We start from the raw sequence: 843,680 nt of genomic DNA, 5'->3' as shown, positions 1-843,680 counted from the left end.
CTAAGACTAAATATAAAATCAATTAGTCTTACCTTAGATTAAAGCTTAGTAATATTAATCCTAAGGCTAGCTTAAAGTATATAAAATATACTTATTAATACTTTCTTATATAATAGCTACCTTAGTTATTAATATAACTTAGTTATAATTAATACCCTTAAGTATATTATTAGATATAATTTATATCTTTTATTTAAGATAATATTAATAACCTCTTATTAATATAAACCTAATATAACTAATTTATCCCTTAGGAAAGATATAATTATTATATATTAATAACTCTTATTTAATAAATTACTTATATTACCTTAAATAATATTAAATATAATAATTACTTAAGCTATTCTTATTAATAATTATTAATACATTTTATTTATTAATTATTTATCTATGTCTATTATATTTATCTTAGCTAACTAAGATAAGGATATAAATAATATAAATAATTTTAATAATAAGAAAATAAAATAGCTTTATATTTAAATTATTAATATAGTTAATAAGTAAGTAGGTCAAATAAATAAGTAAGTCAAAAATCCCTTAACCTATACCATTTCTATTTAATTAATTAATTCCCTACCAAAAAAGATATTAAGCTTAAATACTAAGGCTAGAATCCTTCTTGCCCTTTAGGCCCTTTAAAATGACCTAAAACTAAGCCTCCGATGTATAGTAACTATATACTAAGTCCCCTTCGAGACCTTATATCGCCGCTACTATAGTATTTAATCGCGATATAATACTATTCTAAAGTCACGAAGACTATCTAATCTAGAGGAATAGATAATAATCTAATTTATTCTAGACTTAGATTTATAAGGATTTCCCTCGCGACTATATTTTATGGAAGAAATAGCTAATTCTCTACTAGCTAACCGCGATATATTACCTATCGGTAAGCGCTAAGCTTATAACTTCATAAAGTAATAATTAGAGCTAAAGATATATTTATTTTATAAATATAACTACTAGAGAGCTAAATGCAAAGATCTATTTATTATTTATAGCTAATTTAGGCTAATATAAAGCATAATCGCGAAGTATAGTATCTAATTAAATAATATCTAGAACTTTAATAAGACTAGCTTTATAATAAGTATTATAATAACTAGAATAATTATTATAGGTTTAAAAAGGCATAGAAAACTAAAATTAATATAGCCTAGAAATTAGAAATAGATTATAGTTATTTAGATAATTAATATTAAAGGTTAATTAATTATGCTATTTATTATTAATATAAGCTAATATTATCTTATAAATTAATACTAAGATTATAACCTCCCAGGTAATTAGGTTATTATAACTAGCTAAAATAAATAAATAAATAACCAGCTAGGTCTCGAGTAGCTAAAGCACTTTAATTAGTCTATAACTAACTAATTAATTAGTCCTTATTATTTTCTAATCCTTAATAATTATAAAAGCTATTACTTCGCTAATTTTAAGAAATATTATAAAGAAAATAAAATTATTACTCTTTATATACCGGCTTATATATTTTATTTACTTTAGCTTCTTAATATTAGGTACTTTTTAATACTTAAAAAGGTATATAATTAATAAATAAAGTATCTAATTAGATACTCTATAACTTATATTTTAAAGATTAAGTTCTTTTCTATATTTTATATCGCTTTTAAGGCTATATTTACTAAAAGTAATATCTAGGGAGGGTTTAAAGGCGCTAGGCTTACTCCTTTTAACTTAGAAAATATAATCTCGAAGCTTAATATATAGCTATAAACTCCGATGCCTCCCGAGGAGGTTACTAAACCCTTAACCCCTTAGACTTTAAAGACCCCAAAGATATTGCTTAAGGCTTAATCTTAATTTAAATACCTCGAAAAGCAAATTAAAAGGTATAAAAGTAGCTCCTTAGAATTAATTATTATAGCTTTAAGGTCTAATATTAAAGTAATAAAGATAATTATATATAAGGTTATCTTATTAAGGAATAAGGTCTAAAACCTTCGGGAAGTAAATAAGATATTAAGCTAGCGCTAAAGAGCAAAAAGGTCTAAATTATAGAAAGGAGGGATAATAATTATATAAGAAGTATTATAAGTAATTAATTAGATAGATATTAATATATAAATAATAGTAGAATTATTAAGAAGTAATAATTAAAGAAGGTTAATTAGACTAACGTATATGCATAGCGAGTGAGCCACTTAAGCGAGTGAGCTACTTTTAAAACTCTTAGTATTTTTACCTAATTTTAAAAATACTTTAAAAAATTCTAATTAATTTAATTTAAATTATATATAACTTAAAATTTTAAAATATACTATTTATATTATTTAGAATCTTATATAATTCCTTAGAATTTTTAAAAAAATCACTTATATAGTAGTTTAAGAAAAAGTAAATTCGCACTATATACTTAGCTATTTCTCTATAAAGGGATTTTTTCAAAAGTATTAAAAAAATATATATAGTTTATTTAAGAGTTAATTAGCTAAAAATATTATTTTTAGATCTCTAGCTATTTTATTATAGTTTTTATTATACTTAGAAATTTAAGCTTTTAGTGCATAGTATAGGTGGCTCACTCGCTTGCCTGGCTCACTCGCTTATCAAGTACATTAGGCATTTAATATTATAATATATATAATAAGCCTAAGTATAATATAAGAATATATTAAGTAATAATTAAGATATCTAAGAAAAAATATAATAAATAATTTTAATTAATTAAATAATTTATAATATTTTTATTATAATTTTAATCTAAGAGGTTAAGATTTTTAATTTACTTACTTATTTAACCTACTTACTTATTAATTATATTATTATAAATACTAAGATAAATAGGCTTTATAAACTTATTAAGAAAATAAATAAATCTTAATATATTTAGAATATATAATATTTAAATAATATTTAAGATATTAATAATATAACTATTATTATTATAAAGGGAAAAAATATAAGAAAAGTCTTAAAGCTAAACTTATTAGAAATATTTAATAAGATTATATATAAGCTATTAACCTTTCTTATATAGCTATAGGCTTTTATAACCTATTACTTAACTTAGTTTATTTTAACCTTTAATAAAGTCTAATATATTATAAGAAGACTTAAAAATTATATTATTATATAATTTAAATTAATTATAAGAAAATACCTTATTATTTTATTTATTAAACTCTTATTATAAATTAATAATTCTTACTTAGACTATAAAGTCTTTAATAAAATACTTTAATAAGCTTTTAAAATTATTAATAAAAAGATATAAGCTAAAAAAGAAATTAAGACGCTTTAATAAACCTAGTCTATTTTAAAATATAAGATAAAATACCTTTAATTTATCTTTAAACTTAACTAAGATTAAAAGCCTTTAATATTATTTTTTTTTAATAAACTTAAGAAAAAAATATAAGTAAAACTTTATAAAAAAATACTATAATAACCTTATTAATTATATTAATAAGGTAATTAAGATTAATAATTAATAATTCTCTTAGAAAAAGCTTTAAAACCCTAGGATTAATAATAATAAAATTAATAATTTTTATTTTAACTTAAACTAAGGTAAGAAATAATAGTATAATATTTTATATAATATATAAATAGGCCTAATAAAACTAAGAGCTATATTATAAAAATAAAAATATATTAAGTATTATTATTATTATAAATAAGGCTAACGTACTTAATAAGTGAGCTGTACAGTCAAGTGAGCGAGACAAAGGTATTTATATATTAAAAAGAGAAATAAAAAAAGCCCTTAAAATTCTAAAAATAGCTTAAAATATCTATAAACCTATAATTATATTTATTATATTATATATTATTTATATATATTTTTTAAAAAAATCTTATAAGGCTTTTTATAAGGTAGTTTAAAGAATAAGCTATTCGCACTGTATACTTGGCCTTTTCTCTATAAAGGCATTTTTTAAAAAATATAAGAAAATCATTTTTAAACTTTATAAAGGATTAGAATTATAAAAATACTCTTTTTAAGCTTATAGCTATTTTATAGAAAGAGTTAGAGGGTCTAGGGTAGGCTATTTCTAGGTGCACAGTATGCTGTCTCGTTCACTTGTCTGTACAGCTCACTTATCAAGTACGTTATAAGGTAAATAAAAATAAGAAGAAATAATAAGATATTAAGGAAAAATATTATTAGCTAAAGCTATAATAATCTTTTTTAAAAGGTAAGAAATAGCTAAATACTATTAATTAAAACTATAAATTATAAATAGTTATTTATATTACTAAGATATTTAAAATATTATAAAGTAAATATAATATTATAATAAATAAAAAAAAAACTATTATAAACTTAAATTAAATAATAAAATAATTTATAAATAAGTAAAATATATAATAAAAATATAAAAAGATAATAAAAATATATAATAATAATTACTTCTTAAGCTAATAATATAAATAAACCCTAGACTAAGTAATATAAGCTAATAAATAATTACTATTATAATAATTAAAAAGTTTATATAAAAAGAAATAAAAGTATAAATAAAATAGAAATAATAATTACTCTTAATATTAATAAAATAAATAGACTTTAAAAAAGCTATTATAAAAGGTTTTAATTATAAAAAATAAGTTATAAGATATAATATAATACCTCCTTATATATCTTTTATTAAATATAAAAGAAATTATTAATAAGATAACTCTATATAATATAACATACTTAATAAGCGAGTAAACCATCCAAGCGAGTGAACCACTTTTCCCTCTTACACCTAACTTTCACTTAATCAATTGATTTATTAACCACCAAGCATGTCAGACCCAAATTATAAAGCTAGAATGCTTCTTGCACTTCAAGCTATTCAAAATAACCCTAAATTAAGCCTCCGACGCGCTGCGGATATATATAAGGTCAATTGCATAACCTTACGTCGCCGGCAGCAAGGCATCCAATCTCGACGCGATGCTATCCTAAATTCGCGCCGACTATCTAATCTAGAGGAACAGATCATAGTTCAATTCATTATCGACCTAGATTCGCGAGGATTTCCCCCTCGATTGCGTATAGTTAAAGAAATGGCCAATTGATTGCTCGCTGACCGCGACGCATTACCCGTCGGCAAGCGCTAAGCTTATAACTTCATTAGGCGATAAGAAAAGCTAAAGACGCGTTTTTTTCATAAATATGACTACTAGAGGGCCAAGTGCGAAGATCTAACCGTTATTTATGATTGGTTTTAGCTTATAGCGAACGTGATCGCGAAATATAGCATCTAATCAGATGATATCTATAACTTTGATGAGATTGGCTTCCTTATGGGCATGATTGTAAGCGGAATAGTTATCATAGGTTTAGAAAGACGTGGACGACCAAAATTAGTGCAGCTTAAAAACCGGGAATGGATCACGGTGATTCAGGCGATCAATGCAGAAGGCTAGGCGGTCCAGCCGTTCATCATAGGCGCGGGTCAATATCACCTCGCCAACTGGTACCGAGGTAGCAACCTCCCGGGCGATTAGGCAATTATAACCTCTCAAAATGGCTAGACCGATAACGAGATAGGCTTTAAATAGCTAAAGCACTTTAATCGATATATAGCTAAGCGATCAGTTAATCGCTATCGTCTCCTAATCCTCGATGGGCATAAAAGTCACTACTCCGTCGACTTTAAGAGATATTATAAAGAGAACTAGATTATTACGCTCTATATGCCGCCTCATTCGTCTCATCTACTTTAGCCTCTTAATATCAGATACTTTAGCCTACTAAAGAAGGCATATAGTCGAGAAATAGAGTATTTGATTAGATGCTTTATTACCCATATTTCAAAGACTAAGTTCTTCCCGGCCTTTTATGCTGCTTATTAAGCTACTATGACAGAATAAAACATTAGGTCATCTTTTAGAGGGGCCAGGCTCATCCCTCTTGACCCAGAAAGTATGGTCTTAAAGCTTGATATATAGTTATGGACCCTAACGCTGGTTGAGGAGGAGGCCGGGCCCTCGACCCCTTGGGCTTCAAAGACCCCAAAGATAGTGCTCGAGGCTGGTTCTCAGTCTAAATACCTCGAGCGACGAATCAGAAGGCATCAAAGTAGCTCCCCAGAGTTAATTCTAGGTGCTCTTAAGTCTCTAACCAAGGGAATATTAAGTATATTATATAAGAATGCCTTATTAAAGGCTAAGGTATAGGATCTTCGATAGGCGAATGAGATACTAAGCCGGCGCTGGAGGGCAAAAAGAAGCCGGCTATAGAAAAGAGGGGTAATAATAGTAGAGGAAGGAAGGCAAGTAATTAATTAGATGGATATTGATGCGTAGGTAGCTATGGAATCGTCGAGAAGTAGTGGTCGAGGAAGGTCGGTTGGACTAGGCGTTTAGCGCTATAGAATATATAGTAAGCCCGGATATAATGCAAGAATATATCAGGTAGTGATTAAGACCTCTAGAGAAGAGTATAGCGAGTAGTTTTAATTAATTAATTAATTTATTATGTTTTTATTATAGTTTAGAGTTATAAGGGCTAGGAAAAGTGGTTTACTCGCTTGGATGGTTTACTTGCTTATTAAGTATGTTAATTATAACTTATACTTATAATATTAACTTAAAGTATTATAAAAATATAATAAAATATATAAATAATAAAAAAAGAAATATTATAAATTAAAATATATAAATTAGGTCTCTAAAAGGGATATTAAAGGCTTAGTTTAAATTAATTTTAAATATAATATAATATAGCTATAAAAGGAATTTTAATAGAATTAAAAAAAATAATAATAAGAAAAAAAAATTAATATATATATATAGCATATATAATAAATAAGTATATATAATAAAATCCCTTAACTTATATTATCTCTATTTAATTAATTAATTCTTAATTACCTAGTATATTATAATCTAATAATAAGACTAGAATCCTTCTTGCCCTTTAGGCCTTTTAAAATAATTTAAAATTAAAGGTCTAATAAGCTATAGAGATTTATAATATTAGTTATATAAAGCTTTAATGCTAGTAATAAGGTATTTAATTATAACTTAATTAGATACTTAAATTATATAAGCTTATTAACCTAGAGGAAGAGATCTTTATTTATTTTATTCTTAACTTAGATTTATAAGGATTTTCCTACTAGCTATATAGTATTAAAAATATAGCTAATTAATTACTTACTAACCGCGATATAATATTAATTAATATATATTAAGCTTATAATTTTATTAAGTAATACCTAGATATTAAAATATATTTTTTTTATAAATATAATTACTAGAGAGCTAAGTATAAAGATTTAATTATTATTTATAATTAATTTTAGCTTAATATACTTAATAAGTAAGTAAGCTAAAAATCCTAACCTTCTTACTAGAGATCGCAATAAAAATAATATAAATTATTTAATTAATTAAAACTACTTATTATACTCTTCCCTAGATATCTTAATTACTACCTAATAAGTCCTTATATTATGCCCGGGCTTATTATAGATATTATAGCGCTAAATACTTAATCTAATTAACCTTTCTTAACCACTACTCCTCGATAATTCAGGTATTACCTACGCATCTATATCTATTTAATTAATTACTTACCTTCCCTCCTCTACTATTATAACCCCTCTTTTCTATAGTTTAGTCCTTTTTGCCCCCTAGCGCCGGCTTAGTATCTTATTTGCCTCTTAAAGGTCTTTAACCTTAGCCCTTAATAATATAATCTTATATATATTTCCTTTTATTACCTTTATAAGAGACTTTATAGCCTCTATAATTAACTCTAAGGAGCTATTATAATGCCTTTTAATTTATCTTTCGAGGTATTTAGACTAAGATCTAGCCTTAAGCATAGTCTTTAGGGTCCTTAAGACCCAAGGGGTAAAGGGTTTAACCCCCTCCTCGGTAGGCATTAGAGTCTATAGCTATATATTAAGCTTTAAGACTATAGCTTTTAGGTTAAGGGGAATAAGACTAGCTCCTTTAAAAGCCCCCTTAATATTTCTTTTTATTATAATAGACTTATATATTATATAGAAGGCTAAAAAGAACTTAGTCTTTAAAATATAAGTTATAGAATATTTAATTAATTATTTTATTTCTTAATTATAAGCTTATTTTAATATATTAAAGTACCTAATATTAAGGGGCTAGAGTAAATAAGAGAAATAAGGTAATATATAAAGCTAAATAATCTTTTTTTTTTTATAATATCTCTTAAATTTAATAGATTAGTAATTTTTATATTTATTAAGAATTAAGAGATAATAGGAACTAATTAATTAATTAGTTATATACTAGTTAAAGTGCTTAAGCTACTTAAGGCTAATTTTATTATTGGTCTAGTTATTTTAAGTTATTATAATAGCCTAATCGCCTAGGAGGTTATTATTCTAGTATTAGTTAGTAAGGTAATATTAGCCTATACTAATAATAAATAGCTAAATCGCCTAGCTTTTTATATTAATCGCTTAAATAATTATAATCTATTCTTAGTTTCTAGGCTATATTAATTTTAGCTTTAAATACCTTTCTAAGCCTATAATAACTATTTCGCTTATAATTATACTTATAAAAAAGCTAATCTTATTAAAGTTATAGATATTATTTAATTAAATATTATACTTCGCGATTATATTTGCTATAAGCTAAAACTAATCATAGATAATAATTAAATCTTTATACTTAGTTCTTTAGTAATTATATTTATAAAAGAAATATATCTTAAGCTCTAGGTATTACTTAATAAAGTTTAAAGCCTAATATATATTAATTAATAGCGCATCGCGATTAATAAGTAATTAATTAGTTATTTCTTTAATATTATAAAGCCAGGGGGGAAATCCTTATAAATCTAGATTAAAAATAAAATAAATAAGGATCTCTTCCTCTAGATTAGATAGCTAATATAATTTCTAGATAGTATTACGCTAAGACTAGATACCCTTTTGCCGGCGACCTAGAGTATAATAATTAATTATATATATCTCTATAGCGCGTCGGATATATAGGTTTAGGTTATTTTAAAGGGCCTAAAGGGCAAGGAGCATTCTAGCTTTATAATTAAATTATTATATACTAGTTAGTTAAGAATTAATTAATTAAATAGAGATAATATAGGTTAAGGGATTTTTAGCTTACTTATTTATCTAGCTTACTTGCTTATTAAGTATGTTATAATAAATATAATTATAAAATATAATATTAATATATAAGATATTTATAATTTTAATAAAACTAGCTTTTTTATAAGTATAATTATAAGTAGAATAGTTATTATAGGCTTAGAAAGATATTTAAAGCTAAAATTAATATAGCTTAAAAATTAAAAATAAATTATAATTATTTAAGTAATTAATATAAAAGGCTAAGTAATCTAGTTATTTATTATTAATATAAGCTAATATTATTTTATTAATTAATATTAAGAAAATAACCTTTTAGGTAATTAAGTTATTATAATAACTTAAAATAGCTAGATTAATAATAAGACTTATCTTAAATAGCTTAAGTATTTTAATTAATATATAATTAATTAATGAATTAATTTTTATTATTTCTTAATTCTTAATAATTATAAAAGTTATTAATTTATTAGCTTTAAGAAATATTATAAAAAAAAATATTTAGCTTTATATATTATTTTATTTCTTTTATTTATTTTAATACCTTAATATTAGGTATTTTAATATATTAAAATAAGCTTATAATTAAAAAATAAAATATCTAATTAAATACTTTATAAAATATATTTTAAAAACTAAGTTCTTTTTAGCCTTTTATATAATATATAAGGCTATTATAATAAAAAGAAATATTAAGGGGGCTTTTAAAAAAGCTAATATTATTCCTCTTAATCTAGAAATTATAGTCTTAAAGCTTAATATATAACTATAAACTCTAATACTTATTAAGGAGAGGGCTAAACCCTTTACCCCTTAGGTCTTAAGGACCTTAAAGATTATACTTAAGGCTAGATCTTAGTCTAAATACCTTAAAAAATAAATTAAAAGGTATTATAATAGCTCCCTAGAGTTAATTATAGGGTCTATAAAGTCTTTTATATAGGCAATAAAGGGAAATATATATAAGATTATATTATTAAGGGCTAAGGTTAAAGACCTTCGAGAGGTAAATAAGATATTAAATTAGCGCTAAAGGGCAAAAAGGACTAAATTATAAAAAAAAAGGGTTATAATAATAAAAGAAGGAAGATAAGTAATTAAATAATAATATACTTAATAAGTAAGTAATATAATTAAGTAAATAATATATTTTTTTTTAATTATTTTTATAATAATTATAATAAAAATACTTTAAATTATTTAATTAATTAAGACTACTTATTATATTTTTTCCTAAATATCTTAATTATTACTTAATAAGTCCTTATATTATGCCTAGGCTTATTATAAATATTATAATATAAAATACCTAGTCTAATTAACCTTCTTTAATTATTACTCTTTAATAATTTAGCTATTACCTATATATTAATATTAATTTAATATATATAATAAGCGAGTATTATAAATAGGCAAGTATTATAAAAATCCCTTACCTTATATCTTCTTTATTTAATTAATTAATTCTTAACTACTAAGCATATTAGGGCCTAATACTAAGGCTAGAATCCTTCTAGCTCTTTAAACCCTCTAAAGTAACCTAAAACTAAGTATCTAATACGCTGCAATAATATATATAGTTTATTATTATACCTTATATCGCCGGTAGTAAGGCATCTAGTCTTAATGCGATATTATCCCTAATTTATATAAGCTATTTAATCTAAAAGAAGATATCCTTATTTATTTTATTCTTAACTTAGATTCGCGAGGATTCTCCTTATAGCTATATAATATAAAAGAAATAGCTAATTAATTACTTATTAACCGCGATATATTATTAATTAGTATATATTAGGCTTATAACTTCGTTAAGTAATACTTAGACCTTAAGATATATTTCTTTTATAAATATAATTACTAGAGAGCTAAATATAAAGACTTAATATTTATTTATAATTAGTTTTAGCTTATAGTAAATATAATTACGAAATATAATATCTAATTAAATAATATTTATAATTTTAATAAGATTAGCTTTCTTATAGGTATAATTATAAATAGAATAATTATTATAAGTATAAAAAGGTATTTAAAGCTAAAATTAATATAGCTTAGAAATTAAAAATAAATTATAATTATTTAAGTAATTAATATAAAAGGCTAGGCGATCTAGTTATTTATTATTAATATAAGTTAATATTACCTCGCTAATTAATATTAAAAAAATAACCTCTTAGGTAATTAAGCTATTATAATAACCTAAAATAGCTAGATTAATAATAAGATTAATTTTAAGTAACTTAAATATTTTAATTAATATATAATTAATTAATTAATTAATTCTTATTATTTCTTAATCCTTAAGAATTATAAAAGTTATTATTTTATTAAATTTAAGAAATATTATAAAAAGAAAAAAAATTATTTAGCTTTATATATTATTTTATTTATTATATTTATTTTAGCCCCTTAATATTAAATACTTTAATATACTAAAATAAGCTTATAATTAAGAAATAAAATAATTAATTAAATATTTTATAATATATATTTTAAAAACTAAGTTTTTTTTAGCTTTTTATATTATATATAAGGCTATTATAATAAAAAGAAATATTAAGGGGGCTTTTAAAAAAGCTAGCCTTATTTCTTTTAACCTAGAAACTATAGTCTTAAAGCTTAATATTTAGCTATAAATATTAATATTAGTTAAGGAGGTAATTAAATTATTAACCCCTTAGGCTTTAAAGACCCTAAAGATTATACTTAAGGCCTAATCTTAGTCTAAATACCTTAAAAAATAGATTAAAAGGCACTAAAATAGCTCTCTAGAGTTAATTCTTAAAGTATTAAAGTTTCTTATAAAGGGAATAAAGGTAATTATATATAAGATAGCTCTTATAAAGGCAAAGGTCTAAGACCTTTAATAAGTAAATAAGATACTAAGCTAATACTAAAAGGCAAAAAGGATTAAATTATAGAAAAGAGGAGTAATAATAATAAAGGAAGGAAAATAAGTAATTAATTAAATAGATATAAATATATAAGTAATAGCTAAATTATTAAGGAGTAATAATTAAGGGAGGTTAATTAGATTAGGTATTTAGCGCTATAGTATTTATAATAAGCCTAGGTATAATATAAGGACCTATTAGGTAGTAATTAAGATATCTAGGGAAAAATATAAAAAATAATTTTAATTAATTAAATAATTTATAATATTTTTATTATAATATTCCTAAGGAGGGTTAAGATTTTTATAATACTTATTTATTTATAATACTTATTTATTATATATATTATAATAATTATTTTACTTATAATTATATTTATAAAAAAGCTAATTTTATTAAAGTTATAAATATTATTTAATTAGATATTATATTTTATAATTATATTTACTATAAGCTAAAACTAATTATAAATAATTATTAAGTTTTTATATTTAGCTTTATAATAATTATATTTATAAAAGAAATATATCTTAAGGTTAAGTTATTACTTAATAAAGTTATAAGCTTAATATATACTAATTAATAATATATTATAATTAATAAGTAATTAATTAGTTATTTCTTTTATATTATATAGCTATAAGAGAAATCCTTATAAATCTAAGTTAAAAATAAAATAAATAAAAATATCTTTTTTTAAATTTAATAATTTATATAATTTAGGGATAGTATTAAGTTAAGCTTAAATATTATTTTATTACTAATATAGCCTTAGCTTAAAGACTTAGTAAATCTTCATAGTTTTTTAAATACTTAGATTTAGATTATTTTAAAAAGCTTAAAGGGTAAGAAGGGTTTTAGCCTTAATATTTAATTATAATATATTTTATAATTAGGAATTAATTAATTAAATAAAAAGTTAAATATAAGAGGGAAAAGTATATTATTTACTTAACTATATCGCTTGCTTATTAAGTATATTATATCTAAATAGTATAAAAATATATAAATATAATATATATATAAGAAATCTATTTCTAAGTTTATTATAAGAAATTAATTAAAAACCTATAATATAGAAAAATATTATTTAACCCCTAAGATAATATAAAAATATATATTATATATAAGAAGTATTTTTATATTTTATAGATATTATCTTAATATTATTAATATAAAAAATATAAAAAATAGAAATATATATAAAATGATTTTTTTATTATCTTATTAGCCTAGCTAAATAATAAACCCTATATATAATATAAAATAAAAAGATATTATATATTTTATAAATATAACTTTATTAGTATTATATATATATAATACTATAAGGACTTATATTAGGCTATTTAAAAATATAAATAAATACTCTATAAGATTAAAGATTAATAAAAAGAATTAATTAAAAAAAAAAAAACTAAGTAATACTTAATATAAAGAAGATAAGAAAATAAAAGAAAGCTATTAATAATAATAAAATAATTTAAAACATAATTATAATTATAAAATATATATAAATAATAAATATAAATTTAATTACCTTAGCTATATTATTAAAAAGTTAAAAAACTAAATACCTTATTTAATAAAGGGTAGTAGGTAGATAAATATAAGGATATATTATCCTAAAAGGCCTTTTATATTATAAATAAAGTATATAAGTAATAATACTTAAAACTAAAAGTATAAATTAAGGGGAAGTAATTAAATACTTTAGTAAATAATAAAGCTAAGTAAAATTACTTTAATTTAATAATAATAAATAGGCTTAAGCTATTATAAAGATATAAATAAATACCTTATTTAATTATTAATTTAAAAAGAATTTTTTTTAATTATAATAATAGTATTATTAATAATAAGATTAATTATCTTAAAGTTTTTATTAAAAAAAAAACTAAGAGATATTATTTAATATTATATTAAATAAATAATATAATCTTATATTTAGGTACCTATAGTTATAATACTATAACTTATGTTTAATTAGAGAATTAGCTAAGTGCCTTTTTTTAATAATAAGATACCCTTTATAATAAATAATAACTTAAAATATAATATAAGATCTTAAACTTTTATTAGAAAAGTAAAAAAAAAATAAATATAAAATACCTCTTTACCTAGAGGGATATAATATAAATATTATAATAAATAAAAATAATAAAATTAATAAATAATTATATATATTATAAGGTAATTTTATAAATTAAAAAAAAACCTAAAATAAATTAAAGAGATATTAAAAGAAAAATAACTTAAAAATATTTTATTATAATATTATATCTATAAGAAACTCTTTATAAAAGAACTTAAAATAAAATTACTTAAATATATATATTATAACTTAGAAATTAAATTTATAAATAAAAAATAACTTAGCTTTAATAAATTTTACTTATTTAATAAAATATAATTATTAATATTAAAGATATATTATAAAAAGAATATATTAAAAAAAATATATCTTTTATTAAATATCTTATTATATTTATTTTAAAAAAAGATAATAAGCTTTAATTTTATATTAATTTTAAAATACTTAATATTCTTATAATTAAAGATTATATATTATTATTACTTATTAATAAATTAAAGAATTAATTATTTAAAATAAAATATTTTATTATACTTAACCTTAAGGGAGCTTATAACCTTAATTATATTAAGAAAAAATATAAATATATAATTATTTTTTATATTAAATATAAACTTTTTAAGTATTTTATTATATATTTTAGATTAATTAATATATTTATTATATTTTAATAAATAGTTAATAATATATTATAAAAATATCTAAATATATTTATTATATATTACTTAGATAATATTTTTATTTTCTTTAAAATAAAAGAAAAATATATAAAATATATCTATAAGGTATTATAAATATTATAAGATATTAAGTTATTAATAAAACCTAAGGAAAATAAAATTTATACCTTAGAAATAGAATTTCTTAGACATATTATCTCTTATAATAAGATATATATAAACCCTAAGAAAGTCTAAATATTTAAAAAATAAAAAAAAATTAATAAATATTAAAGAAATATAAGCTTTTCTTAGTTTTATTAATTATTACTATAAGTTCCTTAAGTAATTTAAAAAGATTATTATATTATTAATTAATCTTATAAAAAAAATAAATTATTTATATTTAAGACTAAGGCTAAGAAAATATTATAGCCTAATATATACCTATTATATATATAAGCAAACCCCTATAATTCTTTACTAATTAAATAAGTAATTACTCTTAACACTATATAATTATAATAATTATATACCTAATTACTCTAATTACTTATATAATTACCTTAATTAAAACCTATAACTATAGTAATTATTATTAATACACAAAGTATATAAATATACTTATTATACTTTCTTATATAATAGCTACCTTAGCTATTAATATAACTTAATTATACTTAATACCTTTAAGTATATTACTAGATATAATACCCCCTTTATTTAAGCATAGCGCGATTAATCCCCTTGCTAATATAAACCTAATACGACTAGTTTATCCCTTAGAAAAATACCCTCTTATTATATATTAATAGCTCTTATTTAGAGGATTACTTATATTACCTTAAATAATATTAAATATAATAACTACTCAGGCTACTCCTAGTAATAACCACCAGCAAGGCCCACCGGCCAACCATCCACCTACGCCTATTACCCCCGCCCCTATTAACCTAGATAAAGAAATAAATAATATAAATAATTCTAATAATAAAGAAATTAAGTAACTCTATGCCTAAATTACTACTATAAGTACTAAGATAAATAAGTTATATAAACTTATTAAAAAAATAAGTAAATCCTAGTATACTTAGAATATATAATACTTAAATAATATTTAAGATATTAATAATATAATTACCGCCGCTATAAAGGAAAAAGATATAAGAAAAGTCCTAAAGCTAAACCTATTAGAGATATTTAATAAGACTATATATAAACTACTAACCTTTCTTATATAGCTATAGGCCTTTATAACCTACTACCTAACCTAATTTATACTAACTTCTAGTAAGGTCTAATATACTATAAGAAGACTTAAAAACTATACCGCCGCATAATTTAAACTAATTATAAGAAAATACCTTACTACCTTATTTACTAAACTCTTACTATAAACTAATAACCTCTATTTAGACTATAAAGCCTTTAAAATAATACTTTAATAGGCCTTTAAGACTATTAATAAAAAAGCATAAGCTAAAAGAGAGATTAAAGCACTCTAATAAACCTAATCCGCCTTAGAATATAAAATAAAGTATTTTTAACTTACCTTAAAACTTAATTAAGATTAATAACCCCTAATATCTTTCTTTTTTAATAAACTTAAGAAAGAAATATAAGCTAAGCTCTATAAGGAGGAATAACCTAATAACCTTATTAATTATATTAATAAAGTAATTAAAATTAATAATTAATAATTCTCCTAAAAGAAACTATAAAACCCTAAGTTTAATAATAAAAATAATAACCCTCGCTTTAATACTAACTAAGGCAAAAAAAGGCAAAATAATACCTTATATAATATTAACCTAGGACTTATAGAGCTTAAAGTAACCTAATAAGGACCTAAAAATATTAAATATTATTATTACTATAAGAAAGGCTATAAAGCTAATAAATATAAAAAGAAATAATAAGATATCTAAGAAAGGCATTATAAACCCTATAAGTAATAACTACTTTTAAAAGATAAAAAATAAATAAATTTTATTTACTAAGTAAATATTAAACCCTAGATAGCTATCTATATTACTAAGATACTTAAGATAGTATAATAAGGCTATAATAAGACTAGACTCTAGCTAAGAGAAGTTACTATGCCCTATTAAAATACCTACCTAATAAAAAAATAAGTAAAAGGTAATTATATAATTAATAATATTATAAAGAAATAACTTTATAACCTAATTAAGCCCCTAAAGGCTTATTAATTTAACCTTATAACTAAAGATATATAAAAGCCACTCCCTAAACTAATAATATAAGAAATAACTAGATTAAATAATATAAATTAATAAATAATTATTATTATAATAACTAAAAGGCTTAAATAAAAAGAGGCTAAAGTACTAGCTAGATAAAAGCAATAACTACCCCTAATAATAGTAAAATAAATAGACTTTAAGGAAGCTATTATAAAAAGGTTTAATTATAAAAAGTAAATTATAAAATATAATATAATACCTCCTTATATACCCTTTATTATATATAAAAGGGATTATTAATAAGATAATCCTATATAATATAACTATAATTTATACCTATAATACTAACCTAAAGTATTATAAGAATATAATAAAATATATAAATAATAAGATAAGAAATGCTATAAACCATATTATAGGGACTAAATCTCTAAAAAAGATACTAGAGACCTAACTTAAATTAACTTTAATTATAATATAATAAAATTATAAAAAGAACTTTAGTAAACCTAGAAAGAATAATAATAAAAAAAATAAAAAATTAATAAAAAGCTATAAGAAAAAAACCCTTCCTTATAACTCTATAATAGAAATAAGAACTAGTACTAAAATAATAAGTATAAATAATATATCTAAATAGCATAAGAATATATAAATATAATATATATATAAGAAATCTATCTCTAAGCCTATTATAAGGAATTAGCTAAGAACTTATAATATAAAAAAAATACTATTTAACCCCTAAGATAATATATAAATATACCTTATATATAAAAAATATCCTAATATCTTATAATATAACGTACTTGATAAGCAAGCGCCGCAGTCATGTAAGCGCCGCACTTTTTTTAACCCCCTCTATAGTTATCGCGATAAAAACACCATAAACCATGTAATCAATTAAAACTACTCACTATACTCTTCCCCAGACGTCTCAATCACTACCTGATAGGTCCTTGCATTATGGCCGGGCTTACCGCAGACACCACAACGCCGAATACCTGGTCGCGCTGACCTTCCTTGACCACCACTCCTCGACGATTCCGCCACCACCTGCGCATCTATATCCATTTGATCAATTGCTTGCCTTCCTTCCTCTACCGTCATTACTCCTCTTTTCTGCAGTCTAGTCCTTTTTTGCCCTCCGGCGCCGGCTTAGTATCTCATTTGCCTGTCGAAGGTCTTGGACCTCTGCCCTCATGAGAGCCATCTCATGCATAACTGCCTTTGTTCCCTTCGCAAGAGACTTTAATGCTTCAAGAATTGACTCTGGAGAGCTACTTTGATGCCTTCTAATCCGTCTTTCAAGGTATTCAGACTGAGATTGGGCCTCAAGCACAGTCTTTGGGGTCTTTGAAGCCCAAAGGGGTCGATGGTTCAGCTGCCTCCTCAACCGGCGTTGGCGTCCGCAGCTGAACATCAAGCTTTGAGACCACAGTTTCTGGGTCAAGAGGAATAAGGCCAGCTCCTTTAAAAGCCCCCCCTGATATTTGTTTCCGTCATAGTGGCCTCGTGTGCTGCGTGGAAGGCCGGAAAGAACTCGGTCTTTGAAACGTGGGTTATAGAGCATCTGATCAATCGCTCTATTTCTCGACCATAAGCTTGCTTTAGCACGCTAAAGCACCCGACGTCAAGGGGCTGGAGTAGATGAGAGGAATGAGGTGGCATACAAAGCCGGATGATCTTATTCTCCTCACAATATCTCTCGAATTCGATAGAGTGGTGACTTTCGTGGCCATCAAGGATCAGAAGACGATAGCGACTATTTGATCGTTTGGCTGTGCATCGGTTAAAGTGTTTTAGCCACTCTAGACCGGTCTCATTATCGGTCCAGCCATTTTGGGTCGTCGCAATAGCCCAATCGCCCGGGAGGTTGCTTTCTCGGTACCAGTTGGCGAGGTGATATTGGCCCGCACCGATGATAAACGGCTGGATCGCCCAGCCTTCCGCATTAATCGCTTGAATGACCGTAATCCATTCCCGGTTTCCAGGCTGCACTGATTTTTGGCTTTGAACGCCTTTCTGCACCTGTGACAACCATTCCGCTTGCAATCATGCCCATAAGAAAGCCAGTCTCATCAAAGTTATAGATATCATCTGATCGGATGCCGTACTTCGCGATTGTATTCGCCATAAGCCGAAACCAATCGCGGATAATGGTTGGATCTTCGCACTTGGCTCTCTGGTAATCGTATTTACGAAAAGAAACGCGTCTTAAGGTCTGGGTGCCGCTTCACGAAGTTATGAGCCCAACGCGTGCCAACTGGTGGCGCGTCGCGGTCGGCAAGCAATTGATCAGCCATTTCTTTCACACCACGTAGCCGTGGGGGAAATCCTCGCGAATCTAGATCGAGAATAAAGTGAATAAGGATCTGTTCCTCTAGATCAGATAGCCGACGTGATTTCTGGATGGTATCGCGTCGAGACTGGATGCCTTGCTGGCGGCGACGTAGTCGTCGCTCATCGACTATATAGGTGCTTGCGGCGCGTCGGATGCTTAGTTTTGGGTTATTTTGAAGGGCCTGAAGGGCAAGAAGGGTTCTAGCTTCAATAGTAATAGCTGGCATATTAGGTTGTTGAGAATCGATTGATCAAATGAAAAGTTAGGTGTAAGGTAGAAAAGTGCGGCGCTTACATGACTGCGGCGCTTGCTTATCAAGTACGTTAAGCTTAATTTAATATTATCCCTAAATTATATAAATTATTAAATCTAAAGAAATAAATCCTTATTTATTTTATTTTTAATTTAGATTTATAAGGATTTCTCTTATAGCTATATAATATAAAAGAAATAGCTAATTAATTACTTATTAATTATAATATATTATTTATTAATATATATTAGGCTTATAATTTTATTAAATAATACTTAGACCTTAAGATATATTTCTTTTAGAAATATAATTACTAAATAGCTAAGTATAAAAATCTTATTATTATTTATAATTAATTTTAGCTTATAATAAATATAATTATAAAATATAATATTTAATTAAATAATATTTATAACTTTAATAAGATTAGCTTTCTTATAGGTATAATTATAAATAAAATAATTATTATAAATATAAAAAGGTATTTAAAGCTAAAATTAATATAGCTTAGAAATTAAGAATAGATTATAATTATTTAAGTAATTAATATAAAAGACTAAGTAATTTAGTTATTTATTATTAATATAAGTTAATATTACCTTATTAATTAATACTAAGAAAATAACTTCTTAGGTAATTAAGCTATTATAATAACTTAAAATAATTAAACTAATAATAAGACTAGTCTTAAGTAGCTTAAGTATTTTAATTAATATATAATTAATTAATTAATTAAGTTTTATTATTTCTTAATTCTTAATAATTATAAAAGTTATTATATTATTAAATTTAAGAAATATTATAAAAAAAAATTATTTAATTTTATATATTATCTTATTTCTCTTAACGTACATGTATAGCGAGCCGGACAGCAAGCGAACCGGACACTTTTTTTTAACCTTTAAGATAGAAATCACTATAAAAACACAACAAACCATTTAATCAATTGAAATTACTCGCTATACTCTTCCCCAGATGTCTCAATCACTACCTGACATGTTCTTGCATTATGACCGGGCTTGCCGCAGACACCACAATGCCGAACCCCCCGGTCGCGCTGACCTCCCTTGATTACCACTTCTCGACGATTCTGCCACTACCTGCGCATCTATATCCATCTGATCAATTGCTTGCCTTCCTTCCTCTACTGTCATTACCCCTTTTTTCTGTAGTCGGGTCCTTTTTTGCCCTCCGGCGCCGGCTTAGTATCTCATTTGCCTGTTCAAGTTCTTTAACCCTAGCCTCAAGTAAGGCAACCTTATGCATAACTATCTTTGTTCCCTTAGAAGAAGACCGTATAGCTTCTAGAATTGACTCTGGGGAGCTACTTTTTGTGCCTTATAACTCGTCTCTCGAGGTAATCTGACTGAGATTGAGCCTCAAGCACGGTCTTTGGGGTCTTTGAAACCCAAGGGGTCGACGGTTTAGCCACCTCCTCAGCCGGTGTTGGAGTCCGTAGCTGCACATCAAGTTTCGAGACCACACTTTCCGGGTCAAGAGGAACAAGCCCGGCCCCTCTGAAGGCTGACTTAATATTCTTTTCCGTCATGGTGGCCTGAAATGCGGCGTAGAAGGCCGGAAAGAACTCAGTCTTTGAAACGTGAGTTATAGAGCATCTGATCAGATGCTCTATTTCTTGGCCGTAAGCGTTCTTAAGCACGCTAAAGCACCCGACGTCAAGGGGCTGCAGTATATGAGATGAATGAGGTGGCATATAAAGCCTGATGATCTTCTTCTCCTCACAATATCTCTCGAATTCGATTGAGTGGTGACTTTCGTGGCCATCAAGGATTAGAAGACGATAGCGACTATTTGATCGCTTGGCTGTGCACCGGTCAAAGTGCTTGAGCCACTCGAGACCGGTCTCGTTATCGGTCCAGCCATTTTGGGTCGTTGCAATAGCCCAATCGCCCGGGAGGTTACTATCCCGGTACCAGTTGGCGAGGTGATATTGGCCCGCACCGATGATGAACGGCGAGATCGCTTGGCCATCCGCATTGATCGCCTGAATGACCGTAATCCATTCCCGGTTTCCGGGCTGCACTGATTTTGGCTTTCCACGCCTATCTGTGCCTGTGACGACCATTCCGCTCTGAATTATGCCCATCATAAAAGCCAGTCTCATCAACGTTGTAGAAATCATCTGATCGGATGCCGTACTTCGCGATTGTATTCGCCACAAGCGTAAACCAATTACGGATAATAGCTGGATCTTCGCACTTGGCTCTCTGGTAGTCGTACTTCCGAAAAAAACGCGTCTTGAGGTCTGGGTGTCGCCTGACGAAGTTTGAAGCCCAGCGCGCGCCAACTGGTGGCGCGTCGCGGTCGGCAAGTAATTGATCAGCCATTTCCTTCACACCACGAAGCCGGGGGGAAATCCTCGCGAATCTAGGTCGAGAATAAAGTGAATAAGGATCTGTTCCTCTAGATCAGATAGTCGGCGTGAATTAGGAATAGTATTGACTCGGGCTTGGATGCCATTATATCGGTCAAATAGTGTTGAATGCTTGACTTGGTAGAGCTTTGCGGCACCTCTAAGACTTAGTTTTGGTGTATTTTGATGGGCTTGAAGTGCAAGAAGGATTCTAGCCTCTTTATTAGACTGTGACATGCTGGGTGGTTAAGAATCAATTGATCAAATAGAGATAATGTAGGTTGAGGGATTTTTTGTCCGGTTCGCTTGCTGTCCGGCTCGCTATACATGTACGTTATTAATTTTAGCTCCTTAATATTAAATATTTTAATATATTAAAATAAACTTATAATTAAGAAATAAAATAATTAATTAAATACTTTATAACTTATATTTTAAAAGCTAAGTTCTTTTTAGCCTTTTATATTATATATAAGGCTATTATAATAAAAAGAAATATTAAGGAGGCTTTTAAAAAAACTAATTTTATTTCCTTTAACTTAAAAACTATAGTCTTAAAGCTTAATATTTAGCTATAGATATTAATATTAATTAAGGATATAACTAAATTATTAACCCCTTAGGCTTTAAAAACCTTAAAGATTATACTTAAGGCCTAATCTTAGTCTAAATACCTTAAAAGATAAATTAAAAAGTATTAAAATAGCTCTTTAGAGTTAATTCTTAAAGTATTAAAGCCTCTTATAAAAGAAATAAAGGCAATTATATATAAGATAGCTCTTATAAGGGCAGAGGTCTAAGACCTTTAGTAAGTAAATAAGATACTAAGTTAGCGCTAGAGGGTAAAAAGAACTAGATTAAAGAAAAAAGGGTAATAATAATAAAAAAAAGAAAATAAGTAATTAATTAAATAAATATAGATATATAGGTAATAGTAAAATTATTAAGGAGTAATAATTAAGGAAGGTTAATTAGGCTAAGTATTTAGTAATATAATATTTATAATAAGCCTAGGTATAATATAAGGGCTTATTAGGTAATAATTAAGATATCTAAGAAAAAATATAATTAATAATTTTAATTAATTAAATAATTTATAGTTTTTTTATTATAATTATTATAAAAGAGATTAAAAAAAGTATATTATTTACTTAATTATATTACTTACTTATTAAGTATATTAATATTAAAGAAATATAAGCCTTTTTAGGGTTTATTAATTATTATTATAAATTCCTTAAAGTATTTAGTTGTAAAAGTCCATATTATAAAGGTCTTTTATAAATATAATTCTAGAAAAATAGGCTTATAAGATATAAGCCTAGGATTTTATAGTCCTATATTATCGCTTATGCGCTATAGTTTGCTTACCTAAGCTATATATGCTTATATAAGCAAGATATCAAGGAGTTACAATAATGCCCCTTTTAGGTAATATTACCCTTATAGGAAGGGTCACGTGACTTCGGACTTAGGGCTCTTATAGAGCCCGATAAAGCCGATAAAGCCGTGCCCTTCTATAGGGTATTTCCTATCCGGTTTTAAATCTCTTAGTTTAAAACCTTTAAGGGTTTCAGCTTCTTCTAACTATAGCCCGGCTTCTAGTTATCCGTGTCTAGTAAAACTAATAGGGTTTTAAAGCACGGAACTAGAGCTATCCGACGGTATAACTTTTATCCGAATCGGGCTAATAGATTCCGATTAATTAGCTATATAAGCTATAAACCCTCTCTTAGAAATAGCTTCCCAGATCTTTAACTAATAAAAGCAATAAGAACACCAATCAGAAGCTGGTCTTCTCTATTTTAACCTTATCTATTTATTTCCCCACTTTTATTACTCTATGATATCTTATTTAGCCAATCAGCTTTTTATAAGGACTGATTCCACTGCTTATTCACCTCCTATCTCAATTACCTACCCTATAGTCTTTGAAGACTATATATCCTCTATTTTACAGTCCTTTACACGAGATAACCCTCAAACCCCGATATCAAGGAACCAATTTCGCTAGGATAATATAAATACACCCCCTCTACTTATACGCACAATTAAACGCTATTCTAAGTATATTCAGATGCGGTTAGAAGTCTCTATAACCTCTAATATCGCTATCACGCTGTTAGTCAGTCACGTATATAATAAATTGCAGAAGGCACACGTGATACTCTCACTCAACGGCATCGCGGCCACGCGGGAGCTATAGCGATTTAAAGATAAGGTATTAAGATGATTAACCCTCTCAGAAGAGATATCGCTTATATATAAATACGGGCTAATTCGCGTCGGCGATGCGAGACTATGAGTCGCCCGTGACGAATATAATCGACGAGCATCTCAGCAAGAGGAACAAAGGCGCCTACTAAAGAAGGATGCCCTTGACGAAGTGAAATTCGTTAGACGATGGATAGTAGAAGTCTGGTTACGTATACGCCGCAGCGTCATAGAAGTCAGGATCAACGAGATATACGGTTATAAGGATAGATATTAGAAACCCCTTTTATAGTGGAAGAAGCGGTATGACTGGTGGTCTAAGGCTAACTGCCGCCGGCACCTAGATTCAGCGGTATTTCTTAGTTAATGGTACGCTCTTTATCGTCAGTTATACTTACATGAGAAGCTTATACCGGACTGGGAGCCTGCTGTGCCGTGGCCTTGCTCCTATGATAATGAGGTTATTATAGAAGCTTTAAAGTTCATCGTCTTAGATGAATAGGAACGTCAAGCAAAGAAATCCCTACTTTCTTTTGAGGTAAATAGAATAGAGATAGTTCAGGAGATTAAGGGTAATAGCGACATTGAACCATTCATCGTCGTTAAGGGCGAAGAAGAGGAATAGGAAGTATAGTTATCCCTCCTTTCGTAACCCTAATTGCTTCTTATTATGACCTCCTAATTTAGTGTTAAACTTATGACTTGGTGATGTTCAAAAAAGCGTTAAATATTGGTTATAGATAGGTTAGAAATACGCTTATAATTAATAAGGTATTGTTCCAAATGAATATACTTTCATACACATACTAATTTGGCTGTGGACCGATGTATCTTTCTTTTCCGAATCAACGGTCCTTTTCCTAATCAGCGACCCCCCCGTCAGTCGTTCCTCCTGACGGGGACGGCCGATTTTGAGGCCCCACCAAGTATGACCGTTTGCGCCGTGGCTGGCGCCAAGTCAGCGTGATCACTCAGCAAGCCATAGACCGTCTGTCTGTTGGATTGCAGCCCGACTGTGTCTGGTGTTAGGGCAGTATCCCAATTGCCGTCGCGCATCCTGGCCGATGTCCAAGTGTCGCGATTGGGTAGGCATCGATCCGTTCCTGCTGTATCACGGCGGTTGGTTTCAGCTCGCCTGGTAGGGCGGTAACCATCACGGTCTGCCTTGCAGCGGCTGAAGCGGCGCCTTCGCCCGTCCCCCACCCCGTAATCAGGCAAAGGCCTGAGGCGCCTGCTTAGGGTCTTTGCAGCGACATTGCCTCTGTGTCGATTCCCTACCATAGACGGTGTCCTTCTCTACCTACAACATCGGATGGCTCATTACGACCACAGCGATGCCCGGTCACGATATTCGACTTCTCGCCCTCGACGGCGGCGGTGTTCGCGGCCTGTCGTCTCTGATGATTCTGCAAAACCTCATGTCTGCCATCGACCCTGACGCCCCGCCCAAGCCATGCGATTACTTCGACATGATCGCTGGCACCAGCACCGGCGGCTTGATCGCCGTCATGCTAGGCCGGCTCCGAATGACTGTCGACGAGTGCATCGCTGCCTACACGTCGCTATCCAACAAGGTGTTTGAGAAGAAGAGCCACAGAGTCAAGATTAATGGCCAACTGCAGGGGAGGTTCGACAGCGCGGCGCTCGAGCAGGCCGTCAGACAGACCCTGGCGGACATCGGCCACAGCAAGGACGCCCTTCTCAAAGATTCCTCCGACGGTGCCTGCAAGGTGTATGCTTACAGTACCCTTCCAATTAATGTTCCAGCACGGCTAACCACACCAAAGCCTCGTGTGCGCAACGAGCAAGGAGACGGGAGACACGGTGTGCCTGACAAGCTACCGCCCCGCCCGCGGGGTTGCTCATCTGTACGACTCCACCACGATCTGGCAAGCCTGCCGGGCGACGTCTGCCGCCACCACTTTCTTCGATCCGATTGCCATCGGGCCCTACCAAGAGCAGTTCGTCGACGGCGCCCTGGGAGCCAACAACCCTGTCTACACGCTCTGGACCCAAGCCCAGGACGTTTGGGGCGACGACCAGTTGCGGAGCCGTCTTCGGTGCCTGGTGTCAATCGGGACGGGCGTACCCGCGCTCAAGCCCGTGCGCGATGACGTCCTGGGCATCGGGGCCACGCTGACAAGCCTCGCGACGGAAACAGAGAAGACGGCGGAGCAGTTTCGTCGCGACAAGTCCAGCCTCGACGACGAAGGCCGCTACTACCGCTTCAACGTCTCTCGCGGTCTCGACGATGTCGGCTTGGCGGAGTCAAGGAAGCAGCGCGAGATTGCGGCGGCGACTGGACGGTATGTCGCGTCGCAGGATGTGTTTAGACAGATGAAGGCGTGCGCCAACGGCCTTGCGCGAAAGCAATGTTAGTCACCCCTAGTAATACGGACTAATATACAACGTTCCGGTCTGCCCATCGTAAGCATCACTAACCAACCGTTCCAAGACTTTGGCCCCTTCAGGACACCCTTCAGCCTGGACGGCGTCCCCGCATCGGATAAGTTCGTCGCTAGGCCGTCTGACACGGCTGAACTGGAGAAGTGCCTTCTCCCGCAGCGATCACATGCCCGACAGACGGGTAGGAAAATATTCGTCCTTTTCGGACTCGGCGGTGTGGGAAAGACGCAGCTGTCCATTGATTTCGCCCGACGCCACCAGGCCGCGTTCAGCTCGGTCTTCTGGCTCGACGGCAGATCAGAGGACCAACTCAAGCGAAGCATCGCCGGCTGCATCGCCAAGATCCCCGAAGGCCAGGTTCCCGGAACTAGCCGACGCTGGGCCGATAGTCACGCCCACAGCCAGGACGAACTCGACGACGCCGTGACGAATGTGATGAAGTGGCTTGGGCGGCCCGACAACCGCGACTGGCTGTTGATCTTTGACAACGTCGACCAAGATTGGATCGGTCAAGAAGCTGGAACGGGCGCCTACGATCCGAGGCGGTACCTACCGGGCGATCATGGGTCGGTGCTGATCACGACGCGACTTGCCCGTCTGGAACAGCTCGGCAAGTCTCGAAAGTTAGGTCAAGTCAACACGGCCTTAGGCAAGGCCATACTCGAAAAGTGGTTTGGCGGCGAACTTGGTGAGTGTTTACCACCCGCTTCTTTGCAACTTCAATACGATCGTAGCTAAGTCTTACGTTGTCGCAGGCTCAGGTTGCGACGACCTCCTAGAACTGCTACACGGGCTACCCCTGGCGCTGGCGCAGGCCGGCTCATATCTAAGGGAAACGGGTGTTGACGTCGCAACATATGTGCGGATCTACAGTGAGCAGTGGGCCGAGCTGATGGGCCCTTGCGACGCATCGAGCCGTCCACTCGTCGACTACAATCAAGGAAGCATCAGGACAACGTGGACCATTTCGTTCAAGGAGATTGAGCGTCAGAGCACTAACGCTGCCAATCTACTGCGGCTCTGGGCCTTCCTCGACAATAAGCAGCTATGGCATGGCCTGCTGGCAGTGACGGCGGACGGCGGGGGACTGCAAGACTGGTGGCCTGACTGGCTCAGCGAGATGGGTAGCAACGTGGTGCGATTCCTTGACGCAGTCCGGGTGCTGCTGCGGTACTCGATGATTGAAACTGAGGAAGGATCGAAGGACAGCTACTCGATGCACCCAGTAGTCCACCGATGGGCATCATGCCTGGACGGGCAGCTGCAGGAGAACGAATGGCCAAGGCTGGCGCTCGCGGTGGTGGGGCAGTCGGTGCCGATGCATGAAACGAGGGAGTATTGGGTGGTGCAGCGGAAACTGATTCCACACGCCGAAATAGTGCGGAGATGGATACAAAAGGCAGTGAGCAGGTGGTATATCGGAGATAAGTTGGTGATAGACTCACTACATATGCTAGGACTTCTCTACGCGGACCAGGGCAAGCTCCCAGAAGCAGAGGCGATGTACAAGCGAGCGCTAGAAGGGAAGGAGAAGGCGCTTGGACGGGATCACATATCAACTCTCGAGACAGTCAATAACTTGGGAGCTCTCTACGCGGACCAGGGCAAGCTTCCAGAAGCGGAGGCGATGTACAAGCGAGCGCTAGAAGGGCGCGAGAAGGCGCTTGGATGGGATCACACATCAACTCTCGACACGGTCAACAACTTGGGAAATCTCTACGCGGACCAGGGCAAGCTTCCAGAAGCGGAGGCGATGTACAAGCGAGCGCTAGAAGGGAAGGAGAAGGCGCTTGGACGGGATCACACATCAACTCTCGGCACGGTCAATAACTTGGGAAATCTCTACGCGGGCCAGGGCAAGCTCTCAGAAGCGGAGGCGATGTACAAGCGAGCGCTAGAAGGGCGTGAGAAGGCGCTTGGACGGGATCACACATCAACTCTCGGCACGGTCAATAACTTGGGAAATCTCTACGCGAACCAGGGCAAGCTTCCAGAAGCGGAGGTAATGTACAAGCGAGCGCTAGAAGGGAAGGAGAAGGCGCTTGGACGGGATCACACATCAACTCTCGACACGGTCAACAACTTGGGAGCTCTCTACGCGAACCAGGGCAAGCTTCCAGAAGCGGAGGCGATGTACAAGCGAGCGCTAGAAGGGTTTGAGAAGGCCCTTGGGCCAACTCATACCAAGACATACACTGTTACAAGCAACTTGCGACATTTGAACTCCAGCCGAGGTATGTGGCCAATCAACCATAATTTTCTGCTTATAAATGCCTAATGGCAATAGTAAATGCGCCAACCAGGCCTGGAAAGAATGACCCAGTTAGTAGAACACGGGTTCCCAGAAGACTATCGACTAAACTTCGTGACATCTTCCCGTTCCGCAAGAGGGCACAACAGTAACAAGAGACAATTCTGGGCACACAAGACGCCATTCTATACATGACCAAAGTTGGTCACTCTGGAAATTCGGAGGGAGATGGCCTGTTGTTTTATTAATACCTTAATACTTATAAACAAAATCTCCTATCACTCCGAACTAGGAAGGAATTTGAGTTTAGTCGAGTACCGGACTTGGATCGTGCCCTGAGAACGGTGTGGAAGAGCGCACTGAATCTCGGCCCAAGAATCGCCGTTTTGTCTCATCTTGCGCACAATATCGTCTTCCTCTAATGTCCACTTTCCACCGGATGATCTTGTAGCTAAAAGCGAAGCCTTAGGTGGTTCCCTGCTCTTCCTGGGTAGTGGCTCGGATCTGTCAGCATGTCGCTGGCATGAATCAGGTGAACCAGGGATCCATTCAAACTGAATTTGAAAGGTTTTCTTGTCGCCCTCAGTGACGCACTTTAATGAAGCATTTCCAAGAGGCCATTCCTCGAATCGACGCTCAGAGACAGTTGGTCTTGCCTGTAATGACGGGGGGCTGTCCATGCCGCATGCAGGCCTTCGATGTCCTCTCAACAACGCTGCAGTACGTCTTGTCCGTCGTCTTTGGGGGGCGCTCCGGGTGTGAGCGGATCGAGATACCCTGCGACGTTTGCAGCCATGCCGTTCTTCGTCATCGGAATCGTCTCCGGAGCTGGGTCCCTGAGCTATTGAGTGCCGAGGGCAGTAGTCCTCGTCATGCACACTCCGTGGATCGTCGAGGCCATCCTCACTGTTGGAGCCTTCAGTAACTGCGTCACTGTCCTCCTCTTGCGCCGTTGCATGCGCATATGGGGATCTGCGACGAGAACGGCGCGGGGACGGCAACTGGGGAAACGCCTGGGCCCCAAACGGTGATTCGGGTCCACCATCCACGGCCTCAGACTCGGCACCGCTGGACCCGCAGCTTGCGTCGTCCAAGTCTTGTCCTCGATGCGGGTCGAGCGACATCCTTGCTGTCAGAGATGAATTGCAGGCTCCAGGGATGGCATCATTGGGCGACGTGCCCGCACGCGCTTCGCTACCGCGTAAGGGCGCCTGGGCCATCTCCCCGGGAGTGGCGGTGACAGTGCTGTGCGTGCTCATTGACGCAGGAGTGCTCCGTCCCTCACGATAGGAAGCTTCCTCCGAGAGGGTATCGATCGTCGTGATGCCCGGCTCGCTGGCGGGCTCGGTGAATTCGGTGACAAGCTGTTATTGGTCTGACACAGCCAGATATGGCTGATTTTCGGGGCTGGCAGGCGACAGGTCGAGGCTAGCATCAATAGAAGCAGAAAATCTGCTAACTGACGAGCGATTTGACTGGCAAGGAAGTTGCTGATTCGTTCTAGGATCAGCCGCGGGGTCTATATTTGAGTTGTCTTCTACCTAGGCCGGAGATACTGCTGGTAAAGCATCCGTACTAACGGTAGCATCCGACCCTGGTGGAGTCTGTTTGACGCTCGTGGTATCTGCAGAAGCTGTTAGGCCTTATACCGAGTAGAAGAAGTAAGCGCGCAAGAAACTTACTAGAATGGCTCATGATGGTAGTCGCCGTAGTTATGGATGATTACGAGTTATTAATAACTTGACCCTCTTCGTCCTCGTCATCTGTGTCAGAGTCGGAGAAAATCCAAATAGTGTCGACCTTGGATTTGCTTAGAGCCGAGTGTGCTTCGTCATCGCACAGCGATATAGTGGCTACTTGAGAACGAGGGGGACTCAAGCTCTGCCGCGACTTCTGTTGCTCGGCATCAGAAAATGTCGATGTCATGCTGGTCATGCTGGAGTTGCCGTGTGTTTGGGAAGAGACAAAGGTTTGTTCTGGCAGTGCGATGAAGCGGAAGATGGGCGGGCATTGTATGGCTTATATGCTCGCAGCTGAGCCACATGAGTCTCCTGGCCTGCAGGAGCCCAGCCCGGTGCCTTCCTGCTGTCTCCCCTTGTTCTCTGAGACCAGGGCGAGTCGGGCGGAGGAGGCAGACACGTAACCGCTTCTTCTTTGCGCCAATCACTCCACTGCCGGGCCACACCGTGCAGCTGTGCTGGACAAGTGATTCCCTCCTCGCCTCATCTTCTCGTACGTTATCAGGGATACACGCCACTCGCTGGTAAGGCAGAGTCCTCGGAGATGCCAGATGAGCCAGGTCGTGATGGCTGTTGGGCTGATGACGCACGGCGTGCCGCATCTAGTTGGTCAGACAGCATCGGATAGGGAGTTTCCGGCAGCATCAGCTCTCCCGTCTGACCCTGATGGAGCCCGACGCCGCGGTCGTATATATTGATCGTCTATATATGAACTTCTTGAACCATTCAGAGGACTCAAGGAGCTCTAGACGCTGTCATAAACGCCTCATGATCCCACAACTGTGAGACAGCCGAGATTGGCATGCGTGCAACACCAATAACTCGCCGGAGTGCGCCGGTTCCTGTCTCCTCCCTTTGACCCGGTCATCCCTTTCGACATATTGCCTTCGCCCGTCTGGAGACTTGCCAAGCCCTCATGAGCGGCATAGAAACGGGTGAACCGAGGACCAGCACGCAGTAACCGAGGGAATATCCAGTTCCCCCTCTCCGCCCCCCTTCCTCCCTCCCAAAGTATCGGGTGGTCTCGGCAGCCCCTGAACAGGGAAATGGCGCACTCGGGCCTCGGGCGTATCGTGGTTATGCACCTCGTCCGCACTGGAACTAATCCGGGAGCCAGGCTTATGCCGAAGTGCTTGGGGACACTCCTTGCCGGTTTCAGGAGTTGCGTCCGAGGAGTGGCATTATCCACCCTATCATGCCCTCGGTAACGGGTAGCTAGGGAGCCACTGCGGCATTTCTGCTATTGGCTAGGCGTCTGATGGAGGCCTCATAAGGATGAATACCGCCGTGAGATACTCTGCTATTGCCTGAGAAGTAGTGCTGTGAGGCGGCCCGACCTGGGGATAGTCTCTACGCTATTGGCGTTGTTAGATAGCGCGAAAAGAGGACGGGAAGGGAAGCCGTATGAGATGCAGGGTAGAGCTGGTAATAGTATTAGAGGGTAGTATGGAATATGAATCGTAGACTGGTGATTACTGGCGTTGGGGACGATGTAAAGTATCGCGATGGCTAGTTAATCCCAACGAGAATAGAGCTTTATGCTGATGTAGAATAATGACGCGGCAGGATGGGGGGAGGCGTTGGGCTGAAGATAGTAATGCTTGCAAAGGAGATGAGATAGTGGATATGAATGGGCGGAGCATAGGAGAAGAGAGAGGTTAAAGATATATATTCATGGGGCCAGAGGAGGTTGCTGTCTTATATACAGAGTGTCACGTGATGCGTGGTCGGGTTAGTGAGCGGCGGGCGCACCTTGCCAGAATAGGCGGTGCCGCTAAACCGGAGGCAGCAGCAGCGACTCCGCGATTACTTTATATAATATATAAAAATAAAATATAATTAAGTATAAAAGTCTTTTATTATTTCTTTATTTAATCTAGGCGCTTAGTATAAAACCTAAATATTTATTTTAAGTTTAATTTATTATAATAAATTAAATATCTTAAGTATTAATTTACTTAAGATAGGTTTCTTAATTTATTTAAAGGCTTACTTATTATTTTTATTATAAAAATTTTATTTTTTTTATAAGTTTTATTAAAGATATTATTATTTTACTAATGTAAAGGACTGTAAAATAGAGGATATATAGTCTTCAAAGACTATAGGGTAGGTAATTGAGATAGGAGGTGAATAAGCAGTGGAATCAGTCCTTATAAAAAGCTGATTGGCTAAATAAGATATCATAGAGTAATAAAAGTGGGGAAATAAATAGATAAGGTTAAAATAGAGAAGACCAGCTTCTGATTGGTGTTCTTATTGCTTTTATTAGTTAAAGATCTGGGAAGCTATTTCTAAGAGAGGGTTTATAGCTTATATAGCTAATTAATCGGAATCTATTAGCCCGATTCGGATAAAAGTTATACCGTCGGATAGCTCTAGTTCCGTGCTTTAAAACCCTATTAGTTTTACTAGACACGGATAACTAGAAGCCGGGCTATAGTTAGAAGAAGCTGAAACCCTTAAAGGTTTTAAACTAAGAGATTTAAAACCGGATAGGAAATACCCTATAGAAGGGCACGGCTTTATCGGCTTTATCGGGCTCTATAAGAGCCCTAAGTCCGAAGTCACGTGACCCTTCCTATAAGGGTAATATTACCTAAAAGGGGCATTATTGTAACTCCTTGATATCTTGCTTATATAAGCATATATAGCTTAGGTAAGCAAACTATAGCGCATAAGCGATAATATAGGACTATAAAATCCTAGGCTTATATCTTATAAGCCTATTTTTCTAGAATTATATTTATAAAAGACCTTTATAATATGGACTTTTACATCTCGGCGCCGTGAAGATTGAGGGGATTCCGAAGAGTTGTCTGACGAAGATAACCCTTCTGAAATGTAGCCGGGCAAAGTCTCCGCCGCCACTTCCTCTGTGAGGGATAACAGCGGGTCTTTAAGGCGGTCTAGGATAATCGAGGGATTATGAGGAAATAGACCGCATTTCGCCTAGGCGCTAAGGATCATAGACTTCTTAAAAGTCCTCTATCTGATCTCTTAAAAGTAGAAGAGAAAGTCGACTTTTCCAAAGTTAACAGCGCCGTCAGCGATCTCTCGATATAGCACATATTAATGCTAATACTTATATATGCCAAATACACCAATATCAAGAGGTTAAAGGAAATATATAAGGTGCAGAGGTAAAGGAAAAAGCATAATGTTATATTAGTGGCAGAAGAAAAAGATTTCCTCTATAAAGTGACTCTCACAACCGTCCATAAGAAGCAACCTGACATCGCTGGGAACAGCAGGTCTCGTAAGACGCTCGAAGTAACGAATCCACTCGTATGCGAGAATATCCGTGATATAACCCATTGGACTAGTCGTGATAGTTGCCTCTTCATCAAGGTTATTCTTGAACCATCAGACCGGAAGGTTAATACCAGGGAGGATAAGAAACGGAGCAATAACTTTGCCAGCAGTAGATATCGCCTTAACCCATGTGATAGAGACTAGGTCGTGTGAATCGGTTAAGATAGCCTCCTCAATAACCTCAAAAGTCCATATAAAAGTCCCCTTTTTAAGGTATCCAATATGAAAGCCAGTCTCATCGAAGTTCCAGGTGTTTTCGAGCTTCACGCCGGTGTCGATAATTATATCCTTCCAGCCTTCATAGAAGCCGATAATGTGACTACGGTCTTGCATCGATTTCCGCCTTGCATCACGAGTGTTGCTCTTGGTTCTTTTAAATATATCTCTATGATGTCTCATAAAGCGCTTAGCCCAATATCTCAAAGAAGTCTCATCGCCACGACCCGTAGCTTTGAGTATTATATTGGCTTGATGTCGCATTGCACGAAGTTGTATGTGATGACCCTGTGTGATGCGGCGATGTGCCTAAGTAAGTATTACGTTCTCTTCTGACGTCGATAAAAGCGTATGATTACTGCCATTTTCGGTGCGCGGATGAGCTCCTTAAAGACGCGACTATAGTCTCTTATATGGGACCCGCAGCTCTTATGTAGCCTTCGTGATAGTGTGATAAAAGCCGACCTTATGTAGGTGGGCAGCTGCGACGATGCGAGCCTTAAGGTTGCCTTCAGAAAAGCGCGAAAAGTTAGGCTTCCCGGTATGCGGATTGATCTATCTTCGGATGGCATGCTCTCTGCTCATCGGCGCATCTAACGATATACTTATATCGCGAATAGCTTCAAAATTGCAAATGTTGTGGGCGGGTTATATTGTGAGGTTATTAGTGATGATATCGCTAAGTCGTGATAGCTTTATAGCCGGGAGGGGTTGAAAGCGGGGTTATGCAGTAGATCAATTATAGTATAAGGGATATTTATTAAAAGAGAGGTACTTCTATTTCTATGGGGGGCTCTATATAAATTAAGGTATCTTTTTTCTTTTCCGAATCAATGGTCCTTTTCCTAATCAGCGACCCCCCCGTCAGGAGGAACGACTGACGGGGACGGCCGATTTTGAGGCCCCACCAAGTAGCCGTCACACCTCCCAAAGCCCAGGGAAACATCTGTGCAGCGCCTCGGTGTTATGTGGAGGTGTCGGAGCCCGTCGATGTGGGTGGAGAAGGCGTTGGCTGAGATGTTGGTCATGTTGGTCGAGCAGTTGTTTCGGATGCAGGCGGAGACGGTGTCGGGGAGGGTGGTGAAGGAGCCTAGGTGTGTTCTTGGGGGGCGGCATGCAATAACCTTCTGGCCTTTGGATTTCGCTTTCTCAAACAAGCCAGGTGCCATCTTCACTGAGAGGCCCACCTTGGCCTTCTTGTACGATATGATGGTATCAGCGAGATGGCTTCTCCGATCGATGAGTCGGGACGGCGATGGATTGCCATCACTGACGAGGAGGGACAATGCAACATCTTTACAGGATTTGCATGCGGGGAGGCCTCAGCAGCTGAAAAGAACCCCTGTAGCTAGGCGCAGCTCGTGAGGCCAATAGGGCTGCTAAGTGATGGGGTGTGCAGCTGCACCAGGTCAATCGCAGGGCTTTGTTGTGTTGGGAGTGGAAAGTGCAAAGCCAAGCAGGTGAGGGGAGGCAAGACCAGGCTGGCACCATTTGACCTTGTGTGCATAGCTGGTTGTCAGATCAGGCCGGGTGGGTAGCTTACCCTAGACCCCTCCACAAGAGTATTGCATGAATAAGTGAAATTGATTCCGCCCAGGAGGACCGACCTCACAGGGCCAAGTATACTAGGCTATTTACAGTTCCAAGCTCTTCTGCTCGCGTCTCCTAGAAGAAGTCCCGCAGTTGCGAGTCGTAAATGCGGGCTCACTAGTTATCTTGGCGTCGATGCCCATAATTGGCCGCCTCTCCACACCTTTGATATGGGGGCAGTGAGCATTATGGATCTCTTTGAGTGCGCGAAGGCTCCCAACGCGTACCAGACAGGGGTTTAATCTAATCAAAATGGAGCTTACGAGAGGTACTTCTTTTCCCACCTAAATTCTATAGTGATATAAGTCAAAGCAGTACAATGAGTTATATAGTGCAATATTGCAAAGCTCATAGCCGTACCTTAATTTAGGCACCTTCTTTTTCCCCCTATTCCCATCAATCTCCCTCAATACCTTCTCTTTTACTTATGACCTCATAATACTATAGCGATAGCCCTAATAGGCGTGATAGGCAAAGCGCTTAGTGCGGCCTCGATAGCTAAGCTTATGGCCCGGGTGATTAAGGTCTTTGTTATTAGCCTTATATCTCTTCCTTTTATAAAAATCAGGACTAAAGGTCGCAATGAGGGCATCTATAAGGCAGCCTCGCTATGCCTCTTATGACTTATATCTCTTCTAATTTGGGCTACCGTGAAGTTGAAAAAGATAGCTATTAATAAGGGTAATATTAAATAAGAAGGTCTAGGCTAGAGCTTACTAAGGGCCCCGATGAACACGGTAATTATAGCCTAGCGATGCCCTTAATTGGTCTCCTCGGTCTATATGATTCATTTCGTTGTTATAAGTAATAGCAATAAAAGGAATCTTAAATTGCTTTATAGCTTCCTTATTAAAAAAACGCTATATTAGCTATACCTGGGCTTCTATTATATTTAGCCTCTTCCTCTTTTAATTAATATATTTATTGCCCTTAAATATAGAAGTTAGGAAAAGCATAAGGGCATTATCCTTCTACGCGATTTAGTTAACTTGCTAAGCTAAGGGATAAATTAATAAGAGAAATATAGCTAAATTTATCTAAATTCCTTGCCTTGTGATTAACTATTAGGGCTATTTAAAGCTCGCTAAACCGAAAAAGGTTATAGCCAGTAGTGTTATTAACTTTGAGCTATATAAAGGGCTTAAAGATACTATAGTTGCGGCGGGCTATGCCTATGGCCCCGTGACCTAGCTATTAAAGATATATAAAGAGATTTACTAATAAGAAGAGGTTATTAATAAAGACGTGATATCTAGCTTTTGGTAGCTTATTGACTAAGGCAATAACTATGCTTTAAGTTAGATTAAGAGGTATATATAGGTCCTTTCGTCTTTGAATGCGTAGTTAATAAGAAAACTAATTCTTTTTCCTTAGTTGCCGGCGTGGCTTCTTAGGGAGACTAATAGGTCTATATCTCTTCTTCAGTTAGTGCTAAATCTATCATAGGAAGAAGCCCTTCTGGGCTATAACCTAGGTCTTAAAGCTAAGGGGCATAGGTTTATTTAGGACCTTTGTTATCTCGTATGACCTCCTTATAAAGCGGGTTATATATTTATCCATAGTGATATTTATGCCTAGGCTCTATAGCTCGAGAGATGCTACTTATAGGTACTTAGACTAGTTATCTATGGCCTTAAAGACCTTTAGAAGGCCTATATCAGCGAGGTTAAATAAATTAAAAACTCGTAGGTGCCGTTAAAGAAGCTAGAACCTATTGAATATTATATATTAAATAATCGAGTAGTTAAGGCCTTAATGCCCTTAATAAGAAGTCTCTTAATAGGCGTGGAGCCTTAGTTCCTTATAAATTCTTATATAAATTAGGATAGTAAGCTATATATATACCTTGGCGATAGAGGTATTATATTAGCCTCTAAGCCAGGCTACTAGGCGTAACTAATGGTCTCGGAGTAGGCTTATAACCTAGCTATTAGTATACTAGACCTATCTTTTAACTAGGCTTCGCGTAGCTAGTATCCCACTTGGTATAATTAGTACCCCTAAAGTAAATACCTATGGCTCGTGAGCCTAAGATGCCAAAGCTGGCTTGCCTCGCTAAATTTATATATAATTAAGTAGCCTTTTATTATATAGCTACCTTATATTAGTTAACTGAGGTTATTATTAAAGTTAGCGAGTAAGGAGTAAGGGCATTGCGATTATATAATCGCACCTTTTATCGCCCGCGATAAAGTCACTTTATAGCTAATACTTTCTTACCTTTAAGGAGGCAAAGGAGGCTATTAACGCTATCGCTAAAGACCTCAGGATAGCCCTTATTCTTTATTAAAAAAAGCCTAACGCTATTAACCTTACTTATATTATATTATAATACTCTAAAGGGTATACCTTTATTTTAGCTATAAAGTATATTTATAAGAGTAAATGCTAAGGAATAAGTACTTAGATAACTAGCTACTTATATCGCATTAGTATTAAATCTATCCCGGCCGGCTAGGTGCTTAATTATATAAATAGCGATAGAGCTAATATATATAATTATTAATTTCTTAAGCCTAGGGCCTTTTTTAGTTATCGCATTAAGGCTATCGCTAAGAGGAAGGATAAGATTATCTCGTGGTAGAATTTAGGCTTTTAATTTATTTAGATTCTCGCTAAGTTAAGAAGTAATAGCGACCCCGATATTAAATAAATCACTAAGGATAATCTTAATAACCTCCTTCGCTATTATCGCTATAAGGAGCTTCGCGGCTAGACTCTAATTAAATAGCTCTATAATAAGCTTAAGGAAGATAACTTTTTTTTCTTTAAAAACTCTCGCGACTCTTAAGGTTATATATCTTGCCTCTTTATTGCGCTAAAGATTAATATATTTCTTTTTTAGTAATATCCTAATATTATTCTTTGTGATAATACCTATAAGATTAATTAGTTTAATATACTACTATTTAATATCTATAATATAATATTAATAAATAAGATTTTCTAAGTTATAGCTATTTTCCTTAATAGTAAGACTAAGGCCTAATATAATTAGGTTATTATAATATTATATTATTTTTTTTTTAAAAATAAAATCTTAATATTAAAGATTATTATTATTAATTAAGATCTCGCCCTTATAAATATTTTCTCTTATTACTTAATCCTTAATAAAGTTTTCTATATTTTTTGCTATTAGTATATTAATATAAATATACTTATTAAAATAAAATAATATTTCCTTAAGGCTAGCTATAATGCCTATATAAGGAAGACTATATATTATATTAAGTTCTAAGACTTCCTAAAGGCTTAGAATAATATTATATATAATCCTATAGTTTATAATTATAAGAAGTAATTAAAGTAATTTAAGCGCCTTAGTGCTTATCCTAATGCTATAGTTTTATATTATCTTAATACCTAGCTTATCCCTTAGAAAGAGAAAGTTATTTATTATTATATAAATTAATATTATTACTTTAGGTTTATAATAACCTCGGTAGTTAAATCTCTTTACTTAAGTATAAAGCGGTAGCTCTATATAAGCACTAGGGATCTTATAACTATCTTTTAATAACTTTGCGTCTTCTAATAATACTAAGATACCTTTATCGCCACATAGTAACTCTAAGGCAGGAATAAAATACTAATAATTATAATATAGCTCCTATATATCCTTATCTAAGACCAGATTAGCCTAATAGCCCTTTGCCTTATCGCTAAAGAGCACGCCGAGCTTAATTATAACCTCTTAAAGTCGCCTAAAAGCACTTATTATCCCTGCCTGATCGTTACTATATATAGGCTGCTATATAAGCATATGATTTAGCGCTAGCTATATTAGAAGGAGCTTATCCCGCTAGATAAGGTCGATTAATATTAGTATTAGGATCGTGACTATAATATATAGTAGGTAAAATAGCTAGAGGTGCCTTTAGAGCCTTATATTATAAAGGGAAAAGGTAGACCAAAGGGTGCTATCGCCACCGAGAAGACTATAGCCCCTGGAAGCACCTATCGCGACCTTAGTTTCTTTAAATGCGTAGAGGCCCTCGAGACCGCCGAAGCGAGGGCATTATAAGCGCCTCCTTTTATAGCCCTAGCTGCTATATAAGCTACGGCTTCCTTTTCGTTATCTATACTATTTAATATAACTCTTGGGCTTCGTCAGGTTACTAATAATAACTTATATAAGCCTGGCATATAGATATAACGCTTATACCAATGAGTCTTCTAATATCTTAAAGATATAGACAATATAGGCGCCTTATTTAACGCCTTGATTTACCTTAATAATAATGCCCCTCGAGAACTTATATAGAATATAGCGGCCGGCATCGCGATAGTGGCCCTCGCGGCTTTAGAAGGGATTAGACTTAATAGGGGTAAACCTAAAGACCTAAATCTTAAAGCCATAATATATTTTAAGGGGCGACTTAATTAGAAGGCACTAGAAGTTAATTAGGAATAAATAGATAAGTTTAATAGCTAAGGATTTAATTATAATATTAAGAAATTAGGTTAATAATAATTATAATATCTTTATATATATATTTAAGTATATAATTAAGTAAATTATAAATAAAATAATTAAATATAATAACTTTTATTAATTATATATTAATTTAGGTAAGTAGCTAGGATTAGAGCGTATACTATAGTCGCGTTATTAATCCCTATTTTTAGGGTATTAGTTATACCGAGTGGGATATTAGCTATGCGAAGCCTTTAACTAAGGAATAAGGTAGGAAGAGCTAAAAGAGCTATAGGGGTATATAGGGTAGTAGCTTAACCTTAAAGTCGCGTAAAGGTATCTCTATTAGAAGGAAGTAAGCCCTATAAGTTATGGCCGGGCTAAAGATTAGCTAGCACGTGATATTATTAGGCTACTCGCAATGGCTATTTTTCTCTATAATATAGCTACTTAAATTAGAGGTATTAAGTGTCTTACTAGGAATTAATTAAAAAATTATAGGTTTCTTTAAAATGATTTCTATAGTATTTTGGCTATAATTCCTTTCTAAGAGACCTTCCTATACCTCGCTTATACCCTCGTCATTACGTGAGAAAAAGTGGGTCCGGTACGCGTTAGGAGCCTTCGCGTACTCAAAGAGATAGGTTACTAATTTAGGAGGTTAGGTATAATCTTAGCAGACCACAGGGAAGGCGTGAAGCTATTGGTCGGCTAAAAATATAAATAAGAGCTGATTAAGGGGAGAAAATGATGCAAAAAGTTAGCCCATAATGGTCATCGGAAGAACAAATGGCGCGCTGGCCTCTAATACCAGAGTTAGAGATGCTACTTAAAGAAAAGCGAACCTAGGCAGGACATTGCCTCAGCGGTGGGGTATTAGAGGCATAGCGTCGCTATAGCAAATAATGATATTTTAATAATTAGGGAAGCTAGTTCGAAGGTGGCTTAGCTTGTGGGCTAATAGCCCGAGACGAGAGGGAGGGCTCTGTTAACGGGTACTATGGTGAATGCCTTGCTAGGCTATTATATGGCAAAGATAGGCTAAGGTATCCACTGAGCATCGCATGCATATCGTAATAATTAGTCCGTCGCAGCATATTATATTGGGAGGCAGGTAATGGCTGATGGTAAGAAAAGAGTATAATGATATGCTTCATGTTTCGTGAAGCGCGTTTACTCCTAGCTATATCCGCGGCAAGAGCATGACCCCTCAAGGTCATTGGACAAGTATGCGCCAGCACAACCAGCCTGCGGGTACTGTGTTATCTCTTTGAGTGCGCGAAGGCTCCCAACGCATACCGGACCCACTTTTTCTTATGTAATAACGAGGGTATGGGCGGGGTATAAGAAGGTCTCTTAGAAAGGAATTATAGCTAAAATATTATAGAAATTATTTTAAAGAGACCTATGACTTCTTAATTAATTCCTAGTAAGGCACTTAATGCCTTTGATTTAAGTAGCTATATTATAGAGGAAAATAGCCGCTACAAGTAGCCTAATGATATTATATGCTAGCTAGTCTTTAGCCTAGCTATAACCTATAGGGCTTACTTTTTTCTTAATAGAGATACTTTTACGCGACTTTAAGGTTAAGCTATTACCTTATATGCCCCTATAGCTCTTTTAGCTCTTCTTACCTTATTTCTTAGTTAAAGGCTTTGCGTAGCTAATATCTTACTTAGTATAATTAATACCCTAAAGGTAAGGATTAATAGCGTGATTATAGTATATGCTCTAATCCTAGCTACTTACCTAAATTAATATATAATTAATAGAGGTTATTATATTTAATTATTTTATTTATAATTTACTTAATTATATATTTAAATATATATATAAAGATATCATAATTATTATTAACCTAGCTTTTTAGTATTATAATTAAATCCTTAGTTATTAAACTTATTTATCTACTTTTAATTGACTTTTAATGCCTTTTAATTAAGTTACCCCTTAAAATATATTATAGCTTTAAGGTTTAGGTCTTTAAGTTTACTTTTATTAAGTCTAATCCCTTTTAAAGCCGCGAGGGCCGCTATCGCGATACTAGCCGCTATATTTTATATAAGTTCTTAAAGGGCGTTATTATTAAGGCAAATTAAGGCATTAAATAAGGCGCCTATATTGTTTATATCTTCGAGATATTAAAAGACTTATTAATATAAGTATTATATTTATATACCGGGCTTATATAAGTTATTATTAATAACTTAACGAAGCCTAAGAGTTATATTAGATAATATAAATAACGAAGAGGAAGCTATAGCTTATATAGTAGCTAGGGCTATAAAAGGAGGCGCTCGTAATGCCCTTACTTCAGCGGTCTCGAGGGCCTCTATGCATTTAAAGAGACTAGGGTCGCGATAGGTGCTTCCGGGGGCTATAGTCTTCTCGGTAATAATAGCGCCCTTTAGTCTGCCTTTTCCCTTTATAATATAAGGCTCTAAAGGCACCTCTGGCTATTTTACTTACTATATATTATAGTTATAATCTTAATATTAGTATTAATTAACCTTATCTAGCGGGATAGGCTCCTTTTAATATAGCTGGCGCTAAATTATATATTTATATAATAGCTTATATATGGTAATGATTAGGTAAGGATAATAGGTGCCTTTAGGCGACTTCGAGAGGTTATGATTGAGCTTGGTGTGCTTTTTAGCGATAAGGCGGAGGGCTATTAAGTTAATCTGGTCTCGGATGAGGATATATAAGAGCTATATTATAATTATTAGTATCTTATTCTTACCTTAGAGTTGCTATATAGCGATAGAGGTATCTTAGTATTATTAGAAAATATAAAGTCGCTAAAAGATAGTTATAAGATCCTTAGTGCTTATATAAAGCTATTGCTTTATACTTAAGTAAAGAAACTTAATTACTAAGGTTATTATAAACCTAAAGTAATAATATTAATTTATATAATAATAAATACCTTTTTTTTTTTAAGGGATAAGCTAGGTATTAAGATAATATAGAATTATAATATTAGGATAAGCGCTAGGGCGCTTAAATTATTTTAATGGCTTTTTATAATTATAAACTATAGGATTATATATAATATTATTCTAAGCCTTTAGGAAGTCTTAGAACTTAATATAATATATAGTCTTTCTTATATAGGCGTTATAGCTAGCCTTAAGGAAATATTGCTTTATTTTAGTAAGTATATTTATATTAATATACTAATAATAGAAAATATATAAGACTTTATTAAGGACTAAGTAATAAGAAAAAGTATTTATAAGGGCGAGATCTTAGTTAATAATAATAATTTTTAGTATTAGGATTTTATTCTTAAGAAAAAAATAATATAATATTATAATAACCTAGTTATATTAAGCCTCGGTCTCGCTACTAAGAAAGATAGCTATAATTTAAAAGATCTTATTTATTAATATTATATTATAGATATTAAATAGCGGCATATTAAACCAGTTAGTCTTATAAGTATTATTATAAAGAATAATATTAGGATATTACTAAAGAAAAGATATATTAGTCTTTAGTATAATAAAAAGGCGAGATATATAACCTTAAGAGTTATAAAAGTCTTTAAAAAAAAAAAATTTATTTTTCTTAAGCTTATTATAAAGTTATTTAATTAAAATCTAACCGCGAAGCTCCTTATAATAATAATAATAAAGGAGGTTATTAAGATTATCCTTAATAACTTATTTAATATCGGGGTTATTATTACTCCTTAACTTAGCGAGAATTTAAGTAAATTAAGAGCCTAAATTCTACTATGAGATAACTTTATCCTTTCTCTTAGCAATAGCCTTAATATAATAGCTAGAGAAGGCCTTAGGCTCGAGAAATTAATAATTATATATATTAGCTCTATCGCTATTTATATAATTAAGCACCTAACTAGCCGGGGTAGATTTAATATTAACGCGATATAGGCAGCTAGTTATCTAAGTACTTATTCCTTAGTGTTTATTCTTATAAGTATACTTCGTAGCTAAAATAAAAATATGCCCTTTAAAGTATTATAATATAATATAAGTAGGGTTAGCGGTATTAGGTTTTTTTTAATAAAGAATAAGGGCTATCCCGAGGTCTTTAGCGATAGCATTAAGAGCCTCTTTTACTTCCTCGAAGGTAAGAAAATATTAGCTATAGAGTAACTCTATTATAAGCGGCAAAAGGTATAATTATATAGTCGCGATGCCCTTACTCCTCACTCGCTAATTTTAATAATAACCTTAGTTAATTAATATAAGGTAGTTATATAATAAAAGGCTATTTAGTTATATATAAATTTAGCGAGGCGAGCTAGCTTTAGCGTCTTAGGCTTATAAGCCATAGGTATTTACTTTAAGGGTATTAATTACACCGAGTAAGATATTAGCTACGCGAAGCCTAATTAAAAGATAAGTCTAATATACTAATAGCTAGGTTATAAGCCTACTCCGAGACTATTAGTTACGCCTAGCAGCCTAGCTTAGAGGCTAGTATAATACCTCTGTCGCCGAGGTATATATATAGCTTATTATCCTAATTTATATAAGAATTTATAAGGAACTAAGGCTTTGCGCCTATTAGGAGACTTTTTATTAAGGGCATTAAGGCCCTAATTATTTAATTATTTAATATATAATATTTAATAAGTTTTAGCTTTTTTAATAGCACCTATGAGTCTTTAACCTATTTAACCTCGCTAATATAGGCCTTCCGAAGGTCTTTAAGGCTATAAATAACTAGTTTAAGCACCTATAAGTAGCGTCTCTTAAGCTATAGAGCCTAGGCATAAATATTACTATAGATAAATATATAACCCGCTTTATAGGGAGGTTATATAAGATAACGAAGGTCTTAAATAAACCCACGCCTCTTGGCTTTAAGACCTAGGTTATAGCCTAGAAGGGCTTTTTCTTATAGTAGATTTAGCACTAGCTAAAGAAGAGATATAGACCTATTAGTCTCCCTAAGAAGCCGCGCTAATAGCTAAGGAAAAAGAATTAGTTTTCTCGTTAACTATATATTTAGAGATAAAAGGACTTATATATACCTCTTAATCCGACTTAAAGCGTGGTTATTGCCTTAGTTAATAAGCTACTAAAAGCTAGATATTATATCTTTATTAATAACCTCTTCTTATTAATAAATCTCTTTATATATCTTCGATAGCTAGGTCACGGGGCTATAGGCATAGCCCGCTGTAACTATAGTATCTTTAAGCCCTTTATATAGCTTAAAGTTAATAATACTACTAGCTATAACCTTCTTTAGTTTAGCAAGCTTTAAATAGCCCTAATAGTTAATCATAAGGCAAAGAATTTAGATAGATTTAGCTATATTTCCCTTACTAATTTATCCCTTAGCTTAGCAGGTTAATTAAATCGCGTAGAAGAATAATGCCCTCGTGCTCTTCTTAATTTCTATATTTAAGGGTAATAAATATATTAATTAAAAGAAGAAGAGACTAAATATAATAAAAGCCTAGGCATAATTAATATAGTATTTTTTTAATAAGGAAGCTATAAAGTAATTTAAGATTCCTTTTATTACTACTACTTATAATAATAAAATAAATCATATAGACCGAGGAGACTAACTAAGGGCATCGCTAGGCTATAATCACCGCATTTATCGGGGCCCTTAGTAGGCTTTAGCCTAGACCTTTTTATTTAATATTACCCTTATTAATAGCTATCTTCTTTAACTTCATAATAGCCTAAATTAGAAGAGATATAAGTCGTAAGAGGCGTAGCGAGGCTACCTTATAGATACCCTTATCGCGACCTTTAGTCCCGATTTTTATAGAAAGAAGAGATATAGGGCCAGCAACGAAGACCTCAATCACCCGGGCCATAAGCTCAGTTATCGAGGCCGCACTAAGCGCTTTGCCTATCACGCCTATTAGGGCCATCGCTATAGTATTATAAGGTCATAAGTAAAAGAGAAGGCATTGAGGGAGATTAATAGGAATAGGGGGAAAAGGAAGGTGCCCAAATTAAGGTACGGCTATAAGCTTTGCAATATTATACTATATAACTCATCGTACTGCTTTGACTTATATCACCATAGAATTTAGGTAGGAAAAGAAGTACCTCTCGTAAGCTCTATTTTAATTAGATTAAACCCCTGTCTGGTACGCGTTGGGAGCCTTCACGCACTCAAAGAGATGCGCCATCCCGTATCGGCCACTAATACCCGCTGAGCCGACCGCCGTCGTATCGGCCGCTGCTCTTATCGGCCAACCCCGCATTGGTCGCCATATGCACCAACACCCTGATTCCGCAAATCGCATGCGGAAAGCAGTGGCGCAAGAGTTCCATGACCTTCCTTCTTCTTCCTTAATCACGTAAAGGGAAGGAAGCTACTTTGAGACTCTGTAGCCAAAATGGCATTCAACGGTCGAAGCGCGCTCTGAATGTTTGTTATGCCCCATTTCGCAAGCGCTCTTCACAGTGCAAAACAAATAGCTCGGCTCAGGGACGACCAAGCCCCCTGGAAGGCAAGTGATGATAGATATCCTTCAAGGCCTTGTTCCCGCAACTTGACGGTCAAACACCCTAAAGGAAATGAATTTCCTCAGCTACTCTCTAACCTATCCACAAATAGTTCCTCCTCTCTACTCGCAACATTAGATGGCTAATTACGATCACAGCAATGCCCGGTCACGATATTCAACTTCTCGCCCTCGATAGTGGTCAGGCTTGCTAATCAATCAACGGCTTTCAATATTAATACAATATTATTAAATCAATTCAATTCAATGCAATTCAATCCTGAATTTCAGATTACATAAGTCAATATAATATAATTTAATATAGGTGCCCGTTAATTAATTCCGGTTGATTTATTACTATATACCTAGTTTTAGTCTAGGGTAAGTGAGCGTCCGGGAGGATCAGCCAATCTAGAGGCCCTTATAAGATAAATGCGGCCTCTAAATGGCTCGTCTAAGAGACCTGCCCCGCCTTAATAGCAGCAGAGACGATTATTTACCTTCTTTATTTACTATCTACATAAGATATCCAAATATCTGCCTATGTGCCTTCTGATAATTAGTTATTAGCCTCGTCCCTTTCTATTATTATAATATATCCTCTAGCCCTTTCTAAGTTATAGCGACCATTAGGCCATAGTAGTAATATGCCTATTAATAATATGCCGCCCCTACTATATAATAATATATATATAGGGCTCGATTAGGGTCGCATACCTAGCTATATTTAACTAAATAATATATTAAATCGATAAGGCTAATACTAGGAGTATAGCTTTGAGGTCTAAAAGGGGATAGATAAGAAGAATCGCTTCTAATTATATAAGAGCTACTATTAAAAGAAGCCATATAAGTTATACTTATTTACTTCTAGGGGTATTAAGAATATTAAGAATTATATACTTAAATATTACTACCTTAATAAGGATAATAAGCTAATAATAAAGCGGCCTAGGCATGCTTTTTTTAAGCCTATTAGCCTTAACGCGAATAATCTATGCGATCAGCGGATTATAAATTACTATAACTTAGCTTTTGAGCTAGACTAATAGAAAAAGCATCTTTTTTGCTAGGTTATTTATAATTAAATTCCATTTTATAAGCTTAAAAGCGAATATTTCTAAGATCTCTATTAATATGCTAACCCCCTAATAGCTTTAAATTATTACCTCCTATACTATATAATAATCTAGGCATAGATAATTAAGGAGTATGCGAGTAATAAAAGAATTATTATAGAGTTACTTTATATAGCTTAGATAAAGATTTATATAGCGTTTAACCTCTAGATAAATAAGTTTATAAAATACTTTATAGGTAATTATATATTTTATATCTTAGCCTCTGAGATATTTTATCTATAAGATTATCTTAGAATATAAAGATTAATCCATATTATAATAAGAAGCTAATATATAATAGGGCTTATTATATATTTTATTAACGCTAATAATATATTCCGCATATTCTTACTTAATCTACCTAAGCAATCTACCAGCCATACTAGTATTAAGATTATAAAATAAGTAAAAGCAGTCCTCATAGAGTTTATAATCACTAAGGACTAAATTAGATATTTTATTATAAATAATATAATAAAGAATAATATATATCTTAAGGACTTATTTACTAACTTTAACTTTAATAAAATATAGCGCTATCTTTATTATATAGGCTATATAATTAATCTTATCACATAGGCGCTTCTTTTTAGCAAAGATCCTAATAGCTTTGCCGAGGATATAAAGGAGATTACTAATAATCTTCTAAGGAAGATAAAGCAATAGCGCAAGGCAGGCCTAGTTAAAAAGCTTCATAATATCATAATATAGCTAAGGAGCTCTAATAAGAGACTTAAATAATTATATGCCCACTAACGCGCTGTATATATCACTACTAGCGATCTAGATATAGAAAAGAAGCTTATATATAATCTAGTTCTCGCTAATAATACCCGCTAAAACTTTAATAAAGCTAAGATAGAGCGGGGACTACTACTCCGGAAACCTATTAATATTATAATCAGCATAGAGGTCTAAGCCTAGTAGTAATACTAGAATAAGATTATATATAATAGCACCTAAGAACCTCTAGCGAGGCGACGGGAGAAGCCTCATATTATAGATAATATACTTAATAATAATAATTAGTATACTCTTATAATCTATCTTAAAATCCTTAAACCCTTTAAAGAGGCTATAACCTATATATAAGGCAATCTTAGTACTATATTAAGGAGTTAAATATAAAATATACTCCCTATATATAAGTTCCTATTTTAATATCTAAAAGAATTTAAGACGCGATATAAAGATTATAAGGAATAATACTTCTATTATAATATCAACTAGGCCTAAATAAAGCTTAATAAGTATTATAGATTAATAAATAATTCGCCTATATATATAGTAGCTATTATATTATATCCTCGCATAAAATAGAGCTTTATTAATAAGTTCTAGAATAATAGGCTAGACTAGCATAATAAGGCTAGGCGCGATATTAGATAGCTATGGGAAGCTAAATATAAGTATTATATTATTCTTATTTAACTAAAGCGACCTCCAGAGCAGCGCAGAATTATAATAGCATTAGGCCTTAATAACTTCCTTAATAATTTAATATATCCTATGGCCTAACTAAAAGAAGACCGGGATAAATATAATTACTATCTTATATAGATAGATAATCCAAAGGATTTAGCTTATATAGATCTAATTATATATTAGATTAATAAGCGTAATATATAGCCTTATCTCTTATAGATAGCCCTTAATATCCTATTAATACCTTATATATTAGATAAACTAGAACGAATTTTTAGCTTTATAGGGCTCCTAACGCCGGCGCACCGTATGAGGCTAGGAAGCGATATAATTAGAGCATCTTTATGCCTTACGGATTAGGATAGGCGAGGGATAATAGATTTATTAAAGTAATAATAAGTTAGCTCCCCCGTAATATATATCACTACGCTTAGTAACTAATAGGCAATCAGCGCTAAAGGTTTCTATTTAGTAATAACATTATCTATTAATTAATTATAATTAATATCAATCGACCCCTAAATTAATCAATAGTAATCAATATCAATCTACTCCTCCGCAGAGCCGCATTAATCAACTACAATTTAGCCAGAATTGAATTGAATTGATTAATTAGCAAGCCTGATGGTGGTGGTGTTCGTGGCCGTTAAGTAGACCCTAGTAGACAGCGGTCACAGCAAGGACGCCCTGTGGGGTGTTTCCCTATACTTCCACTCGTGCTTCATCACAACATGTTAATAGTCGCGTGCTTCAGCCGAGGTGTCGCTACTGTGCGCAGAGTCTCGTTGGGGAGCATCTGGTCACCCTTCATTGCCTGGGCTAACTGGGCTTAGAATAGCCACAATACTTCGCCACAGGCCGATAAGATTACGATAAGATACGGCCAGTGTCTAAAATCGTAAAGTCATCCATCATTGGACAGTGAAAAATGGGTAGAGGATCACGAGTCCGTATTCTTAGGCTTGTCCAAGCTTGGGCTCTCTATGGCACGAGGCGGAGAGGATCTACGTGAAGATTATGCAAGAGCGCCCTATGCTCTTCTACCATGAGAACCAAAAGCAGGAAACGCCTATTAATGGAGAACACGCTCAGTTGCGGAAGAATAATAGCCCTATAACGTCCAGATATAGGGCAAGCTCATAAAACTTGTCGATGAAGGATTCGACTGGGAAATTATATCTCACGCGCTACTAGAGAGGACTTTGGGCGATCCTAAAGCGGGAAACATAGCAATCTGGGCTTCTTGTGGATAAATAATTTAGTTGCCCGGGACTAATATACATGGATCTTGGTAATATGTCTCGTCTTAAGCCGGGCTTTGTCGACATCCTCGAACAGACCCAGTTGGCGACATTTCCTAGGCTAGGTTTTGTCGATAGTTTCGATTTATCGCTTTTCTAGTGCCCAATTTAGGTCCCTGAGGTCGGGCAGGGCCTTGACGAGGTTATCAACCTGAGGCTCTAGCTCCCAAACAGGGCCACTGAGCCCAGTTTTGGGTCGCTTTCTATTTTTAAAGATATATTCTGATTAGGAAGAACTGTGAGGCGAAGGACCAGAAAGTGGTCCCGGCAGTTACCTTATACGGAAAGGGCCTGGAACATGGCGATGCTCTATTACATAATGAGGTACAGTGCCGACCACCTCCAGAGGCCGCCCAGCTTTCTACGTAAAGTCTTTGAGCACGGACCTCGGCATGGCTGCTGTGCGCCATGCGTTATCAGAACTGTTGGTAATCTACGGTGCACGAGGACTCCGTAGGTAGGGATGCGGACGGGAGCTCCGCTACCAAGCCGGTGCTCCCAATCCTCTTTGAGCTGGACAAGCGCCCTGACAGGGGTGTTTTACCATGGGTGCTCGAAACAGACCCCTTGGTTCCGAACGCCGCTAGCTGCGGGGGCTCCCGATTTAATACTGTCATATTCATCGCCTTACCTGCCGCTGCCTCTTGGGCTGCGGGCCCGCAATGTCTTGTTTCGGCCCCTGGCAGCTGAGAAAGAAAACAAACCCCACAACAGGCAACCTCTAAGTATACTTCGGTCAAGCTAATTTCCAACCACATTGATAACTAGAGCACAGAATCGCGTTGTTGATAGCCTCTGTCGTCCTTCTCATTAAGCAAAAGACTCTATAGTTTTCACAATGGGACCTGGGCTTTGCGGCCCCTCTCAATTTAGTGCGCCACCAGTGCTGCGAACGGCAACACTCTTCTTAATATAGCATGTCCGTGTTTGTGGAGTTAGGGCTGGAGTTGGTTGTCAGCGACCCAGCACCAAGTGCCATGGTACTGTTTCAGGCACCAGAGCTAAAACGGTTCTCGCGGAACTAGGTTCCTCTGAACAGAGGTCGATTTTAACCCCCTGGTATGCCAATAGCGTAAGAAGGATTCTGGGGTGCCGAATTCATGCCTATGACGTGTCTACCCCACCGCAACACTCAGAAGAAGCTTTTATAGCCAATCCCTCAGAACCGTGCGCATCCCCGTCGTATCTTCTGCAGTATATTGGCTCTTCTATTGTGAAATTGACGATTTATTTCTTCGGACTCCTACCGCAACTTTCAGACCTACGACTTAGGTTTGAGGATCGCGATGGCCATGGAAGATTTCCAGCGCTCTGCTCAGCTCCATACTTCCCCAGACTGGAGGTGCTGACTCTCGATTCGGTCCGCTGCACTGGCATAGATTTGGCACTTTCTTGCTTCGACATCACGAAACGCTCCGAGACATATCACTTAGCTCTGTCGATTTGAGTGACGGCATCAAGGCATGGTGCCGGCTAGTTGAGATGACCCGCGACTTCCCGGATGTCTCTTCTTCTTCTATACTGGATAGTTTGGGCGGTGCCATCCGAACATACTGCCGACATAATTGTTAACTTAGGTGTACAGGGACATCCCAGACATAACCACCAGATGTCCTAGATTACGAGCCGAAGCACCAAGCGATCTCTACCAACCCCTTGTTCTGGTCACGCATGTGTTTCTAGGCTATCAGGTCTCGATCAGTATGATATTAGACGAAAATACCTATGAAAGGATTGATGAAGGAATAAACAAGTGCCAGGACCGTGGAGGGATAGCCAGTTTATTCGGACTATCAGTAGGACCACGATCCACCGACTCAATGGTCGGCTTCGATCAGATCCAACGGGATCCCTCCCTTAATAGGATAGATATACCTCCCAGGGATAACTCACAGCTCATGATAATTGGGTTGATGGGAATGGAACTTCCTGTACCGAAACAAACCGAAATACCTGCTGATCTATAGGCATACTTAGTATTCCTGTATATAGATTTCAATGCCATCGTCGCTAATTATATTATATCTTCCACGTTGTGGTCGTTATGCTCGGATGGTGTCAAAGGTAGCTCGTCCAGCGACCAAGCCAGTAATTCCTCAATGGACTGCTCAGATTGAGTAAGTCCATCAGGTTGCTTGCTGGCGTTGGTAGCACCGAGCGAAAGGCCCTCTTGAATGACCAGCTAGACTTTGGCATATCTAGTGTTGGTATAAAACGCTTTGAATCCCAAACCGAAGTGTGTCGAGCAAGGAGTGAGTTCAAGACAATGCTGGGTACCCAGGTATGGAGACGAGCTGCAAGCCTGCCCTACAACTGATTTCTCTTAACCTAGATATGCTGACGCCCAAGCCACTGCCCAAGGGCCAATTTCTTCCCCAATTTCTCTATCTTATGCTCGATTCCCTCCTATGAAATTATGACATGCGGCTCAACAATGTGCGCCCTAAGCGCCAGCCTAACTGCCAAGACAACCCAATGGCCATTGACAACTCCAGTGGCGTTTGTTCGCGCTTATCCCGCGAGCTAACAAGATCAGGCCACTAATAGTACATCGCGAAACCCAATAAAGCCCACGTCAACTTACGTATGTTGCATCTCAGCTGTCCTTGGCATGGGCTCGACTTGTGGTGTTAAAAGGCGCACCTTCCCGCGGCCTGGTTGCGTCAGCGGTATTTCTCATCCCAAATAGAACTTGTCATCAACGATGGAAGACATGGCTCGTCTACTTCGTGAGACCCGAGGCGCTCAGAATTATGATATCGAGCTTTAAGAGCGCCCATAGGCACCTCCAGTCACACGCCTAGCTTTAAGACCTAGGAGCACTAAGAAATCGAAACGGGTCTGGATTCCAATGCTTCTTTTTTATCTTCTCGGTGTGTCACCTTAAGCTTGCCCAACAAACAAACACTCATATCCATAGCCTGCACCTTTTTTCTCAGCCATCTCTTGTTCTTCTAGTTTTATCTCGACGGCAAGCCAGCTAAGAAAACGATAAGCCAGAGCCTATAGGCTACAATGGCAAATATATTTGCTCTTTTTGTGGATATTTGCCTACTTGGAAGCCTCGGAATTGCCTATAACTAGATTCTTTGGAGGCTCCTTCGCAAGAAGCCGTTCCAAGCCCAGGTGATCGACAAGCTGGTTTATCTCCCAGGGAGTCCATGGGACTTGGTATATTTTAAAATACTGCGTCGATCCACCTACTTTAAGAGGGTTTGGGTAACTACCCTGCTCTGCGTAATGATCCCCTTTGTATTAATCTTCCCCCCTGGTTGCGTGGAAACCAAGTTTCTGAACAAGCTCGAAACTACGCTCCATGATGTCAAGACAATGAACATCAGTGACTATGGGAACGGCACGGTTCATCAGTTCATAGAGCACTTACTTTTTGAGATGCTTGGCGATGTGGACTATATTCCGTAAGAACGGCCGCTGAATAAAAGTCCCAATAGGATGTTGACTTGTAATAGGATGTTGGCTAGACCTAAACTTAAAGCCATAGCTACCTAGGTCTTGACCTCAGGAGAACCCGTTAAGTTTGATTCACCCTGTGGCGCCTCGTGCGTCTATAACATTTCCCTCGAGGGGCCTAGTTTTCACTGTGAGGAATCTAAATAGAAACCCACATTATGTGATAGCATATATGAAGCCAAGGACATGATCAAGTTTGAGGGGCATGGCGACCTATATTCGATATCAAACAACGCCTTCTAGATAACTTGGGACCCAAAGCCTAAGCCTATGCCTTCTAACTGTGACATTGAGTCTCGCAAGAGCCTTATCTGTCGCATGAAATTATCAACCTATACGCTCGAAATTGAACACTCGTCCGATGCCTCACGGTCCATCAAAGCCCAAGTCGATAACCACAGGGATGTATGGACCGAATAGGACGGGATTTAGGCGAGTTTTTATTATTACTTTTTCAACGCCACATCAGGATTTCTAGACCTAGCTCTAGCGGATGAACTCGACACCAATTTTACAAAATCCCAAGCCTTTGCAATTCGATAGGCAGCAATATATTCTCTCCTAGGCATAGTACAGCTATGTAAGCTAAGTGACTGCCTCAAGTACTCTGAAAATACTCACCATGACCAGCAATCGCGACTGACATCTTATCAATCCATGGAGACGCATTATAGGTCGTTGGTAGCCCGTACATCGGCCTCGACGATAAGTTTAACGCCCGGTTTAATATCTCTGCAGAGAACATAGAGCGCTTTCTCCGAGATGTCGTCATCTCGACGATTTCCATTGGCGCGTCAACGCATAATGGGGATATCGAGGCCCTTGTCGGAACCGAGGTGTATGTCTTTGGCGAAAAGTTGCAATTCTATATTCCTTACTGGATGTGTTTCTTCGTTACTTTCGTTATTAATCTTTATGGTGTCTGGTGCTGGCGCCAGAACGGGTCGTCTGCTGGGAATAGCTTCCTCTAGTTCGCTACGATAACGGGTTCAAGCAAGACGTTAAATAAGCTCGCGGCGCTGTGCCCCGGAGGAGATGATCATGTACCAAAGGAGCTGAAGGAAATTGAGCTGCAGTTTGTGGACGGCAGGTTCCGCACCAGAAGCCAAGGATCAAACTGCCAGTAGAACCAATAGCAGCTTTGTTATAGCCTGTTGATAATTCTCCGAAGTCCATAAATTGCCGTACTCATAAAGCTGTAACATTCGTGAATCTACCTATAGGTCCTTCTCCAGTCCAATTTCAGGCTGTCGACGTTCGTAGTCAAAGCAATCCTCCTAATATCCGAGCCCGGATTACCATCGCAAATTCTAACCTTTGTACCCTTGATTATCTGCAACCTATCAGAGCCACTCATCCTGCTTCCTTTTTGAGGAACTTTGATGTATTCGGAGTCTCTAGTGAGACTAGCCACGCCTTCCAAGAAGTCAGGTGCCTTGATGACGCAGCGGACGACCACGTTGACGAGCGAGAGATAAAATAGCACCAATGTCGATGCGAGCGAGACAGAGAACCATGCTTTGTGCATGATATATCTGCTCTTGATAAACTCTGTCTAAGTTGCCGTAGTGTTATGCCATATCCTGCTGCGGTCTTTTAAACTGATGCTATTACCTCCTGTCAAGACACTGAAATTGTAAGTGGCCATGATAGCCGTGTTCAGTATAGTAGCTATCCTCGATCCAAATACGTCCAGGGACATATTTGAAAAACAACCCGGTGCGTTCCTGAATGTTTCTGGAGTCCGGCTGAAGATATAGGAAGGGTCGTGAAGATAGGTTTCTAATCCACTGGCTTCATATAGATGCTCGTTTGCTGTTATGAAAGGCAACTCCCAAACGATTCTAGTCGATGCGCGCTAACACGAAAGGGCGGTTAGATTTCCTGCAATGGGAATCCTAGGAGTATTGCGAATTTGTGCAGCCTGACAGGTCAAATCATCCGAAGGGCTGGGCCTCGTGCATGCGACTTGAATGTCCACATAGGAAGTGCTAATGTCGCATACTTGAAGTGTCCAATTAGCGGTCCCGGGCTCGTCGCTGGCGCATTGTCCCGCAACGACCAGCTCAAGTTTAGACGCCGGTTCAAAGTCCACATTAGCATGTTGAAGCGTGGCCAAATGTTCGTGGGTCCCTGTATTGTTGACAATATCCAGTATTAAGTTAGGGTTTGCTCCCCTGCCGCTGCCCTTGTACCTCTCTAACGGCAGCTCTAAGTATGAAGCGTTATTATACAAGAGCTTTCTAGAACCGTCCCTAAACCAATCTATCGCGTTAGATTTGCGCTCGTAAGAAAGGGTTTGGTAGCGAGTTCGGAGTGTTAGTGTTGAGTTTCCGGCTCGGCTAAACGAGCCACCACGGATGGGAAGACCAATAAGCGAGGCATACGGAACCAGCATGTCAGTTGGGACTGGCACCTAAGACGAGGGATCATTAGGGTTATAATCTGGAAGTAACTCCATGAATGGAATACGCACGTTACGCCATAAGTCTCGTTGTCCTAATCGAGTAGCCTGTAACTTTCCTCTAAGTGCGGCGATAGCAGAGTCAAACCCATCAGTTGAGCCATTGGCGTGAGAGATGAGTGTATTAGGCATGTAGAATAATGTGACGATGGCGCTTTGAAACATGGAGATGAGGGAGCTTTGAGTCGAGCCTCCGCTAAACACCGCAGCATCGACACTCCCATTGTAGAAGAAATTCAAATCCGATATGTTGCTTCCCAAGTAGTATAGGGCAGGAACTTCTGTGACTGTCGAGATCGGTTGTAGGTGCAAGGACCTGACGGCGGCTTGGCCTCCAAGAGGACTGAGATACCACACGAATGCAATACCTATGGACCATGCAGTAATGTGCTGTACCGTAAAGACATTCTTGAAAGCAGCCACGGTAGTCTGGCTGGTCAAGAGAAAATCGAGAGATCCTATAGATGAGCCCTGTTCGGTGCGGTAGAGGGCAAGAGTCTTGAGACACGGCCCGGCTATAGCGGCGAAGGAGATGGGCCATAGCGTTGAGGCAATTTGCAAAACTTCAAGTATATCGTCTCCAAGGGGACTTTGTTCCTTGTCGTTGAAATACGCAACCATAGCGACCAATACTGTCTCCAAGTCAGTTGTGATTGAACCAAAATGAGATGTCTACTTACTGATGTATGCAACGGGGATGGTTATCAATAGGATTGAAACGCTAACTCTCCAAAACCATGAAGGCGCCCACTCCTTTAACGTACGAGGGATTTTCCGGGGATCCTCTCCGCGGTCGGATATATCCGTCGCTGTTGCCACCTGGCCACGATCTTTGGAAGGGATCAAGCCGTAGCGAGGCATAGTAAACAATAATTTCAAGTCGAGGATGATGACTAGGGGGGGAGTCTGAAACCAGCTTGAGGGGTTCGTATCTTTCTATTTTAACCACCGAAAGTGCAGTTTTATAACAGTCCGGCATAGCCTCCATGACCTGAATGTAGCGGGGCTAGCTGAGTAGGTCTATAGGGATCTCTGGTGGCGGAAGTAATCAGATACCTATACCCAGAATTGCTTCTGTGCGGTTGTGTTAGTGTTAAGCCTGACAGGTGGTGCTGTGATATTGATATAAGGGGCCAAGCCTGATGCGCCAAGCCAGGCCAGGCTCTGAATCCGCAGAGCTGCGAAACAAGAATAATCGGCCAGGACTCTTGGAAGCATGGCCCTACCCGATGGAAATTTGCTAGGGGGATATATTTAATGTGATAGTGAGTGGCTCCTTCTATCTAGTTGTCACATGTTGAAGAGGTTTCTCTTCGTGGGCAGGTAGTCGTATAGTGCAAGTCCACCCACGACTCGCGCCTGACCCAAGTCGCCGGGTCCTTCTTCTCGCCTGATGGGAATCTTTCACGTCGTCAAACCAAGCCTTTTCATCATCAATTCCAGAAAGCATCCATCGAATCCAGAAAGCATCAAAATTCCACAGTCTATCAATATCGTCAACATCGTTAATATCGCTCCTATGGACGCCGAAGCTCCCAAGATTCCCCACACCCCTCTCACCTTCCCCCTTTTGCCCCCCGAGAATCCACGAGCAAATTATAACGGAGGCCGCACAACACTCTCCCCGGGGTCACCTTGCGGCAGTTTCCAAGGAATGGCAACTTCTCATCGAGAAGAAGACGTTTGCGTCCCTCGTCGTCGACAAAGACCAGCTATTCTTGCTTGGTGAGTATATGACAGGAAAGAGAGAGCGCCTGGTCAAGCGTATTTGTCTCAGCGTTAAACTTTCACCGTACAACTGCAGATACTGCCTGGGTGAGAGGGATTGGGACTACCATTTTTAAGCGACCGGATCTTTAACAGCTCTTTAATAGAGCTCTTTCGCCAGCTGAGGTGGTGGAGAGAGGGCAGCCTGACGTTAGAGATCAACGCATACTCGCCGAGCGATTCGGAACACTTTTTCAAGGGCTACTACGTTGGAGATTTAGATGAAGACGAAGCTTTCGGCGACCCTCGTATATTCGACGACGATAGACACGGCTTCTCACCCGACGGCTAAGAGGCTCCTCAGGAACGGGATACGAGAGAAGTTTATGCCTTGATGACTAGATCCATACACTATGTTCATCCAGTAAGAGTGGTCAAAAGATTGCTCATTCGTCGACAATGCCGCCGCCAAGTCGCCCCTAGCTTCTTGTCTCTGTTCTTTGCAGCGTTGCCTGCACTCAAACACATCCATTACGAGCCCTGGAGGATGAGTGATGAGGAGTTCCAGGATGACAAATGGTATCCAGGTAAGAATACGCGTCCCTAATTGATGCCATCTCTACGGGGCTGACATGCAGACTGCAGGTTTCAGCGCCGTCATCTCTGGGCCGCTTCGGCAACTCCCACAGAATCTCAAGACCCTGATACTTTTCGAGGACTTCAACCCAGTCTTTTTCCCAGATGCGCCTGCTTCGACGAGAATACCAAACGTGCAATTTGCCCAGGCACTTGTGAAGGCAAGCCTGAAGCTTGGGCATCTCTAGGCTTCTTTCATGGTTGATGCGCAGGACTTTTTCAATGCCGACCAAGCTTATCGTCATCCACGCAAGTAGAAAAATCTGGAGTTCCTTGCGCTGACATCGCACTTAGTCGACCCAGAAGACAAGGACCTTGGACTCACGAATCTCTTGGAGGAGGCGGGAAGATTTGCGCTTGGAACACCTCGGCTACGCACCATGATTCTATGGTACGGGAACAAGAACAAGGCTTACGCCTTCATCTACAAAAGGGACGAGACCTCAATCACTTGGCACGGAACCCGGGAGTTCGACATGAATCAACAACGTATAACCGAGATCTAGCAACGGGTTGTCGACAGACATGACGCTCGGGTACCTTTGTCGATCAGAACAAGAGTGGTGACGGATGAGATCAAGTCTCATGGAGATGCCATTCATTACCGTGGTCTGCCTGCTGGCGCCGTGGTTGATGCTCTATCCTTGAGATAGATCCGCGTGGAAAGCAGAATCCGCTATTGAAGATGAGCGTGTGACGCTATGTTCAAGTCTGCAGTGACGGTATTGAATCGGTTTCCTCTTCATGGTAGCGTAGCAGGCTGTACAGTATGAGACTGAAAGTATTCATAGCGATGTAGCGATGGTTGTCGTCCCTAATATACTTTTGAACACGTGCCAGGCTAGTACCATCCAGGTGAAGGCGTCTAGAGTCCGGTCGTGCCAAGGCCGGTTGTTGTGATAGCTTTCCCCGCGTTGATCCTCGGCAGTCTCCAGCTCCCCCGCAAATTGAACCATTGCCACCAAACTTTATCCATTCCCACGGATTCGATTGAAACAGGCAAGATACGGACGTGTTTCGGACATTGGATCGGCAGAAGCAGGGGTATTGTGTGCTCCACGCGGCTCCCGATCACGCAATATAACGCCATCGCCGCTTGACCATTCGGAGCCGGGCCCCGGTTATCATCTCCCGGCCTCCCTCTCGCCGATTCCCGTCCTCCCTCTCGCCGATTCCCGTCCTTCCCCGTTTCCTCCGTCAAGAAACAAACAAAGATGCCGCCTTCTTCAGCAATCAGTCCGTCTTTCCGCGCGACGCCCTCGTTTAATCTCCGGGCCCCAGTCTTCTCCAACATTGAGAGTTCCGCCAGTCTCAATGAGTAGCCTACGAGCCCGGATGTTGCTGACGACGCGCCTCAAGGGTCTGGGAAGCGGAGGAGACTTACTACGAGTGATTTCACCAGGAGGAAACGTGCTGTTACAGCTTGTCAGTTTTGTCGGATGCGCAAGACAAAGTGTGACAATGTTCGTCTAAAGTGTGGGTACTGCGTGCGATAGAGAGCTAAGTGTGTCTATGGAGATACGGATGAGACTGAGGCTGATGGGGAGGATGTTGCGGTTTCTAATCGCCAGTTGATGGAACAACTGGTGGAAATCAAGGAGATGCTTCAGAGGAATGGAGGCCATGGACACTCGGATACTGACCCTTCGTTGGAGACCTCAGGCGTTAGCCTTACCCCAGGCTACAAGTAGCCAGAGGATGACAGGTAAGGCTTGCTTACTAAGTGGTAAGGCCGGTAGACTACTTGTAGCTACCTAGTAGCCGATAATGGGATCGTCCAGTGGCCTGGGCTACTAGCATGCATCACCGGCCGCCTTTTGGCTGCTCTTTCTAGCACCGTCAGCATCGTCGGAGGATCTGGCTAAAGTTCCACGAACATGCTGGGCCTGAAATGCGATGCCGGCTCCCAGGTTTCCCCGGCTGTTGTTTGGAGGGCTGGTGGGGGTGATGGCCTCAGGCAGCAGTCCTAAAATAGCCTTTTCTGACGCTGCTTGGGCTGCTATTTTGGACAAAGCATGTAGGCTTCTGGCGGCTGCTGGGGCTGAGACATCACAGGGCGTCGTACAAGGGGCTAGAACAACACACGGCAAAGTTTTCTCATTATTCATTAACGACCGGCCTATGTCTACTCTCTATTGTACTAGCTTGCACTGTTTCCTGACCATTTGGCGGCTCCTTTCCTTGCGATCAGCTAGGGCTAACGGCCTATTCCTTGCCTGCTGATCTGGGGATGGGCCTTAGCGGCGCTAAGGGGCTTTGACCACGAACATGGATAGGAGCAAGCGAAGCGCCCTCGTGGAGATTGATCTTATACTTGTCCTTTATTACTAACGGCTATTGCTTATCTCCCGGGTATAGTGAGGTGCTGTGACGGATCGATTATTACGAAATGCACAAAGCGCATTTACCTCCTTGGCAGGAATCCAGTCGTGACTCCGCCCCGCCACAGCCTCGTTAGGCATTTGCTGTGGTACCTATCGATAGATCCCCCTCCCTCCTTAATACTTTCGTCTTAGGCTATTAATTCGAAAGCTCGACTATATTAAAAGCACTACTCGACCGTTAGAATATTATCGCTTGCCATGGCTAAGGCGGTAGGCCTCGCCGCAAGCGTTATTGCTATTATTGACCTATCCGCGAAGGTCACGAAGCTTTATTCCGACTACTCTACCGCCGTCGGAAACGCTAGGGCTAACATCATACGCCTCCAGAGTCAGCTAGGCAGCCTAAGGGAATACCTCTAAGGAGCTTAGCGTCTTCTCAATGACCTGAATAATTAATCGCTTATAATATCGCGGAAATTAGTTGACTCTATTAATAGCTGTAGGTCAGAGTTGGCCTAGGTATAGAATAGGCTGGATCTGGGTAAGGCCCGCAAGGCGATGCGCTATTTCGGACTTCGTGCCCTTAGGTGGCCGTTTAATAGCAAGGAGGTTAGCGGGATCGTCTTTAACCTGGAGCGCTATAACTAAACTATTATGTGGTGCCTATAAATCGACTAGACGTGAGTGGATGCTTAATCTAGAGGCCTCGGCAAAACCAGCTAATACCATCGCAGCATAATCTTGCTTAATATATAGCAGAGGTTTATAGGCATCTCGCTTTAACTACGCAGAGATAAATTAATTGCTCGCAAACCCCCTTTCTGCGTCCCGTTTGACTAAGACCCCGACTTCGTCGATCGGCCGGATATTCTTACATAGCTAAGGGAGCAATATATAGGCTCCGCTAGTCGCATAGCCCTCGTAGGCATAGGCGGGTTTAGGTATAGGCCACCGCATAAATACCTTTTAAGGGCCGCCTTTGCGCTAACTAACCAAAATAAATCATAGGTTACTATCTAATTCGCGTATCATATCTACGACGAATCACCGCAAACCAGCATCTTCTAAGTTCACGCGAGTTTAAAGCCGAGATTTAAAGAGGCCTACCGGTCTATTACATAAAGGCTAAAATTGCCGAGGCGAAATAATCCCGATATCAATATTCTTAGGCTTATCCATGACTAGCTATAGACCGAGGAAGCTAGCTCATAGTTAATAGTCTTAGATAATATTAATAATATTAACCTCTTTCATCCCAGCACTAATACCAGAGGGCACAAGGCAGCAAACCAACTAACAGACGAGAATACTATTATAAAGAGCGATTAGCGGCTACTCGCGGTATACCTACCGAAGTGCTATAGTAGAATAATCCTCGTCATATTACGTAGTATAGACGCTATTAAAAAGCTAATAAGTAGCTAGAAGGCTATCTACTGGATCTTAACTATAGATAATACTTAAGGCCTTTAGCTTTTCCGGAATAAGCTTAATAGAGACTTTAATAAGAATACCGCTATTAATCTTCTCTGGGCTCTAGATTATATCCCGCTAGCTATCACCTAAGCAGTAGCGTATATTAACCGTCGCGCCCCCCGTGCATTAGTAAAAATATATCTCGATGCCTTCTGGGAGAGCAATAAGAAAAAGGGCAGTCTCCTTAATAGAGACGCGGGGGATCTTCGACGAGACAAGATTATCTTTAACTCCGTGGTTACGATATGGCAAGTCACGTTTAAATAAATACGCCGCGAGAGACTATCTGCGGCGAAACTATTTTCTTTTATGAGTTTCTTTAATCCATAGGGTATTCCTAAGTTTATACTTTATGACTATAATACCGATCTAACGGATAATATAGATAGAGATGCAGAGAGTGATGACTTTGAAGATAATCTTAATGTCCTCCATGGCTACTCGCTCATCTCTATAATAGCAGCATAAGATATATGTGAGGTATATTCCCTAGTATAGTTTTATATACGAGCTTAGATATCCATAGCAGACAATATGGAATAATAGAGGCAGGTATTTTTGCGGTCTATATCCAAATATTTCCCAAGTGGTGCCTTTAAGATATAGCCAACTTGCTAGTTATTGCTTCCTCACATCGAGTCTATATTAGAAGATAAGCCGCCAGATAAGGACCTACAGAACTAGGCCTATTTGCTGGCAAGTTGTGCTTATTATATGTTGACTGTCGGCAACTACACAGCGGCAGAAAAATTAGGCAGAAAAGCAGTCGAAACAAAGGCCAAGGTGCTAGGGGAGGAGCATCCCTCAACGCTGGCGAGCATGAACAACCTGGCGTTGACATTCTCGAACCAAGGTCGATGGAAGGAGGCGGAAGAGCTAGAGGTGGGAGTGATGGAGACGAGGAAGAGAGAGAGAGAGAGAGAGATGTATTTAACGCCAAGGGAGCGCAAGGCGCTCCAGCCTCCCAGGGGGCATGTGGCGTGCAAGAGACTATCTAGCTATTCCAGCTACCAGTATATACAGGGCAGGTGCGCTTTCAGAGAGGCTGGTTCAACAGCAGCCTACATTCCTCCACCCCAACTGTGCTATAGTCCACTAAATGCCTTTAAACACTAGATATCTTGCACATCGAGCCTCCTTACTGGAAAAACCCTCCAGGGATGAAAAACCAGCAAGTACAAGCGGCAGAAAGTTCAAGTACGTTACCCTCCTTCGTTCGAGGGATCAGTAGTTCGCGTACGGCTGCTGATGCCTTCCCGAGCCATCCGAAGATGATCCGTTAGTGCGCATTGCGATATTGTCAGGTGCCAAGGCCCAGAGGCTAAGGCAGAGGCCAAGGTAAGATACTATGGCGAAGGTCGAAGCCCAAAGGCTCTGGTCGTAGCTGTAGCCGAAGCCTTGGCTGGGGCCTTGGCTGCAACTGTAGTCCGCCTAGATTGCAGCTGGTGTTATGACTGCTGTTGGTTGCAGTAGCTGTATCCGTCGCCTCTGAACTCGTCAGACACTTGATACAAGGGTTACAGCGGTGTCGATGGCTGCCGCAAGCCGTGCTGCCCCTGCTGCTATTGCCGCCTAGCTGATCAGGACAGCAGACTACAATCATAGCCGGAGCTATCAGACTGCAGCCATGGCCGTAGCCGCAATACAGAATGAGGTCAACTCTCTTAACCCCTCATCTGCTGCTGTTAGTGCCCTGATAGGCGCTAGTAGCTATTGCGGCCTTTTGTGGCCTGTGAAAAATTTTCCCCTACCCTAGTGCTAACAGCCGCTAGTCAGGAAAATTTTTTTTTACAGGAGAGAGTTGAGAGACGAGGGAGAGAGTGCTAGGAGAGGAGAGGAGCATCCCGATACGCTGACGAGCATGCACAACCTGGCCATTACCTGGAAAGGCCAAGACCGTACCAGAGATGCTTTAGCCCTGATGCGAAGCTGTGTCGTCCTACGAGAGCGAGTGCTTGGTACAGACCATCCTCATACAGCGTCATCGGTGGCAGTTCTCGCTGAGTGGGAGAACATGAGCGACTTATCTGGAGAGGAATAATTTTTGAATTGACAGCATTGGGCCTTGGGGCTTGGGTGGGTACCACCGCTTCCGTGACCCATCTAATAGTTCGGTGGTTGCAGTGGATGTTAGGATGCATAGGGCCAAGAATTAGCGTCGCACGACCTAACCTGGCCACCCGGTAATAGCATTAGCCTCACAAGTTGAGTAGAGCTGCAGAGCTATATATATATATATGTTTTCTCTAGCTCATAACACCTCCCTGTGCAGGAATGCAAGCCGGTCAAGGATCCAGTCGCAGGTACCGATGAGCCTCTTCTAGAGGGAGTCGTGGTAGCGCTCGCTTGGGGAGCAGCGATGGGCCAGGAATGGAGTTCCCGTCGCATCTCGGCTCCGCGGCGTGAGCTCGGGGCTAGGAAGGCTGGGTGAAGTACCTTACCTCGAATCTCCCGCTCGACCCGAACTAGGATTCGCCGTATCTCGACAGGCCACGCGTGACCTGGAGGATTTCAATGAAAATGTGTATTTTCTTGTCCTCGAGTCAATCGTGCGACCCAGCGACCACGATGGTGCCGACATGTGAGTCGGAGTAGATGTTGAGGTATGTGGCGATCTGGTTGTCGAGGTCGGCACGGTTGGCGGGCCGAGACCGTTTCCGGAGCCATGTCCACATGCCCGCATGCCCACAGCGTTTAGACTGTAGACCTGAGGTCCATTCACTAAAGGGAAATGTTTGTCTCTCAACATGACAGCCTGGGCAGGAGCAGCTTCTAGATATATGACACATGGCATGCTGAAGTGGCCACTCTGTTCTATACAAAGCCTCGGCCTACTATTGATGTTCGTTGTCATTTGCCATGCCTTCCCTCAAAGGATCGCCGTGTGCCATACAGGCCCTCGTAGTATCTCTTGCAAGCGCGCTGCGAGGATTTCCCTGGATGTATTTTCAGTGAGGCTGCGTGGCAGTCATGCCTGCGGCTGAGGAAGAAGCATGGGACCACATGGGACGAATCATGGCTCAGCAGCACGAGCAAATTAGAATGACAGCAGGTCGAGAACGCGGCCTCATCCAAAACACCAGCAGCAGGGATATGCATGGCAATCTCCAATATCACTTTGGTATATGCTACAGGTAGAAGGAACTAAAACAACGACACTGCTGAGGGCCCAAGATACAACTTTGAGAGCCGCATTTTGCAACGGCCAAAGGTTCCGCGTATCAAAAGTATCCGAGTGCTCGTCGGACAAGGCTCGATAGAAGAGAGATCCTCTGGCAATCTGAGTAAATAGCGAGGTTTAGCCCCTACTCTTGGAAGAGGCGAGCGAGGAGCGAGCAGCACGTGGGGAGGCTGTCATTAACGCCAAGCGCCTAAGCATTGGCTAGGCTTAAGCAGAGACTGCTCTAGTAACGCCACGTTATCAAGACCTGGCGATCTCACTCGTCGCGGCGTTGATTAAGTCAATGTGGCGGCTAGAGCTGGGGATGGATAGCACACCACCAAGACTCCTGAGGTCTAAGACCGTGCAGAAGAAGCGAAGCCATGCGCTGGCGTGAGCGGAGAGGCCGCCTATTCGTTGCTTTCCGCTCCTCCGTGGCGGCGCCATGGCAATTAAAGAGGGGGTTTAAGCGCAATTCTATGCTGAGGAACTTGCTGTCAACAAATCACTCGATGAGTTGTCGCCTCACTATACCATGCCGCGGGAGTTGCCAGAGCCTAGACCATATTATCCAGGCCTTGCACAGGCCTGTGGCGTCCTTCAGCTTGACAGGAGAGGAATAGCCGTTGACAAAAGGAGAAAAATAAAATAAAATAAAATAAAATATAAGAAAAGAAAAGAAAAGAAAAAAAAAAAAGAGGTCATATCCCTGTCCAGCTGAGGCCGTCGTGTCCAAATAAAGGCCGGCGATGCCTCTCCAGAGACCTCCTGTCGACGGGCGTGCTGTCTATCCACCCTCATATTACACAGCACGGCGAACACCCTCTGCCGATGGCGGCCATGCATACCTACACAGGCCAAGCCTACGACCCGTTTCTGCCCGGCAATGCCTCGTCCCCGGCACGGCCACGGCCCCGGCGGTCGCTAAGTCGAAGCCTTGGTCTCGTTCGCATTATCCTACTCTTGTTAGGCACCCTCGTCATTCTCGCCGTCGTTGGCTTCTTGAGCTTCCTCTGGCGAGGCGCCAGTGAGGCCGTCGGCCAAGGCGACCGGCCCGTCTTCGAGGTCCTCCGGGTTTGGCGGCGCATCCTCGACTCAGGATGGCTTCTCAGGCTCGTCACCATGTCTTCGCTCCTCTACCGCGTAGTGGCCGCCGCACAGGCGGCCGTCGCCACGGAGATGCTCGCGTCCCTTATCCTCGAGAGTGGCGGCTGCCTTCTCCCCGACCTCGCACGCCTGTCGCTGACGCGCTGCCAGACCGCCGGACCGTTTCAGCTGGCCTTGGCCATGCCTCAACAGCTCCGCGGCGCGGCGAATCTCGCCACGGCCGGGTTGCTGGCCGTGCTGCTGATAGTCACGGCTGCGACGCAGTTTACCTCTACCATCCTACTGACCGACTTTGGTGCCGCTCGCGTTGTCGGCGGCCCAGCCACCTTCAACGTTAACTTCGGCTTTACCTACACTATTAACCACCCGAGCAGCGATGAGTCCTCCAACCTCTTTAGCCCTTACGCGGGTGTTGACTACTGGACGAGCCGCCCGCCGGCCTATCTCCGCTTCGCCGAGGTGTCGACGCCGCCCGTCGAGGAGGACGGCGTTTACGATACGGGGTTCACGGCCCGCGCCTTTCTCCCCTTTGTCAACTCGACCCAGCGCGTCACCGTACGCACCTACGAAGGGCCAGCGACCGTTGTCGACGCCCGCGTCGTGTGCATCCGTCCGCGACTGAGCACCCTTTCGGTCAATCTAACAGGCGGCAGCACGCTCTCCCTCGCCGGAACCGTCGCATTGGGTGGCACGTACAAAGGCCTAGAGACGATGTCATTGGAGACCTCGGACTTCTCGTGCCCCGTCGCTATGGGTAGGGCCAACGACAGACCTCCACAGCGCAAGATCTCCCTGTGTCCCGTGGCTTCCAGCCCCGCCCTCATGCAGGGCGGCGTTCGGCCAGACTTGTCAACGTATACTTCGGCCTACCTGCTCATCAACTCGACCGCCACCCCCGAGGCTTGGCGAGTCAGCAGCCTCATCGGCACCAGGCGCCTGACCATATCGGACCTCACCGAGGCAAGCCAGTCCCAGGGAACCTGGCAGTCCCTCCGTGTCAAGGGCAACCCGGCCGTCGGCATCGACGCGACCCTGTGCTTCATCAACCCCATCCCATGGGACTATAAGATCTTTGCTACCGGCTCCCGGGACGGCTCCGAGCCTACCCTGCGCTGGAATATCTCCACGGGCGCCTACAGCAGCGATGCCGCGCGCTCCCTCCTTGGCGCCGTCCTGGCCCCCGCCGCCCCCGAGGACCGTGGCCTGCTCCGCCTCGCGGCACCGGCCGACTGGAGCACCAGCAACGCCACCGATGCCTTCGACACCCCGAAGACGATCAATTATATCTGGACAGCCCTAAGGGCCAACGCCCAGAACGTTAGCCTGAGCCTTTCCCAGCGGGAGAACAAGGACGGCGAGCCGCTGCTGGTTCCGCACCGCGCGCACATCGGGCTATTCCAGGACGTCCTAGCGCATACTGGGGGCAATGCGGCGCTGGCACTGCAGGCACTCTTCTTCACGATGCTCCAGATGGCGTACACCGACTACGCCGCCGAGTTTGACGTTGCGGCCGAGGCGGCGGCGCTCTTCTCGCACGAGGCTATCATGCCAATGCGGTGGCGCGGGTTCATGGGCTTCTGTGCCGTCACGGGCACGCACATTGCGTTAGTCTTCGCCGTGGCCGTCGTGTTCTTCGTCCAGACGAGGGTCAGCATGCTGGGGAACGCGTGGCATGCCATGGGGCAGGTTGTCGAGCTGGCGGGCGGCGAGACGGTGCACGCCGCTGCGCAGAGGACGGACAAGGAGGTAAGGGAAGACCTATACGCTGCCGGGCGGGCTGAGAGGCGGGTGGAGTTAAGGCTCGCTGCATAAGGGAGGGAGCGGAGTCAGGTGCTGAGAGAGCCAGCCATCCCTGGGTCAACAGGAGGCAATAGCCCCATGCCTAAGATTTATATCTTCGTTGGAATAATATCATGTTCTTTCACTACAGGTGCCCACTTGCCTATTGTAAATTATAATTAAGGGTTAACTAACCTATGGTTTATTTATGTACGTATTGAGCGCGGTGCTATTAAGACAAGGGCTTAAGAAATTTATTTTCTTAATAGTATAAAAAATTATATTTCATATTTAAGATTTGTCTAATTTTCAAGATATTAACTTAAGCTTGAGATTTAAGCTTAATTTAAGGTTAGTCTAAGGTTTGTTCATCAGCCACCGCCCAGATCACCGACGCCGCTCACACCACTCCTTTCCTTGATGTAGTCTATTCCGGCTCGTGAAGGGACTTTGGCTCTGGTCGTTCTATCTCTAGGTTCTATCCTACTATGGGCGCTTTCCCCTGGCCATCTGGCGGCGCCTTACCTTGCGCTGTCGCCTCTGCCTCACTTGCTCTGACGTCCGCAGCGTAACACCATGGACTTCCTGAACATGACGCCGGAAGTGGTCGATATGTTGAAATTTGACGTCTCGACACTTGGGATGCTCGCACCGTATCTTCTCACCGCTCCGCTTAGCTTGCTCGCGTCTGATCAGATGCTGGTTATCGAAATAGTCGTTTATGATAGTCGGGCGGCAGTATATAAAGGTATGCTCTTCGCGAGAGAGTCGCTTATCGCCGATATAATCGGGGCATTGCGCAGCATGCAGGAGCAGAGGGAATCGATTAGGGCTGGGCAATGTTTCGTGTTTTATTTCGGGAGGCTCAGTCTTTATAGATAGGCAGGCTTTGGCGCTCTATCGAGCATGGGAGCGCCTAACCGTTTCTCTTTTGCCACAGAGAGCCACCATAAGATCGATGGACTCGATCCTTCGTTGGGCGATCTGGTCTTTGGTTAAGTCGTCGGGCTAGTGATAGAGGATCTCTGCCAGCTTCTCGCGTTCTGATATAGTGACATCGATAATAGGCTCCTCGTACTCCTCCTCCTCCTCCTCCCCTCGTGCCTGCCATTTAATATCCCAGGTAGGACGGTGATAGAAGTAGTCCTTATGGTATTTTTTGATGACTTGCTTAACACGCTGTGCCTACTTCACGCGAATTTTATTAGTGAGCTTCTGGATTCGTTTCTTATGCTTATGGCCTTCGATGCGGTATTTGCCTTGCTTGAGCTGTGTACGCTGCTCTTTGAGCTCGGTGATCTCTGGGTCGGGCGCTAAGTTTGCCTAGACTTCGTCGGGCACCATGTCCGCCGTGGCTCGAGGATCACGCGTGAGGCTGACATGGGCGAATAACCGGAATAACTGGCTCTTCTTCTCCTCTTCTAGGAAGGCGTTCTAGAGGTCGAAGTTGGCATTCTCGTTTAGGTAGGCGCTTTGGAAGGTTATGAACCGAGGGTCTTGGCGTATTATCTGGTCGCGGATTAAGTCGGGTGCGTCCCTTATGAATAAGTGTGGTTAGTATAGTGTTAGAGTGGCGGAGTGACGGCGAGATGAGACTCGCGTCTATATCGACGTGGGGATACATAGATATATACTATTAGTAGTATTCCCGGCGCCTCTCCTAATAAACCGAGGCGTTTATTTCTTCTTATATCCCGAGTCGAGGCTCTATTAGCTAATATTATCTCTGAGCTTAGAGGATAGTATGGCCTCACTAGAGAGCTTTGCGCTATGGTATTAGCGGAAGACCGGAGTTAGTAATATCTCTTTTTTTTATCGCAGGGGGGTATAATACTTAAAGCGTGGCGGCTTTGCTTTTAATATAATAGCAGCGTTTATTAAACTCGAGGTATTAAATACCTTATTATATAGGGCGAGGGCGAGGATTATAGAAACTATGTAAAAGAGAAGTTTCTAGGCGAGGGTAAAGTAAAAGATAGTACTATAAGAATTATTAGTAAGCTAAATATTAAGAATAATTACTATTTAGGACGAAAAGGATGATAAATATATAGCTTAGGCCTATTATTAGCGCCCTTATAATAGATAAACTTAATAGCTATAGCTAGTATATATCATCCGGTGATTAGGTATTAAATGATTATTATTATGATATCTTCGTAATAGAGGGCCTTAGGACGCCTGCGTCCTATATTCTCCTAGGAGAAAAGGCCATGAAGTAGCTCGGAATATTAGTCCGCCGGAGCGTCTTGCTCTTCGCCGTTGCCGGAGGAAGATAACTAGACGGCATTCTGGCTAAAGAGCTCTTAGATAGAACTATCCTTTAGCTTCCGCCGCTCGCTATCTATAAGCTCGGCCGGCCATGCGCCTATATAGCATAGGAGCTAATAGCAGCTAGCCAGACTAATGTGATATTATTCGCTGGGGAAGATATTCTAATCATACACGATATTAAATATTAAGATAATATATAAGTTATCAATATTAAGCACTGGCTTATTATCTATATTCGGCGCGTGGTATTTGAAGCGGGGGATAAATATAGTGCGATAATATTGCTACGTTTTAGTAGAGCTTATACTAGGCGGGACTAACGTGCTTGCCAGGACTCCTTAACACATATCTTATATACCTCCTTAGTGTCATTCCGGTCTATATACTAGCTATTCACCGTGGTATATAGCTATTAGAACTAATAAATATACTCGTGGCCGCTGCCTTATAATATAATCTTAGAGCTTTTATAGATATAAAATAAAAAATCTTATGTTATTCCGCGGTTAAGGTTTTTAATTATCGCTTTTTAATCGCTGACCTTTATTTTAGCGTAATATCTATATAAGATAGAGTTAGTAAGTAAAGAGCTTATAGAAAGAGTTATAGGGGTAAATAACTTTATATATCGCTTTTACTTATTAAAGATATCGCTAATATTAATCTCTATTTAATCAGAGTATTTAGGCTTAATAAAGCGCATATTGCCCAGCTGCGCCCAGTAAGTAGTATATTCTTTAATAGAGAGCATAGGTTATTGCCTCGCGGCTTGGTTCTATGCTTACCGGGCATAGAAGCGTTTAAGGAAAGACGCATAGTTCTCGTAGATACCACCTTTGGTGGCAGTCGCAATGGTGGCTATAGAGCTGGTAGCTATTTAGCGAGGATAAAGGACGTGGGCGGGCTAGCGATCGATGATGGCCGTGAGAGAAAGAGAGCGTGAGGGTTAAAGAACGAGGTGAATGAGCGGGAGACCAAGGTCATCCAGAGCGGGCCATTACTATTATTTATAGTTAGAGTAAGCTATAATGGTTTGCGTAGGCCGGCCCCGAGCGGCAAACAATGGATTTATCCTGAGCAGTAGGAAACGCAAAGGGTATATAGGTAGGGTGCTGAAATTAGACGCGTGCTCGCTAATGGAGGGGGGACTGAAATATGGCCTTATCCGTTGGCACGTGCGGGGGACCTAGGCGCGGGACCAGCGCAGGTATATAGTACCTGCCCCGCGACCTCTTATCGCTAGACTCCCCGCACTGCTTATGCCTGCTAAAACGGCGATACTTTCTGCCTGATTTGGCGGCCTTAGCAGCGCTTTCTCGGTTTATAGAGTAAAACTTAATTACCTTATTTATAATAAAGAATTCTTTATAATTATTAATACTTTTAAAAAATCTTAATATTACTTACTTAGAAATAAATACTAAATTAAAATATATATAAATTATAAGAATATTACTTATTTTATAAAAACCTAAGAACTTAATAAATAATAATTATAATATATTAAATATTTTTTTAAATTTAAATATATTATTATTTATATTAAAAAAATTAAAAATAATAAAGCTAATATTATTAATTAATAACCTAACTTAAATATTAAAAAAATTAAAATAAAAAAATAATTCTTATAATTTATATAAAAGAATATTTAAAATAATAAATAATTATTTATACTAAGTAATAAATATTACCTTATTACTTAATTAATAAATAAAAAAAATAAAATTATTTTAAATATTACTTTTAAGGAACTTAAAAGACTTATAATAAGGTAAGCTAATTAGATAAGAAGCTAATAAGAAATAATTATATATTAAAAATATATCTTTATATTATAAAAATATATAAAAGAATTTATTAAATATTATTATTAAATTATAAAATATAATAAGAAACTTAATAATAGAGATTTCTAAGAAATTATATATTAATACTTTAGCTAAGAAAACTTCAATATAAGATAAAGTAATTATATATATTATAAGACTTATTAAGAAAATTAATAGCTAGGTTAAAGAAAAATAATTACTAAAACTAAGCAAACTAATAAATTAATAACTTATAAATAATTTAAAATTATAAAAACCTTAATATATATAATAAGCATGCGACATATCTAAGTATATAATATACTTTTCCCTCCTATACCTAACTTTTTAATTAATTAATTAATTTTTCTACTACTAAATATATTAGACCTAAATACTAAGGATAAACCCTTCTTGCCCTTTAAGCCCTTTAAAATAACCTAAAACTAAGCGTCTAATGCGCTGCAAAGATCTATAAGGTCTCTAAGCTAAGGCTACATCGTCGTAGATAGGGAATCTAATCGCGATGCAATTAGATTCTAAAATTACGCTAATTATCTAATCTAGAGGAATAAATTATAATTTAGTTTATTCTCGACCTAGATTCGCGAGGATTCCCCCCCTAATTACGTGCTATTAAAGAAATAGCTAATTAATTACTCGCCGATCGCGATATATTACCCATCGGTAAGCGCTAGGCTTATAACTTTATTAGGCGATATAAAGAGATTAAGATATATTTTTTTTCGTAAATATAACTATTAGAGAGCTAAATATAAAGATCTAATTATTATTTGCGATTAATTTAGGCTTATAAAGAATATAATCGCGAAATATAATATTAACCTCACTAATATCTATAACTTTAATAAGACTAGCTTTATAATAGGTCTAATTATAAGCGGAATAGTTATTATAGGCATAGATAGGTATAGAAAGCTAAAATTAATATAGCCTAGAAACTAGGAATAGATTATAGTAATCTAAGTAATTAATATAGAAGGCTAGGCAATCCCGCTATTTATTATCGGTGCGGGCTAATATTACCTCGCTAACTAGTATTAAGAAAGTAACCTCCCAGGCGATTAGGCTATTGCGATAACCTAAAATAGCTAGACTAATAATAAGATTAGTCTTAAGTAGCTAAAATACTTTAATTAGTATATAAATAATTAATTAATTAATTCTTATTATTTTTTAATCTTAGATAGCTATAAAAATTATTATTTTATTAACTTTAAGAAATATTATAAAGAAAATAAGATTATTATATTTTATATACTATCTTATTTATTTTATCTATTTTAGCCTCTTAATATTAGGTACTTTAACCTACTTAAGTAGGCTTATAGTCGAGAAATAGAGTATCTAATTAGATACTCTATAACTTATATTTTAAAAACTAAGTTCTTTCTAGCCTTTTACGCCGCATATTAGGCTATTATAACAGAAAGAAATATTAAGGCGGCTTTTAGAGGAGCCAGGCTTATTTCTCTTGACCTAAAAAGTATAGTCTCGAAGCTTAATATATAGCTATGGACTCTAATACCTACCGAGGAGGTAGCTAAACCCTTGACCCCTTGGGCATTAAAGACTCTAAAGACCGTCCTTAAGGCCTAATCTTAGTCTAAATACCTTAATAAATAAATTAAAAGGCATTAAAATAGCTCCCTAGAGTTAATTTTAGGAGCTCTTAAGTCGCTTATTAAGGGGACTAAGGCAATAATATATAAGAATGCCTTATTAAGGTCTAAGAATAAAGACCTTTAAGAGGCAAATAAGATACTAAGCCGGCGCTAGAGGGCAAAAAGGACTAGATTATAGAAAAGAGGGGTAATAATAATAGAGGAGGGAAGATAAATAATTAATTAGATAGATATTAATATATAGGTAGTGGCGGAATTATCGAGAAGTAATAGTTAAGGAAGGTTAGCGCGACTGGGGGTTTAGTATTATAGTATTTATAGCAAGCCTAGTTATAATATAAGAACCTATTAGGTAATAATTAAGATATCTAAGGAAAAGTATAATAAGTAGTTTTAATTAATTAATTAATTTATTATATTTTATCTTAGTTTATAGTAATAAGGTTTAAGAAAAGTATATTATATACTTAGATATATTATATACTTATTATATATATTATACTAAATTAAGAAAGCTATTTATATAATAAAATAAAGTAATTTATTTTTAAAGTAAATCTAGTAATATAATAAATAACTCTTAGATAATAAGAAAATAAATAAATAATAAGTCTTAGATAAATTATAAAATAATCTTATTTATAAAATCTATAGCTATTAACTATATAGCTATTAAAAAATTAATAAAACCTTAGAATAAATTAAGATAATATTTACTTTTCTTAATATAAAAAAAATATTTTAATAATTATTATTTAATATAACCTCTATATAAAAACTAAGCCATAATATTATAAACCCTATATAAATTATAATTACTCTTAATTACTAAATAACTATAAGATTTAATTATTATAGATTTTATTATTAAGTTACTGCTATTAAAAGACCTAGTTATTAAAAACTTTTATAATAATATTTTTATTATTATAAATAAATTTATAAGATTTTCTTATTTTATATCTTATAAAGAATTAATAATAATTAAAAAATTTATTTATTTTTTTTATTTTTATATTACTAAGATATATATTTTATTATTTAAGATTATTATAAATTAAGGATTATTATTTATTTTAAATTTCTAATAAAGCCTTATAAGATACTTAAGAATTAATTATAAACTCTTTATAATATATTATAAAAAAATAAATAATTAGACTAAATATATAAATTAAATATTAAAATAATACCTTTAATATTATATTAATTATAAATAAATTAATTAAGTTAAAAAGCTATTAGCTACTTAGTTAGCTTATAATATAGCTATAAATAAAAATATAAAAATTATATTAGCTTATATTAATTTTAAATTTATATTAAAAGTATATTATTAAATATAAAATATTATTATTAATCTTAAAGTAATCTTTATTAATAATTAATTAAAAAACTTATATAAAAAATATAAATAAAACTTAAGTTTATTAAAAATAAAATAATAAATTATATTAATAAAAAAAATTAAAGTATTAATTTTCTTAAAAAGAGATATAATTTATTTTATAATAAAAAATATTTAAATAAAATATTAAAATAAAAAACTTAATTATAAATATATTAAATTATATAAAATTAAATAAAAAATCTTAAAATATAATTATAAATTAGACTTATTACCTAAGGTTAAGCTTTATTTAATTTTTTATATTTTATTACTTAAATTAATATAAAATATTATCTAAGTAAAAATAAGTAATAAACCTAATATAGAAATTAATAAACTAAAAGAATATATTATAAAATCTATCCTTAATATAAATATAATTAATAATAAAATAATATACCTTATTAAATAAAAAAACTACTTAGACTTAAAAAATATATAAAAACTCCTAAAATACCTTACTAATGTATAATACTTCTTAAAAAAAATTTATTAATAATACTAAGTATAGGCTTATTAAGGCTAATAGTATTTTAATTAATTAAATTAATAGCCCTAAAAGAATATACCTCTATAATAATAAATAATTCCTTATAGAGCTTATTTAATTCTTCTAAGATATATAAGCTATACTTAAAGGTCTTATTACTATATGCTTTAAATAACCTCTTTTATTTCTAAATATAAGTAAATTTAGCTATTATTTTCTCTAAGGTAGCCTTTACTTTAGCCTCCTTATCCTTTAGATATTTATATTCTTATATATTTTTTATAATTATAAAAAGATTAGCTAATAAGCTATAAAAAGTATTAATATATACTTATAAAAAAAAGGTATATTAGTCCTATTATATATAACTTTTATATTAATATAATTAAAATAATAATTAAATAATTAGAAATTACCTTATTAAATAAGCCCTAATAAAAATAATAAATATAAAATATAATTTTAAAACTAAAAGTATTAATATAAGTAAAAAGACCTTATATTTTAAAAAGCTTTTATAAAGAAATATACTTAGAAACTCGGCCTAATATTATATTAATAAAAAAAAGATTTTTATAAGTTAGATTTACTTATTAATAATACTTAGTTACTAAAACTAGTCTTAAAGATAAGACTAATAAAAAGAAAACCTTATATTATAACTATAATAAGGGCTAGGCAGGGAAATATAATAAAAATACTTTAATTAAGTAAAGACTAAAGGGATTAAATATTATTTATATTAATTTAAGGACTAAATATTAAAAATATTAATTTTACCTTAGATTAAACTAAGAGAATATTAGTCTAAGAGTTAACTATAAGTAATATAATTAATAAGTAAATAGGTTAAATAAGTAAATAAATTAAAAATCTTAATCTCTTAGATTAAAACTATAATAAAAATATTATAAATTATTTAATTAATTAAAATTACTTACTATATTCTTTCTTAGATATCTTAATTATTACTTAATATATTCTTATATTATGCCTAGGCTTATTATATATATTATAATATTAAATGCCTAGTTTAATTAACCTTTCTTAATTATTACTTCTTAATAATTCTACTACTATTTATATATTAATATCTATTTAATTAATTACTTATAATACTTCTTATATAATTATTATCCCTCCTTTCTATAATTTAGACCTTTTTACCCTTTAGTATTAGCTTAGTATCTTATTTACTTCCTAAAGGTTTTAGATCTTACTCCTTAATAAGATAACCTTATATATAATTATCTTTATTATTTTAATATTAGACCTTAAAGCTATAATAATCAACTCTAGGGAGCTACTTTTATACCTTCTAATTTACTTTTCGAGGTATTTAGATTAAGATTAGGCCTTAAGTAATATCTTTAGGGTCTTTAAAGTCTAAGGGGTCGAGGGTTTAGTAATCTCCTCGGGAGGCATCAGAGTCCATAGCTATATATTAAGCTTTGAGATTATATTTTCTAGGTTAAAGGGAGTAAGCCTGGCGCCTTTAAATCCTCCTTAGATATTACTTTTAGTAAATATAGCCTTAAAAGTGGTATAAAATATAAAAAAGAACTTAATCTTTAAAATATAAGTTATAGAGTATTTAATTAGATACTTTATTTATTAATTATATACCTTTTTAAGTATTAAAAAGTATCTAATATTAAGAGGCTAGAGTAAGTAAGATATATAAGCTAGTATATAAAGAGTAATAATCTTATTCTCCTTATAATATCTCTTAAAATTAGCGGAGTAGTAGCTTTTATAACTATTAAGGATTAAAAGATAATAAGGACTAGTTAATCAATTAGTTATAGACTGATTAAAGTACTTTGTTAGAGAAACAGAACACACTATACTATATAGCTAGATCTTCGCGTTTCCCTTTTGTGACCTTTTTAAAAGAGGGATCTCACGCACTGTCTCGTGATCTCAATAACATAGAAAATAATAAGGGCAAATAATCAATTAATAGTAATGATGATTACGCCGAGGAAGAAAGCCTAAAGCTCCCCTTTCTTGTTATGACTAATGAAGGAGGTAATAATAATCAGAGGCCACGGCCTCTAACCTTTTTCTATATATAAGAAATTGCCCAACGGCCCAAAACGGCTTAGTACTCATTTTCCCCAACTCATTATTATATATGTTATATCTATATTTATTTAATTAATTACTTACCTTCCTTTCTTTATTATTATTACTTCTCTTTTTTATAATTTAATTCTTTTTACTTTTTAGCGCTAGCTTAGTATTTTATTTACTTATTAAAGGTCTTAGATCTTTAGCCTTATAAGAGCTATCTTATATATAATTACCTTTATTCCTTTTATAAGAGACTTTAATACTTTAAGAATTAACTCTAGAGAATTACTTTAGTGCTTTTTAATCTATTTTTTAAAATAATATATATCATAAGTAAGTGAAATATATAAGCAAGTAAAATAAAAATCCCTTAACCTATACCTTCTCTATTTAATTAATTAATTCTTAATCACCTAGCATATTATAATTAAATTATAAGGCTAGAATACTTTTTGCCTTTTAGGCCCTTTAAAATAACCTAACCTTAAAGCTCCGATGTATTATAATAATCTATATAGTTAACTTAATAATACTTTAGCGTCGGCAAAAAGGTATCTAATCTTAATGCGATATTACCCTAAAATTATATTAATTATTTAATCTAAAGGAATAGATCCTTAAATACTTTATTTTTAACCTAGATTCGCGAGGATTTCCCCCTTAGCTATATAGTATAAAAGTAATAGCTAATTAATTACTTACCGACCGCGATATACCACTAGTTAGTATAAATTAGGCCTTAAACTTTATTAGGCGATACTTAGACCTTAAGATATATTTTTTTTATAAATATAACTACTAAAGAGCTAAATATAAAGATCTAATTATTATCTATAACTAGTTTATACTTATAGTGAATATAATCGCGAAGTATAATATCTAATTAAAAAATATCTATAACTTTAATAAGATTAGCTTTCTTATAGGTATAATTATAAATAGAATAGTTATTATAGGCTTAGAAAGGTATTTAAAGCTAAAATTAATATAGCTTAGAAATTAGGAATAGATTATAATAATCTAAGTAATTAATATAAAAGGCTAGTTAATCCCGCTATTTATTATCGATATAGGTTAATATTACCTTACTAATTAATATTAAGAAAGTAACCTCCTAGGCGATTAGGCTATTATAATAACCTAAAATAGCTAGACTAATAATAAGACTAGTCTTAAGTAGCTTAAGCACTTTAATTAATATATAACTAATTAATTAATTAGTTCTTATTATTTCTTAATCCTTAATAGCTATAAAAATTATTACTTTATTAAATTTAAGAGATATTATAAGGAGAATAAAATTATCTAGCTTTATATACTACCTTATTTATCTTATTTACTCTAGCCCCTTGATATTAGGTACTTTAATATATTAAAGAAGGCATATAGTTAAGAAATAGAGTATTTAATTAGATACTCTATAATATATATTTTAAAGACTAAGTTCTTTTTAGCCTTTTATATAATATATAAGACTACTATAATAAAAAAAAATATTAAGGTATTATTTAAAGGGGCTAAGCTTATTCCTCTTAATTTAGAAAGTATAGTCTCAAAGCTTAATATGTAGCTATAGACGCTAACGCTGGTTAAGGAGGTATTTAATTAATTAACCTCTTAGGCATTAAGGACCTTAAAGACTATACTTAAGGCCTAATCTTAGTTTAAATACCTTAAGAGACGAATTAGAAGGTACTAAAATAGCTCTCTAGAGTTAATTCTTAAAGCATTAAAGTCTCTTGCAAAGGGAACAAAGGCGGTTATATATAAGATGGCTCTTATTTAGGCAAAGGTTTAAGACCTTTGATAGGCAAATGAGATACTAAGCCGGCGCTGGAGAGTAAAAAGGACCTAGCTATAGAAAAGAGGGGTAATAACGGTAGAGGAAAGAAGGTAAGTAATTAATTAAATAAATACTAATGCGCGAGTAATAGCTAAATTATCACGGAGTAGTAGTTAAGGGAGGTTAGCGCGATTAGGTATTTAATATTATAATATCTATGGTAAGCCTAGCTATAATATAAAAACCTATTAAGTAGTAATTAAGATATCTAGAGAAGAGTATAGTAAGTAATTTTAATTAATTAAATAGTTTATAGTATTTTTATTATGATTTTTATAAAAGAGGTTAGGATTTTTATTTTACTTACTTATATGTTTTACTTACTTATGATATATGTTATTTAGACTAAGATTAGGCCTTAAGTATAATCTTTAAGGTTTTTAAAGCCTAAGGGGTTAATAATTTAATTATTTCTTTAATTAGTATTAATATTTATAGCTAAATATTAAACTTTAAGATTATAGTTTCTAGGTTAAAAGAAATAAAACTAGTTTTTTTAAAAACTCCCTTAATATTTCTTTTTATTATAATAGCTTTATATATAATATAAAAAGCTAAAAAAAACTTAGTCTTTAAAATATAAGTTATAAAATATTTAATTAATTATTTTATTTTTTAATTATAAGCTTACTTTAATATATTAAAGTATTTAATATTAAGGGGCTAAAATAAATAAGATAAATAAAATAATATATAAAGCTAAATAATTTTTTTCTCCTTATAATATCTCTTAAATTTAATAAAGTAATAACTTTTATAGCTATTAAGAATTAAGAGATAATAAAAACTAATTAATTAATTAGCTATATATTAGTTAAAATACTTAAGCTATTTAAGACTAGTTTTATTATTAATTTAGCTATTTTAGGTTATTATAATAACCTAATCGCCTAAGAGGTTATTTTCTTAATATTAATTAATAAAATAATATTAACTTATATTAATAATAAATAGCTAGATTACCTAGCCTTTTATATTAATTACTTAAATAATTATAATTTATTTCTAGTTTTTAAGCTATATTAATTTTAGCTTTAAATACTTTTTTATATCTATAATAATTATTCTATTTATAATTATATTTATAAAAAAGCTAATCTTATTAAAGTTATAGATATTATTTAATTAGATATTATATTTTGTGATTATATTTATTATAAGCTAAAATTAATTATAAATAATAGCTAGGTCTTTATATTTAGCTCTTTAGTAATTATATTTATAAAAGAAATATATCTTAAGGTCTAGGTATTACTTAATAAAATTATAAGCCTAATATATATTAATTAGTAATATATTATAATTAATAAGTAATTAATTAGCTATCTTTTTTATATTATATAACTATAAGGGGAATCCTTATAAATCTAAGTTAAAAATAAAATAAATAAGAATATTTTTTTTTAGATTAAATATCTTATATAAATTAGGGATAATATTATATTAAGATTAGATACTTTGCTGCTGGTGATATAAGGTATAATAATAAATTATATATATTATTGCGGCGTATTAAATACTTAGTTTTAGGTTATTTTAAAGGGTTTAAAAAGCTAGAAGGATTTTAGCCTTAGTATTAGGCCCTAATATAATTAGTAATTAAGAATTAATTAATTAAATAAAAAAGATATAAGATAAGGGATTTTTATAATACTTACTTATTTATAATACTTGCTTATTATATATATTATAATAATATATAATCTTAATATAATATTATCTTAAAATTATATAAATTATTAAATTTAAAGAAATAGATTATTATTTAATTTATTTTTAATTTAAATTTATAAGAATTTCCCCCTTAGCTATATAATATAAAAAAAATAGCTAATTAATTACTTATTAACTATAATATAATATATATAATAAGCATACGTCGCAGGTAAGTATGCATCGCACTTTTCCCTTTTATATCTAACTTTTTATTTAATCAATTAATTCTTTAACTATTAAATATATTAGACCTAAATATTAAAGCTAAAACTCTTCTTGCTTTTTAAGCCCTTCAGAATAACCTAAAACTAAGCATCCGACGCGCTACAAACCTCTATAGGATCTCTGAGCATAGGCTACGTCGCCGGCAGAATGGCATTCAATCGCGACACAATTGGATCCCCTAATCGCGTCGACTATCTAATCTTGAGGAATAGATCATTATTTAGTTTATTCTCGACCTAGACTCACGAGGATTCCCCCCCCGACTGCGTGGTATAAAAGAAATAGCTAATTAATTGCTTATTGACCGCGACGCGCTACTAGTCGGCACGCATTGGGCTTTAAACTTCGTTAAGCGATACTTAGACCTTAAGACGCGTTTTTTTCGGAAATATAATTACTAGAGAGCTAAGTGCGAAGATCTAGTTATTATCCGTAACTAGTTTATGCTTATGGCGAATATAATCGCGAAGTATGGCATCTGATTAGATGATATCTATAATATTGACGAGACTAGCTTTATGATGGGTATGATTTAGAGCGGAATGGTTATTATAGGCATAGATAGGCGTAGAAAGCTAAAATCAGTATAGCCTAGAAACCGGGAATAGATTATGGTTATTTAGGCGATTAATGCGGATGGCTAAGCGATCCCACTATTTATCATCGGTGCGGGCTAATATCACCTCGCCAATTGGTACCGAGAAAGTAACCTCCCGGGCGATTAGGCTATTACGACGACCCAAAATGGCTAGACCGATAACGAGATTGGTCTCGAGTGGCTTAAGCACTTTGATCGGTGCACAGCCAAGCGATTAAATAGTCGCTATCGTCTTCTAATCCTCGATGGCTATGAAAGTCACCACTTGATTGAATTCGAGAGATATTATGAGGAGAATAAGATTATTAGGCTTTGTATTCTACCTCATTCGTCTCATTTACTTTAGCCCCTTGACGTCAGGTACTTTAGCGTGCTCAAGAACGCTTATGGCCGAGAAATAGAGCTTTTGATTAGATGCTCTATAACCCACGTTTCGAAGACCGAGTTCTTCCCGGCCTTCTACGCCGCATTTCAGGCCACCATGACGGAAAAGAATATCAAGTCAGCCTTCAGAGGGGCCGGGCTTATTCCTCTTGACCCAGAAAGTGTGGTCTTGAAGCTTAATATGCAGCTATGGACTCCAACGCCTGCCGAGGAGGAGGCTGAACCGTCGACCCCTTGGGTCTCAAAAACCCCAAAGACCATGCTTGAGGCTCAATCTCAGTCAGAATACATCGAGACACGCGTTAAAAGGCACAAAAGTAGCTCCCCAGAGTTAATTCTAGAAGCTATATGGTCTTCTTCTAAGGGAACAAAGATAGTTATGCATGAGGTTGCCTTATTAAAGGCTAGGGTCAAAGACCTTAAATAGGCGAATGAGATACTAAGTCGGCGCCGGAGGGCAAAAAGAACCCGATTATAGAAAAGAGGGGTAATATTAGTAAAGGAAGGAAGGTAAGTAATTAATTAAATGGATATTAATATGTAGGTAATGGCGGAATCGTCGAGAAGTGGTAGTTAAGGAAGGTCGGCGCGACCGGGGGTTTGGCATTATAATATCTGCGGTAAGCCTAGTTATAATATAAGAATATATTAGGTAGTAATTGAGATATCTAGGGAAGAGTATAGCGAGTAATTTTAATTAATTAAATAGTTTATTATATTTTTATTATGATTTATATCTTAAAGGTATAAGAAAAGTGCGACGCATACTTGCCTGCGATGCATGCTTATTATATATGTTATTATTAATTAGTATATATTAAGCTTTAAACTTTATTAAGTAATACCTAGACCTTAATATATATTTTTTTTATAAATATAATTACTAAAGAGCTAAGTATAAAAATTTAATTATTATTTATAATTAGTTTTAGCTTATAATAAATATAATTATAAAGTATAATATTTAATTAAATAATATTTATAATATTTATAAGATTAGCTTTCTTATAGGTATAATTATAAATAAAATAGTTATTATAAGTATAGAAAGATATAAAAAGCTAAAATAATATAGCTTAAAAACTAATAATAAATTATAATTATTTAAGTAATTATTATAAAAAGCTAGCTAATCTTATTATTTATTCTTAATATAGGCTAATATTATCTTATTAATTAATACTAAGAAAATAACCTCTTAGGCAATTAAGCTATTATAATAACCTAAAATAGCTAGAGTAATAATAAGATTAGTCTTAAGTAGCTTAAGTACTTTAATTAATATATAATTAATTAATTAATTAATATCTATTATTTCTTAATTCTTATTAGCTATAAAAGTTATTACTTTATTAAATTTAAGAGATATTATAAAGAGAATAAGATTATTAAGCTTTATATATTATTTTATTCTTTTTATTTATTTTAGCCCCTTAATATTAGGTATTTTAATATACTTAAGAATACTTATAATTAAGAAATAAAATATCTAATTAGATATTTTATAACTTATATTTTAAAAACTAACTTCTTTTTAGTTTTTTATATTATATTTTAAGTTATTATAATAAAATAAAATATTAAGGGGGCTTTTAAAGAAGCTAAGTTTATTCTTTTTAATATAGAAAATATAATCTTAAAGCTTAATATATAACATATATGCATAGCAAGTGTCTTAGTCAAGCAAGTGTCTCAAATTACCCTATAGTAAGATTTCTACTATTTTTAAAATTACTTTAAGAAATTCTAAAAAATCCAAATTAAGACATATAATACTTAAAGCTTATATATAAGCTCATTATAAGGTCTAAACCCTATTCTAATTTTTTAAAATTTTTAGAAAAATTCCTTATATAGTAGTTTAGAAAAAAGTATATTCACACTGTATAAATAGCTATTTCTGTATAATAGAATTTTTTTAAAAATCTAAAAAAAATATTTCTATATTTTATAAAGAGTTAGATTTACAGTAATACTCTTTTTATCTTTATAGCTACCCTATAGCACTTTTTAGAAAATTCAAACTTGCTATTTTTAAGTGCACAGTATGCTGAGATACTTACTTGTCTGAGACACTTGCTATGCATATACGTTAGCTATATATATTAATATTAGTTAAGGAGGTAGCTAAATTATTAACCTTTTAGGCCTTAAGGACCTTAAAGATTATACTTAAGGCTAGATCTTAGTCTAAATACCTTAAAAGATAAATTAAAAGGTATTAAAATAGCTCCTTAGAGTTAATTTTAGAAGCTCTATAGTTTTTTATAAAGGGAATAAAGGTAATTATATATTAGGTTATCTTATTAATTACTAAGAATAAAGACCTTTAAGAGGTAAATAAGATATTAAGCTAGTACTAAAGAGTAAAAAAAACCTAATTATAGAAAAGAGAAGTAATAATAATAAAAAAAGAAAAATAAGTAATTAATTAGATAGATATTAATATATAGGTAATAGCTAAATTATCGCAGAGTAATAATTAAGGGAGGTTAATATAAGCGGGAGTTTAATATTATAATATTTATAGTAAGCCTAATTCTAATATAAAGACCTATTAAGTAATAATTAAAATATCTAGGGAAGAATATAATAAGTAGTTTTAATTAATTAAATAATTTATAGTATTTTTATAATAATTTTTACCTTTAAGGTAGAGATTTTTAATATACTTACTTATTTAATATACTTGCTTATTATATAACGTACTTGATAAGCAAGCGCCGCAGTCATGTAAGCGCCGCACTTTTCTACCTTACACCTAACTTTTCATTTGATCAATCGATTCTCAACAACCTAATATGCCAGCTATTACTATTGAAGCTAGAACCCTTCTTGCCCTTCAGGCCCTTCAAAATAACCCAAAACTAAGCATCCGACGCGCCGCAAGCACCTATATAGTCGATGAGCGACGACTACGTCGCCGCCAGCAAGGCATCCAGTCTCGACGCGATACCATCCAGAAATCACGTCGGCTATCTGATCTAGAGGAACAGATCCTTATTCACTTTATTCTCGATCTAGATTCGCGAGGATTTCCCCCACGGCTACGTGGTGTGAAAGAAATGGCTGATCAATTGCTTGCCGACCGCGACGCGCCACCAGTTGGCACGCGTTGGGCTCATAACTTCGTGAAGCGGCACCCAGACCTTAAGACGCGTTTCTTTCGTAAATACGATTACCAGAGAGCCAAGTGCGAAGATCCAACCATTATCCGCGATTGGTTTCGGCTTATGGCGAATACAATCGCGAAGTACGGCATCCGATCAGATGATATCTATAACTTTGATGAGACTGGCTTTCTTATGGGCATGATTGCAAGCGGAATGGTTGTCACAGGTGCAGAAAGGCGTTCAAAGCCAAAATCAGTGCAGCCTGGAAACCGGGAATGGATTACGGTCATTCAAGCGATTAATGCGGAAGGCTGGGCGATCCAGCCGTTTATCATCGGTGCGGGCCAATATCACCTCGCCAACTGGTACCGAGAAAGCAACCTCCCGGGCGATTGGGCTATTGCGACGACCCAAAATGGCTGGACCGATAATGAGACCGGTCTAGAGTGGCTAAAACACTTTAACCGATGCACAGCCAAACGATCAAATAGTCGCTATCGTCTTCTGATCCTTGATGGCCACGAAAGTCACCACTCTATCGAATTCGAGAGATATTGTGAGGAGAATAAGATCATCCGGCTTTGTATGCCACCTCATTCCTCTCATCTACTCCAGCCCCTTGACGTCGGGTGCTTTAGCGTGCTAAAGCAAGCTTATGGTCGAGAAATAGAGCGATTGATCAGATGCTCTATAACCCACGTTTCAAAGACCGAGTTCTTTCCGGCCTTCCACGCAGCACACGAGGCCACTATGACGGAAACAAATATCAGGGGGGGCTTTTAAAGGAGCTGGCCTTATTCCTCTTGACCCAGAAACTGTGGTCTCAAAGCTTGATGTTCAGCTGCGGACGCCAACGCCGGTTGAGGAGGCAGCTGAACCATCGACCCCTTGGGCTTCAAAGACCCCAAAGACTGTGCTTGAGGCCCAATCTCAGTCTGAATACCTTGAAAGACGGATTAGAAGGCATCAAAGTAGCTCTCCAGAGTCAATTCTTGAAGCATTAAAGTCTCTTGCAGAAGGGAACAAAGGCAGTTATGCATGAGATGGCTCTCATGAGGGCAGAGGTCCAAGACCTTCGACAGGCAAATGAGATACTAAGCCGGCGCCGGAGGGCAAAAAGGACTAGACTGCAGAAAAGAGGAGTAATGACGGTAGAGGAAGGAAGGCAAGCAATTGATCAAATGGATATAGATGCGCAGGTGGTGGCGGAATCGTCGAGGAGTGGTGGTCAAGGAAGGTCAGCGCGACCAGGTATTCGGCGTTGTGGTGTCTGCGGTAAGCCCGGCCATAATGCAAGGACCTATCAGGTAGTGATTGAGACGTCTGGGGAAGAGTATAGTGAGTAGTTTTAATTGATTACATGGTTTATGGTGTTTTTATCGCGATAACTATAGAGGGGGTTAAAAAAAGTGCGGCGCTTACATGACTGCGGCGCTTGCTTATCAAGTACGTTAAATACTATTTTATTACTAATATAGCCTTAGCTTAAAGACTTAGTAAGTCTTTATAGTCTTTTAAATACTTAGATTTAAATTATTTTAAAAGGCTTAAAGGGTAAGAAGGGTTTTAGCTTTAACATACATATATAGCTTGCGTAACAAACAAGCATGCGTGACAAAAATCCCTCAACCTACATCATCTCTATTTAATCAATTAATTCTTAACCACCCAGCATGTCACAGTCTAATGATAAGGCTAAAGTCCTTCTTGCCCTTCGGGCCCTTCAAAATAACCCAAAACTAAAGCTCCGACGCGCTACAGAGATATATAATATTAATCATATAAAGCTATAGCGCCGGCAGCAAGGCATTCAATCCCGACTTAATTGGATCCCTAAATCACGCAAGCTCTTAGACCTAGAGGAAGAGATCCTTATTCACTTTATTCTTAACCTAGATTCACGAGGATTTCCCCCCCGGCTTCGTGGTATCAAAGAAATAGCTAATCAATTGCTTACCGACCGCGATGCGCCACCCATTAGCACGCATTAGGCTCATAACTTCGTCAAGCAATACCTAAAGCTTAAGACATATTTTTTTCAAAAATATAACTACTAAAAAGCCAAATGCGAAGATCTAACTATTATCCGCGATTAGTTTTAGCTTATAGCAAATACAATCGCGAAGTATAGCATCCGATCAAATAATATCTATAACTTTAATGAGATTAGCTTCCTTATGGGCATAATTATAAGCGGAATAATCGTCATGGGCTCAAAAAGGCATTTAAAGCCAAAATCAATATAGCCTAGAAACCGGGAATGGATTACGGTCATCTAAGCGATCAATGCAGATGGTCAATTAATCCCGCTGTTTATCATCAGTGCAGGCCAATATCACCTCGCTAATTAGTACCGAGAAAGCAACCTCCTGGGCGATTAGGCTATTGCGATGACCTAAAATGGCTAGACCGATAACGAGACTGGTCTCGAGTGGCTAAAGCATTTTGACCGGCATATAGCTAAGCGATCAAATAGTCGCTATCGTCTCTTAATCCTCGATAGCCACGAAAGTCACTACTCTATCGAATTTGAGAGATATTGCGATGAGAAGAAGATTATCTGGCTTTATATGCCACCTCATTCGTCTTACCTACTTCAGCCCCTTGATATTGTATGCTTTAGCGTGCTTAAGAAGGCTTATGGTTAAGAAATAAAGCATTTAATCAAATGCTCTATAACATATGTTTCGAAGACTAAGTTCTTCCCCGCCTTTTACGCTACATTTCAGACCACTATGACGGAAAATAATATCAAGGCATCCTTCAAAGGGGCTAGGCTTATTCCTCTTGACCCAGAAAGTATGGTCTCGAAGCTTGATGTGCAGCTACGGACGCCAACGCCGGTTGAGGAGGAGGCTAGCCCCTCGACCCCTTGGGCCTTAAGGACCCCAAAGATTATGCTTGAGGCCCAATCTCAATCTAAATACCTTGAGAGACGGATTAGAAGGCACCAAAGCAGCTCTCTAGAGTCAATTCTTAAAGCATTAAAGTCTCTTGCGAAGGGAACAAAGGTAGTTATGCATGAGATGGCTCTCGTGAGGGCAAAGGTCCAAGACCTTCGATAGGCAAATGAGACACTAAGCCGGCGCCGGAGGGCAAAAAGGACCCGGCTACAGAAAAGAGGGGTTATGATAATAGAAGAAGAAAAGGAAGCAATTAATCAGATGGATATTAATGCGTAGGTAGTGGCCGAATCGTCGCGGAGTGGTGGTTAAGGGAGGTCGGCGCGACTGGGTATTTAGCGTTGTGGTATTTGCGGCAAGCCCGGCCATAATATAAGGACTTGTTAGGTAGTGATTGAGATGTCTGGGGAGGAATATAATAAGTAATTTTAATTAATTAAATAGTTTATGGTATTTTTATTATAATTCTAGTCTTAGAGGTTAGAATTTTTATTATACATACTTATTTATTACGCAAGCTATATATATATATTAATATTTAATTATAATATATTTTATAATTAAGAATTAATTAATTTAATAAAAAGTTAAATATAAGAAAGAAAAGTATATTACTTCTTAATTATATTACTTACTTATTAAGTATATTAATTAGTTTTTTTTTATTTTTTAATTATTAAAAGTTTCTTTAGGTATATATATATCTTATTATATAAGATTATATATCTAAGGAATTTTATTTCTAAGATATAAAACTTACTTTTCTTAAGTTTTATTAATAACTTAGTATTTTATAATATTTATAATATCTTATAAATATATTTTATATATTTCTTTTTTATATTAAAAAACATAAAAATAATATTTAAGTAATATATAATAAATATATCTAGATATTTTTATAATATAACATACTTAATAAGCGAGTATCTTAAATAAGCAAGTATCTTAAATAAGTAAGTATCTTAGATAAGCAAGTATCTTAAAAATCCCTTAACCTATATTATTCCTACTTAATTAATTAATTCATAACCACCTAGTATATTATAGACGAATTATAAGGCTAGAATACTTCTTGCCCTTTAGGCCCTTTAGAATAACCTAAGGTTAAGTCTCTGATATGCCGCATTAATATATATAGTCTCTTAGAAGACCTTAGGTCGCTAATAAAAAGGCATTCTTTCTATATAAGAAACTATTATAAAATCACATAAGCTATTAGATATAAAGGAATAGATCTTTATTTACTTTATTCTTAACTTAGATTCACGAGGATTTCCCCCCTAGCTTTATAATATAAAAGAAATAGCTAATTAATTACTTATCGACCGCGATATATTACTTATTAATATATATTAGGCTTATAACTTTATTAAGTGATACTTAGAGCTTAAGATATGTTTTTTTTAAAAATATAATTACTAGAGAGCTAAATATAAAGACTTAATAATTATCTATAATTAATTTTAGCTTATAGGGAATATAATCGCAAAGTATAATATCTAATTAAATAATCTATATAATTTTAATAAGATTAGCTTTCTTATAGATATAATTATAAGTAAAATAGTTATTATAGGTTTAAAAAGGTATTTAAAGCTAAAATTAATATAGCCTAGAAACTAAGAATAAATTATAATTATTTAGGTAATTAATATAAAAGGCTAAGCGATCTAGTTATTTATTATTAGCGTGGGCTAATATTACCTCGCTAATTAGTATTAAGATAATAACCTCCTGGGCGATTAGGCTATTATAATAACTTAAAATAGCTAAATTAATAATAAGATTAATCTAAAGTAGCTAAAATACTTTAATTAATATATAGCTAAGTAATTAAATAATTATTATTATCTTTTAATTCTTAATAATTATAAAAGTTATTACTTTATTAAATTTAAGAGATATTATAAAGAAAAAAAAATTATCTAGCTTTATATATTACCTTATTTATTTTATTTACTCTAGCCCCTTAATATTAAGTACTTTAAGCCACTAAAGAAGGCTTATAATTAAGAAATAAAATATCTAATTAAATGCTCTATTACCTATATTTTAAAGACTAAGTTCTTTTTAGCTTTCTATATAATATATAAGGCTACTATAATAAAAAGAAATATTAGGGGGGCTTTTAAAGGAGCTAGCCTTATTCCTCTTAACCTAGAGAATATAGTCTTAAAGCTTAATATATAGCTATAGACTCTAATATTTATTAAGGAGGAGGCTAAACCCTTTACCCCTTAGGTCTTAAGGACCCCAAAGACTATACTTAAGGCTAGATCTTAATCTAAATACCTCGAAAAATAAATTAAAAGGCATAAAAGTAGCTCCTTAGAGTTAATTATAGAGGCTATAAAGTCTCTTATAAAAGTAATAAAGGGAAATATATATAAGATTATATTATTAAGGGCTAAGGTTAAAGACCTTCGAGAGGTAAATAAGATACTAAGCTAGCGCTAGAGGGCAAAAAGGATTAGATTATAGAAAAGAGGAGTAATAATAATAAAAGAAGGAAGGTAAGTAATTAATTAAATAAATATTAATATATAAGTAATACCTAAATCGTTGCGATATAGTAATTAAGGAAGGTTAGCGCGACTAGGGGTTTAATATTATAATATCTATAGCTAGCCTAGCTATAATATAAGGACCTATTAGATAATAATTAAGATATCTAAGGAAAAGTATAATAAGTAGTTTTAATTAATTAAATAATTAATAATAGTTTTTTAATAATTTTTATTATAAGAATTAAGATTTCTTAAAATACTTACTTATCTAAGATACTTACTTATTAAGTATATTATTTCTAATTATTTATTAAAATATAATAAGTATATTAATAAGTCTAAAAGGTATAATAAGATATTTAAATAGTTTATATTTAATATAAAAAGTTATTTTTTATTTATATTTTTTTTTAATTTAAATAAAATTATTATTTTTTTAAAATTAAATATAATAAAATAATTATTTTTAAAAAATTAATTTTTTAATTTATTAATAAGATATAATAATATTTAATTTTTAATTATAATAATATTAAATATTTAAAAGCTAATATAAGGTTTAAATTTATTATTTTTTTATAAAATAAATATAATAAAATAATATATATAATAAATATACGCTATATCTAAGTATGTGCTATACTTTTCCCTCCTATACCTAACCTTCTACTTAATTAATTAATTCTATAACTACTAATTATATTAGACCTAAATATAGAGGCTAGAACCCTTTAGGCCCTTTAGGCCCTTTAGGCTTTTTAAAATAACCTAAAGCTAAGTGTTTAATATACTATAAGGATTTATAAAGTTAATAAGTAATAGCTATATTATTATAAATAAGGGATTTAATTATAATATGATTAGATCCTAAAGTCTCGCTAACTATCTAATCTAAAGGAATAGATTATAATTTAATTTATTCTTAACCTAGATTTATAAAGATTTCCCTTATAATTATATTTTATTAAAGAAATAACTAACTAATTACTCGCTAATTATAATATATTACCTATTAGTAAGCGCTAGGCTTATAACTTTATCATATAATACTATAAGGTTAAGATATATTTTTTTTATAAATATAACTATTAAAGAGCTAAAAATAAAAATTTAATTATTATTTATAATTAGTTTTAGCTTATAATAAATATAATTATAAAATATAATATTTAATTAGATAATATCTATAACTTTAATAAGACTAGCTTTCTTATAGATATAATTATAAGCGAAATAGTTATTATAGGCTTAGAAAGGTATTTAAAGCTAAAATTAATATAGCCTAGAAACTAGAAATAGATTATAGTTATTTAAGTAATTAATATAAAAGGCTAGGCGATTTAGCTATTTATTATTAATATAAGCTAATATTACCTCGCTAATTAATACTAAGAAAGTAACCTCCCGGGCAATTAGGTAATTATAATAACTTAAAATAGCTAGATTAATAATAAGACTAGTCTTAAGTAATTAAAGTACTTTAATTAATATATAATTAATTAATTAATTAATTTTTATTATTTTTTAATTCTTAATAATTATAAAAGTTATTATTTTATTAATTTTAAAAGATATTATAAAAAAAAATAAAATTATTATACTTTATATATTAGCTTATTTATCTTATTTTCTCTAGTCCCTTAATATTAAGTATTTTAGTTTACTTAAAAAGGCCTATAATTAAAAAATAAAATATTTAATTAGATATTTTATAACCTATATTTTAAAAACTAAGTTTTTTCTAGCCTTTTATACTATATATTAAGCTATTATAATAAAAAGAAATATTAGATTAGCCTTTAGAGGAGCTAGGCTTATTCTTCTTAACTTAGAAAATATAGTCTTAAAGCTTAATATATAGCTATAGACTTTAATGCCTACCGAGGAGGTTATTAGCCCTATAACCCCTTAGGTCTTAAAGACCCTAAAGAATATACTTAAGGCTAGTTCTTAATCTAAATACCTCGAGAGATAAATTAAGAGATATAATAATAGCTCCCTAAAGTTAATCTTAGGAGCTCTTAAGTCTCTTACTAAGGGTATAATAATAATAATATATAAGTATATATTATTAAGGGCCGAGGTTAAAGACCTTAAAGAGGCGAATAAGATACTTAGTTAGCGCAAGAGGGCAAAAAGAACCTAATTATAGAAAAGAGGGGTAATAACTATAAAGGAGGGTAAGTAAATAATTAATTAAATAGATATTAATATATAAGTAATTATGGAATTATTAAGAAGTAGTAGTTAAGGAAGGTTAGTTAGGCTAGGTATTTAATAATATAATATATATAATAAGCCTAGGTATAATATAAAAATATACTAAGTAGTAATTAAGATAACATACATAATAAGCATGCGACGCATCCAAGTATGCGACGCACTTTTCCCTCCTACACCTAACTTTTTAATTAATCAATTGATTTTTCCACCACTAAATATATCAGACCTAAATACTGAGGCTAAAACCCTTCTTACCCTTCAAGCCCTTCAAAATGACCTAAAACTAAGCGTCCGACGCGCTGCAAAGATCTATAAGGTCTCCGAGCCAAGGCTACGTCGTCGCAGACAGGGAATCCAATCGCGATGCGATTGGATTCCAAAATCACGCCGACTATCTGATCTAGAGGAACAAATCATAGTTTAGTTTATTCTCGACCTAGATTCGCGAGGATTCCCCCCCTGACTGCGTGCTATTGAAGAAATGGCTAACCGACTGCTCGCCGACTGCGACGCGTTACCCGTCGGTAAGCGCTGGGCTTATAACTTCGTTAGGCGATACGAAGAGGTTAAGACGCGTTTTTTTCGTAAATATGACTACCAGAGAGCCAAATGCGAAGATCTAACTATTATTCGCGATTAGTTTAGGCTCGTGGAGAGCATAATCGCGAAATATAGTATCGACCTCGCTGATATCTATAACTTTGATGAAACTAGCTTTATGATGGGTCTAATTATAAGCGGAATGGTCGTCATAGGCATAGATAGGCGTGGAAAGCCAAAATCAGTGTAGCCTAGAAACCGGGAATGGATTATAGTGATCTAAGCGATTAATGCGGAAGGCTGGGCGATCCCGCCGTTTATTATTGGTGCGGGCTAATATCACCTCGCCAACTGGTACCGAGAAAGTAACCTCCCGGGCGATTGGGCTATTACGACGACCCAAAATGGCTGGACTAATAATAAGATCGGTCTCGAGTGGCTAAAATACTTTGACCGGTGTATAAGCAATCGATTAATTGGTTCCTATTGTCTTCTGATCCTAGATGGCCATGAAAGTCACTACTCCGTCGACTTTGAGAGATATTGCGAGGAAAATAAGATCATCACGCTTTGTATGCCACCTCATTTGTCTTATCTACTTTAGCCTCTTGATATCGGGTACTTTAACCTGCTTAAGCAGGCTTACGGTCGAGAAATAGAGCATCTGATTAGATGCTTTATAACCCATGTTTTAAAGACTGAGTTCTTTCCGGCCTTCTACGCCGCATATTAGGCCACTATGACGGAAAGAAATATTAAGGCGGCTTTTAGAGGAGCCGGGCTTGTTCCTCTTGACGCGGAAAGTGTGGTCTCGAAGCTTGATGTGTAGCTACGGACTCTAATACCTGCCGAGGAGGTAGCTAGCCCTTCGACCCCTTGGGCGTTAAAGACTCCAAAGACCGTCCTTGAGGCCTAATCTCAGTCTGAATACCTCGATAGACGAATCAGAAGGCATCAAAGTAGCTCCCTAGAGTCAATTTTAGGAGCTCTTAAGTTACTTACTAAGGGGACTAAGGCAATGATGCATGAGAATGCCTTATTGAGGTCTGAGAATAAAGACCTTCGAGAGGTAAATAAGATACTAAGCCGGCGCCGGAGGGCAAAAAGGATTAGACTATAGAAAAGAGGGGTAATGACAGTAGAGGAGGGAAGGTAAGTAATTAATTAGATGGATATTAATGCGCAGGTAGTGGCGGAATTATCGAGAAGTGGTGGTTAAGGAAGGTCGGCGCGACCGGGGGTTCGGCATTATGGTGTCTGCGGCAAGCCCGGTCATAATGTAAGGACCTGTCAAGTAGTGATTGAGACGTCTGGGGAAGAGTATAGTGAGTAGTTTTAATTGATTAATTGATTTATTGTGTTTTTATCTTAGTTTATAGTAATAAGGTTTAAGAAAAGTGCGTCGCATACTTAGATGCGTCGCATGCTTATCATGTATGTTATCTAAGAAAGAGTATAATAAGTAATTTTAATTAATTAATTAATTTATTATATTTTTATAGTAATTTTTATATTAAGGGTATAAGAAAACTATAGTATATACTTAGATATAGTATATACTTATTATATATATTATATTATTTAATTAAATATTATATTTTATAATTATATTTCTTATAAGCTAAAATTAGTTATAAATAATTATTAAGTCTTTATATTTAGCTTTTTAATAATTATATTTTTAAAAAAAATATATCTTAAGGGCTAGGTATTACTTAATAAAGTTTAAAGCCTAATATATATTAACTAGTAATATACTTAATAAGCAAACAAGACAAATAAGCGAGTAAGATACTTTTCCCTCTTATATCTAACTTTTTATTTAATTAATTAATTCTTAACCACTAAATATATTATAATTAAATATTAAGACTAGAACCCTTCTTGCCCTTTAGGCCCTTTAAAATGACCCAAAGCTAAGCCTCCGACGCGCTATAAGGACCTATTAGGTCCCTATGCCTAGGCTATATCGCCGCCAGCAAGGCATTTAGTCTCGAGTTAATATTATCCCTAAATTACGCAAACTATTAGATCTAGAGGAATAGATCCTTATTTACTTTATTCTCGACCTAGATTCGCGAGGATTCCCCCCCTAGCTCTATAGTATAAAAGAAATAGCTAATTAATTACTTACCGACCGCGATGCGCTATTAGTTAGCATGCATTAGGCTTATAACTTTATTAAGTAATACCTAGACCTTAAGACGCGTTTCTTTTATAAATATAACTACTAGAGAGCTAAGTGCAAAGATTTAATAATTATCCGCGATTAATTTTAGCTTATAATAAATATAATCGCGAAGTATAGTATCTAATTAGATAATATCTATAACTTTAATAAGATTAGCTTTCTTATAGGTATAATTATAAGCGGAATAGTTATTATAGGTATAAAAAGGTATTTAAAGCTAAAATTAATATAGCTTAGAAACTAGGAATAAATTATAATTATTTAAGTAATTAATATAAAAGGCTAGGTAATCTAGTTATTTATTATTAGCGCGGGCTAATATTACCTCGCTAATTAGTATTAAGAAAGTAACCTCCTAGGCGATTAGGCTATTATAACTACTTAAAATAGCTAGACTAATAATAAAACTAGTCTTAAGTAGCTTAAGTACTTTAATTAATATATAATTAATTAATTAATTAATTTTTATTATCTCTTAATCCTTAATAACTATAAAAGTTATTACTTTATTAAGTTTAAGAGATATTATAAAAAAAAGAAAATTATTTAGCTTTATATATTACCTTATTCCTCTTATCTACTCTAGCCCCTTAATATTAGGTACTTTAATATATTAAAATAAGCTTATAATTAAGAAATAAAATAATTAATTAGATACTTTATAACTTATATTTTAAAGACTAAGTTCTTTTTAGCTTTTTATATAATATATAAGGCTATTATAATAAAAAGAAATACTAAGGGGGCTTTTAAAAGAGCTAATCTTATTCCTCTTAACCTAGAAATTATAGTCTTAAAGCTTAATATATAGCTATAGACGCTAATACCTACTAAGAAAGGGGCTAAACCTTTTACCCCTTAGGTCTTAAAGACCCTAAAGATTATACTTAAGGCCTAATCTTAATTTAAATATCTTAAAAAATAAATTAAAAAGCACTAAAGTAGCTCTCTAGAGTTAATTCTTAAAGTATTAAAGTCTCTTGCAAAGGGAATAAAAGTAATTATATATAAGATAGCTCTCGTGAGGGCAAAGGTCTAAGACCTTTAATAAGTAAATAAGATACTAAGCTAGCGCTAAAAGGTAAAAAGGACTAGATTATAGAAAAGAGGAGTAATAATAGTAAAAGAAGGAAAGTAAGTAATTAATTAAATAGATATAGATACGCAGGTAGTGGCCAAATCGTCGAGGAGTAGTAATTAAGGGAGAGAAGTTAAATTAGGTATTCGGCGCTATAATATCTATAGTAAGTCTAAGTATAATATAAGGACTTATTAGGTAATAATTAAGATATCTAGGGAAAAATATAATAAATAGTTTTAATTAATTAAATAGTTTATAATATTTTTAAAATAATTTTTAATCTTAGAGGTAGGGAAAAGTATCTCGCTTATTTATTTATTTTATTTATTTATTAAGTATATTAATATATTATAATTAATAAGTAATTAATTAATTATATCTTTAATACTATATAGCTAGGGGGGAAATCCTTATAAATCTAGGTTAAGAATAAAATACAAAAAGATTTATTTTTTTAATATATATATATAGCGAGTGTCTTAGTTAACTAAGTGTCTTAGCTAGATTGTATACTAAAAGTAGGATTTTTAAACTTTAATAAAAACTTAAATAAAATAGCTAGATACTTAAAAAAAAATAACTTTTAGCTATTTAACTTATAAATAAGCTAAATCTGATTTTTATAATTTTTTTAACAAATCCCTTTATAAAGAAAAGCTATTTATATAATATAAATTTTCTTTTTTAAACTACCTTATAAGAGATTTTTTTAAATATTTTATAAAAATATATATTATTTATACTAATATTAATAAGCTAACTTTAAAGTCTTAGCTATTTTTAGCCTTAATTAAAATTTCTAAAATTTTTTAAGAGAATTCTCTTTAAAAAGGAAATCCTACTATAGGGTATTTTAAGACACTTAGCTAACTGAGACACTCGCTATATATATATATTAGATTAAATAACTTATATAAATTCGGGATAGTATTATATCGAGACTAGATGCCCTTTTGCTAGCGATATAAGGTATAGTAATAAATACTATATATCTTTGCGGCGTATTAGATACTTAGCTTAGGGTTATTTTAAAGGGCCTAAAGAGCAATAAATATTCTAGCCTTATTATTAATAAATAATATACTAAGTAGTTAGGAATTAATTAATTAAATAAAAAAGATATAAATTAAGGGATTTTTATAATACTTGCTTATTTATAATACTCGCTTATTATATATATTATAATTAATATATTTTTATAAAACCTAGTCTATAAGTCTATAGTCTCTTCTAAGGTATTATTAAATATCTTTATATTATTTTTTATTAATATTATTTTATTTATAAATTATAAAATTAAATTCTTTTTTATTATATATTTTATATAATTATAAGTTATTAACAATTCTTATTTATATTATAAGTATATCTTTTTATAATATAATATAACTTTTATATTTAAATAATTTCTATTTAGTATTTCTTTTTATTTTATTATTATTTATTATATTATAATAATAATTTATTATTTTAAGCTAATAAGTCTTTTTTTATAATATAAAATTATAAAATAATAATATTAAGTTTTTTATATTATTTTTTTACCTTATATTAAAAGGTTTTATAAACTAAGTAAGGTTTAATATTAGGTTATAATAATAAGATTAATATATATAATAAGCAAGTAAATTAAATAAGTAAATAAATTAAAAATCCTTACCCTCTTAATTAAAATTTTTATAAAAACATAAAAAATTATCTTATTAACTCAAATTAATTAATATATTCTTCTTTAAATATTACTATAATTATCTAATATATTCTTATATTATATCTTATCTTTCCGCATCCTCCATAGCGCCTTTCCCTCCGTCGCATTAACCCTCTTTAACCACTACTTCTCGACGATTTGCCCTCTACCTACCTATCTATACTTATCTAATTAATTACTTCCCTTACTTCCCCTATTATCATTATTCCTCCTTTCTATAATCTAGTCCTTTTTGCCCTCTAGCGTCGGCTTAATAGGTTATTTACTTATCAAAAGTCATAATTCTCTGCCTTTAATAAGGCATTCTTATGCATTATTGCTTTTATTCCCTTAGAAAAATACTTTAATACTTCTAGAATTAACTCTAGAGAGCTACTTTAATACCTTTTAATTTATCTATTAAGGTATTTAGACTAAGATTTAGCCTTAAGGATAATCTTTAGCGTCTTTAAAACCCAAGTAATAAAAGGGCTAGTCTCCTCCTTGACTAGGATTAGCATATATAGCTATATATTAAGCTTTAATACCATGCTTTCCAGGTTAAGCGGAATAAGCCTGGCCCCTCTAAAGGCTAACTTAATATTTTTCTCTATTATAATAGCCTAAAACGCTATATAGAAGGCAAGAAAAAACTTAATCTTAGAAATATAAGTTATCGAGTATTAGATTAGATACTTAATTTCTTGCTTATAAGCCTTTTTTAATAAGCTAAAATACCTAATATTAAGAGGCTAAAGCAGATAAGATAAATAAGGCAATATATAAAGCATAATAATCTTATTTACCTAGTAATATTTCTTAAACTTAAGAAAGTAATAATTTTTATAACCATTAAGAATTAAAAGCTAATAGCAGCTAACTAATCACGCGTTTATATACTAGTCAAAGTACTTTAGCCACTTAAGACCTAGCTCATTATCAATCCAGCCATTAGGAGATATTACAATAGCCTAGTCATCCAGGAGGTTACTATCTCGGTACTAGTTAGCAAGGTAATACTAGCCCGCACTAATAATAAACAGCGGGATCGCCTAGCCTTCCGCATTAATCGCCTAGATAATAATAATCCATTCCCAGTTTCTAGGCTACACTAATTTCGGTCTTACACGCCTTTCTAAGCCTATAACGACCATTCCGCTTATAATAACACCTATCATAAAGCCAACCTCATCAAAGTTATAAATATTAGCCAAGTCGATACCATATTTTGCGATTATATTCTCTATAAGCCTAAACTAATTATAAATAATAATTAGATCTTCGCATTTAGCCCTCTAGTAGTTATATCTATAAAAAAAACGCGTCTTAAGCTCTTTATATCACTTAATAAAGTTAGAAGCTTAGCGCTTACCGATAAGTAGTGCGTCTTAGTTAGCGAGTAATTAGTTAGCTATTTCTTCTATACCACAAAGTCGCGGAGGAAATCCTCTTAAATCTAGGTCGAGAATAAATCAAACTATAATCTACTCTTCTAGATTGGATAGCTTGCGCAAGTTTAGGATAATATCGCGTCGAGATTATATACCCCTATGCCAGCGCCATAGTATACTATAACTAACTTTATAAGACTTTGCAGCGCATTTAAGACCTAATTTAGGGTTATTTTGATAGGCATAAAGTATAAAAAGAATTCTAGCCTCGTAATTTAGCTATAATATTCTAGGTGATAGAGAATTAATTAATTAAATAATAAGGATATAAGATAAGGGATTTTTAATCTACTCGCTTATCTAATCTACTCGCTTATTATATATATTAAAAAGTAATTATATTATTATTTATTTATAAGATATATATTATAATAATAATTCTTATATAATACTTATATAATTTCTTTATAATATAAGTATATAGATATTATATATAAGTTATCTCGCAGGTTATATTAAGGTCCTAGCTATTATAGGTTTATAACTAGTTTTTTATAATATACTTATATATAAGTATTTTTTATATTATTTATATTTTATTATTTCTTAATTAATTAGATATATTAAGTAAATAACATACATAATAAGCATATATACCAAACAAGTATATATACTACTTTTCCTATACCCATAAGATAGAAGCCGCAATAAAAATATCATAAATTATTTAATTAATTAAAACTACTTATTATACTCTTCCCTAAACATCTCAATCACTACCTAACACATTCTTATATTATAACCGGGCTTGCCGCAGATACCATAATACCAAACCCCCGGTCGCGCCGACCTTCCTTAACTACCATATCTCGACGATTTTGCCACTACCTATGCATTAATATCTATTTAATTAATTATTTACCTTCCTTCCTCTACTATTATTACCCCTCTTCTCCGTAGTCTAATCCTTTTTGCCCTCTAGCGCCGGCTTAATATCTCATTTGCCTATTCAAGGTCTTTGACCCTAGCCTCGAGTAAGGCAAGCTTATGCATGACTATCTTTATTCCCTTAGAAGAAGACCATATAGCTTCTAGAATTAACTCTAGGGAGCTGCTTTTGTGTATTATAACTCGTCTCTCGAGGTAATCTGACTGAGATTAAGCCTCAAGCACGGTCTTTGGGGTCTTTGAGACCCAAGGCATCAAGGGTTCAGCCACCTCCTCAGGCGGCGTTAGAGTCCGTAGCTGCACATCAAGCTTCAAGACGACACTTTCCGCGTCAAGAGGAATAAGACCGGCTCCTCTGAAGGCTGATCTGATATTTCTTTCTGTCATAGTGGCCTAAAATGCGGCGTAGAAGGCCGGAAAGAACTCGGTCTTTAAAACGTGGGTTATAGAGCATCTGATCAGATGCTCAATTTCTCGACCGTAAGCATTCTTAAGCACGCTAAAGCACCCGACGTCAAGGGGCTAAAGTAGATGAGATAAATGAGGCGGCATACAGAGCGTAATAATATTATTATCCTAGCAATATCTCTCAAAATCGATAGAATGATGACTTTCATAGCCATCGAGGATCAAGAGACGATAGACACCAATTGATCGATTAGTTATGCACCGGTCAAAGTGCTTGAGCCACTCGAGACCAGTCTCGTTATCAGTCCAGCCATTTTGGGTCATCGCAATAGCCCAATCGCCCGGGAGGTTACTTTCTCGGTACCAGTTAGCGAGGTGATATTGGCCCGCGCCGATGATAAACAACGGGATCGCCCAGCCTTCGGCATTAATCGCTTAAATGACTATAATCCATTCCCGGTTTCCAGGCTACACTGATTTTAGCTTTCCACGCCTATCTATGCCTATAACGACTATTCCGCTTTAAATTATACCTATCATAAAGCTAATCTCATCAAAGTTATAAATATCTTCTAATTAGATGCCATACTTCGCGATTATATTCGCCATAACCGTAAATTAGTTATAAATAATAGCTAGATCTTTATATTTAGCTCTCTAGTAATTATACTTCCGAAAAAAACGCGTCTTAAGGTCTAGGTGTCGCTTAATGAAGTTAGAAGCCTAGCGCTTACCGACGGGTAATGCGTCGCGGTCGGCGAGCAATCAATTAGCCATTTCTTTAATACTACGTAATCGCGGGGGAAATCCTCGCGAATCTAGGTCGAGAATAAACTAAATAATAATCTATTCCTCTAGATTAAATAGTTTGCGTGATTTAGGAATCCAATCGCGTCGAGATTAAATGCCATTATGCCGGCGACGCAAGGCCCAATAGTTAACTTAGTATAGCCTAGTAGCGCCTCGGAGACTTAAATTTAGGTTATTTTAAAGCGCTTAAAGCATAAGAAGGATTTAATATTTAGAATAGGGTTAAGGCATGATTTTTAGTTAATAATTAATTAATTAAATAGCATTAGTGATAATTAAGGGATTTTTAGTGCACATACTTATTTAGTGCATATGCTTATTATATATATTATACTTAATTAATAATATTTTTTAGTTTTTCTTTTTAATTAGAATTATATAATTACTTTTTTATAATCTAATATATTAATTATATTATTATTAGCAGGCTTATATAATATTTTATTTTTATTTTATCTAAGCTCTTATAAAATATTTAATTTAATTAATAAGTTTATAATATTATTTTAGCCTAATTATAATAATAATTTATTATTTATTAATTATATTTTACTTTTTATTACTTAGTTTTAATAAGGGGTTTTAAGTATCTAAGTTAATAAGATATAATTAATAAATTTTTAAGGGTTTAATTAATTTATAAAATTATTATTTTATAATATTATTTATTATATAATTACTTTTAGCTTAGTTTTTTATTAAATAAGCTACTTAGTAAAATATAATAACTTTTCTTAATTTAAGACTTATTTAATTATATTCTTAATATATTATTCTTAGAGTTTTATTAATATAAGTAATTATTTAAGGGTTATTACTTTAATTAATTAAGTTTAAATATTTCTTACCTTTTAGAAAATTTAATTAAGACTTTAATTAATAATATCTTTTCTTAATATCTTATTATTTTTTCTTATACTTATTAGCCTTATAGCCCTTCTTATTATAATAATAATATTTAATATTTTTTTTATTTTTACTAAGTAGCTCTTAGCTTTATAAGTCTTAGGTTAATCTTATAAGAGGTATTATTTTATTATCTCTTACCTTAGTTAATATTTAAGTAAGGAGTATTAATTTTATTATTATTAAACCTAGGGTTTTATAGTCTTTTCTAAAAGAATTATTAATTATTAATTTTTATAGCTTTTCTAATATAATTAACTAGTTTATTTAATTATTTTTTTTTATATAATTTTACTTAGATATTTTTTTTAATTTATTAAAAATAAATAATATTAAAAGCTATTAATCTTATCTAAGTTTTATTATAAACTAGAGATATTTTATCTTATAGTCTAAGATAAATTAGGTTTACCTAAGAGTCTTTATTTCCCTTTTAATTTATATTTTCTTATTTATAATATTAAAAGCCTATTAAAAAGTACCTTTAAAGGCTTTATAATTTAAGTAAAGGTTAATAATTCTTAGATATAATTTTATAAATAAGGTTATAAGATATTCTTATATTACTAGTTTAAATTATATTATAGCTAGTCCTATAAGTTATCTTATTATATATTAAATATAGCTAAATATAAGGGTAAATTATATTAAGTAATAAGTTATAAATACCTATAATTATATTAAAATAATTAATAATTTATTTAGGGCTTTATTAAATATCTCTAATAGGGTTAATTTTAGGATTTCTTTTATATCTTTTCCTCTTATAATAATAATAGCTATATTATTAATATCTTAGATATTATTTAAATATTAGGCATTCTAGTTATATTATATCTTACTTATTTTTTTAATAAGCTTATAAAATTTATTTATTTTAATACTTATAGCTATAATCTAAGCTTAGAGTTATTTAATTTTTTTATTATTAGGGCTTTTTATATTATTTATATCTTTATCTTATATATTAATTATAATAGGTATAAGTAGGTAATTAATAAGTAAAGGCTATTAATAATTATTAATAAGAATAGCCTAAGTAATTATTATATTTAATAGTATTTAAGGTAATATAAATAATTTATTAAATAAAAGTAATTAGTATATAATAATTATATATTTCTTAAGGGATAAATTAGTTATATTAGGTTTATATTAATAAAGGGTTATTAATATTATTTTAAATAGAGGTAATAAATTATATTTAATAATATACTTAAAGGTATTAAGTATAACTAAGTTATATTAATATATATAATAAGCTTATATCTTAGATAAGTATATATCTTAAAAATCCCTTAATCTTTCTCTTTTCTATTTAATTAATTAATTCTTAATTACTAAATATATTTAAATTTAATAATAAGGGTAATATACTTCTTACCCTTTAAGTATTTTAAAATAACCTAAAATTATATATCTAATATGCTATATTAATTTATAATATTTACCCTAAAAAGCTAAGTTACTGCTAAAAAGGCATATAATCTTAATATAATTAGATTCCTAAATTATATAAACTATTTAATCTAGAGGAATAAATTATTATTTAGTTTATTCTTAACCTAGATTCGCGAGGATTTCCCCTGCGACTATATAATATTAAAAAAATAGCTAATTAATTACTTACTAATCGCGATATATTACTTATTAATAAGCTCTAAGCTTCTAACTTTATTAAGCGGTACTTAGACCTTTAGATATATTTTTTTTTAAAATATAATTACTAGAGAGCTAAATATAAAGATCTAATTATTATTTATAATTAATTTATATTTATAATAAATATAATCGCAAAGTATAATATTTAATTAAAAAATATTTATAATTTTAATAAGATTAGTTTTATAATAAGTATAATTTAAAATAAAATAATTATTATAAATAACATATATGCATAGCAAGTGTCTCAGTCAAGCAAGTGTCTCAAAAATCTTAACCTTTTTTATAAAAATCGCAATAAAAATATAATAAATTATTTAATTAATTAAAATTACTCGCTATACTCTTCCCCAGATATCTTAATCACTACCTGATAGGTCCTTGCATTATGGCCGGGCTTACCGTAGACACCACAACGCCGAATACCCGGTCGCGCCGACCTCCCTTGACCACCGCTCCGCGACGATTCGGCCACTACCTGCGCATCAGCATCCATTTGATCAATTGCCTGCCTTCCTTCCTCTACTATTATAACCCCTCTCTTCTATAGCCGTGTTCTTTTTGCCCTCCGGCGCCGACTAAGTATCTCATTTGCCTCCCGAAGGTCTTTGTTCTTAGCAGCTAGTAAGGCAACCCGATGCATAACTGCCTTTGTCCCCTTCTCAAGAGACCTCAGGGCTTCAAGGATTGACTCTGGGGAGCTACTTTGATGCCTCCTAATTCGTCTTTCCAGGTATTCAGACTGAGATTGGGCCTCAAGCATAGTCTTTGGGGTCCTTGACGCCCAAGAGGTCAATTGATCAGATGCCTCCTCAACCGGCGTTGGCGTCCGTAGCTGCACATTAAGCTTCGAGACCACACTTTCTGGGTCAAGGGGAATAAGGCCAGCTCCTTTGAAAGCCCCCCTAATATTTTTTTCCGTCATAGTAGCCTCGTGTGCTGCGTGGAAGGCCGGAAAGAACTCGGTCTTTGAAACGTGGGTAATAGAGCATCTGATCAAATGCTCTATTTCTCGACTATAAGCCTTCTTTAGCACGCTAAAGCACCCAACATCAAGGGGCTGGAGTAGATGAGACGAATGAGGTGGCATATAAAGCCGGATGATCTTCTTTTCCTCATAATATCTCTTAAAGTCGATAGATTAGTGACTTTCGTGGCCATCGAGGATCAAGAGACGATAGGAACCAATTGATCGATTAGTTGTGCACCGGTCAAAGTGCTTAAGCCACTCGAGACCGGTCTTATTATCGGTCTAGCTATTTTGAGTCGTTGCAATCGCCTAATCGCCCGGGAGGTTGCTATCTTAGTACTAATTGGCGAGGTGATATTGGCCCGCACCGATGATAAATGGCTGGATCGCCTAGCCTTCCGCATTGATCGCTTGAATGACCGTAATCCATTCCTGGTTTCTAGGCTGCACTAATTTTGGCTTTGAATGCCTTTCTGAGCCCGTGACGACCATTCCGCTTGTAATCATGCCCATAAGGAAGCCAGTCTCATCAAAGTTATAGATATCATCTGATCGGATGCTATACTTCGCGATTGTGTTCGCTATAAGCCGAAACCAATCGCGGATAATGGTTGGATCTTTGCACTTAGCTCTCTGGTAGTCGTATTTCCGAAAAAAACGCGTCTTAAGCTCTGGGTATCGCCTGACGAAGTTATGAGCCCAACGCGTGCTAACTAGTGATGCGTCGCGGTCGGCAAGCAATTGATTAGCCATTTCTTTGATACCACGAAGCCGGGGGGGAAATCCTCGCGAATCTAGGTCGAGAATAAAGTGAATAAGGATCTGTTCCTCTAGATTAGATAGCCGACGTGATTTCTGGATCGTATCGCGTCGAGATTGGATGCCCTTCTGCCGGCGGCCAAGGGTCTTCTAAGAGACTATATAGATATTAGCGGCGCGTCGAAGACTTAATCTAGGGTTATTTTGAAGGGCCTGAAGCGCAAGAAGTATTCTAGCCTCGTAATTAGTTTGTGATATGCTGGGCAGTGAGGAATTAATTGATTAAATGAAGATAATGTAGGTTGAGGGATTTTTGAGACACTTGCTTGACTGAGACACTTGCTATGCATATACGTTATAAATAAATATAAAAAGCTAAAATTAATATAGCTTAGAAACTAAAAATAAATTATAATTATCTAAGTAATTAATATAAAAGGCTAAGTAATCTTATTATTTATTATTAATATAAGCTAATATTACTTTATTAATTAATATTAAGAAAATAACCTCTTAAGTAATTAAGTTATTATAATAACCTAAAATAGCTAAATAAATAATAAGATTAATCTAAAATAATTAAAATACTTTAATTAATATATAATTAATTAATTAATTAATTTTTATTATTTTTTAATTATTAATAATTATAAAAGTTATTATTTTATTAATTTTAAAAAATATTATTAAGATAATAATATTATTATATTTTATATATTACCTTATTTATTTTATTTATTTTAGCCCTATAATATTAAATACTTTAATATACTTAAGAGTATTTATAATTAAGAAATAAAATAATATAATTAATAAATAAATAAGTTAAATAAATAAATAAGTTAAAAATCTTAACCTCTTAGATTAAAACTATAATAAAAATACTATAAATTATTTAATTAATTAAAACTACTTATTATATTCTTCCTTAGATATCTTAATTACTACTTAATATATTCTTATATTATATCTAGGCTTATTATATATATTATAGTATTAAACGCCTAGTCTAATTAACCTTCCTTAATTATTATTTCTTAATAATTCCGCTATTATTTATATATTAATATCTATTTAATTAATTACTTATAATACTTTTTATATAATTATTATCCCTCCTTTTTATAATCTAAACCTTTTTGCCCTTTAGCGCTAGCTTAATATCTTATTTATTTCCCAAAGGTTTTAGACCTTACTCCTTAATAAGATAATCTTATATATAATTATTTTTATTACTTTAATATTAAACCTTAAAGCTATAATAATTAACTCTAAGGAGCTACTTTTATGCCTTTTAATTTGCTTTTTGAGGTATTTAGATTAAGATTAGGCCTTAAGTAATATCTTTAGGGTCTTTAAAGTCCAAGGGGTCGAGGGTTTAGTAACCTCCTCGGGAGGCATTAGAGTCCATAGCTATATATTAAGCTTTGAGATTATATTTTCCGGGTTAAAAGGAGTAAGCCTAGCGCCTTTAAACCCTCCCTAGATATTACTTTTAGTAAATATAGCCTTAAAAGCGATATAAAATATAGAAAAGAACTTAATCTTTGAAATATAAGTTATAGAGTATCTAATTAGATATTTTATTTATTAATTATATATCTTTTTAAGTATTATAAAGCACTTAATATTAAGAGGCTAAAATAGATAAGATATATAAGTTAGTATATAAAAAGTAATAATCTTATTCTTTTTATAATATCTCTTAAAATTAATAAAGTAATAGCTTTTATAATTATTAAGGATTAGAAAATAATAAGGACTAATTAATTAGTTAATTATAGATTAATTAAAGTACTTTAGCTACTTAAGACCTAGCTAGTTATTTATTTATTTATTTTAGCTAGTTATAATAACCTAATTACCTAAGAGGTTATAATCTTAGTACTAATTTATAAGGTAATATTAGCCTATATTAATAATAAATAGCATAATTAATTAACCTTTAATATTAATTACTTAAATAATTATAATTTATTCCTAATTTCTAAGCTATATTAATTTTAGTCTTTTATACCTTTCTAAACCTATAATAACTATTCTAGCTATTATAATACCTATTATAAAGCTAGTCTTATTAAAGTTCTAAATATTATCTAATTAGATATTATACTTCGTGATTATATTTTATATTAGCCTAAATTAGCTATAAATAATAAATAAATCTTTATATTTAATTCTCTAGTAATTATATTTACGAAATAAATATATCTTTAGCTCTAATTATCACTTCACGAAGTTATAAGTCTAGCGCTTACTAATAGGTAATATATTATAATTAGCTAGTAGAGAATTAGCTATTTCTTTTATAAAATATAATCGCGAGGGAAATCCTTATAAATCTAGGTCTAGAATAAATTAAACTATTATCTATTCCTCTAGATTAAATAATCTTTATAACTTTAGAATAGTATTATATCGCGATTAAATGCTATAGTAGCGGCGATATAAGGTCTCAAAGGGGACTTAGTATATAGTTACTATACGTCGGAGGCTTAGTTTTAGGTTATTTTAAAGGGCCTAAAGGGCAAGAAGGATTCTAGCCTTAATATTTAAGCTTGATATCTTTTTCGGTAACATATATGCATAGCAAGTGTCTTAGTCAAGCAAGTGTCTCAAATTACCCTATAGTAAGATTTCTACTATTTTTAAAATTACTTTAAGAAATTCTAAAAAATCCAAATTAAGACATATAATACTTAAAGCTTATATATAAGCTCATTATAAGGTCTAAACCCTATTCTAATTTTTTAAAATTTTTAGAAAAATTCCTTATATAGTAGTTTAGAAAAAAGTATATTCACACTGTATAAATAGCTATTTCTGTATAATAGAATTTTTTTAAAAATCTAAAAAAAATATTTCTATATTTTATAAAGAGTTAGATTTACAGTAATACTCTTTTTATCTTTATAGCTACCCTATAGCACTTTTTAGAAAATTCAAACTTGCTATTTTTAAGTGCACAGTATGCTGAGACACTTACTTGTCTGAGACACTTGCTATGCATATACGTTAGGGAATTAATTAATTAAATAGAAATAGTATAGGTTAAGGGATTTTTAACTTACTTACTTATCTAACCTACTCACTTATTAACTATATTATATAAAATATATTTATTATATTTTCTTATATACTAGCTACCTTAATTATTAATATAACTTAGTTATACTTAATACCTTTAAGTATATTATTAGATATAACTTATTCCCTTTATTTAAGATAATACTAATAACCCTCTGCTAATATAAACCTAGTATGACTAGTTTATCCCTTATAAAATATATAATTATTATAATAATAATATAGGCTAATATACTATGCTAGCTTCTAACTGCGGGTTAGGTTATAAACTAGGTAAAGGTATTTAGATTTGGAACTTATCCTAAGATCCTACTCTGCAAACTAAAGAAAGGGACCCTATAATATGACTTAGAATAACCGGTGAACTCAGTAGTATCTGGATCGCGGGTGGTGAGACCTGGTTATTAAGGGCCGGCCTGGGACGACTTACCATAGCTAAGTTTAGCCGTGAAACTTTGGTCGAATGGCTCGGCATCGTGGGCAAGGGAACGCTTTGGTAGCGACGATGACTGGGCAAGAGATCCCGTGTCTGCAGCTGCTATGTGGTGCTAGGTTCGGCATCATTCGCCGGCATGGCGGTGCCCTCTGAATGCACCGTGGGGCTTGGCGATAGCTGCTGGGGGTTTCCAACGTCTGCTTCCCCCCTTTCGACAACATTCCTAATCTCTGTTATCACAGGAGATGAGGCATGTTCTGTTTGGGGAGGATATCTAACCAAGGTTTTGTCGATACGAAAAGTGAAACGATTTGGACGCGTCAGCTTCGAAGGCTTGCGCTTGAGAATCGTCTGCGGTGTCGTGGAACAATTCGGGATGAAGTTATCCAAAAGGGGGATATTATCTAAGAAAATCAAAAATGTAATACTAGTATTCTTGCATTTCTCTGAGCGTTCTTTAATTCCTTGCTTTCTATATTTGTCTAGTTCTACTTCGTAGTTTTTCCGAGGGAAATTTTAAGCTCTAGTAGTTATTATTAGCGATATTAATAATATAATTCTTAAGAAATATTAATTCTATTGCTATTAAATTAGTAGCGATAAGTGTCCCTTCTTCTTAGTTTAGAATAAACATATTAGAGGTAAAACCTTTAAGTATTTATTTTTTAAAGTCCTTAAGATTTAAGATAATATTATAATCTTCTAGATACTATAGGAATATTATCACTATCCCGCTATTACCTTTCTATTTTATCTAGTATCTATAGAGCTTCTATTTTATATAGCATAGCCTAATAGGATTAAAAATACTTAACCTACTAAGCGCGAGGATATATATCTATAAGTACTTATTTTTTACTTTAATATATTTTTAGTTAAAGAACTCCTAGGGTAAGCAGGCCTAGGTATTAAGATTATCTAAAATTAATAAATTAATTATAATAAGAAGGTCTAATATACATATATAGCGAGCTAGACAGTAAGCAAACCAGATAAAAAATCCCTTAACTTATATTATCTCTATTTAATTAATTAATTCTTAACCACCTAGTATATCATAGTCTAATAAAGAGGCTAAAATCCTTTTTATACTTTAAGCCTATTAAAATATATAAAAACTAAGTCTTAGAGGTATCGCAAAGCTCTACTAAGTTAAGTATTTAATACTATTTAACTAATATAATAATATCTAAGCCTAAGTTAATATTATTCCTAATTCACGCTAATTATTTAATCTAGAGGAATAGATCTTTATTTACTTTATTCTTAACCTAGATTCGCGAGGATTTCCCCCTTAGCTTTATAATATAAAGGAAATAGCTAATTAATTACTTACTAACTACGATGCGCTACTAATTAACGCGCGCTAGGCTTTAAACTTTATTAAGTAATACTTAGACCTTAAAATATATTTTTTTAAAAACTATAATTATTAAAGAGTTAAGTATAAAAATCTAGTTATTATCTATAATTAGTTTATACTTATAGTAAATATAATCGCGAAATATAATATCTAATTAAATAATTTTTATAATATTAATAAGACTAATTTTATAATAGGTATAATTTAAAATAAAATAATTATTATAGGTATAAATAGATATAAAAAGCTAAAATTAATATAACTTAGAAACTAGGAATAAATTATAATTATTTAAGCGATTAATATAAATAGCTAAGCAATCTTATTATTTATTATTAATATAAGTTAATATTACTTTACTAATTAATACTAAGATAATAACCTCTTAGGTAATTAAGCTATTATAATAACCTAAAATAGCTAAATTAATAATAAGACTAATCTTAAGTAATTTAAATATTTTAATTAATATATAGCTAAGTAATTAAATAATTATTATTATTTTCTAATTCTTTATAGTTATAAAAGTTATTACTTAATTAAATTTAAGAGATATTATAAAAAAAAGAAAATTATTAAGCTTTATATATTATCTTATTTATTTTATATATTTTAGCCTCTTAATATTAAATATTTTAATATATTTAAAAATACTTATAGCTAAGAAATAAAATATCTAATTAAATACTTTATAACTTATATTTTAAAGACTAAGTTCTTTTTAGCCTTTTATATTATATTTTAGGTTAATATAATAAAAAAGAATATTAAGTTAGCCTTTAGAGGGGCTAGGCTTATTTCTCTTAACCTAAAAAGTATAATCTTAAAACTTAATATATAGCTATAGACTCTAATACTAGCTAAGGAAGTAACTAAACTATTAACCCCTTAGGTTTTAAAGACCCTAAAGATTATACTTAAGGCTTAATCTTAGTTAAATTACCTCGAGAGATAAGTTATAAGGCATAAAAATAGCTCCCTAAAATTAATTCTAAAAGCTATATAATCTTCTTCTAAGGAAATAAAAATAATTATATATAAAGTTACCTTACTTAAGGCTAAGGTTAAAGAACTTAAATAAATAAATAAAATACTAAGCTAATATTAGAGAGTAAAAAAGACTTAATTATAGAAAAAAGGGGTAATAATAATAAAGAAAAGAAAATAAGTAATTAATTAAATAGATATAAATATATAGGTAATAATAAAATTATTAAGAAATAGTAATTAAGGGAGATTAATATAACTAGGGGTTTAATATTATAATATTTATAATAAGTCTAATTATAATATAAGAATATATTAAGTAGTAATTAAGATATCTAAAGAAAAGTATAATAAGTAATTTTAATTAATTAAATAATTTATTATATTTTTATAATAATTTTTATCTTAAAAGTTAAAAAAAGTATCTAGTTTGCTTACTATCTAGCTCGCTATATATATATATTATTTTATATTTCTTAATTTTTTAATTTTTTTTAAGGGGTTTAAATATATAATTAAATAGATTTATAATAAATATAATATATATAGTATATATAGTTATTAAGGGAGTAATTATTATAAGAGTAATTATTAGTAGGGGAATTATTAAGAGAGTAATTATTAGGGGGGTAATTATTAAAAGAGTAATTACTATAAAAGTAATTATTAAAGGAGTAATTATATTACATACCTTAGTCACAGAGGTCCCCTATATAATAAATCTAGCTCTATAATTATAGAATCTAATAGCTTATAGATAGGAATTAACTTAGATTAGATTACTTCTTATATACCTTTTTTATATTATAACTTATATTTATTTTAACCTTCTAGCTACTAGAACTAGCTTTTATCCCTTTGCTTTTAGCGATATATAGGCCTCTTACTAAGCTAAGAGACTTATAATAATTAGTAATAACTAATACTTTATTTAACTCAACTTATATTTTATTTAATAAAATTAATATTAAAAATAAATAAAGTATTAAAAAAAAGCCTTAATATATTTTCTTTTTTTAAAAAATTATATATCTTATATTTTTATCCCCTTTAATAAACTAAATAAATTTAATAATCTCTATAATAGCCCTAGGCTTATTAAGGTAAGACCTTTTTAAATAAATATTATATTAAATTATTATAAGAGCCTTAGTAAAAGTAAAGCTTATAGAGGTAGATTTTAGTTATTTATAATAAATATAAGTATTTCTCTTATAAAATCTAATATTTAAATATATACAATAAACTCTCGCTAAATTAATAATACTTAAGGATCTTATTAAATTATCTTACTAAAGAATAAATAAGTTTAATACTTTCTATAAAAATATAGCCCTAATTACTAAATTATTATTATATTATTAAAATATTATAAATCCCTATTTTATTAAAATAAACTAAGAAATAATTAAAAAAATTATTAAAAAAGCTAAAATTAAAAGTACTTTATAATTAAATAATAAACTCTTAGTCTAATATATATATATAGCAAGCCAGATAGTAAGTAAATTAGATATTTTTTTTTAACCTTTAAGATAAAAATTACTATAAAAATATAATAAATTATTTAATTAATTAAAATTACTTATTATACTTTTCCCTAGATATCTTAATTACTACTTAATATATTTTTATATTATAACTAGGCTTATTATAGATATTATAATATTAAACCCCTAATTACGCTAACCTCCCTTAATTATTACTTCTTAATAATTCTATTACTATTTATATATCTATATCTATCTAATTAATTACTTATTTTTTTTTTTTTATTATTATTACCCCTTTTTTTTATAATTAGGTCTTTTTTGCCCTCTAGCGTTAACTTAATATCTTATTTATCTATTTAAGTTCTTTAACCTTAGCCTTAAGTAAGGTAACCTTATATATAATTATCTTTATTCCCTTAAAAGAAAACTATATAGCTTCTAGAATTAACTCTAGGGAGCTATTTTTATATCTTATAACTTATCTCTTAAGGTAATCTAACTAAGATTAAGCCTTAAGTATAGTCTTTAGGGTCTTTAAAACCTAAGGGGTCGACGGTTTAGCCACCTCCTTAGCTAGTATTAGAGTCTATAGCTATATATTAAGTTTTAAGACTATACTTTCCGGGTTAAGAGAAATAAGCCTAGCCCCTCTAAAGGCTAATTTAATATTCTTTTCTATTATAGTAGCTTAAAATATAATATAAAAGACTAGAAAAAACTTAACCTTTAAAATATAAGTTATAAAATATTTAATTAAATATTTTATTTCTTAGCTATAAGTATTCTTAAGTATATTAAAATACTTAATATTAAGGGGCTATAATATATAAGATAAATAAGGTAATATATAAAGCCTAATAATCTTTTTCTCCTTATAATATCTCTTAAATTTAATTAAATAATAACTTTTATAGCTATTAAGAATTAAAAAATAATAGTGATTATTTAATTACTTAGCTATATATTAATTAAAGTACTTAAGCTACTTAAGATTAGTTTTATTATTAATCTAGCTATTTTAAGTTATTATAATAGCCTAATTACCCGGGAGGTTATTATCCTAGTACTAGTTAGCGAGGTAATATTAGCCCGCACTAATAATAAATAGTAAGATTACTTAGTTATTTATATTAATTACTTAAATAATTATAATTTATTTTTAGTTTTTAAGCTATATTAATTTTAGCTTTTTATACCTATCTATACTTATAATAACTATTCCGCTCTAAATTATACCTATTATAAAGCTAATCTTATTAATATTATAAAAATTATCTAATTAGATATTATACTTCGCGATTATATTTATTATAAGCATAAACTAATTATAAATAATAACTAGATCTTTATACTTAGCTCTCTAATAGTTATACTTTTAAAAAAAATATATCTTAAGGTCTAAGTATTACCTAACAAAGTTTAAAGCTTAGCGCGCGTTAATTAGTAGTATATCATAGTTAATAAATAATTAATTAGTTATTTCCTTTATATTATAAAGCTAGGGGGGAAATCCTCGCGAATCTAGGTTAAGAATAAAATAAATAAGAATCTATTCCTCTAGATTAAATAATTAGCGTAAATTAGGAATAATATTAACTCGGGCTTAGATACTATTATATTAGTTAAATAATATTAAATACTTAACTTAATAGAGCTTTATAGTACCTCTAAGACTTAGTTTTAATATATTTTAATAGGCTTAAAATATAAAAAGGATTTTAGCCTCTTTATTAAACTATAATATACTAGGTAGTTAAGAATTAATTAATTAAATAGAGATAATATAGGTTAAGGGATTTTTTATCTAGTTCGCTTGCTATCTGGCTCGCTATATATATATATTATACTTTATTAATAAATATAACTCTTAGGCTTTTAAAACTAATAATAAAATTATTAAATTTAATATTTTTATAAAAAAAAAATTTAAGAAATTAATAATATTATTAACTATAAGGAAATAAAAAACCCCTAATTAGCTAGTATTATTAAACCTAATATAAAGCTATAGTCTTAATACTCTTAATACTAAATATTTTATTACTAAAAATATATTAGCTTTTTATTTCTTACTAAACCTAATATTATAATAATAAAACTAGCCTAATACTTACTAATTATATAAATAACTAACATATATAATAAGCAAGTAGATCAGACAAGCGAGTAAATTAAAAATCCCTCATCTTATATCCTTATTATTTAATTAATTAATTCTCTACCACCTAGAATATCACAGCCAAATTATAAGGCTAGAATTCTTCTTATACTTCATGCCTATCAAAATAACCCTAAGTTAGGTCTTAAACGCGCTGCAAAGTCCTATAAAGTCAGTTATAGTATATTATAGCGCCGGCATAGGGGCATATAGTCTCGACGCGATACTATCCCAAACTCGCGCAAGCTATCCGATTTAGAAGAGCAGATCATAATTCGATTCATTCTCGACCTAGATTTAAGAGGATTTCCTCCGCGACTTCATAATATAGAAGAAATAGCTAACTAACTACTCGCTAACCAAGACGCACCACCCGTCAGCAAGCACTAAGCTTCTAACTTTATTAAGCGATATAAAAAGCTTAAAATATATTTTTTTTATAGATATAACTACCAGAGGGCCAAATGCGAAGATCTAACTATTATTCGTAATTAATTTAAGCTCATAGAGAACATAATCGCGAAATATAGTATTAACCTAGCTAATATCTATAACTTTAATAAGGTTAGCTTTATAATAGGCATTATTATAAGCGGAATAGTTATTATAGGCTTAGAAAGGCATATAAGACTAAAATTAATATAGCCTAGAAACCGGGAATAGATTATTATTATCTAGGCGATTAATATAAAAGGCTAGGCGATCCCGCTATTTATTATTAGTGCGGGCTAATATTACCTTACTAACTAATACTAAGACAATAACCTCCCAGACGACTAGGCTATTATAATATCTCCTAATAGCTAGACCAATAATGAGCTAGGTCTTAAGTAGCTAAAGTACTTCGACCGGTGCACAAACGCGCGATTAGTTAGCCGCTATTAGCTTCTAATCCTCGACGGTCACGAAAGTCATCACTCTCTCGAGTTTAAGAAATATTACTAGGCAAATAAGATTATTACGCTCTATATGCCGCCTCATTTATCTTATCTGCTTTAGCCTCTTAATATTAAGTATTTTAGCCTATTAAAGAAGGCTTATAGGCAAGAAATCAAGTATCTAATCTAATACTCGATAACCTATATTTCTAAGACTAAGTTCTTTCTCGCCTTCTATATAGCGTTTTAGGCCACTATGACAAAGAAAAATATCAAGTTAGCCTTTAGAGGGGCTAGGCTTATTCTACTTAACCCGGAAAGCATAATATCAAAGCTTAATATATAGCTATATATACTAACGCCGGTCAAGGAGGAGACCAGCCCCTCTACTACTTAGGTTTCAAAGATACCAAAGACTATCCTTAAGGCCAAATCTTAGTCTAAATACCTTAATAAATAAATTAAAAAGTATTAAAATAGCTCTCTAGAGTTAATTCTAGAAGTATTAAAATATCTTTCTAAGGGAATAAAAACAATAATGCATAAGAATACCTTATTAAAGGCAAAAAACTATAACCTTCGATAAATAAATAACCTACTAAGCCGACGCCAAAGGGCAAAAAGGATTAGATTATAGAAAAGAGGAGTAATAATAATAGGGGAAGTAAGGGAAGTAATTAATTAGATAAGTATAAATAAGTAGGTAAAAGGCGAATCGTCGAGAAGTAGTAGTTAAGGAGGGTTAATATGATGAAAGGAAAGGCGCTATAGAGAATATAGAAAGATAAGATATAATATAAGAATATATCAAATAGTTATAGTAATATCTAAAGAAAAATATATTAATTAATTTAAGTTAATAAGATAATCTTTTATGCTTTTATAAAAATTTTAATTAAGAGGGTAAGGATTTCTAATCTACTTGCTTATTTAATTTACTCGCTTATTATATATATTAAAGGCATAATAAAATCTAAACTTAATAATTATATATATAATACTTATTATAAATTTATTATATTTATATCTTAGGGGCTATATAGCCTAATTTTAATTAGGAGTAATAAATTAAATAAGGTTAAGGTTATAAAGATCTTATAATATAATTAAATAAACCCTAATTTTAAATAAAAATAAGGCGAGAAATAAAGGCTTATTAATATTCCTTAACTACTAAGTAGATACTTAAGCTACTTAAGTAAAGCTATAAACTTAAGCTAAAGAGTATAGAAACTACTAGTCTATAAGTAAACCTAATTATAATATAACCCTAGCTAGCCTTTCTATAGCTAGTATAAAATATATTACCTTAATTATAAATACTAGGTCCTCTAGAGAAAATATAATATTTAGCACTATTACTATTAATACCACTATAATTTAATAATTAAAAATAATAATAAAAATAAAATAAGCCTTATATATAGGTAATACACTTAATATCTTAAATAATATAATTACCTAAGTTATAATATATTCTATATATAATAATTATTTTAATATTACTTTACTAAGGACCGCTATAAAAAAAATACCTCTCGCTATAGCTAGCCCTAACTAAATAGCCCTAGGTAGCGGCACCTTTATAAGAATAATTAACTTTATTTATATTAAGACTAACTTTAATAAAAATAATATACCTAAGCTAGGGATAATAAGAAAATAAGAGAAATAATAATATTAGCTTTAAGCTTATAGATATTAGCGTCTTCTAGCTAGATATATTATTAAAAGGTAAATCTAAAGACCCCTTAGCTAAAATATTTTATAATAAGATTATTACTATTTTTATTAATACTTACTTATAAGTAAATTTAATTTAATCTTATATTAAAAGAAATAACTTATAATAAGTTATATTTATTAAGAAGAATATATAAAGGCTTATTAAAAGTAATATATTAATAAAATAATAAAGGTTATTTAATAATAAAAAAAGGTAAAGCTATATTATATTTATTAATACCTTTCTTAATATAATAAAAACTAAATTTAATATAAAATTTTAAAAAATATTAAAATAATTAAATTAAGCCTATTTTAATTTAAAAAATATTAAAAGTAATTAATTACTATAGGATTTCTTTATAAGGGTATTTAATATATCTAGAGTTATAAGAAAAGCTATTAACCTTAAATTACTTACTTATTTTTATATTAAATTATACCTTAAATTATATTAATTCTATAGGCTATTAAATAAAACTAATAAGAGATTATAATATATTAATATAATAAATAATAAAAAAAAGACCTTATATAAAAAACTAAAAGTATTATACCTTAGGAAAGGTAAGACTAGGGGAAAAAGGTCTTAAATTAATAAAAAACATATTTATATTACTAAAGAAAGAAAGAAAAAAAACTTAACTAAGAAAACTTAGTACCATAAGGTAATAATTACTTATAGAACTAAGGCTATAAAGACTAAAATTACTTATTATATAGCTAAAGACTATAAGAAATTAATAATAATATATACAATAACTAGCTTTAATTATAATAATTAAATAACCTAAATTAATAATAAAAAGTATAAAATTAATAAATTAATTAAAGATAAAAAAATAATTAAGAACTTTTAAAAAAAATACTAAGAAGGGTCCTTAGAGGCGAAATTAAAATAATAAAAAGAAACTCTACCTTAAGAGAAAAAAAGCTAAGAGTAAAGAGGACTTAGTTAAAAAAAAACCTAATTTAAGCTATTAATTACCCCGAAGTACTAGCTAAGATAAATAATATTAAAGTTATAAGGACTAGAATTAAGATAGACTTAAAAAAGTATATTATATAAAAAATAATTCTTAAAGCAAGGAAAAACTAAAAGAAAGTAAAAAAAGTATAACTTATTATGCTAAAGTTATAGATTATAATAAAGAAACCTACTTAATAATAAAGCTAAAGCTTAAAAGCTATATTATAATATAAAAGTATTAATTATTATAATTAATAAAAAATAATTTATAAAATATAATAAAAAAATAATATAAAAAAATTAAAAATTAAAAATACTTAATAAAATTAATAAGGCTAACATACTTAATAAGCAAGCACCACAATCAAGCAAGCACTATACTTTTTTTAAGCTCCTTTATAGGAATCGCAATAAAAACACTATAAACTATTTAATTAATTAAAACTACTCACTATACTCTTCCCTAGATATCTCAATCACTACCTAATAGGTCCTTGCATTATGCCCGGGCTTATCGCATATACCACACCGCCGAATACCCGGTCTAACCGACCTTCCTTAACCACTACTCCTCGACGATTCGGCCACTACCTGCGCGTCTATATCCATTTGATTAATTACTTGCCTTCCTTCCTCTACTATTATTACTCCTCTTTTCTGCAGTCTAGTCCTTTTTGCCCTCCAGCGCCAGCTTAGTATCTTATTTGCCTATCGAAGGTCTTAGACCTCTGCCCTCACGAGAGCTATCTCATGCATAACTACCTTTATTCCCTTCGCAAGAGACTTTAATGCTTTAAGAATTGACTCTAGAGAGCTACTTTAGTGCTTTTTAATCCATCTTTCAAGGTATTCAGACTGAGATTGGGCCTCAAGCACAGTCTTTGGGGTCTTTAAAGCCCAAGGGGTCAATAGTTCAGCTGCCTCCTCAACCAGCGTTAGCGTCCGCAGCTACATATCAAGCTTCGAGACCATAGCTTCTAGGTCAAGGGGAATAAGGCTAGCACTTTAAAAGCCCCCTTAATATTTCTTTCCGTCATAGTAGCCTTATATACTGCGTGGAAGGCTAAAAAGAACTCGGTCTTTGAAACGTGGGTTATAGAGCATCTGATCAATTGCTCTATTTCTTGACCATAGGCTTGCTTTAGCACGCTAAAGCACCCGACGTTAAGGGGCTAGAGTAAATAAGAGGAATAAGGTGGCATATAAAGCCGGATAATCTTCTTTTCCTCACAATATCTCTCGAATTCGATAAAGTAGTGACTTTCATGGCCATTAAGGATTAAGAGACGATAGGAACTAATTAATCGATTAGTTATGTATCGGTCAAAGTGCTTAAGCCACTCGAGACTAGTCTCGTTATTAATCCAGCCATTTTGGGTCGTGGCAATAGCCTAATCGCCCGGGAGGTTACTTTCTCGGTACTAGTTAGCGAGGTAATATTAGCCCGCACCGATAATAAATAGCTAGATCGCCTAGCCTTCCGCATTAATCGCCTAAATAACCATAATCCATTCCCGGTTTCTAGGCTACACTAATTTCGGCTTTAAATACCTTTCTAAGCCCGTGACGACCATTCCGCTTATAATCATGCCCATAAGGAAGCCAGTCTCGTCAAAGTTATAGATATCATCTGATTAGATGCCATACTTCGCGATTATATTCGCCATAAGCCGAAACTAATCGCGAATAATAATTAGATCTTCGCACTTGGCTCTCTGGTAGTTATACTTCCGAAAAAAATATATCTTAAGCTCTTAGTATCGCTTAACGAAGTTATAAGCCCAACGCATGCTAATTGGTGGCGCGTTGCGGTCAGCAAGCAATTAATCAGCTATTTCTTTCATACCACGTAGCCGGGGGGGAAATCCTCGCGAATCTAGGTCGAGAATAAAGTAAATAAGGATTTATTCCTCTAGATCAGATAGCCGACGTGATTTCTAGATAATATTACATCGAGATTAGATGCCTTATTGGCGGCGATGTAGTTGTCGCTTATTGATTATATAGATGCTTGCGGCGCGTCGGATGCTTAGTTTTAGGTTATTTTAAAGGGCCTAAAGGGCAAGAAGGGTTCTAGCCTTAGTATTTAAGTCTGATATATTTAGTGGTTAGGAATCAATTGATCAAATGGAAAGTTAGGTATAAGATAAAAAAGTGCAGCGCTTGCTTAACTGCGGCGCTTGCTTATCAAGTATGTTATAAATATTATAAAATTTATTACTTTTAACTTTTACTTCTCTAGAATTATATAAAATATAAAAGTTAATATACTTAATAAGTAAGTATCTTAAATAAATAAATATCTTAAGAAATCTTAACCCTTATAATAGAAATTATTAAAAAACCACTATTAATTATTTAATTAATTAAAACTACTTATTATATTTTTCCCTAGATATCTTAATTATTATTTAATAAGTCCTTATATTATAGCTAGGCTAGCTATAAATACTATAATATTAAACCCCTAGTCGCACTAACCTTCCTTAATTACTATATCGCAATAATTTAGCTATTACCTATATATTAGTATCTATTTAATTAATTACTTACCTTCCTTTTTTTATTATTATTACTCCTCTTTTCTATAATCTAATCCTTTTTGCCCTCTAGCGCCAGCTTAATATCTTATTTACCTCTCGAAGGTCTTTAATCTTAGCCCTTAATAATATAATCTTATATATATTTCCCTTTATTGCCTTTATAAGAGACTTTATAGCCTCTATAATTAACTCTAGGGAGCTACTTTTATGCCTTTTAATTTATCTTTCGAGGTATTTAGACTAAGATCTAGCCTTAAGTATAGTCTTTGGGGTCCTTAAGACCTAAGGGGTAGAGGGTTTAGCCTCCTCCTCGGTAGGCATTGGAGTCTATAGCTATATATTAAGTTTTGAGATTATATTTTCTAGGTTAAGAGGAATAAGATTAGCTTCTTTAAAAGCCCTTTTAATATTTCTTTTTATTATAATAGCCTTATATATTATATAGAAGGCTAGAAAGAACTTAGTCTTTAAAATATAGGTAATAGAGTATTTAATTAGATATTTTATTTCTTAATTATAGGCCTTTTTTAGCGGCCTAAAGTACCTAATATTAAGGGGCTAAAATAGATAAGATAAATAAGGTAGTATATAAAGCTAGATAATTTTCTTCTTTTTATAATATCTCTTAAATTTAATAAAATAATAACTTTTATAGCTATTAAGGATTAAAAGATAATAATAATTATTTAATTATTTAGCTATATATTAATTAAAGTATTTTAGCTATTTTAGACCAGTCTTATTATTAGTTTAGCTATTTTAAGTTATTATAGTAACTTAATCACCCAGGAGGTTATTATCTTAATACTAATTAGCGAGGTAATATTAGCCCACGCTAATAATAAATAGCTAGATTGCTTAGCCTTTTATATTAATTACTTAAATAATTATAATTTATTTTTAGTTTTTAGGCTATATTAATTTTAGCTTTAAATACCTTTCTAAACCTATAATAACTATTTTACTTATAATTATATCTATAAGAAAGCTAATCTTATTAAAATTATATAAATTATTTAATTAGATATTATATTTCGCGATTATATTCCCTATAAGCTAAAACTAATTATAGATAATTATTAAATCTTTATATTTAGCTCTCTAGTAATTATATTTTTAAAAAAAATATATCTTAAGCTCTAAGTATCGCTTAATAAAATTATAAGCCTAATGCATATTAATAAGTAATATATCGCGGTCAATAAGTAATTGATTAGCTATTTCTTTTATATTATAAAGCTAGGGGGGAAATCCTCGCGAATCTAAGTCGAGAATAAAGTAAATAAGGATCTATTCCTCTAGATCTAATAGCTTACGTGATTTCATAATGGTTTCTTATATAGAAAGAATGCCCTTTTATCGGCGACCTAGGGTTTTCTAAGAGACTATATATATCGATGCGGCGCATCAGAGACTTAACCTTAGGTTATTCTAAAGGGCCTAAAGGGTAAGAAGCATTCTAGCCTTATAATTCGTCTGTGATATACTAGGTGGTTATAAATCAATTGATTAAGTAGGAATAATATAGGTTAAGGGATTTTTGAGATACTCGCTTATCTAAGACACTCGCTTATTAAGTATGTTAAAGCCTATTTTACTATTATAATTAATATCATTAATTAACTTACCCCTTATATGTTATTAAGAACTAAATTCTTATATAAATATAAGGCAAAGGTTAATTTTATTAACCTAAGTATCTTATTTAGATCTATATATAATATAATTATTTAAAAAGAAATTTTTAAGAAAAAAGTCTTATTTTTTATTAAAACTATTAGAAGCGCCTATATAATAATTATAAAGAAAAGTAAAAATACTTATAAAAATCTCTTTAAAATATATAGATTAAAGAGAAGTAATAAGGCTTTTTATTTCTAAGGGAAAAATAAGTACTTTTTTAATAATATAATTAATAAAAGTACCCTAAGAATAGCTATTTTTTATAATCCTAGTATAAAGGATATTTAGATTTATTAAAAGTAACTTATTAGCTATATCTAAAATTATAAAAGTAATAAAAGTATTAATTTTATTATTAGTCTTTCTAAATTAATAGATTTTTATAATATAATTAATAAAGACTTCTAGCTAAGAGTAAAAATTAAGAACTTATTAATAACTAAGATACTATTAAAATAATTACTTAAAGCCCTAAGAGAAGTAACTAAAAATAACTTAAAGTATATTAATATTAAATTTCTAAATTATAGTATTAATTACCTTAAAGATATTTCTTTAATAAAAAATAAATTTAATATTAAAATAGCTAAGCTTAAAGAGAAATAAATAATAAAGCTTCTTAAGCTAATTAAGAAATATAATATCTATAGAGATAAAAATATTATCTTTATACCTAAAGAGAAAAAAATAAGGATTAACCTAATAAATAGTTAATAAAATTAAAAAAGGATTATTAGAGCTTACCCTATAGGGATTAAAGATTAATAATTCCTAGATAAAGTTTATAGAAAGCTATATATCGCCGAAAATGTTACGCAAAAGAGAATATAGGCCCTGATAGCCTATACCTCTAGGCCAAATAGGCCAAAAGGTCCGCCGCGCCCGTCTTAGTTAACGGATCACAGCGTAATCAGGCCCTATAGGGCTATAAGCCACAGGGGCCTAACAGGGAGGTTAATATAACTAGGTATTTAGTATTATTATATCTATAATAAGCCTAGGTATAATATAAGGACCTATTAAGTAATAATTAAGATATCTAAGGAAGAGTATAATAAATAATTTTAATTAATTAATTAATTTTAGTAGCCTTAAGGGCTAGAAATAAGATAAAGTAGGCTTCTTATAATAAAATATAAATTAGGTATAATCTTAATTTTTAAGCCCTTATAAGGATTAGGTATAATTTATATTTTATTATAATAAAAAGAGATAGAGATTTTACTTAAGAACTTAAGGGTAAGCTAAAAAGAGGAGGGAATATAGAGATAATAATAAAAAATAAATATATAAAAGGGTAAAAGGGCTAATATAACTAGGGGTTTAGCGCTATAATATATATAATAAGCCTAGTTATAATATAAGGGCCTATTAAGTAATAATTAAGATAGCTAAGTAAGAGTATAATAAATAATTTTAATTAATTAAATAGTTTATTATATTTTTATTATAATTTAAATCTTAGAGGTTAGGAATTTTAAGATATTTATTTATTTAAGATACTTACTTATTAAGTATATTTGTTTTTAAGCCTTTTTATAATATATTAGATTTTATTAAAAGCTAAAATAAACTAAGTTAAATAATAAGTTATAAAAGCCTATAGCTATATAAGAAAAATTAATAGCTTATATATAATTTTATTAAATATTTCTACTAGGTTTAGCTTTAGGATTTTTCTTATATTTTTTCCCCTTATAGTAATAATAGCTATATTATTAATATTTTAAATATTATTTAGGTATTATATATTCTAAATATATTAAGATTTATTTACTTTTTTAATAAGTTTATAGAGTTTATTTATCTTAGTACTTATAATAATAATTTAGGCATAAAGCTACTTAATTTCCTTATTTTTAAAATTATTTATATTATTTATATCCTTATCTTAGTTAATTAAAATAAGTATAATAAATATAAGTAAATAATTAATAAGTAAAACTTATTAATAATTATTAATAAAAATAGCCTAAGTAGCTATTATATTTAATATTATTTAAGGTAATATAAGTAATTCTCTAAATAAAAGCTATTAATATATAATAATTATATCTTTCTTAAGGGATAAATTAATTATATTAAATTTATATTAATAAGAGGTTATTAGTATTATTTTAAATAAGGGGGTAAGTTATATCTAGTAATATACTTAAAGGTATTAAATATAACTAAATTATATTAATAGCTAAAATAGCTAATATATAAAAGAGTTTTAATAAATATATTTTATATACTTTAAGCTAGCCTTAGGACTAATATTACTAAGCTTTAGTCTAAGGTAAGACTAATTAATTTTATATTTAGTCCTAGGACTAATAAGAATAAAGTTTAGTCCCTTTAGTCCCTTACTTAGTTAAGTAATTCTACTAGGTTTCCCCGCCTAGCATATATTATAGCTATAATACTATAGGGGTAGTAAAAAAGCTATTTATATATTTTATTAGATTTATTATTTATTAATTTAATATCTTAAATAAATAATTATATAGGTCTAGTATTAGAGGTTTCTTACTTAGTTAGTATAATATAGACTTATTATAAAATTAATATAAACTTTAAGATAATCTTAACTAGGGGGATATATTAGTAACTAATAATAAGATATTATATATTTATTTCTAATTTTATTAAAGTAAGGGTTAAGTAAGCTATATATAATAAATAAGCTAATATCTATGAGGTTATTTATTATAGGGTTATTTTATTTTTATTTATTACCAGGGGCCGAAACTAGAACTACTAGCCTATATTTCTTTATTAGCTTACCCGAGCTCACTACCGGCTTAGGTTAAAGCAGCGACTACTTAGGATCATAGGCGAGAAAGGAAGCAGTGCAAGTCGATATTCGCATTGCGTATTAGACTGTTTTAAAAATCTCAAGATAGCTCTTCAGACACGGTGAATTTGAAAACTAAAAGTATATGTTGGGGCGTCTCTGCTCGAGGCTCTTCGCCTTGCTCATGGTGGTATCGGATGAACCTTCCCAGGTGGTATCCAACAGACTCTCGCTGCCCATGTCCTGTAAAGGCGACGTCGCCCTTTCAGAGCTTTGAGGATCTGTGATGGATGCCGAGAGCTCAGGGGTAGCTACCGTTCTCTGTATGGGCAAGCTGAGTTCCGTCTGGGCAACTCTCAACGGTGCTGCCATGGAGTTGCCGGGCTCTGACTTGCTCTGAAACCAGGTCTTGATATCATCCAGGGACTTGAGCGGCAAAGTATCCCACTCTCTTATCCGGTCAGCTTTCCGCTGTGAGGGGGGTTTGAGAGAAAGCTGGGCATTTTCTGGGTTGTTTTCAAGTGACTGGAGAACTTGAAAGAGGGCCTCTTCCGTCTCGGCAAGACGAGCTTCTAGCCGGGTGATGAATCCAATAGGAATGCCTCTATTGAGTGTAATTAGCCTTGCCAGCTCTCACTTGCGGTTGAGTTGTACCTCTTGTTTTGTTCAGGGTAGTGACAGTTGGAGGGATCATGACTACATTGTAGGCAGTGTGGTCTAGGATGATTCACAGTGTTAGCAACAGTGCCCAATGCTAGAGTAACAGCACTTACAGTTGTCGGTCACACTGGGATAATCATCGTTAGCAGAGTTGAGGTCGAGGTGTTGGGTGTTGGATCTCACCTTGCGCTTCCTCTGCCGACAGTGGCCACAGGCAATGGGATTCAGTGGCCTCTCAGCCTCTCCACCCGTAGCGTCACTATCGGTCATATGCAATCGCGCAATAGGTGATGCTCTTTATCCGGATTCTATGGTGAGTGGTGGTTTAGTTGACGGAGGTGACCCCACAACGAAGCACCTTCTTGACCCCGCCTCGGAGGTTTCTTTGTCCGACGAAGCGCTAGCACTTTGGCCTCTCACAACCTTGAACCTTGTTCAACCTCACTTGTTACATCTCTCTTCATACTTGGAAGTTGGAAGCGATTAATTCAAGGATTCGGAATGGATCCGTCTTGACCTGGGGCAATGGCTTCCCAGCAGTCACCTCACAACACCTCCGAGACAGCCTCTTGCTCAACCCCAGGATATCCCATCGAGCCACGGAAACGAAAGCGATCTGCCTCAGAATCACAGCTAGCCCGCGAACATGGATTGATGCGAGATACGGGAGAGCACGACGCTGCTCGCTTCGTCGGTAGTGGAAGCGGCATACACTACATTCGCGCGGTGCACCTGAGACTTGCCAGGAGATCTGCGTCCAGGATGAACGACTCATCGGTGATCACCACTCTTATTCCCGGCGAAGACGACCAGCTTCGACAAGCATCTTCGGCAAGAAGACATCGCGAGCAAGTTCTGTGGAAGAGCAACGAAGTCTCTGCGAACCCCGAGAACGCTTCACCATGTTTTGAGGACTTTGTTGAATGGTCAAAGAGCTATTTCGAATCATGGCACCCAGTTCTTCCCTTTCTCCACGGCCCGGAGATTCTTCGACTGTTCGAAGAGGCCTCGAAGAGTGGAATCTCATCAATAAACTCCATGGGTCAGGTCATTCTCAAGTCTGTTCTCTCCATATCCTTGGCCGATAGCCGCCAAGGCGCCCCGGTCCATAAGCCGATTCCAAAGCAGCTCGTCTTTGAAAGCGTCGACGATGCAGTGGCAAGCTCACAGTTTGCCTTAAGTCAGCCAGCGTCAATCCGCTCGACCCAAGCAGCTTTGGCCATTCAACTATTTCTCACTTCCATGCTCTGTCTCAATGCCGCCTCTCGCCTAGGGGGGCTGATCGTTCGCATGGCTTTTCACATGGGCCTTCATCGCTGTCCGATAAGGTTTCCCTTCTTCACCGCCGAGGAAGCTTCTGTTCGGCGCCGCGTTTTCTGGTGCATATACAGTCTTGAAAGACTTCTTTGCCAGTCCCTCGGATTACCTCTTGATATCCAGGATGATGACCTGGACGTCTGCTACCCAGGCGAGGAACGACATCCTACGACAGGTTCAACTGAAGATGCAGGAAAGCTGCAATTGCTCACATTTGTTGCCAAACACGCACGAATACGGGGCCTTATTCTTGAACTCCGTAACAAATCCATTATGCAGCGGCAAGAAACGGCAGATCGAACGGCGTTTGTGCAAACTGAGCTTGCAAAGTGGTCCAACGAGATACAAGATGCTGTGGAAGAGGATGAGATAGCCGATCATGCCTCGGATGTGGGAGAGGCCTCGCCAGCCATCTCTTCAACCCACAAGCTGATGCTCCTCATCCTAAAGCATGAGGCGGCAATCTGTCTGAACCGGCCAGGTCTGGCATCAGAATATCCATCTTCATCTTACTCCTCTGCCTTTCAAGCATGCATCTCTGCAGCCAAATCTATCTTCATACTCTTGAAGAAGCACGGAAACCGCAATCGCCTAGCAACAGACTCGACCGGCCGGAGACTACAAACTCCGCTTCTCTGGCCCTCGTTCACCTGGGCTGTGTGGATCAGTGCCTTTGTTCTCATACATGCGGCATTTGAGAACCAGGTTCCGTTAGACAGCGCAATGAGGTAGTGGACCTTATCCTCGTTCTTGTTATTACTATGTTGACTTGCATCTGCAGACATGTCGTGGCTGGAAAAGGCATTCTCAGCCATCTAGCGGCAAGAGACACATCATGGCCAGAGTATTGTCTCGGTGCCATTGATGAACTCATCTCTGCAGTACAAGAACTTTCCCAAGCTCGAGTTCCACCTCTCGAATCTCCTACCGATGACTCTGTCACCTCGCACTCTCGAACACTTGCGGCTCGACAACAGGACGAAAACACTTTTGCGCGTACGAGACGAAGAGAAACAGTCACAGGGTGGGAACAATCAGCGACTGGTAGGTCCAACGACCCCAGTGGCAACGTATCAAGAGACTTGTCTACACTACCGGAACATGAGGCAAACCTTGATACCGCATCACAGCATTATCCCGCAGGTTCGTCCGGAGCTCCTTTGCAGGGACACATGCCTTGGCAACAGAGGCACCCACAGCCACATCACTTGGCGCATGTCAACGCGCAAAATGGGTCCGACTCGCAACTAGGTGCACCAGGTGTTTCACGTATGAATAATGGCCACGATGGACCCTCTTTCGCGGCCTCTCTAGGTCAAGCCGACTCCAATCTGGACACGGTGCCAGTCGAAGGCCAGGAGTCAATCATGTGGTATGACCAGCTGTTTGCGAGTTCTTTCAGCGCCATTGATAATCCGTTCCTTGTGGCTGCCGAGTTTGATGCGTCGATTGATCCAACTTGGAACTATCTGAGGTAGTCATGGAAGTTCAAGGGTGTACTCTAGTAACTATCGTAATGTGTAAATTAGTTTCCGTACCAAGAGGTATAGCTTGCATAGCTGTGCCTACGAAACCGAGTAGGTAAAAAAGTAGCTCAGGTTTATCGTCCTACCAGCAGTAACTCTCGGCGTCACCGCGAATGAACAAGGTTTCGACAGGATCAACACTGGGAGTAACAAACCTTGTGGACTTTGCCAAGTATCTTGGCAAGATAACCAAGAACTATAAATCACTTCTTGGCAGGTTATAGCTCAGGCGGCAAATGATTCAACGAGGAGCACGAAACCAGGCATCTCTCGCCCAGAGTTTCAGGTCAGAAGAGGATTTTCATTTTATACTTCTGACTGATTACTTTGCCGCTAGAGGAGCGTAATATTCACAAACCCACCAGCTTTCTTCACCCAAAACTTGCGACTAACTATTCATAACTCTTACAAACCGAAGTAAACCATCCAAGCTATCAAATTTCCTAACTTCAGCTCTTCCCTTCATCCTTAATAGGCATACCTTGTTGCGTCCACGTTACCATCCCGATCAAGCTTCTTGTTGGTGCGAACAAGCCAAGTCCTCATGACCCAAGTCGAAGCAATGCACATGACTGCAAAAGCAGCGTTGCTCGCCATACCAGTAAGATAACGAGGGCCGTCGCTCTTGGGGTAAAGGTACGCCGTGTAGATGTAGGAAGCGTTCGCGATGACGTTGACGATGGACAAGCTCACGGACTTTTTCTCTGGAGTTGAACCGAGAGTTGCGGATACCCATCCTAGGATCATGGAGTTGACGGCGTACGCGCCGCTGGCGAACAGGAAGCAGGCGATGTAGCGGGCTGGGGTGTTGAGGGTTGCGCAGGAGATGATGTAACCAACAAGAGCGATGCCCATGCAAACCGTGATGTGCCAGGTTCGCTCATTGTATCTTCCAGAAGAGAGACCAGCCAAGTAACCGAAGAAACCGGAAACGAGGTACGGAGGGCAAGTAAGAACCAGAGTGATGGTGCTGTTGAAACCAAGAGATCCAACGACGGTGGGGAAGAAGTTGTTGAACGAACAAGCAGAAAGATGCATGTTCTGGATGAAGCAGAACAGCCACAGACGAGGATCTCGGATGGCCTGGGAGAAGCCGGCTCGAGCTCCCTTGCTCTCTTCGAATCCAACAGTATCGCGAACCATTCTATCATGAGCAAGCTGTCGCTCCTCGGGCTTCAACCATCGTGTAGTCAGAGGACTATCAGCGAGGGTAAAAATACCGATGATGCCAACCGCAAAGGTCAAAACGCCCTCGATAATGAAAAGCCACTGCCATCCCTTGAGTCCATGGTGCCCGTCGATAGTGCTAAAAGTAGCAGCGGCAATAAGACCAGAGAAAGAAGTAGCAAAGATATTTCCCGAGTATAGAATCGATAGTCTCGTGGCAATCTCCTTTCGAGTGTAAAAGATTGAGAGAAGATACAGAGCACCAGGATAGAAGGGGGCTTCTGCGACGCCGAGGAAGAATCGGAGGAGCACGAGGCCGGTGTAGTTCTTTGCGAGGGCGGTGCAGGCGGATACGATGGCCCAGCCCATCATGCAGATGGACATGTAGATGGAGGGTCGGACGCGTTTCGACGAGATTAACATGTTGGAGGGGATTTGCATGAGCAGGTAGCTATTGGAAGTTAGTAGAGGAAGAGAGGGGGTTGGTTGTGCTGACTTACCCGACGAACAGGATGGAGATACACGTGTTGTACTGAGTTCCCCTGAGGCCAAGATCATCCTCCAATCCGTTCAACCTTGCCTGAGCTATGGCATTGCGATCCAACTGCACCCTTCCGTCAGCAGAATTAACAACCATCTCGAGCATCAAACTCACGTAGTTGAGAAAGTACATGGCCCACAGAGTAGGCATGATGCGATAGTCAAGCTTCCTAACGAGACGAATCTCTGCAGGATCAGTCTTCTTGACAGCACCAGAGTAATCAGCCTCTGCGTCACCAAGAACACCGCCTTTCTCGACGGGAGACATCTCGACAAAGTTATCTTCAGGCTTGCGCTCGATGCTCTCACGCTTTGAATCAGCCGTCATGATGAAAAGAGATGAGTTGAAGTTGAATAAGAGGTTTTGTAAAGTGAAGAAGCCTGCTGTCTGATCAACTTTTCCATCGTGGCCAAGACCGGCGTCTTATATCAAAGAGATCCAACCCCCCCTGCTCTAAAACCATCCCCTTGGGGCCCCAGGTTTTCCTTCCCCCAGATCACCGCCCTTAGACCGAAGCCTAGGCCCTCGTGGTCTGAACCTTTTTTTTTTCTTTGCTAGCGGCGGACATTGAATTGGCCGCTTATTTGGAGCGGAAAACGATGCGGGGATGGCCGCGGAGAGGAGGGTGGTAATGGGAAGGGCGTCGATCTTTTTGGTGTCGTTAGTTTGCGGGGTTACAAAGGTCTCGGTCTGGAGGCTGGGGGAGCAGGCGATGAGGACTTTATTGAGATTAGAAGAGTTTATTCGGGTCTACTGAATTATTATTTGAGAGGAGTCAGGCATCTTGTGTGTACTATAGTATCTATGTATCGCCCATTGTTGGGAATAGTGGCAGAGTCTACTTCACCTCCTTCACCTCAACCACATCCCTATCTCTATTCAAAACAACCTGCACATGCTTCTTCTCCCCATCCCCAAAGAAACTCTCACCCTGCAAACGCTCAAGGAACAGCTCATAAGCCGGCATGTAACCCCGCACAAACTGCGTCACCTGCTCATCCGTCATGCCAGTCTTGTGCCTCCTCAGCGCCTTCTCCTGATCCAGCCTCCACTCGTAAACATGAACAAGTTTATCCGTGCTCAGGTGCAGAAACCCGTCAAAGTGCTGTGGTCCGGTGAAGGAGTCGCAGTATCTTGAGAGGTTTTCGTTGATAAGGAGGAGGTGGGAGAGGTCGTGGTCCGCGAGCGTGTTGGTGAGTGAAGAGTCGGGAGATGCCTTGGCTTGCTCCCATTTTTGGGTTGTTTCTTCTTTGGTTAGGGGCTTGAAGCCGAGACACCAGCCTTCGAAGATGAGAACGTCGAGGCCTTGGTCCAGGGGTACTCTCTCCCACTGCTCCACAGGAACCCTCCCTCCCTGGCCACTATGAAGACTCTTGTCATATGCAGGCCAAGCAACAGAGCCTCCATTATTAGTGTTAAAGTCCCCAAGCTTGGTAAAGAATTCCTTGGCCAAGATCTCATCGTGAGTCCCAGGTTGTCCTCGACTCTGAAGAAGCCCATTATGCGGGTTCGCCTCTCGGATAGCCACGAGCTCGGCATGGTCGAGGTAGAGATCATCCAGTGATACGATCCTGGTCTTGAGGTTGTGCTGAGTGGTCAGGGCCTGGGAGAGAGCCCCAGCCCATGTCGACTTGCCACTCCCCTGCAGACCAGACAGGCCCAGGACGAACGGCTTTGGGGTCTTTTGCCGGTGTGCGTGGATCAGGGGGAGGAAGATGGCGAGGACAGTCTCGATTGCTTTGGCGTCAATCATGTTTGCGAAGGTTGAGTCAAGAGTTGTGAGTTGCAGTCTTTGGAAGTCAGCTGGTCAAAATGCTACAGACTTGTAATGTGAAGCACTGATGTCAAAACAGAGTTGAGTCACTGCGTTATCTTGTCTACTACCGAGGTTGTGAACAAGTGCCTCACTCCTCCAACTTTTTGGCTCACATCTCAGATCTTTCCCCGCATCATGGGATAAAATACCGGTAAGCAAGGTTTATTGCTCATGAGTCGTGGGGAAATATTCATGCGGACATTTCTTTGTCCGCGGGTCCTTGATGGTCCGCTCCACTTGATGCAGCACCTCCTCCACAACCAACTGATGCGCAGCATGAATCGACCGATACAAGTCCGCGCTCGGAGAAGAGATGCAGCTACAAAAGAGATCATCTTGAAGCTTCAAAGTGCCTTGCTTTATCATCATCTCAGATCAATCCAGTCAGAGTAACACATCATGTCTCCCAGCGCCGTCGCCGCCAAAAAGGCTTACAGCATCGCCTCCATCCCCGCTGATGGCATCGGCCCCGAGGTCATCGAGGCTGGCATTGAGGCATTGAACGCCCTTGCCGATGCTCTTCAGACTTTTGAGCTCAACTTTACTCACTACGATTGGAGCTCCGACACTTACAAGAAGACGGGGAAGTATATCCCAGATGGTGGTCTGGAGCAACTCAAGAACCATGACGCCATTCTCTTTGGTGCCGTAGGAGCGCCTGGTAAGTTTACATCACTTCTTCACATGAACTAAGCTTACATGTCTCAGATGTTCCTGATCACATCTCTCTTTGGGGTCTCCGTCTCGCCATTTGCCAGCCCTTCCAGCAGTACGCCAACGTGCGACCAACGCGAGTCCTCAAGGGCACCCAGTCCCCTCTGCGCAACTGCAAGACGGGTGATCTCGACTGGGTCATCATCCGCGAGAACAGCGAAGGCGAGTACGCCGGCCAAGGTGGCCGCTCTCACCGCGGTCAGCCCTGGGAGACTGCCACTGAAGTCGCCATCTTTACCCGACACGGCGTGTCGAGACTGATGCGCTTCGCCTTTGAGACGGCGCAGAAGAGACCTCGCAAGCTTTTGACTGTTGTCACTAAGAGCAATGCTCAGAGGAATGGTATGGTTCTGTGGGATGAGGTTGCTGCTGATGTCGGAAAGGAGTTTCCTGATGTCACAGTGGACAAGATGCTGGTGGATGCCATGACGACGAGGATGGTGTTGAAGCCCGAGAGCTTGGATACAATTGTAGCATCCAACCTGGTAAGCACATCCCTATGATGCATTCTCACATACGGAACTGACAGCATCCAGCACGCCGATATCCTCTCAGATCTGGCCGCCGCCCTCGCTGGCTCAATCGGCATCGCCCCAACCAGCAACCTCGACCCAACCCGTCAAAACCCCTCCATGTTCGAGCCCATCCACGGCTCCGCCTTTGACATTACTGGTAAGGGCGTCGCCAACCCCGTAGCAACCTTCTGGACGGCCGCCGAGATGCTGGCCTGGCTCGGCGAGGAGGAGGCGTCTACCAAGTTGATGGAGGTTGTCGAGACGGTGTGCGCCTCGGGAGTCGTCACACAGGATCTTGGTGGAAAGTCGACTACCAAGGAGGTTACGGAGGCTGTGGTGGCAGAGATTAAGAAGAGCCTGGGTAAGGCGTCCAAGTAGTGGATGAGTACCTGTGTGAAAATAGACTATCGCTTGCTTTTGGATGTATCCGAGGTGCTCGAATAAGGAGCCCTTTAGAGGAATAAACTATGGGTAACATATCTACACTGCAATGGTTCACTGATCAATTCGTACATGGTGGTGGTCAACGGTCCGCAACTGCTTCAATGTCGCGAGTTGTTGATGAAGCTAACTCCGTAGGCAGCGTACCACGGAGACAGCCACTCCAGAATCACCAGAAGGGTAGATTAATCATTGAAATTATGTTCTAAACAATGCTTCTTTGTCCATTTACAGCATTCCCACCTCTTCATATACAATACGTCATTGTGTTCTGTGTATTTATACATTGCCCTCCTTTGTCTTCATCCACACTCTGAACAAAACATACCAAAGATCAAAGACTTTTGTTCAAACCATGTAATTATATAGCAACCCATATCCTCATCTCATCATATCCCAGGTAAATCACCCACAACAATTACTAACAAACAATCACAATGTGTTAAGTCACCATCTACAGCTGTCGCCACGCCGACTGCCCCCTCTTCACAACCGCCCACATCATCTACTGCGAGGGTGCCCGGAGCAAGCGCACCTTCACACGCGGCCTCAAGGAGCGCGTCACCAGGTTCGACCAGAGGGAGGGCATCTTTCTTCCTGCCAGCGAGGGATGTACTGGGCTCGAGATTAACCCTTACGCTGGCGTAAAGGGGGTCTGCACTATTCACGTCATGGGCTAGTCAAGTGTTTGAGGGAATATGTCGGGAGTTCATTCCCTTGAGGTTAAGTCTTAAAGTCGCTATTCTTTCTAGATCAATCAACATAACACAAAATACATAGGCTCTGGTTATCCTTAATATCGTTTTCTTTTGTTCATAACTTCGTAGAGAGTTCACCTCCTACTTCTCGCGTGACTACTACCATCAAGGGCATCAACAAGCCCATCCCTCTCCAAGTCCACCTCCAACAAACAACACATAGGGCATCAACTCATTGCGCAATCCTCCGTCTGATACCCCAAAGCCTCTCACCAACCAAAAGCCACCTATTCTGCCTCCACTCCAAAGCCTCCTGCGCAGCCCTCACAGCCTCATCGTTCGGCTGGGGCAACCTCCTTGCATCTCTCACCCCATGAATCGCAATCTCCAAGAGGCGGTTGTTGCGCAGGACGAAGGCCTCCCAGTGCGGTCGTGGCTATATACAAATGATCAGCTTACCTATTACCCCACAGTCTTTCTAGGTAGAGATTGCCAACTGTGACTCGAGGGCCGCGGTAGTAGGGCGTTCCATACCCAGGCAAGGTCCGCGCCCACTGTTGTATCCTCTCCGCGCGGCCCAACGCCTCAGCCTGAGCAAATCTCCAGTCCCAGAAGGGATACGCTTGATGCTGTGCAAAATCCACAAGAGGACCTACATCTTCCCTGTTCCTAAAAATATCCCACCGTTGGCGCTCCCTCGGCACATGAAGATGCTGCCCTTCCGGTATGTACGCCTCGTGTAAGAGGTCAGCAACGTCCTCCATCCTCGCATATACATGGCCGTGGTCAGGCGGAGGCAATTCGTCAAAATTGACCACATCGCGGAGTCTCACGATCCGTTCTTCTTGTGGGTGCTGCTCTGGTGCATCCAGAGCCGGGGGCGGTAGGTCCAGGTCAGGCATCGGCTCAGGCTCGGCCAGCTCTGGCTGAGGTCTTTCATACACCTGAGCCCAACGGTCCTGCCAAAGGTTCTGCCTATAAAAAGGACCTGCCTGATTTTCCTCTCTTTCTCGATGTTGGTGATGCCGTTCATAGGGAGGACCCGCTTCCTCGTCGTCTCTCTCTCGATGTCGGCGATGATGAGGTCTATGAGCAGGACCAGCCTCTTCGTCCTCTCGAGCTCGGTGTTGACGAAGTTCTCTATGAGCAGGACCCGCTTCCTGCTCTCTTTCTCGGTGTCCACGGTGCGGTCTAAAAGCAGGACCAGCCTCCTCTTCTTCTCGACGCCCATGATGTCGACGGTGATGTCCATAGGCAGGACCCGCGTCCTCACCATCTCTCCCCCGACGCTCATATCCTCGCATGGGAAGTCTCTGCAGACGTCTCGTCTGCCTTCTCACCTCCGTAACTCTCGGGCCACGATCCTCCTCTCCATGTCGAGGCCGCAACTGGGGAATCCTTAGGCCAGGCTCAACGGCTTCCACATTTCGTGGAGCTCGACGATACCGGTCCGGCTTTCGACCAGGCCGACTTCGCATCGGCACCATGTGGTTATGTCCTCCGTATAGTTCGCAGTCGCACGTCTTCCAACGCTCACCACAAATGAGACAGAACTCTGCTCGGCAGGTAACACACCTACTCTCAGTTAGCGAAACAAGACCAAGGCGTACGCAGGGGAAAATACTTGCGTTATGTGGTTGCAGGCTTCAGCCAGCTGAACCATGATCCCGCAACCAGGACAGTTGACGATACGTCTCCGATCCATCATCTCCCACACATCCTCCAGAATCTCCCCCTCATCACATCTCCGTCTACCATGATCTCGCCCTCCGCACCGCTGGCAAGTCAACTGCTCGCATATAAGACACTCCCCGTCACAGTCCAGGGGAATAAATGCTGCGCAGTGAGGGTCGTGGCAGTATAATCGGTCTGGCAGGGGGACTTCGCTCTCCTCCTGCAGTTGCCGGAACAAGTGTACAAGGGCTGGACGCTGCGCAAGTCGGATTGTTTCCTCTCTAAAATGCACACAGCATCTTGGAGGAAACTCGGTAAGACCAGTGAGACCTCGTCGAATCAACTCGCGGAGACAAGGGTAGCAGTATACGCAGTTACAAGGGGCTCTGACATGTCCCCCTTCACCGCAGATGATGCACTCTCCAAGGTTACCACCCCGTCGCTCAACCTGTCTGTCAGGTTCAGGTGTCGCCCGAAGCGCTGCCAGTCTCTCTGCCTCATCGAGCGTAATCCGGTGATCGAGATTGCGAAAGTCTCCCTCTGCAAGTCGCTCAGCTGCTAACTCCTCCTCGGGGATAATCCTCGATACCAACTCAGCCTGCTCAAACTCATTCGCCATTTGAATAGCCAGATATATACTTCGAGCCATGGCGTCCTCAGAGGGGGGGTTTATAGGCGGGTCGATACCGACTCGGAACATGAGATCGACAAAGTCCGGGTGGACACGATCAAAAGCGTCGCCGTCGCGGTGGTTCATGACGGGCGACTATTCTCGATATCTAGCTGTCGTCGTGATATTGATTCAGTAAGATCCAAAACTAAAGACAAGGGAATAAAAGGGGGAATAAGTAAGAGACTTTGGTGTCTACGCGGGCCGGTACCCTGATAACAAAACCGTTATGAAAGGGGCGATGCTGGCCTCTTTTGCAGAAGGATCTGGATGCTGTATAAAGTTAAAGCCTCTCCAGCATCACAAAGAAGAAAAGAACCCATCTTTATAGTTGAACTGCAAAGGGCTCTTCTTCACAGAGTCATGACGATGGCAGTGATGATAGATCAAAAACCTCATGAGATGGCCTCCTTTAGTGACTCAACAGGTCAATAAACCCTTTTGAGTGACCCTCATGTCCTGCAGCGTGCGGCCATACATGAGTCTAATGCTTCACAGACAAGAGTCAGGCCTCATGCCCAGTGACCAACAACAAAGAAACATCACAGCACCTCCCACCTTCACTTGACACATCACATTCACTATGCAATCGCTTGTATTTTGACAGGTAATCAGACCGAATAATCCACTGTCTTGTCTGTAACCCAAGAGTCCGTGGCCATGCGCCGTCACCTCCCCGCGCTTCTCTCGACAATTAGTCGCTGCCCACAGGGTATCCGGGCTCCCATCCCATTCATCGACGGCATAACCCCTAAAAAACGATAGTAACCCGAAAGCCGAATAGGCGAGTTTGGTATCCAACCCCCTTTGCCCAAGTTCCCATGTTCCTTGACTGACCCTGAACCCCAGCTGGGGGTGATATAAATCCCATAAGTTGAAAAAAGACACAAATGACAAAAAGAAACAAGTAGGCAGACACATAAAAGACACGTGAACCCCGCATAACTCCACCTCGTCGAACTCCATCGCTGATTCCCTATGTGACGTTGAGAGGACGAAAGACACGTAATATAACCAGACAAACAACTCCGACCGACACACACTGAGTAAGCCTAGTAGCTAAAGTCGACGTTGGCCATGGCCATGGCCGGCGGTCCCTTGTTCTGCCCGTCGTCGTTGCGTGATGTGTTGGTGTTGTTGTTCACCGTTATTGAAGATGTGTCACCGTCGCCGAGCGTTGTGTCCGCGCTCGAGGCGGTCGTCGTCACTTGTAGTTCGTGATCAGCGGGCGGTTGAGCGCTTGGAGACCAGCCGTCGTTGAGCATCTGCTGGAAGCTCCAGCTTGGCTCGAACGACTTGCTGTTCCACGCGTGATTAACCCGCTCATACATTTCGTCGATCTGTTCCAGGCTGATTTTGCTCGTCTCGTATACCATGCACCACACAAAGAAGACGGCGATGATGCAAAAGGCGCCCCAAATGAAAAAGATCTTGGGGCCAAAGGCGGCGTTGCCTGGGCCAGTGCCAACCATGAAAGGAGCGCTATACGCAATGCCGAAGTTGAGAATCCAGTTCGAAGCTGTCGATACAGACATGGCCTTGGCTCGTACTTTGAGGGGGTATATCTCGGAGGTGACGACCCAGACGACTGGACCCCAGGACGCGGCGAAGAAGGCGATGTTGACGGCGCAAAAGGTAACCAGGATGGTCTGTGATGCCTTTTCAAAGTTGGGCCCTGTGGCGGTATTGAAAGAGGCCATGAGGAGTTGGCAAGCAGCCATACCGATGGCCCCGATCATCAAAAGTTTCCGCCGACCCCAGTGCTCAATGACTAATAGGCCTGGGATAGTCGATACGACGTTGATAATGTTGATGATTAGTGACTTGGTGTACGGGCTTTCGACACCAGCACCGCCAAAGAAGGTGGTGCTGTAATACATAATAAAGTTGATGCCAGTGAGCTGCTGTAGCATCTGCAGGCCACAGCCGGTAAGAGTGCGTCGTCCAAGATGTGGCGATCCAACAAAGATATCCTTATAGGTGTCAGGGCCTAATGTCAGCTCGTATTGGTGGTTGGCAACGATTTCCTGGAGTTCGTCAACCAGTGCTGGATGGGTAATGTCAAGTCGTCGAAGTCGACTGAGTGAAAGACCAGCGGCATCGATGAGACCCTTCTTGACTAGGAAGCGTGGGGTCTCTGGTAATAGTAATAGGCCGACGGTGAGGATGACAGCGGGTACGATTTGGAGGCCGAGGGGAATACGGTAAGCTGATGCGTCTTTGAGACGTGAGGTGAGAATGTTGACAATGGAAGCGGCAAGAAGGCCGCAAGTGATGGAGAGTTGATATGCGCAAACGAGAGTACCTCGTATCCATTTGGGAGCCATTTCGGACTGATACAAAGGAACAAGGACAGAGATGGCTCCTACGCCGACGCCGGCAAGAAATCTGATATGTCAGCAATATAATTCTCGCAGCCGAGGAACGACCGCATACCTTCCAGCCAGCAGCATATCAATATCCTGAGCGCAAACCTGAAAGATGGAGCCGAGGCAGAAGATGCCAACGGCAACCATCAGAGTCTTTCGGCGTCCGAGGGAGTCGCCTGTGGGCGCAGCAATCAGAGCACCCAGGGCGGTTCCGGCGCTGAGGATGGCGACGATGATGGAAGAGTCTTTGGTGCATATATCAATGTTTCCGTCATCGTCTGTACAATTTGTGTGTTTTCCGAACTGCTGTTTGAACTCTGTCATGGCAAGAATGCCGTTTATGGCCCTGTAGGACAAGAGTGGTCAGTCTCTTGGACTTCAAACGGGTGAGGTGACGCGATGGGATGGTTTTGGCATGGATGAGGCGAGGGCGAATTCGGAGAATAAATCGATCGACAACGGTTCGTATGCGGTCGGCGCTTGTATCCAACATGTCTCCCTGTTGTTTCGACAATCCTCAACTCTTTCAACATTTTTTTCCCTTCGTGATCCCTTCAGCGGTGGATGTGGTGATGGAGGCGTCGTCATCGTCGTCACACCAGGCTCCGCCGCACTCTCGCATCGTCGGAAAAATAGAATCGTAGCAGTCGTCCCTTCATCCAAGCGCATCCTCCTCATTCCTCCTCAGTCACCGTCGTCGTCGTCGATGCCGTGTCGCGTCGTGTGGTGATGATCGTGGTCCCGTGATGCATCCATGTCCAAAGGCCATCCCGCGAGAAAATGGTGGTCTTACCCAGTATCGTAGCCGAACAGCAACCCGCCCGAGGCCACAAACAGGCCGACCATGATGGCCGGCGCCGACGAGCCCGCGACATTGTCGGGTTTCTGCCAGCCCATGGCAATGGCCATGGTGTCGGTGTTGAAGACGTCAATCCAGGGCCAGAGGGAGTCGAGAGCAAAAGGCTCCGGGTCGGCGAGATTTTGGTGGAGGTTGAAGGGGTTGAGATCAACGGGGGGGCATTGGGCGATTCCGTGTGGATAATATGGATGGATTGGGGGAGGGACGGGCGGGCGCTGGCTGGCCGCTGGCTTGCCCCAGGCGCCTGGGTGCGTTTGTCTTGTTCGCACTGTACCACTAAGGTAACTGTACCTGGCCAGGAACGGTACAGTGGATGGGAGGGCACAGGCTGGTGGAAGTCAGTGCTTCGCTAGTCCTCAACAGGAGAAAGAGGACCACGTCGCACAGGTCCAGAGCAGAGTGTTTGATGAGTAGCACAAGCGGTCTCTATGAGGTATTATACATTCAACACGTATCCAAATGAACAAGCCGTCAAGGCAAAGACGCAAAGCCAAGAGACGGCTCGAGTTAAAGAGAGAGAAGCGCGAGAGAGGGGCGAGCAAATGGTGAGAGTGACGAGGCAAAAGAGGCAGGGATCGTCGCCGGGGGTGGTCGCTAGCCCACTTTTGATGACGCGCCCCCATTGGACGGATGCAGCCACTAAAACCTGGACAAGTCCAGGGAGCCTTTAGCGGGTTTCCGTCTGTGCTAGAGCCCCGCTAGAAGTTGAGGGCACCAAGAGGGGACTGGCTGAGCTAAGCGAGGCACAGTGCGTACAGTGCTTTTACTAGGTCTCAAGATGGACAACTCGATCAATGCGATGCCATCAACTCATTTCCTCCTCCAAGATGCACCGCCGTCATTGCACAAAGCAATCTCCCCACGGATTTCCACATCGCTCACATGCCACGGCAGACAGCCCCCCGTCGAGGATTATTCGACGGAGCCTCGAGCGTCTGAGCGCCCCGAATCTGAAACTGAGTCACCTCGACACGGCCCCCATCCGACAGACAGAGTAAAAGAAAGACACGGAAAACCTCTCAGACAAAAACCACCGCTCAGACCGGTCCGCAAAAAAAAAAAAGAGCCCACATTTTGAAAGATGCTCCCTGGGTTGTTGGTATCTGTCAAGGAACTGAACTCCCCCAAAGAGAAGGTGATCTTCACAAGGCCGAAACTCGACGGACCCAAGGGAGAGGATCAAAAGTCGGCAGATGTCGCGGGTCGAGAGATATGAGACTGCATTACCCAAGAACCCGGGAAATCGGATATACAGGGGCGACGTCTCCGATGTCTTTCAAAGGCAGGCAAGATCCAAGGTATCACGCAACTGTTTTTGGTGACATTGAACGGTTTTCGTTTAAACAATTGCATTGCATTGCTTCTCATCAGGGAAAAAAAAAAAGGCTGCTAGCCACAGCACCGCCAAGAGACAACAGTCCGAACACTGTATGCCGCACTCAGCCCAGACCAAGCCCGCAACGGTGCCTCCGTCCTTGCAGCGGGTATGCCGGGGTACCGGCCCTGCTACAGTGCATCATGCCGGCACACGGCCCATTCGCAAGTCGTTCTTGGCTGCGGCTGAGGCGGGAGGAATACCTGGTCCAAAGGGTGCGGGCTTTGCATTTCCCGCACAGTCCCCAGGGCCTCCCCCAGACAAATGACCTGCCAGGGAGTGGAGGGAGAGCAGGCATCCTTCGGTACTGGTACTTGCAGCCCATGATTTGATTTTGGTGATCTGACAAGAGGGAAAAAAGAGAAGAGTCTGAAACTATGGAATATGACAAGTGACATGACCCAAGGAGGGTGAGGCAACTGATCTGGCCGTCATTCCTGCTAGTGAGCTACCTACATTACGGCTCAAGGGAAACCATCACCAGCTTTGCTGCAAGCCTCTTCGCTTCTTGACACGCATTAGCAGCGTCCGTTTTCTTTGTTACTTGCTGCAAGATGAACAAGACCTGGACTAGCTTCAAAGGCCACTTTGCCTTTGCCAAAGCCATCGTCAAAAGCCACTCAGGCCATTTCATCAAAAGAGACATGAGCTGAGAGTGAGCCCGCTTAGTGAGCAGCGCATCACTTTACGCAATACGCTCTGGCCTACTGTTTGCGCGCTCGGGACCCGAAAAAAATGGATGTCATGGTACGCTCCTTGGGAAAACCCCATTTCCAAGGGCACGTTGGAGACTCCACAAAGATGTTGGCTGTCAAAGAGAAATATCACGAGGATCCATGTCATTAAAAAGGGCCTTGGCATAACTCATAAATCATTCACTACCAAAAACGAACAGGAACTTTGTCCCGTTCGAAGGAATCAGTTGTTCTGTCATGCGACAAAACGAAGGGCGCGCTGCGTTTTTCCTTGGCTGGGGGCAGACAGAGTTCCCAAAACCGGAAGGCCTCACAGTGCGAGCAGCTACCTACCTATTCCAAAACCGCATTTGCGGGGTGCATCAAGCCAGGGTTGTCTTTACTGAGTGTACAGTTACTTTGAGTGTGCCGTTGGTTTCGAGGAAACTTGACAGCTAACGAACGGAGGAAACGGGACTTCAAGATCCCGACCCGGCAAGGTGGGCATCAAGAGCAGCCCACAACAACACGCCAACTGAGACCCTGCCTCTCTTGTGACTGTTGGTTCTGTCTCATGTTGCTTTTTTGCTCGTTTCCTTTCTTCTTTGTCTTCTTGTCTTTTTTAGCTTTCATGCGTCTTGACGTAGCCATTCATGCCATGCCCCCGTGTCAACAATAGCCTTGAAGCCCAAAACTCTAGACTAACACATCAGACCATGATAGCCACGGCAATATACCGAACCTCCTTCACCCGCGCATTCCTCCTCCACCGGGCGGTTTAGCACCAAGACACACATGTCTCACAGCTTCTCCCCAGTTCGAGACTCTCAGCCCAACCGTATTTGCAGGGCTATTCCCGCCTCGTCCAAGAACCACATCAACTCGTCATCCCAAGGGCATGGAATGAATTGCAATAGTGGCCATAGGATTAAGGGTTATACGCAACCACAAATTAGACTCTTTTGCTGTAATAACTAACCGAGGCACGCATATTGCGGCATCGTCAGCTATCACATCGAGGACCGAGCCCGTCAAGCTGTCGTCAATGGCGATGCCCGCAATCTTGCGAGCTTGGATCGATCGAGTCCGGCTCCTCGTCGCGCGCTTTCTTTTGCTCCCTCAACTCCAGCCGCGTTTTGCCATAGTACGCACTAGATGTCAATGGTTCCCAGCCATGAAGGTCACTGTGCTCCAGACATATCCCTCCGTCTTTTTTCCCCTCGTCGTTTTCCTTCTTGCCGTGCTCTTAGTAACTCTCATGGTGGGCAAGGCCATCACCGTCTCTTGTACAGTCAGATAAATGACAAGCCCAGAAGAAACCATCAACGGATCGACCCTGCCACCCATGCTTTGCAACAGGTTGAAACACTTTTGATAAAGACTCGACGCCATCTCGATCATCAGAACACAATTGACACGCTTGCAGCTCAGGGTCCAGGAGACGCCGGCTGAAGTGACACAGGCGCATCCACAGCCCTCATCATAGTGCACCGTGCCGAGATGAGATGATGCGATCAATAGACAACTCATTGCTTGCCGAGGACAAAGCTCAAGGCAATCCACTCCCCTTCAGACTATCATCCTCCATCATCTCTTTACTTCTGGAAGCCCCATAACTTCCTCCTGTCCTACCGTCCGTAATGTCCTACCGTCTGTAACTCGTACCACATACAGCTCCGCCTTGTCCACGTCAAAGCCACTCTCCCATAGCCCGACATGTAATTATACATCTCCCCGATTGTTCCACTCGTGACACCAAGCCAAAGCATCGAAAAGGTATGCGCCCAGCCACGAACGACTCCTTCATTCACATTGCCAAGTCACCATCACCACGTGCACGAGACCAAGTGTTCAAATCTAAATGGTGTCTTCATAAATAGTATCAAAGTAGATTGCAACAAATCTGCATGAATCCCGCCATATCAATACAAAATCCTTGACGCCTAATGCCATAGCCCCTTTTCAGCATGAGCTACAGACTCTCGCACAGAACTCAAGTCATTACGGCTGCTTGCCGCGTCACCATAGTTACACAGGGTAATCACCTCTCTCTCAAGGCTCCAGAGTCACGTCCTGGCCCTTGACGCGGCCAATCACCTGCTGAGGAGCGTACTTGGGGATCACCTCGTCGTCGTGCAGCATCTCAAACTCCTCGGTGGCATCGCGACCCATAAAGTTCAGGATAGCCTGGACGCCGCCGGGGTGCTCCTCGAGCCAGTCGCTGAGGTCCATCACGACTCCCTTGACAACAACCCACACGCTCTCCTTGGTGTTGTGCTTGGCAATCTCCTCCATAGTGAACTCCTTCTCAGGGACCTTGAACGACTTGGGGTCGTTGGGCTTAGATGCCTTGGCACCATCCTCCTTGACGGGAGCGGGGCCGGCAGCAGCCGTAGCCTGCTCGGCGATTGCCGAGGGTGCACCGGAGCCGGAAGGAGCAGCACCGCCAGCGCCCCACGAGACTGTGACCTGGTTGGGGACCGAAGGGTCAAGGTGCAGCGAGATCTGGCCGACACGCTGAGCGGCGCCGGCACTGCCCTGGAGAGCCTTTCGGAAGAGGTAGTTGCTAGCAGTGTCACCAGCGACACGGCCGTACACGACACAGCCGAGAAGAGACGAGCCACCCAGACGGTTGGCACCGTGGACACCACCAGCCAGCTCACCACAGGCGTAGAGACCCTCGAAGGGCTGCTTGTCCTGGTTCAGGACCTCGGCCTTGTCATTGATCTCGATACCACCCATGGTGAAGTGCAGAACGGGCTCCATGACGGCAACGTGGAAGTCGTCATCAATGTCGAGGGGCAGGTTGTGGAAGAACCTCTTACCCCAGGGGTCCTTCTGCTTGCCATCGGCAATGGAGTTGTAGGTCTTGAAGGTCTTCTGGAGGTGGTCAGGGGTGCAGCCAATCTCCTTGGCGAGCTCCTTGCCGGTCATCTTCTTCATGAGGCCACGGCCAGAGTAGTGGCGGGTGTGGAAGTCAAGGACCTTGGAGGCCTTGGAGTTGAGCACAAGTCGGATGGGGAACTTGTTCTTGTCCTTCTCCTCCCACATCTTGCCAGAGACGTAGTCACGGTGGCCGAGCTCATCGCAGAATCGGTCACCGTCGGCGTTCAGGAGCAGACCACCCTCACCACGGAGAGCCTCAGCGGCAAGGAACTTCCACTTGGAGCCAGGGTCCTTGGGGTCAACGAGACCAGTGGGGTGGACCTGGACCTTGTCCATGTCGATACCGTTACCGCCAATGGCCATGACCATCTTCTGACCGTCACCAGTAGCGTGTGTGCCGTTGGTGGTGGCAAGGCCATAGGTATCGGGGCGGTGCTTCTTCAGCAGGGAGGAATCGGAGAAATCGGCAGCATAACCACCGGTAGCAAGGACGACGGGGCCGTCAATGGAGATGATCTCGCCATCATGCTCGTACTTGACACCAGTGACGTGGTTGCCCTCCTTGTTCAGCTCGGTGACACGGGCCTTCTTGATGATCTGGACACGCTCGGGCTCGTTCTCGGCAAGCTCCTCGAGGCGCTGCATGAGGGCGTAGGTGATGGCCATACCGGGGAACTTGGCATCGTGTCCTCGGTGGGTTCGGGGCTGGGAGTGACCACTGTAACAATTGTCAGATCCAACTCTCAAATGGCAGCGCATGGGAATTGAACTTACCCCAGACGAGAGACGAGGGTGAGGTCGAGGTTGAACTCATCCTGAAGCCACTCGACGGCAGCGGCGGACTTGTAGGTGAGGACCTTGATCAGGTCGGGACGGGCCTTGTCACGGGCTGACTTGAGGGTATCATCGTAGAACTGCTTGACGCTGTCGGGAATACCGGCCTCGACCTGTGTCCGGGTGAGGGCACCGTTGATACCGGAAGTAGCCTTGGTAGAGTTGCCGCCGAAGAAGCCTGCGCGGGGAAGCACATGTCAGCAGAGGTCACACGGGAGCGAGCGCAAGTGCCAAGTGGTGGAGGGAATAGTCCAGGTCAAGGCGCGCAGAATGCGCCAAGAGCCTGCAGTGTGAGATCATGTGAAAGCGACTTACTCTGCTTGTCAAGGACAACGACGTTGCCGCCAGCCAGGTAAATGGTGTGCGCAGCAGACAGACCAGAAACTGAGAATCAAGTTAGCCAGGGAACTATCAGAGTCGCGAATGGCGACTCAGGACAATGCGCAAGAACTTACGGCCGCCGCCCACGACAATTACTCTAGGAGCCATTGTTGTGTGTGTATGTGGTGGTGATGGGGGATGAGGATGTCGGTGATGACGTGATGGGGAATAGGGATGAAAGCAACAAAGCAGTCGCACGTCAAGCAAGAGGAAAAGGAAGGGTGAGGATGGAGAAGTAAAAAAGAAGTCAAAGTTTGGACGAGAGGATCAAGGTCGAGTCTTAAGTCTCTGCCGGAATGGGGTGCGACGCCAACAAGGCCGAGGAGGCGAAGTGAGCGAGCCGAGGTCGAGGGATGGGGGAAGGTACGAGTGTGAGTGTGAGCGTGTGCGCGCGACAGACACCGGCCTGGCAACTGCGACAGCGGTAAACACCTGGAAGGCGCGGACCACCCTTGGGTTTATGGGGAAACTGCGTCAACGACCAGGAGTGGGCCTGGGCTGGGCTGTTCAAGGTTCGAAGGTTATACCAGAGGTACAGTTACGTCGGAGACCCTAGAGAAGCGTGTGCTTTGAAGACAGCACAAGTATCTATACCCTGTTCTTGACAAAGGACAAACACGTTAGCCAATGTCCTCCTCATGAACTTCTGTAGCAAAGCCTGATGTCACGGCGCAAAGAAAGACATCCCCAGGATGGGCCGTCTCCGTAACGTTCGTTTGCGGGGAGTCGCAAATCAGCTGCCGGCGTTTTCTCAGCAGCCCAGGCTTGGTCCCCGGAAGCGGATGTTCTGCCCGCTGGAGCTCTAGCGTCTCAGGTCCGCCAGTATCCGACCCCGCCACTACCCAATTTTGGGGGAACAGCCAAGTTGGAGGATCTCGAAACTCACCTTGAATTGGATGGGATAGGATGTGATGCACGCAAGAACAGGTTGGTTGGAGGAGGTTGAACCATTAAAGGGTCAAGACTACGGAGAATACAAATACAAGCTCTCCGACTGGATCACCAACCTTCTCTCTTTCCCTCCGATCCTCTCGCCGCAAGCTACGCCGAAAGGCCGTACTCCCTCTCTCCGGCCACCGTTCTGCGCCGGGCAACCCACCGATGACCTCTTCCTCCGCTGTTCGCTGCGACCCTCGACTCCCCTGACTGGCCACACGGTCCGCTCTCTCTCGCGTGCGGTATGCCGAGGTCCCCGCTTTTGGCGACGAGGAGAAGGAGATGGGGGATTGGAAATTGTGGGGGGAGCTAAGGATATCCCTGGTTTGGAGGCCCAGCTCGCTGTTCTCATTCCCGAGCTTGGGGGAGCTGTTTGAAGTGAGACGAGGTTGATTGTGAGAGTTGCACGTGGTGTGTGTTGTTGTCGACCATGGTAAGTTCATCTCTTCTACTCTCCAATTTCCACGTCAAAGCATGTGAAAAGAGTCTCTCCACGTTCATCTCCTCATGCAGCTCTCCATCTTCTCTCGACTGACATCCAAAAACTTTGGCCAATGATGGTCGCCTCCCCCAAACCCCACAAGCCCCGGACTTGTCACCGAGGCCTCGGCCATGTGACCGGACCGCAACGGTCCGCACTGGAGGACTTGCTCCAACTGGTCACATGACTACAGTCCAGCCGCAAACCCGAAGGACTCAAGTTGCTGACCATTCTCCGCGCTTTCACTCGACTTTCACATGCCAATGGCTCTCCAACAAGAGGCACATGAGTCGTTGGAACTCGTCCCCAAGCCTCGATCAACGCTTATCCATGACGCCCATGACCCATTCAGCCCTTCGGTGCATTAGGGTCCTCATCCCGTTTGTTCCTGACGTTGTTGGATCGTCTTCTCATTCGTTACGCCTGGATGGAAGGCCTTTCGAGCCGCCGCCATTCCCACGCCCACGAGTAAGGTAGCATGGTGAGGCTTGCGACAAGTTGATCATCTGGCCCTTGAAACTTTGCACGTCGAAGGTTCAAAAAAGCACGTGAAAGTGCTCTTCCGCCGTCTGGGGCACCAAGCGAGACAGTTGACTTTCCCCAGATTCTGCACGTGCATCATCTGACCCCGGAAATGAGACTGAGCCTCCGCCACTGAGGTCGTCCGTTTGTCCAGATTGCCATCGCTTACCTCCGTTGCCGTGAGCTGATTGCCTCCTCTCCGCAGAGTGCCAAGTCTGGGGATGCTGACTCAGCTGTCACTTTCACGTGTCTGAGACGGGACTTCACTTGGTGTGCCGAGTCAGGGAAGCGAGCAGGTTTGTTCAAGGAGAATCGAATGAGTGAAATGGATGGACAAGCCAGGGGGGTGATGTTGTAATGAGGCCGTTGCTTGATCCTTGCCATCACCATCATGAGGACATTTGCAGCATCCAGCTCGTAGTTGGCTACCCTAGACAGTCCAGTTTCAACCTCAGCAACAACTTGTTCCCCAGAGCCACTGCCCTGAAGCCCAAAAGAGCTGAATGGGACCTGCTTTAAAGCAGACGGTTGCCCGTTTGAGACGCCTCGTCACTCCTTTGCTTTCTTGATCAGGCAGTCTTTCCTTATCGTGCTGGTTTCTGGCTAAGACGCCTTGAACTTTATGTTGAACACCCGACAATGGACTAATGGAGTGCCATCACTGAGCCCAATCACTCTTAACGGTAGCCAAAAAGGAGTTAAAACACTCGGTGATGATTTAGAGAACAGGGCGTTATAATACTGTTGTCCTATACAACTAACGGTGTTCCCGAGTGCGGAACTTGGGTGGATATGATGAGATTTTCTTCGCTGGAGAGACTTGGCCAAAAGAATCGGTCTTCGTAGCACACTCTGACGTATGGTGACGATGTTGAGTTATGAAAAAGGCCATCTGCTCTCCTAGTTGATACGGAATGCTCTAGCCACATCAACCTCAGTTAACAACTACCCGACAATGGACGGAAGCTTAGCCCCTTCCTACCCAGATGCCACTATAGGAGTTTGAACAAATCGTGTTATTCTATTGGCTATTCCTCCATCACCACGGGACCCGTTCAGGCCTCCCTCTTGTCAAGCGCCCCTGTGCCCTCTTGCTCGGGCTACAGCAGCAACATGGTCAACAAATAACACAATCGCCGATTACACTAGCCAAACCTCGCCAAGTGACGAAGAGTCCCATAATATGGCGGGGTTTAAAATTTGTGACCAGAGTATAGAACCGGATTATCGACAGAACTTGTCTAGGATGTCTTGAGTTACTTGGACTGGTCAACACAGTGAGGAACTCAAACGTATTCAAGCAATACAGTTCTACTAAGCCCGAGGACATAAATTGACAGAGATGCTAGCGTATGGATCACTATTTGCCAAAGCACTCACCTTTTCCGTCTTCCTCAGTTTCTACGTGCACAACAAGTCTTTCTTCTCGTGATAGTGACACTCGTCAACCTTGCAGCCTTGCAGTCCACTTTCTCATTTTCACAACCCCTGCTGACTTAGCTCAGAAGCGGAAAAGTCAAATATGCATTGATAGCCCCTATTGGACTTTGGTGTTTCAAATAGAAAAGAGCCAGACCTTCTCCATGACTGCCTACAGGGTGGGCGACTCAAACCAAGAAGAGAGCTCACATCAATAAAGCTACCAGGCTGGTTCTACTTGACTACCATAGGCATGGCTAAACAGTATGGCAATTATGAAAGCTGACCATATTTCACCTCATCGAGAACAGAAGAGTTCCTTGGGTTGAAGGGATGGTCAGGTGTAAATTCCACGTCCCGTGATTAGTCACGTTACCCCCTCCTCAAATCCCGCTCCTTCCCAACCCGCATCATGACGTACCACCCGCAGCAACCATCACCAAAGTCCAACCATCACCATGAAACCTCTCCTCGCGTTATCAACCCTCCTCACCCTCTCCACATCCTCCCAAGTCCCTCTCGGCGACGTCAAACCCGACCTTCACCGTCTGCACCTGCCCGTCATGCCCGCAGCGCCGCTCAACCAGCCCTCGATCGCCCTGGCCGACATCCTGGGCACTCAGCGCTCGCTGACATCGTTTTCTTCGTTTGCGCGGATGGATCCTGCGACTGAAGAGCGGCTCTCCGACCTTGGGACAAATACTACTGTTCTTGCGCCGCTCAACTCGGCTGTGGACGCGCTCCCGCGGAAGCCATGGGAGCAGCCGGGGGATTACGCTGCGCTGGGGGCGGATGCGTATGAGGGTGACAAGGGGCAGGATCGCGCGCGGACGAATATGAGGAAGTTTGTGGAGGCGCATCTTGTGCCGGAGAGCCCGTGGGGGGAGAATGACAAGGTCAAGACTGTTGGGGGTAAGGAGGTTTGGTGGGTTGAGAAGGATGGCAAGAGGGTGGTTATGCCGGATGAGATCGAGGTTGAGCATGTGGTCGGCCAGGTCGGTAATGGAGAACTGGTAAGTTGCACATGTCGATGCTGGTGATGAACATACTAACGACGAGTAGTGGATTCTCAAGGGAGTATTGAACTACGCCTAACTTTTCGCACTCGAAGGCAACAGGATACACGAATAATGACACTTGATGATTTTGCGCACATGATTTGCTAGACACTACACTGCTTTCAATCACTATCTCAGTCTTGTTCACCCAGTATATAGAATTGACTTGATAAACGTGTTCACGTCGCCGGTATCATCTATGAACTCCAGATCAAAAGAAACCCGGTCAGAAAAAGGAATAAAACAACAAAAACACCATTGTCGAACCCTTAGAGTGGTGATTCCCACGTCTCTCATAACATAAAGTTGTAACCATTGTCCGCCCCAAGCCTACCGTCCAGCAGAAAACCCCAGAGACAAAGTCAGGGCTACAAACCCAAAGGTATAAAAAGAATTGAAAATGTCAAGAAGTGAACTTGAAAGGTTACCCGTCTGTGAAGAACGCCTCCCAATGTGTCAAGAAAAAAGTGCCGCAAGTAAGAAAAGGACGGCGATGCATCTGATGGATGATGCGAAAAGTAAGAAAAAGGCCGGGAATGTTGGCATGATACTCATAACGAGATTAAATGCATGGTCCACGCTATCATGAATGACACGCAGAGTCCAGCCCATTATGTCGTTGATCGTGGAATACATCAATAAGAACTTTTGAATGGTGAAGAATCGGGCAAGAATCAAGAGTCAAGTAGTCGAAATCACTCAACCTTGAGCCTTTTAGGGTCCGTCGACTCCTCTGCCTCACTCTGGGCTGTGGCACCCAACTCGGGCGTTTTACGCTTCGTTGCCGTTGAATTGCTTGTATTGACATGCAAACTCGAATTGTAGGTGCCGTTGGAGGTGGATGTAGCGTTATTCGAGTTGCTATTGATGCTGGAATTCAAGTTGTCATCTCTTAGGAAGCTGGGCCCTGATCCGACTACAGGAGTAGCAAAGTTGAGCGGGCTGGGAAGCGTATTGCTGTCGCCTCCCCTGAAGTTCCAATCTGGGTAGAAACTACTTGGGCTTGGCAACAACTCATTTGTCAGGAATCGAGACGGTAGTGCTGATACTGGAGTGTCTCCGTTCACGTTCTGCTGAGGCGGCGGCCGAGCAAAGGGATTTGGTGGCCCGGTGGCGCCGGCTGACAGCAATGTTTGGGCAGAAGGTGATGGAGGCGGTAAGACGAGCGATGACTGAGAGTTGTGGCGTTGAGGCGCCTGCGTTGTGCTCTCAGTAGGATTCCGTGGTGAATTAGAGTCAGCTGTGCGCGCGCTGCCACCAGCCTCTGAACCGCCATCGGGAATCTGCACCGTCAAACGGGGCCCCCTAGGCCGCGCTCCGCCGGGACCACCGCCAACCTTGACGCTGTTGGACCGTGAGGGCGGCGTCAATGTGGTCTCTGGTATTGATGACAATGAGACAGTTCGGGACTTGTCATCAGCTTGTGTGCTGGCGCGCTGTGGCAAGTGAGGCGATTTTGAGGTGTCACCCACTCGGTTGAGCGCACCCACATCTACCGACTGCGACCGATTGGCGGCACTGGCCGCATTAGCTGCCGCTGCTGCAGCCGCTGATTCCGATTTCATGGGCTCATTTGCGAAAGAGGCAAGATGCTGGGACAGAATAGAACGGTTCTCCTCAATGGGCGTAAAGATGCTGTGAGATTTCCGCTGGGGCAGTTTCTTGATGGCTGTATCCGTGTTGAGCAGGGGCGGCTGAGGGCGTTCTTGGGATTCCGTCTTGGGTTCCACGGGAGGAGGTGGTGGAGGGTCCTGCAGACGACGCTCGACCTGCTGCGGCTGAGGTGGAGGCGGCGAGATTTGCGGTATAGGGTTCGGTGGCAGTTGCTGGTGGTTTGGCTGAGGAGACGGGGTTGGACGCGCCGGAGCCTGGAGCCCTTGCGAAGGCGGTTGCGACGAGTAGGCAGGAGGCATAGGCGATGGCATGGGGGATCTTCGGTCGTCCATGTAGGGACTGTGCTGCGGCATTGGACTTGGCTGTGGGTGGTAGGTGGCATACTGAGGGGTAGGCCCCTGCTGGGGCATCAAACCAGAGGGATGAGGAGGGTTGTAGATGGGAGGCGTAGGCATATAGCTAATCCCGGCATGCGGAGGTCCGGTAGGAGGCGGAGGTTGAGAGACCATGGCGGGGCCCATCCGGCGGATGTCATTTCGAGATCCCGGCCGTGAGCCGATCGAAGGCTGTGGGGTATGCGTGCGCTGAATAGGATGGCCCGGGTGTCCTTGGAAAGGGCCGTTGCCAATGGGCGGCGATGCTGAAGGCGTGTGGTGTCGGATCTGGGGGAACGGGGGCTGGGCCTGGCCGTGAAAATGGGGAGGCATCATCTGGTTCTCGACACCTTCGGGCGCGTGGGGAGGAGTGCCATCGCCCTCCTCTTCCTCCTCCTCGTCGTTACCGCCGTTGAAATCGGATGGGCCTTTGTGTTCGTTGGGACCGCCATGCTGTAGTCCAGTTAGCATGCCATGACGCGCCGAGGTTGCGACCGCAGATGCTGATGCTGTATCATATGCGCCTACGGGCGGGGAGACACTCACATATTGGTATCGTGTGATGAGCTGTCGCATATCTGAAGATGAATATTCGTAGAGCTTCTTATTATTGCCAAAAATGAATACGGCGACATCGACGGAGCACAGGACGGAGAGCTCGTGTGCCTTCTTGAAAAGGCCGCCCTTTCGCTTCAGGAAGGTGCTGTTCGCGACAGTCAGTCGCAAGCTTCGAGGGGCACCTCGGATCGGATTCCTGCGCCAGTGGTGCAAGAATCTGGGAAAACTTACACAGAGCGATTCCTGTCATCCTTGATCGCTTTGATTTCAATCTTTCTTCGTCCCATCTTGATCAGTTGTGTGTCTGAGCTGGAGGGAAATGGATCGCGTTTCCACGCGGGGCGATCGAACGTTGGTGGCGGAGGAACGCGGCGTGATGGTCGTCAGTAGCGCCAGAGCCGTCGAGTCGATCGCAATACGTGACGATGGCGCGTCGATGATCGTGAATAAGAGAAGTCGGGGAGTTGAAGCTCAAAAAGTCGTGCCACCAGAGTCGAATCGAGTCGGGCCAAGGTCAAGTGGGTGGTGGTAAGCGAGAATAAAGGGTCGTTATGGCGTCGAGCAGGAAGGGTATCGAAGAATGCTTCGGAACGAACGAAATGCCACGAAGAAGATGGAGAGAAAAGGTGACAGAAAGTGAACCGAAGAGAGATGTAGAGAGAGAAAAGACGCTGGTGAGATGACGGAGGCGGCTGTGAAATGGCCGTCGAGAGTTGAAGGACGGATAAGAGAAGAAAGTGTGGAGCGGGAGGATTTGGGAAGGGAAATGTGAACGAAGGGGATGGGAATAGCCGATAAATGAGGACCCCGAGGCCGTTGCGACCTTTGTAGCTTAGTGGGCGCGAACTGGTGATGGGGTACCTGTGCAGTAGCGCGTGGGCGGTATCTGTGTCGACAGAGCCAAGCTCGGCTGGGTACCTTTTTTAGCTCTGAGGGGATGGAGAAGGGTCCGTGGGAGAGCGTTGATTGATGACGACGGCATGCGATTCGCGATAATCTCTTTGTATCTGGGAGCAAGTTCACAGGGACAATATGTGCGATGGGGAGCGACAGAGGATGGTTGTCGCAAGTGCGCAGCGCGACGCGAAGAGAGTCAGAGAGAGGGGACAGCTTCAGAAGTGAACAGAGTGCGCTCTCGCTTCCCTTGGAGGCGATGCGATGCGCCAGAATGCGACGATTCGACCAGGGACAATGCGACAGACAAGCGACGCACCCGCTGCGGTAAAGGCCTTGTCGACAGCGGTCGAGGATCGATAGACGTTTCGATGGGGCTGAATCTGGCGTTTGTGGATGTGGTTGGGATGGCTTCTAATAATAGACGGATCGTGTTCACTCGGGGGGCCGCGGGATGATGGGAGAAAAAAGAAGGCAGCATGGAAGGCGGGAAAAAAAATGATGCCTGCTTAGCTAAGGCGGACGTGAGTGGACGGACCTCACCGACGGGGTGGATGTGGACGCGGTTTGGGATCCGGGTGGAGATTCACGGCACTGTAGAAGGGGTCCGGGTGCCCTAGGACTCTTCTTGTCTGGCAGGGGTGATGTGATCCCCTAGAAACGGGCGTCAACCTTCAGGGCCGTCGGCTGTCCCAGCCACCAACCTCATCACACATCTTGGACCTCCTCTCTTCATCTTGATGAGCCGTACCACGTTTCATTCTGCGCAGAATCGAGCTGCTCCGCCTAGCCACCGGGATGTTTCTCTTGGCGCGCGCTGTGACAACGCAAACTACGACAGGGAGTGTCCCTGGAACCGACGGTTCTTGGTGCCTGGTTGCGTCACTCTGGTGCTGTCTTTCTGCAGGCGAGTTGGGGGATAGATGGGGTTTCAGCAGAGCATGCATCTTTGTATGCTCGTATTCCGTCGACAACATGATGCGTGAACCTCTTGTCATGCATCTGATATGGGCATTGCAAATGAGTTCAGATCTGAAACGCGCACTTGGAAATTCAAGCTTCCAAGCGCAAAAAACGTTCCGAGAGCGAGGGCCAATTCCTGGCACTTCCCCTCTAACCGACGCTATCACCTCTCCGAGCTAGGGCGTCGTCCATCATCACCAACGACGGGATTGACAGCACAGCACACACAACTTTGACGGCGCGCCCCGTGACGATTCACCCTGCATACCCTAAAACCTGCCCGTTCCTGCTGATCACTTTGCTGTCTATGTTTCAAAACGGACAACTAAACTGCCCCACGACAGCTGAGCCTCCCTCCCACCCTTCTCTGCTGCATCGACTTTCGTATTCACCATGCGCGCTCTTCTGTAGCTTGGCTTCTTTCCTGTTTATCCGGGGATACCGTTCCCGTGCCGTGCCGTGTGTTTGCTAATTCGGTTTCTGATGCACGCACTCTCTCTCAAGGTTCGCAGCTTTTGTTGTGTTTCTGCGTTTCTGACTCCATCACTTAATCCTCTCCCCGGAACACATGATCCTAGAGAGTAAAAAAGTCAATGACTTGCTACTTCATGATAATCAGCTATCAGATAGACACCCCGCCGCAGAAGCTGCTCAGCCTCCTTCCCAAGCCCCCAAGCCCAATCCCAACCTCTCACGTCCACGTTCTCTCATTCAACTCCCGCCTCCCCGGCCGAGTGAGTGCAGTGCCGCACGCAATGGGATCTCATGTCCCATCCAAACCGGGTCCGGTGCGCTTCTAAAAATACAATTATGCATGGCAGCCTCACGCGGGTTCCAGGTCATGCAAGACCCGACCAACTTTCCAGACCAATTAGCCCGTTTTCACCAGCTTTTCTGTGGAGACGCAACGGGGCTAATTTGGTGGGCTACGCTTGACAGGAGAGACTTCTCGATGCTGAGAGGTCCGAGGATCGATGCAGATGCCTTTGCACCACCAACTTGTTGGCTGTTTGCGTCTTCACCGCATCGAGATTCTCACATCACCTCACTTCACTTTGGGGGCACAGCCTCTTTCTCCAACCTCTCAACCGAAGGGCTTGTAGACAGTGCTATCAACGCTCCGAGGTGCTGTCAGTCCCCTCCCCCAGTCAATGATCAGCTTCCGGCTCAACTCGGACACACAGGTTTAAGGCCCAGAGAACAGCATTGCAAGATATTAAAAGTTTTAATTGACGACCGCAATCACAGTCTCATAGTCCGCTTGTAAGGCCTGTCCTGCCTGGCCTTCCCTCATGGCCCTTTTCCTCTCGAGCAGCAAGTATCGTATCCCCAACTCCAGTAAATGCAGTAAACCATCGCAGTCGGCAATCTCGATGCCTTGATGTGCTTTTCGCAAAAAGAAATGAAAAACCCGTACCCTTCCATACCCTCCGTCCGAGTAACCCAAAAATTTTGAGGACTGCATGTCTCTCCCTGAGCACCTCCACCGAGTGACTCGTTTCTCACTCTCAACATCTGACTCTTGTCGGTCCAGTCATTTCGCTCGTTGTCGCAGTCGCGTTGCTTACAAAGACCAACCAGGACGTTCGTGCGTCATCTTTATCTCTGTTCGCTCGAGAATTGGGCCAATTGTGGCCGGCAAAGCAAAGCGGTGCTAACTTGGTGACCCAGCAGTGCCCGTTGGGGCGTTGTAGTTACCAAAGCCTCCATGCTCGGCAGCACCGTTGTCCGCCTTCATCGTACCGTTGAGCAGAGGACATAACCTTGAGCCACAAGTTAGTAAAAGGTTTTGCGAAGATGTCTCAAATACAAAAGAAATGAGAAATGCAGTCAAGATGTCGCAGGTTGTCGCCAGAGTCGAGCCGAGTCAGCGCCAGCCTGTCCCAGATCGCCATCTGGGCATCGCCCGTTCCCGTTGGATGCGTTTTAGCTCCCGCCGGTCACGATCCAGTTGCTGTGCCCGAGCTTTCTGCTCTCGGGCCTGTCGTTGTAGCTCTTCTTTGAGCTTTTTTTGCGCTGTTCTCTCCTCTTGTAGCCGCTTGGCTTCGGCTTTTCGACGCTCCAGCTCTTCCTGCTTCTTCGCGGCTTTGTCGATCTTTTCTTGTTGGCGGGCAGCGAGCTTGTCTCGTCGGGCCTTCAACTCCGCGGTTCTGCTTGCCTCCCGATCGCACTTTTCCATCAAGATCTGGAGGCGAGGCTTGCGCTTGGACTTGGCTCGATGGGAAGATCCCCACCCATCAAACGGCGATGGGGAAGGGGATGAAACTGGGGGTGTAATTGGGGGAGTCATACTTCTTATTGGTCTTGATGTGACCGACCTGGCCACAATTGGCACACTTGCGAGTTGTTCCAGTGGGGATCTTATCCCCATTAACGCTCGGTGATGCGGCATCACCAGCGCTGGCTTTCTGGTGCAGCTCCTTCTGCTGCTCTCGAGCTTGTCGTCGGGCCTTGTTCTTCTCGAGTCGCTCAAGTTCCTTCTTGATTCTAATCATGGTTAGTGAGACCGCTCCCTCTTCACTGCCAGAACAACATACCTAATGCCTGCAAGACGGTCATGGTCGGCATTGCCCGTAGGCCTTGAACTGTAGATGCTGTTGAAAGATATACGTAAGCCGCTGCACGAAACGAAAGTCCAACAATATCCCTCTGCGAGCCAGGGATGCCGACTCCGTATGATCGTTTTGGCTTGGTCGACAAGTGTCCCCTGCATGGCCTTCTCTGGATTGCGTTGTTGAAAATGGGTGTGGGCACGTACTCTCTCATTTCAAGGTCCGCCTCAGTTCGTCGCTTCATATATTGCGAAATCACAACCGGATCGTGAACAACTTCGGTTCGCTGTTGGATGGTGCCATCGGGCATCCGGACGTCTCGTGTAATGCGGATTGCGCGTCGTGGGTGTCGGCTGGATGAAGTCAAACCACTAATTTGGCTGGTACCGTCGTCGAACTGCGCTGGGGTCATCGCAGACTGCACGTTAAATCTGTCATCCTCATCTTCTGTCACTGCAACATCTTTGTCGTCATGTTCCTGAGCATCTGAGAGTGTCGCCTTCTGCTTCTCCCAGATCTCACGGATGCCCTCCTCATACATGGCCTGCTGCTTCTTGACGTTGTAAGCGTGCCCACCGTTTGCTCGCTTCTCCCGTTCCATGGCATCTGCCGACGTGGCAAGGGGTCCTTGGACGGCTTCGATATAACCACCCTTCATAGACGTACGAATGAAACTGAAACCGAGACCATGGCCTGTCGGGTCGCCTTCGCCGTGGAGTTGCAGCATGGCCTTTTGAGCGCATGCATCGATAAAGGCTTTTGTCGTCTTCCAAGGCGCCATCTTGTCGGCGAGGGTCTCTTCTTGCTTCTCTGGCTGTTTCTTCGTGCCCTTGGCCACTCTGCTACCATCCTCATCAGCATCTTCATCGTCTCCGTCTGCGTCTTGCATCTGAACATCGTCCTCGATAGTAGCGTTTCGAGGGTCGTAGCCGGCATCTTCCAGCTCCTTGATGCCGAGTTGCATTGCATCAAGCAAACAAACCTCCTCAGGCTTGATCATGGACCGGATCGCGCTCTCATCTGGTAGAATCTCTCCAGGCTTCAGACGCCACATGCCCTTTTCACCACTCTCTCGGTCATACTGAAGGAATTCCTTGAGCTTTTGACGGTTCTGAGTATCGGTTGACTCGGCGATGTGTTTAGTGATGTCAGACAGCTGGCAATTGTCCGTATCGCTATGCCTAATCATACGGAAAGCCAGCATCTTCATCCGGTTCTTGGAAGCATTCGTAACCTTGCGACTGTGAGGTCCCGGAACCTCCACCGAAGGGAATTGTTGGCCAACGACGTAGAGATGGTCAATCTTGTGCAGGAACCATTTGGACCCGTGCTCTCCAGTGGTGCTGCGAACAACGAGAAAATCGCTGCCTCGGGGGTTGTGCTTGAAAACGGGAGCGCGATACATTTCGTTGTGCAAGGTGGGAACTGTCTCACCAGCGTCAACAGTGCCGAAGAGGGAGAATGGTGATCGATCTTCAGGAAGAAGCATGCGGTACTCGCCGAGTTCTTGCTTGGGCAGCTGTTCGTCATCATTGTTGTCCTTTCGTCGATAATAGTTGATGAGACGGTTACCCATGCCAAAGTTGCTAAGAACTCGGGGGCGTTGTTCGCAGTATTCGTAAAGAACGGCGACGGAGTTGTCGTTGATGCTCAGGTCCTTGGACTTCAAAAAGACTTCGTGTGCCTTGCCCTTCATCTGCTTTCGCTTGTGGTGGTTGGGCTTGTCAAATTTGATGGTATGGCCAGCAAACTTCTTGTACCTGAAGCGAGGGCGATGATACTCATCAGTCGTACCACTGAGCTTAACCTTGTAGTAAGGCCACAACAGCTTGATGGCAGGCATACTGTGTTCGACAGAGATGTTGCCGAGAGTTGCGCGGACCTTGCTTTGGTGGTTCTCCTTGAGCGCCTCGTATGCCTCGTCGTTGGAAATGTTGAATCGCTGGGAGACATCGCGGCCGAGATTGCCATTGGCCATGCGCTTGAGTTTGTTGTCTTGGCGTGGTCGCTTTGCGCTTCTCTGGAGGTCTTGGGTGTCGAGAAGGAGATAAGGGTCGCCCATGTCGAGATGAACGCGCTTAGCGCCTCGGCGCGTTGTGTCTTCAAAGTTGTCAAACGATGGAGCCGAGTATCGGGGAATCTCAGGCAGGCCAAGCTGGACGGTCTTGCGCTTCTTGGGACGTTGTGGCGCATCATCTCCAAGGTCCATCAAAAATTCGGCATCCCACTCATCATCCTGCTCCTCAAATGCGCGTTTCCGTGCTTGCTGCTGTTCCTGCTCGGCGACTTGCTTCGCCTTAAAATTCGCCTCCACAGTGTTAATGTGGACACTCCAGTCCTCGCAGGCAAGTTCGATGTCGCGGAGGGTAAAGCCGGCAACGGTTTCCGAGTCGGATTCTTGGTCAAGGTCGAATTGCACAGTATCGTCGGCTCGGTTCGCATCGTCTTGACCACACACCACGAGGCCCCTTTCTTCATTCTGCTTCGCCTTACGAGTAATGGTTGCAGTGCCGGGGATGCGGAAGAGCTTTTCCTGGTCGGGGGCGAGATCCAATGTGAGTTTGCTGGTGACAAGAGGCTTCGGCTTCTTGACAGGCTTCTTCTCCTTCCATGTAGCCTTCTTGGCCGGAAGGAGTTCACTCCAGGTCAGAATATGTCCCTTCTTGAAAGCAGGCCAGGTAGCCTTGAGGAGATCTTCAACGGTTTCGGCCGGGGCAGGGATGTCGGGGTCTTGGTTCGCGCCGTTGAGATGGGGTTCGGGGTCGAAGTTGATGCCTGGGAAGCTGAGACCAGCATCCATAGGCTGAGTATCGTCACCAGTGTCTGCATCGCGAACGTGAGGCGCGGGGGAGGAAGGGCCGAGAATCGGATCGGGTGAGGATGGTCCTTCGCCAAACAGGTCGTCGGCATCATTACTAGTTCCGCCATCATCTGTCAGACCGGGCATCTCCATGGAAACGCCAGCGCTTGGCTCCTCCTCCTCTGGTAGATCATCGTCGCTGATGTCCTCAAAGTCCTCGGCGTCCTCGGCCTTGCCGGTTTGATCGAAGGGTGTATCGTCGAGCTTGAGGCCGCCATTACCGCCCTCCTGGCTCTGCTCGAGCAGCTTCGCAATCTCTCGGTCGTCGGCAGCATTCTGGGCCTTCCAGGCACTCTCATCAAATGACGAGAACTCGGTATCGGCAGCCATGGTCGCGGCGTCGCAATCTCCCCTCTCGACAGCGTGGAAGCCGCAGCAAGATGGCGGCGCTTATACCATGCTTCTCGCGCGAAACTTATGCTGGCGCGCTGATCGATCGACGGTGGGCGGCGCGTAGGAATGTCGTTTTCGTGCGAAAAGTCGTTGATTTGAGTTCGGTGGTTCACGTTGTTCACGATCACGGTTGGAGCTGGGGCGAGATGAACGAGGGCCTGAATGCTGAGTCAGCCAATAGAATTCGCGACAGGATGGAAGGGGGGAGAATGGTCCGTGCACGGCGGGGCCGCAATTAGAAGTGGCGTTTCTCGTCTTCAACACCAAAACAGGGACAATAGGAGCATCAATCAACTCACCTCGGTATTGTTCTCTGCAAAGCTCGGTACAAAACGGGCTATTTTTGGCTGCACGCTATTGGTGCTCTTGGTGGAAATTTCCCTTTCTAGGCCGCTGACGATTGACGCGACACGCAGGGGATTGTTGCAAGGGTCTGTGATGTCGTCAAAGAACCCGGATGATGATAGTATCAACCCGATCCAGGTTTGTGGACTGGTTCAGGACGCATTCACAAAATGATACAAGTTGGTTGTTGGTTTTCGAAAGGGGAGATGAGGATTGTTATATACACAGAGGGGCATGATTCACGGTCGTGCTCATGACTCTGAGCAATGCTGGCTGAGGTTAGGCTACCGTACCTAGGTAAACATTCAACACTCAATAGGGTCAAGGATGAAATCATGCAAGGTAATTTATGTGCTCTTGAACCATTAGACCATTCTTGAATGGATTCCCTCATTGCCTTGATCCTTCAATTGCCCTCTGGTTCAAGTTCCGATCGTGCCATTCACAAGTCTAATTCCTCGTTGCAATGAATTAAACAATCGCGCCTCACAATAGCGATTCTCCTAGGCAATCAATCGCACTTTTAGATTCTCCCAATGTTAATATATTATCCGATTTCAACCCGTGCTTACAGGCTATCCCTCCGTTCCCATCATTTGAATACCTCAACCCTCCCATGCTGGGTACCGGGTAGCGGCCATGCCAACAGTGAGAGAGTATTGGAAGTCACTACTTTTCTGTTGGCGGACAAGGTCAATTCTCATATTGAGACAGTGACATGCTTAATCACACCTCGGGGTGGCTTCGGTGCATGAAAGCTTTCGTCCAAACGAAGGGCTCACCTAACACTCAAACCAGAAAACCGCAGTTGGAAGCACAAACGCCTTGACTTTCCTGAGCAAACGAAATATCTGGCCGTATCCTAGGTTTTGTAATGCAGTTCTATTCATCCTTATCTGATGTAGAAAAATGTTTCAGGCCCGGGGCATGAGGTATGATGGAGGTTGTTCAACCAAATGACTTACACTTGGACAACCGTTAATGGTTCCATGGTCCGCCAGCCAGGCATATCGCATAATGAAGTCAGATCTGGACTAGACACCAGGATGTGTTGTCTCCAGCGCTGACATGGCTTAGCTCCGTTGTAAGCGGACGAATCCTCCACCGACCAAAGCCTCTCCCTCAAAGCATGAGGCCTCACCGCCAACTTACGGAGATGCAATCAATATTGTCAATTCTCATCTTGAAGCGGCCCGTACATCCATTTCTTCAATAGTTCGGGCGTCTGTAACCGAGCAAGACCTCATATGACGCAGTGGGCGCAGTCCTTCGGCCAGTTCCTGTTTGGGTCTCAAGCCATGCGAGAGAGCGTATCGGAAAATGTGACCTCAGCATCTGTTGATCCCTGGCGTATTGCTGTCTGCCCCGTTGCGTATCCTGGTTGGGGAGTCCGTGGCACCATACGAGTGTCAAAGCCAGTGTGCCTTGGTTCTAGACCGGTGATTTGCATTGATTAAGTTGTGACTTGGAGATGGTGGGCGGTTAGTATTATGCCTTGGGGGATTTACAACCTTGTGCTCGAAGGGGAATACGCCGCGAGGAAATTGAAGTCGGCTCGGGTGTAAATGAGTCGGGAATTGGCCGAGCTGATGTAAATGACAGCCATTATGTCTGCGCCGTGTTGTGATACACAGCCTGCGATTGTGCATGAGTCTGTATGTCGGTGATGTTGGAAATGTCACACTTGAGTTTGTAACCACACTTCATCAGAAATAGGTAGTTGTATTCAATGCAAATTCGACAAGGCCTTGGTAATTTTGTAGCACTGAGCCGCCGTTCTAGGTAAAAACGCCAGCAGAAGATGTGAGGATAGCCTCTAAACCCATCCTCATCAACGCCATCATCCCAACGCCGTAGAACATAACAATCCATCAATCCTGGCTGGCTTTGTTTCCAGCCATCCCAAGAAGTCGTGAACAGGTCATTAAATCAGAAAAGACAGAATATGTACGTAGAAAGGAGTAGACGGAAACTAGACGAGGAAGACGGTCGCAGCGACTGCGGCCACGGCGGGCCAGTAGCCGAGGGCCTCGATCATGCCCCTCATGCCAAGGCCTGCGGGACTGTCCTGCTCGGGGACGGTGGTGCCGTTGGGGAGGGTTCCGTTGATGAGGATGGTGATGTTTCCCTTGTACTCGGCGACGGTGACGATGGACTTGTTGAGAGCCTCCCAGCTGCCGTTGCCGATGAGCTGGTCATAGTAGGCGGTATCGTTGTTGTCGTCGCATCCGCAAACCTCGTATCGGCCGCATCCGCAAATAACGTCGCGGACTTCATCCTCGTCGCTCGTGTCGTTGTGGAAGTGGTACTGGTGGGTGTAGGGGTACATGTATGCGCCATACAGCCAGACGCCGGGCCAGAAGGCGAGGGCGCTGCCTACCAGGACGAAGGGGAGGATGCCGGCGCCGGGGCTTCGGTTTCCGGATCGGTAGGGAGCGACGGCACCGCCGGGGTAGTATCGACCGCCGGCGAAGTTGGGCTGGGGGCCGGAGCCGCCTCGGGAGGCACCGCCTACATTCGAAGTTCGGGAGCTGCAGGTGAAGGGTTAGTGAGGATTGGACAAAGGATGTTTGGGGGTACTCACGATCCGCCGTTGTTCTTAACGCTGCTGCTTGAACCTGAACGATATGAGCTTCTAGAACTTCCTGAACGGCTGCTTCCGCTTCCAGAGCTCGAACCTCCAGAGCGACTGCTGCCACTGCCACTGCTGCTACTACCTCCTGAGCTTGATCCGGATCGACTGCCGCCGGAGCTTGAGCTTCCGCCGGAGCTGCTGCTTCCACCTCGGCTTCCACCAGAGCTGCTGCTACCGCCACCACCACCGCGTCCTCCGCCGCCGCCTCCGCCACGACGCTTGAACAGCTCGTGCTCGTTGGCGCTGGGTTCGGACTCGATGCGCTTGATGCGACGGGGCGGGTCAATGACGGATGCGGCCGCTGATGTGACCAGGGTGAGGTACAGGAAAGCCAAGTCGAATCTCATTGCGAATAGGTCTTTGTAGGACGAAGGATGGGTAGGTAGGTAAAGGTGCGCGTGATGTCGCAAGAATCAATGCAAGAAGCGCGTGTAACAAAGAAACGCGAAACAGTAGCTGATGTTGATTCTAGATTTGCCGATAGCAGGTTCTGGAGTTTCGGGGGAGGTTGCAGGCCCTTTTAATATGGGAAGGGTCGTTTGATGTGACGCTAGGTGCGTTGCTGACGGGCCGGGACCCTTTGTTCCACTAAGGCACAAAGCAAAGTGCTGGGGTGCCCTAGACGGTGTGGGTGGTGTGCAAGTGTGCCTTTGGATGATCGGACCGTGAGATGATCTCAGAGCGAGAGGCGATAAAACAGTGATGATGTCGTGGAGTCGGTAAGGGTTGTGATCGACCACTAGCAGCAGGGTCGAGCTGTGGCTATGAGGTCACGGAGCTGTGCGTTTTGATGCTCTGATGGAACAGGAATTGATCGCTGTTGAGTGCTCGTGTAATGATGATGGGAAGAGCAGGGTCAAGTTCTTTGTTTCAAGAAAATATGCACGATGGCTTCTTTTTAAAAGGGAGAGAGGTCTAGGCATCTGGTGGCTGAATGAGCTGAAAGGCATCCAATTTCTCACAAAAACAAAGCTAATCTCCAAATGACCTCTTTTTTACACTCTCGGACCACAGGGAGCGAGCTAAAGTCGGCGTCGGGTCGTTTCTGGCAGTGCAACAGTGAGAAAAAAGCACACTAACGAAGCGGCCGCCTGTGGCGTAGAGACGCTCATTTCTTGCAGGACATGTCGCTCGCATTCAGCGTGTTGACCCGTGGAAATGGACCTGGCTTCTGTTGGCTGTCATAACACACATGCCATTGGTTCAGTTTGTTTCTGTGCTTTCGATTTCTTCCAGGCCCTGGCTGCCTTTCGAAAAGACCCCGGTTGCCTTGTGATGAAATTGCATGGGTTCCGTTTTTGTGGCACAAGACAAGCTTGTTGGTATTAAGCTTGCAGGGAAAATGCAGCGAGTGCATCATCCTGGGCTTGTGATTGGTTGTTGCTATGGCTCGTGCGACAAGGCTTTTTCTAGGCTGACTTGCAAATCCCTGCAGTAACAAACGCCAAACACCGCCATGTTGGGCTTGGTGGCTGAAGGAGTTGATCTTTTTGGGGTTTGGAGAGGCGTTTGTTGCCCGGGATCTGGTTGCCTTGCCGTCGTAGGGCTGGCCGGCCGGCTGCCTCATCTTGGCTTTTGGAGATGGACATGACAATTGCAATAGAGGTGGCCGCAGCAAGAGGAAGCACAGCAGCACAGCAGCACAGTAAGTTCTTACTCTGCACTGCAGTGCCTGTTCCGCATAACAACCAACACGTGTAAGGTCGGTCACCTTGCAGGATGCAAGCCAGTGTAGCAGGTTTACTCCAATGGATGACCTCCCTCAAGGTTCTGGCCTGCTGCGTGGGCTGCCTCTACTGCTGTCAAAAAGAATGCCCGTCTTGCAGAAGCGAGATGGTCAAGTGACTGCCTTGCCCCTCTTGTCGGGCAAAAAGACCTCCCATAGCCACAAACTAACTCCCCAATAGGCATCTCGCGAATTCCGAGGAGATGGCAGCAGAGCATCTGGAGGCAGTGCTGGGGGACCACCTTCTAGAAGCATAGACTAGCAGTTCGGCCTGTTCCCATCATGGATGTCAAAATGTCTGGGCTTGGCCACAATCATGCAGCCATGGTCCCCGCCCAGGAGCTTGGCATCGACCCCGTCGATCCGATGAAGGGCATGTGGGCTGACGAAACGATCTTCACTAACAATTAACGTTTGAATTCGGGATAGCGTCACTGATCTGCCAAAATCTCTCAGCCTTGCTGCAGATGAATCCTTCTACTGTCATGGGGCAAATAACCTTGATTGAAGTAGGATTTAATTCTCAAGCTACAGTAGATCAATGCATGGTTGCTTTGGCTGCCTCCTTGTGTCAACTAGTGGTATTGCATCAATTTGTAGTAGATCATGCTGAAACTAGGCGTCAAACACGAGATACCAGACAAAATCTGCCTCGAACAAGGCTCATCTTGTAAGAGTCTAAGCATCTTGAAACCCATTCTGTGTAGCAGGCAGAATCCAAACTAAGCATGGGTGCACAGTAGACTATTGACATCATGTTTAGGTTAGCCTACATGAAAATATTCGCTGGTGTCTTGATGTATGCAACGCCCAGCCAGACGATCAAGATTGCATGATGGATATCACACGTCTGGCAACATGGTGCGCTCCACTTCAAGACTGTTTGTGTATCATCACATTCAACGAATGATCTGCTTGAACTCCGGTGACTTATAGCGATTATAGCGTGATGCAGTAATTAATACAAGAGAAAAGGGCACTGCCACTGAAAGACAAGATTTGTCCAACGGAAGACCAACTAGGAATGTATCTGAAAGGCCGAGCACGACAGGTACTTGAAGGCCGGGGCAGGCCCGTGGATTGTCGGGCCGTAGGGAGCCCCGTTGAGGCCAAGGGTGAAGACGATTGCAGGTGCCCCCATTGAAGTCGATGCGGTGTGCCATGGCGTACTTGGCCGGTGTGATGTAGCACCTTGCCGTGACCAATCCCTTTATGGACTGGGTGATTGAGAAAACGCCTTGTGTGCCGATGTAGCCCTTGCTGCAGGACGGGATGGTATGGTCAGAAGAGTGCTTGGCGCAAATGTGATTGCAGACAGGGTAATGCCTACCAGAAGCGGTGAGCTTCACGTTTTCCTTAAAAGTGAAGCGGTTTAGGGTCTAAGGAGCGCTGCCGTACCCGCTGTTGAGCTTGTCTCCGAAGCCAGAGTTGATAGCCAACCCAGTGTACGCAGGGGGTGCCTCGCTTGTTGCGGTGGAGGCAACTGTGGTGGAAGAGATGTCGTTGACGATTCAGCCGTAGACGTTGCAGTAACGAGATACAGATCAACAGACGCGTAAAGAAACGAAACGTAAAAGCTTAGACCGACGTCTTCCACATACAAGGACGAATGGTCGGTTCGTAATGTCGGACCTAGCCCAACGGTATGAAAGGCGGTACAGTCCGGGGCAGTTGGCCGAATTGAAGCCAAGGACGCCACAGAGCACCATGGCGTTACAACAGAACTAGTCAAGCCATTGATTCAGCCTACAGTGGCGTTGTATAAAGGCTAATAGTCGCGCCTAAATCCCTTGTAGACTGCACGTTCCGCGCCCAGCGCTGTCAGACTGCATTGCTTTTTGCTGTCAGCGTATCCAAACCAGACTTCAATGCCGATTGAATCTTTGAGTTCATGTCTAATGCCAGCGGATTGTGTGGCGTTGATAGCTCCACAAGGCTGGACTTTGGCTCCTTGGGTAGCTGACTGGAGCCCCGTTGAGTTTCGTAATCAGCTTCAACACCGACTACAAGATTTCTGTTTCCTGGCCACGTTCTACAGCAGACAGCTCTGCTAGAATGATTATACCGTCCCCATTGGGATCCATCACTAAGCTGTAATTTGGATGGAGATATCGGAGACGGAGGAGGTATCCTCGACTCTTTTACGAAAGTTGCATGTTGGAAGGCTAGAGTCGAAACTCACAAAGGATTATGAAACGTTGTGGGTCTTTGGCATATGAAATCCCTGTCACCTCTCAAGGAATATCATTGCCAATTTCTTGAGCACTGTTTGTGCGAACATGAACGAGTGATCGGTGAGCGAACACACACGCGTTGTTCTTGTCCAGATATTGTTTTTGGCTGATCTCTCAACTGCAATACTGTGGACACCATGACATAGAAGACCATAGTTATATCTAGTATCTCTTGCCTAATTTGAGCGAGTCGTGAGAGGGCAAATATACAAGCCGTATTCTCGTCCAGGCTTGTTCCTAACTGATCTATCGATCCCAATACTTCTCACTCTACGTGACACAGGAGACCATGATTATGCCCGATATCACTTACCTGACTTGAAGAGCGCAATGCTTGAACAGAAACCCCAGGAGGGCAGCACCATAAGCATATATAAGGTGAGATGGTTTCGTCTCTGTTCCAGCTATTTCCACACCACACGCTTACTCTGACGAGTTGACAACCTGCCTTCTTCTGATCAAGCAAGACCTGTCACCCTCCCAAGTGAGATATACGACCTGACTTATCACATACACTCATCACAGACATCCCGCAAGATGTCGGAAGACGCTCAAGCCCCTGCGCTGGACTTTTCCCAAGACACAGATGCCGTTCCGCGCCGTCGTGCAAGGAAGGTCATTTACTCGCCTAGTGACCTCACAGCAGCTGAGAAAACTGCGCTCCTCGATCTGGTGCAGGCTGAAGTTGATGTGCGGACCGGAGAACGAGTGGCAGTCACCCGTGCCGATTTTGACAACTTGATGTCGCTTGTTTTCAGCAACGACTGGAACACAAGCATCGAGATTAGCAACCTCGCCGACTTCCCCCCGAGGGGGTTCAAAGGCGAGACCATCCAGGTAGGGACATTCTCGCGAACTCAGCATGAGCCTAGAAGCGCGGAGGAAACCCCCCTAGAGCGACGCGAGGGCGCCCCGGTCTTTCTCCATATTAAACCCAGATTCACACGACAAGATTTCTGGTTTTCCTTCGTCGATGCTGCCAAGAAGAAGGTTAGCGAACGCTACGTTGACCTGCGCCCTGGGGCAACACTGACGGACCTCAAGGCTGAGCTTATCCAGCATCTTGATGGTCGCGAGTCGGAGCGAGTGCGATCGTTCAACTCGGCCTCCCTCCTCATCATTGGGCGACGAAGAATCGCCAGATTTGCAAGAGTGGGGACTTTCAACCCCCCTAATGTCCTTGCCAGAGATCTTCCTAAGCGGCTTGTTAGGGTGACGCGCACACAGGAACACATTGCAGCCATCGGGGACTCTTGCAAGAACGAGGCAAAGTTTGAAAGCGGGGAGGAGGTTGAGACTGAGGAGGAGGAGGAGGTACCAGTGGAGCCGCTGGCGAAACTGATCGTGTCTGAAGAGCTGTGAGATCGTTAAGCTTGCGTTGGCTTTCCCAAAGAGTTCGGTAAGTCATGAATGGTTGGGCAGCATTGGGTTTTAATGCTGCCGTGTGTCTCTTTGCGTGTTCTTTGACCTTATGAACGACCGAGACGTAATTGAAAAAGAAGAATGAATGGTTGAGAACGTATTGATATCACTAGTCTAGAATAGTTTCTTTATTGATTTTTCTTTGAATATGCTTTGTTCTGACGTGTAATGTGAAATCCCTACCTACAAGTAGTTCGTACCTCTGAGGATGAACAAATGAATACCCCTTTCTAAGCATCTACACAGCCAACTCCATTCAAGTCCAGCAACTCCTCGTCCATGTTCCGACATGCCCACTTGGCATCCTTGCCACTAGGAGGTGTGACCGTGACATTCTCAGCCCGGATATTGTCGCAGGACTAGCTTGATTAGTGCATGTACAGGTGAGTGTGAGAACAGAAACTTACATCTTCAGAACTGCAGATGAGAGATCCGACTACAGGGTCATTCTTCTTTGATACTGTGCCCCAAAAGTCCTTGAACAAAATATCTGTGAGAATCACCTTTGATGGATCGGCTTCGCATTCAGCGGCGCTTACGGCACCGTAACATTGGTCAATCTTGATTGCGCCGTCGTTGTTGTCGTTGAAGAAACGCTCGTAAGTGACGTTTCGTACACGGCCTTCACCACCACCACCAATCCATCCTTCGGGCTTCTGGACATCAGCACCGGGCCAGACTTTGAGACGAGCACCGTCTGTTGCGTTGCTCATAGAAATGTTGTAGATGTACAGGTTCTCGATATTGTCAAAAACTCCTGGGTACTGTCCAAGAGAGCCTACAGAGATACCGTGAGATGAGTTGCAAACAAGCCCTTGGATGATGATGTTGGTGCTGTTGGGCTTGAATGATACGCAATCATCATCGTGGTCAATGTAGGAATTCTGGATGACGATGTTGTCTGATCTATAGGTATCCCAGCCGTCGAGGTTTTTGGCAAAATTCTTTGATGTTGAACGTGAGAAAATATCAATGTCGGAGATGAGAATGTCTGAGCTATTGGCGATGAGGTTGTGCCACTGGCCAAACATTAGTACATCATCTTGTAAAGGTAAAAAATCAACTCACATTGGGAGACTGCCGAAGCTTGAGACCAGTGATGGAGCCTCCCTTCCAACCGTCTGTTACAAAAAGAAGCGGACGTTTGACTTTGCTGTCTGCGGCATGGGCATCGTACCAAGCCTGGCCGTTGCCGTCGATGGTTCCTGTGCCAGCTCCATAGAGGTTGATGTCCTCACCACCGAACAGCCACCATGAAGAGCCATCTTGGAATGGAAACTGAAAAGTCCTGGGAAGCCAACGTTCAACGTCGTCACAGAATCTGACAGTTCCAGTCAAAGCAATATCAACATGCTTGAGGAACCTCAAGTCCAGCTGAGTGCAGATGGTGTACTCCTGGTCAAGGACTACAGTACCACCGTTGTTGCACTTCTTAAAGGCACGCAAGATCTTGGATGCATCGTCACCGCCCTTCTTGCCAGGCTTGACAAAGCACGTCTTTCTGCGAGGGGATGAGGTTGGGAACGCCTTGTATGGTTGGAGGGGAGTTGGCTCGTAGTGGGGACGCTTTGGGGCGTGGCCAGCGTCGATGAGTTCGGCCAACGCCAGAAAGGCGAGCACGATTGTAGGTCTCAGCAGCATATCAAGTATAATTTCTTGTGACGGGTCAGATGATCTTGGCTTTCGGTACAGTTCTTCACCGAGCTGTTTGCGTAAACGTCCCAAGCTCTTATAATAGCACGCTCGTTGGTGACCTTCGGGATAGTTTCCCCCGTCGAACACGGTCTGACTTCAGCCGATAACATTATCAGAAACACAATCTCTCGGCAGTCCCACTCTCCTCCACAAAGTCGGCCCATCTCCATGCCATCCCCGTATTCCCCAGGTGCTTAATGAGGAGCTTCAAGCTTCCCCGCGTCCAGTGTCGATCCCCCAACGCGCGGCTGGGCAAAACTCAGTAGAGTTGTTCCACCAATAGTCTGCGAAACTCGCTTACATCCGAGGCCAAGGTGAGTATCATTGCCGGTTTGTAACTCGGAAGATGTCCATGATTCGTGGCATAAGCAGGCCTGGCTGGACAACAGCAAGGTAATATGGAAGGATTCAGGCTAAACTTGACTGATTATCACCATCTTAACCTTAAGGTTGCATGTGATCTTTGTGCGGGGGAATCAATTATGCTTATTGACTGATTGATGGAGGATCTCGAGATGAAGAGAATGAGCCGATCTGGGCAGCCTGCAGCCCGGGTAATTCCCGTGCCAGTAAAACCAAGACCCGCCGGCAAAGGCATTCCGCGCGCCAAGAGGAGCCATGACTGGGGTCCGAGTCCTCAAATGTCGTATTGGGCGTCATGTTGAACGACATCGGAGCTCCTCTGTCTAAACACCATTGGTGGCTGACCTTGGCTCATGTACCCCCCCTGCGAGAGCCGTCGACCCGAGCCTGGACTCTGCTAGCGAAGTCGCAGATCTGTGGATAAAAGGGTCCATGCTTAATGGGCTTTGTCCACTTTTCAAAGTGGTCTTATCAATCTCGACTTCTCAGGGTTCTCCCCATTCTTTTTTTTTTCTCATCTGCACTGATCAGGAGATCTCCCTTTGCTGCAGAGGACGGACAAGTGAGCTTCTAATCAAAGATGGCTTCGAAAAAGCTGTACAACTGGTGGGCCATAGCTTGACGGCTTCTAAATGACGATGGCTGACTCGGGAAATTAGGTATTGTGCCATGGTGGCGGCACTTTGCATGGTGCTTTACGGTAAGAGCATTTATCCTTCTGCGTCTCGTCAAGATTCATACTGAGCATGGCGCATAGGGTACGATGCTTCAGTTTTCAACTCTCTCCAGGGTTCAGATAACTGGTTCGAGTGGGTTGACATGGACCCGGTGGAGGATACTTATATGCTTGGGTTGAGTAAGTTCACGCCCCAAACCGCTGGCGACGTCTGGAGATTACATAGCTAACAGTCTGCTTTCAAGTCAACACAAGCTACACAATCGGAGCCATCATCTCTGGCTTCTTCATGGGCGGTCCGCTCGCAGACTACATGGGACGTCGCTGGGGCATGTTCATCGGCTGCTTCATCACCATAATAGCGACTTTTATGCAGACCTTTACTCCACACCACAAGATTGGAGTCTTTATTGCTGGCCGCGTTCTCATTGGCATTGGTCAGGGTCTCGCTCTTACTGCGGCACCTGTCTACATCGGAGAAGTTGCTCCGGCCAACATTCGAGGAAAGGTCATGACGATCTGGCAGATGAACTACTCAGTTGGGTCCTTCATTGCTTACTGGATCAACTATGCGTGTTCCAACAACCGTGAGAATATGGGCCAGTGGGATTGGAAGATGGTTGTCATCTTCCAGATTCTCGTCCCTGCCATTGTCTGCCTTTCTGTCCTCTGGATCCCTGAGACTCCCCGATGGCATATCCAGAAGAATGGCAACGTGGAGGCTGCCAGAGCTGCACTGACAAGAATTCGAGAGACTGAGCAAGAGGTTGAGGAGGAGCTGCTTGCTATTCGTGGTGCTATCGAGTACGAGAAGGAGGCCATCAGCGGAGTCTCGTATTCCGCTCTGTTCCGGGACCCCTCAGTCCGAAAGCGAATCATCCTCGCCTTTCTCCTCAACATTGGTCAGCAACTTTCTGGACAAGGCACTCTCAACTCGTACTCTACGACCATTTACAAGAACGTGTGGTCAGACAAGAAGAAGATCAACCTCATCAACGCCCTCAACGCCACCTTTGGAATCATCTTCACCCTCAACGCCATGTGGACTTCTGACCGTTATGGCCGCCGCTGGCTGCTCATGGTTGGTGCCGTGGGCATGGGAGTCTGCATGCTCATCGTCGCGGTCGTGGGTTTGGAAACACCGACATTCGAGGGCAACGTCAAGTCAGAGTCTGTGGGCATCGCTATCGTCTTCCTTTTCTTCCTTTTCGCCTTCTTCTACAAGCCTTCTTGGGGAGCGACAGTTTGGATGTGGACTGCCGAGGTGTTTTCCATGAACATTCGAGCACAAGCTGTGGGCATGTGTTCTCAGATGCAGAACGTGGCCAACACCATCTTCCAGCAGTTTTTCCCTACCTTTTTCCGAAGAGAGGGCCTCAAGTGCCTCTTCTTCTTCATGGCCATCAACTTCTGCCTCGCGGCTTACGTCTATTTCTTCATCCCCGAGACGAAGCAGGTCCCTCTGGAGGAGATAGATACTCTGTTTGGTGGTGCTTCTCATGCTGCCAAGGGTGGCGATATGCTGGAGGAAAAGGCTGCTGTTGAAAGCACGGCTCAGCCATCTGGCCTCGAGATTGAGAATACTTCTCAAGCAAAGCAGGCCAACACCAAGGAGCAGACTGTCTAATATTGAAGCCAGTGGACAAGGGGACTGGACTGAGCTGGATCAGGTAAGAACTAGGAAATTAGTATACTACTGGTCCTAGGTGCCAGCTGTTACAGCCTTTCGAGCACTAAGGAGCTAAAGGTAGCTCTCATATGCATTATCCTGAGCCGCCTGACTATCTGGGTCCCGCACAAGGTCAAATGTCTGCGTGATAGCGGTTTCGAAGAGTAGGCAAGACAGTCTCTTTTTGATGGAGGATGATGCTGGGCTGGCCAGATGGGGTGAGAAAAAGGACTACCGTAAGCGATGCAGGATCCTAGTCAGGGTGAAATAATTAGAGAGAGAAAATATGCAAGATATGCCCCCGTAAATTATTTGCCCTTCATAAAACACTGTATATGGCAAACTCGGCACATGCCCATAACTAAAATGATCCATTCGACTGACTGTTATGACCACCTAAACTCCCTCTTTAGCCTCCTATTTGTAGACACAGGTTGCCTCTATCGCAACTTAAGCCATTCCAGACCGGATGGGCTATCCTGTATCGACTTTTCCGGGTCCAGATCAACAACAAACACGGTTCCCACAAAGGTATAGTGATCTCCCAGTTTGCGGAGTAACACAGGCTGGTCGTAGTCCTTGAGCACGCAGAGTAGGTCGCCTTCCCGTACATCTAGGGGTCCTCGTCCAAGGTATCCCCTCTTAGTCTCAAAAATTGAACGACCCACCATCCTCTCACACATGAGCGCTGCATATTGACTAATTTCTTCTGCCTGAGACTCTTTATCTGCCAGTGGATTCTCACTGAGCCCTAGTTGTGTTAGATCTGTGTCTGGGAAGGCCCGCCGGTAAAGCTGGGTCTCCCAACCGTTGGGAAAAAGGAAAGAGTCTGAGGAATCCCAGCCGCCCAAGTTGTCAGGTTCGTGAGCTTTCCCGTAAGTACTTGCCATGGTACCTAGTGCAAGAAGTGTACAGACCATGGCCCTTGTTACAGTTGCTGAAACCTTCTTGAAGAGTAGGCGAGCAATAGCTTGCCAAGATGTGATGCCGGAGATGTAGTGTGGATGCCGGGATGAGTAGTAGCGAAAATATTTTCCAATCTTAAAGGTTTCCTCGGCAAGAGTATCTTGACCGACGAAACCGAAAACGTGGGAAACTGGTTCGATCTCAGCTCCCACAACGACAAGGCTTCCAGTGTTTCTGTCTAGATGCGGATACCTGCTTGGATCCTCTTGAAATAGACTCCGGAAAGCCGGAAGGTGCAAGATCCTTGTTGAGTTCTGTAGAGCATTCTGGGGGAAATTCGGAGCCCAGCTTGGAAAGTCGTCCGAGGATCCAAAATACCCAACACCCGCGAGCGACAAGAAGCCAAGGGGTAGGATCGGTGACTGTGCAAGTAGTATGATTGACTTACCCCTAGCTTCCAAGGAAGCCTCTATCCAGCGCTCGACGAACTCGGTATACACTTCAGTGACGCTTTTGGTGTAGTCTGGCTTCATAGGGATTTTAGAGATTGCCAGAAGCCCATAGATGTAGTCCCTTGGATCTGTGGCGACAAGCCGTGTCGCAGCGATTGATTCCTTCCAACTGGGGTAAACAAGGGATTTTGCCAAAGATCCTCTCCTTGCTTTCACGGCATCATTGTTTGCTGTGATGTACCTGGCATTACGGATTGCGTCGATCCCATGATGGGGCGGAAACCGAATAAGACCATCCCAGACGGTTTGGCAAAGAAATTCCGGCCTTTGCACCTCACCCTTATCAACTTTGGACTCGAGCTCAAGGTCTGTATAACTTTGTGCAAACATAAAAAGGTCTTGCCGAGTTAGAGTCGTGCCACCTAAGCTGAATAGACGGAGTTGACGAGCAAGCACGACTTCTTGGTAGATCCATACTCGCTTCCAGTATTGGTCCAGAAAGAGATCCATGACGGAGTTCCATGCATCATTTTTGAAGGGAAACTCGGCGTCCGATGTCTCATCACAAAGACTGGGGTATCGTTGAAGCCACTCGAGCTTGAATGGGGGCATATCGAAGATACCATATATGTCCTGTTCATCACGGTCGTCAGGGAGGGGGCCACTCGGATAATGCCGAGCCGCCTCATCGGCGAGTGTCTTGATGGTTTGAAACGCCAACGAGTAATCTTTCTGGCCAACCCATGCGTAGACAGCTTCAGCGCATATGAATATGTGGTGCATGAGCTGGACTTGTTTCGAACGCTCCTCGTTGTCTTCCTGGTTGATGCAGATGGCATCTGCCCATAGATATTTAATGGGAGTGGAACTTCTTCCAAGGTTCCCACTCCGGATGCGAGACAAGGCAGAGGCCAGGTTTGGAGTGACCTCTACGTCTTGACCCTGGAGGATAATCTTCTCGAGATTTTTCTTCTCGCCCCAGACGTACGAGAGCGCAAAGTATTTCGGGTTGTTGTCAAGCGAGACTGTGATGAGTCCCCAGTCCTCGGAGCCATCTGAGGGAACCTCCAAGAGCCGAATTTCGGAGATGCTTGGATCGAGACGTCTGTAGAGAAGGGGGGCTGCTGTCTCCATGGTGAATGAATGTTTGATGGAGAATGCGAGAGCTGAGTGCCGGTGCAAGGGTGATGGTAATCAGGATTGTTTGGGGAAAGGATGATAATGGAGGAGGACGTGGTTGTGGGACAGAAATTCAAGAGGAAAAGCACGCAACTCAAACTAGGTGTGAGTGACCAACCGCCTTATTGCTTATCCAGATGGCATAGGTAGTTTCATTGGTTGTAAGATACATGCAGAGATGCATGGCTACGTGTACGTGGGTACGAGGTTGCCGTTGATAGGCCGAACCCGCATGATGACTGCCTCTCGTCAGCCGCGGCTGAGTATAGTCACTCATCAGAAGTCTCCATTGGGGGCTCCCGGATGAATTCTTTGACTGGATCTTCGATTGGATCATAATTGTTCTCGCCGGGTGAGAATAGTTGCTCGTTTAGTTGTGTCACTGTTAGACTTGACAATCAAATTGCACCTGACCGTTCCTTGTCAGTAGTATTTTCAGTAGTGAAGGCTCGGAGCATCGACAATGCCAGATTGGAACAAAATGAATAGTTTGAACTCAGTTGTGTAAATATACAATTTGCCTCACTATGTAAACTTTATAGGACCCCCTGCTCTGATGCGCGGCACTCATAGCTTGTAACAATGATCCAACCTCTTTTGAAGATCCCCCTTGGCCTGTGCAACCTCCCCTTCAAGGTCAAAATTCGCAATAATACCGTTTCTCTCGTTGATCTCACTCTCAATCTTGGCCATGTCGCTACCAATACCGTCTGCCAGCCACTCATAACAGTCTCCAATCCATCTGCTGCTCTGCACAAGCCACTGTGACCGCTCCCGGCGACACTCGTCGAATGTTTCGAACACGGAGGGAAGATCTCGGGAGCTGTCGACGCTGGAGAGTAGCTCTGCTAGGAATGCGCTGTCTTCGATGCAGAATCCTGCTCCGGCGCCGTGATGGGGTGATGTTGCGTGGGCGGCGTCTCCAGCGATGCAGACTCGACCCTTGTGGAAGGTCGGGGCCGGGTGGTCTCCGAGGTCAAAGATGGCCCACTGATAAACTGGTAAGTATATGCTCAAGACAAGCATTATAAAAGTACTTACAACTTTGAGTTGTTCTTCAGTCAAGCTTAGCAGCCCAGTGACGGCTGACCCGTAGCCGGCAAAGTCCTTCAGGGCATCTTGGCGGCTTGCAACACTGGTTGTTCTGCTGTAGTCTTCCCAGTCTGTTGGTGATGTGCGAAAGGCTACGATGTTGAGCTTTCGGCCATGGTCGACAGGAAATGTGAGGACATGGCCACCTTTGCCCATCTGAAGAGGTTAGTCTTTGTGCTGGCGCATGAGAGGGCTTGCAACACTTACGTGGATTGTGGCATTGCGTGCCTTTTCCTCCCCGACGGCTTCAACTGCCTTTTCCATAGGCACCATGCCTCGGTAAGCGTACTTGTAAGAGTACGTTGGGTGTGCTGAAGGGTGATCAAGGCCGACGACCAATTGTCGTACACGAGACTTGATTCCATCACAGCCAATAACGGCATCAGCAGAGGCGGTTGTCCCGTCTGCGAATGACATTGTCACCTTTCCATCGCTCTCAGTGATACTGTCTAAGCATTTGCCAAACACAGCTTGGTCTTCTGGGAATAGCTTGGCCAACTCGTCGAGGTAATGAGCCCTGTGGACGCCATTCTGCCCCAGACTGCTGTTGATGGTAAATCCGGCGCCTTCATCCTTGGTGCCATCGACAAAGTCGAACCAGACTTTCTGCTTTGACGGCCAGCTGTTGCGCGTGCAGACCTTCTCGAAAGCTTCGTGTACGCCAGGGTGGCAGAACTCCATGGCCCGGACTGCATTTGGCGTGAATGATACACCAGCTCCAATCTCTTCAAATTTTGATGCTCTTTCGTACAATTTCACTGGGATGCCGCGATGGTGCAGAGCGATGGCGAGGGTTAGGCCGGCGATGCCGCCGCCGACCACTGCGATGTTGAAGTCTTTTGTTGGAGCCATTGTGTATGTGAGTGTTGCTGAATGCTGCCTTGGAAGGACTTAGCTCAAGCCAAGGACTGATGTCTAATTATAAACCCAACTGGATGGCCCTGTGGAGCGCGGGGAATGCCATCGGTTAAGGTGACGTTCATCCGGAATTGTTCTTATGAAATGGAGATCCCCCATCCTGTTAGTCCCCGGGAATGCCGTCATAACCGAGAGTTACGGGGAAGAGGTGTTGTTGTCGCAGGGCGAGTTATCGGAATTCCCGAAGGCCCCTCAGGAGGTTAGTGTAAGTCCGTTCATCTCCCCGACGCCACCCTGCCGAGCCTTACTGCCGCATCATGGCATGCCGAGTCCCGATGCATTCGAGTAAAGCTCCTGGATAAATCATGGGCAGACCGGCGACCTCCAGATTGACTGATCGTACGACTGGGTCACTGCGAACTGTTGTCCGTGACTATAAGAGCCACCCCGACCCCTCCGGTCTAGTATACGGAGATAACTTGACACAACGACAGGGGAAATGCCTAGCATACCGTCAATGGCCTACAGCCTTTACCATCTCAACATATTGCATGCCATGCTACCGGTGGACAATTCTATGAACGGATAAAGTCCGACGAGGCGATTTTACACCCTTTACAACCGATACATGTCTACATGGGATGGCTCTCGGTCTGCGTCCGGGCGTGAGGCTTGAGCAATGGCGTCTCAATAACAAACATTCTACAAAGGCCTGGACTCAATGCCAGCTGAATTCACATGACGCAGAACTCGCATCGTCTTGATACATGGTGTTCTGGCCCATGCTGGTCTTGGCACTATGGCTTGCTTCCTCGGAGTCTTGTTCCTCGGAGCTGACCCCTGGCGCGGGCATGTTTTCGGCAAGTATGTCAGCCAATGCGGTTTCACAGCAAACCCCCAACATGCAGTCACATCATGCTTAAAAAGTTGGAGATAACCGAGACACAAGCCGGACTCGTCTCGGGGTCCGAGAGTTGAGGGGAAGTTGGAGGGCATGTCTCGAATCTTGGAGGAGCGTCGTCATTGACGATGGAACTATGTGGCGAGCATTGCACAATATGTCTTGGATTTCTCTTATGTGTGATGATAGATCGACTGTCTCTCTCAGTAGTTAGCAGTTCGCTAAGCCAAAGCGGCCAGGTCCTACAAACGTCAGTCAACTGTGAATGTCTATCATTTGTCAAACTCACAATAAAGACCTGATAAGAATCCCACTTGTATCCCCACTCAGACTCGACCGGAGTTAGATGTCCTCTCGAGGAAAAGACAAGAGTCCTGGTTTGTCCGTCCAGCAACCCTAGATCTACGGACCCGTGAATCTCGACCTGGTCGGGGTTGTTACCGTATGGGGATGCGTCACGTATCGTGTGCTTACGCCACGAAATAGTCGCCCACAGGGCTTCCATTGCAGAAGTTATTTCTTCCCTGGTTAGCCATTTGTCCGTAGATCCTGCTTCAAGAAGAATACTCACCTGCTGTCCCCTTGCACGGCTGCGAGTCTAGGATAAAAGCCGCATCCTCGGTGAACATGTTGACGTATTCCGTGGTACGTTCCCGGATATCGGACAACTTGAAGTACTCGTCCAAAAATCGATTCACCCCATCATCAAGCTTGGCCTCTGTAGATCTCTGTGGCTCCATGGTTGCGTCAAAAAGGGAGGGTATTGGAAGCTATTGGTGGCACAAGGAAAAGCAGGCTGGGCTGGAATCTGCGCTGTTGAAACCCCTCATTCATGACTCCACACGGCTTGCAGTGGCAACGCCTTATTCACGCAGTTATGCTTGATCATGTCTTATCATACTTGTGCATTATTGAGAGAGATTGAGGCATAGTCTGTTAAGCTTCTACCACGGAAATTGGAGTCCACTAGTAGCTTGAACGCCTTTGACGCGATCCAAACGTTGGCTCAACGACCAGACTCGTCACCCCGTACCCGACCCCCTTCGGCAACCGGGTCTCAGACAAGGGCCACACCAAAAGGGGACTACTTTGCAATGCAGGCCATGCAATTGGATAAGCTTATCTCTTGGGTCCAGGGCTCACACGGTGCGAAGGATCTCGGGGAGAGACTGTTGGCCAGCTCGGCTGCTTGTGAACCAATAGCTCCGCACCAAACCTTGATTCTTTGCGGTCTGGATGCAACCCCACGGGGGAGTCTAGCCAAAGCCAGACCTTGCTTTTCCCCGCTTCCCCAGATCCTTACTCGGACCCCCGGGGAATCCGGGGTTTGAAGGATAAAGGGATGCCGTGGGTGGATGCCGACATGGATGCTCCGAGGAGCAAGGTGTTGGAGGAGAAAAGGTTTATATCTGTCGTGGTCTTCCTTGGAACGAGTCAAGATCATCAGGGCTCTTGCTTGATTCATACTCACCCACCGCTCTTGAACTTCACTCACCATGAAGCCGTCTACGGAGCATCGCGATACCATTGAAGCACACAATGACTCGGCTCTGCAGCATGCTGCTGAGAAGGGTCAGGTTGCTACCGACAAGTACGCGTCCTTCTCAGCCTCACGTCTTCATCTCTGACGCGTCCCAGATATGGCCAACCTCTAGTCGAATATGACCCCGCCGCGGAGCGTCGTCTGTGCCTCAAAATCGACCTTCATATCGTCCCTACAGTTGCAATTCTTTACCTGTTTTGCTTCATCGATCGAGCCAATATTGGTGAGTAAAATCAAGCCATGAAAAAGACGTCGGCCTGACATCTTCTAGGCAATGCGAAGATTGCCGGCTTCGAGAAGGACCTTGGAATGACAGGATACGACTACAACATCCTCATCACCACCTTTTACATCTCCTACATCGTCTTCGAGATCCCCTCCAACATCCTCTGCAAGTGGCTCGGCCCCGGTTGGTTCCTCCCCATCATCACGCTGCTCTTCGGCGTCGCATCTCTGGGTACGGCATTTGTCAACAACATGTCCCAGGCCGCTGTTGTGCGCTTCCTGTTGGGCATTTTCGAAGCGGGAATGATGCCCGGTATCGCTTACTATCTTTCTCGATGGTATCGTCGTGCTGAGCTTGTTTTCCGTCTTTCGCTGTACATCGTCATGGCACCACTTGCTGGAGCTTTTGGCGGTCTTTTGGCTTCGGCGATCCTCAGTCTCGATCATTTTGCCGGTCTTCATCGATGGAGAATGATTTTCGCCATTGAAGGAATCATCACGATCGGTCTCGCTGTGATCGGTTTCCTAACCCTTACTGATCGCCCAGCCACGGCTCGTTGGCTGACACAGGAAGAAAAGGACCTTGCGATTGCCAGAGTCAAGTCTGAACGCGTTGGAAGCACGGCGGTTCTCGACAAGATAGACAAGACCAAGCTTCATCGTGGACTTTGGTCTCCCATCACGCTCAGCACTTCCATCATCTTTCTGTTCACCAATATTACGGTTCAGGGCCTTTCGTTCTTTCTGCCAACGATTATCAAGACAATCTACGAGGACAAGACGACGATTCAACAGCAACTTTATACCGTTCCCCCGTATGCTGTCGGTGCATTCTTCACGCTTTTCTTCCCCTACCTGAGCTGGAGGATGGATAAGCGACAAATCTTCTTCATCATTACTGCTCCGATATGCATGGTCGGCTATGCCATGTTTCTGGGATCAAAGGACCAGATGGTCCGCTACGGCGCAACCTTCCTCATCGCTTCATCCGTCTTCTCGCATGGAGCCCTTAGCAACGCTCAAGTTTCGGCAAACGTGGTCAGCGATACAGCCCGCAGCGCAGCCATTGGTATGAACGTCATGTTGGGTAATGTGGGTGGCTTGGTTTCCAGCTGGTCATTCCTCCCCTGGGATGCACCCGATTTCCACATCGGAAACGGCCTGAACCTGGCCACCTCTGGTACTATTCTTGTCCTTAGCACTGCGACTCTTTGGTGGATGATGAGGGATAATAAGAAGAGAGAGGGGTGGAACATTGAGGAGGAACTTCAGGGCTTGTCTCAGGAGGAGATTGAGGACTTGGACTGGAAGCACCCTGCATTCCGCTGGAGGCCTTAAGCTTCGCTTTTAACATGTGCTACATGATAGTACTTTTCTTTCTGGCTGTTTCTAACCAGCCCATCGATTCGTTGGAGGCTGGTTCTGAAGTTCAGATGCCAACGCAATACGACTCCCTTACAGTATCCCTCATGCATGATAACGCCTGTGACTATTATATTCATGTTGGTTACAAATGCCTGACCTGGACGATTCAATCACTTGAAAGACCGATTGCATCAAATCGTGATCGCGTGCCACTGAAGTCGCTGTCTGGAAACTGACGGGGCCAATCCATCCTGGCCTTCCCAAGAACGAGCTCTGGTTAGTTCTGCACAAGACAATCCTCGACCAGGGCGGAGACTACTGCTCTATGTGGATACTTAATATCGGTCTAAGGACCAACCCGTGGTGTTAAAAGTCAGCGAACTGCAACCTTTCACTCGATCACATATCCTCCTCCCGAGGAGCAGGAAAGCCATATACGATCGCATATGAGCAGATAACTTGCAACACTGAGATCATCAAGCTCGAATTAACTTTCCGAGATCTTTTTGAGAGCGCGTGGGATTCCCAAGGAGCACTCTGCCAATAGGTACCATATTTCGCGCTTGGGCTAGGACCAGCCGGAGAGTATCGTTGTCTCTGTCACCTCTACCCAAGCTGCGTATTATGGCGTTATCAATCTAAGGATGGTCGTTTGAGCTTGTAGCTATACCGGTAAGGAAGGCCGAACGAAGAGGGTAAAGTCGGAACAGCAAGTCTTGATAACTGAAACTGGCACCGAGGTTCTGTCCAATTTTTGTGCAAGCACGCGTTTCTCAACTGAGACAGCTCTTGGGCCAAAGACTGCATATCTTAACTGCTTTCAATATGTTTGGCTGCTTGGTAATATTAGTAAGTGGCTGGTGGCATCAACGTAATGCGACTGATTCGATATCATGGCCTCTTTGTAGGCCACCCCTTGGTAGACATGGGGCTTGAAAGTGGCTGTAAGTAGACTGCCCGAGTAACCAACACTTCCATTCGCTCCAATACAATGCTCATGCGGCCAAAAATCCGCCTCCAAAGTGGAATCGGTGTACATGATAGTTATGATTGGGTCAGAAGAATTCCTACTTGGGAATGCCGAAATAGCCAAGCGAGACTGGGCTCAGGCTTCGAGGATATCCCCCGCCAGCTGTACGCTCTTGCCAAGATCAGGCTGCGAGGAAATCCAATATCACAGGCTCCCTGACGCCGCTTCCAACCACAACCCCCGGCCGTGTGATAACATTGCAGTTCAGCTTCTGCACAAAGGCGGGGAAATACGATGAACAATCCAATTGCAAACATCAAAAGAACAGAGAAAGCGAGTTGTCAAATTCGTGATGGTAACGTGGCGGGCTGAACTGTCTGATGGCGAGACCGGTCAGCCATCTAATAAGACGGTCTGGGTCGCAATCCCGTGAGAGTTGCTTCTCTGCTTGCAGATTCGACACAGTCCAGGCAACTAAGATCTTTTTTTCACCCATCACTATTTATCACGCACTTTTTGGCCCTATCATTGGGCGCGACCTGAATACCATGGCAGAAGAAACGACCCCTGTCAAGGAAGCTCCGGACGAGTCCACCCTCGAGACAAGCCCGTTGGGCATCGACAAGCCGGCTTCAGAGGTGCCTTCCGATGAGCCACCCCTTGATGATCCCGTCGAGGCCGAGAATACGGAAGGCGAGAGACCCTTGCATGAGCTGCTTTTGACAATGGCCAAAGATGATGAAGAGCCCAAGAAAAAGACCGATCTTGACAAGCTCAGCCACTTGTTGGAAGTCGTGGCTCAAGTCGATGCCAAAGACGCCGACGGTGGAACGGCCTTGCATCTTGCAGCCGCGAAGGGGCTTGTTGAGGCAGCTACGAAACTCATCGATGCCAAGGCGAACCTCTCGGAACTAGACAACGAGCGTCGACAACCTCTACACCAAGCCTGTTCGGAGGGGCATCTCGACGTTGTCAATCTACTTCTCGAAAATGGCGCCGACACCCAGATCACCGAGGAAGACGGTTGGTCTCCTCTGCACTTGGCAAGTGGGTACGGCCACACAAAAGTAATTCAAGCTCTTCTTGAGAAAAACAACAAAAACATCAACGACACTGAGTCGCTGGCAGGCTGGACCGCGCTGAATGCGGCTATCTACCATGGACACGGTGATGCTGTTGTTGCTCTGCTGGGGAAAAAGGCGGATGCTGGCAAACAAGACAACGACGGCTGGACACCATTAATGACAGCAATAAAACAGAAACATGAAGAAATTGTGAAAAAGCTGCTCGGTCTGGGAGGAGACCCTCAACTGGAGAAACGCGACGAGTTAGGACACACGCCTCTCCTGGCGGCAAGCATCAATGGTTTCTCGGCTGGTGCGAGTCTGCTGATCAAGGCGGGCGCAAACTGCAACGTTCAGTCAACCAATTCCAAATGCACGCCTCTGATAACTGCGAGTGACTGGGGTCATAGCGGTGTAGTCAAAGTTCTCCTTGGGGCCAGCCTGACAAACGTCAACGCTCAGGATAAGGATATGTGGACTGCTCTGCACGAGGCTAGCAACAAGGGTAACAGCAAGGTCGTTGAGATTCTTCTACAGCACCAGGCCGATGTCGACATTAGAAACGATGTCGACCAGACAGCCTTGCATTTGGCAAGTGAGAAGGGAAACGAGAACATTGTCAAGCAGCTTCTGAAGGCCAAAGCGAAAGTGAATGCAGAAGACAAGGACGGCAAGACAGCGTTGCATTTCGCTAGTGGTGCCGGACCTGAGGATTACAGCAAGCAGAAAGATGAGCTAGGGCCTGATGACCTCAGTCCTGACGAGAAAGGGATGATGGAGTTCCGCTCCGGCCAGCATGCTGCCGTAGTTAAGCTTCTTTTGAATCACGGGGCGAGGCCAGAGGCCAGAGGCCAAAACCAACAAGAAGGAGACGGCGCTGCATCTTGCCGCAGCCCGTGGCGACCCAGCCAGGCTGGGACTTATCCTCGACAATATGGAGCAAAAGCTCATGGCGACCAAAAACGACCAGGGCAGGACCGCTCTCTACATGGCTTGTACTGGAGACAGCCCGGAAATGGCGGTGGAATGCCTTCTCAAATCAGACAAGTTGAGGAACGCAGAGTTTGGGAGAAGGGACGGGGAGGATGACGAAATCAAGTGGGCTGCAAACTATCCGGAAACTCATGAAATCGCAAAATGGCTCATGGAGGAAAGGTCAAAGAGAAAAGAGACGGCCCAGCCTGCAGGATCTGACAAATGGAATATGATCGAGTGGGCGGCATACAGTCAACTCCCCGAGGTACTCTCATCACTCATTGGCCAATCTCCTGGGAGCTCAGATACTCAAGCCGCGCTGAAATCCGCACTGAAGTCGAAGCTGGAGTCGGCCTTGCAGTCTGCACATGAGCTCAGAGAGGACGCAGAGCAGAGCAAGTTCCGCAAAGTACTCAAGCTGCTCATCGACGACGTTCTTCCAACGCCTAATCTCAAGACAGCGCTGAAATTCGTGCTAGATGTGACCTTGGATTTGACCCTAGGGACAAGGGCAAACCAGGGGGCGGGGCATAAGCAGCTTCTCCAGGTACTGTCGCTGCTCACCGACTCTTTCCCTAAGACTCCTGAGATTAGGGAAACACTGAAGTCGGCTTTGAAGTCGGCGAAGAAGGCAGAGAACCAGCCACAGGACCCCGGGCAGGGATCGATACCACACAAAATGTCCAAAGATGAGGCCGGAACATCTTCGCAAAAAGGCAAGGAGAAGGGTCCAGAGAAGACCGAGAAAAGGCGCGAGAAAACCGCACAGACCGCACTGCCAGCCAAGGAGCTCGAAACAGACTACCTTCTTGCCCTCGTGGATATCCTACGAGACCCTACCTTCTCGCAAACGCACAAAGACGTCAGAATTGACGGGCCGCCAAAGCACAACCCCAGACTGTCGGAGATACTGAGAAACCTAGAAGCCACCATCGTGCAGTTCTACAAGGGCGAGGGCGAGTCAGGAACATTTCGACGATATCGATCGTTGAAAGAAGTCATTTATGACCACGGACCAGGAAGTATCATGGAAAAGACCATCTCAGACCTAAGGAAGGTCCTTGGGGAGAGATCGAAGGTTCCAGACTCTCTCACATATCTCGAGACTAAGCCCAAGTTTACGTGGGTTCATCTACCGGCAACAAACGTGAGTGACCCCCGGCCGGTAGACGCTTTAGTGAGTTGTCGCTGAATTTTGAAACAGATGGTTTGGATGAATGTGAGAAACCTTGGGTGAACAGCTGGCGTCTTTGACACGGCTCCGCGAAAATGAAAGGGTACAATATTTGCTGACCAACGACGCAGGACATCTTGATGAGGATCATGAATGATGAGGGATGTGAAGCCCGACAGTATCACGAACTCAAGACATTTTTCCGAGACAGTTGGACTCAGGTGCCGGATAGGACATCTTCATCGAGGAGCATGAGGCCGCGCACTGTGGAAAGGCGTCAACAGAAACGGGTCAGCAGGAAAGATGGAAACATCAAGAAGGAAGAAGAGGAGAAAAGCGACAAGGGAAACAAAGAGGCGAGGAAGGAAGAGGAGGAGGATAGAAGAGAAGAGTCTGGCAAAGCGAAGAATGAGACAAATTCCAAGGAGGATCGACGAGAGAAGAGCAAGCCTGATTTTGGAGCCGCATCAGCCACTTACGTGAGTTTTGAACGGCACCACTTTTGTTTGTCGGTTCTAATCCATGATGGCAGATGCCTTACTTTTGCTTCTCAACCTACTACCCGGACGGTGCCAGCTTGTGCGAAAAGCAGACGAAGTTCAAAGATATGAAAACGGCCTACGAGGACCTGAAGGGTGCTCAAAGCCCCGTCATTCATGAATCGCCAACCCTCGATGAATGGTACTATCAATTTGCAACTGATAATGAGTCCCAGGAAGACCGGCGTCGTCGCAACAAATCACAGGTTGTTACCAAGGCCATAGAAGGGAATAAGAGCACCAAGGACGGTGACAAGACCCCGAAGAAAAGAGATGAAAACACAGAGGAAGATGAAGAGAATGAGGCCAGAAAACGGACATTGGTCCGAGTCAATCAGCTATGGGCGTGGACGATTGCAAACAGTACGTTGTATCCCCTTCTAGTTTATCCTTGTCCTACTAGCTTAAAAAAAATCGAACCTATAGAATGGCTCATAACCGCCACCTCTTGCTTGTTCGACGATAGCAACGGTACGCTGGTGGAAGGAATTCTTGAGCAACTGGGCAAAGAGGCTGAGGCTGGGGGGAGCGCGTCCCAGCCAGAGTCGGCAGCTGATATGTGCAGAATTATCGTCGACTACTGCATCGGGACTTATGAGAGACCCCCGAAGCTTGAGGAGCCAAATTTTGAGCAGTCGAAGTCCGAGAAGGTGAGGCCTCAGGAGCCAAAGCCTCAAGGTCAAGGTTCTATCCGGCAACTATTTTCCAAGACCACCAACCAAATTGTTCGTCATGGCCCATGAGTGTAGTAGTTGGCAACTAACGAGTTGACAGGGAAGAGCTGAAGCAACCCTGTTCGAGAAATTCAGAAAACAAACGGAAAATTGGCGTCCAAGTGAACCAGAGAAAACAACAGAAGATGCTTCCTCCCTGGGGGACAAAACCTTGCGTCTTAGCTCACTCAAAGGCTCATCCAGAGGCTCATCCACCAAAACATCCGAAACATCATCCCGGAACTCAGTATACAACGATACCAGAAAGTCTATCATAGAAGCAGAGGAGATGTGTTGCGACATCAAAGACATCCGTGATGAGCTCGACATTCTCCAATCAGCCGCCCAGCACCAAAAGACTGTTGAAGAGGGGTTGAAGAGAGGGTTGAAGAAGGGGTCCCAGGGTGTAGATCTCGCAGCGGCGTACATTTTGAAAGATCTCGAAGAGATGGATACTAGTGCCACGAGGATACAGTCTGCTGTAAGTCTGCCCCTGGTTCCCTTGATTAATGACGTAAGTGCGTACTGATCTTTGCGGGAATAGATCAACACGACCCTTTCGCTTCTTCAAAGCGAGAGTGCGAACCTCCAGGCCACCCTTTCTCTAAAGCAAAGTGAGACTTCCAATCGCCTGGCGGACCTGGCGACAGAACAGGGCAAGAAGGCTGTAGAACAGGGCATTGAAGCAAGGAAACAGGGAAAGGTCCTCATGGTCTTCACTGTTGTCACGATTCTCTTTGTGAGTCGCACTCCACGTCAAAGAATATTGTTCGCTCGTATGCTGACAAGGCTGTCCAGCTCCAACTATCCTTTCTCTCCTTCCTATTCGCCTTGGACGTTGCCTCCTTTCAGCAGGCTCCTGGCTGGGCCTTTGTTGTGATTTGTGAGTTTCCATGAACGCTGCGCTGCATCTCCACCTGGGTACCTATTATTAACCATGGGCACTGAAGTTGTTGTATCCTTTGCATTTTCTTTATTTACGGCATTGGTTGCTCAGAGCTGGGAGAAAATCAGTCCACATCTCAAAAAGCTCGGTCGGTCTGTTGGCTCAGTTATCCCATTCAGGACCAGGCTTCAACTGCTCAAAACGCTCATCTCTAAAGATGAGAAGTCTACGAAGACCAAGTCAAAGCCTCTCAAGGAGGAGAGCGTCAACAAAACCGAGGACAAGGGCACTGAGGATAGAGGCCCCAAACTAAGCAGTGGACCGGCGACTGGAGACACTGACAGTTACTATCAGCTATTTTTTAATTACCTCAGGAGTCAGTTTCGGAAAAAGGAACCGGATCCAGAAGCGCCGGGAGGAGAAGGAATTACTGATAGAGGATGAGATGATTTTCTTGATATCTTATGTGGCCCTTGCAAATTGCCCTAGTTAGTCTACCACCGTCCGTCGGGTGTCATCCTTCGGATGAGGGGTAGTCATAAAGTTAGTTTGCTGACAGCCGTTAAAATCGCCTTACTATTCTTCAAAACACGTCGACTGTTCCCCCTTTAACAAGGAAGCAGACATTGAAATAAGAGCGTCTTGTTTAATAATTCCTGAAGCCGGGAATGGTTACCCTGGAGCTCCACGGCCTCCAGGTTTCGGCGTTCACCCGAGGACCAAGCTAATGCAGCCAAAATGCGGGGGCGACATCCATCGGATCCGGGGTAGTCATAAAGTCGGATTGCCGACAGCTTTAAAAAGTTCAGGTCCGCTCCTCTTCAAAACACGCCAACTATTGCCCCTTCGTCATGGAAGCAGAAACCCCGACGCTGGTATTGCCAACGACACCTCCAAGAAGTCAGAGAGGCTCAAAGAGGGTTCAAAGAAGACGTCGGAGAATACAGACGGCTTGCAAGAGCTGTCAGGATCGCAAGACGAGATGTGACGGGAGTCGGCCGGCTTGTTCGGCTTGTCACAGACGAGGCGTCGCGGTCGAGTGTATCTATGAGAATTCGCCTGCTTCTGCAAGGTATTTCTGATTTACTGTCTTTCCTACCCCGCTAACCTGTTCCCAGCTATCTCTCTGCCCTGGAGCAGCGGCTGCAGAGGCTTGAACAGCGACAGGATGTTGAGTCGAGACCGCCGCAGCCAGGTCCGCAGTCCGTCTCTGGATGAGTTTCCAGTATTGACCTTATTCTAGCTGAACGCAGAGTCTCTCGCAATGATTCTATTCCTGAGGCCAGTATAGCTTCTCGAGAAATACAGGCCTCCCCGGCAACGCAAGGCCCATACTCACCAAACACATCTCGCTACGCCAGCAACGTGGATGGATTAGCCACGGTATCGACAACCACCGGGAGTGAATGCATGTACGGTCCGTCATCTACAATTGCATTCGTACAGTTTTGCAACGAGGCGAATAGACAAGGGTCACTCCCGGAGTCGGACCAACAGATTGATGAACCACCATCCGCAGCCGTTCCAGAGGCCATTCGTGAGAAGGATTCTTTTGCTGCCGTGTACCCGCCGCGGAGGACCGCTGACGACTTTGTTCGATGCTTCTGGGAGTTTGTGCACCCCGTCTTTCCGGTACTTCACAAGACGAGCTTTATGAACAGATACAACCTCCTCTGGTCGGCAGAGGAGAACGAGGCAAACAACGATAATATTTCAGAGATGGATGAAGTAATCTTCTCTTCCACGCTTAACATCGTTTTTGCCATCGGATGCCGGTTCAGCGAGTCTGTGCCGGCTGCAAGCAGAGCGACACTCGCCCAAACCTTTTATCAACGATCTAGGTCCATATACCGCTTCGAGATCCTCGACTCCATGTCTCTTTCAGCTGTTCAGATGCTGCTTTTGACAGGAGTTTATCTACAGTCCACCCAGCAAGCAACCCGTTGCTGGAATGCTGTGGGTCTGGCAATCAGAGCTGCGCAATCCTTGGGATTGCACGTCGAGTCACCGAATCAGCCTCGGAGCCAGTTAAGCAGAGAGATGAGGCGGAGAGTATGGCATACTTGTTTGGTGTTGGATAAGTAAGATCGAAGCTATTAAGCCTCCTACAACTAGCGAACGGTGACCTAACACTGCTAGACTTCTGAGCATGACTTTTGGGAGACCTGCCATGATATCGACGAGCTGGCACGTCCCGCTGCCATCACTGATTGATGACGAATACTTATCCGCCGATGGTCAAGGAGAGCAGCCTCAGGACAGGCCTTCAAGACTGGGATTACTTATCTGGTCGTCAAAATTATTTCTCATCTTGGATGAAATCCTTCTCAGCTTCTACGCTCCACATCCACAAAAGAGCGTCGACACCATGTCTGAGGGCGACTTGAACGTTCAGCAAATTATCTCGGACGTTATGGTACTCAACAGGCGTATCGAAGAGTTCTTTGATTCGATTCCTAAATATCTTCGTCTTGAGACCGGGTCGGATATTGTACCCGAGCAGCAGGAAGTGAGCGTTACAATTCAAAAGCAGATCCTGAATTGCCGGTAAGATTATTCCTTCCTATTCAAAGGTATAGCTTCCTCATTCTCCGGGCAGATATCTGTACACCAGAGTCCTTTTACTGAGGCCATTACTTCTCCTGACGACAAAATTCCCATCAAAATTCCCATCCTCAACTCGGTCCACAGAAACCGTGGATATGAGCATAGTGAGGAGATTTTGCAGCTTATGCGTCACCACAGCTTTTCAACTGATTGAAAACATTCATCACAATCTCGACACCAGCTATAGAAGCTCCGCATGGCACTCGGTATACTGTGAGTCTCCTTACTGTGTCGAAGCCCTGGCTGGTTGCTAAAGCTTTTCTAGTTACGTTTGCTTCCGCCATCACTCTTCTTGCCGCTCGAACCTGCCCTGCTGTGGACGCTGAAACTCTGGCTTCGTTCGAGCTCGCCTGGAGCCACTGTCTTGTAATCTTGGAGTATTACAAGGAACACATTCAAGCAGCAAGGCGTGGCATATCAACACTTCAAGAGCTGAGAAGTCGCATGGACTTGTCACGCAGTCAAGGTACGCTGGTCATCTTACCAAGTAACAGATACTCAGTCCCTGACTCTGAACGCAGGCTTCTCCGATTCCTCGCAAATAGAAGCGCCGGCCGGAGCAGAAAACCAGCAGATGAATTCATTCGATCTGTCACAATTTGACGCAATGGGGATTGACTCGGCACTTGGACTGTGGCTAAGCCAGGATATGGACAGCTTGGGCTGGTTAGAGTTCCAATAACGCTGCGTCTCTATTGTCATATTGCAGGGTAGTTCCCTAAGAATTACAGTCCTCGTCGATATCTCAAGTGCCTGGTTTAGGCAATGTTCATCCATCCCGCTTCCCAGCACCCGTCGGGCCGTCCAACCCGTATTTACGGATAAACTGGTGAAAAGCGACCATGTCATATGTCCCAACACACTGAAGATAGGGCGAGCTCTTCCCCTCCTCAGTCCCACCCACCTCTATGATCCTCTTAGATATGGTAGCCACTTCAGGAGAGTATCTCGAAACACCTAGCCACTTCCTGTCATCAACGGGGATTTGTTGCATGGCTGCATCCCAGATTGGGGTCCACCGATTTAACGCCCTGAGAAGGATGTTGGAGGAACTAGCTGGTAGCATGGATGTGCGGTGGTTGAAAATCAAAGACTGGAAGCCTGTCCTCCATCGTATCAGTATCTATCGACCCCAGGTTAGTTGGGATACTTACCTAGCATGATGTGATGGAGGTTAGAAGGACCCAGCTGTTGAAAGGAGGCGGCGATGGAATATGTCCACTCTTCACTGAGAAGGGCCGACACAGCATTGCTGAAAGAGGAAGGGGAGGCGGGGTTGGCTTGGATGCCGCCCTGTAGCTCTTCAAAGGCAGTTTGAGATGTCGCCTCCCAGAGTTCGTTCGGACAGGGGAGACTCCCGCACATCTCCTTGACGGTTATAGATGGAGGATGACTACAGAACAATGTGAGCAGGGAGTCGTTGATAAACGCCCACGTCACGAGCCTGATGCGAGTTTCATGTTCAATAAACTGAGCCCAAGTGGCTTTCGAGGGTGGCACGTCGTGTCTGAAGCCGACTAGCCTTCCCCTTCTTATCATGGCCGCGATCACCGGACTTCGCAAAGTGGCGGTCCTCTCCCGGGCCCCTCCTTGGTGGGTGCTCTGCAATGATACGATGAGAACAGCGGCTTGGCAGATCTCGACCCCTTGGCTCGAGGTGGTCAAGTCGGTACTTGAATCCACCATCTTTTGCAACTCGTCAAAGATGTACATCTCGGATAACTCGAGCAGCGCCGCCGAGAGAGTAAATGTCGAACCGACACGGTAGTGCAAGTACGAGGTCCCAACTAGCGACACGGCTAGTAAGAGGTGAGGCATGACCTTGTCAGGGCTGAAGGTCGGCCAGTGGATAAATGTGGCATAATAATGCCGCCGACGGATGTAGGCATCCAGCGTGTTTTGGAAATGGTCGGGGCTGAAGAAGCCTCTCATGCAGCATTGATCGAATTCGTCTTTGAGACGTGGCTTCGTTGCTGCCAGAGCGTGCAGCTCAGCCGCAATGGAGCCCACTCTAGCTGCAAAGACATCGGCTGAAACACTGGGGCTGAGGTCGAGGGGTTTTTTGATCGTGTCGTCATACGTGACTTGAGAGCCTGGGGCATCATAAAGAAGTATGCTGGAAAAGTCTAATAGGAGGAATCTCGGATCAATGGTCCCAGAGAGGCAGTCGGTGGTAGGTAGATCTCGTCTCCACTCCGTGGATGATGCCAGGTCTCTTTCAAGATCAGCAGCGACCGTATCAAACATGGAGTCCCTGCTGGGATCGGTAGACCGAAGGAGAAAAGAGAGACTCAGGCGGTCATCTCGGACAGGTTCTACCTCGTTATTGGCTTGTGCCTGGGGTCGATGTGACGGGTCGTGGCAGAGGGAGCTGTATCTGCAAGCAATGCCGCGAGAGGAGCACCGCGCGCACGGCAGCTCGGAGTCGCACGAGGCCTTTAGCCGGGAGCAGCTATCACAGGCCCGAAGCTTCCTCCCGCGCCGGGCCTTGGGCGGCAGAGGTCGGTCCCCCCGAGCAGGACAGGTCCGGGCATGACGGCGGGCGACGTCGACTCTGCCAAAGGTCCGCTCACAGAAGGGACAGGCGTGTTGCCGGGCCGAGCGGGAATCAGCCACAGGCCGCTGACAGACTGGACAATTGGACGGCATCTGATTTGCGGAAAGAGATTAAGGAGAGAGGTTGCAAAAGTGGCATGTGTGAATTCTCCGACACCTTTACCTCAAAAGTGGGTCTATGTGGTTATTTCCCGGCCGGCGACCGCGGACCCGATACGGAACCCGAAGATATATAATCAGAAGCGGAATGTTGTGGCCCCGAGCTCGAGCGTTCTTCTTTCCTTCTATTTTAGCCTTGTGAAGCTTCTGGGAGTGCAATTGGCCCATCATGGTTCGATTACAGGTAGCAAGATGTGAGTGACTGACCTGACTGTGTTCTACACTGACTTACACGATGAACTACAGCTGCCCTTCGGCCATTGGCCTCGACGACCTCATTGATCGGTTCCCGGCGACCGCTACAACTGCAGTCAGCTTCGATTAGCCTCCCAATTGACCAGAAGCGAAGGACCTCCAACAAGGACAGCTCCCACCCCCACCCTGCCGCCTTGACTGCAGACGTGAAGCCGAGAGATGTCATGGAATATGCCTTGTTCGTACTCAATGCCGCCGCTTTATCTCATCCCTGTCTAACAAGCTCCCCTCTGCAGGACAACCCTGGACAAGATCGCTGCCTGGGCTCGCAATGGCTCCTTCTGGCCATTGACCTTTGGCCTGGCTTGCTGCGGCATCGAGATGATGCACGTCTCGATGCCAAGGTACGACCAAGATCGCCTGGGCATTATCTTCCGAGCCTCCCCTCGACAATCCGACGTCATGATCGTCGCTGGCACAGTCACCAACAAGATGGCGACGGCCGTCCGACTCTGCTACGACCAGATGCCGGAACCCCGTTGGGTCATCAGCATGGGGTCATGCGCCAACGGCGGAGGATACTATCACTACAGCTACAGCGTCCTCAGAGGCGTCGATAGGATCCTTCCAGTCGACATCTACGTTCCGGGGTGCCCGCCGACTGCTGAGGCGTTGATGTATGGCGTGTTTCAGTTGCAGAGGAAGATTCGGAACACGAGGCAGTCGCGTATCTGGTACCGGAAGAGGTGAGCGATGAGGCCTTCGTGCAGGGAATTAGTATAGAAGGGTGCATGTAGTTATGTATGCATACAAATCATTTACAGATCTAAGAAGAAAGACTCTGGAGAACAAGATAAGTGAAGAATGCAAATGTTCCTCAAGGCACTACCCGGAACAAACCGCGAACTGTGCCAATTGAGTGCTCCAGATGTCTTGCTAATGGCTATGAACCTGTTCATACTCTAGAAATGCTGAGCTAGCCATGCACCAGGGGCACGGGGCCAACATCGTCCTGGCTTGGCAGACCCGACCCTCACAGCAGCACTTGGTCCTTCTTTCGCATGGCCTTGACGTAGGCGTTCTTCCAGAACACGATCGAAATGAACGATATGGGTATGATGCAGACAGAAGTGGTGAGCATCAGGCGTTGCGTATTGCTGTACGCAAGGTCAATGTACACTTGCTTGGGTGAAAATGTAGGCAAAAAGATGCAAAAAGGACCATAAAAAATCACCTTCATCTTCAATAGCAAAGTTGCTAACGTATCTAGACCAAACTTATCAGACGTTCCCATCTCCTGATCCCTGCCTCGACTTGTAAGTGGGCTTCGGGAGTGGGGCATTCCCAAAGCCCACCTCCAAAAGAATATCTTCTCCATAAAAAGCCTCAACACCACAGCTCAAGGCTCGACTCCCCAACGGCCTCCCCACTCCATGCCCCGCTTCTCTTAACGGCCATGGCTACAGCCCCCAAAGCCCCCATCTGCACCATCTGCGGTGTAAAACTCGGGCACACCTCCCTCGAGTCAGAAGATACCACCCCAGGCTGGTATCCCAAAATATCGGCACAAGGCTCAGTGCTTCTTTCTGGCCCCCATTGGCCCTACTACGGCCATGGACCCATATCGTTAAAGATACCAGACAGTACAGTTGTTCGACATGCTGCTGATCTGACCGATCCACCCCCAAAGATGCGGATTCTCTCCACTGACGAGTCACTGTTTCCACAAGAGGAGATGGACGTTATTGAGGCAGATCGGCGTTATCCATCTGCAAGCCAGATATTGTATGTTGGGATACACACTTCCTGCGAGGACATGGCAAACCGGGCCATGCGATCCTCGCCGAAATGCGAGATTCGATCTGTTGGCGATCTCTGGATGACACTTGAACGCCGATGTACAAGAACAATACAAAGCAGGCGTCTCACTCTGAGCTTCCTGCCAATCATTCTCAAGAATCGTGCGTGGCAAGGCCTGGAGCTGGGTCTTGAGCGCTATTTCATTCCTCCTGAGTTCTTTGACCAGTCTGAAGAGAGTTGCCCTGTCGCTGAACAAGAATGGGTGCGTACTCCAGTTTAAGATTTGGACGTTTACTCATTTCATAGTGGGAGGCTGATCCCATCTCCATTCCCGGGTTGACGGTTGACTTGATGTCTAATCTGCGACCGGCTCTCCAAACCAACCCCTTTCCCCGGTTCACGAGGCATTTCGCGGCCTTGCCACAAGAAATCAGGGATAACATCATGTCGTTTCTTCTCGTCGAGTCTGTCGCTCTAGATTGCAACTACCTGGCCCCGCAATCGTACTGGAAGCAGCTGTTTCTCAACATTCCATTTCTATGGGACCTTGACTTGACAGTCATTGATCAAAAGCCATCTCCCATTGAGAAAGGAGTCGGTTGGGATTGGGAAAGGCTCACACGCCAGGTGCTGGCTCCCGTGCGAGTTGCGTTTGTGGAGGAAGGGAAGGACGCCCACACAGCCTGGGATTATCACCAAGTTGGGCTTGTCGTTCCTCCTGGACTCAAGAATCGTCGGAGGATCTGGCAAATCTTGGAGGAGATGTTCCCAGACGACGTGGAGGTGTATCATTCTAAAGATGATCCTGGTGATTTGGATTCTTCAGACTATTAATGGGACATAGCATGGCCTCTCTGCTTCTTACCGCCAAGACAAATAGAACGCAATCATGTGGACGCACCCTGGCAACTGCCGTGTTATGGGTGCAGGCCAAACCAGCTTGGAAGCAGTCATCCGGTGCGTGATACCCGTCGAAGAAACGATAGCAGGTGCGAACCGTCAACTGTCAATCTTATCGTTTGCTCCTCTTTTCTTCCTGAGACATCAGTCTTCAATGATTGACCAGATACGCACCATCCAACATCAACTCTCCGCAACATCAACTCTCCAGACCATCATCTTTCTCGCATCACTATCACGGTACGATACCTTCGTCCCTTTTTTTTGCGTCTACTAACAACAATTCAGATGTCTGCCTACGCTCGCGATGGTGGCGATGCTCTCGCCGCTATCGCCTCCCAAGCACATGCACGAATCGACAGTTTTGCACGCCAATACCTCGAGTTGCATCCAAACTAGGAGAAACTGCCAGCGCGTCAATCCAAAGCGATCTTATCCAGCTTCATGGACCTGGCTCGCCGAGGCTGGGACGGAGAAACCCTGGGCCATCCTCCTACTCTTGCCTACCACAACCCAGTAGAGAAGGCTGCAGTCATTGGTGTCTTTTCTGCCAGTCATCCAGACAAGGATGTGCGCGGTAAAGAGGCTCTACTCGGGATCCAGTCCTTTGACCCCCAGCGACACAGGATCTACTGGGCGTGGATGAACGATCAGGGCACGTACCAACCGCAATCAACTGTCGAATTTCGTGATGCGCATACCCTGGCAACGGCGCGCAAAGCCGCGGCGGCGGCCTACGACAAGGCCGAGCACGAAGTAGTCCGACAACACAACATCAATGTGCTCTTTTATCTGGCCAGAAGAGAGTTGCTGGTTGCGGAGGTCAAACTTCATCCAATGGACTATGGCTCCCCGCTTGTGACGGAGATTTATGTATCGTGGATGCTCTCGTTGGGTGAGGACTTTTTGACGCACATCACGGCAAGGTCCAGTGAGTAACTTGGGTGATTGTTTATCCTTGTTCAAGACGAGGTTGCGTTGGGTTTTGGCATCGAGGGCTATTCACGGGATGGATATGGCGCACTCTGGGCGGGTTTCAAAGGAGTTGATAGGTATCTTGAACAACACAGAATAGAGACTATTGACCTTCAAGTATCTCAGTCTTGGCCGGTCTTGAACAAGTAACCGTTCTGTTATCAATCGAAACAAGCAATGTGATCAGAACATGGCCGGGAAAAGAAACCGGTCAAAATCAGAGTAATCCAGACTTGACAAGTCACCCGCTAAACTATTCAGCCACCTCATGTCGTCCATCTGCTGCGGCGGCAACTCGGCCTGTGCCTCTTGAAGCGGAGCGACAGGGAAAAGCTTGAGAATGTCATTGAGGTCTGAGGCGCACTTTTCCTTGCGCTTCTGATGCATGAGTATGAGGAGCGACGCCGTGTTGAGCGCTTCTCTCGTCGCATCCGTGTTGTAGACTGTCGCTACATTGCTGAGACACTGCATTGCGTCTTTGAGTTGGGATATTGAGGAGACGGTGTCGATGGCTAAGAGGACGCAGACGACTTGGAAGGGTACGTTGGCCATGTGGTGCCATGGCGAGCGGGCGTTGAGAATGGTTTGGGCGGCTTCTATACCTTTGGCGGTGATGGAGAGGATCTGATCAAGCATGGTGCCTGTGAAGGAGGTGTTCATGGATTGTAGTCGACGACAGAGACATAGCGTGAGGTTGCACTGGGCGAGGATCGACGGAGGGACTGAGTGAACACGGCTCAATACAGCTGTTAAAGAGGATTCCAGATCAGAGGCCGCCGGTGCCTTTTGAGGATCAAGGTCTGCGGACAGAGGAAGTAGCTCCATCAGCTCGACAGTAAAGTCACCTGGCCTCACAGACGGCATCTCCATGGTCGCGTTGCAGAGCGCCACTCTTGACCTTCCCATATCGTATGAGATCCAGATGTTGAGGTGCTGCGCGACGGCCAGTAACCTTCTTCGAAGTTCGGCGTCGACTTCCGGCGCTGGTGATGGGAGGACCGATTCGTCTGAGGGATCCCAGTGTAGACCTGCTGCTTCAGCGAGGTGCATGAGGGTGCAGCTAGCCATCCAGGCTGTGTGGGGGGTTCCCACTGCGCGGAGGTACACAACGCGGAGGATCCACGCTGTGACGTCGATCGCGGACGGGATGTCGGACATTGTCTGCTCGAGTAGGAACCTTGCTGACTCTACCAGGTCGAGCTCCACGGGCATGGGGTCTACTTGGGAGTGAAGACAGCCGAGAGCAGCCATGCCGCAGAGGACAGCATCATAAGACTGACCCTCACCGACGGTCCATCTGCTCTCAATATGTTGCTGTATATCCTGACGGTCGATGAAGCCATAGATCGTGTCCACCTTTTCATAGTAGACGGCCGCCAAGCTCTGCATGTCCGCCTGGGATAGCATGTCGGTGATTGGCCGACAAACAGGAGGAACCCCCGTCTTTCGAGCCCCGAGAAAGGCATTCCAAGCGAACGTGTGCATCCGAGGTGCATTCTTGGGATCCAACCTCAGAGCCAACCTCCGCAAGAACGCGGCCCCCGAGTTTGCCTCTAGCGACCGGAGATGATTAGGTGACGAGGTTGTGTGCGGGCTACGCAAAGGCTGAACCTCTTGAGCCGGCGAAGACTGCACCAGGTCGTGACTCTGCTCTGTCCTCCTCTTCCTAGGTCCCTTGTATACGCACTCATACTCGAAGCGCACACAGGCCGCACACGGCTGGGCACCATCGCACTTGCGTTTGAGATCCCTACACGTTTCGCACGCGAGCTTTGAGCGTTTGCGACCCTGCAGCGGAGGCATTGTTTTTTTGCCGGGTAGTTGGAGAAAGGTTGAAGTGACGTTTGCTTAGGGGGGCTGGGTTGCTGACCAAGGGCGGGTATGTCGGGAATAACGGGTATCACGGGAATAGAGGCGTCATCGGCAGAAACGGGATAGACGCTCCGAGGCCAAGAGTGACGAAGGGCGTGGATGACTTATAAGAAGAGGGGAAGCCGATCTGATCTTTTTCTATTCGTTAGTTTAATTGATACAATATCATTCACCATGAGACGTCAAGAAAAGGAGCCTTCATCTGGTGATGACTTCTCAACCGACCTCGAGCAGTCCCTCCAAGACACAACCCCAACTCCCGATCCTAATCCTCCTCCCGACGGAGGCTTTAAAGCGTGGCTACACGCAGGGCTTTTACATATTGCCTTCTTCAACACATGGGGCGTCGCGAATGGCTACGGCATCTTTCAGCAATACTACTCCCAGACACTCAATGAATCTGCGTCGTCCATCTCATGGATTGGCGGTCTACAGATCTTCCTGCTATTCTCTGTCGGAGTCATTACAGGCCGTTTGACCGATGCAGGATACTTTCGTCCTATCTTCGCCTTAGGCGTATTTCTACAGGTGCTGGCCCTGTTCATGACCTCGCTTTGTACCACGTACTGGCAGATCTTCTTGGCGCAGTCTGTATGTTTAGGTCTGGGAAACGGTTGCACATTTTGTCCAGCTCTGGCTATTCTATCTCAATATTTCAAAAAGTACCGAGCCTTTGCTGTCGGTCTCGCTGCAGCTGGCGCTGCAGTTGGCGGCCTCGTCTACCCCGTCCTAATCAACTGGCTCATCTTTTACGACAATGTCGGATTTCCCTGGACTCTACGAACCATGGGCTTCGTCATGCTTGCAACATATATACCTTGCCTGATCTGGTTTGAACCTCGCCTGCCACCTCGCAAAAGCGGACCATGGATTGACAAGTCGGCTTTTACTGAGTTGCCCTTCATCTTCTTCTCCATGAGCATGTTTTTCAACTTTTGGGGGCTTTACTTTGCATTCTTCTACCTTGGAACATATGCTCGGGATCAGGTTGGCATCTCGGAGCCCATCTATCTGCTGATGATTCTCAACGGCGTTGGCATCTTTGGGCGCATCGCGCCAAGTCTTATTGCCGATAAGTGGACAGGAATGCTCAATGCACTCATTCCATTGAGCTTCTGCTCGAGTTTACTCGTGTACTGCTGGGCCGCAGTAAAATCTACCGGTGGGCTGTACGTGTTTGCAGTCATCTACGGCTTCATCGCCGCGGCTCTCCAGGCACTCTTCCCAGCTGTAGCCACAACCATGACGCCAGATCCGAGCAGAACAGGAACGCGAGTGGGAATGATTCTGGGGATTGTTAGTTTTGCGAATCTCACCGGTCCCGCTATCTGCGGTGCGATCATAAACAAGTCAAGTGGGAGGTATCTGGAGGCTGAGATGTTTGCTGCCTCTTCTATTCTTCTCGGCGCTTTTATGGCGTTGGCGGCGAGGATTTCAAAGACGGGCTTCGTGTTGAAAGTAAAAGTTTAAAAGTTGATTGAAAGCAAATAGACTCAAATTATTATAGAAACAATTCAATGTTATTTGCATTCTTCTCACTGTTACGAACTATCCCGGTGGTCTGGAAAAGAGGCCTCGTCGTTATGACAGACAGTGAGGCAACTCTAGTCTCTCGCGCCAATCAAGCGCTGGCTTGGACTGGTAAAGAGTCATAATGAACTTTGGTCTGTGGCTGCATGCGATTACTATTTTAATCGTCAATTGACGTCAGCGTAAGCGCAACATGTTTCTTCACTGGGATGGGGTATCTCGTATTCACCCCTGCAATCACCAAGTTTCAGGCTAACAAGGCAACAGAATATTCGGCTGACTTCAAGTCCAGTCTATGGAGATGTAGCTATTTGTAGGATAACCAGGCTCATATTAGCCCTGCTATCAGTGGGTATAAGTATTACCTGCAGGAGTTGGGCCTCGGAGCACAACACGCCCTATTGTCACGTCCACGTCCAAGCGAGGGAAAGGAAGTTCTACTGAGTTCAACGCGAGGTCAACGTCTCTTCGCATCCCGAAATGGCTTGGTCCAAAAGCGAAATTGCGTGCATGGTGCTCGCAGGCCCCATCATCGGCCCCATCTATGTCGTTTGTTGGATTGCCATGAGATCCAAGGATCTTGCAGAGGCGACTTTAACTTACCTCTTCTATTCAGCCTGGGGAGACCTCATTCACTTCATCGCCACATTTTGGATTCGGGTTGGTCCTCAGAGGAAATCGAGCAACGAGATCCTTCGGAAGCAAAATGCTGAGGTATTCGCACCTCTGTTCCCGGGTGAGACAAGACTGTTGAAACTATTCCCTCGTCAACATTGGCCAGACTCGGGTATTCACTGCGAGCTAGTCTCAGTACCGAGACGAGAGCTCCAGTACGAAGTCCTTTCTTATGACTCCCGAGACAAGGAGTTGTGTCGCACTATCAAGGTCGACGGCCATCATGTCATGGTCACAGATCATCTCTACATGGCCTTGCAACACCTCCAGACCAACGACACACGCAACCTATGGATCGAAGACTTATCCACTGATAGGCTTATTATTACAAGAAAAAGCAATGAACAGCATAGGGAGTCTATCCTCAGAGAGGCCTTCCAAGTCGTTATTTGGCTCGGCGCCGCGCCGAGGAAACTAAAACGCCTTATCCCCCTATTCGACGAGTCACCCGGCGTCTCTTTCGAAGATGACTCGGGATCTACGGCACACATCTTTTCAGAACTCCTCACACGTCCTTGGTGGAATCGCCTATGGTCAGTGCAAGAACTCGCCTTGCCACCAAAGGTCATTGTCCAGTGTGGCCGACATCGCATCCCCTGGGCCAACTTTGCCCAAACGATCGAGCTCTCATATATCGATTCCAATCACTCGACTGAAACTTCCCGCGCGAAGACCATGGCTCTTGCACGCACCAAGTACCAGTCAGAAATCACTTACGAATATGGCCTTTTAAACCTGGCTTGGGAATTTCGCAACAGCCGGGTGGACGACAATCGAGATAAACTCTTTGCTTTGCTGGGGCTATTACCCGAAGAGGAGCAAATTATCAAAGTCGATTATTCCAAGAACTTCAATCAAGTTTACATAGAATTTGCTCAGGCTTGGATTAATCATTACGGGAGTCTGTTGATCCTTAACCTAACCCAGCGACAACTGAGAGGACAACACTCCACATGGTATCCAAGATGGTCTGAGCCCTTCGGAGACTACCCTCAGTTCTTTTGCGGCTCCACTTTCAGTTTACACTCTCATAATTTCTGGGAAGGCAAATTCTCTGCTGATGGAGGTCGCCGCGCTCCTAACTGCATTCATCCCAAGAGTGGACGCTTGCTACGGCTGCAAGGATTTTCTCATGATACCATCGCTGCGGTAGCACCCTCTGCGTATGAGCCTCAAGGCGGAACTCATACGGACTGGGAGGATTGCAGAAGGTCATGGCGGGAGTTTACTAAAACTTGGTCACCGGATGACCGAGAAGGAATCAGTCAAGAGTTCTGGCTTGCTATAACGGCCGGTCTGGTTGATTCAGAATCTGGCACTATCAACTATGAATCAGTCCAGCGGGCAACTTGCGAGCAACGGCGGCTCTTTATGACGCAGAACGGTCAACTCGGCGTTGGTCCAAGTGCGGTGACTCCAGGAGATAGGGTCTGCGTCGTCTTTGGATCGCCAGTCCCTTTTGTACTTTCCGAGTGCGCGACCTGCAACGACGACACAGGCGACAATCATGGCTTGGGCCTCGTGTCTTCTCAAACCTGGCGATATGTGGGCGATGCATATGTGCATAGCATTATGCACTATGCGGGAGATGTCGACGATGATGTTAAAGCGGGAAGGCTATATGTTGAAGATTTCTTGTTGTGTGGATAATGAGTAGACCCGGAGCACAAATATTTACATGTCAATTTGGAGGTTCGACTATCATAATCACAAGACCTAATTAATAATAATGAGCAACGCCTCGCTATGCAATGTTCTTGCCTCAATCTAACCATAAGAATGAGCGGTGTTTCGCATGCAACTTGAAGGCGTTGGTAACTGGGCAATTGCTAGACCCATCGTATATGATCTGGGCTACCCATGATCAACGAGCTGTTAAAGTGTAGAGACGACGAAGAGCGATAACAACCCGAGCATATCCCAAATAGATTATAGCTTCTCACTTGGTCACATGCATCCTTGACTGCAGCATATCGTCCAATACTTTCCCAATAGCCAGGACCTTCTCCTCATCCAAGTTCCGTCCCACCAGCTGAACGCCGATAGGGAGTTCCTTCTCGGCCATGTCTTGCTTATTCTCCTCCCAAATCTTGGCATTCCACTCGTCCATCTCGTTCCTCGGCGCATGATCCCAAGCCGCTTTGCAGTCTTCCGCTTTAACCTTGCCAGCGGGAATCACCAAAGCAGTGTAGTCGACAAAGTTCCACACTTTAGTGTATCCCACCCACCTCGTCGCTCGGTGAGGAACTGCGGGGTGCGGCATTGGGGGCATGAGGAGCACGTCGACAGGTTGCCCGGTTCGAGGAGAGAGGATACTGTTCCACTTTTCAAGGTATGCTTGTTGCAGGGCTCGCTTCCGCTTGTTGAGCTGCCAGTATTCAAAGACCGAAATGGGTTTGCCGCGGTTGATCAGCTTGTCGACATGTGGGATGAAGGGCTCTCCGCCTGCTTCCACCTCTCGACGGATGTCCTCTCCTCCATCGGCAGTATAGAAGAGATCCATAACTTCGATACACTCTGCGTGAAGCTTGTCGTTCCATTCTATCACCTCGTGGCCCTCTGCAGTCAAGGCAGCTACAGTTTCTTCGAGGACTCGTGAAATAGGTGGATGGGGCTTTACGACCCCGTCATCGTACAAGACGCCAATGGTTAGCTTTCGCTGTGACGCGCTTTCGTAGACATCCTGTCGCCATGGAATTGGTGTGCATCGGCTATCTTTAGTCCAAGGCTCCTTATTGATTGTTTCTTTCATCATATGATGGATAGATGAGAGGGAACGAGCAAGAGGGCCGATGGACGAGGGTACATGCTCCTGGCCTTCGGTAGAGACTGGTACTCCTGTGTAAGGGAGGCGAGAACTCTAAACATTTTTAGTCAAGCTTCATCAACAAGAGCTCACTTACGCTTGGCTTGAATCCATAAAGTCCCATCATATGAGCAGGAATACGAATGCTACCGCCGATATCGGTTCCGAGCCCTATCATACTTCCATGCATGTAAAGCAGAGCGGACTCGCCGCCTGTAGAGCCTCCTGGCGTGTATCCAGGCATCATAGGGTTGGTCGTCAAGCCCCAGAGCGGGTTCTCAGTCTCACACCACTGCAGAACGTCAGTATTGTGCTGAAGCTGACAATCCCTTCAACTGACCATTATGCTTTGTGGAAGGTTGGTCTTAGCGATTATGATGGCACCGAGTTGCTTCAACATGCTGACTAGTATGGCATCTTCAGAAGCAGGTTTAAGGGCTCGGCTGGTGTATCCCAGTGTCGTGTCATGACCTTTGACGTTGAACTGGTCTTTGAGAGTGACCGGAATGCCATGCAAGGGTCCTACTGTCTTGCCTTCTTTGGCATAAAAGTCATCGAGCTTCTTTGCCTGTTCCAAGGCTTCTTGGAACAAAACTTCGGTAAGACTGGATGATGTCAGTATTCTTCCAGCTAGCTTTTAAGGCAACATGGCTTGCCAATTTGTCTATCATCATATCAGCTAGCTGTCTTTTGTGTTGCAAGTCGTCTTACCATCTTGTGTGCTTCAATCGCGCTAATATGAGTCAGCGCCAATGCCTTGTCCTCACATATGGGAAGCATACCGTGCAATGTAGGCGCTCGTCACAGCCTCACTCGTAACCTCACCACGGGCAATCTTGCCAGTCAGAGTCGCTGCATCGCTGATATCCGTAATCGAGTGAAATCCATTCTGCCCATTCACGGCGTGCTCAGGACTAGATCCCTTCATAGGCACTTGCGTTCCCGCCGTGGCAATGGCCTCGGATTGCTGAAGTCGCTTCTCAGCAACAATCGCTTTCCAATCGCGCGTCGACATGGTAATAAACAAGTTGAAGAATTCTAGAAGGTAGTAGTTATTTGTCGCAGACTTGGAAGCCAGCGGAGAATCTGTGAAGATGTTAAAGACTGAAACGGCACAAGTACATGCCAGCCCGAAGGTTTTGCTGTCAGTCGGCGTATCAAGGCCGAGTTAACCCCGCTCAGTTGGTTCCTCTTATCATGCTTCGGCCATTTGTCTCCTACATCGGCTTGCTTGGCCGACAAAGATGGGGGATCTGGCCAAAGGTGGGGGGCAGCGGTTGGAATCGGGACTTGAGATGACACTCCTATATATCTTTCTACCAGTCCCCCAGGCTCCAGATAGAAACAAAGTTACCTGATTCATGGACTTCAAGCTTCATTAGTGCGTTTGCATTATGATGGAGTTAGAGGCATGGCCCCAAGCAGATCCGCTCCGGCTCAAAGGGTCCATCTAACTGGACAGGCCTGTCGGCTGCGTACAAAAGATTAGATGCCCGGGAAGACCTTTTCGACTTGAGCGGACCCATACTTTCAGACCAGAATTCGATAAGGCCCTATTTTACAACCTTTCCCCATTATCATTGACAAGCGTTCGCAGCGAAGATGGGGTTGCTGGACCAATCAAGGGTGGGGGTCAACGTTGCGATATCTAGAGTTCTAGACAAAGCGAAGCGCATTTTCAACCGCTTGGCTAATACAAGGTGGTACATGTCAAACTCAGAAACTGAGAAGAGCCACGGCTAGGTGTGTCGAGACCAGTGGCCCATGCCTACCCCTTATACGCATGCTCATTACAACCCTTGTGCCAGGGATCGAGGACACTCAGGCATGAAACACGGAAGCATTCATGAAGCCATCCAGACAGTCTCCCAAGCACATACGACCATACCCACTGGAAAATACGGGATCCCGTCCGCTCTCCCATAGTCAAGCCAGTGAGGGGCGGATTAGTAGTTGAGTCGGTGACGATCAGCGAATCCCCGCTGTTGTATGTTTTTTTTGTCTTTTGCTCTTATTTCTAGTCAGAATCGTTTGTCAGATTTACTCCTCTAATGTGCTCGTGTTGGGAACTCTTTGGTAGAAAAGCGGTCTTGAGCCATTGACCTGGTAGGTGGACATAAGTTTACTGTCCGATCTGGTGCATTTCCAAGAGTTTAACATGAGCTAATTACTCAGTAGCAACGGCGATTATATAGCCGCTATATTTTAATGTGTCTTGTATAATCCCAAGTCGTCTCGGTTACAAAACGCGCAGTCGAGTGGCTGGTAACAAGGGTTATTGAGTCACCTCTCTGGACCCATGACATTCTCTGTAAGCTTCGGAGGAATGTTGTAAACGCATGCAGCTATCAAGCTGTAATTCATGAGCTGTCTATGATGTCATTGGCTCTCTCTGCCGCGTGGCTTTGTGGGAATTTCCCCTTTACGTCTAGCTGGGCGCCGTCTTACACCGTGACGAAGCCGATTATCCGACAATGTCACCTCACCGGCTTCAATATTATTGGCATCTTTGCCCGCTTCACTCGATCAGATGCGTAGTTCTGAATACAATTCAAGACCTCTTTCTACGATAATCCCCAAAACTGCTTTGATTTTAGACAGTAATACACCTATACCCTCCATCAAGAAACACCACCCAGCATGGCTCCCCTCAGAGTCCTCATATGTGGTGGTGGCTGCGCCGGACCTGCTCTAGCCTTTTGGCTCGCCCGCGACGGCCATCATGTCACCGTCGTGGAGAGATTTCCCGCACTCAGAGCAACAGGTGCACAAATCGACCTTCGCGAACAAGGCATCGAGGTCGTCAAGCGCATGGGCCTCCTTGATGCCGTCCGGTCAAGATTGGTTGATGAAGCCGGTGTGTCATTCGTTGACTCGAACGGCAAAGTCATCGGGACAATCATGGCGAACACATCGGGGAAGGGTGCTCAGTCTCTGACATCAGAGTACGAGATTATGCGAGGGGATCTTGTTCGGTTATTGTACGACGAAACGAAGGACAAGGTCAACTACGTGTTTAACAAGACCGTCGAGAGTTTCGAGCAGGATGAGAAGCAAGTCCTTGCCCACTTCTCCGACGGCACATCCGACACTTTCGATCTCTTGGTTGGAGCTGACGGCCAAGGGTCAAGAATCCGGAAGGCAATTCACCCTGGAGTGCAAGATCCCTACCGTCACCTAGGCCTTCACATGGCTTACTACTTCATCCCGCGTGAGGAGGCAGACAACAATATTCGCAGGACATATCTTGCGGCTGGAGGCCGAATGATCATGCGCAGAAGTCACAATCCCACAGAAACCCAAGTCTACTTCGTGCTCAAAGACAATACTCCTGAAACATCCAGTATACACAGGGCATCAGCTGAGCAACAAAAAGAGTTCTGGGCGCAAAAGTTCCGCGGTTGCGGTTGGCAGTCGGATCGGTTTCTTGAAGGCATGAAGACGACAGACAACTTTTACAGCCAAGAGGTGGTTCAGGTCTGTGTTGACACATGGCACAAAGGCCGGGTGGTATTATTAGGAGACGCAGCACATTGTCCATCCCCCTTCAGCGGCATGGGAACTACGGGCAGCTTTGTTGGAGCATACGTGCTGGCGGGTGAACTGAGTCGAAACCCAGACGACCTGTCCCTGGCCTTGGCAAACTACGACAAAACACTGCGCCCATTCGTCAATGAGATCCAGAACGTGAACGCAACTGCTATCCGAATGACAATCCCCGACTCGCACTGGGGCGTTGCTATTATTCACTGGGTTGCCTGGTTGGTTTGTCTTCTTCGCATTCCTGCATTGTTCTCGAGGTTTTCGAGCGAGGAGAAGGGCGGCTGGCCATTGCCGGATTACCCAGAGCTCAAATACAACCAGTAGGTCTTTTGCCAGATTTCAGCAGGATTTATAGGCCAGGTTACATCAGGTGCTTTCAGACGGCGGTTGGGTATAGTATGAACACTCCACTTAATACAGAACAGTTTAAGCGAGGAACTCTGGGGGTTCCTTCATGAACGACGTTTTTGTGCCATTCGAATTTCTCGTTAGATCATCTAGTTGTTGTAATACGACTATCTATTCGCTCGTTATCCCATCAAGGGCCGAGCTTAAACTATATTAAAAACACCGTTTCTATTGCATGCATCAGAAGACATATACCTAGCTGCATCATCAAAGGTTATAATTATTATCTGCATTAATGATATCTTGTCATCATTGCAGATAGTAATAATGACATCTTATGATGCAGCTAGGTATAATTCTTCTAATGGATGCAATAGAAAAGACTAAAAAGAAGCCCCTATGAGAGGTTATTTATATATGACAGCTCTACTCAGCCAAGCTTTTACTGCGGGACGACAACATCCTTGCTGGTATCAAGCTCCTCCAGTCTCCTGAGGTCCATGGGCTTCTCCAACAGGGGAATGACGTAAGGATCAAAGGTCTTCCAGTAGGGGTTCTCGAGGTGATATTTCTGGCTCTGAATCGCTCCAAGTCAGTAATCACACTAGAAGCTTGCCACAGTAAGATACGCACGCTCTCTTGCTCATATCGCTCAACAATTGTGAAGGCACGGGGATCCTTGATGTCCTGCATCACAAACCAGGAAATGGTTTCCTGATCCTTGGAGTAGACCCGGCTAGCCTCGATGAGCTTGGCCGAAAGCTTATCGATGCACTCCTGGTCATCCTTGGCGTAGAGGTGAACGACGATTGTGTAGACCATGATGGATAAATTGCTGAGATATGAGTTCTGCAGTGGATCGTGTGAGCTTCTTGTGTTGATATCTTCTGCAAGGTGTCTCACAAGTTGTTGATGGGGCAATATCACTCGGTGGATCTTGTTGAATTGTTGTTGAGAATGGATACTTGAGAGGAGGGGTTTGCATCTCCCTTGGTGGTTTTATTTGTCCATCTTAAGTCATGTGATCACCCCACCCATCGTCCGATGCCAGCGAGCACGCAGGGTTGAGTTGTCCGTTTCACCGCAACATCTGCGCATCATCTCAGTGAGATCCATACAACCGAAACAAGAGCACGGACTTTTACTTCAGAGGCCTCGGCTACGAAGAGTCGTATGGTTGAGGAGTTTCTATTGAGCAGGTTCACGGCTAGTTGCCTTCTATCCGTGATGTCATCAGTGGATAATCCAACTATACATAGAGCTCGTGGCGATAGAAAGGCCTCTATATATTCAACTTCCACTTATAGTTACGCCAATTGCTTGGGCGAAGCTCTAACAGAGACACGCTGTTATAATTAACTCTGATTCCGCTGTATGTTACTGTTATTCTAGCCTACCTAAGCTCCATTAAGCATGATATTCTCATCGCGGATCTAACTTTCATTCCTTTGAGTTCACCATGTCCGAGAAGACCCAAGTCTACGCTTCATAATCAAATGTTGGTCTACACAGAGGCTTTTCGAAACAAGCATCCACCGTATATAGAAGAATTCTTGAGAAGTAGGATTTTGCCAAATGTTGAGTCTCAGAGGTGTGAGGCTCGTGAGCGTGTGTAGTATTTAGTTGGACCGAGAGTCCGTACTACCACGGAAACATCGCATGAACGCAACCAAACCGAACGACCAGTTGATTGAAGAATATTCAAACCCCTAGAAGGTTAGATTGAGAAGAATCAAGCACTGTCCCAATATCTCCCGTTGAAGAGTGCTCAATCCAGGGTAGTTGCCGATTGCGGAAGTACATCTACAAGTGGGTCTGCTGCACGGACCAAGAATGCAGCATCCAACGGCTTTCCCTTCACGACATCACAATCAGAAATATCGCTGTCAAGATATCATAGGGTAGAAGAAATCAGACAAAACAATAATGGCAAAAAGAAAATGCAAAAAACACCCGTGCGCGGACTCGAACCACGAACTTTCAGATTAAAAGTCTGACACGCTAACCAATTGCGTCACACGGGTTTGAGTGAGACGTGCCAATTTTCATCTTACCACGTGAGTATGCCTCAATCTTTCAGGCTCTTATTCAGGTATCTGGTACAAGCACTTACTATGCAATGGAAGCCGTTCAACCACTTTCACTGACCTACACGTCCGCCTACTCCTCAGAGCACCGTTCCCACTTCAAGAGCGAGTTATGGGTCAGAGATTTGAACGCCATTGATTTTTTTGGGGGATTGTACATGTAGGTGGAATTCACGAGCAAGAAGCCTCCGAAGTAGTGTTGAGGCCATCACGACTTTATTTCTCCTCTCTCTTTCCCATCCTTCAAGGCTATCGCGGCGTAATTTATTGCGGTTGCAAATTATCTTGACTTGTCATCGTGTCATTGAAACTCGGGCATAGGCTTCAGCCCTGTGGTATTTCTGTCGAGTTGCCCTGAGGCCAACGCCCCTGAAGGTGAAGCAGACAGCCAAGAAGCATCTCGGCTCCGTCCATTGGCGTAAGAACGCGCTTATTCCCCTAGAGGCGATGCTCTAGGATGCAATCGCCATTGAGTTTCTTCCGTCACTGCCCACGTTGGCCAAAAAAATACAGCATTTTTGGCTCATCGTTTCCGAACGACGACTGGCTAAGACTTTGGGATCAACCTCGAGACACTACCATTTGCCGGCTATGAGAGATTTTGGTCAACTTAAACACGAACAACGCTCTCACCAAGCCATCAAGTACGTTCCGAAGACCGAAAAGTCTATACCTATGTTAACTCAGTGTTAAGCGCGATAGCTGTGATACGAGCACCAGTCGTGATTCGTGGATTGACAATAGCAGCATGTCCTGCGATTTCGGTCCTCACCATCGAATGCGCTGATGGCATCATTGCCTATAGCACCGAAACCTCTCGCCTGTATTGGCTATCTACCCCGAGAACTCGGCGCGCGTGGGGAATAGGCGGGGATTACGGATGGCGTGCTCGAGATAGCATCGCAGTGCAACCTGCGTCTTCGGCTCCGGGTTTGTAATACACCGACCGTTATCATATAGATATTCAAACTCGCCATATTCTCCTACTTCTGGAGTCTTGACATGCTGACCGGCAAAGAGGAACAGAGTTGACTACAAGCACACTCATCATGGCCACCTCAACCAACACCGGCGAGCAAGCCGCGTCTACATCTCCCAAGCTCGAGATCGCTATCGCCGGAGGAGGAATTGCCGGGCTTATTACCGCAATTGCCCTCCTCAAGCATCCTCAAGTCAGCGTCCAGATCTACGAGCGCGCCCCAGAGTTCAAGGAGATTGGCGCCAGCATTGCCCTGGGTCCTAACGGCCTGAGGACTCTGGAGAAGCTCGGGGTTGAGAATGCCCTCGCCGAGGGTGTGTCTCAGCGGCAAAAGTCAGACTACCCCATGATCTACCGACACTGGAAGACTGAGGAAGTCATCGACCGTGATGTGCACAAGACGGTCACCACCAAGAAGCATTTTACCGCGCGTTTCCACCGAGCCCATCTTCACCAAGCTCTGCTCGAGAATCTCCCACAAGAGATCATTCACTTGAATAAGACGACAGTCGACGTCAAGGCTGATCCCGATACTGGTGCCACGCTCTACTTTGAGGATGGCTCAACTGCCAAGGCAGATATTGTCATTGGAGCGGATGGCATTCGTTCGGTGCGTGAAGCCTCAATAATAACTGCCCCATTACTGACAGAGATACAGGCTGTACGTAAGTCGTTTGTTCCAAACCATGAGCTGCACTGGAGTGGCTGGGTTGCGCTCCGCGCAAGCTTTGAAGCCTCTCGTTTGGGAGACCTCGATTTCCCTCAGGATGCAACGCATTGGGTAAGTGCTTGACGTTTCTCAGCCAGCCCCGAGTTTCAAGCTCATCATTTTGCCCAACTGTTTGATCAGTTAACTGACTGCTGAATTAGATTGGCCACGGCAACACCTTCTTCCACTCGCACCTGGGTAAGATAACACTCCATACCTGCCGTACCTCCACTCATGTTCATACCTCTAAGCAAGGGCCTTTTCACCACTGTCGGAGGATTCCACGCAGATCCCTCCGATCCGAATGCTCCAGGAAAGGACGCAAAATGGGATGAGCTCGGAAGCCTTGAGCAGTTTAAGGACATATACAAGGTGGGCAAAGTGCTATCTTCTGACTGTAGCCTTCACTAATTATACCCCAGGACTGGAACCCAACTATCCGCGCCTTTATCGATGCAGCTCCATATGTCAGACTGTTCCCAAACTATGCAGGCGCTGCCCTTGATACGTGGTCATTTGCCAACCGAGTGACGCTTGTCGGCGATGCTGCGCATACCCATGGAGGTGCCTTTGCAGCTGGAGGCTCCCTAGCCATCGACGATGCCTACGCCCTTTCCAGCGCTCTCAGCCACGTCTGGCCAGCATCTTCTACTCACGCCGAAAAGCCCACCAAGGCAGAGATTGCCGAGATCTTCAGGATATACGAGGCCACCCGCCAGCCCCACGTCAATAGGCTTTTGGGTGTCGTCCACAAGAACCTAGCTGGGCAAAAGGCCAACATCGAGCGGGCCAAGACCGAGACGGATGAGCAGCTTCGACAGCGGGTATCTCAGAGGATGGATCCTTCGTGGATCAGCGAGCATGATGTTGAAAAGGCATTTAAGCAGGTGGTTGAGAAGGAGGAACCACGGGCAAGATTGTGATTTGAGAGATGGATACTTAGAACGCATAGACAAGAAGAGCTGAAGACGGCACTTGGGCGCACAAGGTGTTGCGACAAAGGCTAGCCAATTTGGGAGAAGGACAGATAGATATTCGAAAGAGCATTTCAGAGGTATTGATACAATACCATGATATCCTCTATCCTCCTAGATGAGCATCTACGTCTGTAATTTTTGTTATTTCATCCTCCGTTCAGTCTCTATCGAACCATTTCTTCAGCTCGGAACACGGCATCTCACGGCCCACCGGATAAACGCCTCAAAAGGTCAATGAGTCACCCCGACTGGCTCAAGTTTGAGTTTAACGGTCAATGGATGATGCATAAGAACTCATTACAGCTCTTTTCTTAGCTCCCCACTTCTTCTATTTCTAGTTACCACTATCCCAGACCATAGCAATCATGATGGAGCAACAAGTGTCGCCTCTTCCCAACCTACAACCCGCCAACCTGGCCTCCCTCCCCATAGACATTCTCGTCCAAATTCTGGATTACTTCCGAAATGATGAGTTTGTAGATGAAGATCGTGTCCAGTGGGTGAACTGGTGGGGTCAAAGTCCGGACCAAACTATTTGCAATTTGCGCTTGACGTGCCGTCGCTTACACGATCTGGCTTCACCACTTCTTTTCCCGGTCGTGGACATTGAGCTTGAAGGAAAATCGCTACGCCGTGTTGAAGAACTGTTGAGCAATCGACACATCGCCAGCGGAGTCCTCGGCCTCCGCGTCACTCTCGAGTATCGCCCCGCAGAGCTTGCCGCCGACTTGGCCAAGTTCGTCAAGATCAAAGATGACGCCTTGGTTGGCATTCTCGAGAGTCCAGGTCGCCTAGATGGACTAGCTATGTGTTTTGGATACGGCTCGCCTGATTTCGAAAGAGCCTCTGCCGAGCAGATGCACAACCGAACGGCCATGAGACGAGCGTGGGATAATGTCATCGAAGGTGAAGATGGCGATGAGCCGGATGAGCAAGTCCTGGCTTATCAGAAGATTTTACTCGAAAGCCACAGAGAATACGCCAGACTGCACGAGGAGCAGCTTCAACTGATAGAGAAGGGGACGTTTGTCAACACCCTTGCATCCTTACTGCCTAAAGGCCAGCAGCCGCTCTCCCTGAGTATCCAAGGTACCAGATGCGACGATGAGAATGATTACATTGACAATTACTGGGAGGTCTTCGAGGACACACATGGACTTTGCGATTTTCTGACAGATCCACACGCCTGGGCCTCGCTGGATCATTTGGACGGCGAGGTCAGCCTCCCGCAGGCCAAGATCATCTCCGAACTCCCCGTCGCCTTGCACAAAGCAGGTGTGTCACTCAGGTACTTTCATCTCTCCTGCCTCCCGGTCCGGAGCAACTTTTCAGACATCTGTCCTGGCCTTGACGTCTCGCCAGACGCTGTTGCGTGGCATGACCTACAGGCGGCGTGCCAGCAGTTGAAGGGGTTTGAGCTCGTGGGCGTGGGGTGGGAGTACCACAAGAAAGCCCAGACGGTTTGTATACCATCCGAAGGCAGAACTTTTATCGAGGCCTACCTCAGCGCCGTTCTCTCCGGCCAGTGCCTCGATAGCGTCGAGGTTGACCTGAGCGGCTTCGGTCTGGTAGACAGGCATAGCGGATGGACAGAGCCCTGTCACCTAACTGGCGCCTTTGCATCAATCAGCTGGCCGTGTATCAAGTACCTTGACATCAAAGGCATGGTCTTCGCTCAGGAGGAGCTGGAACGTTTCTGTCTCGATCTAAGCCCGTCGTTGGGTGACTTTTTCCTAGACATGATCAACCTGTGGGACGGAAGCTGGGTTCGCACGCTAGACATACTCCGTGAAAAGGCCGTCGCCAACTCCGAGCTTCTGATTCTGCTGGGAGACTGGAGGGGAGGGGAGCTCGGCCAGAAGACCAAAGTATCCAGGGACACTAGCTCGCGGCAGTGGGAACTGAGAGATGAAGGACTGGTTGAGAAGTTTAGACAATATGTGCAAGGAAAAGAAGGGATGGAAAACCCAGCGAAGGCTTGAAGTGCTCTTTGTCTAGCTGGTTTGATGTATACCAATAAGATGGGCTGGGGGCGAGGGAGACCGAAGGTTGGGCAGCTATGCCATGACAAGGATAGATGCAGAATAGGTTTCGTGACGACGACTGAGTGCAGTAAAAGGAATGGGCTGCTTCATCTTGTGCATGGGTGCACCAAGACTGAAGCGAGCTTGAATGTTGCCGACACCAAATTAGCCAAGGTAGAAAGGGGCGCAGCCATCGCCAAGGCCCTCGCCTCCTGCAATGATTGCCCATCTTCTTGGCTAATCCCACGTCTCAATGTGCCATAGAGGTAGAAAATATTCGCGCGGATACAGAAGCGAGTGTTGACGCAAGGGACAAGAGTTCGGTGAAGCGGACTAGGAAACCGTCCTGGGCCAACACCGAGTCTTTTCCGAGCGTCCGAGAGCATAGACGAGGGCATCGAGTGTGAACCGGAGTCCGGAGTCCATCGCCGTCTTCAAACAGGTACTGATAGAAGTTGCCCTTGTTGTATTGATTAACCCACAGTGGTGTCTGGCTTAGCATGTCCTGGGAGGCCAGGCTTGATGACGAGATGGTGGCCAACCCCATCACACCAATGCTGCTGCCTAGCGTAACCCCGACTCAGAAACAAAAGGGGCAGCGAGGTCATTGTTGGAGACAGAGCCAATGACGCCCGGGCGGTGACCAAAACCGATGGTGGTGTGCTGTACAGTCGCGGAGTGTCATGCCGTCAACGCTAGCAAAGTGATTCTAGAAGCCTGTTGCGTGCTCACCAGTTTTACTGCTTCAAGTTAGCTGCATAAGCTTCAGCGGCGCCCTCCTTGTGTGTGGCCAACCGCGCACATGATTGTCGCCTTGCTTGACTTGAGGCGAGGTCAGCTCTGTACATGTCATCTCTTGCTGATATCAGGATGCTATTCATCGCCCAAGGGATGCGGTCTAAACAGGGGATGTTTCGACACCTGCTGATTTGGGTAATGACGCTTACGCGGTGACAGGGGATGTCTGCGGAGAATCGGTTTCAATGCCGATCACGTGGTCTGGATTCTTATCAGCCAAGAGAACATTCAACATGTATCGTTATACTAGCATGCCAAATCGCTTTTACCTTGATGGCATTGAATCAATGGTTTCTTGTTTTCAATCGTTAGGTTGACTTTGGCGGATAGTCCAGAGGTCGATCGTCATCATGATCTTTCGACATCCCGTCATTAGCCTGCGACAAGAATGACATGACCATCTTGCAAGCTTGGAAATCGCGATATGTATGTTGAGTTGTCTCGGAGCTGAAGAGACCTCCCTTGGTCGTTGTGAGCGCTTAAGCTAACCATGGCTGAACAGGAATTAGCCAGGGGCAGCGCTGGTTCGAGCCACCTCGTTGGTGATGATCGAGCCCTCCCGAGGTCCTAGCTTCATATGTCAGTAGTAGGCGATCGAGTACTTCTGATCGATCTAGCTCTCCTTTATAGCAGAGGGAGATGGATATCCGGCACTGGCAGGCACTATGTGAACTGCGAAAGCGATTCGAGTCCGGACAATATGATGACGCCGTAGAGGTAGTGAAGGCGGCCTGGGTGACGGAGAAATTGAAGCCTGAGATGCAGAGTAGTTTCCAAAGAACCATGCAACTCATGCTCTGCCCCCGAAAAACTGCACAACTTGTGTGCCGCAAGCTACAACTTGGGCTCTCAAAGTATACACTTTGAAATCAGGGTGAGAGTCAAAGGCAAATTCTGGGCGAGGCGAAGAAGCTGACATCTGAAGAAGGTCAGATTCGCAAACCTCCATATTGCCTCTAAAATAGGCCTTCCAAGCCCATCCAAGATTTTTTTGCATCTATGCACCTTGGAATGATACGGCCTCGCATCAAACGGAGCCTTGGTGTTGTTCCGCATTATTCGGCCGCTCAATATCCCAAAAGTCATCAGAGGGCATCACCAGAAACAGCTCAAATCTCGCGTAGTGATCTTCGTATCTTGAAATCTTGGCTGAATCCAGATTCTTGGCATCTTCCGACACTCGACCCAGACCGTCGGTGATCCTGATCAGCCGACTGCGGCAATAGCAAAGGTGGCCAGAACCCCACGAACCACCGGGGATGCTGCCAATAGAAACTAGGATATTGTGTATCTCGGCTATTGTTGCTTACCCTTCCCAGGGTCTCGTTATCGTCACCGCATGATCACCTTGGCCCCTGCTCTGCCCCCCTTTTGATAGCTTCGGTTGCAAAGGATAGGTAGCTTGAACTCCCCGTACCTAGGTATATGGGTGGGCTGGAAGATGATGGTCTGGAGTTTTAGTAGAGGTTGACAAATATGGTGCTTCTCGTAGGCTACTGCAAAGCATACATAATTGTTGGCAGCCTTGGCAGATTAGCTTCGGGGCTAGGCTACGATAATACGTTGCCGCAGCCAGTAGAAGGCTCCGCGGGGATCCTTTTTCGAGCCCGGGTAACGCGGTAAGTGGTCCTGCTTACTGACTTGTCCGGTTGTACGGGAGAGCCTCGTCTACGGGGAAGCTTATTTATGCTTCGGGTTCGAAACCCGAGGAGCCAGTCAACGGGCTAGAGGCTCATTTGTGGCGTTTGCCCGCAGAACGGCCCAGCAGGGAGGCCCATGCAGCTGAACTAGAACCATGGGGGGCTGATTGGAGAAAGGTGGAGGGATTGCGGCTAGGCTGCGGAGATTCCGTGAGGAGGAGGAGGAGGGATGGTGCGGAGGCAAGGGCCAACAGGTTACAGTACGTCTCACTAGAGAGGGCAGGGATCGGTATCTGACTCCGAGGGCCAGGTATTGTTTAGTGGGATCAGCACGGTCTTGAATCAGAGGTATCAAGGAGGAGGTGGATCGTACGTAGATAAGGACTTTGATATCAGATATGGCTCGGGACTTGCTCGGAGAGTCTCCAAATCGCGTAGAATCCTGAGAAGCCAGTGGCGTCTCCGTCGATGTTTTCTGTGGCGAGCTGTGTGTGTGTCCCAACGGTGTCGTTGGGCCTGCAAGGTATTCCCACGGGACTCTTCTTCCCTTGCATGGGTGCCATCACATGTAACCCGCCAAGGCCTGCTTTCGGAGAAGCCCTTCAGCTCGACCTCCCCCAACTTCCCCGGATTCCCATAGCGTCGGGCTAACGAGGGCTGATGGCTGAAGACTAGGCCTGAAGGAGGCATGATTGCCTGACCATGTGGCGATGGGAATGGCTCGAGGTTTTGGAGTCGGGCAAAGGTGGTACCCGTACGAGACCCTCCATCTCTGACTGGGGACATCGGCTTCCCCAGACTGTCGCTTCCCCAGAGAACAACCCTAGTCCCGTCGGTGGAACCGAACAAAGTAAAGAGTCTGGGGAAAGAAAGGCGTACATCTGTCAGACTTGAAGGTCATGGAGATGCTAATGCACCAGATCGTGTTCAAGGCCTGGAACCACCCTAGGCAAAAAGTGTCCGGCAGGCGTTTCCCCATCCATCGCTAGCAGCGCGGGGGGATGGTCGCTATCTCTTGGGAGGGTGCAATCATGGGTTCGAGATAAGCAGGGCAAGGGTTCAGCTCAACGCCAATTGAGTGCGACGTTGGCCAGGATTTTTGGAGTTTGCTATCTCTGAGAACCTGGTCTATTTAATGGCCTTGTGTTCCTGTCTATCCTCTCCTTTTTTCCCGCCTCTCTGTCCCTCACAAACTCCCCCTCTCCAATTGTCTCTTTTCCCTCCATCTACTCGCAGCCATGAACGCAGACGAGGAGAAGCACCCCAAGGCCGACTTTGCCGACGTCGGCAGCCTTCAGCATGGCGACACGGACAACATGGGCCATCTCCACCGGCGCCTTAACAACCGTCAGATCCAGCTCATTGCCGCCGGTGGTTCCATCGGCACGGCCCTCTTCATCTCCATCGGAGGCGGCCTAGCCAAGGGCGGCCCCGGCAGCCTCTTGATCGCCTATACCCTCTACTCGCTCGTCCTCGCCCTCGTCAATAACTCGGTCGCTGAGATGAACACATACATGCCCGTCGCGGGTGGCTTTGTCCGCCTGGCGGGATACTGGGTCGATGATGCCCTGGGCTTCGTCGCTGGCTGGAACTTCTTCCTCTACGAGGCTCTGCTTATTCCGTTTGAGATTACTGCATTGACCTTTGTCATTTCTTTCTGGAGCACAAATGTCACGAACCCTGGACCTACGGCTGGCATTTGCGCCGCAGTCATTGTGTGCTACGGGTAAGTTTGCTCTCATGGTAGTCGCATCCAGTTACTGACATTTGTCGACAGACTTCTCAACATCCTCGCTGTTCGCTTCTATGGCGAGGCTGAATTTTGGCTCTCGGGAGGCAAACTCATCCTCATCTTTATCCTCTTTGCCTTCACCTTTGTCACCATGTGCGGAGGCAACCCGCAGCATGATGCTTGTAAGTGCCGGCATCTTTCTACTTTACTGACGATTGCTGACGACCACGTAGACGGCTTTAGGCATTTCTCAAATCCCGGGTCGTTTGCAACGTATTTAAGTGGAGGCGACAAAGGCCGGTTCGAAGGCTTCCTCGCCGCCCTCTGGAGCGCTTCCTTCACCGTCGTCGGTCCCGAGTATATCTCCATGGTCGCTGCCGAGGCCCAGCGCCCTACCTACTACATCAAGTCGGCCTTCAAGACCGTGTACTACCGATTCTGCATCTTCTTCATTGTCGGTGCCCTGGCCATCGGAGTCGTGTGCGCGTACAACGACCCTGCTCTCGTCGAGATCTACTTTGGAAGCGGTGGCTCTGGTAACGCGGCTGCGTCCCCCTATGTCATTGCCATGACCAACCTTGGTGTCAAGGGTCTGCCTCACCTGGTCAACTTCCTAATCCTCACCTCCATCTTCTCCGCCGGAAACACCTACACCTACTGTGCCACTCGAGCGCTCTACTCGTTGGCTCTTGAAGGCCGTGCCCCTCGATTCCTCCGATACTGCAACAAGGCCGGTGTCCCTGTCTACTGCTTCTTCATCGTCATGTGCTTCCCATTCCTCTCGTTCCTCCAGGTTGGCAGCGACTCTGCCAAGGTTCTGGGCTGGTTCGTGAGCATCATCACCGGTGGTGGTCTGATCACCTTCGTCATCATGTCCATCACCTACATCAACTACCACAAGGCCTGTGTTGCCCAGGGCGTCGACCGAAAGACGGAGCGACCCTACTATGGATATTTCCAGCCTTACGGAGCCTACATCGCCCTGGCCATCCAGTTTGTCATCCTCCTCACATACGGATACTACGCCTTCAGACCCAAGTTTGACGTCGAGGTCTTTTTCCAGAACTACTCGATGCAAATCCTTGCTGTTCTTCTTTATGCGGGATGGAAGCTCTTTAAGCGCACGCGTTATATTAAGCCCAGCGAGGTTGACCTGGTCTGGGAGCGACCCCAGATTGAGGCTTACGAGAACACCTTCACTGAGCCACCGGTTGGCTTCTGGACCGAGATGATCCAGATTGTGGGTTTCCGAAGGAATAAGAAGACTTCTGAAGCTTGAGCATAGAGTTAGATACAGGTAGAGCGGGCTAGAGATAGTCACGCTAGATTCTTGGCAATATTACTGTTGATACCATCAAGCCTCCCACAGCTGTCTCAAATTCGGCGAATCCCCCCAGCTTTAACAGCAACTGCGTACTAGTCCCTGCGACCACCGTCGAGGTCATGATCGGTGACGTCGTCTAGAATAGCCTCGTTGTTGCGTTTGGCCTCTAGTCTTGCACGTTTGTGCCTGCGGGTATCTCGCTCAGTCTGCCGGGTAACCCACCACGTGTAGCTGTTGGTAAGGCCACAAGCAGCGATGAGAGACATGGCTAGGGCAAAAGGTAATCGGTATCGTGGCTCGTACTTGTCTTGGAACATCTGCGGTCCGACGGCGTCGCCAATCTGCCCATAGCTATTGACAAAGCCAATGGCAAACGCGGAGCCGGTAGCGCCGCTAACGGTCTGAGAACGCCACGACCACATCATCTTTAAGATTAGGGTTAGGAGTGATGTCTAGTACTGAGCATAGGTACTCGGGATAGACTTACCGGGAACCAGGCAATGCTGAAGCTGTTTCCGATCAACATTCCTACGCTTCGTTAGTATCCAAGGTACAAGGCGACAAGCTAACATAGACTTATATCTAGGTTACATACCGATATAGACGGCAATGTCGTTAGGATATGCGACTAGGATGCCGTAGGAAGCGATGACGATGATGGTACTAGTGATGGGGAAGAGTGGCAGCGGGAACTTGGCTCTGTCTGAGACATAGCCAGCGGTCACGATGATGATAATGGTCAACACGGACATGGGGATATTGAGGATCTGGGCGGTTGCGATGCTGCTGAAGCCCATATTGGCGATGATGGACGGCTGGTAGAACTTGACGCCGCTGGCACCACAAGTCTGGAGCGCCCAGCTGAGGGTGAAGAGCCAGAGCCTCTTGTCGCGGAGCGTCTTGATAACCTCCCTCATATCAAAGTCCTTCTCGGAAGATCTAGGTGAAGCCACGGGCAGGCGCGCCTGGAGAAAGGCGCGCTCTTTGGGAGTGAGCCACTCCGACGTGCCGGGAACTTGATGCATGGTCAGCTTTGGATGGCTCCGACCTGTGCCGGGGCAGTTCATCACAACTTACAATCAGGCAGGCGGAACCAGATGACGAATGCAAGCAGGATAGTGACAATGCCCTCAATGATGAAAAGCCTGCCGAAGGATTGCATGTCAGCAACTGCTTTCAGGGTGTTTATTCCAGGGAAGCAAGCAGCATTACCATCGCCAACCGGATATACCCGCAACGCCCGACATTTCATGGAATCCGTAGGCAAGAAGACCGCTGATGATGCCGCTAATATTGCCAATGGTAACTAAGGGTATTGTGTTAGTGGCAGGGTAAATCGCCCGTACGGATCCGGGCACCCACAGATCCAGACGAGCCTGACCGCAATCTCGTCAGGGCGGTACCAGTACGTTAGATGGAGGATGACGCCCGGGAACATTCCAGCTTCGGTCAAGCCCAACATGAAGCGCACGGCGTACAAGCCGCCAAGATTCGAGACTGCAGCCGTGCAGGCCGTCACAATGCCCCTGTATAATAAGAACGTCGCGTCAGTGATGTTTCTGCTCTAGCCGGCTCAATAGACAGGCGACTAAAATACCCGTGCCATCTTTCTCCACAGAGGAAACCTACCAGCTGATCATGATTCGGGATTGCCAACGGGAGGGCCTGATCCACTTCAGGACCAAGTTTGACGGAACTTCAGCCAGGATATAAGGAACCTGTGACGCGGTGTTGAGCAGATGATGTACGGAGACACTGATAGAATACTCACAGTATACAGGATAGTAATTAGACTGTACTGGTCACTGGTAATACCTAGCTCGGTCAATATGTTCGCATCGGTGCCTTTGTTCATAATCCGGGCGTTCGAGGCCTACGTAGTTGGTCAAGGTAACGCGTTAGTCATTGACCCCAAGGGTGCATGTTGCAGAGATCAAGTGAGCCTACGTTGTTCTCGTCAATCTTTTTCATAAGATAGAGCAAGCAGAGGAGGGGAACTAGCCGCCAGTCGACCCTGCGGATGAGACGCTTCTCCTCCTCGGCGGTCAGCGCGGTGAGCGCCGTCTCACGGTCAGCCTCGTAGTCGACCATGGGAGCAGCGTCGAGGATCTCATGGTGCTTGCCACCTCGCTTGACGGTCTTGAAGTTGAATTGCGAGGATGGCTCCTCCACAGACATGGCGATCACCTCGTTGTCCCTGGTTTGTGTCATGATGGATGGGATAAACGACTGGTTTCAGGGCCAGAAGAGTAGGGGATAAAGACTATTCCGGTGAGTTGCTTTATAATAGTGTATCGGGGAATCCAAACTTATAACTCCACCACTATCTCAATGACGTGCTCACGTTCATCGTCCCCCGGTTCATCGTTGCAGTGCAGAAGGATCAGGGACCTAGTTCTTTAGGCGCCGAACGCGAAGGCGCCATCGCTGGCAGAAAGCACAAATTCGGCCCTTGTATAAGCTATTAGGATGAACCAGCCCTTAATGCCTATGTTATAATGCTACACTGTCATTTATCCGGGCGTGGCCCAGTATGACAATCTTCTATTTTGTGTCTTGGGGTGAATGTCGTGATTGATATCGTGGGGATCTGTGGATTTAAGTCCCTGGTAAGCGCCAGGGCTGCGCCCCTGCACTATCTACTTGGGCTAATTAGGTGTCGACAAAGTCAAGGTCGCTTCAGTCTGAGCCTTGAACAAAATGAAGCAAATCCTTCCTTTCACTGCCCTCGGCTGGCTTTGATCGCTGCAGCCCCCGTGCCAATAACATCTCCCTATGACAAGAACCAAAGGAATAGCAAGAGGGGCCCCAGGAGTCGTGCAACTCAACAACAGGGAAATTATATACAACTATCTCATGCCTGAAACAACTTGCTGGCAGATGTGTGGATACAGCTCTGCTGGTTAGACACTCGCTTAGATCTCAGACCAGACGTCAGAGGCCACCCTAGTAAACCAGGTATGATCTATCATAGTTTTCCTATTATCGAAACGGGTAAGTTGAACCGCATCCCGGTGCAAGCTGCAGTGCCAGGAGCAATTGGGTCTCACCGGCAAGCATGGACTGATCCAGCTCACCAGGGTCTTTAAGTATCAAGTCATCAGCAGCTATTGATTGGTAAAGAGGCTTTGTAGAGTGTCATCGTGCTGGAGCATTTGGTCACCAATCTCCACGTTGTTGAGAGTCCCAACTGGCGACTAATTCAAACCCCTCCAAGGTCGATTTAGAGAGCGGATATCGAGGATACGGAAGGCATCTCTGAATTGTTGCGAGTATTTTCTATTTTATTACCTGACCGTAATCCTAAACATAAAAAAGTAGCGTGGGATAGAGCCTTCTAAGTTGTTCCTATGTGCAGCCCTCTACCATGAACTCGACCCTCTTTCCAATGCCATATTACATGAATCCTCTAGGCACACGCTACGTTGATTCTATTTCAAGAATCCAATTCTTTACTGCGTTCCCCCTGTCAACCGCTCTTGACAGGTTCAGGCATCGCATGTCTCCAAGGGACCTTTCCTCGCATCGGCTCTTCGCACGGGACATAATCCAATACGAGCGACTCACGCATCCCTCTTGCTCCAAGAATGTTGATCAAAAGGTGTTCAACCAGCGGCGACGACATGATATACCTCGACAGGAGATAGTACTTCGTGTTCTCCCATGCATGCATGCGCGTCATGCCAGCTGAACGAGACGCGTCGGACTGAAGCGCCTGTGTCCGAACCTTTTGATACTCGTCGAATATCTCGGTCAGAACACTCTGGCTTGGTCCATCGGAGCTATCACACACGGCCTTCCGCAAGCCGTTGCATAGCATCACCACGTCCTGGATACCGTTGTTCAAGCCCAGGCCAGCGTTGGGAGTAAACTTGTGGCACGCATCACCCACAAGCACGATCCGATTCCAACTCCAATGCTCCGCAACTCCTTCTTCCAGATTGGCCATGCCAGCTGTGAGCCTCTTGTCCCACAGATCCTTGACCTTGAGCGTCCCGGTCAGTGGAAAATCCATGAACCCCTCAGAGAACTTCTCAATGTCCTTCTGAGAGTATGAGGCCCTGTTGGTCGTTGGCTCCGGCAGCTTTTCGTAAAGAAAGATCCAGCTTCGCTCGCGACCTGATATGTACATGGCACTCTTGTTTTGATGTTGGGTGTCGTAATTCTGACCGCCTTCCTCCGAGGGTCGCATGAAACTTGCCCACATGCACTTGTAAGAGGAAGCAAACGGCTCCTCGGGTTCCCAGTCTCGAGAAGGGTCGTCTTTCAAGGCAAGTTGACGCATCAGATGGCGAGTTTTGCTGTGTACGCCATCAGCTCCGATCACAACGGAGCCCTCGTACACGCTGCCATCAGCGCAGGAAACAGTCACACCACTTTCATTGGGCTCGATGCTGGTGAGCTTTTTCCCGAGGTGGACCTTTTCTTTGGCCTCTGTGGGGAGGCGATCATAGAGAACCTGGATAAGCTGAGCTCGATGAAAGGCAACAGGACAAGAGCCGTGGCTACAAGTCAAAGGGTTAGTGTTGGCAGTTCACAGATCTTCAAGAACAACTCACTTTTTGCGCAAAAGCTGAACCTTGGTGCTGTTCTTGAATTCCCGCCCTTCCAAATCAAATGACTTGCCAAACTCAACCTCTCTCCCGATGGCCAATAGCTCTTCAAGGATACCGAATTGGTGCATGACTCGTAGGCTTGGCGGTGCCAAAACAAGACTCGCTCCGACGTCCTCGACAACGTTTTCCCTCCTCTCTAGCACGACAAAGTCGATGCCGGCTAGGTGTAGGGCGTGAGCCGCAGTTAAGCCAGACGGCCCGCCCCCAACAACGATGACTTTGAATGTGCTAGCGCTCATATCGTAGGATGCGGATCTGAGGTGATTCAATGGAGTATTTCGTGAAAAGAGTAGTTTTGAATGTTATTGAAGCTTGAGATGATTGTCAAAGTGACGTGGTGATATCTGGTGACATATATAGTACTCTTGATCGGCGAACGGGCTTCATGGAACCGACCGAGCTTGATCAACCTCAGCCTCGGAGGTGACGAATGAAATGGGGCTAATGTTTGATATCATTTCCCGAAATCTTGGTAGGGAATTAAACGACAACGCTCAAAACCAAGGGTCCCTATCATTTCCCGGCAAAGTGTTTTTACCTTGGGTGTTGAGCCTGTCTTCAAAACACCGAAGTGCCGCTTAGTCACCGGCAGAGGCAGCAAACAAAGTTTAACACAGGCAGGGATTGCAATGTCTATCCAATAAGATCAATGATATGAGCCTCATGTATCTCAGCATGACGGAGGTCGGAGGTGTAGCGCGCCGACGACGGAACTTCCATATACCGAGATAGCATAGCGTCACAATTAGAATAAAGACTAGTTAGAATCCTAGGGGTTCACTATCTGAATATAGTTTTCGAAGATGGAAACAACCCGGACAGACCTGGATGTTCTCTCCCCTTTCACAGCCAGCTGTTAAACAACGGAGTGACGGACATGCGCAACAGCCTAGTAATAGTTGAACGCTTAGTCGCTAACCAATGCTGTCCCTGGCCACCAACATGAATAGTCATATCTGCCAGACTTGTGAAAAGATCCCAAGTTCCTTGATATTTATTCATTTGCAGGGCCATCTTAGATTCTGAGGAGAAGCGTGAAAATGTGACCAAGTTGACTCGGGCCATCCACAATTGATGGGACTTTGCTAGTGTGAGAGCTTTGATGTGGCTTGGCCTGGAGTATGCAGCTACCGTATAGCCATGATCGTACTCATCGAGAAGGCTGCAACATTCAGAGAGCACCAGCCATAAACCCCTACTATTCATATCCCCCATCGATCTCATGTTTTCCTCAACTATAGAAGGTCCTCGGCATATCTCTCACAATCCTCCTTGGTGACGCCGCATCTCTTCATGTTCTCCTCGTTTTCACACCAAAATGAGGGCTATACCCAAGATTAGTAAACGGTCTGCTCACTCCGGGTCAAATCTACTTACTCCCCAAGTACAAGGGTCAGCACCAAGAAGTGGCAGCTGAGAAGAAACACACCTTAGCAGTGTCATTGAAATAGATACGAGTTGTGACTTACGACAACGTCATGTGATGAGGCCTCAGCAAGGTTGATTGCTGAAAACAACGCGACGGCAAACAATGCGGAGATGGTATTAAGGCCAAACATATTGGTGACGATGATTGGAGAATATATGAAGTGAAGGGAGAAGGGCGTTGAAAAAATGATAACATGGGATGGATGGCTCTTGTGATCTTATCCTTTCTGGCTTCCTCCAAGTGGCAAATTTAAGCGTCATCCGATCGTATACGGATGAACTAACCCGACAACAAGAAAGACTAACAAAGGCCCAGTTGACAGTGGAGAAAGTACGGGATTGCAGTCCCGAAGCTACAAGGAGTGTTCCCACTGGCTACTTCGTATTTCTACCACACAGCCACTTGTATCGAATGTAGCGACACGGTCACATTACATTCGCAGTTAGCTTTTCTAGGCTGTCTACACTTTGGCGAAAAGACCCAGCGTTCTTCAGCATAGCCACGGTCGAGACTTTGTCAAGACGGCTGAGCCTTGAGCCAACTTAATCCCAGTTCTATTTGTAGAGTCAAGGGCTTGCTTCAATGATGCTTGGCAAAGCCTCTATGATAATCCTTCGTGAAGATTGATCAGTCAAGAGACCGATAGGCAAACCAGCCACAAAGGAACTCCACTTCACCTATTTCATCCTCTCACTGGCATCTGTCCTCCAGTCGCTCAGGAGCGTGCAGAACGAACACTTGGTTTAGAGTGGAACAATCACGGCAAAAGTTCACAAACCTCGACAAAGGTAATATTAAGAGACAAGCATCCACAGAGGGTAATTAGAAGTAGTCTTGACGGACTACGTGAAGAAAGTTTCAATACCGTCTGTTTGATCTTCTAGCTAAACTCTTGAGCAAGAGAAAGGATTCATTACATGAGTGTGTTTGCATCTAGGACTAATGCAGATGTATTGCCCTTCTTGTCTTGTTTTCCAATGACGTCTCCGTCGGGCACAATATAAAAGAACACGCTGATAAAATGCAATCCCATACAAAATGCCCCGATGATCTCCTCCACTTGCCTTGTTGTGAGACGTAGTCGACGACCTTAGCGAATCCCACCTTGGGCGGATTTCAGTTCTCGTTAGGCCTCAACACATAGAACATCTTGGTAGAGTTAAGGTTGGACTGCTGCATCTCGGGCGGCTCAGGAGCGTAGGTCATGACTGACTTGGGGTCTCGAACGCCCAGCGGCACTGCACCCTGCCCCTCCGCCTTGATATCAGAGATCGGGGGCCTTCAATGGCAAATTCGTGCTTGAGGCCCAGGAAGTGACCAAGCTCGTGTGTCAAGATCTCCCACATGTAGGGTTTCCAGTCCGGTGGGGAGGCACCCGAGAAGACAACGTGGAGTTCAGGTCGGCCGAGTTGGGGAAGAAGGACATAGCCGGGGTACGGCCGCCTTTGCCAGCACGGGAGAGGAGAAAGGTGGCATCTGTAGCTAGGTGCACCCACTCAAAGGTGACGCCGACTTCAACTTTGTTCCACACCTCGGCCACGATGGCGAGCTCCATTGTTGTTGTTATCAATGACGTCTCCGTCGGGCACAATATCAAAGAACACAATAATAAACACATGACAGCATTGAAACTCAATGCGTTGTCACACTGCAGCTTAGATAAAATTAAGCTTACACGGCTGCATTACTGAAGTATCAAAATCAATAGTTGCTGAGGCCAAGAAGCTGAGCGGCAGCCATTTCTGTCCACTCCCTGTGATTGCAGACAGAACTGTGTGTGTGATTGGCCCCGGAACTCGCCACAACTCGTATCACACCATGACACTCAAGCCTCAAAAATCCCACAGCTGAGGAGTTCCCATCTAGACCGCAGTCGATGCTCTATAAAGAACAAGTGGTGGGCCCGTAGCTAGCCATGTTTTCATCTCAAGAACGAATCGAGGTAATAAAAGCCGCCAATGTCTCAGCCATAAAGCAGCTTCCTGCAGACAGAGGAAAGCTGCCAAGCTGCTAGTGTCGCGCTGTGGCTAGCTGTGTAAGGGTTCTGGCCAAAGTGTAAACTCGGTAGTTGGCCAACCAATGGGGGCGAAGGATCACGGATTCAGTCATAGCACAACCTATCACACATGGTAGCGTGATATGTGTTTTTGCACCGAGATTGGCATGGGCATTCTGTAGTGGCTAGCTGGATATTTGGTCTCGGTCTGCTGTTGACCAGATGATCCCTGCAAAGTCGAAATCGGTGGGCGGCGAGGCGACAACTACATACCCATGATTGGCCCCTCTAGGCACGAGATAACAGTGGCTTGCGAGGGTCAGGGGGGCATCGGCCTGCGCATTTGTTGACCAGTCACACAATACATTCGCTCGTGAAGAGTCTAGACGCAAATGGATCCGCCAAGCTCAATAGACCGATGCTTTGCATAGTACCGAGGACTGTTTGCGCAGGCTTTACAAGAAGAGGGCATTCGAGGGTTGCAGCAGTTGAGGCGGAGCTCAATATCAAGTCTATAATTATGAGAGCATTCTCTGTCAATATTGCTCTGACTCAAAAAAACACTCAGTCATCTCTAAGCTCAATCACCCCATAGTCAACATGGTCAAGGCTTCTATCGATTATCTTTTCACTGACGAGAGGTCTACCAAACCCACGCGGGACTGGGCAGAGTTGCTACGGGCCAGCAAAGACAAATATACCAACTGCCGTGTCGTGTCCCTTACACGCGTCAAAGATCTGAACTCAACGTGGAAACACGAGTATGTCCAGTTCGTCGTGGAAGAGACCGGCAGCAAAGAGCGCGCAAGAGTCTACGCTGAGCGGGGCAACGAGAAGGACCTTGACTGGGTCACCTTTGGTCCAGTCGCCTTGGCAGCAAGCACGGTGACGACTTGCCTCTTCCCCTGACCTCGCTGATCTTTGGAGGCGAGTCCGGGGAGGATGTCAACAAGAGACCAACTGTACTGGAGATCGCCGAAATCTTGGCCGCTACTACTCTTATCGGTGGCGCGTATTCGAAACTCGGTCACCACTGCTTTTGGTACGCATACACTGCCTACGATGCTACAAAGAGGCAGTTTGGTCAATTGGCCAAGGAGAAGAGGTGGCGATGGGGCGACATTGGAGGTGCCGGAAACGCTGGCATCAAGGATGCCATCGGCTTGGGATGGTCCACCCTCTTCAGGTTTTTATATGTCGTACGTCTTCCACTGATGGGTATTGAAAGCCAGCTAAACTCGAAAAGGGCGACGCCGAGAAGTTCAAGGAGGAGAGGGAGACAGGCATGGTCTTGTTCGGGGATATGCGCCCCATCATCGACGACTTGTACCTGGTCGAGCAGGTTACGTCCTTTTTGGAGCAGCCCGGGAACCAAGATGAGTTCATCTCGGCGATGAAGGCCGAGGGCTTCGAGTTGACCGAGGCCGAGGTAAGATTTCCCACCGTTTCATGGATCTCCAAAGACAATACTGATGGTCGATTGCACAGATCAAGGAACGTCTGCAGACGAGCCACAGCCTCGCGGAGCAACATGCTGAAAGTGACGCAAACTGGACAAATGAGGTTAGTATTCTTGTTCTTCTCACGTCTCACCTGTCGATGAACATGAAAAATGGCTGACAAGACTCGATCTCATCAGCTTTACGAACTCAACAAGGACTTGGTTGAACGTACCAACAATGATGCCGATGCTCAGAAGTATCTGGAGCTATATCAGAGCTTCGAGGTGCCCTTTGATATGAATGAAGTGACGGCAGAAGGCGCGGGGAACTATGAGACCAAGAAGGCTCTTGAGATTGCTGTGGGACACATTTTGGAGGAGGCTCTGAAGCACCAGTAGCATCTTGCCATATCACATTCTTATGTTAGTACATCACATTAGTTAAGGACCAAAGACACCTCATTCGCTTCTATGCCATCAAATCCTTGAGTGTTCAGGGGCCCTCTCGAGATAGTCGTCAAGCTATCTCACCAATACCAACCTACAGGGCTCGGTTCAGGGTGAGAGGAGAAGCAAGTAGTAGAGTACAAGATCTACAAGTGCTCCGCCAGCGTATCTACTCTCTCTTGAATCTTAGATTGCCGAGACAAGGCCACGGGTTTAGAGTTAGGCATGGGTACTGCACTTGCACTTTGCTCCGGTATCCCTTGACTTCCAGATATAGCATCTGTTCACAGTAGACCACGCTTGGGGATTATATACTCTCATTATATGAGACGCGGAACGTGATGCCGTTCTCGCCATTGTATTTTCTCTATTATTATGCGCGCCTCCTATGTGTCACCGCAAGGTAACAAGTTGCCACCCGAGACAACAGTCTATTCCCAGTCTACTTTTCCCCATCTATCCCGTCAACATTATCCAGCCATTCTATTCTATTCCCTCTTCGCCTTTTTGTTCTTCGGAACCCTAGCAAGCCAATAAATGCCCAACGCCGCCGCAATGTTGAAAATGCAATAACCCCACATGATGCCAAAGTTCCTCCACCGATGATCAAAACTCATGCTCATGCCCTCCAAGAACGTGTTTGTGTCAGAAATGGTGCAGTACTCGCAAGCAGCACCGTTTCCTGCCTGAGGATTTGTAACGTAGCCGCCCACGTCCGAGAGATATGACTTCAAGTAGTCGCCGCACGTGGTGCCGTTGGGGGCGTCAAACTTGATCAGCTCATTTGGCTCGCAGCTTGCTTCTGCGTTGGCCATTGACGTTCCCATGAGGCCTTCCACTACGTAGGTGAAGGGTGAAAGTCGGTACATGAAGATCCAGAAACCTGGGAGGTCATCTGGTGATGCCAAAATACTATTGGGAGTTAGTAACTATCCAATTCTTGAACAGCAAGGACACATACCCGCAGAAAGAGAAAATCATGATCATGATCAGAGTCACAAGTCCACCTGCCACCTCTGCAGTCTCGAAACCCGCAATGATCATGTGCGCAAAGGTGCTCGTAAACATGAAGAACATCCAGACGTGCAGAAACATGGTAACATTTCGAGCATCAACCGCATCAGTCGCGTAACCATTGCGATACATCCCAGTTGGGAAGTACCAACAAACGAATGAAAGCACAGCCATCAACTACTCTCGGTCAGAACTTGTAACTTGAATGGAAGGGACTATTTCTTACCGAGTTCCAAGCAGCTTCCACCAGGATGGTCGACACCAAGAAAGCCTTCCAAGAATAGGTCTTTGAAGGACGCTCACGAGCTTCGTACATTGTACGCTGAGCCACAAAATCAGGCAGCATCTGCTGGACAATCTGGGTAAAGATGGTGAGGAAGATCATGACGCCAAACATTTGGTTCTGAAGCCCACGCTCCGTGTTCTTGCCGTTCAGGAACGACAGTCCAATGAAGAGAGACTAGAGAGGGTTAGTCTGTTGCAGCAGACAAAATCGTGAGTCGGGAATACTTACTGCACCAGCTGACAAGATGACCTTGGAGTAGATGTACCCAGGGCTGCGCCAGTACTGCTGGAACAGCCTCTTGGTGACCTCGAGGTACTGCACCTTGGAAGGCGCAGCAAACTCGTTGTACTCTGTTACATCCTGAGCCGCGCTTCTAAGAACGTGCGAGCTTCCTTCAGAGACAAGGCGCCCGAGCTCCTCCTGAACCTGCATATGCTCTGGCGAGTTCCTCCAAACCTCAGGCCAGTCAATATCCGTGTGAGCTCCTGGCGCAGCACCAATGACCTCGAGCATGTACTCGGCCGGATTCGCTCCAGCTGGACACTTCGGTCCTCCGTTGCGGACAAAGTAGTCGACAAGGACTTTGGAATTTCTTCCAACGTCTCCAAAGTAGATGGTCTTTCCACGAGACAGAAGCAGCAAGCGGTCGAACCGTTGGAAAAGCATAGCCGACGGCTGATGGATCGTACACAAGATGGCCTGGCCGTTCTTGGTCAACTTTTCCATCAGGTTACAGATAGACCACGACGTCTGACTATCGAGACCAGAAGTCGGTTCGTCCAGGAACAAGAGCAACTGTGGTCGTGCAGCTAGCTCGACTCCAATAGTAAGTCTCTTGCGCTGTTCAACATTGAGACCCTCGCCCGGCACGCCGATGATGGCATCTGAGTACTCTTGCATATCGAGGAGGTTAATGACGGTGTCCACATAGTCTAGCTTCTCCTGTCGGGTGTACTTCGCGGGTTGACGAAGAAGAGCACTGAAATTGAGGGCTTCCCTGACGGTCTGGGTGTGGACATGAAGATCTTGCTGCTGGACGTAACCCGTCTTGCGTTGAAACGATTCATCGCGAAGCTTTCCGTCAACGAGCATGTCTCCAGTGACGACACCCATTGTGACTCGACTAGCGAGAACATCGAGCAGAGTGGTTTTGCCGGCTCCTGAAGCTCCCTGTCATGTCGTGTCAGTTAAAGCAACCTTAAATTCAGCTCATCACTTACCATTAGAGCAGTCAGGGTCCCGGGCTTGACCCAACCATCAACGTGATCCAGAATCCTCCGTGGTTCGCCCTTGATCTTGATATCGTAGCACACATCCCTCCAGTGAAAGACGGACGTCTGCTTCTCGACATCTGTAACCTCCCCAGAGTCGTCGTTGTGGTTCTGCTGCGGCTTTCCATGGCTGCCTGCTTCCTCGTCTTCACAAATCTTGGGAGAGTGCTTCTTGATCCCCTTTCGCGTAAACACCAGGACCTCGCCCTTGGATCTCTCCGAGGCAATCGTCTCCGTGGCCAGCAGATGAAGACCCATGAATAGGACGGTAAAAGCAATGACAACTGCAAAGTTGCGCCACTTGTGAGAGTCATTGTAGCCATATGTCGAGGAGATGTAATCAGATCCACGAACAAAGCTCTCTCCTGGTACCGATCCTTGGACATTACAGGCACGCGACAGTGGTGAAACATCCCCATACTCCGGTCCATCTGGCACAAAGTTTGAACAAGGATACTCTCTTCCGCCGTACTCGTTGATGAAGAGGCTCTCGAGACCGTAAAAGGTCGGATTCACCCAGCGAATCCATCCGATCCAAACCGGCATGTACTGCGGTGGGATAGCAAATCCAGTGTACAGAGCAATAACCAGGAGTAGGATAGAAGCTCGAGCCAGTGCCGCAGCGATTGTCTTTGTGAGAGACGCAATAAGTCGAAACAGCATCGAGAAACTCATCGTGATGGTAAAGGAGAACAAGAGAAAGAAGAAGAAATGTCCCGGATCCCGACGAAGGTTACCCATGAAGTACATGGTCGTGTTCATCATGATGGTGTTGAAGATCTTATACGGCAAATCCACCACCATGGACGAAAGAGCCTCGGCGCTTGGGTGGTACAGGGCGTAGCGGGCGTGTTTTTCAACAATGTTTCTCTTTGCGTAGAGAGTCATGATCTCGAGGATGTTGTTGTACGCGTTCATCAAGAGAATAAAGAAAATGAGCAGTCCACGCTTGAAAAATGCCCCCGTGTTCTCAGGAAGGTTGTAAAAGATGCTGGAAATGACAAGAGACTCAACCAGGTTGCAGCACAGAAGCGTTATCGTCACACTGGGATCTGCCTTGAGCATCACCCAGCTACGACCAAGCGTGAGGCGCATCTGCTCCATGTATGACAGCGTAAAGGGCGACTTGAGCCGCTGAGCCTTGGACTGGTCCATCTTGCGGGACATGACAAACTTTTCGTAGTGCTCGCCTCCAAAGGGGTGCTGCTCGAGATAGTCGTCCATCTCGGCCAGAAGACGCCGTCTGTGGGTGCTGTTCTTCCAAGCTTGGGCAAATTCGTCGGGTGATCGTGGGGCTTTTCCTTCCCAGCCGGGTCGGATGACTCGTTCTTGATGGCTTGTCATCGAGGTCAAGAAATCGGCTGTGGTTTGCTGTTCGGGACAGACAAAGCCCAGGCCTTCAAAGTAGGCCTTTGCTTCAGTCGTCCTTCCAAAGAAGATTTGCCGTCCCTGATACAAGACGAGAACCTTATCAAAGACCTAGCACATCCGTTAGCCAAGAAACAAGACCAGCAGATCTGTTAACTCACATCATAAGCATCCTGAGACGCCTGATAGATAGCAACGGCAGAAGTGCACCCAATCACATCAGCCTGCGTTCTCAAAGTCCGACAAAACTCGAGTGCATTAGCACTATCAAGTCCTCTCGTGCTGTTGTCCCAGCATTGAAGTGGTGAGTAGCTCAGTGCCGCCTCGGCGATGGTCACGCGCTTCCTCTCGCCGCCGCTGACGCCCCTGACAAAGTCGTCGCCCACCCGCGTGTTCTTGGTGTGCGAGATGCCAAACATGGCCATGGTGACGTCTCGTAGGTGCTCGGCGTATTCGTTGCGTGTGATTCCTTCGGGGATGTTCTTGGGACATCGGGCTCGGGCAGCAAAGTAGAGCGTGTCGCCAACAGTCAGATGCGCAAAGTGATGGTCGACTTCGGCCGTGTAGATGGCTTCACCTCGGAAAGCCGACCTCATCTCTTCCGGCCGGATACCAGAATAGTTAATCTCAGAACCATCGTCGATATGGAAACCGTGAGTGTCGCCAGCAATCGTCTTGAGGAAGGTCGAACAGCCAGAACCAGGGGGTCCCAACACAGCAAGCATCTCACCACTATGCAGCAACCCCTCCAGATCCTGCAAGATATCCACCCGCCTCTGCTTGTCGTGTAGAAGCTTCTTGGCTATCGTACCAGCTTCGAGAAAGATGTTGCCCACGCTCTTTTGAAAATCCGTATCCGTGCCAAACCCAAACACATTCAGGTTCCTAAACGCCACACCAGTCGTTCTTGGTGGGTTTCCCTCTGAAGTGTCGGTCCGCAGCTCGTAGAACGCTTTCGCCCATTTCTTTGCGTTAAAAGCTGGGCTCTTAGGGTTGAGCGGTCCGTCCAATTGAGGGAAGAGAGTTCCAGGAGCTGCTTGAGACTGGGTGGTGAGGCGACGCGCTAGCTCCAGCATTTCTTCGTTGATATTTTCTTCCAGATCTTCGTTTTCAGTGTCAGAGGTTGTCTTTTCGTTGCAAACTTCGGTGCATGCTGATGTCGAGTCATCGTGAGAGGCGCGGATAGGGGAGTTCATGGGACCGACCCCGTGTTCCAATTGGGCACCGGATCCCATGGCGGTTGGTGTTTGGAGTTGTCAATGGACCAAGATTAGAAGTGGTGATTAGATTGAAGATAAGATTTGATGCAATTGAGGAAGTCTCTTATATATAGTCAAATGAAGCAATATCAATTGCGTAAACTACACAACTAAGTGGATTTGTCAACCGTAGCCCCTTCGAATAAACTCAATTGATTACTCTAGCGAAATATGAAAATTCTCAAGACAAAATCCACAATACCCCATGTCAAGATTTACCACGGGACGTTCTTGTGGATATGGTGGATACAAGTGAGGGTATTCGGACATTCAAAGACCGAATGTCCGGGCCAACATGCCACCCTCCAGCCGGACTTTCGGACTTTGCCAAGACTTTGGCCTCTCGACGAATTACCCGATCGAGTAGTAACCCGAGCAGGCTTGCTGCTAGTGGCGTCGATGGCTTCTCCCACGTATCCATAGAGTCATACCTTGGATCCCCAAACTCCTTCATCAACCCCCAGAACCGCCCGCGGCCAACCTCCATCTCCATTCGTGACTGTGCTCATCTCTCGGCGCCGCCCTTTGAGATTTGTTTGCCGCCTGTAAGCCAGTGAAAACCTCGTATTTAGACCTGCCCTGCCGTACATACCTACAGTACCGGCCGCCTGCGGGAATTTCCCGACGCCGAATCTCCGGTTCGTCATCGTCTCGTCCGTCACCCGCCAAGGTCCATTGTTCTCCCCGTCTCTTATCAGATCGGTAGATCTCAAATGTCAAACTCAGCCATGGCGGGCCCGGACGAGCTCAACCGTCTTTCGGTGAGCTGCTCCCCTAGGATCATCCCCTGATGACTCCCCTCCCCCGCATTCGGACTATTCGCTGACCTAGCCTCCGAGTGTATGAGATGCAAAGAACGCAAGGTCCGCTGTAATCGTGTTATGCCCCAGTGTGGTCGGTGCAGTTTACAGGACTTGGAATGCGTCTACCCTGTCCGGGCCAAAAGGAGGACCACGCGTTGTCTAATTGACCCTGCCTTGTAAGTATCTCATCTTGCACATCCAATTACTCGTTGTTGATGTTTCTGTATCCCCAAGATCACCCAGTTCTGGTCCTGCATTGACCGCCATCCTCGACCGTCTGCAGCGCCTTGAAGCCCAGAATGCCTCCTCAACTTCAGCCATCAATCCCTGTACACCAGCATCAATTCCTGGGAATGCCTCGTCAAGCTCGTCGCCATGTGCGTCCACCACCATCAATGGTCGCGACTCATGCGTCACAACGCCTCATAACCCTCGTCAGGAGATGGATGCCATGACCGTCTTGAAGGATGCTGTCGATCAGGTCCAGGAAAGGCGAAGACGGGCCTTTGGGTCGGCTGTAATCACAGATTCCATCGCCATCCCAACAGACCTGGCCAAGACCTGGGTTGAGAGTAGGTGACCTTGCACCAACTACCTGCTTATCGCTAACACTTGCAGATTACTTTGAACATATGCCGGCATGCATGTTCCTCGGCTTATTCGAGCGACGGGTGATTCAGATGATACCCGACATTATCGACCTCCCCCATATCCATGTCGACCCCGTCATCCTTGTCATCTACTACACCGTCATGTACCATGGCTGCAGTCTAAAAGCCAGTAACATCTCCTCAGTCGTCGGCATTGACTACATGAACGCCAGCTACCTAGGATGTCTTCGCGCCATCCCCCTTTGGGAGCGAGAAGCGTCAGGGTCAATAACTGACCTACTCGCAGCCCTCTGTGTGGTAAGCTACCTATTTTCACCATCACTCCTAATGTTCTAACCGTATAGACCCGTGTGGCTGCCGAATTCTTCGATTACGATCTGGCTTGGAGAATGTTCAAGCACGCTTGCGAGTCATGCCAGGCTCTTAACTTGCACAACCTTGACGGCGACGATGCCGACGCCACTTTTCTCGGGGACAAATGTGACGATGAAAGAAGAGGTTTCTGGGAGGTGATCCAGATCGACCTATTCTTCCGGCTAGTCCTCAACACACCGCCTGCCATTACAAACAATCCCTGGAAGGTCAACTTGCCATGGCTGGATGCTGATTCGGGGCCTCCTCTCCAAGGGATACAGTCCACAGCATTCCTCGCTAGCTCTCGGGTCAGTCTGGTTATTGCTCGATTCTTTGCCATGCTGGATGACCCAAAGAATACCACCAAGTCCGAGATAATGGCCAAGACGGAGGAGCTCTGTCTTGAAATGCAGCAGATCTTCGACGAGTGGCAACTAGTAAGCTCACAGCCAGTTCTCATAGCTACCAGTAACTAATATTGTGATAGAATGAATGGATGGCAGATGCGCCTGAAAAGGAACAGGACATATGGGTGGTGGTCGATGTCCTCTTCACAGGGTACACCTCCATCATCTACATGTTCCGCAAGATGTCCCTCCTCGACTCAACATCCCCAAGGCCACCAACAACAGACTTAGATATCCCCGAATCACCCATAGTCGAAGACGCCTGCCGACACATTATCAACCTCCTAAGCCAGCTACTAGTCATATACCCCTACGTGGAAACGATGACAACCCTCTTCGGGGCGTACCGATGCTTCGTCGCCTACGCCTATCTCGCAAACAGTATCCTACAAGCCGAGGATCCTCAAAGCTACATGAAAGATGCCGAGTCACTAGAGCGGTTAGGAAACCAGTCGGCCTTATTGGCCAGGGGACAGAAGGATATTGTGCCTTTGGTCCGGGCAATGCAGACGATTAATGAAGAGATACGAAAAAAGATAGGGAAATAGCCTTGAGAAAATAAATACCCACGCCAAGGAAACAGTAATCTTTAATACCTCTGTACGATTTCTATCAGGCTGGTGCTTGGTTTAGCTTGTTCCCAGAGCTGCTTAACAGTGAGTGAAAACACATTTGCATGCATCCTGAAAGGTGAGGATGGAAACGATCAAGTTGACTTCCTTTCATCTATTCAGACCTAAAAGCTTTTGCCAAAAGGCCTGGCTGGATGGTCTAGAATGGATGAAACCATGAATTTCAAACATTCCAAGTACAAAACAACTGTTAGGAACCCCCAGTCAATGTGCCCATGAACCCAAGAGGCAGCGAGAGCAAGCACGGATCAAACTCATCACTATCACATTACTCGTTAGATGGATGATAGCTGGTGACATTCTCACGGAAAATAGAGGATAGTAGTTGATGTATTGGACAGCGTGCCCCTAAAACCTTGTGAGTCAACAGTCGCAACTAGTTCGATGGCCTCAACTCACATATCAGCCGAATTTTGTCTCATCACATTGCTCTTTCTCGCATTCGTGCCTCGTAGCAAACCTGCACAGGCATCCTAAGAGCCTGGGTCACGAGAAACCCTCCCAAGTCTCGCGTGTCACTCAAAGTACCCCATATTCGCCCGATCCTTGGCAACCTGATACGCCGCCCTCTGCAGATCCTTCCACGCAGGCAGCTCGTCCGAGACCCCGTATCCCTCATCCTGCAGATCTTTGCATCTGTCGCATAGGCGACCCTGGCAGTAGACCCATTCCTTGCGGACCTGCTGGATCTGGACGCAGTTTAGGTGGTACCTGTGTCGGCGGTCGTGGCATGGGTCCTTGAGCTGCACCAGGAAGCAGCCGCAGTTGAAGAGGAAGATATCCCACTTGCACATCTTGCTGTAGTTTGGTTTGCTGGGTGTTGGGAAGGCTCTTCTGGGTAATGAAGCTGAGGATTCTTGAGACTCGTCGAAGGCGGGGGGGGTTGGACGAAGAGATTTGGTCTGTCCGTTTCAAGTTTGTCGACCTGGATTTGTTCAGCTCTTTTATAGATTTCTGAGTATTAAAATCCTATGAATCACTCACTTCTTGTGTATTTCATAAGAACACCGGAAGAGATTTACCCTTTGCCAGGGTAAGATGTAAGTGAATCAGTGTCGGCAGGCGCTACGTAATCCGTTGATAGTGTGAGCTCTTGGGCACAAATTTACAGGGCTTGACCTATCATCTGATCCTGGTTGTGTTTGTGTAACGTGAAGTGAATTACAGGGCATTTGTATTGGCTGTGATTCACAGCCTGCTGAAGGTCTGTTGAGCAGTTGAGCTCCCTGAGCATTATGGACGGTACCTAAAGAAAGATAAGGTCTCATTCACAGGACCGCGGATAAATGAGACGGCGCTCTCTTAACTCTTCTAGTATTATCTCAATGAGTAGCAACTCTAGATTAGGTTGGGCTTCAAAATACAAAGAACACCTTCAAGCTCTATCTCACTAGACATCGCGGCCTCGTCGATTCACTTCTCCAGGGTAGCCAAGACAGTCTAAAAATGAACATCACAGCTCTCCACACTGTCCAAACTAGCGCACGCGCGGCAACTCGTGAACGAGTGACAGGCCCCCTAACTCAGCTTTGCTTTCAGGGGTTCCCGCCCGCTAAACCCCCTGCAGCCCGCCCACTACCCCATCCATGCCTCGGATCCCTTTTTCTGCCCGTGCAGCCTCAACACCATCCCCCCCCGCGAAGGCCACGACATCGTCTTTTCCCTTCGAATAAGCAGCTCCTTTTTGCCCTCCATTGCCTCGCCGCCTCTCCTTTTGCATATACTCTTTATCCTGCAGCTTCTCGCATTCGCTTTCTTCTCTTCTTGCTCCTCGAAACCGCCATGAGCTGAACCCTCGGATCGCATTCAACAGAACCGCCACCATGGCTCTCCTATCATTCATCCGAAGCGTCTATGACCACGACACCCTAGACACTCGCTTTCTCACCCCGTCGTCCACTCCCTACCAGACCGTTATCGATGCGCGAAGCGATCCTACCTTGAAAAAAGACCTCGCCTCAAAGGAACGAAGCCGCGCGCAGCCCTCGAAATGGAAGACTCCCGAGTTCTTTCTATACTATCTCGTCATTATCGTGGCCCTTCCATACATGTTCTGGATCGCATACGATGTTTCGAAGCGTACGCAATTTCCCTTGCGATTATTCTAGCCGTATTGACCTTCTACTAGCAACCGACCCTCGATATCCCAAGTTTAGCAGGTTCCTGTCCCCTGGCTGGATCCCTGGGCGACAAATCGACGTCTCCGATGCGCAATACCACGTCTTCCGAACGAACCTCCCGTACATGGGCGCTCTCCTACTGTTCCACCCGTTGTTGAGGAAGCTCTGGAACAAGATAAACCCTCTGCCGGAGCGAAGCCAGGGTGGGCGCAGTAGATTGGACCAGCGAGCGTCGTTCGATTTCACATTCGCAATCTTCTTCCTTTTCGTTCTTCACGGACTTTCAGCGTTCAAGATCTTCTTCATCCTCTGGATCAACTATCAGCTGGCCACCAAGCTTCCCCGAAAATATGTTCCTGCCGCGACATGGATCTTTAATGTCGGAATCCTCTTTGCAAACGAGTTGACCCAGGGCTACCGGCTTAGAATTCTGGCCAGCTTCATTTCACCTCCTACCATGGGCGTTGTGGGGAACAGGGTGAGACCGATCGACTCGGATTTGATGAGCCTCGGAGCCAGCATCGATAATACGTTTAGGGGCCTTTTGGCGAGATGGGAGGTTCTCTTCAACTTGACAATCTTGCGTCTTATCAGTTTCAACCTGGACTACTACTGGAGTGTCGATCGCAGCAACTCTAATGCTCTCGAGGTGAGTGACCACACTGTTTTTCAGTTGGAGCTGGAATCTGATCTCGTTCTGATGCTTGAAGAAGAAGCAATTGGACCCAGCAAACCTTTCAGAGAGAGACCGTGTCTCCATCTCGGCCGATCCCAGAGACTTTAGTTTCCGAAACTACGTCGGCTATGCGATTTATGCGCCGCTATATCTGACAGGACCTATTGTGACTTTTAACGACTTTATTTGTCAGTCCAAGTACCGCGCTGCTAGCATCGAGACGAACCGGACGATTCGATATGGTATCCGCTTCCTGCTCGTGCTGCTTTCGATGGAGGTGATTTTGCATTACGACTACGTTGGTGCTATCAGCAAGGGAAGGCCGGAATGGGGCTCATACACGGCTGCTCAGTTGAGCTTGCTGTCATTCTTCAACCTACACATCATCTGGCTGAAGCTTCTTATTCCTTGGCGAATGTTCCGACTCTGGGCGCTCATTGATGGAATCGATCCTCCCGAGAACATGGTTCGCTGCGTGAGCAACAACTACAGTACGCAACGTTTCTGGCGAGCATGGCACCGCTCGTACAACCGATGGCTGATCCGGTACATCTACGTGCCCCTGGGTGGTTCCTCATTCCGCACCTGGCAGAGCACGGCTCGTTCTATTATGACATACCTCCTCTCTTTCACCTTTGTGGCACTGTGGCACGATATCCAGCTACGGCTGCTGATCTGGGGATGGTTGATTGTGCTGTTCATGCTCCCCGAATGGATCGCCGCCTATTTCTTCCCGCCGCGCAAATGGGAGAACAGACCGACAGAGTATCGTATGCTATGCTGTGTGGGAAGCGTGGGCAACGTACTTATGATGATCTCGGCGAACCTGGTGGGCTTCGCTGTCGGTGTGGAAGGCTTGCAGAGCATCATCCAGAGCATATTGCATGACTGGTCAGGTACGTGAAATCGAGTTCCGACTAGTTGACAAGCATTACTAACTCGAACAGGTCTTTTGTTCCTCCTTACGGCATGCTCATGCCTTTTCGTGGGCATCCAAATCATGTTTGAGATTCGAGAGTCTGAGAAGAGACGAGGAGTCTTGTTGAAATGCTAGACGAGGCGTAGATATACAAGGTGCCGTGATTTCGTTAGAAGGGATATTGTACATGTATTGTAACTGTAATACCGACGGAGCTCTGGTGGGTTAAACATGGGACGACAATGAACGACACGGAGGAATATGCTTCTATTCCGGGACACAGCATGCACAGGTGTAACTATTCAATTGTCGAGTGAGATTTTCATTATTAGAGATTATCCAATACTTGTCAGCCTCGTTGCTGTCTAATGTCAAACAAAGGGGTATCCTTGACCATCACATAGCCCAAAACCAGGAGAGGCCTGTATACATTCGTCGAGGCTCACGCCAGCCCAAGGCACAACGCCGTCGCATATCAATCAACACCATAAATGAAACACCCGTGGCAAGGGTAATAAATCAGTACATCCTATCCGGCGCCTCGGGAGCGCTGCCAATTGCATACTTGTTGGCGGCAGACGTCATCTCGATATCGTCGTGGTTGTCGGGCTGCTTGGCGAACTTGCCGTCCTTGCCCAGCTTGGTCTCGGTCACCCAGCGCCGGAGCCAGATGATACACCAGACGATGCAGAAGATGACGACGATGCCGACAGCGATGCCAATGATGTACGCGGCGACAATGCCCCTTCCGCCAACGTCGTTGTGGTCGAGGAAGCTGTAGACGTAGAAGCCCTCGGTGGCCTGGGTGATGTACGCCAGCGCGAGGTACAGGGCGAGGATCAGGATCAGCCAGGGAATGTTCACCCACTCGGGGGGGTTCGTTCGGGGGATAAAGATCTCGAAGAGTGCAAACAAGCTGTTGAGGCCATGCTGGCTGACGTTGGACCACGCGCTAAAGGTAACCGTGAACCAGTCACCCTTGTACAGAACAACCCAGTACACGATGGTGACGAGGAACGGGTATGTGACAATGGTCGTGTAGAAGAGCGTGTGCAGCGCTTGAAGAGGACGAGGAAGAGTATCGAGTAGTGGCCTGCCGCGCAGCGCGTAGGTGAATGTGTGTATAGCGGCGACAGCAAAGTAGAAGGCGATGCCCCAGTACGTGAGGATGGTGAAGTAGCTAAACGAGTGTCGAACCTCTTCGCAGCCGCCGACCGAGCTATGGGTGCATGTCCATCCGATGATGAAGAAGCGCGTGACAAAGGCGTAGATGGAGATGAGGGCGCGAAAGGCGAAGAGAAGCCACGGGTTCAGCAGCCAAGACGTCTCGAAGCGGTTCGAAGGATCCCAGAGGCCGTCGCCGAACCGGAAGGGGTTCTTGGGCGCCATTTCGCTGGTGCTTTTCGTGTATAGTTGTGGTGTTGAAGTTGACAGAAAGGCAAAAAAAGCTGGGGGGTTTAATTTCCCAACCCCAGAGCGGAGGCGGTCCCTTAAACAGAAGCGCCAACCCCAAACTACTGGATCGTGGGCGTTTTTATTTTTGGGGTTTGGCGTTTTTCAACGGAGGGCTGAGCTCAGATGATGATGACGGTTTCCCCCCCGCCAGATCTTGGTCAAAACTTCCAATGAAGGACATCGACGTGGCTATTATAGATGCACAAAGCAAGGTTGTTTTCAGGGTTTTGCGGGCATTGGAATCAAGGTTGGGTGCAAGCGTCTGACCTTGGATGCGGCAGTTCTCAAAAAGGCAACTCTATGGATCATGAAGATGACGCCGCAGGGCTGACGCGTGGCTGAGCCAACAGCCAAGAGAACGAGCGTTTGCGGCTTGTTGATAATCGCCGAAGAACAACAATGCGGAACAGTTCTAGCTTTATCAGTATCCGGATAGAAGGACACCATTCATCTAGAATATTTCCTTTTGCAAGCCGTCTGGTATCGGGCTTGATCCACTCGGCCGCCGCGAATCTCTTGATACCCTTGGAGACGCCAAGAACCACCTCAACCCAGGCCGAGGAAATAGCGGGAGAAGCAATAAATCAGCTTCGACAAGCCCAGAACAACACGTGCTCGTACTCAGCGCCAATGCTGCACGGCACAGGAAAGCCGTGGCGCAGAATCTAGGCCGTGCCCTCCCAAGACTGGCCCAACACTATCGAAATGACTATCAACACTGGTTGTAGAGCCATCCTTTGTGTGACTGTTATCAACTTCAAGCCTGGCTATTTCCCTCTGGCAACGAGGACAACTCACCAGAAGGTTCAGCCCAACAGAGAGTTTTCGGAAGCTCCCGCAGGATCAACGGCCTTGACAAACTTGGCGCCACCGAAACGTCGCTACTGAACCTTACTGGCGGTCCTGAAAGATGACCTGTAAATTGCAGTCAATAAACCGGCAAGCCCCTGAGTGGTCGAGCTACGCAGCTCGTCAACAAGGCAGGCTGCCGTCGCAAGAGAGGCGATACAGAGTGTCGGTCAGGGCCCCAGCAACACGCGACATCTTCATCAATCCCAAGCATGAGTTTTGGATACAGACGGCGGCAGAACAAAATAAGCAGGATCAACCCGACACCACGGACCACGGAGGACCCCCTGGAGGTGTCTGGGTCCTCCCGACTGCTGGTCGGTCGACGGAATGAACAGTGCGTCAGCTCCCTGCTGTCAGCTGGGACCCATGACACTTTGCTGGGCGAGGGCAATTCTTCGCGGCTCTTGTTGTCGAGAGGCGTCTGCCGTACCCGTCGATAGCTGCAGGTATCAACGATTCGCAGGACCCAGACGCAGGCTGAAATGACAGCTCCCAAGTCCCGATCTGATCGCAAGCCCCCTTTTGGCACGACCCAAGCGGGATCCTTTCGAATCCATCCTGGGCTACTGCTTTGTTCGGAAGACTCGAGCGCTGGGCATTGGCTGGAGCAGTGCCTGCAGTCCAGCGTGCCATGGGACATGGGGCCTCTTGATTGTTTGTGCACCACCAGATGCGTCCCCCTGAGCTAGGCCGCGCCAGATGTCGTGAGAATAATTTCGTCGGGCGCTTGCTCGTCGATAGACAAGAAATTAGCTTGGATCGGCATGGAGACGATGCGGGATGGCGACATGCCGACGGTGCGAAGCGCGGTAAGCCATGGGATATTCGGATGGCAAGCTGTCCACCTCGAGGGTGGGATTGGTGTTTGACGTGAACTAGCAGACTCTTGGGCATCGAGAGGGTCTGTCCATGATTGGCTTGCAATTGGCGTTGAACCGCCACCAGTTGAAAGGGCCTCTCCACCATTGAGGGACTTGATTTGAACCCAGCCGTGAATTGCATCGAGAACCCAGAGCCTCGGCAGATCTAGAACCATTGATCGCCGATTACTCGGGACTGCTGGAGGCCAGGCTTTGTTGACTCGTGCCCAATCAAGGACTGATACCTGCTCTCGGTTATCAAAGGCAGTCGTCCTCATTCCACCCACATATCTGGGCATCCATCCATATTGCAATCATCTGGAGTGCTTTGCCGTGTGGTGGCATTAAGCATTTGCTAGGCTGCGGTTGGGCCCGCCAAGCCTCGTCAACCACCCATTTAACCGACACAAGCTGCAATTTCCTTTCATTCTTGTTGTTGAACCTCAGGGGCCTCATTCATTGGGCACGAGATAGATGGAACTGCATTAGCAGGATGTAATCCATCACGCATCGTAACCCGTTGGATGGCGAAGAAATCGAAGACTCAGCTCCACCATCGGGGAGCTGCAGTGAATGAGTGGACTGCCCTGGCGGTGGGGGCGTGCGTCCAAGCCAAGGGGCCCTCTCAGGGGCACTGGAGCACTGGGGCCTCAAGGGGCATCCAGATGGTACCTGCGTTTAGCGGCTGTTAGTGGTTGCGCCGCCCGCCAAGACCGCCGTTGGTGGATGGCCACTTGCCGGCGTGGTTCAGGCTCAGGGGATGAACGAGAAGAGTGCGAGAACGAGAGAGAAGAACGCACACTCTAGCACCTGGAGCCCAGCCCAGCCCATCCCATCCATCCCAGCCCAGTCCAGTCCAGTCCAGTCCAGTCCAGCCCGTGATTAAGGTGCATGACTGAGTGACTGACGGGCAAGAACAACGGGCAAGCAAAAGAAGGAAGGAGGCGAAGCCCCCGGGCATGGGCGTGTACGCGTCAAGGATTCAAGGGAAAGAGCAACCAACCAACCTTGCTTGCCAGTATCAATTCATCACTTCCATCCCATCCCGACTCTCGTGCTTCTCCTTTTTTTTTTCTTCCTCTTCACCAGCTGCTTGGAACCTTCATCCTTGCCCCTCGGCCTGCGCGTCTTTTCCTTACAAACCCTACTTCTTTTTAAGGGTTCGTATTTTCACGCTGCGAATTAGCAGGCGGATCCTTCATTTTCTTGCCTTTTTGTGGGCTGCGGCTACCCCGGATTGTCGACCCGAACCCCTCGACAGCCAAACAGTTGCTTGCTTGGTTGCTTGGCTTGGGCGGCCTGCCGACCTACGTACCTATTTGTGGCCTCTTGGGTCCCTGATCAGCTGATGATCCATCCCCTTTGCAGACCAACGCTACAGATAGAGCTGCGACCTCTTCCCAGCTTCCCACGTTCCCGCCGATCTCTCCCAAGCTTTTGCGCCTCAACGAACGTCGACTTTTTGGATAACCTCGCACCGCGCACCCGTTGCTGAAACCGACCCGTCTCTTGCCGTGCTCTACTCCCGTTGTACCATGGCTCTCTCCGTTGCTTGAATCTTGGCTCCCGGCGGCGCTTTCACGATGCGATAGACTCCCCCTCCTTTGTCTCCAACTGCTTCCACTCGTTCGCTCGATACGCTGTACGACGCCGCCTCAGCACAAAGATTCGCCCGACGCTCTGCACAACATCGGCACAAGCGTTTCCGTTGCCGCTTCGAAAACGCCTTTGTGTTGCCGGATTTAACGGCTAGACGGCTTCCTGCAGTTTCTCGATTTCACATACCCTCGACGCAGCCACTCCCCGCGCCGACCCCATGATGTCCTCGGCCGTCAGGCCCGCTTCAGAAGTGTCTATCTCGGCCGTCGGCACCGCCACCATGGCTCCCACTACGCTGCCGCCGTTGACATTCAATGACCCTGGCGACCTTCGAATCGTCCTCGTACCAACCTCTGACGATGGTGACACCGTTTCAGAACACCCACCTTCGGTGGTTAACCACCGATTTTCGACCGATAGCTACAGGTCCTACAAGGCACCAAACCAAGACATCCCGACACACCCCGTCCCGGCCATGCAAGAAGCCTTCGCCGAGTCTTTGGACGAAGTCACCAGTGGTGGCGATGGGCCCGGTAAACCCAAACTAAGAGACCTCGACGCAAAGGGGCGTCGAGCGAGGCTACTTGAGCAAGACGCCGAGGATGAGCCTTACGACACGACATGGCGTTATCGGCCAGGCCAGCAGCAGCACGAAATGTACAAGCTCATTTCGCAAATCACGTTTGGCGTCTACCTCCTTCTCAACAGCCTGGCTGCCGACAATGGACAGGTCGTGACGATTCTTCAGGGGCATATCGATGAGGTGGACGAGTTTCTTGAGGTGATGCTCGAGGACTTTGCCCAGGCCCACAAGGATCTCACAGAGCGTATTGCCCATCTTCAACTCCCCATGGCCAACAGGCAGGCTTTTGAGGGTATGCTCGAGGATCGCAACTTTCGAGCCCAGATTCTGTCAGGGAACGAGAAGATTGACCACATTCTTGCCCGGACCAATGCCGCCATGAAGCAGTGGGACGACGATATCGATGCTGGCCTCCGATCGAGCGAGGCATTCATGGAATGGCTCAATGAGCAGAAGGACACCAAGTGGCCAGACTCTGAACCAGATCTGAACAGCATTTTTCTAGCCATGAAGGGCAATGCCGACGGCTGGCTCAACGCCTTTGACGAATTGAACAATCAAGCGCAGGATCTAAACGGCTTGATCATTAAGCTCATGACCATTGTGGCCGAGATGGAAAAGACGGCCGGCGAGGTCAGCCGTAAAACTTGGGTATGTTGATCGTTGACATTGGCCAGCACCAAAGCTAACAATCTACAGGCAGCCATTCCACCCTTTTCCTTGCCCGTGAATGCACCTCGCGAATCAACAGCAAGCTCCTCCTCACCGTCGATCAAGTCGGATCCCAAGTCCACGCCTGTGGCTAGCATTCGCAGCTCCAAGTCGACTACAACCCTCCCAGCTGCCAGCCTCAAACCTAAAGACCCCGAAGTCAATACTCTTAACGACGTCAGCACTCTTAGCGATTTCCCTCTGCCAGGGGCAGCTCCTTTGCTGCCACCAACTCGGTTCACCCCTCGTCCGTCACCGAACCTCAGTGCCTCATCCTCATCTTCTGGGCCCAATCTCAGCGCTTCGTCACCCGCATCGTCTGGTGCTACCACCCCTAAGGCGTCTGTCACGGAGGAAAAGCAGGAGGAACCTGAAGCCGGTGATGATCTTGGCGGACTTGACGGTGGACCGTTGTTCATCCTTCAGCCACGAACCTACACGCCGCAACCGCCTGCCTCACCCGTGGCTAAGAGCCCTGAATCACCCAAAATCGAAGAACAAATCCAAAGGCACACTCTTACACAATCTGTCCGAGAATCAGTAGGATTGGAGAAGAGGACATCTTTGCGGCAGCGTGTGTCTCAGAAAACAACACCGCCCGTGTCTATCCAAATTCCTCCAAGGAACACTATCGAGATACAGTCGTCGCTGCGGCCATCTCCTGGAGGCATAACGCCACGTACCTCGAAATCGCAAGCTCCCGACTACTCACATGCCTCAGATCTTGAAGCTTACCAGCCTCATCGTCTTCCTCGAGCCACCTCACACGCAGACTTCGGGGCTCCTGTGCGTCCTCTCATGCCCTCGCCTCATTCTGAACACCACCAATTTTATCATAATACGATTCCTGTCCGTGCATCACCCCACTCTCCCCTGCAGCAGAGGCCGCATACTGCAGGTCCGGCCGACCAGTACCATCAATCGGGATATTTCCCTGGCCACCAACGCAACCAGCCATCTCGAATGGGCGCCATGAGCACGCTAAGCAGCGTGACAACGGCGACTTATGACGATGCTGCTACCGTGACATCGCGGGCTACAACCCAAGCTGGAGGCAAGCGGGTTAAGAAGAAGAAGAGTGCCTTTGGGTGGCTCAAGAAGGCGTTTAGCATGGACGAGGACGAAAAGGCAGAGTATGAGGCACGCAGAGCCATGCAGTACCGCGACAACTACTACGATGGGCACAGCCCCAAGTTCTTGGACGGAAAGAGAATTCGATAACTCGCTGGGAGCGAGTGTCTGTTGGAAACCTACCTATACTTACCTACCTACCTATTGGGCCTAACATGCCGCCCGTTTCACGCAAAGTCGTTTTTGCGAATTGATACCCGGCGACAGCCATCGCCTGATTTTGCAACATCAGCCATCATCTCATTATTATCATCATCTTGGATCTACTCTCCATCACATTTACAAATCACATCTCAACATGCCTAACGGCATAGGATACTTGGCCTTCTTAGGCATTCACTCATGGATGCCACGAGTTCTGGGAACAGTCATTGTTCTTCCTTCCCCATCTACCTAGCATATCATCTTGGTCAGCTGGCACTGGAGGCGTTTCTGGCTTGGGTTCTGTGGTAGCCGACGTTGTTAATCTACTATGGCAATCTTGTTTGTATGGACTGGATTAGCTGAATACTCTTTGGATTGGACACTGGGGGCGATGCTGGACAGTAGGCAGCTATGTAGTGAAGCCCCAACATGGGGAAATTATGACATTGAATGCAGGGAATGCCTGCGAAAGTATGTAATGAGTGCGACCATGACGGCGTGGCCATGGCTGGAAAGAGTGATATCCGATGTCTAAAGATGCACCCGGCTTGCTTCATTTCTGTCGTCTTGTAAGTGCGATTGAGGATGGAAATATGTACATGAAATGCACGCCTTGAATATAGACCAACGGACATGATATACAAGGCAAGGCATGTATGCCATCACTCGCTGAATCCATAGCTCTTAACCCGGCTAAAGAAGAAGGGCTTATCATTCTTCAAGCCAAACTCTCCCCAATCATCCGTCAACTTGTTATAACTGTAGAAACCGCGCCAGATGAGCTTGTTGTTGCGGGCGCCTTTACCGGCGCTCCGCATCGACAAGTCCATGCGGTACATGTACTTGGAGCCAACACCCTCGGTCTCGACAAAGACGTCGCCCTCCGGGTCGCGGTCCCGATCATGCGGGCCGGCGGCGATCGTGGGGCGATCCATGACGGAGGGGTCGTCCCGGTCCGCGGCGGAGGACAAACGCCACCGGCCGCGCAAGGCAAGGGCCATGACGGCCGAGGGGAGGTGGGGGTGCGCGACGTCGCGGTGCAGGTGCAGGTCCTCACGGGTGAGGTGGTGGACGACGTCAGAGGGCTCGGCAGTGGTGAGCAGGCTGATGAGGGTGCCGTCGCGGAAGAAGCGGAGGTAGCGGTAGTAGGTGACGATGTGGATGGGACTGCCCCAGTATGTCTGGTTGGTAGAAATTTGACCGGTACGGACGTAGTTGACGGTGCTGATGTAGCAGCCGTTGAAGCGGATGCGCGGTCGTGAGCGGAAGAGATTCTTCCAGGTTGGGTAGACAGAGGGTGTGAGGGACTCTGTCAAGGCGAGGTTGTCGGCATGTCGCCGTTGAGCTATCTCGGCAGGACTTATGACAACGCCGTCGACAATCTCAATGTCGTCTTGCTCCTCTTCTGGGAGGTCATCCCATTCAATACCCCTTTCGAAGCGGTACAACATGGCGCTGAAGCCAACCTCCGAACCCATAGCAACTCGACGCCAGATGCGCTGCTCAGTTGCTACGAGGTAAGCCAGCCGTTTGCAGACCCTAGATAAGCGGGCAAAGTCGCCAACGTCGGCGATGGCTACATCACGGAGGATGTGGACAAGAATCTCATCAGGGAGATCAGCCAGGGGGCATGGCGGCTGGGGCATGCCCTCAACAGGGGGCGGCTGAGGCTCGATCTTGAGGCTGGAGAAGCTGGCGATGAGCTCGCCGATGGGCAATGGCTTTACTTCTTCGGCTTCATCGGCCTTGGGTTGTGATGTGGTGGCGGTAGCTGCCCTGGTGGCTGTTGGTGAAGTTGGCCTTGGCGCCGCCTTTTGTGGGAAGTGCTTCTCTCGATATCTCCGATCAACACCATTGTCAAGCTATAAAAGTCAGCATTAATTTATATCATGAGAAAAAGAGACAAACCCGGTAAGCCTTGCGGTACAGCTTCAAACTATCACCCATGTTGCCCTGAGCCTCCTTGTGCATAGCTTCCTCATAATGATCAAGAGCCGAAACGAGCTTCTTCCCCGAGCGTCCATGATGCACTTCACCAACAGGACGGCTGCTCAAAGTCGGCGACTCAGGCGCAGGCTCATCAAAAGATTGGCCCTGCAGGTAATCATCGTCGTTATCGTCAGCCCCCGCAGGAGGAGGAACATGCCTGTGCGACACAGGAGGTCCGTGGTGAGGCCGTCGCGAGGATCCAGCCGTAGACTGCTGCTCATCGTGGTGGTCCTCGTTTCTGGTCCTGAGATCAGAGATCCACTGCTGGCGGAACGACTCTAGCTCCGAGTTGAGCTCTTGATCGTTGGAGGAAGTCATGATTGTGTGTGTCTTGTTTGTCCGATATGTCCGAAAGGTGATTTGCAAAGCGGTGTCTACAGAGGATTCATGATTACGTATACAACTTATAAATGAAGAACTTCAAGCGGTGAAGCGTTTAATTTCTTTTCAGTACGAGTTGCCGCTTGACTCAGAAGGGGAGGAATCAATTGAATGCAGGGGGTAAGAAGAGAGCAATTGCTTAGGTGTGATAACGTCTAGACGTGATGGATGATGCAAAGAGTATCGGATCCAGAGGATTGGTCAGGAGGATGAGCAGGGATCTTGGCCGGAAGCAGTTCGCCGCAAGAGTCATCAATTGATGGTGGACGGATTGGGACTAGGTCAAGTTGGAACGGAGCGGAAAAACGTGGTCCGTTGGAAACGTGTTGAACGGTACAACAGTCACCTCGAGGGGGGTTAAATTTGCAGTGAAGGGAGAGAGGTGTGCAGAAGGGGTTGGGGTTTTAATCGGTTCACATCAGCCTCTCGTGCGCAATTGGCGTACCCATGAGCTTGATTTTGGATCCTACTTATGGAAAATAAGTAGAATACATATTACCATAGTCTAACATAGGAATTTAGCCCGAAAGGATGCCGAGATACTAGATAATATTTCTGATTATGGTGCAGTTAGCATTTTAGTATGGTGCGAATAGTAAGACTCCCCAAGATATGGCAAATCAATGTCTCAATCACCTCGAGGGGGGTTAAATTTGCAGTGAAGGCGGCGCTAATGGCTTATGACGCAGCCTCATCTTGAAGGATGGCGAACCATCCTGGCGAACCAGTACCACAATCGTTTCGAGGGGGCCTCAAGTTGTGTGCAGGCGAACGACGAGCGAACCACTTGGCCAATGTACCTACGCAATGAAAGTGGTGCTGAAAGGTACAAATGACTGCCTTGTTACACAGGGCCTCGTCGTCGTCTTGAAGGGGGTTAAAGTTGCAGTGAAGGTAAAAAAATCGCTATATAAGTCCTCAGAACCCCCCTTCTGTCGGTTGGCAACCCCCAGCCTTCCACGGATAGTAAGAGTGACCGCCCGCGTAAATGTTGACATCCACATGACTGATGTCCACTGAGTGAGCCATCTGGAGCCATAGTTGGCAAAGGAGTGAAGGATAGACCCCGCAACAGTCTGTAATTTTGCCATGCCTTGTTAATTATCTCTATGGTGTTTGCATTCCACAATATCTCTGCAAGGAACAAGACTGGCATCGCGCATTGCTCGACTACACGGGCATGAGATGGGCTTTGCCGCTTTCTCGCGAACATGACACCAGTTGAGAACTAGATAGTATAGCTTTGTCTGGGCTGGCGACCTTATGAAGCCATCTGCTCAAAGTGCTTGGGTATCATGTCATGGTTCCAGACAGCGGCGGGGCCAATTTCTCCTCCAGAAACCGATGTCGTGAACATCTAGACCATCTCCATTAAGCAGCCCCCACACGGAGTTGGCCATGATATTAGTGGCATGATGGCCTTGCCCTCGCGACGATAATCTGAGCGCACGGCTCCAGTCATCTGGGGCGATTGTCCACCCTAATACGATGACCCATGAAGGGGATGGACAAAGGAAGCGTGGGGTGTTGATTTCCCCTTGTGGTTTCACTCTGCTTTCAACTCCAAAGCCCTGAAGGAGGATAACCCTCAGCTACCCTAACAGGTTATAGTAACTCGTCGGTCATTTGGGCATGAATGCAGACTACCACTCCAACAAGTCCCAAAATCCGGGAGCTATGTACTACTGTTATTGTCCAGTGGGTGTTCCAGCAAGCCACAGAGGGGAAGAGTGATTGGACAACTGGGGAGAGGAGATGAGCTGAGCCATCTGGACTGATTATCTTATCCATCAAACAGCTCGGCGACCCTTTTGACCTCTGGACCCGACGTGGGCCTCGCCAAGCCAATCAGATTGCAAAGTGACATCATGCCGGAAACCCGCGGCTCTTTGTCCAAGCGGCAGCTCAAGAAGCAGCTGGCATCGATTGGATCCAATGGAGCTCTGGCGGGCAATCGCAAGAGGGCGCGTCCACTAACTCCGTCGGTAGACGTTCACACTGTACGTACCTACGTGTGTTTTGAGGTGGAAAATGTCCATCGATTCGTCGCCGAGGCTCCGAACCCCGGCGCGTGCAAAAAGCCGGGGGGCGATGTCGCAGTTTTTTTTCCCTCGTCGTCATTAATAAACAAAGAAGGAAAAAGAAACGGTAGAAAATCGCGACAATTTTTTACGGAAACAGAAGAGAAGCCAATGCGTAGATTATCTCCACCTTGAAGCTGTTCGACTTATTAGTTGGGGCATTTGCTCAAGAGACGATACTAGCCGACAGCCCGACCGATTCTCCTCCGACCGGCCTCGGGGATTTCCTCCGGATATTGGAGTCTTTTTTTTTTCTCCTCACTTTTACCCCTTGAGCTCTGGCGTTCCAGGCAGAGACAAAAAGGTGACGGAAGAGGCTTCTTTTCTTCCGGCTGCAGTAATTAACGGCTGGGAACTTCGGTCCTGTTCCACCGATCGATGCCTTCGAAGCCCTTGGATCGATCGCCACATGCTACTAAGACAAGACCTCTCCACCAAAAAAGCACTACTCAACCGAGTCATCGTCATCGACGCCTCAGGTCTTTACTCTAAACTTGCTCCTTCAACTATCCATCTGATTTCTTGAACCTCTGTCTTTTTTCATCATATTCCGGCAAACCATGAACCAGACCTTCTAAGCCTGATCAAGAGACACCCCCGGCTTCCCACAATGGCCCCTGTCGGAGCAAATCGTTCCGGCGGTTTCGACCACCACCACGATAACCAGCACCACCACCACCATCAGAGCCCGCTCCAGGCCGACGACGACTTTTCCCTCGCACACATGATTGATACGGAGCCCAACGGCCCCGACAATGGGGGCTCGCCGTCTGCTGTTGGCGCTGGCGCTCGAGGTCCTGGCAATAACGATGTCGTCGACATTACGGCTGGGCAAAAGATGGTGTCGGCCATGTCGGGAAGCCTTCTAACTTCGCTACTCGGTAGGCCTCACTGTCGACAGATACAATCAACAGCGATCTAACAAGTTCCAGTTACCCCCCTCGACGTCGTCCGCGTGCGCCTCCAATCCCAAAAAGCCCCCGTCTCGACCGTCGACTTCTCCAAGCTCGCCATTACCACCTCGTCCCTCACGCCCGCCCAGACCGCCGAGCTCGGAATCACATCCTGCTGCCGCGAGGTCTTCTTCTCGGGCGGCAACGCCGAGTTTTGCCTCGCCGCCCCGCGCATCGAGGGCATCACCGCCGCTCCCCCAGCCGCAGAGTGCGCCGTCGAGGAGGTTCAGCGCCGAACTTTCAGCACAACTTTTGACGGCTTGCGCAAGATCGCCCGTAATGAGGGCTTCACTACTCTGTGGAGGGGCTTGTCGCCTACGCTCGTTATGGCCATTCCCTCGAATATCATCTACTTTACTGGTTACGATTGGTTGCGGTACAACCATAGTAGTCCATTTTCGCGATTCTCGGATGCGACCGCTCCCCTCACAGCTGGATCAGCAGCCCGTGTGCTTGCGGCGACAGCTGTCGGCCCCATCGAGCTGATACGCACGCGAATGCAGGCTGCTTCTGGAACTGGCACGACAAATCATCTGGTAGAGACTTTCCAAGGCGTCAAGGAGATGGTGGGCACACATGGATATACTTCGCTGTGGAGGGGTCTTACCTTGACCCTCTGGCGAGACGTTCCTTTTTCAGGATTATACTGGTTTGGATACGAATCTATTCGGTCGAGGTTGACTGACCTTCGGGAACAACGTCATGGCCATGCGCTGTCGCTCGAGGATGATTTGTCCGAGGCGCGGAGGATATCGCAGAGTCACGAGAACCACACCGAGACGTTTGTCGATGCCTTTGCAGCTGGCGCCATGTCTGGAGCTTTCGCCTCGTTTGTGACGACGCCTTTCGACGTTGGCAAGACACGGACACAGATCTACCAGGACATCTCCCGCAACGCCGCCAAGAGCAGCACAGCAGCCCAAGCCCCAGAGGAGCGCAATATGGTGCGCTTCCTGTGGCACATCTTCAAGACCGAAGGCGCCTCTGGTCTCTGGAAGGGATGGATCCCGCGAACGCTCAAGGTAGCCCCCGCATGCGCCATCATGATCAGCAGCTACGAGGTGGGCAAGCGAGCATTCCGGGGTGTCAACGAACGAGCGCAACTTCAGAAGGAAGCAGGCCGTTCGTAAAGATGAAAAAGGAGATTTGTATAGATGATTGTTTTTGGCGTTTGGAGGCGGCAGGCGATTAAAAGGGGGGGGGATGGACACTCTTCTCCTGAATGCGCTTTTTCGGCTTTTTATGAGCGGCAATGATTTAGACGACGGAGTATCATGGCTATTAAATACCTCGGAGAGTTAAAGTAGATTAATTGTAAGAGTATAAGAGACATGTATTACATATAGTCCCATGGACCAGAGTGATCCAACCCTATAGCGCAACGTCGAGTGCATCAACTTGTGTATATTGGCAGACATGACGTCGGCAACTTGTGGTACAAAAGGTATTTGGCATAGCTTATTCTCTTTGGCATACGTGAATATATGTAGCGGGTTTATAGATGGATGAATTGTAAGTAATCATTCTGGCGATCAAAATGATTGTTCAACCATTGCCAATTTGTGCGTGATATTCAGTTAACGAGGTCGTGATAGTTCTTGGGCGGAAAAGTGGGACTTGAAGACTTTCACCTCGAGTATTTTGAAGCGATAGAACTGGGAGTTTAACAGATATCGATTGACGAGATATTGAAGGCAAGTCACAAATCTTTACAGTTTACAGCAAAGGCAGTGAGAAGGCCGTGTCTAGCGCCCCTTCTCTATACCCCATTCACTGGCTCACTCGCCCAACCTCAACTCATCCTCATCTTACTTACACTCTTCACAGACACCATGTACTCCCTCACCTGCGCCGACGGCCTCTCCTTTGGCTCCGACGTCTATGTCCTAGACATCCATCGCACCTCTGCCGGTCTCGCCTCCATCGCCTCGGACCAGCACCTCTCCCTGCTGGATCCCACCCGCCTCTCTGCTGGACCTCTCCGCCGTCTGCCAACTGAGCACGGTAACTTGAACTGTCTCCGCGTGTTTGATGCCAGTGCTTCCCTGGTTTGCACGGCTGGTGAGAATGGAACTGTGGGTGTGTGGGATCTGAGGCAGGGTGCGAGAGTGGCTCAGTTCCAAGGCAAGTCTATGAGTTTTGAGAGAGTGTAGATTCTGACCTTGCTCTCAGCGAGTCAAACTCCCATCCTGTCCATGGCATGTAGCCAAGACACAAAGACAATCGCCGTAGGAACCGAATTACAAAACCACACTGCCTCAATCCACCTCTGGTACATCTCCCTTCATCTCAAGTCCACCCGCAAAGCTAACACACCTCAGGGACGTCCGTTCAACCCCATCACAAAAAGCCCACTACCAAGAAGTCCACAGCGACGACGTGACAGACCTATCATTCAACCCGTCAAACCCGGCAATCCTCCTCTCCGGCTCCACAGACGGCCTCGTCAACGTCTACGACACGCGCATCGCGGAAGAAGAGGACCTCACGCTGCAGACGTGCAACGCTGACGCTTCGGTGCACCGTGCTGCGTGGCTGTCGGCTACAGAGGTTGCGGCTCTGTCGCATGATGAGCGTTGTGCGTTGTATGATGTGAGCGAGGAGCGCACGAATGGTGATGCTGTGCAGGATTTTGGGGATATGAGAACTGTTCTTGGGTGTCAGTACGTCGCTGATATTACGCCCAAGATGGATGGAAGCGGTGCCATCCTCGGCGCTGGAGCTCAGGAGTAAGTCATCCACTACCCCCTTTAAACGATGAGTGCTAACGTGGTCCAGTAAGCAAGCATTCGAGCTTGTCTTCCTCGCCAAGAACCCAAGCGGCGAGGGCTGGGCTTTGGACCGGGATAACAGCGTTGGTCTTCCTGGCGCTCACGGCGACGAGATTGTGCGATCGTTCTGCTTCTTTGATGAGGAGCATGTGGTGTACACGGCTGGTGAAGATGGCAATGTCAAGGCGTGGAGACCGGGAAATTGATAGAATGCGCAAGATGAAATCTTGGTAAAATAAAAATAAAAAGGCTGGTTTGGTATTGTTGCGAGTATTGTGTTTTATGTACCTCAACACCAAAAATTCCCCATGGTGCATGCATCGCCAGCTTCACACCCCGCCACCAACCACCAACCCCAACACCACCCCCAACACCACCATCAAGCCTCGCAAAAATACAAAAAGATACCGCGTAAGGTCTACAATAACATGGCCATCCGGCAAAATGGCAAAAAGGTATGTTGGCCAGGGCCGCCCCCAATGGGCCCAGGGGGACGGATGGACTCGAACATACCCCCCACCAGTCATTGGAAAACCGGCGGTCTGTAGCTGCAGCTACCGCCATACCGCAAAACCTCTTGGCAGTTTACATTAGATGCGTTTGGTATTGGGGGGTATAAGGCTTTGGTCGGGAGGTGGCTAGCGGGCAGTGCCAGAGGACCGTCAGCTTTTTTTCCAGAGCAGTGCCAGGCGGCAGACTCACCCAATCCCCAGCAGCATAGCTCTTGAAAGGCCAATCACCTGCTTTAGACTCTTCTGCAGTCTCCTTACACCTTCTCAGCCAAACTTGTCATGCTTGCTCTTCACCTTCAACTCCAACAGCCGCTCATGATAATCACCCTCCCTCCTCGCCCTCTTCAGCTTCCGCACCTCATCCTCATCCAACCTCCTCCCAGCCGCCTCCTCCAGCTCCCGCCGGCTGATCTTGGCGAGCGCCTTCTCCTCCTTTGACGCGCGCAGCTTGGGCTTGAAGCGCGCCTGCATTCTTATCCGGAAGGTCGTGTTGAACGAGATGACGTCGGCGTCTCCGCGGACCTCGGCAGCTGCAGCTTTGCCAGACTTGGATGGCTTGGTGCTGGGTTTTATGGTCAGGAGGGTATCTCGAAGCGTCTGGAGTTGAAATGTTCCTGGTGTGTCTGCCGTTGGGATGACGTTGAAGGACTCGAGGGGTGATACTGCTTCTGATGTCGCCGAGAGCAATCCGATCTTGTCGCAAGAGAGATACCTATCACGCCGTGTAAGTAAAGCGCCTTCTTTGTACACTGGTAACAATAACTCACTTCCCATGATGCCCCTTGAACCGAAAGCTCTCGGTCCCAGAAACGCGATTCGCGACCCAGACTTGTCGCACATCATGAGGCTCAGCCGTCGACGGGTTCCCATCGACAATATTCTCGATCGGTAGCGTAAAAACCGTCCCCGAAGGATCGCAAGCCAGTGCAGAAGGCGTATCCGTCGGAAGAACAATCATGACAGGCCCCACGACGTCCCCCGTGGCCTCGGCCGACACCCAGCTATCATCGCCCTCTACCTCGTCCTCAGTCTTCCTTTGTATATCCGACGGTCCGGCCTCGGTGTCGTCGCGAGCGGCCTTTTCTGCGTCTGTTCGCTTGCGCTTCTTTGGCTTCTTGTCGCCCTTGAAGGTCAATGGCTTGACCATGATGAGATAACAATGTCGTACTCGGCGGTTGGCGTCGGGGGGTTGACTTGGGTGGTGAGGCTCTGCGATATGATGCTAGACGCGCGCTCGGGAGGCGGCGAGCTCCACACGGAGGATGGTCGCTTTGGGAAGGTGAATTTTTACGTAAGCCCACCTCCCCGCAACTTTGCATCTGCCGGTGATTGCTTGGAGCAGGTATATATAGAAACTGGGGTATCGACATGTAAATTGATTCTCAATTATATCTCATATTGGTTTTGAGTTGAAAGTTGAATATCTTCTCGTCCATCATGGCTTCTCAGGCAAAAGCTGTCACTGTTTCACTCCAGGATCTCAAGGACGGTACGGACCCCTCCAACTCATGATGGCTCTTATCCGCCCTCATGATAAAACTGACAGGAGTAAAAGGCAACATCCCCTTTGAGACCCTACAACAAGCCTTTGGCCCAGACTCTCTGGGAATCCTCGTCGTCAAGGATGTTCCCCAAGAATTCCCCGAACTTAGACACCAGGCCCTCTCTTACGCCTCATATCTCGGCAACCTCCCCAAGGATGAGCTCGGTAAGATAAGAACCACAGCTCTTCAACCCATTCTAATTCTTCATAGAAAAGCTTGAGAACTCCCGCTCAAAGTATCTGACCGGTTGGTCCCTCGGGAAGGAGACCCTCAAGAACGGCCAAGTCGACACCTTCAAGGGCTCCTACTATGCCAACTGCGCCTTCTACGTCGACCCTACCCTCGAGTGCGCCGTCCCAACCTCCGAGTTCTCCATCGACACCTTTCCCGAATATCTTGCCCCTAATGTCTGGCCTCGAGAGGAGATCCTTCCGGGATTCAAGCCCTCCGTGACAACCCTGTGCCGTCTCATCATTGATGTTGCTGTTCTTGTCGCTCGTGCCTGTGATCGCTTTGCCCAGCAGGACATCCCCGGATATCCCAAGGGCTATCTAGAGCATGTTGTGAGCACTTCAAGCACCACCAAGGCCCGTCTGCTGCATTACTACCCCCAGGAGGCTGATCCCGCTGCCAATGAAGGCGACGAGGATGATTGGTGTGCCACGCACCTCGACCACGGCTGTTTGACCGGTCTTACATCTGCCATGTTCATCGACGAGCAAAAGACCAGTCCTGCTGTACCTGAGGGGACGAGCCTAAACGGCGCCTCCCTGCCTCCCCTCGAGGAACTCCCCTCATCCCCTGACCCCTCCGCTGGACTGTACATCAAGTCACGTACTGGCGAGACCGTCCATGTCAAGATCCCGCGCGACTGCATCGCATTCCAGACGGGTGAGGCCCTTGAGCGCATCACCGCCGGTCGCTTCAAGGCCGTGCCGCACTTTGTTAGGGGTGTGAGGCCTAGTGTGAGCGACGGAAAGGTGGCGCGAAACACCCTGGCCGTCTTTACCCAGCCCAACTTGGGTGAGGAGGTGGACATTGAGCAGCACCTCACTTTTGGAGAGTTTGCTAGAGGTATTGTGAGCAAGAATACCGTGTCATAGAGATGCAGTTGAAAGGAAAGAAGAGAAAAGAAAAGAGAAAACAGGCAAAACTGATTGGTCTTGGATTTAGTTTGCATTGTCTGTACGCTAGTCACTCACTGTTGGAACACCACTGTTCAGAGTATCCTCGTCGCACACCATGGACTCGGGATGAATGTAAAGATCGTGTTTCTAGCTATATAGATATCTATCTATAAGTGCCAAGTTAAATCGTATAAAGGGGCAGTACAGTGACTGCACTAGAAGTGAACAGTGGCATATGAAATGCCAGGGTCTTCCGGGCATGTATCAGGCTGAGCAGTGCCTCATCTGTTGATGAAAGGGCTTAAAATAAACGCGAAAAACATAGGTCGACTAGAGCTATATCCCGACAAATTGGGGGAAATAACTCAGACTCGAAAGAAAGTAACCATCTTTCCCACCACATACAACCGGTCAACAACCTGACGCATAGAGTCCACCCGCCTTGCGAAGTTGGCTGGGAAGGCGTGCGAACTACTAGCATGCAAAGGTGTTGAGTAGGGCACCCCTTAAGCCCAAGCGCCGACGAGACTCATAAAGAAAGCCCCGAAGAACACGAGCAGGCAGGCATAGACACGCTTGCGGCCACGCAGGAAGCGCCAGCTCTCATCGCTGAGGAAATCCTCGGAAAGCAGCTCGACAAGGGACGCAAACGTGAGCAGTCCAGCCGAGATGGCATTCATGACACCGACAACAATGAGACCAACCTCGGAGTCAGGGCTGTACAGCATGTGGGTAGCAAGACCAATGGCCTGTCCGAGGGGAGTAGTGCATCCATATGCAAGCGCCATGAACCAAGGCTGCAGTTTGCCCTCAGGCCACTTGATGGCTGCAATTCGAGATCCGAGAGCTAGACCCTCAAAAGTCTGGTGAAATACAATGGCGATAAGCAGAATGATGAACTCGTTTCCAATCGACACACTGAGGGCCATGCCGATAAAGACGCTGTGGAAGAGGATACCAAGTTCGAGCAGCACGCACTGGAGAAGCTCCTTGCGTTGCTGCTGCTCTGGGGACAGAGCAGGCACCTGTAGGGACTCGAGGCTCGTCTCCTCGAGATGTTTTCTTCCTGACTGAGCGTTGTCGTCGTCTTCACAAGCCTCTTCTTCGAGGTTTTGCATCTGCACTCTCTCATCTCTGCTGTTGAGAACAGACAGGCCTTGTCCGATGCTTGAGGATCGTCCGCGGAGGGGCCCCATATCACGGATAGGAAGCATGCCTACGCTTCCCATGCACCCACGACCGGTTTGCGCCTGCTGGCTGTTGCAGTTGGTAGACGTAATTTCAACAGGAGCAACATGTCGTGAAGGGTGAAAGACCATTTCAATCACAGTGACAAGGAAGATGGCCGCAAGAGCGATGGCGCCTGGCATAGCAGGGTAGTCCTGGTTCCAGAAGCTGCTGAGGCAAGGGTCCCCGAGAGAGATGAAGGCCGTGGGAAGCAGATGAACGAAAGCTGTAGCGATGAGAACGCCGGTACCAAAGTGGCGCACGGCAAAGAAGAAGCGGCTTGGGATTCTTAGGCCCGGGAACTTGGTGGCCAGAACAGGAAACGCACAGCCCAACGTCGAGACAAACAGGATGATGAAGAGAGCTCCGACGTGAAGAGGAAGGTTGTAGTCTTCCTTGTCAACGCCTCCCTTGGCGCAAGTGTTTCGCTTGCGGAGGGTCGAGAAGTGATCGACAACCAGTGACTCCTGAGGCTTGGGCGAGGGGGCTTTGGCGACGGGCGACGGCGAGGGCGAGTTCCAGGACGAGAGAATCGTAGAGACAACAAGGACAGAGAGGACCCAGATGGTCCAGCTCCAAATGTGCGAGGCACATGACGAGAGAGCGCCTCGAGGAAGACGGCTGTGGTCATCACCACCAGCGACCGTCTTTAGACGCGAGGACAGTCCTGGGCTTGTCAATATACATGACAAGAGGTAGGTGGATCGAGGCTTGATGGTGTTGAAGGGAGGGACAAGGAAAAGAACTACGTACCCGAGATACGGGACAGTCGTCCCGCATCGTTGGGAGAGCCCTTCTCGGGCTCGGAAGCTTGATTCCCAGATTGATTACTGTCATCACATGCACCCAAGAGTGACCCATTACTGCCACCGCTCCCATCATCCTGGTCAGCATCGACATGCTCGCGCAGGTTGGAGATGCCATTGAGGTCCTGGCGCGTGGTGTGGGATGAGGCCAGAGGCGAAGGGCTCTGGTTCCAGGTGAGGTGTCGGTAGAACGACTCGTCCGCTTTGGAGAGGCAGATCATGGTGAACGCTTGTTTAAGTTATGATGCCGCCGTAGTGGAGATGTCGTCCAGTCAGGGAGAGAAGAACTCGCCGGCCTGTGCTACTTGACAAGCGGTCCACGTTCAGAATCAGAATTGAGCAGGTCGAGATAGTTCAATGCCTATGATGAAAATAAATTGAGGGGGAGGAAAAGGTTGTAGATAAAAGACAAACAGATCTAGCCGTTGGATCAAGCTTAAAAGACAAAAGGGTTGCGGAGGAAAAGTTAAAAACGCCGGCTTATGAGTGGGCGAGCAATCATGAACCTTGCAGTTACGGGCTAGCGAAACCCGGGGGGCAGGGCGTCACCACCGCCGGCCGTAGCGTACCTGCCCTTGCGCCTTGGAAGCTGGGCAGATGGGGGCTATGAAACTAGAGGCAATCGGAAGCTGCGACCCCGGTTTTGCCCGCGTGATGATGGAGCCCACCACATGGCTCAGGGGTACACGACACGAAGTACCTGTTCTTAACTTACCTAAGGTGAACCTGGTTGGTTCGCCGCCGGCGCACTCTCTGCCCACGGGTATATACGGGAGATGGTACGAGCTGTCTTTGTACCGCCACAGTTGACCCCCTCCTCCGTAACCTGTCCTCCCCCCGTAAACACCCCGTCGGCTCCCGGCGGCCGGTGGTCGTCCGGGTCGAGGCACAGTCAAGGGCCCGGGCGGCGTTGGTCTCGGAGGACCTCCGTGGCTAACTCCATAAATAAACCATGTTTTTTTTACGCCCCTAGTATTTGATCACTTGATGAAAAGATAAAAATTTTGATGGTGGATCTGACGTCTTACGTATGAAACAAGGAGGACTCATCTAGATGCGTTCTCCCCAGCCGGGGGGAAAGGTCACGTTGACAAGATTCCATCGACCGAACTGAGACGGAGGGGCCACATTCCGTATCTCGTGCGGGGGAAAATACGCCAGTCGACCTTGATTGTCTTGGCTCAGCGTGTTCGGTGAGCCGAGGTGAGGCCACAGCCAAGGGTCAATCGACCACATCTGCGCTGCGTTGCTGCAGCATTGATGCATCCGGCGCTTTGCATGCAACATATGCAGGAAGGCGAACTTCGGAACGCAGTTCTGTCGGTGACGATAATTCCACAATTGTTATCTCGTTGATAGACTTGAAGGTCCAGTCGATAACTCTACTCCGGTCACTCGTTGATGGCTGCCGTGATCGGCGAGCATGTCATCCAGGCACCGCGCGGACATTGCCAACTGCCGCATCTCACACACCTTGATTTTGTATTCATATTTAGCAGAAATCTTGTGTTCCATGCTTAAATAGAGTGCCAATGAGATAGGCAGTGCTGAGACAATGCCCATATCCATGAGTAAAGACTGACTGGCGCTGACTAAGGCGCCTTATCAGCTTCGTGATCACATCGAGCTCTGACATCATGTCCTCTCATTGACCTGAATATAACCTCAGCGACACCTCCAGAATCAACACCTCACACAAGTAAACTCTCTCAAGTCTGACAAAGATGGCCCTCCCTCCCAAGTTCGCCGGGCACAAGCTCCAATTCGCGGCCCCTCCTTCGGCCCCCTCTGCCGTAGCTCACACGACTCACACGCTCGAGTTCTACCTCGACTACTGCTGCCCCTTCTCCGCCAAGATCTTCCGCACCCTTCGGTCCGCCGTCATCCCGGCCATCGAGGCCAACCCGGCCTGGGCGTCGAGCCTGGTCTTTATCTTCCGCCAGCAGATCCAGCCTTGGCACCCGTCCTCGACGCTCATGCACGAGGCCGGTCTCGCCGTGCAGCGCCTGGCCCCCGAGCGCTTCTGGGACTTCAGCGCCGCCCTGTTCGACGAGCAGACCTCCTTCTTCGACGTCAACGTGGTCAACGAGACGCGCAATGCCACCTACCGCCGTCTCGCCAAGGTGGCTGCCAAGGTGGGCGTGGACGAGGAGCAGGTGTACAAGCTGCTCGAGATCCCCTCGCAGCCGGGCGAGGACGGAGCGCTGAATGCGGGCAACCAGGTCACAAACGACCTCAAGGTCATCACCAAGATGAACCGTCTGATTGGCGTGCACGTCACACCGACTGCCGTGTATGACGGCGTGGTGCAGGACGTCAGCTCGGGATGGACCAAGGAGCAGTGGGTTGAGTGGCTGGAGAAGAATGTTGTTTGACTACTAGAGGAGAGGAGCAAGCTCTGATGATATTAATGAATTCGCTGATCATGAACAATGAATGCATTTTGAATGTCTCACGAATCACCATGTGTGTGGTGTCAATATTCAATCGCCATGTGCCAATATGTCGTAGCCCCATCACGTCCCGAGCCGCGTCTTTCCCAACCGGGATCTTTTCGACTTCATCCGCATGAGCCTCTCATCCGGCAAAAACACCAATCACACGGTCAATCACCATGATACAGCTAAGAGCAGCGCTACCAAGGCTACGGCCAAGCCAATTGACACCTTTATCACGCCAAATAACACCCTTCCAGCCCATCTCTCTCACCCGTTCCCTCCGCCGATCACTGCAGAAATCTCTACAACAATCTCAACGGCGGTGCTACGCCAAGCCTGCCACCCCAGCTCAAAAGACCAGCCGGATAGAGGATGAGCTTAAACGCCAGGCCAGAGCAGCTTCAAAGAGTAACAAGGAATTTGGTGCGTAAAACCGAATGAGCAGTGTCGAGAAGTGTGCTGACGCCCAAATTAGAGCTTCCGGAGAAGCTCATCATCTACCATGCCGGCACAGGACGCACAACATTTTTGGCCATGGTCAAGATCACGACCCTATTTCTCGGAGCATTCTTTTGTTTCATAGTTGCACCGAGCTACATCAAAGCAGACAAGCCCGAGTGGGAGACTGCGAGTGGTATGTCACTCACTCCTCGTCTCATATTACCAGCCATGAGATACCACATGTATCACGAGACTAACACAAACTAGTCGTGCTCTGCGGCATCATCCCCATCTTCTTTGTTGCCTATACAACATCCCCATTTGTCACTCATATCCATATCCATCTCCCCCCATACGCCCGTGCCTCGCGCACCATCCTTGAGCGCTTCGTCCGCGCCCTCCCACCCTCGACGCCTCTCACCCTCACCACCATGAGCGCCATCTCCAAGCCCCGCTACAGCAGCATCCAGGCAGGCGATCTATCCCCCGTGCGCCGCCGCTTCGGCCTCGTCAACTACGTCCGCGACACGACCGAAGAGAACGCCAAGCGTAGCTGGTACATGTTCCGAGCTGTCAGCAAGTTCTACATCCAGGACAAGCGGCAGAGGAAGGTGAGGTATGAGAAGAAGACGGACAAGGTCGATGGGTGGATTTGGGATGCTATCAAGGAGAGGATTGACAAGAGAGCGAACAAGGTCTAAACAAGACCCCCCTTTGTACTTCTTCACCTGTTTTGTACAGCCCTGCCTCATGTATCACCACCTCGACATATCACGTCGTGTATCTAAGACGTCACAACACCATACCAGACCATCCCCATTGCACCACCAGTCACGATAGCAACCGGTGGACTCACTCCCAGCCACATGCTCCCAAAGAAGCTCGTCGCCGTCGTCACAACCCACCAAGGCTCAACCGCCAGACTGGTCCCGCTGCGATAGCCCTCATCAATGTATCCAATCTGCCACAACCTATACACAGCCGTGTAAATGAGACCGACCGCGGCTGCGTTCACGCCTCGAACCGCAGCCTTGACCCATCGCCATTGTCGGATCGTGCTCCAGAGACCCATAGTCCCGTGGACGAGCACCAGCCCTGGGAAAAAGATCCCCACGAACCCAATGAGAGCACCAGCCACAGAGCTATACCCGCCGTTAATGGCCGTCAGACTTCCGAGGTAGACGGCAAAGTTGAAGTTGGGACCCGGAAACGCCTGGATCAGCGCAAGGCCGATGAGGAAATCCCTAGGACTCACCCAACCCTCAGCAACGACATACTCACGCAGCAGCGGGATGACAACAGGGCCACCGCCAAAGATGATGGTGCCTGCGAGGTACATGTTGGCAAAGAGGCTGTAGAGAAGCGGCATGTCAGGGACGGTGCCGCGCAGGACCATGACGACGATGAAGCTGGTGAAGAAGAGGCCGATGATGAATAGACCTAGCTTCCACGACATGTTGAGGATTCGGCCTTGAGGAATGATCCGTGGCTCTTCAGCGGTAGACAGCATAGACGCCTCCTGAGATGTGCGTTGGTCTCTGGCAGAAGCGTTGCTCCGTCGCGAAGTAGCTGGTTCTCCCGCCTCTGTTGATGTTCCTTGATCGATACGAACAGGCTCGCTATTTGGCATCTCGATAGCCGCCTCCTCTTCTCTTCTTCTCTGTCTCTTAATCAGGGAAACAACCTTCTTCACAGGGCCATGCAACCATCGATAATCATGAACAATGGTTGCAACTCCGCAAAGCACCATAAGCACGGGAAAATACCATAGCGCATTGTATAGCATGCCCGCCGAGGCACTCAAGAAGACGACAACACGCGTCATGCGGTCCGTGATGGCCTTCTGCGACAGCTGCACCGCCGCGAGCACGATAATGCCGACGGTTGCGGCGTTGAGACCGGAGAGAAGAGCATAGACTTGACGGGGCAGGGATTCGCCAATGTTGGAGACGCCGATAGAGAGGGCATACATGCCGATAGCTCCGGGGAGACTGTAGCAAAGAGTGAGCTTGTTGTCTCGTTTCGAGCAACAAAGAGTGCAAGTGTAGAGCAAGCATACCTCCAGATGAAGAAGCCTAGTATCGCAGACCAGAATCCATCATGAATCAAATTGATACAATAATGCATCTTTGTGCTCGCCGGCCCGGAAAGGGCCTGGCACACGCTGAAAAGCTCCTGATACTGTCCAACTCTGTCAACATCCACGACGCTATACAAGACATGGTAAATCAACTCACCACCTGTTCATCCAGCCACTGCAGCTTCACCGTGAACTTGTCATAGAACTACCCAACCAAATCAGCAACTCCCTCACCCTCGATCCAAAGGATTGACCCACAATCTTAAAGTGCACAGGCGGACCCCCGAACGAGGTGAACCCCATGTGCCAGTTCTGCCGCACCGTGCCCCCAAGCCTCTCCACAGGCACGCACCCACGATCTTGATTCGTCATGGTGTTGTAGTTTGTCGACAAAAGATGTAGCTACCGTCTTCAACGCATGAAAGGTTGATAAATTGCGCAGAGGCTGCCAGACTTGGGGCAGGCGAGGTTATAGGGGACGAGATGGACGGGGGCTATTGCGTGCTCGCCAAGACTGGCTTGAGGCTTGGTGGGAATAGGCCGCTAGTATCATCACTATGACTCTTATTTCAACTCCTCCATTGCAAGCGAGGGGAGGGTCAAGCACGTCAAAATCACAATACGAGAAAATCTAACAAAGTCTAGGCACCCTGTTGTGCCACCCTCTTATTTCTCAAGATCAAAGGATAAGGAAGCCCATGGCGGGAACACATAATACCGAGCAATGTTTCGCAGCTATTCTGGCGTCTTTCTTCCATACCACCTCACATCTCGCGCGGGGTTTAGCGGCTCCTTGGCAGCCCTTGAATGAGTTTAATTCAACGCCATCCAGACGCCATGTCACGAGAACAAGAGCCTGACAATCACACCTCACTTGGTGTTGCTCAGCTCTCGTGTCTTAGTCACTGTACCTGTGAGGCCTCGAATATCTTCATCTCTACTAACGACTCTACCATCATCCGCAGTTGGCAAATACATTCAACTTTTCATTTACACTACAGACTCTGAATCAACACTGTCTTAATGTTTTCTTACATACATTCACCAAGCTCACACTCTGCGGAATGGCCGCTGATTACACGCAACTTTGGTATTCGTGTTGCAACCGATAATGTCAAGTCCATTGCTCCCGAGACCTTTTCCCTGCCGTCCAAGTTCTCCTCGAGATTCCCCCCTTCACCAAAAAGACAGGTATTAATACATTGATGTTGCGTATCCGGCCGGAAAAAAGAGCTCCCTTTTTGTTCTCGCCCATCAGGTCATCATGGTGGGTTCGAAAATCAAACGCCCCCATCATAGCTCGTTAATGCCCCCCATCAAATCCAAACCAGCACAACTATTCACAAGTCTTTCACAATCCCAGATACAGACGCCATCTTCCACTTCTGACTCGGTACCATCCATCATCATCATACAAAAAGACACGTGTTCAGGGACGTCTCCCAAAAGGAATGTGCTGGGGAGGTTTGAAACCCTCCCCCACTCCAACGCCAACAAAAGAAAACTGGCGGCCATGCCAGCAAGCCCTGGTCCGCGCAATGCTCCAACGTCAGGTCGCAAGAGGGATTATTCGCCCAGTCAGGTCCAGCCTCATGGGGATATCGCCTCCGTGTGTGTGTGTGTGTGTGGCTTAATCAGTAGCCCTAATCTTTCCTCTTTCAATGTCGCTTCAATACTGGACCGTCGTAGTCCCAGGGACGCTTGTTTATCCCTCCCTCGTAAACCGAAGCAACAGACTCCTGCCACATGGCCGGTGTGACGAAATTCGGCACAGGGGCAGTCGAATATTGTGACGGTGACAATTGCTGCGATCCACTTGGTAGAGAAGCCTGGACCGCATGGATATCCTGAATGGTAGGGACTTCCGTAGCACCTGAGGACGAAGCGTTAAGAGGGCTGGTCTGAGGTGGGGTGGTAGTGGTCTGTGAATGAGTAGGCGTACCAAAAGTCGTGTTCCATTGTCTGGGACTTGTTAGCACAATCTGTACACCGGCAGATCTTCTGCCAGGGCGTTGATAACCTACTCAAAAATTCTTGATGGATTCCATCCGGGCTGATCCGTGAGCGGCATGCTTTGGGGCATGCCAGGAGCCTGGGTTCCTTGCGACATCATGACGAGCGACTGTACAGCTGGAGAGTCACTTTTGCTGTCCACAGGGCCCGCGGAAATGGGAGGTGTGATGGGATGGCTGGTATAACTGACTTGTTGGGCACCGTGCGTATCCAGGTGCTGATCTATGGATCCTGATCGATGGATGACTGGCCGGTAGGGTTCCGAGGCTCGCGGTGGACTAGAGTGGCTGGACGGGTGAGGGCTCCCGTACGGAAACGTTGGCTTAAGCACAAACGGCTTCCGGACATCTGCAGAGAATGCCTCCCGCAGGGCATTGATCTGCTTCTCCAGCTCCGGCATAGACCATGCCTCCATTACCTTCTCCAAGACTCTCATGTGTCTTGTGAAGAATTCACGCGCATCCGTGTTGAAATCGGGGTCGGGTGACACAATCGCAACCTGTCAAGATGAGTCAGTATACAGCCTGGTGCCAGTCTAGAGCTTCCATACCAGATGAATGACGATGCACGATAGACCGCTGTAGAGAGAAAAGCTGAAGCCTCTTTGCATGCACTGAAGACCAGTGAGTCCAAAGGTATTGAGGGTAGCCTCCTGCAGCCGGCAGAGAGCCTTTGCTGAGCTGTAGCAAATCATCATGTGGTGTTTCCACTGTCCATCTGGCGAGTTGGGGTCGAGGAACGACAGGATGGGTCGATGGAAAAGAATCAGTGCGAGGTAGTAGTAGGCATGCATGTTTCCAATGAAGTGCGACGGGATCCAAGGCGGCGATCCATCCCGGGGAAACGACACAGCCAGCTCTGCAGGCAATTCCGCTAGCCATGTGTTGAAGCTTTGACCCAGCTGCTGGAATTCGGGGTCGATGCCCCATTCTTTGCGCCTCCGGAGTCTCTGGTAGACCTTGCTCATTGTGGCTATGGTCCGTACTACTTGGGCGAAGTAGGTGAAATTGCGCGACACATGATACTCCGAGTCATCACAGCCAGGGATTGGCCTGGTAGGAGACAAGTCCACCGAGTCAACACTGACGGCGTGATCATGTCGGCCTGAAGAGCTTGTTAGCCGTCATTCTGGCGCTTCGAATTCACCGATACTCACCCTGAGGGGCTCCGACCATCACCTCGCAAACAAAGACAACCTGCCAAATGCGAGTTCGAAGCTGACACTCTGCCGGGCCGAAATCGCAAGAGTGGCCCGCCTGATGATCTTCATAGTGTTCGTCAAGACCCAGGTCCTTGCCCATCTGCACACACTGCACAACCGTCATCCAAGAGCGGTAGTAGTATCCTCGTTTGGGGGCGGCTTCGCGAGCTTTGAGAATCATCAGCAGAGCTTGGAGCGTGCTCAATCTAGGCACATCCATGAAAGAATCCGCATGTCCTAAGAGGTGTAAGCTCGTATCCATCGTTCAGAATAAGCAGGGAACGGAATCGCTTACGAGAGGCCAATGCCAGCCATTGCTGGCCTTCAGTCGGCTCCTCAGCCAATCGTCCACCAATCGCAAAGATGGCTTCGAGTATCAACGGTGATATCGCTTCTCGATCCGTGTTCCACTGCTGATAAAATATGGTCTTGCACAACACAGGCACGTATGGATGTACATGGCTGAAGTAGAGGTCGAAGTAGTGCAGTGCTGTCTCCTCATCCGGCATCAACTCAGGAGGGATGCGAATCTTGAGGCCTGGCGCAGGCATCAACGGTGGTAGGGCACTAGTATAATCTTCAGAATCTTCAATGGCAGGTTGCTCTTCTCGCCGGAATGATGCCTTGTTCCTGAGATATGGTGCTGCGTAATGCTGTTAGGGACATCCCGGTATGTCATCCTCTCGAGATAAGCAATTCTCACCTGTTCCCGTCTCATTGACCTTGAGTGTCCCAAGTAGATCTGCGAGATCATGATGCTGATACTCTCCTGGGGAATATGCCTCCGGTGATGGCTGCTGTTGAGCCTGCTGCGGTTGCATCGGTGGCGTAGGAAACACGTTCTGGCTCGCATATGGCTGTTCCATCATAGGGGCCGGGGGCGGAACGGCTGCATAATGTAGGCTTCCCGGTTGCTGTTCGTACGGAACGGCCTGGTAGGGAGCGGCGCTTGCATCGGGATAGGCCGATTGAGTTGCGTACATGGGCTTGGGGCCTGGGTTTAACACCTGTTGCTGCATAGACATTTGCTGATACTGATCAGATGGGTTCATGGGCGTCGTGTCGTAAGTCGTCGAGTCGTTAGCACCGTCGAAACCGTTCGGGCGCACACAATGAAGCTTCAGCCTAATGCAGGCAGAGCATGGCCAAGTATTCGTCGTCGCGGCATCGCATTTGATCTTTCGTCTCCGGCAACCTTCGCAAGCTCTCATAACTACAACCAATGTTTTAGCATTCACAGAAAGACATGGGAATGCCTGAGGGTGCGTGGGATGCTGTTTACCTTTCAACCGCTTGTGGCGGTTGTGCTCGTCTACAAAGACATAGTCTGTACGCAAATGTTAGGATATCCCATGCAATAGCGTCTTTCAAGTCAAGAATCGCAACGCACTCTTTTGAGTCTCGCGCTGCGTATACTGCTGAGGCGCAAACGAAAAGGAATTCATCTGGGAGTTTTGTGGTAGAATGCGGCGGACGGAGGGGTCGTTGTCGGACATGGCAGACGGCGCGGTTCTGAGGTCACGGCCTCGAAGAACGTCAAATCGTAGTGGCAATAGCGGCCAACATGAAATCGGCGCGCAATGCGAAAAAAGAGAAAAGCGACGGCGTCGTAAAACGAGGATCGATCAAGTGGTAGGTACTCTTTCAAGGTCGCGCGCAATGAATGGTAGAGTCGAGAGTATGAGCACGGCGGGGTGGAGAGGCTCGTGGGACGGACCAGTCGTGACAGTGGGTGGGCGACAAAAGCAACGGTAAGCGTAAAATGTCGGGGTCAGCTCGACGATGAAACTGCAGCCAGTCCTTGCAGAGGACACACTGGAGATGTTGAGCGCAACGATGCGAGATGCGCTGAGCGAGGATGCTGTACAGATGTGCCAAAGGTGGAAGAGAGGGAGACGTATTATCGGGCGGCCGGGGCGTGTCGGGGCAGCGAGCTGGGCGTCTTTAACTGAACCGCAGAGTCGGGTGTTTTGGGACGCCGTGTGTGGCTTTTACTTTTGACTTTGTCCGGAGCAGGGCGGCAGAGTGCGCATGGATGGGAGGTCGCTGGGGGTCGTGACCCTGGAGCTTGGAGCTTGGCCTTTTGAGACTGAGAGAGCCTTGACCTGGCTAGGTAGCTAGCAGGTCGAACACTTACCTGACCGTCAGTCCTCTAGGCTGGGAGGAGAACAGATGGTGGATGGTCTCTGGGCTGGGGTTGCTTGGGATCACGACAGGGCGACCAGCAGGGCTTGGACAGGGGCGAGACAGGGGAGGGAGATGCAGGTAAAGGAAAGCGGCGTGCGGGTGTGGGATGAAGGCCCAGAACCAACGTGGATGGTGATGGGGCGGCGAATGTCCCAGAGCCAAAGCCCCCAGGGCCGGTTGTGGGCACCGGTCCGAGTGAGCGTAGCCTAGGTGTCGCAGGCAACCTGACCCAGGGCAAGACAAGACCAGGCAAGACAAGACAAGACGTGAAATGTGGGCGGTGGGTTCCTCTGGCGCTTCCGGGTCCTGGGCTGTGGATTGTGGAGGGCGGCGGCGTGGTGGTGGTTTAATTGTTGAGCAGAGAGACAAGACCAAGAGCCGGGGAGACTTTCGCGGAATCCACGGAGCGTAGGCTGGGTCCATGTAGTTTAAGCAGACGATGACATTCGCACTGGCCCAGCAAAAGGCACGAGATGACGAATCGAGCTCTACGGGCGCACGACGGCGACGGCGTGGGTTCCCAAGTGATGATGACACAAGTAGCACTGTCCGCCGTAATTATGGCGAGCCCGACTGAGTAGTTCGCACCGTCAGTCCAACCCAGCCAGCGCACAAAAGCAAAAGTATTGTCCGGACGGAAGAGTCGCGTGTGTATTCCGTTACGACGGCATTTGGGCTCGGGAGGGGAGCTCCCTTCCAACTCTGGATGAAACGGGTGTCCGAGACTCTGACCAAGGGGTGTGAAGGACCGTCTATCGAGACTCGATCCAAGCCGGGGTTGGACGTAACGGACTGATCGCGTTGAGCGCAAGACCCATCAGGCTCGGAAGTTTGGGAGGTTGCAGGAGGGGGAGGGGGATCATCCCGTCTGGTGTGGATGTGGGTGCGTGACAGGCATTGGCAGACAGGTACTTCCTTTGAGAGCTAGAGCTAGCTATCCAAGGCCGTTTTGGCGCGACGGTGCATGTTGCCCCTCTCTCGCACTGTCGCAATGTCAATGATGATGAATGATGGTGGTTGTATGGAGATTGTGTCTTGTGGTACGCTCTCTGGATACACCAGAGAATTGTTTCCTTCCTAATTCGGCGGCATGCCTTCCAAGGCCCTGCCTCTCTCCGCGCCTGCCCAGACCAGCTTCCTTGTGGCCGTCCAAGCATCTACCGCGTCGCTTCGCACCTTCCCGTCCTTTCCAGTCACCTTTCACGATAGGCGGACCAAAGGCAAAAGGCATGCGGATGCCGCATGGCTGGTTGCAGCATGCACCTCACCACTTGGAGAAGTTGCAATTAGGGCTGAGGGGCGGCGGCATTTTACTGACACTGTCCGGGGGTGCTCCCGTCTTCCCCTTGGGCTTGGCCTTGTGTGTACTGCATGTATGTAGGTAGTTCCGCGTCTGGGTCCTACCCGTTCATCTGGATGAATGTTGTTTGGCCTGGCCCAGGCTGTCAACGCGAGCGAGTTGCGGCGGCCGGCAGAAACCCTAACCTCCCGTCGAGTCAAGATGCGGACCGACTCCGCCATCGAGTTCCGGGTTCGCCGTTGTGTGCGCCCCCAGCCGTATCAGGTATCTATTGGCGCCCCCATCTCGACGACGTGGTCAATTCAAGGTGAGTGAATGAATACGCGGTAAGGCTGGCGTCTGTGCCCTGATACTGTATTCTACATACAGATTGTTGCTAAACTGCATTCGTCCATCTCTACAACACTCCCTGCTATTCCATTTAAAGTACTTTTTGATCCTGACTGGCCGGTCAGGTTCTCCCAGCTTCAAACCTAGGAAATAGCCTTGAAACCATCGTCACCGGATGGACAATTGGTGAGGCCCACAGCAGGCCTCGCAATCTACAGCACAGCTGGTGCAGCAGCGCAGCGCAGCGTGCATGGTCACCAGGTAGGGCAGTGATGCATGCAGGGCAGCCCGGGGTGTATCCGGCCTGAGCTCGGGCTCTTCCGCCTGCCAGAAGGGAAGAGAAGAGAGGAGGGGGTCCTTGGCATGGAGCTTTGAATCAGGGTGATGGGTCTGTCGAGTTTGGTGGGCGAAGGGTTTCGTGCTGTGTCGGAGAATACATCTAGGACCGCTCCACCAGGGCTTGAAATGGAAGCCCTGTTAAATGACGAATGCCGTTCGTATCTCTTGGGACCCATTTGGCATATATGAATAGACGCATGATCGTCATAACAGGCGGATATGAACTTCCATGATTGTTCCGTCTATTGTACTCCAGGGGAATAATAAATGCTCCATTAGAGAAACAGCCATTATTAGAAACTACATCCCTGGCATTAGGACGTTGTGCCTCGGCTCTTTTTTGCTGAATAATGCTGATTGCTGGGTCTGGGTTGTTGCTGTGCTCCGGAAGGAGGTATCCCGGCACCTCAATTTGGCCTGCCTGTGGCGATTGTTGACCAACTCCAGCTTCACCTTGGACATCCATGCCTTCAAACTCTGCACCAACACTCAGCATCACCATCAGCCAGCGTCTAAACTCCGGGCCCAGAGAGCTCTCTAGATTCGCACCTGCGACGTCACCAGCTTCACCGAACCCCCCCTCCCTCCCCTCATCGACATGGGAGCATGCCAACAAGGGTCCTACCAGCCCCTGGTCAGTCAATCATCTGCCTCTTTGGGAGTGCCCAGGGATTTCTGTTCGCCCTCTCTCCATCTTCGCACTTTCATGTCGAGATGTCCCGCCATCTTAGCCGGCAGAGCCCTGCCCCAGTTACCGACACCACGGCCAAACTAGCTCCACTCCATCCAGACGTCTTCTTCTCCTTGCTGATCTTCTTGTGCGGTCCAGTGGCCACCCTGGTTGCCTCCCCATGACCCAAGACGATGCTAACGGTTCTTATCCAGACCTGCAGTAGCTCGATCCAAACGCAGTGTCAACAATCATGTCTCTTGCTGGATCAATCCATATCCATGAGATCCCCAACGACACCAGGTCTTGGCGCAAGGGGCCTTCCGTGGCCTGCATTTGGGGCACATCTCATGGATGGATTGTCGAATGATTCTCGCCAAGCCGTTCCATTCCCGCCACTTCTCCAGGCCAGGTGGGCTGCATGATCATGGTTGAGACTTGACAAAATGAGATGTCAATCTCACTTTCTTGTCGTCTTGCAGAATGGCCGCGTGGAGATCTAGCGTGCAGGTCTTGATTTCCGCCGCAACGGTCTCACGCACCAACCACCATTGTTCTCCTCCCTCGATGCGAGCTGACCAGGTCAAGTTGAGAACATGGTTGTTTGCAGTTGTCAAGGAGCAATCCACACCCTGTAACTCCAAAAACTTGATCAGTTTCATTGATGGCAACTGCTACATTCCAATCCAGCTGCCAAGTCACCAAGCTTCCAGTCGGTGAGCATACCCCAGACTCAACTCACTTACACGGCAATGCCCACAATTAACGGCTCACACTAATGCCCAATCAAGTTCCAGCCAAGCTTTGCGACTGACCCGAGAACGGGAGTTTGCGGCCCTCTCCGCCTTCCCAGGAGAAATCATGGCGAACTCCAGAGTCTTGATTGTGGGCTTACCTCCTTTCATCTTCCTCTCCACACCAATCAGATTGTGTCTGGCTCCAGGACTCACAACGGAGCCCAGGACCAGCAGCCAGCCTCAACATCGGTGGCTTCCGGCATCTGTATCGAAATACGGCTGGGCAGAGCCCTGACCTGAGTGGCTCAGGTACCCAGGCAGAGCGACGATCGATCCCTGAACCACCCCTCCCGCTCAGACCTTTCTCTGGTTAGCGGGCTTTCTGACGGTCGGTTAAGCAAGAAAGCTTTGGATGTGGCGACGGTCAGGAGCCGGCGCACTCTAACCAATCTCTAGTCCTGGAACGGAACGGAAGGGCAGGCAAGCAAGCAACCAAATCAATCTCGTGTGCCGCCCGCAACATTGAAGCGAAATGGGCCAGGGGAGTGAGTGCAGATACTTGCGCGGCTAAAACCACCTAGGTCGATGTCACATGCCACACCTGTCAGAGTTGGCGCGACATGGATGTGGAAATGTGCCGAGGCTCAAGTTCCCCGACGTGTGTGTGGCCGGGCCGACAACGATTCGCCGCTCGAATCAATTGCAGTAACCAAGATGTCGTTCACACAATGGTGGTTTCAGTGGCCTGGCGCGCGGGTGCGCCTGGGCCTGGGCCTGACAGACAGAGAGACAGAGACAGACGTGAGGATGAAGCGACACTCCACCTGCCCCTTCTCTACTGCATACAGAGCGATGAAGCCTCGCCTCCGCGGCGGCTACTTGTGTCGGTGAAGCATTACCCCGACCGCGTCTCACTCGATCAGCGTCGCCTATGTAGGCAAATGGGGAATGCTCGGCAACCATATCGCTTCAGCTTGTCATTGGTGAGCGACAACCCGTCGCTGGCTTCACCCTGTCGTTGCTAGACAGTGCGCATGAGAAAGAACTCACAATTGAGCCTCGGGGACCACTCAGAGCCGCCCTTCTATATCTCGCCATCCATACGAACCAATATTTACCCCATTGCGTTTGTCATTTCTCAATACGTAATGTGAGGAAAGAATCGATCCTTCGAGGGCGTCGCCAGCGGGCATCAAAGTCAATCTGGCACGTTTTCTCGTGCCCACTCGAATCGGGCCGTGGAGCATCCGGCAGAGTCCATGATCGTCGTATCGGCACTTGGGACGCACTGCGGCAAAACATGCTTCGGGATGCATCCGGCGTAAATCCAACAGTCGTAGATTTGTCCCGTTTGAGAAGTGTCCCCGAGGTCGCTTGCGATGGATCGCACGCCATGGTCAACCGCCACGCGTGGTGCGCCGCCCTGTCGCAACAAAGATGGGCTTCCACGCGGCTTCGGGGCGCGTTCCATGCAAGGGTGTCGGCACTCTCTTCAGCCCTTCGACGGAGATTCCAGAAGCCTTCTCGGCCGGGACACCCAACAAGGGATGATCCAAATATTGCACGAACCACCCCGCCGTCTGGTTTTGCCCCTAGAGAACGCGGCTGGACGAAGCCTACTACTACTAGCTATTAGTTCCTCCAGCCAATCTAGCTCACCAATACCCAAGCGATCATTTAGAAGTCGGGAACATTGATCAACCCGAACCCGCGCATAGTTCGAAGTTAGCGGTCGTCACATCACATACATTCCAGTAGCAGTCACCATTCGGATCACGGTTCATGCATGCTTCGACCGTTGGATATCGCTGATGGAACGTAAAAAGTTACTATCTCTCGATGACATCCTGGGCTACAATCCTTGGAACACGAGGCATTGCCCCTGAATGCATGGCATGGCATCCATTCTTGGGACCCAACGACATGATGTTCATGGGACGCTCACAGTTCTCGCAACTTGATTGGTTGCTAGCAATTGTTGGAGAAGACCTGACCCTTGGTCCGTGCTGCGCCTCAGGCCGCTGGCTGATCAAATGTGGCGTCACCAGATCAAATCTCCCCCTCTCTGAACTTCGCTCTCCAATCCCCTTACCCATCCACATCAACGACCCTTGTCCGTCATCAACCAGATCATCAAGGCTTCAGCTAGCATCCCACGCTGCTGTCATCATCTCCACTACCTCATCTCTTCTAGACTCAGCCAGCACACCCTCTTTCGGGACCATCACGTATCCTTACCGAGTCAGTTTGTGGCCCCTGCCCTAACCATCGCGATGGCGACCTTGGACAATGCGAACCCAACCATTCTGAGCGCCTCCCAGCTCCCTACCCGTCAGAAGAAAGCTGAGCCACGTCGGGGTCCGGAATCCAAGTACGACGAGCTCATTTTTGCCAAGCCATCATATCTATCAAGCCCTTTCTGTGGTCAAGGGTTGGCGACATGGCCTCGTGGGAATGACTGGCAGGATGAGTTTGCGCCTGAGGCTATCGATGAGCAAGAGATTTATGGCAAGTCTTGAACCCTAGCCCTTTGCTTGTTTGTGTATCAACAATCGACCCTCAATCAGGCGGTGTCTCTACCCCACTCCGACAGGGGGTAACTCGTTGGGCTGTTTGAGACATGGCAGTTCAGATGACCCTCTCCTGGTTGTTTCATTGCCTTGAATATGGAGTCTGCATATAGCGAACCAAAGCTAATACTCCACAGACCTGATTTCAACAATCTCGGATCCAGAGCACCCCGTTTCCCTGGGTCAGCTGTCGGTCATCAACCTGTCTGACATTCACATCACTCCTTCTCCTTCCTTGGGTGTTCCTGATGCCAACACCATCGTCCAAGTGGCCGTTGAAATCACACCCACAATCACACACTGTTCGTTGGCCACGGTCATCGGCCTCGGAGTGCGGGTACGACTTGAGCAGGCACTGCCGCCCAACTACCGAGTTGACGTAACCTGCAAGGAGAACAGTCATAACCAGGATGATCAAGTGAACAAGCAGCTGGGCGATAAGGAGCGAGTTGCCGCAGCTTTGGAGAACGATACGTTGAAGGGTGTTCTGGACAAGATGTTGGAAACCTGCGCTTGAGCCAAGGAACTCTCTGTTGCCATCGCAGACTGGAATGGGTGTAGAGTCGGTCATATTCCGCTGCCTGCCATTGCTGCCACTCAGCCTATGTTGTCATTGACTGAACTGGCATTTCAAAGGTGGCTAAACAAGCGCGCGGAATGCTATATCGAGTCGGATGCGGCTGGTAAGAAGCCGGAATACTACCTTGTCTCGAATGTCGGTAGCGAACATGGAGTAGTCTATTGCGATGCGAGACCGAACCGTTGCACTGGGAGTGATGCGAAGGTCGATTGGACTGCGGGGGATCAAAGTACTTGATTGGAGGATGGGCAGATCCGCAAGGGGTCCCCAAGGATGGCTTTCATCTAATTAAGGTTCGGCCATGGACAAGCCACGCTCCTCGGTACGAGTCTTGATCCGAAGTCCACCCTACGGAGTATGCTCTGTTCCTCGGAAGCCAAACCAACGTCGAGTATCGCATCTTGAGAGTATCACGAGCATACGTTGGTTGGTGGTTGCTCGGGTGCGACACGGGTCTATCTCGCCACCACTGGTCGACGGCGGTGGTCTATGGATCTGTCAGCTCAGGATAGCCATCGATACTTCGGCTTTTGTCGTTAATTCCAGCACTCAGTCACATTCACCCGTCTTCGAGATTCGTGGCTGGCTGGCTACCTGCCATGCCCTTCAGACCGTTGTACTCCACCAACCATGCACGAGACGTCTCCGACCAGATTCCGCGATTTCATTTCCGTTTTGGGGTCCCCTGTTGTATCATAACACGCCCTATATCACCCGCTCCAACGTCCCCCACTTCCGTCGCCGCAATTCCAAACAGCCCGGCCTCGAATCTGGCCCCATGGTTCACCCAGCCTTTGTCGACAGGCACGGAAGTTGCCGTCAGGAGACGTCATGCCCATCGCGTCGGCCCTTTTCAGGAGCTCCATCAGGATCCCAGGGTCGCCTTGGCATGGGACCCTGGGGAGCGTAGGGCACTGGAGCCGTGTGCTTGTGCGCTTCCCGCCCATCTGGGTCAACAGCAGACGAGGACTGTTTGGCATGTCCCGCCAAGACGAGTAGCGCCCGTGTGGTAGGCCAGAGGCCACTGGGGATTTAAACTCGCCGCCACAGATTATCATATCATGGCACTGCGTGACTCGACCCTCCTACGTAGGCGCCTGCAGACCAAGAAGCCGTCTTTCGATGTCGACGCACACCAACCGTTCTCTCACCTTGCCCCTGGCACCAGGGCTGTTTGTTGTTGAGGCTATTGTCCCCTGACCCCACTCCCCCAATGGGATGGGATGGATGGTATGGGCTGTTGGTTGTTCTGGACACCCGGGGATCATTCTCGCAGATGCCGCTCGACCGTGTCGAATGCTTGGGAAGACGCAACCTTGCTTCTGCGTGACGATCCCCCGATCTTTGCAACTCCCGCGATGCGCCCCCGACGATAGGCAACTCTGGATTGGTGCGCACCCAGCAGGCTCTGCAGGGCGCGAGTTGCAGAGACTCAAAGCCATGCGTGCGTGTCGATCAGTCATTCCAAGGAACGGGCTCGGTTGTCATTGTCCGCGCAATCTTGGCGAGGGGGGATGAGTTTTCCAGGTCTTATTGCTCTGGTCCTATAGCTCAAGTCTGTCTTGTCTTTGCTATGGTGATCTTGATGACTCGTCACATGGCAACAGGGGATGTCTAATTCCCCCGGCTCTCGTCAGCAGAGAGACGAATGTTACGTCCTCAGGTCGCCGTTCTGCTTGCTCACCGAATAGTCAGTCTGGTCTGTACTACGTACCGACCGCCCTCATGAGCCCATGGCATAGCCAGGCCTTCCGATACCCTGGCAAACCTTACTTCCCGTCAACTGCCCCTGTTGACTAGCCCATATGCTTATAAACTTCTTCGTCATTCACCCACAAGCCACGAGGATCAGGCTCGGGGCTAATCGTCTCCTCACCGAGGGCCATCAAGATCACCAGCCATGGTTCAGTCAAGGTTTCGACGATGGAGGGCATTAGGGCCATGCCTCTCTGCTAGGCCCTCCTCTATTACACCTTCCTGTCCTTTGCTGCCTTCCTAATCGGTTCACTGTTGCAATTGGCGAAGAGACCAAGACGTTGAAAGCTCTCGGAGGATGCCCGAGAGGGTCACATATTGCACATTTGGATTGCTTTGCTTTCGTTCTTCTTTTTCATGCTCACGACTTTGTATCCGATTGCATGTGTAGAGACCGCGCGGGAATAGGGCTCTCACCTCGCGATAGCCCCATGCTACGTCGCCGTTGCCCCCAAGGAGCCCTGTCATGAGCAAGGCTCTAGGTCACGTCTTACAGGGGAGGCGGCACCAGCCGCGACCGCGTCAGAAGGCGGAACAAGAGAGACGACGGACATTCGTCATGGCAGATGAGAAGAGCACACGGAAGTCGGGGGCCCTCTGAAGATACTGGGCCTGATTCTTCTTTGACAGCACCTGGGTAGGCAACCCCCCTGTGCTTGTGCTGCGGCCTGGCCTCGCCGAAACCTTCTATCGTTCTCTTGGCCCCTAATATTCCTTGCAATCCAATCCTCGTCTCTAGAGCGGCCCTCTTTACTTTGATCTGGTCCTTGCTATTTGCTACATTCATCCATGTACATGTAGCCCTTGCCCTGTCCACCGTCCATCGACCATGTAAAGGTTCAAGAACTTGTGTCAACTTGAACAGAATACCCCAATTATCCCGCGTACCTCCCCTCCCCCCTCTTCGAACTGGAACCCATGTCTCGTCATACCCCAGTTTACTCGTCTCAAGCCACCTGCTGGCTTGCTCACATCTCCCCCAGCATCCCACTCTCCATGAGATTCTGGTAAAACTCCGGCTCGAGGAAGGTTTTGACGCTGACGTCCTCACTGAGGCCCTTGCGGCGGCGTGTCTTGAGGACAAAGTCACGGGCTGTGGCCTGTGCAGTGGCGGGCTGAAGTGGGCGGATGATCTGTTCGCGATCGAGAGGATCGCCGGGGACGATGCTCCAGCTGTCAAAGACGAGACTCACCATGGAGCTGCCCTGGGTCTTGATGCGCAGGTCAGTCTCGAAGCCGAAGCTGTCAATGACGGGTAGCAGGCCGTTGACGCGGTACAACGGCGTGCCGGCGACGGGACCGTCCGACAGCACGTGGCCGCGGCGCCGTGATAGCACGTTGTACACCTCCATGTACGAGTCCTCAGGCCCAGTCACAGAGACCGAGTAGACAGGCTCCATGAGGCGGGGCGATGCCATGAGGAAAGAGGAGTAGCAGGCTCGTCGGGAGGTGGGGATGATTTGGCCGCCTCCTCGGAAGATGGCCTCGTTGGCCAGAAGCACGTCGGTCACCTTGAATTTGGTGTTTCGGATTGCTGCGTCCATCACGTCAGTTTCTTTTCTTTTGGTCGATCACTGCATTTCTCCCTGGATGACATGTCTCTCTCTCTCTCTGCCACGGGTTACATCCATCCTGCCAGGGCCAAGTCCTGCCCAGGGATATCTGCCGCCATGGGGGAAAGGATCTCCAGGCAGTTGAGACAGTCGTTTGCTGTACCCGAGCGGTGTGGCGGCTCTGGCCGTAGTGCCACGAACAGGTCGCAACCCCCAACCCAGCGGTGGAACCCTTCTCGTCGCGGGTGGTACGGTATCATTGACATGACCAAACGTTTACCCACGCCCAAGCTAAGTCTCTTGCCGGCGGCGGCGCGACAAGCAGGATTGCGGGCTGCATGAGAGCGGGTAACGGATGGTGCAATCAACGAGTGGAGAGACGGTTCGTCCAAACCCCCACAGGGAGCCTGGGAGGACGACCCCTGTTGAGAGATCCACTGCCCAATGAAGGGGTATGGCACGCCAGGAGAGGTTGGCAGCAGGGCTTCACTTGAAGTTGACGTGCTCTACCTTGACAGCCTTCTCTTGGCTTGAACGTGATGGGGACGGGAATACGAAGAAGTAAGACGAAACAAACTTACGTTCTTCACACAAGGGTCCCTCGCGGGTTGCCCAGCTAAATCCTTGTCGAATAGACTCCTTGACTGTGGTGAGGAGCTTCTTGTCCACCTGAGATTTTGTTGTCAGTATCAGTCACTAGACAGCAGACGAAATAGGCATATGCTTACCTCGGTGGGGAGAGTATCATCCTGGAGGATATTCGGGCCCGTCTCGTCGGGGCCGAATGCCCAGATACTACGAGCAGCCAGCTTATCCCAGCCGTGCTTCTCCTCGAAGAACTTGGCCACCTTGCGGATGGGATCGCGAATTCGGACCGCACCGCTCTCGATATCGTTTGAGATGCCCTTTTCGAGCTGCTCAGCAACCATGGTGATCTTGTTCTTCTTGTTGGGTGTGATAGCGTAGCACTTAGTCGCCGACGTCTCGACAACAGTCTCGCAGAATCGGGTGACGGGATCCGAGACCTTGATGTCCATGTCGGCGTACAGGCGTCGCAAGTCGTGCAGCACGCAGTCCATATACAGCTCGCCAGTGCCGAGGATGACATGCTCGCCAGACTCCTCGACCTTGGTGTTGATGAGGGGATATGACTTCTGGATCCTCCGCAGGCCGTCAAGCATCTTGGGTAGCTCTGAGGGGTTGATGGGCTCGGCGGCCACCTTGAGGACCGACTCAGTAAAGTGCGTGATGGGTCGGAAGATGTAAGCGTCCTCGTCATCCTCGAGCTTGGGCGGGAGGATAGTGGCGGACTTGACAATGGAGTTGTCAACGCCACTTAGCAGCACCAAGTTACCAGCGGGCACACCATCAGTGGGAATGTTGTATCTTGTCTCGCCGATAAACACTTCGCCGATGGAGGCCATGGCCATGTCCTCTTCATCGTCGAGGGAGTAGCCCTCGCCCAGGACACGGACCTGCATACCCGGCCGAACTGTGCCGCTTAGCACTCGGCCGAAAGAGTGGAAGCTCTTTGCGTCTGCTGTGTTGAAGAGTTTGGTGACGTGGACAACTAAGGGGCCGTCCTGGTCGCAGGTCTTCATCGAAGTAGCAACCTTGGTATCCGTAGGTCCAGTGTAGTATCTTTCAAGCAGTCGCTCAGCGGTCTCAATCGGGGAAGGGATGTGTTGGGTGATCATATCCACGAAGCCGGTTGAGGGACCAAAGAACTGCTCACAAACAAGCTTCAGCAGCACCTTTGCATCAGCCTTGTACTGGGAAGGCTTGAGCTCGATGCCCAGCGAAGCCAGAACCGGCCGTAATTGCTCGGGGCTGTCGCTGATGGAGTGGGTAAAGAGCTTGTAAATGGGCTCAAGGACGAAATGAACGAATGACCGCGCCGACCGCTCATCAATGGGTTTTCGCGAGAAGGTTCGCTTCTTGGGGTTATAATAGACATCACCCCATAACCGCTTCGCAAACTCCTCTGTGTTGATGTCACCAAACGTGTCGGTGTACATCTTTGCGAAGCTCGGCAGGGTGAAGCACCAGCCCATATCTGTGCAAGAGAAGAGTACGTTGCCCTTTTCGGGACTTATCCGCTTCGATGCCGCCTTTGTGGGTGCTGTGTTTGTGATGACTGTGTTGACCTCCTCGACAACGTGCTTGAGCTTGAAGTAGGCATCCTTGGGGGGGAGCTTCAGCTCGAGGATAAGACGGTCCATTTTGTTGATAATGAGCGTCAGGGGTATGTCTTCCAGAACGGCGTGCTTGATGATCTGCTCCGTGTTGATCTGGACACCTTCCACGACATCCACCACTAGACAGACGCCGTCGACCAGCCGGAATGATGCTGCGACCTCATCGACAAAGTTGACGTGACCGGGGGTATCAATAAGGTTGACGAGATGCGACTTGCCCTTGGTGCTGGGCAACACCAAGCTCATCGGCGCCGCCTTGATAGAAAGTCCCCTCTCCCTCTCCAGAACATGGACGTCGGTATATCTCAATTGCTCGTCGCGGTTCTTGCCGACCCTCCGCTCCAGGCGATCTGTGATGTCATGCGTCTCCAGGACGAGCATGTCCATGAAGGCCGTCTTTCCGTGGTGCAGGTGTCCAGCCAGCGCAACGTTGCGCGTCTGCTCGGGGAAGTTCATCAGGTCTGTCATGAACTCGCGGTCGAAAAAGACGGGCGGTAGGTCGGCCTCCTCGATGTTGAACTTCTTCTGCTCGACGGGCGCGATGATGGGCTGCGTCAGGGGTTGCGCATCCTCCTCCTCGACGCGGGTCTCGACATCGGCTCCGTACACCTGCTCGGCTGTTGGGTAGTATTGCTTGTCTTCGTGGAGAATAATGGCGTTGGACGGCCCATCTGCGAGTCGCAAGGTTAGCATCAAGGGCCATTGAGTAGGATCATGGGAGCTCATACCATCAATCTCCATTAGCTCCTGGCCTGTCACACCAGGCGCCTCCTCTGGTTCATCGTCGTAAACATAGTCGCCAGCCTCGACACCCGCCTCGGACGCCTCCTCGGACCCGGCCTCCTCGCCAATGAAGTTACCGAACCTATTCGCGACAAGTCAGCGCGCCGCAACTGGAGATCGCGACAGGAAGGAAACAAGATACGTACTCATCATAGAGATCATCCATCTTGCCCGTTCCAGATAAGTGAAGCGCAAGATGCTAAAACAATGTGCAGAGAGTGGAGGGGTTGGCGACGCGGAAATGCAGCTTCTCCAATCGTCAATCCTGTCACTGTCTCCCAGAGCTTCAGCTTCGTCCCTGCCTTGCGCGCGTCGCCAACTTTTTCGATGGGCCCGGACGAGGCTGCGTCACGTGCGCTACTGCAAGGCTGCGGTCCACTAAGCCACTAGGCCCTCATTGGCCGGAGATCGGAGGCAGGTACCGGTGGGGGTCGCGTGCGAAAACGACAGGGGACCACCTTCAGATGCCGAGTGCGGCGTATTCGCAAAAGCCGGTGCCCCTCCATTTTCCGTGCTGCCCTTGCCGTTTTTGATGGCGACCGCAGGCTGGGAGGTTTTCATCCCACCTGGAAGGAGGGGCACGATAATACCTGTACGTACTGTAACTCTCTAGGTAGGTTAGTAACTGCCCGGCCTGCACCGCACCGCGCCGCGCCTACCTTAGCCTATTTCATTAAGCAGTAGCAACCTCTTTCGCTTCCTTCCTCAACAAATTTCCCGCCGATTTCCGCTCCGCTCCCGTCCTCCTCTCCTTTATCAATCTATAAACCTCCGTCCTGAACCTTCAGTCTCTCGGCAACTCCAAGACTCGCTCTAGAAACCCTTCGCCAAAATGTCTAACCTTCCCCCCGTCTACATCGTCTCTGCGGCTCGTACGCCCGTTGGCTCGTTCCTCGGGTAGGTACAACGAGAGAAATATTCGCAAGAGCGGTATTTGAGTCGGAGAGTTCATGATGCTGACAATTGTAGCTCTTTGTCGAGCTTGACCGCCGTTCAGCTGGGTTCTACCGCCATCAAGGGTATGTTGAACCTCTCAATGGCCATAAACTGGAGTTAACTCTCTATAGGCGCCGTCGAGCGAGCTGGTATCAAGCCTGAGGCTGTCGACGAGGTCTTCTTTGGCAATGTCCTCTCTGCTGGGTAAGCTCCGTCCCCCCCTTCAGCCCAACTTCAGCTTGAGCAATGGACCGAAACTTCTGCTCATGTCCTATGTAACTCGAGCTAACTTTGACAGTCTCGGTCAGGGTCCTGCTCGCCAGTGTGCCATTGGCGCCGGCCTCCCCCAGACCGTCATTGCCACGACCGTGAACAAGGTCTGCGCCTCCTCTCTCAAGGCCATCATCCTTGGTGCTCAGAACATTATGCTGGGTACCTCCGATATCGTCGTCGCTGGCGGAACCGAGTCCATGTCCAACACCCCTCACTACCTTCCCAACCTCCGAACCGGCGCCAAGTACGGCGACCAGACCCTCGTCGATGGCGTCCTCAAGGACGGTCTGACCGACTCGTACAAGAAGGAGCACATGGGTCTCGCTGGCGAGCTCTGTGCCCAGGACTACGAGCTCACCCGTGAGGCTCAGGACGAGTACGCCATCAACTCGTACAAGAAGGCTCAGGCTGCCACTGAGGCTGGTCTCTTCACCGAGATTGTTCCCGTCGAGGTCAGCGGTGGCCGTGGCAAGCCCCCCGTCAAGATCGAGCGTGATGACGAGGTCAAGAACCTGAACGTCGACAAGCTCAAGGTCATGCGCCCTGCCTTTAAGCCCGACGGAACCGTCACTGCCCCCAACGCCGCCCCCATCAACGATGGTGCCGCTGCCGTTGTCCTTGTCTCCGAGGCCAAGCTCAAGGAGCTCGGTCTCAAGCCCATTGCCAAGATCCTTGGTTGGGGTGATGCCGAGCGCGAGCCCGAGCGCTTCACCGTTGCTCCCTCGCTGGCCATCCCCAAGGCCATCAAGCACGCTGGCCTGACCCCCGAGCAGATCGAGTTCTACGAGATCAACGAGGCCTTCTCCGTTGTTGCTCTCGCCAACATCAAGATCCTCGGACTCAACCCCGACAAGGTCAACGTCTATGGTGGCTCCGTCGCCATCGGCCACCCTCTTGGCTGCTCTGGTGCCCGTATCGTCACCACCCTCACCTCCGTCCTGAAGGAGAAGAAGGCCAAGATTGGCTGCGTCGGTATCTGCAACGGTGGTGGCGGTGCCTCTGCTCTCGTTATTGAGAACCTGCAATAGAAGGGGGCGTATTGGGAAATGTGATGATTTGGAATGACATGACGAACCGCGAATTATGCGGACCGAGTAGAAAAAAGTTAGCATATATCTAATATACCTCGGCATTGGATGCCCTTACCCCTGGCAACAGCCTAGTTTCAGTTCAGGTCCTTCTTGGGGTGTCTTATCATCCGATACCCATCCGCAGTGTAAGTCAGCCTCCATGGGGTGGGTGGGATCTGAGTTGTATTGTGATTTTAACGATCCTAACACCTTGTGTACTATCACGAATCCAAATAGGTCGGTGACGCATAGCAAGTATTTAATTTCTTGTTAAACGGACAAGATGTCCGTGCTACCTAATTCGTTGAAGGTCTAAATGTTGCCACCTGAGAAATTGCAACCGATACCGTCTCTAAAGCCGTCCCCAGCTCCTTGGTATAGTAACCTGGGACGGAAGGCTTCCTCTCTATGAACTAAATTGATCGCCCTTATCTAGCACATCGATACATATCAAGGTACGTCGTCACGCTTCACACTCGGTGATGCTAATCTCGCTTGCCGCTTTGACAGCGACTCCTAATTACTCGTCTGGGAGAGGACAGAGTCAGTATTCAGCGGGTGACAAGTTTGGGGGCTAGCAACAAACCTCTAGATTCTTTTGGCCAAAATCCGTTTCGGAACTCCCCCAGATTGGCCCCAAAGGCTGAAGGCCGCTTTCGTCCTTGGTCGCCTGAGACCATGCTGGGGTGAGACTCGTGTGCGTACGGTCCAGCCCCTGTATCATGGACAAGAAGTCATGCGACTGGTCGCGAACGCGGGTGAGATCATTTTCAACTATGAACTTCACCAGCTCATAGGCAAGTTCAACTGCGCATGATTAGTTGCCAGGAAGCAATATCAATTAGTGTAGAACCCTACCCGTAATGCCCAGCCAGCTTGCTTGCTTGGCGGGCCGCCAGGTCACGGTGATACAAGTCTCGGAGTGTATGGGCATGATCCTCGTAATGCTGGCTAAATATATAGAAACAGTCGACGGACCCCGTCGCGAGATGCCTGCTCTCGGTATAGAGTATGGCAGCACGGTAAGCATAGCAAGCCTCTTGAGAGGATGAACATCTCTTGAGCAACTGATTATCATCCGCCAAATTCGGTGACCTGCACTTCTTCCACAGGCGGTTCGTCAAAGCTGATGTGGTCGGCAGCGACGATTCTGCTTGAATGCAGCGAATGTACGGCTTTCGTAGTCTCATGGACCTATGCTTGTTCTCGCGCTCCTTCACCAGGCTGTGGAATTTCTCGACGTCCGATGATGCCAAGAACGAGTTCCTCAGTGCCCGTTCAGTTCCTGGTAAATGCATTCCCCGGTGTCCCTTAAGAGCTTTTGCTCTGAGAGGGGGAGCAAGAGTCACCTGCTTTGAGCGATAGATTGTTCTACCCCTGCTTGGCTCATTAGGTGGATACAGCCGTGATATGGATAGCTGCACGGCATCCATTCGCCGAAGATGCTGTTGACATTGCGGCTGGCAGAGCTTGAGTGGTAGTGATTTACCAACGGTTGTACCCTCCCGCGAGGTTTCTCATCGTTAGAGGAGCTTCACAGCGAGCTCTAGTATCTTCAACAAGAAACCAACGACCGAAAGGGTTCACTCGGGACAAGAAACAGAAAGGTAGGAAATATTAATAGCATGGCCCAAAGTGCCAATAGATCATGAAGGAGGGGAGGATTTGTGGTATTTCTTGAGCTGCTGAACGTGGGTTTAGCTGCGCGCGAAGGTGACAGTAATTACGGTTACACAAGCTGAAATCTTGGGAATATTTGCTAGTCCGAGTGTCGGTCCTGTTTACCAATCAGTCACCTGCTAACTGAAAACACAGCCCGACAAGCCTACCTAGCGAAAGGACAATCATAACCTAATGATAACCAAACTATGAGATTAAATTATAAAAAGAATTCTACTCAGTTAATCCTAAAAGTATCTGATCTTTTTTAGGCAAGAATCTAATCTTCTATTGTGCCGGTAACTAGGTAGGTAGGCAGGTAGAAAGGGTTGTTGGCTTTATGTTTCACGGACAGGTGCTCGACCATCCTTTTTCCGCTATTCTCACTCACAGAGTTCTAACCCAGCCATAAAGTATATTCTTAGCCACTAGGTAGGAAAACATTGCTCTCAGTCAAACAGACTGGCAACTTCGGAAGAAAAAGCTCAACCTTCACTTTGCGCAATGCACCACAGGACTAGTCAAGTTACCAATCTGTGGGGTGAGTAATCTGCCTCCTGCTATTCTTCGGTCAACCCGCCGGGTGAATCTGTGACTGTGATAAAAATGGATCATAGGCCGAAGTACGGACCTGGGGTAACGCAGTCATTGGACGTGAGTCATGGATCCCTCCTGCAGATGGACCACACAGTCGATGCGGTGAGCCAGATACACACTGTACACATAGGTAGTTGGAAGTATCTCTGCGAGCGGAAATAGACTGCCAGAGACGAGCATGCAAAACGTCACACAGTGTGTAGTGAAAAACAACCCTTAGCCTATCCCGTCCAAAGTTTTTTTTTTCCTGTCCCCCCCTCCCCCTCCATCCGACGCACAATTCCCACTAACGTAGGTATATGTGTTAGTCCCCTTCCTCTCTTCTTCACTTCTATCTTCATCAAACAAACAATCGATCTCCTACTCCAATTGACTCGAATTCCGCCAGACCAAATATCCCATCATGTGTCCCGAGCCCGAATCCGCCCCTGCCAATGGCAACCCCAACCGTGGTGGTCACCACTCGGGATCGCCTTACCAGTCTGTCGGTGACTTCCTCTCCAACACGAACCGGTTCCAAATCATCGAGAGTACACTCCGAGAAGGCGAGCAATTCGCCAATGCCTTCTTCGACAGGGAGGCCAAGATCAAGATGTTAGCCAAGCAGAAACTCTGATTTCATCCCGCCTTGACTAATGGCTCTCCTACAGCGCCACTGCTCTCTCCGACTTTGGTGTCGAGTACATCGAACTCACCTCTCCCGCTGCCTCGCAGTCCTCGCGCGAGGACTGCGAGGCCATCTGCAAGCTTGGCCTCAAGGTCAGTTCCCCATTAACTTCTTAACATGTGACTTTTGCAGAATGCTGACAACCTTTACAGTCCAAGATCCTGACCCGTGAGTCCCGCGCCCACATCGGCGCCGTCCCCGCTTCCGATTAACTAATAGGCTAACGACTTGCAGATGTGCGGTGTAACATGGAAGTGAGTTGGATCAGCAAGTTTTGTTCCGGGAACATGATTTTTTAACAGACCATATAGGATGCCAAGCTTGCTTGCGACACAGGAGTCGACGGTGTCGACGTCGTCATTGGCACCTCCAAGCAGCTTCGGGAGCACTCTCATGGCAAGGACATGGACTACATCAAGAAGACTGCCCTCGAGGTTATCGCTTACATCAAGAGGTATGTGACCGACCCATTGGGGGAAAGACACTGTTTTGCACAGACCATCGAGGGGGCGTCAGAGTTCTCTGAGACAAGAAAGCTGACCAAACTCGCAGCCGCGGCGTCGAGGTTCGCTTCTCAAGTGAAGACAGTTTCAGAAGTCAGTATTCCTTCTTCGGTTCATTGTTCTTCCGCCTCCTTGGCTCTTTCTCTGGCCTCCATCGAAGCAATTGGGTTGTATCTGGTAGCCCTGATTAGCACGATATACTCGCCCCCGCCATTCGCAGCTGTCACGGTTTGGGCCGACTCTAACACTTCGGTCATGATATGGGACTCCCGCTTCATCCTCGCCCTTCGGTTATTGAACTTGATATGCACCAACGATATTATTTATACCTACACCGCCAATATCGGCTGGTTCGCATCACGCCTTTCAAACCCAGCAGCTGGTACATGCATATCGCGCTCAGACGCCGGAGGAAGAGGGTTCAATGTCCCTTATCATGACTGAAAGAAGAGAGCCGGGCCCAAAATCATGACAGCCCCCTGAGGCCAGTTGGGGAGGATTTCAATTGCACCAGATGGCGGCCAGCAGGATTCTCTCGCACTACATTCATCCCGTCGTCATTCTACAACACAACTAACAAATTACTCTAGGCGACCTGGTGGACCTCCTTGATCTTTACCGTGCTGTCGATCGGGCTGGCGTCAACCGCGTGGGTGTTGCAGACACTGTGGGATGTGCCACGCCCCGTCAAGTCTATGATCTCGTGCGCACTCTCCGAGGTCAGTCCATCCTCTGAACTCGAGGTATTCTGCTGTATACTAACTCGATAACAGGTGTCGTCGGCTGTGATATCGAGACTCATTTGTATGTAGTCGGATTATCCTTGGTCGCGGCGACCTTGAAGGACTTGTGATTTTCAGGACTAACGTTTCAATTAATAGCCATAACGACACCATGTGTGCCGTCGCAAACGCCCATGCCGCTCTCGAGGCGGGTGCCACACGTAAGTCGAGAACTCAAGATTCGAGGGATGAGCTCTAACAGGTCCACCACAGACATCGACACCAGTGTTCTCGGTATCGGTGAGAGAAACGGCATTACTGTATGTGTACCACGCCACCGACACATCCCTGACCTTTCTAACACCGTGATAGCCCCTGGGTGGTCTCCTCGCCCGCATGATCGTTGGCAGCCACGACTACGTTACCTCCAGGTATAAGCTGCACAAGCTCCTGGCACTGGAAGACCTCGTTGCGGACCATGTCCAAATTGTAAGATTGAGGAAGCCATGACCGTCACGGCGACAATGCGGGCTAACAATGAGGACAGAACATCCCCTTCAACAACCCTGTGACTGGTGAGTTTTTTGCCCAGCGTTTGCCCGTTTTCCCTGGCGTTTTGGCGCGAATTCCAAGTGAATGAGCCAATAAGTGGATCGAAGTGGAAGAGATTGTGTCACGTGACCACCCTGAGGCCTTCCCGCGTCCTACCACTATCTTGCCACTGCGCTTTAACGACACATCAACGCCTCTTGAGCACGAATTGACTTGTTAAACAGGATTTTGCGCATTTTCTCACAAGGCCGGCATACACTCAAAGGCCATTCTCAACTGTACGTCGCCATTTTCGCCTACTTTGTCTTAGCTGGACGCGATTCCCCGTCTTGATCTGCCCCGAAAACTTCGGCTCTGCGGGGAGAAGAGGGGCAACCGTGGCAGCAATCACACCTCGATCACTGCTAACTTCAGCCAGCGCCTTCAACATACGAGATCATCGACCCGGCCGATTTCGGCATGAGCCGATACGTCCACTTTGCCTCAAGACTCACTGGCTGGAACGCCATCAAGAGCCGTGTCGAACAGCTTGGCCTGACCATGACTGACGATCAGATCAAGGAAGTGTAAGGTCCCCTCGTACCTAGTGGACTTGTGAACCCCTTGTTAACTTGGATTCTAGGACACAAAAGATCAAGGCCTTGGCCGACATTCGTCCTCTTGCCGTCGACGATGCCGACTCCATCATTCGATCCTACCACCTCGAACTCCAATCCTAAGTGGAAGAGAACTGGGGAAAGTGAAAGTGACACAGAGAGTGGACGGACAGGGATTATTACAGATGGCTTTAAGAATAATGAGCCCTTGGAAAAGCATATGAGATGAACAAGAAAAAAAATGAGAAAAGATATCAAATACGTTGAGATATTTCACTTGCCCTTTTCGCGTGTGGCCTTTCATGTGGCGTAATAATCACCACTTACAGCTGGGGTTCTGAGTGAACTCAAGCTCTGGACTTAACGGCTACCTGCTGCACAGTGACGACAGCAAAAATGGACCAATCAGACAAGCTATCAAATGAGACACAGTCTGTAAAATAGAATAAAAGACGTATATGAATCATGAATATGCAGTGGCTATTTAGTTCTAGAGTACAGGCCAGAGAGGGCTTCTTGTCCTCATAGTTTACCCTCTCCCGTCAGGAGAAGCGCAAACAAGGCGGGATATTGAGACGCAACTATTCTCCTACAGTCAGTCAGGTCCATGTCTTGATTAAGGAGACAGGGAACTGCAAAACGAAAAAAACATTGCATGGAATGAACCAAAAAAATAAAAAAAATAACACGAAATGAACGCTGGTGAAATACCCGAACCTTCCTTTCTTCCTTGAATCATGCATGCCAGGCCTCACCCTCACCCTCTCTATGACCTCCCTGCGAACCACCAGCCATATCCCGTATATGTACGACCGACCGAGCCGGGAGGGCATTTTTTTTGTCTGGCCATGCTTATTTTTTCCCATAACTTGAATCAATCCTTTCTTAACCGCCCTCTCTCACTCACGGTCGATGATGGTATCTCCATCTAGGTCGTCATCAACCCACCCACCGACGTGTCCCTCAGACGTCTCAGCCACTGACTGTTCCGAGGCAGAGCGCTACTCCATGTCCACGTCCTCAGCAGCACTGGGAGGCACAACGCCTTCGTCCATCCACCGGCGGAAGTTCTTATTCTGCTCCTGCACCTCCTCGGGGCTGAGGTCCTTTGTCCACGACGGGTTGTGCACCCACTTCTCGAGCAGCTTGCTCTCGCGGTACCCCGTCAACGCACGGAGGAACTTGTCTCGGCGCTCGCGCTGTTCCCGCGTCTTGGGAGCCTGATCATAGACAACGTACTCGGATGTGCCTGGGGCCCACGCCATCTTGGAACTCTTGAGGCAAATGCTGATGGTCAAGTTCTCGCTGTAGGAAACAGGCTTGGGAATGGCGTCCTCGTCTGCGTCGGCGTCGCCAGAGGGGAGATTCCGTGTGAGGACCACCTTCTGAAGCTTGGACCTAGGTACTCCTTCGGTGGGCTCGACTCGGATAAATGATGAGATGTAATACTGCCAACGCTCGCGGAGTTGCATCTCGTCCATGTAGAATGTTGTCTCCTCCCGTTGGAGCCATCGCACAGAAGCCTCAGCCTTGGCGGGGAACTAATCATCGTGTTAGAAAGGACCAACCTCGGCCGTTCAAGATAGTTCAACTTACCCAGCAAATGACAAAAATGTCTCCGTCCTTAACGCACTTCTCGGCAAATTTCCTAGCGCTGATCTCGGTTTGGTAACTAGTCTCTTCCTTCTCGCGGCTAGCAATGTACTGCTGAATCAGATCAGGAGTCTTTTCTTTCGCATCGGTGCTGCTGCATGTGAGGGCGAGCCGGCACAGAGTCTTGAGGAGGTCCTGGATCGTGTACACCTTCCACCCTGCCTTGAGGTAGTAGTGTCGCATCACGTCCTGGTACCGCGTCTCGTCGACGTCGCCTGTGATGTACTCCTCAATGAGCTCCAGGGTCTTGGGCCAGTAGGTATCGGGGTCGTCGTTCCTGTCGAAGAACTTCATATGGTTCTCAGTGAAGCCAATGTCTCTAGCAGGCTTCGGTTTACTGAGACGGTCAACCTCCTTGGCCACGGCTGCCTTGCTGTCCTTGAGGTCCTGGAGTCGCTTATATAGAGTCTGGAAGATGCTGAAGAAGACAAACAGCGTCTGGTTGCAGAAGAAGTTGTACCACGGCCGTGCAAAGAACCCATCAGCCTTCAGCTCGCCGTCCGTGCTCAAGAGAGCATCGCTCTGCCCAACCATGAACGGCTTGGGGATGCTGGGCATCCATCGCTCATTAGAAACATCTGGGTGGGCCGTATCTTCAGAGGCATCGGGCATCTCCTCTTCGTTGGCCGAAGTGACATCGGGGGTAGTCTCTTTGCTGCCAGAGGTGCTGTCGTCCTTATCCTTGTCCTTGTCCTTGTCTTTGTGTCCCCGCGACTTACTACCGTTACGACCGGGATCGAGAACCCCTCTAAGAAGATCTCCCTTCCTGCCGTTACGGCGGCTGCGGCCGTTGGTCAGCTCAGCAGGCGTGTGGTCTTCCACTTCCTCCTCGCCAGAATCTGGAGGAATCTTAGGGAGCTTATCCTGGATGGCTTCCTCAGGGATGTCAAAGAAGGCGGGGATGAACATCTCGAAGAACTCGAGAATGCGCTCCTTCTCCTGGCTGCTGTGCTGTCCGTTGTGCAAGCTGTACAGCATCATCAGTCGAAGGAGGTCAATGACCGTGTTCTTGTCGGCAAAGTCCCAGACGAACTGGTGGCGAGGCGCCTTGCCGTTCAATGATCGCTCACGGCGCTGCTCCTCGTGTTTTGTCTTGATCACATCGACAAGGTGCTTAGCCGTCAGATTCCTCTTGTCATTCTGCCTCACAAGAATGCCCATGTGATCAAGACTCTTGAGGTGCATGCTCTGGGTCTGGGCGTGCCAGACCTTCTCCCACTCGCGTTGGGAGAATCGCCATTCCTCATCCTTCTGCTTCATGCGCGCCAACAAGACCGGCACAACGTCAAAGGGGTGCGTGTACATGTCGTTGACGACATCGATGCCGCGATCGCCATAGATCTTCTTGCAGATACGCTTGAAGATGGATGTGCTCTGGCCAGCAAGAGCAGCAGGCATCTGGAATGTCTCCCTCTCGGCGGGAGACATGGCGAGCATCTGCTGCGCAATGGGCTCGAGGAGCTGGATGCACTTGAGGTTAGCCTCGATGTTGAAGTCATAGTCGTGGCGCTCCTCCTCGATACGGTGAAGACCCTCCTCGAACTGATTCTTTCTGTGAGCCACAAATCCACTATCCTCAGACGCCCAAGTGGGATGCGACGCCCACTCGTCATTGAGCACCGAGTTACATAGCTCATCTCGCCCACTGCAGGGCTTGAGGCGCTCTCGCTTTGGAAGCAATCGATAGCTGGGACCGTAGCCACGGCAGTTACTGAGAGACACCTTATCCGTTGGCGGTGCCGGCCGGTTGTCAATGATGACATCCTGAGTCTCTACTCCCACGAAGCTCTTCCAAAAGTTCATCAGATCAGGGTTCGCGCCAATGAAGAGGGCTCCTTTGTGAAACAATGTATTTCGGTCGATGATGTTCTGGCTGAAGAGGTTGCAGAGCTTCAGGAACTCGTTCATCGAAGATCGGTTGCTAAGGAACTTCTTGACGCGCTCAAAGAAGGCAATCTCATCCTGGTTGGACGTTGACGAGGATCGTGGCGGATAGGGCTCTGGCATGACAGGGGTGAGCGTTGGCTCTACTGCGGAGCCCTCGCCAGACGCCCTGGCGTGGTTGAGCTTGGGTCGTTTGTTCCCATTCACAGCAGCAGGGACCAGTCGAGCTGCCGCCGTGACCTCAGCGAGGACAGTTGCGGGCTGAGCTGCCTGCTTGTCCGCCCGGAGCCGCTTTTTGTTGTCCTTGCTCGCGCTTGCGGGTGGCGCAAAGCTACCCAAGGGGGGCATCTTCTGGCCATCCCTCATGGCAGGTTGCGGTGTATGGCTTGGACCGGTCGGGGTTCCATCCTCCATTCGGCCCGGTGTCTGCTTCGCCTGGCCAGCAGACTCTGGCAAGAACTGCTTAAAGTCCTCCAGCAGGTCCGGGGCCGAGTTGAACAGGGTCGTCACCTGCGCATACACGTCCTGGATGGGCTTCTGCTCCCGCTGGTATGTCTGCAAGATTTCAAGGAATTGCTTGTAAATCTCAGGCTTGTCCTGGAAGCGGTTCTTGGCCATGATTAGTATACGCTGTGCCTCGGCGGGAGCAGCAATCAGGGGGGCTGGCTTACCTTAATCTTATTCACGTAGCTGATAGCATGGTTGAATTCGACGGGGCCACGGCGCTCCATGTTTGCCTGGTTCGCAGCATTGCCATTTACTGCAGCCGGACCCGAAGGGGTGGGTGTCAATGCATGACGAGCGTTTGGTCCCCCCTCGCCGGGCCCAGAACTGCCTTGTGGCAGACCGCGTCGCTGGCCCGAGCCAGAGTTGTCGAAACTGGCCGCATTCTGAGCTGCAGCTTGAACAAAGAGGCTTGCGCCATTCTGCACGGGTGTGCTGAACTGGGCCTCGGGGCTCTCAATGCTGTGCTGTGGCCTCTGCTGCCACTGGCCACCCCGCTCAGGAAAGATGGGCTGGCTCGCCGCAGCAGGTCCATGGCCGTCGCCCTGGTTTCCGCGGCCTGTGATAGACTGCACTGTGGTGCCCATGGGAGTCGTCACTCTGATAGTGTTAGGATCGTTGCCAGCACCACACTCGATGCGGTAACCAGGAGGTAAGAAAGTGTTGAAGCCCTGGATCAGGTTGGGATGTCCCGCGAACAGCTCCGAAACTCTATTGATGACACCCGGAGTATCGATGCTACGCATTCCGTCAGTAATCGTCCCTCTCAGCACTTTTGGTGATTGACATACGCCTGGCTCTTGAAGTCCTTCATAATGTCAAGGAAGCGGTTGTATACGTCAGGCTGATCATGGAACTGCACCTTCACCTGGTCCAGGTAGGTGAGGGCATCCTAGAAGAAGCATCAGCAAGCAATTCAACATGGCCACGACCGCGCAAAGAAAGGAAACACAAGCATGAGTAGTGCTTGTAGAAGATGTCAACGGGGCTGCCTGCATCTGCTAGGACTGTCCAGAGGGGGGGGCTTCGTGGATAATGTTTGGTGGTGATGTTGAACAAAACCTGCCAGGATACAAGTGGGACAGAAGGCTGCGTGCTTGCATCGCATAGCAAGACACGAAGGGCACCCAAAGCATCTCCGGGTAGAGACTAGCAGGGATGCAAGGAGCATTGCAGAGTCATGGCTACCCGTTTGGCGGCTTGTCGCATCGCCAGCTCAAAGGCGACTGGCTGGCAACGACGCGCAAACAACAAACGGTAATTGTTCCCCAAACATGCCACCCGCCAAATAATAACAAGGCCAACAATGATATCACGTAGACTCACATTCAAAATCGGCTGCTGTCCCTGGGTGATGCCTCCAGGAATCTGGTGAGCCGCCGAGCCAGCGGCGCCTGGGAACGGCGCGCCCTGCTGAGCCCCGCGCTGACCTTCTTGCTGTAGGGGGCCACCAAACACGGCAGCGACACCGCTCGCCGCGGCCTGCGACGAGGTCGGGGGCGCGGTGGTATGTGGCATCGGCGCGAACATGGGGTGCTGAGGGTTTGCGTTGGCTTGTCCTCCGTGCTGGACTGGCCGGCCGTGCTCGTTCTGCAGCGGCCCGCCAAAGGTGGCCAGGGGACCGCCAGAGGGGGCGCCAAGAGGAATCTGGGGATTCCCGTTATGGTTCGCAAGCAATCCGCCGGGGCTGTGGATTGCACCGGGGATCCGCGATGCTACCGGCTGGTGGATGGGAATGGAGCCAGCGCTGCTGTGGTGAGTTGTCGCCTGGTACCGATCGCCGGACTCCCGCTCTCGGTCGCGCTCCCGGTCGCGCTCTCGTTCTTGGTCTCGACGGGCCATCTCCTCGCGTTGTTGCAGTGCTCGGTGTCGGTCGTCCATTTCGCGCTCTCGATCGTATGCTGGAGGGCCACTACCGTGTAGCTTCTGGCTGTTCATGCTCTTCTGTTGGAGGGGACGCATTAGCAAAACAGTTCATTTAAGCTCCGGTGCGCCGTGACGGGCAGCCATTCCCAAATCATTCAGCGTTGCTGAATCACGACAGAGATACCTGGAGGTGAAGATCGAGACTAGTCCTGCAGACGTGGGCGACAAGCGACACACCCACAGCTCAGGAGAGGAAGAGGCGATCGCGACATGATGGAAACAATAGAAAGACTTACACCAAATGGATAAAAGGCCAGCGCCAGGGGCACTCTACATGGAGGCGGGCATGTGCGAGACTGATGGCGAAGATGAAGCAGAGGCAGAAACCACAGGTGGGGGGGTGATGAAAGTCGGCTCGGTTGGGTTGTGCACTTGGAAATCCAGCCTTTCTTGCAAACTTGCGAAGAGCTCCCTCCGGCTCGGGTGACGAGATCTGAGCAAGGCGCGGAAGAATCCGCATCACGTGATGGCTTTTTTGCGTTAGCGCGGGCTTATCTCGGGGTGTTTGGGGCAATTGGAGGGCGATAATTCGCGGCTTTATCTTATCAGTTGGAGCGCCGAGGTCGGCTATGGTCGGGCAAAAGACATTGTCAGCCTCGCCATGACAACAGACATACAGCAATAGCATCCATCGTAATTCACGTTTCTTTCGATATTTCCTCATATACATTATTCAAGTATGCATGGAATTGATTCTGTGATCTCTGCACATCTTGTCTGACCTCTCGTCATGTGTGCTAATTTTTCCGTTCCTCCACAGTTGGCGAGGCTGACAGCTGGGTGGAGACGTGGCTCAGCCCGTTTCAAATCAAATCGGTCCCATAGGACAATCAATCATCCGAGGCCGGGCATGAGGATGGCCAAGTAGGTATAAGAAACGAAATGGGGAAAAAAAGGGATATCTTGAATAAAGCGTTCTGTATAGTAATTTAGACCTATTCCCGTCGCTGCCGCGCTCGTCCGTTGCCTCCATAACCACATCGCAACTTGAGTACCAATCACGAGCACTCCCAACGCCAGTAAATGCAACCCTCGCAGCCACGCAGTCTACTCAAGACGCTGTATACCAGCTTGGTCGAAGAATCATCATTTCTTTTCCGTAGCACAACGGCCAACTCCGGGTTAGAAAACCTGCAATCCTTTCCTCCGCCACTGCGCATCGCTCCGTATGGACATGGCCTCCCTGGAATTTTTAGCTACTTCCCTTACCCCTCCGTCGTAGGCGCCAAACGAGGCAACCCTAAGCTCCTTGGACTTCAGCCACCCTCTCAGAAGTGCTGGATGGGTTGAGCTCCAAGCTCTAAGAGGCTGATGGTGGTGGATGTGGCTTTCGAATGATCTTGATCTTGGGTCGTGGAGGCGGCACCCCAGCTGGTGTGTTCGAAGCAGGACTGGCAGATTTTGGCTTGGGGGTGAAATTCGAGTGCGAGTTGAGCGAAACCTTTGGACTCGATGCCGAGGCATGTGGCGAGGATGCCGGGCCTCCAGGCAGAGGCTTCCTGATTGGTTGGTCCCCAGTTGGGAGTGGCTTTCTTGCAGGTTTGGCAGTGATAGTGTCCCTCACACTGACTGGAAGACCATCCTTAGGAGCAGCCGAGGGCAGAGATGTCCTGCCATTGGTGCTCTGCTTCCTCGCATCCCGAAGAATTACTCCGAGAAGCCCAGGAGTTTTGGTTTTGAGAGTGACAATGCGACTCTTCCTCCGCACGCTGCCCAGGTCAGGTCCCGATGGCTTCTCTGTCTTGGGGCGCTTGGGTGCCGGGGTGTGATGCTCGTCTTTCTCTGGACGCGGACGCTTGATCGAGCCTACCGATGAAGGCTCAGCGGGCCTAGCATGCTTTGAGGTTGACGAGGAAGAGACGCTTGGTTGGCGAGAAACAACTGGTGAAGCCACGATAGTGTCCTTCTCTCCGAGTGATTGGGCTGGAACTGGACTTTGTGTTTGAGTTTGGGGTTGAGGCAAAGGCGGCGCCACTGGACGCTGGGGGGTGGTAGATCTGTGAGTGTTGATCTTGATCGATGAAGTTCTCGGAAGAGGGATAGGTCGCACGGGCTCTTGAGGTGGCGGAGGGGGCGGTTGTACGATGGGCTCCTTTGGTTTTGTCCTGTAATAGGATTTGAACAACACCAGCAACTGTCGCAAGTCAGCACAAGTCAGCAACATTGTTTGGTTTCGGTGATTTCTTACTTTGTTAGAGAGCTGCTGCTCAGCCGATCGCTCGGCCTTCCAAGCCTTAGGCAGAGGGAGCGTGATGATCCACTGGGATGCCTCCTCAAACATCATCGCCGCCAGATCCAACATGCTCTCCATTTCGCATCGACCAAGACCTGGGTGATCCAGCGCCTTACGCATCGCTGTGCTGTAGTGTCGCTCATCGCCTGCGTAGGTCTCCTCCATCTCTCGTCGCAGAGCCTTGAGGGCAGCGTCCAAGTTCTCCTTCCTTGCAAACATTTCCTTCCTGGCTTCGATCTCCTGTGCACTGTCTTGGACAAGGAGGAGGTCGCCTTCTTCGTCTTCGGGAGGAGGTTCGTTCTTAACAACCTTTGCATGCTCTCCAAAAGCGATAGCGGCAAGCCCAGAAGCCGCGGCGTCAATGAGCTTGTTGCGCACGTACGGTGATCGGTCGGTAGTCAGGGAGTATATCAGCAACGAAAACATGGTAGGGTCCATCATGGCCCCAAGATCAATCAGCGCCTCGAAGGCCTTGATTCGGATAAGATCTCTCGTTCCATCCAGTAGATATTGCCCAAAGTCGATGTACGCCTTTGGTATCACTTCAGCCTTCATCAGCCGTTGCTTCGCGTTCAGGCCCGCAATCGTCCAGACGTTCTGGTACGAATTGGTCCATTCATCGCGGCGTAGGACACGTTCGATTTGTTCCATTGCCCTATCAAGGAACTGCGTCTCCTCCTCATTCGGTATCTTGTTTTGCATGGCAAACCAATCATCCTTCTTCGAGGGGATAAGGGACGTGGCAAGAGCTTCAACGAGTGTGGCGATGTAAAAGTGGTCGGAATAGGGGTTGTCCTCATTGTTGTTGAAGAGGAGTTGGTCCAGAATGAATTGTCGGGCCTCGAGCGGACATTTGTAGGTGTTAGCATCTCTGACCTCAGCGATGGCCTTGATAATGGCGCACTGGACGTTGTATTGCTTCTTGTCGGAAAAGTCATTCGGTTTCGGCTGATTTGTTCCCTTGTGGCAAAACATCTCACTGAAGGCCTTCATTAGTTGTCGGAGACCGAGCATCGAGATGTCCTTGATATTGGCCTGCCGCGGTAGTGCCTCTGCGGCCATGGTCCGAATGCCATGGAAATAGCGACGGTCCACCAACGTCCTGGTGAGGAAACCAGAAGCGATGGGGTGCAAGGGACCATGAGTGAGGTATAGCATGGCATCTTGTTGAGCGACGACGTCCCTGTCTTGTTGCAGCTGAGACACGTACATGTACGGCTCGAGGGTCCTCTTCATATCGCAGGCCCATTCGAAGTCGGCGTCCACGCGAATCCACTCGTATGACTCTTGGTCCATCTTCCTTTCGGTGTCAGGGTCCCAATCGATCAACTCCCACTGGGCCTGCTCGTCTGGGGTTTGAAGAACATCGCCCAGGCAATAGAGCAGCGTATCGTCCAGGTTTTCAGCGTCCATACTAGCGCCCACATTCTGCTTCTCCTTCATGCGACGAGTCCGCTTGAGACGTTTGTACTTGGTATTGTAGGGAATCTCAAACTTGGTTGAACGTGTCGCATCCTCCCGGATCTCCAGAATGTGTTCATAAGGTGTTCCGTCTGCTTCATGGATTCGAACTGTCATCGGTCCAGTAAATAGTGGCTGCACCTCGCCCGTCTTGACACCAGCACGACGCTCCTTGATCACACGTAGAAAGTCACCCCTCTCCAAGGCAGGCTTCTTAACCGTCTGGAACTGGATCTGATTCAAGGTCAACTCAACGCATAACCTCTTCTTGTTGAACTTGGTTTTGACGTCAAATCGCGGGCATCCGGAGCCGTAGACCCATTGATTCCAAAAGCTCTCGAGTCGGTATCGCGCACCCTTCTCGCAAACTGCACGGAACTTTTCTGTTTCGAGGATCGTTGACTTGTCGGACGCTTCAATCTGAACCTTGGTCAACAATTTCTGGAGAATGCGTGTCAGACCGTGTCCTCCCGAAGCCTTGATGAGCCGCTTGTCCAAGATGAAGAAGACGACTGGAGCTTTGAGGGTCATGAAGTCCATTTCGAACTCTCCCAGGTGGAGACTGGAGCCGAGGTCATAAAGACAAGGTCGGTCAATATCAACATGTACGAGCTTGTCCGAGAGAGTTTTCATGCGGAATCTGTACTCATTGTTGCCACAGAGGCGCTTCATGAAAAGATCCGTCATGTAGTGAGCGACACCGATGATGAGCCAGAGGTCGTTTCGAGTGTTTGGGATCATGTTGATGCCGATCCACTGGCTGGCCAGAGTGTGAACAATCTTCCTGGTAACTTCGATCTCGGGGTCAATGATATCCTCTGGGAATAGCAGGCGATTGCTGACGAAGGCCATGGAGTAGAGAGGCACCGTATCCTGAACCATATCGTCGAGAAAACAGATCTTGAAGTTGCCGAAGGGATACCGAGCAAAGGTGTAGGTGAAAAAGTCGGCCGCCATTGTTAGAGCGGCAGAGGTGTTTCGAACCCAGTCGGCGCGGTGTGGTAGACAGTAGGCATGGACCTTGAGCGCATTCATACCGAGCTTGACCTCATCTTCCTCTGTTCTAGATTCGGACGAGAGGTCGATATGCTCGAATGGGCCAACAGCAAAACCGAGCTTCTGAACCGATACCTTCTTCTCAGGTTCAAACGTCATAATCTTTTTGTGGTCATCGTCTGGATCCACGGTCTCCTCCATAAGGAATCCCGAGCAGACAACCGACATTTCCCTTAGCTTGTCCTCTTCCGCAAGATTGTGAATCCGCTCCTGTCCATCGATCTGCATCTTGTCTGAGCTTGCGCCATTCTGCTGTGTAGCCAACGCTTGCTGCAGGGCATCACCCAGAGTGCGGGGATACTTGATCGAGATCTTCCAGTCGCAACGGGAACCATGGTCATCGACGCATGGAAATATGCAAGAAGCTGTCCCAGGGTGGATGGAGCTCCGAGTGTACATGTGCGTGAAGCGGTTATCCAGAGGATCGACACCGACGAACTGCATCCCATCTCGAGGGTTAGAATTTGTAAAGGGTATTGTAATCTTGAATTGCCTGTTGATCTTTTCGGCGGGATCTAGCCCTGTCGTAGACTTCCTAATAATCAATCTCGGACGATCAGGTTCGACCCTACCGCGCAGGCTCACCCTGAGCGATCCGTAGACTGGCGTGCAACCCTCGAACTCTCTATTCTCGGCGGGGACGTCGTTCTTTCGGCTATGAAACACTGACCGAGCGCGTCTACGCCGAATGTCGTGGTGATCGGCTCGTAGGTTCCAATTCGTCGAGTGGGAGAGCTTTTTGTACGGATCTTGGTAGACAGCCGTCGTTTTGCGTCGATGCACCTCGTAAGGATCTCCGTTGGCCTCCTTAACATCAGAAACGTAGATGTTTTCGGTATCGATCTCGCAGTCGGCGGCATCCAGTGCCACCTCTTCGATCTTATCATTGAAGGTGACAATGAAAATGTTTGTTGTCCCGTCGATGCGCTTATCGCGAAAATTCACCTCGAGATTAACCTCTTGCTTGATGACAAAGTACTCCAGAACCGGGAGGTCTTCCACGGGCGCGAGGCCATCTTCGGCGTCCAAGAGAGAGTGCTTCTCGGGCGCAAGTTCTTGCGACATCGCGACGGTGGCCACTTTGAACGGTCGAAAGCAGGGTCGAGGAAGGAAAGGCCTGAGGGCCCCTGCGAGCTGGTGCTTATGAACGCTGCATCGATGGAGAGGATAGGCCTAATCGGAGAGACAACGAAAGTCCTTGGCGTCGCCGGGCGTGGTTGTAATCGTTATCGTGCTCGTCGCGTAGTCATAGGCTTCGGTCGAGGCTTGGGCGCAATTTGAACGGGGATGGCGGAGATGGATTCGCGCAAGAAACGGGTAAGCGAGTGAGGGGGACGAGGAGATGGATATTAAGAGAAGAGATGAGATATTAATTAGAAGGAGAGGAAGGTTCCATACGATGGATTTCAAAGAGCAACGAAGCGCAAGCACGCGCAAACCTCGAAGATTCTTCTGTGCCTATCACCGTACGCCGGGCCTTGTTGGAGGAAGGAGGAGCTCGCGGCGCGTTTCACGGAGCTAGGGTGCACGGGCCACTCTTTCCGCCTGCCAGAATCCCCAGGCTGTGAGGGTGAGGTGAGGTGCTGGTGAGGCTCCGAGGTACGTACCCACAGCCTTAAGTGCGCCTCTTCCGCGGCTCCAAATCCAACCGGTCGTTTACATGAAATACCCAGATCCGTCCACACATCAACGCGCACAACCAAGGCAAGCATGCCTAGGTAGGAAAATCTAGTATGCAACGATATTTTCCTTCGACATTAATGAGGCCCCTCGATCCCATTATGAGGCACGGCCAGTGGCCGAGTCCGTTAAGCTGCGTCGACACAGTCAACATCACATCACCGAGGAATGGCCAACAAAGTCGCACATTGCATGCAACAAAGATCTTAGGATTCTGAAGCACATAAGAACTATCAACATTCGTACACACCACCTCAAACAGATAACATTTGCCTTCGCCGAGGCGAGCTGTGAGTAAACCTTCCCCAAACGCCAAACCATATAGTATAACCGAGTCTCGCAGTGTCTTCTCTGCTGTTATTACAAGCAGCCAAACGCATCACTGCTTGCTGCGTCGCCGGTCCCGGCGCTTCTTTCTCGCCCGGGCCTTGAGGGTATCTTCATCACGGTATTCTTCCGGCAAATCAAAGTCAACCTGGGGTATCTCGGGGATCGGGTGACCCCATGCCAGCACCTTCCTGCCTGTACGCCGATGCCGGTGCAGAGCGCTCTCGCGCTCGTACTTCTTGCTAAAGAACGACTTGAACTCCTTGGGAGGTTCTGGGGTTTTTGGAGCCGGAGGTGGCTTCGGGGGTCGCGGTGCTTTGGTCGACGCCGGCTGTGGAGTTGACTTGCGCTTCTTTGAGCCTTTGGCTTTCGATCTCGCCATGGCTTCATCGCGGAGCTGCTTCGCTGGTGACGCTGAGTCGCTCATGTCGCCGTTTGCACCATCGTGGTCATCCGCTTCATCCTCCTCCTCAGCACTTCCAGAGTCTTCTTCGTCTTCCTTCTCGGCTCGAGCCTTGTCTTTTTCCTGTTTGCGCCGCTTTTCTTCCAAAACCCAGTTTCGGAACTTGGCAAGGATGGCTTGGCAGCCCTTGATGAAGTGGTCTCGGGCTGGCTCAAAAGTCTTCTTCTTGGTTTCCGTGACACCACTAACACCCATAACCCTCAACCAGTCATGACCTTGAAGGCCTTCCAGCAGCCTGATGATTTGGTCCTTTTCATGCTGGGCTCGGCCCTTCTCGGTATTGCGAATGGATCGTTCCAATCTCTCAGCTCGGCGATGCACTGGCTGGAAAAGCTTATCAGGTAAAGGATCCTCAACCGTTTTGTCCTTGGGTTGGACTAGAAAGTTGAGTTCTACGCGCTGCGCATCGAACACGTCGTGGAAGAGGGCATCGCCATATCCTCGCACGGGATATTCGTCAGCGGGGTGGGGTTGCTGCGGTGCTGCGCGTTGGGCACCAGAAACAGCGCGTCGTGGGTCAGAATCGACGACAACGATGGGGGTATCAACGTTGAAAAGGTCTGATGCGGGTTAGAAATCATTCGAGGTTGCAGAGGGCGCTCAGGAGAGCGATGGGATTTTTTTTCGCACGTACGTTGTTCTTTGGGCTCATTCCCAATCACTTCATCGTACTCGGGAAAGTATGCAGAGAGTTCACTTTTGAACCTCGTGGCTTCTTGGGAACGGAGCTTGCGGCCCTGTTCTTGGGGGTTTGTATCTTTTGCCTGGGGCTGTAGGCGGTCGAGCTCATGTTTGATGCCGTTGATGACTTTGCTCTGGTGTTTTGTAAGGGTCGGCTCCTGCTCTGGAGCGGGTTTCGCGACTTCGGTCGGGGGAGGAGGGTTGGTCGCGGGCGTTGTCGTCGCACTCGCCACCGTGGGCGTCGCAGTTTGTCGCGGGTTGCGCGCGGGCGGCGGGACTATGTTGTCGGGGACGATATCGGACAATCCGTGAGAGCCCTTGGCCAAAATCTCGACGGTTATTCGGGTTCTCTTGGGCTTGAGGGCATCACGGTCGCGATCGTGGGCGTCGAGCACCCTCTTGCTTCGCCCTCCACCTCCGCCAGCGCCGCCCTGTGCGTGGGCAAATACGCCTGTGGAAGGCGTCAGGTGATGGTGCGCGAGATGCTGATGCGGGTGAGGACCCTCAGCGCGCCGCGAGGAACGGGTGACAGAGGCCATTGGGAGACGTCAAGAGGCCTGGCATGGTTTCTCTGCTGGCTTCTCTGGCTCCGACGACTCTGTCTCGCGATGGGAGCCGCTAGATGTTGATGTTTTTTTCGATGGGTTCGGCTTGGGGCTGCGCGCGGCTTCGTGCGACTGACTGAACACGGCCGACCTGCCTGGGCTGCAGTGCGCTCAGGTCAGTTTGCTTGCAGTCAAGTTGGGGTACCCGCGCCTACACTGTGGGTTTTCTGCTGGTGTTTGTCTGGCGCGCCCTCGTGCAGCTCCAGGGGCAGGTACCTGCTAAGGCTGCTGAAGGGCAGTGGTGCTAGTGGGTTTCGTAGGGCAGGTGCGCGCTGAGGCCGCTGCACCCCGCCCGGGCTCCTTGCTCTGCTGCCACTGAAGACGGGACGCTCCTTCCCTTCCATCCATCCATCGCGTTTCTGAACCGTCACCTGGTCCGTGTAAGAAGCATATTGGTAAGCACGAAGCTGACAGCCAACAAGACGACAATGGGAACGATGAAAGAGATTCTATTCATATACAAATTGGCGTCGTGGGTCTTTTCAGTGGGCTATCCTTTCCCTGGGAAAATCAAAGAGTCAACTGTAAGGAATTATTGTGACCAAGGTAGACACAAATGTTACCTGGAGTTAACGAATAGCAACTGGGAACATTCGATCACAACCTGAACCAGCCGCCTTATGCTGCGAATGCATTCTTCTTCCTTAACTTAAGAACTATAAAATGCACTCTTGGAAGAACCGGCCTCGCTAGGAGTAGAATCGAAGCAATTATGCATGCCAAGCAAATCTGAATGAAAGACCGATCCAAGTCGGGTGTTCCTACAGGGTACCTAGGCATTTGACCTCTCAAATGTTGGAACACGGACATTGTGAAAGAGAATATTAACTGAAACTGGGTTTTAAATATTGAATGTTCACTTCTTTTCTTTACAGTATTGGTTTCTACTAACTAACTCAATTTTGTGTAATGTTGTAGGAAACCTACGGGTGTTGAAGTAATTCGAGATGGCATAAACTGGTAGGTTAGACATCAATTCCGAGACATTACGGGAAAATAGGTACAAAGCTTATTGTGTATTAAATAAATGTCTTAGAGGCCGTAAGCCATGACTAGGATGATCCAACTGCCAGGGGTATTATAAAAGAAACAAGACAGCCACAGCCCACCAAAGCTCCCTTCTCGTCATCACATCACGCTGGTAACCTCTCGGCCTCCTCCTTTTGCTCCCGCTTCGCAGCTTGCTTCTCCTCCTTTGTCGGCTTGATACCCAGCTTCTTGAGCACCTTCTTCACCGGCCTGCCCTCCTGCTTCTCTGCTTCCTCCCTCTCCAGCACCTCACGCTCCCGGGCCGCACTCTCGCTTTTGTCCCTGGCCTCGTCCTCCCGGCGCGCCGCCTCCTCGGGGTCCAAGATCTTGTCCCGCCGGTGTCCCACCCGCTGCGCGAGGTCCTTTCCCTTGCGCCGCGTCTTGACGTACGCCTCCAGCCCGATGAGTACCACGTACGACTTGGAGATGGAGACGTGCGTCATGTCCACGCCCGACTGCCGTAGACTGTGCACAAAGGCGCGGAAGTTGGATGCTGGCGGACGATAGTGCCCGCTCAGGGGGGACAGGGACGACAAGCGACCATTCTTGATCTTGATGAGGCCGGCGGCTGAGATTCGGCTGCCCTGGAGGAAGGACGAGTGCTGAAAGGCACCCGAGTTCTTGATGCCCACATAGAGCCGGAAGGATGTGTCTGCGACAAAGATCCATGTGTTCTTCTTGACCGACTTGCGGAGGAGCTTGTTGAAGATGGTCGAGGCTGATATGTGCGTCACCTTTTGGAGTCCTTGACTTTCGTCGAAACCAGGCGTCGCGTACTTGGCGGCCCGGTCTGCCTCTCGCAGCGACTCAAGTGAGGAACAAGAGCTGCTGCTGTCCTCGTCCAGCGAATTCCTATCCTCGGGCTGGGCTGTTGGGTTGAAGGGCGGCGTGGGATCGTCCGAGGGCACTACGCCATGGATGCTGTCCTTGTACTGCACAGACGTATCTATGCGCTGGCCGTTCTTTGCCCAGCATAACCTGCCTTGGTCGTCTACCTCGACGAGGTAGTATTGGCGCTCCTCCTTGGAGAGGTAGCGGACTTGCTCTCGTTCGAGTCGGTCTCGCGGACAGCCTTCCAGCTCGACCTCGCGGCCCTCGCCGTAGTCGAGCCAGTAAAAGAAGTTCTCCTTCGTGTTGGATCGCTTCCATTCTTCGTGGTACATGCAGAGACTACTTCCGTAGCGATGCTTGAGATCGACCATCTCGAGAAAGTATCGCAGGCCCATCATGCGCGCCTCGTTCTTGCGCGCTTCATTATCCTTTTCGCGCTGCGCTCGGGCGGCTGCTCGTTCTTCGGGGGATGCATCCTCGTCCGACGATGACTGCGTTGACGAGGAATCTGACAGCAAATTGTCAAAGCCAGCCCGTCGCGCGACTGTGCTCGCCTTCTTCCACTTCTGTCTCGCCGATGCTGATCGCCGTTTCTCCAAGCCATCGGGTCCCAAACCGTCGGGATCTGCGCCGTCTGTCTCTGTCCTCGCCCGTGGCTGCGTCGCTTGTCGAAACTGTGCCTCGCGTATCGCAGTGACCCAACGTGTGCTGGCGTCTAGACCAAAGCCTTCCATCTCCCTCCTTGTGCGATATCCTCGAAACGTCTTTTGGATCATGCGCGCGGCCTGGGCCCTCTCGTCCTGGCTGCCGTTGGCCGACATGGTTGCTATGCGCGACTCGAGCGATTGGCGCTTGCGCTGGTGATGATTGCGCTTGATGTCCTCGCGCTCCTTTTGAACGGATGCGATGCGCTCAAAGGATTCCGGCGAAGGAGGCCGTAGAGAGTCCATGTAGTCTGTCTTATTCATTGGTCGCGATGACGTAGGTAGGTCGAGCAGGTAGTTTGGGGATGGATGGCGGGGTAGTAGAGGACGTAAACCAAGGAATTGATCTCTTCCTTGAAACTGATGTTGAAGCGAGCCTTAGCAACCAGGCAATGTCTTGGCATGGGAATAATAAGTGGACTGTTTTATGAATTGCTGTGAGTGATACGAACATTCATCTATTACGTGTTGGCTGGTTTGGACGAGGTTAACGAGTTGTCATGATCATACACAGTCCTGTTGATGGACATGAGATTTCAAGGTCTCCGAAACCCTGTTGTCGAAGGGCTATCTACCTCAGAGCTACCCCCTTAGTGCAAGAGAGAGAGGTCCAAGTTTTTACATTTTTAAGTAAACAATTAGTACAAAATTCATCTCACATCGCATCATTCTTCTTATAACAAAGCGCTGAGACTCACGAGGGTTTGCTTAGGGTCCCCATGCATATTGCGCTGTCTAACATGTACGCCAAATCTAAGCTCACCTGCAATGTCTACTCCCCAGATCAACCACATTCTCTGTCTACCTAGATAGAAATCTCGTTTAGCCGCATCAGAACCTTTCCAATAAACTTGACTCCTATCAAAATCCCATCGTCATCCCGCATATCGCTCTCCTCTCCAAAGTCCTCATTGTCATCGTCTAAACAGCACAGACATGTGATGACAACTGCCGTGTACCTATCGCCCATCTTCATCGGCAGCCTAGACCGTGCAAGCTTCACAAGATGGTCCTTGATCAGCGAAGAGGGCTTGCCAGTCTCTTGTATCTTGCCAAAATCCTCCACGGTCAAGCCTAGAGCCTCACCTGGAGCCGTCTCGCCGTCGTGCTGTACAAAACTCGCCCAGAGGCCAATCTCCAGCAAACAGACCCCAAGGCTATACACATCATGCTGCATGACATATTTGTCGTGGGCACGAAGGCCTTGGCGCCCAGGGTGTCGATAGAGATTCCCTTCCCAGGTGATGTCCCCCTCGAAGAGAGTCTGGAAGTTGACGCTGCGGAAGGAGTCAAAGCCGAGAAGATAGGCGGATCCCAGAGATGTGTTGTATTCGTTTTTGGGAAACAGTAGAATATTTTCGGGCCGGATGTTCTTGTGGACAAAGTGGTAGGCGTGGACGTAACTGACTGCCCTTGCGAGATGCCTCGATAGATCCAGTGCTTCGGTAAGGCTGAAGGTCTGGGGTTGCATTAGGCGTTCCCTCAAGGTAACCGGTGTGACATCTTTTTGGGGCATCTGAAAGACCAAATCCAGCGAATTGATCTTTCGCTGGCCCGGGCCTCTTCTCTTGACGAGTCCATAGCAAGCTAGAAGACCACAGCCATCTGAGTTGATCTGGTGCAGCTTCCTGGCCAAGTCTTCGGAGTCTGCTCTGACGCTGGCGATATCCATGTTGGAGTGACATGGGATCGAGTTGACGAGGTATCGCTTTTGAGAGCCGATTCGCGCGATGATTTGGGTCGATGAAAAGGACACAGACTCTGCCTGGCCCCAGTTCAGTTTTTCTTGAGGCAATGTGACATGGACCTGATCGAGTTCTCCGTTTACGATTCTCCGGAAAGCGTGTGCCTCTCCTAGAGTCTCTCGAGAGGCTTGGGCAGCGATGGATTCCCCAGCCGGCCCGGTACGTGACGAAGCTTCAAGTTCGGTTTGAAGCTTTGAATCTATGATGATGTTATGAGTGCGGAAGACAAGTAGCCAAGTTGGATCAAAGATCCTCTGCCAACGCTCAAGCTGTTCGACAACCTCCTTGATACTGCTCTTGACAATGGCCAGCTTAACCTTCCTGATGCCCTTTTCAGAGATGACCGACTCAAGCTTGCCGACGGCGATGTGTAGCCTGTCCTTGAGCATCTCATAGAGCTCAAACTGGATCCTGCGCTGGTCGTCGCTGAGTTTGCTTTCGACTTGTTTCAGAAATTCGACTTGCGTATCTGCGCGGCTGAGGATGGCCTCGACCAGCAGGATACTCTCCTTTACATAGTCATCGGCGCTGTTGTAATCCTTGTACAACTTTATCAACCTCTTGCCGTACCTAGTGGCTGTTAATGCTGGATTACCGGTTCTGGGGACTACTTACTTAAGAACCAAGTCTGCCGCAGCAAATGAAGCCAATCCCAGCTCCACGCCACTCATTGTGACGACACAACGTCGGTGTGATGATACACCGAAATACCAGTACTTAAAAAGAGATGGAAGAGCGAAACCAAAGATTTAAGAAATGGAGGGCAAACAAGGCTCGGGACTCGGAATTGGCAGGGGTATATGCATAAGCCTCAGCCTCAGCCTCAGCTTCACTGCACCCACCGAACTGCCTCGCCGCCCTCCTCTTGTCTCTCTTCCTACCAAGGGAGGCTGATTCAGTCTTCTGGTCAAAGACCCGACTACTGAATCCTGAGTAACCTGTACGCGAGCGCAAACTTTGTCGAAAGCCACCAACAATCGAGGCATCTATATCAGATCCAAGGGCCAAGACCCATCCCCCACAGGGCGGAATGCCTCGTCGAGGAACCCCGCCTGGTTACCTTGAAATCAGCCTGAACCCGGAGCGAGGATGGCCGACAATGAGATAACGCTGGTTGATCTTGTGCGCGACTCGAAAATCGAAACAAGGCCTCTAGACTCCCATGTCGTCGAACATGTACTATACGAGACGGGCCGGTCCGCGCGACGCCGACGAGTTTCGAAGACAGAGCGATGGATTAAAGGCAGACAGCTAGGCCAGGGCACCTTTGGCACGGTGCACCTCCAGACATGCAGAGATGGCGGCGGAAACAAACTCAGAGCCGTCAAGGAGGTTAAGAAGTTTGTCATTGTGGGACAGGAGCTGGACTATACCCGGGAGCTCGAGGCTATCATGAAGTTCTCCAATGACAAGCTTGACGCCCTTTTCCTAGGCAGCGATTCATTGCTAACCCCAATAGTACAATCATTGCTTTGTAAGTTCCCAAGGTTGGTATGAGCTTGAAGACGCCATATGTATCACCATGGAATACTTCGAACTCGGAGACCTTCAGCAGTACATCGACACCCCTCTCAGAGAATCCGAAGGGAAAGAAATCACAGCTCAGATCCTCGAAGGGCTGGCGTTTATGCACGAGAACGGGTTCATTCACCGCGACCTCAAGCCTGCCGTAGGATTCTCCAGCCTCGCGTCTTGATGACATAGCTGACCAAGATAGAACATTATGGTGGTCGACAAGAACCCGGAGTGGTTCGTCAAGATTGCGGATTTTGGCATCAGCAAACGACGGCATCACGATACCTCGCTTCTCACAATGCAACGCGGGACACTTGGTTTCGCAGCACCCGAGGTTTTTGGATCGACCTCAGACCAGTCCTACACATACTCAGCTGACATGTGGTCGTTGGGCGCCATGGTGTATCGCATTCTCACAAGTCAGATGGCATTCGATTCTATAGGAGACCTGTTCAAGTATGTTCACGACGAGCTCGAGTTTCCGGTCGGTCCGTTGGAATTGTGCAGCGTCTCTCAAACGGGCCAAGACTTTGTTCTCATGCTCATGGAATCGTGTCCCGGGTCTCGAGGCTCCGCAGCATCAGCCAGGAACCATCCTTGGGTGATTGAACCTCTTATTCCTACCAATGGAGAAGACTTGTAAGTACTGACTCAAAATTGTGATGGATGCATGCTAATGACGGGTAGCCATCGGCCTGAGGCTGACAACACGGAGATGGTTAGGAATACAGACCTATCCGTGCCCTCAAAGGCTTGGAGTAGCGATGAAGAACCCAGGCTCTTTCCATCTCGCGAAGCCAAGACATCACTTAAAACTTTATCCTCGGCTCGGTATCATGCATCGCAGCCTCCCTCAATAGACCTAACCATGAATATCTCGCAGGAGAAAGGACACTCCTCAAACGCCCACCCCCCTGAGCCCAACTCTACAGCAAAGCCCGAGGTCAAGGATGGTTCAGACGCCCAATTTGAGGGTCCAGTAAACAACGCACCAGCACGCTCCGCCTTGAAGTCTTATCCCTCCTTTGAGAGACCAGCCTGGCTGTCGAGCCATCACACGGACGAATATGAATACCAGGACTCGTATGAATGCACGGATGAGGAGAACTCGGTTTCTAGCATCTATCCCAGCTCCTCCGCATCCAGACCGGCAAATAATCAGTCAAAGTCAAAGTCAAGGCGTGCTGTGACTAGATTGTAAGTACACCCTGGTGATCATAGTCACCCACGTACTGACGTCCAAGTAGGAATATCTGCAGGCTGTGCAAACTGGAGCCACACCCCGCTTTGATCAAGTCTACCCCTCGCGAAGCTCTCTCCTGTGGTCACTTTGTGTGTGATTCATGCCTTGTTCAAAATATTTACGCTGTATTCGTTTGCCCAGACCTGGATGCTCTTTTTTGCTGCGAAAGCCTTATTATTGATGAGGATCTGCTACGACGCCTCATCGCTAATTGGGATATTGGTTCTCGCTGGCAAGGTTACTGGAATCTTGCCAGATCTCCAGGCTGGAGGTGCCCAGAAGGACATCTGATTTCTCAAAAGCCAGTTATAAAACATGAATCTGGGCTCCTCTTCTGGCGAGAGTTGATGAGATGCGACCAATGCTCCCCTCTAGCACCAGACGCGACCTACTGCGTGTTTTGCTCACGGGTGGGGGGCATTGAATATGACCAGTGTGCCCATGATTCAGTTATCTGGCCGTTCATACTACGTCTGCAAGCCAGCGGCACCTTCTCTATCCCCTGGATACGCGAAGCCATCGATCGCGCTTGGAATGCCAGAACTACCGCTTGGCGGAGGAGAAATTCACAGATAGTGGGAAGGGCGACGAGCACCGCCAACCAGAGGCCAAGAAGACCAAAACCGAACAGGGGGTTCAACAAGAATCTTCCATCATGGGAGTTCCTGGACTCGGGGCCAGTCGGTTCTGCACATTCGCTGGGCTATGTTAGAGCGGGAGCTGCTCTTCCGTATTCGCAAGTGCAGGAGGTCTGGAACAATCAGGCCCAAGATATACAGTACTCGCCGATGCCTGAGCACTCTGAAGGTAACATCGAGGCCCCTGGGGCATATCAAAGGGCTCCAGGAGACAATCCTCTGGATGAGGCTGCCCTCGGTTCTTGCCACTTCTGCGGCAGTCTGGACCTTGATTATTCACGTATAACCGTCGAAAGGTGTGTCTATTCACAGACGAGCTCTACCTTTACTGACCAAGACAAGTCGGATCTGCCACATTAAGACCTGCCGTACATGTGGCCAATCCAGGCATCGCTGGTTTTATGGCCCCTCCCATGTTGCAGTGTCAATGCCAGGCCCTTCATCGAGAGACAGAATCACGCCAGCAAGGCCAAGGAATCCATCCGAGGACAAAGCATTTTACGAGTATCCGAGACCCAGGCACCGTGACCCCTATTATGACTGAAAGGTCGACCTGTCATTGATCCATCGGACAATTGCAATCTTTTCGCCTGGCATGTCCAGCATTTGAAGATACTGGGTAGAGAAGACCATGCCCCTGTTCACAAAGGCAAGCTACTAGGAGAGCACATGCGAGAGAACACTGCGTCTCTAGATCCCCGTAAGTTGAAACATCAATATCGAGGTACCTGAAGCCCTTTGCGCACTATCTATCTCGTAGAGATTTGAATTGGCTGACGCTGCCAGCTAGTAAAGACACATATTCGTAGTGTATACCCTAACATATGGATAAAATAGATATTTAAAAAGAAATACATGAGAAATCATCTTTACATTTTTTTTAGCCTGTTAATTACCTATCCATGTCTTTATACCACGACATAAGAACAAAGGTGCGTCAAAGAGCCAAGTCAGCCGGGCATCAGATACCCGCTTCTTTGATCCAGCACAGCCATAACAGCTGGTATACGGTTTAATGTCAGTCAGGTAGTGTTAGGTTCTTTGTTCTGTATTTCGTTCAAGTGTGCCTATGCCTATCACATCAACTTCTCCCACGCCCTTTGTCTGCTTCATTTATACTTGATCAACTCCAGACCTGATGGAACGAGAGAGAGGGAGAAAGGTGAACCAAATGCCAATATACCTCCCAAAAGAAAGCTCACCAACTGGAAAAAGCTTCCTGCCAAGGTTGGTAAACACTCTCTAACCTCAGCTCCGGACTCTTCGACCCGTCAAAGTGACTGCTCGAGGCTTTCGGAAGCCAGCGACGATTCCGACAACGGCGTTAGAGAATCTCAAAAGAAAAAGGAGGAAGAGCTAGAGAGAGAAGGAGAAAAGTTTGTCAACACATGGGCTGTATCCAGCAACAATTCTCAGCAGAAGAAGGGCGGCCAAAGTGGTACCATATCACGCCTGTTTGGGGAGCGAGACTTTTCCTATCTCACCCTCAAGCCGGATTATAAGAACCGCCCCATGTGGATAGACCCGAAAAGGGCGTCATCATAATGGAAAAGTTCAGTCCCATGGCAGGCCCAGCAACTGACTTCCTCATCACCATCGCCGAGCCCAGATCTAGACCGGCGTTTCTTCACGAATACATCATGACGCCTCATAGTCTATATGCAGCTGTGTCTGTTGGTCTGAGCCCTGAAGACACCATTGGCACTCTAGATCGCTTCCTCAAGACCCAGTTGCCCCCCAGCATCAAACAGTTCGTTCTGTCATGCACCACGAGCTACGGCAAGGTCAAGTTGGTGCTGAAGAATAACCGCTATTTTGTCGAGAGTATGGATCGCGAAATTCTTCAGATGCAGCTCGAAGATAAGGCCATCAAGAAGTTTCGATTACGTGGTTTAGGGAAGATCAACACAGCAGCTGCACCTATGATGGGTGGGATCGTCATCCCCGGCACCAAGGACGCAGCTGGCGTCCAGGAGGCCAACCTCTCCCGCAAGACAGCGAAGCAACCTACAGAGACGAATTTGAGTGCAGATGTTTACGCTGCGTTGAATGAGGACGAAGGTGATGAGAAAGAAACTACCTATAACTTTGAGATCCCGGATGCAGCTGTCGAGGTGGTCCAAAAGCGCTGTCTGGACCTCTCTTATCCCATCCTTGAAGAGTACGACTTTCGCTTCGACCGTGCTAACCTAAACCTCAAGGTCGATCTACGACCCAATACACAGATCCGGCCGTATCAGGAAAAGAGCCTCAGTAAGATGTTTGGCAACGGCCGAGCCAAGAGCGGAATCATCGTCCTGCCATGCGGTGCAGGGAAAACCTTGGTAGGCATCACAGCTGCGTGTACCATCAAGAAGAGCGTTATTGTGCTCTGCACCAGCTCAGTCTCTGCGGTTCAGTGGCGCAACGAGTTTCTAAAGTGGTCAAACATCAACCCAGCCAGCATTACCACCTTTACCGCAGAGAGCAAGACTATCTTCAAGGGCAGAGCTGGTATCATTATTACGACGTATTCTATGGTAACCACCAGCCGTGAGCGTTCCAGAGAATCGAAAGAGGTCATGGACTTCTTGGCAGGCCGGGAATGGGGTCTCATGCTCCTTGATGAGGTTCACGTTGTGCCTGCCAACATCTTCAGACAAGTCATCTCAAGCATCAAGTCGCACTCCAAGCTTGGTCTGACGGCGACATTGCTTCGTGAAGACGATAAGATCTCGCACCTCAATTTTCTGATTGGGCCCAAATTGTATGAAGCAAATTGGATGGAGCTGTCTCAGCAAGGTCACATCGCCAAGGTCCAGTGCGCTGAAGTTTGGTGTCCGATGCCAGTCGAGTTCTATGAGACATACCTCAAGGTGCCCATCCGGATGAAGCGAATTTTGGGGGCCGTGAATCCATTCAAATTCCAGGCCTGTCAGTATCTCATCAACTATCACGAGTCACGCGGCGACAAGATTATCGTCTTCTCGGATGACCTCTACTCGCTCAAGCTCTATGCTATCAAACTCGGCAAGGCCTTCATCTATGGCGAGACGCTGCAAGAGGAGCGGATGACGATCCTAGAGAATTTCCAACGAAATCCTCTCATAAGCACGTTGTTTCTCTCCAAAATCGGCGACACGTCTCTGGATCTCCCGGAAGCGACCTGCCTCATACAAATCTCATCCCACTTTGGATCCCGGCGTCAGGAGGCTCAAAGACTCGGCCGCATCTTGCGGGCAAAGCGCCGTAACGATGAAGGCTTTAATGCCTTCTTTTACACACTCGTCTCCAAGGATACGCAAGAGATGTTCTACTCGTCGAAGCGGCAGGCCTTTCTCGTGGATCAGGGCTACGCCTTCAAGGTGATTACACAGCTCGCTGGTATACACAATATGCCGGATCTTGCCTTTGCGAAAGCTTCCGAGCGACAAGAGCTACTGAAGCGCACACTCATAGACAATGAAAAGGTTATCAGCGAGGAGGGTGAGACAGACTATCTTTTCGGGAAGGGGAACGGCAAATATGGTCAGAAAAAGACTGCCAATGGGAAGTCAAAACGGAACCCATTCTTTCGAAAGCTTGACCGAGAGAGGGAGCGTCGCCGGAAGAAGGCCGCTCAGTAAGCTTGGCTTGTCGATGAGTGGTGAGGAAGTGTTGAAGTACGAGAAAGGCGTTCGCCATTAGGGCAGTTAGGAGAAATCTCCCCCCTATAGATGTATTTGCTTTTCCGGGAGTTGGGGTAACAATGTTTTTTTCAAGCGGAAGATTTGATGCGCATTGTGCAAGCAGTATCACATAAAAGAGGACAATGCTGAATAATTTGTATGTCAGACAGCAGCTTGGCCTTGGCTGTGTCTTGCTCGCGATAAAGTGAGACATGGACTTTCTCTCCCTCTTCCTGGCCGGCCTTCAAGTCGACTCAATACTCGAGACGAAGTTGAGGCATCAACGTAGAACCCACATATGGATAATGAAAACAGACGGGACGTTCAGAATACGCACTGTGAAGGCTCCAGTTCAGGAGGGAGTAACCTGAGATCCTTAGACAAGGGATATCAATCTTGGCCTGGTCTTAGGGAGTAGCTTGGGGTAGCCTTAGGATGATGAAGTACCAAGGCCGATATGCACATGTACCTGACGATAGCATGCCAGAACTCTGTCTCATTCTTCCCCCATTGATCGATAACAGTAGTCCTGGTTGTTGGCACGGCCTCAGCAGAACACGACTCAATATGGCCTCGTCGAGGAGGACCAAAGTGTTCACCTGAGAGGAGGACATGACACCAAGGTACAAGCCATGAGGCCACAAAGTATATGTCATCCATGGCATTATCATTAATATTGCTCTCTGCTGCATATTCACGTGTTACAGAAATTGCGCCGTTTGTACAAAGAGGCCTCCAATATCCTCGAGACCAGCCAGAGGGTAATACATGTCCAGTGAAGAAGAAAAAATATCGATGTCGAGACGCTATGCAAAGAGGAACTCCTTGAGCACTGGCGAGCCAGAGAACTCTGGGTTCAACAGTATACAGCTTTGGAAACAAATTAGTATCAACTGTAGAGTTACTGTGTAGTACAGAGGGGACGCACTTGAGAAAGTATTGAAGACCCGCCCGCCTCTTCTCGAGAAATCGGGGCCGGAATTTGGAGATGACGCTCTTGGGCGGAAGAGCCGGAACTGCCGCCTCGAAACCGGGAAAGGTCTGGACCAGTCGGTACCGAAAGTCGTCAAACTCGGAATATCGCTTTCGAATGTTCATGTAGCTCCCCTACTCATTGAGTCAGCCCAGCTAGTAAAAACTTTGAAGGCCAATAACCCACATTCAGCGTCTCGACACGGATGTTCCACACGACAAAGGCGCCAATGTTTGTGGTGCTCCCGTTAACGACGGTGTAGCTGACAATCTCGACGCTCTTGGCCCAGCAGGCATTGTTGCGGTCGTCGTGCTCGTTCGCCTCGTTGTCGCGGAGGCTGATGGCGCCCGCGGGCAGGACTGACTCGGCCGACATGTTGGAGGCGGAACGCTGGTGGCCATGCACATTGAGCCAGTACGGCGGCGAGGTAATGGAGCTTGGCGAGACAGTTGAGGCTGCGGCATCGTTGTCATCGAGGGGTCGGTCGTGATCGAATGAGGTCCGCGGTGTCTCAAACACCTCGACGGATGCGCCGTGTGTCTCGGAGTGCTCTGCGCCAGCGCCGAAGCCGCCATCAGCAGGCGCCTGATCTACCGCCGTCGCCATTCATTCAACCATGCGACGGCCGAAAGCGTTTCAAAGTATGAGCAGTCGATGCGTTGGCGATGACGATCTCGGGGTCATGTATCTCTCGGTCGATCGGGATGTTGTGTTTCGCGCAAGATGGGGTAATCGCCAGTCGCTTAGGTTCACTCAGATAATGGCCTGATAGAGGGCTTCGTTGGCGAGTCAGGGCAACAGTCGATTGCAGCCCTGCTTTAGTAATTCGCCGCGAGGTGGGATTGGGCTTCACCGGGGTGGCTCGTGACAATCTAGCAAAGCGCAAACAACAACAGAAGGGGATCAATATCACTAGCAAACAAAACAAAGGCAGCCAGGACAAGGCGATGCCCCGGAAAACTGCTTATTGTGGCGGATGTCTGATTTTGACGTGATGTTGCAAGGACTCGGAGCCTCAAACGTTGTCGGGCGCGGAAGCTTGTCTGTTTCCGGCCGAAAGAGGGGCCGCCGACCCGGGAGCATGGGAGGTACATCGGGCTGGTAACCGCCAACAACGGCGGGCAACTGCCGGTGCTCTAGTCAGTATCCGGCAGGGCTTATGCCGAAGCCCGTTTCTTCAGCTGTTTGCTTTTCCTGATATCAACAGGCTTGAGGACAAAGATGCGATGGTTAGGTTAGTGCTGATTTGAGTCCTTATGCTGGAGTTTCCCCTAGATCTTTCTCGAAAACTGATATTCAAGAGCCATGACGACTCGTTGTCTTTCTTTGAATCATCAAAATCCTGTCCTCCACACCCACCTTGCATTTCGTCCCCGGGCCGTGTCTTACGGCCCTCCGAGCCAGCTCCGTTCCGTCCTCGACCGAACAGACTCTGGCTCCCGGAGCTTCAGAGCTTCAAGCTCTCTTGGAGGCAACGAGCTAGGTTAGCTTCTTCCAAGCCCCAAGTGGCGTGTGGCTCGAGGCGGATGATGCACGGTGCCAGAGGCGGTCAACCCGCTCATCCTGGCCGTAATCATCTCCAGGATTCATGTGAGAAGGCAGCCGAGAGTCGTGGTCTGACAGAAGTACATATCGGCTTGTGGATCTGCCCATGGATGGTTTACGCCGTCAATGTCCTAAAGCCACCGACTGTTTTTTTTTTGCATGTCTCATCTGTCGTGTCCCGTCAGCATGCCGTCACTGCGGAAACTGACAGGAAGACGATTTTGGGCCCGTCAGCAATAAAGACGAGTTGGGCTTGAGCATGTTGGGTCTCTCAGCTCCGCCTCCTGGGGCCGTTGACACTACGTTATATCCCCAGACAAAGCAATCCCTGTAGTGGTGCTTCTAGACCTCGACGACTGTGGACGTGCGAGCCTGTCACCTCCACCAACCTGAAGCCAGCCCCCGACTGGCTCCTGTCTCGGGCAACGCCTTCTCTTCTTGGCTCAACTCACAGGCTTGAAGTAATATTGTGTGGTATCACAGAGATTTGTGCGGCATGCTACATCTCGTGGGCTTGCATATCCCGCTCAGCCAGCCGACATCTGTCTGTATGCAAGTTCCAGCCATTCCTCAGTGGCCGCGTCAGCGTAGTTGACACGTCCGATGCTGTGCCGTCTGCAATGAGTTTAGACAGGAAGTTACAGGTCACCGGCGCCGCTTCATCATCATGTTCTCGTCGCTGTGCGTCAAGCGCGCGGGGTCGAGCAGTCTCGTAAATATCCACAAGAAATGGTCCGAAAGTACGGAGACACTGACCATCATCGCCTATAGCGTATGCACGAAATACGAGCGGCACTTCGGCTCTAATCCAGAAGCTAGGCGCATAGTCAGAGTTGCCTGTTTTGGGAAGAATTGGCCACCATTCTCGCATTCGAGTGGCCCGCCGCTACTCCCCGAGGAGTCTCGAGGTGGTGGGCTCGTAAATATTCATGGCGTGCACAGCACAACCAACTAGAGGCGCCGTACACGGGAGACACAAGTCAGTGGTGATGCACAATGAGAGAAGGGGTCAAAACAAAGTGCAGCAAGTGGGCTCATATCGCTTCAAATCCCCCATGTGGAGCTTGCTTCTCGTCGGCCGTCGGCGCCACCAACCAGGCGTGAGACATGTGGTTGAGGGTGAGAGGTGAGGATTGGAAGCCCAGGGGCCTCGCTGGCACTGACACTGACACTGACTGACAAGCGAGACAACTGAGATTGAAACGTCAACTGCAGGAAGGGACAGTGGCCTCGAATGAGGAACATGTCGATTGGGATTGTCATCAATAGAACAGACTGGGCTGGCAGCTTAATATCAAGGCGAGCCCCCCCCCCCCCCCTATTCCATGATGAGCAAGAAATAAGGGTTCTGGAGATTACATGCAAATGGACAAAACTAACAACTGCACCACTGCAAGCCTCCCAAGCCTCCCCAGACCACAATCCGCCCAAGCAGAAGCTTCAAGCACGGGAAACCCTGTCGGGGCTAGACCGACAATGGCCTGGGCCGTGAGGGTCCCGGGCATTCCTGACCACCAGGCTGCGCCGAGTGGCGGGCATGGCTCCTGGGATAGGTGGGAGCTAAGCCCAATACTGCTGCTCTGGTGCTGAGGTCCCCTGCTCGCCTCTTGCTCCGGAGGAATACTGGTGCTACTTTGCAGGTCACAAACACCCAGGCGGTGGTCTGTGGTCGTGATAATCAACCAGCCTCGGGTCTCGCCTCCAATCTGGCTCATTTCTCTTGGGCTGTACCGGAGGTAGCTTGTACTATGTAGTATCCATAGCCTGCCTGCTTGTACCGTAGCCGGCCGTCCGGGGCTCCGTAGGGTTCCATTGCTTTGTCTGATCCTCTTCTCCTCTTCCTCCCTCTCCCGCCTGTCCCGTCTTTCAACATATACACTCGCTGCTGCACCAAAAAGAGTCTTACTCTTGCCTTTCAGTTCCCGACAATCGTTATTTGCTTGTTTCTCAAGCGACTTCTTAATTTTGCTCCTTCTTCTTCAACTCTCGCTCTTCCCCCGTTTCGCAATCTCTCGCTTCCTCGTTTGACCTACCTACCATAATTGTACGTGAAAATCTGACCCAGCCAAGGCCAAGACAAAGCCTCTTTCCTCTGTTGTCGTGGGGATATCCTCTTGCATACCTCGACTTCCCAACGGCGCCCCGAGGTTCCCTCAGCCTGGGAAAGGGCGAGTCTTGGTTGCAAATCAAGTTAAAACCGCTGACCCCAAGTCGCAGTAATCCCCGACCTTCTCGTCTATCTTGTCCCTTCACGAGCTTTTTGTTTGGGCTTCAGACACATACTCCATCATCTTCACGACGAATTCTACTACTCAGCACAAATACTCATTCACCATGCCGTCTCTCCGAACGACCGTCTTGGCTGTTGCCGCCTCTTGCGTTGCCGTTGTCAACGCTGACTACTACATCGACCCCGACAGTGTGCCCATCTCCCAGCGACGAGTTTGGTGCCAGAATACCAAGGAGTCATGCCCGCTCATCTGTGGGCAGACCAGTAAGGGTGAGCCTAAGGTGAACAGCTGTGATCCTGTAAGTGTTTTCGTTTTCATGCTTGGTCTAGCACGACATGGTCTGACTCAGCCTCCTAGGAAACCCTCACCTACGGCTGCATTTGCAGCGACAACAAGCAACCCAACGTGTCGGAGTACTCCCTGACTATTCCCTACTACGTCTGCCAGGAATGGGGCAACCAGTGCGTTGAGGACTGCAAGGGAAGCAACTCTTGTGCCTCTTCTTGTCGAGAGGACCACCCTTGCGGTGCCAGCGACCCCAAGAGGTACAACACAACCGCGACTGCCACTGGCACTGAGGCCGTCAAGGCCACAGCCAGCGCAACCGACGATGCGGACACCATCTTCACAGGCAACCCCGGCGGCGATGACGATGACTCCGACTCGGACAGCTCTACCAGCAAGAACGGCTCCTCGGCTCTCGAGGCCGGCCGAACATGGGGCCTGGCAGTCGTGCTGAGCACCATGTTTGTGGGATTCGCGATGCTGTAAGAGGATCGCATTGGCCTTCAACAGGGTGGGGAACAGAACCACTGATGCATTTGGGTGTTTTTGATTCGGTTCGATTCGATTCGCTTGTGTTTGTTTGCTCATACATTCCTTGAGAGCCTCGGACGTCTAGGTGTTGGGTTAGCTTCTGGTGGCAGGGCATTATTGATTGATTGCATGTTTTTCGACTTGGGACATGAGAAGCGCATGTCCCCTTTAACTAATAGGGATAATGATGGTGGCAGAAAAGAGGAAGAATCAAAGATGGCCAACTGCGATGTTGCAGTTGAAACCCTGAAGCTTGCATCTGCGTGCAGCGTGACATTTGAGCTCGTGATTGATTACTTGTTTAGTTAAAGACGTTTTCTTTCAGTTGGACGTTGGACACCTCCACATTCCGGACCCTCGGACCGTTATGGCGTCCGGACGGATTAACTGTGTTTGCGAGATGAAGGAAGATTTGCTGATTGATTGATTGCCTGGCGACCGCTCGTATTCTTTTTGCAAGTGCTCACGCGCTCACAGGACGATTAGCACATGTAAATGACTCTGGATCTGCGCGAGACCCATAGATCCTCGGTCCCCAACAAATCAAGTCGAGAGAGTCTCGTGATGAGTTCGGACGCTGCGGATATCCATGTGAGGGTGTAGGGCTGGCCGCCTTTTGAGAGAGAAAAGAGGTCAAAGTGTCGGATCGGCTAGGGATCCGTCAGGCAGGATCAGAAAGGGGCATTGGATCGGGTGACGGTCAACGCAGGTCGCGTCTATCGTTGGCTGTCAAACTCGTCTACTCGAGATTGTCTCTGAGATGCTTTAATGAAATGTCCAATTTTAGAGGCATCGTGCCCCTGTAAGCGGAGACCTCCAGTGGGCCGGATCGCTGGCGCTGGCAGGGGCATCTGCCTGTGGTCCAGGGGCTCGAATGGCGCGCGGCGCGACATACGAGACCACGAATGCTGGATCCAAGTGGGAAGCTTTTTCAATTTCAAGTACCTACTGTCCTCCAGCTCCAGAGACGAAACCTGCCCCTTTACACTTCCATCTCTTCTTCACACTCCTTCTTCTTGGATAAAAACAAAGATATCCCTTCACGGTTTGTTATCTCTTCACCGTCTTTTGCTCGCTCGACCGTTCGACCCCGATCAAGCCATCCCCCGGTCTGTCGCGAATCGAATCTCTTGGCCTGAAACTTGATCTGCCATCCAATCCATTCCCATCCGTTCCTCAACAAAGCCCACCCCCAAACCCAAGCCCAAGCCCAAGCCGTCACGCCTGTCAATTCTTCCACTCAGAGACCTGAGATTTCCGCCCACGTGCAGCGCCGCCTGTCTCTGTTTCGCGCCGCTGGGCTTTCTGCATCACAAAGGTCCTACCGAGGGAGCTATTGCGTACAGTAGCTTCCAAACTCTTGGCTTTGCCGGCATATTTTTTTCCAGCGCTGGCTGTTGCTCTCCCGTGCCCTTTTAAAGGGGTCCCCCGTTTTTCCGTGCCCCTCCTCCCTCCGGCCCCTCCCTTCCCACCATGTCCGGGAGCGAGACACTACCGCTTTTCAATCCCACGGCCAGCGACCCGACCGGCACCAACATGGCTCCCAACACGAGTAAGTCATGAACAGATTGGTGGAATGCTCCTCGAGGGAGAGCATCTCTGGTTGTCTCAGGCTGACCGTTGACATTTTTGTGCAGAGAAAAACGTCGCAGAGTGCATCTCTGATGATGCTCTTGTCCATCTCAAGACGTACAAGTACTCCAGCGTCGATCTGTCGCCCGTGTCGAAATACATCCTCGGCCCCTTTGTACGTCTCCTCGATGCCCAGAAAAGCTTTGTTTCTCCTCTCCGCGGCCCTCTACAGCTTGTCTTCGGCTATTGTCCTCGACATTTCATCCGCTGAGGAGCGATGAAGCTCTCGTCCGCCGACATGATGGAGCTCATGACAGCTAACCCTTGTCTTTTGTCGTCATACAGTGGAACGCCTCCGTGAACCTCCTCCCACTATGGATCGCTCCCAACATGGTCACCCTCGTGGGTTTCTGCTTCATTCTGGGAAATGTCGCCCTGGCCCAGATTTTCATGCCAGACTTGGTTGGACCGGTACGTTGACGCTGCGCGCAAAGTTTGGGGGTAATTTGCTGATTGACGACATGGTCCAGGGTCCCTCATGGATTTACTTCAGCTTCGCTTTTGGTCTCTTCATGTACCAGACTATGGATAACCTTGACGGCAAGCAGGCGCGACGAACAGGAACCTCGAGCGGCCTCGGCGAGCTCTTCGACCACGGAATCGATTCCCTCAACTGCACCCTCGCCAGTCTGCTCGAGACGGCCGCCATGGGTCTGGGCACTTCGCCAGCTGGCATCTTCACCGCGCTGTGCCCCTGCCTCCCCATGTTCTTCTCGACCTGGGAGACGTACCACACGCACACCCTCTACCTCGGCGTCATCAACGGTCCCACCGAAGGTATCCTCATCGCTTGCGCCATCATGATCATGTCTGGTATCTGGGGCCCTCAGATCTGGACTCAGCCTCTGCGACTCGGTCTGAACGGCAGCCTCCCCGGCCTTGCTGACCTTTTGGGCGAGACTACCTTCCGAGACATCTGGATTGGTCTCATTGTCAGCTCGCTCGTCTTTACCCAGATTCCTTTCTGCGTCCTCAACGTTGTCAAGGCCCGCCGCGCCAACGGCCTCCCCGTCTTGTCCGTCTTCCTCGAGTGGATTCCCATGGCCGTCTACACCATCTCGATTGCGCTCTGGGTCTTTTCTCCGTACAGCACGCTCATGAAGAACAACCACCTTGTCCTCTTCTGCTTCACCATGGCGTTCGTCTTTGGCCGCCTCACCACCAAGATGATCCTCGCCCACCTGACGCGCCAGCCCTTCCCCTACTGGACCGTTATGTTGTACCCTCTCGTCGGCGGTGCGATCATCGGAAACCTTCCCCGAATTGGACTTCCCCAAATTAGCGTCGAGCTGGAACTCTACTACCTGTGGGCCTACCTTGCCTTTTCCATGGTCGTCTATTTCCGCTGGGCCTGGCTCGTGGTGACGAGCATCTGCAACTACCTGGGCATCAACGCCCTCACCATCCCCAAGGAGAAGCAGATTGCCAACAAGCTTGCCCGCGATGCCACCAAGCTGCATTAGACGGGAATGGCGCAGTGAGATGGAGTAGCGCATATATCAAGACATATCCAGCATCAACTTATAGATTCAACATATCTTACCCCGGGAGATGAGCAATGATGAAGGCATCGGCATCACGGTACAGAGGAGGAAAAGCATGACGGGCGTCTGGTGTTTTTACTTGTTTCTCGCATTCACTCTGGCGCCAGGATACATGAGACCCTGCACAGCGCCACGGCTATCACGATATATCCATTGTAATAGATTTCAACGAAACCCATGTGGTGTTGGGGGGAACAAGGCCTGTTTGGATATGCAGGCGTCTGCGCATTAGACGCAGTCCAAGTAAATAACATGACTATAATTGAGTCGAGAATTACATTTACGTTGGAGGGTTCAACACTCACAACTTTACATCGATGCGGTCTGTCGAAACAGCAACTCCCTCCCACTCATTCATCAGTTTCAGTGTGCTCTCACACTTGCTCCTCACAACATTCAGGCAATCTTTTCCAAGTACCAAACGAACAGGAACCTCCTTACCCTCCGCCACGCCTGATATAGTCAAGACATCGACGACAATCTCGGCCCCGCGATCCACATCTCCCGGTTGGTTGTTATCTGCTGCATCCAGCAGAGCCCGGTACTCCTCAGCACCGGTGTTTGCATACACATTCTCCATCCTCCGCGCCGATTTTTTTCGCTTGTCGGCGTTGAGGAACGCAGTACGGAACTGGCCCGGCTCAACAGACGTCACGACGATGCCAAACGGCTTGAGCTCGGCGGCGAGCGCCTCGGTGAAGCCCGAGACTGCCCACTTGGTCGCGTTGTAAAAGCTCGTGGCCGGGCTACCAACCCAGCTGCCGAGGGAACCAAAATTTGCGATTCCGCCGTGGGACTGGGCTCGGAAATAGGGGATCACGGCGCGGCAGAGCTTGATGGTGCCGAAGACGTTGGTGTTGAACTCGTCAAACACCTCCTTCTCACTGCTATTGTTAGCGGTTTGGTTCTATGGGGTGCCACTTACGATACTTCTTCGCAGGTGCTCTCAAGGACGTAGGCTGCTGAGTTGACGAGGTAATCAAGTCGTCCGTAGACGTTGTGTGCTTCCTTGACCTTGGCGGCGATGTCGTCTTCAGGGACCGTGACATCGAGGACCATGGCGTGAGCTCCAGCGTTGACGAGATCGGAGAGGACGGACAGACGACGAGCTGTTGCCACTACACGGTGGCCGCGTTTGAGGGCGGATAGAGCAATGGCTTCACCAAAGCCGGTGCCGGCGCCGGTGACGAGCCAGACAGGAGAGGATCAAGCCATGATTTCTGACGTTTTTGATATAAGCATGAACAAAGTGAGAGCAAGTGCAGCTGTGAGCAACAATTTGAATTGAATCGAGCTGCGATTTCCATATGGATCCATCTCATCCAGTGTCCCCTCGCACTTACACTAATGAGTTGAATCCCACGACAGGCGCTAACGCAATAGGCGTCGTAAAGTGAATCAGAAGAAACCTGAGCTGCATAAATCACTCCTCTTTATGTCAAATCAGACATGATGAGGCCCTCCAGTCCCGTGTTCATAGGCTCCAGAACGTAGTGGTGTTAAGCATGTCGGTGTTAACCGGGAAGGGTATTGGTTGACAGACATGGGAGATACCAGGGTCTTTCCCCCCTCGAATTTGTGTGTACTCCACATGTCCTCGTTGAGCAGATGGCTCAGAGTGGTTACTCTGGAGGAAGAGGGATAGGAACTTCGGGGCACTTTTCGAGGCGGATGACGGGGAGGACAGGGCAGAAATAGACTCGTCGATACACTTGATGCCAGTTAAGAGCCATGGTGTATTAGGAGCAAGTTGAGCTTGTATGCGAAAATGCAGATGGTTGAATAAGTTCCAGATAGCTCTCCAGTGTGATGGTGAGACTGCAGACCTCAAATGGGAGTCTCACTGGGTAGATATAGGTGTCATGGCTAACTTGCACTCTCCGCCTTGGATAACGATATCCCACCTCGCACAAACAACTCTCAGTCAAGTGGCCTATGCAGCAAGAACAATATCAACGGCAATTCGGGATGTTTCATATTGTTCTTGGGCATGCTGCAACATGATTGGGGCTCCAATACCTTACCCACCACTCTGTGCACAGTGCAGAGACAGGAGTCCAGTTAGTTCATAGACAGCCATGCAGTGGAGGTCAAGGCAAAGCGCTCCGAAGAAGCCATGGAAGCATATCATGATCAAATTTGTAAGGCGACAGAAAAATTAGATCTTTTTATAGTAGTTTTATTATCATCTCAGTGCACTTTTCTTTCCATTCAGTTAGAATAGAGTTGTAATATTTAACAGGACTACCTTTCTAGTCCCTCCCGTCTGTATCACCAACCTACCATCCATCACCTTCATCAAGGTTGCTGCTATCAGCCAATCGGGCTCTATCGCTCAAGCCCCCTGGGCGTTCAGATGATGCCCCTGAAAGTTTGTTCTATGCAAGGGTCTCCCCCGCCACAAGCCGAAAGGGGCTGCGGCGTGGCCCTCCACCGGGCCGATCTGGTCGTGTTGACAAGAAGTAGTGAGGTACCTGGCATTGGTGAATCGTTGGTTTAATGACAACGTGAGCTACTGAATAACCGGACTGTCTACTCTAATTATTCAGGCTAGAATGTCTGGGGAACACTATCGCGAATTTGAAACCTCCTGTACCTAGAATCATTATCGGGTACCGTGTCCATTCTCAAGGTCAATGTTACCTTCTTGGACACTGACAGGCGTAGGTTTCGTGTCCCCCACTACTTTATCCCTTGAACAAGTTACATCCATACGAGGCTTCAACTTTTGGACACGAAGCATTTTGGATAGGTAATAATTCCCTCGCTTCTATAGCACCCGCAGCTTCTCAGCCTATCTTACCCGCGCTGGAACTCCCGTCGCTGCCAGATCGGCCTCTGATGCTCCAGGCGGAATGAGCTAAGGTAGTTCCTGCGCGCGCGCCCCTCCCACGACAAATGGGAAAACCTGCCATTAGCATGGCCGCATCCTCGACAATGCTCCGAATGCCATCGCCATTCACCACCCTCGCCCTCTGCATCCTCGCCTTCGTCTCGACAACCCTCTTCTCGCCAGCTGCTGCTGCCGGGTCCATGACGCTTTCCGACGATGCCCTCAACAACATCCCATCGCCCGGCGACGATTTCGATATCCACAAGGGCAAGCTGCTGGCCCCGATCCTGATCCCCCGCGTCCCGGGAACCGAGGGCCAGCTGCGCACCCAGAAGCACTTTGTCGACTTCTTCACCGAGAACCTCCCCGAATGGACGCTCGAGTGGCAGAATTCGACCTCCAAGACACCCGCCACCGGTAACAAGGACGTGCCCTTTGCGAACCTCATCTTCCGCCGGGATCCGCCATGGGCGCAAAAGGGGGACGTGAGCCGCCTCACCCTGGCTGCGCACTACGACAGCAAGTACGAGCCCGAGGGTTTCATCGGTGCGACAGACAGCGCTGCGCCATGTGCAATGCTGATGCACCTGGCGAGGAGCATTGAGGCTGGGCTCAAGGCAAAGTGGGAGACCATGCAGAAGAACGGCGACGATGGACTCGAGGACGCCCAGGGAATTCAGATCCTGTTTCTGGACGGTGAGGAAGCCTTTCATGAGTGGACAAATGATGATTCCCTCTACGGGTCGAGGTATGAAACAGCACCATCATGACACCGAGTTTTGCTAACGCGCATGATAAGATCACTCGCAGAACAGTGGGAGTTCCAGTTCCACGGCTCTACGTCCACTTACCGAACACCTCTTGACTCAATCAGCCTCTTCGTTCTCCTCGACCTTCTCGGCGAAAAGAACCCTAGAGTCCCCTCGTACTTCCTGACAACGCATTGGGCATACCGCGCAATGGCTGCGCTTGAGAAGCGCATGCGAGAGCTGAATCTCCTCGAGACGAAGCCTAAGAGAGCATTCCTCCCCGAGGTGAACAAGGATGCCACTCGTTTTAGCCGCAGCTACATCGACGACGATCACCGGCCATTTATGCAGCGCGGCGTCGAGATCCTGCACATCATCCCGACACCGTTCCCGATCATGTGGCACAAGATGGGCGACGACGGCGAGAACCTCGATCTGCCGACGGTTCGCGACTGGGCGAGGATCACGACGGCATTTGTGGTCGAGTGGATGGGCATCCAGGACTTCATGCCCGGCGTGACGGGGACCAAGGCCAAGAGGAGCGGCGCGGCGGCCACGACAACGACGAGCCGGAGGACGGAGCTGTAGGAAAGGAACGGGGGACGAAATGTCGGTGGGCAGAGTGGCAGTTTCGGGCTTGGCGTTAACGGCGCGATGTCATTGTACAGATAGAGGTAAAAAGAGTCATGTCATCCTGGGAGGGGGGTTGCATGTAAGGATGGGAGTTTTGCGGTCTGGTGTCTGTCCTTGATGCTCTTTATACTATGACAATTGAAATTTGACGGATCATTTACATGTCTGACTGTGATTACTCTGCAGAATTTCAACAGCAGCAGCCAACAGCAATAGCCAACAGAGCTGAACAAGACGATCAACTCTCATGGGGATGGACCGTGCAAGACGGACCGAGAGGCATTTATTACGGATTCTGCGCCAACGCCAGACTAACAAATACACAGCTCCCGAAGTAAACGCCGGAATTCCCCTGATTGGCTGCTCCCACGATTCCGCTCTCGAAATGTGCCCACCGTTTGAGACCGGGTGGATACAGAGGGCGCAGCCGTTCATGGTTCTTTGTGAGCCAGAGCCCGAACTGACCTGGATGATTGGCAAGTCTGTCGTTTCGTGATGCGGACCAACGGGCATGGGTTCCCCTTGCGGTCCCTTTGCTGCTTTGCGGGACAAATAGACGAGGGGGGATGTCGTTTATCTTTCGATCTGACGTCGGTGTTTGCACTTTGTCTCTCGGGCTGGGCCTTTATCTGAAATACTCACTTGTCCGCTTGGTTCTGATGTTAGACTCTCTTACTTCAGACTCTGCACTTCACCACCATGTCTTCAGCCGTATACTCCGAGGCGCAGGTCGCCCAGTTTCTCAAGCACCTTGAAATCCCTCACGAGTTCTACGTCGGCAGCGGCAGCGAGCCTATCCTGGACCATGCCTTTCTCACTGTGCTGCACCAGCACATGCTCTCCACGGTGCCCTACGACAACCTGACGCTGCACTACTCGTCGCACCGAGACGTGACTCTCGACCCGCAGGCGCTGTTTGACAAGATTGTCGGCGGCGGCCGTGGCAGGGGAGGTTATTGCATGGAGAGCAACTTGTTCTTTTGTTACATGCTTCGCGCTCTCGGCTTTCAGGTGTATCCCGTGGGAGTAAGAGTGAGACTCCGTAAGGACGGTGTTCCTCATGGTGGATATCCTGGCTGGTGAGTTTACTTGAAGTAATACAGATAAGTCATTTCGACTTACACGCTTACAGGGTTCACATCGTCAATATCGTGACGCTCCCGGACAACACCCGTTGGGTCCTCGACGCCTCTTTCGGCGGCGACGGCCCCACGCAGCCGATGCCGCTGGTCGAGGGCGCCGAGTGGCGCAACATGGGCACGCAGGACGCCCGGCTCATCAAGGACTTTATCCCGGGCCAGACAGAACTCACGGCGGGCCGTCGCCTGTGGATCTACCAGTGCCGCAACGCCGCCGACCAGCCGTGGGCGAGCCTGTACGCCTTCAGCCACTCAGTCGAGTGGCTGCCCGCCGACTTTGAGGTCTCCAACTGCTACACGGGCACCAGCACGCGGAGCTTCCAGACGTCGACAGTGCTGGTGGTTAAGTTTCTACGGAGGGCCAAGGTGGGAACACCCACGGGTGAGGAGGTTTATGGCAAGAGGATGTTGATCAACGAGGTGATCAAGGAGAATCTTGGCGGCAAGACGGTGGTGGTGAGGGAGTGTAAGAGTGAGGCGGAGAGGGTGGAGGCTTTGAAGGAGTACTTTGGAATTGAGCTGACGGCAGAGGAGAAAGAGGCTATCAAGGGGCATCAGTCCGAGATTAAGGGTGAATAGGGTGGATATACCATGAATGCATTTATGACCTTTCTTAGATATCCAGTTTTCTTGTAGTCGATGTCGAGATGATCCAGTGCTTGGTGTAAGTGGTCACAATAACGCATTGAACAAGCCACGGTCATGAGAATGAGAGATCTGACACGTACATGCAATATTTATGTGAAATAAACCAGATGATCTTATCTGGAATACAAGACGGAAGAGGAAGACAAAGAGAAACAAGATCGTGTGGTTAAATAATTCGAGCTTTTGGTTCAGAGTAATGAATAATAGTATGAAGTGTTAGCTGCGCGTTGTTGTGTGAGGCGCCTTCGATGACAAAGATGGTAAAAGAGCATGAAAATAAATTAAGAAAAATATAGAGAAAAATGATTACTCAAGAATTCACAGCGATAAATAAATTAAATCCCTAATCACTACCCAAATACCTATTGAATTAGAAGAACTGGCCTGGGCCTGACTGCTATCTCTCCGTCTTGGAGCATGCTCTTTTACCCTGAAGCCAAGGAGCGCCCCACACCGTATAGCTTTGACCAATCAAACACAACCACTACTCACCACGTAACGCTCTCGAGCAACGTCGTCTAGAGCTACCCATTTCGAGATCCATCTCACGCTGTCCACTTCCCTCCAACCAACGAATCGACCCTGCGACCACCCCTCGAAATCATGCGCTTCTCAATCGCATCGTCGCTGCTTCTGCTCTCGGGCGTCGCGAGCGCTGCCTCATCCTGGGGATTTACCGATGGCTCCGTGACTGTCTCTTCCAAGAAGGCCGACGGCGTCACCCAGAAGTAAGCTCTCCTACATCCCATGATGATGCGATTACAGTCAATGGGCATCTTCATAATGAACACGCGCTTACAAGTACTCTTGCAATAGGTTCGCCGAACAGAAGCCTACCAAGAACGCCCTCGTTTTCGGCCACACCGACAGCATCAAGGTCTCGTTGACCACAACCGAAGCTTCCAAGGCCAAGCGACCTCACCAGGCCTTCCTCGTCCTCACCGAAGCGACCGGCCTCGAGGCCCCTTACCCCCTCACCATCAAGGCGTCTGGAAAGGGATCAGTCGAGATTGTATGCGATTGCCTCACTGTCGACGCTGCGCTGTCGCTAACATGACTTCCAGACACACAAGGACCTCCCTATCCAGCTGCTCCTTTCCGACACCCCCCTCAAGGCCAACCTGGTCCTGGGCTCCTTCGGTTCTTCCGACCCTCTGATCTCCCCCGTCTTCGAGATCGAGATTCGCCTTGATCCCAACGCTCCCGCGCCCCAGTACGACGCTCCTGTGCGATACGGCCCCCGAGCCCAGATCAACCACATCTTCCGCGCCGACCCCAAGAGCCCCCCCGTCGTCATCTCTCTCGCCTTTGTGCTGGCCATTGCGGCTGCTGTTCCCACCCTTTTTCTGGCTGTATGTACACCGAGATGAAACATGCCGTGGTTGGAACGATTGCTAACGTGTTGCAGTGGCTCGCTCTGGGTGCCAACGTCAACCATATCACCAAGGCCCTCGGTGCTGCGCCGGTCTCGCACGCCGTCTTCTTTGGATCCATCTTTGCCATTGAGGGAACCTTCTTCCTTTACTACAGCGCCTGGAACCTGTTCCAGACCCTGCCCGTTGTCGCCCTTCTCGGCGCCGTGTCCTTCCTGAGCGGTACCAAGGCTCTGAGCGAGGTTCAGAGCCGACGACTTGCCGGCGAGAGGTGAACGGCTTCAATGGACAAGGGTCTTTACTTTACTCGATAGACTGGCTGGTTCTCCAAGACATAGCGACACGCTGGTCAGCCTGAGCTTTGAGAAAGCCAGAGGATAGGTCGTATTCAAAAGCATTTTATCGCAAGAAAGGGTCTGGACATGTATATGATGGACGGCGCACGCTGGAACTCTGTAACATCAAAAATCTAGCGAATTCTATGAGCGTGGATAGAGGGATTGGCGGGCCACTCGTGCCGAGGATGAGTCGAAACGTAGACCTGGGCACTTCGATGGGATGTATGATAGACAAATGGACTCGAGATTCGAAACTCTTTGGTGTTGAAGCATATATGAAAGTGCTTCGATAAAAAAGTACGTCTCCACATCAAGTGCCTCATCGCCCTTGTTCAGATCACCGAGTTGGGGCTGACGGCTGATCGAGCCTGTATGATACCATGCAACTATATACCTGTCTCGAGATTATCCTATTCAACATAAATACACATGAAATGAGACTTTATCTGCAACCATGCCCTTCCCACCCTGAGACATGCACATCCGCCGCCTCGGTTCGTGGAACCCTAGTTGTCTTCACTTCATCTCACCTCCTTGCCCTCATGCCTCTATCATGCGAACATGCCTACTTCCTTGCCTTCTCAAACATTTCTTTCCAAAACTAGCGAATCTAGATCTCATATACATCGTCACTCATCTACAATCTTGGTCCACATGCCCAGCCGCTCCTCCAACACGCTGTTGAACCACTGCGCCCGCTCCATCGGGGGGGCATGACCCATGCCGTCCTCGATGAGCCCAACACCGGGCCTCATCACCTGGATGAGCCTCTCACCGTTATGCAACTTGATCATGTTGTCGCGCGTGCCGTGCATGACGAGGATGCGCTCCCGCCCGACAGTGTCGGCAATCTGGCGCAGCTGCTCGTCCGACTTGCGGTGCAGGCCCGCCGCTGTGAGCTGGCACATGAGACCCCCCGTGGTGAAGGTGTCCGGGTCCAGCCGCTTCGTGAGCTCCTGCGCCTGGAAGCGCTGAAAGTTGGAGTCGAAGAGGCGATACACCGGGCCGACCTCCGGGGGAGGAGGCCCGCACCGGGGAGTGACGCCCGGCTCCGGGAGGGTCTCGGAGTCCGGGGCGGCGAGCCACTCGGGCGTGAAGAGCTGCAGACCCGTGTCGGAGATGTTGCGCTCCATCGACTTGGGGATGATGAAGCCCACGCGTTCAGACAGGGTTTCAAACAAACCCTTTGCGCCCTGGGTCAGCCCCGCAGACGTGCAGAGCAGTGAGAGAGACTGGAGGCGCTTGGGGATGCGCATGGCCATCTCTTGGGCGATCATGCCGCCCATGGAGATGCCGGCTACGTTGAGCTGACGTTCAGATGTCCAGCCGATGTGTTCGAGGACCTCGATGACGTCCAGGGCCATCTCGCTCGTCGAGTAGCGGCTGAGGGGCTTGTCGCTGCCGCCTATGCCACGGTTGTCGATGAGCAGGACCGAGTACCTGTCGCCGCGGTCATGGCCAAAGTACTTTGTCTGGCGCTGCCACGAGGTCAGAGCGCCAACCAGACCCATGATAAGCTGATCACAGTCAGTTTGAGACCGAATTGCCGCATATTTGAGGGGAGTGGTAGAGGAGTGAAGTAGGCTGGCCGAGGAAAATTACAACGGGGGCAACGTACCACAAGCTTGATCGGTCCGTCGCCATGGACCTCCCACGCGATATTCACAGGACCACCGCGGTCCTTTGCCACAGGGAGCTTCCCCTTCTGGTGAGGTTCCAGCGCCCATATGGTAGCTGGATACGCTGGGTGTTTGAGCGTCTCCTCTGTTGAGGGGAACGCAGGATATCTGCGACGGCGCATGTCAGCGAGAGGATGAGAGGGAAGTGAGGAGTACCAAAAGAAGAAGAAGAGGAAAGGACAAGAGAGAAGTTGTTATTGACTTACCCGGTCGACGCCATGGGTCTTGATTGTTTGCTTCACAGTGTCCTTGGCTTAGTGCATCCACGGTCTCTGCTTATACCCGTCCTGAACTTCCAGGGATAGCTTCTGTACTCGTCTACAGGCACCCGATGCCAAGCATGTGGATTCTTGACTGTCTCTGAAGTTATCAGCAGGCCGCCACAAGCAACCAGTCAGCAGCATTCTCACCTGAACTGGTTCTGAAGCGCTGCAACAACACGATATGCAAACGAGGTTTATGAATGCTCAATATGCCTAAAAATGATACAAAAATACACAAGATGCCGCCAGGGTCGTTGTTTGTCGTTGTCAAGATGTGGAGTGAGATAGCGCTTTTCGGCGATCTGATGTTTCCGCCCCCCCAGAAACCCGTAGAAACCCCAGACATGCCACGTGCCTGAGCTAGACCCAAAGACAGCAGGGACCTCGTATTCCAGCCGAGGTGAGAGCTGGGACATTGCGTAGGCCAGAGAGGCCTTGTTCTGTGCATTGCAGGCCTAGACGTGGCATGAGGCCTTTAACGATGGGTTTGTGGTTGCCAACGCTAGGTTGACTTGTCGAGTATCATGTCACATAAAGGCCATGGGGTGTTAACTTGTATGATTGCAGCCGTTGCTTCTAAACATATGGCTTCATGGGAATTCATTTCTTGATTTCTTTTTGGGCTTCTTTCCTAGATGTAACTTGAAGGCTCACAACCGCTCAACTCCACCAGAACCCAGCTGGCCACCCATCATGTACAGTCTACTCAAGGCATCACCAAACCGATGCCACTGAGGTTCTCCTCATCAAGGTGGTTCTTGCGATCGACACCACCGCCGATGGGGTTGAGGCGATAATTGAACAGGTAGTAGTGAAGCTGGCCATCACCTGCACCAAACTTTTGCTGCTCCAGGAAGAGGGCGTTGTCCATGAGGGTGAGGGCGTTGAAGACGTCAAACTTGTACTGCTTGGCGAGGATGAGAGCGTCGTGCGCGAGCTCGTTGAGGCGCTTCTTAAGCGCGGCCTTGTCAAAAGTCTCTTGCAGGGCCACCTCGGTTCCATAGTAGAACATGTAGGCAACCTTGATAACGCTGTGCTTGGTGTTACCAATAGCAGAGGATTCAATGCAGAAGAAGGAGAAGAAGTCGGTAATCTTGTTGTCGTTATCCTGAGAGAATGGTCAGCGTGCGTTATTCAACAAGATCAAGATCACTCACCACAACAACGTATGTCCACACAACCTGCTCTCCGCTGGGCTCAATCTTAGGGACAAACCAGTGATAGGCCTCCTCACGAGTGAACTCGGGTGTCATATCGAAACGAGATGTGTATCGCTTGTACAGATCCATGACGGCTTCGAGATCCTTCTCCTCCATCGGGCGCAGACCCTTGGTGCTTGTGCTCTCGGGTAGGTGATACTTGCGAATCTGGTACTGAGGCTTGCTGTTAGGGGGAAGAGGGCTGAAGCCGCACTCGTACAGCTTCTGCCAGTTAAGGGCACGGTGGAAGTACCGGCATGTGCTGACGGGCTTGGGGAGGACGACACCAGCAGTGTAGAGACCCTGCCAGATCTCGTTAAGGTTGCTGCGGCGGGTAATCTCCTTGATGAGGACGGGAGTGAGGCGCTTGCCTCGAAGCTTCTTGTGAATGGCGAGGAAGTTGACCTCGGAGCAGGTGATGAAGTTTTCGCGAACGCGCAGCCTGACGGGGATGGCTGAGATGAAGGCGACGAGTTTGCGCGACTGGGTGGCGCGAACGCCAACGTGATACTCCTTCTTCCAGCCAGGAGGCATCATGGCCCTGCAAGTGTCAGCAACCAGTTGGGTATACATATCTGAGAAGAGGGACTTACCATCGAAGGATAGAGGGAGAGTAGTTGAAGCGGAACATGGCCTCGTCGTCCTCAACATAGTGCTTGTTGAGGAGCTCATACACCTCCTTGATCTCCTCGTCATCAGTCAGATCCATCGTCACCCACTCGAAACCGGCGATCAGAGGCGCAGGCTCCTTGTCCACCTCCTCGACCTTTTGGATGCGGAGGGGACCCTCCTTCAGAGTCGAGTCCTCGCCAAACTTGGGCACAGGTTGCGTCTGCCAGAACTTGTAAGAGCCCATGTCCTTGGCATTCTTTCCGCCGGCGGCAAGTCCAGTCATGATGTCCTGGAGGTTCATCTTGCGCAGCATGGCGGCGGCCTCATCGGCAGAGGGGTTCTCGCTGCTCGAGGCCTTGGACACCTCCTTGGCCAGGGCCGGGTTGAGGGCGAGAAACTCCTTGATCTGCTGGGGAGTGAGGCCGTCAAGGGCCTTGTGGAAGTCGGAATCGGTAGGGCCAGATTTTTGGCCGGTCAGGGCCTCCTTGACCTTGGCGCGCTTCGACTTCTTCTTCTTCTTTTTCTTGTCGCTGGAGCCCTCGGCGGCGTTGGGATCGGCATGCTCGTCATGTTCGTCGTGCTCCGACTCGGAGCCGGATTCGGCTTCAGCTTCGGCTTCGGCGATGGCCTTGCCCTTGAGCTCGGTGCTGGTCTCGTCGACCACCGGCTCGACCGGCTTGGACTCCTCAGACATGGTGAAGTGGGTTGCGGTGTCGAGGTGTGTGGTGATGTCGGAGCCAACAATTGACGTTGGTGGGGAGGAAGCTCATGGTGGGGTAATTTTCAGGCAAGTCAAGTGGCATGTGCTGGGTCTGGGTCTGGGTCATGCCCAAGTGTCTTCTTGCCGGATGCGGGGTTGAGTTTTAATCGAGGCTCTGAGGATAAAGGAGAACTTAGAAGAATTTTGATCGAAAATAATTGAAAATTTGCCCGTGATTCTAGAGATCTAGAATTCTTCTAGATGATGCAAAGTTTTGTTGGTGTTGACACTCTTGCTAAAAAAGGCAATTATGCTTCAACGTTTAACTGGGCTGTCTGCGAGCATTGGTGTAAGTGGAACCAAGAGCAAGTCTCTTCTCCAGACAACCATAGCCAGAATTTGCGTGCTGGAATAGCGCTTATAGACCAAAATGGATATTGGTGACCTCTACTAGATCTGGGCTCTTAAACAACGCTCTCCAGTGACATCCCCACCAAGCCCTTCGCGTGGAGCTCTTCATTCATACCTACCTAGACTCAGATCCAACAGCATGACCGAACAGTGTCTCTTGTACACAACGAAAAAGCAGGTCTCGAAAGAGCCCTCTTGAGAGTTTGGATAGATCTGTGCATCTTCCGACTCTAGTCTTCAGTGTAAGTCGTTCCGTGTAGATCAAACGCCCTCATAATACCGAGGGCGACAGGTGCATATCCCATAATGTCGTTGTGACCTACACAGTCAAGTTAGTCAGTTATGCTTGACAGTCAAGCAAGACCAATCTAGCCTACCTCCATGTGGGAAGAGTTCTTGTCGGATGATGATGTTGGGCTCTGCCATCCAGGTCGTTACGAATGCGTCATCTCCCTTTCTGATGGTCCGCTGTTCTTTCCAAGCATCGAATTCGGCTTCGTCGAGAATTCCTACTGTCTCCTGTGCTGCTGCTCGGAACAGTTTGTTGTCCTCAGTCCAGGGAATATCTCGGTCATCCTTGGCATGGATCAAGTTGATCCTTAGCCTCGTCTTTGTGTGTCGAACAATGTTGGCCAGTCGATCAGCGGAATGCCACTTGTCGACAATGAAGCGGTGAAGGTAGCGCACTAGCCAGGGCCAGACACGGAAGGGCGCGAGAACGGGAAAGATGCCGGCAATGCGGTAACCCACGAGTAGATTTGCCAGATCGCTGAACCCGGCAACAAGTGTAATGCCGGCAAACTCGACGCCCTGAAGAGCATACTTCTCAGCGACGCCGCTGACAACTGCCGTACCTAAGCTTTGACCCAGGAGCTGGATGCGACTGGAGGGAATCCCCGCGACATTGATGGCCCATTCGACAAGCGTTGAAGCATCTTGAATGACACCTGCCTCGGACGGAACGCCGGTGGAGTGGCCAAAGCCTCGATAGTCAATAGCAATGACATGGTAGGACGAGGTGTCAGTTAGAGAATGGTAGCTATCAGGCCGGATGGCTTGCGCAATGTGGCCAGCATTCTGTCTTTGTTAGTTGATGCCTGCTTCGTCACCTGTATCACTCACACCGTGGACTGTTGTAAATGTTAGTCCTACCCAGTGTGTGCAAGTGAATCAGCGGAGATCGACTCACAGTACAACACCAATCGTGACTCGGGATCTTCTTTGAGGAGGCGAAACGACTCGGTCTTGGTAAAGTCTTCCGAGAAGCCTGGGTTCTGCGACTCTATCGAAGCCTCATTCTGTAGGTATAGAGGCAACGGAAGGATGTGCCAAGCATAGATGGATTCCCCATCTGGCGTCTTGAGCGAAAACGGAGTCACCTGATTTCCTGATGCGTGGCGTGTGAGGCAATGTGAGTGTCACGGAAGATTGCAGGGGAGACGCACGAGCAAAACCCCATTGCTGCGGCTTGTTGACGTCTGTCCACAGGAGGGTGTTGATTTTGTGAGCGTACAGAAAGCTATTTTCCGCGTTAGAGATTGATTGCAGTGCACATTGTGATTAGAAAGCTGGCCGTACTGTCTCTGAAAGAAAGGAGTCATGCCCAGGCCAAGGAAGATGCAGTACAGGCCCAGAGGTGCCGCGACCGCCCAGATGGCTGTCCGCAGCGCGGGATGAAGGGGGATTGACATGGCTGGTCTAGACAATTCGAGAAAAGTTCTAAAAAGTCTATCAGGAAAGAGGAATACGTCAAAACGCTAGAAATGAAAATGTCATGACTGTATGGAGGTGCAGAGTCATGCTCGGGGTCTGAATCCGAGGCCTGAGGTTGAAGCAGACGTTGCTGCATCCGCGCTAAGGCGACAGCGCGGTGATCAAAGGTACCTGCAATTACGAGGGAGAGCCACCGCGGCCGATGTACTGCAGGCGCAGGCGCGTCTTACCCGCTGCACAGTCAGCGATGCGGCTGTAACACGCCTGAAGTGAAGTGTGAAGTGGGGCCACCAGAGCCGCCAATCGACAGCAAGCCAATTGAGCCTCGAATCTGACCAAAGGCCACCTCCACTGGCCGGCCGCCTACACGTGCGGAGAAACGTCACCGAGACTTGGGCATCGCTGAAACTCTTGCGCCCAAGTCTGGACACGAAGCCAATTTCACCGGACGAATCGTTGGCCTCGTAGCTTGATATGAAGGCTGTTGATAGCCCAGTTGGTCACGGCATGAGCAGAATGCCTCTTTAGGTTTAGCGGGGGCCTTCTGCACGCTGACCAGGTTGTTGCTGGGGAAAGCTGGGCTGGACGCGCCCTGATGCATGAAGCTGATTTGGCACTGAATGATTCCCATCCATCCCGGATGGATTGATCACATTTGCAGCGCTTGGTTCGGGAAGACTGCCCAGGCCCTGAAGACGCGGCACGGGAGCTTAGGTCTAATCCCGCTGAGGTATCAGAGGCTCAGCAAGCACAGCACGCTAGCGGTCCCTCCGCCTTTTTTCCAGCGCTGCCAGCCAATAAGAACCCCTGTTTGTCTCTCCATGCTGTAGGAGAGCACTGGGCCTCGGGTTGCTGGCCGTGGGCGCGGGTGCTGGTGTCCCTGCTACCGCTTTCCTCTTTCCAATCCCCATCTCCATCTTCCATCCTCCGTCTTCCACCTCCCATGTTGGCTCGATATTCCCTCCATACCCAGCCTCAGCTTCGGACCTAGCTCCGGGCTCTTTTTGTGCTCGTCGACCTCGTCAATAGCGAGCTTCTTTTCTGCTTTCAACTGCCGACGCGCCTTGTATGGCCTTCTTATAATGATTTGCTTCCCTCTCGCAGTGTGATTTCAGTTGCGTCCTCTGTAGTCTTTTCTGCTACAAGAGCTACTTCATGGAGCGGAAGCGCAAGCTGCCCGCCCGGGCCGCTGCTCGAGGCGATCACGCTGCCAAAAAGCGCAATGTCACACCGAGAGAACGCTCCGCGACGCCTGCTGCTCCCCCCGCGCCTCCTCCAGCTCCAGAGCCAGAAGAGCCTCCCCCGCCTCCTTTGCCCAAGTCGATCCAGGCAGGCAAGCCGCTCCCCACGGTTGAAGTCGCGCAGTCGGAAGACTTGTCATCTAAGGACTACCAGTCGGTCGGCGAAAGGTAAGTCGAATCGAATCCAAACCGTGGAATCTTGGTCCTGACAGACGCGTCTGTGAAGCGGCGTCCTTGCCGAGTCCCTTTCACGATCTCGCCAAAAATGGATCAGCGATGGTCTTTTTGCCAAATATTGGACAAAACCGCACAAGCGCAAGGGCGTCATCAACGAAGACCCCAAGAATCCGCCCAAGGAGACCATGTCAAAGGTCGGCACCGTCACGATCACGATTGAACCGCACATTATCGAAGCTACCATGTATGTCGTCAAGGATCCTAAGCCAAAGCCCCAGCCGATTCAGCAAAACCGTCCCATTATTCAGTATGGCCCTCCGAATGGCATAATGCCCCCGCCTCAAGCGCCAGCCTCAGGAGCTGGCACTCCGACTCAAAGTACGGCGACAATAGCAAAGCCTCCGCACCACAGCCCGGCCCCAGGTCCATCTCATAGTCCAGCGCAACCACCACAGCCGCTTCCTCGAGTTCCCCAGGAGCAACCTACTCCGAAGGCTGGACAGCCAGGAACAGCTCCGGGGAACAATATGACCCCCTCACCGAGCCCAAATCTCCAGTCAAGGCCTCAACCAGCAGGAGTGCCTGTGGCACCATCCCCAACACCACCTCCAATCGCTCGTGCACCCTCAAATCCTCCACCACCAGCTGCCATCCCTCCTGGCGCTGCGCTACCGGCTGCTTCGGCCCCGATCCCAGCGACGAGGCCACCTCCTGGCCCAATGGCTGCCCCCCCCATGTCACCAGCCCCTCGACCAGCCACGAGCATACATACAACGCCTACAGCCGGCCTCGCGAAACCAGTGACGCCAGCTCCCCCCCCTGCGGCACCCGCAGCAAAGCCATCCGCCAACGACCCTGTCATTGCTTTGCTTGCGCAAAAAGCATCAGGGGATGCTGAACTTCGTGATCTTATGAAGAGAGTAGCTGTTGGACAGGCAAAAGAGGGCGAGCTAGCGCATTTTCAGAAGATTATCGATCAGCTGAATGCTGAATATCGCAGCCGCGGTGGACAGCAGGGGCCATCTGCGGACCGACTTCTGGTGGATGGAAGAACGGTCAAGTATTTTGCGGTTGAGGTTCGAACTATTCTCGACATTGTTCTAGCCTCAAATCCCAACCAGAAGTCATCAGAACTGCGGCCACCACAAGGAAGTGACCCGCTGGTTGTTTTGCTGGTCAAGGCAGCTTTGGAGGAACACAGAACCCGAGACATGATTCGCCGGATTGCCGATGGACGGCCTGGATTTACGGATGCTACGGACCTAAAGGATATTCTTGATCGGCTACATCGAGAGATGAGAGCGGCGCCGCGGCCCTCTCCTGCCCCATCACAAGTGCGACAACACACCCCCAATGGAGTACCGAATGGACAACCTAGGGCGCCAACCCCACAGACTGTGGCACAACCAAATCCCCAAGCCTTGCGGTCCAAAGGCCCCCCGCCGGCCCCTAAGCCGGACGTCACCGCTGTTGTCTTTGACTTTGGAAGCGGAGATCGATATCTTTTCCCCAAATTCAGCATCCTGGAGTATCCGCCGACGCCATCAGGCCAACAAGTCGTGGCGTCATTCCTAATAGTTCGCAAGGGAAGTACATCCGAATATGGCGGAGACCCAAAGCTGGACTATTATCAACCTGTTACGATACGTATCTTTACACAGTCTGGACGCCATCTGGAGAATCTGGCCCGAGTGGTTGCCCCGCAGGATGAGGTACGGCGTTACATGGACGATGTGATGGACAACATGACACGCGCAGAATACGTGTTGCTCGCGATGAGGCTTCCAAGAGCCGACAGGGATGGCGAGAAGGACGGCACCATCTCGGACGAACCAAGGACAAATGGATCTACACCTAAGCCTGACCCGGCCCGTGAGCCAAAGGCTGTGTCGAAACCTGGTGTTCTCTGGACATCCAAGGGAAAGTCGGAAACGCCACCCGGCGAGGGGCCCTCAAAGCCTCTGCGAGATGCGGAGCAAGAGGCCCAAGCCAAATACCAGCGACTCATCAACTCAGTGTCTGCCAAGGACACGGATGGTCAATGACGTTGTCTATGACCACACTTGTCTGTTGTCCCTGATGTTACTTGGGATTTGTGTGTAAAATTTGATTGGGGTGTTCGGGATGGGGAGCCATGGCGAAGTACGGAGCGTGGAGTGGTTATCAAGGTTATGGACAGGCGCTGTGTGTTTTGAGGGTTTGTAGGCCCGTCTCGATCCGCAACTTTGTGGTATCCGAATGAGAAACCGTGTCATCAAGGATTTTGTTGGTTACGCGAATACCGCTTGCATGAAAGATTTGTCAAGTCTTTTCTATTCCCCAAACTAGGAGGTTATGTTTCTTGCTAATGGGAGATCAGAGGAGGGGTGCTTCGTGTGCCATATTGTGACATTGCTGTGAGCGATGGGGATGAAGGCCGAAGAAGACCATATTGTGCATTGATGCCTCCTGGCTTGATCATTACAAATGATCCTAATTGAGGCTTCCAGTTGCAGTTCTGGATTAATAATTATCTTTGACTCATCTTTGCACATTTGGCGTTGGTTGTAGTTGGATAAAATGCCCCATCTTCTCCCGCCGTCGATCCCGGAACAATTTTGTTCCCAGCACCCCTCCGACAGCGCTCGAAAAGTCAGAGTGCGAATTCTCTCAGTCACGACAAGATATCCCCCATAACCCCACAGCTCTCTTGTTATAATGGCGAAGCCAGTCATTGGTCTATTGGGCGGTGGCCAGCTCGGCCGAATGCTCCAGGAGCAGGCCATGCTGCTGGGCATCGAGCTTGTCGTCCTGGATGAGAACAACTGCCCCACCAAGCAGATCAACCTGAACGAGAAGCACGTCGAGGGCTCTTTCAAGGACCCCGAGAAGATTCGGGAGCTCGCCAGGCGGTGTGACATTCTCACCGTCGAGATTGAGCATATCAACACCGAGGTTCTCGAGGAGATCGCCACCAAGGGTGTTGAGGTTGACGGCCAGGTCAAGAAGGTGCCCGTGCACCCCTCGTGGGAGACCCTCCGTCTGATCCAGGACAAGTACCTCCAGAAGGAGCACTTTGGAAAGGCTGGAATTCCCATTGCGCCTCAGATTTCGGTCGAGTCGGGCATCTTGATGCAGGAGTCGCTCCAGAAGGCTGCTGAGACCTTTGGCTTCCCCTTCATGCTCAAGGCCCGCAAGGGCTCCTACGATGGCCGCGGAAACTTCAAGGTCAATGGCCCCGAGGACTTTGCCGAGGCTATCAAGGATATGGGCAAGCTGTCTCTGTACGCCGAAAAGTTTCAGCCCTTTGTCAAGGAGCTGGCCGTCATGGTTGTGAGGACCGAGGACGACGCTGGCAACCTGAAGGACGTCTACGCCTATCCCGCGGTTGAGACTGTCCACGAGGAGAGCATCTGCACAAAGGTGTTTTACGGAAAGGTCTCGAAGGAGGTCGGCGAGAAGGCGAGAAAGGTTGCCTGTGATGTCATCAGAACCGTCAAGGGCAGGGGCGTCTTTGCGGTCGAGATGTTTCTCCTGGCCAACGGTAGGTTTCATGCATGACCGCCAGCTGATAGAGGCTTACATTCTATAGACGAGCTGGTGATCAATGAGGTTGCCCCCAGACCGTAAGTTTGGCTTTACCCCTTGGCTGACTCGTAGCTGTCGCAATTGCCTGAAGCATGCTGACCCTGTCTAGCCACAACTCTGGACACTACACCATCGAGGCTGTCCCTTACTTCAGCCAGTACAAGGCCCAACTCTACTCTATCCTCGACATTGTGCCCCCTTCCCTCAAGCTTCAGCCTCGCGTGTCTAGTGCCATCATGCTCAACATTCTTGGTGGTGCTCAGGAGTCTTCCCACGATGCGCTGGTTGACCTGACCCACACTCACTACCACGATGATATGGACGTTTTCCTGCATCTGTATGGCAAGTCTTCTAAGCCTGGCCGGAAGATTGGACATATCACTGTCACCTCCTACTCCCCCGAGGTCAACCTTGAGGAACTGGCTGCCCCTCTTATCAAGGAGGTTGATAGCATCCGTCAGGGCCGTCTTGATGCTGCTTCAGCTCAGCTGCGTCCCACCGCTCCCGCTGCCACTTCACAACCGCCCGCGCCAACATCTTCGCGCGATACCAAGAACCCCTTGGTCGTTGTGACGATGGGCTCCGACTCGGATCTGCACGTGCTCAAGGGTGCATTCGAGGTCCTGGAGCGCTTCCGTGTTCCCTACGACTTCACCATCACTTCTGCTCACCGTACACCACACACTATGAGCGCTTTGGCCAAGTCTGCTGCTGATCGCGGCATCCGAGTAATCATCGCTGCTGCTGGTGGTGCAGCTGCGCTCCCTGGCATGCTGGCCTCCGAGACGCCCATCCCCGTTATCGGTGTGCCCGTCAAGGCAACTCACCTCGACGGCCAAGACTCGCTGCTGAGCATCGTTCAGATGCCCCGAGGCTGCCCCGTGGCCACGGTTGGCATCAACAACTCTACCAATGCCGGTATGCTCAGTGTCCGCATTCTTGGCACCGGCGATGCCAAGTACAGGAAGGCTATGGCCGACTACATGGTGAGCATGGGCGAGGAGGTTGAGGGCAAGGCGGCTAGGCTGCAGGAGATTGGGTGGAAGGCGTACCTGGAAAAGAAGTAAGACGTGAAGTAAAATGAATAAAAACGGAACGTTGATGGCTGCTAGATCAAGGCTGTAAGGATTTAAGGACTTGTAGCAATGCTCGGGCTGTAGTAGACGTAGGAGTACGGATGATAAGAGAGAGCCATAGCTGCAGATACCACGAATATACGATTTCAACAACAGACACGGATAGGAGGTTTGGCAAAGATTAAATGCCATGTCCAGCATGATAATTGTCTTGAGCACGTTTATCATTGCTAATGAAATGACTAGGCTAAGAGCGGGATATCTTCGCCCGCTAGGAGTTCTACAAGAGCAATAGAGTATTTGCTTCACTTACGCAGACGCGGGAGTAATCGTGATTGGACGAATTGGTGTGGCCAGCTTGATTGGCCGCCTCAATGCAGTTCTGACGCTTTCAACCAACGCAGTCGGCTGTTTTTGGCATGTACTTTGTCGAGTCTTGCTAATCATAATGCACATACTGAGACCAGTAAGAGTGAAGCTACTCCCACGTGCTCTGTCAGACACCGACATCGACGACATAGTTTGGGGAAGGCTTCAGTGACAGGGACTTGTCCTCCTCAAGTTGGTCGTTATAGCGTTCATTCGGCCCTTGCCCCCCTCATCCGCTGATTGAGTTGAGGCCTCCGTAAGACATCTGCCCTTAACTGGCAGAACAAGCTTTAGCCCATCCTGTAAGGCTTGAGCCGCTGAACTGTTGAAGTCATCTATGGGGTCATGGAGTGACATGATCATTCGTTCTCGGTAGCAACACAAGTATAGAATACGTTAGCATACAGCTGGTGGACTGAATATTGTATGGATTTCTAGGTAGGTGTTTGTATCTCATCTATGCGTCCCTGCAATTGTTTCTGCCCCTGGTGATTTCAAGGAACCTTGACATGTACCTCGCCCCAACCACCGAACTCTGCCCATGGAATGCATCCAGAGTTTGAGGGGTTAAGCAGTGATGAGCCATTCGAAAACCCAACATTTGTCATGGATAAATGACAACTCCAGAGTGAATGATATGGGAAGACTTGGGCCGAATCAAGTATAAAATACCCATCTCTTTCCGAGTTGGTTTGCCTTTCCTCCCTGCGCACCTCAGCCTTTGTTACGGATCTTATCTCTCAAGTACCATCACCAACTATCACCGCAATGCGTGTCGTTGCCCTTTTCCTCCTTGCCCTCGAGGCTACCCTCAGCGTGGCCGTTGCGCTCCCAGGTGGCCACCGTGGCTGTGGTTGCAGCCGCAACGGCCGCAGAAGCGTCACGGTCCTTGAGGAAGTCGGCCCCAAGAAGATTGTGTCGGAAGAGCTGATCATCCCCGAGTCCCATATTGGCGAGCTCACGGGTTCCAAGAGCGGCAAGACGCGGGAACTGCACACCCGCGACGTCAAGCCGGCCCCAAAGCTAAGGCCTGGTCAGCGGCTCGGACTGAGCAGCCAGCAGCTCCAGAAGGTCCAAACCCTGGACAAGGGCACCCGCAGGAGGGCGGCCACTTTCCTGGGCTTCAGCAAGGAGGTGCAGCAGCTGTTTGGCGAGGGTGATCCTCCCTTCTCGCCTCGGGCCGTCTACCTGCTCGAGAAGGAGTTGGAGGTTAAGGCCAAGATGCCCAGGCTCAGGGGAGTCCTGGAGCGATACGATGCCATCCCAATGACAGTAAAGGACGACAAGGAGCCGCGGCCGAAGAAGCGATCAGAGGGCGACCTCTTCGACACCAGCCGTCTGCCCAAGGAACTCCAGGCCCGGGATCTTGAGAAGCGCCAATCCGCAATGCAGGAGCCCAGACTCACCGACGAGCAGATCCTCAAGATTGGGACGATCGACAAGAAGACTCGCGAAATGGCTTCCAAGTTTCTGAAGTTTAACCCGGCGCTCCACAAGTTGTTTGTGCACAACGGCCCTCCCTACCAGCCTTGGGTCATCCGCATGCTCGAGAAGGAGTTGAACCAGAAGGCCAAGGTCGAGTCAATGAGGAAAGCCCTGGAGAAGTTCGACGTCATCCCAAAGGCCATCTTTATGGATAAGCCCAAGGAGCGCCGATCAGTCGGCGATGAGCTGGTCAACGGCCCGCTTGAAGGTCAGCCGCATTCCAAGGTCATCCCGAGTTCCACTAACGATGAGGATCTTGAACAGAGTAAGCCCGGACAAAAGCACCGCGACACTGAAGAGTCTGATGCTAAGGCGGCATATGACTACAAGGTCGCTGAGAAGCTGAAGGAGATCAAGGACGAGGGATGGTGCGAGGGGCTCCAGGGCATGATCGTACGGACGTTCACCGCTCCAAGGAAGGCGAGTAATGGCGAATTCAAGATCGCAAAGGAGGAGTTTGATTGTTTTTGGAAGCTTTATCTGAAGGACAAGAAGTGGGCGCCAAACCATGAAGATTTCTCGATTGCCAACGATGGGGCAGCTCACGAGCGCTGAACACAGGCATCCGGGTTTGTTTCTGGGTGATAGCTTTGGATTCTGATAGGCTTTAAGTGTAATAGTTAATTTGCGTCATCTCTATGATTGCGAGTGCAGAGCAAGTCTGAATCGTAGTAATGGTGAGCTGGGAATAGCTTCAACACGACATCATGGGTTGTATAGTAGATTCGGGCCGAGTAAATACCCGGCTCACGTGCCGCTAGTCGTCCATCTTTGGGCTTGCGCCTTGCAGGAACAGCAGGGGTTGGCATTACGTAGGGGGTACGTACCTGGCAATCATCCATGTCAGCAACCAGCCCCGGAATGTCATGAAGTCGTCCTGGGCAGGCCAGGCTTCAGCTTCTCCTGATCATATCATCATCAATCAATCGCCAGATACATGAGAACCAGAGCCAACCCTACTACCTCGAAGTGATGAATGTAGAGCAGGTCTCTCAAGATGGGCCAGAATCTTTCGGATGAGCAACCGCAGCGGCGGTCGCATGAGGAGCTAACTCATGAGCTGGTGAGCTGTCCAGTCTACCGCACATCCGCGTTAGAAGCCATTCACGACCAACTGACACGTCTATGTAGGCAGAGAGGTTCAGGAGCAAGTGTTTTACTTCTCTCGAGTTTTACTCCCTCAAGGATGTCTTCAAAAGCCTTGCAGATCAGCAAGATTTGATCAGGTACATGAAGGAGGATACCATCGCTCGCTACCTTGAGATCCCCGACATCCTTGGCGCGTCACCTGTCATTTTTCAAATCGTGTCGTATCTGGGCGCCTTTCCCTTCCTTCAGGATGCCCCGGTAGTATTGGAGCTGCCCCGGATGATCATGGTCATCGTCATCATGACTGAGCGGTACCGAACCGTGCTGGCGCGGGGTTCCTCGGACAGGACCAAGCTGCTATTTAGGAGCTTGGCTGTCTTTGATCGAAAACCATCTGAATCCGATGCTCTTCCAGATGCTGCTCGACTTGGAGAGCCTAATGGCAAGGATGAGAAAGTCCAAGGGAACTCGCATGTTGCTGGCTTCGCAGTGGATCAAGCGGGCGATGAAGTCGATGACGACGACGATGAAGATGACGACCTGGTTTTGACGGCCTTTGAGTTGCTTGACGTTAAAGAAGCCGTGGATCAGGGCCATGCTCCCAAGTTCCATTCTGCGACGATCCCGACTGACAACTTTCGCAAACTTCTGATGCTGCTTCTGCTGGCCGCTCCCCTCGATCCTCAGGAAAGCCTGTCGTTGTACTCGCCTCACGTTGTTGGCGAGAAACTAGAAGGCCTCCGTGCAACTGCTGAATGCATCCTGGCCTCGTTTGTCAACGCCGAAACATCTCCTGGAATCAAGTACAGCCACTTCAAGAGCATCATCCCTGTGATTTGCCCCAATCTTTTCCGCGGGTTCAACGGCCTTTTTGAACATTTCCTCTTTTCCAAAAACCTAGACTTTTCCAAACATCAAAATGATACCCCTATAACCAAGGTGGCCCAGCCTCTCCTGACCGACTCTGGCGAGATCCTAAACCACAACACCCTGTGCCAGATCTCACTCTTCCTCCCTGGCTCAGACCTTTTCCGCAGAGTGAGACTTCTCTACTCTGGCAATGATGCAGGCTTCTCGATGGGAAGTTTCCAGACAAAGGTGTTCAACTGGCAGGCTCCCACGTTACTCTTGGTCAGTGGAACACGGCTCAGCGATATCCCCGAAGGTGGCCAAGAAGCAGCTTTCGCGGCATCCCTCCCTACAAAGAGATTTCCTCACGGGAGCAAGTCAGATCAACTCACCTTCGGCGTCTACGTGAGGGAACCTTGGAAACACACTCACAGGGAATGCTTTGGCGACTCGGACACAGTTCTCTTCCAACTGGAACCAATTCACGACGTCTTTCCAGCATCCACCATCAACAAAGACTACGTTACCTTTACCAAGGCGCCGGCGCACCATCCCATGTTGTCATTTGGGTGTCCGCACCCTCATCCGTCACAGGCTCACCGAAAAGCCGACATGTTGCATCTGGGTCCCGTCTCGTTGACGCTCGACGATTCATTCGAGTTTGCAGTCTTCAACCATGACTTTACCTCACGAGGGGGCGCGTTCCGCTCGAGTTCGGTGAGGAAATTCGACTTTCAAGAACGCTTTCAGATCGAGAGCCTCGAGGTTTGGGGATGTGGCGGTGATGCAGAAGCTCGAGCGCAGGCCGAGAGATGGGCCTGGGAGGAACGGGAAGCCGAGGCCCGCCGCAAGATCAACCTGGGAACCGGGGATATAGAGGCGGATCGGGCTTTGTTGGAGATGGCAGGGCTGATCGGAGGGGCTCGGAGCGGGGGCTCCATGGGATAGGTAGGAAGGCATCTGTCGATATCTTGCTCATATTGACGGGTATTTTCGCAGTAAACGTTCTCAACGGGGCAAGCAAATAAACAGGAGGGCTGAGTCGGGGGACCGGCGCCTCCGACATCATCAGCTTCATGACGTTATCCATCATTAACACCGTTCTAAGAGTAGAGCCATGCTGCGCTCAAAGGCACCGCCCATCCGCTATCGTACATAGTATGCTTCAAAGTGATTGTACAAGGCTCCGCTCCGCTCCGGCTCCAGCTTTTTTTTGTGGGTGCCGTTGTTGTTGAGTTAGTCCTTCTTCTGGGACGAGATGATCTCGCCGAGATCACCAAGAGAGCTCTTTGGATTCTTCTTTTTTCCCGGCTTGTCGCTTGCAGTTTCCTCCACAAGTTCCTCGGCAGCCTTCTTCTCTTCCTCCTTTTTCTCGCCCTGAGGCCACAGGCCGATCCGGCCGAGGATGCCCCCGGTTCCGCCGGACGTCGCCTCGGGCTTCTCCTCTGTAGTGGTCGCCGCCGCCGCCGCCGCCGCAGCCTCCGCCTCCTCGGCCCTCTGAGCCTGCACCAGCTGCCTCCTCTGCTCCAGGCGAGCTTTCATGGCCTTCTCCTCGTCGTCTCGGGCTTCGAGCTCCCTGATCCACTTGAGGCGCTTCTCCTCGGCGTCCCGCTGCTCCTGGAGTTGGCGCAGCTCCTTGCTCTTCTCGCGGTCCTTTTGGTAGTACATGCTGCCCGCCAGCATCGCAATCACGGTGAATCCCTGGGCTGCCACTCGGGCTCGGAACATGCGGTTCGCCTGCTTCGAATCGCCCCGGCGGAGGGCTCGGTAGGCGTTGACGAAGGCCAGACTGGTCAGGCCGATTCCTGGTAGGAGGAAGGGAATTGTTAGAGTGCTTGATCTCGGCGGAGGAAAAGAACGCGGCATTTGAGTGCCCGGGAAGCTAATTACCCAGCGGGATCAGAGGTTCCTCCTTGATCTTGCGAAAGACCTTCTGCATCGGACGCTCGTTGTAGAAATCCCTGTCTATTGCGTGAGCGGGGAGTTGACGGCGCAACACGCCGGGGCACGCAGAGCATACTGGTCGCTGTCAAAGGACGAGGGCAGAGGCCCCGGGATAGAGGGTGGACCGTCAGCCATTGTGTCGTGGAAGAGGGCAATTGCTGGCGGAAGATGCTGGTGTAGCTTGCGCTGGGCGAGCTATGTATGCGAGGTTAAGAATGTACCGTAGAAGAGTGGGCTGAGGAAATTCAGCTCCGTCAGTGGAGGGACCCATGATCGATCCATCCATTACAAGCATCATCACTTTGTCGCCGACCACGGACGGGCTCCACTTTCGGATGCGAGGTACGTACCTCCTGCTTGTTCCTTCCATGGTGGTCCGGACCGTCACAGGTGCGCACGGGCCACATAGAGAGCCTGCCCCACCAAACTTCAGCTTGGATCTCTCCAAGCTTCTTGAAATGTATCTTTGTCATCACTCAAACACCACCACATCTACTTGAATCAGTCTTAACAGTACAGGATTCCCCAAGCTTCATCGCGCCAGCTCCGGTCATCGAGTCTTTAGCTATCAACCGACTACACTTACGCACGCGATACGATAACCACTCGGCCATCCCCGCGACCCTGCTTCTCTGACGCGCCTAGCTTCACCATCATGCTACACACATAATATAGCCCACCATGTGGTTGCCCACGCCTTCGGTCGAGAGCATAACCCGGCCGCGGCTGGCCGTGGCGGTTGTGACTGCTGTCGCCGCTGCCTCAATAGGATACTACACATATCAGAGCCGCACATCGCCAACATTCGAAGCCATCCCTGGCAGTTTGCACAGGAGCAACGCCATACGCCGCCGTCATCGCCATGCTAGGGCCCCCTCCGAGTCTAGCGCATCTTCGGAGCCCCCGGGTGATGAGAATGTCGAACTCGATACTGTACGGCCTGTTGACGCCGAGACCACGGTGGAAGGCGGAACGGACGAATGGTGGAATGAACCAGGCGGCTTCCCTTCAAACCAGCGAGCTGGTCATAACATTGTGAATCTTCTGTTCCGTGTTTCGGAAGACAACGCACGGAGGAACGGCTGCGTGCACCGTGGCTGTCAGTGCAACGCCTGCGGCATGGTCCCCATCCGGGGAGTGCGTTATCGTTGCGCAAACTGTGCCGACTTTGATCTGTGCGAAACTTGCGAAGCCCAGGGCGTCCACATCAAAACCCACATCTTTTACAAGATCCGCGCACCGGCGCCGCCCTTTGCCCCCAGGCAGATGCAACCGGTCTGGTACACTGGGGATCCTGACACTTGCAGGCGCAACCTACCGCGCGGACTGATACCCAAGTTGTCACGGGAGACGGGTTTTGAACGGCCAGAGCTCGAGGCATTCTGGGAGCAATGGACCTTCATGGCTAACACGGAATGGAGAGAAGACCCTGACGACCTTGGTCTGGCCATGGACCGCAAAACCTTTGAGCGCTGCCTTGTGCCTCTGGGTGGCTCTCGCCATGCAGCTCCGAATCTCATCCATGACCGCATGTTCTCTTTCTACGACTCCAACAATGATGATTTGATCGGCTTCACTGAGTTTCTACACGGCTTGTCATACAGGAAACGAAAAGACAAACTACGCAAGATTTTTGCTGGCTATGACTTGGATGGCGATGGTTATGTTGACCGAAAGGACTTTTTGCGCATGTTCCGCGCATACTACGTTCTGTACAAACAGATGCATAAGGATATTCTGGATGGTCTTCAGGGCCAGCTACTCGCTAGTACCGATGCTCTGCAACTCGTTACTGGTCGCCAACCTCTTAGCAGTCTGTTTGGCCGCGAAGGACGGGTTCCAGCGGGAGAGGGAGGTATCCGGTATGAAGGCAAGACGTACCATCGTGACGGGAGTGTGGAAATTGCGGACGGGCATGAGGGTGTTGTTGCCGAGAACGGGGAGGACACAGCGACACGGGGCGACATGTTGACCACCCTGTTTGCCTGTGACACCGACCCTCCCTCTCGAAGACGATATATCACACGGAGCGATACTGATAGTAACTGGCGAACAATGCGGACTGCGAGCGAGGCAGATCGCACGTACTGGGTTACGCTAATGGAGCCTCCAACAACACTGGATGAGTTGCCAGGACTCGTGCTGGACAATACGAATCTGGAGATTGAGGAGCCAAGCGATGATGATGAAGATGACGACGGCAACGTCAGGAACAGACGTGCTGGCGCAAATGAAAACGGAGGCGATGATAATGCAGGCCCGTCACAGACAGAGAGCGAGGCCAGGGCCGAAATGGCTGCTGAATATCGAAGCAAGCTACCCAAGCTTGAAAGGAAGAAGAGAGACATGGCGCGGAAAGCGTTGCATGATCGATGGATGAGACGTCAGTTCTACCTCGATGAGGAAGAGGGAGGATTTGCTCCCGATGACTGGCCCGAGAGCGAGGATATTCTCATGGACCTTCGCCGGATGGATGAGAGGGCTAGTACCGATGGCGAAACCAGCTCACCTACAACACCGACAAGCTCCAAAGTTCGATTTGCCAATGGCAACGCGGGCGAATCGAGCAAGTCTACCTCTCCAAGCAGCCCCTCGGAGCACATTCCGCGCTGGAGGATGCCCGAGGCTGAACACGATGCTGGCAAGGAGATCCTTTACCAAGTTACCCAACATGCCTTCAACGAACTACTCGATACCATCTTCAAGCCAGCAGAGGATGTTGCTGTGCATGCTGCCGAGACCAAAGAGCAGAGAGAAAGGTACAAGGAGGTGCTCGACACGATGGAGCTCAATGACGAGGACGGCGCAAAGCTATCCACAGGCGATAGAGATACCATTATCAGGCCAGCCACGGATAAGACCCTTGAAGAGCTGTTGTCTGAAAGCGGTTACACCATTGCCATGCCCGAGGGCCGGAATGCCGTGGAAATCGAGACTACGGTGGAAATCCTGCGAGAGGATGCGCCTGCAGAGCCCACGCCTAAAGCCGACACCGATGCAATCTTCACATCCCCTGACTACCGAGACCCAACTCTTCCGCAGTTCAGGCCCAACACTCTGGGGGAAGCTGATGATTTACCAAGACGTACATGGTATCCCATTACGCAACCCGTCTTAACCGAGACCTCAGAGGAGGAACATGGTGAAAGAGCCGGCACGGGTACAGAAAGTGCCCCTACGCCAATGACACTACGGCACTGGAAGTGGCTCAGCCTGGCAGAGGCCCAAGCGATTAAGAGGGGCGGCTGGGGCAAGCTGAGCTTTGATGAATTCGAGGCCATATACAAGAGCCAGGAACACCAGGGCAACCGACTGGACTATCTCGGAAGTTGGATTGATTTTTGCATTCCTTAGGAGGCGGACTACTATCGCGGAGCTGCTGAGCGTACCACCATGCTACCGCTTTGTGGTAAGCGGATTATTCCATATGCGCCGCCTATTTTTCGTCCACTACCGGGCGAAGAAGAAGAGGAAGAGGATGGTTATGAAACTCATTGGTTTAATGGTTTTGAACTCGTTTATATAGTCGTTGATGAAAGTGATGATGAGAGCGACGAAGAAATGGAAGGCTTCATTGCCGATTTCAGTGATGAGGAAAGGGACGAGGGAAGGCTACCTCAAGTTATAATCGACCCCGTGTCCTGGGTCTAAGACGGTGATGCAGAAGAGACAGAAGTGATAAAGCGTAACGTTTACTCGCAGCAATAGGTATTTGTTGTTAGTTAATGACCAGCGCTTCTTGCTTGCCTATCTTACAAGTTGAGCACCTCCCATGATACGAGCCCAGGTTTCCATCACTTCTCTTCGTCATATCTTGGGACTTCAATAACCACAATTTCCTTGCTTCCGCTGCTTGAATCACCATCGATTGCCTCTGAGATGCAAGCAATGATGGCAAAGACGATCATTATGACAATGATGAAGGCAATGGAGAAGAATATGCCGATGGAGATGAGCTTGAACAAGACACCAGCAAACAGAACATAGAAGCCAGGGCCTATAAATGTTCGCTCATTCCCCTGGTCAATGCCAGACAACTGGATCAACGAGCGAGGACCGTCATTCATAGCGTAGATGACGAGGATTCCTGCACCGAGAAAAGCCATCGTGTCCACCATGGCGATGCAGTAGTAGACCCAGCGCTGAAGCCTGCCGCGGAGAGTGCTCAGCGAGAGGACGGCCAGCGGGAGGACGAGGAATGAGAGGAGTGTCGAGATGAGGGACAGAGCGACTGCGCCCTTGAGGAGTGACTCGGGGCGGGAAGATGAGGGGAGATCATCTTTGACTTGGGATAGGGCATTTGTCCAAGGCTTGATATGTTTGGCAATGGCTGATTCAGAAGCGTTGTCGGACATCTTGGTCTTGACGGCAAAGGTGATCATGTCCTCGATGGTCATTGTGGGTGGAAAGGAGCGTTGGCAGGTTGGAGTCTTTTCGTTGGGATAGATTACACAGACGCCTATTCAGACCAAAGTCAGAGAGTGCATTGTCGCTTTTATGGAGGTTACAAACCAGAGAGACCCCAGTACCAGTGGTTCGGCAGCTCATCGATACGGAGATCCTTGGCCGACACTCGAGTTGTGTTCGTGGCAGCATCGATGAGGTCCTGGCTACTGACGCGGAACAGGTAGATAGACTGGGTGGCAGGAGACATGCATCCGACGAGGATGACAAAGTTTGCAACCAGACCGACTAGTTATTGTCAGAAGAGGAGCACTGAGAACGGACGGATAACATACGAAGGATGGAGATCATGAACCAGATGCTAAGGCCCCTGGACTCTCCCCAGCCCAGCTGGTGGGCAAACAACTCTCCCCAAGTTCTCTTCTTTCTGGGCTTGTCAAACATGGTGTATGTCGCTTCAAAGTACTAACAGAGTGTGTGATGTTGAGAAACAGTTAGGAACGAGAGTTTGGCATCTCTGGGATACCTTCGATCAAATAGTCCTCATCTTTTTACCGACTACGTATTCTAATTCACCTAGGATCTCTGCATGCTTCGTGGCGTTATAAACACTTATACGACAGAAGGAGAAAAACGTCGATCCTTTTGACTCCTGCAGGGGAAAACGTGCATAAGGCGTCACGAAAGTCATCTGATTTGATGCGCAACCGCGGGCGCAGTCCAGCTGGCAGGGGGGATACAAGTTGAAACGTTAAGTAAGGGAGTTCTATGCCCGAGAGGGATAATGATAGACAGGGACAAGGGGAGAATGACCATCACGAGGCGTTTTTTTTTTTCCCGTCAAGTCGGGAGAAAAATGCGAGGGAGTTTTCAGCTGCGTATTCACATTGAATCTCGATGATGACAAAAGGGATAAGCTTATGTTTAACCTTGGCGCTAAAGCCAAACTATGTATTCAACCACCTTGACTAAGTAAGTACATGTCAATACTATCAACTCCAATCATGACCAGCATGCTACTCCTCTTTTCTTCTTCTTCTTATTAAACAACCTGCTGGGTCGAGTCGACACCGGCAAAGCCCAGAAGAGCGTTCCATGTGTCAGCTGTGCTCTGATCACGAGTGCCCAGAGCCTCGATCTCGGCCTTGGCCGACTCGCAAGCAGCCTTTGCAGCATCGTTGGCGTTGCAGACGTTGGTGAGCTGATCGCAGATGCGGTTGGTGATGATGTTGGGGTTCAGCGCCTCCTGCTGGCCCTCAGCCACCAAAGGATCCTGGGGGATGAAGGTGAACTCGTCGGCTGGTCGGCCATTGAGACCGCCGATTCGTGCCATTGTGGGCTGGCAGACACCAAAGTCGAGATCACCGTTGGCTCCTCCAGCGGCACCATCATCAGCGCCGCCCTGGCCCTGATCGGCGCCTCCAGCGTTATCGTCCTGGTTCTGGTCATCGCCGGCGTTACCAGCGTTGCCCTGGTTGTTACCGCCTTGGTTGTTGCCATCCTGGTTCTGGTTATCACCAGCATTGCCGGCATTTCCTTGACCATTGCCCTGGTTTCCGTCCTGGCCATCCTGGCCGTTCTGGTCGTCACCGGCAGCGCCATCTTGGTTGCCCTGATCATCGCCGTTGGCAGCATCGTCTCCAGCATTGCCCTGGTTGTTGCCTCCGTTGTTGGCATTATCACCACCAGCGGCGTCGTCACCAGCAGCATTATCAGCTCCGTTGCCCTGGCCGTTGTTGCCCTGGTTATTGCCCTGGTTGTTGCACGCGGCTCCGTCCGCCTCGGTTCCGTTGTTGGCGTTTCCATTGTTGGCGCCTCCGTTCTGGTTATTTCCTCCCTTGGCAGCATCGCCGGCAGCAGCATCGTCTCCAGCGGCAGCGTCATCACCAGCTGCGGCATCATCTCCGGCGGCAGCATCATCTCCGGCAGCATCATCGTCATCGGCAGCAGCGTCATCACCAGCTGCGGCATCATCTCCGGCGGCAGCGTCATCTCCAGCGGCGTCGTCACCGGCAGCGGCATCATCTCCAGCAGCAGCGTCATCGCCAGCAGCGTTGTCGTTGCCGTTATCGTTGTCGTCGTTTTGTTGGTTGTCATTTCCCCCTCGTTGGGCCCGGTTGGCTCCCCGGTTGGCTCCCCGAAGACGACCAAGTGCCTGTCGTAGCCTTCCTCCACGACCAGAGCCTCGGTGACGACCATTGTCATCGTTGTCATCCTCGGTATCATCATCTTCGGCATCGTTGGCATCGTCGGCGCCGTCGTCTTGATCAGCATCATCCTGACCATCGTCATTGCCTTGATCGTTGTTTCCAGCTCCGTCTGGGAGGGTACCGTTGCTGGGAGCGGCATTGTCGGCTCCAGCTCCAGCTCCAGCTCCGACTCCGGCAGTGCTGTTGTTATTAGGGGGGAGAACACCAGCCGGAGTGTCGTCGCAGTCCTCGTTGTCTCCAGCAGCGCCTCCAGCATCGCCACCGGCAGCACCGTCACCGGCAGCGGCATCATCACCAGCAGCAGCGTCGTCACCAGCGGCAGCGTCATCGCCACCAGCAGCACCATCATTGGCACCATCATTGGCACCATCATTGGCAGCGCCGTCGTCGGCAGCACCGTCACCGGCACCGGCACCAGCACCGCCTGCACCGGCTCCAGCACCGGCTCCGGCTCCAGCTCCGTCCTGTCCGTCAAGTGCGACCTGCTGTCCATCGGCACCAACGGCGGTGAAGTTGCCAAAGCCCTGAGCAATCATGACTTCAGCCTGAGACAGGCCCGTGGCGTCAAAAGGCGTCTGCTTCGAGGTTGCAGAGTTGGCATTCTCAACATCTGAGCCACCAACAGCCGGGTCAACAAGGGGGACGATGCCTCGGAGCTCAGCAGTCGCAGGAAGGCTGGGGTCGGCGCACACGAATGGCACGTCGACGGCGAAAGGGTTGAAGTTGGTCTCAGCAGCGACGAGGCCAATCGCAGCGTCAATGACTTGCTGGTCAGTTCCCAGCTCGGAGATGATTTGGTCGGCAATAGTAAGCTAGAAGAACAGGTTAGTTAGTTATCTCTAGACAGATGCTAACATCTCATTACCTTCTGGCAAGGGCTAGCAGCGGCAAGGAGGGAACCTGGAATGCTACCAGCAATGGTGGCAGCAACACCAGGATCACCGAAGCCAGCATCGCCGAGTGCCTGGACTGCAGCAACAGGCACCTGCTCCTGGCCAAAACGGGCCTCGGCGTAAGCCAACAGGATGGAAAGACTGAGTGCCTTGGAAAGAGCCATCGTGAATAGTTTCAAAAGACTGAACGTTGGTTGGTGTGGTTTGTTATTAACAAGGGAAGTAACCAAAAAACCAGCCAGCGGTACAGAAGAATAGACTTGAAGAAGAAAGGAGTGGTTGAAACGAATGCGTTCACAGAACTGCAAATAGAGAAAGGAAATAAGAAGGAGGGGTAAGAGGAAGAGGCTTGTGTAGAAGATGATGAGAGAGAAGGTTCTTGGAGACGGGACGAGACTGGTTATATACCATCAAACTTCATCATGAGCGTGTAGCTAAATTAGGATAAACTCGAGATGACACAAGCTAAGCTTTGAGCTTGAGCTTCACGGTGACGATCATACAGCCTCTGCTGCGGCGTAGTTTCTAGAGGAGGCAAAGTTGGTAAGCTATGAGGCTCCTCCTAGCGCGTAAACAACCTGGGGTTGCATGCAATGCTTCAAGATGTTGGTCATGTTGGTGTTAGTTGACGGTTTGGGGTTTGATGAGACTGTCCGAAGTCCCCAATTGGCTTAGCCTTGACAAGAACTCGGGCCCCGTGTTCCATCCAGTTCACCACGGACGTCCGAAGCATCGGAGGTCTCGGATGCGTAGATCCCGTCTCCTCGTCAGAACTCGGATACCCCATAGTACCCGGAGAGACCGGTAGAGTCGGAGCAAAGGCTCATACTCGTTCATTTTTCAGAGAGTGACTTTTATTCTCGCTTGATGTCATAGACTAGGTGCTTCCATTTAATCGCGATTTAGCTTCCAGCGCAGAAGTGGGCGAACCCAATGAAGTCAGCCCAACAGATGGCCATGGTAAAAAGAGCGAGGCTGGGTGAATATTGAGAGCTTAGAGCGACAGTTGAATTCTAGCTCGCTTGTTGTTGTCGGAACAGAAGGCTTCCGGTTTTTTGGGAGTTTCGATTAATGGTCGCTTAGCCTGAAGTCGTAGATCAAACAAGGGGCACGGGGCGCTGAGACATGGTCGAAACCACCCTGGTTTGGGTCGCCAACGGTGATACGGGCGACTCGCCGTAACCGAAAGCGCTGCTATTTTCAATAGCCGACTCTCATATAGGTAGGAATATGTGATTCGGGGTTATGAACGCTCAGAGCCAAGCCCATGCCAAGGTGCGCCATCAGCCAACAAGGCGGTAGATGTCAGCCCGCTTAACGAGCCAAGGCGGAAGACGAGATGCTTGAAGTTGTGACATGAAAGCTTGTTCACTCAGGCGGTTCGTTTCTTTCTTCAGGCCAGACCAATAAGTCGTCAATCGAGAAAGGACTATCCCTGCTGGCGGCTGCTGGCGGCGTTTCTGTACTCGACAGCCCAGAGCCAGCAACAGATCCGTCCCAAGATGAGAAATCAAAGTCGCATTCAAGGCTTCGCATGTCCAGGCTATCAAACCAACTTGTTTCTCCATCTGGCAATGATTCTTGGGCCTGCTGACCCTGGCGTTGTACTCGCAGGTACTCTGTCGGCGTCACTCCGACACACTTCTTGAAGACTCGGTGGAAGTGCCACTTGGAGAGCCCGGTCTGCTTAGCCATCTGACTCAAGCTTAGCCTAGCCTCCATATCGTCCTTCTTTTCAGCACGCTGTTGCACAAAGTCGCGGATCTTTCGCACTGCCGCCTCCTCAGGCATGAGCCCCGCCACTTCTGGCTTACACCGTTTGCAAGCCCGGAAGCCAGCCTCCTGGGCGTCGATCCCAGTCGCAAAGAAGGATACATTGGCGCGGCGGGCGAGACGAGCTTTGCAGATAGGACGGCAGAATATCTTTGTTGTGCGTACAGCGTATACGAAGAAGCCGTCGGCGTTGGCGTTGCGGGAGACGACAGCCTGCCAGCGAGACTCGTCGTCCTCAAAGAGAGAAATAATAGGTGAGAGGCTCTGGACCTCGGCCATATCAGTAGTTTCGATGAATGAGAATATCATTTTGAGTTGAGATGTTAGTTGCAAAAGATGAAGTTGAGTAGGTAGGGAGGCATCTCTGGTGATGACGGGAAGGAAAAGTGGGTCGTTGCTTCCAATATGACCAATGACGCGAAGCCTACCCTAACGTTCATCGCCTCTTTGTGAATGTTGAATCGCGTGCAACTGAATGAGATTGAATATTTACATACGATGAAGCTGTAAAATATTAAGATCAGTCTCCTGCATTTGGATATTATAGACAGTTGGATAGGGGAATGCTGAAGGATTTGTTGTGATCTAGTACCACAACCTCTCAAGCATCATCATTGTGCTAATTGAGTCGGGGGCCATCAACAACAAATCCAGCTTAGAAACTCACCCAACGACCTACCATAGATAAATTGTTAGTTTATCCTTCCGGGATGTTTTATCTTGGAAACTACAGTGTTGCAGAGACTGAGTGTTCCTCCAAGAGAACATCCATCCCTGTACCGCGTAATCCAGTCATTTACCAAACACAGTGCTCCTCGTTATCGCTCTTTTACTCATAACATATTACCCAAGCTCCCTTTCTACTGAGAAGACTCTCATGGATGATCACGTGCTACTCATAGCGTATAGAAAACAGCGCTGCAAGACTGAAAAGGAGGACATCATGGAGATCATGAGACCTTACCAGGCGACATCGCCAGACAGCTTGGTACAGAACAACACTCTGCGAAAGGACAAGTTTCACGAACAGGTATCAACTCAAAGCCTTGCTTCAAATTTACTTCATTCTTTGTTTGGGTATCTAGATCCCTCATGACAGCCGAATAGCAACAGACTTGCTCTGTGTGTAGTTGGCGAGCGCAGCCTCTCCAAGTTCCCGGCCGATTCCAGATTCATGGTAACCACCGAATGGGACTGCATGATGAAGGAGATTGTAACAGTTGACCCAGATGGTGCCAGCGTCCAGAGAGTTGGAGAACCGGATGGCGGTGCTCAGGCTCTGGGTGTGAACGGCGGCGGCGAGGCCATATTGGGTATCGTGGGCGAGCTTCAGAGCCTCCTCCTCGTCCTTGAACTTTGCAATAGCGCAAACGGGGCCAAAAATTTCTTCTCTCATGATCTTCATGTCGGGTCGAACGTCGGTGAAGATTGTTGGCTCAATAAAGTAGCCCTTATCTCCGTGACGGCCACCCCCTGTGAGAACCGTGGCGCCTTCTGCCTTGCCAGTATCGATATAGCTCATGACACGCTCATATTGCAGACCGCTGACGAGAGGGCCCTGGAAAGTTTCCTCATGGAATGGGTCTCCGACCTTGTTCTCCTCTGCCCGCTTCTTGAACGCCTCGATAAACTTGTCGTAAATACCTTCTTGCACCAGAATTCGGCTGCCGGCGCAGCAGATTTGGCCGTGGTTGAAATAGATTCCAAAGTTGACCCATTCGACGGCATCTTCGATGTTGGCATCGTTGAAGACGATGTTGGGCGACTTGCCGCCCAGCTCAAGAGTCACCTTCTTCAGGTTGGAGTCGGCGGCCGCCTTCATGATCTGGCGACCAACCAGGGTTGATCCGGTGAAGGCGACCTTGTCGATATCCATGTGAGACGAAATGGCTGCGCCGGCAACTCTACCGAGACCGTTCACCAGGTTGAAAACACCTGGGGGGAACCCGGCTTCCTTGATGAATTCCGTAAAGACTAGTCCAGACAAGGGAGTTTGCTCGGCAGTCTTCATCACGATGGTATTGCCAGTTGCCAGGGCAGGACCAATCTTCCAGGACAGCATAAGAAGAGGAAAGTTCCAAGGGATAATCTGTCCACAAACGCCAATCTGCCACCTTGTTAGTTATGGGACGACTATGCGCCAAGGCTGTGACCTACAGGCTCGGATCGTGTATAGTGAAACATATCAGGGGCAATGTCAATGGTTTTACCCTCGATCTTGTCAGCCCAACCGCCGTAGTATCTCAGACAACCGATAACAGCGTCCACGTCACCGCGGGCGTTGTTGATCGACTTGCCATTATCAAGCGATTCAACAGCGGCGAGCAGCTCCTTGTTCTTCTCGGCTAGGTCGGCCAGCTTGTACAAAAGGTGAGCCCTCTCACCGGGCGTCGTGTCCTTCCATGTTGTTTCGAATGCCTTTCGAGCAGCTGCTACGGCGAGATCGACATCCTTTTCGGTTCCTTCGTAGACGGAAGTGATGACTTGTTCGTTCGAGGGGTTAATGACTTCGAACTTCTTCTTGTCGACACTCTCGACCCATTCGCCATCGATGAACCTAGTGTGGGTGAGTCATTGCTCTTCGAGGAGGGCTTCCTAGGAAATATCCATAGACTGGAGATAGACTGACAGGCCAATGGGTTGGTCGTATGGCCCGGTGACCGGGGTTTCGAGCTTGACAGTCAGGGGAGCCATTGTGATGGATTGGAGTAGAGTCGGGGTATAATCGAATAGGTTTGACTCAAGTCCAAGTTGGTTGATATAAATCTTCTCAAGGACCCGCCAAGAAAGACCGAATGGGTCTCATTTATAGTTGAGTGAGCGTTCTCGCAACCCTCAATCTCGCCGCACCAACGGAACTTGACCGGCAGATACACGTAAGATCCCGGCTCCTAATCGCATACTACCTACCAAGGTAGATGATGATATATGTCAGCACCAGTGAGAAACTCACGGATCTATCCACTCGAGCGACATTCCATGTTGCAACAGAAGGTGGAAGCCCGGGTCCGCAACACCGGGTCCGCAGCTCGGACCCGCGTCCGCAAGATCCACGCCGGATGGCTCATCGTATGTGTATACCAGACTGCCATTGATCCGTTTCCCCAGGTTTCTGAGGGGCCCAGGCGAGTCTATTTGCATTGGGGCCGCGTCTTGTTTCGCCTCCACGGACTCGCTTTGATCAGCTGATGCCGCGAAACGGCTCTCCCCACTGCGGACTGCCGGTATCGCCTTAGATCGCGCACAATCCCTGTCCTTGTACAGAATCTACCGTATCCGACTTATCTGATGAGCAGGGTGGGTGGTTGAACCAGTAGCTGCCGTCTGTCCGAAGAATGTGCGTTGATCATGTTGCAGCGTTGATTGGCGAGTCAAGTAACAAGGACGACTTACGCAACCGGCTGAATTAGTAATGCGTTGCATTCTAGGAAGACTATCCAGTAATCTTGGCTATTTTACCTATTGCTACCTTGCCTAGTGCTAAGGTCAAGATAGTGTGCCTATATAGATGGGACAAAGACAATACCACATTCTAAGGTGCTCCGAGGGCTCCAAGGGCAGGAATACTAGAGCAAAAGTTGCAATAGAGAATTTTAGAAGATTGTCTGTTATGATAATTCCCGCGCTTTTGATATGTTACCTATCTTACATGTCACAGCATTCTGAGGAGTTCGAGAGGTATTATCTCGTTTATTCTTGACTCGCCTGCGGTCAACCTGGTCGCAGTCAATGGAGTGTCCCCATGTAACGCGGAAGCAATAATATGGCTAGTGGTAGTCTACCTAAGCACGCGGACGTACAAAAACTTGAGACACTAGGACGGCTGCGCTGAGTTAAGTCAATACAGAGTATTCACTTTATAGCCTAATTATGAGCTAACTAAGAGATAATAATAAGAAATAATATCATAAATCTTTGAATATTTTATTTATTATATTTAAAGGCCTTTTCTTATCTTAAAAACCCGAGATTATTGACTCAGTGTCTCATGTTTTTTTTTATGACTGCGTGCTAAGGCAAATACTCTACTCTGCCTTGCTTGCATGTGTGCGTGCCTTACTCAGCCATGACAGGTTGGCTGTGCTCATGCCAAGTGAAATCAGACTCTCAGTCAACGCTCCTGAATGGTGCTCATTCTACGGATATGCATGCCCTCCAAGCCTCATTTCGTGGGCCAATAAGCATCCATGAATGCCTTCCTTGTGGTTCAATCATCCGCGACTTGGTACCAGTGCTTCTGTTCAGGCACACTCCAGGGCTGAAACTCACCCTTGTTGGATCGAGGCACATTTGCATTACACTGTCCGCCTATTTTCTGCAGACTCAGCCCTCTTCTTGCTTCAACCCATAACCCCTCTTCGAGTTTGACACAACTCCATCCGGGCATCATCGACCACTACTCCTCCATCACCTTGAAACGACTCTTTGCCGCGGAACCCCAACGCTGTGCTCACACCGCCGCCATGGAGGCCATAGGCGTTGGCGCCAATGTCCTGGCCTTCGTCGTACTGGGCATCAAGTCGGCAAAGCTGGCCCATGACACACTCTCTGCGATCAGTGACGGCCCAGTCCGTGTACGGAACCTGGCAGCCGATTTCCTCCAGCTGCATTGGATCCTTGAGCAGTTACTTCAGTGTCGCGCTGCTGCAACTGACACGGCCCTGCATGGTCAGGCTCGTCAGTGCTGTGAGACTCTTGGCAAGTTGGCAATGACCATCGAGCGACTCCAGGTCTCTCCCAGGGAGAGAGCCACTGGGAGGTTCTGGAGGCGTTTGAAAGCTGCCATTAGCGAAAGTGATCTGGAGAAGCTCGGTTCCTGGGTAGCACAGCAAACTAGTATGCTCAGCTTGAGGCTGAATGTGCTGTCAAGGTAAACACCTTTGGCCAACAGTGTACCACACTGACTGACGTGGGCGTTATAAGCAATGCAATTTATGCAGCGAGAGACGGGAACGAGAAGATCCAACAACAAATCCATTCATTCGGCGCCTCAATGCAAACCCAATTCGTGGCGCAGACGGCAACCATCCAAGGCGCTGCTCAGAGCATCACGAGTAGGCACAATGATGGAAGAAATGCCCTTGAGGCAGGCCTGTCATCCATTCAACAAACCATCGAAGCCACTCATTCTATCTCGTCCGAAAATACCCGATCTATGTTCCAGATACTCAACGAGATCAAAGATCGCATCGCTCCTGATTCCAAGGATGATCCAGAGACGACCCATTCGAGCGGTCACGATGAGCATGCTATGGACGAAGCCGCTCTAGGGTTGGATCAGAAGCTGCTGGGAAGTATTGATAACCTTTGCAGCTTAATCAACGAGAAAAGGGACGCTGTCGACGCCTACGAGGAAGACGATGGCCAGGCGCAATCTGCGATCGAGAACCTGGAGGAGCTTGTACAGAACCTTCGAGGGCAGAAACTCCCCGTTTCAGATCCAAAGTCATTTGTCAGCGACTTGGGTCGATTTGGTAAATGGTTTGGGTCAGGGGCATTGTCCATCAACTCGAGAGGTATGTTTCTAGAACTGCAACAAAAGCTTACCAGTGCTCGTTTCTGACTACCTGTAGTCGAGAGTTCTCGAAGGCCTCTCACCCAGGTGGTAGAGCAGTCACAAAGCTTTAGTGAAGCCGACATTGGAGCTGGGAAAATTCACCTCATGGTCCAGAAACGGAAGCGCGCAATAGACACAGCAGACCAGGACGACGACGACGCGAGAGAAAAAAAGCGATGCCATACCGACTTTAGGATGACAGTTGCCTACCTACCAGGCAGGGGACAGAGCCGCCACATGCTATTGGCCTCATTAACACGACAGGAACTTCTCACGAACAGCATGACGTGCATCTCTCGACTGCAGATCAATCGAGTTTTGCCCGAAGGGTCGCTGGTATTCCAGTTGGTGGAACAGGGCGACCTTGGGGGGCTCAAGGAGATGCTGCAGGACGGCAGGGCATCTCTTCAAGATCATGATGAGCATGGTGCCTCGTTACTCTTTGTAAGTAAGAGGTATGACCTTTCACCAATAAAAGCTAATAAAGAGCATTTCAGTATTCGATAGAATATCCAGAAGTGTGCAAGTTTTTAATCGACAGTGGACTCGATGTTGATCATGTCGCCGGTGACCCTGGGTTTCCGAAATGGCAGGTGTGAGTTTAACAAGTTTCTAAAAATCGAGACCACGCGTTGTAATCAATGACTGAATTATAGGCAAGCGCTCCAGGTAAAGGACTATAGTGATTCTCACCGAACGCCTGGAGAATTGCAACGCATCATCGAGTGTCGCCGGCTTCTGCTGCGTGCCGGTGCTGACCCAACCTTGAGCGTGGGTGGCGATGGCAACTTTCTTGAGGAGGCGATTGAAGGAAATGTCCCCGTAAGAAGTCGGTCCCGATGGATTATTCAAGCTAATATTAGCACAGGAGGTAATTGAATTGGCCTGGAACCCGGAATTCGTCAGGCCGCTTGCAGACATCAACACGTATCGCACCACATGGGGCAAATCTCCTCTCCTCAGCGCATGCAGAAATGATAATATTGGCTACAACTGGCAGTGTTTCCATCAGCTCCTCAAATTCGGTGCCAATATCGAGGATCGAGATGAAGGCGGGAGGACTTGCCTCCACCTATGCATCGACAATTTGGATCTCCCCGATCAATTCGAAGGAGACTTGACCCAGTTTGAGGCCATTCAGTATCTTGTACGGGAAGGCGCAGATCCACGCGCTGTGGATAAGCACGGAATATCTGTCTCTGACGTTGCCTACACCAAGCATGGATCCCAGGGGATCAAGTGCAGCTATCCTGGTGATCTCTGGGACGCGGTATTGCACAGCTGCGGCTACGACATCGCCCAATTTCGCTCAGGACATCAACGCAGAGTGAGATACACTACGTCAGCTCACAATTCAATATCGTCCTATCAATACAGCCGCCGCCACTTCGAAAAGTTATGGGCAGGGAGAGAGGCAGAATGCCCGTACTGGAACGATAAACCCTGGCCGCCCTTGGGACCTGGGGAGGGAGACAGCGATGACAAATCTCAAGACCTCGAGTGTAAATGTCAGGCTTGTTTCCCTTACAACCCCAAAGGTCAAACTGCAGAACTTGATAAAGAAGAAGATGAGGAACAGGCAAACTCTGATGATGGGAGTGTCAGAGACTACCCGCACCGCCTCTACGTGGATCAGGGTGAGAAACAGTCAGAATCGGACATGGGAGAAGCGATGAGCACTGGGGATGTGCAAAGCTACTGGAACGAGACAGGCACATTGCCTGGTTTTGGAGAGCTGATGCAAGGCATGCTGAGTGAGAAATGGCAGGACTCCCCTGACCTTGGACACTCGATTGTCGGCACACCTCGGTCACTCAGTATGGATCTTGAGAATCCATGGCTTTAAGGAGTCCTGGGTCAATCAAAAGGAGAGTAGCTGTTGTTCCGTACAATCCTAACTTACAGCGACCACTGTCGATAAGCAGCCGATAGCCAAGGTATCTATACCCTTTGTACCGATCGCCTTGAAGCTGCAAAAAGTTTCAATCTCATTCCATGCCTTGTCCACCATGGCATGCATTGTCCATGATGCCTCATCCCCCACGCCTCCCTCATGCCTTCCTCATGCCTCATGCCTCAACTTCAGCCTTGACCCTATTACAATTCCACTTTGATATTACCACCTCACTCCGTGTAGAAGACAAAAAACTCATGCTGCGCTTCACTTGGAAGCGTGTCGCTTGCTGGACCCAGCAAGGACAGGGGAGCCTCGGCTCGCGTTGCTAGACGCCGGGTTAGACGAGCCTCTAGGAGCCGGCGAGGGGCTGGGAGGTGTCGCACGAAGGGGACAACCAAACATGCTAAACCAGTTATCCTCCGTCTCCGAGCCTGGAGCCCCAGGAGTGCTGGGGCGTTCTGGGATAGGCTGTGCAGCTGGCGCGGGAGTCGTGGCCTGTGGAGCCTCTTCGGTGTTGTTTGTTCCATTGAGCTGGCTCATCTGGCTGCCTGGAAGAATTCGAGGCTGCTTAAAGGGAGAGAAATGCACATCTTCGGCTGCTGCGGCTGAGCGGCTGGCGTTGGAGGCGAGTCGGGCTTTGTTGACTCTCGCCATTGCGGCGATCGACTCCTCAGCTGTGCCCGGCTGGCACTCAAAGCGAGCTGCCGAGTGAGGGTAGATTTGAGTAGTGTATCCGTGAGTAGAGGAACTTTGAGCAGTGTGATCGTGAGCAGAACGACCCTGGGTAGAGTTGGCCTGGGTAGAATAGCCCTGAGTAGCATGGTCCTGAGTAGAATGGCTCTCAGTAGAATAACTCTGAGTCTGGTGACCTTGAGTAGACTGGTCGCGAGGAGAGTGACCCCGGGCGTCCCTGGCAGCACTGCGAGGCTGCTCCTGAGCAGGCGAGAGACCAACCAAACCATAAGCTCGCACAAACTCTTTGTGAGGAGTGTAACCCACAGGAGGGGGGCTTACGATGACGGGAGAACTGAGGGTGGTGACGACTCGAGGTCTCAGCTGAACCGGCCCGGCTGGGTGAGCGGGTCGCAACATGGCGAGGCTCGTGATGGGCGACTCGACGCTCTGGTCTCGATCCCACTGAGGACTATCATCAGTATACCAAGAGCCTCCGGGTGTCGCATTGGTAGCAGAAGGGGTGTAGTTTGACCCAAGGGGAGATGTGGACATCCGAGGACGCTTCTGAGCAGGTCCCCATGACGTGGCGGGAGGAGAACTGCCCGGGTTGGATGCAAGGGAGCGTCGACCAGAAGACGACGGAGCGGGTCGTTTGTTTGTAGATTGTTCATGGGTCGAAGAGGAAGAGGGACCTTGCGAGTAGCCAAGAGAGCTCCGGGTCGAGTTCTGGGGAGTAACAGCTGGCTGAGAAATCACAATCTTGTCATCACTCTGAGATGGGGAAGAGTTGATGTAGGAGATGTCAGATGTAGGCTCAGACTGTCCTGGATTGCCACCATTGCCCTGGGAGCCTGGAGACCGATTGTCTCGGTGAGAGTCGGGAGAATGGTTGTCCTGACGAAAGCCCGCAGGCTGGTTGTCGTGATGAGAGTCCGAGGACTGGTTGCTGTGACGAGAACCCCAAGAGTCGCCGCTGGGACCAGAACTTGAAGAGGGCTCATACGACTGGTCGGAAGAGTTCTGAGCAGAATTATGAGGGGTCTCCGGATACTCAAACGGAACTAGGTCGACATCATTTTCAGAACCGGGCGACTGATCGTTTTGAGGGAGCTCCTCATGCTCAGTCTGAGCTGGGCCGACATGAACCTCTTGAGGACCGGGTGGCTGATCGTTGTGGTGAGGAATATCCAGCTGCTCAACCTGGGCTGAATCGACACGAGTCTCTGCATGTTCAAACTGAACCAAGTCGGCAAGATCCGCTTGAACACCAGGCGACTGACCATCGTGGTGGCGAGACTCAACGTGCTCAGTCTGAACCAAGTCGGCGTGATCCTCTTGAAGACCGACTGACTGATGGTTGTGGTGAGCGGCCTTCGCATCCTCGGACTGAGCTGAATCGACATGAGTGTCCGCATGTTCAACTTGGGCTATGTCGACACGAGTGTTCGCATGTTCAAGCTGAACGGATTCGGCATGACCCGTTTCAACACCGGGCAATTGAACACCGTGCTGGGAAGACTCGACATGCTCAGGCTGAGTTGAGGTGACATGATCTGGTTGAGTGCCCAGGGACTGATCGTTATGGTGAGCGGATTCCACACCGCCCATTAGGTCAACACTCGGGAGGCGAGCGGTCGCCTGCTCGGCGGGCTCCTGGGGTGGATCATGGACTTGTCGAGAATGAGGAGGCGCGACGGGGCGCGGAAGACTGCCACGGAAGGTCTCGGGCGTCATGTTGTAGATCCACTCGGTGAGCAGACGGGCAATGTCATCGCTGTTGGTCTCGAGGAACATGAGGTGTCCGTTGCCAAAGATCTGATGCTCGTCCAACTTGATCCACTGGACGGGAACTCCGGCCTGGACCATGAATGACACGGTCATCCAGTCATACATGATGTGGGAGCTCGCGTGAGCCGTGACGACGGCTTGAGGAACCTTTTTGAGGTTGTAGAGCTCGCGATATCGAATACGGTCTGACATTTCGTGTTTACTGGTCTCACGATTCAAGATAACTTCGTCTTCGTGGAGATTGCGCTGCAGGTAGCAAATGCCTTTTAAGTCGGGTCTCAGTCGCTCTTCAATGTCGAGGGGCAGCTCTTGATCAGGAGCCGAGACGCCCGCATGGAAGCTGGCTGGGGGATCAAAGGTGAGGGGAATGTCAGTCAGGCCGTAGATCCGAACCCCCTCAACCCGTCGTACGTTCTGAGTGAAGATGCGGTGGCCGTTTGCTGCCGTGCGGGTCGTTGTGCCGAAAGGAGGGCCCACGGGCTCAATGGCGATGACTCCGGCGACAAGATCAGGCTCGACGTCGGTGGCCAGCCAGGCCATCATGCCTCCGGTGCCCTCGCCGAGAAGAAATGCCTTTCCGGTGTGTTTGAGGAGTTCCTGGAGAGCATTTTGGCCCAAGCACTGGCGCTCAACCTTTCTCAGGCAGAGCGTAGTCAGACCAGCACAGTAGTTGGCGAAATAGGGGTCATCATGGCGAAGACCAGACTGTGAATAGTTAATATCATCCTCTCCTTTAGGATAACATCTGCTTACCCCTGGCCACTTATCGTGGAACTTTGCCGACGGATACTTGATTCTGGGATTTGTCGCAGTCACCTTTTCGGGGGCCGTGAGCTCACTCTCGACAGTCTGAACCGACATAGAGTGATGCTGGAGCGAATCGCAGTGCGAGCCTGCGAGGAATTTGGATCTTCCACTAGGGGGCATGTCCACAATGTAGACCGTGAAGCCTTGCCGGAGAAAGAACGAGGCCCATCCAGGTTGGCCATCTGGCTTGGTTGTCTAGACCTGGCCGGTGTGGTAGTCTCCATGGATGAGGACAATGGGAAAAGGGTGAATAGTCTCTGGTGGGGTGAGGCGCTCGACATACATCTGGCCGACTATGTTGGAAGCCGTCGCCAAGGATCCGCCCAACCGCCAGTCCACATTGACATGGAAGGTTGTGCGAACACACACGGCCTCAGGTCGAATAGGCTCCCTCGCCAGAGGGTTGGTGACGACAGGCTGGTCATTGCTGGTCTCTGAGTAGAGAGCGGGGGGATCCTCGCCCTTGACAGCATCCTCGCTCTTGGCGGCATCGCCAGAGGCGGGCATGACTGGGTCTAGATCGGAGCCCATGAAGGGATCCCCAAGGAGATCTGCGGGTCTGTGTCGGAAGACTAGATCAGACATGATGATGGACGCGTTTTCTAGAGGTGCTCAAGTGCCTAGATCTGAAGCAAAGGCCTCGGATAGGTCTGCCAGGATCTTTTCCTGCTGTTTGAGACGCGTAAGTATGATGATCTGAAGGAGAAGTGGGGTGAGGAGGTGAGGGGTGTCGAGAAGAGGGGAGAGTAGGCAGCAGTAGAAATACTCGAGAGTTCACGCGACATACCGAACAGCTGTAGATACTCGTGATATGGGAAAGAGAGCTACTCTCTTGTGATCGAGAGAGGAAATCTGTAGTCGAAGAAGTGTATGCCTCGACGCGTCGAACACGCGGAGTGATGAAGTGCGTTGCCGCGTCGCGATGCAAAGAGAGATGAGTAGGTAAGAGAAAAAGGGTAGAGGGGGGGAATAAAAACAAAGGGAATAGTGCGAAGCCCTATATTTTTTTAAAACCCTAATCCTCGGTTGTTTGCGGCTTGTCACAGTTCGTCGAGCGTCGAGTGTCGACCAGCCGGCAGGGCAGTGTTTGTTGTCGGGACGAAGAAGGGGGGCGCGTTTGCCTGAGGATGATGGGGGGCGTGATGCTGGTCCCAGCTGCGGATGATTCTAGACGAACACCACGCAGATGATATTTCCGACCCTAAGATGCGTCAGATGGATGGATGCTCATTCAGAGAGCTTCTGTGCTTTGCTTGAAAAGATATAGGAGATTGCATGGGAGGCAAGCAGCTGGATGACAGAAGCGTGTTTCACCAGATGTTGCATATTTGACTGCTCATACGCGCTGGAAGAACTGCCAAGTGCATGAAGTTGTCTGTTGGCCGTTGCCCGTTGTCCCATGACCTTGTTGATATGATCTGTCAGGGTGGCTAACAAAAAGCATGCATGGTGATGCCTCCCGGCCAAGTCGATAGATTACCTGGGCAGAAGAGCACGCACCCATCCTTACAAAGAATTCCATTTCATCTACTGCGCAAAAATACATTCTCAGAGGCAAAGGGAAACCAGAAAAAATCGTATTATCTCAATATGTTATGATGTCCATCACCCCCTTTCCTCATCTTCATGTTCACCAGCATTTGCCCAAAGACGACCCCACGACATCTTTCGATGCATCCTCCTTCTCCACATCACTCATAGAAACACTCTCATCGCTGGGTGCCGCTGAGGTTGGGTTGGGATCCTGTCGAGGTGCGTCATCCGGAGATGGTTCCGCCCGGGCGGCTTTTCGTCGCCTCCACGTCTCATACATCTTCTTCAACGCCGCATCCACAGCCTTGATCAGAAGACGATCAATAAAAGTCTCCGCGAGCCGACCGATGACCATTTTCAGTAGCCCGCCGAGTAAGCAGGAAATGGTGCACATGGGGGAGTTTGTACCTTGGTGGTGTGGCCAGGGCAAAGCGACAACTGGTCGACTCTCTTGGATGGCAGATTTGTGTCGGGAACTCGCAAGGAATGTCCGCGAGTGTTTGGTTTGGTAGAGGGTGTTTTACTGAAGGATTCTGCGTAGGAGGAATCACTCGGTTGTGCGATATTGGCTAGATGCTTGCTTGCTCTGGAATTGCATCTCGGTGGCTGCCAGGACCTTATATACCCAAAAACTCCAGGCTTGAGCACAATTACTACTGAATGTTCATGCCAAAGCCCTGAAAAAGCGTCTTGTTCATTCTGATTTCGCTTTGTATTAAGCATGGGATCGGTATATAGGCCTGAACCAAGCCAAGCTCAAGGCCACAGCTCTTGTTTCATTGCCTGCACAATAACAGAACTACATCTTGGCTTTGTTGCCTTTAAAATGCCTCGCAAGGCATACTCCAGTGCCTTTGTGGCTTCCTACAATGATACTTGGTCAACTCTGTCGAGGCCGGCCCCTGGCAGGCCATACATGTCCTCTCCGACCATCCACGGAACAACCTTGCCAATACAGCAACCTGGGACTCGGTCGTAGACTCCAAACTTATCACTCGTGCATAAAAACCATCCTCTCAAGGAGAAGAAGGCTCTGGGGCGTCGTCCTTCATGTCTGGCACCCACCCCTTGGGTCTCTCGCTCCCTCTGACAACGAGCCCGTACCCCAGCTTCTCGACCTTCTTCACACTCTGTCGCATGGCGCCCATCTTTCCTCGCCAGTCCTTGGTAGGAACGTCTGGTAGAATCTCGAAAGCGCAGCCGAGCTCTTGGATGTCGCCCATAATGTTGCGGTCCTCGACGCCAGCCAGCTCACCGGTCTGCGCAGTCGTGACGGTAGCAAAACGCATCAACTCGCCAAAGAGATCAAAAACACCATACATGTAGTCATTTGGCGTCAGCGAAATGTCAGCCGGCATGGCCTTTTGCGTCTCCTCGGGCGTGATGAGCTTCTGGTGGCGGAGGTAGTGGGCGAACGAGAGGGCCTCGACAAACTCTTCCAGGCAGCGCAGCGGCGACGTGTAGCGGTAGCGGTTGACGTTCTGAAGATCAGGGGCGATTCCTTCCAGGAGCTTGGCGATCTCGGCGAGGCGGGTGTCCATGTCTTGCTGGATGTTGGGGGGGAAATCCTTGTTGAGCTGCTTGACTCTATTGAGATGTGAGCTGTCATGCTTGAGATGGCTGGAGGCTGGCTGACCTCTGCAGGGCAAAGATACTAGGTCGGTTAGCATCAGAGTTATCGAAATGATGTTGAATAGGAAAACTCACATCTTCTTGCTCTGGGCTGTCACATCTCGCGAAGCCTTCACAATCCTCTCCCGTCGATCATGATGTTCATCAAGCTCATCGCGGAACCCCTCAAACATGTCATGGAACCTTCCCCTCGGCTGCTGCTTGTACCCCCCAGGACCCTTGGCACGGGCGTTGCCGTCGCGATCTCTCTTAACGCCGCTCGACATCTTTTTTTTTTTTTTCGTGATGGTGGTAGTGGTGACGATGATGCTGGAGGTTGGTTTGGATCAAGTGCGGGCCTCTGATTTGCTGATGTGGGTTTGGGGTTTGGCAGGGATAGCTTACCTACCGCTGATGAAATTGTTAGCTCCCGTCTCGATTTGGAACCTCATTCATCACGTCCAAAGCCACCATCAACAATAGGACCACAATCTCCAACCCGGACATACGTCTCCAGCTTCAAATCCCTTCAAATCTGTACAATAATAGTCTCTGCTTCCTCGCAATGACCCTAGCATAGCGCAATTACACGTCCTGACTCCCCAATCGCTTCAACACCTCATCGCCAACTGGCCTCATCTCACATCTTCAAAAATGCCCTCCATAACGCCCCTCCTCCGCACAACCCCCCTCTTCTTCATCTCCCTTCTACTCCGCCTCATCCTCCTCTTCTACGGCCTCTACCAGGATGCCCACTCGGCCCTCAAGTACACAGACATCGACTACCTAGTCTTCACCGACGCCTCACGCTTTCTTGCCTCAGGCTCAAGTCCCTATGACCGCGACACCTACCGCTACACGCCTCTGCTAGCCTGGCTCCTCCTCCCGACTGTCCGCTTCTCTGCTTTTGGCAAGCTGGTCTTTGCTGCGGCGGATCTACTGGCAGGATGGCTCATGCTGCGCGTTCTTAGGCGGAGGGGCATGGATGAGGCCACGGCCGGAGGCTTCGCCGCGTTGTGGCTCTGGAACCCCATGGTGGCCACCATTAGTACGAGAGGGAGCTCGGAAGGCTTGCTGGGAGTTCTAACCATGGGCCTTCTATGGGCTGTCGAGCGGAGGAGGATCAGCCTCGCTGCTGTCATTCTGGGGCTTGCCGTCCACTTCAAGATTTATCCCTTCATCTACGCACCAGCTATCATCTGGTGGATGGACGACGAACGCCTGGGAAAGCCTACAAAGGCTACCTCTCAACCATCATCTCTGATCAACACTCTCACCAAGTTCTGCTCGCCAGAACGTGTCAAGCTTGCCCTCATCAGCCTTGCCACCTTCATGGGCTTCAACCTCCTCATGTACTCCATGTAAGTCCTCAACTTGAGATGTCCACCTTCAAGTCAACTCACTCTTTCTAGCTACGGTACACCATTCCTTGTTCATACATACTTCCATCATGTCTCCCGGATTGATCACCGTCACAACTTTTCCCCCTACAACGTTCTCCTGTACCTCACTTCCGCAACGCCCGCCGATGCCACGCCCTCTATCCGCATCGAGTCTCTCGCCTTCCTCCCTCAGCTTCTCCTCTCTTGTGTCCTCATCCCTCTTGCCCTTGCCAAGCGTGATCTGGCAACATCAATGATGGCTCAGACTTTCGCTTTCGTAACCTTTAACAAGGTCTGCACCTCCCAGGTAAGCAATTCCTGTTCTCAACCTCTGGAAACCGCACGGTATATTAACAATTGATGTACCTAGTACTTCCTCTGGTACATGGTCTTCCTACCGCTCTACCTCCCCAACTCTTCCTTCCTACGAAGCCCCAAGCTCGGCATCTCGGCTCTCCTCCTCTGGATCGTGTCCCAGGCTGCGTGGCTGCAGAACGGCTATCAGCTCGAATTCTTGGGTGTCAGCACCTTCTTCCCGGGCCTGTGGTTGTCCTCTCTTGGGTTCTTCCTTGTCAACTGCTGGATCTTGGGTATCATCATCAGCGACGGGGCCGATGTACCCCAGTCAGCTGCTTCTTCCGTCAAGGCTCATCTTGAATAGGAGCATGTTACATGCACGTTGAAAGCACTTTCATACAAGACTTGGCATATTTAAAAATCCATACAAAGTACATTTTGAACAATCTCATTCATCGATTATAGTGCCAAATCGCAAAATCGTAGAGGGTATACAGGCGAGTGCCCACGGGCTGGTTACCTTGCGTTACTCTCTGCCCGTCTTCATAGTCCAGTTCTTCAGCAAATTCCACCCAAGCAAGTTGTTCTCAGATTCCATATCGACAAATCGAATTCCAGATGATTATCCTTGCGCCCCCAAACTCCCTGCAGTCCGGTCCGTCCAGTCCATTTCCGTCCTACCCCTGGGTATGTAGTTCACATTACGAGCTTCATTCCACCTGATTCCAAGAAACGCCTTCTGCAAAACAAAAAAGAAAGAAAAAAAGCATGTCGAAAATGCTGGGCAAAAATTCGAGTAGATCGTGTTCGGTCTTCGTAATCGCTCCTATAGTTGCACGTGCGTGCTCGTAGCGAGGCCCATGGTCTGGGAGGTTATTGGATGGTGATTCCCGTTGCGAGGGATCGGTAGTTGGACAGCTTCAACGACGTGATCTTCGTCTTTGGTGGCTCGGGTGTTATCACCATTCTGCCATCCTTGTTGTAGACGATGTTGCCGAATGATTCGCTCAGCTCAGCGAAAACGGCCTCTGGGCGAACACGGCCCATTTCAGCCAAGATCCTATCGCTCCAGACACCGGAACAGACCCCGTTGCGCATCAGAAAGAAGGGGTTGAGAGGAGGTAGGACAGAGTCTATATCCAGGTTAGCCAAACTCATCCCATAGTACACAGACAACTTACCCAAATCAACGAATCGAATCCTCAAGAACACAACTTGCTTAAACTTTTCAAGAGATCGAATCGCTGACACCACCAACTTATCGAAGGCATCAATGAAACCCATGTCCTGAATTCCAGACCCCGACTCATGAAAGCTAGTCATATGCCGGCAGCAGTTCTTGACCGTCAGATCGATCGACTTCAGTCTCGACGTCCGAGGGTCTGTCGATCGCATCGCCATCTCGAAGAAGTGGTGGCACACACGGCCAGTGTATGCAAAATGCTCCAACGAGGGCAGCGCCTCAGCCATTCTAAGGCAGATATGCGTCTTTTGCACCACCTTGGAGTAAAAGACTGGCATGACTCCCTCGCGACGGTAGTCGCTCTCGAGGCAGAGGTTGAGGTTGGTGATGTGGCGAGGCAGGTAAGGGAGGAACTCGGACATGGTGATGTAGCTCTTGGACTTTGGCTTACTATACGAGCCCTGCCACTCGACCAGACTTGGTAGCGCATTTAGCACAGTCGCAAAATCCCGGTCATCACGCATGAGGTTCCATTGGCCCCTGGTCACCAGAGTCTGCACTGATTCAAGAACAGTAAGATCCTTGTGGATAGCCGGGTCAATCCTCTGCTCTGGGAAGTGGAGGACTCTAGGAGCCTTGCGACGCTCGCCTCCCTCCAGCGTCAAGACTCTGGCCTGAGGCAATGTCTGAGCAACAAACTGGAATACCTGTTCCAGGGTGCAATTGTTACCAGGCAGTGTGTAAGTTGCGTTCGTCAGGCCTTCCATCGTCACGGTGGGGAGCGTCAGGGTGTTGGACAGCGCAACCGGGCCATACGTAGGCTGAAAGACGGGGAACCAAATCTCGATGTGCTTGACATAGGCTTGAAGGTGGTCGTTCAAGGCAAGGTGGAGCATGGCATCCTCGAGGCAATCAACCGTCGCCTTTAGTTTGACATGACGATAGAGTCGCTGCTGAACGAGGATTCGCCAGATGTCGCTAACAAGTGCCAGCTCGGTCAGTTCCCTTCTCCGCGAATGCCTCAGCGCAGTTCCCCAGCTCTTTGTAATGCTAGATACGGCCATCGAACTCCGTGAGGTTGCCGAGACCCGATAGCCGAACAGGTGATCCAGAATCGCCTCATGGACCTCGATGGGTAGTTGGTTGAAGTCGGTGACGGGGCGAGGGAGGAATATGGGCTCGTTGTCGAGGGCGGCAGGAGAGCCAGTGGCAGGCTGGTCGTCGTCACCATATCTTGAGCCGATGAAGCAGCAAGGCTTGGAGTGTCGACGGTCGGGATGAGGAAATGGAGTGCTACTCGGTCTGGTCGGAGGGACAAAGTCGGAACCCTTGGCTTGGTCATGAGCCGGGCTGGAGGAGCCAGGCGAAACAGGGTTGGAGGTAGTGTTGAGGAGGCCCGTCATCATGGACGAGGCCATGATCGAGGCAAACTCGGCGTCCGAGTCTGGTTCGTCATGGGGATCGTCGATGCGGTCATTCCGCCTTGTTGAATAACCATCTCGGATCGGTAGGAGGGCGGAGGGGGTAATGCAGGCTGAACAGGGCGAATGAGGGTCGCTATGGCCGTCATCGGCGGTATCCATGGGGTCGCCGATGGAGTCTCCCATATCGCTATCGGGTCGCGGATCAAGGTTCTCGATAAGATGGCTACAAGGCCGGCTCGTGGAGCATCGCAGAGAGGATCGACGTGAACCGCAGCGGCAGGATATGGCGAGTGCAGCGAGAAAAGAGGAGTTGACGAGTCAGAGGAGAGAGAAAGCTGATGCCCAAGGCTCAAGGGTTGAAAATGAAGTCGGTTCACAGGACACAGACGAGAGAGACACCGAGGGGAGGGAGGAGAACAGGTGACTTTGGGGAATTGCCAGGGAGGGGAAATCGCAATAAAAAAAAACAGGACCCGAGCCCAGGGGCGAGATTTGGGAAACGAAGCCGCAAATGAAAGCCGAACGAGAGGTCGATTCTTGGACACTAATGGTAAGCGGGAGTAGAGAAAAAAAACAAGAGGGAGGGAATGAGAGTCAGAATGAGTGAGAGAAAGGAGCGCGGAGGCAAGGACGGAAAGACACTGACTGAGGTCGAGTAGTGTGTATGTACTGCGTACCTTAGTAGTGGGAGGCGTTAATTAGCAGCAGATGCCCCCTCTTTGATTCATCCAGTTCTTGGTCAACAGCCGACGGGTTTCTCCTAGACGCCCACGCCCAGACGAGCCGGAAGGGAAGGGAAGGATGGGGAGGGGTTTCCCAGTCGGGTCACAGTCGGCGGCTTGCTTGCACTGCCCGGTAGTATGATGCACTCGGGATGTGATATGCGTGGCAGAGCGAGTGAGCCTTGCTGATGGCCGGGCTGCTGCTGTTGCTGCTGCAGGCGTGAGTGCTGTGCTGTGCGTGCCTCGCTGCGCTGTGCGTCCTTGACTGGGACCAGGACCTTGACCTTTGACGGGGAAGCCGGCAGAGACCCATAGAGGGTCGAAAAAGTGTAATAAGAGTACCCGAAACGCGGCAGATGGATCACGAATGCGAATGCTGTTCCTGCTTGTCCCTGGCTGCGCCGAATCTGGTCGAGTATTATGCAGTTGACGACCTGGAAGATGCGAGCGAAGCCACTTTACGCGCCTTGCCACGACGAGAGAGAAGAAGCGTCGAGGACCCGGTGATGCTGAAGCTGGTATTGGACGAGCAGCATGGACAGGGACATGGACATGGGGTTAAGGCAGCGTTGTTGATAGCGGAGCGGAGCCTGGCCTGGCCTTGGAGTCAAGTTGGTTTGGTCTGGTTTGTTATCAAAATAGAGGGTCGCGTGCTTGGCGGGGCGATTACCTACCCACGACGGAGGAAGTCCACGGGGGAAGGAAGGCATGTGGGAGAGGCTGCCGCAGACTGGGCTGGAATTGTGGATGTTACCAGCAACGCCTGCGGGACCGTGGCAACACTAACAACACCTCTTGGAGACCGACACGATGCAACGAGCCGAGGCGAAATTGCTCTGAAAACTCTCTTCTCTTTCTTGGGGCGGATAATGAGATGAGCTTCTTGACTGATGACACAATCCCTCCCCTCGGTCCCTTCCGCCCCTTCCACCTCCCACCAGCCCTGTGTCTAATCTACCTACAGAACACGCCAACGCAGGCCGATCAACAACGACGTGTACGCCTCACTTTGGTCAGCTCCAAATGCCGCTACAGATGCATTACTGAATCACCAACTTCCATGTCACATCATCCGTGGCCCTTTTTATGGACTGTCTCTTTTTTTCTCTCAAGCCGAAACCTCCAGCCGCTGGACCTTTGCGGCCTTCAGATAAACACCCAGGCCTGTATCAGGTGAACCATGGAAAAAGGGCCCCTCTCATGACCCCTGCAAGACCCTGATCCTCCTTAGCGCCGGCGCCATACTCGATCTGATGGTCTGTTCTCCTCGTCCGTGATGCTGCTATTGACAGGCTATTGCATAGGTTACCGGTGGTCATTCCAATGCCGTCTGTCGCAGAGAGCAACGAAATGAGGCTGATGGCCGTTTTCTCGGAAGAGAGACACAATAACGGCCATCAGAGACATGCATTTTGCACACTGAAACATTCCGCATTCGTGTCCGGCCGAGTCATCACTTACTGCTTGGTCAACAAGGTCCCCCATCCCATCACCAGGACTACCCAGGAGCCGCTGAGTCAAGAATATCTGAATCAACTCATACCAGCCCTATTCTTGATTGGGTGTGCAGCAAATATCACAATGCAGTGCATTTTCCCATTTTGGTCATTACCAGAACATTAGTTACGGCAATCCCAATGTCAAAGCCAGATCTTGATGGTTGTCACATGGATCACATCATCGCTCACATCTCACATTTTTATCCTCCGCCGTGTTCACATTGTTGCGAGTCCAGCTCACTGCAGGCTTCGGGCAATGTCAAATATGGCTTTCACACACTTCATCATGTATAGGACCCAAAAATACGAGGAAGTTTCCTTCAGGGGCCAGGCAAGAGCTGATCGATCAACTCCTCCATCTCCCATACGAGGCGAAGGAGTTGCCGGCATGCCAAGGTTGCATCGAACTTCCCACACTGCATGGAGGACTTCAGGCTGACTGTTACACTAGACGCAGATCAAGAGGGTCTCAAGTGTGCCCACAAGTCGAAAAGTGTTGCGAAATCCCATCTCCTTGAGACCCGTCGTGATCGCAAGAGCAAGGGCAAGACTACCGATCCCAGTCTCCCCAGAAACAAGAATCGACACGATACCATGATTTTGATAGAGCTTCCCTAGCGCCCTAGTCATGAACTCTTCGCAATGGAAGCAAGTACGGATGCACGCCGACAGATCGTGTGGAAGCCGAAAGTGCCACACCATCTTTCCGGAGTCTGGGAGTGCACCGGCGTTAGACAGTTGACACAGAGCACGATTCGAAGACCAAGAAGTTTTGCCTACGCAACCGCCAATGCCAAGAAGGCGACAATTGCCACGAGTGAGTTGGAGTACACCCATTCTCCGAAAGCGAGGCTCCGACGGAAGGCCTTTTACTATTCGGCAACACTCTTAGAGGGACTTGGCAGACTCCAACGCCATAGGTAATGCCGACTACCTAAATTTTAAGTACCCAGTCGCAAGAGACAACTGGTCAGTTTCCGGTGGCATCCTGCCGAAGCAGGGCCTGCTGATTTGTTCCTGAGCAGGATAGTAGGTAGTTAACTGGCACAGACTAAGGCTCCCAATTGAATGCAAAGCTGACCGCTGGATTTCATTAGAGAAACCAAGCTTGACCCTTATTTATCCCCATACGGATGCCCCAAGAGTCGACTTAGTCAGTCCCATTAACGACAGCAACCCATAAAAGGGTTGCCAGGAGGCGCCAGGCCCCTATCCTGCGTCAAAGATTCTCAGCCCACATCGAAACACTATAGCCCCCTTCTGCTTTCCAGCCAAGGTACATGAGCTCATGCTACAGCGTTTCTATCCATCTGTCACGGCTTCCTGCGAGCGAGTTGTTACGGAAGTGCTAGCAACGATTACAGACCATGCTCTTCAGGGACTATATACTTTAAGAAACAGCAAATGCGATGGACACGGTTCAAGTTGCCGAGAAATCGTGATGGCTTGTCAAGTTCTTCACAGTAAATTACATTACTCCTCATCCCTAGGAGCTCCATCCTAGTTTCCGACATAGACAGCGACCAGAAGGCCTCCCGAATAAGGAACCGTCGACATCTTGAATCCATTGGCGGGGTCCTCAAGGTAAGCCACCAGTTCCGTGTATCCCGTCTTGGCAGCCACGTTATTATCGGCAACAACTGTAGCACCTGGTCTCATGCGCGGGTGAACCAGCTTCAGCGTAGGTAAGGCCAGAGGAGTCCAAACTACAAGACGTTCAACATGCTGCTCGAGGTAATATTTTAGTAGAAGAAGAACTTACTGTCAAGCAACAGAAAGTCGATCTGCTCCGGCAGGTCTGTCTTCAGCGTCTCTCGCAAATCACCCTCTCTCAATTCGATGAACTTCTCAATGTCATCACCAGCAGCGCTCCAGTGCTCTCGAGCCCGAGCCGCCTTTGTCGCCTCGTTCTCGGTAGCAATCACCTTTCCAGGCTGCGAGCCAAAATTCTGGGACACTGCGAGGGCCAGGTATATAGTGCTCACACCAAACGATGTTCCCGCCTCGACGACGAAGCGAGCCTGCATAGACCGCAGAAGAAGGTAGACGAATGCGCACTTGTCAGGGTCCAAGGCGACAAACTTGTCAATGGCTGTCGAGGCGGGACCGTCAGTGCTCACATATGGCGGCTCGTCAAGTGCTTGCTTGTGAAGGTCTCGGAGAAGGTCCAAAGTGCGGGGAGAGGCGACGATGGAGTCCAAGGTTGTTTCGATTACGGAATAGTCAGTCATTTCGGCGTCGTGACTGTTGGTAGGTTGGTGAGAACTGATTGAAACTTGTAGACAATAAACACAGCTGAAGGTCCAAACGTTGCTCTTTATGCTCAAGCTAAACCCCGCGAGTTGGTGTGAGTTGCATGTTGGAGGCGCCGATGCCGATGCCGAAGCCGATGCATGGGACATGACTCAAAGTGGAACCTCCCGGGAGAAGGAAAGAGATTCCCCGCGTCTTGTCATGATCCTGGAGATCCGTCTAGGACCGTAGTAGCATTGCATGCACTGCTGGTCTTAGCACGCAAGGATGCATATTCTAGGCGGGTCGAATCACGTTGAACGATTGAAGAGACTAGCTCCATGAAACATCCGGCAAACCAAGAAACTATGGGCTTGGCGACCGGGCAGATCTCAAGTCTCTGTTTCTGTAACGTCTTGATCATGGCTCTTATGACGAATCGGGTATCAGTGTCCAGTTCACCAACATCCTCTGGCTGACTGAGAAGGCAAGTGTATAGGTCACCAAAAAGCACCAACACTGCAGCGTGACAGAGGAGAGAAGATAGCCAATGACCTACATGTTAGTAAACCATCTAGCGAGGTGACTATAGAACTTCACAGAATCGCCAAGGATATTCCTTGATCCAGCATAACCTCCAACCAGGACACTTCAATCCCCAAATCTCTTAATTTCCAGACTTCTCTCACAAGCTCCAACCCACGATTGTACGTCTGAATACGAGTCCACTTCGCCAGCCTCTGGAACAGCGTTTCCACCAAGGCTCTCTCCTCTACAAACGTAGCAGGCAGCTCAGGACCAGTGATGACTAGCAACGGTCCCACCCAGTTGAGCAAAGGATCCTCGTCGGGAACATACCTCAACGTTTTCATAACTTCAAGCACCATCTCTATCAAAGACGAACCTTCAGAGGTCCCTTGGCCTTGTGTGGCGTTAGCCTGGTAAAGCATGATGAGGCCAATACTGCGATATCCTTCAGCCAGCTGTAGGAGCCGTTCCTGCTTAGGCGCGGCCTTGGGGGGTTCCCAGTCGCGCAGACGTTTTTCCAGGTCTCGATAGGTTGGCATGAACGTGGATCCCGAGTCAAGAACCCGGCGGAAATACTGGCCTGCCTCTGAAATGAGGGGGCAGAGAGTACTCGAGACTCCGGTGACGGGGTGGATCAGAGAATCGAATGGCTGTCTTTGAACTGCTCTGAGAACTGAAGCGGTAGATGGATATGGACTCCCGGTAGGCACCAGGAAGGATGAGAAGGCTTCGCAGTAAAGGTACAAGCCGAAGAGATAAAATGTGAAAGGGTCGGTCGGCGACGCATTGGCCAGAGACTCGACAGTATTGCTGATGCCGCTGAGGAAGATGATGCCAGAGTCTTTTCCAGAAGGATCCAGCCAAGCTGAAGAAACAAACAGTATCAGGGAAGATAGTATCGTGGTGCGAAGGAGAGTTTGATGTTTTGTTTGTGATGATTGCAACCGATCGATCTCCTTGCGCAGTGATGAGATGGCCAAACCCCTGGTTTGAAGAGCAGACGACAACTTGTCTGGTAAGAAATGCTGTTGATGGGCCTCTGATACACTCTCCAGTGTATGTCTTAGAGCTTTGGAGTGCCGCAGCCAGCCAGAAAGAGTATGCGATAGGGGATTCGCGGGCGGATAGAAGATGGCCATACTGAGACAGGCGCTGTCGTACCAATGCCTGAGGGTGTCGTTTTCAAGAGCGCTAGGAGCCGAGGGGGCGCGCTCCTGAGATATCCAAGGCCTTTCGATCTGCCAAACATCGTGGCTAAAGTTGCCGGTGCATGTCTCGTGACGGAGCTGGCAGCGTGTGCACACTGGCCTCTTCTCGTCGCACTTGACCTTGCGGCGTTTACACTGCTCGCACCCGCTGCGAGACTTGGTCCGATTCTGTTTTGATGGGCGCATGGCCTGCATGATATGGGTCCGAAGAGGTGAGTTGAGAGTGATGGTGTGGATGAGGAGAGGAGTTAGTTCGGCCGGAGTATCGGGGTGGGGTGGAAGGAAGCCGGCCAGCTAGCGCCGTGACCTCCGATCAAGTACTAGGTACTGCAACTTAGGTTCATAAAGAAGACGATGTCATGAAGGCCTTTTTATTGGTTTTCTATCCTCGGCTTTCTTTGGTCTTTTGAAAACCGTTGTGCAGACAGCGGTAAGAGGTAGAAATGTCACCAACATCCATCCTTCTACTCTGACACGCAGCTTGACATGGACCTGGGTCTCTGCACCAGCGCGTGTTATTGTGAGAGACACACTCGCTCATTCACACATTCACTTACTCTTCGGACATAAAACTTTCAAGGCAGGCCGCACTTTATTCCTTTTTTCAAGACAGCTGAAAGACCAGGTTGTCTTGCACCACTATCCTAAAGCTAAGCTGAACCTCAATTCCTGCGTATTCCAGGTACATTTAGTTCTTGAATCCCGGAGTGTTGAACCTCCGCACGGGGAAAGACTCCTGCTCCTCCTCCTTATCCCTGAGCTCGGTCCATTCAGCCCCGACCTTGTGGATTCGGATATCTTCGTAGTGCCGGCCGATCAGATGGGGCAAGTATGCCTCGCCCACGCCGAGCTCATCCACCGAGACCACGGTATAGTCGGCTCGGCCAGTGGTATACTTGAACTCGCTGACGGCCAGGATGGGGATGCTGTGGAGAGGGTCGGCAGTGGTGCCCCGGATGGTCAGGCGGCCCTCCCCGACGGAGTGGTGGACGTCGTGCTCTCGAACCTCTAGGGTGCTGATGAGAGGCTCCCACTGAAGACCTTTGCCCTGGGAATGGGGATACGCCTTAATCTCGAAGTTGATCGCGTCCCGGACGCGGGGAGGGAGATCCTCGCCAAATTTTGCCTGAACCTCGATGAGACGGACACCATTGCGCTCAGCGTAGGCATAGCGCCAGTCTCCAGATCGCCAGAGACGGCATGTACCAGTCTTTTTCGCCTCGCCCCAGACCTCACGGCCCCAGGTGACAGGGAGATCATTGCTGATGATGATCTCGAGCATAAATGTACCGGCCTTGCCACGGAACTTGACGTCTAAGCTCACGATAGCGCAGTCAAACTCGCCGCACAGCTTGCTCTCCATTGTAGACATGAGGATGTGACCCGTGGGAGTGTCGCCTGGCTCCAGACCCGGGGGGAGAACACTGCGGACATATTCGGGGGTAGTGGTGAAGTCGATGACGATGGCCTCCTGGGAGAAGGAGGGTTTGGAGGAGAACTCCTCAAAGGCGCGGACCTGTTCCGGAGAGGCAATAAAAGACATGATTGACTTTCTTTTTTTTTTTTTTTTTAATTCACCGGGTGTGAGTTGAGGTGGCGGGCAAAAGATGCTTGTAAGTCATCAAGTTGTGTCAGAGCATGGGCAACAACCATGACCATTCAACCCAGGGTTCTTATACCCAGACTATAGACTTTGATGTCCATCATGAAATGGCCTATTTTCTTGACTATTATGGAAAAATTGCGAGGGCGTCTAATCTCTCTCATGATATCTGCCGTCGACCCTCTCGTGATGCCGACCCATGGGGATGGGCCCAGGCCTTAACCCAATTTGGCCAATGTGCGAGGTGCCAGACCCTTGGGGCCCAGGCTTATCGCGATTCGGTCGTTTCCAACTAACACTGGGGGCCAATACGATTAGCCATGTAACATTGTCATGGTAACTATTGCGTGGTGTGCTATCTACTGACCCGGCCAGCCGGACCCCGAATGGTACGGATGGATTCTTCTCCAGGTTTTCCCCAGTCTTCGAATGCTTGCTATCACAGATCCGGTCTTGATAACAGCAAGGGGGCTAGAATCTTGTGATTTACTTGATAGTTCTAGTTGATAAATCAAAGTTTGCCATTTGGATAAGAAGGCGGCTACCAGTCATCCTTCATCCCTTCAGTTGCAAACGTCCTCCTCACAACTCCCATTCCTCTCCATCTCTTTATTCATTTCTTCTTGACTGTGTATCCTCAAGTGGCAGAACATCATGGATGCAGAAACTCCCACCAAAGAACACAAGGGCCAACAGCTCGACCAGCTTCAGCGGTCGCCCAGCATGTCCATCATGGACGGACAACATCGTAATATCCACGAGAAGCCCTTTACCATTTGGACAGCCATGGGCATCGGCCATTCCATCACCAACACGGCCATCACCCTCATCGTGGGTCTTGCCAGTGGTGCTGCCCTCGGTGGTCCACCGCTCTTCATCTACGGCTTCATCATGATGGCAATCATTGCCGTCGCCGTTGCCATAAGCCTAGGGGAACTTGCCTCAGCTCTACCTCACTCGGGAGGTCAATACTACTGGGTTGCCGTCTTGGCTCCCCCGAGCTGTCGACGCTTCCTCTCCTATGTCACCGGCATCGTTGGGTGGGCTGGGGCTGTATGCACCTGCGCCTCAGTCTGTCTCGCGGTTCCAACCACCATCTTCGCCATGGTGTCTTTGACACACCCCGACTTTGAATACAAGCCATGGATGGGATTTGTGGGGTTCCAGGTCCTGAACCTCTTGGCTTTTTCATTCAACTGTTTCGAGCGCGTTCTCCCTTGGGTCAGTCGCTTCCTCCTCGCCTTCACCGTCTGCACCGTCACCGTCGTCTTTGTTAGCATCTTGGCCGCGAGCCCCCACAAGCAGACAGGCGAAGGTCTCTTTGTCAACTTGTACAACATCTCGGGGTGGCCCAACGGTGTGGCCTTCCTGATCGGCCTTAATGCCCCCAACTGGGCCTTCTCCTGCCTCGACGCCACGGTGCATCTCGCCGACGAGATCCCCAACCCTCGACGGAACATTCCTCAAGCTTTACTTGTCACAGTCGCTCTGGGCACCGCAACCGGCTTCCCCATCATCCTTGCGCTCTTCCTCTCGGCCCCTTCTGTCGAAACCATTGTCAACTCTGCGACGCCTTCGCTACAAATTTTCTATGATGCGTTCAGTCAGAATACAGCCGCGGCTTTGGGCCTGCAGAGCATCGTTTTGGTGTCTGCAGCTGGTGCCATCATCGGCATTCACACTTGGCAGTCCCGTATCGCCTGGGCATTTAGCAAAGACAAGGGATTTCCATTCCACCGATTCCTTTCCCAGATTGCTCCTGAACCATACGGTACCCCCATCTACGCCCACATCTGGTGCTGCTGCTGGACTGCCGTACTTGGATGCATCTACATGGGTTCGCAGCTTGCCTTCAACTCCCTCGTGTCCGGAGGTATCCTTCTTCAGTACATCACCTACTCTACCTGCATCGCGTGCCTCTTGTGGCACGGCCGGTCAAGAATCACGCCAGGTCCTTTTTGGTTCCCCAAACTCGGCTTGGTTGCCAACATTGTCGTTTTGGTTTGGACGTTGATCGCACTCGTTTTCTACTGTTTCCCTTCCTTCATCCCGGTTCAAGCAGACCTGATGAACTACGTGTCTTGTGTCATTGTTGGTGTCTTTCTCTATGCTTTGGTGTATTGGGTCGCATTTGGTCGTAAAGAGTACCAGACTCCAGAGCCGGAGCAGTATGATTGAGCTTGGGGACGAGGCGCTTGCATCTCAAGGATTTGTTGAATTTCCATCTTGAATTAGTCAAGTACTTGAAAATTTTACTATTCATGCTCAACCGGTACCCTTTCATCTATCATTGAGATGTTTTACATCTGCTAAACAGGGCACGGTTCACAGTTGCAAGCATTGTATCGAGGTTCAAAGGAGAAGTATTCTTCTCCTGAAATCAATATGCAAGGGTCTCTCCTGTGGGGTCAATCGGCAGCCAATCCGATCCCAGCGGTAATGGTGCATGTATCCTCGAGCAGTTGTGCTCAAGCCTAACCTGTACCTTTGAATAACACCAGGAGGGATATCAACAAGATTGACAGGAGCATTTGCGTGCTTCCCTTTTCTAATCGCTGTCTCATGGAGCATATCTCCATCATCCTACCCAATATATGCACCCGATGTATCACCATTCGAGAAGCCAGCAATTGTAGTACCTCCATCAATCGCCACAATAGACCCAGTCATGAACTCCGCACGCTCAGAAAGCAAAAAGCAGATCAACTCGGCCACCTCTTCAGGCTTGCCCAGTTTACCTGAGGGCTGAGTCGCGTGAGCCAGTTCATCAGCAGATAAACCGAGGTGGCTCAGCATGGGCGTGTCGATATTTCCAGGCGCCACGGCATTGACACGGATGCCCTTCTTTGCGTATTCGAGCGCTGCCGTCTTGGTGAGGCCATTGACTGCATGCTTGGAGGCAACGTAGCCTGCGCATCCTATCGTTCCAATGGTACCCGCATCTGAGGAAAGGTTGACGATTGATCCCGGCACCCCAAGCTCGAGAAAGGTTCGAATCTCTTGTTGCATACAGTGAAAGGTACCAGTCAGGTTGACATTGATCACCGCAGCCCAACTGGCAGGATCAGTCGCATCAATGGTAACGCCCTTGGGCAGAATGCCTGCTGCATTGACTGCAAAGTCGAGACGGCCGGCCCACGACACAACCTTTGCCACCGCGTCTCTCACCACCTCGCTCTTGGTCACGTCGACCCAAACAGGTAGTGTCCGAACTCCAAAAAGGTCTTCAAGTTGTTGAGCTCGGGTTGTGGTGTCCGCCAGATCCAGGAGAGCCACACTCGCGCCTCGAGATGCAAGCAGATGGGCACAGGCATACCCTATACCGCCTGATGCACCCGTGACGAGAGCAACTTTCTCGCTGAACTCGCCGGCCATGACGATGTGACCTTGTGATTCTCAAGTGGGCAAGAAATCGGTATTGACAGGAGGATGCGGCAAATGAGGAGTCGTGTAAGAAAGTTGTGTGGAATAATCCTCGACAATAGTCAGTAGACCAACATACAATGGTAGAGCAGCGTCAGAAGGGCTTTTACATCCTTTCTTATCGTCTTCTATTTCTGCGCGCAAATCCGTACTCAGTTTCGCTAACTTCATTTGGAGTAAGTCCGAGTGTTTTCTTTGCCAAATGGAAGACAGACTTTCAGTGACCCCTCTCAGTCCCATCATGACGCCTGGGCTGTTCCTAATTTGGCTAAAATGCGAGTTGTGGAGGATGAATCCCTAGCTTCGGTTGCCATGATCTCATATATGTACTGTATTTATCAACCACCTACTTCAACACAGTCTTGCGAGTTTTGATAGTTCAGTGTAGACACCTAGTCCAATTGCATTTCCTCAGCTTCAAATCCCAAACATGAGCTCCAAGGTTGCCATTGTCACAGGAGCATCATCTGGTCTGGGTCGTGCCATCGCCCTCAGCTATGGTCGAATGGGATGGAAAATCGTCTGCGCAGATCTTCGCCCCGATACTCTAAACACGATAGCCACCACCGTGGATTTGATCAACCAAGAAGGACGTGGCAAAGCCATCTTTGTCCAAACCGACGTCTCCTCTTCCGACGATGTTCAGTCCCTCGTTGACACTACAGTGAGCACCTTTGGCAGAGTGGATGTCCTTGTTAACAACGCTGGCATTTCTTTTGAGTCTCACGGAAAGCTGGGGCCCAACCCAATCGTCGACACAGCTGATTCTACATTCGATACTACCTGGGCCGTAAATGCCAGATCGGTATTCTTGGGCTGCAAATACGTCATTCGGCAATTTCTCCGCCAGGAGCCATGGCCAACGGGCGATCGAGGATGGATCATCAATATGGCATCCGTATACGGCCTGAAACCAGAAATTGAACATAGTTGGTCCATACAAACATGTATTCATCCAGTCACTAACTCTTCTGCCAATAGTCTCTTACTCTACCTCCAAAGCGGCCGTAGTTCATATGACAAAGTGCATCGCCCGTGAGTATGGCCACTCCAAGATTCACGTCAACGCCATCTGCCCCGGCTGTAAGTCACCGTATCTCTGGATATCTGTTCGTGACTAATTCGCCGTGTTTTGTGCAGTCGTCAAGACAGAAATGGATCGCGTCATGCTGGAAGATGAGGCTCTGAACGCTGCTACCGTTGCTCTCCATCCTTGGGGATCCCTGGGAGCTGTTGACGATGTGGCCAAGGCGGCCTGCTTTCTGGTTAGCGATCAGGCGGCGTGGATCACAGGTGTTGCGTTGCCGGTCGATGGTGGTTATGTGACAGCATAAAAACCAAACTCGTTTGACGGTTTGCTTTGGGTGTCTAGATGATAGTACCAACCACATGCCTCTTCAGATACACAGGAGTACAAGGTGGTTACTAGCCGAAGTGGTCCTTTGATTAGTCAATACAGTTCTTTTTGAAATTGTTGATCATTCTTCTTAGTGGCATCTCAGTGGTTCTTATAACACTTGAATGATTTCATTGAATGGTTGATCCATCGATTTTTTCGAGATTGTCCGATTTCCGAGAAGAAGTATTAGCCATAAAATTTCCGAGAGCCCTCAATTACGACCGAGACACCAATATCTGTCACAATTGCTCTGGTGGGTGGTGGGCTGAACAAAGACGGGAGCATCAATGGGGACGAGATGGCTTGCCGCCAAAGCTCGTCCTGAAAGCCGGTCCTTGCTTAAACAAGCTCCTCGGAGGTAAAAGTGATGAACTGCTCGCCGTAATGCTGTATTAGGCTGGACCGAAGGGTTGGCACCGAGTTCAAGGCATTATCGGTTTCATCTTTCGTCTGCACCATCTGCCCACACAAGCCACAGGTCATGGCCGAGGCAAACCAAACCCTGCCTTTACGAGCGCAGTTGCACCAAGGGGTAGTTTTGTCATGGCCGGGTTTCCGCTCTGGAAGTGTCAAGCTATGACCACGAGCCGCAAGGGGATTGTTTCTCCCGCACTTTTGCAATGGATGTCAAGGAGCCATGTTCTGTCCTGAACGCCATCCTCCTGACATGGTTTTAGCGGGCGGCTGGTAAAACAAAAGCTAGAAAAGAAGCGGTTTCGGGTATGATTTGGAATGGTTGACAGATGGCAGATGTTTGGATTGGATGCCTCGTAATTGAAGTGCGCGGCGTCAGAGAAGCCCGACACCAGGTCACGCAGCGGGTCACGTGTACCCCCCTGGTCTCACCATCCCGCCAAACCGTTGATCTCATGAGCCAGGTAGCCGGCTCGGCACGGGAGAAAAATTCGCGTGGCCATATCTTGGGCCCTGCAGCAGCACATTGTGCTATGCGTTCCGTGAGCGATGGATTCTGGCACAGGGGGCCCTGGCGCCAAGTGAGTCGAGATGAGACAGCAGAATTATGCGACGAGATCTGGACCGACGTGGAGTCTCTTGTTTATAGATGCTATTACCTCCGGGTTTCATCAAGTGACATTGAAACAGATGCGATTCTTGATCGGGGGAAAAGGTTTTACCTCCATCGGGCTGGATAAGACGGCATCAAATTTTGACTTAACGTTAAGGGAGGCAGGTATGCTTAAAACACCCTGGGGCGGTCCTTCCGTTAATCACCTTCACACAGCTTAGTCACATGCCGTGATGGGAGTCAAACAGCCAGGCCCTGATCAATAAAATACCAACCTCTCCTTGACAACCTGACCTCCTTAGCAAAAAGAGGCTATTCGCAAGCCTGCGCATGGTTCAGCGTTCCTCCCACAAGCCGAAGTCTTCGCTTCTTGTTTCGCCCGTGCAGACCCCGTCCTCTGCCTCACATCACCGCATGACGAAAATATCCGTCCAAGGGTCAGGGCACAATAAACCCCCTGCCAATCGTCTCGTTAAAGAAGGTCGCTTTCTTGATCCAGGGCCATTTCCGCCAACCCCCATGCTTCCAGGCGGTCTTGGTCAAGAGCCACACCAGAATTCGATACAACGCCTTCGATCCCCGGCCTTGTTCGAGACAAGCATGGCCCGTGACCTGCAGAACACCCCCGACCAGCCGGGGCTATCGGAGCCCCCCGCAATGCTTCCTCGTCTGTTGTGGCCGGCTTTGGAAGCCAGTTCTGGACGGACAAAACAACCCCCGGTTGTTTCCAACGGTGAGCGACCCAGGGCCTGTCGTTCAAGGGGCTTCAAGCTGAGTGAGATCCTGGCAGGCGACGGGAGATGCAGAATTTTTCCCGACACGCAGCAAACGAAACAGAAACCTTACAAATGTATCACCATGATTTAGACGACAGACGAGCCAAATTGCTAGCCCGAGAAAAAGACTGCAATTCGGATCGGCATGAATAAGGCATGTTTGGGAGATCAGGCGCCACGCGGCGAGGGCACACGGGAGCCAACCAAATCCATCTGTGCCTGGCAGCTCCAGACGCCAGAGAAAAGGCCCAGTGTCACTGGTTTCAAAACTCGGCCGGGCAGTTACAGGGGCACCAAGCGCCGATTCTTGGGCTGGTTTCCAATGAGTGGAACCTCCGCGTCGAGGTGACATTGGGATGTGGCGGCCGCCAACGAGTTTGCGCCTCTACCAGAGGCCCAAGAGATGCCAAGGCCTCTCAAACAAGGGGCTTGACGGTTCTGCTGCCGTTGCCAATGACGCAGGCTGCATATTTTTGATTGCATCCCAGGGCTCGACCTGATCGACACGGTTTTGTACCCAAATTCGGTCTTGGGGGCTGATGGACGCTGGGTTTCGATTCAGCTACCGCATGAAGTGGGAAATAATTACGGAATGCCGAGGAAGAATTACAGATCTTGAGCCTTGGGTTTGCCGCTCTTTCGAAAGGAAAGTCGTCGGCAATAGAGTCTTGACGCGCGGGCATCTGGTTGAGACACTGACGACGCCGGATTGGCCCTGTCTTATTGGCGGCAATGGGCCTGGTACCGCGGTTGTGGGTAACAAAAACAGCTTCTCTCACCCAACGCTTTGCCAGCTGACGACGGCCAAGTACGGGGACACGAACCCATCAGCTGGTACTGCCGTCATGTTCCCCAAGGGATCTGAGAAACAGCAATCAGACGCGGCGGGCCAATCAGTCGATGCTGCGGCTAGGCGCTCATACAATAACAGACACTGCCAACACCGTCATAAAGCAGGAATGGTTTCGACGCGATTCACAAAGGGAAGCGTGCAAGTTTCGACTGCAACCTCTTGTGCCGGAGGTTACGATTCAAGTACAGTACAGTACATACAAGAGCAAAGGGGCTCTTGGGCAGTTTGACTTGGCAGAGACTCTCCGACCATGGTCTCACGCTCTGCTGCGCTAAACATGGTCGAGCCCCTGTCCCTGACACCGAAGCCCTGGATCCACGACCCCTAGCGTTAGCGGCGCCACTGCCAGACGTTGGCCGTGGTCCCCCGCGGGCGCCATGCATCCAATGCATCTTGCGGCTCTCCTGGCCCTGGACCTGGTTCAGATGCCACCAGTTAGAGGCCAGCTTCGCGCCCAAATGCCATTGTTCGATTTCTCCTATTAAATCCACGCCTGCCCGCGCATCACAGCTGCTGGACGGCCATTCTCATTCTATTGTTCTTGTTCGGGTTCCTATTGTGGAAGACGTCTCCTTTTGTCTTTCAATTACTTTCTTGTTCATCATTTTCCCTTCCCTTGTTTCTATCTCACTCTCTGATATTTCCCTTTTCGGATTTGTGCTGCTAGACAGTTCCTTAATCACCCTCCTTTGACTGTTCCCGAACAGTGCATCGCGCACCTACTTTCGACCGTTCATTATTTACCGTTTCGAGAGGAGCGTTGATCGCCTGCCTCCTCTATCAGTTTCAGTACTCATTCCTTTACTGCTTTGCCATCCAAGGCACCGCTCTCTTCCTTGACTCGATATCGACTTCTTAGACGACCGAGCAACTATCTATCTACTTGAGTGAAACGGCTGGAACCAGTTCACTTTCGCGCTCCAGCATATTTCTTCCCATATACCCACGAATCTTCAGTTAAAAACACCATCACCATGGCGATCTTCAAGAGTCTCTTCGCTACCCTGCTCCTTTCGGCCCCCTTCGCCGCCGCCGCCCCTCTGGACCTGTCGGCTGGCTTCAAGGACATGGCCGAATCCCTCCCTGACCTCCCCGAGGAGGTCACTGGCAAGGTTGGAATCAGCTCTTTCCTTCGAACAATGGTCTCGAACCCCGATGCCCAGAACATTATTCCCAACAAGTACATTGTTGTCTTCAACAACGAAGACTTCGACGATGATGCCATCAGCGCCAAGGAGGCCTCGTTCGCCATGGCTATCAAGAAGCGAAACCTCAACAAGCGAGGCCTCAACGGCCTGAACCTTTCCACCACCATCAACTCCTTCAAGATGAACAAGTGGCGAGCCATGTCCCTCGACGCCGACGATTTGATGATCAAGGACCTTTACGATGCTGACGAAGTTGCCTACATCGAGGCCGATACCCATGTCCAGCTCAACGGCGCCATTGCCCAGGTCAACGCCCCCCCAGGTCTCGACCGTCTTTCTCACGCCCAGCCCAACGAGGATACCTATGTCTTTGACGACAGCGCTGGCGAGGGCATTGTTGCCTATGTGGTTGATACCGGTATCAAGACAACTCACACCGAGTTTGAGGGCCGTGCCACTTTTGGAGGCAACTTCATTAACAACGTCGTAAGTATATTGATGATTTGCGTATTGTGAGAGGATATCTTTGGCTGACCGAAGACAAGGACGATGATGAGAACGGACACGGCAGCCACGTCGCTGGTACCATCGCTGGTGCTACCTTTGGCGTTGCCAAGAAGGCCGAGCTTGTTGCTGTCAAGGTCCTGGATGCCTCGGGCGGCGGCAGCAACTCTGGCGTTCTCCAGGGCATGCAGTTCGTCATTGACGACGTCGAGAAGCGAGGAAAGAAGGGCAAGGCTGTTATGAACATGTCTCTGGGTGGTGACTTCTCCGCGGCCATCAACCGCGCCATCGAGGCTCTCTTCAAGGCTGGCGTTGTCCCCGTTGTGGCTGCTGGCAACGAGAACGTGAGTGAACATTGAGCCCTTATCGAAGAACAACGACTAACAAGGAATAGCGAGATACCGCCCTGACTTCCCCCGGCTCTGCTCCCAACGCCATCACCGTCGGTGCTATTGACGGTACCACCGACGTGCGAGCCCCCTTCTCCAACTTTGGAAAGGACGTCGACATCTATGCTCCCGGTGTCCAAGTCCTCAGCGTTGGTATCGACTCCAACACCGCTACCGCCTCCCTGAGCGGCACCAGCATGGGTATGTTTCAACTGCTTCCCTGTCCTGCTCGCCACCTTAATGCTAACCTGCTGCAGCCTCTCCCCACGTTGCCGGTCTTGCTGCCTACCTCATGAGCTTCCAGAACGTCCAGGAGCCCAGCCGCGTTGTTGAACTCATCAAGAGCCTCGCCCAGCAGACCGGTGCCAAGGTCCGAAACAACGCTCCTGACACCACCGACCTCATCGCCAACAACGGCAACCAATAGAAGCAGTCACGGCAGCACAACCACCATGGGAAATCAGGGACAATGGGAAAGCGGGACGTTTTTTTGATTACCAGGGAAAAAAGAAGAACAAATTTCAGGGATAATTGGTAGCCCACCTCCGTACAAACCTGAGATATTTCATGCCTATTCATGCGTGTAAATATGTAATATAGAACAGTAGACACACTTGTGATCTATCGCACTTGCTCGTTGTGTGCCAGGAGTTGGACCGGAAAAGGCAACTGGATATAGACGGTGTATCAGTAACGACTACAACTATGATCTTCTAGACAAGGACAAGGCGAGCAGCTGTTGACATCGGCTCGGAGAAGCCAAGACGGAACAACACGGCAAGTCCGACACTGAGGCCTCTTGTCCGACACGATGACACAGCTGTCAGGGACACAGCTGTCAGGGACACAGCTGGACATGCAGGATCGGAAGATTACTCCTGCAGCGAGGCCACAGCCACGATGTAACCTTTCAACGCAGGGCCGAGACCCCTGGGGCACGATGAGCAGACCCATTACTTATCAGATCAGCTAAGTCCCTCAAGTGGCAGGGAACTGCATGAAAAGACAAAACCAGAGCCCAGACGCTTGTCTCGAAGTCCGTCCCGGCACTTGTAGATCCAAGCCTAAAATGCAGGTCTCTATTAAGCATAAGCGTCACAGATATATTGTAAAATGGAATGACGGTATGTTTGCTCGCCGCCGCATGTCCATTGTCCGGAGACGTCGAGATGGACTTGCGGCGCGCCTCGCCAAAAGACTGAGGCTGAGAGCAATGGGATTCGATTTTAGCACTTCTTCGGCACAACCACAGTCATGAAAGGACTGGATTGCAATTTGACATCCGTGCTGGAGCGTACTGCTCCGGTATCAGGCTGTAAACACACACACACCACGTCAACGGGGGACTTGGCAAAACTTGGAATGCAGCGTGCGCTGTACAACGCCGCTGCTTGTTGTATTAGAAAGAGTAAACGCCCGGCAATGCGACCTAGGCTCGATCCCCTTCTCATGGGGGATCTGTGTCAAGTATGGGAACGTTAGGATATCGTGAAAAGGTTCTGGCATAAAACATGAAAGACCAAACAACTCGACCAGCGGATTATGGTGTTACAATTCGTCACGGCCCGTAACTAGGGGTGTGGCCTTCTCGCCACCTGGTAGGAAGACACTGGCCTCCTTGAAGATGTTGTCGAACCTGGCGCCGAAGAACCAAGCAGTGCCAATCTGTAAATGATGCATTAGTCGACCAAGTTGGTAACAGGAATACATAGCAACATACCATAAGACCAGAAATGCAGAGCAAGCTGGCAATGACGACACCAAAGAGGACAACGGCCTCACCAGGGTCCATGGTAGGCTCCTTGTTCTGCCTCTGGTTGTTCTCCAAGGCGAGCTTCTTGGGATCTTGTCGAGGGAAGAGGGTTTCGATAAATTGCTCAATCTGAGCGGGTTAGTGAGTATTCCTAGACATGATGCAGAGTAAGACATACCTTGGCGCACTGCGCACTGATGGCAAGATAGCTGGGATCTCTGGGGTCGTTCTTTGCTTGGATTCGTCGTGCGTATCTCCGGAAGACATCGCATACTGTGACGAGGTTTTGAGTGCACTCAAACATGATCTGGCAGGCATCACCCTTGGTGATCTTGATGTTCCTCTCGAGAACGTTGGGGTTTCTGAAGACGAGCTCCAGTGTGGCAATGGCCATGCCCTGGGGGATGGCAACAAAGTTGAAGACACTCTGGTCCTTGATACCGGCCATGTAGAACAGGCACTCCTCGCTGTGCTTGAGAGCATCGAGAACCATCTCAGAGACACATTCGAGGGCCTTTGTGCGCTGCTTGGGATCGAAAAGATCCTCCCACTTGTCGACGTGCTTGCTCCAGATCTCCTTAGGATACCATCTTCGACCGTCCTCCCAGTCTTCATGGATATCTCGAATAATGTTGGTCTTTTGGAGGAACTGACCCATTGACTCGGTCAGTGAGGGACGCTCAGCCAGTTTGGGGTTGGCGAGCTCCGAGGCGACAAACAGGCGGGTCAAGCCCTCGCCGACGAGACCAGCAACGTAATGGCAGTAAAGCTCATACTCGTCGATTGTTTGCACGCCATTCTCGATCATCTCCGTGTTTTGGGCATAATCGGCCATGCCATTGCCCATCTTGATGGTCATGTCCTTGATAATCTCATAGTAAGGAGCCTTGATCTTCTTGAGCTCAGTGATGACAACGTCAAAGTGCTCAAGAAGCTCCTTGTCCTTCTCTTGACTCTCATGGAACTGCCAACCATCCTGCTCCATGGTGTTGTGGAACTCGCGAAGAAGAGGGATCTTCTTGTCCAGGGGAAGAGTCATGTCGTCCTCAATAGTATCCAGACCACGGAGAACAAGGTAGAAGAGGGTAATGGGGACAAGAAGCTCATGGTTAAGCTCCTGGATGACGGCCGCAAAGCTGCGGCTCGTCATGTTCAAGTAGCGGAAGCATTCTTGCAGCTCGGGGGACTCGGTGCTGGGATCACGCTTGTGGACAGGATCGTGCCAGACCTTCCTGGAGAGGACATTAGAAGCTGCCGATAGAAGCAAGCAGGAAGAGGTCTCACCATTGGATAATGGACCGAAGCTGGTTCGGGTGGAAGAGGTAGTAGAGGGCACCCATTTTTGCGGCGTGAGGGGGGAGCGGGTAGGCGAGACAAGCAACTCAAGGGAGAAGCAGAGGATGGACAGTGCGCCGAGTCGACTCAGGAAGTGGGAGGAAGCAAAGTTTTTATGCCAATTGCAACCGTTGACCCCAAAGACGTCGTTTTGCGTTGCTCGCCATCAACTGCGCGAGGAAGAAGGAGAGATGAGAGAGGACAGAATTGATCTGGACACCCACTCTTCCGGGTAAATCCACATTGGCAAGAGCTCATTTCTTGCGGTGGAGGTGGAGGTGGCCGATCCTTGTAGAGTGATGTAGCGGATACTAGAATAAGACTTCGCGCTTTCTGCATGAATCGCGCGTAGCACGTGTGCAGCTGTCACTCGTATTCGTGTTGAGTTTTGTGACACCCCGCTTAGCGGCATGGCTGTGAAGATATGGATGCAAGGCCTCTGGTGCATCCGTTGAAGGGGAGCACAACACGGGTGGGAGCCAGCACTTGCTGTCGCTGGAGATGATTCAGCTACGTCTGCCTACAGCAAGCTGCAAGGCACCCTTTCCCCAGGAAGCTGTACCACACGCCATCACTAGCCGGAGCTCCGGCCCGCAAGCCCTCTCGATGGTGTTGAAGAAGTGTCAGTAGGACGGTCTCGGCCATGGTAGCTTGTCGTTAGCCGGCACGTCGGGCAGTGAATAGGAATCAAGACACATCGCAATAGAAAGCGACAAAGAAGCTGAGCAACCTGGGCAAAAGAGGCTGGCCTCATCGACAGCCCAACCACCAAGAAAAGACTTTTGCGAAATATGCATCTAGACGATCCGGACTCCTTCACCGCTCAACCGGATTTATCCAACCCCACAGTCTTCTCTGCTCCAGGTTCCGGGAAATTGCGCGTCTGTTGAGCGCGGCATCGTGAAGCGAGCCAATCGAGAATGTGATGATGATGCTTAAAGCACAGATTCTTCGGTGTCCGGCGGCTTTCGTCTGAAGATATGACAGCCGGCGAGGTTTTCCGTGATGCATGTCAGACAGCATCACTTAAGCAGCATGGAGAGCTTCTGCATGCTGAACCCTGTCACGACAGACGCGTTTCCACCACCTTAGGTGCTACAAGTCTCAAGAAGAATGATATTGTTTGATCTCGACCCTTTGAACCGGGTCATTGGCACTATGATCAAGTGATGAACAACTGCATATAAAAGGCCTTGAATCACGGTGGGTATGAAAACCGAGGACTTTGTTTCAATCATAGCTGTTGCTGTGTCTTTAGCTTCGTTCAGAATCTATCTGCTGCAGGAACTCGTTATCTTTCCATTACACCGGAACCCTTACCCTGCTGATCAGGCACACCCAAAATCGCTTATACATGGCGGTATCTCTGATAGCACCACTAGTAGAGACCTATACAGGATCCAATTATAGGAGAAGCCCGTGCCTTGAAGAACGTGCACCTTAAATCATCTGGACTCACCACCTAAGATCATTTATGCAGTACATACCTGTTGGTTGGGCATTGAAGTCTCCAAAGGGTAGCATCATGGTGCCCACACAGCTGACTGTTAACTACCTATGTAGAAGATTGGGCAGTGACCGTGATCGATCTCGTCAAGTTGCGTTCTATGGGTGCAAATGCTCTCAAGGCGACCGGCGCAAAGCATATGCATCTGAAGAACTTCTAATACTAAACCACTTCATGATCTTTATCCGCTTCCATGCTCACGGTAGAATATGTAGCTTATGGTGTCTGCAACAGTGTCGACAATATTACCGCCCTGGCCCGATACTGTATACCCTTCGCCTTGGAGTTTGGTTGCCGTTCGCTGATGTTGGGGAATTGGCTCGACGAGCAAGCCAATCGAGTCAGTAGTTATGGGTTTAACTCAGTCAAACTAAGTAATGATCAAGTTTTCAAGATTTCTGGTATCATGGATGTTATCGAGTTGTACGAAAGTACCGACAGAAGGTGTTTCGGGAGCATGAGAATCCCTGAATCACCACAGAACATGTGATGAATGAAACAATGTTTCATTGAACAATCCTCAACAAGCTCCAAGTTGGATAACAATCGTGTCGACACAGCCTCTTCCAAAATTCTGCAGTCTATAAAAAGAAAAAATCAAGCAAGAAAATCGTCATTTTCCTTATGCGAGATGCCAAGTCAGAGCCAAGTCAGACAAAACGATGCCGTGTAAGTTGGGCAACACGTAAACATCACGGCGGAGTTCAGGCAGTGGTGTTGAGGGGCAAAGTGGCAACAAGGCCTGACGGGGATGGGACGAAGCGTTGGAAACTTGAAGGAAACCTTCTTTTCCGGAGGCAGCTTTCGTCTTATTGGCTAGCTCGTCAAGAACGATTCGTCATGTTTCTCATGTGATAAACTGTCCTTCAAGTTTGCGATTGAGGCCTCAGATTATGATCCAAGGTGGTGAACCTGCCCAACGGCTGGGCACTGCCCCGCCATTACGTAGCCCCGGAAGGCCCTGAAGAACCTTTCCAAGCCCCCCAGCCTTGGAGCTTAGGCCAATGAGTGCCCGAGGAGGTACCTGCCAATCCTTGGATCCGTCGTTCTTGAGGGAGGGAAGGAGAGAGGGATGGATGGCGGTCATGCCGGATAATTTCCGCGCGGGCAGGCGGTCATTTTGGGCAACCCGACGCCATCATCAACATTTCTTACCTGGTACCAGTGAATTTTTTCTTCCTTTTCCTGCTCCATATTCACCTCAACCTATTTCCACCTCCCTCCTGACCGACCTGAAGCCCGGAAGAGCTGCCCATCATGGTCGTCGATACCGCCTACTACGACACCTTGGGCGTCCAGCCCACAGCCACCGAGCTGGAAATCAAGAAGGCCTATCGCAAGATGGCCATCGTCCACCACCCAGGTTTGTCCATGATACGACCTTCCAGACCGTTGCATTTCGCCAGGCTGACTTTGCTGCTCTGCAGACAAGAACCCCAACGATCCCACCGCACATGAAAAATTCCAGGCCATCGGCGAGGCCTACCAGGTCCTCTCCGACACCGACTTGCGGAAAGCCTACGATAAGTTCGGAAAGGACAGCGCAAGACCCCAGGAAGGTTTCGCCGACCCCGCCGAGTTCTTCAGCTCCATCTTTGGCGGCGATGCCTTTGTCGACTGGATCGGCGAGATCAGCCTTATGAAGGACCTTACCGCGACCATGGATATCACGATGCAAGAGGAGGAAGAGGCCGCTGCCGCCGAGGCTGCCGCACAGGCCGCCGAGGGAGACTTCCCCGGTACTGAGGAGGCTAAGAAGGAGAGCATGAAGGACCAGGAGAAGAGGGCGGAGGAGAAGAAGGCCGCTGCTGCTGAGGAAGAAGCTGGCCCACCACCCCCTCCATACTCCGAGGCCGTTGCCGACGACAAAGAGACAAAGCCTACCTATACTCCTCCCCCGGCTGCCGCCGCAGGCCCCTCGGGCACCGAGTCCCCTCTTCCTCGATCCGATGCCAACTCACCCGCACCCTCCTCGGCCTCTCGAAGCCGAACCCAGATTCCCCTCCGGCCTGCCCTGGCCGACAAGTCCCACGAGGATATCCTCCTTGATGAGGCTGCCAAGGGTGAACTGACAGAGGAGGAGCTCAAGCGCAAGGAGAAGAAGAAGGGTCTGAGCAAGGAGCAGAGGGAGCAGCTGGCAGCTTACGAGAAGGAGAGGGCCCGAATCCGACAGGAGCGTGTTGATACCCTCGCACGTAAGCTCCAGGATCGCCTCAGCGTGTGGACGGAGACAGACAAGGGCAACGACGTCACCAGGGCCTTCCAGGAAAAGATGCGCCTCGAGGTGGAGAACCTCAAGATGGAGTCGTTCGGTATTGACATCCTGCACGCTATTGGTCAGACGTATGTTTCCAAGGCTTCAACTCTGCTGCGCAGTCAGAAGTTCCTCGGCATCGGTGGCTTCTTCAGCAGGCTCCGCGACAAGGGAACCCTCGTCAAGGAGACATGGAACACCATCAGCAGCGCCATCGATGCCCAGCAGACCATGGAGGACATGGCCAAGATGGAGGAGAAGGGTGGTGAGGACTGGACCGAGGAGAAGCGTGCTGAATATGAGCGCCGCGTCACCGGAAAGATTCTCACTGCGGCCTGGAGGGGAAGCAAGTTTGAGATTCAGAGCGTCCTGCGTGAGGTGTGTGACAGCATCCTCAACGACAAGAAGGTTCCTCTCAACAAGCGGCTGGAGCGAGCCCAGGCTCTGGTCCTCATTGGTGACATCTTTATGAAGGTATGTTTTCGTCCTGTTTTCTTACCGATTTCATCACTAACACGCTATACAGGCTGAGCGTTCACCCGAAGAAGAGGGTGACTATCTCGTCTTTGAGCAGCTTGTCGCCGAAGCAGCCATGAAGAAGGAAGAGGATCACAAGAAGAAGAAGGAACGCAAGCACGGCAAGGAGAAGGAGCCTTCCTCCCCCTGAGTTTGAAGAGAACAGTCGAACCAAAGAAAAAGATGCCCAAAGAGTCAAGGGGCAGTGGTAGGTGTGAAATCCTGGGTGGGCATGCTTGGACAAGGTGCACGCCAATGAAGACGAACGTTTTTGGTTGGGATGATGCCGTGGTGGTATAGCATAGAGTGGCAATGACGAGGACGGCCGGCAAACGATTTAGACATAATTCCCATGACCCTATTCCCCCCTTTTTCATGAAATCTGACGACCATATATCCTCTCAAGAGTTGCTAGTTGATATATTACCGAAACAATGTGACCAGAGGGAAACACAGTGAGCAACGCACAAAGCAATCAAAGTCAAGTCGAATGTTTGATATCATCTGGTGATATCTGCTGCCCATTTGTACCTAGCTACCTGACTTGATCTCCTGTTCCGTCACTCAACCGAGGAGGATAACAAAAACCATGATCCCAAGATACCGAATCCCAAATAGCAATTCTCTCTCTCTTTCTCGCTCTCTTGTGTCTCGCTGAGTCTCTCTCTCTCTTGTACCCCTTCGCTGTCTTTCCCGCCAATGATTTTATAAACCTCACCAAAACTCTCTCACTCTCGGGGTATCTGTTATACATATGTATCCTGAACCGAATAAAAAAAAAAGGGGGACCAAAAAAATTCCGCGACAAATGAAAAGAAGAAAAGCCCTGCGGAATAAGGGCTCGATGAAAGTCATGTCCAGGCCGTCCCCGTATTCTCCCATTCGCGCCGTGTTTTGAGATAGTTGGGGGAAAAAAAGGATGAGCAAGAAGACGGTTCTCGATGGAGTTTTTGTGCATAGCGATGCATGCCGCTGGGAAGCAAAAAGAATGCGACGCAAATGAAACGAAAGAGATTTGAGTTGAAAAAAAGCATCGCTTGCTTGCCCAACGCCGTGTATGCCATGCATGTTTATTCCCCATAATGTTCGTATGTACGACGTTTGTTTCGGCGTGTCATGCCCTGAGGCTCGGCTGGTGTAGAAAAATGTTGAAAGTTGTATGGAAAAGGAGAATTCGGGAGTGGTGAGTTGTGTGCAGCATCCCGGCCGCGTATCGTGGGTGGTATTAATATATTGGGGGAGGGACCGAGCAAGGCCGCACTCATACTGTGTTGTCGTCCTGGGCAAGATTAGTTGCCTTCCGCTTGCAACTCGATGCCACTATCACGATCCTGGGAGCTCTTCTCCCAGGGCAGCGGTGGCTCAAGCCCAGTATCTTCAGTGTCCAGGTCTAGGTCGTCATCCTGGGTCAGGATTTCGTCATCCTCGTCCCCATCCTCGTTGGGGGGAGGAAGCACATGTCCACCAAAGTCAACATCACAGATGCGGACCTTATAATCCAGCGCCTTCTGGCCCTCTTTGATGAGAATCTCAGTCCAGTTAAGACATCGCTTGATACTTTGGTTGATCTTTTGGCTGTCGACGAGTAGTTCGCGATGCTTCGACAGATCAAGCTGGAGACGGCGCTCATCTCGTCGTCGACGGGCAGCCGCCTTTTCCAGAGTCTTCTCATCATTAGGGTCCAGAGCGTCCGAGGCTGATACTGAATCAGTCATTGAAATATCAGAGTCGTCCAGTGAATCGTGCTCCTCGTCTTCCGAAGGGGGTGCTGAGTCCTCTTCACTGAGATCAGCAAGGGCAAGGCTGACAGGGGGTTCCACCAAAACTTCAGAAGGAACTCGGCTAGAGGTCGCTGAAGGAGCGGCAGAAAGATGGCCTGCTCTCGACAATCGCTTGTACCTGCGAATCTCTGCGGTCTGCTTTCGAAGCTGCCTCTCTAGGGTTCGGTTGATGGCTTCAAGAGAGGCATTGGTGATCTCTAAGTCCTGAACCTTGCGTTCTCTCCGTGCGTTGGCCACTAGCTCGTTCACGGGATCAGAAGAATTGGTCGATTTAGTTGGGCTCTGAACTTCGGGCTGTGATCCTTCATCATCCTGCGCCTCCTCCTCATCGGCGAGTTCCTCGGCCACTTGGAGAATTGATGCCATGGTCAGGGCTGGCTGACTTGAGCCAGGACTCCTCGGAGGCGATGCGGGCTCTGAGTGCAGCCGAGGCGGAGACATGGGCATCCTGGGCGAGTGAGAGGGGTCAAAGTTGGGGACGCTCCCTGTCCTTGCATGGCCGCGGAGTTTCCTGGGTGCGGATTCAATGCTGACTCTTCTCTTGGGATTAACGGTTGCAGCGGGAGCTAGCGATGTTGGTGATGTTATGTTGGTTGCCGAGGCTAGTTGGGGCCTGCTATTGAGACCAGGTGTGCCAGTATTTTTAAGGATTGAGGGGCTTGGCTGGGCAATCTTGATAGGCGAATGCGGCCTCGGAGGTAGGGAGTATGTGTGGTTCGAGTGTCCAGATGCCGAGTTGCCTGTGCTCGGTCGTCCAGATTGAAGTCTAGAAGTAGATGAGTTTGTTGACGAAGGTCCCGAGTTCTGACCACTGGGCTTGAGGTCAGGTGCACCATTGGCATAAAAGAACTTGGAGGGCGTCGGTTCGGGTGTGCTGCTAAGAATTGGTGTAAATGGTGAGGTGGCGGGAGGGCTTATGGTCCTCTTGGACTCGGCATTGCTGCCACTGGCGTATAAGAAAGTGGACGAGTGCCTGTGTGTGCCAGTCGAGGGTCGACTAGACGACTGTGAAGTTCCTTGGACATCACTGGCACGGAAAAATTTCGAGTCGGGGTCAGCGGGAGAATCAGATCGAGTCAGTGATGGTCTTCCTGACGACGATGTCAAGGAAGCTCGAGGATCCCATCCATCTCGATCCGGGTTCGGGGTGCCGTTCGGAGTGGTATGGTTGCTCTCGGCGGCACGACTTGAACGACTGCCGGACCGGGGTGTTACGCTGCTTGTTAGGTAGACAGAGGGCGAGGCGGTGTCGTCTCGATAAGGGAGTCCGGAGGGCAAGCCCTGGGTTGATCGCCGGGCCAGAGGTGCAGCAATCGAGGGACCCTTTGCACTGGAAGCAATCTTGGGCGTCAGGGGAGTGCGGCCGACATTCTTTGCAGCAGCTGCACTGAGCTGCGGGGGCCGGGGCCTCGAGTCACCACCAGGGGGCATCTTGGGCGTAACGGAACTCGACGGGGTAGAGCGAGTCGAGGTTTTTGTGGCGGTTAGGGCGAGGACATGTTGCTTCGGGCCGTGGTAGCTAATGGTGGTTGCTGTGGAAGAGCGGGCGACCGAGGTGGTGGAAGAGGCGGAGGACTGAAATCGAGGGCGAGCCTGAGCCGGCAGCTTGTTCGTCGTAGGAGTCCTAGGCAGCGGCTTGGACGAGGCGACGAGCTTGTTCGCGGATGCCGAGGTAGCTATGGGGACGGGCTTGGCTGAGCGGCGAGCGGCGAGGCCGGTGGTGGAGGTTCGCGAGGAGGAGTCGAAGGAGGAGTTGATGTTGTTGAGGGTGCGCATTCTGACAGAGACGGTGTCTGGCTGGAGTCGGGGGAGTCTCGACTGCAGCAGACCAGACAGAGACGGACGGGTGGGTGGGTGACGGGCAGTCGGGCAGTGATGGACGTGGACGGGACCAGGCGCTAAATTGTTACTGGCTGGCCGGCATGGCTCGGGCGGCACCAAATTTTAGGTTAAGGGGGGCCACCGCTGGAGGGTCAAAGCCACAGGGAGCTTGGAGCGCTGAAGCACAGTGGACTTCGCTGAACACCCAGTGGGCACCTCCGAGTAAACAAAACTGACACACACCCGTTCTCTCGACGAGAAAAAGCTGTGTGAAAGCGGGGGGCACGGTAATCGATATGAGTCGGGCTGGTGGCTTGGGTATCGATGGATTCTTCTTGCTGCAGGCGGGAGGGGAAAGAGAGGAGAAATTCTGCACTATCAGCAGTGCCTTTTGATGAGTCGCATACAGAGCAGCAAAGAGGAAATGAAGCCAAGAACGTGCTTCGTAACAATCAACCAAAAAACAAAACAATAAGCGTCACGAGTTCTTTGTGTCAGAGGGAGGCGAGAAAGGAGGAGAGTGAGGAAGGAGAAGAATCGGTCAATCACGAAAAGCGGACGGGAGGGAATACAGGTATGGGAGAGGAAGAAGCGGGCAAGAGAGTGAATGGATGGATCATGGCATGGGCGTACCCTTGCTCTCCTCGACACGGAGCGGACGGCCTCGCCCAGGCCAGCATGGGAGCAAGCCGTCTCTCTACCGCTTTTCTTTTTGGCCTCCTCTGTAGCCAAGGTCAAGGCCTTGTTTCCTGATCATGGGTGTTTCTCCCCAGCTGCAGAGTCCAAAAAGCACAGGCATCTGACTGTTGTGTTTTGGAATTGACCCGTATGAGTGGTGCTGGTTCGTTTTGGAACATGCCAAACACCACCAGCTCCTGTGGATCAGATCAGACAGATTCCCCCATTTTCATCCCATCCACAATGAAGAGATGGAAATGTTACAGAGCATGTTTGTTTATTTTGACACTCAGGTCTCCTACGCGGCCTCTCCTCTAGCCAGGAAACCCATTGCGTCCATCATTAATAGCCAATTCCCTTTCCTACACCTTCAATGCTCACCATCAGCGCCGAGCCCGCCCATCGTCATCCTGGCTTGATTACATCTTCATGCCAGCCCCAACCCACAGTCCAGTCAGTGCCCCATGCGGTCTCGTCTTCTCCGCCTCGCCGTCCGGTCTCCCTGGAACCCATGCACAAAAGGACGGACACACCCCAGTCCAGTCCCGAAGGGAAAAAAACACGGGCAGCAGAACAACTGCTTGGGTCCCCCCCTAGTCGATCGCCGCGCGTGTGGCATGACACGGGCAACGCCACAAACAGAGCAACAGAAGCAACAGCCGGCGGGGTCAAGAGTAGCGGTCCCGAATGGCCGGAGAGACAGTACTACGTAGTATTACAAAATGAGTAAAAAGAAAGGCAAGAATCCCTTCAATTAAACAATGAAATCCCAGCCCAGCAACCTTGCCAGAACCAAAAAATACACCAACCCTTCCCAATTGGGCAGCATGTGCACATGCAAAGCACCGCTCATGATGTGCTCGCAGCTCGCTCACTTGCCTTAGGCACGCGCACAAAATGCAGAGTCCGAAAAATATCCATGCTGACCAATCACGATCCCTTGTTTGGCAAGGCAAGGCTTCGCTTCAGCTCTTCCGTCTCTTTGTCTTCCTCGCTCTCTCTGCTTTTTCCTTGTCCCGCTGACAGAAAAAACCTGGCACTTTTCTTCTTTGGTGGCTCGATGATTCTGCAATAACCTGTCCACAACCCACTCCCCTCCCTCTCCCTCCCGTTCGCCAGGGCTCTCCCATAGCCCTTCGCCTATCGATTTTCTTTTTTTCCCCAGCGACCCGAGGTCCCTAAGCTCTCGGGAAGGATATCTCTGTTTCGCTGCTCATTCAGATTCGCGGTGTCGTCGTGTCGTCATGGGCGTCATAGGGATATCGCTGATTGTCGCCTCGGTCGTCTGGGTCCTCGTGCGACCGCCGTCATGGATCCCTTCGCCCTTGCAGATCCTCCTGCGATGGAGAGGCAGCCCTCCTGCCACTATCACGGACAGCAAGACCGATCCCTCGACGGCCGATGCTGACTCTGGCTCTGGTATGGGGCCTAGCGCAAGCCCTGGGCCCCGTGTCCTGGTGTCGTTGGATCACGAGGTGGAACCGGCCCTCCGCACCCGGACTGATCCGGCCGACAAGCCTGTCGACCGTACCACTCGAGCTTCTTCGTCCGACCCTGACCGCCTCCACCAGCCTCTCGGTCAGGGCCTCGTCGCCAGTTCCTCACAGCAGTCTCAGCCCGCCAAGCACGATACCGCTTCTATGCCTCCACCCCCACTGCCAAAGATCGTCTCGCAACCTCCTCCTCCAACCATCGCTGAGCCTGATGAGCAAACCACTCCCAAGGCTACTGCCGTCTCCGATCCTCCATCCCTTCCCGTACCCACCTTTTCACTCGACAATGCTCCCCCGGCGCCTAGCTCCCACCCCGCTCCGCCCCGGAACCCCACCGTTCGCGGCCCCGCCCCCTCCATCGCCGCTCCGTCCTTGGGCCCGTCCATGATGCGACCTCCTCCGCGCCCAGGACGACTTCCTCCCACGCCATCATCTGCAACGCCCATCAACCGCGTCTCTTCCTCAACTTCATCACCCTCCGGCCGCCTTCCGTCTCTCGCTCAGTTCCCTGCCGCGAACTCGCCCCAACGTGCTCGGGGACCGGCTCCTAATCGCGGTCCTGCCAGCTCCGGCCTCGCCCCGCCACCAACTCACTCCTCCAAGCCTTCCAAGCCCAGCCGAAAGGTCCTCCTCACACCGGGTCACTCTCCTCTGGACTGGGCTCGCATCTCTGGCCCCAACTCTGACCTTCGCGGCGTTGACCCATCAACTCCGTATCTTCGTGTCACGCCCTCCATGTTGAAGGTCCGAACCGGCCGTAAAGGCAAGGACGCTTGGATGGCCCTCAATGGCAAGGTGTACAACATTACGCCCTACGCCGACTTCCATCCTGGTGGTGTCCCGGAGCTGTTGCGCGGTGCTGGCCGTGATGGTACCAAATTGTTTGGTGAGATTCACCCCTGGGTCAACTACGAGACAATGTTGTCTGCTTGTCTTGTGGGATTGCTCGTCGAGGAATCTGAAGGTTCCGAGAGCCAGATGGATGGCATGGATTAGATTTACTTACAGCATGCGTTTACACAAGCGACTTAACGAACATAGAGTCGAGGGTACACATGGATCACGGTGGTAGTTCATCTTGGAATGCCGTAAACCATCCTTGTTGCGCCATAGCTGCCCAACCCTCAGAACACATAGATGTACACTAGCTAGAGAGATACCCCTGCTGCATAGAGAACGACATGATATTTTACCGCCTCTTTCCGAACCTGAACTTGAGCTCATCGTCGCTGTCGTCACTATCGGCAATCTCGACAACCCTACTGCGAGTTGGCCGCGCTCGCTTGGGAGGCTGCTGTCCCCCTGCTGGCGGCTCTGCCGCGGCCCGTTTGCTCCCCTGGCTTGTGACTCGGGACGACTGGCTCCTCGTGTTGCTCTGGGACTGCGACGCCGTACCTCGGGTGCCGCGAGTTCGTGTAGCGGGTATCGATGATTTCTGAGAGACCTGGTCCTCCTCATCGCTGCTGTCCGAAACGACACCGACATGTCGTCTCTGCACAGACCGCGCCGGTGCTGGTTCTGAAGGTTGGGACTCTGCCCCTGAAGGCTGGCTGACATGCCGCTTCCTCCTATCATTCTCCTCGTCCTCCAACCAGTAATCGTCGCCTACGCCAAACTCCTTGGTCTTGACCTCCACAAGAGGCACAATGACCCTCGCTGCTTGACGACCCGTCGCTTCTCCGCGTTGTCTGAACTTTTTAAAGTTCTTCATGCCGTTCCATTTCGGATCCCATCGGCCATCGCGGATGTCTTGCTCCCGAGTTCTAGCCTGACTGGGCTTGCGCACCTCGATTTCTTCCACGATGTTGAGTCGACGGATCTCCGCAAGGTCAACATCATCAGGAAGATTAGCCAGGTCTTCCTTCTCAGCTCGAGCACGAGCCTCCTCCTTTTCTTTGTTCTGCGCTGCCATTGCCAGAATATCAAACTCCTTCTTGATCTTCTTCTTGGGCGTCGGGGCAGGATGTTCGGGTTCAGGCTCCGCCTCTTTCGCCCGAACACTCAAGTCTTCGCCTCGCTCTATTCGCTGGCGCTTGAACTTCTCTGCCGCGGTAGTCATGCCGTCCATGAGATGGTCTTCTGGCAGAGGAGAACCGCGTCTCTTCCTCTGTGACCTTCGGGTATTGCTTGGCACCTCTGCTGGAGGAGGAGGAAGGTCATCCGGCTCTTGAGAGACAAACAATCCACCCTCCTCTTCCGTCGATGGCTGCACCGGTTGTTGCACCGAAGGTTGATTTGTTGTCGGCGCCGAAGTCGTCGAAGGGGTGTCATCCATGTCAATATCCGCGTCATCGTCAAAGCCTGCGAAGCGCCTCTTGACGGTCCTTCTAGTCCTTCCTCTTCTGGGGGCGGGTTGTGACTCCTCGGCTGATTGTGACGTTGGAGCCTGTGTATTTGCAGGCTGTGAGCTCCCTGACGGCTCGGGTTGGGGCGCATTATGAGCGTGCTGAGGCTCCTGGGTATTTTGCGCAGACTCAACTTCGAGTGGCCGACGGAGGATACTCGCGTCCTTGATGAGAATGGCTTCCAAGAATTCGCTTTGCTCAATAGGACGATGATCCAGTCTCAGGGATACAGACGTGAAGAAATCGGCGTACCAGTTGACCAAAGACCCCTTTGAAGGCACAAATCGGACAACTACTACTCCTTTGCCCTCGCTGCCGTCATTAAAAGCACCGAGGCCTTTCTCTCCAGCGACACTCTTGACATATCGAACGAATTCGTCCACTTCAGTCTCCTCTGGTACGACATTGCCCAGCAATGCCTTACCGCCTCCGTTTGTGATTGGCGCAAGTAGGTTGTTGTATTGTGACTTGTCATAGAAGATGAAAGTGTATCCTTCAAAAATGTCCTTTCTCTCGGGATCAGGAGCATAGGTCGAGTCCGGGTGCTGCACAGGCTCTCCACCTCTTGGGGGCAGGTGTTGTAGTGCATCAGGCCAATTCTGGTTGAAGTCCTGTTCCAGAGGGCTGAGATCGGTAATCTCTGCGCCCTCTGCCGGACTCCCAGCCTCGGAAACAGCATCCAGGAATGACTCAGTCACGATGTATTTGCCATTGATTAGTGCCTGAAGTCCTTTGGCAGTATTCCGCTTTTTCGAAACGACATGTGTAGTGGATTGGGCGTATTCCGTCACGAGCTTGATATCAAGCTGCTCGAACCTGTCGCGAAGTGTCGTCAAAGGATCCGTCTGCAGTTCTTTGCTAGTAAAAGAAAAGGCGAAAACAACTGGCTCCCACAAGAGGCTACACCTTGTCAGCCAAAGCCATTGCGACGAGCGAGGGTGTAGTTACCGAAACTTGTGAGGACATTTGCCCATGGTGAACTCGGCCGTCGCCCCCTGCACCACCTTTTTCTTGCCCTTGATCTTTTCTCCATCGACGACTGTTCCTATCTTGGTCGCCAGGTCCTCGATGGTGAGCGTCGATCGGCTGGTGGGATTGTGGGCTTGGCCATCTTCGACTGGGCTGACGGTGAGGGTCAAATGCTTTCGCGAGATGGTGTTGTGGGATATGGCTAATTGGCCAGCTGGATTGCCATCGTTAGTTCGACTATGTTAGAGTCTCGGTGCGAGGACTCTCACGCTCTGCCGCCGTTCGGCCAAACAAGTAGGTCTTTCCCGGTCTCAACCACAGCCTTCGGCCTACAGACAAGTCAACAACGCCAATATCAGCGTCACGGGAGCGCTATTCTCACCTTTAAAGGCCTCGGGATTCTCCAGAATCCACATCTCCGGGCGTCAAGTGCGACGCGAGGTCGTCCGAAGTCACATAGGGGTATGACGTGAGGTTAGAGGTCGCGAATCCTAGCGGGGACCTGGTGAGACGCGTCAATGATTGAAGTTCCGCGACGCCAGGTCACGTGGCTCCAACGAGCTGCCCTCGGCCCCAGCAGGCAACCGCCACAATTCGGTGATGCAACAAGGGGCAGAGACAATCCTTTTGTCTTCTTTTCTTTTGGGTATATTCTCCGTGTGCGCGACTTTCTGCGTCCCTTGATTGAGACTATCCCCTTTCTGTGATGATTCACACTCTGTAGAGCTCCAGACCCGACTCTGTTGCCTCCGCTCCTCTCCGCTACCGCCATCTGATAAAGACTTGAGCCGCATCTTCGCTCCATATTCACCCGACGAGGCTCGGCCATCCCGCAAACTTGATAACAGATCGAATGATATTGGATCATTGATGATGACAAAGTGCAGCGTGATGTCATCCGGGAGCCCTACGCCGTGGGGTACTGGCCACGACCAACACCAAAAGCAAGGTCAGCAATAGCGATGATCCTTCTATCAACAGGGTACCATCGTGGTAAACGGTCACATGGCTCAACCCTCCAGGGATTACAGGTTTCTTGGGTACATTCTATGCATTGATTCATCCCAGTTATTCGCCAGACCACAGGAGCCATTGCGTAATGCTCCTGTCCAAAGAACCTCGGGGGAGGCTCGACTATTCCGTATCTGATTGTGTACAAGGTATCCTCCAGCAGAGCGCCATCTATTCCTTCAAAGCTACCAACAGCTCATTTAGAGTCTGCCTTGACCTCCCGGACCGTACAGTCCGCGCATCGAGGGTGATTGCAGTTAAACGTTAAGCATTCGGCATCCAAGGACCAGTTCCATTGCGCTCCACACTGGCACTGGATATGATGTATTAGTTGCCAACTCCCGAGATGCCCGTGGTGAACTGACACATGTCCAGTAGTAGGTTTTTTTGGGCTTGGCCATATTGGTTATTGTGCTAAACCATCAATACTAGCACTACGGAGTGCAGCTTTGGGCCATCACTTACAAGTTTTTGTACTTGATAGACGTTTTCTCTGGTAGATGTGCGCACGATGCAATATTCTTATCATCTACCACCCCTAGAAAGATACCGGCTATTTAACCTAGTGTCGAAAGATGAGGCTCTGCTCGAGTGACCAGGCTCGGCACTCCCACAGCCTCAGACCCGAGTTGGTGTCGATGGGGACCCTCCGCATTCCCGACCACCACCAAGGCACGGCGAAACTTTACTTTTTAGGTACCATGATTGACTAACGTGAAATGTCGAAGCCAACCAAGATTGGATATGTCATGCCCTGCAAGGTTATCGAGGCGAGTGTGCATGGAACTGACCCCTTGAGGGGGGGGTCGGTGTTCACTCTAGGCATTATCAGTTGTAGAGTGATTTATCCGCCCCCAATTTTTCACGGATGAGTCGACCCTTTACCGCTGAGTACCGAGCTAGCAGAGCCTCATCACAGAGGCCGTGTTTCGTGTGGGCCGGGAAGCAACCCGTGGTAGATTGTGTCAGCAGTAACAAATCCCCTCACTCAAGAAACAATCAGGCCACTTATCTCATGGAGGATCTATCCAGACGTAATCGTGGTTACATATACTCTCTGAACACAGCGGTGAACCCCAGAACTAGGGTACAAGATGCTAATCTGTAAGGCTGATGGGGATCGAGTAGATACTCGGGGTGGGTGTTACAGCAAGCCGCCACTACCACGCTGTTCCTCTCTCCGGTGCGAGCCAGTTGGCTTCACGTGTCCACCAAAAGGCATGACCCCCCTTCAACTCACGTCGGTCAAGTGGTAGGCGTAGGCGTAACTTCGCAATCCGAGCATTGAACGTGATTGCACGATGTGCAGTGAACCGAGATGGAAATGTTCCAGTCCCGAAAACACCAGTGCTGCAGCGATTAATGTCAGTACGTCATCGTCAAGGTTGAAGCGTGTAGACTCACACATTTCCACATCCACGTCACACCAGACATGTTGAGAAGCCGTTGTTGTGTAACTAGTCGTGAAGAATTTAACGGGCAGATAATTCAGGTGTGGTTGGGCAGTGTATGCAGCAGGTACGTCAAAGATGGTTTAAATGAGTCAACGGGAAACAGCGTCAGGTGCACAGCTTTTATTCCTCCGTATTAGACGCCATGTTGCAACGGCGGCAGCTTTTCGACCACTCAAGCGTGTCCATTGCCTTCATTTCAACCTCCCTTCTCAAAGTGCAAATGATCGTGACAGGGATTGGTGAGGATTGGATTGAGGCCCCCCAAGTTGTGCGGGGTTGGCCGAGCACGACTCTATTCTCATGTCAAGGAATAGTTGATGATAAGACCCTTAAAGCCCAAAGTGAGGCCTACACCGACTTTTAGAAACAAACTTTTTGTATATTGTGGTTGTATATTCTGCTGTATGTGGTATCATTAAAGTTGAGATCCTTCGCCAGGTGCTCCCTTCATTCGTGACCCCTCCATCATTCGCGTTCATTGCAACCGTGAACGCCCCCAAAAGCAATTAGTCGACTTGGACACCACTCGGAGGTCATGTGTGTATGAACGTGACGTAGTACTGTCAACGAGTATGCAGCGGGGGGTAGAACGATGGCCTTCAGGGGGCAACCTGACGTTTCAGATCCAGCCAGACTTATAGCACTCTGCGAGCATCCTCTTCCGCCCGGCCCTCTTGCTCTTGATGCTGACTGCCTCGCTATTCTGGGTCCTGACACGATCGATGTCCTCGGGATCCTGATTTGTGACTCGGGCAATCTCTGCGATCTCTGCAATCTTCCACCCACGCAGGACAAACAAGCAGAGGCCGGCCGCAACGTACATGAAACCCACGAAAACTTGAGCGCCGATGTACTTGCCTGTCCCTGTGACAATCTCGAGCGCCATCGGCTCACTGAAAGTGCAAGGCAGGACGATGACAAGCCACATGAGGTTAAGCGCCGTAGGTACGTCAGCCAGGCCAACGACCTCAGCGGTGACAGGGGCCACTGTCGCCCAGAAGGTTCCTCCCACTGCTCCGCCCACGATCGTAAAGAAGAGCAAGACGCCATACGACTTGGAATTGATCCAGAGAACGAAGACTAGAATGGCGGCCATGAATGTAGTGACACAGGCCATGTTGATGCGTCCCGTCCGATCACTAAAGTATCCGATAAAGGGTCGACCAACAGCCTGTCCCAAGTTGAAGATGGCGCTGACCATGGCCGCTTCAGAAGGGCCGAGACCAATGAAGTTGGCGTAGTTGGCAAGACTGAAGATGAGAACGACGTATCCAAGCATACTAAACCATCCGTAACCGAGAAGCAGGATATACTCGGGGCGCTTGAATAGTTGAATGTCGAATGGAGCCTGGCGGGAGCCAATGATCTTGTTACGATCCTTGACAAGCAGTGTGCAGATGATGTTGACCACAAAAACCAGGATTCCCAGGATCCTATATGCCCATTTGAGGCCCATATTCTCAATGATGGCACCCGATGCCAATGAGTAAAGAAGACCGCCGAGACCAGATCCGGCTGCACTGAAGCCATTGGCTAGGGATCGACGGGTAGTGAACCATTGCGGGACGATGCCGACACTTGGGACAAAGAGAAAGCCCATTCCTAGGCCAAAGAGGACGCCTTGGGTGAGAAAAAGGTGCCAGATTTTATATGCAAAGCTGGCACATATCAAGCTGGTAGTTTCCAGAACAACTCCCAATAACAGGGTAGGCTTCGTGCCGATTTCGCGGACGAGGACGGTTGCGATAGGAGAGATGAGCAAGGCGCAACTGATGCTCAGAGAACCAACAAAGGCGTAATCTAAAGACGAGGAACCGGGGAATGTATCGTTGGCGAGATAGTGGGCAAGGAACACTCCGTAACTAGAATTGAGACCCCATGTATGGGCATTGATTGTCGCAACACAGGCCGTACAGACCCAACCGTATCCTCCATTGGGCGGAGGAGGAGGGCCATCATTCCGAGGGGGGAACATGTCGCCATTCTCCTTATCCTGGACCGAGCGGTGATCCTCCGTTTGATGAATTGAAGTAATGGCATCGACATCCGCGGTAGTGGAAGTGTCTTGGCTCTGTCGGTCAGAACCCCTCTCCGGATCCGGGACCTGCGAGTTCCTCTTTTCGTCCATGACTTGAAGTTTCTCAAAACCAATTGAACAACTTCAAGGCCGAGTAGGTAAATTGAGGGCGAAAGGGTCACCGAGAGGGGCGACGAGAGGGCTCGAGGATGAAGGAGGATGGAGGAGTCAGGACAAAATTTGCCAGATGGAAGGGTTGGACTTATGACCCATCCAAAGGCGGGCCGGGGGGACACCCAAGGATGGGGGACGGGACCCATCCATTTCTGATATCCGGAGTCAGAGATGGACCCCCGAGACCCCAGCTTCTTGGTCATCGGGGAACGGCGAGGGCCACTTTTGCCGTCACGATCCAGTCGCAGGGCAGCATTTGCGCATCTGTGATCCCGACAACCGGAAATGGCGTCCGGGGATAGAACGGAGGCATCTTGGATCATCGATTTTTGGCTCGGTTGGCGTCGCATCGCAGGAGGGCGCGATGCCGCCAACTCTTGGCTTTTACCTTTAGCACCGTGTTGCCGAGGTGAAGAATGCGGGGGGACGAGGAGGCTGTCATCCATCAATCTGTTGGATCTTGGAGAGTTGAAGTTGCTAAGCTGACGTTTCGTCTATAGAACGCGAGCCGAAAGAAACCGAGTCAAGTCTCGTTTCCACGTGGAATAGAACACGACAGGACAGGCTCTGTCTCGAACGCCTGCAACGTGGACTGGCTTGCCCTGGCGCAAGCTTATTAATTAAACTGGTGGCTGAGATGAGACCAAACCAGTTCACGGATCGGATATGTTTGGTAAGCTTCCGCGTCCGCGGGGATAAAGCGGGGGGGTTGCAGCCGACGCACGCATCTCGGCCGATTGGTTAACGGGGGCGCTCCTTCCCGCCTCCAGTGCTGAGTCCTCCACGTGATGGTTCAGCTGGAGGTACGTACTCTCCTCTTCTACTCCCATCTGTGTCTGGCCAAGCCTTTCCTTCTTCAATCTGTGGTCTTCAACCAATTGCCTAACCGTCAACTTGCAATGGCCTCAATGTTCATACCCAAGTGGTTGCCCGCAAAAATGGTTGTTCATGGCTCCTCAGGGTCATCGCCACTAAAGGAACCCTCCCCGACATTCCGTCGGTTCGTCGGTTTGACCCTACGACCAATATGCCGACTACCAAAGGCTACTTCATTGATTAGGGAGGCCAAACCTACGATTCTTTCGGTACCGGTGATGTTATTCCTATTATTTGTACAGTTTCTTTGTTTCTTGCCTTATCAGAGGTCGAACAGCAGAATAACGTGGAAATATGACAGTAGGTTCTAGTGAACACTCCAAAGAAGGGCTAACAGCTTTGTTCTGTCAAGCAACAGCATTCGCGTTGTTATAAGGCTCATATAAATTCAGTTCCATCTTTCGTTCTCGTCCTGCGCGACTCGCCCACAAATCCTTCGTCCTCCCACTTTCGCTCAACACACAACACAGGACATCATTCATCCCGTCAACTATGGGCGACGAAGCTCCTACCTCTGGCCAGGTGGTTAGTCTCGTCGCAATCTGCTTCCTCCTCGCTCCGCGCCTCTTGCGACTCATCGGGACTCTAATCGGAGACATCGCAAGATCCTCCATCCGGGGCCGCGTGCCGCCCGTACACAGAGTAGCTCATACCCCCCGGGACTGTTCTGTCATCGTTCCGGTCACGAACCCAGACAGCATAGACATCGAGTGCTGTCTCCGTACCATCTTGAAAAACCATCCCTTGTATCTTTATATCGTCGCTGTCGGCAAAGAAGATCGGGATCGCCTCGAAAGACGCCTGGGGCATCTACGGAAAGAGTTTCCACTGCAACATATCACCGTCGGCGCTGTCACAAGACGCAGCAAACGTCGTCAGATTGCACACGCCGTCAAGAGCGTCACGACCCGCATCAGTGTAGTTGTGGACGACAATGTGATTTGGCCACCCGGGTTTCTAGGAGGGGCCTTGGGCCCTTTTGAGCATCCCGTATTGAACTGCATTACAGTACCCAAGTGTGTGCGAGCACCTCTCTGTGACTCCTTCTGGACCGGTTGCTGGAAACGGTTAGCCAACTTCCAGTATGCTTACTTGCATGTCCAGAATCGAGTCGCAACCGCTTACGATTTCTCCGCAATTCCTTTGGGGTCGACTGTGCTGTATCGCACTTACGCTCTTGAGCAGGTTTTGGATGAGTATGAGACGGAGCACTGCTTCTTTGGAAGAATCGGCGCACTCACGGCAGATGAGCACAGCTTCTTTAACCTGTACTTTCTCCAGCATGACGACCGCTTCAACGTCCCGTTTGCCCCTGGAACGACCACCGAGGTCTGTATCTACTCCTTCTCTGACTTCATCGCCGATTGCGAGCGTCATATCAGGAGTACATGGCGCATCAGCGCCAACATGCTCACCTCCCAACAGTGCTTCCGCTATCCATGGGGTCTCTACGCAACATGGCTCTCTGAGCTTGCTTCATTCACTCTGATCTGGGATGCCATCATCGTCACCTTGTTTATGTCTACGTATTTTTACGCACAGAATCATTTCAGCCTTTGCTGGTTTCTCCTAGCTTTGTTTGGCATGAAGATGGTGGAGGCGATCATAACCATGATCCACATGGACTTTAGATACTGCGACTTCTTGGGAATCCTCCCTCTCCTTATCTTCCTCATTCCATGCCACTACTTCTACACCCTCCTCAAGATCAAGGCCCTCCTCGCGTACCATCATATCGAGCACGCCGAATACAAAAAGCTTGACAGGGAGCGGAACAAGTCGAACGAGCCAACTTGGCTTGTCAACAGTGACTCCCTGCTTAAGGAGCCCCCGAAGCGTCAGTATCGTGGATTGGAGAATGCTAGTTTTAATAAATAGGGAGATGTCTAGGTCTTGGTTTGTTGAACGAGTGTGATGTTCTTGGGCGATGGACACAGTTACATGCTTAATCTCCTTTCACATCTAAACAATCATGAATTTATACAGATTTCGATACACAGGAGCCTCTAGACTCACCAGAAGCACCTCATTAATGTTTAATTGTAGAAGTCTCTCGAACCATTCATGTTATGCCCAGTCGTGGATGCACAAGGGAAAGTCGAGAGTGTAGGGTAAGATTCCCTGCCAGGGGTGAGCTATTCGACAAGGAGATGGATATTTGTTTCCGATCAGAGCCTATGAATAATTCTAAAAAAAAAAAAATAGCAACTGTGTATTAGTTATTATTTGAAGAATTCACCACTTAGTTGACAAGTTGAAAGTGAAGGGTCTAAAAACTACGATTCAGGGGCTGCGCCTCATTGATCCTTATGTCACATCAGCTCGTCGGAGGGCAGCCAAATAAAACAAAAAGGCATTGAAGAATAAACTAGTTCGAGGTGGATCAATCGCAGTAAGACCCAAAGTAAAAACACATAGCTTATTCAATTTAATTCGCAACACATTGTAATTGTCGTGTCTACCTCAACCGTGGGTGGGCTGTAGCCAGGGGAAGCCATCACCAAAGCCAAGCCAACACCACACCACACAACATCAATTACCAAAGAAATGCAAAAGTATGACTAGAGTCAAACTAAAGTCAACCATGCGTAGCTTCGACTAGTTAGCAGGTACCTGACAAGAATGATCCAAGAGTGTAACCAGGGAGTTACTGGCAAAGCTTGGCAAAGGCCCAACTCCTCCTTCATGAATCAGTCACTCTACCAGTGGGTCCCGGCTATCACGGCATTGCCCCAGACCTTTCGAGATCCTAAGGAATCTTGCTCGAGCGTCAGCCTGGGGAACGTTCCCCGTGGGGATAGTTTCATGGAGACGCCCTGTGCTCGTGGGATATGGGGAAGCCTGGAACTCGGGTGATGTGACCTGTGGGACTCGGGATCCATGTAATTATTTGAAAGATGCAGATAATCACGAGATTCATGAGTGGTTGCAGCCAGAAATCGTCTTGGGGAGGAGTTCTATGGGAGTGTTCACTGGCATGAAGCGAGTTTAAGGGGGATTTGAGGGGGCACGGTGGGTGACTACTGGATACGACTCAAACTTCATTTTAATGTTTGCCTAACTTCAAAAACTCTCTTCAGAGATATCATTATTTTACGGAAGAGATTTGAGAGTTGTGGGCGAGTGTGTTGAGGAGTCTTCGAGTTGAGAGCATGGCTTGAAGCGTCTTACTCTACCAGTCAGGGGCTATTTACTCGGGACACAGAAATCAATGCAGAAAAGGGTCTGCGGTATTTGCGATGAGAAATGGTCTCAGGAAACACGAGATTCTTTCTTCTGTCCTCGCAACACCTGCGTTCGCTTTCGAAGGATGTCAACACCACCTCGTCATCGGCAGTTGTGTCTTCTAGAGCTGGATGTATGCTTTCGGTTCGTTTGTTGATGTTCTAACAAGGAGAGGCTTGTCGTGAAAGGGATTTCTGTTCATACCCAAGCGGTTGGGGGTCCCAAAAGGGGTATTTCTGAGTCTCAACGGCAGCGAGTTCCGACTTTTGGGCGTTTAGACGCACACATCGGACGATGTATGATGCGGAGCCGCAGCTGTACATCCTCTACAGTCAAAAGAATGGTTGACGATGCTGCTTTGGTGGTTTTGACGGTGAACTGTTTCGGCAAGTAAGGGGCACGGTCTCGACTTTTAAAGATCTGGAAGCAGGGCTATGCCTTCTGACGAGGCATTCCCTGCGAGCAGGCGTGGATTCATGTCGTTCAAGGGTGTTTCTCAAGAGTGGCAAGACCTGTAGACATGGTCACTGCCAGTGGTCGCCATGTTTGTAACTGTCGTGAGGCTTCCAGTCGTGAAAGTGAGGCCCCCTGAGTAGATTCTGACTCCCAGGGGTTATGACTACTCGTGGGAGATGGCACGTATAACGGTCAGACACAGTAAGATGTGTTGAACCATAACCGAGGTCAAGTTGCTAGTGATGTGACAAATGATCGACGTGAGTCCACCAATATTGATGCCACGACTCAGGAACTCGCCTCCTGTCACGTCACATCTCGATATCAACGAAACGGTTCAACAACACTCTAGACTAGCACTCGGAGGAAAGGAAGTTGCCTAAATCGGAGGCGGAAGTAAATCTCAGTTTCGACCAAAGATTCCCTGCCCCATCATGGAAATCAAGAAGGGGCGTTGGGCTCTGGCGAACCGAGGTCAACCTGACCGTCTGTCTGGCATCGTGACGGACATCTCGGCCGGAGAGGGCTCGGAGAGCGAAATGCGCCGTAAGAAAGGACTTTGCTAGCTGCCTGGTCCACGTCTTGAACCAACGGTCAGGGGGCAGCGGTGGAACACCGAGATAACGATTGCCCACTGGCTTGCAAACGAGCATTGACGAAGAAGTTGTGACCTGGCCACAGCCACGGCAAGCATTGGAACTGCCAGCATGATCCTGCCAGATCGTTTACTGTGCATCTTTGATGCTACGACCACCATCTTTGGCAATGTTTCTCTCTCAATCTTTGCCAGCCTGAAGCATCAACAAACAGGCTCAACTCCCGACGAGTTCACTTGATCACCTTGACGCATGTAACGCTCAAGGTTCAAAGTGGTTCCGGGCATTAAAGTCCGTAAGGTGTTTGCACTCTAGGACGTGTCGATAGCGATGTCGCATCGTCGAGACCTGGCGGCGGTGGCTTGTCAAAGCTGGAAGCGCTAGAGGACGGCATGCGCGTGGTATTGGGCGATCGGATCCCTGAGGCTGGCCTCTAGCCTCTTGGCCTCGCGGCTCTTCTCTCTTGGCTGGCGTAACTTGCGAGACAAGGTGGCTTGTGCTTTTCGGCCTGTGCTTGTTTTGGAGCAGGGTTTTGAGCAGTTGGAGAAAGCCGTGATCCGAGATCCAATTTCATCATGGCCAGGGGGATCGCTGCTGATAGCGTGAGAGGACGATTGTTTGATTGATGAGCGTTCTCTTGCTGCTGAAAACGAAATCCTTTGCCTTTGAGACTCTCTTCTGTTGGCCTCACCGTGTTGGGGGTTTGGGGAGTACTGCAACCGTCATTTTGCATCCACCCACCCAGCACCATGCGGGCTAATATTGGTAGCAGTAGCAGCAGCGAACCCCAAGCGGTCATGGTAACGGAGGTCTCTCGGAGAAAGCGATAGGTGACGGTTCCGCAAGCGGAATCTAGTGAGACAGAGAGATAACGACAGGCGGAGCCTCGCTCATACGATCATGGATTGCGTGTGGGACCGTCAGTCTCGGAGTTCCACGCTCCCACGCTGGCGAGCAAGGACATACGTACGTAGCGACATTTTTTATGATGGTGATGGGGGGCCAAGTTTTTTTTTCATTGTGGTCTCTTTCTCCGCCGACGCCGGCCACGATCGCTGTCCCATTAGCTAAAAAGGGGACGTTCTAGCGCCGACGGCAAGGCCGATGGAATGAAGAGGCTCAGTTGTTTTCGCTTGCTTAAAGGTCGATAACATGAAAGATGGAAACAATCTGGTGGTTTGAAAGAAAAGACAGCGGCGAGGAGCGCTTTGGTGAGGGGACACAGGCTGAGGGGATGGGCTGGCTGGGATCCCATGAGGGGAGGCTGCTTGGTGAGGAGTAGACAGGCCAGGCCAGGCACTGACTGTGCCTCCTTCCTTAAGCGAGGCGAAGGGACTGTTGGGGGTCTCTCCTCTACGGCAGGCGCAATGGGCAATGGGGCGTGGCGTCACCGTGTTCCTGCACCCAGCTGCAGTGAGAGTGAATCGCTGCTGCCAGGATGTCCGGTCCTAGTGCGTAGGGTACTAAATTTGCTGGGTACCGGGTGTTCCTGCCGTCTAGGAAAACCCTTGCAGGCAATGTTTCTGGAAAACAGCCTGAAGGCAGCTGATGCGCGCTGCTGCAGCCCACCTCAGAGGCCAGGCACCTCGAGAGTGGGCTGTTGCAGGTTTCTATGCGCGCCACAAGCAAGTGCCCGTCCCCTTCCTTAGTAAGGGCGGCTGCAGAGATTGACGCTAACCGAGTCGCTAGTTCGTCCCGTTTTAACACATTCTCCCGTCATCAATCCCCGATCCCATTCCCGGGAACTCAAACCCAACGAGGGTAACAAGACGTTTGTTTTTGGAGAACTTGACGGACTTGGGCCGAACACGCCCCCTCTCAACTCGGCCCTTCGGTCTTGACGAGGGGGAGGAAGCCAATCATGGTGGTCAAGGTCCCGCTGTTGCTGTCCCTCTTCTCTCGGTTGACCCAATCGCCACCACTGAGGCGGTTGGTCCAGGTGGCATGCCCTGTTCAAGAACAAGGATGATGCAAAAGAGCCTCTTCCTGCCAAGCCATGGATGCCGGACACTTCCACCGCCCCCCCTTGTCTAGTGTCGAGTGACGACCCAGGTCTGCTCTTCGATGCGGCCCTACGACGGCTCCGGCGTCGGTTATGTCTTGCTAGATCCATCTCTCGAATGCCGACGGATAACCGAGGATAAGTCTCGAGATGCTGTGATTTGGTTTTACTCATTAGCCGGGCTGTCCGCCAACGATTGAGGGGGTTTGAGAGGGCAGGTGAATGAGGCTCTTTGAACGCCTCTTCTCATTTTCACTCTTGGCAGCAGCAGAGACAACGATCGGGGGCAGACGCCAATACCGGCATTGCCTGGGCTTGGCTGGCTGTGCCATGATGCGACAAGAGGTCTTCGGACGAACAGGCCTGGTCTAATGAGTGATGGTGTTGAACGCCACCCATGCAATTTGGCTGCCGGATGTTGCGCCTCGAAAAAGGTCAACGTATGCCGGCGCAATTTCACGGTTGGAGTTGAAGAGTTGGAGTAGGAGGTGGTCGATGCTTGTGTCGGACGAGAGAGACATGGCATGGCGCATACTTTGACGGTTCCCTCCCGCTTACACTGGTCGACTTGGTTTTGGGTGTCTGGACCCCGCGGCTGGTGACCAGGGACTTCTCCAACTCGTCGGTGAGGAGAACCCTCCAAGCGTGTTTCTTGGGATTTGGAGAAATCCTGGGCTGTCGTCATTTGCAAGCTTTTCTTGCGTGTCGAAGCAAAACTTGCCTGTAAAACTGTCGGCATAGACGCGAACAACTTGGACTGCTAAAATGTCGAGTTCGCTTAAACCTCTTGTCACAAAAGATTCATGCCAGACATCGTAGCAGCAACAGGCCACCACACGGCCCTCGTCGATGCCCTTTCACGGATATGTCGGCGCAAGATAAACTGGGCCCCCTTTGTTGCCGCCCAAGGAGATTGATTTGTGACGAGATTCCTGCTGCTTTCTTGCCTCTCTTGTTTCCCCACTGTTGTGCCAGCTTAGGCCAACCCTCGGTCAACGTCCATGGGGAGATTTGCCTCGATCTTGTATTCATCATCATGTTCGCCGTCATCGTCATTTGCTGAACAGATTTACGGGGAAACAGGCAGCAGGTCCTTCTCCAGACCCCAGAGTCTCCCCAGATTTCCGTGATCCAGGGCCCAAAATCTCCAGATTGTTTATTTTCGATGTCTCAGTGAGGTTTGAAGGTCGACATCACCAGCACTAACATCACTTGCTCAGAAGGTGTCGTATTTTTTACCACACCCCTGCTTAGAGCTTCTCCAACACGCCCAGACCCCTTGATCCAATCACGCCCGCGCCCGCTCCCCTTCTGGCATTTTTCCCTTCCTCGTCTTGCATCTCGGCCGTAGCCGTCGGAGGAAAATCCTGTCAAATTTTGTTGTGCGTGCCTGGGTGTGGGTGTGGATCTACATGTACGTACCTAGGTTCCTCCCAACCTCTCTCCACCCAGGCCACCTTGACGACCCTGGACACATTGAGTTTGGTTTGCCTAGTCCACGTGCTCTCCCTCACGGCCTCTCCCCTATGATTTTACCTTGACAGACGTCAATTTGGATTGCTAGTTTATTCATCTCGTAAGGCGATCCGCGGGCGCGGGGACATGCCTCCACTCAGGAGGCGCCGGATACTAATCATGTAGCCCTCGGCTCTCTCAAGTGAGGCGGATTACGCGATCTCCCCCAATCTTGAGAGGAGGATATCCGGATTTATTACGTCCTGCGCCGTCCGTACCTTCCGTCTCATCACTGCAGCGAGGTTGAGGGCTGAAACCAGGCACACGGTACGTACCAGGGAGAGAAAAAAAATTGCCCATCTCGGTTGGTCTACTCCATCGCTCCTCACATAACATCCATCGCCAGTCTCCGTCACGACGCATACCCCGTCAATTCCGCGGATGATGTGTCCTGCATGCCTCTTCTTATTCACTCTAATGCTTGTTGTATGCGCTCATTCGAGTCTGTCGGTCCCTGGATCGTTCCATTTCCGCCTCGCCGTGCTTTGACGCTCTCCCAATGAGACGAGTTGTCTACCTCTGTGCCGGGATATCCAGGCTTCACGATGATGGGGAATGCGTTTTACCCCAACTTTTAATTCCAGCCTATCCGTCACCGCGGATTAACAAACTGTTCCTCCATCAGGTCTTGCTATTCCTCCCTGGACGAGTTCGGGGTCATTCATGTCTCCGCGGTCTAACTCCACGCCTCCTACTGATCCACCCCCAAACAACCTTTACCGACTTTATTTCCCGATGTCAAGGCTGCTATGCTTACCTACTCTCTTTAGTCAGATACATTGCTGCTCCTCTCAGTTGTCCTTCTGCGCAGGTTGGCAGGAAAGGAGAGAGTGACTGAGAGGGACGTCCCGTGGCGCCGACGCCATCCCGCGGATCTAGGACGCCGGCGACCATGGAATCGGCGACGATCAAACCAGGTTAACGCACGTACAGAAGCTCCTTAGCACTCCCCCGCATGCGCTTGGGGCATATTCCGCCTGTCTGAAGCGCTTGGAAGTTGAAGACCGGGCACCAGGCATGGTTGGTTCACCCGGGTCCTCACTCCTCGGTTGCTGACCAGACCATGCTGTTGGCGGATATCCAGATGTCTTACCACCGAGTTCTTTCATTTCCCCATAGTTCTGATCTCTTCCCCGCGGGCTCAATGTTGGGGCCTCCCCATCGTCGTTGCCGAAAGACCCTGTCTTGGTTTGTCAACTGGATGTCCGCCTCCTCCCGTTTCTGCACCGCTCGGTCGGTCGTCCGAGGGCGTACGTTTTGAGAATGATGCATCTGCTCTGTATTTCCCCTCATATCTTCTATTATCCCTCGTTGATGCAACCGGGTTGCTCAGAGACATGGCTGCCCGTGCCATTATCCCCTCACCCGCTCATACCGCTTCACCTTATGGTGGCCTTTGAAGCATACGATAGTCCTTAACATTCAAAGCCTGGACCTTGACATCACGTTTTTCTCATCACAATGGCAGTCTATGTGCTTCGCACAGTCACTCTCTGAAAGCCTCCTTCTCAACATATCCATAAACCCCCCTGTCTTTGATACACCCATCCATCCATCCAGACCTAAAAGACCCCGGACATGGACTAGACCCCCTGTCAGGTTCTCTTCTCTCCACACCCTCCTCCGCTTACTCCGCCCTCCCTCCACTTCGTCTTCTCCACTGGCCATTGGCCTCCACCAGGTATCCCCTCGCCGTCGCCTCCACTGCCCAGTCTGGTCTCGTTCTACCACGAGGGCACGAGGAGACGGTCTTTGAGTCCCCTGCTCCGCTTGCTCATGTCCCGTCCCCTTCTTGTCCCTGTTCTCCCCTCCCCAGACCCTGTTTAGATAAATCTCATCATATCTTGCCCCAGCGTCACTCACTTTAAAAACCCAATCTCTCTCCCCACCGTTTCCCCAGACTGTTCCTACACGTCAGTCAACGTCCTTCATCTCTTCCTTTCTCCTAACCTCGAGAGGGACTCTCATAGTTTACGCCACTGGACCTAAACTATCCCTCTTCACTTACACCAATCCCTCCCCCAGAACCTCTCTATCACGACCACTCCCATTGTCCCTGGGACGCCGATATCCTGCTCTTCTGAACATTATCCTTCGACTATCCTCATCGAACCTTACATCATATCCATAATGGCCGACCGTATTCACGACTCGCACCACGACTCGGACAAGAGCGTCACCCTTGACCGTCAGAGCATCGCCGGTCAGGAGGTTCACCACCATCATCACCATGTCGACTACACTTCCATGCAAGCAGCATTCGGAGGTGCCCTCCAGCCCGGCCTTTGGAAGCCAATGGAGCACCGCAAGTTTGCCAACCCGGCTCCCCTAGGACTATGCGCTTTCGCCCTCACCACCTTTGTTCTCTCTTGCATCAACATGCATGTCCGTGGTGAGACCGCTCCTGCCATTGCCATCCCCTTGGCATTTGGCTACGGTGGTCTTGTTCAGCTGCTGGCTGGCATGTGGTATGTCTACTTCTCACACTCAATGCAACTCTGAAACCTTGACTAACAAGTACTCAATAGGGAGATGGCTGTTGGTAACACATTCGGTGCTACTGCTCTGTCGTCATATGGTGGCTTCTGGATCGCCTATGGTCTGCTTCAGACTCCTACCTGGAATGTCCTCGGTGCTGATGGACCCTACGAGGGCGATACTGGATCCGTCATGGGTTTCTTCTTGACTGGATGGTTCATCTTCACCACCCTCCTCCTTATCTGCACCCTCAAGTCCACCCTCGCCTTCTTCCTTCTCTTCTTCTTCCTCGATATCTGCTTCCTCTTGCTCGCTTGCGAGAACTATGCCCACGACCTCGGCAACCACGCTGCCCAGATCGCTCTCCAGAAGGCTGCAGGTCTCTTTGGATTCCTTGCCGCATTCCTTGCGTGGTACAACGCCTTGGCTGGTCTCCAGGACAGCAGGTATGTCTTGAACTTGACTATCACATGAAACCCACTTGCTAACTTCGGATTCAGCAACTCCTTCTTCCAGGTCCCTGTGATCCACTTCCCCTGGTCGGACCAGGCCCGCGAGCTCCGCAAGCAGAAGACTGAGCGAGAGCTGGCTTAATTTAACAATGGAGAGAGATTCTCGCGTCTTATGCGTCATGACTTGGAATTTATCATAAAAGTAGGAAGAGATTGTCAGCCGGACTGAACCAGGCTCCGCTGGAGGAGTATTTAAGAGCGTGTTCCGCTGCCCCAGCCAGCGTCCACCGGCTCATATCATATAGCCGCTACCGAAACGGAGGAAGAAACATTTTGCATATATGGCATAGCGGTCTTTTTAATTGACTGGGAACTGTACATAGTTTTGTACAAAAGCATCAAAGTGGACATATAAACTGCTTGAGAGACAAATGATGTGATGATATATATGAACTTCCCCTGAGTAAGCTGTTTCGTAGATGTAGCCATTTTGAGTAAGAGCTTGAGAACGAGCCCGAAGGCAGGGAACGGAGCCCCCACCGACGGTTCCTCGGGCCTGTCCCGGTCCGGATCCGACGGCCGTTTCAGTCTCGATCCCCGCCGGTTCATCTCGCATGACCCGTGCCGACGCCATGCAGAGGCTCTCCACTGTAGACAGCATCCGGAAATTGATCACGGGTACGGATACGGCTTATCATATCAGCTGTGTGGGGGTCACTTTATCGACGCATAGCCACGGTGGAAATGGCATCTACTCTTTTATCTACCGTGTTTCCAAAGAGTGCAGCAGATAAGGGGGATATTTTACTGTCGTCTATGCCAAGTTATATCATTCAAATTTCGCAGGTGAAATTAAGTTTGGTGCCTGATGACATTCCTGTCCTCCCCCGAGCCGTCTTGAAATCTCGGCGATCGGCACGGCAGAGTGGGGCCGCGTCACCGACAAAAGCGGGCCTAAACACGGCCCCACGTACGGCGGAAAGGCACCACATGGCAAATCCTACTATCCTTTCCCAAAAATCTTGGATCTCGCAAAAAGCGATCTCTCCGTCTACCGAGATCCTTCGGAGTTTACAAAAAGATCATCTTATAAATGGCGACACTTGGACCCCTATTTTACACACTCTCCCGGAGAAGCTCAATCCAGAACCTGATCAAACATCGTACGATGGGGGAAAATCACCTGATGACTTCCGAACCACCAAGCCAACAGTCCACCATCATCTCATGCCGTGCTTTCTCATCCATCCGCTGATCAGATACCCCCAGTTCCCTTCCAAAGAAGGTCATTCGCAAGTCACCGACACTTTTCCTGCTGAGCTAAGCTACCATCGTCGTCGTCATGCCCTCAACGTGTCCAGTTTGAGCATAGTCAGCCATAAAAGCAAGCAACCCACGGCCGATACCGCCTCCCCGCATCCCACCCCCATTCAATGCCTCGCATCCTCCGCTGGACAATGAGCAGGCCGCAGATCCTGTTCCTCTCCTGCATCGGTATCGCGGTAGCATTCACTGCTATGCTCTACGGAAACCACCTCTCAACCTTTACATCCGTGTTCTCAAAGACCATGTCCACATCCGCCGCTCGTCGCCCCGTCATCGTCGTGGGCTCCGGCCTCGCAGGCCTCTCAGCCTCATACGAGGCTCTTCAGCGCGGCGCGCCCTCAGTCCACCTGCTCGACCGCGCTCCTAAGCCCGGCGGCAACAGCATCAAGGCTTCCTCTGGTATCAATGGCGCCGGCACAAAGTACCAGAAAGCCGCTGGCGTCGAGAGCGACACTCTCTTCTATAGCGACACCGTTCGCTCAGCGGGCTCTCGCTTCGGCCTTGCTCAGCCACCCGTCGACCGTGAAACTCTCATCACCAAGCTCACCGGCGAATCCGCAGCAGCCGTCAACTGGCTCGTTGATGAGATCGGCGTTGACCTGAGTGTTGTCGCTCCTCTCGGCGGCCATAGTCTCGCCCGCACCCACCGCGGCGCTGGAAAGACACCACCCGGAGCTGCCATCGTGATTGCTCTTCTCAACAAGCTCAAGGAAAATGAAAAGTTCTCCATCACCAACCTCGCCGAAGTCAAGGCGCTTCTCAGCGAGGATGACGCCGTCAAGGGCGTCGAGTACGAATTCGAGGGTGAAAAGCACAGCCTCGAGGGTTCCGTCATGTTTGCCAGCGGCGGCTTCGCAGGCGATGCCACCGGTCTCCTTGCTCGCTACCGTCCTGACCTCAAGGGCATCCCCTCAACCAACGAGGAGCGACCAGGATCTCATGACATCCTCACCGCCGTGGGTGCCGAGCTCCTCGACATGGACAGTGTGCAGATCCACCCCACAGGCTTCGTCGACCCCGCGAGCCCCAACACTATGCTCAAGTTCCTCGCTGCCGAGATGCTCCGTGGAGAGGGTGGTATCCTCCTCTCGTCTGCTGGCTCCCGCTTCGTCAACGAGATGGAGACGCGCGAGCATGTCAGCAAAGCCGTTATGGAGCTTCCCGCCGCAACAGACGGCGACGGTACCATCAAGCAGTGGGACGTGACCATTCTCCTCGACCCCGGTGCGTCTGAGGCCTCTGCCAACCACATCAGCTTCTACGAGTGGAAGGGCCTGATGAAGAAGGTCAAGGTCCGCGACCTCGAGCCCGCCGCCATCGCAGCAGTCGATAAGTACGCCAAGGCCGTCGCCGAGGGAGCAGAGGATGAGTTTGGCCGCAAGACGCACGGCCGATGGACTCTCAAGCCCGGCGAGGAGAACCGTGACCAAGACATCTACATTGGTCGTGTCACCCCTATCGTTCACTTTACCATGGGAGGTGTCGCCATCGACGAAAAGGCCCACGTCCTGCGGAAGCGCGACGACAAGCTCGTGCCCATTCCCGGTCTCTTTGCCGCTGGAGAGATTACTGGCGGTATTCACGGCGACAACCGTCTAGGAGGATCCTCCCTGCTGGAGTGTGTTGTCTATGGACGGACTGCCGGTGCTGAGATTGCCGCCTCGTCCTAGATGTGGTGAAGCGAGCCTTGACATGATTGTTACATGATGCTCAATTCGCACTTTTGTCTGTACATTTTTACTCACCTGGAGTGAGGTGCGTCTATGTTAGCTAGTCCAATACCAAGGATAATGATTCAATATCTGCACTGTGCCCCGAATGTTGTGACCGTGTGCTTAGGCTGGGAGTCAACAATGAATTCACCACCATGTTGGGCATCTACATACATACATGCGTGGGCAGGCGCAAAAGAAGAGACAGATAGATGCAGTCAGAACCAGCTTCAATGGACACACCGGCGTAAGATCGCATAGTCATGTCACATCATCAGTCCAATGAACCAAGGTCTAGTGTATCAATACTCTCAATTCATACAGGTAGAACACTACTCTCGACTGTTCAACAACCATCTTACACACCCATTTGACATCTTCCACCGTTCACCAACTCTAACCCTAAGTCCTGGACAAGGGAGTCGCAGTCGCACAGTCGCCCAAGTTGGTGAGTGCATTTTGGATAGAGTCCAGAGTATCCTGGCCCGCCTTATCAAGACACACAGGCAGCCCATCTGCGTCAACCTCGACGCCATCTGTGCTGATCTCGATCTCGTCGCCGGTGGCACTCATGCATTTGGGGATACTGGACAGTGAAGCTTCGATAGCTGTAAGGCTTTGCCGAGCGGCCTGGTTGAGACAAGTTGGCAGCGCGCCATGAACTTGGACGGGGAAATCGTTCCGTAGGTTGTTCAGATACTCTGAGATGGACTTGGGGTCGATGCCGACAGCCAGTGCAATAGATTCGAGGAGACCAATCTTGCCAGATCCCTCTTGTGCGTTGTTGTTGCGACGAACATGCGGTCGAGCTGTATCCTTTGTCGTAGCCGTAGTCTTGGTAGCCGCAGCCTCTCTCGAAGCCTTACCCTTCGTGGCCTTGTCGACCCTCTCGGGCCCCTTTACCGCCTGGACGATGACCCGGAAGCCGAGGTGTTTTGTTGTCATGGGGTTGTGCTCAGGGAGGTACCAATAGGTTGACCTGTCGCCTTGATGCTCAACTTGCATTCTGTCGCCGTCGAGGACCGGTGCCGACGCTCCGATGGTGGCATGCAAGGCGAGGAGGATGGTGTTGATGATGAGCATGGTGACGGGTGATCGAGAGGGAAGAACTACAACGATGGAAGTTGGTGTTTAGAGAGAGCAAGTGAAGAAACACTGGGAATGGATGGATGGCGAATGGTTGATGGTGAATGCTAGATGCTAGATGATGGATGGAGTTGGATGGAGTTGGAAGAATGATGAGCTGGTCGTGGGCGTCGAAGACAGAGCTTATATAGATGCTAGAGGTAGGAAGGAAGGAGAGACCCGATGAATAGACGAAGCAGGGCGTGCTTTCCAGTATCTCAACAAGAATCACGCCAATCTCAATATCGCACCTACCAATCCTCGATACCAAAGTCAATCAATTCGGTTCAATGCTTCATCATCGATATCTTTGATGACGCGCTGAAAGCAACTCTCTTCTAATGAACAACTTGGCTCTATACCAACCGAAGAGCTTGCTAGATTCCCTTTCACGTACCTAGCCACTCTCTCCCTCCATCGTCAACCTTCCCATCACTGTTGTGATTGTTGACCAGCTCCTCGATGATAGGGAAGGTGGCAGGAAGCGAGCTCTCCTTGATGGGCTGGAACCCCTCGGGTTCTGAGTTGCTATCCGATGAGCAGACGGGGCAGGCACTGCCCCGTGTTGGGTCCTTCAGGAAGCCATTCCCCCTGATTTGGAAGTGACCTCGCAGGATGCGGGACGTGGCACAGCATCAAGGGAGAGAGGCACCCTGCTCAGCCAGAAGTCTCGAGTGTCCTCGTCCAGCATCTATTGTATTGCATGCATGTTGATTTCAAAGCAACGTCTAGTAGATGCTTGTCGTCTATTTGGGGAATCGTTACTCAAATGATCATGTCCTCAGCTTCCGTTGTTATCGCCGTATCCAAGCTATTGCTTCCCTCTCTTCGCTTTCTCTGCTTTCCAAATCTACCTTTGGTGAAATGTGCATGGCGTTGGCGACTGCGGCCTTGGTATCTTACTCTTTTCCCCATCGTGCCGTCTCGTCTCCCTCCTTCCACTCGCGCTCAACATAACCGAGCTCCCTCTTGACCTTCTCTACGGTCTCCTTGTCACCGGTATTCTTGCCGATGTTGTCGCTGTTGGGTGTTAGATTCATCTCAACAAAATTTTCAGGGCAGGAACCTACCTGATCTTGATGGCTGGGCGGCCTCCTGCAGAGCTGAGCTTGATGACAATGTTCAGGGGCACCGACTTGGTGCCGGCCTTGAGGTGCGTAAAGTCGTTGGTAAGAAACGTTCCCACACCAAATGTTGGCTGGAAACCCAGCTTGTCCGAGATGGTCTTGTACTCGAGGCACTTCTCAATGTTGAGGGAATCCGAAAAGACAAGGAGCTTCTTGTCTGTGATGCCCTGCTTGTCGTAAAAGTCTCGCATCACCTTGGTGTACTCGGCAGGATCACCGGAGTCCTGTCGAATTCCAGCGAACGTCTCAGCATACGTCTTCATGCTTCCATCGGCCTTCTGGAAGGTCTCGGCTGGGAATCCACCCTCCACAGGTCGCACAGGCAGACTGAAAGAGCGTAGGAACTCTTGGGTGCCGAATGTATCGGTCAGGGCAATACCAAGCTTGGTGCCAAAGCAGCCCACCCAGTGTCGGAGTGCCTCCTCGGTGGCCTTCTTGTAGTCGCCAATGATCGATGCCACGCCCATGAACCACTCGTGGGCGACTGTACCAACAGGGGGAATGTTGAAGCGCATGGCCAGGTGGACATTGCTGGTTCCGGAGAGCTTGCCAGGGAAGCCCTTCTTTTCAGCCTCCTTCGAAGCCTTCACCAGACCTCGAAACACAAGGGCCTGTGTGTGGTAGTCGCGGCGTCTTCGTGTGCCGAACTCAGAAGTGACACATCCAGCTTCCAACAGCGTCATGCCCTTTTCAAATGCCTTTTCCTCCTGTCCTTCGTAGTTCCAGTCCGTATCCATGAAACGGAAGTATGCTTCGGATGTCAACGCCAGCATGGGGATTTCGTAGAGAATCGTGTCAACCCAGGCTCCCTTGATCTGGATGTCGACGTCGCCAACAACCGAGTCATCTCCATTATCCTCACCAACGGGCGTAAAGGTAGCGATGACCTGCTCTCGGGGACTTAGGCGGAACTCCTTGAGGAAGTTGAGATAATCGGTAGTGAGATAGTCGCAGTGCTTCTTGAGGAAAAGGTACTCGTCGGTGGAAAGTGAGATGTTTCCAAGCTCTGGTCATCAAGGTTAGTCCTGAGGATACCCCACTAGGAGATTCGTAGTGAGCTCACTTCGGATCTGCTCCTCAAGCCACTTGAAAGCAGCTCGCGACAGCTTCTTGTCGGGAGTTCGGTTGGTGTAGGCGTACGTGACCGGGACGTCCTTGAAGAACTTGAAAACGGCGCATTGCATCGTCAACTTGTACAGATCGGTGTCGAGGAAGGAGATGACGCCCTCGGGGAAGGGCGAAGAGCTGTTGAAGTCCATGATTGCGGCCTTTTGCGACGTGATTGAGAGATTTCGGGGACGGCGTAGACAGAGGGAAGCACGCAGCGCTGGACTCTCGGAGACTTGGGGAGAGGAGGCCGGAGATGCGGAGCTGACAAGGCAGGCAGGCTAGTCGTGCGTAGCTCGGGGAGGCGGCGCGCCTGAGCTCACGAGGGATTGCGGAGATGGAGGAAAACGGAGATTATTGGTAGACGTCGCGCTGAGGGGATGGAGAAGGGACGTTGGACGAGAAGGTGTCGCAAGGCTGGGGGCGATGACGTCGGCAAGATTAAATCTCCTTTGGCAGAGCGCAGGTTGTTTGAGTCACAATCCAAGCAAAGTCGGCCGAAAAGGACAAAATGTGACGCATTCAGAATGGGCTGAAACGCTCAATCGGCGAAGAGAGGAGCCGCTCCAGAGCCCGCCGCCCACCGCGCCGCCGCTCTAGACGCAGCAGGAGGGGCAGAGAGGGTTGGTTGCTCCTGCCACAGGAGGTGGGGATGGAGGGGCATTTTGGGCGCTATGACCACACCTTATTTCTTCCAGAAAGAAAAAAATTTGGAAAGTTTGCGAGGCCAGCATCTTTCTTCTTGGACCTCAACGCCTGGGTACGCGGCGGCAGGTTACGACAAACTCTCGATCTGCGCAACCACTCGGAATTGATATTTGGTACTAGAACAAAGGAATAACACAATCACGCGACGGAACGCGACCGAGAAGCGCAATCAAAGCCGATAACCGCCGTCACCATGGACGTCCATCGGTGTCGATTCGTCCCCTACAAGCCGTCCGCGATCAACGCCATCGCCTTCTCGCACCCAAAGACGCGGTCGGCCCTGCAAGCTTCGAACGCTAGACTTGCGATCGGACGAGCGAATGGCGACATCGAGATCTGGAACCCTTCGAATGGCTCCTGGAACCAGGAGCTCATCATCCCTGGAGGCAAGGATCGAAGCGTCGATGGACTTGTTTGGGTCAACGAGCCCGACCAGGATCTCGGCGATGGACGCGTCGTCGCTGGAAAGTCGCGCCTCTTCAGCATAGGCTACACCTCTACGGTGACCGAGTGGGATCTCGAGAAGGGAAAGCCTAAGAGGCATGCCAGCGGTCAGCACGGCGACATCTGGTGCATGGCCGCCCAGCCTGCTGGTTCCGACAAAACAACCCTTGGAGTCGATTCTCAGGATTCCACCAAGCTGGTTGCCGGTACAATTGACGGCGAGCTCGTCATGTACTCGATCGAGGATGATGACCTCCGATTTCAGCGAGTCCTCTTGCGATCCCCGACCAAGAAGGCCCAGATGGTCAGCATCACCTTCCAATCCCGCAAGGTCGCCATTATCGGATGCTCCGATAGCACGATCCGGGCGTACGACATCACAAAGGGCCACATGTTGCGCAGGATGACGCTGGGCTCTGACCTCGTCGGTGGATCCAAGGACATCATCGTCTGGTCTGTCAAGTGTCTGCCTGGAGGCAACATTGTTTCAGGAGATTCGACTGGCCAGGTCTGCATTTGGGACGGCAAGACATATACGCAAACTCAGCGAATCCAGAGCCACAAGCAAGATGTCCTCAGTCTTGCAACGAGCGCTGATGGCACCTCGATTCTCAGCGGAGGCATGGACCGGCGCACAATTCTCTACAAGCAGAATGCTGGCACTGGCCAGCGATGGAGCAAGGTCTGGGGCAGGAGATATCATGATCACGATGTCAAGTCCATGGCATCGTTCGAGAGTGGCAGGATCAGCGTTGTTGTGTCCGGAGGTCAGTTCACCCTTTCTATATCACTGAAGCATCGCTAACTGGATTTTAGGCCCCGATGCTAATCCCGTCGTGGTTCCCCTGAAGGAAATGGGACGTGAGAACCACCGCATCATGTCAAGCTTACCACAGCAAGCGCCTCTTCTCAGTGCGCCCAAGGCTCGCTTCGTGGTCAGCTGGTGGGAACGAGAGGTTCACGTTTGGATTCTCCGACAATCAGCTACAGACATGTTCAACGCCAAGGGCGACAATGTCGACATCAACCAGAACCGCAAGCTCCTCAAGACTATTGTTGTCAAGGGAGATTCGAATATCACCTCAGCCTCTATCAACGCCGAAGGCACACTCCTCGTTGTCTCTACCGCCAACGATGTCAAGGCCTTCACGCTAAGCCATCAAGACCCCGTCAAGCCCTCGGATGTCAAGATGTCCTCTCTCGAGCTTCCCCAGAAGCTCACAACCATTGGCGCCACAAAAGTCCAGCTCTCCCCCGACTCTCAGTGGCTCTGCGCAATCCAAGAGGGGTCTCGGGTTGTGATGGCCAAGATTGGCCCCAATGAGCCCAAAAACATTTTCGCCTTTGAACCCCAAGTACAACGACTTGCACGCTTACGACGCCAAATTCCACGTTACATCCAGAATGGCGGATTGGGGGCTTACGACAGGACCATCACACATATCGCCTTCTCAGCAGACTCCAAGGTGCTCGCGACGTCCGATCTAGCCGGATATCTGGATACTTGGATCTTACCTGCCGATGGGGAGACCAACGCCAAGTCTGAGGGTGACGCGTCCTCCTCGGACGACGGTGACTCCTCAGAGGATGAGGAAGATGCATCGTCGAGCGTCAGGCAGTGGATTCGTAACCCTAGTGCCAAGCTACTGCCCAAGCTGCCCTCGGCTGCTACAGTCCTCTCTTTCTCTGAGGACGTGCCTCAAGCGAAGGGCTCCGCCAACGGCGCAGTTGCCGCATCCGACCATGTCGATGACTACACCCTCCTTGCTATCACTTCGTCGTGGAGCCTGCTCACCTTCCACCCTCTCCAGGGTTCTCTCACTCCTTGGTCCCGTCGTCATGCCCGAAAGGACCTCCCCGCACCTGTGCAGGATCTTCTCGACCTGGCCAAGGGTGTTCTCTGGCAGGGCTCTCGCGCTTGGATCTACGGCGTGTCCTTCCTGCTGATGCTCGACCTGGCGCAGGATCTCCCCAAGCCTACAGTGGAGAGTGAGGTCAGCGATCCCACGGCCACCCCAGGCAAGCAAGGCCTCAAGCGGAAGAGGACCGGTCCTACTAGCGGTGCCGGAGGCAAGATGGAGCAGGGAGCTCTCGTGCCCTCGCAGGTCCGCAAGCACACGGCCGGACAGTGGGAGGACATCGATATGGACGACGCCCCACGAGCCGAGGACGTCGACAGCGACGATGAGATGGACCAGGCCGACGGCGAGCTCGCCCAACTGCGGAACCGTCATGAGGAGAGCAACAACAACCTCGAGGTCGCAGAGACTGGCGGTGAGCGCAAGAGCTGGTGGATGACATACAAGTACCGGCCCATCTTTGGTGTTGTGCCCCTAAGCCGGGCGGACCAGCCCCTCGAGGTCGCCCTGGTGGAGAGGCCGACGTGGGACGTGGAAATGCCCGAGAGCTACTTTAGCGTTGAGCAGTGGCGGAGGTAATTCAATACTCTCTTTTTTGGATGGTGGCATGTGGTGTGTGTACATTTTGTGTGAAAGGGGGCCTGTCCAGATTTTTCGAGTCACGTAGGGGGGGCCCGAGAGAGAGCGGATACATAGGATGAATGGATATCAGGGGTCAAGGAGAGTTTCTGATTTGTAGATTTCTTGGATGGTTTTCTGTACGGCTACACAAGCCAATGTACGTACGGCTTATTTGAATCAGGTTTCTTGGTACAGGATGGATGATGCTTCTGAACGCAAGCATACGTATGCCCTTGATGGGGGTACCGTGACCACTTGAATGCCCTCACCTCCACGCCAGCCTTGTTTCTCGGGCAAGTCTCCCATCACAGTTAGCTCCCATTGGTCTATCCGTAATGAGGTCTTTCTCTAGGATCCATTCCCGGCCCGTCTTGCCATTCACATGGTAGGATCATGTACGAAGCCCAAGATGAAGGAAGGCCTAAACCTTCACATCGTGACAGGACACCACATCCCGAACCGCGCCTAACCATGCGTCACCAGAGCAATACCGACCAAACTAAAATACCCGGGCCCTCTCTCAATTGCCGCAAGCAGCCGTGTGTAGCTCGCAGAACCCGCCGAGATATATTGACGGGTGCAGGGGCCGCCGAGAACGCGCGTCCCCAGGCCATCAAAGGAGCCTTCTAGGCCCTGCCCAGATTGGTCTTACTGCAGAGATGGCTTCATGTCGACCAACATCATCGACGGGCAACTTCCCATATGTGTGTAAGTGGGCGGCCTGATGGGGTGACGGGGATTGGCGGTTGGTGTGCCACAATGCTGTAATGAGACCAACGACGTCCTACTTGATCTAAGAGAGGTCAAGTTGGAAGGGACCATGGCAGCTTGAACAACGTAGGTTTGCTTTCAAGAGCGTGTACGCAGTTTTCATCACGAGGGGATGGGGTAAGAGGCATTGTTGTGGCGCTGTAAGTGACGAGAGGGGATCTTGAGGATCGATAGCCACTCGACGTCAGTCATCCACAGGCAGGAAAGATCCGCCTCGGAATAAGCCTAGAGGTGGCAGAATTGCCCGTCAGTCTTTCTTGAAGGCAGATATCCATTCTCTTGGCTTGAATGCATGGGTCTCCATCAAAAACTTGGACTTTGAGGCGGACATGGCCAAAGACAGTTGGGTTACGGAAACCTAATTAGCCCACAAGGACCACGCTGCAAAGTGAATATTCATCTGAAATAGCGGCCCGAAGCATACGTAAGGCTGTACGGGCCAGCAACAAGGGGCTGCACTCGCAGTCTGATCTAAGGTAGTTGTCGGCTTCTTCAACCGACGTTTGGACCTTGAGTTCTTGGCAAGGTCCGTATCAGTAAAACACGGTGCAAAGACAGATTATTAAGGACTCGATCGACTTGAAAATCATTGCCTTGCAAGCTGTTTTGAACTGAACCATGGGGTGGCAATTGGAAGAGATCGAGTAGGCGCAAAGTCCTTTCTCACCTTTGATATTCGCGTGTACGCAAGCCAATTGTCATGAAGCAAGCAGATGACGCGGCCTCTGGCAGTGTCTCACGAGACACCCCGGTCGTCGACGCAGAGAGAGGGACGAGCCACAGCTGGGGCTGATTGGAGGGCGATGCAGGACTAGTCTCTGAGGTCAAGGAGCGATTGGACGCGTTGCCTGAGCCTTGGTGGGGACCCCATCGAAGAGCGGAAACGGAAACGGACAGCAGATCGGCGGTGGTCGTTGGGAAAACGGAGTGATGAATTCGGGTCCGATTTGACCCCTGGAACTCCGTTATGGAGAAAGGACGCCTGCACTTTTGAACGTTCCCGCTGCCAAGATGGCCTAGGGATGCAGGGTGAGTGTTAGTCGCAAGGGATTGCCATAACGTTGCCAGGTCGGGTAAGCAACAGGGCGAGGGGGGCAGAAAAGCGATACCGAGCCAGAGAAAAAAAGCTGAGGTCTGCGTAATCGTATCTCGGGATTGGACGTGGCCGCGCTTCCCAGGGGCAAAGACAGGGCCACGCGATGCACGCGCCAAGCTGGTTAAGCTTCTTTGCCGTATCTGCCCAGCCTCTTGTGGTGAGAAGATGGTCTTGAAAGGACGTCGCTTGAGGGTGCGCGGCTGTCAAATCGACGGCCCTGGGTGACCGGTCGCGGTGCCGCGGGGGCTTCCTCAGGTAGACAGCAATTAGATTGAGACAAGATGGAGGTTGCAGATCGCTGTGGAGTTGTTTGCTACCCAGCAGATGTGACGTGGGTTCATTGGCGCGCTGTAAATAGCCACAACCAGACAGCCCTGGAGGAGAAGTGACAGCCTGGTCAAGCAGGAATCAGGATGGCAGGTGAAGGCCTCAGTCGGAACTCCGTGTCAGCTGGACGACGTCGAATCTCTGAATGCGCGTTTACGGGAGAAACGGAGAGTTAAACAGGATCCAAAACGTCGCCATCGGAATACGTAGAGTAGTAGAATTGCGAGGATCAAGAGGCCGCGTCGCTCTCCACGTTATCGACGGGACGCTGAGGCCTCGAGTCAAACTAGAGTGGGCCAGGGCCAAGTGGAACTGGAAATAACGCACCGCCACAGGAACGCCGTCGTCGTGGCTGGAGCATCTGGAGAAGGGAACGTATCTTCCCAAAATCTGGAAGAAGGGACCTGCGTCAGTGAAACAATAAGCGCGGGCGCGCAAGACGCAACCAGATGCGCACATGTCTTCGATCTCAGCTTTCATATCCAGCTGTAATGTATCCACGGAATTGGCTCAGGGGGCTTGTTGAGGCGGCAGTGCGCGGTGCGGAGAGACCGTCGGTCGTTTCTACAAAAAGGATTGCAGGGCAGAGTGGCTTGGCCTCAGCTGTGCCACGATGGGCTTTTGGTCCGCTCCGTCCTGTCGCTGGCTTCTTCCACTGCCTCGTCATCGCCCACCACGACGAGGGGCACGTACCCGGCCAGGTACCGGTACCTGTCACTGTACCAGGGTCGAGTGACTTGCAGAAGCATAGCGGCCGACTCCAGCGGGTTTTCTGGCAGTCTCTAGCGGTCTCCAGCCAGACAGGACCAGCGGGAGACATCGAAATCACCTTACTCCAGTTTTCCGCCCAAGTGACAGCGAGCGACCCGACATGAGATCTATCGATTGCAGTGGACGCGCAGTCTGTTTCTCCTCGCGCTCATCAACTGCTGAGTTGAGTCAAGCTCGGGGGGATGGGGATGGACTGTGGGTTCGACCTCTCATTGCCACAGATAGCGATTGTCGTTCTTTTCCGTTTTGTACAGAGATTCCCATCTTTTTCCAATTGCACATCTGCTGCTCATTTCGCCATCAAAGACAAGAGCTGACGCCTGATGAGACTCTGTAAAATTCGCTGATGACGAGGACTGAAGCACGACGCCACTCGGTCTCGCTCTCCTCAAATCATCAAGCCCAGGCTGCGTACGCACAGTCTACGTACCTCTGATGCCTCCAGTGCCTGGGCTACCATCCCCAGAAGCGGGCTGCTGAGATTGGCCCTCTCCAGTTCGCCTCTTGATGATGAATGGTCTTGCGCGGACTTGAACTTGACCCATGTCGCTGGAACGGCTATTCCCCAGAGAGCCATTTCCTTCACAGAGGTCTACGTCTTCTCAGCAACGTAACGAATGCGAAGGACGCGGCATCAGCATTCGTAGTCCCGTGATATTAAATAACGATCGGAGCCTGCAAATGCCATCCATTTATGCCCCTTGACCTCCACTGAGCAGAGCAATTCCTCACTACGCGACAGCTGAGTCTGGTACAAGCCCAGAAAAAGAGTACGAAGCGGCTGTACTGGTACTTGCACCTGCGCCCAGCGGCCCCCACCTCGACCACCAATTACGGGTCTGATTGGCCGTGGCGCTCACTGCTGACGCGTAAACTGCCATCGTAGGCCTGACCCGGAGTGGGCAACAGCGAACCAGACGCACACCCTCCCGAGACACCCCGTCCCTTTATTCCCCTGGTCCACCCTCGATTCTCATCGCCGCCTCCTCCTGCCTCTTCTGCCCTCTCTGCCTCTGTGCCCGTCTCTCTTGTCTGGTCATCCGCATTCGCCTTCCGCGAGCTCGCCAACTCCTCTCATTTTTACCATACACGGCGACGACGAAGCGACACAAGCTCACGCAAACCACGAACAAGTCGACGACCATCATCACGACAGGAACATCGACCAGGAGGACCCTTAGTCATCACCCGTTCAGCGAGCGACATCTGCCTAGGCGACAATCGACGACGCTAGCAGTTGACTCTGAAGAATAGCCAACTGTCTAGGCCTCCGCGTGTCCCGTGGCGATCGGGTCTACGAACACGCATATACTGCTGACGACGACAACCCACGAACACGACCACGACCACGACGACCTTTTCGCTGCTGATCCAGACGCCTGGGTCCGTAAATATCAGCGACAGAGCCACTTGACCTCCACCCAGTCACGCATCTGGGCAATCCACCATCGACACTTATTGACCATTATTCTCCGACAACCACATCGAATTATCTTCCAATCAATTTAACAACACTATTGTCCATTATGGACCGCCAAGGCACGCCTGGCGGCGATGGCTACGGCGAGGAATGGGCGCGGGACCTTCGGGTCAAGTTCGAGGGTCTCCTTCGCGACAAGCGCATGAATGACCTCCGTTCCTCGTCCCGACACGGATCTCCAAGCCTCGGCGAACGAGCCTCGAGCGCCAATTTGCGAAGTCCTACTCCTTCTGGCAGCAGCCGACCCTCGACATCCAACGGTCCTACTCTTCCCTCTTACTCCGCCCTCCGACATCTCCCCAAGATCCCAACTCCTCCCGATGCCGGCGACCGTGACTCCCAGAAATTCAGAAACCTCCTCATCAGCCTATCATTAACACCAACAAAGTACGAAAACCCCGGTTTGTTGGACGAGGCTCTCCAGACCATTCCATTGGATCGTATCTATGGTGAGGCTGAGGAGGAGACACAAGTTCTCCAAGCTCAAGCAGAGAGTATGGGAGACGGACGGCAACCCGAATGGGGTTACCAAGATTGTGTTATCAGGGCACTATTGAGGTATGTCATGGTTCCTTAATCCGACGCTGGGCAATGTTAACTAACACAACCGACAGGTGGTTTAAGCGATCATTCTTCACATGGGTCAACAACCCACCGTGCCCTGTCTGCTTATCCCCTACCATTGCCCAGGGCATGACTGCCCCAACACCCGAAGAGAGTGCCTGCGGTGCTCTTCGAGTGGAACTGTACCGATGCTCCGCACACAACTGTGGAGCTTATGAGCGCTTCCCCCGATATGGCGACGTTTGGCGGTTACTCCAGACCCGACGAGGCCGCGTTGGTGAATGGGCCAACTGCTTCAGCATGCTCTGCCGAGCTGTTGGCGGCCGTGTACGCTGGGTCTGGAACGCTGAGGACCATGTCTGGACCGAAGTCTATTCGGATCACCAGAAGCGATGGGTGCATGTGGATGCTTGCGAAGAAGCCTGGGACAACCCTCGCCTCTATTCAGAGGGATGGGGCAAGAAGATGTCCTACTGCATTGCATTCTCCATTGACGGTGCTACTGATGTTACCCGACGATATGTGCGCAAGAACGAGCACGCAACCGAGCGCAACCGATGCCCCGAGGAGGTCCTACTCTACATTATGCAGGAGATCAAGAACATCCGACGAGCCAACATGAGCAAGGACGAACGATTTCGTTTGGAGAAGGAGGATAGCCGAGAGGACCGCCAAATGCGGGGCTATGTTGTGGCTTCAATTGCCCAAGCTGTGACTGATCTGGTACCTGGATCTCCAGGCGGTGCGTCAGGAAATGATACCAAGTTGCCTGCAGAGCAACCTGGCATTCAGTCAGGGTCCGCGGAGTGGGTGGCTGCCCAACAGCAATCTCACAGTCACCGATATCAGCAACCCCGAGATCCCAGCCACCGAAGACCCTTGCCTTGAGCAGGATGCGCGCTTCTTTTGTTGTGCGACCCTGCTCGGCTTTGTCCAAGGCTGTTATATATACCCTACCCACCCACCGACCACTTCGATCAAGATCAGGATCACGACGCAGTCAAGTCAGCTACACCGCCCCTCGACGGAGCTGTGATATCCACCTCGTGGCTAGCCACGACATCTATCCGACGACCTCGATGATAGTACCACGGCTCCAAACCCACACGACCTCCATGATACTCTCACTTCGACGACTCGTTACGGCCACAACCTAATTCCCTTCATGTCTAATACATCTTTGTCAAGCCATAGCATAGACTCGGCGTTGAACCATTCTACCGATCCGGCCTGCTACTAGATGGCACGGCCTGTACTTACTACAACATGGACTTCCATTTCCTTTGTTACCTTTTTTTTATCATCTATTTACAAGGGGCGTATCAAGGCGGGGTGGCATATATATGAATCTGTACCCTACGGTGAGCGGGGATGGGATGTATCCCACGCTCTGGGGCGTTTGGATAGGTTTACCTTTCGGCTATCATGAGCGATATGAGGCCAGGCAAAAGAGAAGGATGAGTAGTTGAAGAAGATAGGAACAAATCAATGCCATGGCGCATTTTCATTCAGCTGACTTCTATGTTTGCCCCACAATAGCGATCTATGCCAGCCCGTGATGCCACCTGTGGATCCAGATCTTGAAGGATAATTCGCGAGCCTTGGAATCCGCTTGCGGCCCATGTCTCTGTGGTGTTAGCGGTGATGTATTCGGCGATCTTTGATGTCGTCCCAACTCGGCTTGTTGCTGCTGCTAATCGCGTAGCAGTTGAGGAGTCCTAGCACCATAACGGCAGACGAGTGGGAGCCTAAACATGTCCACTGGCTGGACGAGATACCCAAACGAAGATGCGCTGGAAAACAGCCTACACGGCTACCATTGAAAGGGAAGTCACAAATGAGACAGTTCCTCTTATTAGAGAACGCCGACGAGACGATATCTTCAACTGGCTCACTCGCGAAAGCCCGAAGTCCAAGGCGTTCCAGCTATTAGATGCGCCTTTCGCAGAAAGCATTGAGAGCCAAACAACAATCGATGCAGGGTTTGTCGAGGAGCCCGATATGATCAGCCTGGCCCTTCGGGAGATTGAAGGCATAGCCTTCCAGCTAAAGAAGAAAAGCCCAAACGAAGCAGTACGCCTAAAGGCACTGACGGATCAGCTTTTCGCGTGCCGTGATTATCAACTGGACAACGAGACAGACGTCGCCGGGGAGATGGGCAGAGCGATCAAAGCATGCCACGAACCCAAAGTCGATGCAGCCACGTTGACGCTCGAAATGGCAAACGCCCAAGACCAAAAAGACCAGTGACTGGCCGAGCTCAGACGAGATCTCAGCGACAAGTCCCAAGTTTATGACATCCGAGAGGGTGCCCTGGGTAATCTTACCAACAAACGAGGGACGACAAAAAGGTCAGGACGGCTGCGCTTCGCTACGGGAGAAAGAGGAACTTTACCTAATAATAAGCAAACCAGGAGATTGAATTATAAAATAATCATATTATTATTTTATAATTATATAACGCTATTTTCATAAATTCTTCATCTTCCTTAGGTAAGAATCTCCGTTGGTGACTCGGTACCTAGGTAGGTTGACGAGGGTGACTTGCTGTCGTGCCGTTTTGGGTACGGCTCAGCAAACGGGATAGCTGGTACCGCGGTGGCTCCAGCACCAATTGTCTTGGACTGTGGCCGCGCCGTGTGGCCCGTGGTCTGCTGCCCCCGTGGTCGCTCAGCTCCATCGGTGTCTGCCACCCCGATAATGACGACTTTGCTTGTCAGACTAGTGAAGGAGCAAGCCTCAGCGACCTCGATCGCCTGATGGAGGTAGTCCCAGACATGTTGTTCGTGCAACGCCTTGAAGCTATTGGCATTGGGGTTCTCGAACTGTGGACGAAGTTCAGTGATGGCCAAGGTTGCTAAAAAGATATCTGGGGCCAAAGTGAAGGCATAGCCGGATAGTCGTCTTGCATTTGTTTCATTTTGCCCATGTCTCTTTGGATGCGCTTCTGCCCGCTCCAATTAGACCAACTGGTGGCCTTGAGGACATTCATTCCGTCCAGGTAGTATACCGTCGCGCGGCACACCTTCGGGAACTTGTCCTTATTTTGGCTCACGCGCTTGAATGCGTAGTCTGCTCAGTTCCAAAGACCGCGGTCACTCCACGTGTGGGTCCATATCTTGGCGCTTTATAGCTAATGTGAGGTTATTTTGGATGTGAGGACTGATCCCTGAATGTCGACGATTGCGCTGCCCCCCAACTCGTAACATGTTAATTACTTGAGGCCTGGTCATAACGGTCATCTGAAACGGCACTGTCGAGGTGCACGTGACTTTGCGCCTACCGTTTATCATTGACGCCATTTATCAAATGTGGCGGTCTTACCCTGGATGAATCAATTGAAGCTCCGTTTTCCCCCTGTCAACCCTCGCATCAATCATCAGTTGCCTGGAGCGTTTGAGGTCTTTCAGGATGGGATCATCTACGGCACACTCGGCTAGAAGCCAGAATTTCAATGCTGGCAGAAGCTTTGTAACACCTCAGAAACCAGTCGCACGCACCCCGGCCAAGAACGCATGGGCGGGTCAGACCCCAGACAATCCAGTCAACCTGACTGATGAGCCTGAATACACCCCCTCGAAAAAGCGCAAGGCGGACAATTCAGACGACTTTGACTTGGAATACTTCTTGACGATGCAACATGACCAGCCAAAGAAGAAAAAGAAGGAGCAGGAGGAAAAGCGAGTGCGCAGATTCAGACCCAAGCCACCCCAGTCATTTCATGATGTCTATGAACGCGCCTTGTCTCAGCGTTTCTACGTCTTGAACCGAACTCGACGTGGCACTCATGATTGTCCTGAAGAGGATATTGAAATGACGGGGTCTACTGGCAACATTTACAATGTTCACATTGGGAAGCGACCCAGCTGCACTTGTCCCCACTACGAGAAGGGCAACCAGTGCAAACATATCCTCTACGTGAGTTGGCGTCTGTCATTGCGCGGAAATTTCGCTGACCATCTCATCACAGATCATGAAGAAGGTTCTTAATGCCCCATTTGACCTTGTCTACCAGCTCGGGCTCCTCAGCACTGAGCTCCAGACCATCTTTGCTGCTGCGCCTCCCATCTCGGCACCTTCGGGCGGCCAGTCCGACAAGCGCAAGCCCATCGAAGGTGACTGCCCCATCTGTTACTGTGAGCTGGAGGCCGATAACCCCGGATCCATCGTCTGGTGCAAGGCGGCATGTGGTCAGAACATCCACCAAGAGTGCTTCCAGATGTGGGCACGCACCAAGGGAGCCAGCGGTAATGTCACTTGTCCGATGTGCCGCAGCACCTGGAAGGGTGACGAGAGCGCCGTGGCGAATGTACGAAAGGACAAGGGCGACATTGAGGAGGGATACATCAATGTGGGTGATCAGCTTGGTATCAGCCGTGTCAGAGGTTTGTGTTGGTCGTTCGAAAATGGTTGTCTATTTCGACTAACTCAGGCGATGCAGATGAGTCGAGTTACTCTCGCTGGCACACCTACCATCAGCGGCGCCGAGGTTTCTTCTATTGAGTGTGGTGAACCTCATGAGTGCCATAAGGCTAGCTTCTTCCAATCGCTTGGGAGACCAGGGCTGATGTCCATGGTGGGACTCTCCCTTCATTATGATTTACGACTATTTTAATCAAGCAGCGTAAGGAGTTCATGCGAATGATTCGTTCGTCTTTCGACAGAACTCTGTACCAACACCGTGGACGGTTACTTGACAGGCAGCGTGGCATGTCATTTGCTCAGGGAGCTTTTAGGCCCTTGTGGTTTGCCGAACCACGCATCCGAAGGTGTGGATATATTCTGTTAAGACCACCAATTCTTTACTAACTCTGCCAGATCCAAACATGTATCACCCTCTTTGAAGCATATGGCCATATTTTGGTCGGTGCTGCATCATGGGCAATATGCATCGCATTATACAGCGGTTCTGTGGGATGTGTTGCAAGCTGTCTGGGATTTGGAATGGGCAAGAATGTATGATAGGAACTGAGCCAGAAGAATGACTGGCTGGGGTAATACAAAAGCAGGCCACTGGGCCAATCTGCGATGAGATCTCCTTGCCCTAATTGTGAAGCCTCTCGCATTCCTCAGTCAATCTCCCCGTCGTTTGATCGGTATGAAGACTAGAGGGAGACGCCACAATTCCAGAAGCCTGATAAGCCACAGCTTCTAGAACTTGACTAGACAAACCCTTTTGGTGTGTGAAACGTTGACCACAAATCAACAAGACCTACCCCTGATCCCCCCTTTACCGGTTGACACTCATCGTTGATTTCCGCAGGTATGGCAAACCAAGTCCGCACTTGTACGCCCGGCATCCCCACAAGCTACCCCAAGCTCACATGAACTCCGCAAACGTGTCCGCACCCCTATTCCAGCCGCCGGAGGGCTGCCGGCGAGGCATTCGGCGGTTTCGGTGGGTCCTCCGAACTGCCCCACCGAAACCGCCGAAATCACCAACTCCGCCGCCGGTATGAGGTTATCTGTACAGATAAAGGGACTGCTGTGCTCTCTGTTTCTTGAAAATTCAACTCAGACTTACAAGTCATCGGAATGAGGCACAGCGCATCACTCTTTCGGATACAAAAGATCATCAACATGGCCAAGATGCCACCAACTATGCGATCCCTCGTTGCGCCCAAGAGGTGTTCTCCCTCTGAGTTTGAGATCATGGAGAGACCTACGCCCAAGATTACGAAGCCTGAACAGGTTCTCTTGCGTATGCGCGCTGCTGCCATCAGTACCGGCGACACCCAGTTCGCGTCTGGGATGCTACGTATCCTGTATTCGGTGGAGTAAGGACATCCCTAGAAGTAACCGAGAAGACTAGCGTTAACTAACATGTCACAGATATCCTTATACCCTTTCTCAAGAGGGCGCCGGCGTGGTCGTTGCCGTCGGTTCTGCAGTCAAGAACCTGAAGGTCGGCGACGAAGTCTACGGCTTCGACATGGAGAAGCCTATGTTTTCTAGGCCACAACCCGGATTTGCCTCTGAATATGCCCTATCCGAGGAGCGATTTCTTCACATAAAGCCTGAGCACGTGTCGTTTGAGGAGGCTGTGACTTTCCCAGGCCCCGTCGTCACCGCGCTCCAGGTCATCAGACGCGGACTAGAGCTTCAGGGCAAAGACAGTCTGGCTGGGCAGACTGTCTACATCCCCGCCGGTCTCGGTTCATCTGGCTCTGCCGCGATTCAGGTAGCACGCAATATGTTCGGAGCCGACAAGATCATCTCAACAGTGTCGACGTCCAAGATGCCGCTGGTGGAGCAATACCTGCCTGGCATGGTCAACCAGCTCTATGACTACAAGACGCAAGACGTCGTCTCCCTCGTCGGCCGCGGCACAGTCGACTTTGCATTCAACACTCAGTTTGCAACCTGGAACGAGACCGCGGCGCTTCTCAAGCCCAAGACGGGGATATTCATGAGCATCGCCAGCATCCCCCCCAGCAAAACCATGCGTCCCATGCTCGGACCGGAACACCTGCCCTCTTGGCTTTGCTGGTTGCTCGACCTCGCGCAGCTGCCGTACTGGTGGAAGCTCCGCGGGACAAGCATTAAGCACGAGTTTGTATCCGGAAGCCCGAACATAAGAGAGGACATGGAGGTGGTTGCGGATCTGGTGGCCAAGGGCAAGGTTAGGGGAGTGTATACTGCCGTTGAGCTAGGGGATATTGAAGAGGTGAGGAAGGCTTGTGAGAAGGTTGCTGCTGGGAAGGGGGGGCTTGGGAAATTGGTGATTAAGATTTCGGCGGAGGAGGATGATTAGAGTGATTTCACTGATATTTCCAGCGGTGTTTGTGTGAAGCAGCATAGAAGACCATATTGCCTCGGAGCCTATTGAAGGGTATCATTCCCTTTTGCCGTTGGCATAGTCGTCTATTTTATTCCACACTTTACTTCGATATTGTCAGGTGGTGGACGAAAGAAACGGGACTCGGGGCAAAAGTGGCTATGTGATAAAAAAGAAATAGTAGATCATCTTTCCGCAGTGTCTAACCCAGATGGATCTGAATATTTTTGTCAATGCATCTTTGCAGTTTCGATTGCCCCCACCGCCTGATTGCCCATCCCCTGGGATGGCCTGGCTCGGCCTGTCTGGGTAGCAATTTCAATCCCAGCCTTGATCCATCTAATCGATGGCGGGGCAAGGCAGTCCGGGCCTTTCTGAAGTTCGTGTACATACATACCTAAGCTACTTCCTTGAAAGGAGCAAACGCAACCAATCAGAACCAACGGTCGTCACACAGCGCGCCTGGGCTGTCTATATGAGTTAATACGCAGATACTTCGAATTTAAACCATCTTCTACAAGTCTACATTCATCTTCACATTGATAGCATCTCGCCTTTAAAGATCGCTGCCTCACGCATTCTGGTTCAGCTTCATGCCTTTCGAATGGCGCAACTATCAACCGAAGTCATCGTTGCGATTGTTTTTTCCATCCCTGGTTTACTCGCGCCCTCCCTCAGCGCTTGGTTCGCCTTCTTGATGTTTCGCTCTCGGCCAGCACATGCAACAGCCAAAGCTACATGCGATCCTGAGTCTTTTTCACCATCTCTTGCCCAGTACGTTTTCCTTTTCTCCCCCTTCTTTTGGCAGTTCTTGAAAGAATGCTCACCGAGTTCGCGTCCAGACCAGCGTCCAGAGTCATGTTCAACTTGCGCGTAGAGAACCTGCAAGTACTCGGCCCTCAACGATCCAGGTCGAAGCGCCGAACAATCCAAAGACGTTCAACGTCTCGCCGGAACGAAAATGTCGACAACCTTAGCTGAGGCGTGTCTGGATGTTGGATCACTATTTAGATATGACTTATGAATATGTATCCGCAACTATTTGGGAAACTCAATGATAAGGATATGGGATGTTTTCCAGAGGTACTCAACCCATTTGTCTGCGATGTTGGCCATCCATGGATTCCTGTCAAATTGCTCTGCAAATGAGAGCTTGGTGAGGCTTGGAGAAACGCGGGGTAGACCCGTCAACGTACTAAGCTCTTTGCCCGATTCTTTCGGCCGGATTATGCGGAGCGCCCCGCGTCCGAAACCACCGCTATTTGTGGGGCAAGGCCGATGTCCCGCGCACCATTGTATGGGATCACCGATCACCGCGTCCCCGCATGTCCGGAACTGACGCGGGATTACCAGAAAAAAGCAAATGATGCGATGATATGGAAACGCTTTTCTAAAAGAGAACATATATATACACCTTTATCCCTTCCCCTGAGATAGCCAGAATCTGTGTTCAATGAGGCGGCGGATCTATTCTAAATCGGCGAGGCTTCTGTACTTGGAAGGATCGTGGTCATGCTGTTTGGGATCCCGGCGATAGATAACGGGGCGTGGTCACCAATCTGTGTTCCCAGCGCGACATCTGGTATTGAACCTGATGCTGGCTTTCGAAGGCCGGTCTGGAACGTCGATCAGATTAGTTTTGGCAAGAAAAGGAAAGAAAAAAAGGAAACCAAGAAGGGAAAGGGGAGAGGGGGCGAATGCTCTCCATCACCCTCGGGGTTGCAATCGGGCCACCAAGATCAACTGCAGCGAATAGGTGGGGACGGCCCTGTAGATGGTATCACTCACCCTGACTGAGCTGGTCCCATAAGCATGGCCTCGGGATTATCCACAAGTGGCAGGGATTCGACATCACTCTGGGCACGGTTTGGCCTGGCGGCATGAAGTTGAAGATAGGCGATGTAAACGGCCAACGCAGAAAGGCTCAGCCCAATGGGTAAGGCAACGATCGCGACAATAGCTTCTGTGGAGGGACGTCTTTTTTTTTTGGAACGAGGTTCAAGATGTTTGAGGGTGTAGGTTGTCTGCTGTTCAAGGAAACGAGACCATTAGGGCTCGCATGAGACGATGCTCTCATCTATATATGAAGTACCGTACCGGCAGCCGTCATCGAGGTGGAGCGGTCGAGGTTCCTCTCAAAAAGTCGGTAGGAAACCATCTGGCACATCTCAGAGCCTGAGTGATTTGGTGGGGATCTATGTATCTCTAAGTACCCCTTGGTTTGCCGGTGCTCTAGAAAAAGGTAAGGTATACCGATTAGCTCTAGTTAATTAACTAGTAATACAAAGGCTCTGATCCAGGTACCTCTAGGTACCTACGCACCCTCTGCACCGGGATCCAGGGGACACCCTTAGTTATCTTAGACTACCTATCTCCATGCTCAATGTGGCTGCTGCTGACCACATGCATGTGCAAAACTCGCAGGACAAGTTACGAGGCAGACAAGTCACGACCAAGCAGGTAGGTACACCACTACTAAATTTGCAGTGAAGGCACCGAAAATTAAACGTGACTTACTACCATGACCTTCATGCACTGTAATCCTTGTAGTAGTTTCGATAATAATCCATGTGTTGATATTCGCGACCCACCGTCCCGCTAGCAGACGCGATCGCCAATCACGTGATCCATCAACGCGTGAAGACGGCTGGACGCGTTGATGAGAGCGCGATGGCCTGAGCTCCCTCTATCCCGCGTCTCGTCTCGGCTCCTCAAAATCCACCCATCATCTCACCTCAACTCCAGGCTAAACAATTCACCCTTCTCTTATTTCCAGCACAGAGCCCTGCATCTTTCTGCCTCGACGCCATTTTTGCTCCGAAATTCTCAACAGTATCCATACATTCATCGACAATCATGGCCCACAAGCGCAAGCGTTCCGTCTCTGAGCTCTGCTCGTCACCCTCGTCTGTGTCCTCATTCGACTCGCCGCCCCGGGCAACCAACGGCCTCACCAACCCCTTTGCCGTGATGGCAGCAACTCCGATTCACCTTCACAGCCGCACAATGAAGCGGTTCCGCAATAGCAGACCTTCCGAGAATGAAGTTCACCGTAAGCTCATCATTTATTCTACTCGCCCCAGGACATTGGCTAACCCGCTCGACAGAACGTACCCTCAACATGCTGTTCTCGGCACAGAGCCAAAAACATGCAATGCCTGCACCAGATCAACTTCAGCCTCAGAATGAGACCAGCCGCCCTGAATCAACTCAACAATCACTGCATCGATTCTGGAACATCTCTTCCGTCCCTTCTACCTCAACATCTCACACAATCCAACCCGAGTCTACACCATCCGACTGCGAAGATTGCGGTGCCTGCCTCGGCGGCAACAGTGGAGATGAGATGGATGTTGATGGACTCGAAACCGAGGATCACACCTGTGGTGCTTGTGGCAAGCATGTTTGCTTCGGTTGCTCTGTCAGCAACCTAGGCGAGCAACGTCGATGTTTACAATGTGCTGGTCGCAAAGGCTCACCCAGCAGCAACAGGTGGAACGGGACTGGTTCCATATTTTGAGATGGAATAAAGGGCGGACATTACAATACGGGCATACTCAAGCGGGCATAGCATAATTTGGGCGTTTACAGTTGGAGGCGGTTTGTCATTGCAAGGATTGGGATACCATTTGGGACGGATGCATTCAGGGCAACGTTGCCATGGGAGATAGCGTAGATAGTTAGATTACGGTTCGTATTTCAAGAACACGTCGTCATCATAAAGAATGACAAGATCTAAGTCAAGTTTCTCGTACATATGAACACTCCATGTGATTATTCTACGTACAAGACACATTACAGAGGTGACTGTATTAAAATATATATGAGCCATTACAAGCAATATGACTGAAAAAGCAATCGCAAGTCCACACACGTAGAGGCCCCTCTAACCGCGTCGGCGAGTGGTAGGGCTCTTCTTGGGGGTGGCCGTCGAGGAGGCTGACAGAGCAGCCGCAGGCTTAGCCTTGACGGGAGTGGCCTTGCGCTTGCCCTTGGCCTTCTCGGAGGGGGCGTTCCAGTAGAAAATCATCTGGAGAGCGAGGATGGCGTTAAGGATGAAGCCGGACACGAAGCCGTAGAGGATAAGCTTGTCGTCGACCTCCTGGAGGGTGGTGAAGATGCGCGAGAGGGAACCGGCGAGGTAGTTGAAGACCTGCGAATCTCATGTTAGCTTGAATTCAGTCGCGAAGAAAGCAGAAGTTCAACTTACAGCAAAGGCGCTGAGCTGGCCGGTGCCACCCTGCTGGAAGATGGTGAGGATTTGGGGCAGCTTGCTCGCGACACCCAGAACACCAGCGCCAGCCTGGAGATAGCTAAGGACCTGGCTGTCGACAACGTTCTCGGCAAACAGCGCAGCGACCGTGCCAGCGAGCGCAGCGACAAAGACAGCAGCAAGACTAGCGCGGCCGCTGTAGTTGAGCACCAGAACCGAGATGATAACGTTCTGGCCGACAATCAGGGCCGTCTCGCCAAAGGTGCTGAAGGGGAAGCCGTTCCGGACATTGTAGGCGAGCGAGATAAGGTACGATGTCGTCTCGAGGAGGTAGGACAGAAAGGAGACGCCCTCGGCCGACTTTGAGTTGACAAGCTTGAGGATCTGGGGCACCTTGACGATGGACGAGGCGGCGATGATACCGATACCGAGGGCCTTGGAAATGGCGAGCTTGAGGCAGTCGGCGTCCTCAATGTTCACGTCAAGGAGGAGGGACTTGTAGCATGTGTCGCCGAGGATGGAGATGCCCAGGTCGCGGATGGGCTCGGGGAGGTTGTGCGTGATGGGCTGGATGGCTGATTTGAGGGCGTCCATGATGGCTGGTTCGCAGGTGGTTCAGGGGAGAAAGAAATCGAGGCCCAAGTAGAAGAGCCAGCAAAAGGTCCGAGGAAGATTAAACAAAGAAAGCCGGCTGAAGGAACGTCAAAGAAGGGGAGCAACAAAAGACGTCGCTGCTTGCAAACTGCAATGATGCTTGTCTCATGAAATCTTTCAAAGAGGCCAACAATGCCGGAGAGAATTGGAGAAACGGTTTCCTCTCTGGGACTAGCAATGGGCTGATCTGCCGGAGGAAAAGCCGACATGCCTACCCTAGACCTACAACTTTCAACGGTCGGGAAAAAACGTCCAAGACAAAGCCCGGGGTAGTGAAAGTGCCCAGGCCGCCTCGTGCATGGTGATCCCTGTCACGCAGCTGGAGCCATGACATCAGAGCCAAAGATCCAGGTTGAGAGATGCCCATTTCTCATCATCAGTTGATACCCAGGCCTAAACAACCCGAGATTACCGAGTTTTGTGTGATCCTCGCCGGGTATTCCATCCCCTGCCCTTTGTGGAAGTTTTGAGAAAATTCCAAGTTGATCAGGCATCATGCACGAAACAAGGCAGGTCATGTCAAATCTGCCAGATGCGCATCTAAACCTGGCAGTGGGGGGCAGAATTGCTCAGCAACAGAATGAGGCTGAGTTGGCTGAGTTGACAAGTTCAAGAGGTAACCCGTGCTAAAGTTCTGGAATTATCTCGTGCTCTCCTTCTAAGCGCCGTGCTCGGGCTTGTGTTGCGTACCGATGCCTTACACAGCCCATGACACTAGACTCAACTCATGATGGAAACCATCTTGTTCTCATTCGCGTCGTACGCATTCCGCGGGGGCCATCCTAGACAATGAACAAGCAGCGCAGCAGGGGGACCTACAGCGATGATGCACGTGTCAGACGACGGAGGCCCGGCAGTTTTTGAGTGAGGCAGAGGGCGAGGATTCCGTAATGGCAGCAAAGCACAGCCTTGGTGCCTTGTTCCTTGCTCGTTCTGTTTCCTTTGGGCACCGGGGAGTGTCACGAAACGAGGGACAGCACAGCATTTTAGTAAGGTAGCGGGAGACAGAGAGGTCAGCTGCCCTGGATTATCAAGACGATTATCCTCTTTGTCAGCCCCGAGCCAGCCATTCAACAGCCTCGGATGCCGACCCTTTCTTTCAGGCACAGCAGAACCAAAGGAGAGCTGCCATCCATCCATCCATCTCACATCACCCCCATAATCCATGTTTTGACCCACGCAACGTCAAGGTCAAGACCAAGCAAGGCTCTGCCCAGTGCAGCAGTGCCCTCGGGTGCCCAGCTAGTTCCATGCCCCCCGCCAAGATTCTCTCGCTGCCTGGGAATTTCGAGTACACTTTGGACTTGTACAAGCCTTGTCTTGTCATCAGCTCCCAACGGCCCGGCCCTTGTACCTTGCTTTCACTGCCTTACGCTGCTTCTTTCTCTTGCGATCAATCCATCCATTCCCAATTTATTTGTCTGCAGTCAGCGCCCTGTCTTGAAAAACTTCCGCCCTCCTTCTTCTTCTCTTCCAAAGTCAGGTTTCAACTTCCCCCCCGGCTCGATCTGAATGCGCCATCTTCGTCGCCGGCCTAGTCGCTCCCGCCTACGGCGCCGTTGCCTTCCCGATCGCCGCCTTCTGACCGCCGATTGCCTCACTTTGCGCTCCCCCGCCATCCACGTTCGCCCTGGATGAGAGCGTGCGACGGCCTCACCTAAACCACCACACGCGCTCCTCAACGTTGCTGTCCTCTTCATCATCGCCGGTCGCATTCACCTCTACCTTTCATCATCGTCATGGCGACCCCTCCTAAGCCTGATGCCCCGCCGGGGGCCTCATCAACTCCCCCGCCGCCACCCATTGAATATGTCTACATGTATGAGAAGGACAAGAGTCCTTCCAAGCTATTAGATGCGCTGCTGAGAGCCATCGTTCGACATATTGTATGCGCGCACCATTTCCATAGTCTGAGTGCTCATCTAGGAGCTCTCATGCTCGAGACCGCATTACTAACTACGTCATACTAGATCCTAAACATTGGCGACAAGACAGAATGCCATCTCACACCAAGCAAGCTCGCTGCCTTCTACAAGGCTGTGGGTGGCGATTACGACTGTAGGCTTACCTTCTCGACCGTTGCAAGGCTGTTCATGCTAATATGATTTATAGCGCTGTTCGTCGAAATGCCACATGAATCCATCTCCTACATTTGGCAGGTTACCGGCTGTCAACATACTCTACAACCTACCGATGACGATTTCGAGCCACCTTCGATCCCTGCACTCACATCTAGAGGTTTCTCTCGATGGGAATCCCTCGAAATCCTTCTCGGCCCAGAGGAGCACGTTCCTTTCTTGCAGTTTGCTGTCAAGAACTGGCACCTAAAACATCCCGAGACTGGCCAAGAGTTCCCTCCCGATCTTCCCAAGGAGGTTTTCCCTGCACAGGCTGACGCCGAAGTGGATCACTGGCACAAGTCGTGTGCTGAGAAGTTAAGAAAGGAGGCTCAAGTCCGGGAAAAGGAAGCTTCTCGGGGATCTGCGCGCGAAGTCCCTCGAAAGGCTCCTGGCTCTTGCCCTGAGCCAGATGAGACACCTGAGCCCAAATTCGCCTATACTCATGTCCCAGGGAACGCGTTTGCAGGCCAGCCGAGAAGACCACCTGAGCCTGCGTATGACCGACCATTGTACAACCACGTCCCTGGCAGACATGGGAGTGGGCGAGCAGGACGACCATCACCTGGGAGATATGACAGCAATTTTGATGAGCATGCCCGGAGACGAAGCTTCTCCGATTACAACAACCCGCCGCCACATGCTGAGCCTCCTTATTCGCATGGAGGAGGAGCTTATCTTGATCCAAATGCGAAGCGGCCCGTACCGCCTCGCCGACACAGTCAGCCGAGACACTACTCATCCGAATCGACCGATGAGGATGAGCCGGCTCCGCCTCGCATGAAGCGAAGAAACAACCCGAGCCCGCCTTCGCCAGGATCTCGTCGGTACTCTCCCCCATCCGGTCCGCCGCCGCCCGCTGCCAGTAACCCGCCTACGTCGTTCCGCCCTCATCGGCCGGATATAAGACCTGATGAACCCATTCGGCGACGATCTACAGCCAATACCAGCAGCATTCGAGAGAAGCTATCAGAAAAGGTGTCCAACATGCTACCTAACGGATTGACGGGGTCGGACCGAACCCGCAACTCACCGAGGGCCGGTGCGTACCACACCGACTCACAACGCGCCCGAAGAAGCCGAGACCGGATTCCTCCAACTCGCCTCAGCCGGAGCTACTCCGACCTCTCTGGAGCTTCGTCCGAAGGCGAGTCGAGTGATGAGGAGTACCATCGATCAAGGAGGATGCGAGATGAGAGGGAACGGGATCGAGACCGAGATCGCATTCGAGAGCGGGACAGGGGTCGGCAGCGAGAGCTAGAGCGAGAACGGGAAAGGGAGGACGAACGCCGTGAGAGATATCTTCGACGACCGGACGTGGAGCGGCGAACTAGCAGCCATGCCGATGCAGATCGGCGACGAGACTATCCCGCATGGGACTCACGTAATGAAAGAAAGAGATGGGACAAGCGAGTGCCGCCAGAGGAACGAGGTGGAAGCCCTGGAGGAATGGGCAGACGGTATCCTGAGGCCGCTTACCCCTGAAGCTGAGATTTGGATATGGTGTCGGATTTTTGGGAGTTTCGTGTTGCGAGGTTCAAGGAACATGTGCGAGGCCATGACGCCGTTGACGACGCAGGCTATTTGACCAAGGACTGGAAGGATTTTGCATGGGCGGTTTTCTTTGGGTAATGATGAGAAACACAAGCAATCTGGGATTCTGGAATTGGCGGATAATACGGCGTCCTGGACCAAGGGATGATGCGACCATGAAATATAGCTTGATATTGAGCTTCAAGTTCTCTTGTTGAGCCTTTCTCTTCTTGTTTACCATTCTTATATAGATTGGATGAATGTCAGCGATCATTATTGACAGAGTCGACAGGTCTTTGTCCTTTGAGCTTTCAAGATTCTCTCAACCGGCGACAGTCACTTGATTGGAAGAATAGCACTTCTTATCAAAAACGCAAACACTTCCCTTCTGAACCGGAACACCCTCTCCAACGGAGCCGGCCACAGCCGCAACAAATCGACCCATGGTGCCACAACAAAACAAAAACCCATCACCAACCCCGCGATTACGACAGAGGGTGGCCACCCCCCAGTTTTTCCCGGCCACGGCAGCCATTCCGAATCCCTCGTTGGACGGGCATGTTCCGGGGTTCAACTAAAAGCCAGGACCAGGCCCTGTCTTTCAAATCTCAACCAAAAAAAATTCCCTAGCCAACGAGAAATGACGGATTGCCATCAGGGGTCTCTTTGCAGGGCTGGACTGCCGTCAACAAAAAAAGCACACCCGCCAAGGCTAGGGACATCACGGGCAGCGGACCGAGTCTCGACATGGCAATTGTCCCCCCACTCTCAAGAGAGCTCAATTGGGTGAGACACCTTCAGCAGCCATTGGCGCGCCTTCAAGCTGTTGTGTTACAGTACAAACACAGGCGGGGAAGCAAGCTGGATGGGATGAGATGGAAACGATGTCAAGCATCTTGTCTGCAGCGCAGTGCGTGTTCCTCGCCAACAGGGCGGGCTCGTTAGACGCTGGCATCGCGCCATCGCTCGGGTTTACCCCCGTTCCCGCCCCTACCCGTCCTGAGAAGCATCCTCGACCCCAAGGGGAAAGATGCTCGGTTTCTCAACACAGAAGCTCCGAATAGAGGTTGGCGGCGGTTTAGGACGGTTAAATAACGCCGTCTTGAGGCACGTCTCCCCGAGGAGCCGAGGTTGCCGCGTTGCTACAATGGGCATGGCAATGTCCCGGATCTGTGCAGCCACCATGTTTTGAGTTGAGATATGGGGCTCAATGCACAAGAGAGCAAGATTGATAGGCGACATGGACGCCCGGAGACTGGCCGAAGATCGGCTGGGTTTCTCACCTTTGGGTCGATCTGCCCCAGGCGGCCCCTTGTCAGCGTGGGGGGAGGTAGAGCCGTCAAGGCAGCACAGCCCATGCTTCTAGAGCTCACCAACAACGCAACGGACGGGGGCATCCATTCCATTTGGGGACGTTTTCTGGTGTTGTTCGTCTCCTCTTTCTCAGCCCAGTCCCTGGACACCTTGCTCTAGTGCCTCCGCTGCTGCTGGGTCACTGCCGTCCAGCTCATACACTACTAGCTTCTCCCTTCTCCTCCTTTCTTCCTCTCTTCTCTCAACCATCCATTCTCTCATCATTCCTTCTTTCCTCTTTTTCTCTGACCCTCTCACACAATCTCTCACTCTCTCACAATGAAGCCCGGTGCCTCTCTCCGCCTGAGGGCCCTCCGCCCGGTGACGAGCGGTCGCCTCCCGCTCCCCGCTTCGGCGAGATGGCAACACCCGCGAGCCAGAGCCATGTCGACCGTCGTCGACTACGTTCGGCCATCGCAGCCGCCTCCTCCCCCGGCGGGAGCGCACGACGCGGTTGAGAAGCAGCGGGCTGAGAGGAGGAAGCAGATTATGCGGGAGGCCGTCACGGCGAACACGGTCCGACACGACTGGACCAAGGAGGAGATTGCGGCCATTTACTACCAGCCCGTTCTGGAGCTGGCGTACCAGGCTGTGAGTGCTTTCTTTCTATTTCTGTTTGTCTTTTTAGCTCTGTTATCATCGCCAAGTCTTGAACCATCATGGTTGCCATCACGGTTGTCTCAATGGTTCGATTTGCGGGGCTTGGATCTGCCGGCTCGACTCGAATGGCGGGGTAGTTGCGTGTACAACCTCACATATGCTCGCCATTGCCAATCAGGACCCCCATCACTGACAGCAGAATCCCGATAGAGCACCGTCCACCGTCGATGGCACAACCCCGCCGAGGTGCAACTTTGCACCCTCATGAACATCAAGACGGGTGGCTGCACCGAGGACTGCTCCTACTGCGCCCAGTCGACCCGGTACCAGAAGGGCACCAAGGTGCCGGCCAAGAGGGTTGAGAGCGTCGAGAGCGTGTTGGCGGCGGCGCGGACCGCCAAGGAGAATGGCAGCACCCGATTCTGCATGGGTGCCGCCTGGAGGGACATGCGCGGGCGCAAGAACAGCCTCAAGAACATCAAGGCCATGGTCGAGGGCGTCAAGGGCATGGGCATGGAGGTCTGCGTGACACTGGGCATGATCGACGCCGAGCAGGCCAAGGAGCTCAAGTCGGCCGGCCTCACGGCGTACAACCACAACGTCGACACGAGCCGCGAGTTTTACCCCTCCGTCATCTCGACACGCAGCTACGACGAGCGCCTGCAGACGCTGAGCCACGTGCGCGACGCCGGCATCAAGGTCTGCTCGGGCGGCATCCTGGGTCTCGGCGAGTCGAGCGAGGACCGCGTCGGCCTGCTGCACACCGTGTCCACCATGCCGAGCCACCCCGAGAGCTTCCCCGTCAACGCCCTGGTGCCCATCAAGGGCACGCCGCTGGGCGACCGCCCCATGGTCGAGTTCACGAGCATGCTGCGCACCATCGCCACGGCCCGCATCATCATGCCTTCGACCATCATCCGCATCGCCGCTGGACGCAAGACCATGTCGGAGGAGAAGCAGGCCATGTGCTTCATGGCCGGCGCCAATGCCATCTTCACCGGCGAGAAGATGCTGACGACCGAGTGCAACGGATGGGACGAGGACGCCGCGATGTTTGGCCGCTGGGGTCTGGAGCCCATGAAGAGCTTTGAGAAGTCTCCCCAACCGGCCCCCGAGGTGAGAGTTCTGTAAACATCAGCCAGAACCTACCTCGATTGAGTTTTGAAGTTTTGCGTAAACAAAAAAGAAGAAAGCAAAAAAAGGCCGTCTGCTGTTTTTGACGCAATGCCTGTCTGTGTGTCTGTGTGAAGCTGCTGTTGTTTGAAACCGCGTACCCCATCCATCATGAGCTCGAACCCGACATTGCCGCTTTGGGGCACGCACCTGCCTTCACCGGCCCAGTCTCCGGGACCGGCATCGACCCGGGTGCGGGCAGGCCGGTCACGGGCGAATAAAAAGCCAGGGATTCTCTAACAGCGATGAAAGCTGGAGAGGGAAAACTGGTGATGGGGGACTGGGGGCGGAGACCGGGAAGCAAGGAAATGGATTGGTTGGCTTGAATAAAATGGGTGATGGCATCTGACCTTGAGCAGGGGGAGAGATGGGAGACGCCACGAGGGGGCGGACGTGCACTTTATAAGAGGGTGCCAAACGGAGTGAGGAAATTCACGTCGTTTAGCAGTCAAATCTCGGTGAGATAGTAGTCCGTTTTGCACTTTTTTGTAGTAGCACATGTGGTCAATGATGATTCCTTGAGAGACGCATGACACAGCTGTAAACCTTTGCACGGAACGACGTGCCACAGCAAGAAATGCAGGAACCCCAAGCCCATTGGCAATTCGACGATGGAAAGAGGCCTTGATAAACGACTTGGTCGTGCAATTACCACATCTCACGGTTTCATTGTTCACGTCGTGGCCACGAAACGTTAGGAGGGGAATAAGCGATTGGTGTGGGATCATCAGGTACACGGTGCAGCGCTGATAACCTTTGGTGCCTGGATGTTAGCTTTCGGGAAGCCATCCATCTTTAAATGAACATCTGGCCAGGTGGCAGAGTTGCACGGTGTGAGAATTCGATGCCTTTGTTGAATCATTACACAGTAGATTCGCACGAGAGCTTGCGATGCGTCGTGAGGGTGCTTCAAACCGTCGCCCAACTATCAAGGGTCCTGCCAAACAAGCCCAGTCACGCACCCCCTTGCAAACGAAGACCAGCGCAGCAAACACGATGACGGAATTACGGGTCCTGCAGCCTGGGGTTCTCTTGCCTCCAGCGCATTGACGGCGGGGGAAGAACAGGGAAAGACGAGTCTCTCTGCAACCCGAGGGACTGTGTAGGTGCGCTGAGCGCCCCGGGCGGTGGCCCTGTGAAGGCTATAATCCCAGGCAATGATGGAATGGAGAGAGAGCGGATGGCAGGGCAAATCGGTGAACCAGGTTTGGTGCTTAGCGCCTGACCGTCGCCACACCCCCGGCCGGCCACCACCTGCACCTACGGGGGCCTCACCCATCCCACGCCCGCCGCCCCCATTCATTCATTGATTCATTGAGAGCAGGCCCCAGCTCGCCAGGTGTGTCCAGGCGCATTAGGTCCCGGCCTCCCAAGCGGCGCCCGGGAGCCTATGAAGCGCCTGGGATAGATCCCTAAGCAAAGCCCTGGAACAACACTCGAGGTAGCCTGCCGATCCACGGACGGCTGGTATTTCGCACCCGCCAGCTTGGCACCTGGTCCCTTGTTTGGCGCACTCTGCAATCCAGGCATGGGACGTAGGTAGGTTCTTATTTTTTTTTTTTTCTTTTCCGCCGCCCCTCCTTCCCTCCCCGAGGCCGCTCTCCCACCTTATCTACTTAGGTAGGTACTACCCTCCCTCCCTTGCCTCGTTCTCGACTCTCACCTCTTCTTTTTTCTCTCCCTCCCACTTCAGTAAGAACCTCTCGTCCAAATATCTCCTCCCTTGGGAAACAACTCTCGAATCCGTCGCCTCCTTGTCATTGCCCGAGCGTGCGTGTGCGTGTTCTCTCATCCCGGAGGAACTGCCACCACAGCCCTTTCGGCTCCGCCGTCCCGAGTGTCGCTCACCCCGCCGAGAACGCCCGACCACCTTCAAACAAGCAGCTCTGGCCGTTTCCCAGCATTCCTAACCCTGGAGTTCGTCTTGTCTCGTGGCCTTTCTGCCTGATCCTCCTCTGCGTTGTCTGTCTCGGCTTTTGCGACCTGCCTGCTCCGACGACGGTGGACCCTCGGGTTCTGCTCCAAATTCACTCCGGCCCGTGTGCGTTTCGACTCTCCGATTACGTGACCAACTCGGCTTCTTCTGGCTGCTTCTCTGAGCAACGGTAATTCCCAGCGACAAAAACAAAGCGATCCTGAAAACTTGCGCCTTTCCACGACAACCTATCCCAGCGATTCCGTCTCATCTTCCTAATCTCTACGAAATCACCACCACAATGAAGGGCCGTCCCGTCGACCAGCTCGTGTACGAGTATATGTTTCCTCGTCCCAAGAGCAACGACCCTCAAAACTTTCACGCCCTTCTTCAACGCAGCCTGATTCCCGAGGTTCGACAAGAGACCCATGCATTCTACGGACACCTTGAGACTCAGGAAGCCAAGTATCCTGGCCTCGATTACACACACTCCACGCACCGCATCCGCCTCTCTCGGTGGCCTTGGCACCGTCGACTGTTCCGCGCCTTTGACGGCCTTCGCCTCACCAATGCCGAGATCGCTGGTTTGACCAAGTGGGAGGGCACAAAGTGGGCCAAGGAGAAGTATGAGAAGGAGCAGGGGTACACCATTCGCGACACCACCGCCGATGGCTTTCCCGACTGGACCGATATCGAGCACTTGCCCCGGAACTCTCGCAGCCAATCCGCCGAGGTGGGATATGTCGGCCTTGACGACCTGGATAATGAGATGGACGTCGAGAGCGAGGATGAACTGGAGAGTGTGGGAGTCGAGCTGAATGAGCGCCTCCGAGATCGGGTCGCGAGACGTGAAGCCGGCGACACTTCTACCATTCTCGACGAGGAGTGGGAGCAGTGGCTCAAGAACGCCATCGAGACGGGCGAGCTCAGTCTGCTGACAGAACAAATCTTCCGTGGGGCTGACTCGTCTACGATTGTTCCCGCTGCACTCTTTCCCCCTGGCCTGCTCAGCACTGCTCGAGCCGGTCACTGGGACGAGATTCCTGAATCCCTTCACCCCATGCTCCGCCGCACTCTCGAATCCGAGAACCCCAACCGGGCTACGGTTCTCCCCCCGGCCCGCGAGGCGTCGAGTACCCGTTCCCCAACGCCTGCAAGTTCCCTGCGGCGCCACTTCATGGATAATCCCCACCTGATCCGCATCCCCTGGACCCGCCGCACGCACTCGGATCTCCGTCTACCGGTAGGAGATGCGGGAACAGGCCAGCGTGCAGAGGCGTGATGCCTCTATTCGACTTTGTAATGAGTCAAGAATATCAAAGACAGAAAAAAAGCGTTGACCTTCGCAAAATTATACCCTTCTACGGCACCTCTTTTCTTTCAAGGGGCCGTATTTTTTTTTGGACCAAAACTCTCATCTACCTACCACACAGCCTCATTCCTTTTCTTACGGCATCGGAGCACGGAACCCGCATGGAGGAGGCTACAGTCTCAATGCAAGCATCGACCCCGTGTCACCCCTGCGGTTTGCCGGGGTCAACCGCTGCTACGACCAGCATCTGAGACAAGCAGCTTCATCTTTGCACGGTTTTCTTTTGTCATTTTTGCCATTTGCATTTGCAAATACGGCCAGTGGTGTTTGGGCGATATGGTCTCTATCTGGGAATGGGGATTACGGGAATTGCCGGGTTCAATGTTGATGGGCTTTGTTTATGCTGTGGTGATGAATATTCCTCGGGGCGTTTTATTACACTTGCCTCGGGGGAACTCAAAGCTAGATTGTTGTGGTAGATGGATTTGGCAAAAACATAGCGACAATATTCTCTTTTTTGCAAGGCTGCGTCTTTTCCTGTTGTCTGTGGGTTCTCATGTGCTGGTCACTTTGACTCATAGACTCGGCTTTTTGATAGATGGCCGCCAATCGAAGTTGGATTTCGATTAGTACTTGATACCTGGCATGAACCTTGTGGTAGTGCTATGTATGTGTAAATGTGTTGATATCATACTCGTCTTGCTACTTACACGTTGGACCATGCAGTATCATCGTTGGGTTACTGTCGCTGTTGACTTGGCCATAAGACAGCGCATCATAACACCACCGGCAACACCTGGGTATAGCTAAAAGGACCACGTTTCGCTACTATACATAGACAAGATAATATCAAGACCCTACCTGCGTGGCACTTGGACATCTACAGAAAGCGTGATCATGAAACTATCAATTCCTTGCAACGCCACCATATACAAGGTGCATATGATGAATATAGTACAACCTCCCATGAAAACATCTCAACCCTTGAAACGCCTCGCTCATAAACCCACCCTAAAATCGGACAATAAAACACGGGTCTCAAACAAATGCAGATCTAGTACCTATTCCCCGTGGCCTCTGGAGGAAGCTCGCGTGTTTATCAAGCGAACTGTTATCCTCTTTGGCTGAGCAACCGATCGCAAGTCCTACCTCTCCGGCTCTAGATGGGACCACTCGGGAATGGCCTTGATCTGCTGCCACATGAATTTCTCGAGCTTGTTGGCCGACTTTGCGTACGGCGTGCTCTCGTTGTTGTATTTGCGGCAGTTGTCAAAGACAAGCTTTGCGTCCTTGATGAAGTCCTCGGGCGTGAGATACTGGTCGGCCTCGAGCTTGCTCTCCATGGTGCTCAGGTCCATGGGCTCCTTGATCACGTCGTAGTAATCGGCAACGTCGTCTCGGTTGACGGGAACCAAGAAGGGCCAGGCAGAGTTGTGGTTCTGCAGGTCGTTGAGAAGATGGAGGAGCTGGTTGTAGTTGGGTCCGTGACGGGGCTGACGGGCCAGCTCGTCCATATCTGGAGACCAGCCTGATGCTCGGATCGCGGGGATGTCGAGAGGGTTGATTTCGGTGATTCCATTTTTCCATTCCTTGGGGGGTGCGTGAACATTATGTGATTTGGAGTAGGCTCGGATCTTGGCTTGGACGCATTCTTTCTGCTTAAGGAGCATGCGACCCATCTCGAGGTATCGAATCCGCGGCAGCATCGAGCACTGCATGATGGTTCCACCCTCGTAATCCTTGATATAACCCATCCAGACCTTCTTGTCGAGAGTGATCTCCTTGGTGAAGCCCTGCTTCTTGAAGTATCCAATAGCATAGTTGTCGGCGTATGTGAGGAAGTGCATCACGTCGCTGGTAGCCTTGACGTAATCCTTGAGATGAGACATTAGGTGCGCGCCGTAGCCCTTAACTTGCTGATCAGAACTAATGGCGCAAAAGACAATCTCGGCGAAGCGGCGACCCTTGAATGGGCGGTACGTGATGCCACCAACAACTTCCAGAGGCTTCTTGACAATGGCGATGGACAGATGAGTGCGGTCGTAGACGAGTCGAGCGATGTAATCCTTGGGCATCTTTGGGAGTTGCTTCTGGAAGATGCACTTGAGACCGGTGAGAATTATGAGGGATTCGCGCTCGTTGTCGTTGTTGACTACTCGGAATTCGATCTCGCCATTACGCTCTTCGATGACGGCCGGCTACGAGACAGAGGTGTGATGAGTAACTTGCGCTTATTAAATACATATAAGAGACCTACCTTTTCTGGGAATGGGATAGGTTTGATGGCTGACTTCTTGTCTGGAGGTTCGGCAGAGTCATCTTGCTTTATGCGCTTGGAGGGGGTAGGGGAGGTCGGGTCCTCCTCGGCCTTGCGCTTTCCGTCTAAATAGTAGCATGTCAGACATCTTTAGCTTATCGCGGCCGCACTCTCAATGCGACTTACTCTCATCAGGCATGGCTGTGGTGGTTCAATCGCAATACTTGCAATCAAAGTGTGGTGTTAGAGGCGAGTATGATGGAGTTGGATAGGCATCATGATGGCGGAGGATGGGCGCGTTTCAAGATGGCCCGTGCACTGCTTATGTCATTCTCGAGGCTTCCAAGCGGCCCAGCTGTCAGGGGAACTGGTGCGCTAAGCCTTTTTGGTGTATCGGCCACGATGCGCCATCGTAAGCTCATGAAGCTTCCCCAGAGCCTCTCCTAACACACTGCAACTGCAGCTCAACTTCACCTACTGGCCATACCAATCCATTCAACGCCGCGCCAACAATTGCTCAACGTCCGCTCAGCGAACGCATATACCGACTTTGTCCTCTTCACCACATCCTAGCCTATGGATTCCTCGCTGCATGAGGTCTGGCAAGCTGCTGCTACCAGTCCCTTCTTTCCTGCCGTGAACAAGGGAAGCCAGTTCTGGGTCGCCTTTCTGCTGCTTCTGCTCGGATTCGCTCTCACTGGTGTTTTCGCTCTGAGTAGGCATTTCTCGACTAATTCTGCTCTGTTCCATATCACTGACTGCTTGATAGACCGATCACTTCTCAACGTCCCTGTTCTGGGCATTCCAGCTTCTCTCGCCATCGCGTACGCCCCTGCTGACCCTCCATTGCCATATCGTCTTGCTGACTTTTGTAGATTCGGAGTTGTCTACATGTTCTGTGCTGTCGGAGTCTACGTCTGAGATACCCAAAAGTCCCCGTTCGGTCGGTTTCGTGTACAATAGTTGGAGCATACAAGAGAGACGCCGCTGCGCGCGCCCGTTGCATTTCTGCCAGTTTTTGATTTTCTAATTCCTACACCTTTCTTTCAGTCCCAACAGCGGCTTCCAAGATCTCCAAAATGGCAACCGAAGCCCAACCCATCTTCCGCGCTGTTGCGACGTCGACGAGGCCGTTGTATCAGCTCCTAAAGTGCATCAACTTTGCACCTCGAGTTCACGTTCAGATCACAGACGAAGGTGTCCGTTTTTCGACCGATCATGCGCGAGTGATGCAAGGTGAATCGATCTGAGATTGCGCCCGTGGAACGGAACTGACAAGATGCAGGGGTTGCATTCCTCGACAAAGGTCTTTTCTCATCGTTTACCGCCAACGTTCCTTCACAGGAAGGTCCGGATCCCCCAGATCTACCAAGCTTTCAACTTTCTTTGAACTCTATCCTCGAGGTTCTCCAGATCTTTGGCGCCGTCGACGTGGCCACTCGCGCTCAGAAAGCTGAGCAGGACCCTTACCGGAGTAATCTGCGAAACTATCGCCCCGATGCCTTCAGCAACCAGACCCTCGGGATTTCAGGAACCTGCACCCTTTTGTACAATGAAGAAGGAGATCCATTCAAGATCACGATCGAAGAGTCTGGAGTGAAGACTACGGCATCCTTGACAACCTACTTGCCGGAAATTCCTGATGAAATTCCTTTTGATCGCAACGACCTCGCCTTCAAGATGATCATGCAGTCTCGAACACTTCTAGATTCACTCGCCGAGATCTCTCCCACGGCTCCTACGAAATTGACAATCACTGCCACAAAGACCACGCCTTTCCTCTCGCTGGCCGGTGTAGGTGACCTCGGCAGCTCCGGCGTGGACTTTGCGCGTGGAAGGGATCTCATTGAATCGTTAGGCATTCGAGAGCGATGGTCGCAGTGCTACAAGTTTGACTTTATCAAGAATTCATCAGAGGCGATGCGGATCGCAACCAAGGTCAGCCTCAGAGGCGATGGACAAGGAGTACTAAGCTTGCAATTCATGGTCGAGATGGAGGGTGGCAAGCAGAGTTACTTGGACTTTCGGTTCATCCCGTTCATCCAGCATGATGAGGACGATGACGAAGAGAGCACTGGGGAGGCGGAATAGACGGGAGGACATGCATGTTTCATGGTACATCTGACGTAGATTTGGAAGACAATGATCCTCGGGTAACTTCATGTTTCACCTAGATGATTTACCGACCCCGGGAGCCTGATACCCGAGCCCAAATTGTGACGGACAATCGGGTGATTCACGAGATGTGTTTAATGCCTTGGCTAACAACACTACAATGCAATAGTCCCTTGCCTCGCAAGATAGACTTTGCGCCCCAGGGGTCTCGAATAGCCTTGTCAGGGCAGTAGCTCACCTGTTAGTGCTCCGCCGACGAGAGTTTGCTGGCCTCGACGGTCTCTTCTGACGCCATGGCTTTGCGATGGGCTCCCTTGATCGGCCGCTGGAATTTGAATAGCAGGAATTTGAGACTTGCGAAGACTGACGCCCACTCATCGGCCGGGGCGTCGTCGATTGGAATGAAGGAGCAATTCACTCTCGCATTGTGCTCTACGCCAAGGGCAGGACAGGACAGGAACTGATTCAATCTGGGGTATTGAAAAAGGGGTCGACGCCCTCGTTGATGGACTGTGCACTCTTGCCGCTCAAGAACGCAATCACTTCAATTCCGAGACGCAAAGCCGCTTGGCAGAGCAACTAAACATCAGTCTCTTTATCCATTGTTCGACATGACCCAGTCCCGGGAGATCAAGATTGTCATCGCCTCAACCCACAACACACGCCCGCCCAGCAGAAGCAACCACAGAAGAATGACGTGGCCCGGCTGCCTCATGCTCCCCGTCAAGTCATGGACGACGAGCCTGTTTGGCAACAGAGATGCCCCGAGACAGCCCGACGAGGGCTTCGAGCCGTTGCTGGAGGAGAGAAGGGGGTTTGCGGTGAAGCGAGCGGCATCGTCACTGCTTCGGATGACGGCGCCACGGCCACCTAGAAAGCTCTACTCGGCCCTTTAAAGCCGTATGAGACGGGGGCTGTGAATATTAGGGGACGCGCCCACAAGGGCGGTGCCTCGAGGCACGATGATGGATGAGGACTCGTCTTTCAAGACGAGACGGCAAATACTTTACGCAACGCAACAACGACACTGAATGATTACGACACAAGGGAGGGAAGAAGACTTTGTTTGGACTCGATATACGGAACATACAGCATGCGGTTTGGAAATATTTGGGACGACCTTGTTACAGGTTGGGAGTATTGAGATGGATTCTGGAGATGAGGGCTCGGGCAAGGCATATGAGAGCAGATACTTAATAAGGCACATGGTTTACTGTTACTTGCTTCACGTTGATTGCAAATATGGGCTCGCAGTAATGAAATCAGATCATGCATCACTTCAACGGCCGTTCCTCACCTGGGCATGCGAACTACACAACTGGGTCGATGTCTTGTACCCAACAATGCGGGTTGAGTATTACAAGGTTACTCTTGCTAACGCTTATTTACGGCATGGTATATACGAACAAGTTCGTATGAACACCTTGGAACCGAAATGTGTCAGAACTGCTGCAACTGGCCATGTTTGGAGCAAAGTAGCAACCCCTGGAGCCTACAGTTGACCTGTCGCTTCATTCTGAAACAATGAATTTTATCTACACCGAATATACCCGATAACAAATGGTCATTCCCACCTATCAATGACCCATAGTCATTGCACTTAGGAAATGAACATATGGGTATGGTGTCCCTGGCAATATCTACCGAAGATATCAAGAAACTCGACCCTCAACAACCACCTCACAGACCACGCACTCGCCACGTGAAATACAACGTTTTCTAACCTATACAAAGACCAAGCCTGACTTTGAGCGAGATACCCAAAATTAGAATGTCTTCGTATCGACTGTCGAAGAGACATCCTTGAACGAGTCCCCGCCGACCCCGCGCGGGACGGACGCGACCGCAGATTCCTACGCAGCTCTCGCGTGTTTTGGTCGAAACGGGTATGGGTGTTCAGGTGAGGATGGGTACCTTTGATAAAGTGTGTACAGCCTGAAGTAGAGGGGAGTAATATATTCATCTGCCGACATATGTTCAAGTGTTGCGTGCAGGGAGGAGGGGCTGTGATGTTCTTGGGTCCCGGGAAGATGGCGTGGTTTGCAATGAACCTTTATGCAAATGATGAAATTAACGCAAGGAATAAAGAAGTCAGAGTCGTTATAGCTTGTACTTTACCGGTAATTGGACGTCTTCTGCTGATTCGTCCAGCGTTGGTGGCATACATATGTGTAAGTGCTAGCTGTGACATTGGTGAACTGGCAATGATGCAAGGTCATGTCCATCTTTATAGGGCGCTTACTGATAGGCCAAAAGCCAAACATGAACATACTAGACGTCTCATATCTAAATTACTCCGTCAAGAATTCAGTGTCTGGTAGTGACATGTGCAGGATTTGTCCAGCGAGGTGCACAGTGTTGAGGACATCTAACACAGTATCACGCACTGCCACGCTCAACAGCTGACGCCCCATCCTTCTGACGATTCAACCTTGACATGAGGATCAGGATTGCATCTTATACAGCTTGAACACTTCAACTATGATTCCTTCCATGCGCAAACTCGGCATTATTTGCTTCTTCCTTCGTGCGGCATAAGGATCAATCCTTCTTGCACCAATGCGCCCTTTCGGACATGGCTGACGAGGACAGTATGAATTTGGTCTTACGGGCCTTTGCAGAGCCTTCTCGTCTCAGGTCATGGTGTTTGCTGCAGGAGACCGAGTCCGAGCAACATGGATCGACCGAGTAACATGGATCGACTGCCGAGTCCTCGCTCTGGCCATCAGTGCACGCGGGAGAGCATCGTTCCCGCACTCCACCCAGCCAAGGCCAGCTCCAGGGCCGTCGGTAGATAACCGTCGCCAGGACCAGCCCGCTCGAAGCGACGGGTCATATATCGAATTGGCCCTTTGGGTAACGCAAAGGGAAAGGTTGGGAATTGGGTCACCCAGAACGGCTGGGACCTGAACGTCAGCCTCAGGGCTCTCGCAGCTGCAGTGTTCCGGTGGTGATGGTGGTGATACAGCCTGGCAGGGCGCACCACGCGGCTGGCAGTTGGATCTTCCTCTTACGACCTCGAGATGCAGCCTGCCGTGTCTCATTGCTTTGCTCCTCTTGCTGAAGCCGGCCAGAAGACGCTACTGTCACGCTATAGACTGCCATAGCCTCGAGTCGTACCCGTACCCGGTGTCCAAGATTGCCTCCGGGTATCGACCCTATCCATGCTGGATCTTCTATCTTTGGGCCTCGAACATGAACCAACGACGTGCTGAACGGCTGGGCTGGGTGTGGAGCTCGAAACGTCGCACAAAGAATACGAAGGCCTGAGTAGATGGGCCTGAATAGCATCAGCCACATGGAGTCTGAGCCAATGGGCGCACTACCAAGAACCCGGCATATGTGAGCATCAGTTTGCCTGCTTGCAGCTTGCGGTGGGCATTGCCTTGCACTCTCCACCCAACTCAGCACAGCAGGACTGATCCCGGCGTGCATCTGGAATCTGGACCAACAACATGCCATGATGGGTCGCAAGCGGCATACAGCGGGCATCACGGCAACGGGGCAACAGAGGGTCGAGATACAGAGAGACTACATGGTCGCACCGTATGCGTATGCGTCACGAGGTATTTGATTTGCCCTGTCCTACGCCAGATCATCATGGTGATTCAAATTGCTTGCAGACGCAGCTCACTTTGGTTTGGCTTCCGTATCCGGGCCCGCTGAACTCTGTCGCCGTCTGATCGAGCCTTCGAATCCGGCGACTCGGAACTGAACTGCATGGAAGACGGGTGCTACAAACTCACTTCAGCTCCCCCTCCCTTTTTACTCTCGCTTGCCTTACTTCAGGGCCATGTGAAACCTTTTCTCGGCCTCTTGTTCGTTTCATCTTCTTCAGGCGTCTGCGCTGTGCGCCAGACCATCCATCATGTTGAACCGTCCGGGCTTCTTGATTCGACGACTTATAACCCCCCAACGGTCGCAGCAGCCCAGGGAGAGGCAGCGCGAGGGCAACGACAACGACAATGACAATGGAAATGACGACAACGATTTTACTGATTCTTGTGAGGAACTGAGTTCCTGCTGCGCCAAGAAGTCGACGCAAAGAAAGACGAGGGCCACAAAGTCACGGCTGCCCATCCCCAAGAAGAAGCCTCCCGCGGCGGCGCCAATCACCATACAAGGGATACACAGCGTCCATCGCATCTCGCATCCAGTGCCTCCTCCCCCAGCTCACCGCAGTCAGTCCGTCTCGACAGTCTCCCTTCGCAGCTGTGAGGGGCAGCGAGCTGCTGCCCTTGACGCTCTCACGGGCAATGTTCCCGCAAATAGAAGGGCTGCATCCGGCCTTTGTCTGGCAGAGGCACAGCACGGCCGAGCCCACTCACATTCCTCACGGCATGGACCGTACGCGCAACCTCCTCGCTCCAGGAATGGGCGCCCCAGTCCTGCCAGTAGCGATGCACACCTCTACAGAGATTCGCCGCGGGCCCCAACGACTGTTTCTTTGTCTGACCACAGCGCTGATCGCAACGAGGTTGGGCCAACCGACAGCCTGACCTCGCGCAGCAGATATGGCAGTCAAAGCTCGGGCGAGTCATCAGACACTGTCGACCGCCTGATCCGCGAGACGGATGAAGCCTTCATAGCTGTTGGCTCCGCACTTCGAGATGCACGACATGCCTCGCAAGGTTCTGCGCTGCTGCACACGCCCCCATCACCGCCGTCACCACCTTCACCGCCTGGACTTCCTGCGCTTCACAAACACTCAAAGTCGATGCCTCTACCGACGGGTTTCCCAAGGCATCCCAGATGGAGGGAGGAATCATCGTCGTCTCCGTCCCCACGATCATCACCCGACAGACGGGCCTCGGTGAAGAAACCTCAAAGAAAGAAGAATCATCACCAACACGGTGGCCATAGTTTCTCGAAATCACCAATCCGAGCGCCACGATGGACCCTGTCGGAGAATGTGACAGACATTCTAACGGGCCAGCGTTTCAGGCGGATTGAGGCCGATGAGATGCTAACACCCGATCGCATTGAGGCGTTAAGAAGGAAGAGGGAAGAAGCGCAACAATTGGACGAAGAGCGCCTGAAACATCGATACTCGAGCGACTCGGTCCGCAGTCTGGCATCAGATAACTCCGAGACAGACGTCGAACCATTCCATCTCGACGAACTGGCATCTCGGATTGGAGCGAGCGCTGTGGGGAACTCTGCGGCCTCTGCTCGGACAGCATCTCCCTCGCTGACCCCTGATTTGGATCGTGGAAACCAAAACTTTTCGAAACAAGAGGGAGCGACGGGGGATGATGAGTCCATCAAGAGCGTCAAGGATAAAACGGAAGCTGTGGAAACTTCAGTCACACCTCAACTACCACCAAAGAACCCTGCACGATTCGGAGTAGAGCCTCTACGAAAGCTCCCATCAATACCTGAAGTCATGGTAACGACGCCTGATAACACACAGCTGGAGCCGTCGACGAGCCGACAAAGCCTTGACAAGACGGACCTCAAGGCAGAAGAGAATGACGAGTTCTTTTACCTCAAGAGCACGCCATTCACGCTCACAAAACCTTCATTCCGTCATGGTCCCATCGCATTCGCAAAGTCCGAGATGGTCAAGGGGATCAAGACAATGGACGACACGCTAGACTGGACAGCGTTCCAGATGGCGATTCTGGGAGGAGCTGGAGACTTACTGCAGGACATGTCCAACGAAGAAGACATGAAGCAGGTCGAAGAGATCACGTCGTGGTTCGAATCGTTCGGGTTCGAGACGTACGGAACGCTGGTGCCCGAGGACGTGCCGTCGATGCGGTCCTCGTCCCGCAGCACGGTATCGTCAACGCCGTCAACCATCGACACGGACATTGACCTGCCGATCCCGGTGGGTGCTGAGTTTCCTTCCGGGTTCTGGAACGCCCCGGCCCCCAGCGACGCCCTGGACATGGACAAGAAGGCTAAGTTCTTTAACAGCACAGGGCTAAAGCGATGGGTGGGCGAAGGTCGCCCCAAGCGCCCTTCGTCGCACAGCTCGGTGGAAAGCTTACCACCGAGCCCGATGATGCCGCTCGTGGTTCATATGGCCGATGGCGAAGACGATACTACTACCACGGAGACGGTACCGATGGGATATAATCTGGGGCACGACCTGGGCGACTTTTTGCGGTGGGAGGCGGAATATGTGTGTGCTTCTGGGTTTAGCACGTCACCTTGAGGGTTTGACTTGCGTCCATTCTTTTGGTTTTGGTTACTTATTATTGATACCTTTGTGTTCTTTTTTGTTGGAGGAGGGTTGGCGTTTGCATGAGATGAATCTACGGATACCAAACGCATAGGAGGCGCTTGAAAGCATTTGAAGCAAGGAAGGAAGAGGAGGAAGGGACATGAGACCTTATGGCCAGACATGTTGATACGATATATAATGCAGATAGACGAATGAAAAGAAGATGATGTTTATTGATGAGCCTCAAGATGCTTCGGGTGCAGGTAAGCAGGCCAGGGCGTCAAGTCTGGCAGGAGATTCTACAATCCAAGCAATGAAAAGAAGCCATCCATGGTATCTCAGTAATATCAGCAAAAAGAATAAGAGATTCGCCATAAGAATAAGGTATAAGAAGGACATCCCTCATAGATCAAAGTAATAAATCTAATAAGAATATCCTTCCAACTTACTTTTTTTCTTACCTTCTTCTTCTCTCTCTTAAAGCTTAGTAGCGTTAAGGTATAGAGACTAACGGGAACAGCACACGGGTTTGTCAGGGGTTGAGCTGCAAGCCTGATGAACAGGGGCATCTATGGCCCCATTGGATCCTGACCTCCCTCAGTCTCTGGAAAAGGTAAGGCGCACCGGTTGGCTTCGATCAGTTGAAACAGGTATGACAGCCAGAAGAACCAATCCCCAGCCGGGTGAGGTCAAGAGCCAAGGGGGTCCAGAGATGCCCCTGTTTATCTCACAATTCCGGATGGTTTGGTCAACTCAATCATCCATTCACATCCTTCTAAGCCCCTCCACTACTGCAGGTACGGGCAATGGGGGCTGCCGCCTGACAGCAAGGCTCAGCTCGTTGCTAACTTCAACCTGCATTGAAGCAAAACCGCTGTGATGACTGTGAAGTGTTTGCCAGTCCTTAAAGACTCGGCTCAGTTTCCCTTCTCTTAGCTCCTTTCTCATTCATTTTCACTCGTTATTCTTCCTTCCTTCCCCTCTTTACTTGCTGTCGCTTTCTTGTTCTCAACTGTCTCTACTACCTGCTTTGTCTTTCAACACCCGGTCTTTCCCTCTCAACTCCTCTCTACCTTGGGAACGCTTTCCCACCTGTTGCACGCAAGCAACGACAACCTTCGTTTTGATTCAATTTGTGCTGGCACAATGTACACCAGACGTCATCCCTCTTCCTCTTCATTTGAATCTCTATATTGTCCGCCCCGGGCAGACGAGTACATCAGACCGGACAAGACCGGACCTCGCGGCATATCCTCCTCTCCAAGAGCAGTCAGGCTGGAGCAGCAGCAGTGGGATGACTTCAAGCCGGGCAAGCGCCTCAACGGCATAGGCGAGAACAAGATAGCCATCCTACTTTGGGTTCTCTTTGCCGCGGCAACAACGGCTAGCTGGATCCTCCTGTACACCCTCCAGCCGAACGAGGCCGCCGAGTATGGCTTCAAGACGATGGCCAGCGATACGTGCAAGCACTTCAAGTTGCGTACCAACACCACGGGCATGTACCTGTTCGCTCTCAACATCGACACTACCGCCGTGGCCTTCATCGCCTCCTGCTTCCGGAACGGCCTCCTGGCACCGAGCCCTGGTGCATACCAGGGGTCCAGGGGGGCTCTATTTGGGCATCGAGTCGGTCAGGGGATTCCGCCAGGCCAGCTTGCGTCGCCAGGTCATGTACGGAGTGCTGCTACTCGCATCACTGCCTCTGTACTACTTGCAGGTTGTTGCCCCGCTGCTCTTGAGGCATTGTAGCTCACAAACCGTCAGGTCCAACAGTCTCGTCTCGACAAAGTACTCTGCGTAAAACGCCTACGAGGTCCTCGTGTCCACCACCTTTTTCGAAGGCAGGCCCTTTGACCTGGCCGGCATCAACATGACACGCTACGACTCCCTCAAGGAGACGCCGACCATGCCGCCATCCGACCTCCAGTGGCCGGCCGAGTACGGCGCGTCCAACGCTCTCAACAGCTCGCTTGCCCGCCTGCAACGGGAGCCGACGCTCTGGAAGGACCTCTCTCGCGCTGACTGCGTCAAGCAGTACAACGACGCCGTTTATACTCGGTACCGGACGCTTGTACTGGTGACCGACTATGGCAGCGACAGCAACAGCTCCAACTCGGCCCTGGCTGCCACGGTTCTCTCTGGCTGACGGCTCAAGTCGGCCTCGTCCTCGCTCATCGCCCTGTGTCCCGACTCGTATCTGGAGGCGTACAACGGCACGATACACCCACCCGAGACGTTGTTTCTGACTCTAGACAAGGTAATTGCGGCTCCCAAGAACGTGACATTCCTGTCCCCAACCTAGGCCCGCGAGTGGGTGACCAACCGATCACTCTCGGCCGACGTTTCGCCAACCCGGACCCTGGAGCGCCGACGGGCGCCGCTCGTGCGTCCGACCGACACATTCAACCCAATGCCGGGCCGGGACCTGTGCTACCATTACTGGTCCGACGACGACCGGTGGATGCCGGACACCCTCATCTACCGCGTGCCGCAATACCCTCTGCAGTACTGCCTCGCCGAGCCCGTCAAGACACAGCGCATGTGCCAGGTGGTGTACAGCCCGCGCGTCCTCTTCATCCTATCCGTGTTCCTCACCTTCCTGTTCACCATCGTCTCCATCGCCCTTCATCTGCGGTGCGCGCGGGAGGGGCTCTACAGCAGGGAGGATGCGAGTGAGTACTTCCGCCACAAGAAGTGCCGTCCGCGCTGGTCGGAGAAATTCTACGGCAAGCATGGCGGCGGTTCGAGGTCATTCCACCACCGCCGCATGCCATGGCACCTCTTCTTCTTCAGTACAGTTGTGTTCACCTACGTTTTCGTCCTCTGGGGCGTTGGGGGGATCGGCGGATATTATCCCTCTGGCCCTGGGTGAGTAGCATTCTAGAAAAACAAATGAAACAGCGCTGACAAAAGAGGTTACAAAAGAGATGAGACCTAGTTCTTCAATGTTAGTTTCAGCCCCATGTGGCCTCTTCACTCTGTACTGACTAGAGTCCAGGCCCTCACCTTAAACAAGGCTCTCCACATCGTCTTTGAGGTGCAGTTTTACTTCGAAGATGTCGACGTCCGCAAGCGCTTCTTTCGGGTCACACCGGACGTGGACTACCAGGATGCGGGGAAGAAGAGCTGGGTACAGAAGAAGCTGAGGAAGATAGGTGAGTTCTTAGAGAGCAGACAGACCTACCTCAAGTTGTCCCTCGCGGTGCGGTCGTTCCTGATACACACGGTATATGAGCTCATCTTCATCTCGCAGCTGATGGGCGCGGCGCCGCTGGAGGAGGCGGCCGGCACACTCACGGGGTCCAAGCCCCTAGCCTTCATCACGCTCGGCGTGCCGGGCTTTAACGAGCGCTCCGTCGATCTCATCGCCGGCCTCATCATCTTCAACTGGCTCGTCTTTGTCGGCCTCCCGTCGGCTCTGCTGGACGCCATCTTCTATGCCACGGCTGGCCGCCCCGTCGATGAGAAGGAACACGTCATGGCCCCCTCGACCATGTTATTCAGCATCGTTCGGTTAGTGATGGGTACTTGTTGGGATCTGAGCTTTGGGTGGGTACACTTGTACAAATGTTGTCGCCGTTCGAAGTATTATCCTTAAGTTGGGTTGGGTTATCTGGGGTCGACGGCGTTGATGGGAACGTGCAGTCAAGGACCGCATAGGTCTGAGTTGAGTTCAGAATATGGGAATCGAGGGTTTGGGAATCCCGGAGTCTAGGAGTCCTAGGAGTACCAGGTTGGCATTGGTGTGAATCCTAGGAGGTAATGCCGCCATTTGTAAATGAGATGTTACGACTATGCATGAGGATCTGGTTAGCTGTTCTTGTTGATAAGTGCTTTTTTTTTAATATACAATTTGGTGGTCAGTTGATGGATATAGTAGATGAATGAAAAGAAGACGACGTTTGATGATGATGTTGTTTCTATACATGTCATGATAAACTTCATAGTGAATGGATGTTTGGTGCCGAGGTACGTACTTTAAACTACGGGGAAGACGAGGCCCCACTTCTTGTTTATCGATCTCAGCCTCACAACAACCTTGCACTCACTCACTCACTCACTCACATCCATCTCATCAGTATCGACAACTTGGAACAGACAAAAACAACTACTATTCTTTTCTAAAACCAACCCATAAAAGAATACTCAACACGTGTGACCCATCGAAAACACACGTTCCACCACAACCTTTATCCCCAAAGAATATCCCTTTGTTTCTATTCCCAGACAAAGATGCTCCGCCGTCCTGCCACAACACTCACCATTACGTCCGAAGACGTAGCCGCCTACGAAGACCGGCGCGCAAGAGAGGCTCTCGTCGCGGCGCAGCAGGCTCGAAGGGCTGCCGCGGTGGCTGCCGCTCAAGCTCAGGCACAGCAACAGCAGCAGGAGGCGGATATGGAGGGTGTGGATCGCGTCTTGCAGGAGAGAGAGAGGGAGGGCGAGATTAGGAGGGCGAGGGATGAGAGAATTGGTGTTGGCAGGAGGAGATGATTTCTCTGGAAAGATGGATTGTTGCCTTGAAGGTGGCAAAAGGTATGGGCTCAAGTTATTCTTTTGATACACTACTTTCATGTTAACACATTTCAGGAGTAGCAACACCATCTGATGAACCCAAGTCATGACTTTTTAATTATTCTCTATTGATTAAATGTACATATAAAAAAACAGCTCGGCGTGAGCGACATGTCGGCCGTCAAAAACAACAGCTCTACCCAACCCCCCTTCCCTTCCACCTCTTTTTTTTCTTTCTCCCCAGTACGAGAAATGTCTGTGATTACTTACATACAAAGACGAGGACAAAGAACACGCCCTTTTCCCAATGCAGCCCAGCAAAAAAAACATAAGGATCCTAATACACGTGTGCGAATGCAATGCATGACCGCCTAGTTGAGATAAACCCAGAACAACACCGCCATCCATGCCACACGCCATGTCGTCGTCCACAGCTCGCGTCCAACCACGCTGAGAGCCTTTCTACCACCAACACGCCTCTCCTGGGTCCCCGCGTCAAAGAGACTGGTGTCAAGATGGATCCGCGGCCCGCCGTCGGCTCCCCATCCCCAACGCTTGGCATTCCGGCCTCCGCCCGCTCCGCGCCGCGCTTGCCACCGGGGCGAGGCTGAAGGCGCGGGAGACTTGCTCCGGGCGTTGCGTGGCGCTGCGGCAGAGAGCCGCGAGGGGAGATGGTGCGCCGACGTGCCTGACGACGATGTTGTGCGCGAAGGAAAGGCCTCAGGAGGATCCATCTTGTCCTTATACAGAGGTAGGACGGTTGAGGCGGATTGCTTCTCAGGCTCAAGGGCGAAAGGTGTGAGTGAGAGGGCGGGAACGAGGAATGCCCGAACGGTTAGGAGGACGAGGGTGACGATGAGAAAGACGATATACTCCATATAGGTATGGAACTGGTTGGGCAAAAGGCACAGATGCGTCTGAATCGTCTGTTCTGGCGCTCCTGGAAGAGGCTTGCCCTTAGCATCAACAGGGTTGTACAAGCTGACCATAAGGAAACCAGGCGTGGGGACGCCCATGGCCATGCTCATACTCTTGACCGTGATTTCGCGAACGTTCTCCTTCGCATCTGAGTGCACCACCTCGCAGTAGTCGTGGTCGTCTCCAGAAAAGACGTGCTTGACGTTGCCAATGCTCTTCACCAACTTGACCGAATCAGCCTCGTTGAGCACGTTCTGATACTGGTATCCTCCCACGACGCTGATAGCATTCGGTTCGTCAGGGATAACCGGCCCCTTTTGTCCCTTGGGAGGCTTCGCCGGGGGCCAATGCTCGCGTTTCGGCCCGCAAGGGGTGCCAGGCGCACGATACAATGGGACGTGAGTAAGAAGAATCGTAGGAAAGTCGGGTCCCTGAGAAGCCGCCTCAGTATCAACAGCACGACCCCAGGTAGGATTCGACTTGTCCAGTTCCTCGACATCATGCGGGTAATGCAGTCCCCCCTGAAGATCATGCCAATGGCGCAACTCCTCTTCCACAGCCTTCCGCTTCGTGACCTTGACGCCCTCCAGAAATTCGTTTACGGGCCCGTAAATCGGCCTCAGATCGTGCTGGTTCTTGTACTCGGAGGTGTCTGCGCTCAGAGAAACCGAGTCGACCGACACGATGGTGTGGTTTCCGACAACATCCACGCGATTCACATCGCCAAAGAATGCGCTGAAGCGATCCCGCACTGGAACCTGAACCTGAGCGCCAAAACCCAAGTCATGATTACCTGGAAGACTGGCGACAAGCTTTCGCCCGCGCTGCCAGGATCCAGGCACCTCGCCGCCCTTGTTCCAGCTGTCGAGGAAAATATCCCCGAATCGCTCATACTCTTGCAGCCAAAAGTCGTCTCCGTATTTGTTGTGCCATGTCTGGACCCATTTCTTCTCGTCCTTGGAACGTCCCCGTCCCCATTTCGGATCGACAAAGTTGCCCTTGCTCGTCTTCCACTCGCGGCCGCCGTCGAAAAGGTCGCCGAGGAAGAATACGCTGTCCGGGTGCAGCCGATGCTGCATCGCGCCATAGCCGCGCTTGAGGTAGTTGTCGGTTATGAGCACCGTCAGGGGGTTTAGAGGCCATGGTCGGCCGGGGTAGGAATGCGGATCGATAAGTTGAGGGTCGGCAACGAAGACGAGGTGGTGAGGTTTCGCATCTTTCGGCTGTAGTGCTGTTAGTCGACCTTTCCTTGAGCTCGAATCGCACATTTCTCGTCGCGGACCACCTCCTTTGGTGTAAACATACCCATTTCTCCCAATGATCCCAATCGCAGTTGGCCACCTTCCCATCAAACACCCACCTCTCCCCATAGAGCAGCACAAAGACCCAAAACACGACCAGCACATGCGGGAAGCTCAGCAGCCGGCGAGACGTGAGGTTGCGACGCACTTGGTGCGCTACCCTCCTGCCCGCCGCGATGGCCATCCTCCGCCACGGACCGACGGCCCACCGGCCTACCTGGTGGCCTATCTGCTTTGCGTTGAGCCAGAGCACCTCGGCTACCGACAGGTCGTTGAAGTTGATCTTGGCGTTGGGGCGATACTGGTAGTGGCGACCCGACATGATGGCGCCATGCCCTTGCGCTGGCAGAGCGGCTCCTCAAGCTCGTGCCTGTATTTGTGTTCAAGCCCGTACGTATCTTGTGTGTTGAAACGTCGTGGTTCGTAGAATGTCGTGGGCTGTCGTCTCGGCCCAGTGGATTGATCGACGATCCGGGGAACAAGAGCCCCTTGAAGCAACAGCACAGCGGTATTCTCGTCAAAGAGTATCTCGTCTCGCGGTTTTCGCACACAATTCGAAAATCGCCGTAGTCGTCGCAAATGTCGCACGTATTGTGATTCAAAATCTTGTTTTGTAAAAGAATGTCAACAGGAAAAGTTTGTTTTCAAAGACAGTTTTTGTCGCCTGTTGTCAAGTTGGAAGCAAGGAAGGAAGCTCCTCAGTCGCAGCAGCCACTCAAAGCTGGCGGGCCACGACGGTCAAAAGTGGATTGCTTGTTCCTTCCTTGAGCTCTGCTGCGCCGCGTGACGAGCCTTGATTGGTCAAACTTTGTCTCCGGCCACGGCTGCGAATTTCCGGGGCATGGTGCGCCTCTCGGGGGGCTTGATTAGCGCTGCGACCCCGCTATCCAGGGGTGCCTAGCGCCCAAAACTGCACGTCTTCAGGGGCACAGGCGATGGGACAGGAACTCGGCCGATGATCTCAAGAAACAAGAGAGACCGCTCATGTTCGTATTCATACGCGTACGAGAATGCAATTAAATCCAAGCCGAAACTTTATAGCCCTTTTTTCCCAATGCCAATCATCTGCTATGATGCTACAAAATGCTCATGCATATGATGCCTCAAGTCCCAAACTCCGTCCAAATGCCATCCAAATATGAGGCATGGATGCCAATGTATATGCGAATGCACATAAAGAAATCAAAAATCAAAACAATCCTGGTCAGACTACCTTCGACGATAGTCGTCATCATAGTCATCACCCTCATCAGTATAGTCATCGTCTTCCGGCGGAGGAGGAGGCTCCTTCTTCTCCTTCTTCCGGAAACTCAGCAGCCTCTTGAAACCGCTTGGCTGTGCTGGCGCCGGCGCCGGCTCCGCTTCTGGCTCCGGCTCCGGCTCCGGCTCTGCGGCCTGTCCTCCTTCATCATCATCATCGGCGTTATAATCGTAAAATAGCTTCGGCACCAGCAGTCGGTACGTCTTGGTGATGCCCGCCGGATCCTTGGGGTTGATCTCGACATTCAGGCAGATATCCAAGCCGCCCTCCAGGTCAACGGCATACTTATCTGCCTCCTTCATCTGCTTTGTGGATAGGCCTGTTGGCGTCCTGTAGAAAGGACGGGTTGGAGGCAAGGTGCTCACATCGTTGCGGGAGTGCGACATTGCCCTCGATCCAATGGTCTGCGTGCGGCGAGGCTGAGCCATGAAGTACGAGTCGTCACCGTCCGAATACTCGTCATAGGCTGCTCCACCTCGGATGCCTGAAGGACGCGCTCGTTGAGGAGACTCATCCCAATACTGCTCGTCGTCGTCGTATCTATCATCGTCTCCCCAAGTACCGTTGATGCCGCCATCATCAGCAGCGCGACGCTGACTAGGCCGTCGACCAAAGCTAAAGAAGCCTGCCTTCTTGGGTTCGGCTGGACCACCGCCAACAGACATGGACCTCGTGAGCTTGGCCTTGGGAGGTCGCTCTGAGTTGGTTGAGTTGCGGCGTGATAGACTGCGGAACAGGCCACCGCCACCTCCTCGCGTGACTGGAGGCCGGGATCCGCGGACCGAATCTCTCGAAACCTCCGGTGGTGTATCCGTCGACTTGCTCCTGGACAAGGACAGTCTCCGGAACAGACCGCCTCCCTGGGGCTTGGCTGGTGGGGGGCTCGGGGTTCTCTCAGGCGACAGAGGCGGTGTCGGAGGTGGTGTGCTTCCCGGCGCCCATTCGCGAATTGAACACCAGTTTCGGTGGGGGAGGAGGTGTTTGTTATTTCTCGGCTTTCCGTCTACTCCTTGTTGGAAAATGGGAATCATATCCTCATCGGTCTGCTTGTCGAAGTGGTGGACCTTGTTCCTCTTGTTCAGCACATCGGCCAGCATGTCAGGCGGCGGCGTGTTGGCAATGGCCGAGGAGATGATGTTGGGCATGTATCGAGGGTCCTTGTGCTTGGCAAGTCCCAGCTTGGGGTTGGAGTAGAACTGTCCAACAGCTGCAAGATGGACATCACCGCTCAGAATGGTGACTCGAAGCGACTTGTCGATGGCGAGATCTTGCAAGTCTTCGATAACAACACTTCGCTCCTGCTTGTGGTTCTTGGCGGTCCAGTGGTCGTTCAGGTCGTCCAAAACCTCGACTCCTCCGTCAATGTTGTTCAGAGCCTTTCCAAACATGCCAGTTCGTCCAAGGGCCTTGACAGGGTCCATAAGCCTCGAGGTCAAACTATCATCTCGTTAGTATCAGTCATTCAACGTCATCAAGGGTAACTTACATATTCTCGAGCCAAACCAATCTGGGGTAGGCGATGGGAATGCCCAGGAGCACCAGCAGATGCTCAACCTGTCCACGTCGCACTTCGGCATAGAGACGGTTCATGATCTTCTCCCATGTCTGGTCCGAGATAACGTCGTGTTCTGTCCTTTCCATACGGCAGTCCACAGCTAGCAGAGCCACTCTCGAGCCCACAGACATGAACAGACTGCGGCCGAGCTCGCCAATAAACGGACCGGGCTCAGAACCAAGGATCCAGCTCGGCTCAGAGCTCTCTGTCTCATCCATGATGGACTGGTGCTGGAACAGCATGTAGTACTTGAAAGCAACAGCTCCCAGACCACTGAAAACAGGCGACTTCATGTCATGATGAGGGTAGGAGCCATATCCATCGAAGATGTCGTGGTCGTCGTACATGTTGACCATTGGGATCTGCGAGTTGGCAAGGCCAAACAGTCCCTGGGAGAACCACATACAGTAACGCTCAAGGTAGAACTTTTCCATCTCATCTTGCATCTCAGGAGTGAAGGCAGTGGTGTGCTTGTGAACTGTGTTCTTGATGCTGAGCCACTCCTTGAAGAGTTCACATTCGTCGGCGACACAATCGTTGTAGATCTGGTCACCACCGCCAATCATGAGATGGAAAGGCCGCGTCTGGTGGTTGTTCAACACGTCGCGCCACATAGGGTCAGGGCCGCTCAGCTCATCAGGCTTCACGCTGAGGCTGAAGCCATTGCAGCTGTAGAACATCATGTTCATGGTCTCGCCTGCTGCAGGGACCCAGAAGCCCGTGGCAGGTCCGCGATTGATGCGGTAAGCGATCCGTTGCTGCTTCTCGCGCAGCTCAACCTCAATGTTGAACCGCCAGAAGGTGTATCCCCGTTCAGCATGAAGCCGGAATCCTCTGACGTCCTTGTACTTTTGAACCTTCTCGCCGTCGATACCCACGCGCTTTCTGCGGCTGGCAAAGGATCCAGGAAGATCCTTGGCGCCATCAGGGGGGAGCACGTCAGGAGGGCTACGGCTCTGCTCGAAGAGACCCTCATCAGTCTCGTCACGAGACAGATCCTTTGCTTCCTCGAGATGCTCCACGGGGCGCACGTAGAGGGTTTCTCCTCTACGGCCCACCTTGGGGTGGCCAGCAATGGGATCGACATATTCAGGGGACAGATCACCCTTGACGCGATGAGGAGGAGGGGGCAGCAGCTCAATATCCTGGACAAAGAGTCGAAGCGTAGGCGCAATCTCGTAGGAAGAGTCGGCATCTTCTGTGACAATCATGACACTGCCTCGCCACATCTCGCGTTCTGAGAGAGGGCCACCCCTCTGGGACCTGTTGGGGGTCTTTTCCCGTCGAATACCACAGTATCTCAACAGCGGTCCACACTTCAGGAACAACGGGGGCTTGAATCGAGTAGGAGCTGAGACCGAGTCAGTACTATTCAGTAACCAGGAAGTAAGTGAACTCACCATTCTCGTCGTATTCACCGTCAAAGGCCTCGGCCTTTCGTGGTCGAGCAGCATAACCGTGACTCTTAGTCCGGTTATCCTGCTCCCACCAGGCCTTGTTCACATCTGGCTCGGAAACATGGGCGACATCCTTGATTTCCAGGAGCGGCCCAGCAAGACTGCCGACGGTGCCCTTCTTCCACTCATCGAGCCATTGAGGTGGCAGATACAGGCCATCACCAGGGGCCATCTCCTCGCGAGGCTTGAAGATCATGTTTGAGATCTTGTGAGAATGCGAATCATCGTCTGAGTAGTCGCTATCAGCCCTCTCATGCTTTCTGCGGGCGGCCGCCTGGTTCTCGGCGTGAGCACCATCATCCACCTCCTTCTTGCTAACTGTCTTGCTACGAATAGGTGGTGGGGCGTATTCCTCGTCAGATGCGTACTCGGCCCTTGGGATGGGTTCAGTAACACGTCTCCTGATGCGCTGGTCATCGCCGGGCATGGGAATGTGATGGCGGTCTGGTCTGACGTCCATAGAAGGCCTCCGTGCCTCGGGTGGGTTAGGAGGGAGGTCCTTATCCCGTCTATACCGGCTAGTGGGCTGTCGGGTCACTGGGACAATATCTTCTGGTTCATAGTAGTCATCTTCGTCATCATGGGTTGGGGGTTGGTGCTTCAAGACGGGGGCTACTACAGGAGCAGCATGTGCTTCGGATGCCACCCTGCGGTGGTAGGTGTGATCTGCTGGAGGCTGCTTCTTTAGTTTGTTGCTGCCGCTTCGTGTCAAAGAGAATCCCCCACTTGACGCAGGGGGTTGCGCCGCTTCTGGGAGAGCAACGTGGTCTCGTGCAGCTCGTTCTCGGAAGCTGAGGTTGCGCTTAGGAATACCGGAATCCAATTTCGCGTGCCTAGGTGCTGGGTGAACTTCCTCGGGTTCCAGTAGTGCGCCGGAACTATAATGTTGCGCCTCCTCTGGTGGGTGTTGTGTAAGAGGGCCTCGATGACGACTCGAGCTCTCCTTCTGAACGGGAACTTCGGGAGGCGGCTCGCGGTACGTCTCTCTGGGTGCTTCCCTTGGGGCTTCTTGTGGAATTTCCCTGGAATAGTCTCTTGGAGCGTCGCGGGGGATGTCCCTAGGTGCTTCTCTAGGTGCCTCTCTGTGAATTTCTCTGGGCACTTCTCTGGATACCTCTCTGTGCGCCGGGCGTTGCGCCACGGCAATTGGAGCCGCAGCCGCTGAGGGACGCCTCTCACCGTAGGCTACAGATGGTTTTCGTTCATGGGTCCGTGGTTGCTGGCCGGCGGGCTGCTTTCCGGCCCTCAATGCCTGTCTTTCTCTGGCTCGTCGTTCGGCGGCTTCGACTCGGGCGCGTTTTTCCTCCTTGGTGATGCTGTCGAGCGTCAGCTCAAGCCTTTGGAGGGGCGATCGGTCGTCTGCGAGGTACTTTTTGTGACGTCCTGAGCTACCGCCAGTGGTTGCCCTCCTGGATATCTGGTCGTATGCGCTGGCGCTGGAGTCCCGCCTTGCGAGGTCTGCTTGCGCTCGGTCAGATTGCTGGTATTCTCGGGCCCTCTGAGAGGACTTTTGGTAGTCGTCGTTGTCCATGTCGTCAGGCTGCAGGGACGCGCCGCCGTACGGTTGTGGCGGTGCCGGTGCGCCTGCTGCGGTGTAGGTATAAGGAAGACCTCCGTTGCCGTAGGGGTGCCGATAGCTCACGGGAGGACCGCGAGGAACCTCTGGGGCAGCTGGGAGGATGGGCGACAGGTCGCCGTCTTCGTCTTCCTCGTCTTGTTGACGGCTTGGGCGGCGAGGTCTTCTGCTGTCGGAAGGCTCTCCAGGTCCTTGTCGGTAGGAAGGCGGTCTGGGTGCTAGTCCTTGAGGCGCAAAGCTTGCAGCAGAGGGCGAGTCGTGTGGACTAAAGGTAGATTCGGAGGGAGCCTCGGTGTTCTGGGTCTGTATAGAAGCACGATTTGATCTGCGAACTGGGGGAACGTCGAAAGAAGATCTGCGGTCAGCATTATAGGTATAGTCGTCCGACTCAGACCTGCGGCGTGCGTGGCCGGCCTGGGCGACCTTTGGGCCGGGCAGTTGGCCCCAGTATGGCGTCGACATTGAGGCTGACTACTGGGTATCGAGGACAGGGCTAGCAGCTTGATTGGACGGCGCGTGAGAGACAAGAGGCAGAAAAAAAGATTGGATGGAGAGAAGATGGCGGCGTCGGCTCGCGCGTGCGCACAGTCGGAGGCGGGTAACTAGGCTTGAGGCCTGGTTCTGGTCCCGTCTGGCTGTGGGAGCGAAGCTTGGTGGTTTAGGTGCTAGCTTGGACGGACGGATACTGGAGGCAGTCTAGAGATGGACTCCGTCGGATGGAGTTTGACTGGACAGCGGGGCGCGGCGTCTAGGGCTCATGCGAGCTGCCGGGCTAACTAGCCAATGCCTTGCAGGTTATGGCGACGTTGGCGGAGGCGATGGACCCGACTGACCGAGGGAAGGAAAGAATTTTTCCTGGCGTCTCAGGATGATGAGTTGGGGAGAGAAAAGGACGAGGTTGACGAGGGAAGGGAAGAGGTCCATGTATCGAAGCTAGGCCGTTCCATGGGCCGACAGCTGGTTCACACCAACCAGGAACTGCCTGGGAACCGCCCAAGCCCAAGCTACAGGGGTCATTCTGCCGCCGAGGAGCTGCTACGGGGACCTGTTCACACCCTGCAAGAGGCCCTGGTTCATCATGGGCTTTTTTTCCCAGCCTCGAGGTCATGGATTGCTCGGCTGTTGCAAACCCTCGGCGTTTCCTCCTACAAATGTATACACTTTACACCGAGCACGTAGCATCAAAGAGATCAGCCAAGGAACCATGGGCACTAGCATGGGTCTCAAACTCGCCTGGCTAGAAGCAATTTTTCTTTTCCTTGGATTTCAGGCTGGGGATCGCCAGGCTGACCAGGCTGTGCTGAGAATCAAGCAGGCTGGGGGCGGGGCGGCGTCACCATCTTCTAGTTAGCTACGCTCCGGGACCCAAAAATGCGGGTGGCTGGCACACGGAGCCACGGAACGGGCCCGGGTCCAGTTCAGGCAAGACATGGGCACGACGGGAGGCGGGAGGCTGCAAGGAACGGATAGCGACTGCAACAATGTCACGGCGAATGGACTTGACGGCAATTCATTCATGATTGTACGGATACGGTGTAGCAGGGCAAATCTGGAAACAATGGAGATGCGACCTCATGCTGCATGCCCTCATGTACGACAGTTACAGCTGAGCCAATGTCTGGCAGCTGACATTCCCGATCAAGTCCCCTAATGCATCCAGGCCGTTGGCGCGAGCGGACGGGATGGCCCGGCCGAACTCTGTCTTGACTGACACCCATCATTCACATATTCACACATTCACTCAAGATCCATTGCAACAATGACAATGTGTCAAGAGACCAGGCGAGGACAGAACAAGGCAATTCTTCAATTGCCGAACCTTGCTTGTCGTTTAATTACTCCGTTGCACACATTACAAAGGGTCGGGCTGTCATCATGCCCAACCACCTCTATTGAAAAAGCCACTCAGCCATCACTGCATGCGGTCACCCGTGGCCGTCAAGGGCTTGTTTGATTGATGGACCGTTTTGACTCCTGCCGCAGGGCACAGCTCGTATTGCGCAGTCGCCGATAAACTTTCTGTCAAGACGACGCCCATGCCCACCCCGTCAACTCAATCAAGGCCTGGGCGCAGTAGCAGCATACTGAGCCTTCGCCGTCTTGATGGCTTCTTCCAGGCGCTCCTTCTGGTCGTCCGAGCAGTTGTCGAGCCTGCTGTTGAGCTCGCCCTGAAACTTGGTCATCTCCTTCTCGTAGGCGCCAATGGCATTGCCAATCGATGGGGTGAGGGGGAATTGGCTGATGCGCTCGGCCTTGTCACCAAGCCGCATGATGAGGCTCCCCTGCGTGTACCTCGTCTAGAAAACGTTAGATTCACCACGACGAAAGTTTACAGATATATACTCTGTGCAGTGACCGGCAAATCTCTTTTTGTTCATCCTCGCTAAAGTCTCCCGCTTCGGCATCCACGTTCGCCTCGTTAATCTCAGAGATACCTTGGTACAGTTTGAAAGTCGCGACAAATAGGTCCTACTGCCTCTTGGAGACAATTCTTCTTCATTCATGGGCTGAGTTCAACACACATGAACGCTAGAGGCGTCGTATCCAAGGACCGGCATACGGTCAATGGCAGTCCTGAGATCGTCTGAAAGCGATGAGATCTCGTCAAAGTCGTCGAATGTCTTCTCCGGAGACGGCGCCGCAGAGATGGTTGACGCCCCGAGGGCCGCAACGAGGGGAGCGGGCTTTGTGATGTACATTTTGTCGAATGGATAAGACTTGGTGATGTCGAGTTGAATAGGTTGATGAAGACTAAATAATACGATGTCGACGTTGCCTTTTATAACAGAGTTCATGGCATTGAAGCTCGTATATCGATCCAACGGGAGATGGACGTCCGATTCAGTGGATATGTCTCTTATTCAGATTCCCGTGTCTTCGATCTTAGCCAAAGGACCTAATTCTTCGATGCTACCATTCCGCACTCTGGGGCAGGTACAGGATCCGCAACGGGAAGAACGTTGGCATCATGACGCCCTGGTGGCGATGAAGCCGCTCCCTTGCACACGATGATGGCCTGAGAGCGAGCCTGCCTTAATTGAAGTCAGTGCATCAGTAAATAAATAGCATAGGTATTGCTCAACGCTTCTGACGGTTAAAGTGTCCGACGTTACAAACCTATTCTAAAGACGTAACTCTGTCACTTGTGTAAACCCCATCATCCATCCGTGTAGTCACACGTCGATCAGGGTCCTTCACTGCCACGATGACGGAACAAAATCCCCGCCTATACTACGGAAACTTGACGGAACAAGGGCAAGAATGAGCTGAGCGGGGGATCCGAGACACGCGCCTCGACGTGATGAATCTGCGACATCAAATCCACTATAACTGAGAACTTCCCCCCTCCGCATCTGACTGGACCCCCACGATGCGAGAGTAGCATCAGCAGGCATGCAGCCGTCGAGGGACGATCCGCATCCTCTCCACGAAACACGGGATGAGTGAGGGGCCGTGGAATTGTCCCTTGTCTCCTCTTCTTGACTCAGATCTTGTCAAAAGTTGCAAAAGCTGGAGCTATCAAGTATGCCGGGCCACTACTGCGGGTTGTGGGCATGTAGATGCCTCGCAAGTGTTGTTCGCCAAGTACACACACAGTCGAGAGTTTGCTGGGCATTGAGATGAGAGCAGCCGGTGTCAATCTGCATCAGTCAGGTAGCCACCGCTCGACAACATGCAGAAATGAGGGGAAGTCAAAGCAACCAACAGCCCGTACATGTCGTCGTCTTGACGCCGGTGTTAGTAATATCTTATCAGATCCTACTGATCTTCTCCACCCATGCAGGAATCACACCCAACGGCAGTTACGATAATCTCAATGGACGTGAGCTCCTGCCAGATGCCGGTTGACAGCCACCTCAAAGCCACGCCACATGAAGTACCTCCTTCACACTCCAGATATCATCACAGTCTTCAAACAAACACAAAAAAATCACAAAAAATGTATAAAAGCCAAAAAGAAAGCTGATGGGCACTGGGAGGTTGCTCCCGCCAGGGCTTGAACCTGAGACCTTCGCATCACCGATATTACAGTGTAAACTGAAGTATTAGTACGACGCTCTAACCAACTGAGCTACGGAAGCCAATCAGCTGTGGCGAATCTGGTGTTTCGCCGTTGTTTTTCCGCTTCCAGGAATGAGATTATACAGGTGCGACTTCCGAACATGGAAGAACTTGACTCAAGGTTTTCCTGAGATCCCAGGTGTCATGAGCATGGGCGTCAACCCCCATGCTCACCTGGTGTGCATTTCTTTAGATCTTCGTGGGTGGCCTCAACTGCCTAGCTCGCATGACCTCGTTCCAACCACGAAAAAATCTCCATGTTGATGCAGGTTGGGAACCATCAGCCCATCATTTTGATGCGGTATCCGCTTAAAACCATTCTATTCATGATACCCAAACTCCATTAATCCACCGATTCCGATCTATCCATAAGAAAACAAACATGCAACCCCCCACGCTCAGTACCAGGACCCCACCTCCCATCAAGTTTTGGTCGGGTCTGGTTCTACTATGCTCGGCCGCGGGTAGACCCAGGACCGGGTTCCCTCCCATGCTCGATGTCCTGAAGGGGTCAGGAAAACCCACAGACAGAGCAACACGAGCAGCATGATGACAATAGCTGCACCCCGAGGCATGCAGACTTGTTCCCTCAGACGGCGGATATACTCGGGAAGACTCACGAATACCCTTTTCTCGTCTGAGTCTAGCTGCAGTCCCTCGTAGTATACCACGTGGGCTTGCAATATCTTGCAGGACGTCGTGCCTGGTGTCCCGATGGATTTTGAGACGTCCTTGTCCCGAGTAATCTCTGGCGTGACCGAGATTTTGACCCGGGCTCTCGAATTCAAGACCGGGGCGCCTGGCCTCCGCTTCCGAAGTCGCTCTTGATACCGCTGCGCCGCCGCCTTGGAAGATATGTAAGCCTCCTGGCAGAGATTTATTTGGCTCAAACCGAATGGCTCTCCTGGCTGGACCCAGTTGAACGAGAAGATCGCTGGTACCATGCTTATGTGTACATTGATCCACCCCGCGTAAGCAATCACGTCGTGGAGGGCCTGGTGCAGCTTGCGAACGGGAGTCGGTTGATGACCTTGGAACTCTGCGGCGTAGGCATAAGCCGGTAGCAGGAGAGCCAAGGTTTGGGCGCAGAGTTCGTCAACCCTATTCCAAAAGCAAGGAGGAATCTGTCCTATAAGATACATCCTGTTCATGTGAGCTCGGAGCTTGGTACGTTTGAATCCTATGGCTGATGTCAGCTTGGTGTTCTCTGAATGTGGTGTCACTGTCACGCAACACACCTTCTGCATCCCTGAGCGCAGTATCGAACGAGTCCAGCAACTTCTCATGCTCCGAATCAGCGCCAAAAAGCAAACACGACAAAACCTTGGTCTCGAGAACCTTGAAAATGATGGCTGTGAGAAGGCATGTCCGCTCCGCCTTGTCACTAAGTAACCTCCCCCACTTCCCAGCCCGTACATCAGGATGTGCAACAAGTTTGACGTATTGGAGAAACTCGTTCGAGTACTCTCTCAGCCAAGGGGACACTTTGGGTGCCTGGGCATTGTCCCTCGGACAAAATACCCTTTGGACGAGAGAGTAAACATTCTTTAAGAGTGTGTTGAAGTGGCTCTCATAGAACTCGTCTGGCAAGTCTTGACCAACGAGACTGAAATCGAGGGCAAGACGGCTGGGAGAAAACGACCTGAACTCCTTCATCTCAGGGTGTACAATAATGACAGTCCAATGAATATCCTATTCCGAATTTGATTGCTCAGATGCGATGTTTGTGGTGATAATTGGTGAAGCATACGACGGGTATAAGTGATGATTGGACAAAGGGGCTTAGGCAAAATGAGTGACAGAAGATGATCGCATTGGCGTCAATAGTTTATCGGAACGAGGAAGATCTGAAAGATGAAGATGTTGTTGATCTCTGGGGGAGAGCGGCGAGAAAGGTGAAGCCAGAGCTTATCATCAAGAGCGAGCTGCTTCGGTTCTTGCTCTTGGGGGTGGTCTCCTTTGTCTTGGAGACATCCTTCTCAAAGGAGGTGTTGGCTCGAGTATCAGGCTCCATGGCGGCGGCGAGGTTGGACAAGTAGAATAAAGAAGCAGTTGTGGCAGCAATTCTAGGCAAGGGGATCAAAGAAGCTCGAGGTGGTGTGGTGAGTGCTGGTCTTCTTTGTCCATGGGCGATGGCAGTCTATTATAAGTGCGCCATGTGCTTGCTACAGTACGTAGTATGGAGCCCAACTCCAGATGAAGTGAAGACCCGGCATGCCAATCCTGGTCAGCACGCTGATCGTGCAGGTCTCGGAAGATGGTCCCTGAGGGGCTCAATCAAAGACACAAAGGGCTGTGAGGGTGGGATGGAATGGAGTTTGAGACGCGTCGACATTCCAGAAAGGCATAGCCAGTGCCTGAGCCATGCATGAGAGCGTGGACGTGGATGATCATTGGGAGCACTCGCTGGTGCAAAATACGTAATGCGGCGGGTGCGCACCAGTTGTCACTCGATTCGCGGGACAATGTGGGACAAGGGAGACCAATAGGCCAACATGGGAATTCCGCCCTGTCTTGACCCGCGCCGGCTGTGAATGGTGCAGGTGCTGCTTGAGTGGGTGAATTCGAGGCTTAATTGCTGGCTTTGAGCTTGGGATCGACGCCCTTGACGCCTCATTCAAGGGAGAGTGACGCAGCGAATGTTGGTTGTCGACACAAGTTGGCACAAGTTGGTCAGAAGAGGGCAGCTGACTGGTCGGAGACAATTGTGTGAAACCGCCTTTGCCGTTTGTATCTCAGCCTACCTTTTTCCTTTTGTCCTTTTGTCCTCTTGTCCCCACGCCGACATGGACGGGCGTGATACTGTCTGTTGTGCCGCCGGCATCTCCGGCTATGGGGGGTAAGAAATGTCTAGATTCCGGTATGCATGCGAAATGGTGCGAGGCACGAACGACCGGAACAAAAGAGCGTGGGTTGAGCCGTTTTGAGGTGGAGGCGAGGATGGGGGTCACCACGTTGGATGACTTGAAAGCCATGACAGCGCATGAGGCACAAGAAGCGCGTGAAACACGAAATGGGCGCAGCAACTGGTAACCGTGAGCGCTTCTCCGTGACATGGGCTCACTCTTGCGAGCGGCACATGCCTTGATGCTGCTACGAATCCTCGTGACAGGGAATCCTGCTGCATCTTGTAGTCGAGTTACATCAAGCGTCTGAGGCCCCAAGACTAGCCTAGTAGTAGGCAGTGAGCCAACCAACCTTGGTGTTGGCATGGAGGAATCTCTCGGGTCGCATTATCGCGACATAAGGGGAAAAGGTGAGATTGGTCCTCGTGACGGCCTGTCAATGTCTGTGTCCTTGGATCAAAGGGGAAAAGAGTCCGGTCTTGGTGGTGTATCAATCGAGAATGCCCGGCGTGAAAGAAACGTAGCCGAGTATCAAAGATAGGATTGTCCCTGCGAGGCCTCGGCTAATTGAACAAAGTCGGATGAAACGAGTTTGACAACCCTGGGATGAAGGAGGAGAAGCTCTGCCTTTGCTTCATCTTCATCCACCTCCAGCTAGCACAGCACCTGCCGCTACCCACGACCTGGTCGGTAGCTCCCGTCAGTTCAATGCAGGCACCTGTCTGATCGACGGGAGAGGCTCTGACAAGGAGTTTCCCCACCGTTCACAAGCCTCCAGAATGGGAAACAACTCGAGAGGTGGACTTGGGCCACACATGTAAGGCATTAAGGCATAAACTTGCCGACCCACTTCCTTCCCGATTGGGTCGCTTGGGGTAAGGCACAACCTTCAGTTACCTTAGGTCAGCACCCAAGATTTTTTTGCGACCTTTGCGCCTCCCAATCTTCAAATCAAACAAGCCGCCTCTCTCCTACCGACGAACCTACAAACGTCACCTCCTTCGCGACTCCTCTCTCCCTTCTCGATCGAGTCGACTCTTGCCTGGCGCAAAGTCGCAAACGCTTCCTCTACCTGTTGTCGGAAAGAAGTAGTCGACCTACCAATTTCTTGCTCTCGCCCCACCCTCGCACCGCCTCCCACTTCTTTGCTTCGATCATTCAAACTTGCCCCGCGATCCCACATTCGCAAGTCACTTCCCTCACCTGAACCGATATTTCCGTACGCGCTCCAACGAGAAACCTCCATCACAATGGCCGCCGCTGCGACAGAGACACCCAAGATGGACGAGCAGGTCGACCTCACCACCATCCCCGTTGACCCCAACGGCAAGGAGTCTGCCTCCGATATCAAGGACGACAAGCCCGTCACTGTTTTCCACGACAAGGACAACTTTAACGTCAAGCACCCTCTTCAGAACAAGTGGACTCTTTGGTTCACCAAGCCCCCCAGCGGCAAGGTATGGTGGAACCCGTTCTCAACCATCATCGACCCGATACTAATACTACACGCGATAGGGCGACAACTGGAACGATCTTCTGAAGGAGGTCATCACCTTTGATTCCGTCGAGGAGTTCTGGGGTGTCTACGTAAGTTCGAATCGACACAATAACCTCTCCCGAATTGTGCTAACCTTTCCAGAACAACGTTTCCGCCGTTTCTGAGCTCTCCCTCAAGTCCGACTACCATCTGTTCAAGGCCGGTGTCCGCCCCGAGTGGGAGGACCCCCAGAACAAGCACGGTGGCAAGTGGTCCTACCAGTACAAGGACAAGCGAAACATCGACGTCGACCGTCTCTGGCTCCAGGTTATGATGGCCGCTATTGGCGAAACTCTCGAGGACGAGGACGATGGCGAAGTCATGGGCGTTGTTGTCAACGTCCGAAAGGCGTTTTTCCGAATCGGTGTCTGGACTCGCACCATAGGAAAGAGCATTCCAGGCCGAGGCGATGGTGACGTGGCCGGCGGCAAGGGCCGTAGCAATGAGAAGGGTAAGGAGATTCTGATGGCTATCGGCCGTCGATTCAAGGAGGTCCTGGAGCTGCCTGCCACCGAGCAGGTCGAGTTCTCGGGTCACACCGACAGTGCTCACTCCGGAAGTACAAGGGCCAAGGCCAAGCACGTTGTCTAGGGCTACGCACGATGACGAAAAGGGACGACATTGATTTAGCACGATATCCGATAATGACCATTTCATGCTTCTGACCATCATGGGCCCTACGCAGCAGTGGACGAAAGGACGGCAAGTGGTTGGGGGAGGAAACTCGACGCAAGAAACGAAGTGGCTGGGGGCTGAGATGCGATGCCGGACCAAGACAACCACTCGGTCGTGGCCAGTCATGGCTCATCCCTGATTTCCTTGGTTCAAGTTTTATACTGGCGTTGCTCGGAGCTCTTTTCTCAAGTGGCAACCATGGAGGTTGAAAAGCCGGCCACTGGGGATATGAAAATAGATAATGTACATTTTGGTCACCTAGGATTCGCTGTGCTTTGATGAATGTGTGATCTTAGGTGCTAGATATGATGCTTTCGATGATTTTCCACCATGCTACCCCTTAACTACCTATGCAACGTTATCATACAAATCTACAACAGGTGGTACAGTATATACAGAGGTCTCCCATTATGCTCTTAGCTTTCATCGCCGCTGATATCATCGGGGAAAATAGACTTGACCAGTTGCTTCTTGTTAATCTTGCCCATGGCATTCCTTGGGATATGATCGACGATTCGCATCACTTGAGGAATCTTATAGTTGGCTAGGCGATCCTTGAGGGCACGCCTCATGTCGAGCGCAGACCACTTCTTGACGACTTCATTGTCGAGAACAAGGACAGCGCCAACTTTGTGTCCCCATTGACCGCTAGGTACCGCGACAACAGCCGCCTCGGCGACCTGGGGCAGGGAGAGCAGCTCGCGCTCGACTTCGAGAGCGCTGACCTTTTCGCCGCCGGTCTTGATGATGTCGGCCGACTTGCGGCCCTGGATAAAGTATAAGGGACCGTGAGCCCAGGGTTGAGCGGCGGCGGCAGAGGGGACGGGGCGGCGAACAGCGACATCGCCCGTCTTGAACCAGCGGCCCTTGCCGTCGGCGTCGTCAACGAATTCGCTGGCTGTCGCTTTTGGGTTGCGCCAGTACTCGCGGAAGATGGTTGGTCCACGGAGCTGGATCTCGCCAGAGCGTTCTCGGCCTGTCTCCTGGTTGACTTCCTCACCCTCCTTGATGATCTCTCCTGTGTCGACATCAACCAGACGGGCTTGGACAGATGGCAGTGGCCAGCCGACACTGGCATCGACGCGATCGGAAAATTCCAGGCCGCAGCTTAGTGCCATACCAACCTCGGTCATACCGTATCGCTCAAGGAGGACGTTGCCGTGGCTTAGATCCCTCCAAGCTGCCTTTATAGGGGTAGGCAGTGCGGCGGAGCCAGAAATGGCGAGGCGCATGTTCTCTGGTGAGATGGCCTTCCGGGCGGCTTCTTGAACATCAGGGGGGAGGCTCTTGTGACTGGAGAGAAGACGGCTGTATACAGTGGGCACGACAGTGAAGAAGGTGATCTTGTCCTTGGGAGTTGATGCATCGTTGGCGGCAGAGGCGAGGAAAGGTGCGGAGAGGCGCTTCCAGACGGCATCAGCATTAAAGGGGAACATGAATTCGATGGTCGAGCCGGCCAGGAGAGGTGTCAAGATGGCGTTAACGGTGCCGTGGATGTGGTGGAGAGGGAGGACGTGGAGGAGGTGGTCGGCCGGGGAGTATTCCCAAGCCTCGAGGAGAGACCGAGACTGTGCTGTCAAGACCGATTGAGGTAGCAGAACGCCTTTCTAGGCCGGAGGTTAGTATCCGAGTGTCGTAAGTACGGCGCTGTCTGTCTCACCGGCCTGTTTGTCGTGCCTGATGTGTACAGCATCATGCCGGCCTCTCCAGGGTTGGAGTCGCCCAGCTCGACCTTTTCATGACTTCCCCCACCAACATGCTTCTGGAGCTCGAGATGCGCCGGCTTAGCTGTCAGGTCCGTCGCAAGCACCTCCTTGGCTTTGGCTGCAAACTTGGCTGAAGAGACGAGAAGAGACGCCTCGCTCTGGTTGAGGATGTACTGAAGCTCTGGCGCAGGAAAGGCTGGAGACAGAGGCACGGCGATAGAGCGCGCAGCCATGGCGGCCAGGAGCGTTACTTTGAGAGGCATTGTCAACTCAGCCGTTATCGGAGCTGGAGTGTCGCAGCGCGCAGACTTGCTCACCTACGTAGTCGTAGCTATTCTCGACCAGGAATGCGATTCGCTCGCCATTGAGGTCCTCCTTGCCCGCAGCTACGGACAGGTGGTCGCGGGCGCGGCGCACATCACCAAGCAGCTCACCATACTTGAAGGTGCGGCCGGAGAGGGAGTGGACGACGGCCTTGGAGTCGGGATCATGGTTTGCGACGGCTTCGAAGAGCGGTAGGCGGGGTAGCGTTGACACCATTCTGCAGGCAGGGCGGAGGGTGAGGAAGGGGGAGTATGATGCCGGGCGCCGAACGGCGAGTGTGCGGAGGAGCGACATGGTGACGGTGAGGTCCCGAACCGCCGGGATTGCGACAAGGGTTCGGTTCCAATGTCAAGAGGTGGGATGCGACGGTCAATTCGGGTGCCGAGGAAGAAAGCCGGCAGGCAGAGAGAGCTCAGGAAGCTAGGGTACGACACCGAGGCCGAACCGGCGGCACATTTACCCAGGGGGGTTAGGATGGGGGGTGATTGTCGATCTGCGAGCCTGATGTCCAAATTGTTTTTGGTGATGGAGGTTTTGAAGCTCCCCTCCCCCCATCCATCCCATGTGGGATCCAATTGTTGGTGACGTCGGGTAGCGGCCCGGCCAAGTGTGCCGTCCTCCCCGGAGGTACGTACCCTGTGACAGGACACAAGATGCCGTCCTGTGTCTTTTTTTTCCTTCTCTTTTATCTGTACTTGAATCCTCGGGTACGAGACCAATCAGCTCCCGTCGCCGAGTTTCTAAATCCAACCCGCGCCGGCACTTGAGCTGTTGCGTCCGCGGCGGTCGGTCGTCAGGCTGAGTTGAACGCTCATCTGCAATGCGACACAATCCAATGTGCATCCGCATGCATGGATGGTAAGAGGTAAAAAAAGTTGTTGAGCATGAATATACAAACAGGTGTCTAATAAATTGCCACTGTATTTAACACGGGCCTCCCCTGTTCTCCTGATGCATGTCGGCGGTACGGCTGTTTGCAGAAAACAAAGTTTGGAGCTGCTTGACTTGCTACCTTGTCTGCGTCTCAAGTCCAATAACGATGCCATCGAGGGGAAACTAGGAGACATGATATGATTGTGGGATCCGAAGATCCGAAGGCTCCATGCTGGTCGAGTTTAGGTGTATTGTAGATTTGACGCCGTCCCGGGTAGGACGTGTGAGTCCCCTCTCGATGCCTCCATCCAACCCAAGTACCCAAAGTCGTGGAACACGGTAGTCAACTTAACAAGGTGTACACATCACAAGGAAAGCCGTCATGAACAAACTCAACAAACCTTCAAGCCGGGTTTCGGGCAATATAAATAAATAACAAGTATGGTTAACACGAACCAGCCATCTTCCCCGCTCCTATCGTGGCCAGAGATCACAACCACAAAACCAATCATGAAGCTCTGGGTCCTCTTCCTGGGCGTTACCACACTCCTCTCCTTCGGTTTAACCGTCTCCGTCGGTCCCACGCCATTGTTTTGCGCGTCAGCTACCGACTATTGCAGAGTGGGTGAGAGTCCATCCATGTGTGAGTGCTGCGGAAGTCACATTGTACGTATCATCTAGCCGCAAAATGTCGACTAGGCCGCTAACCAGACCGACCTCTAAAGATGACCTGTGTGGAAAGAAAGGCCATTGGCTTGGAGAGATGGTACCCTGACGATCCCAAGTGTACGACCTTTTTTTGATCAACCCCAGAATGCCCGGCCCGAGATTGGGTATTGATGCTAACTGGTAGTGTCTAGTGAACGGCTGGTATCTCAGGGCTAAGCCGTGCCCTTTGCATCCATCGATAGTGAGTTGTATTGATGGAGAATGTAACCCAGACGCAGTAGGCTCTTAACCGGCAAGAGGATTTCCCTGCATCACTCCGGAGATTCTGGCTGGCAAAACTGTAATGTTGTCAAGTTTGAGTCTTGAATTGGAACTTTGTATCTTGACGGCACATCTTGGCCGGACGCACTTCCAGGGATAGCAATTGGTTCTTTTCAATAACACCGCTCTTACTCTGATACCAGGTATCCAAGTTATTGAGTCAACTCGGCTCTGCATCATCGACGAAGCAGTTGCTTCATCTTGCATATACGGCAAAAAAGATGACTCTCATCCCGCCACATCATTCGCAGTTGCCGTTGAAGAAGTTCGTCGCAGTCCAAGGTTAAGACGGACTAGAAACAGTGTCAGGAGATGATTGGATCATGGAGGGCGGGTGGGTGATTGCCTCTCTCAACTGTGCATGTTGAAACACCCTGCACCATGCTGCGTGTGCCTGTTTACCAGGATGACGGAACTAGCAGAGCTAAAAGCTTCACCCGAACAGGAGCGGTCAGATGTCAAAGCGATTGGGTTCCCGCTGACTGGTTCCCCCCGTGGTCTCCCGGATTAGACGGGCCCGCCTTGTGCTGGCGTTGTCAAGTTGAAAAGGCCGTGGACCGGGGGAAATGCTAGTGGCAGGTTTGGGCCTCCTGTCGTGGCAGTCAGTCATTTGCATCCATCCATTCCAGGGTCGTCCCGACAGTTTAGCTTGTACAGCTGTCACGGAGCGGAGAGAGAGGACAAAGAAAAAAAGATACACGAGAGAGCCATGCTTCCCGGCATCGTCCTGGACCGGACCCCCGTACTCGGTACCTACCTGGGCCGCCTCATGCAGGCCGTGGCTTCACCGCTTAACGGGGGCGGTCAGGGCGTCGGGCGACCCAGCTGGCTGGATGTGCATCCCCCAAGTAAGTAGATTGGCGGCTGATCATTTGCTGGATTGGACAGGGGCAGGGGTTGGTTTCTTGGGTTCAGAGGCCCGCGGGCGAATCAAAAGTCATCCGCCACAGGAAGGGAACAAGTCGAAAAGACGGTAAATGGGAGAAAAGCTGGCGGGTTGCATCCCCGCGCTTTAGAAGCCGAAAACGAACGTTTGCAGAAGCCATCTCTTTCCGCCTTTGCAAGATGCAGTTTGACCCTCCCATGCAGGATGGAAAGCAAGGGGGGTTACTTGGTACCTGTGTGCCTGTGCCTTGTGCCTGTCTTGTCTCTGCCTGCGTGCGCAAGTGTACGCGCGCTTGTTGCTTTTGTGCTTGCTTGTGCATATCCATCCCAGAAGTGAAGTGTAGCTCTCACCGACTTCACACCGAAAACGGCCAATCTCTACCAGCTTTGAATAATCCTCACCCGCTGAGAGGAGTCAGTCCCGTCGTCGGGTCTGACTTGGGTTGCCGCTGTCACAGTCACAGTCACAGCCCAGCCCAGCCCAGCCCATCGCAGCCCGCCACTCTCACCAAGCAAGTAGCGGCGTGCCGTCCAGCCCAAGCCAAGGTTTATTAAGAAACCGCCTTATTTTTGCCCCCTTCCCTGCCCGCCTCTTTTCTCTCTTCCTCTTCCCTACTTAATTCTCTTTGCTTGCTGCATCATCCCGCGTCGTTTTCTTTTTTTGTTTTGCCATTCCATTGTCACGTCACGTTTGAGAAGTGTGCGTGGCTTTGTTGGGGCAGACTTATAAATTAAAGAGAGAAAAAAAAAAAAGTCTTGCTCTCATCCGTTCATCCATTCCGACCTCTCTCTCTCTTCCACCCAACCTCTCTCTGTGTTGCCCACTCAGGCCCATCCATTCATCCACATTGGTCGGCTCCGACTCCGCTACTCTCCCTCTCGTGGTGTTTCTGCAACTCTCTCAACTCAATTCCTCCATCTGCGCCAACGTTTGATCTCATCGTCGACAACTCAATTCGGCCAGCCTACTACGGAAAACCTTGGCAGAGCCGCAAGAACCGAAACCCAGGACGTGACGTGGTTTTTCTTCACGGTTACTCTCAGACCGCTGCTCGCTTGCGTCTCACCTCATGTTTCGACGATACGCGCTCGGCTTTTCGAGCGTCGGACGACAGCTCTCTACCATGAACTCTGGAACTCCTGTTGAGGACACCATCCGGGCCAAGGCAAGTCCTGTCTTTTGTTGCTATTGTAAGCATAATGCGCTCAGTTGCTGACCTCATTCCAAAGATCACCGCCGCCTTTGATCCTCAGACACTAGAGATCTACAATGACTCTCATCTGCATGCTCATCACAAGCCCATGCAAGGCAGCACCTCCAGCGAGACCCACTTCCGGTAAGAGTTTCTTGTCTTGTTGTTGTCTGAGCCTCCGCCTTCTCCCGGAGTGATTCATCTTCACTCTGTTTACCTGGTGGCATCGTCTCATTCTTGCCGCCGTCCCATGGCCTCGTTCTACATGTACCTTGTCCTTCCATGGATGTTTCCATGCCGCCTATCCCCGGACCCTCTCTCACACCACCGCCAACCCAACCCTGCATCAGCATCAACCCCTGGTTCAAGCTAAAAAGATGCATGCTGCTGACACGTGACAGACTTGTCATCACATCCGACGCCTTCACCTCCAAGATGCAGCCCGCCCGCCACCGAATGGTCTACGCCCTGCTGCGTGACGAGATGGCCCTTGAGGGTGGAATTCACGCCCTGCAGCTCCGCACTATGACCCCCGAGGAGGAGGAGCGCCACAAGGCCAAGAAGGAGGCCGAAGCCAGAGCCGCCGCCGCCGCCGAGGAAGCTGAGACTTGAACGTCGACAAAGTAATGATTCGACAATGATGACTCTTCTAATGATTAAGGATTATGGATTACGACTGAAGCTGAACTGGACCGGAACTCAAAAAACAACACCAGAATGTTGAAATGCACCAAACCAACCAACCAACCGATGAAGCCAACCAACCACACAGGGGGAAAACATCGAGGGCGAAAGATCACAGTCGAGATGGGCAGCGAAGTCGTTCGTGCCACGGAGTTTTAGGATGGATCAAGAGAAAAACAAAAGATTGCAGGATACCCCGTGCATGAGACACGCTAGGAGGAACGGCGATTTGGACAGGCGAATTCTCCTTTTTTCTTCTTTAATCACCCCAAGATCGAGACAACCCCCAGGTTTTTCTTTTGAAGCAAACCGCCAAAAGCTCCCCGGGAGCTCTCGAATCCTGGAACAAAGTTGCCAGCCAGTCAACTTAATTAAGCCAGGCCACAGTCGAGCCAAGCTAGCTTACCATAGACATGTTGCCCACGCACAATAGACAGTTCTTTCCGCCAAAGAATCGCCTCGAGATCTGGTTTTCTTTTCGCTCAACTACCTATAGGACACACTTCTTGGCCTCGCTTTTCTGCGACTGGATATACATCTCGCCTATTCTCTCCGCCACTTACACTCCACGGCGTGCTAATAAACCATGACAGTTCAAGATAAACGATTCCCCTGGGTATCAGTTCAACACCAACACAAGACCTGACCTCGGAACGCCGGCACTAAACACCTTGCATGTCAAAAACACTCATAGCAGCTCCATGACGCCTCAAACATGTACAACAAACCTACTCGAACCGACTACTGCTTCGCGTACTACGCGCATCCGCCCCGTTCAACGACCTCCTTTTGAAATGCTCCCTGAGTCTTGCGCGCTCCTCGGCACTGCGCCCGCCCGGCGTCGCGCTCAGTCTGCTCGAAGAGAGTCTCTCAAAGTACTGCGACGCCCGAGGCGCCCGCGATCTTGTAGATGGCGTCGCGATGGTGGACGGCGGCGCCATGGACGTTCTGGGGATCTGAGGTGAGGGCGGGGCAGGAGCCTGAGTCAGAATCTCTCGAGGACGCGATGAGACCGGTGGTGGCGCCTGGGTTGACGTTTCCTGGGGACTCGATGAAAATGGTGGTGGCGCTTTCACGATGGGCCTTCGAGGCCTGGAAGCAGACGGTAGTGCCGGCGCTGCCATCACCCTTTGCTTCAGCCCTGACTTGTCCGAGACCTTGGATGACGGCTGTCGCGAAGGAACCGGTTTCGACGCTGCGGGAGTTGCCGGCGCATCAATATCCATGGCTCCGTCGATGCTCAAAGGGGCAGGCTGCTTTGATCCCGCACCTCCTTTGCCACGCCAGCGCTGAGACACTTTGTCAGACGGGGCACTGGGATTCGACACGACATCATCGTTGTCAGATTCTGACTCGTGATCCGAGCTCGTGTATATGCTAATGTCATCGGCCTTCATCATGGTCATGCTCGCCTTGGCCACCTCCTCGGGGTAAGACTTGAGGATGAAGCTGAGGTTGCCCCGGTTCACGACGTACTGGCTGTAAGTGGGCTTCTCAGACAGCTTGTTGAACCACTCGATCGCGACTAGGGTCTTTTGCTTGTCCTTCGCACTTTCGACGTACTCCTTGTAATCTTCTGTGAATGCACGGATGAAGTCGTCATATAGATAGTCCCTGAGTTTCTTCCGTCGACGGAGCCAGTTGAGATAGACACATGCGATGACAAAGCTCATTTTGGTACCTGCTTCCTTCCGGCCCCAGTCGTCCTCTGCGAACAATGGATAGTGGTGGAGGAAGACTTCGTACGGTTCCTTACTTGCTGAGGGACCAATGCACAGTGGCGGACAGACCTTGCTCTGTGACCCCTGACGACCATTCACCTGCACGGGCAAGGTTTCCACCTGGGGTTGAGCGTCTGATTGTTGCGCAGTGACTGGTTTCTGGCTACTTCGTTTCATGGGGGTTTTGGTGTTCTGGTGAACTTCGGGTGCTTCAATGGATTGCAAGATAGATTCACCTTCCTGATTTGAAGGGCCCGCCACCGGTGGCTCATCATCCGATCGCATTGATTCATTGCCGTCGTGATCGGACTCGTTCTCCTCAATGGATTGTATGACAGAGTCCTGTGTCGCAGTCGTTTTCAGAGTGGCAGGGATGATCGAGTCGGACGATGTTGGGATGGAGCTCTCGACAGTCGTAAATGTCTTTGTTGCCGGTAGGCGGTTCGGCATGTGATGGACCTTTTTCTCCGTATCCCCAACATTGATGCCTTTAAATATTCGCCGGGACTGCCGTTTTTTGGTGGTAGCAAGTTCTTGACATGTCTCCCTTGGGGCAACGACAGTGTTTGGAATAATAGGTTGGGTGGGATTAGACGGTTGCGCACATGGCGGTGTGGCCATTGGCTTGCTGGAAATCGGCATAGGAAACGGAGCAGTTGGTTCGAGGCGAGCTGCTGTCCGATTAACGGGGGCGCCGGGTTGCGGCATGCCCTGGGGGATCTCGGTTTCTAATTCGTTATCGGATTCGTCCTCAGACGGTTCAGAAGGACAGGGCCGTTTTGGGGGAGGGTCCCGAGCTGCCTTGGGCGTTTCTTGAATCATCGAAGACTGGACCGTCGTCGTATTGATAGCCACGTGAATGGACTTGGAGGGTCCAGGTCGAGTGGGAGATGACTCCCAGGAGATTTCTCGTTCGGGCGACGATTGTGCTGACTCCTCCGAGCCTTCTCTTGGGGTATTTGTGATGCCATTCCGCATGCGCTTGCTACTCGTGGATGCCACGACACTCCCATTTCGTTTTCGCGACTTTGGCGTAGAATTGTCGATAGCTGCTTTCTGGGCCGTGTAGGCCTCCTTCACCGTCTGCAAGACATGCCCTGGGACATGCGCAAGCCCATGAGGCGTATTCTTCAGGTCGACCGCCCAGGAATCCGAATCCTCCAGTAGCTCCTTCTGATCCCGCGGGATGTTCGTCAAATTGCGTCGTCTGAAGAGGTCGGTGACGTCCTCCGGAGGGGACGAGGTAAAAGACATTCGCCCGACAGATTGCCCGACGCCACTGGCGAAGGGCGTTACATCTGCTTTACCGTGATACTCGATCAAAGGGAAGCGAGGAGATGCAAGACAATCGGGACAATCGACGGATAGGGGCGGGCGGTATTCGGCTGCAGTGATGCGCGGGAGAGGTGAGGGCGAGGATCGCGACAGGCCTTGGCTCGTCGCGACAAGGGATTTGCCTCGATGACGCTCAAGAGAACTCTTGGTGCGAAACAAATAGAAGGGTACGGACGGATATGTAGCGCGACGCGACGGGTAATTTTGGGCCGCGTCGTCGGAATCTGCGGGGTCTGGTTGGGGAGGGAGCCCTTGCGTGGCAGGCTGGCTCGTGCTTGATCGGGGCTAAGTACTCGGTACTTGAGTGGGCTCCCAGGGTGGCGGTGAAGACAGGGTCGTATTGTATCGGGTACTCCCAAGCCGTTAGCGCCTGTCGCTGCCTACCAGGGTCTGACGCCATCACGCATCCAACTTGGACGCCCCAAGCTTGCTCTTGACCTTTGAACTTGACGACGCACAGCCGTGATTAGCTGCGCGGGACAGCATTCCTTCGGCGCCCGATGGACGCTGCTGCTGCTCTTTCGTCATCTTGCCGAGCTTGACTTGCCTGTCTCAAACTCCAACCCGTCTATGCGACACACGACGTTAGCCTGGCGCCGTCCCGTCTCCCATGCCCAAGCCCTTGCCGGTGTCCTTGTTTCCCCACGACGTCCTCACCGATCAGCGAACCCTGAAGATCGGCTGTGTCTTGTGGTGGCCACTTTCCGGTGACGAGGTGTTGACTTACTCTTTGAAACATCTTCGAGTCCACCATGCTGCCGACATCTCGAGCTTGCTTATGACGATAACGGGCAAACGTCACATGGAATGAGTCCTGGGCTTCCAGGGCCTTGCAACTGACGATTGTTTTGCTGTTGTTTATCAACCTTTGACTCGACAACTCCCGAGCCGACCTCGAACTCTCCAACGCCTTCTACCTCGATCCATAGAACATAAACAAACACCATGTCGGGGACTGCTTCGGCGTCTCCCCCTTCGGCAAGCTCACCGGTCCGAACCCGCCGCGATTCCATCAACTCGATATCCGCCGCTTCCACCACCGACAAGGGCCAACTTGCCCACACACTTGACAAGATACACACCTCTGCGAGCCAGTGTGACTCTCTCACCACCTTCAACGACTTTGCACCGCCCCCTACAGCGGCTCCAACCTCCGAAAGCAAAGGGACTGCAGGCGATCTGGTGCAGCAAGGATTTAGCGGTCTCTACAGTCGACTGAGGGAAGCTGTGGGTGCTGGAGGCTCTTCAAAAGCACCGCAAGAGCAAGCAGTGTCAGAAAAATCGGAACCCTCTTCAAAGCGGACGTCGATCGTTGGAAACCATGCCTCGAAAGCTTCAATCAGCTCGCTTAGTCGGGCTGACACAGGCGCAACCTTGTCCACTACTTCATCCCAAATCCCCCTCACGGCTGATGGAGGCTCGCTTAACGCCGGTGTAGCTGCTGAGACACGTTCACAGCAATCTCAGTCCTCAAAACCATCGAGTATCAGTCTCATGTCAGGGCAAAAGTCCAACACCACCAGTCGTCAGAGCTTTTCCGGAAAGGCACCCAGTTCTATTGCTGTTGATCCTACGATTGCTCCTGTTACGGTGCACAGGGATGCTAGCCATAGTACCCTACGCACTGAGGAAAGTGGTGGCATAGGTTCAAGTCGAAAGAGTATCAGCAGCAGGGCCGATCTCCAGGCCCACCTCTCGACAGCTGAATCGTCGGCCAACTTGTACGACTTGAAAGATGGAAAACTACCACCCAGATCGAAGCGGGAAGACACCTCGAGTATCGACGAAAGTCTCAAAAGCCCAACAAGTCCAAGGCATCCTCGTGCTCCTTCAATACAGACTCGAAGTGTTCGTAGCCCGTCCATTACCTCGTCCTTGTTATCTCCCGACAGCATCAGAAGGAAGCCTGCAGTCATTGATCGGATCAGCCGGTCGAGGTCCCCTGGCGGCCAAGACTCAAGGGAATCTTCTTTGGACCGAGGAACTGCAGAGCCCAGCCGCATCAGCACTGTTGCCCACGATTCCGTGTGCCATGAGTCCTTCTCACAGGGCCCAAAGCCGCAAAAGATGGCGTCGGGCGATCTCAGGATACCTGGCACAGCCATCAGCAATGATGAGGCCTCTGAGCAGGTCAACGCACAGCTCACACGAATGCGCAAGCAAGTTTTGAGCAAGGAGTTCTGGATGAAGGATGATACCGTCAAGGAGTGCTTCCTTTGCCAAACTCCTTTCACCGCATTCAGAAGAAAACATCACTGTCGAACCTGTGGCTGTATCTTCGACTCAAAATGTACTACGGTCATATCGGGAGAGAAATTCGGTGTGCAGGGTTCACTGCGTGTTTGCAAGCGATGTCTCGATGTCATCACCAAGCGTTTTGATGGGAGCGGTTCCGACGACTCGGGAGATGAGCAGTCCTTTATGCCGAGATTCTTTGGCACCAACCACGCCAAGACCCCCAGCAATGCCAGTCAGTCAAAGACAAGAGAGAGGGAGCCCGAATCCGGAGTTGCATCAGAAGGCTCAGAAGACTCCCGGCCTGTATCTACCCCCATGATGACTATTCCTGCAACACGCCGCATCGGGGAATCACGTACCGCTGCCGTCCTTGAAATCGACGCACCTCAGCTCAGCAGACCAGGCTCATCACGATCACTCAAATCGCTGACTGGGCGCCCTCACTCTTCTGCAGGCCACAAACGACACCATTCCAAGCACAGTGGCTTCCTCGGCCGCTTCAAGCCTGCCCCTGAGGAGAGGGCGCCCTTCCGGCGAGGAATTGACGATGAGAATGCTAAGAAGCCAAAGTTTCCTGCCTTTCATGCCGATAACATCATTGATCCGGAGCTGGCTGATTACATGTCTGACGAGTCAAGTGAGGATGAGCAGATGGGCATTTTTGCAACAATGACTGGTGACTTGCAGCCTGGAAGTCTGGGCGACGACAAGTCGGAACTCGCACCTTATGTGAACGCTGGTAGGAAGTATCGTCACAGAGCAGGCGAGAAGAGCATCAGCGGGATGAGTTTCGTAAGCAGAGGGGGATTCGATGAACTTCCCAGTAGCCTCGTTGGGCATCGACGGGCACCGAGGCGGCGTAACACCAGCAACGTCAGCGGCAGTATGCATCACCTCCCGTCGCCACGCCCGAAATCTGCCGTGTTCAAGGGACCGTCACAATCGTCCGAGATGCTCTTTTCTCTGGACACTCCCCATCAAAGTGGAAATCAGATCACTAGGAGTGATTCGCTACAGCACAAGAAAGCGCCCAAAGCCGAACTCAACTCGTCCAGCCTGAGACACGTCGACAAGCTCTTGCATCAGCTACTGGACGATGCCGAAATATCAAACCCGCCAGCATGGCAGAAGGCACTGGTCCCGATCCTTCTGCGGGCAACAGACGACGTGGATCCAGATGTGGCCAAGGGAGAAGACATGGACATTCGGCACTATGTCAAGCTGAAAAGAATCCCTGGAGGCAAGCCTGGCGACACGGCCTACATTTCTGGGGTCGTTTTCACCAAGAATCTGGCCCTCAAGAGCATGCCCCGCAGGATCACCAATCCACGAGTGCTGCTTGTCACATTCCCTATTGAGTATCAACGGCACCAACAGCATTTTATGAGCTTGCAGCCCGTCATCGAGCAGGAAAAGGAGTTTCTGCGAGTTGTGGTTCAGAGGATCACGAATCTTCGCCCTCAAGTTCTCCTTGCCGAGAAGAGCATCTCGGGTGTTGCGTTGCAGTATCTCTCCGAGGCGAACATCTCAGTGGCCTACAATGTTAAGCACACGGTCATTGAGGCGGTCGCTCGGTGTGCTGAGACGGACATCATCTCTTCCCTAGACATGCTGGCCTTGCCCGTACAGATTGGGCGATGCTCTAGTTTTGAAGTCAGAACGTTTGTGAACAATGACTATCCGGGCCGCAAGAAGTCGTACATCTTCTTGTCTGGTTGCACGCCGGAGCTTGGCTGCACCATTGCCCTACGCGGCGCCAACAGCATGGTGCTGTCCAAGGTCAAGCACATCATGGAGTTCATGGTATATGTCGTCTACAACCTCAAGCTTGAGTCGAGTCTTCTTCGAGATGAGTCGATCGAGCCTCCGGAAGGTGGCGACTCCATGACAAGCTCTTTGCATCTTCTGGGTGATAGCATCAGGTCGTTGAGCGTCAACAGCGTCGATCATTCTAAGGACGGTCCAGCTGTCGTGGTCAACCAGCCTCCAGGAGAGAGCGAGCCGCCTTCGCAAACAACTGTGGACAGCGCTAGCATTGCTGGAACGGATGAAACTGGATCTTTGAATCAATCTGGGCAACTTGCCCAAGAACGCGCCAGACTCGTTTCTCTCCAGGAGCACGATCCCGCTGTTCAGGATCAGACCAGCCAAGTTCCAGATGATGTCCCTATGCCCACATACTATAGCGACATGGTGGCCAAGTATGAGACCAAGATCCTATCTGCCTCACCGTATGTCAAGTTCACGCAGCCATACCTACTGATGAAGGCTCGTGAACAGGAGAGACGACTGCTCTACTTGCGGAGACTCCGTGACCACGACTACTATGAAGAGAAGGGTGACCCGGAGAAAGCAGAGCCGCAGCGCTTCCAGCTTATCAAGCCCGAAATGGTCGAGGAGATTGGCCAGAAGGCGCCACAACAGATCATGGAAATTCTTCGCGCTGTCCACGACGCTGAGTACGACAAGGCCTTGTACAACTACGAAACCCATACCCGTCAGTGGGAGACGTACATCCAAGGTAACCTCGATCTGTTTGACCCCTACTCGCATCAGAACATTGTTGTTCTGTATTCAGTCATCTGCACCGAGACAAAGATCCCATGCACTGAGCCATCTCTCGTCGCCATCAACTTCTACGATGAGCAGCACATTGACACCGGCATGGACCCTGACTGTACCCTGGGACAGTACATTGAGGATCTCGCATATACCATGGACCAGGTCTGCACATCAAACGGCTGTGAACGCAAGATGCTCCAGCACAACAGAACCTATGTGCACGACCAGTCCCGGATCACGGTCTTTGTTGAAAATGTGCCCAACACCTCGACACGGCCCGAGTTTGCAGATGGGATCACAATGTGGACGTATTGCAAGATCTGCAAGAAAGACACTGAAGAAACACTCATGTCTGAGGCTACCTTCAAGTACTCTTTTGGTAAATACCTGGAACTCCTTTTCTGGGGCCGCGGTCTCAGGATGAAGGATCTGCACGACTGTCCTCATGATCACCATCGAGACCACGTTAGGTACTTCGCCCTTCAAGATGCGAGAATTCGTATTCACTGGGACCCCATCGATCTGCTGGAAATCGTCGTGCCTCGAGCAAGAATCACCTGGAAAGTCACGAATGATCTCAAGCTCAAGAACGAGATCTTTACCAGGATGGAGGAGAGATGGGCCAAGTTCATGACCTCTGTCAAGTCTAGGCTCATGTGCATCCGAATCGACAGTGTCCTGCCCGAGAAGGCAGAGCTTTGCAAGGCAGAGGTTGATCGCCTAACGGCAAAGGCCAGGGAAGACCAGCCGGCTATGGTGAAGAGGCTACAAGACATCTACGTCAACTCCAAGTACTACGAGGTGGTGCCTTTCAACAGCATCGTCCGCGAGATGCTGGAGAAGGCGGGCGAGTGGGACCAGGCGTTTGCCACATTCGAAGCAGACTTTTTGGGTGACAAGGATATGCGTCAGTTGACCATCATGCAGCTCAAGAAGATGTTTACGGACAATGAGTCGAAGGAGTCGCTTGTATCGAACGAAGGCACGCCATCGACTGTTGATAGTGAGGAGCGGCCTTCGCAGACATTCACTGAGGAAGAAGGGAAGAGCACTCAACCGACGGACTACACTGACAACACTAGCATGGAGGCCAGTGTCGCTTCAACAAAGCCTACCGAAGACAAGGAACAATCGCCTGAGGACGGCAAGGTTGATATCCCTGCTGAGGGGGCTATCGAGAGAGTAGAGCCATTGGACCTGGCTCGCACCCCATCGACAACTACCCACGAACCTCCTGATCTCTCTCAGCCAGAACCTGAACCAGTGGAAGAACCTGAGGGGCCTAAGCCTTCAGAGCCCGAGGTTCCCAAATCTCCGGAGCCTCAGGATGTGCCAGCTCCACTATCACCATCTGTGCCTGGTGAGAGCTCCAAGACATCAGCCGAGCCGCTCACCCTTCCCGCGTCGTCCTTGCCTCCTCCCGGACAGTCATTGTCGGAAAGAGTTGAACAGCTGCGACGGGAGCAAGGCATTCAGCCAAACCAACCTAGTCATGGGGCCGCCACGCCACTTGCGGCTCTCCCGTCTCGTAAATCAGGACAGAGCATTTCACCTCCCATGGTCAGGGCGATCTCCCACCCCGCCCGCACACTGCCTAGAACACAGTCAGGGATTGGTAAGGGTCTCGGAATTAAAGAATCCAAGACGAATCCTCCTGAAAGCACTACCCCCGAGTCGTCCGCGGCCGAAGGGTCGATCAGAGTGGATAAGAAGCTCTCAGATCGTCTAGGCCTGAGCAACCTGAAGAACCGGGGCAAAGCCACTGCGTCGAGTATACCACGATTTGTTCACAAGAAGAGGGAATCAAAGGTATCAACTCTGGCGAGGCATTTTGAGCAGCTCAGTCGGGAATTTGAAAAGGAACGCATCCGAGACCGCAAGAAGCGTGCCGCGAGCATGCGTCAACCGCGAGCCATGCTCCCTAGGACCACCACCAAGGCCATTGTGGAGGTCTACGATGATGTGAATGAGGCTTTTGAGGAGCCAAGCCCCCCTGGTGAGAGTATTGCGGAGCGTGAGGCTGAGCAGCGATCTGTGAGCATCGCCTCGCGTCATTCTGATGCACCGGCCAAGATGGAGCCCCCTAGCGAACCTCCAACTCCTGCCGAGCCATCATTCAAGATGGACGAACATCAACCAAAGGAGAAGGAAGAGACCACGGGGAAGGAGGGCAAGGAAGAGAGGGAAGAAAAAGAAGAGAATGACGACGCGACTGCCGCAACCACCAGCCAATGCCTCTCAGACGACGAGGAGAGAGGTGGTGACCTTGAGCACTCTGTTCCGGACGAGTATCTACACGACATCAAGGAGATTGCCGACTCTGTGGACGCGAGTGAGATTCCTCTGGAGCTGCCCAAGCACCAAAAGACCAGCCTGATGAAGTATCTCACCAACTTCTGGGCCGAACGCTCGGCAAGCGGTTGGCAGCCACTCGAATACCCTGTCAACGCGACTGACCACATTTTTGTCGACTCTGATATCATTGTTAGAGAGGACGAGCCTAGCTCAGTGATTGCTCTCGCTCTCAACAGTGAAGATTACCAGGGCAAGCTGGCTAACATCCGACGAGAAGCTCAGGAGGTCATGCAGCGCGAGGTTGAAAGTGGCGGCGACACCGAGCCTAAGTCTGTCCCCTCAGACGGCACTGACTGGGTGTCTGAGACGGAGCTGGAGAAGAGTCTCCTCCGTGTCACTGGGACGCATCTCAAGTACCAGTTCCGCGAGGGGTCTGCCACGATGACGTGTAAGATCTTTTACGCAGAACAGTTTGATGCGTTGAGGAGGAAGTGCGGTGTTGCAGAACGCATCGTTGAGTCGTTGTCCCGGTGTCTTAAGTGGGATTCCAAGGGTGGCAAGACCAAGTCTGTGTTTTTGAAGACGCTTGACGACAGACTGGTGTTAAAGGTAGGCTCCTTGTACTGTTTCTCTTGGGCGTATGCTAATCAACTCTCAGTCCCTCTCGCCTATTGAGACATCAGCGTTCTTGCGCTTCGCCCCAGGCTACTTCAACATCATGGCCGAAGCCCTGTTCCACGACCTCCCTTCTGTGATCGCCAAGATGTTGGGATTCTTCCAGGTCTTTATCAAGAACCCTGTCACTGGAACGGACATCAAGTTGGACCTGTTGATTACCGAGAACCTCTTCTACGACCGATCAGCAACCAGAATCTTTGATCTCAAGGGTTCTATGCGCAACCGCAAGATCCAGTCGACAGGAGAGCAGAATGAGGTGCTGCTTGACGAGAACATGGTCGAGTACATCTATGAGTCGCCGCTCTTTGCACGAGAGCATTCGAAGAAGCTGCTACGGGCTTCTGTGTGGAACGATACGCTGTTCCTGGCAAGACAGAATGTGATGGACTATTCCCTTATGATTGCCGTCGATGAGGCTCGCAAGGAGCTCGTGGTTGGCATCATTGACTGTATCCGTACGTACACATGGGACAAGAAGCTTGAGAGTTGGATCAAGGATCGCGGATTCGCTGGTGGAGGCCGCAACCGACCTACCGTGACGAGTCCGAAGGAGTACAAGTCCCGATTCCGAGAGGCGATGGCTAGGTATGTTTGTTATCTGCTCTACTATGCTTTCACGTCACTAACATACTGGCAGATACATCTTGCAAGCGCCCAACTGCTGGCACCTCTTTAATAATCCTCAGTACCCACACTACTATGGGCGGGCTAGGTTCGAGGAGCCTGAGATGCTTCGGTGAGGGAGTCAGCAAAAGTATATATACATGGAGGAGGAAGATAAATACCTAGGCATGGGGCGTGTGTTTCATGGAGAGCATTGTGTTGCATGTTCGACTCGCATCTGCATGGAGGAGCATTCGTTAAGACAGGCTGGACTCGCGATTCTACAAGGTGGTTTCACATGATATATACTAGTGTTTAGATACCCTGATGCTAAAAATGAATCATATACGAAATATCTCATGATAGTTATGGTCAATCTTGTGTTGAAGCCGTGATGTTCGGTTTTTTTCAGCCGGGAAGCTGGGACACCATCTCAGGCACCCACAGCACTAAAGGCCGCTATAACGTAGCGTTGCCACACCAAGTGACTTGTACTCGTCCCCGACATCATCACATCAACCTCTTCCGACCCATTCTTAATCTTGGTTTCCCTTCAGTATAAAACGGAGGCCAGATGTCAATAGATCTCAATTGGGAAACGCTCACCAGCGGCCCCGACGGCGATGCCCTCGCCGAGCGCATCCGATCCTTCATCCATGACAAGTTTCAGACGGTGCCTCTACCACGCTTCATCCGCTCAGTGACGGTCCACGGCTTCGACTTTGGCACTATCCCCCCAACGCTGGAGCTCAAGGACATTACGGATCCTCTGCCGGACTTTTACGAGGAAGAGTTTGACGATGACGACGACGACGAGAGCGAAGAGGAGCCCTCGCCGCCGCCACCACCTCCGGAACCTGAGAGGTTGAGGCCGGGACCTACGCCGCTGGGAGGGTATCGGAGGAGGCCTGGTGGCGGGCTCAGGAGCGAGGTTTTGAGGAACGAGATGATGAGCCATGATCACGGGAGTCCGTTCTTGGGCACGTCCACGCCGGGCATTCTGGGGGGACCTGGGTTGAGCTACTTTCAGGGCCATCTTGGCACGGGGACGCACACGCCTTTGGCTGCTGTTGCGAGTGCCCATCACACGAATTGGATGAGCGCGCCGGGTACACCTTATGAGATGAGGACGCCAAGTCATACTCGGAATCCGTCAACGAGCAGTATCATCTCTTTGGACAACTTTCACTCAAGCCTTGCGCCGCCTCTGCAGAATCTGCGGGAGAAGGGGAGTGTATCGACGCTTGCGCCCACTTCAGCTGGCGCATCCAGACCACCTACGAGGGATACGCATCTCGGTGGTTCTGCCATTGTGGACGATGACGATGAACCAGAGGAGGAGGAGGGTAGCCCGAGAAGGGAACCTCGCGTAGAGGACGTCCAGGCTGTCTTCAGAATACGCTATAACGGCGACATACGACTGCACCTCACAGCCGAGATTTTGCTCGATTATCCCATGCCCAGCTTCGTCGGCATCCCTCTCAAGCTCAACATCACAGGCTTGACCTTTGATGGTGTTGGTGTCCTGGCCAAGATCCGCAAGCGTGTTCACTTTTGCTTCCTCGGCCCAGACGATGCCCTCGCGGCCGTCGGCCCTGACAATGAGGATGGAGACGAGTCTGGCCAGAATAAGGCAGGCGCCAAGAATGAGCATCACAAACCGAGGTTTGGAGGTCTGCTACAGGAAATCCGCGTGGAGAGCGAGATTGGTGAGCAGGATGGGGGTAAGCAGAGCTTGAAGAATGTGGGCAAGGTCGAGAGATTTGTGCTGGAGCAGGTGAGACGCATCTTTGAGTCGGAGTTTGTGTATCCCAGCTTCTGGACGTTCCTGGTATAATGAATCATGGGCTACGAAACGATGGTTATGGGTATATTGAAAAAACAAAAAGGAGCCGTATCTCTAAAAGAGGCATGTACGATAGTTTCTACACAGGCGTAGGCATCATATTGGGCTCTCCCCAGCGTCAAATCATACGTAGTCAAATCACGTTAAAGTCCGTCTAAACCCCTGGTACGCCTGCTGAATATCCAACTCGAGCTCGCGGGCCTGGTGCTCGCTCAGCTCGTCGGTGGCCTTCATCTGGTTGAGGGTGATGAGCCACTGGACGATCTTGCCGCGGTTCTCAAAGTCCTTGTCAGTGACGCGGTTGACGGACTGAATCACGTCCGACAGGAGAGGGTGCAGCTGGTCCTTGGAGAGGAGGCCGAGCTTGACGGCGTCGAGGAACGTGATGAACTCTTGCGTCGCCTCGAGGATGAGAACGCCGCTCGTGTTGTTTGCCGCCGCGGGGGCTGGAGCGGGGGCGGAGGAGGATGCGTCGATGGTTGTGGATGGCATGCCGACGCGGATGCGCTCGGTGGCACGGGGGGCTTCGAGCTATGTATGTGTCAGATGAATTCAGTATCGCGGTTGAGAGAGCACCGTACATCCCACTTGGCCTTGAACTCCTCAAGACCCTGGAACTCGTTGGCGATGGTCTCATCGGCCAGCAGCGCCTTATACTGCCTCAGCGACCGCTCGCAGATCTCGGTGTACTCGGCCTCGGGGATGGCATCTTTCAGGAACGCCTTTTCGAGCTCGTCTAATGTGACGATGATGCTAAAGAGCTCGGCGAGAGACTCTTGAAGATCACGCTCGGCGCGGGTATTTGTGAGCTTGACTTCCTACAGGCGGTTAGCGGCGGTTGATGGTGACTTTGGTCCATCATACTTCGTCGAGGTTAATGGTCGCAGAAAGGCTCGTGTTCGGAACATAGCTATGCGGAGTAGGCGCATAGCCCTGTCGCGGGATCATGATGAACGAGGCATTGACTTCTTCAATCCCAACGCTGTCGCAACCTGGAAGCTCCAAGGTGGGATGGTTACGTAGGGACGCGGCAGAATGGCTACACCGCCTGCTGTTTCTGGTGGCTGCTTGTTATCGATAAGCTTGCAGCAAAATTTTTGGTTCAGTGCAAGAGAGGTCGAACTCGCCAAACTCTAGCAAACCGAAACAACCACCTAAAAACTTCAATCACCAATTCTTCACCGTCGAGGCGCTCCGCAATCTTTCACCATGGGGCCCGGCAAGAAGAACCTCAAGGCGACCAAGAAGTTCGAGAAGAAGCACCTGACGGGCGTCCTCGACAAGCGGAAAGCCGGCGCCAAGATCAAGCAGCGCCAGCAGATCCAGGACAAGAAGAAGGCGCGCAGGGCAAAGGATGCCGAGTACCTCGATGGACCCAAGGATGACGGGGAGGTCAAGAAGCCGAGTGTCAAGGGCAAGAAGATCAATGACATGAGCGTCGACGACTTCTTCCAGGGCGGCTTCGACGACATCATTGGCAAGAAGGACAAGAAGGCTGGAAAGCTTGGGAAGCGCAAGAGGGACGCCCCCGAGGCCAACGGCGACGATGCTAGCGACTCTGAGGACTCAATTGGCGCAGAGCCTGTTGTCAGCGACAGCGAGGACGACGATGAGGAGGGCGATGATGGTATCGGCATGAGCAAAAAGACCATGGACGAGCTCGCTGAGAAGGACCCCGAATTCTACAAGTTCCTCAAGGAGAACGACCCCGAGGCGCTCGACTTTGACGACAAGGCCGACCTGGCAGAGGTGGACGAGCTCAGCGGTGAGGACGAGGAGGAAGAGGAGGAGCAGCCCAAGAAGAAGCGCAAGAAGGACAAGAAGAAGAAGCAGGACGCTGAGGAGGAACCTGAAGAAGAGGCTGCGGTTGGCAACGAGCTGACGCGCGAGATGGTTTCTTCTTGGAGAAAGGCCATGACGGAGAAGATGTCGCTGCGGGCGGCGCGACGGGTTGTGCTCGCCTTCCGATGCGCGGCGCACCTCAACGAGGACGAGGATGAGGATTCGCAGCAGAGATACACCATCAACAGCCCCGACGTGTTCAACGACATCCTGGTGCTCGCCCTCAAGGAGATCCCCACGGTTATGAACCACCACCTCCCCGTCAAGGAGACCGCCTCGGGCAGGGTACACGTGCAGACCGAGTCTCGCAAGTTCCGCACCTTGTCTCTGCTCCTCAAGACCTACACGTCGTCCATCATGCACCTCCTCAGCACCCTGTCCGACGACGGCACCCTCAAGCTCACCCTCTCTTCCATCACCCCCATCCTCCCTTACCTCCTGTCCTTTAAGAAGCTCGTCAAGGCCCTCGCAAAGTCGGTCGTCAACTTCTGGGCCCAACCCGCCAGCTCTGAGACGACGCGCATCACCGCTTTCCTCGTGCTGCGCAGGCTCGTGGTCATTGGTGACAAGGGCATCCGTGAGACGGTTCTCAAGGCCGTCTACCAGGGTCTCATCCAGGGCTGCCGCGTCACAAATGCCAACACCCTCCAGGGCATCAACCTCATGAAGAACTCGGCTGCAGAGCTCTGGGGCATCGACCCTGCCGTGGGATATACGACCGCCTTCACCTTCATCCGCCAGCTGGCCATTCACCTGCGCAACAGCATCGTCCACAACAAGAACGACGCCTTCCGCATCGTCTATAACTGGCAGTACACCCACTCGCTCGACTTTTGGTCATGTGTCCTCGCCGAGCACTGCAGCCCCATGAAGGAGGCCGAGGCCGGCAAGGAGAGCCAGCTCCGTCTGCTCATCTACCCCCTCGTCCAAGTCACCCTCGGCGCCATGCGACTCATCCCTACCGCCATCTACTTCCCTCTCCGCTTCCACCTCATCCGCTCCCTCCTCCGTATCTCTCGCGCCACCAGCACCTTCATTCCCCTGGCCTCTCCTCTGCTCGAGGTCCTCACCTCTGCCGAGATGAAGAAGGCCCCCAAGCCCTCATCGATCAAGCCTTTCGACTTTGCCACCGCCTACAAGGCCCCCAAGTCGTACCTCCGCACTCGCGTCTACCAGGACGGTGTCGGCGAGCAGGTCGTCGAGCTCCTGGGCGAGTACTTCCTCCTTTGGGCCACTTCCATCGCCTTCCCCGAGCTCGCCCTGCCCGTAACCATCCAACTCAAGCGCTGGCTCAAGCAGACCCGCAGCCGCTCCCAGGGCAACAAGAACGCCAAGCTCTTTGGCCAGCTCGTCCTCCTCGTCCAGAAGCTCGAGGCCAACGCCAAGTTCATCGAGGAGCGCCGCGCCAAGGTCGAGTTTGCCCCCAAGGACCGCACGCAGGTCGAGGCCTTCCTGCGAGACTTTGACCTCGCCAAGACGCCCCTGGGTGCCTACGTCGTTGGTCAACGCAAGGCCCGCGCTGAGCGTGCCAAGCTGCTCGAGGAGGCCCGAAGGGAGGAGGACCGCAAGAGGCGAGAGGAGGAAAAGGCCGAGATGGAGGAGGATGATAGTGAAGAAGAGGAAGAGGAAGATGATGACGAGATGGAGGTTGAGGACGAGGTCGAAGAGAGCGACGACGAGGATGATGAAGAGTAAACCAAAAATGTTAGTGTTTGTTTGGGCTTGTTATGTTATGTTAGACATGGACATGGGTTTCTGTCCGATAGACCTGAATCAAGGATACCTATCTCTTTCTGTTTACACCTTCACTCTCACATACATCACATCAAACAGACAGATGACGGTAAACATGTAATTCAACAATTTCTTCATAGTCATTCTCGCCAAAAACCTTGCGAGTCATGATGGATATTTCTACAAAACGCACAAGACATTAAACAAGTCAAGTCCTTAATAACCCTGATTAACCACCAACTCCTCAGGAAATGCCATCTCCCTGCGGCAGCCTTCATCAAGCCTGGCTGATCCAACGGACCATAAACCCAAAAACGCCTTTCCATGATTTGATTGATTCCAAATTCGCCTTGTCCGAAATACTCCGCATCCGCGTCAGTGCTCCTTTTACAACTCAGGAATACCCTCCCATGTCAGCTGGTCGCTGCAGTTGGTGACATCGCGGACTGTCATGCCCGTGATGTTGAGAACCGTCATCTCGATCTCCTCCTCGCTCATTGCCTGGCCAGCCGCCTTTTGGCCCTCAAGCACATCATAGAGGCTGTAGATCTGATCGTTCTTGGCCTCTAGTTGCTTCAGGAGAGTACGGATGCTCTCAGCAAGACTCACACGCTCACGGCGACCAAGAGCCTTGTCACGAGCATTGTACTTGGCTTGGATGCGAGTCAACTCGAGCTGGAGATGATGAGACTCATCCTCCAGACCCTTGATGACCATGGCCAGCGCATGGCCGGGCGACTGAAGTGGACGCACTGTCGGATCCTCAACCGACAGATCGCGGTCACTAACAGGGACCGGTCGGGGGACGGTGACGCGCTTCTTGCCAGCGGCAACATCAGCCGACGAGAGGACGCCACGGTGAGAAGTGATTCGGCTGCAAACGGTGCAGTTGCGGCAGTTGTGCTCGCAGAGGTTATCGAGAACGCGTTTGGCGTCGCTCGAGAGAACAGGGCAGGTATCCTTGTCCACGCTCTTGATGCTATCAGCCGTGACGTCGGTCACAACGACGTGTCTCAGAGACGTTCGTGACTGAGAGCGCGTGTGCTGTGATCGCTCGCTGTGAACAGTCGTGTTCTGAGTCGTGTTCTGGGTAGTCGATTGCTTCTGCTCTCGAGTCTTGACCTCCTTACGGGTCTTCGGGACGACACTCAGTTGAGTAGAGAAGTCCTGGGTGGTGTTGTCGACAGACTGAAGACCGGTCGTCTCATCATTATCCTCCAAGGTATCCATGTCATAGGTTGCAATGCCCTTCATAGCGTTTCGCTGGTTAGCCTCAGACACTGTTCGGCGCTTGCTACCGTGGTTGGCCACGTTGGAGCTGGTCTTCTGCGAGGCCTTAGCCGGGATCGAGAAGGCAACCTTTTGGGGCTGGTTGGTCTTGGAAGTCTTGCTCTTGCTTCGCGATTTCTTCGGCTCGCTCTGTGTAGTAACGTCACGCTTGGTAGTGTTGCGTGTCTCTTCCTCCGTCACATCGGGAATCGTGGGGAGCTTGGCACTGTCCTCAGTGGGCTCAGGAAGCTCCTTGGTCTCGGTGTTCTCGGCGTTGCCGTCAGCGTCGACCTCGTTAGTGTTGGTGTTGATCGTGATGTCAGGAATGAAGAAGGCCGAGGTCATGTTCTCCTCAGTCTCATCGTCGAGACGAGCAGAGAAGTCCTCCTTAGGGGCAGGGCGGCAGTGATCGAGCTGCTGCTTCAAGAACTCAACCTCATCCTTGAGCTTGAGGTTCTCATCATGAAGGTCGTGAATGCTTCGCTCGAAGCCCGAGTTCTCGCGTCGGAGCATCTTGTTCTCGCCAAAGTACTTCTCATTGTGTCGCACGAGGCTCTCGTTGTCCTCACGGAGAGTCGACTTTTCCTGCAACATGGCCTGAAGTTCTTGCTGAATCGCCTCGACTTCCTCCTTGGCGGCGTCAAGCTCATGCTGGAGGCCATCGAGATTCTCCCGAAGATCTTCATTCTCGTCCATCAAGGCCTTGTTATTCGTCCGCAGCGAGCGGTTCTCGCTAATCAAGGACTCGTGTTCCCGGCGAACGCCGCTGCTGTCTGAACGCAGCGACTCAGCCTCCTCCTTCAGGCTAGCATTCTCCTTTCGCAGCGTCTCATTAGCAGACACAAGAGACTTGTTCTCAAGGTCCATCGAGTCTCGGCCATGCTTCAAAGATACCAGATCCCGTCGCAGAGTGTCGTTCTCGCTGCGGATCTGCTCGGTCGATTCCAGCTGCTTGTGGGTGGTCTCCAGCTCCTTCTGCTTCGTGCTCAACTTGCGTGTGAGCTTGTTGATATCCTCGCATGCCTCCTGCAATTTTCTCACGGCGCGATCTCTCTCCTGGGCCATCGCATCGTTCTCAATCTCGGCAAGGCTGATCTTTCGCGAGGTTTGCTCCAGACGTGACTGAAGGGTTGATACTTCCACCTCCAATCCTATTCGCAAGTTAGTAGGAAACTTAGTACTCGAGGGAGGAGAATCTCACGGTTCTTCTGGGCCAGTAGCTGCTCATTGACCTGGGCAGAAGCCAACTCCTGGTCAAAGGATTTCCGCGACTTGAGCTGAGCCTCTAGCTGCTCAACTTGTTGCTGGAGGTTCTCGGCGTATTCTTGCACCTTATCGTAGTGCTCCTGGAGAGAAATGATCTCTTCGCGGATCATATCCATAGACACAAAGATCTTCTCCTCATCTTCAGGCACCTCAAGCTCATCAACCTCGGCGCGGCTAGCGAGAGAGGGCTTCTCGAATCGGTCGTGGACTCTGCCATGCTTGACAAAGATAGGGACTCCATTTCTCATGGCGCCGCTGAATTGAAGCGTGCCATCAACAAAGTCACCCAGGTGGGAGACTTCTGGCAGGAAAAAGGAGCGCGCGTTGCTCTCATTATGGGCAGGGCTACCCATGGAGTGGGGCGAAGAAGGTACGGCTGTTAGGCTAGACTTTGCTGAAGACATCTGTGGTGAGGAGCGTTCGCGTTGCTCCTGGTCTCGTTGGTTAACTCTGGGGCTTTGTGACGCGCTGCGAAGGCGGTTGAGGGCATTGGTGAGTGACTCTCGACGTTGTTGCTTCTCCTCGGCCAAGGACTCTGATGCTACCCGCGTGTGGACCTTAGACAGCGGGCTAGGGTTGTGTGTATTCTTGCCCCAAGAGGGGTTGGAAAGGGCTCGGGCAGGTGACTTGGCCATGAGTGAAGACAAGTCGGACTCGTTGTCGACGCGAGGCTGCATCTCAGCGCGGGTTCTGTTGGAGCCCATCCAGGTGGGATTTGTCGTGTCGTCAGCAAACTTGTCTTGGAACTTTGTGGCGGAGGCAGGAGGCTTGTTCTCCTTGGACTCGGCGCTCAACGGCCGTGTGTCGGTGTTGTCCTCAAAGACGGGCACCTCGCGCGTCTTGGGCATGCCGAAAAACTCGGGCCACTTGCGGTGAGCAGCCTCCCAGTTGACGGGCAGGTTCTTGGGGGCAGTGACACGAGCAATGTCCTCGTTGAGTCTACGCGTAGACTCGCCGTCCGGGTCGGAAAAGACAGAGGACAGTGTAACAGTGCCGTGGGAGCCAGTGGATTCGGGCGGTGAGTTGAATGGGTTGTCGCGGTTGGCCTTCATTTCTCTAAGGATGCGAGAGCGGTATCTGCTAGCGGCGTCCACCTCCATGGCTCTTTCTCACGCGTGCGGGCGCGTGCGAAGAATGCGGGAGCTTGGAAGTTGAACAATGATGGAAGGTGAGGTGAGGATGCAAAAGCACCCGTGGCGCGCGTTTGGGAAGGGTATGTCGTGATTCGGGATGTTGAAAGGGATCAATTCTAAATGGATTGAGTTGTGCGATGCATCTAGAAAGTAGAACGCGTCGCAAGAAACATGAGAAAAGAAGCGAGGCACGACTTGATGGAGTAAGAAGTGACGGTGTTTTTGGCTGAGAGAAAGAGAGACCCAAGTGATTTAGTTGTGTTTGGGTCGAGCCAGGGTTGAGTCTGTTTTGGGACGAAAGTAAACAAAGCATTACCGTCGGCCCCACTTCGGCAGCCACTAAAAGCGCGCTGGCTAATGGCCTGAAGCGCTAAAGAGCCACTGAAGCTTGAAGCGATTGGGCAGGGTCAGCCCTTCACTCCACGTCTTTAGAATGGAGCGCGGCGCGGGGCTGTTGTGTTGGGTCGGGTCTGATCCACGCTGCAAAACACCCACCGCTGAATGCGTTGGCCGCCTTTTCTCGCGTTGAGTGTGCATGGTCAGAAAAGTAACATCGCGTTAATGTAGGTACAGTGCGTTCAGACACGTCATTTATGTCCATGATAGGTTCATACCTGGGAGTTACCCTATGCTATAATGCATATCCGTGTTAATTCCTCTCCGCTTGCTTCCTTCACGGTAATTGCCTTATCACTGACTTGAAATGGCGGCATCGCGTCTAATTCCATGATCTTGCATCATGAACCAACACAGTCAATCATCCATGTTCAAAACATGCGAGCACGGCTAACAACTAAGACTTGATCTCACGCACATGACCATCACTCCTCATCGCTTCCTTTGACCCCTTACTCACTCACCGTCTCTTTCAACCCTAAAAATCCGTTCTAGAATCCCATCTAGTCATGTCTTCGCAGTAGTTCTTGTGACCTGCTCGTTTTGGTGGTGGGGCAGATCGTCGCACCTTGTCTCGACTTCAGGACCCTGACCGATAGATAATCTCGACATTTCTCCGTCATCTTTCTTGCCTTGTTTCTCTTTTTTCTTGCATTTTCGTATACACTTTGGTGTGGCTTTTCTTCCTTGAGTTTTACTAGCGGCTTCATCCGCCTCTTCTCTCCTCGGGTGCTGGCTCATCTCACTCCTATCAAACTCCGAAACCGCATCGCCACATTTCGATATGGATCGCCTTATCTCGTAAAAACCGCGCGTCAGGACCAGCAAGCCTTATACTTCACTTGCGATAGAATCCTTCTTGGCCTTAAATCAGGACTTTCCACTCTCTTCAATGGCTCGGCGAATAGTCACTGCTGGCCTCGCCAGCCTGATTGCTACTCAACTGACGTCAGCTGCTCCAAGCCGTGAAGATCCTCGTCAACACTACTGTCCTGTCCTCTATACTGAGCCACCAACAAATTGTCGCCCAATTCCGGAGACTTTTCTCACTTTCTCATCCAGGATCCCAAGGTCTGCTCCTGCCGAGTCACATATACTTGAGGATGCTGTCAGTGCCCTCTCCGTCTTGCAAGACCACTTCTTCGAACCCGATTATGCGACATGGCCCTCGGCCATAGACTGGACAGCTGCCTTTGCAGGGACTGCCGTTGCTGGAATGTTGACCACTTTATCCAAATCCATCGACTCTGTGGACCTGGACGGCATCAACGACTGGAGGGTCAAGGAGAATGTGATATCGACATTCTATGCACAGTTGGTCGGCTCTTACTTTGGGCAGGATGTCCTGTCCATCCGTGGCCAGGTAAGTATATCAATACATCCTACATGGTTGGCCCATGGACTAATGTTGTGACCAGGCGTACGACGACATCCTCTGGGTGGCACTTGGCTGGGTTGAGGCCATCAAGTTCGTGAGAACTCATGGAGATCTGCACTATTCAACAACCAATTCTGAGGATATCACAGGCAGTGGCCTCAGGAAAATCATTGAATCTATGCCTTGGCAGGGCTACAACTGGTTCTCGTCCTTTGCCCATCGCTCCCGCATCTTCTGGAACCTTGGCTCGCATGGATGGGAAACCAGATTCTGCAACGGAGGCATGGTCTGGAATCCTCGCCTCAACCCGTACAAGAACGCCATCACCAACGAACTCTGGGTATCGGCCTCGATTTCCATGTATGAACACTTTCCCGGCGACAACTTCACCGCTCCCTGGTTGGCAAACGCCGCGTTCCCGGATAACGACCCTGCACATCTCGAGGCTGCTATGGAGGGGTACAACTGGCTCATGAATGTCAACATGACCAATTCTCGTGGCCTATTTGTTGATGGGTACCATATCGACCGAAGTAAGCCTGGCAACACAAAGTGCGATATACGAGATGAGATGGTGTACACGTATAACCAAGGCGTCTTGTTAACGGGCCAGCGGGGACTCTGGGCTGTGACCGGAGGCGCATCGTATTTAGAGGATGGTCATATCTTGATTCAGTCAGTCATTGAAGCCACCGGATGGAGTTTGAAGAACAACAAGCCTGTGGATGACCCGAAACAAGTGCGTCCCGGTCAGTTGCCTCCCTGGAGAGGCCTCGGCCGAGGAGGTATCATGGAAGAGCAATGCGATGCGAGCGGTACTTGTTCACAGGACGGACAGACCTTCAAGAGCATTTTCTTCCATCACTTTATCACCTTCTGCGTTCCACTTGACCCTCTTCGAGTTGATGAAGGGATGACAGCGGATATGCGAGGCTATCGACGAGTGAAGGCAGCGCATGCGACAGCCTGCAGATCATACTTGGGTTGGGTCAGGCACAATGCTCTGGCAGCTCTCGAGACTCGCGATGAAGCAGGTCTATTCGGTATGTGGTGGGGTGCAGGTCTATTTGATGCCATCGTCACTTTGGACAACGATGGCATCGATCACAACGCCGAAAACACAACCGATTATCGCAACCAAGGAACACCAGACGATGAGACGTGGGGAGGGCGGCACAGGTGGCTTCCAGGCACTGGACGTTGGACTGCATCTGGATCGGAGTCAGATGAGCCGGTCCTGGGAAGAGTTGCCGGAGCCCAAATACCGATGAATAAAATAGATTCATCTGGGGAAGTCAAACCAAAGAAGCAAGACCCCAACGATCGAGGGAGGGGAAGAACGGTAGAGACACAAGTTGGAGGGCTCACGCTACTTAGAGCATTTTGGGAACTGTCCCAGTCATATTGATGATTACATGGAGTTATGTTTACGAGGGATATTATCATGATGCATTTATTAGACTTGTCACTTATCTAGATAGAGATTGAACATGGTTTACGTTTACAATGGGGATTAACATTTTTTCTTAACACGTTAAACAAGGCGTTTCGCATTCGCACCGGAGCAATTGACTTTTCCGCGTTTACATGAATACTACCTCGCAAGGATTCAGCCCTACAACAGAAAACTCCTCCTCGGCACTCATACCCGTGTTGCGCCCCTCGACTTGCGACGCATTGCGGCCTCCCGCGCACACGGAAGCGAGTGCGAAGGCCGAGTTGGCGGGGCTGATTGGCCCGGTGCCGGAATAGTGGGGCTCGAATCGGCATCTCCACGTCGGCGCCAAGCCTTTTCGGGGATGCGATTCGAGATGGGGAGTTGCGTCAGCGTGGCTGCGCATTCGCATGATGATCGTTTCGAATGGAGGGCTTGTTTGGGAATGATAACGAGGTTGAGAATGAAAGGATTCGTGTATAAGAAGTAGGATAGCTCGCGATGGGAGGAGAAATTGTCTTTACATCCTCACACAACTGAAGAACAGTCTTTGAGTCCTACAACAAATACCCTACAGCTCAACCAAGTCCACCAAGGACCATCACTTATACCTACACAATCTTCATCTCTTCCTTGATACCACTTTAAAAAATCAACATGGGTATCGTCGGTCTTATTGCGAGCCATGTCCTCCCTCCCTCGGAGAACTCTCGTCGTTACAACACCAACTCTAGCAGTGGCTGCTGCAACCATCGCATCCAGCCAGCCTACCTTGTCCAGCCCCAGCAACAACCCATGGCCCCAAACATGGACTACGCATACATGACAACAGGACGCTCTTCGTGTCACCAGCGCAAGATGGAACGTCGCTACCAGAGAAAGATGCAACGTGTTGAGCGGGACATGCTCCGCGTCGAACAGAGAGCGGAGCGAGATCTGCAGCGTGCCGAGAGACGGGAGGCCGGAGTCATGCTTGTTAAGTCGGGCATGCAAAAGATGGGCATCGCCAAGGGGTCTTCTGGAAATGTTAATGTACACGAGACGAGAGAGGCTGGGGGATCCTTTGAGATGAGGGATATGTCTTCTGGTGTGAGGGATACACGTCACGACAACGTCTTTGAGCTGGATGCCGTGAACCAGCGGCACACTGAACGGGACGCACCACCCGCGTACCAGGAGGTTGAAAAGAGGTGAGGCTATGGAGAAGCAGCCTGTTTAGATTAGACATGGGAGTTTTGGAGTTTGACTATAAATGATGAGTATTAATGAATATGATCTACACAAACTGCCCAGCTCTTGGTGTTTCATTCAATCATGACCAATCACACCCTCTGTGAAATGCATTGGCTCTGGTTGGATCCGTGCCTCTTTGACCTCCGATATCGAACCCCGCCAGCTCGGCCGTAGCAACCCCGCCACCGCGAAGAGAGGCGGACTCTTCTCACGTGGCAGCTAAGAGCCTCTTGAGAGGTACCTCCCTAATCTCTATCCGTAATCCCTGAAGCATCTGTGGATTGAAGCTCACGAATATCACCTCATGAATGGGGCCCTCTCTGCAAGGGAAATCTCGGGGCTGGTCGAGACGAGCATCAATGCATATTCATGAGACGATAACCGGCCTGGAATCGGCCTCTGACGGGGTTCGGGCAGGCCGCGTCGAGCACATCCGCACCCGGGGGGGAGACTTTGGAATTTGCAGCACGGTCCTCCATCTGCCAAGTGCCCGCTACGTGCGAATTGACTCACCCGTGGTGCTCATCTCCAGAGCTAACAAAAATTCAGGTCCGATCTTTCGGCGGTGACTGACTAGAGTGCTTTGTTGCTCTGCTTTACAACGCAGCACTTTCCTGACCCGACTCTTTCTCTTCCTTCCATCATCATACCTACACATTCCCGCCCACGATGCCTTCAGTACATGAGCCCCCTGTGGTACCCGTCGTCGCCAATGGCGTCGTCAATGGAACCAACGGCGACACTCGGCCGCATACTCCCACTACCGGCATGGCTTTGACTGAGTACAGCGCCAACCCTTCGACGCCGTCCGAGGAGAAGCGCGCTCAGATCAAGGAGATAGTACCAGAGGAGTATCTGCTTCCTACAGGCTATCCCGACGTGAGTTGCGACCCCTTGACCAACATGCGAATCGTGAAAGCTCACCAGTACAGTACCTTCGCCTTATCGCCAGCGCCACGTCCCGAGTCTACGAGGCCTGCAAGGTCACCCCCCTCACCCACGCCGTCAACCTGAGCAACCGACTCGAGTGCAAGGTCCTCCTCAAGCGCGAGGATGAACAGCCCGTCTTCAGCTTCAAGCTGCGCGGCGCCTACAACAAGATGGCCCACCTCGACCCGGCCAAGAGCTGGAAGGGCGTCGTCTGCTGCTCTGCCGGTAACCACGCCCAGGGTGTTGCCTATTCGGCTCGCAAGCTCAAGATCCCCGCGACCATTGTCATGCCCGAGGCGACCCCCAGCATCAAGCACTTGAACGTCGCCCGGCTTGGTGGTCATGTCGTGTTGCACGGCGCGGACTTTGATGCCGCCAAGGAGGAGTGCGCCAGGCGGTCGAAGCTAGATGGGCTCATCAACATCCCGCCGTTTGACGATCCGTACGTCATTGCCGGCCAGGGAACCATCGGGAACGAGCTCTTTGGCCAGGTCAACATGGCCCAGGTGGAGGCCATCTTCTGCGGTGTCGGAGGTGGTGGCCTCATTGCTGGAATCGGCCTCTATGTCAAGCGCATGGCTCCCCATGTCAAGATCATTGGTGTCGAGGCCCACGATGCCAATGCCATGGCAGAGTCCTTGAAAAAGGGAGAGCGAGTCCTGCTCAAGGAAGTCGGTCTGTTCGCCGATGGTGCTGCTGTCAAGATCCCCGGAGAGGAGACGTTCCGCATCGCCAAGGAGGTTGTCGACGATGTTATCGAGGTCTCAACCGACGAGATCTGTGCAGCCATCAAGGACATGTACGATGACACCCGCTCAGGCCTGGAGCCAGCCGGTGCCCTATCCATTGCCGGTCTGAAGAAATATGTTTCTCAGAACCCCTCAAGGGACTCAAAGCGCACGCTCATCGCCGTGACGTCGGGCGCTAACATGAATTTTGACCGTCTGAGATTTGTTGCCGAGCGTGCCAGCATGGGTGAGGGCAAGGAGGCTCTGCTTGCTGTTCAGATCCCTGAGCGCCCTGGTTCCTTTGCCGAGCTCATCAACACCATCATGCCCCATGCTGTCACCGAGTTTTCATACCGATACGCGAGTGATGAGGTGGCCAACATCCTTATCGGTCTCTCACTTACAGCACCTGCTGCGCAACGATCCGAGGAGCTTCGCATGCTTATCGAGCGCATCAAGTCGGGCAATATGAACGTGTCGGACCTGTCGCAGGATGAGCTCGCCAAGAGCCATATCCGATATCTTGTCGGTGGTCGATCCGGTGTCCCTCACGAGCGGCTATACATGTTCAGCTTCCCCGAGCGCCCAGGTGCTCTGGAGAAGTTCTTGGTGACATTGCGGCCCAAGTTCAACATCAGCCTGTTCCAGTACCGTAACTACGGCGGAGACTTGGGCAAGATCGTCACAGGCATCGTATGCCCTGACGACGAGGTTCCCGAGCTGGAGACCTTTTTGCGCAAGATCGGATATCCTTACCAAGACTGCACTGACTCGGACGTGTTCAAGACATTCCTGAGAACCTAAGAGGACCGGACAGACAGCATGAGCATTCGGGGTTTTGCTTGGGGGCGTTGGGTATCAAAAGAGACCATGATTTTAATTTTCAAAAAAGGAGAAGTAATTGTTTTGGCCGTCGACTTTAGCGTCATCTGTTGGATTGTAGATAGACTAGATTGGTTTGTGTGCCTAGGTAGGAAACTGGAAAAGTAAAGACGAAGTAGATACAGTTCCAAGTTCCGTATCTGCAAGAGGGAATTATCGTGGTTGTGCTTGTGCCGAAGGCGGCGTTGGTAACCGTCACTATCCGCCGCGAGATCTTCCTGGTCCCGTTCCAACTTTCCCTCACGACGAGGGGAGGTATGTTTCGGTGGGTGCCGACCTAGATAAAGCCGTGGAAGAGCATTCGCATAGTGAATTTACTCGACGATAGGTAGACCAAGAGAGTATTTTTCTATAAACGCCGTCTTAAGCGCCTGCTCTAAGCGCCGTGAGGACCTACTCTTGGACCCAGGCCGGCCGTGTTAGTTCTAATATGGACGAGGCTCGCGGGAACAAACTGAAAAGATCGAGTGTGTTGAAGAATAAGAAGCTATATCTAATATGTCTCGGCATCTTGGAGAGTTTCGTACCCTTCGTTTTGCAAGACATGGGTTTTCGTATCAGGGGTCGTCTGAGCAAACTTTTTTTTCACATGGACGCTGGGCGCCAAAGGGAAGAGCGCCTACTAGGTCATGAGGCCTTGTGTGTAGAGGTTCTAGGTTCTAAGGAGATGATGTTTTGGCACAGACTTGGAAGGATAGCTATTCGCCGAAGGGTTGATTGAAACGTGATTAGAGTCGGTGTAGTATCTGTGGGCTGTTGCATTACCGAGCTTCGTCTCCGGGTATCGCGGTTGCCTGCTAGGCTATCTCATCCAATGACTTCCATATACGAAATCCTGAGGGTTGGCATGGTGTTCAGCTGCCGACCCCTTCGATAGCAACGCTCTTTACCTCGACTTCCTTACTGACTGATCTCATGGTGGCATGGAGTTATCTCAACATGCGCTGGGTAAATTTCGTATAGGCATGGATAAAACACAACCAACTCTGTTCAAATCTGAATATGTCAAGTCGTGATGCCTGGTTATCGAACCAGAATTCGACATGTCCTTCCATGCCCAAACACACCCAGCCCTCCTCCTTGTGATGGTGATCGTCCCCACGAGTGCATTGCACCTAGTTTGCCTCAAGCTGCACACCTACCCTGCGTGGTGAATGCAGCATGCGCCGGAAGCATATCCGAGATGGCTTTACGCAGGTTGTGACAGGGTCGACCCCGATCCGGCATTCTCCAACTGCCCTCTTTCCGCCATTTCTATATTTCATGAGAAGACCTTTGCAGAGCCCCGTGTTGGCGCAGTTGAAGATATGGATCTGGTAAACATGTTCCAGAGAAGCTGATGAATGGACTGGGCGCAAGTCAGAAGGGGGGTTCCCGGGCGGGACTGGGTACGGGAAAGGGGTTGGTGGTTCTGAGCTGGAGCCAGGATTCTATTTCACTCCAAAAAAAGTATAACCCTTGCCGTCCCTGTGAGCTGAAAACAAGCGTTGTAGGCGGTGAATTGTCAAACATGAAGTCGTGGCTATCTTGTCTTTGACACGGGCTGACTACAATATCGCCAGCGAGTTTTGTGCGGATCTGGTCAGGTTAGAGTAATTTGTTACTTCAAAGTCGACCGCGGGCCTTGGGGCTTACTCAAAAACTAGGTTTATATATGACAGCCTCATTCCCTCGGATCCCAAGTCGGAGGATACGGTCGTTGCAAGGAAGAGGCACATATACCCAAATGACACTTTGTTGAGTTCTTCTTAAGAAGCGCTCAAAGGTCTGTGTTGCCAGAGGGGCCTTTGCCGTATGGGCATGAATACCCAAGACCGACCCCAGAAGGTAGAAAAAGGTGAGGCCGGTAACCTGGGATAGCTCTATTGTACGGAAGAGGGCGACATGTGGAAGATACGATGAAGAGAGTGTCGACAGGTTGTTTAGTGGAGGAGTTGGCGTGTCCCAGATTCGCAGCCCCTTACCTCGTTCATTCGGTACGATGCGGGCGTGTCCAAACTGAAGCAAGTATATGAGTGCTGGCGAGCTTATCAACGAGGTGACCGAAATACCTTGAAATGCATCGAAAAGCCCTTCGCCCGAGATTCATCAAGAAAAGCGTACGCACGAGTATCGGACCGCGAGACCGTATGCCTAGGCGAATTTGGTAACCTCTCCAACTTCCCGATGCCATGCGAGTCGACCAAAAGCCGAATGATAGGTAGCTGAGGAATATCAGTAGCGAGCAGCGGTTCGCTTCCGCGCTCCCATGCTGATATTTCGTGCAACGGGAAGGATTGAAGAGTCGTTTTTGGCGCTTGCTGTGTGATGATTGGAAGAGCGTTCGGTAACATCCTGGACGGTGCTATACCGCCAGAAAGGGTTTTCACGCGAATAGCCTCGGATAAGCTGGACAATCTCCATAGGCAGCGAAGCTAGCTCTGGAATACCTATCGACTCTGTTGTTGATGGCCTTGGTGATGTGAAGCTGCTGTCGTCCAAGTCAAGCTCAGGCGCATGCCGCCAAGGATCTCGCCAGGCTGCCGTGATTCATAGGCGGTCTAAAGCATGTTTTGGTTCACGATTGAGCATGAATAGATCATAGCAATCCGCATGTATCGTCGCAGCCTCCGGGGAAGCAGCGCACCTTTCACACTAAGGTCGCCGACAAAGAGGCATTCCATTCAGCTGCCGCGGGGTGTGACCGACATCTGGAAATAGAGACCTGCTCGTGCAAAATACAGGGCAAGTAGAAACGTCGTTGCCGAGCACTATGGCATGTTAGTTAGTAGTTGAGGCAGGGGCTTAAATGTCAGATGAGATTGGCATCGTTGCTCATACACGCTAGGAAATGCTCATCGAGTCTCATGGCATGGCCACAAATGCCACATCTCGACTTCAAACAAAGATGAGCGTTGTCGACCATGGGTGGTAGTCGGTTTAAGCTCATTTTTGTGCATTTTTAGTCAATGATGGAAGACTTGGTGTTATAGGCAGGTGTTCAAGAAGTTTCCCAAACGGGACATAGAATTGTGAACATGGACAGTGGAAAGGGGATGGCTTGTTGATGAAGAGAGTTGAACTTATTGGGATATCTTATGAGTGTTACCCTGGAGAGCCAGTGTCTGGCGGTGCAACCTTCTACGTCCTTTCATGTGCTGCGAAACAACGACACGCTGGAATCTTTTCAAAGAACTAATGCTGTACAAAGCTGGATAGTGCTGGGAATATACGTTGAATAGCATGCAGACCCTTGCCAACAATGTAATGTCTGTTGAATTGAGCTTACTATCGAAATGTGACCGAAAACAGCGCTATTCTACAATGCCCGCTTGAATAATGAAAGGCCTAATTGAGACATGTCTATACCGGCGGATCAAGAAACGAAATCTGGAACACCCTGTAGCTGAACCACACCTCTACACTCCCTCCTCGAGACAGGGGACGGCATATCCAACCCTCAGGGTGATGGTTATGGGGTTCTTCTTGGTTTGTAACCTCTACCCTGGCTGTTGGATAATGGACACCCCGGCCTGTGAGGGTCGTGGAAATGACACAAATGTGTGTGGGCTCTGAACATGTGGTGACAAGGTCGAGGCCAAGACGACATGACCCTAGTGCCCGCTGAGCACCGTCCCGGTACTCCATGAGAAGGCCGACGCAAAAACCCGGGATTCGGGCCTGGAAAATGCTGACACGGACCAAGCCTTCGAGAGGAGCGACAGAGTGTAGGGTTTCTTCAGCTACCTGGGATGACGGTGAGGTCTGTAGCTGAGGGGGTGGCACTTGAATAAAGTTGTCGGAACTCGAATCGTTTCGAACCACAACGCCGAAACCATTCACATGTCTAACAGGAATCTGGTTGAAGACAAAGGCGAGGGGTGGCGACTCAATAAGTGCATAATGAGGTGGTTGTGGACCAAGAGTACTCCCCACAAAGATATCGCCGCTCAGTCTTTTTCGAATCTACAACATGAGAAGTGAGAGAAGGTTCGGATACCGAGAAGGAATTACTTACCATGAAAACCCTATGGCGACCGCCACGAACTCCCATCGCTACAATATCGTCATTAGGGGGCAGAGGAACATATACCCACGATAGTCTTGGCCGGATTGGGTATGGAAACCGCTCAAGGAATTCCGCAGCGGAAGGCATCTTGGCAGTGTGGCTATGGACCCCATAGAATTTGCCTGACTTGAAAAAGAACGTAAGGCCCGTCGTCTGGTCCAGCGAGGTGTTGTAATAGCGCCAAGAGGTCCGGTCTCGCATATAGGGGAACACGTGCAGCCTGTGGCCGTTGGAACAATGCGGTGTTGAATCTGTCTCACAGGCTCTCTGGTAGGAGTTTCCGAAAAATTGTAGCAATGGATGAGTCGTCGGCGGACCCAAGGGCATTGTGTCAGTTGTACGGTAGACCACAGTAGTGTAATTCCCGTCTTGTGAGGATATAGAAATGTTCCGTATCGCCGGAGAGGGAGTATTCCATACCCAAGGCCCATGCAAAAGAGGTTTGAAGTACAATCGAGCACGGCCGAACTGGAGCTTGTGAGCTTGGTGCCATGGTACGGATCAAGGGGGTGTTACTTGAAAGTGGAAAACCGCATTACTTATCTTGGCTGCTTCCGTGCGGTCAGACATCTGAAGCTGATCATTTAATTCGACTTGTTGGTCGATGAACCGCTCGTCGATGAATGCAAAAGCTGTTGAGCCGCAATCGACCTGATCACTCATGGTGTCCGAGTAGTTCGGTAGCCTCTCGACCTCCTTTATCCCATAAGCATCCAGTGTAAGACGGATGATAGGATCCTGTGGTGAGTTATTGGCCAATATGGGCTCTTTCCCACGCTCCCACGCTGATACTTCGCCAATGCGAACTATTTTGAGGTCTTGAGGGCTGCCATTCCCATTCGATGCTTGTTTGGCAACACTCAAGGTGGTATATAAACGCCACAGGATACTGTCGGATGAGTAGGACTGGATGATCAGGACGATCTCGGTTGGCAGCTGACCTAGCCTGGGAATGCCCAGGGCCTGCATATCTTCCAGACTGGGTTTTATGATATGCCTTGGCTCGAGATACAGAGGGTCGCATTTCCACATATTTTGCCAGGCTGCTAGAATCTATAAGCAGTCCCAAGCTTTGTCGCCATTATATTCACGCATGAATAATTGAAGGCAATCCACATGGATCACCACGCCCTCGGGCAAGGGGTGAGCTATGTTGCATGGTTGCTGAACGCAGTTGCATCGTTTATTGAGAACGCACCCTTCCTTGGGGAATGCTGATACTGGCATGAAGTGATGCAGAGCGCTGGAGTCATCGTTCCCAATCACTGGAACAGACACTGAGCAAGGAGTTGGACAAGGACAGAGGGATTGGAAGTACCTGGTATGATACGCTCGGCAGCTTGTATTCCTTGGCCGCAAATGCCACAGCGTGGGCGAAAGAAACACTGTATCCTGGTGTGGGGTGGACCTGGATCCGCCAAAGGCGACAGCGTAAAAGTTGGACGGGGTGGTTGTGAGAGCTCGGAAGGCTCATAAGGCCCAGAAGGTTCAGAGGACTCAGGACGCTCAGAAGGCTCAAGAGGTTCTGCAGACCGAGAAGTGGTTTGGAGGCGCAAGTGGGACAACGGAATACTGCAACATGAACCCATGTTCTATAATTTCCCTGTTAAGCAGCCCTAAATGTTTGTTGGTCGATGCTGAGCTGGGAACGGTCCGTCAGAAGAAAAACAGTCTCGATCCGACAGAAGCAATTTAACGTGCGTGTTCTAGCGAGCTTCTACTGCCGGGGCTAGATGGTCATGGCGTCGTGGCCCTTGCTGCGGCGTGTCTTTCTAGAAATGTTGCATGCGTCGCGGCTGAAAGAGTGATGGTCTGAGCACTGGGAAAGCAAATGAAGTGAAGTAATGAATGCGAGATGGATGCTTGCAGATGCAGAGATTCCTACGATGCTGCAGTAGATGTTGTGATCCTAGACGCTGGCGTAAGGCGTTCCTTCCTTCCATGTGAAGCTGCCGTCAACCTGTCTGTACCTGCCCAGGTAGTTGGCCTATCTCAGGCAAGCACTCGGTCATCGATCCGAGGAGGAAAGTGCTGCCCGCACTCGCTGATGAAACAGGCAAGGACGAAACGTTTCACAAAAGGACTCTGCGGAGCCTTCTCCTGTTTGGCCAGGATCATCCTCCCTTGGCATCAGCATTGACATCCATTGACAATGCAGCGACTTGTTCCATGCGTGTGCACCGTCTCCGTCTCCAGTAGACGGGACTGAATACTATTCTTGGGCACAAGCCAGTTGCTGTTGAGACGAGACGGCATTGCCTACCCAGAAACTCCCAAATAGCGATCCTGCAGCTCCCTTTACTCAAACGGTCAAGCCATTGTCGCAGCTGTCCTTTTGCATGCCTCGGTAAGCCACAGTACATATGCAGTCGGAAGGAGGAGACACGAGGTCTTATGACCAACAGCCCCCTTTCCCAGCAGGCTGGCGCGGATCCGAAGATCAGGATCGACGCGGTGGATGGGGAAAATGATGACGGCAGAAGGCGGCCACTGCCAAAACGGCCACCACTCACCGTCGAGCCAAGAGCAGAACCAACCCGGTCGACAACCCTGTTCCCAGGTGCGATGGACAGCATCCATGGTAACGGAATCGTTGGTGGCTCGCCAGGAGCATCGCTGAAGCTATCGGGTCGCTTCCGTCCAGCAAGCGAGGTCATCTTTCCACTCGGCTCTCCCGCTCAACACCACATCCGTCTGCTGGGACAGGCCAGGCCATTGTTCCCATGAAGCTCAACGTCAGGACCCCGTAAGCGCCCTGTGCGCGCTCGGTCATCTGCGCTTGGTGCCGTCCGCTAGGGGCAAGGGGCGCGACGGCCAGGGTCCTTGGGAGAGGGTCGAGAGGTGGGCATGCTAGCATGGTGAGGATGGCTCCACGGCGGGCAGCTCATCCATCCACTGAAGCTTCATCGAAGCATCCACCGAAGCGCCAAAGCGCCCACGCAAGCACGCACTGACCCAGGAGCTCAACTTTTGCCATTGCTGCCCTGGGTGGCAACCAGCGACGCCACTATTAGCACCACGCGCGGGCTAAGGTACAGAAGCACACCACGAGAGCTGCCGTCTCCCTGGGTGGTACCAGCTGCGGGGGGTTCCATGGACGGGGCGGGCGTCCTGCCCAGGTCGGGATGGACTTGTCCTGTATCGCCAATTTGCATTCTACTGAACTGGTCTTCTCCCGCTGCATTGCTTGCATTGCCGACGCTTGCTTGCCTTGGTTTGCTTTGTCTCTGCTCCACTCGTCGCTTGCGGCGTGTGCCCCAAACCCGGGCCCCCTTGCTCCCCTGCCCGCGCTGAACACGCTCTTCACTGTGTGTGACGGCACTGCCCGCCCAGCTAGAAGCGTTACCCCACACCAAGCTGGACCTTGTGAGTGTGAGTGGGCGGTGGGCGTGTGAGAGATGCTGAGGGGCCTCTGAGTTGTGGGTGGGCGTCGTGTGTGTGGCGGCCGGCCTGCGCTCCGCCGCGACTGGAATCTTTTCCATGCGGATCCAGTTTACCTTCACGGATCTTGACTTTCCCTCAACTACCTTTGAGTAGCTGTGTGCCAGATAGCTGTTCTCGCAATAGCTTCCTCGCCGCTCCGCGACTGCCCCCCGCTCGGATTGTCACTGGTGCGTCCTCTCGGCCGAGTATTAGAGATCGTCCTGCTTGGCTTCCACCCAAGCTTTGGTAAGCCGCCTACACCGGTCCCATCCTTTGTCTCCGTTGCCGTCATCGCTCACTTCTTTCAAAGTCTACTGTGGCACCTCCACGCGATCGCCCTTGGACGACCAACTCCCACGCCTGCATCGACACAGCAGCTCTCCCGACAACTCGTCCCCTGCCTCTGTGTCACGACGAGGTTCCAAACCGCCACCTTGGACCCTGTACAACTCGCGAGCTCGATATCTGGCCTGTGACGACAGGCTTTGCATCTTTCACCTCATCGCGGGGCCTACGGACCGCTACCAGGCCATCGCCCGGGCCTTTGCTACATCAACGGCCGATACCATTCTAGTATCAGATTCAAGACGACCTTGCCCTATTCACGTGCGCAATCCTCGATCTGTTGGACCGGAGCATGACCGTATCCTATCTCATCTTGACTGCCTCTGTCAGCGTTATCGCCCCCTAGTTCCCATTGACAAGGCCAAGCGATCAAACGGAAGCGTCACCCCCAGCTGCTGCTGCAGCGGCCTGAGAGCTGGCTGGAGGGGAGGCCGCACCGCCCTCGTTTCCGCGATTTCATCACCGCTGAGCCACATCGTCCGTTGTCAAAACTATCACCATGAGGCGAGGTCGTTCTCCAAACTCGCCCTCGCCCTATAGGGCGCTGGCCCATCACCAGCAGGCCTCAAATTCTGGAGCTTCGTCCGACTCTGTCTCGTTGATCAGATCCTTCAATGTCGAGACAAACCCGACCCGGCCCGTCCGACCTTCGCCGCTTACAACATCTCTCATTCGAGATATGCCTCTGGATTTGGTTGACCGTATCAGATCGTTCCCCCTTTTCATGTCCGCTCCGGAGGAATTCCTCGTTGCCATCGGAAACCATCTGAAGCCGCAGATTCAAAGCCCCAATGATCACATCGTGACTGAGGGCGACGATGCGAAGGCAATGTACTGGCTAGTTCGCGGCGTAGTTGCCGTGACGTCACGGGATGGCGAGGCAGTGTACGCGGAGCTCAAGGCGGGTGCCTTTTTTGGTGAGATTGGCGTCCTTATGCAGATGCCGCGCACGGCAACCATTATTGCCCGAACGAAATGTCTCCTGCTGGTGCTGAAGAAGGAAGACTTGCATACTGTTATGCCAAAATTTCCCGAGATGGAGAAGGCTATCCGGGAGGAGGCACAGGAACGACTGAATCTTCTCAAAAAGAGAAGACAAGAGGGTGGCAAGCTGCTCAAGTCTCCCAAAGGAGATTTCAGTGCTAGAGAAGCTGCCCCTGGCGAAGTATCTACAGGGGAGAGGGGCGCTATCAGGGACGGTGCCGTGGTCAATTCTAAGAAGAGAAAGTCACCAAGTCCAGGGATTATCGAGGATCCTGCTGCTGGAAGCGCAATTGGCAGTGGCCAAATCAACATTCGGACGACGCTTAAGGAGCTGCCGCTCTTCTCAACCCTTCCAGCCGACATTCTGCACTTTCTTGGCCTCAGTGCTCAACCAAAAACTTATACGCCTTTCACGGATATTGTTCGCCAGGGGCTTCCAGGCAATGAGATCTTCTTCATCGTTCGTGGTGAAGCTGAAGTAATCCACGACGAACCAACTGTCAGCGAGGGATTCCAAGGCAATACTCGATTTCCCCAAAAGAGACCGCGGTTGAAAGCAGGGCAATACTTTGGAGAAGTTGCGAGTTTGGGCCTCTCTCGCGGCAGGACAGCCACCGTCCGAGCCATCACGACTGTCGAGTGCATCATGATCACCGGTGATGTGCTTGATGAATTCTGGAGACGATGTCCTCCAGATATCAAGACGCAGGTTGAAGAGACAGCGCGTCTTCGATATCAGAAGCAAAGCGACGATGTTGATATGGTTGACGCCGACGTCAAGGAAAAGGCCAACAAGTCTGATCCTCCGACTCCTACCACGCCTACGCGAGCTACGTTGCCGGGTTTGACCTTCACTACGCCGTCCAAGCCGACTTCCCCAGCGAAGGACGATTCTGGCACTATAGAACCCAAGGACCCTGATCCGTTCTTGAGTGTCAACATGGAGAACATTAGGAATCGCCGTCGTCACTCGTTGGCGCCTCCAATTCCACCAACTGACAGTTCTGGGCCCACCACTAATGGAGTGAGAGCTGGTTCTCGTCTTTCAGAGGTGACACCCATCAAATTTGCGTTTACCGACACGATGGATAGCGACGATGTTCCAGCCAAGAGAGTTAGGACGACCTTACCTCGGCGACCCCTTACGATGAGCAAGCCTGTGCTTTCAGATGAGATCTTGATCTACATTTTCAAGCATGTCGATATTGGAGAACTATTCCGACTACGACTCGTCAGCACGCATTGGCGCAAGCTGCTGACAACTTCACCCAAAGTTTGTCAGAATGTCGATCTCTCGATTTACAACCGCAAGGTTACCGATGAGCTCATTATAAAAGTTCTTGCTCCCTTCATCGGCACACGAGCTGTGACTATTGACCTCAATAATTGCTTCCATATAACTGATGAGGGCTTTGGAGCTCTGTGGCGAACTTGCGGCAAGAACATCAAACGATGGAAGATGAAGTCGGTTTGGGATGTTTCAGCAAACCAGATTTTGGAGATGAGTGAGAATGCAAAGGGATTGGAAGAGGTGGATTGGAGCAACTGCCGCAAGGTTGGCGATAACCTCCTAGGCCGCGTTGTCGGCTGGGTGGTACCTGATCCGCCACCTTCTGCGAAGCCGCCTCCATCGAAGCAAGTTGTCATCTCAAGCTCAACGGCTCGTTCGAGGAGCAAGGCACAGCAACAGCAACAGAAGCAGGCCGCGCCTACGATACTTCCGCCGGGCACTGTGGTTGGCTGCCCGAAGTTGAAACGGCTCAACCTCTCGTACTGCAAACATATCACGGATCGATCAATGGCTCATCTCGCTGCCCACGCATCGAATCGCATTGAGTCTCTTTCTCTCACTCGATGTACATCGATCACTGACGCAGGGTTCCAATCTTGGGCGCCTTTCCGATTCGAAAAGCTGTCTCGGCTTTGTTTGGCAGATTGCACGTATCTGTCGGATAATGCAATTGTTGCCCTAGTCAACTCGGCGAAGAACCTCACTCATCTGGATCTGTCGTTTTGTTGCGCCCTCTCTGATACAGCAACTGAGGTGGTGGCTCTTCGCCTCCCTAAGTTGCGGGAACTGCGGCTGGCATTTTGTGGAAGCGCAGTCAGCGATGGAAGCTTGGAGAGCGTGGCACTTCATCTGAACGACCTTGAAGCTTTGAGTGTACGTGGCTGTGTGCGTGTTACAGGACGGGGAGTTGAGAATGTCCTTAATGGCTGCGGACGACTCAACTTGATGGACGTCAGCCAATGTCGAAACCTGGAGTCTTGGCTGAGGGCTGGCAGCGTTGCAAACTGGGGCTATGACGATCGAGCTGGTCAGCGACCAAGAGCAAGCGTCTCGAGCGAGAGCGGTGAGGGCGAGGAGGAATTGCCTGCACCAAAGGCCATGAGTGTCGCGATGCTCACGTCACAAAACTTTATGCCGCGGTCGGCGTTCGGTTATAGGGCAAAGAGGGCTCGGCGACCTGTTCGGTTCGTCATCGAGAAAGGAACTGGTGGCTTGCGATGATGCAACGGAGTCTTGGGGAAACTACTGCACTTTGGGAGGCACGGGGTCCTGTTGGGTTGTGGTTGCGGTTGCATGAGGGATATGACCATACAGCATCGGCGTCAAAAGTCAAGGAGCATTTGTGTTTATGAGCCTGGGTAGTTGATGGGGTTTGGACAGGTAGCAAGGGATGGCATGGATGGACATGGACATGGGTGGATATGTGTTGGATAAGCCAGTACTGCATCAAGGGAGCGGAAGGGATACATGAAAGATACCCTGACGGAGCTGAAAGGGAAGGCACTTGACGTCTTGGCTCCCATAATAATTCTGAAGCAAATTTCAAAATGATGTAATTGAGGAAATTCGGCCACCGTAAGTCCGAGTCCGAGATGCGACGCGATGCACGGGGCATGGAGTTTGGAGTTTAGCAGGGGCCGGGGCTGCTGACCAACTGAGTCACCAAGAGGCGCCGGAAAATTCCACCGACTTCCAACACGTGACGTCGGATATCAACGTCATGCTTTCTTTCCGTCCATTTACCGGAACCTCGATGCATATTATAACCCCGGTCTTCCCTCGGACCCCCGCTTGAATTCTTCCCTTTCCTTTGTCAACGACCCAATTCCTCGACAACAGACACCTGCATCGCCAGAAAGACGATGTCGTTTACACTCACAATCCGACAGGGCCCTGCGCGCATTGCGCAGCGGCTTCCTGCGCTCTCCAAGTCTGCCGCCGGCTCGATTCGAAGCTTCCACGTCCCGGCCAAGCCGACCCCCAACTTCTTCACCTCCCGCATCACATCAGCGACCACGCGCAATGCCTTTCAGCGCGGCGGTCGCGCCGGAGGTCGATCATACTACCAGGAGTCTGCGCGAACTGCCGCTGCTCCCCAGACAACGACCCGAAGGCTTCTCGTCGGCGGTGCCATCTTTGGTGGTACACTCGTCGCCGTGAATGCCGTCTTCAACCGGGAGACTCGTGAGGATGGCGGCATGCCCGTCTACGAGCGCGAGTACCTGAACAACACCTTCCTGCACACCGGACTCGGAATTGGTATCATCGGCTTGACGGCCCGACAAATGGTTCAGACCGGTTTTGTGTACCGAATCATGGTGACAAACCCTTGGGTTGTTGGTCTTGGTGGTCTTGCGCTCAGCTTTGCGACCATGATTGGCACCCGATCCATCAGCCCTGACAAGTAAGTTTTGAGATGCAATTTTGGTGATGAAACGAATCTAACAAGTTTGCAGCTATATCCCCAAGTACGCTCTCTGGACCGCCTTCAACGCCACCCAGGCCGCCTTTGTCGCCCCTCTCCTCGCCTTCGTTCCCGGTGCCCTCATCGCCCGTGCTGGTCTCTACACTGTCGCCATGATGGGTGGTATCTCGATTGTCGGTGCCACTGCTAAGCAGGAGAAGTACCTCTACATTGGTGGTCCTCTTCTGGCTGGTGCTGCCATCGTTGCTGCCTCTGGTCTCGCCCCGCTCATCATCCCCGCCACCGCTGTCCGAACCCTTGCCTTTACCGAGAGCCTGTGGCTGTACGGTGGTCTCGCCGTCTTCGGTGGCTTCACTCTCTACGACGTCCAGAAGGTTCTGTACCACGCCCGCCTCGCCCAGGCTGGTGTCATGCGCCGGGATCCCGTCAACGAGAGCATCTCCCTCGAGCTCGACTTCCTCAACATCTTTATCCGGATGGTCCAGATCCTGATGATGCAGCAGAACCGACGAAAGTAAGAGGTGGTAATGGTTTGGGCTTTGCCTGGATGGTGATGACCGTGTATTATTTTTTGGCAAAAGGATGGATTGCTTGGCAAGAGGCTAATGAACTCCTCTCTTGATTTGGCCAGAATGGCCAGTTGATGGAAATTCCCATTTGTAGCTTAGGAACAGGATTATTGAATCAAGAAATTAGAGCAATGGCCGCATTGTGCGTGAATTGTGAAGTTATTGATTAATTGAAACATTGATGCTACCGTCTACATGCTAACCCGAGAGAAACATTTTCCACCAAAGCCCTACAAAGCTCACTTCAGAGGGGGAAACGGCCTCAGGTAGTGACTGGGGCACTCATAACCACTGGGGTTGTTCTTGAGGTACAGCTGGTGATACTCCTCAGCGGACCACCACTTGCCGGCGGGCGCGATCTCGGTGACGATGCCTCCCTTCCACCACTGGGCATTGGCCTTTGCCGTGATGTCGCGCGCAATCTTTTCCTGCTCGGCGTCGTGGAAGTAGATGGCGGAGCGGTACTGGGGGCCAGTGTCGGGGCCCTGGGCGTTGAGGGTCGTGGGATCGTGCATGGAGTAGAAGAACTCGAGGAGCTGTGCGTACGAGACCTTGGAGGGGTCAAAGATGATTTGAGCAGCCTCGGCGTCTGCAAATAGTTAGCGATTAGCCTTGCAAAAGAGAGAAAGGAACGTACGGCCAGTCTTGCCGCCGCAGACAGCGCGGTAGCTCGGGTTCTCGAGGTCTCCACCAATGTATCCGACCTTGGCGTCGATGAGGCCCTTGCCGGCAAAGTGCTTGCGGTACAGGTGCTCTGTTCCCCAGAAGCAGCCAGCAGCGACGGTGCAGAGCTGGGCGCCGTCGGGGATGGGGCCGGCGGAGGACTCTGGGGCGACCGAGAGGAGGGCGGATTGGGTGAAGGGGCGGGCGAGGCGCGCCAGGAAGGGGGGGAGGTGTGTGAAGGGCATTTTTAAAATCTGTGCGAGGTGGATGTCAATGTCTGTGGTAGAATGCAATGGCTGATGGAGGGAGGATGAAGCTATATAGAAATTTATGCACTCGCCGAGCACCGGCCGGCCGGTCGGTGATGCGTGACGGGGGTTGACAAATACTACCGAAGGGGTCCTTGTCTTAGAACCCCGCCCCCCGCCGTTCAAAGGAAGAAAAAAAAGGCTGCGTCACCGAAGGCGCCGATGACGATTGGATTGCTAGAGCTCTATTTCCTATTTGGGAAAGCGCCTCCGCGGGGTTCCTAGCCCAGGGGTCCCCTTGCGCCCCCCGCGCGTGTTGAATCGTCTGCGCCTCTTTGGAATCAGATGCGGCTGTGTTTTGAATACGCCGGATATTGGGTTTCAGTGCTGCCTGAGCGTATTTGGAATTGAGAAGGTGAGATTGATATGGCTGAGATTACATGTTATGGAATTAATGGCTGTGCAAGGCATTTTGCGCTGCTCATCTGTAATCGATGTCTTGTAGGCCTGTGGCTTGGCTTGAAATACAAGTAAAAGGAATACGCAGGGGTTTGATTTCCCATATCGCTGTCCGTGCGAGACGAAAAATCCTCCGAGGATTAGGATTAACTCCCGGCCTTCACGGAGTGGCTTGCCGCATCTGTCCCCCGGGCCCGGCTCCTGTTGATCGGTGCGGCGCGGCCCGGGGTTCGGTAGATTCAAGCCCCGGCCGCTCCGTATAGATCGGATCGGAAATGACAGACCATAAAAATGAGCAGTCACAGCAGATGGATGCATGTATAATAAAGACAATTGATTCAAGAGGAAATAAAAATAGGAAGGAAAAAATAGTTGTACAAGAGTTCACACGGTTCAACCCAGCTGAGTGCCCAGTCATAGAATCAAGCCGGCGAGCACTTAAGAAGGAGGCCAAATACCCTTCTCGCACATAACCTGCGCAGTACCCGTAGGTCCCCTCGACACATCCCCATCCCACCACGAAAGAGCATAGTCCTGATGCACCTTTTCGTCCTCAGAAACTCCCAGCTTCAGGTACAGCTCGTCCTGCTTGCAAAAGGCGAGCCGCTCTCTAGTTGCGCAGTCGTACGTGACAAAGACGGGCACTCCGGCCGGCATGCCGTCAGAGTGGCGGAGGTAGTCGGTTAGGCATTCTTCCTTTTCGGCGCGGTTCTTGCACTTTTCGCCCGTGAAGGCGTTTTGGGTGTGTTCGCCCTTGGCTGTGATACCGCAGGAACTGGAAAGCTTCAGTAAGCGATGTGTATGGCGGTTTTCAGGGGTAAAACTTACGTGACCATGTACGGCACAAAAGTCCAGTATCCGCACTCATCAATTAGATCTTCCGGCTTGTCGCGGACCACACCGCTGAGCGTCTGCTTCTCCTGGTTGTAGGTGAAACTGACACCGGCGGTGAAGGCGCCGTGACCGATCTGAAGACCCCAGCTGATGGTCTCGCCAAAGGTTACGGCCATACGATCTTCGAGGGTGCACTTGCCACGGCGGCACTCGGCGTTGGCAAACTTGACCTCCTTGCCGTAGCTCCATTTCAGACTCCTTTCACAAAAGGTCTCGCACTGGATGGTGTTAACGCTGTTTTCAAGGTTAAGTGTAGTGGTACTTACGGGGTCGTCGCTGTGAGGGCTGATGGAGCAGTGGCCTTCGTCGTCGAGCTTGTTGGTCGGCTCACAACCAGTCCATTCCTTAATAATGTCAGTACTCCAGCTTTACGATAAGAAGCAAGGACATATCATACCTCGTTTTCACCGATAGCTCCAGTACTGAAGCAACTGTCCTTTCCAAAGTCAAGACGAGGGTTTCCGGGCTGGTCTACACCACGAGGCATCATCTTGTCGAGCTGCTCTGGGGTGATGCCTTTGGACACGACGAGGCCCATTGCGGCGGGGGCGAGGAGGGCTAGATGGGCGAGTTTGTTGAAAGACATTGTGGATAGAGTTTGAAGTGTAAGAATGAGTGTGGTGAAGTTGAATGATGAACAGTCTTGTAGTGGGATATCAAGCGAGGCTTTATACACATTGCTGAGCCCATTATAAAGATGATCAAACAATATATTAGCAATATTGACCGATTCAAACTCACCCAGCTTATCATCCCTCATAGAATCCTTCTGATCCATCACACTCAAAGACTTACTCAATATGGAAGGCCGTCACAAGATTCTCACCCAACAGTTCATCTCAACCAAAGCACAGAGAACCCCATGCTCTTAATCACCTCTCTAAAACAGCATATCCCCCACAGGGCAGAAACGACAGGGTTTAATCCGGCTGCCTGGAGTTTCAACTCTTAACCAAGGTCAGCAGGACCCGAGGGGAACCGTCGAGGAGAATTCGTGATTGGTCAAGATCCGATCTTGTATGGTGACATGGTGTCAGATCGTCAGTATGAGGGCTGTGTTTGAAACATGGCATGTTCGTGTCGTTACTCGGTAGTCCCCTGCGCCAAGCTTTTCGAGAATCCTTCTCCAGGATCTCGGGGATCCTTCTCTGGGGCCATTAATGGACTATCCCGGTATATAGTCTCGTAACCACATGTTTTCCAAGGTGGTAGTGAATATTATTACGGGGTCGTTTTCATGTGCTTTGTTGATCATTCTGGCGTGAGCTGGGAACTTTTCGAGGTGCAGTCCACTTTCTCCTTTTTGGTTTGTATGATGATCGCTCATGAACCTTGCGCTTTGTCCACTACGTCAATCCTTCTGATTTATTTTGAGTAGTAGGGAGAATCGAGAAAGGGATAGTGGCTTGATCTGAGTGGAAAGCAGAGTCTCATGGCGACAATGCTATTTCCATTAGCGTACATGAGCCACTAAGAGCATGTGTTCAAGTTGATGCATCGATCTGCCAATGAATCTGAGAACAAGAGTCCCTGTAAGTCCATTCACGTCGGCCCGAATGCTAGAAACGATGCTCTTTCAGGCAGGAAGAGAAGTCCATAAGACTCGAGGCTGAAATGTCTAGAAGCTGAGGCCCATCGAAGGAGAGGGGCTTGCAGCGCCCGAGCTTGTTGGTTAAGAGATGTATAAGACTGCAGACCCTCGATAGCTCGAGTGGAATCTTGAGCGATGCACTAACTAGTGTGCTAGATAATGGTGAATTCTGGATGTCTACCCCGTTACCTCTTGTCTAGTACATGCCAACCCAAGAACAATCAGAACCAGTAGAACTGTCCAGTTGGGTATAATTTCCTAGGCCAATCAACTTTGGATTGTTTTCTGCATATTTTCCAATGGCTTCTTATCTGACTTTGAGGTTGCCTTTCGCAATACATGGGTTAGGTGAATAGGTGTTTGTCAATTATGTTAGTACAACTACTTGTTCTTACTTCCCAGTCATCGTGTGAGACCTTATTTGACAAGATACGATGCAACATGCTGTGATGCCCTTTAACGCCGGCTTTTCTCGATAAGCATATCAGACGTGTTGCCAACTTGGGAGAAAATTCACTGTTGGTCGTTGCCAACCGAGACGCCTCAATCGATAGCGCCAGCGACTATTCATATGCAACCCCTGTAGAGTCGAATTGACAAATCGACCATCCCGCCAATGGCCTTGGGGATCATTTCACAGCTGGACGCGCTACTGCAAGGATGAATACGATGCGTACATGGAGATTCAGGAACCAATTCCGCTCGCCAAGACTTGTCTTTGCTGTGATGGTCGTGTAGCTGTTAGGTATATAAAAGGAAGGGGGAGGTTCTGAGATGAGTTATTTTCTTGTAGTTTTGTGACAGTACGCTCGTTAATACGCTCGTTTATTCGGTTCATGATGGTTTCAAACAAGTTGATGGCCGTTGTCTTTGCGGCACTGGCCTCTTCGGCGGTTGTCGATGCTGGTGTTTGTATACCACACGGCACCACCACCTCGTCAGCTTCAGCCACGGAGACTAGCAGCATGGCGACTGAAACTTCAACCTCTGTGACTATCGAGGCTGGCTCTACGACTACCTCTGGAACTGTTTCCTCGGCCGAGACAAGCTCGACTACCGCTGAGATTTCATCTGGAACTACTACAGCTTCTTCAGTAGAGACAACTTCTACAGTCGCCGAGTCCTCTTCAACCTTGACGAAATTGACCACTATTGCGACCACTTCAACTACAGTCGAGACTAGCTCTGGAACCACCTCAGCCCAGACAACATCCACAACAGCCGAAGTCGTTCCCACCAACCTCGTCACCAATCCCGAGTTTGACGACGGCCTCCAGCCCTGGCAGGCCATCCCCTACCCCGACCAGGACCTCTCCCTCACCGACGACTCATACAAGACCGAAAAGGCCGCCCGCCTCCACTTCGAGTCCAAGTCCGGCAGCCCCTTCACAAACTACCTCTACCACCGCATCGACAAGTCCCTCCTCAAGGCAGGCTCCTACGCCCTTGAGGGTTTCGTAAAGGTCGATTCCCCGGGTGATGAGGGAGAAGGCTGCACCAGGGCCGTCGCCGCTTGTCTCGTAGGCCCCATTGGCCTCACAGAGGCCATACTCAATGTTGGTGTGCTGCCGGCGATATTTGCGGAGAGTCGGTGGGCAAAGATCTCGACGATTTGCGATGTCACGGAGGAGAAGCTGGAGGAGATTGATGATTTTGGTGTCGCTATTGGGTTTGAGTGTTTCAACACGAACGCCTACCTTGATAGCGTCTCGTTCAAGGCGGTTGAGATTGAGATTGAGTAAGAATCTGGAGTTGATGGACCATCCAGAGTGCCACTGTTGCATCTATACCTTGAATATTCTCCGTATATATTTACTGTCTAGTACAATGTGTCGAGTATGCCCTCCATCTAATCAGTTGTAGTACACGCCTCGGCATATCGGCCAACTTCCGAACCCGTCTCTCGCCTCACTAAACCAAAGCTTCACGATACGTCGTTTGTCATGAGTAATTAGTGGCGAGGATAATGTCAACTGAAATCAGCAGTGGACTCTGTCTTCTTTTCGCCTTTTCAACTTCTTCTCTGACTTGTATTTCTGCAATTGCAGGCTTATCCCGGCTTATACACATGCACCTAGAGAATGCCGTGTCGAAGCCTCGGATGCGCCGCCTCAGCAAGGGCTACTGCATCCTCTGCTGCAGCCTTTAACCCAGCACAGCCCAGGCATTTCACTCGCACAAATATCTTTACCTACAAATCAACACCAACAGATCATGGCTCCTTGAAAAGACAACGTCTTCTTGGCTCCCGTCGGCCTCCCTCCTTCCTCTCCCGGGACTCGCCGTCCCGCGCTCGGAGCTTGACCCTCTTTCCCCGCCAGAACCCGCCGCCTCCGACTTCGCCGCCGTGTCCCGACGACCTAAACACCAACAACTCCATCGCGAACCGCATCCAGGGCCTCATCTTTGGCAATGCGACTGCTGCCACCGCCGCCGCCATGACGACTCCCCCACGCCCCCTCGCCGAGCGCATCCCCCCCGGCGCATGGGACTCGCACATGCACGTTCTCGACGTCGAAAACTACGCCCTCTCCCCCGCCGCCATGTACCGCCCCAACTCGCACTCCCTCCAAGAAGCCCTCTCCTTTGAAGCTCAAGTCGGCATCCGCAACATCGTCCTCGTCCAGCCCTCCATCTACGGCCTCGACAACACCTGCCTCATCGACACCCTGCGCGACCTGGGCCCCGAGCGGGGGAGGGGCGTCGTCGCCTTCGACCCGCCCGCCATGACCCCCGACACCCTGCGCGAGTGGCATGATCTAGGCGTTAGGGCTGTGAGGTTGAACGTGCAGTCTAACGAGCTCACCGTTGACGCGCAGGAGCTGGCCGATCAGCTGCACGAGTACGCCGATGTTGTGCGACCGTTTGGATGGGCTGTTCAGGTCTATGTTCCCATGCACATGATTACCCTCCTGGAACCCATTATCCCCTCCCTCAACATCCGTTTTTGTATAGACCATATTGGTTATCCATCTTTGAGAGGTCATAATAGCACCGACCCATACGACCTGCCTGGATTCGCATCTCTAGCCCGTCTCCTCAAGAATGGACACACGTACGTCAAGTTATCAGCTCCTTATCGCATGAGCTTGCGATCAGATTATAGCGACATTGAGCCCATCGCAAAGGAGGTCATTCGCCTAGGAGGCACCACTCGTGTAGTCTTTGCAACCGATTGGCCTCATACAAGGTACGAGGGGTTGGATATCAAGCCGTGGATGGAGACTGTCCTCGACTGGTGCGGCGACGACGAGTACCTCATCCAGAGGCTGTTTACCGGAAATGCAGAGGACTTGTGGGATGTTTCAAAATCATCATGACCATGTTTATGACGGAAAAGTGCTTTCTTTGCATAGCGTTTGGTCTGGGCGGAGTACCCGTTATGGTGTCTTCTCGGTAGAGTCAAGGGTCGGCGCGGTACAATAGGATAGGAACGACAACCGGTATTAATTCATTGTCATCTTGGGGCTTCATGCGCGAGGACAACGGTGCACATTGTTCCTCTGTCAATTTGGTTTTTTTTCATTTTACTATTTTGCGTAGATCATGTCAGTATTTCCAATCATTCAGAGATCATCATGTGCATCTCCATTCTCGGCTTATAAAGGCCAGATACATCTCGACCTTGCCCTCTCCTGCACTCTCGCAGGACATCCTTCTCTTGAATCATGATAGGAACAAACTATCATGATCTTTCAAGGGCCCCTCATGTGCCAGCATGAGTTCAGCCTGTTAGGCTACGGTCTCATGACACCATAGCCGCCTCCAGTGATGACCTGAAACGCACCTACGGCCGAGTGCAAACAGTCACATGGGACCTCGGGAGAAAGGCGCGGCGCTTTACCTTGGCCATTTGAAGCCGTCGGATCATCCAGTTGATCGCCAAGTGGGAGTGGACGAAGCTCCCAAGGCATAGCAGATCTCCAGCCGCTCAAGTCCGTACGCCTTGGCCGATCAGCCATAAGTTGAGGTGACAGCCGGAACTGGCTGTATCGTTGACTCCTGGACTGAACCCTCTGAAAGGCCCGAATTTTTGTTGTAGAGTTTCAAGAGCCACCCGTAGCGGAGGTTTGTTCTCTCCCGGGTGCGGTCGACAAGCCTTGTCTGATCAATTACGGCTTTGGTCGAACCGGCCCAAGGCAGCCTCCTTCACTCAAATGTCTGTGGATTATTATCCGACTCGTGAATAGCACCCACCCGTACGCTCAAGGGCTCAAAAGTCGATAGCGCCTCAAAGACGCCACGGTCCACAGCCATAGAGTTCGGGCTCAGGTTGTCGGCCCATGGAGTTTGGAAGAGTTGCTCCGGCTCGTAGGGGGACTGTTGAGGGGGCATTTCGAACGGGGGTTGATACATAGATTCGGAAATCGGGACATCTGGTGTCATTGGCGGCATCTCTGCTGCCTGCTGAGGCTGCGGCTGTGGTTGCGGTGGTTGTTGTGGATTCAATCCCAGGCCCAGGCCGAGGGTAGCTACCTCTCTTGTAATGAGAGCAAGGGCACTTGAGATGACTGTAGATGATTAGAGTTGAACACGGCGCGTACTCTGTTCCACTTACCTGGATTCACAAACTTAATCTGGTGCAGGGCGTGGATGCAAAAGTTGAGTTTGCGAACTGCTTGTTGATCTTCAGGGGTTGCCTGCACCTGCAGGAGGAAGATCGTCGCTGCGATGTAGACACTGTACGACAACGACAACACGCAGTGGTTGATGGTAAAGGTTCGACAGAAAAGGTCGAAGATGGCAATGATTGCCGTTGCTGATGTGACACATTCTATGAGATGGTTCTGCATCGGATGCGGGCCGTCATCTCCTGGGTGCACCTGCCAAGAGAGCATAGGTCTGAATAGGAGGATTCTGAACGTATGGTAGAGGGCACTTGATAATGGTCAGTCAGTGCTTAAAAGATAGTTCAGAGAGTATGTACTCACTTCATGGTAACGATGTGTGACGGGGGCGCGAGAGCCGGCAAGGCCAAGGGGTCAATCTTGAGATGGGGTGGCAATTGATCCCACCACATCTTCATGGCAGGATCTTGGCTTTGTAGGCACTCTTGCATCTCCTGCTCCGTGTTCTGGCAGAGCGGATCATACATGTGGATGAGAATCTCGTTAAAGATGACGGACAGTCGACAAGCACTCATGAAGCATGACGTCGAATGAGCCGTGGCAGGCGGGTACTTCCAGTCTCCCCCGTGAAGTGAGTCGAAAGGCACCCAGAGCTCGTTCTCGGCGGAATCGTCCACTAGAAATTGTCAGTACAATGAAATGTCTGCAGGGGTTGAGCCAACTCACTGATGATTTGAGGGGGAGATACAAGTGAGTGTTGCATGGATGGCGAACGACCAAGGTAGAGGCTAATGATCTTATCCCAGAAATAACAACTCCAAAATAGTCGGTGCCGAATCTCAACCTCTTCGTCAGACAAGTGAACTGAGCCTGGGTATCTCTGCCCATCAACACAAATGCCCAGGTGGTCGATAAGTCGGAAAGCAATGCCGCTGTAGATCCAGGCTTGAGTGGTGTTGCCATGGCCGCACTCTTGGGCACTAAGGAGAAGCAGCGTTTGAACTGTCGGAATTGTGCAGACGCCTCTGCTCAACTCGTCGAACAACATGCTTCGAGCATGCTTTGCGAAAACAGCACCCCCATCGTAAGACTGATCCAGCAGCCGTTTGGTCGAGGGGTCACTCTTCCCCCATCGGATCGAATGCGACAATATGGCATTTAGAAGTGTGTGCGAATAGTAAGGCCCCATCGATTGCATGTCACCTGTCTAGGGTTAGATCACGGCATGGGGTCATGAATGGTCAAAGCATACGAGTGAAGGCGGGCCTGTAGATGAAGTTGAATAGGGGTTGAATCCAACACCAGTGCACATTCAAGAGATATTGAAAGGGTTCCTGGGAAAGTAAGCGAAGAAACGAATGGACGACTTAGAAAGGCATACGGGAATGTCGGAGAGGTTTTCCATCGCGCGCTGGTGCCATGCATTATTAACCAGGCGCTCCCTTCTATGGGCATCCGAATCAATTGAAGAGAGCGAGTCGGCCTTGTGCTTGTGCGGATCACTGGGAAGGTTGAAAAGACTGGTAGCGCCATGATAAGTAATGCCGCCCTTGTCGTCAATCTTGAGGCCCATGAAGCTCCTGGTCATATGTTCGTCACCATAGCGGCCCGAGTCGTGGCCATTGAACATGCCCGGGCTAGAGTGATTAGACGCGGCAATAGAAGGAGGAGACTTGACGGCAGCCAGTTGATCCTCGAGCTCCTTAATACGCTCCTCGAGACGTTGAGTGTAAGACAGAGTCGGGTTTCTATTAAGGTGTGAGTGAAGGGCAAGAGAGCACGCGACCGAGGGCAGTCCCACAGTTTGTAGATACAGTCATCGTTCCTAGCAGCACAGCGATTGCAGATGGGCTGCTCGCCACCGCACTTGACCTGAGAGAGGGTCAGCAGGGGCACCCTGAAGCAGCAGAGGGCATATCGACCTTGCGTCTACGGCAGGGCTCGCAAGAGAAGGCGCTCTTCTTGGTTGCCTTTACCGACGACATGATGGGCCACGGCGTCTGGCGAGAGGAATCGAAAGTGTGCTAAGAAGTAGTGAATTCCGCAACAAGAGTGAGTCGTGAGAGGGAAGCCTTAGGTAATTCCCGTCCCCGCGTTAAACATCGAGGGCCCCACTCGGAGGAAAGCGGCCAGGCCAGGCGTCGCTCGGCTCCGTCAGGTTTTGGGTAAGATCGAGTCGCAGCTTATTGCATATGCGGACCCGGGAAGCAAAGCGCTCGCTGTTGAAGGAGCGAGAATCTAGGATGAATGGGGCAGAAGCCGACTGAACGAGAATTGCCCGTCCTGTGACCGGCCAAGAACCTTGGGAGGCGACACTGCAGTGCGTTGGGCCGGTTCAAGACGAGGACCGGGCTCGGCGAAGTGGGGTGTTTTTTCCAGGCTTCGGTGTAAGATGAGAGGGCTTGCTTGACCTTGGACCGGGAGCGAGCGTCGATTATCGCAATTATCGATTATCTCGAGGCGGGAACCGGCAGGACTGATCAAAAGAGGTTCAAGGATCATCTGCCGTCATCAGCTGGCGCAGGAACAGTTATTGGGACTGGACTCTCAATGCCGTTAATGGTCACGTGCATCAGCCCGGGTGCCTCTTGGCTTGGTGCTTGGTGTCCCAGCGTGGAAGGCGCGACAGCCCGAGTTCCAGGATGCATCCCGTCCGGCGCCAGGCATTCCCTGCCGGTTCTCAAGCGCCTCTACTTATCCTCAAAGATCGCGGTGATGCTGCTAGCAATTGTCCCTCTATTAATGCCTGATGACGACGTTGGGTCTAGACTCTTTCTCTTCCCGGCTCCTCGCGGAAATAAGCGAGGTCAAAACGGCAGCTTTGTTCACCATCATGACATGATTTCGTTGCCCTAACGGTACTTGGTCCGCCGAAAGCGCAGCTTGGATCTCGAATCAAACGCCACTGCAAGGATCTAGGAATATTAGCAGTAGCCATTTTTACATGTGCCAAGCTGCGTCTGCGAGAGCGAAGCCGGACCTCTGGCTGCCAGTTTATTCCCGTACCGAGGGACTGGACAGAAGCCGCAACTTGGCGCAACGACAGCATCTGATAAGCGGCTCGTCTCTGTTTCTGAGGGCAGCCATCTTGATGTTTTTACCACGATCACAGGCTTATGAAGGCTTGAAGCTAGCCTCATGAATCGTGCTCGATCAATCTCATCTTCCTCTCCCTTCAGTGCGAGCAAGTTGATCTTCGGGCGAACGGATCATACCCACTTTCCACGGCTCAGAGAGGATCTCGTCCCCATCACCCGGCGCGGTGGATGCCGTAACTGCATGCGACTACTAAGAATTCATTTTCGTACAAATTATCGATGCAGGTCAGTGCCTGCCAAGAGTTCCTCATGACGGGGGGACAGTACACTTGGGATCTTGATCATGACCTCGACCTGAGATGAGACCTGTTGCGCTGACCTGGTCATGATGCTGCCTGTAGCTTGCCTTGGTCGTCCAACTCTTGCAGAAACTGGTCTTTGCTTTTTCTACCTGCTCACTGACCCCGCGAACTTTTCAGCCTGGTACTATGGCGTGCATATGCCGGGGTCATACCGTTTCTCTACACCATCATACCACGTTTGTCAGGCAACATATGGGGGAAACGGTCACTTGACGCTCATGAAACGATACAAAGTCTCTCAGACACCGCTCTTCTACAGTGAAAAACTCCATTCCCTGACGAATCGCGCTCTTTTGACTGGTGGTAAATGCAATCATGGTACGTCGAAGCTCAGGTGTCCTGTTCCACCTGTAGAGCCCTGGGACGACCAGTCCTGTCTCATGACTGATACCTGCTGTGTCATGACCAGCAGCTGAGAGGACTCTGCCACTGCATTGATCTGGCACCTTTGATTTACCGGGCGATTGGTAACACCCCCTTGACCGACTTTTCGGTTTTGATCTTGACATTTGACTTGTCCTGTCGCGGGACGTTACTGCAGCTGTCAAGATGGCCTTCGTTTCCAGCTGTTTCTTGAACGTGATTGATCGGTGCAAGATCTACTGCAACAATTGACCTAGTACTTTTTGATTAGAAAGCCAATGTGAAAGCTGCCGTGCTTGTGGTTCGTTCTCCTCGTGCCCTCGGTCGACAATTGCTATTTCTGGCCCTCGCGATCTTGGCTTACAGATCCATGCTACCTCGATCGCGGTATCATGTTTCAAAGACAAACTCGAAACAAAGGTGACCGTTGGACGAGAATAAGGCGAGACTATTCGGATGCTCCCGTCTGATCGGCCCATTTCAATATTTGATTATTCTTATTATTTTAACTATTATTTTTCGAGCGGGTTTTGTCTCTATCGTTGCATATTTGGTCGAGCTCATGATCATCTCGGAGCGCACTTTTACTCAAATTTGCATTTCTATGCATTTCTATGAGACAGACGTAAAATCCATGGTATATTTAATAGCACTTTTGCATCTCGACCGTTGGAGGATCTGAAACTACCAGACCCTGCTATTCTTGGCAAAAATCTCAAAGTCGGGCAGGGATATTCCATGTGGAGAGGCAGATCCAACATTGGGCTTTGATCGTCGCGTGTTTCACCTTTTCAACGTCGAGTTTACATCATATTACCCAGTAAACCGGGTTTTTCCAAGAGGAACGTACTTTCTTTTTTATATAGGATAGAGTGCCCCCCCGCTTTGGACGACATCTGACAAACTAAACTTACATCGCACAACATGGCGACGACAACGTTGACAACAAGAGTGCGCCTCTTTCGGGCTTGCACCTTTGGCTTGTGGGCGGTTCAGTTTGGGTTTTTGCTTGGCTCGATCGCTTATTGGGCCTTTTCTGATCCAGCTAGCAAGGACCCCAAGGCAGTACCGTTGGCTTGCTTGATCATCATTTTGCCCGGCCTCACTTTAGAAGCCGTTCTCATTCTCAAGACGGCTTCTTACACGCCCTATCTATCTTCACACGTGCAATGGTTCGACGCCCTCTTCGACGAATCGACCTTGGCGCTAGAGATCCTCCACCTGATCTGGCTCACTGTCACCATCGTCGTCTCTCGTGCAGTCTACATGGACGTGGTTGTCCAGGGAGGCCCCATCCGAGACATCATCAGCTTCCTGCGTCAACACCCTCCCTTGACAGACGCAGCACTCGCCCGTATCTGTCTTGTTTATTTTCTTTTGTCCTACGCGAGCTTGGTAATCTGGGTCTGGTGGACCGGCTTCGCTGCCATGGTGCGGCGTAGCATCCGTTCGATCCAGGTACGCGAGAAAGAGGCTTCGGCGGCTTTGATGAGCTCCCCGGGCAGCAAGGACAATCACGGAAACTAAGGTATCATTGGCATTTTCGTCGCAAAAGCAAATGCATTATTTTTTTTGCAAAGAAAAAAAAAATCCTGTATCCCTCCTCTCCTTTTGACCGAATAATTAATTGATTCATTTCAATCGTAGACCCATACCCTTCCTCGTGTGCCCCGGAACCTCCGATGCTATCCAATATTTTCCTCCGCTCTGGTCTTCCCCGATTCCCCGAGATGTTGTTGTTGTTGTCGTGTCACAGACACTGACGAATGCAAGTGCAAATGCAGTTTGGTGGTGGTCATTGGTCCAACAAATTGATCCAGCCTTTTGAGTTGTACCAGTTTAACCATTACGCGGGTTCCATAATCTCTCTCTTGTGCATCCTCGCCATCTCTTGCACGGTTGCATGAGATGCTGAGCATGTGATCCAGGCAGCTACCAGCCATCTAGGGAGCGGCGGGGCTCATCTGGCCGTCAATCATGCTGTCGATCCTTTGGGGAGGGCTCGCGTCCTTGGGCTGGATGGTGTCGACCTGGGACTGGGGCATGGCGGCCTTCTCATGGGCGTGGCCGTGGAAGCCGAGACGGTGGTGACGACCCTTCTCGAGGTCATCGTCGTCCTGGCCTGGGTTGGCAGTCTGGTACTCGAGCCACTTGAAGATCTTGTAGCATCCAAAGGCCAGGAGAGAACCCATGAAGGGACCGAGCCAGTAGATCCAGTGGTAGCCGACAAAATTGCCCGTGACGACGGCAGGACCAAACGAACGGGCAGGGTTGATCGAGGTGCCGGTCCAGTTGGTGGCGCAGATGTGTGCGATGAAGACGGAGATACCAATGCCAATTGGGGCCAGGTAGGTGCTGCGGTGCTTCTCAACGGCCAGGAAGTACACAGTCAGCACCAGCTGAGCAGTGAGGAACATCTCCATAAAGACACCCTGGGCCTTGCTGGTGCCATTTCCGAGTGCGTTGGCAACGAGAAGCGGGCCTGGGGTCAGGCCATCCGTAACGGCCGCAGCTGCAATAGCGGCGACGAGCTGTGTGGGGATGATCAGGAGGCCATTGAGTGGCTTAACAGCACCGACGAGCAGCAAACCGACAGTCACCTTAAAAAGTCAAAGTTTAGCATGTAAGTCCGGATCCGCACAATTGCTGCTGCTTTTCTGGCCTGACTTACAGCAGGGTTAAACATTCCACCGCTAACGCGGTAAAAGATCCAGACGTTGATGGCGAGTGCCGTTCCAAAGGATGCGGCAATGTACATGAGACTGAAGGGCTCCAGAGGTGCACTGGGGTCTGAAGGGTCGTTGGTGACGAGGGCAGTCTGCGCTCCAATGTAGGAGAGGAGAAGAAACATGAATGTTCCGCAAAACTCTCCTAGGACGATGATGACCGAGTTTCTGACGGTGGAAGGCATAAGATGGCCCTGCTCGCCTGGTCGAACTGGGCCATCATGCTCCGTGGAGTGGTTGGACTGGAAAGATGCAAGTCGGGCCATTGCGGCTGATGAAGGGGGGTTGTTGAGCTGTGTAGAGGCTATTGGGAGTAAAGTGACGGGTGAGGAAGTGCTGCTTGATGAGCCTGTCGAGGGAGGTGGTCATGATGGCACCCTCGGAGGTTATTATATATCTCGAGGAAAAGAAAAGGGTAGCCACACAATCTCAGCTCATGGGGCCCATCATTCCTTCATCAGGACAACCTTGGACCTACCTGTCAGCCAAGAAGCCCTTAGTCCCTGATACACCGTCGAGGGGTGGGCAGTGACACGGCCACGGCCACGATGGGTCCCGAGCCTGACTCCCTCCCACAGTGGTGTCACGACTGAGCTGCAAGTCCAATCCTTCCCTCTCTCTGTCTTTCTTGCAGGACGCATCTGACAAGGTTCCTGGGTGTTCTCTGAGAAGACTCGATTGCTGTGCTCTGCCGGAGTCTGCGTGCCCGACTGAGCTGAAGGTGCTCCGAGAAGACCCCGCGATGCTTTATCCAAGGCCGGTTAAGCGAGGCCCATACTCAGCTCGGGGATGCCTCGCGACACTGTTTGGGAATACGGGACCCTGATTGACTTTTTTCTTCTTGCTGCTAAAAGAGGCGTTCTCCGATACGCCCTCGGGAGAGGGACACTATGCCCTCTTGGCTCTTCAGCCCGTGACGAAGCATATTCATCCAAGACTGTGGTCCCCCATGTGGCAAAGCACCAGCCAGTGACATGGATGGATTGCTTTTTGAAAGAGAGAGACAGACAATGTGTGGAGAGAGAGAGGGACCTGTTGTGACCCCCCGGCCTTTGCATATGAGCTTGATGAATCGAGACCACGCCATGGTCTCTGGCAAAAGAATGCATGCAGTTGCGTTGCGTTGCTCCTCGTTCAACCCCCTGCGGACCCCGACGGTTGGAATGTCTCGGAGCCGGGGGGTGTGCGCGTTAGCACAACGGAAGGTTTTTTTTACTCGGTTCGAACGATCGACGGTCCCCGCATGTGCATGAGAAAAGTGATGGCACATATCAAATGGGCGAACCGGGCTTGCATGAGATGAATGGCTTACCTGCCGCCCATTCGTGCTATTGCCGGAAGCTAGTCTTGTCTCAGCCCAAGAGTGTCAACGGGGGACCCGGATGCACCACCCCCAGAGCTACCCTACTACTGCCCACCATCATCTCGTCTCCTGTGGCAGTTTGCTTCTGTTAGCTGGTTTGCTCCTCATTGAAGTGTTTACGCAGATGGGTGTCATGGAGAGTTGCGGGACCTTTCCCACCAAGTCAGCTGATGACGACAAAGGCTTTCGAGCTGTTTGACTCGCGGATTCGGGCAGATACTGCGTCATTGTCGACGAGCTCGTGTTATCTCAGCTCCCATGGTTACTGCACTTACAAAACGGAATACCCGGAGGGAAGAGAACACAAAGAGGGAACCCGAAGGAAACCCTAGAAAGGCCCGCTTCCGAAAATGGGGTCCATGTCCGGCAACAATGTGGACTCGACACAAAGATCCAAGTTTCTTTTCACAATCTGTCCATCAAAAAGACAACGTTTTTTGCGTCGGGGTTGGGATGTGTGCGCGCGCGTGTCTGGTAGGTTTGAGTTGCGCCAAACGCCGTGATACCACCCCTTGACCCTTGTCTTTGTGCAAGATCGTTGACGAGGAGACTGCCATTGGGAGTGGAGGGAAGGGGAGGGGGTGTGATGGTGTGTGGTATGTCTGTCTTTGGTGATGGGAAAAAAAGGGACGAGGGCGGGGATACGGGCTGTTGTTGCGAACAAGCGCCCTCCAAAACGCAGATCCGGCACATACGTAGCAGAGCGTCTAACCCCTTCCCCTGTAAATCACGATTTCTCGAGAGCTATCCCGAGTGCTCTCGCGTGAGCGAAGCAGGGATCCCCCATCTTCGCGAGCGCGGGAGCGGGGAGAAAGATTCGGTGTCGTGCAGTAAAAAAAGGGAGGAGAAGCGACCTGGTCCCCGGTGAACATCTGCGACTACAAGGATAGCATCACCAACATATCCGTGATATTTGCGTAAGCGAGCCTGGTTTTTGTTGCGCTGTCTTTATTGATGAATTTTTTTATGTCTTCGTCATTGCTGGGGCTTGTCTTGTCAATTGACGTGCCCGACTTACACGCTCGCACACGGCACAGTAAAGTTGTGCCGCGGTACAGATTGCCTTTCGTCTCCTGGTGGATGTCAACGACACGGCATAAAAGAATAAAAAAGTAAATTTTGTGGCTTTGTCTGGTGTCACATACCCGAAATATCGAATTCGGTATGTCTCAGTGCTGTCAACTCAGATGGGATTCTACTCCGGACCCCGAGGCGGGCTGAAGTGAAGGGTGATGATGACCTGGTCTCAATAGTTCTCTCCTCATCAGCAATAGTCTCTATGCTGGCATATGCAGTCAGTCACCGGCACGCCCGATTATTGAGGCGAGACCGTTTTGCATCTTACTGCGGGGAATCAAGTGATAGTTGCAATCAAGATGGCGCAGAAACGGGCATAGATTGAGGGTTGGACCGCAGCTGTCCTGGAACATGGCGCTTCTGGGTCCATCCAATTCGCTGGCCTCACAGGTGACCAAGTCAGCAGAGACCAATTTTTTCTATTCGACAACGAAAAACAAGGCTTTGAGATAGAAAAGCCATTTTCTTCCACTCAGCCTGGGCGTATCGTCCCAAGCAAATCTCGCATACAGGGGCTGGCGTGGTTGTGGCCAACGAGGAATCTAGGTCGGCGCCTGAAACGCGGCTTTGCTTGCGTGGACGGCATGCAGCATCAACATGTTGAGAGGGCACAGCGTTCTGCGAGTAGTCGAAAGTAGAAGATACGCATTCCAGCCTGATGAGTGAGGGGGGGTCCCCCCCTTCTGTCGAGGATGTGTCGAGTTGATAGAAGTTGAGGAAATTCCTTTGGGGGATATGATCGACAGTCATGGGGATATATACAGCGTGATGGGCCATCTGCCGGCATCGGGGCCAAGGATTCACTCTGAGGATATCGGGCCACAAAGCTCTCACAAAAACCGGGCAAAGGAACAAAGCTTGGACCGGTCTGAGGTCGAGGGACGGAGCGGGTAGGCCCGTCCTCAGCCTGCATCTCGGGTGTGGAGATCTACAATGCGGGAGCGTGGCATCGAGGGATTCTTGTTTCGACCATGGAGCCTATCACGACAGGCTTCTAGGTCATGGATTAGACGCGGCTCTGCCCAGTTTCTTTGCTGTTGGTTCAGGTTTCTTCTACCTCCCTACCTTAAACTGTTCGGATGAAACCTGGCCCTTCTGTGCATACGCTTTCTTTTTCTTCGAGAAGAAGAACCCCGGATCCTAGCCTTTCCCTTCTGCTGTCCGACAACTTATGCCAACTCGTTCTGCAAGGACTCTTTGGCGGCCCACCGCTCAATGTTCTCAACTTGCTGCTCATACCAAGACCCCAACGTCCCCTCCTCTACGTATCCCATGTGAGGTGTCAGAAGCACCTGGCTCGATCCGTCGCGGCCCCAGGTCTTGCTCCGCCACTCGCTATCGGCCGGGAGAGGCTCGGGGTCGAAGACGTCGAGCGCGGCGCCTCGGATTCTCCCTGCCTTGAGGTGGTCGAGGAGATCTCGTTCCACGACGAGGGGGCCCCGCGATGTGTTGACGAAAAATGACGATCTCTTCATCTTGGCCAAGTCCTGCGAGGTTATCATGCCCCGTGACCTGTCAGAGAGCACGACATGAAGTGAGATCACGTCTGCGCTGCTAAACAGCTCGTCCCGACTGACTGCCTTGAAGGTCTTGACGCCGTCCCGGTCTTCCACAGCAAGGCCGGCCTCCCTGGCCTTCTCATCTGCCGCGTCCTGGGTGAGGTTGGTGCTCCACGCAATAACCTTCATGCCGAACGCGACGGTCATGATCCTCGCGACGTTGGCCCCCAATCGGCCGAGTCCGACGACGCCCAACGTCTTTCCCGAGAGCCCAGTTGCGAAACCCGTCTGCCAGGCTCCGTCTTTGACGGCGGCGTCATCCCGGGCGACACCTCGAGCGAGTGCAAGGATCAGGGTGACGCAGTGCTGCGTGGTGCTGTCGGTCCCAACCGTCTTGGTGTCTGCTCGGAGTTTATCCACCGTGCCAGCAACTGGGATCCCACGTTCTTTGAACGCCGCCAGGTCCAGGGATCGGTTGCGCAGGCCCGTTGAGAGCAGGAGCTTGAGTGCTGGCAGGCGGGCGATCAGCTCGGCGGGGAAGGGCGTGCGCTCTCGCATGCAGCCTACAGTATCTTGTTCAGCCACCTGTTCTTGGACGCGCGCACGGAAGATGAGGACGGCCGCATACAGATCACGTCGAATGGCTGGAGCCTCTGAACCAGCGCATCCTTGCCCGACTGCGGATTATCCGGGTGGTTGTAGGGCAGCAGCGTGTCCTTGATGGAGACGACGTCGTACTTTGCCGAGTCCAACTTTTCAAAGTAGGGGTCTGCAAGACCTTGGTAGTCGTCCAGGATGGCCACTTTAATCGGAGCCATTGTGAGTGAGTGAAATATCTTGTTGGTGATGATGATGGGGTTGCTCCGATGCAGGAGGTGTCTGGGATAAAGAGTTATCCAGGCACAGTGGCTGGTCGGCAAGCACTGTGTAGAGAGTCACTCAACGGGATACTATCTTGGGAACAAAGATGGAGGCTTCGGTTTGTGCAAAATTCAGCAAATATCTCATTCTTTTGTATCGAGGTCTTCAGGTTGATTACCAATCTCATGAGGGGACAATTCGTCGAGTCGCTAGCCGAGGTGGATAGCCGACTTGAGGCCGGATAGCATTTCGGCATGATAGACTCACCACACAGCAGGCTCAACTTGGAACTGTTTGATACAATATTCCCCTCACCCATAAACTTCTAACAATTGTAAGAGACTCAATGGTTTTGTCTTTTTATCCAAGAGACAGAGACACACACTTTCACATCTTGCTCGGCATCCTCATGGCACCATCCAACCGTATCACGACGCCATTCAACATGACGTTCTCAATGGCCTGCCGTGCCAACTGCGCAAACTCGGCCGGTTGACCCGCCCTCCTGGGAAACTCCATTGCGCCCTCCAAACTCTTCCTCACCTTCTCGGGCATCACGCTGGTCATGCGGCTTTCGAAAAGACTCGGCGCGATGGTGACGACCCGGACTCCGTAGCGGGCCAGGTCCCGAGCCATTGGCAGCGTCATGGCAGTTACGGCGCCCTTGCTCGCAGAGTAAGAAACTTGGCCCTTCTGGCCGTCAAACGCCGCCGAGGATGCGACCATGATGACGACGCCACGCTCTTCGTCGGATCCTTCAGGCTCCACCTTTGCGATATGCTCCAGAGTCTGGCGCACCAGGTCGATTGTTCCTCGAAGGTTCACGTTGAGCACAAAGTCGAAGTCGTCGAGGCTAAACGCATTGCCCTTGCGGTCGAGAATCTGGCCGACGATCAGTCTAATCAGCCACGTTCGCAGTTCCTGAAAAAGAAGATCTTTACCGTGGCAGGAGTTGAAACACCAGCTGCAGGAATCACGCCCCCCAGAGGCTTCCCCGTCTCCTTGGCCCACTTGACGGCGCCTTGCACGGCGCTTGCGATGCTGTCTGTTTCGAGCACGTTACACACAAAGAACTTTGCCGATGAGGAGAGCTTCTTCTCCAATTCCTCTCCGCTCTCCTCGTTCATGTCGAAAATGGCCGCGTTGCCGCCATTCTTGCAGATTTCCTCCACACAAGCCTGGCCGAGGCCGGATGCTCTGCAAGCGGGTCAGCGACATGTGAAGGGACTGATGTAAGTACTTACCCTCCGGAGACGATGAATGTGCGGCCTTGGATCTTCATTGTAAGTGATTTCAGTATTTGCAGCTATGAGAGAGTGAAAGTCAGAACGGTTGTTTGTTGATGATGACCGAGGGATGTAATGTTGGTTTGACAAGTCCGGGCGCAACGTGGGGAATCCGGGGGTGGCTGGCCGAGCGTGCCTCGGCATCTGGAGCCATCCCTGCAAGCGGCTTTTCAGAAGCAACGACATTTGATCGCACTGAATGATAAATGAATACCAAATAACATGTGTATGATATTAGATGCTCTTATGTTTAATTTCCATTTCTTCTGAGATGTAGAAGATGCGCAAAATTCCGTATCTCGATGGTTTGTGGTGACGTCACGGCCATTCGCTATGAGCAAGTTCATGCTCCAGAACCACTCTCATCCAGTGTAAGTCACCAGTGACATACCCCAAGGGGATTCACAACCACATCAATGTTTTATAATCATAGGCAATGACCGCTCGAGGGTATTTTAAAGGAAGATGAAGACGGAACCCATATCTTATCTTAGATAATTAATGAGCTATGCAAGATGGGAATGACCTCCCCCCGTCAACAGGCACCTACCCTTGAGTGCTCTATTGAGGAAGAAGGAAAGGTAAGAAATGAGAAGGCTATTTATGAGCTATCAGCCAGACCCAACAGTACATGGCACTAGAACTATTTAATCATTGAATAAACATAATTTGTCAAATTTCTCTTCATCCGCAGTGTCATGTGGTTTCGCGCTGCTAGATTTGCCATGTTGTTAGGTGCTGGGAATGGAGAGCAGAACATCATCTTGGAGCAAGGTTGACAGACAACCGAAATCCAAGCACGCCCCTAGGCTTCGATTTTCTCGTAGGTAGTTGAGCCGAAATTTAGAAATCCCCCATGATGGTATATCGCAACTTGCGACAAACAGGCCTGCACAGATGCGCCAGGGAGTTCACAACTTACCCACGACTGTAGCCCGCTAAGAATTACAATCATGTAAGTGTACGCGAAGAGGACTCTACCAGGAGGATGTCGAGTTGAGAGTGTAGTTAAACGAAAGTGAACTCCTTGACTTTGGGCCTACAGGCTGTCTTCTTGACGTGCACCTCTCGCTTGTACCCGTTGATAACAACATCTGCCATGGATAGTAAGGCAGCGTCTTGTATTTAGAACCCAGGCTTCTGCTGCAATGTAAAGCGAACTCGTTTCCTGAGGTTGGATCTTAATTCTTCTCACTGTTTTCATATTCATTTGGTATGCTCGTCTTGTCTTCCGTATTCATTGGCCAGCGCTCCCGTCTTCTCGCCTTCCAATAACCCCCATTGAAGCTGAAAAGTGCTGGGCCGTTGCCTGGTGCGCTTGAGATGATATTTCAAAAGATAAAAAACTGCCATAGATCTGTCGACGGCTGTCGGTCGTAATCAGGCCTCAAGGGGCACTTGGTGCCGTTGGCAGGCCGTCTGGTCTCTCATTATTGACGCGAAAAGGTAAGAAGGGACCAGCAACACTCTACCGGAGTGTCCAGTGAAGATTGGATCTTACCAATCCGGGCTCTGAACACCCTCTCTTGCTTCTTACGGGCATTCATCACGGAGGATTCAGTACCGACAAGTCTCATCTGGTGAGGAAATGATGTGCAGAGAGACGGGATAATGAACTTTATAGGAACGGCAAGACTTTCCATGAATTCAGGCCAAGTAGATTCAAGCTTTTCATCAAAAGCTTCAACAAAAGCCAAATTGTCAATCCGGTTTCTGCATGACAACTCCCAAAGTTTCTCCAACTGCGCCTCGGAAATGCATTTTGAGTTTCGTGTAAGTGATGATAGCAGTTGGTTCACCTTCTCGGTGAAGCTCAAGATATTCGGAACTCGGTAATGACGATACGCGTATTGTGGTGTTATCTCGAATCTCCCCACTCCAGCGTCACCTGCGCTGAAGCGAGCAATGACGCTATCTACAGGGGCTGGCTGTAGGCGACCCACCCCCTGTTCACCGGGTAGGCCGCCAACGACGGTAAACATCCATGGATTTTCTAGGGTTCGCATTGTCGTCGGGTCTTTGGATTCGACAACCACACACCAAAAAAGACGAGGCCGCCTGTCCCGATCTTCGCCTCCTACATCTAACCGCTAAACCGACCACCTATTAATTCTTAATCGACTCTGCTCTATCGCGACCAACTCGCTCCTCCCCCCGCGACCGGGCCGAGACTACATGCGACATCGTTCGACCGCCTGAAACCTATCCGCCATCTCGTCATCCGCCCAGCGCAGCGCCGCCGCAATGACCAGGCCTCGCCGGCACTCCGGCGCGAGCGAGGAAAGCTCGGGGACCGCCCGGGAGCAGGTAGGCGAGCCGGAGAGCAGACAAAGTATGCGGCACGGCTGACCGTGATTAAAGGAGCTGGGGAGCATGTATGATTATTTGGCCAAGATCATATTGCTTGGGCCCAGTGGAACGGGAAAGTGCGTCATCCTCAAAGATAACCGGTGAACGAAGCAGCCATCGCAGATATGGTGACCGACGGCATGCTGTGTGTGCGAAACTTTGGCTGATCAGTTGCGCGGATTTACAGATCATGTTTATTACATCGCTTCGTCAAGAATGAGTGGAGGGTCCTATCGTCGCAAACTATCGGTGTCGAGTTTGCGACCAAGATCATCAAAGTTGGTACCGGATCGCGGCGAAAACGAATCAAGCTCCAGGTGCGCTCACCGCAACCACGATTACACAACTCGACACAAAAGACTGACTGGATATTAGCTTTGGGATACCGCCGGCACCGAACGATTCCGATCCGTTTCTCGCTCATACTATCGAGGCGCCGCGGGCGCTATCCTCGTCTACGACTTAACCTCGCATGCTTCGTTCCGCGGCCTACAACCCTTTATCAACGATGCCCGAGCCCTCGCGTCCCCGAACCTCAGCGTCCTGCTTGTGGGAAACAAGCTCGATCTCACCGATCCGCTTATCGATACTAGTCTCCCGCCACCTACACCGACAAGCTTCACTTCGAACTCGACCATAACCCCCGGCGCTGGTGGGAGCTCCTACACGAGCACAGCCACGGGTAGAGATCGTGGTGCATCCATCAGCGCCGGCACTCAGCAAAGAGCTACTGTTGCCCCCGAGGGCAGGGAGGTTACACGGGCTGAGGCTAGCCGATGGGCCAGCACGGCGGGGATATCAGTGGTGACGGAAGCGAGCGCCTTCAACGGCGAGGGCGTCGACGAGATCTTTGGCAGATTGGCGAGGATGATCCTGACAAAGATCGAACTTGGAGAGATCGACCCCGACGACCCAGCCAGCGGGATCCAATACGGCGACAGCGGCGGCTGGAATACTGCCAGCGACGGAGGCAGCATTAAGAGCTCCATGACGGGAGCCACAGTGGACGATGGTCTTAGTGGGCTCAGGAGGAGACGCAAGGGTAAGAGCCGGACGCAGAACTGGGGCCTGAGGGAGTGGGAGGAGGTTTTTACGCTGAGCAACCGGCGTAGAGGCGGCGGCTGCTGTTGATGAATGGGTTTCTTCTTCTTCTTCTTTTCCTGCTCGGAGCTCATGGGTTCATGGATACGTCACTTTTGAAACGGGGTTGCATGATTAGGCCGGCAGTGTTTGGGAATATTGTTTCTTCTTGTGTGTCAAAGCATTCGTTCGTTTGGCGTCGGGCATAGACCGAGCAAGCAGCTTTTCTGCCAAGGGTGTTTGAGTTCAAGGTTGATCCGAGGCTTCATCGGCCTGGTTGTCGATGAGGTACCCGGAGGGTCTAATTCGGTACATAGGTAGCTACGATAATCATGTTGAAATCATGAGGTTTCTGGGCCTGCGGCTGGTTTGAGATGTATCCTGATGTTGCAAGGGAGGTCTTGTGCTTGCGTGGGTTCCAGGCACGGCGAGGTCAAACTTCTCTGTCGAACCTTGTCGCGCTTCTTTGAAGCCATGCCGTTGACTCATTTCTGCTCTTATGCTTGGCCGAGTTTATGGCACAGCCGCTGTTGAAAAACTTAAACACTGACGAGCATATAACGGTCAATATCTGGCGACCAAGATGCCTCCATTTCTCTCTCACCAAACAACACTTCAAAAGGAAGCTCATCAGTTAACCCAGACCACTTCAACAAATCCCCGAATAAACACTTCACCCCAGTTAGTTCTTTCAACTCTTACCGTCTCCAACAATGAACACAACAGAAGTGACTATAATGACAATTACTACAACAACAACGACTCCACCAGTCCCCCCAAGCCCAGAGGAACAGAGGGGATACTACTACGGCCTGCTTTCTCGGCCAAGGCTCGTCGCCCGGTCCAGCACAACTCCTTGGGTACGCAAATGCGATAGAGAATCAACTCTTGGCAAGTCAATCGGGCTCGTCGGAAGAGATCACCCAATGATTGATCTATGGATCGACTTTACCAGCACTCTCCGGCAGAACATTAGCGCAATACTCCGAGGCATCGACTGGACGGCCCTCGAATTGCTCCGTATCGGATACGACAGAGCTTACTGGACTAGAGAGGAGTTTGAGCAGCCTGTTACGCTCATGATCACGGTCAGGAAGGATTCGACGTCTTGGGCGCATGCATATGCAGTTGTTATGGCATGTCGCGCTGTTATTGTGGAGTGTGGTATACACGATGTCCATGTCGAGGTAAAGCAGCCTTGGGATGCTCAAATTGTCTGATCGGATTATCACAGCTATGGATGGACTGCCCCAAGTAGGCAGACAGATTACAAATATCTCTGGATGCCCACCGTGGAAGACTTGAAGCTGCTTGGTTGGTATGGTACCAAGTAGCAATTTGCATAACTAAATGCAACTAATAAATTTGGACGGACTTTTCAAGTTCAAACTTGGTTTGTTTCTACTAAATCATTATTGATCTTAGAGATGTGGTTTGGTTGTTTGGCGGACCTATCCATTTCGTCTCTTCAGAGTGCAGGCGGCGCAACTGAAACGGCTCATGATGCGAATGAATACCAGTTGCAGTCCGAATTGGAGTACATAATGCATATTTCAACTCTATTTAGCCGCTCGATTGCATACGCCTAGGCACATGGTCAAGGCCAAGTGGAATCACTAACCGCAGTGGGCAGAGTTTATGGAGCTTCCTGGGCTTGACGGGACGTCGGATACACGGCGCGGCGATGCGGGAGAGCTCCATATATGCATCATGGAGGGCAAGGATTCCAGCTGTAGCAAGTAATTGAGATGGAGGAATGTCAGCTAGCCAAGAGGCCCATTGACAGGTTGTACCAGCCACTGAGGAGATTCATTGGATGTCTTTTTAGTTGATGTCTTACGAGGATTGTCCGTCACGGCTCGTCTCCAGCAAACAACCCCTCCTTCCTTCCTTCGTCGCACATGCCGGCTAAAACGCAAGAGGCATCAATCATCGGATCACAAGTTGGATCATCGTATTTTAACTTGGTCCTTTAATAGCTCACCTCGACTCTTCATCCGTTCACCTTTATTTCTTTTCCTTCTCACCTCCTACGTATCCTATCATCCTCTGTGATACAATCGCTCCTCCATCATGGGTCCCCGCACAGTTACTCCGATTGACCAGAACTGGCAGTTCAAGCAGGCGAATGACGACGATGCCTCTTACTTATCCGTCGCCCAGTTCCCGACAAATGTTCATCTAGACCTTCTGCACCACGGCAAGATCCCTGATCCTTTTATTGGCAAGAATGAGAATGAGGTTCAATGGATTGGCGAGACCGACTGGGTCTACAGGACTACTTTTGCAAGCCCTAAAGTCGCCGATGGCGCGAGGGCAGTTCTGGCCTTTGATGGTCTCGACACTTTTGCTACCGTGAAGCTGAACGGCACCAAGATTCTGGAGACGGACAATATGTTTACTTCGGATCGTGTAGATGTCACCGAGACCCTCAAGAGTGATGGCGAGAACGAGCTTGTTATCACGTTTGACAGCGCCTACCTAAAAGGCTGGGACTTGGTGGATGAACATCCGGAGCACAAGTACCGTTGCTGGAATGGCGACTTTTCGAGACTGCCTGTCAGAAAAGCGCAATACCACTGGGTAAGTTGCAAACAGCTCACAATGCTTCGCACTCCCTAACATAAGATACTAGGGCTGGGATTGGGGCCCTGCCTTGCTCACTTGTGGTCCATGGAAGCCCATTAATCTGGAAGTTTACGAATCTCGTATCTACGACCTGTACGCTCAGGTTGAAGTTGAGGAGTCGCTCAAGACTGCCACAGTTGTTGTCCATGCAGAAGTCGAGGGGAAGGCATCGCAGGCTCAGTTTGTTGTAACCCTCGATGGAAAAGAGGTTGCATCAACAACCACCGATGTTCAGGACAAGAAGGTGTCGACGACATTCCACATTCAAGATCCTGCCCTCTGGTATCCTATCAGATACGGAAAGCAGCCCCTATACACTATCCAGGCTATGCTGCTTGAAAACAAGACCGAGATTGACACTACCACCAAGAAAATCGGTCTTCGCAAAGTTGAGCTCGTCCAACACGAACTCGAAGGGCAGTCTGGCACCAGCTTCTTCTTCCGAGTCAACAATATTCCCGTCTTTTGCGGTGGAAGCAACTGGATTCCTGCTGACAACTTCCTCCCTCGCATTTCCAAGAAGAGATACTATGACTGGGTCAACCTTGTGGCAGAGAGCAACCAGTTCATGATCCGCGTCTGGGGCGGAGGCATCTTCGAGTCAGACTTCTTTTATGATGCATGCGACGAAGCCGGCATTCTCGTCTGGCAGGACTTTCTATTTGGATGCGGAAACTATCCCTGCTGGTCTGAGCTGCGCAAGTCGATTGACCGTGAAGCCCGAGAGAACATCAAGCGGCTGCGCCATCACCCTTCCATTGTCATCTGGGCTGGCAACAACGAGGATTATCAAATTGCAGAGTCAGAAAAGCTCACATACAACCCCGAAGACAAGGATCCTGAGAGCTGGCTGAAGACCGACTTCCCGGCTCGTTACATCTACGAAAAGATCCTTCCAGAGGCCTGCAGCGAGGTTAACCCTGGTTCCATATATCACTTTGGTAGCCCTTACGGTGGACATGACACTACTGATCCTACCGTTGGAGATATCCACCAATGGAATATCTGGCACGGCGCTCAGAGAAGATATCAGGATTTCGACAAGCTCGTTGGTCGATTTGTGTCCGAGTTTGGCATGGAAGCTTTCCCAAACATCAAGACTATCGATTCCTACCTTCCCAAGGGCAAAAAAGACCCCGAGAGATTCTACAGCTCGTCCACTATTGACTTTCACAACAAGGCCGACGGCCAAATCCGCCGCCTAGTCATTTACCTGGCTGAGAACTTCCGCTACACCCAGGAGCCGCTTGAATACTACGTCTACTGCACTCAGCTAATGCAAGCAGAGTGTCTCGCATCGGCATATCGACTCTGGAAGCGCCAGTGGCAGGGTCCCAACAAAGAGTATTGCAGCGGCGCCCTGGTCTGGCAAATCAATGACTGCTGGCCTGTGACATCTTGGAGCATTTGCGACTATTACCTGCGACCAAAGCACGCGTACTACACCATCAAGCGCGAGATGGCCCCAGTGACGATCGGCATGACGCGTACTGAGCATCAACACCCCAGGAGCAAGCACACGCGGGTGGATATTGATACCAAGATCCAAGTTGAGATCTGGGGCAGCAACCTCGAGCTTGAAGATGTGACGGCAGACTGCGTCGTCAAGGCCTGGGATATCGAGACTGGAAAGGAGACTTACTCCAAGACTGTGTCTCCATCCTTTATACTCCCGAGCAACCGCTCAACCGAGATTGCAACTCTGGAGGTGCCAGTTGAAACACCGAACGCTGGCCTCGAAGCCCGTACTGTTGTGGCTTCATACCTCTACCAGGATGGCAAACAAATCGCACGCTATGTGAACTGGCCAGAGCCACACAAGTATTCGCCGCTTCAGAAGCCCAAGAACCTCCGGGTTGAGCTCGTTGGCGGAGCCAGCGCCGTAGAGGTAAGTGCCGAGGTGCCAGTCAAGGGACTTGCACTGGAGTGCGAGGATGATGGAGTCCGGTTTGCCGACAACTTGGTGGATCTTGTCCCAGGCGAGATTGTGCGCATCGGAGTAAAGGGGGCGGTGGAGGCGACTGTCATCACCACGCAGTATTTGGGGCTGCACTACTAATACTTGGTCTAATGCGATAGCTACCTGTTCTATGGGGTCATGACTCACGAAATTGACTGCGAGAGTTAAACATAGCGTGTCGAAGAATATGCCTGATCTAATTGTGCCCCTCCCGTAGTGATGTTGCACTTGGTTGGAGACTAGATTCAGGAGAATTGATCTATAACACTGCTTCTTTGTTCAAGAAAGAGTGCGCCGCTTTCAGAATAACCAAGTAATACTATAACTTCTTGAGAACAACAGAATTGGATACAAAATGGCTAGTGTTTGGCTCAGGACGGAACGGTATCAAAGTTGGCGAGTCTCGAGATAGGGGTACACGATGCAATCTTGGTAAAGCCTAGCGACAAGAAGAACCAACCAAGAGACCTCAAGTTTATGAATTCATTCACATCACCATGAGATGGTTGATAAGATATGAACTCGAAATTGGTACTATTCGGTGGTAGTCTCACTATCAAGCCCAAACACTCATGACACCAACATGTCCCGCTCGCTGTTCACAAACACTGCAACGCTACAAATCCCCTTAAGCCTCTGGAAGCTCATCGCGGGTAATAACCCAGAGCTTCTTGGAAAACGGTCCCTTTGAAGTCCAAGTGATGTGCATCCCAGAAGTCAAACCAATAGCATCTCCAGCCTTGAAACTGTGCTTGGCACCGGTTGCCGTCTCGACGACATCCACTTCTCCCTCGAGGAGCAGGATGGTCTCATCACCTAGAACACCAGTGTATGGGGTCCTGAGCGTGCCGTCCTCGCCAACGTCGGATCCCGCGATGCCCTTGCCCGAGCGCCAGACACCGCTCAGCATGGTGCCAGTGGAACCACCGCTCTTGATAAAGTACAGCTCTCCGGCCACTAGATCTCCCTCCTTGGGCTCCTTGAAGTGGTAGTCTGTCCACTCGGCGGGGTTATCGCTGACGTGGTTGATCTGGAGGGAAGTTGGCGGGTTAGGGGTAGCTTTGGTGCCGTTCCAGATGCACCAGTACTTCTTGAAGAAGGGCGCGTCAATCTCCCACTGAACCTCAAGCCCCTTAGGAGAGCTGACGACGGTACCGGGTCCGATGTGGTGCTTCTCGCCAGTAGAGACGACAGTGAGAGTAGCAGATCCGTCGATGACACAGGCCAACTCGTCTCCCAGGGGTGACGAGTAGATGAGCTTGTGGGAACCGTCAGAGCTCGCCCCTGGAGAGGTAGGACCAGTTCTCCAGAAACCAGACGACAAGTTTCCAGAGGTGCCAAAGGCTCGAGCGATTGTCACTTCGCCGTGGACTTGCTTGCCTAGCTTGGGCTCTTCCCACTCAAAGGGGGTCCATTTACTGGCGGGGGGGACTTGCTTGCCGCCGTGGACGATGTGAGTAGTGGGTTGGGCCATTATGTTGAAGTTGTAGTGTTTGGAAAAGAATTGAGGTTTTGTTAAGTTTTACTTGAAGAAGAATTAGAGTTCAAGTGTTATTGTGTTGTTTGGTGAAGATTGCAATCCATCAAGAAACTCCATGATATTATATACTTCATCCCCAACACCGTCGCGAGCTTGTCACCACCCACTCAGACCTCTTCTCTTTCCCGACGACGACGTTCGTCGCAAAATGAAGCCTTATGGCGATGATATCCCAAAGCCGTCTTAATAAGTAAGAAACCCCTATTGGTCAGATTCCCGACGAGCCTCACGTCGGAAAGAATGGCTGTTGAGTTCGACCCCGCTTCCCCAGATTTTTGGAGTAGACCAATGATGAGGAGCGGTTTGTCGATTACTTGCCTATCACGACGGCAATAATTTCCTGGTTGGTGTTTATTCACAAGAGGAGCTGTAGCAAGAGTACACAGTAGAGTCTTGATAAGGGATGTAGTAGACGTATATAAGAGAGACATATGTTGTAGTTACTCTCTCTTCAACACTCCTCTCACCTCTAACTCAACACTCATCTATACTCTACTCGAGCAACATCACCACTTTCAAAATGCCCATCTACCTTAGCATGCAACGCGTCCGCTTCTCAAGCCCAGACGCTTACGAAAAGTTCAAAGTCCTCTTCGCCGACACACGCCGCCACCTCATGACGCTGCCCGGGTTCCTGCACCTCACCTGGTGGGAGCACCCGGACGACAGGAGCTGGTACAACGAGTGCAGCTTCTGGACGAGCCGAGGAGCCCTGTACGACTGGCACAAGAACACGTACCACAAGTACTGCAAGACGTGGGCTGCCAACGGCGCAATCATGGAGGATATCATTACAAATTTTGAGCTCGTCGGAACTCGGCTCTTGCGAGTCTGCCCTGTCTGCAACCATACGCAAGATAAGAAATACAACCTTGCGGAGGAGCAGGCTGTTCTGCATGAGCAGTGCCCCGAATGCGGGTTCCACTTCCCCGTCCTCGAGGAGACCCCTTCAAGCTTTGCTGTCTTTAAGGACGTGCCGGGGTTAACAGGGACTGAGAAGTCTAGTGGGGTCAAGGTTGAAGGAAAGGAGGGGGAGGAACACAAGGAAAAGCTGTGATGCATGCGGAGTTGGTGAGATGGAAGTCAGGGCGTTGTGGAACTGTAGATGTATGAATGAGAACTACATTTGAACAAACTATCATATACATAAAGTGACTTAAAAAATCCCTCCCAGTGCATTGAAAAAAAAAGTCATTATTGTGCTTTTTCCGACTTTATGAAATGAGCTGGGTCTGGCGTCTCATACCTCTGTGAATAGTTGCCATGATGTTCTCTGAGACTGACCACCTGTGCCTGAGACTCTCGGTGTGAAACAAAACCCCGAAATCAGCAACACCGATCATCTTAGCTCATTTAGAAATGCCAACACGTGCTCCAACCTACTAACGTTGACATAGAAAAGACAGTAGTATCTTTTAGGGAGGTAACCCAGCTGTCGGAAACCTCGCGTGCCGGAAAACTGACCAATAGCGTGACGAGGGGTATTGGGATAATTGATATCCGGAGTGATAGCTCACACGCAACGTTAGTAGATCTCCCACGCAGATAGGCAGAAATTACCCATATTGGGATATTTAAATTATCCAAAAGGGGTTGCTTTTGGGAATCACTTGGATCGTCTCTCGGTGTAATTGTCGCAATGATAAGATAGGGGGATCCTTCAATGCTGGTCTTTGACAACATCGTCAATCAACCACAGGAGGCTGATAATAGGCTTCAACTTCAACTACCGCTTTGCATATTGACACAGTTACATGACCAGCACTTCACAAGGCTGATCCGGGAGCCCGGAAACTTTAAGGGGCGTCTTCCGTTGCAGTAGCATTCAACGGACTCGAGAGCTGTGATGAATCAGTTATCAGCACCCAGAGCTAGACCATGATCGCCTTGACGAAGCCTCGATCACCCTTGGAATGGCGTGATGTTGCGTATTGCGGGGTGATTAGAGTTCATTAGCCCCAGAACATGGCGATAACCAAGGCGAATCATGGTTCATCCCCGCCGCAACCTGGATGAGACGGGAAAAGCCTCGCCGCTGGCAGTTGCTCGGCAGTTTGTTATCTTCACCGAGGCCATGTTGACCATTCAGATCCCTCCCCTGAACCCCAGATTCTTGACCTCACCTCACCGTAGATCCCACGCATCCTGGCGCCCGTTGTTCTGGACCCCTACCTCTCCAATCTCCCCGCTGACCATGTAAGCTGGAATATACACGTGCATGGAGCTTCCCGTCCCTCTTCGCTTAAGATCATGGCTTCTCTGGTAACCCTTGTGATGAGGTTGCGTGACCAGCGTCCTTGCTCAGCAGCACCCTGCATCTGCAATTCTTCACTCTCCGCGTCCTGATATTCATACCTCCTTGAAGTACCCCATCATGCACGATCGCAGCACTCCAAAGGCAACTCCTCCTCCGCGGCGAGGACGAGGGGCTGCCAGATCACGACTGGGCTGTGTCACCTGCAAAGGACGCCATGTTCGATGTGATGAGGCGTATCCTGTATGCAGTCACTGCTCTCGACTTCAGCTTGAATGCCGTTATCTACGGCGGCCACGAGGGAATCACAATGTAGGAAGGACACCGACTGCGGACTTACAGCCAAGACCACAAAGGAAGCTTCTGCCATTACCAAGCTCCTCGGTTCCTCCCCCCATGCCGATGGATAGCCCCTCTCCGATGACCTCTTCGAATACCAACAACGAGGATCAAGGTCCGTTCACCCTCACCGAAGACCACATGGCACAATTCATGTCTTTGCCTTGGTTGGACGACTCGATGGCCGTGTTTGGACACGGAGTTCGTGAAGTTCCTGATCTTGGCACGACCTGGACTGGGGAATTTGGAGGTTTCTTGGAACCTACAACTTCAGCGTCTCTCGACGGCGAAAGTCAGGAAAGGCTGAGTTCGTTGCCTTGTATCGAGTTGGAACACGGTCCTGGAAACCTCCCGACGCCAATCCCGTCAACTATCAGAACCTTGCCTCACTCCCATTCTGATGCCGAACCAACGACGGATCCCCCTGTGCTGTCGAAAGAGGTCCTTACGAGAACCGATCAAAAATACCATGGCAACTCTCGGCAGAACACAAAGAATGTCTCTCAGGACTATCCTTCAAGCCAAAGCTCGGATGACCTGGCCATGTTCGGGAACATCATGCAACCCCCGGCTGCAATGTTGATGGGTGGCATCAGGCGATGGCGATACCTCCAGAGATATCTTCTTGGCCTGGGCTCAAAGAATAATGCTGTCATGAATGCTCTCCTGTGCCTTGAAGAGGTATTGGCTCGTGATGACTCCGACGCCTGTGACCAAGCTTCAGATTCAGACGACAGCGCCAACCGAATCGCTGAGCGTTATGAGGCAGCTAAGAGACAGGTTATCGATCAAGCCTCAGGGAAGCATCATCTTGGGGAACAAGGAATGAACGAACTCCTCGCAGCCGTCTTCCTGTTGGCTTGGATTCAGGTCATACGTGACCGGGGCACCGAGCGAAGCGACTCCACGTTTCCTTGTGACCAAGCCGACATCATCATCAGTAGCGGCTGCAACTGGAACTGGTACTCTCGACAGCTGCTCTCCTGGTTCAATTCGCTTGATAGCAAGGCCACACATCTTGGGGGGTCTCCGCTCCTTTCGGCCAAGGCTCTCAACATCGTCTCCCGCTATCCTATCCAGATCGTCAGCTGCAACTATGAGGAGTCCAAAGAAAGGCAAAATTCCCTTGGAGGCCAAGAGGATTTCCAAACCATGTCAGCCGGGTCTGTGACAGACGTCTCGGAGCACGGAGATAGCGCAACAGTGGTCCCCGCTTTGACAACGGTTGATGTCAAGGAGATTGTGCTCCGTGCCATTCTCCAGCCGGCCGCAGAGTGGTACCTACAGACACAGGCCTACTTCCGGCACATAGGATCTCTTGATAAGCATCATCGTTCAAGGTTTACACCAGACGACGAGCTTGAAGTTGCGCTGGTGGGCAAGCAGTTCCAGGCCGAACTATGGGATCTCTGGGCCCAACGGCCATCCGCCATATCGCTTACTGCTGATGATCTCGCAAAGACTGTGGCGCCAGACATGGCAACTCGCCTTGAAGAGATCTTCAGCGTGTACCTCGCCAGTTTTTGGATTCTCTTTGTTTATCTTCATCGCGTAAGCTGGTGGCATCTGGCTCATACCTCAACAGTGGAGGGAGCATTAAACGAGACGTGGGAGTTCATGCAACGGTCATACGGCGAGCGAGATGATTGTGGCCAGTACAAGACTGTTCACCCTGCCCTCATGTGGCCCGTCTTTGTATTTGGTGCTGAATGTCCAGACGAATCAAGAAGACAATGGGCTATTGCGCAGCTCAGAGGCCTGGCAAAGCCCAGGCCAGTGTTGGAGGTAGAAAATGGGGAACTCGATACGCTTCCGGCATTCCGGATGAGCCGCGGGGCGACCAAAAATGCGAAGAGGGCGGCGCTGCTGCTCGAATCTCTAATTGAGAAGCAAGGGGAGATTCGTGGCCGAGTTGATGATAGGGATCTTGCTACGGAGATGTTTGGGTGCCATTTCTCGATAGTATAGTTACCCATAGCTGAGATACGTGGCAACTCGAGTAGCTTTCATGTCATGTACAGTCTCAAATCTGCGTCCAGGGCCTATACTGCAAGGAAACGAGCCATGATCTGTCTATCCATGCGGTATTCAGGGGCGTGATGTTGTTTGAGCCTGGTTCATTGTGTAATCGAGGGAAGTGGTGTCGTGTCTTTTGTGGGCATGCCTAGTCCGGACTTTCGACCCGGATTTGTGCTGTCAATCCGCTGATCGCTGCAGGAAGTTCCCTTGATGCTCATCAAAGGAGAATGAAAGATGACAGACAGTATTTTGTCATTTCCGAACAGAATCAACGACTGTTGATGATTGCTGTAGGGAAGCGAGGAGTGGAGAGGAGACAGGCAGGAGGATGAGCTGCGTTCCCTTAGTGTACGGAAACCATGCCCAAAAGATGGCTGTAGAAGACACCGATCAACTGATGTGCATCGTCTAGAAGGCTTCGAAACATCATCTTCTTGCGCAACAAGCCTGCACACTTGTTGATGCTGGTAGCACATCAGCAGGGGCCGTACCCCTCCGATTATTTGTGAGCCGAGGCATGCATCCCAATACCCCTACTGTTCCTGAAGCCATGGAACCTTTGTCTCTTTCGCGTCAATTTCGAGGATGGCGTAGGTTGCAATGGCGGTTTTTCGGCATTGACAAAGAGAGCGACCTTATCGCGACATCGCTATCATGCTCAAATGCGGTGCCAGTATAGGAAGGAGCTAGGAATTTCCAATGTTGCAAGGACTTTTGCAGCCCGGGATTCTAGGCTTGACTCTTGCAACGGCGATTGAAGCTAGTGGCTGGTCTGGGGATGGTCGTTGACGAGAAAGAAGGCAAGGGTCTTCGGAGCATCGCGAGCTAGGCTGTCTCGTTGTTGATCATGCCCGTTTCAAGATATGTCTTGATTCCCTGGTCATGATCCAGGCTGTCACCTCCCTGGCTGCATCTAGGGTGAGTTCATCTCCCCACAGTCAAAGCTCGTCGAGTTGACAGACTGCCTGCCGTTCATTGCAGATCGTCCAACCGACAATCAATCCTTGCAGTAGATTGCATCAGCCACCTATCCACAGAGCTGGGGATGACTTTATTGTCCAAGTCATCCAAGATCAGCTAGATGAACAGTCAACTCCAGCCCATGACACTGTCAAGGCTCTCTCGGATGAGACAGGCAGCGATCCCGCTACGGAGATTCTTAGGATTCGAGCGGGCCGAGGCAACTTTGCGGCGTAGTTTCGGGAGACTGCCGGGCCAAGCGAAGGTCGAAGGATGGAGAGAGCGGAAGCAAGGGGTGGAGGATGACAACCAATGACGGACTTGAGCACAATATTGTGGATGGCCAAGACAGGAGGACGGCCCAACCTTTGAGATCTCCTGACCAAGACAACGCAAAAGGTCTCTGATGGATGGTTGTGTGTTGTCGTGGGAGCTGCCTATTCTTCCGAGGATGGCTTCAAAGGCGGGGGTGGAGCCTTGTTTGATGTTGATGCAAGGCCTGGGCCTGATAAGCCAAGGCGACGGTGCAAAGGAAAATGTCAAACGACAAGCAATCCCCTGTGAACTTTTGTAACATCTGTACGTAGGATGTTGATAGCGATTGCATGAACCATCCTTGCAAAAGACGTGGCGTGTTGAAAGAAACAGGGATGAAGGAGCAAAGTTGGCCGCCACGGATCGGTGAAGAGTGAGAAGGAGGGGGCGGGAGACGGAAAGCGGAAGGAAACCACGGTCCACTGAAAGCTTAGGGGAGTCTGCCCTTGATTTTAGTGGACATCCACTATAATTTGCTTGATTCTCGCTGAGTCTTGTCTTGAACGGCCCGCTGAATCGTGGTTTCCATTGAAGACAGGACCTGAGGTCTGGGCGTCAGTGAGGATCGATCCTGCCTCATCCTGGCACCTTGGCGGGCGATCTCCTCCACTTCTTTCCGTCCCATCTCCAACTCTCATCTCCACTTTTCCCTTCCGCCAACATCTTCATCTCAACACCACGACCACGATCGCAACAGGCTCAAGGAGCCAGGATGTCAAGTCCTAGACGCCAGGTGCGTGTAGGATGTACGTGCTGTAGGATCAGGAACCTATGGTAGCACCGAAATTAGCTGCGATTGGCTAAAGGTTATCCTCGGCCAACGTCTCCTCTTGATATCACGCCGCCCTCGACACCTGGCAAGGCTTCTTGGCCAAGATCAACTCTCATCAGCTTGGCCTCATCCGCAAGCCAAGACGGATATACAAATATCTCCGTCCTTGGCAACACCCGAGGAGGCCTGCCGTGGTATTGATGCGCACCAACACGGCTCAAAGACCCTAAACAGGAAGTTGACTTGGCCATCGACCTTGGTTATGTGGCCCGGGGCTAAGGTGCATGGTCCTTCTCGGCCGGCTCTTGGCCCTGGTAGGGCTAATCAATCCAGGGGTTTCCCGTACCGGTCTTGAAGGTGCTCAACTTGCAGAGAGAAACTACCCGGTTCGGCAGACCTTTGGGCGCTTGGCTATAAGCCTCCTAGTGACAACCACAACAACAACCTTCGGTTTATGCATCATTTACGGACCGATCCTTGACTCCGAGTGGCCATGTTCCTGTTCACACCTCCCAATCAACGGCTCTAAGACATCCGCCTTCCCTTCCGAGCCATGTCTAGCAACTAGTTCTCTACACCAAGTCACTGCCGTGACGGGAACTTCACAACTGGAACAACACCGGTCATGTGGCTATTCTAGCCTCTACTTGTTCACTCATGTCGATCTTGAACAGGTCAGGGGAGTTTTCGATATGACTAGGCTACTAGGGCATATCACCTTCGCCGGGTCCGCCAACAGTGCTTCATCCTGTCACCCTCACTTTACGGCTTGCCGATGTCTCTCAATTCATTCCATCAATCGGTCGATTCACACCCTTCCAGGGTGTTATATCCAGCCCCAGTTTTGAGATCCTGGCTACATTATCAGGGTATCGTCATGGTAGAGGCCAATACATCCTTTTGAGCCTCTGACGTTTGGCCGCAGGCCTGATGTTTGCATTTCAAGAACTTTTGAGCTCCTGCCATCGCGAAGGACCTCTGGTGCTTCACTTCGTCACATCTCTCCTTCCTCTTTGCGATTGGTACTGTCGACTACAGTGCGATGACAGCGTCAAAGACATCTCCTCTTCTCCGGAAGAGGAAGTTGACGACAATCTTCCCCTCTATCATGCAGCTGAGGAAACTCCATGTCTGAGAATGATTGCAGGATGACCATGGGTCTACCCTTTGACAGCGTGGGTAGAAGAACCATGATGCCATAGACGGACATGGGAGCATCATTTCAACGACTATATAAGATGGCATGCCTCCTATCCAACAGACGTGTCTTCTCATCCTCACACACTTCAGCATCAGCAACCCCTTCTCTGCCCCTTTCTCTCAAACATCTTTGCAATGGTCAACTTCAAGAACCTCGCTATCGCTGCGACTACCCTCTTCGGGCTCGCCCTGGGTGCTCCCGTGGCACAGGGTGAGAGCGGCAAGGTCGTTCCAGGCAGCTACATCGTCACTCTCAAGCCTGATGCTAAGGCTTCAGAGCTCACTAGCCACCTCAAGTGGGTCGATGATGTTCACAAGCGCAGCCTCACCAAGCGTGATACCGACAACGGCGTCGAGAGGACCTACGATGGCAAGTATGGCTTCAAGGGCTATGCTGGCACCTTCGATAAGGCGACCATCCAGGAAATCAAGGACAACCCCCTTGTGAGAAGGCCCCATCTTTACTGCTTTGACCAAATGACACTAATACACCTGACAGGTTGAACTTGTTGAACAAGATCGTGTCTGGACCCTCGACTGGATCACGGAAGAGCAGGAGGAGGCTCATGTGCAGAAGAGGGCCTTGACCACGCAGTCGAGTGCCACCTGGGGCCTTGGAACTGTCTCGCACCGTTCTCGAGGCTCTACCAGCTACATCTACGACACCAATGCTGGTCAAGGCACTTATGCCTATGTTGTTGACACGGGCATTCGAGCTACCCACAGCGAGTTTGAGGGTCGTGCTACTGCGGCTTGGACTGCCTTCAGCGGCGACAACGCTGACACCTTTGGACACGGCACTCATGTTGCCGGCACGATCGCCGGAAAGACATACGGCGTTGCCAAGAAGGCCAACATTATTGCTGCCAAGGTCTTCCAGGGGCAGTCGTCGACCACTGCGATTATCCTGTCTGGTTTTAACTGGGCTGTCAATGATATCATCAGCAAGGGGCGCACCACCAAGTCAGTCATCAACATGTCCCTGGGTGGTGGGTACTCGGCTACTTTCAACAACGCTGTCGAGTCTGCCTCCAGCTCTGGTGTCCTCTCCGTCATCGCTGCCGGAAACGAGGCGCAGAATGCCGCTAACACCTCCCCTGCCTCGGCTCCTAGCGCTGTGACCGTCGGTGCCATCGACAGCAACTGGGCCATCGCCAGCTACTCCAACTACGGCAGCGTCCTCGACATCTTTGGCCCCGGCAGCAGCGTTCTCTCTGCGTGGTACACGAGCGACTCGGCCACCAACACCATCAGCGGAACCTCGATGGCTACTCCCCACATCGTCGGCCTTGCTTTGTATGGCATCTCGGTTGAAGGTGTGTCTGGAGTTAGTGGCGTCACAAACTGGCTCAAGACAACGGCCACCTCTGGCAAGATCACGGGCAGCCTCCGCAGCTCCCCTAACCTCATCGGCAACAATGGCAACTCGCTTCAGTAAATTCCCGCACAACACGTGAGGGATGAGGGTCAACTCGTAAGCGATATGCGGGGGAAGGGGGATGAGAGACGGAGGAGGAAGAGAAGAGACAGATGAGTAAGCAGGACGCCAGGATGAATAAGGAGGACACTCTTTTGTTGGATCTGTCTATACCGAGTATCGGATATACAGACGTGGATTTCCTAGTGGAAGTTGTCGAGGTGGATGCCAGCTCTATGTTGGATCGTGGATCAGTATATAACATTGTCAGGAGGATCTGTACATATCATTGAATAGCTGCAGTACCATACACGCTCAATCCAAGACAATGGATGACATAACTCTTGTGCTTCTGTAGCCGCCTGTTGAGTGGCAAACATATCCCAAGTTGAAGCCCCTGCCTTGTGCCATGCAGACGCCACGGTCGCGTTCAGTTGGGTTATTCTGACGAGATACACCAGCCTTATGCGAACGGGCTAGGCATGGGAGCGGCTGTGGCGTCCTCTTCATTTCGGCTTCCAGAACCTGATGCCGCGCACCACGTGGTGCTCACGATCTCGACTTATTCCCGGCGATCTCAGACCCAAATAGGCACTCTGAAGCGCACCAGCCTTTTCGGTCCGGATAGCAACTCAACCCATCCATCTCGCTTTCCCCCCCCCGCACGATCTCTCTCCCTCTTTTTTGAAGTTGGGGGAGGAATATCCGGGGATGACAAGCTTAGCTATCAACATTGGGGTACAGCTGTCTAAAATGGACGACTTGGAAGTGATCGTCGACGACTTTGAAGGCATCGCCGAACTAGGCATTTCTAAACTCCCAAGCGGATCCGATCTTCTGGGACGCAAGAAACAGCCCAGTTTCTTGGCTAGTGAGTACCGTCACGTCTCTGGCCCGGGTATGCGGCTGAAGGGTGATTGACAAGGTGAAGGCATAGTGAACCAACAACACGAACCCATCGACGCCTGACGATGGGCTTTGTCAAATCCCTCGGGAACAAAGCCGGATCCTTGTTTGGTCCTCCAATACTCGGCTCAGAAATGCTTCTGCCTGGCCGTTCGACAGCGTATCCTGGCAAATCCTTGTCCATGGTTACGGAATAAGATGCCAAGTTGAGAGCCTCACGGACAGAAGCCGCGGCCGCAGATCAAACATCTCTTTTCCTTCTATCAATCTTTACGAAAAAGGCTCCACGAGAGTCGGGTGTGATCGGACGTCAGTCAAAGACTAGATGGAGAGAATCGGCCCAGGTGGAGTTGCAGTGTGGAAAACATGAGCCTTGGCCTCCTCTTGTGAGAACATTTGACTCCATTCCCACAAATCTCTTGATCTTTTAATCCCCACTCTCTTATTAACCCCCGTCCCGCAAAACTGCGGGTTGGGTTTGGGGGTGTTTTTTTTTTTGGTTTTGGGATCTCCTGATGCTGGGGGTAGTTAGCCTATGTAACGATGATCCCCATACCCTCCCCTTTGGTGGAGAAGAACAGGTTTCAGCGCGTCGTAGCAGGCAAATGCCGTGCTAGTCTGATGGAGCTGGGAATGAGTGAGAAAAAAAATAGAGGCGGCGCGTGATGGTGTCAGTGCTTTTGTAGAGTTTTGTTAGTGCGTTTTTTGTAAGAGATTTCAAGCGTGTAAGTCGAGGATTATCGAACATGGACTTTTTCGAGAACATGGAATTCGGGTAACGAGATGAACTATTAGTAAGTTAAAACGCGTATCCATATAATTCATGACTACAAACTGAGCCATTGAGGATCCCTCCCTCACCGGCTCGTTACATTGACGTTACATCCATGACACTCGGATACGCCCGTCCAAACGTGAGATCAGTTGACGGGCCGCCATTTCACTGCACATCTCAGTGGCTCTGGCAGGTAAGCCAGACGTCAACATGGCTGTCAGATACTCAGAAAGGCAGTCCCAAGCCTCTTGATGTCCAAGTATACAGGGACCGAGTAGCATCCATACGACCGGGCCTAGTGGTAGGCATTGCCTATTCTAGCGCTGATCTCCGAATTGGGGCATTCCACCCACCGAGCCGCCGGAGTCTCACCGAGGTGGCCCGGCCGCCGCCCCGGGGGTGGACAAGAATTCTTCCCAACCCCTGGGGATCCTCGCCTCTCTCCGGGTCTGGGGTCCCCGGATTGGCAAATAGCCTCCCTTCCCGCTGTGAGAGTAAGGCCCAAATGTCTCCAGGCGGGGGGGCATCAGATGCGGTCCTGCGGGGAGTCATGCGAACTGAGAGCAGCAGTAAGCTGTCACCGCGGAGGTGGATGATCGGATGGCAAGCCGTGGAGTCAGGTTGATAGTCCCATATAAGAGAGAGCCTCATCCCCCTCTGAGGTTAACTCTTGGTCTAGGTCATCGAGACGGGGCTAGCGACTAGGCCTATATACCTCCATCTTTTTAATTTATTCTTCTTTTTCTGCGCTGCCTTCTGTACTGCTTCAGCGTCAGCAATCCTTCCATCATGGAGTCGACAGTCGAGGCGCGAACCAAGCTCGCCTACAAGAATCGATGGAGAACTCTCTACAACAACCCCAAGCTTATCGTCATCGCCCTCTTTGCTTCGTCCGTCTCCCTAGACAATATTTCTTTCAAAGACTAACCTTCCACAGATTCGGTGGTTTCGAGTATGGCTACCAGCAGGGTGTCCTCGGCCAGTCCCTGGTCATGACTCGTTTCAAGGACAACTTCCCCTCCGTCGTCGAGTCGTCCAGCGCCACCGGTTGGCTCACCTCCATTCTGCAGCTTGGTGGTATCCTGGGCTCGCTGTCTGCCGGTGTCCTCGGTGAGGTCATCTCAAGAAAGTACACCATGTTCTCAGCTTGCTGCTGGGTCATCCTGGGCAGCTACCTCTATGTCGGCGCCACATACCACAACCCTTCCATGCTCTACGCCGGCCGATTCTTCACTGGTATCGGTGTCGGAACTTTCTCCGGTGTTGGGTAAGTATTTGCTATGTTATGCGTTAGTGTTTGACTAACAGCCATCAACAGCCCCCTGTACAACGCCGAACTGTCGTCCCCCGAACTCCGAGGTTTCCTCGTCTCCTTCTATCAATTCTGCACTATTCTCGGCATCATGCTTTCGTTCTGGATCGGATATGGCAGCAACTACATCGGAGGCCATGGTGATAGCCAGAGCAACCTCGCGTGGATGCTCCCCTCCATCATCCAGGGAATTCCCGCCGTCCTCCTCGCCTTGGGTATCTGGTGGCTCCCCTTCTCCCCTCGCTGGCTCGTGAAGAAGGGCCGTGATGAGGAGGCTATCAAGACACTTTCTTATCTCCGTAACCTGCCTATCGAGCACGAGCTCATCCAAGTCGAGTACAAGGAGATTAAGGCCGAGTCTTTGTTTGAGCAGCGTGCTTTTGCTAAGCAGTTCCCCAACCTGGCGGCCAAGGAGCAGGGCAACATGTGGGTGCGGGAGTTCGCCCAGTACTATAATATCGTCCGAACCTGGGACAATTTCAAGCGAGTTGCCACAGCCTGGCTGGTTATGTTCTGGCAGCAGTGGAGGTAAGCAAGGCCTTCTAAAAGGGAAGGAGCCAACTTACTAATGGAAAAAACAGTGGTATCGACGCCATCATCTACTATGCCAGCCAGGTCTTCGAGCGACTCGGTCTGACCGGCGGAACTCAAGCCCTGCTTGCCACCGGAGTTACTGGCGTTGTTTTCTTCGTTTCGACCCTTCCTGCCATGGCTATTATCGATAAGGTGGGCCGCAAACCCATGTTGTACGCCGGATCGGTCGTGATGTGGATTTCCATGGTGATCGCCGGAATCATCGTCGCCAAGTTCCAACACGACTGGGAATCTCACGCGGCAGCTGGCTGGGTAGCAGTTGCCTTCATCTGGGTCTATGTTGGAGCATTCGGAGCCACATGGGGGCCAGTTTCGTGGACTTTGGTTGCTGAAATCTTTCCTCTATCTATCCGATCGAAGGGTTCGTCGATCGGTGCGTCGAGCAACTGGGTATGTTTTCACACCTTCCAGATTGGGAAACAACGATGACTAACCTAAAATTAAGCTTAACAACTTCGCGGTTGCCTTCTACGTTCCCCCGATGTTCGAGACCCTCGAATGGGGTACTTACATCTTTTTCGCCGGCTTCCTCGCGTGCAGCATCGTCTGGCTGTACTTCTGCCTCCCCGAGACCAAGGGTGCAACTCTCGAGGACATGGACCGTATCTTTGGAAGCCGAACTGGTGAGGAGGATGCCAAGATGCTGGACGAGGCCCGCCATGACGTTGGTCTGGGACCCGAGTTTGAGATTGATGCTCTTAAGGCGGAGAAGATGCTTATGGAGGGCGAGGAAGCCGAGGCCAGACCTACTTCTCACCATGAGAATGCCTAGATAAAATGATTGTGTAGCAGTATATCTTGGACTGGTTTTGAAACGAGTGTTACTCGTGGAACCTAGAGGAATACGAGATTCGGTTTATCCAAGACGGTGCCAACTAGCCGGATCAGTCGATATGAATGTCATGAAGAACTGCAATCTATGAAACTTCAATTACGGCCTCAATTCATGCCCAAATCCATAGAGCCTACCTAGGAAGCAGGTTTTCGATATCCCGAGTTGAGATGTGACGTCCATTCATGACAACACCCCGGTGGGGGCAAAACAATGTTTAGACGAGACTTGACCGTTTTGTCATCCTAAGAGTACTATCTTTAGGAACTTTCGACTTTGAATAGAACCGTTAGATCTCTTTAAGGTTACCTATTTAAAAACAACCATAAATACTTCCAATGATCATCTGGGGACGTGCTCCCTGCTTGCCAAACCGTTGCTGGCCCGCCAACGGTCAGCTAGTGGGGCCACCCTAGCCTTATCCTTATCACCACCAAAAATCTGTCGCAGAGAATTTTCCTTCGAACAAACATCACCATGGTTGCAAACCACAGCAGCAACAAGCACGCGCCCACGATCCTCGACTACCTGATCGTGACATGATGATTCTTGTTTGCTTCTAAAAGCGTAGGTGAATTCATTTTCTTTCTCTCTCCTCTCCGCAGCGTTCTCCCTCACAGCCACTCCCACCTCCTCACGAGTCTTCCTCGCGAAGGTCTTCTACGGACGGCACGTTTTGTGTTATCCGCCTGAAGTAGGCTGAAGGGTGATTTAACAGCGAAAAGGGAAACTCTCCTTCGGGGGACGTTTCCTTTACTGCTGTAGCTGCCAGAAGAAAAAGGGCCATCATAGTCCGCGTCTGTTGGGTCGCCCATTTCGGTGGGATTGACTTTATTCTACACAGGCGAGGCTCCAGGAGCTCCGACATTTCCGTGTCTTGTTGGTTGTGACCGTGTCACGCTTTGACACGTGCTTTATGATTTGATGTTTATCATTGGAGGAAGAGGTTCTTCAATCAAGGTTCTGTCAAGTGGAAACTATGTATTTCTATGCTCGACTACGTCATTGAGCTTTGCTGCAGGCTTATCCTCAGATCATTTGTTCAATCAATCCAATTCATGCCCAGTAACCACCTCCCATACCTGAGACCGCCTCTTGATATGCTTGCCACTGTCACATTCGATCTTGCAGCACAACCACCATCTGTAGAGCAACTCCCCCAAAATCAGACCCTCCAACATGGCTGAAGAGTCTAAGTTCGGACATCTTCCCCTCAGCACCAAGGGCCCTATCAGCTGCGCTCTCACCGGCGCATCCCTCCTCAACACTCCCTATCTCAACAAGGGCTCTGCGTTTCCGGTGGAGGAGCGTCGCAAATTCAACCTCACCGGATTGCTCCCCCAGGGCGTCCAGACGCTTGAGCAACAGTGCAAGCGTGCGTACGATCAATACTCGACCCGGCCAAACGACCTAGCCAAGAACACCTTTCTCACCTCACTAAAGGACCAAAATGAGGTGCTCTACTACAAGGTGGGAAACACATCTTGAGCGGTGTAGAGGGGCTATACTGACCGTCACAAGTTGATCCAACTTCATCTGGATGAGATGATGAGCGTTGTCTACACCCCAACCGAAGGCGACGCTATCCAGAACTACTCTCGACTATTTCGTCGCCCAGAGGGCTGTTATCTCAACATTCATGAGCAGGATCAAGTCCACGACAACCTGGCCCAGTGGGGAAACGCAGAGGATATCGACTACATCGTAGTGACTGGTCAGTTACACTCAACCATAAGGGAATCTTCACTCACAAGCATCACAGACGGCGAGGAGATCCTCGGCATCGGTGACCAAGGCGTTGGAGGCATTCTCATCTCGGTTGCCAAACTAGTCCTCACCACTCTCTGCGGAGGCGTTCACCCAAACCGTACCCTTCCTGTCGTCCTCGACTGCGGGACGGATAACGAGGAGCTTCTCAACGACGAGCTGTACCTAGGCCTCAGAGAGAAGCGTGTCCGCGGCGAAGAGTACGGCAAGTTTGTCGACACCTTTGTCCAGTCGGCAAGAAAGCTGTATCCAAAAGCGTACATCCACTTTGAGGACTTTGGTCTCAGCAACGGTCAGTTTCTTTACCATGGCAAATTCGATCAAACCTAACATGTATGCAGCGAGACGTCTTCTGGACCGCTACCGCCCAGACTTTGCCTGCTTCAATGATGATGTCCAGGGCACTGGCTGCGTGACCCTGGCGGCCATCATGGCAGGCCTCCACGTCAGCAAGCAAAAGTTCAAGGACCTCCGCATGGTTGTCTTTGGGGCCGGAAGTGCCGGTCTCGGCATTGCAGATCAGGTTCGAGATGCCATCGCAACTGAGGGGGACATCAGCCATGAGGAGGCGTCGAAGCAGATCTGGTATGTTTACTATTAACTTTGACAAGTCTTAGCTCACACTCTGAAGGTTGATTGACAAGCCCGGTCTCCTCACGAGCGAGATAGAGGTTTCAGACGCCCAAAAGAGCTTTGTAAAGGCCGCGTCGGAGTGGAAAGATAAGAAAACCGATCTCCTCTCCGTCATCAAAGCTGTCCGTCCCAACGTTCTCGTCGGCACGTCTACCGTTCCCGGAGCCTTCACCGAGGATGTCATCAAGGCCATGGCCGAGCATCACGAGCGTCCCATAGTCCTCCCTCTTTCCAACCCAACAAGACTCCACGAGGCCAAACCCGAGGATATCCTCAACTGGACCAACGGCAAGGCCCTCGTGGCCACTGGCTCGCCTTTCCCGCCCGTCAAGGGTCCCTGGGGCGAGTCTGGCTCTGAAGTTACCATCGACATCGCAGAGTGCAACAACTCGGTTGTATTCCCGGGCATCGGCCTGGCCTGCGTGCTCTCCCGCGCGGAGCACCTGACAGACCGCATGCTCGTCGCTGCAGTAGAGGCCGCGGCCTCACTAAGTCCTGCACTCAAGGATCCTACAGCCCCTCTGCTACCGGATGTCAACTCTGTGCGAGATGTCAGCGTTCGCATCGCTCGACATGTGATCCAGGTGGCTCTCAACGATGACGAGGCGACACAGGAGGGCATTCCCGAGGAGGACGATGAGCTGGAGGAGTGGATCAGGGAGCAGATGTGGAATCCAGCGTACCGGCCGTTGAAGTTTGTCGAGATGGAGACTGCAACCAGAGAGGCACGAGGAGAGCTGAAGCGGGCGGGAACAGTTCATCGCACCGGTCATTTATAAGGAGTGCAGCGGGATGTAGATGAGGGGCGCATCTAGAAGTGAGATAGAATAGTCAACCGGTTTATTTAGAGACTCGAGATACTATTAATGCCATCCCAGCAAAACTTGACTCCAACACTGCCAAACAGGAAACACCAATATTCAATCAGTCTCCCAGGCTAATCAGGAAGCTCTGGGAATAGTTACACTTGAGAGTCGCCAACCCCAACGCCCGACCTACCTTGCGATACAGCGCTTCTAGCGTCTATGACACTGGCAGGGGCAATCAGATCACACCAGCCCGAGCTGCCTCACCGGCATTGTCCTGAACCAGGTCCTCCATCCTCCTCTTGCCCTTGCCCAGGCCACCCTCACCGACGCCCATGCGGCGAGCAACATATCTCTGGGCAACAATGCCAACCGAGAGGTTCAGAAGCTCCTCAAGCCACTCAGCAACCCACTCTCGAGGGTCGACACCACCGCTTTCAATGATATCTCTAATCTCCTCGGGAATGTTGATTTCCGATACATCACCCTCCTCACCGGAGCGAGGGGTGAGGGGACCAGCAGAATCAAGCCACTGAACCCATCGAGCGGGGACAGTCTGGCTGACCGTGTAAAACTCAATGTCATGGACAGGGTCCAGGATGAAGACGGCGAAGCAAATGAGCTCCTCGTTCTCCTCCTGGTTCTCGACTGCGGAGGAGTCCTTCTCCTTCTCAGCAGAGGCAGTGCGAGCAAACAAAGTCTTGTCGTCATCCACAGTGATGGCCTGAACGGCCAAGAACAAGTCCGAAGTTCGGACAGGGTTGCTCTCGCTCACGTCTTCAGTGGCCTTGTGCTTGGCTTCCTCCAGTCCGCCGTTGGCAGCAAAGTATTCGTTCGCATACGATTCGGCGTTGGCTCGGCACAGCTTGGTTCCCTCGGCCAGACCCTTAATCAAGCCAAGCTCACGGGGAGAATCAGCCTGCCTCCACCAAGGACCATCGTGCCACCCAGCAGCGTTGTCGGTGCTGCGTCGCGAGTGGCTCTCCTGGCCACGCTGGACGACGAGAAGATCACCGCCTTCGACCTGCGACATGACATGACCAAAGACATTGTGGATGAGAGGGTCAAGAGAGGGGTAGCCGACAAGATCGTGGGTGATGTGGATGAGGAGTCGCTCGTGGGAGCTGATAGGGGGCGCGAGGGTGTGGAGGATGTTGGTAAAGGTGGGAAGAGCTCGATGTCGCAGTTCATCACCTAGGTCCTCGATCAGCTTCGTCATAAGGGCGGATGTCTAGGATTGCACATACCATAGGTTCGGAGGGTGGTAACATCAAGTCCCCTGATGCCCTTAACCTGGTCCGCCCACTTCTTGGCCTCCTCGTTCTGCTGGATTTGCGTGACGGCAGCCTCTGCCTGCTTCATGGCAGCGCTGGCGGTGGACAGAATGCCACCCCACCATCCTCCGCCAGATTGCTGAGGAGCAGGCTGCGCAGGCTCAGGTGCGGGCTTCTTCTCGGCTTCATGGAGCTCAGAGCTGGTGGCACTTGGAGTGAAGCTGGCCCTCAAGCTGCGTGCGCTATCGGTGGACTTGCGAGGGTCACCAGCGGGAGGTGTCGCAGTAGATCGGCGGGCGGCATCCTTGAGCCGGGGTGTATGAGGTCGCGACGGCTGTTCAGCGGCCAGTTCGGACTCGAGGTCAGCCAGAATGTCCTGGTCGGCAATGGCCTTGGAGGCGGCAGATGTAGGCTTGGCCTTTGTGGTCTTTGTGGGCTTGGTGTCAATGCCTGAGAAGAGGTCGTCGAGGTTGTCGTCGTCGGCGGCCTTTGTCTTCTTGGGCGCCATGGTGAAGGGTGATGGCTAGTTGAGACGACGCTAGAAAGGAATGCGGTGCCGTAGAGGGCGCTTGCTGGTTAGATGGAGGTTGAAGTTGCGATGGTTGGAAGATGGAGGCGGGGGGTTTTGATATGTATGTGTATGTGTACTCGTAAGAAGGTTGTTTGGCGCGGAAACGGAAACGGCAAGGGATGGTTGGAGCTTGGGAAGGTACGAGGCAGCAAGGGTCCAATGGGCCTGGGACTGAGAGGAGACGATAGAAGAGAGCACAACAGGGGATGCTACAACGTTGAATGGTTTTTAGGTAGATAGTAAGAGCCTAGTATTGAGTGCCGTTTTCGAATTAATACATGATTTTAATTTCGGAGCAATTCTACAAGTTGTCAACCTCAAGAGTCGAGGAGGTGTAATTGTGTCGGGTGTATACCTGATGGTTACAAAAAACAGATCTAGCCGCAGTGCGTCTAAGCGGGAATCAGGAACTTAGCCCAGGTACTCCCCACGTACTGGGGCGACTTATAGCAGCAGACCAGCCACTAACACGCAGCGATTTGCAGCAGGCGACACAGTCACGCTCTCGTCTACACCAGTCCCGGGGGGTACTAGCGCGGCTGGCATTGAAGATGCGGCCCCTGATTCGCCTGATGCATCCCGAGCGGAGGAACCCCGGGGGAGGTACCTTCATGGCCGGGGGGTCTCTGGCTCTGAGCCTTGTCCGGTGTTAGAGGGCGAGGCTTCACTGGCCGGGTTGGCACTAACAGCGGGCGGGTCCTTGGTTCAGCACCAGCCAAGGTTGTTGGCTTATTCGGACGGACCACGACACCTCGAGAAAATCAACCTACGGAATCAAAGCCTGGCCAAAAGGAGACGAGACCGTCTTCATCACCCGCGTCTCTTGACGTATATTGCAATCACTCGCCGACGCCGCCTGGTACGGCTTGTTCTTGCTGGCTTCTGTATCCCCCTTGTTGCCTTTGTCTTGTCCTTGTTGCTTCGCTACGCTCTACTCTTTTTTTGCAAGTCAAGTCGCCGCCAGTTCCCTGTACTTCAAAATTCTTTCTCTGCCCTGGCTCGCTCTTCTTACTCCAACACGCTCATCCCCGGGTCTCATTCTACCTATTTCATATCCCGCCCACCCTCACTCAGCCTCGCATCGTCCCGTCTGAGCCCCCTTCTCTAATCCGCTGCGTGTCTGTCCATCTTGGGAGTAGGTCGTCTGTATTTACACGGCGCGCCCGCTACGCTCCGTGTTCTCGCATGACGCCTCTCGCGGGCCCGGCTGGCCGCTACACGTCCTTGCTGTAACATCCCAGCCTCATCCCCGTCCAGCCTGTCCTGGCTGACCATGGACCGCTCGCGACGGACAACTCATCGCCGTCGTCCCCTGGGAGCTTCAGCCTCTCCCACTTCAGCTTCGGAGGCTTCCTTTGACTTCAATTCATCCACGAGCCCCGTCGTTGCCCACACTAATACCACCCCTCAGAGTGCCAGTGCTGGCGCTCGCCGCTCAAGCAAGCCGCTGCAGCACGCATTCACCTTCTCCCCCCCAAGCAGTAGCCGCGGCCTCAACCCGAGGAAGCGTTCTACCACCATGGACAACTATCCCATGGCCGACGAGGACGACCACGGCCCTAGGAAGGGCGGTCACAGTCTTCGTAAGCGTGCCCGCGTGGATTACACGTTTGAGCACATCGACGACGATGTCATCGTCCCCAACTCAACCTCGTCTGCCCGCGGTAGGAAACGCAGATCCGAGGTGACTTATGAGACAGATGACTTCTACGGCACCGACTCCAAGAGGCGAGGCGCCTCGATGGGTGCCGATACGCCGTCGACTCGCCGGAGGAACCCGTCACGCAAGTCGAGTGAGATGAAGGCCTATCATGAGGCCGCCCTCGAAGACGACGACAATGACGTACAGGACACGATAGAAGTCGGCGCCTACTACTCAGACGCCGATGAATCAGAGTTCCGCGAGCCCAGTGGTTCAAATCACTCATCGCCTCAAGCCAACAAGATGTCGCCAAAAACTGACATGCCGGCACTGCCAGCCGGTGATGCCCCTTCAAGTAACCCCAAAACGGAATACGCAATACCCGCTCCTCCTGTAGAGCAGAAGCCCTCGGGAGTGCCTCCTACGGTGAAACCTATGGATGGAATATTACCTCAATCGGCAGAGCCTCAACCAGATCAACTTCCCAAAGTGGAACCTGAACCGGAGGCTTCAGATGCACCACAAACGCCCGCGCCGGTTGACCCTGTTGACACTGCAGCCGTTGACACTGTCGACGCTGCACCTGTCGATAACCCACCTATTGATGCTGCATTGTCTTTACCATTGACAGTGCCAGCTAACCAAGATCGGCAAATTTCACCTGCTCATTCACCGGCGCCCGAAGAAGCAGCAAACGGTGTACTTGAGGCACCTGTCAATGAGATTGTTCCTGATCCTATTATTCCTCAAGATATTCCCACATCCCTCTCCTCCGACAACACAGACACCGACCCAACCTCCTCTTCCAACATCATCAAGGAAGAAACAAATCACCAACCACTCCATCAAGTTCCCCAATCGCCAGACCAGAAACCGCCATCGCCAATGCCTCAAGAGGACAAGATGGATATCGACCCGGTCGAGAAGCCTTCTTCCCCTACCCCTCAAGACGTTGAGATGGCCGAATCTGCTCCCCTCGTTCAAGAGCTCGCACTCGCAGCATCACCAGCGCCTATCGAAGAAGCGTCTGAGACTGTTGCCGAGCCTGTCAAGACTGACACTGACATCGCTGCCCCCGCACCCGTCCAGGTGAATGGCGATTCGACCGATGCCGAACCCAAGGCTGAGCCACCAAAAGAGGAACTTCCAACGGAGCTCCCAAAGGAGCTTCCAGAGAGACTTCCGGAAGAGCTTGCGAAGGAGCCTCCAAAGGAAGAGCCTCAAGTCGAGGAAGCTCAAATTGAAGAACCTCAAAAGGATGAGCCAGCAGATCTGGCTGCCACTGCTACTGCTACCGCTACCACCAACGACACTCCAATCTCGGATTCACCTCAGATTCCTCCCGCCAAGGATGAGCCCGTTACTGCTCCAAGTCCCGCCGAAATCAAGGCCCCAACTCCCCCTCCCCCAGCCGAAAGCGTTGAGACGCCTGCTTCTTCGGCGCCTTCAGAAACAAAATCCAGCCCTCAGAAGCCTGTAGCGACTCGATCCGCGATGGTGTTTAAGCCACAGCCAGCGCCAGTCGGGCGATGGGCCCACCTCACCCCTTACATCGATGGCGAGTACGTCTTGTACCCTGAGAAGAAGGGCCGTTCCGAAGATGATGGCGCAACCGATGAGCCAACGCCTGAAGGCAAGGACACCGATCGAGAAGGCATTGATATGGAGCCTATGGTGGAAGACAACGACGACAATGCAGATGCCGTGGCTCCTGAAGCACCTACACCTGCGCTCAACACTCCCACCCGCGGTTCGCCTGTGCCTGATTCGATAGATCCCACAGCCTTCAACTCGCCAGCTCCCGGTGGAGACGACGGTGATGATGTGGACGTCGGCGATTCTCAAGAACCAAACGAACGCCGCTACTACAAGTATCGCAAGCTCAGAGATCCTGCCGAGTATCTCAGTGCGATTGAGGATCACGAAAACATGACGACCGAGGAACTGTTCGAAGTTCTCACTGCCATCAACGTCTCCATGGTTCAATGGCAGCAGGAATGGACAAGCCTGGGCAAGGTCGTAGACGACTACGAAAACTCCCTTCGCCGACGAGCGGCTGATGCCAAGTATGAAGCTCGCACTCGCAACCTTCACCAACACGGTGTCAACTATGAGGAGCCTGACTTTGCCGTCAAGGGCTACAAGTCCCGCGAGAAGGAGAGCATGAACGAGACTCGCTATCTCCAGGGCCAGGATCGTATTATGGCTGCTTCCTACGGCTTCGAGTACGACCCTCATCCTTCCAAGATTGGCAAGCAGAACCCCGAGACTCAGCAAGTCGGAATAATGACCCGCGGCCGATCTCTTCGAAACCAACCTCGACAGACTGCCAAGGCCACCGAGACTGAAGAAGTCATTGGCAAGCGACAGCGCAAGCCAGTTCAGCTCTTTGACCCTGCCACACAGGACATCAGCCGAAGCTCCACGCCTGTGCCGACCCGCGGTGGTCGCCGTCGCAAGAACGCCAATGGCGATGAGGAGACGCAGACCAACCTTTCCGTCAGCTTCACCAACGAAGTGCCCTCGGACGCTGAGGCCGCTCCCAAGACGAGACGCAAGCGTGGCCCTCGTGGCAAGGGTGCCGTGCCAAACATTGTCGAAGACCTTGCGCCTACGCCTGACGCTGAGGAGACTACACCGCAGCAATCGCCTGCCAAGCCTACCCGTCGCGGCCGTGGCAAGCCTGCTGTTAAGTATGAGGAAGCAGACCCCAACGAGTTTGTTGATGAGGAGCCTCAGGAGGAGAAACCACCCGTCCGCCGACATCTCCTCACCCTCAAGATTCCCAAGGGAGGCAGCAAGCACTTCAGTGAGCCCGCTTCAGCCATCACCGACAATGGCGAGTCCCGTCCGACCACAGCCTCATCGGAGGAGTCCTCGCACACTGCCGAATCGTCCTACTCGTTCCGGCCTAAGCGACAGAAGCGTTTCCGCGACGACCCCGATGAGACTGAGGAGTCTTCTCAGGCACCTCCCAAGAAGCGAGGCAAGCGAGCCAGCGCCGCCGCTATCACCAGCGAAGTTCCGTCTGCCGCCCCTACGCCTCTGCCTCCCGCCGAGTCGGCACAGACCCCCAACAGCCGCAAGGTTCAGAAGATCAAGGTTGTTCGGTCTGGCCTGGACACCAAGAACGGAGCACCCGCCCCTACTCCTACCCCTGCCGAGGAGGGTGAGGAACCTCAGAAGGACTACAAGTCGATGACCAAGTCGGAGAAGATGTCGGCATCTATGAAGAGTGAGTTGCTTGGGTGGATTATGTATGCTCACCTCAAACTAACACGTCACAGACCGTTGGGCCAATGGCAACATGGCTGGCGCTGTTGAGAAGCGCAAGGCTACTCTCGCCGCTAAGAAGGCCGCTCAAGCTGCCGCCGAGCAGAGACTGGGAGTCGTGGCCCCCAAGCCCAAGGGTAAGGCCGCGGCCAAGCGGGAGGCCATGAAGTTGCAAATGCAACATCAGATGCAGGAGCAGCAGCAACAGGCACAGCAGCAGATGATGCAGCCACAGCCGCAGCCACAGATGCATCCTCATCAGCACCAGCACCCTCATGGACATCCCCAGCACCCGCTCCATCTCCAGCAGCAGCCTCAGCTTCACCAGCCGCACCCTCAGCATGCTCCTCCTCCCCCTCCCCCTCCCCCTCCACCCCATCAGGCTGGGAACCCGCCCTATATGCACGGTCACGCCCACAGCCACAGTCACAGCCATGGCCACAGCATGCCCGGCATGGGATACCCTTACCAGCAGATGTGAGGAGACACAAGTTCGTGACGCACTCCAGTCTCTAGGCATGTCCTCGACATGAAACCTCAGTCACAGCATCATGCATCAAAAGCAAACAAAACAAAAACAAAAAGCCACAAAAAAATTCATCCCTCGAGCACCCGAGGATCATTCATCCAATCGCTCGATGTAACATGTTCACAAAGCATCACGGGACTTTGCATCAAGGTCCCTTCCCAAGGTACATACAGCCAGCCACTCTGTATACTATGAAAGGACTCACTCGGAAGGGGGGGGTTTTTGGATGCTCTCGTTTCGCTTTTCTTTTTCTTCCTCATCACTTTCTAGTTCCTGTACACTAGACTCATAGTTGTCTCTTTTTCCGTTTTCCTTTGCTCTTTTTCTTTTCTTTTTCTAGTCTATCTGTTCTCTCAAGCTGCATGGTATTGGCTTTGCATAATGATTCGGCAACACGCGAAGGGGGGGAGAGAGGAGGGCCGAACATGAGAAATGGAGGGTGGATGTTATAAATGTGATAGCAAGCGCGATACGAAAATTTTCAATGTCGACTTCTCGACAAATTCTAGTCTTTTGCTTCGTGAACTAGCTGTCGTTGATTGACCTTTGATGTAGTCGTGATATGGGACCAAAGAAAGTGTGTGATCTGTTGTACCAACTGATTGACATGATCTCAGTGCTATTCTCGTCGGTATCTATTCGTATTTGTTTACATCATGGCAATAATAGAGCAGAGCAAGGTAATTCAAGTCAGAGGATAGATCTAATAAAGGGATCTGAATTACCATGTATTTATCCAATCCTCATCCTGTGATGTGTGAAGAATTACACAAGGTGGGGGGTGGGGGTTGTTGAACATCAATCTCTGGTGTGTATGAGATCAAACGACCTGAAAAAAAGTCGATGCCTCTCCAGGGCCCAGCGACGGCGTTACACCAGACAACAACAAAATTTAGTGGCTCAGTAGGTAGATAATGCAGTAACTGGTTCCGTGTTTTTTTTTTGTCGCTATAGTACTGTACAGGGGTGATGCCCTTGATTTAACTGTGATGCCATAGGGTAGTATGGACATTGGGAAAGAAAATGTTTGATGCACCAACTTAGCTACCTACCCACCTCTCTTCAACACCCATTCATTCTCATATCTCACCATAAGGATTAAGTGAATAGAGTAACCTTTATCAATTCTTACGAAAAGGACAGGATGAGTACCTATAGATACTAATGAGGACTTCCCATAGAGAATGGCCCTAGCCGGATGCCAAGTAGGTACCTCGTGGCTGGTGTCTAACATTGGACCCCTTCTCTCAGTTTTGCACGAAACGGACTCCTCTCCTACGCTTCCCTGCAACTGAACATGCAGAATCGTCCAATGGGCTCATACCAAATGCAATACCTTGCAAAGAACAGTAGCAACTGCCATGATGCCTGATTCTCCATCACCATGTCTACAGCGAGCAAACATCTTCACAGCACACACAGTCACAGCATCGGGTCTCGTCCAAAGGAAATGCAAAACCCAAAAGCGAAAAAACACGCCGCCAGGAAAACCAGTTTTTGAAGTGACTTTTGTTTTGTCCCTGATGTGATGCCTGGTAATGTGAATCATTCCTTACACGCCGCAACCGAAATGCAAGAGCCTGCCAATCCAGCGACCTTGACCTTCTTCCCCATGTCTCTCCCCCAGCCTTTTCCCCCGGCGATGTATTATTCACGGGGAGATAAAAGAGGGGGGCGAACTTTCTAATTCGCGCTCTAGCTTGATCGCATTTCAGGACAGAACCACGCCTTTTGTCTTTCCTTGACCCCCAAGCAAGCACCTTACATGACAACACCAGAGTTGCTGGCAATACGCTGGGATGGGGTTAGCAGATGGAACTGCGAGAGAGAAGAGAGATAACTTACGGGCCACAGCTCAGCAGCCTCCTTACCGACGGGGCCGGTGATGGCAGAGCCCTTCATCTCACCCTTGGGGTTGACGATCTGCAAGTTTTCGTTAACCAACCAAGTCCAAATATTCGTAGCACATCAACCAAAAACATACCACACCAGCGTTGTCCTCAAAGTACAGGAAGACACCGTCGAATCGCTTCCAGGGCTTGGACTGTCGGACGATGACGGCGGGGTGGACCTTCTTTCGGAGCTCGGGCTTTCCCTTCTTGACGGTGGCCATGACCATGTCACCGACACCACCGGCGGGCAATCGGTTCAGGCGGGCGCCGATACCCTTGACGGCGATGATGTAGAGGTTTCGGGCACCGGAGTTGTCGGCGCAGTTCATGACGGCACCGCTGTTGGGCTGGTTAGTGCTTCGTTCGTCGAGCAGTTGCTCCGTGAGCGGACGTACACAGGGAGACCCAGGGTCATCTTGAGCTTGCCACCAGGGGCACCACGCCTGTAGAGAGCATCGTCAGTCTGGTGTCCTGGAGTTCATTGTTGCGTCTCGCTTCGGTTTTCTCTGCCAAATTTCTGCCACGGCGCCCTCGAGTTGGAGATCGTCATTGTCGTCGAATAGTTGAGCTGTAATTTTTCAGACAGCAGGTGTGCTTGTGAACGGTACCGTCGCCGTCAAGTGGTCGAGTCGACGATGCCGTGCAGAGCTCGAATATTTCGTCGTTTTCGTGTGCGCGGCGCACCGATCATGTCGATTCCCTCCCACCCCGCCATGAAATTTATCCAGCTTCCCTCTCGCGCGCTTCTCTCGAGTTCCGGTGGCAGAAAATTGGCAGAGAAAATGTCGACGATGAGCCCGCAAAGAAGAACACTTACGAGAGCTTGGCCATTGTGTCTGAGGGGGTTAGTGTGGCGTTACTTCGTAAAGAGTCGTACCGGGTCTCGAGATGCCGTCGTGAACAAGAGCTTTTCAGGCGAAATTTTTCCAAACAATGAGATAGATGTGTGGGGTGAGAAACCCTATGGGAAGCGAATGGGTCTTGTGCACGTGACTAGGAGGTGGTCTTGAGAGAAGGCTCCAGGTGGCCAATGAGGATCCACCTTGAAGAACCACGGCATCTCCCTTGGTGAAGAGAGTTGCACTGTCAGCCATGACGATGACGGATTTAGGCTGTTGAAGAGGGGCTGATGTATTTTAATTGTTTTTCTCGTTTCACCTCTCATTCTCTCTTATTCACTCTTTTCTACTCAGCTCTTTACACAATCTTACACCACAGTCAAACATTCAAGTACATCAACGCGGCGCTACTGACAGACACCTCGACTCCACCCAAACCGCAGCCCCCATCGAACCACCAATCCACCACACACCCACGCACCCAACCAGAACCCATTCCTCCAAGCCCTGATTCCACACATCCTCCCGTTGATAAATCGATTTTCGAGACGCCGACCTCAACGTCAAACGGGCCAGATGCCCGGGCGAAGCACGCCCGGTTAGCTCAATCGGTAGAGCGTGAGACTCTTACGAGTTCACTATCTCAAGGTTGCGGGTTCGACCCCCGCATCGGGCTGTTCCTATAACACTATAATCATGATTGAGAAGTGCTTTCTTTTTTTGTCATTTTTGCCAATTTTTGATGGTGGTACTTGGACATTTGTGTGTCGCGGAGTGATGACTTTTTGCCAGGAGGACATATCATTGCAAAATTGACAAGTACATATGAACCCAGAAACCAATACGAGCAATGAGATCTCATTGATCCCCCAATCTTGTGTGTAGCTCTCAAGAAACAACTCTGTCAGAAGCTGAACGGAGGCTAGCCAACTCCCTACCCTAAAACACATCAACGTTGTGGAATTCTCGGTTCATACGAGAGACAGATGCTTGTTTATAATATTCCATTGGCATCTACATGAATGCATAGTTTGACTGCTATCTCTTAAAATTATCTTGAAGCATGCTGTGTGTACTTTGAACTTCAAGGAAGGCTTTGGGTACCAGACATTGATATGCCGAAGAAGGCTACTGGGAAAAGTACATTAGGGTGATTTCTTGTTCTGAACGTCAATAACTTCATTATCAATAAAGTCTCATTTTCTAACTCAAAAAGCTCATTCATCAACTAGCAGAATACCCAGTTCTTTTTAAACGCACAATTTTGATAAAACCACAGCTCACTCACCACCGACCGAACCGGCCCCGTCCCCGCCGCTTATTCTCGGCCGCAACCCCCGCCTCCACCGATCTTTCGGAGCCGATGAACCACCATCTGAAGCGGACCTCGGCACGACGTCACCCCCTAGCCCGCGCTTCAAGTCCTCACATGCTCCTCCCCTCAACTCTTCACAACCCAACAATCACCCATGCCTCCTCCGCTCAATTCCATTGGGCGCCCGCTCTCCCAGTTGCTTCTCCGCAGCGGCTCTAGATGTAGCTTTGTTGTTCCCCGGCCTGCGCAGCGTCTTGTTCCTTCGATACTCATCATGGCTTCAAAAACTCAGAAACGACCGTCTTCTTCTTCCGCGGGCAAGCGTCCGCTGTCTGAACCGCGACCTAGCTCTTCAGTACTTCTTGTCTCTCCCGTCAACGACGTGTTGCTCCTGCACCGCGTCCACACTTCAACATCCTTTGCCTCGGCCCATGTCTTTCCCGGCGGAAACCTGGACCCTTACCACGACGGTGTGATTCCCGCCGTGGACTCGCCAGAGAGGCATCAAGATGGGCTGGCGTACAGGATCGGCGCCATCAGAGAGACATTTGAGGAGACGGGCATCTTGCTGGCCAAGAAGGACGGCGGGTTGATAAACCTGAGCATCGAGGAGCGGGACACGGCAAGGAAGCAGATACACGGCAACCAGGTCAAGTTTCTCGAGTGGTTGAAATCCGTAGGCGCTGAGCCAGACCTGGGTTCGTGTGTGGAGTTGCATTGACTGAAAACGAGAGAGCTGATGGTTGTGATAGATGGCCTTATCCCCTTTACACGCTGGATCACCCCCACCATAAACGCAAAGCGCTTCACAACACAGATGTATCTCTACATGCTCCCTCTGACACGCGGCAACATGCCGTCTGAGATGCTCATTCCAACTCCTGACGATGGAATTGAGCATACCGCTGCGCTTTTTGCCCCAGCCAAGACCTTCCTCTCTCGTGCCGCTGACAACTCCATCATCCTGTTCCCTCCTCAGGCCTATCTCCTCACCCTCGTCTCTGACATATTCACCAGCCGGTCTGGATCCCTGGAAGAAGGACCCCTGCAACTTGCCGCCCAGCGCAAGAAGCTTCTCTCCTTTCTCAAGAGGACACCGACAGCAGAGACAGAAAAGGGCAAGGAGCACAAGACGGCAATCATCCCGTGGGGCGACAAGGTCATGAGCCCTCACAACCTCTTTATCAGAAAAGAGGACAAGAGAGTCGTCTTGGGACTAGACAAGCCTGGACCAGAGCTCAAGGGTTCGGAGAGGGGAGGAGACTGGGAGCGTGTGGTTCTCGTCAACTTTGGCAAGGGGGGACCGACCAATGTTGAAGTCCGGAGGAGAGAAGACGTTTTGGAAGAGGAGAAGAAGAGCAAAGCGAGTAGCGAGAAGTTATAGATGCTAGAAGCTATACACTCCATGTTCAAACAACCAATTTGGCTGTATTCAGAGTGGAAGTTTGTCTAAATCCATGTAGATCGCACCATCTAAACTCCACCGGGTATCATACAAGCGCAGTCAAATCCAACACAACCATTTTTGCCATCCAATGTTACAATGCCATTTTGAATCACCATCCCTTCTGCCCCTGCGTGCTCTCCATCTCCAAGCCACGAATACTTTGACTCCAATCTTGCCAGTTAAAGTCGTCACCCAGCATGTCGACATCATCGCCTCCTGTGTTGTCAAAGTTGTCGTCCATGGCTGGATATGGATCAGGCCAGAGGTATGGGGGTGGGTTGTCGTCCTTGGGCAGCTGTAGTGGCTGCTGAGAAAACGGCTGACCTAGTCCCCCAAGCTGCGTCTGTTGTTGCTGGGGTAGTTGAGCAGCCGTCATGCCTGGTGTACTCATTGAACCTGTTGATGCGGCGGCTCTCATCTCGGCCGATCCGATCTCGTTCAATGGATAAAATGTCGTCATGGGGAAATTCGTAGTTTGTGACATTAGTTCGTTCATGAGCCCCATAGTGGTTTCCGAGAGGTTGATGTTTGATGGAACCTCGTTTGCTGCGGGTGTTCGAGGTCGTGATTGTGATGTTGGCGGTCCTGGCTGAAGCATCGCTGGAGGTGCCATAGGGCTCAGCTCGGCTGGTGTAGATATGGGCACGTTGCTTCCATCTGATCGCACTAGGGTCCTCCACCTCCCCCTCATTTGATCCATCTTGTCCTCACCGGCCGGTATCATTTCAAATGACGTTTGAGCTGGGTTCATCCGCTCCTCAAACTCCACACGACGTGCCTCTTCGGGGTTGCTGCGAAGACGGGCAATCTCTGTGGCTCGGTGCTTGCCAGCTCTAAAGTATAGTTTCCGTATGGGTAGGATGACAGACGTATAATCGGCGGAGCGGACGTATTCGGCTGGGTGTCCCTCATAGCCGTTGAGCGCCTGCCACCCACGTTCCACGAGAGGCGTCCACGGACGGCGACAGCTCTCAATGAGGAAATACGCCATGGCGTGCCAGTTTGTGTATGTCTTGAACAGCCATCTGTACTGCTTGCATCTCGAATCCGTGTTGAGAATGTGGTTGTACTCGATAATCTCGATCGCCGCCACGTAGACACGCTGTCTGGCTTCGGCCGAAAGCTCGCCGTCCGAACCGGGGAATAGCATGGGCTGATAAATAACGAGACACATCTTGGCCATGATGATGCGGGCAATCATGCCTGCCATCCAGTACAAGGGGTCCGTATCATCCATCACATGCTTAAAGAACCTGCCCTCAACTCTTTGATATACTTCGATTAGCATCTGCTCTCGTTCTACGAGCCCGAGATTAGCGAGCGGTGCCCCCTTGGGGCAGAACGAAGCTGATGCTGATGCAGCTCGGAGAAGGCGTCTTGAGAGACTGCAAATTTCATAGCGAACCAGAGCTACCGCGCAGTCAGAGCGGCCCTCCCTCGGCTCAGGGAATTCTGTTGTCTCTGGGTTGATATCAGCGTCGTTGATGTTACTGGGCATCTGGGTGTCGTAGAATAGATCTCCAATGATGAGATCAGTGCCTAGTTCGTCTGCGGACCGTAGATCGAGTACGAGCAATGCCCACCAGAGACGTCTCCTCATTTCCGTCTCAAAGGGGCTCAGTCCAAAGTGTGATCCGTCTCGATGAAGACCCATGCCCTGGGCGAGGTGAACCACCAACCCGGTCAGGGACCAACAAAAGCGGCTTTCATCTTGACGCCTGACCACGACGAGGAATATGACAAAGGCTTGGATTATCGAAGTGTCGGATGAGTTGAGGAAATTGGCCTTTGCGAGGGCTTGTTCGACAGCGAAACGATATTGCGTAAGGACGTCTTCCTTGTTGACGCCAAGGTTGGCTCGAACCTGCATTGCCTGGTTAGTTTTGTTTCAATACTTTCACATGGGGCTGAACTTGCCTCCTCGGGTTCCAGTGAAGTGATAGCAGCGTAATAGATCGCCCACACCAGAGCTTCGTTTCCAGGTGAGAGCTGCTCGTGGTTCTTCCTCGCGTCACGGAATATCGGCTCCATTGACGGAATATGTAGCACCTTGATAAGCGGTTCTACGTTCTCCTGGTAGACGGACCACAAGAACGGAATGTGAGAGGGTAGAGGGCGGCATTTCTCGAGGTTGACATCTGCTGAGCGGTATCCAAAGATGAAGGAGTGGTGATCTGCCGGGACCACCAATGAGGGGGAACTATCTGGAGTCTCCTCATAATCTGAGTCGTCGAAATCCTCGTCGGTAAGTTTTTGCGTCTCTTCTCGAATAGAATCGAGCTAGGGACAGTTAGCCATCTTCAACAGGCCATACTACAATATGAAAGACCAACCTCGTCGTTAAGCTTTGCCCAGAAGCCGTTGCTGACATATCTTCGGCTCCCACTTTGGTCGTTCAACACCAGTCGCCCAAACTTCTGGTGTATTTGCTTCCGGGTCGCCTCGCTCTGATCGCTCGCGGCATCGCTACCTCTCGGGCTCCCACTCGACGGACCCAGGACGCCAGGGTGAGAAGATGCGCTGGATGAATGCCTCTGGGGAAAGGTTGCTGATCGTTCAATGTTTGAGGCCTGCGCTCCATGCGCAGCTTCAGGCGAGTTGGCCGACGAGGGACCCTTGCCCCCGGACTCGACCTCGATCTGGCCGCTCAGCTCCTCGACAATGCCCTCGAGCTTCCTCAGGCGCTTCATCAGCTCAATCTCGCGCTGGCTCGAGTTCTTTGGGGGCGCATTGGGGTCTCTTGGGCGCGGCTGCCGCGGTGCCCGACCGGGGGCGGGGAAGACGCATGGGATCTGAGCTCGGCGGCAATTGGAGCAGGGCATCTGCTTGTCGCAACGGACTTTGCGACGGCGGCAGGTGACGCATGATCGCGGGTTCAGGGCCGGAGTGCTGCTCCCGGGTGCCTGGATCGGGCTGGTGTGGGCGTCGGGGCCGGTGGTCTGATAGACGGTGACGCTGCCTTGCGATGACGGTCGATGCTGGCTGCTGCGATGCGATGTCTGATGGGGATTGTTGGACGGCGGGGATGCCGTGGACTGCTGTGCGGCGTCGGGAAGTCCCTCGGATACATTGTTGTTGAAGCTGTATCCGAGGTTCAAGCCGTCCAGGTAGGACATGTTGGTCTGGTGTCACGTCGGTCAAGGGACGGCGATATCTGCTAGTTGAATGGTAGATGGGCGTGGGGTCGATCGTGTCGTGTCGTGTCGGGCAGAGACAGACTGTCCGCGGGCTTGGAATGGACGCTAAGGTCTGGTTGAGGCCATCAACGAGCTGCGATGCGGTGAGGCGGTTCTGCAAGTTGATGCCCAAGGTCTTGCATGCGAAGAGCTGTCGTGAAGCCAGCGAGAGCCAAGAGGCTGAAGAGGCTGCTGTCGAGGTGGAACATGGAATGAAAAGAGAGGTTGCGATGATTCTTGTGAGTGGGGGTTTGCCGGCGATCTGTTGGAGCCTGCTAGGTCCTCTTGGCACCACTCGGCGAACGGAGACAGGCGATGTTTTACAGCGCTGGGGCCGCCCAAGACGCCCTAACACTCCGGGGATAAGTGCCTACGTGTAGTAGGGCTAGCCAGCTGCCGAGGACGGGGAATTAGCCACCCTGGAACTAAACAAAAGCTGGGCATCAAGATTGGATTCTTTCGACGTTTGAGCTGCTTCGAGAGCATTTCTTTCTTTCACTCATGTTTCGAGTCAGCGCTAACCCCATATTCACCATCGACACGATCCAACGAGCTGTCGACCTTTTTGTCTCTGTCGTCATCACTCAATCACGTTTGGCCCTAACGTCGGAGAGCGGCATGATTTGACCACCGCTCTCTCTCCTCTTTTGCCTCTCTATTGGCATCCCTGGATGGATCCATCCAATCCCACCTTTCCAGAGACTGACAAAGGTTACACATAACCATAAACAGCCATGCCGCCAGTCAGTTTCGTGTCACCAGATCAGACAAGACCACACCCAGGCTCTCTTGAATCTGTCTGCCAGTCTTCTGTCGGACTTCCGAGCCCTGCGAAGACCGACCGGTTATTTGTCATCCTTCGTCGGCGCACTTTCACGCCGGCCGTCCGGACTCCGGAGGGTCGGAGCTTTCCTTGTTGACCGGGATCTGGAACCTAGAATGCGATGACTCAGGGGCGTAATTGAGTCATCTGGATAGAATGAAACAAAGAATAACCAAATAAAATGCTATAGAAGCGGAATCCGACCTCATGTCCGAGGTGTCGCTGAACTCAGCCTGGAGATTCCTTTGTTCTTCAATGCCGCCAACCTTCACATGTCAAGAACTCGCCTCCAGCCGGCTGTGACGCTGATAGTTTGCACTTTGGCAAACCAGAACCCTTCATGCTTTAGCCAAGCCTTCTCCCCACGAACTAACGGCTCGTCTCGATGCCTCGTCTCTCCCGATAACGGTGTCACGCGCCTCAGCTCAGCTCAGCTTGTTGCACATTGCACATTGGATGCCATGCGAGTCAAAAGAGAAAACAACGGGAGACAACCACGGGAGACAACAAGATAACATCCATCAGCCTTAGCTTACCCTCCCCTACAGGGAGTTAATAAAGTATGACAATAATGAAGTAAGATAGATCTAGAGTGATCCGTTATTATGATATCTCTTTTATCATTTTAGGATAGTTCATGTCAAGTTACTTATGATGACTTGAGAGAGGAGTTAGACCTTTGTTGGTCGAGCATCGTCTCGCGTGGTTCCCTAGAATCCTTCTCGAACGTCATCTCCAAGGTGCATGAGGCCGTTTCCGATGCATCACAAGGCCAACTCCCCCAACTCCCACATGTGCAGCTGCCAGCCCCGGACGTCGTCTTCCGACAACCCAGGCCTGCAGCCTCAACGTCATGGCTTCGGAACCGAGAGTCGCGGCGACCAAGTAGCCGGAATCACTTGACGCTTTCACTTTACGCTGTCAGATACTAGCACAGCGGGTTGCAACGTCAATTCAGAACTGTAATTGGCAGTAGGGAAAGGCCGAGAATATGCGCCTGAATCCTGCGTAGCCGAGTGAAACGGTTCCCTAGAGCCCTCAGGTCCGTTCCTTGAGAACACCAGGCACGATTGCACAGTTTGTGCTTGTACGCATTTTTTTGATGAACGTCGGCGCACATCGGATGCAGTTGGCTTGGACGAGTCTATGATCATCTTCAAAACACACCCCGCCATCCGTTCTATACCTCGAATTGAGGCCTGGTTCAATGTGCACCTTCAAGAGCCATGTCGGAGCCCGCCGGGATTTGCGGCATCTGCTGCCGATATCCCGCCGGCGCGGCCCCACTTCCGCTCCGGGCTAAAGGGCATCCCACACAAGGCTCTTATCACAGCCGAGCCACCCATCATCACCAATAACAAAGAACCTGTTCAAACCAGTCAACTTTACGTAGAGAGTGGCTACTGTTATACTTTGAACTCTTCTGCTGGCGCCGCCATATTGGCCCGTCCCATGGTCGCCGTCAGGCCGCTTTAGCCCTCGAGGCTAACGCGGCTAGGGAATCGTGGCCGGCTCAAGGCACGGCTCCGAGCTTCGATACCCCTCAGGCTTGGCTTCTGTAATCTTGCTTTTGAATCAAGCACTCAGCAAGATAGCTCAATGCGACAGGGAGGAGCTCGCAAAGCTACCCCGACTTAACCCGGCCAGTGAGGGGTCGACAAGTATGAGCTGTATGGTGCGCGTATCGCGAGCGGCGGTTGGGACACGGTATTCGGCCCATGAGGCCTTTGACCAGCCTTGGGGGGAGAATCGCTCTTATAAAGCAGAGCCTCATCTCCAAGTAGTGGCAAGACAATCGCTCACCGGGAGACCGATGTGCGCGGCCTTGTCTCTGAGATGGCACCAGGTGATTGGGCGGCCATTGCTCGGCTTGGGTGAGGGATGTCGTCAGTTGGCTGGAAGACGCATGAAAGCCGGGGACTCCTCAAGTCCTTTTGCAGCTTGCATATGGGATGGGGGGGATCGGACCATTGGGCGGGGTGGTCGATGTGACGAGACAAGTGCTGCCCACATGTCTTTGATGAACATGAAGGCATGACCCCGGCTGCATTGCAGCAAGCATGACTGAATGTTCCCAAGGTGATAAACATCCCTCTAGGCCATGCATTTGAGACCATCTCTGGCAAATAGGAGCCGTATCGCGTAGCATGGTCTCACTGGCTCAAGCAGCTCCGTCCCAGACCCCAGACAGCAAATATCTCCGGATGCAGCATTGATGAGCTGTCATGATCTGCTCGAAGTCGTGAATCAAAGGTCTCAGCTGACCATGTAGGATGGCTGGCAACCACAGGCCAGTGTGAGGGTCACGGGAAGGTAGCCATCGAACCCAACACACGCCCTCCTCTCCGACACCCCTGTTCCATAGTCCAGCAATACAGGGCATCGACACGTGTGTCTGAGACTGGCCGCTTGACGGCGCGAGAGTCCCTGGGGCCGTCAGTGGCGCGTCATCTACCCTGTCCCAGATGAACTGGGGAAGGGGTTCCATTGCATCGCGATAGTCAAGACGGAATGCAACAACGCTCCGAATGTGGTGTGCTCCAAGCAGCTACGGCACGCGACGGCCAGTGATTCGTCGAGCAGAGCCGCATTCGCAAAATGTGGTGTCATATCATTGGAGAATGGCTTTCGATGGAGTTGTCGTTGATAGATCCCGGGAGATAATGTTTCGCAGTGCGCTAGGGACATCTCGCTTGATCGGAAGGGTATGAGGCATGGTCGAAGTATAAAGCAGCCAGCATCGACGCCTTCGACCAAGGTCAAGAAGCATCTCAATCTACACCGCAACCTCGATGATCCTGCCCATTTCCTCTGGCAAGGACTCTGCAAACATTAAACCCTCATACAAAGACTAAGAACTGAAGACTCACACTCAAATCATGCCCCCGACCACTAGCTCTAAGTAGGTGTTCCAGCACTGTTTCTTGTGGCTGTAGACTCTAACGTGAAAAGCCCTCCTGCCATCGACGACTGGATGAAGAGGCCCGAAGAGATCAATAGCATCATTGCCAACGCTGGCGGACAAACAAACGCAACACCCGCGACCACCAAGACCTGAAAGTGAACAGGCTGGGGCGACGAGAGAATGGACGTGATACCCGCGCAGGCGCACTGAGGAGGAGCCAGATTGTACATGGGTGGAATAATACTTTTTTGTCAACTAGGCTGTTACTCGAGCATTTCCTATTAATGTCAACAACGGAACGAATAAACCTGATTCCTAATCAAGGCCGTGAGTGTTTCACCAAGCTCCAAGAGGGGACTGAACAAGGTATTGGGATTGACCACGTCGATGATGGGTCGTTGCGAGTATGGGTGGAGGCAATTGTCTGCAAGATGAAAATGTATCATTGAGCATGTCGATTGTCATGCTAGTATAGAAGGCTCCAAATATGTCGAAGCCGAAATGTAGACCAATGCTCGTGATAACGCCGATGTAGTCCAGGAATGCTGTGATGGAAACGACTCCGTCAAACGCCGCGCTCGCCAATGTATGATTAAAACCTCTTCCGTTCTTTGCCACGTAGATTTACTCGCCATAAACAGCATATGCTCTGAGACTCGCACCATTTCTTGACATCGTTGGGGTTGACCTCTCCGTCATAACCCACGCGGCTGAGCTCACCGGTATTGAGCCATGCTGCGAGGTCCTCGAGGACGATTGGATCGTAAAGTAGGATTTTCTCATGCCATGAGGGTTCCATCGGATCGGTAGTGCGAGGAGCCGACCGGATAGCTTTGGCGATGTACTCGAACAAGACGACTTCTTGATCATTTTGAGTTGCTGTGAAGGAGAGCTCGGTATCGTCACCAGTTGAAAGGGACAAGTCCAGTGGAGGCGGCGAGAACATTTCGTCCATGGAAGAGTCTGGCGATGAATCAAGATCACTTCCGAAGTCTGAATTGGAGTCAGGAATCTCAATCACAGGATTGGCAGCTCCCTTCCTGCGCCTTGGGGACTTGGGGGCTGCAGCCAGCTTCTTGGGTGCTGGGGCAGTTTTTGCTTTCGTCGGAGAGGCTGTGCCTACTGATGAAGCGAGACTGTTCTTCCTTGGTCGACCACGAAGTCTCTTGGGAGTTTCTGGTGGTTGAGCAGAAGGGGGTGGTTCCTGGGGTTCCGAAGCACTTGGACTGTTTTTCCGTGGTCGGCCTCGGGGCCTCTTAGCATCGATTCCGGCAGAAACAGGGCTTCCAGTCTTTGTGGTCTTTGGGGCCGAAGAGGTTCGCTTGGTGCTTGTGTGGACACCTGCCTGACCCATACGCGTCTTGCTTTGCCAACATTGGTCGAGAAGGGCAATCATGGCACTTCTTCTTTTGATGGGCTTGAAGCCAAAGGTCCTGATTTCTTTAGCAAGCTGAACATCCGTGTAACTTTCAAAATTGGGACGAGGCGGCTGTTCGCGGACATCTGCTTCCCCGTTAAGAGGCTTTGCCGCTGGAGCAAGGATTTCTTGACGGGGTTGTGTCTGCGCAGAGGCGGGCCGCTGCAGTTCAATGCTAGCAGAAAGATCACTGTCGGAGAAGAATGGTGATCCTTCGCCATCCTCATGTCTGGGATTTCTGGTAGGTGAAGGCATAAGGTCCGACAAGTTGGCGAAGGAAACATGATCATCAGAGACAGTATTCTCAGCCACACTGTCCGGAGCGCTGGTCCGATTGCCACCTCTGAAATACCCAAATGGGTTTGCATCATGCGTCTCTTCTGGTAAGTGTGGTGAGTCTTCTGTGAGATTAATCACCTCGACATCAAACAGGTCACCCTCAGTGTCTCGAGCGGCTGCGTCCCAGAGGCTGGTTCGTTGTTCAGGTGGATCAATAGCGTCGCTGTTGATGGTCGTAGCGAAATCTATATCATCGACCTGGTTTGACTGCATCAAAGCGGACTGAAGGTCCCTTAGGACAGTTGGCGACTCTTCTCTGGCTAGTTGGCTGGAGGTACCGAAGACGAAATCCTGGTTTGCGACCTGGGCGAGAGCTGCACCTGGAGACAGTAAGACAGGTTTTGGCGGCGCCGCTTTCTTTTTTGAAACCTTCGAGACTCTCTTGCGTGGATTTGCTTTGCCTTTGGCCTTCTTTGCTTGCTCAGTAGCTGACGTGTTGGCATTGTCGGCGGCCTGGAAATGATCCAATATGGAGGCAGTTGGTGGATCAGGATCAGGTTGGGTAGGCACTTTGTATGCAGCCGTAGCAAGCCCCGTGATTGTTCGAGCTTTCTTCTTCGGTGCCTTTTTCTTGGGGGACTTTTCAGGAATAACGGCCGCTGGGTTGGCCTCCTTCGTGTTCACAAGCTCTATGAGTTTCCGCTTTTTCAGGAAACTCGAGTCTTCATCTGATGCAAATGTTAGTGCTTGGTGTGCTGCTTCAAGACAAGCGTAGCCCTCAACGAGATTCTTGAAAGCTGGCTTTGGCTGGCCAGTTTCCGAAGAGGCAAGTTGTTTGAATGCGGATGAATCCGAATCGATGTTTATGACAGTCTTTTGAGCTGGCGGTGTCCAATCTAGCCTTCGGGCGGGTGCTTGTTCAAGATGAAGCGGCTCATGGACGTCATTCTTCTTTGAATTTGCAGGCAGATCGGGCTCAGCAACTGGTGTAAAGTGGTTACTCATAGTACCCGTCTGTTTCTTCCTCGGCTTTGTTGCCTTGGGCTTCGTTGCCACACCTTCGTCCCCGTTCTTGTTGGCCTTTGAGGCCTTTTTGCCCTTCCCACCATTTTGAGATTCAGTATCCGCGGCATTTTGTGCTGGCTCCTTTTTCTTTTGTGTAGTTGTCTTTGGAGCTCTTGGCTTCCGCGGCTTCCTGGATGACTTTCCGGAGATTTGCACAATTACAATATCATCATCCTGTGCTTGCACAGAAGCATGGGTATCGTTTGCGATGAAACCTGCCCCGCTGGGCTCTGCAGACGCTCGATTGGCTGTGGTCGCAGACTCGGAAGCTGCATCATGAGTTGCTTCCGTTGACGTCCAAAGATGACGGGCCGAGATGAAACTTGATGGAGCATGGTCTGGGATGGGGACGGCTTTGCTGCCACTTCGGATCGGGGGACGACTTGGCTTCTGCGAGAGGAGATCTTGGAGTGGCGGGAGGGCGGGGGACGAGGATTCGATTTGGACTCGTTCGCGTCTTGTTTCTCGAAGTGGCGATGATTGAAAGGCGTCAGGGGATGCCATGACGGCCAGGGCAGCAATCTGAGTGCGCAAAGCGCATCTCAGGCCCTTTGTACGCAGCAAAATGGTGCCCAAGTTCAGGTCAGGCGAGAAGGCGGGAAAGGCGGCATCATCGCCTCAAAATGCCACCTTGTCTGTCTGCCTTGTATCGTGGTTCGCCATCAAGGCAGACTGGAGGGGCAGGGGGAGCCTCGCGAGTCAGTCGCGCTGTCACGTGCCGTATCACATGACCCACAGCAAGGGCTCATGCCCCACGAGGCGAGGGGAAATTTGGCAACCACGCCAAAAATTGACGGGAGCTTTTTTCACTAAGTGTTTGCGACGACCTCATCCCACGCCGAAACAATCACCCAAACCACCCCGAACAACCCCCTCCTCAAACCGCAAAAATGGAGAACGACCGTGGCGAGATCGTGGACCTGTAAGAGCCCAACTCAAGACGCCGTCCGCGGACGGCCGCATCGGCGAACAATCCCATACTGATGTCGCATCACCAGTTACGTCCCCCGCAAGTGCAGCGCCACCAACCGCATCATCAAGGCCAAGGACCACGGCTCCGTCCAGATCTCCATTGCCAAGGTCGACGAGAACGGCCGTGCCGTCCAGGGCGAGAACCACGTCTACGCCCTCTGCGGTTTCGTCCGAGCGATGGGCGAGAGCGACGACTCCCTCAACCGATTGGCCCAGCGAGACGGCCTCCTCAAGAACGTCTGGAGCGCTCAGCGATAAAGCAAGAAAACTCGGAAAAGGTACTTGGCAATCTGGTCCTGGGCTCCCTCGGAACGGGATTCTGACATGAATTGGCCTCAGGGTTATGGTTCGGGCAAAGAAGGCATGGGTGAAAGAAACTAGGGTTGGCTGCATCTAGCAAATCCAATTCGAGGCGTTCGGCTCGATTTTGAGACAACACTACGATATCCCGACTCTCTGCTCGACGATGTGACAAAGTGGTGATCGTGCACCCAACCCCCCGGCTGGCAAAGTCTCCTCGGACAGACCTCACGGTTCACCTCACTCCGGGGATTCTGGGGCTACCTTGATAGCCTCCGTGCCGCAGATTGAACAGGCTCTGAAAAAGCCGTGGCGTTCAAGTCGTTTGCTATGGTACAGATACGGGTCTAACATGCGTTATTGAGTTTCTTGTGATAATCCTTGCCCTCTGTCCATGGATGTGATTGATGTCTGCCTGAGCTGCCTATGCTTGAACTTCCAGAGTCGCCACGCTTGTACGGCCCAGTATTGAATGCTATGTTCTGCGATGCCTTTCAAGGACCTCTGCTTTCGCGACGTATCCTTGTTTTGATCGTCTTTACTCTTGCAATCGACCTGTGCTGTCGTTTCAACTTGATTCTTCAATAAATGTTTGCCTGCCCTATTGGTACATCTCATAGCACTGGCAGTTGTGATGCTGGAGGCGCCAACACCTTGCTGGATGCGTTTCCATTAACTGACACTCACTTGCTTGGAGATAGGCCTTTGCGCCTGCCACCTAATAATATTGGACCTCAGAGGCTGTAGTTATTTCGATTATTATTTCGACAACTACAGCCTCGACGATACATCTCAGGACGATGACGATGACGATGATGGCGATTTCTAAAGTGACACTATCGCCGAGAAGAACAACCACAACGTCCAAAGACCGTGTTTTCGGATGAACCAGCCTTGTCTATTCCCTTCAAGGTAGAACATCTGCCCCTGTTCCTCGGCAACGCAAGCTGTGCCTACGTTTTCGTACGACTTGGGCGATGTCAATCAGCCTGCTGCAGAGACAATTGAATAGCGCTCAACCGAAAGTTCGTACACTCCCTGGTCATTGAATAAAGAGCCACATTGCTAATGGCATACAGTTTCAAAAGTACACAGAGTTTGTGGCCCTGGAACCCTCCGTCTCACCCCCAATTCGACTTGTATCAGTACTTGGGGAGGATATTGGCAAGCTGATTGCATTAGTCCGAGTGCTCTAGCATGCCGTTTACCCCGAGGAGAGGCTTAAACGTTCCATTACCGATCACGAGATGTGCCCTCCAAACAACGGTTGAATCCCCGCTGCTGCCGCAGTTCAGGGCCTTGCGCAGCCAGACTGTCGTTATCCTCATCATTCGTTGCGGAAAAAGGCTTCATTGTCTCAATATTACGGACCCTTGCTCTTCCCGGCCTACAGATGTATCTGTCTCGGCCACTACAGGCTGTGAGCTTTCCCAACTCTCAGCCAGATTGCGTTTGCTAATTTGAATTAGCTCAGATCTTGGCATGTTTGGCATTGGATGTCTAACTCTATAGTTTCAAAGGGAGTGTCGAAAGATGCAACAGATACCCGCTGCCCAGGCTTCCACAACCAGGAGCGTCCGGTTTGCGGCCTAGCAACAATCAGAGAACTCTATATTGCGCAAAATGCTTACGACATCAATATCATAACCACAGTCAGAATCTGCAGTAACGCCCGCCGAGAATTGCAGTTGATTGAGGCGTGGAACGGAAGCATCTCTCTCGGGGAGGTTCTCGTGAGATCACATTGTGGGACACGGATCTCCTGGTGTAGAATATCACGCCTGGAGCTTCCTCTCCTTCTCTAGCCACCTTTAGTTTGTTTGATCCCGGCAAAATTATCAGGGTTTCAAGCTCAGTAAATACCCTTCTCGCCCAGTGTGGCAGAAGGCGAACTTCTCGTGAGACTTAATAGCCAAACGCCGCATCTGCTCTATTGCGAGAGTGGAAATGTCTCGCCCTCGTGTCCAAGTTCCACGCCTCCGCTATGAGTCCTATAGGTTACTGTCTTGCCCTAGCCGTGAGTTTATAGTTGGTTTTTGTTGTCGCACTGTTACCGTTGGCCCGGGCCCCTCATCCGCATTGTCGTTAGGGACGTCGATCTACACGCCCCGAGAGAGGATCCTGGCAATGGAAACCAGAGGGCGACACAAGTGGTTTGTTTTAACCAGATGGGGTGGGGGTGTTGCAATATGATAATAGATACATACGCCTGCGAATAGGGGCAGAAGGGGCATTTTTCGAGTTAGTGGTAGTAGTAGCTACAATGGCAGCGCTGCTCTTGGTCGCAAGCAGCGTAGGGTACCCATGTATCTCATGGACTCTTTGGACATCAAGCGGTAAGCTATAAGCTCGTGAGGAGATACTGCAGCGGTAGTGATGGAGGTATCACCACATTATAGGTAGGTGACAGTGTCACTGGAATATATGAGCATATGTAGGTGGGCAAGATTTGGTAGCCGTCTGGCACTTCTTCCGTATTTACGTATGGCTATTCATCACTCCCGCAGCGCGATCACCTTGCCTCCTGGTCCACTCTCAACTTCATGCCCGTCGGTGCCTTAATATTGGACCTACATGGCCGTCAGCAAAACACTGCCCCTGAACAATCAGACTTGCGGCCTGATTATTCCCCTGGGCCTCTTCTTGTCAACCACGGACAGTACCCGACTTCTCGTCGTTGACGACAAAGCCCCCATAAGTTGTCTGTGTTTCATATACAAATCCCTCTTCAATAGAGCTATCGATGCCGCGTGAGAAGTGGTAAGATCCCATAATTCTCGACGGATAATTCAATTATCTCAATGACAGTGGATAAGTCTTTAGGGGAGCAGCTTAGGTTTATAGCATATAATTATATTTATAAGGCATTGGGCATGATGACTTGATTGTGTGGAAAACTGTATCTCTCTGACTGGGTTGCCTGGATCTACCTTCGGGTGTGCTATGAGGTTGAATTACTTTGCAATAATTATATTTACATCCAGGTCCAGAATAATATGTACCTAGCAGAGACCTTAGGATACACTTATCTAAGTGACTTAGAAATATTAGAGGAAATCTTTATAAGTTTATTAAAATCTAATTAATATTTTATTATACCTTATATTATATTTTACTACCTTTGAGATAGCAATTATCTAAAATAATTAGAAATATTAGTAAAAATTCATTAAAGATAATGTCTTAGCTATCCTAAGTGAAGAGGCCGAATTGGTTGTTCTACTGAGGTGGGCAGGTCGTACCTCCCCAAGGTTCTGCTTTCGTACTGTAACAACCTCAACAGAGAACCCTGTCAAGGTCAATCATCTTTCACCTTTCATCATTACACACGAGTAGAATTACGACTAGCTATCGTCATATTCATGTGCTAAATATCCCCCTCGACCCTTTTGGCTCATACCAACTCGTCAAGTCCTTGCGCGCGCTGGTGGGGAAGCGGAACTCAACAATTCCTCGAAGCTATTCAGGATGGATGTTTCCCTCCCGAGTGCCAATTGATTTGGCCGCTCCTGCCGCTTTTCAGAAAGTCCCGCGGGGGAAATATTGCTTTGCTTCCGCTGCGTGCCCAGGTCGACAAAAGTACTTGGTGAACAACGCGAAGAGCCTGGCCTTTACAGGAGAGTTTGTGACGGGGCTTGCGAAATGTAAGTGAGGCGACTGAGTCCTGCGATCCTTCTAATGTAAATCACAGGTTTCAACTCTTAGGGCATAGCCGTAGTCGGCCTTGATATCCGAAAACAGTGCCGCCGAAACGACCGAAGCACGCGACGCCCACCAAATGCAGGCGGTCAGGAGCAATCTATTCTTGCTCTTGCTACTATGGTGGAGCCGCTGATTGTAACAGCCGTGTTCCGTATCAAAGTCCAAAGCACCTTGGCATTCAGCGTGTCAGTGAGGGGTCAGACAGAGTGCGTCGACCTCATCCAAGGTTGACACGGCTTTCCTGGGGCATATATCCCGAGTTCCATGGCACTCAGCACTCCTGTCGAACCCGGCTCCCCAGGTGAGCCCATCTCTACAAGAACATGTTCCCATAATCATCTTACCGTGGTCTCCGACTAAAATTCGGCTTGCAGCCCAGGTTCGGATTCCAACTATCTCGACCATCTTGTCATTTATTACCGATCATCAAAACTGTCTTCTGCTCGACATGCAGTTGCCGATGCACGTATCTTTGAAGATACGTGTTCTATACTCAGTCCTTGGAGAAACTTGGCCTCAAAGACACCAGCTCATACAGCTCTGTTTCAGATCAAGGTTTCTCAGATCACCGGAGTCTATCCCAGCAAGTCTCAACCTTTATCACTTCTCGCACCAACAATACGCCCTCAAGAGAATTGTTTCCAACTACTGAGTTTGGTCTTGCCAGTGTCTTTCCCAAGCAAGCCTCAGCCACTGTCACCCTCCACTCTAACAATAAGCCTCTTAGCAAGTTCATCTACAACCCGTGAGCTTGGCCCTTTGGCAGATGCTACTACCAGTCCAGTGGATATTGCCACACACCTGAGTGAGGCGACATCAAAGATCCCATCTGGCCTTACCTTGCCTATCTTCCGTTCTCATCACCTACAAAAGATCGACGTCTTTGTGGATTCTCCGGTCAATCTGGTCTCACTGAACATCCGAGGCTGGCTCCAGCAGCAAATGGCAACTGTGACTAAACTCTTTCATGCATACTAGCCACAGCCGAAGATGAAGTACACACCAGGGCAACAACTGAAGCGCAGAGCTAGACACTGACAAATAGAAAGGCCTCCACACTAGCGAGAAAGGCGCAACGCTGAAGAACGTGCGCGGCTCAAGAGCATTTCCCCGGAGGAACGAGCGAGGCACAACGCTAAGCAGCGTGAACTGAAGCGGCAATGGCTCAGTAGGATGTCTCCAGAAGAGCGAGAGAAGTACAACGCGAAGCAGAGGGAATGGATGCGACAGGAACGCCAAAACATGATTCCGGAGCAGCGAAAGCGGTACAATGCCAAGCAACAAGAACAAAGACGAAATCTGCTCAAGAATCTGTCCCCGGAAGAGTATGAGAAGCCCACAGCAAGATGACGGCCATTCGGCGAACAGCCCGGAATGCCAAGGAGGGAGACCGGCTCCAGAACCAGTCAGCAGAGGAGCGGGACAAGCGCAATGCAAAGAGACTAGGTACCTAAGAGCAGAAACGAGAGCGGCCTATATAGCAAGTTATCCAGAAGGACGGAAGGAGCTGAATGCTGGATCACGGGGAAATGAGGGAGGGAAGTTTACCTGTCTCTAGAATGTCACTTATAATCCCAATTACCACTTTCCTGATTCAACGTGGAGTATAAAAGATAATCAAGATGATCTCTGATCTACCGTCAGTGAATCACAGTCAGCCCTCCCCCTGTGGGTATAGAATCCCCTTCCCCCCTCCTGAACTCATCTTCCTTCTTTCTCCCTTTCTTATCTTCACTTCCTTTACTTCTTGTCTCTCTCCCTGGCAAAGCCTAAGCACCCGCCGTCAACCTCAGCAGCCCACTGCTAACTGGCCCTCAACTTCAGCAGTCCACTCAACATCATCCTTTGCTCTCTCTTTCGTGGCAGTTCATACTAGCTCACCTCAACTGGTATGCGACCATTTTAGACACAATCGTTTTATTAGAATTTGAACTAACTGATATTAGACTCTTGATCACCAGCATCACACAATGGAGGAATCCGACACTATCAACGTCGCTGCCGGTTCTGCTCGCACACAACATCCCTCATCAATTCAGATTCGGATTCAAATCGATGGCTCGGTTGTTCAATCAGACCGTAAGCCTTCCGGATCCTCACAGATAAAGGAACCAGCTTCAACAGTTGCCGAGCTCAACAAGGCGATTGAGGCTTTGAAGGGGCGGCTCAAGCAGTCACAAGAGACCACAAAGGATCAACAAAACCAAATTCAGTAACTCCAGGCTCGCTATAACATCATTCTCGCCGAAAACGCCAACCTCAAAGAGAAGGTCAACGGTATTGTTGAACCTGGCGACAACTTGGATGGCGACTTTGCTAGAGAACGCTTGGAGACTGTCGGGAATGAGGTTGGAACTAACTTTAAGGCTTGATTTTACAAGTGCCAGTTTGAATTGGCTATTAAAAACATCCGGAACCAGCAAGATCTGATCCTGAAGCTGGGGGCAGTCCAAGAAGAGAACGTTGGTCTCAAGGCCTATATTCAACAGCGGAACGAGGACGATGCCGAACACGGATTCGAGCCGCTAGAGCCCTCCTATAGCACGATGAAACAGAGGGCTACAGATGCTTTGTATCATTCGGGGATACAGACGGTGAAAAGGATGAAGGCGGCAAAGGATACACATCTGAACTTGGAGGGGTTCCGCGCCGGCGATGCATGCGCTCTCAGCCGCCACGTCAACTTCGAAGTTCTCCACGTTGCCGCAAGGGCAGGCCTCGTCGACTACAACAATTTCGACGTTGGACCCAACGGCACCCTTGATCTCACCGAACTTGGTCTTAAGAAAGTTGCAATTTCGGAGGGGTTTATATCTTACTTGGAAGTGGCCGAGACCGGGGCTTTCCAGGAGAGCGCTCAGCTAACCGCCAAGGCGAGAAAGCTCATGGACATTGGTGGATTCTGGATGCAAGGACATCGCTCTCTACTCCCACTGAAGGATCTCCTCAATGGCCAGCAAGGGGTTACGCCAGCAAGTTTCGTGCGGTACATCTCAGAGATGTACAAGCAGACCGCGGAATCCCTCATGGAACTGCTGAGCACCGCAAAAACATTCGCTGATAGAGGGTTTGTGAAAATGTTGACTGTCCGCAAGACGCTGATTGCGCTGTACAGTCAGTACGAGAACGGCAGGGTCTCTGCCGAGACCAACTGCATGTTGAACGATCTGGAGGAGCTACGAAGACGTCGCGAATTGTCCCAATATCTCTTCAAGATAGCCTTTGCATACTTTGACCTTGTTGAATTCAGCAAGGAGATCGTGAAGGGCTCCAAGCTCCCGCTTGACTATGCGACCCCTTCCCCAGCGGAGGAGGAATTGACTCGGTCTTTGGCAGCGCGCAGGGTGGTGTCCAACAACATCAACAGCTTCTTGGAAGGTTTCAATACCGAGGAATGATCAATCGGAAATCATGCTGAAAACTAAATCGCGATTTAGCATGGGCAGAGATGGTAGAATGCGGGACGATTGGGGCGAGAAGGGCACGGGAGGTTTTGGGCTGGATCTATGATGGAACCAACGACGGGGAGGTGGGAAAAAGGAAATAGGAACTAAGAAGACGTACCGGCTACGACGCTTTAGCTTTCCAGGAGGTCAAGTTTGGAATCGAGTTGCTTAAAGATTTGCTTATGATCGAGGCTTTGGTTCATCTCTTGTCGGAGTCCACGTGTTCTCGTAGTAAGCGACATGCCATTAATCTCACCATGTCCAAGGGGATCAGGGAGCCTTTATCTAGCCTTTGGTATAAACCGTCACCACTGGTGTGAGAAGAAGCATTCTGCTTGCATTTATTGGGTGAGAAGACTTTCCTAGGGGTATCTAATGAGGCGGTCTTAAGAATGAGCTTCACTGCTATTACTCTTGCACTTGTTCTGACTGTGAGCATGATGGGATCAATGGCATCTTAAATGTAACGAAAACATGCGGAACAAGGGATGTACCAAAAGTCTGATTTCTGCCTTGAGCAACACTTTCGCCGAGAACTACATCAATGAGTCCCTTTTTGGGCTCCAGTGCAAAACCTCTCGTTTTAGCAAGCACTCTGCTCTTCTCAACCTAATCTGTCTCCCAACCTGCAATGGCCATCATCTATATGTAAAAGCAAATGCCAAGTCAATTTTCACTAGCATCTCCTAGAACTCCACGCTTCTTACATCCGCTTGCCGTAGTTTCTGACTGTGACCGAGTAGTTTCAGGGTTCGTAGCCGTTAACGTAGAGCATCCGTATACAGCCCATGTCCCTAAGCATGGCTGCTATGGATCCGTCAATGGCGTCGCAGGGGACAACGAACCGGGTGATCATCAATTCAGCTCGATCAGGGAGGTTTTCAGTTCCGTATCCGAAGTAAACGTAATCGTCCCGTGCGAGCTCGACTCGATGCTTTATTTCATCAACCATGTTGGACCCTCCCTTGCTGTCAAGCTCGTCGAAATACTTGTTGATGAGGTCTAGAGCCCGCAGGTAAAAGTCATACTGGGGGTGGTCGGGCCCGATGGAGATGTCGCAGTTATGGGCACTTTCTCCGGGCTTGCGGTCGGGGTGGTGCATCCAGAATTCGACTTTGAGGCCTCTGATTGCATCCTCACGAGTCCAGGGGTTGGTAGAGTCATCGTCGTCGTCATCGGGCATCTCGGCGCACACGACATTGCCGGATCCTCCGCCCCCTGACCCCCCCATTGCCGGAAGCATCCACAGCTAGTTCAAGATCCTCGCTGAGATCTGAAGCAGGAGAGCTTGCGTAATTGTTGAAAGGTTCGTGAAAGTCGTCATTAACCTCCTCGTTGATGAACAGGAAGTCGTTGTTGCCATTATCCTCGTCGGACACAACATTGCCGGATCCTCCGCCCCCTGACCCCCCCATTTCTGGAAGTCTCCACGGCAACTGCAAGGTCCGAGTCGAGATCTACAGCGAGAGCTCTTGCGGGGGCATTGGCAGGTGTATCGAAATCGTCGAAATCGAGGAGAGTGGTGTCGGAGTCGGCCAGTGTGAGATCCATGTCTAATCGCGGCGTGTAGGTTCTGACAGCCGTAGGTCCTGACAGTACGGGCTCTTCTTGGTCAGTCATGTTAGAGGAAAGAAAGAGTATTGGGCCTAAATTGGGCTCAAAATGGGAGCATACCACTTCAGTAGCGGGAAATCGCTGTGTTGGGGAAATGGAAGAAAGGAGAGACGTTGCCTTTGACTTTCAAGATTGTGTGACTAAGGCCAGTCAGTTCAGAGGGCAAGACGGGTGTCAGGGCTATGGCAGTGTACCAGTTGAGTTGAGTTGAGTTGATATGCTGGAAGAAGGGAAGAAGGAGGTGAGCCTCAAGGTTAAGAAGAGGATGAGAAGGGAAGAAAGAAAGAGGATGAGCTCGGGGGGAGGAGGGGATTTTATACCCGCTTGGAGGGTTTGACTGTGATTCACTGACACTTGATTGCCAGTAGAGGGCCGAGTGATGGCTCAGATGTGTTTGTTGGAGAGGCTGTGAATCACACTCCACCAACCCTCTTGATTTCGACTCTCAGCTTTCACCACTCTAAGAAGACTTGACCTTCCGTCTTTGAGTCTACAGCTCATCCTTTTACACAACGCACGCGAGTCTCTAGAGCCCGCGTCTGCAGACCCCAAACGCCGCCGTCGGCGTCAACAAGAAGTCGTCGCCAACCTGATCCCGCGTTTGAGGCTCCTCTCTCAAACATTGAGCTCTGACCCAGCTGGTACGCTACCAATTACCGTCAGTAACCTTGCTGGCTTTCGAACTGACTGACCTTAGCGGTCTGATCCTCAAAATCCACCCGGGAACCACCCCCACTCCTCCTTTCTCGTCGTATCTCACTCCTCAGCGACAGCTCGCCTCACCTCGCCTCAACTGGTAAGCTTCCATCTTGTTCCAACTTTGGCCACCTAATCCTTTGTTACCTTTAAACTAAGTAGTATTGGTCACCTAGTTTTCAAGATCCAAAAGCAAATTCCTCGTCTGTCACTCCAGCTATGGGGGAACCAGCGGCGCACAACGTCGCTGACGTTTGCATTGGTGCACAATGCCCGTCCTATCAAGAGACCAAGGAAATGATTGTCGCCCCGTTCCTCCAACGTGGATGTTCCAGAGCTCTCCCAAGACCTCCAGAGGAATTACGACACCACCGGCTTCTGGTGGGCTTCACCCCAGAGGGGCTCCCCTGTGTTGCTCGCATCGACCCACGCCTGAGGCAGTGGACAACTGACGACACCTCCATTCGCTCTTTTTCGCCACGGATTTTTACCTCGCTTTGGGGTGGCCAGGATGTCTCTTGTCACTTTGCCCCTCTTAGCACATTGCTCACAGCCAAGCGGTTGAGGGACTTGGAGGCGGCCCTATGGGCCAGCCGGAAGGGTATTGCCGACAACAACATCGACAGCGCGGCAGAGCAGAAGTCTGAACAGGACGCCTTGACCAGATTTGGAAGGGATGGTCTTGACGTGAGTGGGAAGGGTGACCATCCCTTGGACTCGATCGTTGCATTCAGAGAGCACGGTTTCCGCCAACCCCGTTCCAGTCGAGTCGTGTCCTGCGATATACAGGCAAATTTCTCTGACGGCGACAGCCCCGACTCTTTGCAGCAATCTTTCTTCACTTTCCCGGCTTTTAGGTTGACTGGCAAGTCTCTCGATGATTCTGTCTAGCAAGCGGCACGCGAGTTTCAGAATGCCAACCCAACCACCTATATCTCAAAGATCCAACTCATCCACGCAGCTCTTATGTACTTCTGGGTCAAGAGCAGCAAGAACCTTCGAGGGGAAGCCGCTCGTCCAGACAACCCCTATCTCAAAGGCTATTTTGTCCCCGATTTGGCAATGGGTGTCTTTCTCGCCTACTTCCCGACTTGGCTGAAATTCCACGAGCTCTTCAGACTTGGTGCCTACATCCACCCATTTGACTTCATTTCGAGCGTCTACTCCGGCGACCTGAAGGCTTCAGACCAGTACTTTGTGCATGGTGCCAGCTGGGAAGTGAAATTTGGGGCGCTGAAAGACTTTGAAGATCCCTTCGCACTCCTGACCCCTGCCATGCAAGAGGGCTCTGCACCTGGCGGGCCATTTCTTCCTCTGGAGTGCACTCTCAGCGAAGTTCATCACCGTATGGGCCTGGGATCGATCTGGACAATCGGCTTGCCTTTGATGCCTGCATCTATCGAGGGGGGTGGCACGAAGTCCTGCTACAGGCTTTATGCCTTCCCCAAACATTGGCAGACAGAGCTGCCAGGCAAACACGGCTACATACTCCCCAGAACGCCCTTGGCTACCATGGCCAGCGTCACCACTTCCATCAGCGAAAGCATCATCGAACGGGAATGGGACAGAATGTCTTCTCACATTGACCGTCGCCATGATAGAGTCGCTTACCACATTGGCGTCAAACTCGGAACACCAAAAGGAAAGATGCACCCTGGATGGACCACGCATCTTCCTGGCAAAGACGGCCTCCTCTGCCAGAGATATGGCTGCCATGACCTCACTAAAGCCCAGTTTAATCCTACAGCGACTGAGTCAGAGTTGCAGAATGACATATCTAGGAGTCTCTCGCCAACCCAGTCTCTCACCCCAACCCGGCCACAAGTGCGATTTGGCAGCCCCATCAACCTTATTGAAGTTGATCCGGCAGATGCGGTCCACTTGAGTCCAGCAAATATCAAGCCGGATTCTTTTCAGGCTCAGACTGTCCCAAGTGTACCAGTTGAAGTCCATGGTCCGCCAGTCACTCCACAACCCTCCCAGACCCTTCACACCACATTGAAGCGGAGGGCAACTGATGACTTGTATCATCCTGGAACTCCCAAAAAGATGAAGACGGCCGCAGAAACCCACTTGAACTTGGAGGGACTCGATGCCAACGACGCAGGCAGGGTCATGGGCTATGCCCACAAGGAGGTCCTGGGCTTTGCCACAATGGCAGGTCTTCTCAACCCCACGCACTTTGAGGTTGGTCCCAGTGGCACTATTGGACTCACGGAATCTGGGCTTATGGCGGCTGCAGGCCCTGACCTTACTACAGCCGACCCCAAAGCGTATGAGGACTGGGAAAGACGAAGGTGCGCCCTGATGGCTACTGAGGTGCGTTATTTCATGCACCGGGGAGGCTTCTGGGAGGATGGACATGCATCTATGGTCCTGTTGACGGATATGCTGGATGAGAAATTTGAGGTTGCGCCAGAAGACCTCTTGGGGCACATCACGGCGATGTACGAGCTCATCGCGGATCCCCTTGCAGATCTTCTAGATACTGTGAAGACTCTCAAGAACCAACGACATGAGCCCATGTCAGAGGAGATGAAAACATCTATCATGGGAGCCCTCAATGTACTCTACAGCCAGCATGAGGGTGACGGGCCCTCTCCTGCTACCCTTTTGCGAGTAGCCAATACCCACCCAGGGAGACCTCGATTGGAGATGGCGCAGTATCTTGTTGGCATCGCCGAAAAGTACCTCAACATGGTTATCTTTAGCGATGGGATTCTGAAGTGCACCAAGTGCACATGGTCTGGCCCTGTCGAGAATGCCCAGCAGTTAGCTCGGTCTTTGGCCCAGCAGAAACAGCTGTCAACCGGTATCCAAGGGCTGCTGGATGCTGATGGCGACGAGTGTTGATTATTCTCAGGAATAAAGGGGCTTGGAATCGAAACAAGGGGGGTTGGCAACGAAGGCCTACCATGATGGGAAGAAGGGTTTGACCTGGGAATAAGTGAGGATTCGAGCTTGATCGCCAAGAAGGGGTCATTGATTGGCAGAGGGCAGACGAGGAACAAGATTTCTGCCCAGACACCACTGCTGGGCTGGATTTAACAATGCGAAAGGCCATTCAGTACCTTGCCTAGGACGGAATAAAAAGCTTCTTGGTTTTAGTAGCTGCGTGGTTGTTCATCAAGTGTCATGCCCCCCTAGGTACAAGAATAACACACAGGATGAAATGGACAAGCTATGGACAGCTAGTCTAACCTGCAATCGTAAACGATAGAGACCAGTAGATGACAAAGTAATCGTCTTATGAAAGTGCGATCGAGAAAGAAGCAGCCATTTCGATGGTTATTGGTCCATTAAACAGAGTTAACTGTTGAGGCTAACGTTGAATACCTACTCAGTTACACTTGAGAATCAAAACATTACATGTCTCCAACGTGAATCCCCTCCTTGTATGCCTCCAACGCCCGCTCTCGGCAGCCCTTGTGCTCGACAATGGCTTTTGGATACCCATTCTTCTTGGCCTTGGGACCGGCACCCCGGTTATAGGGGTCGTGAACCTCCTTTTTGTTGCAATCCTTAAGCTCGGGTACCCATTTGCGGATGTAGTCACCATCGGGGTCAAACTTTTCACTCTGAAGCAGAGGGTTGAAGATCCTGAAGTATGGTTGGGGATCTACTCCAACGCTCGCCGAGAAACCCTGTTTTGAAAGCCAGTCAGTATCTTATCCTAGAGCCAAGTTTAGGTCCACATACCCAGCCACCGTTGTTGCTCGCAAAGTCGCCGTCAATCAAGCTTTCCATAAAGAAGCGTTCTCCTTTCCTCCAATCGATCAAGAGATCCTTGGCAAGGAAACAGGCCACAATCATGCGGCATCGGTTGTGCATGTAGCCTAGGTGCTTCATCTGGCGCATCGCTGCGTCGACAATCGGGAAGCCTGTTCGGCCTTCGCACCAAGCAGCAAAGTGTTCTTCGTCGTAGGACCAAGAAATGTTGGAGTACTCGGGTTTGAAAGGTTTGTTCATGCTAGTCATAGTTAGACAAGTAGTAACCCGGGAGACACAATTACTTACCAAACATATGGCCAGTTTACAAGAACATGCTTGTAAAAGTCTCGCCAGGCAACCTCACTGATCCAAGTCTGAATACCCTCACTACCGGCGTTGAGCTTCTTAGTCTTGTTCCTGTCGCGAGCAGTCCGCACACATGTCCTGGCACTGATTGTTCCAGAGGCCAGGTGAACCGACAGACATGAAGTTCCCAGATCCGAGGGAATGTTTCGCTTCTTGTGGTAGTTGCCAATCATCTCCTCGCAAAACTTGTCCAGACGCTTCTTCGCCTCATGCTCTCCACATGGCCAAAGCGAGCGCAATCGCTTCTTCTCCTCGTTGTCAAGTTGCTTGTTCTTGGGGGCATCAGGGATCTGGGTATCAAAGAGCTTCTTGAAATTCTTGCGAGCGCTGGCCGGATTCTTCTCTGGTGGATCATATAGCTCAAGGAGGTCAGGGTTCTCGTGAATATGGGCAACCCATGCGCGATACCACGGCGTGTAGACGGCGTACTGCTTCCCAGCACCAGTTTGTAGCTTCCCTGGAGGAACGACGCAGGTATCGTGGACAACTTCGAAAGCTTTGCCGTTTTCTGCAAAATCCCGGATCATGGTAGCCTCACGCCGGAGCTCATCGACCTCGTACTCCATGTTGGCGTACAAATGACTTGCGCCCCATTCGTCCATAAGCTCGAGGATACGATCCGGGATACTTGTTCGTTTTTCGACTGTCTCCACGTAGAGAGGAATGTCGAGCTTGGCTAGATCTTCTTTGAGGACGGCAAGAGTTCGTAGCACGAAATCGACTCGGACGGGTGCTCTCAAATGCGCCTCATAATCCTGGGGACTGACGATATACATGGCAATCAGAGGAACCCCAGCCTGCTTTGCCTTGTCGCTAGCAAGTGCCAGCGCCTTGTTGTCGGAAATGCGCAAGTCCATCTTAAACCAGTGAACGATGGCATCCTTCACATCGACTCGGTGTCGCTCATTCGCGGTATCCTCGAGGGCGCCGATAAGTGTCTCGATCGGTCGCGGAATCTCATTGTTGTTGTAGGCACGGGCGCGCGCATTGCTCATCTCAGGGGGATAAAACTTTCGGATCACAATGTTATTCTCTTCGGCTTCCTGGGCCTTGTAATGAGGCTGACGCAGACCATCGGAGCTGGAGCCGTTGGCGTTGGTAGTCTTTGCCTTTTTTGCAGAACTTCCGTTTTGCACCGCCGAAGCTTTGCGCTTGGATTGCTTTGGAGGCATTGTTGTGAAGGTCAAGGAAATGAAGGGACTTCTTTGTGATGGTAGAAAAGTCGAACGGAAAGAGGATGGTGAGAGTCTGGATAAGATCACTCTTCTACACGCCCAGAGAAAGAGCATGTGAATGTTTGCTCCAGATCAAATCGTCCTTTGTTTGATGCAGGAAATAGAAACTAAATTCATCTGCACGAATCCCTATTTCTTTTTTGGCTGCCATGGTGATGGCATGGCTTGCGCTGGCTTCTAATAGGAGCTCCGATGTCAAGTGCGTCATGAGTTCCTGGCGATCAAGCTTGCGCTAGAGATCTGAGATCTCCCCGGAGCCAGTGGACGTCGAGATCGCAGCCCGTCCGGGGCGTTTTTAGTGGCTTGAGACCTGAGGGTTCAGAAATTTGGTAATTACAGGCCCGACCTCCCGTTCGTGTTCCAGTTGGTAGAAAACTCTCTCTATTGTCAACCTAGACTGAATTGACACATTTCAGGCGTTCCTTGAAGGTGTATTATTTGCTTCTGTCGCTCGTTGCAACTATTGGATGCCTGGGGTTCCTTCACCTCGACAAGCTCCAAGCTCTATGATTGGCTAGGCTCTTCCAGGCATCTTATGCCTAACAGGGACCTCAGGCGTCACGCGTCAACCTCAGGCGTCATCTCACGTCCTCAAGTTGTTCTCTCTCGCTTCGAGAATAATCCGATTCCTTGCCTCGATATATGCAGTGAAGCCTTCCACAAGTTCATTTACCGGCGCTTCCACACAGTGAACGGTTCGCCCTTGGCAAGAATCCGCTGGCAGATTTGCCCTCCCGAGTTGGGTTGAGCTGCTGTTATCAACACCCCCAAGGGGGCCTTCCTCGACCTCGCATCCGCGCTCCACATGGCCTGCACCACTTGTTAGTCCCAAGAGAACTTCTTCTGTGTCACTGTTCTCGCAAATCGAGCTGTCTGAAACGAAGCTGCTACCCCAGTCGGTATTCGTTCTTGACTTGGATATTCTCCGAGTCCGTTTGGGCCAGTCAAGCGCCGAGCCTCAGGTGATCAACCACCTTCTGTTGTGCCTCGTTCCCCAGGCCTCACCTCGACAAAACCCACACCCGTTGCGCTTTCCTCCCCGAGGAACCGTTCGGCGCTATACGACCTACTACTCAGACACAAACCGGATTCATCTCACTCACCTTTCCTTTCCCCGTCTTTCATTATCTCCCCGGAAGGCAACGTTGCTGCCCGAGTCGTCGACTCTCCACGAACTACTCTTTTAGTGTCCGGGGCTTCTTCCCACCCCCGAGGCGCGGATATGTCCCCAACCAAGTCTTGGCGGCCGTTGCCGCTCCCCTCGTCATCCGATTTACCTCCCCTCCTGGTTTCACTGGATATCGCCACATCGGCGTACACGGTTCATATCACCGACATGGCCAACGTCTGGACCGAAAGCCTTGACAGGAAGTCCATCTGCATCAGAGGCTGGAGCGAGAACACCACCATTGACCCCAGTGACACCCCGGACAACATGGCCAAGTTCCTAGACAGCCTCAATACTGCACTCGACTCGACACAGCCAGGCTATGGTCAAACTCATCTCCGCCTTCAACCAGCTTCCAAATCTGACGCTGGCGATGGCGGTCTCACATTGCAGATTACCTGTGAACTTCCCGGGCTACAGCCGCTCAAATGGCCTATGCACCTAAAGAAGTTGCCATCGTCTGCCATCGCTACAGATCTTGTGCTTCCTCTCATCCAAGCCCATCTCACCAGAAACCTCGAGGTCGAATCGTTAATTCGGACGCTGGGTCATAAAGACGTGGTCATCACCAAACTTCTGGACAAGCTGGAGGCTGTAGGCACGGGCCTAGAGCATGTATTCAACGCGCTTTCCGGAAAGAAGCGAATCTCCAGAGCTGCCGCCGCAGACAAAATCCCAGGCCTAGCCCCATTTGACCGTCGCCGCTGGAAGTCTGACCTTGCATACACGGACGATGGCCCAAGCAGCGCAGAGTCGTTGATAGAAGATGTCCTTGGGGGAGGAGGGTTGCAGTTTGAGCCTACAATCGAGGTTGCCGAATCACCTCTGTTAGATGACTGGTGGCATCAGTTCAGTGGCGCCTCCTCCGCGACGCGTCCATCACAGGCAAAGGCCGTCCCTGCAAAGGAGAAGACACCTCCGCCCAAGGAGCCAGAGGCTGGTGATGATGGCGACGACGATTTTCAAGTCCAGTCAACACCACCACACCTTGCTGCCGCAAGGAAGTCCGTGGCATCCAGGGACAAGCCTGTCCCTGACGACGCATCCACCGAGGGTGATCCCGAGTCTCCCGCTTCGGCCAAAGACGTCCCCGTTCCTCCCGAGACACGGAAGGAGGCCAGGCCGACTCGACGGCTAGGGGCACTCGGCCGAAAGAAGCAGTCAACTCCGCCCCGATCCCCCAGTCCCAAAATACCTCCGCCAGCGAAGAAAGCACCAAGCCCAAATGCCGATGACTCCGAGACAGCATCGGAGGCAGAAGACGACGGTGCAACAGCGTCGCTTCCAGACGATGATCCACCCCCAGCACCTTCTCCCTCGCCTCCACCTAAACCCGTTGCAAAGAAGAGTGGCCTTGGGCGCATCGGAGGAGCCAAGTCTAAGCAGCCCGTCAAAGAGACATCACCGCCCACAGAACCTGAAGTGACTGAAATTGCCAGGCCGGCCACCCAGAATCCCCCTAAGAGGTTGGGTGTGATTGGAAAGAAGAAGGGGGATGCGAAGGAGTCATCATCAGCTGCAGATGAGGGCAGAGGCCGGGCCCGATCAACGAAAGAGGATACACCAAAACCAAGAGAGACTTCACAAGAGAGGGCTGACCGCAGACGAGAGGAACTCAAGAGGGAGCTGGCGAAGAAGGCGGCAGCTGGTCCGGCCAAGAAGAAGCGGAAATTCTAGTGTCATCACTCTTTGATATTGTCACATCAGTACCTGTGTCCCCTCTAACCCTACACCAGGGGTATCGTCGCATCATAAGGCAGCAAAGCATAGGAGCGGCTGAGCGTCTCTGGGGCACATCCTGAGCCTCCTGGCTGCTTGGCTCGGCGTTGGTCAATTCCAGTGCGACAGTTCTCCGGGCCACTGGAATAAGGTCATCTATTCACCTCATCAACATTGTCGGAGGTGAGGCCTCTGGATCCATGCCTAGACCAACCTCAGTCTTCGTTGTGGTCGAGCTTCGTTTCCGCCCAACCCGAGATATCAACTTCAATCTACACCTATCGTTCTTGTCTTGTCTCTCCGTCTCCTGTCGCCTTGGCTTTGAAGAAGCGGATCTTGGTCCGCTGAAGATCTCTGTGTCGGGCAGCTTTTCCGGGTCAGACACGCAAAAGATGAAACTCCGCTGCAGCTATCCGACGAGAGACTCATTCTGCACTCAAGGTTATTACCTGTAGTTCGTGTGTTCATGCTGTGCGCGCCGAGCAGGGCCAGATTTGTGACACCATGTCGGCCTCGCACTTTCATGCGTGTCATCTGTATATCTCCCCCATTCTCGCTGGCAATGGCCTCGGTCGGGCTCGTGGGTGTGTGTACCAGGTTCGATTCACCAGGCACACTCGCAATTACCGCGACTGGATTACGAGATGGTCTTCACTATCAAGCACACGTTATTATGAGTCGTATCTTCAACTGGGCCCATGTACTGGAGCAGGCACAAGTGCACCGCGCTCCTCCTCACCATCCATGATTCGGTTCGCTCATGCACCTTCATCAGTTGATTATCCATGTATCCTCTTCCCAAAGACTTATCGGTCTTCATAGGTGTCTCATCACTCTCGATCAGACAACATTTTCATTGAATATCGTTGCATCGCCTTGTCATGGTAAAGATATTCGGAGCAAGACGGGATGCACCAGATGATCCAGAGTACCTACCATGGCGTCTATCGGCAGCGGCGCCTAACAAGCCGGGATCTTCCCTCAATGAGAGCTGGACATTTTGGCATGCTGCAAGAGACGACGAATCAGTTGTGGCGGATTTCCCCAGAGCAAGGGGAAACCCTGCTATCGAGGGCTTTTTTGTCCACCACGGGCAGGCTTTTGAGAGCAGGCAAGCTACAGTTGGACACATCACAGACTGAAGCATCATCTTCAAACGGAGCAAGCATGAAATTGAGATAGGCCTGCGGTTGGTCGCAGGATACCGTCCACGACGCCCAGGTTGGCAACATCGTACGATCAGGGCTACCGGGCGTTTTGATGGCGTCCTGATGGCAGCGTTGCCGAAGATACTCCTCTCACTCCCCCGACGCACTGCGTTCTAGAGGACTGCCCGACTCGGTCATGCCCCGACGCTGATTCGCTCTCGGGGGAACGCCGTGTTGCAGTCAAAGGGTGCCACCTTGCATGCTCTGCCTCTGGGGGATGAACTGGCACTTGACTTCAAGGCCCCTGCTAGCTGGTCGCTATACATGGCGGTACAACAGGGGAGAGAGGGAGGTCACCGCAGGTACCCTGGGGCATGCTGTACTCGAAGACGGGCTCATCCAACGCCGAATGACTAGCGCGGCTGCCAAGGAACGCGTCGAGGAGTGCCTAAGGCGGGAACCAACGTGGGTACACCGGTATGTCAGCGTGTGCTATTGCGAAATCTCCTGCAGCAAGGGTCTCTTTATTACAGGGGTGAAAGGTGTGTACACCCTTCCAAGAAGCTACGGATCAAACGCTTTCGCGATGGAGGTGGCTGCCGAGAAAGGGGAGAAGATACTCTTCTTATGCTGGTTTCGCTCAAGATGGACATTACACCAGGGCGAGGGTTGCAGTCGGTGTCAGATCGTCGCCATGCAAGCTCGACTGCAGCTTTGGGTGGTGAATCTGAGGGACCGGGACCATGGCAGGCTGCCAATGCTGCTGGCTGTTGGGAACACTGTTGACGGTCGTGATATGGAGCTGGTCGTCTCATTTCGACCTGCTCCAAGTGCAGCGGCGCTTAAAATACCAGGGCTTGGTATTCGTGCTACCTTGAGCCAGCAACGGATTCAAGGGATCAACAACGGTGCTGGATGCGGAAACGACACTATCGTGACGGTCGACTTGATGCGGCATGGTTGTGGATCACTCATCCACCCTGAGCATCTGTTTGAGAAGGTGGCGCATCTCCCCTCAACCAATAGAGGGTACATGTGGTCAAATGAGATATGGTGCAGGTTGGCTGATCTCCATCAGCATTTCCAGAAACCCGGTTGTCGTCGCGATCTAGTCAAATTCGTTTAGATCGCGATATATCTCGATAGTGGATTGGGTGGCTGCTGATGCCTGTTGGATCGCACCAAGTACCGGGCTACGGATGATGGAAGCCGGCCTCCCATGCTCGCCCTCCCTCAACAAGACTGGACGATAGTCTCCGGATTGGGGCGTAGGGCAGGGATAGAGGATTCTCAGAGGGCTGGCTAAGCTGGTTGAGATGACGGTGTGGGCCGTGCTGCACGTTACCTGTCTCTATTAGACCAGGTTCCCCGGTTACGCCAGGACAGCAAGCTACAAGTGTTTGATGCGACCTTGGGAACTCCTGCGGGTCTCGTTCGTCCGCCGCAAGTCGTCATTTTCACTGCTGCCGTAGGTGGTCGAGAGACGGTGCAATCCACGGCACGTCGTTCGCACATCGCAGCTCCAAACGATCAAGGAGGTGAGAACACACCGAAGGCGGGGCACGAATCGTCCGAATTGGAAGCCATGCAGGTCGAGCTGCTCAGGGCTCGAGCGGCTGCCATGTACGTTGTTGGTGATGTAGGGCTGCTGAGGCTGGCAGGCCCAATGGGGACCCCAGAAGGCGGCGATCACCACCCTGCCCCTGGCCACGAGACTCCAGGCCCGTTGGTGGAGGCATGGGCCAGACGGGGTCTGGATGACTCTGCATCCCCCTCGCGTTTGGATCAAGATCGAGGTTGAAATCAAGATCCAGGAGATCGGGGGCTCATGGCTGCCCCCAAGGTTACATCCGCGACGCTGGGGCTGCCTCTGCCCTACTGCTCTGGACAGGGGTGAGGTCTGTCTGGTCATTTTCTTTGTCGACCCGCTTCCCGATCGCATATGCGCGGACACACTCAGTCGGTGCGCTGCGGTGCTGTGCTGTGCTGTGGATCGAGCAATGCGAACTCGATGGCCTGATGCTTGATCCTCGAACCTGGTGCCTGGGAGGAGAAGGGGAAGCAAGATCCAGGACCTGGCAGCAGCCAACGCGGCGTTTGGCTACACAGCGTTGCTCCCGCCCCGGGGACGGAGAGAGCATGATGCAATCAATGCCGTTCTGCAGGCGTTGATGGATGAGCACAGGAGGCCCGTGGCGGATGATGGCAAGGAGGGAAACGGCCAGACGTCAAAAGTCAAACGTCAAACGGCCAGCACACACACACGCACACAGATACTGTACAGTACCCACTGGCAGCAAATAGGCTTCTACAGCCTGCTCGGTCTGGATGTCCATCACAGTTCCGATGACAGCATGTTGGGGTAGCGATTGGGGGCGACTGGCTCTCGCCCTCAGCCTCCACCTCACGGCAACGGGCAATATCATCTCGTGCTGCACGTTTCCTCGGCTTCTCATCCCATCCCCTTGATCTGCAGGGAGCGCCCAAGGAAGGACGGATCGATGGACGTCGGTTGTAGCGCCAAGGGTTCGCCGTCAGCTACGGTTGGTGCAGAACACCTTGCCTTGTTCACATTGTCTAGTGGCAGCACCCACCTTGTAAACGGTGCAGCATATCGTCAAAGTCACTCACACACCACCAGGATACACCCCGCATGCAGAGGCGTTTTGCTTTTCCCTGCCTCTTTGAGCCTCCTGCCATTCGGGGCTGAGCTGTGTAAGAAGCGCCAAGGCCAGAGCGCTGCAAGCTGCTGCTGTGCGAAAGCCCGCAAGTCCACAACGTCTGTCGGCCGCACAGGTTGTCGCCGTCTAGTCTGCCACGAAGAGCGACGAACATGACCGGGCCGTCCCTCGCTGGGGGCAGTTATCTGTCAAAGTCCCAAAGGCGACCAGTTATGAAGGCGGCAACTGAGTCGGCTGACCTTCTGTGCCATGCTATGCTGCGTTGTGCTATGCTTTATGTGAGCACAGCGAGACAACACGGTCCATCCAATGGCCGACACCCGGTGTGTACGCTGCGCACCTCTTTTCTCCGTATCAAGGCCTTTCTTTCCTGTTGCTCCCCCCATATGGATGGATGCTTTCCAGTGCTCGCAAGTTACGTCTGCCCTATGTCATTGGGCCGGCAGTGACCGAGTACCCGGGACCGTTGGCTGTCCACTACTTGCGCCTGAGAGATGAGCCCGCGACCAACACAACTCAAGATACAGTCAATGAATAGGCTCCACACCACCCATAGCCATAGGGAATGGTGAATGGTCTGGGGATGAGTGTGTGACTTGTATTGCTCGTCCGTTTGCGACAGCCGAACGAGAGAGAAGACGAGGAGAATTCCAGGCATGGCCGAATGCAACGAGGCTGCTGAAGAAAAAGAAAGTTGAAGAAGCCGGAGCCATGTGGGACAGAAGCTTGACGAGGAAGCCCACGGAACCTTTCTTGTCTCAGCAAACGCCCAGCGGCATTTCAGCCAACCCACGTTGCGAGAGCACACCAACCCATCTCTCGGATGGACGTACGTGTGGCTGCAATGTCATGAGGCCAACGACGGGTTCTAATAATACACACATTCACAACGTAGGGCGTTTGAGAGTCGACGACGGCCGCCGTCTACAGTGTCGTCTCGTCTCGTCTCGTCTGATGACTCGGTGTGCCTGGACATGGGAAGCTCAAACAACGGGCCGCGCTCAAAGGGATGAGGACTCATGTTTGCAAAGCTTTGTCCACGGCCCGTCCGGCGCCAGGCCGAGGCTGAGATGTTCGGGAGCCATGGGCATCTCCCGTCTCATCTTGATAAGCTTCCCTGTCGAGTCTAATAGCTAATTGCCCGACCACGAAGTCTTTCGCCGTGGAGAGTGGAGAGAGGCTAACAGGATCTAAGGAGAAACCCTCCGAGTCTATCTCTGTCGGCTTTGCCGTTTTTGGAAATAAGCCTCCGGGACATTTTTTGCTCCATGCGCCGATCTCGACCTGGGTCTCTCTGCGTGCGCGTAGGGCGACACAAGCAGCTTCTCTTTTTCCCCTCCTTGATCTATCTCCTCCCTCAACGAGGATAGCGCGATGAGAGGTATCAGGCACGAGGTGGGCGTTAGAAGGAACGATGACACAGCAAGGTAAGAGGCAAAGCAGAGGATAAGAGGGAGGGATGGCCACCGGATGACTTCCTGTTGGTTCTAGGATCTGACCCGAGGGAAAGGAACCCAATTATGCTGGAGAGTAACCGAACAATGGCCTCATGAACCCTGGCCTGGCCTGTCCTGAGCTCTCTCGTATTTACGAAGTCGGAGCACACAAGAGAGGGAAGGATGCGGAAAAGGCAAGGCTCGATTGGCGACAGAGTCTGGACGAATCCATCTCGATGGGCGGTTGTCAAAGCTTCGAGGCTAATGTCAGCGACAATAGAAAGATAATAGCTTCAACAATTACACGGTCAAGATGATCGTCGAGCACTAATTTTGGGAGGCGTCAGGTGGGTTTTGGTTTAATTCTTCTCTCGTAAGAAGGTCTACCGATGATGCTATGTACGAGGTGCCAGTGCTCTCTCGTTGCTCTCTCCTCCATTATAGACCAACCCTCTGCCAAGCTTCCGTCTCTGCCTAAGAAGCGACCACAGAAGGGATAATAGAAATGACGACGACATTCAGACAAGTACCCAGTATTTGATGCTGCAAAGTAGAAGAATAGGAAGGAATATGGCAGGAAAAGCGAGGTGAATCAGTTCTGTCGATACCATATGCAGTCATGTGGACAAGGTGTTTTCATGGAGAGGATAAAAAACAGACAATAAGACAAAAAAGAATCAACACACATGCACACCAAAAGGGCAAAGTTAAAAGAGAATAGAAGAAAACAGGGGAAAAGAAAAGAAGTAGAAGAACAAAACAGACAAAACAGACTCAAAACACACGCTTTGGGGGAGACGTCCCCCAATGTCGATGGATGTCGCCCAAACCGATAAACAGACAAAATGATGGCTCTCGTCGTCCTCGGGGAGCGGGAAAAAAGAGATGGAGCGCATCGTCTAGACAGATACTGTAGATGGATATCCAGGCCTCCCAAATCCGGAAAGAAAAGAAAAAAAAAATGGTGATCAACAAGAAGAGAGAAAGAAAAACATAATGTCCCATCCCAAGCCATCTTTGGCTAACCTCTTTTTTCCGGTGAACGCCACTTGTATGGCCTTGAACCAACAACAAAAAAAGATTCAAGAATAAAAAAAGAGAGATGTCATGGTTGACAGACAGACACCCAGATGATCTTCCCCTGCTATCCCCCCCTTTTTCTGCGCCGTCGCAGACCCAAGAGGAGGCAGCAAATCGTCGCTCAAGAGCAAGACGCCGTGACATTGCTCCACGACCCGGGAATCTGGAAATCTGATATTTGGTCGTCGATAGAGCCAACAAGAATCGACGCCACAGGCCACTCTGAGTCGTGCCCTCTCACTGCAGCCCCACCAAGAACCCAGGCATGCCATGCCATGCTTCGCTTCTTCAGCCAGCCTACTCTGTACTGCTACGAAGAACGTAGTAGTAGGCAGTACTGAAGCAAGCTAGCACCGTCTGGCCTGGCAGGGTTCAACCCATGACCCTGAGCTGGGCTGGGCTGGGCTGGGCTGATGCTGATGCTGTCTGTACGCGGTGGTGTCCCCTTCTGGACTCACTCGTGGCCCGTCATGACCTCCGGGGTCTGCGGCCAAGAGCTTGTTGGTGGTGGTGATGAATGTAATGTTCGTTGTCGTTTCGTCTGGTCGTGATCCTTCCCTACTGCGCCCGACTCTGTGGGACAGTCTTGTACCACAGTAATAAGCCAACTTGCTTTTTCAAAGAAGGGTTTGTCCTCTCTTCTCACAGTCGCCTCTCGCGCCCTCCTCACTTTTTTTTTTTTGCTTTTGATATCGTCAATTCTGAGAGAAAGCCACCAGAGACAACAGACACAGAGAAAGAGGTGATACGCTCTCACTTCCTCGTCCGTCGTCCCCTCCGGATCGGCCGCCAGCGGCGTGCCCGATGTGACCTTGTGGCTGCCGGCTTAGGCTCTGCAAGGCGGCACATCTCAGATTCCGTTATTGTGCCAGTTGTAAACTAAGTTGGGGCCCATCCCCAAGAGGCGCTCGTTGAATCCGCCGCCGCCGCCAACATCGTCGTGGTGGCCGTCTGCGGGTTGATAGACACCTGTGACGTCGGCCATGCCTAGAGGGAACCCGCCCGTTGATGAAGGTCCGACGTACACGCTGCCTTGGCCGGCCCCGGCCCCGGACAGAGAGTAGCCGGCGGTGCCATGGTGGTTGTTGCTGGCGCTGGAGGAAGCGATAGCCTGCGAGGGCATCAAGCTCGGCTCCGGGACCATCAGGCTGAATGGGTTGGGTGCAGTCGCCTCGGGGGTCGGTGTCATAGGGCTGTAGTTCTGCTCCTGCTTGATTGGCATCTGCTGCTGCGATCTCTGGACTCGCGGCACCATCAGATCGTCGTAGACATAGGCCGGCTGGTGATACATGGCCGGGAAGGTGGAGCGGCGCATGGCATGGGCATGGGCATGGGGATTAGCATGGGGATGAACTTGAGGATGCGGATGCGGATGTGGCATGATACGGTGGGCATGCGATGTTGGTGGCATGGTGGCCGTCTCGTGCGTGTAATGGCGGCCACGCAATTTCGACTTGCTCGTTGCGCATCCTCCTCTCCTCCCAGACATGGCTTTTGTGGAAATTGGGTTACCGTGCTGTTGGAATCCGTGACTGTGGCCATGGCCATGGTGGTTGTAGGGATGGTGCTGCACCTTGGACCCCATTGCTCGGCGTGCCGAGTTGCCAGGGCGGTATCTCGTTGTGCTCTGCACCCCGTCGCGGATGGCCCAGTCTACCAGCCTCCACTCTGTCGATCTCTTGGGGTCTCCGCCTGCCGTCGATTCTGTCATGCTAGGGCCGGAGCCGGGCTCCTTCTTGGGCGGATCTTTCGTGAAAGCCTGTCAAGGTGTAACTGTCAGCTCAGCTCAGCTCAGCCTTGGACACATCCAAACGCCTCCTCCGATATCTCCTCGATTTCATCCATATCCATCCATCATCCCCGGCTGCGTTGGCCCGTGTGCAACACGATACACCCCGGTAGCTGCAGCTGAACAGGACAGGGCAGGGCAGGGCAGAGCCGGGGGTGTGGTGGGTGGGTGGTGTTTAATCCAAACTGCCTTGCTGAAACAGGAAAGAAAATCTGGAGAACACCAATCGCTCCCCCAAACCAACTAAACTCACTTTTCACGTACCTTGTTCATGCTCAGGTTGTGGCGGATGCTGTTCTGCCATCCTTCAGCATTCTTACCGCTCTTCTTGCCCGTGTTCTCGTTCTTGGACTCCTTGTCCGTGTTGTCGCGGAACCATTGATAGATCTCTTGCAGAGTCATGGCGTGCCCCGGTGCGCCCATCAGGGCCCGGTAGATGAGCTGGGCGTAGGGTTCCTCAGGCTTAGCGCCAACAGCCGACGAGCCTTGCGATTCCCTAGTCTCCGGCTGCTTCTCTGGGCTCGCACGGTTCTCTGGTTCGCCTGCCGGCGACTCTTCCTCCTTGGTCGTCATGTAGGTAGGAGCATCCAACAACCCTTCGCGAGGGGAGTTGGTGCCTGAGAGTACTCCAGCTGACGATGTCGGAATCGTTGCGGGCGACTGGCTTCTTGGAAGACCGTCCACTTCACCCTCAAGGCCCTGGCTCATGCTCGCCGTGAAAGGCGTCAGCACCTGAGGGCCCCGAACGGGAAAGCCTTCTGTCGAAGTTGGGGTACAGATCTGAAGGTTCTTGAAAGACTCTTGCTGGTTCTGATGGAGTGTTTCCGAAGCTTGTTGCAGAGGGTAGTCTGGGGAGGACCACGTCCTCGGTGAGACTGGTGAAGGGTTGTAGCAAGTGGTTGGGGCGCTCCCGCAGGTCGGCGAACTGTGGTAGGAGTAGTTATCCAAGTCATCGGGGCCTGGGGGAGGCGAGGGCCAGGCTTGGTGATGGCTTCGAGGCGGGTAGTGAAGACCTGATTGTATGGAGGTGAAGGGAGTCGGAATATGAGTCGCATAAGAGCGTTGCTGGTGTTGTTGCTGTTGCTGCGGTTGTTGTGACAGGGTCGATGATGTGGGCAGAGAACCAGCCTCTGAGAGATGTGGTGACTGATCCTCAGGACCCGATGAGAGGGCATAGTATGACCCCATATCGGTAAGCTCTGACACGCAGGATGATTGTTGCCCGTGACCGGCAAGAAGGGGATTCGTGTAGCTAGAGGCTTGCCCGCCGTGAGGGAACGGTGGATCCATGGCGGTCTGGAAAGAAGTCAAGGGGAGGAAACACAATCGGTTCTCGTGGTGATTTGTCAATGGTGTTCTCGGGACGAGGAGATATCAAGACTCTTGTGCGGAGCAAAGAAGATGAGAACGAGGGAAGAGAGTTGGGAGAAGTATAAGATCAACAACGAAAGTAGACGACGGGAGATGGCAGCGTTACAATAGACACAATGGGACAAGGTCGGGGGGTGGAGGAGAAGGAAGTAGATATGAGAGGAAGCAGCGATATTTGATAGCGATGGAAGCAAAGAAGGACGCTTGTCTCTCTTCCCGGTTGGTTTGGGGTAGCAAGACCAGCAGGAACAAGGCTGGCTGTTGGAGAAGGGCCTACTTTGGACGGCGATCCGTTGATAGACAGCTGCCCGTTGGCAGATCCAGAAATCTTAGCTCTAGATCACTCCTTGACAATGATCGAAGCTGCAGCTATGGAAAGGCCCCAAGATCCAAGTAGAGCGGCCCCGGGGGGTGTGAGCCAAGTCAAGAAAACGGCCAAGCCAAGCCTCAGGGAGCCATCAAGCTAAGGCCAATGGCCCGTGGCATCCAGGAAAACGGCCAGGGTCGTCCTCCACAGGCACCCCTCCGGGTGCCAACCCAACGACAACGGCAAGCATCCTGGCATGCTTTGTGTGTGTGTGTGTGCCTGTGCTTGTGTGCTATGGTGCGGCCTTCGGCCATCAGCCATCAGGTACAGGTCTGATGGCCCCCCAGGGCGCGCAAACGGACTCTCAGACATCTCTGGTGGCTTCGCTGCGCTTCAAGAGCATCGTGATGGGCTCGATAGGCACTGTTCCGGCCTCGCACGCCATCATGTACGGGCACCCCCGTACCCCGGTCTCAAACTGCCGCCAGATACTTCCAGTACTTGTGGAGTAACAAGGCCAGGGTTACTACTGATGGGGGTTACGCCTCAGGATGGGGAAGAGGCCCCAAGCATGGCACCTTGGGTCCGTTCGTTCTCTCGTTCGTACGTTCGTTCGCTCATCCGTTCGTCGCTCACGGGTGGAAGCACAACCTTGCAGCAGAAGACTCCAAGAAGAAATGTGCTGACACTGGTTGGACCGGTCCGCCAGGCCTTGTGTCGCATTCCCCCTTGACCCGTCGCCAAATCTTCCCTCTCCCCTCTGCCGGAGCGTCTCGGGCTCATCTGGCATGGATGTGTGGTATCGCGGCCGAGATGCATCACACCGGCCCATGGTACGTGTTGCCAAACCGGCCTCAAGTCACTTGACGGTAGCTCAGCCGGTTTGTGCTCTCGCCAACGGGGCTATCGCGGGACCCAGACGTCTCGAACGGCACCTTGCATCCCCACGATACCAATCGGGATGCCAATCTGCACGCCAATCAGCTCATCAGCTGGTCGCCGTCCTGTTTGACCTCCCGTCTTCCCGCTGCTACTGCTTCTCCTGTTGTGAGTCAATCTGGAACTCCGGAGCATTTGCCAGAAGCTTGTTGAAGCATAAAATCACCACTGCATGGCGGCCCAATGCTCAAGGCCAAGGCATAGAACAACAATATGTCGAAACTTCACTGTCAGGTGCCCAACTGGGAACTGAGGCTTGGGGCATCTTGCTTCGAGCACCTGCTGCTGCTGTTGTTGCTGTTGCTGATGCGCCAATCCTCTTTTTGATTGCTGATGCCTCGCGTAGGATCCTCCCCCTTAACAAATAAACGCAAAGACGGGCGCGGTTCTGCACTGCCCGTCCCATGTCCGGCCCGTCATCGCATACGAACGAGGTCCTTCCAGAAGCTTTCACCTGCAGGACGCTTGGCCGCCCAAGTTTGACTCCCCTGAGCCAGTCCAAGGTGCTTGCTAAGAGTCCCATCCACTCCCGATGTGTGCTTGGACCTTCTCCGCGAGCGACGATGCCATCATAATGCAGGACCGGCAGGTGTGATTCCATACCTGTTTCGATGCCACTGATGTAGAGGGCCTCAGCAAGGTGATACAAGAGCGAATCAACAGACATGATTAGCCGAAAGGGAAACATATGGGGGGGAGCTATGAACAACCACAATGTTGCCGTGGCGGAGCCGATGGGATCGCCCTCCCGTTTCAAAAACCACTATTTCTGTCTTTCCCGGAATGCAAGAACCCCAAGTTCATGGGATGGTTACGGTCGAATATCCTCCACCCTTCGCTCGTCAATGATCCAAGGTTACTTCAACTAAGTGAGAAGCCGAGTGAGCTGGTGGCAAGGCGGCAGAGGCCCCAGAAGGCCAGATCCACAGGTTACTTCCTGTAGTAGATCTAAAAATGACACGTTAGTTTCATCCATCTGTTTGGCCAAGGCCGGCGTTTTCAGAACCATACCTTCTTGAACTGGAAGTGCAGCTGCAAGATGCCCTGTGATATGTACAAAATTAGCTGCTGTCGGTTCCTGGCACGTAATGGGGGTGAGCTCAGACGCGTGCGTCTGAACGTTGCCATCAACGTGGCGGGCTGGATCAAGGTTGCATAAAGCAGTCCAATGGGCCCTGCCACAGTATGGAGACAGCCCAGTGCGGAGATGCAGAAGCTTTGGGTTGCCACGTGAAGAGTGGTGCAGGAGTCAAGTGGACATACCTTATCAAAGGAGCTCTTGAAGCCTCGATCCCTTTTAGCGCTGTAATCCCACTCTCGGTCGACAATGCGAAACGCGATGTCCTCGTATGGAGGGCCTGCAATGAACCGGATGAGGCACGTGTCCTCCTCCCCGGCGGCAGCAAACGACTCTCCTCGTCTTCGGCCATGTTCTCGAATAATCTTGAACGTCGGTGCCTTTGTCTTGTCGATGAGCTCCGGGTAAAAAATGTTGAACTTGTAGCCCTGGACTACCTTGGGTGGTGGGTTATCGTGGTCATAGTGTGTTTGGTTATACTTGTTCCAATCGTATCCCATTTGCACCCGGTTGAAGTAACGAGGCTTTCGGGGCCTGTACTTGTCCGCCCACTGCGGCTTGGTGGTGGTGACAGCCTCCTCGCTGGTAAAGATCTCCTCGTTCTCATCCACACCTCGAGCAACCTCGCGATCATACAGGGCTTTGGTAGCCTGAGAGAAGTCCTCGTTATCAGCCTGCGAGAAGCGTTCGGTGCCTGGCGGGACGGATCTGTCCGCGTGGCTGAAGGACGAAACAGCTGTTGGCTTTGACGTCTCGTCCTTGGAAATTGAGGCTGCAGGCCGTTGCGAGACATTGGTGGCTGACGTCGACTGGCCAACTGCATTCGCCTTGGCCGGATCGCGGTCCTTCAACTGGTCAAGGTGGTTCTTCTTGATTGTCTCGTATACCTGGTCCAATTTGGCACGGGCTTTCCAAACCCGGAGGCTTCGCAACAACTGTTCCCAGTAATCTGTGTCGATGTCCTCATTGGACTGCAGCTTTGCCTTGATCTGCTTCTCGAGAGCCTCCAGCTGGTCGTGCGTCTTCGGGGCGAGAATCTTGTCAATGTCGTCCGAGACACTGCTAACAACTCTCTGATCATGGCCGTGCGGGTTCAACTTGGCCTTGCGGTCCGCACAGAGCGTCTGCAGCGACTTCCAGTATTCGCGGTTCGTTGCATTGGTCTCGAGCACGTGGTAAGATGCAATGTCGGAGTCTAGCTCGGCAATCTGCTCTGCATCAAGTGACGTGATGACATCTGCAGGCGCAGGAACATCAATATCGATATCGGCATCGTCGTCATCGAACACGTCGCGGTCGGAATCGATGTATCTCAAGTTGAACGCCAGGTAATCAATGGGCTTTGCACGGCCCTCTCGAACTCGAATATCGGCCTTCTTCTTTGACTGCTTCAACACAAACTTGTCCTCGTCGGCCACGAACTGTCGCGACTGCTCGTCTTGGGTCAAGTACCTGGGATTGATCTTGGAAGCGGCTGGTTTGGTGGATTTGGTAATGCGATTGCTCGGATCATGTCGGGGCGAGGTAACATCTCGTCGAGTAGGGGACTTTCGTCCCGAGATCATTGCTCTGCGGCCCGGGTCCATGGTTCTTGATATTTGAAATGCTGTAATAAGAAGAACAAGTCAGGTTGGAGAGGCGGTCATGAAGGCATCAACATGGATGCTGGAAGGAAGGAGCTTATCGATGAAAAAATAGTGGGGCGTTGCAGGAAAATCCTTATCAGGCAACCGCGACTTCGGAGCGGCGCACGTGACCACTCAGTTCTCTTACACAGACCAGACGGCTATCGAAAATCCATGAATGGCGGTGTTTATTTCTTATGGGGAATGAAATCAATGTTGCTGCAACCTGAAGTCTAGTACTTGTACAATTAATCATGTTTGATGACCCATTAGTTGTACTGAGATTTCAACCTCCCCCATCGCTTGACTCCACGGAGGGCCATTATTTTGAGCAGGCAGTTGATTTCTTAGTCAGCTTGCAGTTAAGCTTCAAAATAAGTGTGTTTCTGACATTCCTCCAAGCCTAGTTCGGCGAAGATGGAACCGAGGTATCAACGGGTGCTGAGGTGACAGCGCTAAGTAAGGTCGACGCCGCTTGAGCTCAGTGGAGAAGTTCTTTGCACCAGGACCCTGGAAATAGAGAAATGGGAAGGGTCTTGACGAAGACTGAGGCCGAACCAGGTACAGCAATAAGTCCGGACATGCATTGTTTTTCGCAACTTGTAAGAGCGAGCTTGTGTGGTTGGTTATCGATCAATACGCTTGAAATAATCACGGGAGCGCATGTTTGGCACCAACTGCCATGTATGACCAGGTAATTGACACATCACCAAGGTTAGCTACTTATCCGTAGCAATTCTTGCTAACATCTCATTCTCTCAAAAAGTGGTAATAGTGCACTAGATGCCAGCCCACCCATATCTACTCCCATGATCATTCAACACAAAGAATTCAGTTGAATCAAGCCATGAATTGATGATCAGTGAGTCTATAAAACGCAAGGCTCACTCAATCCATCTCAACTAAAGGATCATGTCCATCAATGAATGGTGAAGGACGAGATGCCACAATGCCACCCCTACCCTGGATTATCCAAACTCGCAACAAGATCCTCATCTGTCGCCATTCACACCACTCACCTCGAGTGAGCCAAGTGCCAAGAAATAGATAAGATCCATTTCGGCACAAAATACCAGAAGGAACGGTCGAGTCTCCAAACAGGGATCAGTGCGGCCATTTGAGCAAGTTTATATCATCTCAAACTCGCTCGGGCTTGCACCGGGCTGGGACCCACCCCCGCATTGGCACCCGTCTGTGATGTTGACCTAGTGGAGAGGTAGGTGAGAACTCCAAAAACGTTGGACAACAGAACGATGCAAAAAAAAAAAAAAAAAAAAAAAAGAAATAAAGTGAAATGATATGAATTAACATTACAAGGCTTCTAGAAAGTATGAATATGCGCTCTAAGTTGCTTTAAGTTGAATTTGTTCCCGCCTCGGTATATACACCTCAAGCTTGCCCGGCCACCCGTTGGCTCAAATTCACACCCGCCCCCGAGCCTCCGGACGAAGCACCGGACCGCCTCTGCCATCTGGCCCGCAGTGACACGGCAGAAAGTAGCGGCGCCAGAGCTCCTTTGGCCTTGTTAAATTGACTCACGCTAGGTCGTTAACAGCCTGGTTCTCAGAAGCTACCGGCGAGTCAATTAACCAGGGAGGAGCTCAGCTCTTGAGAGCTCGGTTGCGTTCTGCAACGGTCAATGGGTGGTGGCTGTTTATCTCATCTATAAAGCCGACTGACGCACCTGCTCTGGGACAAGATCTGCTGCATCCCTATCCTCTCTCCACATCTTGCAGGACCACTCTGGTAGACCTTATCATCTTTACCTTTGTTCGAGACCAATTGCGAATCAACATCTTCAAGATGATGGCCTTCAAGTCCCTCCTCGCCCTGGCTACCGTCCAGGCTGTGTCTGCTCATTTCGGTCTGGTCTTCCCTGCCTGGCGAGCTGATACTCTCTCCGAAGAGAACGAGGAGCGCTACAGCCAGTGGACCTACCCTTGTAAGTCTTGGCCTCTGCCCTACTCCAGCAACAAGGATCGCTACTGACACGCCCAAGGCGCCGGTGTCGACTACAATGAGAAGAACGTCACCGATTGGCCTCTCGAGGGCGGCGCCCTGAAGCTCGAGCTACACCACCCCTGGACCTATGTCTTTGTCAACCTCGGCCTCGGCGAGAACTCGACCAACTTCAATGTCTCCCTGACTCCCCAGTTCCTCAACGTCACCAGTCCCGGCCAGCTCTGTATCGAGGAGCTTAAGCTGCCCTCGGATGTCAAGGTGTCTGACGGCGACTTCGCCAGCATCCAGGTCGTCACCGTCGGCGACTCAGGCAGCGCCCTGTACAACTGTGCCGACATTCGCTTCAAGAAGGATGCCAAGGGTCCCAGCAACTGCACCTCCGAGAGCGAGTACTTTGCTGTCAAGGAGCAGACTGGCGAGGAGGAGGAGCAAAGCAACCAGGGAAACTCTTCCAACTCTGATTCTAAGGAGAGCGGTAACGACAACGCTGCCGGTATCCTGGGCGCCAACATGGTGGCTTTGACCTCTGTTGCGGGTCTTGCTGCTGCCTTTGTCATGGGAATTGGCCTATAATTGGGACTGAGGGTGCAAAAGATGATGTGATGATATAATGAAGGCATAATAAACCATCATGCGTTGCAAAGAAACCTTCTATGGTTCTATATAATACATGCTCAATAAGTGCTCCGCTATGCGTATATGATAAACTGCCTACATGTGCAGTTCCTGTAATCATTGACTGGGTATCTTCATCCGTCTGTCTGACATTAGCAGTTGTCCCCTGTCATGGCGAGGACGACGACTTACCCTTCCGGCCTCGCTAATCCCGCCCACCACACTGGCCGGCCCATGAGAAAAGTAATGTACTCCGACTTTAATAACAAGAAAAGAAGCGGTCATCCAAAACATGCAAAGTGCATACAGTTCATCGTTCAAACAATTATCCGACTTATCCCTTCACTTCACTTGACAGGGGCGACAACCTGTTCGGTTGCCAGCTCTTGCAACACCTTCGCCATGGTGATACGCTGGTTCGGGTTTGGATAGAGCATCTCCATGACCAGGCGCTCAAGGCGATCCTTGGAGTTGAGGTTCTCCCTGGCCTCGAAAATCTCGGTAAGCCAGTCCCGCATCTGGGACATGGCGGGCTGACCATTGCCGTAGTTCTTGTGCGGCACGGCAGGGTTGTTGACGCCGGCGATCTGCCAGTACAGAGGTCGCGGGTGCTGTCGACGAGCGCGAGAGTCGGGGAATGCGATCTTGCGCAACACGTAGAGCATGGTGACACCCAGGGCCCAGACATCAGAGGCCGTTCCGCGTTGCTTGCGCCCAATGAACTCCGGAGGGACGTAGTACGGTGTTCCGCCCGTCGTCGGTGAATTAGCGGCCAGGGTCGACAGGCCAAAGTCGCAGAGGACAGCGCCTCGCTCTGGCGAGTAGAGGATGTTGGCAGGCTTGATGTCGTTGTGCACCAGCTTGCGACCGTGGATGTAGCTGAGGGCGCTGGCGATATCCCCTAGGATCCTAACGGCGTCATTCCTGTCACCCAAGAACTCGTCGTTGGCCTTGTTCCTCCACCGTGGTGCCGCCGTGAGATCCTTGGCGTCCACATGCTCCATGTAGAGGGACAAGAAACGCGCATCTCCGCCGTAGTAACGTACAATGGACTCGTGCTGCAAGTCCTCCTGACTCTTGCACTCACGGAGCCACATGTCGGCCTGGCGGATGACGTTCCGCTCGTGAACTAATGGCTTGTCGTTGGGGTTTGCGACACGCGTCTTGAGTACCTTGACTGTGACAATGTTATCAGGCACGTGGGAATGAGTCGCAGTGTAGACAGCCGACAGAGACGTCGATGCGATGGGCTCCCGCTTGGTGAGCTGGTACTCGTCCAGTTCGCAAACACCCGGGACTGCAATCGTGTCGCCCTTTTCGGCGTCTAGCAAAGCGTGGCCGTTCACAGTCGAGAGCTCCTTGCTCTCACGGCCGTTGGGAAGGGGAAAGACGAGATGATCCCCGGCGGGCCTGAGGAACATGATGACGCCGTCGTCACCGGGTGTCTCCGGATCAGAGACGCGGCGTTTCACCCTCTTCTCGTCATACTCGGGAGTCAAGGCTCGCTTGCCGCTCGAGTTGATATGGGCAGAGCTGGTCGTCGACGACACGTCCTCGGGGGCCTTTGGCGGCTGAGGTTGGTAGAGCGTCACTGGGCGCTTCTCCAACACTCGAAAGTCGAGAACGTCAATGTCTCGGACAGTGATGCGCCAGGTTCCAGGCTTAAGAGCCTTGGCCAACCCCGGATTGATGATGTGAGCGGCACTGAGGGGAGGACTCGAAAGTGGCGTCGGAGACACGCTGGAGAGAGAAATTGGCACGTCCGACTTGTTCAGGAAGATGACCTTGTCACTGGCGGGATCGTAATACAATTCGCACCACAGAGGGGGTCTTGGAGAGTCATCCTGTGTCTCGCCGGGGATACGGACGGAGAACTTGATATCCCTGGATGTCTGAGTCACTGCCAGGACTTTATGCTCTGGCTGCTCCGAGGAGGCAACTTCGGCGCGGAGAGCGAGCCACTGGCAACTGTCACTACCAGGGCTCACAGACCGCGCACTGGGGAACTTGGCCAGAGGGCGGAAGAGGATGCGGATGCCCTGCTTGTGGTGGTGGTCCTCAACCTGGAGATCGTCCAGCGGGACGGCCACAGCGTCGGTCGCGGGGACCGGCTCCTCGACGCGAATGCCCCTGAATCGGGCGTCAATCTCGGACTGTGAAAATGGCTCGGTGCGTTCCTCTGAGATGGCCTCAGAGAGCCCGAACCTGGGTTCGGCCATAAGGTTGGTGGTGCCTGTTCGCCATGCGGCGGTGGTGGTAAGCAAGCAGGGCGGTGGGATGACGAGAGGCGACGGGAGACGCCCAGGACGAGAGAAAAGTGAGTGAGTACCTTTGGTACCAGCCAACCAAACTAAGATGATCCAAAAGAAGATTTACGATTGAGTGTGAATGTCTTGCCGTGAGCGAGCGGTTTAGCCGCGCGGCGCTGCGTAATTTGATGCGGTGGTGATCCAGGCTGAAAAGTGTCGTTGGTAGTGGTGGTGAGTTGGGGATGAGTAAGAAGGGCTGAAGACGGGGGATTCGATACGAAGTTGTCCCTCGGCGAGGCGATGCTAGTAAGGCACACGAGGCGGCGGAGCAGCAGGTAGCACGGCTAGGCTCAGGAGAGGTGAGGCAGTGGGCCAGCCAAGTAGCTGGAGGGGAGATGAAGGGGTTTAATAGAGGACAGGAGCTGAAAGGGAAACGGGGCGAAGCGTCCAAAGCATGCGGCAGCCCATCAAAGGAAAGGAAAAAGGTGATTAAATGCAGGAACCAGAAAACACCTGGGATGAGATGGACGGCTTCGACTTTTACGGGGCGAGTTATGGGGAACCAACAGGGCACATCAGAAGGACAGGACACGCTGGGGTCTCCTCTTGGGGGGGTTGAAAGGACGACTTCAGGACAGGCCTGCTGATGGCGACTGGTCTCGTCTCAGTCTTCACGAGGAGAGGATGAAAAGTGACCAGGAGAAGGAAGAGTCATCAACAGATCGGGACACCTGTCGCATGGGGTTGTCGAGCCGAGTTGGATCTGGTCTAATAATAAGATGCGGGTGCAGAGAAGAACAGGAAGCGAAGACAAAGACAGCGTTGACGAAACGGCAGCGGGAGAACGGCGCGAAGCGAGGCCAGTGGGTGCCTGGGAGCGGTCCGAGTTGGGGTTCTGGATGGGGATTGAGGGTGCGCTCCGGCTGGTATTGGTCAGCTCTGCTGGTAGGGCTGATCGCAAGGCCCTGCCTCAGTCTCGTGGCTGTGTTGTTTGGCGAGAAGTATCCTGGCTGTCTGAATCTGTGGTCCATGTACTTGGTGGTTTGAACCTTGAAGAATCTCATGGATATCTGCGCCACAAGCGAGAGGGCGTAAATGGGGCTGATGAGCCCTTTCACTGCGTCATGTCAAGGGAAAGGCGGGAATGATCTGGCATCCGCACAAAGAAAGCCGGCGGCCTGACAAACGTCCCGCTTACTGGTGCTCAGGCGGGTTCGACCATGACGAAATTGACGCTGCTGGTGAGGGCCTCCATCTCAGCATGACCAGATAGTCAAAGAACGATAGAGAGCGGCGAATTGTGTGGAATAAAGCAGCGAACGTGAGGCTGTCACGACCTCCATACACAAAGACACTGCCCTTTTTGGTCAGCCGTGGTCTCACCGTGAGATTCTCTGACAGAACGCAATGGAATTTGCCTCGTGACTTTGGATCGGCAGAGAGAACAGCTCACCGACAACGGAGTCGTGTTGGGTCCCGATCGTCTTTAGGCACTGTAGGCTGCACGGTCTGGAGGTCAGCACGCGGCTTCCCTGGTCCCGAAATTGTACGCCACTGTGTTTCCAATTGGTTGCACAATTTGATACGGGTCTTACGATCAGGACTGATTGGATAGCTTATTTTTCGCCTCGGCCATGATTGGCTCACGGAGTGGCGGAGTTATGCAGGCGCAGGCTCGCGTGCCCGATGATAGGACCGTGCATCCAATCAGAGCCGGATTTGGCAGCCACGTTTATGGCCTCAGGCATTCATGCCTGCATGGTTGGGGGCCACGCACAAAGGGGAATCATGTTGCTATCGACGGCACCCCCAAGACTGGTGCATCCTGTTTTCGTCACCACGCCCGCCTCCATATCCCCAAGATCCAACCGCCCACGACTCCCAGACTCCGCCCAAAAGCCCACGAACGAACGCTCTCACTGCTTGCTTCAGCGCCCTCTGTGACTGCTGAACACTCCCTGAACGATACTCGCCATGGCCATGATATAGATCCAAAAGCTCACACGAGCTTTGACGCGACACCCCCCTGGGCCCTCTCTCTGGACACTCTACTCAACCACTCACGATATTCTACCAAATCCCATCGACTGTGACCTCGACATGGACGATCCAGGCTGGTCATGGCCGGCCTGGAAATTCGGCATGAAGAGGGATGACCTCTTTACCAAACTACACGATCAGTACAACACCTTCACCTTCAACCTACAAGACCCCGAAGCTTTTCACCACGACGTCTACGAAATCTCCCGCGATGCTGATACCACCGACGAGTTCCATCGCTTGATGGCCGACCGGCAGCGCCAGCGGATTCGTGAGCTACATGAATCTCTCGAGTCCCTTGCTGTCGAGATCATCGCCAACCCCAAGCTGATGGACTCTGAGCACTGGCAGTACGCACTCCAGCTCTTCCGGACCAAGTCGTTTGACTCCATCGTCCGTTACTTTGCAAGTTACCTCCCCGACAACTACCTCGACCGTCATGATCATCAAGATCATGACACTATTTCTATCGCATCCTCATCCTCCTTCTCCGAAACCAACAGTATCAAAACCGAGGGCACCACGGCCAGCAGTGTCGATGATGCTCTCCCCAGTTTCTTTGATGGCGAGTCCATCATGACAAAGGAACCTCTATCTATTCATACCAATATTCGGCCCATGACTGTTGAGGGCCCCCTCTCGCCTCCTCATTCTGAGGCAGAGCACTCCGAGTCTTCAGCCTCATCACCGGCTTGCTGCTCGGAGTCGCACGAATACTCCTCCAACCCTCCCTCACGCTCCATGTCGTTTTCTGGGTCAGAGTCAGGGCCATTCGGCCCTGGCCTGACCCTGACACACGTTCACGACGATGATGAGACCTCGCAATCTGACGATGGTGACACAGCTGTCACCTCAGACTCGGATTGCGCAGAGAGCCCGCCGCCGATGGACATGTTAGACGATGGAGAGCAATCTCACGATACCCTTGACGAGGAGGATCTGGAGGAGGACGAATTTCCTACCGCTCAATTTCCTGAAGATGCTAGCGACGCTTTCGATTTCTGTAACGATACCCCAGATTCCGACGACACTCCTACCCCCCGACAGGAGACCATCGCGTCCTGCTACATTGAGTACAAGTCCGTTGCGTCGTGGAGGATTCCCTCTCACCGTCGCTCACCTTCACCCTCACCGAAGTACTCACCCTACCGCCGAGAAGGCTCTGCACTGAAGGACATCCGCCGGAGTCCTGAGGAAGCACTCAGCAAGATCCAGAAACCCATGCTAGATCCCGTAAAGAGACGGCCTGTGGGTAGAAGAAGGCTGGACTAGCCCTTGGGGAGGCAGGGTGCCATGTATATATCTGACGCAAGCTGTAAATACCCGTACCTGATGACTTTTAATCTCTTTCTTAAACACCTCTACTGCTGCTCGCGACAAGGTCACTCTCTTCCACTCAGCCTTGATAATGCGGCTCCTGTGGTCATTTTCAAGCGAAAGTGCCCTGCTTTTAGAACGACGAGTGAGTACTAACTCTCGCCTGATGTACCTGTAGTTTTGACGTGACCTTTGTTCCTGGGTGGGATGCATCACGACACGTGGGTCACCTGGTTGTGGTGTTGACATGCGACAGCCGGGCATCACGAGGCCAAATCTTTTGCTCGTAAATAACAGGGCGCCCTGATCAAGGCGAGCACCACGTGGATAATGACGTCGATTAAGTTGCTTTTGAATCGAATTCTTGCTGATTGTTCATCGGCGATGACATTTGTGGGAGCGTACCTTGCATGGTGTTCCTGGTGTTGGCGGCTGTCAACAAGCCACGGTCAAAGTATGCTGCAACGACATCGTAGATCATCTTGTACCATGATGAAGGTAATATGAGTAGATGAGATGATATGTATGTTGGATGATGGTTGGAAATTATTGCGTTTCACACAAGGGTGCCCTTCAGCACTCGGGCTCAACCACCGGATGTCTCCTTAACGAGGCGAGATTTTTCTCGAATTTTTCTCATGTCACTCTTGTATCCATATTCTTGAGAACCCTGGATATGTTTGAGATAGTAGGGTATTTGTCTCTTTGTCATTCAGCTTGCGAACGATTTCGTGATGGGTGTTTTGTGTAAGTCTTGGTTCCTCTGCCTCTATAGTCTTGGGGTGACCACTGTGGTCCAGAGGTGGGAGTACTCAACCCTCCCGAAGTGGTTGAAGCTGGTGAGCCGTTCAACATCTATTGATCTAGGCAACCTACCGTGGTATAAGGAGTATTGCACAGGACTGAGGAGCTGCGCTTAGGAGTTTACAAGAAGTATCCCTAAGTGGTGGGATGCATGCATGAGAAAGTGCATGAACTATCTGTACGCGCCTAGGTTTAGCAACTGCGCAATCAGGAATCCCATCATCGCAGAGGTGAAGGAAGAGGCAAAGACAGCTGGCATTACCCTGACTATTATAGTCCCTGGGTCAGAGGTTGCTTTTGGGGCGAGTGGCTCTGAAATGAATAAGCCTGGAATGAACGATCCCTCTGGGTTGGAAGTTTTTGTTCTGGCTGGGTTGTATCCTTGAGCTGGACTAGTACTGCTGCGGTGTAAGAGATCTTATTGTGAACCGTAGCTTATGACATGTCATGAAGAAGATTCGATAGCTTCCATATAGGCGATCATTTTGTAATTTTAATCGTATGAAATGAAATACAACCTTTATCAGGCTGTCTTCAATGCTCGCAATAGCAGTGGAGGTCCTCCCTCAGGTCCGAGATCTGCTGTGTGCGGCATGGCTCAACCTGTACAGTGAGGAGCAGGCTAGCATGGACACCCTTGAGGGTCTCAGCCCCGAGGATACCTCTGGCTTCGTTTCTATCCAGACCATCCGACTGGAGAAGTACGCGCGGCCAAGACCCAGAAGGGTGAGCCCCTTGCTCGAGGCGCGTAGAGAACCCTGGCTACCTTGATGAGTGAGAGGAGGGAAGTAAGTGGGGGTTCATGGGAAAGGGAAGAGAAAAAGACAGCCATGTTCACACACGGGATTATAGCTTAACATAAAAGTCGAGACCATGAATTGTATCTTATTAGGAACCTTAACGCTTGGTCTGCAAGAACTGTGAAAACCCAACGCTCTGAACGCAAATCTACTGGCTATGATGACGGGAAGACATACCAATGCAACCCACAGAGCAACGCTCGCTGCATGTATTTCTGAATGTACCTATGAGGAGTAGATTGCGTAGGTGTAACAAATTTCAAGCAACTCGGGTGGCTTTTACTGCAATGCTGCCCAAGAAAAGTACCATGCTCAGTTCCTGCAACTTAACTGATTGTGCTCCTTCAGGAAGATGCGCCCCGCACTTGATGACCAAACTTGACTTCACCACCAACATCTGTTGAAATGGCGTCAAAGACCACTGCTCCCTACGGGGAATGGAAGTCGCCCATCTCGGTTGAATCTGTTGCTTCAAAAACCCGAAGCCTTTCTGCCCCCAGAGCTAGTGTGAGTTTTCTTCTGTGTGAACTGAACGACCGCTGACATCGGGTCGACGATAGCCCAAGTCCGGCAGGGCCTTTTACACCGAGAGTAGAGAAGATGGAAGTACAGCGATCGTCGAGATCACAAATGACGGATTGAATGAGGTACTTCCAGCCGAGTACAGCGCCAAAAACACAGTCTACGAGTATGGAGGCTCACCCTACGCCATCCTGTCTGATGATCGCATCATATTCTCCAACAAGGGAAACACGGTTCATTTACTCAACCCAGACACCAAGGAAGTCACTCATCTGACCTCATCCCCCAACTTAAGATACTCGAACTTTGATGCCAACCCGGCTTCTCCCTGGGTGCTGGCTAACCAGGAAGACCACGAGCATGACACACCAGACCAAATCCGCAACTACATTGTGGCCATCAACACTGAAACATCTGAAGTCAGGCGGATCCGGGACAATGCCGATTTCTACTACACACCTCACTTCAGTTTTGATGGGACAAAAGTCGCCTGGCTGGAGTGGAACCACCCAGACCTTCCCTTTGACGCGGCGAAGCTGTACTCTGCGACTTGGAACCCGGAAGGTTCAGTTTCAGACGTTCACATTATCGCCGGAGAGAATCGTGAAGGAGTTGCTGAACCTCGATGGGGCCCCGACGGCAGTCTTTTCTTTGGGAAAGAAGAAGAGGCATTCCGAAAGCTATTCCGACTCGCCCCTGGTGCAGATGTACCAGCTGAGATTAAGCTCGAAGGCCTGGACAACGCGGAATTTGGAGACCTGCGTTGGTTTCAAGGAAGGTGAGATATAGGTCACATTCATTGACTGGTAGTATCTTGCTAAAACTTGTCAGTCACACATACGCACCATTATCGTCCCGCTTCTTGGTTGCTGCTCCCGTCACCCTTGGGGTATCAAAGGTGATTATTGTTGATCTTGAGACGGGTTCATGGAAAGAAGTTGGAGATCCATCAATTCTATCCGAGGTCATTCTGGACTCAGTGGCTCGTCTAGATGATACTTCGTTCATCATCATGGGAGCTGGAACGACGTCTGCCCTAGCGCTCTACCGAGTTAACATTGCCGACTCTGTTCAGATTACAAAGTTGCGTAGCTCGACCGAGGAGGCTTTCCCGGATTCTATATACTCTCAGCCGGAATCGCTCACCATCTCTTCCAAAGGACAGCCGCATCGCAAAATCCATGGATTCCTCTGGATGCCACATAATCCCGACTTCGTGGCACCAGAAGGGGATCTGCCGCCTCTCATCATGCTGAGCCATGGAGGTCCCACCTCGTTCACAGGACTGGGTCTCAAACTCAGGATCCAGTACTTCACATCGAGGGGGTACGCATATCTTGCCCTCAACTACAATGGATCTAGCGCCCATGGCCGCGCGTATCGAGAAGCTCTCTTTGGCAACTTTGGCTTGGTGGACTCGGATGATGCTGCAGAGTTTGCTATCTACCTCGCTGAGACGGGAAAAACGAGGATTGGGGCAGCAGGCATCACTGGTGTCAGCGCGGGAGGATACAACACCCTTCGAACCCTGACTCGCCACCCCTTGGCCTTTGCTGGTGGTGTCTGTCTCTCTGGTATCAGCGACGTTAAACGTCTCGACGAATCCACCCACAAGCTGGAGTCGGACTACGTGGAACATCTGGTTCTAGGACCGGGAGTAGACAAGGGCGAAATGGACCGCATTTGCCACGAGCGAAGCCCATTGTTTGACGCCCACAAAACCAAGGCACCACTGCTGCTGTTGCACGGAAAGAAGGACATGGTTTGTCCTCTGGACCAGGTAGAACAAATGGCCGATGCAATCAAGGAGGCAGGAGGAGATGTCAAGCTGATTGTTGCCCCAGATGAGGGACATGGTTTCTATCAGCCCGGGAACGTGAAGATGTGGTTGGACGAAGAAGAGAAGTGGTGGCGAAAGACGCTACTCTAAGTACCTATGTTGACAAACGTATCAGTCGTGGAACTGGGAAGAGACAAACAGGAAAAGTCTTGATTGTATCGAGATCGATCTCTTTGCCTTGTCGCTCATGAACAGTTGTAGTACCAAAATACTTTATAGTGTTGAATGGTATGCCAGCTTAGGTGTCAGACTAGCCCCTGAACACACGGGACTCAACATCTGAGCATAGATACAGTCTGGAAACTGGTGATTCTCAAATATCTCTTGATGGCTTTCACGATCTAGCCTCGATTTCTTCTTGTTCTATAAGCTTCGAGACTGTCAAGATCTATTTCATCATCCTCAGGTATATCAATGCCACAATTCTCCAATTGAGCTCCCAGCTGAACCGACAGCATGCGGGCAACGGCGTGTATTTCGCCGGCAGTTCGCAAAATGCCAAACAAGAACAGGGCATCACACTTGCTCTGCACGCTTCTCCCCACGCTGAAGTCTTGAAGGAAAACTAGAGCAGCGATGTACGCCGTGTAGTCTTGGATCGGGTTCTGGAGCGCCATGACAAGATCTCGCGTGTGCTGAAACACGTCGAGGACTTTGACTGCGGCTGCAAACATCCTGTTGTGGCTCTCGCGTGCCAGGAGCTCTGCTTCAGGCCCTTGGAGACATTTTGCCTTTTGAGCTGCAGTTTTGTGGAGGCACATGGTGGCGGTATGGATTAGGATGTTGACGAAGACGGCGTGCTGGCATGCTGAGTTCTGTGGCAGCTGGAGGTTGGCTGGGAGCATGTCTGCTAGAGCCGATAAACCGTGGTCGATGCCTTGTAACCGCTGACAGTACTCATCATCTTCTTGATTGTCCGAGTTCGGCTGGGGTGCTGTCTTGGAAGCTTGGTAGAATAGCGACGCCGCCATGACTCGAGCTCCATAAGTCGAAGGAGTTGTGTCGATTTTCTGCAATGCGTCACGCAGTGTGGTCGTGGGCTCGGGAGAGCCATTCTGAAAGGCCTCCTCAGACGCGGGCAGTAACGTAAAGACCTTGAAAAAGCTGTCAATATCCACCTTCTGGTCGTGTCTCAGGGGTAAAACTTGCGTCCTGGTCATCGATAAGTGCAGGTAAACCCGAAGTTGCAAAGAGCAGTCGATCCGAGACGTAAGCAACCCACCACGTTCGGCGCCGTTCTTCTAGTTCACACCAATCCTGAGGCGGTTGCATTATAGTAGGAAATATGGAAGGGGGGCTACTGTTGCTGTCCCGGTCAAGTTGATGTAGGTTGAGCAGCTGTGCCATCCGGATGGCTCGACCCAGGCTGACACACGCTCTTGAAAAGTTTGCATTTCGAGCCTCAAAGTTGGCAATCAGAAGCCAGCATTGAACGTGAGCGACACAAACTGGATGGTCCTGCTGGTCCTGCGGGAGGTGGTTAGTAGCTAACGCAGGTAGCGGACATGATGATGGACCGACCTTCATCTCGTCCGCCTCGGCTAGTGCTCTCCCCCGTTTGTATAGAGAATTGGCCAAGGGGGCATGTATCGGAATGACACTTGCACCCGTTGCCATTACCATCTGCTGCAGACATGCTGGGGGCTGTGAGCTGTGGGAAAGGCGGAGAGAAGACAAGTAGCGAGAGCGATGTATCATTGGCGACGCATGGTGAAGCTTGTCGAAATAGAGCGCCGTTCTTCTACGAGTTAGCAGCAGCATTCATGCTTCTAAAGGGGAGGAAATGACTTACAGCTCCTCCAGTAGCTCGGTTGAAGCAACATCAGTTGGAGAATGTTCATCATGGTGTTCCTCATCGGCCACCTCTTCGGAGAATGGCTGACCCTCATCTTGTGGCTCAGCAACCCCGACACCTCCGCTGCTACCATCCAAGGCACCGGTACTAGAAGATGTGTCTGGCTCCTCTGGGCGCGTTGCTTCCCCGGCGCTGAGAGTCTGTATGCGACTTTCAAGCTGGACTGAAACATGCATGCGACCCGAATAAGTATTTCTAATCTCCAGTCTCTACCATGGTCTTGTACTCACCCAGCTTCTCTTCAAGATCACGGACTTGCTTCCGCTTTCCCTTGTTTACCTTTCTTTTAGTAGGAAAGCTGCACTCTTCTTCCCCTGCCCTAGCGCAGCGGCCGCATTGAGGTAGGACGCGGTCACATTTGAGTTTTTTCTGTCTGCATGACGTGCATGAGAGCCTGGAAATGGACCCTGTTATAGGATATGCCGTGCCGGACGCACTCATTGTATGCTTCGGTGTCCGATAAAGAGCGGTTGATGATGCATCATGTCCTCATAAGCACAGCACATTCGGGGATTTTTACAATGCTGTACTGTAGCTCCCTGGCGGCGCCACTTTATCGGACAATGCCAAGATTACCGAGATACAGTACCCCCAGGCAACTCTGACACTAATCAGGCCCTTGCGTTTCTCGAATGAATATTCTCACTACATAGAGTCCCAAAGGTTAGAGCTTTACACTTGAGCTGGGCGTGTGAGCAGTTCATCTCGACCTTGACTTTTGGAAACATCAACACTCTGCTTTATTGTTCTGACTGCCTCCCCAATTCCTGGCTCCAACTCAGATAAGACCAAACTCGACCGCGGCGGTCCTGATTTCCCCCTCAAGATCCTCTTCCGTCATCGACTTGAGCCCCAACCGATCATTCCACGATAGTTCCTTGAAATCCGTACCACCATAGCCTTTTCCATACATCATCTGGTAATAATAGTTAAACATTCCAGACATATCTCCCTTGCTTCTCTTCTCATCAGAGTCGCGGACGAGCTCGTCGACGTCGAGGTCAGCGATCCTTCCGTCTTTCACAGTGCCAAAGTCAATGCCCGTGACCTTGGATGCCAACTCGGTGAGGAGACGTTCGCTGACGGCAGCGGAATAAATGTACACGGGTTGGTTAGCAGTTTCGGCGAAGTGCGCAGAGTCGAGGACCTTGGCAACGGCAGTAGCGATATCTGGCAGAGTTGTTGTGCCAATCATGTTATTACCTCCGTTATGAAAGGTGGCCTTCTTCTCTCGGAGGTTGGGGCCCAACACCCCAAATCTGAGGCACATCTCGAAAAAGGGACCGTTGTTGATCGAAGTCCACGTCGTGGGTGAGTCGGTGGATGAAATAACACTGGTCAAGTACTCGCGGATCTTTGCCTTTTCAGTGACAATGGGCAACTTCCGGGACAAAGGTGATTCGAGGTTGGTGCTATATTCCGATGGGATGATGCGCTTCACCGAGGCCTCGATGGCTGCGTCGATCATGATCTTCTCTGTCAAGAGAGCAGGTTTCGGCACAGCACTATAAGGCGTCAGCTCGGTACCGGCAGGGGTATCTGTCTTCATACCTTACGACTGCATCTTGTCCCCTGAAAGCCGATACAAGGTCGTCCTTGTTGGCTAGGTCCACCTTGACGGACTTGATACCTTCAGGAACAGCCTTTGTGGACTCCTTGCGTTGGACGGCAGTGACAGAGAATCCAGCTCCTTTCAGGGCAGTGAGAATGTGAGAACCCAGCGTTCCTGTAGCCTACAAGTTGGTCAGAGTATGTTGTTGGGCATACAAGAGGGTCCATACGCCTAGGAGGGCAACGTTTCTCGCGATTTGGGCCATGTTGCTTATAAGGATTGTGAAAGAAACCAAGTCCTTTTTGGTCTTCTGAGTTGGTATTATTGCGTAGGAAACCGTACCGTGTACTTGGGGGGGTTATATACAGCTGGGGGAAACGGGCAAGGCCGCCTCATGCGATCAACAATCCCCGACTCTCTATGCCCCTTCTCGTCCCGCTGCGCCAGACTCATCGGCATTTGCTGAAGCGTCTACTATACAACTCGAGAACGATATTCCAATCAGTGTTGCAGGTCGGATGACAAACTCGGCCTTCTGAAGTTCCGATTGGGTGGGCTGACAAATAAGCCGTGTGATACTTGTCTTCGGTGTCCGATATAGTGCGAGAGGCTGTCCGGTCCAAGCACGGGGAGATACTACACGGACAAACTTGATTTACGGACTCTCTCAATACGTGGGGGCATGGATTAATGTGAAAAGACGTGAGAAACAAAGATTATCTGGAAGATCATGAAACCTAGTCTCCTGGTATCTGGACAAATCACCCTCTTTATCACTAATTACAGAGGGTTTTTCGGAAAACCGAAACTATTCTGGCCCTCAGTTCTTTGATAAAACTGACAAAGTACCCTGTAGGATGAATAGTGATTCCAGCTTTACGGTTTACAAATTTTCGGGCAAACTTTGCAGATGAAGTCTATCTGGTGGACATTTTCGGTATTTCACGATGCCCCGAGCTGGTCTGACTCGTGAGGATTACGGAAGCATTTCGCACTCATCTTGACCTACGCGTATACTTGGCGGTGTATAGGTCTCGAATGCAAGTGTCATAGTGAGTCTCCAAGATGGATCGCTGCTGGTATAAAGCCATCCGTCTCGGAACATTTCCAAATGCCTTGGCCATCCATCTGTTTTCTATCATCCCGACCACACTTTTGCACACCCACGACAAATTCCGTCTCTGTTTTTATTTTGGATAAATCACCCCGTCATAACAATGTCCAAGCTCTTGACTGTCTTCGGTGCCACTGGCGCTCAGGGCGGCTCTGTCATCCGGGCTGTTCTGGCCGACGACGTCCTTTCGAAGGAGTACAAGATTCGAGGCATCACCCGTGATGTTTCCAAGCCTGCAGCGCAAGCCTTGGCCGGAAAGGGCGTCGAAGTCGTTGCGGTAAGCCCGTCCGATCCATGTAACCTCGACTCATGGCATGTCTTGAAACTCACACGTTGCAGGCCGACATGAGCTCCAAGGAGACGCTTACCGCTGCTCTGAAGGACTCCCACACTGTTTTCCTCGTTACTACCCCCGACTTCATGTCCGCCGGTGGAAGCCAGGAGCTGCCCCATGGCAAAAACGTTGCCGACGTTGCCTCTGACCTTGGTGTCAAGCACCTGATCTATTCATCTCTCCTTCATGTCACCGAGACCACTGGAGGGCGCCTTAAGCACGTTGTTCACTTTGACGACAAGGCCGAGGTGGAGCGGTACATTCGCTCCAAGGGCATCCCGAGCACCTTTGTTCTTCCGGGCTATTTCATGAGCAACTTTACCGCACTGCAGATGATCAAGAAGGGTGATGACGGTGTTTACTCTCTCGCGTACCCGGTTGGCGACAAGGCCAAGTTCCCGCTTATTGACACTCCATCAGATCTCGGTAAGTCATAGCTCCCAGTCCTCGACAGTCTAGCAATGTCACTAACTCGGGGTGTTCCCTAGGCAAATACGTCGTTGCTGCAATCCGCAAGGAGCCCGAGGTTCTCGGCAAGCAGATCCTCGCTGCTGCCGGCTACTACACGCCTACCCAGATCGTTTCCGAGTTTGAGGAAGTGGTTGGGAAGCAGGCCCGCTTCGTGCCCATTGATGCCGCGACATACAAGAGCTTTCTCCCCGAGCCGCTGGCTGACGAGATGCTTGAGAACCATCTTTTTATTGAAGAGCCGGGTTACTACAATGGTCGGGACCTCAAGGAAAGTCTGGACCTGTTGAGCAGTGTTGGACTTCAGCCCACGACCTGGAAGGGGTTTCTTGAGGCCCACAAGGCGGAGTTCTAAGGGCCTTGACATTCCCATGCCTCGAGACTCTGTTTTTAGCTAGGTATAACGTCCTGTGAGTTCAATAGGAGTTGCTGTACAGTTTATATACTGAGTTTGGATGTCTCTCTGAGTCTTTCGCTATTTCGGGTCCATCCGCCTCGATTTCATGACTTTTACTTGATTACTAAAGTGTCTAAATAGAGAAGTTCAGCACATTATACGATTCGAATATTGACAGTGGCTGTTAGCTATCCTTGCGTGTGTAAAATCGTCAAACTTGAAAAAAGGTTCTTCATATCATTTCCCGACGATGTCATTTGAGTATAGGTTAAGTGTCGGCGTGGGGGCATGGAGGTTAATTCATGCCAACATTCAACATATCAGTTCCTTGGACACCTCTTGGATTTGATATACATGAGTAACTTTCTGAGAAACATAGCTAAGTAAATGACTCCCCAGTCTTGGCTCAGAAACTCTCAGAGAATGGCCTGATATCCATCTCCTGCGTGAATGCAGATCGCGGCTGTGTGTGTAAGTGCCAATACGCCTCGGCAATCTTGCGGTTCAGTTTCGTAATAAACAATTCTCAGGGGAAAGTTAACTCACCGCATCTGGTTGTATCTTGCTGTCCGGTACACCAGTCTTGCCCCACGCCTTGGAGGCTGGGGTGTCGATAAGTCCGTCAATGACGACGTGTGCAACATGAACTCCTTGAGGACCAAATTCGCGGGCCAGAGACTGATTCAGCGCACGCATGGCAAACCTGCCAGCGGCAAAGGCGGAAAAACCAGCCGAGGCTTTGACGGATGCCGTGGCGCCTGTGGTGATCAATGTAGGTGGGTGTGGTGAATCCTTGACGGCCTCACGCAGCAGAGGCAGTGTCTTTTGTGCAAAGTTGAAGAATGCGTCCCTTTGGAAGATGAGAATCAATTTACGCCAGCTAAAGGAAAAGTAACCGCTTACCCTGTTTTGCCAAAGCTGTTTTGGAACTCGTCTAGTTGCAGTTCCAGGAAAGGCTTCATCATGAAACCGCTATTGACGTTGTATACGGCCGCCGCAAGCTTCAAGTTCGGCAACGCTTCCCCCACGGTATCAAAGGCCCGGCTCAGTGACACGGCGTCTGCCACGTCGGCCACTATGCCAAGCGCCTGGCCTCCCGCCTGCTGAATATCCCGCACGGTATCCTCGTAGCTCTCTGGTCGGCGAGCCAACATGACTACGGGATACGTCTTCGAGAACCGGAGAGCAGCGGCTCGACCTTGAGAAGTCAGTGCGAGGACATATTTTCTGGAGGACTCGTACCTGTGCCAGGGCCGACTCCAGCGATAATGGTGTAGAACGAGCTTGTCGCCATTGCATCAGTGCTGCTGGACATGGAGCAAATTTGACCAAAAGAGCTCATGAGTGATGATGAAACTGTCAAGGAGCAAAAGGAAGGAGATGATGGTTGACTGCCAACCTATATCAAGGGGACGTGGAAAGTCGACGACACAACATATCTAGTTCTGGTTTAGAGCCGGTAATTATCGGACACCGAAAGGCACTGGAATAGTCATCACGAACAAGGCCGATCAAGGTGATTGCCATCGAATCAGAGTTACGGAAAGTAAAGGACTTCCATTCTTTAGCAAGAGGAAAATTACGCAGAGAACTTATTCTAGAAGCAAGATGCATGCTACAGTTTCATCATGACATTAAAAGACCATTCATCAACCTCTAGAAACCCGACTTGAGCTCTCCCTTGGACTGCCAAACCTCGTACTCAAAGTCAGGCTGGAACTCGGTGTATAGAGATTCCTAAATAACAAGATTAGCACACAATTCTGTAGGAAGTCATGGTAAGAGAAACTCACTGGATCGGCGTTGTACTTGTATGTGTACTGCGCTTCCTCGTCGCCGATGATCTGCTTGGGAAGACCACTGCTCTCAACGAGCAGCTGCACCTCACACGTTCTCTCCATGAGCGAAAAGAGATACGCCGCCTCATCAACAGTACCACCAGCCGTGAGAAGACCATGGTTCTGCAAGATGACAGCACGGTTCTTGGGCCCCAGCGCCTCAGCGATGCGAGCACCCTCCTGGTCCTCAAACACGACACCACCAAAGTTGGAGTAGACGCTCTGGTTGTTCCAGAAGATGCAGGCATCCTGGTTGATGATGTCGAGGGGCTTGCCAAACGTCGACCACGCCTTGCCGAACTTGGAGTGCGCGTGGCAGGCCGCGTCCACGTCGGGGCGTGCCTTGTGGATGGCTGAGTGGATCATGAAGCCTGCGGCGTTGACGGCGACTCGGTTGCCGCCGATGACTTGGCCGTCTTCGTTGATGTGCACCATGTCGCTGGCCTTGAGCATGCCAAAGTGAACGCCCATGCTGGCTCATGTTAGTGTCATGTAGTCCTCAGGGGTAATCGATGAGCCATAGATTGCCAACTTACGGGTTGATCCAGAAGGTAGTGGGATCAACAGGATCGCGAACACTGATGTGTCCCGCAGCTCCCTCAGTGAAGCCCATCCGAGAAAACACACGGAACGCACCAGCCATGTGCTCCAGCTGCCATTGTCGCTTCTGGTACGGGTCCTCGATCTTGGGGATGCCGGGGTAGGGGATGCCACCCGTGGCGACGGCGGCAAAGTTCGTGTTCACCTCGGTCTCGGGGGCGGGAGCCGTGGCCTCGGCGCTGGTGGCGAAAGACGCTGAACGCGGGATGGTGAGCTTTGAGGGAACCTTTTGAGGGGCGGTGATGAGGCGTGGTTTGGGAGTGGTGGTGAGGGAGCGTGTGGTATGCTTGGTGATGAGCCGCCGCAAGGGCGCGGTTCGGAGAGTTGCCGAGGAGAGCATTTTGAGTGCGTGAGTGTCGACTGGGGGTTACGAGCTGGGCCTTGGATGAGGTGCAGAGTAACAGTATTGAGTCGAGTCACTGAATCACTAGCAAAAGACAAATCTATCTCCCTTGAACGCGGCCTCGCTCAGCCTTTGTATCAACTCCATGACCGGACCGGCCGCGCCGGCCCGGAGGTCAGATATCGAGCCGATCACGCCCTTCTGGAGATAGAGACAGAGTTAGGGTTGCCCGTTAGCTGCGAACTACTCCTCCAACCGCGTTGCGGCAGGTCGGTGGATCTGGTTCGAATGCGGGGTGCAGAGTCATGACAAATCTGGGCGCGACCATTTGGCCAAGCGAGGGGGGTTAGTTGGCGAGTCAGGTTAAGAGCTGTGACTAAACGGATAGATAGGCATATTGGAACCTGGGGTGGACTTGGCTTGGAGTTGACCTCATCAAGTTGTTACATACACGAGGCAAAGTCTTGGTTTTGGAGTTGAGGCTGAATATCTCCATCATGCCATATCTCTACCCAGGTTGTGATCCCCCAATGCCCTGTCCCGATAACTTGAAATTACAGTTGACGATTCGCTCGCTCTATCAATTATGGTATATGTCCTCGCTCTTTAGATCTAGTCAGTATAACGCGCATCACCAGGCCTTCCACTGTTACCGTCGAGACCGACGCTTTGCTCGTCCAGCCAGCCCTTGGGTCTCCGACTGAGCTTCCACCTGATGGCCATACACAGGGCACTAAAACACCTTATGCCGAAAGCCACCCACAACAGGACCTCGGAGGCGATCCGTCTCCTGGGACGCATGCTGATGCCCTCGGGCAGTCGCTCCTCGAAGTATCCCAGAAACTTGACAAAAAACACCGACGTGACGCAGGCGTGGGTCGCGGCGGTGCCAAAGTAGGCGGCCGAGAGAGTCCAGTAGGACAGCCGCACCTTGTCCCACACAAAGTCATCGTGGTTCTCAATCTCCTCCTTGGTGCCCTTAGGGCAGGGACACCATCGCTTGCCGATGATGCACCGGCACCTCATCCAGTGAGGCCTCTTCTGAATCATCCACTCCTGCACCATAGTCCAAGATCCGAGGACGAGGGCCGACGTCACCATGACCCAGAGGAGCCAGCTGGAGATGGGCAAGCCGTTGTGGACCATGTAGGTGCGCCATGCCTCAAAGAAGATGTTGCCGCAAGGATCCTCGTATGCTCCGAACTTGGGGCAGTCCCATGTGTCCTGTGGAAGATTGAGGTCCCTGGCGATCTGGTGGAGGTCGTTGACGATGTTGGAAGACCATCGTAGACCTGACGATGTGATGCCAGCCTTGGGGAGGTTCTTGGGGGCATTGGGATACTCCCAGCCGAATGAGCTGGCGTACCAGTTTAGTTGCACCAAGAACTTGGATGTGTCATTGTTGGGGACGAGTCCATCAAACTAGAGGGTGGTTAGTTTCGACAGGTTGAGATGGAGATGACAGAGTATGAGTATGGAATGAGTATGGGTGTTTGTGGGTGGTGAGTGAGTGAGTAAATGAGTGAGCCAACAGAAAGAAAGGCGGCACGCACAGTCACCAGAGCCAACGGCTTCCAGAACAAATGATCGGGGTTATCACCACTGCCAGGGATGATGGTAGTGCCAGCGATAAAGACGATGAATGCCAAGATGACAGAGATGACACCGCCAATCATGGCCAGAATGAGGAGGCCATCACTGACGCCCTTCCTCGTGGGCCTAGCAAGAGAGCTGAGCATCATCGGGAGCGAGATGTGAGCCGATGCCCGATGAATGTTGACACCGAAGCCGACGATGGAGATGAAGGATCCTGGATAAGGAGACGAGATTGTCTCCGAGATGAATGCTTTAGAGGATCATGTATGTACGAGAATGAAAGGGATGGAAATCGAGGGGACAAAGAACAATCAGGCTTTGCCTCCTATTCAACGATGGACGTACGTCGCGCGCGTTTTTGTTGTGGCTGATGGCGACTCGATACGAGTTGACAACAATGGACGCGGGTGCCATGACTGAGCCATGACTGAGGCGGCGACCCAATCCGGCCTAGTCAGGGCTCGCTGGCTGTCTGAAGGCGGCAGCCGCCGGGCTATTAGGGGACTATTTACAGCACGTGAGCAGCACAGCCGCTTGCAATTTCAGCGGTCGGCCGCCTGTAGCTTCCCCCACAAGCTGGGCCGTAGAGGTACCGACACGGGCTCGTATGGGAAAAGGTGCTGTCACGGGATCACTCACGCTCAACGCATTCCATTTCTCTTCATATCCATCCTGAATACGACAGCACCATTCCCCTTCTCCGGACTATCCGACTTCTGGACAGGGCAGGTTACATCTAAATGATCTGCTACTCTCGTTTGCGACTCGGCAGATGAACAAGCGCTAGCCCAGCCGACGGGACGTTTGCGGAGTCCGCACCCAGAGGTTGAGATTCTTGGCAACCTTCCAGACTTTCTTCTCCCTTTCAAGGGCCCTTTCATCTTTATACCCGCTCCCGAATACTCGCTCCAAAGTCGGAAACCCTGATAATTGGCCCGTCTTGAACGCCGTTCGAGAATCTTCCCATGTTGTAGAGGATCGAGCCGAAACCTCTCGAAACAAGGGGCCCTGAAACCCCTGGTCAAGGCTGGGCCCCCCTTAAGGCTACCCGAGAAAGGGGTAAAACGCCCCATCGGTATCGGTTTCTATCCGCAAAACAGCTGAGCAGAAACAGATGAAGCGAGGCTATTGTCAATCAATGTTTGGTTCTGATCTGCAAAGTCGAGAGTCTATAATGCAGAATGTATAGAGATTCAACTGACTATTACACCTAGTGCCACTAACACCAGCACCACGACCAACACCTTGCTGACAACCAACAGCAGACCAGCACATCCTGGAAAACTCTCTTTAATGCGGCCATCTAGTAAACCAATGCTCCTGCTTCCATCTCGTTTACCAAGAAAGAGCGCCATTCGAAACCGCCCCTCTTGAGTTGTCCCCAAAAGACAAACTCAGGCCTCACGTTAGACCCAGTTGGGACAGACGACCGCTGGCGATCCACTCACAGTGAGCCCACCAGCCTCGAATTGCCAGACCGGGGCCTGCAAGATGCACAAGAGTCAAAGACGAGTGTATCTGCCGGGGGTTGGGTGAGCTGAGGACCAAGAATTGCTGACACAAGCATGACCAGGGCTTGAAACAGCACAACCATGCTGGATCGTGACCCCTCACCCGTTAACTGTCTGATGTAAAATGAATGGCTGCTCGAGACCGGCCTCGAGGTCCAAATCTCCGTGGATACGGGGCGCCGTGAATTTTTCCACCGCTCGCCGGCCGGTCTGGAGATGCTTGGCGGAGGCCGAAACTGCCGGGGGCCTCAACATGTCAGCTCTGCCTTCAAGCTCTTTAAAAGAGTTGATATCGCCCGGGTCGAGAATGAAAGAGAAGAGAATAGCTTCAACCAGTGCTGGCTTTGGATGATTGACCTGGGGTCTAGTCCCGATTACCTTCTTTTGTTTCTTTTCGACGATCTTTACTAGTCCAACTGACTACATACACTCCCTTTTCGTCTTAACTCACTCCTGTCGTTTACTTATACAAGTCGTTCATCACCATGTCTCGTCTTCTCACCCTCGCTGCCGGCCTGGCGCTGGCGGCTGCTCAGCTCTCCTCCACCTCGCTCGAGAACCACGTCGACGCCCTGACTCTGGGTAGCTCTTTCAACCCCGTCCAGGAGGCTTACTGGACCGGTTTCCCTCACCACCGCCGAACTCCCTTCGCCGTCTCTCCCGATGGCAAGACCGCTTACCTGGCCTACCTCGATGCCAGTGGTACCGGTGTTCACGTCCAGGGTGTTGACCCCAAGACCTTTGCCGCTGTTGGCACTCCCGTCACCATCAAGGCTGGTGAGGAGGCCGGTGGTCTTGTTGCCCACAATGACGGCTTTGCCATCCTGACCAACGAGGTCGTCTCTGGAGAGTCCAAGGACCCCCTCCCTGTCCTTTACAAGTACACCAACGGCAAGCAGACCTTCCGCACCCTCCTCGGTGGCTCCGGTCTTGGCGGAGACTCTCTTGCATCTCCCGATATCAACGGTGACCTCGTCTTCTCCGAGAAGGCCGGCTACTACGCCGCCTACATCGTCGTCACCTCCTACTCTGGCTCCGCCTCGGGCCACTTTGGTGATGCCATCCGGTACATCACCACCGACGGTAAGATTGAGGAGATTGCCGGTGCTTCCTCCTCTTGGGGCTGCTCCCACAACACCGGTATTGCCTTTGAGGAGGCCGACGAGCCCCCCTTCGCCTCCCTCTGCGCTGAGGACCAGGGTGCCATCTGGCTCAACACTGAGACCCAGGGCATGGGCAACAACGGTGTCAAGGTCTCCAACGAGATGACCATTAACGGTGGCAGCAACGAACCCATGGGTGGAATGGGTGGCTCCTACAGCTCCCTCGCTCGCTTCATTGGCTCCGACTCTTACATCTTCTCCTGGGTTTCCCGTGGTGCTATTGACCTGACCCTCAACGACTGGATGGGCCAGGGCTACACCAAGGCCCAGAACCGCACCAACAACCGCAACGTCGCCATCGCCCTCTTCTCGGACAAGAAGACCCTCGTCGGCGAGCAGGCTACTTCCGAAGTCGGTGCTGCCGACGGTGACAGCCAGGTCAACTGGGTCACCGAGGGTGCCAACGATTGCTCCAACGCTCACGCCGCTGCTTTCGATGCTTCCAACGCCCTTGTCACCTGGGAGGAGATCTCCAACCCCGTCTGCCCCTTCGAGGCCATGGGCTGCAAGGGCAAGTTCGCCGGCACCAAGTTCCAGCTCGTCGACTCCAAGGGCAAGAAGGTTGGCGAGCCCATCTCTTCTGACGACACCTACGTTGCTGGTGATATGGTCACCATGGCTGACGGCCGCATCTGCTGGCCCTACGTCAACATGGCCTGGTCTCTCGATGGTCCTACCCAGGGCTCCGACGTCACCAAGATCTCTTTCGCCTGCATGTCCAACGGTGCCGGCTCTGGCTCTGGCTCTGGCTCTACTCCTGCTTCCAGCGCTGCTGCCTCTCAGCCCGCTGCCACCAAGTCTGCCGCTGCCAGCTCTGCCAAGCCCAGCGCTGTCCAGTCCACCCCGGCTGCTGTAGAGCCCACCTCTGTCCAGGCCGTTGAGGAGTCCACCCAGGAGTCTGCCACCGTCCCCGAGGGTGCTCCCCGCCCTTCTTTCGCCCCTGTTTCCCAGGATGTCACCAACGTCCTGCCCGCGCCCACCAACGGTGCTGCCTCCTCCTCCGCTGCTGAGGAGCCCACCTCCGTCACCGTCGAGGAGCCTTCTTCCGTCGTGATCAAGCCCTCTGACATTGCTGTTGAGGAGCCCTCTTCTGTGGTGATCAAGCCCTCTCAGCCTGCTGCCACCACTGCCCCTGACGCTGAGGCCCCTGTTGCTACTGAGTCAGCTGCCCCTGAGACTGGCGATGATGAGGACTGCGACGAGGAACCCTCCTCTGTGGTGATCAAGCCCTCTCAGCCTGCTGCCACTGACGCCGAGGAGCCCGTTGCTACCGAGTCTGCTGCCCCTGAGACTGGTGATGATGAGGACTGCGATGAGGAGCCCGTCTCTGAGGCTGCCGGAGCTACCACCGAGGCTGCCCAGGCTCCCTCTGCCACCCAGGTTCCCACTGGCACCCGCACCCGCAAGACCCGTCCTACCCGCCGCCCCCGCCCCTCCGGTTACCCCTGGGGCTCCGGCAACCAGGTCAAGAGTCAGTGCATCCCCAAGACTGTTACTCGTACCGTCTACGTGACTGCTACCGCTGTTCCCACCCTGTAAATATGAGCAGCAAAGAGTTGAGCTGCCAATGAGAAGACAGCTGGAGAGCAAAAAATAAGGAGACGTACAGGCTTGATGTTTTCAACTTTCTTGGATTTATATAACTTCTTGTGTATAGTAAATTTATTGGCCGGCTCCATGTCTGATGTCTGAACGAGATTACGTGGGTCCGGAGACTTCTTGTTATCTCAACAAATGTTTCTGAATGCTTGCTTGTGATGTGTGATATTGCTTTGGTTGTCCACGGGCGAGTTGCGAATGGCGAACGATGTCAAACCATGTTGACATGAAGATAACATGTTCAACAACTCGCCCATAGGCCCTATCGTAATGACATCCTTGGACACCATCGAGTTGCATAGGGCCTATGAGTAGCAGGGGTTCTGTTCCTCACCGATCGGTCTGAAGGTTCCGGCATCGGTAAGATGACCGAGATGCAAGGGTGCGACATAGGCGAGGTCGTAGCCGATAGACCTTGTCAACTCTGTACGGACAAGAACCCCACAGGATTGGCATTGTATCGTTGGTTGGGCATCATCTCACTGTTCTAGACCATTCTATAACATGGACGCGTTGAAAACGAAGGAGTGGCGGTGTCATTAGCACGGGGATGAATCGGAATCTCAAAGCAAGCGAACTGAACAAGCGTTCATGCGTCTCCTAGCCTTAGTCATGGCTAACAACTACAGTCCTAGAAACTCACTTCAAGTCGGATCTTGTCCTGTGTGGTTAAGCTCGGTTGGGCCAACAACATGAAGGTATCTTGACAGGAGCGTGTCAACCTGGGCATGGTCTATTCCTGTGGACAGTAACAGTTTCAACTCCGTAGCGGTATCGGGACAGGAAAAATTCACATTGGGCACAGACACAATGGTCACAGCCGGAGATAGAGTTCCAGTCCAATTTTGTGATACGGCCTCCTTGTTCCAACATCTGTTTTTATGGGACTGAACCACCAGGGTTCCCCCAAGTACCGTTCGTGAGACTTGTCTTGAGCATGTGCATCTGGTAGTCTAGCACGAATTTCCCATCCGCTCTTCACGTGAAAAAAAAACACAGAGGGTCTAGTTTTGAGGCCATACACAATCATGGAACTAACGAAGCAAAACCTCGAGTCATGCCCTTGCATTCTTACAACTCACAAAAAAGGCCCAGACCAGCGTATCATGAACGGAATGGTACGCATCGGTTAGCTCTAGTGCCGTTGTAACCATTCCTATCTTTGCCACGGAACATGGCCTTTGACCGAGGAAAGTGGGTATACACTAAGCTTGGCGAGGAACTGTCGTCATCGGAACAAAAGTTTACCTTGGGGCCTTTTAAACGTCCTTCGCTTACTGCCCAACTTTGAATCGTTGAATGAATCTGGTCTCGCGCTTGTTCAGAGGTGCAGAGCAAGCTTATACTGTTACTTTGTTGCCGTGACTGAGTGAGCCGAGACCAGAAGGGAATCAGTCTCTGTCTTCGCCATGCACCGCACAACGGCCAACGGCGTCGGAAGGACGGATGAAGAGACGCCGCTGCTAGGAGGGTTTTCTTCGAAACGGCAAAGGACTGGCTTGAAAAGTCATCTGGTGGACGACCTCCATTTTTCGTGGACAGATGCAATTCTCCTCGCCTGCTATGTCGTGACCGGACTCCTCGACAGCGCCTCGATACAAGTTTGGGGCACGTTTGTGTCTATGCAGACGGGTTAGTCTTACCTGAACTCACCGAAACATAGGTCTGACAAGTCCTCGATAGGAAACACGGTGTATGTCGGTCTCGGCCTCGCAAGTCTGGCAACAACAACACCAGGCCCAAGGCTCATCAAGTCAGCCGTATCCATCGCCGCCTTCTGCCTTGGTTCCTTTGTCTTTGGTCGCTTCCACCATCACTTCTCCCCACGACGCCGCTGGGTCCTCGCCGCTTCCTTCACAATACAAGCCCTCCTCACAGCAGCGGCAGCCATCATCGTTGGCGCGGACCCTCCGGGCGGCGACGACCTCGCGTGGAACGTGCTCGTGCCTATCTCGCTCATGGCGTTCCAGAGCTGTGGACAAGCAGTGACGAGCCGGGTGCTCCGGCGCGACGCCCTCATCAGCGTGGTCCTGACGAGCGCGTATTGCGACCTGTTTTCCGACAGCAACCTGTTCAAGTTTGACAACGTGCCAAGGAACCAGAGGGCTCTGGCGCCGCTACTACTGCTGCTAGGCGTCGTCGTGGGAGGACTCTTTGCTCAGAGCTCGGTCGGGATCGCGGGTGCGCTGTGGGCTGGCGCTGGGTTAAAGATGTGCATGGTCATGGCATGGTTAGTCTGGCCGTCGGAGGATTAATGTGGATGATCTTCTGCGCATAGATAGAGGGACGTCATTGTACGGCAGTTCAGTTAGTCAACTGATGTGACGGTTACAGTACAATACAAGCATGATGGCGACATCAGGCATTTTCGGTATCCTTAAACCCGCGGCCGGCGCAACGCGACCATTGACGATCAACTGACCTCCAAGGTTGCAGAACCTCGTCCCGAGGTCGGGCAACCCTTTCAAAGATTCCAAATAAAAAGAGAGAGAGGAGGGAAAAGGACTACCGAGAGGGGATGGTCGCACAGCGTTGATAGTCTCTAATGCATCAACCTCTATCTTTCGGGATACTCGATCTGGGTAACTCGTAGCCAAGTGGACTCTTGTGATTCGTAATCTCCCACCCCATGGCTAATCTTTTCGCGTTTATTACTTTCCCCGGACAATTGAATGTGAGAGCGCATGACCTTGTCTTACTCCGGGACCGGAGGATGCCCCACTCCGGGCCCGGAGCCGAAGCCGTCGACCCGTCTAGGAAATAACGGGCGGAGCCTTGTGTCACGGCGGCTGCAATTGGGTCGGGAAAAAAACGAGCTGCAGAAAGAATGAAAGTGAGTCAGTTGGGATTCTCTCTCTCAAACGCCGTTTCGGGAATAATCAGCCATCGGGTCATGACGGCAACGTCCGCCTTTCCACGCATTGGGCAGCCTTGAATAATAACTTCCCCTGCCCTTGTAGCATCCTTCCTCGGAGGCCCCCCGCTCGCCAACAGGCTTAACAATTGGATTGCCGAGCGGACCTTGTCTGTGATGAGTTTTTTTTTTCTGTCGCTCGCCCTCTAAAGACTTTTTTTTTTCACTCTCTTCGAGTCGCGTGCTGCGCGTGAAGGGTGGGATTTGAAGATCTCGGGTGGGGGTAGCCGCCTCGGGCTCGGTTCGCTTGTCTCTCCCCGTCCATCGTCTCGTCACTCAATCAAAGCAAGTGGACAAGACAGGGGGAGGGGGACATAAAGGTTCCGCTTGTGAGACAGGGCTCTTTTGCCTCTTATTCATTTTAAAACAGGCATCCCCGCGGAGACACGCCGCACTTGAGGGTCATGTCGGGTGTTTCTGCAGGCTGGCGGCGATGGTGTTCGGGAATAAAGACAAGCTCTCTGCAGTCTCGGCTTACAGACAACCTTGTTTCAAGTCTCAACCTCTGTAGAGAGAGAAAGAGACACACACAAGAGACGAAAGGGAAAGACCCATGGCGCCACTGCGAGTCATTGGACCTCTCAAGTGTTGATGTGATCTGATCGGCAGTGGATCCTTGCCTTGGAGCCCATCCATGGCCGCCGACACACTCTCTCTCCCCCGCATTTCCTCTCATCCCGAGCGAGTCTGAGTCGGCGGTGTCCATGGGCCTGCGCCTGAAAGTGGTGCTGTTTGCAAAAAGAACTGGAGAACCAAGACGGACAAGAAAAAAAAAGCATTTCATTTCTCGCTCTCTTATCTCAATCACATCTCTTCTACTACCACGCCACCCCCGGCCAGATCACGATATATATAGACCCCTTCGTCCTTGGCGTTTCTTGTTTTCTGGGTCTTGTCCCTCTTTACGACCAGTATAGCCTCTTCTTTTGTTCGTCGCGCCGCGTTAAATAATCGCCCATCCACCAGAAAGGGGTCGCCCGTACCACACATCCTTTCGCCTCTGTCCCCTGCCGATCGCCGACCATCAAGGACAAAACTCGACGACATCATCTTCGGTGCCTCTTTAAACGGCCGCCGCTGACGGCGCGCGGCAATGTCGACCATGGCCGCCACTCCTCCCGAAAAGATTCCCATCCCCATCCCGTTTCCTCCTCCCGCAGCCGTCGACGACGTCGATTCGACCATTCTCAAAGACGATGTAATACCTCAACCACTTCGACTCTCACAGACTCACCTCTAACGATGTTCCCTTAGGAACTCCCCGTCCACTACGATGTACATATGAGCCCCCTCGAGCGCGACCTGCTCTGGAAGCAGGACCTGCGCATCATCCCGCTCTCGGCCGCCATCTACTTCCTCTCCTTCCTCGACCGAACAAACATCGGCAACGCCATGGTGCTCAACCTGTCCACCAACCACGACATGCAGCACGAGACCAAAATGACGGACCAGCAGTTTGTAAACTCCCTCATGGTCTTCCTCGTCTCGTACGCCATCTTCGAGGTCCCCAGCAACATCCTCCTCAAGAAGCTGCGACCCAGTCGATGGCTCGCCTTCCTCATGTTCTGCTGGGGCGCCATGACAATCCTCACGGCCGCGACAAACAGCTTTGCCAGCGTCACCGCTGTGCGATTCCTGCTCGGCACCTTCGAGGCCGGCCTGTTCCCCGGCTTGGTCTACTACCTGACCTTTTGGTACAAGCACGACGAGCGCAGTGTTAGGTGAGTTTGGCCGAGGGGCTCACGAGCCTTTGGTCCGGCTTGGCACGACATGACACGACATACTTACAATATGCAGGGTCGCCTTTATCCTGGCATCAGCGACACTTGCCGGCGCAGTGAGTTAACCTTAAATGAACAACTTGTCTAGCGACTTACACTGTCTAGTTCGGCGGCGCAATCGCCTACGGCATCGGCCACATGAATGGCACGGGCGGTCTCTCGGGGTGGCGTTGGCTCTTCATCCTCGAGGGCATCCCGTCATGCCTGGCCGCCTTCCTGGTGCTCTTCTTCCTGCCCGACTACCCGGAGCGCGCCAAGTGGCTATCCGAGGCCGAAAAGGACATGGCCATCCACCGGCTGTACTACGAGGGTAGTAAGGAGTCGCAGCCCGCCATGACCTGGGCCGAGGCTCGCGAGACCCTGACGGATTGGCGCCTGTACGCCCACTACGCCATCTACTTTGCCTCAGGCCCGGCCTTTGCCAGTCTGAGCTTGTTTGCGCCGTCCATCACGGTGGGATTGGATTTTGCTGACCCCGAGGCCCAGCTGATGACTGTGCCTCCGTGGGCCATTGCATACGGTAAGTCTTTCGAGTAGTTGAACAGAGAATGGTGCTGATTGTATATGTAGTCTGTCAGGTATTGGTGGCGTGGTCGGCGGATCACTTCAACGCTCGAGGCGTCCACACAGCCATGGCTTCGACCGTTGGCGCCATTGGTTTCATCGTCTCGGCAGCTCTACCCGTCCACGCCTACAAGGCACGGTACGGTGGTCTCATATTAGCAACGGCAGGTTCTTTCTCATGTATACCACCTATGCTGGGATGGCTCAGTTCCAACGTCTTCACAACAGCGTCGACGGGTCTAGCCATCGCCATCAACGTGAGTCTGGGTGGCGGTATCGGCCAGATCCCCGGCGTATGGATCTACAAGACATCAGAGCGCGACGACGGCTTCACGACCGGCCACTGGGTCAACGCGGCACTGCTGATGTTCGTGGCCATCGTGGCTCTAGGCCTGAGGGTGTTTTACGGCTGGAAGAACAGGCAGCTCAGGTCGTACGCAGAGAGCCACGAAGTCCCATATCGATGCTTCAAGTTGTAGGACCGGGAGCTGCGCGGGGGCGGTGCATTTTTCTGCGATATATTTACGTACAAAGTGAACCAAGATAGGCATAGGAGTTTGACGTGCTCGGCGTGATGTTTTATAATGTATGATTGTGTTTATAGCAATGATCTGCGTCGTTCAGGCGCTGTGTATATGTGACATCTTTGTGTTGAGTTTTCGTGTTATTGATGAGAGTAGTTTCGAATACAAGTTGTTCAAAGCGAAGTGTTCAACTAGCAGTATCGAGAGGATCAGGGGGACCTGCATTCCATATCTAGGAATATCAAGCAAGGCACAGACGCATTGTTCAAGACGCTGACGACATACGCCTTTGTCGTTGACGCGCCTTGTTCAAAGATCCATGCTAGTCAGGGCGTGGTCACTTCCAGGCTGCCATTAATAGCATGCGTCTAGACGTCAAGGGCAAGGTAACACTCGACATCCATCTTAGATCTGGGAGATAACGTCAAGCGGCTGAGACAAGCTCGTGAGTTCCCGTGAATGAGATCAGCAAGTGTTGACCATCAGTCGCCAGCCGCGTCATGACATCACATCAAGACGCATCTGTCTCGTCTTTCTTGGTCAGAGACGTCCCACGAAGCGAGAGAGCCGCGTCATAGCGCTTATGGGCGCCAGAGTCCCCAAAGAGAAATTCCTTTCGAATTCCCCTCGCATTGAAGTCTCAGATGGCGGCATTTTGATGGGCGGAAATGCCGGACTGGCAAAGACATGAGATCCCGGGCGAACATTGGTCTAGACTGGAGATGGAGTGTCCATGGCCAGGATGTGCTGGGCTGAGGATGGAGATGATGGCCAGGTACAGGTCAAGGTCCGAAGAGAGCCAACGTGCAACATGCACCTAGTGCCGTTTCAAGAGTGAAAAAGAGTTTTCACCAACATCTGTGCCGTCAAATCAGTGACGGGTAAGCAGAAATAGAGTCGGCAAGCAACACGACACCGTATCGAGCTGAGGGAGTTATCCGTACGGTACAGCGAAAGACGAGACAGGGTCAGCCTTGGCTTCGTACAAGTACAGTATGCAGCCAGGGTCCAAACGAGGTCCAGACCCGGCCAAGGACAACCTTCACGGGGACGATGGCACGTCCGAGTCGACGGGCAGACGATGGAGGGCATGGGGCATGGGATGGATGGCATCAAAGCATTGGATGACCCTGTCAGAGACGCAAAAGCCAAGCGGCAAGCCCCCGCTCCCCAAACCCAAAAGCCGGTTTTGGGCTGACGTTGCGTGTGTCTGCCAGAAGCGACAGCAAGAAGTTGATCCGGGCCAGCCTCAGTGAAGGTGACAGCCAGCTGCTGTTGGGTGCTGGCCCTGTGTTGCACCGTATGCAGGTGTATCGCGGTGCTTCGTCATGATCAGCATCCAAGGTCAACATTTTCCATTCTTGTTGCAGAAATGAAGCAATAGTCAGTGATGCAGGCGGTCTTCCATGACTCGTCCGTCGAGGAACGGATCTGCTTGGTGACACCATGGATGTAAAATAACGAGGGAAAGAAAAAGAAACAAGCTGATGCCTGCCAAGAGAAAAAAAAAAAAAAAAAAACGTCTCGACAGTGGAGAGATCTAAAATGATTAGCCTCGAGATAATACTGTAAACAAGAGTCCATCATCACAAGCCTCGAGTTACATTGATGGATGGAGAACTGGGAACTGTGACTGGGACCCGACGGGACCGCTGTAGCCGGGGAACCTAACCTTGGAGCAGGAACGGTCAGTGGCTGCTTCCTAGCGTCCAAGTTGCTGTTGCTCTCGCTCTCGGCTGTGAGTGATCCATGAATTGAAGCTGCGCGTGCTCGGGCTGTGATTTCAGCGACCCTCCCGCTGGAACAGGCGCCACTGGGGAGCCAAGAAGGCGTGCAGCTCAGCCAGAGGCCGTGATTGGAGGGTCGAGCTGTACAATGCCCACTGGCGACAGGGAAATGACGTCGTCGGCAGCGTCATAACGGGGCGGGGCGGAGATCTCGCCAAAGCACGATTCCCAGCTGTAGCCTGTAGTCTCTTTGAGAGAAACACCAGCGTCCAGGAATGAGGGTTTGTCAGCTGTGCATTACTGGCGAAAAGACATTGTATTGTGCTTTACTGTAGAGTGCAATAGGCAAAAGTCATGATGCCACAGAGCACATGCAAAGGCACATGGTGGCTACCGATTAGCCCACTCAACAAGGGAATGCGGAGGGTGATGCCATCATCATGTCCTCGTAGAGTAATGGGTGTCGAGGTGTGCAGCCTCCGCGGCGGCTTTGGCGGCCTGGACCCTTTTTTAGCTTGTGTCATTCCCGTAGGCGTTCGCTTCCCCGGGGGTGTAATGGATGGATTGGATGCAATGTACTGTACCGTCGAGGTACTGCCGCTTCCGTGGGTGATGCTCCCGGACATTTGGTGCTTCCCGTCGCGGGTGCCGTGTCTCGTCTTTGGTCCCAGTTCGTCACTTTTCTTCATCGCATCACGTTCCACCCCATGACTTGACTCGAATCTGATGCTCGAGAATGTCCTGATTCTTTTTCAACTCTTTGCTTTGTAATTATTTTCCACCCTCTGTCAACTGCCACTACCGGCTTGAATTCAATCTCAACGTTCTACAACAGGGTTCGTCAACGTCACGCCTGGTTTTTTTCAGCACGGCCTCGTCTCATCTCAGCCGCCGGACACGCCGTTCTCACCCCCAGTTTTCTGGGCTTCATCCCAATACTGTCTGTCCCAGGCTGCCTGCTTCCACTCTATCGGTTCAAACAACAGCCTCGAAGCTGTGGCTTTTCATCTCTCACTTCTCATCAGTGACCTCACCTCACCCCCAGATTCCTCCGTTAACCCCCCTGGATTCAATCCAACCTATTTCCAGGTTTCTCGCTGGAACCAGACGCAGACGCGGACGCCCCATCTCCATCTCCACCCCATCCGCCTGGGCTGGCGCTGGCCTAGAATCTTGCTAAAAACTGCCACTGAAAGTGGGCTTGCCTTGCTGCACTGGTACTGGGCTGGGCTGGGCTGCCCACTCTTTCCCATTCTTTAGGTCCCTCCGCTCCGTCACCTCTCAAATCTCTTGACCTCCCGCCCCCCATCAAAAAAAGAACTGGGCTCTTATTAGCAACCACCAACCACAAGGCAGTCACCTAATTCCATCCTTTTCTGCTTTCTCACCTCCATCCATCCATCTCTTCCTCTCCAAACCTACTACGCCTTGCTCTTCAACCTTGATCTTCTCCTCGTCGACACTACTTCAGCTCCTGTCCCATACTCTCTGCCACACGCCACTGTCACTGTACGACGTCAGATCCCCTACAAGACGCTCCACTAGAGTAGAGCTCCCTTCTGCGACCTGTTAAACCCCGCATCATCCGCAGCTCAGCCAGCCCTGTTTTCTGTCCTGTCCTGGCCTGGCCTGTCTCTCCAGACTGTTGAGCTCTGCGACACTCAACACACGACCGACGACTACCATCACGACTCGCACGACTTAGACGGCAGACCGCGCCCTAGACTAGACCAGAGAACCACGCTCAAACTAGCGACCACGAGCTCCTAACCTCGACTTTTGTGGCAAACTCCATTGTCCTCCGTCTTGCTACGGTAGTAGACCTAAGGTCCAAATTTCTCTCGCAAGGCGGCTTGTCGCGCCTAGGCGACAATTTCGACAGCCATGTCCACCATTCAACAGCTAAAGAATTTTATCCGGCACGGTAAGTAGCCTCTTCGGTCAGTGTAGCACCAGCGCTGACTCTCGTGCTCCAGGCAAGCAGGCTCGCGCCGGAAACCCTGACGAGTCGCCGCGTAAGAGCGAGGCTTCTCAACAACCTGCTGCCCAGCACAAGAATGCGAGCGACCCCGGCCACGGACATTCGAGCGCACGAGATCCCGCCGACGACTACGCAAACGAGGAGTACTCGAGCAAGAAGAAGCGCTACGATGATGAGAAGCTTGCCAAGCTCGTCGCCGAGGAGAACGCCAGTAAGAGCAAGTTCCCTCGCTACCCTGGCCTCGAGCGCTGGGAGCTCGTCGACAAGATGGGCGACGGCGCCTTCAGCAACGTCTACCGTGCCCGCGACACCACGGGCGAGAGAGGCGAGGTCGCCATCAAGGTCGTACGCAAGTACGAGATGAACAGCATGCAGGTGAGCTTGCCCAGGGTCGTCGGTATCTGCGTCGCCCTTTCTCCTTTTTTTAATGCGTGTGTTTCTTGCTTGCTTTTGGAGTACTCTCTTTTGTCCCCATTTACCAACGCCACGGGGTTGTCCCCTTCATAGGGAAACAAGCATTTACATCCAGACTTCAAGAAAGTCCCAAAGGCAGCAGAGGTGCGAGAAGATTTCTCCTAATTATTTCTTTAATGTCTGGGCCGCCATCCTCGTCGGATTTTCACTTATTTCCGTTGTCTTCTCGACGAGGATAATTGGCCTGCAGACTCGCGGATGAGCTAAACAGAATACTAACCTGAACGCAGCGATCCAACATTCTCAAGGAGGTGCAAATTATGCGCCAACTTGACCACCCCAACATTATCAAGCTTGTCGAGTTCTCCGAGTCACGGCAGTACTACTACATTGTTCTTGAGCTTGCTCCCGGAGGAGAGCTCTTCCACCAGATCGTCCGCTTGACATACTTCAGTGAAGAACTCTCCCGACACGTCATTGTCCAGGTCGCCAAGGCCCTCGAGTATCTCCACGAGGAGAAGGGTGTTGTTCATCGGTATGTCATGATTTTTTGCTGCCTGGTGGTTGATGTCAGAGGGCTAGTCCACATCATTTCTGGTGATGCCCCTCCTGACGTCATTCGCCCCTGCACGGCCTTGGATGAGATAGCTGACCCCTTGCCAGTGACATCAAGCCTGAGAATATCCTGTTCAACCCCATTCCTTTTGTGCCGTCCAAGCACCCCAAGCCCAAGCAACCCGGCGATGAGGACAAGGTCGACGAGGGCGAGTTCATCTATGGCCAGGGCGCGGGCGGCATCGGCCAGATCAAGATTGCCGACTTTGGCCTTTCCAAGATTGTCTGGGACAACCAGACCATGACGCCTTGTGGAACAGTTGGCTACACGGCCCCCGAAATCGTCAAGGATGAGCGGTACTCCAAGTCAGTCGATATGTGGGCGCTGGGCTGTGTGCTGTACACACTACTCTGTGGTTTCCCACCATTCTACGATGAGAGCATCGAGGTGCTCACAGAAAAGGTGGCTAAGGGCCAATACACCTTCCTGTCGCCTTGGTGGGACGACATCTCCAAGTCTGCCCAGGATCTCATCAGCCACCTCCTGACGGTGGACCCCGAGAAGAGATACACCATTACAGAATTCCTGGCGCACCCTTGGATCCGTGGAAACGGCCCCACCCCCCGTGAGGAGAAGAAGAAACCCGAGGTGCTCCGAGCCTTTGATGCGACCAAGTTCGAAGATTCTGGTAAGCGCTACGACTTCCGATCTCCCGGCGCCGTCAACCTTCGTGAGGTGTTTGATGTTGGCTACGCTGTGCACCGCCAAGAAGAGGAGGGCAAGCGGAGAGCTCAGATCGGTGCCAAGGGTGGCCCCGCAAGATTCATTGGTGCCCTCAACGAAGAGGAAGAGGAGGATGAGGATGTCATGCAGATCGATGGACAAGACCCCAACGCGGCAGCCAAGCCGAATGCAGCAACCCAGGCTCTGGAGCAGAGCATGCGAAAAACTAATATCCGAGACCAAGAACAACACCACGAAACTCGAGGACGGGAGCGTGAACGCACTGAAAGGGGATACGGTCAGCACTCGGCGGCTGTGGCTGCTGCAGCCCGGCAACAAGTACGAGACCGGAATCGCCAGCGTGGCGCTTTCGAGCTGAACCTGGAGAACGCCACGTTGTTGGGCAAGAGAAACAAGAAGGTTCCCATCATGGGGGCATAGGGGCCCATTGATATAGAGTCGAGGGGCGCTTCAGCAACAGAGTCGCCAGTGAAGGCTCAGCCTCTTGACAGACGTTCTACAGAAGTTGGATTTATGTTAGAGGGCCATCATTAGAAGAGGGTCCTGGGGTGGATGTTGCACATTCTTGTCCTGGTCCAGATTATCGGGAAGACGATTGGAGGCCCGACGGGTCGGAGCCCAAGGGTTCACGTGGACAGGGGAGGATCAGATTACTGAGACGAGACTGACTTGCATTGTGGCGCACGGAGTATCGGGTAATGACATGATGCTGGCTGGCCTTTGGGGACTCGAGACGATTTGCGGGCTCTTCATGTCGTGTAATTATAAGTCCCAGGGAGGGCTTGTCTTTTGACGTGCGTGTCGAGAGGAGAGGAAAGGAGAGTGACGGAGGGCAAATATCCTTTTGGGCAACATGATCCATCCATAGGCTGGGAGTTTGGGAATCTCGTTACGTTTGAAATCCATGACAATGTGTTGAAGGTTGATATGACGGTGTTGCTTGTGCTGCAGTGACGTGGCATGGCCATTCTTTGTTTGCTAATATTCATCTTCATCATCCTCATCTTCGTCGTCATCCAAATCCTCACTTTCCGATGGCTCAACACCTGATGCCTTCTTGGAGCGATTGGGATGGGCCTCATGCCTGCCAGTCACGCAACCTTTTTCACCCCCTGCATTATCACAGCAATTCCATGTGAAGCCATCTGGATACTCCTCGCGCATCTCATCCGTGTCAATAGTTCCATGGCATCTCTCATCGTGGTCCGCCCAAAAGTCGCCATCATAATCAACCTCAAGCTCTCCTGTCACATGGTCATCAGCACATTGTTCATTTCACATACACACAACTGCCAAACACTCACCCCAGTGGTACCAACACGCCTTTTTATCGTTTTCTTCCTCGGTAAAAGGCTGGTCGCACTGCACGCATATCAAGAGCTCACCAGCCGCCTTGCGCTTCTGTCCACCACCACTGCTGCCCTCCTTGAGCGCGTCAAAGTGTTCGAGGGCGTGTCGCTGGACCGTTCTATCGCTGCAGAGGGCGCGAAGGACAGAGCGGATTTGGGACTCTGGGGCGTTGAGTAGCTCGTCAAGAGAAGAGCCAGCCATCTTGTCTTTTCTGGGTCGTGTCTTGTTTCAAATTGATTGTTTTCGTTGTTAACTGTAGTTTTTTTCTTGTTTGTCTTGCCGTCGCCCCCCGGATGACTTAATTATTGCGGCATACAAACCTCCCCCGAACCCCCGCAACTACCTAAGCAAGGGGGTGGGAAGCCACTCTTGTAAATTAATTGCTCTATTTTTAACCAAAGCCCTTGTCTTTTGTTTATCGTCGTGGCGTTGGTTTACAGAAGAAAAAAGAAAGGAAATCCTTGTCTTTTGTCTCGTTCCTGGTGATGGTTGCGAGATGGCTTATTTTCGCGTTTTCGTCACATCCAAACAGATGTAGTGTGATTCAGTGTTGAAGGATGGTTTCACCCATGGCAACTGATGGACATGTCATGCGGGCTTTGGGTACTCTTGAACAATATATGAGTTGTTCCGTCTTTGCATGTCTTTGTCCCGACTCGTTCTTTTCACCCGGACTGTATCGTTCATCCTGATTGTCAACTTGCCGTTGTATCAAGTCTGTTCCTCTCAAGGCTTCTCTAAACCGCCGTTTAGAACACTTATCCTATCAAAGTTGGTTCCCTGCTCTATAACCTTTGAGTTGGTTGCTCCCGTCTACTCTGACTATCTCATCTCTAACTCTCCGTTCTGTTAAAGTCACCCAATCTCAACCGAAACCATGCTTTCCATCCTCAAAACCGCCGTCCTCTTCGCATCTCTCGCGGCTGCCAAAGACTACGAGCGTCCGGGCTGCGTCTCAGGGGCCCATGTAATCGTCGCCAGAGGCAGTCTCGAAGCTCAGGGCCCAGGCATCATTGGAGAAGTCGCCGAAAAGATCTTGAATCGAATTCCAGACTCTGACATAGTTTCTCTTGTGTATCCGGCCCAGTACGATCCTTATGAGCCGTCTCAGACAGAGGGCGTGAGAACCCTGACTGAGGTTGTCAACAAGTATGCCAAGGCTTGTCCCAAGACTAAGATGATACTCCTTGGTTTCTCGCAGGTAGGCAGCCCAAACCATGTAACAGTCATTAATAGAAGTAGGGTGCTGAGTTGACATAGGGTGCTCATATCATTGCCGATGTCATGTGCGGCACCAGCTCCGAAGGCTTTCCAGCTACAAAGCCACAGCCGCCCAAGGTTTCTAACAAGGGTAAACTTATATCACCATCTGTAGTTACTGCGTTGGATCCTGACAGAGAACAGTCGCTGCATTGGTCCTGATGGGCGACCCAAGCACCACCGAAGGCCAACCCTTCCACACGGGAAGCAGCCAGGGCAACGGTGTAAGTACACAATTCAATATCATCCGAAATAAGGATTCAAGACTCACAAAAGGCACCCAGATCTTCCCGCGCCAGCGACCAGGCGGCTGCCAATGCATCTCCCACAAGACCGTCTCGTTCTGCGACGCCGGTGACCCCTTCTGCGAAGCAGGAAGTCATGATCTGGCCGTCCACATGAACTATGTGGTTGCCTACGGAGATATCGCTGCTGATTTTGCTGTTTCCATGTTTCACCGCGCCTGAATGCCATCGTCATGTTCAGATGATCACGGTGTAGCTTCAGGGATAGGGTCTTGGTTTGACTGCTCATCACGTATTGGGACAAGGGTGGAAGCTGGGAAAGGTAGGGGACAATTGGATATATGGGTATGGCATCTTTGGTGGTCGGGTGAGGATAAGAGGTGAGGATAAGAGGTGAAGTGACACTGGCCTTGTACATGAAAGGGGGCCAGTCCATGGCCCCTCGCAGTCAACTCGACCTCAATACCAAAGCCCAACGGGTCTCGTATCAGCTTCTCCTGCTGCGAGGCTCAGAGAGCCGACAATTCGCTAGCGATGGTACTGTCAAGTTAGCAGTGGCGCGCCAGTGCCAGAATCTCTGGCACTGCCAGAGCGCATATCATAAAGTCACCCTTACGCCCACAGAGCTTCTGTTTCTTTCTTCTTCACCTTCATTTCTCGCACCTGGAGACCTTTCTTGAAAGCTTTCCAACCCACCGTGAGCAGAAATCGCCTTCTTCCTCCCGCCGCCCGCAGAAAACAACAAGTATCCCTGATACATACACAGAGTAAGTCGACCCCAAGGCTGCCATGCCACCAGAATGATCCTTTCATACCTCTTTTCCTAGGATTTCACGTCAAGGAAACCAGAGCCATGCTTCTATTCTTGATCATGGCGGCCTTCCTAGCCTCCTTGGCTTCGGCCCAGTGCCCCTCCGGCGCACACATCGTCGTGGCTCGTGGCAGCGAGGAGCCCCAGGGACCTGGCGTCTTGGGCCCCGTCGCTGAGCGTATCAAGAATCTTGTCCCCGGCTCTGATATCGAGTCCCTCATCTACCCTGCTCTGTTCGAACCCTACAACCCCTCGCAGATGGCTGGCGTTGCGGCCATGACCCAGCTTGTTGGTGACTTTACCCACCAGTGCCCCGACACCAAGATCATTATCCTTGGGTATTCTCAGGTATTTGTATTGTTTATCTTGCTACGAATGCCTCTGACATTATTATAGGGCGCGCATGTCACCATGGACACCTTCTGCGGTGCTAGTTCCGTCGGTTTCCCTGAGACCACTCCCCTCCCTTCGTCCATCTCCAACAAGGGTAAGCAATAGCAACATCGTCATCTTTCGATCATTGCTAACCATCACAGTTGCTGCTATCATTGTCATGGGCGATCCCAGCCTCGTTAAGGGACAGTCCTTCACCATTGGGAGCAGCGATGGCAGCGGCGTAAGTCTACCTCACCACCAACTCGTCGGGTATCTACTCACATCGTTCCTAGGTTCTCGCCCGCCAGAACCCTGATGGCTGCAAGGCTATTGCTGACAAGACCATCTCTATCTGCGACGCCGGTGATCCTTTCTGTGAGGCTGGTAGCCAGAACCTCACTGTCCACATGAGTTACGCTACGATCTGGGGTGACTACATCGTCAGCCGCGCTTCGTCAGCTCAAGGTTGAAGACACACCGCTTGTCATCCCTATTTAAGGACGTTTTGGGGATGAGTTGTGTTGGATGAAAGGGAATCCGTGAGATAGATCCACACATCGGAGTGCACTGGAGAATCAGCATGGAGCCAGGTCGATCGGATCCTCCGGGGCTTTTCAGATAGAGTATCGATAGATGACTTTGCTCTAATACGAATTGACTTCGTGCTGCGTGTCCTCCCGAGCCTCCCCGGTGCATCGCTTCTGGGGCATGGGGTAATAGTCGCGGCGATTATGCATGGCATCCTTGCCTAGGCCAAGACCGATATGTCGCTCTCATCCAATGGTATGTATTGATTACGGCTCTGTAAGACCGATCTGAGCTACCTCATCGCGGCGGACACAAGGCTAGTTGTGTTGTATTGCATGCATCACGACATACAGCCTCACCCGAGTCAGACAAGCTTCACCAACGTTCAACCTCATGTCATGATGCAATAAACTTTGGCCATATACATATCCTATGCTGTATGCTATATCTCTATTGGTCCGTCCTGTCTTTCTGACCTTGCGGGTACTATCTATGTACAGAGAGGAGTAGTTATCGTGATTAGTCTATGTTGTTGGGTAGTCATAAGCATCGTGTCGTTCATATTTGACGAAAAATCAAGTCCCAATCCCAGGAATTTCTTGTCGCTTGCCCAATCCAATGCCAGTAAATGCCGATAACTCCAATGCATGCCCCAATGCGCCCGCCTGTATGCAATATTAAATGTCCCGTGTTCACATGCTCCCATTACTCTCACACCGTCGTCGTCCGTCGTGTCGTCCCTCGACATCAATTCTCCTCATTAAGGCGAACACCAGCTCTCCGCATTAGGTATGCTCCATCCCGCCGCCGCGAATAGGGGGACGGAGGCAGGGTATGATAGGGAAAAGGGAAGCCAGAACCGGTCTTGGACCAGGTGCGGCGCCCTCTCGGGCTTGAGCCAGTGGTCGTCATGCTTGAGGGTAGAGATCCTCCGTAGCACCCACATCAGCTCCTTACCCAGAGATTCTTGCCTCCTCAGATCAGCGTGCTTGAGCTCGTTCACGTAGGTCCTGGCCAACTCGTCGGCCAGGCCTGGCAGCGACAGCACGGCGGCGGCCGTGGGTCCCTCCTTGACGATGTGCGCGCTGCCAAAGTCGTAGGGGAACCTCACGCGGACCTGGCGGAAGAGCCCGTCGGACGTCGGAATGCCCCAGATGTCCGTCTTTCCAGGGATGGGAAGCATGTCATGTGTCCGGGCCCAGCCCTTCAGGGGCTTGCGGGTATGCTCGGGACAGATGATGCTTACCTTGAAGGGCTTGACGTCGTAGCCGTAGTAGGCCATGGCAGCGTGGCCGCTCACAGCATAGGGGATGTGGCTGAAGCGGGCGGCGATGAGGTTGATGACCTCGCGCACAATGTCCGGGGGCATGGCTCGGTCGGTGGCGCTGACGACTCCCATGTTGCTGGCTGGGCTGGCCGAGTAGAGTAGCCGGTTGGTGCCATGGCGGCTCTGACTGCGGTCCCGCCGTGTCGTCGTCGTCGATGGAGCGTGAGTGTGACGGCGAGTAACGCGGTCAGTCGGTCCGTGGCTGCGCGTGGCAGAAGGCTCTCTTGTCGAGGCTGGCCAGCTCTCTCGAACTTTTCGATGCTGGGAGTCAGTACGCCCGTGGTGGCTGTTGCGCGTAACCGAGGCCTCCCTAGTGATGGCGGCAGTGGCCGTCGTGGTGGCGGTAGCGGCGGACCAGCTGTCGCGGGCCCGTTGCTGCTGCTGTTGATGCTGATGCTGTTGTTCCTGATTCCTCTCATGTAATTGATCTCGGGCTCTCTGGTGATGGACCTGAGTCTCTCTGGGTGACCGTGTGCGGGCTCGCGATGATGACGACGCGCTCCAGGTGTCGACGCGCGCCCGCTTCTTGTCCCGCAGATCCCGCTCCGGCGTGCGTTGTCGCTGTGGTTTCGTGCGTGGCGGTGGGCTTGGGCTCCCTCTCGCCTTCTGAAGCTTCTGCACAGCGACGTGAGAAGGCTTGACAGAGGTGGAGAGTCCGCTCAGAAGTGATCGCAGAAATGACCCAAAAGCCATTATCATGAAAAGATACTTTTTGCAATTCAATACTGAGTATGTACTGGACTGTACTCAAGCTTCGGGACGGGAACAGGCGCGTGTCAGGGGGGCCGGGGGGCGGGTTAAAGCTGAAGGAACTGGAACTTACTAATGACGGGAGACTGTGGTCCCTCAAGTGGACGCCGGCTCCCTTGCCCATCTACCGAGATGAAAAAGGGGCGAACCAGGTAATTAGTTTTTGTTTTTTTTTTTCTCTGCCTGACGGGATTAATTCGTGTGGTCTCTTTGTTTAAATTGATTGGAAGGGTCTGGATGACAGAAGAATTCCAAGCCTGGATGGATGCATGGGCCCCTCCAAAAGAAACAACACCGTGACTGACCTGACGGGACCCATGACTTTAAGGGCGAAAATCCTAGGCTGCCCAACCTCTGCTCATGTGTCAACAAAGAAGACGCTCGCTGCATGTTCAGGGGACGTTTGCAGGGGATCTTTATCGGCAATGCATCTTGATGGGTTGAACACCTCATCCCACATAATCATTCCCGTTGATTGCCTCGTCCCGCCCACCGCCCATCGCAACCTAAACGCTCACACCCAATCAGGACCATAATCGCATGCAAGAATTAGTGCCATGAGTACGATGCTAACCTGTCTAGTAGTTCGCGACATGGCTGGGCCTCTAAATCGTCCCTTCCAACCGCCAACGCCTGCCTACGTATGGTGCCCGATAATCCTACAAGTCCATCATCCCGTGGCCTCGTCAATCAATGGTTTGCATCTTAGTGTCCCTCTCTCTCGCCATCGTCATATCCACTCGCTTATAATTCTTCCTCCACCTCCATTTCCTCCCCATTCGCTTGTCCCTTGCTCCCCGCCGGCCCATCCTTTTTCGGCATTGTCGCCTCTTTGTCGATCATCTGCCTCGACACCGACACAATGTTGTCTTCGATGAGCTCCTGGCCGACATCCTCGAGATGCTTCTTGGGGTCAAGTTTGCCAACGTATCGCGTCTTCAGTTGCTCCTTGGTCAACTCTGTCTCTTCCTTCACACGCTTCTCGTAGCCATCTGCCAACGTGACCAGCTGCTGTAGTCGGTCCTTGTTCTTGCAGCCCTCGTGTCGGAAGTCGTCCATCTCCAGCGCCTCCGTCCAAACGTGCTTGTGCAGGTTCATCAGCATGTTCTCTTCGAGTGCCGTCTTGCGGTAGTTGATTCCGATCGAGTAGTAGTGTCGGTTGAGGCCGTGAATGAGTGCCTGGATCGAGGGCTTGTTGAGATGGCCCAAGTTACTGGTGCTCTGGCGGGGCTCCTGGCCCATCATCAAGAGCTGTGGGTTGATGAGTCTGAAGGCATCGATGACGACTTTGCCCTTGACCGACTGGATAGGGTCAATGACGACGGCGACGGCGCGGGGGTTCAGTTGCTCGAAAGACTGTTGGGTGTTGATATCAACTGATGAAAGCCAGCAACCGAAACCAGGGTGAGAGTGATACCAGCCGACAACCGACTCGGGTCTGTTCAGAGGATTTAGTGAGTGCAACGGGAGCTGATCCAGTCGAATTAACCAACCTTCCTGTTTGTCGCAGCATGTCCATCATCTTGGTCTGGAAAACGGGGTCCACGGCCTCGACACTGACGCCGGTACCGCTCTGAGGCATGGCAAACACATCCATAACCTTGACAGTAAAGTCATCCACAAACTCGCCCAGCATCAGGCCCATGACTTCCATAGGCACACCGGCTCGGCCGTGTCGAAGCATCTTGAGCAGGGCGAGGGAGGAAATGTAGACTGTTTCCGAGTTGTCGATAAGGTTCGTGTTATCCTAGCATTATCCGCGTCAGCACAATCACTCGATCGCCAGCATCCTCTGAAAGGAAGCTTGAATAGCAGCTCTAGCTTACCGTGCCAGGAGCAGCTCCACCAAGGCCCATGCCACCACCGCCCAGTAGACTCCTAAAGCGCTCCATGATGTCTGTGATGTGTATGAAAGTGTCTAGTAGAGATGCGCGCGTGGAGAATGGCACAAAAATGGAGGTGGTGAGGTGTGATGAAGATGTTGGAGGGCGTTGCTATGGTCGGAGCTCAAGGTGGAAGCGTATTGACGTTGACGACAGCCCGGCAGCCTGGAAGCCACAGCTCTGGAGCTTAGTAATGTCACGTGCTGTGATCTTTTGTGGCTAGAGCTCAGCCTCGCTTCAAACAAATGAGCTGCAGCACCGTGGGGCTGATATCCGCTGTGGCTGGAGCCAATCGGGATCCGCTTGTAAGATTAATCCGGTGTAAACGCCGGCTCCGAGTCTGGGCTGCGGTTCGCATTGGCAGCCTCTCTCTCTGCCGTGTGCTCTCTCTCTTACATGGTTTCTTTTCGAACTCCCACATTCTCTCTCCACCTTACGATCGATCATGCCGAGCTCTCTTTGAGCAAAAAAAGTTACAAGATCTCGGTCACCAACGATTCAATACCTCCTTCTCACGCCAGCCTTTTCTCGCACCTCTTCCTGCTCCAGCTTCGCGACGCTCTCTAAGCAGCCGCAGTCATGGGCGACGACATTCGGGTCGAGCTCGGCTCGGTCGCGCTCAACGGCGCATCCCCAAAGAAAGTCGCCTACTTTTACGATTCTGATATCGGCAACTATGCCTACGTCACTGGACACCCTATGAAGCCTCATCGCATTCGTCTGGCGCATAGCTTGATCATGCAGTACAACCTCTACCAGAAGATGGAAATCTACGTGAGTTCTCCCGCGGGGTCTCTGACACTCGCTCTCGCTCCACACCACTTTTCGTTGCAAAACATTGCTGACCTTCACGAAGCGCGCGAAGCCAGCGACCAGAGGCGAAATGACCCAGTTTCACACGGACGATTACATCGACTTCCTGCAGAAGGTGACGCCTGATAACATGGATAGCTTCATGCGAGAGCAGGGCAAGTACAATGTGGGAGACGACTGTCCCGTTTTCGATGGTCTCTTCGAGTTTTGTGGTATTAGCGCCGGTGGCAGCATGGAGGGCGCAGCGCGCCTGAACCGCCAAAAGTGTGACATCGCCATCAACTGGGCTGGTGGTCTCCATCACGCCAAAAAGTGCGAGGCAAGCGGTTTTTGCTACGTCAATGGTGCGCAATCCCCCATACTCACCTAGCTGATGCGATCTAACCATGTTCCAGACATCGTCCTCGGAATTCTCGAACTCCTCCGATTCAAGAAGCGCGTCCTCTACGTCGATATCGATGTTCACCACGGCGACGGTGTCGAAGAGGCCTTCTATACGACCGACCGCGTCATGACCGTATCTTTCCATAAGTACGGCGAGTACTTCCCCGGAACTGGCGAACTCAGAGACACCGGTATCGGCCAGGGGAAGAACTACGCCGTCAACTTTCCCCTCCGAGACGGCATCACGGATGTGTCTTACCGATCAATCTTCCAGCCCGTCATCGAGAACGTCATGAAATACTTCCAGCCCGAGGCGGTTGTCTTGCAGTGCGGCGGCGACAGTCTCTCTGGCGATCGATTGGGTTGCTTCAACCTGAGCATGGACGGTCACGCTAACTGCGTCAACTTTGTCAAGAGTTTCAACCTGCCCACTCTTGTGCTTGGTGGTGGTGGCTACACGATGCGAAATGTCGCCCGTACATGGGCCTTTGAGACGGGTGTTCTTGTGGGGCAAGAGATGGAGCGCACCCTGCCTTACAACGAATACTACGAGGTATGCAATGCGATTATTGTGAGAAATGTTGTTTGCTAACTCAGAGGCAGTACTATGCTCCTGATTTCGAGTTGAACGTCCGATCCTCCAACATGGAGAACTCCAACAGCCGGGAGTACCTCGAGAAGATCACATCCGCCGTCATTGACAACCTGCGACAGACCGGCCCTGCGCCAAGTGTGCAGATGCAGGATGTCCCACGAAAGCCTTTTGGTGGTATGACTGACGAGGAGGAAGCCGAGCTGGAGGACATGGACGAAGATGAGAACAAGGATGTTCGCATGACTGAACATCGTTGGGACAAGCGAGTCGAGCACGAAGGCGAGTTCGAGCCCAGCGAAGACGACGACGAAATGGCACGCGCTCACGGTGCTACCCGACAAAACGGCAACAAGCGCACCTTTACCGATTACCGTAAGGGGGAAATGGAGGTGGACAGCGGCAATGCCACGCCCAAGGCTCCGAATGGCGCTTCTGCTGAGGAGCCTGCTGGTGATGATGCTCATGATGTGAACGACGATACCATCGAGGACATGTCAGCGCATGAGCAACCAGAGAAGGATCAGCCTGAGAAGGAAGCTGAGAAACCAGAGGAGACGGCCAAGGAGACCGAGAAGACCAGCGTGGACAACGACGGCGACGTGGGAATGACGGACTCGGCACCCGCAGAAGAGACAACGACTATTAAAAAGGAAGACGTCGAGCCCGAAACTACTGCCGAACCAGCAGCGCCCGCTGAGAAGCCTACACAAGAGGAGCCCACAACTAAGGAAGCGCCAGAAGCTACCAAGGAGACTACATCAGAACCGAAGCCCACCGAGGAGGCCGCTGAGAAACCCGCAGAGGCAACTGAGCAAAAAGACAAGGCCGAGCCAGCTGGTGACGCTATGGACGTGGACAACGAGAAAGAAAAGCCAAAGGAGTCGGAGGCACCCAAGGAGAAGAGCAAGAGCCCCTCAAGCTAGATGCTGCTTCAGTGGGGTTAGGCTCACGGCTCAATTGGTTCGATTGATGTTGCACGTTCCATGCAACAGCTCACGCCACAGTCGTTCTTTGCGTGCTTGTCCCGGTTCCAGTATCACACCAGTGGTTCACGCGACGGGCACCTTGTATCATAGCGATGAGAAGATGTGGCCTGGGGCAAGGCGTTCCAGGCGTAGGGATAGAGTGGCAGGGAGGGGCAGATGCCAGTTTTAGAGGGCGGTATATCGGCTTCTCTTGCACCGGGGTATCTCTCATTCCATGTCGTATTACGAGGATTCATGTTTCTAGTTGGTATCATAGCGAAAGGATATAATCAGTTGTTTCACCATGTACATCAGTCGTCAGTCATGGCCATCTCAAGTGCAACAATTTGTTTGTCGTGCCTGCTGATCATACCAATAACCAACTTATATGTCCAACCAGACACTCGAAGCATACTCTATCCCCAGACACCGAACGCCCATATGAAAGACCAAACCTGGATATCATACCGTGCCCATTCAAACAAGCATAGTTCATCATTCGTATATCTCGTTATTCGTTACCAATTACCACAACTCCAAACCTTGAAACCAAAAAGATCAGTCAATCTACAGCCCACCTCTCGCACCCCTTAGGCGCTATACTCATCTCCAAAGACAGTTTGCGCCGCTCGCCTTTGTCTGCGCTCCCTGCCAGAGCTGTCTCTTGTTGGCTCGCACTGAACGTCGGGGTTGACACCACTTGGGTGCTGTTGCTGGGCCAAGAGGGATTTGGGACAGTATCAGTCCCAAAGATCTCATATTGAAATCCGTGTCGATGTCCATCTCTACAGGAAGAGTTTTCTGAGAGTGCCTCTGGCTTCTGGGACACGCAGCTACCTGTTGGTCGATGTCCATCTTGGAGAAGGCTCGGGCGAGTTTCCCAGACGGGTTCCGTATCTCGACGCATCCGTGATATATGATACCCTCCATCATATCTCCAAACGATCTCATTCTCGCGAGGTTTATGAGTGGCCGTTTGCTGCCATTTGTATTGCGGCTGCCCCTGGGGCGACCGACTCGCGACTTGAAGGCGCTGAGGATCATACCTGTTGTTTGTTTTCAGGGACCGGTCTGTAGCTATCAGCAGGTTATACAATTGAACTGTCGCAGATTATGCGTACAGATCAATTGTATAGCTGTGCTCGCCGTCTATGACGATGGCTAGCAATTGCTCAAATTGGTAAAGTTGAGTATCGTTTGTTTATTGTAAAAGGAGAATATCCAAAGTAAACAAGAAAGCGGACAACTATTGTATTTAAAATCAATGTGCTTAACTTTTACTGTGTTTATTTGATCATCTGACCTGTATATTTCGCACAGGGTTGTTGTTGAGTCGTGAAGTTTCTCATCCTCTGCTGCCTAAAATTGTCCAGTTAGCCTGGGAGTGAGGCTATTCAGAGGCAGTGTCATCCCCAATATGCACGTCCCTGGCGCGTTCTTGCGGCTAATTCGATCACATGACAGCCACTGCATAGATAGTCGCTTTCCAAAGTTGACTCACCTGAAGCGCCGTCGTTCCCCGGGCTGCCTATCAGATTGTTTATGGAGAAGGCATTTCAACGGGACTTGGGACGCACGTTCATGCCTCGTTCTCAAGCATGAGGTTTAAAAACACAGCTGGTTTACTCCTTGAAGGTCTCCTTTTCTTGGAATTTTTTTACTCTATTCTACGATTCTCTATGGAAAACAATTCAACATAGGTGGGTGCGATGAGAATTCGTGAACTGCAGGCTGAGTGATTCCCTAGATAATGACTCCATCCATATCAGCCTGTGAAGCAAAGTACACATAAGGCATTCAGCCACCAGGATGCGGGTTACCGTGGCAACGCAAGCCTAATCCCCTAAAAGAACCAATAAAATATCCCAATAAACTCTTAACAACTCAATCAAGACTCGCAGCAACTTAATCTGGATCACCAAAGTCAACAACACTTGATGTGTAATACGCCTACAGGGTGAGGATATTCCCCCCTCCAGTGGGGGACCGAAGGAAGCTGATAAGATCCCCCACATTCCGAGCACAGACCCCACGTCACACCGGGCTGCCGAGATTCTGCCATGAATGATTAGCAGGGTAGGGGACGAGAGCTCCATGGGCAAAGCGGGCGCTGCGGGGGGGACTTTCGCGCAGGACAGAAAAATAATTATTTCCAAACCTTCTTCCATGACTCGAGGTTCCACCAAAACCTTGAATCTCTCTTCTTATACGCATCCCCCTTCCACGTTCTTTGTTTACTATCGATATTCAATGTCAATGTAGCATCAAACTACTTCACCTGAAAGAACTCCTCAGCGCCACCCATCGCCGAATTCCCTTTAGAATCAGCGCTTGACTCACTTCCTCATCCATCATGCCAACCCCCGCGCCCGACGCCCAGACGGCTAAGCTGGCCGTCTGGAAGGAGGCCCTCTACGATCGCTGTCGCGAGTCCGGCGTCGACATGTTCTCTCAGGATGACCTCCTCCGCCTCGACGTTATCCCCAACCGCGACCTCATGCTGCTGGCCCGCGTCGTCCAGTCCCTCAGCGATGACAAGCTCTTCATCACCATGCGCGAGGCCTCGGGCCAGGTTCTGTGGAAGTGGCGCGACGCTCAGGAGGCGCACAAGTATGTTACTGCGACGGCTGATACCCCTCCCAATGCGCGCGGCTGACGATTGTCCACCAGGTACAAGCAGTGTTCGACCGATGAACAGGTCATGGTGTACTCGCTCATCGACGACTCGGGCGGCGACGGTATCTGGTCCCAGACCCTCCAGAAGCGCCTCAACATGCACGACTCGGTCCTCAAGAACGCCCTCAAGCAGCTCCAGACAAAGGGCCTCATCGCCCCCTTCAAGAATGTCGAGCACCCTAACAAGAAGATGTTCATCAAGGCCTCCATCCGCCCCAGCGATCGCGCCACCGGCGGCCCCTGGTACACCGACCAGAACCTCGACGAGGCCTTCATAGAGGAGCTGCAGCGCTTCGTCTTTGACTACCTGAAGCTTCAGAGCAGCTACCACAGCACCCATGGAGGTGGTGCTCCGGCGCGGACGCAGGTGCCCAAGAAGGGTGTCGTCAAGGGAGGCGTGGAGAAGGGCAAGAAGCGTGATGCTAGCCACATGGATGAGCCTCCCTCAAAAATCACAAAGACCTCCTCCGCAGCTCCTCCAAGGAAGGACACTCTCCTCCCTCTCCCCGCCGGTTACACGGGCTACCCGACCGTCCGCGACATCGCCCGTCTCCTCTCCACGAGCGGCGTCACCCACAATACCATCCTGTCCGAACACGATGTCAAGAAGCTTGTCGATGTCCTGGTCTGGGATAACTTGGTCGAGCCTGTCAAGGTTGGCGGCAAGATTGGCTACCGCGTCTCCCGCATCGCCAAGCAGTCCGCAGAGAGATGGGCTGGCCGTGACGATCCCACGGGTCTTGAGGGCGGCCCTGAGCCATTCGTCAGTGCCTTCACTGAGGCTCCTTGTGGCCGCTGCCCAGTCTTTGAGATCTGCGAAGAGGGTGGACCGGTAGGTCCAAACAACTGCGAATATTTCCAGAGGTGGTTAGGCATTGAATAGACTGGATACGTCTACTAGGGTCTGGGAGGTTACTGAGCTATCACTCACTACTATCCAGTGTATTTTTTATTTATGGGGTCTGGCGTCTGGTTCCAAGTACCAATGGGTAGTTTGTTTGGGTTTCAGGGTGGCATAGCAGCGGCGTAGTAGGAAAAGCGACACGGCCAAATGGCCCTTCGCAGCGGTGCACTTCAAAACTTACTTCAATCCACGTCTTTATGCCTTTGTAACTACTCTGCCGGTAGCCCAGGCACGCAACATGCAATCACACTGACACGGGAGCTACAGTATTTGTGGGCTGTGAATGGTTGATATTGTTTAGCAGCTGGGCCTTTAGGCCGACTTTTGAATCACTAGCTTCATGGCTAATCCTCTCCGAGGTTCGTTATGTGCTTCCAATTCCCAACCATAATGCCTTTTACGCATCAAAGTAACTGTTTACAGCTCACCAGAGTCGACGATGGTAGGGCGCTTCTGGTACTTGATGTTGCCGCTGCCAGAACCAGTGGCCTCAAGAGCCTTGACAACGTTGAGAGACTCCTCGTCAGCGACCTCGCCGAAGACGACGTGGCGGCCGTTGAGCCAAGAGGTGACAACGGTGGTGACGAAGAACTGGGAGCCGTTGCTGTCTTGGGTTAGTAAACTGGCTGGGCTGCTTCGACATGAGATGCTTACGTGTTGGGGCCAGCGTTGGCCATGGACAGCAGACCAGGCTTGTCGTGCTTCAGCTGGAAGTTCTCATCAGCGAACTTCTCGCCGTAGATGGACTTGCCACCGGTTCCCTAGGAGACTGTGAGCTATTGTTTCAGATTGGCATGTTTCTGGAAAACATACGTTGCCACGGGTGAAGTCACCGCCCTGGAGCATGAAGTCGGGGATGATTCGGTGGAAGGAAGAGCCCTTGTAGCCGAAGCCCTTCTCGCCAGTGCAGAGAGCACGGAAGTTCTCAGCGGTCTTGGGGACCACGTCGTCGAAGAGGTTGAAGTTGATGCGACCCTTCTGCTCTGTAGGGGACTAGCGTCAGCTCATGTTGTCCCAGGTGAGGTGTTATGGTTGGGAATGCTGGGAATTGGTGACAGAGCTCCTCTGGAGGTTCCGTTCAAGGGCAAGGGGATTGTCACAGAAGCCTTCGAGCTTCCTGACGAAGAACGATGATGGATTTGATGATTTTGAGGAGATTCAAAGCTTACCCTGAACGGTGCTGGTGGGCTTGCCGTTCTGGAAGACGGGACCCTCCCACTCAATGTCGAAGTAGCTGTTTGATCAGAGTCAGCGAGCGGGCAATGGAGACAGTACGGAGCTCGAGCAAGACCTACACCTTGTTGCCCATGATTGCGGAGGTTGCTGAGAAGAATCGAGAAGTTCGGAAAGTGTTGGAAGAAGACACAAGTTGAGGAAGAGAGAAAGAAGTTCTCGCGGCAGAGAAGCAAGAAGAGGTATGGCGGGGTAGGAGGGGCTGGAGGAGGGAGGGTCTCATTTTGAGCAAGCTGGAGGGGCAAAATGTTAGCGCGGGCCGTCTGAGCCAATAGGAGAAGGCGGGAGAGGGGTAGTGGTGGGGTGAAATCGGAAGCCAAGTCACGTGAAGTGAGCCGGGGAGCTCCCTTCCACGCCTTCTGCCTCCTTCCATGTTTTGCTTGCTTCGCCATGCTCGTCTCCATGAGGTCACCGTGTGGCCATGGATGCCATTGTGGGCCCCGCAGCTTCGCAAAAGCTTCTGCTGATCAACAGCGTCAAACGAGCAGAGCCGAGAAGCCCTGGTTGGTGTTTCTCAGACCGCCATTGCTGGTCAAGGGATTCTGTCAAGGCTCAAGGCACAAGGGATCCCCAAACACAGCTCCGATGGGGCTACCGTTGAGCTGATGGTGGTTGCCAGGACCACGCCCACGCCCGCCACGCCTTGGGGCCTTCCAAGTCTCAAGCCAGCCAGCCCCTCAGCCAGCCCAGCCCAGCGTCACCCAAACGTGTTGAGCGAGTGGCCCGATGCCCCCGAGGTGCAGCAGACTTTTGTCCAAGGATCCATGCCCATTGGAGGGATCCTGGGACGTGGCCACCACAGTGGATTCTCGCCATTGCATGGCCCCTCCACCTCGAGTCTCATCCAGTCCACGGCCCCGTGGGTGAGGTGGCCGTTGGGTGGTGGGTGAGTGAGTGAATCGGACACCAGGATGGCAAGCTCCCCTCCGTGAGACCGGGAAAATGGGTGAGGACAAGGGCAAGGAGACATGACGAGGTGTACTGCAGACGAGGAGAGGACCGGCATCGAAGCCGGGTTTGAGCGACTTTTCCATCGACACCAATTGGGATCGTGATTGGCATTGTTGGTCCGGGACGCATTGGCTCTGCTCTGACACTGACATGCTCGGAGATGTTCTGGTCGAAGGCGTCTTGCTCTCCCTGGAGCTGACTGAGCTTCCCCGGAAAGCTCCAGCTGGCGGGCTGGCTGGTGTGACAAAGGGCAAACGCGGTTGAGAGAGAATTGAAACTGCACGTACCTTGAAGAGGACTAATACACTTGGGAAAAAAGGTGATGGTACAGGAGATGAGGACAATTAGACAGGTAAAATTACAGAGATCTGTCGGATACACGTGTCGAGGTTGGTCTTTTGGACTGGACTGGTCTCGAGAGAGGGAAAAGTTTTGGGGCAAGCTGAGCGTCGATTATTCGTAGCGCGGTGAGCGGCAGCTTTCAGGCCTGAAGTATAAGGTTTTACTGTAGCTCGCGGGGTCCTCCACTGTCCCGGAGCTGTTGTCCATGGCTACATACCTAGGATGAGCTTGCTGTTGGGCTTGAGAGTGGTTGTTGGTTAGCCGAGGCAGATGGGATTCAATTGAGCCTCGTATCCCATCATGCATGATTACCATTGAGTGATTGATAGCAATCTCCAGCCTTGAATGTCACCTTTACTTTGGGCTTCATTACTTCTATTCATTCCCCAATAGAACCTAATCATGGTTGGTGGAGAGTCACGTGACAAGCTATGATCCACGCTGAGTCCGCGCTGCCGCGATGGGAAGTGTCCAAGTGTCCAGGATGCGTTGGCGCAAGGGGCTCCTTTGACACCCATATCTTGTTGGAATATCTACCCAATCCGCAGAGCGGCAGCAACAGCAGCAACATCTCGCCTGAACTACCCGTTCTTTGCGGTAGATCTCTCCATATTCTAGCGGTTTTGTGCTTCTTGGATTTCTCGCCATGGATCTCAACGACTTGAAGAGCACGGTCTCGAACCTGACCTTGTATGACCTCAAGGCCGGCTTTCGAAAGGCCCAAAATGGTACTCCCTATGCGGTCTCGCCTGCTGCGCCTGACAGTTACTGACGCTATGCGCAGCTGTTATGAACTTTACTGAGATGGAGGCAAAGGTCAGTTGGGCTCTGCGCGACCGATGCCGCTGTTGCTGTCGCCGTGACACGTTGGGCTTACGATGATGCGCAGGTTCGCGAGGCGACGAACAACGAACCCTGGGGAGCCTCCTCCACCCTGATGCAAGAGATTGCCAACGGCACCTTCAACTAGTACGCCAATCAAATCGATGCGTCTTTCCAGCTGCTGACCATAATCAGCCAAACCCTCAACGAGATCATGCCCATGATCTATCGTCGCTTCACCGAGAAGGCCGCCGAGGAGTGGCGTCAGATTTACAAGGCTCTCCAACTACTCGAGTTCCTCATCAAGCACGGCTCCGAGCGCGTGATTGATGATGCCCGGGGACACATCTCCCTCCTCAAGATGCTCCGCCAATTCCATTTTATTGATCAGAACGGAAAGGACCAGGGTATCAATGTGCGCAACAGGGCCAAGGAGCTTGCCGAGCTCCTAAGCGACGTCGACCGCATCCGATCCGAGCGCAAGAAGGCGCGTGCGACCAAGAACAAGTATACTGGCGTCGAAGGTGGCGCGACCTTTGGCGGCGGCTTCTCGAGTGGCAGCTCTGGTCGCTATGGCGGCTTTGGCAGCGAGAGTGCCGACTATGGCGGTGGTAGCAGCGGCGGTGCCAACTTTGGTGGTTACTCTGGAGGTGTCTATGGTGATGGCGGTGGTTTCGGTGGCCAGAGCGACGATTGGCGAGAGGGCGGCGGCAGCGGCAGCGGTAGCAGAGCTGACCGATTCGAGGAGTATGATGAGTTTGACGAGGATGAGAGGCCAGCTCCTGCATCCCGAGCTGCTGCGAAGAGACCAGAGCGAGCCCCGGCGGCCAAGAAGGCAGCTGAGCCTCCCAAGAAGAAGGAGCCTGAGGTGGACTTGTTCTCTTTCGATGATACTGCGCCGGCATCATCCTCTGCGGCGCCGGCCGCGTCCAGCTTTGCTGCTATGGCTCCCACTAACACCACCGCCGCCTCAGCGCCAGCGGACGACGACGATGAGTTTGACGACTTCCAGTCTGCTACTCCTGCGGCCCAGCCTGCAACCTCCAGCAACTTTGCTCAGACCGCTGCGCCCGCTGTGACATCGGCAGCTTCTACAACTGCTCACTTTGCTGCTCCCCAACCCCAGTCGGCCCCCCAGCAGGCCGACATCAGCCAGATGGTCAGCATGGCGTCAATCTCACCCGCGAATAGCGCCAGGGGCACTCCCGGAGTCAACTACTCTGCCTTTAGCATTCCTGCTGCTGCTCCGGCTGCCGCCCCTGCCGCACAGCAGGGAGGCTTCCAGTCCGGACCCAACTACTTTGGCACCGTTCAAGCGCAACCCGCGAAGCCCGCCTCGGTGTCTGGCCTTCCAGGCATGTCCAGTGCTTCCAACGCACCGACCACCATGGCCAACATGAAGCCCGTCACCAGCCCCGGAGCCAAGCCCCCTGCTGCTGGAGGAGATGCCTTTGGTGCGCTCTGGGGCAAGGCAAGTGCCGGCATCAAGAAGTCCAGCACGCCCACCGCTGGGCCTACCATGGGCCAGCTGGCCAAGGAGAAGAGCAGTGCCGGAATCTGGGGTGCCCCCTCCGCGGGCTCCTCTAGCGGCAACGCGGCGCCCAAGACTGGCGGCTCTGCCATGGACGATCTCCTGGGCTGAGCTAGCGGAATAAGCGCGTCTGGGTGTGGTGGAACTGGACGGGGATGGGCCACGCGGTTGCCTGGGCTCTCGTCTAGTGAGCGAGCAGCATTGAGAATGTATGTACGGATAACAAAGCAAAGAGGCAGCATGTTTGTTTTCATGATAGGATCCTAGATAGGCGTCTGGCGCAACAAAATGAACTGACATGTCATGTCGCTCTATTTTCAAACCACCGTCCCCAGCCCCTTTTGTCTAATGCGCCGTATCGGATCACCAGCATCGGATCGACGTGCATTGCATGGATGCAGATTCAGGTGAAGACTAAACTCTTCGTCTCTCGGCAGTTCATCCTCAACATGGCTGAACGGTGAATCAGCAAGGATCAAGAACCAAGAACCTAGCGTCGTTGACCAAACAAGAGACTCAAACCCAAGCTACCGGGTGTAGTAGGATCATGTTCCTAGAATAGCTTCTCTTGGTAAATGGCACAACAATGGGCAAACAGTGGTTACACCCACTGAGAGACCCTCCAATCTCGCCGCGTCTGCGACCGCATCCAAAACAAATTCATGAGGCTCACGAACTGCCAACTCTGCCTCTCGTCCAATCGTGGCCCTGCCAAGTGCGAAACGCCTGCGCGGCTATTGACTTACACCCCTGTCCCTGGTGGTTAAGCGCCAGCTCTGGAGGACAACCCGATCGAGTGGCTCTCATTGGTCGATGGACCTTGAAGCAGCAGCCGCTGAAGGGGAGAGGAAATCTTGGTTCTCTTTGTGTCATCTCGCGACGGGGTGGTTCTGTTGAAGCGCGATGGGTTGGTTTCACGGGCTGCTGGGCCGGGCGGCTGCTGTAATTGGAAACAAGAGCCAAGAAAAACCTTGAATGTTGATGTCTCTTTCTTGTTGTTGATGGTGTATAAAGACACGGGGTTTCGGGCGTTTTCAAGATTCCTTTTCTCTCTTTCTTCATCAAGCAAACTTACACAACAAAGACAACAATCTTCCTTTTTTCCTTTTTGTCTATTTCCTTATTTTCCTTTGTACTCTTTTTGGGTTTCTGGGTTTTCCTCTCTCTCTAAAGTCCATCACGAAATCTTCACGCAACGACCATTCTCTCAAACGATCAACGATCTTCGTCTTTATTACACCCTTTCCTTTAAAAAAAAAAACCGACCTCTCGCCTCTTCTCAAGGCGGGACCTTTGAAAGACACAATAGCTTCTCCATCCATCCCCTTCTACTCCAAGAACCTCCCCCTGCGCACCGCCGGATCGTCGCGCCCTCGTCTCTCCCTCTACACGCCCGCTACACGAAAGTCCAAGATGCAGCCCATGCCCGCCCTCGGCGCCCTCGGGCACACATGGACTGCCATGCGAGCCATGGAGTTCATCTCGCTCATCACCATCATCGGTCTCACCTCCAACTTCATCTCTGAGATGGTTGCTGCCGACTATGCTGCCCCGTCGGCCCTGATTGGCACACTGGTTGTTGTAAGTTGAACATGTTCTTGAATAGGGGCTAGACTGACTCTCCAGGCCTGCATCTCTACCCTCTACATCGCCATCTCTTACATCCTGTACTGGGACGGCATGCTCCCCCTCCTCCTCGCCACAGGCGCCGACCTGTGCCTCCTCATCGCCTGCATCGTCGTGGCCTGCACAGTCGGCAAGCCCGTCAGCTACCTCTCCTGCCCCAAGTTCCCTTCAGACGGCAACACGGCCAACTTTGTCAACTCGCTCTTCCACAACGTCTACCACTCCCAGAGCAACACCTTCCGCTGGGTAGACGCCGACAAGGCCTCGTGCTATCAAATCAAGTCCATCTGGGGCCTCAGCATCGCCCTGTGCGTGCTGTTTGCCTTTTCCGCCATCACCTCTGGATGCCTGTGGAAGCGAACCAAGGGCGCCTCCCGCCCCGCTCCCAAGGACATTGAGGGCTGAAGGTGCGGCCGTGGGGAGATGGGGGAGGTCAAGGTCCAGGCTCGCCCGCTCGGAGGAGCGGCAGTGAGCCGGGCCCGGAGCCTGGGGACGATGGCCATGGCGCAGCCCGAGAAGCGTTTCGATAGCGACTCGTCCGACGCCGAGAGCGCTCGCCAGCCGTGGTTCCCCCCGCCCCCCACGGCACCCGTCCGCGTGAAGAGGGTGCAGCTGAAGGAGACGCCGAAGCCGGTGGAGGATCTGCCGCCTCTGCCTCCGATGCTGCAGGTGCCTTCGTCGCCGAGCTTTGTCGACGACGGACCCCGGAGCCCTCTTCTCGAAAGGGTCAAGTCTGCTCGCAAGACCCTCATGGAACGAGTGGAAGGATGGTGGGATTTGGGTCTGCTGGAAAAGAGGCAGACTCTGTTTGGTGGAAAAAGGGTCTAGATGATGAATTGGGTCAGCTCTGGGTTATAATAGATTGGATATGCTTGTGCTTTTTGACTGGGATCGGGAAACAAATGGTAATGTCTACTGGTTAGATCGGTTTCAACATTATAAAATGAATAAAAAATGGGATGAATTGTTCGGACTTGAGCCCTTCTCACATCTTGAATCATGATAAATAGAAACACTCACTATGCTAAACAGCTTGAATTCCTTCCTTGCAACTTGATCCCTCTCGTCGACATTCCAGGAAATGACCATCATTATAAACCAAACCTCGTGCCTCTGTTGCTAGGCGAGGCAAATATCCAGGGTATCAAATCAGCAAAACTCCATGTCCCAAAATCCGAAGGCATTTGGCCACGTCCCAACTCTCGTCAATCTGATCTCGTTGAGCCCAAACCTTTTCCATGACCTCGAGCGCCTCCCTGGCCGTGCCAAACACATTCAGGGGCCCCATGCGCTCTATCATTGCACGGTACTTGTCCTCGTCCTCAGGCGGTGAGAGACAACCCGCAATGCAGAATGGCCAGACTAGGGTTCTCAGGCAGGTGTTTGTGGGGAGGTCCATCAGGAGAGAAGTCATGCGGGAGACGGAGCATCGGATCTCTGGGCAAGAGGGTTGCCAGCCAGAGATGACGACGTGGAGGTATGTATGCGCGGCTTGCAGCCAGATGATGTTGTTGGTGGCGAGGCCAGGGGCCTCCTTGGCCTTGGAGTCGGGCATCTGGGATAGAGGCACAGGCTCGGCCACCACCCTGTTTAGGATAGGATCGATAGTGGGACTGCAAGATGCGAACTGAGCCTCGAGGACACTGAGACCACCCTTGATGGCATCCTCCATGACTTTACCACGCTGGACAAGCTCAGTCATTGACAGAGAGTTTGCTTTCCTCTGCTCCTTCTTCCAAGCATCCAGGGCGGCAATGTCGCCGATCATCTGGACGACCCAGTTCTGAAGACCAATGTACTCCTCCATAAAGAGCGAACCAGAGATACGCATCTCTTCCGGTGAAGTGTGAGCTCTGCAGCCGGGAATGACCTGGGCCTGGTACTTTTGTAGACGTGGTGCCTGCTCAAGTGTGATGCTGGACATGACGTCGATGTAGAGGATGTTGGCTGTGAAGAAACGAAGGGCAGCTTGGCTGGTACTGAAGGGTCTGCGTATTCCCATCTCAGGCGGTGGCCAACGATAGCTGTATAGGGCCTCGATGGTCTCACCCCATTGCTCGGGCTGAGGCAGGATCTGCTGGAACATTGTGAGAGCGGCGTCGAGGTGCATCCTCCAATGGTCCTTGTTGCTGGTGGACACTTCAAAGATGAGCATCTGCAGGATGGCCTGGAGGACCAGGAGCTTGTCACGGACACCGGCGGCAGATGATGTGTGGTTGACGGCGCTCATCTCACGCTGCAGTTCCCGAAGGCCCATCTCGAGCTGGGACTGCAACTGGTGAACCATTCGGTTGGTACACTCCTCGTGCTGCTTTTCGCCGTTGGTCAGGACGATGCTGAAGAAGTAGGATGTGAGCGAGATGGCTGTGTGCCAAACAGACTTGTTGCTCTGCAGAACGTCGAGGACCCAGCCTCGACCACCGGCAAGAATTGGTGGACGATAGAAGGGGAAGAGATGGGGAAAGACATAGTCGAGGTAGATCATGATAAAGTGAACTTCAGTGCTTGCTCCGGTAGCGTTGGAGTGGTCCTCTGTGCGAACCGAGAAGTGACTGTGCCAGGGCATATCAGGAGGCGACGCGCCACTGGTGTTGCTGGAAGCCGGAGTCGAGCCCACATCGTGGCCAGAAGGAGGATCCGTATCAGAAGCAGCAGACATGGCGACATCGTGCTCGCCGTTCTGGAGGGTGACGTTGCGCGTGCCGGCCTCAAGCATCTCCATGTACTTGCGGTCGCGGCGCTGGCTGGCCTGCTTCTTGACCTGGGCCTTGATCTTCTCGGCCATGGCCTTTTGCTTGGGCCCGCCGTCCATCCAGTCGGGCTTCTCGTCCTCATAGTGGCAGGTGATCTCGAGGGCGCCGCAGCCGTCGCAGACGGGCCTCTTCTCGTCGCACTTTTTGCGGCGCAGGCGACAGGTCCAGCAGCCGGCGTTGGAGCGCACCTTGGCGGACATGAGATGGCGGAACATGGTTGCAGCCCGCGAGAGCTCGAGGCGTTAGTTGAGTAATTAATTCTTCTTGCTTGTGAGATGATTGAGACGTTGTCGGTAGTTGGACGGGATGATTGAGTGGTCGCAGGGGTGGTTCTTCATTGTCCCCATGTTTGAGGATCGACGGCCAAGGACTTGAGGCAACTCATTTGTCAGCTCAACCGGACGAGGGTGAGGAAATAAGCCGCACACTAGGGCTAATTGGGAGTGTAATTGTAAGCAGCTACGGCATAGATAACGGACCAAGCATAGTGGAAAAGATATTGCCAAACTTATCAAGGGAGTGATTCTGTTTGCTTTAAATGTTTGGTATTATTCCATGTATTAAACAGGCGTGTTAGTTGCGATGTTGGTCGTTCTGTTGGCCGTGACGGTTGCGTACACTGTTGCTCTTTTTCTTTCACCCTGTGCAACACCAGCACTCTATTAGCCCCTGACACCAGCCGATGGCGTCCAATCAGCGACCTTTTTCTGACTCGCCGTGCGATAAACTCAATGGAAGCATCCTTACTCTTTGATTCAAATTCTCATTCTTACAAGGACATACAACATCACTCAAGCCAGTCATATTTGAAATCGCCGAAATAGAAGGGTATCATGATTAAGTTTAACTGTATCTAGAACACAACAGACGGCCGAGACCACGACAGCCAGATTGTGCAAAGGCGGCGGAAGAAGTTGTGACGAGATGATGGAGTTGTAGAGTCGAGCACCAAGTAAATAACTCGATGCATCCGTTTCATTCCTTCTCCCTTTAACCACAGCAGACGGTAGCCTCGCGGGAGGCACTCGTGTTCTGACCTCCGCTCAGAGTCTCCCACTGAAAGATAAAGGCACCCAGGTACGCGCCGATAAAGATACAGATGATGAAGTACCCGTTGTAGTACATGGCGAGTAGCATAACAAAGTAAGCGACGGCAAACTGCATCATGTGAAGCAGCGCACGGATAGCCTGCTGCCAGACATTGGGGCGGAACGGAGGCAGAGGAGTAGCACAGGCGACTGGAGAAGCGACCTTGGGGCTGTCGGAACCGGTGGCAGCAGCGGCGGCGGGAGCGGATCCTTCAAACTTGGCGGCGTGCTGGCGGAGGAGGAAGCGGTCCCATTCCTTGACGGAGCGGCGGAGGAGCTCGAGGGTCATGACGAGGAGGATGACGCCGATGCAGGAGCCGGCGAACATGCCTTTCGAGGTGATGTGCCAGGTCTCGGCGATGAAGCAGGAGTCAACCGTGTTCCAGTTCCAGAGCATCTGTGATTGTTAGCAGATGACATGTATAAGAAGAGTGAGTGTCCACGCACAGAAATCTTGCAGCCGTTGCCCATGCCGTGGTCCATATCCATGGCAGCAGAGGTGGAAGCTGGCATCTCCATAGACATGGTGGCGTGGTCCATGGACATGGTGGCAGTGGCAGTCGCGGACATGCCAGTCATGTGCATGTCGTGATCCATTGAGGACGACATGGTGAAGGTGTTTGATTCTTGGTGATGCTGGTGTTGGTGTTGGTGGTGGGTTGACAGTTGGTGGTGATGCTGTCAAGTGGCGACGAGAGAGAGAGGGCAGGCCAACAATAAATAGGTAATCACGGCGTCACCAAGGAATTTTGGGAACTTTTGAATTATCTCGTGCAGCAGGAGAAAAAAAAACGGGAGGACGGAAAGGGTTATTTCTACTTTTTCGTATGCAGCCGTTAACCTTTTTTTTCTCCTCTGCGCCCATGGTCCTGTCACAGACTCACAGCCGACGAACCGCACATGCGGAATAAAGTAGTAAATGGGCGCAAATCAGCGAATGTGGGCGTGGGATTGTCGTGCCAGTTTCAAAAGACGGACCCAGCTTTGCGTAGATTTGAGCAAGTTTCTACGGGCTGGAGACCGTGGGCTGGTCTGATATCGAGAACATCCTTGCAAAAATGGCTTGTCGTTGAACCCTTGGCTTCACCCTCAAGCCACCTACGGCTGGGGCGTCTGTTAAGTAACACGTCCGTCTTTTTACTCTCGTGTTGCTATCGGCTCTCGGCCGACTCAATATTGCTCAAACTCCGCTACTGCCCGTTAGTTACCCATGCACCCGCCGTCCGCTGTTTGTCGATCGATCGTGCCGAGACCCAACCCAATGCCTCCATGCAACGGGGGCGTGGGGGAGCACATGGTCATGGTGTCTCGGCCGCTAGCATCGAGTTGCACAGCACTTATGCGGGTGGTGGTGATCATGTTACAGTCGAGAACCCCATGTCAAAGTGGCCGCACTCTGTGTGCTGTAGCTAGCTACGTACTCCATAGGCAGTCTAGATGCCATGGCTCATCACGTGTGCTACCGAGGAATGGGTACCTACAGATTGCAGGAGAAAGAAACGTTATTTGGTGCCTGGTACCATCTGTCAAACCGCTGCTCCACTTGGCACGTCGTTTATCCTGACGTCCTTGCTTGCTGGTAGGCAGCCGATAGAAATTCCTCCAAAATTGTGTACCAAAGAAAATAGTGTGTTGTGTGTATGCGCACTGTTATAGCCCTAGAGATAGTCTGGGCGCGTTGTGCCAGCTGAGCATGCTCTGTCGTATGTTTTCCCAGATCCGCGGAGAAGTGATTCCAGCACTCGCTGCTACCCCATGCTGTAGTGCAAGAAGAGCATTCTTTGACAAATATCTAGTCTCATGACAGCTCCTAGAGAGCTGATTTGAAATCGTGATGTCATTCTTCCACTCGAGTTTATTCGCGTGCCTGGAAAACGCGTCGTCGTGGCAGCGACGCTATCGACGAGAGCCTCACTTGACCCCAAAATCCCGTGACCGCACACTCCCATAGCAACGGTCGCACAGTGCCTCAGAAGCTTCAAAAATTACCTGAAAACATTTTTGAGCCTTCATTCTACGTATCAACATTTATTAAATCAAATAAAATCACGTTTATGCAGAGAAACAATCAAGTGTCGTGGCAGTGTGTTTGATTCTGGCCTAGGCCACTGTGATGACTACCTCGAGTGTGTTGATTGCTTCCAAGAAAAATCGTTCCGACCTCCCCGACAGATTAAACCACATGAATCTCCATATCCCGAAAGACACTTTGCTCAGCTGTCAACCTGTAGGTACCCGAAATCCTTGTTCCAATGATCGTCCCCTTGGTGGACCCGTGATGATGCTGCCAAACTCGTTAGAACCCTTTGTAGTCATGTTTCACGGGAGGCAGCATACCTTGAAGGATCTAGTTGGCGTCCTTAGGAGCGACAGTGGCAACCTTGTTGCCGGCCTCGACAGTGGTCGTGTTCGTCGCCTTGTTGGTAGCCTCGTTGGTAGCAACCTGGTCACTGTCGCCGGCAGGGAGAACAGGAAGCGCTTCATCCTGTTCAACAATGACATCGTGAGTGATGTCAATTCGAGGGATGGTGGGGATCCCAGACGAGGTCCCAGGTCGAGACATGCCGGGAAGACCAGCATTGACGTGCTCGTAGAGAGGGGGGTTCCCAACTGGCATAGGGATCACCCGGCCGCGGGGAGGAGAGCAATCAGGGCGAAACCCAGGACGGCTTTGATTCTTGTTAGCCACATGATTGTAAAGCAAGGCCAAGCGTCGTGGAAATCAAACATACCGGGTGGGGGGAGCCATGCGAATGAGCTCGGTACCAACGTAGTTGGCCTCAGAGGGCCGCTGTTCCTTGGAGAGACCACAACCCATTTTCAAAGAAAGAATGTAGGTGAAGAAATGTTTGAAATGATTGTAGGTGCGTTGTCGCTCGCGTGCGAGGGTGTGGGAAAGAATGTGGTGGTGATAGGGAACGGGAGGGGAAGCGATGTTGTGAAAAGGGTAGGGTTTTTTTCTGGCCGCGACGCCTGAGAGGAATGGCTATTTGTACTTCTCTGGGATGCAAACAGAGGATTTACTGATTGCAAAAATCAAAGCGCAGCCAGCCAGGTAGGGGAAATTAAAAAAAAAAGGGATGCAGATGCAGGTGATAGCGGTAGTAGTCCACAAACAGACTGCGCACTTGGAGACTCGAGCTGAACGATGCTTGACTTTTGTTCGATGCTTGAGGAGGTTTGATGTGATGCACACGAGTGGGAGAAGATGTTGGAAGGGAAAAGAGGATGAGGGTTGCCTGCTCGGTTGCCAGTGATATCTTGGGCGATATGCCAGTGGCATTCGGCACCACCCCTCTGGTCTACAGGCCGTGCTGGGTGCATATGGCTCTAATTTTACACTGGGATGTCGTAAATCGTTTGAAATAAAACTCATATGCATGATATCTTGCTTGTCAAGCAGTCTATATTTCGTGATAGTTTGATATTCCGTGCATTGGTGACACTGGGGGTGCAAGGCTGGTCATATGCGTGGAGGGCCAAACTCCAGAGCTAGCGGGCTTATTTCAGTGCAGCCGTAGGTGCCCAGGCTTATCTGGGTACTATTTGATCTGTCATAATTCCTCTGCGCCCTCTGACCCTTGGGGTATGGTTCACTATCGGACTACAGTACCACATTTCCCTCCCTCGGTCTCCTATTTCAAATACTTGCTGGTATGGCCCCCTTCGTCTTGGTCTTGTTAAGTACTGGCGATGTTCTCACCCTCAGCACAGTCTGTTCCGTCGCGAGCACACCTCTGCACGGCCGTCTCTACGTCCTCCTCACCGTCCAAGACATCCAACCATCGACCCTTGACCTTCTCCTCCAAGATCACGGCCACTACCCTCGCAGTCGTCGCACGAGTCGTCATCCCCCGAGCCTTCTTGGTCTGTCCCATGAGCACGCCGCCCTCCTCCTTGTCCGTCAGACCTCCAGGGCGCACCGAAACGGCGGTGATCTCGGGTCTGTTCCTTGCTTCCACCACGAGAGCCTCGTCGGAGGCGACCTTGGCCTCGTAGTAGCGGGCCAGGAATGTCTCGTTGACCTTGTTCCAGCCTGCCCAGTCCTCAGGAGTCCACCAAGGAGCTTGGGCGCGACGGGCGCCAAGGTACGAGATCTGGATGAAGTGGCTGATGGTAGAGACTGCCACCGAGGCCTTGACAAAGGCAATAGCAGCGTCACGGTCGATTCGGAGGACCTGGGAACTTGTCAGCTAACCAGGACTCTAGAAAGACCAAGGTAAGTTGAGCCTACTCTATCCTGACTACCCTTGTCGCCAGCTCCTGTTGACCATTTAGCAGATTATCCTGAGTAACAAGTATAGAAACCTACCCGCAGTCCAAACCACCGAGTCCGGCTTCACCTCCTCAAGGATCTTGGCAGCCTTCTCCTGGCTGTCAACCTGCTCCAGGTCATGAACGACGACATGGTGCTTCCCCGGCAGACCCTCGAAAGCCTTCTTCAAGTCCTCGACTTGCTCCTCAGCGCGGATGAGACTCGTCACAGTCCAAGACTTCTTTAGAAAAATGTCTGTGACAAGCCTTCCAATCTTTCCATTACCCCCGAGAACAAGGACGTGACGGTTGGGAGACATCGTGGCGTTGGTTGTTACTTCGTTCGATATCAAACTTTGAAAATGGGGACGGGGAATCAACAAGATATATATAAGTGAGTCAACCTCGGACCTCGGACTTCTTAACTATCCATGACGCGGACTAGGGCTGGGGAAATCTCCACTCTTGGTCTCAGTTCACCCTTGAACGGCCACGGCCATCATAAGATTACTTGCTAACGAAACATGAGAAGACAGGAGTTTAGATCTCTATTACTCTCCGAATACGAAAACTCGCCCCACTGCCACTATTGTACCGTCCATTGGCTCTCTGCCCACCACCTAGGAGCCCCATACGACGTGTCTATATATTGCGGGACCCCGGAATGACGCCTTCGCTGCCCCGAGTGGCGCCTACTGGCATTGTGGTCCCGTTGCTGTTGTCCACTTTCACCATGATGCCCACTTGAGCGACGGCGACTGGAGCGCTTCTTCTTCTTCTTCCTCTTGCGCTCGGGCATGGGCTCGGGCATGCTGAAGCAGCAGCCCATGTTGGTAGTCTTTCTGGCTCCCTCTCCCAGTTGGATAGTTCGAAAAAGTTGTGTTCAGGTGCTTGGTGGTCCGGTAATGGTACAAGACAGGTTGGAATGGGGGCCTTTTATAATGGAGAGGATATGGACCGGACAGCAAATCATTCTTCCATACGTTGGTGCCGACACATTAGCTCAACAGCTGAACTTCCAAGAATTAATCTTCCTTGGGCCTTGTCACGATCTGGGAAGCAGTGGTTTTCAAACGTGATTGTGCGAAGAATTCATTGTGTCCCTTTATCATACGTAAGCCACCCCCTATTCTGTGGCTGTAATCTTGGTCCTCCCCCAATATCCACCATGTTAATATCCCTCCGTATTATCTGAATCAGAGACCTCTTCAGGTGTGATTCTGTACAAATTGCGCAAGTCATCCACCTCGTGTTCCTCTTTCTGGCCACCTGATGGAGTTCCATGTCCTAATCACCTCAGGGGGTATACGGCGGAGGTACAGAAGGAGAGAGGGCATCCCTCTCGTCTCGTCCGGGGCATATACACGGAGGCTCTGGTCTTCGTCTCGGTTGTTGTATCATTCTCGGTCCGTTAGCTCGGTTCAGTGAACCATGTCTCTGTGACAAGACTTGGCCATTCCGACTGCTTCGGTCTACTTCAGCGATGGGCGCGAGAATCTGCATCGACGGGATTTCAACGATAGCGTATCGAGCATCACGTCCCTTGAAAATTGTCAGCTTCATATTCGTGGATCGAGTGTAGCAAGGTCGATCGTGGAACTCACTGCTCTGAGAGCTTGTTGCTCAGGTGTCCGGCTAGAACTTGAACGTTAGTAAATGCTAGGACGAATAAAACTATTGTTCAGACACCCTAATAGACATCTAGTCCATTGGGCTGAGTGTGGGCAACGATGGTGAAGCAAGAACTTACGTTGGTTGGTGCCGCCATCTGTTCCCAAGGTGTCTTCCATCCGCAATGGAAAAAGGAGAAGAATGACTTTGTCGACGGTGATTTTCTTCATGTCGATGGTTAGTACCAAGGGGGACAGAATGATCATCGCAGCAACAGGGCGAGCAAGGGGACGAAGAACCGCTCGAACAGCAACAGCTCGAACAAGCCGAGCAAGCATTCGAATCCTTGTCATGGCGCCCTAGTGGATGAGACAGCATGCAGCCCATGGTAAAAGACTCGATAGATGCTGCTTCCTGGTCGAGATCTCTTGCAAGTGCGTAGCCGTGATATTTTCTGGGGTTTGACGATATGCAAGTCGGATTGGGGTGTGTTGTAGAGAAAAGAAGATCAAACGACCGCTGCCAGTGCCCGCCACGAACGAGTTTTTAACATCCGGAACTGGTCAGTCACTGAGACGCCCTCAGAGGCTTCCATTAGGGTTCTGCAATTTTCGAGCCGTGTGAATTGTATAGGCGGAATTGTGCCCTATCTTTGTTCCTTTCAAACGGTTTTGCATTTTAGGTGTACCATGTGAACATCTAGACAAACGGTTACGTCTTTTACTCCTTTTACTAATAAACTGTGCTCTGGTTAATGAGATTTATCCCTTTCAGTAACGGCCGGAAATTTCTGGTAATGGCCAGGGGTCTTTCAATTCCTTTGTATATGTTCACTGTTGTGAAGAGTGAGGTACAGTCAGTGTTGGTAATGAGCACGCTTCCCTTGTCAGTCAAAGAGAATGCCAGTCACAGGAGCAAAGAGCATAATTTTGGGGGGGCACAATGATGTCATTGAAACATAGGTAGATGTTGCTTGTCTTGATGTAGATAGCAATTGAAGGCTATCAGGTATAATTCCCAGTGACCAACTACCCCATCAACGCCGTGAATAAAATACATGCTAGACGCTACTCAAACTCAAGCACTATCCTTCTCAGCCTCGGCAGGCAACCCCCTCAAAGCATAAAGTTCCTGAGGCTTGCCTTGCGAGTCACAGCTCGCAAACTTCCACCAGGTACCATACCACGAACCGGCAATGTTGGTCAGACCCCATGTCACAGGCGCAGGCATCGGGGGCCAGTTCGCCCACATGCCCTCCTCGGCGGTGCGGTCGAGGTTGAGCAGGAAGAAGGGCACAACGTCGAGCATGCCGGCCTTGGTCACGGTCTTCTTGCCCCACGTCTTGAAGGTCAGGCTGGCGGCCTGGCCCTCGGGGGTGTCGTCGTTGGGGGCCTTGGGATGGTTGGATAGGGCGGCGATTGTGGAGATTTCGCTGTGGAAGTGGTGCTCAAAGTTGACCTTGAAGGCATCCATGAGACGGATCACTTCGGCGGAGTCGAGGTCGACGGGGTGGGAGGAAAGGTCGGTGAGATAGGTGTTGAACTCGGCGAGGGGAGCGAGGAACGACTCTGGAAGGGTATGTGTTAGTCGTAGTCGCAAAGTGTCAATGGCGGATCAAGGGTCTATACCATGCTCCTCGTGCGTCTCAGTCCACACAGCTTCATCCCCAAGCAGGTCCTTCACCTTGGGGAACAAATTCTCCTCCTCATCGTCATGATGGGACTTCACAAAACGGAACCAAGTCTGAGAGTATCCGATAAAGTCGGCCTTGTCGGCATCCTTGACATGAGGGGCCTGGAGGTAGATGGAGTTGAAGCCTCGGATGATGGCATTGTGGAGAAGAGCCATGTGAGTGGCGCCCGTCGTAAAGAGATCCGTCTGCAGTTCGTAAAAGGTCAGCTACATGAGCAATGGGGATGGGCAGTGTGTATCAGCTGCTTACCTTCTTGGTCTCGTACTGCGGCGTCACAACGAGCTTCATGGGCCCATCAGCCCATTGCTTGGTCGGCGCGGTAGACATCCTGGTGTACGGCGAATTACTGAGGAATATGGCTATGCCTGCAAAGAGCACTTGAGCAGCGAGGAAGAGGAGGATACGCTGACCAGGCATGGCTAGATATAGAAGGGGAAAAAGAAAGAAGGGAGGGAAAAGCACGAGGGGCACGCAAACAGATTGGCGAGGAAATGGTTCGTCCAAAGTCACAAGGATCAGCTTCTGGTCTGGTTCTGTGGCTGATCTGGTCTCACTCTTCGGGTGGTTCGATAGCTCGTCATGCTATGCTAATAAGATATGGTGCAAGCTCCAGGAGCTGGTGTGGGTGTGTGGGACAGGGAGAAGAGCTGATTAAAGGGGAGCTGGTGATTGGCCATGGCCGAGACATTCTGGGGCAGGGAGGGACCCCGAGCCGGGCCAACTTGAAGCCCGGGGCCGACGAGTCTCGGACTTCGGACGTGGGGCCGGCCGGGGTAGTTCATGAGAGCACGGGTCTATATTCAGAAAAACAGCAGAGTAGTTTCAAGAATATAAACATTGAAGATTAAGATATTTGAACGAAACAAAAAGAAATGCTCCGGATTCTAAGCACCTCCCCACCAGTCTTACACCTGTCTAGGTATTCCCAATCCTGTCTCAGGCTTTTCCCCCCAGAGCAACGCCATCCAACACCGATGATAATGTACACGGAATATCCATTCTATATGCAGCCAGATATTTTTCCAGATTCACCAACAGCTCAGGCAAATGCACCCACTATAGCCATCAATATGGCACCGGCGCACACCGAGAGATAGGCGTGAAGTCGCTTCTTGCCCTTGAGAATCTTGTAGCTCTTTTCTGACAAAAAGTCTTCTGCCAGCAGCTGGACCAGGCCAGCATACAGCAAGAGTCCTGATGAGATCGCATTCATGAATCCGACCACGAGAAGACCTCCCGCGCTCTTGGGGTCATACATGCGATGCACGATGAGCCCGATAGCCTGTCCAATGGGCGTCGTGGTGCCGTATGCTAGCACCATCAGCCATGGCCGGATGGATTTTCGAGGGAACTGAATTGCCGCGATACGGCTGCCAAGGGCAAGACCCTCAAACGTCTGGTGGAAGCTGATAGCAACCAAAAAGACGACAAAGGCCGGCCCAGTAGCCACGGAGATGGCCATGCCGATAAAGACACTGTGAAACAAAATTCCAGCCTCAAGTAAAAGACATTGCAACATCTTTCGCTGCTGTTCCTCGGGAGACTGCGGTCCAGGCGACATTGGCGTCATCGGAGTCATGGGGGTCAGAGGTTCGACGTCCGCATTACTCGGCTTGAGTGAGGCATATCGCCCATTCCGCTGCCTCGTGTTGCTTGATGAGCCTGCAAGTTCATCCATCTCCAGCTCCAGATCCGAGTCACCATCGTTGAAGTCGTCTGTGAGCTTTCTCGACTCCTCACCAACGGGAGTCGAGTCTGGTAAGGGCGATACGCCAGCAACCAGCCCCTGAGTCTCCATATCCTCAAGATGAATATCCGGAGGTCTAGGGCCCGTCCTCCTCTCGGATAATCCAGCCGTATCGACCATGGGCAGCTCGCTCTCGGGTTCATCGTCCGAGTCAAAGTAGTTATGATTATGGGAATGGGAGTGACCAGCTCCTCGGGCAGTGAGATACGACTCGACACCGACGACGATGATGGCGGAAACCATGGCCACAAGGCCCGGTAGTGGTGTATACCCTTTACTAAAGAAGTAGGGGAGGCATGGATCGGTCATGGATTCGAACGCGGTCGGGAGGAGGTGGACAAAGGCGGTTGCGAGCAGAACACCAGTTCCAATGTGCTGACAGTAAAAGATGACGGATTTTTGTCGACGGCCGCGCATTGTTCGTCGCGATAGTAGAGGGAATCCGCATGCTTCCTAATGTCAGCAAGTTGTCATGGTCGTCGATCATAAACTCGACCTACCCAGCGTACTGAGGGCCAGGATAAGGATCAGTGCAAACACATGCGCCGACGTATCATAGGAACCCTTGGTCCTCGAACCGCACTCGGGCTTCTCGCCATCCTCTTTGCGTCGCCTGAGCTCGGCGAGGATCATGTCCGTGGGGATTGAAGCCCATGACTCTCCTAAGACAGGCGGACGCCAGTCAGTAAAGGGGGAACCAGAACCAATTCTAGGGGAATCATAACCGTACCTCGGGGCGCCTCCGAATGGGCGCTCATTTTTCGACCTAGACTGCCAGGGTTTCCCTCTATGTGTTCAATGTTTTGGGCGATCTCATGGCGGAGAGGACACGATTACATGGAGCCGATACGTATCCGTCCGTGGTGTGCAAGTTTTGTTGCGTCACTGCTCAGGCGCGCATGTTTGAAGTTTGTTTGAGAGCTCCACGGGGCGCATAATCCTCGGCAGATGCCGGAACGGGCACGTTTGCAAGGGGCTGCGCCAGAGAACCTTGACGGGCTAACAATAACGGTTCAACAGGCTGGGCGTTGGGTAGCCCTGCTATCTAAATATCATGAAGTTTTGTCCAATTCCGAGCTCCTCATGGCAACAGGCTTGCGCAGGTGATGACGCTATTCCTCTAGTACTCAAGCACTGCAGCTGTCATGGCGATCCATCAGGGGTCCCTGAAGGCCTCCACCAAGATGGTTCCATAAAGCTTCGAGCACGTGAACCTTGAATCAAGGAACAGGCATCCCCTCAATTTTCCCAGTTTAGCTCTCTGGGTCTTCCACACTTGCCGGCTAAACCAACCGACGCGTCGGCCCCGGAAACGAATGTGACTCCGTGTGGGAGGATCATGACAAGAGCGGTCGGGCTTGGGGAGGGGTTGCTTGTCGGCTAAACACCTGTCAACGGGCAAGCCGCGTGTGAACCCCGGAAAAGCTTCGGACCGGTATCACTAGCTCGGGTTACTCTTGCCTCAGCCAAGGAAGAACGTCGGCTGAACAAAATATCCGCGCTCTAATTGCCCAACACCACGGCCCCATGCATCGTAGGCACCCCAGCCCGGGTCGGCAGGCTTCCCCAGTGGTACATGATCCATTGCGGTGCTACACACCAAAAGCCATGTATCATGCTTCCTTCCACGATCCGCAGAAATGCGGGTACTGCGTGGCCACATGAGGTCAACTTCGGGTGAATTGCGGACGAGTTGATCGTGTCGACTGAGCTATGGCTGGGGAAGCTGCGCTTGGTGTTGAGAGGATGGGCACTTAAAGAGCCCTCTTTCCCCCGAGATGGCAGACTCTTGGTTCTTTGTTATTCAAGCTTCAGGATCTCATTGAATAGTTCAATATGGCCTCCGTTGATATCCCGGCGATCCTCGCTACCCTCACTCTTGAGGAGAAGGTCTGTTACCCTTTCTTTACTATGTGACCTGAGTTAGGAACTAATGTTTTCTGCAGGTCTCCCTTCTTGCTGGCAAGAACCTCTGGGAGACTGTTCCTGTCCCATCCAAGGGCGTCCCCAATGTCAAGGTTTCAGATGGACCCAACGGCGCTCGAGGAGCTTCCTTCGCCGGAGGCACCACCGCTGCCTGCTTCCCTGCCGCCTGTCTCATGGCCTCTACCTTCGATGTGAAGTTGGCAAAGAGAATCGGCTCTGCCCTGGCCGAGGAGACCCAGTCTAAGGGTGCTCGATGTCTCCTTGCTCCTACCATGTGTCTGCACCGTCACCCTCTTGGTGGCCGCAACTTCGAGTCCTTCTCCGAGGACCCTCTCCTTACTGGCAAGATGGCTGCCCGAGTTGTCGAGGGACTTCAAGATAAGGGTGTCTCTGCCACTATCAAGCATTTCGCCGTCAACGAGCAGGAGACTGACCGATTGACCGTGGACGAGACTGTTAGCGAGCGAGCTCTGCGCGAGCTCTACCTTAAGCCTTTCGAGATCGCGGTCAAGGAGGCTAACCCATGGGCTGTTATGACCGCTTATAACAAGGTCAATGGTCACCACGCCGACTGTCACCCTTTCACATTGAAGAAGGTGCTCCGAGGTGATTGGGGATGGAACGGTCTCGTCATGAGCGACTGGGGTGGTACCAACTCGACCCCCGACTCTCTTGAGGCTGGTCTGGATCTTGAGATGCCTGGTCCTACCCGATGGAGGAAGCCCGAGGACGTCATTGCCGCCATCAAGGAGGGCAAGACATCCGAGAAGACTATTGACGAGCGGGCCACAAACGTTCTCAGATTCCTCGAGCGCCTCGGATGCTTCAAGGACCCCACCATCCCTGACGAGAAGGCCATCAACAAGCCCGAGCACCAGGCCCTGATCCGGGAGGCAGGCTCCAAGGGTATCGTTCTCCTCAAGAACGAGGACCAGATCCTGCCCCTGTCTAAGGAGAAGGTCAAGGGCAAGAAGATTGCCTTGCTTGGACACGCCAAGATTGGTCTGGCCCACGGAGGTGGCAGCGCTTCTGTTAGCGCTCACTACAAGGTTACACCTTGGGATGCTCTGCATGAGGCTCTCGGTGACAGCGTCGAGTTCTCATACGCCAAGGGTAAGTTACTTGAGAGTTCGAGGATTGAAGTTTGAAGTACTAATGTTCACAGGCGCTCACACATTCCGCACTCTCCCTGCCATTGCCGAAAATGTCGTCGGTCTTGATGGCAAGCCCGGCTTCACTTTCAAGTACTACGAGCCCGGTAGCTCTGAGGCTATCGAGACCCGACATGGCCACGCCGACTCAGAGGTTTCAGCCCTTGGTAGCTTCGGATTCCTCAACAAGGATATCTCGCTTGAAGGCGTCTTCACTCCCCAGGAGACGGCTCAGTACTACTTTACTTGTTCTGGTCTCGGGCCAAGCAAGCTTATTATCGATGATAAGGTTGTGTATGAGCAGACCGAGAACTGCACTGATGCCATGGGCTTCCTCTTTGGCGGTGTCGCTGCCCCTGAGTTCAAGGTTGCCCTCGAAGGCGGCCGTCAATACAAGCTGCTTCTGCGCACCTCACCCCCAGCTGCCAACGACCGCGAGGATCTCGGTATTCTGGAGGGACTTTGCGGTCTCCGAGTTGGATCCATGTCCGAGACGGAGCACGACCGTGACCTTCTCTCGGAAGCCGTCGAGGTGGCCAAGAATGCTGATTATGCCGTCATCTTCACTGGTCACGAGCCCTTCTGGGAGACTGAGGGTCAGGACCAGGTTAGCTTTAACCTGCCTAAGGACGGTAGCCAGGATCGCCTCATTTCTGCCGTCGCTGCTGCCAACCCCAAGACTGTCGTTGTCAACTCGACTGGTGTTGCGATTGCCATGCCCTGGCTGAACGAGATTCAAGGTTTCCTTCAGACCTGGTATCCCGGCCAGGAGTGCGGTAACTCGATTGCGGATGTCTTGACTGGTGCTCAAACCCCTGAGGGTCACCTCACCTGCACATTCCCCAAGAAGATCGAGGACTGCCCGGCGTACGGCAACTTCCCTGGAGAGTACGACAACGGCAAGCTCAAGGTCACATATAAGGAGGGTGTCTTTGTAGGCTACCGCCATTTTGACCGTCTGCCTGCCGACAAGGTCAACTTCCCCTTCGGCTTCGGTCTCTCGTACACCACGTTCGACTTCTCTGGCCTAGAGGTCAAGGAGTCCGGTGATGGTTACACTGCCAGCCTGAAGGTATCCAATACTGGTGACGTTGTTGGAGCCATCGCCGTCCAGGTCTACGTCGGCGCCGCCCAGACCGCCGAGGAGAACCCCGTGAAGCAGCTTGTTGCCTTTGAGAAGGTGACTGTCAAGCCTGGCGAGACAGCGTCGGTGGAGGTACCCGTACGCACACGAGACTTTGGCTTCTTTGACGAGGCGAAGCAGAAGTGGGTTGTCAAGGGTGGAGATTACAAGTTTTTGATTGGAAAGTCGGCGCGTGATATTGTGTTGGAGTCGACGGTGGCTGTCAAGGAGCAGTCGTTTGACCTTTAGAGCTGTGTTGTTTGAGCATGTTGAGCGTCATGACAATGAATAAATGAATCTAGACTACTACTGCGTCTTGAACGTGAATGTGTTTTGTGATGATTCCTTCTTGTTAGGATAAAAAGCAGTAAGAACAGTATAGAGTATGGTTCCATCAACACATGCAAGAGGGTAAAGTTATGCAATACCAGGATTGAATTGATTGTTCGTCACATTCCTTGTTTCCATTACAATGACATTGTTCCAACTTCGATACCCAATGCCCTTCCTGATACCTAAAAAAGTGACATGCAACTCTTCAAGGAAAGCACATGGAAGCCTGCTTTTCTCAATGCCACACGTTAAACAACGTCAGAGTGAGATGATGGAAGCTAAAGGAAGCTTAAAGACATAAGACGATGTTTCCATTCTTACCCTGCACAACCGATCAAGGTTGCGATTTCAGCCTCGTAGAGACAGCTGCGGGGCACGAGCCAGCTCCAGCCAATGGCCAGCTCCCTGCGGGGTCAAGCATCGAATGAGCTAGAAGTCAGCTCTGGCCCTCTTCTTTCCCCACCAACCCGGCCCAACTTAGATCGCCTAGGGCGACGACCACATCTCCTCATAACTTGGACCCTCAAATACTGCAGACTCTACTTGGCTGCTCCCTCATCTGAACTCGTGATCCTCAGATTCTGAAGACAAAGACCCAAGAAATGGCTTCCGCGGACGAGCTCAAGGCTCTGGGCAACAAGGCAATCGCCGAGAAGAACTTTGACGAGGCTGTGTAGGTTACCGACCAACAAGGTCCCTCCGAGACATCCATGGGAAAAAAGAGCTGACCATGATTTGATAGCGCCAAGTTCACCGAGGCTATTGCCATTCAGCCCGAAAACCACATCCTCTACAGCAACCGATCTGCCGCCTACGCTTCCAAGAAGGACTGGGACAATGCGCTGAAGGACGCCGAGAAGACCACCGAGATCAAGCCCGACTGGGCCAAGGGTTGGGGCCGCAAGGGTGCTGCTCTGCACGGACAGGGCGATCTGCTGGCTGCCAACGATGCCTACGAGGAGGGTCTGAAGCATGATGCCAACAATGCTCAGCTCAAGAATGGTCTGGCCTCGGTCAAGAAGGCTATGGAGGCCGAAGTCGGTACGTGGTAATCCTTGTTCGAACCCCAGATTCGAGAACTGACAGGTTGCAGGTGGCCCCCAGGACCCCAGCGGAGGACTCGGTCAGATGTTTAACGATCCCAACATGATCCAGAAGCTGGCCTCAAACCCCAAGACCAGCGGCTTCCTTGCCGACCCCGCCTTCATGGCGAAGCTGCAGTCGATCAAGAACAACCCCGAGAACGCATCCGAGATCTTCAGCGACCCCCGATTGTTGACCGTTATGGGCGTGTTGATGGGCGTTGATCTGCAGATGAGCGAGCGCGAGGTCGACCCCAACCAGCAGGACTCACCTATGCCTGATGCGCCACCCGCCCCTAAGCAGCCCGAGCCCAAGAAGGCCCCCGAGCCTGAGCCCGAGCCCGAGCTGGATGAGGAGGCTCTGGAGAAGAAGAAGGCCAAGGAGGAGGCCGACAAGGAGAAGGCCCTCGGAACTGAGAACTATAAGAAGCGCAACTTTGACGAGGCCATTGCGCACTACAGCAAGGCTTGGGAGCTCTACAAGGACATCACCTACCTCAACAACCTTGGAGCTGCTTACTTTGAGAAGGGAGACTACGATAAGTGTATCGAGGCCTGCACCAAGGCCATCGAGGAGGGCCGTGAGATTTACGCCGACTTCAAGCTCATCGCCAAGAGTTATGCTCGTATCGGTACGGCCTACGACCGCAAGGGTGATCTGGAGCTTGCCGTGGAGAACTACAACCGATCACTGACGGAGCACCGAACTCCCGATGTCCTGAACAAGCTCCGAGCTGCCGAGCGGGCCAAGGTCGAGGCCGACCGCGTGGCCTACATCGACCCCGCCAAGGCCGAGGAGGCTCGTGAGGAGGGTAACAAGAAGTTCAAGGAGATGGACTTCCCTGGTGCCGTTGCTGCCTACACCGAGATGGTGAAGCGAGCTCCCGAGGACCCCCGTGGCTACAGCAACCGAGCTGCGGCTTTCATCAAGCTCTTTGAGTTCCCCAGCGCCCTCGAGGACTGCAATGCTGCTATCAAGAAGGATCCCAAGTTTATCCGGGCTTACATCCGCAAGGCCCAGGCCTACTTTGGCATGCGCAAGTACTCGGAGTGTGTGGATGCCTGCGGTGAGGCCCAGCAGGTCGACCAGGAGCACCACGCTGGTGCCAATGCTCGAGAGATTGAGCAGCAGCAGCAGAAGGCGTTCTCAGCCATGTACTCTGCCCGCGACAACGAGACTGAGGAGCAGACCCGTGAGCGTCTGATGAAGGATCCCGATGTAAGACTTACCCCTGACGAGAGATGAGTGAAATGAGTACTGACGTATCTAGATCATGGGCATCATGCAAGACCCCGTGATGCAGTCGATTCTGCAACAGGCTCAGTCTGATCCTGCGGCACTCCAGGAGCACATGAGAAACCCTGGCGTGCGGTCCAAGATTCAGAAGCTGATTGCAGCGGGTGTCATTCGCGTTGGACGGTAAATGAAGGAAGGGATCAGGGGTGATGATGATGATGATTGGTGACACTGGGGAAGCTTGCTTTTTCCGCGGGAGAGAGCAAGTCTTCCCCAGAGTCTTGACCACGAGGGAAGCGGACCAGGAAGCATGCGTGATTACGGAGTTTGTCGAAACTTGCAAACAGACATGACATGACAGGATGGATGGATGGATAAGCTTGGCGTGTGCATAACATAATACGGAGTTGGCATTCGGAATGGTTGCTAATGAATGAGAAATGAGACTCGTTTAAGCCAACTTTGAATACGTAGTTTGCTGGTATTGCCATGTGAGGTGAGGTGAGATGACAGGTGAGAAATGACATGTTCATTCTCGAGGGAACAGAATGGGTGGTTGGGTTTGGAGTCGAGGGCCTGGAACGAACCATTCCCTCTCCATCGGCCGGCCACATGGCTTTCTACGAACAGGCGTTCTCCGCCCGACGGGAAGTGAGATGAGAAGCCCTACGGGAATGACGAGCGTGTGCTGTAGACTGCGTCTAAACCTCTACTAGTGGTTAGTGTCTCCAGTTGTCGCGTGGTTATGATCTGAGAGTGACAGAAGAAATTCCGAGCGCAGAGCAAGACGCCGAGCGCAGACGACGGGCCGGCCGAAGCCTCTCCCGAGCGCTGCGCCGGCCGCCGTTAACGACCGAGTCAACGACCAATGCCGCCAGTGCTGATGGGCCGGCCAACAACAAAATGACCTTTTCAAAAAAAAAACAAGAAACAAAAAGTTAATCAAACCTGGGGGAGGGAACGACACGTGGAGGGCACGAGGGTGATGCAGGGGGTTTGGTCGGCAGGAGGAGTAAAAACGTGGGTGACACGTTTGATCACGATGAGCATCAAAGAAGAGGGGGGTGAAGAAAAAAAACAACGAAAATCGCACTAGCAAAGTATATTGTATGAGAGAAAAAAGAGGGCAGATGATAGATATCGCCAGATGCGAGACGAGAAGCATGACGAGAACTGAGATGGACCCACGACGGTGACAAAAAGAAAAACTGGGTGTGTATTGCATACTCTAAAAAGAAAGCATGAGCAAGTGAAGAAAACGGCGCTCGGAAATGGTGCGACGTTGAAGATTCGTTAGCCTGCATGAGAGAGAGAAAAAAAAAAAAAAAAAAACCGTCTTGCATGATGAGAGGCGCGGAACGGAAACGAAAGCATCAAAAAAAGAAACGGTAAGAGACAAGCCAAGACTTTTCGGCTCGGCAACACTCCAAGAAATTTGTCTTGAATATGGATAAAAAGAGGCTAAACGAGTCAGAGGATAAAAGTTTGTCAGGGGGTATCAGAAACGACCGACAAGTTTTAGTCTGATTACACTCTAGTTTCATCATTTTTTTTTTTTTCACCGTAGAAACCGAGATATGATTGATGTTGGTGATGATGCTTCACCATGATGACTCTAGAGACCCTCACTTCCCAATCAAGTCTTGATTGCTTTTCAAAAAACATCCACAATCTTCCTCCACCTTCCGAAACAAGCCACCCGTCAACCCTCAAACCCCATAATGATTTCTTTTTCATGTCATTTTTTCCCTACTTCATCTCGATGATGTTGTTCGCCCACGAGGTGGATGCTGTCGTCGGTCCGGCGACTAGGCAGACGACCCGCGGCCGAGTGGTGGCGGTGGGCTAGTCCTTTTTCCTCTCTGCTTCTTTTCTTCTTTCAAGGCACCTCTCGACTGATTTGGATGCAAGACTCTTTGACAATGAATGGATTGGCTGAGAATAACTTGTGCATGACAAACAGATGCTGTATTCGTATCCATTGAGTGGACAAGTCGGTTGTGCCTGGTCCTTGCATCTTCTCTCCAGCTGACTGCAAGAGGCGAGATCCTATGCCGACGACTCCTCAAAAGTCAAAGACTCGCTGCGAATAAGAAGCAAAAGAAAGTCATTGTGACATATTAACTCTCTTTTGCTTGACTTTCTTGAGTTTCGCCATGGTCAATGCATCTCTCACTGGTAGGTTGTCAGAGACCCGGCCCGAGGGCAAGGGTACCCGACGAGGCATGGGGCTCAAAAGTGTGCATTGATTATCACCGGGGCCTATTGATTTGTGCTGTTTTGAGCAGGCGAATGTAACCGTGATTGTGAGATTTGATGCAGATAGAGACGGCCGGTAGCCCAATTCATGGGGAAAGACGGCGATTTCGACTCGTCACAAACAAAAAAGAAAGCGTGGTATCATGACTGCAGCACCGACTATCGGCAAAAGGAAACAATAGCTGCGTGGTGTTGCCATTGACATGACTCTGCTCGTATCTGATTTGACATTGGGCCCTCGGGTGCGTCCGAGAGGATTTCCCTCCTGTTGCAGTCAGCGAGTAATAACATTAAGCCACCAATTCACTTTCTCATCTCTCTTCTCTTGCCTTTGCCGTTGTCGTCATCTTGGAGGCCCGTTTGTCCATGAGGCTCTCCTCTCACCCCCGGTGGCTGCAGAGTCGTTGACCTAGACGGCAGGGGTCTTCTTTCTCGGAACAGGGCTACCAACCCCGGACGCCGCCGCCGACGCCACCCCATGCTCTCCGTCGCCTGCCGGTAGGTCCAGTCCTGTCCTTCTTCAAGGTCTGAAAGTGGAATTCGGAGTACAGGCGACTGGATATGCCGCAATCTAAGTCTTGGCAACCTCTGCTCGCCGATATGTAGCCAAAGACGGAGGTGGGACACCGAGTCAGGGGGACCATCTCGCTCGCCCCTGGCCATCTATGCCAGATGATGTCCCTTTGCACGCACAGCTATCTCAGGCACCGATGCCCTGGATCGTGATTGATGAAAAGTGAGAGGTCAAAGTTCCTCTTTGCCCCCGCGAACTCTGCGCGTTGCGTCTCATCCGGTGCTGGCAATCCCACAACCATTACCACTACCCGAACAGACTGCCGGGTGAGTGATAGACCGTCTGTGTGTCTCTGGGGGTTACATGGCGAAAGATGCAAAATGCCAGCCGCTTAATATCAGGACGCGCCCAACGGTTCCGTAACGGTGTTGGAGCCGTGGGGTAGAACGGAACGGAACCCTTGACTTTCTTGACTCGGATTCCCAGCACGCCAAGCAAATATACGCGGCTATTGGAACTTGTCCCTGGGCTGTTTTAAAAGCCTGAAGAGTTTTTAGTCCACTGCGGGAATGTCAACGTTGGTCGTTAGCTTGATCAACTGCCCCTTGTCCAAGGACAATGGGGTCTGACAGCCAACTGAGAGGGCAGCGATCTGGGAATGTATTCCGCACACGGACGACAGGATATTCGTATTTCATCTCATAGCCGACATTGCGATGCCGTCAACATGTAAATCTCAAATCTCAGCGTTCAAGGATTGAGCCGGCCTCTGCATCACCGGAGACGAGTCGGCATCTTTGTTGGTTTGGGGGGAGGTCTGCAGTAGAGACGGCAGACGCAGTAGGCAGAGATGCAAGACGCACTCGGATGCAGGTACGTCATGCCAGGTGGTATTCGAGCAGACGGCGAGGCTTGAATCTGATGCAGTTGCCATGTGCCTCACAAGCCATGGCATGGATATCGCGCGGCACTAATATGCACTCTTCCCGCGAGAAGCGTCCAAGTTGGAGGAATTGGCGAGATCTATGGTTAGCCGCCGACACCAACATGTTCGTTCCCGTCCCTTTTTGCCGCCAACGGGGCAGATGATGTTACGCTTCGCTTGATGTCCGGCTATCTGAAAGGATCTAAAAGGTGCTCATGACAGGAACAGGGAAGGGCAGGTCTTGACATGGACGAATCGGGCAGGCTGAGTATGGATGACTGCTTTTCTGGCAATGGAGACGATCAAGTTTCCACCATGGGAGCAGTCAGAAGGTATCCATCCTGCAGGCATAGCCAGGGACAGTCTGGATAACCTCAAATATGGAGTGTATCGAGTGCAGCGCAGTGCAGCAAACAGACAGACAGATGCATGCGTCACATGCATGAGTACGACGGCCAGGGCGGCGGCGGTGGCCTGTGGCCTGTTTCAACGGCCCTGGAGGGCGTCTGGTTGGGCAATGGAGCTTTCCATGAGACGACTAAAAAGCAAAGCTGCCGCGGCTTCTTACCATTTGGAGACGGAGATGCAACAAGCCCCTGGGCCGAGGAGGAGCAGAGGAAAAAGCACAAAAAAAATGGAAGCATGGTCTTGTTGAGGAATAGGCGGCTGAGCAAGGCAGGGCATTGTCGACAAAACAGCCCAGAGGCCCTCCGACTTTGGCCGACAGCGACAGCGGTCCTTGACTTGTCATACCCATGCGTTCGTTCTTACCGCCAGTTGGGGATTGAGGCCAGTGCGCAGATGAGCACATGTACGCCGGAGAATTGTAAAGTAAGAGACAGACGCTTGGAGTAGAGAGAGGCCGGTGCAGATCTGCCGTGTCACCAATCGTGGGAACGGAGCGGACAGACCAGGCGGAGGACCAAGTCCTCGATTGACATCTGCGTGTGTGACGGCAAGAGGCGAATCAATACTTTAGCCTTGTCTAGTGAGCGCTCTGAGTGCGCTATACAGTTGCCGTGTCCATACCGATCAATTGAAAGGCCTCGGAACTCTCCAAGACGGCGGCGGCGGCGTTGGCCGGATGCGTGGGAGCATGGTTCGGGGGTCGACGGAGAGCCTGGGGTGGCCTGGGTCCCTCCGGCCGGGCACGGGGACGGGGTCGGTCGGCAGCCGAACAGTTTGGGTTTGGGTTGGCTTGGGTTGGCTCTCGTCTTTCTGGAAGCATGAGGGACGGTGCATGTCTCTCTCGTTCTCGGTCTCTTGCAGATTTGATTCCTTTTTTTCTTTGACGGGGAGTCGTCTCAGCAGGGTCTAGGTTGGATGAGACGTTTATGTTTTCTTTTGGCGGGCAGCCTGAGTGAAGAAGTACGTACCTGCCTGCTGAATCTTCAGGCAGGTACGGAGCACTCGGTACCTTCCATAGGTAACCTTTGGCTGTCGTTCCAACTTTCCGCCTGTGCTGGAATTCGGAGGGTGAGCTCGACCGTTAATTGATCCAATCTTCGTCTAATAGACTTTCATTGCACGTTACATCTACACAATCCGCCCTCCCGTCTCCTCTCCCCAGACGACAGAGGCCAGCGTCGCGTGAGGCTTCTCTCAGTTGGCAATGGCGTGGACCTCATTCGCAAGGCTAACTCAGACCTGAGTGGAGGCGGCGCCTGGGCTCTGTCGTTCCTGGTTCCTGGCTTGCCGAGGCGCGCTTCTGCCCTAGGTCCTAGGTACCGAAGCGAGCTACCGACGGATATGGGAATGTGGGAGACAGGGAAATGGCACGAGCAAGGGTGTCTTTGAGCTCTTGATCAAGAAAGCCGGCCTATTCCCAGCGGGTTCACCTCGAGGGAACACGGTACGGTACGTACGGTATCCATCACATTACCGACCAAAACTGCCATGCCATGAACGAGATGGATGGACTCCGCCGATGGATGGCTACATCATCCTATTCCCAACCACGGGTTCGGGATTTCTCGTTCGTGAGCCATCTCACAGAGGAACGGTTTACCCCGATCTGCTCAGGCCCTCCCCCGTGGCGGACAGCATCTCGAGTCTGGACCTTGATCGGTTCGTGAGGCCGTCACATCTCAACTGCCCAGCCCAGCTCAATCAAGCTGTGCCATGCCATGCCATGCCGTGCCATGCGCCCACCGTCGTCCTCGTGGGAGCAGAGAGATTGATGAGAGCAGAGAGCCACACCTAACCTCCACAGGCACGAGGTTGGCACGTTTGGGTCCCACGAGGCAACTCCCATGATCCCTTCGATCCAATCCCATGGCGTTCGCCACACGCCCCCCAGGTTTCCCTTCACCCCTCTTCAGCTCCACGGAAAAGAGACCGAGAGAGAGTTTCGTCGACCTGGGAATATGGCGGTTCTCGAGCCTCACCAAAAAAGCCCATCATGACGGAATTCAGCGTTCCGTATAGAAGAGCTCCTCCAAGTCATGTTCCACACCTCAATAGCCGGGGGCTGGACTCCCCAAGGCAAAGCCCGGGTCCAGCTTGGCCCCATACCCTTCCCCAGTTTGAACCTTGACCTAGCGAACGAACAAGCCCTTCTAGCTTTTTTTTCTCTCTAGCTCGAGGAGCACTCCGCCGCCGCCAAAAAGCAAAGGATCCCCTGCATGCTATCGTACGACTTCTTGGAGGTTAGGGATCTTGGACTATGTTCTCTGCCAACACGCCCTCCCCTTGACGGGGCGTTCGCCAGCACAAGCCACGAGGAATCGTCGGCTTGTGGAGAAGTCGGTTTTTCACCTTTCTTTTCCCTCTTCTTTTCTTTGTCGACAATCTCTGCTTGGATGGGCGTATGTCACAGCCTGGAGGGGCGTGGGAGCAGGGAAAAGAGGCATGGAGGAGCGAGCCCATCGAGGATAAAATATCTGGGGGAGGACGCTTCTTGGAATTCGATTCTGAACCTCAGTATCTTCTCGCCTGCCTGTCTCGAGCCAAAAAGCTTCTTCCTTCTTTTTAAGCTTGCTCATCACATTCCATCTATCATTGGGCAGTGACAACATTACTTCTTGAACCTAGTTCATCAACGAATACATCAACCATCTACAGCCCTCCTCAAGACAGTCGACTTACTGTCTCGAGACGACCTACTGTCTAACAGTATCATCCTCCTCCCTTCACATCAACCTTCACAATGGCTCTGTCCTACCAGCAGACCAGGCTCATCAGGGGCACCATCCCCGCCCTCACCGACCACGGCGAGCGCATCACAACCATCTTCTACCGCAACATGCTTCGTGACCATCCCGAGCTTAACGACTACTTCAACACGGTCAACCAGGCCAACGGCCGCCAGCCCCGAGCCCTTACCGCCGTCATCCTCAGCTACGCCAACAACATCAACCACATCACCGAGCTCATCCCCAAGATGGAGCGCATGTGTCACAAGCACTGCTCCCTCGGCATCAAGCCCGAGCACTACGCCATCGTCGAAAAGTATCTCATCGCCGCTTTCGCAGAGGTCCTCGGCCCCGCCATGACCCCCCAGGTGAGGGAGGCCTGGACCAAGGCCTACTGGATGCTTGCCAAGATGCTCATCGGCCGTGAGGCTCAGCTGTACCGCGACTTTGGCAAGTGGCAGGGCTACCGCAAGTTCCGCATCGAGAAGAAGGTTGAGGAGTCTGATGACATCTACTCCTTCTACCTCGTCCCCGTTGACGGCAAGCGTCTTCCTCCCTTCCAGCCCGGCCAGTACGTCTCTGTCCAGGTCAGCATCGCCGAGAAGGGCTACCTCCAGTGTCGCCAGTACTCTCTGAGCGATGCTCCCCGTCCTGACTACTACCGCGTCACCGTTAAGCGGGATGAGGGCCTCCACATGACTCGCAATGGCCGGTATCTCGGCGGCGGTGCCCTCAACCCCGGTGTCGTCTCCAACCTCCTCATCGACATGAAGGATGAGGGTGACATTGTCGAGCTCACCCACCCTGCCGGCGAGTTCTACCTTGACATGGCCAACACTTCCAACGTCCCCATCGTTCTCATCTCCGCTGGCGTTGGTGTCACCCCCATGATGTCCATCCTCAACACCGTCTCTGAGCGTCAGCCTCACCGTCCCGTCTCCTGGATCCACGGCTCCCGCCGCTCGGTGCCCTTCTACGACCAGGTCCGCCGTATCGCCCGCAACCGACCCAACTTCCGCTCCAACATTTTCAAGACTCACCTCGCCGAGTCTGATGTCTACGGTGTCACTTACGACCACGACTTCCGCGTCGATCTGGCCAAGGTTGACCGCGATGACCTGTACCTGTGCCACGGCGCCACCGAGTACTACATCTGCGGCCCTGAGCAGTTCATGCTCGAGATGGCCGAGTACCTCAAGTCCAAGCAGGTCGACTCGTCCCGCATGCACTTTGAGCTGTTCAGCACCGGTGACATGGAGTTCAAGGTCGACACCCTGAGCATCATCTCCAGCACCAGCGGAGGCTGCCCCGGTGGTTACAGCGCCGCCCCCAGCTCGGCCCCATCCATCAACAGCACCACGGAGCGGAGATGCCCCAGCTCCGGCGCCACCTCCGGCCAGTGCCCCTTCTCTGCGGCATAGGCCAGCTAATGCTTGCTAATAATATTGCAATGGGATTCTGGTCGGGCACCGGGGTTCTGGAGTTGACGGGCGTTTACGGATCCGGCGCATTCTCTTTTTCATTGTGTACCAATTTTCGGACGGATTCCCCTCTTGGACGATTCTGCATTTCTTTTGTCCTATTTCACATATATTCTTTACATACTTCTTTTCACGGATTCAGAGGATTGAATGACTTGGCATCAAACGAAATGAGCGGGTATAAAAGCTAGAGAGGCAAATGGCATTTGGAAGGGTGGTGGTTGAAAATAAAATGGGAATCAACAGAGATTTTTACATGTAATACCAGAAGAGAACAAGGGAGATGGAAGATAACAGACCAATATCAACAAACATCCTTGAACCTAAACAATCTTTTCTCTCATCTCGTTAAAAAAGTCAGATGCCGTGTATTGACAGGGAATACGAATGAAGAGCTCGCTGGCAGGGAATGAAGGAATCCTCCGTCTTTGCCCGATTATCGCCCAAGGCAGGGGAGGCTTGTCAAGGTGTAATTGTGAAATCAGGAGATGGGAGTGAAATGAAAAACAAGCCTTAAAAGGAAATAAACAGCTCTAGAAGGTATAACGCCTGTGCCATGGATATCCTGGGGTCTTTCTCTCCTCATCACTGGTTGAGGTGGTACTTGTTCCAGTGCTTTAGCAGATTGTCTTGTCGCGTAAACGTCTTACTACAGCCTGGATAGTTGCACGGGACGGGCTCAGTAAGAATTCCCTTCCAGGCTGCAAACTCCTTGTGGGCGCTGACGTAGTGGCGATCCATGTCCCTCTGCTCTGCCTTTGTCTCATTGCAGTTCTCGTCTGCCTCGCACCTGATGGGCCTCTTGTGAGTCTTGGCATGCTTGCTATAAAGTCGTGTGTCAGCTGGGCAAACTTGATACAGAGAAGTAGGTATACTCACTTGAAATCTCGAAGTCCATGGCAGATGCGCCCGCAGTCTTCGCATGTGTAGTCCTGTTGTGCCGCAGCGGCTGATGAGGAGCCTGCCTGCTCGTCTAACTCCTGGTTCAGCTCGTCTGCGTTTCGAATCCAATCAGAGGCACAGCGAAAAACGTACCATAATCGGCATCTTGGTGAGCGGGACCCGCGGCATAATAGCCCTGCTGGGCAGCGGAGGAGGAGCTCCAACCCTGGTTGAGTAAGAGGTCGTTGGGGTTGACCGTTGCCGGCTGCTGCTGCCACTGTGCATAGCTGCCTGGGTAGGTAAGGTTTAAGTCGGTGGTTTCATATGTTTCAGAGGGTGTTTCCGACTTACTTGGGCCAGCTTGGGTGTAGTCTTGGGTGTATCCGGTATATGAGGGGTCCGTCAGGTTGGGGTCGATAGGTATCTCATCATCCTGGGGTTGGCTGGAGCTGCTGGAGTTCTTGTGCTTGTGAGAGCGGTGGCCTTTTCCTTTTGGAGACATGGTCGAAGACGTTGTATGCTTCTAAGATGTTATTGGGAGTATAGATGAATGGATCTTTGAGAAAGGAGTCAGTTGAGTGAGTGGATGCTATTGTATCTGTTGAACAAGATTCAATCCCATAAACTTCATCATAAACCACCGAATTTATACTCTTTCCTTCTATTCCACACAAGTTGCCTCTTTGGAGGCCGACCTGGGGCCGGCCACCATCGTTTCCTGTTTCAAGGTGCATCGCCATGTTGTCGTCGCAACTGTCGAGATACCAACATGCGATGCACGAACTAGACAGAAATCAAAGACCGGTCTATTCCAAAGCACGCGAGAGCGGGTACTCTCTCTCATGCAGCAGTTCGCCTCGCTGCCTGACGGGGGGCCGAGCGGCCCAAAAGGGAGGCCAAGTGTTGGTCCAGTTTTGGAAGAGGCTAAGTAGAAGAAAGGCGGAAGCGATAGAAGAAGATGACAAAGGCCCAATTGGAAAAGGATAAAGAGCCTGCGATAGAGAAATAAGGCAACGAGGTCTGATGTAGGGGGCCGGCCACACCCCGCATGGTGTGATGGGCCTCCCAGGTCGGCCTCCAGCATTAGTGAGGCTTGGGTGAGGCGGATGGTGATGGAAGGCCAGGGCCTTGAAAGAGGGAACCGGGAATTGATCATTTTGCGTCATTGTTGAGTTTGTATAAAGGGGAGTGTTGTGTTCGTGGTGTTTGAGCCCTACAATCAAGTCAAACAAGCCACTTACACGAGTTGACAACACCGTTTTACCAATTCATTGACAAAATACATATCTACCACAATGACATCAAGTACGAATTGGGTTCTATTCACTTTCGAATCACAACTGACAGCCCTTAGACGCCCTAGTCCTCTTCAAGCCCAAGCAGAGGCGCCGCTTCTACGAGCCCATCGTGCTCTTCAAGGCACTCACAGACATCACCCACGAGGAAGGTTCCCTCGGTCTCCCCGAGACGCCAGCCAGGCCACGGACAGAGGAACAGAGGTTCCACCAGTTTGTCCACAAGCTCGCCGGCGTCTGCGACAGCACCCGGGGCGGAAAGACCGTCACATCGTTTGCCGTCCTTGAGCACGAGGACAGGTTCGTCTACGTCTTTGGGTGCAACCAGGTGTGCAGCTTGGATCTGGTCAAGACGCAGAAGTTTGTGACTGAGCTTTTGGATACCCTGTCTGGCTTTCATCAGCTTGATGAAGCTGCTAGGGGGCCGGTCAGGAGGGCCGTCTTGGAGATGATCTTGGCGTTCAATATGCCGAGGTTGGATATTTATCTCAAGAGCTTCAAGGGGCAGTTAAAAGAGTGTCTAGAGTACTGTGAGCGCCAAACAGACCAAATTGGTGAGTTGAGTGGCGATCTAGGAAAGCAGAGAGCTAACAGGCCGCAACAGCTACTGCGGTTGGAGCAGGCCTTAAGGTTTTGGGTGACGCCATCGCAGACATTGCATTCAAGGGACTAGACGAAAGCGAGTGTAAGTGTTCAACAATAGTTGTTGGAACTATTCTGACCTAAAGCTTCTAGACCTCCCATCGTACAACCGCTTCCTGCAAGCTCTCGACGTCTTCCTAACCCCCCAGACCAAAGCTTTTGTTGACGAACGTGCCCTGAGAGGACGTATCCGAGACGGGAGAAGCTTCGAGTGCTGGTCCGAGCTGAGGCACAACCTCTCCCGCCTTCGAAACTACCAAGCCGTGGTGCAGGACCTCATCGATGCGGAAAAGGAGTGGCCGGAGCTGTTCCAGGAAGTCGAGGTGATCCCCGTGTCATCGAGCAAGGCGGATCCCAACCCCCTCGGCAGGAAGAGCGAGGTCGCCGATGCTATTATCGGTCGTATGGAGCACGATAATTCCAGGAGAGAGAGGTATCGCGGGTTTGCTCTGGAACTGCAGGGGATGCAGTTTGATGATCGCATCCAGAAACAGTGCCAAAGGGACAGCTTCAAGCCCTTTGTGCACTCCGAGATACTCGTCCTTGAATGGGTAAAAGCCAACGCTTCTAGACTGGAGCTTAGTTTCTTCCATGGGTGGAAGTACATTGGCAGCAGTAAAGGAGCCTGCAGGTTGTGCCACTACTACTTCGAAACACCAGGTCAGCACGGCGGTATCAAGACGCGATCCAGTCACGGGAACCTCTACGTCAACTGGAGGTTTCCTGACTTGTACGAAAATGACGGGCCAGAGGGTAAGGCACGGCGGCAAGAGGTCTTTAACTGGATGATGAACAGGGTGCGAGACGATGCCTTCCAGACAATGGAGAGCAAGGCGTCGACGGGAAAGAGGCACGACTCCAGCACGCATCCTCTCATGTCGGTGCGACATACTGATGCGCAGACAGATGTGGGAGCTCGTGATTTGGCTGATGTGGATGAGCTGGGAGAACAGCTTGAAAGGGGTCTCAACTTGGATGACTCGCCGACGACTGACAGCCCAGAAGACTCGGGATCAGATGACGATGAGGAAGGGGGCACCAGTCTCTTCTGACGTTGCTCCAAAAGAGGAGGGAAAGAAGTCTCATTTTATATGCTATATTCTGTGTTCTCATGTCTCATGTTTCGTGTATCAGTGTGTTCTTTCGCGTCTATCAAGTCACTGTTTAATGATCATTCCTCTTGTGCCAGGGAGCAGTCGCCTCCAAAAGATCCTTGTGAAGCTGGCTGTCACCGCTGACGTTGTAGAGATCATCAATGACCTGGTTGCGCTGCATAAAGATGAGGAAGCCAGCCCAGACAAAGTCGGCGTAGCTGGGAGTCTTGCCCAGGAAGAAGGGACCCTCCGAGTTCTCCTTGAGCAGGGCCTCGACCTCTGCGATGATGGGCTTGGCAGCGTCCCAGGCAACCTGGCCACCCTTCTCCTTGTTTAGCTGGTCGAGCGGCATACCGGCCAACTTGGACCGAGTCTCGTGCCAGTAAGGCACACTCTCTTCGTTCAACAACCGCTCAGGGACGGTAGTGAAGTAGATGGCTCGAAGAGGTCCCATGATACGGGGCATGATCTCCTCCAGCTTGGCTAAGGTAGGCGAGTCTAGGTGGATTGAAGGCTCAGGGTGCTCCTTTTCCACACGCTCAACAATCTTGCGCGAGTCCATGAGATAAGTTCCGTCGGGGAACTTGACGGTGGGAATAGTCCATGTTCCTGTCGACTCGTTGGCCGAGACGCTATTGCGGGGGTCAGTCAATTGGTGGGCAGACATGGCAGATAGGAACGCACTGGGGCTCCAAGGTGGGCTTGATGTTTGGGTACTCAAGCTATTGAGGGTTAGAAACTCAATTGGCTTTTAATTAAGACTCAATCTCACCCATTCAGTCTTGTAGTCGATGCCCTTGAAGTTGAGGAGGAAGCGAGCTACACTGGGTCAGTACTTGGCTGCAGACAGGGATTGAGACACCTCACTCTTCCATGGGTTCAAAGACCAAGCAGCACGAGGAGACTTGCTGGGAAGGTCGAACAAGACAGTCTGATCAGAAGACATGATTTCCGTATACAACAATTGTTGGTGACGATGAGAAAAAGAAAGAAGTTGTAGAATGGCGGGGAGCTCAGGTCATGAGCTTAAGACACAGAGGGGCAGGTGGGGTTGTGTCATCATAACGCCCTTTTGCCGGGGCAGATTCGACCAATCAAACTAAACGAAATTGTCTCTGTCAATTAACCACCAATTATTACATGCCGATAATACCCAAGCTATCAAGGTCCACCGACTTTGGAATCATTATCAAGGGATGGAATCATAATCGTGAATGCCTCGGCTTGTTCTAGCTCTGTATGGTTCTGTACTTGTGATCTGTCCACTAGATCCAGCTTGTCTACCTCTGCTCCTAACCTCGGCTCGTCTCGGATCACCATCTTCAAAGCAGATATAAGAAGGCTTGAAGATCTGGCTCATGGTGTTTTGTTGCGTCAAGTTTAGAGGTTGTGATTGTCTTCTTTGCTGCTGTCACTGATACTCACTCTCCTCAGCTAAGAAGAGAAGCTTCAAATGTCGAGGCTTCCTCAATCATGGAGCACCCGTTAAAAGGCGGTGACAAGTCACTGGACTAGACCAACTCGGCCGAGATGTTCCATGCCGGCCTCAAACCGTCTCTTGCATCAGACATTGTCCAGGCCCTCAGTGTGTACTGGAGACGGACAAAAGCTTGAGCACACAAGTCAGCATGGCTCCTAGAAACAGAAAAGAGGTAGCACAGATATATCTCCATAGACAGTAGATGGGTGAAATGGTTATTATAAAAACCGAAGTGAAACCATTCCTCATGCAACTGCGGCATCAGTGGTAGAAGATGGACGTGTTGACTTGTTCTGGCCCATGTCCACCTCGCCGGAGTTCATCCTCCACAGATAGTTTTTGTTTTTAGGGCATGACTTCAGGAACTGACCCGCATCCTTCTCCATTCCTTTAATCGTATCGTAAAATCGAGTCGAAAAGTTGTCGCTTCGGTTTTCGGTGATTCAATGGCCAAGGCGCTGCCATACACGATAGGTTCTCGAAGTAACGATGTGAGCAGCCTGAGAAGACAAGTCAGATATTAATTTATCCTAGATCTAGATTGCTTACATGAAATCAAGCTCTTGTTTCCAACTTCTCGATTGGTAGCCTCATGGCCTTGACCTAGGCCACGGTCATGGCAAAGATGAAAATAATCGACCATACCGGCCATGAATCAGACGGCAATTTCACCACCCACTGAGTCGATCAACCTTGAAGTGACTGGCCGTCGCCTCCAACGGCAAAAGGATGGCCTCACTCGGCTGGTTGTAGGAGACGCTGATGATATATCCGCTCAAGGGAAACCCACGAGGCCGTCAAAGTGCAAGGTGGGGAGAGCAAAGCCCATGCTGTGATCAAGGTAAGAGATGATAGTCTTGCAGGTGAGGGCTGAAGCCGTTTGGTTTGACCCTTTTGTAAAGAAAGTGTTTTACAGGTACAACAAGAATAAGGAAGTGAATATGTAGTTTGATTATCGTCTCTCAAACGGCACCCATTGTTTCCTTTCGACTTTGCCACTGATTCAAGACTCGTTATATACACACTGACTTAATCTTATTGCCCACCCCCCTTTAACTCGTTCAAATCCTGTTTGAGCCACTATTCGCAATTCGCATCACCAACTCTCCAAAAGCATGATCTAATCCAAGGAGTTAAACAAAAGTCCCATTCTTCTCCCTGCAGCTCGCATTTTTCAGCCCTACCACCAAAAGCGACAAAAAGACGCGCGACCGCTACTTCAGTCATCTCGCAAACGGAACCTACGGCACGCGGAATAGCGCCTAGCCATCATGGCATGTAGTTGAAAACTTTTATGATCAACAATCACGGTGGTATTTGAAAGATAAATGGAGTTTTTACCCAAGAGGGAAATTCTGTTGCGAGCTCGTGCAGGGTTACATTCAAACATCCCTGACACCTGCGTAAGCCCCAACTCGTAGATCAGTTCCAGTTGACGAATAGCAGAAGAGTATTGTGCGCCGACTCCAATTGGTGCTTTTAGGTGCTCCTGCTGATGTGCTTATGTGGTTTTAGGTTCTGCCTTGGTCTCAACTCTTCACTCTCTTTCCTTGATCGATATACAAAGCGAACACTGCCCCCTTCTTTAGCGTACCATCGGACTACTGCAAGTCCTTTTGTTTTCTTGCTTTGCCGCAGTTCACGCCATGTCTGATAAGGAGACGCGGGTTTCGTCGCCAAGCGGTGCGCCACCTTCGTACAACGCTGCGGCGGGTGGCTATGATGAGAAGCCGTCTCAAGTGCAACGTCAACCACAACGGTATGTTACACAGGTGGAGTAGACAAGCTCCAGCCAGGGCTAATGTGAGTATCAGAGTCCTGAATACCTTCATCGATGATGGCGGACTGCCCGAGGTTGTCACACAAGACCACATCGCCAAGGACACGGGATACTATGACGCCCCAATCCCAGTAAACCCAGATCCAACACCCATGACCCAGCTGTACGAAACAACAGCAACAGTGACGCCGCTACATCTCCTAGGAGACCAGTCAGACACTGTAGACTGCCCGTTCTGCAGACATCGCGTGGAAACGCGCGTCAAGAAGAACCCCTCGATGCGAACACAGTGAGATCCATATTTCGCACTTGAGACATGCCAGAGACTAATATGATTTGCTAGCATCACGGCAACCGCCCTAGGAATCACAACCATTGGCGGAGCCGTTGCGCCATACGCCATGGGCTGGAACAGCCATATAAGCCACTACTGCACAAACTGCAACCGCAAGGTGGCATACCGACGCTACGGAACGCACGAGATGAAGCCTCTTGGGACTCCTGATCATCTGAGAGAGGTTTCGAGGTATCCAGCTATAGCTTCACCAGCTCAGGCTTGGGGCCCGGGAACACCGCCTCCAGGCAGGTAAACAGCCTGGGGCTGCTGCTTTTATTGCGCTAGAGCGGGATATACGTTTATTTAGGCTTGGTTTGCTTGAAACTGCCATTTGGATGATTAATTTGATATTCTACGAGCTTCAGGGTTTCTGGGAGGCAGGCATCAATATTTCGTTTGCACGTTTTTGAATGTACACAGCAATCGCAGTTATTTCAGCTTCTGTGAAGAATCTCATCTTTATGTATAATAACCTCAAATTCGAATCACCAGTAACAGATGCACCCCTGCTCATGCTTTTTGCCAAAACACCAAAAACCGCCCGTGACAAGATATCCACTCCCCTCCTTCTAGGTACCCAGAAAATCACCAAAGACTCCTCGTAAAATGCATGTCAGCACCCGCTGCTCACTCTGAATCCCTCCCTAACCCTCTCCACCAAGACATCCGTGTCGCCCTCTTGAAGCTGCTTCCGGATCTTTTCAATGTCTTGGAACGCCTTGCTCGACTCGAGACTCAACAGGCTACTGGCTCTTACAAACTGGGCGTGGACCCAGTCTTTCTGCCCCGGCCTCAAAGCCTCGGCAAGAAAATAGCCGTAGTCTTCAGCACAGAGTGCGAGGACGTTGCTCAGAGTGTTGATGGCATGCCACGCCCCATATGCGACCGCAGAAGCCCTGTGCGCCTCGACCGTGATGTAATTGTCGCTCGTCATAAAGTTGACGAACCTCTCGTCCCAGGGCTCGAGGTTATGGTAGCTCGGGTGGATGATTTCCGAGTTTGCCAGCTCCAACACCGTGGGCCGGACCGTCTGATTGCCAAGATAAAATGGGATGCTATTGCATATCGAGTCGACCATGTCCTGTACTTCGTCCTCAGCGTTACATATGAGCTCCACCTGTGTGTCCGAGTCTTCCTCCCTAGGCAGCATCGTGTCGAGTATCGTGTCCGGGACCAGCTGGAGGATCGACAGCTTCATTTTGAGTAGGAGGAGCCTGTAGCCCCTCCAGGTGTTGGAGATGCTTGCGACTTGCACTGACGGGTAGACGTCGCAACCGTCGAGGTACGTTGGTATATGAGGAGTGACATCCTGCACCTGATCAAGCCTCAGGGCGTGGAAATGCCTTGGCAGATGCTCCAGCCAGCCAAGCAAACGCGCTTCGACGGCTTTAATGTCGAACCACAGGGCACCAATGTCCACGTGTGAAGTGGAAACGGGGTCGCTACCGCAAAACATGCGGCGGAAGCTATGTTGCAGATTCGCGATCGAGATGCCTATAAAGTCAAGCGTAGAGCTCGAGTTGAGCGAGGTGGAGGGGTGCTGCAGGACCCAGGATTGTATATGGGCTGGGAACCGCTTCTTTGTACGCAGGGCATACGACACCTCGAGATGCAGGACGTAGCAGAGCAGATGGTTACCGATGGCCATTCCAGCAGCTCGAGGCTCCTGGCTCATCATCAGGGCCACGGCACCATCGTGGTGAACGCGGCTCGCCTTGTTGAGACTGTGCACGGCAAAGAGGTTCTCGTAGAATTGTAGGACGAGAGCGGCGAGAGTGGTCGCCTGGCAGTTCCTCTCGTCCTTGTCTTTCACGGCCAAGCGAAGGCGGGCCAAAGCATCGGCGTAGGGCTGATGGGGTTGGGCAAAATTGATGTCCTTATTGCGCCACATGCCATGGAGCCTCGTCGCAACGGCCGTGACAGCCATGTAGGCGGCCGAGGTGGGACGTTCCGATGAGATCACAGGGGTCAAGACCTCAAAGAAACCCCGGGCGGAGCTGAGGCTACGTCCCGTGCCAGCCCAGTTGGTGAGGAAGAAGCCCAGCGCGACGTCTGTCTCCGGGGGATCCAGCACCTGCGACACCAAACTCACCGGCTTCGGGGTGATGGCGCGGCAGGTGGGCGTCTTCTTGCGAGACTTTTGACGCGTGTCGGTCGTTTGGACCTTGAACTTGAGCTTGACGGGCTTTGTCTGATAGCCTCCACATTCTCTACCAATGCGGATGCATCGCTGGCAAGCAGGCTTGCCCTCGTCGCACTTGACTCGTCGCTGCTTGCAGGTATGGCAGCCCTTGGAGGGGCCGAGGTTGACCATGGTGGCTGCTTTGCTAGTGTTTGCGGGACGGGATAGTAGCGGTGGGCTTGCTTGTTGGAGATGTACTATTGATTGTCTCGTGTTGTGTTGCCTCGTCTCGTCTTGGTGAAATGTCGCGGCCGACAGATGCAGTAGCGATTTTGCGACCACCAACACTTATACCAGCCAGCGACAGGACAGCCACGGGCATTTTACATGGATACAAGATTGCCCCAGACAAGACCAGACCAGGCCCAACCAGGCTGATGAGCCGTTTCAGCCCAGGAGCCGGCGACTCGGCGTGTCCTGCAGGCCCGGGGCTCCGTGATGTGCGTGTTGTGCTGTGCTGTTGGCTGTTGGTCAGCCTAGCCTGTGAGAAACGGCCCCATTGAATCGTGGGGCCGTCCGGGAGGGGAGTGAAGAGCGCAAGTTTCGGAGGCAGGGTCGTAGATTTGGACCGAGGTCGAAACCCTGAACCTGACTGGGCTGGAAAGGGGCGATTAGACGCGATTGATGGGTAGATCCAAGGAAGGGCGCTTGTTGAGTCTGATGCATCATTGAAAAGGCGGGCATGAGAAGGCGGAGCCTTGCTGCTGGTGCTTGCTTGTGCTGGTGCTTGTGCTTGCTCCGCCACTCAGCCCTGCCTTCCCTGCCAGGTGCTCCTGCCCTGTTGTCCTGTGCTGTGCTGATGGAAATTGCTAAAGGAAATCGCCCATCCAATGCCCCTGCCTTGTGGGGAACTCGATGATGCCGCGATCGGACGTATACCCAAACTAAGCGACCCGTAACTGTAGATCCCAGGTCAGAATCAGGACATGGAGTGCCCCAGGATAAGCAGTCACACTCCCCCGAGATATATCGGCTGCAGTTACGGTCGATGAATCCGAGTGCGAGTCTGCTTTACTACCGGTAGGGCTGGGCACGGCCACGCACCCTGGCCAGCCTTATACATCCCTATCCACTGCCTAATCTGTACATTACACTAACTAATGCAAAGTAGGTACGCATTCTATCCACCACGCCTACATACGGACCCTTTCCGCTATTCTCGGCCGTCTGCCATGACGAGATGGGAATTCGCACTCTGCCCAATCCCAACCTTGCCGTACCAAAAGTTCTTCCCACGTATCTTGTGGAGCGGACGGCCGTTTACTTGTAAAGGAGCAACCTCCGGCGCTAGCTCGACTGTCAAAAGTATTTCCATCACTTCATGTTGTCTCTGTCGACTCAGGAATCCGCCCAGTTCCGTGTCTCCATGATTCGCTAACCCACAGTTGCAAGGGGCGTGTTGGAAACATACCGAACAAACGACAAATGGCCATTGATTCAATTCTCCCTGTCTTGACCTGGCCAATCGACTGGCCTTGACATGGACGCAACTGATCCACAGCCCTGGCACATCTGCTCCAAAGTTGGTGATCGGGTACAGCACCCTGACCTGACATCAGGATATACGCGGATATAGCGACCAGAGGCGGAATCATGGCTGAATCCATACATACCACCCCTGTCAGTTGCAGTATGGGGCCTTTCCGAATTTCCAGTGCCCAGGTAACGGGCTGAGATATGGTTAAAGCTTCAACAGCATGGCTAGGATAACAAGACGTAGGTGTGTATGAAATGCCTCCTTGAATCTTGCTGAGTACCAATGACAGCACCACGCAGAAACTAAGAACGCTAACTACCAGATGTTACTGTCAGCCTATCGTGCATCGCCCGGAAGACCATGGTGCAGAAAAGACATGGAGTCTCACAGAATACACTCGAAACAACCAAAGACACCCTCTCCACTCACCTTTGACAACACATGCCGTTCATCTGTACATCCCGCCCCTCAGGGGTGCCGGCGTCAAACTGCAAACCCCTATGGGGCAAGATAGACGCCCAGTCTCTCTCGCCTCCGGACTTGGGCGGTGCGGTTCATCGGCTCTGAGCCCGAAATGCAGCCTCCTCAAGAGACAGTTCCCCCGAGGCTCCGGGCACCCCTTGTCCGCTGCACAAAAAGGACTTTTGTTTACCAACAACCTTGAAATCCTATTCCCGTCTCGCGTGGCTAATGCTGCTCTATCAGCAGGATTCCCATCGTGATATTAAGGAGTCCCTGTCAGCCCACGAGGCGGCATTCTAGAGTGCTGACATGTGACAGCGACCGGCAGTCAATTTCTCTTTCTGCACTTTCCGTCGGAGGTTTAGACTATATAGGAAGAGTCTGGAAGGTTGGAGCAAAGGTTTCACGGCAAAGGATTCATGGTCACGGCGTGAAGCCCATATATAGCCTCTAAGCCTCGCAGGCTGACTTGAGTGGGATTGCATGTCGTCATCGGGAGACCTATGATGATTGAGTGCTTCAAACAGTTTTGCAAATGGGTATCATCACCGAGGTTTATGATTTCGCAAATGAGTTGCCTCAAGGGTTGGCCGATGTGATAACTTGAGTTGAGGCTGGGGTGATAAGACCATCTCTGAATAGCATCGGGAATAGCATCACGTTTCAACGTTGCGGGACTTTCGAGATGTGTACTGGGTTGTTTGATATACGAGCTAGACTTGAAGGTATACAACCCTATAGCATATTAACTTTCAGCCTGGCTGTTGACTGCATGCTCGGGAGGCACTTGTGCAACCTAACAACAGATAGAACCGAGGAGAACGTTGGCAACGTTGGTAAACTCTGAATCTATGCTTACCTTTCCTACCTGCATAGACTCTAGACGAACAGCTCACCCTCCCCATCTCCCAACAGCCCATGATCATCTTCCTATCAAGCCAAGCCGGTACTCGGGTTCGACCAAATTCAAAGGGGATCAAGACATCGAGCGTCTAAACGACCAAAAGGGGTATAGCAGGTGCAGGATCGCCAACACTGTCTGGCATGGGCCCATGACCCTGCCAAATACTGGACCCAGTTTAGGTGGTTACTCGCCTGGCCCGGCCGAGGAGGCAGGGAGGCAAGGCTCCCTGTCGTACAAACGGCCCACTGGGTCGATCAAGGGGTTTCGTGTGATTGCGAGGTGATCGGGAACTCATTCACGTCGACTTCGATTTTTTCTAACTAGGGAGTGATGTGATGGCGATCTTGCGAAGGAGCTGTGAAGGAAGAACTTTTGTATAGGAGATGGGTGGTTAAGATGAAGCGCTCGGAATGTGCGTGGAATCAATTACCTCGGTCAATAAGGTACCGTTTCGCCACCTATACTAGCCGCAAGACATCTGTTTGATCAAGATGAAACTTTCAATCTTCCTCACATCTTTTGCTTTTATGACATCTACCATGTCAGCAACTGCTGCTCCTGAATCATCCTGTTGCACTGAGGTGCTCGGCCAGGAGCACTCAAAGCATATCATCGAGAACTTCTTCGGCGTCTGGCATGGCGACTACTCCCTCGCCAACAAGACATTCGATCCCAATGTGGTCCTCGTGTCCGATCGTATGTCTACGGGGAAAGGCAGCGAGCCCTTGAAAATAGAGGGCAAAGATGGAATGGTAGCCTACGTGAAGCGGTGCAGGGAGGGCTGGAAGGAGTATACCTTTGAGCTGCTCCAGTTCATCAGCGACCAGAACAAGATTTCAATTCAATAGAAGATGAACGGGACGACTGGCGAAAATATGAGGATCAAGACGTAAGGACTTTGGCAACTGCTGCCTTGTGTTGATCTGTTGCTGACCAGCTATCACTTGTAGGCCTCTGAAGCCAGGCTCCAATGCCAGCTTTAAGGGAATCGATTTCATCATTCTTGACGAATGCTCAGGGCTGATCAAGGAGATAAACATGGCCCAAGACCTCATCACTTTCTTCCATGAACTCGAACTCGGGTATGTTTCAGTTTAGGACGGCCCTCTCTTAGAGCTTCACACAATGAGGGTGAAGCAAGGGATGCAGTGTTTATTTCTAGGTCTGTTTTTTTTCAATTCGCATTCATACAAGTTGAAATACTACCTTTGTCTGTGTACTATAATTGCTTACTGTTGATTACCTTTGTCGCTTTGTGAGCTGTAAACAAACCTTTGCGTTTGCAAGGGGCCCAGGTACCTGCATCCATGAGCAATCGAGATTCTTTAGTTTACCGGCTGCTCTCAATTTGTACAAGGTCTCACCTAGTGGTAAAAAGATTGAACCCATGGCAATCCAAGAGTAAGTAAGCATGTTATACCCCTTGGCTGAACCTGCCTGTTTACTAGGCTTGTCAGATCTTTAATCCATCTCCAAGTGGAGTAAGATCGACGACACCCTCACCACGAGCTGGGGCCCACCAATGACAGGTTTAGGGGCCGGATCGGCCCGTGAAAGTCAATCTCGATCGGGTCAACTTCGAGGTTGTGATAGAATCCAATGCTAATGTATACCTCTAGGCTTTGATTCTTTCGTTTTCCAAGTTTCCAAGACTATCGAAGTTTGTTGATGAGTCGCCTTGCCAAGATTTCTGTCCTCGCTAACCCTTGTCTCTAGAAGAGTTACAACCAGGGGGTGAAGCATGTGAAAGTCTCTGGGTTTGTCTGAACGCCGTTGAATCGAAGCAAGCTTCAACATTAACAGAACTTAACATGTCAATTGATATACTAGATTACCGATAGGCAAGTTACATTTCGTCTCAAGTCACTAACACAAGAATATATCGAAAGCATGCCTGAGGATTATGGCCTGATAAGGAAATGTGGGTCCGCTCAGGGACCAGAAAAAGTAGCAGCTGAAAATCCAGGGTCCATCCCCAACACCAAAATTGGAGCCTCAACGTCTTTTCACCAACCGTCAAACCAGCTTCACCACCCGCCATGGCCGACCCAATTGAGCACCACGACATTCTCATCCTGGGCGCCGGACTCTCGGGCATCAACACCGGCCGCGTCCTCCGCCAGCAGCTCCCCCACCGCTCCTTCACCATCCTCGAGGCTCAGGAGGCCGTCGGCGGCACATGGCGCTTCTTCCGCTACCCCGGTTTCCGATCCGACTCGTTCATGACCTCGTTCGGCTTCTCGTGGCATCAATGGAGGCATAGGCACAAGATGGCTCAGGCTGGCGAGATTGTTGAATATCTGGAGGAGGCTGTCGATGCTGCTGGCCTGAGAGACAAGATCCGCTTCCGCCACAAGATGGTGGGGTGTGAGTGGAGGACAGATGAGCAGCAGTGGAGGGTCGAGGTTGATGTTGAAGGCGAGCGCAAGGTGTTTGCTGCCAACTTCGTTATCAGCTGCGTGGGATACTACTCGTACGACAAGGCAATGGAGGCTACCATTCCTGGCATCGAGGACTTTGGTGGACAGGTCGTACACCCGCAATGGTGGCCTGAGGATCTCGACTATTCCAACAAGCGTGTCGTGGTGATTGGGTCAGGGGCAACTGCTATCACCGTCGTCCCTTCGCTCGCTGAGAAGGCGAGCATGGTCACCATGCTCCAGCGCAGCCCGTCCTTTGTCGTGTCTCGGCACACCACCTCGGGCGTCGACGACTTCTTGCGACGTTACTTCCCTTCAGTGCTGGCGTATTGGTTCATCTACTGGAAAGATGTGGTTTGGGAGCTCTTCATCACCCAGGTGATGCTCAACTTCCCAGACAAGGCCCGGAAGGTCGTCATGGACTCGATGAGGGAGGCTCTGCCCAAGAGTGTCGACGTTGATGTCCACTTCAATCCCAGCTATGATCCCTTCCAGCAACGGCTCTGCATGTGCCCGGAGGGAGACTTTTTCAAGGCTTTCCACAGGGATAACTGCCAGGTCGTGACGGATGTCATCGAGACGGTGACCAAGGACGGGATTCTGCTCAAGTCTGGTCAGAAGCTGGAAGCCGACATCATCATCACTGCGACGGGACTCTACTTTCAACTTTTTAGCGGCGTGAAGCCCCTTGTGGACGGCCAGCCCATCAACCCCGGGTCACAGTACGCATGGAGGGGCTGCATGATCGAGTCTCTTCCCAACATGGCGTTCGTGATGGGCTACGTGACAACATCCTGGACTCCCGGCGCAGACCTAATGGCGAAGATCGTGACCCGAGTCATCAAGCAGATGGAGAAGACGGGTTCGACGAGCGTGATGCCGGTGATGGAGGACCGAGAAGGCAAGCCGAAGAATCTACTCGTCAGTGCGACGAGCAACTACTTCACCAAGGCGGCAGACAGAATGCCCAAGGTGACGGGCGAGGCACCGTGGTACGGGCGAGTGAACTTGGGTATTGACTGGTTGGCGTGGATGTTTGGCAACGTCACCACGGGGCTGCTGTATGGCGGTACTCAGAGCAAGAAGGACTCATAGCGGTGTTTGACGATAGAGAAGCATATAGCATGCTATGTCTGATAATGAATGGATCATGACTGGATCAATTATGAATAAACAAGAATGTGTGTTTGGCCTTTCATCTCAACTATACTGCTCGTGTGCTACCGTGACTACACGACCAAATGGTAGAGGGAACGACAGCAAAGATTTACTATAGCAACCAATTCCTTAAAGTCAATGCCAATTTCCAAAACCACAAAAACAAGGCTCCAGCCAAAGTGAAGCGCCACTAGTTCTCCCATGACCATGCTGGAGGTTCCGTCAGCCGCCTCCTGCGTGTCTGTGAACGGGTGGGAGGATCTGCATTAGCCAGAGTCCAGACTGCGCCATTCACCACTTGGTACATATTCTGTGATCACAGTGAAAGAAACTGACTGAAGAATCAATCTTCCATCTTCAAGACTTATAGCAAGACAAATCTTCTAAAATAGGCAAATGTTCATCTGGTCCAACTGCTCCAAGGCTTATCATCGTGGTCGTCTCATTTGGACACCCAGGACTCCATTTAGCCTAGGGACGCGGGGAAATCGCCGAATGCAAAGAGAATAAACTCGGATCCCCACAACCGGACAGCCGGTCCATTCAACGCCCCTCCTTTCTCTTCAGCAAAAGCTCATGACCCGCCCGGGGACGGCTGGTCAAGCCCCCCGGTCTGTTGGTGTTGTCGATACCCGCCTGTCGTCACATTGAACCCCCACTCACCACAAGCATGTGTTTTCTCTCCCGAGACAAAACCCAATTCTGTTTCTCCAAGATGAAACATGCTTTGGCTTTGATGTCTCTGGGCGTTTGACCATGGGGCTGTTGGCGGACCTTTCATTGACGAGACTTTGTCTCGTGGCCGTCTCAGTGGTGATTGCTGGTCTTGGTACTCGTCAGTTTCGACGATGGCATCGTCTGCGCCATATCCCAGGTCCTAGAGGCGCAGGTTGGTCAACATGGTGGCAACTCAGCGGAGCTCTCAGCGGTCGCTATCATGAGCACCTCAAGCAGGCTGCTGACCAGTTCGGTATACATCCCATCTCATACTCACGATAACTCATGATACTAAATACTGACAATTCCCAGGCCCTCTTGTTCGCATCGGTCCAAATGAACTGCTGTCAACAGACCCCGATGTGCTTCGCAACATGTCAGCAGTGCGCAGCACCTATACCAAAGGCGACTTTTACATGAGCGGCAGGATAGTCCCCGACGTTGACAATGTTGTCTCCGAGAGGAATGAAGTGAAGCATAAGGCCATGAAGGCCAAGATGACACCGGGAGTACGTCAACAGCATCATATTGAGGATAGCTCTAATAACCTCTAGTATTCTGGCAAGGAAAATGAAGGCTTTGGTTTTGAGGCAGGCCTTGATCGTCAACTCCTCAACTTCATAGCCCTCCTCGACCGCAAGTACACCTCAGCGCCTGGTGAGACGCGGCCTGTCGACTTGGCCGAAAAGACACAGTTCTTTGCCCTTGATGCCATCGGTGACGTCTCATTTGGAGAACCGTTTGGATACCTCACCCAAGACGAGGATCTCTACCACTACAACGAGATCAACGCCAGCTCTTTGTCAGCTATGGACATTGTCTCTGTCTATCCCTGGTTGACAAAGATCGTTCATCGATGGCCCCTGAAGCTGTTACTGCCGCGGGAGGGAGACCAAGTAGGTTTTGGACGTTTGATGGGGTAAGTTGCAAATGCAATTGGGTCTTTAATTTGCTCTGACGGCTATCTTCAAGATTTGCTACACAATTTGTCCGGGGACGGCTGGCTGAAGGTGCTGCGCCGGCAAAGGACATGATGCAAGCTCACATCAACAATGGCATGAATGAGGAAGAGCTCATCCAACAAGTTTTTATATCCATGTACGTGTGTAACCATATTAACAACTTCAAAGAAAACTCACACAGATAGCATCGCTGGTTCCAACTCGTCCGCTCACGCTCTGCGTATGATCATTCTCTCAATTATTACCAACCCCCCAGCCCACGCCTCACTCCTCGCCGAAATCCACCAACACGCACCCTCAGCGAGCACGCCCATTTCCTGGGCCCAGATCCAGATACTACCGTACCTCCAAGCCGTCGTGCGCGAAGGTCTCCGCATGTGGCCCCCGCTCGCTGGTTTGGGTTTCAAACAAGTGCCTCCTGAAGGTGACACCATCAACGGCTACTTTGTTCCAGGCGGCACCCAGGTTGGACAGGGCTTTCATGCTGTAGGGCGATCTCGGCTCGTATGGGGCGAGGACGCCGACATGTTTCGCCCTGAACGATGGCTAATTGCCGATGAGAGCGAGTTGAAGAGGATGACGGCGGCCTGGGACACGCACTTTGGCCACGGCAAGTATGTGTGTCTTGGAAAGCCCATAGCCCTGATGGAGATCCATAAGGCTGTCTTCGAGGTATGAGATACGTCCGCTTTTTGGTGAGAGACGTGTTGACCTGCCCCAGTTGATCAAACGATACAATTTTGCCCTCATGAATCCTGAAAAGCCCATCAATATTCAGGCTTCAGTTTTCCTCTTTGCGTCTGACTTTTGGGTCAGGATCTCTCGACGAAATGATCAAGATATCGAGGAAAAGAAGTGATGTAGATGCCTTCGTTGTACATAGTTGTTTGACATTGTCACAATGGATCATAATAGGGTCTGCGCCAGGAAGAAATGTATTGGGTATTATTTGCCTTGAGACAACTGTGCTTATCCCTGGTAACCCTCTTGGAAGGGCAATGAAACAATATCGTCGTAAAGCAGCCAGCCACCAGTAGCGCCAGCTAAGTCCGGCTACGTTTCTGCTCGATGTTGGGGCTTTGAGGTCGCCGGCTTGGGTCTGGATACTAACCCAAACCGCTTGGGCCATCGCAATGGAACTTGGTGCTTGTCTAGCCATGCCTCTGTGAATAGATCCACCCTCAAGAGGCCCCTTTTCTCAATAGGGACTCGAGAATTGACCAGAAACTGTAAAGGCCCTGGATCTCCGAGCTGGTTCTCCACCATTCGTCTTGTATAGTATACTCAGCACCCAGGCTTTGCTACACCAAGCAGCCCACAAGGGACGTGCTCTTGAGGCGAGGAAGTAATGCAAGGTTCATCCTTCAGGGCCATCCATCAACCCTCCTCTTCTTCGGGCTTCCGTGATGGTGTCCCTAGAGTTTCTAGGCCCCTCGCTCCCGCCAACTCCGGTGGTGCATTCGCCGGAGCGTCAGCCACCTTTCCTTGCCCCATCGCCTCCTGGTATTTCCGACCTGTATCGTCTAGTAACGCCTGGACCTCTCCTTCTCTTTTCACAATTTCTTCTCTTTCTCTCTTGAGTTTTTCCACTCGTGTCTGTTTACCCTTCATATCCTCTTCCATGCCCTTGAGCGTAGTCTGTAAACGAGCAAGACACTCTGTCAGGCTTGGAAGAGGCGCAATCTTGGGCGGTACTTGGAGGATCTCCTGGGCAGGGTCCTTCCGGGGCTTCTTTAGACCGTCCATCCCTGCACGTGTCTGAGCAGCTTCATACGCGATCCGACGTTCTGCATCGCTATCAGACGATGAGTCGGAAGTGTGTCCTTCGGCTGCGTTGATGAGCTCAGCCATCTTCTGTCGGTCATGTTTCCGTCTTTCCTTTTCAGCTCGCTTGCCCAGAGACAGACCCCCATCTTCAACGTAGTTGTCGAAGCCCTCGCCCAGGTCTTCATCCTCTGCTATTAAGCGAGTGTCGTCCTTTTTCTTCTTCCCAAACGGATCCTCATCATCTTCAACAGATAAAAAGTCCTTTTCCTTTGCCAAACGTGCCCTTCGTTCCTTCTTCTCCCGGATTTCAGCCTCAGATAGGATCGTGGTCGCTTGGGGTTGGTTAAAGTCTGAAGAGTCGACGATCACAGCGCCCTCGAGCTCGGAGGCATCAAGATCCATCATGTCGGTGTCGTCGGGCGGTAGTGTCGATACGTTATGGGGTGTGTTCGGGGTGGATGACTGTAGTTCGTCGAGGTATTCCTTGCTGTACTTTGGCCGATCGTCATCGTCTCCAAGTGTTCGCATAGGTAGTCCCTTGGTACCTAGGCCCCTCTTGATGGCACTATTCTCAAGTGCGCGCCCCAAGGGTCCCTTCTTAGGCGTGAACACCTCGGCGGCGTCCTCGTCGCCCGCAGCTCCATCGTCTCCGCCGAATGATAGTCGCGAAGCTTTCTTTGGCTTCTTTTTCTGCTTCAGCGAACCTGAACGGCTAATGGCTGGTCGGACCACCACCGGGCCATCATCCTCGTCATTGTTCTCGTCTCGAAGGCCATCGGCTTCAGCTGGATTGAAGCTCTTCCTCAACCCCGATTGTCTGAATGGTTTTCGGCCGGCTTTTGCGCCAAATAGTGGCTTGGAAGGTTCTGTAGTCGCAAGGGTCAGCCTTGGTTCTCATCAGCAAGAGTCGCGCATTGAAAGCAGCTTGGGGTACTCACCATCGCTGGAGCCTGTGTCGCCGCTAGGAGCGGACACGCTATCAGCCGTGTCGTCCTCGTCGGCGACCTTGATGACCTTGGCCTTGCGTTTTCCGGCAAAGGAACTCATGATTGCGACCGTTTGGCGCAAGTTGATTTTTGAAGTTTTGTAGGTTTGCGACGCGCTTTGAGGTGGGCCAGAGGTAGAGTGACGTGCATTTTAGAATCTTATCGGGCGGCACGTGACTCAGCTTTTCCCGCCAACTGCGAAATGGAGGAGCTCTCCCAGCCGCGATCGCGTCGCATCTAGACCAGCATCAACAAGTTAAAAACAACCTTGACTGCTCAAGATGGCGCCCGCACAGCCTGAGCTGAAGAAGGTGCGTTGTACATGTTCTGCGCTGCTGTATAGCGTCAAGCTGCTCTTTGACGCTTGCTTGGTGCTTCAGTTGCCTTGCGACCTGATCTTGGCTAACTTTTCTGCGCAGTACCTCGACAAGCGACTGTTTGTGCAGTTGAACGGCAGCCGCAAGGTCATCGGTGTCCTCCGTGGCTACGATGTAAGCGCATCTACGATACCTGCGAAAGCTCTTGGCTAACTGGAATAGGTCTTCCTGAACATTGTCATGGACGAGGCGGTGGAAGAGAAGGACGGTGGAGAGAAGGTCAGACTCGGCATGGTTGTATGTTTCCTCTCCCTCCGTTCATTCTACAGGCTATTGATGCTAATCAATGTGATAGGTCATCCGTGGTAACTCGGTGGTGATGCTCGAGGCACTGGAACGAATCGGCGGCGACGAGCGACAAGGCAGATAATCATCACTCACGCACGGCAGAGACATGTGGAGAGAGAGACACCATGGGAATTATTGTCATGCTTATTTTTGGCGTTTGAGGTCGAAAAATGAAGATCAAAGTCCCCCATCTTGGACGATTTCGTTTTGGGAGGTCAGGCCACATCTTGCTAGACATCGAGAAAGAGGACTTGACATCTGCGACTGGATCCTATTTGGTCCAGACCTTTTCGTCGTAATAGTCCATGAGCTTGCCGCCGTACGTCTTTTGCCAGCCCTTGATGCCTCCAATGAGGATCTCGGCCTTGATGTCGGTCTCGCCAACTTCATCGAGGTAGTCCTGCATCCAGCCAGCACATCGCGGGCCTCTGCTGCCACAGCTCCCTTTAAATGGTCAATGGTGGTTTGGCTTGACTGGCTAGATAGAGAGTACTCACCACAATAGAAGATGATTCTTCGAATACCCGCCTGCTTGCAAAGCTGATAGATGACAGGCCGTGTCTGGTAGAATGTATGGGCGGGGAAGTTGATAGACGTAGCCACAGTGCCGCCCTCCCAATCGGTCCTCCTGACATCAACTAGCAAAAAGTCCCTCGTAGCCCCCTTCCCAGCAGCGGCGTTCTTCTCAATGAGACCTGCAACTTCAGCCGCTTCAACTCGAGGGCACGATGCCTTTGCCTCGGGGAAAGCTTCCCACCACTGCGGGGTGGCCTGCGGGGCATCCGAAGCCATCCTGAAGAGTCTCGGTGCTACACGAAAAGAATTGCGGGTTGGCGTCTGACACGATGTTAGTGCTCGAGTGATGAATCCAGGGCGGAAGAAGAGTTTTGACATTGAGCGAGGCCTCGATATGCTGAGGGAGAGTTGATGATGGAGTAGAGCTTCGGAAGTTGGGCCCGATTCTGCGAGTGTCTAACAAGCCCGTCACTGGCCGAACAGCCACTTCTTCGCGGGCGCTTCAATTGAAACATGAATTACCAAGCGTCAATTACAAAGCGTGAACGCAAGTCTTTTCTTTGGAGACTTGTTAGATCGATCAGTGACTTACTGCAGATGACATCCTATATAGCGTCAGAGAAGTCAATGCACCTGATCCGATCCGACTGGCTTTGAAGCCTCGTGAATTGCGATTGCGCCCAGTAAGATACTTCAAGCATGATTCGTGTTTATTCTACTCTGTAAATACTGTTGTATGGCCCCCCAGGCAGGGGCCGCTGTTGTGTGGCAGCTTTGTAACCGAGTCACGCCTCAAGAATCCTCAATCTCCCAAGGAGTGACGCTGCAGAAGTTGATCGATCGACAGCGTTTTCGAGCTCGCGAGGAGACAGGGTAGGCCCCCCTCGACGAATGTCTGCAGTGGGTCAAGCGGTTCACGCTCCTTAAACCAGCGCTAGGGTCTCAGGTTAAGGGCATCGTGAACTCTTTGCTAGCAACGTCACGCCCATACCAGAACCGACTTTGGTGTTGAGAGAATCTGTGAGGAAAACAGGACCAAAGATCTAGAATAATATCTGCGAAGAGCCAGCTGCCGCGGCAATTCCATCGTGAAAAGATCAGGGCTCCAGGCTTTACTTTTCCCAGACCTTGTTTGTTTTCTCACCCCTGAAAGCATTCGTTTATGTCGGTACCCTTTATCAAGGGGTCCGGGAGCCACAGTCTGGAGTAACGAGCCAACCCTGGCAAAAGACAAACTGACCGGCTCAAGGGAAAAGGATCCGGCCAGGAGAGGTTCGCTGAGCCGATCTACCGTACCACTGCATCGCAAGAAGCATGGCATCCCTACCCAGCCATCGGAGCTCAATCCTACCCTTTTGATCCGGTGACTTCTCTCTCGAGTGGGATTTAAAACACTATTATAAAGAAGAGATCTCTGGCTATCTATTGATACATACATAGAAATAGATATATACAGGAATATTGTATATTTCCTTCCGTATCCTTTCGCTCTGGTTTGTTGCTGTAAAGTGAGCGCTGCTCCAGAGTGTGCCAGGTTTTATTACGTTACGGTGCGCACCACCATATCATCGCGAGAGGCTCTTGACACCCTTGCTAGACTCTCTTCTGTAACATCCGATTGGTCATTCCATCCCATGTATACAGGCATTAAAAGTCATCCTTGTTGAAACTTTAATATGTCGTGGGCCTAAGCGACACGGTGGCAGGTGGGGATCGATGAAGAATGGTCAACTCGACTTGGAGGTCGATGGGAAAAGTGCTAATCCTCAAGAGCTGCTCCAGTAACCTTGCTTTGTGATTTGGGGACAACAGTATTCTCACCGGTTCTATGTGACGAACGGCTCTTCAGTTTGACATGTATTACCACGTCCTCAAAAGGGAGCTTCGGAACCCGTGGAGCCTAAGAGAGCACATGGCTTGCTATCTAGACCACAGCAGACGCACTGACTCGTGACGTTTGTGAGACGGAAGAAGTTTTCAAACGACTCGGGAGAGATATCGACCTACGCCACATCCTGAATCTGCCTCAGCTATCACTTCCTCCAGCCCACGCTTCCCTAGGGCTTCGACAGCTTCATGGAGGATGACGGGAGATCTTTTCTGCGCAGTGAATGGGATCTTTTCCCCCCCCTTACTGGCCTTGAAAAATGACGAGTAAGAAGCATTCGAAAGATCTTGCCACGCTGGAAGAATGGTTGCTTTTTTCGTCAGCAACAATTTAATAAAAGCCCCCTCAACAATTAGTCTGTTGGTCAGCGTGCCACAGCCTCACCTTTCGTTTCACCACTTCCTGTCCAACCCGGATCGTGATGGACACCATTCCCTCGGTTTCCGAGGCCAGTCGTCGTCAAGCTTGGCCTCGTAGCCTCCCAACAACTTCCTGAAGCCCTCTGGCTCGGAGCGTTCGCCACGGTCGCCCTATTCACGAAGATATGCAATTCTGACGCAAGAACTGCGAAGACCAGCAATTTAGCTTCGCGTGTTATTGGGAAGTATCGTCCCTCGTTGTGGCGGAACCCCACTGATCTGCTCCCTTCCTTATGGCAGGAGTGCAGGAGGGTTGAGTTATATTTGTTTTCTTGAGGCGGGATCTGGCTTGTCTCATGTCTTATTATGGAAAGATATGCAATCTTAATATAATTAAGAAGATCTCGAGCCATGTGAAAACACAGCGACTCCAAGGACCTAAGGTCCTCCCTGCCTGGCAGTGCCTGGTATGTTCAGGTGGATGATTGTCCTTCGAGAGCCCACTAAGCCCAGTGGGATTGAAGACCCACCGTTCGTGGCGGATTTGGTCGGCTGTTACTTCATACCATAAACAGCTAGGAGCATATCGGGAAGTTGATGAAGAAAAAATTATATTAATAAAGATGAAAACACTCCGCACTACCCACTTATTTCATTTCATTAAATATCCTTACATCTACTGGGATCTTAAGCTAGCGTAGTGTAGTGGCTCTCGCCGAGGGAGGAGGCTTGTCTTGCAGTCTTGAAACCGGGGGATCACAGACTGGGACACAACTTGTCCTCGGTGTGAATAATATATGGATTGGAGTAACTCCCTCGGTGAAGTCATCTTGTCGATCAAGTAATTGCCCAAGCCATTCATTCGCGGTCTTTGAGGCAGGGCTATCGGGAGGCGCACTCGGTCGCCTGCAAAATTTACCGCGTTCCATCGAGCCGTTCCCCTGGACACCAGGCAGGGATACTACGGAGTAGAAACAAGGGAGCCAGTCGTGTCAAATAGTTAAAAGCGCCAGGTCTTTGTCACTCATGTCAAACTTTGCCAACCGTTCTACCACTCGTCCTGCTATCCATCCGCTATCGTCCTGCTATCCGTCCTGCTATCCGTCCTGCTATCCGTCCTGCTATCCGTCCTGCTATCCGTCCTGCTATCCGTCCTACTATCCGTCCTACTATCCGTCCTGCTATCCGTCCTGCTATCCATCCGTCCTGCTATCCTTACGAAAACCCACTGTTCGCCGGCGTGCCCTAATACTGGAGTTATTCAGTGAAGGCTGAAGCACTGAGATGATCCAATCAGGCTAAAGTATTGAGATTAGTCAGTGAGGCTGAAGCGCTGAGGCTACCCGATCAGAGATCGATGTTCAGTTTGGCAGAAGGACCAATCAGAAGTACGGAAATTTTGCACAACAAGAGCACTACGTATAGGTAGGCAACTATCGCCTTATATAAGATGCCGCCGAATCATGATAGAGATTCCAATGGCTCGCCAGTCGTGGTGGGCCTGGAGCCCACCGCTGGGCCCGAATTATTGAGGCCTGCCACCGGCAGCCTAGTACAAGCCCAAGGTATGCCTCCTTCTCCAACCTAGCTGCCCATTCAGTGCCCGCATGATTAACAACGACTGGTTCGCCCGCAGCTGCGCCTCTCTCAGACCCTGGAGTACCAATAAATGAGTTGCCTCCTCGCAGAAAAGTGGTATGGGTGTGGATATGTGTAAGTTGGGACAACGCAGAATTTCAACAGTCCAGCTGCCTCAGCTATTTATATGTCCCTCGGTCATCTAACAGATATAATTAAGCTGACCATCCTTGAGTGCTACTGTGGACATGGTGGGATGAAAGTCAGTGTAGATCCATGTCCACGTTGTGGTGTACCTAGATGCCCAAATTGTGACACTCAACGATTCAACACTCGGCCTCCCGATTTCCTCTCCGATAACTAGGGGAGACTCTTCTCTCCTATCTATTTTCTCTGTTTTTTCTTTCCTTTTCTTGGTCTCTTTGCCTCTACTTTGACACTTCTCCCCCCTCTTTTCTCTCCCTTTCCCTATTTTCTGCCTCTTTGCTCCCTCCTTTTTTTTTTGTCAGCTCTCTTTTTTGTCAGCACTTTTTCGTTGTCTATCAAACCGTCTACTATTTAATTTTTACCCTTGTAGGTGACATCCTGGCTGGGGTGTTGGACGTCGAGGAGGAGAGCCAGTACGAACGGCGTAACCGTGAACAGTAGGATAACCAACGGATGTCTCCTAAACGGTCTGCTTGAGCAGGCCATAAAAGTCACCAATGGTCTCTTCCTACTGCTACGTGAGCCTAAACTGTTTGTTGTGCCGATGGTGATGGCCAACTTGCCTATTTGCTAACACCGACATCATAGGTTTCCAGGATCACGGGTGAGCTATGCAGCCAAGTACTGCAGAAGAGCGGCGAACAGAGAACCAGCAACCACAAAAGGCGCGGAACCCTCTCAAGTTCAATGCTCTTCGTGGCTATGTCCAGCGGTTCGAGCAGTGGACGCTTGAGTGGGTTGACTGGTCTGATCCCGACGAATGGAGGAAGCGGCTCGCCAACACAACCAAAATATCTCCTGCGGATGAGAACACGCCATTTCTCGAAGCCATGAGAGAAAATGACGTCGAACTTGAGGATGATATCGCGTGCTTCATCCAGCCTTCCATAAGTTCGGCCCGCTGGGAGCGTCGCGTGTTACACATCGCAGGGTTCTGCGTTGGTGCCGAGTTCACACTCCATAATACAATCCCGGTCGATCCAGCGGTCTCTCAGTTGATCGGGGCGCAGGAGCCAGAAGCATGGGTTTCCGACCGAAACTGGGTTGATGAGACTCTTGTCGGTCCTCGTCCCAACTATCCGCCCATACTTAACAATCGCCAGCTCTACCTGGTTTTGCAGAAGAAGGTACGTGGAATCATTCAATCTCAACCAAAAGCATCAGACCTAACTAAACTCTTGCACTTAGCGCTTCCCTGAAGGTTCCCAAGGTGACGTTGCTGGACCCCCTCGACGAATGTAGGTTCCATTGCCCTGACCTCCCTGTCATTGTATGGTAGTGGTTTTCTGACAACCTCAGCTACATCAAAAACCCAAATGGAGCAAGCGTGGCTGCAATTATTAAGACAACACCGGCTTCACAGGTAGAGGGTTTTCGCGACCTCTTTGCTGGTTATATCACCCCAACACCAGAACCCAATTTTATATTAAGAGAGTCTGTAGGTACAATTCGACTATCCTTCACTTTTTGGCGCACCTGTTAACCTAGCATCGCCTCGATAGGAGTGGTGGGGGGGTTGTCTCGTCATCTCGTTCGATATTCCGTACTATGGCATCAGTAGTCGGAAGCGCCAGGACTGCCGGACCATATTCAACAGCCGGAAGCGATTGCGGAAGCAGCTGGACCTTGATTTTCTACACATGAAAGGTCATGGTCTGTCTGCTGATGAGAGCGCTTCCTTCCATGACGATCCCATTTTGCACGAGGCTGTGTTTTCCTTCACAGTGACGGTAATAAAGGAACACTACTGGACCGTGGGGTGTTTCGACGATGACTTTTTTGAAGAGGAGCCCAGGCTACCGTCGGAAGATGAAACCCTGGTGCTGGACGGAGACACGGATCCCATCCTCCTCAAGGCGGACGGCAACCTCACCAAGTCCTCAAGGTCATATGCACTTGCAGCGCTTGCGATCGCCCTCTACAAGACCGTTGAGCACCATGGGAACATCCAGGACTGGTTCAAAAACAGTCTCTCCCTCCATGTAAGTTCTTCGACATTCACAACTCGGCTACACCATTGCGGCTGTTAGACGACTTGTGTACTCTTTAGCTGCTGCACTCTTTGACTGACATTGCTGGCCTTGGTAGACTTCGGACGCCGAAGACGGCTCTCTCGAAAAGATTTCAGCCAAGGAACTGCAGAATTGGATCGAAAAGTTCCCCGAAGCTCTCAACCATGTGATCCATTCCACCTCCAATCTGGTTAGAAAGCTTGACCATTTCTTGGAAGAGGATGTCATATTCGGCCCAGATGCACAGCCTCGAGGCGTCCTATGGCAAAGCCTGCAGAATGATGCGGCTGCCTCCCGCTCTCTGCTCAGAATCAAGCAGCACCGGAACAAGCTACGTGACATTGATACCGAGCTTAGGCAGTTGGCCATTGCCTGTAAGGAAGTGAGGCGAAAGGCGAGTCACTCAACACCCCTTGAAAGGATCTAGACTAACCCCCAGTGCAGAGACAAACCGACCACGAGGGCGAACAACAGGTCATAACAAAGCAGCTTTGCAAGATTGCTATTGCTGCATTTGTAAGTGGGGATATATTCATTGGGCAGAACAAGCCATGTGCTAAGCATCATAGGTCTCGATGATACCGGGCACAGTGGCCCAACTCTACTCTGGGAAGCCAAGCAAGGACGATTCAGAAGACTGGCCTTGGTATTGGGCCATGGTGGTGTTCTGCGTTCTGATGGGTATTGCTATAGCCGTATACCTGTGCTGGCAGCAGGTGCGGCGCTGGTTCGCGCGTGTGGTTGCATTTTTATCGGAAACATTCCGAGCCGTGCGGGGCCGTGCTTGACGTTTCTTCTATTCTTCTTCATGAAAAAGAGAGCTATGCCTTGTTTTGTTACCGGAGTTGGAGTTATCTTGGTTACCAAAAAGAATGCATACCCATAATGGCGTTTATACTGAAGGAATTAGATAGATAGAATGGGAAATTGTCAGTCCGCGATAACCAAGCTTGATTGCTAATGAAAACCGATATCAGATGACTGGATTTAGCCGTCATCACCGGCAAAGGCGACCGCATATGCCAAGGGACTGTTGTGCCTCTATCAAGCCTGACAGGGCTTCGGGCATCAAAATGAGGGGAAGGGGTGTAAGAATCCAAATCCTTGGGCCGTTGTCTTTTATCATCAGGCAACTGTACCCGAAACTCCAACACACGTGCTTAGAGATGGTCATGTTCGAGATGTGACACGTTGTCAACCTCGAGGCGGGATGACACAAGAGGATGCCAAAGGGCTGCATGAAGGGTGAGGAGCATGATAATGAGGGTGTATTTCTTCACCGGGAAAATCGTGAACCAATCGCCGTGGCAGCCCTGCCAAAGCCTACTCTTTACCGGCACCAATCGTGCGGCTGGACAACGCACCACGCATGGCAACCAACGAAAGGTATGTATATAAGTCTGGCCCAGCAAATCAACGAGCCTACCACCAGCATGAGGTTGAAGAATGACCCGAGAATTGGTGCCCGAACCTGCGCCGGCCTTCCTCTGCTCCGATTCATATGCCCTCGACTTCTGGCTCAACCGGCTTGACCGTAACGAGGCAATCAAACCTGCGCGCCGACTCACCCTCCCTTCTTCAGCCGTAAACCACCATCCAGAATCATCGTGGCTATGGCGACGACCACCTGCTCCGTCAGCGGCATAGAGGACCTACTTGGCAAGGCAGGGCTGCACACTCCCGTGCCCGAGTTCCCTGGCGCCGACATTGTGCACAACCCCCAGGACATCTTCCGAGTTTATCTCGCCGATACGCTGCAGAGGCTGGTCGACTGCGATAGATTGGTCGCCTATGAAGCCATCCAGCCGTCCAATGTTACCGGGCAAGGGGACCTCGTGATCGTGTCCCCGAGGCTTAGACTCAAGGACGTCAAGCCCAAGGACCTAGTTCTAGATCTCGCCCACAGAGTACGATCTTGACATTCACACCCCAAGATATCATCATTACTGACATTATTCCACGAATAGTTACCCAGGTCGCCGCCTTTCGCATGCCCCATCAAGGACGGTATCCATCTGCGCGTCTTCTCATCGCCCAACACATTGTCCCGCCTTCTCCTACCTTACATCCATGACAGGTGCGCCTCATATGGATATGACTCATCTCTCGGCCTTGCCGATGCAGCTGCGCCTGATGGGCCGAAGAAGAAGGTCATCGTCGAGTTCTCGTCGCCCAATATGGAGAGCGAGTTCCTGGTGTCCCACCTGCGCAGCACATTGGTCGGTTCATACGTGGCCAACATCCATACTAGCATGGGATGGGACGTTGTCAAGATGAACTACCTGGGGGATTGGGGCAAGCAGATTGGACTCCTTGCTGCAGGATGGCAGAGGTTTGGCTCTGAAGAAGAGTTTGCGAAGCAACCACTCCGTCACTTGCTCGAAGTCAACCACAAGATCAAGGAGCTTTTCAAGCCGGAGCACGAACAAGTCAAAGCGGCGAAGGCTGAAGGGAAGGATGCCAGCGAGATCGAGTCGCGGGGTCTACATGCTGAGAGGGACGTCTTCTTCAAGAAGATGGAGGACAAGGACCCCGAAGCCATTGCGCTCTGGCAGCGGTTCCGCGACGCAACTGTGAAAGACTACACGGATTCCTATGCGCGGCTCGGAGTCACATTTGACGAGTACTCGGGGGAGTCCCAGGTCAGCGCGGAATCAATTGCCGAAGTTGAACAAGCCCTGAAGGAGAAGGGCGTATACGAAGAACACGACGGGTCCTGGATGATCGACTTTACCAAGCATGAGGCGAAGGGACTTTCAACCACCGTGGTGCGTTTTCGGAATGGGACGACTTCATACCTGTTGCGTGACCTTGCTGCTGTCCTTGACAGGTACAAGGCACACAAGTTCGACAAGATGATCTACGTCGTCGCTATGGAACAAGAGATGCACTTCCATCGGGTTACAAAGTGTCTTGAGCTGATGGGAAGACAAGACCTCGCGGAGTGCATCCGGCACGTTGCAGTCGCCAAGATCAATGGGCTGCCGGACCAGTTCAAGGATGCCAAGTTGTTGAGCGACTACCTGGATGGCTGTCACACTGTGATGCAGACCAGTATCGACGAGGAGACGGAGGAACCCCTTTTTGTGGACAAGACTGACAAGTCGGTGGATCTTCTTGGGCTTTCTGGTCTTTTTATCCAGGATTTCACTCACAAGCGGACGACGCCATACGCTGTGGACTCCAAGAAGATAACATCGCTTGTTAGCGAATCTGGCGCGGCGATCCAGAACTGTTATGCCAGGTTGACCTCAAAGTTGGGTGAAACGCCAGGCGAGGTCGACTATGCAACGCTGGACTACGCTGCCCTGGAGGCGGAGGACTACGCCGAGCTGCTGCGGATCATGACACAGTATCCCGATGTAGCACAGTTGTCCTTCAAGAGTCTTGAGCCGTCTCTCATCATTACCTACCTGCTCCGGCTTGTCGATCAAGTCATGATGACGCTCGACGACGACAATGAGCAGGATTGGGCGGACAAGGATGAAACAAATAAGGCGAGGATGGCCTTGTATGAGAATGCCAGACAGGTATTTGAGAATGGCTTGAGAGTGCTGGGTGTCTCTCCATATAGTTCATGATGGTTTTCCCTTTCCTGTTAGTTTTGCTCGTCTGGCATTATTGCACTCTTGAGTCTTGACTGAGCCACTCACTTATTGCTGCTGGTATTCCTCAGTTACGGTAGCGGGATGTTAGGGGCGCTTTTACTGCAACATGTTACACTCCATGTATTTAGATTGTCTTCTCCATTTCCCTACTTCATAACACTTCTTATCTTATAAATTAGTTAGAGAAACAGACACAACGACCACTACCACAATTGGTATTAGCTATTTGATGCTCGGAGTCGTCGGGCAACGGAGACCACCTACCCACGTGTCGTTGAATGCTGAGTTGCTGAGCACTGCAGTTAGACTTGTACTATTCCCATGCCCTACCTGGGATAGCAGGGCAGCCAGTTATCGCAGTGGGTTTCGAGCCAATGTTTAATTAGGTTCTCTAACACAAACCTAAGTAATCTTATTAAACCTTTCTAATTAACAACACCAAAGTCACACCCCCAAGGATGAAATGTCCTTCTACTTCGACTACCCAACCATTGTCTATCACCCCCTCACACACAAAAATACACTCGATGACGTACCTTTTCAAGCTCAAGATACATGCGCTGAGGGACTAGCCGATTCAATCGGACGGGATGTCTTGCAGAGAAGTCCCTTTGGCACCGTGTACGTTGAGACGTTGAGTGTTTCCGCACGGGCATCTAGGTATGCGGCAGTTGGGGCATGGATCGGCACTTTCGTCCCTCTGTAGCCGCGGCCACGATAGCACTGGAGATCTGTCAGTATATAGACCTCAGCAAGAATAATCCCCTCACGCAGATCCAGGCTCAAAGTTCCTTGAGCACCACGGAAGTTAAGACGCTGCGTGTCGCAGTTTGGGCATCGGGGAAAACCGCAACGTGGACAAGGGTCAACGCTGACTTTCATCCCCCCGTGACCACAATAACACTCAAAAAATAGTCAGGTGGTCAAGATCTATAGGCGGAGAGGCTGCTGGTTTCTTGGAATTTCTTCCTCGTTTGATCAGACTTACACAAATCCACACCCATACCACCTTCCTGCGAGGCAACTCGTGAGTCGGTAACCCATCGTCCGAGAGAGGAGCTGCTGCGTGCAGCGCAGACTTGGTCAGCCGCGCACGCCCTACGCAGACAGATGGGCTTGGGAACAAAAAGGCATACCTTGGGACACTTCTACCAGGCAGCTAGCAGGCCTCAATTCTGACGTCGTGGGTTTGAAGTCTACCAGTTGCAAGGCAGTGAGATTTGCTGGATGCTTCTGGATCGCAAGGCGACTGCAGGAGAAAGATGTTCTGTGTTGGGTCCGTCAGCTTCGTTTCCGCACCAACCTAGTCACGTTCGGGCTCCCATCCGTACTACCTTTGGGCTTCCATTGATGGTTGCACCGTGGATAAGGCTTCGACAGGCGTGGAGGGGATATATTATATAAGTTCCAACATCCCCCAGGCAATGTTTCATAGCGGGGCTAGACGGAGATTTATCTGAACGAGTACAGGGGACGTCACCACCTCTTTTTATTTCTTTTTTCACGTCGTTAATCAGGGGGATTGGCTCGGTAAACCCTACCACAGCACACGATGTAGGTGCCGGAGGGGCCTCCATTCTGTCCGGTCAGAATGACCCGGGCTAGGCGACTTCGATGATCCTTGACTAGGACAGGGTGGGTAGGCGAGGGATACAAGCCACCGCTGGGATCCGCCTCGACAAACCGGTTCCAAGGTGAAGGTGTTTTGAATACCTACTTGCTTGTATTCAACTATTTGTGGCACGAGATGGAATAATAACGCGGTAGTAAGACAAGGTGCAATGGAGCCTCGAAACGCCTCGCAGCAAAGCCTTGAACCATCAGTCCCACACGTGTTAGACAAGCTCATCGCGACAAGGCGTCGTAGACTACTATTCCATTGGTCTTCGAATTGACCAATGGCAAATAGGACCGAGATGTGCCGGGGCTGATTGTGAGGCTAACTAGTATAACGCCGGTAGCACGAGATATAGAATAAATTTGCAGTGATTTTATGTAAGGGAGTTGCAGTAAGGCTGTGCAGTAGCAAGTGGAAAAACAGTTGCATAGTCTCGCTTGGAGTTGGAAACATGTCTCATTGTGGGGCCACTTTTTAGAAGCCGCAACAGGTGCAAGCAATTAACAAAATATGGAACTAGGAAACTTAAGACAACAACAGCCCCCGGGTTGACCCTGTTTCATAAGCTGGGTACGCACCGACCACCGGGACACCTTCCGCGTGTTTGTGCCAACATATCCAGAGCCTGCTCATCCACAGTATCTGCACAGTGTCAACCCAACAATTCTAGACGACCTAGCGGGGGGCGATCTGGCCAACCCCGTTCATCACAGGTCTCAAGGATTGCAATTTGTAAAAAGCAGGTCTGATATTCGTACTTTTAAGGCTGTTTGTGGCGCTGTATGCGTATCTCACATGGCTCTTTTCCCCGTTGAGAAACAGTTGTCGGAGATTGAACCTAGGATAACGTTCGTAACCCCTGCAATCTGCAACCACCTACACGACGCCACAGTCATTTCTGAAGTGTGGGATACCTAGCCAATCGGGCGTGGAAAGAGAGAAAACATGTCTAAGGAGGCTCCCGTCCCGTGAACATGTTCTAGCCGAGTCAATGACGAGAGTAGAATCGAACAACAGGCAGGGCGCCGTAGATTAACTAAACCGCTCTAGTATAGCATTAGGTGAGGTGGGAGAGTTTACTCATGAGTTGACTGGGAACAAATCTATTGCTCCAAGTTTCCCATCGAGTTCATAATAACCGCCCCCCAGTCAAGATACCCGTCGAACCACACCGAAGGGTCAACACCCTGCAACATTTCCGTTGTCCACGGCGTTCCGCCATTCCAATTTTGCATTTGGAGGGGATCGGCTTGCATATCGCCACTCATGAACGCCTCGCTTGCATCAGCTGGCTCCCTTCCGGTCTCACTGGTGCTGTTGTCCTCCATGTCCGTGTCTCGGCTCTCCTCGTCTTGTATCTTAAGCGCTTCAGTCCCAGCAGCCACGATTTCTGCCCAACGTTCTAGTTTAGCCCTAGTGATGCGAATTTTAATTGCGCTCATGCTCCATAGGTTGTGATCCGAAGCACCAGGCTCAGTCGACGCGACCTGAAACGTCGCATTTGCCTCCTCGAATCGGGAACAGACACCTGTGAGAATGCCTGACACATCCAACGAAAGACCGGGTTGAGTCTGAATCTGCGACCGAAGAGAGGCCACAGCAGCGGGTAGTCTTGGATCCGTTCCTTCCCGAAGAACAATCTGGCTGCACTCCGTTGGGTCGTTCTCATGACCAGGCGTGGAACCTGCGGGCGTAGCCTTTCTCGAGCTTAGACTCGCTGAGTACTCGGAGTCCGCTTTGAACTGTTCCACGTTCGGGTTGTCCGCACTTGTGTCGTGCGGCATTGGAGTCTTAGGACCGGTCAGCGTGATGGGCACTGTGAACTTAGCCCATCTGCCGAGAACCGTCAGGGCGTACACGATCTGAGCAGCCACTGGCGTTGTCTGGCAGTAGTACTCGGAAATGGGGATCGCGAGCCAGTTGTCAAACCACTGCTTTAGCGCATTCCTGGATTGGTAGAATATGTCAAGGGCTGAAGCGGCCCCCAAAGTGGGAGAAGTGAGGGACTCGGACATGGATATGATGCGAGGGGCATCTAATACTGGGGGCTCATAGAGTCTGAGGGCAGCAGTATTGATGAAAGTACATATGATTCCTAGAAAAGTCAGTTGATACGATTCTTCTGAGGTGAGCAAGTATACTGACGGTCATCTTTCAGCTCTGGGGGCAGTCCGTTTCGTATACGGTCAAGTTCCCCTTGAAACGCAGAGACATATGCGGATAGCGGTGCTGTTGGTAGGCCTGCAACCTCTTCTGCAGGGTCGTCGGGAGAGTTGAGTTGGGAAATTCGCTCCGTCAGATGTTGAATGCGGACAAGATAGACGAGACGGGTGTCTGTGGGGTACTCTTTCTCTCGCTCCAAGACCCCTAGACATTCTTGAATATACTTTGTATATCGCATCGACTCTATTCGAGAGAATCCGAGTGACATACTGGTTTGAGTTAGAAACGAGCGTACTCATAATAGGGAGGGACACCCTACGCTGATGACAAGAACCAGACACCTAGGAGGGCCCTCCTTTCTTCATTCGTTCGTCTCTCGGGTTGGAAGGGCTTTACAACCATCAGGTTCGTCCGTTCGAGTACAGTTGGACTACGGTGCAGGCCCAGTTCACCAACAAGCGTTACAGCCATGGCGATTAGGTTGTTCAACTGAGCGTGCATGAAGCAGTGGTACTGATACCAAGCTGCTATAACAATGATTCCCATTAGCAAATCGAGAGATCTCTCGGAGCGGATGAGCATGTGGTCTGCTATGTGCCGCATGAGATAGTACATCTGTGCCCTCATCGATCTTAGACTTCGGAAGGACGTGACCATCCTGATGGCTGACATGAGGAATGGCCGCGTGGCCTTGAGTCTCGCTGCCGTGACATTTCGTGGAATCACGACAAAGGGATGGAGCGCCAGGAGCTCATTTCTGTATATGTTTAAGAGTACCTCGTCCGAAGCAGGTGGAGGAGGGGCATCCCCAGATGCAGGCCTACAGATGCATTGGGGCGGGGCATATGAGTTGTAGGTATCGGGAATAGCCCATGGGCTAGATCCCGGTGCAAATGAAGCGTCCGAAGATTTTGATGATGGCTTCTGTTGGTTGGAAACGGCGGGATCTGCTTCAGTTGGGATGCATGTTGTATCTGTCGCCAGATCCGCATTCGTCAGACCCCCTGATGCTTTGAGCAGATTGACCAGCCCATTCAGCCGCTCCTCAATTTGAGCCGTTCGTCTAAAGGATAAAATTAGCCCTTGTTTGTGCGACGGTAGTCAACCGGAGCTCCAATCATCCCCAGGCGGCTCTGTGTGAGGGTTGACCTACGAAGGCTTTGGCTGTCTCTTCTTTCGAGGTCGATGAACCTGCTCCGTGCAAACTTTGACCAATCTCTCGCATCTACAAGCATGTGTCAGTCAATATTTCTACCGCGGCTCTTGATAAAGATATGGGGCGATGCCCGGGGGCAGCTCCGGTGGACCCGGGCACTTACACCCCGATAACACGGCTCGTTCGGCATCGGTGACACGAGTTTTTGATGATCACCGGCCGACGGGAGCGGAAAGAGAAAAGAAAGTGGGTATCCGACTCACCTGTCGCACTTGGCTCCGGGAGCACTGTTTGAGCGGATGCATTTCGCCTTTGCGGTTGCACACTGAGAGCAGGCGGCTCCCCATTTAGCCGTCGCGGGCTTGGGCCTGTCGGCGGCGGCTGTCGACATCATCTCGGCCGGGAGCAGAAGCGCTTCAGCGGTACATAAGCCAATCCGAAAGAAGCGGCCCAGGTTCTCAAGAGAGGAACAAGTCCGGCGGACTTTTTGGGAAGTAGGGAAACCTCCTGGCCTCTTCTTAAGAGTTGTCAGATGGTTCTTGGGCATGGATGTGAGGCGGAGTTTATCTTGAGCGCATAAAGTCCGTTCCAGCTGACTAAACGAACTCCGTGTGGGGCCGGGATTCAGGAGCCGCCGGTATTGGCCGCACCAACCACCCTTAGCTGAGGCTTATCCTGAGACGTTGCTCGACTGAGAAGAACCGGAGACTTGGATAAAGGCCGTATCTTACGAATGACGCGCCAGCTTTGGCCTCATTGATGGACAATGAACGTCATCCATCAAAGCCTGTTAGAGTTGGTGCCTAGACGTTTCGTGTTCAGCTCGGATCACCGGGACTTGACCGTTATCAGTGGAGGACCGACCGAGGGAGAGTGATGTGGATTGCTGGTATAAAAAAGAATCATCATATGATAGACTGCCAAACTGAGCTGCAGAAGAGAGGTGGGAAAATTCCACCATGATGACGCCTCAGCTTGAGGTCACGACATCTTCCTCACATTTGGTGTTGAGACTTTACGTTGTGAGGTGGGTATAGGCTCAAGAATGAGCTCGAGGCCCTTCTAGATTTGCCAGTCGTGGGTCGAGAAATTGTTGGGCGTCCTAGCCTTATGTGCCAATATTATGCTGCTTGGACAGGCATCGTCGAAAAGGTCCCTCAAACAATTGTGATTGGATATCATTAGGAACGATGGATTGCCGCTCAAGAGGGTAACAATTTCATGACTCAACTAATCCTCATGAAGGTCCGTCGACGCGCACTCTAGCAACCATACTGGAGAAAATTGAAACGCATTCTAACAAAAGAAGCCTCTATTATCGAGGCCTAAGACAAGCTCCTAGCCTTTATGACGCCCATATATCAAATACACCATATGATGGTACATGCCGCCCCGGAGTTATTATGTTGCGAAACTCCATTAGCCGACTTATACAACTCCCAACGATCCGGCAATACCCCACGAAGCAGTTCTGCCTCGCTCCAGCGAAGCCATCTTACTTGGACTTGGACACACCAGCTCCAATCACACCGGGAAGCTTCTCCTCACCAACGCTGAACAGCATGCCGATAGCCAGGTACAGAATAACGACCATGGAGATGGTGAAGCCAGCAAAGAGCCAGAACTGGACACTGATGTCCTTCTTGGAGCATGCGCCGCCAGCCCAGTGGGTAACGCTGCCACTCTCGCTAACTGTGCCCAGGCAGTGGCAGCTGAAGCAAGCATCCTTGCCATCAGAAGAACCATCTCGCTTGGCGTATCTGTTCTGGCAGAAGCCATGGCCAGAGCAGTTGGCAGTGCCCTGGATGCAGCTGTCCTCGGACGTGAAGCAAGAGGGCACAATGGAGGGGATCGAGGAGAAGATGGGGTTCTCGGCAACCGACGAGGTTTCAGCAGCCGACTCGACAGCATCCTCCACCGAGGTCATAACGGTCTCGGCCTGTCGACGTCGCAGCTCCTGTTGTTCTTCGGATTCCGTCGCATCTGAGCCCTGGGGAAGGAAAACCAAGGTGGTCTCCATCTCGCCGGACTCAGCAAGCTTCTGGAGCTTGGGGAGCTCACCCAGGAAGGTAACCGGGTGGTCGGCGTCCTGTGCGCAACGTTAGATAAGCATTTCGAGATGGAATATTATCACAGGATATGTACCTGAGACCTGTCGTAGGTAGCGACAGTCGACTGCTCATTCCAGCAGCTTCCCTCCTTGCTGACGACCTTGCTCAGGGGGCAACCATGCTTCTTGGCGATGGAGAGGTCGTAAAATTTGTTCTGCTCAATCTTCTCCTGGCTTCTCGAAACGGTAAAGTCGGGCTCGGTGTGGAAGATCCAGCCAAAGAACGATTCGTACTCGAAGGTTGGCATTCCCTCAACCACAACAACAAGCTGCTGAGGCGTCGCATTCTGCTCCTTTGTAAACAATGGCGCGGAGGCCTTGCCGTATTTGTTGATCAAAGAGACAATTCGCTCCTTATCGGCGCTGGCGGGGATGTCGCGAAATGATGGACCGTCGCCCTCGGGAGCGAGTCGTTGCTGCAGGATAAGACGGGCTTCGCTCGGGGTGAGACTCGTAGTTGGCTCCACGGGATGCGAACCGCGTAGGATGTAGACGCGGGCGGCCTGCTCGGCGGCCTGCTGAGCTGCAGCGGCAAAGCTGGCGAGGGCTACACTGAGCCCAATGGTGAGCTTCATTTTCGGCGTGTGTTGATGAAGCTTTGGTGATGGGAGCCAGGCTGAGATAGCTGGAGGTGTCGCAAGCTCCAGGCACGGGGAGTCTGGGGATGCATGCACGTGTCGGGATCGCGGCGTGGAGTTGTTCCGTCATACAGTGCGATGTTTCGCATTAGGCAGTTATGAGCGCTTGGAACGGACAGTGTGCATAAGTATATGCACGGTCCATCTTGCGCCTCAACGGCTTGCATCAAGCCGACGCCGGCATTTCAACATCACCATCGCTACTATCGCCACCCTCACAATGCATTTCACTCCTTGAAGTTCTTTTCTATACGGCGAGCGCGGCATTCTTCTTTTCTCTTTAGCCTGTATTTTATTTAGTGCCTGACCCCAGGCCAGGCCAGAGGCAGCATGTTGGCTCGACAAGCCGTGCTGCGCCGAGCAGCCATCTCGACCATCCCGACACAACGACTCGTCACCCGTCAGATTCGGCCTCTGACAAGACAAATATCCTTCCTACCATGGCGTCGACAAAAGCCTCCAGCTGGCGTCCCCGTCTACTTTGCCAAACCGAAACCTTCCTACGGTCCGAGTTTCCGAAGACGACTCGGGTATGTAATACTCACACAATTGATGTGAATGGAAAACTGATGGACTATACAGCCGCGCCCTTTTTACGACCGTCGTCTTCTATGCCTGCTGGCAAATATTCATGGCCGTCGTTTTTGACCCTCTTCTCGACTGGGCCGACGCAGAATGGGAAGCCATGTCGGATAAGGAAAAGGAAGAGGTGCAGAACATGGCCGAGGAGGACGAACCCATATTATTCCTACCCTTCCCTTTTACTACCGAAGAGGTTAAGCAACCCCCTTACCGGGGCTCCGACCCGGAATGGGAGATGTTTGTCAAGGTCAACCAGGATACAAAGCTTCAGAAGGAGATCAAGTGTTAGTGCCCAGAACTACACCAGAAACTTGCGCATTCTAACGCATCGCAGTCGGTCTTGCGGACGAGATCAAGAGGGGAGTTGAGAAGAACCCTGCATTTGTCAGACTTCTTGGTGGCGGGGCAATCACAGTCAGAAAGCTCTGGTTGGATATCATCTATCCGCCCGCTCCTCCGCCGAAGCACTATATCTCTGGGTAAGCATGACTTGAAAACTCAAACGTGACTCGTTACTTATCGTTTCACCACAGAATCATCATTGATGAGGAGGGCATCTTTTGGGGCGATCGGCCCATCGATTCAACTGCCGCAAACCACCTCGCCAAGGTTCTCTACCCCAAGGCTGTGGCATTAACATGTTGGACGTTTATTAGCTTCCTTGCAAAGCAAGGGTTTCAAGACTTCACAAGAGCTCTTGGTTTTAGTGACCCCGTCCCTCCGGAGCCGACATTCCATCCGGGGCCCCTCGAGCGATTCAAGGGACAGGGTGGGTTCCCCCCAGCCGGCCCTAGGAATCAGACTGTCAGAGTAGTTGGACAGTCTGAGCGACCTCCCCATGGATCTTTCCCTACTGGCAACGGCGATATCATTGGTACACTTTTTGGCAGCGAGACACAGTTTGACCCTCGCATCCAAGCCGCCATCCAGGCTGCATCTCTCACCTTTGCTCGAAACTGGAAGCCCACAAAGACGTCCCCGAACAGGGGATGCATCAGAGTTGATGGAGTCGTCGAGCTGAAGGGAAAGACAGCATGCATGGCAGTTTACGTCCTGGGCTGGTACGACCCCAAGTTGCGGAAGTTTATGGGCATCCAGACTGGTCTCAAGCACTTGGTGCAGTTGAAGCAGCGGCCGGCGCCCGGCTAGCGGAAGAGAATGGGATACCGGGCCAAATGAGCGGATGAGCAGCGTGGATTACTGGCATGGCTTTGCGTGGCGCTTGGAACGGGGTCTGATTTGAGATACCATGGATAGAGTAGGAATATCGCAACTTTTCTTCCACAACCAGGCATTGGACACATACAATTTAAGATTGCACATAACGAAGCAGCAGCATGTGAATATACCCTATAAACCCTATATTCCAGGACCGCTTCGAAAAACAAAAAAGGAATTTCCTATACCCCCTCAACACCGTCCCTGTTTCCGACACCACATTCCATTCCATTCATTGGCGGGAATCACCAATATCCCCTAGTGACATGGCTCTTCACCAGATTAAGGGAGGGGAGGGGAGGTGGTCCCATAGCCGACCCTACCCCCTTCTCGGACTTACAACGCTCCAGCTTGATGTTGGGGACCGCCTAGTTCCGCAGCACGTTGATGAAGATGGTGAACACTTCCAGTTCCACCTCGGGGCCGCCGGGCACCCGCTCGTTTCGCGGGATGGCGGCGATGAGGTGCGCCTCCACCACATTAACCCCAGGGTGTAGCATAGCCTCAAAGGCTCGCTCGTTGGGTTGTTGGCCTGGGGCCGGGTGGTGTGTGGGCTTCAGAGGTTGCTTGTTTACAAGCGTCCAGAGGCTGTATTGCCTGTTCTGCAAGTGATCCGGTATCGCTGGAACAACAAGGATACGGGTCAGATGAGGAGGCAGGTTAACTGTGGCTGACTGCTGCATCTCAGTGGGACTTGGCTTGACAGTTGCCACAGTAGGGCTGTGTGATTGAAAGGCTGGATGAGCCTGTATCCTCACGCTTTCGATCAGAGCATCATCGAGACCTGATAGTTGTCAGCAACTGTAGCTCTCTCAAGATTCGGTCAAGCATACCTTTACCGGGACGACGGAAGTGCTTCTGCTCCATGTAGCCATTAACAAGGGGATTGTGCTGAACTGGCTGCGGCTGCGCAACGGGCGTGGGGGCAGGTGCGGGTGCAGGGACAGGAGCTACACCTGGCGCTGGTGTTGCTTGCCCTGAGGCTACGCTAGGTTGTCTTGGGATGCCAGCGGGTGATGCACTTGCGACCTCCTCCGCCTTGAGTGCTGGCTGTACAGATGGGCTTGGGGAGGGAACAGAAGCCGAGACGCTTCTGGCCTTATCCAGCTGCACATTCGGTACTGCGGGAGTCGACGTACGAGCCGTTCCATTGACGCCCTGGCCATTAGTTGTAGCATCTGTTGGCTGGGCTGAAGCGGGCGTATCCGCAGAGTCCCGTTGGCCACCAACGTGAATCGTTATCTTCTTACCCGACGGTGTTGGGGTATCTGAAGACTGGCCGACTTTGAGTTTGATCTTTGCTTGCGAAGGCTCTGCCACAACAGCTTGGGCCTGCTTGAGCTGATCTAGGAAGAAGTCCTATCGAAATGGTTAGGTTTGGTCACTATGAGAGAATTGGGTCCAACCAACCTTGAGCTCCTGGGTGAGGGCGTAGATTTCGCTTCCCTCTTCGTTGTAATAGAAAGCGTTGGTCCAAAGAAGCTTCGACTTCTCCTCAAAAGCGTTCCATGTCTTGAACTCGCTAATGCCAGTCGCCTCACCGCGGCTTTGCGCACCCTTGACCATCTTCTGCAGCTTTCTGATCGAGAGAGGATCTGTGATTATCTTATAATAATCTTTCAGAGCACGAGGTGGCAGGTTGATGAACGCCTCAAAATAGGCATCCTCGTACCTGGAAATGTTAGAGATACAGGGGTACAGGGCAGTTAGTTGCGGACTTACTCAGGATCTTGGTATCGGAGAAGCTCCTCGACAATCTTCTCCTGTGCTTGCTGGAAATTGAGGCCCTTGTAGGGCACATCCTCGTACTGATGATCAGGCTTGGCTAGAGGCGCAGCCGGCTTTGGCGTCTCCTTGCCTCTGGTAGATGCTCGCCTGGGCGTTCGAGCCGCCGGCCCACGACGTTTAAGGGTGATGGTTCGCCTCCTTGAGCTTGGCTCCTCTTCCTCCTCCTCTTCTTCTTCCTCCTTTTCATCTTGCTCGTCATCTTCCGCATCTACAGCTTCATCATTATCCTCTTCTCCTTCAGCGTCCTCTTCCTGGTCGACCTCTCCATCCTCTGGCGGAAGAGGAGTGGGCATGGCTTGGTAGCCACGTTGGTGGTATGCAGGATTTGTCTTGGTCATGTAGTTGCTGAGTGCCTTTCTGATTCGTTCCGCGTCGTCGAAGGTGGTAGATGACCGAGGATAGAACTCCTTTGCATTGGAGATCATCCTCTTGAAGTAGCTCTCAAGTTCGGCGAGGGTCTCGAATTCGCCGTTGTTCAGTTTCTTCTCGATCAATTCCAACGAGATGGGCATGCGGGTTCGTTTGTAGTACTCTGCGTTGCCGGTGCGCGCCGGTAGCTTTTCAAAGTAGGTTGCGACCAGACGGCCCCTATAAGAACAGATCAGTATTTCAAGTCCTCGGTGACGAAATAGGCCGGTATACCCTTTGTCTGCAGTCCTGCGCAGCTGTTCCAAAAAGGCCATGCCATATGCGGTGGTCGATTCTCGGGTTTCGCCCTTCGAAAGGTCGAATTCATCCTGCGGCAGACTCCAGGTCAGTCACCAATTCAAGTGCAGAGAGGTGAATATCGATGCAGGCGCGTCATGGCAGTGCGAAGTAACAACCAACTCAAACATGGCTGCGTTACACAATTCATCGAAAGCAGGTTCGCAAGAGGCATCTAGACTGGCTTACAGCAAGTTTGCGACGCTTCGCAGCTCGGTCGTCGGTTTCCCCCGATGCGGCCCCATTGGCCTTGCGCTTGCTGTCCATCCTGGCTGTAGTCGCTACGGTCGCCGGACCAGGCGCATCACAGACTTATGCAGTATCTTTTGCCAGCAGAATTTGTCGGCGCACAATGGGAGTTCGCAGGGCCCAGGGTCAAGGTCGCTGCGACGGCGCTGGTGTGGATTTTGACGCGTGCTGGTCCAATGGTCGCGTCAAATAGGACAGTGTTTGGGAGGCTCGAGGCCGGGTGTAGCGCGCCGATAATGCGAGTTTTAGTGCAGTTTGAGGGCTGTAAAGGATGTTGCGTAAGTATTCGAGCTCGTGTGGGCTATTGCAAGCCTATGCAGCCCTTTGCGAAAGCCGGGAGTTGGCGCTCGAGTCGATTTTGGAGAGGTCGGGAATGAGTGGGCTGGCTTGTTGCAACTGACTGCGGGAGGGCGAGGTGTGAGAGGAGGTACATGGTGGAGGTACCCGCTTGGCCTGTGCCATGCCTGAAAACAGCAATCAGGCAACAAGGCAAACAATTTGGCCAGCTGTGCTGGACGGTTGAGCTGAACCGGATGGGCTGGAAAATATTGAGTTGTATAATGATGCATAATGTGAATATTGTGCTTTTTCTTTTCTGAATTTGAATATCATCTCTTTGTTCTGGGTATAGAAAATACGTGCCTTTCAAGACAAGTTGCTAGAACTACACTCGTAAATGAACCTCATCATGAAACCCTCCAAAACACCAAAGTGATGATGTGCATATAGAGAAATATCTGTCAATTCCCCCGAGCAACCGCAAGCTCTCTTTACTGAAATCGAGTTTTCTGTATACAAGTAGCAAATCTTCCAGATTACTTTTTCCCTTGGCATGTTACACAGTTCCGCCATATACTCGGCGGCTCGCATGATAAAGCTGGCTTGCTATGAGGGGCCAAGCTAAGAACCCAGCACAGGCGGGATGGTGGTCGTGGGGCGCCTCGCAAGCTCCCTACCTCTCCTTCAACCCCACATTGACCTCATTCTTAAACCTGGAAGCTCGGTGCTGACTTGTACGACCTTCACCGTCATCCATCGCAAGCGACAATTGCGCCCCGACAAGAACATGGCGGACTCTACACCCAGCGACCCGCCTCCTGACTACGAAAAGTCTACCGCAGAGACAGGTGGCCCTCCCCGTCCTCTGCGCAAAGGGCCTCTTCCTCTGGACCTTCCTATCCTCAAGCACCTAAACTCCAAGCGAGTGATCCTTGCGTCAGCGTCGCCTCGCAGGAAGGCGTTGCTTCAGCAGGTGCGCGATAATTCTTATGGAGGGTAGCGTCCATCTTCTCACCTTGTGCAGTTTGGCCTCACGAACCTCGAGATCCTCCCGTCTACGAAACCCGAAAATCTGGACAAGACGGCGTTCGGTCCCTTCGAATATGTAGCTGCGACCGCCCACCAGAAGTGCATGGACGTCTACACCACAGCCCTCGAGACCCATCTTGCATCGATACCCGACCCTGATCTCGTCATCGCCGCTGATACCATTATCGTCTCCCGGGACGGCCGGATCCTTGAGAAGCCTCGAAGCGAAGCTGAGCACATCCGCATGCTGAAGCACCTTAGAGACACGCGGATGCACAAGGTCTTGACAGCAATCACTGTTCTTGCTCCGAGAGAGGACGCGAGACATCCAGGGTACCAGATCGATAGCCACACGGAAGAGACCAAGGTATACTTCCTGAGCGAGTCTGATGGTCTTCCAGACGATGTGATTGAGTCGTATGTCAAAACTCGGGAGGGTGCAGACAAGGCGGGAGGCTACGCCATCCAGGGCATTGGCGGCATGTTGCTAGTGGAGAAGATTGACGGAAGCGTGGACAACGTTGTGGGGTTGCCGGTGAGAAGATGCATGGCCATGGCGGAAAAGGTGATATTTAAGCAGGTCGAGGAAGATTTCGAAGGGGAAGAGTCGGAAGAAGATTAAGGGATTCGAGGCACAAGATAAACCAGCACTTATAGATGCTCGCATGTCATGCGAAGTGAATCACGAGCAGATCAACCTACCTACCTAGGTAAGCAGCCAGCCGAGGGGTAGGCCTCGCAGGTGTATTACAGCTCAGCTGCAGACACTGGCAGCTGCAAAACAGTATCTTTCGAGCAATGGATGGAATTCAACTTCTCAATGGTAATACAGCCTAGGTAGTTAAGGGAGTAAGAACGGCACATGTCGATATATTCCTGCAGAGTGGAGCCCACATGTCTATTACTCCGAGGTTGGTAGGCTTCAAATCGAGTGCAGTGAGAATGTGAAAGATCCAAGGGTCCAATAAGATGTACTAATATTAATCTATGCACAGTAACCATTGGATGTAGGTTGGTTGACTCCAACACAGGTTGGATGCGTATCGAGGCTAGATCAGGAACCACAGCATGCAAACAACGGCTTCCCACATGCAAACAGCCCGATTGAACCTGCCCGTGCAAGGACCAGGGTCCTTTAGTGTCATTTTCACATGGAAAGTCCGGGGGCAGCACTTGGACCCTTGCACGTCATCAACCTCCATTAACACTCACGCGCATGAAAAAGGCTTGCATGCGACATCGAATCCAGCTCAATATTTACGCGCGCCTTTGATAACTTTAATCACTTTTTTGTTGTGCTACAGCTCTCTTCTATTAGACACGGCCATGTCTTCTCCAAACAACAAATCAGCCGCGAATGGTGAGGGCGGGGTGCCCAACGATGAGAAACCGCGCCTCACTGAAGAGGAAAAGAAGCAGAACCACATCGCATCAGGTATGAAGGTCCATGTTGTTTTCCTGATACTCTTATATATTCTTCTACCTATCCTGAACACTCTGGACCTAATGCGCACGCACACAGAGCAAAAGCGCCGGCAAGCCATCCGCGAAGGCTTTGATCGCCTGACGGAGCTGGTGCCTGGCCTCGAAGGTCAAGGAAGATCAGAAGGCTTGGTCCTCAAGCGAACAGTGGATTACATGCGCGAGCAGCTCTCAGAGAGACAGGCGATTATCGATCGCATCGAGCAGGCTGGAGGCGATGTTGACGAGAAGCACAAGAGGTCTGGCTGCCATGTGACCACATGATCCACTGATCAGGAGGCTGACCATGTCTCAGGGCGTTATATCAACAAGCAAACAATCCAGGGCGTACGAGAGGATGATTTCGCAAACGAAGGAGAAAAACTAAAGCGAGCAGAGAGAAAGCAAAGTTAATGTATAAAATTCACTACGCGTCTACAAGAATAAAGGCTTTCACGATAGCACGGGTTGGGCGACATCAGGTATCAAGCGTCGGGACGAGTTCCAGTTACCGCTGAACAACCCAAAATCCCAACATCGGATAGACGCAAGCCTGGGTCGCGCCGCGCCATAGTCATTTCTGGGGATGGAGTAATCATTATTGGGAGAGAGGATTGGTGTATTATTTCTATAGAGTGCCTCGCAGAGCAACCCGTCTGTCTATTCAAACGTGTCTACCATGGTTTTTAACCTCTCGCGCAGATCTTCTGGTGATATCCTCTCCCTCCCCAAGGCAACCTGCTTGTTCTTGACATCTTCATCTCCAACCACCAAGATCTGGCCGTACCCATTGGTTCGAGCCTCCTTAATCTTGGCGCCCAGGGGCCGCGCTGTAGTGTCAATGTCCACAGCCAGTCCTGTCGGTCGAAAGACATTCTCCTGGCCGGGCAGTGTGCCCGCCTCGAGCTGCTCATAGACTTGCTTGTTGTGTCCAGCCAATACGTCGCGCACATGCTCAGCCCAGTCAAGGACAGGTGTGGAGGTGTTGACTGTGAGGATGATGGCCTGGCGAGGGTTGAGCCAGAAGGGCCATTTGCCATCGTACTTTTCGATCAAGAGCGCCATGAGACGCTCGACAGAGCCCAAAACAGCCCGGTGGATCATGACGGGACGAACAGGTCCGTACTCGGCGAGAAGAGCAGGGTCTTCCGTTGTCTCACCCCGAGCTTCATACTCGGGAGCAGGAGCTTGGTATTCAAGCTCGAATCGTTTGGGAAGCTGAAAGTCCAGTTGGATGGTGGCCGTCTGGTGCTCCTTACCGTCGGAATCAGTGAGAACAATGTCAATCTTCGGACCGTAGAAAGCACCATCTCCCTCCTTGACTCCCCACTCCATGCCTGATGCATCAAGCGCTCGCTTCAATGCATTCTCAGCTTGTGCCCACTCCTCCTCAGTGCCGATATAGTGATCCTTTGGTCGTGTAGAGAGTGCCAGTCGATAGCTTGCGCCAAATCGCAGGACAGTATAGACGACCTTGACAAAGTCCAGCGTCTTCTTGATCTCCTCCTCAACTTGGCATGGCCGGCAAAAGATATGTCCATCGTCCTGGTGGAAACGTCGCACCCGAGTCAGCCCACTAAGGGCTCCAGAGATTTCGTTGCGATGGAGAGGACTAAAGTCGGCATAACGAATGGGAAGGTCTCGATAGCTGTGTCGTTTCGAGGCAAAGATGAGGCAGTGGCCAGGACAATTCATTGGCTTCAGGCCATAGTCGCCCTCTTCCTCCTCTTCCGGCTTTAGATTCTCTGGATGACTCCCACAGCACCCATCATGCTCCGCAGGCGGCTGCTCCGTATTTCCTCTCACAGCGTACATGTCATCCGCGTAATTCTCCAAGTGTCCCGATTTCGCCCACAGCGACTTTTTGTAGATGGTCGGGGTGATGACTTCCTCGAAGCCATACCGAACGTACTGTTTCCGGAGAAAGTCGACGAGTCGGTTGAATATCCGTGCACCGTTCGGGAGGAATATAGGAGAGCCGGGGCTGTAAATAGAGCTGATGAACAGTTCTTGCTGGAGACCGAGTTTGCGGTGGTCAGGCGGTTCGCGCTTTTCGGGTTTTTGCGAGTAGAGGCGGCGGCAAGAGAGGCAGGCAGGACATGTCCACGGTCGTTTTACGGATGCTGCGAGAGCCGCTCGAGCGGTTCTTGAGCGTATCATGGCCAATTCGAGACGCAATGGCGCGTGGCGTAGCCTTGGCTCAAGATGTCTGGACAAGATGCGACCATACAAAAAGTCGAGATCGGACGGTAGAGTCGTTGAATTCGTTGCTTCTTGGAGTCTAGCGCACAAGGGCTGTCAGCAGGGGTCCTGGTCCGCTATTCCTGGTGGCATCGGCATTGGCCTAACCTATGCACTGTTCGTGTAGCGGTTAAACAGCCCTATCTTCCGAGTTGAGACCATCTCGGGTCGTTTGCATGAATTTGAAATTTTGTAACGTGGGGTCTTTAGTTTTAATAGGTAGTCATCAAAGAATAATGCCTCTTGTGTGATCAGGCTGAGCAGGAAGGGTTCATCAGGCCATCCATTGGATCCATGCCTGAGTTGAAGCGTTGAAGTACCTACTTTACCTGTAGCAAGTAGGTACTTCGTGAAGGAACAGTTTTTGCACAAACACAACAGATACACGGAGAAGAAACCCGTGTTACACGCTATAGCGGGCATAAGATATTCAGCCCTCAACAACACCAAAGTCCCTACCAAAATTGCAAAATTTGTATCTAAATGGTCGGTCAACGTCTCTCCTGCCATCTCCCGTCCATCGTTGTGGCCTGGGGCTCCTCCCGTCGTATTTTACCCCTCCACCTTCCAAACAGGCGTTGGTATCCGCTGAACCCCGCCAAAGCAAACAACTGCCTGGGACATCCATCCATCGTCGACTAGCCAAAATCCACAAGCCATCTTCATACTCTCCGCTCTTCACAAGGATAAGCCGCCTTGGGACATTCCTGACCAACACCTGCGTGGCTGGCCTCTACGAAGACCTCCCTCTGTGGCTCCCACGGACAGCAGCCGCAGCCGCAGCCGCCGGCTCCAACCATGAGCTTCGCTATCGAGGTTCCCGGCGATGCGAACCCGCTGACCCTGCAGTCGCTCTACCAGACACTGCAGTCCGCCACTTCGACCGACTACGCGCAGCGCCAGACGGCGGGCCAACAGCTTACATCATGGGAGCTTCAACCAGGCTACTACTCCTCGTTGCAGGCGAGTTCATTCCGGTTCCAGAGGCCTCATTCTCCAGATACTAACAGTCTGACAGGCCGTCTACCTCGACAAGTCTCTCGCCGCCGAAGTTCGCTTCCTCGCAGTAATCCAGCTTAAAAATGGCATCGATCGATATTGGCGGCTATATAACCAAGTCAAGAACAGCATCAAGCCAGACGAGAAGAACCTGATACGCTCGCGGTTGTTTCAGGGCACCATCGACGAGGAGCACTCAAACCTCGCCCTCCACAATGCCCTAGTAATCGCCAAAGTGGTTAGGATCGACTATCCGACCGAATGGCCAGATGCTATGGGAAGTATCACTGAGCTGCTCCGCTCGTCTCGGAATGGCAACCAGAAGCACCTCCACGGCACACTACAGATCCTCCTTCGTGTGGTCAAAGAGCTGGGAACTGCTAGGATGCGAAAGAGTCAGACTGCTCTCCAGTCTGTCACGCCTGAAATCACCCATGTCCTCACAGAAATTTATGCCGAAAAGTCCACAGCGTGGGTGGGCTTTCTCAACGGTGGAGCAGGAACGAGTGATGAAGCAGACCTTGCCATGCTCAACAGCTTGTTTGCGCTCAAGGTACTTCGTCGGCTCGTGATTATGGGATATGAGCGACCCCACGGCGACAAGACGGTTTCGGACTTTTGGACTTTGTCACAAAATCAGTTCGGCCAGCTGCTCAATTTCGTTAGCCACGACTCGACGGTCCCGGCCGGCTACCAAGATGTTGTTGGCAAGCACCTCCTCCAGTTCACCAAGCTACACATCGACATGGCGGAACAGCATGCCGCTAGCTTTGCGTTCCTTCCGGACTCGCTCTCCCTGGTACATGCGTACTGGGATCTCGTTGCCAAATTTGCTGAGGTCTTTGACCAGTCAGGGGGCATTCGGCAAGGACCAGCAGAGGCGGGCACGGCCAAGTCCAAGGTTGAGGGTCCTGTCTTGGAGAGGCTGGCTCTCAAGGGTCTTCTCCTGCTCCGAGCATGCGTTAGAATCGCGTTCCAGCATGTTCAGACCTTCAAGTGGAGAAGCCAGGAAACCAAGGCCGAGCAGGAGCAGGCCAGTCTGCTTGTCAAGACGGAACTGCTCAAGCCCGATCTTGTGGTTCAGATTGTCAACTCCATTATTACACACCTGCTCATCTTCCGCAAGTCTGATCTGGAAGGCTGGGAAGAAGACCCTGAGGAATGGGAACAACAGGAACAGAGTGAAGGAAATGCCTATGAATGGGAGGTACGGCCGTGTGCCGAGAAGCTGTTCCTCGATCTCCTTACACACTACAAGGAGCTGCTAGTGCCCCCTCTGTTGTCATACTTCCAGAGTGCTCAGAATCCCCAGGCAGACATTGCTACAAAGGAGGCTGTGTACACAGCAATGGGCCTGGCAGCTGCTCACGTGCACCACGTCTTTGACTTTGATGCTGTACTAGCCTCAACTATCGTCAATGACGCTCAACAGCAGGGGCCGTTGTGCAAGGTGTTGCGACGGCGGATCGCAATTCTTGTGAGCCAGTGGGCTCCTGTCAAGCTGGATGATGCCAGTCGGCCTATAGTTTACCAGATCTACCGCCATTTCCTCAACCCCGACGATGAGATCAACGACCTCGTCGTCAGAATCACGGCGGCCCGGCAACTACGCTGGATCGCTGATGAACTTGACTTTTGCGTCGAGGCATTCTTGCCCTATACGTCTGATGTCCTGTCGCAGCTCATCAACCTGGTACAGAGTGTTGATGTGGATGAGACCAAGTTGGCAATCCTCGAGTCGATTCGAATATTGGTGACGCGAATGGAAGAGCAGGTGTCACAATTTGGAGACCAGCTCATGTCTGCCCTCCCTACGGTGTGGGAGAACTCTGGGGCTGAAGAATACATGATTAAGCAGGCCGTGACGTCCATTTTCGCAGCTCTTGTCATGAGTATGGGACCAAGCTCTCAGCGATATCAACATTTCATGGTTCCTCTGTTGTCTGAAGCAGCTCGCCGGGGATCAGATTTGCATCTTCACTTGATTGACGAGTCGCTTGAGCTGTGGAACAACATCCTCATGCAGAGCAACGCTCCTCTGGCTCCCGAGGTGGTTAACCTAGCCGAGCTGGCCCTCCCGCTTCTTGACTATGACAGCGAGACGGCCTCTTTGGCCCTCAGTGTGGTTGAGTCGTATATCCTCCTGTCTCCTGCATCCATGTTGGAGGACCGACTACGCCGTCCGACATTGAGCGCGCTCTCGGGTGTTTTGGATTCGAGAAGCCGAGAACAGGTCCGGCTTGGCACAATCTGCGTCGAGAACCTCATCAGAGCTGCGGTGGAACTTGGTGGCTCGACTGGAGTGTCGTATATCTTGCAGGACATGGTCGAGATTGGATTCATGAAGAAGCTCCTCGAGAACCTACACAATGCATGGGAAGCACACCAAACCACGGGACCGAATCGAAAGGTCAGCAAGCTCAGCACAGTTACCGAGAACGACTACTTTGCCATCCTGGGGCGACTCGCGCTGGCCGAGCCCACGCTCTTCACCCAGATGCTGACCAACATGGGTTCTCTGGACCAAGTCTGGGGCTGGCTCACCTCGGAGTGGTTCTCACACCTCTCGAGCATGGACAATATTGAGCGACAGAAGCTGTACCTGCTAGGGCTCACACGACTTCTAGAGCTGCCATCGCCGATGCAGGAACTTGTCCTGGGCAAGCTTCAGGACTACTTCGACATGTGGATCAATGTGATTTCAGAGCTACAGGACGGCGTGGCCAACGGTACCGATACGCTCATCTGGGGAGCACTGGAGCCGAGCGAATATGATACCCCCAAGATTATCGCGGAACGGAATACAACTGCCAAGGACCCAGTGCATACCGTTCACGCATTCGAGTTTGTAAAGATGCGACTGCAGGACCTGGTGAACCGGGTGGGCGGAGAGGCAGCGTTCCAAGAACAGTGGGCAGTCAATGTGGACAAGGACGTGATGGACAAGTTTCAGGCAATGGCGAGGGCGGTACAGCAATGATGATGACATGAGAGGGAAACAACTTATTGAATGATGAGATGACCAACGTTAGTTAGAGACGGATAGGTGAGCCATATTGATATTTTAACCCTCTTGAAGCCTACGGGTACTCTTTCAACGACTATACATGGAAACAAAGATATCCTCTATCAAGCACATATCTACAGCTTGCTCTGTCCCTCTTCGGGTATCTTGACGACGACCTTGCCCCAGGTGCCGCGTCCTCCTAGAGCCTTCAAGGCAGGGCCAATGTTCTCCAAACCTACAAACTCTTGGTCTGTATACTCGGTACCTCTCAGCTTACCCTCCTTAACGAGGTCCATGATGCCCTGCCAGACCTTGGGTATCATTTCCCTCTCGTGGATCGAGTAGGCGCCCCAGTGCAGGCCAACAAGAGAGATGTTCTTGAGCAGGACCTTGTTCATGGCCACCTTTTCAATCTTGCCGGCGGCGAAGCCAATAATGAGAATGCGACCGTTCCAGGCGGTGCACTTTGTCGAGAGGTCGACGAGGCCCACGGGGTCGTAGACAATGTCGACGCCACGGGACTTGGGTGTCAGGGCCTTGACCTTGGCGGGCCACGAGGGGTCGTTGTAGGAGACGACGTGGTCGGCGCCGAAGGACTTGGCAATGTCGAGCTTGTGCTGGGTTGAGGCTGTGGCAATGACGGTTGCTCCAAAGGCCTTGGCGACTGGTAGATGGTCAGCTCTGGTCGTGATGGTCTCTGTATAGGGACTTTCTTACCTTGTACGGCTGCGAGACCAACACCTCCAGCAGCGGCATGGACGAGCACGTAATCACCCTTCTTGACGCCTGCTCTCACGACCAGGGCGCCATAGCTCGTCGGTGCCGTGACAAACAGACCCGCCGCCTCTTGAAATGACCATCCATCTGGAACGGGAAGAAGGGACTCCTCAGGGGCGCAGAGCTTGGTCGCAAAAGCACCTTGCGAAGCGCCAAAGACGCGGGAGCCAGGCGGGAACTTGGGGTTGGGATTGTTGCGAGGGGCGGAGATGACGGTTCCTGCAAACTCGGCGCCAGCAACCCAGGGGAAGGCTATTTCGAATAGTCAGCGCGCAATCCTTATCGAGGAGTGTGTTTACTTGAGATGGGAGTCACTTACGAGGCTGGTTCTGGTATTTGCCCTGGATCTGAAGAATGTCAAAGAAGTTGGCGGCGGCGGCGTGGACCTGGATGAGGTAGGCGTCGTCTTTGGGGGCGGGATCGGGGAGGTCTGATACCACGAGCTGATCAGGGCTCTTTTTTTGCTGTCAGTTGGTTCTTTCGGGAGCAAGGTTGGATATTTTGGTGTTTATTTACCTTGAGGTACTCTTTAATCTGGATGCCACGCATGATGGGCGGAAGGGGAGGATTCAATTAGGTGTGGAATCAAAGACTGAGATACTGAGAGAGTGTAGTATACAGGCAAAATTGGATCTTGGATATTCAAAAGATGATTGAAAGTGAGAGTTGATACAATTTTATCTCGGATCGCTGACGTCGGTACTTTATCCGGGGGAGCTTGGATCTTGGGTTCGCGGGGGAGGGACATGAGCCGAGGCATCTTCCCCATTGAGCGCCACCCCCGGATTTGACGGTATCGGAGTGGGGACGAAGATCGGAGTAGCAACCGAGGCCATCATGTCTCCTTGATCCTTACTAACCAACTACTGATAATTGATGCTACTGATTTATGATAAGTGATGGCTGTTTTATGCAGTGAATGTCGATCAAATCTGTGTTGTTGGCGGTACCAAGTGAGCCATCACTTGCAATGGCTCTGCACATACGTTTCCCACAGTGACAAGGCATCACTGTCAAGGCCATGCCATGACAATAGAGGAACAATAGAGCACTTTGTGATTGATAATCTGAGAATGAACAATCGAAACTATCCATTTTCAGAAATCATGACCCACTATTAGGCAAGCCATTGACTGTTTGCTCTCACTTTTTATCTTCCCTTTTGGGACATTTTGAAGTGAATGTAATAGGCATAAACGACTACAATAGAGTGAATGGACTTTCAAAAACTACAAGACTTTTTTCTTTCGCCAACTCCTCTCTCTTCCATTCTTCCTCTTCGCAACACGCTTTCTTCTTGAATCGTTCCCTTATCATCGGCTTCTGCCTTGGTCTACCTTCATCAACCCTCCTCTCCCTTCTCGACATACTCTTCTTTCCACCCCCTTATCCCCTCGACTCACATCTTGCTTGACCTCATATACCCTCAGCTTTTCCACAGCCTTCCTCCCCCACAACACTCCCCTGAAGCAACATGTCCGCTCCCATCTCTCGAAAGAAAAGACGTCTCGTCGACGACGACCCCAAGTTCCGGGCTCAAACACGAAGACGGCTCTTAACCCAGCGTGGTCGTGATGAGGCACCTACATCGGATAAGTGCTGGCCTTGTCTATACCGCGAAATTCGCCTCAATAATGCTCGCCTCCTCGACATCGACAAGGACCTCCCCACAGCGCGAATCCGTTTCCCCTGCGTGAGGGACCAGATTGACAGCACCTCGTGTCGTCACTGCCATGACAACGACCACACTTGCGACGAGTATGTCCCGCGATGTTTCTATTAATACTTTGGCTTACTTACTCACAAACTTAGTGGACACGGAATATTAGTCGGCAATAAATTTGACGTCGTGAAGCTTAATGGCTTCATTAACGACACCATCGGGATCCGCGCCCTAGATGGCGCGGTTCCCGACGACGAAGACGACGAATGTGCTTTCGTCTTGCCCCGGAACGTTAGACAGAGTCTTGTCCTAGCCAGTATTAGACTTGGAAAGGCATTTGAGACCATTGTTACCTGCCATGAGCGAGAACATGGCTTCGACAGGAGGCGAAGTGTAAGATGATAGCACCTCAACTACCTGAAAGCATAACTGACTTGGAACAGAAGAAAAACAAGAAACGGTACGCTCGCCTTGTTTCCCATCGCCGTCGCGAGATCGCGCGACACCTCTCAGAGGACCAGGTACATAGTCATCATCTAACACCAACAAGGCCACCACTAATGCTTTAAGTAGGACCAAGCCCAAGGAGACTAGAAGTCCCGCCGGCTCCCTCGCCTTCTCCCTGGCGATCGCCAGTGGAGTGCTTGGAGCAGCGCAATTGAGGCTTTCCACCATGAGGTTGCAGAAGCCCTCAAGGACAGCAGTGTCACAGACAGAGTCCAGGAGACGATCATCTCCCAGATCCCAGTAAAGTGCGAGGACGATGATCAGGAACGAGACTCTTACGTCGATATGGTTAGGCTCGCTGCCCAGGAACCGTGACTGATCTACCAACTTTATGAACCTTTTTGTATCTTAGGGAGCCATTGCTGTAGATAGTGGTGACACTTCTCCTCTCAGTCAAAGAGAGTATCAACCACACAGCACCTAAGCAAAGAACACATAACGGCATTAAAACAAAATGTGGTATATTGAATCAATCTTTTATTCATAGTTGTCTCTTATCTCGTGTCTTGGGCATCCTCTAAATATGGTCGTTTAGATGGCGGAAGTCATATCCAGCCAGAACCCCTAGCAGCCCCTCACACTATCAACAACCAACCACCACTGCGATAGTATCATACACGCCTCTATACGTACAGATCAAAGAAACAATCCATTCCATCCATAATAAACCATCATTCGGATGTTACAACGGTTGAAACCTTGCCCGGCCGCTCTGAGACCCCCAAATCTTGTCAAAGACTCAGGTGAGAGCGGTACTAGAGTGGGCGTCTGTAGATACACTTTGCAATAAATCACAACTGGAACACTGCCATGGTAGACACAAGGTCATTTAGGCTTTTACAGTATTCGAATGGGGACAATGTATCTAGTTACTATACATGCCCAGCCCCTGAGAGGAGAATGCTTTCAGTCACAGCCAATGCTTCATCATGGATATCTAGACCAACACCAATGCTACCACGGACACTCTGCTCAGATTTGATATCATAAACGTCGTATTATTACGTTCGAGGTATGCTCCATCGTCGTCCTCACACATCCCCAAGCCAGACTGCATTGCTCAACTTGTCCGGACTGCTTTCTACAACGACAACAACGTGACGCCTTGCTGAACGACATGTCCAGCCGCCAAAGGGCCAAGACCACAAAATCCAACCATCAATCAATCCTCCCTCAGCCCGACAGGAGATGCTCAATCGCTCCCTGCACGCTTCCGCCGCTCCGTCGCAGGGCCGCCACGTTCCTGTCGAAGTCAAAGAATCCCATGTCGTTGAGCTGACGCAGCTGCTCAGCGTAGCGCTCCTCAGGGGGCCGGTTGTCAGGAGGTGCAGCCGGAGAAGAGCCTTGGCCACCAAACATCGACAACATCTGCTGCATCATCTCGGGGTTCATGCCAAAGGGGTTGTTGGCTTGGGCGCCTCCAGCGGGAGGGAACAGCGCCGCAAAAGGATTCGCGGGAGGTGGTGGGCTGGTAGTTGAGCCCTGCTGAGCATCGCCTTGGCTGGGGGTGGTGCCCGAAGTCTGCTGAGTGTTTGTGGTGCCTTGGCTAGGCGTGGTCCCTGTTGCCGTCTGACCTGTCGCAGTCTGAGTCTGGCCTTGGCTGGGAGGAGCACCAAAGGGTGAGAAGCCCATGTTGCTGAGAGCCTGTAGCTGTTGCATCAGTGCCGCCAAGTTGGGTTGGTTTTCTCCTCCTTGCTGACCGCCCATCATGCCTGGCATGAGAAAGGGGTTCATGAATGGGTTCTGCTGGCTCTGGTTTGTTCCCTGGGCATTGCCTCCAGTTGCAGCTCCTTCGGGTGTCGTGTCGGTAGCTCCAGGCGCAGGGAAAGCTCCCTCACCTCGCATGCTCCTCTGCATGCGCATAGCCTGGGCCATGGCCTCGGGACTGGACATCATCTGTCGCATCAAGGGCGACGATATAATCTCTCTCGCGTTGGGGATGTTTCTTAGCATCGGGTTCGAGTCAATGAGCATGTTGACGAAATCGGGGTTGTTGAGGGCCTCGTTCATCGACTGTTGGATGTTGGGGTCAGACATGATACGCTGGATGTTTGCCTCATCCATAGGAGCGCCCATCTAGATACTGGTCAGCAGAGGAACCTTGAGGGAGACAGAGGAGCAACGTGAACATACGCCACCGTCGGGTCCAAACATGTCGAGGCCAGGCAGGCCATTGCCAAAGCCGGCATATCTGGCCCCCGTTAAGTTGGCAAAGGGCTGGTTGGCGGTGCCCGAGGCCATGTTGGCGGGGGCGGGAGTGGATGTGGATGTGGCGGCGGGGGTAGAGGCAGACTGGTTGGGCTGCTGATTGCTGGCGGCACTCTTGACCATGTGGATGGTGTTGTTGTGCTTGATCTTGTAGGTGCTGAGGGCATCGTCGTTCTTCATGACTCGGCCAGAGTAGATCAGGCGCTGGCGCTCGACGGCAATGTTCTCCAAGTCCTCGCCGGCGAGCTTGGTCTTGAGGTCGAGGACGGTCGCGGTCTCGGGCATGGTGATGACGTGGGTGCTATCGGACGACGTCTTGACCTTGAAGGTGATTTGAGCGTCGCCGCTCGACTCGGCGTTGTCGGCCATGGTGAGGGGAGGCGAGATGTTGACACACGGCGCAGCGCAGGAGAGGTGATTAGGTGAGGCGATATCGGGAGTGCGCGGAGGCCGTAGAAGAGTGGCAGCTGCGGGAGCGATTTGCTATCGCGCTACTCGATATGTATGCGAGATGCTGCGGGAGAGGCGTTTCTCGTGGTGAGGCGAGGCGAGGTGAGGTTACGGTTGCCAAGTCGGCCGAAGGTGGTGGTTTCCAGGCGGCGACACAGACAAGCGAGCATGTACTGACGGGAGGCACTACAGCCGCCGGCGGTGACGTGGGGCAGACTGCGCTGCCAATGACGCGCGAGGGTGGAGAACCTTGAAGGAGAACAGATGCTATAGAAACCGAGGCGCTGAAGATGCGCGCGACTAGACTCAAGTCGTTTGTGATATGTGAGAGTTGGTGATGATCGCTGAGTCTCATGAGAAGGGGTGAAGACATAAACATATTCCTCAGGCCTAGGTAAGGACAGTTTGACTCTCTTCTAAGGATGTTGATAGTCTCTTCCATTGCGATCCACCACCTTCTATCGCCAGATTGCTTGTGACAAAGCCTAGAAGCAAGTCTTGTTGCAACATGATAGGGGCAAATGCGCATACCAAAACAACCATACCAGGATAAAAGAGATAATTATACGCAGTAATAACCCCGCCAATGATATCGTTCCATCTTCAATGCCTACAGAATGAAGATCCGACCCAACCAACTGCAAGGGTCTAGGGTAACCAACTTTGGTAGATCTCCATGGCGGGGCGCTACTGTCGCTCTCAGTTCACTGAACCAATGCGCATCGATCGCTGAATGAGACGATAACCTCACATCGACATCTCCCAACCATTCAAAACGTACAAAGCTATCGTATTCCCTCAAAGCATAATAGAGAAGGAATTGGCGACCTTTAACAATGCAATAAGTCTGGATCATCTGCAAGTGTAAAGATCTCGCTCGACTTCAACCGAAAACAAGGGCATGATCAACACCAGACGATGAGCCCGCAGCCATCATGATCCAAGGCATCTTTTACGCCAGGTTCTTCCCCCAAGAGGGTAAATCATCTCACACACTCGCCACCAACAGAAACAACCTCTAACATCCTACAGGCCCCAAGATTGTCGCCCAATCTCCCGCGGGCTGTATCACCCCCGTCGACAACTCAACCAAGCCGCCCCTCATCGACTTTGATGTCCTGCACGAGTACATCATCCCCCGCCAGGCCTTTTGCAACCGCTACCTCACCATCAACACCCCGGACGGCAAGTACACCGTCCTCGGCCACCCCGTCGTCATCCCCCACACAAAGTATCTGCGCAACGAGTTCATCTTCAACTTTGGCCTTGTCCTCGACGCCGATGTTGACCATGTCCCGTATGAACGCGTCGTCCGCGGGTTGGCTTCGACCTTTTCCGAGATGGAGAAGCAGAATGAGTATTTGAGTCAGAATGCTGAGACCAAGGGCCCCGGGAGGAGGCCCATTGATAGTTTGCTTGAGATTGTCAAGGAGGATCTCGACAACTATGGAGAGTGCATGATTCCAGTTGGTATGTCAAACAATCCCAAACTACACAAGACAGAAAACTCACGAGTCGACAGATGAAGCCAATACCATCAACATGAAGCTCTTCCCTCATCACGTCGACCCTCCCCGTGTCCGGGGCTGGCACGTCCCCGTCCCCAAGACCAAGTTTGCAGACATTGTTGACCCAACCTGGGACCTCACCCTTCAAAAGGTAATCTCTCACATTGACGGCGTGTCTGATGTCCGCCGCATCGCCCATGCTGCATCGGTCTCGCTGGAGCTCGCAAAGACGGCTCTGCGCCACCTTCTCTACTATGACACCATCCTCCTCCTAGACATGTTCTTCTTCTCCGCCTGCTACGCCCCGCGCCCGGGCATCCACGACTTTATCCGCAACCTTGACGGTATGGTTGATGAGTGTGCGGCATATGTCTCACATGGCCGTGGTCGTGTCAGCAACTATCACCTCATCAAGCTCATGTCTACCTTTGCGCCTGGAAGAACCGTCATGGAGTGGCTCAAGGGCCATCAAGATGCGGGCTTTGAGGTCCTGCGATTCGTCGATGTCCGCAGACTCGTCCAATTCGGCGTTATCAAGGGCTGTCTCTACCGCGTCCACAAGTTTGTCGTCTCTAAGCAGTACCTCGCTGCCTTGGCCTCTGGCCAGAGCCGACCGGTTCCTGGAGGAGATCCTCTGCAAAAGTACACTGATGGTTGCCATCACTTTGACCAGATTATCACGGAGCAGAACCTGACGGATAGTGAGATTATGGAGAAGCTCAAGAAGCTACCAGTTCCAAAGGGAGATTTGGTCGTCTTCTACCGATAAACCGAGAACCAGCGTTTTGTACTCATGAGTTATTTATTTTACATCACATCTCATCTATGGTATCATGCAGATTACAGTAATGTACAGCGTCATCTTACACGGCTTGAATGCCCATTCAAGCCAGTTCGTCCATTCTTTTCTTTCTTTTACCGCCTGTAGTTGTTGTTCATCCGGCCGCGTTTGCGATATTCCTGCTTGTTGGGCAGCTCGATATCTGGGTTGTTGGCCACGCTGAGCCTGTTTCCGCTGGAATACCTTTCGAGTGCAATCTCGGCCAGCTCATCATCCTTGAGCTTCTTGCCGTCTGCCGCAGCCTCCTTCTTAAGTGCGTCCTTCATCCTGCGCATGACACCAGTGAAGGGCTGGCCAGGGTAGATCTGGCCGCTGGCCTCCCACTCCTCATCGGGGATGAGCTCCACGATGCGCACGTTGTGCTTGCCCTTGCGTAGGATAAGCATGCAGTCGTCGATGAGGAACTTGGCCGTCTCCTCGGGGAACCAAGCTTTCATCGGCGTCCAAGATAGGTTACCGGGAACAAGACCCCTCTTCTGGCCCGGCTGAGCAGCGATGTAGGCACCCTGCTGGCTGAGAAGTCGCTGGCCGTCGCTGCTGCTTGTAGCAAGACCCGAAGCGAAGAGGATCTTGGCGGGGGAGCTCTTCATGATGGAACGAGGGAGCTTGATGTCGCTCCTGGGGGCGTTGTTGGAGGTGACAATGCCAGTCTCCTGAGTTGGCTCATTGACGACGGAGGGAAGCGTGCCGCCGAACCGGAACTCGTGCTGCTTGGCCTCCTGGAGTGCCTTTTGTGAGCCGTGAATGAGTGAGACGACCTCAAAGGCTAGAGTGTGCTGCGCGACCCGTTCCTGGGGGTTGGCGCGGTGCTCCTCCATGGTCTTGGCGATACTCTCCAGGGGCATAAAGGTGAACAGCTTGAGCAACTTCTCCACCTCCTCGTCCGACCGTCGAACAAAGTATCCGTACAGATCAAAAGCCGACGTCTTGAACTCGTCCAGCCAGATGGCGTTGCCAGCACTCTTGCCAAACTTGGCGCCCGAAGAGTCAGTCAGCAGGGGAACGGTGAAGCCAATGGGCTCATGCTCCCAAGTGGTGGGCATCTTGGCGTGAGGCGCTTCCTCAGTGTCGCGGATGGTCTTGAGGGCGTCGATTCCGGCGACGATGTTGCCGTACTGGTCGGAGCCTCCAATCTGCATCTGGATGCCGAGTCTGTTGTACATGTGCCAAAAGTCCCAGCCCTGGAGGAGAGGGTATATGAACTCGCCCAGGGACATGCCGTCTCCCTCAGTCATCTTGCGCCTCACACTGCGAACGGTTAGATGCATACTTCTGGACGATGTGAGATGGAACTTACGTCTCCTTGCTCAGCATGGGCCCAATCCTGGTGTGTCTAGCTATCCTCTTGGCGAAGTCGTACAGGGTGAGGTTCCCTAGCCACATGTTGTTGTTCAACAAGTGATGCTTGGCAGCCCAGTCCTTCTCGTAGCCGTACTTTATCCTCAGGTGCTGAACGTTTGCCCATAACTTTGTCAGCTGCACGTGCATCTTTGTGATGTTCTTTGAGATTTCCGAGTTGGTCAATATCTTGCGGCTCTCGAGTCGGTCGGTAGGGTCGCCAATTCGAGCGGTCGAGCCACCGATCAAGGTGACGGCGGGGTGGCCATGGAACCACATCAAGAACAAGGGCATCAGAGGTAGTAGGTGGCCGACGTGCAGAGAGTCGGCTGTCGGGTCAATTCCGACGTAGGTGCCTATCCGCTTAACTCGCATAATCTCCTTGATCCTCTCGGGGTCTCTGACCAACATGTTAGGTCACATCCATGTATACCAGGCGCATTCTGACATACCCTGCAACGTCCTTGATATAACCTCGCTCCTGCAGGAGATCCCAGACGTGTGGAAGCTCTCCATTCTGAATCTTGTCGCCCCTCTCTTTCCACCGTTGTTGGCCTGCGGCGACCTGGATAAGATGTGATGTTGAGACACCTCGAACTTGGAAGCTTATGAGGAGGGGTCTCTGTCGGTCAAAGGAAGTCGGACGGATGAGGGGTCTCGAAGGCGCGAGCCTGGAGACGGCGAGGCGGGACGCCATGGCTGTAAATTGGAGTTTCGAACCCAATTGCCTCGTCCTGGCTAATTGGAAAGAAACGAATGGTAGAAACACCAAGAATTGAGCATCAACTCATCCACTCTTCCTATGATGGCTCCGAAGCCGCCGTCCAAAAAAAATCCCACGCGATATTGAAAGTCTAACCAATCACAGGCATCCTCGGAACCATCATCGGAGAAGCATTGTTGCGTCCCGACTCATCCGGCTTCACGGCCTTGATCGGAATGCAGCCGACCAATCACGAGGCTTGCAATTCGAGATCCTCGGCAATTCCTCCGACTCAGGTTTACAGCGACTCGAGAATCCCATACATCATCATCAACCTCACCCTCCTCCACGCCCTCGATACAGCCAACCCAATTGAGCGCCGCCGACCGCATATTCAATTCACCATGGCCTCAATTGTGCGTCCCTCTCTGCTTAGGCAGACCGCCCTGGCTTCTCGATGGGCCGCTGCCCCCTCCGTCGCGACCCGAGGCGTCTTCATGAAGCCCATGGGTGTTGCTGCTTTCCACAACTCTACCCGACGGAGTGCCATTCTCCCTCCTGGTCCTCGTGAGTTTTCCTGTATACAGCCAATGTGTTTTCAAGCTTGTACTGACATGTTTTGCAGAGCGAATCGAGGGCGGCGGTATGATCTCCAAGTCGCATACCGGCTTCACATGATAAACTGACACTCTCTCGCAGTCAACGACCCTGCCCCCGTTCCTGAGCCCAGCGCCGCCCACGGCTCCTACCACTGGTCCTTCGAGCGCCTCCTCGCCGCCGGCCTCGTTCCCCTGACCATCGCCCCCTTCGCCTCTGGCTCCCTCAACCCCACCCTCGACGCCATCCTCTGCAGCGTCCTCCTCCTCCACTCCCACATGGGCTTCCAGCAGGTCGTCATCGACTACATCCCCAAGCGCACCTACGCCGGCCTCCGCAAGATCTTTGACTGGCTGCTCAACATCGCGACGGTGATTGTCGGCGTGGGACTGTACGAGTTTGAGACCAACGACGTCGGCATCACCGAGGCTGTTAAGCGAATTTGGAAGGCATGAGGGAGATGAAGCAAAGTGATGTGATGGGCCTGTATGTGTTTGATGGTGGTGTTACTTGTCGAGCAGGTAAAAAATTGCTGCAGGCAACTGTATAGAAATTTCCTTTGAGTTAAGCAAAGATTGACGATTCTTGCACAACAACACACTTGCGCCCTTGTGAGATTTGTGAGTGTCACAAGGATTACCTGTTGGTATAAACAACGAGGTTTCTTGTTAGTGACATACAATTGCTACTGATCTCTTACATCTTTAATTCCTCGGTAGACCTCGGCCGAGATAGTGGAAAGCTTTGGCCAAGCTTGATAACGAGCGAATTATCCCGACTATCACATGGAAGCCAATGACATGGAGCTTTAGCTTGCTCTAAGACAAATTGAAAAGTAAAGCTACATGCCTCATTGTCAATGGGGGCTGTGCCATGCGAACCGCCTGGTAATTGTAGAGTTGGCCTACGAAACACGAGCTGTCACTCTACCGTAGAGCTGTAGCAGGCCTGTACTTGGCGCTGAGCCAGCGGCTGAGACATGCATATCATGATGAACGCAGTATCTAAACATTGCGAGGGAAAGGCATTGGCAACTTGCGGTAAATCAGTTTTATTCTCTTGCTTGTTTGTATGTAATTATTCCTTTCTTTGTCTTGTTCCCTCAATTAACTCATGCGATAATTGAGATAATACTCATATCCAACTCCCACTTTCCCAGAGCCACCGGCTCAACACTCACACGCTTAGATAGTCAAAGAAGTAATTTCAGAGCCTCCGGCCCTGTCCATCTCTGGGGTGGGAGGAGGCAGGTTCTCCGACTTGGTGCAGATCCAGCAACTGGCATACATGTTCACACGATCAATGCAGGCGCCGTCTGTTCGGGCACCGTGTCGCTTAGGCGTGAAGCCATGGGCCTCGAACTCCTTGATATACCAGGGGGTCAGGGCTGATGAGCGCAGGAGCACACGGCCGCCCATCTGAAGCGCCCGGTTGAGCTTGGTGATTTGCTGGGCGGCAGCACGGGAACCAGTATCGAACCAGTCCATGCTGTCCATGACGACGGCGACAGTCAGCGTTCCGGGTGTGATGCGCGCAATAACCTCCTCGAGCTCATCAGTATGGATGCGGAGACCATCGAGAGCATTGGGACGTGAGAGCTTGGCGTGCGCCTTGGGGCTGAGGTAGTCGGGGTGGCACTTGGGCGAGAACTTGCCATCCATGCAGACATAGTAGTAGGGGTTGTCAGCGGCGATGTGAGTCTCCTCCGCGACAGGGTCAAGCGTGTTGACCATGTAGTGCCAGATAGCGTGGGAGCGAGTGTTCTTGGCGCGGGGCTTGGGTCCCTTGACCAGGTCAGATTCAGCGTGGTCAGCTTCGATCATGGCCAGTTGGTTCTTAGGGACACCGAGAGCAGCCCAGAGGAAGCTCTCCTGAGAGACAACCAGGTTGCAGACGAGCTTGGACAGAAGGGCAGGGCGGATCTTTCTGCGCCAGATCTCTCGCTGCTCATTGAGGGTCTTGGCCTCAAGGAGCTGCTTGACAGCCTTCTGCAGTCCAAAGATGCGGGCAATCCAACGGAAGACGCGAATGGCGTGGCGCGAGCCACCGGTGTCGTACAGGCCGTAACCGCTGCTGTTCTGGAAGACATGAACGTTCTTCAACCAGTACTGGAAAGCACGGCCAGAAAGGTGAGGGGACAGCTTGGTGATCAGGAGCTCGCGGAAGTGAGGGTGCTTCCCGTCACCAAAGATCTTCCAGAAATCCTCGTAGGGCAGGGCAGTGTAAGAGGCGGCCTTGAGCTCGAGCAGATGGTTTTGCGTGGGGTTCAGGTCAACAGCGTGGACTCTGGCAGGGCTCTGCAGCAGGTAGGACAAGATGTTGTCTCCGGCCGAGGTGATAGCAAGAACCTTGTCATCGGCACCAAGCTTCAAGAGACGCTCGTCGACACGGGTGTCTTCCCAGGTGAAGGCATAGATGTACTCATCCTTGAACTGCGTGTGCTTGGCCAGCTGGTCATCATAGTAGATGCGCCAGTGATGGTTCTGGTAGAAGAAAGAAGGAAGGGGGAGGTTGGAGGACAGATTCTGCACAGCAGTGAGGAAGGCCTTGGAGCGGATCTCAGGAGCAGATCTCTCAATGGCTCGGGTCAGAGCATCTCCCTGGTTGGCGGGGTACAGGTAAGGGGACTCGGTGACCAGAGCATCGATGCGCTCGACAATCTCATGGGGAAGACTGGACGACGAGAAGGGCTTCTTGTGGCATCCGAGCCAGATGTAGTAGGGGATAGCTCCCAGGCCGTTGTTGCGAGTGTTGACGTTGAGGAGGGTGCCGAACTTGTACTCGAGATAGTCTCTGCGGCTGGGCTCGAGGCCAACGCGGTCAAGATCGAACCAAGAGCGCCAGAAGCTTCGCGACAAGAAGTTGACATGACGATCCACGAGACCACCTGTGTAGTTTCGGAAGGCGAAGTCAACCTTGTTCTGCACATAAAAGTCCACCACACCGAGAATGCCCTGGGGCGCAAGCAGCGATGTCACAGAGTCGATAACCGAATAGTAGTCAGGCTAAGGCCCAATATTAGCGTTGCTCAAGCTGGACTGTCATCTATAACCTACAATCATGGACAAGCTGTAAGACATGGTGATCAGATCAGCTCCACCAAAGTCCGGGCGAGGCTTATCAAAGTAGCTCAACGCCGGAGAGCGAGGAGGGATAGACTTGGAGGACATGCCCGACTCGTAGTCCTCAAGACGGAACTTGCGAGCGTCCTCACAAACGACCTTGACATTCTTCCAGCCAAGTCGTTCAAATCGCTTTCTAGCCACCTCGCAAAGAGAGGGGGAAAAGTCAACGAGGTATACGCTCGAGAAGAAGGTGGGTACGTCGACGAAAGCGGCCATGGCCTCGATGTTGAAGCCAGTTCCACCGCCAATCTGTAAGGGCAAGCGTCAATGGGTGATGTAGTACACAAGGGCTCTGAGAGGACTCACGTCGACCCAGATTCGCTTGTTCTTGTTGCCGCTCTTGGGAGCAGCATCCTTCAGCTTGGCCTCAAGCTGAGCGGCGACAAGCGCCAGCATGTCCTCGCGGCCGCGGAGGAGCACCTTTCGCGTAGCATCGTAAGCCCCGGCCTGCTTCTTGTAGAAGCTCTCAAGGGCATCCTGCTGGTTGCCCTTTGAGTCGCCCTGGTGGGGTTTGATGAAGGAGGAGTAAAAGAAGAGGAAGAAAGACTTGAGTAAGCCCGGGGCTTCGTCCTGGCCCTTGCTGGAGAAGATGGAAGTGAGGCAGAGAGTGCTGAAAGCAGCTGCCACAACACCGGCCAGAAGGGACTGAGCGTTAGCCAAGGACAACATGTTACCACCCTAGCAGACTGGATTAGCAGGCGTGCGATCAAGCATTGCTGAATGAGGACGCACATGAGAAGCCATGGTACTCTCTCATTGTATGTCGAGAGGATTGGTGTTGAAAAAGCAGGCAAGCTGTAGAAGCAGTGTTGAAAACCGTTCACACGACCAGGTTGAAAGATGGACGTGAATCGAGAGACCAGGGACACGGCGAGCCAGGGATATATATGTCGAGGCACGCGAGTTGGCTAGCCAGAGAGCCCAGCATCAACTTCAATTCGGCTGCCATGACCGCGCCAGACTCGGCGGCACGGCTGTTGTCCGTAGTGGACGCCAGCTGTGACGCCTCGCACACGATGTTCTCAACGCCAATCTACTTGCTCCCGCGCCAGAAAGTCCCCTGTTGATCTGCCCAACCCCACCAGATAGCCATGATACCCCGCCGCAGGGTTCATACTGAGCACAAGTGACGAGGTGGGTGATGGAGGCGTGAGCCAATGGCTGGAGCACATGTTCCAGGACGGTGCAGTTTCAGGGACCTTGCAAGGCTGCGGCGGAGGCGCACATGTGCCACGCTTCGTTCGCTATGAGCGGCTGCTCTACTCTCGATAATGTGAGTGGGGATGGGAGATAGGCACTGCTGTTTACTGTATTGACGACGATCATGGTCTCGAATGATCCTTCGAGAAGTGAATTCGTGGCATCAAGGTTAACCTTGGCTTCGAGTTCTGTAGACCTGAGCCTGGGCCGAGTACTGCCAAACGTGGTGATTGCGCCTCACCATTCGCTTGAACGACGTCTTTACTTGAAAAAGAACCTGATTCAAGACAGTTTTTCGTGTTATGGCAAGGTATCATGGTCTCTTGCTATTCGCTGCCATGATCCATGGCTGATGGTTGATGTTAGTCGGTTGGAGGGCCGTCCTCGTGTTATCCCAAATAGGAAACCCAGCAGCCAATCAGAGAAGAGTTGTCCACCACATGTAGCAGTCAACAACCGTGTAAGGACAAGGGCAAGCCATCCATTGAAGATTGGAATGAAGAGCGGTAGAGAAGGACCCCGTGTTCTTCTCAGGGCGAAAGCCAATTGAGATCTGCGGCATTTTCTCGAGTGCGAGGGCCATCTCGAGGTTCCAATTGGAGCTAGAGAATCGACGCTCGCTGGGTGAGGTGGCTAGGGCCGACAACAACCTTGAAAGGCGAGAGGATGGGATTTCTGGGGTAGTTAGGGTGCTGAATCTTGCGCCGAGTAGAATCCGAATCCTCAGGCGATTGGTTGAATTGCTCTTCGACGACTGAGGCCTTGTACTCCGTACATGTCGACCGGTTCTCTCCGTAGTTAACATGCCATGATGCAACATCAACCTGATACCGAGCTAATTACGGCACCGCGAGGTGGCCGTGATGGTCAGAAAGCAGTATGAATACTGCTGGCATCATTTTCAGTTGCCTTGCTTCACGTGTCACAGCTGTCGGAAGTCACTCGCAGCATCGCTCTAGGCATCCTGAGCGTAGGCACTAGGGCCATTCGACAACTCTCATCAGCGAGAACAGCACAACGGGGTTTCACGTCGGCATCGGCACAAGGTGCTGTCGCGTCGAGCCGAATATGTAGATCCACTCGGTGACACAAGCGGAGTTCTTTATGCCGGGAATGGGTCCCAAATCTCCACAGCTCCGACAATGGCGAGCTGCCCCGGCATCTGATGGTCGTCCTCGATCCAGAGCAGTTGGTCATGTTGGGAAGAGCCGAGGCCGTGCCAGATCTATGGAGAACCGACACCGGGGCCATACAGCCGGACCGTTTTCGCCAGACATCATTATTCTCCGCCGAATCTATCGCTGACCGAACCCGACCAGGGCTGAGAGGGCCTTTTCACTACGAGGAGGCCGTGAATAACAGAGAGTAGTCGATGTGGATGGGAGCTTATTGGAGGATCATGACGGTAGATGGTTCATTTTGGTCGTGCTGGCATATAGAGTGACGACCTTTTGTAGGATTTGATTCCAAGTAGACGAAACTCGAATTCAATAAAGGCGTTTGTGTGAATGGCAGACCAGTCAACTGAAGCTTGGGTGGGCATTCACTGTTGCTATACTCGGAGATACAGTTTCTCCGAAAACATCGTGGGAAAGAAGTGCCCCTCTCGCGCTCCCGTCAGCCGACGCCACTACCAGGCAGGGGTGCCAAGTGATTGGAGCTGGAGGCGGCTCTGACGCACGTCGCATGGATCGCGCGCCTGTCGACTCCCTTTATTGTTGTTGCCGTCGCTATTCAACAGCATCTAACTTCATCTTCCTCGAGGCCACGTATCTCCGAAAATCGTATATGCTCAAGCCGCGCCGGCCCTCCAAATAGACACCCGTCACGATGCCGCCCGGGTCGAGTCAGAAGGGCACTGGCAAGAAGAACTCTGCCGCCATTCAGAAGCAGAGCCGCAACACGACGCCCGCCCCAGTTGCGACGGCTAGCCTCCCGCCGCAGGATGTGTACGATCCGGACTACTTGAATACTCGGGTGATTCTCTTTCGCAACCTCACCTACGATGATATGGTCGATCAGTCCGCCTCCAATGCCACCATCCCCGATTCCAAGAGCCTCGATGGCATGATCGAGCGCCTAAAGAGTTTATCCAATATTATGGAAAAGCGCTCAACCTTTTACGACCGCGGAATGCGACATTTGGCCGACGAGCGCAAGAAGCGACCGGACGATTACTCTGGGCGTGCCGATGGCGAACAAGAGGGAAAGCGACCTAAACACAAGAGAAAGAAGCCCGATACGCTTGCGCCACAGGAAGGCAATGTTGGTATGGCTTCCTATGCTGTTTGGAATTTTGTGGGACAGGTGGTTGCCAGCGCCGACAACTGGCAGAAACTGCGGCCACCCTGTTGAGTTGTTGAGAACTATGCTAACAGTATTTTTACTAGAACGTTCGTCTCCCATGAGAGATTCCAAACGCAAACACGATCGCGAAGCAAGCTCCTCGCTATCCCCCGCTGCCGCCGCTTCACCATCGGCTATGGACGTCGATAACAAGGCCAAGGCGGAATCAAAGGAAGACGAAGAGTCGAGTTCCGAGGACGAGGGTGCGCCGCCCCGTCGCGAACAACCTCAAGCAATGACTTTCGGCGAGGATCCCTCCACCTTCCCTGACCCAACCGTGTACGAGATTCGACCTACCTACCCCGGCATGCCAGACGAGGAGCGCAAAGAGATCTATTCAGTCGCAACATACCCCAAGTCTGATCTCGCTGATCTCATTGCGGGAGATCCGCCCGACAAGGACTTTAGCAATGCGAAGCCTAGCAGTCAGATCAACTTTACCACTTTCTCGTCATACATCGACCCCTTCTTTCGACCATTTTCCGAGGAGGACCTGGCATTTTTGCGCGAGAGAGGAGACCGGGTCACGCCCTTTGTCATGCCCAAGCGCGGCAAGAGACATTACACAGAGATCTGGGCCGAGGAGGACGGCGCAATGTCGATCGATACACCTCAACAAGGCCGCGATAAGCTCCCACCCAACCAACCGCGCGGAAGCATCGACAACATGGATGACGACGTGGGAGAAACGGACAAGCTATCTGTTGGCCCTCTGCTGACACGGCTGATGCAAACCCTTCGACCAGAGGCTCGCGCACAACCTTCAGATGACAAACCAACAACTAACGGTGCGACTAATGGAGATGTCAGTATGAACGGCGATGTCAATGGCGAAGACCATGCTGGAGGTTCTGATGAAAAGTCAAACCCCCAACAACCGGCAGCATTTATGCCAGAGTCATCTACAGAGGCTTGGAAGAAGGCATCACATCCGAAGTTGGAGTACTCGCAAGTCGATGAGCGCATCAAACAGGAACTGAGGCACATTGGCTTTCTACCTCTTGAAGGATTTGAGGCCGAGTTTGACGGGCACTACGACGACGAGGTGGCAGCGAGACTACGTCTCCTTCAAGGCCGACTGAAGGACCAGATGCTGATCAACGGCGCACGCAAAGCGCGGTTGACGGAATTGGTGCGCGAGCGTATGGCTTACCAAGAATACCAGACTATCTTGGAAGATCTCGACACCCAGGTCCAGGCTGCGTATCTCAAGCGCACACGGACAATTGGCAAGAGCAAGAAGACAAAACGCCCTGGAGGCGCGGGTGGAGGCAGTCACTTTGTGGGCAGCGCCGCTGGTATGGCACGGCCGGGCATTGGTGACTTGACCAAGACGCTGATGGAGCGACGCCGACGATGGATCGACACTATCGGGTCGGTGTTTGACGACGAAAGCCTGCGCAAAGTGCCAAGGGTGGCAGACGAAGGTAGCTCCATCTTCAAGACGGGAGACATGGCGGACCTGCTCGAGAAGGAAAAGGAGCAGTGGGATGAGGAAGTTGAGGAGGAATAGGAATCCTATATGGCTCAACCTCGCAGTTTCTAGTTGTTTACGCAGATATAATGTTTCGTGGATGGCGTTTGGGGTGTAGGATGGTGTTTGAGGGATGGATAAATGGTCAGTAGGCAGGATTAAAGAATACCAATTGTCGCTTTCTATACTTGAAAAGCTAGGGTTGCGTGGATGAGGCCATTCAGACGTAGGTAAGCTAATGCTGACATGTGCGACCGTTGACTACCTACTCCATCTCCATGTCACGGTACACACATCTACAACATGTGTACTATCGGATCCGGAAATAACCATCTAAGAAGCCAAGACTCGCCCGCAAACGGCGACAACCGAAATCGATGGCCGGCGGGCGCAAATGACCAATCGGCCTTATCAACAGAGCAACCCCAAACCCTCATCCCGGCCTTATCGCAACCTGGAAACCACGCGACAGTGGGGGGCCAGGACAACACAGGCTCTGAGCTCAGATATTATTATCAATGACTGTATCCATATCCATGCCCGTTTAAGCCATGGACGAGTCGAGACAAGTCAGGCTACCTTACCTTTCTCATTACGGCTAACGGTGCCGTGCCGGGGAAAGCTTCTTTCTCTCCCCCTCCCTCTCTCTCCCCTTTCCCCCTTCTCTCCATCCCGCCCCCGTGCGATCCGGTTTTGACTCCTCCTCTCCCTTTTTTGCTTTGTAGACGACAGACGAAACTAGCGGCCTATCAAACATGCATCTGGTTCCCAAAGAGGTGCGTTCCCGCCAAGGCTCACAAGGCCCTGTCTCCACGCCGTGTCGTTGGCTGGGGAGGGGGCGCCCATGACTCGACTAACCAGGGTTGTTCTCGGGAACTACAGATCGATAAGCTCGTCATCTCTCAGCTGGGAGTGCTTGCTCAGAGGCGACTGGCAAGGGGAGTCAAGCTGAACCATTCGGAAGCTGCGGTCAGTATGCTATAATTCCTTCGCCTCCTTATGACCCTGTCTTGGACCCTGTAGACGGCCGTTGGAGGCGTCGTACCCTTGCTGCTTAGTATCCTGTCAACTAACACGCTTCGCACTAGGCTCTCATTGCCAACAACCTACATGAACTCATCCGCGATGGAAATCACACCGTCGCGGACCTTATGGCTCTTGGAGCCACCATGCTGGGTCGACGTCATGTCCTCCCCTCTGTGTGCAGTACCCTTCATGAGATTCAAGTTGAGGGTACCTTTCCATCCGGTACATATCTCGTGACCGTCCACAACCCCATCAGCTCCGATGATGGTGACCTCCGCAAGGCGCTGTATGGAAGTTTCCTCCCAGTCCCGGACAACGATGCGTTCCCCATGGCGGCCTCTGAAGAGTACGCGCACGAGAAGCAGCCCGGTGCCGTAGTAACTGTCAAGTCACGGGTCACTCTCAACGAGGGCCGCAATAGGATCCGTCTTCAGGTGACGAGCAGGGGAGACCGACCTATCCAGGTGGGATCTCACTACCACTTTATAGAGGTCAACCCGCAGCTCGAGTTTGACCGTATTCGTGCGTATGGTTATCGACTCGATATTCCCGCCGGCACTTCTGTCCGATTCGAGCCTGGCGATACAAAGACTGTCACGCTTGTCGAGATTGGCGGCAACCGTGTTATCCGCGGGGGTAACAACCTCGCATCAGGAGCTGTTGACCTTTCTCGTGCTGATGAGATCCTTGCACGGTTGCAAGAAGCTGGTTTTGCTCACGCTCCTGAGCCAGCGGGTGACATGGCTTATATCGACGCCTTTGATATGGACCGCGCCGCATATGCAACCATGTTTGGTCCCACCACCGGTGATCTCGTGCGGCTCGGCAGCACAGATCTATGGGTCAGCATTGAGCGTGACGAGACGGTCTATGGCGACGAGTGCAAGTTTGGTGGTGGAAAGACGCTGCGTGAGGGAATGGGCCAGGCAACGGGACGGCCAGATGCTGAGACATTGGACCTAGTTGTGACCAACGCACTCATCGTGGACTGGACAGGTATTTACAAGGCAGACATCGGTGTCAAGGAGGGCATGATCGTGGGTATCGGCAAGGCGGGCAACCCAGACGTGATGGACGGCGTGACGCCCGGCATGGTGGTTGGAAGCTGTACAGATGTCATCGCAGGAGAGGGCAAGATTGTCACCGCCGGAGCCATCGATACTCACATCCACTTTATCTGTCCACAGCAGGTACCCGAGGCCCTCGCATCGGGTGTCACCACTATGTTGGGCGGTGGTACTGGTCCAAGGTACGTTGTCCTTCACCTCACTTCCGTGTTCAGGGGCTCACTGACATCTCAGCGCGGGAACAAATGCAACCACTTGTACCCCTGGAGCCCACTACATGCGCCAGATGCTCCAGGCTTGTGATTCCCTTCCCATCAACATTGGAATCACAGGCAAGGGCAACGACAGTGCCCCTGAGGCCCTCCGCGAGCAGGTCACGGCGGGCGCTTGCGGTCTCAAGCTTCACGAAGACTGGGGTTGTACTCCCGCTGCTATCGACGCGTGCCTTACCGTCTGCGATGAGCTGGATGTTCAGTGTCTCATCCACACTGATACACTCAACGAGTCAGGCTTCGTCGAGTCTACCATCGCCTCTTTCAAGGGTCGGACGATTCACACGTACCACACTGAGGGTGCTGGAGGCGGCCACGCCCCAGACATCATCTCGGTCGTTGAGCACGAGAACGTGTTGCCGTCGTCGACGAACCCAACACGGCCGTTCACGCGTAACACGCTTGACGAGCACCTCGACATGCTCATGGTGTGCCACCATCTATCCAAGAACATCCCCGAGGACGTTGCCTTTGCCGAGAGCCGAATTCGCGCAGAGACCATCGCCGCCGAGGACGTGCTCCACGACCTGGGCGCCATCAGCATGATGAGCTCCGACTCGCAGGCCATGGGCCGCTGCGGCGAGGTGGTGCTCCGGACCTGGAACACGGCGCACAAGAACAAGATTCAGAGGGGTCGGCTGCCCGAGGATGAGGGCACGGGGGCTGACAACGCTCGTGTTAAGCGCTACGTGAGCAAGTATACTATCAACCCGGCCGTTGCTCAAGGCTTTAGTCACCTGGTGGGAAGCATCGAGGTGGGCAAGTTTGCCGACTTGGTCGTCTGGGATCCGGCCTGGTTTGGAACCAAGCCTAGCAATGTCATTAAGGGAGGACATATCGCATATGCTCAGATGGTAAGTGACCCCTTCTCCTGTCTCTGATCTTGCTAACACCCATCCAGGGCGACCCCAATGCCTCTATTCCTACAGTCCAACCCATCATCGCCCGTCCCATGTTCGCTCCCCTCTGTCCCTCCACCAGCATTCTCTTCGTCTCTTCCGCCTCCATCACCTCGGGCGCTATAGCCTCGTACAACCTACGCAGCCGCGTCGAGGCGGTTCACGGGTGCCGTACCGTTGGCAAGCGCGACATGCGGCACAACGACCGCATGCCCAAGATGCGCGTCGACCCAGAGAGTTACACTGTCGAGGCCGATGGCGAGGTGTGTGTGGCGGCGCCAGCAGAGACTCTGCCCCTGACGCAACAGTTTTATGTCTATTGAGGTCAAGGCAAAGGATAAGGAGAGTGGACTGAGGAAAGTTGAATATCACACTTGGATATACGGAGCAGCAGTTCCTGTAGTTAATGGAAACAATCATCTCATTTCAAATAGCTCCAAGTGTGTAGTAACTGGTCAATAACCCAACCAGTAATACAACTTCGCTTCAGCCAAGCAGAAAATCATCCACAAACTCCAAAAACATGAGTAGGCAAGGCAATGTTGTTCGCAATCATGGATGTCATTACGGCATAGCGAATTCAACTGTAAATACAACATAAGCGTAAATCCATACACAGAGCAACAGGCCCCAATCGCTGCCCAGCCGTCTCGTCCATCAGTCAGTCCTGCCCGGGCTTTTCGTGTCCTCGGGCCCCTATAGCCCCCCAAAAGAATAAACGACAAAGTACAATAAAGACGAAACCCTCCCAAACTCCTAGAGTATAGAACCCCCGTGCCATATACCTCTCCCTTTTGGTATCATGCTTCCTGCCAGCGACAGGAGCTCAACAGAGAGACTTTAAAGCGGTGGTGGACCAAGCAAGGCCCGCCAAGAATGAGAAGCAACAGATGAAGGGCAATCAGGAGCTCTTAGCCTTCTTGCGACCCGACTTCTTGGGCTCCTCCTGAACCTCAGCGGCGGCGAGCTTTGTCGAGGTGCGCCTTCGCTTCTTGTCAGGGCTGGCGGGCGCAGGGGTCTTAACCTCCTCGACGGCGGCGGCGGGAGTGGCCGTCTTGCGCTTGCGGCCACCGGTAGCCTTCTTGGGTGTCTTGGCAGGGGTCTCCTCCTCCTCGGGCTCCTCAGCGACAGGGGCAGCAGCAACATGCTGAAGCTGCTCAGCGATAGCATCCTGGTCGTCGGCGGGAGCCGCAGCTTGGGCAGCATCCTTGAGCTCGGGCATGGGGATGTGGAAGTCCTCAGCGTACTTGAGCGCCTCCTCATCAGACATGCCCTTGGCGTGAGGGTTGCCGTTCTTGTATGAGTGGACACGAGCGTTGTACAGACGAAGGTTGTACTGGTAGGCATTGTTCCAACCCTGTGATACATGTCAGCGATCGTGTCAAAACCATGGCGAGCGAGTAAAGCTTACCTGCTTCTCATGGGGGCTCATGTTGGCCCATCGTCGCTGACCCTCCTCCTGAACAGCACCCTTGGGAGCCTCAGCGCCAAGATCGTTCGCGATAATAGAGCGAGCGTGCTGCATGTATAGGAAGTAGGGAGTGAGGGGACGCTTGGGGGCGTTGGGGTCAATGGTTCGCTTCTTGCGCTCCTTCTTCTCCTCAACAGGGGGAGCAAGCTCAGGGACGGGCATAATGAGCTGCTGGGCAGCATGCTCAAAGGTGGCCAGGAGGTTATCCTGGGAGCCCTCAGCAGTGGGCTCACCGAGGAGAAGGTTGGTCTGTCGAACATAGTCGGCAGTGAAGGAGCGGAGAAGCTCCAGAATGGTGGTGAGACGACCAACAGCCTATATCATCATGTTAACTTGACCATCTTTGACCGTTGAATGGTAGAGAGCAGCGTGTAAGTGAGGTGCAGGTGGGGTAGAAGCTTTGGTGGGTCCGAAGTCGCAGCTGAGCCAAGGTGCGGTGGCCATAGCTCCTTAGTGTCCTCGAGTCCCAAAGCCCGCAGAAGCGCGGTGCGGTACTGACTTGTCAACAGCCAGCTCGCAGAACGCGTCTTCGCTTTGTACGGTACACAAGAGACATGGGGTCTGAGGTGGTGGTACACTTGACCAAGGGACTTGTGAAGTTGAGAATGCGACAAGTGTGCGATGCTTGACGAGCCTCTCCATTGAGGGATGCTTTGACGCCTCGCAACTTGAGCCTCCTCAGAGTTTGAAACACGCAAGGAAACGCGGAACACAAGGCAGAAACGGACGCCTTCTTGCCCAGAGCCTCAAAACGAGACAATATTGCGAAGCGCTAGGCAGACAGTGTGGAAGATGGAAGAAAGAGCAGAGACTCACCGAATCGCGTACTCGCAGGAAGCTATCGTTGTCGACCACGCGCTGAGGCATGACAGCCTGAGGCGGAGGAACAACTGCAGCGGCGACTGGGACAGGCATCATGGGAGTCGGGACGAGGGGCTGCTGATGATGCTGAATGTGCTGCTGCTGAGGAACAGGAACTTGAGCGGGCTGCTGCTTCTCGGCAGCCGACTTCTTAGGACGAGCCATGGTGTTGTGGTGGTGAAAAGGTTGAGTAGAAGTGGTGATCTATATAGATGCTCTTCTTGAGACGCGCGCGCGCTGGCTCTTTGCAGATTGCGCTGGTGTTTTGACAGGCTTGGGGCGCGTTTGACTGGCAGTGGAACGCAATGCGCTGCTGTATGCTGCGTTTATTGTCAAAGCGGGCGAGCTCTGTTGCGTTTGGGGCGTTGAGGGGACGGGAAGCCGATGGAAGGCTCGCTGAAATGTGCTGAATTCTGAGGGGAGATGAGTGCTGAAGAACGGGGGAAAATAGGATTTCGGGCGCGGGGTGGGTGGTGCGCTGAATATGTAGGGGTCAGGCGCCATGCGCAATCAGTAACTGGACAGCAGTGGGTGACCTTCTGGGCTTTGCTGGGGCGGGGGCGCGCTCGAAAAAAAAAAAAAAAATCGCACCGCAGCGCCCGAGGGTAAAAAAAAAAAAGCGAGTGCCTCTCAGGGCAAAAAAAGGCGGCAGCTGCAGTGGATGCGTGTTCCGCTGGCTTCTTAGTGGTCACCTTCCACTCCCCGATCAACTGGCTGGCCATTGTAACCCACCCACCCGACCAGGTCGGTCGCCCAAGAAGCCGCCCGCCCAGCTGGAACACAATGATAATGACGGGAGGTGCCCGCACAACTGAGGTGCCCTGCCCTCCATGGTGAAAATTTTCATCACTGCCCGACAAGGCGGGGGCCTGGAGGGACCTGGTGGTCGCCAAATTACAGCAGCAGCCCCATTGTCGAGCCTGACGATTGAGGCGCTAGAATCCAAACGGTTCTCGGCGCGTCTTCAGGGCCAGGCCATCAGTGAGTGATTCTCGCGAGCTGCCCTCCAGCTGGTGTTTTTTCAGAGTTCAGTGAGCGCCCTGAATGCTGCTGTCCATCCATTCCAGGCACGCACTCCAGCTCCCGTCTTTTGTAGAGACAGGTAGTCTCGCCACAGCACCTTCCCCAACACCGCACAGCAAGATCCTAGGCAATTGCCAGCTTGATAACCCTGGGCAAGAGCAACCGGCCTCCTTCCACAGCCCTGCTCTGTAAGAGCCCGCACTCCACGCTCATCACTTATCCCACACATAGACCTCAACACAAAAAAAAAAATACACACAAATTCGTCCTCAAAGAAACCCCTCGGAATGACCAGCGCAAGAGATACCGCACTGGGACCTTCTCTGACTGGTCCGTTAGCCACTCGCAGCAAAGGATGGAAACGACTCCGCGCCCAGTTGCGCAGCCTCCGCACTCCCAAGGTGCTACTGCTGCGAGGGCCGAAGCGTCAACTGTATCGCCTCAGTACTCGACTATTATTTATGATCAATCAAGCTGTGCCGGTGGGTTTTCCTTGTTAACTTTTCTCTGCATTGAATATGCTTGCTGATTTCATCTACTTGTTGGCTGTTGGTGCATCACAAATTTGTGGCCTGGAGCCGCCTATAACCCCGTCCAGAGCCTTCGCAAACCTGTTTGCAAAAGCCGTGATGCTGTAACGATACCTACAGAAGACACCTGGAGCGACGTCTCTAGCGCCCTCTCGCGACGCTTTTCCAGGGCATCCGGAGCGATGTGTCACTGTCACACCCAGAGTGTGGTGACCATGCTGCCGCCCCCTCCACTCACCGCTGGGTCAAGCCCAATCCGAGTGCGCCCTGAGCTCGCCAGGCAGCTGGGCAGGCTTTCGCTGGCCTCTAGCTGGGCACAGCCAGGCGGGGTCATTCCGGCGCCTTCACCCTTGGCCTGTACATTTCAGAACGATCAACCAGGGGGGTGATGGAATGACGGGCACAGAGGAGAGCGGCTCTTTTCAGACACCCAGCGGTCCCCCAACCTCTCGCTGTTCCACAGCGCGTCCCAGAGGCTTTGACGTTTCCCTCAAGGACAACCCTCTGCCGGAAATCATTGAGCTGTCGCTGGCACGTCCTCCAGGTGTCATTCACCATGACTCTCTGCCCTGGCGTGCTTCAGCGTCCATCAAGCTATTTTCAGCAGCCCTCTACCTTTTGGAGCCAGGTCAGCACGAGCAGCCCTGAACTCCCACACTTTTTGCAACATGGCCGTCCTCGACTGCGCTCAAGCAGATGTATCGACGTCATGTTCAGTTGCCAGTGTATGAAGCGGAAGCCTCAAGGAATCACGTCCTCGAGCGCTTCTTTGACGTAACTAAATGGCCGGAGTGCTCATCGTACTGCGTCTGTTCGGGACGCCACAGAGATTTCGTGTCCACGACATCAATTTTACTCAAACCATCGTTGATGACCGTTCCAAGACAAGTTCCAACCCGATCCCAACAGTTGCAATAGACAGGTACTTTAAGGATTCGCACCTCCTAAATTTCTACTGTGGACGGCTCAAGAACTACGATTCGTCATCAACTACCTCTACGCCTCTCTTGTTCAAAACAACGCAGGCATCGCACAAGGTGCCGAAGGGTCGCAAAGGAACACCCTGATGGGCATTGAACTGTTCAAAGGCAGAGAGTGGGAGCTTGAAGGGAAGCTCGACCCTTTGGCCCGCCTCCCCTCGATTGGCTGTTGTATAAAGACGTGAGATGCCTCCGTTTCGGTCACTCGATTCCTACTCAGCCAACATTCTTGAGTCTTTGACCCTCCATGTTTCGAGCCTGATCGCGACTGAGCTCATCATCGCCAACTACCGAGACGCGTCTCTTGGAGGGGTCAGAACACCACGTGATGGCAGCGCGGCTCCAGTAAGCTTAATAGTAAGTTATTGACCTTGAGCCAACGACGCTTCTATTCTACCCGCCGTTCGATGCCAAGTTTACACGCCCATGGTATATTGTTGATCCCTCTAATTGAAGTCACTGCCGAGGGAATCATACGTGCCTCTTGATCTGTTCATGCTCGATCACGAGCAAAGCTCAAGGAGCTTCGCAGTTCTCTCTTATCCCTTCACACGCAATGGCGGGGCTCTGGTCCAGAGCAGCCCACGCAAGCTTCATTCGACGGCGTTGAATGGTTGATGCCGGGCACCCACTGGTGTCACAGACCCCTGCTGTCAAGGCCGTCCAAGGACCCAAAACAAGCCAAGTCAGAGATGCTCAAGATGGAGGGGCGAGGTACTTGGCATCTGTATGACAGCGGCAGCCAATTGCCGTGTACCAGACCCTTGTCCCAGCTTGGACAGCTTTCAACCCCTAGCTCGCTATGGCTGATACCCCTCCATGATCGACCATCCTCGCGATCTCCCGGCGCGTATGGTTTTCATGCTCGGCCACCAAGTGGGCAAACGGAGGTCTGAGGAAGCAGGCCATGTTCTCTAGCAAGGCATGAACGGCGGATGGCCCGGCCAACCTTGTGTCCAAGCTATGGTGGCTTCAGAAGCTTCGATTCGACAGAGCTTGGCATACTGCTTTGACCCGACGGGAGGCAACCCGTCTCGCGCCCGTGACGCCTAGATCGTGGTGGCTGTCTACATGAGCTGAGATCAGTGCATACAGCACCGTCGGTACACCTAGGCAATGCCATCAGCATGTGCCCGAGCGATTCTGCTGGCTTATTCCTGTTTGTCAACTGCTGCACTGCTCGGCCAACGGTAGCACCACTTTGAAGCCCAGCACCACACAGCGCCCGCGCCAGCTGAATCTGCGTCACTTGCCCCTCAGACAGCCCCTCCTCCGCTTCCTCATCCTCCACCATTTCCTAGTTTCCTCTCCCTGTTTTCGTTTCCCTCTTCCTCCTCCTCCCTCACAACTCTTCCTGACTAGATTCTTCCTTTCTGCACTGCTCCATCTCCCCTCCTGCTAGCTCAGAAGGGGTTCTTTCTTTTCACCACTCCTGCTACACAACACCAAGCTTCTCTCTGGGATCCCTCCCAGTGCCTGAAGACGCGAACAGCAGCCATGTTCAGCTTCAGGTCTCACGGCCTCCTGGTGGGGCTCATCATCCTCGTTGGCCTGGCTTCTCCTGCCTTTGCCTTCGGTGCTGGCAACATTGCCTCAATCTCCAAGGTTGAGGGCCAGAACTGTGAGTGACCCCCCGCAGATCGCATCCCTCGGCGCATCTCAGCTAACTGTATCTCTCCTAGGGCGACACGGCGATATCGAAGATGCTCTCCTCACCCTCACCCTGGCCCGTGCCCTCAATGGCAAAAAGTTCAACAAGATCAACGTTTCGCGCACGTACTTTGGAAACTGGCTCCGAGATTACTCCCAGGCTGTCGATGTCGGCACTGTCAAGTCCGTTTCTGCCGAAGCCATCCGTCTCCTCCTTTGCGTTCTCGGCTTCATGACCTTTGGCTACGGATCCGGCGAGTTCGAGGTTACCGCTGAGCGACTGGGCTGCTACCGCCCTGAGGAGCACATCGACAACCCCAAGGACTACGCCGAGAATGTCGACGCTCGCCAGTATGACCGTCGCCTTCGAGGTCCCATTGATGAGGAACGAGAGCTCTCGATCGACCCAGAGACGGGCATGAAGAACTACATTGCCAACGAGCGCGCCGGTATCATGACCTCTGCCAAGCTTGTCAGACGCCTCTTTGGCGGTATGATTGAGCTCGGCCGCCGATACAAGGATTCTCAGCGAAAGGCAGACAAGTATGAGGCTCTCCGTCTCATGGGCACTGGACTGCACTGCCTCGAGGGTCAGTATACTATTGTTCAGTTCACCGTCGCGCGCGGTCTATCGTTGTCCATGTGCTAATCACAACTACAGATTTCTTTGCTCACAGCAACTACACCGAACTTGCACTTATTGAGCTGGGCGAACGTGATGTCTTCCCTCACTGTGGTCGTAACACCGAGATCAACCTTGAGGGTGCTCGTGACCGTGTCTACCCCATCGTTACTGGTACCTTTGGTGGTGTTGATTTCTTGCATTCCGTCACTGGTGAAGGTTAGTTCTCACCAAGCACACCCTCGCATTTGTTAAAAACATCACTAACAAGACTCAAGTGTCCGACAAGCTGACCCAGAATGAGATTGACGAACTCGAGGGCACTCTTCAGCAGGGCGCCGCGTCCGATACCAGCATGCTCCGGGACTTGCTGGACAAGATCCCCGACGGCATCTTTGGTAACAAGCACCAGAGTGATCGCGTCGATGAGCTCCAGCAGAACGCCGCCACGGCTCAGATGGAGAATGTTTCCGTCTCCCCTCGTGACCCTGAGGAGTTCACCCTCTACGTCCAGAACGTCTTCAAGCAGGTCATGCCTGCCATTGAGTTCCATGATGACATCATGAAGAGCATCTCGGGCGCCGTTGAGAAGATCCCTGTGCTGCCTAAGATCATTGAGCAGCTGGAGGAGCAGCTTTCCGTCTTCATCTTCTCCATCATTGCCCCCTTCATCGTCCCCCTGATCCAGCAGATCCGCAACGAGCTCAAGACTGGCTCCGACGAGATCATTGAGAGCAGTGAGCGCGAGCAGCACATTGTTTTCCATAATGATGACTCTAGCGATCCCACTCACTCCATGCTGTCCAAGGACCACTTCTCCAACGTAAGTGAGCAACGTAAGTGTTATGAATCCAGCTTCTAACTGAGTCTTAGATTCTCAACGAAATTGCCGGCCGAAACGCTGCCAGCATGGTGCACTGGGTTGTCCCTCAGCTCATGGACGCCGTTGATGATGAGAGTGTCGATGTGGATAGGCTCCTCGACGACATAATCGGCGGTATCCTGCATCACCCTGCCCAGCGTGATATGGGCAACCGCAAGGTCCAGGAGGGCCGACGCCGCTGCTACGAGAACGTCAAGGAGTGGTGGGGTGAGATGGGCGATGACCAGCGTGAGGACTACCGTCGCAAGCTGACCCGTGACGGCGTCCAGAACGGCGAGAACCACAAGGAGGGCGTCTATGACACTGGTCACGGCCACGGCTGTGCTGGTAAGCTCAAGATGCGCAAGCTCTACGGTGGTCCCGAGACTATTGAGGACAAGATTGCTGGTGCCGCCGCCGATGCCATCTTCAAGGGTGCTACTGGCGCTCTTTCTGGTATGGTTGAGCAGAACACCGGCTACAAGATGCCCTCTTCCGGCCGTAAGGAGGAGAAGGAGGAGGGTGGCTTTGGCGGATTCCTCAACGCTGCCAGCTCCATCCTTGGAGGAGCTTTCAACAGTGATGACACCAGGCGTGAGACCAGCAGCCGCCGCGAGGACGACGGATCGTATACTCGCACCGAGACCGAGTATGGCCGTCATGGTGATCGCTATGGCCAGGCCGAGTACTCTCGAACAGAGCGCCCTGATGGCAGCAGTCACGAACAGTACAGCCGGTACGAGCAACGAGACTCTGAGGGTGGCCGTCACACCGGAGGCTACGGCTATGAGGAGCGAACAGAGACTCACCAGTCTTACTCGGGTAGCTACCAGCGCACCGAGCGCCACGAGTACCATGGCTCAACTGAGGAGGGCTATGGCCGCCGCCGTGACGACGACGAGGGCGGTTACGGTCGCCGTCGTGATGACGATGAAGGAGGTTATGGTCGCCGCCGCGATGATGATGAGGGCGGCTATGGCGGTGGTCGACGCCATGAGGAGGGCGGCTATGGCGGCGGTGGTTATGAGCGCCGCGAGGAGAGCCACAGCCGCCATGAACGTCAAGAAGAGGGTGGCTACGGAGGTGGCTACGGCGGTGGTGGTTATGGCGGCGGTCACGAGCGCCGTGAAGAGGGTGGCTACGGCGGGGGCTACGGAGGCGGCGAGCGTCGTGAGGGGGGCGGCTACGGTGGTGGTTATGGCCAGGACAACTACGGTCGTCGTGAGGAAGGCGGCTACTCTGGAGGAGCCGCCGACGAGTACGTCCGCCAGAGCCAGGGCCAGGGAGGCTACGGCGGCGGATATGAGCGACGTGATAATGATGAGTACGGCGGAAATGGCTATGGTGGTGACCGACGCTGGTAAGTTGCTGAGCAACCCAGTCGCCTCGCCTCGCGTGAGAGCAATGGACCTCACGATGGGAGCAAGAGGGATGCTCTCGGCCATGATGAGGGCTGTGATACATGTTCAGAATGTGCACTCTTGTTAGTGAAAAGAATTGATGGTTTCCTGTGCGGTTTAATTAACTGTGACGTATCTTGGATGTAGTGCAATGTGGAGAGCCAGGAGATATCTACGGAGTAGCGGCCCTGAAGGAGTATATCGTAAATCTGGTGGCGTTTACCTCCTTGGCAGTTTAGATAGATTCCCAGGCGCGTCTATTTGACGATCCCGAAGTATCCGTACAGTGATAACTTGGAAGAATTCATAAATACGATCAAATGCAACTGGGATACCGTACATATGCAGCATGCACATCAATCCTCCGTTCAGTTGTGGGAGGCCTCCCACACTCGCCGTATCCCTTCCAACTTCTTTGGATCACTCCAGTATTACCCAGAGCCCTTCAAGTACAGAGAGATAGGTATCAAGTACAAGGCCGAGCCAAACGTGGCTACGGAAACGACGTTGCCGACTGGAATGCGGCAGTGAGCCCCGATCCGAAGGCCTGGAATGCCTTCAAGTCCAGCTCTGTGATAGTTTTAGCCGTGACATGCGCATAAAAGGTAATTCGATAGAAAATGTAGAGGCACAATTGTTAGTGCCTATTCTTGACTCCAAAGCTCAGCTTAATTCACTCCCAAGTCATCCAACGCCCTCATGCTCTTCACCAGGATCGACTCTGCCCCCGAGCAAGACACTCGGAAGCTAAATATCGTCCGAGAGCCCGAGCGGTTCATGCCGGAAGCAACACGATGAGCCGCTTGCCGTGGGCGGCAGAGGCTTGCAGCTGAAAGAAATCCCGCGTGATGGATGTATTTTTCCTTGCTTGTAGAAACGCAAACCTCGACTTTCATCTCACAAGCAAGAGAGTCCTCAACTCCTAACTATGATGCTCTTGGAGAGACAATACTAGATGGTGGTGAGATGGAGTCTAAACGGCCATGACCATGGATACCATTATCCGAGGTTACGGATCCTGCCCATCAAGTCAAGTCAAGCCTTATCTCTGCATCCGCTGAGCAGCGTTGATAGGCTCTTGAGGCAGTACAGAGCGGTAAGCCTGCGCAACGACTCCGCACATGCTTTTGGAGAACTTGAACCAGATCCCTGTGTCTCGGCCCAAAACGGGCAATGAGAAAACGTTCAGCAGCAACAGAGCACATATTCGTTGACACGACTCGCGAAGATGACGGGAGACGTGCCACGTGCAGCCCACGTCATTTGCTGGTCAAAGACAACAAGAGGACGATGATCAAACTTGTGCCCGACGTCACAGACCGGTGGTTTCATTTGCTGCAAGGAGCGAGGGTCTTGTCTTGCCCTCCTCTTGCGACAGAGTGAACCAGAGGCTGGCTGTATCAATGGATACAGCGACCAAGTATCCTTACCGACTCAGGCTGTCCAATTTGCAGGCTTCTATACGCAGAGAAAGCGACGCAAGACTGTACCAAACGCAACACCTGAAAGAAATCGCAGCTTGTCCACGGCCAACGTTCCGCTCCTTTGATTACGTCAAGTGGCGCAGCACCAAGGTCTTCTGAGTCTGAGCTCGAACCGAAAGCTCTGCAAGCTCTCCAGCGGGAAGGGCAGATCTCATCCATCGTTGGCTGGAATGCGAGATCTCTACTCATCCGGGTGGAGAGGTAGAGGGAAGAGAGACAGTGCCTCTTGTCAGAAACAATCTGAGCACAGCGCCTGGCTTTGTGCATTGGTCTGAGTCTCAGTTACATAAACCTCAGTCCAGCTAGCCTGTTGAAGGGCTCGCAATGTGAGCCCACGAGGCAAGCAAGCAAGCACGGCAAGTTGACTCCGTGCTGCCGTGTCGACATTGTGCTCACTCTCTTCTCCATTCCCATGCAGCTCCCGCCTGCTCATAGGGCTCACGGGCTGATCTAGGCTCTCCGGTGCTTGAACTTCGTTGAAGATCCAGTGATCTACACCTCAGGATGTGCCGTCTTGCCGGGTTGGCGCATGCTTTGTCGCAGCCACAGGCTACTCATGCCTCGCCGTACAGTGCAACTTCACTAACTGCCCATCAATCCGGTGTCATCGTGTCGGCGGCAGCTACTGGAGATCTGCGAGCCTCGAGAATGGCTTCCGTCAAACGCTTGCCTTCTAGACGGCCAAGACTGGGCTCTCGGACAGTGGGTTGCAGCGCTTGTGCCGCCCGCATGCACCGATGCCATGTGCGGGCTAAAATGGCTGAAATCCAGACAACGGGACCTGGGAAAACCAAGCGACAGGGGAGGGGTGGGTGGTATGGTCGCTTTCCATTCAGCAGTAAGCCAGTCAGTATCGCCCAGCGACATGACACTGTGAACCGACCCTTGTTCCGCGTACAAGGTCGCAAGGCCCCGAGGATCAAGGGTCTCTGCATCCGCAGAGATTGTCAGCGTTTCTGATGTGACTGCTGAACACCGGACTGCCAATCCCCGCAGGGCTCGACATTGCCATCGACGGATCAGCCATCAACTCCACAACCCTTGGATCAGCCCTCGTCAGTCAGCAGGCAGTGTTGATCAATGAGTCCTATGGAGACGAGAGATGAGGCTCCTGGGACGTCCGGCTCGCGACGAAGCGTCAAGGCTGTGGCTCAAGGGTTCGCGTAAACGCGTTTATGCCGCGCCCCTGGTCATCACGACTTGGTGGGCTGGCGCCGCTGGAACGTCTCGAACAGACAAGCTTTTGGGCACAGAGCTTGGCAGAAGTGCAGATCCGATTCGGTTTGGATCCCTATCCAAGTCGTTTCAATTCCATTCTCCTCAATGTCAACTCATTACTCCTTGGCGTGTTGAAGACTGCAAAGGCCTGTTTTCCCTGCCTCATCTGAAAGATACGGGATTGTCTCTTGAGAACGAACGGAACAGGGCCGTGTCCGAAGCATCCATCCCAATTCGAGTCCAGCTGAGGCGCCACCGATCCTTTGTTGCCAAAATACCCCACTCGCTGAATCGACGAGCTCCGTCTCAGGTTGCAACGAGCCGTAAGCTCCATGACAGCTCCAATGTTATCAGCAGCCAAAGCAATGGCTTTTCTCGAGTGATCCAGGTGCTAAAAACACACAAATGTGCAAAGGAAAGGTCAGGGTTCGAATTGTTGGGTGGCAACAGGCATCAGGCACATCCCAGTGACGAAGATCCCTGAAACCAGAGATAAAAAAGAGAGAAAGAGAGACCGGATGGAGTCGTATTGCGGGCCGTATGACCTAATCTGACCAAGTGACGCTCAACAAGCTTTTGGTTCGTGGGGAAGTTTGCATTTAGTGGATTCTGATGGTTGACTCCCCTTGTTTGAAGTTGATGCTGGCTGGTCTGATGCTGTGACGGGAGAGGGGAGAGAGCTGACAAGCTCGGGCCTCGGAACTCCCGCCGCCCATACCTTCCAAGATGGATCTCTCTTCTGTACCTGCCGATGTAGGTTCTTGATCAAGTTGCTTGGCAGGAGCCAAAACGAACCTCCCGTCATGTTCAAGGGTCCGTTAAAGTGGTTTCTGTTCTGTTTATATCTCGTCAATCTACAAATGGATGTTTCTGTGAATGCGAGTATTATGGGTCGACTGCGAAAGCGAAAGCGGCTGCGATAGCGGCCCTCTCATGGCGTTGGCTCCCGTCTCCGACATCACCTCACTCGGTATTATTCCCGGCCACCTAAGTGCCATGGCCAGAACTCGTCCGGTTTGGACTCACATGCTCCCCGCTATCGGCGTTTTTACAACATTGCCCGTGTCGTGACAATCATTACACACAATGCCCAACAGCAGGCCAAGCTGGTGATACTCTGGGAAGCGTTCAGCACCAAGAGTTCCAAGCTCTCGGTTCCGCCAGAGGATCCCGGCTTGGCGCCAATTGCTGCCGCCGCCATCACTTTCTTTTTTTGCCCTGTTCCTGCAACTGAAAGATGTGCTGGGAGTTGGTTGATTTGCATCTCAGAGAGTCGTCACCGTCAAGATCGTGCGCGGTTCGAGGTCTCGATCCTTGGCTCTGCACTCGGCGTGCCTGGACTGTGCCTGGACTCGTTGGTCTCTCGCAGAATCTTTCGCTTTCTTGCTCACAGACAGACTATTATCTCCTTGGTTAATAGCAACACCTTGCCCCTTCTCAGATTCCATTCCTCTCCTGTTCCTACAGAACTGTGCTCTCAAGGCGATAACTGGATTCGGACTGGTCGGCCTCATCCAGACACAACCCCTGCCCTGCGAACTGGCCCTGTGTCATCTTATTCTCACTCCCCTATCGGCTCTCACCCCCAAACGCGCCACCAACAACAGACCCCATTCACACTCCACCTCCAATTCCCGGGCTTTACGTACCACCTGCCATCTTTTCACAGCCGGGCAGCAGCAGGAAGCAGACCAGACCAGGCCAGGTCACTGCAGGCGGGCAGGCAGGGCGTCTCGTCTCCATGAATCGTTGCCCCCTCCCCTCTCCTCTCTCTTTGGCGTCGGCCGGTAGCATCTCCCCATCCCCCAAAACGCTCACTTGGGGCGCTGCTCCTCCCTTTCGCGTTGCGTTGCGTGTGTCTCCTTCTCCACCCACTCAGGTTGCTCTCCACGGTTCTAAACTCCACCAGCGCCATCCCATCCATCCACTCACTCGCTCACTCCCTCCTTCCTCGCAAGACGCAAGTCTCCCGTCTCTGTCAGTCAAGAGCGACCAGCAAGCAAGCCCATTTCCAGTGCCCGGACCATTTCCACTCCCACTCTCGCTTGTCTCTTTCGTTCTTTCCCTCCCCCAGAAGCCCCAAATCGTCCGCTCCTGCCTCTTTGCTCAATCTCAATTCTCGCTCCCGCAAATTCCTCCGTACCTTATCACCCCGTCATCTTGTCTTCACCACCAACCATCACCTGTCAACCTGGCCGCTGCTTCAATTCTGCGCGGTCGGTGTCCGCCATATCATGCCTACAATTCCATGATTGAATATGTTTTAGAAGCATGTGTAAGTCCTCGTCTCCTTTCTTGGTCTTGTCGTCTTGTCCTCGCTCTTTCCCGCCCTACCCGAACGGTCTCCGTCCCCTTCCGTTCCTGCTCCTCATCCGCTCCTGCGGGTTGAGGGCCAAGAAGCCTCCCATCCTACCCCAGTCTTGGCATCCCACGAACTGAACTGACAGTCGCCCAGCGCTCACCGAGATACGAAATGCCGTGTATGTCCCTCTAGGTTACCGTTGATTTCTTTTGTCGCGAATCCCTTCGCTGTCGTTGCTGTATCCGTCCTGTCTCGCCTATCATCACCATGTCGTCGACTCCCCTCACGCAGACCACTCCTCCCACGGTTGTCGCCTCTGCCGCCACGACCTCGCGACACCGGGACAGAAATCTCTCGTCACCCTCGTGCGCATGTCGCTGACTTTATATCAGCCTCCTGTTTAGCAATCCAGTATGGAGCGGCGCCAGTACGGTCCCGTCGACAATCATCAGAAACCTTACGGCTCTCTCGGTGCGTTCACCGCCCTTGACTCGACCCCCAAGTCGCTCACATCGAGGCAATCCCTCGCTTCGACTGGTTTCGACTAACATCCCACGAGCAGAAGCAGATGGCATATGAGGAGCGCATCACCAGCAACATCACCACCCTGACCTCAACCAATGCCGATTCACGCCAGAGCATTTCTGGCCTCCTCTATGTCCCAGACCTCGACGGCTATCCCGAATGTGACCAACAACAGTACGAATTCATACCCGAAAATGTGACACGACGAGAAAACCTACCTCCCACAAATTACAACCTCATCGCTCTCGCTCCTTGGTTCAGCATCGACTGCACTCTATCCTACCTCGCATCTGCGCGTCTCGACCCCATTCGCGCCTTCATCTTCTACAAACCCAACAATTCGTCAAATAAACCCCAAGATGCAGACTCGCCTGTGTGGAATTTGGAGGACGGCGGGGCTTGGAGGAATGCCAACAAATATCCCATATATGCCGTCTCAGGAAGGGAAGGTCAAGGTATCATGCAACAGCTGAGTCTTTATTCAGGCCGCATCGATGACGTTCCCTACGGAAGCGAGATCAACAAGCTCTACGGCCCAAATCCAAAAGACTACGTTCGAATATGGACCGAGCTCTCGCTGCACGATGAGTCGGATATGCCAGCTCTCTGGGCCTTTTTCTTGATCGTCATCGGTGCTCTCCTGGCCATCATTGCCTTCGTCTCGGTTACCATGCACCTAGTTCAACGGCGACGTCGAATATCTCTCAAGCGAAGAGTCGAAACCGGCGAGGTAGACCTTGAGGCAATGGGTATCAAGCGCCTAACAGTGCCGGCCACTCATGTACGCGGATTCCCTCTGTTCACATACAATGCAGACCCCGAGTCGATGGCCGCTCCTCCTACCCCCTCGTCTACCCGCCGTCTACGAAGCAGCCGGGGACTCGATCAGCGCAGCATCCGCTCCGGTGCCAGCGTCCGGAGCAAGCGATCCAGTATCGGCGTCAATGGCGACAATGCTGCTACCAACTTCCAGCCAAGCTGTCATATCTGTCTCGCCAATTTCGACCATCGAGTAACCATTATCCGAGAGCTTCCCTGTGGACACATCTTTCATCCGGAGTGTATCGATGAGTTTCTGTTGCAAAACAGTTCTCTTTGTCCCATGTGCAAGCATTGCATGCTGCCAAGAGGCTACAGCCCCAAAATCACGAACGGCATGGTTCGTCGCGAACGTGCCTTGCGGCGGTTACGGGAACGGGTCGACCTTGAGGATTTGTCGGAAGGATCAACAGAAAATACCAAGATCAGAGACTGGGGCAAACGGCTTTTCCGAACCTCGACATCTCCCACTCGACCTGTCTCTTCGCCTTTAGTCTCCCTGAAGCTAGGAAAGTTCAGACGACGTCCCGCAGAAGACACAACAGCGGAGGTGTCAGAACACTCGGATACGCCACCAGCGCCTTCGTCAACCGCCTCCCAACCTGAGGAGCCCGAAGCGACCACGCGTCCTCCTGCTACAGCCAAGGCCACGAAGCCAAGACGATCGAGACCTCGGGCTTTGAACCTACTACCGACACAACCAGAAAATTCCGAGTTGATCACACCAACAGTAGGACGCGCAAGTCCCTCCTCATTCGCTCGACAGCGTATGCGCGAAATTGCAGCCAAAAATGCACCCTTTGACGACCCCGATTCTCAAAGGGCAATATGTGAGTAACCGACATTTTCAAAGCATCTTGGGTCAACAATTAACAGACAATGTAGGGCTTCGTGCAATTTCAAAAGTTTTTCCTGGATATTTCTAACACAATTCGGGGACGACACTGGGACTTAGATGGCATCTCGCATTGCATTTACTTGGGACAAAGCATGGCATTGGCGTTTATGGGATTGGCAGGCATTTTTGTTGGATATTGGGCCATACCACGGAAGGGGACTATTCTACGACTACTATTCACGAGGGGTTTGGGTGTATTGGGTTAACTTTATTTGAACACGGCGTCAGGCGGGCTGATACGACAACCATGGTCTTGGTTATATATAAGGGGTCCGGCGGCTGAAGCAATGACGATGGGGTTCTGAGCGTCATGTAGATATCTTGTCCATGGAGATGGGCTATTTGTGAGCATGGCTGCCCTCGCTCGTGAGGTAGCAGTGATGTGTACCAAGATGTTGGATTGGTAACTGCGGCAAGGTGTCAGTCAGTGTTGAGACGATATCCTTGGGCGCATTGAGTACAAAGAAGCAAATGAACATGGCCTGCTCAACGAATGATGGTAAAGTCACCAGAGTGCCGCAGCTGAATGTGACAAAATTCGCCTCTATGTTATCCATGGCTACTAATATGTTTCTCTGATACCCAAATCAGGTCGAGGTTCTGGTATCATCCATCATGTGCAAAAACGCCCAAACACTCCAACGCCGCTCAACCCAGTGGTGATTACAAAGTCAATCATATGTCCTGTCCGTCTTGATTCCATTCCTTTGTCGTTCATTCCTTCATTATCCATGGATGCTTCATCTTCATATCCCCTCCACATCGCTCATTCTCATGTTCCTTGCCCCCCAAGCAGCCGTTCGTCAGGCACTCCGACCCTGGCCAGGGCGTCACGAACGCGGTCGTCCTCTGCGGCGCGGATCCTCTTTCTGGCATCCTCGAGGCGCTCGACGCCGAGGTCGATGGTCGCAATGTGCACGCTGAGCGGCAGGGGCGCCACACCGCCGGCCCCGTAACGCAGCAGCTCGGGCTGTGCGACGGCGTCCCTCAGGTCGCCGAGCCCCTGCTGTATGCTCTCGAGCTCGAGGATGAGGGCGCTCACCTGTGCGACGGCGGTTGTGCGCTGGTCGTCGACCTGACGCAGGAGGGCGATCTGGCGAGAGACGCGGGCGGCCCCGTTCGTGGTGATGCCGACGAGGTTCCAGAGGCTCCGGAGGGAGTCGCGCTGCTCTTCGGCGTCGATCGACGAGAGGGTTGTAATCTCGTAAATTCTATTTAGGTAGTCTTCTGCCTGTGTGAAGAGGCGGAGGACGGCCTGGGCTTCGAGGATCAACGCCGCGATTCGGTTCGAGACTTGAGCTGTGTGCTCGATATATTTGTCAAGGAGCATGCGCTCGTTGAACATGTGGTCGCTGGTGGGTTGGAAAGGGTGGAAGAGCCACGAGGCCCAGCTGACAAAGGGGGAAGTGGACGAGAGGGAGCTCGAAGACTCCTCTGATGGAGCCAGAGTGTCGATATAGCGAGACGTCCAACGGTTGATACTGATGATTGCGTCGACGGATGAACCAACGTGCGTGTTGAACTTTTGCAGGTCCGTGGCCGACTGACGAGCTGTGTCGATATAACCGTCGAACTCAAGGACAAGCTCTTCACGTCTCGAAACATCGCTGTGCCGAATAAGAGTGCGCAGGTCTCTTATGGCCATTTCGGAGCGCTTCATCTCAAAGGGGAGCGACACGCCGTCGGCACTCTTCTCCAGCACCTGCTCAAACTTGGACTGCACGTCCATGAGTTGGTCAAACTCGACGTGCGACGCTCCAGTTTCGGGCGTCACGATGGTGTCCAGGGAAGGACAGAACGGAAGCCCGAACATGGAGAGACCGGGGATCCGGCACAGTGGGGAGAGTGACGCCGCGATGGAGCGTGTTGCCATGTTCTGTGCGATAATAAGGCCGCCGAAGCAGAGGTAGATGGCGAGGAGAAGCGCGAGCGGTCGTTGGGCATATCGGAAGGCGAGGGCGAAGATTCCCGTGAACCAGCGGAGTACATTATACAGCGCCGGAGGTATGGATCCCGCGATCTGGCTCCCGACGGCTGGAGGCGTTCCCCGATGTTGACGGCGATAACGGTAATACTCTTCTTCGGCAGCTCTGTGTCTTTCTCGGATATTCCTGTGCTTGGATGGGCTTCCTGTTAGGGGGTTTCCCCGTCTTCTCACGCCTTGATCGCCCGCATATCCTATACCCAATCCCCTGACCGTTCTCTCGCTCCTGACGCTTCCTGTTGCGTCGGTTGCCACATCTATCTGCGGCATATGAAACTCGGGATCGGGCGATCTGATTACGGGATCACCGGTTGCGCTCACGCTGGCCCGAGACAAACTCGGACGAAACGGCTCTCTCAGAATGTCGCGCTCGTCGACGCCAAAGTCGCGGATGCTGTCCTGCGAGCCGAAGCTGATATCTCCTTGCGAAAACGGCTGTGAGGGTATGCCACCTGAGGAAATAGGCGGAGACGAAGAGTCAGCCAGCGACGGGAGGATGCTCGTGTCGAAGCTGTCGTTTTCGCCCTCGACGACGCGCCACGAGTCCTCGGGCCGGAGCTCGCGCCGTCGCGTCATGGTTGCTGCTGACACGAGCAGGTGTGGCCGACGCTGTCGCGGAGGGTAGCAGATACTGGTGAGAGGCTGCGCGAGGCTCCGGGTCGCATCGAACAGTGGAAAGGTGGGCGGCGAAGTGGTGTTGATATAGCCGAAACGGGTGGTGCAAATGGCGAATCGCAAGTCGGTTTTAAATGCCGTAAATCTAGGCACGATGAGTCATCGGCCTGAAAAGCGCAATTTCGGTAGAGCGCATTCACAGCGTGAATATCAAAACAGGCGTGCTCGGTGCCTGGCGGTGAATGGGGCGGTAAATAATCGACCTGAGGTTGTCGCGATGAGTGAATGATGTAAGAGCAGGCGGCCATGGACGCTATCAAAGGCCAAGGCTCCCCTCCTCTTAACGTTGGTGGGGACGGAAGGATCCCTGCATGGCCATGAGCTCTAGCGCCCGCCAATCGATCCTTTAATAATGAGGTGGGGGTGGAGGCTGACAGGGTCCCGTGCCCGAGCATTCCATTTCATTATCGTGAGTGTAGGGTAGGCGAACTTCTTTGGCTTCAAAGTAGATGACTGAGGGGCAGTAACTATATGTACCAGACAAGCAACAGTATAAAGAAATATATTCGTTATCAAATCGGAACCTGAGATATGCAAAGACTTAATTTCTTTCATGTAGGTAATCCACTGCTTTCCTCTTGAGACAAAGGTTCTGCTATTATTCTGCGTGTAACTCTAAGCACCATGACCAACCAACGCCATATCAATTACCCAACTCTGCATTCCATCAGCTTTGATCCAATCTTTATCCTCTGTCTTGCCCCTAGCCTACGTGCATGCCACATAAGAACCCCAGTGAAATCCAACATCCGGTTCAGTCTCAGAACCCTGTGAATTTCCAGATCCATACCAAAGACAGAACTCCACCCAAAAAACTTGGCTCAGTCACGACAACCAACACTCATGCATCCTACCTTGATTCAATGCCATACAAACAAAAGAACATGGCGGAGATGAAACTGAAACACTTATCAACTTAAATGACTGCCTGGATGTGAGTTTGAACAGAAAAAAACACACTAGTAATCAAAGCCATGGCTGAACTCACAACAATGAATATTTGCAATTTGGATCCAATAACCCACATATCCATCCATTACACAAAAAGAAATACCCTGCAATCTACTAGCAGTAGTAAGTATTGACCCAAACTATCACTGACTTAGAAAAAACTCCCATGTCTGGCCCTTTCCCTCGCTCCTGGCTCTCTCCCCTAAAACCACTGGTCCTCAGTCTTCACATATGACATCGGCATCCCTGGATGAGTTTCCATATCCGAGGGCCCCGGTTCCGCCGGAGGGAAAGGTGCCGCCGGAATAGCATCCATGCCCATCGTAACCTCCTCAGCCTTTGGGAATGGAGTGGCCTCTGTACCCAGTGTTGCCTCATCAGTTTCCGGGAATGATGTAACCTCTGTACCTAGTGTCATATTCTCCATCATTGGAAGCGGAGCAGTTTCCATGCTAAGCGTCATCTCCCCAGGGCCCGAGGGTGGAACACCATGCACCTCCAGTGTTGGCTCCTCAGTTGTTGCTTCCACATTCGTAGCTTGTGGTTGTACCTGTGCCCAAGCATCCATCTGATCCATCGTCGCAAATACTGGAGGCGCAAACTCGCTGGGTGGATCTTCCTCGTCCATACTAGGCGAGTCGAGCATATCGGGCTCAGCAGCCTCGATAATATCTGCTGCCTCCCTCATTGCTTCTTCAATCTCTTCTGAGACTGCTTTCGACCTGGGCCAGAATTTTCCCGCATTTCTTAGCACACTCACCAAAAGCGAGATCTTGACCTTGTAAACCGGCCGCCCCTGTCCATAGAGCAAGGCATCGAAAAGTGGTAGAGCAGCCCGCTCAAGGCCCAAGATGCAAGATGGAGAAAGTTTCTCTGGTGGGAGATGGAGGTTGAACAATGACACGAGGTGTAGTGATGCCTGAACAGCTGCTGATCCAGGCAGCCGAGCGTTGGACCCCATGGCCACGCTTGCAGGAGGGGAAGGCGAACTGCTGAGCACAGAGAAACCCTTGTTGGCAACCTCTCGAGCGCCGTCCTGAGGCTTCACGCCCTTGTAGTGGAGTTGCATCCGAATCTGAAGACTTTTCAATAGTTAGCACCAGTCTGATAACCTAGAATGCTGTGATTTGACATACCCATAAGCAACCCCTAGCTGCAGGTCATCCACCATCAGCTCCTGTCCAATAATTTTAGAGTATATCTACTTACCGCGTGGTACAATATCATGTCAACCGTACCATCTGTGTCGACAATATCTTTCTTCCACTGAGGCATCTGCAATATCCACGACTCGACTCGAAGGTTTGCATTGTCCATGGCCTCTGAAAATGCCACCTCCCCAACATTGAGGAGAGGCACAACACATGAGCCACAGATGCGAATCAGGTCCACAAAATATGCCCATGAAGAGTATTGTCTCGAGGGTCCCGCCTTGTCGTAGTCCTCCAGAGTTACTGGAATTGGAATTTCCTGTCGACATGTTAGTCTACGAGGCACACAATGAATGGCACTACTGACACCCGATTCATATTCCCACTCTTCGCATGGAAGTTCTGTTGTTGCCTCCGTATGGTAGAGTTGCCAATGACCAAGATGTTCCCGGACTGTCCTCAGTGATCCCTGTGTATACAACGCCCAGTATGTTCTTCGATACGATTCGGCCAGAATAGGGTCCTCCTCCGCATCGGCGAAGCTCTTGTGTTGGAGCCCTAGCCTAAGAGCCAGGTCACGGGTCCGGTCAAACCACAGACTGCAGTAGTCGTCATGTTTCTCTCCAAAGGCAGCAATGCACATGCATAGTAGCGCTTGGACAGACCAGACTGTCTCGGGCAACTCCCCTGAAGCCATCTCGTAGGCGTCATTGCGTAGTGATGTGCTGTCCACGTTGTCGGCATACTTGGATCCCACGTAGAGAATCATAGTCATGGTGAACTTGAAGTCATCTGGAATTGTCTCAATGAGGCGACTGAGAGTCTTCTTCGGGGGCAACCAGGAGTGGGTGGGGTGGAAATTGGTGTAGTAAAGGTCGAACAGACCCTTAACGGCACGAGGATTCTGTGCCTCTCGGTGTGTCCAGCCAGCAGGGAGTCTCTGGATGACATGGGAGGGGATATCGAAGCCCGGAAAGTTGGGTGATGGCGTGCTGTCGGATGCTTCATCTCGGTCGGCCTTCATGGCCTTCTCCTTCATCCTCATCCGCTTGTTTGGATCTCGGATTCCTCGGCGTGATTCGGCATAGACGCACTTCCTCGCGTCGTTCTTACATCGGAAGCAAGCTGGAAGGACTCCATCGCACCGAGTGTGCTTTTGGCGGCACTGAACGCAGGCCAGAGAAGCACGATGTTTCGCTCGAGAACGCACCGCACCGGCTCGCAACTGAACCGGCTGGGGTTCAGACGCAGCTGAAACGTCGTTTTGAGATGGACTTGCCATGGTTTGACCGACACGCCGAATCGCGCGGATGAGAGACGAGAAAGAAGTTCAAGGATGAGCAAGACTCTTTGTTGGGTCTTCCCAACAAGCGGGCCAGATACGGGAAGGGTGTCACAAGGCGGCAAACTGGGGAATGTTTGTCGAATCAACAGACAGCCGGAGCAAGTCCGCGTCCCTGCTCACCAACACTCTGGGTTAGAAGCACATTCTATAAGGGAAGGAGGGAAACAAAGGGGGCATTGCCGTATGGCCCTGATACTGTTAAATGCTGCCGGCCCAGGTAATCGAGGTGACACGAAGAGGAGCTGATCGTCACCGTCAAGCAAAAGCAATTCCCAAGATGTGAGATGTGATTGGGAGCAAAGGAGCAGAGTTGCATTCAAATCTCAGAACAATAGCCCAGGGCTGATTCTAAGAACCGAGTTGGCTGGTCTGGTCGTTGTGTGGCTTGGATTTGGGTTCTCGGTCAAAGGCTGGGGGCTGAATCTGTCAAAAACGGCAGGCCGCATTTCCACGTTGCCAGGCTGTGGAGGGGAGGCATACGCCATCTCTGGTAGCTGAGACAGTCGGCTCATCGAGAGCCCGGTTTGTTGGTCGTGCCAGTTGCTGGCCATCTCGAGGTTCAGGGGAGAAGGGCAATGGCCCACCACGCAAAGCGTCCCGTAATTACCATCTTGGTACGGTATGCTTCGTGTTGAATTCCTTGCCGAGACACTGTGTGGTGTCGAAGAATGTGCCCCCTCTTCCTCACGCAAGGTGATGTTTAAGGCTGCCAGTGAGTATGAGGGCTCTGAGACATGTTTGAAGCCTGGATCAACATCACTCAACGCGGCCACTCGGCGCGGGCCTTGGACATCTCCCGCCCAGACAGTGGGCTGAGAAGGAGTTTCCCAAAGCGGCCGACTTGTCTCAAATACTTGCGCAGCTGCGCTCTGATTGTTTGCTCAGGTTGAAAAGGTATCCACCGACGAGTTCTCGCCTGGTCACCGGTCTCCTCAAGGAGGGATTCTGGGTGCCAAGCTAAGCCAGCAGTGCAAACATGCAGTAGCCTGCTGCTGCCGAGAGAGCATTGATAATGTACTTGGTGTCGATTGCCGGCGGCAATCGTGAGTGTCCCCAGACCCAGGCTTCTGGGACTCTGCTCCATGCAAACAGATGGGACTTGGGGATTGTCCAAGCGCCCTCCCTCTCTGCTCATTCATTGACGAAAACGGCCATCGCCAAGGGTATTCACACTGGTAATACCCGAAGCCGGGTTCCTGGCTCGATGGGGATCCGAAGACGAAAGCGTCGATGTCGATGTTGTTGAATGAAAGACAGTTCTATTCCAGAACGATTAGAATGGAGTTCTGGAAAGACCAGTCCCTACTAAGGAGGTTCTGCGTTGCAACTGCCTTTTCCGTGACCTTCTCGTTGCGGCAAGTGGCCCCGGCCGATTTCGCGGGGAGGACAGGAGGGACCGAGCGCCGGAGCCCACTGGCCTGGCAGGCACGCGAAAAACGCAGCTTCCCCAGCCGACAACACCTCGGCTTCCCAGTGGAGGTCTGTTAGACAGCCGCTTAGCTCTGTCGTCATGTGGCTCCGCCCAACCCCGGAGAGCTGACAAGGAGAGTCTGGCGCGTTTTCCCTTTCGCTTCCATGTGACATTCTCCTTGGCCAAAACTTCGACTGTTCAACACCTCGAAACTCCAACACACGCGCTTTAAACGACCGCTCCCATGCTACCGACCCGATGACCGATTCAAGCTTCGTCCAAGCGCAGCGCCGCGTAGCTGCGCGCCGCCAGGCCCGTGAGGCCGAAGCCACAGCCCGTATCGCTGCGCAACGGCAATCTTCCCGAACCCGATCCAGCCTCGAGCGCTTACCCTTCCCCCTCGGCCGCATCGGATCTGCCTGGGACGCGATATCGACGAGAGAGGGTACGCGACCTGCTTTTCGTGTGGGACAGGTTGACGCCGAATTGCTTGACGTGGAGTTGTTGGATATCCTCAAAGACCAAGTTTGCGAAGGCCTCAAATACTTTGGTGGAGGACATCTTCACGATGACTGGTCGGCCGAGATCATGCTGGCCCTCAGGGCAGTGTTGTTTAAGCTCACCGTCTGGGACCACGATGCGACGTACGGCGCGGCTCTTCAGAACCTCAAATACACGGATGCCAGGAGAGAGGGACCCATCCTCAAGGCCCCCTCCAAGGCGCAAAAATCGCTTTACGGGTTGGTGACAGTATTTGGGAATTACGCCTGGACAAGATGGGAGGATTGGCTGCTGGAACACGACGATGGATACGATGAGCCCAGCCCGCGAGTGAAGCGGCTCTCGCGGTTGACATCCACCCTCTCGACTGTCCATTCAGCTGCCGCATGCGTCTCCTTCCTTATCTTTCTGCTGCACGGCCGATATCGAACGCTCCTCGATAGAGTTTTACGGATGAGGCTTGCGCCACCCACTAGCCAGGTCAGCCGAGAGGTCTCGTTTGAGTATCTCAATCGACAACTTGTCTGGCACGCCTTTACTGAGTTTCTACTCTTTGTGCTGCCTTTGATTGGTATTCAGCGATGGCGGCGATGGCTGACCCGGACATGGCGAAAAACCAAGGACATCATTAGGACAGGCCCAGAAGAGGGCAGCAAGTCCAATGGAGAATATGCATTCCTCCCCGAGAGGACATGCGCCATCTGTTACCAGGACCAGAACGACACTGCGACTTCAGAAACAGAGATCCTGGCGGCGGCAGCCTCCAGCGGTGTTATCGGTTCAGCCCAAACGGATATCACCAACCCATACGAAACGATTCCTTGCGGCTGTGTGTACTGTTTTGTGTGCTTGGCAACCCGCCTGGAGCGAGAGGAGGGAGAGGGCTGGACATGCCTGCGATGCGGTGAGCATGTCAGAGAATGCAAGCCTTGGAGCGGTGACTTGCTGGAGCCGTCGAAGCACAACTCAGCAAAGACGGTGGCATTTTCGGATGATATTGCCGGGGGCGTGCTTGTAGATGAGAAGGATGAGGACTCCTTAGTTGAGAGTCTGAGTACATCCTCGGACTGAGCGATATGGTGTTGCCAGATGCGCAAGATGTACATATATGCATATAAAAACACTGTAGTTCTTGTAATACTTACCCATGGATATTGGGCATGCGATTTATCAAAATGCCTCTTTTACAGGATGGATCTGACCCCGTGGCCTGCGCAAGAAACTTATTTTGACGAGAGGCTTGATATCAAGATTCAGCTCGAGGTCCCGAGCAAGGGTCCAGCCCCTGCAACGCTGGCCTATCGTTCACGCACTCACTCCACTGAAGCCCGCTGATCTCTAGCGTCTGGGGGCGCGCGTCATGGCAGGAGATTGGACCCTTGTTTTTGCTTATTATCAGCCGAGAGATAGAGACGGGCCTGACCGACATCCTGGATGCCAACCAATCTACCCAACAATTGGCCAAAAACAACACCAACGACGCGATACTAATTCTCTCATCCTTGACTCTTGGATTCAATTCTTGGGCATTGCACGATTATATGACGACTCGATAATACTAAATCTTAATCGAAACGACAAACGTCCACTCATGATATAACAACCCTCCGACATCGATGTAGTCCGGCCGCAATCCGCCCTCCCTCGACGACATCCCATGCCCAGCTTCTTCCAGTTCACGCAGGGCTCCGAGTCGCGCGTCCGCCCAAACGACTCGACTCCGCTTCTAGGCCGGTTCCGCGCCGTGCCCCCGCGCCCGGGCGTTGTACCGCGGCGGCCCAGCCAGCTCGGCCTCTTATCGAGCACCGCCGCCTTTGACGGCCGCGGCAGCGTCCACATTCTCGGCTACGGCGCCGTCCCCAGTAGTGCTGTCGCCGCAGAGCTCGCGCACATCGATGACGCCGGGAGCACCACCAGCAGCGACGGGCTCGAGGATGAGAGGACCGCGTGGGAGCGCGCCTGGCAGCGGTGGGTGCTGGATATCTGGGTCGACCCGAGGCAATCGGCCGTGAAGAGGGTCGTGGACAAGTGGTGGAGCAGATATGGGTTTCTGGTCTTGATGCCGGCCTTGTTGGTACGTTGAAATGGCCTCTGTAAAGGGCGAGGCTTGGGACTGACTGGACCGACATGAAAAAAGGCCGTGGCTTGGTGTTCTATACCCTTCCCGCAATACTCCCTTCGACGAGATCACGACTATGACGACGATGACGATCTGCCTCACGAACCCAAGGCGCCTGGTCACGGAGCAGCGCGAGTCCAGGTCAACTTTTGGTTCTTCCTCTTCGTCTACTATGGCTTCTACAACCTCACCGCCCTCATCTGGATCACAAAGGTCTTTAACCTCTACAGTCTCAACTGGTGGCCGCAATCTCTCGGCTTCCCACTCACCGTCTTTCTCATCGCCATTCTGTCCATCGCCCTACCCATACCGATATATATGAACAGTGCGACCCGCTTCCTCACCGTTCACAACACGGCATGGATCTCGTGGACCTTCATCATTATGGCCATGCCCGTCGCCATCGCCTTTCTCATCCTCACCACCAACGAGCGCCACATTGGCCTCCGCCATTCACTCTCCGAGACACAGCGCATCTTTACTACGTCCTGGTGGACCGGAGAACCGGAGTCATTGTCGGGCAGGGACCGCCGGCGCCGTAATGTCTCCGCCGACCTGTTCGACACGGACATGCTCCGGGTCGAGCCGGAGCTGCGACCGCAAGGCGTTAGGATGCGTCGACTCTGGCTGCCGGCGAGCTTTGTACGATTTCTGTGGTTCTGCGTGGCCTTGTTCATTGGCTTGATGGCTTACGTGATTGGAGAGGCGTATGCTGAGATCTACCTGCGGACTCTTCCACATAACAACTTGGAGACAGTTGTCTATGTCTATGGCTGGGTCGCGACAGTGCATCTCCTTGACGCATTGACGGGTTGGGTGTTGGGCATCCGTGAGGGCGAGCGTGTAGGGAGCTATCCCCTCAGCTGGGTCTTTAAACTGTAAGTCTACAACTGCCAAGGCTTGAGAGATAGCCTTTGCCTCCAACGCCCCAGCTAACACGACGAATCAGATACTTTATGTTGACCTATCAGACATACGTCCGCTCTCTCTATGCACGCCTGCGTTCGCCAACCCAGTTCGTCATCCTCCAGGTCCTCTCATCGACAAGCCTGGTGGTTATCACTCCCATCATGATGACCTCTTTGATGCACAAGATTCTCTGTATCTTGGGCCTTAACGGGCAAAGCTACGGATCTTACCAAAAGCTCCAGGCTCGCAACGTCTTCATCCGCTTCCTGGCCGAGAATGTGTCCATGGCTACGTTCCTAGGCAGCATCCTTGTGCTGCACTTTGGCGCTAACAAGGACGTCTACCCATACTTTGCCTTTGACACCGAGGGTGAGCCTTACAACTTCAACGTCACCTTTTACGCCTCTACGGTGACGTGGGCATGCGAGCTGGTGGCGAGTATCGTTGTGCGGGGTCTTATCCGTGTCTTCTTCCACATCGACGTCGGCTTAGAGGGGAAGCTAGACCTTGCCGTCTGGCCGGAGCTGATGCCGACGTGCGTCGCGGTCATGCTGCACGTGTTGCAGAACATGCTCTTCTCCATCATTCGATTGCAGTTCCGCTGAGTGGAGCAAGATCGGCCTCGCGGAGCCAAGGTCATCATTCAGGGGCTAGATCCAGGAACCATGAGGTAGAGGGCCGGAACGGGCCGAGTGATGCCGAGGTGCCGCTCTCTAGACGGATACTGTAGAGGCCACGCGTTGTGCTGCTAAGAGATGGTTGCAGAGCCGGCCAGAGAGTTTGGGCGGCTTGGGGCTCTTGTTGGAGACGTTGGCTCATTGGTTGCAGCCAGTTGTTGGCTTTCGATGTTTGTTGCAGGACAGCGATTCGCGCATGATGCATGGTTTGTTTGGCTTTCTTGACGTTAGAATGTGAGCTGCGCTTGGGACGCAGACAGATACCCGCTAGAACGTTTCTAGAGAGTTGTCGTTTCTTTTTCCTCATCTTTAGCATTGTTAGATACCACATGTTCCCACCGGCCAAGACCGTTAATAGAGTCTGAAGTTAATTACTGTCACGCAAATCAACAGAGACGAGTTTCAACTCATGTGTGGTATGCGTTGGGTCCATATCGACTGGAGGGCGTTGATATAGAGTTTCCCCGCCAAAACTCTTGGTTCTCAACATCAATTGATGTGCGTTATGGGTTGACGAAACTTATGCGCATAATCAACTGAGGGGCACTGGAGCTGGGATTTGCAGACCTGACAGCATACCCCCCGAGCTGCCACATTTCTCACGAAACTCGGATCATGTTTGCTGGGCTGAGCTGATAATCAGAGGTTTCCATGTCTCGTGGTGGATATGCCTCGAGAAACTCGATACTGGTGAGAGAAATGGCGACATGGCAACAGAACCATGCTGGTCAGTTGGTTCAACTCGTCGAGCGTTTGAACAATAGCAGGGCCATTTCCTAAAAGGTCCAGTCGCATGCGATCTGAGTTGATAATTGATCTGTTGCTGGGTCATGGCTGTTGGGTGCCTGTACGAATGTC

The 843,680-nt window shown here is 50.3% G+C and overlaps 230 protein-coding genes and 9 pseudogenes across 239 annotated transcripts, besides 9 other annotated features; 124 read left to right on the top strand and 115 right to left on the bottom strand.

Moving 5' to 3' along the window:
• Positions 1-25,454: 25,454 nt before the first annotated feature.
• Positions 25,455-28,929, top strand: NCS57_00172900 (PNPLA domain-containing protein; the record flags this gene model as incomplete). The annotated part of the gene is made up of 5 exons (XM_053051783.1): positions 25,455-25,852; positions 25,908-26,494; positions 26,576-27,214; positions 27,282-28,760; positions 28,814-28,929. 5 exons carry the CDS (start codon positions 25,455-25,457, stop codon positions 28,927-28,929), a joined length of 3,219 nt encoding a protein of 1,072 aa, XP_052920298.1.
• Positions 28,930-29,055: 126 nt separating this feature from the next.
• On the bottom strand, positions 29,056-30,472 carry NCS57_00172800 (uncharacterized protein; the record flags this gene model as incomplete). Its single annotated transcript, XM_053051782.1, has 3 exons — positions 29,056-30,141; positions 30,358-30,401; positions 30,460-30,472. 3 exons carry the CDS (start codon positions 30,470-30,472, stop codon positions 29,056-29,058), a joined length of 1,143 nt encoding a protein of 380 aa, XP_052920297.1.
• A 25,779-nt stretch (positions 30,473-56,251) lies between these two features.
• Positions 56,252-57,160, bottom strand: NCS57_00172700 (uncharacterized protein; the record flags this gene model as incomplete). The annotated part of the gene is made up of 2 exons (XM_053051781.1): positions 56,252-56,931; positions 56,980-57,160. 2 exons carry the CDS (start codon positions 57,158-57,160, stop codon positions 56,252-56,254), a joined length of 861 nt encoding a protein of 286 aa, XP_052920296.1.
• Positions 57,161-58,553: 1,393 nt separating this feature from the next.
• On the top strand, positions 58,554-59,148 carry NCS57_00172600 (uncharacterized protein; the record flags this gene model as incomplete). The annotated part of the gene is made up of 4 exons (XM_053051780.1): positions 58,554-58,593; positions 58,652-58,776; positions 58,831-58,882; positions 58,937-59,148. The coding sequence occupies 4 exons, from the start codon at positions 58,554-58,556 to the stop codon at positions 59,146-59,148; spliced, it is 429 nt and encodes a 142-aa protein (XP_052920295.1).
• A 7,294-nt stretch (positions 59,149-66,442) lies between these two features.
• On the top strand, positions 66,443-68,521 carry NCS57_00172500 (uncharacterized protein; the record flags this gene model as incomplete). The annotated part of the gene is made up of 1 exon (XM_053051779.1): positions 66,443-68,521. One exon carries the CDS (start codon positions 66,443-66,445, stop codon positions 68,519-68,521), a length of 2,079 nt encoding a protein of 692 aa, XP_052920294.1.
• Positions 68,522-127,283: 58,762 nt separating this feature from the next.
• On the bottom strand, positions 127,284-128,078 carry NCS57_00172400 (Zn(2)-C6 fungal-type domain-containing protein; the record flags this gene model as incomplete). Its single annotated transcript, XM_053051778.1, has 4 exons — positions 127,284-127,752; positions 127,803-127,865; positions 127,922-127,935; positions 127,992-128,078. 4 exons carry the CDS (start codon positions 128,076-128,078, stop codon positions 127,284-127,286), a joined length of 633 nt encoding a protein of 210 aa, XP_052920293.1.
• A 255-nt stretch (positions 128,079-128,333) lies between these two features.
• NCS57_00172300 (Fungal-trans domain-containing protein) lies at positions 128,334-130,603 on the top strand (the record flags this gene model as incomplete). The annotated part of the gene is made up of 2 exons (XM_053051777.1): positions 128,334-129,853; positions 129,907-130,603. 2 exons carry the CDS (start codon positions 128,334-128,336, stop codon positions 130,601-130,603), a joined length of 2,217 nt encoding a protein of 738 aa, XP_052920292.1.
• Positions 130,604-131,119: 516 nt separating this feature from the next.
• On the bottom strand, positions 131,120-132,779 carry NCS57_00172200 (annotated as a pseudogene). Its single transcript has 3 exons — positions 132,474-132,779; positions 132,319-132,422; positions 131,120-132,269 (listed from the first exon to the last, which is right to left on the bottom strand).
• Positions 131,120-132,779: a sequence feature.
• A 418-nt stretch (positions 132,780-133,197) lies between these two features.
• Positions 133,198-134,112, bottom strand: NCS57_00172100 (uncharacterized protein; the record flags this gene model as incomplete). Its single annotated transcript, XM_053051776.1, has 1 exon — positions 133,198-134,112. The coding sequence occupies one exon, from the start codon at positions 134,110-134,112 to the stop codon at positions 133,198-133,200; it is 915 nt and encodes a 304-aa protein (XP_052920291.1).
• Positions 134,113-134,574: 462 nt separating this feature from the next.
• Positions 134,575-135,782, top strand: NCS57_00172000 (D-malate dehydrogenase; the record flags this gene model as incomplete). The annotated part of the gene is made up of 3 exons (XM_053051775.1): positions 134,575-134,836; positions 134,884-135,374; positions 135,426-135,782. The coding sequence occupies 3 exons, from the start codon at positions 134,575-134,577 to the stop codon at positions 135,780-135,782; spliced, it is 1,110 nt and encodes a 369-aa protein (XP_052920290.1).
• Positions 135,783-137,372: 1,590 nt separating this feature from the next.
• On the bottom strand, positions 137,373-138,974 carry NCS57_00171900 (uncharacterized protein; the record flags this gene model as incomplete). Its single annotated transcript, XM_053051774.1, has 3 exons — positions 137,373-137,840; positions 137,884-138,118; positions 138,172-138,974. 3 exons carry the CDS (start codon positions 138,972-138,974, stop codon positions 137,373-137,375), a joined length of 1,506 nt encoding a protein of 501 aa, XP_052920289.1.
• Positions 138,975-139,939: 965 nt separating this feature from the next.
• On the bottom strand, positions 139,940-142,165 carry NCS57_00171800 (uncharacterized protein; the record flags this gene model as incomplete). Its single annotated transcript, XM_053051773.1, has 3 exons — positions 139,940-141,275; positions 141,324-141,602; positions 142,050-142,165. 3 exons carry the CDS (start codon positions 142,163-142,165, stop codon positions 139,940-139,942), a joined length of 1,731 nt encoding a protein of 576 aa, XP_052920288.1.
• Positions 142,166-146,216: 4,051 nt separating this feature from the next.
• On the bottom strand, positions 146,217-148,373 carry NCS57_00171700 (uncharacterized protein; the record flags this gene model as incomplete). The annotated part of the gene is made up of 4 exons (XM_053051772.1): positions 146,217-147,768; positions 147,825-148,062; positions 148,200-148,268; positions 148,340-148,373. The coding sequence occupies 4 exons, from the start codon at positions 148,371-148,373 to the stop codon at positions 146,217-146,219; spliced, it is 1,893 nt and encodes a 630-aa protein (XP_052920287.1).
• A 3,708-nt stretch (positions 148,374-152,081) lies between these two features.
• Positions 152,082-152,718, top strand: NCS57_00171600 (FAS1 domain-containing protein; the record flags this gene model as incomplete). The annotated part of the gene is made up of 2 exons (XM_053051771.1): positions 152,082-152,636; positions 152,686-152,718. 2 exons carry the CDS (start codon positions 152,082-152,084, stop codon positions 152,716-152,718), a joined length of 588 nt encoding a protein of 195 aa, XP_052920286.1.
• A 658-nt stretch (positions 152,719-153,376) lies between these two features.
• Positions 153,377-155,514, bottom strand: NCS57_00171500 (MADS-box domain-containing protein; the record flags this gene model as incomplete). Its single annotated transcript, XM_053051770.1, has 3 exons — positions 153,377-155,122; positions 155,216-155,372; positions 155,459-155,514. The coding sequence occupies 3 exons, from the start codon at positions 155,512-155,514 to the stop codon at positions 153,377-153,379; spliced, it is 1,959 nt and encodes a 652-aa protein (XP_052920285.1).
• A 3,224-nt stretch (positions 155,515-158,738) lies between these two features.
• Positions 158,739-162,826, bottom strand: NCS57_00171400 (Transcription initiation factor TFIID, subunit TAF1; the record flags this gene model as incomplete). The annotated part of the gene is made up of 4 exons (XM_053051769.1): positions 158,739-158,847; positions 159,377-159,571; positions 159,622-159,678; positions 159,843-162,826. The coding sequence occupies 4 exons, from the start codon at positions 162,824-162,826 to the stop codon at positions 158,739-158,741; spliced, it is 3,345 nt and encodes a 1,114-aa protein (XP_052920284.1).
• Positions 162,827-165,206: 2,380 nt separating this feature from the next.
• NCS57_00171300 (uncharacterized protein) lies at positions 165,207-166,216 on the bottom strand (the record flags this gene model as incomplete). The annotated part of the gene is made up of 2 exons (XM_053051768.1): positions 165,207-165,765; positions 165,819-166,216. 2 exons carry the CDS (start codon positions 166,214-166,216, stop codon positions 165,207-165,209), a joined length of 957 nt encoding a protein of 318 aa, XP_052920283.1.
• Positions 166,217-171,481: 5,265 nt separating this feature from the next.
• On the bottom strand, positions 171,482-172,904 carry NCS57_00171200 (annotated as a pseudogene). The gene is made up of 3 exons: positions 172,320-172,904; positions 171,659-172,270; positions 171,482-171,610 (listed from the first exon to the last, which is right to left on the bottom strand).
• Positions 171,482-172,904: a sequence feature.
• Positions 172,905-173,889: 985 nt separating this feature from the next.
• Positions 173,890-175,612, top strand: NCS57_00171100 (MFS domain-containing protein; the record flags this gene model as incomplete). The annotated part of the gene is made up of 4 exons (XM_053051767.1): positions 173,890-173,915; positions 173,969-174,009; positions 174,067-174,165; positions 174,231-175,612. The coding sequence occupies 4 exons, from the start codon at positions 173,890-173,892 to the stop codon at positions 175,610-175,612; spliced, it is 1,548 nt and encodes a 515-aa protein (XP_052920282.1).
• Positions 175,613-176,094: 482 nt separating this feature from the next.
• NCS57_00171000 (HET domain-containing protein) lies at positions 176,095-178,146 on the bottom strand (the record flags this gene model as incomplete). Its single annotated transcript, XM_053051766.1, has 1 exon — positions 176,095-178,146. One exon carries the CDS (start codon positions 178,144-178,146, stop codon positions 176,095-176,097), a length of 2,052 nt encoding a protein of 683 aa, XP_052920281.1.
• A 612-nt stretch (positions 178,147-178,758) lies between these two features.
• Positions 178,759-180,135, bottom strand: NCS57_00170900 (FAD-binding-3 domain-containing protein; the record flags this gene model as incomplete). Its single annotated transcript, XM_053051765.1, has 3 exons — positions 178,759-179,181; positions 179,233-179,439; positions 179,491-180,135. The coding sequence occupies 3 exons, from the start codon at positions 180,133-180,135 to the stop codon at positions 178,759-178,761; spliced, it is 1,275 nt and encodes a 424-aa protein (XP_052920280.1).
• Positions 180,136-181,263: 1,128 nt separating this feature from the next.
• On the bottom strand, positions 181,264-181,782 carry NCS57_00170800 (uncharacterized protein; the record flags this gene model as incomplete). Its single annotated transcript, XM_053051764.1, has 3 exons — positions 181,264-181,284; positions 181,332-181,561; positions 181,614-181,782. 3 exons carry the CDS (start codon positions 181,780-181,782, stop codon positions 181,264-181,266), a joined length of 420 nt encoding a protein of 139 aa, XP_052920279.1.
• A 756-nt stretch (positions 181,783-182,538) lies between these two features.
• Positions 182,539-184,148, top strand: NCS57_00170700 (MFS domain-containing protein; the record flags this gene model as incomplete). Its single annotated transcript, XM_053051763.1, has 3 exons — positions 182,539-182,633; positions 182,681-182,808; positions 182,857-184,148. The coding sequence occupies 3 exons, from the start codon at positions 182,539-182,541 to the stop codon at positions 184,146-184,148; spliced, it is 1,515 nt and encodes a 504-aa protein (XP_052920278.1).
• A 1,545-nt stretch (positions 184,149-185,693) lies between these two features.
• On the top strand, positions 185,694-193,047 carry NCS57_00170600 (Fungal-trans domain-containing protein; the record flags this gene model as incomplete). Its single annotated transcript, XM_053051762.1, has 13 exons — positions 185,694-187,013; positions 187,075-188,331; positions 188,389-188,403; positions 188,490-188,837; positions 188,891-189,260; positions 189,324-189,622; positions 189,672-190,091; positions 190,155-190,349; positions 190,409-190,493; positions 191,306-191,480; positions 191,615-191,691; positions 191,740-192,577; positions 192,636-193,047. 13 exons carry the CDS (start codon positions 185,694-185,696, stop codon positions 193,045-193,047), a joined length of 5,811 nt encoding a protein of 1,936 aa, XP_052920277.1.
• Positions 193,048-193,872: 825 nt separating this feature from the next.
• Positions 193,873-195,350, bottom strand: NCS57_00170500 (uncharacterized protein; the record flags this gene model as incomplete). Its single annotated transcript, XM_053051761.1, has 2 exons — positions 193,873-194,204; positions 194,258-195,350. 2 exons carry the CDS (start codon positions 195,348-195,350, stop codon positions 193,873-193,875), a joined length of 1,425 nt encoding a protein of 474 aa, XP_052920276.1.
• Positions 195,351-195,987: 637 nt separating this feature from the next.
• Positions 195,988-199,652, top strand: NCS57_00170400 (NADH-ubiquinone oxidoreductase 19.3 kDa subunit, mitochondrial; the record flags this gene model as incomplete). Its single annotated transcript, XM_053051760.1, has 10 exons — positions 195,988-196,012; positions 196,065-196,251; positions 196,310-196,759; positions 196,980-197,172; positions 197,284-197,329; positions 197,480-198,075; positions 198,120-198,621; positions 198,925-198,953; positions 199,002-199,096; positions 199,154-199,652. The coding sequence occupies 10 exons, from the start codon at positions 195,988-195,990 to the stop codon at positions 199,650-199,652; spliced, it is 2,622 nt and encodes an 873-aa protein (XP_052920275.1).
• A 219-nt stretch (positions 199,653-199,871) lies between these two features.
• On the bottom strand, positions 199,872-201,491 carry NCS57_00170300 (Protein RDR1; the record flags this gene model as incomplete). The annotated part of the gene is made up of 1 exon (XM_053051759.1): positions 199,872-201,491. One exon carries the CDS (start codon positions 201,489-201,491, stop codon positions 199,872-199,874), a length of 1,620 nt encoding a protein of 539 aa, XP_052920274.1.
• A 243-nt stretch (positions 201,492-201,734) lies between these two features.
• Positions 201,735-203,030, top strand: NCS57_00170200 (MFS domain-containing protein; the record flags this gene model as incomplete). The annotated part of the gene is made up of 1 exon (XM_053051758.1): positions 201,735-203,030. The coding sequence occupies one exon, from the start codon at positions 201,735-201,737 to the stop codon at positions 203,028-203,030; it is 1,296 nt and encodes a 431-aa protein (XP_052920273.1).
• A 540-nt stretch (positions 203,031-203,570) lies between these two features.
• NCS57_00170100 (HET domain-containing protein) lies at positions 203,571-205,415 on the top strand (the record flags this gene model as incomplete). The annotated part of the gene is made up of 1 exon (XM_053051757.1): positions 203,571-205,415. The coding sequence occupies one exon, from the start codon at positions 203,571-203,573 to the stop codon at positions 205,413-205,415; it is 1,845 nt and encodes a 614-aa protein (XP_052920272.1).
• Positions 205,416-205,704: 289 nt separating this feature from the next.
• Positions 205,705-207,586, bottom strand: NCS57_00170000 (Amidase domain-containing protein; the record flags this gene model as incomplete). The annotated part of the gene is made up of 6 exons (XM_053051756.1): positions 205,705-206,625; positions 206,669-206,863; positions 206,912-207,176; positions 207,219-207,235; positions 207,283-207,304; positions 207,354-207,586. The coding sequence occupies 6 exons, from the start codon at positions 207,584-207,586 to the stop codon at positions 205,705-205,707; spliced, it is 1,653 nt and encodes a 550-aa protein (XP_052920271.1).
• A 1,625-nt stretch (positions 207,587-209,211) lies between these two features.
• NCS57_00169900 (FAD-binding-3 domain-containing protein) lies at positions 209,212-210,438 on the top strand (the record flags this gene model as incomplete). Its single annotated transcript, XM_053051755.1, has 1 exon — positions 209,212-210,438. One exon carries the CDS (start codon positions 209,212-209,214, stop codon positions 210,436-210,438), a length of 1,227 nt encoding a protein of 408 aa, XP_052920270.1.
• Positions 210,439-210,904: 466 nt separating this feature from the next.
• NCS57_00169800 (ABM domain-containing protein) lies at positions 210,905-211,413 on the bottom strand (the record flags this gene model as incomplete). The annotated part of the gene is made up of 2 exons (XM_053051754.1): positions 211,096-211,413; positions 210,905-211,039 (listed from the first exon to the last, which is right to left on the bottom strand). Exons 1-2 carry the CDS (start codon positions 211,282-211,284, stop codon positions 210,905-210,907), a joined length of 324 nt encoding a protein of 107 aa, XP_052920269.1. The 5' UTR covers positions 211,285-211,413.
• A 2,185-nt stretch (positions 211,414-213,598) lies between these two features.
• Positions 213,599-215,160, top strand: NCS57_00169700 (uncharacterized protein; the record flags this gene model as incomplete). The annotated part of the gene is made up of 5 exons (XM_053051753.1): positions 213,599-214,138; positions 214,187-214,309; positions 214,399-214,435; positions 214,515-214,609; positions 214,660-215,160. The coding sequence occupies 5 exons, from the start codon at positions 213,599-213,601 to the stop codon at positions 215,158-215,160; spliced, it is 1,296 nt and encodes a 431-aa protein (XP_052920268.1).
• A 419-nt stretch (positions 215,161-215,579) lies between these two features.
• NCS57_00169600 (F-box domain-containing protein) lies at positions 215,580-217,196 on the top strand (the record flags this gene model as incomplete). Its single annotated transcript, XM_053051752.1, has 1 exon — positions 215,580-217,196. One exon carries the CDS (start codon positions 215,580-215,582, stop codon positions 217,194-217,196), a length of 1,617 nt encoding a protein of 538 aa, XP_052920267.1.
• Positions 217,197-220,914: 3,718 nt separating this feature from the next.
• Positions 220,915-222,687, top strand: NCS57_00169500 (AA-permease domain-containing protein; the record flags this gene model as incomplete). Its single annotated transcript, XM_053051751.1, has 3 exons — positions 220,915-221,402; positions 221,454-221,590; positions 221,642-222,687. 3 exons carry the CDS (start codon positions 220,915-220,917, stop codon positions 222,685-222,687), a joined length of 1,671 nt encoding a protein of 556 aa, XP_052920266.1.
• Positions 222,688-222,824: 137 nt separating this feature from the next.
• NCS57_00169400 (MFS domain-containing protein) lies at positions 222,825-224,943 on the bottom strand (the record flags this gene model as incomplete). The annotated part of the gene is made up of 9 exons (XM_053051750.1): positions 222,825-223,157; positions 223,220-223,260; positions 223,328-223,747; positions 223,810-223,877; positions 223,945-224,038; positions 224,095-224,258; positions 224,362-224,450; positions 224,504-224,605; positions 224,680-224,943. 9 exons carry the CDS (start codon positions 224,941-224,943, stop codon positions 222,825-222,827), a joined length of 1,575 nt encoding a protein of 524 aa, XP_052920265.1.
• Positions 224,944-226,201: 1,258 nt separating this feature from the next.
• Positions 226,202-227,587, bottom strand: NCS57_00169300 (FAD-binding-3 domain-containing protein; the record flags this gene model as incomplete). Its single annotated transcript, XM_053051749.1, has 2 exons — positions 226,202-227,237; positions 227,292-227,587. The coding sequence occupies 2 exons, from the start codon at positions 227,585-227,587 to the stop codon at positions 226,202-226,204; spliced, it is 1,332 nt and encodes a 443-aa protein (XP_052920264.1).
• A 2,306-nt stretch (positions 227,588-229,893) lies between these two features.
• NCS57_00169200 (Peptidase-M10 domain-containing protein) lies at positions 229,894-230,332 on the bottom strand (the record flags this gene model as incomplete). Its single annotated transcript, XM_053051748.1, has 2 exons — positions 229,894-230,056; positions 230,166-230,332. 2 exons carry the CDS (start codon positions 230,330-230,332, stop codon positions 229,894-229,896), a joined length of 330 nt encoding a protein of 109 aa, XP_052920263.1.
• A 2,817-nt stretch (positions 230,333-233,149) lies between these two features.
• Positions 233,150-237,835, bottom strand: NCS57_00169100 (uncharacterized protein; the record flags this gene model as incomplete). The annotated part of the gene is made up of 6 exons (XM_053051747.1): positions 233,150-233,573; positions 233,623-233,852; positions 233,902-234,135; positions 234,190-235,131; positions 235,182-236,711; positions 236,762-237,835. The coding sequence occupies 6 exons, from the start codon at positions 237,833-237,835 to the stop codon at positions 233,150-233,152; spliced, it is 4,434 nt and encodes a 1,477-aa protein (XP_052920262.1).
• Positions 237,836-238,572: 737 nt separating this feature from the next.
• NCS57_00169000 (Zn(2)-C6 fungal-type domain-containing protein) lies at positions 238,573-240,582 on the top strand (the record flags this gene model as incomplete). Its single annotated transcript, XM_053051746.1, has 6 exons — positions 238,573-238,620; positions 238,699-238,838; positions 238,897-239,234; positions 239,281-239,570; positions 239,618-240,064; positions 240,115-240,582. 6 exons carry the CDS (start codon positions 238,573-238,575, stop codon positions 240,580-240,582), a joined length of 1,731 nt encoding a protein of 576 aa, XP_052920261.1.
• Positions 240,583-240,968: 386 nt separating this feature from the next.
• Positions 240,969-241,460, bottom strand: NCS57_00168900 (uncharacterized protein; the record flags this gene model as incomplete). Its single annotated transcript, XM_053051745.1, has 2 exons — positions 240,969-241,014; positions 241,195-241,460. The coding sequence occupies 2 exons, from the start codon at positions 241,458-241,460 to the stop codon at positions 240,969-240,971; spliced, it is 312 nt and encodes a 103-aa protein (XP_052920260.1).
• A 1,029-nt stretch (positions 241,461-242,489) lies between these two features.
• Positions 242,490-244,516, top strand: NCS57_00168800 (uncharacterized protein; the record flags this gene model as incomplete). The annotated part of the gene is made up of 4 exons (XM_053051744.1): positions 242,490-242,745; positions 242,795-243,435; positions 243,497-244,358; positions 244,410-244,516. The coding sequence occupies 4 exons, from the start codon at positions 242,490-242,492 to the stop codon at positions 244,514-244,516; spliced, it is 1,866 nt and encodes a 621-aa protein (XP_052920259.1).
• A 384-nt stretch (positions 244,517-244,900) lies between these two features.
• On the bottom strand, positions 244,901-245,770 carry NCS57_00168700 (uncharacterized protein; the record flags this gene model as incomplete). Its single annotated transcript, XM_053051743.1, has 1 exon — positions 244,901-245,770. One exon carries the CDS (start codon positions 245,768-245,770, stop codon positions 244,901-244,903), a length of 870 nt encoding a protein of 289 aa, XP_052920258.1.
• A 3,594-nt stretch (positions 245,771-249,364) lies between these two features.
• NCS57_00168600 (uncharacterized protein) lies at positions 249,365-251,662 on the top strand (the record flags this gene model as incomplete). The annotated part of the gene is made up of 2 exons (XM_053051742.1): positions 249,365-250,381; positions 250,430-251,662. The coding sequence occupies 2 exons, from the start codon at positions 249,365-249,367 to the stop codon at positions 251,660-251,662; spliced, it is 2,250 nt and encodes a 749-aa protein (XP_052920257.1).
• Positions 251,663-252,378: 716 nt separating this feature from the next.
• NCS57_00168500 (F-box domain-containing protein) lies at positions 252,379-254,023 on the bottom strand (the record flags this gene model as incomplete). The annotated part of the gene is made up of 2 exons (XM_053051741.1): positions 252,379-253,578; positions 253,625-254,023. 2 exons carry the CDS (start codon positions 254,021-254,023, stop codon positions 252,379-252,381), a joined length of 1,599 nt encoding a protein of 532 aa, XP_052920256.1.
• Positions 254,024-256,777: 2,754 nt separating this feature from the next.
• NCS57_00168400 (uncharacterized protein) lies at positions 256,778-258,250 on the top strand (the record flags this gene model as incomplete). The annotated part of the gene is made up of 2 exons (XM_053051740.1): positions 256,778-257,048; positions 257,100-258,250. The coding sequence occupies 2 exons, from the start codon at positions 256,778-256,780 to the stop codon at positions 258,248-258,250; spliced, it is 1,422 nt and encodes a 473-aa protein (XP_052920255.1).
• Positions 258,251-258,952: 702 nt separating this feature from the next.
• On the top strand, positions 258,953-260,097 carry NCS57_00168300 (uncharacterized protein; the record flags this gene model as incomplete). The annotated part of the gene is made up of 4 exons (XM_053051739.1): positions 258,953-259,244; positions 259,293-259,392; positions 259,442-259,849; positions 259,899-260,097. The coding sequence occupies 4 exons, from the start codon at positions 258,953-258,955 to the stop codon at positions 260,095-260,097; spliced, it is 999 nt and encodes a 332-aa protein (XP_052920254.1).
• A 570-nt stretch (positions 260,098-260,667) lies between these two features.
• On the bottom strand, positions 260,668-261,607 carry NCS57_00168200 (uncharacterized protein; the record flags this gene model as incomplete). Its single annotated transcript, XM_053051738.1, has 2 exons — positions 261,171-261,607; positions 260,668-261,115 (listed from the first exon to the last, which is right to left on the bottom strand). The coding sequence occupies exons 1-2, from the start codon at positions 261,548-261,550 to the stop codon at positions 260,668-260,670; spliced, it is 828 nt and encodes a 275-aa protein (XP_052920253.1). The 5' UTR covers positions 261,551-261,607.
• Positions 261,608-261,840: 233 nt separating this feature from the next.
• NCS57_00168100 (uncharacterized protein) lies at positions 261,841-263,050 on the top strand (the record flags this gene model as incomplete). The annotated part of the gene is made up of 3 exons (XM_053051737.1): positions 261,841-261,892; positions 261,959-262,111; positions 262,158-263,050. The coding sequence occupies 3 exons, from the start codon at positions 261,841-261,843 to the stop codon at positions 263,048-263,050; spliced, it is 1,098 nt and encodes a 365-aa protein (XP_052920252.1).
• Positions 263,051-263,580: 530 nt separating this feature from the next.
• Positions 263,581-265,328, bottom strand: NCS57_00168000 (uncharacterized protein; the record flags this gene model as incomplete). Its single annotated transcript, XM_053051736.1, has 2 exons — positions 263,581-264,968; positions 265,055-265,328. The coding sequence occupies 2 exons, from the start codon at positions 265,326-265,328 to the stop codon at positions 263,581-263,583; spliced, it is 1,662 nt and encodes a 553-aa protein (XP_052920251.1).
• A 1,503-nt stretch (positions 265,329-266,831) lies between these two features.
• NCS57_00167900 (uncharacterized protein) lies at positions 266,832-268,687 on the top strand (the record flags this gene model as incomplete). The annotated part of the gene is made up of 4 exons (XM_053051735.1): positions 266,832-267,476; positions 267,803-267,968; positions 268,021-268,179; positions 268,254-268,687. The coding sequence occupies 4 exons, from the start codon at positions 266,832-266,834 to the stop codon at positions 268,685-268,687; spliced, it is 1,404 nt and encodes a 467-aa protein (XP_052920250.1).
• Positions 268,688-268,770: 83 nt separating this feature from the next.
• Positions 268,771-270,438, bottom strand: NCS57_00167800 (uncharacterized protein; the record flags this gene model as incomplete). The annotated part of the gene is made up of 4 exons (XM_053051734.1): positions 268,771-269,977; positions 270,046-270,167; positions 270,224-270,271; positions 270,325-270,438. 4 exons carry the CDS (start codon positions 270,436-270,438, stop codon positions 268,771-268,773), a joined length of 1,491 nt encoding a protein of 496 aa, XP_052920249.1.
• A 1,286-nt stretch (positions 270,439-271,724) lies between these two features.
• NCS57_00167700 (uncharacterized protein) lies at positions 271,725-274,776 on the bottom strand (the record flags this gene model as incomplete). Its single annotated transcript, XM_053051733.1, has 8 exons — positions 271,725-272,028; positions 272,091-272,578; positions 272,630-273,183; positions 273,236-273,517; positions 273,576-273,923; positions 273,984-274,493; positions 274,563-274,607; positions 274,671-274,776. 8 exons carry the CDS (start codon positions 274,774-274,776, stop codon positions 271,725-271,727), a joined length of 2,637 nt encoding a protein of 878 aa, XP_052920248.1.
• A 6,313-nt stretch (positions 274,777-281,089) lies between these two features.
• NCS57_00167600 lies at positions 281,090-281,930 on the top strand (annotated as a pseudogene). The gene is made up of 3 exons: positions 281,090-281,355; positions 281,411-281,439; positions 281,551-281,930.
• Positions 281,090-281,930: a sequence feature.
• A 2,786-nt stretch (positions 281,931-284,716) lies between these two features.
• On the bottom strand, positions 284,717-288,448 carry NCS57_00167500 (uncharacterized protein; the record flags this gene model as incomplete). The annotated part of the gene is made up of 5 exons (XM_053051732.1): positions 284,717-285,282; positions 285,883-285,970; positions 286,030-288,170; positions 288,228-288,364; positions 288,429-288,448. 5 exons carry the CDS (start codon positions 288,446-288,448, stop codon positions 284,717-284,719), a joined length of 2,952 nt encoding a protein of 983 aa, XP_052920247.1.
• Positions 288,449-289,114: 666 nt separating this feature from the next.
• On the top strand, positions 289,115-290,519 carry NCS57_00167400 (Acetyl-CoA C-acetyltransferase; the record flags this gene model as incomplete). The annotated part of the gene is made up of 4 exons (XM_053051731.1): positions 289,115-289,179; positions 289,252-289,301; positions 289,350-289,422; positions 289,517-290,519. 4 exons carry the CDS (start codon positions 289,115-289,117, stop codon positions 290,517-290,519), a joined length of 1,191 nt encoding a protein of 396 aa, XP_052920246.1.
• A 2,701-nt stretch (positions 290,520-293,220) lies between these two features.
• NCS57_00167300 (Homocitrate synthase) lies at positions 293,221-295,980 on the top strand (the record flags this gene model as incomplete). Its single annotated transcript, XM_053051730.1, has 15 exons — positions 293,221-293,411; positions 293,468-293,576; positions 293,637-293,652; positions 293,719-293,738; positions 293,796-293,938; positions 294,037-294,080; positions 294,578-294,706; positions 294,761-294,791; positions 294,869-294,930; positions 294,983-295,029; positions 295,082-295,198; positions 295,257-295,284; positions 295,486-295,539; positions 295,680-295,827; positions 295,884-295,980. The coding sequence occupies 15 exons, from the start codon at positions 293,221-293,223 to the stop codon at positions 295,978-295,980; spliced, it is 1,236 nt and encodes a 411-aa protein (XP_052920245.1).
• Positions 295,981-296,858: 878 nt separating this feature from the next.
• Positions 296,859-302,186, bottom strand: NCS57_00167200 (Histone deacetylase complex protein; the record flags this gene model as incomplete). The annotated part of the gene is made up of 5 exons (XM_053051729.1): positions 301,225-302,186; positions 300,690-300,790; positions 300,066-300,636; positions 297,454-300,003; positions 296,859-297,398 (listed from the first exon to the last, which is right to left on the bottom strand). The coding sequence occupies exons 1-5, from the start codon at positions 301,834-301,836 to the stop codon at positions 296,859-296,861; spliced, it is 4,374 nt and encodes a 1,457-aa protein (XP_052920244.1). The 5' UTR covers positions 301,837-302,186.
• A 938-nt stretch (positions 302,187-303,124) lies between these two features.
• Positions 303,125-307,639, bottom strand: NCS57_00167100 (Transcription initiation factor TFIID subunit 2; the record flags this gene model as incomplete). Its single annotated transcript, XM_053051728.1, has 2 exons — positions 303,125-303,958; positions 304,013-307,639. The coding sequence occupies 2 exons, from the start codon at positions 307,637-307,639 to the stop codon at positions 303,125-303,127; spliced, it is 4,461 nt and encodes a 1,486-aa protein (XP_052920243.1).
• Positions 307,640-308,633: 994 nt separating this feature from the next.
• On the bottom strand, positions 308,634-310,264 carry NCS57_00167000 (SAS4 domain-containing protein; the record flags this gene model as incomplete). The annotated part of the gene is made up of 2 exons (XM_053051727.1): positions 308,634-309,604; positions 309,679-310,264. 2 exons carry the CDS (start codon positions 310,262-310,264, stop codon positions 308,634-308,636), a joined length of 1,557 nt encoding a protein of 518 aa, XP_052920242.1.
• Positions 310,265-311,463: 1,199 nt separating this feature from the next.
• Positions 311,464-313,140, bottom strand: NCS57_00166900 (uncharacterized protein; the record flags this gene model as incomplete). Its single annotated transcript, XM_053051726.1, has 1 exon — positions 311,464-313,140. The coding sequence occupies one exon, from the start codon at positions 313,138-313,140 to the stop codon at positions 311,464-311,466; it is 1,677 nt and encodes a 558-aa protein (XP_052920241.1).
• A 559-nt stretch (positions 313,141-313,699) lies between these two features.
• Positions 313,700-315,322, bottom strand: NCS57_00166800 (Protein kinase domain-containing protein; the record flags this gene model as incomplete). Its single annotated transcript, XM_053051725.1, has 2 exons — positions 315,255-315,322; positions 313,700-315,209 (listed from the first exon to the last, which is right to left on the bottom strand). Exons 1-2 carry the CDS (start codon positions 315,308-315,310, stop codon positions 313,700-313,702), a joined length of 1,566 nt encoding a protein of 521 aa, XP_052920240.1. The 5' UTR covers positions 315,311-315,322.
• Positions 315,323-315,728: 406 nt separating this feature from the next.
• On the top strand, positions 315,729-318,579 carry NCS57_00166700 (Protein kinase domain-containing protein; the record flags this gene model as incomplete). Its single annotated transcript, XM_053051724.1, has 6 exons — positions 315,729-316,113; positions 316,184-316,308; positions 316,357-316,793; positions 316,842-317,351; positions 317,402-318,331; positions 318,378-318,579. 6 exons carry the CDS (start codon positions 315,729-315,731, stop codon positions 318,577-318,579), a joined length of 2,589 nt encoding a protein of 862 aa, XP_052920239.1.
• Positions 318,580-319,579: 1,000 nt separating this feature from the next.
• On the top strand, positions 319,580-321,640 carry NCS57_00166600 (DNA helicase; the record flags this gene model as incomplete). Its single annotated transcript, XM_053051723.1, has 1 exon — positions 319,580-321,640. The coding sequence occupies one exon, from the start codon at positions 319,580-319,582 to the stop codon at positions 321,638-321,640; it is 2,061 nt and encodes a 686-aa protein (XP_052920238.1).
• Positions 321,641-322,488: 848 nt separating this feature from the next.
• Positions 322,489-323,261, bottom strand: NCS57_00166500 (PX domain-containing protein YPT35; the record flags this gene model as incomplete). Its single annotated transcript, XM_053051722.1, has 3 exons — positions 322,489-322,552; positions 322,611-322,789; positions 322,842-323,261. The coding sequence occupies 3 exons, from the start codon at positions 323,259-323,261 to the stop codon at positions 322,489-322,491; spliced, it is 663 nt and encodes a 220-aa protein (XP_052920237.1).
• A 3,273-nt stretch (positions 323,262-326,534) lies between these two features.
• Positions 326,535-327,202, top strand: NCS57_00166400 (uncharacterized protein; the record flags this gene model as incomplete). The annotated part of the gene is made up of 2 exons (XM_053051721.1): positions 326,535-326,729; positions 326,789-327,202. The coding sequence occupies 2 exons, from the start codon at positions 326,535-326,537 to the stop codon at positions 327,200-327,202; spliced, it is 609 nt and encodes a 202-aa protein (XP_052920236.1).
• A 1,518-nt stretch (positions 327,203-328,720) lies between these two features.
• NCS57_00166300 (uncharacterized protein) lies at positions 328,721-330,342 on the top strand (the record flags this gene model as incomplete). Its single annotated transcript, XM_053051720.1, has 4 exons — positions 328,721-328,799; positions 328,885-328,994; positions 329,165-329,290; positions 329,350-330,342. 4 exons carry the CDS (start codon positions 328,721-328,723, stop codon positions 330,340-330,342), a joined length of 1,308 nt encoding a protein of 435 aa, XP_052920235.1.
• Positions 330,343-330,724: 382 nt separating this feature from the next.
• On the bottom strand, positions 330,725-331,482 carry NCS57_00166200 (uncharacterized protein; the record flags this gene model as incomplete). The annotated part of the gene is made up of 2 exons (XM_053051719.1): positions 330,725-331,307; positions 331,349-331,482. The coding sequence occupies 2 exons, from the start codon at positions 331,480-331,482 to the stop codon at positions 330,725-330,727; spliced, it is 717 nt and encodes a 238-aa protein (XP_052920234.1).
• A 1,839-nt stretch (positions 331,483-333,321) lies between these two features.
• NCS57_00166100 (Peptide hydrolase) lies at positions 333,322-334,593 on the top strand (the record flags this gene model as incomplete). Its single annotated transcript, XM_053051718.1, has 2 exons — positions 333,322-334,004; positions 334,056-334,593. The coding sequence occupies 2 exons, from the start codon at positions 333,322-333,324 to the stop codon at positions 334,591-334,593; spliced, it is 1,221 nt and encodes a 406-aa protein (XP_052920233.1).
• A 744-nt stretch (positions 334,594-335,337) lies between these two features.
• NCS57_00166000 (uncharacterized protein) lies at positions 335,338-336,356 on the top strand (the record flags this gene model as incomplete). The annotated part of the gene is made up of 2 exons (XM_053051717.1): positions 335,338-335,717; positions 335,771-336,356. The coding sequence occupies 2 exons, from the start codon at positions 335,338-335,340 to the stop codon at positions 336,354-336,356; spliced, it is 966 nt and encodes a 321-aa protein (XP_052920232.1).
• Positions 336,357-336,983: 627 nt separating this feature from the next.
• Positions 336,984-338,073, top strand: NCS57_00165900 (Dolichyl-diphosphooligosaccharide--protein glycosyltransferase subunit 2; the record flags this gene model as incomplete). The annotated part of the gene is made up of 4 exons (XM_053051716.1): positions 336,984-337,153; positions 337,242-337,437; positions 337,490-337,777; positions 337,834-338,073. Exons 1-4 carry the CDS (start codon positions 337,029-337,031, stop codon positions 338,071-338,073), a joined length of 849 nt encoding a protein of 282 aa, XP_052920231.1. The 5' UTR covers positions 336,984-337,028.
• Positions 338,074-338,765: 692 nt separating this feature from the next.
• NCS57_00165800 (AB hydrolase-1 domain-containing protein) lies at positions 338,766-340,035 on the bottom strand (the record flags this gene model as incomplete). The annotated part of the gene is made up of 3 exons (XM_053051715.1): positions 338,766-339,653; positions 339,755-339,923; positions 340,022-340,035. 3 exons carry the CDS (start codon positions 340,033-340,035, stop codon positions 338,766-338,768), a joined length of 1,071 nt encoding a protein of 356 aa, XP_052920230.1.
• Positions 340,036-340,784: 749 nt separating this feature from the next.
• Positions 340,785-342,583, bottom strand: NCS57_00165700 (Glycylpeptide N-tetradecanoyltransferase; the record flags this gene model as incomplete). The annotated part of the gene is made up of 3 exons (XM_053051714.1): positions 340,785-341,186; positions 341,236-341,818; positions 341,871-342,583. The coding sequence occupies 3 exons, from the start codon at positions 342,581-342,583 to the stop codon at positions 340,785-340,787; spliced, it is 1,698 nt and encodes a 565-aa protein (XP_052920229.1).
• Positions 342,584-343,230: 647 nt separating this feature from the next.
• NCS57_00165600 (Hydrolase-4 domain-containing protein) lies at positions 343,231-344,691 on the bottom strand (the record flags this gene model as incomplete). The annotated part of the gene is made up of 5 exons (XM_053051713.1): positions 343,231-343,319; positions 343,378-344,081; positions 344,153-344,387; positions 344,446-344,519; positions 344,579-344,691. The coding sequence occupies 5 exons, from the start codon at positions 344,689-344,691 to the stop codon at positions 343,231-343,233; spliced, it is 1,215 nt and encodes a 404-aa protein (XP_052920228.1).
• A 1,177-nt stretch (positions 344,692-345,868) lies between these two features.
• NCS57_00165500 (uncharacterized protein) lies at positions 345,869-348,176 on the top strand (the record flags this gene model as incomplete). Its single annotated transcript, XM_053051712.1, has 2 exons — positions 345,869-346,122; positions 346,181-348,176. The coding sequence occupies 2 exons, from the start codon at positions 345,869-345,871 to the stop codon at positions 348,174-348,176; spliced, it is 2,250 nt and encodes a 749-aa protein (XP_052920227.1).
• A 652-nt stretch (positions 348,177-348,828) lies between these two features.
• Positions 348,829-350,765, top strand: NCS57_00165400 (phosphoribosylaminoimidazole carboxylase; the record flags this gene model as incomplete). The annotated part of the gene is made up of 3 exons (XM_053051711.1): positions 348,829-349,654; positions 349,703-349,736; positions 349,808-350,765. The coding sequence occupies 3 exons, from the start codon at positions 348,829-348,831 to the stop codon at positions 350,763-350,765; spliced, it is 1,818 nt and encodes a 605-aa protein (XP_052920226.1).
• Positions 350,766-351,911: 1,146 nt separating this feature from the next.
• On the top strand, positions 351,912-353,183 carry NCS57_00165300 (uncharacterized protein; the record flags this gene model as incomplete). The annotated part of the gene is made up of 1 exon (XM_053051710.1): positions 351,912-353,183. The coding sequence occupies one exon, from the start codon at positions 351,912-351,914 to the stop codon at positions 353,181-353,183; it is 1,272 nt and encodes a 423-aa protein (XP_052920225.1).
• Positions 353,184-353,625: 442 nt separating this feature from the next.
• Positions 353,626-355,514, top strand: NCS57_00165200 (Restriction of telomere capping protein 5; the record flags this gene model as incomplete). The annotated part of the gene is made up of 2 exons (XM_053051709.1): positions 353,626-353,691; positions 353,760-355,514. 2 exons carry the CDS (start codon positions 353,626-353,628, stop codon positions 355,512-355,514), a joined length of 1,821 nt encoding a protein of 606 aa, XP_052920224.1.
• A 288-nt stretch (positions 355,515-355,802) lies between these two features.
• NCS57_00165100 (Respiratory supercomplex factor 1, mitochondrial) lies at positions 355,803-356,645 on the bottom strand (the record flags this gene model as incomplete). The annotated part of the gene is made up of 3 exons (XM_053051708.1): positions 355,803-356,371; positions 356,457-356,527; positions 356,587-356,645. 3 exons carry the CDS (start codon positions 356,643-356,645, stop codon positions 355,803-355,805), a joined length of 699 nt encoding a protein of 232 aa, XP_052920223.1.
• Positions 356,646-357,191: 546 nt separating this feature from the next.
• Positions 357,192-359,864, top strand: NCS57_00165000 (uncharacterized protein; the record flags this gene model as incomplete). The annotated part of the gene is made up of 1 exon (XM_053051707.1): positions 357,192-359,864. One exon carries the CDS (start codon positions 357,192-357,194, stop codon positions 359,862-359,864), a length of 2,673 nt encoding a protein of 890 aa, XP_052920222.1.
• Positions 359,865-360,304: 440 nt separating this feature from the next.
• Positions 360,305-361,358, bottom strand: NCS57_00164900 (uncharacterized protein; the record flags this gene model as incomplete). The annotated part of the gene is made up of 3 exons (XM_053051706.1): positions 360,305-360,969; positions 361,023-361,202; positions 361,250-361,358. 3 exons carry the CDS (start codon positions 361,356-361,358, stop codon positions 360,305-360,307), a joined length of 954 nt encoding a protein of 317 aa, XP_052920221.1.
• Positions 361,359-361,956: 598 nt separating this feature from the next.
• NCS57_00164800 (uncharacterized protein) lies at positions 361,957-364,181 on the bottom strand (the record flags this gene model as incomplete). Its single annotated transcript, XM_053051705.1, has 2 exons — positions 361,957-363,936; positions 363,990-364,181. The coding sequence occupies 2 exons, from the start codon at positions 364,179-364,181 to the stop codon at positions 361,957-361,959; spliced, it is 2,172 nt and encodes a 723-aa protein (XP_052920220.1).
• Positions 364,182-365,385: 1,204 nt separating this feature from the next.
• On the bottom strand, positions 365,386-366,099 carry NCS57_00164700 (HTH araC/xylS-type domain-containing protein; the record flags this gene model as incomplete). The annotated part of the gene is made up of 1 exon (XM_053051704.1): positions 365,386-366,099. One exon carries the CDS (start codon positions 366,097-366,099, stop codon positions 365,386-365,388), a length of 714 nt encoding a protein of 237 aa, XP_052920219.1.
• Positions 366,100-366,880: 781 nt separating this feature from the next.
• Positions 366,881-368,484, bottom strand: NCS57_00164600 (Aldehyde dehydrogenase; the record flags this gene model as incomplete). Its single annotated transcript, XM_053051703.1, has 3 exons — positions 366,881-367,897; positions 367,948-368,347; positions 368,420-368,484. The coding sequence occupies 3 exons, from the start codon at positions 368,482-368,484 to the stop codon at positions 366,881-366,883; spliced, it is 1,482 nt and encodes a 493-aa protein (XP_052920218.1).
• A 1,769-nt stretch (positions 368,485-370,253) lies between these two features.
• NCS57_00164500 (uncharacterized protein) lies at positions 370,254-373,193 on the top strand (the record flags this gene model as incomplete). The annotated part of the gene is made up of 6 exons (XM_053051702.1): positions 370,254-370,660; positions 370,714-371,306; positions 371,364-371,791; positions 371,845-371,942; positions 372,004-372,169; positions 372,216-373,193. The coding sequence occupies 6 exons, from the start codon at positions 370,254-370,256 to the stop codon at positions 373,191-373,193; spliced, it is 2,670 nt and encodes an 889-aa protein (XP_052920217.1).
• Positions 373,194-373,508: 315 nt separating this feature from the next.
• NCS57_00164400 (uncharacterized protein) lies at positions 373,509-377,099 on the bottom strand (the record flags this gene model as incomplete). Its single annotated transcript, XM_053051701.1, has 3 exons — positions 373,509-376,412; positions 376,461-376,623; positions 376,798-377,099. 3 exons carry the CDS (start codon positions 377,097-377,099, stop codon positions 373,509-373,511), a joined length of 3,369 nt encoding a protein of 1,122 aa, XP_052920216.1.
• A 1,964-nt stretch (positions 377,100-379,063) lies between these two features.
• NCS57_00164300 (uncharacterized protein) lies at positions 379,064-379,960 on the bottom strand (the record flags this gene model as incomplete). The annotated part of the gene is made up of 3 exons (XM_053051700.1): positions 379,755-379,960; positions 379,684-379,701; positions 379,064-379,634 (listed from the first exon to the last, which is right to left on the bottom strand). The coding sequence occupies exons 1-3, from the start codon at positions 379,943-379,945 to the stop codon at positions 379,064-379,066; spliced, it is 780 nt and encodes a 259-aa protein (XP_052920215.1). The 5' UTR covers positions 379,946-379,960.
• A 352-nt stretch (positions 379,961-380,312) lies between these two features.
• NCS57_00164200 (GPI mannosyltransferase 1) lies at positions 380,313-381,701 on the top strand (the record flags this gene model as incomplete). The annotated part of the gene is made up of 3 exons (XM_053051699.1): positions 380,313-381,019; positions 381,071-381,347; positions 381,411-381,701. 3 exons carry the CDS (start codon positions 380,313-380,315, stop codon positions 381,699-381,701), a joined length of 1,275 nt encoding a protein of 424 aa, XP_052920214.1.
• A 509-nt stretch (positions 381,702-382,210) lies between these two features.
• Positions 382,211-384,127, bottom strand: NCS57_00164100 (uncharacterized protein; the record flags this gene model as incomplete). Its single annotated transcript, XM_053051698.1, has 2 exons — positions 382,211-382,470; positions 382,519-384,127. The coding sequence occupies 2 exons, from the start codon at positions 384,125-384,127 to the stop codon at positions 382,211-382,213; spliced, it is 1,869 nt and encodes a 622-aa protein (XP_052920213.1).
• Positions 384,128-387,665: 3,538 nt separating this feature from the next.
• Positions 387,666-388,438, bottom strand: NCS57_00164000 (annotated as a pseudogene). The gene is made up of 2 exons: positions 387,928-388,438; positions 387,666-387,871 (listed from the first exon to the last, which is right to left on the bottom strand).
• Positions 387,666-388,438: a sequence feature.
• Positions 388,439-390,821: 2,383 nt separating this feature from the next.
• NCS57_00163900 (Acetoacetate decarboxylase) lies at positions 390,822-391,745 on the bottom strand (the record flags this gene model as incomplete). Its single annotated transcript, XM_053051697.1, has 1 exon — positions 390,822-391,745. The coding sequence occupies exon 1, from the start codon at positions 391,674-391,676 to the stop codon at positions 390,822-390,824; it is 855 nt and encodes a 284-aa protein (XP_052920212.1). The 5' UTR covers positions 391,677-391,745.
• A 645-nt stretch (positions 391,746-392,390) lies between these two features.
• On the top strand, positions 392,391-393,914 carry NCS57_00163800 (Choline transport protein; the record flags this gene model as incomplete). The annotated part of the gene is made up of 1 exon (XM_053051696.1): positions 392,391-393,914. One exon carries the CDS (start codon positions 392,391-392,393, stop codon positions 393,912-393,914), a length of 1,524 nt encoding a protein of 507 aa, XP_052920211.1.
• A 405-nt stretch (positions 393,915-394,319) lies between these two features.
• NCS57_00163700 (uncharacterized protein) lies at positions 394,320-395,111 on the bottom strand (the record flags this gene model as incomplete). The annotated part of the gene is made up of 1 exon (XM_053051695.1): positions 394,320-395,111. One exon carries the CDS (start codon positions 395,109-395,111, stop codon positions 394,320-394,322), a length of 792 nt encoding a protein of 263 aa, XP_052920210.1.
• A 436-nt stretch (positions 395,112-395,547) lies between these two features.
• On the top strand, positions 395,548-396,493 carry NCS57_00163600 (annotated as a pseudogene). The gene is made up of 3 exons: positions 395,548-396,088; positions 396,141-396,242; positions 396,300-396,493.
• Positions 395,548-396,493: a sequence feature.
• Positions 396,494-400,188: 3,695 nt separating this feature from the next.
• On the top strand, positions 400,189-401,682 carry NCS57_00163500 (uncharacterized protein; the record flags this gene model as incomplete). The annotated part of the gene is made up of 4 exons (XM_053051694.1): positions 400,189-400,848; positions 400,908-401,210; positions 401,261-401,456; positions 401,513-401,682. The coding sequence occupies 4 exons, from the start codon at positions 400,189-400,191 to the stop codon at positions 401,680-401,682; spliced, it is 1,329 nt and encodes a 442-aa protein (XP_052920209.1).
• Positions 401,683-402,803: 1,121 nt separating this feature from the next.
• NCS57_00163400 (Squalene synthase) lies at positions 402,804-404,348 on the bottom strand (the record flags this gene model as incomplete). The annotated part of the gene is made up of 4 exons (XM_053051693.1): positions 402,804-402,920; positions 402,976-403,137; positions 403,187-404,240; positions 404,293-404,348. 4 exons carry the CDS (start codon positions 404,346-404,348, stop codon positions 402,804-402,806), a joined length of 1,389 nt encoding a protein of 462 aa, XP_052920208.1.
• Positions 404,349-407,107: 2,759 nt separating this feature from the next.
• On the top strand, positions 407,108-408,771 carry NCS57_00163300 (J domain-containing protein; the record flags this gene model as incomplete). Its single annotated transcript, XM_053051692.1, has 3 exons — positions 407,108-407,213; positions 407,278-408,578; positions 408,631-408,771. The coding sequence occupies 3 exons, from the start codon at positions 407,108-407,110 to the stop codon at positions 408,769-408,771; spliced, it is 1,548 nt and encodes a 515-aa protein (XP_052920207.1).
• A 1,138-nt stretch (positions 408,772-409,909) lies between these two features.
• On the bottom strand, positions 409,910-412,177 carry NCS57_00163200 (uncharacterized protein; the record flags this gene model as incomplete). Its single annotated transcript, XM_053051691.1, has 1 exon — positions 409,910-412,177. One exon carries the CDS (start codon positions 412,175-412,177, stop codon positions 409,910-409,912), a length of 2,268 nt encoding a protein of 755 aa, XP_052920206.1.
• Positions 412,178-414,144: 1,967 nt separating this feature from the next.
• NCS57_00163100 (Cytochrome b5 heme-binding domain-containing protein) lies at positions 414,145-415,389 on the top strand (the record flags this gene model as incomplete). The annotated part of the gene is made up of 1 exon (XM_053051690.1): positions 414,145-415,389. The coding sequence occupies one exon, from the start codon at positions 414,145-414,147 to the stop codon at positions 415,387-415,389; it is 1,245 nt and encodes a 414-aa protein (XP_052920205.1).
• A 193-nt stretch (positions 415,390-415,582) lies between these two features.
• Positions 415,583-418,123, bottom strand: NCS57_00163000 (FHA domain-containing protein; the record flags this gene model as incomplete). Its single annotated transcript, XM_053051689.1, has 4 exons — positions 415,583-417,638; positions 417,687-417,921; positions 417,977-418,036; positions 418,090-418,123. The coding sequence occupies 4 exons, from the start codon at positions 418,121-418,123 to the stop codon at positions 415,583-415,585; spliced, it is 2,385 nt and encodes a 794-aa protein (XP_052920204.1).
• A 2,668-nt stretch (positions 418,124-420,791) lies between these two features.
• On the bottom strand, positions 420,792-422,300 carry NCS57_00162900 (uncharacterized protein; the record flags this gene model as incomplete). Its single annotated transcript, XM_053051688.1, has 1 exon — positions 420,792-422,300. One exon carries the CDS (start codon positions 422,298-422,300, stop codon positions 420,792-420,794), a length of 1,509 nt encoding a protein of 502 aa, XP_052920203.1.
• Positions 422,301-423,731: 1,431 nt separating this feature from the next.
• NCS57_00162800 (uncharacterized protein) lies at positions 423,732-425,117 on the top strand (the record flags this gene model as incomplete). Its single annotated transcript, XM_053051687.1, has 1 exon — positions 423,732-425,117. One exon carries the CDS (start codon positions 423,732-423,734, stop codon positions 425,115-425,117), a length of 1,386 nt encoding a protein of 461 aa, XP_052920202.1.
• Positions 425,118-433,163: 8,046 nt separating this feature from the next.
• On the top strand, positions 433,164-434,105 carry NCS57_00162700 (Acetate permease A; the record flags this gene model as incomplete). Its single annotated transcript, XM_053051686.1, has 3 exons — positions 433,164-433,501; positions 433,562-433,957; positions 434,012-434,105. The coding sequence occupies 3 exons, from the start codon at positions 433,164-433,166 to the stop codon at positions 434,103-434,105; spliced, it is 828 nt and encodes a 275-aa protein (XP_052920201.1).
• Positions 434,106-435,396: 1,291 nt separating this feature from the next.
• NCS57_00162600 (Fumarate reductase) lies at positions 435,397-436,959 on the top strand (the record flags this gene model as incomplete). The annotated part of the gene is made up of 1 exon (XM_053051685.1): positions 435,397-436,959. The coding sequence occupies one exon, from the start codon at positions 435,397-435,399 to the stop codon at positions 436,957-436,959; it is 1,563 nt and encodes a 520-aa protein (XP_052920200.1).
• Positions 436,960-437,403: 444 nt separating this feature from the next.
• Positions 437,404-438,084, bottom strand: NCS57_00162500 (uncharacterized protein; the record flags this gene model as incomplete). Its single annotated transcript, XM_053051684.1, has 1 exon — positions 437,404-438,084. The coding sequence occupies one exon, from the start codon at positions 438,082-438,084 to the stop codon at positions 437,404-437,406; it is 681 nt and encodes a 226-aa protein (XP_052920199.1).
• Positions 438,085-439,025: 941 nt separating this feature from the next.
• NCS57_00162400 (Nicotinate phosphoribosyltransferase) lies at positions 439,026-440,512 on the bottom strand (the record flags this gene model as incomplete). The annotated part of the gene is made up of 3 exons (XM_053051683.1): positions 439,026-439,146; positions 439,197-440,259; positions 440,317-440,512. 3 exons carry the CDS (start codon positions 440,510-440,512, stop codon positions 439,026-439,028), a joined length of 1,380 nt encoding a protein of 459 aa, XP_052920198.1.
• Positions 440,513-441,261: 749 nt separating this feature from the next.
• NCS57_00162300 (uncharacterized protein) lies at positions 441,262-443,950 on the top strand (the record flags this gene model as incomplete). The annotated part of the gene is made up of 2 exons (XM_053051682.1): positions 441,262-442,279; positions 442,329-443,950. The coding sequence occupies 2 exons, from the start codon at positions 441,262-441,264 to the stop codon at positions 443,948-443,950; spliced, it is 2,640 nt and encodes an 879-aa protein (XP_052920197.1).
• Positions 443,951-448,483: 4,533 nt separating this feature from the next.
• Positions 448,484-449,889, top strand: NCS57_00162200 (PNG1-like protein; the record flags this gene model as incomplete). The annotated part of the gene is made up of 2 exons (XM_053051681.1): positions 448,484-448,995; positions 449,052-449,889. The coding sequence occupies 2 exons, from the start codon at positions 448,484-448,486 to the stop codon at positions 449,887-449,889; spliced, it is 1,350 nt and encodes a 449-aa protein (XP_052920196.1).
• A 900-nt stretch (positions 449,890-450,789) lies between these two features.
• On the top strand, positions 450,790-451,251 carry NCS57_00162100 (uncharacterized protein; the record flags this gene model as incomplete). The annotated part of the gene is made up of 1 exon (XM_053051680.1): positions 450,790-451,251. One exon carries the CDS (start codon positions 450,790-450,792, stop codon positions 451,249-451,251), a length of 462 nt encoding a protein of 153 aa, XP_052920195.1.
• A 1,161-nt stretch (positions 451,252-452,412) lies between these two features.
• On the top strand, positions 452,413-453,504 carry NCS57_00162000 (uncharacterized protein; the record flags this gene model as incomplete). The annotated part of the gene is made up of 3 exons (XM_053051679.1): positions 452,413-452,919; positions 452,972-453,386; positions 453,434-453,504. The coding sequence occupies 3 exons, from the start codon at positions 452,413-452,415 to the stop codon at positions 453,502-453,504; spliced, it is 993 nt and encodes a 330-aa protein (XP_052920194.1).
• A 1,077-nt stretch (positions 453,505-454,581) lies between these two features.
• On the top strand, positions 454,582-455,755 carry NCS57_00161900 (PKS-ER domain-containing protein; the record flags this gene model as incomplete). Its single annotated transcript, XM_053051678.1, has 2 exons — positions 454,582-454,778; positions 454,834-455,755. The coding sequence occupies 2 exons, from the start codon at positions 454,582-454,584 to the stop codon at positions 455,753-455,755; spliced, it is 1,119 nt and encodes a 372-aa protein (XP_052920193.1).
• A 2,730-nt stretch (positions 455,756-458,485) lies between these two features.
• Positions 458,486-459,299, top strand: NCS57_00161800 (uncharacterized protein; the record flags this gene model as incomplete). Its single annotated transcript, XM_053051677.1, has 2 exons — positions 458,486-458,831; positions 458,887-459,299. The coding sequence occupies exons 1-2, from the start codon at positions 458,636-458,638 to the stop codon at positions 459,297-459,299; spliced, it is 609 nt and encodes a 202-aa protein (XP_052920192.1). The 5' UTR covers positions 458,486-458,635.
• A 366-nt stretch (positions 459,300-459,665) lies between these two features.
• NCS57_00161700 (Mannose-P-dolichol utilization defect 1 protein-like protein) lies at positions 459,666-460,586 on the bottom strand (the record flags this gene model as incomplete). The annotated part of the gene is made up of 2 exons (XM_053051676.1): positions 459,666-459,932; positions 459,990-460,586. 2 exons carry the CDS (start codon positions 460,584-460,586, stop codon positions 459,666-459,668), a joined length of 864 nt encoding a protein of 287 aa, XP_052920191.1.
• Positions 460,587-462,385: 1,799 nt separating this feature from the next.
• On the top strand, positions 462,386-464,248 carry NCS57_00161600 (uncharacterized protein; the record flags this gene model as incomplete). The annotated part of the gene is made up of 3 exons (XM_053051675.1): positions 462,386-462,532; positions 462,617-462,704; positions 462,759-464,248. The coding sequence occupies 3 exons, from the start codon at positions 462,386-462,388 to the stop codon at positions 464,246-464,248; spliced, it is 1,725 nt and encodes a 574-aa protein (XP_052920190.1).
• A 1,680-nt stretch (positions 464,249-465,928) lies between these two features.
• NCS57_00161500 (Biotin synthase) lies at positions 465,929-467,380 on the top strand (the record flags this gene model as incomplete). Its single annotated transcript, XM_053051674.1, has 2 exons — positions 465,929-466,240; positions 466,460-467,380. The coding sequence occupies 2 exons, from the start codon at positions 465,929-465,931 to the stop codon at positions 467,378-467,380; spliced, it is 1,233 nt and encodes a 410-aa protein (XP_052920189.1).
• A 2,258-nt stretch (positions 467,381-469,638) lies between these two features.
• Positions 469,639-470,619, top strand: NCS57_00161400 (uncharacterized protein; the record flags this gene model as incomplete). Its single annotated transcript, XM_053051673.1, has 1 exon — positions 469,639-470,619. The coding sequence occupies one exon, from the start codon at positions 469,639-469,641 to the stop codon at positions 470,617-470,619; it is 981 nt and encodes a 326-aa protein (XP_052920188.1).
• Positions 470,620-471,794: 1,175 nt separating this feature from the next.
• Positions 471,795-473,105, bottom strand: NCS57_00161300 (Histone acetyltransferase GCN5; the record flags this gene model as incomplete). Its single annotated transcript, XM_053051672.1, has 3 exons — positions 471,795-472,847; positions 472,907-473,031; positions 473,093-473,105. The coding sequence occupies 3 exons, from the start codon at positions 473,103-473,105 to the stop codon at positions 471,795-471,797; spliced, it is 1,191 nt and encodes a 396-aa protein (XP_052920187.1).
• Positions 473,106-473,482: 377 nt separating this feature from the next.
• NCS57_00161200 (Dolichyl-diphosphooligosaccharide-protein glycosyltransferase subunit OST5) lies at positions 473,483-473,827 on the top strand (the record flags this gene model as incomplete). Its single annotated transcript, XM_053051671.1, has 3 exons — positions 473,483-473,621; positions 473,676-473,730; positions 473,782-473,827. The coding sequence occupies 3 exons, from the start codon at positions 473,483-473,485 to the stop codon at positions 473,825-473,827; spliced, it is 240 nt and encodes a 79-aa protein (XP_052920186.1).
• Positions 473,828-473,985: 158 nt separating this feature from the next.
• Positions 473,986-474,997, top strand: NCS57_00161100 (uncharacterized protein; the record flags this gene model as incomplete). The annotated part of the gene is made up of 2 exons (XM_053051670.1): positions 473,986-474,142; positions 474,192-474,997. 2 exons carry the CDS (start codon positions 473,986-473,988, stop codon positions 474,995-474,997), a joined length of 963 nt encoding a protein of 320 aa, XP_052920185.1.
• A 3,892-nt stretch (positions 474,998-478,889) lies between these two features.
• NCS57_00161000 (uncharacterized protein) lies at positions 478,890-481,184 on the top strand (the record flags this gene model as incomplete). The annotated part of the gene is made up of 1 exon (XM_053051669.1): positions 478,890-481,184. One exon carries the CDS (start codon positions 478,890-478,892, stop codon positions 481,182-481,184), a length of 2,295 nt encoding a protein of 764 aa, XP_052920184.1.
• Positions 481,185-482,339: 1,155 nt separating this feature from the next.
• Positions 482,340-484,791, top strand: NCS57_00160900 (uncharacterized protein; the record flags this gene model as incomplete). Its single annotated transcript, XM_053051668.1, has 5 exons — positions 482,340-482,791; positions 483,039-483,270; positions 483,349-483,450; positions 483,496-484,061; positions 484,185-484,791. The coding sequence occupies 5 exons, from the start codon at positions 482,340-482,342 to the stop codon at positions 484,789-484,791; spliced, it is 1,959 nt and encodes a 652-aa protein (XP_052920183.1).
• A 635-nt stretch (positions 484,792-485,426) lies between these two features.
• On the top strand, positions 485,427-485,687 carry NCS57_00160800 (uncharacterized protein; the record flags this gene model as incomplete). Its single annotated transcript, XM_053051667.1, has 1 exon — positions 485,427-485,687. The coding sequence occupies one exon, from the start codon at positions 485,427-485,429 to the stop codon at positions 485,685-485,687; it is 261 nt and encodes an 86-aa protein (XP_052920182.1).
• Positions 485,688-486,079: 392 nt separating this feature from the next.
• Positions 486,080-488,249, bottom strand: NCS57_00160700 (Metallophos domain-containing protein; the record flags this gene model as incomplete). The annotated part of the gene is made up of 2 exons (XM_053051666.1): positions 486,080-487,849; positions 487,932-488,249. 2 exons carry the CDS (start codon positions 488,247-488,249, stop codon positions 486,080-486,082), a joined length of 2,088 nt encoding a protein of 695 aa, XP_052920181.1.
• An 887-nt stretch (positions 488,250-489,136) lies between these two features.
• On the bottom strand, positions 489,137-494,238 carry NCS57_00160600 (uncharacterized protein; the record flags this gene model as incomplete). Its single annotated transcript, XM_053051665.1, has 3 exons — positions 489,137-490,625; positions 490,675-492,094; positions 492,144-494,238. The coding sequence occupies 3 exons, from the start codon at positions 494,236-494,238 to the stop codon at positions 489,137-489,139; spliced, it is 5,004 nt and encodes a 1,667-aa protein (XP_052920180.1).
• A 1,595-nt stretch (positions 494,239-495,833) lies between these two features.
• NCS57_00160500 (uncharacterized protein) lies at positions 495,834-496,475 on the bottom strand (the record flags this gene model as incomplete). Its single annotated transcript, XM_053051664.1, has 3 exons — positions 495,834-496,073; positions 496,120-496,245; positions 496,299-496,475. 3 exons carry the CDS (start codon positions 496,473-496,475, stop codon positions 495,834-495,836), a joined length of 543 nt encoding a protein of 180 aa, XP_052920179.1.
• A 1,785-nt stretch (positions 496,476-498,260) lies between these two features.
• On the bottom strand, positions 498,261-499,852 carry NCS57_00160400 (uncharacterized protein; the record flags this gene model as incomplete). The annotated part of the gene is made up of 3 exons (XM_053051663.1): positions 498,261-499,018; positions 499,077-499,465; positions 499,677-499,852. The coding sequence occupies 3 exons, from the start codon at positions 499,850-499,852 to the stop codon at positions 498,261-498,263; spliced, it is 1,323 nt and encodes a 440-aa protein (XP_052920178.1).
• A 1,791-nt stretch (positions 499,853-501,643) lies between these two features.
• Positions 501,644-502,812, top strand: NCS57_00160300 (uncharacterized protein; the record flags this gene model as incomplete). The annotated part of the gene is made up of 3 exons (XM_053051662.1): positions 501,644-502,141; positions 502,200-502,271; positions 502,324-502,812. The coding sequence occupies exons 1-3, from the start codon at positions 501,935-501,937 to the stop codon at positions 502,810-502,812; spliced, it is 768 nt and encodes a 255-aa protein (XP_052920177.1). The 5' UTR covers positions 501,644-501,934.
• Positions 502,813-503,312: 500 nt separating this feature from the next.
• On the bottom strand, positions 503,313-505,220 carry NCS57_00160200 (uncharacterized protein; the record flags this gene model as incomplete). The annotated part of the gene is made up of 3 exons (XM_053051661.1): positions 503,313-504,503; positions 504,557-504,852; positions 504,920-505,220. The coding sequence occupies 3 exons, from the start codon at positions 505,218-505,220 to the stop codon at positions 503,313-503,315; spliced, it is 1,788 nt and encodes a 595-aa protein (XP_052920176.1).
• A 3,578-nt stretch (positions 505,221-508,798) lies between these two features.
• Positions 508,799-509,479, top strand: NCS57_00160100 (uncharacterized protein; the record flags this gene model as incomplete). The annotated part of the gene is made up of 3 exons (XM_053051660.1): positions 508,799-508,849; positions 508,905-509,011; positions 509,269-509,479. The coding sequence occupies 3 exons, from the start codon at positions 508,799-508,801 to the stop codon at positions 509,477-509,479; spliced, it is 369 nt and encodes a 122-aa protein (XP_052920175.1).
• Positions 509,480-510,421: 942 nt separating this feature from the next.
• NCS57_00160000 (uncharacterized protein) lies at positions 510,422-512,526 on the bottom strand (the record flags this gene model as incomplete). The annotated part of the gene is made up of 2 exons (XM_053051659.1): positions 510,422-510,692; positions 510,746-512,526. 2 exons carry the CDS (start codon positions 512,524-512,526, stop codon positions 510,422-510,424), a joined length of 2,052 nt encoding a protein of 683 aa, XP_052920174.1.
• Positions 512,527-513,552: 1,026 nt separating this feature from the next.
• On the top strand, positions 513,553-521,120 carry NCS57_00159900 (1-phosphatidylinositol-3-phosphate 5-kinase; the record flags this gene model as incomplete). Its single annotated transcript, XM_053051658.1, has 3 exons — positions 513,553-520,311; positions 520,361-520,965; positions 521,018-521,120. The coding sequence occupies 3 exons, from the start codon at positions 513,553-513,555 to the stop codon at positions 521,118-521,120; spliced, it is 7,467 nt and encodes a 2,488-aa protein (XP_052920173.1).
• Positions 521,121-521,557: 437 nt separating this feature from the next.
• NCS57_00159800 (Mitochondrial distribution and morphology protein 12) lies at positions 521,558-522,820 on the top strand (the record flags this gene model as incomplete). Its single annotated transcript, XM_053051657.1, has 1 exon — positions 521,558-522,820. One exon carries the CDS (start codon positions 521,558-521,560, stop codon positions 522,818-522,820), a length of 1,263 nt encoding a protein of 420 aa, XP_052920172.1.
• Positions 522,821-522,967: 147 nt separating this feature from the next.
• Positions 522,968-523,777, bottom strand: NCS57_00159700 (Vacuolar protein sorting-associated protein 28; the record flags this gene model as incomplete). Its single annotated transcript, XM_053051656.1, has 3 exons — positions 522,968-523,360; positions 523,411-523,647; positions 523,694-523,777. The coding sequence occupies 3 exons, from the start codon at positions 523,775-523,777 to the stop codon at positions 522,968-522,970; spliced, it is 714 nt and encodes a 237-aa protein (XP_052920171.1).
• A 261-nt stretch (positions 523,778-524,038) lies between these two features.
• On the top strand, positions 524,039-526,366 carry NCS57_00159600 (uncharacterized protein; the record flags this gene model as incomplete). Its single annotated transcript, XM_053051655.1, has 1 exon — positions 524,039-526,366. The coding sequence occupies one exon, from the start codon at positions 524,039-524,041 to the stop codon at positions 526,364-526,366; it is 2,328 nt and encodes a 775-aa protein (XP_052920170.1).
• A 426-nt stretch (positions 526,367-526,792) lies between these two features.
• On the bottom strand, positions 526,793-530,040 carry NCS57_00159500 (uncharacterized protein; the record flags this gene model as incomplete). Its single annotated transcript, XM_053051654.1, has 2 exons — positions 526,793-528,825; positions 528,876-530,040. 2 exons carry the CDS (start codon positions 530,038-530,040, stop codon positions 526,793-526,795), a joined length of 3,198 nt encoding a protein of 1,065 aa, XP_052920169.1.
• A 1,282-nt stretch (positions 530,041-531,322) lies between these two features.
• Positions 531,323-533,255, top strand: NCS57_00159400 (annotated as a pseudogene). Its single transcript has 2 exons — positions 531,323-531,832; positions 531,888-533,255.
• Positions 531,323-533,255: a sequence feature.
• Positions 533,256-533,939: 684 nt separating this feature from the next.
• NCS57_00159300 (uncharacterized protein) lies at positions 533,940-534,476 on the top strand (the record flags this gene model as incomplete). Its single annotated transcript, XM_053051653.1, has 1 exon — positions 533,940-534,476. One exon carries the CDS (start codon positions 533,940-533,942, stop codon positions 534,474-534,476), a length of 537 nt encoding a protein of 178 aa, XP_052920168.1.
• Positions 534,477-535,184: 708 nt separating this feature from the next.
• Positions 535,185-536,977, top strand: NCS57_00159200 (Threonine dehydratase; the record flags this gene model as incomplete). The annotated part of the gene is made up of 2 exons (XM_053051652.1): positions 535,185-535,394; positions 535,448-536,977. 2 exons carry the CDS (start codon positions 535,185-535,187, stop codon positions 536,975-536,977), a joined length of 1,740 nt encoding a protein of 579 aa, XP_052920167.1.
• Positions 536,978-545,370: 8,393 nt separating this feature from the next.
• Positions 545,371-548,367, top strand: NCS57_00159100 (uncharacterized protein; the record flags this gene model as incomplete). Its single annotated transcript, XM_053051651.1, has 1 exon — positions 545,371-548,367. The coding sequence occupies one exon, from the start codon at positions 545,371-545,373 to the stop codon at positions 548,365-548,367; it is 2,997 nt and encodes a 998-aa protein (XP_052920166.1).
• Positions 548,368-548,912: 545 nt separating this feature from the next.
• On the top strand, positions 548,913-550,089 carry NCS57_00159000 (uncharacterized protein; the record flags this gene model as incomplete). Its single annotated transcript, XM_053051650.1, has 2 exons — positions 548,913-549,550; positions 549,603-550,089. The coding sequence occupies exons 1-2, from the start codon at positions 549,009-549,011 to the stop codon at positions 550,087-550,089; spliced, it is 1,029 nt and encodes a 342-aa protein (XP_052920165.1). The 5' UTR covers positions 548,913-549,008.
• Positions 550,090-550,379: 290 nt separating this feature from the next.
• NCS57_00158900 (Peptide-methionine (S)-S-oxide reductase) lies at positions 550,380-551,171 on the bottom strand (the record flags this gene model as incomplete). The annotated part of the gene is made up of 2 exons (XM_053051649.1): positions 550,778-551,171; positions 550,380-550,729 (listed from the first exon to the last, which is right to left on the bottom strand). The coding sequence occupies exons 1-2, from the start codon at positions 551,046-551,048 to the stop codon at positions 550,380-550,382; spliced, it is 621 nt and encodes a 206-aa protein (XP_052920164.1). The 5' UTR covers positions 551,049-551,171.
• A 777-nt stretch (positions 551,172-551,948) lies between these two features.
• NCS57_00158800 (uncharacterized protein) lies at positions 551,949-552,990 on the bottom strand (the record flags this gene model as incomplete). The annotated part of the gene is made up of 4 exons (XM_053051648.1): positions 551,949-552,285; positions 552,339-552,622; positions 552,671-552,748; positions 552,802-552,990. The coding sequence occupies 4 exons, from the start codon at positions 552,988-552,990 to the stop codon at positions 551,949-551,951; spliced, it is 888 nt and encodes a 295-aa protein (XP_052920163.1).
• Positions 552,991-556,076: 3,086 nt separating this feature from the next.
• NCS57_00158700 (Amidohydro-rel domain-containing protein) lies at positions 556,077-557,315 on the top strand (the record flags this gene model as incomplete). Its single annotated transcript, XM_053051647.1, has 1 exon — positions 556,077-557,315. One exon carries the CDS (start codon positions 556,077-556,079, stop codon positions 557,313-557,315), a length of 1,239 nt encoding a protein of 412 aa, XP_052920162.1.
• An 829-nt stretch (positions 557,316-558,144) lies between these two features.
• Positions 558,145-560,548, bottom strand: NCS57_00158600 (uncharacterized protein; the record flags this gene model as incomplete). Its single annotated transcript, XM_053051646.1, has 8 exons — positions 558,145-558,506; positions 558,554-558,873; positions 558,927-559,239; positions 559,290-559,766; positions 559,816-559,897; positions 559,945-560,311; positions 560,365-560,435; positions 560,486-560,548. 8 exons carry the CDS (start codon positions 560,546-560,548, stop codon positions 558,145-558,147), a joined length of 2,055 nt encoding a protein of 684 aa, XP_052920161.1.
• Positions 560,549-563,250: 2,702 nt separating this feature from the next.
• NCS57_00158500 (uncharacterized protein) lies at positions 563,251-563,853 on the top strand (the record flags this gene model as incomplete). Its single annotated transcript, XM_053051645.1, has 1 exon — positions 563,251-563,853. One exon carries the CDS (start codon positions 563,251-563,253, stop codon positions 563,851-563,853), a length of 603 nt encoding a protein of 200 aa, XP_052920160.1.
• A 416-nt stretch (positions 563,854-564,269) lies between these two features.
• Positions 564,270-565,318, bottom strand: NCS57_00158400 (uncharacterized protein; the record flags this gene model as incomplete). The annotated part of the gene is made up of 2 exons (XM_053051644.1): positions 564,270-564,926; positions 564,998-565,318. The coding sequence occupies 2 exons, from the start codon at positions 565,316-565,318 to the stop codon at positions 564,270-564,272; spliced, it is 978 nt and encodes a 325-aa protein (XP_052920159.1).
• A 3,343-nt stretch (positions 565,319-568,661) lies between these two features.
• NCS57_00158300 (uncharacterized protein) lies at positions 568,662-569,809 on the bottom strand (the record flags this gene model as incomplete). The annotated part of the gene is made up of 2 exons (XM_053051643.1): positions 568,662-569,554; positions 569,620-569,809. 2 exons carry the CDS (start codon positions 569,807-569,809, stop codon positions 568,662-568,664), a joined length of 1,083 nt encoding a protein of 360 aa, XP_052920158.1.
• Positions 569,810-570,239: 430 nt separating this feature from the next.
• On the bottom strand, positions 570,240-571,134 carry NCS57_00158200 (uncharacterized protein; the record flags this gene model as incomplete). Its single annotated transcript, XM_053051642.1, has 3 exons — positions 570,240-570,734; positions 570,794-571,049; positions 571,097-571,134. 3 exons carry the CDS (start codon positions 571,132-571,134, stop codon positions 570,240-570,242), a joined length of 789 nt encoding a protein of 262 aa, XP_052920157.1.
• A 2,248-nt stretch (positions 571,135-573,382) lies between these two features.
• On the top strand, positions 573,383-574,618 carry NCS57_00158100 (uncharacterized protein; the record flags this gene model as incomplete). The annotated part of the gene is made up of 4 exons (XM_053051641.1): positions 573,383-573,445; positions 573,500-573,564; positions 573,675-573,804; positions 573,863-574,618. 4 exons carry the CDS (start codon positions 573,383-573,385, stop codon positions 574,616-574,618), a joined length of 1,014 nt encoding a protein of 337 aa, XP_052920156.1.
• Positions 574,619-575,280: 662 nt separating this feature from the next.
• NCS57_00158000 (uncharacterized protein) lies at positions 575,281-575,787 on the top strand (the record flags this gene model as incomplete). Its single annotated transcript, XM_053051640.1, has 1 exon — positions 575,281-575,787. One exon carries the CDS (start codon positions 575,281-575,283, stop codon positions 575,785-575,787), a length of 507 nt encoding a protein of 168 aa, XP_052920155.1.
• Positions 575,788-576,640: 853 nt separating this feature from the next.
• On the top strand, positions 576,641-579,254 carry NCS57_00157900 (uncharacterized protein; the record flags this gene model as incomplete). The annotated part of the gene is made up of 2 exons (XM_053051639.1): positions 576,641-577,150; positions 577,203-579,254. 2 exons carry the CDS (start codon positions 576,641-576,643, stop codon positions 579,252-579,254), a joined length of 2,562 nt encoding a protein of 853 aa, XP_052920154.1.
• A 529-nt stretch (positions 579,255-579,783) lies between these two features.
• NCS57_00157800 (uncharacterized protein) lies at positions 579,784-580,629 on the bottom strand (the record flags this gene model as incomplete). The annotated part of the gene is made up of 1 exon (XM_053051638.1): positions 579,784-580,629. One exon carries the CDS (start codon positions 580,627-580,629, stop codon positions 579,784-579,786), a length of 846 nt encoding a protein of 281 aa, XP_052920153.1.
• Positions 580,630-581,215: 586 nt separating this feature from the next.
• NCS57_00157700 (ABM domain-containing protein) lies at positions 581,216-581,752 on the top strand (the record flags this gene model as incomplete). Its single annotated transcript, XM_053051637.1, has 1 exon — positions 581,216-581,752. The coding sequence occupies one exon, from the start codon at positions 581,216-581,218 to the stop codon at positions 581,750-581,752; it is 537 nt and encodes a 178-aa protein (XP_052920152.1).
• A 1,593-nt stretch (positions 581,753-583,345) lies between these two features.
• Positions 583,346-585,256, top strand: NCS57_00157600 (Zn(2)-C6 fungal-type domain-containing protein; the record flags this gene model as incomplete). The annotated part of the gene is made up of 1 exon (XM_053051636.1): positions 583,346-585,256. One exon carries the CDS (start codon positions 583,346-583,348, stop codon positions 585,254-585,256), a length of 1,911 nt encoding a protein of 636 aa, XP_052920151.1.
• A 3,433-nt stretch (positions 585,257-588,689) lies between these two features.
• On the top strand, positions 588,690-589,992 carry NCS57_00157500 (uncharacterized protein; the record flags this gene model as incomplete). The annotated part of the gene is made up of 2 exons (XM_053051635.1): positions 588,690-588,998; positions 589,054-589,992. 2 exons carry the CDS (start codon positions 588,690-588,692, stop codon positions 589,990-589,992), a joined length of 1,248 nt encoding a protein of 415 aa, XP_052920150.1.
• A 2,449-nt stretch (positions 589,993-592,441) lies between these two features.
• NCS57_00157400 (MFS domain-containing protein) lies at positions 592,442-594,330 on the top strand (the record flags this gene model as incomplete). The annotated part of the gene is made up of 5 exons (XM_053051634.1): positions 592,442-592,542; positions 592,590-592,919; positions 592,971-593,492; positions 593,546-593,948; positions 594,004-594,330. The coding sequence occupies 5 exons, from the start codon at positions 592,442-592,444 to the stop codon at positions 594,328-594,330; spliced, it is 1,683 nt and encodes a 560-aa protein (XP_052920149.1).
• A 1,239-nt stretch (positions 594,331-595,569) lies between these two features.
• On the top strand, positions 595,570-597,569 carry NCS57_00157300 (Malic enzyme; the record flags this gene model as incomplete). Its single annotated transcript, XM_053051633.1, has 5 exons — positions 595,570-595,860; positions 595,912-596,104; positions 596,153-596,449; positions 596,499-596,742; positions 596,789-597,569. 5 exons carry the CDS (start codon positions 595,570-595,572, stop codon positions 597,567-597,569), a joined length of 1,806 nt encoding a protein of 601 aa, XP_052920148.1.
• Positions 597,570-597,834: 265 nt separating this feature from the next.
• On the bottom strand, positions 597,835-599,378 carry NCS57_00157200 (uncharacterized protein; the record flags this gene model as incomplete). Its single annotated transcript, XM_053051632.1, has 2 exons — positions 597,835-598,790; positions 598,844-599,378. The coding sequence occupies 2 exons, from the start codon at positions 599,376-599,378 to the stop codon at positions 597,835-597,837; spliced, it is 1,491 nt and encodes a 496-aa protein (XP_052920147.1).
• Positions 599,379-600,672: 1,294 nt separating this feature from the next.
• On the top strand, positions 600,673-604,837 carry NCS57_00157100 (uncharacterized protein; the record flags this gene model as incomplete). The annotated part of the gene is made up of 2 exons (XM_053051631.1): positions 600,673-604,318; positions 604,371-604,837. Exons 1-2 carry the CDS (start codon positions 600,715-600,717, stop codon positions 604,835-604,837), a joined length of 4,071 nt encoding a protein of 1,356 aa, XP_052920146.1. The 5' UTR covers positions 600,673-600,714.
• A 1,809-nt stretch (positions 604,838-606,646) lies between these two features.
• Positions 606,647-607,608, bottom strand: NCS57_00157000 (uncharacterized protein; the record flags this gene model as incomplete). The annotated part of the gene is made up of 5 exons (XM_053051630.1): positions 606,647-606,679; positions 606,731-606,808; positions 606,870-607,116; positions 607,173-607,220; positions 607,595-607,608. 5 exons carry the CDS (start codon positions 607,606-607,608, stop codon positions 606,647-606,649), a joined length of 420 nt encoding a protein of 139 aa, XP_052920145.1.
• A 1,477-nt stretch (positions 607,609-609,085) lies between these two features.
• Positions 609,086-610,315, top strand: NCS57_00156900 (Nudix hydrolase domain-containing protein; the record flags this gene model as incomplete). The annotated part of the gene is made up of 2 exons (XM_053051629.1): positions 609,086-609,629; positions 609,684-610,315. The coding sequence occupies 2 exons, from the start codon at positions 609,086-609,088 to the stop codon at positions 610,313-610,315; spliced, it is 1,176 nt and encodes a 391-aa protein (XP_052920144.1).
• A 172-nt stretch (positions 610,316-610,487) lies between these two features.
• NCS57_00156800 (Zn(2)-C6 fungal-type domain-containing protein) lies at positions 610,488-613,494 on the bottom strand (the record flags this gene model as incomplete). Its single annotated transcript, XM_053051628.1, has 3 exons — positions 610,488-612,242; positions 612,296-612,658; positions 612,712-613,494. The coding sequence occupies 3 exons, from the start codon at positions 613,492-613,494 to the stop codon at positions 610,488-610,490; spliced, it is 2,901 nt and encodes a 966-aa protein (XP_052920143.1).
• Positions 613,495-617,874: 4,380 nt separating this feature from the next.
• On the bottom strand, positions 617,875-620,547 carry NCS57_00156700 (Structure-specific endonuclease subunit SLX4; the record flags this gene model as incomplete). The annotated part of the gene is made up of 1 exon (XM_053051627.1): positions 617,875-620,547. One exon carries the CDS (start codon positions 620,545-620,547, stop codon positions 617,875-617,877), a length of 2,673 nt encoding a protein of 890 aa, XP_052920142.1.
• A 311-nt stretch (positions 620,548-620,858) lies between these two features.
• NCS57_00156600 (40S ribosomal protein S21) lies at positions 620,859-621,273 on the top strand (the record flags this gene model as incomplete). The annotated part of the gene is made up of 2 exons (XM_053051626.1): positions 620,859-620,965; positions 621,042-621,273. The coding sequence occupies exons 1-2, from the start codon at positions 620,934-620,936 to the stop codon at positions 621,271-621,273; spliced, it is 264 nt and encodes an 87-aa protein (XP_052920141.1). The 5' UTR covers positions 620,859-620,933.
• Positions 621,274-626,987: 5,714 nt separating this feature from the next.
• On the top strand, positions 626,988-628,415 carry NCS57_00156500 (uncharacterized protein; the record flags this gene model as incomplete). Its single annotated transcript, XM_053051625.1, has 3 exons — positions 626,988-627,096; positions 627,283-627,365; positions 627,438-628,415. The coding sequence occupies 3 exons, from the start codon at positions 626,988-626,990 to the stop codon at positions 628,413-628,415; spliced, it is 1,170 nt and encodes a 389-aa protein (XP_052920140.1).
• A 793-nt stretch (positions 628,416-629,208) lies between these two features.
• NCS57_00156400 (uncharacterized protein) lies at positions 629,209-629,646 on the bottom strand (the record flags this gene model as incomplete). Its single annotated transcript, XM_053051624.1, has 1 exon — positions 629,209-629,646. The coding sequence occupies one exon, from the start codon at positions 629,644-629,646 to the stop codon at positions 629,209-629,211; it is 438 nt and encodes a 145-aa protein (XP_052920139.1).
• A 1,346-nt stretch (positions 629,647-630,992) lies between these two features.
• On the top strand, positions 630,993-633,626 carry NCS57_00156300 (uncharacterized protein; the record flags this gene model as incomplete). The annotated part of the gene is made up of 2 exons (XM_053051623.1): positions 630,993-631,460; positions 631,665-633,626. The coding sequence occupies 2 exons, from the start codon at positions 630,993-630,995 to the stop codon at positions 633,624-633,626; spliced, it is 2,430 nt and encodes an 809-aa protein (XP_052920138.1).
• A 512-nt stretch (positions 633,627-634,138) lies between these two features.
• NCS57_00156200 (Deoxyribodipyrimidine photo-lyase) lies at positions 634,139-636,139 on the bottom strand (the record flags this gene model as incomplete). Its single annotated transcript, XM_053051622.1, has 3 exons — positions 634,139-634,417; positions 634,473-634,743; positions 634,791-636,139. The coding sequence occupies 3 exons, from the start codon at positions 636,137-636,139 to the stop codon at positions 634,139-634,141; spliced, it is 1,899 nt and encodes a 632-aa protein (XP_052920137.1).
• Positions 636,140-637,307: 1,168 nt separating this feature from the next.
• Positions 637,308-638,930, top strand: NCS57_00156100 (XLF domain-containing protein; the record flags this gene model as incomplete). The annotated part of the gene is made up of 1 exon (XM_053051621.1): positions 637,308-638,930. One exon carries the CDS (start codon positions 637,308-637,310, stop codon positions 638,928-638,930), a length of 1,623 nt encoding a protein of 540 aa, XP_052920136.1.
• A 7,237-nt stretch (positions 638,931-646,167) lies between these two features.
• NCS57_00156000 (Fork-head domain-containing protein) lies at positions 646,168-648,396 on the bottom strand (the record flags this gene model as incomplete). The annotated part of the gene is made up of 2 exons (XM_053051620.1): positions 646,168-647,076; positions 647,371-648,396. 2 exons carry the CDS (start codon positions 648,394-648,396, stop codon positions 646,168-646,170), a joined length of 1,935 nt encoding a protein of 644 aa, XP_052920135.1.
• Positions 648,397-650,653: 2,257 nt separating this feature from the next.
• Positions 650,654-652,405, bottom strand: NCS57_00155900 (annotated as a pseudogene). The gene is made up of 3 exons: positions 650,987-652,405; positions 650,735-650,767; positions 650,654-650,671 (listed from the first exon to the last, which is right to left on the bottom strand).
• Positions 650,654-652,405: a sequence feature.
• Positions 652,406-654,139: 1,734 nt separating this feature from the next.
• Positions 654,140-654,961, top strand: NCS57_00155800 (uncharacterized protein; the record flags this gene model as incomplete). The annotated part of the gene is made up of 2 exons (XM_053051619.1): positions 654,140-654,368; positions 654,426-654,961. Exons 1-2 carry the CDS (start codon positions 654,230-654,232, stop codon positions 654,959-654,961), a joined length of 675 nt encoding a protein of 224 aa, XP_052920134.1. The 5' UTR covers positions 654,140-654,229.
• A 389-nt stretch (positions 654,962-655,350) lies between these two features.
• On the bottom strand, positions 655,351-657,222 carry NCS57_00155700 (Protein kinase domain-containing protein; the record flags this gene model as incomplete). The annotated part of the gene is made up of 1 exon (XM_053051618.1): positions 655,351-657,222. One exon carries the CDS (start codon positions 657,220-657,222, stop codon positions 655,351-655,353), a length of 1,872 nt encoding a protein of 623 aa, XP_052920133.1.
• A 2,130-nt stretch (positions 657,223-659,352) lies between these two features.
• Positions 659,353-660,564, top strand: NCS57_00155600 (uncharacterized protein; the record flags this gene model as incomplete). The annotated part of the gene is made up of 1 exon (XM_053051617.1): positions 659,353-660,564. The coding sequence occupies one exon, from the start codon at positions 659,353-659,355 to the stop codon at positions 660,562-660,564; it is 1,212 nt and encodes a 403-aa protein (XP_052920132.1).
• Positions 660,565-662,609: 2,045 nt separating this feature from the next.
• Positions 662,610-664,665, top strand: NCS57_00155500 (Dipeptidyl-peptidase V; the record flags this gene model as incomplete). Its single annotated transcript, XM_053051616.1, has 3 exons — positions 662,610-662,720; positions 662,774-663,513; positions 663,567-664,665. Exons 1-3 carry the CDS (start codon positions 662,619-662,621, stop codon positions 664,663-664,665), a joined length of 1,941 nt encoding a protein of 646 aa, XP_052920131.1. The 5' UTR covers positions 662,610-662,618.
• A 251-nt stretch (positions 664,666-664,916) lies between these two features.
• NCS57_00155400 (Zn(2)-C6 fungal-type domain-containing protein) lies at positions 664,917-666,606 on the bottom strand (the record flags this gene model as incomplete). The annotated part of the gene is made up of 4 exons (XM_053051615.1): positions 664,917-665,669; positions 665,725-666,042; positions 666,097-666,316; positions 666,368-666,606. 4 exons carry the CDS (start codon positions 666,604-666,606, stop codon positions 664,917-664,919), a joined length of 1,530 nt encoding a protein of 509 aa, XP_052920130.1.
• A 602-nt stretch (positions 666,607-667,208) lies between these two features.
• NCS57_00155300 (NmrA domain-containing protein) lies at positions 667,209-668,247 on the bottom strand (the record flags this gene model as incomplete). The annotated part of the gene is made up of 3 exons (XM_053051614.1): positions 667,209-667,935; positions 667,982-668,163; positions 668,212-668,247. 3 exons carry the CDS (start codon positions 668,245-668,247, stop codon positions 667,209-667,211), a joined length of 945 nt encoding a protein of 314 aa, XP_052920129.1.
• A 952-nt stretch (positions 668,248-669,199) lies between these two features.
• NCS57_00155200 (NmrA domain-containing protein) lies at positions 669,200-670,253 on the top strand (the record flags this gene model as incomplete). Its single annotated transcript, XM_053051613.1, has 3 exons — positions 669,200-669,373; positions 669,436-669,856; positions 669,919-670,253. 3 exons carry the CDS (start codon positions 669,200-669,202, stop codon positions 670,251-670,253), a joined length of 930 nt encoding a protein of 309 aa, XP_052920128.1.
• A 448-nt stretch (positions 670,254-670,701) lies between these two features.
• On the bottom strand, positions 670,702-671,589 carry NCS57_00155100 (uncharacterized protein; the record flags this gene model as incomplete). The annotated part of the gene is made up of 4 exons (XM_053051612.1): positions 670,702-670,791; positions 670,842-671,145; positions 671,199-671,493; positions 671,538-671,589. The coding sequence occupies 4 exons, from the start codon at positions 671,587-671,589 to the stop codon at positions 670,702-670,704; spliced, it is 741 nt and encodes a 246-aa protein (XP_052920127.1).
• Positions 671,590-671,951: 362 nt separating this feature from the next.
• On the bottom strand, positions 671,952-673,073 carry NCS57_00155000 (Aldolase-II domain-containing protein; the record flags this gene model as incomplete). The annotated part of the gene is made up of 3 exons (XM_053051611.1): positions 671,952-672,032; positions 672,089-672,605; positions 672,670-673,073. 3 exons carry the CDS (start codon positions 673,071-673,073, stop codon positions 671,952-671,954), a joined length of 1,002 nt encoding a protein of 333 aa, XP_052920126.1.
• A 615-nt stretch (positions 673,074-673,688) lies between these two features.
• Positions 673,689-674,818, bottom strand: NCS57_00154900 (uncharacterized protein; the record flags this gene model as incomplete). Its single annotated transcript, XM_053051610.1, has 2 exons — positions 673,689-674,498; positions 674,630-674,818. 2 exons carry the CDS (start codon positions 674,816-674,818, stop codon positions 673,689-673,691), a joined length of 999 nt encoding a protein of 332 aa, XP_052920125.1.
• A 1,850-nt stretch (positions 674,819-676,668) lies between these two features.
• NCS57_00154800 (uncharacterized protein) lies at positions 676,669-678,885 on the top strand (the record flags this gene model as incomplete). The annotated part of the gene is made up of 1 exon (XM_053051609.1): positions 676,669-678,885. One exon carries the CDS (start codon positions 676,669-676,671, stop codon positions 678,883-678,885), a length of 2,217 nt encoding a protein of 738 aa, XP_052920124.1.
• A 1,457-nt stretch (positions 678,886-680,342) lies between these two features.
• On the top strand, positions 680,343-681,200 carry NCS57_00154700 (annotated as a pseudogene). The gene is made up of 2 exons: positions 680,343-680,577; positions 680,629-681,200.
• Positions 680,343-681,200: a sequence feature.
• A 1,752-nt stretch (positions 681,201-682,952) lies between these two features.
• NCS57_00154600 (uncharacterized protein) lies at positions 682,953-684,683 on the top strand (the record flags this gene model as incomplete). Its single annotated transcript, XM_053051608.1, has 5 exons — positions 682,953-683,057; positions 683,114-683,580; positions 683,657-683,696; positions 683,746-684,160; positions 684,211-684,683. 5 exons carry the CDS (start codon positions 682,953-682,955, stop codon positions 684,681-684,683), a joined length of 1,500 nt encoding a protein of 499 aa, XP_052920123.1.
• Positions 684,684-688,339: 3,656 nt separating this feature from the next.
• NCS57_00154500 (Protein kinase domain-containing protein) lies at positions 688,340-690,570 on the top strand (the record flags this gene model as incomplete). Its single annotated transcript, XM_053051607.1, has 5 exons — positions 688,340-688,379; positions 688,432-688,811; positions 688,944-688,994; positions 689,141-689,385; positions 689,514-690,570. 5 exons carry the CDS (start codon positions 688,340-688,342, stop codon positions 690,568-690,570), a joined length of 1,773 nt encoding a protein of 590 aa, XP_052920122.1.
• Positions 690,571-691,128: 558 nt separating this feature from the next.
• NCS57_00154400 (uncharacterized protein) lies at positions 691,129-691,701 on the bottom strand (the record flags this gene model as incomplete). The annotated part of the gene is made up of 2 exons (XM_053051606.1): positions 691,129-691,394; positions 691,455-691,701. 2 exons carry the CDS (start codon positions 691,699-691,701, stop codon positions 691,129-691,131), a joined length of 513 nt encoding a protein of 170 aa, XP_052920121.1.
• A 676-nt stretch (positions 691,702-692,377) lies between these two features.
• NCS57_00154300 (uncharacterized protein) lies at positions 692,378-693,227 on the top strand (the record flags this gene model as incomplete). The annotated part of the gene is made up of 4 exons (XM_053051605.1): positions 692,378-692,701; positions 692,761-692,851; positions 692,905-692,984; positions 693,045-693,227. 4 exons carry the CDS (start codon positions 692,378-692,380, stop codon positions 693,225-693,227), a joined length of 678 nt encoding a protein of 225 aa, XP_052920120.1.
• A 631-nt stretch (positions 693,228-693,858) lies between these two features.
• On the top strand, positions 693,859-694,661 carry NCS57_00154200 (uncharacterized protein; the record flags this gene model as incomplete). Its single annotated transcript, XM_053051604.1, has 4 exons — positions 693,859-694,164; positions 694,213-694,303; positions 694,353-694,432; positions 694,485-694,661. The coding sequence occupies 4 exons, from the start codon at positions 693,859-693,861 to the stop codon at positions 694,659-694,661; spliced, it is 654 nt and encodes a 217-aa protein (XP_052920119.1).
• Positions 694,662-695,479: 818 nt separating this feature from the next.
• NCS57_00154100 (uncharacterized protein) lies at positions 695,480-696,920 on the bottom strand (the record flags this gene model as incomplete). Its single annotated transcript, XM_053051603.1, has 2 exons — positions 695,480-696,754; positions 696,870-696,920. 2 exons carry the CDS (start codon positions 696,918-696,920, stop codon positions 695,480-695,482), a joined length of 1,326 nt encoding a protein of 441 aa, XP_052920118.1.
• Positions 696,921-697,540: 620 nt separating this feature from the next.
• Positions 697,541-698,688, bottom strand: NCS57_00154000 (26S proteasome regulatory subunit rpn11; the record flags this gene model as incomplete). Its single annotated transcript, XM_053051602.1, has 3 exons — positions 697,541-698,234; positions 698,290-698,543; positions 698,623-698,688. 3 exons carry the CDS (start codon positions 698,686-698,688, stop codon positions 697,541-697,543), a joined length of 1,014 nt encoding a protein of 337 aa, XP_052920117.1.
• A 570-nt stretch (positions 698,689-699,258) lies between these two features.
• Positions 699,259-701,394, top strand: NCS57_00153900 (Histone deacetylase; the record flags this gene model as incomplete). The annotated part of the gene is made up of 4 exons (XM_053051601.1): positions 699,259-699,453; positions 699,536-699,836; positions 699,888-700,429; positions 700,480-701,394. 4 exons carry the CDS (start codon positions 699,259-699,261, stop codon positions 701,392-701,394), a joined length of 1,953 nt encoding a protein of 650 aa, XP_052920116.1.
• Positions 701,395-703,789: 2,395 nt separating this feature from the next.
• NCS57_00153800 (DNA-directed RNA polymerase III subunit RPC6) lies at positions 703,790-704,995 on the top strand (the record flags this gene model as incomplete). Its single annotated transcript, XM_053051600.1, has 2 exons — positions 703,790-704,046; positions 704,107-704,995. 2 exons carry the CDS (start codon positions 703,790-703,792, stop codon positions 704,993-704,995), a joined length of 1,146 nt encoding a protein of 381 aa, XP_052920115.1.
• Positions 704,996-705,433: 438 nt separating this feature from the next.
• On the bottom strand, positions 705,434-706,622 carry NCS57_00153700 (Peptidyl-prolyl cis-trans isomerase; the record flags this gene model as incomplete). Its single annotated transcript, XM_053051599.1, has 5 exons — positions 705,434-705,620; positions 705,671-705,777; positions 705,830-705,999; positions 706,186-706,250; positions 706,312-706,622. The coding sequence occupies 5 exons, from the start codon at positions 706,620-706,622 to the stop codon at positions 705,434-705,436; spliced, it is 840 nt and encodes a 279-aa protein (XP_052920114.1).
• A 1,566-nt stretch (positions 706,623-708,188) lies between these two features.
• On the top strand, positions 708,189-710,006 carry NCS57_00153600 (ENTH domain-containing protein; the record flags this gene model as incomplete). The annotated part of the gene is made up of 4 exons (XM_053051598.1): positions 708,189-708,270; positions 708,327-708,358; positions 708,432-708,511; positions 708,560-710,006. 4 exons carry the CDS (start codon positions 708,189-708,191, stop codon positions 710,004-710,006), a joined length of 1,641 nt encoding a protein of 546 aa, XP_052920113.1.
• A 951-nt stretch (positions 710,007-710,957) lies between these two features.
• Positions 710,958-711,926, top strand: NCS57_00153500 (uncharacterized protein; the record flags this gene model as incomplete). The annotated part of the gene is made up of 2 exons (XM_053051597.1): positions 710,958-711,476; positions 711,522-711,926. Exons 1-2 carry the CDS (start codon positions 711,309-711,311, stop codon positions 711,924-711,926), a joined length of 573 nt encoding a protein of 190 aa, XP_052920112.1. The 5' UTR covers positions 710,958-711,308.
• Positions 711,927-712,665: 739 nt separating this feature from the next.
• Positions 712,666-714,489, bottom strand: NCS57_00153400 (Zn(2)-C6 fungal-type domain-containing protein; the record flags this gene model as incomplete). The annotated part of the gene is made up of 1 exon (XM_053051596.1): positions 712,666-714,489. One exon carries the CDS (start codon positions 714,487-714,489, stop codon positions 712,666-712,668), a length of 1,824 nt encoding a protein of 607 aa, XP_052920111.1.
• Positions 714,490-715,264: 775 nt separating this feature from the next.
• On the bottom strand, positions 715,265-715,971 carry NCS57_00153300 (Copper transport protein; the record flags this gene model as incomplete). The annotated part of the gene is made up of 2 exons (XM_053051595.1): positions 715,265-715,759; positions 715,810-715,971. 2 exons carry the CDS (start codon positions 715,969-715,971, stop codon positions 715,265-715,267), a joined length of 657 nt encoding a protein of 218 aa, XP_052920110.1.
• A 1,738-nt stretch (positions 715,972-717,709) lies between these two features.
• On the bottom strand, positions 717,710-718,180 carry NCS57_00153200 (uncharacterized protein; the record flags this gene model as incomplete). Its single annotated transcript, XM_053051594.1, has 2 exons — positions 717,710-718,031; positions 718,095-718,180. The coding sequence occupies 2 exons, from the start codon at positions 718,178-718,180 to the stop codon at positions 717,710-717,712; spliced, it is 408 nt and encodes a 135-aa protein (XP_052920109.1).
• Positions 718,181-719,042: 862 nt separating this feature from the next.
• NCS57_00153100 (NAD(P)-bd-dom domain-containing protein) lies at positions 719,043-719,951 on the bottom strand (the record flags this gene model as incomplete). Its single annotated transcript, XM_053051593.1, has 3 exons — positions 719,675-719,951; positions 719,597-719,625; positions 719,043-719,540 (listed from the first exon to the last, which is right to left on the bottom strand). Exons 1-3 carry the CDS (start codon positions 719,934-719,936, stop codon positions 719,043-719,045), a joined length of 789 nt encoding a protein of 262 aa, XP_052920108.1. The 5' UTR covers positions 719,937-719,951.
• Positions 719,952-722,304: 2,353 nt separating this feature from the next.
• On the bottom strand, positions 722,305-723,337 carry NCS57_00153000 (Hemerythrin domain-containing protein; the record flags this gene model as incomplete). Its single annotated transcript, XM_053051592.1, has 3 exons — positions 722,305-722,795; positions 722,856-723,126; positions 723,170-723,337. The coding sequence occupies 3 exons, from the start codon at positions 723,335-723,337 to the stop codon at positions 722,305-722,307; spliced, it is 930 nt and encodes a 309-aa protein (XP_052920107.1).
• Positions 723,338-723,959: 622 nt separating this feature from the next.
• Positions 723,960-725,425, bottom strand: NCS57_00152900 (uncharacterized protein; the record flags this gene model as incomplete). Its single annotated transcript, XM_053051591.1, has 3 exons — positions 723,960-725,116; positions 725,168-725,329; positions 725,398-725,425. The coding sequence occupies 3 exons, from the start codon at positions 725,423-725,425 to the stop codon at positions 723,960-723,962; spliced, it is 1,347 nt and encodes a 448-aa protein (XP_052920106.1).
• A 1,078-nt stretch (positions 725,426-726,503) lies between these two features.
• Positions 726,504-729,116, top strand: NCS57_00152800 (Beta-glucosidase; the record flags this gene model as incomplete). Its single annotated transcript, XM_053051590.1, has 3 exons — positions 726,504-726,557; positions 726,614-727,706; positions 727,759-729,116. The coding sequence occupies 3 exons, from the start codon at positions 726,504-726,506 to the stop codon at positions 729,114-729,116; spliced, it is 2,505 nt and encodes an 834-aa protein (XP_052920105.1).
• Positions 729,117-729,802: 686 nt separating this feature from the next.
• NCS57_00152700 (uncharacterized protein) lies at positions 729,803-731,706 on the top strand (the record flags this gene model as incomplete). Its single annotated transcript, XM_053051589.1, has 4 exons — positions 729,803-729,873; positions 729,943-730,241; positions 730,294-731,501; positions 731,554-731,706. 4 exons carry the CDS (start codon positions 729,803-729,805, stop codon positions 731,704-731,706), a joined length of 1,731 nt encoding a protein of 576 aa, XP_052920104.1.
• A 6,659-nt stretch (positions 731,707-738,365) lies between these two features.
• NCS57_00152600 (Nitric oxide dioxygenase) lies at positions 738,366-739,772 on the top strand (the record flags this gene model as incomplete). The annotated part of the gene is made up of 1 exon (XM_053051588.1): positions 738,366-739,772. The coding sequence occupies one exon, from the start codon at positions 738,366-738,368 to the stop codon at positions 739,770-739,772; it is 1,407 nt and encodes a 468-aa protein (XP_052920103.1).
• A 645-nt stretch (positions 739,773-740,417) lies between these two features.
• On the bottom strand, positions 740,418-741,216 carry NCS57_00152500 (uncharacterized protein; the record flags this gene model as incomplete). The annotated part of the gene is made up of 4 exons (XM_053051587.1): positions 740,418-740,655; positions 740,712-740,805; positions 740,868-741,005; positions 741,066-741,216. The coding sequence occupies 4 exons, from the start codon at positions 741,214-741,216 to the stop codon at positions 740,418-740,420; spliced, it is 621 nt and encodes a 206-aa protein (XP_052920102.1).
• A 793-nt stretch (positions 741,217-742,009) lies between these two features.
• Positions 742,010-743,703, top strand: NCS57_00152400 (uncharacterized protein; the record flags this gene model as incomplete). Its single annotated transcript, XM_053051586.1, has 4 exons — positions 742,010-742,019; positions 742,069-742,563; positions 742,614-742,694; positions 742,745-743,703. 4 exons carry the CDS (start codon positions 742,010-742,012, stop codon positions 743,701-743,703), a joined length of 1,545 nt encoding a protein of 514 aa, XP_052920101.1.
• A 112-nt stretch (positions 743,704-743,815) lies between these two features.
• Positions 743,816-744,691, bottom strand: NCS57_00152300 (GST N-terminal domain-containing protein; the record flags this gene model as incomplete). The annotated part of the gene is made up of 4 exons (XM_053051585.1): positions 743,816-744,377; positions 744,430-744,467; positions 744,518-744,564; positions 744,613-744,691. The coding sequence occupies 4 exons, from the start codon at positions 744,689-744,691 to the stop codon at positions 743,816-743,818; spliced, it is 726 nt and encodes a 241-aa protein (XP_052920100.1).
• Positions 744,692-746,871: 2,180 nt separating this feature from the next.
• NCS57_00152200 (LITAF domain-containing protein) lies at positions 746,872-747,595 on the top strand (the record flags this gene model as incomplete). Its single annotated transcript, XM_053051584.1, has 3 exons — positions 746,872-746,984; positions 747,040-747,294; positions 747,349-747,595. The coding sequence occupies 3 exons, from the start codon at positions 746,872-746,874 to the stop codon at positions 747,593-747,595; spliced, it is 615 nt and encodes a 204-aa protein (XP_052920099.1).
• Positions 747,596-747,955: 360 nt separating this feature from the next.
• NCS57_00152100 (Zn(2)-C6 fungal-type domain-containing protein) lies at positions 747,956-749,656 on the bottom strand (the record flags this gene model as incomplete). Its single annotated transcript, XM_053051583.1, has 1 exon — positions 747,956-749,656. The coding sequence occupies one exon, from the start codon at positions 749,654-749,656 to the stop codon at positions 747,956-747,958; it is 1,701 nt and encodes a 566-aa protein (XP_052920098.1).
• Positions 749,657-754,406: 4,750 nt separating this feature from the next.
• On the top strand, positions 754,407-755,882 carry NCS57_00152000 (uncharacterized protein; the record flags this gene model as incomplete). Its single annotated transcript, XM_053051582.1, has 1 exon — positions 754,407-755,882. One exon carries the CDS (start codon positions 754,407-754,409, stop codon positions 755,880-755,882), a length of 1,476 nt encoding a protein of 491 aa, XP_052920097.1.
• An 819-nt stretch (positions 755,883-756,701) lies between these two features.
• NCS57_00151900 (uncharacterized protein) lies at positions 756,702-758,483 on the top strand (the record flags this gene model as incomplete). The annotated part of the gene is made up of 6 exons (XM_053051581.1): positions 756,702-756,915; positions 756,975-757,171; positions 757,217-757,581; positions 757,635-757,760; positions 757,810-758,296; positions 758,346-758,483. 6 exons carry the CDS (start codon positions 756,702-756,704, stop codon positions 758,481-758,483), a joined length of 1,527 nt encoding a protein of 508 aa, XP_052920096.1.
• A 518-nt stretch (positions 758,484-759,001) lies between these two features.
• Positions 759,002-760,477, bottom strand: NCS57_00151800 (uncharacterized protein; the record flags this gene model as incomplete). The annotated part of the gene is made up of 2 exons (XM_053051580.1): positions 760,330-760,477; positions 759,002-760,257 (listed from the first exon to the last, which is right to left on the bottom strand). The coding sequence occupies exons 1-2, from the start codon at positions 760,436-760,438 to the stop codon at positions 759,002-759,004; spliced, it is 1,365 nt and encodes a 454-aa protein (XP_052920095.1). The 5' UTR covers positions 760,439-760,477.
• Positions 760,478-760,658: 181 nt separating this feature from the next.
• NCS57_00151700 (Small nuclear ribonucleoprotein G) lies at positions 760,659-761,124 on the top strand (the record flags this gene model as incomplete). Its single annotated transcript, XM_053051579.1, has 4 exons — positions 760,659-760,688; positions 760,797-760,868; positions 760,917-760,991; positions 761,050-761,124. 4 exons carry the CDS (start codon positions 760,659-760,661, stop codon positions 761,122-761,124), a joined length of 252 nt encoding a protein of 83 aa, XP_052920094.1.
• Positions 761,125-761,313: 189 nt separating this feature from the next.
• Positions 761,314-761,976, bottom strand: NCS57_00151600 (annotated as a pseudogene). The gene is made up of 3 exons: positions 761,935-761,976; positions 761,540-761,879; positions 761,314-761,486 (listed from the first exon to the last, which is right to left on the bottom strand).
• Positions 761,314-761,976: a sequence feature.
• A 4,225-nt stretch (positions 761,977-766,201) lies between these two features.
• NCS57_00151500 (uncharacterized protein) lies at positions 766,202-768,390 on the top strand (the record flags this gene model as incomplete). Its single annotated transcript, XM_053051578.1, has 7 exons — positions 766,202-766,717; positions 766,779-766,828; positions 766,890-767,028; positions 767,093-767,572; positions 767,679-767,996; positions 768,047-768,118; positions 768,172-768,390. The coding sequence occupies 7 exons, from the start codon at positions 766,202-766,204 to the stop codon at positions 768,388-768,390; spliced, it is 1,794 nt and encodes a 597-aa protein (XP_052920093.1).
• An 825-nt stretch (positions 768,391-769,215) lies between these two features.
• On the top strand, positions 769,216-771,183 carry NCS57_00151400 (Arginine--tRNA ligase; the record flags this gene model as incomplete). The annotated part of the gene is made up of 2 exons (XM_053051577.1): positions 769,216-769,509; positions 769,570-771,183. 2 exons carry the CDS (start codon positions 769,216-769,218, stop codon positions 771,181-771,183), a joined length of 1,908 nt encoding a protein of 635 aa, XP_052920092.1.
• A 2,748-nt stretch (positions 771,184-773,931) lies between these two features.
• NCS57_00151300 (uncharacterized protein) lies at positions 773,932-776,694 on the bottom strand (the record flags this gene model as incomplete). The annotated part of the gene is made up of 5 exons (XM_053051576.1): positions 773,932-774,923; positions 774,974-775,260; positions 775,311-776,054; positions 776,145-776,216; positions 776,411-776,694. The coding sequence occupies 5 exons, from the start codon at positions 776,692-776,694 to the stop codon at positions 773,932-773,934; spliced, it is 2,379 nt and encodes a 792-aa protein (XP_052920091.1).
• A 948-nt stretch (positions 776,695-777,642) lies between these two features.
• NCS57_00151200 (DUF3844 domain-containing protein) lies at positions 777,643-778,868 on the bottom strand (the record flags this gene model as incomplete). The annotated part of the gene is made up of 2 exons (XM_053051575.1): positions 778,293-778,868; positions 777,643-778,236 (listed from the first exon to the last, which is right to left on the bottom strand). Exons 1-2 carry the CDS (start codon positions 778,830-778,832, stop codon positions 777,643-777,645), a joined length of 1,134 nt encoding a protein of 377 aa, XP_052920090.1. The 5' UTR covers positions 778,833-778,868.
• Positions 778,869-779,225: 357 nt separating this feature from the next.
• NCS57_00151100 (uncharacterized protein) lies at positions 779,226-780,626 on the top strand (the record flags this gene model as incomplete). The annotated part of the gene is made up of 4 exons (XM_053051574.1): positions 779,226-779,425; positions 779,478-779,761; positions 779,812-779,956; positions 780,011-780,626. The coding sequence occupies 4 exons, from the start codon at positions 779,226-779,228 to the stop codon at positions 780,624-780,626; spliced, it is 1,245 nt and encodes a 414-aa protein (XP_052920089.1).
• A 437-nt stretch (positions 780,627-781,063) lies between these two features.
• On the bottom strand, positions 781,064-783,455 carry NCS57_00151000 (uncharacterized protein; the record flags this gene model as incomplete). The annotated part of the gene is made up of 6 exons (XM_053051573.1): positions 781,064-781,479; positions 781,529-782,054; positions 782,106-782,367; positions 782,418-783,071; positions 783,126-783,220; positions 783,378-783,455. The coding sequence occupies 6 exons, from the start codon at positions 783,453-783,455 to the stop codon at positions 781,064-781,066; spliced, it is 2,031 nt and encodes a 676-aa protein (XP_052920088.1).
• Positions 783,456-784,386: 931 nt separating this feature from the next.
• Positions 784,387-785,367, top strand: NCS57_00150900 (uncharacterized protein; the record flags this gene model as incomplete). Its single annotated transcript, XM_053051572.1, has 2 exons — positions 784,387-784,689; positions 784,741-785,367. Exons 1-2 carry the CDS (start codon positions 784,504-784,506, stop codon positions 785,365-785,367), a joined length of 813 nt encoding a protein of 270 aa, XP_052920087.1. The 5' UTR covers positions 784,387-784,503.
• A 575-nt stretch (positions 785,368-785,942) lies between these two features.
• On the top strand, positions 785,943-786,568 carry NCS57_00150800 (BHLH domain-containing protein; the record flags this gene model as incomplete). The annotated part of the gene is made up of 3 exons (XM_053051571.1): positions 785,943-786,180; positions 786,268-786,466; positions 786,523-786,568. Exons 1-3 carry the CDS (start codon positions 786,072-786,074, stop codon positions 786,566-786,568), a joined length of 354 nt encoding a protein of 117 aa, XP_052920086.1. The 5' UTR covers positions 785,943-786,071.
• A 298-nt stretch (positions 786,569-786,866) lies between these two features.
• NCS57_00150700 (Threonine--tRNA ligase) lies at positions 786,867-788,429 on the bottom strand (the record flags this gene model as incomplete). The annotated part of the gene is made up of 1 exon (XM_053051570.1): positions 786,867-788,429. The coding sequence occupies exon 1, from the start codon at positions 788,364-788,366 to the stop codon at positions 786,867-786,869; it is 1,500 nt and encodes a 499-aa protein (XP_052920085.1). The 5' UTR covers positions 788,367-788,429.
• An 816-nt stretch (positions 788,430-789,245) lies between these two features.
• Positions 789,246-792,426, top strand: NCS57_00150600 (Importin N-terminal domain-containing protein; the record flags this gene model as incomplete). The annotated part of the gene is made up of 2 exons (XM_053051569.1): positions 789,246-789,410; positions 789,466-792,426. The coding sequence occupies 2 exons, from the start codon at positions 789,246-789,248 to the stop codon at positions 792,424-792,426; spliced, it is 3,126 nt and encodes a 1,041-aa protein (XP_052920084.1).
• Positions 792,427-792,587: 161 nt separating this feature from the next.
• On the bottom strand, positions 792,588-793,779 carry NCS57_00150500 (PKS-ER domain-containing protein; the record flags this gene model as incomplete). Its single annotated transcript, XM_053051568.1, has 4 exons — positions 792,588-793,117; positions 793,171-793,482; positions 793,550-793,685; positions 793,747-793,779. 4 exons carry the CDS (start codon positions 793,777-793,779, stop codon positions 792,588-792,590), a joined length of 1,011 nt encoding a protein of 336 aa, XP_052920083.1.
• Positions 793,780-796,573: 2,794 nt separating this feature from the next.
• NCS57_00150400 (uncharacterized protein) lies at positions 796,574-797,977 on the bottom strand (the record flags this gene model as incomplete). The annotated part of the gene is made up of 2 exons (XM_053051567.1): positions 796,574-797,476; positions 797,534-797,977. The coding sequence occupies 2 exons, from the start codon at positions 797,975-797,977 to the stop codon at positions 796,574-796,576; spliced, it is 1,347 nt and encodes a 448-aa protein (XP_052920082.1).
• A 1,016-nt stretch (positions 797,978-798,993) lies between these two features.
• Positions 798,994-800,335, top strand: NCS57_00150300 (uncharacterized protein; the record flags this gene model as incomplete). Its single annotated transcript, XM_053051566.1, has 3 exons — positions 798,994-799,036; positions 799,091-799,528; positions 799,581-800,335. The coding sequence occupies 3 exons, from the start codon at positions 798,994-798,996 to the stop codon at positions 800,333-800,335; spliced, it is 1,236 nt and encodes a 411-aa protein (XP_052920081.1).
• Positions 800,336-800,481: 146 nt separating this feature from the next.
• Positions 800,482-802,442, bottom strand: NCS57_00150200 (Tyrosine--tRNA ligase; the record flags this gene model as incomplete). The annotated part of the gene is made up of 3 exons (XM_053051565.1): positions 800,482-801,655; positions 801,705-802,145; positions 802,198-802,442. 3 exons carry the CDS (start codon positions 802,440-802,442, stop codon positions 800,482-800,484), a joined length of 1,860 nt encoding a protein of 619 aa, XP_052920080.1.
• A 410-nt stretch (positions 802,443-802,852) lies between these two features.
• On the top strand, positions 802,853-803,500 carry NCS57_00150100 (Succinate dehydrogenase [ubiquinone] cytochrome b small subunit; the record flags this gene model as incomplete). Its single annotated transcript, XM_053051564.1, has 3 exons — positions 802,853-803,015; positions 803,074-803,091; positions 803,148-803,500. The coding sequence occupies 3 exons, from the start codon at positions 802,853-802,855 to the stop codon at positions 803,498-803,500; spliced, it is 534 nt and encodes a 177-aa protein (XP_052920079.1).
• A 729-nt stretch (positions 803,501-804,229) lies between these two features.
• Positions 804,230-806,914, bottom strand: NCS57_00150000 (uncharacterized protein; the record flags this gene model as incomplete). Its single annotated transcript, XM_053051563.1, has 4 exons — positions 804,230-806,050; positions 806,102-806,419; positions 806,477-806,848; positions 806,903-806,914. The coding sequence occupies 4 exons, from the start codon at positions 806,912-806,914 to the stop codon at positions 804,230-804,232; spliced, it is 2,523 nt and encodes an 840-aa protein (XP_052920078.1).
• Positions 806,915-809,200: 2,286 nt separating this feature from the next.
• Positions 809,201-811,229, top strand: NCS57_00149900 (uncharacterized protein; the record flags this gene model as incomplete). Its single annotated transcript, XM_053051562.1, has 2 exons — positions 809,201-809,639; positions 809,761-811,229. The coding sequence occupies 2 exons, from the start codon at positions 809,201-809,203 to the stop codon at positions 811,227-811,229; spliced, it is 1,908 nt and encodes a 635-aa protein (XP_052920077.1).
• Positions 811,230-811,945: 716 nt separating this feature from the next.
• Positions 811,946-814,777, top strand: NCS57_00149800 (Urease; the record flags this gene model as incomplete). The annotated part of the gene is made up of 5 exons (XM_053051561.1): positions 811,946-811,966; positions 812,052-812,159; positions 812,279-813,465; positions 813,518-814,409; positions 814,457-814,777. The coding sequence occupies 5 exons, from the start codon at positions 811,946-811,948 to the stop codon at positions 814,775-814,777; spliced, it is 2,529 nt and encodes an 842-aa protein (XP_052920076.1).
• Positions 814,778-815,355: 578 nt separating this feature from the next.
• NCS57_00149700 (HMG box domain-containing protein) lies at positions 815,356-816,951 on the bottom strand (the record flags this gene model as incomplete). Its single annotated transcript, XM_053051560.1, has 3 exons — positions 815,356-815,811; positions 815,866-816,240; positions 816,742-816,951. 3 exons carry the CDS (start codon positions 816,949-816,951, stop codon positions 815,356-815,358), a joined length of 1,041 nt encoding a protein of 346 aa, XP_052920075.1.
• Positions 816,952-820,816: 3,865 nt separating this feature from the next.
• NCS57_00149600 (uncharacterized protein) lies at positions 820,817-823,817 on the top strand (the record flags this gene model as incomplete). Its single annotated transcript, XM_053051559.1, has 5 exons — positions 820,817-820,940; positions 821,002-821,559; positions 821,631-821,810; positions 821,870-822,414; positions 822,465-823,817. 5 exons carry the CDS (start codon positions 820,817-820,819, stop codon positions 823,815-823,817), a joined length of 2,760 nt encoding a protein of 919 aa, XP_052920074.1.
• A 5,307-nt stretch (positions 823,818-829,124) lies between these two features.
• NCS57_00149500 (RING-type domain-containing protein) lies at positions 829,125-831,039 on the top strand (the record flags this gene model as incomplete). The annotated part of the gene is made up of 3 exons (XM_053051558.1): positions 829,125-829,222; positions 829,250-829,328; positions 829,420-831,039. The coding sequence occupies 3 exons, from the start codon at positions 829,125-829,127 to the stop codon at positions 831,037-831,039; spliced, it is 1,797 nt and encodes a 598-aa protein (XP_052920073.1).
• Positions 831,040-831,871: 832 nt separating this feature from the next.
• NCS57_00149400 (uncharacterized protein) lies at positions 831,872-833,659 on the bottom strand (the record flags this gene model as incomplete). The annotated part of the gene is made up of 1 exon (XM_053051557.1): positions 831,872-833,659. The coding sequence occupies one exon, from the start codon at positions 833,657-833,659 to the stop codon at positions 831,872-831,874; it is 1,788 nt and encodes a 595-aa protein (XP_052920072.1).
• Positions 833,660-834,911: 1,252 nt separating this feature from the next.
• On the bottom strand, positions 834,912-837,142 carry NCS57_00149300 (uncharacterized protein; the record flags this gene model as incomplete). The annotated part of the gene is made up of 4 exons (XM_053051556.1): positions 834,912-835,791; positions 835,846-835,862; positions 835,919-836,179; positions 836,228-837,142. The coding sequence occupies 4 exons, from the start codon at positions 837,140-837,142 to the stop codon at positions 834,912-834,914; spliced, it is 2,073 nt and encodes a 690-aa protein (XP_052920071.1).
• Positions 837,143-838,784: 1,642 nt separating this feature from the next.
• Positions 838,785-840,188, top strand: NCS57_00149200 (Peroxisomal biogenesis factor 2; the record flags this gene model as incomplete). The annotated part of the gene is made up of 1 exon (XM_053051555.1): positions 838,785-840,188. The coding sequence occupies exon 1, from the start codon at positions 838,875-838,877 to the stop codon at positions 840,186-840,188; it is 1,314 nt and encodes a 437-aa protein (XP_052920070.1). The 5' UTR covers positions 838,785-838,874.
• Positions 840,189-840,774: 586 nt separating this feature from the next.
• On the top strand, positions 840,775-842,750 carry NCS57_00149100 (uncharacterized protein; the record flags this gene model as incomplete). The annotated part of the gene is made up of 3 exons (XM_053051554.1): positions 840,775-841,191; positions 841,255-842,114; positions 842,186-842,750. 3 exons carry the CDS (start codon positions 840,775-840,777, stop codon positions 842,748-842,750), a joined length of 1,842 nt encoding a protein of 613 aa, XP_052920069.1.
• Positions 842,751-843,680: the final 930 nt, after the last annotated feature.

This window comes from Fusarium keratoplasticum, chromosome 1 (assembly GCF_025433545.1).
Source record: "Fusarium keratoplasticum isolate Fu6.1 chromosome 1, whole genome shotgun sequence".
Classification (NCBI taxonomy): Eukaryota; Fungi; Ascomycota; class Sordariomycetes; order Hypocreales; family Nectriaceae; genus Fusarium; species Fusarium keratoplasticum.
Note: the sequence above shows the minus strand (reverse complement) of the source record. Positions and strands in the feature narration are given on the sequence as shown.